Source organism: Neovison vison, chromosome 1 (assembly GCF_020171115.1).
Source record: "Neovison vison isolate M4711 chromosome 1, ASM_NN_V1, whole genome shotgun sequence".
NCBI classification, from domain to species: Eukaryota; Metazoa; Chordata; class Mammalia; order Carnivora; family Mustelidae; genus Neogale; species Neogale vison.
Window position 1 is genome coordinate 113841698 of NC_058091.1, and position 1123779 is coordinate 114965476.

At 39.4% G+C, this 1123779-nt stretch overlaps 10 protein-coding genes, 1 long non-coding RNA gene, 1 other non-coding gene and 4 pseudogenes across 16 annotated transcripts; 9 read left to right on the forward strand and 7 right to left on the reverse strand.

Annotated features, from left to right (window-relative positions):
- Window positions 1-27754: 27754 nt before the first annotated feature.
- On the reverse strand, window positions 27755-27886 carry LOC122896889 (annotated as a pseudogene).
- A 181583-nt stretch (window positions 27887-209469) lies between these two features.
- On the forward strand, window positions 209470-741492 carry KCNQ5 (potassium voltage-gated channel subfamily Q member 5). 2 transcript variants are annotated; one of them, XM_044254576.1, is made up of 14 exons: window positions 209470-209876; window positions 567427-567517; window positions 605240-605366; window positions 636498-636673; window positions 637346-637471; window positions 649423-649533; window positions 655284-655379; window positions 666898-666992; window positions 670752-670778; window positions 679382-679602; window positions 713172-713280; window positions 733731-733862; window positions 735648-735774; window positions 737068-741492. In XM_044254576.1, the coding sequence occupies exons 1-14, from the start codon at window positions 209470-209472 to the stop codon at window positions 738028-738030; spliced, it is 2808 nt and encodes a 935-aa protein (XP_044110511.1). In that variant the 3' UTR covers window positions 738031-741492. The 2 variants fall into 2 exon arrangements, with proteins under 2 accessions (XP_044110511.1, XP_044110520.1); XM_044254585.1 differs by lacking the exon at window positions 670752-670778.
- LOC122898275 lies at window positions 301172-301270 on the forward strand (annotated as a pseudogene).
- LOC122909898 lies at window positions 314093-314551 on the forward strand (annotated as a pseudogene).
- A 51423-nt stretch (window positions 741493-792915) lies between the features above and the next one.
- DPPA5 (developmental pluripotency associated 5) lies at window positions 792916-793825 on the reverse strand. The gene is made up of 3 exons (XM_044237845.1): window positions 793714-793825; window positions 793444-793623; window positions 792916-792974 (listed from the first exon to the last, which is right to left on the reverse strand). Exons 1-3 carry the CDS (start codon window positions 793823-793825, stop codon window positions 792916-792918), a joined length of 351 nt encoding a protein of 116 aa, XP_044093780.1.
- A 7432-nt stretch (window positions 793826-801257) lies between these two features.
- KHDC3L (KH domain containing 3 like, subcortical maternal complex member) lies at window positions 801258-802900 on the forward strand. The gene is made up of 3 exons (XM_044243937.1): window positions 801258-801426; window positions 801587-801766; window positions 802029-802900. The coding sequence occupies exons 1-3, from the start codon at window positions 801258-801260 to the stop codon at window positions 802898-802900; spliced, it is 1221 nt and encodes a 406-aa protein (XP_044099872.1).
- A 10100-nt stretch (window positions 802901-813000) lies between these two features.
- LOC122899782 lies at window positions 813001-813328 on the forward strand (annotated as a pseudogene).
- A 9488-nt stretch (window positions 813329-822816) lies between these two features.
- On the reverse strand, window positions 822817-823864 carry LOC122899789 (oocyte expressed protein). The gene is made up of 3 exons (XM_044237870.1): window positions 823675-823864; window positions 823278-823457; window positions 822817-822917 (listed from the first exon to the last, which is right to left on the reverse strand). The coding sequence occupies exons 1-3, from the start codon at window positions 823862-823864 to the stop codon at window positions 822817-822819; spliced, it is 471 nt and encodes a 156-aa protein (XP_044093805.1).
- Window positions 823865-855093: 31229 nt separating this feature from the next.
- Window positions 855094-872500, forward strand: DDX43 (DEAD-box helicase 43). The gene is made up of 16 exons (XM_044237886.1): window positions 855094-855340; window positions 857353-857408; window positions 859177-859306; window positions 860291-860422; window positions 861665-861746; window positions 863276-863432; window positions 864078-864196; window positions 864618-864728; window positions 865318-865459; window positions 866433-866533; window positions 867746-867833; window positions 869478-869605; window positions 869807-869916; window positions 870635-870773; window positions 871710-871797; window positions 872384-872500. The coding sequence occupies exons 1-16, from the start codon at window positions 855094-855096 to the stop codon at window positions 872498-872500; spliced, it is 1947 nt and encodes a 648-aa protein (XP_044093821.1).
- A 22133-nt stretch (window positions 872501-894633) lies between these two features.
- On the reverse strand, window positions 894634-918526 carry CGAS (cyclic GMP-AMP synthase). Its single transcript, XM_044237898.1, has 5 exons — window positions 917849-918526; window positions 909810-910029; window positions 903264-903506; window positions 897416-897518; window positions 894634-894985 (listed from the first exon to the last, which is right to left on the reverse strand). Exons 1-5 carry the CDS (start codon window positions 918503-918505, stop codon window positions 894634-894636), a joined length of 1575 nt encoding a protein of 524 aa, XP_044093833.1. The 5' UTR covers window positions 918506-918526.
- LOC122898329 lies at window positions 909390-909493 on the forward strand. The gene has a single exon (XR_006382995.1). It is a non-coding gene; the product is annotated as a small nucleolar RNA U13 (small nucleolar RNA).
- Window positions 918527-924908: 6382 nt separating the features above from the next.
- MTO1 (mitochondrial tRNA translation optimization 1) lies at window positions 924909-953126 on the forward strand. The gene is made up of 12 exons (XM_044254609.1): window positions 924909-925222; window positions 932701-932900; window positions 932986-933103; window positions 939041-939330; window positions 941192-941304; window positions 941391-941581; window positions 942243-942373; window positions 944144-944348; window positions 944428-944599; window positions 948322-948440; window positions 951184-951344; window positions 952867-953126. The coding sequence occupies exons 1-12, from the start codon at window positions 925006-925008 to the stop codon at window positions 953023-953025; spliced, it is 2076 nt and encodes a 691-aa protein (XP_044110544.1). The 5' UTR covers window positions 924909-925005; the 3' UTR covers window positions 953026-953126.
- Window positions 953127-970280: 17154 nt separating this feature from the next.
- EEF1A1 (eukaryotic translation elongation factor 1 alpha 1) lies at window positions 970281-974982 on the reverse strand. The gene is made up of 8 exons (XM_044254622.1): window positions 974890-974982; window positions 973699-973876; window positions 973252-973431; window positions 972848-973144; window positions 972600-972750; window positions 972251-972507; window positions 971934-972168; window positions 970281-971839 (listed from the first exon to the last, which is right to left on the reverse strand). The coding sequence occupies exons 2-8, from the start codon at window positions 973840-973842 to the stop codon at window positions 971715-971717; spliced, it is 1389 nt and encodes a 462-aa protein (XP_044110557.1). The 5' UTR covers window positions 973843-973876; window positions 974890-974982; the 3' UTR covers window positions 970281-971714.
- A 15857-nt stretch (window positions 974983-990839) lies between these two features.
- Window positions 990840-994795, forward strand: LOC122899802. Its single transcript, XR_006383145.1, has 3 exons — window positions 990840-990935; window positions 992333-992514; window positions 994538-994795. It is a non-coding gene; the product is annotated as an uncharacterized LOC122899802 (long non-coding RNA).
- Window positions 994796-1011262: 16467 nt separating this feature from the next.
- On the reverse strand, window positions 1011263-1012583 carry LOC122899805 (dnaJ homolog subfamily B member 12-like). The gene is made up of 2 exons (XM_044237918.1): window positions 1011453-1012583; window positions 1011263-1011398 (listed from the first exon to the last, which is right to left on the reverse strand). The coding sequence occupies exons 1-2, from the start codon at window positions 1012548-1012550 to the stop codon at window positions 1011369-1011371; spliced, it is 1128 nt and encodes a 375-aa protein (XP_044093853.1). The 5' UTR covers window positions 1012551-1012583; the 3' UTR covers window positions 1011263-1011368.
- Window positions 1012584-1040539: 27956 nt separating this feature from the next.
- SLC17A5 (solute carrier family 17 member 5) lies at window positions 1040540-1094877 on the reverse strand. 4 transcript variants are annotated; one of them, XM_044254632.1, is made up of 11 exons: window positions 1094713-1094874; window positions 1087012-1087208; window positions 1085035-1085268; window positions 1081945-1082032; window positions 1079944-1080030; window positions 1079030-1079148; window positions 1073983-1074141; window positions 1068717-1068849; window positions 1067159-1067306; window positions 1047898-1047988; window positions 1040540-1040656 (listed from the first exon to the last, which is right to left on the reverse strand). In XM_044254632.1, the coding sequence occupies exons 1-11, from the start codon at window positions 1094804-1094806 to the stop codon at window positions 1040555-1040557; spliced, it is 1452 nt and encodes a 483-aa protein (XP_044110567.1). In that variant the 5' UTR covers window positions 1094807-1094874; the 3' UTR covers window positions 1040540-1040554. The 4 variants fall into 4 exon arrangements, with proteins under 4 accessions (XP_044110567.1, XP_044110584.1, XP_044110577.1 ...); XM_044254649.1 differs by lacking the exon at window positions 1040540-1040656 and adding an exon at window positions 1042768-1044201 and having other exon boundaries at window positions 1094713-1094877; XM_044254642.1 differs by lacking the exons at window positions 1040540-1040656; window positions 1085035-1085268 and adding an exon at window positions 1042768-1044201.
- Between the last annotated feature and the right edge of the window lie 28902 nt (window positions 1094878-1123779).

Here is a 1123779-nt window from a genome sequence, read left to right on the forward strand (position 1 = left end):
CTTCCGGGCTGAAACAGGGCTGCCCAGTTGATCTCCAGATCTGTGGACTTCAAATAAACAATTACAAGGTCAATTAGGTTAATGAGAGGTTAAATATCAAAAAGTTACATTAAGAGCTGAATTAATAAAACCATACTATAGAACGTATCTGTTAAATGGAATAACATTACCCTCTTCGTAGCAAGATTTTTTTGTGAAGATTAAGGTAAGTAGTAAATATTGAATTCTTAGGATAAAATCTGAATTCATAGTAAATACCCCATAAATGTTAGCTATTATAACTGTTCTGCATCAAATACTAAAATATCCATCAAAGTTAACGGTATGAAGACTGTACATGAACATAGAATCCTTGCGCAAATCAAGTCTTTAGTGCTTGCTTATTTATTCAACCCACCAGCACTGCTGGAATGTTCCTTCCCTGTACCATCAGATAAGACTAGTAGATTTTTTTTTTTTCCCCACTTGGGCCACAGAAGTGCTAACTTCCATGGCCCACACCACACCTGCTTTCTTCAGCCCACTCCTGGCCCCTTCAGCGGGGCTATTGCTCACTCCTTTTCCAGGCCAACCCTTGCTTTGAGTCAGGACCACTTCCTGGAAAGCAAGCAAAGAAATCCCTGTGACCCAGCCCAGCAGAACTATTCTCACCAGCATTTTTAGTGCCATTTCCTAGGTAATGTAGTTAAAAATTCCTGCCATTTTTCTGTCCTGGGAATTCTCCATGTTCTCTCACTGCCTTCCACTATGTGAGATTACCAGCCTATACTACATCAGCAAGTCTGTTCCCACATCTCCGAATCCTCCCCAGTTTTTCCAGGTGGAGAGGAACTTCATCACCATCTTACTCTTTCTTTTATTGTGCATGCCCTGGCTAGCCCTCTTCTTTTAGATGCTAGAAACTTTCTTTCAACTTCCTCCACAGGCACCCATCCCAGCCCTCCTTTCCCTGCTGTACAATCCACAAGACAGGACCATGACTTTTCTGATTAGCACATATTTTGTTATCTCTTCATTCCTCTAGTTCTTCCAAATTTTATCAACATAGAATGTAAAACCACCAGAAACTACAAAAGCAGATCACACTAATTTATTCTTGTCATCGTTTTCACTCCACCATACATTCACCAAGTTTTTGTTTTGCTTTTGTTTTTTATTAAACGTTAATTAAAAATTCTTGCACTGGCTATGTATTTTTGCCAGTGATATTTCCCCCTTTTTTCAAAGTTTTTATTTTAATTTCCATGAGTTAAAATAGAGTGTAATATTAGTTTGGGGAGTAGAATTTAGTGATTCATCTCTTACATATAATATTCAGGGCTTATCACAGCAAGTGCCCTCCTTAATGCCCATCATCCATTAGCTCATCCCCCATCCACCTCCCTCCGTCAACCCTCAGTATGTTCTTTGTAGTTAAGAGTCTGTTTTATGGTTTGCCTCTCTCTTTTTTCCCCCTTATGTTCATCTGTTTCATTTCTTCAACTCCATATATGAGTGAAATCATACGATACTTGTCTTTCTCTTGCTTATTTCACTTACCATAATACACTTGAGCACTATCCATGTCCTTGCAAATGGCAAGGTTCCATTCTTTTTTATGGCTGAGTAATATTCCACTGCAGATACACCATATCTTTTTTATCCATTCTTTAGTCAGGAGACACTTGGGTCCTTTCCATAATTTGGTTACTGTTGATAATGCTGCTATAAACATCAGGGTTCAGGTACCCCTTCAAAACAATATTTTTGTATCCTTCAGGTAAATACCTACTAGTGCAATTGCTGGATCATAGGACAGTTCTATTTTTAACTTTTTGGGAAACCTCCATACTGTTTTCTAGAATGGCTGCACCAGTTTGCATTCCCACCAACAGTATAAGAGGGTTCCCCTTTCTTTGCATCTCTGCCAACATCTGCCGTTTCCCATGTTGTTAATTTTAGCTATTCTGACAGGTGTGAGGTGGTATCTCATCGTTGTTTTGATTTGTATTTACTGATGATGAGTGATGTTGAGCATCTTTTCATGTGTCTGTTAGCCATTTGTATGTCTTCCTACATACATACATATGTATGTCTTCTTTAGGCTGCCTTCTAGTTTTGTTAACTGTTTCCTTTGCTGTGTAGAAGCTTTTTAACTTGATGAAGTCCCAATAGTTCATTTTTGCTTCTGTTTTCCTTGCCTCTGGAGACGTGTCTAATAAGAAGTTGCTGTGGCCAAGGTCACAAAGGTTGCTGCCTGTGTTCTCCTCTAGGAATTTGATGGTTTCCTGTCTCACATTTAGCTCTTTCATTCACTTTGAATTTATTTTTCAAACTATCACTCGGTTTTGTTGTTGTTGCTTTTTGCAGCTAGATACATGATGATGTTTGTGTGTTCTACACTTTATTATTTAGTGTCCAGGAAAATAATTTTCTTCTATAGGCCTGTGCTTTCTTCTACCACAGGATTCAGTATGCTTTGGACACCTGTCAGACCTGGTGAAGCCTATGAACTCCTCTTAGAATAATACTAAACTCATTTTAAAAGTACATAGAATTCAAAGGCAACTATATTGGAAAAATTAAAAATGCTTTTAAAAACAATTTTTGATGTAGTAATACATGTGCCTTCTATCTAATAACTATTTTTGAAGTGATGAGCATAAATGATAGTTCAAAATATCTGCAACAACTGTAATGTGATTTTATTAACAAGGGCATAGGTACTGCTTGCTATGGCTCTGGCTTGTTGCCTACACTAACAATTAAAAGAAATACTCGATTTTCTCCCAGATCACTGTTTTCAGTCTATTAAAACTCAATCTCCTTCGGGTAAACATAAAAATTTCACTTCTTATATCCAATATGGCTACAGTTAAAATGTTCAAGGGGCCTATGAACTTCCTAGAGTCGAGAAACAAAGTAAATTCCATACTTTTTTGTTGCCTCTAGCTGAGATTTTTCTTGTGTGCTTGTCGCCAGCTTGTATTTCAAAAACAATACTTTTGGTTTGATTTGGTTTGCTTTTGCTTTATCTAACTGTATTATCATATCAAAGATGTTGTTTTGATTTCTCAAGTTATTCATACCAATATGGAGATTTCTACACTGGAGAGAGAGTAATTTAGCTTGTTAAAATTGCATGTTTAACCAATATAAAGTATTCTAGGATAACAAGATTCAAAATATTCCTATTTAATTTTTTTCTTAATTATCTCAACAGTGTAATTTTATTTTTTTAAAACAATCTATTTTTTAATGATATTTATTTATTTATTTAAGGGGAAAGGAGAGAGCACACACGTGCACGCAAACACACGAGCTGGTGGGGGCAGAAGGGAAGGAAGAGGAAGAAAGAATCTGAAGCAGAGTCTGTGATGAGCACAGAGCCCCCGGTGGGGCTCTGTCCCAGGATCAGCAAGATCATGACCTGAGTTGAAACCAAGAGTTGGATGCTTAAACCTACTGAGCCACCCAGGTGCTGCACAAGTGTAATTTAAAATTATACTCTATAAATCCACCACTAATCTTACTAGCAGTTGGCCTACTGAAGCCTTTTCCTCAAGGATTTCTTGTTTTTCTGAAAGCAACTAAAGCCTAAGGTCAAAATCTCTTCTGGTCTGTTCTTTTGTAAAATATGTAAATTTTCTGATGATATAAAGCAAGTGCAGAGAAAGGGGGTGGAGGAAGAGGAACTTTGACAGCTAAAAGAGAAATAGACGGGAAAATTCTCTATTCCTCTAGAAACAGTGAGGAGAGGAAGAGCAACTTGACTCTAATAATGGGTGTGTATTCCTGCCCCATTTCATGACACAGCATAGCTCAATCAGCAATCACAGATCCAACTATACCCCAAGTCAAAAACCAGTGGCCATTTATTATTCAACTTCCCTTTTGTACTGTCATGTTAGAATTGAATTTTTTAAAAAAATTTAACAGAACACTATGGTTTAAAAGAACTGGTTTTGAAGATGCTATTCCCTATATAATAAAATAATTTCCCATATCCTCTTTTTCTATCCTCCAGTTATCTCCCAAGTGTGCCACACCCACAGCTCCTTCAGTCTCAGTGTCTTTTGATTCTTCCTCTTTAGCGACAAGAATGCAGATCTTCCCCTGTGTTCTCCACCAAGGACCTACTTGCTACTCATCTGAGCCTTCATGTCCTATCTGGGCCCTACCTATCTCAGAGGTAGTGGAAATCAGTGCTTCTTAAACTTCAATGTTGCAATAATTCATTCAAGATCTTGTTATAATTCAGGTTCAATTTTAGAAGCTTGAGGTGGGGCCTCAGATGGCTCAGTGGGTTAAGCCGCTGCCTTCGGCTCGGGTCATGATCTCAGGGTCTTGGGATCGAGTCCCGCATCGGGCTCTCTGCTCGGCGGGGAGCCTGCTTCCTCCTCTCTCTCTCTGCTTGCCTCTCTGCCTACTTGTGGTCTCTCTCTGTCAAATAAATAAATAAATAAAAATTAAAAAAAAAAAAAAAAAACTTCCAGGCAGGACGTACTAATTTGAAAAGGCTGTGCAAAATAGAAACATAGGGGTCCCTTGTTAAAAATTATTAAGAATTTCAAGATAGTGGCAACACAGCATTAAGCCAAGTGCTGGACCCTTTCAAGTGCAAGGCCCCATGTGACTGCCCAAGTTCAGGCACACCTGTGAATATAGCCCCTATTCTCAGGTGATGCAGGAGTTGGTGGATCTTACTTTGAGTAGAAAAGTGTGAGGGCCCAGAACTAGAAAGCAAAACTTTGTGGTTAGCCATCCTGTTCAGCAGCTTTTCCTCTACTAAGAATAGTGCCTTGTTAAAACTGGTAATGATTTTTCACCCATTTAGATCCCAGATCCATTTGATTAAAATTGGTAAGTTGATATTTTTGAAGCAATGTTCTGGGAATTCTCCTCTCCCTCTTTTGGAACACTGTTTCTCTTAATGAAGGCTCTCCAAATGATATTCTAGAGAACTGAGGGACAGTTTTTTAAGCTTGTCTCTAGATATAGGTAGAAAAAGACAGAAGATCCCAGAACCTTCCCTCTTGCTCTAACCAGAGCTCTGAGCTTGAACCTGTTTGACAGTTTCACTAAAGGTTGGGGGAGGGGGATGTTGGTGTAGGTCAGTCAGGGAAGTTCCACTGTTGTGAAAAGTTAGGTGGAGACAATGTTCCTTCTAATCTAATAGAAGCCACACACCAAATATGACTCTGAGCTGGGTAATCCTATTTCCTGGGAAATCAGGCCATCCAAACCCCAGATGTTTAGAGAGTTAAATAAACAAGCAATCTAACAAATGTTCCAACAGTGTAGGGTTAGGTGGCCTCTCCCTTCCAAAGTAACAGGAAGCCCAGTAGCAGACGGGGTGTTAGCCAGCCTCCTGAAAACTTGACTCTTATCCTCCTCCTACCCCAGAGGCCTGCCTGTTAGCTTTAGCTACCACCACAGAACAGGGTGGGTGGGGATTAAGAACTGGAAATTCAAAATGGTATATCCATGTGGTATGTTTTCATACACACCCCCCCGACCCCGCTCCGGGGAGGTTGTACAATATTTGCGATTTTTCACTGCTTTAGTAACAGGAAAACACAAGTTGTATTATATAGTTCTTCTTATCGTGCAGTTTCAAATCTTACCCTGCCATAACAGCTAAATGCCAAAAGCTCAAAATTATAAAAAAGAGTTTCAGTCTCCAGTCCTGGGCTTCTGCCCTCTGTTGGTGAGAACAGAAACAGAAATTAACAAATGGATGTAGTGGCATATTTCAACCACAAGATGGCAGTAGTGCTTCATGCGGTTCGAGGAAGCCACCGAAGGTAAAAAGTACCTGCTGAGGGGGCCGCACCACAGCGCAGGTCGTCAGTGGGGAACAGTTAGACTCTGACTGACTAAAGCTTCAGGTAAAGGACAAAACTTACGGGGAAAGAGCTTTTTTCAAGGCATTAAAAAAAGAGAGAGAAAGAAAACCCAAGAGTGTAAATATTTCATGACTGTAAACATACCCAAAGTTCTCCTTATTTATTTCCATCAAAAAGTAGTCAAGGGGTCTCACTTTGTTGAATGAATTCCGAGTTGTGACTCACCTTCCTTAAGGTACAGTGAGTTCATTTCGTCCACAAATATGTCTGCTCAGTAAATAACATTTCCCTTTATCTAAGGGTAAACTGCCCTGTCTCCTGGGCTCAGGCTACCACACTCTCCTGGAGGTGCCACATAGAACTGCCACGCTGAGGCCAAGTGCCTGTGACCCGAGGACAGAGCTCGACAGCACGGAGAGCAGATTTCTAAGGCAGGACCGTTTTTAATCCTTGGAAGATTTGGAAGGGGTTGTTTGTTTCCTAGGGTGGAACAAACACGACAAATGACCATAGACTTGAAGGCTTTAAAAACTGTATTGTTTTACAGTTCTGGAGGCCAGAAATCTGAAGTTAGTGTCAGCAGGGCCAAGCTCCCTCCAAAGTCTCCAGTGAAAAATCTTTACTTGCTTCTCCCAGCTCTGATGCCTCCCAGTTTTTCCTGGATTGTGACAGCATTAATTACTCTGTTCTCTGCCTCCATTTTCATATGCCTTCCCCGCATCCCCTGTGTCTTCTTCTCTTTTATAAGTACAGTCCTCATGGGATCTAGGGTCCACCCTAAATCAGGACTGATCTCATCTGGAGATCCTTACCTTAATTACATCTACTCTCTTCTTCCAAACCAGGTCACGTTAAGGTTCCAAGGGGACTTTTATCTTGGAAAGGGAGCACACCATTTCAACCCCCTGGAGCTTGGAGGTAGGTTATTCCCTGACATCTAGTTAGTCTCGCCAGAATTATGGAATCTCAATCAATCTGAACAGCAGCCAGTAAATATCGAGCCAGAGCAAAGTTCACTTGACTATGATATGGGAGTTTCTGAAGAAGCACCATTGCTAAAGAAACCCCCTTCCGCAGAGTTGTCTTAAGAACCTTCCTGTGATCTAGGACATAATTTCCTTGTAACCTAAGCCCACTTTGGTTTAGAGAACCTTTCAATATTGTCTGTGAGTGTGTTTAATAATCATAATAATGCTTTTCTAATTCATATACTCTAATAATGACAAAAACATTCTACTTTGATTAGTCTTTTGTGATGAACAGGTATGAAAAATTGGATCCGGAATCTCATTAACTATGCATTGTGGGGGGAGGGGGGACAATATTACCTATCCTGCTTGCCTAAGAGGAATATTAAAGTGTTTTAAAATACTGAAATCCCTATAAGAATGCAAGGTATATTCTTTCTCTCCCACTTTGGGAGCAAGCACAGGTACACATGTCATCACAGGAATATGGACATAGAGCCTGAGCTCTGGCGACTGAAAATCCAGTCCTCTGACACGCAGCAGAATCACCACCTGGCAACTTGTCCGAAATGCAGACGCTCAGGGCCGACCTCAGACTGAATCAGAACCAGGTGTTTAATAAACTCCCCAGGTGATTTACATAGTCATCAGGGCTTGGGAAGCCCTGCTCTAAACGATCCCTATTTGGAAAGGTTCATATAATCAAATGGCGATCCTCCACAGTCTCTCCATTACTGGGAGGAGCTCCTGAGGAACACCTCTGGTATGAGGGGTGGTTGACAGAGAAAACACTCTTACGGGCTGTGTGAACCCTCTTCACGGACGGTCCCAGGCAGCCAGAAAATAAACCACAATCACAACGCCCGGCTTGGACATCAGGTGAGCTCAGTTTTGATTACCGTGGAAGGTCAATGGGGCTATACTAACTGGGGAACTGTACAATACCTTGTGATTTTCACCCCAACATTTTAGCACTATAGTGTGGCATTTTCCTATGAGCATTTGCAATGGTAACTGCGAGGGAGCGCCATGCACGGAGTTAAAAAAAAAAAAAAAAAAGATAAGGAGAACAAAAGAGCCCATTGGAGAATCCTTTGATTTTTCTCACAGGTGATTCCTTACAGGAATAACGTGAATAATGATGATCATCTCAACAGGGAAAGACCCATGACACAAACATGTATCTGCTTTGAGGTGCCCAGATGACAGGGTTCTACAAACACGAAGTGATGGCAGCTGGGTTGGCATTAGTGCAAGAGAAAGAGGCTCTGGTGTGGTCTCTTGCGTTTTGAAAGGAAGGTGCGGACATTCCTGCAGGGGTTCACTTGGTCCCACTGTGGTTTGGTAAGCTCTCTGGCTGGGCTCTGGTTGCCAAGGAAACAGCTGCAGGAGAGGCTGGGGTAGCCTAGGTTCTTGGTTGATTGGTGGAGCCGAGAGCAGATTTCACATGAAAAACGTGCATTTTGAGTGACGAGGGCAAAAGCCAATGATGACCAAAGAAAAGGATCATGCCCATCTTCTCCGGTTGAGCTCATCTGAATGGAAACTCTTAACAATGAGGGAAACGGTCTTCTTCGGAGCAAAAACACCAGGATGTATAGACCTCACACCTGGACTCGTGTGCTTCGTGAGGAATCACTGTCTTAGCCTGACACAGAAGTCTCACCATCCTTAGTTTTCATGTTCCCACCCACCCTCTAAGGTAGAGAGGGTTGCCCAAACTTATAGAAAAGGAAACTGGTCCTCAGAAAGATTAAGTCAGTAACTTAGACGTGTGTCCCAACTCGTCAATTGCTGAGACAATGTTTGTATCCAGGTCTTTCTGATGCAAAGTGATGTTCTTAGCTCTTGGGCCAGAATATTCTAGGGGTCTGGAGTAAAAAATACACACCTCTTGTGGTGGTGAAACCACCCTTGGTGACAGGGCATCAGGCTGGGTGGCATTCAATGGGAGCAAGTGATGCATGATTCACGTCAGCAAAAGCACAGAGAGGGCACATCGGGGGTCAAATCCGTAATCATCACTGGCTCCACAGCCTTTTGCAATAACTTCAACACTGTGCTTCACATCAGTCATCTTCAAACTGGGGCAAACAATATTACTTTCCTAAAAGGGTGATGGCGAGAATTACATTAGACCATGTATGCAAAGTGCTTACTACAAGCCCCAACACATAGTAAGTCCTCAACAAATTATAATTATCACCTATATTATCAGTATGTCATACTAATTATTGATATTGTTTTTATTATTAAAAGGGCTTTTTTTTTTTTAAGCTGAGTATCATTTGAATATTGCTTCAAAATCACCCCTCCTTTAAAAGCTTAGAGAAGCCAAAAAGGTGCCACCCAAGAGAAGAGGAAGGATTCTGTCTGGTCAGTTGGCTTTCTCATCACAACCTTCAACAAATCATCGTGGGAGCTGCCTAAGTCACTTGATATCTTTTCCATCCTGAGAAAGGAGATAGTAAGAGCAAAGACTACTTTGTGGAAGTGCTCTGGAAACTACAAAGTAGCATGCAGAGCCTTGTATCTTATTCCCTGTTTACCAACTAAAATTCATAAAAACATTTTCAGTTTTCTTCCCTATTTAATGAGAACAGGTTGGAAAACCTTTGGGTCTCCTCACCTTTTCACTGCCCTCACTAGCTTATTCGGGGCCAGGAGAGGAGAAAAACAGGTTTTCTTTCCAAAAAACTCAATAACAGCTCTTTTAAAGGACATGGTCTTCTCTTTATATTTTTTGGCAGCTGTTCTATTTCCGTAAATTCATTGTCACATTTTCCCCACCCCACACCCCCAATCCATACTTAGAAGACTTTGCCCTGTAGAAACCATCTACAAGAAATTTGATAGCCCAGATGCACACTTCTCTAGCGACTCTGCAACCATGAGCTGCCCATCAGCAGCCGTGCAGAGGAGCCCACACCACGTGGCTCCCCTCTGCTCGTATTTGCTGCCAAAGCTCCACTTCCTCTTCAGAAGAGCTGTGCTAGTCCTTAGTGCTTATCAAGAGAACATGCTTGACAGGCAGCTTTCCATTGCCAGTGTTCTTCCAGCTGTCGTAAGACCTGGGTTCTGTGGATGCCACCATGGATGTTCACTGTAATTGGACACATTGGTAACATCCACAGAACATGACTTACCTCCTCCAGACCAGCAGCAGCCTCCTGAGAGCTCCCTGTGCCAAGTTGCAGAGCTTGCTGACTTCTATCCCACAGTGTCTATGCAACTGGCTTTGCTCCGCTCCCAAGTGTTTTGTTTTGCTTTGCTTTGCTAACACTGCAAAAAGGTAATCTATTTATAAAAGAGTGATTTAAAGACATTATGGGTTTCTCTACAAACAAATGTAGGAACAGAAATTATCCACTTTTTAGAAACTGTATTTCAACCCTCTCCTAGTACTATAATCCACTACATTGCCTGTATCAAAGGCAGTCCTCCTCCCCATTTGACTTTCCAAAGAAATTTCTATCATTTCTTCATTATCTCGGGTTCAGGCACTTCTGAAAAGTCTCTGGGCACAAGTCACAGAGGGCAGGTTTTTAAATCGCAATGAAAAATAGAACCACCAAGAATGAGAGATCTCTTCTCATGCCCTGGCTCTGCCAAGATCCCTTCCCTGTGCGATTCAGTCATTGGACACTACGTACCAGCATCTCTGACTGCGCGGAGAGCAGCGGGCAGGCTCTGGCCCCCAGATCTTGCTGTTGGTGGGGAGTTGCTTGGTTCGTGGAAGAGGGTCACATGCAGTCCTTGTTGGTGACATACTACTGAGCATCTGCACAGTCAGAGGGGTAGAAGGAAACCAGAGCTTATTGAAGACAGTATGTTTGTAGGCCCCCCGACCCCCCGCATCTGCCTGTGGTAAACCCTTCTGACGTACAGAGGACACTAAAGAGGGCTCTTCAGTCCCTAAATAGCCTTCCAGGCATGGGAGACAGACTTCCTGCTATTCGGTTGATATTACTCTGTAAATAGAAATATTTCAGCCCAAATATTCATACATTTCACTCAGTTAATAAGAACCTTTGTTTCTGCAGTATATCTAGTTTGCATGAGCATAACCTTGCTTTAGATTCCTGCTGCTTTTCCACAGACAATTCCAGAAAGGCTGTGGTTACAGGCAGTACAGTCTGAACGTGCTGAACACACCCAGGCTATCCAGTCTTGAACCAAACAGGCTCATCTTGGCTTAGTAAAAGAAGCCATAAACAGAGACAGAAATGCAGTTAAAACATTATATTTAGCATTGCATATGCTTAGGTCAAAATCAGCTTCACAAAACAGCAGTGCCAGAAATCTGGTTTCGCTCCCTAAATGTGATTGAATCCTAAATTGCTAACGCTGGCAGGAACCACCCATTTGATAGAGGAAGTAACTAGGCCTGGAAAGGTGAAGTGACCTTCTCACACTCTTGGTGGTGGCAGAGCCAGGACTAGAACCAGATATCATGAAGCCCAGGACCACCCCCACTGATGTCTCCGGGTTTCTTGTTTTTGTTTGCACATCTGAATTAATAAACGATCCCAACTGCTCACAGACCTTATCACATTTGATTAGCACACATGTTGTATTGATTTCTAGATAACAATCTATTAAGTGAAGACAGAGGCTTCCTGGACTGATTTTTAATTCCCCCTCCTCTGCCTCTGGAGTTTACTCCTCAGCTGGAAAGATCTCAATTTGGATTCATTCCGGTAACATCAAAATGCCAGAAGTCACACACCCGTGGGCACAGAGGCAGGTTTGCTCTCTTGTTTGTCCTCAATACAGGCTCAGGGACTTGAGTGCTCTGAGCAGGCTCGGGAAGTATTACTCAGTGACAGACACACAAAGGAAACAAGACAAAGACGACATGAGAAAGATTCGTTTTGGAAGAGTCTGTTGCTCTTCTGGCTGTTGATGACATTCAGAGGGATTAAGATGGAATGAGGGGAAAATGACAAACCCAGGAGCCTGCCCACCTCGGAAGGTGCTGTTCCTGTGGTTCTCTGCGGAGTAGAGAGGTCGGGCGAGGAGGCAAGGCTGTTGGGGAATCCCCGCGGAGGCAGCCGCCACCAGCACAACTGCGCAGGCGAGCACCGAGGGCTGTCCGGAGGTTCGGAGTCCTGCCCCACCGTGCCACAAGCGTGGGCAAATCCCTGATTCCTTCTGAACCCCTCTTTAGGACACAGAAGAGCTGAGCCATATCGGTGGTTCTTAAATCTATTACTGTTGTTGTTATTATTACTGCTACTACTACTACTACTACTACTACTATTATTATTACCATTTGCAGCAGTAGCAGGTTTTCTTAAGAGGAAAGTAAAAGCCTAATCCGTAAAGAAGCTCTTTTTACTGGACTGGCTTTGGTGGTTGGGGGAGTGACGACACTTGTATGCTGGCCCTCCCTGGCCAGCAGAGCCTGAAAGCAAAGGGCTGGTCTCTCAGGCTCTCTCACTTACTACCTTAATACACACACACACACACACACACACACACACTGAAGGGTTTAAGACTCACGGCTGAAAGGTAGAACTTAAGAAGATTCTCGTTGCTAAACACTATTTGATTGAAGCTATTTCTCTTAGTGAATACAAGGGAGAGCTATATGTACATTGGCATGAAAGTCACTTTTTGAAAAAGAGCGATGCAAACAGGTACATTTCACAGTTTCACCTCTTGCCAGTTAGGAGTATCTGGACTGTTACTCAGTCCTGTCTTTAGTTTGTCTGGAAGAGAATATTGGTAAGCACCAGGCAGGGACATCTTCCCCTCCAGTCCTTCTGTATTTGCTTCTTTTTCTGTATCCCATCTGAAAAGAATGAGGTTCTAGATCAGGATTTAACGCAACAAGGATTTTTCTAAGTAGTATTCAGTGCACTCGTAATAGGTAGACCTCTCCTAACTCCCATTGATTTCTGCAGCTCCCAGTCTTCAAAATCACTTGAGTCCAGTAATTTGTAGATGCAAACTGTGAGCCTTTTTCTGAATGCCCATGTCTCTCTGTCAGTGTCCTATACCTGTACGTGTTTATCACCCCAAATACGATTCTCACAAATTCCTAAGAGGTTTTACAAAATCACCACCAACCACTCTTTATAATACATTTTCCCCCCTGAAATGTCATGAGCAACACAGCCTTAAAATGATGGCAAATGCAAGAGGGAGGATGCTAAGTGTGAATTCCCTGTTGTTTTAGAATTTTGGCTGAGGCTCCAAAGCTGATAAGGAAGAGTGTTAATTGTCTGCACATTCTAAAAGGAGATGCCAAAGCATTTAGGCAAAATTTTCTAAGTGGTAATCCAAAACACAGTTTGGCCACCTTTAACTCCACACTCCACTACTAGGATATTTATTTGAAAAAAAAAAGGGGGGGGGTGGGGTTACTGCGGGAAGGTTAGGAGTGAAGAGTTTCTCTGGGGACAGTTGCCAGAATGCAGTTGTAGCACCCTCCGGGGGTAAGGAAGGAGGGCTGGCTCTGCTCTCCAGCAAGCTGTGTGAGAAGAGCTTCCAGGCAGCCACTCATGGGCAACGACGGCACTTGCCAAGGCAGGGGAGGCTGACCACCCACTCCTGGGGGATGTTTGTTCAGTGGCAGAAATCTGCTGGTCCCAAAGTCTCCCAGTTCTTAGATACTCTCTTGGCTCACTGGAGTGTAGGGCCTTAAGGACTTGCGCATGACTCCTACCTGGGAAAGCCTGAGGGATGAAAGCAGCTGAAGATTCCCTCAAAGCAAGACAGCACTTACAAGGTAAACAGTGCTCCTACCATGAGTTTCTCTGGAATCAGGTGGGCGCATCAAAAGTAACTGGTCCTGAATCACGCTGGTAGAGACCCTGCTCTGAAGGGCTTCCTTCCAGTGTAGGGAGCCCTGGCAGAAAAAGACCAAAGACATACAGCTGGAGGGGATGGAGGTATGGGTATTGTAAATGGCCAAGCAGAGCTTGCGTTCTCACCCCAGAATTAGGGCCCAAGTGAAGAGATTCACAGAGTCTGTGTGAATCCGTAACCATGAATGACCCAGGACTCAGCATTTGGCTACCTCCCACCCTCTGCAGAGGCCAGTGCTAGATCACAACCTTGTCAGTCCCTCTTTGTCTTCCCAGCTCGCAACACAGCAGCCAGCAGGACCACAGGGGGAAGCTGAGAAATGTATGGAAATGGAAAAGAAACTGATTATGCACTACCCTGTTCTCTAGATTGCGAAGCCTGAATCAGGCCCACGTTGGCAGAAAGTGAGAAGCTTAAATTGGATGACAGGTTGAAGTTTTGATATTAAACTGGACTACACTTCTTAAAAACGTATGGAAAATCTCAATCATACCAAAATAGAACAGTATGGTAAACTTCTGCATACTTATCACCCAAGGCAAATGGCTATTATCTAGATAGAGTCTTCTGCTCGTGAAGTTCAAGCCAACACTACATTTGACTATTTTAATATCAAAATGCAAAGACTCCACTTTGGTGTTTGGCCATTGGCAGCTTTCAGGCCCCACACCTACCTTCCCCTCATTTTGCCCCATTCAGATGCCAGTAAGAAAGCCTGGTGTGTTTCCACCCTTGGCAAAAACTATATAAATGTGTGACTATACAAATTGCATAGATCTTCTGGTCTTTTAGGTATTAATAAATAGACTTAGTTTTAGTGTTTTGTGGTTGTCCTGGGAAGGGAGAAATCAATTCCACACTAGATACTGGTTTGGGTATCAAAACTGATGGGAGACACATATGAACCCAGAGGATATGAAAAGTTTTATTACTCATATAATGAGACTGGGGACAGCATGGCAAGCACCCAATCTGTTCTGGAATGGTTGAGCCAAGTGAGGAACAAGTGGTTTTGGCATTTATTGTAGTTAGGAGGTGGGGCCTGGGAAGTTTCCAGAACTTGCCTAACTATGTGTAACTCCATATACACCGCCAAGGCATCAAGTCAGGATGTCCAGGCTTCCTGCACTCCTGCCCCTCCCGGCTGTGAGTCCTGAGGCAGGATAGGAACAGAGACGGATGCTGCTGCAGAGAGCAGCGCCTTCCAGCAGAGCACCATGGCCCAGAATGCAGAGGCCCCCGCACTGTGGCGCTTTTCCCAGGACCAGCTCTCACTGGGAATGCTGAACGGACATTATAAATTATAGCTCTTTATAGGTGAGTTTCTAGGAATATTTTTATTTCCTATTTTCATCACTTGTTTGTCCCTACCAATTGATGCTAGAGGCCAAGAATAACCCACAGAATTAATTCAGCCAATCATCTGGCAACAATGTCAAAAATCTACCTCTGGCTTATACAGCTGGACACACTCACTGTTTGTAATTCCAGAACTCTGAGTTCAGCGCATCACCCGAAAAACTACTCAAGGTCTTCCTAAATTTTAAACGGAATACCATAAAATCTCCTGTGGAAAACAGTTTTCCTCTCTCTAGATTGTTTTTTAGGAACAAAGTCAAAGGTGCCAAAAATATCACAGAACCTCAATCTCCAATCCCCAAAGGAGTTTCCTTTTGGAATGTATCACTTCCCAACCACTAAGTGCCCAGTCTGACAGTGGTATATTGAAGCCAGGTTACACGAGCCAATGGTGCACTTGGTTCTCCCGAACTCTGTGTTCCGTTAGGTCACACTGGTAGCAGCCATGGGGGGGAGTATCTCTATCACAGAAGTCCCTAAATGCTATAAATCTGGGCTTTTCATGTCAGAAATCCAGTTGCTAAACATTTACCAGCAGACTGCCAGTTAAGATAGAACTAGGAGAAGGGGAAATTAATGAAACTTCAAAAATTTTACCAAAATGTAGCAAAAATGTGTAACTTTTAAAATGAAATGACTTGATTCTCATCTCTCTTTCCTTTTCTCTCACTCAACTTAACTCCTTGCTTGTTCCATATGTGAGAACAAAGCCATGCGGTGCAATATAGCTTCATAATTCCAGGTCTGATGTATTGTATGAGGCAGTCTGGCATTTGATCATAAGAGCTTGGGCTCCTGAAGTCAGAATTCTAGCTCTTCCAACTTTCTAACTCTCAGATCATAGGAAATTTTCATTAAGCTTGACAGTATCAGTTACCTCATCAGGAAATATAAATAAGAAGCACTCTCATTTTATGGAGATCTAATGAGAAATAAATAAGATAATGACTGGCATATAGTGGCCACCTATTAGATTTGTTAAGTAAACGTATGAATGCTTATAAAAGCATTTTGTCAATGCCTGTCATTAACCAAGCACTTAATAAATGGTAAGTAATATGAAATTAATTTTAATAGCCTAGAATTACCATCATAATTAATGCATTCATTTTCTTAATCCTCTCCACATATACACCAGTCTCTCAAAACGTTATAGGTCAGGATCCAGTTTGGGAAAATTTGAGTGGTTCCTCTCAGATGAAACCAGAGACATTTATTTCCCCTCAAACAAAAATCCATTCACTGCTCTGATGAGCTGGAGGAGAAGGGGAAGCTAGATTAAGGATGGCAGACAAGAGCTGATGCGCCCACACACGCATGACAGCTTGCAGATTCTGGGTGTGCTGCAGCATATTCTCCTATAATATTTATCAACCGTCCTTCTGTGCCTACTGCTTTATATATTTTGACAACATAACCTTTGAACATACTCACTATAACATTAACTTTTATATTCGGATTTTAAAATTTATCTGAACAAGTCATTAACAACTTCAACCCTTATGATTTTCAGTTATCTTAGAGGTTAAAAAAAGATTTAACTAAAGAATACAGCTCCTTGCATGTAACATGAGGAAAAGTTCCATCTTTTTTAAAATAGACTTTATTTTTTGAGCAGTTTTAGGTTTATAGAAAAATTGGGCAGGAAGTATAAAGAGTTCTCGTGTCTCCTTACCCCTCCTTCTCCCAGTCTCATCTATTTAACAACAACTTGCCTTACTGTGGTACGTTTGTTACAGCTGATGAGCCAATATTGATATATTATTATTAAGTAAAGTCTGTATCAGGGTTCACTTTTTGTGTTATACATTCTATGGGTTTTGTCAAATATATAATGCCATGCATCTACCATTAGAGTATCGTAAGTAATTGCTTCACTGCCCTAAAAATGTCTTATGCTCTACCTGTTCATCCCTCCTGTCCTCCTTCCCTGTGAACTCCTGGCAATCACTGAACTTTTCATTTTACCCTCTCCTAGTTTTGCCTTTTCAGATACATCATATAGCTGGGATCATACAGTATATAGCTTTTTCAGACAGGCTTCTTTGACTTAACAATATGCATTTAAGGTTCCTCTGTGTTTTCTTGTGGCTCAATGGCCCATTAAAAAAAAACAAAAAACAAAAAAAAAAAGTGGAATGATATTCCATTGTATATACCAGTTCATTTATCCATTTACCTACTGAAGGACATTGTGGTTGCTCTCAAATTTTGGTAGCCACCATCTTTAAAACTGAAATGCTAGATTAAATGGAAATGTCCTAAACTTCATTAACTTACCTTATAGAGTATATTATTTGTTATTTCTTAAATGAATATACAGGGGTGTGTGAATGGAGTCATGGTCAAATAAGTTGAAATACAATTTTTTTAAAAGAGTACAGTCCAGCTTATAATTGTGTCACTTTTAACTTAAGTATTTATATATTTTTTTGAGCATCTGTCTTATCTGGTATTGGGGGTAGATTTATGTCTCTCCGTAAAACTTACTGAAGAGATTAATGGTAGCAATAACTGTTACAGGAAATAAGACAATAACTACTATTTTCTTTTGGCTAAAAAGAAGGGAAAATAAAAATAAATTGCAAATTTAATGAACTGGTTGTCAGCTGTCAGAAGAAGCTGTGCTTTCATACAGCAGTCAGTATACAGCAGCTTATAAATCATATTTAGGACAGAAAGAACTTTCATAAGGAAACACAGTCAGAATTAAGGGCAAGTCTATTTAGAATTCTTCCCTGTTGTTTCCTCACCACCTCTACTTCCTGTTTCCTCTCCATTCCCTAAAAATTCGTACAAATTCAAGTATCAGCAAATGAATTTCAGGAGTAGTTAATAACCCATCCTGCAAAGAGATTTCATTTAGTTAGTCCAGAACATTTTCTTAGACTATTCTTCCCTCCTTTTTAGCAGGCCTGTGGGGAACTATATACCTCACGTAATAAGTATATGCTGGACATATGCTCAGGGTTTTCCTGGGGTGGACACTGCAATAGTATGAAACATGGTACCCACCCTCTAAAGTTTATGGTCTACATAAATGAATAAAGATATGGGCACTTGCCACAATACTGAACAATATTGTGCTGTGTATACTTAAATGTTAGTTTTACACAGTTCACCAATTAATGAAGTAATTCAGATGGGAGGAAAATCATTGAGACTCAAAGCCAGCTAATATAGGATTGAGCTGGGACTATCAGAAATAGGTAGTATTTGGATGGTCAGGGAAAATGGAGGACTTGGGAACTGGGGTAGACAAAATACCTGTCAGTGAGAAAGCTAGCAAGATTGGAGAAATGCTTTAAGAACAAGCTATTTGATCTAAATCTATCCTTCAGGCAGGCGTAGACTAAAAAATAGCTCTATGTCTTCATAGGGTTCATATCTTGTTTCCTCAGTAGCAGGCTTATCTCTCTTACTTTATAGTGGAACCCCAGAGAGCTGGTTTCTCTTATGACTTCTATGCACTTTATACAATCTGGTTATACTGGATTCAATTCATTTTTATTTCTCCTAGGTGCAGGTTTTCAGTAGACCAAGGACAAACTGGAAATCTGTTCTAGCCAATTTGCTATATCAAAATGCAGCCATATCACTCTGTTTACTACCCAGGTTGTGGAAAAACAAATAATTCGGAAATCTCCTTTCACCTTTTATATCACAGAGCAGTGGTAAACATTACAACTGCTTCATTTTCATGTAGTTAGCTTAAATAAATAAATAATGTCAAATCCTGTAATCAACAGCCACTACTGAAATATCTATAAAGGTGATAATGTAAATTCAAAGGTAAATTCACAGTTGGTAGATATTAAAATGCTAAATACACTAGTAGTACATCCATACTGGGCTCTTAAAAGCACTTTTCCTTTTCATTATCAAATCTAACACATGATTTTCACAAGATAAGGATGATGACTTGGGGTATCCAGTTACAACATCACAGGGAATATTAAAATGGTGGTTACAGTGATCACCATAAAACTGAGAATACTGGTTTAAGTGAAAACCCTAAGAGTAGTTGGCCTGAGAAAAACAGGAAATAGACGAAAAATTAAAAATAAAATAAAAATATAGTAAGCTATCATAGGTGAGTGAATTTTTAAAGCAGATTCAATACCAAAAGCTCTGGGAAAACTTCATTTTACTTCATCATCACTGTTCACTTAACAGATGGTAATTAAAGAGAGAAGTAGAAACCTAAAGGCCTATTAAAGTAGCAACATTTAAGAAGTTTTAAGGCTGTCCAAAATTTTAGTGCTTGCCAAATTCATATTTTAATTAACCTTTGTTCAGCATATTGTATTCCTTGGCTTTTTATTCACATACTCACACTCACTTGTGTTCAGACTGACTCACTCAACTCATCTGTTCAATATCCTTGACCAATCTCTCACAACTCTTAAAAAGAGGTCCTGCATACACAAAATTGTTCTCACTGCTTTTAGAAATCATTTGTGGGTTATCTGGATCTCTTCTTTAGTCACCTCAGCAATGGTTACAAAAAAAGGCAGGAGCGATGTGGGCCCAGTAATGGTAAAGATCTCCTGGTGTCCAGAAACTAAATTTTTATTCAGCCCTCACTAGAATGTTCCATATATGTCCTTTAAAAATATATAATATATTTTATTTATTTATTTGATGGAAAGGGAGATCACAAATAGGCAGAGAGGCAGGCAGAGAGAGAGGGGGAAGCAGGCTCCCCAATAGCAGAGAGCCCGACGTGGGGCTTGATCCCAGGACCCTGAGATCATGACCTGAGCCGAAGGCAGAGGCTTAACCAACTGAGCCACCCAGGTGCCCCCACATATGTCCTTTAACTGTCATTCCAACCCTTTTCATATCCCCCAAGCTCATGCCATTCCTGCTATTACCACACTCACATACAGGTGTTTTTTTTCCAACTGTGCCATTAATTGCGTAACTCCAAATTAGAAAAGCACTACTCCTGGTTACTAATACCACCAGTGTAGTAATTCCTTCCTTTTACTTCATTTTTTGTATCATGATACACTTTTCTGTCAGGATATATCTTGCTCTAGAAGCTGCCTGAGAGGCTTACAAAGCCACCATAATTCCCCAACCTTTCTAAGGATCTCTGATCTTCTATCATCCTCCTTCCCATAATGATACCTCCAGAAGCACATGGGCTCCTTAGCCAGATGTCTCTGCCATCAAGGAGTTTCCAGAGTCGAATAGGACAATAAGCACTTACCCTTTGACACTGTAAGCACTTACGGAAGTAAGAATGTGTTATTAGAGCAGAGAAAGAAGGCGCTGACTGCACCCAAGGGTGTCAGAAGAGGTTCATAAAGGGATTCATCAGAAGGGAGAGGCACATACTACTACACATGGCCAGGGTTCAGCAGTCTGTCCAACATAGAAGATCCCAGAATCATGGCATGCCTGGGTGGCTTAGTAGTTAAGTGGCTACCTTCAGCTCAGGTCATGATCCCAGGATTCTGGGATCAAGCCCCACATCGGACTCCTTGTTTAGTGGGAAGCCTGCTTCTTCCTCTCCCACTCCCTCTGCTTGTGTTCCCTCTCTGGCTGTGTCTCCCTCTGTCAAATAAATAAAAAAAATCTTTAAAAAAAAAAGAAGAAGAAGATTATCAGAATCACAAGGGGTGGGGCTAGAATTACTACTGTACATAGGGAGTAGTGGGTAATAACACAAGGAAAGAAGAAGAATCCAGATTTTGAAGGGTCTTTCATGCTTAGCTATGGAATATGCATTTTACACAGTAAGCCAGGGCAAATCTCTGAAATAATTTACAGGAAGTAAGACCTACCCCTCATTTCAGAAACAGAACTACAATAGCAGTGATAGAAACCTCAGGGCATACTTTGAAGATGTTTTGGTTTTAAGCAAGCACAAACAAATGGGCCAAAATTAATTTAAAAAGGAAGTTTATTATAAAGCATTATCTTATTTCTTTGAGGAAATTATTAACAACTAAGACTACAGACAGAACCAGGGGAGCTATAGGAGTTTTGGGCAGTCTACCTAAACTGGCACATTAAAGTATGTCAGTTCCACCAACTCTTGATCACCTTGTCCCTCTATTCAGAAGAAGATATTTCAGATTTCTAGAGGAAAGAATCTGATTGGCCCAAATTGGATCATCATTCACATTCAGGAGATGGGGCTAAGAGAAGCATGGCCATTGTGAGATCCATCCACGCAAGCTGGTAACTCACTATAAACTGAGTAGTCACCTACCAAACCAAAGAGGTAGAAACAATTGTTCCATTAAGATGGGACAGTTGAGATTAAAAGGAAAATTACACAGCATATCCTACAAAAACTTGTCTGTCAGAAACAACATAAATTTATTAAATAATTGAATATGGGAAGCAAAGTAAACTAGAATGGCTTTTCTGGATTGGAAGATGGGATAATGGCATTACTAGTCATCAGTATAGAAAACAAAGAAGGAAGAGAAGATTTTAATGGGGAGATGATTGGTTCCATTTAGACCTTTTCAGTTTGAGATGCCTCTGTGCCATGCCCACGAAGAGAAAATCAATGGAGAGTTGAGGTCTGATTGGGGAGCTCAAGGAAGACAAACCCTGGATATCCTTATTGTGACTGCATCCCTGAAAGCCATGGATATGGATGCTATCACCCAGGAAGACCATGTTAAGGAAGAGAAGTTGAACAACAACTTGTAACATAGAGAAGTCAAGTAAGAAAAAGACGTGTTATTGTATTTATTTAGAAAATAATTGGTAACTTTTGTGAACAAAGGGATGACACAGTATAGTGGAGACATGGTGACATGGGACCAAATAACAAATTAGAGGTGAGAAAGTATAAATATTGAGGATGGATAGATAGTATTCTTTCAAGAAATTTGTCCAAGGCAAGAGATAGAATGGATTATATTACATTGAATTGTTTTTGTATCTAGTGACATAACACATTAAAATGTTTGGAAAACACAGAAAAGCATAAAAAGCATATATTAGAGACTTTAGTAACAGTTTAGAAGAAATGGATATGAGAATTTTACTAATGTGGAAGAGATGTTTATAAAAAGCTGGCAGTCATCAGTAGTAGATCCCCAATAAAAAATTGATGACAAATCCTTGGAAAAACCAGTAGTCATTGTGAGGGATTTGTTTTAGAAAAAAAGAAAACACTTCACTCTGTGAAATGGGAAGTAAGCAAGAAGGAAGCTAAGAGACTTGTTAGCTTCTTCTCACTAGGAAGTAGAAGATAAGGCCATCTGCCAAGAAAGATGGGGCAGGGGACCTGAGTTTAAGTGAGGTACTGAGTTTAAGATAGTGGTGGGAAGTGGCAATGTGATCCTTCCAAGAACAAGGAATTCAAAGCTGCATAAAAGACTCAGCTGATGTTGGAAATCATACATTTAAACTCAACTCTGAAAAATTTTTGAGATTCTTTTTCTTTAGCAGGTTTCCAAAGTCTTCAGATAGGAGGAGAAAAGGTAAATGGATAAATAATGGAGAAATGTGGCTTGACATATGTGAGATTAATAGAAAACATACATATATAGGCCTCTGCCTCTGGTTCCTCACACAGGAATCCTGAAACCCTTAGAAATTCCTAAGTGATAAGATTATTAGGAGCACCTTTTGTTTTAATATTTGGTCTTTGACCCAGTTTCCTGACAGGGTTCTCAAATCCTTTGTAAGTTCCTGGGTGATGGGGGTGTCTTTTGGTTCTAATAAAGTGACTCAGCGTGATTCCTGGGATGGGGTCTGTTCCTTAAAAAGACCAGGCCATGATTTTCTAATCATGGCCTGGTCTTTGGAACTTTCGGCCCCACCTCCGATTCTTCAGAGAAGGAAGAAGAGCTAGACATTGAGTTAATAACTGATCATGGTTGCATAGGAAGGTGTCCATAAAATCCTAATAATATGATGTTTGGAGAACTCAAAGTTGGTAAACTGACCCATGCACCAGGAGAGTGGTGCACCCCAGTTCTACAGGGAAAGAAGCTCCTGAGCTACAAACCCTCCCTTATGTATCTCGTTGTCTGACTCTTCATCTGTATCCTTTAATAAACTGATGAACATAAATGCTTCTCTGCATTCTGTGAGCTTTCCTAGCAAATAATCTAGTCTGAGGAGGAGGAGATGATGGGAATCTCCAATTTGTTGCCAAGTTGAAGTTGTGGCTAACAGGGAGATCTACTACTGATGACTGGCATCTGAAGTGGAAGGCAGTCTTGAGGGACTGAGTCTTTAACCTGTGGAATGTGATGCTATCTCTGGGTAGACAGTGTCAGGATTGAGTTAAATTATAGGGCACAGAGCTAGTATCCCAGAATTTCTTGGTGTGCGAAAAACCAAAGTAAAGTTCTGACACTTTACACATAGTGTTGGAAGTGTTGTGAGTGTGGTAGCAGAGAGAGAAAAGAAGACACATGGGAGTAGTGGGTTTTTCCTACACAGCCTACCAGGAAGAACAGAAGCAAATTGGTAAGACTTTGAGTCATTAGGAAGGACTAGTTGAAATAATTTGACCATAGTTTTTAAGCCATAAAGGGAAGGAGAGCCAAAAGAGAACTTATCAAACAGAATTAAAGAGAACAAAGACCTACTGGCCTGAGTTAATTCAAGAGCAGATTTAGTGAAAGTAAATGAGAGTGGAAGAAAAATTGTGGAAGTGGAAGGAAAGTTCCCCTCCACAGTTGTGGAGGGGAATACCAATTATTGTTTTTTACTTAACAATTCAGAGAAAGAATATTGGTTAATAAGGCAAAAGTAATTTCATTTAAAATGACTATGAAACTAAGCTTCATCTATGGGATGGAATTATTCTTTCTAGGGGTTATGCTGAAATTCTTTTTCCTCCTCTGCACCACCAAAATAGGAATCCTGTATAGATACTTTGAACAATTTGACATAAGAATGAACTGATAGTCTTTTCCTTCAAGAAGAAGAGTGCCTTGCTATTGTATGCATGTGTGTATATTTTGTAAAGGAAAACTGGATTTGTTTAACTTTTGTCTTTAAAATCACTTTCAAAAGTAGCAAGCCCTCATTGCTTGGCAGGTGCTCAGTATTTGGTTTTGCTGCCCCATGTATTGCACAGAAATGAGAACTGAAAAACACTTTGAAAGTCTAGATTAGGGGGTGCCTGGGTGGCTCAGTTGTTAAGCATCTGCCTTCGGCTCCGGTCATGATCCCAGGGTCCTGGGATCTATCCCCACATCAGGCTCCCTGCTCAACAGGAAGCCTGCCTCTCCTTCTCCCACTCCCCCTGCTTGTGTTCCCTCTCTCATTATGTCTCTCTCTCTCTCAAATAAATAAATAAAATATTTTTTTAAAGTCTAGATTAATCTAGATTACAACTAAAGAACCCTTAATGGACAGCTTAAGAGAGCAAAAGATGGTAGATAGAAGGTACTCAGCCTAACATAAATTGAATTTGGAGACAAGATTGGGAGATAGAGAAGGGACATTTCCCAACAACTTGTATTCCTGTTGAGATAACGGAAGAGAGGGGGAAAGAGGCTTTGAAGTTACTTTCTATGTGATATGAATATAAAACCTTTTTTTGACACTGGGTTGAGCCATCACAGTAGAGACTTAAATTGCTTTTCAGTTATTCTGGACTTCAGATTTGTGTTTCTTTGGCTGAAACAGTATGTTTAAACTTACTCCAAAAGGCTGCCTAGCTTTGCCCAGGTGATACGAAACCATCAACTGGAAAAAGTTTTCCAGTAATCTGAAATACTGAACACTAGCGTATTTAAGTGTTTAAGTTAAGACACTAGTGACATTGGGGAAACCAAAAGAACCCTTAGGGCAGAAGAAAGGCGGAGAGTAAGAAATGCAGGGCGCGGAAGAAGGGGCACGGCCGGGTCCACGTGCCGCGGCCCCCTCCGAGGAGAAGCAGGTGCCGCGTCACTCCTGAGCAACCCTGCCGGCATCTGCGCAGTGATGTGCTTTCAACTCCTAGAGACGCGTTCGACTCTCTGGGGACAAGACAGGGCCACTTCTGAGTCAACTTAAAACGAACACGTCTTCAGACTGGGGGAGGAAAGATGTTATCCTACAAATAATGACTATGTCTACATTTCTGTTGATAAGCAATTTCCCAACCAGGGGTTTAACCACGTGTGGAATTTGGGGGGCAGATACGATGGTGGAAATGTCTTAAGCAAATAAAACAGAGGACACAGACAAGCTGCCAGAAGGAAAGAGAGCAGAGTGCTTCTGCCCAGCGTAATGGCAACTGAGCATTACACTGAAGCTGAACAACAATATGTGAAGAAGACTGATGGGGGAAAACAGAGGGAGGTGCAGGCTTTCTGGGAAGCAACCAGGTTCTGTTTTGGTACAGTGTGTTTCACTTCTTTTTTTTTTTTTTTTTTGTAAGTTCCACTTTTTAATTGTATTTAATTAATCTTGATTCTCCCTGCTGTCCTGTTGGCATCTTTTAATACTAACAGATATTTAATTTCCACCATTCATTTGGCTTTGTTCTTGTAGAAAGCAGTTAGCCATTTTCTCTCATCTTTAGTACTGCAATATACAAATGACAGTTGACATTGTTAAATGCCCTTCTCCCTTGAGTAGGCAGTTCAGTAACTCCCCAGGAAGTGACATCTATATTCTTACACCCCTAACCCTTAACTTACCTCTCTTCTTGACCATTTCCCTCACCACATGCAAAAGAAATCTGTGAATTTTTCATATAATTATGATGTACTGAATCCAAATGAAGAGTGGATTCATTCATTTCTTACACCTAAGTAAGTTATATAGAAGGGCTTTTCTAAACTTCACCAACAGGGTTATAGTTCTGCTTTTTTCATAATACATAATGTTCTGATAAGAGTCCTATTGGAATTGAAGGTCATTACTAGTAAGAAGATCATTAAGACAAAAGAGCCTTCTTGAAGGACCTCAGCATTTCCTGACAAAGTGAAAATAAAAGAAATACTTCTAAAGAAGGAAGAAAATCAAATGAAAGTCATTCCAAAAGAGCACCATATGGCCCACAAGATGTGTGGGTATGGAAGGCTCATGTGCTGAGGGAGACACACAGATTCTGGAAATCAAAAATGAAAAACCCCCACAAAGTAGGTCATCCCTCATAACCAGATTCCAAGACCAAATTTCTGTTGCATTAACATCTCATATTTCTAATTTAGTTTACCTCTGTTGACAGAAGTGTGTCTCTTAAAAAGTGAATTCAATTCTCATCTCAGCATGGTTCATATTTATGATATAGATAAATGGCTTCATCTCAAGGGTGATGTTGTAGAGCACATGCTACTCAATTATAACATCATCTTTTGATTGGAACAAAAGGAGAGATGTACATCTGAACTCACTCTGAAAGCATTTATATGCAAAACTACTACCCTTTACAAAAGCTAGCTAACATTGTCGTAAAATTTGAATGAAGATTCAGAAGTAGGAAAGAACTTTTCTGGCTTCCTTCAGGGCAAAGCTTCTCAAATTCGGTACTATTAGCATTTTAGGCTAGATAATTCTCTTTTCTTAAAATAGAATTTATTTTTTAGAGCAGTTTTAGGTTCACAGCAAAACTGAGCAGAAAGTACAGACAGTACCCATATCACTTCTTGCCTGCCGTAATTTTCTTTTTTATAGGAAGCTGGTGTGTGCATTGTAAATTGTTTAGCTAGCAACCCTGACTTCTAAACTCTAGATGCCAGTAGCATTCCCCAGTTGCGACAAACAAAAATGTCACTAGACATTGCCAAATGTCCCCTGGTGGGCAAATTCATCATTGGTTAAAAACTACTGTTTCAGGGCGCCTGGGTGGCTCAGTGCGTTAAGCCACTGCCTTCGGCTCAGGTCATGATCTCAGGGTCCTGGGATTGAGTCCCGCATCGGGCTCTCTGCTCAGCAGGGAGCCTGCTTCCCCCTCTCTCTCTGCCTGCCTCTCCATCTACTTGTGATTTCTCTCTGTCAAATAAATAGATAAAATCTTTAAAAAACAAACAAACAAAGTACTGTTTCAGGGGCACCTGAGTGGCTCAGTGGGTTAAAGCCTCTACCTTCAGTTCAGGTCATCATCTCAGGGTCCTGGGATCAAGCCCTGAGTCGGGCTCTCTCCTCAGCAAGGAGCCTGCTTCCCTCTCACTCTCTGCCTGCCTCTCTGCCTCCTCATAATCTCTGTCAAATAAATAAATAAACTCTTAAAAACAAACAAACAAACAAACAAACAAACAAAAAAACACTATTGTTTCAGAATTTGGCCTTACCCTTACAGGAAAAACAGAAACTAGACTCTGTCAAGTTTATTAAGCAGCATCAATTGTGAACCCTGTTTGACTAAAACAGAGAACTGGGGCAAATATTTTGTAAGTATTAATCTTTTCAGACAAAACCATCGCAAACTCATGACAAATATTTTAGAAAGATAAGACAGTCAGGGTAAAGGAAAAGGGATTGGGAGGAGGAGGCCAGTTATTCCTGAAGAAAACCTTTGAACAAAAGGCACCTGGGTGGCTCAGTTGGTTAAGTGTCTGCCTTTGGCTCAGGTTATGATCTCAGGGTTCCTGGAATCGAGCCTGGGCTCTCTGCCCAGCGGGGAGCCTGCTTCTCCCTCTCTCTTTGCCTGCCTCTTTGCCTACTTGTGTGCGCTCTCTCTCTCTCTGTCAAATAAATAAATAAAATATTTTTTAAAAAAAAGAAAGAAAGAAAGAAAGCCTTTGCACAAGGAGGTAATCTAGGGTCTTTCTCCAACCTTTACATATGCAGATGTTCACTATACTTAAAAGAATTATTAATGAATTGATCAGATCCAGGGCATTGATTCACGAGAAAAGAGTTTATAAGACATTATTAAATAGAACAACCACACCTATGTGTTAATTCGCAGTGAGAAGCATCACTGTGAAAAGAACTGAAATATATACTGTACTACACTTGATCTTAGCCAAAAGGCCGAGAAGTGATGAAATATACACTGTACTGCATAGTCTCTTCAAGTAGGTTAACTATGTGGCAACTGAACTGTGGGAGAGCACAGTGAGCGTGGTATCAAAACATGGCAAGTATACTTGTGATCTGAGAGTTTAAAGAGCATCTGATTTTGCTTAGCCTGAAATGTCCATCTGCACCTTGGGACCCTTCCCTTTGCTCCGGGGGCAGATCTGGGGGAAGAGTCATGTCAGAATTAGTGCTCTCACAGTTCAATGAGCCAAAGAAACTTAAGAAAAACTTTTTAAAATTCAGATTCATGGGCTCTTCTCCCAGAGACTCTTATTTAGTAGTACTGAGATGGGGTCTGGTCACCACCCTTTTCTTTGTTTAGAGAGAGCATACACATGTGTGTATGTCAGTGGCCGGTGGGGCGGGGGGAGGGGGTTGAGGGGTAGTTTGGCAGAGAGAAGGGAGTGGCACAAGGAGAGGGAGAGAGAATCTTAAGCAGGATCCACACCCAGAACAGAATTTGACAGGAGGCTTGATCTCAAGACCCTGAAATCATGGCCTGAAGCGAAATCAAGAGTTGGACACTTAATCAACTGAGCCACCCCAGTCATTCCTGGTCACCAGCATTTTTAGTAAGTGTCCCAAGTGCTTATGAAACATGGACTGCAGTTGCCTTTGTATCTGCCTTTTCACCTCTGCTTCCATAGGGTTCTGACACTTGCTGCCCTGGTTAATGCTCTTCCTCTTGGCCCGGTAACACCTTCAGAAGTTGATATAAAGCCTGTCAGCCTAGAAAATGTCATCGCTGTAGGTGATGCTGAACATATGGGTGTTGATTTCCATCCAGTCAAAGTGTCAGCATATCTATATCCCTTATTTCTTTATTGGGAACGGAGAGTAGAAAGTAGGGATACCAGTTTCAATCCCATATGACATCTACAAGTATGAAAAACTGTTTTCCATAAAATATTGCCAAAGGTAATTAACTGGAGAAAAGGACATTCCTCTCTTTTAAACAGATTGAGACATTTTGGTATTGGTTTTAGGTTATTGATATTAGTGATATTATTAACAAGAGAGTGGAATCTTACATACTTTTCGCCCAGTCGCCCAATTACTAAATGTGATGTTCTGTTCTTCACATTAAAGACCCATCTGTCTATTCATTCTAGAAACATTTATTGGTTATTATGGTTATTGGTTATTATGAGGCAGCCACAATTTTTAGTTTTTGAGACATAAAATCACTAGTCTAAGGTGCATAATTCTAAGGCTTAGGCTGAGGTGGGAGCAAAGAAACACGCAAAGAGTCTCTGGGTTCAAAGAGAGAGACACAAACTCTAATGTGGGGTGGGGGGAGGGGGCACCAGGCAAGGCTTCTCAGAGCAACTCACACCTGAACTGAATAGAGAGGGTAAAGAGGAGCTCACCAAGCTGAGCAAGGACAGGACGGCGAGCTAAGGAGTAAAGTGGGAAAAGGAAGTACAGAAACTGAGTGGCGTGAGAGAGTCTGGAGCATCCTTAGATCTCTGTCACTGGTTTGGCTGGAATATGGGGTACATAAGGGATGTGGGATGTAATGGGAAGTAAGCAGGAGCCACACCATGAAATATCTGAGGAATTTTGATTCTGTAGATCAATGTGAAGATGAGTTCTCAGATGCTTAAAAGCAAGGAGAATGACATGAGATAATACATGACTAAGAGATTTTCCTATAGCAAGAAAGAAGTTTTCTAGAGTGAGAGACTTGAGCAGAGGCTCAAAGTGTGGGATGAGGAAGGAGCAAAAGCAAGGAGAAGGCATAGGATTGTTAAGCAGTACTCAGCATCTTGCTGCAGTTTTTAAAAACTTGAATGCTTTGAACAATCCATTTGCCTTGGGGATTTTTTCTGGCAGTGCTAAGAAGTCCAGTTACATAGCACAGAAAGATGATAGTTGAAGTAATTGACAGTTGTCATGTTTTTCTAGATTTGGGGAGGGAGAATTTTTAAGTTTAAACAGGAGGTGTGGTAGGTGATGGACAGGGAGGAAGGGGGAGAGTCAAATACACAAAGGCTTAATGAATTTGAGGAGCATGTTTGTAGTGGTAATCAAGAAGTTAAAAAAATAGGGATCTAGGCTGTGATAAAGAGCAAGATACTGAAGAACAACATTTAAGAAACAGAACAATTCTAGGTGGGGAGTCAATACTGTGTATGACGCATGTAGGAAATCTGTGTCATAGATACCTTTTTCATTATCTTCCTCATCCGCTAGTCACCCACTTCTCTCTCTTTTTTAATTAAAATATTGTTGACACATAACGTTACACATGGTAATTAGTTCAGATACACAACACAGTGATTCCACAAGTCTGTAGTTACACTATACTCACCACGAGTGTAGCTACCGTCTGCCACCACACAATTCCATTGACCATATTCCCTGTGTTGTACCTTTCATGCCCGTGACTTACTCATTCCATAAATGGAAGCCTGGACCTCCTGCTTCCCTTCATCCACTTTGCTAATCCTCCTACCCTTTTCCCTCTGGTACCCACATTTGTTCTTTGTGCTGATAGGTATGCTTCTGCTTTTATTTGTTCATTTTGTTTTTCAGATTCTACATATAAGTGAAATCATATGGTATTTGGGGCACCTCAGTGGGTTAAAGCCTCTGCCTTCAGCTCGAGTCATGATCCCAGGGTCCTGGGATTGAGCCCCACATCGGGCTCTCTGCTCAGCGGGGAGCCTGCTTCCTCCTCTCTCTCTCTGCCTGCCTCTCTGCCTACTTGTGATCTCTGCCTGTCAAATGAATAAATAAAATCTTTAAAAAAAAAAAAGAAAGAAATCATATGGTATTTTGTCTTTCTCTGACTTATTTTACTTAGCATAACATCCTCTAAGTCTACCCATGTTGTTGCAAATGACAAAACCTTTTTTATAGAAAAATTATTTTTTGTAATAGTTAATATCCCATAGTATATATATATATATATATATATATATATATATATATATACATACACACCACTTCTCCTTTCTCTGTTCACCTACTGATGGACCCTTAGGTTGCTTCCATGTCATGGAAGCAACTGTAACTAATGCTGAACAAACACAGGGTTACATATACATCTTTACAAATTAGTGTCTTTGTTTCCTTTATGTACCCAACAATGGAATTAGTACAGTATTTTCATTTTTAATTTTTTGAGGAACGTCTATACTGTTTTCCACAATGGCTATACCAATTCACATTCCAACCAACAGTGCACAACAGTGGGCAGAGCAAGAGGGAGAAGCAGGTTCCCTGTTGAGCAGAGAGCCTGATGTGGGGCTTGATCCCAGGACCCTGTGATCATGATCTGAGCTGAAGGCAGATGCTTAACCACCTGGGTCGCCCAAGTGCCCCTCTTCTGATTTTGATACTAGTTATTCTGACTGGTAAAAGGTGTTGTCTCATTGTGGTTTTGATTTGCATTTCCCTGATGGATTAGTGATGTTGAACATAATTTCGTGTGTCTGTTTGCCACTTGTATGTCTTCTTTGGGAAAATGTCTATTTAAGTCCTCTGCCCATTTTTTAAATTGGATTATTATTTTTTTAAAGATTGTATTTATTTACTTGGTGGACAGAGATCACAAGTAGGCAGAGAGGAGGCAGAGAGAGAGAGAGAGAGAGAGAGAGGAGGAAACAGACTCCCTACTGAGCAGAGAGCCTGATGTGGAGCTCGATCCCAGGACCCTGAGATCATGACTTGAGCCTAAGGCAGAGGCTTAACCCACTGAGCCACCCAGGTGCCCCGGTTTATTTGTTTTCTTGATGTTGAGTTGTATAAGTTATTTATATATTGGGGCTATTAACCCCTTATTAGATATGTCAATTGCAAACATCTCCCATTCTGTAGATTGCTTTTTCATTTTGTTGATGGTTTCCTTTGCTAAGCAGAGACGTTTTATTTTGATGTAGTCCCTACATCTGCATTTGCTTGTTTCCCTTGCCTGAAGAGACATGTCTAGAAAAATCTTGCTAAGGTTGATGTCAAAGTGATTGCTGCCTATATTTTCTTCTAGGATTTTTATGGTTTCAGGTCTCAGATTCAGGACTTTAATTCATTTTGAGTCTATTTCCATGTATGGTATAAGAATGTGGTCCAGTTTCATTCTATTGCATGTAGGTGTTGGGTTTTCCCAGCACCATTTATTGAAGAGACTCTTGCTGCCATTGTATATTCTTATCTCCTTTGTCATAGATTAATTGGCCATATAAGCATGGGTTTATTTCTGAGTTAACTATCCTTTCCTATGGATCTATATTTTTATGTTTGGGCTGTTTTATTATAGCTTTGTAGTATATCTTGAAATCTGGAGATTGTGATATCTCCAACTTTGTTCATCTTTCTCAAGACTGCTTTGGCTATTCAGGATCTTTTGTGGTTCCATAAAAATTTTAGTATCACTTGCTCTAGTCCTGTGAAAAATGCTGTTGGTATTTTCATAGAGAATACACTAAATCTGTAGATTATTTTGGGTAGTCTGGACATTTTAAGAATATTAATTCTTCTAATCCATGAGCATGGATTATCTTTTCTATTTGTTTGCATCACCTTTAATTTATTTCAAAAATGTTTTATAATTTTTATATTTTATAATAATAACTTAATAATTTATAATATTTATAATTACATGTGATTCTTTTCAACTCAGAGATTCCTTCTTACATATTTTTAATAGTACACAAAATTTTCTGTATGTATAATTTTTTTTTAAGATTTTATTTAATTATTTGACAGACAGAGATCACAAGTAGGCAGAGAGGGGGGTCGGGAAGCAGGCTCCCTGGTGAGCAGAAACTCTGATGCGGGGCTCAATCCCAGTACCCTGGGATCATGACCTAAGCTGAAGGCAGAGGCTTTTTAACCCACTGAGCCACCCAGGTGCCGCTATACGTATAATTCTATCCATTGTGATATTGTTTGTATTAAGAAAAAACACAAAAGTTAGAAATGTGATACATGTCCACAAATGCATTACTAATTTAGTTATATTAAGATACACTTATACCATGTAGTATTCTTATTATACAGCCCTCAGATGGAATGGGATAGATCTATATTGGCTGATGTATAAGTATTCCTAAGAAATACTGAATAAAAGGCAAAGTACCAAAGACTCTGCACACTCTAATTCCATTTGTGTATATTTTTAAACTCTATACTTAATATGCACATATATTCATAATGTTCTCTGATTGGATACACAAGAAAGTGATTAATTTGGGGAGAAGGATTTCAGTGGGCTCAAAGAGCAAGGAAGTCTTTTTCCTTTTCATTTTATATCTCCTTTCTGCACTGTGAGTTTTTGTTTGTTTGTTTTGTTTCATCTGTTTGTTTTCAGTATGTCCATATGTTACTCTGGTTTAAAGAATAAAATAAACTTGCTTTCAGGAACAAATCTAATATGGATCATTTATACCATGGTTACTCAAATTATTAGTCTGTGACAAGCTCAGGTGCTTTCACGAGAATGTAAATCAACACACCGCTTCTTTACCAAAATAGTCTACCTAGAATAAAATAATGCCAGCTGAACTGAACAATGTGCTTAGTGATGCAGTTGATTTACACTCTAAGGCAAACTTCTGATCCCTCAGTGGCTGGCAATAGTTCTTATGTGGTTTTCAGACCACACATTGAGAAACAGTGATTTATATTCTAATATGACTTTAATTCTAATATATTCTAATTCTAATATTCTAATACGACTAATTATATTCTAATACAATTACAGGTGAGAAGACATTCTCACCTGTCCCAAACATACTTACATGTCCCAACCATATGGTTAAGTTATTTTCTTGGGCAAAATTCCTCCCTTAATGCCCCTGGTTCACACAGGCACTCAGGGACCCAGGATGCCAGAGGCCCTGTCATCTTTCACATGTGGCTTTAATCATAGCACTGTTGTCAATGTGGCAAGAACGAGGATACAGGAGGGCCTGGGTGGCTCAGTGGGTTAAGCCTCTGCCTTCAGCTCAGGTCATAATCTCAGGGTCCTGGAATGGAGACCCACATCAGGCTCTCTGCTCAGCAGGGAGCCTGCTTCCCTCTCTCTGCCTGCTGCTCTGCCTGCTTGCTATCTCTCTCTCTCTCTGTGTGTCAAATAAATAAATAAAATCTTAAAAAAAAAAAAAAGAATGATGATCCAGTTCCCCCTAGCTACAAAGATACCTGGGACATGCAGTCTCACAGTGGACAGCTCTTTTCTAACAACAAAAGAGTGACTCTTTTTTCTACCTCTGTCACAGCAATCTATATGACCTTTTCCAGCACTAAAACACAAATCAAATAGAAATCAAATATGCTTTATACCCAATATGCATTGATATAATGGGGGGGTATAATTCTGACCATTAACTTTGAATATATCTTTTCATATATATTAATGAAATGCGTACCTTCACAAACTACAAATGGCAATCAATATTAAAACACTTTCAAAAGTATATTCAACTCGAGAAGAGAGGGTAACCTTTAACCGTCCCTCAGAACAATGTACTGACCAAACATGCTTGAACATGTACCAGCAACAGGCCTCTGGGAGAGAAGACGATACATACCCTTGAAGCCAAGCAGCTGGGAATGCCTGGCCACGCAGGGTGCAATTCCGCCTGCTTCTTTTTTCTGTTATCTCGCCTTCTCCAGAGATCACATGTAGTTAATTAGATGATTCCTTTAAATACGTTTACTCAACCACAAATCCTATACTGCTTGATCAGACATATCTTACTTATCTGTAATCTCATTTGATTCCTTTGTTGATTGTCACCTCGTATCTAATAATGCAGGATTGAGGGGGACTGAGGAGTTGTTTGGGACCACAGTTTTCTCAACTGCCAACCCCCTCTCCTGTTCTATTGAAGCTGACTTGTTTGTGCCTCATTCTTCTCCCGTGCGCCATTGGATAGCAGCAAGTGGCCATTGGAAAGCGGCAGTAACTGGTAACTAGCTGGTGATTTAATACAATACAGTACCCTAACTTACTTGTGGTAGACATATTTTTTGGTTGCCTTCCCAGACTACTCTGCAAATCGCTTACCTACACAAGGGGATGAATCCTGGAAATGATGCAGAAATTCCATAATCCAAGCTTTTGCCAATTGCCTGGGGTGAACTTGAACAACCTGGGCCAATCCAGAATACAAAACTAGTTAGCGTCTGCCAGGCTCTTAACCAGGAAATGATGTAGGGTGGACTGGGGGAGCTATGCTGGGCCCAGAGAAGAAAGTTATCACAGAGAGAAGTGGAGACTAGAAACTGTGTGACCCCAGAGAGAGAGTCACTGAGAAAGTCACCGAGAGGCTGTATTCTAATGGCTTCTCTCCTCTTGGTTTCAATCCCTCTGAGGTATCCTTGTACTCTGTCTATCTTTATGATTAACTGCCCCTTTGTTTTTATTTCAAAGTTAACTTCGACTAGGCTTCTGTTATTTGAAAACAGCCTTAGGACAACTGTTTATCAGTCATTCCTTCCAAATGTCTTGCTTCTATATATTAGGGCGTAAAGGGAAATCTTCCTTAGGCCACAGACCTCAGATGTCTACAACTTTTTAAAGTAGATCTGACCTAGACCCACTGTTGTACATTGGCTTGATACAATTTCTTTCTTTTTTTTTTTAAATACACTTTTTTTTTTTTAAGATTTTATTTATTTATTTATTTGACAGAGAGAGATCACAGAGAGGCAGGCAGAGAGAGAGAGAGAGGAGGAAGCAGGCTCCCTGCTGAGCAGAGAGCCCGATGTGGGACTCAATCCCAGGACCCTGAGATCATGACCTGAGCCGAAGGCAGCAGCTTAATCCACTGAGCCACCCAGGCACTCTGGCTTGATACAATTTCAAATCCACTTGTTTACGGTGAAAATTAAAATTCTTTTAAGAGTGAAGTTGTTTTGATATGAGTGAAGTAAGCTGTGACAGGATGTCATCATCTCATCTGTTGTCACTGCTAAGAACTCCGTAGTCCAGCTGCTAAGGGGCCCCACTGGGGCTTATCAATAAAAATGCATGAAGAAGTATCTATGGCAAGGGCACATTCAGACTATAAATACTGAGAGTTTGTGAGGACTGAGAGTATTCAGTCTGGGCAAGGAGGCTCTTTGGTGATCTAAATAGCTTTCTGAAGACCTTGGGGCAATTAGCTCTTGCTATAGTGAGACAGTGGTGAAAAATCAGCAGGGGCCCCACAAAGGAAATCCTTATACTTGTCAACACCCACATCATTATTTCCTAGCATTGTGCCCTAGCAACAGGAGATTTTTACTTTTGCACTGGCAGCTGGACATCAAATCTCAATTGACTAAGCCATCTTTCCCAAGCCCTAATACCTATAAAGGTACACCTTGACTAAACTTGTACTTTAATCCTTTCATCTCCCTTTGCCTGGAACAAGAATGTGATTAATCTAGCACAGGTTTAGAATACATTATTTCTTTTTTTTTTTTCCCAATTTATTTATTTTCAGAAAAACAGTATTCATTATTTTTTCACCACACCCAGTGCTCCATGCAAGCTGTGCCCTCTATAATACCCACCACCTGGTACCCCAACCTCCCACCCCCCCGCCACTTCAAACCCCTCAGACTGTTTTTCAGAGTCCATAGTCTCTCATGGTTCACCTCCCCTTCCAATTTACCCAAATTCCCTACTCCTCTCTAACGCCCTACATTATTTCTTCATAGGCATATTAAGAGACATCATCCTGGGGTGCCTGGATGGCTCAGTTGGTTAAGTGTCTGCCTTCGGCTCAGGTCATGATGCCAAGGTCTTGGGATGGAGCCTTGCATTGGGATGGAGGCGATAGCTGGGTTCCCTGCTTGGCAGGGAGACTGCTTCTCCCTCTCCCTCTGCCTGCTTCTTCCCTTGCTTGTACTCTCTTTCTGTCAAATGAATAAAATATTAAAAAATTTTTTTAAAAAGAGACCTTATTGGGAGCCTGGGTGGCTCAGTGGGTTAAGCCACTGCCTTCGGCTCAGGTCATGATCTCAGGGTCCTGGAATCGAGTCCCGTATCGGGCTCTCTGCTCGGCAGGGAGCCTGCTTCTCTCTCTCTCTCTCTCTCTCTGCCTGCCTCTTCGTCTACTTTGATCTCTCTCTGTCAAATAAATAAAATAAAATCTTTAAAAAAAAAAAAAAGAGACCTTATCCTGTACAATAGTGGCTTGTGAAATTATTTCAATTCCCGAACCAGTGAACCAGTATTAAATAAATTGCTAGCAAGGATAAACTCAGTCTCAAACCCTCTTACACTGTTGGTAGGAATGCAGGGTGGTACAGCCACTTTGGAAAACAGTATGGAGGTTCCTCAAGAAGTTGAAAACAGAGCTACCCTAAGACCCAGCAATTGCACTACTGGATACTTCCTCCAAGATACAAAGGTAGTGATCCAAAGGGGCAACTTCACCCCAGTGTTTATGGCACCAATATCCGCAATAGCCAAACTATGGAAAGAGCCCAGATGTCCATAGACAGTTGAATGGATAAAGAAGATGCGGTATGTATATACAATATAGAATACTATTCAGCCATCAAAAAAGAAAAAAAAAGAAATCTTGCCATTTGCAATGCCATGGATGGAATGAGAGGGTATTATGCTAAGCAAAATAAGTCAATCAGAAAAAGACAATTAACATATGATCTCACTCAGATCTGGCATTTAAGAAACAAAACAGAGGATCGTAGGGGAAGAGAGGAAAAGATAAAACGACAAAATCAGAGAGAGAGAGAGACAAACCATTAGAGAATCTTGACTCTGGGAAATAAACTGAGGATTGCTGGTAGGGTAGTAGGTGGTGGAAGGTTGGGGTAACTGGATGATCGGCATTAAGGAGGGAAAGTGATGTAATGAGTAAAGGGTATCATGTTAGACTGATGAATCACTGACCCTCTACCAATAATACATTATATGTTTAATTAATTTATTGTTAATTAAAAAAGAAAAAAAAAAGGTGAACTTGGTCTCTGAGCATTAATTTGCCTCCCCAAACAAAACCACCACTAAATCTATTTTTTGAGCAATAAATATAGATGGGTATCCTCTCATGTTTTGTTCACGCAGACACCCCTTGCAAGAATGGGTTTGGCACCCAAAACAACTGCTAATTTATTTTTAAGAATAAATTTTTTACTTTCTTATATTTTTATCTCATATAGCGCTGGTAGCCTCACCGTGTACTTTGCACTTGACTTTATGCAAGATATACAGGACTTTAAAATGCATGAGCTTATCTAATGTGTGTTGGATTCATTTTATTTTATTTTTACCTTATGGCTCTTCACCAATTATGTATTCATCATAAAAAGTCCTCAAAGGGGCGCCTGGGTGGCTCAATGGGTTAAGCCTCTGCCTTCGGCTCAGGTCGTGATCCTAGGGGCCTGGGATGGAGTCCCACATCGGGCTCTCTGCTCAGCAGGGAGCCTGCTTCTCCTCATCTCTCTCTGTCTGTCTCTCTGCCTACTTGTGATCTCTATCACTGTCAAATAAATAAATAAAATCTTAAAAAAAAAAAGAATAACATCTTCTCCTAAAAAAAAAAAAAAAGTCCTCAAAGCTTTTGCTTGAATGATAGCCAAACCCAAACTGCTAACTTAAATCCTGAAACTATAACACCAGACATCTTTCCTTCTTGGGCCCACATTTATAAAAGAACATAATTGTATGAACAGCAATAATTCAATTCAGTCATTGTCAAGGATCAATTCTTTTATACAATTTTTAAAGTACTGAGAACATTTTTCTTTACCTACTTGCCCATCGAGATAAGTACTGTCTAAATGGTTTCATAGGAAATACATTTATACTTATTCCTAAGATGTATCCAAGATCAAGAGCAACATCAGTCTCATGACTTTGTAGTTTGTCTATACTACAGTAAAAAAGCATTCCTCCATACTTCACTCAGCTGAGCACCTTGTTCCTTTCCTACTCTGATTTCCAGCAGGCCTTCCTGTGGTCTGAGGGAACTTGGAAAGGAAGCTGTAAGCTGTGGGGACAGGCTGAAGTCAGACCCTCAGCTAAGTCTGAGGAAAGGACGGGTGAGAAGGTTTGATTGGACTCTCCACTGATTCCCAGCCTGGGATTAAGGTGTTAATGTGTGAATTTAGAAAAAAAGACTTATCAAAAAAAGGAGTTTTTAATCAGCATTATTTTAAAAATTGTGCTCAGTTCCCTCCCAGACTTTCTCATTTATCTACCATTATGAAAACCATAGTGTTTAATGTCTCTTCCCAAGAGAATTTGAATTTTTGTTTAAAAATAGAGGAAATCTGATAAGGCAAGACCCAGAAATATCGCTTTACTTTAGCCACTAGCTCATTGATTTTCATGGTGTAACAAGATCATGGTTTTTTCAGTGTTCTTTCCCTAGTGACCTCCCTTTTTCTTCAATAGCAGGAAATACTTATCAACCACAGAGGAAGAGATTTCTTCTCTTTATATATGAATCCATAAAATCTAGCCTGTTTCTATGGTTCCCATCTTATTCCCATCTCTTGCATCTCCCTCTGCCTGTTTCTTCTCTCTCTTTCCTTTACCTACACTTACTTAAACCAATTATTACGATTTTCTCTTCCTTTTCAGTGTTTTGTGATGGCCCCCTCTCTCTGTTATACCTGCAGACCCACAGCCACATAGCGATAGTATGTTCAAACCAAATTTGTTTATTCTAACAAAAACATGAATTGGAGATTGTTGTTTGCTCTCAGTCTCATCATAAGCAACACTGATTCTGGATTTCTAACTTTCTCATCCTACAAAAGGTGATCTTCCCAGATCTCTAGCCCTTTATATTTTATTGCTCTGTATAATGGCCTATTTTATTTAGACTTACAGCATATCTCTTAATGACCAATCAAAATGCAGTGGTTAGTTATATGCTTAATAATTGATTGTTTTCTTATATACATGGTTTAAAAAATCCTAACTTTTTTTTTTTTTTTTTTAATCTCTTTTCTTCCCTTGAGCCAAAGTCCTAGGAGGTCACCAGGGTTCCATCAAAAGCTGCAAAGATCCATACCGCTGTGGGGTCCTCAGGAGTAGCGGGTCTGAGTCACGTGGTTGGAGCCCAGTGGAGCAGCTTCCGGTAGGTCCGCCCTTTATCTGCACCCGCGGGCAGCTTCCGGTATCTGCCTGACCTCTCCCAGGTGCTGTGCAAGAGACCAGTCTCAATCCCCCCTTTCCCTGTGTGTACAGGGGATACATGCCCTGGTGGTGACTCACTGGACACCGTGGTGTGGTCCTCCCCTGGGCTGGACTCGCTGTTGCTTCCCACCCCCCGGAACAGGGTGCTGGAGTACCAGATAAACTTTCCCTGGTGTGCCTCCGGCTGCCTTGTGCCATCGGCCTGGGGGGTTTCCGGGCGTCCCGCTGTGATAAGCACAGCCAAGCAAGCACACGGGGGCAGCAGCAACGTCGGCTGCTCCATCCAGTGAGAAACACAGTCTAATGCGTGCCAGGGTCCGCGGCTCACGTGAAAGCTCCCCTGGACGCGCTGAAGATAAGCAGCTGCTGCTTCAAGAACCGCAAGTAAGTTTCTCCGTCCCCGAAGGATGGCCGTTCGTGTGAACCGTTTTTGATTGTGAAGTCTTAGAGGATGTGGGGGTGTATATCAAGAGAGATGTGGCTTCGAAGTTCCCACATGGTGGATTCTCCCAGCATCGTGCCAAACAGGAAGTTCCTTTTCACAATCCTGTTAACTCTTCCTACCACTTCTAATAACTCGGGCTATTTTGTTTATTTTGTCTTGTTTTAATTTCTCTGAGTCTTAGTTTCTTCATCTGGGAAATCGAGGATATTTGACTTACGTAATTCATAGTGCCTCTTCTAACTCCAAAAATCTTGTCGCTTTATTAATAAATCAGCAGTTTTTCCTCCTTACAAATATCTTTAGAATTGCCTCATGGAAAACTAATCAAGAATATATGCTAATATTGTGGTTATAAGTTAATTTCTCTAAGCACCCATTTTCACATAGGTCAATTAGATGTTTTTTAGACCCCTTTAAAATTCATGATGTTATACATGTGATAGATTCTAGCACACTTTTCTATCAGTTAGGACTTTTTTTTCCCCCCCACTTAGGACCTTTATTCACTACAGATAAATGTATGTGTTTTCTGTTGTCAGAAACCGAAAACTCCAGATCCTTAGTGCATTTCCTGGCTATAAGAAAACTTAAGAGCCAAAAACATTGTCCAAATGTTGTAATATGCCAAACACTGTGGCCGAAGGAGGAAGGCATCTATTTCCTGTCAAATGGATTTTGTTCTCTATTATCCTCAAATGCCTTACTTAGAGAATTTCAATTTGTAGGTGTGGGCAGAATGTAAGATTCACAGTACAGTCAATTCACAGTACAATCTCCAGTTTCAATTCACAGTACAATCTCCAGTTTCATGCTAAGTTTCATCCACTTACCTCCCAATCATTTGGCATAGGTCATGAGTAAGAATCCACTCTTTTCTGTAGGCATCTCTGTCCAATGATTAAGGAACTGTTTCCAGGGATTGGAGTGGGAAAAGATGGTCCCATAGAGGCACCCATGGGTGCCTAAGTGGACAAGCTGTCCAGAGACTATAGCAGTTTATGCAAGAATCACCTGCTCACCTGTGCTGTAATGGACCTGCTTTGCATAGGTAGATTCTGTAGGTTCCCTAAGCCTACAGTATTTCTAGTCTTTTGTACCCAGTAGACATTGCCAATGCCGCGTAAGTGCATCTGTTCTGACGCTAATAACTGAAGCCTTTTAGTTCCTTTCTGTCTCAAGGTCCAGGATTATGATATTTTCTTATCAAGTCAAAGCAGTCATGTACAAGGTTAATGGTGTGCTAAAGATGTGCAGTGCACAGCCTGTACAACGGTAAATAGCTGCCCTGTAGAATGTTTCTTACAATCTGGCTCAGGAAAAATGTTATTGGTATCACTTGTAGCTTTGATGAATCCAGCACTATCCAGACTCTAAAAAATGTTCAGAAATCTGTTTCTAAGTAAGGAAACATGTCTTTCAGAAATCACACAATGGGGGTACCTGGTTGGCTCAGGTGGTTAAGTGTCCCACCCTTGGTTTCTGCTCAGGTTGTGATCTCAGGGTGGTGATATCAGGGTCATGAGATGGAGCCCCATGTCAGACTCCATGCTGATCATGGAGTCTTCTTAAGATTCTCTCTCCCTCTGTTCCTCCCTGCACCCCCCCCCAGCCTTGTGTTGTGTGCTCTCTCGAAAGAAAGAAAGAAAGAAAGAGAAAAATGATAGAACTGATAATATTCACGGGAAATAGGTACCAGGTTTTTTTTTTCAACTATCACTTTTTTGTATCCAGTATGAACGCAGCAGCTTAGGCAGACCCCCCCCCCACCACCGCAAAAAGTTGTAGTGAATTCTGAGTCAACTGTTACATGCATTACCTCCAAGTCCCACACCAAGGGCTAAATTTATAAATAATGTTTGTTCAATCATTGTTTTCTAAAGAAAGCGCTTTTGTTCGTTTCTTTCTGTTTGCTGTGTTTCAGTTTTAGGAGAACAGACACATTATCAAATCATACTAACACTTCTCAGAGGAGGTTCTGGGATTGCTACACATTGAGTTTACTTCCCTTTCACATCAAAAGATAAAGATGATTGAATGTTGTTGAAAACAATGATGTTATAGTATATGAGGGTCTTGAACATCCACAAACCATTTAATTTGTCTCAATTTAACCATTCTTTTTCATTCAGGAATAAGAAAAATGCATGATTTAGAATCTCAGTAGTAAGAGGACAAAAACAGGGACGCCTGGGTGGCTCAGTGGGTTAAGCCGCTGCCTTCGGCTCAGGTCATGATCTCAGGGTCCTGGGATCGAGCCCCGCATCAGACTCTCTGCTCAGCAGGGAGCCTGCTCCCTCTCTCTCTCTCTGCCTGCCTGTCCATCTATTTGTGATTTCTCTCTGTCAAATAAATAAATAAAATCTTTTAAAAAAAAAAAAAAGAGGACAAAAACATTTTAGCTGACTCCTGAACTACATATTACTTCCAAGCTACTTTTCCTAGGAAATAAAAATCTCATATTATGTGACTATAGAAATGAGACCCACAAACTCTGATTTGAAATTAGCTTATGAAAAGCCCAAATTTGAAAGACAGATGAACTACCAGGTTATTTTGAGGTTTGTTTAAGAATCTTCTAGAAGTTTTCCCCATATGCAGATTTGTAGCTTTCTCACACCTGAAGAATACCCAGTCATCTGTACTCCTGGAGATATTCCCATTGTTGGGAAATACATCTGCTTTCTGAGGAATTTTCCCTATCCACTTCACAAACCAGCAAACTCAGTATACAAAGACCAATATTCAGCATTCCATCTTACCTGAGTTTGTATCCTTACCCTCTGTCCTTTCATCCTGCTTTATTTGTCTTCAGATCTCTTAACCACTGTCTGACATGACTTGAACTATTTGTTTATTACCTGTCTTCCAAATGAGAATACATATTCTAGGAGAGCATGGATTTTTGTCTATATTGTCCTTTGTTATAACCCAAGCACTTAGTATAGTTCAGGGTACATAATAGAAACTCAGTAGATACTTTTTGAATAAATGAATAAATACATATTCACAAATCCACTAGAGAATTGTTGCTTTCCACTTTATTATGGGTCTAGAATAGAATGGTAGTTTAAGTGATTTAGTTTTTATAGCACCCTGGGTTATTAAGTAAATTTTAATAAACACTTAAAAGTTATTTTTATTATGTAAAATATCTTCTTTTTTTTTTAAGATTTTATTTATTTATTTGACAGACAGAGATCACAAGCAGGCAGAGAGAGGGGCAGGAAGCAGACTCCCTGCTGAGCAGCGAGCCTGATGCAGGGCTCCATCCCAGGACCCTGGGATCATAACCTGAATAGAAGGCAGAGGCTTTAACCCACTGAGCCACCCAGGCACTCCTATGTAAAATATCTTCTTAAACAAAATGTTTTTTTTTTTTTTTTAAGATTTTATTTATTTATTTTGACAGAAAGAGAAATCACAAGTAGGTAGAGAAGCAGACAGAGGGTGGTCGGTGGAGGGGGATGCAGGCTCCCTGCTGAGCAGAGAGCTGGATAGGGGGCTCCATCCCAGGACCCTCAGATCATGACCTGAGCCAAAGGCAGAGCTTAACCCACTGAGCCACCCAGGTGCCCCAATCTTTTTTTTTTTTTTTTTTTTTTAGATTTCATTTATTTACTTGAGAGAGGGAGAGAGAGAGAGAGAGCCTGAGAGGAGAGAGGGTCAGAGGGAGAAGCAGACTCCCTGCTGAGCAGGGAGCCCAATGCGGGACTGGATCCTGGGACTCGAAGATCATGACCTGAGCTGAAGGCGGTTGCCCAACCAACTGAGCCACCCAGGTGCTCTTCTTAAACAAAATCTCAACTGTTTCATAGTTCTTTGACTTTGGTTCCTTTTTTCCCAGTTATTTCTCTGGACACTGATTAAGAGATCTAAATCCCTACCATCAAAATATAAGTTCATATAAATATAAGTTCATTTAAAGCAAATATTTTATTTCACTCAAGTGTTTAGTAAGTATAGAGATAATCCATCACCAAAAAGAAGACATTCAGCTTCAGACATTCAGGCTGTTAAGTGTTCAATGAATGTTTTTTCCATAGGACACAAATAACATGCAAAGTTCTATTAAAAATTAGGAAGATAGTGATGTGGGAGGCAAAGGCAAAAGAAAAAATTAAATTTTCTTACTGCCTACAGCCCACTGACAAGCCCTTGAAACAAGTAGAGTGATTTTTCTGTAGGAACTAAGCTGCCTCGATGTTGATACTTCGCTAAGAGCAAAAGGCAATCTTAGCTTAACATTATCCTGACCCCCTCCCCCCGCCCAGTATCCTGTAAGTCCACTTTAACATATAAAAATTCCTTTGGAAATTTCCTTTATACCCCCCAGATATATGTTAGCAATCATCCTCTAAACGTGTGGCCCTTGATATACATCTGAAGGGTCTCATAACTGAAGTTTTACTAAATAGTAATAGATGACTTTTTCCTAACAATAGCTACCCCCCTCAAGGTCCTAGAAACCTTGCTTCCAAAATTCCTTAGAGACTTAACTCTATTCCTAACCCTCTCCCATTTTGCAAGTATGTAATCAACCAATCCTCATGACCCCAGTGCAACTCCTGCCCGCAGGTCCTGTTTCTGTGCTTTAAAAAAAAACAAAAAACCACCTTTTACACCAAAGACATCTCAAGAATTCTTTCTTGGTTTTTAACTGTGAACCACAACATTTCCACATCTTTAGGACCTCTGATTCCCATTTTCTTAAACATAAAGAACATCTTTTCCTTTGTTAAAAAGAAACAGGTCTAAAATTGTGTCACTTAGTTAAGTATCTCCAAGACTTAACGCCTAACCTAATTAAGGTTTCTGCTACCCTCTGGAGTGGAATTTTAAACAAATCAGTCTGGAATTTCTTCCTCACCATTAGTGAGATAATCTGCCAGATAAAACCTCCTGCCTTCCCCTGAGAGAAGGTAACACTTACTCGATATAATCTTATCTTTTGTTGCTAACCTCTTTGTTTGGCCCCATTTCTGCCTATAGGATCTTTTCATTTTGTATAGTTCTTGAACCTCCTTTTTACTTGCTAGATGGGATGCTGCCCAATTCATGAATTGCTTAAAAAGAACAATTAGATCTTCAAATTTACTCAGCTGAAATTTATTAACACTTTAATTGATATTTATTTGGCTTGAAGTTTAATTTTATAAAACTTTATTCACCATGCATTATATTTAAAAAATAATTTTATGGTGAAACAATAAACATACCTAAGAGTACATAAACATAAATTAGCAGCTTATTGAGAGATAAACAAAAATCTCAGAAAATTCCACTCAGGTTAAAAAAAGTTATATAAAAGTTATATATATATATATATATATATATATATACACATATATATATAATTATGTATATAATATAAATATATATTTTATATATATTTGAAATATTACTAATGTGGAGAACAAAGGCAAAAGGAAATGTACATAAAATTAAATTTCCTTATAACTTGCAGCCCCTTGGCAAATATTTGAGGCAGGCAGAATATAACTTTCCTCCAGGAACTCCCAATTTAATGCCCTGCTAGAGGAAAAAACAACTTTAGCTTAACAGTAGGCCTTCAGGATCCTGTAAATCTTCTTTCACATATGAAAATCCTTTTGGAAACTTCCTTTGTCTTTACCTCCCCCAACTCCAAAGATGAATGACTGTTCCTCACAACTCCAGGGCAGCTCTTTCTGCCCCAAGTCCTGTCCCTGTGCTTTAAGAAAAAACACCTTTTTTGTAACGAAAGGTCTCAAGTTTTGCCTGGTTTTGAACTTTTTGTAAATGGAATTGATGTGGTTTGGAGTGTTGGGGTTCAGAGCCGAGAGCCATGAAAGAATTCTTGAGATGTCTTTGGGAACTGGACCTGTGCGCAGAAAGCTGCATTTTGCAGTTGTGAGGGGTGGTGATTACATACTTTCAAGTTGGGAGGGGATCAGAGACATAACAAACCTCCAAGGTATTTTGGAAACAGTTTCTTAGACCTTGAGGGGACTAACTTATGAAGTTCTAGAATATACACGAGGTTCAGTGGGGTGAGGTCTGGAGCCGATGACCAAGAAAGAATTCTTGAGACATCTTTGGTGCAAATGGTGGTTTATTAAAGCATGAGGACAGAACCTGTGGGCAGAAAGCTGCTGCCCTGGGGTTGTGAGGGATGGCAGGTTATGTAACGTGGGGAGGGGGGAAGTAAGGAAAAGAGAGGTTCAGTAGAACTTTCATAAGCTAAAGAGGACCTACAAAATACCAGATACCAGATGCCCTTTTTAACAAGCTAAGATAGTTGGGAGTGTAAAGCCCTATTTAGCCAGAGAAGCTCCATCCAGTTAAACAGTGATTTTGTTGTTTATGCAGTAAAACTTAAACTGACCCTGTTCCCCACCAGGGGAACTTACTTAAAAGCAAGTTTGGGAAACCAGTAGAATATGGTTGACCAGTCCCTAAGAACAGAGTCCAAACACAAGGGTGGGTCAGGTCAGCAGAGCCAGACAGCAGAGCCTGAATGCGGGGATGAGTTGGGCCAGGTGGAGACATCCAATCAGTGGAGAATGCATACTGTCTCCTTAGCTACCAAAAAGTGTAAGACCCGCCTTTTGGGCGCCAATTCTGGCCAAGGTGATAGGCTAGTTCAAATAGCTACTATGGGGTGAATTGTAATTCATTTGGCCACCCGTGTGTGACCTAGCATGACTGCAGCTTTCTCTGTGTGTTGCAGTTTCATTGGCCACCTGTGTGTGGCCAGGCTCAACCACATGGTCTTTGCTCTATGAAAGTTGGTCTGTGAGGCTGGGTGTGGTCGCCCTCTCTGTAAGAGGCGGCCCCAGTTTGATTCTTCATGCTTGGCACGAAATAAAGCTTTGCTTGACCTTCGCTTTGTATCAGTCTCGCTCCTTTGATTACTGACCCATCAGGGAGATTCCTGGGGGGGAGGTTGCAAGGTGTCAGCTTTTGCTTTGTCCTCAGCCAACCTTCTGTTCCCTCATCATAACTACTGTTGGGATCAGGTATTCCATCTAATAAAACCTTAGTCATGAGTCTGTTCTGCTGTTCTTCAGAATGTCTGTGTTACTCTTGGTCTCTCCCTTTCTATATAATTTAAATTCAGCTTGTCTTGTTCCACAGAGATCTGTGTGAGGACTTGGACAGAGATTGCATTGAATCTATAAAACAATGTTGGAAGAACTGATATCTTTACAATATTAAGTTCTTCGACTTATGTACAAAATATATCTCCATTTATTTTCATCATTTAAAATTTATCTTACTAAATGTGTATTAATTCCTACAAAGAGGTCTTATGTATCTCTTTTGAATTTTACTAATAGGCCTTAATATGTTTGATAGTATAAACTATGTATTTTATAAATTTAATTTCCTAATGTTTGTGGCTGGTATAGAGATATACTGTGATGTCTGTGTAATAACCTCTAAATTCTCTTAAAACTAAAATTTTATCTGTGGCCTCAATTGAATGTTTTCTTTCAAAATTTGTGAAACATGACATTTCCTTACCAATTTTTATGTTCCTTTTTCCTTGCTTTACTGCAGTTGCTAAAACCATCAATATACAGATGAATGGAAGCAGTAATAGTGGCATTCCTAGCTTCTATGTCAAAATATACCAGTAAGTACAATGTTTCCTGGAGATTTTTTTGTAAACTACAGTTGACTCTTGAACAACATGGGTTTGACCAGTCAGTCCACTACAGAAGGCTGGCTGAGGACAAAGCAAAAGCTGACACCCCCTAACCTTCCCCCACCCCCTCCTGGGTGGGACATAGGTAACATTCTTTAGGAATCTCCCACCTATCTTAATGTTAATACCTTGGGGGAGGTAAAAATGACCTTGACAATGGCAAGGCCTCCAGGCCTCTGGTAACTTGTAGGTCCTCTTTAGCATATGAAAGTTCTATTAAAACCTCCCTTTTCCTTCCCCCACCCCCCTTAATATATAAGCTGCCACCCCTCACAACCCTGGGGCAGCTGCTCTTCCTGCCCATGGGTCCTGTCCCCGTGCCTTAATAAACCACCATTTTGTACCAAAGATGTCTCAAGAATTCTTTCTTGGTCATTGGCTCTGGACCTCATCCCACTGAACCTCAGCTATATTCTAGAACTTCATCACTTACATGTGGGTTTTTTTCAATAAGTACAGTACAGTACTGTAAATGTATTTTCTCTTTCTCTTTCTCTCCCTCTTTTTTTTTTAAAGATTAATTTACTTACTTATTTGAGAGAACAGGAGCAGTGAGGAGGGGCAGAGGGAGAGGGAGATAAAGATAAAGACACCCCACTGAGCAGAGAGTCCATCAGGAGTCTCCTGGGATCATGACCTGAAAAGGCAGATGCTTAACAGACTGAGCCACTGAGGACCCCGTATTTTCCCTTTCTTTCTTTTTCTTTTCTTTTTTTTTAAAAGAATTTTATTTATCTATTTGACAGACAAGTAGGCAGAGAGGCAGGCAGAGAGAGAGAGAGAGAGAGGAGGAAGCAGGCTCCCCACAGAGCAGAGAGCCCTATGTGGGGCTCGATCCCAGGACCCTGGGATCATGACCTGAGCAGAAGGCAGAGGCTTTAACCCACTGAGCCACCCAGGCATCCCTCTTATGATATTCTTAATAACATTTTCTTTTCTGTAACTTTCTTCATTGTAAGAATATGGGATATGATACATAGAACATACAAAATATGTGTTAATGGACTGTTGATGTTATTATTAAGGCTTCTGTTCAGCAGTAGGCTATTAGTAGCTAAGTTTTGAGGGAGTCAAAAGTTATACACAGATTTTCTATTGCGCAGGGAGTCAGTGCCTCTAAACTCTGTATTATTCAAGGGTTAACTGTCCTTTTTTCAACTTGAGGAACTTTTCTTTTTCTTATTTTTTTAAAGGTTTTTTTTAAGTTTTTTAAAGTTTTTTTTTAAGTTTTTAATGAACAATGAATTTTGTCAAATGTGTGTAAAATGATACTATAATTTTCTTCCTCCAGTGGCTTAATAATGGAAAATCATGGTGATTGATTTTTGAATGTCAAACCAATCTTGAGTTTTTGGGATTAACTCAGTTTAGTCAAACATATTACTCCTTTATAAATTGATATATCTGTTTATTAATATTCAAGGAGTTTTTGCACGTATGTTCATTAGTGAGAATGGCTTATATAATTTTTCTTCTCTAGTTTTGGTATTAATATTATATTTTCCCCATGAAACAACTTGGGGAGTGTGCCTTCTACTTCTACTTTAAAAAGTTTTTGTAGGGGCGCCTGAGTGGCTCAGTGGCTTAAAGTCTCTGCCTTCGGCTCAGGTCATGATCCCAGGGTTCTGGGATTGAGCTCCACATCCGGCTCTCTGCTCTGCGGGGAGCCTACTTCCTTCTCTCTCTCTCTCTCTCTTGGCCTGCCTCTCCACCTACTTGTGATCTCTGTCTGTCAAATAAAAAAAAAAAGTTTTTGTAATATGAGAGCTGTTTGGGCTTGGTGTTTCTTTTTGGTAAGATTTTTTATTACTGTTACTGTTTCTTTTTTTTTTTTTAAAGGTTTTATTTATTCATTTGACAGACAAAGATCACAATCACAAGTAGGCAGAGAGGCAGGCGGGGGGGGGGGGGAGCAGGCTCTGTGCTGAGCAAGGAGCCTGTTGTGGGGCTTGATCCAAGGATCCTGAGATCATGACCTGAGCCAAAGGCAGAGGCTCAATCCGCTGAGCCACCCAGGCACCCTCAAGAATTCATAATTTTAGATGAATTCTTGATGGCCTTTCTTTTTTTTCTTTTGGCTTCTTGTGTCAATTTTGGCAAGTCATGTCAATTTCATTTTCGTTTCACAGGATCAACTTCAGGCTCTTTTGGTTTTATTTCTGCTCATATCTTTACTGTTTCCTTCTTTTCACTTTTAGTTTTCTCTTCTTTCTCTAACTTCTTGACATGGTTGCTTACTTCATCTATTTTCAACATTTCTTTTCTTTTTTTTTTTTCCTTAAGATTTTATTTATGGGGGAGAGGGGCAAAAGAAGAGGGAGAGAGAATCTTAAGTAGACTCCATGCTGAGCTCAGAGATGGGGCCTGATATAAGGACCCTGAGATCATGGCCTGAGCTGAAACGGAGTCAGTTGCTTAACTGACTGTGCCACCCAGGCACCTTAGCATTTCTTCTTTTCTAATAAATGTGTTTTAAATAAAAATATCATCCAGGTAATAGCAGCAGTTGTGATGTCTTATATTTTCATTATTCAATTGGAAATACTAATTTGTTATGATTTTTCTTTGAACTCATAAGCTATTTACATATTTTTAAAATTTCCAAATATTTGGATATTTCTTAGTTTTACAGTTTTTCATTTTTTTTCAAGATTTATTTGATAGAGACACAATGAGAAATGAAATACAAGCAGAGGGAGTGGGAGAGGGAGAAGCAGGCCCCCCACTGAGCGGGGACCCCCGATGAGGGCTCAATCCCAGGACCCTGGGATCATGACCCAAGCCTAACGCATATGCCCCTGTTTTTTGTGTTTACCATAATTGTTTTATGATAAAAAAGCATAGCCTATAATATTTAAATGTGTTGAGCCATGCTTTATGTCCAATATATGATTAGTTTTTAAAAATACCAATTTGTGCTTGAAAAGGCTGTGAATTCTGCAGCTAGTTGTATGAATAAAAAATGAAAGAATGAATATAACCTGGTGTTATGTAATACTATCAAAGCAAAAAAAAAAAAAAACCAAAAAAACGAGTTTTCCAAACAGGATTAGAAATCTCTCTTGCTCTTCCTATGCTGTGTGTATTCCTAGGATCTTTTAAAGCAGCTGTTGGTGAGATAGGAAAGGAAGGGCCAGTTGTATCTGCATATGGGTCTTTTAGTTTGCTTTATCTTAGGGATTCATAGCATAATATTGGTTATGTCCAATTTTTGTTTTATTTCTTTCTCCTAAGTCAAGAGACAACATATTTTTAGAAAATGTCTGTAAATAATGCATCAGGGAAAGAAAAATATGCTGTAAGTAACACATACCCACTAATCTATAATAAATAACTATAAATTCAATTCTGTTCCTGAGAAGGAATCTCAAAGTAATATTTGAAATCATTTTTTTTAAAGATTTTATTTATTTATTTATTTGACAGAGAGAGAGAGATCACAAGTAGGCAGAGAGGCTGAGGGCATGGGGGGGGACAGGGAAGCAGGCTCCCCTCCTCCGAGCAGAGAGGCTGATGTGGGACTCTTTGGGGCTCGATCTCACAAAACTGGGGTCATGACCTGAGCCCAAGGCAGAGGCTTTAACCCACTGAGGCACCCAGGCGCCCCTATTATTTTTTAACCTGGGCATTCATTTTTAGCTTAACACTGTTGCAAATAGAATCAAATTTACTTTTCGCCTGTCTAACCTGTCTAACATTCTAAAGATTCTTCTACAGGAAAAGTCATTTCATTTTGTATTAGTAGCACACCTAGAACAGTGTGATGTCAAAACGGGGTGGGGGGCGCTGTATCAAAGCTAAGATAACTGGCTAAGATAGCTAAGATAACAGGCTACCAAATACTGAATTTCCTGTGAAATTATGTAATTAGAAATGGAAATGACCAGTTTACGTGATAGTGATTGATGTCCATTATACCACAAAATATAATGATAGAACATGTCTTCTTTTGAATCTTGTTTTAAGTTGCCCAAGTTCAGGTAGGAGTACCGGAAGACTATGGCTCCATTTTTTATTAAGTTTTCTATTACTTTGAATGAAAGGGCTTGAGCAGTATCTACTGAGGATGGTGGTAATAACAGGTGGAAACAAAGAAACTGAGTGGAGATGACTTCCTATCCCATCCGTTGGTGGCTGTGGGACCTTGAACAAGGGACTTAACCCTAGTAGCCTTGGTTTTCTCATCTATGAAACTGAAGAATTGTGAACATTACAAGGTTGCTGTTTGGAATTACGTATGAGTAGTCCTATATGTGATTGTACAATATGCACACGTTGAGTATGTACAGTGCTTTAAAGAATTGATTATTTCCATGATTATTAAATTAGTATTAGCTTCTGGAAGAAGCAGAACCTGTAACACAAGAGAGAGTTACTGGTACTAGGAGGCAAATGGATTGAGTCTTTTAAACGCAGCCAAGTCACTCCTTATGGCTGTTTCCCAAAAGCAACAATTTCAATTTAAATCTTTGGAAATACAACAAGATGAAGTGCTTTTCAGATGACAAGGTCCACTTTGAGACACAAGTGGCTTTTACATAGAAAATAACTAGGTAATGAAAACAATATCCAAAGCCTCCTGTCAGACATCATCCTTTTCCACTGTGATTTATTTTACTTCAGGTACAGCCATCTCAATGTCATTGTGTGGTCTGGTTCCTTTTAGATGTCCTTTCAGATAGAAAGGAAAATGATTTTTTGGGTTTTCTCAGACAGGAAAAACAAAATGCAGCTAATTTATTTATGATTCTGTTTTGTTCAACTCAGTAAGTGTATTTTTTTTTTTGAGCTTTGTCCCAGAAAAATAAAAATATGGTTCTCTTTACCAGAAGGATTTTAGAAGGGGGTGCTTTCTGAATGCCATCAAATAATTCATTGTGTTACTCAGGGTAAGCCACCAAGTATCTCTCTGATATCCTACTATAGAAAAATGGGCAGTAATAATTTGTTTCTTCTTTAGGCAAAAAGAGACAAAAAGACAAAGTTAGGGGCACCTGGGTGGCTCAGTGGGTTAAACCTCTGCTTTCGGCTCAGGTCATGATCCCAGGGTTCTGGGATCGAGCCCCACATCGGGCTCTCTGCTCAGCAGGGAGCCTGCTTCCTCCTCTCTCTCTGCCTGCTTCTCTGCCTACTTGTGATTTCCATTTGTCAAATAAATAAATAAAATCTTTAAAAAAAAAAAAAGACAAAGTTATATAGTAATAATAGTAGCTGATATTTATTAATTACTACCTCTAAGGCAAGTACTCATCCATATTTTAATCCTCATTATAACCTTATATAGCTTTTAGAATTATCCCTATTTTCAGATGCAGAAGTGGAGGCACATAGAGGTTATAAATAACTTGCCTAAAGTCATAGGACTAGTAAGTGTTAGCATTCAAATCCAAGCAGCCTGTTTCTAGAGCCCATGAAAAACCTTGCTGCTTTTCCAGTGAAGTGACAGATATAAGTTCTCATCCCCAATACCAAACATTTAGTGGATCAGCATGGTGTTAAAATGACTGTATTAAAGTTTGCTTGTATGTTTTAAATAAGGTATGTCCCTTAGGATGTAGCTAAAGCTATGTGTATGATTACTTTTCTCTTGTGACAAGAAAATCTGATTCTTTGCGAACATTATGACATACAGACGGTATACTTAAAATCATTCTACGGGTGGACCTTTGAATTCTAAGGCTTTATTTTGCATACTTTCTTATAAGCTTTTTTTTTTTTTTCCTGGAAATCTTGGTTCAAACTGACTTGCCCACATCTCAGCATTCTGCATCCACACACTTAGAATCTCCACAAAGCTAGTTCCATCTGTGCTCCATAATATTCTTCCAGCAACCTTCCCTTGCCACAATACATGTATTTTGCTTGAGGTTGTTTGACTTCAGTCAAGCACAAAGTACAAAGAAGCCTGCCAAGTCAGGGTAGAATTGAAATTGATGCCACCTCACTTGAGTTTCTCTTTCTGTTCCATCTCACATTCTGCTGTCAGAATAATCTCTCTTGAGTATCAGGCAGGCAGCTTTATTGATTTCCATTTTCCTACCACAGAAAATGAATGTAACCCCTCCTTTCCCAGGCCTTCTTGACTGAGTCATGCCCTGATATCCAACCTTGCCTTTGCATCTCTAGTTGAGCTGGAACACTGCTTAACAGAGCTTTAGGCCACTTTTTCAGATGTTTGCATTGCTTGTTCATTTTTTTCCATAAATAATTGCTTGAACACCTGCTGTGCACCACATATAGAGCAAGGCACTTACCAAGGATGAATTCCTCGGATGATTTCTCACCTATATTTCAAACCCCACTTACTCCATTTTCTTATAAACACTGCTTGGGGGTGCCTGGATGGCTGAGTCAAGGTTAAGTGCCTGACTGTTGGTTTTGGCTCAGGTCACGATGTTGGGGTTCTGGAATTGAGCCCTCTGTTGGGCTCTGCACTCAGTGTGTAGTCTGCTTGGGATTCTCTCTCATCACTCTCTCTGCCCCTTCTCTCACACTCTCTCTATCCCTCACTAAAACAAATCTTAAACAACAACAACAACAACATTGCTTAGACTTTTCCAGGACTCATTATTCGTTATTAATTTAATTCTGTCCTTTCAATTAGATAAGAACTAGTTGTTCATAGGCTTTAGACCTCTGCATCTTTCTGAAGTGCTTAGCATCATGCTGAGTAATGCTATAAATGAGCAAAACCTACTTGTTAATAGAGGAACTCCAATGAAATCCTTTGCCTTATTAAAACTTCAATCCAAAGAAGGTCTCCAACCTTTACTTAGAAAGTGATGATGAGTTGTTAGGAAACTAATGATTATTGTTGCCATCTGTGCAGATGTAAGTGAAGAACATGGAGTTACTTTTGCTCTTTAAAAAGTATGGTGTTGACATGTATCTGAGGACAGCGGGGGTGGGATGCAGGGGGAGGGAAGGAACTACTTTCATCTTATACAACTCCCTCCAAATCCCTTGGTTTTCTACCTTGTATCTTTTTTTTACCAGTACAAAACTTTTTTGACATATAATGGTTTTCATTTCTCTGCATTTTCTGAGCAGAGATTTTGAGCATTCTTTTCTAAGATTTTGAGCATTCTTTTTGTTAGAGCTAGAAATTAACCCAGTTTCCCTACCCCTACCTTATACTATAAGATTACTTTCTGAAATTCTTATTTTATGCTGTCTCAATTCTAGCACTGTACACATAATGTTTTCCTCATTTATTTTGTAACATCTCTAGCTATTTCCAACATATTATCATGCTGTAAGTGATTTGGCTTGCTCATTTAATCAGAAGCCCACTTTGTTAATTTTACTTTGAATTCAGTTCTTAATTCATCTTTTGCAGCACAATTGTTACGAATTTTCGATTTATTTTTGTATCTAATTTTATAGCTGCCACTTCTACAATGTGGCAAGCCTTTTTTCTTAACTTTAAAAACATCATTTCCGAAAGAAAGCTGTTCTGAAATCTGGCTTTTTCAGCAAACTGAACACCCACACGATGAAAAGAGAATGACAGAAGTTAGAGGTGGAAAAGATGCATAAGGTCACCTTGCCTATTTTTTTTTTAAGCAAATACGAAGATCTGTGCACAATAATTTTGAATCTATATAACTTAGCATTTTGAGCTTAGAAAATATTGTTGACACTTCCACCCCCATTAAATGTTCTCTTATCTATGGATTTTGCTTAAAACTACATGGGCTTTGCTATTTACATTTTTCTTCAAAATCAGTTTGTTTCTTTGCGGTAGAATGTGAGTCTGATTGATTCTAAATTTATTTCATCTTCTAAAGAATAATAACTTTTTTTGCCTTTTCCCTCCCATTTTAAGGAGTAGCATTTTCCTTATTATAACAGGTCATCTCAAAACCTTAATAATTTAAAATAAAGCAGTTATTTGTTTTTATTTGTTTGGCAGGGAAACTGGGTTTAGATGGGCAGTTTTCATCTGTGGTCCCTTATGCAACTGCAGTCAGATGGTGTTGGCTACCAGAGTCATCTTGAAGGCTTTCTCACACATGTGACTGTTGGCTAGAACCTCAGCTGGAGCTTTTGGCCTGAACATGAGTAAGTGGCCTCTTTAGGTGGTTTGGGCTTCCTCACAGCATGGCTGCTTGATCCTGAGGCAAGTATTTCAATATAGATGTAGAAGCCATATTGCCCTATCTGGCCTAGCTTCTGAAGTTGTGTAGCATCGTTTCACCAAACAGTCACAAAGGAACACCCAGGTGTAAGCAGAGTGCGGGGGTGGGAGAAATGGCATTGAGGGGTGGGCAGGAGAGTTGAGGTTGGGGAGTAGATCAGGTTGGGAAATCAGCCCAGCTCTGGATGAGGAGAGTAGCAAGAACAACTGGAATGAGATATTGTTACTACCATCTTTGGAAATTACAATCTTCCATAAATAGTTACATAATCAAATACAGCTCTTTCCAAATAAATAGAGAATTAAAGATTTCAGTTTAGATACCAGCTTGAACCTTTTTACATGCCAAATCATTCATAGGTACCACCAATAGATCTAGAAGCATACACAGCTCTTCGTTTATTTTCTCAGTGTTTTTGTATCACTCCCATTAAGTGGGATGAGATCAGCAGAAAAGAAGAGAAAAAGAGCGGGTAATTCATAATATGCACATCCTACTTCTGCACTATTGGCTCTAATCATATCTCAGTGAGTCCAGGCATTTTTCTACTCAGTGCATGACCTTGAGTGCCAGTTGACTTCCCTTGAGTTTCTCTTTCTGGGCTTCACTGTGGTTAAAATATCCTGAGGTTTTTTTTTAACTCTAATGTTCTGGAATTCTAACTCTTATATCTGCAGATCTGAAACTATATTCTTCTGCTAAATAAACATCATTAGCAGTATCCCCAGATAATTATCCTAATGAGTGTGCATATGCTTATTTTTCTATTTTGAACCCCATGGAAAACCATGAAACCAATTTCTGTCACATGCTTCCTCTTCACAAATAAGATAAAAGGATTAGGTTTCTACTTGCAGTAGAGTTTATCTAAATTACACATACTATTTTTCCTCTCTCTTTCATCCTAGAATAGTCCATCAAGCTTCAGAAGCTTTCCCATGAAAGCAATAATACTCTCTCTTCAGGCAACGTGTCCTTGCTGGGCTTGTTGATAACATCTTTCTCTATCAAACATGAGTCTGTGGTAACTTGATGAAATGAAAAAATCTAGATTCTGTCAGAACCATGAAACTCATTTGTGAAAGTAGATATTAGTGTGTAGGACTTTGACAACACAGCAATAACCCTGTAGATTTACAAATAAACAGGAAACCTGAATCTCCAAAAAAGCCACCAAAATTGTCTAAAGCAACGTGCAGCAGAGGTGGCAAAGCAGTGGTTAACATTGGTCTCTAATGTCACTCATCAGCCATCTTTTAGTACTTAGTAGTGTCACTCTGGATAAAACATTCGGTGGGGTATAGAGAAGGTCTTCTCTGTGAATTACAACTTTCAGAGTTTAATTCACACTTTACTGCCCAAAAGTGTTTCTGTATCCTTCCAACCAAGTATTTACCCTATCTTGCTGTTAACAAGATGATTTTTCTCCCACAATTTTCTCTCCCATTTTGACCTTGAAACCAACATGTTCTTCTCCCATCTTTTATGCAAAAACTGTCCCTTCTTACAAATTTTTTTCTGTGTATTCTTCTGTCTAAAACCAAATTATAATCATAGATCAAATCCTCTGTGAATGTCTCTGCTTATATGCATGGCTTTACTTACAAGCACATGTACTAGTACATAACTAGACATTGGGGAAATCTTACTTATCTTGCCTATCTTCATTCATTGTATTTTATTAGTTCTAACATCCGTCTTGTTTGTGCCTTCAAATTGATTTGTGGGAGCCAAGCCAAGAATGGCAAAGAGCTCTTCAGCTCTGGATCTTTGGAAGCTGCTAGTCTAAACCAAGAGCACTGTAGGAGTGCACCAAGAAGGCAGTGAAGATACAGGCCGTGAAATCTCTCCTCCTTTGAACCACCATGACTCACTATCCTGAGGGAGAAAGTCAAAGGATTTTCTGGCATTTCTCTCCATCCCTCATATGTCAGCACTCCATGTAAGCACAACATTTCTAAAGTCAGCTTGAGACTTAAGGGACAAAAGTGACCCACACTGAAAATGCCACTGTGCTCATCACAGCCTGTTATCCAAATTAGCATTTGGAAAGTAGTCAGACCCAGCATCCAGTCACTGAATCCTGTGAACTTGGATCTCATCCAGAAATACCTGGTGAAGGAAAGGAGAAGGAACATGGCCAACTCTGACATTAGCAGTGTGTCCATGCTAGGTAAGGAGGCATCCCACCACTGCCAGAAAATGCTGCAAGGGCCTCTTATGGAAGGTAATTTAGATACCTTGATCTACCACTATAATACTAAAGCTGCTTTGTCCTTTGCTAGAAATAAGTACTTATTAAGCATCCCATTAGGAAAAATACAGAGTTTCCTTTCTTCTTACTTACTCCATAAAGCAAAAATGCTGTTTTTGGTGAATAGGAAAAAAAAGATTGAAAATTCATAAAAATCATCATTGTTCTTTTTTTTTTTCCAATTTATTTATTTTCAGAAAAACAGTATTCATTATTTTTTCACCACACCCAGTGCTCCATGCAAGCCGTGCCCTCTACAATACCCACCACCTGGTACCCCAACCTCCCACCCCCCGCCACTTCAAACCCCTCAGATTGTTTTTCAGAGTCCATAGTCTCTCATGGTTCACCTCCCCTTCCAATTTAAAATCATCATTGTTCTTAAGCTTTTTTTTCTGCCTTCCCCCAAAACTAGTCTTTTTTTTTTTTAATGGCCAGTGAGAATACATAAATGTAACTGGATTAAAAATTTGTTTTTAATATGTGAAGAGAATAAATGTAGTATGAAAATATTCCTGCAAAAAGAAAAGAAATTTCCTCTTGCAAAGAAGCATGATTAAAACAAAATCAAAGAGAGAAAATTAGAGGAAAGACATATAGATAGCCTATACTGACTCTGATTAAAGTTCAAATCAAAATCATATCAGAATAGACTGATATGTCTGGCTGATAGATTTCTTTTTCTTATTATTAGATACATAGTAGCAGGAAGTGAAACACATTTGGGAGCTTTGGGAATTAGCTATATTTCTTAAGTATCTCTGTTCATATAAAACACAGTTCTCTATTGCCACGTATTTGTCTTGGGGTGTGTGTGTGTGTGTGTGTGTGTGTGTGTGTATCCCTGTAAATATATATATATATATATAAAATTTGAAAATAATTGAAGTGGAATTGAAATTCTAATGTATTTAATGTGACCAAAATTAAAGAAAAAATACGGTGTTGAAGGTGGGGAACTAGGCTGTTAGCATCCTCTCATTAGCAACACTGGGTATTTCTGTGGTGGAGTTGGTAAATTGTCCTGCCACCCAGTGTAACTTACATTGTGAGCTACATGAATGCCTTGTTCCTCAGAACTATAGATCTAGACTTGAGGCAGCAGATGAGAGGTAGCTGTGGTCATTGTCAGGCATACTCACAGACTTAAGTATACACACAAACCAGTTGTGTTTGTGGGTAGTATGGGGGGAGAATATAAACTCAAATCCTAAGTAATCATGATAGCACTTCTCTTCCTAGTACTAAGAATGCTTTGTGCAAACTTGAAGGTTAAGTAAATAAGAAGGTATAATGTTCATCCTTTTAAAATACCAGAATCACCAAAGTTTGCATCCTTTACTGGGCCTGCATATTTCTATTTGGCTTAAAAATAGTACACTGTGGATGTCACAATAGTCTGTGTTAGGATAATGGTTGAAGAGCTTCTTAATGAAGAAGTTACACCCAAATGACAATTCTGGTCATCTAGAATTCAAATCAAAATTGACATAATCTTGTTAAATAAAACTTATTAAATAACTGTATATTCTGGTCTATGTCTACGAAATGATGTCACATCAGTTTTAAAGATCCAAATGTCCTCTCTCATGATGGCACAACGTCATTCTCCTCACCGGGTTCAATGGCTAATTGTTAGAGTCTCCAAAAGGAGGCTGGGCGTGAAACGACAATTAGTCTGTCAGCTGCAGCCTCTATGTTCAGTGTTTTCCATCTTGTTCTTTAGCTCCAGCTTCCACTTGTCCATTATCACCCTGGCTATGAATCTCCACAGAGATCCACAGACATTGTTGACCGTGCCCATTGTGAGAACACAAACATCAAAGTTACATCTCTCAAATTTTCTAAAGCTGCCAGTCCCTGGGTTGTCGGAGTAATCCAGGTTCTGTGAAGAGAATAATGTACTCTCCCACTGTCTCTTTCCCATCAGCTCAGACTCAGCTATATAGCTCAAAAACAGTTTCTCTCTGATGCCATTCTTTTCCCTCTAAAGAAAATGTTATTCTTCTCAGAGCCACAAAGTCACTTCAGTCTCCATGCTAGCTATGGGCTTTCCCTTACTTATGCCCAAATAAAACAACACAACCCCCTCCACACCAATTTTTTTTAAATTACAATCTTTTACTTAAAGCATTGGAAGCAAAAGAGATCTCCAGTCTCTAGTTCTTGTGCATAGAAAAAACCCTGAAAGTTTTGAAATTATAATTTGTGGGTTTGTTTTGTTTTTGTTTTTGTTTTTTGTTTGTTTGTTTGTTTTTTCATTTTCTACCCCCTCACGTCACACCCAGCAAGATTCTTGGTTTAATTAAAGCTACTTACAAGGCATTGTAAGTAGCTCACCTCTAGCAGGCTCTGATAAGAGATGGTCTTAAGTGAAGATCTAAATGTTGTAATGACAGCGGATCTCGAATGATGCATCCTTGCAAAGCCCTGCTCTAGAAATCATGGCCCTTTGCTCTTATGTAGGTGAAGCATCATACCAAATGCTTCAGAAAATGCAAAGATACTTGTCCTCCATAGCTTATAACTTGGAACAAAAGGAGTCAATCAATCTATCGATCTGTGTGTAAAATTTATTTCCAAGACAGTCTGTGAGTAGCCATGATTATCTAAATGAAGAAGAGCATATCTTTGGTTTAAGCGTTTACAAATTCTTAGAGAAGTCGAGCTTTGACTTAGGTGTTGAAAGAGGAATGGTACGTTGACAGGCAGCAGTGAAGGAGAAGGGCATTGCAGGCAGCTCTGAAGTAACCACCTGGACACAGCCATGGAAGCAGTGAAGTGTGGAAGGATGCTGAGGAAAGAATATTGTGAAAATTGAAGGTGAGTAACTAAAATAATCAAATTATTGAGACACTTGGGCAGCTGGCTAAATGTTTGAACTTAATTCTCATTTAAGTGAATGGATATTGAATCTTTGGAGCAGAGGAAAAGCATGATCAGATTTCGGTTTTAAAGTAAATATAAAATCTGTCAGCTTAAAAAGTAAGAAATAATCTTAAAGTAGAGAAAATGGGAGAGGAGAAATGTTTAGCAGTTTATTGCGATGTTAAAAGGAAGTGATACATGCCAAAGACACACAGCCTTTTAGGATTGCCAAAAAATACCCAGTAATAATAACACTGATAGGAAATGTGTACTTGTTCCTGCTTAGCTCAAGATCAAATGACACTTTTAAAATTATTATTATTATTATTATTATTATTTTGCTTCTCGGGAAGAAGCAAGATGAATATTGTATAGAATTACCTAAAGTTAAATGAACCCCATCCAGAAACAAACTGCCTTGCTTTAAGGATTCTGTTTTTTCTAGATGGTCTCATTGTTTAAATAATAGTAACAATCATGAATTGTGCTTGTAGGATTCAGTATGGATTTGTCTTTACATACTATTCTATTAAACCATATTGCAGCAGTCTCGAAATATTTTCAAAATTGTTGCCTTTGTAATCTAGGAGTATGCCTGTTGGCCAGGAACTGTGAGACTAGCTAAAAAAATTGCAAATGAAATGCACAATATTACTCATAGGAGCAGTTAGGCTAGTCATGCTATAATCAAGTCATCAATCTTATATTGAGTTGCTTGCTATCCCTGATGGCTTAATTATACAACTAAATTAGAAAGAGGATACTGCCAGTGAAATGAAGAATCCTTTCCACCAAAACCTAAAGCACTGGAAGTGGAGATGCAGGAAGGTAGAAGTAGCCGATTTATTCATAGAGAAAGTTTCACCTTCTTACTGATTTATCAGGGCTGTGCATAACTTTGGAAACTTTAATTCCAAAATCTCTTCACTGCAATAGATCTCTTCGCTGGTTATAATCCATAACTGTTGCCTAATGATTTATTCAAGCAATGCACACTAGGCATTCGTATAGCTCAAGAGGCTGAAAGAATTAAATGTAGTTTCTTGATATTTTGCTGTTAATCCACAGGGTTTTATTGCTATTCTTACAGCTTTTTCATAGGAAATAAGTACTTTCTCCATATAGCTACAATGCTGTGTTGCTATAGTACTGTGTGGAGCACAGCCTTTCTCTAATTAAAAAATGAAAAAACAAAACAACAACAACAAAAAAACCCCTCATTTATACCAGAGGTCAGCAAACTACAACCCATGGACCAAATTTGGCCTGCCGCCTGTTTATGAAAGGCCTACAAGCTAAGAATGGTATTTACATTTTTTTAAATGGCTAAAAAAAAATCAAAAGAAGAATAGTACTTCATGACATGCAAAAATAATATGAAATTCAAATTTCAGTGTCCATAAAGTATTGGAACATAATCATCCCCATTTATTTGGCAGAGTCAAGTAGTTAGAATGGAGAGCCTCTGACCCACAAAGGCAAAAAAATATTTACTATCTGTCCTCTTGGAGAAAAAGTTAGCCAACTCTGGTTTATAGTATTCCTAGAACAAGAAATCTTATAAGAAATAGTCACTTTGTTTTTGAAGTGAAGGAGATTTAAAAAAAAAAAAAAATATATATATATATATATATATAGCTATCTAGTAAAAGAGCAAAAGTTTCCTTTACAAGGTTTCAGTTTGTGTAACTGTAATGCCAGAATTCTCACTCAGGTACCTAACTAACAGTTGGTGATTTTGAACCACGTGGGAAAATATGGGTGAGCCAGTAAAATAATACATGAAAGGACTTAGTGTAGGCCTGAACTCTGTGCAAGGTTTGAGAAAACATAGTGAGTTACAGAACATGTGCCTGTTTGCATTTCTTTCTGGCAGACATGTAAAACTGAACTATTTATAGTGAGTCGGGCAATGGCTAAATGGATTTTAACTAAAGAACTACCTTAGGAAATAACAGGAACAGGAACTGTTCTTTGAGTGAGGGGGGAGAAAAAAAGGCCACCTTAACAATAACAAGTCAAAGAGAAGAATGTGATACATACTTGAAAACATGAGAGGGCATGGCTAACACTCAGGCTTAACAACTGGTTTCACCAGCTCTGAGGACTTCACTGTCCTCCAACGCAGCTGGCACAGCCATGGAATCTGTGTGGCGTCAGTCCGCTAACCCGGTAGCTTAAACCCATTCCAACACACACATAGCTCCTGGTGCCAGTGCCCCCCATGCAAAACAGAAGAGAAATAAACAATCTTTTGAGGTGTCTGTTTTTATTCTCAATTCCCTACAGATCAGCAAACAGAACCAGTCTAAATGGTTTCAGACTTCTGTGGCAGCCTGTGGTGTTTAATGGCATTGCAGTATCAATCAAAATGAGCAGATCAAACTGTTGCTGCTATGGAAAGAGACTCAGAGCTCAGAGGGAGCCCTCAATGAAGCAAGCCTTGCTTGGGCTGAGGATGTACTGATTTGAGCATGTTTGAGTCCACATAACTACATTTCATCTGTTCCTTTTAAAGCAAAGGACCAGCTCTGTGCATCAGGACTCAAGCCCCCATATGTCTGAACAATGCCTTGGCGCAATGCAGCTGGCATTACTGAATCAGAACATGCCACTTTCAGGGACAACTGTTGCTTCGGGGCCAGCATGATATTGCTTTATTGGCATAGCTGTTGGCTGTTTCACTACCTTAGCTTTATGGCTTTATCTGGTTTTGATTTGATTGCCCTAATTTATTCCTCAGTTCATTGAATTTGAGCAGCTGCTCCAAGATTCACCCAACCTTTTCTTGCTATCATCCTCCTTGCATACAGCTTCTTATTTCTAAGTATTGAGAAAAGAAGAAGTATTTTCCTTTTGCTAAAACGAGTAAATTGTTCCTGACTAACTGGGTGGGTTTAATCTGATAGATTTGATTCTCACATCTGCACTTTCTCTGAGATGATTCCACAATTATTCTGAGGTCTTGGTGCAGTTTTGCTGCAGTTTCCAGTAATTGAACAACCAACATACTGTAATTTACCAATTTGGCTTTAGCTGTTAGCTTTTCTTCAAACGTTATCCCTCAAAATCTTCATTTCTCACCCCTTTGTTTAATATGGCCTTCACTTAAAGTCTGAATTTCATTGTGTGAACCAGGAATATTTTTAGCCATGTTAGAAAATTGACAACCATCCCCTAAACTGTAGTGAAGATGAGAAAGAAAGCAATAATGAAATAGGAAATAAATGCTAGAGATTGGCAATCAATGAAAAGCAATGAGAACATCAGTATCTTAACTGTATCTAACAGTTTGTAACACTTGGGAAAAGCAAGTCAGAAGTCCAGTGAATAGAAAGATTCTATTAGGAGCATTATATGAAATGTAAAAATACAACACACTTAATCTAGACTCCTCCATTTTAGCAAAATGTACAATACTGTGTTGATGGCTAAGACTTCAAATCACTTCTTTTTGGGAAGAGGAAATACAAGATAATTCAAGTAGAGTCATTAAAAAATCACTTCAACTTATCATTTGAAAGTGTGAATGGAAAGTGTGAATGTAAAAGCAATTATAATGCATGTTAAGCAGGTCTTTAACTTGTTAGAAGCAAGGACACACAGGATTTGGAATAAAAAGTACCCTTTGATTTAGGACAAGTCACTTAAATTTCCCAAATCTTAGTTTTCTTGCTTTTAAAAGGGGGGGGGAGGTGGTGGAAATACTGGCCTCCACAGAGCTTGAAGAAATGAGATAAATGTATTCAGGGTATTTAAAATCACTTTATAAATTGGGGAGCAGCTACATGAAAATGAGTTTAGTTCCATAGACTGTCTGATACCAATACTAGTGATACTGATGATAATTGTTTCTGGAGCACCTGGTGTATGCTAGGTCCTCAGCAAAGGGCGTGTAATGTAGCTTTTCTAACCTTCACGACAACCCTGAGAAGTTAGGCATTGTTATCACTACTCTGACTACAGGACACACTTCCTGGGAACTGAGTTTCTGTTTGTTATATATGCACAGCTTCTTTACCAGCTGTTTTGTAGATAAAGACCTAAATACTGGACTGTCTCTTACTTTAAAAACTGGCTTCAGCTTCACCCATACCCCCCACACTGGGCAAGGACCCATCCTCTTGGCTTAAAGTCTTCCGTGGCAGTTTTTCTGTGAGAGTTTAGACAGTATCACAAATAAACGACGTAAGGTAAAGATACATAAGCGCTTTGGGGGAGAAGGGAGAAAGAGAAATTCTTCTGATTTTACATATATGACCAAAAAAGCAGTATTTTGGAAGAAAGATTGCAAAGATAAAATTAGAATTGTGGGTCATAGGCTGAAAGATGTTAAGGATGGTATTTGTTAAGGGGGAAAAAAAAACTTCCTTTAAAAATTTACTTCTTCTGTGCTCGCTTCGGCAGCACATATACTAAAAATTTACTTCTTCTATTGCATATTCTATTTGTTTTAGAATTGTGAGAGCAAGTGTTTCCTTCAAAGTGTTTCCTTCAATTCTATAATTTTCTAGGTGAAAGAGACATCTTGATGAATGACAGTGAAGGGATTTAGTGGAAAGAACAGGAGGCAGTAAAACAAGGTGGAGTTGAGGACACAGCTGGCAGGTGATGTTTTGCTCAGGGCTCTGATTTGGTACTGGCTTGAGGGTGTGCCCACCTGAGGCCCCACCTCCTGCAGGTTTTGTTATGGAATGATGCCAAAGAATATTGTGCTTTAGCTTATAAAACCCCTGTGTTTTGGGGTATTTTTTACAAAGAATAACAAATTGTCAGTTCTCAAAAAGACACAGTGAGACATGTGGGGAAAATAGTAAATTTGTGAATGAGAAAATGAATCCCAAACAGGTGCTCTTATTTCCACACTGATAAATTACAGAGAAATTTCTTTGGCACAGTTCTGCTAAGCCTAAATATTGCTCTGAACGGTTGTCAAGCCATCATTAAGCAAGCAGGGCTCATTATGACATTCATGGCTCTTAGCCACTTTTGGCTTTGTGGGCCCCTTCCTCAATTAAAAAAAAATAATAGAAATTTTAAAAATATTTATGAAAAATTACATTTATAAGTGTTCACGTAAAGATGAATATACTTATATTATATAGCAAAACATTTTATTTGACCAAAAAGTTCATTTTTCTTCTGATTTTAAAATAAATGAAGACTTTTTATGGACACTTAAATGTATAGGTGGGCCCTGGACACTGTGCCTGCTACACATACCTAAGTAAGCCAGTCTCCGTATACTTTACTTTTTAAGTGATGAGTTTCTATAACTATATTAATAAATGAGAGAGGTATTTCTCTGTATTTTTAAAATTAAGCCTTTATTGTATTTATTGTATTTTGACATCAGCATTATGTTTGGGAACTAATTAAATGTTGTGGAGTTGTCTTTTCTTCAAAATAAAACCTGTCTGGGGTGTAGGAGCGCCTGGGTGGCTCAGTTGTTAAGCTTCTGCCTTCGGCTCAGGTCATGATCCCAGGGTCCTGGAATGGAGCTTCATGTTGGGCTCTCTGCTCAGCGGGAAGCCTGCTTCTCCCTCCCCTACCCCCCCTGCTTGTGTTCCCTCTCTTGCTGTGTCTCTCTCTGTCAAATAAATAAAATCTTAAAAAAAAAAGAAAAAAAAACCTATCTGGGGTGCCTGGGGGGTGCAGTTGCTGTGTCTGACTCCTGGCTTTGGTTAAATTGTGATCTCAGTTGTGGGATCCAGCCCTGTGTAGGACTCTGTGCTCAGCATGGAGTCTGCTTGAGACTCTCTCCCCCTCTTCATCTGCCTCTCTCCCTTGCACAGGCACACGCGTGCGTGCGCACGCACACACACACACACACCCACACACTCTTGCTCGCTCGCTCTCTCTCAAATAATTTAAAAAAAAAAACCGTGTCTATAAAATAATTTGAACCCAAATATTTGAGGAAAAGAGCATTCTTGATCAAGTTTTTTCACTTGTTTTTGGTTTACTAGTCTATTTCATGTTTCTTCTTCTGTATAAGCCAATTTTCCTAGAAAAATTATCCATTTTACCAATTTCTTTTCATTTATCAGTGAAGACTTACATATTACATGTTCCTAAAACTTTTATCTGCTCCCAATATGTAATTGTTTAATACTTTTTATTCGTAATGTTCATATGGTCTTCTTTCTCTTTTTCTGGATTTGCTATGCTAGAGCTGATTATTTTAATCATCCTTTCCAGTGAGATCTTTGAGGTTTATTGATCAAATCTACCATTATGCTTTTATCTTTTATTTCTTTTTCCTTTATCACTTTCTCCCACTTTCATTTGCTTTTTAAAAAAATAATTTCTTGGATTGAATGCTTTGTTCATTTATTCTTATTCTTTATAACTTAATGAAATAAATTAAATGATGTATTTTCTCCTGATTTTTTTTTTTTTTTTTTTTTGCTACATGCTGTACGTTTTTGTATATGGTATTTTCCTTGGTGATGTCTAAAAAGTCTTTGTCATTTTAATTTCTTCACAATCCTGCAATTTTTCAGGAGAATTCTTACCAAAAAATTCCAAGTGATTATTTTTACCATAGTTACATCTTAAAAAAAAAAAAACATTTTCATTTCATCATGCTAAAAATTTATACTGTATATTTTCTGTTTTGGAACTTACTAAGATTTTTTCTAGACTAAGAATTTTTTTAAATTTTCAGAAGACACTGGAAAATAAAATGCATTCTCAATGGCAAAAGTTGAGTATATATATTTTAAGTCTACTAATTATACTACTCAGATTATATATCTCTTTAATGTTTATTTTTTTACCATATTCATTAATCAAAGATTAAGGGAAACGTGTCTAAAATCTCTCCAGTTGCAGATTTTTATAAATGTTTCCTTTTATTTTTTAGGTTTTTTTTTCTTCTTTTATATATCTCAATAGGACTTACTCAGTTTATTAATGTTCATTAAAGTTACATCTACATAATGACTGTTCCTTAACCTTTCAAATTCCACTGAAGCTAAGCAGTTATCCTTTTTATAAATTTATTTTTACTAAGATATAATTAACATCATAAAACTTATTTTTAAAAGTATAAATCAGATTTTTAGGATGTTCACGGAGTTGTGTAACTATCAGCAACTATATAATTCCCAGAACATTTTCAGCACCCCAGAAAGAAACCCTGTGGCCATTAGCAGTCACTTTTCTTGGGAATCATTGATTTTTTTTCTGTCTCTGTGGATTTGCTTATTCAGCAGCTCATCATGGATAAGTTCATCGTTACTTTTGTCTTCACCTGGAATATTCTCTTCCATCTTCTTTTTGGGACAAAAACATACTTATCTTTTAAGACCCAGATTAGATCTTAATAATATTTCCTCTATCCCTGGTAAAATTAGGGACTGTGTTTGTTCTTGCATGTGTGACACATTTTATGCGTAGCTACCATGACACCTCTAACATTGTATTGCCACTATCTATTTGTCCTTACTCAATCTTTGAATTCTTTGAATATCAACTCCAAATGTAGGGATAAGGACGCCTGGGTAGCTTAGTCAGTTAAGCGTCTGCCTTCAGCTCAGGTCATGATCCCAGGATCCTGGGATCGAGTCTCATATCAAGCTCCTTGCCTGCTTCTCCCTCTGTCTTCTGCTCCCCTTGCTTGTGCTCTCTTTCTCTCTCTCTCTCTCTGATAAATAAATAAAATCTTTAATAAGAGAAAAAGACTTTCTCCCTCTGCCCCTTTCCTATGCGCTCTCTCTCTCTCTCTCAAATAAATCTTTAAAAATTTAAAAAATATATAGGGATAATTTGTTCAACTTTGTGTTTTGACATTCCCATTATCCACTCTTAGATTAAAATATATTCTCCTGGGCACCTGGGTGGCTCAGTGGGTTAAGCCGCTGCCTTCGGCTCAGGTCATGATCTCAGGGTCCTGGGATCGAGTCCCGCATCGGGCTCTCTGCTCAGCAGGGAGCCTGCTTCCTCCTCTCTCTCTCTGCCTGCCTCTCTGCCTACTTGTGATCTCCTTCTGTCAAATAAATAAAATCTTTAAAAATATATATATATATTCTCCTTTGACTCCACTGGAAAACTACTTCTTACACGCAAATTATTTGCTTTAACAGGTCTGGTCTTTTCTGTATTTTCTATGGACTCATGTTGGATATGCATAAGTCATAATATGCTGTTTTCTTAGGTTCTATTATTGGTTCAGGCTTTGGCTATATGATGAATCAAAGCCAATCAGAACACTTTGCTGGGACTTTTATATACGAATTCAGTGAGAAAGAAGTGCTTTCTTTCCTCAAGTCAGATAGTATAGGGATCTTAGATGGTCCCTGTGTGTAGAAAAGCCTGAGATAATGAGGCAGACTTACCAAGGGAGGCTGGGATAGAAGAGGAAGGAAAAGGAGAATGTTCTGAAAGTATCACCTAAGTTCCTAAAGAAATAGATTAATGCCTAAAGCCAGCTCCTGGTCTTTCCGTACATCACATGAGCTGTTAAATTCCTTTCATTAAATACATTACACTAGTTAGGTACACTCTTTTCTTAATTCATCTTTCTATTATAAATACTTGGTGTGTTGCCTGGCTTGCACATAACAGATACTCAATAGGTGTTTGTTAAAGCAATATGTATCATTCATCTTACAGTTTCCTCATAGTTATATATGTCTTTCCTATCTCAAAACTTTAACACCCAACAGTAAATCCATTTTGTTCATTTTTCCCTATTTTCCCAAACCACAGATGCTTGGACTCTTCACTGAAAATGTGGTCCAAGATAGTAGTTCTCCCACCAAGGTCACCTCAATACTGGGATTTACTGGAATCCTATTAGGTAGAAAAAATTATGTATCTAGGGCAGTTCAAGGTTTGCCACTTATGTGATGTTTAATATCTATCTTACTTTTTCATCCAATCCTTGCTCCACTCATACCTTAAAAAGATAAGTAATGGGGACGCCTAGGTGGCTCAGTTGGTTAAGCGGCTGCCTTCGGCTCAGGTCATGATCTCAGGGTCCTGGGATCAAGTCCCACATCGGGCTCCTTGCTCGGTGGGGAGCCTGCTTCTCCCTCTCTGCCTGCCATTCTGTCTGCCTGTGCTCACTCTCTCTCCCTCTCTCTCTGACAAATAAATAAAATCTTTAAAAAAAAAAAAGATAAGTAATGTTCTGGTATTGGGAGCAACCTCTGGAAAGACTTTCCCTGGCATAACCCCTGCAATGGGTGTCAGAGGCTGTTGGAAGCCACAGGAGCAGAATGTCAGGTTCCAGATACAGTTTGGATTCTTTGACCAACTTTTTGTGTGACTTATACAAGTAATTTTCCTTTTTGGGGTTTTCAGCTTCCTCTTGAAAAATCAGGATTTTAGTCAAATGTTTTCTAAGATTTCTTTTATCACTGTCATGCTGTGATTTCGTGTATCTTTGCAATCAAAGGTGTTTAATCAGTAATAGCACAATCTTTGTATTTGTAGATATGTCCTGATATTGATGTTTGCTCTTAAAACATATGGTATATAGTCTGTCATCATATATCTCTGAAAGATTTTAATATATATATCTTAAATATTAGAAATAAAACAAATTTCCAGATATAAAGGTAAATATCTATATGTAGGTCAAGCACTCTGTTGTGTGATCTTTCTTTTATTTTTATTTTTTTTCCAATTTATTTATTTTCAGAAAAACAGTATTCATTATTTTTTCACCACACCCAGTGCTCCATGCAAGCCGTGCCCTCTATAATACCCACCACCTGGTACCCCAACCTCCCACCCCCCCCGCCACTTCAAACCCCTCAGATTGTTTTTCAGAGTCCATAGTCTCTCATGGTTCATCTCCCCTTCCAATTTACCCAAAAGCACATACCCTCCCCAATGTCCATAAACCTACCCCCCTTCTCCCAACCCCCCTCCCCCCAGCAACCCACAGTTTGTTTCGTGAGATTAAGAGTCACTTATGGTTTGTCTCCCTCCCTATCCCATCTTGTTTCATGGATTCTTCTCCTACCCACTTAGGCCCCCATGTTGCATCAACACTCCCTCATATCAGGGAGATCATATGATAGTTTTCTTTCTCCGCTTGACTTATTTCTTTCTTTTATTTTTTTGTGTGAAATTAAAAACACTGCTCGAATAGATAAGCATAGTTATTGTGTACATTGTACTAAAACAATATTGATTGGAAAAGAAATCTCCTTTTTCTATGGGACCTCCCGTTTTTTGTTGTTGTTGTTTTTTTTGTTGTTGTTGTTGTTTGTTTATTTTTTAAAGATTTTATTTATTTATTTGACAGAGAGAAATCACAAGTAGGTGGAGAGGCAGGCAGAGAGAGAGAGAGAGGGAAGCAGGCTCCCTGCTGAGCAGAGAGCCCGATGTGGGACTCGATCCCAGGACCCTGAGATCATGACCTGAGCCGAAGGCAGCGGCTTAACCCACTGAGCCACCCAGGCGCCCCATAGGCCTCCCATTTTATATAAAGAATTTGACCTAAAGAAAAACATCAGTCAAAAAATTGACAGGAATTCCTTTGGCAACTAAGAGGTTAGAATGGTGTGCCATACACACATCAGAAATCAAAATATTATCAGTATTTATATTTATACATTTCAAGTTCTTCTTTCTACTGCTAATATTACAACTGTGCCATGTCAGGCATCTCAGGAATCAAAACTTAATTTTTCTCCCTCCTTTTGACAATAATAGAAGAATAAAATATGAAGAAATATATAAAAAGAAGAAAATATTTGTGCATGTGTAATGCCCCAGGCATTCTCTTATCAATCACCTCGTGTAATTTTCACACAATCTTTCTATACATATTATTATGTAATGAAAGAAACAGAAACTCAGAAAAGATTACAGGTCAATAAATGGGAGAGCAAGAACTGAACTAACTCCAAGTGTCTCACCTATTGTATATAACATATAGTAAGATTCTAGAAGGAAATGTTAAACAAGCCTTTCCTGGTAATTGGGGAAATATGAAAAATTGTTATATGCTTTATAAAACATTTAAGAACTAATAACAGCTTCAAAATTGATCACAAATAAACATTGTTTTATTCATAGTAATAAATAGCTGCCAAGCACTTACTGAGAGCCGGACATTATACAAAGTACTATATGTGTATGACCTTATTTAATTCTGATACAAATCCTGTGCAATAAGAACTATAATTATCAGAAGTTCATAGGTTTACATGTTACAATTTTCTGAGAGTAAGTAAATGGAAGAGGTGGAATCTGAACCCCAGTCTCCCTGAGAGGTCCACGTCTAATGACTCACTGTACTATAACGCCAGGCACTAGATTAAAATAAGTGAGAGCTGGGTTCTGTGCTGGTCTTTTACTAGCTTTCTGAGTAACTTTGATAACTAATATAACCTCTTTTGGTTTGGTTTTCTCTTTAAAATTAGGAGGTAGAATGAAAACATTGTAAGGATTTCTTCCTCTTTTCAGCGTACTCTTTTAAGTTTCAGTGGCCTGAGGCAATTCTCAAATGTACACAGATCAAGCTCTCCAGACTTCTTCCACCTGACTTTATTCTTACCTTAAAAAAAAAACAAAACAAAACAAAAACTACTTGTCCTGCAATCTCTGAAGTTGAGCCCCATGTCAAGTTCTGATTTGGGGAGTACCATTGGTTTCACACTGCCTATGAAATACATACTGGTAGAATTCCAGCATGTAGAATTCCAGCTGGTAGAATAGTTTGTAGAAGTTGTCCTCCTTGCTGGGTTCATTTAAGAATCAAACCCAGGTTAAAAAAAAAAAAATCAAACCCATGGAAATTTTTCCCCACATACAATTTGGATAGGAAGGAAAAGTCTGCACCTATTTTAATCATCAGTCTTGTTGGTTAGTAGCAAAAATTACAAACTGTACTTTTGCATGTTTCCTCTTACACATCTTTTTTTTAAAAAATGTGAAATACATACATAGGAATATTGTCCTTAATATGCAATGTGTACATATCAGCCATCTTAGGAAATAAACTAGCACCTTAGAATTCCCCGTGGGCCTCTTTCAGATCACATCCTCCAATCATCCTCCTGAGTTAATTTGTACCTGAGTTTGTGTTAATCATTCCCTTGCTTTTCTTCATGATTTTACCATTTGTGTACATACCAACAATGCTATGTTTAGTTTTACCTGGTTTTGAACTTTATATAAATGAAATGATCAAACTAAGTGCATTCTTCTATGACTTGCTGTTTTCATTTCTCTATTTTTCCTTTAAGATCATCTATGTCATGTGGAGCTGCTGGTTTTCTTTGTTAGTGATTGATTGTGTTCTGCGGCATTAAATATAACACAGCTTATCCATTCTATTGTTAATGGATCTGTAGGTTATTTCAGGTTTTGGGGTGGTTTTTTGTTTGTTTTATTTTTGCTGTTACGAATTGTGAGCATCCTATATCTGTTTCCTGGTATGTATATGGAAATTCCTCTAGCATTTATATACGAGAGAGAGAGATTGTTGGATCTTAGGGTATGCATTTCTTAGCTCTACTAAGCCAGTTTGGTTTAATTGATAGCTTTAAAAAGTTAATCAATCTATTATAAACATTTAATATTCTGGAGCATGAATGAAGTCATCATCCTGTTGAGTTCTATAATCTGGCTAACCAAGATGTTAGAAAGGCTTACTAGACCATCAGAGCATTACCCCAAGTTGGGCTGCTAAAATAAGGAGATATTGTCAGTTCATAGGAAGCACAAGAAAACAACCTAAGTATGTGCAATGATGTCATTGGAGCTAGAGGATATAATGCTAAGCAAAATAAGTCAGTCAGAGAAAGACAGAGACCATATGATTTCACACCTATGTAGAATTTCGGAAACGAAACAGATGAACATAGGGAGAAAAAGAGAGGGGGGAAACCATAAAACAGGTTCTTTAACTATAGAGAACAAACTGAGGGTTGATGGAGGGGAGGTTGGTGAGGGGATGGGTGAAACAGGTGTTAAGGATTAAGGAGGGCACTTGTTAGGAGCACCCAGTGTTCTATGTGAGTAATGAATCACCAAATTCTACACCTGAAACTAATATTATACTCTATGTTAACTAACTGGAATTTAAATAAAAGCATTAATAAACTAAAATAAAAAAATTTAATTTAAAAATTAAAGAAAAATTAAAATAAAATGAAAATTTAGACAATTATAATTTCTGATCTCAAATTTTGATGTAAATAACCAACTGATTTCTCTTTTTATAAAATAAACACTATAATTATAAATTTTTAGAAACAACATGGAACAGATAAATGAAGAATACAGGAGACCATTCGGTTTCTAGAAAAATAATTTAGAAAGATGGACAAGTCTTGTTTCTTTTCTATTAATAATTAGATACTTGGGTTACTTCAGCCCCCTGACCAGCTTCTTGTGAATTCTAGATCAATGAATGTAAGCTTACAAACTAGGAGCCCCAAATAATCTATATTGAATTTGCCTCTCCTCTCGTTCTCACCCACTCCTCAACATCCCTTCTCTCCACTCTACCCTACCACTTTCATCTCTTCCAGTTTAGTACTTTTCAGTTCCAGGAATAACCCTCTGTTCAAGCTCTTGATGAAACTCCAGGGGAGTCACAGTGCAGAAGGAAAAGCAGCCCAGAATTTTCTAGGTAAGATTTCTTAGAAATATATATTCTAAGGAATATATTCTTAGAAATATAAAAGACAATACAGAATTCATATTTGTTTTATGAGTCTGTACTTTTTTTTTTTATCATGGAATCACTTGGAAGTCATTCCATATGGTCCTCAAAAAGAATTGCTTGAATGTCCCTCTTCAGTAGTTGCTCCCAGCCTTTATTCCATGGACTTCAGTGGGTACAAAGAGTTATTACAAGTGGACAGTAACTTCATGTGTACAAATAGCATTGTCAGTCCGCTTAATAAAGGGTGCATTCCATTTTGTGCACCTGTGGAGAGTGACTGTTGAAATATATGTACGTTATGTTGTGATGAGTAATGAAGAAATATATTTAATACCTTAGATTAATCCTATGTAGTTTTAAAATTTTATTAATATATTGATTTCAGCTCTTATCATGCAGGTGAGAAGAAATTTTTGGTAGTAAAAGTGTTTTTGAGATCTAAAAGTTTGGGAATAGCTGTGTGTAATATATACATCAATACCTCTAATATTGTGTGTTTGTGTGGATACGTGCAAACATGCACATATATTATCTCTAGATACATTTCATGAAAATCTATACCACCAGAGAGATAGTAGGATATTAAGAAAAAATTTTCTGTGGAGATGTACCTTCTAGCCCTCTGAGACAGCATTTTAAATTATTAAAGAGTACTTTAACATTTGTACTTGAACATCTTATTTGTAAACAGATAAATTAGAGAACACCATTATTCAACAAGATTTCTCACATTGCAGGAGGAACATAGGGTCCCTTTTAGTTCCATCTTTGTAAACATTATTTATAAGTTACCAAATACTTAATAGAGAGGGGACCAAGAAGCTGAGTTGATTAAATATAAGTCACAAAATAAGATGAAGCAAAAATTGAATGGTAGTGTCTTTTTAAATTTATTATCCAGGTTTGAAAAATTCAGGTTCTTTTTTTTTTTTTGGCCAGTTCAGTTTTGTTACTCAAAACACACAATTTCTTCTAAAAATTTTTAGTAGTCCCGAGTTTACCTGCGGGTGCATTTATTTTCTCTTTATTTGAGCAAAATATCCTTGAATGGAAAAGACTGATCTTTTAAAAATAGTATAAAAATAACACCTCCTTCTTACTGGTCAATTTATAATTGAACTCTTCAAAGAAAATAAAAATAACAAGAATGGTTCCTTACATAGCTAAGACTCAGATGAAGATTTTTCTTGCTAATGTCCCTCAGAGAACTGTTACGGAAAATCACTAAACTGGTTTCTGGCCATGTTTTCTGATATAGAACATAATGTAATTGACATTATTTTCATTACTGCTGATGGTGAAAATATTGATGTCTAAATGTTTATATTTAGAAAAAATACGAGATGAGAGCTGAACAGAATAAAACATATGTTGATCACTGAAATAGATTTTTTTTAAATTTATAAAACATCATCTAATTTCCCATATGGGGTTATATCTTCTCTCTTAGTGATGCTTAGGAAAGTTAAAGTGAAAAAGTGAAGCAAACATACCAAGGATACAGTAAACTTAAGAAAAATTCTTAATTAGATGATCCATGAAGTCCTTACCATTATTTATGTGTCCCGTCCCACCCCCACCCCACCCAGCCCCAAGGGTTATTCAGTAAGTAACATGCTTGAGGGAGTTTGTGCAAACGGTGTCTTGGCCCTGGGAAAGGTAAGATTAGAACTAACTCCTGGAATTGTTCCTGGTAGCCTGGCTGAACTGTTCTGTGGTGTGAGTTGATGCACAGAAATTATGTGCAGGATAGTTTGTCCTTTGTATCTTCTATGTTTACAGATGTGAAAATATTGATACTATAGCTAGCATTCATACAGATGAACAGCCATTTGAGAACATTAAAATCTGTAACTCTTTTAACACAATTATTCCTTGCTTTTGCTCTCCAGTAGAAACTTTTCTCTTGGGAAACAAAATGTCCTGTGCACACACCTAACAAATGAGTCTCAGTGTTTGCTGCTCCATTTGGAGAATGAGGGTGGCCTTTGTGGAAGTGTTTGGAGTCCTTGGCAAACCCTATCTACTAATAAGCAGGGGACATTTACAAAGTCAAACTCCTTGGAAAAGGCCGGACCTGCATCTTAGAGGTAACCATTGCAGAGTTCATTTATTCAGAAAGACAGTTTCCTTTAAAACAGTCAGTTCAAAACAATAATCATTTCTCATTTTAAGAGGACAATGGAAGCTCATCTTGCCCTCCCAACACTTCTACATTGATTCCACACTGCAACAAACTCTTGAAAGCACCAGTATTACCATTCTGAGTTACACATGACAAAAAAAATCAACTCAAAAAAAACCAACTCAAAAAAGATAAAAAAGATGTAAAGGAATTGAATGGTTTATATAACTGAAAAGGTCAGGACAACAAGGATGGTTTCAGGTGTGTCTTGATGCAAAGGCTGGTAGTCACTAAGACTTCTCTGGATCTAGGCCTCACATACATTCTTTCATGAAAGCAAGATGCTTCCAGCATCTTCACCCTCACATCTTCCAACCTCAAGTCTAAAGGACAGAGGACCTGCCTCTGTCTTAATATTCCCAATTGAAAATTTTATTACTTGGCTTTGATTGCATTACCTGCCCATCCCTCAATCAATTACTGTGATCAGGAGAATGCAAGGATACAATGTGCTATTAGACTTGGACCTTAGCCACATGTTCTACTCCTGGAGTTGAGGAGGGAGGCCAGAGTGGAAAGGAAAAAATGGGGAAGAATGAACCTTAAACTAAAACTGGATCCTTTGCCAAAAGGAGGATGGCTATTGGGGACACAAACCATGAAATTTGCTATTCCATCCTCCTGGAACCCTTTGCTGTCAGCTCATCAGACACAGCTGTTCTAGTATTGTTCCTTATGTGTCAGGGATATTTAAAAATTAATAAACAGAGGTATAATTTTATAGACTTAATAACTTATACTGTCTAATATAATATTTGAATTTTTACTGAATTATTAATTATATTCAACTCAGTACTAGTCATTCCTTAAGTTCTTTATATTAATATCCACAATTACTTGGCATTTTAATTCAGGATGTGCAATTCGAATTCAGTTTTAGTTTGAGGCAAAGGTTAACATCAGGATAATTTACAGTTGTGCAGAGATAAACAGAGTCATTAAACTCTTTCCCTGCCAGGAAGGCGTTATATGATACTACATCTAATTTATGTTATTAAAGACCCTCAAAAACAGGAAGAGCAAAGATTTATTAAAAGTAATATGACCCACAAATAGGAAAGAATAAAGAAGAAAAGTATATTACTAGATACAGACCTCCAAGTAAAGTATAAAAAGAACTGTCATATTTAGTATTTTAAGTACTAATTTTTCAGGCTGGAAAGGACTGTAGAGATAATTCAATCCTAAAATTTCATAATAAAGAAATATTCTTGGTAATCTATTTGTCACTATTTTCTCCATAAGATGGGATGGCCAGGAAAACACATTTACATTAATACATCACGTGAAATTGATTAATTTGGGCTGATTCTATAAAATAAACTTTCTACTCATCCAAGAGGACACAACTGCATCGTAACTCAGCTGATTGCTTCCCAGGGCTTTATTCATTGAAGGCATCATTGAGCCTCTCCATGTTCCTAGCACCATGCTGATACAATGATGTGTAAGATAAATGTGACCCCTGATCACTTGATGCTTCCAGTTCAGTGAAGGTGACAGATATTAATCATGTTATGGTTGACCCTTGAACAATGCAGGGGTTGGGGGTACCAAACTCCCAGCACAAAAATTTGTGTATAACTTATGACTCGCCAAAACTTAACGACTAATGGCCTACTGTTGACCAAAGCCTTACCAGTAACATAAACAGTCTATAAACACACATTTTGTATGTTATATGTACTAGACTAAAGAAAATGTTAAGAAATCATAAGGAGAAAGGTGCCTGGGTGGCTCAGTTGGTTAAGCAGGTGCTTTTGGCTCAGGTCATGATCATGGGGTCCTGGGGTCAAGCCCTGCATCAGGCTCCCTGTTCAATAGGCAGCCTGCTTCTCCCTCTCCCCTGCTTTTTATATGCCTCTCTCTCTCTCTCTCTCTCTCTCAAATTAATAAAATCTTTTTAAAAAAATCACAAGGAGAGAAAATATATTTGCAGTGTCATACTGTAAGAAATCCGCATATAAGAGGACCTGCACAGTTCAAACCCATGTTGTTCAAGGGTTGGGTGTATTTACCAAATACATTCTTCAGTACAAGGCATGATTTATTTTTTAAAGAAAAATTTCAGTTTCCTCTTATATGGTCTCCAGGCCCATCTGGACCAGTCTAGAGGCTTAGGGAAGTTGCCTTTGAGTGGAGAATAAGAAAAGGATGAATGTCTCAGCTGCATCACACGCTCAAGGCTCTGACAGCCACCTGCTTGACTGGAACATAGAAAACAAAGTGAGGGAGTTTCTTTGGGGCCAGATCATACAGGAGCTTGTAGACTGTAAGAATTTTAGTTTTTAAGTTTTAAGCAAAGGGTGACATAATGAGATTTGCATTTGAAAAATCACTCTGGCTAAGGTGTAGAGAATAAATGCAGAAGTTGGTATAAAAATATTAGGAAACTAGCAGAGTAGTCCGGATGAGAGAAAATGATTTGGTGTTATGTTCTAGAGTGGATCTGTTGGAAAGATTTGACAGACTTGAGAGAGATATTAAATATAAAAGACACATTGGTTCTCAAAGTTTTAAGAGGCATTGAATGCCAGCAAGTTTTTTTTTTTTTCAGTGTGCTTTCTGAGGGTTCTGATAACCAGTATCAGTTTTCCTAATAAGACTTAATAAAGAGTATCATCCTATGGTAGTCATATTTCTTTAGTTTATCATGATATTGCTGTAAGAATAATGATGCCCATGTCCTATAGCTTTCTTGTTAATGCAAATGCCTTCACTCACCATAGCCTGCATTTCTCACCTCGTTAATTCAAGTCTTTTGCTCCTGACCAAACTAACTCATGGACACCCTCACAAAATATAAAAGCATACAACAATCTAAGGCACCCATATGTCTGAAAATATTCTGAGTCATATCATAGTTTATAGATATCCATTCCTTAAATACTTACACTAACATGATTTGAAGAACTGTACAAGTCAGTAAAGATAGCAGACCTCATATAACACACTGTATGGATATTTTTCCTCAGACAAATGCTGTATCTTGAGATTAAAAATTCACATTTAGACCAGAATGATGTTGGTATCATTATAGGCTTTGCAAACCTTCCATTCTGCCTCTACTTTCCATTTTCCCTCCCTGCGTCCTATAATATTAGTGATCCCCAGAATCTCCTTGTATGCCGCTGGCTTTTTTCCAAACTAGAGATAACCAGGTGGTACTCCTGAGTCATCCACCTTCATGTCCAACTACTTATATATTCATTCAGTTAACAGATATTTTTGAGAGCCTGTTCCATCCCAGCTGCTATCAACTGCCTCCATGAGATAGTCCTCAAAAACTCTAATGACAGGGGCGCCTGGGTGGCTCAGTGGGTTAAGCCGCTGCCTTTGGCTCAGGTCATGATCTCAGGGTCCTGGGATCGAGTCCCGCATCGGGCTCTCTGCTCAGCAGGGAGCCTGCTTCCCTCTCTCTCTCTCTGCCTGCCTCTCCATCTACTTGTGATTTCTCTCTGTCAAATAAATAAATAAAATCTTAAAAAAAAAACCTCTAATGACATACTTGAAATTAATAATCTTCAGACTCCCCAAATCTACCCGTTACTCTCAAGTTCATCATTTCCGTCAAGGTCAACATAACACACTTGCTCTTTTCACTCGATGACTGCCCCTATTGTCCAATCACAGGTCCTTTGTCTCTTCCTTTTAGACCTCATTCAGATTCGCACACTGTTTCCCTTCTTCCAGTTGGGGTCCCCTTACCAATCATCCTTTCCAATCCAAGCCATTTATTATGATGACTGATCTAATTATGTCACTTTTTTTTTTAAAGATTTATTTATTTGACAGACAGAGATCACAAGTAGGCAGAGAGGCAGGCAGAGAGAGGAGGAAGCAGCCTCCCACCGAGCAGAGAGCCCGATGCGATGCAGGGCCCAATCCCAGAACCCTGAGATCATGACCTAAGCCAAAGGCAGAGGCTTAACCCTCTGAGCCACCCAGGCACCCCTGATCATGTCACTTCTGTGCATGGAAATCTCAATGGTGATATTTCCTCATTGCCTTTAGGAGGAAAATACTAGCTTCTCAGTATAGCAAGAGCCCTTAGGAATGTGCTCTTTAACCTTTAACTACATTCTAACACCGTCACCCCACTACCTTGGGACTCTAATCACAGATGATTTCTTGTTCTGAAGATTTATAACATGCTCATGACCATGCATTTGCTGCTCTCTTCTTTCTGTCTCCCTTTACTGTTACTCTTTAGCGTCAAGATTCATTTCCAGTATTACTTCTCTGCACAGGATTTTCAGCGTCAGTCCTATCTGTGCTCCTGCCATTCTACTCTGTCCACCTGTTGACTGAGACACTCAGACCATACAGCCTGCTCTAATCTTCTGTTCACTTCTCACTCAAACCAACTTTCTGGAGGACAGACTTTTTATTCCCTAGGATCTACCCATAGTACATGAAATGTAATTAAGTGACCAACAAACGTTTGCTGAACTAGTACTAATAATATAATATTTAAAAATTGTTAAGTGCTTTGTATGTACATAGTGTTTTAGCAAGTCTGGGAGAAATGCACATGAACCCATTATGGAAACTGGGTTAAAGTTTGAGGGAGAGAATGAATAAGTAAATGTAAAAAGTCACTCTGAGATTCCTGGAACAAGATGACTTTCAAGTAATTTTTTTTTCTTTACAACCAACACTAAAAATACATCTTATGTCACAAATCCTCCATTATCCTAACATCTATAATAAAGGAAATGAAAATTTTACAAGTATAATGCCCTTACTATATTATGATGCTTTTTGATATTTTTTCTGTAACTTCTATTTTTTAATTGTTGGCTAAAAACTACCAAATTTATTTTTAATTTATTTATTTTATGACTTGTTTGAGAAAATAATGCTTTAGTATTTTTACTATATTTGAATTATAAAGGTTTTCATTCATAAACTTCTGTAGATAATTAAGACTAGAGATAAAAATTAAATAAACAATAACTCTAACTGTAGCTCTAATTGTTAGAGTACTTAAAGTTCATTTTTTTAAATTAAATATGGGATCCTCACTTTTCATGCCACCACTACTATTTAATGACAACAAATAGCTTGTCATGAGAAGCTTTTGGACATAGTTCATATATTGCAATCATTGGAATCAAGCAGAGTTATTTTGGAGGGGAGGGGATGGGGGGTTAGGTGAACCTGGTGGTGGGTATTAAGGAGGGCACATATTGCTTGGGGCACTGCGTGTGGTGCATAAACAATGAATCTTGGAACACTGAAAAAATAAAAAATAAAAAGCTGAGTTATCCGAAACAGGACTTGCAATCAGTGGATTGGACGGTTCCCATTTTCAGTCTTCTCTGTTGAGTCTAAACATTGAATCCATTTTTTGTATTGTGAAAGAGTGAAAGCTCTTCAATGGTGCTTCATTCCTATTAAGTGTGCTTTTATTATTTGCTTCTCTAATAAAATGCATTAGTATAAAATACAATTATGGAGTAGTTTTCTTGAAATTAAGCTAGCCATGAGGAATCAGTTCAACATGTATATGAAGAATCATTCAGAATATTCTTTTTTTCTGATTTCTAGACAACTCTACTACTGTGTATAGATCACATATAGTTGTCCTATCATCACCACATTTGGCAAGGAAACTTGCAGTGTTTCTTCTTTAATCTTAAGAAACACATATCTGCCAACTTTTATGTTGCTCATGAAAAGTAATAAATATTACACTTCATATGTCAGCATTTCAGTGCCTGGTAAAGGAAAGGGTGTTTATTGTTTTTCTAAATGAAGGAGTAAAAAAATTGAGAAAGATAAAGAGATTATGCCAGTGTTTTGCTATAGAAAAATTTTTCTCTTTTAAAAAAGAATCTGCTATAAAAAGTATACCAAAAATGGGGATATTTATCATGGTATATATGCTTTCATGAGTAGAGTGGTAAATATTTTAAGTTAAGACTTTGAAAAGCACACTTACATAAATAAGCTTTTTGTTTTTTAAATAATCCATATTTCAAGACAAGATTTAAGATGTTGATAAATTTGTCAAAATTGCATTTCTATATCCATACTCCTGCTAAGTATAGTAGCATAGCTGCCATGAATCCTAAATTTGAATACACAGCTTTTATACATGGGATAAAATGCTATTTTTCAAATATAATATGGAGTCCTCTTGATATGTCTCAAGGCCATGAATTTCCTTACTACATTTGCTGGTGATACTAACACAGAAGGCTGGAAGGTGACATTATAGAGGAGGGATTCTGTGTGATATCCATATTCATTTAGGTATTTTTCTGAACATATTTTATGAATTGGAGACTTGTTTACACCAGAAAGTGTCAAAATTTTACTGAAAATATTCCATGTTTTTTGGTGGACTAACATAAAACAAAATAAGAAACCAGGTGAGGATTTTATTTTGTTTTGTTTTATTTTATTTTATTTTATTTTTCATAGAAGGACAGTACTACACAAGCTGTGGGAGAACCAGCAGGGTGAGCAGGGCCTCCACACGGGGAGGGGGGTCTGTAGAAGCCGCTGTCCAATAGAAGTGTCAGTCCCTGAGCAGGGTGTGGAGTATATCTGAAGTGAGGGTGACATAAAGTATTGCAGCTACAGTGGTATATGTAAGGGAGTGCTCAGGGGATAGTTTTGACAGTAGGCTGGCAAAAGATGCCATAGCCTGGGCAGATAGGAGGGTGTCAGTGAAGTGAGACAAGGATTGGCTATAGGGGCTGATGATTGGCTCAGATAGGGGATCTGATTGGACTCAAAAATGTATTAAGGATGATGAGAGTCAGGTTTCTCCCTGTGGAGAAGGGAGGTACAAGTATGGAAAGGTAGAAAACTAGGATAAATCCTGCACTGTTATATCAAATTGGAGATACTGGTCTGAACTCATGTTTTACCACTTATTTAGATGACAGAGAAATAAATACAGAGATAAATAAGTTTGAATTAGGATTCTCCACAGAAATAGAACCAGTAATATGCCTCTCTGTGTGTATGTATATGATTTATTATAAGGACTTGGCTTACTTGATTATGAAAGCTAAAAGTCTCAACATCTTAGCAAGCTAGAGATCAAGAAAAAAAATTGATGTCCCAGTTCAAAGGCAAGCAGATGGAGTTTTCCCTTATTTGTGGGAAGTCAGTCTTCTTGTTCTATTCAGGCCTTTAGTGGATTGGGTGAGGCAGGCCACACTGAGGAGGGCAAACTGCTTTACTAAATTTTACTGTTTCAAATGTTAATATCATCCAGAAACACCCAACACCCTCACAGACACACCCAGAATAATATTTGACCAAATGTCTGAGTACCCCGTGACCCTGTCAATTTGACACATAAAATTAACCATCACAGTGTATGTGTTTGTGTATCTATGTTTAAAATAGCTAGCTTCCAGATCTTAGTTACTAAATACTATTCTCCCTCAGAGAAATGGCTGAATCCAAGGTTGGGCAGGAAAGGGTTAGCCTAGAACATCTTATTGTACCATAAAAGAGTACTCAAAGAATGGTGAGGACATGTCAAAGGACATAGGAACCAGCTTAAAAAGGCTCCTGCTGGGGCACCTGGATGGCTCAGGGAGTTAAAACCTCTGCCTTCAGCTCAGGTCATGATCTCAGGGTCCTAGGATTGAGCCCCACATCGCTCTCTGCTCAGCAGGGAGCCTGCTCCCTTCTCTCTCTCTGCCTGCCTCTCTGCCTACTTGTGATCTCTCTGTCAAATAAATAACTAAAATCTTTAAAAAAAAAAAAAGGCTCCTGCTGGCCAAAATCAGGACAATTGAAGCATCAAAATAATAATAGCAACAGATTGTAACAAGTAAAATAAGAATCCATGAGCCCATAATGTTTGAGGAAACCATCTCTCATATTTGCATAATCTCAAAGTACAAACACATTAAACATGTATTACAAAGGAAAAAACAATAATTTTCAGTGGAGAACCCTGGCAGATGCTAATTTAAACAAATGGCTAAAGTTAACCTTAATAGTACATCTGGGTGTCTTTTTTGTAAAAATGTCTATTCGCATCTTCTGTCCATTTCTTAACTGGATTATTTGGTCTTGGAGTTTTATAAATTCTTTACATGTTTTGGATACTAACCCTTTATCAGATATGTCATTTGCAAATATCTTCTGCCTTTTAGTTGTGTTGATTGTTTCCTTCACTGTGCAGAAGCTTTTTATTTTGATGAAGTAAGTCCCAGTGGTTTATTTTGCTTTTGCTTCTCTTTCCCAAGAGATAAATCTAAGAAGTGAGAAATAAGATGTTCTTACGGCTTATGTCGAAGAGTTCAGTGCCTGTGTTCTCCTCTAGGATTTTAATGGTTTCCCATCTCACATTTAGGTCTTTAATACATTTTGAATTTCTTTTTTATGTATGGTGCATGAAAGCGGGCCGCTTTCATTCTTTTGCATATTGCTGTCCAGTTTTCCCAACACCATACAAATGGCGAAATGTTGAAGACACTGTCTTTTTCCCATTGCATATTCTTGCCTCTTTTGTTAAAGATTAATTGACCATATGATTGTGGGTTTGTTTCTGGGCATTTTATTCTGTTAGATTTTTTTTTGTTCCAGTACCATAATATTTTGATTACCAAAGCTTTTGTAGTATAAAGTGAAGTCCAAAATTGTAATGCCTCTAGCTTTGCCTTTTTTTTTTTTTTTTCTGATGTTGCTTTGGCTACTTGGGGTCTTTTGTGGTTCCATACAAATTTTAGAATTTCCTTCTTGCTCTGTGAAAAATGCTGCTGGTATTTCGATAGGGAATGAATTAAATGTGTAGATTGCTTTGGGTAATACAGATATTTAACCACATTTGTTCTTCTAATCCATGAGCATGAAATGTTTTTCCATTTCTTTGTGTCATCTTCAATTTCTTTTATCAGTGTTTTATAGTTTTTAGAGTACAGATTTTTTACTTCTTTGGTTAGGTTTATTCTTAGATAGGTTAATTCCTTCATTTCTCTTTCTGAGGCTTTGTTGTTGGTATGTAGAAATGCAATAGATTTCTATATGTTGATTTTGTATCCTGCAACTTTATTGAATTCATATATCAGTTCTAGCAATTTTTTGGTGGAGTGTTTGGGTTTTCTTTTTCTTTTTAAGATTTTATTTATTTGAGACAGACAGAGAGGGGTGGGGGGAGAGAGCACATTTGGGGGTGGGAGGCAGAAGAAGAGGGAGAAACAGACTCCTGGCCAAGCAGGGAGACTGATGTGAGACTCTATGCCAGGACCTTCAGATCATGACCTGAGCCGAAGGCAAACACTTAACTGACTACGACACCCAAGCACCCCAAGAGTGATATATTGATTTCCTGATGTTGATGGTTTGTAGTGATGTAAGATAATGTCTTCATTTATAAGAACTAGTCATTGAAGTGTTTGGGGTAAAGAGAATCATATCACTAACTTACTCTCAAATTCAAGGGGAGAAAAGTTCTTGGTTCTTGCAACTTTTCTTTATCTTTGAAATTGTTTCAAAATAAAAAACATATTATGGAGCATTTTATTTCATTAGCAGTCTGAGATATCACTTGTTTCCATAAGAATGTAATTGTTTTGCTATATTCCCTTAACTACTATGTCTCTTTGGTGTGCAAAGGCAGTAATTACTACACCCCTCATTTTATAAATTACTAATTATGACTTTTTACATCTTAAACAGTTACTCAGGTTTGGATTTTCATTATGCAAAAACCATGTCGAGTAGTGGTACATCTGGTCACAGGGAGTACATTCTCACATTTCCTCCTTGGATACACCTCTCTTTCCCGTGTGCACGCGCTCTCTCATTTAGGTAAGGCTCCCTGCCATTTCAATGAAACTGCTGTAACAATTGTTATCTTCAGTCTCTTCATTTTTAAACCCTGAGGACAGTTATCAGTCATTTCCTGATGTCTCTAAAACGCTTTATATTCTTGGCCTCTGTCACTTTGGAACTTTGTGGCTTTCTTATACTTCTTGCTCTCCAGGAATCCCTTAGTGACATTCATAGATTTGTTTCCCTCTCATAGTCCTTAAGATATTGACGCTTCTCCAAGTTCTGTTCTGTCTCCTCTTATCCCTAAATGCACACTTTTCTGAGTCATCTCTTCAAAGTCTTAATGGCTGTCTATTGGCTAATGGCCTCAAAGTTCTCTTATAGCCAGACATCACTCCTGAGCATGAACCTGAATACCCCACTGCCTACAAACACATCCTCCTTTCCACTTGAGTATCTCAAAGTCAGGAAGTACAAAACTGAATTCATCACCATCTCCTGTTTTCCTGTTCTCCCTTCAGTCTCTTCCAGTAGGCTTGGTACTCTGTTTTATCCCTTCTAGTGAAACATTGCCATCTACCTGATGCCCAATAAGATATTTATAAATTTCCTTTTTATTTATCAAATCCATACATTTCTTTTTTCCCCTCCACTGTCTTAATTCAAATCACCATTATCTCTTCTCTGGATTATAGTCTCATAGTAGCCTCCTCCCAGACAGAAACTTTGCCCATTTCTAATTTGTCTTCCTGGTAATATCAGGGCATACATGCTGAAACACAAATCTGGCTATGAGTATCCTCTGATCAAAATGTTATACTGTTCTCTCATTGCCTTTGGGCACAAAGCAAACTCATTAGCAAGATGTGAATAATCTTTCCCAATTTGGTCAATACTCGTCTCTCCAGCTTCATATTTTCTCAGTCTTATCAATACTGTGCTCCTTTCATTTTTATGACAAAGTCATGCTTTATCCATGATAAAAACCATGATAATCTTATTTTCTTCGGCTAGTACACTTTATGCCTCATTTCCTTTCTCTTTCTTCACCTTGTTAACTGCTAGTCATAAATAAGAGATACCTTGTCTTCCGGGGAGTCTTCCTTGGTAGCCCCTCAGCCCCTGGTTGTTCCTTCAGAATCCTGTGATTGTCTTTTATTTGTATCAGAGCACTATTCATACTGTATTATTTTTTTCTGTCTCCATCGTCATAACCACAGTCAAAACCCTTGAAAAGCTTTGCATAAGTCTCAGAATAAGATCTAATTCTTTATTCTGGTTCACATAACTTTATGTTATCTGACTCCTTTCTAAGTCTCCCACCTCATCTAGAACCATTTTTTATCTTCCCCCATGTTCTCAGGTGTCACTGCCCTTCTCTTTGGTCCTTAGACTTGCCCTGCTCATTTGAAGGCTTGTCTGCAGCTTCTGGTCTTTTTATAGCTGGCTGCTTCCTGTCATTCACACTTACCTTAAATATCACCTCAGCAGAAAGGCTTCCCTGACCACCCAGTCTACTGCAGCCCCTCTGTCAGTCTCTGTCACTACGCCATTTCAGTTATTTGCATAGTGCACATCCTGACTGTTTCTCTTAATTATTAATTTGTTTATTTCTATCTGTGTGTCACCAGCCAGAAGGTAAAACTCCTTGAGAGCACAGACCTTGTCTACTTTTTTCTTTACGTACCCCAAATGCCAATAGAAATGCTTCAGTAAGTAATTAGTTGGATGAATGACTCCCTTATAAGACTGTAGGCTTCTTGGGGCACCAGGTGGCTCAGTTGGCTAAGCATCTGCCTTTATCAAGTTGTGGTCCCAGAGTCCTGGGATCGAGCCCTGCGTTGGACTCTCTGCTTGGTGAGAACCTGCTTCTCCCTCTCCCTTCTGCTCCTCCTGCTTGTACTCCCTTTGTGTCAAATAAATAAATAAATTATTTAAAAAACATAAAAACAAAAATTACAGGCTTCTTGAGGACAGACTCTATTTTAATAATCTCTATTTATATGGCATCATTCTTGATGCATCAAAGATAGTAATCTCATTCATTCACTCAATCGTATATAAGTTATTTTTATATCCTAGGCACTGTGTGGTAGATGCCAGTGAGAAAAACAGTCTAGTGACAAAAACGCATAGTCCACCTCTTATGCAAATGCAGTTCAATTTTCCCAAGGCTGGAAGCTTGGAAGTTGTCCAGCTTTCTAGAATCAGCCTTTACTTTGACCACACAATATAAAAAATTCAAAAACCTATACCAAGTGAAATCTAGTACTGTTACTGGTATTACTAAGAATTCATCAGGGCCATGGGAGTGGTTAGTTTCAGAAGCTATTTGTCATCTCTTGCTCCACATCCCTGCCCTAAGCTTCATTCTTGATGTCTTAATCTTATTTTCTTCGGCTATGATCCACTAACCATCCCCCACCCCTGACTGCCACATCCCTGGCAAAGAATTTCCTTCCTCTATTCCACCAAACACAAACTTACTGTATGTAACTGACATGTAATGAAGGCTTGGGGACTTAGGGGTAAATTATAAATCAGAACAGAAAACAATCTACTATTATCAGTTCCATAGGCTCTTATGCCCAACAAGGGAGTTCTCACTAACAATTTTTTCCTTAGTCCTCTGCCTGCCACTGTATTTGCTAGAAGCTACCTCCAGCTACAAAGATCTTTCTTTCAGAAAATTCCCATTACTCTAATATCTAGAAAATTTAGCTTCCCTTGTATCACTCTTTCTCTCTCAAATAAGTCCACATATCTCATCACAAGGCGGTCACTTAGAGGTTTTCCTAAGCAAAAGAGCTATCCACTCCACTTGATGGGGGAGTGATTCTATTTGAACAGAGCAGAATTACCATCTCCCTCACTTTAGATAGCTATCTAAACTTCTGTCAGTAATGCCTAAAATTACATTTAGCTTTAGATTAAACATACTGCATAACTGACTCATTGAAACTGTTTAGACTGAAATCTTTAAGTCTTTCAGAAGAGTTGCCTTTCAACTGCATCTCTGTCATTTTGCCCTTGTTTATTTGGAATTCTAACCCAAGTACAGACGTTCATCCCTGATAAATTTCATCTTTTATATTTAGCCCATCATTTCAGCACGTCAAGATCTTTTAGAATTTTGGTTCTGGCGTACAATATATACACTGTCCCTGCCAACTTCATGTCAAATGCAGTTGCTTATGTATGTTCTTAATCCTCTTGTCAGCCACCAAAAATGGCTAATAGGCATGTGCTATGTTGTGACAGGAGTCTAATAGCCAAAAGCATATAACCAAATGAGACAGATAAAAACGGATTGCATGGAGCACTGGGTGTGGTGAAAAAATGATACTGTTATGCTGAAAATAAATAAATGAAAAAATTTTTCCAGATATGAAAAAAGATAAAAATCAAATGAAAAGATTAAACTTTGCCAAATGAGACATCCAAGAACAAATATTTTTAGATTGGGAGTAGAGGTCTCGCGTTCAGTCATGTATCTCCCATTTCTCTTGATAAACCCTTCACTGCTTATTTTGAGGTAGAGTGTTCTCTGGAGATGGAATGAGGTGTGGAATGGGTGGTTGCCATAAATCATATTTTTGAGTGGCAGGGCCAGAACTAGCCTAAGGCAAATCAGAGGCCAAAGACAGAAAATTTAAGGAGGCGCTCAGTCTCAGGCTCTTGGAAGAGCAGGGCAGCCTTGCACAGCTTTGGGAGGGAGTGCGGCCTCCCTTAAATTTTGCATGTTAGGCTTCCACTTGTCATCCTATTCAAAGTCTCATAATGAGGAGGGACATTTAACTTAGAGAAGGTGTCCTTGCCAAGCTTGAGCTGTCATATTTCTACCTTCCTCATTGCTAGCTGAAACACCACAATTAATCCTAGCAATCTTCAAGCCATGCTTGAATTTGTCCTTTGCTCATTTCTCTAGTGATCTAAGACCACAGTTACTAAGAGGGAGCTCTAGGCTTCACAAATAATAAGAGAGAGGCTTAACCTACCTTTTAAATTAATAATGTAGACCAAAAAGGCCAGGTTTTTTTCCTTATTCAATGCATTATACAACCTTCTATGTCAGCCACCGAATTATTTTCTTTGTTATGCGTTCCCCATTTCGTTGCAGTTTGGTTCACCAGTACCATCACTTCCAGGAAAGGCAGGATCACAACCAATTCTGGCTTAGTTGAGTATATTGGGATCCTCTTGGCAACCGTGCACTGGTGTATACAATTAACTTGCTCTCTCCAGACCTGCTTGGTCATGTTTTCTTGGGGTCTGAAGCTACCTTTTGTCCAAATCTCTCTTCCCCAGGACTGATGCCTATGTGATCATGTAGCTGCAAGCCATGGCATTTCTACCTTCTTCTTTCCTGATGCCCATCATTATGATACCATAGCTGTTGGGTACCTGTAGAGGTTGTATTCTCTGTTAAAAAATTATGTGTCCGTCACCAGTGTTGTTTTTATATAGGTGTTTACCTGGTTGAATACACATAAATCCTAACTCTTTTGCTTTTTAAAAAGTAGTTATTTCATGAATGGACGAGTGGACTAATGAGAATGAGCAGTGAGTACTAGGCATTTTAACACTCAGAAAGCCATGATTAAATTAACTGAGTGGCTAGTGTACCTTACAGTATATAAATACTTGGAAGCCAGGCAGATTGATGCTATGATACCTTTTTTCCCCCACGGTTGCTATCTATCTATCTATCTATCTATCTATTTCTTTTTATTAGGTTCAATTAACCAACATATAGTACATCATTAGTTTTTGATGTAGTGTTCAACCATTCATTAGTTGCTAGGATATCTTTTTTTTTTTTTAAGATTTTATTTACTTGACAGACAGAGATCACATGTAGGCAGAGAGGCAGGCAGAGAGGAAGGGAAGCAGGCTCCCTGCTGAGCAGAGAGCCCAATGCGGGGCTCGATCCCAGGACCCTGGGACCATGACCTGAGCTGAAGGCTGAGGCTTTAACCCACTAAGCCACCCAGGCGCCCCAGTTGCTAGGATATCTTAATGTCTTTGGTATAGTTATTCCTTATGAATGATAAGCATTGCTTTATTTAAGCACTTCAGTTGGAAAAATTATAATAGATAAATTTAATGCCTTGTGACTAAAGGAGATTCAGAGAAAAATAATAAAAATATATCGTGTGTGCATGTGTGATACATGTGTGTGTGCATGTGCATACATACATGTTCACACACATACATCTATGAGTAGATGTAAATTATAAAGGGCAGCCAGTGCCAGAAAAAGCCAGATTCTTTGCCACTCTTGTTTGCTTCAGTATTACCCTTTCGTTATTCAAAAACAAGTAGCTAGGGTAGATTCTCAATGAATCTATGATAAATTATTATGTTAACTTTATATAAGGTAGGTTGTAGCCCCCTTAATGTTTTAAAATTTGATCCAACTAGATTAAAATATAGTGGCTTTATTTTTTATTTACATATTCCCTTATATTTTCACAAGTCCTATTTGCTCTTTCAGCAAGAAAATCTTTCTTAAAAAATTTAAAATATGTTAGACATTATAATAGGCACTAGGAATACAGCAGTGAAAACATTCATAATTCCTACCTTCATAGAGTTTACAAACTAGAGGGACAGACAGAAGTAAAGCTGTACTTAAGGAAACATTTGGTTAAAGATGCCTTATATCTCATCTGCAACCAAACACCCTCATTAAGATTTATGAAGCCACTATTTAGAAAAAGAGGAGTTGGGTCAGACAGGTGACAGTTTTTAGTAAATTTATGGAATACATAAAAGAGGTAGAGACGTGGTAACTGGCAAAATAGATCAGGGGGAATCTCCAGCCTAGACTACACAGAGGGGTTTGTAGTCTAAACTCATCTGTAATGAAGAATCTAGGCGATGCTGGAACTGAAAAATTCTACACTCAGTTGAAGTTGGATATGAGGCTAAAAATGGGAGGGAAAATAGAATATCTGTTTGTGGAGTGGTTAACTGTCCCACACACATACATCTTTCCATCCTCCAAGTGAAGCTTGTTATCCAGCCAGGCAGGAGGGTACTTCTCTTAAGAAGTTGAGTAGTCCTAAAGAAAATGACTTAATTAAAGTTCCCCTAGCATAAGAAACTTAAATGTAGGCTTCCTGGGCCCCTGCCCCAGACCTGCCATTTCTCTAAAAAAGTACTTGCCTATGAATTAGCAATAGAGGTACCAGTATATAGAGAGAGAAGTACCAATCAACTTTTTTGCCATCATATTTGTAAAAAATAAAAAACTAAGATGCACCAGAAGTCTGAAGAAAGCCTTCAGTATGAAAGAATGGCCAAAATAAACCAACATAAAAACCAACTTTGGAAAAGAAGAAAGTAAATAACAAAATACTTCTAATCATCTTCCTTCAAGTCTCATGGGAAACTTGTATCCATAAAACAAGAATAGGAAGCTACAAAAATAACAACCAGAGAATTAAAATGAGCTCTTGCCTATCAAATATATTATGGTCAAAAATGTTATGGGTGAATTGAAAAACAAATTTAAGGAATTTTTTCAGAATATACAGGAAAACAACAACAACAAACAACACTCCTGTTTCCAGAAAACCAAAACAACAAAAACAACAAAAGACTGAAGATGTGAGAACAGAAATATGGAGGAACAATAAACAACACTCCAGCTAGAGTGATCTTTCTAAAATGCAAACCATTTGGAGTGCCTGGATGGCCCAGTCTGTTCGTTAAGTGTCTGCCTTCCATTTGGGTCATGATCCCATATCAGACTCCCTGCTCAGCAGGAAGTCTGCTTCTCCCTCTGCCTGTTGTCCCCCCTGCTTGTGTTCTCTTTCTCTAAAATAAATTAAAAAATTTTAAAAATAATGCAAACCATCCCTTTTTTTGTTCTGTTCATAGTAACTTGAGTCTTATCAATTGCCCTAAGTAAAAATCTTTTCACATAAGAGGCTTTTTGCTTTGATCCTTTCTCTCTGGTCTTGACTCAGAGTCTTGACTCATAATTTTTCCAATTGCCTCCTAGACTCTGGACTCTGTGAATACTTCTCTTCCAGGAAAGACCTTCTTTCCCATGTACCTTCTTCACCAGGCTTCTCTTTCTTCTTCTAGAATTAGGTTGAGCCCTTCCTCAAGAAGTTTTCCAGAATTCTCCCAACATGTAATTTTGTTTACTCATAAGTTTCTTGTATTAAATTGTGAAGTCTTAATGTAGGAACTGCATTTTTCATTTCTATTAGACTAAACAGTATGAAATTGTTAATTTTAGGTCTTGTATTCCCTAGGTCATATATAAATAGTTTCATGTAATTAAACTTGATACATCCCAGCCCTTAATGTAATACCTGAAGCTTAATGAAGTTAGATGATATTTTGTTGAAAGAGAGAATAAATTATTACCAACATTGGTAAGGAAGAATTATTCTTGTAATCTGGGTCTTTACAGTTTTTAGATAAAAAATAAAGGCTTTATTATTGTAGTATAAGATCAAATATTTAATATTTTAAGATCAGAAACTAAACTGTCATTATTTAAATCAGCAACATAGGGGGCTTAAGTGGGTAGGAGAAGAATCCATGAAACAAGATGGGATAGGGAGGGAGACAAACCATAAGTGACTCTTAATCTCACGAAACAAACTGTGGGTTGCTGGGGGGAGGGGGGTTGGGAGAAGGGGGGAAGGTTATGGACATTGGGGAGGGTATGTGCTTTTGGGTAAATTGGAAGGGGAGATGAACCATGAGAGACTATGGACTCTGAAAAACAGTCTGAGGGGTTTGAAGTGGTGGAGGGGTGGGAGGTTGGGGTACCAGGTGGTGGGTATTATAGAGGGCACAGCTTGCATGGAGCACTGGGTGTGGTGAAAAAATAATGAATACTGTTTTTCTGAAAATAAATAAATTGGAAAAAAAAATAAATAAAAATAAATCAGCAACATATGTTAAGTTAATGTTTTTAGCTATGCTACTGTTTCTGAAACTGAATCACAAAATCTTTCTAACCCAAGAAAGAAATCACTAATTGGAGTATAGGACACACTAAAAATCAAACAGAAATACATTTAAGTGCTCTCTCTCTCTCTCTCTCTCTCTATATATATATATATATATATATATTATATATATATATGTATTACAGAGCTGTTTCTTTTTATAAATTATCTACGCAAAGATACTTTTTCATATGGAAGAGAGAAGTAGATTTGCTGTTGAATATTCTGTCTTCTCTCTCCCTGTGGTTAATTTTCAGTTAGCATTATATGGTAAAATCAAATACTTTTTCAGTCTTTCTTGGTTTACATGGCTATTTAATAGAAGGCTACCCGCTGAATTGGAAATGAGAAAAATATTGATTGAACATAGTGAAATCAGTTGGACCTTTTAGTGTTTTACATCTGTTTGTTTCCTACTAACTTTCAAATTGGTTGACTGATTTTGAATCAGATTTGCTGCTCTTTAGTTTTAAGTGTCAAGATCAAGGCCACTCTTTGAAGGAATCTTCCAGTATGCAAAGTTTGTCTTTAGGAAATGCCCAACCTCAGGCTGTACTAGAACATTTTTTGAGCAGAATCAAAAGTGGATACAGTATGTCTCAAATACTTTATATCTGTGTCTTCTTGATTTCATATGGTGTCTCTTTCCTTATATTATGAGTCAGACACATTTTTTTAAGATTTTATTTTTATTTATTTATTTGACAGAGAGAAAGACAATGAAGGAACACAAGCAGAGGGAGTGGGAGTGGGAGAGGGAGAATCAGGCCTCCTGCTGAGCAGGGAGCCTGATATGGGGCTCAATCCCGGGATCCTGGGATCATGCCCTGAACCAAAGACAGACACTTAATGACTGAGCCACCCAGGCTGCCCTGAATCAGACACGTTTCTAATCAGAAATTGAAAAGTTTTATGCCTGACATAGGAAGTATAGGTTACAATGACAAGAGCAAGAGATATTAACACAGACAGGTTTTCCCACTACCCTAAAAGTGTTTCAGTTTCTACCTTGCTCTGTAGAATATGGTACTTATTAATAGTGAAAACATGAGAAACTGTGCTCTCTGAGCTTCTATTTCGTCATCTCAAAAATGGAGTAAAATACTACCTAGTTCATAAATTTGAGTATTATGTAAGAAGCTGTATGTATAGCTCATAACAGAGTGCCTGACATATAGTGTGTGCTTGATAATTATTAGCTATTGTTATTATCTATTCCCCCAAACAAATGATGGCTAGCTTCTCACTTTAAAATCAGAACTTGGACATTCCTGTTTACACTTCATCTAGATTTCCCCAGTGGTGAAATCTTGTATAGCTATAATATAATATACAATCCAGAATATTTATATTGGAATAATCCACAGTTTATTCAGTTTTCACCAGGTCTGTGTGCATGTATTTGTGTGTTTGTGTGTATGTATGTATAGTTCTATGGAATTTTATATGTATAGAGTTTTATATATGTATATCCATATCATATGTATAAAGTTGAAAAATCATAGCAATCAAGATATAGACTGATTCACCACCAGATTCCCTTGTGGTATCCCATTTCTAACCTCACCCACTTGTCTCACTTCTGTGCTGAACCAGCAAGCAATAATCTTCACCCCATTTCTATCTTTTTATTATTTCAACAGTGTCATATACATGGAATCACATAGTATATGACTTTTTAAGATTGGCTTTTTATACTTGGCATAATTCCTTTGAGATACATTCAAGTTGTTATGCATACCAATAGTTTGTTCCTTTTTAGTTATTTTATTTAGTTATTTTAGCTATTTCTAAAGACATTTGAATTATTTCAAGTTTTTGGCTATTATAAGTAAAGGTGCTATGAACATTCATTTACAAGTTTTTTTGTGAACATAAGTTTTCATTTCTCTAGGGTAAATGCTTGAGACTATTTGGTTTCACATATTTTGCAGTTATATTGCATGACTGATACACATTCAAGATTGCTGTCTTTTTGGTGGATTGGCTCGTTTATCATTATGTAATGATTTCTCTGTCTCTGGTAATTTTCTTTGCTCTGAAGTATACTTTATCTGATATAGCCATTTATGCAGTTTTCTGATTAATGTCTACTTGGTATATCTTCTACTGTTCCTTTATTTTCAAATAAACTTACACTGTTATACTTGAAATTTCTTATAGACAACATTTAGTTGAGTCATCTATTTTTAAGCTACTCCCCAATCTCTGTCTTTTAATTGGTGCACAAATGTCATCTACATTTAATGTAATTATTGCTATTTTAGCACTTAATTCTGGCTTTTTTTCTTTTTTTGTAGTTTTTATCTCTGATTTTAACTTCTCTGTTTTATTTTTGCTGCCTTCCCCAGGGTTGTTTTGAATATTCTTTAGAATTTCGTTTTGATTTATCTATACTATATTTCTGTATTTATTTGTATAGTATTTTTAGTGATTTCTATAGGTATTATATTATGCATAGATGACCTGCCAGTCTATTAGTGTGATCATTCTACTAGTTCTAATAAAGTATAGAAAACTTACCTTTTATGTCTTTTTAACTTCCCTCATTTATATTTGTCTTAAATATATTCCCTCCATACATTATATATGTACAATATTAAAATTTTTGCTTCCACAATAAAATATAATTTAGGAAACTCAGGGAAGCAAAGGAAGTCTACTCATTCTGGATTCATACTCCTTCTGTTTTTCTTTTTCCCTTTATTCCAAGATTCCTTCTTTTATCGTTTACTTTCTGTTTAGAAAAATACCAGTTGGGCATTCTATTAGGTTACGTCTGTTGACAACAAATTCTCTTAGATTTTATTCATCTGAGAATGTGTTTATTCACCTTCATTCACGAAGTTTATTTTCACTGGATACAAAATTCTCTGTTGACAGTTCTTTCTTTCAGTAGTTGAAAAATATTGTCTCGCTTCCTTCGGGCCTCATGGTTTCTGATGAGAAATTCACTGCCATTTGAATTGTCTTTTGTCTATCTGGAGGATAGTTTTTTCTCTCTTGATGTTTTCCAGAGTTTTAAAAATAATCCTTAGGAGCATTTTTATGCTTGTGAATTTATGTAATATTTTCCAGAACCATATTGTGGTTAATACATTTTTTCAATGAAATAATACTACACATTTGACTACACATATGACTAGCAAGCTCAGAAACCTCTTTTATACATGTACCTTTATGAGTGTTTTTAATACAGCACAGTGCAGTGAACACATGATTCACTAAAATACACTGTATCTATTTACATCTACAAGACAGTTCTTAAATTTTTTTTTTTTATTGAAGTATGGTTGACACACAGTGTTATATTCATTTCAGGTCCAAAACATGAATTTGACAACTTTGTACACTGTTAGGGTCACTACAAGTGCAGCTACTATCTGTCACCTTACAGCAGTATTAAAATCTACTGACTGTATTCCCTGTACTGTAGCTTTCATCCCTGTGGCTTATTCATTCCATGACTAGAAGCCTGTACTTCCCACATCCCTTCACTAATTTTGCCCCTCCACCCACCCAGTACCCTCTGGCAACCACCCTTTTATTCTCTGTATTTACAGGTCTATTTCTGTTTTTTTGGTTTGTTGATTGGTTGTTTTGTTTTGTTTTGTTTTGTTTTGTTTTTATAGACTCCACAAGTAAGTGAAACCATATGGTATTTGTCTTTCTCTGACTTATTTCACTTAGCATAATGCCCTCTAGCTCCATCCATGTTTTGCAAATGGCAAGATCTCATTCTATTTTATGGCTGAATAATATTCTATGGTGTAGATATACTACATCTTATTTATCCATTCATCTGTTGATGGACATTTAGGTTACTTCCATATCTTGGCTGTTCTACAGAATGCTGCAATAAACAGAGAGGTGCATATATCTTTTCGAATTAATGTTCTTGTTTGCTTTGAGTAAATACCCAGTAGTGGCATTACTGAATTGTATGCTATTTCTATTCATGCTGGGCTTTTTCATCCACAGGTTTATAAAATAGGGATTTCAGGTATGTATTTGCCAGTCTTAAATATGTCATTAAGAATGATAATGAGATTAAGATTATTATAAAGAGTTAAATTTGTTGAAATAATATGCATTTTAAATCTTTAGAAATATCTTGCTATTTAAAAATTAATCAGCTTATTTAAAAATAAGTTCCTGTTTTAGAGAACAATGGAGTAATAAAAAGCATTTAACATTATAATCCATTGGCAGAAAAAACATATCAGCAAATTTTGCTTATAAAGGCCTAACATACGTGTACACCCATTGGATAGAAAGTCTCAAAAAAAAAGTGAAAACTAAAATTTAGTGAGGTGATAAAAAAGAATTCATAAGAGGGGATATCAAAAAGTACAGGCAGTGCTTTTCTTATTTCTAAAATAGTTAGAAATAAACCAAAATTAGAAATAATTAAGAATTAAACCATACCAGAAATGTCATCCATTTTTAAATCAAGTTATCATTATGCTAGAGGCAAAGGAAAACTTTTACACTGTACTGAAAAAAGAGATTTCTTCTTAAGATGCTGATGATTAGTATAATCTAGAATTTTCTGAAACATACTACATTACATTTTTTAAAAACTAAAGTAATAAAACTTTCCTTAAAAATACTTCACAGTCTGAGGGGTCTGAAGTGGCGGGGGGGTGGGAGGTTGGGGTACCAGGTGGTGGGTATTATAGAGGGCACAGCTTGCATGGAGCACTGGGTGTGGTGAAAAAATAATGAATACTGTTTTTCTGAAAATAAATAAATTGGGGAAAAAAAAAATACTTCTAGTGGTGCCTGGGTGGCTCAGTCATTAAGTGCCTGCCTTCAGCTCAGGTCATGATCCTGGGGTCCTGGGATGGAGCACGCATCAGGCTCTCTGCTGGGAGGGAAGCCTGCTTCTCCCATTCCCACTCCCTCTGCTTGTGTACCCTCTCTCGCTTTCTCTCTCTGTCCAGTAAGTAAACAAAATCTTTTTAAAAATGCTTCTAAAAATAAAATACACAGCTAACTTCTAATAGAAGACATGGCTGGCTTTGGAGCCCAGAAGTGTGTGTGTGTTTGTTTGTTTGTTTGTTTATAAATTGCTTCTTTCCCAATGTCTTATAAAAGTACTAAGGCCAAGACTTGAACACTTTTAAAAAAAACATATTAGTGTATTATTAATTTCAGAGTAGAATTTAGTGATTCATTAGTGGCACGTAATACCTACTGTTCGTACATCAAGTGCCCTTCTTAATGCCCATCACCTTATTACCCCATTCCCCCTGCCCACCTCTCCTCCAGCAACCCTCAATTTGTTCTATGTAGTTAAGATTCTCTTATGGTTTGTGTCCCTCTCTGTTTTTATCCAATTTTATTTTTCCTTCCCTTCCCATATGTTCATCAGTTTTGTTTGTTAAATTCTGCATATGAGTGAAATCATATGGTATTTGTCTTTCTCTGACTGACTTATTTTGCTTAGCATAACACCTCTATATCCATCCATGTCATTGCACTGGCAAGAGTTCATTCTTTTTGATGCTGAATAATATCCCATTGTAATAACCACTTCTTCTTTATCCATTCATCCATTGATGGACTTCTAGTTGGAGCCAAGGAGTTATCACCATTGTTGTCTTTCTTCTTTGAGCCAATGCCTCTGTGCCAGAACCAATTCATAAAGGAGAAATTTTTGAAGACATAAAAGATTGTAAAATATGATGGCTAATTTTGTGTGTCACCTTGAGTTGGCCACAGGATACCCAGATATCTAGTTAGTTACTATTTCTGTCTGTGTTTATAAGTTTCCAGATAAGATTAGCATTCAAATTGATAGATTGAATAATGCACATTGCCCTCTGCAGTGAAGGTGGGCATAATCCTCTTTGCTAAGGATCTGAATAGAACAAAAAGGGAAAAAGAAAAGAGAATTACCTCTCTGCCTGACTGTTAGAGCTAAGGCATCACTCTTTATCATTGAACTGGAATTTATACCTTTGGATCTCGTAGTAATCAGACATTCAGATTTGGATTAGAGCTTATGCCTTTAGTTCTCCTGGTTCTCTTAGGCCTTCTGATTCAGAACAGAATGAAGAACCAGCTTTCCTGGGTCTCTAGATTGCAGACAGTAGTTGTGGGACTTCTCAGCCTCCATAATGGTATAAGCCAATTTGTTATAATGAACCAACAAATCTCTTTCTTCCTCAGTATAGATCTAGATATAGATTTCTATATCCTCTTGATTCTCTGGAGAATACTGAATAATATTAAAAAATATAGTTTATAATGAATAATGATTATTAATGATACTATTAATACAGGACTTTTATTTTTAAAGTTATTTCACAAAATCATTATATCTAAAGGATAATTTGATTCATAAAACAAAATTCCTGTCTTTTTTTTAAATTTTTTATTTTTTATAAACATGTAATATATTTTTATCCCCAGGGGTACAGGTCTGTGAATCGCCAGGTTTACACACTTCACAGCACTCACCAAAGCACATACCCTCCCCAATGTCCATAACCCCACCCCCCTTCTTCCAACCCCCCTCCCCCAGCAACCCTCAGTTTGTTTTGTGAGATTAAGAGTCACCCTCCCAGGGGCGCCTGGGTGGCTCAGTGGGTTAAGCCGCTGCCTTCGGCTCAGGTCATGATCTCAGGGTCCTGGGATCGAGTCCCACATCGGGCTCTCTGCTCAGCAGGGAGCCTGCTTCCCTCTCTCTCTCTTTGCCTGCCTCTCTGTCTACTTGTGATTTCTCTCTGTCAAATTAATAAATAAAATCTTTAAAAAAAAAAAAGAGTCACCCTCCCAATCCCATCTTGTTTCATTTATTCTCCTACCCCCTTAAGCCCCCATGTTGCATCACCACTTCCTCATATCAGGGAGATCATATGATAGTTGTCTTTCTCCACTTGACTTATTTCGCTAAGCATGATACGCTCTAGTTCCATCCACGTTGTCGCAAATGGCAAGATTTCATTTCTTTTGATGGCTGCACAGTATTCCATTGTGTATATATACCACATCTTCTTTATCCATTCATCTGTTGATGGACATCTAGGTTCTTTCCATAGTTTGGCTATTGTGGACATTGCTGCTATAAACACCTTTCTGTCTTTTTTTTTTCCAATTTATTTATTTTCAGAAAAACATTATTCATTATTTTTTCACCACACCCGTGCTCCATGCAAGCTGTGCCCTCTGTAATACCCACCACCTGGTACCCCAACCTCCCACCCCCCGCCACTTCAAACCCCTCAGATTGTTTTTCAGAGTCCATAGTCTCTTTCTGTCTTTTTTGAACCTGGGACAGTCAGGATAAACCAGAATATGGCTGCTTACCCTAAAAGAACAAGAAAAACTCAATCTTCAAGGAAAGTAAGAAACAACTCTAGCCCCTAATCCCATTGTTTGACAGGAGAAAGGGAGGGAAAAACAAGAATAGTTTAAGAAGGGTGCCTGGGTGGGTGCTTTGTGGCTCAGTAGGTTAAGTGTCTACCTTCAGCTCAGGTCATGATCTGAATGTCCTAGGATTGAACCTGCATCAGGCTCCCTGGAGCCTGCTTCTCCCTTTCCCACTCCCTCTGCTGTGTTTCCTTTCTTGCTGTCTCTCAAATAAATACCTAAAATCTTTAAAAAATAAAAAAACAAGAAGAAGGTGCCTGGGTGGTTCAGTTGGTTGTTAATTTCAGCTTGGGTCATGATCTTAGAGTCACGCTGGGCTCTGCACTCACCCCAGAGTTTGCTTGTTTCTCTCCCTCTACTCTTCCGCCCACCCCCAGGTTGCATGCATGTGCACATGCTCTCAAATAAATAAATAAATAAATGAATAAAATCTCTTAAAAAGAGAAAAAAAAATGTTTTAAAAATGAGGAGTCTGGTCAAACCCAGATTGCTGTGGGGGCCATCTGAGAAGCAGGCCAAGTTTCCTAGCAGAATTCCATAAAGTGTCAGAAATCAGGAACATCTGTGTCCTCACAAAGCAGGTGTGGTAAGATTGTTGAAAAGGGAGAAAGTGCTTGGGCGCCTGGGTGGCTCAGTGGGTTAAAGCCTCTGCCTTCAGCTCAGGTTATGATCCCAGGGTCCTGGGATCGAGTCCCACATCAGGCTCTCTGCTCAGCGGGGAGCCTGCTTCCCCCTCTCTCTCTGCCTACCTCTCTGCCTAGTTGTGATCTCTGTCTGTCAAATGAACAAATAAAATCTTAAAAAAAAAGGGGGGAGAAAGTGCTAAATAGCAGCGGTGTGGTGCCCGTTCTTCTCCACCATTATCAGACACCCCTTGCTACACCGCAGTTTCTCTGAGCCTCATCTGTCTTCTTGTTGCAGCCACTGGTAATAACCAACTCTTCGTGAGCTCTGACCAACATCAGGTGAGTGCAGCCTAACATCACTTCACCTTATGCCAAAGCACATTTCTCAGCTACTGCTCTAGGGCTTCTCTGTTGACACAGTGATGTATGATGCTATGAGACTTTGCTGATTGCCCACATATACACAACCCAAATAGCAGGAAGGTTAGGTCAGAGGAGCAATTCTTTAATTAATAGGAGACAAGAAAAAAGGGGATAAACTCTTCTGCCTCTCTCTACCCAGATGGATGGCCCTGAATCACAGTTTATACATACCCTGAATCAGAGGATGGTCCCAAAAGATTGAGCAATCAATCGCATGTCCCTGTCGTTGGATCAGCAGTGTGTTTTCACATTGGCCCTCTCTCTCAGCTTTGCTCCTCTTGTCCCTCCAGTTCTTTAAAATTACACTCTCTAGTAGAGTAAGTAACCCTTGGCTGTTGCCTATAGGCTCTGCTTTCTGGGCAACCCAAGGTTGTATCCACCCCTCCCCCCCAGGAGGAAAGAATTCTGAAAAAGGTGAGTTGAGGGGACTCTGGAACCTAGAGCCTTGAAGAGCTGGGACAGAGCCCTCTCTCCAAGTCACTAAATTGAATATAGATCACAAAGAATATGGAACTGGATCTTTTTTTTTTCTCAAATGGAAACACCTTTAATCTAAATATGTGAGTGTTTTTAGACAGCTGATGGAGTTGCAAGTGACAGCTATCCTGCTGCTATGGACCTCTCCCCATAGAAGATGGGGCCTATTGGGGGCTGTAGCTTTTTCTTACCCAAACATCAAGGTCATTTACTTCACTGTAATTTCTGGGAAGAGTTCTCTCAAATTTCCCTGAGTTTAAATTATCTCTGTAGAAATTTGAAAAGAAATTTGACAAAACCTTCATTTGAGGGAAATGGTTAAATTTTGTCCATCTCACTGATGGTCAGAGAAATTTGACCTCTTTTCTTGCATTGAGGGAATGTTATGTATTTCTAATAAGGTGACTTTCCAGAAAGTGAAATTCCTTACGTCTGGCTTTTAAAAGATGAAATGTAAATAAATTGCATAATATATTCAAAATATATACTATATATCATATATACATATGATATATATTATCATATATATATATGTATATATTCGTAGTGGCTCAGTGGGTTAAAGCCTCTGCCTTCAGCTCAGGTCATGATCTCAGGGTCCTCGGATTGAGCCCCGCATCGGGCTCTCTGCTCAGCGGGGAGCCTGCTTCCTCCTCTCTCTCTGCCTGCCTCTCCACCTATTTGTGATCTCTGTCAAATAAATAAATAAAATCTTTAATACAATACAAAACAAAACAAATAAACAGAAGCAGCAAGAAAATTGACTGCAAGGAGCCCTGCCAACAACAAGTAGAGAGAAAACAGGACCTTAAGGAGGGGAGAAGAGATGTCCCTAGCCTGGGCCGCCATGTTCCCTATAGGATTAGCTGTCCCACCAAGGGCCTGACCTATACCACATGAAGAACAGGACAGGGATCTATTCTGGGAGGAGACAGCCTGCCATCTGTACACAGTGCTAGCTGGTGTAGCATCTAGCCACATAATACCTACACGTCTTGGAGCCCATCCGTTGGGTGAGGGCCATGCTGCTCTGCAGCTACAGAGGGAGGGGAGAATCTCAAAATGGTGCTCACAGGTGTGTGGGCAGCCTTCTGCTTGCCCAAATGTTGCAACTCTTGCCAGGACCACCTGGCTGCTTCCCTAGTGCCCAGCCACTAGGGGGTCATGAGCAAATTCAGGGAGCCTAGAAATAAGGAGTCAGATCTGTATAAAGAAGAGGTGTCCCACCTGAACACCCTCAGGGAGCATTTCTGTAACCTTTGGATCCAGTGCCCAGTGCTGCCAGAGTAGCACGCAGGAGGTTATGATCTACACTAGCCAGGACTACCTATCTTTCTCACACACGCAGGAAGGTGTGGAAGGACGTAGAGGACCAGGAGAAGCTTCTGAGATGCTTCAACACCTAGTGAACTCAGTGGTTATCCCACAAGGGTATGGAGGGGGCGGAGGTGTAGAATTAGTGAAAATTAATAAACAAAATTAAGCCCTTTTGAAAAAAAAATAACAATAACCCTTTCCCTCCACATCCCATCTGGTGGAATTAGTAAAGCCATCTGTTATCATCAGTTAATATTTTTTCTTCAACTCCCCTTCATCCAGCAGAAAAAAATACATGCAGGATTAAGAAGCTACAGAGCATTTGGGGAGCCAGTACCATCACACCTTTTTGATACTCCCAGGCAGATGTACAGCTGCTCAATTGCCCCCTTCCTAAATTTGGCTGAAAGCCCTGTATCTCTCTAGTCTGAGCCAATGGCCTCTACCCCCTGAACTGTCCCCAAATCTAGGGACTTGTGCAGACAGAAGTCTGTCCAATATCCTTTTCTAACTCTTACTCAAGAGGATAAAAGCGCTTCAGGCTTCCAGTTAGCTGCTGCCCACCTGCTTCTGCTGCCACACAAGGCATCAACCTCCTAAAACCCCAAAGATGCATTTCTTTCTCTTTTTCTCCTTCTCCCTCTGCCCCCTCCCCCGATTTTTCTCACCACTGAGCTTGACTGTCTGTGGAAAGACAATTCTAAAGGATTCACTAGTCCCAAGGAACTTCCTCATTCAAGGATGAGCAGAGCAACTCACTCAACACAGTACTTCTACCTTTGGTCAGACTGCCTGCCATATACACTTTTCCCACTGAGTTTAATCAAAGACTTTATTTTGAAGCAATACTCTGCATGGGAACCATTTGTCCTGGCAATAAGCTTTTATATTCCTAGGAATTGGTCAACAAATGCAGTGCATGAGTGTTCATGTATGCTGAGAACTGAAGGAGGTGCTAGGTGAATAGAAGGATGTGACTGTGATTAATAGCAGTTAGAAAATACATATGAAGTAAGATCTAGAGATCCCACGCACTTTTCCTTGCACTTTCCGTAGCCTCTTGAAAAAGTTATAAAGGCAGTTATGAAGAGGAAACTATTAGTAACCAGGATATTTGAGAGAAGAACATTCTGAAATACCACTTCTCAGAGGAATTGGTTATTAGCCTTTATGTCCAATACATTTCAGAGAAGACTCCTAAAACCAAAGTTTCTGTTCCACTTTACATATAAGAGATCTTATGATCACTTTGCTCACCTAAGCAGTCATACTTCACAAGAACCAGATAAGATTTGGACTCAAAATATAGCCCTCTGTTGGAAGGGAGCCTTGAAAGGCTATGCCGAGAAAGCTCTGTCTCCGGGCTTAAGTGCTTTCCAGCTCCTGGAATGATTTCCTATTATTTCACTTTGCACCACTGAGTATTTCTCACCTATTCAGCTTTCTTAATTCCCACAAAGCACTTTATTTTTTCTTCCTCCTTTGGTTTTTCTTCCCTTGTCAGAAAGAAATGTCACTCCCACAGTTGTTTTCTTCTTTTCTGTGAGAGTAGATTGTTCTAAAATTATTTCATTGTGCCAGGTGGTGCGGTCTTTTCAACCTCTAATGAAATACTCTCCACTGAACTTAAGCCATTTTCACAAAAGGTAGAGTTTACAGACTCTTTCCTCATTTGTAAAATTAACTTTATTCTTATGATATACTTTTTAAGACTCTGTTCCAAGCTAAGCCTAGCTAGCAAGAGTCAAATGTTTGGGTAGTGCGGGAGGTCTCAGCACTCTGGCATAGAAAACTGCAGGAGTTCTTCAAATGCTAACATATCTATATGTATTTAGAGAAATATAATTGTGCATTGCAAATGTCAAAGACAGTTTATTTACACAGAAGAATTATAAGTAAATCAAAATTAGGAGAAGAACAATCATGAAAAAAATTACACGAAAAGGACATTTCTCTTTAAACAGAGTTTAGCGATTACCTTTTTTCAGATTCTTGCCCTAAAAAACCTCACAGAAACTCAGGATGGGAAAGTTTAAATGGCCCCCAGGTATAACCACATTCCTTCAAAATGATCTTTCAGTCTATTCCTAATCACCTCTAGTAATGGAAAATACTATTTCCAAAGATTGTCTTTTTTCATGGATTTCTGGCTTTCCTGGAATAACTTATTCCCTTTAGGTATAAACACTTCAAATAACCACTGCCCTCACCCAGGAAGCTGCCTCCTTGTCATTTATAATCATTCCTCATGAGCCAATATTTTTATTTCTTAAAACTTGGACCTGTTGGTTCTAGCTTTGCCCTCTTACACCACACAGAAGAAATCTAATCCATCTTATGTATAAAAACACGTACTCAAAGACCACCCATCATGTGCCCTCCCTCAAGTCTTCATTCCTATAAATTAAACACCCCATTCTCCTCCAACCATGTGATACGGTTTCTAGACCACTAGCTATTCCAAACACCTCCCTCTGGATACCCTTCAGGAACCTCTTTAACTATCCTTGAATAGATGATTCCTGGTGAGGTCTAATCAACACAAAACCCAGTAAGACCACTTAGACACTTTCTGTAAACCTAGCCTAAACCTCAGGAGCTTTCTGAGCCAACACATCTGCTCTTTATTCATTGAACTCACAGTTGGCTAAACCAAATAATCCTCTGTTCTAGAATTGTACAATTTGATTTCTGAACTCAAACATATAACTTTGCTTTTAGACATCTTACATTTCTTTATGTTATATTTACTCTAACATTCTAGCCTTCTAAAGTTATTTTTGATTCCTATTTCTTTATCCAACATATTAATTATTCTTTCTAAATTCTTAATCTCTGAATTTGAGTAATATGCATCAGTACATTTTTCTAAGTCCATTTGTTTACACTGTTGAATAGAACAGGATGAAATACAGAGTCTTCTGTCATGTTCCTGCAGAAAGACACCCAGACTGACATCAGTCCAATAACCCTTCCTATTGTCCTTTTGGCACAGTTACTGTGGCCCAGCACTCCAGTCTGACCTTCAGAAGTAGCCACCCCTTTCTGCTGTTTCTTTTACACATGGGAAGAAATAGCAAAGTCTGTCAACACTCCAAGTTTTTATAGATACTTCATCACTTTTTCCAGGTACTCAAAGCTATCCTGACCTATACAGTAGTGAATAAGTCAAGATTATAATTAATCATGAGTAGCAGGATGAATGCATATGGGGTTTCTTTTTTATTCCAGGGTTCTTTGCATAGCAGATCCTGTACGTGTATCATCCTGGCTGCCCTATACTCTGTATAAGAACACAAATGCTCCACATACTTGACCCAGAACCAAATTCTGTGTGTTCACCAAATTTTGTATGATCTAAGAGATCAAAGTTAGAATCAATGATTCCAAGTTTTAGGAAGAAAAATATTCGGTCCCTATGTGGAATGACTGTGGATAATATGGAAGCACATATGCATAATATGGTAGATGATATGGATGGAGGAAGTGATTATTTGATGTGTTCATATATAAAGGCACTGAATTAGTCCAGGAAAAGGAGACAAGGTTTAGTTTCACTGCATTTCCTGTCTGAATTGTATCACTCCCAACATCTGTCCCATGTCTCAGAAAATGAGCAGGTGTCTTCATCCCTCTGCCATAGTGTCCAACCTGAATCCTTCAACACTGGAAACTTCCTCATACTCCAGATTTTTCTCTATCTTATATGCATCCAAACTGAGAGCATACAGCCCATGTTGGACGTTTTCTTAAAAGATGTGTATATTCCTAAATTAGCCTTTTTATGCATTTGAGTTAAGGTGTTAGTATTGACAGTAATTAAATGTTGTTATTAATATTTGCATTTAACAAAAGCTGTCAGTGTTGTGAACCAAAGTATATATTGTATATACTGTGGATTCTTTTCTGCTTTCAGAAAAGCAGCTGTATTCCTCCACTGACATAACAAGCCTTAAACCATTACTATCCCTGTAGGACTGGAAAAAGCTGACCAGTGTGTAGATACTTCTCTGAATTAGAATTGATTACTGTCTTTCTTTTTAATATTAATGACCAATCCTATCAACCTTCCCTAGTTAGAGTTTAAGTAGATGATTTTATTTTAAAACATGCCTTATTAATAAGGAGATTTTTCTCCAAAGTTTAGTTGTTTTATATATTTTAAACATCCTAATTAAGAAAAAAGAGATTTCAACAGCAATACCTAAAAAACAATTACCCACAAAACAATAATAATAATAATAATATATATTTATATAATTATGTATAATAATAATATTATAATATTGATAATAATAATAATAACACCAGTATCACTAAAGCATTGTTGCAACCAGACCAGTATGTCAGCTTTCATTATAAAAGAGCTTAAACACCACCAATCAAGCTCTATCCCTTTTCACTTTAAAATGTAACCAAGTTTTTAGAACTGTCATAACAACATCTGTTCCAAAAAAAAAACAATTTATCAGAGCTCGAGTGTTTTATGATAAATTTTACACAATATAATTGGAATTAAGCTACTTCATGTGCATGTAAACGCGAATGTATACTTTCTAAATGCTTACAGAAATTTTAATCAAAACTTTATTAGTCTCTAAAAACTTTATGGCAGTCCCAGCAAGCTTAACAATAAAAAAGACTTGTTTTCAAAGTGTTTTGTTAAAGAAAAATGATCATTAAAATGTATAGCATCACAGTTTAGGATTTAGAAGGGATTTTGAAAAGTCATGTTAAATTTCTAATTTTATAGGTTTAAGCCAAAGCTAAATTCAGAGAGATGAGTAGCAATTCTTTTTTATGGACACTTACAGAAAAGATTTCATAACCAAGAGCTTCCACAGTATCCATTTAAAAAAATCCTAGTTACTGACCGAGATCATAACAGCCCTTACTTTCTGAAATTCCACTTTGTGGTTGTCCTAGTGTTGGTGGAGTGGGAAACAACAGCCCCCTCCCTCCTAAATGCATAATGTACTTGAAATCCCTTCTCAGGTTATCATGAACTGGCTCTTTCTCAAGCTCAAAATCAGTGGGGAGAGGTGAACCACGAAAGACTATGGACTCTGAAAATCAATCTGAGGGGTTGGAAGTGACAGGGGGGTGGGAGGTTGGGGTACCAGGTGGTGGGTGTTATAGAGGGCACGGATTGCATGGAGCACTGGGTGTGGTGAAAAAATAATGAATACTGTTTTTCTGAAAATAAATAAATTGAAAAAAAAAAAAAAAGAAACCTGATTCAATGACTTAAAGAAAAAAAAAAGTCAGTGGGGATACCAGAGAAAGATAGAGAAGAAATTTTCACGACTTTTATCTCCCCAAAATTTTGTTTGCAGAGGCTCAGTGAGTCTCAGATTAAGCATTGCCTGTACTTTACAGTAATATGGCCAGTTTTCACTTTGCACAGCCAGTCCAAGTAGGTTACTATCCGCATTGGATGGGAGGGCAGCAGAAAATAGCAAGGATTATAGAATCAGATTTTTTTTTAAAAGATTTTATTTGTTTATTTGAAAGAGAGAGAGAGAGAACATGAATGGGGTGGCAGAGGGAGAAGCAGACTCCCTGCTAAGCAGAGAGCCCAACTGGGAGCTCAGTCCAGACCCTGAGATCATGACCTGAGCCCAAGGCATGCCCTTAACTGACTGGTTTAAGGCAAACCTAGAATCAGATTTTGTGGGTTTGAATTACTAGCTGTTTCCAATACTGGTTAATTTGGTAAGTCATATAAACTTTTTAAGTTTTGGTTTCCACATTCATAAAATGAGGGTGATAGGTGAGAAATTAGTAATAAGATGTTGTATGAGACTTAGTCCTGAGGACATGTGAGCTCTTCTCTCCATCATCACCGTCGTCGTCGTCCTCGTCGTCGTCATCATTATCATCATCTTTAGAGTTTAATTACATAGCTTACACTAGGTTACAGAGTAAGGATTTAAACTAGACCCTCTGCCTTTAATCCCCAGACTTTTCTCTATATTATGTTGTCTCCATTATATATAACCTTGAACTACATCAGGAAAGGACAGAAGATAAAATAAATCAGGTCTCACTGAAGAACCTTTAAACTAGTAATGGGGAGAACCAGTTGTCAAAAACTAACGTGGTTTAGTTAAGTCATTCTAGTATAAAATAAACAAGTTATCATTCCATCAGCCACAGAGGAGGAGAACCTAAAATCTCCAATAATGTGACTTCTAATCTGACCTTCACAATAAGTTACTCATCAGACAGGGCTGATAACACCATCTCTGAACACAGATTCAGAATATTACTGGCTGAAAATCACTTCCCCATTCCAAATTAATGAAAGAGTTTTTTTTTTTTTTTAAGATTTTACTTATTTATTTATTTGACAGACAGAATCACAGTTGGGCAGAGAGGCAGGCAGAGAGAGAAGGGGAAGTGGGCTCCCTCCTGAGCGGAGAGCCCGATGCGGGGCTCAATCTCAGGTCCCAGGGATCATGACCTGAGCTGAAGGCAGAGGCTTAACCCACTGAGCCACCCAGGTGCACCTGAAAGGCTTTTGATTATTACGTTACTCATGAATTTTTAGCAGGTCCTAAATTAACTCTTTCAACATTGGCCTGTATTGATCACAGTGGATTTTTTTCGCAGATCTGCAGCCTCAGCATCATTTCCTCAGCACACCCATACTGCTGCAGTCCTGGCCCTGATTATAAATTTTCTAAGTAGTAACTATTTGGCTATCTGCCTTTCATTATGGTTTGTTGAGTCTAAAGCATGTTAATCAATCTTATTGCTTCTCTGCCTTTAGCAGTCTGTGTTTACAGTACTACGCCACCCTCGGAATTTTTTTTATTACAAAAGATTTGCCTATATAAAGATTTTATAAACCTAGTAAAGATGGATTTTTATACAAAATAAGATTATAATAGAGACATATGTAAGAACATTCACAAGTGAATTTATTAATATTTGATGCACTTAAAAAAACAGAGTGGGGGGGGAAGCATCTGTGGTGAGATGAACATATGTAGCAAGTTTGTTCATTGCTTGTTTGAGGCTGTTGATCTGTCAATATATATACTGGCTAATTACTCAACTTGTAAGTGTTAAATCTGAGGGATCTGCTAAGAGAAGTACAGTAAAACTGAATACGTTAGTTGTATCCAATAATAGAAACTATTAAAATGTATAGAGAAAAATGTTCCTAACTCAGTGTTTAGTTTCCCTTGTTCAGTCATGGAAAAAGCCACAGACATAAATCATTTTAGTCAACAGTTAAGAATTTGCAAGAAGGGCATAAGGGAGAGGTGATGTTCTTATTTCTTATGAGAAACACTTCCTGATGAATTTTGATGCTAATTTCCAAATATTCTGTGCCCTGTGAACAGTATTACAAAGAAATGGGAAAAGCAGGGCTCCTGGGTGGCTCAGTGGATTAGGCCTCTTCCTTCAGCTCAGGTCTTGATCCCAGGGTCCTGGGATCGAGCCCCGCATCGGGCTCTCTGCTCAGCGGGGAGCCTGCTTTCCCCTCTCTCTCTCTCTCTGCCTGCCTCTCTGTCTACTTGTCATCTCAGTCAAATAAATAAAATCTTAAAAAAAAAAGTAGAAAAAGCAAAGAGTGCATTAGAAGCAGAATGAATAAAATATAGAAAGAAATGTTAAGAGCCATTTGGGACTTTTGGAGGAGAGGAAAAGTTGACATATGTTTACTTAGTATCACCTTTATTTAACAGAGAGTTGGTATTATAACTGACATAAGGAATGTGCTTCCTTGAAAGTCTGCATTTGGACTGCAAGCTACCCAAGAGTTTGGTTTTCAGATGCAAACATAAGCATACACCAGCAAAAACCCCTTTTCCTCAAAGCATTATTCTATATAAAGTTTCATTATATGTCTAATTTTAGAAAAAGAAGTCGCTTGCCAACACTGTATGGAATGATTATTTAGTTGCTTTTAAGCTTTATAGATTCACCCAAAATGTTGCTCTTGTGAAATTGTATTGTAATTATTCTAATTGAATGTGTGGCCATTTTTCAAGATGCTCTATTAAACTAGTTACTCATTAAAGCCTTTATTGGCTCTTTGCTCTTTACAAGTGGGTGGCAGTTGGAAGTGTATCACTACCAGATGGAGTGGGAAATATATGCCCAGCCTGGGTAATGCTACTCTGACATCAAGGGATAGAAAAGTTTCCAGAAGACTCTCTGAAAGTAGAGAAAAGTGTTCACTCTGCTTGTTTTGTCTTTTTGGTATTGGTCTTACAGAGGACCATACCAAAATATGTAAGCAATATTTTCCAGATTACTGTCCCTAAGCAAGCCACACCAAGAGCACACATTAGTGTCAAGCCATCCCTTCCTCACTTATAGAGTCCCACAGTGGCTCACAAGGGGTGACACCCTACCTTATTGACCCTGCTAACCTCCCTTGCTACCGTCAAAATCTAGGATTTTGCTCTTTGCTCTGTTCTCTGCCTTGGGTCTTCTTTCAGCTCTGACAATACTGTTTCTGACTCATAGTGGCCAAGATGAATGGCATAGTGGAGACATCTTGGGCCCCTAGAGCCACTCCCCTGTGGCTCTTTCTGTCCATATCACACTGCTGATCTCTGGTTGCATTGGATGCCCAGCTTTTGCAAGTACATGTCAGCTTGTTTATGGCCCACTTTGTGAACCACTGCTTTGGGACAGAGAGTGGGCTTTGCCCTGCGGCTGCCTCACTGAAAGGCTGCTTGTCTTGATACCGGTCTAAAATGAATTTGCACCCTTCAGAGATTCATATACCGTTCCTCTCCTCACATTTTAGGAGGTATCTCTCCTCTCTGTTCACAGGAGCTAGGCAGAGCCCTCCTTCACCATCTCCCTCAAAATATGAAATGGCTGGTTCTCAAGCTTCTGCCTGGAAATTATTTTCCATTACTTTATGATTTCTTCCTGTAGCTTATCAGTATCATAATCCCAAAAGGTCTTTATGTTTTTATTATAGGTTTCTTTCTTTCCTTGGAAACTTAAGTTAGAGAGAAAAGTGAGGTTGATTCAGCTCTCCAGGAATATAATATTTGCAAATAAGTGGAAAGGCATGAGAAATAGGAAAGAGGTAGTACAGCGATACTTTCTTTAGAGTTGACAACTAAGACTCATAGCCAGGCATAGAAATGCTGGCTCATATCTGTTTGGGCCCCCAAACCCATGTGTCTTCCCTCTACCCCAGTGTTGTACTGTGTGATTCAAATGTCCTCCAGAAGTTATATTACAGATCATCCCCCTTTGTATTTTAAGTGTGAAGCAACTACTTTTCTGGATCTTGCAAAAGTCTCTAATTGGCATCCTGTGAGTGACTCACCATTGCTTTATAATCTGAATTTTAATGCCAATAGACAGAGAAGGTTCTGTCAGGTTTAATAAGTCTTTGCCATTCCCTATTATAGTATACTTTCCTGGCTTCACTTATTTTCATAATCTGAGTTTTGAGCCCCTGTAGGCTATGTCCCATGAAAATATCAATTGCCTTTTTCAGTACAGAATCACTAGTGTGTTTGTGTTAGCATACTGCCCAGAAGTATTTTCAATAAGAGGTACTCAGTAAGTAAGGAATGATAAATGAATGAGTGAAATTTTTATTTGAAAAAAATGGGTGTTCAGGTAAAGGAAGAGATGTAAAAATAAAATATAATAAACACAAAATAAATATAATAAAATATACTGCAATAATAAACTATGCTAAGACCTGACTGTGCAATAATATACACATCAGATATCATGCTTCCCTAACACTGATACATTCCTGAGTCACACTTTGTTCCCAAAATTTAGTCCATCCCTGAGCATCATCATGTTTCCCTTTCCTGACTCAGGTACCTCTTATGTTGCCTCAGTACCCTGTTCTTTTTCTTCTTCTTTTTTTTTTTGAATATTTTATTCATTTGTGAGATAGAGAGACACACATAGAAAGCACAAGCAAGGGGAGATGCAGAGGGAGAGGCAGAAGTAGACTCCCTGCTGAGCTGGGAGCCCGACATGGGGCTCGATCCCAGGACTCTGAGATCATGACCTGAGCTGAAGGCAGACACTTAACTATCTGAGCCACCTGGGCCCCCCTCAATACCCTATTCCTAAGGCTTTTGTCACATGGTACATAAATATACTCACCTATTTAGTTACCTCAAATCCTTACTGGTCTGTATCCTACTTGAGTGGAGGGTGTCCTACTTGTAGCCTTATCCGTAGCACCCAACAAATGCCTAATGGCCTAACATCTGATAGGTTCTCAATTAAGATTTGTTGAATGACCAAATGAATACTTGATTGACTGATAATCTTTCAGGGTTTTAGCTTCCGTTTTGTTTTCTTGACCTTTATACTTTAAATTGAGAGAGATCAGCCAAAATCACATTCAGACAAAAATATTCTGGGAAAATATCTGCTTTCTAGTAGTTTTAAATTATTTATATTGCCTCAAAAACATTGAGAGATGAAGTTGAGCATTTCTGTTTTTAAGTGGCAAGAGAAGAGGGATCAGGAGAGAGAACTACCTTGAGCAGAGAAATTCAATTTGTACTTCCCAGATTGTTGGTTGTATCTCAGCGGTAACTTCTCAGCTTCAGATCTGTGAGATGTAGGGTTCTGTCAAGAGAAATATAGAACAAAGAAACCTCTTCTTTAGTGACACCCTGCACCATCCCTCCTAAAGGTGTTCTCCAGGACAAGACCTGAATAGGATGGCTCCCTTACTCTCAGTAGTCCTTAGCTATATATGTCCTCGTAGAAGCAACTTTGTACTCTGTAGTGAAGTTATCAAAGCAAAACTTCAGTAGGAATAGGTTTGTTTTGGTTGGTTGGTTTTTGTTAACTCTAACAGATTTTCTTTCTAATACATTATCAACTTTTTTTTTTTTAAAGATTTTATTTATTTGACAGAGAGAAATCACAAGTAGGCAGAGGCAGGCAGAGAGAGAGAGGGGAGAAAGCAGGTTCCCTGCGGAGCAGAGAGCCCGACGCGGGGCTCGATCCCAGAACCCTGGGATCATGACCTGAGCCGAAGGCAGAGGCTTTAACCCACTGAGCTACCCAGGCGCCCCTACATTATCAACTTTTTATTTTGCCTATTTGGTTGGAATTCTGGATATCCCTTTGAGTTTAAAGGGCATCCTTGGGAAAAGACTAATATTCCCATGCCTGATTTCCTACAAACGCTGCTGCTTGCAACTCAGTGCCATATTATAGTCTGCAGTTTCTCCCAATAGACATACTAGGAAAGACACAGAGATGGCTCAGGAGACTTGTTGAAATAGTGTTGTCAACTTATCTTTAAATCTGTTGAGGTGGCTAAGTAAAAAAGCTGGACATTTCCTTGCAGACTCTAGTAAGATTATGTTATGAAACAAGAAACGGGATGGATTGATGAGAAGATAAAAGAAAGGAGGACTTTGCAATATTTGAAATGAGGCAAGATGTAAATGTAGACTGAGACTATGGAAATGAAGAGACATTGGAAAGACATCTGGGTGTGGGGCTAAATTGCTTTCACTAACCACTAATCAAATTCAGGTCTTTGTTACCTGTCTTCAGAACCAGTTTAAGAATCTGAAGATCCACATGGTTCGATCTCAGCAATGTCTAGATCAAAGAAAGATCAAAACAGCTAGCAAAAATTTCTTTGCTATTTGCCTAATCTTTACTCACCTTTTTCTAAAACATGAAGAATATGAAGTAGCATTTTTTTCAAATGCCACATGCCTCTTGCTCTCTTCCCTCACCCCTTCTTGCACTGCTCTAGTATCTTTCTCCCAATTCCCCCAAATCCCTTTCCTGCACCTCTCTTTTCCCAGTCCTGGTCTACTCCTTGATCTTTGTAACTCTTGGTTTCTTAAGTCTGTGGTTCTGTCTTCTTCTCCTTGTTACCTTTGCTTTTTATCACATGGTTCCAAAATGCAAGTTGGGCATCTTCAGATCATTTCTCAGAGATTGGAGGAAGTAGAATCACTGATAGGCAAAGCCAGAACTTCCTTTTGAAGGTAGATTAAAAAAGCAAGACTGGTTTCAGAATTTTTCTCTTAACAAGACAACTAGTCTTACTGCCTTTCAATTTCTTTAAGGGAAGGTAGTGCAGAATGGGAAAAGGTGATGAGAGAGAGGCACAAACAAAATTATTCAGATGGCTATTGTAACCAAGTGGATTATGTTAGTAAATGAACTAAGTACGGTTCATTGTTCTCTACCTTACACTGGGATTGTAAACAAGGAAGATCCTGAATTTTTTGGCTCTAAATCCTTGAACTAAGAACTACTGGAACCCATCACAGTCCCTTTGTCTTTGCAAATATGAGTTTGCATACTTTCTTTAGTGACCATTACATTTCTCTCACTGTGGCTAGATGGATAAACTTTCTTGGCATGGTTTTCAACACCACTATTTAAGCTATTTGTGGATACTCTAAATCCAGCATTGGATTTTCACTGCCTGGATTGTTGGTAAGAGTGTAGACTAGTGCACAATCTTGATATCTTTCTCCCTATTTTTACCTTAACTTGAATCTGAAAGTGGTACAGTTATCTATACCTTTGGTTGTATGCTGTGTACGTGCCTATGTGTATGTGTTTCAAGACCTTAGTCAGCGTAAAAGACTTGTAAATGTTTGCTTCAAGAGCTTTTCATGATCACAAAGCACTTTTGAATTGAACATCTCTCCTTCAAGACCAGCACATTTAAACTTCAGTAACTGTGACTAGGCTTGCATTGATTGCTCCTCAGCGTGGCAGATACCAAAAGCCTTTGGTATCTCTTTATAATTTCTAATGTCAAACAAAAGTCTTTGAAAATACCTAGAAATCACATTCCCTTTACTTCTGAAAAATTTCTTAGGTTTTCCCAAGGTTATGGGAAGTTTCTTCATGACCACCATGCTTTACCAGATTAGCCCTGACATGTTTGTTAACAGGACACCAATTGCTTTGTTGATTTTCATATTTTCAAAACTACCTTCTCTCATGATGAAAACATCTTCCCTCTGTGATTGATTGTGTCTGAGATTTATGCTGTCCCCAACTTGCCAATTTCAAGCCTACATGTAAGAGATGGGTTTAGGATAATGATCACTTCACACTTTGCATCCTACCATGTTCATACAGGTCTCTTATTAATTAATCTGAAATCTCAATCCTGGCTTATGTGTGTCTTATTTGTGATTAAACTAAACTTAAATCAAATTTTGAGCACTCATTGATTTCATGAAGGTAATCGCTATGAAAATGGCATGTTTTTATAATTTTGGGCTAACACATACTCAATTGTGGAAAATAGGCAAAGATCACATTAGAAAAAAAATCATCCCATTAACTATAGTACTAAAATAAAGTTTATTATGTACCAGGGATATTTTAGGCACCATACCTTTATTAACTTACTTAATTCTTTTTTTAAAATTTTTTATTTCTTTTCAGCGTAACAGTATTCATTGTTTTTGCACCACACCAAGTGCTCCATGCAATCTGTCCCCTCTCTAATACCCACCACCTGGTTCCCCAAACCTCCTACCCCCACCCCTTCAAAACTCTCAGATTGTTTTTCAGAGTCCATAGTCTCTCTTGATTCACCTCCCCTTCCAATTTCCCTCAACTCCCTTCTACTCTCCATCTCCCCTTGTCGTCCATGCTATTTGTTATGCTCCACAAATAAGTGAAACCATATGATAATTGACTCTCTCTGCTTGACTTATTTCACTCAGCATAATCTCTCCCAGTCCTGTCCATGTTGCTACAAAAGTTGGGTATTCATCCTTTCTGATGGAGGCATAATACTCCGTAGTTTATATGGACCACATCTTCCTTATCCATTCGTCTGTTGAAAGGCATCTTGGTTCTTTCCATAGTTTGGCGACCGTGGCCATTGCTGCTATAAACACTGGGGTACAAGTGGCCCTTCTTTTCACTACATCTGTATCTTTGGGGTAAATACCCAGGAGTGCAATTGCAGGGTCATAGGGAAGCTCTATTTTTAATTTCTTGAGGAATCTCCACACTGATCTCCAAAGTGGTGGCACCAACTTGCATTCCCACCAACAGTGTAAGAGGGTTCCCCTTTCTCCACACCCTCTCCAACACACGTTGTTTCCTGTCTTGCTAACTTTGGCCATTCTAACTGGTGTAAGGTTGTATCTCAATGTGGTTTTAATTTGAATCTCCCTAATGGCTAGTGATGATGAACATTTTTTCATGTGTCTCTTAGCCATTTGTATGTCTTCATTGGAGAAGTGTCTGTTCATATCTTCTGCCCATTTTTTTATGATTGTCTGTTTTGTGTGCGTTGAGTTTGAGGAGTTCTTTATAGATCCTGGATATCAACCTTTTTTCTGTACTGTCATTTGCAAATTTCTTCTCCCATTCTGTGGGTTGCCTCTTTGTTTTGTTAACTGTTTCCTTTGCTATGCAGAAGCTTTTGATCTTGATGAAGTCCCAAAAGTTCATTTTTGCTTTTGTTTCCTTTGCCTTTGGAGGCATATCTTGAAAGAGTTTGCTGTGGCCGATGTCGAAGAGGTTACTGCCTATGTTCTCCTCTAGGATTTTGATAGATTCCTGCCTCATGTTGAGGTCTTTTATCCATTTTGAGTTTATCTTTGTGTACAGTGTAAGAGAATGGTCAAGTTTCATTCTTCTACATATAGCTGTCCAGTTTTCCAGCACCATTTATTGAAGAGACTGTCTTTTTTCCACTGTCTATTTTTTCCTGTTTTGTCAAAGATTATTTGACCATAGAGTTGAGGGTCCATATCTGGGCTCTCTACTCTGTTCCACTGGTCCATGTGTCTGTTTTTATGCCAGTACCATGCTGTCTTGGTGATCACAGCTTTGTAGTAAAGCTTGAAATCAGGTAGCATGATGCCCCCAGTTTTATTTTTGTTTTTCAGCATTTCCTTAGTGATTCGGGGTGTCTTCTGATACCATACAAATTTTAGGATTATTTGCTCCAGCTCTTTGAAAAATATCAGTGGAATTTTGATCGGAATGGCATTAAAAGTATTGCTCTAGGCAGTATAGACATTTTAACAATGTTTATTCTTCCGATCCAAGAGCATGGAATGGTCTTCCATCTTTTTGTGTCTTCTTCGATTTCTTTCATGAGATTTCTGTAGTTCCTCGAATACAGTTCCTTTACCTCTTTGGTTAGGTTTATTCCCAGATATCTTATGGTTCTTGGTGCTATAGTAAATGGAATCGATTCTCTAATTTCCCTTTCTGTATTTTCATTGTTAGTGTATAGGAAGATATTTTAGGCACCATACATTTATTAACTTACTTAATTCTTAAAAAAAAAAAACGTAGGAAATAGACATAGGCATTCATGTGTTCCTAGAGAAACAAAATAAAACTCATACTTTTTCCAAATTTACATACTAAAAATCATAGCATTTATTGGAAAAACAGAGTTAGGACAGTTAAAACTTAGGTATTTTAGCAGTATATACCATAACACTGAGGAAACATTAGTTGGTACTTCCAGAGACTACTTGGACAGCCTGAAAGGTGGTTTTAGAAATGCAGGAGGCTCTCTCTGGGGTGGGGAATGCTTGCTTTCAGGCATTGGCAATGCAGATGAGCATGAAGATCTGAGAGAGTGTGGTGGCATAAGAGGAAGTGTAATCTAACAGGAGCCAAAAACCATGCAGGACTGGAGGTCTACTAATGAAATCAGCTGGGCTTGGAGTTTCCTTTGGGGGAAGTTTTTTTGATAATTAATTCAGTCTCTTTATTTTTTATAGATTTATTCGGTTTTTCTGTTTGTTTTGTTGGGGTTTTTTTGTTTTTGTTTTTGTTTTGTTTTGTGGTTTTTTTTTAGTCAGTGATAGTTTGTGTCTTTCTAGGGAGTCGTCCATTTCATCTAGGTTATCTAATTTTCTGCCATATAGTTTTTCATAATATTCCCGTATCATACTTTTTATTCTAATCTTTATTACTTCCTTCTTTCCATTTGCTTGGGTTTAATTTGCTCTTCTTTTCCTAGTTTCTTTGGGAGAAAGTTCTATTGATTTGACTTTTATCATCCTTTTAATATGAGAATTTATAGCTATAAATTACCTCTGCATACTGTTTTTTTCTGCATCTTAAGTTTTGATATGTTGTGGTTTCATTTTCAGTCATCTCAAACTAGTTTAAAACTTAGGTCCACACCAAAACCTGGGTGCAGATACCTATAACAGCTTTATTCATAATTGCCAAAAACCTGGAAGCAACCAAGATGTCCTTCAGTAGGTGAATGGATAAGCAAACTGATATATCTGTACAATGGAATACTATTGAGGGATTTTTTTTAAATGACTAAAAAGTCAAGTCACCAAAAAAGACATGTATGATTCTAACTATATAATGTTCTGAAAAAGGCAAAATTATGAGGATAAGAGATCAGTGGTTGCCAGGAGTTCAGAGGAAGGCAAGAGGGTTAAAAAGACGAAGCACAGGAAATTTTTTTAGGGCAGCGAAACTGTTCTGGAGGAAATCTATTAGTGGATACATGACACTATGCATTTGTCAAAACACAAAGAATGAATCTGAATATATGCAAATTTAAAACGATTTTGGATTTCGGAGAACCTAAAATGGAATTCAAAAGTGACAAAACAATCTCATTGTATTACAAATATATGAAACAGCTTCACAGAAAGAGAAGGCAGGAAGGGGAAAGGTGTTTTACTTGTGTTGCCAAAATAGTTTTCCATGAGGGTATGTGTTAACAATTTTGATACTCTATAGATGTACCCTGGAATTGAACAATTAAGTAAATGGATGGTGGGATGCTGGAACCAGGTTTCTCACAGTTAGAATGGGATGTGACATATAAACAGGAGAAGAAGTCTAGAATGATCCATTTGGTAATGAATCAGAGTTAGAAACATTAGTATGAATTTATTTTTAGTTTAATATACTTCTAAATTATTACATTTGGAAATATTTATAGGTGTACACACACTGGTTAATATACACACATATTTCCTTATGCTGCCAGCTGAGAAGGCCTAGAAATAACACCACCCCAGTAACAGCAATCACACCTAGCACCCATATCTTGATTTCTAGTATATTGTCCAATAAAAGAATAGAGGACTCCATGAAGAAATAATTGATTCTTGGACTGGGATAGGGAATATACAACATGATCTTGTAATATCAGAATGTTAGGAAACTTAAAAAAAAAACTCACAATGATGATGGGTTAGTGAGTGTCCTTCCAAAATTCATATTCATACAGAACTTAAGAATGTGACCTTATTTGGAAATAGTGTTTGCTGTTCTGAAAATACTTAAGATGAGGTCATTCTATAATAGGTTGGGCTCTAAGTCCAATGACTGGTGTCCTTATAAGAAGAAGACAAGGCATCCAGAGACACAAAGAGGAAAATGCTATTGAAAACAGACAAAAATGGTAGTGATGTGTCTATAAGCTAAGGAATGCCAAGGATTGTCAGCAAGCACCAGAAACTGGAAAACACAGGAGGATTCTTCCCTTCATTATTCAAAGGGATCATGGCCATGCTAATACCTAAATTTCAGATTTTTGGCTTCCAGACTGTGGGAGAATACAATTCTGTTATTTTAAACTACCAAGTTTTTGGTACTTTGTTATAACAGCTTTAGAAAACTAACACAGGAAGTATGTGAAAGAGGTACACACAACTGAAAGAGGTCAAATGCAGGAAAATGGCCAAAGCAGGAAAAAATTAAGCAACAAAACAAAATAGTATTGGATTTTAACCCAAAATATAAAATACATACCCATAAGTTCATTCTGATATAAATTACTAACTGAGTAAGTCAATATATGGAGAAAAGAGGTAAATCTTCCATGAAGAATTCCAAATAATTTACTTTACTTTTAAGGGCCTGGGCCAGAATTCACAATCCTTAAATGTGGGTTATGCATAGTGATTTATTTTGAAGAAGAGGCGGATTATAACTTCACAATGGGAAAAACAGATAAGCATTAATCTCAGCCAAGCAATTAAGTACAGTATCAACAATAATAATAAGTCATATAGGTGGTATGTGCCTTTGATATGATGTGGTGAAAATGGTATTTTCCCTCTGTAATCTTCCTCCTCAGAACACATAAATTTGATCTAATCATGATAAAACATGAGATAAATCCAACTGTGGGACATTCTACAAAATACCTGATCAATACTCTTCAAAAATCTTTCAAGGTTATTAAAAACAAGAGAATTCTGAGAAATAGTCACAATCAAGAGGAGCTTATGAAACCATAATGACTACATGTAATGTGGTATCAAAACTTATTAATAAAAGCTCTTTTATCTGGAAAATGTATTTATTTTTACTTCATTTTAAAAAGATATTTCTGCTGGATATAGAAATATATGTTGACCAGTTTTTCTTACAGACATTAATGAAGTCTCATTTTCTTCCAGATTATATTATTTTTGAGAGGTCTGTTGTTATTTGAACCTCTCACTGTGTTATTAATTCTGGATGCTTTTTAAAAAAAATACTTATAATTCTTTTGGTTTTTTTTAAATTGAGATATAATTAATACCTCATTATATTAGTCTCTAGTATACAACATGATTTGATATTTGTATATTTTGCAAAGTGATTACCGTAATAAGTCTAGGTAACATACACTACCATACATAGTTAATAATTTTTTTTGGTGATGAGAACTATTAAGGTCTGGGATACCTGGTGGCTTGGTAGGTTAAGTGTCTGCCTTCAGCTCAGGTCATGATCTCAGGGTCCTCGGATTAAGTCCAGCATTGGGTTCCTTGCTCAGTGGGTAGCCTCCTTCTCTTTCTGCCTGCTGCTTCCTCCTGCTTGTGCTTTCACACACTCTGTCTCTCTGGAAATAAATAAATAAAATCTTAAAAAAAGAGAACTATTGAGATTTATCCTCTTAGCAACTTGCAGATATGCAATGCAGTAATAGTTAACTATAGTCAACCTGTGGAACATTGCATCCTCATGACATTTGTTTCATACCAGAAGTTTGTAACTTTTTATCTCCTCCACACATTTCATCCCCTAACCCCACCTAGCAACCACCAATCTGTTAAGTCTGTTCTCTGTATCTATAAGCTCATTTTTGTTCATTTTTAAATTCTACATATGAGTAAGTTCATACAATATTTGGGTTTTTTTGTTTTCATCTGACTTGTTTCACTTAGTATAATATCTTCAAGCTCATCATGTTTTTGCATATGGCAAAAATGCTTTTTTATGGCTAAATAATATTCCATTGTATATACATACCACAACTTCTTTATCCACTTCAGTGGACATTTAAGTTACTTCCATGTCTTGATTATTAAAATAATGTTACAGTGAATGTAAAAGTGCATACATCTTTTTGAGTCCATGTTTTTGTTTTTTTTTCTTTTTTGTTAAGTTTTTATTTTAATTCCAGTATAGTTAACATACAGTCTTATATTAGTTTTAGGTATATGATATAGTGATTCATCAGTTCCATACATCACCCAGTGCTCATCACAACAAGTATACTCCTTAATACTCATCGCCTATTTCAGCCATCCTCCCACCCACCTCCTCTCTGGTAACCATCAGTTTGTTCTCTGTAGTTAAGAGTCTATTCCTTGGTTTGTCTCTCTTTATATTTGTTTGGTTTCTTATATTCCACATATGAGTGAAATCATATGGTATTTATCTTTTGGACTGACTTACTTCACTTAGCGTTATATTCTCTATTCATGGCATTGCTAGTGGCAAGATTTCATTCTTTCTCATGGCTGAATAATATTCCATTTTGTGTATATATACCACATCTTCTTTATCCATTCATCTAAACATGGACACTTGGGCTGCTTCCATAATTTGGCTATTGTAAATAATGCTATAAATATATGGGTGCATGTATCCTTTCAAATTCGTGTTTTGTATTTTGGGGGCAAATACCCAATAATATGATTCCTGGATCACTGGATAGTCCTATTTTTAACTTTTTGAGGAGCCTCCATCTTGTTTTCCAGATTAGCTGTACCATTTTGTATTCTCACCAGCAGTCCAAGAGGGTTCCTTTTTCTTCACATCCTTGCCAATACTCATTGTTTCTTGTGTTTTTGATTTTAGCCATTCTGACTGGTGTGAGGAAATACCTCATTGTACTTTTGACTTGCATTTCCCTGATCATTAGTGATGTTGAGCATCTCTTCATGTGTCAGTTGGCCATCTGTATGTCTTCTTTGGAGAAATGCCTGTTCATGTCTTCTGCACAATTTTAATTGGATTATTTGGTTTTAGGGTGTTTAATTGTATAAGCTGCTCATATATTTTGGATACTAACTCTTATGATCTTTTAATAGCAATAGCATTTGACAGTGTGCAACATCCATTAAAGATAAAAACTCTCAACAAAGTAGGTTTAGAGAGAACATACCTCAACATAATAAAGGCCATGTATGAAAACCCACAGCAAATAAGAAAAAGATGTCCACTTACACCACTTTTATTCATCTTGGTACTGGAAGTCCTAGCCACAGCAATAAGATAACAAAAAGAAATAAAGGGCATCCAAATAGCAAGGAAGAATTAAGACTTTCACTATTTGCAGATGACTTCATATGATACTATATATACAGAAACCCTAAAGACTCCACCAAAAAACTGTTAGAACTGATAAGTGAATTCACTTGTCTCAGAATACAAAATCAACATACAGAAATTTGTTGCATTTCTATATAATAAAAATGAAGCAGCATAAAGAGAAACTAAGAAAACACTCCCATTTACAACTGCACTGAAAATAATAAGGTACCTAGGAATAAACCTAACCAAAGAGGTAAAAGATCTATACTCTGGAAACTATAAGAGATTGATGAAAGAAAATGAAGAAGACGCAAAGAAATGGAAAGACGTTCCTTGCTCATGGGTTGAAAGAACACATATTGTTAAAATGTCAATACTACCCAAAGCAATCTACAGATTTAATGCAATACCTATCAAAACACCAAGAGCGTTTTTCACAGCACCAGAACAAACAATCCTAAAATTTTTTATGGAACCGCAAAAGACCCAAAATAGCCAAAGAAATCTTGAAAAAGAAAAACATAACTGGAGGTATCAGAATTTCAGGCTTTAAGGTATACTACAAAGTTGTAGTAATTGAAACAGTATGTTACTGGCACCAAAACAGACACATAGATCAATAGAGCAGAATAGAAAACCAGAAGTAAACGCACTTAATATTTGACAAAGAAGGAAAAAATATGCAATGGGAAAAAGACAGTCAACAATTCAAACTGTATTAAAGACCTAAATATGAGACCTCTTGAAACCGTAAAATCCTGGAAAAGAGCACAGGCAGTCATTTCTCTGACATCAGCCATAGCAACATTTTTCTAGATATGTCTCCTAAAGCAAGGGAAATAAAAGCAAAAACAAACTATCAAGACTACATCAAAATAAAAAGCTTTAGGGCACTTGGGTGGCTCAGTCAGCTAAGCGACTGCTTTCTGCTTAGGTCATGGTCTCAGGGTCCTGGGATCAAGCCCCACATGGAGCCCCATGTCAGGCTCCCTGCTCAGCAGGGAGTCTGCTTCTTTCTGTCCATCTGTCCCCTCCCTGCTTTTGCTCTCTCTCTCTCTCATAAAAACTTAAAAAAAAAAAGAATAAATAAAAGCTTCTGCACAGTGAAGTGTAAATAGTTAACAAAACCTAAAGGCAACCTACTGATTGGGAGAACATATTTGCAAATGATATATTTGATAAAGGGTTAATATCTGGTTGCTTTTAAGATTTTCTTTTTAACCTTTGATTTTTAGTAATGTTGCAATGATATGTTTAGGTATCATTTTCTTTGCTTAGGAGTCACTGGGCTTTTAGATCTGAAAATTTGTATTTTCCAGCAAATACAGGACATTTTTAGTCATTTTTTTCAAATAATATTTTTTGTTTTTTTTATCTCCCTGTTTTTGGGGACTCTAACTGTACCTACATTAACACTACATGACATTGTTCTATAGATCATTTTCCCCCTGTAATTTTATCTGTTTTTATGATTATCATTTATATTACTCTAACTTCAAGTTTACTAACCCTTACTTCTGCCATCTTCAGTTTTTTGTTAAGCTCGTCAGAGAAAATTTATTTTTCTTTAGATACTGAACTTTTCAGTTAATGAATTTCCATTTGGTTATTTTTCCTTTACTTGTTAGTTTCCACATCTCTGGAGTTTCTCTGTTCATTCATTATGACTATTTTTCTTTCAGTTCTTGAATGTGTTTATTATAAAAATCCACATCTACTTATTCAAACATCTGCATCATATTGGAGTCTGTTTCTGTTTTTTTTTAAAGATTTTATTTATTTATTTGACAGAGAGAGATCACAAGTAGGCAGAGAGGCAGGCAGAGAGAGGTGGGGGGAAGCAGGCTCCCTGCTGAGCAGAGAGCCCGATGCGGGACTCAATCCCAGGACCCTGAGATCATGACCTGATCCGAAGGCTGAAAACCCACTGAGCCACCCAGGCGCCCTGAGTCTGTTTCTATTGACCACTCTCTCCCTTAATTATGAGCGCACTTCTCTGTATCTCTACAGACCTAGTAGTTTTTAAATTTTATACTTTATGGATAATCTGTTTTAGAGATTGAATCTAATATTGGCTTCTGGCTAGTGTTCATTTTTGTTTTAGGAGGGAGTTCATTTGTCTAGACATAAACCATAACCTCTGTTTTCCTTGCAGTCAGCAGCACTTGAGTTTGCAGGTCAGTTCTCTCAGCCTTTTGGCTCTTACAGTCTCTCTCATGCTTGCATAATTCAGGGTTCAACCAAAGATTTGGATATAGCTTTTTTTAGATTATTATTAGATATTATTATTATCCACTCTGTAGATCCTCTTTTTCGGCATCCGCCTAACGTTTCAGTCATTGTGTCAGTACCTAACTTTATTCATTGACTCATCTAGCCAGAAAAAAGAAGTGGTTTTCTGCTTCAGTTATAATTTCCTATCACTGTAGACTGGAAAAAACCATAAAAATGGGATTGTCTTCAGTTCTCTTTTTTCAAAGATGATTCCCCTTAAGTTTCTGTCTGCTTTTATCCTATTCCAGTTCCTTTGAACAATTACCTTTTTAAGTAGTATTTTGTACAGGGCTTATAATTGTGATCTGTAGTAAGGTTGGCCCAAATCAAAATAATCCACTGTTACCAAAAGTAGTAACTCTGCCCATTCATTTTTGAGGATCTCTTTTCTCTTTCATTTCCTTAAATGCATTAAACTAATATTTTGCTTTTGATCCTTCTGATTATTGAATATCATATAGGTTTATTATTTATTACATGTTGGCTTTTTTTTTTCTTTATCTGTTTGTAAGTTTTTTTGTTATCATGGGTTCATATTTGTGGATACTTTTTTTTTTCCTTGGAGGTCTGCATTTAATATTCTTTCCTGGAAAATTACAGTTTACTTTTGTTTTACTTTTAGTTTTTGGTCTGTTTTGTTTTTGTTAGACATGGAAAAGGATCCTCCAATTCAGGATCACTTTGAACCTAATTCTTATTTTTTTTGAAGAACAATATAGTGAGAATCCTGGCTTCAAACCCACATGAGGAGTTTTCCCCCCTCTCTATCTAGAGCCAAATCTGTGGGAGGCAAGTTGCTTTCTTTATGTAGTTCACCCTGTAAACATGGGTATTGCCCTTCAAGGGTCTGGTTTTGTAATAGGATGTCTAATCCAGTTTTTTTTTAATTATTATGTGGGAACTGAGCCTTGTCTCCTGAATTCAATCCCCTTCTACCACTAGCACCATATCTGGGATTCATTTCTAGGTCATTGAAGATTAAAAGATGCTCAGAGCAGCCATGGCTTCAGTGATTGTGTATTTCACTAGACTTCTGCTTTACCATAGTTTATGACTTTTGACGTTCCCCTTACTTTTTCAGTAGCTCAGTTGGGTATTTAGAAAAACTTTTTTTTAAAATCCATCATTTTAAGTGTTTGATAGTTGAAGGTTTTTCAGAATATCTAATATATGATATTGTCAAAAAGAGAAAGTTTTTATTTTTGTTTTAACTAAATGTTACTTTTGAGTTTTTAACTTACATTTAATTTATTTAGTTTTATATTTAATCTGAGTGTTGACAGTGCTGTGGGTAAACAATTTATTATGTTCAGCAGGAAGGTCCTTTGGAGACTTTCTTGTACACTGCATATAGCAGAAATTTTGCACTATTGGTGATAATATTTCTATAGTTTCCCAGGCTGATGCTGGATTTTATGTTCCTGTCTGCAGTGATAAAATGTGTTTGTCATCTATAATCATGCTATTGACATTCTTGGGAACTATGTTAGTGATACTACCTGTCTATAAAAATGGATAAAATTAAGTAAGACTGTTAAATAATTAAATTTTGTCTCAAGTGCAATTGTTTTTGAGAAGTTATGAATTTATAGAGAGTTAGGATCAGAAAAATATGATTCTTCCACTTCACTTAAATGTAATTTGAGTGGTCATCTAATCATTTCAATCTTTTCAAGCAAAATAGTAGTGAAATAGTTTTTTTCAGATTAGAATGTAGTCTATTTAAAAGTTTCTACATTTTTTAAAATGTGGTTTTAGTATTTATTATCTGACTGTAAAGAAACTTATTTTTTCTGCAAACATGGCCTCAATCCCATATGTCTATTACCTCTCAGGTACGAAAGACTTGACCTATTTGAAGAGAAATGCCCAAGGTATTTGTAAATATTTAGGAAAAAGAGAGAACAATTCCCTTTTCTTTCTTTGCTCATTAAACCATCGAAGTCACTGTAGCTACAATGTAAGGATGGCACAGATCTTTTGGTATCTCTCAGGCTCAAGCTTACTATGCCCAAACCACCACACCTACCCAAACTGGCCTTCCAAATTTTTGAAGTAGCTAATTAAAATGTGTTTAGGAAAGAAATCAAGATAATCATATAAACCCATAATTTTTTTCTAGCCTTTAAATAATACAGCATTATTTCATTCCCCCACTTAGTTATATTTGATACAGGACTTGGATCTAGCTATTAAACCAATCTTCGGTTTATTCTCCACTAGTCAAGTTGATCACTAATTCTTTTCATCTCTCCTCTACAGTTCAGTTTTCTTGTCTTTTAATAATGTCAATGCCTTTCCCCTGAAATCTCTCATCAAGATCAGTCATCATCATTGTCCCTTTCCATCTCAAGAGATTACACACACACACACACACACACACACACAGCCCTGCATGGAAACAATTCAGATCATATAGATTGGTATTGCCAGACCTTTTGTTCTAGGCTCATTGTACATTCATAAAAGTTCATTAGTATTGAGTGATTAACCAAGGCTTTCTGACATTCAAAAACCTTGATGCTTAATACTAAAGTGTCTTTTTTTTTTAAACTCCTGTCATATACTTTTGGTGATTAATGCACACAGCATAAAATTTATCAGTTTAACCATTTTAGGTAAGAGTACAATTTAATGGCATATAGCATATAATTAGATTCAGAAGTTGAGTTCAGTGATTCCTCAGAATGTTTTGTGACCATTTCCACTATATTGTTCCAGACATTTTTATCACCCCAAAAGGAAATCTGTTACACATTTATTAGTCATTCACTGTGCTCCCTTCTCTCAGCCCCTGGCTACCATTAATCTGCTTTCTGTCTCTATGAATTTGCCCTTTCTGGATATCTTATCTAAGTAAAATCACTGAATACAATATGTAGTCTTTTGTATCTGGTTTCTTTCACTCAGCATCTTTTCAAGCTTCGTCTATGTTGTGGAACGTCTCAGTATTTCATTTTTCTTATGACTGAATAATATTCCACTCTATGGATATAACATATTTTTCATCATTCCATTAGTTGATGGAGATTTGTGTTTTTTCCATTTTTTGGTTATTGTGAATAGTGTTACTATGAACACCATTATACAAGTGCTAGTTTGACCACAGGTTCACAACTTGTCATTCTTTTGGGAATCACCTGATTATATGATAATTCTGTGTATAACTTATTGAGGAACGGCCAAACTGGTTTCCACAGCAGCTGTACCACTTTACATTCCTACAAGTAATGCGTAAGGGTTTTGTTCACATTTGCATTAATGCTTCTTATTTTCCATTTTGAAATTATAGCCATATTAGTAGATATAAAGTATTCTCCCATTATGGTTTGGATTTGCATTTTCCTAATGGCAAATGATGTGGTGCATCTTTTCTGTACTAGTTGGCCATTTGCATATTCCTGTTTGGAAGAATGTCTGTTGAAGTCCTTGGTCCATTTTTTACCTTTAAAAAAAATTGTATTTAAATTCAATTAATTAACATATAGCATATAATTAGATTCAGAAGTTGAGTTCAATGATTCCTCAGTTGCATATAAATTACATCATGTGCCCTCCTTAAGACCCATCACCCAATTTACCCCATCCCCTCACCTCCTTCCCTCCAGCAACCCTCATTTTGTTTGTCTTCCTCTCTGATTTCATCTTGTTTTATTTTTCCCTCCTTCCCTTATGATCCTTTGTTTTGTTTCTTAAGTTGCACATTTGAGTGAAATCATGATAATTATCTTTCTCTGATTGACTTATTTCACTTAGCATAATACCCTCTAGTTCCATCCACATTGTTGCAAATGGCAAAAATTTTTTTTCTTTTTTTTAAAGATTTTATTTATTTATTTGACAGAGATCACAAGTAGGCAGAGAGGCAGGCAGAGGAAGAGAGCGAAGCAGGCTCCCTACTGAGCAGAGAATGTGATATGGGGCTCGATCCCAGGACCTTGAGACCATGACCTGAGCTGAAGAGGCTTAACCTGCTGAGCCACCCAGGCGCCCAAATTTCATTTTTTCGATGGTTCAGTAAATTTCATCATGTATACGTGGAATGTTAAATATATGTGTGTATATACATATATGTATACACATATGTGTATGTACATACACACATATGTATATGTATACACACATATATGTATATACACATACATACATACATACCACATCTTCTTTATCCATGCATTTGTCAATGGACATCTGGTCTCTTTCCATAGTTTGGCTATTTTGGACATTACTGCTATGAACATTAGGCTGTAGGTGCTCCTTCAGATCACTACATTTGTATATTTAGGCAAATACTCAATAGTGCAATTGCTGGGTCATAGGGTAGCTCTATTTTTTAACTTTTTGAGGATCCTCTATACTGTATTCCAGAGTGGCTATACTAGCTCACATTCCCACCAACAGAGTAAGAGGGTTGCCCTTTCTCCACATCCTTGGCAACTTTGTTGTTTCCTTATATTTTAACCATTCTGACTGGTGGAGGTGGTATATCATTGTGGTTTTGATTTGTATTTCCCTGATGCCTTGGCCCATTTTTAAATTGTGTTGTTTTTCCTTTTGTTGTTGAGTTGTAAGAGTTCTTTACATGTGCCAGACACTAGATCTTTATTAGATGTATCCCTTACAAATATTTTCTCCTATACTGTGAGTTGTGTTTTCATTCTCTTGATAGTGTCCTTTGATGCACAAGAAGTTTTGATTTTGATGAAGTCCAGCTTATCCAGTTTGTTGTTGTTATTGCTCATGCTTTTTGTATCATATTTCAGCATCCATTGCCAAATCTATCATCATTATTTACTCCTATTTTTTTACTCTATGAATGTTATAGTTTTGGATCTTGTATTTTTGATCCATTTTGAGTTAATATTTTATATTATGTGAAGTAGTCACTTTTTTTTTAATTTTTAGAGAGGGAGTGGAGGAGGGAAAGAGGGAGAGAAATAGAGTCTTCTACATTTATTTTTCTATTTCGAGATGACTACTTGGGGTAATTTGCAATTTCATATGAATTTTAGTATTTTTTTCCATTTGTGCAAAAAAGACCATTGAGATTTTTATAGGGGTTGCCTTAAATTTGTAGATCACCTTGTAGAGTTTTGCCATCTTAACAACATTACATTTTCCAATCTATGAACAAAGACTATCTTTCCTTTTGTCTGTTTCTTCAGTTTTTTTTTAGTATTGTTTTCATAGTTTTCCATGTATAAACTTTGTACTTCTTTGGCTAAATTTATTTACAAATATTTTATTTTATTTTATTTGTTTTTTTTTTAAAGATTTTATTTATTTGACAGACAGAGATCACAAGTAGGCAGAGAGGCAGGCAGAGAGAGGAGGAAGCAGGCTCCCCGCCGAGCAGAGAGCCCAATGGCGGGGCTCGATTCCAGGACCCTGGGACCATGACCTGAGCCGAAGGCAGAGGTTTAACCCACTGAGCCACCCAGGCACCCCAAATATTTTATTTTTTTGATGCTTTTGTAAAAAGTATTTTTTCTTAATTTCCTTTTTGATTATTCATTATTAGTGTGTTAAAATGTAACTAATTTTTGTGTGTTGATGTTATATCCTGCAACGCTGGACAATTTATCTATTAGCCCTAATAGTTTTGTTGTTAATTCTTTAGGATTCCCTCTGTGTAAGACCATGTCACCTGTGAAAAGAGTTTTACTACTTCTTTTCCAATCTATATGAATTTTATGTCTTTTTATTGCCTAATTGTTTTGGCTAAAACTTCCAGTAAAATGTTGGCCAGAAGTAGTGAAAGCAATCAGTCTTGTCTTGTTCCTGATCTTATGGAAAATTTCTTTAATCTTTCATCATTATGATATTAGCTGGGTTTTTTGGTTGTTGTTGTTTTTGTTGTTTTTTAATGCACTTTATCATTCTGTGTAAATTTCTATTCTTAGTTTGTGGAGTGTTTTATGCATGGAAGATTATTGGATTTTGTCAAATGCTTTTCTGTAACAATTGACATGATCGTGTGAGGGTTTTTTTTTCCTTCATTCTATTCATGTGGTGTGTCATATTGACTGGTTTCCATATGTTACCTTCCAGGGATAACTCTCACATGCCCATGATGTATCATCTTCTCAGTAGGCTACTGAATTTAGGTTTCTAGAATTCAGTTGAGGATTTTTCCATCTATATTCATTAAAGATATTGGTGTATAGTTTTATTTTCTTGTAATGTCTTTGTCCAGCTTTTGTTTCAAAGTAATGTTGGCCTCACAGAGTGAGTTAGGAAGTTTGTCCCTCCTGTTCTATTTTTTTTTTTTTTAATTCTTTTTTTCTTTCTGCTCCTCAGACGGGGTAATTTCCATTGTCTTATCTTCAGGTTTGCTGATTCTTTCTTCTTCCTGCTCAAATCTGATGTTGATATCTTCCAGTGAATTTTTCATTCTTAAGTGTTAGATTTTCCAGTGCCTAAATTTATACTTGGTTTCTTTTTATAATATCTCAGTTGACATTCTCTGTTTGATGATACATTCTTCTCCTGCTTTCCTTTAATTTTTTTGGCTCATTGTTACATTTAGCCCTTTGAGCACATTTAAGAAAGTTGATTTAAAATCTCTACTCATAAGTCCAAAGGGCTTCCTCAAGGACAGTTTCTGTTCACTTCTCTGTGTGTTTATGTGTGTGTATAAATATACCATACTTTCTTCATATGCTTCATAATTTTTGTTGACAAGTTGACATGTTAAATATCATAAAATGATAACTCTAGAATTCAGATTCTCCCCCTTCCCCAAAGTTTTTTTGTTGCTGCTTGTTGTGGGTTTTACTCATTTGTTTCATGACTTTTATCAACTATTTTTGGGGAAACTAAAGACTTTGTTGTAAGTGGCCACTGAAGTCTCTAAATGCCTGGAGCCAAGAAAAAAAAAATCCCCCCTCCCCCAGTCTTTGTAGCAGGGCTCTTGTTTGGGCATGTCTTCAGTGTTCACGTTCTTTGCAGTTCTGGCTTGGCCTTGTTTTCCTGTTTGCATGGGCTTGGCTAGAATGCCTGTGACAAGTAAGAGCTTAGAATCTTCAGTATTTTCTGAGCATGTTTCTAACTCTGGTCATGAGCATGGCCTTGTAGATTCCCTAGTATACATGAGAAATTTTCAAAGCCCTTATTCCTCAAAAGCATATCCTTTCCAACCTTTCCTCCCATCTTTTTAATGGGTTTGTTATTTGCCACTACTGATACCATTTGCCTTATGTGGCAGCAAGTAGTTAATTTGCCTTTGAATATTTTCAGCCACTGCCTTCTGCAGCCATGTTACTGTTTCTCTTTTCTGAAAGAGTTCTGAGTTAGAGAAATAAAAGCAAGCTCTTTGCATTAGGCTTTAGGGAGCTCTAAGAGAGGTCAAAACAGATAGCCATAGTTTTTGAAAAATAAAGTTTGCTCTGTTCCCTCCAGTCCTACGTTTCCACCCTGGGGATGTGGACTGTTGTCTTCTAGACTGTCACTGAGCTGGGGAAGTAAAGTCATGGGAATTTAAATTGTTACAAAGTGCTCCTGCCACTATTCAGTTGCCTTTCTATTGATTCAATGTTCAGTTGATTGCTGTAAACCTTTGACTATTTTACAGAGTTCTGACAAAATTGATTCTGACAGTTTTTGCCAGGTTTTCTAGTGTTTCTTTAGTGAGACATGCTCTTGAGTCCCTGCTCCACCAATTTTGCTGATGTCACTCCTGCCATATACTTTTATCTATGATTCTTTTTTTTTTAAGATTTTATTTATTTATTTGACAGACAGAGATAACAAGTAGGCAGAGAGGCAGGCAGAGGGAGAGGAAGGGAAGAAGGCTCCCTGCTGAGCAGAAAGCCTGATGTGGGGCTGGATCCCAGGATCCTAGGATCATGAACTGAGCTGAAGGCAGAGGTAATAACCCACTGAGCCACCCAGGCGTCCCTATTATTCTTATACATATAAAATATATTTGATTGAATACAGAACAGAATTTTTTTTTTATTTAATAGACTTCTATTGGGTATGTACTACATGCTCAGACCAATCCTAAAAAGCAGATATAACAATGGAATACTATGCAGCCATCAAAAGAAATGAAATTTCTTTTGCAATGACATTTGCAATGACATGGATGGAACTAGAGGGTATCATGCTTAGCGAAATAAGTCTATCGGAGAAAGACAACTGTCATATGATCTCCCTGATATGAGAAAGTGGAGATGCAACATGGGGGGTTTGGAGGGTAGGAAAAGAGTAAATGAAACAAGATGGGATCGGGAGGGAAACAAACCATAAGAGACTCTTAATGTCACAAAACAAACTGAGGGTGGCCGAGGGGAGGGGGGTATGGAGAGGGTGGTTAGGTTATGGACATTGGGGAGGGTATGTGCTATGGTGAGTGCTGTGAAGTGTGTAAACCTGACGATTCACAGACCTGTACCCCTGGGGCTAATAATACATTATATGTTTATAAAAAATTTAAAAAATATTTAAAAAAGCATTTTGAGTTTATCTTTGTGTACGGTGTAAGAGAATGGTCGAGTTTCATTCTTCTACATATAGCTGTCCAGTTTTCCCAGCACCATTTATTGAAGAGACTGTCTTTTTTCCACTGTATATTTTTTCCTGTTTTGTCGAAGATTAATTGACCATAGAGTAGAGGGTCCATATCTGGGCTCTCTACTCTGTTCCTCTGGTCTATGTGTCTGTTTTTATGCCAGTACCATGCTGTCTTGGTGATCACAGCTTTGTAATAAAGCTTGAAATCAGGTAACGTGATGCCGCCAGCTTTATTTTTGTTTTTCAACATTACCTTAGCGATTCGGGGTCTCTTCTGATTCCATACAAATTTTAGGATTATTTGCTCCAGCTCTTTGAAGAATGCCGGTGGAATTTTGATCGGAATGGCATTAAAAGTATAGATTGCTCTAGGCAGTATAGACATTTTAACAATGTTTATTCTTCCGATCCAAGAGCATGGAATGGTCTTCCATCTATTTGTGTCTTCTTCAATTTCTTTCATGAGTGTTCTGTAGTTCCTCGAGTACAGATCCTTTACCTCTTTGGTTAGGTTTATTCCCAGGTATCTTATGGTTCTTGGTGCTATAGTAAATGGAATCGATTCTCTAATTTCCCTTTCGACCATTCTCTTACACCGTACACAAAGATAAACTCAAAATGGATAAAAGACCTCAATGTGAGACAGGAATCCATCAGAATCCTAGAGGAGAACATAGGCAGTAATCTCTTTGATATCAGCCACAGCAACTTCTTCCAAGATACGTCTCCAAAGGCAAAGGAAACAAAAGCGAAAATAAACTTTTGGGACTTCATCAAAATCAAAAGCTTCTGCACAGCAAAGGAAACAGTCAAAAAAACAAAGAGGCAACCCACGGAATGGGAGAAGATATTTGCAAATGACAGTACAGTCAAAAGGTTGATATCCAGGATCTATAATGAACTCCTCAAACTCAACCCACACGAAACAGGCAAACACATCAAAAAATGGGCAGAAGATATGAACAGACACTTCTCCAATCAAGACATACAAATGGCTATCAGACACATGAAAAAATGTTCATCATCATTAGCCCTCAGGGAGATTCAAATTAAAACCACATTGAGATATCACCTTACACCAGTTAGAATGGCCAAAATTAACAAAACAGGGAACAACATGTGTTGGAGAGGATGTGGAGAAAGGGGAACCCTCTTTCACTGTTGGTGGGAATGCAAGTTGGTGAAGCCTCTTTGGAGAACAGTGTGGAGATTCCTCAAGAAATTAAAAATAGAGCTTCCCTATGACCCTGCCATTGCACTCCTGGGTATTTACCCCAAAGACACAGATGTCGTGAAAAGAAGGGCCATCTGTACCCCAATGTTTATAGCAGCAATGGCCACGGTCGCCAAACTATGGAAAGAACCAAGATGCCCTTCAGCGGATGAATGGATAAGGAAGATGTGGTCCATATACACTATGGAGTATTATGCCTCCATCAATACACTATGGAGTATTATGCCTCCATCAGAAAAGATGAATACCCAACTTTTGTAGCAACATGGTCGGGACTGGAAGAGATTATGCTGAGTGAAATAAGTCAAGCAGAGAGAGTCAATTATCATATGGTTTCACTTATTTGTGGAGCATAACAAACAGCATGGAGGACAAGTGGCATTAGAGAGGAGAAGGGAATTTGGGTAAATTGGAAGGGGAGGTGAACCATGAGAGACTATGGACTCTGAAAAACAATCTGAGGGGTTTGAAGTGGCAGGGGGGTGGGAGGTTGGAGTACTAGGTGGTGGGTATTATAGAGGGCACGGCCTGCATGGAGCACTGGGTATGGTGAAAAAATAATGAATAATGATTTTCCGAAAATAAATAAATTGAAAAAAAATAAAATCTTTAAAAAAATGAAAAAAAAATATTTAAAAAAGCAGATATAACCATGAACAAGACAGCCTAAACTCTTATCTCAGAGGTTTATATGCATCTGAGAACATATAAGATACCAACTACTAGGACCCATGGGCTAGCACCTGCTTTTGTAAGTATTTATTGGAATTTAGCTGCACCCATTCCTTTTTTTTTTAACTTTTTTTCCTTTTTTTAAAAAAGAGTAGTTGGCCATTTTTTAAAAAATATTTTATCTATTTATTTGAGAGAGAGAGAGAATGAGTAGGGGGAGGATGAGGGAGAAGCAGACTCCCTGCGGAGCAGTGAGCTCAATGCAGGACTGGATCCCAGAACAGTGAGATCATGGCCTGAGCTGAAGGCAGATGCTTAACCAACTGAGCCACCCAGGTGCCCCCACCTATTCCTTTGTATATTGACTGTGACTGTTTTTGTGGTATAACAGCAGACTTGAATTGTTCCAAAAAAGCTCAAAATATTTACTATTTGGCCTTTTACAGAAAACATCTTCAGACTCCTGAACTAAGGCACTGATACTGAATACTGAGTTTCAAGAAGGAAAAAAAAGGATAGAGCCCTTATGTCATGCAAGGATGTGTACATGTTATGATTACGTTATATTTCAGATATGTGAGGAAGAGACAGTGAACAGTTAAAAGATACTTACTTGATCTCAGTGTGGCAAGGAAATTTCTTTTTTTAAAAGATTTATTTATCTGAGAGAGAGAGAGAGCCAGAGAGAGAGAGAGCACATTGGGCACGTCCTGGGCAGAGGGAGAGGGAGATAAGCAGACACCCTGCTGAGCAGGGAGCCCAGTGCAAGGCTCAGTCACAGGACTGAGAGATCATGACTTTAGCTGAAATCTAGAGTCAGACGCTTAACTAATTGAGCCAACAAGATGCCCCAGAAATTTCTCATATGAAAGAAAAATGACACAAAGAAAATATTGATAAATCTACTTTCCAATTAACTAATTCCAATTAACCAATAAACTGTGACAGTTAAGTTTTGTGAGTCTGAGGTGGTTTTTCTTTTTTTTTTAGATTTTGTTTATTTATAGAAAGAAAGAGAGCCTGTGCAAGTGTGGAGAGGAGCAGAGGGAATGGGAGGGAGAGAATGTCGGGCAGACTCTGTACTGAGTGTGGTGCTCCTACACTGGGGCATGACCTCACGCCACTGAGATCATGATCTGAACTGTAATCAAGAGTTGGTCGCTCAGCTGACTGAGCTACCTACGCACCCCAACTCTAAGGTTTTTAATATAATATTCACATTGCTCTATTATTAAACTTTCTATACAAATGAAAAATTATGGCCTAATTTTAGGCAATAACGTGACTGAAATTATGCAGTCAGAGAAGATGTATTCCAAATTTATGGGATAGGCTTAGCCTAAAATGAAGAGGATGTATATGTATTAAGCCAAAGAATGATATTATACATTTTAGTGACAATTATTTTAGAAGCATAGCCACATAGCACCAGACTGGACATTGACTGATGTGCTAAATCTTAAAAGCAAGTAAGTTCACCCAGAGACATGAGGAAACTGATGAGAATTATCTTGCTGACCTCAAGAAAGAAAAGAACTTCAGACTTATTTGTCACAAACACAGTGTACTGGAGGGAGGGCACAGTGTGTGTATCAGAAAGAAGGTAACAGTATTATAACAGTACTGGTGCAGAAGTAGGACCTAAGAACCTGAGAAAATGAGTGCCATAAAAATGTTCGAACTGCACCTCTCTTTAGTACACCCCTACAAAGGGTTTTTCATTTGTTTTTTGCCTTTGGTGCAAAGATGAGAGATAAACATCATTTCTTTGCACCCTTGAGAACTAAGACTAGCACTGAACAGTTCTCTAGAAAATGTTTGAACTTTCTTCTTTAAAATCTGAAAGCAATTACCATAAAAATATCAGAACTATATATTACCACCAACTTCTAGAAGCATTGCTGGCTCATAAAAAGGCATAAACTCCTATGCTTTTTATTGTCTTTCTTAATCTTAATCTTTCTTAATCTTGAAGGAATTGTTGATTTAATTAAAACAAACATTTTTTTTAGTATAAGACTCAAATAATCTATAAAAACCAGTGTATTTCATGACCCCTGAAAATACCACATTAATTTTGTCTTTTAACACAGCATAAGAATGTCCATTAATGTCAAATTAAATCTGAGATGGACACATTGAATTCCCACTGGCTTGAAATATTTTATTAGATGTTTGTGAATGTGTTCCCTCTGGAGACTTTTCTAGTAATTACTAAAGAGTACCTCCACCTCAGAAGTTGACTTTCTTCCTCACATGTCTGTACTGTTTTCTAGTCATCTAAGTGTGATAAAATTTTAACTGGAAATCACAGGTGATGATATTGGCAAAGAATCTGACTGAAGCAGGCCAGATCTGACACCTGTAAAATTAGAAACAAGATACCTTAACCAGGTGGAAGTTGTCAGTGGTTACATTTGAATGCTATTTTTATGGTGGAATATTATTCAGCCCTGTTTTGAAAACCTCATACTAACTAGCAATTCAACTGCTCAGGGTTGTTAGTAATGAAGACACAACTATAAAGAGTTTACACATCTGCAAAAAGTAATTTCCACTGGGTTCTGAAATTATAAATGTATACGTTTCCATGAAGTTTATTATTCTACATTTTTCTTGCAATAAAGAACCTTAACGCATTGTTCCCTGTGTTCAGCTTTCTGCAATCCCTTGCTTCATTTGATATGAAGTGTTAAAGCAAACCTGGCTGAAGAAGGAGATCTAAAGTATGTTAGAAAAACAACAAATCATAATGCATAGATGCTGGGCCAGAATGCAGAGCTTATAAATGAATACCAGTAAGTAGATAATAAGACCATCTATTTAATAGAGTATGAAAATTAACTGATTAAAATTTACTTGCCTATAAGTGTAGAAATAACAAATTTAAAAGATGCTGGGGGGAGGGGGTTTGGGAGAAGGGGGGTAGGGTTATGGACATTGGGGAGGGTATGTGCTTTTGGGTAAATTGGAAGGGGTGGTGAACCATGAGAGACTATGGACTCTGAAAAACAATCTGAGGGGTTTGAAGTGGCGGGGGGGTGGGAGGTTGGGGTACCAGGTGGTGGGTATTATAGAGGGCACGGCCTGCATGGAGCACTGGGTGTGGTGAAAAAATAATGAATACTGTTTTTCTGAAAATAAATAAATTGGAAAAAAAAAGCACCTACTTTTTTTGATCCTTTAGTATAGGTAGCAGTGATTTGGAGAAAGAAAACATGAAACATCAGAGAATCAGAGAAAGGGGTATAGAAGCTAAGTTTAATATGTAGATCTGAAGTGAGAGACTTTACAGAATATCATATATGAGGTATATCAGCATTACTCACCAAGTTTGGTGTGACTGAGTATATTCTGATGGTACCCAGAACAATTATGAGAGGGTAAATTTAGTGGGATTAACTCCAAGGGAGTTGGACAAACTTGATAAGGAATAACCATGAAATGGTATGAAAGGATAACTAATATTACTGGATCTTCTTTCCTGGGAACCAGGTTTGACTTGAATCTGTTTTGAACAAAGGAATATGCATCCAGCTTTTGCAAACAAAATTAGGTTGCATAAACAGAAATTAAAACCAAATACCATGGGGGAAAGCAGAAGTCCTGTCACAGTCATTTTTTCAGCTATATTAGCACTAGAAATAATAGACCAATAGAAAGTGAGAGTTGAACAAAACCTCAGTGATGCTTCAGAGCCTCTCATTCTGGGTTGCAGCTATGGAAACTGAGATAGAGTAGCTTATGAATCAAATTTGTGTGTGTGTATTCACAAATTTGTGTTATGTGTATATACACATGTACACACTGTCCCCGATATGACTTACTCTCTACCAGTGTAATTTTCTACACTTTGATAATCAAGCCTAGTCCTAAAGATCTTTCATAAATAGCACTATTTTCCCATTCAACATTAACAAACAAAGGTTTCTAGGCTTGCTAGCACAACTGTAATACAGCAAAGAATCAAATATCTGTGAGAAAATACTTTGAAAATTATCTGAAAGGGTATACATAAAACCAACAATAATACTTACCTCCAAAAAGAGAATGCATGGAGAAAAATTAGGGTGGTGGTCAAAGGCAATTTTAGCCTCATCTATAATGTTCTAATTTTGGACAAAGAGAATGGCTTTGCTTATCATTTGTATAAATAAAAATCAATTTAAAAAATACCGTGTTAGTAGATATACAAGTTAATCTTAGCATTTTCATACATATTTACATATTTGCTTTCTCAGATTTATATATTTAGATTGCTTAAGACAGAAAACATGTACTGTCATCTTCTCAGTTCTAGTTGTATTATCTCAAATAACCATTTCTGAATAAGCATATCAAGGGTCAATTCTTTGCTTTGCAGTTTTTAACATAGCCTCATGTGCATTTGTTCTAACTGATAGGTTACTCTATCACAAAGCCCACAATGAAAGATTTTCTTCCTGTGGCATCTACTACCAAACCTGGTATCATATGATAGAACTTACTGTCAATTAAAATTTTCTCTTAAAATTTTACAAACTGCTAGGAAACCAAAATATTTATAAAGAAAGAGAGGAATAGAATTTCAGATATTCAGATATTTCATGAAAATATGCTAGAAATACACAAACCTAAGATAGTAATCCAGAGCTTCATCTACTGTTAACAGGCTTGTTGTACCTTGATGAGAATCAGTCTCATTTATAGAACCTAGTTTGTGATGCTGTCATGTTTACCAAACTCAGGGTCAGTATTCACATATATATTTTGATGATTTTGATATTCTGGGCATAGTATGGACATCACATTCTAATATAATGTGCATAGGTATGAATAGAAGTAGAATTTTTGATCTGGTAAGAACCTTCAGAATCTTCTCATTCAGTTTCTTCAAATGAGAAATAGAGAACCAAAATGTGAAGTTATTGACTTAAAATCATTCAGCAAGTTAGTAACGACTTAAGTTGGGACACAGGTGCTGATTAACATTATAAATGTGTTTTTTTATATGCAACCAAGTTAGAAAAGTAAAATGGGTATGAGAAAGAAAGTCACAGTAGCTCATTAAGTACTCTAAGGTATGCCTAAGTGAAAGCTTGCCTATAATATAGAATTTTTTAAATATATCATTCTCCTGTTTAACAAACCTTGTTTTCTCTGAGTTAGTATCTTGCATTGTCCAGTGCTTCCTAACTGCAATTAAATTCCTAACACTGTTCCTTTCAGATAGAGCACTATGAGAACAAATGGACTCTTGCCAATTCCCCAGTCACTCATTTTGTAAACTTTCTATTTTTTGCTCTCCTCCTGGGACTAAATCAAACCTATGAAGTGCTACTGTGTAATTCCCCTTCATCTTGTACTGAAAAGTGCTCTTCTGCCTGCAATCTGATGTACAATCAAAAATTTCAAGCTGTTAATAAACAGCATGGATTCCTGGGTCAGAAAGCTGACCATCTGTGTGCCAAACACCTGGGTGTAAAGAATGAAGCTGCTCATTATTGATTCAGAACATGAATATAAATTGGATTACTCTGGAATGTTACCAGACAACACATCAGAAGGTGCTAATAAACCCACAACTTCACACAGTGCCCTGAGATGTTGCTTCAAGTTCTCTTCAGTTTTTCTTCTTTTCATGTCTTTATATAGAGGCCTGCCAGATTTAGCAAATGAAAGCACAAGATGCCAGCTAAATTTTGATTTCAGAAAAACAACAAATAAATTTTTTAGCATAAGTATGTCCCATGCAATATTCGGAACATACACCACAAAATTCTTTGTAGTTCATCTGAAATTATAATTTAACTGTGTGTCCTGTATATTTTATCAGACAACCCTATTTTTGTGCAAATACCTTTGAGCTACCTCTGAAGATAATCTGGCTTTTCCTCTGAGTTAATATGCGATTTTCAAAAATTTATGAGAAAGGGATTTCTTTTTTCTTTTTTGAGAGAAAGGGATTTCAACAGGCAAATATCTTATGAACTTTGCCTCGAGACTTACCTAGAAAAATTTGGCAGGCTTGGTTTTTTTGGGTAGCCCATGAGTAGGCAAACATTTTCTTAAAGGCTCAGATAGCAAATATTTTAGGCTTTGCAGGTCACACAGTCTCTGTCACAACTCTTCATTCATAGTGTGAAAGCAGTTATAGACAATACATAAAAAATTATTGCAGCTGTATTCTTATTTATTTTTTTTTATTTTTTTTCCAATTTATTTATTTTCAGAAAAACAGTATTCATTATTTTTTCACCACACCCAGTGCTCCATGCAAGCTGTGCCCTCTATAATACCCACCACCTGGTAACCCAACCTCCCACCCCCCCACCACTTCAAACCCCTCAGATTGTTTTTCAGAGTCCATAGTCTCTCATGGTTCATCTCCCCTTCCAATTTACCCCAAAGCACATACCCTCCCCAATGTCCATAACCCTACCCCCCTTCTCCCCACCCCCCTCCCCCCAGCAACCCACAGTTTGTTTCGTGAGATTAAGAGTCACTTATGGTTTGTCTCCCTCCCTATCCCATCTTGTTTCATGGATTCTTCTCCTACCCACTTAAGCCCCCATGTTGCATCACCACTCCCTCATATTAGGGAGATCATATGATAGTTGTCTTTCTCCGCTTGACTTATTTCGCTGAGCATGATACGCTCTAGTTCCATCCATGTTGTCGCAAATGGCAAGATTTCGTTTCTTTTGATGGCTTCATAGTATTCCATTGTGTATATATACCACATCTTCTTGATCCATTCATCTGTTGATGGACATCTAGGCTCTGTCCACAATAGCCAAACTATGTATTCTTATTTATTTAAGAAAACAGTTGTCTGGCAAGATTTGGTCTGTAGGCTGTAGTTCTCGAATTCATACCATATAGCCAATATTCCAGTGACATTGAATTTTTTTAAAGGTTTTACTTTTTTTTTAATATTTTATTTACTTATTCAACGGAGATCATATGTAGGCAGAGAAGCAGGCAGAGAGAGAAGGGGAAGCTGAGCAGAGAGCCTGATGTGGGGCTGGATCCCCGGACACTGAGATCATGACCTGAGCTGAAGGCAGAGGCTTAACCCACTGAGCCACCCAGGTGCCCCATCCAGTGACATTAAACTTAACTTATGGGAAAATCAGTCCAGTCAGTTGGATAAAGCTGGATTTCCAAAAATCATAAAAAATAGCATGATTGTTCTGGGAGATGGAAGTCAAAACTTTTGCACATAAAATCTGAAACTGTACCATTCCCTCTGCTATTGAAGGGAGAAGATAATGATCATACAATCAACTGGGTTTGCAACACTAACCAGAATTAATTAAATGTAGCACATTACCTAGTTCATAATTCAAAGAAACACTGTCATTTAGCCAAATTACTACTTTTTTAAAAAGAAATTAATGGATATATTTAAAATTAAAAATGAAGGTCGGGACTAGCATCTCTAAGACAGAAAATTTAAACGAGAAGTAACACTGCACAAAGCAAATGAAAAGGGATCTTTATACACAAGGGCAGCTGAAAGGCAGAAAAATAACAGGATATGGCTGGTAGGATAAATTGAGAGAGACAAGTCTTGAGCAGTTTCCATGACTCATTGCTGAGCCACAGTAACCAGAGCGGTGAAGACTGATTCAAAATGGATACAAACAAAGTGAATATGGCACGCAAGAAGAGGGATGAAAAGAGTCAAGGACCAAGAGAGGATGAAATGGAGTGATGTCTTAGATACCTTTTCTGGCGAGACATGTGGAAAATAGAGATGGAGAGATTGGTTTTGTTTATAATCTCTTCTTGCCAGCGTTACTTGTTTACAATATGAGGGTGAGGTCAAAGATGATGGGTGTACCTGATGATGACAGGAGAGCCTTTTTTTACAGTGTGTTTTTCTGTCCTACGAGTTTAGTCTGGTAGAAAGGATTCAGGCATACGTTTAAAATCAATCATGCATGTGACAGCCAACAATGTATTTCAGATAATCCAATGGAACAAGTGTTGCACTTGCTAAATTTGAGGCACAGAGAAAGAGAAGCGAAAGCAAATTGAGTGGAAAAAAATCACTTTATTAAATGTTTCTTTTTCCCTTTTCATAAGTGTCAAAGCCAGAATCAACCTGACACAACAGTAATTGTATAAATGACTGAAATGAAGTGAAGAGGTTATTGTCATTGAATAGCTATCTCCATGGCAATAGGAATAGACTGTTTACAATACCAAGTGAAAAGAGTAAATGAATAAATACAGTGCACATTCTTAGAGAACTCAGAATCAAGCTGATGGTTGAGAGGGTGCCAGAAAAGTTACCCAGGAGTCATGGTACCAGAAATGACCAACATTCTAACTTTGCTAATTTGTGAGGTAAAATGGTTCCCAAGTTAGAATGCACATTTATAGGAAATGGCCCAGGATATCTTTAGCCAGGCATAGTTATTATCACAAAAACAGTAACAATTAATCTTAACAGGCTATTTTATATACTCTGATCAAATTAACTTCAAAAAACAATTTCCAACACCTGTGTAAATATTTTGCATTAGGTGTCACCAAAGGCAAAATTTATCTTGCTGGAAGCATAGTAACTAATCTTTCTGAGTGCTTTTTAAATGTGAGACATGATGGTAAGTGCTTCTATATGTCCCACAACAACCCTGGGAATGTGGTATTCTTAATATCTCTATTTACATATGAAAAAACGAGGCCCAGAAAGGTTAAGTAACTGTCTAAGGGACACACCTGAGAAGTGGCAGTGCAGATCTTCTATTATAGGCTATCCCCCTTGAGAGCCTGGGTCTTGATTACTACTCTGTATTTAAGGGTTTTATGTATGTGCCCAGATAGATGGTCAGTCACCATTTCAGGCAAGAGCTAATGTAGCCTTCATTAATAGATGTTGGTTGCACTTGGCTTCTGTAGACAAGCTTTCCTGTCCTGTGTAACAGCCATGACTCATCTCATTACTCATCACTGGTTCCTGGCTGGGAAGGTGAACTGGTGGTGTCCTCTACTACCACACTGACTTCCAGAGTTGATTCTGTGATCTTACTGGCTGGAAAGGTGTGCCCTTCCTCTCCCTTCAGTTTGTGGACAGCCCTCCAGAGTCCCATTCTTGGGTTGTGGATATTTAGAGAAGCCATTCTCTTTCCTAATGGAATTAGTGAAGGGAATGCTGAGGGCAGGTCACTTCAAAGTATAGTCCTCAGAATAGCAGAGCAGCACACCTGGGAGCTTGCTTGAAAGGCAACTTCTTGGGTTCTACCACCCAGATTTACTATAACAGTACCTTTGGGATTTGTATTTTACCAAGATGTCCAGGTGGTTTGCATGCACATTAGAGTTGAAGAAATATCAGTTTAGGGCACATACTATTGCCATCATTTTTCCTCAAGTTTAGGAGGTCCATTACTGTATATGAGGAGTCTTCTAGGACCCCAGGACCTAGAGCAGCCATTCTCATTCTCAGCTGACCAGAGATTTCCTTAACTGGAGTTAATAGGTAACAGTAGTAGCCACACTTGAAAATGGCTCTTCTTCATAGAATTATAAATTGTAAAATGTTTTTCCTGGAGACTTTGTTCTTCTCAGATTCCCAACAAAACCAGTGACACAAAAGCTTCACCTTGGGATCAGACCTGTCACAGCTCTCAGTTACTCCTTGGCTTTGGTGTGCTTCACTGCATAAAAGAAATCAAAACTAAAACTGGAAGACTACATAGAATTCAGATCAATATAAGATGGTGCGAATCATGGCAGCTGATAGTGAAAGCTTAGTGACAGATTTTTGATACAGAAACACTACTACTGCCTCCCATTCCTTCCCTTCATTCCTGGCTGCCTCAGCAGTCACCTTTTCCTAAATGTTAATTTAATATTCAAGAGATTAATTTTGACTAAGTGCCTAGTGCCAGAGTCTTATCCTGCCAAACAAGGGTATATAGTCTACTTGAAGGGATGCCATGAGTGCATAAATTATAGAAGGATAATATAGACAAAAACAGGAAGTTGCAAACAAAATCACCAATTACTTATATTACAAGGTGGGTAGAAGCTCTGTTGAAACAGAATCTGGTCTCCCTATTTATGATCAAGCCCCAGCAAACAATCCATGGTAAAAATAAGAAAACTTAACTTGAGTTTCAATTACCTTGTTGAACCAAAGGTCTTCAATACAGATTACAAACAAATCAAGCAGTTAAACATCCTGGTTTTTCACAAGTGTTTAGTATAGATTTCCTTTAACTTTAGAATTAATTTCCTTCCTATTTTTCATCTTGTACTAAAAATTTACCCCCACCTGTCTCCACATCTCACTTCCCCCTTGTCTGTCTCTGTATCTGCCACCCTATCTTTGAAGTTTTTGCATCCCTTTCCTTGTGATCACACAACTTATTTTAGAACTGGCCAGGGTTTCTTTAGAAGGTTTCAATCTGGACTCCTAACACCCAGAATTTAAATTCATCTGCATCCCGGACAAAGCAGGAATAAGAGACTTGTAGAGACAGACATGACATAAAGACAGATGCCAAACACAACAGAGGATTAAGGAAAGACAGATGTCAAGGAGGGCACAATTTGAATAGGAGAGAAATAAATCAGTAAATACATAGGCAGCTAGATAGCCCATAAAGGAGAATAAAGATCCTTTAAAAAGGGCCACAGAATTTTACAAGATCCAGACAAAAGACTCAACTAATCATGGTCAAGTTATGTGAAATTTAGCACTTATACTTATAGCCAACTTAACTACTTTATACATTAAACAGCATAATTATTCTTTAGTTGTGAATGTACTTGACTGTACCTGTAGGTAGAATGGCCAAAATCATTGTTATATCAAAATTTTAGTTAAATATGTGTTCATTTTCTAATATTCTATTAACATCAGCAAAATTATTCTTAAATGGGGAAACAAATGTTCATTTTATTACTAACCATCATACCTTATATGTTACATATAAAATATGTATTTAAATGCATAAAATATTATATAGTAATCATTTAAGTAAATCATCCAAACATTTTCTTATTCTCCCAATCCATAGATGCTAATTCAGAAACAAAACTGGAGTTACGAAATTCACAAGTTTGAACACTAAATATGTGGGGAATTAAGGGAGGCTTATGCCTTGAAATATTTTTCTAATTGAGTTGAGAACAGAGAACACATCATTCTGCCAGACAAGTCAAAGGAAGGACACCTGGTCCTTCTGTTTCTTGGTTGTTCTTGAATGTAAGAATGATAATTTTGCTTTTTTCCAAGAATAACTCCAACCAGTTTTTCTCAGATCAACTAACTACAGGTTTTGCAAATAGACTATGATCAGTTTTAACATGGAATGTTTCCCTTAAATACTAAAGTGGTATGTATTTTAGTTTGGATAAATGTCTATAAATGCCACAAGAGTGTTGAAGGATCTACTATAATTTTTTTTAAATCTTTCAATTTTTAAAAGCTAGGTGCATGAGAACAAGCAGAAAATAATAAAGACTTGCTGAAGATATATGGTTTACCAATAAATCTAAGTATGTAGGATATGGATACAACCAAGACAGGTAAATGGAGACTGGGCAACAATGAGGTAAATTTAGAGCTTGTTAAATGACCATGCCCTAAGAGTACTGACTCAGTAAGTACAACTGGGCTCTTAACTTCAGTAATGAAGTAGAAGTAAATAATCTTTGTCAGTTATAGCAGATTGCTCAAAAGTGGGAAAAGTAGCTAATAAAATGTGGGCTATAAACAAAAGCCCAGTGTTTTTCACAAGCTACAGTTATGAACCAAATCCAACAAAATACATTTAATCTGAGTATATTTAAATTCCAATACTTAGTTTTAAAAATATATAGTAAGATAATTTTTGTGAAAATAAAGGTTACCAAAGTGAATTTGACTTCTGTTTACATGAAAATGGGTAGAGTGTCCAGAAAACTGAAACAATCATTCTCTACTCCAAACTGTTTGATCTCTACTCAGGAAACTTTGCCATTCATTTTTAAGTGCCATGTCTTACAGGATATGTTGAAGAAAACAACCAAGATAATGAGGTGCCTTGAATCAACATCACATATGGAATAGTGGACATCTAAATTAAAGAAGAGAAGACATGCCAAAGAAAGGAAGATCAGAGTTCAACTGTGTATACAGTTACATCAGGTACTCCCATGTGAGTAATTGATTTGAGGGTTTCTGTCTTTGAGGGAAGAACATGGCCAAGGAAAGGAAAATTATCTAACACTTACTTTTCCTGGAGATTATTTTAATTTTGAGAATATTTAAAAAGGAGACTGAAATATTTGACTCAGGATTATATTAAATTAATTTTAAGATTAATCTAATTTTAGATTAATTTTAAGATCACTTCCAAATCTAGAGTCCGTGTGTGTGAAGTTTCAATTTTATGTACTTTTCTTAATTACTATGAATTTTTATGATTTTAAAAAATATATTAGCTCAATATAATTTTGACTTCAACCATAATATAAAGGCAGAGCAAAAGCCAGAATCAGTAGAATCTAAAAGAGCTGATATTAAGAAGAGATTAAAACAAAGATTCCAATATGGTGACTAAGACAGCTTTAACTTTCCCTTCAGCTTGACTAAATTTTAGACAGTTTTCTTTATTCCTGAATTCCCTCTTCTTAGAGCATTTACTTTAGGAAGCATAACTGTTTCCTGAAATGATTTCTTTGCCCCTTTGAGATGTAGATCTTCTCCTCCCCTCTTGCCTGATTTATGAGTAAGGGATATCTTTCTCAAGGACCTGGGAACCACTCCTTTAAAATGAAATCATTGAGGAAGATAGCACCCCCTCTTTCCCAGTCTCTGTTGGAAAGGTTGGAGCTCACCTTGATGGGCATCTGTTAGCAAACACAGGTAGCCTAGTCACAGATGAAAACATTTGCAAACTCAGGAGTAACTGGATGTTACAACACCTCACGGTTCAGCCTCTCCCCTCAAGTGTTTCAGTACTTGCCGCTAGCTGACCCCAGCACTTATAAAAGTCCTCCCTCTTTCTGTTTCAAGAGAATTTAGTTCAGACTAAGGTCTCTCTGCCATATTTCAATAGCCTTGAATAAAATTACCCTTAGTTGTTTAACTTTCTCCAGTGCAGTTTAGTATTGACAATGGCAGCCATGGTTAAGACCCAAGGGTAGAAAGTCAGACAAGTAATCTGAGGCAATGTAGGTACCACCATGAAACAAACATTTTCAAATGCCTATCAGCCCTCTGTAACAGCAGGAAATACAGTATTTGTAGACTCCTGGCATAATAAGTCAATGGCCACAAATGATGAGCCAAGTGGCTTGAGAGATCCTATAAAGTTCATTGAGAGAACCATAAAATTTCTGTGGTTGATGTTAGTTATGAAAGGCACAAGATTCATGTGTAAAACTCCAGAAACAACAAAAATAAAGCAAGAAAATTTTGACAAAGCTGGTACTAGGTCAGGAGTCAGTTACCAGGCAGAAGTAGGAGCAGAGTTGTTGAGTAGGTGATACGAAACTTAAAGTGATGGAACGAGTGCCAGAGTCTTCCTCCTCTCATGTCTTGAATAGTGTGTGGTCACCAAGTGGGGACTTGTGTTCTCTCTCTCTCTCCCTTCTTCCCTTCCTCCCTCCCTCACTACTCTCCCCCATCTCTCTCTCTCTCTCTGTACACACACACACACATAGGACATAAGGTATGTAAAACATTGATGTCGCACTATCTATTATTGGTTGTTTTTGTTACTGTTTGTATCATTAAATCTGTATCATATGTTTTAATGACAGAAACAGTAACAACAGCCAAAAATATGTAGGGCCATGCCAAGTGTTTTACATACCTTATGTCATTTAATCCTCTCCAATCCAGTAAGGAAGACACTATTATTATTCCCACATCTTTGATAAGGAAACTGAGAGAGAAGTCATGCAGCCAGCCAATAATAAGGTTGACACTTAAACTAAAGTTGAGTCTAGAACCCATATTCTTAGCCCATTAATCCATTCCTCTTCAATTCCAGCTAAACATTAGAATCACCTAGAGTGCTATTTGAAAATATCAGTATCTGGACCCCATCATCAGAGATTCAGGTTTAACTGGTTTGGGGTGAGGTCCTGACATTAATATCTTAAAAAACTAAAATAAAGTAAACCCTTCTCACTGTGACCATAATGTGGTCAACTATAGCACTAAGCTATTCTGTTTCTCCTACTACCACTTCTGTGGTAGAAATAATAACATAAATCCATACCAGCAGAGACAAAACTGGGTTTTTGTCATGTCCTCACTTCTAATTCACCTAAGAATGTAGCATCCTGGTTTCCACCTTCACCATACTCTCAGACTAAGTCTACCAGCTAACTTCTGACAAATCCACAGTCCTATTCATGTTCAGTCTTCCTGCATCATCAGATGAGGAATAAAGCGTTATTCTTTTTTTTAATTTAACATATAATGTATTATTTGCTTCAGGGTACAGGTCTGTGAATCATCAGTCTTGCACATTTCACAGCACTCACCATAGCACATACCCTCCCCGATGTCCATAACCCAGCCACCCCATCCCTCCTCCCCAACCCCCGGCAACCCTCATTTTGTTTCCTGAGATTAAGAGTCTCTTATGGTTTGTCTCCCATCCCGGTCCCATTTGGTTTCATTTTTTCCCTCCCTACCCCCAACAACCACCCTGCCCTGCCTCTCGAATCCCTCATATCAAAGAGATCATATGATAATTGTCTTTCTCTGACTTATTTTGCTCAGCATAATACCCTCTAGTTCCAGCCATGTCATTCCATATGGCAAGGTTTCATTTCTTTTGATGGCTGCATAGTATTCCGGGGTGTGTGTGTGTGTGTGTGTGTGACCTCTTCTTTATCCATTCGTCTGTTTATGGACATCTAGGTTTTTTCCATAGTTTGGCTATTGTGGACATTGCTGTGGACATTCGGGTGCATGTGCCCCTTCAGATCAGTACATTTGTATCTTTAAGGTAAATACCCAGTAGTGCGATTGCTGGATTTTCAACTTTTTGAGGAACCTCCATACTGTTTTCCAGAATGGCTACATCAATAAAACATCATTCTTAAAACTATACTTCTCCCCATTTTGTAAAACGTGCTAACTATTCTGCTATTCCCAGTGGATTTTCTTCCATGTCTTGTCTTTATAATTTTCCAGGCTTCCATCTTCACTCTTTACCTTTCTCATTCAGCACATTTGCATTCCTGCAAGGTATCTCCCTGACTCCCACATTATCAAATACCCCCCCTAAGAAAAACAAACTATCCATTACCATCTCCAACCTGGTCTCCCTCCTGGGACCCTGTTTCATACATTGAGCTGCATATTCTGAATGTCTCCACCTGCTGCATTGCACACAAGGGGTGCTGGACCTTGGGGGAGTTACAGCCAGAGGCTGGGGTCTCCCATTTTATGAAGTATCTGTTGTTCTACACATTGTGTAGTGGCAAGGTGGTCCCTTACTCCTCTGCTCCTAAGGGAAAAGTAAGCCCATCATGCCTTCCTCACCCACCTCTTTAGCTTTAAAGAGCTTTTGTACTACTGATGGCAATGAGGAGCTTACCAAGAATATTGTTTTAATGGAATTTAAATGAAACAAAAATCAGGAGAAATATATTCTCTTAGGTCCTTTGCCTATTTCCAGGTTCTCCAATCCACAGTTTTTCTATTAGGACATGAGCCAAAGGAGAAATTAATTGCATATAGTCATGGGTGATTTGCTATTTCTCAAATTTCTTTATTCTGACTCTTTGTGCTGTTAACTAGAACTAGTTTATTTGGGTTTTTATCTTTTTTTTTTCACTTCAAATATTTAAGTAAAGAAACATTTATTTTCAAGTTACTCTATATACAGTTGATATGTTTTTCTTCTTTTTTCTCATTTCTAAATTACATTTGTTAAAACATGCTGCCTTTTAAAAAAAAAAACAAACTGTTGGGGCGCCTGGGTGGCTCAGTGGGTTAAGCCTCAACCTTCAGCTCAGGTCATGATCTCAGGGTCCTGGGATCGAGCCCCGCGTGGGGCTCTCTGCTCAGCGGGGAGCCTGCATCCCTCCCTCTCTCTGCCTGCCTCTCTGCCTACTTGTGATCTCTATCTGTGTGTCAAATAAATAAATAAAATCTTTAAAAAAAACCTGTTAATTATATATCTGCTTTTGATAAATTAATGCTCATTAATTTTACTCTGTAAGGTGATGAAAGAAATAACTCATTGCTACTTTAAAACTGTGTAGTATTATTCTTAACAGTCTGGTATTGGTGATGATAGTGATAATAACAAGTATGCTCTTTTATTTGGTGAAACTTGTTCATGGTTTATGAATGCCTATTACCAGAGTATTCATCTTAAATTTTTATCTCTAATACATCAGAACAGAAGAATATTCTCTATTTTACTAGAGTTAAATAGTAAAGAGTAAAATATTCTTTATTTTACTAGAGTTATGAATGAGTAATAACTTAAAGGTATATAAATTAAGCACCTGGCTCAGTAATTCAAGTTCAAATTTATATGAGTTACAAGCACAGAGGTGCTTGCTCATTATTAAGTGATAATTATCTGGGTGAATGCACCATTTCATTTATCAAAAGTGCATGTGCTTTGCAATTTATATAAAGACAAAAATCCAATTAGAAGGTTTGCAAATGTAATCATTCTATTACTGAATATATTAACTTTGTCATATTAAAATAATCTCCCCAGTCTTAAATCTTTAAAGTATCTGTCATAATTTCCTTTTGCTTACAAGTTAATATATATGCAGTTCATACTGGTTACAAAAGCATTCAATGGATTCTCCTTTTAGCCTCATGAGTTTTAAATTTAAAAAAAAATCATTTTCACTGTGCTCCAAGACTCGCTGAAAGTTGCCTCTGAACAGAGATTCTCCAAGATATTTTAATTTTTTATTTCCTACTTCCAGCATATTTCTAAACTGAAGGATTGAGATAAGATGGTTTATAGTCTAATTTGTGATAGAAAATTTTGAATTGAGTTGGAATCTATTGTGTTTTGCAGTACAAATCCCTTTATGGATAATTAATAGGGAGAAAAACTCAAGCAGTTTTCATGGATAATTCATCATTAGGAATGTTCTTTATGATATCCAGTTAAGTGTGAAAAGGTGAATTAATGATGAATTTTCCTTGTCCTCCCAACATGGAAGCACTCTCTACTCTGTAAAACAAAAGCTTCATGAGAACCATGACTGACATGTATTTCTGAGTAATAGTTTTAGAAAGGAACAAAAATTGCCTATTATAGACTAATTTTGGTCAATACCAAAAAGTCAGGCATTTGCCCACTGCCCACTTGGCCTCGTATGACCCACAGACATTTGCATTGACTACCAAGGAATCTGCCAGACACTTTCTTCCTGCAGCCTGTGGGCCACAGAAATGCCCTTGGCTGCCAACACATCTTCTCTCTTTGGTTATCTGGCAGGAATACTCAGCCAAAATTAACAATCTCCCATCTTCAATTTCCTTCTCACATTCCCCCCAGCAGTGCAATCCACAGTTAGTAACAGTAGAGAATTCCTAATTTGGGATCTTAAAAGTAGAGACCAGGAATACGGGTTTTCATGCATAAAGGATAGGATTTTATAGTCATGTGCCAAGGAACTGAAATGTCCAGAAGACTATCCTATAGCTCTGACAAAAGATGTGAGGAGTAATATGCTCCTGGATTATGAAACTGAACACTGCGATTGTAGAAGCTATAGTTTTCTTTGACAGAGAAGAGGTATTTGGTGGTCTCTGTCAATTTTAGAATACTGATGAGATGAGCAGTCTGAACCTAGTCTCTGCAGACTCTGTCCAGGGGAAGTCCCCATCCTGAGTGCATCCTTTGGAAGTTAAGGATCAAGTACATTAGGTTTCTTGATGTTCTTTTTAGCACATTTCTTGTACAATGGAGATAGTGTGATGTAGTGGTTAACAGCATTAATGAACTTTGGAATTAGATAACATGGATTTGAATCCATCTTATACTGCCTACTAGCCAAGTGACCTTAGGAAGTTTATTTAACCTTTCCTAATCTTGGGGGGGGGTTTGACCTTGAAGATGGATATAATAACAACTAACTCTAGGAATTGTTGACAGAATCAACTGAGATACCATGTATACAAAGACATTAGCACTATGCCTTCCGTGTAATAAATACACAAGTAATACCTAGAGTCTAAGCATTTTTATATTCTTTCATGATTTTCATACACATTAGAAAGCAGTAGCGTTGGGAGAGAAGAAATGAGTGTTTCTATCTTAATGTCCTAGGGAGGCTTCCTTTCTTCCAGGGGTAAATATCTTTCTTCATTTTCATATAAGCAATTATATGATCTTGTAAATTCAAAGATTTGTGTAAGTTTGTTTCTTTAACTTCTCCCCATTTCCCTCTGACATGTATTCTGTGGAATAAATTCAGTAGTCAAAGAAAAACTAATCTCACCTCATCTATAAGTTTTTTTCATCTTTCAGAATTGCTAGCTTCCTCCTGTGTTCCCGCAAAGAGCATAATATTTACTTGACTATCTTTGGTTAGTTGTCTGTTTATCTCTATCCCTTGATAACATGTAAGCTCCTTGAGGGCAGAGATCATGGCTTACTTGTCCTTATTGGATTTAATAGTGTGAAAAACAGCTTCAAACTACATGCTTTGGGAAGACAAATACTGAGAATCGTTCTGGCCAGCAATGTCATTTGGCATTTGGAAAGGCACCAGGGATGGGAAAGTACAATCAGACATTTTGTTTGATTTTCTGTAGTAAATGCCATAGTGAAAAGTGACTGAGCATTTGAGAAGCCCCCTGGAGTATCACATTTTGAAACAGCAACTTTTGAATGCTGTTTTAGGACCCGTATCTGCTCTTGATATTTTGTTGTTCAAAGACTGTGCTCAGCAGAATATAAAATATCAGTAAATGGTCTTTTAGTCTTTATACTCTCTCTTTTTTTCTCCTAAAAAATAAGAAAAAGATTGTCTTTAGTCCTTAAAGATCATTAAGTGTTCAAGACTTAAATAATGATAATGTGGTTTTCTTACATGTTTTAAATTCTCAAGATTCAAGTTAAATCAAAATTCAGCTTATAGTTCTAATATGTAAGAAGGATGAAAACTGAATTATTCATGATAATTACAGTCATGTAAGGTCAATACCATTAGTGATAGCAATTTGAGTATTCACAGTTGCTGGGGATAAAAAATATAACAAAACTTTAATTACCATTTCTTGTTTTTGTTTTGTTTTGTTTTTTAAGATTTTATTTATTTGCCAGAGAGAGAAAGAGAGCAAGCGCAAGTGCACAAGCAGGCAGAGTGGCAGGCAAAGATTGAGAGAGAAGCAGGCTCCCTTCCGAGCAAGGAGCCCGATGTGGGACTCAATCCCGGGACCCCAGGATCATGACCTGAGTCAAAGGCAGCAGCTTAACCAACTGAGCCACCCAGGCCTTCTTCTTTTTTTTCTTTCTTTTTTTTTTTTTTATAGACTATTGGTGATCTTGCCACTTGATCTAATAAATACTTTCCTTACATAAATAAGATTTTTTAGAGAAATGTTGAGAAAATAAGGACCAGTAAAGCAAATCAAATATCTAAGAAAGGCATATCTCATCTGTTCAGATTTAGAACAAAAAGTTAACTCTATTTGTTATGCTCCACAAATAAGTGAAACCATATGATAATTGACTCTCTCTGCTTGACTTATTTCACTCAGCATAATCTCTTCCAGTCCCGTCCATGTTGCTACAAAAGTTGGGTATTCATCCTTTCTGATGGAGGCATAATACTCCATAGTGTATATGGACCACATCTTCCTTATCCATTCATCCGTTGAAGGGCATCTTGGTTCTTTCCATAGTTTGGCAACCGTGGCCATTGCTGCTATAAACATTGGGGTACAGATGGCCCTTCTTTTCACGACATCTGTGTCTTTGGGGTAAATACCCAGGAGTGCAATTGCAGGGTCATAGGGAAGCTCTATTTTTAATTTCTTGAGGAATCTCCACACTGTTCTCCAAAGAGGCTGCACCAACCTGCATTCCCACCAACAGTGTAAGAGGGTTCCCCTTTCTCCACATCCTCTCCAACACATGTTGTTTCCTGTTTTGTTAATTTTGATTTGAATCTCCCTGAGGGCTAATGATGATGAACATTTTTTCATGTGTCTGATAGCCATTTGTATGTCTTGATTGGAGAAGTGTCTGTTCATATCTTCTGCCCATTTTTTGACGTGTTTGCCTGTTTCATGTGTGTTGAGTTTGAGGAGTTCATTATAGATCCTGGATATCAACCTTTTGACTGTACTGTCATTTGCAAATATCTTCTCCCATTCCGTGGGTTGCCTCTTTGTTTTTTTGACTGTTTCCTTTGCTGTGCAGAAGCTTTTGATTTTGATGAAGTCCCAAAAGTTTATTTTCGCTTTTGTTTCCTTTGCCTTTGGAGACATATCTTGAAAGAAGTTGCTGTGGCTGATATCGAAGAGATTACTGCCTATGTTCTCCTCTAGGATTCTGATGGATTCCTGTCTCACGTTGAGGTCTTTTATCCATTTTGAGTTTATCTTTGTGTACGGTGTAAGAGAATGGTCGAGTTTCATTCTTCTACATATAGCTGTCCAGTTTTCCCAGCACCATTTATTGAAGAGACTGTCTTTTTTCCACTGTATATTTTTTCCTGTTTTGTCGAAGATTAATTGACCATAGAGTAGAGGGTCCATATCTGGGCTCTCTACTCTGTTCCTCTGGTCTATGTGTCTGTTTTTATGCCAGTACCATGCTGTCTTGGTGATCACAGCTTTGTAATAAAGCTTGAAATCAGGTAACGTGATGCCGCCAGCTTTATTTTTGTTTTTCAACATTACCTTAGCGATTCGGGGTCTCTTCTGATTCCATACAAATTTTAGGATTATTTGCTCCAGCTCTTTGAAGAATGCCGGTGGAATTTTGATCAGAATGGCATTAAAAGTATAGATTGCTCTAGGCAGTATAGACATTTTAACAATGTTTATTCTTCCGATCCAAGAGCATGGAATGGTCTTCCATCTATTTGTGTCTAGGACAAGGCGCGTTAGAGAGGAGAAGGGAATTTGGGTAAATTGGAAGGGGAGGTGAACCATGAGAGACTATGGACTCTGAAAAACAATCTGAGGGGTTTGAAGTGGCGGGGGGTGGGAGGTTGGGGTACCAGGTGGTGGGTATTATAGAGGGCACGGCTTGCATGGAGCACTGGGTGTAGTGAAAAAATAATGAATAATGTTTTTCTGAAAATAAATAAATTGGGGATAAAAAAGTTAACTCTACTATTAAATACAGCTCTTTACCAATACAAAACAATATAAACAGACTAATAAAACAAGTAAATGGTTGAAAAAAATAGAAAACTTGAAGAGAGCCACTAATTTCTCCATCTTCTCCAATTACCACTTTTATACTAAAATTTAAATGGACCTACAAAGCACATTCCGAATTAAAATAAAAGCTAGTTTTGAATTTTAACCACTATATACTCTAACTAGTATTTCATAATAGAGGTGGAGCAAAATGTATTATCCATTATCTTGAAGTCTAATGACCTTGAAGAAGATAATGATTTTTGATTAATTTTAATGGAAATAAAAATTCTGAGAGTTTAATTATCAAACATTTTACTGTATTTAAAAATATCTAACCAAGCCCCATGTTAAGAACAGACAAAAAAAGGCGCCTAGGTAGTTCAGTCAGTTGGGAATCTGCCTTCAGCTCAGGTTGTAATCCCAGGGTCCTGGGATTGAGTTCCGCATTAGGCTTCCTGCTCAGTGGGGAGTCTGTTTCTTCCTCTACTCTTCCCCATGCTCCTGTGCGTGCTCTTTCTCTCTCAAATAAATAAATAAAATCTTTAAAAAAATTAAAATTTCCATTTTAACTTTGTTTCTTAGACGGACTGCTAAAAGATGAAGCTTAAAAGATAACCTCATTTTGTTTTAAAAATATTCTATCTGTTGAAATATCTAGAAAGGAAATTAATACCCATTTCAGAGAAAGTGTTCTTACCTGTAATTACTGGACCTGAGATATTTTTCAAATTTATTATGGGAAATTACATATTTATCAGTCTGACTTTTCTTCTGGATTTTGGAAAAATTAAATAGCACAATTAAGTATCTCCATGGCATTAAAAACTTAACCATGAAGAAATACTCAAAGAAGTTTAGTGATCTAAATATTCTGAAGTCAGTGATCTAAATATACCAATTAAAAGGCAGAGATTGTTAGAATGAATAAAAAAAAAAAATAAGACCCAGCTAGGGGTGTCTAGGTGGCTCAGTCAGTTGAGCATCCAGCTTTTGGTTTCAGCTCAGGTCATGATCTCAGCTTTGTGGGATTAGACCCCACATAGGACTCTTTGCTTAGAGTAGAGTCTGCTTGTTCCTCTCCCTCTTCTATCCTCACTTGCTCTGTCTCCTTCTCAAAGTAAATAAATTAAAAAATAATAATAATAATACCCAACTATATATGTCTACAAGAAATCCACTTTAAGTAAAATAATACTTGTAAGAGTAAAAGAAAAGAGATGGAGAAAGATATATCATGCTCATACTAATCAAAAGAAAGCAAAAATAAGCTGTATTTTCAAACACAGCTGACTTCAGAGCAAGGAATGCTATTAGGGGGAAAAAAGGGTGTTACATAATGGTAAGGGTCAGTGGTTAAAGAAAACATAGCATCAAAATACCAAAGGTAAAAACTGATAAGACTGTAAGGAGAAATAGATGAATCCACTATTATAGTTGGAGAATTTTACACCCCTCTCTTAGAAAGCAAGAGATCGACCATGAAGAAAATCAGTAGCAATATAGGTGAATTCAATAGCACTGTAAAAAAACTGGTTATTATTTTTTTTAATTTATTTTTTATTTTCAGCATAACAGTATTCATTATTTTTGCACCACACCCAGTGCTCCATGCAATCCGTGCCCTCTATAATACCCACCACTTGGTACCCCAACCTCCCACCCCCCGCCCCTTCAAAACCCTCAGATTGTTTTTCAGAGTCCATAGTCTCTCATGGTTCACCTCCCCTTCCAATTTCCCCCAACTCCCTTCTCCTCTCTATCTCCCCATGTCCTCAAAACTGGTTATTATTAACATCTATAGACTACTTCATCCAAAAATAAGTCTCTTTTTTTTTAAGATTTTATTTATTTATTTGACAGGACAGGCAGAGATCACAGGTAGACAGAGAGAGAGAGGAAGGGAAGCAAGCTCCCTGCTGAGCAGAGAGCCCAATGTGGAGCTCAATCCCAGGACCCTGGGATCATGACCCAAGCCCAAGGCAGAGGCTTTAACCCACTGATTCACCCAGGTGCCCCCCAAAATAACAGTCTTCTCAAGCTCATGTGGAACATCCATTAAGATAGACTACATTCTGGGACATAAAACATACCTTGACAAATTTAAAATTCTATGAATGTCTACTCCCAGACCACAATAGAATTAAACTAGAAATCTGTTGGTGGGAATGCAAGCTGGTGCAACCACTCTGGAAAACAGCATGGAGGTTCCTCAAAATGTTGAAAATAGAACTGCCCTATGACCCAGCAATTGCACTACTGGGAATTTACCCTAAAGATACAAACGTAGTGATCCAAAGGGGCACGTGCACCCGAATGTTTATAGCAGCAATGTCCACAATAGCCAAACTATGGAAAGAACCTAGATGTCCATCAACAGATGAATGGATCAAGAAGATGTGGTATATATACACAATGGAATACTATGCAGCCATCAAAAGAAACGAAATCTTGCCATTTGCGACAACATGGATGGAACTAGAGCGTATCATGCTTAGCAAAATAAGTCAAGCGGAGAAAGACAACTATCATATGATCTCCCTGATATGAGGAAGTGGTGATGCAACATGGGGGCTTAAGTGGGTAGGAGAAGAATCCATGAAACAAGATGGGATAGGGAGGGAGACAAACCATAAGTGACTCTTAATCTCACGAAACAAACTGTGGGTTGCTGGGGGGAGGGGGGTTGGAAGAAGGGGGGTAGGGTTATGGACATTGGGGAGGGTATGTGCTTTTGGGTAAATTGGAAGGGGAGATGAACCATGAGAGACTATGGACTCTGAAAAACAATCTGAGGGGTTTGAAGTGGCGGGGGGGGGGTGGGAGGTTGGGGTACCAGGTGATGGGTATTATAGTGGGCACAGCTTGCATGGAGCACTGGGTGTGGTGAAAAAATAATGAATACTGTTTTTCTGAAAATAAATAAATTGGAAAAAAAAATAGAAATCAATAAAATCAAGATAGCTAGAAAACCTCAAAACACTTGGGGATTAAACAACACACTTCTAAATAACACTTGGTTCCTAGAAGAAATATCAAGAGAAACTTTACAATATTTTGGACAAAATGATAACTTATTAAAATTTGTGAAATGCAGAGGAAGCAGTGCATAGTGCAAACTTTATAAGTTTGAATGCATGTATTAGAAAAGAAGAAAGACCTAAAATCCATAATCTAAGCTTCTACCTTAGAGAACTGGTAAAAGAACAAATTAAATTCAAAGTAGAGGAGAGAGAGGAATATGATGGTGGACTAGAAGGATGCTAGGCTCATGTCCTCTCACTAACATGACTAGATAATTATCAAATCATCCTAAACACCGCAGAAATCCACCCAAAGATTGAGAGAACAAACTCCACAACTAAGGGGAGAGAAGAGTCCACATAGAAGAAGGTAGAAAATGTGAAGATATGGTTTCGAGGAGAAAAGAATCATGGGTGCTGTAGAGGGGAGGGAGCCATGGTTGAGGAGAAGGGCAAGAGGGAGAGGAGCACATAAGGGAATGCACAAGATGAATGTTTTCCCAAAACCATTGGCTGGAAAATGAGAGGGACTGAATGCGATGAGTTCTTGCAACCATCCAGGCTTAAAACCTGGACTTCTAAAGGTCAGCAGGCTTGATTGGGATAGAGACCAGAGGACACTGCTCTGCTTCTGGAGAGAAGATAGGCAAACAACCTGAGGGGCAGACAGTGTGGAAATACAGATCTGAAGAATGCCTAGAGCACATATTGAGGAGATTATTTGCTCTTATTAGAGGCACATCACATAGAAGCAGCATTCACAAGATGCCTTTCCAGGAACAAAGGAGCTTCCTGGCTCCATTTCCCTCCCCTGCTTCTCAGCATAAATGTAGAACCACCTGTGGGAAGCAGAACAGCACTGACACTGGTTGCCTAACTTGCTTACACCAAGCCCCACCCCTGGGAATTTGATGGAACTGCCCTTCTCAGTCAAGCTTGCCTCTATCCCAGGGCAATAGGCCCCTTCCTGAGAAGAGCAGCCCAAACCCCTGTCCATAATACAAATCCAGAGAATGCTTCAGATCCTTTGTTCCGGTGGAAGCTCTGTCAGATCTCTTTTCACAAGCCGACACCCAGGTAAAACACCACATTCAGGCCAGGGACCAAACACAGTCCATTGCTGGCAAAGAGAGCCTCTGCAGATGACTGGCCTGAAGGATAGAGCAGCCAAAACACAACAGTAAAGTGCACGGAGCAAATATTGGAGACACTCCCTGAAGCAACAGGCCCTGGGCACTACATGAGCTCTTCTTCATAAGGCCATCACTTTCAGGAGCAGGAGACCTAATTGGTTTTTCTAATGCACACAAAAAAGCTGACTTAGACAAAATGCCAAGACAGAGGAATTTATTCCAAGTCAAAGAACAAGATAAGGCCTTGGCCAGAGGTCTAACTGAAACAGATATCAGTAACATGTGTGATGGAGAATTTAAAGAAACAATCATGAGGATACTCACTGGGCTTGAGAAAAGAAGACATCAGTAAGACCCTTACCACAGAAATAAAAGAGTTAAAAAGGAATCACAAATGAGGAATACAATAAACAGGACTGGAAACAGGTTTGATGCAATGAACAGCAAACTGCAAGAAACAGAGGAATGAACTAGTGACTTAGAAGACAAAAATACAGAAAATAATGAAGCTGAACAAAAAGACAGAGTTTTGCATCACAAGAATAGACTTAGGGAATTTGATGACTCCGTCAAATGTAATAATACTTGTACTTATTATAGGAGTCCCAGAAGAATAAGAGAGAAAAGGGGGCATAAAATTTATGTGAAAAAATAGTGACTGACTATGTCCCAAATCTGGGGAAGGAAACAGACAACCAGATCCAGGAGGCCCAGAGAACTCCCATCAAAATCAACAAAAATAGGCCAACGTCAAGACATAACTAAAATTAAGTTTTCAAAATACAGTGATAAAGAAAAAAATCTTAAAAACAGCAAGACAAAGAAGTCTTTAACTTACAGGGGAAGAGCCATAAGGCTGGCTGGAGATTTTGCAACAGAAACTTAACAAGCCAGAAGGGAATGGCATGATATATTAAAAATGCTGAATGGGAAAAATCTGCAGCAAGGAATATTTAATTCAGCAAGGATATCATTCAGAAAAGAAACAGAGATAAAGAATTTCCCCGATAGTGGGTTGCTGGGGGGAGGGGGGTTGGGAAAAGAGGGGTAGGGTTATGGACTTTGGGGAGGGTATGTGCTTTTGGGTAAATTGGAAGGGGTGGTGAACCATGAGAGACTATGGACTCTGAAAAACAATCTGAGGGGTTTGAAGTGGCGGAGGGGTGGGAGGTTGGGGTACCAGGTGGTGGGTATTATAGAGGGCACGGCTTGCATGGAGCACTGGGTGTGGTGAAAAAATAATGAATACTGTTTTTCTGAAAATAAATAAATTGGAAAAAAAAAAAAGAATTTCCCTGATAAATAAACACTAAAGGGACTTTGAGTGCAAAAGAGAGATCAAAAGTGACAAAGATGAGAGAGGAACACAGAAAATCTCCAGAAACAATGAGAAAACAACTAATAAAATGGCACTAAATACATGTCTATCAATAATTACCTTGAATATAAATGGACTAAATGCTCCAATCAAAAGACACAGGGTACTGGTACACTGAAAAGGGAAAAAAAAAAAAAAAAAGACACAGGGTGTCAGAATAGATTAAAAAAAAAATGACCCATCTATATGCTGCCTACAACAGACTCATTTTAGACCTAAAGACACCTGTAGACTGAAAGTGAGGGGATAGAGAAAAATTTATTATGCAATTAAATATCAAAGGAAAGTCAGAGAAGCAATACTTATATCAGACAATGGACTTTAAAACAAAGACCATAACAAGAGACAAAGAAGTGCACTATATCATAATAAAGGGGCAATCTAACAAGAAGATATAACAATTGTAATATGCCCCAATGTATAAGACAATAATAAACATAAAGGAACTAATTGATAATAATAATAATAGGAGACTTTTTTTTGTTTAAGATTTTATTATTTTGTCAGAGAGATAGTGAGCACAAGCAAGGGGAGTGGCAGGTAGAGCAGAGGGAGAAGGCGGCTCCCCACTGAGCAAGGAGCCCATTGTGGGACTTGATCCCAGGACTCTGGGATCATGACCTGAGCCGAAGGTAGATACTTAACCAACTGAGCCACCCAGGTGTACAAGTAGGAGACTTAATACCCCACTTATATCAATAGAGAAGTCATCTAAACAGAAAATAAACAAGGAAACAATGACTTTGAATTACACACTGAGCCAGATGGACTTAACAGATATATTCAAAACATTCCATCCTAAAACAGCAGAATACACATTCTTTTTAAGTGCGCAGGGGACATTCTCTAGAACGGATCACATATTAGGTCACAAATCAGGCCTCAACAAATACAAAAAGACTGAAATCATACCATGCACCTTTTCTTACCACAACACCATGAAACTGGAAGTCAACCACAAGAAAAAATTTGGAAAGACCACAAATACATGGAGGTTAAACAACATGCTACTGAATAATCAATGGGTAAACCAAGAAATCAAAGAAGAAATTTTTAAAAATACATGGAAACAAATGAAAATGAAAACACAATGGTCCACAATCTTTGGGATGCAGCAAAAATGGTCCTAAGAAAGAAGTATGTAGCAATATAGGCCCACCTTTAGAAACAAGAAAAGTCTCAAATAAACGACCTGATGTTATACCTAATGGAGCTACAAAAAGAACAAATGAAACAGAGTCAGCAGAAGGAAGGAAATAAAGATTACAGCAGAAATAAATGATATAGAAACTAAATAATACAACAGATCAATGAAAACAAGAAGCTGGTTCTTTGAAAAAATTAATAAAACTGATAAAATCCTAGCCAGACTTAGAAAAAAGAATAGAAAAAGTACCCAAATAAATAAAATAAAAAGACAGGAGAAATAACCAACACTACAGAAATACAAATAATTATAAGAGAATATTACGAAAAACTGTATGCCAACAGATTGGACAATGTGGAAAAAATGGATAAATTCCTAGAAACATAAAACTACCAAAATTAAAATAGAAAGAAACAGAAAACTTGAACAGACCAATAACCAGCAAAGAAATTGAATCAGTATTTAAAAATTTCCCAACAAACAAAAGTCCAGGGCCAGAAGGCTTCACAGGTGAATTCTACCAAACATTTAAAGAAGAGTTCATACTTATTCTTCTAAAACTATTCCTAAAAATAGAAAAGGAAGGAAAACTTCCAAATTCATTCTGTGAGGCCACCCTGATACAAAACCAGATAAAGACCTCACTAAACAAGAGAATTATGGCCAATATCCTTGCTGAACATGGATACAAAAACTCTCAATAAAAAATTAGCAAACCAAACCCTACAACACATTAGAAGAATTCACCACAATCGTGGGATTTATTCCTGGTTTGCAAGGGTGGCTCAATATTTGCAAATCAATCACCATGATATACCATGTTAATAAAGGATAAGAACCATATGACCATTTCAATAGATGCAGAAAAAGCACTTGACTTTATCCATTACTGATAAAAACCCTCAACAAGGTAGGGTTAGAGGAAGCATACCTCTAATACACATACCTCAACACAATAAAGGCCATCAATGACAAACCCACATCCTCAATGGGGAAAAAACAGAGCTTTTCTTCTACAGTAGGAGTAAGCTACTCTCACCACTTATTTAATACTGAAAGTCCTAGCCACAACAGACAACAAAAAGAAATAAAAGGCATCTAAATAAGCAAGGAAGAAGTAAAACTTTTACTCAGACAACACAATATTTCATGTAGGAAACCCTAGAGATCCCACCAAAAATTGCTAGAACTGATAAACAAATTCAGGAAAGTTGCAGGATACAAAATCAATGTACAGAAATCTGTTGCATTTCTATACACCAATAATGAAGCAGCAGACAGAGAAATTGAGGAATTAATTCCATTATAATTATACCAAAACCAATAAGGTACCTAGGAAAAAACTTAGCCAAAGAGGTGAAAGACCTATACCCTGAAAAACAGTGATGAAAGAAATTAAAGATAACACAAAGAAATGGAAAGATCTTCCATGCTCACAGGATGGAAGAAATTGTTAAAATGTCTATACTACCAAAATAATCTACACATTAAATGCGATCGCTATCAAAATACCAACAGCATTTTTCAAAGAACCGAACAAACAATCCTAAAATTTGTATGGAACCACAAAAGACCACAGAACCAAACTAATTTTGCAAAAGAAAAAGTTGGAGGCATCACAGTTCTGGACTTCAAGTTGTATTACAAATCTGTAGTGATCAAAACAGTATGATAATGACACAAAAATAGACAAATAGATCAATGAAACAGAATAGCAAATCCAGAAATGAACCCACAACTATATGGTCAGTTAATCTTCAACAGAGCAGTAAAGAACATCCAATTGGAAAAAGACTGTCTCTTCATCAAATGATGCTGGGAAAACTGGACCACTTTCTTATCCCATACACAAAGATATATTCAAAATGAATTAAAGATATAAACGTGAAACCTGAAACCATTAGTATCCTAGAGGAGAACAGGCAACAAACTCTTGACTTCAGCCATAGCTATTTCTTTCTAGATATGTCTCCTGAGGCAAGGGAAACAAAAGCAAAAATGAAGTTTTGGGACTTGATCAAAACAAAGACCAGGGAAATAATCAACAGATTAAAAAGCAACTTAGTGAATGGGAGAAGATATTTGCAAATGACATACCTGATAGAGGGTTAGTATCCAAAATCTATAAAGAATTTATAAAACTGGGGCACCTATGTGGTATTTGGCCATATACAGACACATGAAAAGATGCTCAACATCACTGATCATCAGGGAAATGCAAATCAAAACTATAATGACATACTATCTCATACCAGTCAGAATGGCTAAAATCAAAAACAAAAGTACTGAGTAGGATGTAGAACAAAACCCTCTTGCACTGTTGGTGGGAATGCAAACTGGTGCAGTCACTTTGGAAAACAGTATAGAATTCCTCAAGAATTTATATATTGAACTACCCTAATAACCATTAATCAAAATATTGGGTATTTACCCCCAAATACATATCTGACACTAATTCAAATAGATAAATGCTCCTGTATTTTATAACAGCATTATTTACAATAGCTAAATTATGGAAACAGCCCAAATGTCTATGGATAGATGAATGGATAAAGAAGATATGGAATATATACACAATAGAGTATTATTTAACCATAAAAAATAGTTGAAATCTTGTGATTTGTAATGGCATAGATAGAGCTAGAGAGTATAATGCTAAGCAAAATAAGTCAGTCAGAGAAAGCCAGATACCATGATTTCACTTGTATGTGGAACTTAAGAAACAAAACAAATGAGTGAAAGAAAAAAAAATAAAAAGACAAACCAAGACACAGATTCTTAACTACAGAGAACAAACTGATGGCTACCTGAGCATGAGGGAAATGGGTAAAATAGGTGATGGAGATTAAGGAAAGCACTTGGAATGAGCACTGGGTGTTCTGTGGAATTACTGAATCACTATATTATACATCTGAAACTAATATTACACTGTATGTTAACTAACTGGAATTTAAATAAAAACCTAAAAAAATTAAATCGAAAATAAACAGAAGAAATTAAATAATAAAAATTAGAGCAAAAATCAATAAAATTGCAAATAAGAAATAAGTACCAAAAATCACCAAAACAAAAGCTAGTTCTTTGGAGAGATGAATAAAATTGATATGCCTGTAACCACACTATCTAAGAAATAAAGAAAGAAAGCATAAATTGCTGAAATCACAAGTGAAAGGGGACATCAGTACAGATCCCATGAACTTTAAAAAGCTAATAAAAGAACATAATGAACAGCTCTATGTTCACAAATTGGATAACCTAGATGAAATGAGTCAGTTCCTTAAAGGACACAAAACACACAAGAAAATTGGAAAATCTGACTGTGCCTATACCTATTAAAGTACTAGAATTAATAATTAATGCTCTTTCAGAACAGAAAGCACCAGTCCCAAATGGGTTCACTGGTGAATACTACCAAATGTTTCAGGAAAAATTGTACCAGTTTTCTACAGCCTCTTCTAGAAGATGGAAACGGAATACTTCCTAATTCAATGCATTAGGCCTGCATTACCCTAATACCGAAACCAGACAAACACATTATAAGTAAAGAAAACTATAGATGAATCTCTCTCATTAACATATATGTAAAAACCTTCAACAAAATATTAGAAAATCAAACTTAACAATATTTAAAAAGGATTACGCACCATAATCAAGTGGGATTTATCTCAGGTATGCAAGATTGATTCAATCAAAAACAAACTGAGGGTTGCTGGGGGGGGCGGCTGGAGAAGGGGGTGAAGTTGTGGACATTGGGGAGGATATGTGCTATGTATGGTGAGTGCTGTGAATTGTGTAAACCTGGTGATTCACAGACCTGCACCCCTAGGGGTAAAAATACATTATATGTTTATAAAAAATAATAATAAAAAAAATTTTTAAAAGCACAAATACTAGATAGATAGAAAATAGTTTATACAATATATTTACACAGGTAATAGTATATATAATAGTATTGATTATATATGTAACAGTACTGATTATATATATAATAGTATTGATTAATGTTGAAGTAAAAATATTTTGGATATATAGGGTTAAATAAAATATATTGGAGAAAATTTAAAAAAATCAATGTGATTCATTACATAAACAGGCTAAATAAGAAAAATTACATGATAATATTAATGGATGAAGAAAAACATCTGACAAAATTCAGCATCCACTCCTGAGAAAAACTTTCAGTAAATTAGGAATAGAGAAGAACTTCTACAACTTGATAAAGTATACCTCTAAAACCCCACAGCTAACATTGTACTTTAACAGTGAGAAGCTCAAAGCTTTCCCACTAAGATCAGGAATAAGACAAGGATGTTTTCTCTCACCACTGCTTTTCAACATTGTACTGGAAATATTAATTAATTTAGGCATACAAGAAAATGAAATAAAAGCTATATAGATTGGGAAGGAAGAAATAAAACTATTCTCAGATGCCAGGGTCATCTATGTAGAGAATCTGAAAGAATCAACAAGAAAAAAGTCCTGTAACTAATGTAATTATAGCAAGGTTGTAAGATACAAAGTTAATATATAATAATCACTTTCCTATATACCACCAATGAAAAGAAGAATTTGAAGTTAAAAAGGCATTACCATTTATATTGGCACTCAAGGAAAAAAATAAAAACAACTAATTATATTTCTAAGAAAATATGTACAAAATCTACATGAGGAAAATTGCAAAGCTAATATGAAAAGATATCAAGGAAGAACTAAATAAATGGATAGTCATGTTCGTGCAGAGAAAGAGTAAATATTTTCAAGATGTCAGTTATTCTCATCTTGATCTGTAGATTCATCAAAATTCCAATCAAAATCCCAACAAGTTATTTTGTGGATATTGACAAACTGATTCTAAAGTTCATATGGAGAGGCAAAAGACACACAATAGTCAACTCAATATTGAAGGAGAAGAACAAAGCCAAAGGACTAACACTACCCAACTTGCACACTTACTATAAAGCTATAATAATGAAGACAAAGTGGTATTGGCAAAAGAGGAGACGAACAGATTCATGGAACAGAATAGAGAGCCCAGAAATATATGCCCATAAATATAGCCAACTGATCTTTGACAAAATAGCAAGGACAGTACAATGGGGAGCAAAGATAGTCTTTTCAACAAATGGTGACATTCACATGCAAAAAAAAAAAATGTGGACACAGACCTAAAGCCTTTCACAAAAATTAACTAAAAAATGGGTCATAGACCTAATTGTAAAATGAAAAACAATAAAAGAACTGATAAGTTCTACTTCATTAAAATTCAAACCAAATAAAAACCAAGACATTCTTCAATAGGTGACTAGATAAATAAGCTCTGGTACATCCAGACAATGCAATATTATTTAGCTCTAAAAAGAAATGAGTAATCAAGTCATGAAAAGACATAGAGGAAACTTAAGTGCACATTACTAAGTTAAAGAAGCCAATCTGAAAAGATTACTACTGTATGATTCCAACTATATGACATTTTGGAAAAGGCAAAACTATGGAGACAGTATCTTAGTAATTGTCAGGGGTTAGGAAGGAGAGAGAAATGGATAGGTAGAACACAGGATTTTCAGGACAGTTAAACAATTCTATATGATACTACAATGGCTGATACATGTCATTATATATTTGTCAGAACCCATAGAATGCACAACACCAAGAGTGAACCTCATGTATTAACTATGGACTTTGGGTGATAATAAGCTGTCAGTGTTTTAATCAGTTGCAACGAGTGTATTCCTGTGGTTGGGTGTCAGTTGTGGAGGAAGCTGTGCATGTATGGGGTCACAGGATACATGGGTGCTCTCAGTACTTTATGCTTATTTTGTTCGGACTCTAAAACTTATCTAAAAATGGTTTCTATTAATTTTAAAAAATTGTTAAGTAACAGTGCTATAGACTAGTACTCAAGAATTGGAAATGTTATCAAATCAACTGCAGGAAAATTGAAAGTAATGACTTTATCTATATAAAACTACTACTTATCATATAAGCTATGAAAAATTTTTATTCACTTTTTGGTTCCTCTAATTAAGGTAAAGACTTTGTTATTCATGAGCCATTAACAACTTTTTAAAATTGCTCTCCAGAGTTGCATGTCTTAAACTTACTTGATCCCCAAAGTTTTTAAATTATGATGTATTGACACTCAACAGGAACTGATTAATCTATAAGTGTTTTGTATGCCTTAAACATTGAAAATATCACCATTGTGTGCTAAAAGTACAAAACTAAATAGTGCTAATGAGCAGATGGTCAACCTCAGTCTTCCAGCACCCAGATATTGGTAAATGCTGGTATGTATCATGTGCTCCTAATTTTACTTCCTAATACTCTGGGAATTTTTCTTAAAGTTTGATTCTAGCATAAGAATAAAAACAAATATATGGGACGCCTGGGTGGCTCAGTTGGTTGGACGACTGCCGTCGGCTCAGGTCATGATCCCGGAGTCCTGGGATCAAGTCCCGCATCAGGCTCCCAGCTCCACGGGAAGTCTGCTTCTCCCTCTGACCTTCTCCTCGCTCATGCTCTCTCTCACTGTCTCTCTCTCAAATAAATAAATAAAATCTTAAAAAAAAAAAGAATAAAAACAAATATAAATGTATCTTAAACTTTTTCTTACATTAAGAAGATACATCTATAGTGAAATAAGTCAAGCAGAGAAAGACAACTATCATATGGTCTCCCTGATATGAGGAAGTGGTGATGCAACATGGGGGCTTAAGTGGGTAGGAGAAAAATAAATGAAACAAGATGGGATTGGGAGGGAGACAAACCATAAGTGACTCTTAATCTCACAAAACAAACTGAGGGTTGCTGAGGGGGAGGGGGGTTGGGAGAAGAGGGGTGTGGTTATGGACATTGGGGAGGGTATGTGCTTTGGTGAGTGCTGTGAAGTGTGTAAACCTGGCGATTCACAGACCTGTACCCCTGGGGATAAAAATATATGTTTATAAAAAATAAAAAATTATTAGAATTGCTGGTTTCAAGAAAAAAAAAGAAGATACATCTAGAAGGAAAGGAATTGTATTTTTGTAGAGAACACTTACTAATATCTGGAGAAACATTCATGTTCTATAGAGCAGGATTTGGAAAATTCTGCATTAGGTGATGAACTACCTTCAGAATAAAGGAAGAATGTTCTGTTGGAAGTCCCCAGGTGAAAAAACAGTATTTTCTTCTATCCTGGCAAATACTGGCGAGAATCTTAACAGTGAATTTGCTGAGGTATAGTGTCATTTCTTCTCTTAAGAGATGCTGCTGGAAACGGGACATACATTCCTTCAAAAGCTTGTGCTCTCTTGATGTACATATGTATGCTGAGTATGTTAGGGCTGGCAGAAATGATTAAAAACACTCTTTAAAACACAACAGCCTCTTCAAGAAATGATAAATATTAAATTCACAAGCCAGTATTCCATCTGTGGTTTAGTTTGATATATAGGACTCTCAGGATCTCTAGCCTGATCTATCAGTGATTTCCTTACTCCCTTTACACACCATCCTGGAGGGAATATTTTCTACATAAAGAAATGAGACAAAAACTACTTCATACCTCTACAGCAGGTATCATATTTATTTTCATCTGTATTATATGTAGAATTAATTTGATTTAAAATTTCAATTAATAACGGCAAAAGCGCATAAAACATTTTCATAATTATCAGTATTATGATACTGATAATACTGATACCAGAGACCAAGTGCAATAACAAAGAGTATTGTGACTACAGATCATTCATGGAGACAGAATGTCATTGAGTGATGCACATTCACCACTATCCAGGCTTTGTATATCCGTGTCCTCTAATGCATTGATTTTCTTTTTTAATAGAGTTTCAGTTACTGAGAGAAGGATTAAAAAGCTATTTTCCCATTGTGTATTTCAATGTTACGGCTTTGGTGTATAAACATGATGCTACTGATACAGTAAAAATTTGTATAAAAAATACCTGTGGACAGGAGCACCTGGGTGGCTCAGTTGGTTAAATACTCTGACTTCTGCTCAGATCATGATCCCAGAATCCTGGGATGGAGCCCCATGTCCAGGTCTACTGGAAGTCTGCTTATCCCTCTCCCACTGCCCCTCCCCCAGCTTGTGAACACACACACACACACACACACACACACACACACACACACAGAGTCTCTCTCTCTCTCAAATAAATGAACAAAATCTTTTAAAAAATTTACTTGTGAACAAAAAAAGAAAATATGTAAATTTACACTGTGGATACAAAAGAAAATAATCTAACAGAGGTTCTTTTTTAAAGTAGAACATTGACTCAGAAATTTCCTTGATTTTTATTTTCCATGGCAGATATAAGTTCAGTCTCTTTCTATGGCTTAATCATGTATTATTGGATATCTAAAAATACCATAACTTAACATTACAATCCTGCAGTAAATACCAGTGTACTAAAGAAAAGCACAAGATAGAGAAGAAGAGCAAAACTGTGACAGACAATTCTACAGCACCACATCAATGGAAAAATAGAGAAAGAAGTAACAAAGTGAAAGCATGAATACATACTGTGGAAATAATCAGATATTTGCTGCGGCATCTATTGTATGAATCATCTTTTTTTTTATATAAAAACTACACATATTGTATCTTATGTTTCCAACACCAAAACAAATGAATGTGTTTAATCTGAGCTGTGATAGCTCATGTAACAGAACGCATCAGATAATTCTAATTCTTGGAGAGGCTCAACATGGTATTATCACTGTTTATTTTTAAACATTGTAAATTCTTCCTCCAAATGGAGAGTACAGTGTATAGAACTTGAAATTTCTACTGTGTAACTTATCTTGACAATGCTGGATTCAGTTAGTTGCTGTATCTCATTTTTCAAGCAATTTTCTGACCCTGAGGAGCAATTAAGAAAGACCTCTTCTGGCTGCTTTGCTAAATGTTCTTAGTGCCATCTGCTGCATGCTTCCGGCTACTGTAGGGCAAACTACTCTGGTTAGTAGGAGTTTATGAATCTTAAAAGGAGCCGATATCATATTTATCAATTTGCAATCCATGTGTGGAAAGAAAACACACTAGAGAAGCAATCTCATATAGAAAACTCTTTTGAAACTATCTTAGAAATAGTTAATAATAATTTGCTTTGTGATTCTTAACACTAGATATTTATTTAGTGTACTCTATTTCTTCTCTTTAAAAAGTCTGTGTGTAATAATTTCATCTGATACCTATCAGTAGCATCAACTTTAGCTCTTCTGAAGTGAAGCTATTAATATCTTTCAGCTTGCTCCTTAGAAAAGGAAAGAATTTATTGTATTTGGAAGCAGCAAAAACAAGTAGATGGCACTAAAAATGTTTATTGGGTGTATTTTTTTTATTAAGGGGCTTATTTTTGAGCTAAAAAATAAATAGGGAGATATGGACAGACATTTAAAAAGTGGATGATTCTATTTTGAAAAGCATTTACAAAGATACATGCTGATGGCCAACTACTACCTAAATGTAGAGAAAAATCTGCTTGTGATTCTGTTATTTTGTGGACTAGGTAAGTACCCAGGTATGCAACCCTATGACTCCTTAACCAACAATGCCATTTGGAAAGATAGTACCGTAACTATCCTGAAAGACTGGTGCATATCATATAACCATATCCCTTTCATATTTCATTTCCTGACTTAGATTGTCTTTTTCTGAAATTAGATTAATTAAAACACAAGATCTGGTGTGTGTTAGAGTGGCTACCAATGAAGACCAAGCTCTTGAGTCTATTCTGGTTCTGATTTGTCCTCTTCTAATTCTGAGGGTCCTGAATGTCCTCAGTGTTCAAGGAATTGTGCTGCCTGGAGCAACTCCAGTATTTATTATTATTTCACACTTGCTATAACAAGCATGATGCAACATGCTCTGTTTAGGTAATTAAATAGTTTAATCCTTAACAGTTGAATTTATTACCTAAAATACATGGATATAAAATGCCCAAAGAGGATGGCCAGTTCTTTATGTTTTAAACTCTCTGCCTGCAACAGTTACTCTTAGCAATCCTGTGGGCTAGATTTTTCCTTTTGTTCCAAAGAATCAAACCTTTCTTGCACCTTGTCTACAGACCATCCTCATCTGGCAGATAAAATTAAGTCAACAATCGTCTTCTCTCTAGTGTTTTAAGATGTTAGCCTCCTAAAAGTACACAAGCCATTTTCTCAATATTGGAAATGTAACAGACTCTGTAGTAATGCAAAATATTTTTAATTATGTATAAAACAAATCATAATTGTAAAATGATGAAGAAATTACAAGTAGTAGAGTAAAAGACTGCACAGACAAATGTGATTAGAGGTCCTGCAAGCTAATAACAAATATATTCAAAAACAACTTAGATTGTCAGGACTCTTGAAAGAAAATGTCAGTTATTTCTGAAAGCCAATTAACTGGAGTTGATCAAAATCTTTCCTGATGACAGTGAAAATAACATTTAGATTTTCTTTTTTAGTCACTAAAGTAAATGTTTTGTGTACAAAGAGGCAGAAATTCATAGTGTTTAATGCAAGCTTCAGTGTACCTCTTAGGGATTTTTGTCACATACACACTAAGATGATTAGGAAATGAGTACTTGTTTGCCAAAATTGCCTAGAATTATCTGCTTTATTTCTTTCTAAGACACCCTGTTTGGGGTTAGTAAATAAAACCATGAGATAGGTACTGTATTCTACCTGTCCTCAGTTTGTCTTTTCATATTCTATCCAGTACCCAAGTTTTTATGTTCTCCTGATGCCCCTTCTCCTAGATCTGATAAAGAATCTGATAAAGCCCATTCTCTCCACACTCTAGTGAAATGGGAGATTATACATCCATAAGAAACAACTGTATAAGCAGGGTAATACCTTCAAATCACCTGCACGTCAGAATAACCCTTACCATAGCTATATGACAGGCCATTTTACTTACCTGTTATGGTTGGAAAGTGTGTACTGTACCCTATGTATTCAAGTCTATTCATTTGACATTATTTAAACCATAACTTCTCAAGAGAAAGCAGTAGTGAAACTGGCGTTTGAGACTAAGTCCACTGGGCTCCAAAATATATTTCTTTCTCAGAGAACTACACCAACAAATATCAAAAGAGCTATATAAAAAACAGAGTTAGACCCAGGACATCTCGTGCTTTTTTGTCAGTGATCTAGTCTATGCTGTTCAGAGACTTGGTCAAGAATAAAAATCCAACATTTAGTTTTATTTTTCCACCTGTAGTTTGAGTTAGTTCTTTAAAGATATCCCTTAACTCAGTCACCTGCCTCTATCCTGACATGTCTAACTCCTAGAATATGTTTTCTAAAAAATTTTCTGTTATCCCTCTCTAGGCCCAGTTTCCATACATCCACACTTAGTTCAGTCTCTCTTGCCTGCTCTTTCCCCATTTGCCTTCCCTTTTGGGTTAACCTACATTTTCCACTGCACCAGCTTCTTTCTTTTCTACCTTTCAGGAGAGGGATTTCTCGAAACATTCCAGAGAAGACAGAAAAGGTCTGGAAATGAAATTAACAAAATAATTGGGGAAAATATAAGAAATATAAGAAAATTTGCAGAAATAGGTTGGAATAATAAAACACACATATTGGGGATTTACTGTGGTGGAAGAATGGAACAGACCATTTCTTTTTTTTTTTTAATTTTTTTCAATTTATTTATTTTCAGAAAAACATTATTCATTATTTTTTCACCACACCCAGTGCTCCATGCAAGCCGTGCCCTCTGTAATACCCACCACCTGGTACCCCAACCTCCCACGCCCCCGCCACTTCAAACCCCTCAGATTGCAGAAATAGGTTGGAATAATAAAACACACATATTGGGGATTTACTGTGATGGAAGAATAGAACAGACCATTTCTAATTAATAGTGGCTCAAAACAAAAAGCCTCTTAAAAACCAATCACCGGTATACAGAATCAGTTTGCTTCTGAGACAGTCTTTCTTAGGGTTTTATCAAACATAAAATGTTCAGTATCTTTCAGTGGAAATATGAAAAGGCACTCCTAAGGCCTTCTCAGATTCATGCTTTGTTCAAAGCTTAAACATAAAACGTTGGTTCCTTTTTTTTTTTTTTCCATTTTCTTTTATTTCTTTTCAGTGTTCCAAAATTCATCTTTTATGCACCACATCCAGTGCTCCATGCAATCTGTGCCCTCCATAATACCCACCACAGGGCTCACCCATCTCCCCAACTCCCTCCCCTCCAGATCCCTCAGTTTGTTTCTCAGAGTCCACAGTCTCTCATGGTTCGTATCCCCCTCCGATTTCCCCAACTCACTTCTCTTCTCCTCCCAATGTCCTCCATGTTATTCCTTATGCTCCACAAGTAAGTGAAACCATATGATACTTGACTCTCTCTGCTTGACTTATTTCACTCAGCGTAATCTTTTCCAGTACCATCCACGTTGATATAAAAGTTAGATTTTCATCCTTTCTGATGGAGGCATAATACTCCATAGTATATATGGATCATATCTTCTTTATCCATTCATCTGTTAAAGGGCATCTTGGTTCTTTCCACAGTTTGGCAACTATGGCCATTGCTGCTATGAACATTGGGGTACAGGTAGCCTTTCTTTTAACTACATCTGTTATCTTTGGGGTATAAACCGAGTAGTGCAATTGTAGGGTCATAGGGTAGCTCTATTTTTAATTTCTTAAGGAGTCTCCACACTGTTTTCCAAAGTGGCTGCACCAACTTGCATTCCCACCAACAGTGTAAGAGGGTTCCCCTTTCTCCACATCCCCTCCAACACTTGTCATTTACTGTCTTGTTAATTTTGGTCATTCTAACTGGTGTAAGATGGTATCTCTATGTGGTTTTGATTTGAATCTTCCTGATGGCTAGTGATGATGAACATTTTTTCATGTGTCTCTTAGCCATTTGTATGTCTTCTTCGGAGAAGTGTCTGTTCGTGTCTTTTGCCCATTTTTTTGGCGTGATTATCTGTTTTGCATGTGTTGAGTTTGAGTAGTTCTTTATAGATCCTGGATATCAGCCTTTTGTCTGTAGTGCCATTTGTGAATATCTTCTCCCATTCCGTGGGTTGCCTCTTTGTTTTGTTGACCGTTTCCTTTGTTGTGCAGAAGCTTCTGATCTTGATGAAGTCCCAAAAGTTCATTTTTGCTTTTGTTTCCTTTGCCTTTGGAGGCATATCTTGAAAGAGTTTTCTGTGGCTGATGTCGAAGAGGTTACTGCCTATGTTCTCCTCTAGGATTTTGATAGATTCCTGCCTCACATGGAGGTCTTTTATCCATTTTGAGTTTATCTTTGTGTATGGTGTAAGAGAATGGTCAAGTTTCATTCTTCTACATATAGCTGTCCAATTTTCCCAGCACCATTTATGGAAGAGACTGTCTTTTTTCCCATGTATATTTTCTCCTGCTTTATTGAATATTATTTGATCATAGAGTTGAGGGTCCATATCTGGGCTCCACTGGTTTATGTGTCTGTTTTTGAGCCAGTAGCATGCTGTCTTGGTGATCACTGCTTTGTAGTAAAGCTTGAAATCAGGCAACGTGATGCCTTCAGTTTTGTTTTTCTTTTTCAACTATCCTTAGCAATTCAGGGTCTCTTCTGGTTCCATACAAGTTTTAGGATTGTTTGTTTCAGCTCTTTGAAAAATTCCGTGGAATTTTGATCAGGGTGGTATTGAAAGTATAGATTGCTCTAAGCAGTGTAGACATTTTAACGTTGTTTATTCTTCTGATCCATGAGCATGGAATGGCCTTCCATCTTTCTGTGTCTTCTTCAATTTCTTTCATGAGTGTTCTGCAGTTCCTCTAGTACAGATCCTTTACCTCTTGGTTAGGTTTATTCCCAGGTATCTTATGGTTCTTGGTGCTAAAGTAAATGGAATCGATTCTCTCATTTCCCTTTCTGTATTTTCATTGTTAGTGTATAAGAAAGCAACTGATTTCTGTACATTGATTTTGTATCCTGCCACATTACTGAATTTCTGTATGAGTTCTAGTAGTTTAGGGGTAGAGTCTTTTGGGTTTTCCATATAAAGTATCTACTCTAACAAGAGCATACACTGAGCTCTCCTTTACGGATTTACAGGAATGAGGCTAGCCCTCAGGAGACAAGTGTGTAATCTCAAATTCCTCTGTGAGTCTGCAGTGGGCTAAACATTCTCTGCCCACTGAAAGACGTTTAAAAGGTCATGTGCCTTTGGTGGAACTACCTGCATATTTTTTTAATCTGTCTATTGTACTGAATATTACTTTAGGATGCTATAATTACTTTGATTCCCTTTACCATTCATTTTGCTGGTTGTAATATTCACTCTCTATTTTGGTGAATAAATTGTACCAGATTAATTTCCATGGTATAAGAAGTGGTATAGTGTAGGGAAATATTATTTTTGATTTGCTACCTGATAACACTATACAGTTGACCCTTAAACAGTGCGGGGATTAGAAGCACCAATCCCCTGTGCAGTTGAAGATCCAAGTATAACATGACTCTCCAAACATTTAACTATTAATAGCCTGTTGTTGACCAGGAGCCTTATCATTAACATAAGCAGTATATTGGCACATATTTTGTAAGTTCTGTGAATTACATACTGTATTCTTACAGTAAAGTATGCTACAGAGAAGAAAATATTATTAAGAAAATAGAGAAAACACATTTATAGTACTCCAGTATAAAAAGTATAAAAAAATTTTTAAATCCACATATAAGTGGACCTGCACAGTTCAAACCTATATTGCTCAAGTGTCAACTATACAAGCCAATATAACCACTGAAAATTTAGTATTAAAAAAGTAACTGTAATCAGCTTTTTAAAATTTCTAGTTGCTGATGCTTAAAAATATAATGAATGCTTCCAGATGAACATGGGCTATGAAAGTCAGCATTTCCCCCTTTGTCCTATTGTGAAACACAGAAAAGCAACAAAAACCTAAAATCTACATTTTAGTGAAACTGGAAGACAGGTATATTCCTGACTCAAAATATATGTAAAGCTGCAAAAGAAAAAATGTCTTGTTTTTTTACATTATTACCAGCAGCATATGAGGGTTCTATCTATTCCACATTTTCACCAATGTGTGCTATGGTCAATCTTTTTAATTTTAGGCATTTGAATAGGTGTGTGGTTTGAATAGGTGTGTGTTTTGTTGTGACCTTAATTTGGATTTACCTAATGACCAGTGAGGGTAAACACTTTTGCATGTGCTGATTTGCTGTTAGATTATCTTTGGTGAAGTGTCTTCTAAAGGATCCTGCTAATCTTAAAAATGAATTGGTTTTCTTATTATTGTGTTTTGAGAATTCAAATTTTGCCAGTCTGATGGTGGGCAATGGGGGTAGTATTTTTATTTCATAATGATTTTAACTGGCATGTCCTTGGTTATAAATGAAGTCAAGAACTTTTACAAGGGTTTATTGGCCTTTCACACTCCCTTTTGGGAGGAAGTTTCTACTTACCTATTTTGCCCACTGTTTTCTATTGGATTTTATTGCTTTTTATTGATTCATATGAGCTCATTGTATGCTTATGGATATGAGTCCTTTATCAGTTAGCAAACATCTTTTCCCACTCTGGCTTGTCTTTTAATCATTATTTATAGTAACTTTTGATGAACAAAATGAATAATTCTAACATAATCATACCAATCTTTTCCTTTATGGTTTGGGCTTTTTTGTCTTATTTGAGAAATAGTTCCCTTCCCAGATGTCATGAATATATTATGCAAACTTATTTCCAATAGCTTTAGCATTGTGCCTGTCCTATTTGGGTGCCTCATCGACCTGTGAACAGTGTTAAGATAGAGAGCCACATTAATTTTTTTTCACATAGATATTAATTATTGCTGTACTGTTTTTAAAAAGATTTTTATTTGTTTATTTGACAGAGAGAGATCACAAGTAGGCAGAGAGGCAGGCAGAGAGAGGGGGAAGCAGGCTCCCTGCTGAGCAGAGAGCCCGATGCGGGCTCGGGCTCGATCCCAGGACCCTGAGATCATGACCTGAGCTGAAGGCAGAGACTCAACCCACTGAACCACCCAGGCGCCCCAATAACAATTTTATAGGTGTCGAACACTCAATTTTTTTTTTCTTAACTGAAGGTGTCTTTATTTTACAGGATAACCTCCCTGGTTATCTATCTTAAAACACTGGGGATATTATTTTACTAACTCTTAGCATCTTTGGTTGCTGTTAAGGGGCAAGTGGTTAGGCTGCCATTCCTTTGTATATAATTATCCATTTATTTCTTCTGTTGTGTTTCAGATTCTCTCTTTGCCTTAGGTATTCTACGTTTTCATTATTATGTATCAAGATGCCTGTTTCTTTTTTCAATTCAAATTTTGTTGAAATAATTGTAGATTCACATGCAGTTGTAAGAAATAATACAGAGGTCTCATGTATGCTTTCCCTAGTTCTCCCCAATGTTAAAATTTTGTGAAACTGTAATATATATCAAAATCAGGAGCTTAACACCTAGTTCTCTGACCTTATTCATATCTCTCCAGTTTTACTTATACTTATTTGTGTATGTGTGTTTAGTTTTATACAATTTTATATCATATGCCAGTTTGTGTGTCCCTTTCACCAGTCTAGATAAAATATAGTTCCAGTACCACAAGGTTCCTTCATGTTGATTTTTTTATAACCACACCCATCTCCCTCTGCAGCCACTTGGGTCTGGAGGGACAAACTAGAAAAATCAATTCCTATCTGTGTTATTTTAGATCTTTTCAATATATTTTCTGTGTCTCTTAGTGCATCACTTGCATTTTCCATCGTTTTGCCCCTTCAGGCTGGATTTGTTCTAACCTATCCTCTAGCTCATTCATTTTTTTTTTTCAGCTATTTCTAGTTAGTCATGAAATCTTTCCACCAAGTTCTTAATTTTAGAGTTTCAGGATGAGAAGACTAATTAGATTTTTTTAAAAAATCAGTATAATTTTTAAAATAATTTTCTGTGTCTTAAGTCGATTATTTTTTTTTTAATTTTTAGCTTTTAAATATAAGTTGTTTTTAATATATCTTTAAATATTTGAAAGCATTATGATCTCTTTCTGCTTTTTCCTGCTGGTTCTAATCTATGGTATTTTCTTTTTGATCATTATATTTGAAAACAATGAATTGCAGGAATAATTTGAGGCCACAAAAGACAATTTTTATTTGTTTTTGCTGGGGTGGAAGGGCACTTCAAAAGTGTCATCAGTTGAGGCTACAGGTTCAAGTAAGGGTTTCTTTGCTTCTGGCTCACCCTTTCTCTGAGGGTATATCTTTTTGCAAACTCTGCAGTGGTTAGGAAATGATTTTTGAAATCTGTCTTTTAGCCCCAGGAAGTTGCCAGAATCACAGCTCAGTTCCATAGCTATTTCTTGAATTAGACAAATACCCTCTAGGCAAAAGTAGCTTTCAGGTCTGAATTTTCAGTTTATCCTAGATTTTGGCCAGGTAACACTTCACTATTTTATTAAATCCTATATGCTTTTAGAAATTTTTGAAAACTTTTATCTGGCTTTTATTTTAGTTATTATTTCAGGGTGATAAGGACCCACTAAATATCATTCTACACTTTCTGAAAGTTTGAATCATGTAAATGTAGTATCAAGTTAGAAATTGCACACATGCACGCACGCACACACACACAAACGCCGCATATTATGAAGGATTCCAAAGATGTACTTGTGGGAGTAGGAAAATTTGGGAGAATTTTATCACAGCTATCCATGCCATAATACTCTGTAAAATCAGCTGCACAACCATGGAGTCTGTGTTTTGTTATTTACTTTTGAGGTTTAAAAAAAAAAAAGATGTACAGATTGCCAAAACTCCTTGGCACATGTACAACTAAAACATAGAATGAAGCGTGGGGGTAAAGGAGAGTAGACTTATTTTCCATATTAATCACATAAGTTCGTTTACTACTGAAAAGATTTTAAGGCAGTTGAATTTAAAATAATGTATCCGTTGGAATTTTGTTTTGTTTCCATTTTTTAGTTTTAAAAGCTACATTAGCTAGAAATGAAGATGATATTGGTACTGTTACATTCAGTTTGTCTTCAATAACTTTGTAAATTCTGGAAAATTCACTAAATAAGTCTATGAAGATTAGAGAGTAAGAGGGGAATCCTGCACAAGAAAGTTCATGCCTTAATCTACAATTAATTGAGGGCATATCTCTATAGGGCAGCAGCAACTACTAAAAGCAGTTAACTAAGTGCTTCTACACATGGCTCCTTGGTCAACAGTTATGTGTTCAGCAAAGAGTTACAGATTATAAACTCCTTGAAGTGGAGAACTATGCAGATAACACTAATGAGGAAAGATAGAAAGATCTACATAAAGTTGAGGGAAAAAGCCTCCAAGAGCATACACCTGGCATAGATGTTACTATTTAAAATCCTATAAAATAAAGCAGCAATAGTTGGTACTTCATAATGTTGACTGAAAACAGTAAGAGTTTTTCACATAAAAGAACTATAAATTAAGATAAAAGATCTAATTTTAAAAAAGAGACAAAAGATCATGTGGACGATCTATAAATAAATCCCATTTTTAACATTGTTTTTAAGTGCATCCTACTTAACCTTAGTTAAAGTATCCTCAGACAACAAATTCCCTCAAAGATCAGGCTGTTCTTTCTCTCGAGATATTTTGTCTCTCCACCTAGAGCAATCTTATGAAGGTTAAGAATAGTAAAGATTTGTGAGCTATCATTATTCTGCTCTTCATCTGCTTTTCCTACCAAAGATGCATTAGTAATGTCAGAGGGTCTCAGCATTGAAAAAAAGAAGTTGTATCAGGATTGACTTATTTAGAGTCAGATCTACTCTGGGATGTTCTCAGGTAACACTAATGTCTCATACAAAATGCACTATTAGAAGTTTTCCAGGTTGGGATGCCTGGGTGGTGCAGTAATTTAAGCATCTGACTCTTGGTTTCAGCTCAGATCGTGATCTCCAGGTTCTAGGAGTGAGCCCTGCATCGAGCTCCATGCTCGAAGACAGAGTCTGCCTCAGATTCTCTCTCTCCCTTCCTTGCCCATCCCGCTCATGCGCACACACTCTCTCAGTCTCAAATAAATAAATCAAGCTTAAAAAAAAAGTTTCTCAGGTGATCACATTATGAACATGAGTCTTCCCCATAGCACTTACTGAAAATAATTTTTTAAAAATTATTTTCATTAAAAATTATGTAGATACCAAAAAAAGCACAAATAATATATATATATATATAAAGTACAAAAAATAGCAGTGCAACACTTCAACAAACACTTACCTACACCCAGGTTCCAGAAACCCATCTTTACTATCACTTCACACATTTTCTTAATGCTGCTTTCCAATCTCATCCCATTTTCCAGCTCTCCCCCTCTCTATTTGTATCATTCCTTTGCTTTTTAAAATTGTAACCAAGTGTATTGATATATGTAAACAGGAAATTGTTATTTTAGCATGGTTTATTTTTTTCCAATTTATTTATTTTCAGAAAAACAGTATTCATTATTTTTTCACCACACCCAGTGCTCCATGCAAGCCGTGCCCTCTATAATACCCACCACCTGGTACCCCAACCTCCCACCCCCCCGCCACTTCAAACCCCTCAGATTGTTTTTCAGAGTCCATAGTCTCTCATGGTTCACCTCCCCTTCCAATTTACCCCAGAGCACATACCCTCCCCAATGTCCATAACCCTACCCCTCTTGTCCCAACCCCCCTCCCCCCGGCAACCCACAGTTTGTTTCGTGAGATTAAGAGTCACTTATGGTTTGTCTCCCTCCCTATCCCATCTTGTTTCATGGATTCTTCTCCTACCCACTTAGTTTAGTACTTTATATAAATGGAATTATCAAGTGTCTTCTTGAATTTGCCTTTTTTGCTCCTGAGGTTCATCTGTGTTGTATGTGGTTGTAGTTCACTCATTTTCTAGTTGTTTATTCCCTTGTACAAATACTCCACAGTTTATTTTTTCCAGCCTGCTAGTGGGTTCAGTTTTTTGTTAACAAACACTGGTTCTAATAACATTCTTACACATATTTCCTGGTATCCATGTGCATGTAGTTTTCAGGAATATAGACAAGGGTGGCATTTGTAGGTCATAGGATTGGTGTACCTTCAATTCAATTGGAAAATGTCAATTATTTTTGAAGTGTGTTCCAGTTTACATTTCCACCAAAAGTACATAGTGGTCTGTGGCTCCCTGCACTAGGCAAAAATATTATGTTCCCGTATTTAGAATTTTTTGCCAATGTAGTGGGTATGAATTAACTTCTTGTAATGGGCTTAACCATTCCTCTGAGTTTTAATGAGATTGAACATCTTGTATATTTTCTGACTTTCTGTTTTTCTGAAGTGAAATGACTCTACATTATTTCTTTTTCCTTTGGGCTCATTTTATTGGATTGTCTTTTTCCTGTTGGTTTGTGTGATTTATTTATATATCCTGAACTTTTAATTCTTTGTCAGTTATAGACATTGCAAATATCTTCCAAATTTGGTTTGTCTTTTTATTTAACTTGTAGATATTCTGAGCAGAATTTCTTTATTTCAATTTTCCATTAGTACATCCTTTGGGTCTTGTTTTAGAAAGCTATCTCTGATGTGGAGCACTTTTTCATGTGTCTGTTGGCCATCTGGATGTCTTCTTTGCAGAAATGACTATTCATGTCTTCTGCCCATTTTTTGATAGGATTGTTTGTTCTTTGGGTGTTGAGTTTGCTAAGTTCTTTATAAATTTTGGACACTAGCCCTTTATCTGATATGTTGTTTGCAAATATCTTCTCCCATTCTGTCAGTTGTCTTTTGGTTTGTTAACTGTTTCCTTTGCTGTGCAAAAGCTTTTGATCTTGATAAAATCCCAACAGTTCATTTTTGCCCTTGCTTCCCTTGCCTTTGGCGATGTTCCTAGGAAGATGTTGCTGTGGCTGAGGTCGAAGAGGTTGCTGCCTGTGTTCTTCTCAAGGATTTTGATGCTTTCTCACATTGAGGTCCTTCATCCATTTTGAGTCTATTTTTGTGTGTGGTGTAAGGAAATGGTCCAATTTCATTTTTCTGCATGTGGCTGTCCAATTTTCCCAACACCATTTATTGAAGAGGCTGTCCTTTTTCCATTGGACATTCTTTCCTGCTTTGTCAAAGATTAGTTGACCATAGAGTTGAGGGTCTATTTCTGGGATCTCTATTCTGTTCCATTGATCTATGTGTCTGTTTTTGTGCCAGTACCATGCTGTCTTGATGATGACAACTTTGTAATAGAGGTTGAAGTCCGGAATTGCGATGCCACCAACTTTGGCTTTCTTTTTCAATATTCTTTTGCATCAGGGAAATACAAATCAAAACCACAATGAGATATCACCTCACATCAGTCAGAATGGCTAAAAGTAACAAGTCAGGAAATGACAGAGGCTGGCGAGGATGCGGAGAAAGGGGAACCCTCCTACACTGTTGGTGGGAATGCAAGATGGTGCAACCACTCTGGAAAACAGCATGGAGGTTCCTCATAATGTTGAAAATAGAACTACCCTATGACCCAGCAATTGCACTACTGGGTATTTATCCTAAAGATACAAACATAGTGAAAAAAAAAGACATTAAAAAAAAAAAAAAAGATACAAACATAGTGATCAAAAGGGGCACGTGCACCCGAATGTTTATAGCAGCAATGTCCACAATAGCCAAACTATGGAAAGAACCTAGATGTCCATCAACAGATGAATGGATAAGAAGATGTGGTATATATACACAATGGAATACTATGCAGCCATGAAAAGAAATGAAATCTTACCATTTGCAATGACGTGGATGGAACTAGAGGGTATCATGCTTAGAGAAATAAGTCAAGCGGAGAAAGACAACTGTCATACGATCTCCCTGATATGAGGAAGTGGAGATGCAACATGGGGAGTTAAGGTATGGGGGTAGGAGAAGAATAAATGAAACAAGATGGGATTGGGAGGGAGACAAACCATAAGTGACTGTTAATATCACAAAACAAACTGAGGGTTGCTGGGGGGAGGGGGGTTGAGAGAAGAGGGGTGGGGTTATGGACATTGGGGAGGGTATGTGCTATGGCATGCTGTGAAGTGTGTAAACCTGGCGATTCACAGACCTGTACCCCTGGGGATAAAAATATATTATATGTTTATAAAAAATAAAAAATTAAAAAAAAAAAACAAAGCTATCTCTGTGCTGTGGGCATAAAGATATTCTCCATCATTACATTACATTATATCACATTACATTACATTATAATTAATATTACATTATAATTAATGTAATTACATTACATTACATTATAAGTTGAAAATTATTTTTGTGTTTGTGTTTGGGCCCAATTTCATTTTTCCCCATAATTATTCCAGTGCCTTTTATTTAAAAGACCCTGTATTACCTTAAATATGAAATGCCAATGCATCATCAGTCGAGTTTATATGTTTCATTCTATATCTGGGCTCTCTTTTGTTTTGTTGACTGTCTTGATTATTACAGTTTTATAACTACTCTTTATAATTTATTTTAATAAGGCAAGTTTATTTTTTTTTAGGAATGCCCTATTTTTGGACCCTTTGCTCTTCAATATAAATTTTAGAATAAGTTGGTTTGCTAAGTCCCATAGCAGAATAAAAAGCACACAAACAAAAAACAAGTTTCATCAGAATTTTTATTAGAATTGCATTGAATATACAGATTAACTAAAGGGAAGTTGATGTTTTTTAAATTATATCTTCCAACCCATAAATATGGTGTTTCTCTCCATTTATTAAGTCTTAATGCCATTCAATTAAGTTTTATAATTTTCCCCATGAGTGTTTTGCATATTTTTGTTAATTTTTTAAGTTTTTATTTGAAGTCCAGTTACTTAGCATACAGTGCACTATCAGTTTCAAGTGTACAGTATAGCAACTGAACACCTCCGTACAGTACCCTGTCTTACAAATTCTTTGATAATTTATTCTTAGGTCTTAATTTTTAAAATTTCACATAAGGGTTATTTGTTTGATTCCATTTTCTAACTCTTTTTGCCAATGTATAGAAGTATGATTGAAGGTTTTCATTGATTGTGTCCAGCAGACTTATTAAAAATACTAATTGGTTCTCTAACGTTTTTTCATTAAAAAAATCATACCATCTGTAAGAAATAAGATACTCATTTTCCTTTTTAAACTTCATACCTTTTGGAGCATCTGGGTGGCTCAGTCGTTAAGCGTCTGCCTTCCAAACAGTTCATGATCCCCGAGTACTGGGATCAAGCCCCCCATCAAGCCCTGCATCGGGTTCCTGCTCAACGGAGTCTGCTTTTCCCTCTCTCTCTTTCTACCTGCTGCACTGCCTACTTGTGCTCTCTCTCTCTTTCTATCAAACAAATAAATAAAATCTTTTAAATAAACAAATAAATAAATAAAAATAAACGTCATACCTTTTCTTCCCTTGCTGCCTAGGTAAAATGCAACCATGGTGATAGCAGGAACCCTTTGTCTTTATCTTGAAAACTTTCAAAGTTTTATCATTAGGTATCATTGTTCTCAGATTTTTGACAGTACCTTCAATTAGGAAGATTTTTTTGCTTTCAAGTCTTAGTTTGATAAGCATTTAACACAAAGAGAAATTTAATTTTATCTAATCCTTTATCTGCATCCATTCAGATGATTCCATATTTCTCCTGAATTTGTAAATATGATATATTATAGAAATTCATTTTCTGCTAAGCCACATTATATTCCTGAATAAACATATATTTGTCAGATGTTGATTTTAACATCTATGTTCACAGGTTAGTTTGGCCCATAGTTTTCTTATACTGTCCTTTCAGATTTTGAAATCAAGGTAGGGAGAGCTGCATAAAATCAACTAGGATTATTTCCTTTATTTCTATACTTAAGAAATATTTGTGTAGGACTGAAATAAATTCATCAATTATGTTTGCTGGAAAATAGGAGTAAGGTACTGAGCCTTTTGTAGAACATACACTGGAGAGATTTTAAACTACTGGTTCTATTTCTTAGTAGTGAAAATTTTATTATTTTCCCCTGTTTTTCCTTAAGTTAGTTAAATTTATATTTTTCTAAGAGTTTGATCATTTTATCTAACATTTTAAATTCTTTGCATAGTATTTGATTATTCCCTTTTTATCATTTAAACTACATGTAATGCTGGGGCGCCTGGGTGACACTCAGTCTGGGTAAGCATCCTAACTTTGGTTTCAGCTCGGGTCTTGATCTCATGGGTCATGTTATTGAGCCCCATGTTGGGTTCTGCACTCAGCACAGAGTCTGCTTGAGATTCTCTGTCTCCCTCTTTCTCTGTCAAATAAGTATTTTTTAAGGTTTTATTTATTTGACAGGGGGAGAGAGCACAGCAAGGGGAACAGCAGAATGAGAGGTAGAAGCAGGAGCCCAACGTGGGACTTGATCCCAGGACTCTGAGATCATGACCTGAGCCAAAGGCAGACACCTAACCGACTAAGCCACCCAGATATACTTAAATAAGTAAAATCTTAAAAAAACAAAAACAAAAACAAAAAAAACCCTACAGATAATGTCTAGTTTTGCCTTCCTTTCATTACTCGTATTATTTTTCACCTTTTTTCCTTGCTCCTTGCTCTTACCAGTGTTTGTCTATTTTGCTATGCATTTCAAACAATCCATTTCTAACTTTGTTGATTATCTCTCTTGTATCTCTCTTTCTTTCCATTTGTTTTCTGTTATTTCCTGCCTTCTATTTTTGGAGAGTGGATTCAGATTTTTGTTTGTCTTATTTCTTAAACTCATTCACTTTGAGACTTTTTATTTTCTAATATATTGACTTAAAGCTCTCTTTTTTTCTAAGAACCCCATTAGCTTTACCACCAAACTTTGATATGGAGCATTTTCACTGTCATTCATTTCTCACCCCTTTCTAATTTTCATTATGACCTCTTCTTTGACCTGCATGTCTTTTTTAGAACTGTTAAATTTCCAAAGGTATGAGTTTTGTCTTATCTTTTTGTTAATTATTTCTAACTTAATTTCATTTTGGTCAGAGCACATGTTACACATGACGCTAGTTATTTAAAGTTTGGTGAGCCTTGCTTTATGGCAACATTCTGTGGTTAATTTTGTAAAGGTTCCAAGTACCCTTCAACGAAAGGAGCATGTGACAACTGATCCATTGAGTTAGGCTTGTTACTTCTGTCATTCAGATCTATACTCTCACAGGTTTGATGACCCTGAACTCTGTATAATGAGAAAATTTGTTAAAGTATTTTAACTTGATGATGTGTCTTTTCATTTTATACATCTATATTCAAAGACTATATTATTAAGTAGATCTATACAAATTAATTTTTTAAAAATATTTAAAAAAATTTTTTTAAGATTTTATTTGTTTATTAGCAAGAGAGAGATAACATGAGCAGGGAAGAGGGGCAGAGAGAGAGGAAGAAGCAGGCTCTCTGCTGAGCAGGAAACCAGGCACGAGACTTGAATCCCAGGTCTCATGACCTGAATCATGACCTGAGCCAAAGGCAGACACTTAACTGACTGAGCTGCCCAGGTGCCCCAAATTAAAATTCTTAAATTTGCTTGTAAATTGAAACTTTTCTCCACTTTGTAATTATCCTTTTTATCTCTATTAATGTTGTCCTGAAATAGATTTTGTGCAAATTTTCCACAGTTATAGCATTCTTTTTTTAACTATCATTTGTCCAATGTATCTTTATTTCAGACTTCCATTTTCAACCTGTATCCTGAGGTTTATTTATGTGGGTCTTTTATTTTTTAATAAAGACTATAAATCCTTGTCTTTTAAATGGATCTTTATTTGTATTTTTGTTCTTTTATAAACCTGCAAATAAAATTTGCAAGCAATAATAATACAGAAGCTGAAGTCAGTTTCCCCAAGCAACACTAAAAGATTCTAAAACTCCTGTGACCAAACAAGAAAGATTTCTGCATTATATAGAATATTTCAAACCCAACTTATCAAATTATTTAGTGCTTAATGGATGTTTTTGAGTATATTGTATGCACTGTGTATTCTGTGGAGTATTAAATGCAAATTGTCTAGTATGTTTGATATCAAATATGTACTGTTACATAACTAAACAGAGAAATAATTTTTTTAAAATATGGCATAGATACTACCTAAATTGGATCTAGGTGTTAGTGCCTCTAAGTACCTGGCAGAGTCAAACACAGAAGCTAAACCCTCAGGAAAATAGCGTTAGCAAGAGATAAGATAGTATCAGGAAAACAGGTGAGATGCTTCTGCAAGAACTGTAAAACCTGTTTCCTGAACATACCCTGAACTTAACATTTTTGCTGGAACATAATGTGGATATGTCATAATTGATTTTCATTTCAGATAATTTTTTTTACAAATCATATGCATGTCAAAAATATTGTGAGCTCAGAAGTGAAGGATATCTCTACTGGGAATAATTTCTACTATTCTGTTTGTGTGCCTTCTATTTGTCCCACCTTATCTGTTTCTTGTTTATCTTTTTAAAATATTGATTGGATGTTTTTTCTTCACTCATTTTACTCTACAGATTTGAAAGTTAAATATTCTATATCTTTTCTTTTATTGGTTACCTTCACATTTCCAGGTGCCCACTTATCAAAATCTTAAATTACAAATCACTCCTTTTAAACAATGATCTTATTAAACCTATAAATCTGATCATGACCTTCCTGATATATATGTAATTTTTATTGGAAATCAGTGTTCTACCCTGTTTTAACCCCCCCTAAAAGTATTGTGTTATGCATTCAATGTTGTTTATATTTACCCATATATTTACCACTTCCTTTTTTCTTTAATCCCTTTTGCATCTTCCACATAGACTTAGTTTCCTTTTGCCTGCAATACATCTGTTGAATTTTTTTAGAAGAGTATCTTTTGACACAAACTCTCTCGCTTTTCCTCATCTGAAAATACTTTTCTTTATTTTCATTCTTCAGAGTTATTTTTGCTAAGTGTATAATTCTAGATTGGTAGACATATTCTCTCACCACACTGAAATATCCCATGGTTTTCTGGCTTCCGTTGTTGTTCTTTAGAAGTCAATTGTCAACCCAATTATATTTCCTTTCCTTCTGATAGTTTTTAAGGTTTTTTTTGGTAGTCCGTGGCATTCTGTACTTTAAGCTAGATAATCTAGGTGTTCCTTTATATTTATTCTGCCTTGGATTCATGAGTCTATAATTGATATTTTCCATCAGGTCAGAAAATATCTCATTCTTTTTCTCTTCAAATATTGCCTCTACCTCATTCTTTCTCCTTTATCCCTAGAACTCCAATTATTTGAATTGTATGAGATTTTTGGTCTCTGTTCTTTCTGTCTTTTTTCTGTTTTCTCTTTCTCTCGCAGTATTGCATTCTGGATAAATTCTTCAGATCCATCATCTAGTTGACTATCTTCTTGGAAGTATCTAACTATCCATTAAACGTAACCACTTTTTATTTTAATATTTTTTTCATTTCTGAAAATTTTATTTTATTTTTTCAAGTCTTCTTGTTTAATTTTATAGCACTTTATATTTTATCCTTTTCTCTCTTTTTTTTAAAGACCCATTTATTTATTTTAAAGAGAGAGCATGAGCAGGAGGAGGAGAGGGAGAGAGAATCTCAAGCAGACTCCACTCTGAGCCTCGAGCCCTACTCGAGGCTTGATCTCATGGCACTGAAATCACAACCCAAACTGAAACTAAGACTTGGACTGCGCCCTCTGGGTGCCTCTTAATCTTTCCTTTTTTAAAAGTATATATTTTTAAAATGCTAAATAGCCATTTTATTATCTGTCCGATAAATCCAGTACCTAAAAGTTTTGCTGGTGGTTTCACCTTTTTTTTTTTTTTTTTTAAACTCTGGTGTTCATTCATATTGTAGTGTTCCCTCCTGTGTTTGTGATTTTGACAGTGGATTCCCGTTCTTTGGAATGTCATCTGCAGTATTCACTGAAACCTCACTTGAGAGTGGATAGCATTTTTGCATTTGTTTTTTCCAAGTTACTGAGGAAACTAACAACCTGGGACATCTTTAAATGGAAGTACCACTAATAGCCTTTTTGAACTACCTAGATGATATAATTTTAGTTTGCAAATGCTTCTGAACTGATTTGTTAAAATTATTGGGAAAACCTCCTTTCCCATAAATACCCACTGCCAAGTTGTAAGACAAGTAATTTTTCTTGTTGTCTTCTTCCAGTTATTCCTTTAGTTGGAGATTTAGCCCACTGAAAGTCTATGCTGGGATAATCATCTATTAAACCTCCCACCTTGAGGGGCACCTAGGTGGCTCAGTTAGTTAAGGGTCTGCCTGCCTTCAGCTCAGGTCATGATCTCAGGGTCCTGGGATAGAGACCCATGTTGGGCTCCTTGCTCAGCAGGGAGCCTTCTTCTCCCTCTGCCTGCTGCTGCTCCTGCTTATATTCTCTCTTTGACAAATAAAAAGTAAACCTCCGACCTTGAGTGGTTTTGCCTCCTGCCAATATGTCTTCAACACCAACATTCTGTGAAAATTGAATTTCAAGTTCACTTGAATTTGGAAAATATTTTTAATAAATAACTATATGAATAACATATAATGCCTATGTCTGAGGATAACATTAAAATTCTTGTGTTTCTTTAACATTTTGATCACCTACATTGTCAATTTGTGTTGTTTCAGTTTAACTTGCATTTGAATTCATGGGAATGCCTCAAGAATTTGTTCTACATAGAGTCTGTGATCTCTAACAGCACCATGAGTGAGTTTTTCTTCTCCTGGAAAGGAGATGAAATAAAATTCAGAGAGGATGTGGAGAAAGGAGAATCATCTTACACTGTTGGTGGGAATGCAGGTTGGTGCAGCCACTTTGGAGAATAGTGTGGAGATTCCTTGAGAAATTAAAAATAGAGCTTCCCTATGACCCTGCAACTGCACTCCTGGGTATTTACCCCAAAGATACAGATGTAGTGAAAAGAAGGGCCATCTGTACCCCAATGTTTATAGCAGCAATGGCCACGGTTGCCAAACTGTGTAAAGAACCAAGATGCCCTTCAAGAGATGAATGGATAAGGAAGATGTGGTCCATATACACTATGGAGTATTACGCCTCCATCAGAAAGGATGAACACCCAACTTTTGTAGCAACATGGATGTGACTGGAAGAGATTATGCTGAGTGAAATAAGTCAAGCAGAGAGAGTCAATTATTATATGGTTTCACTTATTTGTGGAGCACAACAAATAACATGGAGGACATAGGGAGATGGAGAGGAGAAGGGAGTTGAGGGAAATTGGAAGGGGAGGTGAACCATGAGAGACTATGGACTCTGAAAAACAACCTGAGGGTTTTGAAGGGGCGGTGGGTAGGAGGTTGGGCAAGCCAGGTGGTGGGTATTAAGGAGGGCATGTATTGCATGGAGCACTGGGTGTGGTGCCAAAACAATGAATTCTGTTATGCTGAAAAGAAATTTTAAAAAAAATTCAGTTTCTTGTAACCTCTCAGAAGACAAAGAACAAATGATGTCATTAAATTCCCTGTTAAATCTTTCTGTTTGGGGGCGCCTGGGTGGCTCAGTGGGTTAAGCCACTGCCTTCCGCTCAGGTCATGATCTCAGGGTCCTGGGATCGAGTCCCACGTCGGGCTCTCTGCTCAGCGGGGAGCCTGCTTCTCTCTCTCTGCCTGCCTCTCCATCTACTTGTGATTTCTCTCTGTCAAATAAATAAATAAAATCCTAAAAAAAAAATCTTTCTGTTTGTTGTATGTTTATCTTTAAAATTACATTTGTTTGCAATTTATGTTTCTATAAAATGATAGATACAAATAAGCATTTCAGTGTCCCAACTGAGTTAAGAAATTTGTGTTTGGAGCTTTTGTGTAAACTTATATGGAATTAGATAAAGCTATATAACCTGCATTTTTATTTAAAGGGTTTATATTCCAATGCAGTCAAGAGAGAATGTCACAAAGCGCCCTCAAATCTGAATCAACTGACGATTCATTTATTCCTCAACTCTTTTACTACCTCTCTCATGTCGGTCCTGTGGTAGAAGCAGGAAGATATATTAATTTTTAGGTATAAATAATTCTGATACTGCTTTAACCTTTTAGAATATTGCTGAGATAGCCATACTTATTTGTTGACATTCCCTGTTACTGCATACATTGAAAGATTTTATTTTAAATGGGAAAATACTTTTCTTAGGAATAACTAGCATCATTTCTCCAGGCATATACTAAAACCTAAAATTCTAAATATAGAAGCAAATGGTATATAGTCCAATGTGTATTACTGAATGACAGCAAAACTCCCCACCTCAATATTTTCTAAGACTGGCTTTAAAAGTATGTCTAAAGCAGGTTTTCTCAGAACCTTGGGAATTGGGTAGGATAATCCAGTTGGAACCGTCTATGCATTGTAGGATATTTGGCAGCATCTCTGGTTGTGCAAATCTTAGTTTTGCCAATTCATGGGCTTTATGGTGACCATAGACCTTCCTGTCTTAATAAATGTTATCAAGGTGTTCATAACTTTAGCTTGAGAAATAGCATGGGCTGTTCCAGGGAGATCAAGAAATTCCTGCTACTCCAAATATTCCCCATATGTCCAATACATTCCAGAGAATCCTTGTAAAACTCATTCCTTTAAGGGTGCCTGGGTGGCTCAGCAGGTTAAAGCCTCTGCCTTCAGCTCAGGTTGTGATCCCAGGGTACTAGGATCGAGCCCCACATTGGGCTCTCTGCTCAGCAGGGAGCCTGCTTCCTCCTCTCTCTCTCTCTGCCCGCTTCTCTGCCTACCTGTGATCTCTGTCTGTCAAATGAATAAATAAAATATTTTAAAAAATTAATTTTTGGCGCCTGGGTGGCTCAGTGGGTTAAAGCCTCTGCCTTTGGATCAGGTCATGATCCCAGTGTTCTGGGATGGAGCCCCACGTGGGGCTCTCTGCTCAGCAGGGAGCCTGCTTCCCTCTCTTTCTGTCTCTGCCTGCCTCTCTGCCTACTTGTGGCCTCTGTCTGTCAAATAAATAAATAAATAATCTTAAAAAAAAATTAATTCCTTTAAGAATTCAGTCCAAGGACTCATAATCAGATCCGTAAACTTTAGGTCTTTTTTTTTTTTTTTTTAAAGATTTTATTTATTTATTTGACAGACAGAGATCACAAGTAGGCAGAGAAGCAGGCAGCTAGAGAGGAGGAAGCAGGCTCCCTGCCGAGCAGAGAGCCCAAGATGTGGGACTCGATCCCAGGAGCCCTATTCGGGGCTCGATCCCAGGAGCCCGGTATTGTGACCTGAGCTGAAGGCAGAGGCTTTAACCCGCTGAGCCACTCAGGTGCCCCAAACTTCAGGTCTTATAAATTGTTTCAGAGTGTCTGTGAATCCTAGAAGTTGTATGCAAAATTATAGGTATGCTTTTCAGACTTTTTTCTAAGGCTTTAACCAAATTCTTAAATCTCTGTCACCCACACTTCAGAATGATAAATTCACAGGTATTCTAGGGTGATGAATTCAACCCCTATCATCAAACATCTAGGTGGTTTATGGTTTTAGGTTTTATGTTCAAATTTTTAATTCATTTTGAGTTCACTTTTGTGGCTTGTGTAAGGTAGAGGTTGTTTCTTTTTTTTTTTTTTTTAATGAAGTGGGTTTCATTCTTTGCATGCTGGCTGCCCAGTTTTCCTAACACCATTTATTAAAAATACTGTCTGACATATTTTAATTATATTCTCTATGACATATTCAATTAATATTTCAATTAGCATAATGCTTATAAAGTACATCCATTCATGTTGTCATAAATGACACAGTTTTATTTTTATGGCTGAATAGAATCTCATTTTATATAATAAATATATAACATTAACATATTATATATATTAAAGATATATATGTATATATATATATACATATATATACACATACATACTCTGGCTGTGCTGAAGCTTTTTAGTATGTCATCTCATTTATTTTTGCTTTTGCTTTTGGGGTCAGATTCAGAAAATCATCATCAAAACCTATGTCGAGAAGATTATTACCTATGTTTTCTTCTAGATGGTTTATGGTTTTAAGTTTTATGTGCAAATTTTTAATTCATTTTGAGTTAACTTTTGTGGATGGTGTAAGGTAGTAGTTGTTTCATTTTTTTTTCTTAATGAAGTGGGTTTCATTCTTTGCATGTTGGCTGCCCAGTTTTCCTAACATCATTTATTGAAAATACTGTCCTTTCCTCATTGTATATTCTTGGCTCCTTTATTGTTAATTGATTGGCCATATATGTGTGGGTTTATTTCTTGACTCCCTATCCTGTTTCATTGATCTGTGTTGTCTGATTTTATGCCAAAATGATAGTATTTTAATTATAACAGCTTTGTAATATAGTTTGAAATGAAGGAGTGTGATACTCTAGCTTTCTCAAGATTGTTTTGGCTATTCAGAGTTTTCTACAGTTCCATACAAATTTTAGGATTATTTATTCTATTTGTTTGAAAAATGCCACTAGAATTTTGATGGGATTTGCATTAAACCTGTAGATTGTTTAGGGTGGTATGGGCATTTTAACAATGTTGATTCTTCAATCTATGAGCATAGAATATTTTTCCACTTACTTGTGTCTTCTTCTGTCTCTTTCATTAATGTCTTGTCATTTTCAATATATAGGTCTTTTACCTCCTTGGTTAAATTTATTTTTAGCTATTTTATTTATTTTTTTAGAGCTAGTGTATTTTAATGTCATCAACCGGGTGTCTGGGTGGCTCAGTCCATTAAGCATCTGATTCTTGATAGCTCAGGTCTTGATCTCAGGTATTTTATTCTTTTCAATTGTAAATGGGATCATTTTCTTTATTGTTCTTTCTGATAGTTTATTGGTGTATATAAACACAACATATTTTTGTGTATTGATTTTGTATCCTACAACTTAAATGAATTTGTTTCTTAGTTCTAACAGTTTTTGTTGGAGTCTTTAGGATTTTGTAATATCATGTCATCTGCAAATAGAGTTTTACTTACTCCTTTTCAATCTGGATGCTTTTTATTTATTTTTCTTGCCAAATAAATACTATGGTGAATAAAAGTGGGTAGAATGGACATCCTTGTCTTGTTCCTGATCTTATAAGAAAGGCTTTCAGCTTTTCACATTGAGTATGGTGTAAGCTGTGGGCTTGTCATATATGGCCTTTATTGTGTTGAGGAACATGTCCTCTTAACCCACTTTGTTGAGAGTTTTTACCATAAATGGATATTGAATTTTGTCAAATAGTTTTTCTGGATCTATTGAGTCCTTTCGTCCTTCATTTTGTTAATGTGGTATATCACATTGATAGATGCGCAGATGTTGAACCATCCTTGCATCCCTGGAATAAATACCACTTGGTCGCAGTATGTGATCCTTTAAATGTATTGTTGAGTTTAGCCTGATAATATGTTGTTGAGAATTATTTTTATGTATGTTCATCAAGAATATTGGCCTATAATTTTCTTTTCTTGTGGCATCCTTGTTTAGTTTTGCTACCAGGGTAATGCTGGCCTTATAAAATGAGTTTGGAAGAATTCCATTCTTTTATATTTTTTGGAAAAGCTTGAGAAGGGTTGATATTAATTCTTCTTTGAATTTTTATATAATTCACCAGTGAAGGAATCTGGTCCTAGACTTTTGTTTATTGGGGAAGTTTTTGATTACTGATTCACTCTCCTTATTAATAATCAGTCTGTTCAGATTTTCTACTTCATCATGTTTCAGTCTTGATAGATCGTATGCTTCTAGGAATTTATTCATTTTTTTCTAGGTTGTCCAATTTGATGGCATATAATTATTCATAGTAGTCTATTATGATCCTTTGTATTTCTGTGGCATTAGTTGTAGCATCTCCCTTTTCCTTTCTGATTTTATTTGAGTCCTATTTCTTTTTTTCTTGGTGAGCCTAGCTAAAAGCTTGGCAACTTTATCTTTTCAAAGAACCAGCTCTTAGTTTCACTGATCTTCTCTATTGTCTTTTTGTCTCTGTTTCATTTATTTCTGTCTTGCTTTTTGTTATTTCCTTCCTTCTAGTAACTTTGGGCTTTGTTTGTTTTTCTTTTTCTAGATCTTTGAGGTGTGAAGTTAGGTTGTTTCCTTTTGCATGGAATATCTTTCTTCATCCCTTCACTTTCAGTCTTCAGTCTGTATATGCCCTTACATCTAAAGTGAGTCTGTTTTAGGCAGCATATAAGTTGTAGGATACAAAATCAATAAAATAAACTTATTTGACACACACACACACACACACACACACACAGAGAGAGAGAGAGAGAGAGTACAAGCAGGGGGATCGGCAGAGGGAGAAACAGACTCCCTGCTAAGCAGGGAGCCTGATGTGGGACTCTATCCCAGTACTCTGGGATCATGACCTGAGCCAAAGGCAGCCACTTAACTTACTGAGTCACCCAGGTACCCCTAATCATAGTTACTTTTCATACTTTTCTCTTTTAACCTTCATAGTAGCTTTATAATTGAATAATCCACTACCTTTACTATATATTTATCTTTACAGTGAGATTTATTATTTCATATGTTTTCTTGTTATTAATTAGCACCCTTTCTTTTCAACTTAAAGGAGTCCCTGTAACATTTCTTGTAAGGATAATTTAATGGTGATGAACTCCTTTAGTTTTTGCTTGTCAGGTAAACTCCTTATCTCTTCTTCAACTTTGAATAATTTTATCTGGTAGAATACTCCTTGTTGGAATTTTTTCTTTAAGCACTTTGAATATATCATGCCACTACCTTCTGGCCTGCATAGCTTCTGCTAAAAAATCAGCCTGTAGTCTTATGAAGGTTGCCTTGAACATTGCAAGTTCATATATCTATGTGGTAAATTTCTTTTAAATGTTAAAAATTATAAAAGATAATATTTCAGAAAATTATTCAGCTATTATTTTCAAATTGTAGCCTAAGTAAAAAATTGAACCTAAGGTGAATCTTGATGTGCATGAATGTTAGTAGTAACAGTAATTAGTATTTATTGACTATTAACTATGCTAAGGCCTTTACATTTCATCTATTAATAGATGAAATTAATAATTTCATCTATTTCATCTAATCATCACAAAAGCCTTCTGATACAGATGTTATTATCTCTCCTTTAAACATGAAAAAAATGAAGAAAGAGAAATTTAGTAAGTCAGCCGAAGCCAGGATCCCACAACTTAGAAATTTTTCCTGGGGTGCCTGGGTGGCTCAGTCATTTAAGCATCTTACTCCTGATTTCAGCTCAGGTCATGATCTCAGGGTCCTGAGATCAAGCCCAGCATTGCTGAGCATGAAGCCTGTAAAGGATTCTTTCTCTCCATCTCCCTCTGCCCTTCCTTGCCCTGCTCATTTTGCCCAGCAAAAAAAAAAAAAAAAAAAGTTTTTTTTTTTTCTAAGTCCTGAGCAGTTTTGAAGCAGTTATTTAGTAATTATTGTTCCATGTTTGATTCTTGTCACCCAAAACAATGTTGGGTCTTATTGGCCCCTCTTTCTTCCTTATTTTTAATCTTCCTATTCACATCATGAACTATTAAACAATTTTCAACTCTGCCCCTCTTTTTCTTAATATGCTTCAGTCTTATTTACAAAATAACATGCAAAAACTTTGAAAACAAGCAACTCTATTTATTGACCTTATTGCATCTCATCAAAATTTTATACCATAGCAGCAAAAAATTAAAAAGCAAAATAATTTGGTTGTAATCTCACTTTCCCTGTTTTTCAGGACATTTGCTTCTCACACACATTTACTCTTTACTTTGAAGATTTCTACACAAGGTCCAGCCTTTCTTTGAACCATTTTGATCCTAACCCTTTCCATACTCCAGGGTAGCTCTAGCCACAGAGGTACAGATCGCAGGATAACTATAACTTCAGGCCTATGAGCTCTGTCTTTCTCTGGCTTTGTCCTTTTGCCCAAGTGGACCATGAGTCTTACCATTTTGTATTCACAACTCAAAAAGCGGATATATTATTCTCAGTAGCCCAGCAAACAGGACTAGTCTTTAAGTCATTGGTGGTGTTCAAAGAGACTTTTAACAGCCTTTTTAATACAATTATATTCAAAAGCCTCATAATAATAGAGAGTAACAAATCCTTAATGAAAACACCAGGAACTTGGATGCCCTGCTCCAGCCAACTCCTAACCTATCTGAAAGATTGCAGTTTTCCCCTATAGCTCTGAGCAGCATGGTTTGAAAACTGTGTTGAATATTTAAGAAATACCAGCCTTTTAAATATATATAACTATGTAACAATAAATAGATAGATTTTCTTAGGTGATATGGTCAATTCCTCAGCCTTTCCTTATAAATAAAATCAAACAAAAATATATTCTTTATCCAATATGCATTTTCCTTCTAGGTGAAACTAAACATGAAAAAATGCACATTTATTAAATGGACCTTTTGGTATATGTTAGAAATAAAAAATGGTAGTTTTTATTTAAAATGTTAGAAAAGTAATAAGTAGAATCAATAAAAATTGTCCAAGTTGCCTCAGACCTCAAAATTGGCAGTGAAATATTGTCAGTCAAAATTGCAGCTCAGTTGTCCTATCCAAATATCTGTTCAGAATCAGCCACAGGAATATGGGAGTGGCATGATGGCCATTCAAGTCTCACATGAGTTGACATTGTGTTTTGTTTAGAAGCATCCTCAAACCCAAATCCCCTGTTCACTGCTGCCTCTTTCTTTTCCTATTCATTATCTCCACTCCTTTATCTCTGAATTCTTTCTCTGCCCACTCTGACCAAATTCTTATTTCTGCAGTTCCACAAGGAAACAAAGACAGAAACAGTCTTCTTCAAGTGATTTTCTTGTTGCCAAATCCAAAATCTTTGTCTTATTTGATCTCTTTCCAACTTTTTTCTCTTGAAGCTTCCTTTTTGGCTTTGGTGGCATTGATTCTCTGTAGTCACTCCACTTTCTCTGTTTCTATTTTCTTCTCTCTTGCTTTTCTATACCCTGACTGGCCCTAAATGATCATGCTCACAGCATTGGGTCTTCAGGCCTCTTCCTTTTTAAGCCAATCTGTTTTCTAAGGTAATTGATTCCAACATATAACTTTTATATATATATATATATGTGTGTGTGTGTGTGTGTGTGTATACACACACACATACACATAGTACCTCACTGCCTTACTTCTCTGTCCTCCTTCTTCCAGTCACACCTTTGAAAGCACCTTCGGCTCCAGTAGAATCCATCTGCTTGTTATTCTCAAAGCACAAACAGCTCTCTAGACTTCACATTTTCTCGAGTATTTTCTCTTTGAATAGCATGCTTTCATGTCTTCACAGAAGTGCAGGTACTCCTCAAGACTTAGCTCAGCTACTGCATTCTTCAGGAAACCTTCTGTAGCTTCCATAACATCCTTTGCAAACCTCTGTGAACTCAACACCATGTTAGAGTTACTTGCCCGTTTATCCGTTTCCCTGACTAGACCATGAACGTCATAAGATTAGGGACTGTTCATCATCTCTGTACGAATTCCAGCTAGCATAGCACCTGAAATTAATGATTGCTTGTTGAAAAAAGTTAAGTTTGGGGAGATTCATAAAGGATGCCTTCTCTTTTTTTAGATTTTATTTGTTTATTTGACAGATCACAAGCAGGCAGAGAGGCAGGCAGAGAGAGAGAGAGAGAGAGGGAAGCAGGCTCCCCACTGAGCACAGCGTCCAATGCGGGGCTCGATCCCAGGACCCCGAGATCATGATCTGAGCCGAAAGCAGAGCCACCCAGGCACCCCAAGGATGTCTTCTTTATTCCTCTTTGAAAAAGTCTTGGTAAAATGCGAGTGCCACTAGGGGGCACAGAATTATAACAGAATTTTCCAGTATACTAGCCTAAAGATGTTATCCTTTTATATCAATCTCTTAACAGTTTCTAAATATATGGATCTTTAAAAGATCAAATAGCTGTATTCAAATTACTTTCAGAAAGAAGAGCTTGAGTAGTTGGCTGAAAGTATTGCTGCCATTACTAATGTGTCGGAAAAAAATGAAATCAGGCACTTTTATCACTCAAACACAACAGTTTTATGAATAAAAGTGAGAGTAGAATTAGGAAAAAGATCACAATGTAAATACAATTTCAAGAAATTGATACTACAAGATTTGTGACTGTTTTAAAATTTTCAGTAGAAAAAAGTATCTATGAAAGGAAGCCCTTCTTACTGAAGGAATATTGAGGCTATTTCCATGTTTAGAATAAAACACCAAATCCTGTTTTAAAACAACTAATAGAAACTTGCCAGTAGTTTTTTTTGGAAGGAGAAACTGTCAAAATTATTAACACACATTAGCCTAAGTTTTTTATTTCAAAAGTTGATATAGTTTAGCAGTTTAAAATCTAGCTTTTTGTTTTTGTATTAAATACCCATAAGTTTGGGTCCTGGCTCAATTACTGTTAGTTTTGAAAAAGTATTAACTTGTCTACACCTCAGTTTCTTCCCCTATAAATTGGATATGAGTGCAGTGCTTACTTGTGAGGCTATTGTCAGGATCAAATAAAATAATTCTTGCGAATCACAGTGCATAGTAACATCTGTTAAATATTATTTTTCTTTGACAGTGGTTTTTAGAAAATTCTGTTAATAATTCCTAGGAAAACAAATTTTGATTAGTTGCACCTTTTTGAGGCGCTCTCCTACCAGCCTCTCTTCATACCCACATAGACTCCACCTACAGCCTTTCTTCATCCTTGCCCCAGAAGCTTTCTGAAAGGGCTGTACTCCGATCCATTGTGTAGGGCAGAGTTGGGTTCTCTACTGTGTTAGAATCTTCATGTACTCTGGCTAGGCCCAGATGATCTCTGATGTTGCCTTGAGTTCTCTGATTAATTTCTGATTGATGGAGAAACATTTTGAGAAGCTTAATGTCAAATCTATTACAGGTAAGTATACTTGATTGACTAGAAATGGTGCGGTGGTACACAATACATTTAATACATTTAAAATAATGAAAGGAAGTAACCAATGGTTATAATAAGATACCTAGCAGTGCAATTATACTTGCTATGCTTATTGCTTTGGTTATGATCTGATAGGAGGGAAATAAATCTAAGGAAAATGATGGTATAGCTGAAAGAGCAATCCAGTCAAGAGTTAGGGGACTTCACTTGTACCTCTAGGCTTCTAAGACAAATAGCTAAGCCTTGAGCAAGTCACTGAACAGCAGGCAAAAATGGATTTCTATTTCTTCCTCTTTAAATTTCCTTTTTGCCCTAAGGTTTGAGGATTCTACTTATAACTACTTTGGTTGACCCAGGAATCTCACACTGGATCAAAGTGTATCCACATCCCTAAAAAGTGGCATTTGTATCATTCACTAGCTGATATGAACCATGAACATGACTTGATGGGAAGGTATGTTGAGGGGGTAGGGCTGAGGCAAATGGAAAGTCATAAAGTCATAAAGAAAATGGAAATTCATAAAGAAAAAGGAAAGACAGGATAGTAATGGGATCACAGGCATTTTGTGAGACCATTTCAGATCTAGTTGTTCTGTCTGAAAAGTCTTTCCTAGGCATCTATCTCCTAACTCTTTTTTTTTTTTTAAGATTTTATTTATTTATTCGACAGGGAGAGATCACAAGGAGGCAGAGAGGCAGGCATAGAGAGAGGAAGGGAAGCAGGCTCTCTGTTGAGCAGAAAACCCAACGTGGGGCTCAATCCCAGGACCCTGGGATCATGACCTGAGCCGAAGGCAGAGGCTTTAACCCACTGAGCCATCCAGGTGCCCTTATCTCCTAGCTCTTGTATGGAATTTTCAATAGTGTTATTTCAGAGTACCCTTCAGAATTAAAATACAGTGGGCTAGAAAACACACTGAAATAAAATATTTCTGGTAACTACTTTCAGTCGAAACCATCTCCATATAGACTTCAGAGAACCCAAGTTTCTAAGGTCACAAATTTCAGGCAGGCATTTTACAATTTATAGAGATTGAATGGTTAAAAGCAAACCCACCTCCAAAGATTAGGGAAGGCTAATCAATTCACACTTTACACTAGGAATAAACATTTACCTTAGGAAAAAGTATTGTCTTTTGCTTTCTATCTCTCTTAATAATGCTCTAATGTAATTGTTATGCACAGAATATTCCCTATATTGTTCGACTTTACACAATATGCCATCTTCTCTTCTGATATCTGGATTTTAATATTTCAGCAAAATAAAAAGCAGTTTCCTAGCAACATTTGTATTCAAATACAAAATGTTGTTTTCCCCACAGTTAATTCCTGTGTTTTGGGGAAATTAATAGGTAGTAAAGGAAGCAATGTACACACAGAAAATCTGGTAGAAGAGGCCTTGCAGCCTCACTTGGCTTTTCCTTCCAGAATATGCAAGGGCAGGAAGGTTAGGGCTTGTAACTAAATGCCTCTTTTCGGAATGGTAGCTGACAGACACATTGAAATAATACCATGTACTCTTATGTACATAACTCAGTTGGAGATAAAGACTGCCTTCTTGATGGGATACTGAACTGGGAGGTGAAATTTCTGAATTCCCAGCAATCCTCTCATACTAACCTGCTGTGAACACTTGGGCAGGTCTCCTTCCCTGGGCTAGCTCTCTAACTGGAGGTTACCCTAGAAGATCCCACGGTGCAAACCACCAAGAAACCAGCTCTAAACAGCTGCGTATCATTGGATCTGATTTTTTTTTTTTTAAGTTTCATGTCATTTGCTTAATCAACATCACGTTTTCACTGATATTATTGCTGCACCACCAGAAAAATGTCACTGGGAAATGAAGCAGCAGGTTCACTTTAGAAGAGCCGTGTCCATGTTCCACCTTCCCCAAACTTCCTGCCTGGACGCAGGGCCCAGTTGCACCATTTGAAGTGGAAGTGATCCTGACCTACCCAGTGGTGGTGGTCAAAGTTTGCAAGAAGGAAAATCACTTGGTTAAGAGGAAATGGTTTTCATTTTCTTGCCTGCAGAATAGCCAAGATATTCAAGTTTAAAGCGTGCACACGCGTCATTTTAAGTCTCTAGATCTTTCACCCTGAAAGTCCCTGCACAGAAACTCCGCGGGGAGTCTAAATATAGCAACAGCAAACTCCCCCCACCCTCAGCTAGGGTCTCGTGCTGTTTCAGGATTGGAGAGCTTGCTCCGAGGCGCTCTCTGCATCTGCCTCGAATAGCGGGGCACGGAGCAATCTCTCGCACCTCCACAGTGCGTGGGTGTGAAGTGTATTAGGAGAAAAAGAGAGTGACTCTGGGTATTGGTGCTTGGCGCACAGTCACGTGGCACCGCGGCCAGCTGCATCGAGCGACTCAGAGCTAGTGCCCGCCGCGGAGAGGCCGGGAGAGAAGGAGGGAGGGAAGCAGGGTCCTGCGGGTGACCGGGAGCCGACGTGAGGGCTTCACGCAAATAGCGATAACGATACAGGCTTCACGCAAATAGCGATAACGATACAAAGTAAAAGTAACGCCTTTTAATGGAGCTACTGCCCCAGGCAGAAAGGAGCTGCCGCGGGCGTGGGTGTGTGTGCTGGAGGGAGTTGAGAGAGTATCTCTGAGGGGCGGAGACAGCTGAAATAAGACTTTGCTTTAGGATTGCCTCGGTTTCAGGCTTCTAAAAGGAAATCACTACTTGCTCTGGCTTTGTGGTGGAACCTTAAGTTTTTCCTTCGGTTTAACTTGGTGGTTATTTTCTTTCGTATTTTGGTGAGGTGTGGTGGGGGTGGGGGGGATCCACGTTGCTGGAAGAAGTTCCCAAGCCTGGTTTCCTTTCAGTTTCCCCTCACTGGCTGTGAGGTTTAACTGCTTGCGCTTTATAACGCAGTGTTGCTGAAGGCCAGAGGCCGAAGCCAGTGGCACCGTGGCCTCCCTCCTCGCCAAGGGCGCGCACGCTTTGGGGCGCCAGAGTGTCAGAGGCGGTGGGAGACTCAGCCAGTCCTGTCGCCACACGTCTCTCACGGTGTAAAGGTACAGCCTACAGAGGTGGCGTGAGGACCCCGAGAAGCTGGTGTCCTGGGCTCCCTGCCCCCCACCCCCCCGGGATTTTTCTCCCAGACGCTGGGCCCGCCGTTGCCACCGCCGAGACTTAACAGTTTTATGACTTTTTCGGACTTAAATGGAAATTTCTTGACCAAGGGAACCCAGTTCGCTCTCCCACGCTTCGCGCCGCTGTCAGGCGGAGACCCGGGGCGACTTGTTAACCGCCCGCCGAAGAGCCACTTTGTAGTTTTTATGCTCTCTCCACCCTCCATCCCCCGGGCGAGGAAGGATGTCCAGTTACTCGAGGGCTGGCTACCTGATGCTGGGATGGAAAGTCACAGCCCGAAAGCTGGCGTGAGCCGCGGGGAGATGCCCGCTTCCCGCCTCTCCGGCTTGGGAGTCGTGTCCTGCGGGTCGGCACACTGAACTGGCAGGGACCCTCCAGCTGTGCGGGGATCCGAGCGCCACTGCCGGCAGCGTCGCCCCACGCGCCCGGGGAGCGGCTGGTACCTGCAGGGCAGGGCAGGGCAGGGCCGTTCCCGCTCGCACCCCTTGCGCAAGGATGGCAGGACCTGGCGCGGCGTCGTAGCGGCCGGAGTGAGCAGAGAACTGCGTCTCCAGTTTCTCCTCAGGGCACGAGGCCGACTTACCTTACGGACAGCTCCCAAGCCCCCGAGAGAACGAAACCAAAGTCGCTCCTAGGAGAGGGGCTTCCGAGCCTCTCAGGGGGAGGGGGCGGACGCAGTCTGGGCGTGGGGAATCGAGTGAGAGAAGAAAGGGGGAGCCTGGAGCTGGGTGTGCGCGCGTGGGAGCGCGCCTCGGAGCGCCCCGCACTCCGCTGGTCCAGCCCTGGGGGCACTTGAGGAGGAGGGAGTGATAGCTGCGGGAATAAGAGGGAACGAGAGAAACCCTCTCAAAGTGACGCCCCGAACAGGTTCTGATTTCGAATTTGGAGCTAAAGACTGCTAGAAATTGGGCCTCCTTCGCACACCCCTCTCCGCCCCCACCCCGAAGCCCCGGCAGTGTGCTGGCTGCTTGCTTCCCCGCCCCTATCTCGGAGGTCGCGGGCCGGCGGGCTCTCCGTCGGCCGCGGCTTCCTCCTCGAAACCCGCCCGCGCGCATGAGGCCGCTGCCCCCGCCACAGGCACTGGCGCCCCCCTCGCGGTGCCCGTGGTGATGCCATGCCCCGCCACCACGCGGGAGGAGAGGAGGGCGGCGCCGCCGGGCTCTGGGTGAAGAGCGGCGCGGCGGCGGCGGCGGCGGGCGGGGGGCGCCTGGGCAGCGGCATGAAGGATGTGGAGTCGGGCCGGGGCAGGGTGCTGCTGAACTCAGCCGCCGCCAGGGGCGACGGCCTGCTGCTGCTGGGCACCCGCGCGGCCGCGCTTGGCGGCGGCGGCGGCAGCGGCGGCGGCCTGAAGGAGAGCCGCCGGGGCAAGCAGGGGGCCCGGATGAGCCTACTGGGGAAGCCGCTCTCCTACACCAGTAGCCAGAGCTGCCGGCGCAACGTCAAGTACCGGCGGGTGCAGAACTATCTCTACAACGTGCTGGAGAGACCCCGCGGCTGGGCGTTCATCTACCACGCGTTCGTGTGAGTACCCGCGGCCCCCGCGCGCCCCCCGCCGCGCCCGCTACGGGGGGTCTGTATGCCTGGCCCCCTGGGACGCGCTCCGCGCCCACGCCCTGGCCCGGCGCGCGCGCGTGCACACACACTCTCTCTCACACACTCGCGCGCGCACACGTGGTGGCTTTTATTTCTTTGCACGTGTTTATGGTCTTCCTCCTAGAGCCTTCCACCTCCCTCAGCCCCACCTCCTCCACCTCTACAGATTCAGCCGTCTCCCCGAACACACCCAATCAGCTGCCCCGCAGTTTTAGGCACGGAAGGCGAGAGCCAGGCAGACCTGGGACTCGGGCTGCGCGGATAATTGGGAGCGATTAGGTCCCGAGATACGTAAATTTCAACCGCGAGGGGCGCCCGGGAGCTGGGAAAGGCAAAGGGAGGACGTGCGCCGGTGTGAGGCTTGTGAGAGTGTATTGGAGAGGTTAGGAGGTGATGGCAGGGTTGGACGGGGTGGTGAGAGGAGAAACGGAGGGCTGAGTCCTCAGCCGGGGGCGGAGCTGGGGAAGCTGCTACTTGGTAGCGAGAGCAGCTAGGTTTTAAATGCGCCCGGAAACACGCCTCGCCACCACCTCCACCGCTAACGGAAAATCTGTCAGTGCGTGTAGCCCTTCCTGCCACAGAGGTGGCCAAAGTCTAGAAAAGGCGAGCTGGGCGGGGCGAGGTGATGCTCCCGCGCGGTGGCAGAGGCCAATGGTGAGCCTGGGGCTCAGGAACCCCGGGCAAAGTGCAATAGCAAATGCGCAAACGGGCCACCTGGGACAGGGATCAGCCAGTGGGTTAAGTAGGTAGGCATTTGTGCCTCTGAGTCAAAGTGTGTGTGTGTGTGTAAGTAGTGTAAGTAAGCCTTCACTTCTTCATCTAGCAGAGAATGCTTAATGAGAAAATGATTGGAAGCAAATGTTTATTTTTCCCTTAGGCATTTAAAACCTTTCAGTGGCTTTAAAAGTTTACTACTGTGTTTCCCATAAAGTCCATTCATTCAGTCTCCTGTTAGAGTTAGGTTTATCTGGATGTTTTAAGGTAGTTTTTGATTCCGTTATATCCTGTCTAATTATTTCTTTTTTTTTTCAAATTTTTTAATCTTTTTTTAGGTCCCCCCTCGCCCCAACTTCTTTATGTTAAAATGAAATATAAAGACACCAGTCTTAGGAGACCTGTAGAGAAAAGTTGTAAGCATTCACTATTCCGTTCCTCGTTTCCTAGTAAAATAGGTTTTCAACACATGAACTAGGTTTCTTTTAGAAATGAGGCATGTCATCCAAGCATAGCTCTCACCTGGAATGGAGGATTGGCCTCAACACCAGAAGCTCTTTTGAAATAACATGGAAGAAGGGGCTGGTTTTGTAAATAGGTGAACCTGGAATTTGACCACGTAGGAGTCAGGAAATTGGTGGAGTCTACAATCCGTGGGGCTCTGGTGTCTGGAAAATTTTACAGTCTTAGATTGATGTGAATATGTAGCATTAGGTAGAATATTCCAGCCAACTTTCCATCTTACAGTGTACACAAGGAGAACGTTGTGTAGCATCATTATTACATCAAACGGCATAACTTTTACTATTCACATAATGTAAGATTCACGTTGATTTAGATGTTGTTACTGTAATAAATATAGGCATAGAGAAACGCTACAGATTCTTTTCATGTTTGTCCTGAGTTGATACATATAGAGTTGATACAAGTAATTAATCCTGTTACCTATTGAGCCTGATAGATTATTTTAATGTCTCAAGATCTGGTAAAGCATTTAGCAATAATCTATGCTCAGTTTGGCAGCAAAATATATACTGTACAGAGAATGACTTTTTTTTTTTTACAAGAGTATGCTCAGAATATTTGTAGGTTTGAGTTTATAATATGATGTCATTTGTGAGTTTTAATTTTTGGTATATTAGGCACTGTATATTTGGGGATAGAGGGAGCTTTAGCTGATGCTCATGCTTTGCATCTCCTAAGTTTTGCCCTTGAACATGAATGAGGATTTATTGTAATATAACATTTTCTTTTCAATATGAGGATGGTTTTTATGCCCTTACAGAATTTAAAATTTTTAACAAGTGATTTTTCAAAAGACTCAAGTTTAGATAATTCTCTGCTCACCAGCCTTTATCAGCCTATCAATAGGTTTAGTGGTAGATATGAAATAAATTAGCTTGTCAATATCATGTGCTGGTAGGAAGTTTTGCTTTATACATTTCTAGAGTCTGAAACTGTAATGCTTGATTAATTAGATAGGGGTGCTAGATTCACATTAGGAGGAAGAGGGAGTGGACAACATCGTCTTCTGGGAGGATTCTACACATCTGTAGCCCACCCTGAGGGACGAGCCATCTTTGCAATTGCTGCTTATAGTTTATTTAGAACTGGACTTTACGCATTACATAAATAAAGGATAGTTACTTTGAGCTGTAAGTCTAACAAGACCATTAATAATAAAATTATATGAAAACAATTTCTAAAGCAGTGTAACTAACTAATTCCCTGCCAGCATGGGAATCCCCAAATCTTACTTTAATAGCAGTTTTTGTAGCACATTAAGGTTCTTGCCAAGAGCAAGTGCACAAGTGATTAATGAGGTACTTTAGGGATGGATTTACATGGTCGATCAGTGTTTTCACTGCCAACAAGCAAGAAAAATATGTTTAAAGTTATGTTTCAGGTAAAGAAAAGTTTCTGTTAAATATGGGAAAATCATTATTATAATAGTATTTTAATGGTATAAAACGTATTTTCAAGTGTAAATATCCTAATCTACTGATGAGATGTCTGGCAAGAGCAAGAGATGACCTACTTAAAATACTTTCTTCCAGTCTTTGTAAATTAGAGGGGATTAGAAGAGTCTGTTCCCTTACTGTTCTTTAGGATTTACCAGACAGCTGTGATTCCTCATTTCCTGTCTTCAGCTGTTCTTCAGTTTAATAGATGAGCTATTCAAATATGAGGTGATATATTTCTTTGTAGGTTGTTTGTCCATCTAAAATTCATCTTCTTTTTGGGAAAAGTTTAGAAGAATAATGGTGATAGTAGAATACCTGATGGGCTTTGTATATAAATTTGCACTGATGCAACAAATGTGGCTCTAGCATAGGAAACAGGGCAGCAGATATACATAGCTTCTCATTTTGTCCATTATATCTTTGCCTAGTATAATGCTGTGGATCAGAAGTTATAGATATTTTAAACTAGAAGAAATAGTCCAGTCACCCAAAGTAAAAACTTGCAAGTCATCCTTGACGCCTTTATTTTTGTCATACTTGCTCCTGCTGGCCATCCAGATGATCATTAAATTCTGTGTCACTTTATACATATTTTTCATATCTATTGCCTTCTCTCCTTTGCTGCTGCTACTATCCCCCTCTGTTTCTCAGTATCCCTCCATTGGATTGTTTGTAATATTCCCCTGCTTAATTATCCAGCTTCTGTTCTCAGCCTTCCAGCTTTCCACCCTGGCACCGTAGTGTTTTCTCTAAAATGTAAATCTTATTATATCATCCTCTTGCCTATAATCTTTGTAGTGAGGGTCATAAATGTGAATTAAGTGAATTGGGGAAGGTTAAGAGTTGGAAAAGTGGAGACAATAGTGTAAGTTAACCAAATTCCTTGGACAGTACACAAGATACTTTATGACATGGCCTCTGTCCATCTTTCTTTCTTCACCTCTAATGTACTTTCTGGGCTCCAACCTTACTCAGTTGCTCCATCCTGTGTCTCACTGCTGTGCCTTTGCTCATGCTGTTTCCTTTAATTCTTGCCATTCTGTGCACTCTGCCTAACTCCCACTGTTTCTTCAAAACACAGGTTAAGGATCGCTTCTTCTTAGGCACATCTCCCCACTGCCAGAATAAACGAGGTGCCCTCTGTCTTAAAGTTCTATGGCACCTCAGGATGTCATTGTAATGGTGCTTGTCCCAATGTTTTCACTGAGAGCTACTTGGTCTGGCTCTCCCACAGGAGGGCAAACTTCCCACACAGAAAATCTCTTACTTATCTCTGAATCCCAAGCACCTAGCATGATGCACTGTACTTAGTACACCCTCAGTAAATGCTTGGTTAATGAGTAAGTAAATAAATTTTCTTAGAAGCCTTTCACAGAGGCATTTCAGAGTCAACTAAAGCTAATGGAACTACTAAATCTTTTTGAGTTTCTTAGAAGATACTGATGATTCATTTTGAGGAGAAAGATATGGGGGCTAGAAGTAGGAGTCTATTACTTTGCTTCCAACTTTCCCACTAATTAGCTTTGTGACTTGAAATAAGCCATTTCACCTTCTTGAGTCTCCAAATCTTTATCTGTGAAATGGGCACATCCATGTCCAGTGTCTGTGATCCAGCCAAGATGGTGGAAGACATGACAGATTATCTGATATTCTATCATAAAGGGAGAATGTATTTGTAATGAGAAGGTATCTGATTTTTTTTTTTTTTTTAAATCATTTCCCTTCCTGATTTTTGAGCTGCAGGACTACCTCCTAAATGGTCACTTGAACTTTACTCCCAACCCCTGGCAAGGCCTGTGTGCCACATGTAACCAAAGTGATCTTTCTAAAGAGTTAACAGAAGACATCCCTCCTCGACTTGGTGGAGGAATAGTTTGTTGCCTGTCCCTACCCAACTCCTTTGAGGCAGGGACTCTTTCCATCTTGTCCTCTGCCATATCACCAGTGCCTAGAACAGTTGTGTTACATAGAAGATGCTCATACATACAGATTGATTCACTTACTGTTACCCCCAGTCTCCAAAATATACCACTAGTTTCCTGGTGGAAAATGAGATTTTACAGTATAGATAACTCCCTGTGTCAGGACTCAATAGACCCTATGAACGACTTTATTATTTACATATATATATTCTATTCAGAATTTTAAAAAATCACTTACTTCCCTTATATATAGAGAGAGGGCTTATGCAAGCTTTACTGCTTTATACCTTGCTAATATGGTAACATAGAGTGCTACATATATTCTTCAAATCAGTTTATTTTCTGAAATTTAAACAATATTGCAACATTTGGGATCATATTAAAATTAGAAGTGTTGAAAGTGTTAAAAAATTGAGTATTGGGAATATTATGACCTAAAAGAAACAAAATCTAAGAAAAGAACATTTCAAAATGGAATGAAGTCTTGATATAGGAAACACTATAAACAAGGAAGATTGCCAGCAGCCTTTTGATAATTGCTTGCGAAGAAATGGTGCCAGTTTTAATTTTTAATTGCAAATGGCTATTTTGGCAGATGAAAATGCTGGCAGAGCATGTTTTATCCTAGCCCAGTGGTGTGAAACTACTTAAAGTCCAATTGTTGAATAGCCGCAGTTCAGAGTTATGTTTAATGACTTGTAGATGTTTCCATTTTAATTTCCTTTTCTTCAACTATTTACAAGTATGCCATTTGAAGTTTTATTTTGTTGCAACCTGGAAGACAGATTGGCCATACAACTGCGTTTTTTCATAAGTACTGAAATTCTTTGATGGGTCTCAGAGTTTGGGCTTATTCTTTCGATCCTTTGTTATCAGTTTGTCCAAAGAATGAGTTTCCTAGATGTTCCTGAAGTCATCTAACTCTAAACTTAAAAATAGTTTGAACTTTTATATATGTATATATATGCACACATATATTCCACATGTACAACTGCACACACAATATGTATATACACACAGTATCATTTAACAGAGAATTTGCTAATGCAAATATTTACATTTATTTTTGCTCCTCTAAAAGTAAATAAGACATTTGAATAAAATGTAATTTAAAAATAAAAAGAATCTTAGTTACTCTTGGCAATATGGAGATTATATCGTAATTTGAAAGCTATTTCAGTGAGTATGAACACTTTTTACAAACTCAGTCATAGTGTTCATTGCTTCCATTTGCCAGTGAGGTAATTCTAGAATCTCTACTCCTTCAGTCAGTGGCAGGATGATCTTTTACAGTCCTGTTATTATTTCTCTTTTCTTTTTTTTATAGTCAATTCAGTATGATATTTAATTAATAGTCCTTATGGGAATCAGTTAATGTGCTGTATGCTGATGGTTTCAAAAAAGGGAATGATGTGGCTGGCCATTGACCTCAAGGAAATTCCATTAGGGAATATTACATTTGGGTACAGTTATCAGTGTTACAGATTTGATGACTATGAATAAGTTACTGCCAATATTCTCTGCTAAATCTGTGAAATAAACATAATAATATTCCATCAAAGTATTTCAGCATCATATATATTATATATGTGTATAATCACACTTGGCATGGTGGCATTGAAACTAGAGAGAAAAATAGAAATAATGTAGTGGGGAAGCTATATTGCCATGTTAGAGGCCGAGGATTTTATTCTGTAGGTAATAGGCAGTCTTTGAGGTAGGTGGGGTTTGGGCAGGTAATAATGATACTGGATTTCCATTTTAAACTGATAACTCTGTCAGCTCTATTAATGCTGGCTTGAAAGGAACAAACCTGGAGGTAGAAGATCTTTTGAAACTGTTGTTTCAACTTGGGCAAGAGATAATTTGGACTCGAATTGGGGTAATGGTGGTAAAGATGGAGAAAAAAAACATGATGATGGGGTTGAAATATATTAATGATGTAGTAAATTGTGGAAAACAAGGAAAAGAGACAGATTTATTATTTCTGAATTCCTTGTTTGGGTGGTTGGCTAGATAGTGGGGGCCATTAAACGAGATCACAAAAACAGATGGAACAACAGGGTGAGTGGAATGTTAGGGGGTGATAAAATGAATTTAGCTTTGGCAATGTTGAGCCTTTTGAAAATGGAACTTCCAGCTATGTATTTCCAGCAGCTGTGAATAAAGATTTAAAAGATGTAAAAGTGTAGATTAAAGTTAAATATATAAGGACTGCATGTAAAGAGACAGGGCAGTAGCTGAAGGATGGAAACCTGAGGAATACCAACATGTAAAAGGTAAGCAGAGGAAATAAGGGGCATTAAATGGGATAGACAGCAAGGTGTAAGGCAACACTAGACAAAAAGATGGTCAGGTGGTCATGGAAACCAAGGATATATTCCAAAAAAGAGTCAACTATGAAATTAGACAGTGATTTAGTAAGATAAGGACCATGGAGTTACCATTAGGTCTGGCAATGTAGAAGTGCTCCGTGATTTTGTAAATTACCAATTGTTCACTTTCAGTGAAGTGGTTAGGACAGAAGTCAGAATGCTCTTAATTGAGAAATGAGTCAGAACTGAAGAGAGGAAACAGCAAATGTAAGCCATGCATTCAGTTAGTTTAGCAAGAATATAAGAAGAGAGATGGGAACACTAGGTGGAAGGAAATACAAGACTATGGGGGGAAAGCCAGAGAGGAAAAGTTATAGGAAAGAAGATTGTTTACCATTCCCAGTAGTCATTTTAATTATTGATTATGTGCTGGATGCTGTTCTAAATGCTTTATGCACATCTTCTCTTTTAACCCTCAGAATAGCCCTAAAAACTATTAGTATTAATCGTCTCCCTTCAACAGATCAGGATACTGAGGTGGGGAGAAGCTCAGTAATCTGTCTGAGGTCAGCCACTGAACTAATGACAGAATAGCGCTTTGTACCACGAAAGCTCACGTTCTTAGCCACTATATCTTGATTGGGATGATACTGTGGACCCAGGGCTTCTCGTGTCAGATAGCGTAATTATAAAAACTGCTTTTGGGTCTCATATAGATCACTCTTAACGATATAGTATATGCACAACATATCAACAAATATGTGTTGAAGAAAATGAACAGTAGTTAAAATCCCTTATGGCCTACTATCAGAGAATTACATATAATTTAGTAATACTCAGAATGTTTGTTTCTCTGTCTTCAAGTTCTAACCAGCTCAAGTTGTAATTTTTCCATAAAGTTTTTCTTGATAGTTCTGGCTTATTTCCTTACTTTTATTAAGCTCCCATAGCTTTTATTATTTGGACCATTTACTTTAGCCCTTAATTACATTTTTTCACTGTCTTCAAATTAGGTCATTTATCAAATTCTTAACAAATAACTTCTGTCTAAAGAAACCAAAGTATCTTCTTTTGTATTTCCCAGATTTTCATTGCTTATTTTTAATTGAAATTCACCCTGCCTGTTGCTATCAATAGGAATATTTGAATCTTATAATCTGTTTTTTCCAAACATGAATTTTAACATCTTCTAGTTTAAATTGTACAGCAACTTGTATTGAAGACCCAAATTGCTGTTATAACTTCTTAGCACCATTTCCTATGAATATTAAATTTCTAATTTATACCTTCACCGCAGAATACCTAAGATTCATTTTGAAATAACAGAACTTGCTTCTTTTAAGTTTCATAATAGCTGAACATAGAACCATTTTATCCAAACCTACCTTATAGGATTTTCTTTCTTTAATAAATACAATACACTTGTTTTCTTCACGCCGATATAAATAGATTTCATTTCTCCTCCATGCTTCCCTCTGCCTTTCCTCTTATATATACTTTTTTCCCCCTGGACATTTCTTCTTTTCTCTCTCCCATTTGTCCCATTGTTCTCCCTCTCCCCCCAATTAAACTACTCCTAGTTTTTTTGTTTTTTGCTTTTTCCTTCCTCTCTATGCATCTATCTTTCTGGAATGGTATTTTTGCACATGTCTTTATGCCATGTTGTATAATTTAATTCTCTTCCTCTTATGTCTGCTCTTAATCAGGAGCTGCATTGACCCTGTAATTGCTTACAAGCTCCAAGAGTGCACTGCATAAGTAGACTGGGCTACCTAATTTACACATCGTGCTGCAGTAATTAACAGAGGCCTCCAGAAAGATGTTGAGGGTTAGAGAATTTCGCTTTTCTTGGAGTTTTAGTTAAGCTTAGATTTCTTAGAAAATAAGAGAGTGAGGTCTTAAAATTGCCCTGAGGTTTTCTAATATCTACTTATTATTTTCGAAATCTGGATATATTCAGATAGATATATAATAAATAGTTTTTTTTTAATCTTATTTTCCATTTTGGAAACTGACCACTATATACAGTTGAGAAATAAATTGAAAATTAGTTTTATTCCAGATGGAATTATTACAGAAAAAGTTATGTTAAAGAAGTCTAAATCTCTTTGTAACATATAGTTGAATAGTAGTTAACTTAAAATCATTTAACACATAGATTGCTACAGTCATTAGGGGTTTCCTTACTCATTGAGCCAAGAAATAGATCTATAATTTGGCAAAAGAGAGCAGTGTTTTTTTCTTTAATTGGGAGATTAAAGCATGGACTCAAAATCCAAGTGTCCTAGGAGTATATATATATGAGATAGAAGACCACCTGTATTTTTTCCTACTTGGAAATTTTTCCAAAGCATAGACTATGTGAATGCTATTTCCACAGCCTTTCATAGAATGGGAACATTTTACGGGTCCCATTCTCTCTAAAACTGTTTTCTCTCACACCCGAGTGAATCTAGGACTGGATGGAATTGAGAATTTGGACTTTTTCCCTCGTGTTTTAAGTTGCTGGATACATTTCTCAGCTTTCTGATTTGTAAAGTTAGGACATAATTCTTCAGTGTTTGTTCAATAACCTGACCTCATGCTATGTGTATGGGCCTGAGTAGGAATTACAAGGCCAAACGGAAATAAAACACAACCTGTTCTCTCAAGGAATTTTTGCTCCAGAAGGATATTAGCTTACTATTTACTGAGCTACAAAAACCATTTCTCTGAATTGACTTGGGATAAAAGCAAAGGTTGGCCCTTTTCCAGAGGCTTTTAGCTATTGCTGCTATTGAAGCAATTTACAAGGTAAACGCCAGGATCACCAAATAAAGAACTGCTGATTGCCAGTTCTCTTGACCTCTTGGGAAATTTTGGAGTTGGGTGTTCAATCGCCTGTGCAGGTGGGCGTTCTGCTCAGGGCATTCCCACACAAAGACCAAACATAGGAGTTCCCACTGATCATAGTAATTTTCAAAGAGTAGTAATTAAACTAGTTAAACTAAATGTTCTAGTTAATAAAACATTCTGAGTATGTTTAATTTGCGCCAGATTATTTTTAAAAATAGAAAAGAAATCAATGCTGCTTCATAACACTTTGTTTAGGAATGTTATTTTTTTTCTCTCCAAAATGGCTGAAGAACAATAATGTAAATCAAAAGCTTGTTTAAAAAAATTTTTTAAAAATCAAATGAAATGCCTATCTTCAGTATATAGTATATATTCTTCAGTATATTAGAAGTTTCTAATACTGTTAATTTATTTATTCTGGTGCATGGAAGGAAAATATTATACCCAGTTTTCCATGGAGTCTAGAATTCATTCATTCATTCATTCTTGCATTCACTCATTCAGTCTTTGAGTGCCCACGGCATATCATGTTCTTGGAGCACTTTGGAAATACTGCTTCCCATTTTATCAACTTTCTCTGGGCGAAATGGCCCTTTTTTAGTGAAATAGCACTTCAGGTAAGATCAGTAAGTGGAAGAATGTGTGTTCATTGCGATCTCTAAGGTCTCTTCACTCATCTCCTTAAGACTACAACTGAACCTTCAAATTTATTTCTGAACTAGATAAGCAGTCAGGTTAAGGAATTACAAGGCAAGACGAAATTAGTTTTGAATTTGCCATGCCATATGACGAAATCCTCTAGTTCTGTTTTGCTTCATCAAATGGAAAAGGTAGAGAAACTGAGCGGCAATACATAAGACTTTGAGGGAACCCATTTATAACCTTTAAGATAGGATCTTGAGCCCAAGGAGCATCTACTCTTACTTTTATGGTCCTTGACAACTAGAAGAAATGACAGTCACTTTGTTTAGGGGAAACATTTTACCAAGTTCTCACAGTCAAATTAGCATCATGTTTTTGTTTATTCCTTTAGAAGAAAGCCAGATAAATTCCTTTAGGTTCAGATCCACCAAGGGATAAATACAATGTGATATTTCAGAATCAGCCCTAAGAAATGAGCTACCTTAATTATTCTGTCTTATTGTAATCTTAAACTGACATGGTCCTGCAGACCTTCCAAAGGTAGGACAGGAGACACAAATGGAAAGAAGCGAATATTCATTCATCATGTTTGTGCCAATCATGTTGCCTTCTAGACAGTCATTCAGGCTACTGGTTTGATTTGATGGTCATGCTTAAGTGGCCCATGATTCTCTTCTCTTAGAAGAAGGGAATAGTAGTCATCACAGAAAGTGGAAAAGATTCCCTTACATGGCTCCAGAGCTTTTGGTTCCAGTACTGGGCTTGAGGAGAGTTACTTCACAAATTGCTCTTCCTGAACTAGTTGGATCATGCTGCCGAGAGCTATTTTCCAGAGCTTGTGGATATGAAGTTTTATTCCAGGCTTTGGGGCAAAAAGTAGATAATAAAATTAGTTTATAGATGGCTCTAAGTGAGGTAACCTAGACAACCTTCAACAAGAATAGTCAAGAAACTATCACACTGTGCTGGAGAAAACATAATATTCCTCTTATTCAGAGGTAGACATCATAATTCACAAGTGTTATTGGTGAGAGATCATATGTTTTTCCTCAAAAAAAGGTTAAAGGCAATTACCTGAGATGTGTGTGTGTGTGTGTGTGTGTGTGTGTGTATATATATATATATATATATTTTTTTTTTTTTTTGGTTAGTTGTTGGTTCAAAGTCCCTTTTCACATTGAGGTCTTAATATAGATTTGCAAAGCACATGATAGTAGTTTAAAAGACGTATTCACAGTAAATCTGTTATGTGTTTTGTTTTGCCTCAAGAGCTGCTCATAAAGCTAGTGGTTACTTCAGAATAAGTGTCTAAGAGTGTTATGACAACATATGTAGCAGGACAGGGCCTGGCCCAGAGTGTTCACTTTGAGAGTGTGAAGGAGGGGAGAGTAGAATTTAAGAGGAGAACTGGAGTTCTTAGTCCTTTATTAGTTTTTGGTAGGCAAAAGAATTGAAATAATTGCAGGTTTCAGGGTTTCAAGCAAATGTGACTATGATTAAGCAGTTGCTTAATTCTGTTTTAGGGAGAGACAGGATGCATGAGTGGCCACGTTACTTGTTTGAGCTTTTGGAAAGACTGAGGGTCATTAGCAACCAATGTGGAGGTGATGGATGAAGAAATACTAAAGGTGTTGGGAGAAGAATGTGGCAAGAGAGGTTTAGGGAATACTGGCATGTGGGTGTGGGGAGAAAAGTGGAGCAAGAAGGGTTTGTGAAAGGGACAGAGAAGAGGGAGACTAGTGCAATATAGCATCCATAGGGGAACCAAGGCTCAAAGAAGGATTGCAGTGGAGTGAGTGGCTTATAAAGAAGAGAAATGAAAATGTCCATGTAAAAAGAGAGGTAATTCAGAAAGCCAGGATAAAGGGGGAGGGCTCAGAACCTAGAAGAAAAGTCTATGATCTAGGTAGGTATGAACAGCATTTGCAGCACTATGTGCTAAGAGAACATCCAGTATCATAGCGGGAAAGCAATCGTATCCTGGAAAAAGGGCCAGAATAGCTCAACAACCAGTTATGATGCAGGCACAGCAATCACTGTCTCAAAAGGCATCTACAGGGTAGGGGGGTCCCTGAAGGTATGAAATGGGGACTCCAGGAGAAAGGGTGGTATTCAGAGAGCTTCCCATGAAAGCAGGGAAATCTGGTTTGAAAGCAATCTTGCAGTCCCTGAGAGAGATACTGATAAGTGCAAAGCAGTTCTAAAGAGTTTGAGATAAGGCACCAAACAGTGCTTGGAGAGGGAAAGGAGACAGATTAGGCTGCATAATTGACAATTAAATGGATAAAGAGAGAGGGAGAATAGTAGATTAGGGAACAAGCTAGTAAAACTAAACCTTTCTTTATTTCCCCAAGCCGCTGGAGGTCTGTCTACACAAAAGTTAAAAACCTAGCAAAAGCCCCACCCACCCACCTAAGAGGAAAGATTAGCATAATTGAGAGGAATAGATTCTGGAAGAAGAGAGATAGGGGTTTATGGTAAATAAAAGTTTGGGATGGCAGGTTTAGGTTGTGACAAGGCAGCAATCAGAGGTGAATAAGGTGATTTCTTGACAACAGGGAGGCTCTAATGGAGTCTGGCATGACCAGGTGGAAGACTCAGTGTGTGTGATTCTGAGAGTCTCTCTAACCGCGTCGTGCAGAGGAAGTTTATAAAACAGATGGAGCCACAACCCAGAGCTGGCAACTGTGTCCAGGGAATGAGAAATGCTCTCAGAGCCGTACACATAGCACGTATGTGACCTTGGGCAAACCACTAACCTCTCTAAGCATCAGCCATCTGAAAAATGTGGAAATGGTAAGTGGGGAGATGTGCAAGTTATAGAAAGTTCCTTATATAAGAAAGTTCCTTATATAATTGCTGGCATCGGGCTCATGCAGGCACGTGCACACACAAACACACACATACAATGATCATTTTTATACTTCTAACCAAAGATAGTCTTTTAGCCTCTTCAGAGGAAGAGCTACTGCAATAATAAGTACATGTGAGACATGTGTTTAATGAATAAATGAGTGAATAAATGAATTACCATAATATATTCCTTATTTTACAACAGCATTGTATTTAGTGCCAAGATTAGACAACCAGAAATTTCCCATTGTCTGTACAAGCTCTCTTAGCTTGAACAAAAGGATTTTTCTCAGAGACCAAGAAACATGTTATGACCTCTTTATTTTTGAATACGTGGATAAAAAGCATGTTCTTGAAGCATAAACTTGAAAACACTGTCAGGGACTACTGAATTGACATACTTGAGTAATCTAAGATTCTGGAGCAGGAAGGACCTTGGGGTGACTACTCATTGTCCTTTTTTTAGATGGGAAAACTGAGCCTGCAAAAATGTTAAGTAGCTTGCACAAGATCAAACACTTACTGTTAGAGGCAGGACTGGGGGCCAAGCCTTCCTGTTGCCCTTACAGAAATGACTTTAATTTTAGGTCTTGTGATCTGCCCTAACCTTGCTCTGGTGAAGGTTCGCTATGGCTTTTTAAGAACTGAATAGACTTTTGTTACAGATACTATTGTTCGTCCAACTATTATATGAAGAATACTCTTTTTAAAAAAGCACTTTCGGCAACACCTGGCTGGCTTAGTTGGTGGAGCATGCCATGCCTAATCTCAGGATTGTGAGTTCAAGACCCATATTGGGGTAGAGATAACATAAAAAAAATAAAAAAATAAAATCTTTAAAAAGCATTTTTACCCTTTCACTATGTATATTAACAAAAAAAAATTTCTCTTTTATACATTTCTAAATGCCAGAGAAAGGTATTAATTTTTATGACCTTTCTTCTAAAGAAGATGAATTCTTAAAAAAGGGACTCTTTGGGGGCTAAAATGTATATTGGCTTGTGGGACACTTGGATGGCTCTGTAGGTTAAGCATCTGCCTTCGGCTCAGGTCATGATCCCAGGGTGCTGGATCAAGTCCTGTATCAGACTCTGGGCTCAGCAGGAAGCCTGCCTCTCCCTCTCCCACTCCCCCTGCTTGCTCTCTCTCTCTCTCTCTTTTTCTCTGATAAATAAATAAGTAAAACCTTTAAAGAAAATAGATGCCAAAATTTTAGGTGAAATTATTATGTATATAGGCTTGTTCTTTAAAGGCTCCAATAAATGAATAGCTCAAATCAGAAACCAACTAATACATAGTACTTTCAGTTGCAGCCCTGTGGTTTCTTCCAAATATCAAAATTTGGGGAGAAGTATCTCCAGAAATTGAGCAAGTGGAAGTGGGAGAGAGCACATATAAACATTATATGAGGATTCCAAAAGCCTCACTCGCTCTCTCTTGCTCTTTCTTTCTCTCCTTCTCTTACCCCTACCCCCAATCCCAAGCAATCTCACTAGATGAATTCATTGGTGGAAAGCAAATGTGTTCGTCCATAAATTCAGAGTCCAGAGTGCTAACCATTATACTCATCCATAAATTCAAATGAACCCAAACACCTGTATTTAAATTTTCCACGTTAAACAGGCCTAGTATTCTGCTTATTTGCCCAAGAAAGCCAGGGCCAAGACAGTCGGACATAGGCAAGAGTAGCAGGAAGAAATGACCCTAACTTCTGAAAACTCCTTGCCCTACTTCAAGAGAAATGAGGTACCTCTCCAGCTTTGCAAGTAGAGTATATTTTTTATGTTATATTATATTTTTTATGTAAATGCTTAAAATCACTTAAACTTAATTTCCACCGTCCTGGTATTTCTTTGTCTATATCTAATACACTTTTTGTGGTTAATATTATCCTTAGAAAATTAATGGTTTCATTAATGAATTATGAGAATAAAGAAATTTTGGCAGTTGTTTAAAGTTGTTGGCCTATAAGTGGCCATTTTTTGCATGAATCTTGTATATGTACATTGAGAGGTTGATGTGTACTGTATGTGCTCTTCTTTGTAGGCCAGGAAATTTTTGAGGCAGAGAAGTCACTTGGAGAAAATGAACGGCTCTCATTTATTTTTATCAACCATTCTTTGTGTCCTGAGTTATTCCTGAGGTTTTTAATACCTACAGTATTTTTCTCAGTCATCATAATCCCCTCACTGTGGTCCTGATTCGGAGCTATTTTGTTCACTACTCAGAGCTTCATTCATTACTCAAACACGGGGAGGGAATGGGGGGCAGATAAAGAAGGAGAGGCTTGATTTTCTTTGACACGTGGCTCTTGCATTTTTCCGTGAGAAGAGGGTTGGTTTGGTGCCACAAGATAAAGAGCACTTTACAAAGGCCTCCCTTTGGTGGTGGAGCAGATTTGCACACAAATGCAGAGCAACTTACCCTGGCACTCAAATAAAGGGATCCTCTAGTTCTTAAACTCTGCCTTACCTATGGAAAAGGGTCTGATTAGGTGACAGTTGTTAAACATCCTCAGTGTTGTAGCCGCTGCCCAGACACATCAAACTCACAGGCCAAATCCACACGCCATGTGATAATACCAACCTATTAAAAATGTTTGGTGGCTCCTAAGACAGTTGCAGCTGTTATTATTTGTTACAGGAGCCAGAATTTTCTTTCACTCAGAGATCTGTGTAGTTTGCAAACATGTAAGTATAGGAATGTGTCCTGAAGCATTGTTTTATCATTAAAAAAATGCAGAAACAACAGAGAATTCTGACATTATCAACTAGTTAAAGCACCAGTGGCAAAACTGTCCAAGGGAAAATTGCATTCTTTGAAAAGAAGGAAGTAAAGATGCATGACATGGTATGTCATGGTTTCTAAAATGAATTAGTAGTGAAAAAAATCAGGGTATAAAAGTGCATATATTATACACAAGTATTCACTTTTGTAAATTAGAAAAAAATGCATCCATATAGAAGATTCTCATTATTCATGGTAGTTATAGACTTATAAAGTCTCTGTAAATACTGAGTTAGTGAATACTGAATCATTGCTCCTAGCAGAAATAGAGGGTTAGGTTCCTTAGTGCCTTTGGTCACATTTTCATCAGCTGATCAATAACCTTTTTTTTTTTTTTTAAAGATTTTATTTATTTATTTGACAGACAGAGATCACAAGTAGGCAGAGTGGCAGGCAGGGAGAGGGGGAAGCAGGCTCCCTGCTGAGCAGAGAGCCCGATGTGGGGCTCGATCCCAGGACCCTGAGATCATGACCTGAGCCGAAGGCAGAAGCCTTAACCCACAGAGCCAGCCAGGTGCCCCCAGTAACCTTTCTTTACGTGTTTCTGTTTTAAGATACATTATTTAATATATAATCAGTTCATTAATATCCAGTTCGTAGCATATCTAAATGAAGCTTACCTTACATGTGTTTTCTCTGGAAGGCACATCATAGCTTTCTTGTACTTAAGAACACTAGGAAGTGCTTCAGCAGTATACTAGGAGCCTTTTAAGCAGTGAAATCATCCCCCTCCCCCTAAAGAAAGCCCCATGAAAATGTGAAAAAAAACGTGGCATTAAATAGACTTTGAAAAGGACACTTGTTTACAATGAGAGTTGAAATAAGGCAAAGAATTGTCTTCTTCAGTATCAGTTAGGAATGCAGCATCAGGAGACAGATTTGGGGCCACTTTTTTCGTGTCCACAAATGACCATGAGAGCCCATCGAACACGAATTTTGGGGTCACAAATAAATTTTAGGAGTAGGAAAATTTGCAGAGATGGAATCTGCAAGGAATGAGGATCAGGATGCTCATGCACATACACACATACCCATTTATGCATGTGTGCAAATGGAAAGTTTCTGAGAGAACTAGAAGAAACTGCTTGATGAAAGTGATGGAGAATAGTACCATAGGTGCACCTTTTATTGTAACTCTCTCTATCCCATGTGGCTTTTTTTTTTTTCTGCGTATATAACATGTACCTTCTCTGTCCTCTCTCTTCCTCCCTTACCACCACCACCACCATCTTTATTCTTCAACAAGCTATGTGCATTTTCTGAGGAGTTCCAGGGATGAGATTTTCTTTGAGCTAAATTTATCATAGTGAATATCCACTGAATCAGGCTCTTGGCAAAGTTGGCCAATATAATTTTGCAAATGAAGAGTGTTTTCCAATGTGAAGTATGACACTCAGAACATGAGTTCTCTGGGTAATTTGTGTTACAGACTATTACCCTGTCTCCCAGCACCCTGAGAAGTCCTGGGCTTCAGGACATTTTAAGTCTGCCAAATACTCTTGCTCAAAATCTTAAGCACAGGATGTCATAATGGAGGCTTAATAAGTAGAAAACAGCTTAAATAATATTAATGATATAATGACATATCAAGTTGGTATCTGATATATGTGTGGAAATTTTCTTCAGGTCGAATTTCAGTTTCTGGTCTCCCCTTACCTGCCTTGTGGAACAGAGGAGGGGGTGAGTCCCCAGATTTGGTCCCCTGGCTTCATATTGGACTTAGAGTTCTCAAGTGCCCCTTTCCAGAACTCAAAAGCATCCATTTCTGATTGGTCCTCAGCTCATATACTTGGTTTCTGGGGTTACTTGGATGTCTTGCCATTCATAACTTGTAACTTCAGAAAAGAGGGAAATTAAAATTTTGTTTATTTAATTTTGCCTGTTTCCTTATCTGTGTATGTCATGGCAGTCTTTTCTTTCACCACCTATGAAAAGCCTAAATAGTAAGTAGCCTCCCTGAAAGACTTTCTTCCTAATTAATCTAGAGATTTCCATTTCTGCCAAGTACTTCCTGTGAGGTACTGTAGTATTGGTTAAAAGCAAGCTGAAGCTAAGCTGACAATGGGTTAAAAAAAAGAAGAAAGGATGTATAAGGCATGCTCATATCTAATTATAGCTGGAATTCATTGATATTAATGGTTTCCCATGGACTGTCACCCTGTGCCCATTGTTAGTTTATAACCTAAAATAATTCAGATTTCTGTATAATTGGATTTCTGCCAGCTATATTCCATCCATCACTGTATCTCTTCTCAAACATTGAGAATATTGTCTTTTAAATATGTTTGTGTGCATTTACACATATATAATCAAAATGTGTGAAAACACTCCTTCATTTGAAAAAAAAATAACAGGCTTGTAAAGAATAACTTTAGCAACAAATGGTGAGTTTATTTTAAGAATAAACTTCATAAATGTATGGACCTCTAAAAATAAAAATAGTAAGATCTCTCAAACGTTTATTTTCCTTACCAAATATGACAGTTACCCACAAGTGGAACAGATTGTCGTTATTGCCAATCCTGCAGAACCACAAGGATTTCAGGAAGAAGCATATGGATACTTACTGGTCTTCATGGTTTACAATTGCATCTGTATACAGCTGCCTTCAGGAAACTAAAAGGGACCTTTTTGGGTGAGAAGTGGTGGTTAGGGAGTGTGCTTTCTTGAGTTACTGAGGATGCCTTCTAGCTGGTAACTAGTTGGCATCACGTTCTCTGTGATTGCCCTAGGTTATTTGTTCCATGACTGTACATTGTAAAGTGCTACTGCTGCCCATGGGCAAGTGCATGGTCTAGGTGAATTGTCCCAGTTACAAACCAGCCATGCTGTGAACCCTGAGATGGGATCACTGTTACTTTGAACATGTCACATTTGAAGGAGTTCTCTTTGCATATTAACCCTTGTAAAACTCTGTAATGAGTTAGAATCCCCAAACACTCGTAACTGTCCAGTTATCTTCCTGTAGACAAAGTCATGTGCAAAACCAAACCATTATCAGAAGGCACCTTGATAAGGATAAGCACAGAAAAATCAGATTCTGGTCAATTTCTTGTGGATCTGGAGTCCATTGCCCATTCCCATTTTGATTCTATATAAGGGATGTCAGATTGCCTCCCATTAACTCTCCCTTCTGAGGTCACCATTGCAAAGGCGATCCACAGGCCACATTCAGCCTGCCACCTGTTTTTATAAACAAGGTTTTATTGAGCCATCATCATGCGTATTCGTATATGTATTGTTCATCACTGGTTTCATACTACATCAGTAGATTTGACCTTATGACCCACAAAGCTGAAAATGTTTACTCTCTGGCATAGTCTAGAAAACTCTGTTTTCTGCACTGTGTCCTTGCCCTGCTGGCAGGTGACTTAAGGAGACATGGGATAGAAACATAAACATGGTGAGTCAATCGTCAGTAAAGTTAAAATTAAAAGGATGCCATTAGTTGGAGTTCAGGTCATGGCCAGTGAGGGAGAGTGCAAAGTGAAGTTAAGAGGAAGCAGAAATCGTGAGTCAGGCAGAGGATCCTGGTCAGAACCAAGGGAACCAGAACAGAGCAGGAGAAGAGTATAGATACCTTAAAATGAGAGAGAGAAAAATTATATAGTCCTCAGACAGAGATTATCTCGTTCTTCAAACCCCCCAGGGTTTCTGACAGCCGTCCAATCCACAGGCATATGTATATGAACGTCCTGTTGTTCATATGAGGCAAGGAGCTCTTCTCCTTGCAATTAAAAGAATGGGACTAAAAAAAAAACCATTATGTGTTTGGTGATGATGGGGCAAGTTTAGTTTTTTAATGGGAATTTCTAAGTTCCTATGAATAATTCCCTTTTTAGATCTCAGTATTGACAATAAGCACTAATAAACTAACTTGGGTAGAAAAGTCATTTGATGTAGTGGACAAGAGCCATGTTGATAGAAAATTTTAATTTTGACTACAGTGTGAAGATATCTTACACTTAATAAAATTAACATTTCCTCTTTTATTTCATTTATTCAATCATTCGGTAAATATTGAAGACCTACTAAATACAAAGAACTTCTATAGGACAGCAGGATAGGTGAGAATATGTACATGTTCCCTGCTTCCAGGGAACATAAGCAATCTTGTAAGAAAGTTGAGCCAGATATACCAATAATTACCATACAGAGAAACCAGCAGTAATTAAGTTTAGTAAATATTTATAGCAGACTCATTATCTATATTTAATACCAGGCACCACAGAAACCAATATGGATGAGGCTGAGCCTTTGACCTTGGAAGAACAGTAGTGCTATTCACAAGGAGAAGGGTAAATTGCTTACTGTCACAGAGACCAGGGCAAATGTGCACATGAGGTATAACTAGAATGCCCACTGTCGCATAATTGTTAGTAAGAATATATATTAATATATCCATATGGAGAGTAATGGGTAAATAACTGGCAGTGCTATCCTATAATAAAATACCATCCAATAGTTGAAAGAAATGAACGAGAGCTATAAGAATCAATACTGATAAATCTCAAACCTAAAGCTGAGCCAGAAATAAGGTGTGAAAACATTCTTAAACTATGAAACTAAGTGTATAATATTTTAAAATGTGGAAAGCCAATACTTCTGTATTTCTTAGACTAATATACATATGTGGTATAAGTATTTTTTTAATTGCTTAGAAGTGGTAGATAAAATGATTGCTTTTAAATCTGAGGCAAGAAGAGAACTGACATTGAGGACATGCTGGGTTTCAAATGTACCTGAATATCTTAAATCTTTTTTTTTTTTTTTTAAGGCCTAACATTGAAAGAAATGTAGAAAAATGGGTGATGGGTACATGGACATTCATTATATTATTCTCAGAGCTTTTCTGTTTGAAATAGAACAGAAAGAAAGGATGGAAGGAAGGAAGGAAGGAAGGAAGGAAAAGAAAGAAAAGCCCGAGTATGTTTATATGGAGACACATACCAAAGAAAGGAAATGTGGTTGGTTACACTCAATTTCCCAGGCCAGATGATATGGATTAGGGCCCAGTTGAGCTCTGAGCTTCTCAGTTTTATTGTGTGCTTAATCCGATTAGTCAACCAAGTGAAATTCGCTTTGTGGTAGAGTCAAGGTACCACTTCATGTGGTCAGACTAATAAATGGAGCCTGGAGAAGGTTGTGTTTCTCCTTCCAGCCAACAGGTGTGCAGCTGTGCCTACATGGGCAGCAGCAGAGGCGTTCTGAAAACTGACTGGCAAATGAAGTCAGGAATCCTTGGCCAATACTTCTGCTACAAAGGCTAAGGTTCCAAACATTTTTGGGCCACAGCTCCTTTCAGAATAGGAAAAAATTATAAACCATCTCTTCAAACAAACATACATGTATTTATACATACGTGTCCGTACACATTTGCGTGCATTTCTAGAAATTCATAGACCATGGGATCTGAGAACCTTAAGGACCTCATGTACAGACATACCACCTTAGATAAATTTGGCCAAATCCTCCAGTGAAGGCAACTAACGGTGCAGTTTCTGTACTATTTACAAGACCCTGGAGACAGAACTACAGACTCAGTAGAGAGTTTGTGCCACTCAATGAGACTTCATAGGTGCGTTGACTTAGATACCCTGTTAACTCCCATCAATCTTTGGAGCACAAATGGCCAAAATATACAAAATCTGTCCTTGATTTAATTGTTGTATAATAATTCTTGAGTGGTTCTTTAAAAGAAGCTCCTGGGCATAGAAAATACCTTAGTTTTTCCTGTCACTTAAAGTGCAATCACCAGGATGGTGTAATCCAGTTTAAGGAGTACATGTGAAAAGATATTCAGATGACAGGCAAATTCTTGGCATCATACTGTGACCACCAATGCAGAATATGACTAAGGAATGAAATTTTTAGTAAAAGGTCAGAGACAACATGAACTTAACACATTTTTATTCACCAGGTGGCAAGTAGAGATGAAATCCCAGAAGGTTGGTTCATTGAATAAATATTGCAATGACTGACATATCCAAATATACTTATACAGTCACTTTCTCATTGCAAGTGTTAACGTATTTTTTCCTGACTGTTATGAATTTTTATTCATCATTTAAATATTTAGTGGCCCTTTTATAATATGAAACTCCATTTTCTGTTTTTCTGTAATGACATTTACATCATTATTGGTTTGATCAGACATTTAAAATGCACTTATGTGAGATATAAACTATTTCTTTTTCATGTCTTTTCATAATTTAATCTGTATTAGATCATTCATCTAGTAATTGTTAGTAATTGTTGTTCTAAGAATTTACCCTAACCATTTTTTCCCCTCCGAACTGGCTGACTAGCTAAAGTATATAAAAACAGTGACTCATGGACATCTATTTTGAAATAACCAATATAAATAGGTGCAGTCTGGTTATACCACATTTTAAACAACTGTCCAGCCAAGTGAAATGCAAAAGGAAAAAAAAAAAAAGTACTGCAACTACCTTGAAATGTGTGTTTCAAGCTGACTTTCAGAACAAGTCTACATTTATATAGCTGTATAAAAAGCAAGGAAAAGAAACCAGAAATTCCAGAATATTTTCAAACTGGCTTAGACATTTTGACACTTTACTATTTTTCTCTGCCAGGGGAGTAAATGAATGGTTTGCCCTCTGGCGAAAAATCATTTAAAAGAAAAAATGTTTTAAATTCTTACCTTGTTGGAAGAAAAAAAGAGTTCTTAGTTTTTTTGGGGGGGGGATATATGTGTATGGGAGGGCGCAGTGAGATGTCTTTATATAGTCTTGTAATTATTCATTTTTTCATTCATCACGCATTTACAAGATAAGCACTGTTGATATGAAGATGAAAGAAAAGGTCCCTGCCTTCATGTAGTTCGTTTTAAGGGAGAAACATGAAGAAATGACACAGTGTGCCATGAGAATGAAATAAGTGGTAACCCTGTGGGTAACAGTGGAGAGGATAGTCAAGGGAGGTGACGCTTATTTGGTGGATGAAAGAGGCAAAAGGTCAGCCTGTCAGAGGAGACATGTAGGAAGTAGCAAGAACAGAGGCCAAATGTAGAAGAGACTATTTTGTGAACTGCTTTTGAGAATAGTGGATTGTACCTGTGGGGAGGTGAGGTAGGAGGTGAGATTTCTGCCTTCTTAGAGCTTTGTTCTCCTACCATTTGTCCAAATAGTTAATGTAATTATCCCTTCATTATATTTGTAATTACCTGGCTACCCTTAAAGATTTTATTTATTTATGAGAGAGAGAATGAAAGAGCAGAGGAGGAGCAGAAGAAGAGAAACAAGCAGATCCTGGGCTGAGCACAGAACCTGCCGTGGGGCTGATTTCATGACCTGAGCTGAAACCAAGAGTTGGAGGCTTAACAGACTGAACCACACAGGCCCCCTACCCAATTACCCTTTAATCTGCTCTGTAAGGTCTTCAAGAATGAGAACAGTATTTTATTCATTTCTGTTCTCTAGTGCCTACCATAACCTGGTGGGTATGAAATGAATGCTCTTTTATTTGAACTGAATGAATGAAGAGATGGATGGATGGATGGACGGATGGACAGATGGATGGTTGGTTGGATGGATGCATGCTCTGTATTTAGAAAGAAATGTACTTGGTCTATGATTGCTTCAGTGGAAAAAAAAAACATAGAAAAAAATGCAATACATTGGGTGTGGTAGTATGTAAAAATATTTTTACTAGAAATACTCTTGGACTTTATTACAGATTAGAAATTATTTCCTCCGGTGCCTGGCTCTTCCAAAATTTCACCCTCATGCATATATTAGTATACTTGTTAAATTGTTGGATTGAACTGTTCTTTGGTTTAGAAGTATACTTTTTTCACTGCAATGACAGTTTTTACTAGAAAAGAAAGCTTTCCAATTAAAACATTCTAATTTTGTAGTATGTACCTGAATTGTGTGAAAATAAACTTAGTATACAGGAAAAAAATCTTAATTCTGTTAAAGTCTTTAAAATGGTATTACATATCAAAGAGTACACCTTTAAACTACCAATGGAGGAAAAATAAAATAGCTCTGGAGACACAAGGAGAGCAAGCAGACAGCTGGAATTTTTGGGAAATGTCTGTGGTATTTGGGTTTATTTTTAAGGGAAAGAAAAATTTTCCATTAAATTTTATAACATAATAACACTTAAAAAACTTACACTCAATAAGAATCTTCATAATGCTGATGTAAAACTCAGATCATATTTTTTTCATGAATTATGGTTTTGGGGCTTTTTTTTTTTTTTTTGGTGTTGGGGGTGGAAAGGGTAAGAAACAGGTTTTTATAAGCTTCTTCCATCTCTTTAGTTACCTCCTCCTCCTGTCTCAGTGCACACACTCACACACATCTTTTTATTTTTATTTTTCATGGGACCTATGTGTAAACCCCAGCACACCATATATAAATTAAGAAACACTCCAAATATTCTGTAGGACATTAAAAGGGAAATCAAACATAAAACATTCCGTGATGTGTAGGCAACTTTAAAAGTGCTTGAGACAAAAGCAAAAAAAAAAAACAAAAACCAAAAAAAAAGGAAAAGGCTTTATAGTCTTGTGTCTTTTTTAGTTAGATGTTTCAGAAGATGAAGAAGTTTTAATTATGTGCTTCCCTAGCAGAGTGGGATATTAACTCTTCTGAATCATTCTCCCCAACTTAGAGTTCCACTCTCATTTTTCTCTCTCTCTCCGTTTTTCCCCCTCAGATTTGCCTTTTTCCTTCTCTTATCTCCCCCCTCCCACAAAAAGCCCAAAACACTTGAGGGTGATTCTCTGGAATTGAGCAGAATGGAACTGGGAATAATTCTCACTTCCTCCTGTCCCTTACATTGTCCTAAGTGTGCTGAGGGACAGGAAGACCTATATAGCCTTGGATCCTTTAGGCGTTTTCTCATCCATATCACAGTCCACCTCTCTGCTCACCCCCATCACAGGAATTGCTCAGAGACCTTTGAAAAGGAGGAAGAAACATTTATTAATTTCAAAATTGCTGTATTCTGTTTTAACCCTGAAGAAAGGCTCTGTACTGGCCAAAAAGAACCCTCAATCATAGAAGACAAAACACAGTTCAGCTTCACAAATTACTCTGAGTGTGATCTTAAATAAGGAAACCTCCAGGTTCCTGTTTCCTCATCTATAAAATGAGAGTGGTTAGAACTGCCTCAATAAAATGTCATGTAATTCTCATGAAATAAGTGAAAAGCCATGCGCCCAGCTGGGGCCTAGTTCGTCTCTCCTTCCTCGGTACTGGTATTCACAGCATCCTGGACTTGCTCCCCGTTTCAGTCAGCACCATTTGCTCACGGATAATCACAGGTATTTGCAGATTATAAGAATCATAATAACAGTTGCTCAGTTTTTGTTTATTTGCTCAGAGTTTGTTTTTTCCACAAGAGTAGTTTTAATTTATTTTAAAAGAGAGCCATCTCCCTTGGGTTTTATTAGAGTAGTTTTCAGCTGCCACATTTTCTGATTCTTCCTCATCCTGATGAAGCCTTTGTCATAGTGTTTAGTAACCAGCCTGCAGGTTTTGGGAATCAGTGGAGCACGCCATTTACTGCATATCTTAGATACACTCAGTGAGTCTCCCCTTGTGCTTCAGTTTTTTGCTTTAAGGATCCCTTTTGGTTTGAATACTTTTTTTTTTTTTTTTTTGGTCAGTGTCTATTAATGTAATTTTATCTCCAACTCTAATTGTGAAATTTTTTTCATAGATGCTATTTTCTTTCAATACTAGAGGAGAATCTAATGGGTGGTATCCAAAAGAAAAGCTAAAAGCATGTCTCTTTTTTTGCATTTTTACTACATTTTGGTGATTTTTATCAGCTACATTATTTTATAATTGTGGTCATTATACATAGTTATTAGAATTAGTGCATTAATGTCAATCACTGAATAATGTATTTGCAAATGTGGTATTTTATTTTGCCAATGCAAATAGGTTCTAAATAACAATTCCTGTTGAGGCGCCTGATGGCTCAGTCGGTTAAATGTCTGACTGTTGATTTTAGCTCGGGTCGTGATCTCAGGGTCTTGGGATTGAGCCATGTGTCAGGCTCTGAGCTCAGTGCAAACTTGGCTTGTTCCTCTCCCTCTGCTCCTCCCACCCGCCCCCCCACCCCAGCTCTCTTTCTCAAATAAATAAATTAATTAAATCTTAAAAAAAAAACCCAACCATTTTCTGTTGTTAAATATAAATATAAAGAGTTAATTCTCTTGCTAATTATAATTATTTATACAACTAAAGTGATACTATCTTAGTATTTTTTCAAGAACACTATTCCTGAGTCTTTACTAGAGAAAATGTTCTAGAAACAAATTTAAATTATAGATATTACATGTTTGACTATGTGTTGGAAACTTACACAAATCTGGATATCAGACAGTTTCACAGATAATTACATATCTTTGATTCAATAAATATTTTGAAGATTGTTTCTCATCTGTAAAATAGGAATAATAGCATCTTCTCATTGAGTTACTTTTAAAATTAATAAAAAATACATAGGGACGCCTGGGTGGCTCAGTTCGTTGGACGACTGCCTTCGGCTCAGGTTGTGATCCTGGAGTCCCGGGATTGAGTCCCACATCAGGCTCCCAGCTCCATGGGGAGTCTGCTTCGCTCTCTGACCTTCTCCTCGCTCATGCTCTCTCTCACTGTCTCTCTCTCTCAAATAAATAAATAAAATCTTTAAAAAAAAATAAATAAAATAAAATTAATAAAAAATACATCTTTATAACAATAAAATGCATTTGTGAGGGATTTAGCAAATGTTAGATATCATGATTAAGGTCATGCTGTAAACATAGCCCAGAATAAGACAATAGGGACATAACTATAAGAGTCATTAACATTTAAATAGGGGATGAGAGCGGGCTCCTGGGTGGCTCAGTGGGTTAAGCCGCTGTCTTCGGCTCAGGTCATGATCTCCGGGTCCTGAGATCGAGTCCCGCGTCGGGCTCTCTGCTCAGCAGGGAGCCTGCTTCCTCCTCTCTCTCTCTCTGCCTGCCTCTCTGCCTACTTGTAATCTCTCTCTGTCAAATAAATAAATAAAATCTTTAATAAATAAATAAATAAATAAATAGGGGATGAGAGAAAGGAAATAAACAGAAGTGACTTCCATGTGATGTAAGAATAGGAATAGAAGGAAACTGGGGCTCAGAGGGAGGGAATTGGGAGTGTTTGGGGGTTCAAGGGAGAAGGGGAAATACTAAGTTGTATATGGAATACATTGAATTTAGAGTGATAGAAGGTCATGTGGTGAAGATTAAGATGTATTGTGCCATCTCATGGATTGCTCTAGAAATTTTGTGTTATTGTTTACTTAGTTTTTTCAAGAGGTATTTATTGTGGGACAACTGTGTACTAGATGCTGTGCTTAGCTGAGAAATCTAGAATGGAAATACTATTTGTGGGTCGGTTTTCTAAGGGAAAGCTAGGAGTGAAAAACAATGTGTTAGGCATGAAGAGTTGGTCAAAATTACAAATAGGAGAGGAAAGAAGAGGGAATCTCTAAGAAACTAACACAAAAGGCTGGTGGCATATCAAGAGAGTGCTGTACTATGGGAGAAAAGAGCTTCAAAAAATTATGGATGTTGAATCCCTTTTAAAGGCATTGAATGTGTCTTACGAGTTTAGGATTATTCTCAAAAGTTACAGTGTTAGAAAATGAAGATAAATATAGATTATTCTTGGCTTATATGTACCATATTTACATACAAGAATGATTACACATCTCTACTTATCCTAATATGAAATTGTTGTTTTCATAAGAGTAAAGGTATTGAAATAGTTACCCAATGAAAAATGTGCTTTTGCCTAAATCCTGAATGTGTATTGCTCAAATGTTTGGAAATGCTTAATACTGCAATTTTCTGCATAATTTGTAGTAGACCAGACATATTTATCATAAATAATGTTAACGTTCTTTTGCTGTGTTTAATAGTAAGGATTTTGTTCTCTTAAGAAGAAAATCATGGATGTTTCATCCCAGTGGCTGTGTGCAAACAAAAGGAAGAAGTGGGGAAAAGGCCTTCAGAATCAGCAGTGATGGACGTATAATGTTTATAACCCAACCCCCTGCCACCAGAAACATCAAACAATGCTAGATTCAGTTCAAATCAGCAAATAGATACTTACGGCCCATTTGTGAGCAGTGTGTTAGGTCCTGCAAATCTCATGCTCACAATCTTCAAGTGTAAGGAGACAATTATTTAAGTCCCCGTGACTCAAAAGAGAGTGTGTTGATCACTGTGAGATATTTCTAAAGGACTACTAAGATTCTAAAGTCAAGGATGTTGTCTGGTTAAGAGAAAGCAAGTAGAGGTTTGTGGGAAAGGTGGAATTAGAGAAAAATGAGGAGTAATAATGGAGAGTGATGCTATGTTCCCAAGAGCAAGAGCATGAACAGAGACATTCAGACAGGCTTGGTGCATGGTGTTCCTAGGGGATGAGAGTCCTGTTGGCCAGAGGAAATGGAACAGGAAAGAGAGGGAGTAATAGGAGATTTGGGTAGAGAGAAGTTGTGAGGACATACTGTGAGTGTTCATGTGAGGAAATACTGGTCCGTGTGTGGGCAAGAAGAGCCATTAATGCATTGTGAGTAGGGGAATGATATTACTAGAGCAGCAGTTTAAAAGACCGGTATGACAGCAGCGCATAGTATGGTCTACAGTGGAGACAGATGGGAGTTGGGGAAACCAGCTGGGAAGCTATTGTCATAGCCCAGCTGTTAATGAAAGTGAGAACCAGGATGAAACAAAAAGGAAAAACTTATGGGTCTTCCAAAATGCAAATATTTGGAAACATTTCATGTGGAATTCCATAGAGCACATGTCTGGATAGTTGTTTTAGTTTTCCACCGTGCCCTCAGCTATTTGGCACAGACTGAACTGTGCTCTGATTTTGCGCAGATGAATCTCAGCTATAGAGGACCATTTTTGTTGTGGGATAATGGGATCTTCTCACCTTTTCAGGACCACAGAAGCAGATGTATAAGTAAAATCAGTTGCTGCTTCTGTCTGGTCTGCTCCTTCTGGACAATCACACAACCAGCTTGCACTGGAGATTCAGGACCATATAAAACAGTATGGTGTTATGAACTGGTAGCCCCAGAAGTTTTCAAGACACTTCTTACTTACTTTACAAAGAACAAGTAGCCACTCTTCTCAGCCACCCTAACTTGGACATGGCGTGTTTGCCCTATGGGTTTAGTTCTCAGATACATCTCTCCCTAGTATTCCATCAGATGCAGTTGGTATGCTTGAAAAGTTATTGCTTTATTTATTTTTCATGAATCTTAGTTAAGAGAATAATCTCAAAGCAAAGATCATTTAAGATAGTGATATCATATTAAATGAATATTATTCATCTGTTACATATTTGTAATAATAAAATGCATTTAGTTATAATAAAACTACCACAAATAACAAAGAAGGGAAAAATCAAAGATCAATTAATCATTCTTGGCCTTGCATTTCTATCCCTTTCACCTAATGAAGGATGAATTTAGTTTTCTTCATTTATGAATCAAACAAACATCATAGACTCAAATTCCTGATACTTATGCTCCATGAAGGTTCTGTTACCACATACATGTATGTCCACTGTATGCCCTTTATCTCTGGTTCAGACTCTTTTGGCCTGGACCTAATCACTCACAGTGACCAGTGCTTCTAGGATGCATTTGACTCTGTCATTGGGTGTTTTAGGACATCATTATACCATATCATAAAACAGATTTTTTTTTAACGAAAGTCTTATGAATCAAGGTACAGTTTAAAGCCAACAAAATGATGGATTTAAAAAAAAAAGACCCTGCTTTTAAAAATTGACTCCACAAATTTTTTTTAGCCTCCGCTTAGGTATAGCAAGTAATCAGGTCATATTTTTGAATTGAGAGAAGTCTTAGAAATATGGTATGATTTTCCGTGTTTAAAAGTCACATTTTTTTTTCTCATCCCCTTTCAAAGTCTATCTCTTCATTAACTCACCCAATTGATAACTGGGGCTTTTCCAAAGAAATAGATTTAAGTATTATAATATACTTTCTTAGAGCAAAAGAGATTATTTTACTTTTAAAGCTTTTGGGAGTTTACCTCATGGACTCTTAGAATCTAAGGGAGGAAACAAGGTCTTGTTTATCTACAGTAGCTCCTAGAAGGTGCTTAGTAAGTTTATTGAGAGTTGCAGAATGTGCCAAGACCATGAACCTCTTCCCTCAAATAAAGGCCCGTAGGGATAGAAATTCATTACTTACTTGCAAACAATGTTGCAAACAATGTTGTGACATAGTCACAGCATTTATATTTGTCAACGTTTTAAAATTGCTGTGATTTAATGAAAGAATTTAACGCTACCTATACATATTAGTTTATTTTCAATATTCCAAGGTTCACCCATTCTCAGTTGTTAGTCTTACCTGGCAACTTCGCCAACATCACTTTTTTTTTTCGGGAAGGTCTTCAGAATCTGATATTTGAGTGACATTAAGATGTAAATATGATCACACTTGTCATAATGTTTGCATTTTTACTCCACTACTTAGATTCAAATTAGTCATAGCCATTTATGGTATTTGGAGCCTCTATAGGCCAGGAGTATGATGGGCAGTCCAAGAAGTTTTCTTGGAACACTTGAAATCCTTACCGTCTGTGCCTTACCATCGATGAACATTCAGTTTACATTCCATATGTCTGTATAGAAAAAATAGAGATGTTTAAGTACCTTTGAAAATAAAGAGGGTTTGTTCTGTGAATCAGTTACATTTGTTTCTGTCAACTTATAAAGCCAATTACCTAATTTTTGGTCCTGTGAAGACAGTTCTGTTTAAAAATTAAGAATAGAACAGCTACAGAGGACAAAGTAAGGCCCTTAGAGAAGTGTATTTTGTTTTGCACTCTCTCTTCTGGCATGCTTCTTTCATTCCATAATCTCAGTCTTTGCAAGTTTCTAGCTTCCTTTAGATCCTTTTAAAAAGTCAGTTCCTCTTAAAAGTGTGTCCTGAGACTTCGTGGATCCAGTGACTGATTCCAAACCTGTGTGTTCTCAGCACCTTCAGATCCTTTAGTAGAAAACGTGGGCATTTCTCTCTCAACAATTGTGTATTCCTTACTGGGCTTCTCTAGTCTCTGGATTTGACTTTTTATCTTTATCCTACCAACTGGATGAATAAATGCTAGGTTATTAGCGACTATAGCCCATTGCCAAGTTGAATTGTAGAGAGTTAATTTAATGTTTGATTCTTGCAGTTAAGCAATGACTAGTGTTCCTTGGATCGACAGTTGAGATCTGTTGACCAAACTTCTCTCCTTCCTGAGTATTGGCCACTTCCTGCATTCTTGCTCAGATATGCACATTTCATGATAGACATTTCTTAGAATTGTGAATTTTTTTAGTGATCTGTGACTTTAAAGAGTGTGAGATTCCAAACATGTTTAACAATATTCAGGCAGTGCCACAATGTGCCAGGCATACAGCTCAGCAATTATTCAGATAACTTAAGGGTTTTAAATAATCCCTGTTGAGAGAAAAATTAGTTTACCTTACAGTTAACTGTCCCTTTAGGATTACCTTCTTTCAACTTGCTATGTCACATTTAAGTATCATTCCTTACAATATAATTTAACCACTGGGTAAATCCACTTTTAAATCTTCAGCCCAGACCTCTCCTCTTGTTTATCCAAATGCCTCCTTGACATTTCCACATGGATGTCTGATGGGCATCTCTTCCTGAACATACAAAATCAACTTCCCGATTGTCCTCATCTCCTTATCCCAAACTTACACCTATCTTATCATCCCAATCTAGGGATTTTGCCACTTCAAACTTCATTTTCTAGTCACTTAGTCCCCACCACCCCCAATAAACAAGCAAATAAACAACCCCTTCTACACACATACACAAATTAATTATCTTGATTCTTCTTTCTCTCAAGCCCCATGCCCAGTGGGTAAAGTAGTAATCCTTCATGATATCCCAGTAGCCTTCCCACCCTGCACTACTTCCTCCCCTCTCAAGTTGGTAGTTATCGCTGTGGGTGTTTACATGCTTCCCCTGCTTTTGGTTCTTGTCCCCTCTAGCCTATTCTCCACACTGAAGCTTGAGTTAACCTTTAAAAACCCAAGTTAGATCATGTATTTTCCCCATTGACAACCCTCTCATGATATCATTGAAATGTTATGAACATTACGAATGATAACTTAAGCTAATTTGTGTTGATTACTTACTGTGTAGCAGTGCCTATTTTGAAGCCTATGTTCTCATTTCATCCTCACCACAATCTCTTTTTATCATTGCTGTCTGACATATGGGAAAATGGAGCTAAAGCAAGATTAAACAACACTCTGAAGATCAATCTGATAGTGAGGTGGTAGAACTGTGCTTCGAACTTAAGCAGTCAGAATCCAGAGCAGGGACAGCAAAAGGCTACGTTCAGTTTTCTGTCCTTTCTTGGGAACTGTTGAACCTCTTCAGGTAGCATATTGTTATAGATAAGATCTATCTGATAAGCCATTTTTAATCAATGGAAAAAAGGCAACAATAACAGGTAATACATTTTGAAGGGTAACTTCATGATGAAGTTTCTTAGCATCCTGTTTGTGTAAGAAGTAGTTAGCACCTTCTTCCATACGGAGTAACCACCACATATTTCTCTTGACACTCATGGCCCCAGTAGTGTTTTTAGTCCTGCTGGAACTACCACTGCTAAGTTTTACTGTTTATCTTGCACTTTAGTCCTCATTGAAATTCTGCTATTGATGTCTTATTTTTCATCATCACTATATTTTTAAAATCATTGTTCATTAAGATGGTGAGTGTAAGTGATAAGTATTGTTCCCAGAAAAATGTATTAAGTTCTGTTCTTCATGTGAGCTAACATGAACTAAAAGGAATGTAATTAAAGGTAAAGAAGAATTTTACTTCAGTTGGGAAGTGTTAATTAATGTAACTGTATTCTATCAGACTAATAATGGTGATGGAACCAAAATCATTATAACCTAAATATTGCCATACAATAAAAAGCAGTGCTAAAAATGTATGGAAGAGTGCTTTTTGTGGGCGGCAAAATTTTTTAAATCATGTTAATTTTTCAGAGAAGTTTAAATGAGTATAAATTCATATATTTTATATAATAAAACCCAGTTCTAATACGTTTCTTTCCAATGTTTAAGATATTCACATCTAAATAACTGTCCAAAGGAAACCCAATATACAAAGTAAGATGTAATCCTCTTACCAAGAATTAAGTCACTAATATATTCTATAGTCTTTATTGTTTTGGAAATGTAAAATTATACATAATTGATTATTCTGCTTAAATTATAGTAGTCACACATTGTGAATGTTCTGAATGAAGAACAACATAAAATTGACATGATTTTATGTTTTTTTTACATTTTCTTTTTCTCTAATTTAATTATTTTTATTAACATATAGTATATTATTTATCCCAGGAGTACAGGCCTATGAATCATCAGGCTTATACATTTCACAGCATTCATCATAGCACATACCCTCCCCAGTGTCCGTACCTAACCACCCTCTCCCAACCTCCTTGCCCCCTAGCAACCCTCAGTTTTTTTTGTTCGATTAAGAGTCTCTTATGGTTTGTCTCCCTCCCGATCCCATCTTGTTTCATTTTTTCCTTTCCTACCCCCCACAACCCCCTGCCCGGCCTCTCAAATTCCTCATATCAGAGAGATCATATGATATGTCTTTCTCTGATTGACTTATTTCACTCAGCATAATACCCTCTAGTTCCACCCATGTCATTGCAAATGGCAAGATTTCTTTTCTTTTGATGGTTGCATAGTATTCCATTGTATATATATACCACACCTCCTTTGTCCATCTTCTTTATCTGTTGATGAACGTCTGGGCTCTTTCCATAGTTTGGCTGTTGTGGACATTGCTGCTAGTATAGCAGCATTCAGGTGCATGTCTGGATCACTACATTTGTAGACATGATTTTATATCTTAAAGTACTTTTAAAACTTGGTTAATTTTTCTTTAGTCCTACCTTGCAAGTTTATCAACTTATTTAGCATGATCACTATTGTAGAATTATATAATCGAAATAATAAAAAGTAAAATCCTGCTTCAGGGTGCTTTTTAAATTGAGAGTTCCTCTTGGAAAAATATGAGTTAACCCATCATCCATATTATTACCAAGTTACTCTAACATTGTTAAAGCACATAAGTATATAGATGACTTTTTTTCCATAGGAGTCCATTTCTTTGTATATGTTCTCCATTTGTTTGGCTTTACTTTTTCTTTTTTAAATTTATTTATTTCACACACACACATACACAGCATAGACAGGGAGAGTGGGAGAGGGAAAAGCAGGTTCCAGGCTGAGCAGGGAGCCTGATGCAGGGCTCAATCTCAGGACCCTGGGATCATGACCTCAGCCAAAGGTAGACCCTTAACCGACTGGCTTTACTTTTTTTTATTGATTTAGACTTGGAAAAAATTTTTTTTAAGGATTTTATTTATTTATTTGACAGACAGAGATCACAGGTACACAGGCAGGCAGAGAGAGAGAGAGGAGGAAGCAGGCTCCCTGCCAAGCAGAGAGCCCAATAGAGGCTCGATCCTGGGACCCTGGGATCATGACCTGAGCCGAAGGTAGAGGTTTTAACCCACTGAGCCACCCAGGTGCCCCTAGACTTGGAAATGTTTTTAATACTGTCTTGTATTTCCAGTGACACAGGCACCATTGTGGATCACTGGAGTGTAGTGATTAGATGAGATTTAGAGATGTAAACTAGACTTGTGCTTAAAGACTGACCTCTTATTTAACTAGTTTTATTGGCTTTGTTATTTGGTCAGCTTATTTAACCTTCCTAACCATGTTCTTGATGGATTCATTGTGTGTAAAGCATTAAGCATACTGCTTGGCATACAATAAGCTATTTTCCTGGATTTATAGAATCTCATCATGGGCTAGAATAAGCTTCATGAGATGAAGAACTGTACTTAATTCATTTATTTATTTTTTCTAAGATAGCACTAATCTCTAAGAGAGGACCACATCACAATGAGCACATGTGACACAGCCAATACCATATTTTGTGGTTGCCCACACATTCGATCTTTTTCCATTCAATGTTTATTTAATACTTTTTTCCCTCTCTTAAACTTCTATTTGACATGGGCTTTCTTCCTCATCTTTCTTCCCTCATCTGATACATACTGTTCACCTATTTTAAAAGAGATACTTACTATTACTTCTTTTCCTTCCAGTACATTTACATCCAGTACATAGCTAGTATACAGCTAAGAATAAAATATATAAACATATATGCACATTTGCCTTAGTCACAATTACTGTTTAACATGTTTTAATGATTAAAAGTATTATACATGAAAAGTAGATATCTGTATTCGAGGAATAAGGTAAAATAAATAAAATTTTGTCCTTTCCTTATGTAGTCATATATCTGTATTTAGTTTCTATTTTATTCTTTTTAACCACCCAGGAAATGTGATGGTGACATAAATAACTTTTGTCTGGAATATTTTTATTTTTTGAAAAGCAGGTGTGGAGCAGCTACTAGATAGATAACATTACACTATGCCTATGAGAGACAAAAAAAAAGAAATTAAAAATTAAATGTTCACAAATAATTAAACTGAGATAGGTAGGTGAACAAAAACTCGGGTTGCTTCCTAGGAAAGGAAGGAACCCCAGGAAAACTTTTTTACATACCTAAAGAGATTTTTTTTTTAAAGATTTTATTTATTTATTAGACATCACAAGTAGGCAGAGAGGCAGGCAGAGAGAGAGGGGAAGCAGGTTCCCTACTGAGCAGAGAGTCTGATGTGGGGCTTGATCCCAGGATTCTGGGATCATGACCTGAGTCAAAGGCTTTAACCCACTGAGCCACCCAGGCGCCCCAAGATTTTTTTTTTTTTAACCCTAGAAAATGTTCATGGTATCATTTAGCAAAAATACAGTGTTCTGGGAAACTCTTCATCATTTTGCTTTTTTGTTTTCATTGCTTTATTTAAACCACCCTAATTATTGGTAAAAAAATTTTTTTAAAGGCTATTTTTGACAGCTAAAACCTATAGATTCGAAATAATTGCCAAACTTTCTCTGAACTTATAAAGGCACAGAGAGTAATATTGGTGAATTTCGCATTGCTCTTTTAAAAACCTGCCAAGATGAAGCGTTTTAAAGGTCTTCCGAAAAACTTACGCTTGGTACAATACTAGTTGCCTGATCATTAAAATGGCTATGTTTCCAAGGAGGCCAAGGTTTCATTTCATTAAGATTTGTCAAGGATATGAAGCATAACATACTGTAATTATAATCACACTTGGTACTTAGCATAATTCATTTCTTGAGGGATATCCTTCTGGTCAGTGGTTTCAAAATATTTTATCTTCTGCATATAAATGAGGACACTGAGCTGTGCTGAGGGCTGTCTCCCTGAAGCATTTTTTCCCACTCCTCTATTCTTGTTCCCCATTCCATGGTTTCTGATCTACCTCTTCTGGGGGTCCCCTCATCAGCAGTGGCTGCTCCAAGCATGGAGGTGACTTTGATTGCCACACAGGAAGTAGAGGACAGAGGAATGAGGACAGTCTTAGTATGGCAAGTCCATTGCAGCTTTAGTCCAGACAGCATTATAGTTGCATTGGTGGTTCAGTGGTAGAATTCTCGCCTGCCAGACAGCATTACTAGCTTTAGTTCAAGCTCCACTTACCCCACCCACTTCCCTTCAGGATTGCTCCGGCCTCCTCAGGGAGGTCATTAGAAGGCCCCTCAATACTGAGAAAAAATGGTGTTGTTTCACTAGGGAATCTCCCAACAGATCTAAAGTTCAGTCTTTGGATACTTCTCCTCAGTTTCATAAAACTCAGAGCAACTCCATCGGAGGTCTGCCTTACATTATTTTCATCACACCCCAAAACTGGAATAAGAAGAAGCCTCAAGAGTTATCACCATCCCTGACATAGCGTAAGAAGGGCAAGTGGACTGATCTAATAAGGAAAGGTCCTGTGGAAATTATCGCTATTGTTGCAGGAGTAGTGAGACCTGCCATACAAGTAGCCCTACTCCTTAGAGGTGTAATGTGGAAGAGGAAGAGGAAGTCTGAGGAGCACATGGCAGTTATTTTTAAACTTGTCCTTATATTATACTATATGTAGTTGGCATAAGAGAATCCAACATATTTTAGTCTGGTACCTGACACTCCAGGATTCATGGAAGACCGTTTCTGAGGTGGGGAAAAAAGTGACAAAACGTCTGCATTTTCCAGGGGTATGTAGAGAAAAATTTTCCATAAAACCAGTGAACCTTGTTTCATTATCCCTTCAATGGCACAACTCCTTCCAAGGCTCTGGTTTTAATTTCCCAATTTCAATTTTGTAATTTTGCATTTTTGTTCCCCTTAGAGACGTCAACCTTATGGTTCTGTGAAAAATTCTACCAATTTTAATGTAACCCTAGTCTAATGTGAAAGAACCTAAGAAATAATCCCTATGATTTGCTGAATAATATAATTTTTCTAAAACATTCATAATTATTGTAGGGAAATTTGATGAGGCCTGGGGTTACCTAAAGTGTTGCTTCAGAGATACTTCCTAGGAAATTGAACACTCTGACTCCCCGCTCCAGTATCTTTGGCCACCTACAATGTTGATTAAGACTAACTAGGGTGCCTAGGAATGAGTACTCTGAAAATACACCCCTCTTTCCTTAGATGCTGCCCAATGTTAAGTGCTTAGGATGTCACACTTCTCTAAAATTAAATGAAATTTTCTTACAGTAATGTTCCGATTTTAGTTATAAGGATGTAAGCCAGGAATAAATCTGAAATTGGCATAGCATGTCAAAAAGATAAATATAAATTCCCAAATGAAGAAATTAAGGTTTTGAGAAATAACCTACGTCTAGGACTTTCTCACAAAAAAGCTGCTTTTAAAATGCATACTTCAGTTCTAACATAAGATATTCTTTCAAAGTCACATCTTTTACGAATTTGGGGGGGTAAAGTAAAGAGGTATCCTCTAAAAATATAGTTCATATGAATGAAATACAATTTTAGTAAATATCTGGGACACTATAGGAGAGGCAAGAAGAATATACTGAACTCATGAAGTGACAGTTGAGAAAACCATCTGATCAAATGCTTGATTTAAGGCCATGACTTAGAATAGCTTTACTGCAGTAATGTGAATTAAATAAATAAATAAGAGATAAAGCTTGTTATTTAACAGCTTGATTAAGGCTTGTTATTGTCACTTCTACTATGAAATCTCGGTCATTACTCTGCCCTGGATTCCTAAAAACAGGAAGCGATTAGTGACACATTTTATCAGGTAGGTAGACAGACGGTGGCTTACAATGTACACATATATTTTAGGATTAAAGCATTGTTTTTGATAGTAGAACATAGCCCTTTTTTTTTTTTAAGATTTTATTTATTTGTTTGACAAACAGAGATCACAAGTAGGCAGAGAGTCAGGCAGAGAGAGAGGAGGAAGCAGGCTCCCTGCTGAGCAGAGAGCCCGATGCGGGACTCAATCCCAGGATCCTGAGATCATGACCTGAGCTGAAGGCATAGGCTTTAACCCACTGAGCCACCCAGGCGCCCCAGAACATAGCCTTTTTAAATATACAACTAAGTCTTGCTTATAAATAAAAATGTTCCATTTTTCAGAAGTTAGTATTTGTGTATTACCTATTACAACAATTAAAAATTTCAATTCTTGGGATGCCTGGTGGCTCAGTCTGTTAAGCGTCTGCCTTCAGCTCATGGTCATGATCCCAGGGTCCTGGGATTGAGTCCTGCATAGGGCTCCTTGCTTGGTGGGGAGCCTGCTTCTCCTGAATGCCCTCCTGCTTGTGCTCCCTCTCTCACACAGAAATAAATAAATCTTTAAGAGAATTTTTTTTATTCTTAAAAAAAAAATCCAATTCTAAGACTGTAATTTGGGGACAGAATTCATTTGTGTAGTTTAATGTTTAAAAATTTCCAGAGTCTAAATCTTATTGTCATCATTTAGAGCTACCCAAGAATTGCCATGAATTTCTGGCAAGAGAATCAGTAGCATCCTTGTAAAGCTCCAATTAGCTCAGCATGGATTATTCACATTGTAGATTGGCCATTATATAAGCAACCACTTTCAGAGTCAGGATTTGTATGAGGACATTAGAAACATGGTAACTCTGCCCAAAGCAATCAGTCTACTTCCTTTCCATGTAACTGTATTTTTTATGGGTAGTCCACCTTTTCAAATTTCCACTTGTTTACCCTCACTGATATAAATCACCAAGAGCTCCCGTGTGAAGGTGGTTCCAGTATGCCAGAGGTTATGTAGCCCAACACTCTGTTATCCCTGAGGTAATATTCCCAAAAGGTCCTGCCGCTGGTATATAGTACAAAGGGACCTGTTTCTCAATCTTGTTGGAATTGTCACTTCAGTCACTTAATGAATCACCTTAGAGGTTCAGTTACTGTTTATCTTCTGGTCATGAATAAAACCCCAAACCTGTCACTCACCTTCCTCACTGCTCTTGGCTTCTTAATCTTTCTAATCTTGGCTTTCTCCATCTTTGTTTCCATAATCAAAATAAAGGGAAATAATTTCAAATTAGTAGTTCCATAAATGGATTTAGCTATGGAGTACAACAGGAATAAGTTTATAGCTTCTCTGTATGATTGCACCTTACCCATGAGAGTAGAAGACTTGTATATGCAAGGATTTGATGATGTTATTTTCACACTTTAAAAAATAAAAAGAAATATTTTCTAGATAATAACAGTAGACAAAAAAGAAATAGTCATGTAACATGATATTATAAAGGTCTTTAATGTCATTATAAAAAAATTCCAACTATAAACTTGTATTCATTTTAACCACCTATAAATATATAACAAATGAAATAATAAAAAAAGAAAGAAATTTACATATTGATTTGTGAGGAAGCCAAGCCTTATCTCAAATTCTTGATATCAGATCACCAGTGTCAGTGTCATAAAGCAAAATCTTCTTTCTTTAAGATTTCATTTATTTATTTCAGGGAGAGACAGAGATAGCAACAGAGAGTATAAACCGAGTAGAGAGGGAGAAGCAGGTTCCCCACTAAGCAGGGAGCCTGACCTGGGGCTTGATCCCAGGACTTTGAGATCATGACCTGAGCTGGAGGCAGACACTTAACTGACTGAGCCAGTCAGGTACCCCTATAAAACAGAATCATTTAAAAATGAAGGAAGATTAATTTTTTTTATAAAATTTAATACACTGATAACTGATTTATTCCTATTTTGAATCAATTTAGATCTGTAAGTTTGAATCTTAATTATGCCTTTTAAAAAAATTCTTTCTTTTTAAAATTCTGTTCAGTTAGCTAACCTAGAGTACATCATTAGTTTTTGATGTGTTCAACGATTCATTAGTTGCATATAACACCCAGTGCTCATCATCACAACTGCCCTCCTTAATACCCAATCCCTCATCCCCCCTCCCCTCTGCAACCCTCAGTTTGGTTCCCAAAGTCCAGAGCCTCTAATGGTTTTTCTCTGTCCCTGATTTCTTCCCATTTACTTTACCCTCCCTTCCCCTGTGATCCTCTGTGAATGACTTGAAGTATTGAAATTATACATGTGCATATGAAAAGATTGAAAACAAAATATACTAGAAGGTGGTCTGAAATAAAGTTTTACTAAATGTTAACTATTACAACTTTTTCATAATTATTTTTTATGAATGTATATACTTAAAAGTACATTGTTATAAAAATCACAAAGAACCAAGATGCCCTTCAACGGATGAATGGATAAGGAAGATGTGGTCCATATACACTATGGAGTATTATGCCTCCATCAGAAAGGACGAATATCCAACTTTTGTAGCAACATGGACGGGACTGGAAGAGATTATGCTGAGTGAAATCAGTCAAGCAGAGAGAGTCAATTATCATATGGTTTCACTCATTTGTGGAGCATAACCAATAGCATGGAGGACAAGGGGCGTTAGAGAGTAGTAGGGAATTTGGGTAAATTGGAAGGGGAGGTGAACCATGAGAGACTATGGACTCTGAAAAACAGTCTGAGGGGTTTGAAGTGGCGGGGGGGTGGGAGGTTGGGGTACCAGGTGGTGGGTATTATAGAGGGCACAGCTTGCATGGAGCACTGGGTGTGGTGAAAAAATAATGAATACTGTTTTTCTGAAAATAAATAAATTGGGGAAAAAAATCACAATGAAATAAAATACAATAAGAAAATGTTAGATTTAGTTATAATGGGCAACTGTTATGATTCCAACTAAATGCACAATTTGTAAGTTATTATTTCCATCTTCCACAATTATACATTCCATTGTTCATAGATATATTATAATAAACATTCTGCAAATGTTGGCCAAGATCAATCATCAAATAAATGAATTAATAAAAAATTTTTAAAAGATACTACTATGCTACTGTAACATTAACAAATATTCATTATGAAATTTTTTCAAAGATGTAACAAATAAATAGCTTCTGATAAGAAATATGTCTAATGCCTATTGCTCTCCCTCCCATCCTCCTCCACCACATCCATTTTCAATTGTTTTTACAACAGGCCTTCAGGCTAACTCACCTCAAAAAAAAAAAAAAAAAAATGGGTCCGTCCATAAAAGGAAGAGAAAAGGAATGTGATGGGCTTCCTACATCAATGAAAGTGGGCCCTGGAGCTCCTTGCCTGAAATGTGGGCGCCCATGAGCTTCCTATTGTATTGGCCCTTTAGGCTCTCATTTGGACATCACTCAACTCAACATGCAGAGAAGTCCAGACTTTTGTTCTTCCGCAGAAAACTTCAGTGGATCAGTTTGTTTTCAAAATTGGCAGTTCAAAAGAATAAGGAAAGTTTGGAATCACCATTAGGTAAATAAACACCACAAATATGATTGTTTCTAACAATATCTGCTGAGGGATGCTTGAATGAATAGATGAAAGTTGGAGGAAAAATAAGATACTGTGTAGTCTCAAAACACCCCCACCCCATGGGGCTCCTGGGTGGCTTAGCTGGTTAAGTGGCTGCCTTGAGCTCAGGTCATGATCCAAGTGTCCTGGGATCAAGTCCCTGATCAGGCTCCCAGGGATCACGTCCCTGATCAGGCTCCCTGCTAAGCAGGGAGCCTGCTCCTCCCTCTCCCTCTGCCTGCCTCTCTGCCTACTTGTGTTCTCTCTCTATCTCTCTGTCAAATAAATAAATAAAATCTTGAAAAAAAAAAACCCACCCCTAGATATTTATTAATTATAAGGAAAGAACTAGTCACTTTACAGTGAAGAATCTGGAAGACACCACTTTAACCAAACAATCAAGGTTAACATTGCCAGTAATAAGACATACCTATGTGATGTGATGCATCTCAATATGATGATAATAGGAGATATTAAAATACAGATATCTATATGCTGGTGTACATGTTAATAATGCATAATTTCAATCTAATAATAAGAAACTATCATAAGGGTGCCTGGGTGGTTCAGTCATTTAAGTGTCTGGCTCTTGACTTTGGCTGGTGCATAATCTCAGAGTCATGAGATCAAGCCCCACACTGCGCTTTCTGCTCAGCAGAGTGTCTGCTTGAAATTCTCTCTCTCCCTCTCCCTCTGCCCTCCCCTACTGTGCACACATGCTCTCTTTCCCTCTCTCTCTCTCTCTAAAATATATAAATAAGTCTTTAAAAAAAAAACTATCATAAAAAACCAACTTGAGGAATATTCTACAAAATAATTGAGTAAGCTCCAAAATTTTCAAGGTCATAAAAAGGAAGCAAAAATTGTCACAGATTGAAGGACACTAAGGAGATATGACAGGCAATTGCAATGTGGGATCTTGTTCTGGATCCTGAAAAAGAATAAAGACATTAGTGGAAAAACTGGTAAAACTGAAGAAGAAAACCCCTACAGTTTAGTTTATAGTAATGTAATATTAATTTCTGGGTTTTGATAAATATGTAAGATATTGCTGTTAGAGAGACTGGGTGAAGAATATGTAGGAGCTCTACTATTTTTGCCTCTTTATCTGTAAGTCTAAAATGAAATTCAAAATTTAAAGAGCAAATAAAAAACAAATAAAAAAAATTTAAAAAGCTATTTTTTTAAAAAAGGAAACTTGACAGTTCAGATAACTATGTCAACTATATTGACTAAACATAATTACTGAGTATACTATGTGCTAAACATGGCAGAGGATACTATGATGAGTAAACACCATTTCTTTCCTTAGAATTTATAGTTTAGTGAGAATAAAATAAATTAAGTTAGTGACATGAGGGCTGACACAAAAGAGTCAGGGATGACCTTCTGTTGAGGCTATGTGTTTTTATGTGTCTGTGTAGTGTCTGTTGGGCATCGTAGGTTTAGAAAAGCTTTTTGTGAGTATGGCATGATAGAACTTGAAGATTGAATTTTGACAGAAGACAAAGAAGAAGGATTCCAGGCAGAGATCAGCATAAGGAAAGGGGAAAAGGAAGGTATTTGGAACTCATAGGTGATAACAGTTTGCCGAAGCATAGACTGTTACTGGTCTTTCCTCCAGGTGATTAGTTATGTCTTAACTGAGGTTTACCAAAACTGTAATACCATAAACAAAATACCATAGGCTGGGTGGCCTAAACAAAAGAAATTACAGTTCTGGGGGCTAGAAATCCCAGAGCAAGGTGCTGACTGATTTGATTCCTGGTGAGAGCTCCCTTCCTGGGTTAGAGATGGCTGCTTTTTCACTGTGATCTCATATTTGTAGGGAGAAAGCAGGAGCTTTTTATTAATCTTTTCAGATCTGGGCCCTACCCTTATGACCTCACTTAACTTTACCTCCATAAAGGCTCTACCTACAAATATAATCATATTTGGGATTGGGACTTCAACATATGAGTTTGGGGGTTGGGGACACAAACATTCTGTCCATAACATTCCACCCTTGGTCACCCAAAATTCATGCCCTTCTCTTATACAGAATACATTTGTTCCATCCCAGCTGTTTCGAAAGTCTTAACACAGTCCAGTACCAACTCTGAAGAAACCCAAAGTCTGATCAGTGTATCATTGAAGTCATACATGAGTAAGATTCAAAGTATGGTTTATCCTGAGGCAAAATTCCTCTCCTGCTACAAACCTGTGAATTCAGAAAAGTCATGTTTCATATTTCATATTCTGAAATATGATGGTGGAAGAGGCAAAGGATAGATATTCTCTTTCCAAAAGGAGAAATTGGGAAGAAGGAAGAGATGACAGATGCTAAGCAAGTCCAAAACCTAGCAAGGCAAATTCCATAAAATTTTAAGTCTTGAGAATAATCCTGTTTGGCTGGATGTTGTACCTGCCAGGCCCAACAGCATTAGCCCTATGGCTAGGTAGAGTGGGCCCACCCTTTCAGCTGGGGATAGTGACCTTGTTCACTTGGCTCTATGCAGGTGCCCAGCCCACTGAAACCTATAAAGAAACGGCCTTGCTCCTGAGCTAGTGGCAGTGTAGTGATCTCTGAATTGCCTGACAGGTCATTCTTCCCTTTCCTTGAAGAATAGCCCATGTTCACTGCCCAGTAGCTCCTTTGTCTGGTTCTATAGAGTCCATGAAGTCTGATAACTTTCCTTCACTCTGTTTTGCTTTCTCTGTCCTTTTTAGTTCAAACTGGCAGTGTCTCTGCTGATATAATCCCATCTATTCCTGGTGCCTGCTGTGATGGCTGATTAAATCCATTAGTCCAACCCATGATTTTTTATCAAATGATTGTTGTTCAGCCACACTTTCAGAGCAAGCATTCTCTATCTCTCTCTTTCTTTTCTTTTTTCTTTTTGCAATAGGAATAGGCTGAGAATTTTCCAAATCTCTAATTTGTGGTTTCTTTTTGCTTATCAATTCCTTTTTCAATTCATCTCTCTCCTCTCTTCTAAGCAGTAAGTCATACCTTCAATACTTTGCTTAGAAATCCCTGTTTTGCTAAATATCTGGTTTCATTCTACCTTCCACAAACTCTGGACCACAACTCAGCCATGTTATATGCTACTTTATAACAAAGATCGCCTTTTCTCCATTTTCCAATAACATGTTCCTCATTTTTGTCTGAGAGTTCACCAGAATGGCCTTTTACCATTTTTTTTTTTAATTTTATTTATTTATTTATTTATTTATTTATTTATTGGCCTTTAACATCCATGTTTCTTTTTTTTTTTAAAGATTTTATTTATTTATTTGACAGACAGAGATCACAAGTGGGCAGAGAAGCAGGCAGAGAGAGAGGAAGGGAAACAGGCTCCCTTCTGAGCAGAGAGCCGATGTGGGGCTCAATCCCAGGATCCTGAGATCATGACCTTAGCCGAAGGCAGAGGCCCCAACCCACTGAGTCACCCAGGTGCCCCAACATCCATGTTTCTAAGGAAATTCTGTTCATGATTATTTATGTATTCTCTCAGATGAGGGAAACTTTCTTTCCAGGCCTTCTTTCTGAGCTTTCACCAGAATTGCCTTTAATAGGCAGAGTTGTACCAACAGTCCATTCATGGTAAACTTGACTTGACTCAGTCTTGACTCTAGAATGTACCTCAGAACTCTTCCAGCCTCTACCCATTATTCACTTCCCAAGCCACTTCCACATGTTCAGGCATTTCTTACAGTAGCACCCCACTGCTGGGTGCCAAAATCTACCTTAGACCTTAATTCCCTTCTCATAGACACTGTCTCTAAATAAAGTCACATTGGGGGCTGAGCTTCAACATATGAATTTGGGGGGACACAACATTCAGTCCATAACAGTGGACAATCTTGACTTTGAGAAAGGTGAGGGAATCACTTTCTGAGAGAGAAAGAAGTAGGACTATTGTTGAGTTTCAAAGGGAATCTGTAGTGAGAGCTTGCAGGACTGTGTTGAAGGTTTAGATTTGTTTATTATCAGAGTAAAGCAAGAAGGGTTTCTCATAGTTTTATCATCAGCATTTAGATAAGGTCTCAGTGAAGTTACTCAGATTGTCTTGAACCCTATCACCAAACCCCGTACCTTTGCGTTCTTGGGTTTTGTTTTCTAAAGGAACGAGATAATGACAGTAAACCCATTTTATTCATCACTTTAAGATTATTTTGTCTCTAGAGATTAAAGTTTCTGATATTCTTTATTGAAGAAAGAGCATCCATTTTATACAGCATATAGTAATTTCACATTTATACATAACAAAGTATAATTAGGATTATCGAACTAACCATGACAACACGCTTCTTTACAAACCAGTCCATAATGGCTGAATGTATGAGCATGAAGATTCTTAGCAGGAAATATTTGTTTGTGGTGATATACAGATATAGGTAGATAGGTATGTATATTATAAAAATTGTTAATATATATGTTCAGGGTTTTTTTCTAACAGAAGAAAGAACGATTCACGAAGAGTGTATCATATGCTTTGGTATGAGTAGGCAGCCTAGTATTTTTAGAAATACAAAGTATAAAAGTTTTGGTGTCAAAAATCCCAAGTTCTAGTTTAGTCCTTGGCACTCACTACATGGCTGTACCTTCTTTGGGAAGTGACAGCCTTTTGGGGCTTCAGTTTCCTCATCTGAGGAAAATGGATGCTATATTCCCTGCCATACCTAACTTACAGATTTGTCAGAATCAGAAGACATCATACCCAAGAAAGGCCTTTGTAAAGTGTTTTATGTTTATTTTACTCATTTCATTATAATAAGTGATTATTTTCTAATATTCATCACTTTCACATTTCATAATTAAAGGTGATAGTGAAACTCTGAAGAAATCAGTATCACAGTAAAAAAAATGATGGAAGTAAGAAAAAACACTTGTGAAAAGGAATATGAGGAAGACATATTCCTCCTTATATATGAGGAAGACGTATACCTCCTTATATATGAGGAAGACAAGGTCAGTAGATAACCCAATCATTGTCTTCAAGCACAAGGAAAATATTCCAGAGAGTTAATAATGATGAGCAGAATGGGAAAGCTTAGCCTGAGTTATTTAGGTTAATTAAATAAAATAAACTTTGCAATAGTGAGAATCACAACGAAGCAGCATTGGCTTCTGGGGAGCTTTTGGAAACCCATTGGGTGGGGACGGTTGACCTCCATCCTTGCCTTGGGGTCAGGGACTTGAACTCCAGACACCCAGGGCTCCTCCTCTGAGTTTTGTGCTCTGTGTTTCCATATGAATCTAGGATGCTGTGATAGTAAGGAAACTTCTTTCCTGGTAATGATTGTTTATCCACAGAAAAATAAACAATGGAAAGTCACACACAGAGTACACAATGCATCAAGTGTCTTTCCATCCTTGAAAAAGAAAATGTTTAATTTTTATTTTAAATATTGGAAAGAAATGTATTTAATGAGTATAGTAAGTGCTCAAACATTCTTCTTTCCAAAGTTATATTTATTAAAAGTGACTGAGTTGGGGGAGAAGGCAAGAAAAGTGAGTGGTGCAGGAGGTGGGGGAAGAAGGAAAGGCCTCGGAAAGGAAGGGATTAGGACAGACTGTAAGGGTTCTAAATTGAAGAGGAGTGGTGAAGGGTGGAAGCAGGAGGTGTGGAATGAAGATGCTTAGATTTAGCAAAAGGCACACCCCACTGTTCATTTGGACTGTGGAAGTCAGCATTATTACCATTTATCTTCTGCCTTTGAAAGTCGGTTAGCTGGCTAACTACTTTGTCCAGATTTTCAATCCTCTGATTTCTTTCCTTTGGTGCAGTAACTCGAAGGGGCCACCAGAGTGGACAGTGGAAATTATTTTCTACACTGCAGTAGCAGTGACAAAGCGGTTTCATTTGGATGAAAGCAAACCAAATGTTCATAAATAAAAAGTTCTCCACTTCAGCTATATGACGAGGTTAACATGACTCAGCTTTTTATTTCTAGAATTTCAGTCTCAGTGCAATATGTTACATTCCAAACATTAACAAATTATTTTATTCCAATTGAATATTACCTCATAAATTAAATTTTAAGACTTGAAGACTGAAATTATGTAAGGAATAATCCACATCTTTCCTCTAGATCTTTTTGAAAACAGGAAAGAAAATATTTCTATATCTGTCTATCATCTACAGTGTTTGTTTTTTTTTGTAGGAGAAATTATTTTTCATCTCCTAAAACCTTGTTAATAACTAAATTTCTTAACTTGATGGATTGGAGGACAGAATCAATAGATGCTAAATGGAGATCCTTAAAAAAGGTTCGGAGTAGGTGTGGCAAATTGTCTTTCAAAAACCTAAGTAACGCTTTGCTGTCAAGTAGTTTTGATACTCTGCTTCATAGAATAACTCTGTGTTTTATTGTTCAGTTAGTAAATATGTGTGTGAGGATAACTGCATGGATGCTACTAGATCTCTTATTTTAAATGATATAATTATTATATAAAGCCTGTTTTGTAGAAAGTTTGTTGCTAAGTTGCACTTAACACTTTTTTTCTGTAAGGCATTATAGTTCAGTCCTTTAAGGATCCAGTAGTATTTTTTGCTTTTGCTCAGGTCTTTCTGAGACAAAAAACACAAAAAAAAACCACAAAGAAGCCTTCTCTGTTTATATTTCCCTAAAAACATTGTATGTTGGTATTAGGGGACCACTTGATTTTTTTCAAAAATTGATTTTTTTCAAAAAATTCAAAAATTGAATTTTTTCAAAAATTTCTAAAACTGTCTAAAGGACACATAAGACTTAATCATGAACTTATTTTGTTAAGTTAGCAAGTCAATTTCACTTTCTAACCAAGGGCTTTCCAAGAAATTATAAAATTGTCATCTGTTGCAAATAACAGTTTAAGAGTTCAATTCCCAGGGAGAATTAGAAAAAGAGATCTAAATAGTATTAATTTGTCCTGGAATTGAAGTATAATTTAAGTTACAACATAGTGTTTTTGAATTCCATTGTGGAAAGCCAGTCTGTGTCTCTGGGCCACTGATTTCAGTTTTCAGTTCTCGCCCTGGTGTCTGCTGCCGCTTTGCCTTACAGTCTTGCTTCTTACACAGAAAAACAACAACCGTCTGAGAGATTAACCTCAGTGGTTGAGATTGAATGATTGGACCATAGTGAGAACTGCCAGTAAGATAATCACTGTGAATTTTCCTGGCATGCTTCCTGAAGATATGTGTCACTGTTTTCCAGAATAACCCCTAGTGAAACTCTGCCTTTAGGGAATTTATCTCCCTTATTCACTATAGATTCTTTTAAACTAAGTCTTAGGGTTTTACATACCTGTAGCCTTACACTATGAATTTGTAGAGTGGTGATTTTATGACACGGGAACAATGGCTTAGAAGAATCCATCCATTTTAGAATTGAGGGAATGCATTGCTGGACATTTTAACCTAGTTTACTAGGACAGTCTTTCCTTTGTTTTAAAAATATATCCAATCTGAGCCTCTTATTGATTTTAATACTGTGTATTACTCCTTATGTAACTGTCTAAATAAATGCAGAGCATTGTGTCTTTGGAGAGGCTATTATGGGATCTAATTTCATTAACTCTTAGAAAGACCTTCTAGCTTTTGAAATTACTAACAGGGAGCTGACTAATCTGCCTTGAACTACTGTACTTCCCATTTAGCACTCCATGAAAAGGACTAGTTATTCTCTACTCTGCTCTTGAACACACACCTCCTAGCATGTGAGCTACAAATAGTAGAAGTGTGTGGGAATGCAATACATCTAAAAGAATGGAAAATTCTGTCATTTTTTCCTGGACTGTTTAAATATTGTTTTCCTCTCTCATGAGATAATAGAATAAAAGCCGCCTTATAAAGTATTTCAATTTATTTATTATTTTTTAAAGATTTTATTTATTTATTTGACAGAGATCACAAGTAGGCAGAGAGAGGGGGAGAACCAGGCTCCCTACTGAGTGGAGAGCCCTATGCGGGGCTTGATCCCAGGACCCTGAGACCAGGATCTGAGCTGAAGGCAGAGGCTTTAACCCACTGAGCCACCCAGGCACCCAAGTATTTCACTTTATTATAAACTCATTTATACTGAGTGAGAGCATACTCAGGGATGATAGAGGAGGGACAGCATATTTGTATGTAGGGCAAACCTAAGAAGAAGCAGGTTAGTGTCTATGTCTTCGGTTTTCAAAGTGGACTTCTGGAGTAAACATCTCAAACTTTCTTAGATTAAAAAAGAATGTAAAGATTTCTGTGTGGAAATGGCAGAAAATAAGACTTTGGTAATTAGGAAAAAGATTGACTATTAATTTCTTTATATTGCAGTTGTGGCATTAATTGGCCAACATACTGCAATTTTTTAAATGCTGTCACTTACTTTTTTGTTAGTATCTTATTTTTGCCTCTTCCTATAAATTTGACCTTTTAAAAAAACTGGGTGAAATCTTTGTTAGAATAATTTTATTCTGATCCCTTATAAAATGCTGGTTTTTAAAACCTCTTTACGTGGAGATGAAATTGATATGTCTAGATCTTTCACTTTGTTATTCTTCAAAAGCCTGAGGTAAAATAACATAGGACCAGATTTTAGGAGGTCTTTGCTGGCCTAAATCTAAAGCCATGTTTTTTGGATAACAGTGAGCATTTAGGTTTGGTCAGTATTTGTCTCTTCAGCTTTTGTTTTTTTTTGGTTTTTCATGTGTTGTGTTTTTGTTTTGACTTGGAATTTGTATGTGTATGTGTCTATGTGTCTGTAATTCTTTTTTATTTGTTTGTTTCAAATTTTTATTTATATTCTAGTTAGTGATAATATAGTATAATACTGATTTCAGGAGTAGGACTTAGTGATTTATCAACTACCTATAACACCCAGTGCTCTATAACAAGCTTTGAAATGTGTAAGTCTTACCTCCTTGAGCCAACAAATCACATTATTTTGGTACTGTGACCTGAGTTCATTTTGCCTTCTGAACAACAGGTCAGCTAACACCTGGTTGATAAGATCAAATGCACACCAGGCCACACTAGTCTCTGAAACCCTGCTTCATAGCTGTGACAAGCCTTCTGGGGCTTACTCACACCAGGCCCACAGTAACTGGTGAGCACTTGGGCCTTCGTAGTTCTGCTCTCTGAAAACACCAGTTCCAGGCTTCATGTTTAAGATACCCTGATGAGCTTGTCTTCAAGAACGGAGAGACAGATGGGGTAGTTCCCAGACAATTTGGGAACCTCAGGAATGGGAATGTTTATATTGGGACGATATAAAATAATTTTGGGGGGAAGGAGGAATTTTGTGAAGATTATTGTTACTGTTTGCCATACCATGAACTTTTCTAAACTACTTAAATCTGTCTTGAAATGTGATCTGTGTCTAATGTCACGGAGAATAAATGTATCCAGCATGGACGTTTTACCGATGCTTGTCTTGCCTTCACTAAAACTTACCTTGTAGTTGCCAAACTTGGTTATTTTTTTGTTTCTATACAGCAATGTTTCAGAATAAGATCTTAAAGTTTAGATAAGAGAGCATGTTTTAACTTTAGAGTGTATCTGTGTCCCCTAGTATTATACTAGGGACAATTGAATGAGAAATTTATTCTGGTACCTATCAAGTTCAAAACATCGTTGAGGACCTAGGAATTGCTTACAAACTACATAACACTACTGAACTGTAAATCAAATATCAGCATATAAGGTTGAACGAGCAACATTGTTTCCCTCTTTTTATTTTTCATTACATTGACAGATACCACATGTCTTTTCTTAGGTAATTTTTTCCCCAGGTGGTTAGAAATTAGAGCCATTATTGTCTATGATATGGCAGGGCTCAGATAGCAGCTATTCTCTTTATAATCAGATGGACAAGATATTATGTTTGGCTTTCTTCGTGGAAAAAAGGTATTTTATGAAATTGTGGTTAGAAGCCTGTTAGCAAAAAAGGATGTGTGGTTTCTTGGAATTACAATTTGAACTTTTTAGAGAAACAGGAAAGTGTCTCTCTGTAGGACTGAACCGGTTTGCGTCATTGCTTCTCTAGCTGAAATCTGTGGATTCTACCAGAAGTGGCACTGGAATAAAACATGATCCCATACAAGGGCATTAAGTAATGCTAAAAAGAAGATGATGATAGCAATAATATCAGCAGACCACATGCGCAGAATCACCGGACCCTTTAAATGTGTCTTCCTTGCATTCTCACAACCTTGTGTTATTTTCATTTCATAGATGTTGCGATTGAGACCTAGAGATATTAAGAAACTTTCTCAAGAGCATTAATAGGGAAGGGCTTATGCTCCTAATGCTACATTATTACACATTATTAAATAAAACCTTGCATTAATGTCACTTCTAAATGCATTACATTAAAAAAACATAAAGAGGGGCTCCTGGGTGGCTCAGTCGGTTGAGCATCCAACTCTTGATTTCAGTTCAGGTCATGAACTTGGGGTGGTGAGATTGAGCCCTGTATGGGGCTCCATGCTGAGTGTGGAGCCTGCTTAGGATTCTTTCTCTCCCTCTGCCCCCCGCCTTGTGTGCATGCTCTCTCTGTGTCTCTCTCTCTCAAAAAAAAAAAAGAAGAAGAAGAAGAAGAAGAAAATATAATAAAGAAAAATGTGACACTGGTCATGTGTACATTTTTAATGAAAATTATGTTGATCTTGTCATTTTTCTGGAAATTTTTATTGCATTAAGTTGCTAGAAGACCAAAATGTAAAACTTGGCATTTTTTCAGTATACGTGTGTGATGCTCTAGCAAGTTTAGTTTAAGATGCCTTGAAACGCAAATTTCATTTGCGAGATTGTTTTTATTAATGTGCTCGATTAAGTAAATTACTTTTCCCACTTTGTATATGTTCCATATTCGATCTTCTGTGGCTTCCAAGAAGCCATACAATATAGTTTTTACTTAATTCCATTTTGACTCCATTTCATTCCAAAAACAAAAACAAACAAAAAAAGAAATGTGAGAAAAGCCAATAAAAGGAAAGAATCACCCAAGGCTTTTTTTTTTTTAATTTAAAATTGGCAGGAAATTTTGTTTATAAAACTATGGAAACCAACTTGAGATTTACATACAGAGATTTCAAGACTTGTTTTGCTAATGCAGCATCACTCAAGAATTCACTGAACTTCACAAGGTAAGCTTGCCATGCATGTTTCTTTTGGAATATGTTGATGACAGGCAAGAATTTCCTACATTGATGTTAAAATGTCTATACTGCCTAGAGCAATCTATACTTTTAATGCCATTCCAATCAAAATTCCACCAATATTTTTCAAAGAGCTGGAGCAAATAATCCTAAAATTTGTATGGAATCAGAAGAGACCCTGAATCGCTAAGGAAATGTTGAAAAACAAAAATAAAACTAGTGGCATCACGTTACCTGATTTCAAGCTTTACTACAAAGCTGTGATCACCAAGACAGCATGGTACTGGCATAAAAACAGACACATAGACCAGTGGAACGGATTAGAGAGTCCAGATATAGACCCTCAACTCTATGGTCAAATAATCTTCGACAAAGCAGGAAAAAAATATTCAGTGAAAAAAAGACAGTCTCTTCAATAAATGGTGCTGGGAAAATTGGACAGCTATATGTAGAAGAATGAAACTCGACCATTCTCTTACACTGTACACAAAGATAAACTCGAAATGGATAAAATACCTCAACGTGAGACAGGAATCCATCAGAATCCTAGAGGAGAACATAGGCAGTAACCTCTTCAATATCAGCCACAGCAGCTTCTTTCAAGATATGTCTCCAAAGGCAAAGGAAACAAAAGCGAAAATGAACTTTTGGGACTTCATCAAGATCAGAAGCTTCTGCACAACAAAGGAAACAGTCAACAAAACAAAGAGGCAACCCACGGAATGGGAGAAAATATTTGCAAATGACAGTACAGACAAAAGGTTGATATCCAGGATCTATACAGAACTTCTCAAACTCAACACACACAAAACTGATAATCATATCAAAAAATGGGCAGAAGATATGAACAGACACTTCTCCAATCAAGACATACAAATGGCTATCAGACACATGAAAAAATGTTCATCATCATTAGCCCTCAGGGAGATTCAAATTAAAACCACGTTGAGATACCACCTTACACAAATTAGAATGGCCAAAGTTAGCAAGACAGGAAACAATGTGTGTTCGAGAGGATGTGGAGAAAGGGGAACCCTCTTACACTGTCGGTGGGAATGCAAGTTGGTGCCGCCACTTTGGAGAACAGTGTGGAGATTCCTCAAGAAATTAAAAATAGAGCTTCCCTATGACCCTGCAATTGCACTACTGGGTATTTACCCCAAAGATACAGATGTAGTGAAAAGAAGGGCCACTTGTACCCCAATGTTTATAGCAGCAATGGCCACGGTCGCCAAACTGTGGAAAGAGCCAAGATGCCCTTCAACAGACGAATGGATAAGGAAGATGTGGTCCATATACACTATGGAGTATTATGCCTCCATCTGAAAGGATGAATACCCAACTTTTGTAACAACATGGACGCGACTGGAAGAGATTATGCTGAGTGAAATAAGTCAAGCAGAGAGCGTCAATTATCATATGGTTTCACTTATTTGTGGAGCATAACAAATAACATGGAGGACATAGGGAGATGGAGAGGAGAAGGGAGTTGAGGGAAATTGGAAGGGAAGGTGAACCATGAGAGACTATGGACTCTGAAAAACAACCTGAGGGTTTTGAAGGGGTGGGGGGTGGGAGGTTGGGGGAACCAGGTGGTGGGTATTGGGGAGGGCACATATTGCATGGAGCACTGTGTGTGGTGCCAAAACAATGAATACTGTTATGCTGAAAAGAAATTAAAAAAAAAAAAAGTCAAACAATACAAAAAAAAATTTTCCTACATTGAGTATTGAGATAAAATTCACCTACCATACAATTCACCCTTTTAAATATAAAATCCAGTGGTTTTAGTATATTCACAGAGTTGTACTACCATTATCACTATGTAATTCCAAAACATTTTTATCATTCCAAAAAAGAACCTCATCCATATTAGCAGTCACTCCCCACTCCTACCACCACCATGTCAGCTCCTGGCAGCCTCCAATTCACTTTCTGTTCCTAGGGATTTGCCCACTTTGGACATTTAGTATAAGTGGAGTTATACATCATGCAGTTTTTTTGTGCCTGGCTTCTTTTACTTAACATAATATTTTCAGTCATCCATGGTGTAGCAAACTTCAGTACTTATTGCTTTATGTTGCTAAATAATATTCCACTGTGTAGATAGGCCACATTTTATTTATTAATCAGTTGATGGATGTTTGGGTCATGTATTTCATACCAAAATCTGAAGAGTAGGAGCAGGAATACAGCCCATGCTGGTGTCTCTCTCTCTCTCTCTCTTTAAGGTTTTTAATTTATTCATGTGTGAAAGAGAGAGAGAGACAGAGAGAACACAAGCAGGGGTAGAGGTGGTGCGGGGGAGAAACAGACTCCCCACTGGAGCCTGATGTGGGGCTTGATCCCAGGCCCCCAAGATCATGACCTGAACCAAAGCAGACAGTTAACCATCTGAGCCACCCAGGTGCGCCTATCCCATGCTAGTTTCTAATTGGAGAATAATAATTAGTACTTTTGCCTTTCTCTTGTATTAACGACATCAGTCTCTGAAAAGAATACACCATTAGAAAACCCTGACTTCCATTATTCAGGTAATTGGAGAACCATGAGAATGTTTTTCCTCACTTAAACGCCTCAGCAAGTTAATTTTGTTTCCTTACTTTGCCTGACATTTGGTAGTATAAATTCATTGGCTGGAACTCCTCCCCACCTCCCCCAAAAAATCCACATTAACAGAGTTATAAGAAGAAATAACTCTTTTCGTTATTGTACACAGAATTAAGTCTGAAAATAATGTAGTGTTATGAAATAAAGAGTAGAAATTAGGGTTGTGTTTTTGTCTTTGTTGGATTATTCCCAGATAACCCAAAAAGAAACATTTATTTCAATTTATAGTGAATTTTGTGATCTGATACTTTATGTGGGTGTTTAGCAGGTAGCAATAGAAGAGCACTAGTCTGCAATTACTTACTGCAAATCACAAGCTGCTAGAAATACTGCTTACTAATTGTGTACCAAAGAACTTGAGTAAAAAGGAATGGACTGGTATGAAGTTTTGTTCATCCTATTACTTGCTTCTGTAGGCCACGACGCACATTGAGTGACCTGTGCAGTCGTCATGGGTCTCCTAGCAAGCACACAGACCCTGCGTGTTTCAGAAATCGCATAAGGGGCTGAGACGCCGGCATGAGGGCTTGCCGTGTGATGCCCTTGTCTGGTCCTACTACGGTAATAACAAAAACAAAGGTTACAAGAGAGGATAGCTGTTATTCATTAAATACTTACTAAATCTGCAGGGCACATTGCATCTGGATTTGACCTCTTAACTTCACGACCCCTCAAGATAGGTTGTGTTGTCATTGTTTTACAGATGACTAAGTATAACACGGAAGAGTGAAGTGATTCTCCCTGCGTGGCACAGCTCATGTGTAGCAGAGCTGGAATTCAAACACAGGCTCAATCATATCCGAAGTCCCTCTCTCTGAACTAGCTAAAGAAGGAAGGGCAGTCATGTTTGATGTCCAGACTATACATGTCCCACACCCATAATATTGATGATAATATGGTTTATGTGGCCCCAAAGGTGAGATAAGGCATGCTTGCCTCAAGTTAATCTGTTTTGCCTGCTTTTGTTCTGGATCTTGCGACTTCATTAGCTGCCTCTTTTGCAGCTTATTCCTGTGGCTTGCCCTCTTCCCTCATGCTGTGATCTTAAGTTACTCAAAAGATAGGGTAGAGTTTTAATGGAATCAACAAGTGAACCATCCCCTTTTAATACTTAAAGAATTTAGAAGTATCCTAGAATAGTTAAACTTTTCTTTGAGAAGTCTCTTGATATACCACGGGCTCGACTCCTGGGTTTCCTCGGAGAACGAAAGGAGTCTTTCTTACCTGAGGAACTGGGAACCTCCTGGAGTTCTCTAGGGTTTGAGGATTTCTTGGAATGTCAGGAGCTAATCCATTTCTTGTGAGATCTTCAAATCTGATCCAGCTTTCAAGTCCTTGGAGGAAAGAGCCTGCCTGAGCTATTTCTGTATAAGGTCACATCATAAAATATTCTGTTATGTATTTTAATGCTTAGGAATCCCATTTATAACATTGAAAGGACTGAACAAATTCCTCCCACAGTCAAGTTCTCTCGGCCAGCACAGCACAGACATTGTCTTTGGGAAGGACCCACTTGCTTGCTTTCTCCACAGCCCCCTCTGCTCTCTGTTAGACCCCCATCCATCCTGCTTCCCTAGTTAATATTTTCTGCCTGTCCCCTAAAGCCATTTGTTTCTGAAGCCCCCGGAAGAGAGAATCTTCTAAACTTCTACCTCTACTGTTCTTTGATTCTCTGATTATTTCCAGCTTATAAAATAGAACTTGGGTTCCTTTTCCTTTGTGTCACACTCAGACCCTCCTGGCTTTCCTTTACCCCATTTTCCTTTGCTTCAGTGCCCAGATATCCAGTTCTTCTAGCCACTCTTGGCTGTCCACGTTCTTGGCTACAGCGCCTTGCCTGTACATTGCCCCCTTCAGTGCCCCAGTGCTCGAAGCACTGCTTATATTTTATTCTTTATTCTTTTTGCTACATTGTCTGTCTCTATGAGGAACCATGAGAATAAGCTGTTTAAACTGATTCTCGCTGAGAATGAATAATGCCAAGTATTTCTTACATTACTGTTAGGAAGGGGGTGGGGTGGAATGAGGAAGTAGTTATGAACTCCAGTGATTCTTTGGTTGGTGGCTTGCCAGGGTGGTGAGGGTGAAGGGAGTGTGGAAGGAGAATTCTTACTTTTAACACCATCCCAGGAATGGAGGGGAAGGGAGAGGCTATGGCCCCCAGCTTCCGGGACGTTCTTCTTTTAGAGTTAACAGGAGGACTGGTTGCTACCCCACATCTAAATGCCCCACTTCCTTCTTCGCTGCGGTGTGCTCCCTCTCTAAGGACTGCTTTGGCCTCAACCATATCTGACTTGGGACTTTGGTGTCTATCTTAGCCTCCATGCAGTGGCTGGAAAATGCCACCCTTGATTCTCCACATGCTTGATTTGATTTGCTTTCAATTCTACAATAGTTTTGCAAGGTGTCTTTATCACAGCTTCCTAGGTGAAGAAATTGAGGATAGTTCATCCAAGGTCACACAGACAGGAGGTGCTGAAACTCCCCCTCAAACTAAAGTGTGCCTGAACCCCGAAGCCAAGGCTTTGCCTCCTGACTTTCTTAAGTTCTCAGAATTCCCCATCTCCAGATACCTGTGTCAGAGGAGGGAGAAAGCCGCACACACATTCCCACCCCCTGCTGGACTCTGGTCTTCAGAAGGATCTCAAAGCAGGTTCTTGTGAGGCACGCATACCTTTTCTCTTGCACAGATCATCTTAGCCGGACTTGGTGTAGCTGTCTCTTAACTGTCTCCAACTCAGTTGTCTGTGGAACTGCTTACCAATTAACTTACCTAATTATGATGAGCAGAGCGATTATGTCAAAACATTCAGGTTTACATCGCCTGGAGCTTAGTTTTGTAATTGTTAACAACTAGCTTTCCTTTCACACATTCACATAAACCATCATTGCCTGTCCTCACAGAAGAACCTTACCTTCTAGTGCCTCCATTTTACCAGTAATGAAACTTAGGCTTTGAGAGTTTATACTGACCTGCACAGTCAGTGGCAACTCATGAGTCTTCTGATTTCAACTCCTGTAAGTAAACCCTTCTCATATATTGATGGCCTCATCACCTGTTACGTGCATGGTATGATTACCTGGCTTCTACAAAGCGAAAACTAAGTAAAGTAATTGAATAGGCCCACCACGGTTCTCCCACCGCTCCCCGCCCCCCCAATTTTGGAGAGGGTAATCCCACTCCTGTCATTCAAGATCATTCCTCAGTCAGATCCTGGTGCTCTTGTTTTGCGCTTAGTAGAGACCACATCCCACATTCCCCTGACACCTGAGGTCACCCACTAACAATACACTACCCACCTGCCCATTTTAGGGCACATCCATGTAGTAGGTGAGAGGTGTGTGGACAAAGTATTTGCGTTTCTTCCCAAGGTGTCACTTAGCTATTTTGTCTGGAAAACTTTATCCACTCTGACAGATGGTAAAAGTTTCTCCGGTAGGTTCTTTTGTTTGTTTGTTTGGGTTTCTGTTTGTTTGTTTTTATTGCAGTAAAAGCTTAGAAAACAAACTTACACTGTCTTTTTGGGCAGACCTGCCCAAACATTACTGTCAGGCCCCGTGCATTGCTCTGTTTCTCCTCCACGTGATGCTTTAAAAACATTTCCTTATGGGCTGAATCCCTCGCATACAACATTGTCTTTCCCCTCTTCTGTTTGTTTATACATCAAGTAAAAAACAAGCACAAATAAACACACTGAATGAAAAAAAAAAAGGCAATTAAAAAGGGTGTTCAGAAATACCATCAAGTACATCTTTTGTACAGCACACGCCTTTCAGGGGCTATTCAGGACCTCCTGGTGACAAGATTCTTAAAGTTCACTCTGAAGAGTTTTTCTCTCTACCTGTCTAAAACTAGACTGGGACCCAAGTGTTTACTTTGAGCACTTCTTTACCTCTTTCCATTTGCTGCTGCTTATCATGTGTGGTTTGGGAAGCAATTGAAAAGGCTAGTCAGAATTATACCTAAAAAATGTTCCAGGATTCCTGCAATAGTGTGAGGTTCCTACTATAAATAAATGTATGCACTGTCTAGTGCTAGAAATCGTGCAGTCATTCTGACTACCATCACATCTTTTAAAATTACTAGTTTTTCAGCAACGTTCAAAATGGTTGAAGGGTTATCTGGGGATAGGTGAGATTTGGTCATACCTAAAAAAAAAAAGCTGTTTTCCAGAAAATATTTAATGTCATTCTTGATACCCATTATTAAAATTGTACCCTATTGATCTGTAGGAAATGCTGACTTTTTATTATATTTTTCCATTTAACTCTTTTGAATGGTATATAATAATGTAAAATCTCTACAGTTGTAAAACTGTGTTTTTGAAAATTTTGGGGTTTTAGTGTGTTGTTTTCTCATTGTACCCATTAGTAAAAAAATATAAGCTCAGTAAATACCTATCACCTTCAGAAATATTTCATGTCAAAATAGAGCACATGTAAAAACAATTCTTTAGCGTGAGAGAAAATATTATAGCTATAAAAATAACTAAAGAGTTTTTCTTGTGTTGTTAATTTTAGCCATTCTAACAGGTACAAGGTGATATCTCATCATGGTTTTGAATTGTATTTCCCTGATGATGAGTGATGTTGAGCAGCTTTTCATGTGTCTGTTGGCCATCGGATGTCTTCTTTGGAGAAGTTCCTATTCATGTCTTCTGCTGATTTCTTAACTGGTTATTTGGTTTTTGGGTGTTGAGTTTGGTAAGTTCTTTGTAGATTTTAGATACTAACACTTTATCAGGTATGTTGTTTGCAAATCTTTGCCCATTCCATATGCTGCCTTTTAGTTTCATTGATTGTTTCCATTGCTGTGCAGAAGCTTTTGATTTTGATGAAGTCCCAATGGTTCTTTTTTGTTTTTGTTTCCCTTGCCTGTGGTGACATGTCTAGTAAGAATTTGCTGCAGCCAGAGTCCAAGAGGTTGCTGCCTGTGTTTTCCTCTACAATTTTGATGATTTCCTGTCTCACATTAAGTAAGGTCTTTCATCCATTTTGAATTTGTTTTTTGTGTATATTAGAAAGTGGTCCAGTTTTCCCAAACTTATTTGTTGAAGAGACTTTTTTTTTTTTCCATTAGATATTCTTTCCTGCTTTGTCAAAGAGATTAGTTGACCATATAGTTGTGGGTCCATTTCTGGGTTCTCTATTCTGTTCCATTAATCTATTTGTTTGTTTTTGTGCCAGGACCGTACTGTCTTATTGATTACAGCTTTGTAATAGAGCTTGAAATCTGGAGTCATGATGCCTCCAGTTCTGGTTTTCTTTTTCAGGATTGCTTTGGCTATTTGCGGTCTTTTGTAGTTCCATACAAATTTTGGGATTGCTTGTTTTAGCTCTGTGAAAAATGCTGGTGGTATTTTGATAGGGATTGTATTGTATGAGTAAATTGCTTTGGGTAGTATAGACATTTTAACAATGTGTGATCATGGAATGCTTTTCCATTTTTTATGTCTACTTCAGTTTCTTTTTCTTTTTTTTTTTTTAAGACTTTATTCATTTATTTGAGAGAGAGACAGAGATAACAATAGAGAGCAAGAGTGGGAAGAGAGGGAGAAGCAGGCTCCCTGATGAGCAGGGAGCCTGACATGGGGCTCGATCCCAGGACCCTGGCATCATGACCTGAGACAAAGGCAGATGCTCTATCGACTGAGCCGCCCAGGCTCCCCTCCACTTCAGTTCCTTTCATCAGTGCCCTATAGTTTACAGGGTATAGACCTTTTCCTTCTTCGGTTAGATTTATTCTTAGGTATCTTATTGTTTGGGGGATCAATTCCTCGATTTCTTTTTCTGTTGCTTCATTATTGGTGTGTAGAAATGCAGTGGATTTCTGCACATTGATTTTATATCCTGTGACTTTGCTGAATTCATGTATGAGTTTTAGCAATTTTTTAGTGGAGTCTTTCAGGTTTTCAACATAGAATATCATCTTGTCTGCATATAGTGAAAGTTTGACTTCTTCCTTGCCAATTTGGATGCCATTATTTCTTTTTGTTGTCTGATTGCTGAGGCTAAGACTTCCAATGCTATGTTAAATAGTGATGGTGAGGTGGACATACTTGTCTTGTTCCTAACTGTGGGAGAAAGGCTCTCAGTTTGAGGATGGAATTAGCTGTGTGTCTTTCATATATGGCCTTTATGATATTGAGGTATGTTCCCTCTATCCCTACTTTGTTGAGGGTTTTTACCAGGAAAGAGTACTGTATTTGTCAAATGCTTTTTCTGCATCTCTTGACAGGATCATATGGTTCCCGTTCTTTCTTTTATTAACCCAGTGTATCATGTTGATTGATTGCTGAATATTGAGCCACCCCTGCAGAGTTTGACTATTAAAAGTGTCATATGAAGTCATTAAACATTTTTTTCTCATTCAAAGTTCTCACATTTGGGAACTTAATTTACGGATGGTCCATCTATAGTTAATTTTGAAGTTTAAAATAAACTTTACAGAGACAGCCCTCTGGCCTCCTCTGGTTAGAATACAAATAGAGTGCTGCTGTTCTCCAAAGTGTGGAGATCTCTCCTGTCACAAGTCAGAACAGAATGAGTGAGAGTTGTGACAAGAGACGTAGTGACTAGTAGCCAGAAAGTCATAAATCTATTTTCTCTGTGGATGGCATTAGTCTCCACACACACAGGAAAAGCAAAACAAGATCACCAGCAAAAGAGATGTTCTGCAGTCTCAGGTAGCATCCCAAGCTCATCCAGGCCCCTCCCAAACATAAACATTTGTTACAAGGGACACTATGTAAGAGAGCCCCGAGCATTGCCTCCAAAACATGAGGAGGATCTGGGATGGGGAGGATCTGGAGTGGCATCCTTATACACAGAGTAAAACACATTTATGGTCGATGGACACCAGAAGATTTCAGTCCCTTTTGGAAAGTTAAATTTCGGAGGTGCCAGATTTTGTCCTTTCCTGAGAAGTTGTGATCAAATAAAAATTTAAAAATTATATATATTCACACTTAAAAATTATTACGTGAACTGTGGTTTATCTGTGTTCATTATATTGTTATTTGTTACTATTATTGTTGAGATAAAATTTACATGTATGAAACAAAGTACAATTTGATGACATTACTTGAAGTTTTAAAGTAATTTAATTATAGTGATTTTTTTAGTTGGAAACAAAAATTTTTGATACAATCCCAATGCTGAAGGAAAAATGAAAAATAAAACAAAGTCCCATAGGAAGTTGACAGTGTCTGATTCATTCACTGATTTATCTTCAGTTTCAAGATTACATTTGTAACATGTGAATTTCAAACTTAGCTGAAATATCTTGCAAAAGCATGAAAACATGCTGTTTCTGTGGGATCCTTTTGCCACACATTCATACATGGTCATAGTTCCATGCTTATTAATAATTTCATGGTTGTCATCATCATCATCATATTTTCAAGTTATTCTTCCTAAATTTTTGACCTGCTTCAATTCTCTGTGTTTTGGTTCCCATTCCTCTTTGCCTCATCTCCCCCATTTTATTGTGTTTCATGAAAGTAAGACTTGTGTCCTATTTAGGATTGTGGAGAGAGAGCACTAGTAAAATTTCTTGTCATATGTTGTTGAATTGAACTGACTCAAACAATGTAAAACATTGATGTTAGCAATGACTAGGTATCTTCCTATAACACTTACAGTGGAAGAAGAAGATACCTATGTGATATCAAGTGGTGCTGCCACCAGTGCTAATGTCAATATCTCCATTCCCCCAGGCACACTTAGAGCGCGAGTATAGGATAACATGTACAAAACTTCTAGAATTCTGTGTCCAGAAGAGCCTAACAGCCCAAGTTTAGATCTCTTAAGCCACAGTAGTGGAAGTGTATTTTTTCCAGTTTTTTCCCTTCTTTGACTAATAAGAAGGATGCTAATGTATAGTATATACTAAATATCAAAGAGAACTGTGCATGAGCTATATGTAAGTAGGCTTCAGAGAGTATAAAAAAGAATGAAAATTATACCGATCCCTTATTTTTTTCCCTTAATAATAGATTAGCAGTTGTTATGTATCAGATACTGATTCAGAAATACCCAGAATCATTAACTGTTTAGTCATTGAATTTATTAGCTTAAATTGGCTTTTTTTCTTAGTATAGGTTCTTGGAAGCTTGAAGCCAAGTTAAAGATCAGTAAATTCAAAAGGTTTCAGAGTACTTGACATAACATATTTGAAATGAATATTTATTTCTTTTACCTCTCTGTTTGCATTAGACTTGTGTCAATTATATGGTTCCTCTCTACAGCCCCAATAATGAAGAGATTTCAAGCTGGAATGTATAGTTCTATTTTTACAAGTATTGTTTAGAAACCAATTTATAAACCCTGTGATTTATGAAATATTTGTGAACTCCCAATGTCTTTGAAATGCTGCAGATGAAAGAGGGTCTTGTATTGAGCAATTTGCCAGTTTGAAACCTGCCTTTTACAATTGCTCTGCATTTGACCCTTTAGTCCTATTTTGAGTCACCAGATGAAAATAAGGTTTCCCTTCAAGTGGTGGTTGCTAAGGGCAACTGCTACTGACGCCAAAAGATGAATACTCTACCTCCTTAGTATAATGCCTACTTTGTGAGCTAAATAAAGAGCTAAATTGCAGAGAAAGAAGTCATATAAATGTGAAATATCAAGAAAGGAATAGAAACAGGAATATTAGAGATGTGAAAATCAAAAAGAATTACTATCAGCAGTTTTTTGGTAACTGTCTGATATTTTGGATAGCTATGCTAATCTCTTGGGTACTCTGCATTTCCACCCATCATAGCTAGAAAATTAGCAACATTTGCTGGAATAAGACTTTGTTTTGTAGCACAAGTATTTCATTAGCTCTTAGTGGATTTTATAAAAAATGCAAGTGAGATCTTATGGAATTGCATACCAAGGTATTTATCAACTTTTTATCTTGTACCTTCAAATTACAGACAGCTTTTGCCATCACAGTTGCTTTATGCTGTTTGGAAATTTGTAGCAGATAGGGTCAGCTAACTCTAACTGCAGTTGAGATACTAGATTGTTTTTTGAATATGTTGGTTTTCCTAGTCAATAGCAAGTGTTTAGAGCCACATTCATAATTGCTTTGACCAAATTGTGCTATTTTAATATAGCCTTTGCTATGATTACAGAAATCTTAAATTGTATCCTAGGCATTGCTGTTCTTGAAGGGTGAGTTCATTACTCTTTTACTGGCATCTGCTCCATGCCAGGAATCATAGACTGATTGGGAAAATGGACATAAAATCAAGTAATTCAGATTAATATACTATGAGCCATAATTAAGGCATAAACTAGATGATATAGGAACACAGGGGAAGAACTGTGCTCACTGACTGTCAGATTTAGCTGTGGATGGATGTGTGTGAGAAACATCTGCCTGCAGCAGAGTCACTTCCTTGATTATCAAGGTTCATCCAACTAGTCTGTTTGTTTCTTTGCATATCTCTTTCCTTCCTCTCAACTTCTTGTTGATTAAAGAAGATAACTTAGCTAGGGAAGATTCTTCTTCCCAGAGTAGAGAGACTGGGATATGGGTTCCTCTACCCAAGATTCTGCAAATGCATCCTATGTGAGCTTGAATGTTTTTGACATTTTCTCTTTATTTATTTATTTGTTATTTTTTAAATTTTTTATTTAAGTTCAATTTAATGAACATATACTGTATTATTAGTTTCCGAAGTAGAATTTAGTGATTCGTCAGTTGCATGCAACACCCAGTGCATGTTACTTCCAAGTGCCCTCCTTAATGCCCATCACCCAGCATCTCCATCCCCCCATCCCTCTCCCCTCCAGCAACCCTTAGTTAGTTTCCTGTAGTTAAGAGTTTCTTATGGTTTGCTTCCCTCTCTGTTTTCACCTTATTTTATTTTTTCCTTGACATTTTCTAAGATGTCAGACAAAGAGGGAAAAGAACTCCAGAGACACAGCTTGGAACAACCTCTGTTTCCTCTTGTTTCCCAAGACAGTCCTAACTTCAGATGAGTCCTCCTGCCTTGGTAAGATCCTGTTTATCAGACTTTATGTCCTGATGCACTTGATTTGGGAAATATGGTAAATGTAGCAAAATGGGTAGGAACAAAGGAGGGCCTGTGAGGCCCTGCTGTGTTATGGTGCAAGGTTTGTGATAAGGAGCAATAAGAATTGACATTAGAAACTAAGCTTATAAGGACATACTATAGAAGGTTTTGTATGTAATATAAGAAGTTCGGACTTTTTGCTCCAGGCAGAGAAGCCATCGAATTTTTCAACAAGAGAACACTTGTGATCATTTTTTGTTTCAAAAGTTAATAATTCTAGTACCAAGATAGAGACTATATTGTCTTTAGGTTTCAAGAAAGAGATTGAACTTGGAAGTATAAATTTATCTGTTGTTAACTTATACCTAATAAAGCCATGGATGATGGGAACCAAGGAAAGCAAGGAAAATAAGAAGATAAGCAGGGAAAAAGGAAAGAATCTTCAGCAGTATATGTTGACTGGAGATAAATGAAGGAAATACAGGCAAACAGGACTGTGAAGGAGTGATTAGAAAGAGGAGGAACCAGGAAAGTGTGTTTAAGAGCCAGTCGAGGAGCACATTTTAAGATAGAGAAGTTGGTAGAGGAGCCACATGCTCCCCAGGAGTCAAGTAGGATGAAAATTGAAAAAGTACTAGTGGACTTGGCAATCAGAAGGTCATTTGTACCTCAGTGCTCTTTGGGTTCACTTCATAAGGTCTTATTTGTTAAAGAAAGAGTCTTGTTAGTACTGGGGTAAGAAATTTTCGGAGGGTGGGGCTGAGAGAGGAAATCTAATCTAATTTTTTCTTTGGAGGGGAAAAAAGTTGAGATTACAGGAAAGTGAAACTAATCTTACAGCCCTAAAGGAAGTCCAAACCATAGAATTATAAAACCATTACTGGTCATTTATATTGTGCCACCATACGCCAGGACTCCACCTAAACTGTTTCAGAGAGGTGAATATTTTAATTGCTTATACTGAAACCAAATTTTGAGCTAATAAGCAGACATATTAAAACTAGCACCCCACTGATTTAATTTGGAGAGAGACATTTATATTAGCTGTTTCTAAGACTTTTCTTTCAACCTTTCTCAAATCCGTAGTTATTTCACAATTGGTTCCCAATTTTGAAAGTAGAACTGCTATAATAATAATAAATAAATAAATACGGCTTCAGATGTTTTAGTTCCTGAAAGTGTCAGAACTCCATGTTTCTCTTTTCTTTATTCTTTTCACCAGTTTTTGGAGAGCATTGATTAGCTTACATTTTCAGATTTAATTTCTTCCTTTGGACCCTTGTATGTGAATGCCAGCTGCCTTCTGCCCAGCAAAAACTAGGACAGCCCCATTCTAGCCCACCCGGTTGTCAGCAACAAGCTCATGGAAAACTGTACATTTTTGGCTGTGTAAAATATGGACAGTTTTTTTTTTTCCTGGTAGTTGCCTTCTTCGATATTTCTCAAGGTATCATTTTCATGAGAAATAGTACACAGGAAATATGCAATATCTGTGGCCCTCTGAGAAGCATTGCATGAGATGCGGCCTGTGGCCAGGAGGAGGACTGGGTTTGCAGATAAACTAGCTGGTTGACTGAGGGTTTCTGTCGTTTTGGTCTGAATGCTTGACATGGTAACAGACACATCCTTGGGGTGCCTGGGTGGCTCAGTGGGTTAAAGCCTCTGCCTTTGACTCGGGTCATGATCCCAGAGCTCTGGGATCAAGCCCCACATCACGCTCTCCGCTCAGCAGGGAACCTGCTTCCTCCTCTCTCTCTGCCTGCCTCTCTGCTTACTTGTGATCTCTGTCTGTCAAATAAATAAATAAAATATTAAAAAAAAAAAAAAACAGACACATCCTTTCTTTGTGTCTGTCCTTTATTCACATGGATTAAGAAATGCAGAAGGGTCATGGGGCAGAGTTAGGATAAAATGCACTGGCCCAGAAAGATGTAGTGTTGGGCTTTAGTTTTGACCTAGGCATGTATTAACTCTGTAACTCTCTACCGACAAGTCAGCAAAGCATGCTTGTTGAGTCTGAATTTCCTCATCTCTAAAATGAAGGCAATAATGCACCCTGATGACCTCACAGAATGGCTATGAGGATCCAGGGAGAGAACACCTAGAGAAATGACCTGAAGTGTGCTGTTGTCAATACATTGGAACCACATTGTTCTCTGTTAGAGGATAAGTACCGTCCGGATATTTGTACACATAAATGATCACTGTAAAACAAAGCACCACATGTCTGTATTTCATGACTCAGTTCCAGTTCAAAAGGACCTTACTTTCAACCTAAGCTCGGTCACGTTTTCATTTCTCATTTTTAATTATGAATTTTTAAGCTTACAGTAAATTACAGAAAATCATAGCTATTCTTGTACCTTCCTCATAGAGCTAAAATGGTCATACCATTTTGCATCATTTCCTTCATATTTTCTTGCAAACAAATGAAGTTTCTAGATAGTGATGAAGCCCCACCTTCCCATCTGTTTCTTCCCTTCCCTGAATGTTACTATTATCTTTAAGTTGGCATCTATTGGTCCCATGCATGCATGTCTTTGTCCTTTTACTACACGTCAATTTTTCTATAATACATATATAATCATAGTACATACTTCATGTATGTGTGTATGTATATATATGATATATGCACATGTTAAAATACTGTTTTTTGAAGGATTTAAACACATACATAAATTATTTCATTCAAAAATAATGTTTTGGGAGATTCATCCATGTTACATATATAGTTTAGTTCTAGTTCATTTTAACTTGAAAGGGAATGTGAGTTCTTATATTACTGGTAAGAAGGTAAATCCGGACAAATATTTAGTAGAGAAATTTGGAAATTTGGTCAAAGAATGTATATCCTATGACCCAGAAATTTCACATTTATACAAAATCTTTAGAAACTGCCACTCTTATGAAAAAAATATGAAAAAGGTTTTTGATAGCAGTGATTTTAATCATGAAAATGTGGAAGTAATCTAACTAGTGAAATGGACAAATGGTGCAATACTATAAAACAGCTAAAATAGCATTTTAATAAAGCGGTATATGGCAATCTTACAAAAATGATCAAACTATTAAAAACATAAGTATACAAATAATACTTGAAAAAAATCCATGTGCAAAAAATTACTTAATTTGAAACCTTATAAATCAAATTTTTTATACCTCACTCACTATAATTTTTATATAATCTAGTTTTGCTCTGAACCAGTGTATTGGGACTGGAATTCTGTTTGTTTGTTATGTTCAGTTAGCCAACATATAGTACATCATTAGTGTATTGGGAATGAATGAGCTAGCTACAGGAGAAAAAAAAGATGTCTCCAAAAGAGATGCAGGTTAGTAAATAGGCAAGATCTGCTTTGCAATTTTCTTTCAATGTTTTTTATAACACTGGATAACCACTCCGTATACCATCTCAGTAAATCACAATCAAAGAAGTCCTTGAAGTTAGTGTTACTTAGGGGTTCTCTGCTTTAAGAAAATCTGGCATATTAAAACACAGGCTTTAAAAAAAAAAAACCAAACACAGCTAAAACATATATAATAAATTGGGGATTTCCTAGAAGAGAGGGATACAGACACTTTTGGGTAAGAACACCCAAAATATCCTAAATATGGCTCAATATACCAAATTTATTTTTTTAATGCTTCAGGAATACTTCTATTGCGTAAGGAGGAAAGGCACATACGTAATTTGAAAGGTAGTAATTTTAGCATTAAACAATGATTGACGTGTAAGTATCACATATTAGTAGCTGTAGTGATAAAATTTATTGAAGATGAGGATAACCAGGTTATTGCTACTCACTGTTCTGAAGTCTCATAGTTAGAGTTAATCACAGTATCTTCTTTTATTTGCATATCTCACCATGTTCATCACTGTGATGCTGACAGGATATTCTTTTAACTAATTCTGTAAGACTAATGTGTTATAAATCAGGTGATCATTAAAGTCAAACAGGATTTAGTTTTGTGATTTCATTCTACTCAAGAATCATTGAGTGACCTTTTCAGTGTGAAACAGTTTTTCAGAGAGTATTGATTCTGCCACTCTTGTTAGAATGGTTTTTACCAGTCATTCAGATTATTCATGTATATCCTAGATCCTGCCAATTATGCATTTCTGGGCACCATCTGAAATGAGGGAGCAAGTGGGATGCAGGAGGAGGAAGGAATAGGAAGGCCATGTAGAATAGTTATTGAATCAAGTAACTCATGATGGGTCACAGCTGTGTTTATTTCAGCGGCTTCTTCTGCTGAAATTTGGAATACAAATTCTAGGTTTATTCCTGGAAGAGCCTTTTCTCTCAACTATATGCAAAGAAAGCAGGTGAGGGCAGCAAAGCAAACTGCAATCCAAGATGAATTTCAGAATTGGAAAATTTAAAAGAAATGAGGAAGTGAGAAAGTTTTACTCTAGTCTTCTTTCTGGTGTGAAATATTATTTATCAGACGACTGTGTGTCAGGTTCAAACTAACAGTGAGTGGAGATCGGTGGCTAATTGTTGTCAGACTGCCATTTAGAGATTCACAAATTGTTTCACTGGCCAAAAAGGGATTTAAACAATTCCTTTATTCATGCCAGCTGATTAAGACCTTGCTTGGTTCTTCTCTTGACCTTTAAAATTAATGACTTAGGTAATTTTTTTTTTTTTTTACTGTAGGAGGTAAATTATCCTACTTGACTGTATCATCAGCTACATTAGAAGAATGCCAAACCTCCAACTTCATTGTGAGCTACATAAATACCACAGTTGAAGAACAAACAATGGCTCCATTGCTCTCAAGAATTTATATTTTGAGGAGATGGAGTTTTATTTATTATAAGAATCCTTTAACCACATAATTTTTATTCTTAGCCACTTAGTTTGGTTTATGTTGAGATGAAGTGACTAATTTGAACTTTGCTTGGGTTGAAAGTTAAACATAATACAGATTAGGTTTAAATACTCTCATTTTGGAGTGCCTTATCTTACACTGTTAGGGGTGCCTGGGCCTGGGTGGCTCAGTTGGTTAAGCATCCAACTCTTGATTTTGGCTGAGGTCATGATCTCAGGGTGGTGAGATCAAGCCTCCGATCCAGAAACATGCTCAGTAGGGAGTCTGCTCAAGTTCTTTCTCCCACTCCCTCTGCCCACCCCCCAGCGCATTCTTGCACTCTCTGTCTAAAATAAATAAATACATCTTTAAAAAATTAATTCTACTTCTGTGAGCAAAATAGTTAACACTTTTTGAATATTAACTGTGTTTGAGGCATCATACTTTGCATGCATCACACACCACTTTTCATACATAATTATTCCTTATTTCTACTTCTGTATCTGTAATGAAGATAATAACTTTCTTGAGAATTAAATGAGATCATTTATAAAGCACTTTGAACAGTAAGCAATAAATGTAAGATGTTAAAATCAGCTGTTTTGATAATCAAAACAGTTGTAAGAGATAGGCATTATTATTCCCATTTTTAAGGTACAGGTAGCTCACACAGATAGGAAGAGACAGCACTGATATGCAAACAATCCTAGTTATGTGTGGTTTTAGAGTCCAGTCCCTTACCTCATTCAAAGAGCTAAATAGCAATTATTATTATTTTTTTTTACTTTAACATATTACAAATTCTTCAGACAAATTCTGACTTAAACAACTCCAACCCTATCATCACTCTCCTAACTCTAGCCAGGCTCCTTTACTCTTACTCAGGTTGTTCTTGTTTTGTTTAGTTTTGAGATTTTGTTGGCTTTAAAGAAGGTTTATCAGGGTTAGTTTGAGTTTCTCTTTTTAGAATGCAGTATCCCATTCTAAGATTCTCAACCACAGTGCCAGTTGGTGGTGGGTGTGTCACAGGTAATTTAGTTCAAAACAGTAAAATGAGGAACTAACATTTACAAATGACTCTAAATATAAATACAAGCAGATACAAGATTATCCCTAAAACAACATCCCATTCACTCCATTACAAACTTATGTGCTTTCTTGAGAGGGAAAACAGTCTCCTGGGTATCTCATATAAACTGCAGATCTATGATCTGCTTAGGTCTTCGGAGGGTCTTTCTTGCCATCATCCATACAATTGCTGGGTTGAAAGATGGAGAATGGCTGAGCAGACCGCCCTTCAGCTGAACTCCATAGAGGTTCTCTCCCTAACTTAACTGACCAGATGAGGAAAAAGTATTACTATACCTAAATCATCAGATACCCTGTATGTCTGGGATCATATGACATTTTAGCTCTTCTATAATCTGACTTTATTGCTACTTATTATCAGGTTCATGCATGGTGTCAATTCATTTTAGAAGTACAATATGGGGCTTAAGTGGGTAGGAGAAGAATCCATGAAACAAGATGGGATAGGGAGGGAGACAAACCATAAGTGACTCTTAATCTCACGAAACAAACTGTGGGTTGCTGGGGGGAGGGGGGTTGGGAGAAGGGGGGTAGGGTTATGGACATTGGGGAGGGTATGTGCTTTGGGGTAAATTGGAAGGGGAGATGAACCATGAGAGACTATGGACTCTGAAAAACAATCTGAGGGGTTTGAAGTGGCGGGGGGGTGGGAGGTTGGGGTACCAGGTGGTGGGTATTATAGAGGGCACAGCTTGCATGGAGCACTGGGTGTGGTGAAAAAATAATGAATACTGTTTTTCTGAAAATAAATAAATTGGAAAAAAAAAAAAAAAAGAAGTACAATATGAACAACACCAAAAGGTTCCAGGTGAGATTTTATTTATTTATTTATTTATTCATTCCATTTTTAATATCTTTAATTGTATCACTTGGTTTTCCATGTATATAATCATATCATCTGCAGAAAATGATGGTTTTTAATTTCTGCTTTCCGATTTTAATACATCTTATTTCTTTTTTTATTAATTTTTTTTATTTTTTATAAACATATATTTTTATCCCCAGGGGTACAGGTCTGTGAATCGCCAGGTTTACACACTTCACAGCACTCACCAAAGCACATACCCTCCCCAATGTCCATAACCCCACCCCCCTTCTCCCAACCCCCCTCCCCCCAGCAACCCTCAGTTTGTTTTGTGAGATTAAGAGTCACTTATGGTTTGTCTCCCTCCCAATCCCATCTTGTTTCATTGATTCTTCTCCTACCCTATTTATTTTTTGTTTTTAAAGATTTTGTTTATTTGACAGAGAGAGAGAGAAAAAGAGATCACAAGTAGGCAGAGAGGCAGGCGGAGAGAGGGAGAAGCAGACTCCCTACTGAGCAGAGAGCCCAGTGTGGGGCTTGATCCCAGGACCCTAACATCATGACCTGAGCCAAAGCCAGAAGCTTAACCCACTGATCCACCCAGGTGCGCCAATTTTTTTATTTCTTTATTTTATTAACATATAATGTATTATTTGCTTCAGGGGTACAGGTTTGTGAATCAACAGTCTTACACAATTCACAGCACTCACCATAGCACGTACCCTCCCCAGTGTCCATAATCCAGCCACCCTGTCCATCTCATCCCCCTTCCCTCTAGGAACGCTCAGTTTATTTCCTGAGATTAAGAGTCTCTTATGGTTTTTCTCCCTCCCTGGTCCCATCTTGTTTTTTTTTCCCTCCCTTCTCCCCACGAACCCCCACCCTGCCTCTCAAATTCCTCATATCAGAGAGATCATATGATAATTGTCTTTCTCTGAGTGACTTATTTTGCTTAGCTTCATACCCTCTGGTTCTATCAAAGTCATTGCAAATGGCAAGATTTTGGTTTTTTGATGGCTGGATAGTATTCCATTATATATATATTTACCTCATCTTCTTTATTCATTCATCTGTTGATGGACGTTTAGGTTCTTCCCATGGTTTGGCTTTTGTGGACATCGCTGCTATAAACATTCAGGTGCATGTGCCCCTTCAGATCACTACATTCGTATCTTTAGGGTAAATACCCAGTAGTCCAATTGCTCGGTCGTAGGATAGCTCTATTTTCAACTTTTTGAGGAACCACCCCATGCTATTTTCCAGAGTGGTTGCACCAGCTTGCATTCGCACCAGTGGTACAGGAGGGTTCCCCTTTCTCCGCATCCTCGCCAACATCTTTTGTTTTCTGACTTGTTAATTTTAGCCCTTCTGACTGGTGTGAGGTGGTATCTCACTGTGGTTTTGATTGCTATTTCCCTAATGCGGAGTGATGCTGAGCACTTTTTCATTTGTCTGTTGGTCATTTGAATGTCTTTGCAGAAATGTCTGTTCATGTCTTCTGCCCATTTCTTGATTGGATTATTTATTCTTTGGGTGTTGAGTTTGATAAGTTCTTTCTAGATTTTGGATACTAGCCCTTTATCTGATACATCATTTGCAGATATCTTCTCCCATTCTTTCAGTGGTCTTTTGGTTTTATTGACTATTTCCTTTGCTGTGCAAAAGCTTTTGATCTTCATGAAGATCCCAATAGTTCATTTTTGCCCTTGCTTCCCTTGCCTTTAGCAATGTTTCTAGGAAGAAGTTGCTGCGGCTGAGGTCGAAGAGGTTGTTGTCTGTGTTCTCCTCAGGGATTTTGATGGATTCTTATCTCATATCGAAGTCTTTCATTTATTTGGAGTCTATTTTTGTGTATAGTGTAAGGAAGTGGTTCAGTTTCGTTTTTCTGTATGTGGCTCTCCAATTTTCCCAACACCATTTGTTGAAGAGACTGTCTTTTTTCCATTGGAATTTTTTCCTGCTTTGTCGCAGATTAGTTGACCATAGAGCTGAGGTTCCATTTCTGGGCTCTCTACTGTGTTCCATTGATCTATGTGTCTTTTTATTTATTTTTAAAATTTTATTTTATTTATTTGAGCGATAGAGAGAGTAGGGGCAGTGGGAAAGGGAGAAGCAGGCTCTCCTACTGAGCAGGGAGACCTGTGTGGGGCTCAATCCCAGGACATAGGATCACAACCTGAACCGAAGGCAGCCGACTGAGCCACTCAGGTACCCCACCCATTACACCATGAAACCCCACTTCCAGGTGGGATTTTAATACCAAAACTATAGGGGAAAATGTTAGTAGCTGAGTTAACTAAAATGACTGTCTGAGAAAATTGATAAATTGTATATGTACACTTTGTAGAAGTTTCAAGGTAAAAGTATGTTCAGCGAAAGCTTTGTATTCATGAAAATTTAAGAAGCAATTCAGAAAACCAGCTGAATATTTTATATTTTTTTACAAAGGTTAACCATAACTCACATAACATTTAAGGCTTTTTATCTCAACTTCAGACCCTCTGAAACAAATTTCACTTGGTTTAAACTAAAAGGAAAAAAAAATGCTGTTTTAGGCCCTTTTTTTTGTTTTTTTAAACTTTTGAAAAGCAGGTACCAGACATTGTGATACCACTTTTTCAAATAAAATATGGTCCAAGAATCAGTCACAAATTTCAAAGTTCTATAAGTAGGCAGTATTATAGATTCTATAGCTAAGAATTATTTTGTGTTTCATGCATATGGAAGGGAAAAATATATTGTGGACTGTTTTTTGTTTGTTTGTTTTTTTAAAGATTTTTATTTATTCGAGAGAGCACAAGAGCGAGAAAGAACACTAGCAGTGTGAAGGGCAGAGGGAAGAGCAGACTCCCTGCTGAGCAGGGATTCCCCATGTGGGACTCCATTCCAAAACTCCCAGACCTCAGCCTGAGCCAAAGGCAGACTCTTAACCTACTGAGCCACCCAGATGCCCTGATGTAGCCAATAAACTCTGTATTACATCACTCTACACCACTATTAGGAGAATATTCAACTAAGTTGTTAAATTATTTCCAGATTAGAGAAATTCTAGAGTAATTTAAAACATTAAAACTATAAAATAATTCACAATAAATGCAATATTATTTTCTTGGTTGCTCTTCTTAATTTTTGTGTATCATCCTAGGTTCAGTATTCACAAACTAATGCCTTTTCAATGAGGTGCATTTTGAGGGTAAAAGTAAGGCTGATCAAGGATAAAGTACTAAAATCTAGTAATGTGTAGTAATGTGACATTCTTCTTAAATAAAAGGTAGAAGCCAAATGCAGTCACCAGTTCTATCAGCTCAAGGGAAATAAAGGTGGGCATTCCTGAATTATTGGTCTAGCTCAAGGAAATACAGATTTCTTTTTTTTTTTTTAATGAGTATATAAAAAGGTTTAGGAAACAGTGTTTTGCAAGTGATAAAAAGGTATTAAGTTCTTGGAATGTTGCAATAAATAGCTAAGGCTCATGGAGAGGAAGATGTGTTTTTGAATTTCAAGGAACAAAACCTCCCTTTGTTTTATTTCACTCTCTGTGGAAATACTTTAAGACTCAGCCCCAGGTCTGTGTACAGCCATCAGATAAGTTTGGCTGTTGTTCCCCCATGTCCTCAGCACGTGACTCATTCATGCAGAACACTGACAAATAAGTAGATTCTCATTGTCAAGGAGTATACATTACCCTACACTTCGTTGCAGTAGAGGAAGAAAAATGGTGACTTGACTAGGAGATTCTATTTCATAAAGCTATATTTGTGGCAGATCCAAGTGAAAAAATATTACTTATATTCACTATTTTTCCAAGGGTTCAGCCTTTTTATCTCTTTATTTTGATTTTTATTTTTTTTAAGATTCTTATTTACTTATTTGGCAGACAGAGAACACAAGTAGGCAGAGAGGCAGGCAGAGAGAGAGAGGAGGAAGCAGGCTCCCTGCGGAGCAGAGAGCCTGACTTGGGGCTCGATCCCAGGACCCTGGGATCATGACCTGAACTGAAGGCAGAGGCTTTAACCCACTGAGCCACCCAGTCTCCCCATTATTATCTCTTTAGAATCAGTCTTGATTCCTTTTAAAAATATTTTACTAATCTTTTTCCTGCTATCCACCCTTGTCATCCCTGACCTGCCCCAAGCCTATTAACTCTCCCATTTAAACAGTCTCCTAACTGGAGTATTCTCCACACCACCCTCTGCTCAGCCACAGGAGGAGACTGTTAGGGTGCAGACCTGTTGCCATCACCCCTTTGCTAGAGCCCTGCAATGGCTCCCCAGCCCGGTAGACAGAGAACAAGTTCCAATCAGGGCAGAGCACACTCCCTCTGTGAAGAAGCAGTCATCTCTTCATCTATTCTTCCTCAAAACTTTGGACTCTACTCCAGCAATCTTGAACCACCTCCATTGTCTTACCCTTTACATCCTCTGCCTTTTCCCATGTTGCCCCTTAATGCCTGTCCTCTCTCCTTTACTCTAATTTCTCCTTCAGACTCCACTCCTAAGTCACTTCCTCCAGATGTGGGCTGGGTGGCCCTTGTTTGTGAGCACGTGGCCTGGCCTGTCCCCTTTACTGCACTTCCATGTTGCTTTGTAATTATTTGTTAAGTGTCTGCCTCTCCCAGTAAATTAACTTGTCGGGGTAAGAACAATGTCATAACAATCCAACAAAACCAGAAGGGCTGAAAATGTCTAGTTAAACCATTTCTTAAAAAATATTTTATTTGGCCAGAACCAAGGTACACAGACTTAAATTCTTGCAAAGAGCATTTGCAAAGAAGCCAGTTAAGTCTATAAACTACCAAGTTCAGGCAGTTTAGATAAGTGTCAGCATTTTAAAATATTCCTTCATTTGGTCTGATTTTTTTAAAAAGCATTTTGCTATTTATCCACTTCTGTTGGTAATATGTGTTTTAATTTTCAGCTACATTGCAAGAATGTACAAGGCCCTGCAAAGGAAGTAATTACCCAGGATGAGGATATTTGATATATTTGCTCTTCTTGTGAAACTTGTAAAACTACTCATTTGAAGAGATTTTCTCTTAAAATAAGGTTTTAAACTAGGGCAAATTCAATAAATGGTTCACTTGTGGATGCTTTTAAATACCAATATTTTGTACTCCATTTTTTGTGTGCCTTTAAAAATATGGCCAAGCCATACTTTTCTATAAAAATAAAACTAAATCTTACCTTACTTCCCTCTGAATTCTGATAACTGCACATAAGGTGTTGTGGTTTTAAATTTTATTAATAGCTTCTATTCTAGCCTTGAGTTTCACATTTTTAGATATGTTTTCATTATCATAATTAGATTTGGGGGAAGATCATCTCTTATTTTCTTCCTTTTTAAATGTATGCAACACAAATCTTTAGAAAAAATATTTCTCTTTTTTATTTATGGAATGATAGTGAAATCATGTTAAATTCATCAAAAATATTTTTTTAATATCCTTCAGGACCAAACTAAAATACTTGCAAGTCACCATTTAAGACTTTAAATACATTTGCAACATGCATGTTCTTTTTATGTCTTTGTAAATTGCCCTGCTTCTCATTTTTCAGAGATTACCCAGTGAGAACCCTGTAGTGATGTCTGCAAGAGGTGCTTAATAAACTCTTTTAGGCAACTGCAATAATGACTTTCTTTGCTTCTTATGATATACTTAGTATTTTTCCAAAACATAAAATCACATAGAATGATGTATGCCAATATCAACTTTATGATTTAAGAGATTCTTTCCTAATAAGAAGGGAACATAAATATGAGTTTGAATTTTCTTTGTCTTGTTCCTGCCTTTTTTTTAAAAAAGGTAGCCTTCGTTCTTCCAGAAAATAATTGTTGTATATGGTAGAAAGTTATTTCCATTAATATAAAATGTAAAGTTTCCTCTTTGCTTAGAATGACAATTTGTGTAATTAGGAGTCTTTTTAAACATGGAATGATATTATTTGATCTTTCTGTATCTCTGACTTCTGGCTCTGTTCTATTACCTATCTCTTGATTTGGTGACACTATATAAAACATGCTATTTGTTTCCTTTTTTCTTCCTCTACTCCATTAAGTTTATTGCATTTAAAAGATGATTACCATGCTGTCACATTAAATATAAACATTATTTACAGAGAAGATGTTACAGTTGAGGATTTTATTATGTCCCCTTAGTTCAGAAACAAAGAAAGGCACTTCAGTGCCCACACAGTAGCCTCGCCCAGCCTTGAAGTTATTTCTGACTTGACTCTTTCTTGGTGTCTTTGCTTCAAATAAACTGAATTAGTCAGTGCTTCTCCAATAACTTCTGTTCTTTTCTGTCTTTCTGCCTTTACTCAATCTATTTCTTCACCTGATGTGATTTCCTCTGTTTTTGAGCCCAAATTCCCTTCACACCAGTTCCCTTCACCACATACATGGTGACTTTCTTGAAACTTGTATCCTGCATGTCCTAAATAACTACTTATTCCCTTTGATTTAGATGACTGAGTTGTGAAGATAGACGTCTTAGGTCAGTAGAATTCACTGTATGCCTATCAATCATTGGCAAGGTTAAACAGCAGAAGCTAAAGCTGGAGTGTGTCTTCATATTGAATCCATTTACTCCTTTTGTCAGTGTTTGGTTTAGTATGAAAAGGAAAGACATACTTTGCCAAGATATAGATGGTACAATTGCCTCTACAGATTTAAAAAAATACCAACTGCTTCTCTGTGAAGACTTTGTATTTTATGAGTAAGAAAATTTAAGTAGAAATAGGTTGCCAGTGTTGAAGTGCATTTAATGCTGCAACTATTCTTAAAAATATACCTAATGGTTTTACTATCAAAGTATTTTAAAAATAAAGCATAGCCAGTAAAATAAATGAAAATTTGTAAAGCTTAATTTCCCTTCCTGTAGGAGTTTAAAGGGAGTTCCTTCCCTTTAAAAAGTAAGGTGGAAGGTGGGGGGAGATTTTCAAAGTAATTATTAGTCCTAATTTTTGACATAGAAAGAGTTGTCAGATTTCTTACTTTGGTTACTTCCATGTGAGAGCTAATTTGTTATATTGTTACAATGTTGACAGCCTAAGATTCCCTGAAAGAAATGATCAAAGGAAGAAGTCTAGTATAAGATAAAATATGTTATTCCTTTTTATACTGTTGTCTTACTAAAAAAAAAAAAAAAGAGGATTTTTGTGTATGAAAAGAAAAGTTAAAGAAGAGAAAAATAACAAACTATTAAAATGAGGTTTTACATTTGCATAAATTATTTTGTAAAAAGTATTTGATAAATGTTTACTGCATAAAGAGCTTGGTTAATTTAGTTTGAAAATTTGGTTAAATAAAGCAGCAGAAATCAGAAATATTAAACATTATTAAATTAGAATTGGTTAAAGTGCCACCAATAGTGTAGTTGTATCTACTCTTTTTAGAATGAATTGAAGGGTTCCCAAAATGAGGACCTTATTGGCCCCTGTAAATCTGCCTATTATTGCCTTTCCTTTTATAAAGCAAGGGCATTAAGATATTCTGAGTATAAAATGTGAAATGAAGAAGATATTTTCTGTTTAAGTTTGAGAGATTTGCATAAAGTTAATATTTTATAAAATATCTTGTTGTAACTGAAATTTAAAAGATGTCTGTTTAAAGAATCAAAAAAAAAGATTTATTCACACATCCATTAGATATGTACTGGTTCTTTCTCTTTGCCAGACACTGTGGTAGACACCCAGGATGGAGTGATAAATTATAACTATCATTCCTTAGAGATTTGCAATATAAGGAGTGTAAATAAGTCTGTAACCAGCAAATCCAGCAGAAATAATAAATGTTATGTAGATGTGTCGATGGGGTATAGTGGAAGCACAAAGATAATGATCGTACTTGTCCATGGCCTTGTAATGGCTTCTGAAGTACATATTACATGTGCTATCATATATTCATGTTTATGCATATCTTTATCAATGCAAATATATAAAAACAGATGTTAATGTATGTATGTATGTATGTATATGTACATATTCATATTTTCAATCAGTTTATGAATATGAGGCCATAATGGTTTGTTTCATATTTTTCCCATGGCCAAATCACTTCTTGATATTATGCTAAGCAAGAGAAAATGCATCAACTCCCATTAAGCAATAAATTCTTTATTTTAGTAAATACCTAATATGGCACACTAAACTGGTTCATGATGGCCTTGACAAAGTACCTTCCAAAAATATCTAAATTAAAACCAAGGCATAATTTAGCCAAAAAGGAGAAGGTAACTATTGCAAATGTTCATAAAAAAGAAAGTACAGAATAGTTTTTCTATAATAATCCACATCATCAGTGATTATGAAGTATCATCTTTATCTGTTCCTTTCTTGTCAAAAGAATAATACTTAGAACCACATATAATAATCTTCTATGTACATTCATGTTCATAAACATGAAGACACCCACACCAGCATAATCATCCTGCCTATATTATACTTAAGATATTTTAGTGAATATATATTAACTTAATTGTTTCTTACTGTATATATCAAGGATAGATATGTCTATGTAACATAGTCATATAAACTGTGTGTCTATGTGCATGTGTGTGTCTCCATTTAGACATGTGTACCATCTAGGGTTTCTAAATGGGAATGACAATTCAACTTTGTAAGTGCTTTTTATTTTTTATTTTTTTTAAGATTTTATTTATTTATTTGACAGACAGAGATCACAAGTAGGCAGAGAGGCAGGCAGAGAGAGAGGAGGAAGCAGGCTCCCCGCTGAGCAGAGAGCCTGATGCGGGGCTCGATCCCAAGGCCCTGGGATCATGACCTGAGCCAAAGGCAGAGGCTTTAACCCACTGAACCATCCAAGTGCCCCTGTAAGTGGTTTTTAGATTTGTATATATATTCACAAAGCCACCTGTTTCTTTTTAAAGGATTACCATTTCCATTCCTAAATGTGAAATCTTCAGTCTGACAAGTGCCTGTTCCACTGGAGGACCAGTTTTGATACCTTTTTAAAAAAATAACAAGATACAAAGACTAATTAAATTAATATACATCAATATCAATTTGTATCAGTAACAAAACTGTTCTGTATGTGATCGTTCTTCCTCCACCTGCGGGTATTATCCAGCTTTTGGTTGTGTGTGTGTGTTCATTTCAGAATTTTTTTTTTAAAGACTTATTTATTTATTTGACAGAGAGAGATCACAGGTAGGCAGAGAGGCAGTCAGAAAGAGAGAAGGAAACAGGCTCCCTGTTGAGCAGAGAGCCTGATGTGGGGCTCAATCCCAGAACCCTGAGATCATGACCTGAGCCGAAGGCAGAGGCTTAACCCACTGAGCCACTCAGGTGCCCCAATTTTTTTTTTTTAAGATTTATTTATTTATTTATTTATTTATTTATTTATTTGACAGAGAGAGAGAAAGAGATCACAAGTAGGCAGAGAGGCAGGCAGAAAGAGAGGGGGAAACAGTCTCCCTGCTGAGCAGAGAGCCTTATTTCAGAATTTTTAAAAATGACATCATTTAACTATACATCTGGATACAGTACAAAATGAAAAAAGTTTATATTTATCAATTAAAATGAATAATACTGAAAAACATCCAGAAACCTCCCTGGAGATAAATTATAGCTAATATAAAATGCTTTAAAATGTCCAGTTTATTCTCTGACTCTTGAATCTCCTGCAATTTAAATTATACATGAACCTGAAAATAGTTTAAGGACAGAATAGAAACTAGATACCAATTAAAATCTTTACATGTATATGTATAACTTTCCAGTAGCTGTAAAACTTCTTAATAAAATCCAAATCAAAAAAATTCTTTTCCTTCTAGCACTCCAGTGCAGGTGATAAGTGTTCAGGGTCCATGGCTGACAGGGCATTTACTCAACCAGCTAGTACAGTCAGAAGTCTGACTGACTTTTTAACCTAAATCAGCTCCAAAACTGTAGTTTTTCTTGGTTTCAGATTCTGACCTTCCCTTCCATTTCTTTTTTATCAGTCCTAAAGCTGCTCTGCCTACCCTTGGGGAGTCTCATCATCTACTGTTCAACTGCTCATCCAGAACTTTTGACTGCTTTTAAGGAAGTAACATCTCCTCAAATTCCAGCCGTGGTTTTTAAGAAGTCCACTTCCTGCTTAGCCACACATTCCATTTTCCTTCCATTGACATGCTGCCATATTTCCAAAGTAACTGCCATCTATAAGCTCCTAAAGGATTTTCTTCACCTTTTATTTATTTCTTTGGTTTCTGTCCTACTCTTTTCACCCAGATTTTACATTGGATCTTTGTGAGTATGTTCTCCATAACATGTGAAATGTACTTTCCTCTTAATTTTGTTTTTCCAAATCTTACCCAGTCCTCAGAGTCCATGCCATGTCATGCCTTCCAGAAATTTCCCCCGTGGATCCCTTTCTGGATAATCTCTAAATCTCTGAAATATGTATTAGTATACAGGGCATGTAGAACTAGTGATAAATGTTTTCTGTTGTACTCTAGTGATGTTAACTCTGTAACATGGACTCATCCTTTTTAAGAGAAAGGTACCATGGGGCACCTGGGTGGCTCAGTTGGCTAACACCTGCCGTTGGCTCAGGTCATGATCCTGGGGTCTTGAGATCAAACCCTCCCTCAGGCTCCTTGCTCAGTAGGGAGTCGACTTCTCCCTCTGCCTCCTGCTCCCTCTGCTTGAACTCTCTCTCTTTGTAAAATAAATAAATCTTTAATAAAGAGAAGGAGAAGGAACCATGTCTTACTCTTCCTTTAATCTCCATTAGAAACAAAAAGATAAATCAAGTACTCAAGAAATTCTCACTTATTGAGTAGATTGTGAAGGTCATTATGAAACTACGGCAGTAGTTTTTAGTCAGGGGCACTTTGGGACATTTGGCGATGTCTGAAGACATTTTTTAGTTGTTAGAATTGGGAGGGAGGTCCTACTGGCATCTAATGTACGGAAGCCAGGGATTCTGCTAAACATGCTAACAGTGTAGGGGACCACAAATATCACCTCCCAGATCTCAGTAGTGCTAAATTTTAGGAATCTTGCCTAAATAGATGTAACATTTCATAGCAAATAATCTAGGATCTTATATATTTCCTCAAAAGGAAGAACTTCTAGGGATTCGACCGTGCAATGCCATTATATGCACTTCTTCTCTTTCTTCCTATTACTAATGGAAGATCAAATAAATGCTCCACAGATAGCCAGAGGTGATTTAAAAACTTACTTCTTTAAATCCTCACATGGCTACCACACAATAAAATCAAACATAAAGTGAGTCTACCCTGTATTTATCAGAACATGCATAGGGACTACACTGATTCCTTGGTAACAACTTTCTTCTTCCTAAATTGACTTTGATCTGTGCTCCCCTGCAGTTCTTACCCTTTATTCATATTGCCTTCTGTAATAAGGTTGTTTTCGTCAACATATATTTTGATGTTAAAATTTTAATTACAAATAACTGGAGAAGTTTATTTATAAATTTATAATTTTGATTTTTATAAATTTATAAATTTGATTTTTTGTACATATTAACATATTTCGTATGTATTAGGATATGAAATTAAAGGGAGTGAGGGTAGAAAAAATTGAGAAAGAGTTTTGAAATGTAAGAAGGAAAATTCTTTAAGATTTCATATCTTAAAGACATGGAATTATTTGGAATTTTACCCTATTGCAGAGAGAGAAAAACAGTTAGATTTGAATTATTAAACAAATACTTTTTTCCTAAACTTTCTTCTGGATGATGGGACAAATCATAATACCAAAAGGATAGTTCCTCTTTTGGCTCATGTACTTTTCTATAAGTAGTCAGGTTCCTACCAGGAACCCGACTTTGGAAGAGAAAGGATGCAGTTCTCTAACGAATTGCAATTATTGCATATGTAGTTTTTAATGTTGTACCTATTTTTGACACATTCCAAAATAATATATTCTTTAAATGTAATATTGATCAGTTTTCCTCCCTTTTAAAATTCTCTAAAAATAAAACAAGTGTAGAGAAGATTAGTTGGTTTGAAGTAGAAGTCATTCTAAATGCGTGCTTTTATTGCCTTGTTTTTAAGACCTTTATTTTAGTCCATACAAAACATCCAAATAATTTAGTCCTGGAATCCCATTCATTGGCAAACTAAAAGACCATCCAAATAAATAATAATCTGGGATTACGCTTAGTCCTTGGAAAGGAAATATTTCTAGAAATAAAAATACTGTTCTCTTTTTCCTGTAATTTTCATAGCACTCTGATGGCAGTTTTATGGCCACTAACAGAGATTTGGCCCAGAAAAGCATGTTTAAACTGAGGGTGCACCCCTGCTAAATCAAAATGAATTGTGAAATAGCTAGAAATGCCACAGCTTCTCTTCATGTTCTGCAAATTGTTTCAAGATGTTTTCTATAAACTTGCACTACTTTTGCTTTTATATTTTTACTCATTCATTCAGCAAATATTTACTAAGCACATACCATGTACCAGCCACTAGTCTTAAGTCCTCAATCACTGATGAGCATAGCACATTCTTCCTATTTGACAGGGATTACAGTCTTACAGAGCAAGTAAACAAAAATCAAATAGTCATACAAATAAAGTTTTTCATTCTTTCAAAAAAGCACATATCGAGTGCCTCCAGTGTTTTGGACCTGTTCTAGACTTGGAGGATACAATGCCAAAACCTAGGAAGCTTACATTCTGGCTGGCAAAAAGATAGCAAGCAAATAAAAGTAGATAGATAGATATTGTGGTACTAAAATTAACTGATATAATTAAGTTTTTTAAGGGCATGGGAGATTTTGGGAGTTGGGATAACAGGTTTATAGGCATAGTGGTCAGGAAATATTTTTTAAATATTTTATTTATTTATTTATTTGAGGGTGACAGAGATAGTGAGAGAGAGCACACGAGCAGGAAGGAGGGGAAGAAGAAGATTCCTCACTGAGCAGGGAGCCCTATGCCAGGCTCCATCCTGACTGAGCCACCAAGGTCAGGAAATATTTTAACAGAGACCTGAATGAAGAGAGGGAATGAGTCATGAGAAGAGAATTCCAGGCAGAAAGTGCCTGACATATTAGGGAATCAGCAAGGGAAATTCAGTGAATGAGACAGAGTGGTAGAAGTTGAGGGCAGAGAGATAGGAAGGAGCCAGATCTTTTACATGGCAAATAGCTTTGGTTACTACATACTATGCAAAGCGCTTTGTAACAAATATAAGCATTAAAAGAACAGACATCGGGCACCTGGGTGGCTCAGTGGGTTAAGCCTCTGCCTTCGGCTCAGGTCATGATCTCAGGGCCCTGGGATCGAGTCCCACATCAGGCTTTCTGCTCAGCAGGGAGCCTGCTTCCTCCTCTCTCTCTGCCTGTCTCTCTGCCTACTTGTGATCTCTCTCTGTCAAATAAATTAATAAAATCTTAAAAAAAAAAAAAGAACAGACATCTGGGAGCCTAACCTAGCCTGGGGAATTAGAGGAGGCTTCCATTGGGGACTGAATGTGCCCCCCCAAATTCATATATTGAAGCCTTAACCCCCACTATGACTGTGATTGAAGATAAGACCTTAAAAGAGGTAAATAGGTGTTAAATGAAGTGGAAAGTGAGATCCTAATCCAATAGGAATAAGAAGAGATATGAGAATAGGAAGAGATACCAGGAAAAGAAAAAAAAAAAAGAGAGAGAAAGAGAGAGAGATACCAGGGATCCATGCACATAGAAAAAAGGCCATGTGTTAGGATTTAGTGAAAAAGTAGCTGACCATTTGCAGGCCAAGGAGAGATGCCTCAGGAAAAAACAAAACCTTCCAAAACCTTGACTTGGACATAAGCCTCCAGAAGTGTGGGAAAATAAATTTATATTATTTAAACCACTCAGTCTGTAATGTTTTGTTATGGAAGCAGTAGAAGACTGATACAGTTTCCCTGAGTAGGTGACCTTTGGGCTGAAAACTGAAGGATGTATAGGAGTTAACAACTTGAATAGCATAAGCCAACGGTATGTGCAAGGGCCCTACATTTGACAAGCACATTGTGTGTTTGAGATTCTGAAGGCCTATTGGCTGAAGCTTCAAGATCAAAGATAAGAACAGTACATAGAGAGATGAAAGAGGTGGAGGAAAGCCAAATCATACAGTCTGGTAGGCTCTGTGAAGGACTTGGGTCTTTATCTTGAAGGGGTTGATATGATTGATTTTAAAAAGTGGCATTTTTTAAACCTCATTTGGCTTTGGAAAACTGATTGGAACAGGGATTTATGAGTGAGGAGGGACCACTCCAAAGGTCCTGAGAGATGAAGCAGACTGGGCTGGAAAGTAGACAAAAAAGATGGAAAGAAGTTAATTGATACTTGCAGATGAAGTTGACAGGGCAAGGATTACTCCTACATCTCCAGGTCTTGCAGGTGGAAGGCAGTTGATACTACTCGAGATGGGGAATACTGAATTCATAGTTTTATCTCCAAACCTAATCAGTTCCATTTCGGACATGTTGAATTTGAGATGCTTCTAAAATATCCAAGTGGAGAATGAGTAAGTGGATAAATCTGGAGTTCAGAGAACAGATGGAATCTGGAGATACAAGCTTGGGGTTCACTAGCATATATATAGTAATTGAAACCCGCTATAGTTTCAGTTCTCTAGAGACAGGGACTTTGTTTTGTTCGCTGATGTATCTCAGGTTCATGGAAAAATGCTGACCTATAGGAGACACTCAGGACATACATGTTGAATGAATGAATGAATGAATGGGTGGATTATCTAGGGAGAGCATGTGATATGAAAAGAGAAACAGGTCTAGAATGAAACCTTGAAGAATGACAACGTTCACAGACTGGGTAGAACTTACAGAAAAACAGCAAAGGAACACTCAGAGACAGGAAGAAAATCAGTCAAATCTGAGGTACATGAAGCCAGGGGAAAAGAGTGCTTCAAGAAGAAAGAGGAGTTTATCCCCTGGAGTGAGTGGCATGCAGCAGCAAGTCTAGCCTATGAATGAGTACTTCTGAATCCTAATGGCTAGAAGGGCTTTAAAATACTTGAATTTATTTATCACTCTTGTCAATCTTTGAATCAAAGAAGATTTGATTGCTTATGTGCAAGATTTACTTCAGATAGTAACAGTCTCTTAGAACCACATCTCCAACACATTCCCAGCATGGGTGTGTATATAATTACATCATCGTGCTTTGCATAAAATTATGATCTTAACGACACTTGCAAATAATGAATTCAAATAATAGAACACCAATAGCTTTTCTTGACAAGTTCACTTGAAGTCTTCTGTCTGGATAAAAGCTCAACCACTTTTTGCCTTACTATATCTCCTTCCCTCCCTCTTTTTATTTCACTCCCTACACTCTGCATAACAAAGACTTTCCTAGCTTCCTGCATAACCACATGATGAGTCATAATTAAGATTTGAAGAAATGATAAAAATAATTTTATTTCACCACCTGTGTACCATCCACAAAAAAGGATAGACTGATTAATTAATTAATTAATTTCCAAGGTCATGAGTATAATTTGTCTAATCCTAGCTATTCTCACACAGATTCCCTGCCTTGCAGAAGAGCTATATCGAATCCTCTGGGGACATTTCTCATACTAATGAGCATAGTTTTCTTATAGCCAAATTGGGGTTACAGACTTCAATTTAGAGATCAAGAATATTCAGTAGAAAATCCTTCCTCTCCATTTCATCTGAATGGCCTCTTCCTTGAGGTAGATAACCCACTCGACTTTTACATGTTACTATCTACAATGGAAAGAATAAGAAGAGAAGTCATTAATTGTCCTTGGTTTAGATGTCAACTGTAGACTTTAAATATTTAGTTTAAGGACTACTTTTCCTTCTTTCTCCCTGTTTTATTTTTCTTCAGTACACTTATCCTACTTGAAATTTTATTATATATTTATTACTTTATTTGGTCTTGGATTATCTTCTCTTGGAAGATAATCTACATGAGAACAAGAACATTGTCTCTCATGTTTGCTGCATCCTCAAACTCAAAATTATGCCTGACATATTGTAGGAACTCAGTAGTATTTATGGAAGGAATAAATAAGTAGATGCTACAGCCTTTTGGTGGAGGTAGATATAAAAGGCTGGTTGAGTTGGCAGTTTGGTATGAAATCCAATTCCTGTTATCAAGTCACACACTTGAGATCCAGGCAAACATTTTTGCTTAGCATCTTTAACTGTCTTATCCTAAGTGTCAACCCTACATTAAATGTTTCCACATGAAGATCCAAGGGTGCTGTGAACTCATGGTATCCCAGACACCCTTCTTTTTTATTTTCTACCCCTACCACAACCTCATACCTCCTTTTCCTTGAGGCCTTTCCTGTCACTTCTGCCTGCTTCTTTGAGTTATAAAACACCTCACTCCTTCAGATATGCAACCAGTCACCAAGTTCTATAAATTTTGCCTTTATAATGTTTTTATATCCACCTTCCAAACCACTTGACCCCTGTCCTGGTTCATTGGATAACTCCCTTTTCCTGACAATTGCAATGCCTTCTAATATCTTCTGGTGCCTCTAGTCTCCTGTTTGTCCAGTCATATTACATACTCCACACCTAAGTAAATGTGAATATTATTTAATAAATAAACATTGATTAAGTTTTTTTAAGTGTTCATTCTAAGCTCAAGGAATAGTCTAAGGCCAAATGGGGATCTTTGTCTTACAAAAGGGTTTAAAGACTAGATATGCTCATGTCACTGTCCTTCTCAAAGATGTTCAAAGGCTTCCCATTTACAGTGAGTAAAACTTAATCCCTTAAATGATATTCTCAAACATCCTTCCTGTGACCCTAAATACAAACATTCTATGTACCTCCTGTGTTGTTTCCAGAAGGGGCATGCACTTCCATCCTGAGTTGTGTCTTTCTTCATCGCATCCCTCTAACTGGAATGAGTTCCTCTTTCCCTTTGCATATGTGATACAATCCTACTCATTCTTAGACTCCTAACTCAAATATCTGCTCACCCATGAGCCCTTGTCCACTACCACAGGAAGAATTAAATCTTTTCTGTTTGCTCACAGACTTTATTCATTCCTCTATAAGTGCACTTACATCTGCTGTGGAGTAGGTTCTGAGCACCTTAAAGACGTATATATGCTCCTCTTGAGTCCCTTTTTTTTTTATTTGTTTGTTGAAGGCCTCTTATTACGAAGCCTTAATTTCTCTACCTATCTGAGAGTTCAAGTTCATATCAAATAATGTATTTCTAAAGAGTTCCTAGATTACCTCCAGTATGTTCTAGAAAGTGCTAGCGATGATTGTGTAAGCACTACAATGACTGCTGTGTTCAGTTTCTCTAAAGTTCTCAATCCTTGAGCTGTAGCATGAGAAGCTTTTAGTATCTTACACAATCTTTAGAGTTTAAAATCAAAATGGATCCTCCACTAAACTGAACAGGACCCTTGTAGAATGTCCTGTGCAATCTAGTTGAATACTTCGCTTCCCCTTTTCTCTCTGACATAGCTCAAAAGCAGTTGCTTATGTACTTTATGCCCGATACTGTGTGGTTACATAAAATCTCCTTTTGTCATAAATATGATAGTGTTAACCTTGGGCATTATTTGGTAGCCACTGTGATTTCACTAATGACCATTGGATTCAGAAATTAATTGTCCACTGATATATGTCAGAACGCCATACACTGGCTAACTTCTGTCAGTTTCTTTTTTTTTTTTTTTTTAAAGATTTTATTTATTTGACAGAGAGAAATCACAAGTGGGCAGAGAGGCAGGCAGAGAGAGAGGAGAAAGCAGGCTCCCTGCGGAACAGAGAGCCTGACGCGGGGCTCGATCCCAGGACCCTGGGATCATGACCTGAGCCGAAGGCAGAGGCTTTAACCCACTGAGCCACCCAGGCGCCCCACTTCTGTCAGTTTCTAAATGATACTGCTAATGTCAAGGCAGTTCAGAAATAGCAAAAACTTGATTTCCCCTTAATATCCTGAGAATCATATTCATGGGCACCAGGGAGTCTGGGCAATAAATCTGATAGATTTTTGCCATCATATTTAGAATAAACAAATTAGTGCTAGAAAGTTTTCTAACAGGAGATAATAAAGGAAATGGGCAAACACAAATAAATGCTACAAAGAGGAAAAATACAGTCTCTGTGAGCAGATTAATTGCTTTTGTAAATTAGATGGAACTTTTTAAGTATAGGCAAAAGTTTTAAATTTATACAATTTAGCTAAATAACATCGTATTTGTTCCAATCATTAAATAGTTGTCTTTCTATTGGGGCCAAAATTGATGTTAAATTATGTTTTACGACAAAGAAGTATTTGCCAAATTATTTACCAGTGAATATTTCTTTAATTGGACTGAGCTAAGTGAGAGTGTGATTCCTCCCTAACGTGGCCTATTTCAGGTGTGTCACTGCAGGGTGGGTGTGAAGATTAACTCCCATCTCTGGACCTACCAGTGAGATCATTAAAGAACACATGTGGTGCTGGTAGCACACAAAGTGGCCATTATCTTGGCCACAATACAACCAGGTACTCCCAACCTGTCCCAACTCCCCAAGCTAAATCCCTTGAGGCTCTGGTGTTCACCTTGCAGATTTTGGCTATTAATCACAATTACAATCTTGTAAACTGTGGGCTTTCAATAAATGTTTGCCCTTTGATTATAACAAAGACTTCTTTGTAGAAAGGTTCAGATAAGAACCTGAAGCACAGAATGAAATGGGTGATGAGCAGAAGCCTATTCTGCATTTTGCTGAGATCAACTCCTGCCCTCACGTGGTAGTGAGCCTCTTTGGTACCTCTCTAAAATGTAAAGAGGATAGACCCTCTTCCTGTACTGGCTCCATAGTATTTGTAGTTGACTTTTCTGACTTTTTTTAAAATAAAAATTATGTACTTTTGTACTCACTTCAGCAGCATATGTACTAAAATTAGAATGATACAGAAAAGTTAGCATGCACAAGTTTGGTATGCAAATTTGTGAAGCATTCTATAGTTTTATAGGAAATACAGTTAATAATATGTAACAACTTTGTGTGGTGACAGATGGTAGCTAGATTTATCTTGGTGATCATTTTGTAATGCATAGAAATGTTGAGTCACTATGTTGTACACCTGAAACAAATACTATATCATATGTCAACTAGACTTCAATTTAAAAAAGGGATCTCATGAACAATAGATGTTCAAGATTTCTTTTCCTCCAGATTTTGTTAATCAGATTTTGTGAACTTGAACCAAATAGTTTCAGAGTACAGTACCTAATTTATTCCTCTCAAATAATCCACATAAAATATAGTATTGCTAAATAAATTGTTTTTAGATCAAAAAGTATATATTTAAGATGTATAACATGTTGTTTTGATATACATATATACATAGTGAAATGAATACTGTAATTAACATATCCATCTCCTCACATAGTTACCTTTTCTGTGTGTGGGGGGGGGGTGGGGGGTGAGAGCACCTAAGATTGACTCTCAGCAAATTTTTAGAACACAATGGTGTGTTGTTAATTATAGGCACCAAACTGTACATTAGATCTCCAGTATTTATTTATCCTACAGAACTGCTTACTTTGAAATACAGACACATCGAAATTAAAAAAGGAGGAATCAATTATAAGAAGACATTTAAAAAATATTTTTAAAGTAACGTCGAAAGTTTTTGAGTCTTGAGAAATTTTTTATCTAAAAATAATTTTCCTCTATAGCACATATCAAAATTTAAGTTCATGATTGATGCTTTTGGAATAATTACTTTCATATTGTTACATGTAAAATCATGAAAATATATTTGAGATCTTAATTGAGCACCTATTTTACATCATTAAGCACTCTTGTACAATTTGTTAAGGATGAAATACAGCAAGAACATTTGTCCTATAACATTAGAGTCTGCATCCAGAAACAATATGTGTATCATAGAAAAAATAATGCAGTGGATTTTATGGTTTTTTTTTAAGTCTTGGAAAATAGATAATTTTCATATAGGAAGCATGTCATATGATTTATAACACATTAAAAGATAGCTTATAAATTCATTTTAATCTTCTCACATAATAGTGCTCAAATTTAAAACTTTTGCTGTCTTAAACTTTCCATGTATTTTCTGATCTTTTATTTAATGCAATCATTTTTATAACATATGTGCACATATTTAAAGAAAGTACTTTGGGGCACCTGGGTGGCTCAGTCATTTAAGCATCTGCTTTTGGCTCAAGTCATGATCTCAGAGTTTTAGGGTTGAGCCCCACCTCAGGTTCCCTGCTCAGTGGAGAGCCTGCTTCTCCCTTTCCCTCTGCCTGTCGCTCTGCCTACGTGTGCTCTCTCTCTCTCTCTGTGTCAAATAAATAAATAAATAAATAATCTTTTAAAAAATAAGATAAAGTATGTTATCTTATTTATAATAATTTAGAATAATAATTTTATGAATGTCACCTAATAAATGAAACCTCTGTTCTAAAGAACTCTTAAATGATATTTAAGTATCAAGAAGCTTATTGGGGGTTTGCATAAACAAATAGATAACAAACTACATATGTCTATTTTGTAAGAAATACCTAGGGGCACCTGGGTGGCTCAGTGGGTTAAAGCCTCTGCCTTCGGCTCAGGTCATGATCCCAGGGTCCTGGGATTGGGCCCCACATCAGGCTCTCTGCTCAGCTGGGAGCCTGCTTCCCTCTCTCTCTCTGCCTGCCTCTCTGTCTGCTTGTGATCTCCGTCTGTCAAATAAAAATAATAATAATAATAATAATTTATTTTAAAAAATTTTTAAAGAAAGGAAATACCTAAAAATTAAAGGAAGTGATATAAAGAGTTGATTGCTGGAGGGGGGGAGTCTAAGTTGAATTTAAAGAACTAGATCAGATTGAATATGGGTTAGTTAGAGTTAATTCTTCCTTTCCTATAGACTGTCTGGGGGACATAGTTCCTATCATATTTTAAATTCTCATATATTTTATTGGCTTGTGGATTGTTTGAGCTGTTATTAAAATAATGTTTCACTTCTAAACGTGATTTTGAAAGGTTTGCAGCAATGTGCTATGTCTGATTTCTTTAGAGAAATAATAATAATAGTAAGGTGAAGAAATAAAGTTATTCTTTTAGGACTGCATCTTTAAGGATAAGATATTGAGATTCAAAAATACATACATTTCAGTAACACAGTTGGATTTGATCTTAACAATTGCTACCATAATATTTTCTAGTTACTCGAAAGATACTGCTATTGTTCAAAATTATTTTAGAGCTCTTCTTTTGGAGTTGCCTTTATGACCAAGTTATGAACCACATAAAATTTTTTTCTTTTTTTTTTTAAAGATTTTTATTAATTTATTTGATAGAGAGAGTACAAGCAGGCAGAGCAGCAGACAGAGGGACAGCCAGAGGGAGAGGAGAAGCAGACTCTTTGCTGAGCAGGGAGCCCGATGCGGGGCTCAATTCCAGGACCCTGGGATCATGACCCAAGCCGAAGGCAGATGATCAACCAACTGAGCCACCCAGGCACCCCTCACATTAAAAAAAAAAAATCTAATATGTTACAGTTGCATCTTGTTCTTAACCTAAATGTCATCGCCCACCTTGATTATTTATATTGTTTATCATAAGGGACTCCAAATATCCTTTTACGGCCTCCCAAAATAAAATTCATTCTTCAGATATATTTAAAAGAATGGGACACAGTTCCAAAGGTAATTAAAAAGTAGTTTTGAAATACTTAAAATACTGTTCATGAGAATAAATGTGTAACTTCACAGAGTAACTTTTATAAAGGAAATAGATTATTTGGGTTTATAAGGCATGGTATGTTTGTGCAGGCATGTTTTTATTCATTTGTTTACTTGAGAATGTACTAATGTAATAGTATAAAAAACTATTCTTAGTATCAAGGAGACATTTAAAATGTTTCCCTTTATGTTAAGTTTTTGTGTGTGTGTGTGTTTTTGTTTGTTTTTGTTTTTTGTTTTTGTTTTGCTTAGTTGAATATTCATTTGGCTTTTCAGCAGCAGGTAAAACCCTACTTTAGAGCCTCTCTCTGGTCTTTAATTGTTAATCCCAGTAGAAGCTTTACTCTTTACGAATCAGTTCTGGACACCACATTCTGTAAACTCTGTATCTATAGCCAAAGATTAAATTGATTTTCACATTTTTATGACACAAATAAGACCACATCTGTTTGGTTTGCTGGTTTATGACTGTCACAATATCCAGTATATAATAGGAGTTCAGTTACTGTCTGCTGAGGGGATGTCAGATATCAGACACACACCTTGTCATTTTTATGCCTTCTAAAAATGTTATTTGAAAGACGTGTTCAACTTTGGTGAGACAAGAGAAAACCGTATCTTAACAAAAAAATCTTTGGAGAAGGGATTGGAGGGGTGCTTCTTCATAGACATGTAAGCCTCTTGTTCTACTTTAGCCACTGTTTCCCCTGGGCCGTCTCAAAGCAGCAATTTAAATTTATTTCTGCAATTTTATCAACACTGTTTATTAAACAGCTACTATAAGCCAAAGAGTGATCTAGGGACTGGGAAAATAGAGGTCCCATGGAGTTAGCACTTTAATGGGGGCGAATGATGATTCTTGAAGATACTATAATGTATTTTTAAGCATTGTTTCTGATTATTGATAAAATGTGGGTAATGATCCCAGTGTCCTGAGGTCTTGCTGGTATAATTTGGTGAGCTTCATGAACTGTATCACAAAAAAGAGTGCTGCTTACTCAGTTTGGGCAAATATAGACAATCTGGATGACTAAACACCTATGTTGTTTCAACAGTGTTGTAATGGTTTGCTTAAGATGAATGGTTGACCACCTTGAACTTCCCAGGAGTTACCAAATAATATCTTCATTGGGAAATCATTCTTGGATGACATATGCTTTTAGAAAATAACACATGTGAAATGTTAGTATAGGAACACTTATTTTTGGTATAATCTTTGATAAAGACTATAGGTTTTGGGCTTTTTATCTTAGCATTGGCCACATACTGAAAGAGTGATGGACACAGCATCACCTGAGTCTTTAACTTAGAATCCATCTCCATGAGGCTGCCTCTAGATGTTTTAATGTGCATTTAAAACACATAAATACAAACTGGATGAATACTTGTATTCATGCACTCATGAATGAGTTTCTCTAAAAACATAAAAAATACGCCTCGTACTAAGAAGGTATTTGAAAAAAATTAGAAGACCTTTTGTTTGGTACATATTCAGTTAGCTTTTACAGTATAGTAGTACCAACAGTAGGTAGAATCCTGCCTTGGAGTTGCTCCTAGCATGTCCTCGCATGACTCTCTTTCTTAAAAATATCACACTTCTGACCACTACCCATAAATCTCAAGAGGGCAAATACTGTGTTTTACATGTATACCTCTTCCAGTCCCTACAGCCACCCCAAAACATACATGAAGCATCATGCTTAGAGTACCGGTATGTTTTTACTAATTGGCTTTGGTTAGGATGCGTGAAGAGTCTGCTTCCTTGCTTTATATTGCTAAAGATTTCCCTTGAGGAGCATCCCCAAGAAACTGAGGTTGCCCTGGCAGCCAGCATTTGCTTTTTTTCTAAATTCCTTTTGATAGCCATGATCTTATAAAAGAGCTCCTATGAACTGATCTCTAAGAGACTTTGAATACTTATGTTGAGAACGTGGGCCTCTCCTTTGCTGGTCTGCCTACTCTGCTTGCCACTTTTCTATCAGCAGTTGGAGGCATTCAGCAGCAGCTGCCTTATCTTTATCTTGCTTTTCACTTGAAGATTTGGGAGCTAAGCCAGGTCTTGAGATTGTTCCCTTCTGCTCCTTCTTGTGGTCTTATTTGAAATCCTTTCACATATTTGAGGGGTACCCAGACAAGGAAGGACCAAAAAAAACGACAGTTTCTCCCACTCCCCAGTATAAGTCCCATTTTAGGCCTGCATTTATAATTGCTAGTATTTCATCAGTTGTTCTTTTTGTATTGAAATGTAAAAATATTCTAGCTTTGTTTTCTAAAAATAGCTTCTAAGAAGTAGTTGAAACATGGATGTAAAATACAGTCAGTTGGAAAAAAAAGAGATACTACTGGGATCGGGGGGAAGGGTATTCATCCATTCATTCATTCAAAAACTGTTGAATATCTACTGTTTGTTTGGATCTGTGAGGCATGCAAAGATGAACAAAACATAATTGCCCTCCCTTAAAACATGCAATCTAGGTGGAAAAATTGGAATTTTGCCCTGTACCAGCAGGTATCTGAACTCTACTTGGATTTTTAGATTCCTACTATGCTAGGTTTCTGATGGAAAAGTGTTATTCTTTCTTCCCTTGGAGAAGTATTTTGAAAGACTAATGTGGTCTCGCTTCCCCAAAGATGAAGGACATTGAGATGGAGGACAGAGGCAGAGATTTCTCTAGACATCAGGCATCCCTGGCAGTTCCTGTCTACCTGCTGCTTCCAAATATAACCCTGCTTGGAAACCCCTCCTCTTGTAGGTTCCTCTACGTATGACCCAAACTTCTTAGGTCATGAAAAACAAAAGAATAAAATATTTTATGTGACCAAAGACCAGTTTTACACCAGCACCATTTCACTCAATTCTCACCCCAATGAGACGAGGCAGATATTTTGCTGGTGAAAAATCTGGGTACCGAACACCCAAGCCAAGTCAGGATGCAAAACCAAGTCTGTGCAACTTCAAAGCCAGACACACTTTAAATGTTACAACTTTGTGGCATCCTGCTTAGAGGTCCTTCTCTGAAGATGGTGTCTTTTCTTGCCAGTGATGGCCCTGTGGGCCTTTTCTGGGTAGTTCTCAGGGGTTCCTCTCTTGTCTGGGTTATTCCCTTGCTTCCTTGAACAATTCCTTAGAGATTGGACAGCACAGTGTTACTGTGCCAACATCATCTCCAGAACCCTCTGGTGCTGCCAGATGTTCCCTAGGCCTCTCCCAAGAGACTTCCTCAGGGACAGACCCCCTAAACTTGGACCCTCCTGGCTTCAGGGCATACAGCCAGAATGTATCACCATTGTCCCAGACCACTGAAGGATGTGGCAAGAATCTCATAGTCCTCATAATTCTCATCCTTTCTATGCCTGGTATAGAACTAAATCCAGTGGTGACTCAGTCAGTGTTGAGTCAATGGTAGAGACATGATCCAAAGACATCTATCGTCTAGCACCCAAGGCAGTGCTCACAATCATTCTGCCATTTAGCCTCTGGAGTATCCTTTGTCCCATATGAAGAAGCTTTAGAACTTGTGCTTTTGAGTCATTGTGTCTACTTTTTATAGTTTTACTATCTTCTCTGTTACCTTTTACTGCTATCCAAGTGAGTGCACAGCTCACTTAACCTTCTGCTAAATTTGCTGCTTTTAATCTGTCATGGAATGGACACTTTTTCGCATTTTATCTAAAATGAGAAATGACAAGACGCCTAGGGGAGGATTCCTGTGCATTCACCTAAGTTTCTGAATCTATCAAATTAATTGTTGCCTCTTCTGAGAAATTTTTTTGCTTCCTCCTTGACATAGCTATGTCATGTTATTCGTGTTGTTGTATCCTTGGAGTAAGTATTAAAGGATATTTTATTTTCCCTTTGTTCCTACAGAGTACAGGCAAGGTATGAACATGTAATTTTCTTCAATTTCTTTCTTATTTAGCCATTTTTCAGCCAAAGAGTTTTCTGCTAATACACAGAAATCCTTTTTCAAGGAAAGCATGATCAAATCAGTATGGAGTGATATATGATGTTTGATGTGATTCATTAATTGCTATAATCATAAAACTCCTGGAAGTGTAAAACAGTGAGAATATTAGAGATTATTTTGTCTGGTCATTTTGTTTTCAGATCAGAAAACTGTAGTAGACTGTGAAAATTAAGGGCTATGTTCAAGGTCCCAGAGATAGTGGGCCTAGATCCAGGATAAAACCCCAACCTCTGGTTGCTTCTCCCTCTCTCTACTCCTATTTCTTCTTCCTAGAATCGGGTGTATCTACTAAATGACTGTAGATTTTATATTTACCTTAGGAGTATGGTAGTTACTATCCTATGGGTTAGTGTCTTGCAGAGAATAAAGCAGCAAAGTAAGAAGTGTATAAATTTAGAAACCAGGTAGACAATGACCAAATACATTTTGTGTCATTTTGTGGCTGTATATTGGACAAGCTACTTAATTCCTCTCAGTGTTAGTTTTCTCATCTGCAAAATGGAGATTATACTAATAACCATGGAGTGAGAGTTAAGTGAATTGATTACTATATGGTGCTGAGAACAGTGCTGGGCCCCTAGTAGGTGTCCAGTAAGAGAAATGTACAACAATTACCAGATGTCTTCTTCTCCTTTATCTAAAAAAAGTACCTTTTTTCCTTTTAGCTTAAAATAATGACTTTCTGTTATATGGCTATTATTGTAGGGTTTTTTTTTCCAATTTATTTATTTTCAGAAAAACAGTATTCATTATTTTTTCACCACACCCAGTGCCCCATGCAATCCGTGCCCTCTATAATACCCACCACCTGGTACCCTAACCTCCCAGCCCCCCACCACTTCCAACCCCTCAGATTGTTTTTCAGAGTCCATAGTCTCTCGTGGTTCACCCCCCTCCCCCCGCTTCTTAATGCAGGTCTGAGTCTCTGCTGGGAGTTGCAAAGAAGTGAGTATATTTACAAAGGCATTTAAGTGTCACAGACCAGCATTTCTCAAAGCCTGATCTTAGATCACTTGCATAAGAACCACTCGAGGGGGTGGGCTTTAAAAAGGGAAGATTCCCAAACTCTACAATAGACTGATGAATGCGAATCTCTAATGATGAAACGGCCCAGGAATCTCTATTTTAGGACAAATTCAAGGTATGATTTTCATACATTCTAATTGTTGAGAACCACTACTGTGGATGGATTGGGTTTTTTTAGATTATTTATTTGAGAGAGTGTGTGTGTGTGCGTGTGTGTGTGTGCACACACGCGAGTAGGGAGAGGAAGAGATTCCCAAGCAAACTCCACCCTAGGCACAGAATCCATTTGGGGCTTGATCCCACTACCCCAAGACCATAACCTAAGCTGAAACCGAGAGTGCAAACCCAACCAGATGAGCCACTCAGGTGTCCCTAGATGAATTATTCTAAATGCCAGATTACTCAGCTTAAAATATTGTTTTCATTTTTCTATGTCCTTGTTTAAATAATCTTTAGTACTTGCTAATCTCCAGTTTGGCAAGGAGGGTCATTCTCTGTCAGGTTGTGTGAACTTGCCTATTTAGTCTTGTGACAAGCTGGAAAATGTCTTCCAAAAGATGTACATGTGCTAATCTCCAGAATCTGGATATAGGGTTCCCTAGTCTGTGGCAAAGGAATTTTGTAGATATGCTTAAATTAAGGATTGTGTGATGGACATTATCCAGGCTATTGAGGTGAGCCCATGTAAGCCTGATGGCCTGTATAAGAAGAGCAGGAGGATCAGATAGTATGTGAAGATAGAAGCAGGAGACTGGAGTGATGGCAGGAAGGGGTCCTGAGCCAAGGAAAGCATGTAACTTCTAGTAGCTGAGAGGGGAAAAAGAAATCCCACCTCCCAGTTTCCAGAAGGAACCAGTCCTGCTGACACCTTGACTTTAGCCCAGTGAGAGTGATTCTGGAATTCCGATCTCTAGAACCATAAGATACTAGATTTGTGCTGTTTTAATCCAACATACTTAATGGTAATTTGTTGCAGCAGCAATAGAAAACTAGTACCTTGGTTTTTCTCCAGCCACCTATCTTTTCTGGTCCTGAGCTCCTCTCTCACTGGTTCTTGCATGCTCCCTGAACCTGGTCTTATGCTCTCTTATCTCTGACCTAGGCTCAGTTTCTACCTATCAGACAATGCTCTTTTGGTGGTTGTTCTCCTCCTGTCTGTCAGGAGGGAGTCATTTCCCCTTCTCTGATGTTCTAAGGCAACCAGGACCTGTGCAATGTATTGTATATCCAGTGATGAAAATCCCCATCCAGGAATGGGTAAGAACAAAATCTCTCAAATCAGAACTCCTAAATTTAGATCCTGATTCTACCACAACAGCCTTAGAGAAGTTTCTTAACTCCCCCTAGTCTCAGTGTCTTCGTTTCTGTCAACCTCCTCAGCTCATGAAGTCTAGAGATGTTTCACATGAAAGTGAATTGGCATGGTGGCTCATTCAAAGTAAGGACTGGATATATGTTGGTGATTATATGAATTGTCGTTCAGCATATCTCTGATTATTATCTTTTTTTAAAAAAGAGATGTTATTTATTTATTAGAGAGAGAGAGAGAGAGAGAATGAGCAGAGGGGAGGAGCAGAAGGAGAGAAAGAGAGGCAGACTTCCTGCTTAGGAGGGAACCTGATGTGGGGCTCAAACCCAGGACCCTGAGATCATGACCTGAACTGAAGGCAGATGCTAAGCAGTCAACTGAGCCACTCAGGGGCCCCTGATTATTCTCTTGCAGAACTCTTCAACTGCATTGCTTACATTTGTGTTTTTGTTTCCCTGTCTGTTAACTCCATGAACGGAAGCATGATAATAATTTTAACAACAAATAACAATAATAATACTAGTGAAGTGATATAATGAAAGGAGCACGATTTTGGAAGACATTGTTTCAGTTTTAGCTTCACAATTTACTGGCTGTCTTAATAGGAAAGAAATTGAGTTTTCGTCATCTGTAGCATGTGAATAATAATAGTCTTTCCCTCTTAGAACTGATTTCAGGATTAAGTAGAATGACCATTTTAAATCTTAGCACCCAGAAGATGATGAGGGTTGAGCACATGTTAACCATTGTTAATGGCAATCAGGGTTTAATATTCTTTTTACTTGTTTTATTCTGTAATTAATCTTGATATTCCTGTTACTTTATATATGACAAAAATATGAGAAATGAGGGGAAGAAAATTTGGTATGTGTCTAAAATATTATGCTTTGCTATCAGATGTGTTACAGACTATGAGTCCCCCAGGCCTATAGGGCTTACTGTTGGATTAATGCTCAAACTACAAAAATATGCAGGACACACATAAAACTTGGCTGCTTCCCTCTCTGCCTCCTTCTTTCCCTCTCTCCCTTTCTTCTCTTTCATCTCAGGTGATTGGATGAATAGTTTGGTATTTTAAATACTTTGAATACATTAGATTTTGGAACCATTTTTGCAAAAAAAAAAAAAAAATCTGTGATTCAATACATTGCCATTCATCATTACCTTCCCTTTACAACCCTTCATGCTATTTTAGTGCAAACGAGAGCTCGCCTATCCCAGCTAATTTGAATTCATTTTTCAAATGAGAGTTCATAAGTGACTATGCTAAAATTAAGGTCTATTACATTTTCTGCACTTCCTTTGTCTGCTAATGTTATAATATGATTTTTAAGTAATTGGGTTTATTTTGACATGATTTCTTATTTAGAAACTCTGGCTTATTTGCAAGTCTTTTATCTATACATGTTTATATATTTTATATAGATATTGTCTTCCTGTGCCATCTAATTATTTTAGAGAGACTTGGAATTACTTGTTTTTATTTAAGCCATATAAAATACCTGTGTATTCCTAAAAAAATATGAATCCAAGAATGCTAGGAAAATTGGTAGTAAATGTTTTTGTCATTAAAAACAAGATGGGAGGGGCACCTGGGTGGCTCAGTGGGTTAAGCGTCTGCCTTCAGCTCAGGTCAGGATCCCACAGTCCTGGGATTGATCCCTACATCGGGCTCCCTGCTCAGTGGGGAGCCTGCTTCTCCCTCTCCCTCTGCTGCTCTGCCTGCTTGTGCTCTCTCACTCTATCAGTAAAATAAATAAATAAAATCTTTAAAAACAAGAAAAGCAAGAGGGGAAAATGAAACTAATTCATATACAGAAAAAATAAGTATATTTAAATGTACTAAATAGATGGCTTAGACCTCATACTTTGTCATTTATTATTTTTAAAGCAAGGAAAGATTACCTCCTCTTCTTACTCCTTTGGCCACTTTTATTCAAAAGCTTAATTTTGTAATTTAGGAGATCAGATTTACAAGGCAACTGGGAATTTCCCTCATGACCTGTGGGATAGTCTAGTCCTTGTGTATTCTTCTTTCACTTCCTAGACTACACAACATCAGAGTGGTTACCGTCTCTCCCTGGAAACCTTTCTTAGTGACCCAGTGCCTTGGAAAATTGTTCATTTTGTCCTAAGGAGACATTCTGACTCTAGTCTTACACACACACACACACCCCCAAGTTAATTTAAAATGAGAAATGGAGACTTCATCTGACAAAACAAAATGTTCACCCTGTTGAGAGATTTATGGCCCCATGTTCCCCTTGGCCACACTGCTTGAGTGCCATCACTGAGAAGTGAGAGGCAGTGCTGAACGAAAACCATACTACTTTACAGACTTGGTGAGAGTAATTTTACTCATGAATAAGCAACAGCTCATGCTTGTGCAAAATGTCCATCTGTGCCCTCTCACTGTGGCTCTCCCTCATTAAAAAGAGGCATTGGAAGCCAAATAGAAAATATAGTGTTTAATTTACCATAGATTTCAGAGCAGAAATATGAGTTTTGTTTTACCTTATAACACGATTATATTTAACAAATTTAAACAAATCAATATAATCCTAATGTGTTAATTCATCCATTATGAAATTAGCAACTTAAAGAATATGTTAAAATTGGTTTCTTAAATACTAAAATAAGGATGAATTTTTACTTAAAAAAATTTCCCTGCTTTTCCCCTAGACATAATTTGTTTTAAAAAAAAGTCATCTAACAGAGGGGTACCTGAGTGGCACAGTTTTGGTTACTGCTTAGATCTTGATCTTGGGGTCATGGATGGAGCCCCACATCCAGCTCCATGCTCAACTCAGTCTGCTTGGGATTCTCTTCCTCCTTCTCCCTCTGTTCCTACCCCTCCCCCTGCATGTTCTCGCTCTCAAATAAATAAATAAATATTTTAAAAAATCATCCAACAGAGGAACCATGATATCTTCTCAAAGGGTCTTCTTAATACAATATCAAATTATATTGTAATCTAGTTGGTGACAAAATAACACTGAGTTATAGTCAACTCAATATACAAGTATATATTCCAAAAATATATAAATTCAATATATTTAATGAAGTTCAGGTAGCAATCATTTTTTTCTGTGTTTCCCAAAACTGAATTGATCATACTGATTGCTGGTTTGTTGGGGAGGGCAGATTTCACTGATTAATTTAAAAGTAGTATATATGGTGGGCTTGACTTTTCTTTAATAAGTGTGGGAGGAAAAATAAATTTCTATAAGAATCATTCTTAATTACCAAAGATAGTACAACCTATTTATCTTTATTCTTAGCAGGAAGCCCATTTATATTAGTATATTTTAATTTCACAGTGAAAATAATTCATAAAATCAGATATAATTAATCAGATATTTTATTATGTAACAAAAATGAATACATCATTGTCATCTCTTAGTACAGTTTCCAAAAATGCCCTATTTCCAAAGTAATTTGTATGCAGAATGCATAGATCTATTGTATATAAAAGGTTTCATCTCATATAATCTAAAAAAAATAAGAAATTTGATAAATAATTTTTTAACTTAGTAACATGATCCCTTAAATTTATCAGAGAAAAGGTAATTTACAAACTCCAGATAAATCTGGTTTTCCGTATTGTCACTTTCTCACAACAAATTACTTGTTTTCATAAATTTCATTGTTAAAAATAAACAGGGCATCTTTTAAAATTCTTGTCAAAAGGTGACTGGCCAATGCAGGGGTTGCAAATAAGGGGAGGAGACAAGGTGATTAGAAAGCAGTGTGGAGGGCAGCGGCTGAGCAGCAGTGATCCTGAGCCAGCATGATTGTCCTCTCTAAGGAACATGGTTTTGTGTTTCTGACCTGTACTGCCAGCTTCATAATGGCAGCTCATCTAGCCATCGGTGTTTCCAACGCCCGAAAGAAGTACCAAGTGAAGTATCCTACCATGCACAGCATGGACTCAAAAACAGACACCTTTTCAACCACGTTCAGCACGCCCACCAGAACACATTGAAAGTGTAACCACCCTTCTTATTTTTCCTAGATGTTGGCGGTGTTTACCACCCAGGTATAGCTTCTGGCCTAGCCTTGGCCTGGATTGTTGGACAAGTTCTGTATGCTTTTATGCTGTTACACAAGAGAGCCCAGCAAGCAGAGTCGAGGAGCCCTGGGCTCCATAGTCCTCACAGGCCTGATGGGCACAATGGTGTGCTCTGCCTTCCAGCATCTTGGTTGGGTTAAAACTGGCTTGGGCAGTGGGTCCAAATGCTGCCATTAAAGAATTATAATGTGTTTAAAAACTCATTCATTTTGAATGATTTACTCTTATTTTCAGTTACGTTTTTCTTTTCTAAATATAGTAAAAGCTTGTGGTATTAGCCTCATGCCTAAAAAAAAAGAAACAATAGAGAATAGATTATGAAATGTTATTTTATACACACACACACACTCTCTCTTTCTCTCTGAATTTAATTCTGTTTTGTGATTAAAGGGGAAAAAAACCCAGAGAGGAATAAAATTAAGAGAATGCTACAGACTATGTTCTCCCGAAATATGTATGTTTAAATCCTAACCCCCAATGTGGTGATATTAGGAAGTGGGGCCTTTGGGAGCTAATCAGCTTATATGGGTAGAGCATTCTTGAATGGAATCAAGTGCGCTTATGAGAAGAGACATGAGAGTTCCCTCTGGCTCTCTGCTCTCCACCATATCAGGATAAAAATGAGAAGATGGCCATCTGTGAACCAAGCCCTCTGGATGTCCCAATACCTTGATCTTGGACTTCCAGCCTCCAAAACTATGAGAAATAAATGTCTCTTATATAAGCTACCCAGTCTATGATAATCTGTTATTAGATAGAGATAGGTTATAAAAAGAGAGGTCATGATCCTCAGGGTCCTGGGACTGAGCTCCCTGCTTCATGGGGAGTCTGCTTCTTTCTCTCCCTCTGACCCTCCCTACTGCTCATTCTTGCTCTCTCTGTCTCTCTTAAATAAATAAATAAAATCTTTTTTAAAAATAGTTAAGACAGAATGAAGGCCTTACGTTCTGTGGCATGTTGATTAAGGGTAAGTTATTCAGATCACACTTACTCATGGCCTGCAGGAAAAGTAGTTTCTTTTCAAAATACTCATCAGCTGGTTAGCTACTCTAACAATTCAGTCCTTACACATGGAAAAGCTTTCTTGAAATGGGGCTGATGTAAACATCAGTGTTTAACTGTGATGGATCATGCTCTGTATGTAGTACAGTGGGGTCTCATCATGACTTGCCATGGGGGCAGAGGAGGGATGAGCCATCAGTTGTTCTGAGCAGTAACATCTCATGTAGAATCACTTTTAGCTCATGAATTGGAGATTTCTACTTTTCATCTTGACCAAGATTTATAGGGAAATAATAAGTGCAGGAAATGTCAAGCCCATCTCTGAGGTAATAATTTCCAGTTTTTGTTCAAGATTTTCATTCCATAGTTTTAATACATTGTTCTTAATATTAAATAAAATATTTTCACATGTAAAGTTAATGATAGCATTTATGTACTTTACTTAGGGTCCCCTCCCTCTCAGAGAATATTCCTGTCATTTTCTGTGAAGCAGTCAGTTGGTTTCACAGTTTTTCTGGCTCTTTTTGGACATTCGTAGACATGTACTGAGTAGCAGTAACTTCCCAACAATTGCCCCTGAAATAAGCTGGAATCAATTTCTAGCAACTATACTCCCTCAATAATTCTTCAGATTCCTGAATTGGTACTAATTAGCTCTTAGCTGTTACCACAATAATACTGGATAATAGATTACCTAATCCCCAGGAGCATTCAGGAAGCATTTATTTCTTTCTCACACATGGGTTAGGGCCAGTTGAAATTTTGATGATCTAGACTGCCCCCAGCAAGGTATGACTTGATCTAAGTTGACACTACCCACTACCCACTACCTTTCTTTCATCTTTATCAGACCAGAAGCTATCTAAGGCATTGTTTTCTCATGGTAAAAGGCAGAGTAAATGTGCCAAAGCCCAACCAGATAAGAATCTTTTAACCCTCTGCTTATGTACTTCTGCAAACATTGTACTGGTCAAAGCAAATCACTTGAGTAAGTCTAACATCAATGAGAGAAAAAAATATTCTTTCATTCTACTGGGAGGTTCTGCATAGTGACTTGGAATATGGGATAGCTGTGGAAAAAAGTGGGGAATTGGGAACAATAATGCAGTCTGCCACATTTCACCTTCTAGGTCACAATTACTCACATGACTTCCACACACAAAATACCTTAATTCTAATAATCTCTATTCCCCAGATATCCTAGAATTCTTGTTAATTTGTGGAATCAAAGTCCAGGATTTTCTAATCTATGTCAATTCTAGATTCAGCTTCTCCTGACCTGAAACCTTGTGAATTTCGGAGACAAGTTGTTTAATCCTCCCCCATGACAAACAATCTCCCAACATATAATTGTGAAATAGGGACAGGATAGCCACAGTGAACACTCCATTCAAAAAAAAGGTGACAATGAGAGCCTCATTGCAGTCACTGGTCCATAGTTATTTTGAAATCTCACTGAATGAATGTTGTCAGATCTCCCTGTCCTAGAGAAAGGGAATATCTTTCATTAGGTACTGATACTACTCCCTGAGAATTACCTAAGTAGGGAATGAGGTTGTATCAACTCATCTGTTGGTGAATATATTCAGAAGCATCAAGATTTTTAAGACAAGGAAAGAAAAAACTTTCCTTTTTAAATCGTTTTTTACTTTTTTTTCTTCTTTAATCTTCTAGGACAGAATTACACAGGTTTCTAGATTTGTAGAGATCTCAATGACATGTATCCATATTCTTTCCTTTACTTTATGAAATACTATTTAATTTTTGACTAGGTAATATATTTTAATGACCCAAACATCAAAAAGTATACAAAGGTATAGAGTGAACCATTTACCTCTGAGTATATTCCCATTTTTTCTTTTTTTTTTTTACACAGAATTGTAATATACTGTAAGTATTATGCAACGTTTCTTTTTTCACTTAATGTATCTTACAGATGTTCCCACATCAGTACAGAAAGAACTCTCTCGTGATATTTTAGAGCTGTGTATCATTTTATTTAATGGATATACTATAGTTTTTAATTAGTCTTCTCATCAAAAGACAGAGGAGTCCAGATATTTGGCTATTACAGATAGTGCTGCAATAAATAATCTTGTATGCCTGTCTTTATGCTCATTGGTTAGTATATTTGTAGGGAAAAAACCAAAAGTGGAAATGTTGAGTCAAAGGGTTTATGAGTATATAATTTTAAAAGAAACTACCAAATTGCCTTTGATGGAATTCTAACAGTTTTACTCCCACCAACAATATGGAGAGGGCCTCTTTTTCTATAGCATTGTCAATAGTATGTTAGCAAACTCTTGGAATTTAGCCAATATCCTAAGTGAAAAATGAGGTTGCATTTCTTTTATTATGAATGAGGACTTGCTTCATGTATTTAGGAGCTATTTGTATTTTTTAGAATTTATATTAACTGTTCTTAGACTGCGGCCAAGTTTCATTGGGTTGCTAGATTTTGTCTTACTACCCTAAACAGAATTGGGTAAATGAGTATTTTGTAGGAGCTACCTGTATACCAAGGAAACTAGTCCTCTTTAGGTTACTTGAACTGTAAATATTTTTCATATGTATTGACTTTCTTTATAGTTTTTTAAAAACTATTTAGAATTTTATTTTTCTTTAACATATGGCCTAATTTATCAATTTTTCTTTTATGGCTTCTAGATTTTGTATAGCAGATAAGCCCTTCTCTACTTTAAGATTATAAAAAGAGTTCTCATATCCTTTCTTCTAGTACTTTTACTGTTTTTTATTACATTTAATCTGATCCTTTGAAAAAATTTTTGGTGTATGTGTAAGATAGAGATTCAACTTTTTATCCTTGTGGCTACCTGGTTTTCTCAATACCACTCACTGTACTGTATCCTCCATCTTTTCTCCATGAATATGAAATGCCACTTTTTTTAATTTTTTGGTTGCTCTTTTTTTTGTTTTTTTGTTTTTTCCAATTTATTTATTTTCAGAAAAACAGTATTCATTATTTTTTCACCATACCCAGTGCTCCATGCAAGCCATGCCCTCTATAATACCCACCACCTCGTACCCCAACCTCCCACCCCCCCGCCACTTCAAACCCCTCAGATTGTTTTTCAGAGTCCATAGTCTCTCATGGTTCACCTCCCCTTCCAATTTACCCAAAAACACATACCCTCCCCAATGTCCATAATCCTACCCCCCTTCTCCCACCCCCCTCCCCCCAGCAACCCACAGTTTGTTTTGAGATTAAGAGTCACTTATGGTTTGTCTCCCTCCCTATCCCATCTTGTTTCATGGATTCTTCTCCTACCCACTTAAGCCCCCATGTTGCATCACCACTTCCTCATATCAGGGAGATCATATGATAGTTGTCTTTCTCCACTTGACTTATTTTGCTAAGCATGTTACGCTCTAGTTCCATCCATGTTGTTGCAAATGGCAAGATTTCGTTTCTTTTGATGGCTGCATAGTATTCCATTGTGTATATATACCACATCTTCTTTATCCATTCATCTGTTGATGGACATCTAGGTTCTTTCCATAGTTTGGCTATTGTGGACATTGTTGCTATAAACATTCGGGTGCACGTGCCCCTTTGGATCACTGCGCTTGTATCTTTAGGGTAAATACCCAGTAGTGCAATTGCTGGGTCATAGGGCAGTTCTATTTTCAACATTTTGAGGAACCTCCATGCTGTTTTCCAGAGTGGTTGCACCAGCTTGCATTCCCACCAACAGTGTAGGAGGGTTCCCCTTTCTCCACATCCTTGCCAGCATCTGTCATTTCCTGACTTGTTGATTTTAGCCATTCTGACTGGTATGAGGTGGTATCTCATTGTGGTTTTGATTTGTATTTCCCTGATGCCGAGTGATATGGAGCACTTTTTCATGTGTCTTTTGGCTATCTGGATGTCTTCTTTGCAGAAACGTCTGTTCATGTCCTCTGCCCATTTCTTGATTGGATTATTTGTTCTTTGGGTGTTGAGTTTGTTAAGTTCTTTATAGATTTTGGACACTAGTCCTTTATCTGATATGTCGTTTGCAAATATCTTCTCCCATTCTGTCAGTTGTCTTTTGATTTTGTTAACTGTTTCCTTTGCTGTGCAAAAGCTTTTGATCTTGATGAAATCCCAATAGTTCATTTTTGCCTTTGCTTCTCTTGCCTTTGGCGATGTTCCTAGGAAGATGTTGCTGCGGCTGAGGTCGAAGAGGTTGCTGCCTGTGTTCTCCTCAAGGATTTTGATGGATTCCTTTCTCACATTGAGGTCCTTAATCCATTTTGAGTCTATTTTTGTGTGTGATATAAGGAAATGGTCCAATTTCATTTTTCTGCACGTGGCTGTCCAATTTTCCCAACACCATTTATTAAAGAGGCTGTCTTTTTTTCCATTGGACATTCTTTCCTGCTTTGTCAAAGATTAGTTGACCATAGAGTTGAGGGTCTATTTCTGGGCTCTCTATTCTGTTCCATGAAATGCCACTTTTATCATATACCAAATTCTGGATTTTTTAAGAGTCCATTTCTGAAGCTCAGAACTTTTTTTTTTCCTTTAAACTCACATCTCTGTTCATGTAATAGTTCCATATTGGTTTCATTACTGAGGCTTTATGGTGTTTTATGTGGTGGAGTTACTCATTCCTCATTCTTGTTTCCTGAATTTTCCTGGATGTTCTTGTTTATTTATTTTTCTATATAAACCTTAGAATAATTGTATTTCATTCTGGAAAATAAATATTGATTTCTTTTGGGGTGTCATTACAGTTACAAATTAGCTTTGAGAAAATGAATGTCTATACAGTGAGGTTCCTATCCAAGAACGTGGAAAGTGGTTCTATTTGTTCCAATTGTCTTTTATGTCCGTTAGAAGCATTTTTAAAATCTTCTCCGTCTTCATAGATTTCTGATTAAGTGCTTTTTTTTCTGATGCTATGTATGACTCAGCATATGTGATGCTGAGAAGGAAGGACTTGCTAGCTCTTTTAATCCTAGCTCTACATCCAGATTCCTGCAGGACTAGAAGAAATAGGTAATGTAGTAAAAAGGCATATGAAAATTTTAAATGCAAATGAGGGGATAGGTGGGAAAGTGTAGCACATGTGGTGCTAACTAGTTTCTGTCATCCTGTCCAATGAGAGCCACCAGATTTGTCTGGCACACACAGCATGGCAAAAGCACGATGTACCTAGAAGGGCCACAGAAGGTAGAACAGCTGTCATTTAGAAGTGAATCTAAGAATTTTTATCAATTAGACTCGGCTGTATATAATAGCTATTCCAAATAATAGTAACTTTAAACTTAGATAGATGTTTGTTTTTCTCTCCTATACATGAGTTCTGGGTGTTGGCACTCTAGCCCCAGTGTGGTCATTTCATAATCAGTGATCCAGTCTCCTTATTTCTTTTTCACCTACTATCTTTAGTGTGTGGTTTCTATTTTCAAGTTTGCCTCACAGTTCAAGATGGCTGAAGAAGCTCTCACCAAAATGCACATTTCAGGCGTGAAGAAGAGAAGGGAGGTGCAGGGCAAAAAGTACACCACCAAGCTAAGCCAACCCTCTTTTAAAGCCTCATTTTTTTCACTTCCCCCTCCTCATCTATCTATACGAGGGGCTCCTCTCAAGAATATGAGAGCCTGCTACTAAGGAAGAAGGGGAAAATGAATTTCAGGAAAGGGACTTCCAATCCCTACCCCAACAAGAACATTTTTTTTCACATTCTCCTCAAACTGCAGTGAGAAGGAGAAGGAAAGAAATCCCAAGGGGAAAATAGGAAAGTGAAAAAAGTGAGAGCAGTTTGATTATTTTGTATACTTTAGGATCATTTAAAACAACCCAGTGGTCAGCAAACTCTGAACTGGAATCAGTGCTTTGGTCTTTTAGTTTTTCAGCTCTAAAATGTTTTCAAAAAGGAATTGGGTCACATGTTCTCTTTTTCTTCTTTAAACTTGAGGAACCTCAGTAAGGAGTTAGCATATTATCTCCAAAGGGCACGGTCTTTATGGGGCTCACAAAGATGATTAAGACACAGTGTCTGCCTTTGGATTCAGAGGGCTTCCTGAAAATATATATGAATTTTTTTTTCTTTTTGGAAACCACTAGACTAATCAGAGTTAGAAGCAGCTTTCTGAGGGAGTTTGAGGGAAAGTGTAGGTAGGTGTAGGAGGGTGTCTCTTATCCTGTGGGTCTTATAGTAGGGCTATGAGAGAGATGGGGTCCTGGGAGGGGGGAAGGAGATGGAGAACATAACATGTATTATTTAAAATCTGGGTGAAAAAGTTTGAAACATAGCTTAGAGAGCAAAAATAATCTGTCAATGCAAGAGGACTGAAGACACTGACACTTCACGTCCTTCAGATCCAAACAGCCTCTGGCACCTGAAGCCTCATTCACCTGGAGGAGGAGTTAAGGGGCTGCTTTCAATTCTCAGAGTCTTCATTCTGTTATAGAATTCAGATATTTTTGTGTGTAATACAATTTTATTCTTTAAATGACTATTAATATACCAAGATGTTACATTTAATTTTAGGTTCTCAACTGTAGCCATTTAAGATTTTTTTCAATATATCCAAAACACGATGCAAATAAATTGGTAAGCATTTCAGTTCACATATTTCTTGGAATATCTTATTTTTCTTCATTTTTTTTTCTTTTTCCTCTTGGATTTATTATGTTACCTTCTATGGTTAAATTATAAGAACTTGCATGGTCGCACAAAAAAAAATATTTTTAAAAGGAATTAGGGCAACTGGGATGTCTATCAGTAGGTAGCTGAGGTATCCTTCAGATAAACTGTAGTACATGCTGGCACCAGAATATTACTCACTGTTAAAAAGAAATGAGCTATCAAGGCATAAAAAGACATGGAGGAAAGTTAAGTGCATATTACTAGATGAGAGAAACCAATATGAAAAGGCTACATACTGTATGATTCCCATTTTATGACATTTTGGAAAAGGCAAAACTACGAGACACTAAAAAGATCAGTGGTTGCTAGGGGTTGCAGGGAATGAAGGACAAATAGGGCAGAGGATTTTTAGGGCAGGGAAACTTCTGTATGTTACTGTCACGATGGATATATGACATTAAACGTTTATCAAAACCTATTGCATGTACAACACTGAGTGAACTTTAATATAACTGTGGGCTTCTGGGGATAATGATGTGTCAGTGTGGGTTCATCGATTGAACAAATGTACCACTCTGGGGGGTGATGTTAATAGTGGGGGAGGTTATCGTATGAGCAAAACCTTTATGGGAAATCTCTGCTTTCTGCTCAATATTGCTGTCGACCTACAGCTGTTCTAAAAAATAAAATATTTAAAACATTTTAAAAAGAAATTACGGATTAATATAAGACTGCAAGAGTGTGTAATTGTGGATAATTCTACAGAGTAAGTCTGCTGAAAAAGCCTGACACTAGGTGCTACCATCTGAAGGACTGAAGCCACCATTTGTGGTGTGCTATATGGGACCAATAAATAAGACACAAGAGAAGAAATGTAAGCGTTACCACATCCTGTTCTATCAGTGGCTTTGCCGCTGCTCACTTTGGTTTTACTCTGCTGAGTCTCTGCTGCTTCTGAACTTCTTTGATTTCATAACGGAAACTCTGAGTCTTTGTTGCTTTACAAAATTTCATGTTTAAACTTACTCTTTCTTAGGGATGATAATATAGACACCACCCTTACAAACATAACATAGACAATCATAGCCCCCTAAACAATTTGTTTCTCTATCAGAGAAAGCAACAGAGCTACAGATGGTATGCTCAGTGAGCCGAGAACTTTGGGCTGAGAAGCTATTAATTCTCACAGCAGCTCTTCTACTAACAATTTTTTGGTCCCCGGAATTGATGTCATTCAGAGTCTGCTTCATATACAATAAATCTTTAAGATGAGAAGAATAAAATTAACTCTCGTATTTTAAGAATATTTACAGCACTAGAAGCCAAAGCTGTTGTATTAGTAATCAGTTGTATTAGTAATATCTTGCAGTGTAACAAATTACCACAAATGTACTGACTCCAAACAATATAAACTTATCATCTCACAGTTTGTGTGGGTCAGGTGGTAGGCACAGCTTATCTGGGTTCTGTGCCCTGGGTCTCACCTGATTGAAATCAAGGTGTGAGCTGCCAAAATACTGAAGTACTTACTGGAGAAATAGTTTTTCTAAATTTTTATGACAGTAGTCCCATTACCTTCTCAGTACATTTCAGTGTCTTTCCTGGCTAAAATAGCATCTATAGAAAGCAACCCTAGTTTTTTCATCCCAGTTACCTTCAGTTAAGAAGTATTTATTGAGGGGCTCCTGTGTGGCTCTCAGAGTCCTGGGATCAAGCCCCACATCAGCTCCCTGCTCAGCAGGGGAGTCTGCTTCTCTCTCCCTTTCCCCCTCTCATACTCTTTCTCCATTGCTCCATCTCTCACGCTCTCTCTCTCTCTCTCTCTCAAATAAATAAGTAAATAAATATTTATTGAGTACCTCTTATTTGCCACTTCAAGGTACTAGAAATACTAGATGAATAAGAGGACATTCTCTTAGGAAATGAATGATCTATTAGTGAAGCAGATTGGGGAAGGATGTTAAGGGAGACCAAGCCTGAATCATTTTGAGAAGAGGAAAGAAACTCAGAGTAACTTCCAAGATCAATTGTCTTGATTCTACAACTAGTGAGTAACTGGAAATTCTCCACAAGTGATAAATTTGTCACGGGCAGCTGTTGTAGTCTATGAAGTAGAGTCTATGAATCAGTTTGCAGAGGTCATCTGAGTTGATGAAGACTGTTACAGACTTAACAGTCAAAATGAGATTCTAGATGAAAGACCCAAGTATAAGTAATAGTTTTATGACAGTGTTTGTAATTGGAAGATACAGCCATGTTTACCCAATCCATAAGGGAGATGAAATTCTAAGAGAGGATCAAAGGGCAGGTGAAGACTTTTCCCAACACAGTTATACAAATAGAAGTAAAAGAGTCTAGGAAGTAGGAGAGTATGCTGAAAGCTTCAACAAGCTACTGGTGCTATCTTATACCCAGAACTCTAGGTAGAACCCCAGAGGTTTAGCTGCTAACTGCTGTCAGCTCTTGTGTCCTTGTTCAATCCTTTTCCCTTTCCTCTAATTGTGACTGATGCTGGAATTGAGTATCTCTGAGAATGGAAACCAAGGAAATGTTCCAGGATTTTTGATGATGAAGGTGGTCATGTTCCAAGGCTCAGAGTATAATGAAACCTGTAGCTGAGATAGCACTAAAGAACTTTCTCTTTGGAAGAACTTAAAAATATGAGGATGATATTGGTTACCAATGAATTAGGGAAAAGAGTATCTGATGCAAGTTTGAGTGGAGTCAGTGATGTACTTGTCTTTTCTCTGAGAATGGGAGATAGAGCCCAGATGTTCAGGAAAGTTGGGTTGGCAGTGAGTTGAACCTTGTCTGGCTTGAACTTGGATGTAAGATTGTCCAGTAATGTGTTCTCAAAGGGAGCTCCATTGGTAAGGTCTCAAAAGTCACGAGATCACATAATATTTCCTTTCCTGTGGCCTTTCTAATAGTAATGGATAACCAGGAATACTGGTTTAATTGAAAGAATGGTGCTTCTGGACTTTTTACCTCCTTCAGAAGGCAGCCTGCAAGAAAGAGAGTCCCAACGGTGCATGATACTAAGTCTCTCAGGTGCAGAAGCAAGAGTTCAAATGTCTCTTAGGGCATTGTTTCTCAAACATATATGATCATGTGAATCTCATGGGACTCTTGCTAAAATGCAGGTTCTGTTGTAGTAGGTCAGTAGGATGGAATTGATGAGAATTTGCATTTCTAACAAGTTCCCAAGTGATACTGATGCTTCTGAGCCACAGACCTCACTTTAAGTAGCAAAACTTTGGAGCATTAGAATAGGGAAAGCATACCTTAGAAGATGTCATTATGGTCTTCGTAAGTTATAAAACCACAAAATGAAAGTAAACTTAGTTTATCCCATGCAGCTGAGGTAGAAATGAAAGAACTTTTTAAGAAGACTTACAGATGTGGGAAAAAACCAAAACCCAAACAGGGTTCATCAGGAAAAAATGGGAAGTGTGGCAGTTGCTAGAGAAGTGGACAAACCTAACTTCATTAACCTCTAACTCTGAAGGATATATCTTCTCTTTTAGTTTTAGGGGCAACTTAATACCATCTGGTTAAAGAACTATGCCATATCCTCACACCCCATCCTTTTGCCACCCCACCCTCTCATGCTCTGCCATTCAGCCCATAGCTGCCACTGGCTCTCAACTACTTTTATGCAATAAGGAAAAACTGTGAGTGAATTTTAGACTTGGTTGTCAAATAATCTAGAGTGATCTGGGTAGGGGTGCAGGGTGAGTAATGAAATCTCCCTAGGGGTATAGTAATGGTGCAAGGCTGATCATTGTAGTAGATTATTTGAATATTTAATGCAGCACAGTTCAAGGATCACCAGAGAATTTGTATTTCTTTTAAAACAGTGCAGTAAAACATCCCTTGTATAATGGATGCTGTTGTAATGCAATCTTGGAAGTAGTTTTCAAGTTCATAGGGTTGCAAAAGTTCTACTTGATCTGTTCACATATACAAATGTGACTTTCCCTGCTCCTCTTTCTGCTGCTATTTATATCAGCTGTCCTACAGATCAGCTTTCTTTGCAGTATCTGATATAAATAACCACAGTTCTCTAAGTACGATTTGCTCAAGGTTTCCAGGTAGTTCATGGACTGATATCTGGTTATTTCTATTTATGATTTGGTGGTGATATGCTTTTGTTACTAATATAAGTTAATACTTTTCATTTAAATGCAATAACTGTTATACATGAACTCAATGATTTTATTAGAAAACTACTCTTCCCAATGAGCAGGTAAGCTGAGTTTGGACATTGCAGGGACATTTAGGAACAAGTAGCAGTGGTGGTCTTTTGAGGCCATGCCCTTGAGATGGCATTTTCAAGAGAGACTTCAAATGAAATCCAAATGCAGAAATGAACATAATGTACTCAGTAGAGTGCAGCTGTGTGATTTGCCCCAAGTCTGCGGATATCTTTCAGACCTAAGGAGTGTGGGCATCTGCTTATTTCCATGCCCCTTACACTGTAGCTAAAAGAAACCTGAAATATTTCTGCTTCTTTGAAAAAAAAAAATCAGTCAACAAAGCTGGAATATAAAACTCTTTTTAGGGTGAAACCAACCAATAACGTTTTTATCTTGAAATTGTCCATGTTAAAGGCTACTCTGTCTGACTTCCCATAAAATTCTTCAAAAACATTTGTTCATTTTAACCATTTTAGTTGTATTTTTATCTGAAATGCACTCCTGACTTTTAGGTAATGTTGCAGCAGTCACTAGAAGATTTAAAGACCAGGGGTGCCTGGGTGGCTCAGTTAGTTAAGCATCTGCCTTCAGCTCAGTCATGATCCTGGGGTCCTGGGATCAAACCCCGTGTCTGGTTCCTCAGTGGGAAGCCTGATTCTCCTTCTCCCTCTGCTCCTCCCACACCACTGGTGCTCTCTCTCTCTGTGTCAAATAAATAAATAAAATCTTAAAAAAAAAACAACAACAAGATTTAAAGACCAAAAAGTATGGAAAGAAGTGTAACTATTGGCATAAAAACATTATTAAGTAGGCAGTAGTTTTTTTCTACTAGTAATAAGTCCAAATACTATTCAATCCAATTAATGAAATCTTTAATAATATAAATAGTGCATTTTATTAAGCATTTTTCATTATTTTAGTCATTAAAATGTAACTCAATTATGTTAATAGAATTTTAATGGAATTTAATTTGACATTACCATGCAGCTTCAGAATTCAAATTTTTAAATAAATTTGTAGTAAATACAAATCCCTTTTATTTTCATTTTTCGTTATACAATGTAATGGATGAAAACAGAACATAATGGCAATTTCACAAATTCAATTTACTAACATCTTTAGTATTAACCATACCATTATTCTGCAATAACCATATGCCTTCTTAAAATCCAGATCCTGTCCTTGCTATTAGAACCATGCTTATAGTCACATTAAATCTATTACGAACAACTTATAAATGAAAGAATGCTGGACTGGATTCAACTTTCTAGTTTGTATTCTTACCAGATATACCACTAAGCCTTAGCTTTCCATTTGGTGAACCAGTAATTCTAGTCTAAACCTTGCCTAGTTTACGAAAAAGTATTTTTTTTATTATGTTCTGTTAGCCACTGTATAGTACATAATTAGTCCTTGATGCAATGTAAATGATTTGTTGAGTATAACACCCAGTACTTTTATGGAGAAGTATTAATGGAGATGGAAATAAGCTGAGATTGGAAATAAAGCAGTGTGAATGTTTATTATTGTATCTCGCATGATAGGCTAGGTTTTGCTGCAATAGCGAAAGAAAAACAAAGGCCTAAATCTCAGTGGCTTAAATCATGGAAGCTTATTTCCCTCATGCTTCACATCTACAGGAGTCAGGCTCATTGTAATCCCTGTGAGACTTAGACTAAGGCATGCTCCATGCTAATATGTGCTTCCACAATAACTAGGGGAGGAGCGAGATGCAGGTAGGTCATGCAGTGGTGCTTAAAATTTTCTCCCAGAAATGACACACCAGTTCTGCTCACATTTCATTGGCCAGAGCATGTCATATGGCCACACCAAACTTCAGAGTCAGATGAGAGAGGAAATGCAAATATCTATGTCTATATTTATATCTGTATCTGTATCTTGATTATAAAAAATAAGAAGAAAGGCATAGGGGCACCATCCCTGCTGAGGAATTCTACAGCTACACTGGGGAAGATTTGGGGGGGGGGGAACATGAGTTAAGAACAGGCTGTTGAAAAAAGGGAGATAGGAGGGTAATGGATTTATGGAGAGGAGGTGATGAGGTAAAATACAGAGAAGAAAAATTCATCCCAGAAATTCTGATTTGGGGGCTGTTCTCAATGAGTGTATTTATATTGTTTTTGTGAAAATCTTGGGACCTTTTAATCCAATGACTCAGCTTTTCTGTGTCTGTTTCTCTTGCATTTGTGTTATTGCTTTGCCATTTAAAAGTCCAGCAATGAGAGAAATTTTGGAAACTATGTGCATTTCGATGTGCTCAAACACTCCTTAAAACTGAAAAGATCTGTTGGGAAATCACTGGGTACTCCATACTTCTTTTGTCACCTGTAATCACTTAATTGTTTGAATTGTGCTCTCCAGACTTAGCAGTTCATTGTAGTACCAGATCAATACAAAATTACATGATTAAATCAAGTAAATGTATGTAACTTTCATACTCATTACAATTTCTAGGAGCCACTGCCAATATTTAGTATTGTCATTCAATCATGGTAGTGGTCAAGGCTAATGTACTTGTAACTTCATTTTCATAAATTTTAGCCTTATGTTTGTGAGAATGTTGCAGCCGTGCTGTCTTTAAACTGAGTTTATATTACTTTGGAATTAAAACAACTTTTTGAGATAGAAATTAGGTGCCATCCTGATGCAATCGTTGCGAATTTCTAACTCTTTTTAAAGGAGGTGGTTATATTCATTTTCTAGGGCTGCCATAACAAATGACTGCAAACTGCGTGGTTTAAAACAACAGAAATTTATTCTTTCACAGTTCTGGAGGCCAGAAGTCTGACATCAAAATGTCAGAAGGTCATATTTCCTTTGATATCTCCAAGGAATGGTCCTTCATTGCCTCTACCTAGCTTGGTTCCCACCAACCTCAGGCATTCCTTGGTTTACAGGTGCATCACTGCAATCTGCCTCTGCCACCACATGACTCTTTCCCCCGTCTCCCTTGGTAGCTCTCTGTTCCTGGCTCCAGTTGTTTCTCTCCTTATAAGGATACCAGTCATTGGATTCAGAGCCCAACTCTAATCCCATGTAAACTCATCTTAACTATATTACATCTGTAAAGACTAGGTGACATTCACAGATACAAGTAGGTTAGGGTATCAACATATCTTTGGGGTGGAGGGACACAGTTCAATCCACAAATATGGCATTAAAGAAACTTTTCGGCAAATCTATGGCAAAATTCTGTGGAATACCTCAGCCCCGAAGTACATGACATAAACTAATTTCACCAAGATCATTCCCTTTGCTTCTGATTGCCACTTTATTCAAAATTCTGCATTATTGTTTACTTGCCCTAAGACCTGGTTCCTTGATATTGGCTCTTCTCTTTCTCTTGATTTTCTCAGTGGGACTTGTCAAACATCTACCTTGTTTCTAAAAGCATTGGGAGGCAGTTCAGATGAACCAGAGTAGACATGCCAGTGATCAAGGGTGAGTCACTGTTTCCCCCCTCTGTCAGGGATCTGCTGACAGATACTAATGGTAGCTGTCATTGAACTAAATATGAAGCAATGGTAAAAGAAAACAAGGTTTGCACTGCTTTTAATAAAGACACTTAGAATTGTTTATCTTTGCTCTTCAACAACTACATTGGACACATTTAGCTAAATGCTTTTTAAAAAGCAGAATCTTGGAGCACCATATTTTCTTTCAAAGTAATATTAATATAATTTTGAGTATAAGAGTAAGGAAAAATGTTAGAAATTTCCATTTTTTGTTAATAAGTTAAGATCCAATGCAGCATCCTTTTATGTTACACTATACCAAACTAATACATACCATATGTTACATAGACCTGTGGTTATTGCGCAAAGTGATAAAATGACTTATTAGTTCTACCTAGCAGAACTGCAAATCCTCTTAATTATAGTAACAAAAGATGGTATGTTGTATTGTAGCCCTTGTATCAAAGGAGACAAGGGTATGGATTTTGAGGTCTCTTAAAGATCATGTGATTCTGTAATTCTTCTATTTACCTGTCCCTAGTTCAAGGGTGTATAACCTAAGGTCCAGAACTTAGATAGAAAAAGATATATCTTTATTTTCACTAACTCTGATATTTGATACTTTCTTAATTATGAATGTAAGCAACAATTCATTGTATTATTGGTCACTAATAGAAATCATGGATTTTTAAAAATTTCATTTTTTTTGAGTAGTCTCTACCCCAAATGGGACTTGAAGTCATGACCCTGAGATCAAGACCTGAGCAGAGATCAAAAGTCAGATGTTTAATTGATTGAGCCAACCAGGCACCCCTGTAGAATATTTTTAAATATCTCATATCATTTGTACTTATCACTACTTCAAAATTATGTTAGCTACTTGACATGATGCTAGACCTCGTTATTTAGTGTATTAATAAAGAATTATTTTAATGTTTTTTTAACTGTTTTTACATAATTCTTTTTCATTGTAATATTTTTATTTTTATGCATTTTGAAAAAAATGATTCTTTAGGCTTCATGGACCGCCAGAATGGCCCATGACACAAAAACAGAACCTCTGTGCTAGTTTTAGTACCTTCTATTTTATGATAGCAACTTAAACAACAGGATCAAATGTCAGCATTAAATATTGCAACTTAATTTCTTTTTCAATCAATTTATTCATCATCTGAATTTTTTTAGAATATTATGATACCTAACATTGGACTACATGACTTAAGGTACAAGGTTATAAAAATGGAAGTATAATATAATTCCTGTTCTCAGTGATAGCATAATCTAGTTAGCTATATAGCACATGAATTGTCATTGTTTGTATGTCTTAAAATAATAATATATAAGGCTTTAAAAAGTGTTTCCAAATGCTGTCCTACATAATTCGAACTCATTGGACACTATCAACAGGGCTGTTAATAAGAGTAAGATCATACCAGTTTATAGGGAAAGAAATGACTTTCCCTTAAGCAGAGAGAGATGGAGTAAGAAAAGGGTCAACTCTTCCAAATTGTAGTTCAGAGGGACTAACATTTCACATCACTCTTTCCTTAGAAAATCCTACATTAGAAAATCCTCAGTCTTTTGTACTGTCTAGTCTACACATTTCTTAAAAGTATAAAATAGCTTGTTAAGAATAAAATGGCCTTGAGGACAACAGAAAGAGCAAAGAGGAAGAGGGGGAATGATTTGGGAGTTGGGAAAGTAGTTGCTGTCCATGTACTTTGATACAGTTGATGTGCAGTCTTTTTCATTTCAACTTCTTTCTAAGTGCAAATATTCACAAAAACTGGGAAGAAAGGTAGAGGCAAGCTGAGATCACCTCAGCGTGGCTTCCATATCACCTGGTTGACTGTAACCTTCCTGTAAAGAAACTACCCCTAGAGTTCTCTTTACTCAAGAGTTGTTTTTATAGATCAACAGCTTGTTAGAGCATTACTTGGCAGCCTGTTATAAATCTTGAGCCCTTACCCCAGACCTACTGAATCAGAATCTTCATTTTAATGAGATCTGTGAGTGGTTTGAATGTCCATTACATTTTGAGAAGCACTGATGGCTTTAAGTTCAGCTATAATAACAGAGAATATTAAATTTCTATACCTCACTCTTTCATGGCTTGAGTTTTTAAGCTGTTGTTTGTGTCTTCACCAGGAGAGACAAGACCCATATTAATAAAAATGCATTTAATAATTAGTTTTGGTGAAAATCTCATTAAGTCAGGCAAATGTTCCTGAAGAGCTTGTAAACAGATTTTCATAATGGAGAGCACATTGTATTAGAAAAACCAGCCCCTGTTGAGACCACAAACTTGCCAGGAGAACTCAGTAAATATAAGTGGTAAATATGTTTAGAGGGAGCAAGAAGGCCCAAGTATTGCATTTAGGCAAATAAATCATAAGTACATGGTGTGCCAGGGAAAATTAATGTTTTTCCTGCACCAGGTCTGACATGTTCACACATGAATGTATTTCATTCAGAAAAAGTAAAGGCTCTAGAATGGCACAGTCTGGTTTTATGAGAAACAGATGTGTCATGGTTCACCCACTCCCTGACCACCTGTGGTTTCCCCATGACTCAACTTTCTTAAATAAAGGGAGTTAACTCTTGGATCTTGAACAAATTCTAAATTACATATTTATTTTCTTCCTCCTCATATTTCTCTTCACTGCTCATGGCCATGACAGAACCTTAACAATTCAGAGAAGTTTGAATGTTCAACACTCTAAAGCATTTTCATTTAAAGGCAAGTCCTTGTTCTAATATTTAGACTGAGGTTCTATTAAAAGTTCAGACAGAATACCAGCTTATCCAGCCAATGAGAAAGAGTGGTTTTTGTTTATATCCAAAGCCACCTGCTTATGAGTTGTTTTTACTTACTGCTAGTTTTTTAGTTGAGGGTAGGAATTATTCTCATCCAGAAATACACTTTAGATGCCATTGGTCAGTCACTTAATCCTCAGCTACCCTTATTTGTGGAATAATGTGGGCAAATTAAAATCATTAATATTCTGTAAACCTTAGTACCTGCTATTAATACTTACTCTAAACCACTTCCTCCAATTGCTTACAAGTAGCCAAAAGGAGGGATTTGAACTTTACCGACTTTACTGCAATTTATTTCTCCTACCATACTCTGCTTTCCATTCAACAGAAAAATGGGCAGGGAAATGGTCAGACATATGTAGGTGAATGGAAAAATACAAGATAGCAAAAAAGACCCCAGAGGGAACAGTCATGGATACTTGAACAATCACTGACAATAGTTTTTTAATATTTTTATTTCCATCGACATAATCAATTTAGGGTTGTTTTAGATGTACCATCAAGGCATTTGGTTTTCCTTTTCCAGAATATTTTTTATTTATTTCAGAAAGCATTATCCATGAAACAAGATGGGATAGGGAGGGAGACAAACCATAAGTGACTCTTAATCTCATGAAACAAACTGTGGGTTGCTGGGGGGAGGGGAGTTGGGAGAAGGGGGGTAGGGTTATGGACATTGGGGAGGGTATGTGCTTTGGGGTAAATTGGAAGGGGAGGTGAACCATGAGAGACTATGGACTCTGAAAAACAATCTGAGGGGTTTGAAGTGGCGGGGGGGGGGTGGGAGGTTGGGGTACCAGGTGGTGGGTATTATAGAGGGCACGGCTTGCATGGAGCACTGTGGTGAAAAAATAATGAATACTGTTTTTCTGAAAATAAATAAATTGGAATAAATAAATAAATAAAATCTTAAAAAAAATAAAAAAATAAAACCAAAAAAAAAAAAAAAGAAAGCATTATCTAATTAAAAGCAAACATAGAAACTAATGTGGACTCTCAAGGAAGTACTCACTATTCATAGTCAAATTATAATTACAAATTAACAACACTTCCCCAAAAAAACTTTCTTTTTGAAACTTATAATTACCTCATTGTTTATAATTTAAAAACTGAAATGCAAAGAATATGGTTTTAAATTCCATAAAATCTTGGTTTGTATATCTTGCTATCAAAATGCTATCCAAAATAGCAAAGGGTAAATTTTACAAACTTTTTATAAATGGAGGATCATAAGTGACAAAAAAGCAAATAACCTGAGTCCAATGTGAGTCATTCATAAACTTTGAAAAGGACTTTCAAATACATTTCATTAGAGTGGCTTTTGAGTTCAAATGCACAACTTCTATCTAGAGTAAAAGAATGCCCTGGAAATAATCTACAAAGTCTGATATGATTAGATATTAATCAGTAATAAAGATTTACTAGAAATCAGGTTCAATGCCATTTTGAATTTTCAGAAAATATCCTATTTCAATACAGAGGGCTGGAAATATAGCACTACTTAGAGTTTACTCAGGTCTGATAACGTTCAAGGAATTACCAGTGTACTTTTGGATTTATTAATTTTATAAGCAATAAAATCAGATGATGGTAGATTTTGGTCATAGACTGAGCTATAGAAAAGGGATGGCTTTTTTTTGAAGTTGAAGTGATTTTTCATGTTGCCACAGTATGATATATTTTAAGTCCATTTGATTAAAAAAAAACAAACGTTTCAGAATGCAAAGTTATGCTATATGATCAAATATCCTAATACATTAAAATCACTGCATTTGAAATTAAAATTCTTTGAATTAAATAGATATGTAATAAAAATGCCTGATCCATTAGTCACACTTATACTGATTTTGTATCTTTTTTTAAAAGATTTTATTTATTTATTTGATAGAGAGCATGAGTGGAGGAGAGGGGCACAGGGAGAGAGGGAAAGCATCTCCCTGCTCAGCAGGAAGCTGGACACAGGGCTCCATCCTAGGACCCTGGGCTCATGCCCTGATTCCAAAGGCAGACACTTAACCAATTGAACTACCCAGGCGCCCCTGATTTTGTATCTTATTAGCAAAGCTACAATGATGCCAAAAAGTTGTAACTTGCCCAGGATGAATATTTTTACCTGATTATAGCATCCTGCAAGAACTTTTTACTGTTCAGTTCTTCTACTTCTAACCCTTCAACCTGTATTTAGTAGGTTTCATCAGCCTTGTATTACTCAAAAGTATGTGTCTTCAGGGTATTCCAACTGACAAAGATATTTTAAAATTTTTGCTTGAATAGAGCTAGTAGTGAGATGTGAAAAAAATGGCTAATATGTAGTTTTTACCATTAAGAAGCATGCAGCTAGCTCAAGAGAAAAGCCTGTCAAAAATTAGTTTTAATACAAGAAGGGTTATCCAAAGTTGTAGTGGGGAGGGAAAGGCATAGAGGTAGACTAAGAAAAAACATTCGAACTAAGTCTTAAGGGATAGACAATGCTTTTAATAGAAATGTTGGAAGGTAGTTCCAAAGGACAGGGTAGAGTGTGAGCCAAGGCATGGACTCACGAAAGTACAGGCTGCATTTAGGTAATGAATCATCTGATATGATTTGGGCTCAGAGTGGGGAAAGGGATTAGGAAATATAAATGAAAATGTTGGTTGAAACCAGATGAGAAGGCTTGAATGACAGCTATAGAGTTAAAACTGTTCTTATAGGTAATGAATGTTTGTTGAGTTTGGTGAGTTTTTCTGTCATCCAGACCCATTCACATTGATTATAAAAAAGAAAAATGTAAAGAAAGTATACATATTTAGGATACAAAATCATCAAAGAGTTTGAAACATTAAAAAAGTTGCCCTTTTTGAAAGCCAATGACTGTCTAATGTCATTTGATTCACCTTGGTAAATCCATCCTTGACTTGTTTTATGAAAAGAGATTCTTAAAATGTAACATGATTGAGAGAAACATTACTATGACTTAGTGCAAAAGTCAATGGATTAATTTTACAACTTTTTGACCACCTAAGCACATTGTGAGGCACATTATTTATCTCTAGTCATTAATTGTTACCAGGCTCATTTTAAGGATAAATTATGGCCAGAAAATTCATATAAATTTCCCCAAATCATTAACTAATCATTGAGCAAATGATAGTGTTGGAATTCAAAGGTACATCTTTTTGCTTTTAGTTTGTTTGGATTTGGATTTGAAGTTATATTTGAGCTGGGAAATAGATTTTTTAAAAACACTAATTACAAACTAATTGCTCCACAAAAATCAAATTTTGTGTTACAAGACAATACTGGGTAAGTAGAAAGTGCATAAGAGAAAAAACTTGATCCCAGGGCAGGACTAAAGGCTTCAAGGCACTTAAAAACTAAAACCTAAAGATGAAAAAAGAGCTAACGGGTAAAAGAGCTAAGAAGATTTGGGGCAAAGAAAACAGCTCTATTTTTTTTTTCCTTTTCTTTATTAGCTGTATCTTGGCAAATTTGCTTGGAAGTAAAAACCAAGGTGATAAGGAACATACTAGTTTCACTCGGGTTCTACCCCACCCAGTGATAGGGACACTCACCCTCGAAATCAACCCCACTTATTTCTGAGTCTCCAGGCCACCATCCATTACAGGTATAAGGTTTCCACACCCTCCTGAACTGATACATCCTAAGGTGCACATGCTTTAAACTGACAAATTGGGACAGTGAAGACACGTAAAATACAAAACTAGCCTGGGCTATTCCAAAGCTATTTCTGTCCCAATAATCAGGAATATTATTAGTTTTTATACTGCTCTCATTTGAAAATGTTGTTTTATTAGAAACATGGCATAACAAACACAGGTAGTGACAAAGGGCAGGAAACAAAGAATCAATTGATCTAGATTCTTCTAGATTCTAGAATACTTTCTGAAGAGATAGGAAAACTTTGTATCCATTATGAATGTTTGAGTGTTTTATACATTTATAATTAGAATTTAATGCATTTTCTTACTTGCTAAGAAGACAGAAAAATTGCTTTCTTTTTCTTTTTTTTTTTTAAAGATTTTATTCATCTATTGACAGAGAGAGAAACAGCCTGAGGGGGGACACAAGCAGGGGGAGTGGGAGAGGGAGAAGCAGACTTCCAGCTGAGCAGGGAGCCAGATTCAGGGCTCACTCCCAGGACCCTGGGATCATGACCTGAGCTGAAGGCAGACACCTAATGACTGACCCACCCAGGCACCCCAGAAAAATTGCTTTTATTTAAGATAAGTTCTAATTTTTGTTATTATAATAGACAAAGGATGTCAAACATTAATTTAAAATATGAAGACTAATGGGAGAAAACTTTGAGGTTTGGGGGAAGAAATAATGATTGAAACCTAATTTTTGGTTGCTTTTTGATCTTTCTTTTTTTCTGAATGCATGAATAGAGCAGAGTTCATATTTTAGCGTGTCTGTATGCAATTGGCTTCATTTAGGGGTCTTTTCCCTCTGAATGTCCTACAAAACACTGTGTCAGCTACTAACGTATTTCTAGGTTTTGATGATATGAGTAAAATTGTATTGAGCATTCTCATTTAGGTCTTTGTGGGGTAGTTTCCTTGGATAAATATGTAGGAAAGAGATCCTGGGTTCTATGCTAAGTGTATGTTTAACTTTATAAGAAGCTGCCAATTACTTTTCTAAAGTGGCTATATGACTTTGTATTCCAGTTAGCAATGTGTGAAAGTTTCAGTTGCTCAAAATCTAAACCAAGACCTGGTAAGCAACAGTTTAAAAAATTTTAGCTTTTCTGATTGCTATATAATGGTATCTTATTGTAGTTTTAATTAGCATTTCTCTAATGATGCATTAACCTAATGATGGTGAACATTTTTGTGTGTTAGTTGCCACCAATACTTGTCCATTAAAAAAAATTAGGTTCTTTGCTTTTATTACTGATCATAGTAGTTCTTTAGAATGAAAGACTTTTTTATTAGATGTGTGTTCTGCAAATATTTTCTCCAAATCTGACTTGTCTTTTCATTTTCTTAGCAGTCTCTTTTCTGATTGTGTTGATTCTTTGAGCTTCTCTACATAGGCAATCATATGGAAAATTAAAAAAAAATTAAATTTATTCATTTATAACCTGTATACCTCTCTAATCCTGTATTCCTTTCTAATCTGTATACCTTTTATTTCCTTGTTATGCTTTTATACTTTGCTGCCGTGGGTAGGACGACTACCATGATGCTCCCACTATTCCTATTGGCACTGTAATAGTGAGAGCAGATAGTCTTGCCACTTTCTTGACCTTCGGTGAAAACATTTATTCTTTGTGTTGCTAATTGTAGGTTTGTTGTGAATGATATTTATCAGGTTGAAGAAGTTTCTTTCTACTCCTACTTCACTAAGGATTTTTATTATGAATGGATCCTGAATTTTGTCAGATGGTTCCATATCTATTGAGATGATTATATTTTTGTTAGTATTATTATTAGTCTGCTGAATATTGAATCAGTCTTGCATCTCTGGGGTAAAATCACTTTGGCATAAGGTATTATCTTTTTTCTATACCAGTAAATGTTGTCTGCTAAAATTTTATGTATTTTTTTAAAATATTTTATTGATTTATTTGTCAGCGATCACAAGTAGGCAGAGAGGCATGCAGAGAGAGAAGGGTTCGGGAAGCAGGCTCCCGTAGAGGACTGAATGTGGGCCTCAATCCCAGGACCCTGGGATCATGACCTGAGCTGAAGGCAGAGGCTTTAACCCACTGAGCCACCCAGGTGCCCCAAATTTGATGTATTTGAGAACATATATTATATCAGTGATTCTTAAGTGGGGACAGTTTTGTTCTCCTGGAGACATTTGGCAATGTCTAAAGACATGTTTGTTGTTACAGCTAGGAGGACAGAGAGGATTTGATACTGGCATCTAGTGGGTAGAGGCTAGGAATGCTGCTAACTAGCACAGGAAATCTTCCCCACAACAGAAGAAAGTATTTGACTCCAAAAGTCAATAGTGCCAAGTTTGCGAAATTCTACTTTGTAGGATTTCAAATCTCTTAAATTTGCTCACGTTTGTTTTATGATCTAGAATGTGGCTATCTTGATAAATGTTCAATGTACATGTTTTTAAAAACATTTCATTTAAGAAATGAAATCTTGCCATTTGCGACGACGTGGATGGAACTAGAGGGTATTACGCTTAGCAAAAAAAAGTCAATCGGAGAAAGACAACTATCATATGATCTCCCTGATATGAGGAAGGGGAGATGCAACGTGAGGGGTTTGGGGGTAGGAAAAGAATAGATGAAACAAGATGGGATCAGGAGTGAGACATACTATAAGAGACTCTTAATCTCACAAAAGGAACAGGGTTGTGGGGGGTGGGTGGCGGGGTTATGGATGTTGGGGAGGGTATGTGATATGGTGAGTGCTGTGAAGTGTGTAAACCTGGCGATTCGCAGCCCTGTACCCCTGGGGCTAATAATACATTATATGTTAATTAAAAAAGTATTTAAAAAATTTTTTAAGTGCATTCTTTTAATTAGGGAGGACTTGTATATGTGTCAGTTAGGTAACTTTGATGTTTTTTGCAATCTTCTGTATTCCTACTGAATTTTAATCTACTTGTTCTGTAGATTGCTGAGAAGGGTGTGGCCATATCCAGCTGTAACTGTGAAGTTTTTACTTCTTTCAGTTCTGTTCTTGTTTTGTGTATTATGAAACTGTGTAGCTAAGTACATTCAGGGTTTTATAAATTCTTGAAAATATCCTCTTTATCATATATGATATTATTCTTATTCCTTTTAATATTTCTTGTTCTAAAGTCTACTGTTTTTTATATTAATATAGTTACTCCAGCATCTGTTGATTGGTGTTCATGTAGTGTATTTTTTCATCCTTTAATTTTTAACCTATCTGTATCTCTGTATTTATTTATTTATTTATTTTTAAAGATTTTATTTATTTATTTGACAGATAGAGATTGCAAGTAGGCAGAGAGGTAGGCAGAGAGAGACGGAGAAGCAGGCTCCCCGCCGAGCAGAGAGCCCGATGTGGGACTCGATCCCAGGACCCGGGGATCATGACCTGAGCCGAAGGCAGAGGCTTTAACCCACTGAGCCACCCAGGTGCCCCTGCGTCTCTGTATTTAAAGTGTACTTTTGTACTTATCATATAATTGGGACTTACTTTAATTCATATTGACAATTTCTGTCTCTTAATGTGTTTAGAGCATTTGCATTTAATGTGATTCTTGTTATGGTAGATTTAAATCTACCAAATCAGTAGTTATTTTCTACTGACCCCATGTGTTCTTTACTTCTTTTTTGTCTTTTCCTATCTTTGAACTAATTAAAAATTTTTTATGATTCTATTTTATCTCTATTATTGGTCTATTACTGTTCCTCTTTTAAATTTTTTTTTAAAGATTTTATTTATTTGACAGAGAGAGAGAGATCACAAGTAGGCAGAGAGGCAGGCAGAGAGGGGCAGGGAAGGCAGGCTCCCCACTGAGCAGAGAGCCTGATGTGGGCCTTGATCCCAGCACCCTGAGATCATGACCTGAGCTGAAGGCAGAGGCTTAACCCACTGAGCCACCCAGGTGCCCTCTCTTTTAAATTTTTTTTTTTTAAGATTTTATTTATTTATTTGACAGAGAGAAATCACAAGTAGATGGAGAGGCAGGCAGAGAGAGAGAAGGGAAGCAGGCTCCCTGCTGAGCAGAGAGCCCGATGCGGGACTCGATCCCAGGACCTTGAGATCATGACCTGAGCCGAAGGCAGCGGCTTAACCCACTGAGCCACCCAGGCGCCCCACTTTTAAATTTTTTTAATTGTTGTTCTGAGGTTTACAATTTCCATCTTTAACTTTTCAGTCTACTTCAAGTATTTTTATACCATTTCGCCTATAGTGTAAGAACCTTACAACACATACTGAATTTGCTCCTTTCCATTTATTATGCTACTGTTATCATCCATTTTACTGCTGTAGATAACCTCATAATTAATTGTTACAAGTTTTGCTTTAGGAATCTAATAATCTGTAAAAGTGATTAAAAGTGAGAAAAAAATCTTTTATATGTATCTTTATTTTTCCATTTCCAGTGCTATTTATTTGGATAACTCCAAATTCCATTTGGTATCCATAGCATTCTGTCTAAAGAATTTCTTTTCACTTTTCTTGCACCGTAAGTTTTTTGGCTTCCACAGTTAACCTAACTATAAACAGCTTAGGCCACAACAGAATTCAAGACACAGTAAAGAGCTGAAGTCTGAGCTAAGAACCAGAATATAGCCAGAAGCCTTTGACATTACTAGCTGCTGATTAGGGAAAGTGTGAGAAGTACGAAAACAAGTAAAGGAATAAAAATCTGATTCAGGGCAATTTAACATATTTATCTAGTGCTTATAGTCATCATTGAATGTACTCACTTATTTAGATTGTGTTGCATATTTATTTCTATTTTATTATCTCCATTAGTTTACCATTATTTAAAAAAAATATAGTAAATTATGCATCTCTGAGAAGGAGGCATGTCAGAGCTAGGCCCTGTCCAGAGTTCTTACTAACTTGGTTGACCTAAAGATATGACCAAAGGAATGAAAGTATGTTAGGAAAAAGAGCTTACTAAGTACATTACCCAATTGTAATAGTATTATATGGTGACACATGGTAGCTACACTTGTGGTGAACAGACCATAATGTATACAGAAGTTGAATTGCTATGTTACACACCTGAAACCAGTGTAACATTGTGTGTCATCTATATGCAAATAAAAAATTTTTTTAAATATACATCATCCAGAATGACCAGAAATTTCAACATGAATGATTATGAGAAAGAACCCATTGAAAGTAGAGGTTCAGTAAATGGGGAAAGGGAGTTGGGGTGTCTTTGGCTTTCAAGAGCTTTCTAAAAAGTCAAAGGCTTTACATGATGCTTCTCATCTCAGATAAACCTGGCTGTCCAGCATACAACCACTATTAACAGCAATCTAAACTGCATAAAATCCTTTGGAGATAAATGATCTCTTCATTAAGATTACTCTGGGAATATGAGAAGATGGGGTCTAGACCCAAAAACCAATCCCTAAATTTTGAAACTGTAAGTCTGAATTCAAAAGACATAAATCTTAGCAAACAAATTTCCTTTGCTCCAAGGCTGTCAGTGCCTCCTATTCAGTTATAAGCAAAACATAATTATGGCAGAAGACGGAATGATTAGTTCAAGCTGACCATGGTGAAGGTTAAAGGAGGAGCATAACTAAGTTCAGCTTTATATAATAATAGTCTGCCTCTTTACATTTTTTTTAGTTCCTCAATAAAAGGATGATTATGTTGCTGAGTATTTTGAATAAATTATTTCTAGTAGAGGCATTGCCCAAGTTTTACCTATACATAAACGGAAAGCTGCCTCCTTATGCCTTCCCAGTTTACCTGGTAGAGTCCCAGTTTATACCCCTTTCATTCTCAAAATGTAGTTTGGATGAAAATATAAAGCCACAAGTCACTCTGCTAATGAGCCACTCCTCAAGAGATAGCTCCTCCCTACAGAGGAAACTACTAGCTAAATATACCCACAGAGAATATTAAATACTGCTAAAAAGTAAATGTCATACATTTTTAAATCGCATTAAATGAACTAATACAAAAAAAAAAGCATGGTGTAAGTAAAGAGATAAAGCTTCACACATATATGCTCCAATCTTTTTTGAAACTGAAGTGCCTATGGGACTTAAAAATACAGTTGAGACGAAAAGGGAAGGAAGTAGAAAAGATGTGCAAATGAGACAACCATTACAAAAAAGGGTGAAGGAGCAAGGAGAAGATAGCGGTTACTGAACAGAGCCAACTGAAACACTCAGCATTCCTGTCCCAGAATGACACAGAACCCTCAGCAAATAATTTCATGAGAAAGGCAAAGGAGCCTTTTTCCAGATGGCAGACTTTCTCTTCACAATGAGGGTATGCTCCTGTTGGACTTTGTCTATACTTGGTAATTTTTTATTAATAAACCATGTCCAGTAATTTATTTTGTACCAAGAAATGCTCTTGTTGGAAGAGCATCGTTATCCTCCAGATTTGGGTCTAATACACAATGTAGCAAAGTCTCTTGGGTAAAGTTTTAAGAGCAATTAGAGCTAATTAAAAAGACAGGCTTGTCAGCACCTGAACAATGTGGAAAAAAGAGCCAGTGACTTGGCTTTTGATTTTGAGCTGCACCCAAGTTAAAGCTGAATACAATTGTTTTTTTTTTTTTAGGAGTGAGTGTTTTCGGGGTGGGGGTGTTATGTGAATGGGGTGAGAGGGTTCATAATCATAGATACCAGATCAGCTTTGGAATAAAAGTGAAAGGCATTCTTGGTTGCTTTCAAAACCTCTAAAAATAGCCTGATGTCTCTGCCAAAGCTAATATAGACAGGATTCCCATGGAAACCCTCTGGGCTAGAAGGGGTGGTGTATTATTTTTTCACCAGTTAATACATCTGGTTGAATACAGCTGTCCATTAACACATCACTCTTCCTCACAACGTAGGATTGTATCTGTTGTCAAAACTGATGAACCAAACCCTAAAGATACCTACTTTTTCTGGTCTACTTATCTAATGAGGGAAAAAAAGTACAGCAGTGACTATACTAGATAGAAATTTTTTACTAGGAAAGCTAAGCAGAAAAAAAGAACAAAAAAACCCCAAAACTGGTTACGTGTCATCTTGTTCACATGCTGCGCTTATGCTTTTAGTCTGAGTCCATGGTCGTGGCCAGATTTTATTATATTATTTGTCCCATATATTTATCTGTGATAACGACCACCCTCCTTTACGTTTTTCTCATTTTCGGGAGTCCCACTTCTGGATATATTTGTTAATTCTGAGAAACTAAGAAGAATGAAAGGATAGAAGGTAAGCCTAAATTTGATTGTGAAGTTAGTCCTTGAGCAGTCTTACTTTCTTTACTTTCAGACACAAAGTAAGAATTTAAGAAAATACTAAGAGCCAGGAATGGTCAGTTTATTTGTCTCTTTTCTCTTAGAATTATAGCACCTTTGGGAAAAGAAATTCAGCAAAAAAGCCAGGTATAATGACTATCATTTACACATACTAAGATCAAAAGAATTTAAATATTTTAAAGATTACAAAAAACAAGAGTATAGCAAAATTATGAAGGTATTTTCCACATAGGTATAGTAGATAAAAATTACAACTAATTTAATGACCAGTTGACAGTAATTTCAAAAAATTCTACAACTTCATTCTTTCATCTTTTACTCTTTAACCTAATAGGTGTTTTTTTCTAAGCTGCATTATAAAAAAAAAATTAATGGATGTACATTAGTTCTTAATATCCAAATACATCCATATAAATCAGATTTAATCATCACAGATATAAACTTGAAAGGTTATAAGGTCATAATTTTCATAGTTCTTCCAGAATTATTAAATAATACACATATTCATCATGTTATTTCGCTTTTTTATGTGGTTAACTTTTTTAAGATTTTATTTACTTATCAGAGACAGAGAGCACAAGCAGGAGAGCAGCAGAGAGAGGGAGAAGCAGACTCCCCACTGAGCAAGGACCCCAATTCAGGACTTGACTGCAGGACCCAAGTGTCTGCTGAAGGCACTTGACTTATTGAGCCACTGAGGGGTCCCTTTATGTGGTTAATTTGACCTGTAGTTCTAAAAGACATCTTTTCAGTAACTGCAATATGCATGTTTTCTTGCTTAATGTTTATATCTTTAAATAAGGATTGGGAAAGGGATGCAATAATCTAGAATATTATAGTTCATTATCCCTAAATATTCAGTGAAATTTCATTTTAGGATATTCTCCTTTTTTTGTCATTTTACTATTTTTTTTAATAACATGTAGTGTATTATTTGCCCCAGGGGTACAAGTCTGTGAATCATTAGGCTTACACATTTCATAGTACTCACCATAGCACATACCCTCCCTAGTGTCCATAACCCAGTCACCCTATTCCTCCCCCCAACCCTCCAATAATCCTCAGTTTGTTTTGTGAGATTTAGAGTCTCTTATGGTTTGTCTCCCTCCCGATCCCATCTTATTTCATTTTTTTCCTTCCCTACCCACCACAACCCCCTGCCCGGCCTCTCAAATTCCTCATATCAGAGAGATCGTTTGATAATTGTCTTTCTCTGATTGGCTTATTTCACTCAGCATGATACCTTCTAGTCCCATCCATGTAGTAGCAAATGGCAAGATTTCTTCTTTTGATGGCTACATAGTATTCCACTGTATGTATATACACCACATCTTCTTTATCCATTCCTCTGTTGATGGACATCTAGGTTCTTTCTGTAGTTTGGCTATTGTGGACATTGCTGTTATGAACATTCGGGTGCACGTGCCCCTTCGGATCACTACATTTGTATCTTTAGGGTAAATAACCAGTAGTGCGATTGCTGGGTCATAGGGTAGCGGCTATAGGATATTCTTAACCCCAATAACAGTAGTGGCAGTTGGAAACAAACCTTTGATAAGCAGAAGTCACTGAGATTTCTAGATAGTATCTGGAAGTGCCCAAGGCCGGGTGCTGAAAAGGCCTGGTTTTCCTTCCCCTGATAACAGTGGCAGGGAGGTCTATGTAGAGGAATCTGCACGTCCACACATACCCCTCTTCATCACTAGAATGGGTTTGGGGCATGTCCAGAAAATATTTTCATTATTCCCAGCCCCACCTGCAGGAGATATTCACTATTATCCAGAGAACCCCACTACAGGGGTCCTGTTCAATCAAAAATATCTGTTGGCATTCTATATATGGAGAATTAAAATCACATTAAGTGTTTGGGGGGAAAATAAAGAATAGGATATCACAGTCAGGAAAGAACGATGGTGTGTGTATGAGTGTGTAACTTTAATGATTTAAAAATATTAATGCATGGTTTTAGTTTTGTAAGAATGCATTAAGAGGTGAGGAAAGCACAATGTAAAAAATGGTAAGTCCACAGCGCCACAGCATTGCCATTAAATAGCTAGGTGGGCAATCTTAGAATGTTATTTTTTTCAATATGTTTTTAATTTGGACCCTCCACATCTTCTGACTGAAAAGATGACACATTTAATGACGTGATATCAGATCCTTTATCATTTTAATCAGACATTAGCTTTCACTTAGTCAATAGCCCTTGACACTGAAGGATTTTGTAAACATCAGGAAAACGGCAGTGGAGTATGGCCAAAAATGTGATACTATTGGAATCTATAAGAAAGCATAAACACAGCCTATTGTCTAAATAATAAAAGGACGGCACTGTGTGTTGTAATTAAATGAGTAAGACTACACATTGTTTGCTACTGTTTGAACAAGTTACATTTACTGCCGTAGTCTCAAGAATTAAATAAATGTATTACATTCATCTGTTTCAGTTAAATTTTCTTTTTAAGCTTTCTGCTAAATTGGCCTATCATTGTCATTTGAATCTGATTTAAGCATTTAATTTCATCTTCACAAGATATAAACCACTTTAGTAGTGCTTCTAGTAAGTACACAAAAAACCCTACATAATTATATTAAGCTATTATCTAGAATCAGATTCATTTTTATATAACAATAATAGATGGTGTATTTTAGTTTTCTGTGAACTGTAAATAACATAGTACGTATATCACTTATTTATTACAAACATAAAAGTTCCCTTTTATATAAAGGTACCTCTTCTTATATATTTTTCTGAAAAAGTGCTAGTGCCCAGGGCCCTCAGTGTGTCACTTCACAACACATTAAACAATATTAACAACTATACATTAATTATTTTTTAAACAGATGTAATAGCCCCACAGGCAGAATGTGCTGGCCTTAAAGGGATGAGTTATCATAAACACTATCTGTGTAGACATTTGAAAGAAACAGCGTGGGAGTTAAAATTACAGGTTCAAGAACCTATTTTTCATCTTTCTCCCACACATATACTCATCTCCTGTCATATTCTTTCCTAAAAGTTTGCAAATTTCCAGTGTTTCTTAATAAACCCCTCCTTTAAATAAATGCATAAAATGTCAATTTTAAGTCATGCTCGGTGCCCTTTATTGTCTTGTGTAAAGATTCTTCATATCTGAATGCTTATCATATAAATTCTCACAATTCTAAACAAATTTATGTTGTCAGATAAAAGGTGTTCATTTGGGACCCCTGGGTGGCTCAGTGGGTTAAAGCCTCTGCCTTCGGCTCAGGTCATGATCCCAGGGTTCTGGGATCAAGCCCCACATTGGGCTCTCTGCTTGGCAGGGAGCCTGCTTCCCCCCCTCTCTCTGCCTACTTCTGATCTCTCTCTCTCTATCAAATAAATAAAATCTTAAAAAAAAAAAGGTGTTCATTTCAGGTTAGAGACCTCTATTTTAATTTCTGTCACAAAAAGAAAGTTCCAGCTAGTGCTTTCTCTGAAATCCATGATATTCTAGTTAAGGTTTGGCAAGTAAAGAGGGAGAAAGCCTAAACAGGGGAAGGAAATGCATGAAAGAGTATTTTTTTTAAAGATTTTATTTATTTATTTGACAGACAAAGATCACAAGTAGGCAGAGAGGCAGGCAGAGAGAGAGGAGGAAGCAGGCTCCCCGTGGAGCAGAGAGCCCAATGTGGGACTCGATCCCAGGACCCTGGGATCATGACCTGAGCCGAAGGCAGAGGCTTTAACCCACTGAGCCACCCAGACGCCCTGAAAGAGTATTTTTAATACTCCATGATTCTAAGTAGACCCTTGAGGGGTAATCGTGAGCTGTTGTGGCAAGAGTAAGACATTTGGAGGAGAAGAAGGACACCTGAACTCAGTTCTGGCTCCACCATTTTCTTGTCCCATGTCCTTGGGAAAGTTGTTTCTCCCTTTGCACTTTAATCTCCATCTCAGTGTACAACACTAATGAATATAGGGTTTGGGGCAGATCAAAAGCTTGGTTTTATAAAATGACTCCGTAAACTGTAAGTTACTATAGAAATATAAGGTCCAATTATCATTATTTTGATGATAGCTAAGTAGAACAAAAGAAAATCTAAGTAAGCCAAGTCACTAGAAAGGCTTTATTTGCCAAGGTCATACTCGGAGCACTAAGCAAATGTTGTGAATATGTGACATCTAATCATGAGAAAACACCGTGCTAGTGTAATTGGAAAATTTGTATGAATTTAAAATTGCATTCATTTGGAATGACAAAAACAAAAATAAAAATGAACAAAAAACTGTATGAGACTGTATTGGGATATATTCCTCTACCTAGAAATCGGTGTTGGTATCAGGTAAGATGACAAAAATATAAACCTTTTGATGTGATGAATACATCTTAAGCATCTAGTATGTGCCAGCTACTATACTAGCTGCTAAAGATCCTGTGGTGCCAGACAAGCACAATTTCTCATCTCTTGGAGTTTATATTCTACTTGGGGTTGGTGTGGAGAGGCATGTAATCATCAATAAATAAGAAGAATATCAAGTCAAGATAAGGGCTGTGGAGAGAACTAAAAACAGAACAATAAGTGAGAATGACTGGTGTCTGCTTTCCACTAGGTGATTAAGAAAGTCCCTTCTGAAAAAAAAAAGAAATTCCCTTCTGATGAGGTGATACTTAAGCTGAAGTCTCAATGATCAAAAATAAGCTAGCCCTGTGAAGACTTGGGTATGAGCATTTCATGAAGAAGAACCAGTTCGTATTAAAAAAGATCCTGAGATTGGAATGAGTTATATGTGCTTTGGAGGGTCATTGTAGCTGGAATGGTCAAGGTAAAAGTGTGGACTAAGATACTGAGAAGTAGCAGACAGCTCGTATCTATTTTCCTGTTATCACTTGTAAGAAGTTTGGGTTGTATTAAATGATTATATTGTATGCATTGTGTTGCATTCAGATTGTATTGTATGATGAGTTGCCACTGGAGAGTTTTAAGCAAGAGAATGACTTGATATGATTAGCATATAAAAAACATATACTCAATGGATAGTAGACTCTCGTAGTAGCAGATAATAATAGTAGATAGTCGCCAGAAGACCCATTAGGAGATTACTGAATTATCAGTAAGAGACCATAGTAGCTTTGGGCACCTGGGTGGCTCGGTCGGTTAAGCGTCTGACTCTTGATTTCAGCTCAGGTCATGATCTTGGAGTAGTGAGATGAAACCCCACAGCAGGATCCATGGTCAGCATGGGTCTGCTTGGGATTCTCTCTCTCCCTCTCTCTCTCTGTCCCTTCTCCTGCTTGCAATAAATAAATAAATAAATTTATAAATTTAAAAACCTTTTAAAAAAGAGATAGAGACCATAATGGTTTAAACTGTTAACTAGGAATAAAATCATTTTTTTATTCATTTGTTCATTCAACAATATTTATTTGGCCTATGCATGCCAAATCCTGCTCTACGCATCAGGCTTGCAGCAAAAATCAAAAGCAAAGAATCTGCTCTCCCTTACATAGTTTATATTCAATGATGAATGTAGACAGTCAAGAAAAATGATGGGTGGTGAGACTATTTTAGATAGTTTGGTCAACAAAGACTTCTGATCAGACATCATAAAGTGAGGGAGCAAGCACTGCAGTTATCTGGAGAAAGGAGGGCTCAGGCAGAGGATAGCCCAGAAGTACCTAGAATGGCAATGTGCTTATAGTAGTACGGCTGCAGCACAATTGGGTATGAGGCATGTGGCAAGTGTTGGGGTCTGGAGGCTAATTAGGGCAAGATCATGCAGGGTTGGCTAGACATAGTAAGGACTACAGATTTTGTTCTAAATTTTAATGAAAAGCCAATTACACTACTAGGTATTTACCCAAATGATACAAAAATACTGATTCAAGGGGGGTACATGCACCCTGATGCTTATAGCAGCATTATCAACAATAACCACATTATGGAAGGAGCCCAAACATCTACCAACAGATGAATGGATAAAGAAGATACAGGGCATGCATATATATATATGCATATGTGTGTGTGTGTGTGTGTGTGTGTGCATACACACACACACACAATGGGATATTACTCAGCCATCAAAAAGAATGATATCTTACCATTTGCAATGACATGGATGGAGGTAGAATATATTAGGCTAAGCAAAATGTCAGTCAGAGAAAGACATTTGGGTTGAATGCTACAAAAAGTTGAATACAAAGAGATCAGAGAATTGCCTTTTGAATTTGGCCACATGGCAGCAGTTGGGGAAAAACCTTCTTGGTGAAGTTGAGTAGGAAAGGTCAACTGGAATGGATGGAAAAGGGAAAGGGGATGAGGAAGGGAAAATAACTACTGATAATGCCTTTGAGAAATTTTGTTTCGAAGGTGAGCTGGGACAGGAGCTGGATTCATGTAGTGACTTTTGTTATTTTTTATTTGATTTTGTTTTGTTTTGTGGTAGACCAGCTTTGTTTTCTGATGTGATGGTTCTAGTACAGAAGGAGAAACTGATGTATAGAAGGAAGACAGAGGATAATTACTAGAGCAAAGTCTCTTAGAGAAGACAGGATCTGTGGCCTAAGTGGAAAAGGGGTGAATCTTGGAAGGGAGCTGGAACTCTTCATCAAAAGTAATTAGAAGGCAGGCAAGATAGAGTAGGTACAAATGAGTGGCCCCTGTCATCACATCACAATCTAGCTTATGAAATTTGTGGGCTTCTTTGTAGCTGCCTTATTTTTTAAATAGTTGTGTGTGTGTATGCACGTGTGTGTACTTTCAGTTGTAAAAACCAACTTATGGTTCCTTTTCATCATGTCCCAATAAGGGACATCCCTCATGTTTTACATTTATAAATATTTCACTGTCTGCCTCACTGCTGGAGCAAAGTGTTGGGCTTCAGCCAAAAATCCTTGTGCTGGAGAAAAGGAAAGCATTTCACCATGGAATGGATTATGAAAAGAATCACTTCCTAAATAGCCAATCTCTTCCCTGTCTTTGGCCCTGACCAAGAACTCCCCAAATACTCCTCTTTGCTCAGATGCTTCTCTTTTCCTGTTTCTACTTATGCAGTGTTTAGAAAAGGATGAACTACCAGAAGAAGACCAGAAGAGAGTAAAATCCTTTAAAGTAGAACAGAGATACTATGCCAACTCGTGGGTAGAGACCAAATGAATATATTCTCAATTTTGTTCATTTTTTCAAAAATGATTTGGGGGTTTTGAAACTAAGATGGGGAAAAAAAAATATATATATATATATATATCAATGACAAATGTTTAATATAATGTACATAATAAAAATATAGTCTTAAAGGTAACACTTTGGGTTGTTTGATAGAATTATAAAGTATCAAAATAAATCTAGGCATGATCAAATGCAAAAATCATACATACGATCACAAAATATACAAACCTCTCTGTATTTTCAGGTCTTAGAATCATGTGAGGAGCTTGTAAATAAAATTTGTATGCTTCACCACAAATCATTAAATCCTGGAAAGGATCTAAGCATCATTTTTAAAACTTCTAGATGATCCCCTGTGTGGTCAAGTTGAGAACCATTACTCTGATCTCTAAGAATGTCTTGAAAAATGCACAGAACTGTATCATAAACACCTGTTCTGGTCATTGCGAACTGCCTATTACCTACATATAGAAGGAAAAAAATCCACTAAGATGTAATTCTACACCTTCAGAAACTTTTTACTTCATAGCTTGGTCTGAAAACAGTTTGCATAAAGGACTAGAAGTGAAAATGACAGCTTTTTCTTGATTTGTCTCAAGATGGGGATATAGAATAAAAAGTTCAAAGACTTAGGAGATGCAAAGGACTCAACGGCTGTTAATTCGATTGAAGTGGGAATTCAGCCGGACTGCTGAAGAACTATTTTTAGGCACTGTGCTGATAGGTGATACCTTCTATCACACCCTCCTGCAGAGAGCTTGCCTAGGGTAGACACAAGTTTTAAAACCATGTTCAATAAAAGAAACAGAATCCTGTAAATCTATAAACAGAGCCGGTGGCATGGAAGCTCTCTCAATACCATCTCAGGGAAGAACTTGAGAAAGGTTACATGGGAGGTATGGTTTAAAAATGGATTTTAATGGCCCATTTGAAATTTCTTTTCAAGAGAAACTAATTCTAGGAAATGTTGGTAGTTACACTGGGTGAAATCATTCTGTTATCAGTAGTCTAAAAATAGAAGCAATGTGAACAGAGAAAGGGGCAGAAGGATGAGTAGTTCTATTCTCCAGATGACTGGAAAGTTTTACCACAGAAGACATCCAGAGACTTCTCACCTACTCTTCTGCTTTTGTATTAAAGACATTAAGGCATCAGTGGATGATTGTGAGCAGTTCTGTGATGTCTGAGAAGAAGAATGACAAGTAGATTTACTTCTGGGAATTGAAAGCAATGAAATATAATGAAATTCTTTGAAAGGAATAAAATGTGACACTAAATATAATCTGCAGAATTGGTTTTGTTTTTAAAAATGAAGACGACTCGAATTATTTATAAATCAAGAGCGTTTAGTGTGAAGTCAATAATTATTTCAAGTAGGGAGGAACCATTATTCATACATGTGGGTCAGTTACATTTTCTTATGCTTCTAAGGTGCCCTTACCACATGTGAACTTAGATACTACAACTCCTTTTCCGTCACAAAGATTCATTTGTACTTCCATGTGAATATCACAGAATAAACTCAAAAACTAAAAATAGGTAGCTTAGAATTACTTTGTGCATGCAATCATAAATTAGTAATATTAGCTCCTAAAAGAGCTTTGCTCTTGTAATTAACAATATTGTATTGTGGTGTAAAAATTTACTGAGAGAGTAGATCTCATGTTAAGTGTTCTTACTACACTAAAATAGTTTTTAAATAAATGTGCAACTACAGAAAAGATTACTGTATTCATCTATTCATCCACAGACTTTTATTATTTACTAATGTGCCAAACATTGTATCAGGCATTCAGATATATAAATAAATGTGAAATCCCCTTAGTTTTCAAAGCAACCTAAGTCTAGAAGTGCTATGTGGGAGGGCGGTTATAGCAAAGATAGATAAGAAATCAGATGCAGTAAAAGAAGTTCTTGTACTTTTAGAATAGGAGCAGATAAAGGAGTGGCCAGCCTTTCTGGAAAGGTGAATGGGGAATGAGAGATTGAAAAAAGGTTGGAAAAAAAAAAAGGTTTTACTGGGTAAATACAGGTTTGTGTGTGGCCAGGATAAAGGGATTACTGGGGGCACTGTGACAAGAGCAAATCTCAAAAGGTGAGAGACAAGATAGACATGCATTCATTTATTCTATCTCAAAAAATAATTAATTTACTTTCATTTGAATTAAACTTACTCTTTTTGAATAAAGAACTTGAAAAATGAGATGTTTAACTAATTTGGAAATCTAAGTAGTTTTTAATTTTAAAAATGGCTGCTGATGGCAATACAATTTATGCATAAGGACTTTTTTTCTCAGACTTCATTAAAACAGGGGTCAATGATTTTGATAACAGAATTATTTAATAGTTCCTGTGATCTAAGAAGCTAGGGAGGCAGGTACAAGGGAGTGGAGGATGGGATCTGTGGACAGGGAATTTATGGATATGGAACAAGGACTTTGAGAGTCACTGAACTACTTGTATGCAAAATGTGTGTGTGTATGAGAGAGAGTGTGTATTTTTTCTGGGGTAGTCTCTAGCTTTTAACAAATTCTAAAATGATTCACTGTTCCAAAAACGTTAAGATTTTTTTTGCTTTAAAGTAAGAAATTATTTTATATATCTTCTGATATAGACTTTTGATCAATTCAGCATTCTTTTTCTGAGTTTATAAAAATATTGCTCTGTGACATTTGGCCCTAAATTAGTGAATTATATATCTTCAGATAGCTTATCTTCGATAAATACTTAAATTTTTAAAAATAGTGTGTATGTGTGTGTATATGCATATATACATATATATATGTTAGAATACTTACTGCAAAAAATACAATAAAATATTAAATTAAAATATAGGTCTTAATTTATAATTGGCCATTATAGTAAGCTACCTTATTACAAAGTGCAGTGAGGAAAGTCTTAAGGCTAATTGTTGAAAAAGATGATAATTTACAAATTTCAGAAAGTGGACACCAGTCTATAACATTTGTGCATTGTTTGTTGTAAATTGGTAAGTGATTCTGCGTACCAAGTAGTGAAAGTCCTTGTTTATATTAGTAAAACAGATGGGCTTTGTAGAAGTGAAAATTCCTAATATATTAATTGTTGCTTATGGGGTGAGAAGATAGTGTTATTTTTTTTTTAATTTTAGAAAGAGAAAGTGCACATGAGCAAGGGAGGGGCAGAGAGAGAAGTAGAGAGAGAGCCCCAAGCAGACTACCCGCTGAGCTCAGAGTCCAACATGGGGCTCACTTCCACTGCTCTGAGATGATGAACGGAGCCGAAATCAAGAGTTAGACCCTTAACCAACTGAACCACCCAAGTGTCCCAAAGACAATATTACTTTTAAAACAGACTTCACTGAACTACAGAATTCAGAAAAAATAACAACAATGTGCTCCCTGCCCCACTCCCCTCCAAGAAACCCCATTGAGAAATGTTCTGGTAGAGCTTTATCCTAAGAATTCTGAAGCTACTCAGAAAGTTGTCTTTACTGAAAATATAACGTCTGCACACATCTGAATTATGATGGGTTCCTTTACAAGGAACAAACAAAATTTTAAAATAGAACAGAACTACCAAGGGTATCTTTTATTTAGTGTCACAGATAATTTAGATTTTAGGGTAACAGTGTTGTACTTTATAAAACACAATATTGACTATATCAGTAAAGTAATAATGTATAGAAACTTAACTAGTCTCCGTAATTTTACATTTCAAATTAAGATTCTGTTTGAAGCTTTCTTTTATAGGAGAGAATTATATATTTTTTTTCTTAAAGATTTTATGCATTTATTTAAGAGAGAGAGAGCAAGTGAGAGAGCATGAGCAGGGACAAAGGGAAAGGGAGAAGTGGACTCCCTGACTGAGCAGGGAGCCTGATGTGGGGCTCAATCCTAGGACCCCAGGGTCATGACCTGATCTGAAGGCAGACACTTAACGGACTCAGCCACCTAGGTGCCCCTATAGGTGAGAATTATACATATATTTTTTTAAGATTTTATTTATTTATTTGACAGAGATCACAAGTAGGCAGAGAGGAAGGGAAGCAGGCTCCCCAGTGAGCAGGGAGCCTGATGTGGGGCTCAGTCCCAGGACCCTGAGATCATGACCTGAGCTGAAGGCAGAGGCTTTAACTCACTGAGCCACTCAGGCACCCTGAGAGAATTATACATATGTTAAAGGGAAAGATTTTTTGTCTGCTTCCCTAACAATTAAAATATTTGGCAAAATCAACATCAAACTTTTTTTAAAAAACATATGGAAATGCAAAGGACCAAGAATAAGTAACATCTTCTGGTGGGCTTGCATTACAAAAACATAAGACCTATTATAAAATCACAACATTTAAAATAGTACAGTATTGGATGGACAGCAAGAAATCAATGGAAAATAATAGTGTCGAGAAACAGACTGACACAAACAGGTCCCCTGATTTATGACAAAGATAACACTGTGGTGCAGCAGGAAAAGGATTTTTTTTTTTTTCCATTGAGATCTGTAAGGTCAGTTGGATAGTCTTATGGAAAAAACAAGCCTTGACCACCTCCCCCTTATCACAATATACACAAAAATCAGTTCTAGATAAATTGCAACCTTAATCGTAAAGGTTTAAAAAAAAAAAAAAAACTTCTAGAATCAATTTTGGCAAACTTTTCTTAAAGGACCAGATAGTAAATATTTTAGGCCTTGCAAACCATGTGGTCTTTTTTGCAACTATTCAGCTCTTCCATTGATATATGAAATCAGTCATAGCCGACATGTAAGTGAATGAGCCTCTCTGTGTTCCAATAAAACTTTATTTGCAAAAACAGATGGCAGTCTGGATTTAGCTTGTAGGCCATAGTTTTCCAAACCCTATTCTAGAACATCTCTCTGACCTTGCAGTAAGCAAAGGTTTCTAAAACTGAATACAAAAGGTGGTAGTAAAAAGTAAAAACTTGATAAATTAGACTACATTAAAATTTTTAAATCTGTTCACCAAATGACACTGTTAAGATCTTGAAAACAGGTGACAACTGGGTGGCTTAGTCTTTAAGCGTCTGCCTTCAGCTCAGGTCATGATCCCAGTGTCCTGGGATCAAGCCCCGCATCAGGCTCCCTGCTCTGCAGTAAGCCTGCTTCTTCCCCTCCCACTAATCCTTCCTGATCTCTCTTAATGTATCTTTCTTTCTGTCAAATAAATAAATAAAAATCTTTTAAAACAAAGATTTTGAAAATAGCACCACAGAGTAGAAGAAAATATTCAAAATATCTTCAACAAAGGATTTATATCCAAATATATAAACACACACACACACAGCCTACAAACAGATTTTTTATAAAAAGAGCCAAACCAAAGGAACAAAGGGCATGAAATTCTTGAATAAAAGTTTTACAGAAGAAACTCCACAAAAATCCAAATGGCCAATACACATATGAACAGTTCTCAGCCTCATTAGTTATCAGGAAAATTAAAAAAAAAAAAGACTTCAATAACATCCTAATATGTACACACAAATTAAAAAAGATGGGCAATTCTGAGGTACCTGGGTGGATCAGTGGGTTAAAGCCTCTGCCTTCAGCTCAGGTCATGATCCCAGGGTCCTGGGATTGAGCCCCATATCAGGCTCTCTGCTCAGCAGGCAGCCTGCTTCCTCTCTCTCTCTGCCTGCCTCTCTGCCTACTTGTGATCTCTTTCTGTCAAATAAATTAAATAAATAAATAAAATCTTAAAAAAAAAAAAAAGATGGGCAATTCTGTCGAGGATCTAGAACAAATGGAACATTCATATCCTGGGAGTAAGAGTGTAAATGTGTACAACACCTTTGGAAAATTGTCTACTTGAGGTAATCATAAGTATATGCTGTTATCCAAAATTACATGCTTTGGTATAAAATCAACATGAATGTGTCTGTATGTTCACTAAAAGACATGTAACTGAATGTCCCTAGTGGCATTATCCATAATCGTCACAAACTGGAAACTACCCAGTCCACATCAGCAGAAAAACGAATACACACATGATGTAGTCGCACTTAATGCATAATGAATAGCATTAATAAAGATCTACCATTACATGCGAGGAAATGCACTGTATATTCACACAACGTATTTTCACACTGTGTAACAACTAGAATAATGTACAACTACATGCAACCACATGGATGAATCTCTCCCCAGCTCCAACCTCCAAAAATATTAAGTGAAAGAAGCCAGACACAAATAGCACACACGATTCCATTTGTATGAAGTTCAGAAACAGGCAAACTTTCCCTATTAGAATTGAAAATCATGGTTACCAGGCTTGGGAGGACATAGTAGATGGAAAGAAAGACTCCTGAAGGCCAGTATTGATTCTTGACCTAAGTACAGGTTTCATAGATTTGTGCAGCTTGTGAACATAATAACCTTACCTTTAAGTACACTGTTCTATGTACATTTTACTCCACTGTAGTTCACTGCGCAGGCATTTAAATCATTTGAAGAGAATTAGATTAGCCTCAGGATAAATAAACATGATGCTTTTTGGCTGTGTGTTCCCTTCTCTGCTTCACGTTTATTTTGTTCTTTAACTTCTACTTGATATAAATTTGATGTTGCAGAACTAACCCATATTCCATAAGTACATACTGGTAAAAATAAGTGATTGAATAAATTAATAAATGGGAGAGCGAAGACAAAGCTCCCATGCCGAAGAATTCAAGTAATTTATGTAGTACTTTACTCTCAAGGAGGTGGACTACGCCCCTGACCATTAAGGGTAAGGCTAGGCATACAGTGGCTTCTTCCAAAGAGTACAGAAAGGAAAGGAAGGAAAAGAGTAACTTCACAGTATAGAAATCTGGCAAACACTCCCATAGCCAGGTATTCAATAACATCACTGATAGGTTACACTGACAGAATGTACCCTCAATATGGTGTCATAAGAATGATACTTTACATCTGTGATTTTCCTCCAAAAACCTATAACCTTGCTCTAATCTTAAATATATACATATATATATATATATATATATATATATATATAGTATATATAGATAGATAGATCAGACAAGCTCAAATTGAGGGACATTACACAAAATACCTCATAGTACTACTCAAAACCGTCAAGGCCATCAAAAACAAGGCAAGTCTGAGAACAGTCATAGCCCAGAAGAGCCTAAGGATGTACAGCATCTAGATGTAATGTTGTGTCCTGCATAGGATCATGAAAAAGAAAAAAGGATATTAGGTAAAAATTAAGGAAATCTGCACATAACATGGACTTTAATAATAATATGGCTCCATATTGGTTCATTAATGATGACACATTTACTCAAGTAAGGTAAGATAGTAACAGCAGGGGACACTTAATGCAGGTGTACTGGAACTCTGTGTATTATCTTTGCAACTTTTCTGTAAATCAGATTAATAAATTATATTTAAGAAATTCACACAACAAACCCTAGGTCAAACTTAAACTATGGAATCAAATTATTGACAATAAGAAAATACGAGTAGGAAACAATGACTGGTTTCATAATCCAACAGCCAGTTATAATGCAGTAATTAGTCTATGCTTCTTGACACATTCGAATATATTTCTAGTGGTTAAACTTTATGAACATGAATTACTTTTGTTTACTTCAACACATTAAGGTGGGAGCTTTATGCACTATAACTTACTCGGATATTTTAAGTAAAACTATATTAAACTTCAAGCAGAGTAGCTGAGTGATGAAATAGGGAATGTTTTTGTTAGTAATTACAGACTATTAAAAATAAATTTTCACTCCATTACACTCTTTCAACAAATATAATAGAAGCATCATAGAATGTTGGAACTAAAAGGGACATTTAAGAGATTAGTTCAGCTCCTTAGCTTTATATGAAATAACTGTGTGCCAGAGAGTCTGGGACTTGCCCAGGGTCATAATAAATTGGTGGGAGAGCTGGAATTCACTTATTCAGTTGAACAAGCATTTACTGATTATTTATTATATTTCAAGCACTGTGATAGGTGCTAGGAATATAAAAATGAGTAAGACTTTTTCTTCCTGGAGGAGGACGTGGGGGTGGAGAGAGGCGAGGAAATGAGTGGATGAGTACAGGACAATGTGGAAGCGAGCCACTAGCCATAGGACAGGGTGCCATGAAAATGAAGGAGATCACCTGACACAGCGAGGTGTCCCTTGAGCCTTTCAAAGATAGGCCAGGTTTATGCAGATGAGGAGGCCGAGACTGGATATTCCAAGCAAAGCTGATCACCTAAGCCAAAGGCAGAAAAATGAAAAAATGTGTTGTGTAGGAAACTATGCTTTCTGCTGTTACTGTTAGTGCAGGCAGCGACAATTAAAATACTTGTTCATGGAGAAGGTTTTGTGCCATTTGATGAGCTAAGCCTTTATTGTGTAAGAAAGGGAAAGTTACTGGAAGATTCTGAATATTAGGTCACTCAGATGGTTTTGTGGAGGACAGATCTGAGGACAAGACTAATTACTGGGAACTCTGTCAGAGAGGTTTCTGCACTACTTAAAAAGATGGCAGAGATTGGCTGGTTTGGGAACATGGGGTGGTTAATATGAAAAGGAAGTATATTCAGGAAAGACTTAAGAATAATGGATAATTAATTGGATGGGTTGAGATGAGTGGAGCAGGGTAGATGAAGGTGCTGACCAGCCTTCGTCTACGCCACAGGTCTTCAGAATTTCAGACCTCAAGGAGTACACATAAGCCCTGTGCTGTGTTGATCCATTTGTCCTCTACCCCAGGAAACAGCTCTGAATACCCACAAGTGAAGCAGTTTTTTGATAAATATTGAAAAGAAAGCAGACAACAATAAAACTCATCCTAGAACAAAAGGCACCTTCTGCCCCTATATTCACATAATCAAGAGAGACCCATGAGGTGATTCTTTGCAGAACACAGAGGATTTGTTTCCTAGGTTTTTGTCTTCCCTCCTGGGCCACAGAGAGCTCACCATAAATTTTAAGTACACCCCCAAAAGGGCACACCTTGAATTCCTCCCCTCATGCATCCCCTGTTAGGCTTTGGTGACTAGATGATTGAGCTGACTATAAAGAGAGAGATTATGGGGAGCATGTGGGTGGCTCAGTTGGTTAAGCGACTGCCTTCGGCTCAGGTCATGATCCTGGAGTCCTGGGATGGAATCCCGCCTCAGGCTCCCAGCTCCATGGGAAGTCTGCTTCTCCCTCCGACCTTATCCTCTCTCATGCTCTTTCTCACTCTCTCTCTCTCAAATAAATAAATAAATAAAATCTTTTTAAAAAGAGAGAGAGATTATGGGAAGAGAATCATGACAAAAGATAATGAGTTCAGCTTTAAACAGGATAAATTTAAAATGCCTGTGGAATATTCAGTTAGAGAAATTAAAAAACACAGTAGGATAATCTACTCTGAAACCTGGGGAAAGCATAACAATCTGAGAGTCAAAGGTTATAGTACGAAAAAAAATCATGAAAGTGGATGTCCTTTCTCAAGGATAAGAACAGTGGGAAGGATAGCATGCCAAAGATGCAAGTTTACCAACATTTGGAATAGAAGTGAGGCCTTCAATAAAAAGTTCAACAAAATAGTAACAATTCTATTAGAAAACCTAAAGACTGTCGTATCCCAAAAGCACAGAAGTTGGATAGTTTTAGAAGTGATCAGTGGTATTGAATATAGAAGAGCCACTAAGAACCATACCTAAAAAATCCGTTAAATTTGGTGACTTCGGTAAGCGTTCTTTGAGTGGAGTGATTGCTCTTAATTGCAGTTAGGTGGGTTAATGAGTATGTGGGTGATGAAAAAGTGGAGACTGCTTTTCTAGACTATTCTTTGGAGGCTTGGATGAAAGTGAAAGAAGAAAGACAAGAAAACATCTAGAGGCAGAGCCAGTGGAGACTCTTCTGTTGCTTTAGCTAGGATGAGATGTTTATTGTATTTGTCGGCTTCAGGTGTGCCCACTAACAAGGCAGGTGTTGTTGAGAGAGGGTGTTGTGAGTCAGGGTCTTGGAGAGGGCAGAGGAGACTGGGGTAAAAGACGTAGAGTGGGAGGAGCTGCCATCCAACAGTTGAAGGAGGATTTCCTTCTCTGGAATGAAGGAAGCCTGCATAAATTAACATATAGTCAAGTCTGTAGGAGTGTGTGTGTGTGTGTGTCCGTCTGTCCATCCGTCCATCCGTCCGTCTGTCCCAGAGAGGGTCATGGGGCAGTAGGCAGATGAAGATCATGCTTGAAGACTTTGGCTGTTACTTATTTATTCATATTTATATTTTCTAGTAGGAGGTAGAGTCATCTGCTGAGAATGAAGAAGTTTAGTCTTAGGAGAGCAGCAAGGGTTTGGATGAATTTTAAGGCATGTAGGCAAGGGAATTACTAAGGATAAAAATATAAAGATTAAACTGAGGCTAAGAGTGGGAGACTCTTAATGTTTGACAGCAACAATCTGCAAGCTTGTATGATTTTTTCAGTTATGTTCAACTAACAATTTTTAAAAGGCATTTATTAAATATCTCTTAATATATTCTAGGCATTATGCATTGCTAGCATTACCTCAACCCCAGCAGGTGAGTATGTTTACTACCCCAGTTTAGAAGTTAAGTAACATCCCCAAGATTGCATAGCTCGCAAAAAGGCAGAGAACAAATCTGTCCAACTCCAAACCACATGCTGTTGGCCAACATGCTGTATTTTCTCCCAAGGAGTTAGAGCTTTAAGAATTGATACAGCATTTTGCCTAGCTTCAGAGAACTCCTATTCCACAAAAGAAGATATGACAATAAATAATCATATGCAAATATGAAAGTTTGATATGCTCAGACAGCAGAGAAGAGGAGCCCTTTGCTGTGAGCCTTAAGGAGGCCTTCTCAGGAAGCTGCCAGCTGAGCACTGAGCTGATCTGTGTCAGTATTCACCAGGTGAACAAGGAATCAGGGGGATTCCAGACACAGGGACCATGTGTGCAAAAGCAAGGAGTCATGAGAAGCCCTCTTGGGTGAGGGGTGGGAGAGATGGGCGAGATACAATCAAATATTAAGGGCATCGTACCTAGTGAGAGTTTACTTTGGTAATCAGCTGGCTGACAGAGAAGATTTTAAAGAAGAGAATGACATCAGATTTTGTTTATTATTGAAATATAACCAGCATACAATGTTACATTAGTTTCAGGTATATAATTGATTGGATAATTCTGTGTGTTACTCAGTGCTCATATAGTAAGTGTAGTCACCATCTGTCATCCTACAGTGTTGTTACAATAGTATTGGCTATATTCCCTATGCTGTATTTCTCTCTGTGACTTATTTTTATAACTGAAAGTTTGTATCTCTTAATCCCCTTCACCTATTTTGCCCATCGCCCCACCCCCTACTCTCTAGCAACCACCAGTTTGTTCTCTGTTTTTAAGTCTGTTTGATTTTTTACTTGTTTATTTTGTCTTATTTTTTATATTCCACAGGTGTATGAGTGAAATCATATGGTATTTATCTTTCTCTGTCTGACTTAGTTCACGTACTAGCGGTATACCCTCTAGGTCCATCCATGTTGTTGCTGATGGCAAGATTTCATTCCTTGTTATGACTTAGTAATACCCGAGACGTGCACGCACGCACACGCGTGTGTGTATCTGTGTATACCACATCTTCTTTATCCATTCATCTAGCAGTTGGCACTTGGATTGCTTCCCTATCTTGGTGATTGTAAATAATGCAATGATAAACGTAGGGAGACATATGTCTTTTCAAGTTAGTGTTTTTATTTTTGGAGGATAAATACCCAGTGGAATTACTGGATCATATGGGATTTCTATTTTCATTTTTTTGAGGAGCCTCTAGACTCTTCCATAGCGGCTGTACCAACTTACATTCCCACCAGCAGTGCACAGTGGTTCCCTTTTCTCTATATTCTCACCAGCACTTATTATTTCTTGTCTTTTTTATACATGAGGTGGTATCTCATTGTGGTCTTGATTTAATAGTGAGTGATTTTGAACATCTTTTCATATGTCTGTTGACCATCTGTATGTGTTCTTTGGAAAAATGTCTATTTAGGTCCTCTGCTGATTTTTCAATAGAATTGTGTGCTTTTTGGTGTTGAGTTGTTCAAGTTCCTTATATATTTTGGGTATTAACCCCTTGTAGGGTGTATCATTTGCAAATATCTAGAAGAGAATGATATCAGATTTTAGTTTTATTAATATGACCCTGCCCATAACAGGCAGGATGAATACAAAAGGGAGACTAATAATAATGAAAACTATACACTGTTATGTATGTATGTATGTATGTATGTATACGCTATGTAAGTGATTTACACAGATTCAGTGATTTAATTATCATAGAAAGCCTGTGAGGAAAGTGTAGTCATTCCCATTTCACAGGTGAGGAAACCAAGGCACTGATGGGCTAAATTCCTTACCCAGGATCTCAAAGCTAAGAAGTAGCAGAGGCAGAATTTGAACAGAGGGAGACTGGCTAAGGCAAGGATCTTCGTTGAGAGTGAATTGTGATGGCCCTGGGTAAAAGATGCTGAGGATCAGGCCTAAGGTAACAGCAGTAGAGGTAGAGTAAAAAGAATCAGCCACAGTTTCCTAGATCTGAGGCCAATGTTCCTGCCATTGTTTTCTTATTTTTCTAGTTTTTCTGTTTGTATCTAAACCTAGATCTGATGACACCTGTGGTGGGTTTGATGTCCCCCCGCCAAAAAAATTCACATCTGTCCAGAACCTTAGAATGTGATCTTATTGGGAAATAGGGCCTCTGCAAATAGAACCAGTTTTTAACATGGGATCATACTAGATTCTATTGGGCTCGAGATCCAATGACTGGTGTCCTTATAAGAAAAGGAGAGGACACACAGAAAAGAATGTGAAGACAGAGACAGATAGGAATGCTGCAGCAATAAACCAGGGAAAACCATGGATTGCCAGGACCTTCCAGAAGCTAGGAAGAATCCTTTCTTAGAACCTTCAGTGTGAGCATAGCCCTGCTGGTGCATTGATTTCAGATTTCTGAACTTCAGACTGTGAAACACTGCATTGCTATTGTTTAAGCCCAAAAGTTAGTGCAAATTTATTACAGAAGCCCCATGAAACTAATAAAATACCATTCTTTACTCAAGTTAAATTTGCACGTAGGGTTATATTCCCTTATATTTATAATTGCATATGAGTAAGTGTATGGTTTTTGAAGGAAAAATCATTCACAGTTGATGATCTCATGAGCCTGCCATCTTTATTTCGTTTCACTGTCATTTGCCCAATAGACTAACCTCATTTGGATTCCCTGAGGTTAGTCTTGCTTTCATCTTTGTATTATTATCCACACTTTAAATATATTGAGTTGCAAAACCAGAATTCTCTCTGTACCCTAGCCTGGAAGTACCTTGAAGGTAAGACTGACTTTATAGCCAAAACACCCACCTCCCTGTTTGAAAAAGGTTACAAAAGTATGCAAGTCTGCTTTAGGCTTGGCTTTTGCACTGACCCAGGAGTTGACAGAATCTGCTCTCATTTAAGACTGGAAATATTGGGAGCTGTTTGCAAAGTGTGTGATAAGCAACATACGCAGTTAAACACAAAGGGAGTCTTTTCACATCTTATTGGAGACTCTGAGTTTCCACAAGACTGAAGTATAGAATTTTAGAGCTATTCAGATAGAATTGACATGTAACTCCTTTCTAACAAAGCAATTAAAAACATTTTAATTTCTGCCAACACAGTGACATTGACTTAACTTTAACCCTATATCATTTATTCTTTTCTCTGCAAACCATTTTCTTATTGACATGTCATTTATATTTGTTATCTATTTTAAAAATGATCTGTTTACCATTTATTTTTTCAGGGAAAAAAAAAACTGGATACAAATGTATTTGAGGGGTACCTGGGTGGCTCAGTGGGTTAAAGCCTCTGCCTTCCGCTCAGGTCATGATCCCAGGGTCCTGGGATTGAGCCCCATATCAGGCTCTCTACTCAGCGGGGAGCCTGCTTCCTCCTTTCTCTCTCTCTGCCTGCCTCTCTGCCTACTTGTGATCTCTGTCAAAAAATAAATAAAATATTTTTTAAAAATATATTTGAGGTTTTCTGGGGCTGCCTGCTCAGATTCATCAGACACAGACACAGACACACACACACACACACACACACCTTTACACACACACACACTCTCTCTCTCTCTCCCTCCCACAAGAGCTTGAGATGCAACCTGATGGAAAAAGGGAGACTTGGTGCCTAGAGCAGTTCTGCTCAGAGCATTTTTTCCACACCTGCTACCCTGATCTCAGACAATGCAAATCATTTCATACTTTCTGGTGAGCAAGAGTATTTTAGTAGTTAGGGCACAAGTAAATGTCTACCCTATTTTCCAGAGACATAAACACACTTTACAAAGCAGCTACCACTTTCCATTTAAAATTCACTCCTGCAGGGTTTTGTGATTGTTGTTTTGATGAATTAATAATATTAGGAGACAGGATGCAGGTTTTAGGGTTAGTGATGAAGAGATTCTTGACATTTATCTGTTCTACAGAGATCTCCAATTTCTGGGGGTTTTTTTCCTCTTTCTTTTCTTTTCTTTTTTCTTTTTTCTTTTTTTTTTTTTTTTTTTTGAGAGAGAAAGAAAACAAACAAGTGGGGAGGAGGGTCAGAAAGAGAGGGAGAAGCAGACTCTACACCAAGCAGGGAGCCCAATGTGGGGTTGGATCCCAAGACCCTAGAATCATTACCTGAGCCAAAGGCAGACATTTAACTGACTGAGCCACCCAGGGGCCTCAGAGATCTTCAGTTTCTTTAATCATAACTAACTTGAGTTTTCTTATTTATTAATTTACCGGTTGGTCTATTTTCTGTCTGTCCAGACTAGCAGACACCTGCCTTACTGACTGCATCCCCTGCAGAGGCTTGAACTGCACCTGTTGCTAATCAAATGTTTATACAATGAATGAAGTAATACAAACAGAGTAAGCAGCCCAGGATCCATAATGGAGTGAGGATTGAGGGAAAGACGCCATCACAGAAGGGACAGGTCATTGAAAACACAGGTTCTTTAGCAGAACAGAAGCATGGACTCTAGTGGGAAACTGAGGTAAAATCTTGGGTAATGTTGGAAAAGGGTTGGCTTCACAATCTGCAGAGATAAAGGAGGGAAGCATCCCAAGGATGAGCACAAAGCCGCTATGGGGCAGGGACAAAATGCAACTAATTCCTAAAGTTATGTCCTTTGGAGGTGTAGCGATAGGTTATGGAGGATCTGTAAGCTGTGTTTTTAAAGCTTGCCTGTAAAATGTGACAAGTAACTCAGACCCTCTAAAAATGAAATGGATGTATTCCCAAGTATCATTTGCAGGGCTTTACAACAAAAAAAATGCATTTTGAAATCCTGTGTTTATGTGTATACTCCATGAGTAATGGTATTATAACAGCGGTATGCTGTGAAATAACATGCTGGAAGAACAATTTAGACTTTGAAATGAAATAACTAAGTTAAAATACGTGAAATACACTCAAGCAAATATTCAGGTAAAGTTACCTAGCTCTAGGATGTGCCTTTGTCTCCTCTCTCTACATCTGATCTCACATGGCTTTATATAGGAAACAAGAGAGGCTGATGTCACCCAAAATATCCTAGGTATGTATTGCCAGATGGAAAAATATAGGAAGAAAGAAGGAGCTATCACTGTGTTGAAAGAAAAGGAAGAACTGTAGCTGTATCAACATTACCCAGTGTCACCTAGTTACATTAAAAAGTTCTGAATAAACAGCTCAAGGGGAAAAAGACATTTTCTTTTTCTGAGTTAATACGTCTCTGTGCTGTTGTCTGGGCGTCTTTTCAATTTTCCTTTGTTGACTTGGCTGTTTTTGGATCAGAGGCTTCTTTTTCTTATCTGTGGGGAGGAATGCTTTTCTAACGAGGGCCTGGTGACTTCGTTGGGATGGCAAGGCTTATGTGGGTTTACCACTGAACATGAAAACCTGTGCCCCCCATAAAGAACTGAAATACGTCCTTTTGTGGCAGAGAGCACACCAAATGGGGAAGTGAGATGAACACGCCAACATGGGGAGCTGCCACCGCCATCTCTATTGCCTCTGTACCTTTGGTGGCAATTTCACCCTCCCTCTGATCCCAGGCCTGTGTGGCCAAGGCTCTGGGTACACATTTGGCAGTGTGCTCTGGTGGATTCCTCTTTGCTTGGGGAGAACATGACCAAGATGTCAGGCGGAGGGCCAAGGCCAAGGACACTGGGGCTGCGTTGATTACTGACTAGTTCTAAGCCACCATTGCTGTTCAGGGACTGTGCTTCTCCTTTATGTAACCTTCCCTGGGAATTCCAAATCTCAGGAGGCAAGACCTGATAGGGAGGAGAGAAGGGAGAGAGCAAGGGGTGAGACAACTAGAAGGTGAGTGTAGGAGAGGCACAGTCACTGAGAGATTTCCAGGAAGGGAGGAAAAAAAAAGACTTTCTTTATGATACGGTTTTGCATAATAGTTACCGCATTGGTTAAGATCATACTCACTACAGGTTATAGAAAACAGATTAATGGTGACTTAACAAGTTTAGGATTTATTTTCCTCACACAACAAGGAATCTGAAGGGAGTCAAGCCTCGGCAATGTCATTAAGAACTGGGGCTCTGTCTGCCCTTTCCTCCTCGGTTTGTCCTTGCTCTGTTTGTCCCTGTCATGGTCTCAGGACAGCTGCTCCACCTCCAACCTCACACCTGCATTCCAGTCAAGAGGCAAAGGGGCCCAGAAGCTCCTGGCAAGGTTTCACCTTTTTATCAGAAAAGGTCCTTTTTCCCAGAGATTTCTGCCCATGTCTCTTTTCCCAGAAATGAGCCCCATGGGAACACTTGCCTGTAAGAGAGTCTGAGAGCTTGGGGATTTACTGTTCAGCTGCTGTGGCGAAGCACCACAGTGAGAGAGAAAGGGATGGCTATGGATTTTGAATGAACCGCACTAGATCAAGGCCAAATTATCAAATAATCAAAGGAAAAGAGGGAGAGAGAGAGTATGTGTGTGTGTGTGTGTGTGTGTGTGTATCGATCTCAATATTGATATATATCTTGAAGTGCCAAAATATGCAAAAGCGAGCAAGAGTTAGTTACGATGCCCAAAGGTCAAGCAGGTAGAGCCACGCAACAGATGACAAAGGTCATTGACCAACACTAAAGTGCCTTAGACTTGTGCTGCTTTACCTTCCTATCTTATAAAATTTTTCTGTTCTCCTCTTTGTTCTCTGTTGAAGAAGAAAAATAGGACAGCAGTATTTTACAACTTATGTAGGCAGTTTTCTCTCCCAGGGATTTGGAGGGATACGTGCCCCCTTGGAGTCTCCCTGCACTGGGTGCTCTTTTGCTCTGGGTCAACGATCACAGCAGCAAAGGCTCCAGACGCCAGAGAGCTGAGATAGTGACTCGGAAACCTGACAGACTAGGGAGTTAGTAAAGAAGCAGTGGTCTGGTAGAGTCTCTTCTCCTGTGTGCGCACAAGACGGCTGCTCTGTGCCTTTATCAGAGTAACGGTTTTTCCCTCAGCGAAAAACTACTTAGAGCTCCCCACATTACACGCTCTGCCCTAAACTCTGGGTTTAGAGCAGGTCAGCCCCTGCCATGCAGAGTAGCACCACCCACTGGAAGTATAATGCAAGCCGTACAGGTAATTTTAAGTTTTCTACTATCCACAAAAAACAGAGATAAAAAAAACAGGTGATATTAGTTTTAATAATACATTTTATTTAAACTAATATACCCAAAATATGGTTTAAATAATATTTGTTAAATACTCGAGTATCGATATTATATCAAAATGGCACCCAAATCACATTATTTTATATGATCATTATTATATATAAAAATTATGAGTGAGATTTTACTTTTTATATTAAAGCTTCAAAATCCAGTGTGTATTTGATACTTATAGCTCATCTCAAATCATATGAGCCACAAGTGGCAAGTGTGGCTTAGAGAGCTTAGAGACCTTAAATAATGGTTTGTTATGAAACATGTTAATTAGGCCTAGTAAATGTCTAATATACACAGGGTTCATTGCATGTGGTAATAAGGGAAGCAGTCTCATATGAAGAAAGCCAGCTGTTCTTTTTGTCGATGCCCCAAAAGTAGGCATTTATATTAACGACTTCACCGTTGCCCAGAGTCTAGATCTCAACCTCATAGATTTAGAAAGACTTGATTTATTTGAAGTCCTAAAGTTGACTTTACTCCAGAATCCTGGCTCCTCTAAGTGACAGGATTCTGGGATTAGGGTATAAAAATGAGAACCAAGTCCATTTGCAATGAAACACATCAGGAGTTATGTGCATTTGTGGCATCTCCATGTGCCAGGATCTGGCACCTCTGGCGGGTGCCAAATCCAGCCCCCCATTGGTTTTTGTATAGCCAGTAGCGAAGAATTGTTTTTATACTTTTAAACTTGGTACATCCAAAGAAGAATAAAATTTTGTGATACATGAAAACTGCATGAAATTCAGCTATCCATGTCCATAAATGTCTTATTGGAACACAACCACATGTCCACTTAAGTATTATCTGTGACTGCTTTCATGCTATAATAGCAGAGCTTTGTAGTTGCGACAGAGACCATATGGCCCGCAAAGCTTAAAATTTTTACTGTCTGACTTATTACAGAAAACGTTTGCCACCTTCTGCCAAAGACCAGCAGCTCTCACCCTGTGTTGTGTATGTGAACTACTTGAGTTGCTTTAACAAAGTACAAATATCCAGCACCCACCCCCAAGTAACTGATTTAATTAGCCTCCAGTGAGGACCAACCAATGATATTAAAACAAAACTATTCTATGACTATAGCCAGCCTGTATAGGAAGCCGCAATAACCAGGAGGTTGTGTGGAGAACATGGACTCAAGTCAGGAAAGAGCTTGAGGATCCATCTTCAGTCAATCCAGGCCTCTCCGCATACAGACCACTTGAGTCAGCATGCCGAGGCACATTCTTTCACTTGGTGCTCATCCCGACCCGCCCATGTTCACTTCTGAGACCATGACATTCCTCCATTTCCAATCTTAACCAGCTCCTGCTGATTGACACATTCTTCCTGCCCATTCACCAGTTAATCCGGCCTTATCAGCCTGGGGCCATTCTGTCGCTCTAACATGATTTTGTCTGTCTGTTCCCATTCACTATGTGTGTGCTGCTTTTCTAGCTTTCCGAGGACCATCTCTTTTTTTTTTTTTTTTTCCTCCGTCCCCCAGATTATTTCTTGGTTGCCTCAATGCCTGTGCCTTTGGCAACTTACATTCCAGTTGTTGCTTTTCTCAGGTATCTTTGAATCTCCAGCCTGATGTGTCACTTAAATGTTTAGTGGCTGGGTTCACTGGTAGTCAAGTGAATGAAGGAATGAGTGAATGAAAAGTCAGAATGGAAGGACAGTTAGAAAAAATACACAGGAATTTTGCAAGCTGTGATTTCTGGGCATAAATGTGAGTTTAAAATCAAAAGTGTCCACATTCAAATCCTGGTTCTGCCACTTTCCCTGGAGAGCCCCATGGGAAGATTACTTCACATGTCTGAGACCAAGACTTTGGATACTGTAAGAAGGAGGGAGTAACACCTATTTCACAGAGTTGTGTGAGGATGACTTACCAAATATAGTAGTTCTTAGTGTAATCCCAGATGCATAATAGCTTCTTCTTTTTTTTTTTTTTAAGATTTTATTTATTTATTTGACAGACAGAAATCACAAGTAGGCAGAGAGGCAGGCAGAGAGAGAGTGGGGGTTGGGGGGGGAGCAGGCTCCCCACTGAGCAGAGAACCCGATGCGAGGCGCAGTCCCAGGACCCGGAGATCATGACCTGAGCCGAACACAGAGGCTTTAACCTACTGAGCCACCCAGGTGCCCCGCATAATAACTTCTTTTTTTTTTTTTTTTTCTTTTTTTTTTTTTTTCCCAATTTATTTATTTTCAGAAAAACAGTATTCATTATTTTTTCACCACACCCAGTGCTCCATGCAAGCTGTGCCCTCTATAATACCCACCACCTGGTACCCCAACCTCCCACCCCCCCGCCACTTCAAACCCCTCAGACTGTTTTTCAGAGTCCATAGTCTCTCATGGTGTGGAGCATAACCAATAGCATGGAGGACAAGGGGCGTTAGAGAGTAGCATAATAACTTCTTAATAAAAAGTTTCCTCATCCTTCCTCCACATGGCTAAGGCATCCTTTTGCATGAAAAGGTCCTGAGTAGTTTTTAGTCTTATTTATTAAATCATGGAACTTCTAACACCGATAAAAAATTCTTTTATTATTTGAACATATATTTTATGATATAAATTTTCAAATAATTCTAGATAACAAACTTTATAATTGACCTTATAGTTTCATACTGTGGTTCTAATATTAGATTTTTCCCATGGTATAAGCATCACATAAACCTATTCACTTTGTAGGCCCTGTGCCTTTTTATATAACATTAAATTTTACTTTTTTGTCAGAAGCTTCTTAAGTTTTGAGATGGGAAATTACTTCATGTGAACTCATAGTTTATATACTTAGGGAAAACATGATCTGTCCTTTAAAATGTTGTCCTTTCCTATTTGTTGGTTCCAAAATAGTTATAAAATAATGAAGACTCAAAAGTTCTTGATCCTGGGTTCATGCAATAACCACTTAAGGAAATTTTTTTTAAATTCCAATGCTCAGCTCCACTCCAGAACAGAAGCTCTAAGGTGGAGCCCGTGCATCATCTGTTTTCAGTTTTCAAGATGATAATGATGTATAGTAAAGACTGGAAGCCACCAATCTATCCCACGCTCTGTTTAACGTATGAGGGGAAATGAAGCCCAGAGACTAAAGATGGACCCCTGCACCCTCAGCTGAACTAGAACTGAAACCCAGTTTTTCCACCTCCAGACCAATGTTCCAATCTAATCCTATGTGTAGAATTTTAGGATGCACAATTTTCTTGATGCATACAAAAACCTTACTGTAGAGACTACTGCTTAATTTAAATGGGATATAAAGACAATATCAGAAGAAATAAAGAAATAATTCATTCTTTAAACTTCAGTTAAGCACATCTTATATGTTAGATATGGTGGCTTTCATCTATTTTGTGGGGTAAATATTACTGTTCCCACTTTTTTTATTTTTTTATTTGACAGACAGAGATCACAAGTAGGCAGAGAGGCAGGCAGAGAGAGAGGGGGAAACAGGCTCCCTGCTGAGCAGAGAGCTGGATGTGGCGCTCGATCCCAAGACCCTGAGATCATGACCTGAACTGAAGGCAGAGGCTTTAACCCACTGAGCCACCCAGGTGCCCCTACTGTTCCCACTTTTAAAATGAGGATATGGAGGGGTATCTGGGTGGCTCAGTTGGTTAAGTGTCTGACTCTTGGTTTCCACTAAGGTCATGATTTCAGGGTCATGGGATTGAACCCCGTGTCAGACTTGGCACTCAGTGGGGAGTCTGCTTGAGATTCTCCCTCTCCCCCTTTGCCCCTTCCCCCACTTTCTAAAAATAAATAAATACATCTTTAGAAATAAAAAAAAAATGAGGAAATTGATATACAACAAAATTAATAGACTTGCATTTGGTCACATGACTAGTGAGTGGCAAAGTCATGAAATAAATCCAGATCAGAGGACACAATCCTGACTTTGTTTTCCCTCTCTAAAAATAGAACCTTACAATTTATAGAATTTGTACAATTCTTCAACTTTTGTTTTCTTTTTTTCTGCGGACATTGTTATCTCAATTGATTTGGCCAATAATTTAATTAACTCTGGCAGAATTCTCTATTTAGAAAACCAGAGAAAGATACATGAAAAAGTGAACTTGTAAGTTTTACAGGTTGTACCCAATAAGTAAAAATCACCAAAGACAACTCAGTAAGAATTTGCAAGGGTATTTCTCATACATTTAGTGTGGCAGATACCATTTGGTTTGATTTTATTTTGTGGGGGGGCTAGGTGGAAAAGACCCACTGGATAAGAGTGGTGAGCAGCATGTACTTAAGTTTCACAAAGAGCCGTTTTATAATGAACTTGGATGGGTCCCAGTTCAAAAGAATAGAAGAATAGTATTGAGATGAGGGGATCCTGCGGTGGCCAAATAGACTCAAAACTAGACTCAACTTGTCAAGATAAATGGTTGACATACCTTGTCTCTACAGAACTCGTTAAAATGTTGATTTAAATATTAACAATTTCTTAAAGCAGTATCTTTAGTGCTTAAAAATTTATACTACCAAGTTTTTATTTTTCCTTAAAATCTCGATCCTTTACTTTCCATAGATTGAGAGTAATCACAGAAAAGCCTCCCAAAATAGTAAGAGTTCCTCTGTATAAATGAAAGGGTCAATCAGGTATCTTTTTCAAGTAAAAACAAATACACTGTGTACATGTTAAAAAAGAAAAAAAAAGTGTTAGTGAAGCCCAGGGAAGCCACAGCCAGTATCTCATAAACTGGAAAGCAGTAAAGGTAGATTTAGTGGCTAATGTAATTTAGCATAATTTGAAATACAGAAAAAGAACTTGTATAATTGTTTCTTTCTGTGGGGGTTAAAAGCTATTTGGGAATACTAAAATAGTTTTGAAAGTTAAGGAAATTAAAAGAATAAAGCACAAAATATTAAATATGTAGATAAAGAACAGAATTTTTAAGTCCAAAGAATTATATTCCATATTTGCTTATTCAATATAGATTTTTTTTTCCTACGTGCATATCTTCTATGCGCCAGAAATTGTTCTGGGTCTGGAAGTATGAACGGTAAGCAAGGCAGACAAGGACCTTGCCCTCCAACAGCTTGCCTTCTAGTGGAGCGAGATCATCAGTAAACAGTCAGCAAATAAGATCATTTAAGCTTTTTAAATGCTCTAAAGGAAATGAAAAGAGTCTGGTCTTGGAACCTGCTGGTGGAGAACAGCATCTTCCAAAGAGAATCAGGAAAGGCTTGTCTGAAAAGGTGATCTGAAGGCAAAGAAAGAGCCACCCACAGAACAGGTTAAGGGAAGCACTTGTTGGGCAAAGGGAGTGGTTTATGCAAATGTTCAAGATAGCTGCTTTGCATATGACAGAGATTAAAAAGGAGGCCAGAGTACATATTAATGTACGTGTTTATGTCTGTGTCTATGTGTGTGTGTGCATGTGTGCCTGCATGCACTTATACACAGATATGCAGGTACACACACACACACACACACACATACACGCACACACAGAATGATGACAGAGCTCAACACCAGCTAAACTAGTGTCCAGAAATCAGAAAGGAAAAATTCCCTTGATTTATATTTTAAGATGTCCTGACTCCCTTCTATCTGCCCCTCCCCCTGCCTTTCCCTCTTCTCAAACACACACGTGTATGGGAAAAGATTTAAAATACTGACTTCCAGAAATGTGCACCTTATCTCTAGTTCAGAATGTCATAGCCAGTGTCTCCTGCCTGTGCTTGATTGCTGGGTGGTTTTTCTAAATTCAACTATTAGGAAACCATTAGTTTCCAAATGCTGGTGCACAGCAAAAGGAGGCTCCTATATTTTCATGGAAAGGAAACTAATACAATATACTGTCTAAATTGAGACTCCCAGAGAATAAACTTCTTTGGATACCATGAATATGAAACCTTGTTTTGACCTTCATTTCTTATTCATGGTGGTAAGTCAAGTGGTTGAATACATTTGTGACTCTAGAGAAAGCTAGTGTATTATATTCTAAAAATCTGTAACTATTTGTTTCTTTTGTTCTTTTTTAAATGTCTCATCTTACAGTCTTTTTGCTTTACCACATCCATTTATTTCTCAAAGTTACTGCTCACAAAACTTGGGCAAAACCTCATTTTAAAACTCAAGCTTCTTTTTGCTCTTGTTTCTGCTTTGGTTGGAGTAAAGGAAGATCTTGCCATGTTGTTCTTTCGAAGTACTATAAAACAAACATTAGAGATATTCTCTTGTACCTGTATTTTGGAATCAGTGGTTTTCTAGGTGTTTTACAAGTAAATCAGCTCTTGGATGAAATAAAGGTTTAAGTGAATTATGGCTCTTAAAATGTCTGTAATCTGGTAATCACAAGCTCATGAATCAGAGCATTTCAATGACAGGTCATGGCTTTTATTTGGTCTTAATTTAGAATTTTTTCAATTGACTTTGTGACGCTGTTACAATTCAACCTGCCTTTAGTGTTTTAGGTGCCTTAAAACATGTTGCTACTGTATAATAACTGGGAGAGTATAACTGCAGGGTTCCAATTACTCTGGCAAAGGAATCTTATTACATTGTCTCCAACTAAGCATGTAATTAATGTCTCTATTTCAAGGCCATTTCAGCAAATTCAAAACCCAGGGACTATCCGTACATATTTAGAGAAGGATAGAAACACTGATGATGTCTTCATTGCAGAGGGCAGCAATGCCAGAGGAATTTGGGGAAGAATATGGAATACTTCATCATATATTGCAAATATTTTATTGATGTGAAAGATGTGGTTTGAAGTAAAACGTGTCACTCTAAAAGTCTCATTGCAGATAGAATCACCCCCTTCAGGAGGTGATAAATGGTTGAGCTGTTTTCAAGTTGTCACAGTATTTGTGCAGAGGTCAGAAATGCTAAATGTCTTGCAACGCAGGGGGCAGTTGCACTTTGAAATTTTGCTGGACGTTTATGATTGCAAAAAACCTATTTATAGTCATCTGAAGTCAGCCTACCTCCAATTTGCGAATAAACATAAGGTAACTTTGTGTGATTTTAATACTTACTGAATTTTGCAGGAATGCAACTACTATGTAAGTCATTTGGAACTTTGGTTATCATTAAAAAAAAAAAAAATTATGCCGTGGACGGCAGCACAGCTTGCGGTATTTGAGTTGCCAGTAAACCACGCCTGAATTATACATTTGCAGCAGTTACCGTCACGGGGATTCTGTGTTTAGATGACACCATCCAACAAATTAATTATATCTTCTCATCAAGCGTATCATGCCCAAACATTTACCTATTGAAATACGTTTTTATTATGAATTACTTCCTTTTATGTTTCCTTTATATTACAGATTTTGGGGGGAATTATGTGTTTAGACAAATTATTTTATTTGTGAACTTCATTACCAAATAATTATGTTTTTAAAGGAGAGTTAGGTGAGATACAATTAAGAATGATTCTTCTAAAATGTGTCTCTCCTCTAGGGAGAAAGGGGGAGGCTGAACATGTGCATACGTATGCGCTTCAGTGCAAAGGAGGAAAAGGCAAGAGAGGGGGATGAGAGAATTGGCCTTGATTTCAGCTCCTACTGTGTCAGGCCCTGTGCCCAGCCCTTCAAATGCATGATCTCATTTTTTGTGCATGGTACTGAGAATGCCATGTGTGCTTCGAATCTCCTGGCCCCAGAGTGCCACATTCGGAGCTGTCTGCTTGACATTTGGAGAGCCAAGAGTGAGAGGAAATGAGTAGATGAATATTCTTGACATTGCTGGAATGTTAAAATTATTTAAAAGTTCTATTAAGTAAGTGACAGTCTCAGAGCCTGATTTATGGTAGCTAATGAAATTTTCACGAAGAAGTATTATTATGAAGTTTGAAAAAAAATCATAGTAGATACACACACAAATTCGTATGCATGTGAATGTCCCTGCACGTGGCTGTGCTCGTGCTTCCTATTTATAGCTTTCGGGACACATCCGCAAGTGATAAATGAACACTGAAATGCTACACATATGTTTATACCCACTTTTAGCTATGGAGTTGTTTCAGAAGTGGTTATCTCCACTGAGCCAAATCCCAGGCATTTAGAAAGTACAAAAAATTTTAAATTTCTAAAATGAACCAAAAAGTAAAAATAAGGAAAATCAGAGACTGAGAGATAAGGCAGTCATAAATCCGACACAAAATTATTTCTACAAAGTACTGTAGGGAAATTAAGTCTTATCAGAATTCAGTACTGAACCTTCTTTGTTGGTTGATGATAGTTTTTAAAGAGCGACATGTATGTATTCTGATACATAGATATTGTGTAAGCTTTTCAAAGCATTGACAATCATTTTGCTGTGTAACATTTTAAGAGTTGTCAATTTAAACATGTTATAATTTTGAGTAAGTGACAGATTGCTTTCTTTTTAAATTGCCCAGGTAAAGCTGGAGGTTTGTGTTTAATGAGGAGTGTGTATTTGTGTATCTCGTTTTTTACTGACCAGAATATTGCCTTAAGAAAGAATAAAGCAATGTTGAAGGGACCACGTTCAGGAGAGAGGGTACCTATCCTGAAAAGGTGGCGTGTTGCAGCCACTGCAATAATATTGAAGATGATGAGAATCAATCTTCATAAGTCCCTTTTCCTAGGTGTCCTTTGGTTGCAAGTTGTAAATAAATAAAATTGGTAATATAGCTGGCTTAAATAAAAAAGAGAATGTGCTAGCTCACTTAGCTGGAAAGTCCAAGAGATACTTGCTTCAGGCATAGGTAGACAGAAGGACTCAAATGATGTTATTAGATTAGGGTCTGCCTTTCTTTTTTCCCATCTCTTGGCTCTACTGTGCTTCCTCTGGGTTGACTTCACTTGAAGTAGATTCTTTCTCAACATATTGGTTGACAGAATCACCATGCCTAAATTATCCTTATTTAAACAGAGTGAAACTTAGTTTTTCCAAAAACTAAAAAAAAAAAAAAAAAAGGACACACACACACACACAGGTCCTTTGTTGTGCCTTTTTTTTTTTTTTAAATTCTAGTGTAATTAACAGACAGTGTGATATTAGTTTCAGGTGTACAATATAATGATTCAACAGTTCTACACATTACTCAGTACTTATCACAATTAGGTGTACTCTTAATCCCCCTTCACCTGTTTCATCCATCCCTGACACTCACGGCCCTTCTGGTTATTCTCTGTATTTGACTCTGTTTTCTCATTTGTCTCCTTTTTTTTTTGTTCATTTGTTTTGTTTCTTAAATTCCACATATGAATGAAATCATATGGTATTTGTCTCTCTCTGACTGACTTATGTCACTTAGCATTATACTCTCTAGATTCATCCATGTTGTTGCAAATGGCAAGATTTCATCCTTTTTTATGGCTGAGTGATATTCATGTATGTATGTGTGTGTGTACATATATATCACACCTTCTTTATCTATTCATCTATCAGTAGATGATTGGGTTACTTCTGTAGTTTGGCTACTGTAAATAATGCTGCAATAAACATAGAGATGCATGTATCTTTTTGGATTAGTGTTTTCATTTTCTTTAGGTAAATACCAAGTAGTGGAATCATGGAATCATATGCTATTTCTATTTTTAATTTTTTGAGGAGCCTCCATACTGTCTCCCACAGTGACTATACCAGTTTACATTCCCACCAACAGTTTATGAGGGTTCCTTTTTTTCCACATTCTCACCAACACTTGTTTCTTGTGGTTTTGATTTTAGCCACTCTGACAGGTGTGAGGTGAAATTTCATTGCAGTTTTGATTTGCATTTCCCTGATGATGCATGATTTTGAACACCTTTTCATGTGTCTGTTAGCCATTTGTATGTCTTCTTTTGGGATGTGTTTTATTAAACCAGTCTGGGTCAAATGCCCGTGAAGCAAATACTGTGGGCTAGAGAACAGATGGATGGGTGATGCCGATTGGCCAGGCCAAGGTCATGTGCCTTATAGGGGAAGGCATGGCAGCTCAGAACTTGAACCAAATGCACTGAGATTGGAGGAAATAAGATTGTATACCCTCTAACTGTTGGTAGTCCAACCCAGAGGGAATAGCCAGGTATTGAGAAAATCTACTTTAATTACATTACCATTATATAAATCCTAATTTTGTTCATCTTCTTCTTGAGATGTAAGAATGCCTAGGGAATGTCAGAATTTTAGAACTGGAAGAGACTTTGTAAATTTTGTGATTTAAAGTGATCAATTTAATTTTCAAGAATTCACTGATCTTTAAACTGAACCTCACTAATTGCAAGAGCTAGTTATCTTACAGCAGTACAAAACACTTAAGAAGAGTATTATAAAATATGAATTAGAATTTTATTAAAGGCATTCATTGTATATCCCCAAGATATTTTAGGAATGACTCTTAAAGTGGACTTAACAGAGGTTATTACCAAAAGCTTACATGAAAAATTTTCTAAATCCCATCTTTTTTCCCTTCCCAGCTATGCTATCATTTTAAAGTTTTTATTATAACAGTAACTTGTTACTTAGTCTGTGATGTTTTTTGAAAAGAAATCCTGATCTTTTAATTCCTTCTATTTTTGGTTCCTCTGATCACTATTTTTCCTAATTATTACAGGTAAGCACAATTGGTATGCTGTCCTTGGCTAGCAGAAAATAATCCTTCCATAAATGTATATATGTTCATTTCAGAAAACATTCACTTTTAAAAGAAATGCAAAACAAACCCCAAATGGACAAATTCTGCAGCCCTGACAGTGATGTGAAGCAGGTGTCACATTTCAAAGCAAGTCAGGACCACAGGGAGCCAAAGGAACTCATTCATGTCTGCATCTGGTTACCTCAGTTCATTAGAGCTGGTGATAAGGAGGCCAAGGTCATGGATCTGATCTCTGGGAGTGCCTGAAGCACCTGGATATGAGGCCACAGACCATAGCACTGCCATTGTCTTGAGAGGGAATAAGACTTGAAGGGTATGGACAGAGTAATGGGGAACATTCCCTTGCCCTGTGAGCACATCTGTATATTGTCCTGTGCTAGTAGCCAGACATTCAGAGCCATTTACGTCATCAATGGGAATTATAAGATGATAGAGAGGTATTAAACTGATTTTTTGCTGACCTGTGAAAGTTTAAAGTTTCAACATAATTAGATGTCTTTGTCATATGAAAGATAGGGTTATGGACATTGGGGAGGGTATGTGCTTTTGGGTAAATTGGAAGGGGAGATGAACCATGAGAGACTATGGACTCTGAAAAACAATCTGAGGGGTTTGAAGTGGCGGGGGGGTGGGAGGTTGGGGTACCAGGTGGTGGGTATTATAGAGGGCACAGCTTGCATGGAGCACTGGGTGTGGTGACAAAATAATGAATACTGTTTTTCTGAAAATAAATAAATTGGAAAAAAAAAAAAAAAAGAAAGATAGTGATATTAAATTTTGTAGGAAATACTGATTTTAAAATTTCCAAAGGTCAAAACTGAAATACAAATAGATACTGTAATAGAATTCAAAGGCAAGAAGAGATATTGGTGAATCTGTTCCTTGAATGTAATGAGATTATTCTGAGGCAGATGAGTCCTTAGCTTAAACAAGAAAATGAGCTGTTACAGAGCAGACATGTAATATTGCAACTTCTATAAATTCAACTGCATTTTTGTGCCTTGTTAATATACCTTAGTCCTGATTTCTTTTTGGAAAACAGAAACATTATCATAGTCTCTCAGCAAGCCTTCCTGGAAGTAACAAAGTTTGTATTTAATCCTATATTTACCTGTATTAACTATGTATTAACTATTGATGTGAGAACAGCATATCAAATAAAAACTCATAATGACTCTGAACTATGTCAATTTCTTTATTTATTGAAATTTTAAGTCCTGTTTGTTATAGTCAAACTGGCAATTTATATCCCCAGTATTGCTACAAGAGCACAGCCAAGTAAGTTAATGATATATTATTGTAGTGATATTATTTAGTAGTTATTGTAGTTATATTATTTAGTTCAACTGAGATTTTAATTGTGTGAATAGGATACTTCACATATTAAGAAATTAGATTGAGCTTTTATTGTATAGTGACTTATTTCATTAGCTCCAACATAGATTTACAGTGTGAATAAATAATAAGGTAAGAATTAAATTTTGGCTAATATTTTTGGTGGGGAAAAATCAGTATCAAGTGGTAAGGATTCTATTTACAACTTTAAAACTCTCATTAATTCTTTATTGGAATGATACCTTCTTTCTTCATTATTAGCTACTGCTAATCAATTCTTGAGTGCCTAAAATAAGAATGTCATCATAGGTAAGACATTAAGCCTGTCCCTACAGGGAAATAAATAAATATAAAAATTGTTGATCTCTAGGAATTTATAGCCTACATGGGACACAAGACACAAAATACTTAAAATAACAATTAATCATATGTAAAGCATTCTGTGATACTCAGTGAGTGATTTAGAGAGTGAATGCTTTAATAATTCAGAAACAGAGCAAAACTATTATAGGAATTGAGCCAGGTCTTGAGAGATGCCTAGAGTTGATATTAGTAGAATATAATTGAAAGTTCACAAGTATGTCCAAATAACTTTTATCCTAGTATTCCCTCAGATGTAGTTAATCTTCATTTTTGAAAATATCTTTTAAGCTGATATTTCAGTTCAAGCATGAGGTTTCATTAAGACACGTTATCATACCTAATATAATTTTAAAATGTGAATATTCTTGGGTGGGGGCACAAAATGGAATTGAGCAAGTCCTCAGTTTGTGGCACACTGACATTGTTAATGCAAAGATTGTCTTCCTTTTTATATAATATTTAATGTTTAAAATTGTTGTCCACTGAATTTCTTATTTCCAGTGCTATTTTCCCACATATACCTATTTGTGTATATTTAATATAAGACCTTCCTCTGTCTCCCTCCATATATATATGTGTGTATATATATGTGTGTATATACACATATATATGTATGTACACACACACCCACATACAACATGTAATAATGTGTGGGATATGTTTTTAAATTTGCAAAGAGTTATTTACATAAATGGAAAAGCACGGTATATTAATAGTCAGGATTCTCCAAAGAATCAGAGCCAATAGGATATTGAGAGAGAGAGAGAATTCGTTTGAATAAATTGACTTATGCAGTTGTGGGGACTGACAAGTCTAAAATCTGAAGGGCAGGCTGGCAGACCAGAGACTCTTGGGCAAGAGCTGGTGCTGCAGTCTTACGCTGAGGCAGAATTTCATCTCTCTCAGAGAACCCTATTTTGCTCCTGGGCCTTCACCCGATTGGATGAGGCCCACCCACATGATCAAGGTAATCTCTGTCACTTGAAACCAACTGATTGTAGATGTTAAGACACATCAACAAAATACCCTCATAGCAACACCTAGGTTTGTGTTTGATTGATAACTGATCAGTATTGCTTAACCAAGTTGGCATCTAAAACTAGCCGTCACACATGGCTTCTGGTGTCCTAACTGCTTCAGAACGTTTCCCTCACCCCCATCAAGTAACTTTATTAGCCTAAAAATTATACACGTAGCTTCAACAAAGGGAATACACTTGTAAATTTAACTTGAGTTGTACACGCTATTTCAACTCAGAAGGAAAACAATCTGTATTCTCCATACAGCCCAGTCCAGTAACATATTCCTTGAGATCAAACATGCAGGCTCCAGAATATGAATGTGAAATGGGTATGAGGGAGGCACTGAGGCTGATTATTGGCGTAATAGCTCTTAACTCTGGAACCGGCCCAGTGTCCTCTTCTTGAGTGAGAATGATAAGTAGGCTAACCTTCCTTGAGCACATCTCAGGTACCAGATACTGGACCCAGAATTTTCCATGCCCTTCATCCACTCCTCACAGTGACCTCTTAAAAAACTCTTTCAAATAACATAACACAGACTTGATTTGTGTCCCTCTAGGTGATGCTGAATAAGTATCAAGTCTACTTTGAAAAAAAAAATACATTTCTAATTTTATTTAATTATCTATCCTTGTTGTATCAAAATTTCCTAATTACTGTATTTTAGGGCAATTCAGAATAATTCAGATTAAAGCAGTGAGGGGAAAAAAAGTTTATTTTGATTATTAGCCATTACAATTAAGTGCTCTAGGTCACATAATCTTAATAGCCAGACTAATAAATAATTACAGGTTTCTCCTGTTATCTGGAAGTAGAGAGAACCTTTTATAAGTCTGAATGGCATCAAGGGAAGAAGCAATCACCATTAATTTATATGAAAAATTTTTGAGCATTCCCAGATCCAAAAACAACCTCTCATAGGCTTTTTTGCTTCCTTAGGACCCATCCGGCTAATGGATGGACAAAATAAATCAAGATAAAGCACAGATGCTAACAGACACTGTTCAGAGCTGGGGTGGGTTGATGCTGAGATACTGAGTGTAGCTCCTGGGGACAGAGCTTAGTGGGGCCACAGTCACTGCAGGCTGCCTCTAGAAAGGTACTCTGCAAAACAAAAGCTGAACACTGTTTTCACTTTTTTTTCCTTGTAAAAATGAAAATTCTCTTCATATTTCTTTTGGTTAGCAAAAACAGGTGTATATTGTAGGTCTTTCATAAAAGCAAAGTGGTATAACCTGAACATTCTGAAAGCAAGGGAAACCTGTATGAAAGAGAGCTGACCTTCATTCCCACCACCATGCTACACTCCCCAAGTTAGTTTGAGTGTCAAGAAGTAAAGCCACACACTTTTTAAATCTTACTTAACATCTCAGACCTTATGCACCAAAATAGTGGCAGCAACTTTAGATTACTCAAAACTTCTCTCCAACAAAATAAAAAATCTTCATTTTACACATTCTTTTAATAAAATTAACCACTGACTCAGTTCTAGTCCCTCATGTAGAAAAGCAAAACTCAACCCCAAATCATTGTTCTAACTTACAAAAAAAATTCTATTTGTGTTATTTTGTAGTCTCATTTCATAATGAAGATCAATTTAAGACATCTTAAAAGATGGGCTTTTTGAATTTTTATGAATCAAAGTTTGGTTTAGAAAGAGCTTCATGGTCCATATAGAATAATCCTCTTAAGGTCCAAGAGCTCATGTCTTATGGCTAGTTAAAAATAGAGCAGAGGCCAGACCCTTCACCCCCTACCCTAACTGCGGCCCAGTCAGTTACACTGCAATCTGGTCTTATTTGGAGCTCGGTTTCATAAAACTGCTTTCTCCTTATAAACTCTTTCCTCATATAAACATGCCTCTCTGCGTTGAACTTAAGGATTATAACATGATAGCTGTATTATGGCGAATGATCCGATTTTCTTGTGATTCTTCCACAGACCTATCCATCCCCAGGCTGCACCAGTGTTGTTTCCAGAGCTAATTAGGGAACTGTTTTAAGAGATTGCACTGGCACAATTATTCTGGTCTTTAAGAGCCGTACCTGATTTTATTCTCCAGGCAACCATGAGTTCCATCTCAGGCCAACCACACTCAGTATTTGTCTTGGACATAATCTTTATTCCTATCATTGTACTCCCATTGATCTTCCTCCTTTCAAAAGAAAATTTCAGGAGTGGAGGGGGTGTGGGATATCATCATGCATAGGTTCATTCCATTTTGACTTTTGCACATACATATCTACATGCTGACTCAAGTTAAAATCTGGACCAGGAACAGACACTTAGTGGAGAAAAAGTTATCACGCTGCCTCCTTGCTTGACTCTCACAGGCTTTTCCAAGAGTTTATACTTAATGGTTTCAGTTTCCAAAAGAAGAGCTTACTGTCTATGCCTGCTAGGTCTGCTCATTGTGTCCAGACCAGAATATCCCTACAAACACTAGATCTGCCCTATAAATTAGTCACATATTAGACTACCCCCCTCCCCAAAATCTGGAGCTTTGGCTGCATTGTGCTAATGTTTTAAATGCTTTATACACTTGCTAAATAGAGAAAAGATATTCCTAGTATGTTTACACACACTGTAGGCATTGGGAAGTACGGGTCCTACTTGTTATCAGATACTTTTTACTTAATTGATTCTTTTTTTTTTTTTTTTAAGATTTTATTTATTTATTTGACAGAGAGAGATTACAAGTAGGCAGAGAGGCAGGCAGAGAGAGAGAGGAGGAAGCAGGCTCCCTGCTGAGCAGAGAGCCCGATGCGGGACTCGATCCCAGGACCCTGAGATCATGACCTGAGCCGAAGGCAGCGGCTTAACCCACTGAGCCACCCAGGCGCCCTACTTAATTGATTCTTTGACTACATGCTTAATTCCAGAGTCTTTCTCATCCTTTTTATTTCCCTGGAGCCTTTTTTTCAGAGATCCCTTAAGAAAGAGTCTTCTTTATTCTTAGAAGGAATAGTTTTGTTTGTAAGAATTACAAGTCCAATCATCTTCCCTTTAGTAGCTACAAATAGATGCATTTTAAGGGAGGAGTAAGACATAACTTTCTGTAAAACTTAGAGTCTTGAATATAAGCAAAAGCATTTATAACTCACACTTATAGGACCTTACATGTTACTGTTCTAGGTTTTTGAGAGGTTTCATTGTCTACATTACTTCATCCTGGTGGTTAAACTCCACTGAGAGGCAGATTGTGATAGAGGCCTTAAGAAAGAGGCAAGGTGGAAGTGGAGCCCAGAAATACGTTGACTGAACATATCTTTTTTTGATGGTCTGCCACAGTTGCCTTCTATTGACTCTCATGATGCTAAACAAATTCCATGCACCTAGACAGAAACTACAGCTTGTGAGAATGTGTTCTCTTTTACTTGACAAGGATTGAGATCCTTGCCAAGTACTGCTAATTTCCTAAGTATGTTTATAATCATAAGAGGGGATGGAGGCATCATTCCCAACAACTCTGGTAGAGTCCACTGGCCCGAGAAATAAGACAGGCAAAAATAATGCAAAAGATAACAAAACCTGTACACCATAAGGAAAGTGTTAGTCACCATCTAGAAATGTCCTTAAAAATGTGTTTGCCCCCTTATCTTATCTTACTGGTTGTAAAAGTGATATACATTTACTGGGTAAAATTAGAAAACTAAGAAAAATGAAAAGAACTTAACTAATAATCCCACTATTTGAGTACCAGTACTTTTAATATGTTGCTGTATTTCCTTCTGATCCTTTTAGAATATATGTGTTTTGACCATTTTTGTCGTAAAATATATTCTACTTACGTTAACGTTGCAACATCATGATTGAGCTGTGTTCTTGAGGATTCCTCACGAAACTTACTATAAGGCTTGGCAATAGTCCATCATGTGGAATTTCCCAATTGATTAACACTTTGTTTATTTTCAGTTTTTCACTGTTACAAGTAAGGAATATCTTTATACTAAAACCATGTGTTCTGTGTGTGTGTGTGTGTGTGATTATTTCTGTGGGCTAGATTTTGAGAAGTGGAATTACTGGTTCAGAAGGCTATCTGCATACATATCAAACTGATTTGTCAAAGTGTTGTAGCAACTTATAGCTTACACTTTCACCACCCTTTTATGGAAGTCTTTACTACAAAAGCTATCTATGCAGCAGGGTATGGGTAGGTTTTCAAGTACTAACATTAATGTGAATTTTGAAAATGAGAGAATTTTCATGAGAGCTCTTCAGCAATGTGAAACCTACCTGATGTGCATTTCAGAGTGACATGGCTTTAAATATGGAAATGTTAATATTAAAAGAATGCCTGGTACCACTGATTACCATTAATGAATTACATCCTTATATTCATGGATATAAGCACTTGGGATCTAAAAGAATTTAGTACCGTCCACTGAAAAATTAGTCCTCTTTTATCCTATTGATGGTCGTTGGTTTGTTCCTCTTTATGGTTATATGGCTTTCCTAAGAGTCTTAAAGAAAAGAACCAGAATATGCGTCCTTTTTTCTCTTTTTATGTTTAGTCATGCTTTTAATTGTGTCTCACATGCTGCTCTTGCCCCTTAAATGCTTCAGATGGACTAGGAGGAAGACTTTGTGAACTCCGATGCAGAAGTTTATAGGGCAAGAGTGGAAGTGGAACTGGCTTAAGGAAGTAGGAGTAAGAGCCCATTAATAAACTTACAGACCAAAATGACAGAATGGGGAATGTAGGATGGACATTTAATTCCCTAGTTATAGCTACACTGGCCAAACATCTTGGAGTCTTAGAATTTTCAGACACAGTTCTGTTCCTCATACAGGCCATCTTAAAATGACCCCTTGTGGTTGCCTAAGCACTATTAGTCTATTCTGTATCTGCTGCTATTTTTTATTTTTCCTTTCCAGTTTTGGTTCTTAGGGCTGCTGCTGAACTGACTCTAAAGCTTTACCTTATCTTTTTAAGGATTAATCATTTTCTTCCTTTTCATTTTATGTGTCAATTTTCAGTCTTATTTTATGGGAATAAGACATATAGATGGCTTTACAACTTGAAAATCTCTTCTATATACAGTGAACATTCAGCACTGAAACAGCCTTTGTCCTCATTTTTTATATCTATATATCATTACTCTTGGAAACTTATCAAGGAGAATTGCTTCAGTCTGTGTGGTCAAGTGCTTTATTCCAGTTACTTGTCTGTTGGTTTATTTGTGATGTCAGAAAGTCCTGAAGTTGTGTTATTTAAATCAGACAACAGAATACTTAAACAGTGCAGGTTTTGATATCAGAATATCTGGGTTTAAGTACCAGCCACCTCTTGCTAATACATGCAATTTTTATACCATAAGACTAGTTTCATAGTAAGTACTCAATAAAATTTGTATTCTTTTAGTATTTATTATGTGTATAGCAATAGCATGGATGTTTCAAAGGTATAACTGATTTATACAATAGTCATCTTCTCTCTCAGTGGCAGATTAAATCTACCAAGTTATAAATTATCATCAAAGATAAACATCTTTTATACCTGGAAATTATTTCTCTATTTCTCTTCTATCCTAATTAATTTTGAGCTGAATCACTGGTTCTCAAAGCTTTAGGGGAGCTTAACAAATAGATGTCCAGGATGCACCCAAGCCTGTTGAATAGTGTGGCTCGGGCAAGTGCGAGGCTCACTGGAGCTTACTAACCATGGAGGAAAATCATTATTGTTGAACACTCCTACAGTGAGGTCTGTGTCCAACATACTTCTTCTTTGGCCCCCACCAAAACCAGCCTCCAGAAGAAGTGACATCTGAGGTAGGATTTGAAGAATAGGAAGAACTTGTTCCATGAAGGAAGCTGGGACAGAATGCGGGAAGGTTTTCCAGGCAGGGGGAACTAAAAGTTCAGAGGCCTGCAGAACAAGAGAACATGCTCTTTGAGAGTAACTGGAAGAAGTTCAGTGAGGCTGTTGTGTAGAAGGGGAAGTAGGAAGGAAGTAGTGTTAATAACTTGGACTTTATCCTAAGGGCAGTACACACCACAGAAGAGTTAGCAGGAGGCAGGTGGGATCAAATGCTTGCTTTACAAAAAAAATCATCTGGCAGCAGTGTGGGGAGTTGACTGGGGACAGAAATCAGGGAAGAGAATCAATGGTGGTCTTATCCATGGTGATAGCAAAGGAAATGGAGGGAAATGGGCTGATTTGAGTGATGATTCAGCATATCTAAGGGAAAAGCTGTCAAATTTGAATTTTCAACTTCAAATGACTGAATATTCTATTTAGACCGGAAACAGAAAGAGCATCCACCACGGAGGTGGGAAGGCGGTGGGATGCAAATAAAGAAATATCGGCTGAGTTACATCTTTTTGTTTGGTCTGGAATATTTAGTTATTGCCATAATTTCTCTGAGTGAGGTGTAACCTGACCAAAGTCGTGTTACCTTGAGATCAGCCATAACTTTACTTCTACTCCTTGTGTTAGCAATTCAGATGATCCACTGTATCTAGTTAAAATAAATTTATTTAAAGCTAAAAAGAATGAAAGGACCATTCTATTTGTTATTTTTATGTCTTGTGCCTTGGAACTGACAAAGGAGCCTTTCCCAAGCCAGGTCATGAATGAAAATGACTAAATGACTGAGAAAATGACACCACATTTTTTTAGTCATATCCATGTTGACAAGGCAAAACCTTGCACACAGAAGAACACATGTAAAAGTAATAATCCATGTGGGCTAGATGCTGACCACATTTGGTGGAAATTTGCATATAGAGCACTTCCCTACAATTTGATCCTCATAATGTCAAGACAAAGGAGTATTTAGTGACGGCCAGTCTGCTCTGATAACAGAGATAGGCTGCTTTCTACTTTCACTTTTTTCTGAAGTTCACAGATGTGCTCTTGATGTGGTCTGAGTATTTTTGTGAACTGCTGGAAAATTTCACTCACACACTAATGGTTCCAATGAACACAAAATACCTCTTCCAGAGAGCAGTTGCCAATAAGCAGTATTTTTAGAGGCACATGTCACAGTTTCTGTTTGCCTCTGTTGTGACGGTTAATGGGCCCTGAATGATTAAGAAACAGCCTCTGATAAAAGGCATTACCCCACTGCTTCATTATATACTATGGGCAGTAAATGTTTACTACCCTTTGAGCTCAAACTAACATGCCATTAAACCGTGTTCCTATTAAATAAGCTCCCAGTGCATAGCTGTTACTCCCTCGAACATGTTTGTCATTTCCCTGTGTCTGAAATAGCAAATAATTCCTTTTGGGTTCTTAGGGCTTAATGTTTCTTAACTGTGATGTCATATCATTTATGCATGCTTCCTCAGGGAAATACTTTCTGAATTCTTGGGCTAACTTTGCCACTCACTATCCCTGTTTCCAATAATATTCTCTGACCTGTGGAGTAAAGGAATCGTTTTCAAAGAAGAACTGGGAGTGAAAGGCACAGCACAGAGATCTAAACCCTAGAGTTGACATGACATTTTACGACACAAAATGCATGTCCTGTGATAGTCTCCTATGCTGGGGAGAGTTTTCCTCTGGGAATTGGAGAACCAGGATTTCTGGCCTGACCAGTGTAGAAATCTGTTTTCCTTTCCCATCCTCGAAGTAGAGAGAGTATCTAACTTTCTCACCCTCCTGCTCTGCAGGAAACCTATTTCTTTTGCTGTGTGTGAAAATGAAAAGGGAAGTGCTTGCTACTGAAAACAGTCCCAGATACTATATAATGTGAGGGCTAGAAATTATGACCATAAGCAATTAGAGGGGAAAAGTCATCCAGGTGCCATTTTGGCTTTCTGTAAGTACGTCTATAAAAATAAAGTGCCTCTTTGGGCATGCTTTGTCTTTACTTGCGGGGTTAAGAATGAAGACAGGGGAAAAAAATCTGAAACAAACATGTGTTTTTCATTCTGACATATAGAGTTAACATTATTTTCCATAGTTACGACAATGAAGGGTCAGTATCTTTTCATCTCTTTCCTCAAACAACGTGGTAATATTTTTATGCTTGCTAACCTGGAGGTGCTAGGAAAATCGCCAGTCTGGTTGTCCTTGGTACAGAGTATTCACTTTTTTCAAAACAGTGAAGTTCATTTCCATGTGTTTACACAAGGGCAAGAAAATGTCGTCTTGCCTGAAGCGTAGGCATGGCATCGCTGCACGTGGCTTTGCTCAGGCACAGACCTCGCCAGGTGGCTTCGAAATCCAGGACGAGCAGGGAGTTGCCAGGGTCAGAGCTTGTGTGCAAGGGAAGCTGCCACAGTTGGCATCGAACTGCCACAGTAATTCCCCATGCTGAGTCTGAAGCAGAGGAAAATGCTGTTGACGGTCTGTTCCGAAAAGCATAGAAAGGAAGACTTGTGGGAGGAGACTTTTTTTTTTTCTTTTACTCCTCTTCCCAGAAGAATCCTTTACTTGTAATTCCCGAATCCAAGGAAGTCTAATAAATTCCGAATTCTAGAGAAGGTCACGAAGGCTCATTTGAATATCATCAGTTAGTTGGGTTCTGTGCAATCTCTCTTAGTAAAAGATCAGAATTTATTTTTCCCATATTTGTGGATGGAGGATAAATGTTACAATAAGCATCTCTTTCCTACTAAAAAAAGAACACTCTACTCCACCAGCACTTTTCTTAAGACGGGTTCCTCTCAGAATTAATCTCGTACCCCCACCCCCACCCCACCCAGCTCTGCAGCAGTAACATCACGTCTCACCATCCGCACATATTAGAGTTATTTCTGCCTCCCTGGATTGTGAGACTGTAGGTGAGAAGTTCCAAGTCCCACTCCTCATACAATGCATAGGCCAGTGCTTTGTCCGTCATTAGGTGCTGCAATCTTGTTTACTGAGTGAAATCATATTGAGCAGGAACCCATGGGGGATACCCTTTATACAATGCTGAAAACATTTGGTGTCAGTTCATTTAAGGGCAAAACCTCTCTGTACTTCTGTCATGGACTTAGTGCTAAAATTGTGTACACAGGGTCCGTTGGAACCATCATGATAAAAATCAGGGGGAAAGGGCCAACAAGCCAATTTGTATGAGGAATATTCCCAGGCAGAATGAAGGCAGAAGGCTTATTAACTCTTCCTAAAATGGAACTAAGATGATTGGACTGACTTCAAAAGCAAGATCTGCTGAGAAGCCACAGTCAGGGAGTAGCACCTTAAGTGCACCCAAGCTAGCTTGCCTGCCTGCCTTTCTTTCTTTCTTTCTTTCTTTCTTTCTTCCTTCCTTCCTTCCTTCCTTCCTTCCTTCCTTCCTTCCTCTCTCTCTCTTTCTTTCTCCTTCATTCCTTCTTTCTTTCTCTCTCTCCTTCTCTCTTCCTTCCTTACTTTCCTTTCTTTTATTGCCTTCTTCCTTTCTTTCTTTCATTAGAGAGTGCACATGCACACGTGCATGCATGAGCAGTGGCAATGGCAGAGGGAGAGAGAAAGAAGCTGACTCCCCAGCTGAGCATGGAGCCCTGACCTGGGGCTAGAACTCACCACCCATGAGATCATGACCCGAACTGAAACCAAGAGTCCAGTGTTCAACCTACTGAGCACCCAAGATCCCTCCCCACCAACCAAGCCTCATTTCTGACTGTAAGGGAATATTGCAAAGGTTTAGGAGCAATTGAGAACAATTTTAAAAATAAGCAGCAAGCTAGGGTTTACCTTGGTGTCTACTGTCATGGGAATTACTGAATCAAGGGAGTGGCATTTTTAATTGGAAACATTTTTTTAATAGGCTAAAATGCAAATCTCCCTAGGTGATTTATAATCTATCGAGAATTTATTTAAAAGATAGTATTATAGGATAGTGTACACTGTTTGGGAAATATTCTAAATGTGATTGTCTTCCTGGTGAAATCAAGCATTCTTTTTTTGTCTCTTCCTTTTCTTTTGTATTCCTTATCTAAAGATGCTATTTATTCACCTGTTAGGAACTGCAGTGTTTCATCTACTTGATATTTGCAATTCACTGTGTTTGTTTTTATCAGCTGCCAGTTATTAACGTGAACAGTTTGAGAAATATATATTTAAACCTAACAAACTTTCAAAATAGCATTCTTTTCAAAAGCTCATTTCCAAGATTCTCCCAGCATGAAGGTCTCACCCTGAGACTATGTTAGGCCAGCTGGGGAAACAGTTATTTTTTAAGCCTACTTAGGCATAGTTTATTGCTGGGTAACGGTAATATGAGTTTATAAGGTTTTTTGGTGGTTTATTAGCATGTGACACATACCTAGGAATAGAGAAATACCTTTTCATCCAAATGAGCCTCTTCCTCCACTTCCCATAATTAATATTGTTTTACCTCACGCCCACATCACTGTACCACCTTTTCAAGTGAAGCCTTTCATTTAAATGCCTTTATTGTATTCCTTAGGCCAGATATTCAGTAGCAGCTGCTGGGCTATCTGCCTTTATTGTATTCCTTAGGCCAGATATTCAGTAGCAGCTAATCCTGGGCTTGCTGACTGTTGAGCCCTGGCCACCATCCCCTAGAGCTTTTGGCAGAAGGCAGGACAAGAGCTAGAAAGAGGGCAGGTGGGTTGCTGCTAGAACAAGAGCATGGCCCAGCACAGAGCCAGCCCCATGGTCATTAACACACAACAACTAGGGGTGAGGGACCAAGTGGAAGGAAATTTCAGAGAGCAGAGACAAAGAATGCTACAGCAAAGGGTGCGGAAAAGGGCCAGATTCCCAAGGGAGAGTGGCAGAACCTTTGTGTCCCCTAGAAAGAACGCACCTGTGGGTGGGTGGACCTCCGAGTATAGGATGAATTAGCTGCCTTCCGTTGTATCCCTCGCTGCAGTGCGGCATAGCAGTTCACCCCTCAGCCTGCGTTCAGGCTGCCTGGCTTCAGATCCTCACTCGGTGACTTACTAATTGTGCCACCTTAGGGAGATGACTCAAGCTCTCCTTGCCCCTGTTTCTTCAACTGTAAAATAGGGGTTATAAAATCATTACCAACCTTAGAGATTCCTGGGAAGATTACTTAGATAATATAAAATCCTCTGGCTTGTTCCCATAAAGAGCAAGACAAGGAATTAAGTTTTTTTTTTTTTTTTGCAATGTATTATGGTGTGTTAGAATTCCAAGGGCATGCTTTCCAACTCTTTATTTTCTGTATGGCTTTCTGCCACCCGTAGTACTTGCAAGAGTCTTTGTTTCCTTATCAAATCCTTTGCAGTACATTGAGTTTTACATTAAATCCACATGGAGGTTTACTCGTGCAGAACACCTACACATGGAGGTATATTTCCAGTTTTTCCTTTTAAATCTTGTTAATTGACAAAGGTACTGGGGATGCTATCAGTCCAGGCCACAGTGACAATAAAAACAGTAACTTTGGCTTCACTGCTTTTGTAAGCATTTCTTTACAGCAGAATAGAGCCCTCGTTGAGAGTTTTAAGTAGAAAACAATTTAACAGAAAAGAACCCTTGTTTAGAGTGTTAAGTAGGAAACAATTTGGTGTAATATTCATAATATTCATAATTTTGCATGGATTTCCACATAGAATCTTGTCAACTGAATTCAGAAAACAGCAAATATCAAGCAGAAGAGAGCATGGGAAGGGAGTGGACCTCCTGCGGAGGAGTGGACCACTGTCAGGAAGTGTGGGATGCAGATCTTCCATCTGAAATTATGTATGTATGGGTGGAGTTCCGTGCTTGCTGTTTTAGAAGATGCAAAAAGAACCAGACATATTTGTTATTCTCAAGGAGCTTACAAAGTCGGGTAGGTGACATACAACGTGTGCATGAGAACTTTACATCCCCACAACCTAACGCAGATCTGGCACATGGAACTATGAATTGCTCCCTTTTTATCCTCAGGATATAGCAAAATGAGAAAACACAGTAAAAGGTTACAAGCAGGCTTTTTAAAGTGCTCTAAGAAAGATGTAAAATTCCATGGAGAGATGAGGGGAAGACGTGAAGGGTAAGCACTTGAGCCAAATCTACTGATGTGTAGGATATGTTGCTTTGTGAGCAGAGAGGACATGAGCAAAGGTAGTGAGAGTAGGAGATTCAGGAGACGTGGGAGTGTTTGTGAGTAGTTTAGTTTGACTAAAGAGAAGTGGTGAGAAGTGAGCTTGCAAAGTAGATTGGCTCCAGATCAATTCCAGTAGGCTTGGAATTTGGACTTGATTCTATAGGCAAGAGGACCCATGGAAGATTTTAGAGCAGGATAGTAGCATGATCAGAGTTGAGCTTTAGGAAGACGAATCATTTCAATGGATCAGTAGATTTCCAGTGATGAATACAATGGGAAGGAGTACTTGAACCATCTGGCAACAAGCATAGAAAGGGTGAGACCAGTACAAAAGGCACTTAGAAGTTGAAATGGATCTCCCCCCCCCACTAAAAAAAAAGAAGTTGAAGTTGATATGACTCATTTTGAGTCTCCTAGTGACAGATGATGGTGTCATTAGCAAAGCTAAGCAGCCCAAAAGGAATAGCTGGCTTGACAGGGAGATGATGAGTTTAACTAGGGACGCATTAAGTTGAAGCTCCTGGCAGGACATTCAATACCGGAACTCATGAGAGAGATTTTCAGTGGAAAGATCATTCATATACAGAAGATAATTGAAGTCTTGGAATTAATTACAAAGTGAGAAAGATCTGAGGACAGAAGACTAAGGAAAGATCCTTAAAGAATAATCCCATTGACAGAAAAGCACACACCAAGAGGGAATGGCGAAAAAACGAAGTGAATACCTTGGCACATCCAGAAAGTCACAGAGGGAGAAAGTGTCAGAAAGGAAAGGAGAGACAAGAATCTTAGTGTTGCAAATAAATATGGAACCTGAGAAGAGATGCTGAATTTGGTGGCTAGCAGGAAACTCGTGACCTCTCATGAGAGCAAAAGAGTAGTGAGGGCCATGGTGTAAAAAAGATTAAGGAGGGAACATGTAGTGAAAAAGTGGAAGCAATGAGCAGAGAAGATTTTTTTCAGGATGTCTGGTAGTAAAAGAAAAGAGATCTTGAAATTATCTTAATTCTACTCCTCTCTTCAAAGTCACCAACTTCACTTGGCAATTTAAGGCAACCAGTTATAAACTGAAAGGAAGCCCACCCTCCCACTCTCAATTCCCCCCACCCCCATACACCATAAGGGTGTAAATTTGAAAACTAATAGTGGGTGTACAAGATCTCAAAGAAAGTGGTAACATATGGGATCAAGAACATAGTTAATATGCTCCAATTTTATGAAATCCATTATGCGTATGAGTTAGTGTAACATGAAGCATATAGGTTATTGTAACAATTAATGTGGCATCTCAGATGGCCCCACCCAAGACAAGAATCTCAGTGGTGGACAAGCCATTTTATGTTCCAGCCATGTAATTGCCTATGGATGCAGCCTGCCTTCCCGTAGAAGAGAAACAAACCATTGCCCTTCCATTATCATTGCCATATACTATTGTAATATCTGAGTAACAGACTAAGTAATCTCTTCACAAGGGAGTTCCTCAAGATGGAAAGGAAACCAGACTCTCAGTAGTGCACTCGAGAGGAGTAGGGAGAAACAGTGCTTCTGAAACCTGCCTTGCATATGAAAAATGGGATCAGTACAAGGATTTTACTGGCCTAAGAAATATGGAAAGATATTTGGGGTATTGTCCAGGAACTGCTGGGATGCACTTAACTATAAATGTGGAATAGAAATTGCTTCAGAGTAAAATAAGTTTAAATACTACAATTAATGTGATTGCTATTACTAATATTATTATCTGCACTAATAGAAATAGTGAAAATAAATCTTCCCACATGCTACTATTTATCTAGTTGAGAAATAGAATAAGGTGCAATTTATCCTGGTTTAACAATGATTAAATTTACATGAGAAAAATGATCATAGCATGTTCATTGTAAATACCCCAAACCCCCAAATTCCAATACTGATTTCAGTATATATTACTCAAAATTAGATTAAAAAATATGAAACAAACATGTTGCTACAGCACAAGTACAAAGGCTACTAGTAATATAGGATAAAAGTAGGGATAATATTCCGGGAAAAAATGCATTAAGATCGAGCACAGAGTTAAGAAACTACACTCCACTTATTGGTAGAACCAGAATTAAAGCTGTGAGGGACCAGGGAGATTCCTCTGGCAGCCTCCTAGTTCTAGAACTGAAGAAATTGAGGCCCATGGTATCCAAGAGGGTCATTAAATGGATACTCAGATAAATCAACAAAACCCCTTCAATAAATCAGTAGGGCACATTAAACTGTGACAGGTTTTATGTTTGTATATTCGGCAGTTTATTTTTTAAATACCTAAGCTCAGTCTGTTTGTTTTAATAACTTTTTTAAAGATTTTATTTATTTATTTGAGAGAGGGAGAGAACATAAGCAGGGGGAGGGAGAAAGAGAGGGGTAGAGGGAAGAGGAGGGACAGAGGGGTAGGGGGAAGGGAAAGACTCCCCACTGAGCAGAGACCCTGACATGGGCCTCCATCCCAGGACCCCAAGATCATGACTTGAGCCGAAGCCAGACACTTAACTGACTGAGCCACCTAGGCACCCCTCTAAGCTCAGTTTGAATGAAGCTAAACGTACAAGAATTAGCCCTTTTATATCAGGAGTTAGAAAAATGTGTAAATAAGCATTCACACACATACTTATTTAAACTTGTATTGAGTATGAAGAAATACTGATTACTAAAGAACTCCATTGAGAATTCATGTTACTTTCAGGATGGTTTTAAAAAATTAACCTGCTTTCTCTGTTTATTAAAACCATAAATCTCCAAGTTCAGTAATTTTATGGACACTAATTAATACAGACTGCATTGTTGTGGATACTGTTAAGAGATTTTTATAATTTTAAGAATCGGCATTTGTTTATTATACAAAGTAAGCATATTGCAGGACAAAACAGCCAGAAAGGGTATTTTGCTTAGTGCTATACATTTTAGTTATGCTCATAGTGCGCATGTGACTATTTTAATTATTGCTCTTATGAAAGCTAAGATCAGCTCATTTGAAATTTGCATAAACATTGCCATTAATATTTAACTAAAATCTATGCATTACTTAAAAAGAACATGTCATACTTGACTTGTATTTAACAAAAGTATAAATATTACATCATGTGCATGATTCTCTTGACCCTAATGTGTCAAGAATTATTTTAGAGTACTTTAGAATTTCTAATAACAGAATTAGTTGACTTGAATAGTTTCCAGGTCTGCAGTCATATTTCAGATACATGCATATGGTTTGTGAAACATGATACACACTCTGAAAGGAGGAGTTAATGTCTGTTCATTCATTCGTTATAGAATAGGAAGCTCTTAACTGCTATTGATGTCCTTTACTGCATAATTTGAAAAAACTTGAGAAGTTACTGTCAGGAATAATAGATACAGGGAATCCATATTCACCCAGCAGTAAAGCTACTAACAAAGAAAAAGTAAGTCTGTGAATAAGAATACCAAGAATTTAAAGTGAAATGATGACATCACATAACTTGAATCACATTTCCTCATAATTTGAAGTTCCTTTTTACAAAATCACTACTGAAATCAACCATTTGGGGTTTCTTCCAAAAGTATTAAAAAATAAGAATTATCTAATATTCCACAAGCAACCCAAGTTGAGTAGTCAGGATGAATACTCAGTCGAACTTTCAGGGCCTTGTAGGTGGGTCACTTGGTTCCAGGAAAGACAGCTCTCCTCATCGCCCACCTTCTCGTCCAGTTCCTCAGGGGACTCTGTGGTCACTCAGCTGGGATGAGCCATCATGCAGGTTGGCACCTCTCATTCTGTGGAATAACTTCTCGCCTATCATGTTTTGCCAGCTCAGCTCTGGCCTGCTGCCTCTTGAGCATCTCTGAAGGTGATCTAAGTTTCTTGTTTTTCTGCTTGTGGGAATAGCACCTGATTTCTACTTCCTGGGCAGCTTGACTTGAGAAGATAGCCCCAGACGTGGTCTCTCTTGGTCCCTTTCTCTGTTTTCTTTCAGATTTCTGCTCCCTTCCTTCCTTCCTCTGCCCCATGCTCTACAGATCCCCTTAGCAGAGTCCCCTCCCGCCGGGCGTTGTACTGCCTCTCCACTTGCCTTACTCTCCCCATCTAGAGCCGTGGAGCCCATCTCCCTTACACCAATGGGAGCCCATTCGGCTCAGAAACTTCCACTCTCTGCCACAGTAATTACGTTTTGGTCTCTATTTTTCTTTGAGGACATCTATCAACTCCTCTTATCATAGTGTGTGGAAGTTCAAGTCGACCGAATGGAGGATGACCCTGGCAAACTGGATAGATGGGAGAACTGATGCATACAGAGGTTAAGTCATTTGGACAGACCACCAGGTGGTGAGAATTCTAGCTGGGATTCCAACCCAGAGAGCTGGAATGCCTGAGTATGTGTTCTTAAACATTTACCTAGGCAGTATGAGGGTCAGCGGACGGGGTCTAATACTGGGGAGACTACTCTACCAACAAACCTACTAACCCACTACAAGTCACCAGCAAGCCCTTATTTTCCTTTTTTTGTAAGTAGGTTTAAGAGGTTGTGAATTTATGTATAAATCCCAAATTGTAAGTATTTAAACATCTCATTTTCCTGTAGTAGGGAGAATAAAATGCATTAAAAACAGAGCAACCGAGTAGGCCTGGGGGAAGACTTCAGAAAAATGGCATTTTTTTTTTTTTTCTTTCTCTGGCATCAAGTCAGAGAGACTTAGAAAAAACACATAGGCAGCCCTGGAGATAGCAGTGAAATGTGTCATTGCCTTCTGTGTGAGGATCTGCCTCTGAGCAGCAGAGGAGCATTTGAGCCACGCACACGTGGAGGTGGGGTTACATGTATTCATCTCATGATTGACGGATGACTTCGTGACTACATTTAAACATGTGGAGAAGCTGCATTAAATGATCCCACTGGTCTTTCAGCTGGACTTTAGGGAAGAGAAACTGCTCTATGGATTAAACATGCATGTTGTAACAACAATGATAAGAGAAGGAAAGAAGAGTGACAGGTACCACACGGTGACAGTGGGGCTTCAAAGACTGTAGGAACAGTGAAGATGATAATGGAGATGTTGAGATAAAGAGACTGATAAGGCCTGCAGTCACTCTGTGGGACCCATGTTTTGTATATGGCAGGAGCTACAACTGTGTTCTGTAAAGAGTGGTGGAATATTCCACAGTTACTTAACACTACTACCTTAGTGTTCTAAGTCATTCCAAATCCGTTCACAAAAGGTGCTCACTACTAAAATTCTTGTTCCACACACCCTCCTCCCAGCCACTCCACCGCTAGTAAAGAGTCACTCTCAAAACAAAACAAAACAAAACAACACTCCAAGGAAGGAATATCAAAGGCTAGTCCTGGATTCTAATTCTCTTCTCTCTAACATTTGGACATGTATAGACATATCCTTTTCCTTGAGCTCAACTGTAGCATGCATATAAATGAGAGATAAATTTACTTGTTTTCCTCCCAAATTGCCTCTCATTGAGTTCCATATACTATGTCCTGTCAGTGTGGAAGACATTTGGAGCTAAATATTCTATTGCAACTAAAATGCCACAGTCATTTATCTCCCCTTCCAAATAATGTTTGTTGCTGAGTGGCCACTTGTGTAGTTTCAAGGGATTTTTTAAGAAATATATTACAGTTTTTTCCATACCTCTAGTCAGCTGGTAATTTCTGACATTCCTCTTCTCTTAAACCATCTCTCCATCTCCTTTGCTTCTGCTTTTATTCAAAAACCAGTTATTTCCTGTCTAACCTATTATAATTCTCTTTTATTGTGTTTCTTGGGGTCTAAGAACCTAGTGCCCTCTCACTGCAGTGCCTTAGTGTTGCCGCCCAAACTGCCCTCACAGAACTCTGTTTAATGATCTGAGTTTTTCTCTGCAAACCCCTTGCAATGCTTCTTATTTCCTAATTAACCAGGATCAAGGGATTTGGTCTCTGCACTCAGGCTGTCATCACACCCCCCTAAAATGCCTCTCATCTGCTACCCTTAGAAAAGTTTTTAGTTTCCTCATCAATCTTAACCCCAAGAACCTGGGCTCATAGCATGCACCCCACCACTCTCCTTTTCTCCTCAAGGAATCTTGGAAAATCTGTCTTCTGCATGCACCTTCCCTGACCAACTTCAAGAGACTATCAAATTCCCGAAATGAGTATAGATGTAGCCTCCCTGCTCTCCAAGGTCAACTTGAACTGTCCTCATAGGAGACATTGTTATCACCCAGTGTCTTAGTCAGCTCAGGCTGCTGTAACAAAATGCCATAGACTAAGGGACTTAAGCAACAGCTATTTATTTTTCACAGTTCTGCAGGTTGGGAAGTCGGAGCTCAAGGTCCCAGCAGGTTCAGCTCCTGATGAGAGCCCTCTTCCTGGCTTGCAGATGCTGCCTTTTTGCTGTATCTTCACTTGGCAGAGACAGAGCTCTGGCTTCTTCTTCTTCTTCTTGAGACACTAATCCCATTATGGGGGTGGGGAGGAGGGTCTCATCCCCATCCTGTCATTGAAACCCATTTACTACCCACAGGCTCCACCTCCAAATAACATCCCATTCGAAGTTAGGGCTTCAGCAGATGAATTTGAGGGGCCACAAACATTCAGTCTGTAATCCCCAGTCAGCTTCTGCTTGTGTGTATGTATGGTGATTTCGGTGATGACATTTGTGCAAACTCTCCACGAGCCACAAAGGATGTTTGTAAGAAACACATAGGGATTTACTTCTTGATAAGGTTAGAGAGTGACACGCCGTGTTTTCCTCAGAACTTTCTCCGTTCACCTTTACATACGTTGTGTCTGCTGAGCTTTGCTCGGAACCACCGTCTGCACCGTGGTGAGCAGGAATTAAATCACAAAGTGTGGCAATTGGAGGGGTGTCCACAGATGCCTCCGTAAAGTGTGCTTCTTAAGCTATGCGTCTCGGTAATTACTTCTATCTCTTTGGAGTTATATTTGTTAAATAAGTTTTATTTTCTATTTTTACTGAGCTTCTAGCATCTATTGGAGAATGGGAGGACCAATCAATTTATAAACTTGATGCATTAATTTTCTATTGCTGCTGCAATAAATTACCACAGCTCAGTGGCTTGAAACACCACAGATGTGTTACTTGACAATCCTGGAGGTCAGAAGTCCAAAATGGGTCAGGACTTAAAATCAAGATGTTGGCAGAACTGCATTCCTTCTAGAGGCTCTAGGAAAGAATCCATTTCCTTCCCCTTTCCCAGATTCCAGAGCTGCTTGCAATCCTTGGCTCATGACCCCTTATTACTCAGACCTCCACTTTCATTGCCACTCTGTAACTCTGACCCACCTGCCTATCTCTTATAAGGACCCTCATGAACACATGGGGCCTGCTCTGATAATTCAGGATAATCTCCTCATCCTTAACTTAATCACATCCCCAAAGTCCCTCTGCCACGAAAGATAACATATCCACAAGTTCAAGAGATTAGCATATGAAGATCTTTGCAAGGGCATTATTCTGCCTCCCTTACTCTATTTAGTTGTCAGTTTGAACTTGTGTATAATACTTTTCATGTGCTAAATTAAAAACAAATATATTACTATTCAAATGAAGAGAGCAAAGTTGTTTTTTAAGATTATAGTGAGCAGGTGCATTATATTGTGCTATTTTTAATGGAAGAATATTTGTCACATATCCTTGGTACACCGTGGTGGTTATAGATCAAAGTATCATTGATACTTTTATATAGTACATGTATGTTCATAGAATGTAGCATTGAAAATGATCGGGACCATGGGGCACTTGAATGGCTCAGTCGATTAAGTGTCCAGCTCTTGATTTCGGCTCAGGTCATGATCTCTGGGTTGTGAGATCAAGTCCAGCACTAGGCTCCGCGCTGGGGCTGGAGCCTGCTTAAGATTTTCTCTCTCCCTCTCTGCCCCAACCCCTGCTCATGCTCTCGCTCTATCTCTCTCCCTCCCCAAAAAAAAGAAAAAAAAAAAAGAAAATGAGCAGGACCTAAAATATACCAGACCTCTATTCAATACAGGCACATGTATTATAGGAATCTTCTGGAATTTTCAAATGTAAGACTATGTCACATTTCTGAAAAATTCTCCTACTGACACTTTTTTTTACCCTGCTTGAGGTGTTTGTGTGGGGGGGGTTGTTTTTTTTTTTTTTTTCAACATTTGTTTTGGAACCAAACACTTTCCCCTGTAACAACCTTTGAGCCAATGACAGCTGCAGAAGGAAACCCTGCATGTTGTTGGCAGGCGCTGGGGCTCCCGTCAGTCCCTGACCCCAGCATGTTCTGAGCCTGCCAGATGCTTCCCAGTTCCCTCACGTCCTGCTCCTGCCACAACACTAAGGTTGCTCTTTGTGGGCCAAACCATATGCTAGCTCATGGATTCAAAGTGGAACATTGAAGTGGAAAAAAAAAAACAAAAAACCCTTCAAATTAACTTTGTAAAACATACATAGGTAGATTGTGTATTGTGATGACAACACACTCAAGTTCGTTTCCTAAGGGGAAGTCTGGCCAACCTCACATCATTCGTTTGATCTACTTCACCCACCACTTTTATCTTTGATTACTTTTCCTTCATAGTACACAATATGTAGAATACTTTCATGTGTTTTTATTAGACTCATTTTCATTTTTCCCAATCGTTTCTATCAATAGGTACCATTTTGAATATTTCTTCTAATTTGTGTTTAAAATAGGATCACTGAATTCCAGTGAGGAAAAAATTAAACATGGAAGGTTAGGCTCCCATGTTTCATAAAATTCATTTCCTTTTTGAATAATTACTAATATTTGAAGATTATGAATCATAAACTCACTACAAGTTCCCTACCTACTATTTTAGAACAATAGAAATAGTGTGCAAATGGTCTTCCGTTCTAGATCACCTGTGGATTTAGGGGCGTAGGGTCTGTGACATAATGAAGAAGAAAAAATTTGTGTTTTTTAAAAGAGAACAAACATGATAACTAAATTAAGACATTGTTAATTTCATTTCTTATATCAAGATATGCATTTATTTTGGCATTTGTCATGTGTTCATAAAAGACATATTTCTCTCATCGTTGGCCTTCCTTTTCCACTTGGCAATTATTATTTTCTTTTGCCTGAATAATGTAAGACCTGCAAAATTAGCCCTCATTTCAATGTACACACTTACTTATTAGGGTAAAGCCAATATTTTTATCCCAGAACTGGTCTTGTGCTTCGCAGTCTAATGGTAAAGAGAGCACCTTCTGCGGTGTGGCAGAAGCAGGCACAAAGTGTGCCAGCCCACAGCAGTGACTTGCAGGTAAGAAAGGAAGGGTGTCACCTCACCTGGATAAAATCATCCGCTCACAGCTTGATATTTATGTTTACAAGCCAAGCTCATATTAAATCTTTTCTTCTCTCTCCCTCTCTCTTAATATCCCCCCATTCTCTCTCTTATCTTTATGCTACAATTAATAATATTTGGATATAAGAACAGTCACCCCACTGTTTCAAAGACTAACCTGCAACAGTAATGCCTTGCCAGTCTGGAGAGCTTGCACTGTTTTCAAAGCACCTTTATAGCCATCGTCTCCTTGGATCCTCACAACAACCCTGAGAGGTGGGCAAGAGAGGCAGTGATATTCCCATTTTGACACAGGAAGAGACCTCTTCAAGCCTCAGCATCTTTGAGGAGCTGTGGGCAAGGTTGTCATGTAGAACTGCCTGGCGAACTTCGCTGTAAGAGCAGCCCGGGGAGAAACAGAAAGCAAAGACACATGTTGGCCTGGTGCGCCTGTCGTGTTCCCTGACACCTTTTTTTGCCTATTTCCCTAGTATAATGTTCACCTCCACCCTCGAGTGCTCCATGCTGTTAGGCTGTCTTTTTCCTTATCGCCCCTCCAAATCTCCTCTGCAAACAATACGACACCTGCCACAGTCCCACCGCTCTCTGTTCCGAGCAGTGGGACTCTGGCAGGTGTCATGTTTTTCTCATCACACTCAGCACCTCTAGACATACTACATATTTCACTTCTTTACTCAGTGTACTTGTTGTTTGGCTCCTCCCTGGAATGTAAGATTCTTGAAGGTAGGGACTTCGGTCTGTTCTGTACCTGTCCCCCCAGCAGATGGGAGAGTGCTGGCAGAGGGCGTGGGCAAACAGCAACATGAGTCCCTGGTGCAGACTGGAACCCAAAGGCCAGGATGCTCAGGTGTTGCTCCACTGGGGGACTTCTCTCCTTTTCAGGGACCAATGGCTCCCTGCCTATTAAGCAATAGAAATGGTGTTCAAATGGGCGTCGGTCCTGTAAGCAAGGTTGAGAACAGTCCTATAAGCAAGACAAATACAGCTTAAATTAGAGCAACAAACAATCTGACCTTAGGACTCAGTCCTTTACCGAAGTTTATGGGCCCCCCCTTGTCTCACATGTGAGACCTTGAGGGCCCATGATAAGCAGAGTTTGGGAACAGGTCCTCCTGCTTAGGGGAGGTGAGTCCCTCAGTCCAGGTGCCTCATTCCAAAGCAATCCAGAAGTAATTGTTAGAATCACTGCTGTTTGTCTACCCACATTGGCATATAGGAAGCACCGCATTTATGAAGTGAGTGAATGAATGAATGATAAATAAACCTGTCATTATATATTGAAGTCAATCAATGTTATGGAATGCTTTATTCTTAATTGTAGAAAGGAAGCCTCAGTTGGACAAAAGTCAACGAATAAAGAAGGGATATTTGGGGTCCAATTACATCTGCCTTCATGGAGTCAACCTTGGGTATGGTGCCTGCAGGCAACTGTTCTTCCCTGGTTGATAGCCACTTTGATTCTGGCGACTTTTCCCCACCACTTCCCTTCCATAGATACATGGCAAAAAGTTTCACCTCTGGAGACTGTAACGTACATGTACCAGTTCAGGGTATAAATGCAAAACTACAAGCTTGCAAGGTAAAGACACCAGTTTAATCTGATCTAATCATCAAAAGATACATATACTCATATATGACATTAGGAATAATTCAGTCAACCAGTCATTCCTCTTCTGCGATTAGTCAGTAGACCTTGTTTATGTAGTAGTATCAGTAGACCTGATTAGCCTTGTTAATAATGCCTTGGAAAAAACCAGATAATTATAATGAGCTAAATTTAGAAATAATAGTCATTTTTTGTGTGTGTGGATTAGAAATAGCAAAAGTGTCTCTCAATCTTTTCATTTCAAAAGCTAGAATAACGTTACAGGAAATAATGACTAAAAAGAGGTATGTTGTGCTTCTAATTGGAAAAAAAAGGCTGCACTTCAGGAGTCTTGGATGTCTGTCTGCTTAAATATACATAGTTATGTTTGATATTATCTCCTAAGTGTTCCTGCTGTGATCTTAAAATTTTTTTAAAAGTTCTGTTTTGAATACAACCCACAAAATAAACATATACCCCCATACACATATATGTATGCATGTCTCTGTATATATTTGTATGATATATTCATGGTAAATCAGTTCAATTGCTTGGTGTTGCCTGAGTTTGCCTGTTGTCTGTTCATTTCTTGCCCAGTGTACCCTGGCTCTCCAGGGATGTTCTCACATACTCCCCTCCCCGGGACCCAACAGGTGTCACATTCTGCCACAGGACCTCTAATGCGGGCTCTTATCAACTAGGTACTGCTCATTTTAGTACATTCTTAAAAATCTGAAAACCCAGGACAACAAAGGAATATATTTTTTAAAGTAGGATTTCCTGCAGCAGTTAGATAGATGAGATAGTAAGGCCCAAAGCATTTTCATAGCACACATCACGTAAAAGGACCCTCTTGGATCTGCTTGCCAGTGACTTTACAAGAGTATTAAAGTCCTCTCTCTCTCTCCCTCACCTCCTCCATTCATTCATTTGACACATACTTACTGAATACATTCTGTGGGTTAGGAACAGTGCTAGAAACTGTGGGGAGGCTTTAATGAGATACATACTCAAAATTCTACAGTGTGAATTTCCCAAGTGAATAGTTTAGACACTTCTTCAGACAGTATAAGGGTTCCAGGAGGAAGAATGCTTGAGCCCAAAGGATCTGAGCTAACAAGGAAGTTGTTAAATATAAATAAAAGCCCAGTAAGTGGAGGAGAAGACAGAAGAGTTCTAGAGTAAGGGAAGACATGATAAATAAAGGAGAGAACAAGTAGATGTTTGAGACAAGGCAGGTTTTCAAGTTTACATGAACCAGGATTCTTACAGTGTGGGGAAAGTAATACTAGAATGATCTGTGATGGACGGATTATGGATAATCCAAGGGTTGGCTGTGGGACTTCAGATTTGCAGATTGATTGACAAGGAGAGCCATTAGGAATGTCTCTGAGGGGGTGCCTGGGTGGCTCAGTTGGTTAAGCGACTGCCTTCAGCTCAGGTCATGATCCTAGAGTCCTGGGATCGAGTCCCACATTGGGCTCCCTGCTTGGCTGGAAGTCTGCTTCTCCCACTGACCTCTTTCCTCTCATGCTCACTCTCTCTCTCTCAAATAAATAAAATCTTTTTAAAAAAATTATGTCTCTGAGAATGTGACATGATCAGAGAGCTCCTTTAGTAGGGTTAAACTGGTGTGCAGAGAAGATTGGAGTGGGACTATTGTGTGATGATGTGGGCCTGATTTAAGAGAGACTTTCAGGGCAGGCAAAGCCTATGTGATTGTGAGGGAGGAATGTGGGGTAACAGAAAGGGAGAAGTCTAAGGTAACCCAGTGTGGATCCCAGTGAGGCCTTTAATGGAATTGGAGAATCAAGAGGAGGGCATTCTCGGTTTCCTACAGGGATAACAGGTCGAGCAGACAGCAGAAAAGGTAGGGTCAGGATTCGAGAGAGAGTGCACTGAAGGTGTATATTTGGGAGTCACTCCCATAAAAATTAGAACTGAGGAGATTGGCAATGGATGGGATATTTAAAAGAGTGAGAGCAAAGGAAATTTTAATGACCAGACCTAGCTTTTATTGTTCTCTCTATTTTAGGTGACGCTATACTAGCAGTTCTCAGCTGGGGGTGGATTTTGTTAAAAGTGCAAGCTGGGGAACGTGTGATGCCTTGTCATCCCAAGGGTAGGGGTAGGGGAAGCCGGACAGCATTCCATAATGCACAGGACAGCCCCACGGCCAAGAGTTACCTGGTCCAAAATGTCAGTAGCACAGAGGTTAAGAAACCCTGCTCTGTATTTGCCTTCAACATCTTGTTCAGTCAGACAAACATTGTCTCCCAAATGCTTTCATCTCCTACAAGAATTTAAAAAATAGAAATCCTTTCAGAAGCAAATAAGCTTGTCTACAAGGCTCTCCAACTCTTCACCATGATTCCCCATTAAAAAAAAAAAAAAATTAACTACTCAATCTGAGAATACCAGCCTTGGACCAAATTGTTTACACAAAAGCAAGCCCACACTCATCTTTTTCACATAATTCCAACTTAAACGCATACATGGTAAAACTACTGGGAGGGACACCAGGAACAAGTTCATACTTGGTCATGCTTGTCCAGGGTGTTCACAGATGCACATGGTAAGTAAAGAATGTGTTCCTGTCCTTGAGCAGCCCTAGCCTGCCCTTGAGCCCTCGTGCCTGCCAGCCAATGTGTCATGCCCAGGTTCCTAGCATTTCTGCACTCAGAACTAAGACTTCCTCAGTAGATGCCTGCTTAATTCATTGTGATAAAACTAGAATAAAAAGGAAATGTGAAAGAGTCAAAGTATTCATGAACTCCTTGTCAAGTAGCCTGTTTACTGGGATGTCATTTTTGTAAATGTGTGTGTATATTTGGAGAGCCCTGTATGGAAAATATTAATAGAGTATTAGTATTCATTTAACCTCTAGATTATGGACTGGCAGAAATTTTGTTTGGTTTTCCCTTGGTTGCTTTCTGTATGGTCTGCATCGGAATGAAGTTTTAAATTAGAAATCGGAAAACAAAATTTTTAAAGGTAACAAATTACATGTTTTTTTTAAGGATTGCTTTTAGAAAAACCTTAATGTCCATCCATCCAGAGGAAAACATAAAATAAATTGAGGGTTATATGATGGACAACTATATAGCAGTGACAAAGAATGATCTACATCCATGTTTGTCAACATCCACAGATCTCAGAAACATAAAAATTGAATGAATGAAAGAAGCAAATTACAGAGTAGTATGTAAAGTTGTATTACTTGTGTAAATTCAATAAGAAACGTTAAGTAATGTTATTTATTTTGAAGGTAACCTTTGCTTTTTCAGAGTTCACATTAGGCTGCTTCACGTTTATGAATCTACCTTAGTACCTATTTTTGCTAACCAAAAGAAATCTGAAGATGATTTTCAGTTTTGCAAAAAAAGATGAAAAGCACACAAAACATTCAGTGTTTGTTCTGCCCAAGCCTTTATAGAGGCAGCACCTCCCAGAGCATGGAGTGGTACCGCCAAGCTCCTTCCCTGGGAAGGAAGCTATACTTGGCAGCTCAGCATTGAGATGCCATAGCTTTTTGAACTGTCTGTGAGTATCTGTGCTTTATCTCCATTTATTTTGTGCATCCATCAGCAAGCTGTGTCCTAAGGTAACAGAAAAGCCTAAGAGAGTGTATTTTAGGGGACTGGGAATGCTCCAAAATTTTTCATATAATTTTTCCATATAATTATTTCTTCACTTTATACCACTTTGGCCTGTGAAAAATTTTGTAGGACAGCCCTACTTTTGGATAGCTGGGGAAACCTGTAAATGGATTATGGGTTATTGGATATAGGAAAGGTATAAAAATGTAGATTGGAAAGACACACCTAGGGGCGCCTGGGCAGCTCAGTCAGTTAAGTGGCTGCCTTCAGCTCAGGTCATGATTCCGGGGTCCTGGGATTGAGTCCCCACTGGGCTCCCTGCTCAGTGGGGAGCCAGCTTCTCCCTATCCCTCTGCCTGCCTCTCTGCCTAGTTGTGCTTTCTCTCCATCAAGTAAATAAAATCTTTAAAAAAAAAAAAAAAGATACATAGCCAATGTGCTAATTGCTAATTGCTATAGTCTTTATATCTGGTGAGGGAAGAAAAGGAATAAGCTGGGAAGAAAAGAGGCACCTCGACTTGGCAAAAAGTTTTGTAGTTCTTACATAAAACCAAGTGAGTATAGAAACAAAATGACAAAATATGAACATTTGTAGATTATGGGTTAGATACGTGGATGTTTGTTGCATTATTCTCTATGCTTTGCTGTATATTCTCTATACTTTCAAGCCTTAAAAAAGAAAGAAAAAAAAGTATTTCATTAAATGGAGCTTGAATATAGAAAAAAAGTATTGAGCTGACTGCAAACTACCCTTAAATTAGGATAATTTACTAAGAATTACACTGCTCAAAAGAAGTAACACCTATTTCAATTCTTATAAGAGATTTGGTATTGAATATTATGGTATTCATCTGACACCTAAGCATGTACCTACACAGGATAAAGATTTTGTTTTTTTGAGTAAAGACTCTGAGGAGAATACCCTAGAAGAGGCTTGAAGAATATAGGAATTGATTTTTGTAATTTAAGAAACCTGATTCCAGATAGGATAATACCTGTCAAGGATCTTACACAAAATCATCCCATAGAACATAGTTGCCTCTTGATAAAAAGGCCAAGACAATTAAGTTCAACCCTATTCACTTAAGGAAACTTTAGAATTGGCCTTCTGCTGCAAGACCCTGCTGACCTTGCTTCTTTTATGTGGAAGTGGGATTGTTATACAGAGTGGAAAGCTGAAGCAAGGCCTGTAATCTTTTCTTAAAATGCCTGTGTAACTCCATTAGCACATATCCCAAGTAATGTTCTAGCCCCGCTGTTTTTGTTGTGGTTCTCAAATGGGATATGGAAAAATAGCCAGGGATGTTGATTTTTCTTTTGATTCCAAGTCCCATTTGCTTTGTATCATTTTCCAGCTGTCTCTTCTCTCCTCCCCCCCCCAAAAAAACCTACTGAACTGAGCCACTTTTATTTTCTTGTTTTAACTCTGACCATAAATTATGTAAATTTTTATACGGTCATCACAGCATTTTAGTCCACCTCCATTTCAAATGTGCAATGCACCCCAAACTCAGGAACATATTGAGTTGTATTTTTTTTTCCTTTCTGTGTAAGCAAGCTACAACATAAATTACCTACAAACATTGTAGGCATAGACCTAGATCAAGGATGTTAGATGCATATCATGGTGTCTCCTCCCCATTATTAACCAGAGTGACTGTTGCTTCCATATTAAAGTGCTCTTTCCTGCCAAGCCTAGAAGCAGCCTCAGAATCCTTCTGAGCATTCAGCTTCAGTCTGATGCTCAGTTAATCACACTTAATACCTGAGATGAGACCTCTTACTGCAGATGTATTCCGGAATGTATGGAATAGCTTTCTGCTACAGTCCAGCTAATAAAACATTCCTTCAATCATATTGGTTGAGACCATTCCCCCCCCCCTTTTAGTTCCTGGTAGTAGAGTACCATCTGCTGTGTAGTAGCAAAATTGACTTTCTCTTTGTAGATCCCAAAACAAATGTATTTTTTCATCAATAAAATTTCACTCATTTTTTTTTCCCTAGCAGGAACAGAGAGTAATTTTATCAACAATGTATTGTGGTGATAACAATTTATACTAATACATTGAGTAAATTATTATTATGTTTCAGACACTGTGTTAAGCCTCATACAGATTTTTTTTTTTCATTTTTATCTTTGCAACAACTCTGTGAGTTAGGAACTCTAATTATACAGAGGGCAACACTGAGGTATCGAGAAAGTAGATCATTTGACCAGTAATAACGTAGTGGCTGCATTCAGTTTCAAGCCCACGTGCCATCCCCTTTACACTTGATCTTAGCCAAAAAGCAGAGAAGCGATGTGCCATCCCATTTAACCTTTAGACTACATTAGACTACACTTAGTGTGCTGGAGCCTGCTCATGCTGGCTCACAATAGCCAACTGTTGAAATTTTTAGGAATTTTACAAGCTGGTTGTTAAACCTGGCCATTATGAAAATTTAAATTATAAAAACTTTAAAGTAGATCAAAAACAAAGGTGGTAAATATTCAAAGTTCATCACTTCCTAATTCTTTACTATACCTTTCTATTTTAATGCTTGAGGTTATTTGCATCATGGACCTAGATCAAGGTCTTTGAGGTGGGAGGACTATTAAACCGTGTGGGACTGCACTTGTCTTCCAGAGTCTTTCAGCGGATTCACATTGGTAGCTTGAGATCAGCCGTGGATGGAGAATTTATGCGACAGTAATTGGCAAATGCTACAAATCAGGGTTTTGTTTTGTTTGAGAGAGAGTTGTTAGATATATGCCAGCACACCACGAACTGTATTGGTGGTGGTGTTCTTGTTTTTGTTTATTTGTTATTTTCATAGTTGTTTTTGCCTACATTGGTTTCCCCACTATTAACATAATTTGGGGTGAGTTGAGATTTTGCTGAGTATGTCTCATCACAGAGTGAGAAGAATGATGAGCCTCATTAGACTGTCCAGTCAGGCTGTAGCTTACTAACAACACAGTCCTGAATTTTAAGAACAGGAATATTTATTAGATGACAAATAAAAAAGTCAAAAATTGTGCTTCTAGGCATAAACTAATGACTATGTGACCCTCAGATCAGTATCTGAAATTTAGATTGTATTTGTTAGAGGAAAGCTAGAGGAGATCTGCCAATATTGTAGTTTATACATACCCTTTTTTATATGAGCATGATGATTTATTTTATAATCTCCAGCTACCTGCAGTGTCCATACCAGACAATCTGTTGTTTCCATTTCTGAACAAAAGTTGTGGGTTTTTGAAAACAGGGCCATATCTTTCTAATCTTTGTATTTCCATTCTTCATTCTACCCTTTGTCTTTGGACAACGTGTGATTAATAATTGTAGAATTCATCTGGACATGGGATTCATGGCCAGTATTCTCTTGATAAATGTTGTTATATATTGTATTTTCTGAAAGTCTGTTAGAATTTGGAACTGAGTGGAAAATTTGTATATTTCTGTTCTTACCTGAGATTGCCAAACAGTGTTTTAGTTCACTTTTATATGGACCTTTAATAAGCCATTTATCACCTCTTTGAGTTATATGAGATAAAAATTTATATGAGAGTTATATGAGGTAAAAATTTCAAATTAATAAAGTTATGTCATTACACATTCATTTGTTCATTCATTCAATCATTTTTTACCAAGTGCGATAATAATATAAGCACAGTAAGTACTTTTTTAGTGTTCAAGTTACCAATACATATATGTACTTCATTTGTTCCATCTTATACAAAACATGCAAAAACTTTATGGGGTAGCTGTTATTATTCCCATTTGAAAAAAGAGAAAATGATTGTTTGAAGAGTTCAAGTTACTTGTCCAGATCTTATCCTAAATAAGTATCTCCTAATTCTGAGCTTCTAAATTTAACACCTGTGCTAAATGCTATGCAGAATGTCAGAGGAATGTAACATAGTTATGAATATTGCAGAACTCTCAACCTCATTGGAGAAAGGACACATGGGAATGATTGCATAAAAAAGATCAATTTATATCCTTTGAAAAACACACACACACACACACACACACACACACACACACACACACGCAAAACACCTAATATAAAAGGCAGAAATAAAGAGCTTGCCTTTCGGTTTGTGATACTGTGTTTCCATTACTCCACAGTCCTACAGTCTCTTTTTGCCAGTCTAAAACCTTCATAATTATCGATCCTGACAAAGTAAATTTGAGAAGTCATCATACACGTGTGTTGCTACTCATAATATTTGGAGACTACATTACAGATTGAATTGATGTAGGTAAAGACAAACCTGATAATATATCTCATGGACACTGACTTTTTTGATAGCTCTTACATAGTTTCTTCAAACAACAACTGTCCTAATAAGGTGTCATTACCCAATACTTCAGTAACTCTCTTCCTCAGCACAACACTAATTAATTCCTTTGCTTTTTATGCTTCTTATGTTGTATCCTAGAAAATGTTCATCAAAGTAGTCTACAAAATAGACCTCTGTATTTCTTGAAGAAATAAATAAAATACTACTTTGTAAAAGGAAATCAGTAAATGAAATTCAATAATCATTCACAAATATTCTCTATCATCTTTGTTCTGATTAATATATACAAACCATAACTTAACTTATAACATAGCTCACAAATTATATCACTTTCATTTTTCATGAATTATATTTTCTATGCATTTTGTATCATACCTAAAAGAAACACCAGCATTTTAAAAAGAATAATTATAGGAAAGAAAGAAAAAAAGAAAGGAAGGAAGAAAGAAAGAAAAGAAAGAAAAAAGGAAAAATTATAGACCAAAAATTTGTGTGAACTTAACTTTGTACCACTTTATATATATATGGTTGGTATTCCCTTTATAAATACTGTTATATATTGTATTTCCTGGGAAGTCTGTTAGAATATGGAACTTAGTGGAAATTTGCATATTTTATTTCCCATATAGCATTGCTAAATTGTGTTTTAGCTCACTTTTTATATGGACTGATTCCAAGTATGTAAAAGTAATTTTAATGGGTTAATTTTAACTATTTTATGACCTTTCAAGTCCAAGGCTTTAGGTATTTTCCAGGATAATGTATTTGGCTGATGGTCCATATAGTGCCTTTGTGCAAATCAGGAAAAAAGATACCCTTTCTCCAGATACTTTTTTCCATTGGTTTAGAAATTGTTGTAATGTACTGTTTTATTTTTAAATTTTCTTTATTGAGGTACTGTATTATTTTCTTATTTACAAGCATATTTTGTTTTGTCAACTTGAGCTTATTATACAACAGCTGCTTTAAAATCCTTGTCTTATAATTCCAACATTTGGGTCATCTTGGGGTTGCCATCTGGTGGTTATTTTTCCCTTGAAAATGGGTCGTGTTTTCCTTACTTTCTGTCAAACAGTTTGGAATTCTATCCTGGACATTGTAGGGACTGTGGATTCTATTGTATTACTCTAAAGGACACCGGATGTGTTTGTTTCAGCAAGCTGGTTGTCTTGGTTAGACTCCAGCTGTGAACCCGCTCACCTGCAGTAGCGGGCAGCTTAGATCACCGTTCAGATTGCTTTGAATGTGTCCTGCACATGAGCATGCGCCAAGGGTTGGTGAGGTACTTGGGTAGAATTTATACACAAGCCTTGGATTTCCCTTTCTAGACCCTCTCCTTTCTGGAATTTCCCCCTCAATTCCTGGTGGCTCCTTCTGTTGGTTCCCCCAGCTGAACTCAGGATAAAACTGCAAAAATCCGAAACTCAGCTTCTGCTAGTTGCTGCCTGCACACTTTTACTCCCGTTCAAAGTTTTCCTATTTTTGCTCATTCACCAGAGTTTTCTTGTATTTTAACTGAAATTTGTAGTAATTTGCAAGAGGTTTGGTTAGGAGCTTGTTTTCCATCCCAGAAATGGAAACTCCTCTATTGATTTTATAGATAAAACATTTTACTATCATTTGCCAAAACCACATTGCAATACATATGAATTTATGAAGTCTGTGATCTAAATGGCTCCCTTGAGGGTTGGGCAGTTTACAACCCTCTGTGTGTATGCAGCAGCCCGGATAGCTGCATGCATATTATGCATATTGTGTTGCAAGCCCACAGCTACTTTGATACATTCATCAGTAAACCTATGGGTGGCTGTTTTACATAAAATCTAAGGCCATGTTTCACTTTTGTCCCTTGTCCTCACCTTGACTGAAGAGTTCACGTAAAGCCACCAGCCTGCTGAGATTCAATCTCGCTCTCAAATAACTAGAGAGAATTTTTCCATCACTTTCTGAGTAATCTATTGCAATACTTAATATAAGATTGCTGAGAAAATCTCACTTAAATCTAGCCGCCACCTCTTTCACTGCTACAGCTTGCAAGTTAGATTCCACATCTCTTTATATTCCCCTCTTCTGGTCACACTGGGTGTTGTTCACTGGTTGCTTTAAAAAACAAAACAAAAAAAACAAAACCCCCAAAACTCATAATTCCCATTCGTTTTGTAAAAACACTGTCTTGATTGTAAACTTCTGATGATGAAGACCAGCCCAATACTAATTACTTAAGTTGAGTAAAAACTCCTTTCTAGCTTGAAAAGAACTTCTTGAATTGAATTTCTCAATTCTTTCAGCTTTCATTTCTACAAGGTTATGAACATGCACCCACCCATATTCTGTCATGGATATGCCAAGGCATTCCTTATCCAGACCTTTGTTACAGAATGGTTAGGATGCTGAAAGAAATACTTCTAGATTTCTACATTCTTTCTTATTTTTATTCCTCACAGAACTGTCATTGTTAAAGATTATAATGCCATATTTCTGACATGCTGTTTTTATTCACTATAAATCCCTAACTCTTTCTCTGCCAATATTACACCCAATTATTCCTTAGGAACCATATGCTCCTTCTTTCATTTAGATACATAATGTTTATTAAACATTAAATCCCAGTATTTTTTTTTGAAATATGTAGAACTCATACATCTACAATAACAAATTAACTCTATGAATTAATACAATTATTATGAAATATTTAAGTAATATTGATATTCAAGTTGAATATAGTATCAAATGAATGTACCAAAAAATGACCAAGTGAAGTAATTTTTGAAGGTTGGTTTTGGATCTCAAAAACTCCCTAATTGCTATGTTCTATTGACTTTTGATTTTCACACATAAAATACAAAAAATAATTTCAATCAAAACTAGCTGAAGAACAGAATAAATAAGAACGTATAAGATCCCATTAACTAGAGATTCCCACACATCATAAAGCATTAGAGATCAGGCCAAAAATTTTCTGATGGTGGAGGGTCAACTCTAAGAAATAACTTTTGGAAGATAATGGGATGTGGAAATAAGCATGCCAATATATTGACATCATTTGTTAAAATGATTTCCAGAAAGAGATGAAACACCTTTCTCTTCTATTAAGTCCATTGTCAAACCTCCAATGTCCATTCCATTTTGGCTCTGTCTTTAAGCAATAACTGAAAAGTGTTTACTCTGCCTGAAGGGCTAGAGAGCAGTAGCATTGATCACAAGAATTAATGACTATGATTCGCTGAGTGAGTACCATGTGCATACAACCATGTGTGGATAGTCTCTAAAGCAGTTACTATAATCCCCATTTTTCAGAGGAGGAATCTGACACTCAAAGACATTACGTAGTTTATCCAGGGTCACACTGATGGAAATAGCAGAAAGGGGATCATAACCCACAATCCGTCTAACTCTGAAGCCTGAACTTGTAACCAGTACATGATACAGAGCTAAAAAGAACACACCTTGTAAGCTCTCTCTGGAAAGATTGCAGTCATAGATGTGAAAATGCTTTGAAAGCCAAAGAGTGATGTAGAGATGCAAGGCATTGTTCCTTCTTGTTTGCTCATTTTTCTCTGTTTTTACCCTTTTCTCTTATCACACTCGGTAAATAGATGAGTCATCCTGAAAATGTGGGCTTCTCTTCACTTTATTCATCTCTAAATCTATTCAGTAATGAAACATACTCTTCAAAAATTGAAGACAGTGTAAAAATAATAGAATTCAGCTAAGGTAAACCCCTATAATTCAAACTATACATGTAGGTCTATATTTTCTATTAATCTAATTTCTTGTAACAACTAGCTGTTGTACAGAAATACAGGAATCAACCTAATAAACCTTACTCAAGCCTTCACCTTATTGTATAAAAGCAAAATTATAAAGATAGACGTTAAGTCCTACATAAAAATGCTGCAAAGTACACAATTTTAAAAAAAAATAATAAAACACATTGTAAAGCAATCAGTTCCATAGCAGTAACATCCCTAACCTTTCCCTGAATTACATGAAGGTTGTGACATTTCATGGCCACTGGCACAGCTAAATATAAACAGATTATTCTGTGCCTGTTCCCTGTGCTTTTGCTGACTGACACAACAATTAAGGAAACAAGTTTCCTTTGTAAATTACAGCTCCACACAGCTTTGAGTAAGCAGAGAGTGTACATTAGAAATATTTTTAGCTTGACATGAAACTTTCCAAAGGATCCTAATTAAGCATTTAAGCCCAAGAAACTATAATTGCAACTGCCAAAATAACTGGGAAATCATACCTTTGGTGGGGTCAATCTTAAACTAAAACTATTGTTTGGAGAACCTTATAGAAAGGCTTTCTTATTCTTCAACATTGTCTTACTTCTAACACTGCCCACCTCATGAGAAATTCAGGTGCATTGTTTATATGCAGAGAATACATACAGTAAATGTGTAAGCACATGCAAGTGAACAAAATGACTGTAAACACCAGCCTTTTGTGATGAGAAAAAAAAAGCTTCTGAAGTCTTGTCTCACTGAGGTCTGAAAGAGAGCATCACATGCCCACGGGCCAGCTCTGTATTCTGGCTGTGCAAGTTCACCCATCAGAATCACCAGAAGAGGTCTTATTAGAACCTCATCTCACTTTTAATTTGATCCAAAAATGATTTAATCTTTGTAAATGTGCAGCATTTACAAAAGAATAGGTATGGAGTTTATGCAGAATATTTCTATCTAGCTCATATTTCAAATATTGTCATATGAAGATAATATGCTTTTTATAGTTTAAATGCTAAGAGCTTTCAGATTAAAATATCAGCTGCTTTTAATGAGGATTTTTCAGGGCCATTAGCATATATGAATTTAAAATAACTGTCATCTATCTACTATTGTCATAACAGGTCATGTTTTGGTCACGTGCAATTACCTGGATAAGTCTTCTGTGAATATTTTTAGAAGATATTAATCCTTGCAGTTTTAAATAAATAATCATATGAAAGTGACATTATTTAATTATTTTTATTTGAATTTATTTACATTATTAGTTATTATGATCATTCATTTTAATCTCAAATCAAGAATTTTGGCAGCACAGTGAGTGGCACAAAATGGGCTATCAAAAAAACTTTGGTAACAGCTGGCATTCGTGAAGAACTTACTGTGAGCATCAAATGGTTCATGTATTTATTCCCAGAATCTCCTAACGACACTAATGTTCTACCCATTTACTCAGATGAGGAGACTGAGCGAGAAGTTAGGTAACCACGTTCAAGGTGACACAGTACAAAGTGTCATAGTTGGATTTGAACCCAGTGGTATGGCTCAGGGTCCTTCTCTTAATATGACATTATGTTGATGGGCAAATCCTTCTTAAATTGAGCACATGAATAAATGAATGATACTCCAGCCTAAAGGGAGACTTCAACTATAACAGAATATGATGGTAAAATAATGAGGCTGGTTTTCAAACAAATACATCGTATCAGTTTCATGGGTAGATAGTTTCAGTGTCCCCTTGGGACACTGTTACCTTATTATGCTAATGGCCCCACCATTTCTCAAAACATTTCTGGAGCTATCCTTGAGAATTGACTTTAAACCCAATTTATAATAAACAAATGTATACAACTCAACCTAATGGCTTTGTAGTCTCCACATTTTTTTTAATCAAATAGGATTATCCTGCATGATTATGCACATTCCCCACCAGAGTTGGCTCCGAATGACACTTGGCTGTTAAGAGACTCAAATCCACCCTCAAAGGGTGAAAATATGCCAAGTGTCAAAGTATTCAAAGGAATCTGTCACAGTTTATTTTAATCAGTTCCAAAATTGTTTTGAGTAATAAAGCCATTGTTAGAAAGGTAGAGTCCACTAAGTTGGAAGCTCTAGTGGGGATCCTATTCACTTGGATTAAATGAATTATTCAAAAGACCCAAAATCAGGCCAATTCTTTAAAAATCCAAGTGTGAAAACCTCAGCCTTGCTGTATGTTCCCTACTAGAAAATAAGGGTTGGAGTAGAGAATAGGGAGAATTATATACTGATTTTCCCCCAGAATATTGTAAGATTGAGGTCCTTGGGAAAAATTCCTTGCCATCCACCTGAGTCTTTTTTTTTTTTTAGAACAGAATGAATTGTTTATTTTTTTTCTTTTATTTATTTTCAGCATAACAGTATTCATTATTTTTGCACCACACCCAGTGCTCCATGCAATCCGTGCCCTCTCTAATACCCATCACCTGGTTCCCCCAACCTCCCACCCCCCTGAGTCTTTTAATTGGGACAGTGATGACAGATGGTGATGGTAGTCAACAATGATTTCTAAAAGTAGAAGATGAAAGTATTTTTAGTAGCAGTTGGGAATTGGTCTTAGGCAAAGCTTAGAAGTAGAGACTTTGTTTTCTGAACCCCTATTATGTCCTTCCCCCAACCTCTCTTTCCTCTCCCAGTGAGACTGCGTCCTTTAGTCCTCTCTTCCTCTCTACCCCCCAGCATCTTAATCCCTATCCTATGCTGGATGTCAGCATGGTACTAGCTTATGACAGTTTGCTATGTGACCAACCACAAATATTTGCATTATGCAAAGAAATTTTTAAAGAAGGAAAAAGCAGTCTAACTCTACCACAGAGGCATGGCTCTATCTTCTGCACTTATTTCTCTTTACCGGAGAGTAAATCAGTGGAGACTTGCAAACCCCTCAGAAAAAATGTCAGCCCCTCTGTAAGGAGAGAAAACCAAATAGCTTAGAAATTTGGATTAACTTGTTTTATAACCAATAATATAACACAAGTGGTGAGTACCTGAGGAAATATATATATTTCTGAATTTCTGGCATTGTATTTCTATCTGGAAAAACTAGGACAGACAGCCCCCAGTGAAAACCATTTAGGTCCAGAGGAAGTATCTGAAACTCGTCTAACCCATGTCCTAGAGGAGGCAGGGATACTAGAGCTGTAATATTTGCTGCACACTTGAAGGGCCAGTAGTGGCCTCCTCATGTGATATCTTTATGAAAACTCTCTCCAGATAGCCTTTTAGTATAGATAAGGTTTACTAGTCACAAGATTATACTATTAATATCATAAGACATTAATAGTGGTCAACACCAATTCACTAATAACAACTGTACTTAGTTAAAAAGATTAAAACTGAAGTTTTCTTATAGGATTTGGAATGAAGAAATGAAGAAAGGAGTATTCTGGGGGTGCCTGTGGCTCAGTTGGTTAAGCGTCTGCCTTCAGCTCAGGTCATGATCCCAGGGTCCTGGAATGGAGTCCCACATCATGCTCCCCACACAGCGAGCAGTCTGCTTCTCCTTCTCCCTCTGCCATTCCCCTGCTTGTGCGCCCGCGCTTGCTCTCTCTCTCTGTCAAATACAATTTTAAAAAAAAGAGGGGGGGAAGGGGTATTCTGACCTGGCTTTGTAAATTGAAGAACTTTTTACTCATCCCCAAAAGTCTGTCTAACCCAAAAGGAAAGTGGCTAGCAGGCAACTTAAAAAACATCATTCTAGCCTTCAGATAGCTATAGATGATGTTAAACGTATTTATCTAAATTTGCTTCACTGTAAGACAGCCAACGGTGTATCGGTTGAAAGGGAAAAGAAGAGTAGGGACAATTTAACTAGCCAGACATCCAACAGAATTTGACTTTTGAATTATTAAATCTAAGTGTTCCCAAGCAATCATTAAATATTCAAGTAGATGGAGGAGGACCAAAAGCCATGTACCAGGAGCAGTGCTGTCAAAACGCATAAGAAGATGAAGCAGATACTTCTGAATTCCTCCAGAGGCACTGGTTTCAAGCAGGTCTATGAGAATTACAGGGGAGGCGTAAGCCGCTACTCTAAGGCTCCATCTTGACAGAGTGAGAAATCAGTGGTGAGGCAGGAGCTAACCCCGAATGCCCACCAAACAGATTCCACTGAAAGGGGACAAGGAGAGAGGACGGAAGGACTCCATCAGTTTAAAACAAAAACAGTGCGGCTATGCTTCTTTTCCCTTGGCCCTTCCTGACCATAGAGAGAGGGGTCCTCTTTGAGAGCATAGCATTAACAATGGGAGAGTCCATGAACCATTAATCCCATCCTACCTTCACTCCCTCGTCTCGAATGCTCTCCATCCCCACTCCACGGCAGATTCATTTCCAGTAATCCACAAATAGCCCTGGAATTCAGAAGAAGCACTTAGAAGTAAATCTTAAATACTCGAATGTTTAAAAACATTTTTCTGCATCAAACATACTCCCTATCTAAATATATTGGTCTACTATGTTTCTTGAAGATACACATTTTTGCTTGCTTTCCTTGTAAACATAGTCAATTCAAGATGTTTTTAAAGACAAGAAATTTTACAACATCAGGTTTTTGTTTTCTCCAGGAAGAAAATATTTATTCAAAAACAGTTCTGATGTCTAGTGAGGTTTATTATCAGGTAAGAGAGAAAGCTGGCTCAGTCTTGTATCAGCCATGCATAGAGAGAACAGAATTACTGGCCAGTGCAGCGGCCTTTACTTTGGGTCTAAAATTTAACCTATCTGAGATGATTAGCACAGTAGGCATGATCTACAATGATATTTACTTCAGAATTGCTCAAGGTCTCCTTTTCCATTGTAAAGGACTTATCAACCAGAAAGCTAAAGGATAATAAGGTTGTTTAACTCAAGAATAGTGCAGTTGCCCTGTGGGACATCCAGAAGGACCTAAAAGCTCTGTGACTTCTAAGTTCTAGGATGCGGACCATTTAGAAAGTACAATGTGATTAACTGTGAGCCTTCAGTTTTCATCCATGTACATGTATCACAGTACTTTTATCTTTCTAAATATGTGAATCTGAGCTCACAGAATCAAAGCCCAGTTGTGGTTTAATTCTTTCAATATGAGCCCTTGAACAAATAAAATTCACTATGGTGATATGAAAATAAGAAGGAAAGAACAGAGGGAGGAAGGGTCAGAGAGAGGAAGGGCAGAGAAGCAGAGCTGTGGCTTCCTGGGCTCTGATTCAGCTCCATTCTATGGTATTTTTTGAAAGCCTAATATAGGCCCAGCAGAAGCACTCTTGTTGTGACTCCTGGAAAACACACCACCTATAGGGCTCTTACCTCAGCTCCCCTGTGAGAATAATAATCTTTCACACTATCTGGTTCCTGGAGATGCTGTGAAAATTGACAAGTGAATGTTTGTGAAGTATGTGAAATCCTCAGATGAATGTGTTATATAAACATGGAAGAATGCTGCCATTCCAGGCCACACAGCCTGTGTCTAGAGCCTCCTTAACAAACCAGGTTTTCCTGGTTGAATGCTATTTGCCTGGGGCTATGGTATTCTGAAATAACTGAGGTGCCTTTCCTAATATGCGTCCATGGTTCATGGCCCAGTAGCAGATAGAGATACAAAGATCAAATTCTATATTATGTGGACTGAATGTCTCCTAATCTCTTTTGTTTCTTTTGAGTAGATTGCTTCAAATCTTCATGGTTCATTGTACATAAAAAAGGAGGAAAAAAAAGGGGAAAAAATAAGGGAAAAAAAGATCTTGCTTCTTAACTAACAAATATTCCTTGGGTTCAGAAGGATTCTTCAAAAACGTTCAAAACCCCAAACTAACCAATTGCTTAGAAGTTGGTTCATGTATAATCGAAGTGAGTTTCTTATTGTTCTTTGAGATAGTAGTTGGATTCTTTTTTTATTGAGGTATAATTATCATATAATGTAATATTAGTTTCAAGTGTACAAAATAATGATTTGGTAATTCTATACATTACTCAGAGCTCATCACAATAAGTGATTACCATCTGCCCCCAGACATTGTTACCATCATATTGACTGTCTTCCCAATGTGTGCTTTTCATCACTGTGGCTTATTTATTTTGTAACTGGAAGTGTTCACCTCTTAGTCTCCTGTATCTACTCTTCACCTGTCTCCCCACACATCTCCCCTCTGACAACCACCAGTTTGTTCTCTGTATTTGAGTCCATTTTTTTGTCTCTTTTCTTTGTTCATTTGTTTGTTTCTTACATTCCACATATGAGTGAAATCATATGGTATTTGTCTTTCTGTGACTGACTTTATTTCACTTAACAGTTTACCCTCTAAGTTCATCCATGTTGTTGTGGTAAATGGCAAGATCTCATTCTTTTTGTGTGTGTGGCTGAAACCTATAGATATGGATATAGATATAGATAATACATACACACAAATCTTTATCCATTCATTCATTGATGGTCCCTTGAGTTGCTTACAGTATGCAGCTGTTGTAAGTAGTGTTGCAATAAACCTAGAGGTACATATATCTTTTTGAATTGGTGTTTTGTTTTCTTTGGGTAAATATCCAATAGAATTACTGGATCATATGGCATTTCTATTTGTAATTTTTTGAGGAATCTCCATACTGTGTTGTACAGTGGCTGTACCCCTTCACATTCTCATCAAACGGCATAAGGATTCTCATTCTTCTACATCCTTGCGAACACGTTATTTCTTGTCTTTTTCATTTTAGTCATTCTGACTTGGATACGGTGATATCTCAATGTGTTTGATTTGCATTTTCCTGATGATGAGTGATCCTAAATAGCTTTTGATGTTTCTGTTGGCCTTCTGGATGTCTTCTTTGGAAAAATATCTATTCGGGTCTTCTTCCCATTTTTAACTTGATTACTCAGGGTTTTTTGGCATTGAGTTTTGTAAGTTCTTTGTGTATTTTGAATATTAACCCCTTATTGGGTATATCACTTGCAAATATTTTCTCCCCTTCAGTAGGTTGCCTTTGTTTATTTGTCATGGGTTCCTTTGCTATGCAAAAACTTTTTACTTTGATGTAGTTCGAATAGTTTAATTTTACCTTTGTTGCCCTTCCCTGAGGATATGTATCTAGAATAACATTTTTATGGCAATGTCAAAGAAATTGCTACCTGTGTTTCTTTCTAGGAGTTTTATGGTTTCAGGTCTCATATTTAGGCCTTTAATCCATTTTGAGTTTATTTTCATGGATGGTGTAAGAAAGTAGTCCAATTTCACTCTTTGCCTGTTGCTGTCCAGTTTTCCCAGCACCATTTGTTGACGAGACTGTCTTTTCCCCATTGTATATTCTTGCCTCCTCAAAGGGAGTATTTTTAAGTCCTCTTGAATTCCAAAACAATTTAAGTTATCGCATTAAAATGATGTGTTATCACATTAAAGATCATATTGTTATCACCTTTTCAAGTATTTCAAACGTTAGAAAGCAATTCATATTTAGGTTTTTTAGTAGACTTGCTGAACATTTTGCAAATGTATTTTGTAAGTTGCCAAAAACCTCCACTACGTAAAGTTGTCAACATACATCTGAAATTATTAGTTCAACGACACTTCTTGAAAAATACAATTTTGTGCCTTTTGTAATGAGTGGCAACAGCAGCATCAATTAGCACTGAGCAGTCAGGAACTGAGCTCATTTCCAGCTGTTAATCTGGGACTAACTCAACAAAGACTTCTATGATCTAAACAAGTCTGGCTACTGGTCCTTCAGTTCATAATATGTCGTGCTTTGTGGGGAAAGCTTTATTCCCATTTGGTTTTTTTATTACCTACACTATTATTGTCACTGCTTGCATCTACTGAAAATGTCACTTTTTGAAGAAATGAGCATGTACATGGCAAAATACAAAATCTTACATAAGGTGGATTACAGGTTGTTTAGATTTTTGATACATACTCAATCAATCTGAGGCCCACTATAGTTGTTAGCGTAAAATCTATATTATTCTATAAACAGTGTAAGGGAAGATTAACTTTTAAAAATGATCTATACAAGTTAACAAAGTTACAAATGGTTTTGCAAAATTATACTTTGTAGAGTTACTTTTCTTGGAAATAATTGAGATGCTTTTTCCAGAACATACTTTATATCATATGTAGATCAATATAGATAGATTGTACCGTATTAATCTATGTATCTAGATAGATGGCAGATTATATAGATACAGAGAGATGGAGATAGTTCACTACTTATATAAATATGTATGTACGTAATATTAATGTATAATGAACTTTTTCATTTCTCATTTTTCTTGCAGAAAAAATTATTAAATAGCAAGTTCCTTTGTGGCATTTCTAATAATATATTTTTTAAAGATTTTATTTATTTATTTGACAGAAATCACAAGTAGGCAGAGAGGCAGGCAGAAAGAGAGGAGGAAACAGGCTCCCTGCTGAGCAAAGAACCCGATGTGGGCCTACATCCCAAAACCCCAGGATCATGACCCAAGCCAAAGGCAGAGGCTTAACCCACTGAGCCACCTAGGCACCCCTCTAGTAATATTTAAAATGAACTCAATAACAATATTAAAGAAAACATAAACACTAATTTAAGCATAAGTGGAACATATTTCCCTGTATTAGTAGAAGCATTAGTCCACCCAACTCAGTAGTGTCCTGGAAGTGGCTCATACCAGCTTCTGAGAGCTGAATTTTAAATTTTCAGGAATTTTTTGAGCCAGTTGTTAAATACCTACTATTGAATTTTGTTAAGACTGTTTATTTGAGGCAAACCTAGGTGGCTCAGTCGTTAGGCATTTGTCTTTGGCTCAGGTCATGGTCCCAGAGTCCTGAGATTCAGTCCCACATCAGGCTCTGTGCTCGGCGGGAAGCCTGTTTCTTCCTCTCCCACTTCCCCTGCTTGCGTCCCTTTCTCGCTGTGTCTCTCTTTTGTCAAATAAATAAATAAAATCTTAAAAAAAAAAAAGACTATTTATTTGAGAGAGAGAGAAAGAGAAAGCCATTGTACAAGCAGGGGAAGGGGCAGAGGGAAAGAATCTCAAACAGACTCCCCACTGAGCACGGAGCCTGATGCCGGGCTCAGTCTCACGACCCTGTGTTCATAACCTGAGCCAAAATCAAGAGTCCGGTACTTTGCTCAGTGAGCGACCCAAGCTCCCCACATTATTAAATTTTTGATTGTATAAACTTGTAAAGTGCACTTAAAGCAAAATTAATAAATACTCAAAACTCATTAATCCCTAGGTTTTTAATCCATGCTCTTGCAGTATTTACTATATCTGTATGAAGAAATCGTGTGTGATAATGAGCTACTGAGCATCTCTTCCCAACCTCACATTCAGTGACATCACATCGGTAGCTTGATATTGGCTGTGTTGGGAGTATTCACACCTCAAAAATGAGCAAATCCTATAGATGAGAAGGTTTTCTTCACTAGAGAGTTGGTTGTTAAAACATTTACTGGCATACTACTGACCTGTCCTAATGAAATTATTGCATAATTGTCTAAGTCTGTTGATTCTTTATATCAATTTATCCTTTAGGTAGATTTTAGTGAAAATGAGAAAAGAATAATATCATATATTCTGATCTGTAAAAAGTGCTTTTTTTAAAGATTTTATTTATTTATTTGACAGACAGAGATCACAAGTAGGCAGAGAGGCAGGCAGAGAGAAAGGAAGGGAAGCAGGCTCCCTGCTGAGCGGAGAGCCCAACGCCAGGCTCGATCCCAGGACCCCAAGATTACGACCTGATGGGGCGCCTGGGTGGCTCAGTGGGTTAAGCCGCTGCCTTCGGCTCAGGTCATGATCCCAGGGTCCTGGGATCGAGCCCCGCATCGGGCTCTCTGCTTCTCTGCTCACCCTGGAGCCTGCTTCCTTCTCTCTCTCTCTCTGCCTGCTTGTGATCTCTATCAAATAAATAAAAAATCTAAAAAAAAAAAAAAAACAGATTACGACCTGAGCCGAGGGCAGAGGCTTTAACCCACTGAGCCACCCGGGTTCTAAGCCCTCTTTCTAAACTTGAAGATCAGATCTGATCTTAAACATTGAAAAATTTATGTCAAGTATAGATTGGCAAATCATTTTGCCCCTGTCCGTAGGGCACCCCTAGCTGGTGTGCTGCCAGGTTTCCCACTTACCCTTGTGTCCACTCGCAGGAATGAAGCTCAGTTAACATTCACTGAAATGAGCCACCTTAGGCCAAGGGAAGGGTTCTCAGTCTAAATGTATCTCATGCAAGTAATTCATCAGTAGTACCCTTTTCAACAGTGATCCAAGCCTTGACAATTCAGTTTCCATTCATTTTCATTTTATAACATATTCTCATATTTCTCATAAATATTTAGAGAAATGGGTAATTGTGATATTACTATATACACTGAAACCTTAAAGTAAAGTTTTGTGCCATCGTGTACTGTTTCTGGATGGAGACAGTTTGTCTTTTTTTTTTTTTAAGACTTTAGTTACCTATTTGATGGGGGTGGGGTAAAAGCAGGGGGAGTGGCAGGCGGAGGGAGGGGGAAAAGCAGGCCCCCGCTGAACAAAGAGCTCAACGGGGGACTCCACTCCAGGACCCCGGGATCAGGACCAGAGCCCGAGGCAGACGCTCAACCGACTGCGCCACCCAGGCACTGCAGTTTGTCTTTTGTGTAAACATTTTCTAAGGGGGATTGCAACAGGTCAGATCATGCCAGGGCCTACTTTGTAGTGAAGTGTCTGTGCAGTGAGGTTACAATGACCTAATAAATGGAAATACAATGAGAACACTTTTTAAAAATCTGCATGCAGCCTTACATTCAGAATTTAAATTTGATTCTTAAATGAATCCTCCTCCTAAGTTGTAATACAGATCTTCACAACTTAGTGGAAAAAACCTTTTCCCAATTAGTAAAGTTAAAAGAAGAGGGAGGAAAATGTATATAAATGTCAACAAACCATCTCTTTACAATCTGGCTGCATTTAAATTCCAAATTAACTAACTGATGTTACATATACAACACTTATAATCACGCTTTACTGAGACAATACTAAATATGGGAGGATCAGAATATTATCCATGGTGGCAAAATTGTTAGGAGATCATGAAGTTTTCATTGATGGAAATTTTATTTTACTACATATATGAATTTATTTATTTATGTTTAAAAATATCCAATATTATTCTAAAATGTTATCAGTTTTTTTAAATAATCCAAAAAAAGGTTTATAATGTCTATCATTAATTGAAAGAGCAAATAATCGTGGAATCTAGAGTTAAAGGATTATTTTGTCCTACTTCACTTCTTTGAGTGGTTGTATTTTCTATTCAACTTTTTTATGATGTCAGAGAATGAATAAATCATATCTAAATGACTTGCTAAAAAGTTAATAACAGAAAAAATATGTGTGTGGTGTATCTATAGGTATCTGTAGTAACTATAGATATTAATATACTTGCTCTGATCACCCATGTAACATGGTTTTGTATGTGCGTGTGTGTGTATCTATACGTGTGTGTATCTGTACGCATACACGCATATACACATGCAAAACCATGTTGCATGGGTGATCAGAGTAAGTGTATTAATGTTATCATGCCAGATGAGAAGTGTCTCTTATGGATTCACAATTTTCCTATTGAATTACATGGCCTTGTGGGAAAGAAGACATAATTATCATTTTCAGTGTCCCTGGCCTCACTGAGCAAACGGCTCTTGATATTGACATTTTGTACCATGGATAATGATACTCTTCCTTCATTCAGAGGAACAAGAAGTGCTATATAAGCACTTCCTCATCAATGGCCATTGTTTTATCATCAATTATCACACATTAGAAAAGAAACAGCACCAAGCCTCACCCAGTGCAAATTATTATGTTCTCACTAAGCCTCACCAATATTAAACATTCAAATTAAGTTCATGCTTTTGATAGGAAGATAAGAAACTATACCATGGTAGACCAAAATATTTTTTTATCAGGTCTAGCATTTTAAATAAGATAAATTAAAACTATTTAAAACTTGAAAGTTTATTTTTAAGAAACATGAACTTGCTGATAAAAATTAACTAGGGACTAGAAAAATGCTCATCAAGTCTTAGTTACATTAAATGCTTTGTTTTGCTAAAAGGCTGGGTTTAAAAAGCAATGATTAAAACAAATAGCAATTCAAATAAAGAAAAGCAAACGTTATTTCTGGTTATATGAGTACGCACACATACACACACAAAAGGTAATTTCAGCCAAAGGTCTTAATTTTGTATAATACTGTCCATTATATTGGTAGACAGTCTAGAATACAAATATCTCACTCAGTTTAGGTAAGTATTTTCAGTGATTCTGACAAGACACCAAAGAATGATACTCATATGACTTAAAGTAGTTTGGAAAGACACTCTGGTAAAATTCTGGCTGTTACACTGGGAGAAAAAAAGCACTGTTGTGGAAACCGAAGTCTTGGAAGTAAGTGGTTTGTGAGTCAGGAATATATTAGGCGATAGAATTAATGAGTGCTATCAGCTGGGATATAAAATTCAACATGCAAATTTCCCCCGCTGGCACAGACAAATTAAATATAGCTAAAGGCCTATCTTTTGATAATCTAAACTAAAAATGTTGTTTTGAATTTGTCAGTATATCTGAGTTTACCTGGAGATTTAATTAACCAAGAAATTGAATATGGGATCCTGTATAGAATCATTGTAATTCATATTCAGACCTCTCTAAAAATTACATTAAAATGAAGGGCTTTTTTTCCTTATGAACTGAGGAAAGTATGCACTCTTACTATTTAAATTTGGAATGAACATTTAAAAACATGTTTATTTAGACACAGCTACCTACAAATGGTGTTTCTATTTTGGGTATGTTCTGTTAGAAACTATGTCATTTCTGTCATTGACTGTTTTCCTCAACTTCATCAAGCATTCTAAAAAGGTCTTCTAAGAAGTCAAGATACATGAAACTTTGGTTTAGATCAGAGCCTGCCTGATATGAATTTACTTGCTGAATTTTTTTTATTACAGTAATGCTTATGGTTGATACGGACATCATTTTGGGAAAGCCTCTTCTCTTAAATGGTTCAAAAATCCCCTATGTCAACTTTAGTTTCTTATGTAAGAGTTTTACGTAGTTAGAAAATGCATGATTTAAGAAGAATATAGTAACAGAAGCAGGTCAATTGTAATTTTACCAAATCCTTGATAACAATATAGATAATGGGTGTGTTTGTATGTGTAATATATACACACACAAAAATGAACAATGAAAATAAAATGCTAACAAAAATGAAAATGCAGCAAAAAACCAAAAAGTGATAATGTCGGAAGTGAAATTCAAATCAAACATAAGTAGAGTTATGGAAATAATGGCTGACTGGGAATGTTGGTACTGCCACCATTCAGCAGACTCTAGCTCTGTGCTGCCAAAGCGACATCCTCACGGCGAACCTATCGATAGACATGAGGAGAGTGGTGGCAATGACAAGGTTGAATATGTCCCAGAAAAGGTGATGCCAGAAACACACACACACACACACACACACACACACACATTAAGGGAATTCTCAGATATTTCATGCCATGAAAGTGCAAAGGACAAAATATGGGACGCTAATCCAAACCTAGAAAGGAGTATGACACTTTTCCAAGCCATAGAAAAGATTCTTTTCCCAAATTGTAAGTGTTGCACTCTTCACTGGGTAGCCAGGCTCTGCGGTCATGGTTAAAAGGCAGATAAGTGCCACCCAGCAAAAAGACCAGGACATGATTGAAGATTGCTAAGAACAAACAGTACGCACACCAGGAAAAAAGTGGTATAGCATTTCTTGCAGCAAAAGAAGAGACAGAGTGCCAAAGATCCGGCCCCTTACAACATGTTGGTCCTCTGAGACTGCAGATCCACTCCACGGCCAGCGTGGATGATGGAGCGGCTGACTTGATGTGCGAGTAGGAGGACCCTGATCCTCCCTGTTGTCTGAAGTAAAGAAAGCTGGGGGTGTGCTTGAGGGTCATTGATGCACATGCTTTAAAAAGAACAAAAAATTCTACATCGGGCCCTGAACAGAGAAGGATACTCTCTCTGCAAAGAATAAGCCCAGTACAAGCTTGAGGACTCTTTATCTCCCCATTAAAAAAAAAATATATATATATGGGGCCCAAGGCCACCCTTATTTTAAATGACTTTTTTAACTTTATTGAGGAGATCTTACGCATTCTTACCACATATATATCCAAAAACCTACCCGTGTTAACTATGTGAGCTGATGGTTGTGTTCATTACCAAGGCCATTCATGAGACCGTGCATGGGGAAGAAGCTACGTGTGACCGCCTTTCCCAATGGTAAATTGCGTGACAAGAAGAAAGTGTTCTTCGAACTATCAATGTTTATTTACAAAGAAGTAAAACACTTTAATCCACAGTGCTTCTAAGGTTTTAAGTTACAATATGCTTACAAAAAAGTGTTTGACCCCCTTTCCATTTTCCTGTGCCTTTATAACCGACAATGAGAGACGTCAATGTTTTGGCAAAGAATTTTAAGATCGATTTTAAGTTTTCCATTGATTATTAAGGTCACTTTGCGTGGTTTCAGTTTGCATTCATTTTCACAGTCCTGTGCTACTCTGCATATTCTACAGGAAGAACCATTTTAAGTACCAAGCACGTTTGCTAGATGAACCCTTTGCAGTTGTCTCCATGTTGACCTTCATTTTCTGCCTTTGGGATAAGCATAAAACTTAATGACTTTATGGGCCTATCATACCCCCGCTGTGTGACTCTGCTCTAATTGACTTTAGAGTATAAATGAGCATTTGCCCAGTGAAATAATTTGTGTTTATTGTATCTTTACAAGTCAAGGGAGAGAAAACTAGTGAGCTTATTGACCCAAGACACTGACTTGTGATTGGAAATAATAGGAATTCTCTCAGTACGCATTATATTATCCAAACTGATAATAACAATTATTTGCTAATAGCCCACTATGTATTATACAGGAGAGGATATGGAATCACATGGCATAGACCCCACTCTCAAAGAGTTTGCAATTTAATTAGAGAATAAAAACATATACGTTCATTTTTTCAATAAACATTTGAATGACTACTTCGTTCCAGGCATCAGGCAATCTCTTGAAATTGCATAAGAAGACAAAATGCACAAAGAACTCTGCCTCAGAGAATTTGCATTCTTATTCCACAGCAATAAGTAAGGGAAGTATAATTTAGTGAAAAATTATATGGATCAAAAAGGGGAACAAGTAGTAAAGGATGAGACATTGGAAAAGTGGAATTTTCGCTGAGTGGTAACCACTAAAACTGTATATGGAGTATGCATTAGAATAAAATGATTCAAAAAATTCTCGTGGAATTTAGCTTTAAAATTATTTTTTGCTTTAAAAAATTTATAAATATAGGGCTCCTGGGTGGCTCAGTTGGTTAAGCAACTGCCTCCAGCTCAGGTCATGATCCCAGAGTCCTGGGATCGAGTCCTGCATCAGGCTCCCTGCTCCATGGGGAGTCTGCTTCTCCCTCTGACCTTCTCCCCTCTCATGCTCTCTCACTCTCTCTCTCAAATAAATAAATAAAATCTTTTTTAAAAAGTTTATAAATATAGAGAATTAGTTTTTGGATACTGATCTATGCTTTAAGATTATTTCTATGTGTCCACTAAAATAGAACCAAGGCAGCACTTGCGAGGGAAGCAGCCATCAGACAGTTTTCTACTTATTAAATTCATGACAGCCATTGAATGAAGTAATTTCTATTCATTAGGTTCTCCCCCTTCAAAGGCCATAATCTAAAGTTAATGGCTTTAAACCATCCTGTCTCAATGTGAATGCTTCTTTCTCCAAACGAGTGCAAACTTTTGGTAAAACTGAGAGAATAGTATTCCTGGAGAAAATAAACATTGTTCATTCAAACTTGGTGATTGTCTTGTATTTACAGAATTTCACATCTTCTTTTTCTCCTTGCAGGGGAGAGAAAACATTGCGGACCCATATAATATGTATGTATGTATATAGATATTTATGTGGCATGTAGACTGTAGCATTCATAATCATAAAGCCAGAAAATGATCTTTTTCTTGGCTAAAAAAGAGCTAATCTCTAAGATTTTCAGGTTCTGAAGATACAAAATGTATTTATCTATTGACTATAGTTATAAAGGAGTAGTCCTAAAATGCACATTTATGTTTTTCCTCTTTATTACTCCAGTCCCCTTCTCATACCTGCCTTCAACAAAAACACTCCCCAAATCATAAATTCTTTGGTGTAAAAGAAAAAAAAAAGTTCTTTATGGATTCTTTTCCATCTCCGAGATAAAACTGTCATTCTTTGGCTTATTCTTGGCTTTTGGTCATTTCTATTGCATATATTCACAGGTAATTCATTGGAAGAGACAGGAAAGGGGCTTCGTGTCATGCTTGGCACCCGGTACGTACTCCACAAGGGACTGCCACATCAGTGCATGATTTTTAGCTGACTCAGTCACTTGCTTTGGCCTCAAGCAACAGTCTGGACATACTTGACTAAAACAATAGGATTTTATTTGATCACACAACAAGAAGTCTTGTCATCGGATATATCCAAATTGGTTCAGTGGCTTCTGTGGTTCAGCTTCTTTGCAACTCCTATCTTCAACGTCCTGGTTGCAAGATGGCTTCGGCAAATCCAAGCACCTTTTCCTCACAGAACACCAATAGCAGGAAAGGAGACAGGGGATTCCTATCTCTTTTTCTTCTTCCTCAGTCTCTCTCTCCCTCTCCTTTTTTAATCCTGAGAAATTCTTTCCTTGAATGCTTTGTAGCATGCTTTCCTCCAACTTCTATCAGCCAGAGTTGGGTAGTATATCCGTATCCCTACAGCAAAGGAAGTTGAGAAAGCAAGTTCAATTTCTGTGGCAGGAGGCAAGCTCTGTTGGAAAGAAAGAAGCGTGGAAAAATGGATACTCTTTGTAGCATTGGCATAAACATTTTCCCCAACTCTAAAAATGTGTCATTCCACAAGGTTTCTGTATCACCCATTTGTTGTGATATGAGCAGTCTTGTTGGTTATATCATTTTTCTAAGTATCTATAGCTCTATGTCCATAGAAATTTATTTCAGAAATGTTTTTTGCATTTTTACAATGAGAGCAGATGTTTCTATTGTTCATACCCATTTTTCAGGAAGAAGGGCCATTTCCCTGACACATGTAAATTTGGGAGGTGTAGTTGACAACATGTCACATACACGTTTATACTTCCCAAGTCTTCTTAAGGTAGTAACCTTCAAGGGGCACCTGAGTGGCTCAGTGGCTTAAAGCCTCTGCCTTCAACTCAGGTCATGATCCCAGAGTCCTGGGATAGAGCCCCGCATCGGGCTCTCTGCTCAGTGGGGAGCCTGCTCCCCCCTGCTTTCTGCCTGCCTCTCTGCCTACTTGTGCTCTCTCTCTCTCTGTCAAATAAATAAATAAAATCTTAAAAAAAAAAACTGTTTAAAGGTAGTAACCTTCAAAATGTGATTTTTACATCATTGCTCCTCAAACTTGTATTTATATTTTCAATTTATTATATTTCTTTCCTTTATATTTAATTTTTTTAAATTTTCCGGCCCCATAACACATTTATCTTTCTTAAGATAGCTTTCTTATATATGCCATCTCCCTGTTATCTGAATCCCTTGTTTTAGAGGGTTCTGTATCTTGATTGTGTTGGTGGTAGCACAAATCTATACATAAATAAAATTTCATAAAAGTATACATACACATTCAAATGAGCATAAAAACATGAATAAGGTCTGTAGTTTAGTTAATCATATCGTGCCAACACCAATTGCTTGATTTTCATAAAATAATATAGTTATTAGAATGACAGCATTTGGAGAAGCTTGGTGACATGTACATAGGCCCTCTCAATACTATTTTTGTAATTTCTGTAAAGTCTATACTTATTTCAAAAAAAACTTTTAAGGTGTTCTCTCACTCCCATCTTTCTTCAAATTGTGCATGTTTATGCAACATAAATTTAAAAGGTTTATATACTCAAAGAGTGTATAAACTCTCTCATTAAAAAATTCCAAAGCTCTCTCTTGTGATAATAAAGTTTTATTATAATAGAGTCTATAATAATAGTAAAATTTTCCTTATAACTACATATGCCCTCCTATTACATAGTGCTGTGAGAAAAAATTTTTATCAGCATTTTAAAAATTCAGTGATAAAAATAATATGTTTGTGTTTTTTTTGAACGTGGTGACATTTGTTTGATTAACTCTATACCAGTGTGTAAAAATGGCAGACAAATAATTTGTAATTGTTCTTCCCACATTTTTTTACTTTTTCTTTCAAACTGCATTGTTTATCACAGCTTCCAACATAATTTTATTTTAGTTTTTCCCAAAATATTTAAGCTCTATACTCATTTGGGGTTTGTTTTGTTTTTTGTTGTTTTCGGGTTTGTTTTTGTTTTTGTTTTTTGGTATCTTTGCAAAGATACTTATTCCTGATTTTTAAACACTTGTCCTTCTCTTCTGTTACTTCTTTATAATTTTTTGATCTTATTGATCAAAAATCTCATTTTCCTTTTGCTATCTCTGCACTCAACTATTGATCTTCTCTGTGTAGGATACTAGACAGCACTCCAATGGGAAGACAGTGCCCTTCTGAAAAGCCAAGGCCCAGTGAGGAGATAAGAAAGTCAGGTACTCAAGTACAAATGACAGGAGGTTCATAATGGTAAGTGTCACATGTGTGGTGACACTTACCCAGTTCTGCCTTCACATTTACTCTAACTAAGCTTTGTCTTCCTCTGGAGTTTCACCTGCAAGGTAGCAGAACATAACAAACACCTGCACCCCAATCCTGTTTAAGCTGTAGTCCAATCTGATCATTTCATCAGGAACTTTACGAAGTGCTAGGTCTTCCTTGAGAGGGAAATGTTTTTAAAAAGTTGTGACATGAGCCCTGGCTTCATCTTCACCCAGAATGTGAGCCTGGCTTACTTAACCTTTTTTAAGTTTCAGTGTCATCATCTGTCTAATAATGGGGACAATAGTACAGAGCTGTTCTGAGGGTTATGTGGAACAACTCATGCAAAGCACTTACTATGGTACCAAAAAATCAGCACATCCCTTTGTATATTATCTTTCGCTTTTAAAAAAAATTTTCAGGATCAATGAAATTTAGGGAATCATTGTATTCATTTTCTACTGTCAGAATGTTAATCAAGCAATATCTACTTTCCCTGGGGAAAAAAATCTATTCATTCCAGGTATAATTCTTCCTTCAAAAACATCATTGTATTTCATACATTGGGGTATGAATTTGATTCCTGTGATTTTCTTTACTTTTTTTTTTTTTTTTGCGTTAATGTATTTCTGGCTCACTGCTGCTCTTTATCGCTCTGTGTGTGTGTGTGTGTGTTGGGGGAAAGAGGTAGGGAAAAGGGGTCACCGCCCATTCTGAATAGTTTCCCTGTGATTGTATTTTTTATCCATTTCATGGGGATGTTAATATTGACATATAGAGTGTCAGAATGTAGATTGGGGTTGAGAGCTCACATTTTCAGATAGCAGCATGAGTATTTCTACCCAGTCTCTTAAAGTATTCTCAGGCTTGTAGGATCATAAGAGTGGCCGTAAATCCATCTGAAATCCTTCTAGGATGTGACTGGAATGAAGTCCGGCCAAACAGGGAAACAGCATGTGCCTCATGAATTTTCTTTTTATTAATAATGACTCAAGAAGACAGCAGATGGTTTTAACTATGCAGACCAACCAGCAAAATTCCAAATACAGAAAATAGGCATCACAGATCCCTTTAAAGGATAATTTAAAACACAAGTAAATTCCCAGAGGGCCAACAGCAAGACTGAAATAGTAGGACCAGTGAGATGTATGGGGAGTTAGAGAATGGGTGTTGCCCTCAGAATCCTAGGGGCATATACATTTCCTAAGATGGAATGGCCAGAAGAAAGGATTTGCCAGAATTCAGGGTTCCTAGTTAGGGTTCTCTAGAAAGAGACCCTTAAAAATCAGTCTTGATTCCTTCCGACCTTTCGCAGTAAATCCCCCTTAATGTGGTTTTGGGTATCTTTCTCAGAAATCACCTGATTGTGAGCAGAGATGAAGGTAAAGTAATTGAGCTTAAGCTTTTGGGCCCCTGAAACCGGATTCTCAACTGTAATTATGAAATCTTCCGAAAGACTCCCCAAATAGGCCCCAATGGCCTATGTTTCAGGCGCCACAAAATGTGGATCCACCCCTCGTTGTCAGGTTTAAAAACTTGCTGAAACCAACTCAAGGAACTCCTCCTTCATTGAGGCTTTCTGTCTTGTTTCCGCTCCTCTCTGTCTACTTCCCCTTCTTCCCCCCCTGCAAAGGAGTTTTGCTGCCCTGCTCGTGACTTCCCGGCTCTATGAAATCTCTGGGCTTGGGTGTAGTTCTGGCTGGCAGTGGTGCTGTTTGGCTCCGACGCTACTTGAACTTTCAAACCAAACCGCTGAAGGGAAGGAACTGACTCCTGTCCTTAAGCTCTGATTCTGAATTCCACAGAGAGGGTCCCCACTTCTTCAGCTCAGGTTAGCGATCAGAGGTGTCTGAGCTAGGAGAACAGTTTTTTGGGGAGTAGGAAGTCAAGTTCTCTAAGGAGGAGTGAGTGGGCTGGTATGAATGTCATGTCTACTGTATTTAAAAAGGAAGTTGACTCAGTGTTTTTAATCTGCTTAAGATATACTAATAACTGAACAAGGAAGGGCGATAGCAAATGGCTTGGTTTCTCACTGTGATTCACATAGTGCTTGGAAACCTCTCTCTTCCTGCAGTCTTTCTTTTTATATATATATTTTTTTAGGATTTTCAAATCTCTATGCAAATAGTTTTCAAAAAAGATCTTCACTAATTTCCAGAAGACTGCATAAGCCCAGCGCAGTAGTGTTCTAGCACCCGACCCGCGACTCGGTTAGGCGAGGGACAAAACCTAACCAATGTCTTTTTTATATCTAAGGATAGTAATACTTTCTTGTTTTTCTCTAAGTTAAATACTTTGGCACTGTTATTCATAGGAATAGAGCCAAAGAAGAAAAATGGTGTTATCTTCTGGACAACCTAGGCTAAGAACCTGGCAGTGGCTTATGGCAGAATTTGTGTGTGTAAACATGCTCTGTGCTGTGCGGAGGACATATTTCTTACCAAGCCAGTTGTTCTTAAACGGGTTAGATGGGAATACAGAAAAGGCTGATTGATTCCTGATTCCTAGGAAAATCAGCCTTTTTCTGATCTTGTTTGTCTGCCCATACTATATAGCCACAAAGAGACTACCATTTTTCCAGACCCTCTCTTATATGTTAATTCTTATGAACAAGTTACCAGATACCTCAACACAAACAGGGCCAGACCAATCTATTCTCAGGAGGCAAGGGATATCATTCAACAGATAGATCAACCGTACCCACTCTAGAAATAAACATTGCTTTGATCCAACTGTCTTTTCTCTTAATGCATGCCTAAAATTTGCATTTTTAGATAGCATATGAGTGCCTCATATTTTTCCCATGTAAACCCCAATGTGTTTTATTGAAAAGAGTCTAGAGGGCTTACGGAAAGCAAATTTAGCTGCTAAAAGAACCAGCTAGACAAACATTCTGAGAAATATTTAAAACTTTTTTAATAGCTCAATGGTAAATAAGATGGAACAGGTAGACACAAAGAAGACTGGCCAATTTCTACCTGGACAACAAAGTAGTTCTTTCGTTTCCCCAGATATAGGTATTTCTGTAACAAATACTTCTTTAGTATTGGTTTAAAGATTTTTAGGGTGCTTTGTTTATTCAAGAAAAAAATGAATTTCTTTAAAACTACAATTAGATACGGTAGTGTAAAAAATTACAGCTGAAAATACAAAGTATTTCAGTTTACATTGCACAAATAACTATAAATGTTGTGTGTTACAAGTAAATGACAGAAATACGATCTTTCTATTGAACACCACTTTCTCCTACCAGGGGAGTGATATTGCCCAGCAACTGAAGTCCATGTTTCGGGCCATATTCATCTCCTTCGGATGGCATTGCCGGTGCCCAGTGTCTTTACTATAAACTTCTTTGCCACAGGCGTCTTTGCAGGAAGCAGTTTCAGCATACAATTGGCTGTAAGGCAATTTTGTTGTAAAAGATTAAAAAATAAATGGTTGGCAGTTTGGTTAGGAAGTTTGTTCATTTCATCAACTGGTTGACAGTGTTGTGACATTTCTCCACTGATGCAATACTCCCATTTTGATAGTATATTAATCTTCGCCCTCATGATGGTCTATACAGTGGCTTGGAGTTTGGAACCCACATATCCCATAAAACTTTGGGATGTCTATCCACATTCCAATGTGACAACACGCCAGGAACAAACAACAGGATGGAAGGCTTTTACAACACCATACAAAGCTCTATTACAAATATGCATCCTGGTATATGAAAAACTCATATAACTCTCTTAATAAGGAAGAAATGTTAGTAAAAAAAGAGCATGTGTGATGCCAAACAACTTGATGAATTAACAAGAAAAAAAAATGTATTTAAAAATGTGTAATAATGGGGGCATCTAGGTGTCTGAGTCAGATAAGCGTCTTCCTTTGTCTCAGGTCATGGTCCCAGGGTCCTGGGATTGAGCCCCGCATTGGGCTCCTGCTCAGCAGGAAGCCTGCTTCTCCCTGCCTGTGTTCCCTCTCTCGCTGTGTCTCTGTCAAATAAATAAATGAAATCTTTTAAAAAAATGTGTAATACTAAGAACAAAAGACTGAAGACAAGCGCTTAGGTAAAATCCACAAAATAGAATCATTTATTTGTGAAGCATTGTCATAAATCCATACACATTTTAGAAGTATTCAAATATTTTGTGTTTTGCAGTAAGTCTTTTTAAAGTTGTTATTCATTTTTCATGTTCCATTATGTCTCTTTAAATGAATGCCCCTCTTTTTTTTTGTGACCTTATCTTTTATGGCAAAATTGCCTTACTGCCAATTAGTTATGAGGCAAAAATGTTGGTGGCAAAAATGCTGACAGCAGATATGCTTATGGTGAAGCTACCTAGAACCAGAATTGCAGAGGGATCACAGCTCCCCCATAAGTAGTTCAGTACCCCAAAATATCAAAATTATGTCTAGAACCTGCTTTCCATGTCAAACATTTTTGTATCTCAACGTATCATTCTCCTATATGCTTTTACCTTTACTTACACTTTTCTTATTCCTATCCCCTTTCCCTTACACTTCCAGAAAAGCAGCACACATATTGGTCTTGTCTGTGTCCCATGAATGCTACTTCCAATGCTTCCTAATTCTCTGTTCTGCTGCTTTTCTTCTTATAATCAATAAAGTATTAATGGGGGGTGCCTGGGTGGTTCAGTGGGTTAAAGCCTCTGCTTTTGGCTCAGGTCATGATCCCAGGGTCCTGGGATCAAGTCCCGCATCAGGCTCTCTCCTCAGCAGGAAGCCTGCTTCCTCCTCTCTCTCTGCCTGCCTCTCTGTCTACTTGTGATCTCTGTCTGTCAAATAAATAAAATCTTTATTAAAAGAAAAATTAAATAAAGTATTAATGGACCATCAGTACTACTCAGGACACAAAGCTACTTAGTACGCATATGTAATAAACTACTAAATATTATCTTAGTAGCCTTACTCACTTATTCCCAATTCCAGGATACCAAACTCTTTCCCCATAACCAATGTTTCCTCACTGAGAAAATCTGGGTCAGTACCTGACCTTAGTTAAGCCGCTTGTCTTTTATCTCAGTTTTTTTCCTGCAGTATTAGCCTGGTTATTTGCAAAATAACCTGTTATTCTCGTAAGGTAATATTTATTAACAAAAGAATGTTAGCGGTAGCCAAAGCCTGAATGAACCTGACATTATGGAGCCATGTGAAATTACTTGAAAATGCTAGTTTCTATCAATACTAGTATGAATACATAATGTAGTTTCTCGCGCGCACACACACGCGTGCGTGCACGTGCACACACACACACACACACACACACAAACACACAGTGCCCCAAAAGTCTTAAGTGAAGTTCTAGGCTTAACTAACTTAGAAGTAGAAATGCTACAATCCTTCAAACGTATAGAAAACATCATTTGAAAGTTTAATTAGATTTCTTTTTCATTTACTTAGTTTTTAAACTTTGAATAATAAAATTTTAGTTTTGATTTCTTTTTTTTTTGTTTTAGTTGTTTGACACCTTCATTCAGAGGGACTAATATGTACTTCATGAAAATAGAAAAGCTAGAGTCCTAAGAACTTTTCATATCTGAGTCGATATTTTAACATGGTTCTAATTAGCAGCTAATAATGTTTCTGCTATTTGGAGAACCACCCATGAGCTATATTTCATGTCTTTGATCCAGGAAACACTTGCTGAGAACCTTCTACCTTTAGAGTCTACATTATATTACTTATATTCCTTCACTTAATCCTTATAGCATTTTTGGAGGTAGACATCATAATCCTTACTTTGTAGATGAGGACCTGAAATCTAAGGTAGTGGAGTGACTTTACCATGATATTTGAATGTTGTAATGCAAAACCTAGACCTGAATCCCAAATCTTCTAGAACTGAATCTCACGTTCTTTTCATGCCATTGTGCTGCCATTCTCCTTTTTGGTGTTCTTCATACAGATTCTGTTGTCATTCAAGTGTGAATGTGTCTAAACGTCATTATGAAAATATATACTGAAAAACAGTCTTGGTCAAATACAAAAATTAATAGACAAACTATCTCATAGATATAATCTTCTTCATCCACCATAATTAAAGGAACTAAGTGGAATTAGTGACTTCATTACAAGATACTAAACCTGACTCAGGGTCATGTCACAATCTTACCCTCTGTAAGATTCAGTGCATTATCTTTTTGACAGGATAATCCCATGCTGAGTTCTTTTGATCATAAGAGATCCTGAACAGGATGTTTTGCCATCCAGAAACCAGCACTACTGGGATGCCAGCTGGAGAAATGTCAGGAAAACTTGGCCCCAATTCCAAAGCCAATAGTGTGTTGAAATTAGGACATATCATTTACTTAGTTCCTGGCTACATACTTTACAACTGACAACTGGAGATTATTAATAATGTCTTCAATGCGTATGTGCTCTCATCCAGGAGAATTCTAAGTTACTATATCAATGTGTTGTAGTCATTTAACCATCTGTCTATGGGGAGCTTTTAAGTCCCCAGAATCTCCAATATGGGACAATGGGAAGAGAAATATTGTTTTTCTGCAGATGAGGGCTGGTGTACCCAGCTACTCTGTCTCAGTGGAGACTGCAAAAAACATTCATTGAAAGTGAAAGAATGCAAACCAGCGTTGGAACCAAATAAAAATTACAAATTAAAGATCTAAACCCAGCTATCCACTGCTTTAGTCACCCTTGGTATCATACTGCCTATGTCAACTTTACTGATAGATAATAACAAAGACTTTATTGAACACATACTGTGTATATTTAGAGAGCTTTACATAATAGAATCTTAATTCTTCCAACAGCACTTCAAAATGGCTATTATCAACCCCATTTCACATGGAGGAATACTAAAAGTCAGACAAATTGGATAATTTGGCCAGATGTCACATAGTATAAAATGACAGAGTCAAGACTGAAACCATGTCTGTCTGGAGTCTCTGTGCTTACCACTTTATTATGCCACCTCCAATCATCATGCTGATTCTTGTTCCCTCCCTTGTAATTTCAGCCATCTCCTTCTTGGTTCTCCTCTATGAGGATCTTAGTCTGACCTACCAAAAAAAAAAAAATTTTTTTTAAAGCCAAATCTATGATACTCATATGTGTTAATAGTTAGATGCATAGGCCTGTCTCAAAGCACATTTTAGTCAGACTCTTGTTCAATTCAGTACTTGCCATGCATCTAAATCATCAAACAGTTGATTAATTTAAAAGCACAGAAACAGTTTTTAGAATTCAGTCTGTGCCATGATCTAACCACCCTGCCTAAGGACCTTGAAGTTCATGACCTCTATCATCAACATTTTCAATTCCACTCAAAGCATAATTAGAAGATTCTTCCTTAATATGGAAAACTGCACGAGCCTCTTCATTTTTACCATCTCCCCTTTGTCTGCATGAGCTCAAATTATCTGAGCCCAAAATATATTTGAATGTTTTTCTGTCTAGCCTTTATGAAATTATTCTAACCCATTAAGCTCTGACACTGCTACAACTGATACAAGGCACAGATTGCATATTATTTTAATAATTGAATGATAAATATATGTGTGTACATAGACTTGAAGGAAAATAGTTTGAAAATATGCCTGTAAATCGGCATCTGTTTTGTGGAAGAAAATAAGTTATGAACCTTAATCTAATTAGATTTATTACACAAAATCAGCTTAGCTTTTGCCTTCTCAGAGTAACTCACAACTTTCTCCATTGTCCTTTAAAAAAAAATGATGTTAAGAAAATACAGCTTTGGTGTTGTTCTGTTTGATAGTCATTTAACTTAGAATATTTGCTATTTAAAGCTCAGAGTCTCTCCTGCCAGCCTATTCCAACTCTCTGCAGTCTTAGATTAATTTAAAAGAAGCACAGAATATTGTAGAACAAAGAGAATTAGAACCCCATTCCACTCCACCTGAGTAAAACCATCCTGAGTATTGCTGGCTTTGGTTTAGAAAAATATAGATAAATGGAAGCATGTTCCAGACAACCACCAAGGAGGGGAAGGGATTTGAAAACATTTGTGAAGAGAAATAATTGAAGGAATCTGGATGTTTAACCCAAAGAAAAGAAGCTGCAGAGGGAATAGAGTAGCTGGTACCAAGTATTGGAGAATTCTTTTGTGAAATAGCCATTTTGACCTGTTTTGCTTTGCTTTGTTTTGGTTTTGGTTTTTTTGAGACTCAGTAGAGCAGAACCAGGCATAAAAGCAACCATGTATTATGTAGGCCCCGATGTCAAATTCATATAATAAAAGTATTTCTATTAGCCCCTAGTTTTCATTGATAAAATGGACTTCCTCAAAAACTAGTGGGTCCTTGGACCTCAAAGGCTCAGGCAATTGAATGATCACTTAATAGAAATTACATCCTAATCATGATAGAGAGAGACATGTTAACCAGAGGTAGTCCGGGAAGGAGTGCCCAAGCCTCTATCTACTCCAAGACAGGAAGAGGTTTTTGGAGAGAGCGGGAATGGGAGAAAATGGATTCAGGCAGGTGCCTCGTTGCATTCAGTGAGTATTAAAACAGAGAGGAGTTGCAGCAAGTATCAAGAAGGATCAGCACAAAGTACCAAGACAGCTGGAGCATGATCCTGAGAAAGCCTGGAACCAGGAAAGCCTAGAGATACAGCCAAATGGATGGTAGTCTACATCAGAAAGATAACGTCTGGAGGTAACAGAGCTCCCATTAAAAGGGGATATTCTGATGCTGGCAAAGATGTGGAGGAAAGGGAACCCTTGTGTACTGTTGGCGGTAATGTAATAGAGTTTCCTCAAGAAATTAAAAATAGAGCAACCATATGATCCAGCAGTCCCACTTCTGGGCATATGTCCAAAGGAAATGAAATCAGAATCTTGAAGCAATATCTAAACTCCCATGTTCATTGCAGCATTATTCATAAAAACCAAGATATAGAAATAAACTAAGTGTCCATTGACAGATGAATGGATAAAGAAAACTAAGTCAGACAGAGAAAGACAAATACTGTATAATATCACTTGTATGTGGAATCTGAAAAAAGCTGAGTTCATAAAGCCCAAGTAGAACAGTGGTTGCCGGGGGCTAGGGTTTGGGGAAATTGGGACAATGTTGGTCTGACGGCACAAGCTTCCAGTTATGAGAGGAATAAGTTCTGGGATCTAATGGGTAGCACTGTGACTATGGTTAATGATACCATATTGTATACTTGGAAATTGCTGAGAGAGGAAATCACTAGAACGACAACAAAATGTCAATTATGGCAGGCAAAGACTGTGTTAACTAAATAAAAATAAATTTAAAATAAAAACACTTTTTTGAAAAAGGTGGTGTTCTGAGGGACATGAGGAGAGTGAGGTAGCCCCCATTTCCTAAGGCGGTTCATGAAAACAGAGATGCATACACAAGAAACAGTTTTAAGAGCCAAGATCTGGTCAAGACTAGTCTCAGATATAAGAAAAATACCCAGTTCAAAGTCGTGCTCACCTCTAGGGCAGAATTTGCCACAAGGCCAAGTCTTCTTGTGTGTTGAGCCAGGATTCTTTTTATCCTCACAGTCTGGGAAGCTCGGCTCCGGGCAGACTGACATGGCAGGGGAGGGTCAAGTGAGTTGGCTGGAGAGCGGCCTAGCAAGAGCACAGCACCAGACAACGGGCGGGTAATTCGAGTGTCTGGTCAATGTTTAGACTAGGGGCTCTTGTAGGTATTTTCCAGGCCTTAAACATTCTAGTACTTTAATAATACATGGACTTCTTTGCACTTAGTTTTTCCATTTTTACATGTACTTGAGGTAAATGCCTTTTCCTCTGTAGATTTCCTTGCTCATCTTTTACAAGCAGAGTACTTGTAAAGAACAGAACATTTTGATACAGCCTTGTTGAAATTCAGTCACTTCAAGATGGAATTTTTTTTTTTAAGTGTATCGATGGGGGTAGTGTTTTCAAGTAATGAGCTTCAGAGACGTTCCCCATTCCATGCCATCCTTCATGATATTCTCCACAAAGTGAGGCCCAGAGTCAGGTCAAGGCCAGACAAGGGTTCCAGCGTGACTCCAGCGTGACTCCACCCTGACACGCACAGGGTGTGGTGAATGTCCGGGAGATGTGGATGGCTTTTGTGCAAAGACCTTAGCATTTTAAGACGTTAAGAATTTAATGGTTTGTGGCGCCTGGGTGCTCAGTGGGTTAAGCCTCTGCCTTCGGCTCAGGTCATGATCTCAGGGTCCTGGGATTGAGCCCCGCATGGGGCCCTCTGCTCGGCAGGGAGCCTGCTTCCCTCCCTCTCTCTGCCTGTTGTGATCTTTCTCTCTCTGTCAAATAAATAAAAATCTTTTTTAAAAAAATTAAAAAGAAAAAAAGAATTTAATGGTTTGCTCTTTAGGTCATATCAAAATGTTCCTTTGCCAAAATTTCTGCATTGGAAAAGTCCACAGCAACAAAATGGCCATATCAAAATTCTACATGCTTGTACTCATACCGTAAAGCACAGCTGTTTCTGAATTGCTGGCATTTTAATTATAATATTATTGGACTACTTTTTAAAAAATATTAAACTTTGGAATTATGGTATAACTACTACATTATATAATCAGATAACTGGATTTTTTGCTGTGATTACGGTGACATCAGGATACTCATGCTACTCCACTGACATGTTTTATGACTGTTAATATTCCATGCTGATACACCCTATAAGCTTGGCAAAAATACAATAAATTCCTCATCTTTATTATAATGCATCCAGATATTTAAAGACATCACTCATTTAACTCATGTTAAAGTTATCTAACATGTCACCAGGTAGAAATTTTATACAAAGGAAAATAAATTATACAGTCCAGTGACGCAGGGGCAACTGGATGGGTCAGTCATTTGAGCATCGGACTCTTGATTTCAGCTCAGGTCATGATCTTGGGGTCGTGGTATCAAGCCTCACATCGAGCTCCACACTCAGAGGGGAGTCTTCTTGGGATTCCCTCCTTCTTCCTCTCTCTCTGCCTCTCCCCTTGCTGGCTCACTCTCCCTCTCAAATAAATAAATAAATAAATAAGTCTTTAAAAAAAATAATCCAGGGGCACCTGGGTGGCTCAGTGGGTTAAAACCTCTGCCTTCTGCTCAGATCACGGTCCCAGGATCCTGGGATCGAGCCCCACATTGAGCTCTCTGTTCAGCGGGGAGCCTGCTTCCCTCTCTCTCTCTCTGCCTGCCTCTCTGCCTACTTGTGATCTCTCTCTGTCAAATAAATAAATTAACTAAGTCTTTTAAAAAATAATAATAATCCAGTGATGCAGATTTCTTGTGCTTATCATCATAATGACTGTAATTTATTCTATGTATAATATGTAGATTTTTAAGTCAAATACTCAGAAGAAGATGATTGCTATCTCTCTGCTGCTTCAGCTTTCTCTTGTTAATTTTTCCTTTGATGTTTTAGCTATTTGAGAGCAATACTTTTGAAAAGAACAGGTTTAGTAGCTTCCAAGTAGATATCCAGAGGATTCACATGCATTGGCCCAGGGTTGGTCTGACTAATGCTTTACATACAGTAGTAGGCACTGTTGGTGAGTGTTCCCTGTACTAAGTGCAAAATCCTAATTACTCTACTCATTGTATCCCTAATTATCACCATACATTTTTGAGAAAAGAACTAGCATCCTCATTTAGAAGAAAACTACAACACCAAAAAGAGGACTTCTTAATTAAATTATTTTCTTAATTTGGAACAAGAAGTAATTTAAATATTTATTACTTCTATATTTTGATTTCTAATTTTTTATTTGACCATCTAACATACTGTTACTGATTATGTAAAATCTAGCAGGAAATTCTAGGAAACAAATAGAAATAGATTGCTAGCTTTTCCATTTTCTGTTATATCTCACTGTATGTAATAGATTTACATATTTATATAGTAAATACTCTGATGACTGCCAACTCCATCATTTAATCTGCTAAATAAACAAACATGTGCTAGAATCATTAAAGAAGTAGCTATTCACTAAAATTAAAGGTTTATTTTACTTTGAGTATAGCAACTCCCCTATAATAGGAACATGTAAAATTAAACTAAAATATTCTAAATTATATTTGCCATATTAACAAAAAGGAACATTATTTAACCAATATTTAATCTAAAAGCCTCCTTGCTGGTTCACTGAATATAGAATAATAAAAGCCAGAGAAAAATCAAAGAAACTTGCCCAGGTTCCATGAAACATACTCTGATTCTGTGCTTAAAGGTATATCTCCTTCTCTCTCCCATTTCTCTGGATATTGGTCCAAGGATACTTCCCATCTAAGCAGAATCTGGAATTGGGCAGGCATTGATCTGCAACCTCAGATTTTTTTCTCAAACAGAGCATTGAAGAGATGAATGTTCATTCTGAGAGTATTATGATAAATTTTACTTTCTCCTCCCTTCTGCTAGGATGAGAAGTTCCCCTAAAGAGCAAAAACCAAAGCCAAAAATAGACAAAGAAACAACAGCAAAACAAACAAACCTAGCACTCCAGGGAAGTATTTCAATATTGCCAACCATAAATAGACTTTGTATAAATATTTGATGGATAGAAGGGTGGTTGGGTAGATAGGTGGATGGGCTGATCAACAGACAGATGGGTGGATGATGAATGGAAAAGGAACAGATTTTAATTTAATAGCCTTAACCAAAACTCTCACCTCTGTTTCACCATGTACCTCTCTCCCCTTTACGTCCTGAAAGAACTTACCCAGCACGACTTTGTCATAATACACTGTGACATGTGTTGTTATTAGCCTGCTACAAAAGTAAGTACTGAGGTTTTTAATTATTTCTTATTTTAATTTAGAAGAGATCCAGGGGTGCCTGGGTGGCTCAATCATTAGGCGCCTTCGGCTCAGGATCTTGGGATCGAGCCCCACATTGGGCTCCCTCCTTGGGGAGAAGCCTGCTTCTCCCTCTCTCACTCCCCCTGCTTGTGTTCCCTCTCTCACTGTGTCTCTCTCTGTCAAATAAATGAGTAAAATATTTTTAAAAAATAAAAAATAAATAGACCTTTTTAAAAAAGGAGCAGATTCAGAGTTATCTTTATAATAATGTCACTCGTGCTTATTTGCGTTCCAATATATTTGTCATGAAAGAGTTTGGAAGGCTGCTCTGTAGAAGACGGCCCAACAGGATATATTGCCCCGTGGACATTTTCTCTCTCATGAGACTTGGCAAAAACAAAATGTTGGGGACTAACTCTGAAATAGCAATAATCGCTGTTGTTTATTGCTAATTTCTATGTGCCAGCCATTTTTCCAAGAGCTTCACATATATTCTTTCACTTAATACTTCTCACTTTCACTTAATACTCTTTTAGGTAGTTATCGTTACCCCGTTTTCCAGCCTACTGTGGTTAAGTTACTAGACTAGGGTCACATTATTAGTAAGTGATAGATTCAGGATTTGAACCCAGGCTGTTTAGCACCAAAGCCTTTGCTTTGATGCTTTACAAAGGGACATTTTTTAAATTCTAATTTGTACAAGCATTGGGGGAAGGGTGTCTCCATTCAAAGCTACCCTAATGAAATACTCTTCATTATATGGGCAGTATTCAGACTGTGTATATTATGACTAAAATTGGCAAAAAGAATCTTGATAGAAATTTAAATAGTGCTGAGCCTTTAGAGGTGTCATGTGTGAAAATATATAATAGCCATAACTTAAAAGATAGTTCTTCAGCTCAAATTTATTGGATGTTTGACTATATAGTCTGTTATAGTATTTTTTAAGGTAATTGAATGGCTGGAGGAATAGAAATTTATATGAATTTTCACCCTATTTTATTGTTTTCTCAAAAAATCTTGAAATTGGTGTTTATATTTTACAATTATTTTTATATAGAATCATTCATTTATGCAGCTATTGGAAAACCTATATAATCCTTGTAGGCGTAACACCTAGCTTTTCTGCTAGAACCATTCCAAAAGATATGCATAATTTTTCTACTCTAAAATTCTCCAGAAATGAGAGTTCTCATGTTTTTCTTAAAGACCCTTACATGCTTCGAGAATCTTCTTTCCTTTTAATCTAAACTCTTCTAGAATTACTATAGCTTTTAATTTATTTTCACTCAATAAGACCAGATTTTCATTCTCTATATATTGTTTATATTTAGATAATTTTCCTATCTATCTTTTCTCTCTGGCATTAATATTACTAAAGCTAAAATAAAATGTACCAATTGAAGGAAATATTCATATTTATGGGGGGTGGTTGTAAGGAATGAAATTTGTAAGATATGCTCAACTTGGATAATTTAAGAACAATTACTGGATTTTTTTTTTTTTAAGATTTTGTTTATTTATTTGAGAGAGAGAGAGCAAGAAAGAGAGACAGAGACAGAGTGAGAGAGCAAAAGGGGAAGTCAGAGGAAGAAGCAGACTCCCCGTGGAGCTGTGAGCCTGATGTGGGATTATGATCCCAGGACTCTGGGATCATGACCTGAGCTGAAGGCAGTCGCTTAATTAACTGAGCCACCCAGGCACCCCAATTACTGAGGTTTGTGGTTCGGTATTATAGCCACTGCAAACATGCTAATGCTGTTTTTGAAGTACACCACTGATTTTACAAAACAACATCAAACCCCGCTAAAAAAACAGGTGAGCAGGTACTTGCAATCTGAGTGAGACTTTATTTGACCCTATCAGAAATCCTATTCTAATACAATCCTCCAAACTTTCATGGATGGGAAAAGGGAGGGGGGGGAGAAAGAAAGAAAAACATGCTTGCATGGTATTTCTGCTTCCAGATATCAGTTATGATTTATTACTAAGTGAGGCAGCTGGCACAATGGCTTCAGCTGGCTTAGAAAATCCTAGCTATACTTTCTCCTTAATGATATTAGTAGCCATCTTAGTATTTAATTATATTTCCAAAGCATCTCAATAGCAGTAGCGTGTACTGAATTAAAAATAATCCAGAAAAACGCGTTTTACTTGCTAGGATGAAACATTCTAAGGTAGTCGTTTAATAAGCACACATGTATATTTTGAAGTGCTTTCCCAATATACCTATGTATATACCCTTTACAAAACTTTAATGACAGTCAGCAAGTATATTGATAGTATGATTTCAGAAAAGACTGTGTAAACCGTGACACTCAGTAATATATAGACTCTGAAAATGTATCTTTGGATTAAAACTTTTCATTTTACATGTGAGTTAACCCAAATCTATTTATTGTCTTCATTATGGTATCATGTAAGCATTAAAAATCAGTTTTTAACTCAAATAAGAATACTTCCGCCAACCTAAAAGGATAAATATTATAATAATATAAAACATAATTCATCCTTGCTATATTCAAAGTGGAAAAATTAAGGAATATCATAGTTTTAGTTTTCTGGAAAACACCCTATTAATAATTTTATCAAATTAGATAATTTAAATACAGGCTTGGTGGTGGTTGTTTTTAGGAAAAAATTTTTAAAGTGGACACGTTCATTCACCTGGAAGAGATCAATATAATCACCATACTCAATATGTTAGGGTAAATAAGGCAGAAAAGTTATAGAAGTGGTAGGAAATATTGCTCTGAGAACTAACTGGTCTGTCAGCGTAATTATTTATTGCAAATTCAACAGTGTACTATGAGATTTTTCACAGAAATTTCTTTTCACCTCAATCACTGAAATAACTAAAACCGAAATAACTAAAACCAAAAGAGAAACGCTATTTCTCAAGTCCAAGGGAGTAATGTAATGAGAAGAAAAAAAGTTCACATGCCTTTTGCCAAATGAATAATAATATCATAAAAAATAACAGCCATGGGGCACATGGATGGCTCAGTGGGTAAGCCTCTGCCTTCGGTTAAGGTCATGATCTCAGGGTCCTGGGATCCAAGCCAGCAGGGAGCCTGCTTTCCCCTCTCTCTGCCTGCCTCTCTGCCTCCTTATGATCTCTCTGTCAAATAAATAAATAAAATCTTTAAAAAAATAATAACTGCCATAATCACAATAGCTACCTGTTCTTGAATATCTGGCATGAACACTATGCCAGATACTTCACATCATGTCACTCCTCCCAGCCCACTGAAGCCCTCTCATCCCCATTTGACAAATAAAGAGAGTCTAATCTTATATACGACTTACAGATAAGATATGGTTCAATCCCTAGCTGAATCCATAGCCCATGTACTTCATTAAATCATAGGATCCCCTGAAATACTTGTCTTTAAAAGTTCACACAAAAAAATAAAATAAAATCAATTTGTACAAAATAGACAAATTCCTCACAAAAGCATAGCAGTTTTGGAATTGCCTGCAAGTCTTGCAGCACATCCCGTTTGTCTTCGCCAGTGGAAAATTTTTGCCCATTAGAGATGATTTTGTTTTTAGAAGCAGACTGAAAGTATTTAGAACCTTGTTTTGTGCATTATTGGGTGTTTAAGGCAATTAATACAATACCTGCTCAAAAATTGTTTTACAAGATCATTGTGACATCATCATTTTAGTGACGTCAGCCATGGCTTCAAGTCCCTTGGCTTTGTTTTATGTGGAATCTCCCAAATGCATCAAGACTTCTTCATCACAATAAATTTGAGTATTTTACCCAAAAATATGAGTTTTCTGTGAATAGTGCCATCGTGATATCACAGAACTAAATCAACCTTTATTTCACTTAGATTTTAGCAAATAAACTTTGCTCCATGTTGGCGTTTCCATTGCAGACTTTTATGATTTACTTCCGGGTTTTACAGGAAAGAGCATATTTCATCACCAGTTACTATTTTCCTCAAATACACATTATTTTGTCCACTTGAAAGAACATAGCAAATCTCAGATTGTCACTGGGTTGGTTCATCAGTCATAATGTGTAGGACATCTTAACATCTTCTTTCATTCTTTTTTTTTCCTTCAAATTTTGCTTCCTTCATTGTTAAGTTGTTTTAAATGAGAATGTTTTGTTACATAATTTTAATTACTCAGCCATTATCCTCACAGTTAATTCATTTAAATAACCCAAGTCTATGTCCAGCTCACCATTTTTAGTGGTCTCTTAGGTTCTTCCTGTATTGTTATTTGAGTCTTCATATTACAGATATCTTAATTGAGAAAAATTAAAAATACAGTGGATAATATAATAATCAACAATGTACCTGCCACCAATAAACAAATATTTTGTTATGATTATTTCAGATTTATTGGCAAATTAAATATTCCATAGAAATCTGGTGTCTGCTCTATTGCCCTCTCAGTTCACATTTTTATATTTTTATTGCTATCTATATAATAGTCTATCTACAATATAAGGAGTTTTTTGTGTTGTTTTTGATAGAGATTTAATTTTAAAGCTTTGCTTTCATAGATTTTGAAGTAAACTTGTAAATCTTGCTGTTTGTTTTTTTTTTTTTTTTTAAGAAAGAGGCGAGCATGAGAAGGGAAGTGGGGGACAAGCAGAGGAAGAGAGAGAATCCTAAGAAGGTTCCATAACCAGTGCAGAGCCCAACTCTGGACTCTACCTAATGACCCTGAAATCATACCCTGAGCCGATACCAGGAGTTGGCCGCTTAACCGACTAAGCCACCCCAAATCTCATTTTCTAAAACATCAGTTTTATGGGGCGCCTTTGTGGCTCAGTGGGTTAAAGCCTCTGCCTTCAGCTCAGGTCATGATCTCAGGGTCCTGGGATCAAGCCCTGCATCGGGCTCTCTACTTGGCGGGGAGCCTTCTTCCCCCTCTCTCTCTGTTTGCCTCTCTGCCTTGTGATCTCTCTCTCTGTGTGTCAAATAAATAAATAAAATCTTTTAAAAAAATCAATTTTGTGACTACATTAAAATATAATTATTCAATTCATTTATGCATTTGGTAGATTAAAATCCTCCAAATGCTTAAAAATATTTAAAGAAAAATTAAGCAGACTATCTTAAACATTTTTAAATAAAACAGCTAATTTGATATGTCTGGTTCTTTCAAGCACTTCAAACATCCAGGAAGGCAGACTTTCAAATGTAAGAAAAAAAAATCTTACTAAGCATTCAGACACTGCTTATACTTTCACAAATCTAAATGTATGGTTCTAAGAAATCAGATTGCCTTGAGCATCTAAACATTGACCATAAAATTAAGTTAAATCTTTCTAAGTATTTTGATTAGAATTTCAAATCCTTTATGCCAGGTTTCTTTAAACCTTTAATTTCTTTAAAAAGCAGATAGCACAAATACAAATCAGTAAAGTAATTACAAATCACTATTATACTTGCACTTAACACAAAAGTATTACTACTAAGAATGTGGTATGTTTCTCCACCAGTCCCATCATTTGTCATATCATCCCATGTCAAAATAATTTGTCATGGAAATATAAAATAACCATCTCAAGATGGCTGTGTAATTAGAGATCACATTTATATATTATAGCATTAGGACTTTGATATGTGTATAGACTTAGATTATTAGCCAGAGATTTGAGGCCAAAACATAGGACCTGAGGTGTGCTTGCTTATGTGGTCCCAGGCAGCCAGTGATTATTGAGATGGGATTCTTGTTATAATATACCTGCTACTAGATGTCAATTGGTCTATTGCTACGGAACGGTTTCTCACATCCTGTCCTATGGGCATCCCATAATTGTCACCCTTACCCATTTTCCTTTTAGCATCTCATACATAACGTTTTAGCAAAGCTTCTTCCTTAAATTTTTAAAATTAATATGTAATATATTATTATCCCCAGGGGTACATGTCTATGAATCATTAGGCTTACACACTTCACAGCACTCAACATAGCACATACCCTCCCAAATAACCATAACCCAACCACCCTCTCCCTAACCGCCTACCCCCGGCAACCCTCAGTTTATTTTGTGAGATTAAGAATCTCTTATGGTTTGTCTCCCTCCCAATCCCATCTTGTTTCATTTTTTCCTTCTCTAACCTCCCAAACCCACCACTTTGCCTTTCACATTCCTCATATCAGGGAGATCATATGATAATTGACTTTCTCTGATTGACTTATTTCACTCAGTGTAATACCCTCTAGTTCCATCCACATCATTGCAAATGGCAAGATTTCATTTCTTTTGATGGCTGCATAGTATTCCATTTTGTGTATATATATCACATATTTTTTTAATTATTTTTTTATTTTTTTTTAACATATAATGTATTATTAGCCCCAGGGGTACAGGTCTGTGAATCACCAGGTTTACACACTTCACAGGACTCACCATAGCACATAACTTCCCCAATGTCCATAACCAACCACCCTCTCCCTACCTCCCTGCCCCCGGCAACCCTCAGTTTGTTTGGTGAGATTAAGAGTCTCTTATGGTTTGTCTCCCTCCCAATCCCATCTTGTTTCATTTATTGTTTTCCTACCCTCCAAACCCACCACGTTGCCTCTCAACTTCCTCATATCAGGGAGATCATATGATAATTGTCTTTCTCTGATTGACTTATTTTGCTAAGCATAATACCCTTTAGTTCCATCCACATCATCACAAATGGCAAGATTTCATTTCTTTTGATGGCTGCATAGTATTCCGTTGTATATATATACATACCACCTCTTCTTTATCCGTGCATCTGTTGATGGACATCTAGTTTCCTTCCATAGTTTGGCTATTGTGGACATCGCTGCTATAAACATTTGGGTGCACATGGCTCTTCAGATCACTACATTTGTATCTTTAGAGTAAATACCCAGTAGTGAGATTGCTGGGTCGCAGGGTCACTCTATTTTCAACTTTTTGAGGAACCTCCATGCTGTTTTCCAGAGTGGTTGCACCAGCTTGCATTTCCACCAACAGTGTAGGAGGGTTCCCCTTTCTCTGCATCCTTGCCAGCATCTGTCATTTCCTGACTTGTTAATTTTAGCCATTCTGACTGGTGTGAGGTGGTATCTCATTGTGGTTTTCATATGCATTTCCCTGATGCTGAGTGATGCTGAGCACTTTTTCATGTGTCTGCTGGCCATCTGAATGTCTTCTTTGCAGAAATGTCTATTCATGTCCTCTGCCCATTTCTTGATTGGATTATTTGTTCTTTGGGTTGAGTTTGACAAGCTCTTCATAGATTTTGGACACTAGCCCTTTATCTGATAGGTCGCTTGCAAATATCTTCTCCCATTCTGTCAGTTGTCTTTTGGTTTTGTTAACTATTTCCTTTCCTGGCAAAAGCTTTTGACCTTGATGAAGTCCCAATAGTTCGTTTCTGCCCTTGCTTCCCTTGCCTTTGGCAATGTTCCTAGGAAGAAGTTGTTGCAGCTGAAGTCGAAGAGGTTGCTGCCTGTGTTCTCCTCAAGGATTTTGATGGATTCCTTTCTCACATTGAGGTCCTTTATCCATTTTGAGTCTATTTTTGTGTGTGGTATGAGGAAATGGTCCAGTTTCATTTTTCTACATGTGGCTGTCCAATTTTGCCAACACCATTTGTTGAAGAGACTGTCTTTTTTCCATTGGACATTCTTTCCTGCTTTGTCAAAGATTAGGTGACCATTGAGTTGAGGGTCTATTTTTGGGCTCTCTATTCTGTTCCATTGATCTATGTGTCTGTTTTTGTGCCAGTACCATACTGTCTTGATGATGACAACTTTTAATAGAGCTTGAAGTCTGGAATTGTGATTCCACCAACTTTGGCTTTCTTTTTCAATATTCCTCTGGCTATTCAAGGTCTTTTCTGATTCCATATAAATTTTAGGATTATTTGTTCCATTTCTTTGGAACAATGGATGGGAAAAATGGATGGGATTTTGATAGGGCTTGCATTAAACATGTAGATTGCTTTAGGTAGCATAGACATTTTCACAATATTTATTCTTCCAATCCAGGAGCATAGAACGTTTTTCCATTTCTTTGTGTCTTCTTCAATTTCTTTCATGAGTACTTTATAGTTATCTGAGTACAGATTCCTTGCCTTTTGGGTTAGGTTTATTCCTAGGTATCTTATAGTTTTGGGTGCAATGGTAAAGGGACCAACTCCTTAATTTCTCTTTCTTCTGTCTTGTTGTTGGTATATAGAAATGCAACTGATTTCTGTGCATTGATTTTATATCCTAACATTTTACTGAATTCCTATATGAGTTCTAGCAATTTTGGAGTGGAGCCTTCTAGGATTTCTACAAAAAGTATCATATCATCTGCAAAGAGTGAGAGTTTGACTTTTTCTTTGCTGGTTTGGAGACATTTTATTTCTTTTTGTTTTCTGATTGCTGAGGCTAGAACTTCTGGTACTATGTTGAATAACAGTGGTGATAGTGGACAGCCTTGTTGTGTTACTGACCTTAGCAGAAAAGCTCTCAGTTTTTCCCCATTGAGAATATTTGCTGTGGGTTTTTCATTGATGACTTTGATGATATTGAGGTATGTACCTTGTATCCCTACACTTTGAAGAGTTTTGATCAAGAAAGGACACTGTACTTTGACAAATGCTTTTTCAACATCTGTTGAGAGCATCATATGGTTCTTGTTCTTTCTTTTATTAATGTAGTATATCACATTAATTGATTTTCAGATGTTGAACCAAACTTGCAGCCCTGAAATAAATCCCATATGGTCGTGGTGAATAATCCTTTCAATGTATTGTTGGATCCTATTGGCTAATGTTTTGGTGAGAATTTTCACATTTGTGTTCATCAAGGATATTGGTCTGTAATTCTCTTTTTTGATAGGATCTTTGTCTGGTTTGGGGATCAAGGTAATGTTGGCCTCATAAAATGAGTTTGGAAGTTTTTCTTCCATTTCTATTTTTTGGAAAAGTTTCAGGAGAATAGGTATTAATTCTTCATTTAATGTTTGGTAGAATTCCCCTGGGAAGCCGTCTGGCCCTGGGCTCTTGTTTGTTAGGAGATTTTTGATGACTGCTTCAATCTCCTTATTGGTTATGGGTCTGTAGTTTTTCTATTTCTTCCTTGTTCAGTTTTGGTAGTTTATACATCTCTAGGAATGCATCCATTTCTTCCAGATTGTCAAATTTGCTGGTGTATACTTGCTCATAATATGTTCTTATAATTGTTTGTATTTCTTTGGTGTTGGTTGTGATCTCTCCTCTTTCATTCATGATTTTATTTATTTGGGCCGTTTCTCTTTTCTTTTTGATAAGTCTGGCCGGGGGGTTATCAATCTTATTAATTCTTTCAAAGAATAAGCTCCTAGTTTCGTTGATTTGTTCTATTGCTTTTTGGTTTCTTTTTCATGATTTCTGCTCTGATCTTTATTATTTTTCTTTTCCTCCTGGGTTTAGGTGTTCTTTGCTGTTCTTTCTCCACCTCCTTTAGGTGCAGGGTTGGGTTGTGTATTTGAGACCTTCTTGTTTCTTGAGAAAGGCTTGTATCACTATATACTTTCCTCTCAGGGCTGCCTTTGCTGTGTCCCATACATTTTGTACAGTTGTATTTTCATTCTCATTTGTTTCCATGATTTTTTAAAAATTCTTCTTTAATTTCCTGGTTGACCCATTCATTCTTTAGTAGGATGTTCTTTAGCCTCCATGAATTTGAGTTCTTTCCAACTTGCCTCTTGTGATTGAGTTCTAGCTTCAGAGCATTGTGGTCTGAAAATATGCATGGAATGATCGCAATCTTTTGGTACCAATTGAGACCTGCTTTGTGACCCAGGATGTGGTCTATTCTGGAGAATGTTCCATGTGCACTAGAGAAGAATGTGTATTCTGTTGCTTTGGGATGGAATGTTCTGAATATATCTGTGATGTCCATCTGGTCCAGCGTGTCATAATTTAAGGCTTTTATTTTCTTGTTGATCTTTTGCTTGGATTATCTGTCCATTTCAGTGAGGAGGGTGTTAAAGTCCCCTAGTATTATTGTGTTATTGTCAATGTGTTTCTTTGATTTTGTTATTAATTGGTTTATATAGTTGGCTGCTCCCATGTTAGGGGTATAGATATTTAAAATTGTTAGATCTTCTTGTTGGACAGACCCTTTATATATGATATAGTGTCCTTCCTCATCTCCTATTATAGGCTTTGCCTTAAAATCTAGTTTATCTGATATAAGGATTGCCACCCCAAATTTCTTTTTATGCCATTAGCATGTTAAATTGTTTTTCACCCTATCACTTTAAATCTGGAGTCTAAATCTTTGGGTCTAAAATGAGTTTCTTGTAGACAGCATATTGATGGGTTTTATTTTTTTATCCATTCCTGTACCTGGGTCTTTTCACTGGGGGCATTTAGCCCATTTACATTCAGGGTAACTATTGAAAGATAGGAATTTAGTGCCACTGTATTGCCTGAAAGGTGGCTGTTACTGTATGTTGTCTCTGTTCATTTCTGGTCTACTACTTTTAGTCTCTGTCTTTGCTTAGAGGACCACTTTCAGTATTTCCTGTAGGGCTGGTTTGGGGTTTACAAATTCTTTTAGTTTTTGTTTGTCCTGGAAACTTTTTATCTCTCCTTCTATTTTCAATGATAGCCTAGTTGGATATAGTATTCTTGGCTGCATGTTTTTCTTATTTAGTGCTCTGAATATATCATGTCAGTTCTTTCTGGCCTGCCAGGTCTCTGTGGATAAGTCTGCTGCCAGTCTAATATTTTTACCATTGTATGTTACAGACTTCTTGTCCCAGGTTGCTTTCAGGATTTTCTCTTTGTCTCTAAGACTTGTAAGTTTTACTATTAGATGGTGGGGTGTGGACCTATTTTTATTGATTTTGAGGGGGATTCTCTGTGTCTTTTGGATTTAGATGCTTATTCCCTTTGCCATATTAGGGAAATTCTTTACAATAATTTGCTCCAATATACTGTCTGCCCCCGCTCTTGCTTTCTTCTTCTTCTGGAATCCCAATTATTCTAATATTGTTTCATCATATGGTATCACTTACCTCTCAAATTCTCCCCTTTTTGCTCAGTTTTTTAATTCTCTGTCATTTGGTCTTCTATATCACTAATTCTTTCTTCTGCCTCATTATTTTAGCAGTAAGAGCCTCCATTTTTGTTTGCACCTCATTAACAGCTTTTTTGATTTCAGCTTGGTTAGATTTTAGTTCTTTTATTTCTCCAGACAGGGCATTTATTTCTCCAGACAGCGTTTCTCTAATATCTTCCATGCTTTTTTCAAGCCCGGCTAGCACCTTGAGAATCATCATTCTGAATTCTACATCTGACATATTACCAATGTCCTTATTGATTAGTTCCCTGGCCTTTGGTACTGTCTCTTGTGCTTTTTCTTTTTGTGGTGAGTTTTTCCACCTTGTCATTTTATCCAGATAAGAATATATGGGCGAGAGAATAAAATACTAAAAGGGTGGCAAAGATCCCAGGAAAAAATGTACGCTAACCAAATCAGAAGAGACCCCAAATCATGGGGAGAAGAAAGGGGGTAAAAAGTTTAAAAATATTTTTTTAAAAATTAAAAAAAAATATATATATAAGATTATTATTATATAATATATAATATATTTATATAATATACAATTATATAATTATATTATATATATAATATATATATTAGACTGGTGAATAGAACAGAGCCACCCACTTGATTTTGGGTATATTTTGGTCTCTTAGAAGAAACTACCTCCCAAAATTTTGAAGAAAGAAAAATTTATATATATACAAAAATAAGAGTAAACATGATGAAGGGATGGAATATGACTGTAAAGATGAAAACTTTTAAAAATTCTAGTAAAGGAATTGATAAGGTAATTTGGTTGGAAAAAGAAAGTGGAGAGTATTTGCTCAGGCTGGAGACTAGAACAAAGCTCTGTGCTAGATTTAGGACATATTTTCATCTATTAGAAGAAATTGTATCCCAAAAATTTTTAGAAGAAAAAACCCTTTATCTATATAAAAAACAAAGCTAGATACAATGATGGATAAAATATGACTATAATAATGAAGGTTTAAAAAGATTTTTTTAAGAAAGGTATTGTTATGATAAACTAGTTAAAAATGTTAAAAAAGAGGAAAAGTTAAAAAAATAGAATAAGAAAAAAATAAAATTTAAAAAATTTAATTAACTTTACAAGACTAAAGAATCATGGGGAGAAAGCCATGAATTCCATGCTTTCCTTTCCCCTCCTCTGGAATTCCACTGTTCTCCTTGATCAGTGAGCTTGGTCTTGGCTGGATGTTCTTGATGATCTTCTGGGGGAGGGTCCTGTTGTAGTGATTCTCAAGTGTCTTTGTCCAAGGTGGAATTGTGCCACCTTTGCCAGGGACCAGGCTAAGTAATCTGCTCAGGTTCGCTCTCAGGAGCTTTTTTCCCTGAGTGCTTTCCCTAGAGTTCTGGAGGATGGGAATGAAAATGGTGGCCTTATAATCTCCAGCCTGGAGGACCCGAGAGCTCAGGGCCCCACCCCTCAGTGCACCCTCAGAGAAAAGCACTCCATCACTCGTGTCCCCCTGGTCTCCGGCCAAGCTCCGAGCTCACCCAACCTGTTACCGAGTGTTTTTGTCTTTGGTACATAGCCCCGTTTGGAGACTCCAAATCCAGCAGATCCTGCAGCTCTGTTCTTCTGGTGGAGGAGGGAAGTCCTCCCTGGATCTGTCACTTGTGGGGTCCCTGCAAAAAAGCAGTGGCATGATTGTGCCGAGGATTACAGTATAAAGTAACCCCAAGCTGAGAGCTCACTTCTCGGCTCTGTCTCTGTAGCGGGCTTCGTTTCTGTAGCCGGCCCCCCTGCTCTGATACCTGCAAGCTCTGCTATACTCAGACATCCCTAATCTTTCAGTGACCCCATGGGACCTGAGACCACACTGTCCCCACGAGGGTTCCACCCCCTCTCAGCCTCTGGAGTGATGCCCCTCAGTGGAGCAGAATTTTAAAAGTTCAAATTTTGTGCTCTGTTGCTCCACTGCTTGCCAGGAGCCGGCCCCTTCCCCTGTGGTCTATCTTCCCATGGCTTAGGATTCACTTCTCCTTATGTCCTGCCTTTCAGAAAGTGGTTGATTTTCTGTTTCTAGAATTGCTGCTCTTCTTCTCTTCGATCTCCTATTGGGTTTGTAGGTGCTCGGAATGGTTTGATAACTGTCTAGCTAAAGTCCTGTAACCTAATGTCATCTCAGTCTGCTACTCTTCTGCCATCTTGACCCCTCTCCCTCTCCTTAAATTTTTGCCTTCCAAATTTTTCCTAATGGGACTGATGAAAATAAAATACAATGTACTTACATATTTCAGTTGATATATGTACTTTATATAGACAATGCTAGAAATCAATAGATGCTATTGCTTCTTTATATTCATAAGATTTACCTATTTTAAGTAACATTGTAAATTCATGGCTTTTGACAGCATTGTTATTTTCTTTTATGGTACTCTGATTGTCACACCCCCTGGAGGTATATTTTTCCCTATAGAAACTGCCCTCAGACATATTTGACAGCATTCTAACTTTCAGTGCTTTGAAAGCATTTCTCACTACTAATTTGAAGTACAACTTTATTTTCCCTACTCTGTAAGAGGGAATCAACTACTTTTCAGGGAGTTCTGACTTCTTTTCTGGAATGAAGAAACCAAAATCTAGGTACCATGGGTGCATGTCACACTGTGACTTGAATTGAAGATAGACATGATGGCATTTTCCAAGACTACTTAATAACAGAGCTAGGAGAGGCATTTTTTGAAATTTATATGAACTTCATGAAGTATTATTATATCTTTAAATTCAATTTTATTAAGTTATGCTAAAAAATATTCTATTATAAATGTTTTTATGTCACTTTTTTCAGACTATCATTTTTCACCAGTCTAAATATGCCATGTAATAAGTTATCATATCAAATTATATGTTAAATTATGAGAATGTCTAACCTTTATGTAATTAGCTGTGATTTACTAGATCCTATATTCACTTCAGATGCAACTGAGTCTTCATGTAAATAATCATTTCACATTTATTTTTTAGATAAATGTTATGTTTTCAAGATCTTTCCATGTTTACATGTATATAGTAGCCCCTCATATGACTATACCATTATTGATCCATGCGATTTAGAGGGTTCCTAACTTCTTGACTATTAAAAACATGCTATAAGCAAATATTATTAAATATATCTGTCCCCAGGTATGAGAGTGTCCTTGGGGTGTATATCTAGAAGTGTAATTGTTGGATTATACATTCTGTTCACTTCTAACTTCACTAAATATTAACAAATTGTGCTTCAAACTGGGTTGACAGTTTTCACTTCCACCAGGAGCATATAAGACTTCCAATTTCTCCTAATTCTTACCAATATTTGACATTGTCAGACATTTTAAGTTTTGCTACTTCTGATAACATGGAATGGCTTCTCTTCATTTTTTTGCTTTTCACTGCCTTAATTACAAATCAGATTGAATGTCTTTTCATACATTTATTTACCATTTGTGATTTCCATTTAGTGAATTTCCTATCCTCTTCCTTGCCCATTTCTTTTTTATGTCTTTTTTTCTAAATGATATTATATATTCTAAATACTTACCAGTTGTTTTATATGTTAACATATATATCTTTCAGGTACTTTATGCTTAGTATTATGGTGTCTTTCACTGTAGAGAAGTTTTGTATTTTGATGTATTGAATTTATCAATTTTTTATCATCTTGTGTGCTGTCTGTCAAATAAATAAATAAAATCTTAAAAAAAAAAATAAGAAGCTTTATCATCTTGTGTGTAATATCATAATTTTTTTCTTGCCCTGATGTAATAAGGATAGTCTACATCTTCAAGATTTTTTAAAGTTCTTTTTTCACATTTGGGTCTTTAAATCATTTGAAGTTTCTTTTCATATATGGTATAAAAAAGTAAAACTAATTTCATTTTGTTTTCATTTCCAAAGGCAGCTGTCCCAATATCATCACTAGCCCATTTTCCTATTTTCTCTGATGATTTGTAATGCCTCCTCATGAAACATCAAGATCCATGAATACTTAAAAGGCTACAGGCTCTTGATTTTTTTTGCACAGATCTACTTTTTGTCTGTCCCTGTGCCCATCAATATTCTTAACTGTGATATATTTAAGACATCTGGTAGGGCATCTTTCCCTCCTTATTTCCTTTTGTCTGGTTGTCTTGTCCAGTTTTGAATCTTTAGTCTTCCATATGATAATAAAATCACTTTGTTAGTTGATCCTCTCCCAAAAACACCCTCCTAGGGTTTGCTTGAAAGTTGACAGAATTTATTGAAAATTTTGAAAGAAGTGATATCTGAATAATACTATGTCTTCCTATGCATTCATTCATCCTAGCTTACAATTCATTCCGGTCTTCTGTGAATAACAATAAACATCACAGAAACATGCATGCCTTTGTTTTATTTATGGCTGGGAACCTTAAAGGTGTTGTCATCATTATGAATAGTATCTTTTTTCTATTTCATTTTCCTTTTTGCTCTTGCTGTTGTATAGAAACACTACTGTTTGGTCTTATGTCTTCCTACCTTGCTGAATTGTCTAACTAGTTTTAATAGATAGTTTTTTATTATCTCAGATTTTGTATGTAGATTATCAAGTCCATCAGTTATGCCAACTGTTCTTTCTATCTTCCCAACTCAATTTTTTCTCTTACTGCTTTAGTTAGCTCCTCTAGTGCCGTATTAAATAGTAGGACTGAGAGAGTCTAGGTAGCTCAGCTAATTAAGCATCTGACTCTTGGTTTTGGCTCAGGTCATGATCTTGCACCCATGAGATCGAGCCCTGCACAGGGTTCTGCACTCAGCGTGGAATATGCTTCAGATTTCCTCTCTCTTTCCTTCCCACTCACTCTCTCTCTCTAATTAAGTAAATAAACAAATATTTTATTTGTTTATTTTTAAACAAATATTTTTAAAAAATAATAGGACTGATAGCATTCAAAGAGCAAATGATCAGAGCAAAAAGAAAATGGACAGTTGGATTTTTTCAAAGTTTATGAAATAGAAAGGAATCAAGGAATTAGAGATTACATTTTAAACTATTGATTGTGGTAATCCAGCTTGATGATGTTGATAATGGTAATGATGATAGCCATCATTTGATGAGTGAGTGTTGCTACATATCAGAAATTACACTCAATATTTTGTTTGTACCATATTTAATCCTTAGGAGAACCAGCTGAGAAAGGTTAACTGTTAAACTGTTATTATCACTATCTTAGGAATCAGAAAATGAGTCCTAAAGAAGTTCAGTGACTTGCTCATGGTCATATAGCTGAGGATTGATGAATACAGGACACAAATCCGGCTATCCCCCTGAGAACCCTCAACATTAGACCATTAGCTAATTTCTTTAGTTCTGTGAAGGACAGAATAGAAGTAATGAACTTTAACTCCAGCATAAATCATTTTAAGTTCCTGATCACTTTTTTCTGAAATATATCTCTAATTATTTTCTCTGGAGGTTTTTAAAAACAGGATTAAAAACTCGTGTTTCTTATCAAACCCTTATTATGTGATAAGCATGATGATGCACTGAAAAGTAGCTAAAATGTCTTTAAAGAGATTTCAATGTACTAAAGCAGACAAATGAGGATATAGCCAACTATAATTTTAGGAGGAATAAAAGATATTATAAGTAAAGTATAAGCAAAATGCTACTTGGGATAAAAGCCAAAGAACAGATTAAATTACCTATTGAGACTCTTTCCAACTGGTCCTTCCGCAATTCAGTCTTCATTTTTCAGCTTTTTGATTGTTCACTCACCAGTAAAAGAAAAAGAAGGATAGAGATAGGTAGATTTCTATGGAGCCTTGTTCATGCACATGAGTATTTTAATGAACAGAACAGAGGAAAAAAAACCAACAACAACAATATGGCACCCCACTAAGTAATAATTTTGTAAAATATATGATTGCCACTTCAAAAGCCAAAACATCCCAATTTAAATTTTTTAAAGTTCAACACTATTACAGATATATTTAGTCTCTGAATTTTAGTCCTACTGTACAGAGGGAGCTTCATGTTACAAGTGGACGTGGGTGGTTCTAAGATCCATTTGCATAATTGTTAGTAATGCAGAACAGGGTACAGGCATCAACTGGGAAATACTCTTTTTCAAAAAGCCTGAATTTGCACAAGCAAATCTTGATAAACTTCTAAATACATCAGATGTCATAAAAACAAAGAAAAATGCAACCAAATGAGTGGAGTGAAATGAGAGAATTCATCAGTAATGTCTTTAGGAAAAGCAGAAGGCACTGACATTGTATAAAGTTGTTAAGGGAACCAGAAAACATCAAAAATGTTGAGACTTTTACTTGCTTTGTCTCTAACTTTCAGAAATTCATTTTTCTAAAAATCATTACTTTTTAAATTTACTATTGAGAATTTTGGAGTAATTATGAATATCGGATATATTACTATTATTCTTCTCTCCATATCAGTACATTTCACAAACATTCTAGGGATGGTTTAACTAATTTATCTGCATTCTGTTGGGTTTGTGTTTGACTGTGAGATGTTTTTCTGAAGAACTGAGGGAAGTTTGACAACAATGTATGCATTATTGTGGGAGGTTTATGGCCTTTAGGGTTGGGAACACCTTTTCTTTTTTTATTTAGGAAAAATAGATCTATATTTTATTTTCAACTTGATTTAGGTAGAGAGTTTTAATGTGACTAACAAGTTATGACTCATGTAGCTGTTGGCCTGTAATTAATTACAGGCCTAAGATCTATCAAAAACCCACTCTTCTGTGAGATTTCTAACACTTGAGTCTTAGATTCACCAATCTTCCGCATCTACCCTTAAGGTGTAAGGTAATCATTGTCTGATTAGAGCTGCTGAAAAAAAGAACAGTACCTATGCTCTCAACACTTTTTGAAATGTTAAACAGATGATTTTCCCTCTGGCAATGTTTTCATCGATTTACTTATACCACCATTTCTTCTAGAACAGTTGATACTTCCCATACTCAAATGAGCAATGTGGTTTTTTTCTGGGTTTACTGTCTTCATAAAACAAAGTGTGAAAATAATGTGAAAAATTCTGATAAGACTTCTTTTCCTGCTGAGCTCATGCTCTATTAAAAATATCTGAAGCACCCATTGTTGAATTTTATAGACTCCTTTTGAAAATTCAAAGCCAAAACCTTTTAATGGATTTAGGAAAAAAAAAGAATAAGAAGAAGGAAAAATCCAGTATGAAACAAACAGACATGGGATGGAGCTGATGCAGGGGAAAAAAAAAAAAAAAAGAAAGAAAGAAAGCTATCAGAATAGAACATTTGCAAACAAGGGGGAGAGAGAACATCAAAAAGAGAGCATTGTGTATGCATAGAGGCCAGGGGTACAGGAGAACTGGGTGGAAAATTTCCCATTGCTACCTGCAGGAAAATCTCTTGCTACAACTCATCACACAGCAGGCGATGAGTGAGAAGCAGAGGAGATCAGGCAGCCGCCTGGGCTGCCACAGAAGATAGGGAAGTGGAGAGAACAAAGAATGCAAGAGACTAGAAGCTACAATAAGTCAGATTAAAATGACCAAAAGGGGTGGGTAGCAAGGGGGCGAGGAATGTCAACTTAATTGCTATTAAAAGGCCAAATGTCAACTACAAGTGAGGCTGAATAAAGTACAAGATGCCATGGAAAGGATCTCATTAATAAAATCCAACTATATATTACATAGCAAATGACTATTGTCATTGCTTGATACATTTTAAGAATGCATTACTTTAAGGGCATATACAATATGTCTTCTTCATTTGCTCAGAATTTACATGATGAGTTAAATCTCTGCCACATCAAGTAGGTGTTCAATGATATGACTCAGTTAAAAATTCTGATACATATAAAATCACCAAGGTTTGAATTCTTTTAGCAAAAGATGTCATGCTGTGATTCAAATGGTGTTCTTGCCTGAAGATACTCTTTGATCCTGGATATAACCTAGAGCCTATGATTGGGTCCATTCTTAGGGATATTACCCTGCTTTCCTTTACATATGTCCAAGTGAATCTCTGAAACTGTGTATAATGTTGAGTGTATAGCAATAGGCAACATTAAGAGAATTCAATAGAAAGAGATTTTTTATATTTTTTAAAATGGGGTCATGGCTAGCTTACCATAATAATGATCACACTCTTCTCTTGTCATATGTAAGTCACTTCTCCCAGCCTCTGTCTCATCATCTTTAAAATGAATTAATAACAATGGCAAACTCACAGGCGAATTGTGAAAATTAATATAAGATGAGAAATATGAAGCATTTATCTGAACAGCTGGCCATTTAGTAACTAGAAATGATTCAATAAATGTAAGCTTTCATTATTTTTTAATTGTCAGTATGTTAAATTCAAACACCATTTCAATTTAGACTACCTTTATATATACAACTAACTCAGTGTATCAGTTCATAGTAATAGAAAAGGAATATTTCTTGAATAAATATTTTTTAGTACACATTAAGAAATAGTTCCTGCCCCTAGGATGAACACAAATCAGCTGGGACAAATAGAAAACCTAATTGACAATACAAAGGGAAGCATTAAATGCTATCAAATGGTTAATTAAGAATACTGAAAGAAAGACCTACCTTTCTAACTATATGATAGGACAGATAGCCTGAAAATTCCTCTTAAAACTTCACCTAAAAATGCATAGCTGAATTGGCAGAAAAGTATGGGAGCTCTTAAAAGGCCAAAATTAAGAGGAAATCATGAATCCAAATAGAAGGCAGTTGGCATCTATAATGTGCTTCTGTCATGTTTAGTGGCCTAGTGCTTGATCACACATATAGGAGGAAAGGAGGAAAAGCCTAGGGGGCGCTGCAGAAGTGTCTCAAGTAAAACAAAAACTGTTGAAGGGTAACTGCCACAGAGAAATAGTAAAATAGTGTAGAAAAACTACTCTTCAAGGCAAGAGACTAATGAAATTAATTTGTCTCAACAATAGCTCTTGCTAGAGGGAGGAAAAAGGTCTCCACTGAGAACTAGAAACCAACTCTTATGTGAAGTGTGGACTTGAGTTTATATGACTTTTATGTTCTCCCAAAATCTAAGTTTATGCCAGACATAAATAAAAGAAAATCTTCTCTGGAGGAATACACCTTAACCCAGGACTTCAAGAATTCTTACATTGTATACCCATGAGCTACATGAGTGAGGGTCAGCAAAAGAAACAAATGCCAGAATCAGACCCTCAAAGATTGCACATACTGTATTTTTGCCATTTCAGAATATAAAATAGACATGTTAAATCTGTTCAAAGAAAAAATAGGATCCCACAAGTGTGACGAAAGAACAAAGGAACATTAGAGCTAACTAGGCATCATGGTAGAAAAAAGAATGAACAAAACTTCTATATGTATATATGTGATGTGTGAATATGTGTATAATAAATGTGAGAAGCATTGTAGATAGAGCTGAAAAAAAGAATTAGTGAAGTAGAATATAAATGTGAAGAAATTACCTAGAATGCAGCATAAAAAAGGAAAATATGAAAATTTTTGAAGGAGAAATATTTAATCAGAATCCAGAAAGAATAGGGGGAAGAGGTGCTATTCCAGAACATAATTAAGAAATTTCTAGAATTGAAGAAAAATGCTAATTATGAGTTGAGTAGCCAAACTTATCTTAAGTGAATTAATACAAAGAAATCCATACACATCATATACAAACCGTAGAACACAGAAGATTCCTACAAGAAGCCAGAGGGAAAAGTAAATAACATAAGGAGTAGCAATTAGATGACAACTGATTTCTCAAGAGCAACAATGGAATAAAGAAGATAATGGAATGATTTTAAAGTTCCAAGAGATAAATAAATTAATGGCAAGTATAATTGTATGCCTTTCAAAAACAAAGAAAAATGTTTCTTTTTAGACATTTAAAAAAGTAAATATAGAAAACTAAAACCAAAGAATTTATTACCAAGAAACCCTCACACATATTTTTCTAAAAGATGTATTTAAATAAAAAATCAAATTATCCCAAAAAGGATATCTTGTCTGAAAGATAAGAAAGAATGGTGAGCATAATTATGTAAATATAAGCAAGTAAATTTTAAGAACTAATTGTCATAGGGTTAAAAAAGAAAACTACTGAAAAACAATAGCAAATAAATTTGGAAGATATTAATTAGAATGAAAGTGTTGTATGAAAGGAGAAAAATTTTCCTGAAAGGAAAATCTGGGATGCAAGAAAGAATAGTGGACAAAGAAAAGAGTAAACACATAGATAAATCTAAATAAACACTAACAATAAGTGATTAAGAAATAGCATTTAATTTTCAAAATAAACAAAACAACTAAAAACCTAGATAACAGCATATACTTGGTGGTGGTGGTAGTAATCAGGGTTAAAATGTTCAAAGGCCCTTGTATTATTGCAAAAAAAGGGCGAATGTAATGTAAACTTAAAGTTAACTACTCATATGAGAAATTAGAGTAAGCACTAAAATAATAGAATTCAAGAGTGTAATTCTAAAACTAGTAAAGTTAATTTTTCTAAACAAAGAAAAATAAGCCAATCAATTCAAAAAGGGTTAAAGGAAAAAATTAGAAAAAGTTTAAATATACTGCTAACTGAGTAAGTGAAAATAAACTAAGTAATTAAAGGACAAAGATTGAGAGTTTTTTTTTTTAAAACTAACTATATTATGATTATTAGAAGCCCACTTAAAAATAAACAACACAAAAATACTGAAAGTAAAATCATGAGAAAATATGTACCAAGAAAACTAACCAGAAGGAAGTTGGTATAGCTTTATTAAAAGCAGAAAAATAAATTTTAAAACAAAAACAATATGAGAGACAAAGAGGGCTAAAACATTAAATAAAACATTAAAAATTGGCAGAACTACAAGGAAAATGGACAGATCCAGTATGCTGAGAAGTAGCAGGTAACAGTGTATTCTCAGCAATCCAGGGTAGGCTTTGGGGAAGGAAGAGGATATTTGTGCTGAGACTAAGAGGATCCCAGATGTTGACCAGATGAAAAGGATAGAACTGCTAAAGGAAAACAAGTATATGGACATAGAGAACATAGCACTTTTGGAAAACTGCAAGTACTTTGATAAGACTCAGTGCCCAGAGGGCAGGCAATAATAAGGAAAAAATGAACTACAAATAGGAGTTTTATACATTTTGTTAGACTTTATCTTGAAGAAGTAGAGAGTCGGTCGGGACACCTGGGTGGGTCAGTTGGTTAAGCAGCTGCCTTCGGCTCAGGTCATGATCCCAGCGTCCTGGGATCGAGTCCCACATCGGGCTCTTTGCTCAGCAGGGAGCCTGCTTCTCCCTCTGCCTCTGCCTGCCTCTCTGTCTGCCTGTGCTCGCTCGCTCTCCCTCTCTCTCTGACAAATAAATAAAATCTTTAAAAAAAAAAAAAAAAAAGAAGTAGAGAGTCAGTGAAGGCTGTTAAGCAAATGAAAGTCATGATCAAAATTTGACTTGAGACCAAGAATTCTGGTGGTGTTGGGCGGAGTGGTTTAGATGGGGTCCAGACTGGGTCTGTGAAGGAACCATGTTTCTGGTCTCAGGGTCAGAGGATGATGCAGTAGTGACAGCAACTCCAAAACCAAGTATGGCAGTTCACATTTTGTGGGTCTTCACTTCTCTCTGGAGTGCCCAAGCTGAGGAGTTTCCTGCTTCACCTAGCCTTGGCAAATAACCCTCATTTGGCCATATGTAAGGACGTCCTCTTCCCCCTCACCCCCGCCACATTGCATTACTGGATAGTCCTCATTCACCCACTTACTTACTTATTCATTCAATATTTTTTTACCAAATTATCATTGCATAGTACCCTTTTGTAGGCATTAAGGATATAGCAGCAAGCAAAAGGGAAAAAAATCCCTGCCTTCATGGAGGCCACATTCTGAGTATCTGTGTGTATGTGTAGGAAGATAGAGACAATAAACATAATATATAAGTAAATTATAAGGGACATTAGAAAGTGACAAGTATTATGGAAAAATAAAAGAGGGTAGGGATACAGTGCTGGAGCAAACAAGGGATTCTAATTTTAAGTAAGTGCTCACAGGAACACCTCTAAGAAGGAAACCTGAACTAAGACTCAAAGGTGGTGAGGAAGTAAGCTGTGGAAACAGGTGAAGGAAGAGTGTTCCAGGCAGAAGCAGGGTCCCTCTAACATTTGTCACATCTATTGACTTAAATGAGTTAGAGCAGTTACTCTGACACTTGAAATTTACCTTTGATGCTTCCTAGGATACATACCTTATATACATCCCTACTTCTCCCATAGGATCAGAATATTACATTTAAAGAGGAAGTGATTTTAAAAACTGCCATGAATACACAGAATTACCCAGTGGCCTTGAAGTTTTTCTTTTTCTTTTCTGGCATTCAACTCAACAGTTCTCACTGTTAACCTCTGTAGTAATTTGGCTTTTGTATAACAACTTGAGTGGCATTGAGTTTTGATAGATGGTCAAAACATCTTTGTTAGGAATGATATACAAATTGTTCTGGAAGATTATGTTGCAAATTTTTATTCTGAAAGCAAGAGAGGCTAAAAAAACCAAATTTCTTTGTAAATCAAATATTAGGAGATGGTGAAAATGAATTTCCCTCCAGCTTTGTCTTAGTTGACAATTCTTGAGGATAAGGTTGATTATTTTTACGATTCCTCATGGAGACTGTCAGAGCTGTCTGATCAAGTGAAAACTAGCAGAAGGAGATTGTATAAAGAATAATATTCACATAAAATCATTTCTTTTTGAGGCTAAAGAAGAAAATTTGTCTTACATAGAGGGAAATTCAGGTCCCTTACTTCGGTTGTCTTGTTCTTACTATCAAAAATAGCATTTTTAATTTGGTACAATAACTTCAGAGGAGCAATTAATCTCAAAGAGAGTAAATAACATGGTCACAAAACTATCATGTAGTCAGACAAGGATTTTATTAGATCCTCCCCTGGAAACTAAAGCCCTGGAAAGAGACTCTTAGCCACCAGTGGTTTCCTTCCTAATGAAGAAGGACTAGCAGTGGTTGTTACTTGAGAATGTCCGTGAGAACACACCCACATAGGCCTCAGGTCCATACATTCTTATTCAAGTTCAAGGTGGGGTCTGGGAGCTTGTATTTTTAAAAAAGCTCCAAATGATGTAGATTCTCATCCTGGGTTGATATCCACCACAACACTAAGTTATTTGAATTTCAGCTGAAGTGACAAATGACAAGATCTGGCCCTCCATAGGATGAACAATTCAGAAGCATTCCATTGACAGCGTGATTTTGTTGTTGTTGTTTTTGAAAAAAAGACCTTTTGAAGGGGGTGGGGGGGAATGCATGCAGTTTTAAAGGATTCCTTAAGAGAATATAGCACCAAAGAGAATCAGGGTTAGGACAAACATTAACTGATACTTTGAATTATTCATTACCATGTACAGTATAATGTAGTCCATGTACATGTTATTCAGCCACTGAAGATATATCTATAACCTACCTGTAATAGGCCTGAATACTGACTTAATGTTTAACTAGATATATATTGAAACTTTTTAAAGAATGGGAAAAGGACCTTAGAGGCTTTTTTCTTATATTCAAAATATCTAATACTAATTCCCAAAGATTTATGAAGGGGTACAGTTCAGAAGGTTTTTGTATCCACTTCAGAGAATATAATTATTTACTAGAAAATTCAGTAAGATCCTTACTAGGTGAACTAGACAAATTTTAAATTCCAGAAGTTGGACATTGTAGAAAAGTTTCTTTCATTTTAAAACAATGTGCTTGAGTCACAAAACTTCATAGTATCAATATAAACATGATTTGAGTTCCAAAAGTTCATTTCTTAGCAAGTCTATTAAATTATAATGAGATTATTTATGTTACAATAAAATGCCCAATTAGAGTTTGTAAAGGAGGTCATATTGTAATTGTAATGTTATATAATTGCCCTGAAAAATAGTAGAAAACAATTCTTCTGTAATTATAGTATTTAAATCAAATCTTTAAACTGACTTCTATAGTGGGTATAAATGCATCATTGGAATGTCTTACAGAAAGCAAATTTTAACTTTGTATGTGTACTATGCCTTGAAGGCACCCTCTGTAATTGTTTATTCAATAAAATGTATTGATGATGATCTCCATTTTATGTTAGGGGAAGATTATAAAAGAAAGTCACATATACCTAGATGTTTAAAAAACATTTTAGAGTAGTAGCTTTCAAACATCAATTAATAAACAACTAAGGAGCCTGTATGTTTAAAATGCAGATTTAGGTTCAAATTACAGAAGTTTATATTCAGAAAGTCAGATATCTAGGAACCTATAATTTTAACAAATACAAAGTAAAAGGCTATAAAATTTGTCTGTAACTGTTTTGCTTTACACTTGTTGTCCTGGTATAATTTTTAATAACACACTTCTATCTCAGTGTGCTCATTTGAATGATAAATTATGGTCAGCTGAAGTATAGAGTGCCTGATATTTCCCAAAGTCTCCCAGTGGTAAAAGTTATGCTCCCAGAATTCCTAGACACCACCCCCATCACCACCACCATAGTCACTGGTGCCTTCAGCTGTGTGATGCTCACGGAGTCATCTCTTAAAAACCCACAGACAACTCAAGTACTGTAGAAACTACTCCAGAGGAAGTCTCCTTAGGTATTCTCTTGCTGGGGAATCCTCAGAAACCTTTTCTTTTCTTTTTTTTTTTTTTTCTAGTAAGTTCTTACGTTCCACATTCTAGTATTACAGTTATTCTATGTAAAATAGATAACAAGAATAAAAGGCCAAACATAAATACGGAGAAAGCAGAGCATATTTGGATAATGGTGAGAACAGAATACCCTAGGAATAGAAGAGAGTGAAACTGTACACTGGCCGAATTTGGGGCTCAAAGTAATGGAGAATTTCACTCTATTGGTGATTGGAATTATCAAAGATTTTGTATAAGAAAATGAGGGCTTAACTGGCACAGTCAGTTAAGCGGCCAACTCTTGGTTTCCGCTCAGGTCATGAGATCCAGCCCTGTGATGGGCTCCATGCTCAGGGCTGAGTCTGTGTGGGATTCTCTCTCACTCTCTGCCTCACCTGCTTGTGCTCTCTCTCTCTCTCTCTCTCTCAAATAAATAAATAAATCTTTAAAAAAAAAAAAGAAGAAGAAGAAGAAGGCTTATGAACTGAAACCATCTGTTTCTTTTTTCTTGGTACATATGAAAATACTTGGTAAACAATAAAGGATATGAGCCATTATCAGGGTCATTGGGGGTTCAACAAAAATAGAACCAAGGGAATAGATAGAGAAAAAAAAGGGGGGAAAAAGGAAGAGAGGAAATATGAAATGGTTGAGAGAAAGCCAGGGCTACATCATGACATCTTGGAATTATGAGGAAGTAGAGGACCACAGACTAAAAATTCATGGCTTTGTTGGTGGGGTGGAGGAGAATGGAGTGAAAACTTCTCTAAAACTAATTTTTAAGTTTAAAGAACTTTCTAAGAAGTAGTTTCACCTGACAATTGACAGTGCCTTTATTTAAAATAACAACAACAACAACAACAAGGCTGTGTGTTTCCTGTCTACCAAAAACCTGTCTCTCCTGTCCATACTACCAGTGTAGACCAAGGAATACTTTCCTTGAATATTTTGTTTATCTTCAGTGACAAATTTAAAAGTACTAGCAATTTGTAACTTAGCTTCATATGTGTGCAAAGCATTTCTTGTTTATTAATGAGTAGTGAATGACACATAAGGGAAAATGTCTGTCTACTGATGTTTATATTATCAAGCAAATAATTTCATGTCCCAATTTTTCAGGAAACATGTTAACAAAAGCATTTTCTCCTGATAGTACCTCTTCTCAGAAGTCGTTTTTAATAACCATATGCTATCTAACTTTTACATGTACCAAAATTTCTCAACAACCATCAACCTACTTTGGTGCACTTTAAGACTTTTTTGGGGGGGGGCTTCTGGGTGGCTCAGTGGGTTAAAGGTCTGCCTTCAGCTGGGCTTATGATCTCAGGGTCCTGGGATAGAGCTGCACATGAGGCTCCCTGCTCAGCAGGTGGTCTCCCCACCCCATCCCCCTTCCCTGCTACCCGCTTGTGCATTCTCTCTCTCTCTCTCTCTCTCAAATAAATAAATAAAATCTTTTTTTTTTAAAGATTCTTTTTCTTGTACATACAATATTGAGATGAATCTCTCTAGGCATCATGTTTTTCCTTGAGGATATGTTCGTAACAGTAAAATTATTGGGTCAAGCAGTATGAGTATTTTTGAGACATGATACATACTTCCAAGTTACTTTGAAAATAGAGTTGTACTCTATACATGTTCTGCAGTATGTTAAATTTATCAAGCTTTATTTTGATAATAAATTATATTTATTTTTCTTAATTTACATCACTTTGGTTACTAGTTGAGTCAAACCTATTTACCCATAAATTTTCCTTTGTTTTAAGTTTTCTATTTGTACTACTGCTTATTTATTAATTGCAATTATAATGTTTTTTCTTAAAGATTTTGAAGAATTTTACAGTCTACGGCTGTCATCATATTCTTGATCATACTATATTTTTCCCCAACCAGATTGTGATCTACATTTTAAAGATTTTAGTTTATTCTTTTTGATCACATAGACATTTAATTTTTTATTACTTTTACTGTGTTATTTTGATCCTACTTTTAAGAGTACACCCACATATTGATTTTCTCTAATGAAGTATTTATATTTTTATTTTGAATTTGAATTTGAATAAGTTTATTTGGGGATTTATTACCTACAGCTATCCCCAGTATATATGGAATTTCTTCTTGTTGGTGAATGGTATAAAAAAAGACTCCAAATTTTTTTCGTAAGCCAGATACTTGTCTTACAACAATTTATTAATCCTTTCCTTCTTTACTAACGGTGACACTTCTTTCATTATAAGTAAAAAGAACTTCATTCTAGGCAATCTCTCTTACTTCTCCGATATGTCTATTCTTATGATATTGCATACCATCCTAACTATTATACTTTATATTTTTGATAAAAAGAAACTACCAAAGCAGTTTACAGCAAATCAAGATAATTTTACTTCATCTGGACCAGAAATTCTGAGCTTCAACCTACATGTGTGAAATAGGTTAGTTCAGGATTCTAAGTAATCAAATAAAGACTTTTCATAAAAGTGAGTTTTAGGTATTTTTTTTTTCAAGACCAGAAGGTCACTTAAAAGATGGAATGTTCCAAACCCACATCATTAAGAGAATAAAGGATTAGTAGTGTCTTTTTCTGTTAATTATTTCTAACCACCTTCCATGCTGTGACACCAAAGGAGATGTAGGCTTTTTCTTTTCCTAAGTGATTAGTACACATAATGAACCATGACAGGTAATTATCATGACCCTTGAAATTTTAATATATAGGAACATAGCCACACTGTTATTTTTAAAACAGATCTCCTAAATTGTTTTCTATTTAATCTTTTTAATAGCATAGCCTGAAAATCCTTAGCCTTCAAATTAATTCTAACCCTGTCCAAGTGCCAGCATTTTATCTTAACAGCTGTAGGATGAGGTCCTCTTCTCCGACCACCTCCATCTTCACAGAGAGAAATCTTAGTGAAAAATGGGCTCAGATGTACAAAGCCAGTATTGTTAGAGCTTGAGTCCACACCTCCTGAACACCATTTTATTAATCTTTCAACCTTGCCCTCACCACTTTCATATCTTCCCATGCTATTTTTTCATTGCCTCATTGAGACAGAGTCATAGTATGGTTCATTTCATCCAGGAGAGATATGTATATTTTCTTGTGTTAGAAAACAAACATACAACATTGCCCAGTCTGAACCAGTAATATTAATAGGAATGTGTTGACAAGCAAAGACATTTTCTTCCTCAAGTGCCTTTACCTACTATGTACATTTGTTCAACATTTCCATCATCAAGAATTCAGATGTTAGATCTTTATTTTCCTCTAGGCATTCAAAAATATGTGAAAGAATATACTTTATCCACAGGCAGATTTTCCATATCCACTTAACTATGGCTCTGGAGAGCATTTATCAACAGAAGCTAAACATATGGACTTTCTAAAATTAAGAAAACCTTTTTGGAACTTTAAGAGACTTTTGAATAGTGTTGGATGCAACAAGCTGTAGTGAATTATTCAAAAACAGGAGATCAAAGGAATAAAGAAAACTATTTTGTGCTATAGAACCAAAACTTTATAAATTAATATATAAGGATGTTCAAGATTATTTAATTTGGTAGCATGGAAGAGAATCAAATGAATTGAAGAAATTTTTATAAATCTTTCTTTTTTTTAATTAAAGATATCTGCTGATTTGAATATGCCACCTCTGCTTTGCTCCAATGTTCAATAGTTTCTTAATATAAATTGAGAAAAATGCATTTAATTTCACAAATGCTCCTCATTCTCTGCAATTAGAAATATATAAACACAGTTTAATATTCTTATGAAATTAAATATATAAGAAAGAAAAATCCTCAACAAACCTTTCTATATTAGCATCCTTGTGATATTTTAAATCTTCAGCTATTTCAAAAGTGGAACAACAACATTTCAAAAAGATAAAGCTATAGAGGCATAGTCAGATCTTAAGTCTCTTGAAAGAAAAATGTAAGTGTAAAGGAAAAAGTTACATGTAATAAGATTTAATAGTTGTGAGAAATGTCAGACAAAAACCCATAGAGTTCTCTAGAGAAAATAGCTTTGGGGAAGACAGAAGAGAAACGAGGTGTTATACAGAGTGAGGTTTTAGAAGTAAAGAAAATAGAAACAGTAATAGCAGAAAAAGAACAAGAATTAAAGAGAAGATTAAATCAAAGGGTAGTATGTAAGGGATCCCAACACTTTCTCCTTGGTCCATCTGATAGAACATTAAAGCACTAAGAAATTTTCCCAAAGTGAGAATGATGACCTATGTCAGCATCAGATTGTTTCTATGAATGGGAGCTAAGGAAAAGTGATGAATGTGGAAAAACAACCAGCATACAACATGCCTTGAGTGCAGGGCTAGCACCTTAGCAATGAAGATAGGGCCATGATGAGGGCCAGTGCTCTTATTTGGAGATCACCAAGCCTCTTTTGGGAGTTAACTTAACTTCCTCAATATAGAACAGAGGCAATTTCAAGCGAGATACCTAAAAAAATTCTTGGAGTCTCTAAATAGACTGAATGTGGCTGATGCAGAAAAGAAAACGTTCCAAAGTGATAATCAATCATGGACAATTTTACATTAAGTAAGATCAAAGACCCAGGACATCCCATCAGAACTTCAGACATCAAAGTCATGTTCAGTGGATAAAGTAAAAGGTGATTAACAGTGAACACAATCCCAGAATTTTCCTTACTGTTAAGTGTTACTGAATTTCTTTAATGCAGAGTTATATCTTCCATAATATCATGTAAGAAAATAGATGAAATCCTTTATCAAATACAAACCGTTTTTTTTTTTTAATTTTATCTATTTATTTATTGGAGAGAGAGACAGAGAGCACAAGCTGGGCTAGCAGCAAGCCAAGGGAGAGGGAGAAGCAGGCGCCCTGCTAAGCAAGGATCCAGACGTGGGTGGGACTCGATCCCTAGAACCTGGGATCATATGACTTGAGCCAAAGGCAGCCATTTAACCAACTGAGCCACCCAGGTGCCGCTACACCTGTTTTTCACTTGAATCATGATACGTGCACATTACTACCACCTAATGGTGATACACCTAAATTACAGAAGTAGTATTTAATGTTAATCTGATCATTATGTATGACATTAAGCTATAGGATTCATTATGTTTTTATTGCTAACACATTTCTAAGAAAATGCCAATAAAGTTATTGAATCTAGAGCTGGACATGACCTTAAAGTTCATTTCTTTTAAAACCATAAAAGTTAAATCTGTTTGTTGTTACACAGTTAGTGACAGATATAGAAAGGAACCACCCACCAATACATATAAATGCCTGTACTGAGTAGTATGAGAATTACATGTTTATTATCATCACCTATGAAGCATCTTCTTAGCAATCATCGTTCACCTGATTAGCTGATTAACGTGTAGCCAGTCATAAATTTAAACCTTTTCATTTATAATCATTCTTACAGAGTGGAAAGGACATTTTGTGTGTTGTGGCTGATGAATTGTAGTCCCCTACATACCATTCTCCACACATACTTCTTTGTCACTTGCCAGGATCCCCTACTATTCTTACTCAAATACCCTGGAACTCTAAATTTGGTTGCTCTCAGTCGCTGAACCACTTTGTACATGAGAAGTTGAAAGAGAATAAAAAGGAACACGAATTCATTATAACATCGTATGGTGACAGAAGGTAGCTACATTTGTGGTGAGCACAGCATAATGTAATCAAATCACTATGTCATACACCTGAAACTAATACAACATCGTGTGCCTACTACACCTCCATTTTAAAAATGTAAAAGTGAAAAAGGACATGGGGCGCCTGGGTGGCTCAGTCAGTTGTGTGTCTGACTCTTGATTTCAGCTCAGGTTATGATCTCAGGGTTGTAAGATCAAGCCCCACGTGGGGCTCTACACTGGACGTGGCGCCTGCTTAAGATTCTTTCTCTCCCTCTACCTCTCTCTACCTCTCTCCCTCTCTAAGTAAATAAACAAATAAATAGACATTTCAGCCCCAAATTTATGTGTTCTAGGATTATTTATTTTATTTTTTTTAAAGATTTGTTTACTTAGTTGAGAGTGTGTGTATGCAAGTCTGGGGAGAGCAGAAGGAGAAAATCTTCAAACAGACTCCTTGCTGAGTGTAGAGCCCTACAGGGGGCTTAGTCACATGACCCAGGAGTTTGTGACCAGAGTGGAAACCGAGAGTCAGATGCTTAACCACCTGAGCCATCCAGGCACCCCCAAGATTACTTAAATAAATTTCAATTTCTTATGTAAAAGAATGAACACAATTAACAATGTGTATATAAAGTAGCAAACATGAATGTGACTTAGCACCTGTTGTATGAACTGCACAGAAGCAAGTGTAGAGATTCATCAATTTTACATCAGCTGATCACCTCAGGCAGCCCTAGATGAAAACACACATTTTCTTAGATATTTTCGAGAGAGAATGGGTGAGAAGGACCTAAGGTAGGTACACATAAGGCCTGTGCCCGTGACCAGCTGGGCCAAAATCAGGCTGTGAACAGCTTTGTTAGCTGTACGAAAGAGCTTCAGGCTTTCCCAAGAGCCATGGAAAGCCCATAAAGAGGTTATACCAGGAAGAGAGCATGATCATATTTGTTTGAGGAATCTGCCTAGAATGGTGCCTGGCAAATAAGAGAAAATGATGAACAATAAGTGAGTGCGTGTGATAGCACAGAGACCAATTATGATGCTGTTGTCGAAATCCAGGCAGGAGAAAGATTTCCTGGGCCAGCACGGTATCTTGTCCTCAAATGTGCATTAGGGTTAAATGTCTAATGAGTCTACAAAGCTAAGAACATCGTCGATGTATTTATGTCATGTGCCGGAATCAAAGAAAAATTTCTCAATTTTGTTAGACAAGACAGCATTTCCTTTTTAGCAGTTTCCTTTCCTTAAAGATGTTGTCTTTTACCACTAAGTTGCTTTACTTCTGAGCTGACAGTTTTGCTAATGACTTCCATCACTAAGCTTTGGAAGGCTTGCCCATACATTTTCTTCTTTCTCATTTGGCAGTGCACATTTCTTCTCTCATTCTTCACAGCAAGGTTCAAACACATAAACTTTCTAATTACTAACATCAAGGGGAGGAAGTCATTGGAGAACAAACATTTGAGAGTAAGCAGACGCACACCTAGTGAGTTATTGTAGAGAATCTCAATCAATTGATGGCATTATCATATTATCATTCCTAATGTTGACAGATCGATCTTGGGTAGGATTCAAAACACTCATCATCACCAAAAATAGTTAATTATTTGTGGGGGCTCACATGTTGCTGGCAACACAGGGCTGTGTACACAGAAGGCAAATGAAAAGACGTACTGGGTTTATTAATCTGTAACTTTTTTATAATGAACATTAATGAATTCATTAGATCTGTTTCCTAAACGGATGGATACTTTCACTAGACAGTAAAGCTTTCCACCTCCTTGTTAATCCAGGGTCCTTCTTGCTTTGTTTTAGAGCTGTTTATGATTTCCCAGAACGGGCAACAACCGTTTTCCTTTCTGCTAAAGTAGAGTTCATAGCCTCATAAAATGCAAAATGCTCAGGCTTGGTCATCATATTGATTTAGGTCTTGGGACACTTCAGCTTGGCAACCATGTATAAATTATCACACCTTTCTGAGTCTTTGCCCTATCCTATAAGTAATGATCACAGTCTCAAATAAGTGCTGGAGAGGTTTAACTAGATTATGTTCAAAAGTCTACCACAATGCCAGGTACATAAAAGGAAGTTAATAAAAGTTATATAATATATGCCTTTATGACCATTCTGCCTAATTAAAAAAAAAGTTCTGCAAAGATATCTTTGCCATACTTAAAACATTAGATGAGCTAAAAAATATTTTTAAACAGAAGTTCAAAGGTAAGCAGACTGGTGTTATTTGAATTCTAGACTTCTACTCAGAAGATTTCATTAAATTCTTTAAAAGTGGGATGTACTCTGCTTTCTTCTTTCATAATACAGATGTTAAGCTTAATTTAATTTAGATAAAAATACTAACTTGAAGTGTTTAGAGTATTAGCTGCAATCAGATGTGTTTTCCACTTTCTCATTTCTTACCACCAGTAGGTGTCTGTTAGATTTTAATCACAGGTATTGTTGATGCTGAATACCCTTGGGAAACTCTCAAGTTAGCCCCTGTGGTATGATGATAGAAATGCAGAACAAATTTGATCTTGGAGGCTATCAGACCATCATGAGAGTTGAGAGTAGTAAGTGGCACTAGGTCAGCCTATATCCTCTTGAGCAGCGGGTCCCATTGTGTATCCTGAGGACCACTGGGAGGTTGAGTTGTGACAAGAGGTATGTGAGTCCATGGGTTTGCTAAGCATTGTCTACAGAAAATCAGTATCGCATACCCACGTATGTGTACAGCTGTTTTTCAAAGGTATAAAAATCCTGTTGGGGTTAGAATAATTCATTCGAAGTCATCACTGAGTTTGTGAGTAGTGTTTCACTATGTGCTTTCTCAACTCATAGCTGCATAAGATACAAGTGGTCTCACATGGACCCTTTGGAGATTTTTTTAAATTATTTTATTTTTTCAGTGTTCCAAGATTCATTGTTTATGTACCATATCCAGTGCTCCATGCAATACGTGCCATCCCTAAATCCACCACCACCATCACTCACTCCACTAAATCCTAAATCCACCAGCAGGCTCACTCATCCCATCACCCCCCCCCCAAAACCCTCAGTTTGTTTCTCAGAGTCCACCATCAGAGTCTCTCATGGTTTATCTCCCCCTCCGATTCCCCCAATTCACTTTTCCTTTCCTTCTCCTAATACCCTCCATGTCATTCCTCATGCTCCACAAGTAAGTGAAGCCATATAATAATTGACCCTCTCTGCTTGACTTATTTCACTCAGAATAATCTCCTCCAGTCCCGTGCGTGTTTATGCAAAAGTTGGGTATTCATCCTTTCTGATGGCTGAGTAACAGTCCATTGTACATATGGACCACATCTTCTTTATCCATTCATCCACTGAAGGGCATCTTGACTCTTTCCACAATTTGGCGATTGTGGACATTGCTGCTATGAACATTGGGGTACATATGGTCCTTCTTCTCACTACATCTCTGTCTTTCGGGTAAATACCCAGTAGTGCAATTGGACACTTCAAACAGAGTCCTTGTGCTTGAAGATCAAGGATTTGGAGGATAGCAACTTGGAACAGAGAAATCATGGCACGTCCAGATGGCATTTGGAGAGGTTACTAACAGTCCAAACTGGGGAGTAATGTCATGAGGAACTTAATAAAATAGAATAATAAAGGTGCTACAGAAAAACTAGGAAGGATACATGGGCTTCTTTATTGATGAAAGAAAGGAAAGCAAGATAACTTTTCGCCTACAAATGTATTAATTTTTTTATTACATAGGTCCTTCAGGGTGGGGTTATCAAGTCAGCAGAGAGACTGTCTTTCAGGACCAGGTTTCCCTTGTGAGCTCAACCTCTTCAGTGCTGATAAGAGGGGCAGGGAAGGAGAAGAGAGCTGGTCCCACATTTTGAGGCCCAGTTTCCCACTGACATATCTGCCATTCCACAGGGCTCTCTCTTCCCCCATTTTAGGTGTGAAAATATAAATATAAAGCCCAGTAAAAGCAGGTTTTAAAAAAGTAAAATAAAACAGGAAAACTTACGTTGCTATGATAAAAGAACCACCGAGATCCTAAAGAACTGAGGGGATAAATCTTGACTTCTTTACTAGATAGAGCATTCTATGAAGATAAGTTGTGATGGGGGGATGCAGCAGGTTTGCAGCCAGGGGTGGCCTTAGGAGAGCCATTGGCTAAATCCCCACACTGGAGCATCAGCCAGGACTTGGGCAGCTGTGTATTTATATACCTGGGTTGGAGTGGTGGCAGAGAGCCTTTGGAAGAATGCGAGCTCAGCATGTCTCCTGATCAAAGGAAACACGCGAAACCTAGACGAAGTAAATGTACTCCGCTGTCTGTGGCTTATCTTCCCACTCACCAGAGAATGTTGCTTTCTCTATGGCTCCGCATGTTCAAAAAAGACATGGGGAAAAAAGTTAAATCAGTGGTATCGTTGATACTAAGAAAGGTTGAGAAACTCTGAAGCTAGCCCCTGTGGTAAGATATAGAAATTAGAGAAGATAATACAAGCACCAGAAAATAGAACCTATTAATTAAAAAAAGGTCAAGGAGTTGGGGCTATTTAGTTAAGAGAAGAGATGCCAAAGGAAAGACTTTTAGCAAAATAAATATGTTGTAGTGAAAATGTAAATCTTGGGGGTTTTTTGTTTTTTGTTTTTTTAAACCATTGAGGCAGAATAGGGAGCCAGAGATGGCAGTAAGGCATATTTAGGCTAGACATGAGGAAGGACTTCTAGGTTGTAAGGGATGTCTATTCTAATTAAAAGGAAATATCGTTTCACTGCTTATGATGTACTCTGGCTTCAAGGATGTTTTACCTCTTATTTTTAAAAGGTTAAATAACGATTGGTTCTTTGCTCTGAAATAAAAAGGTTCACATATTTTGCTTTTGCTTGTCTAAAAAAAAGGACCTCAAGGAATCAAAAAAATTAATCAAATGACTTCCATACTAAGTAATTTTTTTAATTCACCCCAAACAAATATTCATTCTTTAAATCTCCCTGAAAATAGAAGATTCTATCTTAAGTATTTAAATTTTTGGAAAACATTATCTCTTTAAAATAAGACATGTATGTGTCTATACTAAGGGCTTGAAAAGTCTGTACGATAACAGTGTGATGAGCTTCACTTGTGTATACACACACAGATGTACTCACCATCACACACTAGCATAGCAACTAAATTTTAAGTGCTGTCAAAAATCTTCAACCATTAGAAAAATGACAAATGTATTCATTGTACTTCTGTTTACACATGTAACCTTGTGTAATTATTTACGTAGGCTCCTTCTTGAATATTAACACACAGAAACAAATCAGGCTTGAAATGGAAGATATTCGAAATGCACAGACACTACTGGAAATCATGATAAATATGAAGGTGCTCACCCAAATCAGAACTTGCACAGAAATTCGGGTGCAAACAAAGCCTCACACATGAATTTGCTTATTGAATCCTTCCCTAGACTGGATACTAAGTGGCTTTGGTTTTATCCCTGAAAGATCATCCTGCGGAATTGAGACATAGCTATAAAATCCATTCTTGGAAGAAAAGTAATTTGTTTTTAATATTAAATTATTAAAATTGAGCTCTTTTACACAATTCCAAAACTACAGTGACGGAGCAGAATCGTCGGCAGTTTCTATGGCAGCAATTTCTCATTTTATGTCTTCTTCGCAGCCGCCTGATTACGACACAGGATTAGTAATGGTTATTAATTCCTAACACAAAGTAAAAACAATTCATGTTTCATTAGACCTGGCCATTACCCAATCATTTCCAGATATTGTGCCTGCCAGGAAATATTTAATAGGAAACTGATAGTAGCATGCTCTCTTAGACCTCTCAGGGGAAATAGATGAGGAGAAAATCTAAGTGAGCCACAGGGGAATAAAATATAGGGACGGTGGTGATGACGCAAGGAAGAGGACCCCTGTTCATGGCAGCCAGTGCGCAGTCAGGGCGCTCCTGCTTGGGAATGGCTGTGCTGAGACCTCTGCTTCCGAGCCATGGGGGACAGCAGTGTTCTTTTTTCAGCTTGATTCTTCCAGCTTTAGGTATTGGCAGTCAGCCTTCTCAGACCCGAAAGGGAAAACATTTCCCCTGTTGCCAGTTCCACTGAGCTGGAAGTGAGTTCTTCCCCTCCAGACCTCACGCCTAAGTGAACCTATAGGTGTCCTTCACAACTACAGTCTTCTGCAATATCTGAGAGAGTGATTTGGCTTTTATTTACAAACAAAAGAGTGATTAATATTAATTTGTGAACAGTGACATATTAAGGAGCAGATTGAAAGACTCTTCTAGCTTTAGTTCATTTAAGCTTGAAAAATATAGGAAAAAAATCTAACCTTTCAATATTTTATATGTCTGACTTCTCAATAGCTCTCATTAGTTGTCTGATCAGTGGGGACATAGCTTTTCTATATACAGATGGCCAGCTCTGGTTGTCAGCCAGTGTCTGTACAAGGCTGGGAGAGACAGGCAGCAGTGTCTCATTGGGTGGGGGCTATCCACGGCAGCCCCAGGAGGGTGCCTTTCCCAGGGGTGTTACCATTCCTGGGGTGCGGACTGGGGAACCTCCCTGGAGCCTGGGAAGACTAGTGATCTCAAGGATGGGGCAAGAAGGAGTGTCTGAAGATGCCTCACTGGGAACAAGGAAAGAATCCACATCCCTGTGCCTTCTGGGCCATTTCTACCTTTAGCAATGACGTTTCCTACTGATGAGTAATACCTCTGAGATGCGTCCTCAGTAAGAAGCTTCCACTTCCACAGTCACCTCCGGGACAGAGTTGAGAGGTTCCAGGCAGACCCCCCCACACTGAAGAACAGATGCTTGATACTTTCTCGCGAATTTGCATTTCCTTATTCCCTTCCTATACCACGAACTTCTGAACTTCCACCCTGGTCCTAGAAAAATATGACGTTACTGTTCTTGTACACTCACAAGAGTGAATTCTACATTTGAGAAGAGAATCCGGGCACTGAAGGAAGAGCTGAGATGGAAAGAAGGTAGGGAGGCAACAGTCCTCAAAATTGCCTTGCTGTCTAACCACGGACACCTCTGCTGCTGCTTATCTCCCACGGCATGTGGTAGAAATAAATTAGTCTGAGTAAATCTGGTGAAAGCATGAAGCTAGGGAAAAAAAATATCAATACTTATTTCACCCTTACTTCCCCTTTTATATTGTAAATTTGAAATATTCTTAAAAGAATGAATATAATAGGACTGAGAAATATGAAAAAAAAAATAAGCTTTTTGTGGAACTAGGAACATCAGGGACCTGCTGAGAAGTTACTCTCGGTAAGATTCTGGAAGATTTAAGAGATTTTCATGAAGTGTTTGGCCCTGAGAAGGAAGGCTGTGCCCAGGAAGCCTGCTGTCCTCCTTCTCACCCTACGCCTCAAGTTACCGTTAATACTACTGGATCAAGTTCCTATGATCCAGATCGGGATTTCTCACCCTTGGCCCTGTGGACATTCAGAGCCAGATAATCGTCTGTGTAGACAGCTATCCCATCCATTGTAGGATGTTGAACAACACCCTTGGCCTCTGCCCACTAGCTGTAGTAGCAACCCCACTCTCCTGAGCTATGACAACCAGAAGTGTCTCCCAACATTGCCAAGGGTTCCCAGGGAAGTTTGGAGAGCAGGTAGAGACAAACCCATCTCTGATTGAGAACCACTGATCCATAGTAAGCATTCCAAACCGGGCTCTGTATTTCACCATGCTCCATGAGAAAGTGGTACCTTGAGAACCGGTACAGGCTGTCTCCTCTTCTTAAAAATTCCTCCTGCATGTCAGCATTTTAAAATCTCTCAGAAGGGCACCTGGGTGGCTCAGTGGGTTAAACCTCTGCCTTTGGCTCAGGTCATGATCCCTGGGGCCTGGGATCGAGTCCCGCATCAAGCTCTCTGCTCAGCAGGGAGCCTGCTTCTCCTCATCTCTCTCTGTCTGTCTCTCTGCCTACTTGTGATCTCTCTCTCTCTCTGCCAAATAAATAAATAAAATCTTTAAAAAAAAAAAAAAACTCTCAGAAGTCCAGCCTAACTTTGTTTGAACGAAACCCCAATGTGTTTAAGTATGTTATCCATGTTTTCCACTAACATCTACAAGTATTTATGACTTTTTGCCCTCGAAATACAAAGGCAAAGGATGGGCTTTTGAATGGGCTTTAACCAACAGAGGCTCCTATAGTGACTAATTTATCTTATTATTTTGATGCTTCATGTGATCAAAAATCTCTGAACATGAACATAACCATTTTTTGTGAATGTGTTTCAAGGTCATGAGAGAGAGGTCTTTTTGTGAGGAGAGACACATTTTGTTTTTTCCAGAAACCTGAAAATTTGGGGGAGAGTCAGAGCAACAGAGGAGAGACAAAGAGGGAGCTGACAGCAAAGGTCCTAATCAGAACTTCAAAGGAAATTGCATGCTGGCTGCCTTGCATCCCTTTCCCCTCCAGAATATCAGACAAAACCAAATTAGCACAATGAGAGGAAGATAAGCAGCAGCACCTGCTCTCTGCTAGTACCTTTAAATGACTATGCAGTGAAGGTTACATACATCTATGATATTGTCATATATTATAACGAAAGAAAAAAAATTCCCATACATAAGCTCAAGTGAGCAAATGACAAGTGAATGAATGACTCAGGTAAACAACAAATTGAAAAGTTGTACAAATTCCAGAAAGGATTCATAGAGACTATAGCTAGAAACCGGGAAGACTTTAGGGGCCAAAGAACTCACTCTTGTCCTGTCCTGGTCCCTTTGCCTTGCCTTCCTTTCTCTCTCGCTCTCACTCTCGCTGCCTTCATAGCTTCTCTCCTCTTCTGTTCCAGCCTCCTCTCCATGGACAGCCTCTGCTTTCTCACTGCCCCACTCCTCATAACTTCACTTGGCTCATGACTTTATGTTGTCCTGAGGCTGACTTCAGCTCTGGTTCTATATGATCTATTCACAAATGACTTGAGTGTCCACGGCCATCCAGTGGACTGGTTAGCCCTGGATTGGGTGTTTGCCTTTGGTCTGGTAATCCGCAGCCAGAGGAAGAGGGGACAGGCACAAATTACTTATAGGGTCGCCCAGACCTGCCCATTCAGCAGACCATAAGGGCCAAGGCAGCTCTTAAAGAAAGAGGTCATGGATGAGACAAAACCCCCAAACGCAGCTGTTACAACACACCGTCGTGTTTAGTTTACAACAACGTGCTGACAGAAACCATAATAATAGTAGTAATAACAACCACTAGCATTTGTTGAACAGTTAAGTGCTAACAGTGTGTATGTCAGGTGCTTTTCTAAATGTTTTTTAGTGTTTCACTCATGTTTTCTTGTAACAGACCTATGAAGTAGATAACAGTTATTTTACCCCCTTACAGGTGAGGAAACACAGAATGCGAGAAGTTAAGTTCCCCACATGAGGCAGCTGATAAATAATGGGTCTGAGATCCAAACCTAGGCATCTGGTTCAGTATATGCTCTTTGTAACCCTGCTGAACTCCCTCTCTGGACAAAAAAATTTAGAAAGTGGGGCGCCTAGATGATTAAGTGTCCAACTCTTGGTTTCAGCTCAGGTTCTGATCTCAGCATCATGAGATCAAGACCCAGGTCCAGATCTCTGCTCAAGTCAGAGTCTGCTTGAGATTCTCTCTCTCCCACTGCCCCCCGCTGATTACTCTCTCTCTCTCTCTCAAATAAATAAATAAATCCCTTTTAAAAATCAGAAAAGAAAATAGAACTTTAGGCAATGGGATGCCCAGATTTCAGCAAACTATCTGGGGTGGACAGGTATTTCAAAAAAAGCATCAACCAATATTAAAGGAAATCTGCCTGTGGTTATAGATCAATCATGTAGTTTGTGTCAGAATTTCCATGCCCAAGATAGATGTGTTCTATAGGAGCTCACTAGTAATTTCCAGCACTTGGAGTGTGCCTATTGCTTGGAGTGCAAAAGTCCACAGCCCAGGGACTGCTCTCCACAATCCCGGCTGAGTCGCAGCTGCTCACTGAACAGCCTTGCAGCAACACTACCTCCACCCCATCTCCCTCTCTGAGAAAGGGAATCCAGGCTAACTAACCCCCTCACCTTCCTGCCTGCCTGTCTGCCTGTGCCGTGAGCTGTGTCTTCCTTCTTCATTGGTTCATCAGAATAATAGTGTGATCCCTTTAAATGTAATGAAGTATTCTGAACCAGGATGTGGGAATCCACACCTAAGAAAATCTGTGACCTAATGCAGATCACTTCTACTCCCCCGAACTTCTATTATTAATAGGGTAGCCATTAGAGCTACTTCCTGAAGACTTCTGCCACTCCGATGTTATTTCAGAATCAGGAAACTCTAACCTTTAACACTTTCCTGACATTAATTTCAGTGAAGAAAAGCTCATTGCTCTTTTCTTTTTCTATGCTCTACATTTTTGCTCAGAATAATGTTAATAGTTCTGGTTCTCTGCCCAATTCCAGTCTGTGTTTTAGAAATATTTGCCCAACTAAATCTTAGCCAGCCCTTTTTGTGTTTATATTTAGTCTGATTTTTTAAAAATATAATGGCTTTGCTACATGCTAAGATTTGGATTGCTCAGCCATCTTCTTTAAGCAGTAGTCAAATATGTGAGCAAAGATGTGGAAATGGGAATGCGCGTGGCAAGTTCCAAGAACGGTTGAAGGTTCAGTGACCTCAATGGCTTGTTAAGTGCGGGAAAAGAGTGGGAGATAAGCCAAAAACAATTGACCAGGGGTGCTTTTTGAAAACCTGAGTGTGTAGTGCCTAGAAAGAGAAAGATAGTAGAGCCAGAAATATCCAAGCTCTGCCATTTACGGACTATGACCTCACTTGCACATAAGAATCTATTTGAGCTTCAATTTCTTCATCTGTAAAATGGGGAACGTAAGAGGATCTACTTCACTAGGTTATAGTAAGAATTACATGATCTAAATCATTTTTGATTTACTAGTAAACCTAAATATTTACTTACTGATTACTAGTAAATATTTACTTACTGATTACTAGTAAATATTTACTAGTAAATTTTTAGGTTTACTAGTAAGTAAATATTTACTAGTAAGAACTCATAATAAGACTAAAATTTGTTAGCTAATCTCTGATCCTAGAGAGACTTGAACATTTTGACAGTAAATTTTCCAGTGGACTAAATCAAAACTGGGTATCAATAAATCATAATTCCTTGACTCCCTGAACCCTAACCTAAGTTGGCTTTGTGACCTGAATATAGTAACTTCGTCAATTAAGGATGTAAAGAAAAATTTAGGATATATGGCTCTCTCAGCTTGAAATTCTTGGTACTGTCAAAAGGTATCACCCCAAAAGTGGGGGAAGGGAGGTTTGCTACGAAACAATGATGGGGAAAATCCCACCTACTTACAGTGCCAATGGTGCATAACTAGCAGTTCACTCAAAAGATATTAGAAGTGCCAGCCCCAGACCCATATTAAGACTGACTTTATGTTTGTGGTCAAATTTTATGTATAAACTTCATAACAACTCTAAACATATAGCAAATATTCAGTCAATACTAGTGGATTCTTTAATAGAAGAGCATACAGATTTTCTGCCTGTGCTTTAATTACTTTAAATAAAAGAGAATTATAAACACGGTTTTTGTCTTCAGGGATGATTTTAAACACAGTGGTTCCCTTTGCTCAAGATGAGTTTGGAAAAAGGTATTAAAATAATTCGGTCACAGTTTATTAAAGTAGAACATTTCTTGATATTTCATAGATAACGTTCAACTTGGGAGCTATTTGTACTATTTTCCATTTTAATTCCTTTTCCCTAAGAATTTTTAATGTACAAAGTTTTCTTATAGTTCAACTTCTAATCATTACATGCCATAACATGCTAATTTGCAATTTACCATTTTCAAAATAACTTCCAGTATAGCAGAGAGGTGTACTCCTGACATTTTTCTAAAACTGTACAGCAGAAATAGCAATTCTTTTCTGATCACAAATTAATTAATTAATTAATTAATATTGGAACTTCCGAGTTATAGAATAACTGTTCTCTATAAAAGCCGAGGGTTGCCTGGCTGGCTCAGTCGGTTAAGCATCTGACTCTTGGTTTCAGCTCAGGTGACAATCTTAGTGTCCTGAGAGGGAGGCCTGGGTTGGGCTCCACGTTCAGCACAGAGTCTGCCTGAGACTTTCTCTCCCTCCCCCACCCCTTTCCTCTCTCTCTTTCAAATAAATAACTAAATTTTTTTTTTTTTAATGACAAAAGGAGGGCCACTAAAACCCCACTTAGAGGTCTTCCATGTGACGTAGAATTGCCTTCTTGACTAGGTCCTGTGGGAAGGAAAAAGTTTTCACTGACATTCTCAGGGTCCCTGACTGTGTCTGAAACAAAGTGACAAAGACAGATAAACACAGGAAAAACATATTGATTTATTTAATGTTAAGTTTCAGTGACACGGGATCCTTCATTAGGAAATGAAGACCCAAAGATATAGTTAGACCTGTATATTTTATGGGCAACTGTAGTAAGTGGAGGGAAACTTAGCAAGGCCTGTTTAATAGAATTCTTCCAGGTCCCGTTGTCTTTGGAGATAAGGATACTCCTTTCTTCCAGGTATAAGGAGGGCACTTCTTACATGAGGGTTTTTTAACTATTCCAGGGAAGAATGGGTGGGAAAGTCAGAGCAACCTACCTGCTTCTGCCTTTTTCTCAAACCCCTTCAACTTAAAATATTCAGTATGCCAATGTGCCATATTTTAAGAGTAATGTGTCCTGTATCCCATCAATCCCATTCTCACTTTGGTTATGGATACCATCTTGTCCTTCCAGACCCCCCAGTCTGATTGTCACCCATAGCACATTACCAGCTCTGTGTTGAGCTCAATGCATTATTTTGAAATCAAGCTAAAATCTTTCCCTCAAGTAACAGATTCCTCCCTTTGCATCCCAGAGCTGTGCAGGATTCTTCTCTTCTCTCACCCTCCCTTCTCCACCCATGACACACACCCTCACCCTCTGACCTCTTTCATAAGGTGAGCAATTGCTGTCCCAGTTTGCCCACAATTAAAGAGTCTCTTGGGATGTGGTATTTTCAGTTCTAAAATCAGGACAGCTGGTACCACAAGTGAAGAATGAGAAGAGAAGAGGTAGTAAAAAGTCCCTGGCAGTCCCTCATCTTTCTTCTTTTTTTTTTTTTTTCTTGATTTCAAATCTCACAAACCTGTGCTCTTGATCTGAGCCAAGTTTTAATTATTTCTGTTCCCTAGAGTGTTTGGAAAAGGAGGAGAGGGTGTTTTGTTCAATTGTTTCTTCTCGTAATTTATCATTTTAAGGCATAATCCTCTGAACCCATTTTATATACCATGAAAATGTTTGTTTTTATTTGATAGTATGTGGCAGAACCCACCATTGAAAATTGTCTTTCAGTGAAATGTTAACAACCCTTAAGAGAAAGAAGAATACTTCTAATGATTTTCCTTCAGAAAGGTGTATAAATAAGTATGTCCAACATTTTGAGTAAGGATGTTCTCATGTAGCTAACTTGAATTAATGGGAAAGTGGCAAAATATCAATGTCTACAGAGCTTTGGAAAACTAGATGGGTTCCCAAATGGAAATCTTAAATCCAAATCTGTCAGCTCAGTAAAGATGTTTATAAAAATTAGTCAAAACAGTTATCTAGCATCTAAATCAGTTAATTAAACACTCTATTACACAGCTAATTCTTCTGTATCTTGTAATTATATCCCCAAGAGACCCAGATCATCAAAAGAGAGCTGCAAATAATCATTCATTTTATATATATAAAGCTAACCATTTTCAAATTGAGCACCTACTATGTGCTCTTCTGGGCATGATCCAGGCAAGTCTCAGTACTTGGCCTCATGGAGCATATAATACACTGAAAGGAAAGAACAACAACAACAAAAAAAAGTAGGTATATAATTAAAAATCATGCTGTGGGCTTTAGAGGAAAAATAAATGGGTTACAACAGAAGGGAGAAAAAACAAGGTGACCTTTTTGAAATCTGAAAGTTGCCATCATCCAAACAGGGGTGAAGAAGACTTCTGGGGAGAGAGAACAGTTTGTGTGAGGGAGGAGCTCACTTGGTAGTTCAAGGATCCTGAGGGAGACACCCCATCTGGAGCCTTGCAGGCCCAGGGAGCTACTGCTGAAGGACAGTCCCTGATTGCCCACAACCTCGTACGCTAGCACAAAAGCTTTGCATTTTATATGAAATGTAAGAGTTTTCCACTTAGATGTGTGGTCCGGTGGATGTTGTAACAGGATTATTCCATTACCATGGAGAAAACAGACATGGAAAAGCAAGAGAAGTAGCAGGGAGCCCAAAGAGGCTGCATCTCCACCACATGTTGGACCCAGGAATGGTCCTCCGCAGGCGGGAGGTGGAGACGGAAAGCAGAGATGGAGTGTTGTCTTGCTGGCTCTTTCTCCTTCAGGGAGCCACCTTCATTCATTCCATTCACTGCCAGGGAAGATGATAAACAGCTCTTCCTCATGGAATTTTATTGGTTTGGGACACAGAACTGGATAGAGAAAGATTAATTAATATTACCGCTGCAAGAAATTATCAGCTCATGAAAAGTCGCCCTGTGTTAAAAACTACATGCTTCCTTTGTTTATGGGAAACGTCTGTTCATAGTGTTTGCTGAGGCATCATTTCTTTTCACTTGCCTCTTTTCTCTCTGGCATTATATGCTGATTTCTGAAAGTCCGTATATTTTTAATTATAATTATTACTTCTGATCACGTAGTTCATTATGTAAGCAATGGTAACTAATGACTCCCTGAGCCCCAAATTATATTAAAAGGCTATCAGCAACATCTAAGGGGTGCCAACAACCCTAATGTTCCTTAGAATTTTCAATCTAATTATTTGGGAAGTAGGGGAGGAATGCCTCTAATTGTGAAAATTCACTTCGTGCAACATATTTAAAGGAAAAATAAGGCTTGTGTTTTTATTAAAAACATGTAGGGACCAATGATATGCTCCAACAAGTTTCTCATTACCATAGCAACTTCTTATCTTTCAAGTTCAACAAATCATTTTTACTACTTGGTAAATGTTTAGATAGAGTCCAGACTCAGAGGCATCATTTAAAAAATAAAAATTAAAGCCTCACAAAACATTGACACAAGGAATTAAATTCTACAAAACTGGCTAACTTTGGTCTCACAGCAGGAAATTTTATAGTAGTTCAGTAGTACTTAGTGGTTCTTTATTAGCCATGTGGAAATGCTAAAACTTTTACAACCTAAAATTCTGTAGTTTTAATATGTGGCAAATATCCCTGGCCTAAGTCCCACTAAGCTTCCCAAATATTTCAGCTATGACAGGCTTAAATCTTTTTTCAAAAATATGACTTGTTCCTATCTCATTTTGGAAAACTGTTTAATTTGTTCATAGTCCAAATCAGAAGCAAGTCATCCCATATTTTAGAACTTATTTTTTCATGTATTTCCTATGACTCTGGAGATCCTAGACATTTCTACAATGGCTTTAAGCCCAACATAGTTGACAATGAAAGTAACACAGTAAGAATTTCAAATAAATTCAGCGTCTCAAAACGTGCAGTCATTTCAATATTCAGAAGTGACAAAAGGGGGAGAGAGGGACAATAATCTGGGTAATTTCTTCCTAATTTCTTCCTATTGGGAAAGAAAATATTTAAAGATCATGGTGTAGATAGCATGAATATTCTGTACTTTTCAGTAATGTGGCAGACTTCACTGCTATCATAAATTGAATTTTCTACCTAGGGGTGCATTGCATTTATCAGTTTGTATTGTTTTAATTAAGTATATCAACATTTATTTAGTTATTTATAAGTGACCAATGCAAGTTTTTCCCCCTTGCTTATTTTTGCAAAAGGGTAATTCTGGACTTACAAATCTCTAGAGACTGGCTAGATTCCTGGCTACAACAGGTATTCAACAAACATTTTTTCTCATTCCTGTACCTGAGACATTCACGCACTAGAAAAAGAAAAATATGACATTTGAAAAACATCATCTAGGTAATAAGTATATAAATAGAAGGAAGGATAGAAAAATTACATGTTACCAAAAATGTGTACCATTTAGGACTCTTTAAGCAACCAAATTTTTGTTTCTATCAAATATAGACGGGTAAGGTTACTTGAGAAGAAACCAAATCCTTCCTGTTAGAATCTCTTAAACGTGTGTCAGATCCTTAGGTATAAAGGTTGCAGAGTTCTTAGTTTGTGATATTCTAATTTAACTGGCTAAGTAAGAGATACAGTTTTGCTTTTTTAGACTGTTGCACTGGGCAAATATTTTATTGGATGTTTCATAGAATTTAGGAAAGAGGATGTTCAAAAATATCCCTGAACACCTAATGGTGTGAGAACCACATGCAACTGGAAAGAACCCATTCCAAAAAACTCAGAAATCTTGGAGATTCCACATGGGAAGCTTCATAATTGCCCTGTGGGCTATATTTACACCCATTTCCTGTCTAGGAGGAATCTTAGCATTAATTAATTTTCTGTTAGCTTTTAACCACCTCGTTCTGTAAATTTATCAAAAAATCTCCCTTAATTTTAATAAGAGAAAGAATACAAAAAGCCCCATATTTTTTCAGATCTGTGGTGACATGAAAAATCTTCATTTTATTTTCAAATAAACCTTAATTTAGAAAAAAAAAATCCATAGGTAGATAATATAGGTACAGATACAGAGTATTCTTTAGTGTGTGTCTACATGTGTAGATATGAAGAAAAATAATTCTAACTGTCTGGAAATTCAACACTAAAATAAACCGTTAATTCCCCCAACATATTTCTCTACTCTGCAGATGTTAGTATGTTTTTGACTTTGCATTCATTAATTTTTTCATTCAATCAACCCATATTTATTAAACGTTCTGTGCCTAACACTTCACTATGTGTTGGGATAAATAAAGATAAATAAGACTTGGTCATTGCATTCTAACACTCACAAAACATCCTAAGGCTCGCTTCTAATCCTGAATCATGTATACGGTAGTGTAGGAGGATCACGTGTATATGAGTTTAGGAGGATTGTTATGATTATATAATTAATCAGTTATGCAAGTGGTATTTTAAAACCCTAGCCTCATAAATGCTGACTCATAATGGAGGCTAATTAACTAGTTGTAAAGCCATAAAGAAGTCCTTTAACCTCCCAATGACTTGATGTATATGAATTATAAAATACAGAGCTAAAACTGAGATTTCTTCCGTATTCATAAAATTGAAATGAGAGTGGTTGTTAATCAAATGCCTCATTGATGTGAATGAGGAGCAGAGGGCTGAGAGCTTGTGTCTGTTAACCAAAGGAAAGAGAAAGTGAAGTTTACTGGAGTAAGACTAAATGGGCCATGTGAACCACCTACTTCTCCTAAGCCTCCCGCAGGCATGTAAAGTGCGGAAAATGCATTCTCACTTATCTGGGTGCAAAGAAGTCTATAACATAGTCTCTTATTTATTGCTATCTGAAATATATTAATTCAGAATCTCACCTTTGGAATTACAAAACCAACTCCATATGTTTCATGAGATTTTAAACTGCAGATCTGCCCATTTACAAACCTTTGGTTTTACTGAACGGAATGTATAGAATACGATAGATTTAAAAAATATATACAATAGATTGGAACAGATATTTAGCAGGGCTGAGGAAAATGGCCCAGGATAAAAATATGCACAATCCAGATCATTAAAACTGTTCATTCATCCAGGATAACTTGAAGTCTGTACAATTTGTTAAATATAAATGTTAATAAAATCAATATGGAATATCAAGAAAATAATTTGGTAAATGTAAATATTAGACACAGCCTTGTGACAGGAAAAATACTGGGAGTAGGGATGACTTTTTACTCATTTTTTTTAGGTGAAGCCTGTATCATTTAACTTGTTTTGGGTTTTTTTCCCCCACATATATTAGAAAATGTGGGGGCACCTGGGTGGCTCGGTGGGTTAATAAGCCTCTGCCTTCGGCTCAGATCACGATCTCAGGGTCCTGGGTTCGAGCCCTGCATTGGGCTCTCTGCTCGGCAGGGAGCCTGCTTCCCCCTCTCTCTCTGTCAAATAAATAAAATCTTTTAAAAAAGAGAAAGAAAGAAAGAAAAAGAAAATGTGGTGTAGATTTGATGCACATTTCTAGTAATTGGTAACTACTTGGGCTCTCCTTCTAGTCTTACATTTGATTTTATTCTCTGTTGATCTCCTTAGATGAATGACCATTTTGATAGGCTATCTCCAGTCACCTTTACAAAGAGGTAATATATAATAAGAAAAAAATTTCTTTTGGTATCAGAGAGTTGAATAGAGTTTCTTACGTAAAGTAGTAGCTGAACACACATTTGCTGCATTGGGCATAAATTCACTGAGTCTTGCATAAATAAAGTAAATAAAGAGAAAAAGACATCAGTTTGTTCAAGGCAACTCAAGTTCATCAGAGAAAAGCAACTATGGTATGTTTTATAATGTTAAAATTTACAAAGAAAAGGTTTTTTTTAAATTTGGAATATATCAGTTATTTCCAGAAAGACTGATACATGATTTGGCTTTAGTGTATTTTAGCCAGTCTTGGCTTTCTAAATCATTTTCAAAAGAGTGTTTGAGCCATGTTTGCTGTTAACTAAGTAATAAATCACAAGGCTTCAGCTGATTTTTTGAGGTCATTAATATAATGCAGTTAATCACTTTAGTTAAGGCATATGGGCATTTTGCAAAAAACCTGCGCCAATGATCCTTGAAATAAGGTTAAAGAGATCTAATTTATGTTAAACTTTAATTAACCATATGCACCACTATGTAATAATGTTCTTACATATGTTGCTTACATTAATTGCTTTTATAAGTTAATTACTGCAACACACTTTGGCTTCTGTTCATTTGAAACTTAACAAATGTTCACACCAGCTGTGGAAGTGATTGAAGGCAATAAATGAATAAACCATTGGTTTACTTGTTTAAATTAAATTTGCTGTCTCAAGCTGTCCTGTGTCTTTATACATTAGCAAAGACACTTGGGGAGTGATGATCATGTAATTCCAATTTTAGTCACTCTTTAGTCATCCTTAGTTAAGTAATAGAGTTGTGAACCTGTATGTTTGTTTCCATCTTCTGTTCCGTGTCATTAATTGGGTCATTATTGACTGAGCTTTACTTTTATTGTAACGGAATGTGTCCTCTCATACGATCAGACATATACAGGTCCTTCTACGGAAATACACAGACTATGTGATGCTTGATGTCCTTTATGGCCACTTTTAGTTGGTTACTAATGTTTGTGTTTAGAGAAATGATTCTTATAGGCAAATAACACTTTTTAAATAATATAAATGCATCTTTTACTAAAACAAAAGTTTACCTTTTTTAATTTTAGCAGTTTTTCCCTGAATCTGTACCACATTGGTAAATACAACGTGAAAGTGAACTACTACTACACTGCCTCCTTTAAAAAAAAAAGAATATTTTTCTTAAATACTATTTAAATCACTTTTGTTAAGAGTCAAATTTCAAAATTTCTGGATAAAGATGGGGAATTGAAACGTGCTTTAGCCACAGATTCCTTTCTGAAATCCCAATAAAATGACCATAAACAGTTCTTTTAAAGATCCTCCCTCATTAAGACATAGGAAATCAAATCGAGAACACAGACAACAACCCTGGAAAGCACATGGACGAGCAGTAATTGACTTAGCAGAACCTGGAAAGATAAATTCTAAGTTAGCAGCTTGGGAAGCCTGACTTAAACTACAATCAAAAGGCTCAGGACTGGGAAGTCTGGGTGGTTTAGTCATTAAGTGTCTGGCTTCGGGTCAGGTCATAATTCCAGGGTCCTGGGATCGAGCCCCACATCGAGCCCCACATCAGGTTCCCTGCTTCTCCCTCTCCCACTCCCCCTCCTTGTTTTCCCTCTCTAGCTGTCTCTCTCTGCCAAATAAATAAATAAAATCTAAAAAAGAAAAAGAAGAAGAGAAAGAAGGCTCAGGATTCCCAACACTAGGCACCTCTGGCAGTGGAAATGAAATGAGGGCTAAAACAAAGCCACCTTTCCTTGTAAGTTCATCAAAGAGGCAGTCAGTCCCCCAGAGCTCTACATAACGAGGTATTCCTTCCAAATTCTGGCAAAAATGGGAGGTGCATTCTTTAGAGAGACTGCGACAGAGAGCTTCCCCCCTGTGGTCCCCAGGCACAGTTGAGGGGGGATGCTGTACTGAGAACAGGCAGGTAAAATGAAAGGTAGCTCTCTGCCAGCTGACACGCAAAACATTAACAAAGAGGATTACAACCCCCCACCCCCCAGCACTAGAAGAGCTATACTCTGAGGAATTTCTATAACCAGGAACAAAAACCCGACTCCATAGAAATGAGGGGGACGGGGGTGGGGGATACTTCCTGATGAAAAGACCCAGCTGGATCACCCAATGTTAAAGCCCATCCCGCTCAACAGAATCCTCAATCAGTTTTTACTCTCCTCACCGAGATCAGCTGAGGATAGGGATTGTATGGTCTTAATAATAGAAACACTGAACATGGATCCTACCAAAAATATATACCAACTCTCTTGGGAGGGTGAGAGCTTGGGCACAGAAATAAGTGTGAGTGAGTGAGTGAGAGTGTGTGTGTGTGTGTGTGTGTATGCACGCACGCGTGCACATGCATGTGGTGAGGGTGGCAGGGAAAAGCGGAGACAGAAAGCCATATCTTTATCTTCCTAAGAGGAAGTCAGTAGATAACGCTTGAATAACCGAGAGGCAGCAAATAGACAACTTATTTAGATTTTTTTTTAAATTAGATCTGAAAGCAGTTGGCTTGGGAGGAAGTAACTATGTGACTCTCTGAATTATATGCACATATCACTTTGATAAAAATAAAAACTAAATTTAAAACTATAATAGATGCTTACATAGTTCTCATTTAAAAACAAATTTTAAAGAGAGTAAGAGAAAGCTGCTATTCTTTCTTTACCAATTTCCCTGTTTGACTTTTATGTTTTATTTTCATGTATGCCTCATGAGTGTCCTCTTAAGACCTACATAGACCTGGGCACCTGGGTAGCTCAGTTGGTTAAGCAACTGCCTTCGGCTCGGGTCATGGTCCCAGAGTCCTGGGATCAAGTCCCATATTGGGCTTCCAGCTCCATGGGGAGTCTGCTGCTCCCTCTGACCTCCCCTCTCGTGCTCTCTCTCACTTTGTCTCTCTCTCTCTCAAAATAAATAAATAAAAATCTTTAAAAAAAAAAAAAAAAAGACCTACATAGACCTAAGAAGTATCATGTTTGGATGCCCCATCCTGCATTGTATCAAATAGTTTAAAACACATCTATATCCTGCATTAAATATAAATTACATGTGGTATAAAATTTAATAGAACTTTAAAATTTTGCTTTTTATATTATTATTGTTTTAAGGAATCCATTTCTTTTATGATTTATTTGTTAGCATCACCAGCCTTTCTATACTTTATTTTACATGAAAACTATTCTAAAAATATCTGGAAGATGTTTCTTGAAAATTCCCGTGAACTAACATATAACGTTTTTGGTAACTAAGAATATAAGTCTGCCTTCACTAAGATTTACATGAAAGAGATTAATTATATTGCTGTAAATCAGGTTTAAGCTTGAAAAAAACAAAATCAGTCATCATTTCTGAGTGTCATTTATTCTCAATAAAGCAGCAAGAAGGGGGAAAAATCCTAAATTTTTGAAGGCCAATATGTCTTGGAGTATGTTAAATGAAAATCATCATTAGATGCTCACATTGGACAGAATTCTGAACAGAAGGTATTACGTTAAGAATTTTTAAAATTTAAGGTAAAAGTCTTCATTAGATTAAGATTTACCTTAAGAGGCATTATAAATGAGAGTCAGATGGAGCTATGAAATTATTCTTTCCTGGCCGGATGTTTCACCTTTCCATATCAGGCTGGTGTCTATCACCTGTACAAGGATGATGCCTTTGCCTCTAGTCAGATCCCATCCGTACTTCGTCCAGGATGAGCATCCCACCCAGTTCGTGTGTGTGGGAGTGTGGGTGTGAGGGCGGCAGGCAGCATACTCATTTATCCCCATGTCATTCCAGAGTTTCGCACCTTGCCTCTGACCACATTATGTTAGCTCAGTCTCTGCTGTGGGTACCAACTAATGATCCTCTGTCATCCGTTACAGGTAATTAATTCTACCTGATTATTTCAGATCAGCTTAGTGAGTTGACCCGTCCTTGTCTTCTACTCCATAAGCCTGTCTCTAGAGAGTTTTTATAAAAATAAATAATGATCATGCTTCAAAAATACAACATATAAATTAAGTATATTCTCTTCAAATTACAAACTGCTACATTCTCTATTTAAGCTGATTGTGTTGAGGTCACAAATTTCCTCCTCATAATAACAGTAACCATAGAGGATTTTACAGTTTACCTTTTTCATTCATCATTACTAATCCTTGTTCTAGTCTTTAAACAAGGTCCAAATCTCATAGAAACTTTTCTTGAAAGAGACAATTCAAACAAAGTGTGCAAATAAATATAAGTAAACATGTAAAGAAATGTATAACATCTCCCATTTAAAAGATAATTCCAGATAGTCAGAAGTACAATAAGGAATAAAACTGGGTGTTTTAGGAATAGGGAATGTCTTCTTTTAATAGGGAATGTCTCACTTTTAAAAGAGTGATTCTCTTTATTTTTCTTTTTTTATTGAGGTATAATTGACATCTCACATATTATTCATATGTTATATTACATTGTATTATATATTGTCATATATGTCATTTATTAGTAGTCATCATAGAATGTTATTACTATAGTAGTAACTATACTCTCTATGCGGTATTTTTCATCCTGTGACTTATTTATTTTATTTTTAATTTTTTTAATTTTTTTGAGAGGCAGAGAGAGAGAGAGAGAGCGAGTGAGAGAGCACGTGTGTATGTGCGTGGGCAGAGGGAGAGAGAGAATCCTAAACAGGCTCCACACCAAGCATGGAACCCAACCTAGGGCTTGATCTCACAACCCTGAGATCATGACCTGAGCCAAAATCAAGAGTCAGACACTTACCTGACTAAGCCACACAGGCACCCCATGACTTGTTTATTTTACAAATGGAATTTTGTACCTCTTCATCCTCTTCACCTCTTTTGCCCATCCCCCCATCCCTCTCCTCTCTGGCAACCACCAGTTTGCGCTCCATATTTATGATTCTGTTTCTTTGCCTTTTCTTGTCTATTTGTACACTTCCCCAATTGTTGTTTCGTTTTTTAGATTCTACAAATAAGTGAAATCATACGGTATTTGTCCTTCTTTGTCTGATTTATTTCACTTAACATTATATCCTCTAGGTCTTTACATGTTGCTGCAAATGACAAGATTGCATTCTTTTTTATGACTACTATTCCATTGTATATATATACCACATCTTTATCCATTCATCTATCATTGGAGACTTAAGTTGCTTCCTATCTTGGCTATTGTAAATAATGCTGCTGTAAGCATAAGGGTGCATATCTCTTTTCAAATTAGTGTTTTCATTTTCTTTGGGTAAATACCCAGTGGTGGAATTACTGGATTGTATGCTAATTCTATTTTTAATTTTTTAAGGAAACCCCACACTGTTTTTCACAGTGGCTGCACCAATTTACATTCTCACCAACAGTGCACAGGTTTCCTTTTTCTCCACATCCTTGCCAACACTCATTATTTCTTGTCTTTTTGACTCTAGCCATTCTGACAGGTATAGGATAATATCTCCTTGTGCCTTTGATTTGCATTTCCCTGATGATTAATTATGTTGAGTGTATTTTTATTATGTCTGTCTGCCATCTGTTTGTCTTCTTTGGAAAAATATCTATTCAAGTAGGAGATGGCATGTGAAATGAAGACAGAACACCTTCTTGAGTGAAGATCTGGAGACAGAGTGTTCCACGGAGAGCCAGTAGAAAGGCCCTAAATAAATTATAGCTACCCATTTATGGCAGTGGTGGTGGTAGTGGTGGTGTGTTGATGATGATGATGATGATGATGACAAGATACTGATGATGGTCATGATAGTGATGAGGATGAGGCTAAGGATGATGGTGATGACAATGGTGGTGATAATAATTCATTTCTTTTACAAATGAAGCTCAAAAACTAAATAGAATGCCCATGGTCACATAATAGCAAATGATACAGCCCCCAAACCAAAGTATTTAATAACTGGGATTTAAAGAGATGACCTGACCTTTGGTCTTCTGGCTGTTTTTGTTGTTTTTAATATTTTATTTATTTATTTATTTGACAGAGAGAGATCACAAGTAGGCAGAGAAGCAGGCAGAGAGAGAAGGAAGCAGGCTCCCCACTTTGCAGAGATCCTGATGTGGGGCTCGATACCTGAGATCATGACCTGAGCCAAAAGCAGAGGCTTAACCCACTGAGCCATCCAGGCACCCCTGGTCTTTTGGCTGTTATGAGGTGCTGTTAGAGAACTGACTTGTCTTTACAGGAATCCCCTAACTTCAAGACTCCTTAAGCACTTCCCGCACTACAGGAATTTATCCTGTGTGGAAGGACACTGGACTCCAACTTGATAACAAGCTGATCTTCTCCTTTTGTCTGGGTTCTTATGATCTGCCTAGCTCGGTTTTTTTCTTTTTCTCCACCTATCAACAATGTCAACAGCTCTGAAAACTTAATTTCAGGCATCTCACTTCCTACCCTTGCAACACTTGCTTTACTGTCACCAGGGCCACTAAATCTTTAGCCTATAAAAACGTCCAATCCAGTGATTCTAACACTTTGCACTACCCATCACCACCCGTATGTGCCTGCTTCCCTCTTTTCACTAGTATAGATCTCCTATATCTTCACTATGACACTTCCTTGCAATTCCCTCTCTCAACAAAACTCCAGCCTTGACTAAACCCAAGTATTGGCCTCCTCCTATTCTCGTCTGAGAAAATTACACACCATGCTGACTGGTCTCCCTCAAATTCTCAAATAGGTCCTCACACCCCTGCTGAGTATACTTCTCAACACTCGGGATAGCGGCATCAAACCTTCTCTCCTTTGCATGACTAGTTTTTTTCCTTTCTATTCCATCATTCTTAGCAGCTGTTAAACAAACGTGATTTAATATCTCTCATTTAAAATAACAAAAAGAAGAAGAAGAAGAAGAAGAAAAGCAAACATCTCAGATCTCAGATTCCCATCCAGCTTTTGCCTACTCTGTTCCTCTTCACGGCATTTCTTTAGCTTCCTGATCACTCTAATTCATTCCCATCTGGCTTCCATCTTTGCTTTTGCCAAAGTCAAAATCATCAAGATGCCAAATTCAATGGCATCATCTCTGTCTTCTCACTCTACCTTACAGCAGCATTTCATGAATATGACCAAGGTCCTTCTAGAAACTTTTCTCTCTTGTATTCTGGAACTCTTTGCCCCTGTGGTTTTCTCCTCTCTCCCAGAAGAAGACTTCTCTACCTCTTAATGGCTTTTCTTCTCTAACCTACCTCTACACTTGGCGATTGTCACAGGATTCAGCATTGGGCCTTCTTTACTTTGAAAATTTCCTCTGATACTGTGTCTTCAGATCTCATCTCTATGCTGATAATGCCCCCCCTTTTCTTGGCTGTCTTAATCTCTCTTCTGAACTCCAGGCTCACACAACTAGAAGTCTCCTTGACATTTCCATTTATTTGTCTGAGAGTCATCTTAAACTTAGCACAGCTAAAAAAAGAACCCTTAATGTCACACACACAAAAAATATTATTCCTCTTCTAGTGATCCACCTCTCAGTAACTAGCACCTTCCACTTGGTTGTTTATACTGACTACAAATACTCTTTTTTTTTCTTTCTTTCTTTCTTTTTTGACTACAAATATTCTTGATTCTTCCCTTTTTGCTGCAGCAAGTCCATCAGCAAATCTTATCAATTCTGTGTCTAAAATATTTTTAATCTGCCCATGTTTCTAACTCTTTATTTGTCCCCTCTCCTGCTGCCATTATGAGCTCCCTTCTTTTTTGTTTGGGTTATTGTAATAGCATACTAACTACTCCCCTTCTGTTGCCCACTATAATCCAAACAGCAGCCAAGATGACCTGTAAAAGTGTAAATCAGATTATGGCTCTGTTTTACACAAAATCCTTTTGACTTTCTTTTACCCTTAAAATGAAATACCAACTCCATATCATAGCCTGCAAGAAAATGCATGATCTGGTCCCTGACTATTTCTTCATATGCTTCTACAATTTCCCCCCTCCCTCACTCATTTCCAGATTCTTTCACTCCTCAAACAAATTAATCTTTTTTCTGACTCAGGGTCTTTGTAGTTGAGGATCATTCCACATGGAAGACCTTTCACACCTTGTACTTTTTTTTCTCACTGATACAACATTCTTTTTTTAATATTAAGATGTAATTGACATATAACATTGCATTAACTTTAGGTATATGACATAATGATTTGATATTTGTATATGTTTCAAAATGATCACAATAAGTCTAGTTAACATTAATAACCATACATAATTACAATTTTTTCTTGAGATGAGTACTTTTAAGATCAACTCTCCTAGCAAGTTTCAAACATACAGTATTGTATTACCAACTATAGCTACCATGTTGTTGATTACATCTCTCAAATGTATTAATTTAAACTGGAAATTTGTACCTTTTGACCCCTTCACTCATTTCACCCACCTCCCATTCCTTGCTTTTCTTAGAACAGTCTTCTACATTCAGGTCTCAGGTCCGATGTCCCCTCCATACAAGATTTCCCTGACTACCCTTGCCCAAAATAGCCTTTCCAGTCAGTCACTATCCTACTGCCCTTCTTAAATTTTTTTCATTGTACATGTCACTCTCAGAAGTGCTTATGCCTAGTTATAAGATGAATAAAGTCAGGAGATCTAATGTATAACATGGTAACTGTAGTTGATAACACTGTAATGTATAATTGAAAATTACTAAAAGAATAGACGTTCAATGTCCTCACCAAAAAGAAAGAAAGAAAGAAAGAAAAGTAGATATGTGAGGTGATATATGTGTTAATAACTTGATGGGGGAAATTTTTTCACAGTGTAGTCAATCACCATGTTATACTTAAATATTTACAACCTTATTTGTCAATCACATTTCAATGACACTGAAAAAAATTAAATGCGAGAAGGAAAGAAAGAGAAGGAGGAAAAGGAAGGAAAGAAGGATGGAAGGAAGGAAGGATAAAAGGAAAGGGGGAGGAAGGGAGGAAGGAAATTCTTACTCATTTATTGGTTTTCTTGTGTGTATATATGCCTTCCTACTAGAATATGAGCTCCATGACAGCAGGAAACTCATAATGACTTATTCTGGCTTTAGTCCAAGAGCACAGAACAACACCTGGCTCAAAGCAGACATTCAGTAGCTAGTGTAAAATGAATGAATGAATGAAAGAAAGAATGAAAACTTAGACACTTCAACTTTAACCTTAAATTTAACTCAGTCTATATGAAGAGTTTCCCTTCAGTGAGGGAAAGTAGCATAGAATTAAATGTATTAAAGTGAGTCACATACAAAGCTCTGAACTGATAAAGTTATCATTTTTCCAACCTCCTACAATTGAAATTTCAGCCATGGTAAATATTTTATATTATATTTTTATAAAATATACTTTTATAGCTCAGTCCAAAATTTATATGTATATTAAATTAATGTTTTATAAATTACGTTAACTTGTTAAAATCTAAATTCTGTAACAAATTCTTGACATTTGCCAAAATCTATGTCTTGCCTCTCTCTTCCTTAGCTTAAATTCCCACACATTCTTTAATCTCTCCAGACTTTAGTTTTCTCATCCCTGGACTTGGTGACTTCCAGCTTTCAAGTTCTCTGACCCTATCTTAATATTACATCCTGCAAATGTGTTCATATGTTTGCATGCCTCTGTAATTACCCCACAATTTCAATTGTGCCTTTTTCATAATTAGGATAAAACCATAGCTGTAACAGTAACTGGTGCTGTAAGCATCCCCAGGGGGTTGGGAGTATAAACAAAACAAACTAACTCATAAAAATTACCCACATTGATAAACTATGCATGTGAGCTGGGATTGTAAAGAAGTAAAGGAAAATTTTATTGCAGTAATTTTCAATAATGTTCTATAAAAAGGAATTGCAGCTTTAGTTGCCCAGAGAAGCTTACATACCCTCAGTTTTTGGATATTCAACGGCAACAGGACTTGAAGATCCTGTGTGATATTCTGTAAGCCCAAGACAAATTCAGCTGAAGCCAAATCACTTCAGGCAAGGACCTGTATCATCCTTTGCTTGAACCAGCAAGAATCTGCCCAAAGGGATGGGCAAACAGATTTCCTAGGGCATGCACAAGCCACTACCACTTTTAAAGGAAATTTATGCTTCCACCACAGAATCATGTATCTGTAAACTATTACACAAGGAAAATTAAGATAACTATGATAAAAAAAATCATTGTGATCAACTTGAAGTGTATGTTAATTTTAAAAAGTATTTTAATTTACAATTAAAAAATTGTACACATTTTAATAATTCTTTCCTTTATCTCTCTGGTTATATTAAAGTGGGTAAATCATACCTCCTCACCCAAAACCAAGGCCAGGGTTGAGCAACCAGCCACAAAAAGAAGTCCTCAGAGGGCTGCGTGCACTTGAATTAGCCCAAAGTAGGATTAATGTATGTTTTTAGAAACTATAATTTTTTTAGTTCTCACTTACTTTGCGTCTGTAAAATATTCATAAAACGATGGTTTTTGTCACACTACTCAAATGAATTCAGAATTAAAGACAGTGGGGGAGATACTAGGTTCTATGTGAAGTTCCAGATATACTTATGTAGACCCCAAGTTTTCTCAATTTTCTATCCCCTCTATTTGACCACGGCAGAGGGAATACTGACTATGTAGTCAAAAAGGCATAGCTCTCTCACTTGCTGTTGGATGACTTGAGCACATTGTTTGTCCTCTCTAGGTCTGTTTTATCATCTTCAGAAAGCATCATCTTGCCCTGACCACCTCGTAATTTGCTCTAACAGTGATTCCACATTAAAGTATGTGCTATACAAAGGAAAGGTTGGATTTTGTTAGCAGAAAGTGCTGTGTTTCTGGTACCCAATTAATTAGTTAGTTAATTAAGACATCAAGAACAAGGTTTTTTTGTGTGCCTACTAGGTGCCCAGAATGTCCGGAAGCTTGAGGACTTCAAAAGTGAATAGAGCAGAAAGACTAGCCGTTGCCTAGAACAGTGCGGGGAAAGGGATGAAGGCAAATGGACATGAGATTTCCATTTGAGGGGATAAAGATTATCTAAAATAAGACGTGGTGATGGTTGTGAACTTCTGTAAATTTGGATATTCAAGGACAACTGAACCTGAAGGTCCAGTGTGATATTCTTTAAACCCAGGACAAATTCAGCTACAAGTGAAGACCAAGTCACTTCAGGCTAGGACCTATGTCATCTTTGACTTGAACCAGCAAGAATCTGCCCAAAGGTATGGGATAACAAATCAATACAGAATTAGACATTTAAAACAGGTGAATTTTATGGTATGCATATTAAATCTCAGTAAAATTTAAAAAATATATATAGTCCCTACCCTCAAGAAGGTTATAGTCTAATGAGAAAAACCTTACATATAAACAAAAAATTACTATACTATGCTGAAGAGACATGGATGCTGTTGGCCTACAGTTGTATAAAATTGAAACTGCAAATGATTTAGTATTAAAAACTGAGTTTTATCATACTCCTAGCACTGGAAATACCAGTTCAAACCCAGAACAGATTTTATGATTTATTGAGAGAAAAACAATATCTAAAATTTGGGAAAACTCATTAACCCTTGTACAAACTTGGCATGCCTAAGATTTTAGTTTAAGAAACAAGGCCTTGACATGTCTGGAAAAATGTTGCCAATGTTGTCAATTTGACATTCATTGAGCATAACAGAACCCTTAGTGTGGTTTGGAGAGCTGATGGAGGCCAGGCTGAGGAGGAACAGCCGAGCCCTGGCACACTCATTTGCTTGAACCCAGCCCCCAGGGATGCTGCCTGGCAAGTCTCCCAGATCATCACTGAACAAGCAGAACGGAAGGGGTGGGTAGAGCGGCGACCTCAGACCCTCCACAGCTGGAAGCTCTGTTTCCATTTGGACAGAATGAGTCCGTGATTCCAGTCCATGCTTTCTATTTCCAGAGACAATTTTCTGCTTTAGGAAAATATAAAGGACTCCCTTCCTCTGGGTTTGAAATTGGATCCCAACTCTTCTAAGTTCTCTTATATTACCAGCAATTGTCCTAGTTTGATCCTACACTCCAGACTCCTTTTTAACTTATGGACACATCCTCCTTGGAGAGGTATCTCTCCACAAGGTGTTTGCCTCCCTGAATGGTTTCTGGATATTATTTTCTTCCAGCTTGATCTATATATCTCAGATGAGAGGACTGCCACATATGCTTACTGATTAGTTCATGTATTCTTTCATTTGCTTGACAAATTTTTGTCAGGCCTTATTACATATTTAAAAATTATCCAAGCTTGGGGTGCCTGCTTGGGTAGCTCAGTTGACTTAGTGGCTGCCTTCGGCTCGGGTCATGATCCCAGGGTCCTGGGATCAACCCTACGTCAGGCTTCCCGTTGAGTGGGGAGCCTGCTTCTTCCTCTCCCTCTGACTGCTGCTCTGCCTACTTGTGCTCTCTATCTCTCTGTCAAATAAACAAATAAAATCTTTAAAAAAAAAAAAAAAGTTATGAAAAGTTATCCAAGTCTGTAAAATCAGGTAATGTCTCTGGTACCAAACCACATAACCTACATAGACATTGTCTGAGATCCTGTATTTGGCCCCTGACAACCTCTCATGGGCACATACTCTCTTAGCAGAGAGAGGTCAGCATTGCTTTATATTCTCTTCTGTGGAAGATGAATAAAATATGAAAATGAGTAAAAAGATTAATAGCAACAATGATTATTTACCGGTTTTCTCAATTTTGTAAGTGGGACAGCATATGAAAAAATGTTTATTCTCTATAGTGTTTTTCTCTCTGAGCCATTTTAATGTTGGAAAGAAATATTCATTCCTCTTCAACTGTCTCTCTGAATCCTAATTTTTTCTATTATAAAATAAGGGGGTTGGCTTCATGACCCCCAAGGACTCTTTAAGCATAAACAGTCTTCAATACATGAAATTCAGCCGGAAGGTTCAGAGCAAGAAAGCAGGTTTACAAAGAACCAAGTGGGACTGACTATTCCCCAAAACAAGGCTTAATAACTTGAGCATGTCTTTCAGGGGAAACATTTTATCAAGCTGAATTATTTATACATTATTATTGAGAGGGTTATCATTTCAGTCAAATTATTAAAGTTTCAGCAGGAAGAACCAATTTTTGCTCAGCTGTTTCTTCCCATGTATAGGATGGGTATCGCCCAATCTGGCCTGAATCTTGTCTGACTCAGACAGAGTGTATCCCCCTCCCTCCTCACACTGCTAGAACTACAGTGTTCATGTCGAACCACTGGTGGTGTCCTCGAGCCAACGGGAAGAAGACAAACCAGGTGTGATCAGACTCTGTGATGCTACCAGCTGTCAATCAACACTCCCCAGATCAGGGCAGAGATGGCACTAGTTTGTATGTCCATGTAAACTACTCTGGCCAGAAAAATAAACCCTACTCAGACAGACCACCTGTGTGTTCACAATCTATTCATTCTACACAGAGGGTAGAATAGCAGAAGGTAGAATAGAGGGTAGGTAGCAAGTGGGTTCTTAATCCGGAATATCTGGTTTTCAGTCATGGCTTTGCACATGTCAGCTCTGTGACTTGTAGCCTTGGTGTTCTTTATTGGTAAAATGGGAATGATAATAGGGCTACTTTAAGGATTATATAAGGTAGTATACGTAAAGTATTTAGGAAAGTCCTTGGCACCTGAAAAACACTCTGTGTTAATTATCTGTATGTTATACCTCCAGACGGAAAAACTAAAATTAAGCCACAAAAAAAAGAACATTTAGATGGGCAGGATAAACATGGTATCACATGAAGGGCACTGGTGTTGGGTGGGGTCTTCTGGAACATCAATTCAAATATCTCTGTCGTATAAGATTGTCATGAGGCCAAAATAAGATGATTATAAGGACCCGAGGGTGAGGTGTAGGTCTCAGTAATTATTCCCTTCCCCTGCCCAATGGTTTTAATTTTATTTCTTTTACTTTCTTTTCTGTATTTATTTGCCTTTCTTTATGTCTCTTCCTCTATTTCTTCTTTCTTCTTTCTCCTCCCCTTTCCTCCTCCTCCTTCAGCCCTTCCTCCTTCTCCTCCTCCTTCTTCTTCCCCATCTTTCCTTCCTTCTTCTTCTTTCTTCCTTCCTTCCCTCCTTCCTTCCTTCCTTCCTTCTTTCTTTCTTTCTTTCTTTCTCTTTCAGCTAATGATCACTGGTTTTCTCCTCCACACTGGGCATTCTGGGGACTCTGGGGTTGAAACTGGGGAATGAGCCAACATGGTTCTGACTCTCCTATAGTCTAATGGAGGAGAAAGGTTTTCATCAGATTACCTCACTAACGAAGGCCTGACTAAACACTTTAGTTAAGTGTCCTGAGGCAACAGAGCACTGTTTCATTAGGGCATGTGTCAGAAGGACTTGACCTATAAGAGAATGCTGGGAGGCTTACCTAGATCTGAAGGCAGTGAGGGACTTCGCCAGGCCCATGGGAGGGGATGGCATTCTCTGTGGAAGCAGTAGCTCATACAGAGACCTGTGGCTGGGTGGCAATTTCTAGAATGGGACTGGAGTTCCAGGAGCAAGGTGGCAGTGGTGCCCAGGCAGAAGAGAGATGTACTGGAGAGATTGGAGGGAAGTGTGACAAAATCTAACAAAAAGACACTCTGTCCTACTGATAACCAAACAGTAGCTTGTGATTGATTCCTAAAGAAGTTTCTTTTTCATTTACAGAATCAGGCATTTTAAAAACATGCAGTTATTCCTTGACTGACCTGAAGTATTAAGATTAAACCTGTTTCTCTGATTCTGCATAAATTTGTGTTAACATAATTATCAACAATTACTCCCATATGTAACCAAATATTCAGCAAGGATTTTATGATTACTGTATAAAAATCAAGAAGTAGAGTCATTCTTGACACCTCAGCTCTGTACCTGTCAGGTAGACATCCCAAATAGGCTCAAAAATATATTTTACAGATAAAAAATTAAAGAGATTGACAGATAAAAGAGTAAAAGAAATCATAACTTCAGTTGAGGAGAGGCTCTGCCTTCAATACACTAATTGCCTTCTAATTTTTCAGATTATTTGGGAGAGATTTTGAGTATTATTGGGGGTAAGTTGAAGCTTTCAAAGAGTAACTGAGTTTTCCAAAGTAGCAATATAGGTTTCTTTGAATTATTTTTTCAAATGTTCACCATGGTAATATAGGGACTCTCAGGTGACATGGAATGGCTCAGTAGAGACAGTGTCTAGAGCTAAAGTGACAAATTAAATTAGTCAAGAAGTTAATCACCCCAGCCTTGGCCAGGATCTATGTGTATAAACCTATCTGACTGATTTCAGGAAAGAAAATGGTTGTAATTTTTAATGGAAAATAACCTTCCTGAAGTTTCAGTCTTTCACTTTATAAATAGTGTATTTGACATACTTGGCCAAGTTTCATAGGCTGTTTAAATGTTTAAAGTTAAAATAATTTGAGGGAAGATTTGGAAATTAAGATTTCTTTTTTTATCCTTCTAGGATCCTACACTGAGGCCCCTCAAGAGTCTATTTGACATTTAAACAAACATCATTTCTTCTCATTTACCATTTAAATATAGTCTGCACGGTGAGGAATACATATCATTGTACCACATTATTTTTTTTTTAATTAAACGTGTGGCTCAACTGTTCTTCAAATGACCAACCTCTTAGACAGTCACTGAAAGATAATCTTGCCCTTCCTTGGGTGACGTGACATCTGCATGGAGGCTTCCTGAGGGGCCGCCATCGCTAGGGCTCCGTCCCCTCACATGGGAGCCGAACAGTAAGCATCTGTGAGTGTCAGAAGAATGCAAAGCTGGTCTCCCTGAGATGAGGTTTATTTTTAGTTACTAATAGTTTCTGAAGACTAAATTACAGAAAATAGCAATCATTTTCTACTGCGTTGGCTCTTAAAAATTAAACAGGCAACTGGGTTAATAATAGCATATTTTTATTAATAACAGAAGTACAGAAACACCTGTACTTATTCATCCGATGTCTTCAAAATGATATGCTAGTCAAAGAGTGTCAAATTATCATTTGAAAATTATTCAGTAAATTCTAGAAGCAGTTTATTACTGAGTGAATTAACTGCATTTTTGGTACATTCATTTGGGGAGGTAGGGAGCATAAAGGTCAAGAGCACAAGCTCTAGAGTTAAACTACCTTTATTCCAACCTTAGTTTCAGTACTTAGTAGTTGTGTGATCCCAAGCAAGTTACTTCTCTGTGCCTCGGTTTCCTCATCTGTAAAATGGGAATGATAATTATAATAATAATACATAGTGGTTGCCAACATTTACATAGCTCCTATTTTTCATCAGGTGCTTTTTTAAGCGAGAGACAAACAGAGAATAGATATTATATGCCCGGTACAAATCTAGGATCAATTATATCTTTAATCTTCACAACAACCATAGGGGGTTGGCACTTTAATTTTCCCTTCTCACAGATAAGGAAACCAAGAAACCAAGAAGTAAAACAATTTTTCCAGAGGCAGTTAAGTGCCAGAGCCTGAATTGAGAACCAGGCTGTCTGGCCCCAAAGTCTATCCTCAACCTACTACAATGCCTGGCGTGCCCATTAATAAGATTATATACCAAAACCCATTGGACTATTGCATGTTTCTAGTAAATATTTAGTGAACATTAATTACTATTATTGGTTTATGAAAGTTACAAATCATATTTTACTATATGTTGTCTCTTTCATTGCATTAAATATTTAACATTCCACTGAAATTATCTTTTTTACACCATGTTTAGTTGTGTTTTGTAGGATTTGATAAGGTTATTTTGGGGTCAACATTTTCACGCATTTTTTATTTCTATAACTTCATACAGCAGAGTGTAGAAACAATCAAGGTCAATTCTTTTTAAATCATTAATTCTTTTTTTTCCTACAAATACTTATTTGCAGAATAAGGCACCTACTACATGCCTGGCATTATCCCAGAACCTATTCTAGGGCATTTAGCAAGGAACAAGACAGACAAAGTCCTGACTGTCACAGAGCTTACCTCCTAGTAAATCATTTTGTCGTTGACTCAATTCCAACTAGAGCCTTTAATCCTGGGAAGCAGTGCCACAACTAAAATTGAAATCTTCCATTATTAAACACTTGGGACATTAGGAGGGTGATGCATTATACAGACTACAGTACTCTATGTCACTGGCTTTTCTCCCACACACTGAAGAGAAGGCATTCCAGGATCTCTGAGAACTGCAATCATAAATGAAGCCCATTGGGAAAGAAGTCACTTGCCATGTTTTTCTCCACTGGCACATGAATGGACAGTTCGAAAGTTAACCAGAGTTAAAAAGTTAATCAGAGTTCCAAAATAGAAGCTGAGGATTTCAGAAAGTAGAAAGTAGAATTTGTTTATCTTATTTTCTTTATGTTGTTTTATTTTGCATTTACTCCTTTTTAATGATTTTTCTCATATTCTGCCACTATTGATATCATGTGAAATAATTACATTAGTGAAGATTTTTCATATCAGATTATGTCCTTTGATTACACAAAGAAAAACAACTCATTATTATAACTATTACTCAAGACACTTTTTCAGTCATTTTATTATTTGAAAGGAAATTATTGGGTATTTAGAAAATTTAATCTCCTAAAATTTTAAGAGGAGAGAACATTTGTTTCTTTATTCTACAATTCTGGTGATCTTTTTTTTTTTTTTAATTTACTTATTTGACAGAAGAGAGACACAGTGAGAAAGGGAACACAAGCAGAGGGAGCTGCAGAGAGAGAGGGGGAGAAGCAGGCCTCCCGCCGAGCAGGGAGCCCGATGCTGGGCTCAATCCCAGGACCCCAGGATCGTGACCTGAGCCGAAGGCAGATGCCCAACGACTAAGAAACCCAGGCATCCCCTGGTGATCTATTCTTAAGAGATGAATGAAGAGAAAGGAAACTTTCATATATTGGCCACTCACAAATTTAATATACATCATCTCACGTAATTCTCACAATTCTGGAGACAAGTACATTTAACCCTCATTTAACCTTGTGAAAATAGATTCTGGAAAGCCATGTATCTGGCCAAAGTTCCTGAAAGGTAGCAGAGCCATGGCTAGACCAGTTGTGTCCAAAGTTCATGGACATGTCTTTTTCATTGAATAGTGTTCGATTGGAACAGAGATCACTCAGGTGATTATAAGATCACTGCTATTCATGGACTCCCAGGTGGCTCAGTCGGTTAAGTGTCTACCTTTGGCTCAGGTCATGATCCCTGCCTCCTGGGATTGAGCCTCGCATTGGGCTCCCTGATCAGTGGGGATCCTGCTTCTCCCTCTGCCTGCCATTCTCCCTGCTTGTGCTCTCTCCATCTCTCTCAGACAAATAAACAAAATCTTAAAAAAAGAAAAAGATCACTGCTGTTCAAAAGAGAAAAGAGTCCTTTATAGACTCAACTGCTACATATATCACATTAACATTAGCCTGAAGAACCCTCTCAAAATGCTTTTGTGTAATTTATCAAAAAACCATTGAATTAATAGCCATCAGCAATAATTGTAAGTCAATTATACTTCCCAGATGAAGTGCTACATTTTTAACAAATTACTTGATGATCCATTAAAAGGAATGAAAATAAGGTAATTGGCATAGATGAGATTAGCACCTTTCCCATTCATTTTGTGATATACCTTTTAAACTCATCATTGTCATCAAATAATACTATACACTGTAATTCCTAGAAGAGCAAGGTTTGGACTGCCTGATTAAGATACAGACAAAGCAAGATTTATTGCTTATTTAACAGTTCATGAGCCTTTTTAACTACAATAGAAATGTTATGTACTGATTTGGAGTATTTTTGTATCCGTTTGTAGAAAGAGTGGAAACATATCAAAAGCCTACATAGAAGTGTGTAAACCTGGCGATTCACAGACCTGTACCCCTGGGGATAAAAATATATGTTTATAAAAAATTAAAAATTTAAAAAAAAAAAGCCTACATATATTTTGTGTGCTTTTGAATTAAACGTTTCCTTCCAGGAAAACAAACCCATTTGTTTCTTCCTTCCCTAAACCTCTATTAAATCTAATTGGGAAAGCAAAGAGAAAAAGAAATAAATACGGACTTTGATTGGTAAAGTGCTTGATCTTGCTGTTAATTACGCTTTGACTAGAGAAAAACATGCATACGGAAATTTAAAAATATTTAAAATATTTATCTCACTTGAAACATGTGGGGAGGAAGATTTCTTTCTCTTATTTTCTCCACATGAAAATGAAGCAGGACAAGGTGACACGCAGGGTCACTATGCGGTGTGTCACAGGGCGCAGTCCCTAGACTTTGAGTCCGACGGCCTTCTAGTTGGGCAGTTTCACAACTCTTCCTGTTCCTGGGTTATGCAGCTCGTCTTCCACCACTGATTATTTTAACCGTATCCCAAGATGACTAACACCCACAATGCCTTTAAATCTCACTGTTAACTTCAGCTGCATTAGTGAGCTGCCAGGGCCTGGTACGTAGGCTGTCATGGATCATAATTAATAATAATGAGGTTCAAAGAAAAGAAGGTAAAATTTTGTTCTAACAGTGAAACTAATAAATACTCTGCATATGACAGGATGTTTCTCCTGAGCTCTGAACATGAAATAGGCATTGTTTCATGCTGCAAATCTTTTGGACAGTTTTTATTTACTCTTTGACTGCAAGTCAGCAGGGAAAGTTTGGAGAATCTAAAATCATCATCATCATCATCAAATAATATTTATTACACAGAAGAAAAGCAAGGCTTGGACTACTGAATGTAGCTGAGACATAAGACTTCTGTGTACTTAATAGGTCATGAGCTTCTTGTGTACTGACTTGGGTGATCTAATGGTCAGTGGAGTATCTCTAACAAAACACCACTAGACATATTAAAGGTTTCTTAGGTTAGTATAAAAGCCTAATAGATAGGGACGCCTGGGTGGCTCAGTTGGTTGGACGACTGCCTTCGGCTCAGGGCGTGATCCTGGAGTCCCGGGATCGAGTCCCACATCAGGCTCCCAGCTCCATGGGGAGTCTGCTTCGCTCTCTGACCTTCTCCTCGCTCATGCTCTCTCTCACTGTCTCTCTCTCTCAAATAAATAAATAAAATCTTTAAAAAAAAAAAAAAAGCCTAATAGATATAATTGTACCATATCCAGAAACATTATCTGCTTACCCTTGCATTTTGTGTGGCAAAATCAATCTTTTTATACTAATCTTTAGGTTAGTATAAAAGCCTAATAGATATAATTGTACCATATCCAGAAACATTATCTGCTTACCCTTCTGTATTTCAAAAAGCAAAAAATGTGATTTATCTTACAAAGCAGCCCCATGACATATGTCACTATTCATCTCTCTGTAATGACCACATTTATGCTGTTAAATATTAAATAATGAGACTTATAGACACAGAGGACAGCTCTACCTGGAAAGTTACACAGATAACTTACATGGAGATTGTTTATAGTTAATTTTATTTTACAAAATAATACTTTAACTAGGACTTGGCTTCTGTACAATTTAGATACAGTAAAATTATAAACAACAACTTTAAAAAGCTTCATATAAGTCCTCAGGGTCCAATTATACGATGTTATAAAGAGATACTAAATGCTAGGGTTTTCCCAGAACACCGAAAAAAGAAAAAAATCAATTAATGTAGCACTACATCAGTTTAAAAATAAATCAGCTTTCACCATTATCTCCAGGTCAGATTTCATGGTGGCCAGATACTTGATTTAAAAGAATTGCTGGATTGAACTTTGATTAAGAGTACCACACGCTTGAAGGGAATATGTTAAGGTTCCTTGAGGTCATTCTTAAGAGTTTAAAAAAAAAAAATGGATTGACTTCACAAACAACCGAGCCCTTTCTAAAACCAGCTGGCTTACAAATTCAACTGACCTGTTGTTACCATACTTCACAGTTAAGAATCATGAGAACAACTTGTTCTGAATCTTCTGGCCAAGTGCCCATGCACAGTGAGCATGGAACATCTTCTATGATTAACATACAAACAGTGTTTTATTAGGTTTGGCTTCCCTTCTCACATGGAATGGATAATTCTTTTTCATGGATTTCTAGTCAGTACCAATTTTTCCCCTCAAAGTATGTATCAGGAGAAAAAAGAAAGTGGGTATTGATTTTATGCTATCCTTATACCCTTGCCAGTTACTAAAGTTGCCAGTTATCTTAAGGTTGAACCTACCCCTAAGTAATGTATGTGTTTATGTTTACAAAAAATATTCACCTAAGTTATTGTCTGTATTTCAGTTGTGAGGTTACTTGTCATACTAACAGATTTACCCATGCCAACAGTTGATTTTAGTTTTCCTTAAACAGATTCAGATACGAAAGCCTAAAGAGCTTGACTTTTATCAAGAGAAGATGAAAATGTTATGTGATTACTTTAATAATCAATGTAAACAACGTTATCTTTTTGCAATTCCATAGGAGAGGATGATAGCAGATCTGTGGACTAATGGAAGTTTTAAAGAGCAAACAAGTGCGAGTCTACGATCTTGCTAGACTCTCTACTCCCAGCACCACCTGTTTTGTTTTTTTTTTAACCACTTTTTTCCAACTCTCTTCTGGTTAGTATTGTGATTAGATCAGAATTGTTCTTTGATTGGCAGTGTCCATATTTACTTATATTGATTCAGGAAAAAAGCAGAAAGGATTTAATTTTCAGTTTCTTAAAATTAAAGTAAAACAGTGACACAAAATCTTGGCCCTCTCAGATGGACACTCCAGGTTAGAAAGTTGAGCCCTGGCTTGCAATGAATATTAATTCTCTACAACATTGTACAAATCATCTGCCTGCACTATCCCACAGGAAATATGAAGAGAGGAAGTATTGTTTCCTCTCTTGGAGCTATGGTGGCACTTGTTCTTCATGGTCTGGAGTCCAAGGGCACAGAATAGAATTACATGTGGCAAATAGCATTTCCAACCATGTAAAGTGGAACAGGATACTTGGATCCACCATGTTGGAACAGAGCCTCCTGGAGCCCTGATGGGCAAGGACAGCTGTAAATACCCTCGTCCTTTTTTTCTGTCTCCCCTATTTCTTTAAAATGTATTACAAAACATCAACATAAGTCAGTGTGAGACTCTTCTGAGTTTATATGTTATATGCTTATTATAGTATTAACATTATAAACTGTACTAAAAATTTTTAAATATTGGCATGGCTTTAAAGGTATTCTTACTGCACTGATTTTCACATATACTTCAAATAAATATTTTATCACGTTCAGTCTCATCGGTTTTGCCAATGGACTATGACTGGTCTTTTCTGCAATGATGAAGAAGTTATTCTTGCCATCATACTTCTTAAATCATAAGAAGAAGAAGTCTAACTGCTAGTCTCCCCAAAGTTAAAATGGGAAGCAAGAATAATGTTTGCCTTACCCTTTCCCCTACCCCAATAAACTAAATTTATTTAGAAAAATGGTTATCAACCTAATGTTACATTTAATCATGAAGGAAGAACAAGACTTTTTTTCAAAATGCTCTTCCCTCTCAAATTAATTTTTACTCAAAACTCTCTTGCATTAAAAAAAAAAGCTGTCTTGCATAATCTTTTTATTCAAAACTTTCTACCTTTTTAATATTCCCAGAGGAGATGCAAGAAATTTGCTTTTGTTCTTTTAAGAACAGAAGTAGTATAAGAATATCACAGGAATGTCTCTTGAATATTTTTTTCAACAACTGTCCTTGTAAGACAGATCAGTAAAACTCAAGAATAGCTAAGAAAACACAATTGTGCTCGCAGAGACCACTAAAAATTTGATCCCTTATTGCTCTTTTTAAAGGTCTGCCTTGACAGTCACTTGTATTTAAAAAAAACTAGTAGAGTATCCAATATCACTTTTTCATGACAGCCCTTAGCAGCCAGTTTTGGTAAACAAACTGATTAGAAGATTATCTGTCACCCGGAATTTCATCATCCTCCACACTGATTCACTTGCATGGAGTCAGGGTACAGTCTAGTGTCACTGAATGGGGCTGAGGAGGCTATTGCTTCACAAGAAGGAAAACGAAAATTGTTGTCCAAAAATCAAGCAGATTTGATCACTGATCATTGCCAACTTGTGTGATGCATGAAGGAAAAGCCCAGCTGGTCAGTAAAACTAACTGTATGCACGGTCTGCATTCGTGGTCACAGGACCCACTGGCTGCACCAGGGAGCCTCTCTCAGCTGCCTCACTGCCTCGTGCCTTGTGTTCACCTCGTGATAGGGATGAGTAAGACACTCACGGCTGCTGCCACAGTGGCCACACCAGTGAGGGCAGTTGGTTCACAGCTGTGCATGTGGGAGAAGGAACTAGGGAGAGGGGTAAATTCCGAAGGCTGGGGCAATAGAATCTCCAGTCTGGCATGGTCTGTCTTGAATTCTAAGGATATGTTTTCAGGAGGAAGGCCATAGCATGAAAGGGAGAAACCCAAATATTGACACTTGTTTGCATATGATGATGTCACAAGGATTAATCAGCCAAGTTTAAGTTTCTGTGCTCTACAAAAGACCATGTGAAATCAAGTTTTAACTATTAAAGATTAGATTAGCTGTCTGATCCCAAGACCTTAAAACAATCTTCTCTAGCCTTTTCTGCCTGCTGCTTTTTAGATCTGAGAATGTAAATTGTTTTTCTAAAAACTTTAAGCCTGATTTCCAGTTCCTTCTGCTGCTCCCCTAATCCTGAAAAACCAACGTTGAGAATTTGAATATTTTCACATGCAGAAGAAGCATTTGAACATGGAACAAGAGTGGAGATATTCTTCCCATGATCTGAATTTTCCTCTTTTTTCTTTCCAGATCCTGTTTTCCCAAAAATTATTCTTCCTTAGTATTACTCCTTGGTTATACTTCTAATATAGAAACCTATATCCTCCTCTAAGATATGTAACTTGCCAGTAACCATGAAAATAGATATCTGTGCTCACTGTGTATTTGGTGGTAGTGTTTTTATTTTATCCTAATTCACAGCCATTTCCCATCGAACATCCCAGAGAACAAATGCCTTTTTAGGGATGAGGATTATGCACCTAGCACAAAAGCAAACTTTAGTTCTTAATACATGACAAAGCTGATCTCATTCCTGCAGAGTGTAGAGAAATGTACTTTTAGAACTTCATATTCTATCCAAATCCATTAAATCAAAAAAGAGATTGAAGGCACTGGGTGGAAAAGTAGTTAACCTTTCACCAAATAAAATGAGGGTGATGTCTCTGAAATTAAATAGTTTGGCTTATAACTGTGGTTAGATATGAAAGGATAGTATTTGTGCCTGACAACTGATGTCATTACTTAAGAACAATTTGTCCATGTGAGGAAGAAAAGAAAAAAATGGCCATTGTAAGTTTGCCAAGTTGAAGTAAGTTAGGGGGATGGGTAGTGAAATGGAAAGATTTCAGTGACATTATTAAGGTATTAGAGGAAAGATTCAGTGATATTATTAAAGTATTTTTGAATGAGACACTGATGTAACACATAAAGAAATTGACTTCAAATTTCAATGTCAAAGAAAACTTTGCAGGAAAACACACAGGTGTACATATGCATACACACAAAGCAAACACAAATGCCCAGTACGCTCTTCGCCCTGTGCCAGCAACTTACTAGTCATTTGGCCTAGGGTTTTCTTTTTTTATTGAGCTGCCTCACCATTTGCAATGTTGGGAAGAGATTTTATCAGTGCTAGTTTCAGTTTAGGACCTTGTATTGAACACTACATTAACATACACAGTTCAGAACTTCTCCTTGTAGACCACAGTACTCTAAAATTTGTGTCTTGAAACTACTTCAAGAAGTAGCACAAAATTTTGGAAAGAAAACAGTTTTATGTGGTGTGAATAACCTTAATAAAATTGGAAACTTGACAAAAATATTTTAGCCTTGTAAAGGAGGAAAAATAATTTTTCCTCTACCCATCTTAACATTGGCTAAGACAGCCCCTGTAATACAAGACAGTTTAACAGGAGAAAAATCCATAGAAGTTCAATAACATGCATACCTCCCATATACATAGCAGATACCCAGGGAAACTGAGTAACTCTCTGAAGTGGCTCAAGTCACTTTAAATACCATTTCCAGGGGCACCTGGGTGGCTCAGTGGGTTAAAGCCTCTGCCTTCAGCTCAAGCTCAGGTCATGGACTCAGGGCCCTGGGATCGAGCCCCACATCGAGCCCCGCATCGGGCCCTCTGCTCAGCAGTGAGCCTGCATCCTCCTCTCTCTCTGCCTGCCTCTCGGACTACTTGTGATCTCTGTCTGTCAAATAAATAAATAAAACTTTTTTTTTAAAAAATACCATTTCCAGTTAAAGACTGGGGGTAAAAAAAAAGTGTTGTGTGAGAGGAATAGGCCAGTCTTGGGAGGTCACCAGCAAAAAAGCACAGTAAACAAGAGTACAGTTGTTATGCAGATTTAATGACTTTGCCATTGACAATAGTTTCTAGAGATTTAGAAGCATCCTTTTCTTCCTGGTACAGACAAGGAGACACCCCTACAAATACAGATTTCCCTCATAAATGTACATTTCCTTTACAAAAGGGTAACTTCCCCTGGGTTTTGGAACTTTTCCTATGTCTGCTGTTTCTTAACAATAATCAGCCTAAAATAATTCTCATGCCAAAGAGGCATATTTTGGGGGTGACAGTTCTGCTCTCTTCAGCCTCCTACACCAATACTGAATTCTAAACCCAAGTCTATTTTATAAATCATTTTCTAGCTTGAACTGAGTTTAGACATTGTGAAACTCAAAGTCAAAATATCAGATGTCACCTTCTTTGAAATTACCTTTTCTACTTTGATAGTAACCACTTTCTTCCTTAGTAATTATCTAATTAGGAAAGCTCTGAAGACCTTAATCAGGAATCTTCTCTACTTCATCCCCGCTTTTGTCATCTTGCCAGAATCATCCTTTAGCTGCAGCTTTTTGTCTTTAAATAGCCCAATTTTGTTCTTTTAAGTCAAAGGTCATGAATTTGTATGCTACATCTAGATTATAAGAAACAGTCATCTGTTTGCTTTCCTGCTTTTTTCTTTTTCTTTTGAGGACCCAGTAATGTGCTCCTGAATGTAATAAATGCTTGCTAACAACTTTCAAAGAGGCTGGTTCCATGTAATTCTATGATTCATTCATTCAGTGATTATTTGTTGAGTATCTAGTATGGGCCAGGCATTATACTAGGCTCTAGATACACCAGATGAGTGAATCAGATCTGGTCCCCACTCTCACAGCTTACAGTCCAGTGATGAAGCATACAAAATGAGAACTTCTCCTGACACACATCTTATTCAAACACATATATTTGTATAAAAAGTTTGATTAATTACCATTTTCCCAAGTAGACTTCAGCCTGATCTGCAGCCAGCTCGCTGTAAACCAAGATTTCTTCTCTAACAGTTTCCACTGGCAAAGAGTGAATCACAAGACCCTTCCAGCCCTCAGAACAAGAGGTGGTCATTCATTCTTTGATTCTAATAGGGGAGATTATTAACTCAACGTTACCAAGGCCATTGGTATCGCACTCTTACGTGTTTTAGTTATAGAGTATCTTTCTCATATTGTAGGAAATGACAGCAACAAATTGTAAAATATCTAATACCACTGATACAACCATTACACTTAAATCACATTCAAATGCAGTGAATTATACTAACCTGTCCTCCCTATCTCTTGTTCCTCCCCACCAAGCAAGAGTCCTCTTAGGACAGCTCTTCCCTTCTCTGGCTCTATCCCTGTTGCCCCTGATAGGGGAGGAAAAAATCCTTTTCCCTATGCCCTTCTAAATTCCCATGTGGGACCCCTGTAACAAAGGACTGATTAACAAAAGAAAAACAAACAGTTTATTAATATGTATATTCATATGTACATGGGAGAAACTGAGAGATGAGTAAACTCAAATGTGTGGTTTAGAATCTGGGCTTAAATTCCATCTTTAGCTAAAACAAAGAAGAGTCTGAGGGAGGCAAGTTACAGAAAATGACCAGGAAAAAGACTATTAACAAGAGCAAAGTTTATCTTATGGTCTTAAGTGGGTGCCATCTCCATTGATAACAGTCTTTTACGATTCAGAGTCCTCCTTCTTTTCCTGGTACTGAGAGGGAGATGCGCTTGCAAATGGAGATTTCCTCACAAAAAGGCAACTCCTACAGTTTTCCGAGCTTCTCCCGTGTCTGCTTCTTCTCAAAATAATCAGCTCAAAATAATCCTTATGCCAAAGTGCATATTTTGAGGTGCCATATTTTGTCTCCTTTTACCCCCTTAAGATCCTTCTGTGTCTATCCCTTCTTTGTCACTAAGAAATCTTGGTCTGTTTTTACCTGCTTCAAAAGAGGACTCTCATTTTTGCAGTTATGTGTGGAGGTGGGAGCAGGGTAGAAAGAGTCAGGAGTGGCCTGAGACGTCCTCAATTTACAGAGGACGTCTTACATAGTTTTTACTTTTAAAACATGAGAATATGTTATCTATTCAAAACAAAAGCAGACAAAAAAATTTTTTTTAAAGATTTTATTTATTTAACTGACAGATAGAGCTCACAAGTAGGCAGAGAGGCAGGCAGAGAGAGAGAGAGGAGGAAGGAGGAAGCAGGTTCCCTGCTGAGCAGAGAGCCCGATGCGGGGCCCGATCCCAGGACCCGGGATCATGACCTGAGCCAAAGGCAGAGGCTTTAACCCATTGAGCCACCCAGGCGCCCCAAAAGCAGACAAAAATTTAAAAGAAAAAGAATATTAGGAAAATAGAGGCAGTATGGTGAGAAAAAGCAAATGGCTGGAGGAGGCAACACAGCCATAATCATTCTCCATAATCATTACATAATCGTTACTCTTTATATCATCTTTCTGACGCCAGATGTTTCCCTGGGGTGATTTATGAGTCTTCCATCATAACGACCATCCACCAACAAAGAACGGTAGCAAAACTGAGTCAACAAAAGGCCTTAGCCACTGAAGTTCAAGTTCCTTGGCAATCTTTCCAAGTTTTTCTTTGGCAGACCTCAGCACAACTAAGTAAGAATGTCTCTGGGTTCATCTCCAGGTTCTTTATCCAGCTTTCTTATCTGTGACACAGTACAAGATTCACAAAGAGCATGCCAAGCTGCTGGCTCCAACTATGGGCCGGTATTAGAGAGGCTTACCTGAAAAATCAGGTGTGTCATGTCCAGATCTGCCTGACTTCCATGCTGTGTTAAAGAGGGAAGTGGAAGGAGGGGCAGGAAGAAAAAAGGGGGTAATAGGAGGTTTGGTGGGGATGGAGATGGTAAAGAATGAGTCAAAAATACGTACAAAACAATGCTGTAGAAAAACGATTTGAGATAACGAAGACAGCCTTTCAGTGTATCTACTTAAGGAAGTGTTATTAATACAATTATACTTTCGTGGAGAAGGAATTAACTTAGAGTATAAATGTATTCTCAAAAGATGAATTTTTCAAGCTTCTTCTGTGGGGGAGGGGTGCTGTTGATAAAACTCTCACTTCTAGTAACCTTAGAATAAGCTATTTTTTGTTAATCTATCTCATAAGTTATAGAAAATGTCACCATATAGTAAAGGGTGACAGGAATTTAAGTTGAAAGGATGATATGGTGACAAAATATGCTTTTCTGGATATCCAGCCCGTGACAGACTTAGCACAGTAAGTTGGTTTAAATGGTTGGTCTCATATGTGTGATAAAATTATGTTTGACATCTGTTTAATGAACACATGATGCTTGAAAAGAAGGGCAGACCTTGGTATTGAATGTGAGGGAGTCTGGGAGCCAGAGCAGTGCGTGGGTGTGTGCGTGTGTGTGTGTGTGTGTGCGCGAGCGCACGCACACGTGTGCGTACACACATGTGAGAGAAAGCATGAGCTCACACAGTCTCCCAGCTCACACACACCCCCAGTCTCCTCAGCTGTTACTACCTTTTTATCTGGATCCTGTTAACGTGAGACTTGTTCTTAGCTCATGGAAAAGGTCCCCTTTGTTTTCTTCCTACAGATAGGAGAAGTCTCTTGGCAGAGTTCTTCAAAGGCAGTTAAGTCAGTAGCATCATGGAAATTTGGCATTGAGTTTAAGACTAGGGCAGATCTAAACATTAGTTTAGCTTATTTCCACGGACAGTTGTTCCATGATTTTTCATCTCTTTATTGTAGCAGTTAGCATAATCACTCACAACCATCATTCCCAAAATGTCCATTCTTATCATTGTGTAGTCTGAGTAATCATAAAATTTAAATTTAAATTGGACACATAAACATTGTGACAGAACATAAATAAATCATTCGGAGACCTTCTGAATTGTCCGGTTTACACTTCTTTAAAGCTAATGCAGAAAGTCAAATTAAGGCCTTTGATTAAATAGGAAATTGAACAACTGGATTACTTTAATGTATTTCATCTCTGGTAATTTTGTCCTTTTGCCTTTTAAATCATTTTTAATTGCTTTGAGTGTTGCCAGAATGCATGCTAACTCTAATCTATTATAACTACCAGTAGGAACTTTGTGCCTCTAATAAAAGGAAGAAAATACATATCATAAGTGATTTAACCCACCACATATTGGTTGGGTTACTTGGGAAGTGGTGTGGGTTGATATAGAAGGAATTAAGACCTGGTTCTTGAAAAGTATTTCAGATATTAACGATCTTGAAACTGAGTTATTTTGCCTTTTGTACTTTGGAAGCACACTGATGCTCCAAAGTCCCATAAAAATTGGTCTTCCAAAGTTATAGCTTCTAAAGGTACTATGCAAAAACAATAATTCTCAAAATAAGGCCAGCCATAAAATTTTAACTGCTAAATTCTTTAGCCTATAAATCCTGTCAGCATTTAATAGGAACTTTTCCTTTGCTGTCAACTAAAAGAGAAGAGAGGGAATGAAACTAATAAACTTGGAACACATACTTTCATGTTGGATGCTACACTCAGAGCTTTACATTTCCTTTTTGTATGCTAAATCCTTTACTGCATTAATCATTTCATGTAATACTTGGCCATCACCTCAGGGATGATATCTGTATTTTACAGATGAAAAACACTGAGACTCAAAGAGGTTGTGGAAGGACACACCCAGCAAGTCGGTTATCAGAGAAAAGATCCAAAACAGGACCAAATTATTTAGCAATTTCATTATCTTCCCTTTAATGTCTAACACTCCTTCATGCATAGGTGCTCTTTCAAGGATTGGAGATAAAATTTAAACAATATCTGAATAAGAACTCAGGTGGCTCAGTCATTAAGCGTCTGCCTCTGGCTCAGGTCATGATCCCAGGGTCTTGTGATCCAGCCCAGCACTGGGCTTCCTGCTCAGTGGAGACTGTGCTTCTTCTTCTCTCTCTCCCTCTGTGATCTCTCTCACTTTCACTCTCTCTAAATAAAATCTTTAACAAACAAATAAATAAATAAGAACTTAAGTCATTGTTTTCCTTGAGGGTGGGGAGAAGACCTTAACTCATACATGTTCAAGCTTCTTTTTAGCTTTTTTCTTGACATGAACTCTTAAGGGAAAACCTGCATTTTAAACAGATAAAACCTGAGATACTCTGAGTATCTAAGGAGGGGCAGGGGCAGGCAGGCTAAACTCCTAAAATTCTGGCTCCCCCACTTCTTCTCTCACCAAAATGAACTTTTGACATCTCAAAGCTTTAAGTGATGTCATCCATTCTGAACCTTTAATAGTCTTACTGTTGGTAGATGACCCAAAGCTTTCTCAAAAGCCAACATAGGTAAACACCGGTGTTTGGAGTGGTTGCTGTTCACACTCATCTCATGACAGCATCCAGAATCCAGTGCGCAGGCTCAGCTCTGCTCCCATTTCACAGTATGACCTTGAGTGCATAACTTAGAGCCTGGTGGATCTGGGTTTTTTAAGCTTTGAAACAGTGAGGGTTGACTGTTGGAATAGTAGATCTCAACCCCGGCTCTACATACCAGAAGCCTTTTTAAAATTTCTAGTACCTCACTGCCACCTCCAAGGAATCCAGTTTGTTTACGTCTTTAGATGCAGCCTGAACAGAAACACTTGTCAAGTGCTCCTCAGCCGGAATGGAGAACCACTGGTCTAGATGATCTCCTTGTGTCCTTCCATTTCTAAACTGACTGTTGTCATTGAGATGCTAATGAGGACATTCTTAAATACCTCCTCTACCTCACTGTACAGCATTAGGAGCTCAAGGTTCATTTTTATGCATTTCTCTTTCCTACTGTCCATATTTCTCATGGGCTGGAGTAAATCGCATGATTGGCAGTTCTACAGAAAGCCTGAGAAAAAGGCTGATAGCTTAAGGGATTCCCCAGGAAGAGATTTGATTCTTGTTTTCATCTTCCTTTTCCAAGTCATTTCCATGTTTTCATGGATCAATCACTCTTGAATGCTTAGTCTCACAAATTATGTAAAACAAAAATTATGAGACCTCTTTGGGGATGACTCCATTATTTTACTAGATTTCTTAGGGCTTCGTGTGCCTTATGAACAGATGTATACCCAGTGCCCGATACAGTAAGTACCATAATAGGTGCCCCATTTTTTTTTCCTACAGATGAAGGACATCCGACTTGACACTCAGTATTATAGCCTCCTCACCCTATCCCAAGTTTTCCAGTAGTTGGTTTGATGGAATTATAGTATTAAGGCTAGAGATTGTCTCAAATACTCTATTCATAACATAGTCAGTAGAAGCACAAAACTATTGTGTTCAGTTTATAAACACTGCTTCATACTTATGAAGCACAGTGTATGTTCTGCTTCATAACAGTGTTATGAAATAGTGTTCATAAACTGAACACAACAACAGTTCCAAGTTGCTGAGTTCAGGTGTAATATTCTGCCCACCTGGCCCTAGAAATCCATTCTACATTCCCTCCTAACATAACCGTTGGCACAAACAAAGCATTCTCCTCTAGCAAAAACATGCTCACTTTCCAGATTCTCAGTCCAAATTAATTATCTGTCTGTAGGCTTCTAAAGTCAAACATTGCCTCTCTATTGATCAGTATGGTAGAAGAATTTAGATATTTTATGTTGATATAGTAAGATATCACAAAATACGAAGACCATATGAGGCCTCACACATGAGATTCACAATAAATAAATGTTCACCTGGCGCTGAACAGACGTTAACGCTAAGGTTAAGAATCAGATAACAATTCTACTGACATTAATGGTAGAATCGCTCTAATTGACACTGTAGGAACATGGTTTCATACATTTTCGAAGTACAATACATTCTCTGAAAACAGGAAGACATGGGGTGGCCATTGATTAGTACCACCATAGGTAGCTATTAAAGCGCCTATATCACAGCTATGACCCATTTTACTAATAACAGCAACGAATACAAAACTCCCCAGAAGCCTGTTTATATGCTCCCTGTTTACTGCGGTAAAAGTGAACAGGGGAGTTTCAAAAGTGTTTATCCTTTCCTTCTCTCCTATATTTCTGAGTTATATTTTAATACTTAGGATGTTACCAGTCAGCCAGTATTCTTTGCTTTCCCTTTTGAAAATGTTAACTTAAAATCAAGGTTGGTTTTTTTTTTTTTTCTTCCTTGCAGGAGAAAATGAGTTTAGTAATCTGTGGTCTTGTTATGAGGCAGAGCCTACATCGATAAGCAGAATAAAACATATTTAGCTTTCAGGGTAGGTCTGGCCAATAATGATCCTGCACATCAGAGCTGGGATGCTAGATGCTCTCTGCCTGGGAATCTTGCCCAGAGCCTTTTTGGCTGTCATTTTTGCTGTTTCATATTTGCTATTTCATTTATATGCATCAAATTAACACTAACTCATATTTGGGCAAGAAAAGAAAGATGCTTACCAGTTGCTGGAGTTCAGGAACTCCCAAGAAACTCTCCAAGGAACATAGCTTCTAAATGAGGTTCAGGTTTCCATATTTTTAGAAAACGTGCTTATATAGGGATTATCTATAGAGACATTCAACACACATCCTTAATTCTAGAATTGTGCTATTGATTAAGGATGTCATGAAAATTTTAAGAGACATGGTTTAGTACAGCATACCTGAGTCTAAACAGCAGTAACCAATATTATTTTGGTTATACAATGTGTTGGGCAACATTGAGATACAGAAATCTTAAGGGAAACAAGAACTTTTCCCCCAAAAAATGGGGGGGAAATCAATAAATCACACTTTCTCATTTCAGAGTTTATAATTCAAAATGATAGTTTCATCTTTTAAAAAAAAATTGCTTTGGGAAAAACTCAAACCAAAATTGCTGATGAGTAAAAGTTTATTTAAAAATTTGAGGATCTCAGAGAATCACAATGCAATTCAAATCTAATTACAGGAATGGAACACAAAAGTGTGGCAAGTGTCTTGAGTGTGTTTAATTTTTTAACTAAACTTTCAGCAATAGTTCTTTTCACTTAACACTCTAAAACAAATAAACATAATATAGAGTGATTTTTGCACTGCTAAGAATTCTTGAAAACCTGCCAGCCATGGACCAGAGTGAAAAGGAATGCTTTGATACATGTTATTTTGTGCATGCTGAGTATTCGTCTGCAGTAGATTGGGATCACAATGAGAGAAGCTTGACAGCATGGTCCTTCACAAGCATTGTGAATCTGAGCTGTCACATAATTTGAAATACCAACATAGGACTCAGAACTGGGGGGAAGGGTAGAATGGAGTACCCAAATGGACCTACAGACACTCAGCTGAAGTATCCCTGGCAAAAGTGACCAAGATCGAACAGCGACCCATTGACTCAACATTCAAACCACCTAACATCAACTGATTAAAATATTTATTAAAAAGATTTCTCTATTCCTTTATTTTTTAACCTGTTTAATAAATATTTAAATGTTCCCCTATATTCTGTTTTTAGTGCCCCCCGATGTGTTATTTTGATACAGAAATACCATTTTGAACATTAAAGTGACTCCTTATTAATTTCTTAAATTAATGGTTTAATCCATTCACTTCTAAAACTGATACAGTTCTGTAAAATGAAAAAGAGTAAACTATGATGCTGACCCTCATCATCTACTGTGGACAAGAATGATATAAATGAGGAATTAGATAACAACACACAACAGCATCTAATTGTATGTCAAACTGGGCAAGACAGTAGGCATTATAGGAGATGGTATCAGCAGAAAGTGAAGGGCAGAACACTGGACAAGGTGGGGCTGGTGAAAATTTTGGATGACTTGAAATGACAAGATAAAATACTTGAGGTATGAACTGGAGGCAAGATGCCAAATGAGCATGAAAAAGAAGAGACCCACCCTGAGACTTGCACATGTGCAGAGCACATGTGGTTGACAGAGAATGGAAAGACCAGATCTGGTCATGATGCCCTTGGAAGGCAGGCAGAACCTTGTTCGGTGAGGAGACCATAGGGAGCCACTGAAGGTTGTTGGAAGGAGAAGGCAAAGTGATAAAAGGAGAATTTAGGAGCAGTTTGTAGACTGTATAGCACAGAGAAAAAGTGGAGGCAGAGAGTAATAAGAACATAATGGCAGCATCATGTGTGAGGCTTTTGGAGCCTGGACTAGACAGGGCAAATTTTATAGCTTTCGGGGGCTACCCAAGTCCTTCTGCAAGGAGGGTCTTTAAACTTGTCATTCTGAGATGCCCATCTACAATCAACAACTATCTTGCATTAATAAATATTTTTACCCAAGGATATATATTCACTGTATTATCATTAATTCTTTTTTTCCTCTACAGTGATGAGATTTATAGTTTACACTTTGCTGGGGAAAACATGGAGTTTCATCCCAATTTTAATATTTACAAGCTAAAACATTATACCTATTACTCAAAAAAAAAAAAAAGGTTGACTTACTTAGAAAAAACATTTTGTAGTTGGTTGAATTTACGTGGCAAGTTATTTTGGAGTCCATTTCTTTTGGAAAGAGTGATAGTGGTGTAAAGTACAGATCTAAAGTAAAATATTTTAGAAGAGCTCCTTATGTTTGTTTATGAAAAAGCAGAAAGTTATCTGAGGGAGACAGGAGAGGAAAAAACTGTTTAACTACATGGACCGCATACGTGGAATTCGTATTTGTGAATAATCTCCTTAAAGTTTGAGTGAAGGTTGCCTGGGTGGCTTGGTTGGTTGGGCATCTGCCTTCAGCTCACGTCATAATACCAGGACTCTAGAATTAAGTCCTGTCTTGGACTCCCTGCACATTGGGGAGTCTGCTTCTCCCTCTACATTTCCCCTCTGCTTCTGATCTCTCTCTCTGTCCCTCTCTCTCTCTTGCTCTTGCTCTACCTCAAAATGAATGGATAAAATCTTAAAAAAAAAAAAAAAAGAAGAGGAAGAAGCTTGAGTGAAAATATGATTTAAATATGTACTTTAACTTCTGTTTTTCACAGAACAAACATTACCCTTACTGGAATTTATTACTTATTTTAGTAGATGATTCTTCTTTTCCAAAATGCCAGAGAAAAAGAGCTGACCTCTGCATTTTTAATAGCATAAAATGCCTAAAATTTAAAAGTATTGTTTAGCAAATATACATTACTTAAGTGAGAGTAGAAAACACTGATGTTAAAGACTGTGTTTGAAACCCTGCATTAGATTGCTAAGGCTGTTAATCACCACTCTTAACTGTTAAGATGGCAAGCTTGTATTTCTTGTCAAGTTGGTCATAATGAGTCTCAGTGCCTTGTTTCAGTTCCCACAATTACCCATTGTTTGAGAAAATTGGAAAGAATGGATATCTACTTAAACAGATTACAGTGGTGCTGTCTTGGCCACCTTTCCATCATTCTCAAGTCAAAGAGTGAGTGCCTTGGCAGCTTTGTACCTACTCAAGCAATGGACTCCATAATTGTAATTGTGCCCTCATAGACTTTTTAAGTGTAAGCTGTGAAACATTAAGAAGGATCGCATTGTCTAGGTTGTGAGCACTTTACCCTTCTCTATGACCCTGACAATTATATGTGGATTATTGTAAGGAGATGGCCAAATGATTTGTGTTCATCAATAGAAAGCGTCAGACTCATTACTCTCCAGCTCCTGGGAGTATTTGCAGCAGTGTCTTATGGTTTTTTGTATGGTAACTTCTGTTTATTTGTTGATTGTAAAAAAAACAGTGAAAATACGTGTTATGGTACAGAAAGATCTTATTTTTATACGAACTATAAATATTTTATTGATTTCATATACTCCCTATTTATAAGAAAGTATTCTTTTAAGCTCATATTTTACATGAATTGATATTAGTAATAGTATTCTTGTTAAATACAATTATATGTATGTAGTTACATATTTTGAAATTCTATGCAATTTAGACAGACACAGCCAATGCTCATTATTCCATATTTACAAATTTGCTTATTCACTAAAAAATACTTTTGTGAGCTGAAAATCAATACTCCGGCCACTTTTATTATGGTCATTGGTGGAGCAGTGAGAAGTTTCAGTCTTGCGACATGCCCAATTTCCAGCTGGTGTTGGACAAGGTCATCTCTCCGCCTTCTTTTATTTCCCATACTGTAAACAGGTGTCCTTTTGACTGTCTGCTTACTGTCACATTTTTTTTCAGTTTTGTGTTTTCTGTTGATGATTTCACTATTTTAAAATGGTCCCCCTTGGGCGCCTGGGTGGCTCGGCCGTTAAGTGTCCGCCTTCAGCTCAGGTCATGATCCCAGGGTCATGGGTCCCTGCATCAGGCTCCCTGTTCAGCGGGAAGCCTGCTTCTCCCCCTCTCACTCCCCCTACTTGTGTTCCCTCTCTCACTGTGTCTCTCTCTGTCAACTAGATAAATAAAATCTTTAAAAATAAAAATGGTCCCCAAGCATAGGTGCTAAAGTTGCTGTCTGGTGTTCCTTTAAAACAAACAAACAAACCAATAAACAGACCTGTGTTGTGCCATCTAGAGAAAATACATGTGTTAGATAAGCTTCTGTCAGGCATCAGGTATAGTGCTACCGACCAGGAATTTAATACTAATGAATCAACAAGATATATTAAATGAGATGTCTTTAAACAGAAGTACACATAAAAACGTATTGAACAATTGAAAAAACTATTGTGACCAGATGCTTACAGGAACCTACTTCCGTATTTTTCCCAGGAACAGTGGTTTGGTAGTAGAGAATTCAGTGTTCAAAGCAACTTAACAGAACATATAACTACCACAAATAACGAGAATCAACTATACCATCTATTTTTTTTTCTTGTCCAGAAGCCATTTTTGCAATACTTCATTGTGAGCCATTATGACCTGGTTGTGAATGTGAAATGTATCATCTGAGCAGTCGATCTCATGCCCACCTTTGTTGTACTGTCCACTGACCCGCAGCATCAAATCATTTGCAGGAGAAAAGTGGCTCAGTAGTCTCCAGAATTGTTAACCCCTGGATGCTCGTAGGTTTTTAAACCCAAACTTTCACATTCAGGCTGCTACAAAAGTTGGACTTACTAGGTTTAGACATCATCATTTAAATTTTCAGGAAGGGCTCATGACTTGGATAAGTACAATGGAATCCTGTAGCCTTATAGCTAGCAACACCTAATGAAGTGCCTTGTGTAAATAGTGTCAGAGAGGGTCTAGAGCATGGTTTTACATGGTATAACAGCGTCATTGATTTGGATTTAGCTGGAAATAATGATTGAGCTTATGCAGATCAAGCTCCTGGTTTTGCAGAAGAGAAATGCCAGGCCCAGAGAGGTTAAGGTGCCTGCCAAGGCCATATGCCGGGGCAGAGCTGGGAAGGCACTGCCTTCCGGCCTCCAAGTGCCTCCCTCCATCACATCACCCTTCCCGTGAAGTCTTGTTGTCAACTCCAGAAGACAGAATAGTTTCTGCTACTCTGAGAGGTAATCCCAAGCCCAACAGGAATTTCTTGCTAGTATCTCATAAAGGTATTAACTTTTCTTCCTCATTAGTTTATTTGTGAACAGAAGTGAGATATTCCCAATTAACTTAAATCTGAATTTTTATCTTTTCCTTTGAAGAAGGAAAGCAATATTTTGAAAGGTACCCTTCTATTAATTTGTGATGACACTCAAATATTTTATTAAAGCTAAAGTTTTACTGGGAAAAGAGAAGCTTCACGATGTTCAGTTTGAAACTCACGATGGATCTTGAGCAGGTCAAGGTGGGAGACACCATGGACAGGGGAACGTTGAGGAAGAAATGCTTTGAGAAGAATTTACTCCATACAGACTATTTTGGGGGAGCCCAGCACTTCCTCCATGACTCAGTATATGGCACAGGTGATGGGCAGATTCTGCCAATAGAGGAGCTCAATAAAACCCACTCAGTTATGCCTTGAAGACTTGTTTTTGGAAGGAGTTGGAGAAATTAAGGAATGAGAACAGATCTGTTTTATATCTTGTAGTGGTTGGAGGAAGGTAAGTAAGGACAGAGATAGATTTAAGGTACTACGTTTTTCTTCTACTATACATTTTATTACATGGAGCAACATTTCAGCACTGGCTCCCTTCACCAGCGACAAAGGAGAAAGTCCACAGTTAGGAAGTTTTCCATTAGACTCTATTCATACATAGGAAATGAAATACCACAAGCCTAATGGTATTAATTGTAGGGTTTTATTTCCTTCTTTTTATAACCCTCTTTGGGATAGAAACACAGTCCTTGCCCTATGAAAATTTTAGCCAATAAATTTTTCAAGTTCTCTCAGTGATTTAATAACCAGAGCCTGCAGGCCTCCTCTGCGATGACTTTCAGTCAGCACGGAAAAAGATAATGACATGACATCATTTTAACATATATCTAAAACAAAAGACATTTCTTTATTTATTTAATGTAATAATTATTTTAATCTTTACTAAAGTATAGTTAATATATAGTATTATATTCATTTCAAGTGTACAATATAATGATCCAACAATTCTATGCATTGCTCAGTGCTCATCACTGTTAAGTGTGCTCTTAATACCCTATATTTCTTTCCCCCATCTCACCCACCTCTCCTCTGGCAACCACTAGTTTGTTCTCTATACTTAAGTGTCAGGCTTTTTGTTTGTCTCTTTTTTTCTGTTTGTTTATTTGTTTTGTTTCTTAAATTTCACATATGAGTGAAATTATACAGTATTTGTCTTTGATCTCTTTCACTTAACATTATACCTTCTGGGTCCACCCATATTGTTGCAAATGGCAAGATCTCTCTCTCTGTTTTTTTTTTTTAATGGCTGGATAATACTCCATTATATATATGTATACCACATGTGCTTTGTTTTTTACTGGATAATTTTTTTGAAGGTTTTATTTATTTATTTGAGAGAGAGAGATCACAAGTAGGCAGAGAGGCAGGCAGAGAGAGAGAGGGGGAAGCAGACTCCCTGCTGAGCAGAGAGCCCGATGTGGGGCTTAATCCCAGGACCTTGAGATCCCGAGCCAAGCCAAAGGCAGACGCTTAACCCACTGAGCCACCCAGGGACCTCACCACATGTGCTTTATCTCTCCATTTATGGGTGGACACTTGGGCTGCTTCCATATCTTGGCTGCTGTAGATAATGCTACAATAAGCATAAGGGTGCATATATCTTTTCAAATTAAGTGCTTTTATTTAGTTTGGGTAATTGCCCATTAGTGGAATTACTGGGTCAGATGGTAATTCTATTTTTAATTTTTTGAGGAACCTCCAAACTGTTTTCCACAGTGGTTGCTCCAGTTTGCATTCCCACCAACAAACAGTGCATGAGAGTCCATTTCCCGGCATTTTCACCAACACTTGTTATTTCATGTCTTTTTGATTATAGACTTTCTAACAAATGTAAGGTGCTCTCTCATTGTGGTTTTGATTTGGGTTTTCCTGATAATGAGTGATGTTGAGTGTCTTTTCTCATATGTGAGTTTATTTAGTTAAAGGTAATGAAAAAAGTGTATGGTAAAAGCCTTTGGCACATCTTCCACTGTATTTTTCATCCCTTCCTTCTTATTTTCCTCAAACATATGAAGCAATCAACAAATAAAATTGAATACTTTGATGTTTTCAGAAAGATGCTCTGTACTGCAGGGATCTCAAAAGAATAAAGAACATGTTCCCTGCTTTCCAGAATGCAATGTTGACTACACCAGGTTCTAAGAAATATAAGTGTCACTTAAGATATCCATAAGACAATGGTTAAGAATGGTGTTCCTTGATCTAAGTTTCAGAAATGTGGTCTACTACAAACTTTTCCTACAACTTGACAACAAACTGAAGTTTTTTCCTTTTCCCTAATAAGGAAACCCAGTTACTGTCACTGAACCCAGCATTCCCTAGAATGTATTTGACAGAGAATTTTTTTTTTTAAGTCAGATCTTTCAAAATCCCTTGGGATACTGGTGTTCTATGGAGAAAGTTTAGGAAATTATGGAATAAAGAGCCTCACAAAACATTTTATTACTAATGTTTGAGTGCAGACTCAAAGCCCTGAAACTGTAGAGAACACATAGATCATTATGATATAGTTTGGTGAAGAAAAGAATCTTAGAGGACATTGGACTCTAAAAGAAATAAAAGTGTGATTGGAAAAAAGCAGAACACTGAGGTGAACAAAAGGGAACTTACATCTTAACTCCCAAAATGGTAGGATTGATTATTTTGGAGAGTATGGGGAGTGGGCAAATGTGCAGGCAACGATTACTAGGAACTTTCCTTTTCTGAGTTATAAATTTCTGTATTATTTATGTGGTTTTTTTACAGTGCTTATTCTAGAACATACTAGCTTGTTCTTATAATCAAATGATATTTCCCTAAAACTCACTAAGGTTTACCTATCAGATTAAGAAGGAATATGTATAGATCTTCCCTCATAATTCTATGTGTATGTGTGTGTTTGTGTATGTGAGTGTTTGTGTGCACACACACACACAATATTTACAAACAGGTGGGCAAATATAATATCTTGGTCAAAAAGGAATTGAAACACCAAGGTCAACCTGTGCTGCAAATGTGGGCAGCACCTGTTGTTTATTTACTTCTCAAAGTGTGGCTGACTTCAGGGATGAGAATGAACAATGTGGTCTCTTACTACATTTCCCTTTTGGTTAGTCATCCAACCACTATGTGGTGAATTTATACCTGAAATGAAAGAGCTGGGGGCTAAGCTGAAAATAGTCATCTTATGCTTCCTAACTATAGTTTGGCTTCTGTAGGAACTTTTTGGTGGTCATCTATTTCAGTGTATCCATGTTTTAAGTATATTTTATTTTAAAAATGGCAAATTCAGTTGTTTAATACTTAATAAGCCACTTATGCCTAAGACACAAGATACGTTTTTGATCCGGAAGCATAACCAAGTTTGAAGGTAACTAAACTCAAAACCCTCAACAGAGGAAATATTTTCTAAATATTGTCGGCTTGTAAAGCACCTTCCTCTCCCTGACATATTATTGTTAAGGGCATTTTCTGAATCTAGGCAAAGATACATATGACCTTTCCTGTTGAGCATATAAATAAATGAATGTACAGGTATGTGAGCAAAGTATAAGCATAACACAGGGACCACAGACAAGGTTGAACCATGTAGAGTTGCTGAAATTCAATTGTTTCTGACATCTGTTGATGGCAATAGCTCGCTCCTGAGTGGTCTCTCCTCACTTCAGTAGACAGTTGGGCAGCAGTGTTGGGTTGGTATTTTGACTCCAGTCACCTTCCCAGTTTGGGTCAGCATTCCTCTCTTCTGGCCTCCAGCTGTGTCATCTTATTCTCTCTCTTGGTGTCTCTGAAACATTACTGCTCAGGGTGATTACTTAGAGCAGTCCTGATATGCTAATCCATTTCTTGGTTTGCAAATTCTCTGATCTCAGATCTCAAAGGTCAGAGGAAGTCCCCCCGTCAAGCTCAGTGTCACAGACACAAAATCTGTCAACTACTGTTGCTCTTTCTTTATATCTGACCCTATTTCTGCTACTACTTATGTTATCTAAGAGCATCCAGAAGGCCCCAGAAATTCAGGTGCCCAAGAGGTCAACCTCTTATTGTCTGATGTCACTTCTCAGTTGCTTGGCAGGAGTTCTAAAGGCCTGCAGAGAAGACTGGCTCTGGCACCAACACTGTTGAGAAAATGTCCGCCCCAAATTCAAACATGCTTCATTTTTATCCATGTATTTCATTCTCCATTGCCTCCCTCTATGATTACAGATCAAAATAACTCTCAGCTTCCATGGATTAAGTATCTAAATTTTGATGTGACTGTTCAATAGTTTGATTACCACCATGCATGTATTACATATACAATGTCAACATGATGATCTGAAAATAGAAAATTACAGTGGGTTTTCTCTGCATGCCATTTCAGTAATACCAAATCGAATGACCCAGTTGAAGGGAATTAGATTTTATAGGAGGAGCTAAAAATGATCTAATGAGTTCTGTAACAAACATTTTTTAGTAGACACGAAAACACTTGTTCATTATGGCTTTTCCATGGTGTCAAAGGCTGCACTGCCTTCTTAGCTTTTGCAAAGAAATTCTGTAACCATTAGAGCATTTGTCATAGCCTCTACCTCCAAAAACTACTATCAATCTGAATGCAAGCTGCTGTGCCAAAAAACCTGGTTTTCAGATTCTTCCTTTCAAAAATCTAGTATAGAAACAGACCTAAAAAGACCTGTATGTTCTATTCACTAGTGAATAAATGGATATCTATTTGCCATTAAATATAGCATTTGACTAATACAAGTCAATGAGTAATTTTTGAGCTCTGTGTAAGGCCCTATTGGGTCATACTGGGGCCTAGTAGGTGTTCAATGAATTTTTCTTAAATAGTAGTCAAAGAGGGAAGACAAAGGCCTATTCTCAAGGATCTTATAATCTTCTCACAGGAGTACCATGTGTCTGTAAAATCTTTCATTTCCTGACATAAATAATCAAATCCTACCTACACAGGTAAAAGACATCTCATTTGACAAAGGAGAAAGCCAAAACTCAGAAGAGATAAGAGATTCAGCCAAAAGCTCTGTATTAGTCAGGCCATCCAGAGAACCAGAATCAACAGGAAAGATAAACACAGGTTATTTATTGTGAGGAATTGGCTCATGCAATTATGGAGGATGGAAAGTCCCATGATCTGCCATCTGCTTGCTCGAGGCCAGTGACCTATTTCAGTCCCAAGGCCTGAGAACCAGGGGAGCTGATGGTGTAGACCCCAGTCCAGGGGCAGGAGAAGATGAGATGAGATGTCCCAGCTAAAGCAGAAGGGCAAGAAGAGAGGGGTGAATTCCTCCTTCTTCTGCTTTTTATTCTATTCAGGCCCTCAATAGATTGGATAACATATACACACACACACGTACACGCACATGTGCATGCACAGAGAGGGCAATTTACTTTACTGAGTCTACCAGTTCAAATGCTAATCTCATCCAAAGACAATCTCACAGACACACTGATATAATGCCTACTCTAGGCACCTCATGGCCAGTCAAGCTGACATAAAATGAACCATCACAGGTTCCAAGGTAGTTTCAGGAAACCAAACTAAAGTCAAGGCCTTCTAATGCCTCATGTAACACTAGTTCAACCAAACCTCCCTGCCTCACTAAGTCAAACAGACAGGAAGCCTCTTGGAAACATAAGAAAACAATATCCTTTTATTCATTCATGGATGCCCAAATGAGTAGAAAAAGGTGTCACACTTTCAAAAACACGTGGCCCTCAGTTCATAGTTTACTGTCATAGATGATTGGTTACCATAGTCATATCATGTTGACAGGATTGTAAATATTTTAGTGAAAATAGTAAAAAGAAAATCTGTCTCTAAAAAAAAAAAATTTGCTTTACTCAGCGGGAAGAAAATGTTAAAACCTTAGGACCCACGGTACTTTTTAGAGATGCCATAGATTTTTTTCAAACATTTAATGTTGGAACATTATTCTCATATACGTTTTTAATGTATGTATGTATGCACATTACAGCACTTGCTTTTTTTTCTGGAAGGTAAGGTTTTTGTAGAAATCCTTTAAAAGACTGATTATTATGGAAAATCATTCTGAAATTTGAGAACATTAAATTACCTTCTGTTTCCCAAAGCTTCATGACAAAGAGAGATGCCCTAGAAAACTTTTCAAGCTCTTAAAATTTTACAGGGATGGAAAGGTTGTCTGACATCCATTTCAGATAATAGTACCTGATTACTCAGCTATTGCTTTTCTCTCAGTGATGGTTTTCCACCAAGCAACATTAAACACAGAAGAGAAAGATCAAATAATCTTCTGATAGGTGGACACCCATTTTATCTAATACAAATGACAAAACAAGAATAATGAAGAAAGGAATCTGCTCTTCTCCTGGTTCTGTTAGTCGCAAAGTAGTATTGAATTTAGCTCTGCCCCGCAGAATTTCAAAGTATATGACATTCCTTTGTCTTCATCTATTAGTCCTTTGGTTACTTCTGTATTTTAAGAGACAGAAAGCATTCAGTCCTATACATAAAATTGTTCTTATCTTCTAAATTTATTTTGAATGATAACCTTTAAATCTGGAACAAATTCTGCAGTAAATGTATACTCATGATGGGCCCTTTATCACAGGGACTTGAGTAGGTAATGACATGCTGAAAACCTTTGGGAAGATGACCTACAGAACAGTGGAAGTCATATTGTTGCCCCTCGACTCTAAATCAAAGGCAAATCTGGCCCACTGCCTGTTTTTCTAAATAAAGTTTTATTAGAACACAGCCAGGCTCATTTGTTTATGTATAGTCTGTGGTTGCTTTTGCACTGCAACTGCAGAGCTGAGTAGCTGCAAGAGAGACCATATGACTCATAAAGTCTGAAATATTTACTACCTGGTCCTTTACAGAAGAAGTTTGCCAAACCCTATTATAAATCTTTCTCCTTTTCTTTCCTCTCCTGCAGATGGTAATAACTAGTAGGAAAAGACATAACATAAACTCTCTTATGGCAAGAAGCAGAACATAATGCATTTTTTCCTGAATCGTACAGGTGATATTTCTGGATCCCTGACAGCCTCATGCTTTTTGAAGGACTGGGAATCAGAAGTCCCTGGTTCTTCAGTCATAATGGCCTTCCTGCCACTGTCCTCTGAACATAAGCAGAACCTCAGAGGATTTAGGACAAAACATTCATACCGTTAACCACTTTTGACTTTTTACATCACCACTTACTTTGTTTTAGTTTCAACTATGCATCTGAAACAATGACAACAAAATTCACATTAACATCTCCAGAATTTTCAGTGTAAGGTATAATATTACATGAGATACAGCCACATTTTGTCTCCCCTCCCCCCCTCCATTGTGTTTACATCCACATGGAACCATCAACTTCAAGTTTTGTTCACAAAACAAGCAAGCAAACACACAAAGAAATGTTGATGACTATCTAGATAGCAGCAGGGAGAGAACACAGACCCTTCTACTTACTTACTTACCAGGCCCAGGAGGAGTGTCTACAGTCTTTAAAGGTGACTGCAAATATATTTTTGGAGGCAGGAAGCATGTGCTATCTGTGTCTGTTTGCAGCTTGCTGAGTTTGCTGGTCCATAGAATACTTCAGTGACTCCACATAGTGTGGCACGGGCTTCCAGCTTCCTTTCAGCTCAAGTCACCAAGAACAACAAGTGCCATTGTAGGCCCATCACAAGAGAAAGATGTATCTTTCGTATCCCTGAGTATGGGTATTTACATGTAGGTTCAGAGTTTATAGTTATTACCCTTTGGAGACTTCTGTCTGCTGAGTTTATTTTTTCCCGATGTTGGACCACATCATAAAGTCCTACTGCCAAGAGTCCTTTAACTAGTCGGGAAGATGTTGTTTTCTGTTGTTTTAGTCACTTTACTACTTGATTTCTGTAGGTCAAATGGAGTAGAGAAAATTGGTAGCAATTCCCCACTCCAGAGCCCCATAGCTAAACCTGGCTCCATTTGGTCACAAGCTTTTATTTTGCCAGAGCTTGAAGATTTCATTGCATAAGGAGCGATGGGTCCCCTTGTGTGTATGTGCAATAAAGAGTTACACTGAGATTTCCCATGAAGTGTGAATGCTCTCAGAAAACCTTTCAAGGAAAATTTGCTCTGAAAGCAAGTGGATCACATGGGTCTAATCAGTTGAAAGGAACAAAATTAGTAATTGATTTTTTTATTATCAAATACATTACTGTAAAATAGCTTTTATAAAAAAAATAGCTTTTGTTGGCAGGGGAAAATAACTTACAGTTCAGCTTTATCCCTTCTTACTTTTGTTCTCAATAATAGTATTTAAATAAATGTACTTACAGAATTTCTGTAAATTTCTGTAAATCATCTTCAGATAATGTAGTGGTTTTTATCATCTTATTTATGAAAATTACAGCGATTAAGTCATTATTTGCCTAATAAATTTACAGCCTTTTTCATGGAAAAAAATGATTCAGGTCAGACAGCTATTGTCAAACATCTTTTAACATATGTCTTCAACCTTTGCCATAGCTTCTTGCATAAACAGACCTTTTGAAACAAAGCATGGAAAATTTAATCCACATGGGCTCATATTATCAAAACTATTAGACTGGATTATTTTCCATGGTGTCAGCACCGAAATTATCTCTTGAAAATATGACTTTAAAAGGAACATTCACATAGATTTTGCGAATGTTTTTTCTCCCTCACCCTTTACGGGTAACTTTTATTTCATTCATGGATATAATTAGCACATTCTGATGTAGCCCCTTTCTCAGTCAGCACACACAGATTGCCTGTTCCTTAGCATGGTGGCTTTGGGCAGCAGTCCTTAGTGATCTTTATTTTTTTTATTATTTTTTTATTTTTTAGAGATTTTAGAGCGCAAGCAGGGCCGGGTCAGCTGAGGGAGAGGAAGAAGTCCATTACCCCTTGAGCAGGGAGCCTGACCCGGGCCTTGATCTCAAGAACCCAGGATTATGACCTGAGCTGAAGACAGATGCTTAATCGACTGAGCCACCCTGGCGCCCCATTTGGGATCATTTTTTATAATTACTCTCTAAGTGGTCAATTCAGCCAAGGCTCATTCCATGTATAACTGCAGCCAGCAGCTTCACAATGTTCTGACCCATTTATTTAGGGCAGCCTCGTGCTTTCCCAGAAACTAAAGTAATGAGGAACAGGACACAGAGGTCCAACTCACCTAAGCTCCTTTATGTCAAGAAAATACCATGACATCGGAACACCTGAGTGGCTCAGTCAGTTAAGCATCTGCCTTCGGCTCAGGTCATGATCTCAGGGTCCTGGGGTCGAATCCCACCTTGGGCTCTCTGCTCAGCGAGGACCCTACTTGTCCCTCTGCCTGCTGCTCCCCCTGCTTGTGCACTCTCTCTCTCTCTCTCTGAAAAATAAATAAATAAAATCTTAGAAAGGAAGAAAAAGAAAAAATACCATGACAAGTCAACCTTGAGAATATTGTCACACAGGTTCAAACCCAACGATTACATCATCATTCACGTGGATTTGCTCAGACACACAAATTACCTGAGCATCTCAGACCTTCTCGTGCAGTTTCATGTGTTCCATTTTCAAATGTCTTGCTTTGTAAGCAGAGATTTTCAATGCTAAATCACTTTAATTCTTTGTCGCAGTTCTTACCATGTTAATAAAAACTTGTACAAATTATACAGCCGTTACATGTCAGTTTGCATTTTAACTCGATTTGGTTATTTATATACTTGTTTTTTCTGTTGAAATACAAATTTTTATTTCGACACTATCTCATTTAATCAGCTCTAGGGGAGAGGCAAGGAGGTATGTGGAAAGGAGGCTGAAGGGGAAGAGGCATGAGCTGGGGCCCAGCTCACATGCGGCTGCAGGCCCACAAGACACACACAGAAGATGACATGCCCTGTCCCATCACAGTATCATATCACAGCATGAGATTGTGCAGAAAATAGGAAGGAGGTGGGGCCTCTGTGGAAGAATGGGGGAATTTGTGGTCTGGTGGGGATCTTAAAATCCAGACAAAGGAGTTTCGCTATGACAGCAAGAGAGAGGAGCCATTAAGTTTTAAAATAAGGAGTCGGCATGATAAAAGCCGTCCTTTAGGGAGCAGGCACTGGAAGGCCTCGACAGGCAGAATTCCAAATGCACTGTTGCTTCGGCTTGGCAGGTCAGGGGATTTACTGCTGGAATTCAACAAATGTCAGCTTTTTTGTAAGGCCTGCCCTGGCACTCTGTCCAGACTTTCAAATCCCCTAACGTGTGCTGCGTGTGACGTTTTCTCCTCCTTAGAAGTGATCACTCTCTGACACTGTATGTATTTTATTTATTTACATTGTTCATGACCCAGCTGTTCCACTAAAGTGTAAGTTCTGTAAGAACAGGGAATTTTGTCTGTGTTCTTCACTATGATGCCTTCACCACCTAGAACACTGCGGTATGCGTAGCAGGCCCCAAGGAATACATGCAGTGTGAAAAAATGAATTGATTCATACACATATCCCCCCTTTCCAAAAGGTGGCATGACACCACTTCACCTTTTCGAAAGGCCTACATCAGTGCCATTTTTTGCTAACTGAGAGAAATCTGAAGAGGTTTTTCACTTTTGCAAAAAAAAAAAAAAAAAAAGCTGTTCCCATATTGACATAGGTTTTTCCTAAAAGCAAAGCGGTGCACTGTGCCCTTTTGAAAACAGGCAATACTCCACTTTATGCCATTTGGGCTTATGAAACTTTTCTCAGTAGCACTGAACTCCTCCTGTCGCAGAAACCCATCCCTGTACCGGGCCTGACTCCTGGTTACTGGTAATTAAGTGGCGAATAAGAGAGACAAGGTTACTGCCCTTGCAGAGCTTACATTCTAGAAGAGGAGACAAAATAAATAAATAAGAGTTCCAGATGGTGCTGTGCTCAGAGGAAAATATAACAGCTCCTGCCCCCACACTCATGCTCATGTGCTCGTGCTCTCTCTAGGTAAATCAACAAAGTTTTTTAAAAAATACAAACTATTAAGTAGAATGCTCCCCTATTACATGCACTGATTATGTGACAGTAGGAGAGACTGTTTTTGTGTTTTATTTTTTATTTTAAATTCACTGTTTCTGAACAATATCCAGTGATGTCTGGTGTCAGCTGTGTTTCCTGGAACGGCCACAGAAACAGAGCCTGCAGCAGCAAGAACCTGACTAATGCATTTCTAAATTGCTTACCTCGGGCTCTTTAAGAAATAGTGTTTCTGTTGCCTTGTTCTTTCTCTTCAACACCACCATTCCAGTCATTCTGTCCATCCATCAGTGGCCTACATGGTGCATCAGAGTGAAAAATGTGCTTTCTTACTACTAGGAATATAGGGATTTTTAATTTAATTTTGAAAGGCCACAATCCATTCAATTCATTCCACATCGAGTGAGTGTCGTCACAGGACTCAAACTTGTGATGGGTACCCAGAGATGAGGCAGCAACCGGGGAGACTCTGAACCTTCCAATGTCAAGGCCACTTCTGAAGAAAGTTGTGATCCTTTTAAGAAACAGACTAAAGCGTAGACTACAGATAAGAGAACATGGTTAGAAGTTAGGAAAACACTACTTAGTAACAGTAAAAACAAGAGATTGGAAGCCCTGGACACAGACCAATTAGAGGAGCTAAAAGAAGGAGCCTCGAAAGATACCAATCTTGTCTACCCAGAAATTCTTTAAAGAACTCAGGTACTCACTTTTGTGTTTTTAAAGATAGAGAAAATGGAAGGCATATAACTAGGAACACATTTTTTTAAAGAATCATGATATGTAAGAATAATTTCAGATAGGCTAAAAGCCAGATAAACCAGAACGTATCTCTCTCTCTCTCTCTGTGTGTGTGTGTGTGTGTTTCTCTCTCTCTCTCTCACACACACACACACACACAGTCTTCTTTTTCTTGAAAACAACAACAACAACAAAAGGAATAGGAGAAGATATGGTCCTACTGTTGAGGACCAGTACACAGAGAAAGAAGAGCTGTTCAAATCTTAACTTACTCCTTCACTGCCATAAAAAAAGATATATATATTTTTAAACTGAAAAGGATTTTTTACTTATTTTTTTAAAGATTTTATTTATTTATTTGACAGAGAGAGAGAGAGTGAGATCACAAGTAGGCAAAGAAGCAGGCAGAGAGAGAGGGGGAAGCAGGCTCCCTGCCGAGCAGAGAGCCCGATGTGGGGCTCGATCCCAGGACCCTGAGATCATGACCTGAGCCGAAAGCAGAGACTTAACCCACTGAGCCACCGAGGTGTGATTCAGAGAAAATGAAAATATATCATGGGCAAATTATTGGCCATTTTCAAAGAGTTGCTGTTGCTGGGTCCGGATTTATTATGTTAGAAGCCATCAAAGGATTTGTGGATAAAATTGAAGAACTTTTACTAATAAACTTGAATAAATCTTGAAAAATGCAATAGAAGCCAAATGACCAGAGAGAAGAAAATACTCTTAGTCTCAGGGGAAAAAAAAAAAAAAAAGTAAAGTAGGGGCCTTGGATTTTGTATATTGATAAGCTCAATTACAACTCTAAGAAACACTCCAGATAGAATATTAAGCAAATGATTTCTAATAAACTCAAATGAATGACTATGATCACTAAAAAGAAACACAAGTTCACCAAGAGCAAGGAACACAAAACTATGCTTATTTCCCATTTTGATAGGTTTGCCAGCTTGCTTTATCAGCGGAATAGAGTAGAAGAAATGTCTCGATTTCAGCAAAGCACTGAGAAGTGTTTTATAACATCCTTGAGGAAAAGGAAGAGAAATTCAGGCAGGATGATATGACTCTTGGGAGGATTTTTATCTGGTGTGAGAAGTCTCCAGAGATGAAGGCAAGTAAAATTCTATAATCCATCAAGTCAATTGCGTCATCTGTTGCTTCTGGAACAAATGATGGGATTTTACTTTATGGAGACAGTGATCTTTGAACATGTTTGTCTCCTTGTCTTGGCTGCTAGGAAGCTCAGAGGTAGATTTGTGACCCATGTTAAAAGTGACACAGATCCGGGTCGCCTGGTTGGCTCAGTGAGTTACAGCCTCTGCTTTCAGCTCAGGTCATGATCTCAGTGTCCTGGGATCGAGCCCCGAATTGCGCTCTCTGCTCAGCAGGGAGCCTGCTTCCCCTTCTCTCTGCCTGCCTCTGCCTATTTGTGATCTCTGTCTGTCATATAAATAAATAAAAATCTTTAAGAAAAAAAAAAAGTGACACAGATCCTTCTGGTATACCTATCTATGGATTAACTTCATTCCTGACCTCTCTGTATTATCCCATCAGGACCTTACTTTCACTGTGTTATTTCAGTCACAAATATTTACAGGCACTGGGAACTCAGGGATGGTCTGTGCCTAACAGAGTTTTCAGTTTAGTGGAAAACAGACCTTGGCTTTATTTTTAATCCACTTACACCCTAAGTATTTTGTTAACAGTCTCAAGTCCTTTCTTTTTTTTTTTTTCCCCAATTTATTTATTTTCAGAAAAACAGTATTCATTATTTTTTCACCACACCCAGTGCTCCATGCAAGCTGTGCCCTCTATAATACCCACCACCTGGTACCCCAACCTCCCACCCCCCCCGCCACTCCAAACCCCTCAGACTGTTGTTCAGAGTCCATAGTCTCTCATGGTTCACCTCCCCTTCCAATTTACCCAAATTCCCTACTACTCTCTAACGCCCCTTGTCCTCCATGCTATTGGTTATGCTCCACAAATGAGTGAAACCATATGATAACTGACTCTCTCTGCTTGACTGATTTCACTCAGCATAATCTCTTCTCTCAAGTCCTTTCTAAGTGATACAGGGTATTAGGGATATAGTTGACTGACTACAAAAGTGATAAGATGCAGTTTTGTCTATCACTACCTTTTTCCTTGAACTGGAAGTATTATTAATGCAGCCTAAAGTTATAGTATGTTTAATGAAGCAAATTGGCTCAAATTTAACTTAATGTAAACCAAATTTAAGAGATTTAATCTCTCACTTGGATTACTGAAAAGATTTTACATTTGTATTTTTACATTTTATTATGTTAATCTTGATTCATTTATTCCTAGCATGAACTACCAACTCCCTACTCCAGGAAATCTCCAAGTGTCCTACACTTGTCTTCAGAGTTTTCTTACAAAAAAAAAAATTGGTTCATCTCTGGAGACTTCTCACACCAGGTACAAATCCTCCCAAGAGTCATGTCATCCTGCCTGAATTTCTCTTCCTTTTCCTCAAGGATGTTATAAAACACTTCTCAGTGCTTTGCTGAAATCGAGACATTTCTTCTACTCTATTCCCCTGATAAAGCAAGCTGGCAAACCTATCAAAATAGGAAATAAGCATAGTTTTGTGTTCCTTGCTCTTGGTGAACTTGTGTTTCTTTTTAGTGATCATAGTCATTCATTTGAGTTTATTAGAAATCATTTGCTTAATATTCTATCTGGAGTATTTCTTAGAGTTGTAATTGAGCTTATCAATATACAAAATCCAAGGCCCCTACTTTACTCCTTTTTTTTTTTTTTTTTTTTTTCCTGAGACTCAGAGTATTTTCTTCTCTCTGGTCATTTGGCTCCTATTTCATTTTTCAAGATTTATTCAAATTTATTAGTAAAAGTTCTTCAATTTCATCCACAAATCCCTTGATGGCTTCTAACATAATAAATCCAGACCAAACAACAGAAACCCTATAAAAATAGCCAAGATTACTCACCTTATTGCAAGAAAAATCTCCTGGAGAAAAATTTTCACATGATACCTCATTGAGGAACTACAATGTGAAGTAAAAAGAAACTTTTACAATATAGTACATTGGCTGACTGCTTTTTGCTCTTCAAGAAAATGATAAAAAGTCAAACACAGTTTAGTGAAAGGAATTCCATGACTGAGAAAGGTGATTAAACCCAATACACAGATTGTCAATGGTCACATTTTTCTTCCCTGGGCTGCGATAAGAAAGATATAGGAAAATAAGCAAATGCATATCTTCAAGACAGTCCTTTTTGAAACCAAACTTTTGTGAACAACTGAGCATGAAGAGTTTGAATTTAGATTCCCTGGCAAGAAGCGACAATGCCAATACTTTATGTTGACAACTAAATGTTAAATCTTTTGCTCAGACTGGGGGATAACAATGGGCCTGCATTAAGTTTGGAGAGATGTGGGACCAGACTGGGTCTGTTTAAAGAACAGTGACAGGGAGAGTGACAGATGTGAACATTGCTTCATATACTGAGTAGACAAAGAACTGGGCTGAGTGTAATGTGAAGACTGACAGAAAAGTCATGATGATAAAATCAACCTCAAATATCTGCAAAAAGAACACGGGGAGGAGGGAGCATCGGTCCTTGTGCTCAGAGCTTCAGCGAGGACCCGGAAGTCAAGGGCGTGAATAAGGAGACTTGACTCAAAGGGGGAAGCAGTCTTCCTGCAGGAGAGTGGCCTCTAACAGCACTGTGCTGCTTTAGGGCTGGGAGAGTTCTGGAGGCTGGAGAGGTTCAAGGAGGAGCTGCACCATCCTCTCTCAGCAATGTAAAAACAATCCCTGTCTTGAGAGGGCCCCAAATCAGAAATCCTTCAAGCCACCTGGATTCCTGATCCTGGAGTGAGGATCAAGCTGAGCAGTCTCTTTGTCTGTGTTTGGCCGGTTCCAGGGGCTGCTCTGGAGGGAGGCTCTTGAACTGCCTGCCAATGGTTCTCTTGCCTTGTTTCAGTTCATTTACATGAGCCACAGTCCTCTACAGAAACGCACTATGCCAGTTCAAACAGCTATTTCTCATCCCCGCTGGTTTCCTATCACCACACATGTAAAATGCCAACAGTTCATTTTTGAGAACTGCTAGCTGATGACCCTATTTTTGCAACTTCACAGAGATTACAGTGATAGGATTTATTCATTAGGGTCTTTATTAATATTTAGAGCTCATTGCACTTAAAAAGCAGAATCATGCCTTGTGGGTTTTTGTTTTTTTGTTTTTTAGTTTCCAGTTTTCACATGCAGTTTTTAATCAAATACTCCAAATCACCCTTAAAGACACCAAAAATGTCATATTTAATTTTTATTGTTTTGCAGTGGAAGCTGGGTGCACTGTGGATGGATTTCATGTGCAAAATGCCCTTCTTTCATGGAAAAATTATGCAGAAAGGACATTTTGCAAAATGCCAAGTTTAGAAAGAAGGGGTAAATTTAGGAGGCTAGAAGAAGAAAGTGGGCTTCAACCATTCCTCTTATAACAAGATTCTGATTTCATTAGGCAGCATGTCCTCCAGGCAGTGCCATGTCAGTGGGTCATCTTTGGTCACCTGGCCAGCAGGTGAACGGCAGTCATCCCCATTCAAGATGCATTCATGAGGCCTTCCATCAAACGCACTGAAACATACACTTTATCAAAGCAATACTTAAATATTTATGAAAAGTCAGAGGCAGGGCTGAATTTCCTTCAGAAGTTATTTCCGAAGAATTGTTTTCTTGAAACTCCTATATCTACTTCCTATTAACATCTCTATTTTAATCCCATGATTCCATTCCATTTCAAACATTTCAGATCTCCCCTCCCCCAATGCTTTCTTCACAGTTCGCTCACATGGACAGTCCTACTATGGAAAGCTTATAGTCCACCAAAATATTTGCAGAGAGCACCTTCTAGGTAGAAATTTGTGGTTGTTTCAATCTGCAAATCCCGTGCTGTTAATTTTTTTCCCCCTGAGCTAAGTTTATTGAGATGTCTACTTTAAGCCGCAGCTCCATTTCTCCTGTGTTCGTTGCATTATTCATATTGCTTGTGAGTGGCTGGGGTTGTGTGTTTGTGTGAATGACTTTGTGTAACTTGCCATGTTCCTTTGGCAAAGCATCACCAGAGCTTTTCTGAATGCCTTATTTTCACATCATTTTAAGTCCTTCAAAACAAACCCATGCTTGAAGCACAAGCTCTGGAAGCTGGACATCATCTGTTCCACAAGCACTCGTGGTATTTCCCAGTAAAGTTGGTTTTTTTGTTGTTTTGTTTTGTTTTGTTTTGTTAACAAATTAAATCTGACAAATTGATTCTTCATTAACCCACAAGAAAACCTGATGGTGATTTCCTTGAATGAACACAGAGGCCTTTGAACTTTGACCTGGTAATATTTTTGTGTCATAAATGTCCTCCTCATGCAATAATCTTTGCCTTCCGGAGAAGTTTTAGGCAGAGGTCTGCATCAAAGATAATTTCCTCAGAAACAAAATATAAATGATTTCTTTAGACAAAATAAAGGCCAATTGTGATTGCAGAATAATTTTGAAGTAATATGGATCTTATGATATTCCGAGATTAATGTGTAAAAGAAAAAATGTCCATATTTTTTTGAATCATTTTAAAACTTCCCTAAGTTGGTGATTCCTGTCAAACTGGGCCATTTTCCAGCTCCCAGCCCTTACCTTCCTAATCCACCCATCCCCCCACCACCACAGGAACCTAATTTTTCATGGGTGCCATGGACCCTTCAACAGTCTGGTGAAGCCTGTGAGCCATTACCCAGAATAACATTTTTAAATACAAAAGAAAAAATTTTTGTGGTGGTGCTGTTATTAAAATTTTGAACAAGTTTCTGATATAGTAATATTATGCTTCTTTATTAACACATTTTTTTAAAAACCCAAAGTGGTTCTAATAACTGTCATAAATAATCATGAAATAATGATGAGCCAAATAAGTATGCAAGATGAAACAATTATGGTTTCATCTACAACTATAAAATGGGATATGACAATATCGGTGACTTCTTTGAGTAACAAAGTCACAAGTACTGCTAACACCGTCATGGTTTATTGCCATGGTTAGTGACAAAGAGGTCATTTTTTTCCCATCCATGCTTATAGCCCCCCTAAATTCTGTCCACAGACCCCGAGGAAGTCCATGGACCCTCAATTAAGATACTCTATCTAATGACTCTTTTTGATTTATTTGAGAGAGAGAGCAAGAGAGAGAGAGAGAGAGAAGGAGCAGCAGCAAGGGGAAGGGAGAAGCACTCTCCACTGAGCAGGGAGCTTAATGTAGGGCTTGATCCTGGGACTCTGGGATCATGACCTGAGCTAAAAGCAGACACTTAACTAACTGAGCCACCCAGGCACCCCATATCTAATAACGCTTGCCACTGCTTCCACTTTTATTCTGTCAATAGGGAGGTGGAATAGGGTAGTGGTCAACTGCCAGCAAATACCTGTGTGAGACCCTCAAAAGCAATGATGTCAGCAGAACCCAGTGATGTACCATGTTACTGCCAGTGAGCCCAACATCTGAACATTGTCACCTCAGAGGCATCATTCTGTCAGTTCAGGGCTTTCTTCAGCCAAGGAGTCTTTCTCTGGCAGTGCTACTGAAAGCCAGTTCATAGTAAAATGTTTCATTGTTCCCTATGATGTCATTCTCCAAGATCAGGAAATTTCCTCAAACATCCTTTATGCTTATTTTTTTTGTAATTTTATTTTTTTTTTCAGTGTTCCAAGATTCATTGTTTATGCAGCACACCCAGTGCTCCATGCAATACATGGCCTCCTTAATACCCACCACCAGGATCACCCAAGTCCCCACCTCCTCCCCTCCAAAATCCTCAGTTTGTTTCTCAGAGTCCACAGTCTCTCATGGTTTGTCTCCCCCTCTAATTTCCCTCAACTCACTTCTCCTCTCCATCTCCAGTGTCCTCTGTGCTATTCCTTATGCTCCACAAGTAAGTGAAACCATATGATAATTGATTCTCTCTGGTTGACTTATTTCACTCAGCATAATCTATTCCAGTTCTGTCCATGTTGATATAAAAGTTGGGTATTCATCCTTTCTGATGGAGGCATAATACTTCATTGTATATATGGATCATATCTTCTTTATCCATTCATCTGTTGAAGAGCATCTTGGCTCTTTCCACAGTTTGGTGACTGTGGCCAATGCTACTATGATCATTGGGATATGGATGGCCCTTCTGTTCACTACATCTGTATCTTTGGGGTAAGCACTCAGTAGTGCAATTGCAGGGTTATAGAGAAGCTCTATTTTTAATTTCTTAAGGAATCTCCACACTGTTTTCCAAAGTGGCTGCACCAACTTGCATTCCCACCAACACTGTAAGAGGGTTCTGCTTTCTCCACATCCTCTCCAGCACTTGTTGTTTAGTGTCTTGTTAATTTTGGCCATTCTAACTGGTGTAAGGTGGTATCTCAACGTGGTTTTGATTTGAATCTCTCTGATGGCTAATGATGATGAACATTTTTTCATGTGTCTGTTAGCCACTTGTATGTCTTCTTTGGAAAAGTGTCTGTTCATATCTTTTGCCCATTTTTTGATGTGATAATCTGTTTTTTGGGTGTTGAGTTTGAGGAGTTCTTTTTTTTTTTTTTTTTAAAGATTTTATTTATTTATTTGACAGAGAGAAATCACAAGTAGGCAGAGAGGCAGGCAGAGAGAGAGAGAGGGAAGCAGGCTCCCTACTGAGCAGAGAGCCCGATGCGGGACTCGATCCCAGGACTCTGAGATCATGACCTGAGCCGAAGGCAGCGGCTTAACCCACTGAGCCACCCAGGCGCCCCAAGTTTGAGGAGTTCTTTATAGATCTTGGATATCAGCCCTTTGTCTGTAGTGTTATTTGTGAATATCTTCTCCCATTCTGTGGGTTGCCTCTTTGTTTTATTGACTGTTTCCTTTGCTGTGCAGAAGCTTTTGATCTTGAAGAAGTCCCAAAAGTTCACTTTCACATTTGTTTCCTTTGCCTTTGGAAACATGCCTTGAAAGAAGTTGCTGTGGCCGATGTCGAAGAACCTTTATGCTTGTTTAACTAAACCTTATATGCTTGGTCTGCACTCCCCTCAGGATGACACATTCTGTACATTCACTTCCTCTAGGAAAAAAGTACTTCCATCTCTTTAAACAGATTTTGTGCCTAAGATGTAGACCCACAATTCCATGTGACTGTCTGAAACTGGATTTATCCTCTTCTCAAAATCAATTTTTTCTCCTGACGTTCCTGACTTTTCTCCTCTTGACTTCTGAGGAGCATTGAAGTAACTATGTATGGAAACAGACCCTTCAGCCTCAAAGCCCCTTCCTAAACTACTACCCAGTTTCATAACTATCCAAGTCAGGGAATTCTTGTGGTTACAGCTTCCCTCCAGTCTCCCTCTCTATTCCATTCCCATTTCCACCAGTTCATTTACAACCTAACTTGGATCACCATTACTCTTGCCTCTGCTTCTCAACTAACACACACTGCTGCCAACTTGATTTTCCTGGAGGGCAACTCTGATGATAGCTCCCCTTTCAAAAATCTTCAGTGTCTCCCCATTATCTATGGAATTAAAGACAGACCCTGCCATACAAGCCTTTCCACAACTGGCCCAGACTCCCAGTTCAGCACCTGTCTCCCCTGTGCTACAAACTTGATAACTTTTTGTTCATGCAACAAGGAACAGATACTTTACCTAGTTATTTTTTGCCTTATTACTTTTCTCATATTGTACTCTCCTTCTAGCATGTGTTTCTCCAGAAAGTTCTCTTATTGCAACCCTACCTTTCCTTCAAAGACAATCTCAAGCATCACCCATTTATGAAGACTTTCCTGATGTGCTCCCACCATTCCCAACTGAATAGAATCCCCTCCCCACTTTCAGCCTCTATAACATTTTTCTTAGTATTTAATCAGCCTCTACCCTTCGTTATGATCTCATACAGTACCCCCCTATCTGCAGGGGACACATTCCAAACCCACAGTGGATGAAACCATGGATAATATCAAGCCACATATACACTGTTTTTTCCTATACGTACATACCCATGATAAAGATTAAGGTACAAATTAGGTGTAGTCAGAGATTAACAATAATAAGAAATAATAAAATAATACAGTCATAACAATATTCTGTAATACAAGCTATGTGAGTGTGGTCTTTCCCTCTCTCAAAATACCTTATTGTACTGTACTCACCCTTCTTGGGGTGATGTAAGATGATAAAATGACAACGTGAGGGGGTAAAGTGAGGTGAATAACATAGGCATTGTGATGTAGCCCTAGGATCCTACTGACCTCCCAGAAGTAGAATCATCTGCTTCTATACTATGGCTGACCACTGGTAACTGAAACCATGAAAAGCAAAACCACAGGTATGGCAGATCACTGTATGTTCATCTTACCCACTACATTAGATTTCTTAAGTTATTGGGGTTTTTTTGAAGATTTTTATTTATTTATTTGACAGAGAGATCACAAGTAGGCAGAGAGGCAGGTTGGGGTGGAGAGGTGGGGAGAGCAGGCTCCCTGTCGAGCAGAGAGTCCGAAGCGAGGCTTGATCCCAGGACCCCGAGATCATGACCTGAGCTGAAGGCAGAGGCTTAACCCACTGAGCCACCCAGGTGCCCCACATTTCTTGAGTTTTTATTTAAACTCCAGCCACATTAGATTTTTCATTTCTTAAAAAAAGACTGCTTTAATGTATCCCTTGTACTTCAGTAGTGTTTGGTACATGGTTTTTTTTACAGTGGGTACTCAGTACGTGTTTTCAACTGAACTGAAATGATTCCTATGCAAAAAAATGAATTTCCAAGGATGACCACCTTACATTTTTCATGGACGACTAAAGAATATGCAGGTATTCACTAATGCTAATTTATTGATTAATTGGTAAATTTTAGTGATGCTGCGCTTACACCTGACCATCCCCCACATGGTCTCATGGACTAGAAGGCTCCTTCACCCTAGCCATTCCAACCATTTTGCTAACTCCTACTGGGCCCTCAGGGCTCAGTCTAACCATCACTTTCTCCAGGAAGTCTTCCGTTATAACCCCAAGCCTGGCTTTGTAGGCATGCAATCTGTGTGTTCCCACAGAACCCGGCACTTACAAGGGTGCCACAATTGGTGCCATACTGTGCTGTCACCATCTTGAAATTTTTAGTGGTTTTTTTTTTTAAACATCTTTTTATCGTACAAAGAGAGAGAGCATGCATGAGCAGGGTTGGGGGGCTGCAGTGGGGAGGCAAAGGGAGAGAAAGCCAAGCAGACTCCATGCTGAGTGCAGAGCCCAGTGCAGGGCTTGATCTCACAATCCTGAGATGGTGACCTGAATTGAAATCACTGTTCAGTGCGTAACCAGCTGACCCATCCAGGTGCCCCTTCACAGTTTATTAACATGGGCCTACATTTTTATTTGGCACTTGACTCCTCAACAGACTTAGCAGTCCTGCCTAACCCCTTCTCTCCTATATACTCCTGTCATCTCCTGTATTTTCCCAATCTTTGCAATCATCACTCAGAATCTTAATTTTCTATTTACATTTGTTCAATGTTTATTTACTTAATATTTAATTTAAACTGAATATAAATTAAAATAATTTAATTAATTTCATATTTATTTAGTTTTCTGTTTACTACTCTGTATACCTCAATAGACCCTAAACTCTGTCAAGGAAAAAAAAAAAAGACTCAGCCTAGTATTATATGCTTAATCAGTATTTGCTGATTGGCTAAATGGATGAATGGTTAAGGGAAGGAGGACTTAGTGAATTAATGAATGCATTTTTCTATTCATAGCCCTTTGGGCAGCCTGAACAGTGGAGGTCTTTGGCTTGCTGTCTTCAGAAAGTCCCCAGTAGAGACAACAGAATTCTAGTACAGAAAGTACTCTTGTTAGAAAACAGTGTAAGATCGTTTCAAGAAAGAAAAGGAACAGAGTAGTGACACGAAGGAAAAACATTTAAGCAACACCCAAATATTAATGAAGAAAGAACTATCAAAAGGACTCATGATTATATAGTTCTGTTTTGAACACAAACATAGAGACCATGAAGATACCACTGGGATGCTCCTGGAGGAAGAAGATGTCTTAGTGATTAAGTAATGCCCTGCTTGCTTTTCCTAATGGTTTCTGGTAAGCCTGGACAAAGAGAGCATACCTTCATAACAGCTGCTCACGAGAGAGGAAACATCTGTTGCTGTCTCTACCAAATGCGACATGATCCTCGTAACGATCTTAGGGAATCCCTGAATTTCATTTTCTCATTAGTTATTTGGAAGTTTGTAGGTGCACGAGAATTCCATTTCCACCTTACAATTTCCATTCCATTAAAGCCAATGTAAAGTATAATCCAAAGTATCTTAAATTGTTAGATGCATGAGTTGTAAGTATAGTAAGTGGTTATTAAGGATGTATACTAGATTTTTTTCACTTGTAGACTCCTTTTCCTTGGAGACTTCTTCTATTTGAAATGATAATTATTTCCCTCTCAGATTGAAGAGATAGAGAAGGTTCCCCAAAGGTCTTTCAGAACCAATAGTGTTACTGCCATTCTCATCTTTCCACTCTTATTCAGCAACACTGTGCAGCAGCTCAAGGACATACAGTGCTGAACCCTCTTTCTGCTTTCGCAATCTTGGATGAGTTATAAAATGTTGATTCTCAGCTTTCATATTTGTAAAATGGGAATAATGATATTCTACTCCATAAATTTGTGAAGACAACGGGTAATGCATATGAAAATGCTTAGCACCATTTCTAGCTTATGGAAAACCCTCTGTGAATGTTAGTTATTTTTTTTTATTAACATTTAATGTATTATTTGCTTCACAAGTGCAGGTCAGTGAATCATCAGTCTTACACAATTCAAAGCACTCACCATAGCATGTATCCTCAGCAATGTCCATAAGCCAGCCACCCTATCCCTACCCCTCCAGACCCCCAGCAACCCTCAGTTTGTTTTCTCAGATTAAGAGTCTCTTATGGTTTGTCTCCCTCTCCAGTCCCACTTTGTTTCATTTTTCCCCTCCCTGCCCCCCATGAACCCCTACCATGCCTCTCAAACTCTTCATATCAGAGATGATATGATAATTGTCTTTCTTTGATTGACTTACTTCACTTAGCATAATACCCTCTAGTTCCATCCACATCATTGCAAATGGCAAGATTTTGCTTTTTTTTTTTTTGATGGCTACATTATATATCTATATCTATAGATATAGATATATATCACATCACATCACATATATAGAGATCACATCACATCGCATATATATAGATATATCTAGGTATAGATAGAGATAGATATAGATATAGATATCACATCTTCTTTATCCATTCATCTATCGATGGACATCTAGGTTCTTTCCATAGTTTGGGTATTGTAAACACTGCTGCAACAAACATTTGGGTGCATGTGCCCCTTCGAATCACTACCTTTGTATCTTTAGGGTAAATACCCGCTAGTAACGATTTCTGGGTCATAGGGTAGCTCTATTTTCAACCTTTTGAGGAACCTCCATACTCTTTTTCAGAGTGGCTGCACCAGCTTGCATTCCCACCAACAGTGTAGGAGGTTCCCCTTTCTCTACATCTACCCATTCTCTGCCAACATCTGTTGTTCCCTGACTTGTTAGTCTTAGCCATTCTGACTGGTGTGAGATGGTATCTCACTGTGGTCTTGATTTGTATTTCCCTGATGCCGAGTGATGTTGAGCACTTTTTCATGTGTCTGTTGGCCATTTGGATGTCTTTGTGAAAATGTCTGTTCATGTCTTCTGCCCATTTCTTGATTGGATTATTTGTTCTTTGGATGTTGAGTTTGATAAGTTCTTTATAGATTTTGGATACTAACCCTTTATCTGATATGTCATTTGCAAATATCTTCTTCCATTCTGTCAGTGGTCTTTTGGTTTTGTTGACTGTTTCCTTCGCTGTGCAAAAACTTTTAATCTTGATGAAGTCCCAGTAGTTCGTTTTTGCCTCTGTTTCCCTGGCCTTTGGCAATGTTCCTAGGAAGAAGTTGCTGTGGCTGACGTCAAAGAGGCTGCTGCCTGTGTTTTCCTCAAGGATTTTGATGGATTCCTGTCTCACATTGAGACATTTTGAGTCTATTTTTGACTGTGATAAAAGGAAATGGCCCAGTTTCATTTTTCTACATGTGGCTGTCCAATTTTCCCAACACCATTTGTTGAAGAGACTATCTTTTTTCCTCTGGACATTCTTTCCTGCTTTGTCAAAGATTAGTTGACCATAGAGTTGAGAGTCCATTTCTGAGATGTCTATTCTGTTCCATAGATTTTTATGTCTGTTTTTGTGCCAGTACCGTACTGTATTGATGATTACAGCTTTGTAATAGAGCTTGAAGTCTGGAATTGTGATGCCGCCAAGTTTGGTTTTCTTTTTCAACAGTTCTCTGGCTATTCAGGGTCTTTTCCATTCCATATAAATTTTAGGATTATTTGTTCCATTTCTTTGAAAAAAAAATGATGGTATTTTGGTATTTTTGATAGGGATTGAATTAAATGTGTAGATTACTTTAGGTAGCATACACATTTTCACAATATTTGTTCTTCTAATTCATGAGCATGGAATGATTTTCCATTTTTTTGTGTCTTCCTCAGTTTCTTTCATGAGTACTTTATCATTTTCTGAGTACAGATTCTTTGCCTTTTGGGTTAGGTTTATTCCTAGTGGTTTATTCTTACGGGTTGGGTGCAATGGTAAATGGGATCTACTCCTTAATTTCTCTTTCTTCTGTCTTGCTGTTGGTGTATAGAAATGCAACTGATTTCTGTGCATTGATTTTATATACCCTAACTGAATTCTTATATGAGTTCTACCAGTTCTGGAGTGGAATCTTCTACGATTTCTACATAAAGTATCATATCATCTGCAAAGAGTGAGAGTTTGACTTCTTCTGTGCTGGTTTGGAGACATTTTATTTCTTTTTGTTTTCTGATTGCTGAGGCTAGGACTTCTAGTACTATGTTGAATAACAGTGTGATAGTGGACAGCCCTGCCATGTTCCTGACCTTAGCCAAAAAGCTCTCAGTTTTTCCCCATTGAGAATTTTCTGTGGGTTTTTCATAGATAGCTTTAATGATATTGAGGTATGTACCCTCTATCCCTACACTGTGAAGAATTTTGATCAAGAAAGGATGCTGTACATTGCCAAATGCTTTTTCAGCATCTATTGAGAGTATCATATGGTTCTTGTTCTTTCTTTTATTAATATATTATATCACATTGATTGATTTTCAGATGCTGAACCAACCTTGCAGCTCTAGAATAAATCCCACTTGGATGTGATAAATAATCCCTTTAATGTACTCTTGGATCTTACTGGCTAGTATTTTGGTGGGAATTTTTGCATCCATGTTCTTCAAGGATATCAGTCTATAATTCTTTTTGATGGATCTTTGTCTGGTTTTGGGATCAAGGTAATGTTGGCCTCATAAAATGAGTTTGGAAGTTTTCCTTCAGTTTCTATTTTTGGGACAGTTTCAGGAGAATAGGAATTAATTCTTCTTTAAATGTTTGGTTGAATTCCCCTGGGAAGCTGTCTGGCCCTGGGCTCTTGTTTGTTGGGAGATTTTTGATGACTGTTTGAATCTCCTTACTGGTTACGGGTCTGTTCAGGTTTTCTATTTCTTCCTGGTTCAGTTTTGGTAATATATATGTCTCTAAGAATGCATCCATTTCTTCCAGATTGTCAAATTTGCTGGCGTATAGTTGTTCATAATATGTTCTTATAATTGTTTGTATTTCTTTGGGGTGGGTTGTGATCTCTCCTCTTTCATTCATGATTTTATAAATTTGGGATTTAGGTCCTCTCTCTCTCTCTCTCTCTTTTTTTTTTTTTTTGTAAGTCTGGACAAGGGTTTATCGATCTTGTTAATTCTTTCAAAGAACCAGTTTCTAGTTTCATTGATATGTTCTACTGTCCTTTTGGTTTCTATTTCATTGATTTATGCTCTGATCTTTATTATTTTTCATCTCCTGCTGGGTTTAGGCTTTCTTTGCTGTTCTTTCTCCACCTCCTTTAGGCATAGGGTTATGTTGTGTACTTGAGACCTTTCTTGTTTCTTGAGAAAGGCTTGTATTGCTATATACTTTCCTCTCAGGACTGCCTTTGCTGTGTCCCAAAGACTTTGAACAGCTGTGTTTTCATTCTCATTTGTTTCCATGAATCTTTTAAGTTCTTCTTTAATTTCCTGGTTCACCCATTCATTGCTTAGTAGGATACTCTTTGGCCTCCCTGTATTTGAGTTCTTTCCAACTTTCCTCTTGGGGTTGAGTTCTAGTTTCAAAGCATTGTGGTCTGAAAATATGCAGGGAATGATCCCAGTCTTTTGGCACCAGTTGAGACCTGATTTGTGGCGCAGGATGTGATCTATTCTGGAGAATGTTCCATGTGCACTAGAGAAGAATGTGTATTCTGTTGCTTTGGAATGCAATGTTGTGAATATATCTGTGATGTCCATCTGGTCCATTGTGTCATTTAAAGCCTTTATTTCCTTCTTGATCTTTTGATTAGATGATCTATCCATTTCAGTGAGGGGGTTGTTAAAGTCCCCTAATATTATTATATTATTGTCAATGTGTTTCTTTGATTTTGTTATTAAGTGGTTTATATAGTTGGCTGCTCCCATGTTAGGGGCATAGATATTTAAAATTGTTAGATCTTCTTGTTGGACAGACCCTTTATATATGATATAGTGTCCTTCCTCATATCTTATTATAATCTTTGGCTTACAATCTAATTTATCTGATATAAGGATTGCTACCCCAGCTTTCTTTTGATGTCCATTAGCATGGTAAATTCTTTTCCACCCCCTCACTTTAAATCTGGAGATGTCTCTTGGTCTAAAATGAGTTTCTTGCCGACAGCATATTGATGGCTCTTGGGTTTTTGTTGTTGTTGTTGTTGTTTTTTAATGCATTCTGATACCCTGTGTCTTTTGATTGAGGCATTTAGCCCATTTACATTTAGGGTAACTCTTGAAAGATATGAATTTAGTGCCATTGTATTGCCTGTAAGTTGACTGTTACTGTATATTGTCTCTGTTCCTTTCTAGTTTGTGACTTTTAGGCTCTGTCTTTGCTTAGAGGACCTCTTTAAATATTTCCTGTAGGGCTGATTTGGTGTTTGCAAATTCTTTTAGTTTTTGTTTGTCCTGGAAACTTTTTACCTCTCCTTCTATTTTCAATGATAGCCTAGCTGGATATAGTATTCTTGGCTGCATATTTTTCTCATTTAGTGTTCTGAATGTATCATACCAGCACTTTCTGGCCTGCCAGGTCTCTGTAGATAAGTCTGCTGCCAATCTAATATTTCTATCATTGTATGTTACAGGCTTCTTGTCCTGAGTCGCTTTCAGAATTTTCTCTTTGTCACTGAAACTTGTAAATTTTACTGTTAGATGAGGGGGTATGGACCTATTTTTATTGATTTGGGGGTGGGGTTCTCTGTGTCTCCTGGATTTTGATACTTGTTCCCTTCACCAAATTAGGGAAATTCTCTGCTATAATTTGCTCTAATATACCTTCTGCATCTCTCTCTCTTTCTTCTTCTTGTGGGATACCAACTATTCTAATATTGTTTCATCTTTTGGTATCAATTATCTCTTAAATTCTCCCCTTGTGGCCCAGTAGTTATGTTTCTTTTTCTTAGCTTCTTTATTCTCCATCATTTGGTCTTTTATATCACTAATTCTCTCTTCTGCCTCATTTTTCCTAGCAGTAGAAGCCTCCATTTTTTATTGACCTCATTAATAGCTTTTTTTATTTCAACTTGGTTAGATTTTAGTTTGTTTATTTATCCAGAAAGGGATTTTATTTCTCCAGAAAGGAATTCTCTTGTATCTTCTATGCTTTTTTCAAGACCAACTAGTACTTTGATAATTGTCACTCTGAACTCTAGTTCTGACATCTCACTAATGTCCATAATGATTAGGTACCTAGCTGTTGGTACTGTCTCTTGTTCTTTTTTTTGAGGTGAATTTTTCTGCCTTATCATTTTATCCAGATAAGAATAGATGAATGAGGGAACAAAACACTAAAAGGCTAAAAAGTACCCCAGAAAAATACACACTTACCAAATCGGAAGAGACCCAAAACCATAGGGAGAAGAAAGGAGAAAAGATAGTATATTTTATATATGATATATATTTATATGTATAATATTATATATATATATATATATATATATATATATATATGTTAGAGTGGTGAATAGAGCAGAGCCACACACTTGATTTTGGGTGTATTTTGGTCATATATATATATATAATAAGAGTAAACATGATGAAGGGGTGGAATATGACTGTATAGATGAAAATTTAAAAAGATTCTAAAAAAGGAATTGATAAGATAAGAAGTTGGTTAAAATGAAAAGGAAAGAATGTGATTCATACAAAGTCATACACTAGACTTAGGGTGTATTTTCATTTAGGGTATATTTTTATCTGTTAGAAGAAACTGTATCCCAAAATTACAAAGAAAGAAAAACCTATATGTGTACCAAAAATACAATGAAGGGATAGAATATGACTGTAACAATGAAAAATTTTTTTAAAGATTTTATTTATTTATTATTTGACAGACAGAAATCACAAGCAGGCAGAGAGGCAGGCAGAGAGAGGGGGAAGCAGGCTTCCCGCTGAGCAGAGAGCCCCATGGGGAGCTTGATCCCAGAACCCCGAGATCATGACCTAAGCCGAAGGCAGAGGCTTAACCCAGTGAGCCACCCAGGCGCCCCTAACAATGAAAATTTTAAAAGATTTTTAAAAAGGTATTGATGAGGTAAAATAGTTAAAAAACATTAAAACAGAAGAGGAGGGGCGCCTGGGTGGCTCAGTGGGTTAAGCCGCTGCCTTCGGCTCAGGTCATGATCTCAGGGTCCTGGGATCGAGTCCCGCATCGGGCTCTCTGCTCAGCAGGGAGCCTGCTTCCTTCTCTCTCTCTGCCTGCCTCTCCATCTACTTGTGATTTCTCTCTGTCAAATAAATAAATAAAATCTTTTAAAAAAAAAAAAACAGAAGAGGAAAATTTTAAAATAGAATAGGAAAAAATAAAATATAAAAAATTTAACTTTGAAAGACTAAAGAATCATGGGTAAAAAGCCATGAATTCCATATGATATATTCTTATAGCTCTGAAGTTTTACAGTTCTCATTGATTGGTGAACTTGGTCTTGGATGGCTGTTCTCGTTGATCTTCTGGGGGAAAGGCCTATTGCAGTGGTTTTCAAATGTGTTTTCCCAAGGCAGAATTACACCACCCTTGCCAGGGGCCAGGCTAAGTAATCTGCTCAGCTTTGCTCTCAGTAGCTTTTGTTCCCTGAATGCTTTCTGTAAAGCTTTGGAGGAGAATGAAGATGGTGGCCTCCCAATCTCTGGTTCTGCAGGAGCCAAGGGCTGGGGGCCCTACGCCTCAGTGCACCCTCAGATAAAAGCACTCAATCACTCCCAGCTCCCTGGTCTCTGGCTGAACTCTGTGTTCACCCAGCCTGTGACCCAGCATTTCTATGTCTGGTGCACAGCCCCGTTTGGAGTCTCCAAACCCAGCAGATTTTTGCAGCGTGCTTCTGTGCCACTCCTCCCAGTCAAGGAAGGAAGGGTCTCCCCGGATCTGCCACTAGTGGGATCCTTGCTCGAAGAGCAGTGGCCCGATTCTGCCTTGGATCACAGTTTAAGGTAATCCCGAGCTGGACGCCCACTCTTTGGCTCTGTCTCAGCAGTGACTTCCCCACTCCCATACCTGGGAGCTCTGCCACAATCAGACACCCCTGGTCTTTTTGTGACCCTGCAGGTCCTGAGACCATACTGTCCCCACTTAGCCTGTGGAGTAACATTCCTCAGTGGAGCAGACTTCTAAAAGTTCTGATTTTGTGCTCTGCTGCTCTACTGCTTGCTGGGAGCCCGCCCCTCGCCCTGCAGTCTATCTTCCCATATATCACCCCCTATTCACGTCTCCATATGGCCTACCTTCCAGAAAGTGGTTGCTTTTTTGTTGATAGAATTTCTTCTCTTCTTCTCTTCAATCTCCTGTTGAGTTTGTAGGTGTTCAGAATGGCCTGATAACTATCTAGCTGAACTCCTGGGACCCGATGATATTTAGGTCTCCTATTCCTCCACCATCTTGCCCCTCCCCTGAATGTTAGTTATTATTACCAGCATATAGGACTTAAGCAATCAGGAACTTCCACTTGCTTCCGTGTTCAATAGATATAAAGAAATAAGAAATATATGTTATTGTTCAAGGGTCACAAACTTCTCCTCTAAAAGGGTCAGTGAATAAATATTTTCGTCTATGTGCCATATTGTCTCTGCCACGACAGTTTAGCTCTGCAGCTGTAGCATGAAAGTAGCCATAGACAATACATAAGCAAATGGGTGTAGCTACATGACAATAAAACTTTATATACAAAATCAGCCTTTAGGGGCCAGGTTTTTTCCCTAGGCCATAATTTACCAATCCCTGGCTATAGGTCCTTAGGAGTTCCCAGTCAAATGCAGTAGAAAGACCTGGAGACATGTCAGGGCAAGCCAAAAGAGGCAGAATGTGGAAACTGATATTTTAGAGAAGATTATTGTACGAGCTTCCCAGAGATACATAAAAGTAAAAAGTGTGTCCTAGAGCTCAGGTTTTGGTGTTTTGGGGTTTTTTTTTAAGGTTTTATTTATGTATTTGAAAGAGAGAGAATATACGAGCGGGGGTTAGGGGAGGAGCAGAGGGAGAGGGAGAAGCAGACTGCACTGAGAACGGAGCCTGATGTGGGACTCAATCCCACAATCCTAAAGTCTTGAGATCATGACCCAAGCTGATAACAAGAATCTGTTGCTTAATCTACTGAGCCACCCAGGTACCCATTTGTTTGTTTGTTAATCTTGCATTTCAGGATCAGTAACTTCAGCTTAAAAAACAGCCTTTCCTTTTTATTCGGTATTTTCCTTGGGAACTCAGCTCACCAGCCCCAGATCCTGAGAGTACCATAATTTGGGAAATAAATATGTCTGTAGATTGATTGGTAGAAAATGCCATTCCTCCCTTCTGCTCCTTAGCACTGGAGTATGAATAGACAGAGCTGAGGGGTCATCTCTGTTGTAGTTTGCAGACAACTGGAAAGTACATGAGGAGCCGAAGAAATCATTCCCTTCTCCCCTTCCTCTTCTGTCCTTATTAATATTATAAAGGAATGACAAACAAGTATCCATGAGCAAAATTAGACTGTGAAAAGGAGCCAGTAGCTTGGTAACAGCCACTTAGAACATTTGATGGGTCACCAACACTGCCAGATGTGAGGTGAATTCTGCTTTTTGGAAAAAGGACAGCTGTGGCATGTGCTCCCAGAGTAGGGAAACAAGAACACACTTGGGGGCCTTTCTCCCCTCTTGTGAAAAGATGTATGGGAAGTTCACACATTCTCAGATGTAGACATTTAAATATGGTATGCAACACACACACAACATTCTTCCCATTGATGAAGTTGTAAAGGAACTCCATGTGCACCATGTATCGTATTCACTCACACAGAGAGTGGAAGAGAGGGAGGGGGAGGAAGGGAGAGGGAGAGAATATTAAGCAGGCTCCATACCCAGCATGGGGAAGGAAGTGAGGGGAGTTAAAGCAGAGGAAGAGGGAGAGAGAGAATCTTAAGCAGGCTCCATGCCCAGCACAGAGCCCAAGGTAGTGCTTGATCTCGTGATCCTGAGATCAAGACCTGAGCTAAAATCAAGAATCGGATGATTAACTGACTGAGCTACTCAGATGCCCCCATATAATATTCAAAATGGCTAGTCGCTTCCAAGGCTTTTATGATTTAATCCATGCCAACTCAAATGGTTCTGGTTCTCTAAACTATAGAAACAAGAATTGAAATCTGCCATGATAAGGCAAAGTTCTTATCAGATTTCTCTTTTTTGTTGTTGTTTTACAGTTTTCTCCTTGTCTTTGGTTGCTTGATTTTGTCAGTGTTTTCCACCATCCCTGAGCACACAAAACTGGCCTCGAGTTGCCTCTTGATTCTGGTAAGTGACACATATGAGCAAAAATGTACATAAAGTTTGTTAAAGAACTGTCTATAATATTTCTGCTATGCATTTTATCCCACAAAAAGTTCTATCTAGAAGAGAGTTACTGTGAAGTATGATGCTTTCAAAGATCATTGAAATATGGGTCCACCATTTTAACATTTAGTCTGTCCTCAGGAATATATACACCCCATTCAGTTTTACCATTACATAGCAATATCTTATGTTATAGTTACATCAAAAATAGAAGACAGGACTTGGAAGCAGTTTTACTTATATTTATCTATGGTAATAAATTATAAGAAGAATCAATGTGCATGAGGTCTCTCATAATATTGCTGGAAGTTACAGAAGAGAGAATATTTTCCAATAACTGCAATTTGGCAGCAGGTAGGTGTAATTAGTCAAGAAGTATGAGAATATAGCACCTCATAAGAAAACAGAAGGCTCCTTCATGCTCTTTTCAACCAACAGACTACATTATGAGTTTTGCTGCTAATGCAGTTACCTACCTGGTAAGAAATTCTGCAGTTAACTCTGTTTCCATTATGCTGTCAATCCTCAGCCACACAGAATTGCTCAATTCATTTTAAAATGGAAAAATACCCCAAGATATTTTAGTCTGAATTATTCCAGGCCTTTTGAGCTCTTTTACTTTCTATTACAACTAAACTATATCACTGTATACTCAAATCACATCTGATTGAAAATTTGGTTCATTTACATCCATTTTGATCCACTCTCTTAGTGCAAAAATATCAGACCTGACAGTCTCAGAACTGTCTGAATGAACTACAAACTGGAGCAACTTAACTTCTGTAAAGCCTGGTGGACTATAGACGGAGATAGAGAAAGGGTCTGGGGGAAGCTGGCTTCTGTGCTCTAATAAAGAGATTTTGGTTATGTACAGCAATAAGCATTTAATATAAAAAAAATTGTTCTTACCTTGTAGGTGAAACTGAAAGATCTCAACTCATATAATGAGCTGAGGGCAACTCTTCTTCCTTCCTATGCTTTCAGATGGCTAGTTTGTGCTTTAAGTTACTAAGACTTCATCAAGTCTCTGTCCTACATCAGGGAGAAACCATTTCTGAGCCTGGAAAAATCTATCCCAATTTGTTTCCATATAAATTGTGCTCAGCAGTATATTGCTAATGTTAAGGTTACTACTTGGAAAACCAGCGTAGAAATAGACCAAAAAGTACACCGGGGATTTGTTTCATTTATGAGGTTTCCATTTGGGTAGCAAGTGGGCTCTTAGCCTCATGTACCCCTTTGGTAACGACAAATGATCTTGAGCTCAAGGTCTAAGGCACAACTGGCTTTTAGGTTCATACACAGAATTACAACTAGGAATTTTAGACTGAAAAAGTAAATCGGACTTTAGTAAGACTTGGAAACATGAGAAAACTGGATCTGCTGCAAGACCAATGATATCTATTATGAATGAATCAAGCATTAAGAATCCCATAAAAAGGAATTTTTCATGACCATGTCAAGAATTCAAAATGTTAGGTTTATATCCTTCAAATCTCCAAAATATAAATTCCTCCATTGCTAATGAGTTTCTAAATAGTCTAAATAGACATTACTAATGAGTTTCTAAATATGTTATTAAAAAGCCCAAGGCTGATTCACGTCTTGATTTTTAAAAACTTTCTGAGTGTAAACAGTTCATTACAGTTTAGTAATAGGATGCTTTTGAGTAGATAATGTAGATGTTGTCACATATCCCTCAGTTGGGTTTTTGTTTCTTTGTTTGCCAACTCTATTGAGATATAATAGACATATTACATTGTACAAGTTTAAGGTACATCATTTGATGATTTTGTATATGTATATATGCAGAATGATTGATTGCCTCACATAGTTACCATTTTGTGTGTGTGTTGAGGGTTTTTAAGACATATTCTCTTAGTAATTTTCAAGTGTACACTTCACTATGGCTAACTATAGTCACGGTGCTATACGTTAGATCCTCAGACCTGATTTGTCTTGTAACTGCAAGCTAGTACCCTTTGACCACCTTCATCCTTACCCTCCCCCCACTCTATGAGTTCTATGAATTCAGGATTGTTCATTTTTTTAGATTTTACATGAGAGACCATGCTATATTTGTCTTTCTCTGACTTATTTCACTTAGCATAAGGCCTTCAAGGCCCGTCCATGTTGTCACAAAAGACAAGATTTCCTTCTTTTCGTGGCTGAAAAATATTCCATTGTGTGTATATATACAATGATTCTATTTCCTTCAGGTGGATACCCGTAAGTGAGATTGCTGGATCATATGGTAGTTCTATTTTTCATTTTTGGAGGAGCGTCCATACTGTTTTCCATAGTGGCTGCACCAGTTTGCTTCCCCATCCACAGTGCCCAAGGGTTCCCTTTCTCCACACACTCCCCAGCATTTGTTCCCTCTTGCCTTTTTTATAACAACCATTTAACAGGTCTGAGGGGATATCTCATTGTGGGTTTGGTTTGCATTTCGCTGATGATTAGTGATGTTCAGCACCTTTCATGTACCTGTTGGCCATTTGTGTCTTCTTTCCTCCCTCAGTCTTGAATGCCTTTGGATTTAGCAAAGTGGAAACCAGTGCCATTATGCAAACAAGGCCTTTGTTTTGAGCAATGCAGTGATGACTGCAGATACACATTCTCAGAAAGGTGGCTATGCTTCCATAGGAAGAGTGCTTGCTTATCCTGCTATTGTTGTGCTATGGGGATAAACGGTCAGGATGTATGTTTTAAACCAATGTATATTCTTAAAACCTACCTAGAAATATGCAGGCTGTGTTACGGTCTAAGATTTTCCTGATGTTCCTCTTCATCAGTGTTTCTTCAAAAAGTATATTTTATTTAAAAGTCTCATGCTCTCCTGACAGAGCTAGCCAGGCAAATGCTTTAAAAAATTGTGCTTTATATGGGGCACCTGGGTGGCTCAGTTGGTTAAGCGACTGCCTTCGGCTCAGGTCATGATCCTGGAGTCATGGGATCAAGTCCCACATTGGGCTCCCAGCTCCATGGGGAGTCTGCTTCTTCCTCTGACCTCCCCTCTCATGCTCTCTCACTCTGTCTCTCTCTCTCTCAAATAAATAAAATCTTAAAAAAAAAAAAAAAAGAATTATGCTTTATGTAGACAAAGAAAAATTTAAGTCTAGGCTTTGTTTTTATTTTCTTACTTAGTAATTAATAAATTGGAAAAGCATGCATATTTTAACTCTTTTTCACAATTAGTAAATATAGTGTATCATACAAGTTCAGTCAGCTGTAGAATATTGGAAAAAGCCAAGAATTATCTTAATGGTTTAGGAAATCTTATTTATTCTTTTAATGTGTGTGTTTGAGACAGTTAATCTGATTTTTATCTTCTGAATATCTAATCAAACAAAATTCATAGAACACAATTCTGAGTAGCAATGTTTTTAGTGAACATTTTATGAAGCATATCTAAAGAATTGCCATCCAAGTGGTAATATGAATGGCTTTTAAAATGTTTGCAAAAATTTATAATTATATCACTTTTGTACACTTTGGCCACAAATAAAACCACCAGAGAATTAAATTTGGAGGAACTGTATATAAATGATACATCACGACTGTATAGTTTTCCATAGCTCTGTCCCATGTGGGTTTTTTCTTCACATTTTAAAAGCTATTCCTATGGGGCACCTGGGTGGCTCAGTGGGTTAAGCCTCTGCCTTCAGCTCAGGCCCTGATCCCAGGGTGCTGGGATCGAGCCCCACATCAGTCTCTCTGCTCAGTCTCTCTCTGCCTGCTTCCTCCTCTCCCTCTGCCTGCCTCTCCGCCTACTTGTGATCTCTCTGTCCAATAAATAAATAAAGTCTTTAAAAAATAAAAAAATTTAAAAAAAATTTTTTTAAAAAGCTGTTCCTATATTCTAATTGTAATTCCATTTCTATGCAAATAACAGGCACCCACACTTCTGACAGGAGCACACAACAGGCAGACTTGCTCCTGGACAAACTTTGCAGGTCCCTCTGTGACACTCATACTTTTCACCTGGCTCCTTGAGGGGACCAGCAGATCAGCTGGTCTTGCTTACCTCCTGGAGTTCCCGTGGAGTCTTCAGCTCTCCTTCCTCACCTCCAAGAAAGAGTCCTTGTCATTCTCCGCTAGCATCGCGCTCTTAGGGCTACTTACATACTTGTAACTTACTGGCCTTGGTTATAAGCTAAATTGATGGGGTTTTGGAATATAGGTGAGGTTCGGTGGGGTGAAGTTCAGAGCTGATGACCAAGAAAGAATTCTTGAGACATCTTTGATGCAAAATGGTGATTTTATTAAAGCATGGGTACAGGACCCATGGGCAAAAAGAGCTGCTGCCCAACCCCATCCCCCACCCCCCCACCCACCCCCCTCCCCGGAGTTGGAGTTGAGGGGTGGCTGATTATATACTTGGGCGTTGGGGGAGGTAAGGAAAATGGAGATTTCAAAAGGATTTTCATATGCTAAAGAAGACTCCCAGGATACCAGAGGCCTTGCCATTGGCAAGTTAAAGTTGTTTTTCTTTCTAGCTAGGCATTAACATGAAGATAGTTGAGAGCTTCCTAGAGGAACATAACTCTGCCTGCTTCAAGTATCTGTCAATGGGCCCGCAGGTTATGAGGACATTTAACTGTTTATATATTCCCTTCTGAGGAATGTCACATATATCCCATCTGGGAGTAGGGGAGGGGGTGGTTGGGAGGCGTCAGCTTCTGCTTTGTGCTCAGGCTGCCTTCACCTTGCTTTCTGCTCCTTCATCAGACACACACAAATTCTGTGGGAATTTGCTCTTTTATTCTTCTCAGTTATGTGAACTGGGGCTTCATACTATACAGCAGCCTGCCTTGTTCCTTCACAGAAACAGTGGAGCACAGGCTTGAGAATGAGATCTAGATTCTAGAACTCCGTCCGATGAGTTCAAATTCTGCTTCTACCACTTTTTATATGTGTGCCTTTGGGAAATCACTCCTCTGTCTTCGTTTTCTCATCTGTTCAAAGTGGAGAATAGTACAACCTACTTAATAAAGTTGATGTGAGGATTAGCTAAGTTCAAGTGCTCAGAACAGGGAAAGTTGGCAAATATTATAATCACTGGTTCTTCCATATTTAATGGAGCCTAATAAGAACAGTGAACAGTGGAATATTTGCAAATGCTACATTTGAGAAAATATCACACTTTTCTAATAGAAAACAAGTATCTTTGCTAGAATTTTCTCACCACAAACACTGCTAATTATGGCAGCTTTTTTTTTTTTTATGGCAGCTCTCTATACAAACATGTTCAACTAACTAAAAGTGACTCAATGGCACACATTCAGCGAGAGGCATGTGTTCATAATAACCACTTATTTTTGGTGACTAATGAACAGATTCTTATTGTTGTAGTTCTTTGGTAAATGCATCTGATGAAAACGCTCATGGCTTTCTAAGTACTTCTCCCAGTGTCTGCATCTGCTGGGCGGAGCGCTGGGCAGGGATAACCAGGCCTGAAAGAACTGCTTGCTCTGTCCTCACTCTGGGGATAAAATGTATGAACTCCAGAATAGAATACGAAGCCATGTACCCAAATACCGAGGACAATTAAAAGCTGGTGTTAATTTCCTATGTTTTGTAAATTCTTCAAAACTGAAAGGGCGCTAGCATTATTTAAGTACCCTTCATTTATCAGATTCATTAATTTCTTATTAAGACAAAAACAAACCATGAGAAATGTTCAGTTAAAGCATTAGTCCTCTCATTTACCAAATGACTAATTAAGTTGTGCAAGATCGTGCACTGGGTATGAGACCACAATAAGATTCCAGCCTTGGCTTGGTTGATGGAAAGCCTGGGCTGTCTTCACAGCATCCATCAACCCACATTCTCCTGTCCGTTAGTCAAAGTAATGAGTCCTACCAAAGTGCGTATGCCATTGCTCAGAAAAGCAGTCACAAAGGTCCGAGGCTTCTTTTGGGCTCCATATATGCCTAGTGATGCCTACAGTCCTTTTACTTAGAATAAGTGAGTTTCTTTCTTTTATAGAAAGTGTACTCTTATGTAAGTTACCACAAGTGGGTTTATCAGTTGGGACCATCTGTTAGAACCACTAAGTTCTTTGTATCAAGAATTCTTTTCTGGGGGCGCCTGGATGGCTCAATGGGTTAAAGCCTCTGCCTTCGGCTCAGGTCATGATCCCAGGGTCCTGGAATCAAGCCCCGCATTGGCCTCTCTGCTCAGCAGGAAGCCTGCTTCCCTCTCTATCTCTCTCTCTGCCTGCCTCTCTGCCTACTTGTGATCTCTGTCAAATAAATAAAAAATCTTAAAAAAATAAAAATTAAAAAAAAGTTTTTAAAAGAATTCTTTTTTTTCTTAAGATTTTATTTATTTGAGAGAGAGAGAGAGAGACAGAGTATAAGCAGGAGGAGCTGCAGGCAGAGGCAGAAGCAGGATCCCCGCTGAGCAGGGAGCCAGATGTGAGACTCGATCCCAGGAGCCTGAGAACATGACCTGAGCCAAAGGCTGACTCCTAACCAACTGAGCCACCCAGACATCCCAAATATCAAAAATTCTAAACACATGTGAAATGGTGAGTGCTATAAGGTGTGTAAGCCTGACAATTCACAGACCTATACCCCTGGGGCAAATAATACATTATATGTTAATAAAAATAATTAATTTTTAAAAATTCTAAATACTGGGCGCCTGGGTGGCTCAGTGGGTTAAGCCGCTGGCTTCGGCTCAGGTCATGATCTCAGGGTCCTGGGATCGAGTCCCGCATCGGGCTCTCTGCTCAGCAGGGAGCCTGCTTCCCTCTCTCTCTCTCTGCCTCTCTGTCTACTTGTGATCTCTGTCTGTCAAATAAACAAATAAAATCTTTTAAAAAAAAATTCTAAATACTATTTTATAAACAATCAAAAGCCTGATCTTTGGGGTAAATAGTCAAGCATAAAGTTGTGTCTTCTAGTCTAGGCTTCCATTGCTCAGGGGACCAACATTAAAGGAAACTCTTTTATTTCCAGGTTAAATTATGGAATGTTTTGTTTTGGTTTGTTTTGACTTCGTTAACCTGAGGTTGTATGTTTTAGCATTTCATGTCCCACCTTCTTAAGAACAGTGCTGTTTAGAATGCATTCCCTCTCCATTGAATAAGCTGGCCTTCTCCATTAATTTTAAAGTATTCATTTTTAGGGCTTTAAATGTAGATTGTTCAACCCATTGAAAATAGGTGATCTCTTTCCACTTAATGGAAATGACATATGTTATATGCCCCGTTTTCCTTAGAGGTGGTAATATCTAAAATTGCCCACCAACAAGCAATAAAAGGAATGCCATTATCACTTTAGCAAGATAGAGAATGTCCCCCTGTATTTGCTTCTCTACCTGCCTGCTGTGTTAGAACAGACTCCAAACCACAAATGGATTGTGCTAAGCATCTGGTTGAATACTCAAACAAATGGTCAAATATTCAGGTTTTCCCAAACATCTGGGTGTTTGGCACCTTCTAAACAGAGCATATGCATATTTGCTAGTTTTGCTGGTTTTGCTGCATGTAGCGAAGCAAACATGGGTTTGCTGTTTCTTTGCACAATGAATCAGTTCCTGAAATGTGTACGAATCCAATTTAGACGGATCTAATTATATCTTAAATAACTAGTGGAGCTAACTATTTAAAGAAAATCTGTAGTGAATCCTTTTGCAAAGTGAACAGTCCCCTTGAAAAGCTAATAACTACATAATTCATCTGTGTTACATGTTTGTTTTCTTTTTCTAATATGGGCACATGGAGGGTTTTTTTTTTTTTTTTCATCGCTATATGAGCATCCCTTATTTCAAATGGTATTGAGGAATTAGAGATGTGGCCATTTTCCACCTGCCAGTATTAGTAAAGGGGTCAGTGGAGGGGGCGGGGGGGACCAGCCACAAACACATAGGCCAGTCCCCGAAAAGTAGGAAGGTTTATGCATAAAATTAGATGGGTTCAATGTAGAAGATTACATTAAGTCTTTACATTTAAGGTTCTGGCATTAAACATTATAAGAGAGAATAGCAGAGTATAAGGATAAGAATCCATTTGAGGATATTAAATCTTGTGTTTGTAATGGAAGTGACAGAGTATGAGGTATTAAGCAATCAGATAGGAGGATGAGTGATGCTTCTCTATGTTTATCGCGTCCCTGTAATTTACTGCAGAAAGCTCTCAGAATACCCCAATGAACATTGAAAACTGCAATTATTTTCCTTTGCTTGTCTTTCATCAAGGAAAATGCAAATAAACTTTAAAATGATTCATGGAGACTAACAATCCTCATCAATCTGCTGATGACTGAAAAGAAAAAGCAGGAGTAGTTGAACACCTACACTGAATCTTAACTGAGGGATAATAATATAGTAAGTTATCCTGTGAAAAGTGTTTCACATATCAGGGGAAAAACTTGCTTGAGTTAAAGATAATAAAATTGTGCCTGAAAAAAGACCATGTCTGTATCTATAATCAGGAAGGGAAGAATTTTACACATTTCTGATGAGATGCACTCTGGTGTCTGACCAGTGGACAGGTCTATCAGAGAGCTGCCCCTGCGCATTTTGGAGAAGTGCAGCAGACATCTTTAGCACTCTGAATGAATCACTCTCCGTCAGGTTCATGCTGATGCTGATCCCCTATGTCCTTCTGAGCTCCATGAAAGTCTATTCAATTGAGAAGGGAAAGAGAGAAATAAGGTGATAAAATAAACATCAGAGGGTTGCTGGAAAATAACAGAGTCCAGGATGATTGGCAGTAGAAAGAAGAATGCGCTACCCTTACTGCCCTTCCAGGCTTAAATAATGTCTACCATTTAAAACATGGGTCAAAGCTAGGTCGAATAAGCTGTTTCTTCCCTTGAATTTCCCTTGGTATAAGCTACGTGACATTGTATCTCCTCCCTCATTCATTTATTTAACAATAATTATGCAGCAGTCAATACGAGCAAGACATTCTATTGGGCCCTGAGGAGACAGACATGAACACAACAGGCAAAATCTCTCTCCTCATGGAACTCACATTTTCATGGGGAAGATAGACAGTAAACAATTTGGCAAATCAATATTAAGTGTTAAAAATAAAAGTAAAGCAGAAAAGAGGAATAGATAAGAGTGTTTAGAGAAGTCCACTGGAGAGGGTAACATTGTAGCAGAGACTTCAATGAAGTGAAGCAACAAGCCATGCAGAGATTTGGGGAAAGAACATTCCAGGCAGGTGGAGCTTCAAGGATAAGAGCCCTGGGCAGGAACGCACCTACCAGCTGAAGGACACTAAACTGGGGGTGAGTGAGGGAAAATAAGGCACTGGTGAGGGAAATGAGCCACTGGTGGGACTCTTTCTTCGAAAGAGGAAGTATATATATATATAAATTATATATAATTTATAATAATTATATATATAATTTTATATATATATAATAATTTCTTCAAAAGAGAAAGTACCCAAGGACACATGAGTGGCTCCATCAAGTGTCTGCCTTCGGCTCAGGTCATGATCTCAGAGCCTGGGATCACTGAGCCTCTGGCGCCCCACTCATCGGGGAACCTGCTCCTCCCCCTGCTTGTACCTCTTGCTGACTCTATCTCAGGTAAATAAATAAAATCTTAAAAAAAAAAAAAAAAAGAAAGAAAGAAATAAAGAAAAAGAAAAGGGATCCAAAGCCAGTTCAGTATCACTTAATATCATGGTACCTGGTGCAAATTATCAATAAGCATTTTAGGAGAGAACGGGGCCAATTGTTTAATTGGACATTAATATTTAAATTTCACAGGATCGTGGATATGGCACCAACATTAAAACAAGATGCAGTACGTGACCTTAGAAAGGGCTGGAATAGGGGAGTCATGCGTTTGGAGCCACTTAGGAAGCAACTGGAGTTATTCATAGGAAACACGATGGAACCCTAAACCAAACAGAGGCAGTGTGAACTGAGGAGAGGAAGTGAACAGGAGCAATATGGTTTAAAGGTTCTGTCAAAACTGTAAATTCCAAATAATTGGTCAGTGCCTCACAGAAAGTCTGGGGAGGGCTTTTCTCAGAACTGAGAGATTCTGCCCCTCGCGTGCTACATAGATCTGAACTGCCTCCTGCCTCATTCCAGATGCGATCTGCTCTCCGTAGATTTCCAGATATTGCCCTGGATCCCAACTATCCCCTCTCCTAATTTCTCCAGACACAGTCCCTGAATTCACCGCAGTTTTAACTCAAATATACATTAAATGTTTCCTTCGTTCCAGCCTCAGTGCCAGGGACAGGAGCCTCAAATATGAATAAGACATCGTCATGCCCTAGAAACATTTCCTAAAGAATATTCTCAGCTACAACCTGTGACTGAGTCCAGAAGAAATTAAAAGCCTTGAAACCATGGGTTTACAGAGAATAAATGGTGAAATTAGGAGATGAAATAAAAATAGGTTCATATGTCATGTTTTTAAATTCCCACTTTAAGATAGATGCATATGAGAGAACAGGCCTCTCTCATCTATTTCTCATGAAAGTCCCAAATATTATGGTTACTATGAACCGCACTCCTGTATTGAACATTGGGTTGGGGCTGCACAAAGGCAAAAGCTGGAAGGGATGGGATGGGTCCCCTTTCCCACGCAGGCAAACATCAGGGGCCACAGTTAAGATGAGAAACAATCATGCTTCTGCAAAGTAGATTAGAGGGAAATTTTCCGAGCTGTAAATGGCAGTTTGACAAACACCATTACCGGCTGGATTCAATGAAAATCCTGCAGACCTGGCTTCCTCTGGGATTATAGATCACAGTGAACCCGCAGGACGTTACTGGATAATGAAGAACAGGAAAGAGGCTGTAAGAGTGACAGGCCTTCCAACTTCGACTCACTTGCACACTCATCAAGGGAGATCAATGCCATGAGATGGCAGCACCGTAGACATACCTGGGAAGCTCTGCTTCTGGAAGAATGCAGCAGAATAGCCTTCCCAAAGAATGCAAACCCCAGACCCAAAGTGAGGGAGCATCACCCCTGGGAAAGCAGATGCCAGAAAGGACTCACTCTCTTGCTCACTCCACACCACTGACTCTCCTGAATGTTATCTTTTATATCAGGTGAAATCAAGAACAACTCAGCATCAAATGCCATCGTGCAAGAAAAAGAAATCCCTAACATTATTTGAGGACATTATGCAGAGGTGAAGGGGTGGCGAGCATCCCTGCCTCTCTGAATTCATGCTAATAATGCATGGAGAGCTTGAGAGTTGCTTACACTCCTTGAATCTGGATGGATTTCTGTCCCAGTCGGCAGACCCATCTTCTCCCCAGCAAGCTCCTTCCTGAGTTGCTTTCTGGTTCTGTCCTGTGATCCACAGCAGTAGAGAATTGTACGCTCAGGGTCACTGTAGCCAGACGGACCGGCAGAGGCAAGTGGACTGTGTGAAGCTTGTCTGTTTGTAGATTTGGAGATCTCTAGGCTGGGGATCAGAAATGAGAAACATGCAGGGAGGTCAGACGCCGGAGGCAGTGAGGACAAGCCTTGCCTTGAGTCACCTCTGCAGACAGAAGAATATATATTTTTTCTTTTTTTCATCTCAAGCTGCTCGTTGATTCATTCATTCATTTATTCACTCATCAAATATTCACTAAGCACCTCCTAGGTGATGCTGAGAGCCAGAAACACTGCACCCATCACACACCAGCTGTACACCGAGATACTCACACGGTCCCCATCCTTGTCTGTGATGCTTCTTTAAGGTTGTTTTTCTAGTTAAATCAGGTAGCGAATTTTGAGTATCATGCATATGCAGTCTATTCTCTTTCCTCATGTTTCCATAATGCAAATCACCTCATATGCAATTGTAAATAGGGTAACGATGTCAATGTAACATGGAAGTTAAGGATGATTTTTCCCAAATAAGAGCAGCTGAACATAAAGCATACCAGCCTAGCTAACCGCAGCAATGCTGCATAAGTACGAGACTGCCCATATCCCCTTCTTGTTTTGGGCAATTATTTTGGACACTTTCTCTCTCTTGGAAGCACTTACAAGTCAATTTTCCCTTATCTGTACAAAAGACACAAATGTAAGGTGATAAAGGAAATGATCCATCTTTTTGGATGAAAGACACTAATGTCTTATTAGGACTGATGTTTCTGCTAGATCTCTTTTTTAAAGTTCCATAGGCTTATGGAACTTTGCCCTGACTCTTTATCATAAGCCCTGTTGTTTTCAGTGAGCATTCTCACCTAAAACCTGGCTTTTTGTTATTTATCCTACTGTGACAGGAAAGCCCAGATGTGAGTTTGAGTTTATCCATGCCTCCTGCTCGGAAACACATGTCTAGATTCTATGTGATAATCTAGAATTTCCAAGTCAAAGTCATGAGCAGCACGAGGGTGAGAAGTGGCATCCTTAGGTCAAATAAATCAAAGGGACACAAATCTGCATCAGATGATGGCTTGAAGTACTCTTCATCCAAACTTGTCCCCTTTATCAAGCTCTGTTAAAGAAATCTTTAAGCTAAAAAAAATTTTTTTTAAATTGAAGAAAAGAAATCTTTAAGCTTTACAAACCTATTCATCAATAGTATGAATTTTTTAAATTAGCCTAAATTTTAATAAAGGAAACATTTACGGAGTTTAGATAGAGGAAATAATAGTGCTGCAGACAGAAACAAATCTTAGCACTGTTACAGTAGAGCAAATTGAGAATATTTTACTTAAAATGTAAGGTAATTTAACAATTGTATACTTCATTTTTCACTTTATTGAACTCTAAGTATTTTAATGCCTTCTCAGTATGTGAAACCTTTAATATTCAGATTATTCTATCATTTCTTGTTTTAAAACTAACACAAAGGGGCCCCAGGCTGGCTCAGTCAGTGGAGTACCCAACCCTTGATTTCGGGGCTGTGACTTCAAGCCCCACCACGGGTGTAGAGCCTACTTTAAAAAACTAAAAAGTAGGGGTACCTGGGTGGCTCAGTCATTGAACTTCTGCCTTTGACTCAGATCATGATACTCAGGATCCTGGGACTAAGCCCGGCATCTGGGTCCCTGCTCTGCAGGAAGCCTGTTTCTCCCTCTCTCATTCCCCCTGCTTGTGTTCCCTCTCTCACTCTGTGTGTGTGTGTGTGTGTGTGTCTGTCAAATAAAATCTTTTTAAAAAATTAAAAAATACATAAAAATTTTAAAAATGACAAAACCAAAGTTCCAAATAATTTTTGGAATTAAAAGACCCAGTTCTTTACCCTGCCACACACACACACACACCTCTCTGATCTGTCCTGCGTGTCTAGACTTCTTCCTGCCGAGGTTTCCCGTGAGGGCGCCCACGGGACAGCAGCGCCTGTGTTCGTCCCGGTGTGCGCTGTACTCTGCCGGACTCAGCCCTTTATAGCGCCCGCTCATACTGCCTCTTTATAAATACTGCACCTTTATAAATAATATATCTTCCAGATGAAGACCCCAGTTCTCCCATTTCTTTTTACCACCTTGGTGATTCCTATTTATTTCCGAGGCTCCACTCACATCCCCTCGTTCTGGAAGTTTCCCAAACTACCCCGGAGCTGTTTTGTTCCCTTCTCTGCGCCCCGAGTCAGCACAGCTCAGACAGAAGGGTCTATAGCAGCCAATGGTCCTTAACAGCCTTCATCATGCTCTGCTAGGATCATTGATTTCCAAAAATAGATCTTCTTTCTGCCAGACTGAAAACTCCATTAGAATAGGGACACGAAGTTAGTAGTTTTTGTATTTCCTAGTGTGTACCCCAGGGCCTAGCATGTAGGAGATGTTCAATAACTGTGTGAAAACTAAATGTTCTGATAGTCCATACTAAAGAAGCCCCAGTAATTCTCCATGTATATCCCTGTTTTGTTTTTTGTTTGGTTGGTTTTTTGGTTTGTTTTTTGACTCTCTAGCATCTACCATAATTTGATATTTTCTTTAGTTTTTTAAAGATTTTTATTTATTTATTTATTTTAGAGAGAGAGAGAGAGCGATACCACAAGTACCAGGAGGAGGAGAGCGGAGGACGAGGGAGGGGAGGAAAATCTCAAGCAGACGCTAGGCTGAGCGGGAGCGCCAGGCGAGCCTGGATCTCATGACCCTGAGATCACCATCAGGGCCAAAACCCAGACGCTCAATCTTCTGAGCCTCCCCTGGCACCCCCCGCCGGGTTGTTTGATATTTTCTTGCTTATTTGTCACTGTTACTCATTACTGGTTTCTGTCACCAGAATACAAGCTCCATTAAGAGTGGCCCTTGTTGTATGTTCATCACTTTCTCCCCAGTGTCTGGGACAAAAGAGGTCCTCAGTAGCTGGAAGAAAAGAGGTACAAAATAAAAATACTAACTGTGCTAAATGAATGACTAGATCTAGATTATACTCTCTTCTACTGGTACCAAGCTTTTTAATAATTAGCAGATAAGTTCAGTGTCTCCATGGAGACATTAAAATACTTTGATTTCAGCTAATCTTTTAGTTTTAGCAGTATGAACGTCCAAGAACAATTTTTCACTCCTTTGGAAGATCTCTAAAGGCAAGCATAATTAAGTACTGTAGAATCCAAGGTCCAAAATCTTAAATGCAATGATTGTGTACGAACTTCTGTCTCTCTCTCTCTCTCTCTCTCTCTCCCTTTTTTTTTTTTTTCCTGCTCATTCTCAGTTTCTCCTGAGTTTCAATTACCCTTTTGAATCTGGATAATTAAGGATTTATGTTATTAAAGCAAGTTCTTTTACCTAATATCAAAGCAGGCTGATCATTAACATTAAAAAATAATAGTATAACATGAGTCTGTAGCCAACACTAAAAATGAATAGGATCATATAACAAGAGAGAGTTACTGCAATGACCTAGTTAGTTATTCAACACTAACATTTTAATTAAAAAGTCAGTTTGTAATGACAAAGTCATTCACTAATGATGTCTAGAGGCAAAAGGAATAGGGACTCATGTCCCCAAACAGCTTCCTATGATGGCATTTTAGATCAGCTGGTCCTATTCAAAGAGACAGTTATCACTCCCTCCTCAGACCTCCCGTAATAATAACATTACTCATGTTTCACTTCCAACATGTGTTTTGTGCTAAACCATGCATTAACCAAGCATTTCCTTAGTACCTGTTATGTTCTAGGCTTTATGCCCTAGCCTCATTTAGATTATCCTGTATTCTCCTGTTTTTAATGGAAAGTGAAATTCCAAGCCATTTTCTAAATTAAAAGATCCAGTTGCTTATCTTGAGGGAAAGAAGCAAAAGTGAATGAGAGAACCAAATGTAAGTAGAATTAGAGATTAGGTGACCCGTAAATATGATGGCATAATGGAAATGTGTAAAATAAACAACTGGTTATGAGAAGAGAAAGTAACAGAGTCTCCATGGCCAGTTGGGGAAGCCTTCTAGAGGTGGGGACATTCGAACTGGGTCTGGAATCACAAAGGTCTGGGTCGGTCTGATTTCAGGGGGTCCGGTGCATGAACAGAGGCTCAGAGAAAGGTTAGAACCAGGCTGAAAAGAACCTAGTTTTATAGTCAGGTCGTTTGGATTTTATGCTGTAAGTGATGGGAATCAAAAGAAAATCTTCCTTTGAAAAGTAGCACAATGACCCAATCAAATTGTGTTTGTGAAGGATAATTATGACTACTTGTGATCTTTGCCTGTCAAATAAATAAATAAAATCTTTTTTAAAAAAATTTAGGCTTGAGGCATTTTATCAGATGCCTTCCCAGGACATGGCTTACCCCCTGCATCATCTTCAACAGTAACATTTGACTAGAGTATTAGCTTACAGCAGTCTTCATCCAAAGTGTTGGTGGTCCTGAGTGACAGGAACAAAACTGTGGATAGAGCCTTCTTTCTCTGCAGTACATATAATCAACATTCCACAGAAGACCCAGGGAAATTAACTAATTTTTAAATTAATGAAATTTAAAAGAGCTCAGTAAGAACTATTCTTTTTTTTTTTTTTTTAAGATTTTATTTATTTAGTTGACACAGAGAGGGAGAGATCAGGAGCAGGCAGAGAGGCAGACAGAGAGAAAGGAGGAAGCAGGCTTCCCGCTGAGCAGAAAGCCTGATGTAGGGCTCGATCCCAGGACGCTGAGACCATGACCTGAGCTGAAGGCAGAGGCTTAACCCACTGAGCCACCCAGGTGCCCCAGTAAGAACTATTCTTAAACCTACATGTAAAATGAAAAGCCATGAAGCTTTAGGGTGATTGCAATCACCTGACGCTATTCATTTTCCAAGGGGACAGAGGGCTGGAGTTCTCCAGGACATGAAACACCTTGGAAAGCCTACTTCCTTTCCTCTCCAGAAATGTCCAAGTTTGCATGGAATCAGTGCTTTGCAGGAATCCAGCGTCTTTCCCAATATCAGTTCTCTTTCCAACACTCATTGGATGAATCAAAATTTCCTCCTCACATATCATAGATGATGTCCTGCTGTCTTGAGAACCTATCACCTAAGCTATTGTGAACAGTAGAGAGTGGGCCCCCAGCCTTAAACCTCTACCATAAATAATCATAGTCAGATCACCTGAGCAACAGACTATCAATAGGAAAGTTCGATCACTGGAACAAGCATCTGCATCACTGGGACAGAATGATTGCAAGGGAAAACAATTATTTAAAAAAAAAAAAAAAAGCTTTGAATTACCTGCATATGTACACTTCCCTTGACGTGTCATCAAATGATAGCTGGTGATTTAAAAAATCAAAGTTGGGAGCCTGGGTGGCTCAGTGGGTTAAGCCGCTGCCTTCGGCTCAGGTCATGATCCCAGAGTCCTGGGATCAAGTCCCACATCGGGCTCTTTGCTGAGCGGAGAGCCTGCTTTCCTCTCTCTCTCTCTCTCTCTCTGCCTGTCTCTCTGCCTACTTGTGATCTCTGTCTGTCAAATAAATAAATAAAAATCTTTAAAAAATCAAAGTTTGAGATTTCTAGGAGATGAAACCAGGAGAGCCAACGAGGAGGGGAATTAATTGTTTGGGAAAATCTCCAAGAAAAATCCATCTGAAATGAGGGATTACTCTTTCTCTTGACTCAGTAACATTCAGAAATATAGAGGGATGAAATAAAGTCTCAACATAATTTGACCCTAGCCAGAGCCAGAATTCATTTTTATGTTTCTGTGGACAGCCAACAACTTTTTCTTTTTAATTATAAGATGGAAATTTCTAACCACTATGGTGACTAGTCACTTTTTATAAGACTCACATTTCCAGTGAATAAAAACATTATTCAAATAGGTTCTCTTTCCAAAAAAATGAACAAAAAAAATCACCAAAGCAAATTACTACACTCAACTTCTGTGAATCACGTCCCAGCCTGAGGGTACTTAGATGCTAAGAGCACTCCGTGTGCCCAGTAGGCACCCACAACTCAGCACTGCTGAAAACAGTCCCCTCAGCACTCAGAGATCTCAACGTTTGGAAAGCCTGGGTGCCTCAGTCAGTTAAGCATCTGCCTTTTGCTCAGGCCATGGTCCTGGGGTCCTGGGATCAAGTCCTGCATCAGGCTCCCTGCTCAGCAGGGACCCTGCTTCTCCCCCTCCCACTGCTTCTACCCCTGCTTATACTCTCTCTGTCAAATAAATAAATAAAATCTTTTTAAAAAAGATTTCAACACATATGTAATAGTATCAATTGCAAGTCATATGTTTTCCTTAATGTATTAAATACTGAATATTTGGGTGAGAGACAGGGGAAGATGGTACTTTTGTTCCCAGCCTCTTTAATAATGTTTTCACTTTATGGTCACTCCTTTACAGGTAGCTCTAAAGTCAACAAATAAGGGAAATTTGAAGTCTCTTCTCCCCAACTTTGGCATAGCTGTCATAAATGTAAAGAGTGATTTGATTCTCACTATCTGCATCTTATCTCAGAGTCTTCTGAGCTACATTTATCAAATTTGAAGAAAAAAGTGGCAATTTTTCCAGAATTGTTGCAGCATTATTGATGCTCTAGATTCCCAGCAAAAATTTAAGCAGAACAAGATAAGCAAGCCTTGTAGGGCTTTATTTCCTACAAACTTATAAATAAAAACATTTCAAGTCCTAATTTCCATTTCAATTTATCTTAGAAAATACATACAAATTAAATATAAAGTGATTCCTTCTGTACCTGCTATTCTTCTTTCCTTTACTGCCAATAAATCATATCAAATCTTACATTGTTTCTCACATCCTCAGAGTGGAAGCTCTTTGGAAGCTTGTCAGTTCAGGGCCACAGTGAAGACGAGGAATGAAGAACTGAGGGTTGACACTTGGCAGTGAGCAGAAGAGCATCAACTCGAAGGTTCTGATAATTACGGAAATCATCTAATTGAGGATATGATATAATATTTTTATAGCCTTGGGTTTCTGCTTTAGCACAAGCCAGGGAATAGCTTGTTCTCAGCTTACAGCCTCCCTCCTGTCCTCTTGCCTGGAACAGACAGACAGAGGGGACCCATCCCAATTTCTACTCCCTGCTTCTTGCATTGTTGGTGGGTGCCCTCAGAAAGATCTCCCATCTTTAACAAAACCTGGTGAGTGACCAGAGCAGCTATGATGAGGAGACAGAAAACAAGCTGGTTCTTTCTGAGGACTTTGTCCTGGAGAACCCTCCCCATTTCTCTCAGAGGAAAAGCCAAAGTTCTAATAATGACTCTTAAAGACAGTCTGACCCTCCATTCCCCTCTGGTTTTGCCTCCTCCTCCTCTCCCCTTACTCCATCTACTGGGCCACCCTGTCTCCTTTTTCCTCATCCACACTTCAGGCTTTTGCACCAGGCTTGTTACTCCTTTAACTTCCTCTAGTCTGCTCAGGAAGACCTAGTCCAACTCTCCTGTTTAAGGCTGGACATCCACCAGCCCTCCTCAGCACCTCTACCCTCCTTTATCACTCTCTAAAGTACTTATCTTCTAATGTCTGTAAGATGCACTTATTTATTGGGGTGCCTGGGTGGTTCAGTCAGTGAAGCATCCAACTCTTGGTTTTGGCTCAGGTCATGATCTCTGGATCCTGAGATCAAGCCCCAGGTCGGCTCTCTGCTCCGCGTGGAGTCTCCTTGCCCCTCTCCCTCTCCTCCTCCTATCTCTCTCTTGCTCTTGCTCTCACAAATAAATAAATAAGTAATCTTTAAAAAAAAAAATAATGTACTTATTTATTATGCTATTATCTGCCTCCCTCACTGGAAACATCAAGAGTACAGGAATTTTTGAGTCCTTGTTCACTTCTGTGTCTTCAGCATCTGGAAATGGACCTGGTATGTAGTAAGCACTTAATAAATATTGGACCAATGAATTCATGTTACTTAGCACATACAAAGTGATTTCTACTTATCAGGCACCGTTATAAGCACTACACAAAAATTAGGTCATTTAAACCTTGGTAACATCCCTATGAAGAAGGAGTTGTTTTGTTTTGGGTTTTTTTTTTTTTTTAAATTATTTATTTATTTGACACAGAGAGATCACAAGTAGGCAGAGAGGTAGGCAGAGAGGTGTGGGGGGTAGTAGGCTCTCCACTGAGCAGAGAGCCCGATGCAGGACTTGATCCCAGGACCGTGAGATCATGACTTGAGCCTAAGGCAGAGGCTTAACCCACTGAGTCACCCAGGCGCCCCAACTCCAGTGTTTGAGAGTGACCAAACCAAGTCATCATGCTGGCCCTCTACTTCCTCCGAAAGGGAACTTGCAGTGTATTAGGTATCTAGGGGCTCGTTTCAGGGAGGAAGAGGCAAATAGGCCTTTCTATCTGGTCAAGTCACAAGAAAGATACAAAAAGAATCAGAACAGAACACACAAGCCCATGGGATGAGCGACAGCCCCTTCCATCTGGCCCATCTTGTCATGCTTCAGCGAGGATGGAGGCTGCTGTCAGCCATCACAGGATCCTCGAGGTGCCTATGGGCCCAGACTGACACATGTCTGTACGCTAATTTACGTAGCTAGCTATAGCTTACTGGAAAGTTTACTTCTATGTTTAGGAAACATTTAAAATGATTGAACGGGGGTAATTAGAATTTGGGAGGAGGCTTATTTCTTACCAATGTTTCATTGAGTCGATACTTAGGGAATCTCTGCTAACAAACTGTTGCCAAATAAAGATCCTGCTGGGTTTTTTTTAATTAATGAGATGACTTGGTTGTAATTATTCCATTAATTGTTTCAATGCAAATAAGTACTATGAAGCATCTTGAAAACTGTTTCCTCTTAAATATGTTAAACCTTCCCCCTCTTGTCCTCTCATTTCTGCTCTTAATTTGCCTGGTAAATCCTCTTTTAATAAATGGCACAAAAATGAGGTTTACCCAAACTCCAGTGGAATGATCACAAATTCCGAATTAAGAGAATCTAAATGGAAGTAATGAATTGCATTTGTGCTCCTTGAAAAGATAAGATTCCACTGCGCCTGCATTTACTATGCAGACAGGCAGGGTAAAATAATGGATGAAGTTGTAAAAATGGGAACTCTCAGGAGTATAAACAATTTTAATCTCCGATAAGATACCTAATGTTAGATATATAAAGCTAGCCTTTGAAAACTACGTTCAGTGACTTTTAGATACTCTTAATTGGTGGCAGGGCGGGAGGGTTGAAATCCTTGTCTTAATACAGTTCTGTTCCCTGCCTGTCAAGATATGGGGCTGAGAGGTGGGGGAACAGCAAGCAAGTCTCCCCCACAAGCACATCTGCAGAGCGACTGTTCAGGCTTTGGCCCCAACAAGAGGCTATTATGCTCACAGCTTTGCAGTCAGGCTACCTTGAGTTGGGCCTGACAGCCTTTCCTCCATGGAGGCTTCATGGACCAGTCTGGAAGCCAAGCAAGAATGATAAAGGGAGACACATTTTCAGCTGAGAAAATATCCCAGAGCCCTCCTTGCTTCCCTAGGAGCATCTGTCTCTGGTCCCTGTTCCTCTTCCCTTCAGCCCAACGCCTCCCCTTCCCCCTCACTCTGAGTAAATTTACTTTCAGCACACCTTGCTCCATGACTTCTTTTGTCTGGATTCTACAAAAGGTCAACCTGACACGGCTGTATCACTTTCCATCTATTCAAACATTCTACGCCGCTTCAGAAATGGTGAGGAGCGCACTTTGTCCGACGCGTTGTTTTCTGGGGCAGACCCTCCTTCTGAAGAGACAGTTATCTTTGCTCAGAGCCCACGTGTTGATGCCCTGGGAAGTCAGTGTGTGGGTCTGTACGTCCACCATTTTGGTCACAAATTGCGTGCGGGATGCTTTATTAGCTAAAATTGTGCATCGGTCCTCTCATATGTCATTATACTACTACCGTCTTCTCCAACTCCAGTGTCGTGTTGCCGGGAAGGAATAAGTCTACAACCAAATAAAAGAGCAGGAGAGCAGAGGAGGGTTTCAAATGACCGTGACAGATCAGTTCCCTCCTACACTAAGTAATTTTCCAAATCAGTCCAAGTGATGGCAATTCATCCTGCAGAAGGAGGCCATCGCCGATCAGAGGTTGTTTGGCAGGTGTGCATAATGGGTGACAAGAAGTCAGGGATGTGTTAATTAAGATATGTTGATGAGGTGAGCAGACACGGTTGGCAGAAAATTGCATTCCAAATACTGTTATGGGCAAATAAGAGTAATGGTTTATGGACAACAGGAACCATCTTGGGGATAAAGACTAGATGTAGCAAAACTCATTTTCTCTCTAGAAGAGAAACTTCAGAAAAACAAACGAGGGGGTGTCTGGGAGGCTCTGTTGGTAAAGCATCTGCCTTTGGCCCAGGTCATGATCCCAGGGTCAGTCCTGGGATTGCATCCCACGTTAGGCTCCTTGCTCAGCGGGGAGCCTGCTTCTCCCTCTGCCTGCTGCTCCTCCTGCTTATTCTCTCTCTCTCTGACAAATAAATAAAATCTTTAAAAAAGAAAAATTAAGATCAGGGCATGGCTTGGTGAATAACACAACACAGAAATAGGGTATGTTAAAAACAAGGGATACCTCCAGTACTCCTTGGATTTAGCTGTCAGGATAACTCACCATTAAATCAAATTGAAAAATATCTGCCATGAGCTATGTCTTATGCTTAAGGATCCTAAAAATTGGTGTTCTAAAATACCTGGAAATTTCCCAAATCGCTTTCTCATTTTATCTTCATCTCAGTTTTTCTTAAGCCAGTAGGTATAGAAGACATACTGATTCTTAATCTATTGTTTAATCGTTCAAATGAACAACAGGCAGGAGAGCTCATTAAATTTGTTCAAGTTTATCAGTGAATAAGCCCTACATCTTACTCAATTTAAGAATACTCTTGATTTATAGCATGACTAGTCTTGAATGAATTTGATGGATAACTAGAAACAATTAGAGACACGAATAAACATCCCAGAATCGTGACGGATTTCATAAAGGATGAAAGATTCACATGAAGATTCCCGTGGTTAATAAAATTGAAGCTATTAAACTAAGTGATCTTGCATATATTTGATTTTTCTTTATGATCTAAATGTTCAAAAGGTCAGAAAACTTCAAAATTTCCTCCAATTTAGAAAGTATTATTAATGGGCTATTGTTACAGGGCCATTGATTTACATACTTTGGGGATAGTTAACACTTTACATTTATCAGAGTTTCCAATGAGATGTGATACGCATTTTCTATTTGTGGTGGGATGTATTGTTAATAGGGTTTCCTGTAGATTTTTATTCTTAGAATTTTGTCTTTCTTTTTCTTGTACATGAGCCTGGTTACTGAATCCCACTATCAGTATCAGTAACACGGACTGTGGTAACGGGCAGAATGTGCATGTTAGATAACAAAATACATTGCGATGCTTATAAGGGAGCATAATTATTATGTGTAAGAGAGGAAGAGACCAAGACTATTTTAAATCAAAGTACCCCGTGTTCAGGGGCACCTGGGTGGCTCAGTCCATTAAGCGTCTGACTCTTGATTTAGGCTCAGGTCATGATCTTGGGGTTGTGAGATCAAGCCCTGCATTTGGCTCCGTGCTGTGTGTGGAGCCTGCTTAAGATTCCCTCTCTCTCGGGCACCTGGGTGGCTCAGTGCATTGAGCCTCTGCCTTTGGCTTGGGTCATGATCTTGGGGTCCTGGGATCAAGCCCCGTGTTGGGCTCTCTGCTCGGCAGGGAGCCTGCTTCCCCCTCTCTCTCTCTGCCTGCCTGTCTGCCTACTTGTGATCTCTCTCTGTGTCAAATAAATAAATAAAATCTTTTTTTAAAAAATTCTCTCTTTCTCCCTTTGCCCCTCACCCACCACTGCTCACACACACTCTCTCTCTCTCTCTCAAAAAATAAAAATAAAAATAATTCATGTTCTATCAGGAGGCCTAGAAGAAAGATGGATTAGATGATCCCAGAAAGCATGAGGATTTCTCCCAATAGCATATAGAGGTCTGCAGTGCAGCCTAATAGCTTGTGGACGTGGGAAGAAAACAAGATAGTAACTGATTTCTGCTGGACTCTGCCATCACCCCGCCCGTTGCCATTTGGCCTCTGAAAGCCATGGTCCCAAAGCTTTCTGTTTCCTCCAGATTATGCCTAGTGTTTTCCCAATCTACCCACAAGTAGTATTTTTCCCACTGGACACATCAACAGTTGAAGACTTCAGAGCTCCACCCTCCGCCCCACAGCCTCTGCCTTCCTTCTTACTGAATAAATAAAACACTGGCTATTTCCAGAGCCCCTTCAGCTCCTTCCTGAAGTTCCACTTCCTCCAAAACCCAAAATGTTTGAGGATTCTACCTGAAATACACTCAGGTAAAGGGAACAAACTGTCACTCACTCTGTCTTTTCCCAGTCTGTCTTAAGAACTTTTCTTATCTTTCTTGACAGAGACAGTCTGGTCAGCTTCAATGTACCAGGCGTAGAGTAGTTAGAATTGGTTTCAAAAAATAATAGAACAGCTTGCATGGAGCACTGGGTGTGGTGAAAAAATAATGAATACTGTTTTTCTGAAAATAAATAAATTGGGAAAAAAAAAAAAAAAAAAAAAAAAAAAAAAAAAAAAAAAAAAAAAAAAAAAATAATAGAAGGATTTTGAGGAAGTTTGAGTACAAATGCCTTACTTGAAGTCGTCATACAGATGCATTGTTCTGTCCTTCCTAATGTATCTGTTAGTGTTCTTACCAGGAATCTGGTTACAATGGCAGCTATTTTCTCATGCATGTTTAAGTTTGAGATCACTGCCAGTTCGTGATGTAATCCTGTCTTAATAAGATCAGTGATACCGTTTGTCAGGAATTTAATAAAGTCCTACAGTGCTTGGCTGGACCAAGTGGCTAAGATGGCATTTGAGTTCATAATGGCCCCTGTAGTCCTGATTTTAGTCAGAGTATCTGCCTTGTAGAGTGATACTGATATTCTATAAGCAAAACCTGCTTTAAAAACATCGGGCTCTCTGCTCAGCGGGGAGCCTGCTTCCTCCTCTCTCTCTGCCTGCCTCTCTGCCTGCTTATGATCTCACTCTGTCAAATAAATAAATAAATAATCTTTAAAAAAAAAAACATTGGCATATAGGGGCGCCTGGGTGGCTCAGTGGTTTAAAGCCTCTGCCTTCGGCTCAGGTCATGATCCCAGGGTCCTGGGATTGAGCCCCGCATCTGGCTCTCTGCTCAGCTGGGAGCCTGCTTCCTCCTCTCTCTCTGCCTGCCTCTCTGCCTACTTGTGATCTCTGTCTCTGTCAAAATAAATAAATAAATAAATAAAATCTTAAAAACATTGGCATACATATGGTTACTTCTGGTCTGTTTTGTTTCTTATGATAATAAAAATATTTAAAAAAAAAATAAAGAAGACCCTTTCTTAACCAATCACAAAACATCCTATCATTGTAGTAAGGTAGTAAAAAGAAAGAGATATCATCAGGTGACCCCAAATGAAAACAAACTTGTTCAGTGCTATAAATCATAGGAGTGAAATTAGATAATTACTGTTACTCTTCTGTAGCTTCGATTAATCAAAATAAGCACATGCTGACACCAAGACGCCTTGTGGTGAGAAACCATTCACTCTCCAATTGCAATTAGTGTAATAGTGCTGAATAGACAGGTTATAAAAAAAAATCATAGGCCAATTAACTTATTCTAATTTTTCTACTTCTAGCTAGCCCTTTTGCAGATTTTGGTCTTAAGGAATTGATAAAGCAGCATGCTAATTAGTTTTTGCTGAACCTGAAGTTTCGAAGAGAAGGAAGCCTCAGCAAACATTCAGCGAGGGCCTGCCTATGTAGAGAACTTGCCACAATGAGCAAAGACTTTCTCAAGGGACCGTCACTCAGCACTCACTGCTTATCAGTTTGTGAGTTCTCTGCGTGTGTTTCATCGTCCCAAACAGATTACAAACTCAAGGGCAAGAGACACATGAGCCGTCTCTATATCCTGCATGGTTATGGTATTCATTTGTAAAGGGAATTCATGAAAAGCAGAAAACCTAAAAATGAAAGAAATGTTACAGAACATTTAGACATACTAAACTATGCAAATATCCTAAAAGAAGAGTCAAGGTGCAGATTTTCTGAAAATCAAGGGACCCCTTAGTATCAGAACACCTATCTTTGGTCCAAGCAAGGGTGGCTATAAGGGCAGAAATATAACTCCCAGGTAAAAAAAGTAAAAAGTTCTCCAAGAACACACCCAGTCCTGACCTGACTCTCAACCTCTTGGTAGCACAAAAGCCATTTGTCTCAGTGTGCTTAGACTGTTATAACAAAATATGTAGGCTGGGTGGCTTGAGCAACAAATGAGTCCAAGATCAAGGTGAAGACTGATTTTATTCCCCAATGAGGGCCCTGTTCCTGGCTTGCAGACCACTGCTTTCTGGGTGTGTCCCCACAATGGGGTTGTGGGGGGGGGGGGTCCTGTGAGCAGCTCTCTCTTCCTTTTCTTATAAGGACACTAATCCCCATCACAGAGCCCTACCTCCATGACTTAATCTAAACCTAATTACCTTCCAAGGACCTACCTCCAAATACCATCACACTGGGACTTGGGGCTTTGACATCTGATTTTGGAGGGAAGCAGACATTCAGTCCTAACTCTTGTCACAGGTGTTAACCACAACCTGCAAGACCAATTTCACCAACAAGAAAAGATAATATTTGCTCTATGATCAACTTAGCTGATATGTACCAATTTCTTAAGGTCAGGATGTCTTTTCATTGAAATTGTTTTAAGGAATTTTGTTTAAATTTTTATAAGTATTCTAATATTCTTTAAAGATTTTATTTATTCATTTGAGAGAGAGACAGAGCACAAGCAGGGAGACAGGCAGAGGGAGAGGGAGAAGCAGACTCCCCACTGAGCAGAGAGCCTGATGTGGGGCTTGATCCCAGGACCTTGGGACCATGACCTGAGCTGAAGGCAGATGCTTAACCCACTTAAGGCGCCCCTTAAATTTTTATAAGTAAAAAAAGCCCATTGCCTTTGCATATTTTCCTATTATAAAACCAATAGCAAGGGATAATTTTATTTCTGGTAGCAATGTTAATTTTGAGCTGTTACTTAGGCTGGGGGAGGGTGCAGGGAAAAAATTGTTACTTATATTGTTTGGGGGCAAGCTCATACAGTTCCCAAGAGAAAGAAAAGCCTGTAAGATAATGAGAAATTGACAAATCAGCAATTCAAATCAAATGAAAACTTGGCTTGATTTCATTCATTTTGGAGACTCTCTTGGTGTTTCCGTTTTGATCTGATTCAGAGCTTTTAGCTTCAATTTCCAATGCTAGCAGGTTCATTTGTGATTTTTTTTGGTGAAACAACAGCAGAATGATTATCTAGGTTCAGTTCAAGGTACAGCAAACTGTTTTCAATTTTTTCTAGCTTGCATGATTCAGAGGTTTAGTTCTGATCCCTGCTACATACACATGTGGCTACATGTAGACACACCCATATATAAATCTCAAACCCAGGGAGGTTTAATTTGGTTTGGGGTGGGGAACCAAAAAAGAACTCAGTGAGGCTGTTTTCTGTTCCCAAGAGACGGAAGAGGAGAATGTGCGAGAAGCCCTAGCGCCAACTTGGGCACCTCAGCAGAGAGCGCCCCTGTGGCTCTATACCAAGGACAGAATTCCCCAACCCACAATGTGACAGGTGGAGCGGAATGCCTGACGCACCCTTTGTCCTGATGGATATGTGATTTTACGAATACAAAACATGAATACAGAATGGGTCACTTGGACAGCTCCCTCCTACCAGGTAGGCATCTTAGCACTTGACAGCAACCAGCCTACCCTTAAGTGTCTGAAGTCATGACAAGCGAGCAGACATCCTCATCATGACATCTCACCTAGCAACTAGGGTGCAAGGGACCGTCGCTAGGCTGAACTGGGGGGAATTTAGAGATGTCCTCTGTTCCTCACTCTTGTCCTATATTTCTCTGCTCTCCTCCCCAACAAGGGAGCACCGGCTTCCTATCCCAGGCCTATATGTTCTCAACCTGTGGCCCCAACACCTGATAGAAAACCTGCCCCTGGTCCTTCTTCGGAAATAAAGTGTAAATCAGTCTTTTGGAATGAGACAATTTCAAACTACCCCCTTCCCTAAGCCCTACTGAAAAATCCCCTGGGATAAATGAACATTGCAGGGGCACCTGGCTGGCTCAGTCCGTGGAGCATATGCCTCTTGATCTTGGGGTTGTGAGTTTGAGCCCCATGTGGGGTGCAGAGATTACTTGAAAAAAAAATCTTTTAAAAAAATGAACATTGCATATAAATATGGTTGATGAATTACTTTTCAGAGGGAGATTTGCATTTTAACAGGTATGAAAAACTTGAAAGGATAAATTATTGCTGGGCAAGTTTTAGGAATCAACCAACCAAAAAGGGAAGACCTTAGGAGGCATTGAATTTTCTTGGTGCTCCTGAGGTAGATTCGTCTATCAGTATATTCCTAAGCGTCCCAGACAAAAAGACCAGCCTCAGATGCTGGCTTTCAAAACCATCTCAATCACTGTTTCCAAAGGTAGGAAACATCCATGTCCCTTAACACCTTGTTCTGATCTCCCCATGCCTACCCTACTCCTAGTACGATGTCCCCTTTCTCTGCACACCCCCACTCAGTATCCCCTAAGCAACTTGGTAAAATTCTGTCATGTTCTCATCACTCTCCCTAGATGCAAGCATAATCCTGAAGGTACTGACGTGTCTTCAACTCCAAATCAAATCGGTCCCATTGGAAGAAACATTCATGCTCTCTAATTCTCTTCCAATACTTAGTGTATTAAGAGAATAGTTAATGTGCCACCCTGAAAAGTGAGAAGAAATTTGAAATGAAGTTAGATCGAAGAAGGACGCATATAATGGCCATGAAGTAATGGTCAGTAAGCTTGTGTTTGAGGTCTTTCCTGTTCTAGGAAGAGGCAAATATCCAAAAAGATGCCTTGCTTTTGTGTATTTATTTCCACATTCTGATTTAAATGTGGAACGATCTCTAGATCTTAATTTCATTTCCTTAATATGTATTATGCTAGTAGAATTTTCCAAATTACAAAGAATTATAACTGCAACCCTTCTGACTGATGACTTTCCTTAAAATTTATAACTCAGTTTACGTCACAGATCCTTTCCCTCCAGGGATCATGCAAGGAGGCATGCTGCCCTGCTAGCCCTGTGTTACTTTTAAGTACACACACACACACACACACACACATTGAAATTGATTATGTTGATATTCTGAATAAAGGCAGTAGTTCCAATTTTGTATGTCTAATTAGCCACAGCTCTTCAAGAATTGGTGCAAATGTCATGGGGTTTATAATGTTGACATTTCATCTTCACAAAAATGCCATTTGATGGCATAAAACCAGAAAAAACTAATGGTCACAGCAGACAGCTTGTAGATTAGACAAAGGTCACAGTGTTTTAATGAACAGTGCTATTAATTAATGAGAAAACAATTAGAACATGTGCTGTTAGGCATTGAGAATTTGTACCAAAAAAAAAAAAAATCAGTCTGTACCCAAAACCACTTTGAATAACTCAAAAATAAAGTAACTGCAAGAACAGAATTTAAATCTTGAATTGTACAGTAAAGTCATCTATATTAATGAAATAGCATCACAGTTCTCTGATGGAAAATATAACGATTCTTCCTCAATATCTAGAAAAGAGAGTTAGTGCCAGGTTAGTGTTCTCAATAACTATTCTAGATAGAACCCAGGACTTGTTTTACCACTGCCTGTTGGGGTTCTTAATTTCTATATGCAATTTCTTAGTCTTTAAGAAGGATAAGAAAGGTGTTCTGTGTTTTACCAAAATCCTGTGAATGCAAATGTGGAAACACTATAACTTCTTCAAAACAGTTGATAAAAAAAAATCATAAACATTGCCTTTTGTTCTATAGGGAGCTGTCAAATCCAAGCTTTTAGAAGCTTCAATAAAGAAGGAAAGAACCATTGTTAATAACACCAGCCTTACATTACAGCTTTCCTCCAACTAGGTCAAGTACTCCAATAATTATTCACTAATCTCTTCAGCAACCATTTGAGTAAATAATAGACATTTTATTTCAATTAAAAACAAGCAGAGAACTTGAACTGATTTATCCTGAGGTACAGCAGCAAAGGCACCAGAACCTGTTACTCGGCTGATCCAACTGAAATCAGAAGATCCAGCCCTAATCTAAATAATTTCAGCTGAGTATAGCAGATGGTTGTATTTTTAAGTCATTTGAAAATAAAATAAGGAGACTCCATCCAAAGTGCCATTTAGTGAGTACCATTAAGCCAAAACACAGTATGATCTTATCTAGTATCTCAGTTTGAAGAGGAACACATTTCCTCTTCTGAGTCTACCCATTGGCTAGATGATGGGTGATGGCTTTTATTTTTCATTGAAAATTTTTCTGAAATAATTGTTGATTCACATTCAGTTGTAAGAAATAATACAGAGATATCCTACATATACTTTATGTAGTTTCCCTAAATGATAAAATTTTGGAAAACTCTAATATCACAAAAAGGATAATAATATTGATAGAATCTGTAGATCTTATTCAGATTTTCCCGGTTTTCCTTGGAGTATTTGTATGTCGTTAGGTATGTATTTGTATGTGGGTATTCAGTTCTATAATTTTATCCCATGTAGAGGGTCATGTCAAGACAGCAGTCAAGGCTCCAAATAGCTCCATCACCACAAGGACCTGTCAAGTTGCCTTTGAATAACTATACTCACATCCTCCTTTCCACCTCTCTCCCCACTCCTGACTTCTTGCAACCAGCAATCTGCTCTGCATTCCTAAAATTTTTTCATTTCAAAAATGTGATGTACTCAGTATAATTCCCTAGAGAATCATCCAAGTTGCTCTGTGTATCAGTAGTTCATTTATCTTTACTATTGAGTAGTAGTCCCTGGTGTGGATGTACCACAGCTTGTTTGACCATTCACACAGTGAAGACATCTGGACTGTTTCCAGGTTTGGGTCATTATGAATAAATCTACTGTGAATATTCAGGTACTGGTTTTTGTATAAATCTAAGTTTTTATTTCTTTGGCATGAATGCCCAAGGGTATAATTGTTAAGTCTTATAATAACTACATCTTTAGTTATTTAAGAAATTTAATATATATAATATATAAAATTTAATATATAATTTAAGAAATTATCAAACTGTTTTCTTCTATAAATAATTTGTGCTGTACCAGTAATGCATGAGTAATCCAGTTTCTCTGCATTCCCCCCGACATTTTGTGTGGACATGATTTTTTATTTTTGCCATGCTGATAGGTGTGTAGTGTTCTCTCGTGTGGTTTTAATTTGCATTTCCCATATGGCCAGTAATGTTGAATATATTTTCACATGCCTTATTTGCCATCCCGACATCATCTCTAGTGAAATACCTGTTCATTTCTTGTGCCCATTTTCTAATTGAATTATCTAGTTTTTATACTCTTAAGTTTTGAGAGTTTTTATATATTTTAGGTACTAGGTCTTTGTCAGATATGTGTTTTGCAAATATTTTCTCCCAGTCTATAGTTTGTCTTTTTCAACCTCTTTTTTGATGAAGCCCAGTTTATCAATTTTTTTCCTTTATTTCTTATGTTTTTGACATCAACTCTAAAAACTCTTTTCTTAACACAGATTCCAAAATTTTTTCCTGTGTTTTCTACTAAAAGTTTTATAGCTTCAACATTTAGGGCTAAGGCCTATTTTGAATGGACTCTTATTAAAGTGTGAGATATGCATTAAGGTTCATATTTTTTGCATATCGATGTCCAATTACCCCAGCATTGTTTCTTGAAAAAGCTATTTCTTCCTCTATTCAATTGCTTTTTATCTTTGTTTTAAAAAACCCATATTTTTGTATCTTTATCCAAATCCATATTTTTCTGTGTATATTTCTAAGTTCTCTGTTCTGTTTCATTTTTCTGTATGTGTCTCCACCAATATCACAAAGTCTTGTTACTAAATCTATATTGTAGGCCTTAATATCAGATAAATTAATGCCTACTACTTCATTCTCCTTTTTTAGGATATTTTAAGCTATCCTAAGGCCTGTGACTTTCCATATAAATTTTAGAGTAAGTTTATTTTTGACTACAAAAAAAAATTTGCAGAGGGGCACCTGGGTGGCTAAGTTGGTTAAGTGTCCAACTCTTGGTTTCAGCTCAGGTCATGATCTCAGGGTCCTGAGATAGAGCCCACATGAGTCTCTGCACTTAGCAGAGAGTTTGCTTCAGATACTCTCTCCTTGTCCCTCCGCCTCTGTGTCTCCTTGCACTTGCATGCACAAATGCTCTCTTTCTCTAAAATCAAGCAAGCAAGCAAGCAAGCTTGCCTGGATTTTGATAAAAATTTTTGTAAACCTGTAGATCAGCTTATGCAGAGTTGACATCCTTATTATGTTGAGCCTTCCAATTCGTGAACATGGTATGTCTATTTATTTAGGTCTTTTCTGGTTTCTGTCATCAAAATTTTCTAATTTGAAGCATGCATATCCTCTACATGTTTTGTTAAGTGCATACCTAAACATTTTATATTCTTTGGAATGGTTATAAATAATTTGTGCTTTTAATTTTGGTTTTGACCTCCTCATTGTTAGTATACAGAAGTGTGATTGATTTTTGTATGTTGATCTTTAATCTTGCAACCTTACTGAACTCACTTACTAGGTCTAAGCTTTTTTTTTTTTTTTGAAGTTGCCTTGCAATTTTCTCTGGAGACAAACATGTCATCTGCAAATAGAGACTGTTTTATGTCTACCTTTTCAGTGTGTATGCCTTTTATTTCTTCTATTTCTTTTACCTACCTTACCACAGTGACTGTATTATTTTAACTATGTTGAATAAGAGAGATGAAACTAACATCTTGCCTTGTTCTTGACTTTAGAGGAAAGCATTCAATCTTCTACCATTAACTATGACATTAGCTGTAGATTTTCTCTAGATGCTCTTTATCAAATTTGGATAATAAATTTCTAATCCTAACTTGCAGAGAGTTTTACCACAAATGGAAAAACTGGATATTCACATGCAGAAGAATGAAATTGGACTCTTTTCTCACACCATACATAAAAATCAACTCAAAATTAATGAAAGATTAAATGTGAGCCCCAAGGCTATAAAACTGCTAGAAGAAAATGTAGAAAAAAAGCTTCTTTTTTTTTTTTAAAGATTTTATTTATTTATTTGACAGACAGAGATCACAAGTAGGCAGAGAGGCAGGCAGAGAGAGGGGAGGAAGCAGGCTCCCTGCTGAGCAGAGAGCCCGATGCGGGGCTGGATCCCAGGACCCTGGGATCATGACCTGAGCCGAAAACAGAGGCTTTAACCCACTGAGCCACCCAGGTGCCCTGAAAAAAAGCTTCTTGACATTGGTCTGTGCAATGACTTTTTGTATACCACCCTCAAATCATAGACAACAAAAGCAAAAATAGACAGGTAGAATTGCATCAAACTAAAAAGCTTTTGTATAGGAAAGGAAACTATCAACAGAGTAAAGAAAGAGCCTCCAGAATGGGAGGAAACATTTGCCCACCAAATATCTGATAAGGAGTTAATATCCAAATATATAAGGAACTTCCATAACTGAATGCAAACAAAAATTTTTAATTTAAAAAAATTTAAAAATTGGGTCACCTGGGTGGCTCAGTAGATTAAGCCTCTGCCTTCAGCTCAGGTCATGATCTCAGGGTCCTGGGATCAAGCTCCATTTTGGGCTCTCTGCTTAGCAGGGAGCCTGCTTCCCCTACCCCCCGCCTGCCTCTCCACCTACTTGTGATCTCTCTCTCTGTCAAATAAATAAATAAAATCCTTAAGGAAAAAAAATTTTTAAATAACCTGATCTTAAAAATGGGCAAAGGACCTGAATAGATATTTCTCAAAAGAAAACATGAAAATGGCCAACAGGTATCTAAAAAGGCATTAAACATCACTAATCGTCTGGGAAATGCTGATGATTAAAACCACAATGATGGTGAGTGGTATGAAGTGTGTAAGCCTGATATTTCAGTCCTGTACCCATGGAGCAAATAATATATCATATGTTAGTAATAAATAAATAAATTCACAATGAGCTATTACTTAACACATATAAGAATTACCAAATAGACAAATGATAACAAGTATTGGCAAAGATGTGGAGAAAATGGAACCCTATACCTTGTTGGTTGGTGGGAATGTAAATTGGTGCAGCCACTATGGAAAATAGTATGGAGGCTCCTCCAAAAATTAAAAATATAACTACCATATGATCCAGCAATCCCACTTCTGGGCGTATATTTGGAGGAAATGAAGTCAGGATCTTGACTCCCATATTTGTTGCAGCATTAGTCACAATAGCCTCAATATGGAAACAACCTAAGTGTCCCTCAGTGCACAGATGGATAAAGAAAATATGGAGTATACATTACCATGGAATAATATTCAGCCTTTAAAGAAAAGAAACCCTACCACCTGCAATAACGTGGATGAACTTGGAGGCTATCATGCTGAGTGAAGTAAATCAGACATGGAAAGACCATACTGCACCATCTCACTTAGATGTTGAATCTAAGAAAGTCAAACTCATAAAAGCAGAGAGTAGAATGGTGATTGCCAGGGACTGAAGGGATGGGGGAAAGGGGAAATTTTGGTCAAAAGATATGAAGTTTTAGTCCTGCAAGATGAGAAAGTTCTGGAGATTTAATACACGGCATTAGATCTCTTCCCCACCTTTCAGATTCAGGATGCTCTCCCTTCTCTGAGTCAATAATATTTTGTTCCTTATAACTGAAATAAAGTGGATATTTTAGGAACCAATAGACAGAATTTGGTCAAAGTGGTTTTCCTACTTTTGTTCCCTATCCCATCCCCCACAGCCTGAGCTCCAGGCCTGAAAGAAATGTCCCATAGTCATCTGCTGAGTTCTCATCTCCATTGCTGCTTACCCAAGGATTAGAAATTTTATCCCTTAGGCGAACCTGGGTGGCTCAGTCAGTTAAGTGTCCAACTCTTGGTTTCGGCTGAGGTCATGGTCTCAGGGTCGTGATCTCAGGGTGGTGAGATCAATTCGGAGGCAGGCTCTGCACTCAGCAAGGAGTCTGTTTGACATTCTCTCCTCTCTCCCTGCTTGCTCATGCCTGCTCTCTCTCTCACCACAAATAAACAAATCTTTAAAAAATAATTTTACTCATAGTGTATATGGACCACATCTTCCTTATCCACTCATCCGTTGAAGGGCATCTTGGTTCTTTCCATAGTTTGGCGACTGTGGCCATTGCTGCTATAAACATTGGGGTACAGATGGCCCTTCTTTTCACGACATCTGTATCTTTGGGGTAAATACCCAGGAGTGCAATTGCAGGGTCATAGGGAAGCTCTATTTTTAATTTCTTTTTTTTTTTTTTCCAATTTATTGTATCATGCTTAGCGAAATAAGTCAAGCGGAGAAAGACAAATATCATATGATCTCCCTGATATGAGGAAGTGGTGATGCAACATGGGGGCTTAAGTGGGTAGGAGAAGAATCCATGAAACAAGATGGGATAGGGAGGGAGACAAACCATAAGTGACTCTTAATCTCACGAAACAAACTGTGGGTTGCTGGGGGGAGGGGGGTTGGGAGAAGGGGGGTAGGGTTATGGACATTGGGGAGGGTATGTGCTTTTGGGTAAATTGGAAGAGGAGATGAACCATGAGAGACTATGGACTCTGAAAAACAATCTGAGGGGTTTGAAGTGGCGGGGGGGGTGGGAGGTTGGGGTACCAGGTGGTGGGTATTATAGAGGGCACAGCTTGCATGGAGCGAATATCCAACTTTTGTAGCAACATGGACGGGACTGGAAGAGATTATGCTGAGTGAAATAAATCAAGCAGAGAGAGTCAATTATCATATGGTTTCACTTATTTGTGGAGCATAACAAATAGCATGGAGGACAAGGGGCGTTAGAGAGGAGTAGGGAATTTGGGTAAATTGGAAGGGGAGGTGAACCATGAGAGACTATGGACTCTGAAAAACAATCTGAGGGGTTTGTAGTGGCGGGGGGGTGGGAGGTTGGGGTACCAGGTGGTGGGTATTATAGAGGGCATAGCTTGCATGGAGCACTGGGTGTGGTGAGAAAATAATGAATACTGTTTTTCTGAAAATAAATAAATTGGAAAAAAAAATAATAATAATAATTTTAGCCCTTGTAGAGAACACCAAGTAATGGTCTAATAAGAAGAGACTTCTGACCCTAGTATACTTTCCCCAAGGCAGAAACTATGACCCTGTGGTGAGATTCAATTACAGCCTCCTCTTCTTTTATTTGGAAATGAAGGATATTTCCCCCTAATGCAAAACAAAACAAACAAACAAACAAACAAACCCACCAGCCGCAAGCAATATTCCTGAACAACGGGCCCTGAGTCAAGAATTTGTAGGTGTAGTCTCTCCTGCCTCAGTGTAACATAGAAGCGGTACAGTGGTGGCCTGCCTTACTCTAGAATAATGACCATGCATCTCTTGGTGTCATCCATTCCTATGAAAACAAAAAACCATTGTCTGGGGACGCCTGGGTGGCTCAGTTGGTTGGACGACTGCCTTCGGCTCAGGGCGTGATCCTGGAGTCCCGGGATCGAGTCCCACATCAGGCTCCCAGCTCCATGGGGAGTCTGCTTCGCTCTCTGACCTTCTCCTCGCTCATGCTCTCTCTCACTGTCTCTCTCTCTCAAATAAATAAATAAAAAATCTTAAAAAAAAAAAAAAAAAACATTGTCTGATGTGCATTGTGGCTCAAGCTCTTGGGTATCCCTTAGAATAAGGCCTTTCACCAGTGGTGTGCTGAGTTTCCTGGCACAAGTAGGGGTTAGAGGCAGAGATGAAAAAGTGGACCTGCCATGGAAACTAGACTGGACACAGGCAAACTACATGGGCATCTTGGGTCATGTTTTCTCTGTGTGGAAAGGTCTGCTGGACTGAGTACAGGTTGTCTGGCACTTTGGCCTCAGTTTCCTCATTCATAAAGTAGGGATTAAAAAAAATACTTACCTCATAATATCATGGTGGGGATTAAACGAGTCTACACTTTTAAAACACAAGTTTAAAGTTTTAAGTCCCTATAAGTAAGCAGCGATGACCGTGGAGATTTATTTTTCATCATGAGAAATATTTGTGGGTTACTTCGTACAAAATAACAGGATAGAATAATCTCTCTCTCCTGGGCTCTGCAAAAGTGTGACATATTATCACATGTGCAAACTGAAGAGAGAGACATTTGCCTGAAACTTGCAACAAAAATGCCATTTTTCTAAATTTGATAACAGTTTTTATCTTGGGATGCAGGGTGGGAGATTCAGATCTTTACTTTCTATGCTTTATATTATTTCTGTGAAGTTTAAATGTTTTAATAAAGACCATGTATCCCTTTTGTAATTAATTATAATAGAAATCAATTAATGCGCATCATTCTGCATTATAAATGCTAAGTCAACCCTTGTTTAAAGAAAAGAAAGGGAATTATTTTTTAAAGGAGAATAAATTTTGGTAGACTCAGTGCCTCTCCGTCTAAAGGGACAACAAGGCGACTATGACATGCTTGCTCCAGAGATGTTTTATTCTTACAAAGTCCATTTGGTTTCTCATTCTATGACCCGTTACTTAATGCACCACGTTAGTTGGTCTTTGCCCAGGGTTCTCTCTCAGCTATTCCTAAATAATCTCAGTCATTTCCCCAGAGCGGGTGTTATATTCTGGGTATCTCTCACCAAAAGACAACAGAAGCATGAACAAGCTTCAAATCTGGAGATCAGGGTCTCATTTCAGGCAAAGAATATATGTGTCACACACACAATAATGCCTTTGAAACTTGCTGTCTTATAAGAAGATTTTGACACCATAACAGAAGAACTCAGTATCCTTCCATGTGTTTACTTCTTTTTCTCTGAGAAGGACTCTTCAGGACTTAAGGATGATATCACTTCTTGCAGCAGAATGAAAGTCTGTTTTTTGTACAAGTGTAAAGCTGTGTTTTCAAGGTCCCCTCCTGATTTTCAGGTACTTCACATGTTACTGGGTGGCTGATGTCAGTTCCACTGTATATGCCGCACAAGGCAGAGCTATAATTCAACCTGCACATTTAGTATTAAAGCTGATTCCTAAACTCGTACAGTGTTGGACTTGAATAGAATGGCCTGCCGTGAGGGGAGGTGCAGACAATGTGAGGGTCACGTGCGCTCCAGGGCTAGTTCGCCTTGAAGAAGAGGGGCTAACTCGGGGCACTAACAGCTATACTTTAGATGAAGTGCCTGAATGTCCAGAAATGCCCAGGAGCTTCTCGCTGTGGTTTGCTCTGTAACACCTCTCTCTAACATGTCTTATTTCATATTTTAGGAGTTCGTGATGATTGTCGTCTTTGGTTTGGAGTTCATCATTCGAATCTGGTCTGCGGGTTGCTGTTGTCGTTATAGAGGATGGCAAGGAAGACTGAGATTTGCCCGAAAACCTTTCTGTGTTATAGGTGAATATCAAAGTCCTAGATAATGAATTTATGTCACTACCTCTTTTTTTCTTCTGTCTTCTTTTTTGCAATAGTTAACCAATATTAAAAGATAACATTCCTGGAATATTTACTATGGGCCAGGCACTTCTGTGTTTTAAAAGTGTCAACTCATTTAATCCCTACCATAATCCTATGAGGTCAGTATTTTTTTTTTAATCCCCATTTTACAAATGTGGAAACTGAGGCAAGGAGTGGTGAAGTAAGTTTCTGAAAGTCATACCTGTAGAAAGTGATGGAGCTGGCAGTTTGAGCCAGACGGTCTGGTTCTAGAATATCCACTTGTATCAAATTAAGTTACACAGAAATGTATGGTTCAGCAGTGTCCTGAATTAGGAAAGCATTGATTTCAATAAGTATAAAAGCCCCTTTTGGCTCGACAATATGAGCAATACTCCTTTTAAGCTGTCAGTCACCTGGAGCAGACAGCAGTGTATTAGCCCTTATAAAGTGTGTCAGTCATCATGCCTTAAGAATGATTACAAGTGTGGCTCACTTTATGCCTGGGTACCTGGAGGCAGCCCTCGAATGAACACCATTTCTCTGTGGCTTTCTGGCTGTTGCAGCTTCGGGGGGATTCCATCACCTGGGGACCAGCCTGAAGGTATCCTTTTTCATGATGATGCCATACAGCGTTCTGGGCTGGAGACCTGGCATCTCCCAGTAATATATTTAAAAGTCTACCATAAAACTGAAAACAGATCTCAGTTTTCAAAATTAATTCATTATTTTTTAAAGTTAATTGCCTACCTCATAGCCCTTGATCCCTAAGTTTCAGTGTGGATTTCCTAAGAATAAGGCTGTTCTTTTACATGACCTTCCACACATGGAACATTCATGCGATACTTCTCCTAATCTGCCGATTGTATTCCTGTTTTATCAGTTGACCTAATAATGTCCTTCACAGCATGCTTGCCTCTCCAGTGCCGGTCAGGTCGAGGATGACTTGCTGCACTGAGCTCTCCTCTCCCTCTATGTCTTCCCATCTAGTACAGCTCCTCAGCCTTTGTCGCGTAGAACATTAACATTTTTGAAGAAGATAGCCTATTTTTCAAAAATAGAATGTTCTTCCTTGGGGGGCGGGGGTGAGAAAACCCTAGATATGAAAGCTGTTGTTGTTGTTGTTGCTGTTGTTGTTGTTGTATAAAAGTTACATTTGGTTTTCTTCTCTTTTTTTCTTCCCATTTCTTTGGCAGTCATTCAAACCCAAATGCTAAAAGTTCTTGGTGAGGCTGACTTCTTTCAACTACTTCCCATCTGAGTTTTTATTTATGAGCTTGTCTGACTATCTTCATCAACAGCCTGTTTTCCATTTCGTTTGTGGTGTCAGGAATTGCCGATTAATCTTCTTTGTTTCCTCCTTTCCCCCTGTTCCCTGTGATAACCACAGGGTGGACTTCAGAGGGAACTGGAGAAAGTGTCTGCTCCTCTCTGGGCACTATTGAGAAGAATCCTTCCTTCCATCCCTGCTGTGTAGGTTAGAGCACTGTCCTGGGGATGGGAGAAAGGGTGGCCCCCCCCACACCGCCACTGAGTTCATTTCAGTATAAGCGCATTTTGAAAGGTTCACCATCCAGTCAACCAAACCTTATGGAGGGAGATGTGGCTGTGTGTGAAGCACTGGAGTTACAATGGTGAATCTAGTAAAATTCTAAGTTAAGCCTATCTTGAAATACTTATGCAGTCTATTTGTTTTGCTGCCTGTCTTCAGTCCTTTTCGGAAGCCATTATGCGAGGAGGAGAGAAGGTAGTAACTCCCAGACTTGCAGATTCACCCAATCCAAAGGCATATCCATGAAGGCATTTGATTTTTCTCTCTGGAGACCATTTTCTCTTTTTGAATTCTGTGCTCCAGAGACATCCAGAAGGACTTTTACTTCATGTGAAACTATTGCACAAGTACTTTCTCTCCTATAAGGAGCCCAAATAAAACAATTCACAGGGCAGATGGTTGGCCAAGATTCACTCAGCTTCTGCAGGATGATATCAGTTCATGGGTGACTGCAGGAATGTTCCATTCGAGATTTTATTTATTATTTATTTGTTTTCTTAAAATTTTATTTATTTGACAGAAAGAGAGACAGCGAAAGAGGGAACACAAGCAGGGGGAGTGGGAGAGGGAGAAGCAGGTTTTCCGCTGAGCAGGGAGCCCAAAGCGGGGCTGAATCCCAGGACCCCGGGATCATGACCCGAAGAAGGCAGAGGCTAATGACTGAGCCTCCTAGGCGGCCCTCCATTCTAGATTTTAAAACCAATTAAAAATTGGCTTTGTTCCAATTCCAGTGGTAATGTCAACATATTTCTGGTCTCCAAACTAAAAAGAAAGTTCTCTCCCAGATGCCTGCTGCCTTTTGATAGCCCTTTTCAGCTCTAGATACCTCCAGCACATCTTTGTCCCTTAATTGTTCTCTTCCTGTCCCAGATCCTTGTGGTCTTGGTAGAATACATGGTTCTAAAAATAATGTTGGGATATCTGTAATCTTCATCACCTTTGGACCTGTCTCGGCCCAGCCGAATTGATGTCCTAGTGAAGCATGTTCAAATGGGGCTCTTCAGTGGGAAGTCAGTAAAATTTAAGCCACGCAGAGGAACCAAATGTCATCTGCCTAAAGGCAGCGGGCTGTAGCAGGTGACAGTGGAAACCCATTCTAGGCCTGTTTAATAGGCCCATAAAAGTGATTGATACCAGTGGTAAAATGATAGAGTGCAATGTAAAGTGAAACCTGTAATTCCCTTGTTCAACCTAATGTATTGTGGTAAAATGGGGGGAAAAAAAAAAAGGAAATAGCGTGTCTCGCTATCTCTCTGTGAAAACTGCTCCGAGTTTGCAAACGGAGCTGATCTCTCCAGGCTCCATGCATTTGTAAGATCTGATTACTCTCAACATGCCAAATACACACCCAAGTGTTTTCAGCAATTTTGAGCATTCGGAAAAAAGAATATAGAAAAGACGGTGGTGGCCTGGCTGTTCTTCAACGGTGGAAATGCTTTCTGTGGGCGCATCAATGTTGTTCTTTCTAGCTGGAAACAGACCGAAGCTTCTGCCGTGGTTAGTTAGCGAGCCTCATGCAGAATTGAGCCTGACCAAGCTGATAGTTTGTGGACACAAGCCGCTAGATGCCCCACGGGCTGAGTCCCCAAGACTAGAACTACCCACTCTGACCTGCTTACCCTCTCTAGCCCTGCATCCTAACCAGAACGAGGAGCATTTTAAATCACAAAATCATTATATACTTGTGTTTGGATGGCACATTTTGAACAACTTTAACTTAAGGGGGAAAAAATTTATTCAGGTTTTTTTTTTAATTAGATGCTTTCTTTTATTACCATATTGATTTATCTCTGCTTAGTTTGGGGAATTTGCTTTGAAAACTGGTAAAATTTGATCTTGAGTTATAGAATTCTTCCTTATACCTCTGTGTTCAATTTACATCTCTTCTTGAAGGCTCTTTTGAGGTAATATGTCTACAGCCGTAGGCAATAACCACTGTGTTAGCAATTTGGAGAGTCAAGTATATTTTGGGGCTGACTACCCAAGCTGCCCTTCACTTATCTGGACTGGCTACTTTATGATTTCTCTACCTTCAAACACCAAACGCTCACTCAATGACCTCAGGATCAAGAATGTGTGAAATAACCTCCAAGACTGATTTCTTAGTCATTCTTTTTCTCAGCTTTCATTAATGACCTCCCTGAAAATTGCAAATAGTACCAAAGCCGGGTACTTAGATCACGATAATGAGCCTGATGTGTCAGGAAGCCAACAAATTACTTCTCACAGCGGCTTTTTTGGATTCTCTGGTGACTCTTTCTAAAGACAGATATAACAGAGCCATATTTCTCGGTCTTGCAGTGTGCGTCCCAGGGAAGCAGAAAAAAATCAGCCTATTATTAATCTTGGATCTGTATTTGATGCTAAATATAAGTTGATTTCTTTTTCCTATTTTAACAGTTTTCCTTCAGGGTAATCTTTCCACAAGAAGACAAAAGAGGCAAAGCACAGCATAGATGTTTCCCCCATGAGTTGAGCATATATGCTTTTGACATGAGATAATAGTCACTCAGGAAAATGTATTTTTTTAATGAGGAAAAATATAACCAACTTCTGCTTTGGCTAAAACCAAATCGAAGCCCTTATTAAAATCAACCACACACCAAGGCCACCCTAGTATATCTGTGAGTTCATCTTATTAAAAGGCAATTGCAGCCACTAATGTGTTAAGAAATTACATCAGAGACTTCCTGAACCGCCACAGGCTTCTAAACTGAAGATTTGAAACGTCATGTTTCCATTTCTCTGCCTTCCCCATCTTTTGTTCTAAGAGACTTGCTCTTGAACCATGTCATTTTCCAGATCTTCCAATCTCTCCTCTCATTTAGTAGAAATTCTTGTCTCTGAGATGATTTTCTGAAGGTCATTTACTCTTCTGCTTCCACTCTTTACTTCTCAGCATTCAGACTCCTTCAGTGCAAATAGATTCCGTCCATGTGATTGGTTGGACCATCTGAAAACGCTTAAATCCCGTCGGATTCATGAATCACAGAACACTAAAGTCATTTCAGTCCTTCTAGTTAATCGCTGATATTCATCGAGACTTGCTATATGCTAGGTGCTGCTCTAAGCGTTCTATAAATATTGCCTTGTTTAATCCTACATGGGTATTATAATACCCTATTTCACAAATGATGAAATAAGACTGAGCTTAAGAAGCTTGTTCAATGTTAGAAATATGGTAGGTAAGAGGCGCCTGGCTGTTTTCAGTCAATTAAGCATCTGCCTTCAGCTGAGGTCATAATCCCAGGCACCTGGGATGGAGCTTCCTAGGATTGAGTCCTGCACCAGGCTCCCTGCTCAACGGGGAGCTTGCAGCTCCCCCTGCTTGTGGTCTCTTGCTCTTTCTCACTCTCTCAAATAAATAAATAAAATCTTAAGGGGAAAAAAAAAAAAAGACATAGAGTAGATGAAAGAACCAAGATTCATCTAACTTTGTGTTCAACCATTCCACAGAATTTTGATGCTAACCACCTGGAACTAGCACACACCCCACAGGTGAAGGGCAGTCAGTCCCACAAGACACTCTCCCAACACCTGACTTTGGATGCCAGGCCACACACACTTCAGCCAGGCTGACTTCCCATCTGGGGGTTCCCATAACCATCCCTCACCTCAGGTTCAATAATTCACCCAGATGACTCCCAGAATTCAGGAAAGTGCTTTGCTTACCATTATCAGTTTATTATAAAAGATACCATTCAAGAACAACCAAGTGGAAGAGATGCATAGGGTTAGGTACTTGAGGTAAAGGAATGGCTAACATGGGGCTTTCATAACCTCTCCACGCAGGCCGCCCTCCCAGCACCTTGGCATGTTCACCAATCTGGAAGATCTCTGAACCCCATGGTTTAGAGATTTTCATAGAGATTCCATTATATAGACACAATTAACTCAATCATTGACTATTGGTCATTGAATTCAGTCTCTGGGCCCTGTTCCCTTCCCTGATGTCTGGGGGTAGAACTGAAATTTCCAACTCTCTAATCATGCCTTGTTCTTTCTGATAACCAGCCATCATCCTGAAGTTGTCTAGGGACCCCCAGGTACAAGTCATCTCATTATCATAAAAAGATACTTACCACTCCAGGGATTCCAGGGGTTTTAGGAGCTGTATGCCAGAAGTCCAGGACAATGACCAAGTAATTTATTTCCCATTGTACTACACTACCTGACTGTAAGAAGATTGCCCTTATTGTTTATTTGCATTTTAAAACCAAGTTTAATTGAAACTTGCCCACTGCCATTAACTTACAAAGAATCTGATATTTTCATGTTCATCATTAGGAATCCAAGATCTTTGAATGAGAAGCCAAACTTTACAAAATATTAATTGCAGTATTGGCTTTAAGTATTGGCCTTATTATATCAACTAAATCAGGTTATCTATTGCAGTTTTCTAACCTAAAAAGGAAATGGGGCTCTAAAATAAACTTAGTTACCTTGTATCAGATTGCTTACTTTCTTGAGCAATGTTATCGTCAAGTTCTCTGGGTATTTCCTAATTGGGGATATTGCCAAAGAAGTGATATTACTCCCAGAAATGTCTTCTACTATTTGTTAATGTTATGAACTATACAGAGACTTGTCTAAACAGATAATTATTGACTCAGTACAAATTTGAACTTATAAAGTAACTTGATTAGCTGATATGTCTTGACCATATAGACAGTGAGTGCCATTAGATGGAAATGAATAGCTAAAGATTATTTCCCACACCTTCTATAAATTTCAGTAGAGCACTATGATATATTGAACTAGTATTACATACTATCAAATGGATATGTAAGAAAATCATCCACAGAACACTTATTATGTGCCAAAGATGATCTTTGGTGCAAGAGACACAAAGATGAATAAAACAAGGTACGTGCCTGTGAGAGTATGGTCTCCTGTGTCCTTAGAGCAAGGCAAAACTGGTAGGAGGGAGGCTAATTATGCTGATACAGAACAAAGGTAGTGGAGGTAGAAGTAGTCTTGGTAAGAAAGATATAGCATATCATGACTGATTATATAAGACAGAGAAGCAAAAGATACCAGAGGTTTTGAGCTTAGTTATTCAACAAATATTTATACAACATCCACCATGTCCAAGCATGGTTTCGTATGCTGGGGAGTCTGTGTTGTACCAAATGGGCAAGGGCCTCCTTGTAGAGCTATCTTCCAGTGGATGGAGAAAAATAATACACAGATAAATTTTTTAATTTTTTTAAAGATTTTATTTTTTTGACAGAGAGAGAGTAGGCAGAGAGGCAGTCAGAGAGAGAGAAGGAAGCAGGCTCCCTGCTGAGCAGAGAGCCCAATGCGGGGCTGGATCCCAGGACCCTGGGATCATGACCTGAGCCAAAGGCAGAGGCTTTAACCCACTGAGCCACCCAGGCGCCCCCTACACAGAAAAAAGAATTTTTTTTTTAAAGATTTTATTTATTTATTTTCAGAGATCACAAGTAGGCTGAGAGGCAGGTAGAGAGAGAGAGAGAGGCAGAAGCAGGCTCTCCACTAAGCAGAGAGCCCGATGCGGGGCTCGATCCCAGGACCCTGGGATCATGACCCGAGCTGAAGGCAGAGGCTTTAACCCACTGAGCCACCCAGGCGCCCCAACACAGAAAAATTTTTTTAAAACAAGGTTGTATCAATTAGAGATAACCGCAATGGAAAAAATAAAACAGAGAGATGAGGGTCTTCTTCAGACTAGGCGGCCCAAGAGAGTCTTTCTAAGGAGTGGGCACTCAAGTTGACCTGAATATTAAAAAGAAGCCATTCATGAGATTTAGGCCAGATTTTTCCAGGCTAGGGGATAGTAGTTACAAATATTCTTGTGACCCAACAGCTTATTTAAGGAAGAAACATAAGGTTGTTGTGGCTGGAGTTCCACAAGCAGGACAGAGTAGTAGGAAATGATGGAGGGACCATCACACCCTGAGGACTATGTCCAGACAGAGTCTTGCGTCAGGCATACAGTAGTTGCCTGAGGTAAGACAGCTTCTTGAGATGGGCCCCCACCAAGCATCCAATAGCTTCCTAAAAGATCTAATGGTGAATATTTGGGTTTTTAAAAAAAAAGAAAAAATTTGGTCAGGCAATGAAAAGTGTGGCTATATAAGTCTCTGGGTTTTTTAGTACCTGTTTGGACTACCTATCATTCCTTCCTAAACTATTACTTATTCAGAAGAATATAAATCTCTCCCCTCTGACTTCTCCATGCATCGATACATATCACCCTTAGAAACATGACGTTTCAAAATTAAAAGAAAATGTGTTATCTTCTGTGAGCAACTCAATTAGGAGCATGTCATGGAAAATCTTTTTACTGCCCCACTGGTAACCATCACCAATGAGCAGTTCCCAAAGGGCTTCTTACCACAGGACTCGGCTGCATCCTCTTATGATGGTTGCAATGCAGATTTATGTCATTAAAGATTTTTTATTTCCTTTGGGACATTGTTCCTTTTTGCCTTGAGATATTATCCGAAGATGTATGATCAATAAGAAGCATTAAACTGTCACTATGGGGTAAATTTTCAAAGTGGTGCTTGGAATTTGCCAGTATGAGTCCCCTTAACTTCAGAGGAAGTCCTGCAGTTCAAGCCACTGCACATGGCTTTGAAAATGTTCTACAGTATGTCTTCACTGTGCTGCCTTTTTTTTTTTTTTTAATAAATACCGCAGAGCAGCTCAGTGCACAGCCGATTGCAGTATTTAAGAACGTGGATAATGTACTGTGCAGTAGGAGGCTTTTAAAATTAGATTTTAAAGCTTTATTCCTATTAAGAATCACAACAACAATATAAATGCATCTTTAATTCTTCAAAGGGTACCTTTCTATAAAGGAATTTGGAGCTCGGTTAGTTATAGAACTCATAAAGCAGCACCATGTTCCTCTGAGATGTTGTTTATCTCCCTCCATAGACAGAAAAAAACTGAGGCTTCAGGAAGTGGGGGTGCTTTGTGCTCAGCCCTTAAGTTAGCAGTGAAGCTAGGAATAGAACACCAGCCTCCCCACAGCTCACAACTCTAAAGCACTGCCTCTTGCAAGAGTCAAATTTAATTACACTATAATCCGTTTAATCTGCACGCGGAAGAATAATGAAGGCGCAGGGAAAATGAATTCATTAACAGGTTGGTGAGAGACCGTGTTATGTAGATGAGCAACTTTCTTTTCAGGATCCCCATTTTCAGCATGTTCTGATTGTTGTCTGATGCCAGGAAAGATGAACTTCATTCTCCTGGCCACAGTTAACAAAGGACTTGTTGATTTTTCTTACTTTGAAACATAAGCAAAGATTCCACTTGAAAATGTTGTGGAACCACCTTTTTTGTCAGAAATAAAACATAAGGTTTTGGGTTTGTTTTTTGTTTTTTTTTTTAAATAGTAAGAGAGAAAATCGTGCATAATTCCCCTCTACGCTCCTTCTGGGGTAAAAGCAAGAACCCCATTGAGTTAAATGCACAACTTACAGCCTTCCTTGAAACAAAAGGAAGTGATGAGTGAGGCTTTGCTTCATTTTTTGCTTTTGATAATTTTCCACTAATTCGCTGTGGCTGTGTCCACGCCAGTCCATCTGCTGTCTATTCTTGCATGCACATTAGAAAAGAGATGATAGTTTAAGAGCTGTATTTAGATAAGAAATCATCCTTTGAAGCTAAAAATACCAAGAAATTAGGAGTTGGGGTACCTGGTGTTACATAAATAGGAATAAAATTTCATGGTTTAAGTTGTAAATCATGATTATGGACTATCTCACATAACTCTTAATAATCATACTAAGTTGGAAGAGATTATGATCCCTATTTTATATGCCAAAAAACTGAAACTTGGAATAAGGGTCTTATCAAGGAGCACACAGCATATAAGCAAGAGAATCAATAAAGAAAGAGGAAGGAAGGAGGGAGAGAGGGAGGGAGGAAGGGGAGATAGATGCACATCAAGTTCTGACTTCTGTGACACCACATTATCACCCTGCACAACCGCCATGTGGCATAGGAACAAATAAATAAACCATATGGTGAGGTCTCATTCCTACCCCCAAATCTCCCCACACCCCACAACAGACATTAATTAATATGAAGTCTAAAAGAAAAGAGATGTTAGTATCATTAAAAAGTGCAGTTCCTTCTCTCAATGGTCATCTTCCTAAGATCTGGCCTTTATTTCAACTTTTTATTTTGAAATAACTTTATACTTACTTAGAAATTGCAAAAATAGCACAGAGTTCCCATGTACCCATATACCCTTCACCCAGCTTCCCCCAATGATAACATCTTATGTAAGTATAGCGCAATTATCAAAACCAGGAAGTTTATATTGATATATATTATTAACTAAGCTACAGACCTTATTCTTATTCACAATTTTTTTATTCACTCAATTTTTAAATACACTGAAATGAAATTTTATCACATGGATAAATTAATTTAACTACCTCCACAATCAAGATACAGACTTTCCCATCCTCCTTAGAAATTTGGGGTGTTATCCCTTCAAAGTCATTCCCTCCCCCAATCCTAAACTCTGGGAACCTCTAATCTGTTCTCCATCACTATAACTGTCATTTTTAGAATGTTATGTAAATGGAATCATATGATAAACTATTTAGTCTTTTGAAATTGGCTTTTTGTTTTTTTGCACTCAGCATAGTGCTCTTGAGATCTATCCAGATCACTGTGTGTATCAATAGTTCATTTCTCTTTCTTGTTGAAATGGTATTCCATCATGTGGAAGTACCACAGTTTATCCATTTACCTGCTAAAGGTCATTTGGATTGCGTATAGATTTGGGCTATTATAAATAAAACTGCTATGAATGTTCATGTAGAAGTTTTTGTATGAACATAAGTTTTTATTTCTCTAGGGTAAACACCCAGGAGTAGGATTACAGGGTTATGTGATAAGTGTATGTTTATCAGAATCTTCCAAACTGTTTTCCAGAACATGACCATTCCTTTTAAAATATAGAAATGCCTAGATCATTTCATGACAGTAAATTACATCTAGGCTGACTTAAATGGCATTTCTTATTTTCATAGAAAATATATGTTTCTGCTCTCTCTGTTTTTCTATGAAAATTATTTTAATAAGCAGAAGTTTCTGAAATTCATATTTAACCACTTGGTCAAGAAACAAATGAAAATTTAACCCATGAAAGAGGACTTCTTCATGCTCTGGCAAATGAATGTAAATATGATGTTTATGTAGATGAAGTATTGAGGCAGCAACTAATATAAAAAGTCAATACTGAAAAAATTCCTGAAGCACCATTATTTAAAGCTAACTTTACTTTGTAGAGAGTCCTTATCCAAATAAATTTTACTGAGACATATACTAGTTATGCTTGACTGCTAGAGGATATAATACAATATATATTATATATAAGATAATCACATTGCAACCTCAGAGGATGATTCCTGTAGAATAAAATGGGGATGCCTGGGTGGCTGAGTTGGTTAAGTGTCTGCCTTCAGCTCAGGTCATATCCAAGGATCCTGGGACCAAGTCCCACAAGAGCCTGCTTGCTGAGCAGGGAGCCTGCTTCTCCCTTTGCCTGCCGCTCCCCTGTTTGTGCTCTGATATACTCACTCTTTCTCTCTGACAAATAAATAAAATCTTAAAAATAAATAAATAAATAAATAAAAATAACATTTTCTCACCTATCGAGTGAGCAAAAATTCGAAATCTGGCCACAGTCTTTTTCAGTCAGACTATAAGTAAAGAGGCACTGATATTCCATAGGAATGCAAAATGGTATCACTGTTATGAAAAAGTGTCAATATCTACTAAAGGTACACAGCATTTACTCTTGACCCAGAAATTCTACTGCCTAATAGTTCCATCAGTTATAGTAAGTATTCAGTATAGCTGAATAAACTAAAAATGAAATAAAGATACTTCTATAGAGCTACAGAAGGACCCAAAATATATTAGGTAAAAGAAAAAAATATTGTCATATAGCATATAGAGTGTGTTACTCTTTGTGTAAAAATCTAAAAGTATATATTCATATTGCTTTTATTTCTGTAAAGCAACATTGGAAAAATGAGTAGGGACAAAGTGAATGGGAACTGGTAGGGAAAATAGATTTCTCATCATTTACTTCTTTTTTGTTTTATAAGTTCTTATTTATTTCCAGTTAGTTAACATACAGTGTAATATTATTTTCGGGTGTATAATACAGTCATTTCACACATACACAAAACACCCAGTGCTCATCACAACAAGAGCATCCTTAATCCCCATCAGCTACGCCCTCCCTTCTCCTACCAATCTCCCCTCTGGTAACCATCCGTTTGTTCTCTGAGGATAAGATGCTGTTTCTTGGCTTTCTTTTTTACTTCTTTATATCATTTTGATACTTAGACAATATAAATATATTAACTATTCAAAACTAAAAAAGAACTGTTGCCTACAGTGTAAATGTTTATTATTATCTGTGCATAGCAGTATTTGGGTTGATTGGTTCATATAAGATACAGTTGTGCAAAAATCTCACTCAGGGCATTTTTTTTTTTAAAGATTTTATTTATTTATTTGACAGAGAGAGATTACAAGTAGGCAGAGAGGCAGGCAGAGAGAGAGAGAGGAGGAAGCAGGCTCCCTGCAGAGCAGAGAGCCCGATGCGGGACCCGATCCCAGGACCCTGAGATCATGACCCGAGCCGAAGGCAGCGGCTTAACCCACTGAGCCACCCAGGCATTTTTATCATTGCAAAGAAAGACAATGTCAGAGATAACCTACCATAGGTTGTTCACATGAATGTCCACAATCCTAAGATGAAATAACATTTAGCATTCTCTCTATTTCAATAGCATTTCTAACTCTCTTAACAAAGCCCTATTCTAAAAGGTGACCTACCATTTGCCTTAATTTGCTCTCCATATATGTCTTTATTTTCAAACTTGGAATTTCAGTCATATCTTCTCAAAAATTGCCCAAGAAGTTTAAGTGAGATAATACATGTGAAGTGCTTCCTATAGGGCCTGGCATGTACTACATACTCAACTGTTAGTGATAGTAAACTGAATTACAACAGTAGTGGTGTCCGTGTATTCTCATCAATCCCAGAATTGATAAATACAATCCGAAAAAAATTGGTAGGACCTCTTTGGATGTTTTGCTGATTGTTCTTTTCTCAAATTATCTTCTTCAATAATAAATTTTTAGAATTTGAGAGTCTCCATATCTTAAACAAGAATAAATTTTATTTTAAAAAAGGAAGGGAAGAAACCACACCAGGAACTCTTTGAGTCTGAAGCTCTTTAGGTGTGATCATCGCAAAAATGGTTGTGTTACGGTACCTAAAGGATGTTGGGGTAACAAGAGGGGGTTACAATTTGTAGCTTTGTTTTTGATTGGTTGTCAATTGTAGCTTAACCTGTTTCCCCCAGGAGGACTTTCCTCACCCCTTAACTAGGTAAACTGACTGCACTACACTTCTTGTTTTCCTCCTGTCATAGCATCCGTCACCCGAGATTGGGGCCACTCCATTCAGTGTCTTCTATGTCAACTGTCTTTTCTCCCTGTGTGGGCCAAAGGTATTTTCCTCAACCACCTCCACCCATGCCCTATCCATACCCTTTACTGTTATATACCCAGGTCCTCGAATTTTCTTGCCACAATAAATGAGTATTGAGGGAATAAAAAATTCAAAACATTGCCAGCTAGTAGACATTCGTATGCAAAACCTCAAACCCCATTGCACCCTCTACACACACAATGTGAGAACAATATGAAGAAATTAAAAAAAAAATGGGTGGCTGTTATCTAAGCAATGAATGCTAGAAAATAGTACCTTTGCCTTGGTTATCAGGAGGTTTCAGAAGAATAATTTTTGCCTGCATTTTTTTTTTTTTGTCTAATTGCTTCAGTTCCCTACTTTAATTTGGTCATGTGAATGTGCTGACATTTTTTTTTTAAGTGCGTATTTTGCCTGCTTGTATTCGTAGACAAGGCTCTTCTATTCCCATGCTGCCTTTTTCTCAATATTTTTACTCCTGCCTTTTGCAAAACGTTTTAAATATTTGATTTTAGCCCCTACCACAGACTCCAAATCTTTGTCTGGAATTTGGAGATCAAAGTGCTGTAGCTAATCCCCAGGACATTTGCCATCGTGTGACTTAAGAATTCATCTCTTATCAAGTTTCTGTGGTTTTTTGGAGTATTTACCGGTCATAATGTTAAAATGTGCACATCTGAAACTATTTTTGACTTACATTTTCTTGATACTTCTCCACAGTTGGTTTGTGGGAAAATATCCTGCTCCTGAATGGTATCGAACTCGGTCAAATCCTCTCCAGCCTCTTTATAAAGGATTCCTAGGTTATAGCATCACATGTTTTCAATAAACCCTGTTTTATTTTTAAACAGAGCATGTCTTATTCAAAAAGCTCATCACAGTAAGGAAGGAATTGATAATGAAAAGAAAGTGAGTCCAAAGTGGGATTTTCCCTCAGTGTTAGGATTTGTTAGGAGGCAATATGTTTTGCAATCTGAGCTGCAGCTTCCAGAGGTGGTCGCTGGGAATTCCAATTCTGTCTCTGGAAGTAACATTGTATTATCTTTTATGAGCCTCTCTGGAACGCTATTTCTTTCCTTTTAAGCTTGGATAAGAACTGCATATACTTTGTAAGGTTCATAACCAGTAACACATAAAAGCAAATGTGGAATTTTGAAGTTCTTAAAACTTCTTGTGTGGCGCCAATGAAGGCAAATTTGGCAAGGATTTTAAAATTAAAGATGGAACTTGGACATGTAATTATACAAGATCTATTCGGTTAATAACTCCTTTATAGATACAGATAGATGGACATCATAGATCTGTACATGGCACCAATTAGGATTTTCAAAATTATATTGAGATTCAGGTGTCTATTTGTGGCAGGTAGTTACTCAAATACACTCCTTTAAAGCACTATGTTTTCATTCTTCACAGAAGGAAAAGTCCATTTTCACACCCCAGTGTTTATCCCTAAGGATTATCCAGAAGCCTAAACTTTATCCATTTCTTATTTCTAAAAATAACAGATTGTGCATTGAAAAAGATTAAGAGAGCCAGGTGTACCAGGTAATTCTCAATTTCCCCAGATAATTTTTAGAATGAATTGCCATCCATAGGTGTCTTTTGCTTAGTGACATTTTAGCTGAAATGGCATCTCCATCTGCAAAATCCAAATAGCACGGTCTATTCAAAGAACTTCCTGAAGATATTCTTTCAAAAACTTTTAGTAGTAGGTGATGATTAATCACACCTGCTTGTCATCTGGAACTAGGGTATCGAGTTTCTCGAGAAAAGATTACAAATCCCAATACTAGCCATAACTGGCTGCCAAGATTCAGAGTCCGTATCATTCAACTGCTTAGAGTAAGTGCAAAAAGGGAGCATTGAAAGCTAGGATTTTGTTTTTACTCAATCAATTTAAACTGCAGTGGCATTGTTTGACTGATGTGTAAACATTCAGGTTAGGAAACTGAAAGAGCTACCTTAGCATTGGATTTCATCATAGGATGTTAGGGGGTTTCCAGCAGCAGTTTCAACTTTGATCATTCACTGGTGGGGATCCAAATCTTTTTTTAGACTTGTAGCCAAATCCTGGTGTGGGGCTCTGTTGAATTGAAACTGACTGCTGGTTGGGCATTTGGTATGCATGAGAGTAGGTACTAGGAGAACATTTTAAACATCTGAGGATATCAGCGTGGGGAAACTGCTGCTTCTAAAAGCCTTTCTCGTACTTTCTGTATCAAGGAACATAAGATAAAGCCATGGTGTCATTGCCTTAAAACATGTTCTGAACATCCAGAAGTACACGTGACTCTTCGTCTTTTGATTTATTAGGAGCTGATGGGATCGCACCTAAGTAATTTACTCAGGTTACTATGACGTGCCTTAACTAGGCTGTTTGCCTCCTACTCACTACAGTGGTTCTCAGAGGACAAATGCTTCTTTCCTGTTTTATAAATAACAGAAACACAGCTTCCTCACCTCCTCCAATCTGTACCTCATATATGAAATTAAATATTTGTAGTCACACTCTGAAGCAAAGTCTCAGTATATTACTAATATTGGATATTAGTCCTATAGCATGAAACACATGCGTGTGTGTACATGTGCTCATGCACGCGTGCACGCACGAGCACACACACACACACCTACTGCCTGACTCTGCAGCCTTGACCTTTCTCTCTGAACTCTAGCCTCATCTGTTGTCTACCAGATGTCTAGAAGGCATCTCAAAATTAACAAGGCCGAAACTGAACTGCCCATTTTACCCCTCAAATGGGCATCATTTCTGTTTTCCTACCCCAACCACAAGATTTCCCCATCTCAATAAATAGCACTTCATTAACTCAGTCACTCCGGCCAAAAACCCAAAAGTCACCCTCAGCCTCCCTTCTTTGTGTCATATCCCACCACCAACCCTTTAGCAAGTCTTGACATCCCTGTCTTCACCGCGTGTCCCAAGTCCAACTCCTTCTCAGCTCCTCCTCACTGAACCTTGCTCTTCTAAAACTGCCCTCCCTTTTGTCCAGACCATCATGTGGCTTATTAACTGGACTCTTACTTCCACTCTTGCCGTCCAGCCCCGTCTTGTTCCGTTTCCCAATGGCAGCCGGAACAATCTTGTAGAATACAAATGGGATCCTGCATTCTTCTGCCCCGAACCCATTCCCAACTCTAAGGATGTGTAAAGCTCTTGCCAAAGCCACCATGATCTGGCCAGGGCCCTCTCCCTTCCTCACTCCACTCAGACTAAGTTGACCTTTCTCTCTCCCCCTGAATCCAGGAACCATGCTTCTGCCTCATGGTCTTTACATTTTTCCCCCTGGAGTGCTTCCTCCTGGATAAGATCACGATCAGCCCTTCACTTCTTTAGATCAGGGCTCGAACGTCATCTCCTCAGAGAAGTCTTCCCTAGCCATCCCATCTGAAATAGCACTCCCTCTCCTCTATGTCTCCATCCCCTGCTCTGCTTCTTTTGTTTCTCGAGACACTTTGTTACTATCTGGCTTTGTATTCTGTACTTATTTACTTGCCTTATGGCCATCTACCCCAATAGAACATAAGCTCCTTGAAGGCAGAAAAACCTTCTGTTTCATTCACTGCTCTATCTCTAGAGCACGGCTTATAGCCGTCATGCAATAAAAATTATTTGTTGAATTAACTAGTACATGGATGAAATAACTGCTTTAACTATGAGAAAAATTACTATGAGAAAAATAATTTACCAAACAGTCCCACTACTGCATCACCATCCACGGTTTAATGTCCCAACAAAGAATGTGCCACTTAGAATTATAGGAACTTGGAGTTCCAAAGTTCCCTGGCCACTTTTCACTTCAATGCATCTCCCTTTGAAGATATGGAAACCAGCCCCAAGAGAGAAGAGGGGACAAAACTAGTTAATGGCAGAACTGATGGTTGAACTAGGTATAGATCACTTTTCTTTATGCTTTCACACTTTGTTCCGCACATCTCTGTTCCATTTGAGAGGTTAGAATGTTGTGTACATAGGCAAATATAATAGAACCACATATTTTAATTCTTCCTTGTCTTGCTGCTCTATTGGCAATAAAGCATCTGGCATATGATATATATAAGGCACTAAGAAATTACAAATTCATGCAGAAATGGTCCCACATGGATAGGACAGGTTGACCGTTCTGTTATATTCTGCTATCTGGTTGGGACAAGCTAAAACATACAAAATCGTTCATTATACGATTTGTGTTAAATTTATCTGAATGCCAACTGTTTGCAAGTCATTATATTCCCCATTCTTCTTTTTTTTTTTTTTTAAGATTTTATTTATTTATTTATGTGGAAGAGAGAGAGAGAGCAAGAGAGGGAACACAAGCAGGGGGAGTGGGAGAGGGAGAAGCAGGCTTCACATAGAGCAGGGAGCCAGATGTGGGTCTCTATCCCAGAACCCTGGGATCACAACCTGAGCGGAAGGCAGATGCTTAACAATTGAGCCACGCAGGTGCCCCAATATTCCCTGTTCTTAATAACACTACTTCTTTGAATTTCAGCTGTAGACTTTGGTTGGGTGCCTACATCTCTCTTTACCGGTGTCTTACTAGAGAAAAGTTATCAAAACAAAAGCATGGAACAAAATGGAAGCAGTTTGTAATAAGACATACATGCATTTGATTCTTGGCTCCATTTACAAGCTAAATGATCTTGGATAAGATTCTTGAACTTTCTTAGGAACAATTTATGATCTGTGGAAGTATGAATGTGTATATAAAATGCTTTTCTTTCATTTTTTTTAGAGATTTTATTTATTTATTTGACAGACAGAGACCACAAGTAGGCAGAGAGATAGGCAGAGAGAGAGGAAGGGAAGCAGGCTCCCCACTGAGCAGAGAGCCCAAGTCGGGGATCCATCCCCAGACCCTGGGATCATGAACTGAGTTGAAGGCAGAGGCTTTACTGAGCCACATAGGCGCCCCTAAAATACTTTTCTTTTAAAGTGAGGATCTAACATTGTGTCAGACACATAAAGGCAGACTCAGAGACTTATGTATATTATCTCATTTAATCCTCACAACAGCCATGTGAAGAAAATGGTTCTAGTCCTTGTTTACAGGTGAAGACTCCAAGCTTCAGCAAGACTAATAGACTTGAGGTTACACAGCTAGGAAAGGACAGAAACAGGAATACCTGAGCTCTCTCACACAAAGTTCACACTTACAACCTCTGTGCCTCCTTGGAGAGCCATTATAGAGAAGGGCTGGAATAGATTCTGTGTACCACGCACCACACATAGCCCCATGTCAGTAAATGTTGCCCTTTTTTCTTTTCTTTCCTGCCACTGATAAGTTACCTGGTCAATGTGCTGACCTTCCTGTGCCATAGCTTCTTCTTTTAAACAAATAGTTCTCCTTTTCTCATTACAAAAACAATGCATGCTTATTCTAGAGTATTTGGGAAAAAGAGATATGTATGAAGAAACTAAATTTTACACATAATCCTACCACCCAAAGATAATCCTTGCTAGCATGCAGGCATGGGTACTTACAGTATTTATTTTGATATATACTGTAAGAGCACAAAATCCTTTGAAGGCAAAATTGGGATCATCTATGTATCCTGCTATGTAATCACTTATTTACAAAATGATATATTGGAGAAGACATTTTCTCATCTAATAAATATTCTTCTAACACATGATGTTTTGTGATTACATAGTTATCCATGATACTACTACTACTAATAATAATAAATTAGATAAAATGTATTATGTGTTGGGGCGCCTGGGTGGCTCAGTGGGTTGAGGCCTCTGCCTTCAGCTCAGGTCATGATCTCAGGGTCCTGGGATCAAGCCCTGCAGGCCTGCTTCCTCCTCTCTCTGTCTCTGCCTGCCTCTCTGCCTACTTGTGATCTCTGTCTGTCAAATAAACAAATAAAAAATCTTTTTTAAAAATTTATTATGTATTAGCACTGTACTGAGATCTTTCGAATGCACCGACTTATTTTGCTCTCACAACAACTCTGTGAAATAGGTAATTTTATGATTCTCATTTTGCAGATAAAAAATGGAGGCAGAGGGTTGAGTAACTTCACCTGGGTAACCCAGATGATCAGAAGCAGAGCCAGGACAGGGGCTCAGCCACATGAGTGCATAGAGATTGCTCTGAATAGACAGACCATATCATTTTTGATAAATCCACTTTTATTAGAAATTTGGATTATATCTAATTTTTACATAGTTAATAGTAGTATAATAAGCATTCTTGTGCAAACCTGTATTGGTAACCACAATTTTTTCATTAGATTACATTCCTAGAAGCAAAACTACTGAAAAATAACAGGTTATGAGGAGTTAATACTTAGGGCAAATAATGCCAAAATTCTTTCCCCAAAGAGCTATACCATTTTATTCTAAGACAAAATGTCTATGAAAATGTTTTTCCTCTTTCTCATTGCCGGTATTGACTATTCATTTTATAAATTTTGTCAGTTTAATAGATTAAACTGGGGCCTGCTACCATTTTAAATTTCAAAGCAAGAACTTAGAGAGAACTTCTTCCCATATGTGTATCGGCCATTTTTACTTCTTCTTAAGGTAAATTTGTATTTGTACCTTCTGTCCAATTTTCTACCAAGATATTTTCTTATTCAGTTATTTTTATATTTTAAAGAATATCTTTTTCAGGTTTGGTTTTTTTTTTTTTGGATTTCAATCTATGTGGGGCTTTTTTTTAACATATGGAATTTTTAACTTTCATATATTCATACCTCAGCTTCTCCACTGCAAAATATGGGCTATTTAGCTGTATTATTCCTAAGGCTCTTGAAATAATAAAATATTCATCTGTTTCCTTGCTTACTATAAGCACATAACCCATCAAATAATCATCCTTCAAATAAGTGCTGAACACTTATGCTATGGTAGGTCCTGAGCTAGGTGCTGAGGTTACAAGGACAAATAAGTGTTTTCGCATGCTTTCAGTTTCTTAGAGTTCCTGGAAAAGACTAGCATGTAAACAGGCCACTGCTATGAAGGGTAGGAAGGGCTCAGGGTAGTACGTATCAGAGCTCTGAGCACTAATAGTGTGAAAGCAGCCTTCGGGGTGTGAGGGGGTGCTCCCCAGGCAGAGCGGGAGCATTTTCTATTTTTTCTTTTTTTTTTTTTTTTTTAAGATTTTACTTATTTATTTGACAGACAGAGATCACAAGCAGGCAGAGAGGCAAGCAGAGAGAGAGGAGGAAGCAGGCTCCCTGCTGAGCAGAGATCCTGATGCGGGGCTTGATCCCAGGACCTTGAGATCATGACCTGAGCCAAAGGCAGAGGCTTTAACTCACTGAGCCACCCAGGTGCCCAAGTCACTTTAACACTTTAATCTTGCATTAGAATATGAAATAGTTTAGGGGCGCCTGGGTGGCCCAGTCAGTTGGGTCTCTGTCTCTTGATTTTGGCTTGGGTCTTCATCTCAAGGTCATGGGATCGAGCCCCACGTGAGGCTGCACACTTAGTGGGGAGTCTGCTTGAGTTTCTCTCTCTTCCTCTCCCTCTGCCTCTCTGACTTGTGCTCTCTTTCTAAAATAAATAAATAAATCTTTAAAAAAAAGGAAAAAAAAAAGACTTCAAAATCGTTTTGAGGAAGGAAAGACAGAGTTTACTCCTGGCCTAGTTCAGTCCTAAAGACTAGGCCTCTGACCTGATCCAGGTCAGAGATGGAAAGGATGGCCAGGAGAGAGGCAGCATAGGCCTGAACTAGGGAGGAGACAAGATAAATGGGAAAAGGAAGGTCGAGGTGAGACATATTCTGGAGGCAGAATCTACAGAGCTGAACAGCTCAGTGGAAATGACATGAGTGAGGCAATAAAGAAGATGTGAATCTGTAAGCTTACTACGCAATATGTATCAGAACTCAGAGTTCTTTTCAACTGATAAATTTATTCTAAAACTTACCTGGAAAAATAAATAGGTTTAGAATAATTGATAAGTTTTCTTAAAAAAGGAATAACATTGAAGGGATTTTACACTAATGTCTAGTGTCACACTGATATAGGAATAGACAATAAAAGAGGGTAGAACCCAGAAACAGACTTCTCCATGAGCATATGGGGATATTCAGAAAAGGATAGATTTTTATTTAGGTAATATTGGAAAAATTGACTATTGTATTCAATAAAAAGTAAAATGAGTTCTTTACCTGACCACAGAAGACAGACAAATTCCATAGACATTAAAGATTATATAAGTTGCAGTAATGCTGGTTGTTATAGAGACCCTCATATTTCATTAACTTCTCAACATAAAAAAGTTTACTTCTTACTTGTTCGGTGAAGTTCAACTTACTTGTTCATTGAACTAGTTCCTTACTAGTTCAATGAAGGTACGTCTTGTTGGGGGTGGGATGTGTGGTAAAGGCTTTACTCAGGGCAGACATTCAGGAACCCAGGGTGACAAAGGCCCTGCCGTCTTTAGCATGTGGCTGCTAAGGACATGCGTCATAGCAACACCCAGGGGGCAGAAAGGAAAAGAGCGAGAGGGCATAAGGCTCTGTGCGTCCCCTCAGCCTGAAAGTAGCACATGTTATTTCCACTCACCTTCCGTTAGCTAGACTTAGTCCCATCACCCCACCCAGGGGCAAGCAGACCTGGAGAATGGTGTCCCTGGATGGGATGCCTCTTCCCAGGGATAGTTCTACACCTCCGAAAAGAAGCACGCAGCTGTGGCGGACAACTAGGTAACTTTGTCATGAAGACTATCCTGAATAGCAAAAGTGAATATGTTCACTAAAGGAGCATCTAAATACACCAAAATAAAATGTAAGAAAATACTTTTACACTCTTGGGCAATGTCTTTCTAGATGACTTGACTTCTTCGACTTCTAAATAACATGAAATACAGAATGAGTAAAGAAAAATAAGTGATGTTTTTGCCTATCATGTTGGCAAAGATTACAAATTTAGAATAGTCCGTGTAATACCTGAGAATGCTTAGAACAGTATCTGTCACACAGTAAACCATTACTGTGTTAGTTGTTACTATTGCTATTGTTATTCTTATCAGCATTACTTTGTATTAACAAGAGACAGAGAAACAATTTCTTTCTTTTTTTTAAGTTTTTTTTCTTTTCTTTTATTTATTTACTTGACAGAGAGACATAGCGAGAGAGGGAACACAAGCAGGGGGAGTGGGAGAGAGAGAAGCAGGTCCCGCTGTGCAAGGAGTCCAATGCGGGGCTCGATCCCAGGATTCTAGGACCATGACTTTTTTTGCTTATTTGACAGCTGAAGGCAGACGCTTAATGCCTGAGCCACCCAGGCTCCCCTGAAAAATAATTACTTTCCTACATTGTTAATAACAATTGATACCATCCTTTGGAGGGCACTTGGATATCAAAATGCAAAACGTGCCAACATTCAACCCAGCAATCCAATTCTCTAGGAATTTATCCTTAACCTACAAAAATATGTGTACTTACCTGTTCATTTCAGCATCGTTTTACAAGCAAAAATTCAAGCAACCTGAAATTCATTAATAATTGGCTAATTAAATAAATTTCCTTCCTGCCTTATACTACATATGTCTAGTGTTTTGATATTTTATAGCAGCTACTGTTTTATAATTTTAAAACATATATCTTACTTAAATCATCCAAAGTTTAACTTATAGTGAGGCCACTAAAATTTAGAACAAAAAAGGTAGTGGAAGAATATTTTATTTGTTGCATTTCTGTTTTTCCCAGAGATAACAAGATGAAATGAGTTTAAAGTGCAAGAGGGAAAATTATGTTAGCTGCCAGAGGAAACTTTCTGAGACTCTAACATAATTTACAAAAATTTAAATGCCGGAAGTCTCCAGACAGTTTCCAGGAATCAAGATGTACCCCCTTTGTGGTTTATCTTCATAGAATCCATCTATCCTTACAATCACTAGTTTGAAAGTGTTCAACCATGATTTGCTTAATCCATATGATTTAGTTCTTCCCATTATGATTTTAAATTAAGCCAGGTATGGTAAAATACAATTTCTAATAGATGTATTATGCCATGGAATTGTAGCAACAAAATATATCCCATCAAGTTCAGGTGTACAGTTCATCTTGCTTTTTTCTTTTAAGTCTTCTTTCAATTCCAGTTAATTTGTACAGTGTTATATTAGTTTCAAGTGTATAATATAGTAATTCAACAATTCCATACATCACACAGTGCTCGTCACAAGTACACTTCTTTTTTTAAGATATCTTGATTTTCTTTGTATTTTTTTTAAAGATTTTTATTTATTTATTTGACAGACCACAAGTAGACAGAAAGGCAGGCAGAGAGAGAGGAGGAAGCAGGCTCCCTGCTGAGCAGAGAGCCCGATGCGGGGCTCGATCCCAGGACCCTGGGATCATGACCTGAGCCGAAGGCAGAGGCTTTAACCCACTGAGCCACCCAGGCGCCCCACAAGTGCACTTCTTAATCTCATCTATTTCCCCTTTGCCCCCACCCACCTCACTCTGGTAACCATCAATTTGTTCTCTATAGTTAAGAATCTGTGTCCTGGTTTATCTGTCTGTCTCTCTCTCTGTGTCTCTGTCTCTCTCTTTTGTCCTTTGCTCATTTGTTTTGCTTCTTAAATTTCACATGGGAGTGAAATCGAATGGTATTTGTCTTTCTCTGACTGATTTCACTTAGCATTATACTCTCTGGCTTCATCTAGCTGATGGAGCTAGATCACGTGGTTGATCTTGCTTTAACCCAATCTTTGGGTCCATGTTAGGGTAGCCTCAGATATGAATCCGCCTTATAATGAGGGATTTTCAGTATTTCAGTGACTAATCCCTTTTACACAAAGTGCAAGGTGATCAATTTATATCGATTTTGCTGACTAAATAATACTGTGGAGTCTAACAATATACCCTTCTACGGTCCCTACGTGTCTTAAATTATCATTATACAATATTTACTTCATTAAAATCTTTGCAGTCTCCTCAAATCTCAAGAATTCATCCATAAATCATTCTAAGTGATTCACTAAGTATGTGAACCTTCTTCCTAGAACCATATTCCTTTATTTCACATTTCTAAGGGGCTGCTAGTAACCAATAACTATCTTCACTACTTCCCAACTTGTTCACATTTGTTTCCTTTGGGAGAAGTAGATTTTAAGAGCTCAGGATTATGTGCCTTTTTTCCATGCAATTTAGAGCTCCCCCTTGTTTATTAACAGTTCTATTTCTTTCTCTAGCCCATTTTCTCTCGATGTATCCATAAAAGTACCATCTGTTTTTAGTATCATTTTCTTTCTGCATTCTGCTGTCTCCTGAATGCTTCATGCGATAACAATTTATTCCTGCTTTATTATCCATTTGCTCTCACAGCCCACCCTCTTCTTCCTATCCCACTCCACCCACCGTCACCCTGGATTTTCCTCGTCCAAGGAATGGTATACCATTACTTTTGAGGGCACAACTTTGGAGCCAAGAAATGACCAGCTCAGCCACTTGGGATATTGGGCCTTGACTAGTTGATCACTGCACATCTTAGCTCTTTGTTTGCAAGAAGCAGATGGTCCTAATATTTTCTAGCTCATAGGAGTAAAGTTATGTACATTGGGGTTTCCCAGGGTGGCACTATAGACATTTGGAGTAGGTAATTCTTTTCTCTGGAAACTATTGTGGGCATTGTAGGATGTTTTGCAGCAACCTTTACCACTAGATGCCAATAGTAATCCCCTTTCCAATTAAGACAACCAAATGTGTCTCCAGACATGGCTGGATGTCCCCTGGGAGGCAAAATCATCCCCACTGATATATGTAAGGTATTTAGCACTATGCCTGGTACATGGTAGAGATTTAATATGTATTTGTGACAGGTTGATGATCTAGTGGATTAATGCATATTCATTTCTAATGCAAACATCTAATATAATATTTGACATTCAATTAACTGCTTAATGCATGAATGGATAAATAAGCGAATATGAAGCCAATAATTTTTGAGGGTTGTCTATAGTTTCTATAGAAACTATAGTTAGTATTTATACTAAATACTAAATACTTTATACTAAATACTTTAGTATTTATACTAAAATGTGGTACATGCACTTAAGACAAGGCTCCCCTCTTTAAAAAAACATTTTAGATGATTAATTGCACAGCTTAAGTTACTCTGCCCAGTTTTTCTCCAGCCTTATTGAGGTACAGTTGACATATAACAATTTAAGGTGTACAACATATTGATTTGATACATTTGTGTATTGCAACTGATCATTAGCTAACGCCTCCATCACATCACACAATTACCATTTCTACATTTAAGATATAGTCTCTTGGCAACTTCCCAGTATATAATACAGTATCATTAATTATAACCACCATCCTGTACATTAGATCCCCAGAACTTATTCATCCTATTACTGGAAGCTTATAATCTTTGACCAGCATCCCCAATTTCTCCCACCCCACAGCTCCTGCTAATCATAGTTTAGTCTCTGTTTCTAGGAGTCAACTTTTTTATATTTCACACAGAAGTGATGTAGTCTCTGTTTTTATGAGTTCAACTTTTTTAAAGATTTTTTTTTTTTAATTTGACAGACAGAGTTCACAAGTAGGCAGAAAGAGAGGAGGAAGCAGGCTCCCTGCTGAGCAGATAGCCCTATGTTGGGGCTTGATCCCAGGACCCTGGGATTATGACCTGAGCCAAAGGCAGAGGCTTTAATCCACTGAGCCACCCAGACACCCCTGAGTTCAACTTTTTTAGATTACACACATAAGTGATATACAGTATTTTTCTTTCTCTGTCTGGCTCATTTTAATTAACATGATACCCTCAAGGTTCATCCATGTTGTTGAAAACATTACAATTCTCTTCTTTCTCATGGCTGAAAAATATTCCACTATTTTTAATATTTTGAGGACCCTCTATACTGTTTTCCATAATGAACATACCAATGTACATTCCCACAGCAGGGCCCAAGGATTCCCTTTCCTTTACCTCCTCACCAGCATTTGTTATGTCTTTTCTTTTTTATAGTAGTTATTCTCACAGGGGTGAAGTAGTATCTCACTATGGTTTTGATTTGCATTATCTCATGATTAGTGATGTTGCGCTCCTTTTCATATCTGTTGACCATTTGTGGGTCTTGTTCGGAATAAGATCTATTCATTTCCTCTGCCCATTTTTTAAATTGAGTTATTTGTTATTTTACTATTTAGTTGTATGAATTACTTATATATTTTGAATATTAGCTCCTTATCAGATTAGCAATTTGCAAATATTTTCTCCTATGGTACATTGCCTTTCCATTTTGCTGCTGCTGCTTTCCTTTTCTATACAGAAGCTTTTTGGTTTGAGGTGGTCCCACTTGTTCATTTTTGCTTTTGTTGACTTTGTTTTTGGTTTCAAATCCAAAAAAACCACTGTCAAGATCAATGTCAAGGAACTTACTCTCTCTGTTTCCTTCTAGGACTTTCATGGAGTCAGGTATTACACTTACATCTTTAGTTGATTTTTGTGTATGGTATAAGACAGTGGTCCAGTTTCATTCTTTTGTATGTAGCTATCCAGTTTTCCCAACACATTTATTGATGAGATTATCTTTTCCCCATTGTATATTTCTGGCTCATTTGTCATTAATTGATCATGTATGCATGGGTTTATTTCTAGGCTTTCTATTCTGTTCCATTGATCTATGTGTCTATTTTATGATAATACCATGCAGGTTTGATTATTATAGCTTTGTAATATAGTTTGAAATCAAGGAGCCTGATGCCTCCAGCTTGTTCTTTTTTTCTCAAGATTGCTTTGGCTATTTGGTGTCTTTTGTGGTTCTATATGAATTTTGGAACAGTTTGTTCTATTTCTGTGGAGAATGCCGTTGGAATTTTGATAGAGTTTGCACTGAACCTGTACATTGCTTTGAGTAGTGTAGACATTTTAACAATATTCTTCCAGTCCATAAGCTTATTTTTCACTTATTTTTGTCTCTTTCATCAGTGTCTTATAGTTGTCCACCAAACAGATTTTTCACCCCCTTGGTTAAATTTATTCCTAAGAATTTTATTCTTTTTGATGCTATAGTAAAGAGGATTTTTTTTATTTGTCTTTTTCAGAGATCATTGTTAGTGTATAGAAACACAACTTATTTTTGTATATTGATTTTGTGTGCCACAACTTTACTTAGTTCATTTATTAGTTCCAATAATGTTTTGATGGAATCTTTAGAGTTTTCTGTATATAATATGTCATCTGCAAATAGTGATGGTTTTACTTCTTCCTTTCCAATTTGGATGCCTTTTATTTCTTTTTCTTGCTTAATTGCTCTGGCTAGGACTTTAGATACTATGCTGAATAAAAGTAGCAAGAGTGGGCATCCATATCTTACTCCTTATTTTAGAAAGAAAACTTTTATTTTTTATCATTGACTGATGTTAGCTATGGGGTTGTCATATGTGGTAAAATGGGTGATGGGGATGAAGGAGGGCACTTGTGATGATCACAGGGTGATACATGGCAGTGTTGAATCAGTATATTGTACACCTGAAACTAATATTACACTGTATTTTAACTGGAATTTAAATAAAAACTTCTAAGTATGCAAATATAATCCTTTGAGAGAAAGACTAAGATGGGCATTTCTTCCCTTTCCTTCTGCACTGAGCCCTCGAGTGGTAGCCACAGCGGTGCTCACACCCATTAAGAACTGCTTCTTTGTTTGCTATATAGTCTGGTGGATCTTGTAGATGCAATCCCCATTGGCTTTCAGAACAAGCTGTTTGGAAAGCTTGTCCCTCAAGTGGGAGTCTTAAAGTTAGGAGGCTAGATATGGGGTCCAAACCCTTAGCCTCTCAGGGAGAAGCTGGGATGTGGGAGTTACCTCCCATTTGTAGGACACTATGCTACAGGTGAGGTTTAAGGCAAAATTATGTCTCAGCCTTTCCTACCCATTTCAATGTGGGTATTTTCTTATCTGCCAGATGCTTAGGAGTCCCTCAGATGGTTTCTGGATTTCCTTCACAGGGAATTACTCCACGTGCAAGAGTTTATTCGGCGCATCGTTGGGAGGAAGGAAGCGCAGGAGTCTTTGAAGACTGCCCCTAGCTAATTTTATAAAAAGGAAATCTTAGTGATATTTATGCACTTTAATGGATGATAGCTATGAATTATTATGTTTCAGTAGAATTCAAGATGGAATATTGAAGTGATCCTTTGATTAAGAGTATTTCAGATTCTTTTTTTTTTTAAGATTTTATTTATTTATTTGATAGGAAGATAGAGAGCACAAGTAGGCAGAACAGCAGGCAGAGGGAGAAGGAGAAGCAGGCTCTCCGCTGAGCAGGGAGCCTGATACAGGCAGGGCTTGCTTGATCCCAGGACCCTAGGATCATGATGTGAGCCAAAGGCAGCTGCTCAACCGACTGAGCCACCCAGGCATCCCAAGAGTATTTCAGATTCTTATTCTAGTTATTAAGACACTGGTATGGTCAGAGAACAAAGCTCACACTACCTTGAGTGTTTAATCCAAATCCATTCTATAAATATTTATTGAGTGCTTACCATGTTTCAGGCACTCTTCGAGGTACTTGGGATACAACTATCCAACCTTAAGAGCCTCTGTTCTATAACGGACTACAAAAATAATAAATACATATATAAAAACAAAAGAGTAGTCATAACCTCTAAAATATTAGCCTGGGAAATATTCTAGCTGGTACTGACAGCGAAATTCAGTGGAGGACTGAAATCTAACCAGAAACATTTTTGTGACTGCATTCATCATTTGCCATTTGGTCGCTCATCTGTGATTTCATTTTCTCAAACTCCCAACTTTCTCGTCTGATCTGAATTACAATGAGGGTGTTAAAGCACATCTGTAGTTACCTTTGCCTATTTTGTGACTTCAGACGCTTAGATTATGATTCACAGTGTGCGTAATTTTTTAAATTGTCTCAAACAGGCAGTGTTGCTTTTACTTTGTCTCAGTTTTCTCTAATGAACGAACTTCATAGCTTCGTACATTTTGTACTGCAGTCTAACAGCATGGTGGCTGATTCTTTCACATTAATACAGTATGTGCTTTTTGCGCCTCCCTTTTCTCATCTGTAAAATGGGATCTGTAGAAGACCTAAGTAACACAGTTGTTATAAGGATGAAATAATTAACATTCATAAAAAAGACAGAACTAAAGAAAGTGCCAGGCACGCCAGTAAGTTTTAAGTGCTGTATTTTCTGCATCCCTATCAGTCATTTGCTTACTTCTCCTATCTCAAATATTTTAACATAGTTAATGGAGGATTGTTCCTTTTTCTTTCCTTTGTACACTTGTAATAAAGCAGGATTACAGTGAGAAATAAAAGCAAATACATATCTAGCAGGACCATATAAGAAATGTCTCTTTGTCTGTAAACTACTTGAGTCGGGAATAAATCCCTCCAAATGATGCAAACCAAGAGACATTTCATACTTAACTCTTCTCTAAAGTTTTTTTTTTTTTAATTTCAAAAGACATTTTCATTGTTATAAAATGTCATAGTACAGAAATTAGTAACTTAGTAAAAGTCCCTTTACCCACATACTCACCCCACTCTCTCTACCTCTAGAGAGAATTAGTGGTAATAATCTGTATATATTCTCACATGATTTTCCTGGTCATTATTTTTTATTAAAATAAGATCAAAAAATAAAATAAAATAAAATAAGATCATATTGCACATAGAGCTTTGCAACTGTCTTTTTATTCACTTAAAATATGTCTTTGGTGTCTGGGTCAACACATTTAATTCCTTCTCATTTCCAACAGCTGCAGAGAGCTGTTACTCAAGGATGTGCTTGTGGCTCTCTGTGTACCTACCCACAAAGTGGTTAAAGCCCTTCAGCTGACCCTTGTACCGCCAAACATTCCAAGTCCTGACCCAAAAGGGGCACCAGAAGAGCCATTCAATTATCTGCCCCGTCCACCCCCGGAGACCAGCCTTCTCTCAGTCCAGGGAGAAGGGCCGAGCTGGATGACAAATACCCATTCGTACGGCAGTTAATCCTGAGGATCACAGAAAAATTATAAACCCAGTGCCCTTGAAGTAGAACTCCTCTCTGGAGTGTGGATGCCCAGTCATGCGCAGCCCGCTTGCAGCAGGAGAGAAATTTTATTTGAGGATGTTAAGGCCAAGTTAACTTCTTTTAAAATTGCCATAGGAGGCCATTCATCCCTACTTCACTTCTCCCACTTCAAAGTCTTCTTCCCTTCACTCAGATATTTGCCCTTGGAGCAATTAAGGCCCCTTTTATCTTTTCTATACCTTCATTGGCCGCTCTGGTTCTTTTTCTTAGCTTACAAAAGAACAGATAGTTTTCAATATGTCTAAGTAAGTCAATTTATCTGTCAATTTGTCATATTTCGATATGGCAAATAAGTCAGATGTCAGTATGTCAGACATCAAATATCCATTACAGTGCAATGCAAAGTGAGTATAATTAATACTCTATTGTAACAAATGTGCTATTATTTGTGTACCAAACTTACACATTATTGACCGGCCAGGTATAAAGAGAGCTTAGAGTATCCAACTCAGCTGAGGCCTTTGTTAGACAGTATGTGAAGTCGCAGACTCCACAACACAAGGGAATTTTTGGCAGAAAGGAGTTCCAAGCTTCTTTGGCAAGAAAGCAAGAAATGTGATTATACCAAACAACACTTCTGTAGCCACACCGGCTAGGATGCCTCTGTGGCGTTCAGCAGGGGGATGCTGAGGACGGCAATGCTCATGAAACCGAGCCCAAATGGCCCTGGTGCTCCCTGGAACACCGAATTTTCCAAAGGCCACTGTCCATCTAGTTCTTCCAAGCTTCTGTAGCAAATGGTTCACAGTTGCATAGATAAAGCATCGACTAGCCAGAGGGTCAGAACCAAAGCAATACGTGAATCCCGTTTTCTGCTTCATCACTCTTCAGGTGGCCCGGAGCCTCAGTACCTCTGTTCCAGGCTGGGGCTCAAGATCTGTTTGTTTGTACCACAAAGTGGTCCAAGGGAACCTTTCTGAAACACTATTTTGAGCAAAAAAACTTCCATGTCCGGCTACTTATGGCTATTTCAACCTGTTTCTTTCAGATACCATTGTTCTTATCGCTTCAATAGCAGTTGTTTCTGCAAAAACTCAGGGTAATATTTTTGCCACGTCCGCACTCAGAAGTCTCCGTTTCCTACAGATCCTCCGCATGGTGCGCATGGACCGAAGGGGAGGCACTTGGAAATTACTAGGTTCAGTGGTTTATGCTCACAGCAAGGTAAGATTTGCTTTCTAAATTATAGAACAAGCCTTTGGAAACTTTTTCGTTGATTGCTGTGGAATATGTAATGAACCCATCAAGCAAACTTAGTCATTTCAGAAGCTGGTTAAAGCACAATGTATAATGGATTATTTAAAAGTCATCATACGGGTCCCAGAGGGAGGGGAATTAGGAGAAGGGGCAAAATAGGTGAAAGGGAGAGGGAGAGACAAGGTTGCAGTTATGGAAGGACTAAGTCACAGGAATCAAAGGCTGGGTAGAGGGATACTCAGTGATACTATAGCAGTGTTGTGTGGTGACAGAAGGTATTTACACTTGTGAGCACAGCATCACCTACAGAGATGTGGAATCACCTGAAACTGATGTAACATTGTGTGTCTATGTTACTCAAATAAAAAATAATGTTTTTCAAGTCCTCAAGCCTCCAATAAATTATAGTAAACCCATGTCTTTAGAACACTGTGCAACCAAAAAAAAGAATACTGTGCAACCATAAAAAAAAGCTGAGGAAGTTGTTCTGTTCCCTGAGACATCCTCTGAATAAAAAAGTAATATATATATAATAAATATCCAAAAAGTAATAAAATGAATACATAGTTTTTTTCCTTTTTCACAGTTTTTTTTTTTTTTTTTTAACCTCTAACAGTCTTTCATTCCTTTTATATCTAGGAATTAATCACAGCTTGGTACATAGGATTTTTGGTTCTTATTTTTTCATCTTTCCTTGTCTATCTTGTGGAAAAGGATGCCAATAAAGAGTTTTCTACATATGCAGATGCTCTCTGGTGGGGCACAGTAAGTATAAAAATCTGTTTTTATTTTTTGGATGTTGTGAAATGTCTCCTTTGAATACAGTGTAATGATTTCTATGAATCATTTATGAAAGGTCTCATAAAAAACATTAACTTCCAAAAGAGAGTTATGTGAAAATATACAGCACTGACTAAAATTGTCTAAAGAGTTTTCCCGTCTCTATGGCTCAACAAAATTAAGTTCTCTTATAAATCATCAGAAGTATTTCTTGAGTGCTAGATTGTTGCCAAAATAAGGGTACATTGTTTTTTTAAACTGTGATTAAAATCTTGATAGGGTTGTTTGTTTGTCTTTGTGGAGCACAGATTCTAAATGACCAATTTTGCATCCGTTTACCACTCATCAAAAAAGTTTTTTCTGAGGTTTAAAAAAAAAAGGAATAGTCGCTGAATGGAAGTTAAAGTAAAATTATGGAACAAGAAGTGAAAAAGAGAAAACTGATAACCATCTTTGAGGTCAGAGATCATAGACACTTAGTTTCAAATTTTTCCACTCAAAAGCGTGCTTTTCATTTAAATTGTTATTAAAGGATCATTTGCCAAACAGATATAAAAATCATGACTTCATACAGACCCGCTAAAGATTTTAACTCCTTTTTTAAAATTTGTTATTATTAATGAGGAAGCTAGTACAACATTACATCCAGTTCAAAGGACTGTCCAAAAAACAGAAACGTATAAAGATCAAAAATATTGAAATGAATTCAAATACAGGTAAAGCTGGCTTCTTCGTGGTGTGAGAGGGAAGTCAATTAAACCTCCCTAGACAGAATTTATTTACATGTCTATAGACAAGAATTATTTTGCAATGCTCCCAGTTATCTACAACTTACAGAGCTGCAAAATAGCTCAAAAGCCATGAAAAATGCAGAGCCCCATAAAGTCAGAAGTTGATAACCTGGAAAGGTGTGCTCCAAGCAAGGCATAGTTTTCCACTAAAGCAAAAATCTTGTCTGCATTGTAAAGAATTTATAAAACAGTCATTGAAACATGGGCCCTAATAAGATAAGAGAATGCTTTCTGTAATATATGAACTCTGTTTCTTTCTATTTTATTCCTTAAAGCATTCCAAAAGGGTGTTTTGTGAAAACATACAGCATTTATAATTGTCTAAATAGCTTCCCATCTCTTTGGCCCAACAAAATTAAGTTCTCTAATAAATCATCAGTAATATTTCTTGAGTGATAGGTTGTCACCAAAATTAAAATACATCCTTTACCTAAACTGTGGGCAAAATATTTATAAGTTGGGGGGGCACCTAGGTGGCTCAGTAGGTTAAGTGTCTGACTCTTTATTTCAGCTCCGATCTGATCTCAAGGTTATGAGTTCAAGCCCCACATTGGGCTTTACACTGGGCATGGAGCCTACTTAAAAAGTAAATATATATATTTATAAGTTGGTTGTTCACTTCGTGGAACATAGAGTTAAGTTTCCAATTCTTGCATTGTTCTGTTACTCATCAAAAGTGCATCAGTGGGAACTAGAACCTTTGTCAAGGACAAAGAAAACTTGTCAGGGCTTGTATTGAACAGAACTTGGTATATTTATTGGCCACACAGCAGCAGTAAAATGAATAAGAATCAGAAATAGCTTCACCTGAAGGTTAGGATTTTTTTCTTAAATTATCAGAGTCAGTGTCTTCAAGATTGTGTCATTAGGAACAAAGCAATCTAGTGGTGTATTAATTTGGTTCCCAGCTCCTTCCTCCTACCCCACAAGCATTAATGGACATTTTGAAAGGAGGAAGGAGGAAAACCTGAAAGAGAGCAGTCGTGTGACATTCTTGAAATACCTTTTATATGTAGAATGCAAGTGAAAATCTGTGACTCATTGTGTGATAAATTGTGTAAACAGAAAACAGGAGGCTTTTCTAGCCAGCAAGGGGAAGACAGTTCATTATCCCAGGCTTCAAAGGAACAATTTGAATTTAAGTTTAGTTTCTGTTTTTCCTTGATAATTCTGACATACTTAAATGCTTGCAACATTCAGGTGCACCTGTACCATTGAGATGCAGTCCTTGGTGAGTTCATCCTGGCAGCTCTTTATCCTTCTTTCCAATAGTCTTCCTTTTGTCCTTATTACTAATCAGAATTGCTATATTGTATGTAAAACAGTGTGTGGGAAACTCTTAATGTACTGCTCACTTAGTCACAGGCTTATTTCTTTTGCCAGAATAACCCACGTAACAGGTTTCAAAGGTCATATCTTTGACTTTCAGAGGGGAAGTAACATATTTTCATTGATTGCCATTTTCAGTAGTGATATTCTGACTGAAGCTTAACCTGTACTTAACGGGTTCTTTGAATGGCCTAATTATTTCAACATTTAAATTTTTTTAAAAATCTGGTCTTGAATAATCTTCTAAGATGTCAAGCTTCTAGGAAAAGGCCTGTTGGTCCACAGTGGGTTTGTTGATATTAACTGAGTCATTAATGAAATTGTCTGAAGCCTAAAAATATACAAAAAAACAAACAAAAGTGCTTATTATCTCTATCTTTTTTAAGATTTTATTTATTTATTTCACAGAGAGAGAACACAAACAGGGGGAGCTGGCAGGCAGAGGGAGAGAGAGATGCAGGCAGAGGGAGAGGGAGAAGCAGGCTCCCCGCTGGGCAGGGAGCTGGAAGCAGGGCTCCATCCCAGGACCCTGGGATCATGACCTGAGCTGAAGGCAGAGGTTTGACTGACTGAGCCACCCAGGCACCCCTATTTCTATTCCTTATAAGAAGAACATATACTGGGTCTCCAATATGAAATAAAATAAATTTAGAACATCATACCTTTTATTATATATTGTTCAAGACCTTAGTAAAATATGTGGCTGGATACTTTCTAGTTAAAATTGCCCATGTTGCACATAATGGACACCTTGCTAACTATGGAAGTACCCAGAATTAACAGAGAAATGAAAGCACCGTGAACTAGTGTTTCTAAGTGTTGGACTTCAGTTCAAAAAAAAAAAAAAAATAGGAGATTCTCTTCATTAAGAAAGCCCAAATTATTGGGGCACCTGAGTGGCTGCCTCTCTGCCTCTCTGCCTACTTGTGATCTCTCTTCTCTCTGTCAAATAAATAAAAAATCTTTAAAAAAAAAAAAAAAGAAAGCCCAAATTATTGACATTAAGTATCAAAATGCAGTTTGTGGCTTGTGGGTACAATATTTCAGTGAATTCTGAATCGTTAATTATTAATATCCTTTTGTTAAGAAAATATCGAGGACTATCCCCAAAACCCACTTTGGGAGGGATTCATGTGTGATCCGCACTATCAAAAGCCAGTAACAATTCAAACAGCTCTGATCCCTGAAGACAATTCTGTACCACCTAGTTTGTTAAATAAGTGGAATAATCAGTATTAAGGGCCTGGTACTAAGACCACAGCCAGTGCCCAATCAAAGATGGTAGCCACTGTTGGCAAAAACATTTCGTTATGGATGTTAGATGGAAGCACCTTTGTAACAGAAGGAACAAAGGGCTCTTTACTTCATGGAAGACTCACAGCTTACACACAAAAGGGACTTGGGAATTGGGGATTAGAATGAAAAGATGTTCTGGGTTCTGAAGGGACGTTCGTGACAGAAGTAGAAGAAGGTCAAGGGGAAACAACTCGTGGCTGAAGCCCTGGCAGCTACAGGAAAAGAGGATCTTCATTTGTTGGGCAGAGCTCCATTTGATGTTACTTCCTATTATATTTTCCTCCTTTTTGGTTGCTTCAGATTTATTCTGAAATAATTTAAGAACAAGTCTCCCTGGAGTTATTTCCTATTATTCTCTCCTTCTTCCCTATTACTATTTTTCTCCTTTTGATTTGCCTTAGATTTATTCTGAAATAACTTAAGATCCGGTCTTCCTGAAGTAATATTGCCTGATAATGATCTGTTCTTGAAGGCCAGTTTGTTCTCTACTTACTGCTATTTCTGTGATGAAGACAGTGAGATGGGGTGGCTTGTTTCTTAAGAAGCACACAACAGCAAATCGTATAAGCATTCTTGAGTCAGCATCTGACGACAGCCTCCACCTGGGACCCTGTGTTTGACTTGATTACTTCAGGCATGTAGAAGAATTAGATATAAGCCAGTTAGTCCTAGAATTCATGCTGAAAATCTTCCAGCCTTTCTCAAAGCAAATAATACAGAAGGCTCTATGGATAGTGTAGTGTATGGTGCACTCAGCGGGTTGTAGAGCCCAAATAGATGTCATGAGTTTCATCCTCCTGCAAAAATCTAAGAACAAGAAGTGGTGTCAGTTTGTGAAATGAACAAATATACCCTTGTGTCAGGGCGCCTGGGTGGTTCAGTGGGTTAAGCCTCTGCCTTCGGCTCAGGTCATGATCTCAGGGTCCTGGGATCGAGCCCCACATCGGGCTCTCTGCTCAGCAGGGAGTCTGCTTCCCCTTCTCTCTCTGCCTGCCTCTCTGCCTGCTTGTGATCTCTCTCTCTCTCTCTCTGTCAAATAAATAAATAAAATCTTAAAAAGAAAAAAAAAATACCCTTGTGTCTCATAGCACTGAGAATCAACCCTCCTTCCACTGAGCTCACCAGTACAAAATATTTTCTGCAACTTTGATAAGCTGTTGTTTTCTGACTCCGCGTTGGCACGTTAAATAAAAGTTAACAATTATTTCTCACTACCAAAACATTGTCTGATGGTATCAAAGCTTTATTTGGCCAAGACATCATCACCACACCAACCCTAACTATTCACGAACATTGTTAAGTACCGAGCAAAAACTGAGACACACATGCACAAGCTCCTACCCACCAAAACATCTTAGTTGCTGTGAGCCTCTGTATGGTGTGTCCGCCTGGATGGCACGGGTATGTGAAATATATCGGTGGGAAGACTTTCCTAAGATGTCTGTTCCATTAGTAAATGCCACATGGTGGCATTAGTAAACACATGGTGCTGAATACTTTTACTTGATTTGAGTCCATAAACATTGAGCACACACTGGATGGAAAAGAACAGAAAGAATTAAAGTCAGGAAACTTGGCTTCCAGCCCCATCATCGGGATTTAGCAGAGGTGCGGTATTCAGCGAATCATTTACTATCTCTATAAAACTGAGAAAACAGCATTACCCAAACACAAAGTTGCTATGGGTAGTAAACGAGATAAGGATATGGAGGGCCTAGATCGGGCACTGAACAAATGTTAGTCACTGCTGTTGTTACGTATCTGACAACGAGCCTGGAAGAACAACAGAGAATCCTGTTACCCTGCCTGCCACAGCAGCACCCACAGGATCTGAGGCCACCCCTACGAGTCTGCTATTTGCCCACTCAAAACCTTTCTCGTCTACGAATTTACGATGAACAAATTCCTGCACAGGTTCTAGGCTACCCGCTCTCTGAAACTAGGTGTTTAGGAAGTAACCCAGAGAAAGAAGAGAAGAGAAGAGGAGAGGAGAAGGGGGGAGGGGTGGGGGAAAAGGGAAAGGGAGGGAAAGAGACAGTTGACAGACTCCTCATGTGAATCATCCTCTGAAGCACGGCCTTATAGGGAAACTATACTGTGCTTTGGAAGTCTACAAATAGTATGTTCTTAACTTGTTCTCATGAATGAATTAGTTGTAAAGTAGTAGTCATAATTGTATTCTCAAAATTAGACTAATAAATGTATATCGATTTGTTACTTGAAGAGAAGAAGGATGGGTTTATATCTACCGGTCTGGAATTAATTCTTTTATTGAAGGAAAAAAAAAAGTTACAGTCTACCCAGTGTCCAAATTATAATCTGACCATAGCATCTGCCATCCCACACAAAAAGAAAACAAAGGAAGAGGGAAGAAAAATCAAGAAATCTTGGGCCCAGATTTGCATGTGTTTTGCAGTATTATTCCTCAAGACAAGACTTCTCGATTACTAAACACACTAAGGGCTCCGAGTCCACCTTTGCTACACAAACACACATTTATACCAACATCTGCAACCCACAGTCAGAAAATATATTTTCTCACCTGCGTGGCAGCCACTGAGTACATGCAATATTTTGATAAAAACTTATCTGAACCTTTCCCATCTGCCAGATCACCTTCAAGTAAATGGCCTGACGGAATGATAGCTCAAACTACCAGCGTTCCTGAGGTCGACTGAGGCTGAAGGGAGCCGTTCCCTCTCAGATCCTGACCCATCTGGTCCAGCTATCACCTGACAATGCCTCTGCTGGTCTCCACCTCCAGTCACAAAGTGTGGCACTAAATGGCATCCTCTCACTCAAAGAAAGTAGTCGTCTCCCTATAACTGCACTGGAAGAGATAGTTGACATTTTTTTAATCTGTCTTTTCATGTTCCTAAGTAAAATCAAAACCTCACAGACTTTCCAAGAATATTGTAAAACCATAGTCTAATGTCAATGAGTAAGAATCAATAATCCATATGTAAAAACATGAGTAAATGCATATATACATTTTTAAAATTTAATCTATTCAGCACAGGTTAACCTGTGCAAAAGGCATATCTCTTTTAAGCTCTGGAAGTAGGTCCAAAATGGAATTGCGTCCAGTATGGTAGATTTCCTCCAGCCCCTGAAGATCACACTGGCAGCCTCTCAAGTTTCTTTGAAAGAAGCTGCTGTTCCAGGAGCTCCCCTGATGAGCTGGTGTCTTTGGACTTCTGTGTGAGCCTACCTTTCTCTGACTTTGGATCCCAGTGAAACTCATCATTACTAGGTTCGGCCCCTGAACGCTTCACAGGATTTCTGAAAGACGAACTGGGTTTATTGTTTGGCACAAGTGTGGCAGAATAAGCCCCCTGCCTGCCCAAAGCTGCTACTCAGTTTAGGTACAAAGAACCAGCTGATAATCGTTAGCAGGGCGTTCCAGAGGCTAGGAAAAGAAAAGAAACATAATGTAGTTGTGCTGTTCCAGGAGACACACTGGTATTTCAAGGACAACTTGACCTAAAAGTCCAGAAAAACCAATGAACATCTATGCCGGCCTCATCGGAGGAGGTCTCATCGCATGCAGCCGGTCATTGCTTAGGAAGTCACTGGCTTGATTCAAGCCGAAAGGTCCGTGTGAATTCGTAAAGAAGGCTCATATCGTTTTATTCTAAGTGCATCCTAGAAATGTCAGTTTCATCCCTGGTACTAGCCGTCTGTCCCCTTCAGGGAGTCCAATTACCCCCTTTGCAGCCACAGAACGGGACCTGCTTCCAGCAGGCGTGAGACAAAGGAAAGTCCTGCTCCCCAGCATGGACTGAGATGAAACTGCTACCCTGTTGCCGGATCCTTCTCAAGCCCTCTATGCTTTCAACCGAGCAACATCCTGAGAGACTCTGAAATCGGAGTGGAGGAAGTTGTTGGGCTTGGCCGCCAGCCCTCCCAGACTCTGTGTGCCAGCCTGAACCCCGTGCAGAGAGAAGGAGGGAGAGAGGCAGCTCTCAGCGTTCCCGGGCTTCCTTTCTCTCCGACAAAGCACGCCTGTAAGAGGGAGGGCAACTCTAAATTCAGAATGAGAGAGAGCAGGCATTCTTCTCTACTCAGAAAGAAACACTGGGCACATCGTCATTTTGCTGTGTCTCATTCTTCCGACTTAAAAGCGGTGGTTTAAAAAAACTAAACAAACAAACAAACAAATAACGCTCTCTGAGCGATGAGCCAAGGAGAATAACTCAGATGCATGGTAGCTCCCCCTTATCCATGGTCTTTCCTTCCACTGTTTCTGTTACCTACCTTCTGTTACCTTGGGAAGCACATGGTACATGGTACGTGATAGTAGCCTAACGCTATGTCATCACGCGTGCCTCATTCATGTCACGTCATCACGTAGGCATTTTATCATAACATCACAAGAAACGTGAGGGCAGTATTGTATTTCAAGAGAGACCACAGTCACATAGCTTTTATTACAGTAGATTGCTATCGTTGTTCTTATTATAAGTTATTGTTGATCTCTTACTGTGTCTATGTATTAAACTTATTATATGTGTGTTTAGGAAAAAAACAGTGTATGTAGGGTTCAACATCCGTTGGGATTTTGGAATGTATCCTTCATGGGTAAGGGGAGACTATTGCATTATTAGAATGTAAAGTTTACCATGAAATATACCATCATTGCTATGACCAAACCATGAAATACCTCCTTCAGTTTATTATGATTAAACTGCTGGAAAAGGATTAAGCTGTTTTTGCAGAAAAGGTGTAGATCAAAATGTTTCCCACATATTTAGGATTAAGAACCTATAACAAAACTGAGCCAGGAATATTTTTTCTGCCATCTCAAGGAATTCCTTGGAGACCCCCACCCCTAATACTGCTAGTGATGTGTGATTAAGTTGGCCACTAGGTTCACAAATTCTCTTTCCCCAACCTTGGATGAGCCTTCCCTGTTCTCTTGCTGATTTGTCCTAGACACTCTCTCACACGGTCACCACCCGAAGCTCTAAGTCTTTCATTCCCCACAGCTAACCCCCCACCCTCACCTTTACTGAGACAGAAGAGAACCAACTCAGGCCTTCCAAAGCTGCCCTTCACGCATACTGTGTCCACAGCTTTCTTCCATGGTGGAAGACATGTCCTTCCACATTGCCAAAGCTAACCCTTCTGGTTGTACACTTGATCCTATTTTCTTTCCTCCATGGTTGCCTCACCCTGTAATGAAGCTACCATTCTTCCTCCCCAGCTCAGACTCACTCTCTCTGTAGATATGCACAAAGACATCCTAGAAAGTCTTTCTTCAAGTCCAAGGTTTCTGGAAGTTCTGGCCTGATCTTTCTCACTCCATTTGTTACTAGCATTCTTGAAAGGATTCTTCATTTATTTACTAAACATTTATTGAGTTCATCCTACTTTGTGGCAAGCATCATGCTAGATGTTAGAGAGTTAATAAGGACATGGTTACCCTTCTGGTAAAGGAAATAGGGACCCCTCTCCAAAAAAATATACAGAAACCTACCACTTATAGTAAGTGCTATTAAGAAACAAGGGGCTGAAATAGAAAGTAGCTGAAGACCCTGTTATAGACAGGGTGTGTAGGGAAGACCACTCTGATGATGGAGTATTTTGGATAAGACTTGAAGAATGAGAAGGAGCTCTGGGAAGGGTGGGGAGAAGAGAGTTCTGGATGAAGAAACAGGATATGCAAAGGTCCTGTGGTAGAAATAACCTGGCCTATTTGAGGAGTTGAAAGTACATTGTGGTCAAAGTACAGTGAGCAAGGGTGAAATCAGAGTGATCTTGGAGAGGTAGGTGGAGACCAGATCAGGTAGGCCATAGTTAGGGTCTTAGAGTTTATTCGATGAGTAGCTGTTGAAGGCTTTTTAAAGAGGAGTAACAAAATAATTCCTCTCACAGATATAGGGAGAAGGAACTGGAGGGAATGAATCAAGAACAAAAGCAGAGAGAGCAATTGAGAAATTGCTGCAGCAGCCTGGCCTGTCACCATGGCAGGGAAGACAGTGAGCAGGGGATGATTTGGCAGTATCTTTGGGAGTTAGAACCCATGGGACTTGATAGACTCAGGGAGGGAGTGAGGGAAACAAGCACTGAGGCTTCTGACATGAGCATCTGGGTGGATGGTGGTGCCCTCGATTAGGCTGTGAGGGGATGCATTTGGGGGAATGACAGGTTTGGAAAGAATAAGTTTTCTGCTTTAAACATTTTTTTAAGAGTTTATTTATTTATTTGACAGAGATCACAAGTAGGCAGAGAGACAGGCAGAGAGTGAGAGGGAAGCAGGCTCCCTGCTGAGCAGAGAACCAGATGCGGGGCTCGATTCCAGGATGCTGAGGTCATGACCTGAGCCAAAGGCACAGGCTCTAACCCACTGAGCCACCCAGGCACCCCTGTTTTAAACGTGTTAAGTTTAAATGACTATGTGCCATCCAGATAGAAATATCAACTGCACATAGGTGAATCTGGAGCGCAGAAGAATCTGGCCTGGGGGTATAAATTTGGTGTGCACCATAAAAATGGTATTTACATTCATGAGAACACTAAAATCAGCGGGGAGGAGAGAAAGAAAGAGAGAATAGAAGAGGAAAGAAAGTTTAAAAAAAAAAAAAAAAGGAGGAAAGAAAGTGAGAGAAGAACAGAATTTTTTGAAAGAAAAAACTCAGAACCAAACCTTAAGAATCCAATAGTCAGAGGTTGACTTGTGTGGGAGATGCCACGTAAGAGGAGCCACCAAAGATATCAAGAGAAAACCCATGGAAGTGAGGAGAAGAAAAACCTCGGGAGGGCTCAGAAGCTGAGTTGGAAGTTTCTAAAAGGTCTAGCATCATGGAGCATTGCTTCCTATCATTTCTACCTCTCAAACGTAACCCTGCTGTCAAAGGTCCAGTAGGAGAACAAAACCAAAGCAACCACTTTCTTAGACATCAGTAGCCTTCTGTCTCCATACCCAGTATCGTTTCTCAGTCCTCATTGTCTTGGTTTTCTATGAGACTGTGATACCAGGGATCCGCTTTATGAAACTCTGTCTTCTCCATTGAGTTTCCATTTATATAACCCATTTCTAGTTCCCTTACTTTTCAAAATATTTATTCTTCTCTGACTTTCCTTTCCCTTCCATCCCTTCGATGTCTGTTTCCTGAGATGTCCATGGACCTCTCCTTTGCAGCCTTCGCAGTCTCATTTAATCACAAATCTTCAACAATCATCCTGTGCCTGATTCCAAAATTCAAATCTCCTGCCGAACACAATCTCTCTCTTTTAAGACTTGCGCTCTCGATCTCAATTTCCTCCTCGACATTTCTAGATCAGAGTCCTGCTAACATTTCAAAAACACTTATTTGCAAAACCAAACTCTCTGTCTTTGCTTCAAAGTCTTCCATTTCCCATTGTCATATTTCTATTTATGGCTCAACCATCTTCCCCTTGAAATGTCTAAGTCCTTGTTGACTTAGTCTTCCCTTTCATCCCAGAGAATTAAAAAATGCATTTCTATTGAACTTGCTAACACATCTCTTTACTTTGCACTCCCATACCGTCCCCATTCACTTGTCGCACCGTTGTACCAGGTGATGCAGAACCTTGTGGGCCCTGGAGAGGAGACAGGACTTTGTTTTAAGATGCATGGGAAGAGTCCCGGAACAGTCTGATTATGGCAGAGACGTGATCCAAATATTAGTTTTCAGAGACACTCCCTGATCTAAGCTATAACATATCTAGTTAATCTCCCCTTCCACTCATCCTCTTCAGACCCCCCATGCTCCGGCCCAAATGAGCAACTTACACCTTCTGGAACCTACCCTATTTGTCCTCACTGCTGGGCTGCTGGTCACCTCTTTTCCCTCCCTAGATGGCCTTCTTTATCATTTCTGCCTCTCAAAATATTGCTTCTCCTTCAAAACCTATGTTTGCTAACATCTCCCCAGTAAAACCTCCTTGGCACCCCCCAAGCTGGTGATGATCAATCTGTTCTTTGAGTCCCCAAAGCAAATTATTTATGCATCTATCATCATACCTGTCTTGCCCTATTTTGTGTTTTAATGATTTGTGTTTGACGTGTCTCCCCTCTTGTGCCGTAAATATCTTGGGACGAGAACTGTGTACCTCTCATTTTTGTTCCACTACAAATCATAACATGTACCTTGCACACGCCAGGCCTCCAGGAAATGCCTGCCAAGGTAATAAATAGACAGCCTCAATTAACATAAGTTATTGTTTTGTGTACTGATCCAGTCCTAAATCCATGGTGCTATCATTTCTGTATCACTGATGGTTATCCACTTATTTAAATAACCTTTCTTTGAATGCACTGAGAAAAGATGGAAAATTGTGTTATAAGGAAGGAACAAGTATGTAGGTTATTCCCTTCCTTAAACAAAGAGAAGCTCTGTTATGCGTCACGGAAAATTAAAGCACAGTAATAAAATGCGCCAACAAGGCTTGTTGAATAATGATTTAGCGGAAATGTTGCTTTGCCTCCTGTTCATGGGCCCTAACTTTCCTCTCAAGTACTTAAGCTGCACGTTCTATTTATTTTGTTTTTAGATTACATTGACAACGATTGGTTATGGAGACAAAACTCCCCTGACTTGGCTGGGAAGATTGCTTTCTGCAGGCTTTGCGCTCCTTGGCATTTCTTTCTTTGCACTTCCGGCCGTGAGTATCTTGGCAAAAATAAAGCAACTTAAATTAAATCTTAGAGGTTTATTAGTGTGAGCTTTCACAAATTGGAATGCCCGGGAACATATCTATATTGCTTACAAATATAATTGTATTGATAACATGTTGACTCTTCCACATACGTCTAGTTGGAAAATTTATGAAATATGATCTTCCCTTGGAGATGCTCAACCTGGGAGGTCTATACCTGCTGGGTCTTTATGACCAAGTAATAATTCAGATGGCATCACCTCTCGGTCAGCGTGCTACTAATGCATTTAAAATATGTGTAAAGATTTAAAGATATCTTCTTTTTATTTTTTTTTAAAGATTTTATTTATTTATTTGAAATGGAGAGAGAGAGAGATCACAAGTAGGCAGAGAGGCAGGCAGAGAGAGGAAGGGAAGCAGACTCCCTGCTGAGCAGAGAGCCCGATGTGGGCCTCGATCCCAGGACCCTGGGATCATGACCTGAGCCGAAGGCAGAGGCTTAACCCACTGAGCCACCCAGGCGCCCAGATATCTTCTTTTTAAACTGATCTCTCCATTTTGGCTTCTAATGTGCGCTGCTAAAGAGATGGGTGTGGCAAGTGGAGCCTTTACCTCTCCAGATCCATCTGAGTGAGAAGCCGACAACCTGAATGGGTTTCCATGTGTCAGATGATTTGTTCTTTCTGTCATCGTCATTGATTTTTCCTAATGAACAGCTTCTGCATCTTATCAGAATGAAGAGCACACTTATCGTCTCCCAAGCTTCGGATTATTTTCTCCTTAACAGATGAAGTTTGCTTTCTGATCATTATACCTTCCTGTTTCTTTACAGGCTGTGGGTAAAATATTACGATTTGCCTCTATCCCCAGACTTTCACTGTTGTTCACTCCACCTCTCCCAGGGGAAGAGAGCCAATAAAAGGAGCGTGACAGTAGTGGCCTCAGTCGTGCTTAAGGAACAATAGCCTCGGTCTTGCTCCAGACAGACGCTGAGTTGTGTCCCAGCCTCTCCCAAGTGACCCCAGAGTACCCCTTCAAAAGAAGCCAAGGGACTAGGGATTTTCACACCCCAGCCTTTACCTCACAGGGCTCCTCCTCTGTCCATGAATGAGCACAGAGGAAGCCCATGTTGTTTCCATGGCGGGAGCTCAGCTCTGGACTGACCAGCTGCTTCTGTCCCAGACCATATAAGACCACGGAGAAGACACTGAGAAGACTGTGCATACAGTCTTTCACGTGAGCATTAGATCTTAGCTTGAATGTAAAGCCACATACTACTACAGCACAAACACTGCGAATGCGACGGTGTTCATTTGCTAGGGCTGCTGTAAAGGTATCACAGACTGGGTGGCTTAAACAACAAAAATCTGTTATCTCACAGTTCTGGAGTCAAGAAGTCCAAAATCGAGGAGGTGATAGGGCTGGTTCCTTCTGAGGGCCATGAGAGAAGGAACTATTCCAGACTTATTCCCTTGGCTCATGGATGGCAGTCTTCACCCTCTGTCTTCACATTGTCTTCCCTCTGTACCTGCCCAGGTCCAAATTTCCTCTCATAAGGACACCGGGGATACTATATTAGGGCCCATCCTAATGACCTCCTTGTAACTTGATTACTTCTGTAAAGACCTTATCTCCAAGTAAGGTCACATTCTAAAATGCTGGGAATTAGGAGTCCAACATATGAATTTTGGAGGGATACCGTTTAAGCTTGGGTGTGTTTCAGCGTCTATGATAGAGATAGAATTATGGCACCCAGAGAAATTATGTGAAGACCAATGTGGTAATATTAAGTCAAATGCTTGTCACGAAGAAAGCTTTCATGAGGTGTTTCTTCCATTTTCTGTAGGAATCTAGATATATTGTTTCCTGTTGTGAAGTGAAAAATCAGGGAGAGTAAAAAAAAAAAAATACCTCACTTATCCAGAATCAACTTCTCTGGCAAGCTCAACAATCCAGTTCAGAGCAGAGAGTCATTCAATAATCAAATTCCCTACATGAAAATACTTTTAGGAGCAATAAAATACATTCTTGAGCTTCTTCTTTTTTTTTTTTAACCAAAATACCTGCTGATTTTGTTTTTATGCTTATCCTGAGAACACATATAAAACAACCTCTGTGGTCCAGTGAAAAGCTACAGAGGGAGGCAACCTCTGGGCTATTAAAATCAACAGCAGTGTGCGTGCTGTCCTCATGGGAGAGCCTCTTAAGACCTAAATCATAACCTGTTCTTAATTTAGAGAAAATTCTGATAAGCTGAGCTACATAGTTTCACAATTCTCTGAAGATTATAAATAACAAAGGCAGAGAGGTAGACTGATCAAATACTGTAACAGGAAGAGATGGTAGAAGACTAACAACAAAGGAGGGGGGAATATCTGTAAGAGGCAAGCAGACACAAGTGTTCAAAGTGTGGAAGGACCTGGAGCCAGTTAGCGTTAGGGTCGACCCCCTCCCAGAAGCTGGCTACAACCAGCACAGCCAAATATCAGTCCCCATAATGAAACCCTGAGGTATCACAAGAAGGTTAAACTGTGTCATTCTATTAGGTTAAAGATCTATTAGGTGCTCTTGGGAATGTTTCCCGATAAAGTGATTACAATGTTCATATATACAAATTAAATTAATATATGTGGGAAGTGTGGAAAACTTGCTCGCCCAGAACGGAACATTACCTCACAATGCCAAGAGAAACTGACTTTACCACGGTGTTTTACTGCAACCTCACCATCAAGGGCTGAGTTCTTACTTATTGAATGAAAGACCAAATGGTCCATATATACCCTTAAAAAAAGGAAAAACTAGGTGGCTGGAAATGCTATTTTTTCTTATGTACCTGCCCACACAACAGTGCTATGTGATCAAGATTTAGATGAGCACGTTTTGCTAGGAAAGTTAGAGGTGAGTCGTGAGCCATCCCTGCTTGGGGTTCCTCCCACCCAAGAAACGCAAGGACCAAGAAAAAGAGCCTTTCCCCATCTTTCGTCAAAGCAGAAGGACTCTCCTGAACATCACTGAGGCACACAGGCCACCCTTCCCTAACTCTCTGGGGAGGTGGCTTTCCTTGAGCCCCAGAGCCTCCCAGAGGAATGGACAGGCAGAGGCACTATACTCCTCACCATCGTCCTCACAGACAGACCTCGCCTCCCCTTTCAGATGCTCCTTCCTTCCCGCTGCAGGTATCGCTCCATCCAGTCCGTCTGCCTGCGCCAGATGCACAGTGGGCTCCTTAAATCTAGGAGGCGAAAAGGGAAAAATATTTAAAATATTTACCAAGACACATTTTCTCTCTACTTACTGTTTATGTAGCACTTCTCAACAGAGCACTAAAACATAAAACCTAAAAATGTGAGTCACAAGATCTTAGACAATGAATTAAAACCAAACTCGGTTTCTAAGAATTTTCATCATATTGATGTGGGTATTTGAAGGGATCGTACATGGATTATATACGTATATATCATAGATATCTCTCATGAGCTAAATATATAAAGCATAATGGACTTTATTTTAGCAGGCTTCTAGTTAGGTTCACGGAGCTGTGCACTTAAAGAGGTGGAGGAAAATTGGAATGGAGCCATAATGAGACAATGAACAGGGCTGGTTTAATAACTTTTGTAATGTACAGTCTGGCGCAAGAGATATGTAGTAAACATTTGCCAACTACTAATATATGTTTCTAAGCAATGCCAGCATGATTTTTAGCACATTTTAGTTTGTTTGGCAAATGCTGATTTTGTGCTATGTAGGGCCTATCTTTATTTTCCAGAAGGGATCTAACTCTAAGCCTCATTTTCATATAAAAAGTGCCCCCAAAATGGTAGCTATTGCTGTTAATTTAATGTCTACAAAATCTGAATTATGCTCTGTGAGTGGATTATAGACGCTGTGTACGTAATGTACCCACACTCAATACGTACAACAAGCATGTTATATAAACGCTAATGTTTTATATTCTTTAACATGTTTATACTTCATGAAAAACAACATTGAAAGGAAAATAAATCTTTCCTAAGTGATTTCAAATAGCAGGACAAAATTTTGGAGTTATAAATGACTGGAGTTGGGAGGTCATTTTTATAACCTCTAGATGGATGGAAATGTTGTTTAAATCGACAAACAAGATCACACAGACCAGGTTTTTATGTTTGCACAAAGTTTGGTTGATGCCGCCTCAACCTATTGAAGATCTCGGATGGCCTGAGACGGTCACGGAAAAAGACGGATGGAAAACAGAACCTGTGACGTAATTTCTCATTTCACAGTACAGTCATTCATCCTAATTAATAATGGAGTTGATTCTTGCTTACTAATAGCAAACAGTATTATCAAAGAACTGTATTTTAAACATAATTGCATTACTAATTATCTGGCTTTTGTCACAGATATACTCAGAATTGTGACATCTAAGATAAGAAGGAAGGTTAAAGGTGACCTAGAGTCCATTAATATCTCCCCCTAGTGGTCGTCCAGCCGAGATCTCACACCTCCTATCGATGAAAACCCCACCATCCGCCCCAGTAGCCTAGACCATCTTCGACCTACTTTAAAAATATAAAGAGAAGAAAAACAACCATTCCCTATCTACAACAAATACTGACTCAGTGCTTCTAAGACATCCATCTCTAGCCTAAGGGTTAGACTCCTTGAAGTTTAATAAAAAGGTAATAATTTATAGCAAGCAACTAAAACCACAGACTTGAAAGCAGGGGAGCTCCATGTCCCACGCCAATAAAGTGGAGACTTACAGACAAAGCCCAGAGATGGAATTTCACAAGCCCCAAAAGCCAACCCAAGGCTGAAACAAAGCATCTCGATTCCATGGATGTTAGACCAAAGCAAACTGAAAAGACGGAGGCATTTCAAAGAGCCAGGATTTTGGCAGCTCCAAGTGATAAGCAGAAAGAAGCTAACCAGGCAAAAGTACTAATATAAACATAGGAGAGACAACCTGCCTCACTAACCCCAAAATCTCAATAGGTGAGCTAAAACCAAAAAGGTAAGGAGGGCTACACGTGTGAGATCAAAACTCAGGGAAGTAGGACTGTGCTTTGCAATAACCCACGCTCTTGTCTTTACTATATAAACAGGCGAAGTGGAAACCTTTCTGTCTTCAAAACTGAGTGGCTAGCTGTCTCCCCAACCCCTTTCACTTTACTTTGGTAGGTGTAGAATTATAGCATTGTGGAGAATTAAGCGGGGGCAGATTTTAAATACGCCCCCACCATTTCAAGAGTGGGAAAATATAAAATTTCATAGTATCATCAAAGTGCTAGAAAAACTCTCATGTCCACAGTAGCATGACGTTAGTTGTCCCAGATTTTAAACCCACCTCTGTCCAGAACCAGAATTCCTACCCTCTAAATTCCATCATGCCCCCTAATTCCAAATGGACACAAGCCTTTACTCTAACTTAAGCATAAAGAAGTGTCATGGAGAAGGCCACACAAAAAAAACATTTTCAAAATTACAGTTTTTATTTATGATTGTGCTACCCCTTACCACACCATAAGAAATCATAAATGGCTAAAGAGCAAAAGTTGCCAGTCTTGCCTCAAAACTTGCCATTGCCAATGGTGTTATAACAGAGGTAAATAGTATTTGTTTTAATAAGTAATATCTTTACGAACAGGTTGCACAGTGTTTGTCTTTTCTCAGACTCATTTTAGGGTTGGTTTGTTTGTTTTTTTTAATATTTGTCTTACTTAATAGTCCTTTTGAAAAAAAATGTTAAGTACTATTTTTGTATTTTGTTCCAGGGCATTCTTGGCTCAGGTTTTGCATTAAAAGTACAAGAACAGCACCGCCAGAAACACTTCGAGAAAAGAAGGAACCCAGCTGCCAACCTCATTCAGGTAAATGTCAGTGTAATAGGTTGAGGGCAACATCTGTCTCTGTGAGTGCTTGCTGGGTTGTTTTCGGTCTTTGTGCTTCACTGCTTAGTAGAGCTACTGATTTGTTTTGTTCGTAAAAATGAGATTGGAACTTAATGTACAGTCTTAGATTTGGGTAGACATTCCCCCCCTCCCCCAGCAAGAAAAATATATGTTTTCAGTGAATGGTCCATGCATTGCTCAAATTTATTAACCATGCCAGCGGGGACCTGCGGGGGTTAGCAGTTGTGTCAGGCCTGGAATGACCTCATGTATCTTATGGGTGACTTGATGAAACATTATTGATCATTAAGGATGGAGCAGAACCCGCCATTGTTCCCTGCATTGCAATTACTTTCACCAGGCAGAAGTGGGCCGCTGTTCTGAAGAACAGTGTTTTTGTTTAGAATGTCAAGGTTTACTGCCCGTGGGATCGCTTTTAATGCCACCTAGAGCAATAACTTGAAATAGTTCATTCCACTTGAAGAACTGGTGGGGGGATTATAGAATATGTCAATGTTTGAGAATATGAACTAATAAGTGTATGATTTGAAGCTACCTCATAATATAAGGCTGTTTCATGTTTCATTTTCTTTTCAATAACTCTGGGTTGGCTTCAGCATTAAAAACAAATGCTTCTCCTATTGCCATCCATATCTTTTGAGCATAGAACCACCCTCATACCAGGTTGCTTAACAATCACAAGGTATATTCTTCTCTAAATCCATGCCGTGAAGCTGGTATTTAATTATGGAGACAATGATTCTACAAAATGAGATTTCTTCCCTTCCTGACAAGCTGTGGGAGACACAGAACTTCTAAACTGTTGAGGTTTGGTGTGGCGATCTGAGACGTTAGGAGATTTGTCTTCATGCGGTAATGACAAGCACACTGTTTGAATTTAGACTGTAGGTTTCAGTGGGTGTGTTGGCGAGGGATGACCACCGCACAGGCCTACCTTTAGCTTTTGTCTCTGGCTGTAATAAGCAGGTCCTCCAACAGAAATGGAGTAGGGGAAAAAGCAGGGGAGGGTGGTTCAGTTACATGAAAGACATCATTTTGTATCTAATGATGAAATAAGTGTTAATTTTTTTTTAAAGACTTTATTTATTTATTTGACAGAGAGAGATTACAAGTAGGCAGAGAGGCAGGCAGAGAGAGAAGGAGGAGGAAGCAGGCTCCCTGCTGAGCAGAGAGCCCGATGCGGGACTCGATCCCAGGACCCCGAGATCATGACCTGAGCCGAAGGCAGCGGCTCAACCCACTGAGCCACCCAGGCGCCCAAGTGTTAATTTTTAATTTTTTTTTAAGATATTTATTTATTTGATAGACAGAGAGAGATCACAAGTAGGCAGAGAGGCAGGCAGAGAGAGAGGGGGAAGCAGGCTCCCTGCCAAGCAGAGAGCCCGATGTGGGGCTCGATCCCAGGACCCTGAGATCATGACCTGAGCTGAAGGCAGAGGCTTAAACCACTGAGCCACCCAGGCGCCCAAGTGTTAATTTTTTAAGTCAAACCACTCTACAACTATCGACAGACCATTGGGCATGCTTTCTAATGCAAACCATCTCTGTTTTTTTTTTTTAAAGAGCATTAAAGAGAAATGTTGTTCTCTTAGAGAAAGAGATTCGTAAGTAGTAGAAGTTTCAGATCTGAAGCCAAGTGATAATCACCATAATGGAAAGAGGTGTCACACACTTGAGTACGCACACAAGACACGTGAGGCCCAGAGCTCCGAGCCATTTCATCCTCTGGCGCTTCTTAACCACTTATGAAGTGTTGCCACACTTCCAGTGAATTTTTCATCTTACTATTTTTTATCTTTCAATTATCTTTCCTTCTCGTCTTTTAATTCCAGAAGTGTTTTCCAACTTGGGAACGCTCACGTTATTCTATGGGCTCCTTACATCCGTCCGGGCACCATGCCCTATCTATATGAAACCATCATATATCTTACCCTTATCAGGACTCCTTGCTCTCAGGAGAATGGAGATATTGTTAGCACAAGTAAAGTTCACATGTATTTAAAATCCTTACTGAAGTATTTATTAGTTTTTCTATTGTATAATTTCTCAAACAACATACACTCAAAATATAACCACTTCTCGGCACAGATCCATGATACTTCTGGATACTCCAAAAAACATTTTGGAGTATCAGCTGTTCTGTTAGAAAGTGAGCCCTTTGAGGAATTTCTCATGCACGTATCCCTTGTGATGATACAGAACTCTGCCAACAGCTACATATGGTTATTTGAACTTATAAATTCAATTCCTCAGTGGCAATAGCCACATTTCAAGAGGTCAGTAGTAATATGATAGATACTAGCTACCACATTGTACAAGAAAGATATACAGAATATTGGAGGAACTTCCCTGATCTAACTTATCAACTACTAAATTGTGCAAAAACAATTTCCAGCTGAACTTGAAAACATATTGCTACTCTTGTAGCACATCATTGGACCTGAGGTATTTATATGTCCACAGCTAAAGCCAGACAAGGCCTTCCTCTCAGGTAACCCGTAAAAGGTGAGAGGCTGACTGAACAGTTTTGCTTAGAGATCTAGAATTTCATTTTATGGAACTGAGTTATGTAACATATACTGTGACCAATAATTAAACTCATATAAATAAGCTTTGCATAGCAAAAGAAACCATCAACAAAATGAAAAAGCAACCTACTTAGAATGGGAGAAGATATTTACAAATGATATATTCAATAAGGAGGTAATATCCAAAATATATAAGAACTTACACAACTCAACACCAAAAAAAAAAAAAAAAAAAAAGGCAATCCTATTAAAAATTCAGCAGAGGACCTGAATAGTTTTCCAAAGAAGACATACAAATGACCAACAAACACATGAAAAGACAACATCACTCATCATTGGAATGCAAACCAAAACCACAATGAGAAATCCTTCCTTACACCTGTCAGAATGACTAAAATCAAAAAGACAAGAAATAACACATGTTGGCGAGGATGTGGAGAAAAAGGAACCCTTGTGCGTTGTTGGGAATGCAAACTGGTGAAACCACTGTGGAGAACAGTATGGAGGTTCCTCAAAAAGTTAAAAATAGAGGGGCACCTGGGTGGCTCAGTTAAGTTAAGCCTCTGCCTTCAGCACAGGTCATGATCTCAGGGTCCTGGGATCGAGCCCCACATCGGGCCCTCTGCTCAGCAGGGATCCTGCTTCCTCCTTTCTCTCTGCCTGCCTCTCTGCCTACTTGTGATCTCTTCTCTCTCTGCAAGTAAATAAATAAAACCTTTTTTTAAAAAAAATAGCATATGATCCAGTAATTCCACTACTGGGTATTTACCCAAAGAAAACAAAAACACTAATCTGAAAAGATATGTGCACTCCTATGCTTATTGCAGTATTATTTACAGTAGCCAATATATGAAAGCAACCCAAATTGTCCATCAACAGATGAATGGATAAAGAAGATGGGGTATACTTATATGATGGAGTATTACTCACCCATAAAAAAGAGTGGCATCATGCCATTTGTGACAACAAGAATGGACCTAGAGTGTATTATGCTAGTGAAATAAGTCAGACAAAGACAATACCATATGATTTCACTTATATGTAGAAACTAAAAAATAAAACAAATGAACACACAGACAAAACAGAAATGGACCCATAAATACAGAGAACAAACTGATTGTTGCCAGAGGGGAGGGAGCTAAGAGATTGGGCAAAATGGGTGAAGGTCAGTGGGAGGTACATTCTTCCATTTATAGAATGAATAAGTCATGGGGATGAAAGATACAGTGTATGACATATAGTCAGTGGTACTGTGATAGCATTATATGGTGACAGGTGGGAGCTGCAGTTGTGGGGAACACAGTGTAATGTATAGAATTGTCAAATCACTCTGTTGCACACTTGAAACTACTGTAACAGTGTGTGTCAACTATGCTTCAATAAAAAATAATAATTAAGTTCATGCAAATATAAGTAATATTTGGGAAATCATTAATTTTTCTTTTACTTAAAACTCCAGCTTGTGTATTATGCTGAGCAAAAATAGTATAAAATGAAAGGCTTAAAATGCTCAAGAATACCTTTACAATCTAATCATAGCTTCATTAATCAAAGAGTCTACCCATTTGAAAGGAAATTGTTCTCTCCCATCCAAATGCAATTGATTTTTTACTAGACATAGCAATATTAATATAATTATTAGATGTTTTCATTGTTCTTCCTTGTTGTAATCCTTCGCCAGAATTCAGAATTTTCAGCTTTGATTTTACAGTGCAGCAAATCATTTTTAAGGATGCAGTAGATTGAAAAGCAATCCTCACTTGCTGATCCATTTATTTTCTCACCCAATAAACTTTCCTTGATTTGCTGAGCACACAAAGCTCAAGACCAAGAGTAATGTCATTTGTTTTAGGCCAAAGCCACTGTCTTTCTCAAAGGGCACTGAAGGAGACTAGACTTACCGCGGTGATCACTTCACATATATACAAATATCAAATCATTATGCTGTATGCCTGAAACCAATGTTATATGCCAATTATATTTCGATTAAAAATTAACATAAATTTTTTTAAAAGGCAGTGAGAGGCCCAAATTGCTTTGTCATTTGGTTGGTGAGACAATTAAATTAGCCAGCCTTTCTGGGTTTTAGAGAAAAGTTAAAAACCCCAGCAGCTTTCAGCACATCTAGCTATGTCAATATCTTTGCATGATTTATTTAAATTAACTTTTCATTTGGAGTGCAGTGCTCTGGGAAAAGAAAGCAGCTTGAATACCTGCCCAAATGTCACAACTTTTATTAATAATGCCCCAGACTTGCAAAGTATTTTTCAGTTTGCTGGGTGTTTCTAATACGGGATGTCACTTGATCTCCTGGCCAAGCCTAGGAAGAGCTAGGACTCAGTCCCTGGGGTCTGAATCATAATGCATTACTCCTCTCAGATAGCAACAGTTGTGTCCTCATTTATGCGTCACGGAAGTCTTGGGGCTAGCATTGAAAGGTACTTCAAAAATGCCATGTTAGGGGGTTCGCTTTGAGAAAGATTGGACCAGCTCAGGGTGGAGCCAAGATGCTTGCTGGAAACAGAAACAGGGAAATTAAGTGAAAATTTGTGAAGTGGATGCTGACAGACAGGCTTATTTTCCTGAAGGGAAGAGATTAGAAGAGACTGCTGTGGGGATGTTATGTGGCCCAAAAGAAAAAAATATATATATATTGAGACTTTGGCTTTCACCAGAGTTTACCCTGAAGTAAGGCCAGAAGTCAATATACTCAAACCTTATTCAGAGCTTATATAATCTTTTTTAGTGCTTTATTCATATATGAGAACAGCCTGAAAGAAAGTTTCCTAGATATGCAAAACATGACAGCTGGGGGGAAAAAAAGGAAGGAAGAAAGAAAAGAAGAGAAAAGAAAAAAGAAAAGAAAATGGAACAGAGCTAAAGCTGTGAAAACCTCCTGGAAATTAGAAGGAAAAGATAGAGATAGAAAATAAGATTAAAAAAATATATATATATATATAGAAAACTTGGAGGACACTACCAGGAGATCAGATATCCAACTAATACCTCAAAAAGAGCACAGGGAAATTAAGGGAGGATTTTAGCAAAGAAATTTTACATGATGATTCTCCAGAACAGAGTGGTCACAATAAAAGGGTTCACCAAGTGCCTAGCGCTGCAAACAAAAGAGCACTTGCAAAAAAGGAACCCTTACATGTCTTCTGGGTAGGATGTATCCAAAGCCTCAAGAATTAAGATGGCATTAGCTTTCTCATTAGTAACCCTAAAATAAGACAATACAGCAATACTTTCAAAATTTGGGATGCCTGGATGGCTCAGTTGGTTGAGCATCTGCCTTCAGCTCAGGTCTGATTCAGGGTCCGGGGATGGAATCTTGCGTCAGGTTCCTTGCTCAGTGGGGAGCCTGCTTCTCCCTCTGTCTGCTGCTTCCCCCGCTTGTGCGCACTCTCTCTCGCTCTCTTTCGTTGAAAAATAAATAAAATATTTTTTAAAAATATTTTCAAAATTTTTGTATGGGAAATTATTTCCAACCTAAAATTCTACACTCAGCCAAACTATTCACTGAGTGTAAAAATAGCATAAAGACATTTTTAGACATGTAAGATCTCAAAACTTTACCTACCATTTACCTTTATTCAAGAAGTTCCTTGGGGTTTGGGTGTGTGTGTGTGTGTGTGTGTGTGTGTCTCACATCTTCTTTGTCCATTCATCCATTAATAGGACACTTAGATTGTTTCCACATTTAGGGTGCTGTGGATAGTGTGGCAGTGAACACAGGAGTGCAGATAGCTCTTTGATATTCTGTTTTCATTTCCTTTGGATATAAACCCGGAAGTGGAATTGCTGGATCATAATGGTAGTTCTACTTTTTATTCTTTGAAGAACTGCCGTCTTGTTTTCCGCAGTGGTATATGTATACAATGGAATGTTACTTCGACCATGTGAAGCATGGAAATTCTACAACTGGTGACAACATAGACGGACTCTGAAGGCATTATGCGAAGTGAAATAGCCAGACAGGAAAAGACAGATACTGTGTGGTCTCACTTACATATGGAATCTCAATTTTTTTTAAGTTCAACTCCTAGAAACAGTAAAAAGTTGTTGCCAGGAGCTGGAGGGTTGGGGAAATAGAGTCAAAGGGTAAAAACTTTCAACTATAAGATGAATAAGGTCTGAGGATCTAATGTACAACATAGTGATGATAGTTGATAACACTGTATTATATCATTGAAATCTGCTAACAGAGTAGAAATTAACTGTTTTCAAAAAAAAAATGAGGATAAAGGCGTGAGGGGTAATATATACATATATCAAATCACCATGATTTACACTTCGCTTGTCTTACCGTTTTATGTCAGTTATACCTAAATAAAGCTGAATTTTTTTTAAAAAGGTAGCTACTTGGATAGAATTATTCTTCTAAAACAAGAAGCTAAACCAAGAAAGAGACATAGGATCCAAAAAAGAAGAGATCCTACCCCAGGAAGAGTCAAGGGAGTCTCCAGGATGATAGGAAGGGAAATCCCAGAACAAAAGCTCCAGCAGGCCTCAGGAGGCTGGAGAACTCCAGGAAAAAGATCTCCAAGGAAAGAAAAAAAACGAAAATGACAGATTTCATGATGTACTTGACAAGTGGAGTTTTAGAGTTCTGTTAGTTGGGAAATGTATTCACAAGAGGTACACAAGAGGTATAAAAGCAAACCAAGAAATTGAACTAGGGCAATAATTGCTCTAAGACAAAACGAAACTCTATATATAGGAAAGTAAAAGAAGTCCTGGTACACCCCATTGCTGAACGAGGAACAGCAGTTACACAGTGCAAATGCTAAAGAGCAGCTTAACTAAAAACTGTTGTTTGGCTAAGAGGAGAAGAAGAGGATGTGTGAGTGAGCTGCCATCATTTTTCATGGCGAGAAGCTAATTGGTAATGCCTAAAATTGAAATATCAAGAAATACAAGTTTGAGGACAATCCTTAAAAATAAGAATCCTTAAAAATAGAAGCAATAGCTCTAAGAGCTAAAGTGGGTTTAACTCTAAGGAACAAATATTTATGAGAAGCAAGGTGGGGAAAAGGATTGCTGGTTTTCACCCTAAATCTTTTTGTTCTCTGACTTCTTAAAGTCTATACTTTGAAAATAATCAGTTCCATGTTAATTATACTTTTGGAAGGTGACCTGAAACTAAAATTTCCAGAAGGGGTCAAATGTGCCACAGCTGTAATACTCCAGACAATACAAAGTAAATACTCCCTTTAAAAACTTAATTATTCTGATATTTTACTTACAATTATAGACCAAAGTTTGAATTTGCTGGGCAGCCTAAAGTACCAGGGTCACCTGATAAGTGATAAATTTGGCTCTTATTTAGTTTCTTGTTGGCCTATCCTTTGGAGTACATATGCTATGTCAATTAAATCCTTCTGGGGCATTATTCTTCTCTTGCCAGCCACCGTGTGATTTTGGCCTTAAATATAGGAATATCAGCTACTTGATCATATGGTTGTGGCCTTGAGGTTCAGGTACTGGAAGCAATTAGTTGAGAGCGCAAGCTAAGGACGGGACAAAGTTATTAAGATTGTAAGACTAGGGCGCCTGGGTGGCTCAGTGGGTTAAGCCGCTGCCTTCGGCTCAGGTCATAATCTCAGGGTCCTGGGATCGAGTCCCACATCAGGCTCTCTGCTCAGCAGGAAGCCTGCTTCCTCCTCTCTCTCTCTCTGCCTGCCTCTCTGCCTACTTGTGATCTCTCTCTGTCAAATAAATAAATAAAATCTTTAAAAAAAAAAAAAAAGATTGTAAGACTAATGAAGTTGTGCTTTCCACTTCCATCTTTACTGTTATATATATATATTACCTATAAGACATTTTTAGGAGAAGAGTAATGAAGGGAATAAGAGCTTAACTCCTGAGATCAACTTGATAGAAAAAGAGCAAGACATCAGGTCTCATTTTTAAGAAAATCTTCGACTTTCTAAAAGAGGCCTCTTTCATCCCTAGTTCTTTGTAACATGGACAGGTAATGTCTTGATCCCATTTTTTGTTGTATTGTTTGGGATTTTTTTTTTTCCACTGGTATCTAATAATGCACAGACTTGCTGGGTTCTTCTAAGTTCTGCACAGGCCTTGCTTTCAACGCATCTGGGTTCACATCTGTATGATGCCTACTGTGAAAATTGTTTCATTGAAACAGCCATGTAGGCCATCAGAGCACTGGAGGTTCCCTGGGCCTCACGACATAAGTAACTGCAATAATAAACCAATGTGTTTTCATCGATGACTCTAGGTTACTCTGGAAATTGTGTTTAAACATTATTTGCAAAAACGAACATTTCAAGATGATATAATAATTGCTTTACTCTCTTTAAGATGCCAAGATGCTTAGCATAAGTTTTCACAGATTTGCAGGCTAAATCAACAATGAGCCATGTAAGCAAATCTCCAGGCAAGGAACCCTGCTTCAGTTATTTAAGCCTTTCTTAATAATATTTTTTTTAAATACCCTCAGGTCTTTTCCTACTTTTTTTATATCACTTCCTGAACATTTTACTGAAGTGTAATGTGCATACAGAATAGAACACATATCTAAAGAGAACTGAGCACTCCTGTGTAACCAGCACCCAGATAAAGAAATAGAACATGACCAGTACTTCCTATATATCCTTTCTCAATCACTGTCCCCCAAGGGACACCACTGTGCTGCCTTCCAACAGCATAGATGAGATGGAATCACACAGCCTGTCCTCTTCTGTGTCTTGTCTCCTTCCACTCAACATGATTCATATAAAGTTCATCCATCATTGAGCATGGTTCTAGTGATGGCTGAGCGTGCTTCTAGTGACGGTTGGGCATGATTCTAGTGAAGGTTGGGCATGGTTCTAGTGTACTCTTACCGTAGACAGTTCCACTATTGTGTATGTACCACATTAACTATTTATTCTTCTATGGGTAGGTGTTTGAGCATTTCCAGCTTTGGTTTATTAAAAGCAGTGCAGTTTTGCACATTATAGATGTATCTTTTGAAAAACATATATAAGCACATCTATTGAGTATGTATGTAGGAATGTGGACCTGGATCATAAGGTATGTCTGCACATTCAGGTTTTTTTTTTTAAGATTTTATTTATTTATTTATTTGACAGAGAGAGATCACAAGTAGATGGAGAGAGAGGCAGGCAGAGAGAGAGAGAGAGAGAGAGAGAGGGAAGCAGGCTCCCTGCTGAGCAGAGAGCCCGATGCGGGACTCGATCCCAGGACCCTGAGATCATGACCTGAGCCGAAGGCAGTGGCTTAACCCACTGAGCCACCCAGGCGCCCTACATATTCAGTTTTAATCGATAGTGCCAAACAGTTTCCCAGAGTTGTTGGGTCAACTTTTAACTCCTTTTGTTCAGGGCTTATTTATTTAATGATATTCTCAAGAAGAGGCATATTATTAGATCACTGTTTTTTTCATTGGAAGTTTCAAAATCATGATGATTATTCAGTAGGGATATGACCCATTTAAATGAATCTGTCACAGAAAGTAGAATGCTTTGATTTATGAATTATAACAAAAAAATTTTCTCTCGGGATATTGGAGTAAACACTTGGTCATTAGAATTGTTTGCAGACTTATTACAAAGGAAAAAAATTCGCTATATAGAAAGTAAGTTCAGGCAATCTCCCAAATGGATAGTTCAGAGGGAAACTTCCAGCAACAGTCATTATGTAGTAAGCAAAGGACAACAGAGGGATTCTAAGGCCAAGTACCAGACAATCTGAGATAATGTCTCAAATCTACCAACCTTGTGTAAACCTCTTAATTTATCTGAGCCTTTCTTTTTCTCTTCTACAAAACAAGAGTCTGAATCCACATTCTGAATGTAAGGATTACATGAAGATACATTGTATTATATATGTCAGTGGTAATTCTATAAAACAGAGAGAGCTTTTTTTTAAATTTTATTTTATTTATTTATTTGACAGGGAGAGAGAGAGCACAAGCTTGCAGAGGGAGAGGGAGAAGCAGGCCCCCTGCAGAGTAAGGAGACTGACATGGGGCTTGATCCCAGGACCCTGGGATCATGACCTAAGCTGAAGGCAGTAGCTTAACCAACTGAGCCACCCAGGAGCCCCAGGAGAGAGAGCTTATGTTTTACATCAAAAACTTGGAACATACGGGACACCTGGGTGGCTCATTCAGTTAAGTGTCTGCTCAGGTCATGATTCCAGGGTTCTGGGATCTACTTCCACATCAGGCTCCTTGCTTGGTGGGGAGCCCGCTTCTCCCTCTGCCTGATGCTCCCCCTGCTTGTTCTCTCTCTCTGACAAATAAATAAATAAAATCTTTTTTTTTTAAGTTACAAAATTACATAACATATTCTTAGACCATGACATTAAATTTTTAACTGTCCAATTATATTCCTAGAGAATATATTTTCCCTGTCTTGGTTTAGCCCTGCTTTTTGTGATCAACTGTCCCCATTTTTAGCATTAGAAGTATTACGCAGTCCAACGTCAGGGAATTACACTAATTCATGTACGTTAATGACCCCAGTGATCATTAGTTTACTAGCTGGTTTACTGTTAGTTTACTGGTTGCATTGCGGGTTGTCAGTAGAGCTTTGCCACTATCTTAGCAAATCGTGACTAAAGATGTGCTGTGCGTTCCCGGAATGCAAGCTCTTGCTCAGATAGTTTACCTCAGATAATGCCGTCTCTTTTCCTAGCCAATTCACAGATTGCTTTATGTCATGCTTTTTGGTACTTTTATAGTCTGGTGTGAGTTGTTCTGAAAACCAATTCCACTGATGTGGCAGAATCTGTTTAACAGCCGACTGAAAATGCCAAAGTCGTCTTCTTCACCGTCTGGGCATTGATCGGGGCCAAGTATGACAAAGATCAGATTTTGAATATATATTACCTTAATAATCTCCTTTTTCATTTTATTCTATTTTCTCCTCTCTTTTGTTTCTCTTTTTTTATGTCCCCACATATGCCACATGCAGTGCGTTTGGCGTAGTTATGCAGCCGATGAGAAGTCTGTTTCCATTGCCACCTGGAAGCCACACTTGAAGGCCTTGCACACCTGCAGCCCTACCAAGTAGGTATCAGTGTGACAGCTGGTGCTGTCATCGAGCCTCTTCATGTTCGGAAAACAAACCACACACACACACTCACACACTCACACACACACGCACATATTGATTTTTGTCTTATTCTCTGTTGCCCTTTGAGAGATTCAAACCTGTTCAGTAGCAACTCGGGCACAAAACTAAATGGACTCAGCATCGTTCCTCACCATTCACAGACTGAGCTTAAAGATTAAAGAAATTGATACTTTTATAGAGCTTGGTTCTACTATTTTATGCTTATTTTCTAATAAATCATTTCCTAAAGCCCACCGAAATTCTAAAAGTAAGCCACCATGGTTCTTGGAAAACAGTAATTGTTTAAACTCCATCCATCACCTGACCCCAAGCGGGGAGCCCTTTGAGAGCAATGCATCTTTGCACAAAGCCCCTCAATGTCATTTCTCATCTGGATCCTCTCAGAGGATAGGTCCTGGAGCTTTTCACTTGCTGAGCAAGCTAGTATCCATAGCAAAAGAGTCCTAAGAAGATTACAGCATACAGTGAAGCAGTGGGGCCAGCCAGATTAAAATTTGAAATTAGCATTCAAAATTGGAAAGTAATATGGCTTCCATACACATTTCATTGGCCCAAACAAATCGCCTGGCCAGGCCTCAATTCAAAGGGGACAGGAAAGTCCTCCCATGTGCCTGGAAAGAGAAGAGAACCAGAAAAATTATGAACAGCGCTCATGGTTACCACAATGATCTTTAACTTTAAAAAAAAAAAAAATCCTTAGTCCTGGAATCCTGGACTCCAGTTCAACTAACAGAACATACTTAATCAAAATCACTGTCTCATTAAAGAAATCTTCATCAAAACAACCAAAGCATGTAAGCCAAGGGAGAGGCTTTCTGTGTGTCACCCGGCTTGATTGCAATGGTCATTTCCTCAGGTTCTTCAAAAGTTACCAAACTGCTTATTTACTTAGTACTTTAGAACACCTGCTGTTCCCCTTCATAGTCCAACAAAACCTTAATCCTACTAGTGGCTTCATGGGATTCAAGGCATCCCACTACTGGGATTCAATCAGAGAAATGTCTTTCTTACTTGATGCGGGAAAGAAACCAGCTGGGGAACCCTTCATGACTTCTTGCCTGGAACTGAAGTCTCAGAGGAGATTTGTGCTGCTTCAGAGCACACGCTGTTAGGAAGCCATACATCTGTCATTAACTGTCAGGATCTGTTACATCGCTTCCCTGATCCTCCCCGGGCCCCATCCACCAAGTGAAGGACGAGAGGTGAGCAAGAGAACTTCTAAGCTCTGACAGGACATGTCTCCTAAAAGTTGGGGTCAAAAATTCCTCAGCACCTGTGATAGAGATATTCATAGAACCCCAGGTCTTCAGAAGGGATGGAAATTTAAGAAGGAATGAAGCATGGATACTGTCGAATGAAGGCATGCATGAGAAGTCTCTTTTCGTGCAGATCTTAAAATTGAGTTTACTTTCCTTTATGGAGTATGAGACACCTTCATAAAAAACCTATTCCTTGGGGGTAATGAATCAGAAATGGGAATTGTACAGAAATTGCATTGCATTTCTTGTACTCATGAAGGTTTCTAGGTATATATGTAAGAGGAAGACTAGTAGAAGAAACAAAAAGAAGGTTCTCGAGTGACAAAAGAGAGTGGGTTATTATCATGTGATAATTCGGCTTTCCGCTTCCTGAGGTTTTTAGATTAAAGTCATTCTGGGGCCTGGAAAAAATTATTGAATAATAAGTCAAATTCTTCCAGTGCATAAACTATTATTTTACTTCATGATTTCTCTTATTTCCGCTGAAATTGGAGAGGGGAAGGAAGGAATTTATATATTCATGTTGTTCCACCCTGGCTGTCAGCCATCCTCCTCATTGTCTTTTCCCAGCATCCCTCCCCCCTTTAACTGCTGAGTCTCGACCCTATTTACTGAATACCAGGTACTTGTCCTGAATGACACGGCCATCCCTGGCAAAGTTCATGGGAACCTGAATATCCTAACATCTCTCCCTGTTACTGTTCCAAATTGTATGGTTCTTAATCTTTATTATTGTTGTTGGTTTTGTTAAACCACAAAAAAAAAAAAGAAAAAATTCAGTGCAAAGAAAAAAAAATCAGAATTTTGCCTTCAAACTGAATGTATTCACAGACTCCTTAAAGCCAAGTTCAGAGCCTTTGCTTTAGAAAGCGAACCTGCTTTAATCAAGTTTGTAGATCTGTGAGGGATATTTTTACATTTATAATTAACTGGCTTTCCTGAGTGCAGAGTGATGTAATAAGAAATGGGCCGAAACTTCTTTTTATTTATATAGTGTATTTCGTATAACATTCAGAGTTTAAGAACTTCTGAAGAGATGATTCATTAATTCATTTGTGCATTCATTAAATAACTATTCAGTAAGCACCTGTGATTTTGCAAGGCATTGTTCCAGGCACTAGAAGTGTAGCAGTGAAAGGAAAAAAACAACAACAACAACAACAAAAAAAACCCAAATGGCTTTAGGGAATGTATATTCAAGGGACACTGGGAAGAGAAAATAAATAAATAAATAAATGTCTGTCATAAAGTTGGCTAAGGAGAACAGTAAAGTAGGGAAGGAATTTGGGGGACATTAGGGATTATAATTTCAAATAGGTGGTCAGGAAAGAGATCATATTATCTACAGCATCACTCTCAATGATATCGCTGTCATTAATCATGAACTCATGCTCTTATTCCCAGGAGTTTTAGAGATACAATGAGATACTTTGACTCCTCAACCTCATTCCGGGGAATAGGATGGAAGAGAGGTGTGACAGGTGTGCAGGGGACACAGGGTGGGGTGAGGGGACCGGCCATACCCCTCAGTCCTGCTGGGGAGATGTCCTGCAGTTTCTGACTCTTTCCCTCTGGTCTGGCCGGTCTCCCATGGGTTTTGGGGGTCTTAGCAGTTGCTATTTCCAAGTTTTAATAAGAGAAGGATTTACAGAAGGAACACATTTTTCTTGATTTTCTTCTCAGAGAAAATGAAGGCTGTGCAGAGTATATAACATAGGTAAATGTGCTCTTTTACGGAGTGAGTGATATTTTATGAAGCTGTGGGGAATTATCAAGTTCCAAGGATGCCATGTGATAGTGTCAGAAGTCAGAATGTAGATATGCTCTAATCCAGACCCTTCAATTTATTCATAAGAAAATCAAGACCTACCAGAAAGTGAGGTGCTTGTCTGAGGACACACAGCTCATTTGTAAAGAGTAGGGACCCTATGCCGTGTTGCACAGACCTGAATTTGCTAAAATGGGCTGTTAAAAATACCATCCAACACTAGTCCCGGACAGTTGTGATCCATTTCCCAGGCACCTAATTTACTCCAAGAGAATTCCTACTGTATACAATATGAAAACAAAATCTTCCTCAACAAGTGATTGAAGCCACAGTGTACCCAGCACCCTTCTAAGAGTCTTCGTTCACGCCAGTCAGATCAGAACCGCTTTTTTAACCATGGATAACTTGAGCTAACGTGCGGTCTACAGTTTGGGGTTACGTGTGGACACTGTTGGTCTTGCTAAGTAAAAATGCCAGCTCAGGTCTGTGCCACAAAGAATATATGTTTGAAAGTTGGGTACACTTTGTATAAGGAATACTGCTTCTGCGGAGCTTGCTCGAAAAGAATTACTTAAGATACTTTATTCCCCATCCTCCATTATCGAGTGCTGTAAATGTATTCACTGGTTTATCATCATTTCTCTTCTGCCTACACGCACCTGAAGGAAAGAACAAGGGGAAGCATCAAGCAGGTTTGTGATTTCTCTTCTGCTCCATGTTTGTTTATAAATCTGATGCCTAACCGATGTTTTAAATGTATCTCATGTGAGTAAAATTGATCAACAAATACAAGATGATTAAAAGTGACCTTTCACAAGATTGTCTGCAAAGGTTGCTGTTTCATTGACCCCCCCGCCTTGGAAACATCAGTGTCTCCCTAACTCACTGCTTCTTATAATAGGCAGGGTATGGAAAATTCTTGGGGGAAAATAATAATTATGGCCTTTGGTTATTTCTTGCTACCCTTTTTCTCAGACAGAAGTCTTACCAAAGTATTCAAATTCTGGGAAGCACTATAAGATATATTCCCCTTCATCAGGGTCCTTTTAGAATAAGAAAATGGATTTTTTGGGCAAAAGGAACACTGTGTACAAGAGGTAAGAACAATCTCTCTGTGACATCTCCAGCTCATTAAGCACTGGTGTACTTGAGTAACATGATTCAGAGGAAGAGCCTCCCCCCGCCACCACTGCCCTATCCTTTAGGAAGAAGACAATCCTCCCAGAAATTTCACCAAATAATTTATGGCCATTCTTTCATGCCCTTCAAGGAAATGCCTTATCAGATTAAAGAGAAGAAAGTTAGATCGAGGAAGAATTGGAGGTGAAAGAGAACATTTTATTCTGTGTTAGTGAGTGCCAGAAAGAGTCTGGATTTGGGAGCAAAGCCCCAAAGACAGAACCAGGTAGATCTTGGCACTGATGGTGTGAGGAGTAGCAGAGGCAGAACCAGCAGGAGAATCCCAGGTGCCTGGAAGGGAAGAAGAAAAAAAAATTTCCTATCATTGCTACTTGTTTCTGTAATGAGGACACAGAGGCATTCCACCAGGGCAGAGTTGGCCCCTGGGTGGGGACAAGTGGGAATCCAGGGAAGGTCCCTTAGTTTTGTACTGTCATACTAGACATTAATTATAATCTATTCATACCATACTGAAACCAGTTTCAAAAGGTCACTTGGAATCATGAGGTTCTGGGTCCTCCATTTCTGCATTATATGAACACTTTAAAAGATTCACAAGCCAGAATCTAATTGCATCCATGATGAGAGACAGATGTGGCAGGGTGCACAACACTCCTTCAAAGTAGGTAAGCCTACACAGGGATGACATTAAAAACCCTTCTCTTACTTGGTAGACAAAGAGTTAGAGCCAAGGTCACTAGATATTCCTGGGTGCTATTTCCTGAAAGTTTTAGTAGTCTAAAGATTTGATCTTCTCTACTTTAGAGATATTTCTGCCCAAAGAGAGGCTCTGGTCATTAGACTGAGAACATTCTTTGAATAGACTCCAGAAGAGGCAATCTCTACAATTCTGGCCATTTAGTCCTCTTGTCTAGATGCCCTGCAAACCCCACCATCCTTCTGTTTTACTTGAAAAGAGTTACACAAATAAATCATAGCCATTATAAGCCATTTAGTCTATTTGGTGATATTTGAAAAGCTTGCCTTTTTTTAGGAGCTATCCCTTTACAGATCGTGTCAAAGGGTAATTTGTCTCCAAATCCTAAAGGCAGAGACTATCTTTGGCACAAACCCCATAGCTACCTGAGAGTAAGGTCACCTGTCTTGGTTTCATCCTCCAAAACAGAGCTGTTGGCACCTAAAGGGGAAGTCTGTGAATCACGTGGAGGTTCTTTGCAGAAGTGTGACCTGGTATGACAGTCCTGAGAGAGGGGTCCCCTTGAGCTGACACGATATTGCACTTTTTCCAAATGTTACCAAGGCAGGAAGCAAAGACAAAATTAAAGTGTAACTATGGAGCTTCTGTTCCTCACTCCAAAAATGAACATCCCAATCCGCTGTCACGATTCAAAAAGACCACCGACCAAGTTTTTTAGATTTCATGATGTTCATTTATAGCTAAAACATCAAAATTTTATTCTACATGCTTGTGACTAAGGGTGTCAAAAATGACTCACATGTAGTTTTGAACATAGAAACACCAAGATATGTTACACAGACATTTCTTGTTTCTCTAGGGTCATTGGACACTTAGCAGAAACCCCCATGAAATGTCCTATATTACCATTTATCTGGCATGCATGCCTTACTTGATGTGTCCTACTTCATACACATAGGTCTTCTGTCCCCCAGTGATGTATCACATCTCCCTTTGCAAAGCTAGGACTGGGAATGTGCTCAATAAACAGTTCTTGGATAGAGTAATAAAATGTCCCTGACCTCAAGTAGCTCCACGTAGAAAGAGAAAACACCAACAAAAATGGGAAAGAGGAAATAACAAAAAAGACAATGAGGTAATAAGAACACTTCAATAATTTGAAGGAAACAAGCCAAAGCTCCCATTTTAACATGACTTAAGCTTCCACCTTGCTGGGTTCCATAGGCAGTGGAATTTATGATACTGCATAAGGAATGCAGAAGGACTATAGTATTAACAGTAGCAACAGTACCATCTTAAGGAAAACAAATTTGCCCTTACTCGAGCAAAACATGCACAAAGGAAAATGCATTTATAATGAGGATTGTTTCTTGGAAGAGAGCAGATTTGGGTCCAGGCTATTGTTGATTAATCCTGGACCCGATTTCAAATGGATTGATTACTGCCACCCAATCGCAAAGCCCTTTACTATGTTTGGGGCCACTGGGTTACTGATGGCGATTCAGATAAGCAGAAGAGATAAACTTCCGCCAACTTTATCTTCCGGGTATCTCAGAACCTGAAATCTCCTAAAATCTTTCATCATGGCTTTTCATTGTGTTAAGAACTGGGAGTAATTCAAGCGTAGTTGGGTTTAGTACAGTAGCCAGTAACTCTTTCCTGGTCCCTGGCATTTTTTCCTCTGAATAACCAGGCCATACTCAGAGAGGCTTTTCTCGCTGCAAAATGTAGTGAGGCATCACACACATTCATAGACCCCCATAGCTAACTAAGTTCCCGTCTTTGGGATATTCTGGTTAGAGAGAGTTTTGTCTTTCTACCCTGAGGTTAGGGTATGTTTAAACAAATTTGGGCTAGGGAAAGACATCCAGTTCAGTGATGCTTTTGCATTATTTGCAACAGGTCCAACATTTTTCTTTAAAAATACAAACCATCAGTCTCAAGAGGAGCTCAACTGAACAACAGTTGAAATATTGTCTCTTTGAGACATTAAAATGATGTCTTTGGTACAGGGTCAGGTACAAATTATTATTAGTCTCAAGTGAGCCTGCTCTGTTCTTCCTCTGCTTAGACCATAAACGCAACTTCTTTAGCATCATTTAATGATTCGTTTGTTTTCCTCTATCTTCCCATTGAAACAGTTCTAATCCCATATGTGGTGAGTAGGTTTATTGATTTTAGTATAATAATTATCCCATTGAGTAACTTCTCCAACTCATTTTTTTAAACTGGATAGTTTTTCTCTGTTTTGGTACAAATTGTGACTTTCAGAAAATAGAATATTCACCCATAAACCCATCTAACCAAATTAAGCCAGTATTCTCACCTTGAGATTTTTAGGTCCTCCTCCCTTCCTCCCTGACTTAGCCATCTTGCACGCACCGCCACAAGAAAGCTCTTACTTCTTCCTACCTATGTTAGGTTTTTATTGCTACAAGAATAGATCATGCCAACAGAAGTTTAGGGATTATCTATAAATCTCACTACCTCTGCCCACCCTGGCTCCTTAATCAACAATTGTTGGCTATGTGCGTGCTTCATAGTTAAGCTACCCTGATCACCGTCGACAGGCTTTAAATAGAACCCTGTCAGACTTCTTATTAGACTATCTAAAGTTGCTTGAACAGGTTCTTGTGAGAGTGTTACAAAGATGCATGTCTTAAAAGTTAAAGCATAAATGATATATTTTTTTAATTACATTATCATCTTCTGCTGTCATCCACTGAGTGCTTTGTCCAAATTGCTCCTACATGGTTGGCTTTATTAGGTTCTGAGATGTGCGGTTCTTAAGAGAGAACTCTAGAATGCGGAAAGAAAATACTGCGTTCTTGTATTTCTTGGGCGTTTGTTTTCCACTATTTACATTTTCTTTCTTCTGTGTGCAAAGAATGATCTGCATGTGTTGTTAAACCAAGTAAGACTAGACTTTTTTTTTTTTTTTCAGCATAATCAACTTGTGTCCTTATGGGCAAAATGTTAGATTGTTTCAAAAACAATCTTTTGAAAATGGTTTCTCCTTCTGTTCGCATTTATTGATAGAGGGAAAGGATTTAGTCTTCTAAAAACACATCAAAAGACGTACAATAAAAACTCTTTTTTTAACAAGCTAGTGACTTAGAATCTTCTGACTTTTTAAAGCATGTATTCTGACCATTAGTTATTGATATTAACTATATCTACAGGTGTTTTATGCAAATCAGGAACTTTTTTAATATTTCAAAGCAATTAGTGATATCAACTTCATTGGTTCCTATAAATATTTATTTTTCAAAGTTCCAAAATTGTTTGTCCCTTGTTTATACTGCATCGGATTGCAAAGGTTGCTATATTTTAAAATATTTACGTTCTTATTTTCACATGGCTCTGATGCTAACACACAGGCTACCGTCGTTTGTAATGCCTGCTTCACGTCCAGTCCTTTCAACCTCACCATTAAGAGCACTGATTATACTCCAAGCAGCACAATTAAGCTCCGTAGTTAGTACTTACTGCTTAAATAGTCTGTGTACTTAGATCTGAAAAACAATAAAGCCAAATGGCTTTGTTGTTCTAAAAAGAAATCCCTGAGCACTTTCGTGGTGGTGAAATGCTTAGTAATGTGCTGCTCTATCTCCCTCACTCCTAGTAAGTTCTGTAGTAATAAGCAGAAGCTCTTCAGAATGTACACCTCACGGAAGCAGAGGTACCCAGCATCCCGGCTATTGACATGAAATTTGAGAATGCCAACTAACCTCAGGTGCATGACCAGGTTCTACCGCCATCCTACCTGAGCCCCGCTCAGAGACTCACTCTTCCTAAGGACTTCCTGAATGAGGTTTTCAAGCCGCTTGTTATTTTCCTTGTTGCCTGTTGCCTGCTTTGATACTCTAGCCCAGGGCCAAATAGGCAGGGTGGCTCACAGCCCTGGCTGTCGGCCCCTTGGCGCCTCCTTGTGGTGGGACAGCTGCTGAACTGCTGCACGCACTGGATTGTTATGGCTCAGTCGCCATATTGTGCCTGAGGCGAGAATTTGTAGAATGCTTATCCTGAGAAGGGCTAACACCCTAATTAAGTATTAACAAGGACTACAGCGTTCTAAGTCAGAGAGGATTACTGTGGGGTTACGGTAATGCCACCCAGTTCCCTGGCAGGGAACATCCAGTAGTAGCCTGCATGCTGGGCCATTTGAGGAACTTGTCCATCTGGTTCCTAGAGGGGAAGAATCCCCCTGCACAGTCCCCCGTCGTTGTGCATACTCAAAGATGCCACGATCAATGACTACAATGTCCTTTGGGTTACTTGGGGTTACCTTCTCCAGAAAGAGACCTTCTTATTTGTCTCCTAGGAATAATCTTTGACAATTTTCCTAAAAACACTGTTCCATGAATCTTTCTCAAAAACCATGTTTATAGGGGGTGCCTGGCTGGCAGAGCATGTGATTCTCAATCTTAGGGTCATGGGTTCAAGCCCCAAGTTGGGCATGGAGCCTACTTTAAAAAAAAAAGAAGTGTTTATAGATATGACAAAAAGTAAGAAAGTAATGAAAACTTGAATGAACCAGTAAAGAGTCTATCTTTTTAATCAGTGTGCATTTTCAATAACAGCCATCTAATCAGTTTAATAGTCATCTAATCAAGATGTTCTGTTGATTTCCAAACGGGGAAAAGAAGCAGAAAAACTAATAGAAGTGAGCTTTTTTTGTAAGAACGGGTCTTTGTTTTGGAGAACAAAATTTTGCCTGGTTAAAAAATTCTGGGTTAAGATTTTATTCTTAACTTTGATACAATTATGTCAAAAGAGAGGGTGAAAACATTAATTTTTTTTCCAATTTCATATGTAATATGTTGGATTCACTTTAAAATGATTTTTGATAATTCTTTTCATATTAGACATTGGCAAATATTCATGCAGTTAAGAAGGACAAAAAGGAAGGGTATGTGCTTTGGTGAGTGCTGTGAAGTGTGTAAACCTGGCGATTCACAGACCTGTACCCCTGGGGATAAAAATATGTTTATAAAAAATAAAAAAATTTAAAAAAAAAAAGAAGGACAAAAAGGGACATGGTACCTAGAACTCGTTTATATCAACTTTAAGTACTTTAAATAGTACTAAGATTTAGAGAAAAATATTATTTCCACTTTCCATGAGTTATTAAAGATGCAACAAAACATTTCAGAGGCAACTTTTAAAAAATATTTGCATAGGAGCAATATTGTTTTTAAATATTTCATTATTGCCAATCAGCCATGGAGGGTTTGACGCTGATACTTATTTCCAACTTTTTTACTTTTTCAGTAATTGAAATTTTAAAAAAAAATTCATATTAAATGGTTTTATGATGTTTTCATCAGTTTCCTCTTCACTTAGTTTGTATGAGAAACAGATATATCGTTAAAGATTAAGAAAGTAATTTGATATTAACGAAACCCAACCTTCTGTAGTAATTAGCATCTGTGAGTTCCAGAAAAGGTAACCAACTAGATAAAGTACAGTGAGAACATTTGTAGTGATAGCTATGTAAACTTCAGCCACTCGTTAATCTAAATAAAGGTGCAGAGTTGAGCATATGTTCCTGATTCCGATCATCATAAATTTAAATGATGGAACAGATGTGCTGAAACTGAAGAGAGATGTGAAATTTTTACTATTTAAAAAAAATAAAATAAAAAGTTTGAGAAGAGTAGACATTTTAGGCTCTATCCCTTTTATCTCTTTGAGGATTTGTTTAAATGATTTGAAGGTTTGGGATGACATGGAGAACCCAGCCTCGGCATAAAAAGATGCAGTTTTATATGTTATTGTTGCTGTTGTTTGATGTGATCCACCATTTAATCATGCATTCGTCTGGTGCAGAGAAAGCCTTTGACTGACGGGATTGTTTTAAAGAACCCTTGAACCCACCCGGCCCCATCACAAAACTGCCCAGCCTGTCCTCTGCATGTGCCTTCAGCTAGTGGTGCTGGGCTTAGCTACATCTGCATTTCCGAGGGGAGCTGTCCGTGGCATGGTCGACTTGTTTATTGTTACCAGGACTTTCTGATCACCACAGTTCATTATTTGATTTGTTTTCATGTAAACACATAAAATGTGGTGTCTTTTTAGAATATCATTTGTTAAGCAACTAGGCATGGAAAAATAAATGTTACTGTTTCTTGTTAGCTACAAAACACATAACCACTAAACACATTTGCTGTTGGCATGCTGCAGCTGGGGACAGTGGACGTTGCGGTAAGTGGAAAAAACCAGGGCTCCACTTCGTCTCAGATAACCCGAGTCCATGCGAACACTGCCTCCTTCATGCCCCTCGAAGGCTGCAGCATGAATGCGGGTCTCAGCCTCTCAGAGCAGCTGCTCCAAGTATTGCCTTCAGACCCTAGACCCTTCATCCTTCATTTCCTCAGACCCCCAAGTGACCTGGGCCTCTCAATAGGGACCAGTGTCGTTCTCTGATGAACAACACAGTGCTTTATAAATGAAACACAAAAAGAACACAAACAAAATGGGGACACAGCACCTCTTACAGTCCTCTTGGTTTCCACAAATATCCCTTATTGATTTATTGAGATGAGGATTGCAAACTCCAAGCCTCTTTGATTCCAACCTGCCCTTCCCACCACCTCACACAGCATCTTTTGAGGAGGAAATCGTGGAGATGCACTTTCGGTTTTGTTGTTGTTAATGCTTCCTTTATCAACCCACGGCATTTCAGTTCTCGCTGGCATCTGAGAACTGAATGTCGGAACAAATATAATTTACCAGTAGCTGCCACAGCAAATCAATAACCTGTTTAATAGCAGGAAATTGTGTTAGCGAACATAACATCTCATTCCGTTAATCAGTCATCACATTCATTATATGTTGGGGCTGTTCTACATTGTGTGGTTTTTGTCTCACAAGAATGAATGCAAGCATAAAAGAAATGGGTGTTAAATGTTGTATGTTTGCTCTTATGTATGCAGTACTACCAACCGCTAGGAGATTGCATGAATTTATGGATATCATAATCTTGCCTGGAATATGAAATGCATGCAGAATATAGATATATGCGTATACGTAACTGTCATCCCTATAGAAATGTTCAGAAATTACAAAGAGATATGCTCCCAAATAAAAAATTACTTTCTTTAAATATCCAAAGTCAAGGTCAAAGCTAAAAATCTGTTTCTAAAGCAAACACCGAACCAGTTCTTGGTTATGTCCAGTGTAATTGTGTCCAAACTACCGTACCCGATGTTGATTCTTTCTGTGATGAATCCAGGAAAGGGTGTGCCACCTAGACAGTAAGATTAAGTTCAAACGAATGCAAACAGATTAAATAAAGCTCCGGTTTTCAATAAGGGAAGACTATATTGCTATGCTCCTACTCGCTGAAAACATGTTGTCTATTGAAATATAGTATACAGTCTCATCAAAGTATTTACCCAAGTGGAGTGGAAGAAATTGCTTGAAATGGAATAATCATGCCTCTGTTGTCCACAGTCAGAAGCTAAGTTTTAAGGAGCGAGTACGCATGGCTAGCCCAAGGGGCCAGAGTATTAAGAGCAGACAAGCGTCCGTAGGTGACAGGAGGTCCCCGAGCACCGACATCACCGCCGAGGGCAGCCCCACCAAAGTGCAGAAGAGCTGGAGCTTCAACGACCGAACCCGCTTCCGGCCCTCGCTGCGCCTCAAAAGTTCTCAGCCCAAACCGGTGATAGACGGTAAGCCCTGTTTTTCCATAACTGTGTTTAATTGCATAGGCTATCGTGAGCGAGATTATGAAGTAATTAATTCTCCATGGTACCAGTTGAAGATAGAAGAAAACAACCCCAAGGAAGGAATTGTTTGTTGGTTTTATTGGAAATTTATTCAGTGCCTTGGGCAAATGTACAGAACATAAGTTTACTTTTGGGAGCAACTTTGGCAGCTAAATCTACATTTCAAAGGAGTCAAACAAAACGTGGTTACTTCTTCACTCTTATCTACAACACGCTGTTATTTCTCAGACAAAGTCCCTATCAAGTTCAACGTGACTGTCCTTCTCACGTATAGGTTATGTCTGACCAGCCAAAGTCTGTGGCCAGAGATGACCAGGTGGTCTGTGAATGACTTGAAACACAGTCAGAAGGGTAACAATAACTTTCTGGACAACAGTGAAGATGCTCTTCCCTTCTCTATGCTCTCTCCACCCCTAAATCAGAGACCACTGCTTATCTTCCTTAGCAAGATTCCTGTTGAAAGTTCTTACCTAATGCTAAGTAGAATTCAAGTTCTTCTCCCAAAAGCAGCCAACCTACTTTATTCACCATACAATGTTTCAGAAGTGTACTTGCTAACACATTTTATTGAGTGCCACATCATTTTCATGTTTATAAAGCAGTTTCTTTTTCACATAAGATTAGCTTGGTTTTCCTTTTAAGTATGCCCCCCTGGGATCTCTCTTTTTTTTTTTTTTTTAAGATTTTAGTTATGTATTTGAGAAAGAGAGAGAGATCACAAGTAGGCAGAGAGGCAGGCAGAGAGAGGGGGAAGCAGGCTTCCTGCTAAGCAGAGAGCCCGATGCGGGGCTCGATTCCAGGACCCTGAGACCATTCCCTGAGCCTAAGGCAGAGGCTTAACCCACTAAGCCACCCAGGGGCCCCCCTCTGGGATCTCTTAAACTGGGCGAAGAACCAAGGTCAAATAGCATCTTCCATGAATGCATAAAAACTTCAAAGGCTATTGGCCCTCCTGTTCTCGTTCCCTGGTGTAACCTGTATTTTCCCAGGCTCTGAAAGCCTGAGGGATAAAATTAACAACCAGGGGTCATAACCTCTGTGATCTTAGGCTCCCTGGAACCTCAGCCTACGGGTTCCTCCCAGCTCATTCAGAGATCCCCAGGGCTACCCCTCCCACTCTCCAGTGAGCAGCATGAGTCCCCTCTGCACACCTCTTCATTCTCCACAACTCCGTGGATGCCATGCTCTCCAAGTGGACGTCTCGCTGCCAAGCACCACATTCCTGGTGGAGCTGGCAGCTCCTGTCTCGGCGGCAGGACAGGCTGATGCTGCCAGGCTTCCCTCCACCTGTCACTCTGGTAAGGTAGGAAATGCTTCCTCCACCAACCCTGGACACTCCCCTTCAAGACTTTGAGTGTCTGGAGTCACTGGAGGCACCGATTTTCAGTGTCCTCTGGTTTCTACACTCGCCTGCTCGGGAATTTGGCTGAAAGCCCATGAACAGCTGAGTCAAGAGTTACCCGTTACAGGGCTTTATGTTGCACTCAAAATAGACTTTCTGAATATAAATGGATGCATCATTTCTGGAAGGCGATTTGGCAACATATATCAAAAGCCTAAGCCTGGACACATCCCACCGACCAATTCCATTTCTAGGATATAATCAATATAATGAAACAATATCAGACATCAGAAATGGTGCTACAAATCAAAAATTATTGACATGAAAAGGTGAGCATAAAAAATAAATTGTTCCCCTTTGCTGTGTGTGTGTGTGTGTGTGTGTGTGTGTGTAAATTCATGTACTTACAGGAAAAAGTCTGGAAGTATTTATAGCAATATATGAACAATTACCTCCAAGTGATGAGGTCATAGTTATATTTTCTTTCTTCATTTTGTCTGTATTTCCTATTATTTCTACAATGAACTTGTAAAGCTTTTGCAAAAGAAAATTAAAAATTAAAAAATTGGACCTTCTTTTCACCCAATACCCTCCCCTTCCCCGATTCTAGGGACCCTTGGTCTAACACCCTCTCCTTAGGGTGACTCCCCTCACACACTCCCCTCTCCCAAGAGGTAGAAGGACTGCCCTGTCTTAGTGCTTAGCCTCTGTTGAGTGTAGACATGGATTGTCTAATGAAGTTGAACATACCGCAAATAGAGCTGTATTAGGCTCTAGGGTTGCCATAACAAAGTAGCACAGCTAGGGTAGCATAAACAACAGAAATTTATTTTCTCATGGTTCTGGAGGCTAGAAGTCCGAGAATCTCCTTGGCATTTAATGGCTACCTTCTCCCCATGTCTTCACTTCATCTTCCCTCCATGCACAGCTGTGTCCAGATTTCGTCTTCTTTTTTTTAAAGGTTTAATTTATCTATCTGAGAGAAAGAGAGAGAGTGAGAATGTGCACAAGCCTGGGAAGAGGCAAAGGGAGAGAAAAACGGACTCCCTGCTGAGCAGGGAGCCAGATGTAGGACTCGATCCCAGGACCCTGGGATCATGCCCTGAGCCAAAGGCAGATGCTTAATTTACTAAGCCACCCAGGTGCCCCAGATTTCTTTTTCTTATAAGGACAACAGTGATACTGGATTATAGCACACCCTAATCAGCTCATTTTAACTTAATTGTGTACTTAAAGACCCTATCTCCAAACAAAGTTACATTCCAAGGTACTAGGGTTTAGGACTTCGACATAGGAATTTTGGTGGGACATAATTCAACCCGTAACAGAGCTCCTGCTCACACACATCATTGCATCCCTGGGCAAGCCGGGGTGTTGTGCCCTTATCTTCAAACCTAACCCTGGATTCTCACTGTGCTAGAAATGCATACATGACCCACGGTGGGTCCATACTCTTCCAATAGGGGCTTCAAAAAATACTCGACTTTGTACTGTGAGGCCCTTAAGGTTGGCTGAGCACATCTAAATAAAAAATAAATAGGATCTGAATTCTGAATATGGAAAGTGAATTCTACTTGTATATTCGGCCAGAGGGAAAGCATTTTTCAAAGACTTCTAATGTCAGCGCTATCCATCACGGTATTTCAGTTACTGCAAAGATGTCTCAGAGATCAGACAGATAGAAACAGAAGTCCTATTCTTTAACAAGTAACAAATCGGAAAGGTCTCCTGCCATCCATTTTCTACATCATTTCATACAAGTGCAGCTCTGTTTGGTTAGAAAGGAATTGCTTTTCCCTGGTTGATGCCCATCTCAATTGGTTCTGAGTTCCCCCAAGTGACAGGAGGCCTGATTGCTGTTCTGCCCAGGTAGCTTTGTCGGCTGCCCACCTGCAGGAGATCATGACTCCTGACTCCTCATTTCATCAATAGCCCAGAATCTTTATCCCTGAGTTAACTCAATGCTAGGACTTGGGAAAATGGAAGTTTCTTTTTAGAGGGGAAAAAAAACCAAGTAAAGTAGCTATCAAATAAATGTAGACTTCAATTATACATTTTTCTTTATACTGCCCCTCCTGGTTTTAAGTATGTCTACAAACCACTTTACTACCCATAGAAAATAATACATAACACCACAGCCAGCTCGCAATTATTCCAGATCTATTTGCTCATTCACTTCTGGGGCTCTTTTCTTCTACTTCTCTCATTCCTGTAGATATTTTAGGCATTTCTTTTTTTAAGATTTTGTTTATTTATTTGACGACAGAGATCACAAGTAGGCAGAGAGGCAGGCAGAGAGAGAGAGAGGGAAGCTGGCTTCCCACTGAGCAGAGAGCCCAATGCGGGCTCTATCCCAGGACCCCAGGATCATGACCTGAGCCGAAGACAGAGGCTTAAACCCACTGAGCCATCCAGGTCCCACTTTTTAGGCATTTCATTGCCCATGAACAGCTCAAAGAGAGTGGATGAATAGCAAAAAGAATAACGAAAAGACTAATTGGCCTTTGAGTTAAAAACGAAGTTACATCCAGAAAATATATTGAGTTAATAACTAAGTTACATTCAGAAAATAAAAGACACGATCATAGAAAAACAAAGGAAATTTAGGGTTAATCTATAAGCTTTAATAATTCCTGCCAAATCTGATACCCTTTACTACAGATGGCATTATTTTTATAATTTAATAACTGTTACAAAAGCTATTAAATATTGCATGTTGGACTTTTCTTACTATAATTATTTGTGTAATTTACATATGACACTTAAAAGGGGCATAACTATCTTCTAATATTCTACATTCATGTACACAGAGAAGTAGAAAGTAATAGGCAGATGTTGAAGCCAGAAATTAACAGATGGCAAAAGGAAGAAAGTGAACTATACGGGACTGGTGTGGTATTGCCATAACAAATTTCTTTTGACCGGTATGGTATGAATAGTATTTTTAGTTTATAAATCCAGTAATAAAAGAGAAATTTTCCATTGATCAACCAATAGTAAATAAGCCTCTTCATATAATTTTTAAAAGTAGATAGGATATGACTTTTTTTAGATTCCACATATAAATGCAATCAGGCAGGTTTTTTTCTTTCTGTGTCTGGCTTATTTCACTTAGCATAATGTCCTTCAGGTTTATCCATTTTGTTGCAAATGGGATGTTGTTCTTTTTTAAGGATGAATAATATTCTTTTATGTAATTATACCACAATTTCATTTCACTGTGTATGTCTATCAGGTCATCATGTTGTACACTTCAAACATACCCAGTTGTTTTTTTTTTTAAGATTTCATTTATTTATTTGAAAGAGAGAGAGTGAGATCAAGTTGGGAGAGGGGCAGAGAGAAAAGCAGGCCCCCCCACCCCAGCAGGGATCTCTATGTGGGGCTTGACCCCAGGATCCCAGGATCATGACCTGAGCCGAATACAGACACTTAACCAACTGAGCCACCCAGGTGCCCTGCAATTTTTATTTTTAAAATAAATTTTTGAAAAATTAGATAGGATAGAAATGATATTTTTCTCTCAACGTATACAATAATAATGATAAAAGTAACATTTACTGGATCCTTCTCTGTGGCAGGCAATGTTCCAGTGCTTTAGTTCTCTCATTTCATTCAATTTTTCCAGTACCCCTATGAAATAGTTTCATTATTATCCCCATTTTATGGATGAGAAAACTGAGACCTAAAGCTGAGTAACTTACCTAAGACTAACAGATACAAGAAAGCCACAATATACACCCACTCAACCTAATTTCACAGCACTGCCTTCAGACACATTCATTGATGTGCTCCCTAATGTCATATCTTTCCTTCATTTTCTCTTTTTCCCTGCCACCCACCCCCTACCCACTTTCACTCTTCCATTTTCAGTTGGTCAATCTCCTTCCTATAGAAACCATTCGACATTGCCACTATCCCAACCCGTCTTTCTCCCAATCCCACTGCCAAACCTCTGAACTATATCATCTTCAAAGACTACCAGAGGTGGAAGATGAGGCAAATTGAGGAAATGGCCTTTAGATGATCCTCTCTGTTTTGGTCGGTATCTGGGCAGAGCCTCGGTATAATAGACATGCTGATCTGTGTCTGTTTACCCTGGGGGGGAGGCAAATGGTGAGGTCATGTGAGGTCGGTTTCAAGACGCAAAAGGGTGTGTCAGGAGATGGACAACAGACAACCGAATGGAAACTGACAGACTTCAAGTTAAAGGAATATCAAGCAGCCAAAATCCACAGGAGTGAAACTACAGTAGAGACGGGAAAGTCCATATTTCTGGTGACCAGTTTGCAGTCGAGGAGGGCTACACTTGCTGGGCCCTGCTGTCCTTGGGATGCGTTTCAGAACCGCAAAGAGTACAATAATCTTGACAGAGACGTGTCCCACATACCTGCGGGTTTTCAACCTGTTCAACATGGCTTCTGCTTCAGGGGAACATATCGATTCTGCTGAACAATCCTGAGGGTTCATGCTGGTTGCTGTGGGAGGCACATCCTCCCCAGGTATTTACGAGAAAGACTGGCATGACCCTGGGTGCGGGAGGTATATGGGGTTCACCTGAGCAGAGACTGGATGGGCTGAAGATATGGAATAATTTGCAGTGGTCAGAGCGGGGCGGGGGGGGGTCCCTGGTGACCAAGTCCCTTGTTCCAGACACTGCTGATACCTCTTCTCTCTTCACTTCTCTTCCACATCCCTTTCTTCCCTCAGCCTGTGCACCCAGTTAGGATGCATTTGGCTGCAGGACACAAAAGAAGCAGATTCAGGGCGTTTGGGTGGCTCAGTTGGTTTAGCCATTGCCTTTGGCTTGGGTCATGATCCTGGAATCCTGGGATCAAGTCCTGCATCGAGGTCCTTGCTCAGGGAGGAGCCTGCTTCTCTCTCTGCCTCTGCCTGCCGCCGCTTTGCCTTCTTGTGCTCTCTCTCTCTCTGACAAATAAATAAATAAAATCTTTAAAAAAAAAAAGAAGGAGATTCAAATACCTTCAACAATAAGTGTATCTTACTACCTAAAAAGAGATTCAGAGGTAGGACAGCTCCTGGCCGTGAAACATTGGGATCCTGACTTGACTTCTCCGTGCTTCTCTTGGATCACCTTCTGACTCTGCCCATCTGCGTGCCACCTCCTCCTCGGGCTGGGAGTGAGATGGCTGCAGCAGCTCCAACCGTCTTATGAGGCACAACACTTTGAGAGGGAAAAAGGGAACCATCTTGTGTTGCCATCTCTTGCTAAAGTGAGGAAAACTGTCCATTTGCATCTTCGTTTGTAGAAGGGGGTCTTATGCCTGAAGTGAACCTTGGCAAGGAGAATGAGCATTGGCAGTCAGGGGCCAGACTCCCCTGAAGTCCCTCAACCAAGGGAGACGGAGATCATAACTGGATAAAATTTTGGGATTTATGTTCAGGAATCGGCTGTCAGGAAAGCAACCTCGAGCAGTGTTCCATACAGCCAAGCGAACTTTTCCGCTTTGTGATGGTGAAGAGAAAGAATGCCCTTAAGCATGTTTTCTCCCAAACATTCTGTCTACATGTCATTTCTGTTCTTCTAAGTGTCTATGCTTTTTAAACATATGAGCCAGATTTAGAAATCTTTTTTTTTTTTGTCCTTTCTTTTATCACATAATTTCCATGAGACAGTGAGCACAGACTGGACTAACTCCTTAAATTTCAAAAGAAGGACAAAATGGGTAAAGGAAAATCTAGGGAAAAATAAATGATTTCCCATTTAGATCATTTAATCCCTCCCCACACACAATCAGCTGGTGCATTTCCAGTCACCACCCTTACCGAGGGAAACAGGGAACAGTTGCCTTCCTCACCAGCTCCTCAGGTGTCTTCCTTGGAGACTCCTTCTTCCCTTTCAGGCTCATAATAAATATTAGGGTCTCACCTAAAGATAGCAAAAGAGCAGAAACACAAAGCATGAGGTAACTTAAAGTTAGAAAGTCCATCCACCCCCTTCCTCTCTCCTTTAACCTCTGTCTTCAGGTCCCAGACCCACCAGTCTCCTAAAACTTGCTGGAGATTATCAGCATAAGATCATCAAGAATACTGACAAAAAAGCATTTTAGTACAGTGGTTTGGACAACACCCTGAACTAACAGACTTCTGTACCGACTCTGGGATATTTTTTTCCAAGCAGTATAAATTATGCACTATCAAGATTTCATCTTCAACTAATTCATGCACACAGACCTTTCATCTTCTACTAATCCTCTTTTACACTTATTTTCCAATGGCATCTTCTTCCCTCGTGTTTTTCTCAGTCTCCCCAGTTGACATTTTCGGTGTCTCCACAAAATGCCAAGCATTGCATGGCACTTAACATTTTTTTCTGATTTTCCATATTGATGGCCCAGCTTCAGCCAAGCTTTGATTATAATTTTCCACAAAATATGATGCTTCCTGGCACTTTCTGAAGTTACCTGATCATGACTCTGCCTTGTGTGGACAGAAACAATTCTTGTCAGTGGGGGGGTTCTGGTAGGGTTTCAGCTTAACCTGTTTGTCCACATCCCTGACAGGGTATCCCTGACTGAGAAGCGTGCCCACTCCCCTGAGCTCTGCCTGTAACAAAACCTGAGGAGTTTCTTTCATGACAGAACATAGCTCCCTGTATGCCCAACTTCACTGTTAGCATCCTTCTAAGCAAAAGTCTACCAAGAGGAGTCAGTAGGATTCTGAAACACACATTCAGTCCTTCTCCACTAAGGAGTTGGTGAAAACCATTACCTGGAGAAAGTTCCTCAATTCTGGTCCATAGGTTTCTTTTTCCTTTAGTTGTTCAGGTTCATTATCCATTTGGTCCATTATTCTTCGTTCAGAGACACATTTTGGTCCTCTCTGGGGTGTCCTATACTGTTCCTGCCCCCCTAAGATCTGCTTCTTTATTCCAATGTTCCTATCACTATGGGGGGGGGTGTTGGAGGGCAGGGGGAGACCTCTCAATCTCTGATCATAGATTCTAAGTGACTCAGTCCAGGCACACCTCAGAGATATGGCAGTTTGGGTTCCAGATCACCCCCATAAAGCAAATAACACCATAAAGAGAGCCAAAGGAATTTTTTGGTTTCCCAGTGCATATGAAAGTTATATTTACACTGTACTTCAGTCTATTAAGTGTTCAAAAGTATTATGTCTAAAAAAAAAAAGTATGCATACCTTCATTTTAAAATATTTCTTTTTTTTAAGTTTTTATTTATTTATTTATTTGAGACAGAGATCACAAGTAGACAGAGAGGCAGGCAGAGAGAGAGGACGAAGCAGGCTCCCCGCTGAGCAGAGAGCCCAATTTGGGGCTCGATCCCAGGACCCTGGGATCATGACCTGAGCTGAAGGCAGAGGCTTTAACCCACTAAGACACCCAGGTGCCCCTAAAAAATATTTCATTGCTTAAAAAACGTGAATCATCATCTGATCTTTCAGCGAATTATAATCTTGCTGGTGGGAGATCTTGCTCCATGTTGATGACCGCTGACTGATCAGGGTGGTGGCTACTGATCAGTAGGGGGGGGCGGGAGGCCGCATCAGTTGACTCTAACTTTCACAGATGATTTGTCTGTAGCATGAGAAGCTGATTGGTAGCATTTTTTCCACAGCAGAACTTTCTTTCAAAATTGCAGCCAGTCCTCTGAAACGCGGATGCTGCTTTTATCCACTATGTTTATGCCATGCTCTAAATCCTTTGTCATCATTTCAACAGTCTTCACAGCATCTCCACCTAGAGATTCCTTCTCAAGAAACTATTCTCTTTGCTCATCCATAAGAAACAACTCCTCTTCTGATCAAGTCTGATCAACAGATTGCAGCCATTCCATCCCATCTTCGGGCTCCACTTCTCGTTCTAGTTCTCTTGCTGTTTCCACCACATCTGAAGTTACTTCCTCTATGGAAGTCTTGAACCCTCAATTAGTTACAAAAATACATAAATAAAAGCAATATCTGCAAAGTCCAATAAAGCGAGTATGCCTATAGTTATCATATTTCTGGTAAGAGTTGCTTTTTCCAATACTTTTTGTGAAACACCTGTTTCTCGTTTGTTTGTTTGTTTGTTTGTTTGTTTGTTTTTTAAAGACTTTAATTATTTATTTGACAGAGTGAGAGGGGTCACAAGTAGGCAGACAGGCAGGCAGGAGGGTGGGGGGGAAGCAGGCTACCTGCTGAGCCGAGAGCCCGATGTGGGGCTCGATCCCAGATCCTGAGATCATGACCTGAGCCGAAGGCAGAGGCTTAACCCACTGAGCCACCCAGGCACCCCATGTTTCTGGTTTTTAATTCCTGAAGAAATGTGTTTCTATTTTGAATGGACAGAAGTTCCTCTTGGCTTTCTATTCTAATCCAAGTACTCTTTGTGTTATAGGACAGAATTTCTGTCCAGATTTCTCTAGAAAACATTCTGTCCAGAATGTTTGTTGTCATCCTATAGTGATAGGGAAAATCATATTTGTTTCCTATTGGTGAGGAAAATAGCTTCCTGCTTAAGATACAGGCTTTGAATGAATCCCAACTCCTTGCTTCCAGCAGAAGCTAAGCTGCCAAATGACCTGTGAGTACAACCTTAAACCGTATTTCTTTGGACTTCCACGGATCCGGGTCTCATTGAGAAACGTGGGGTTGTAAACCAGAGTTCTAAATTCTGTTTCATCAGCACATCAAAGTGTGTGTGTGTGTGTGTGTGTGTGTGTGTGTACTTCGGTGCCTTAAAGTGAATTGGAATGCTGTATTACTCATCTACTGATATATAACAATTTGCCGCAAATGTGGCAAGAGACTCATAATCTCACTTTCTACAATCAGGAATCCAGCAGCAGCTTGGATGGGTGACTCTGGCTCATTCTCTCATAGGGTTGCAGTCAAGGTTTTGTTGGCCATAAAAGTCATCTTAAGGCTCAACTGGGAAAGAATTTATTTCCAGGCTCAATCGAGCATTTGCTGGTGGGCCTCATTTCCTCACATCAGCCACTGCATAGGTAGCCTGAATGTCCTCTGGCTCCCCCAAAGCTAATAATTCAACAGAGAATAGATGCTCAAGAGAAGGAGAGAGTACCCAAGACAGAAGCTGCAGTCTTTTCCAACCTCAGAAGTGATGTACCATTGCTTCCTTATGCTAGTGGTCATACAGACTAACCCTGGTGCAGTACAGAAGGGGACGACACAAAAGGAGGGAGGGTCATTGTCAACTCTCTTAGTGGCCAGCTACCATCAATGTTTTTAAGTTGGATATGTCTTTCAAGTTGCAGAACCCACCCCTCCCTCTTGTCTTTCTAGGAATTCCAACCACCAGCTCCCCTTCTCTTTTACATGTTTCCATTACCTTCCTGCCTCTGAAGTCACTTGGGTTTGTGACCCCTAGACTAAACCTTTCACGTCCAGTGTCCTTTGTATTATTTCTCAAACACACACACACGCAACCAGTCATATCCTGACCCTTAAACTCGATCACATATAACTAGACTATTAGATTCCATTCTTAGTGCAACCTTGCAAAAAGTGATATTAACAAAATACTGAGCATTTGATTAGTGCGACCAAAAAAAAAAAAAAGAAAGAAAGAAAGAAAATAAGGGAGCAGGAAACTAGCCGGTCAGTAGCCAAACCGCAGTGTTCTAACGTCTATTCCAGCATTCGTTCTTTTAGAATGTGCAGCAGCAGCAGCTTCGAGAGGCTAAAGAGATGTTCTTGGTCACTTCAAAGGGCAGAATCCGAACCAGGTGTGCAATACCAGTTTTTCTGTCAATAACACGACAGGTTAGCAGTTAGAGACCTCACACCGATGGAGTGGAGTCCATCACTGGAAACCTTCAAACCGAACTTGGCAGACTTCACACTTTTCAGAAATAACCCGTGGGTGACCTCTGAAATTCACACAAAATAAGCACCAAGTTAGTCATTACACAAATCACAGAATTTAGCCCATATTTAAGAGAAGCATTCAGGGGTTTCTAGGCTCTTCAGAAGATTGAGCCGGAAAACCCCAAAGAAACTTTCTTCCAAACCCGGATTTCCATAGTTGCTGTTCTGGCTTTTCCCTTAACCTTTCATCCTGGCGATTCCAAACTAAAAAGGTGGAAGATTGGGGGGTTGGATGGGGAGAGTAGATTGGCTAAGGGATGCCAGGGTCTCATTTTCTGTCCTGACCCTGGTCTCATCTTTCTGTGATGCAAAGTGTTTCCCATGGCTTCTTCCCCCTCACCAGTCCCTCTCCTTGACTTCCCTTCTCACTGTGAGCTACCGGCCTTCAGTTCCCAAGAAGCAGGTCAAGTGTGCCCCACCTGTCCTAGGTGGTGTCTGTGTGTGCTCCTCAGTGGAACATTCACAGAATTTGGATATGCCTTTAACTGGCAGATTTGAAGTCAAGTCAACAAGTGTTTGGGGGGCCACTGCTCAGGGTTAGCATTTTCCTGGGCACCAAAGGAGCCAAATGAGTAGACATGATGAGTCCCATGTCAGAGAACTTCTCAGCTGCCTGTAAAGCTTACTGCCCAGCCCCACCCCTTACAGTACTAACTGGCACCTGGGGGGCACAAAAGGCATCCTCCTTACTTGGCAGACTTCACACTTTTCAGAAATAACCCATGGGTGACCTCTGAAATTCGCACAAAATAAGCACCAAGTTAGCCATTACACAAATCACAGAATTTAGCCCATATTTAAGAGAAGCATTTTTAAGCTGCATGGTGATTTTTTCATTCGTATATCTCAAATTATTTCCTTCAAAGGCAACACTTAGTTGTCTGTTCCACAAAGAGAAACCAATATGACACAATTTTAAAATTGTATTTAATCGCTTTCATGGAGTGTTCCAGTTGGTAAAGAAGAAAATAAAAGGTTAGAGGAAGGCCAGGGTGCTTTCTCTGCAATAGACAGCTAACACAGGAACGAGACAAGCTAGCCAGGCTTCCTTTGTGCTGTCGGCAGTGTGAAACTCACTACATTGTTCCAAATTCCTTTTATTTTATTTTCGATGTCTAATTTTCCCCAGCTTTTCTTCTCTTGCCATCTTTTTCCTCTGTTGCCATGTACAATGCATAACAACAGTTCCTGGACTCCGAAAATATAGAAAGCTCACAGGAGTATTGCCTGGGGAAAATTAATCTCTGTACCTCCAGTTACAAAGATTCATTTGCACATGAAACCCTTAATTCCCCGCTGGTGAGAAATTTGCATTTTTCATTAATCTAAGGCAACAGCAACTGGTGTACCACATCATTCTGCTGGAGTCGGTGACTAAATCTTTCCCAAATTGTTTTGAACCTGCGTTCCCATGATTTTGTGTTTTGGTAGAAAAATGTCATAACCTCATGTCTTTTTACATTTGTATCAGTTATCTGTTACAGCAAAACTATTCCCTCCCCCCAGACTCAGTGGCTCAAAACAGCAACCATTTATTTAGGAGGCATTTCTGTCACGCAGTACTTCCGTTCTTGGCTGGACTCTCTGGTGCATCTGTGATCAGCTACTGGGTTGCCTGGGGGGAGCTGACTGGCCTGAGGAGGCCTCAGCTGGGCTGACTCATCTCTGCTCCATGAGGTCTCTCAGCCTCCAGCAGGTTGGGCTGGTTCAGAGTGGTGGTGAGCTCTGGAGAACAGTGCAAGACCAACTCGCAAGGCCTACAGTGGGTCAGGCTAAACTCTCACAGAGTAACCTCCACTGCAAAATCACAAGGTCAGCCCAGATACCAGGGGTGGAGAAAGAGGCCCCACCTCTTAAGGGGAGGAGCTCTAAGTATTATGGGCAGCATGGCGACCTAGTGTCCTAGTCACTGGTAGCTTATTCACTTTAAGTCTTTGCAGTATGCTGTTCTCTGAACCAATATGTTTGTGTATGGTTCCATTGGTATTCTTTCCTACAGTTCCCTGCGCCTAGAGCCAAAGAAGGGAAGGGAAGGAAACCAACATTGTTAGCACGTAATATGTGTCAGGCATTGATGAGGCATTTTCTCTTGGTTCATTGCATGCCCACACAACCATCTTGCAGATAAGGAAATCAAGACCTAGAAAAGGTAAATAACTTGCCTGTGTAGGTCAGTCTAAATGCCAAAGCTCAGATTGGAAATCGCATCTAGATGTCATTCCGTCATTCTTCGTATGTTCTACCATGCTGCTCAGCATGTTTTCTTTCACGTAGGTCACATCATCAATAAATGAATGAATGAAACACAATATAAATCAGATATAAGCTTAGTGTTAGTCAAATGATTTATTGTCCTTTGTTTCAGTTAATATGGAAAATCTTCCCAAGCCATGCGCCTTTGTCACTGCATCCAAGGCGTACTCTCCCCATCCCTTCAAGTGTCAGTTAAGGTAATGCACCAGGAATTCCCTTTTTTTTTTTTTTTAAAGCAACACTCAAACATTGCTATCTCTGGCCAACCTCATCCAAGAGGTATTCAAAGGTTTACACCTTGGCATTTCCTGGCAATATCACTGCTAACCTGGTAAGAATTGAAAGTTGAGGGAAAAAATTACCAGATCTATTTTGAATCCCCCAACAGATTGGATTAATGAATAATGCAAATGTGTCGTTCTGAGGTTTGTCGGCCCATTATCAACCGTGACTGCCTTTATTGAGGTCAGGTGTTTCTGAATATGATTCAAAGAAGACAGAGCTCCTCCTTTTGGAGATAGGATTAAATACATTTTTTGAAGTCACTCTGTCATTGATTCAGAATATTCCTCCCTCTGGTAAAGTGCCGTCTGTCTAAGTCTCAATCTCTTGTAATTTGACCTACTTCAGTTATTTTCCTGAATGAGAAGGCTGTCCGAGATGATGTTGTCAGGCGTGTCCCACTGCCTGTCCTAGTTATCTGTGTGTCGTTGACCTTCCTTTTGCTCTTATCACTTGGATTTGCTAGGATTTGCCGAATATTTGTTCTATTAAAGGCAGTCCTGCTAGACTATGATTTTTCTTGCTCTAATTACAAACACTTAGATGATTTACTTGTAGAGATACAACAGTCTACAGAAGTAGATTTGTGTGTGTGTGTATGAATTTAAAAATTTTTAAAAAATGGTTTTCACAAAGCCAGGAGTTTTAGATCCTTGTTTTGATTGGAAAAACTCACAGTGCTTTGAGTATGGTGAGTCCTCCAGGGATTTTTTTTAATGAAAATTGAATTAATCCAAGAAAATCCAGAAAAGTGGTTAGAAAAACCACTTTCGGAATAAGAATCAGTTTTGGAATAAGACAACTTGTTTCAAACCCTGATTTCCCCATTAGGCTGGATGAGCTGAGGCAAGTGACCTAACCTCACCACACTTTAGTTTATCGTCTCTCTCCCTCTCTCTCTCTGTCAAGTAGCAGAAATGATACCTACCTAATAGAGTGTGTGTATAATAATGGGATATAATGTGTGTAAAAATCCTTGTACAATGCCCACCGCAGAATAGGCACTCAATAAATTGAAAGGAATATTATTATTGATTATTTCATTAATACCAATTTCTGCATTAATTTTTGTTAATTGAAGTCCTAGGCTCGATTAATTTGCATGTTTTCATCTTCCCTTTATCCAGTGCTTGGTGGCAATGCCTACTGATTGTAAATGGAAGTTTTAAAGTTATACATTCATATAAACTTTATTCCTTTAGTCCTCAGACTGAATTTTAGAAGTCCTCCTGCTGAATAATTTATATAATCACAGAGAGATGGCATTATCTTTATTATACCTCATGCGATTTATTACTATTTATCCAGGGGTCATTGTCTTTATTAAAGATGATAGAAATAGTTCATTTGTTTGGAAAGAGAGGCATTGGTTTACTATGTGACAATACAGTGTGTGGCACATAATAGTTGCTTAGAAAATATTTATTAGTGAGTGAAATAACAGTGAACAGATAATGAACAAATAAATGATTTCATATTTAGTTATTCAGGAGTCAAGTCATTAAACCTCATTGATAAAAAATTGCTTTGGGATTATAAAAAGCCAGCACACAAATGAAATGCATTATTGAAACCTAAAGTGTGATATTATTAAAAGTGTTTATTGCTGAATCCCTAAGTGCTGAGTTATTCAATAAAGGGGGTATTGAGTGATTTTTAAGACGATAATGAAATTCCTGGGTTGCTTTATAGTAGCAATAATTTTAAAAGAACACATACTCCAGTGTTCCCATTTTGAATAAAGACAGTCGATGTAGTAACATATTCAATTAAAAAGAAGAAAAGCATTTTTATATTTTTCCTTTTTACCTTATGGGCAGTTACTAAGCCACTATTATGGTGCGATCAGCAATTTTAGTAGCAGAGACCATATTAATTGTTTTTGGAAACTCTGGTGCCTCGTATCATCCTTCACAACAGAAAGATTCCTTTTAATTAAGTGTCAGGAACTATTCCATGAGGTTTTGCCGGCATTTCTGTTAGCCAGTAAGTAAGGTTAATTGACAGTCCTTAATAGAGAATCTTAGAGAATTTCATATCATAATTAACATAATTTAAGATGCTGATAATGCATGAATTATCTACTCAATCAGCGTAAGTGGGATCTTTGATCTTAAAGAGAAAATGCTCAAGTCCAGTAGCGTCTTACATAATAGATTCCTCATTAGTGTGAATTAGTAATTCTGGATGTTGCTATATAACAAACCCCAAAACAAACAAAATAAAAACCAAATTTGCCACATCACAAGAGTGCTGGTGAATGTATTTGGTACACATGGCTACATTAGGATTTCGATTGAATCCCCCAGCAATCGAGTTGCCTACCTTGGGCAGGCACTGGGCATAGGGTTTTACCTGCCTTGGAATAATCAACTGTGTCCTAAAAGTTGATACTGAAAGTTGAGATAAATAATATTTTAGGAAGTTACTGAGAATGTAGTTTTGTGAAGAATAAGGAGACGGTGTTCTGTTTCTGAGGTGACTGTAGAAAGGCACAGAACTTTAGAGAAAGAAACAAGAGTACCTCTCACTTCTCCAGCCTTTAGGTATTTGAGCTGGCCCTGAACTTGCCAGTGCTCTCTCCTTAGACTCTAGGACTCATGGGAGGTGGGTTGCAGACCGTGTGTATTACCGTGTGCTGCTTCATGAGGAAGCAAGTGAAAAGGAAGCAGGTAAGAAACCTCGGGGTTTATCTCCATGTTAAAGAGCAATGGGTGATTTTTTTTTAAACATGTGAAATAGAATTGATGGAAATGTTAAAAAAAGAAATCCTGAACAAGAGTCAAAAATTAGGATGTGCACCAACCAGGCAGGAAATTCTGTGTCTATGGTGCCTTTCCGTCCATTAGAGTGCCGGGAAATCAAATTAATGAGTACGGTTATCATTTTTCTTTTTTTTTTCTTTTTTCTAAATTTTTTTTAAAGATTTTATTTATTTATTTGACAGATAGAGATCACAAGTAGGCAGAGAGGCAGGTTGGGGGGGGCAGCAGGCTCCCTGCTGATCAGAGAGCCCGATGCAGGGCTTGATCTCAGGACCCTGAGATCATGACCTGAGCCGAAGGTAGAGGCTTTAACCCACTGAGCCACCCAGGAACCCCCGGTTATCATTTTTCTAATGAAATAAAACAAGGTGAGATGGGAAGGAATGGAGTTAGATGGGATGGAGAAGGTAGGACCGAATAGGAATTAGAATGTGTCACAAGGATTGTTGTTTCAAAAGTCTTTTCATATTTTTTTCAAAGAATTTCTGTGTTGCCATAGTAATACATACGCCTACTTTTAACAGTGAAATAATAAAGACTAACACAAAAGGAATCACGAACTTAATGTAAAGCATAAAACTATATAACTTTTTTTTAAAAAAAACATGAGAGAAGATCTTTGGGATTTGGAACTAAGCAAAAAGTTCTTAGATTTGACACCAAAAGCATTATTTATAAGAGGAAAATTGACCAAATGAACGTCATCAAAATTGAAAACTTTTGTTCTGAGAACTACCTTGTTAAGAGGATGAAAGGCTGCAGAATGAGAGGAAATGTTTGAAAACCACATGTCTACAATAGACTAGTGTCTAGAACATATAAAGAACTCTCAAAACTCAGTAGTTAACAAAAATACATTAGAAAGTTAATTATAAAGTTTGTGACAGGGGTGCCTGTGTGGCTCAGTCAGTTAAGGATCTGCCTTGGGCTCAGATTGTGATCCCAGGATCCTGAGATCGAGTCCCCACATCAGATCCCTGCTCAGCAGGAAGCCTGCTTCTCCCTCTTCCTCTTCTCTCTCTCTCTCAAATAAATAAATAAATAATCAAATAAATAAATAAAATCTTTAAAGAAAAAAAGAAAGAAGTTGGTGACAGACGTGAACCAAAGAGGTTCAGTTGGCAGATGAACTCATGAGAAGAATTTAATATCATTAGCCATTAGGGAAACACCTACTAAAACTGTAGGAGATACCAGCACACACCTGTCAGAATGACTACAATAAAGACCAGTAACAGTACCAGCCTCTGGGAAGGACTGGGATGATGGCTCATTCATACATAGCGGATGGGAACGAAGAACGTGCATTCGCTCTGGATAACAGTTTAGTTGTTTCTTATGAAACTAAACATGCAGCTACTATATGACCAAGCAACTGTATGTCTGGGCATTTTTCCCAAAAATCTGAAAACTTATGTTCATATAAAACCTCTAATGAATGTCCATTGCAGCTTTATTCATAATAACCCAAAACTGAAAACAACCTGGATGTCCTTCAACAAACTGTAGAACACCATTCACAAAGGAAGGTGAACTGTTGGTATGTACAACAATGTGGATAAATCTTGAACGAACCGTACTGAGTGTAACAAAACAAAAATCCCCAAAGATCACAGACTATGTGATTTCTATAACATTCTTGAAATGATAAAATTAATGGAGATTGGATCAGTGGTTGCCGGGGTCATGACTACAGAGTGAGAGGGAGGGGGTTGTGGGGGAAAGGACGATGTGAGGACTCTCTGCTGTGGAGGAAAGTTTCCCTATCTTGACTATGTCAATGTCAATATCACAGTTGCGATATTGTACTATAGCCTTGCAAGATATTACCACCGGGGGAATCTGAAGAAAGGGTACACGGGAGCTCTGTACTATTTCCTACAACTGCATGGAAATATAGAATTATAAATTTAAATTTATGATTACAACTTATAAAATTGGAAGTTTAAAATAATAACTACAATCAAATAATCTCAGCCCTTTATGAAAGAAGATGATGGCTCCCTGTTCCACGTTTCCACTGTACCCCCACGCCTCTGTTCCAAGCAACTCTATTTTTTGGCTGTTTCTTCTGAGGCTTATAAATTTCCATATGTTTGATAGTAGGTGTATATAACTAACTTCTGATTAAGCAGTTTTGAACATTCTCTGTTTGCTTCCAATTCTAGTAAATGACGATTTAGGTGTTTTCTTTCTTTCTCTTTCTTTCTTTCTTTCTTTCTTTCTTTCTTTCTTTGCTATTTCTCTTCACATATCCTCCCATCCTTTCAGTCTAGGTTTTGTAAGATTTTTGGTTTTTCTGTTTTCATTTTTGTTTTTTTGTTTTTTGGTTTTGTAACTTTTCAATAAATCAAAATTCAGTGTCTACATGATGTGTATGTGTTATATTGCCCTACAGTTGTTTCTTACTTTTTGCTTTCCCTGTAGTAAGTAAATCTTCCCACATCATCCAGTAATCTCTCAATAAAATTTTCCACAGGATTAATTTCATCAGGTAACTGATCCATTGCACTGTGACAGTTCTTGGAAAATTCATCCTGGAATCCTCCATTTTCCTTTTCACTAAGCCAACTGTTCTCAAGCCTGCTGCACAGCCATTATCTTTTGAATTTCTTTTGATTTTTTTTTTTAGATGGAATTCCCAGTTGATGGGGTCTCACGTTCATGTTTTTCTTGGTTTACTCTCATTTCAGATAGTAAAACTCTAATACTTTTTCAGGTAAAAAGAGGGTATGATGATGGAAGGCATCTGTCAACATTCTTGTCCCTTGCCCTACGGGGACGGATGACCCTCTTCACCATACGCACTGTGATCACACGGGAGTTTTCCTTCACCATCATTCTTGACTCCTGCTGTGACTCCCATGCCTGGGTCTTCCTCTCTCTCACTTTCCTATTTTGATGAGGTACATTGCACAGTACATTCTTGAGAAACAAAAGCGAAAAAAAAAATTTTGACTTTGCATTTCTGAAAAGGTTTTTTTTTTCCCTCATCCCCATGCTGTTTGACAGTTTGCTTGGTATAGAATTTTAGGCAGAAAATAATGTCCCTTCAGAATTTTGGAAAGTTTGCTCCCCTGTGTGCTTGTTTTCAGCACATTGTTAAGCCTATAGCCATTCTGATTTTTGCATGTAACCAGTGGTGTGTTGTTTTTTATCTTTGCTAGCTGGTAGAATCCACGTTTTGTCCCCAGTGTTCTCGATTTTCATAATGATATTTTTTGGTATGGGTCTATTTTTAGCCACCAAAGTAGATTCTTGAGGGGTCGTTTCGAACTGATGATTCATGATCTTCTGTTCTAGAATATTTTATCATTTGTTTCTTTGTTTTTAAGGATCTCTCCCTTCATTTTCTCTGCTGTGCCTTATGGAAATCCATAAGCTGTGCCTGTGGACTGGCCTTTTGATTTTCTTCCCTCATGTCTCGTTTTCCATCTCTTTATCTTTTTGCTCTACTTGCTAGGGGTTTTGGGCAACTGCAGGAGTTCATGGTCCAAATTCTTACTGAGATTTTTATTTCTGCTTGTCACTGCTCAGGTTCTTTGTTCCTGTTGTTGTTTACTGTGTCCCTGTATTCTAGCTTCCTACTTTTGTTTCATAGATAGTCTCTTACCTTATGTCAGTGAAGATATTAATGGCAGTGTTCTGAATTTTTTTCTCTTAGTTTGTTTCCTTCTAGTTGATTTTTGGTCTTTATCTTTGGGAAACTTTCTTCAGATATTTAGTAAACCATACATTTCTTTTTATAATGAAGTGTGGAAGATGACAAGGGTGACTGTAATTTCTAAGCATCTGGTTGGGGATGATCACGTTTGACCTTCACCATGGGTTGACCTGCCTTTGTCATAATCATGGGGAGTGTCTAGTGTCAGTACCTTTAGGTCTTTTCCTGGGCCAGTCACATTCTGCGGAGAATACCTATCTGCCATCTTGAGGATAAAGTTCTTGGTGCCATTGTTATGATGGCAACAGGGTGCCCATAGGTTTCAAAGTTCAGGCTGTATATGGTCACTTGATAGCCGGGTTTGGTGTATAACATGCCTTCTTCAGCTGTGCCTGGTGACCCTTTGTTCAGAGGCTTCCAGTTAGTCTCCTGCTGGAAAAGGAGAAGACCACATACCCAAGGTTATGGGGTACATTGCACACTACCTTCCTTGTCTTAGTTATTCCCAGAGATTCCTAGTGCTGCCAATTGCTGAGCCTTTTGAGTTTTCTGAAGTGTAAATTTTGTTATTTCTCAGCTTTTCCCAATGTTGGCATAGGGTTTTCTCTCTGGTATCAGCTAGTCAGTTACCTAACTTGTCCATCTGCTTTCCCACTTCCAAAATTATGTTGTTGCTGCCTCCTCTTCTGTTCCTTTTATGGGCTTATGTCTTTTTAAAAATAATCTCATCACTATAGCTTTAGTGGGTTTTTGAGGGATCAAGATTAAACTTGTATGTTCAATCTACCATCTTAACCCTGAAGGCAATGTCTGTCTTAATTGTATGTGTGTGCATGTGTGTGTGTTTTTTTGTGTGCGTGTACATGTGTGTGCTCGATCATAACATTAAGTGTATTTCTTTTTTTTTTTTTTAAGATTTTGTTTATTTATTTGTCAGAGAGAGAGAAGGCACAGCAGGGGAGCGGCAGGCAGAGAGAGAAGAATGTTCCCCGCTGAGCAAGGAGTCTGATGTCGGCGGGACATGATGCCAGGGCTCTGGGAGCTTGACCTGAGCAAAAGGCAGATGCTTACCTGTCTGAGCCACCCAGGCGGTCCCTAAGTGTATTGCTTATTGTGGGGACTCAGTTGGGTGGCTCAGTTGGTTGGACGACTGCCTTCGGCTCAGGGCGTGATCCTGGAGTCCCGGGATCGAGTCCCACATCGGGCTCCCAGCTCCATGGGGAGTCTGCTTCGCTCTCTGACCTTCTCCTCGCTCATGCTCTCTCTCACTGTCTCTCTCTCTCAAATAAATAAATAAAATCTTTTAAAAAAATAAAAAGAAATCAAAACAATTTGGTAACCACACTAGGCAATGCCAACAACAAAGTAGTCAAGTCCAGTCAAAGGTTAACTGGAAGGCAGCTATGCTCACCACTATACCACCAACACGGACCAAGTCAAAGGTTAACTGTATTTTCTCTTTACTATGAAAATTTTCCATGGAGTTTCCCTGTCTGCCTGCTTGTGATCTCTCTCTGTCAAATAAATAAATAAAATCTAAAAACAAACAAATAAATAGATAAATAAAGGCATCTAGGGCAATGTTTTCAGAATGTAATATTCACAGGATACTCTAGATACAACTCTCTTTAGGCAGGTGGAGGCAGTGGAGGTGAAGGTAAGCTGCACTTTCTCTGGTAGTGTGTTTGTACCTCTTCATTTCTGTTATGGGTACTAAAACTAATCTGGGTCCCAAATTTTCTGTTTCATGTCAAGAATGTCATAACACCAAAATAAAATAAAATACACAGAAAGCACAGCTAAATTATGTTATCTTCAATTGTGCTAGCAAAATTTGCTATATAAATTGCATCTACTCTGGTTAAAAATTACACGGGAAAATGCAATTGCTTGTTTTCAAAATATTAACAATAGAACTTTAACTAGAATATTGCCTTAAAGATTCAAGAGGATATTTTATCTTGAAATCAGTGTATGCTGCAGAGGTGTATACTTGGACTTTTTTTTTTTTTTCAATTAAAAAAAATTGGGATTTCAGAATTTTTTCAAACACTAGCATTTTAATTCAATAGCCTAGAAAAAAAATAACAGGAATATGTTCACAGATGCATGAAAATGTTCCTTGTAACATGATTTTTTATTTCTATGGGAATTCAGTGAGACGGTTTCTGAATCCTTAATAATAACTCATTTCTAAGTTATTTATTCCAAATCTCCTAAGATTCAGAATTGAGTAAACACTGGTCACATGACTGAAATTTCACACTTTGTCCCTACAGTATTAGCAATATAAGATACTGAGATAAGGGTCATATTTGGAGAAGCACAAAGGACTGAATATTCCAAAAGTGACATATGAAGGTACACTATGTCTCACTGTAATATAATTACATTTCTGCTAATGTTACATTGTTCCTGAAGAGAAAAAGAAGTCTAGATTGCCTTCTTTATTATGTTAGCATGGGTGATTGAGAGAGCTAGAGAGAGTTCCCTCTTGCTTATTGTACTGATGTTAAATGTTCTTCTATTATTTACTGATTACAGACTTACAGACCCAAGAATTTAAAGTGGACTTATAGGCTGCATTACACCTAAAAATAAAAGTACCACATATGATATTCACGCAACGAATAGTCCCTGATTTCTACTATGGAAGTTATTCCTTCTTTTACCTGGAACTTATTTTGCCTCTTAAATATTTTCATGGATCACTGGGAGAAAATCCTATTTTATTTTATGTTTCATAGTAAAGTATACTTATGGTGTCCGGGTGGCACAGTCAGTTAAGCATCCGATTCTGTCAGCTCAGGTCATGATCTCAGGGTCTTAAGATCAAGTCCCGCGGGGGGCGCCTGGGTGGCTCAGTGGGTTAAGCCGCTGCCTTCGGCTCAGGTCATGATCTCAGGGTCCTGGGATCGAGCCCCGTATCGGGCTGTCTGCTCAGCAGGGAGCCTGCTTCCTCCTCTCTCTCTCTGCCTGCCTCTCTGACTACTTCTGATCTGTCAAATAAAGAAAAATCTTAAAAAAAAAAAAAAATTAAAAAAAAAAAAAAAAGATCAAGTCCCGCATTGGGTTCTGTGCTCATCATGAAATCTGGTTGAAATTCCCTCTCTTCCTGTCCCTCTGCCCCTCCTGCTTATGTGCTCTCTCTTTCTCTCAAATAAATAAATAAATCTTTAAAAAAATAAAAAATATAGTTGACACACAATTTACGTTAGTTTCAGGGGTACAACATAGTGCTTCCTATCCTATTGGTATTTTGATAGGGATTGCATTAAACATATAGATTTTAACAATATTTGTTCTTCCAATACATGAACATTGAATGTATTTTCATTTGTGTCATCTTCACTTTCTTTCTTCAATTTTATAGTCCCCAGAGTACAGGTCTTTCACTTCCTTGGTTAAGTTTATTCCTAAGTATTTTATTATTTTTGGTGCAACTTTCTTTTTTGTGTGTCTGACTGCTATGCCTGGGACTTGTAGTACTATGTTGAATAAAAGTGGGAAGAGTGGACAACCTCATCTTGTTTCTGATCTTTAAAAAAAAAAAAAAAGAAAGAAAGAAAAAAGAAAAACCTCTCAGGTTTTCACCATCGAGTATGATGTTAGCTATGAGTTTTTTTATATGGCCTTTAAAACCCCTATTTTAAAATCCTGTAAAAATTAAACATTATGAGGAAATATTGGATTGTTTTTGATGCAGCTCATTTTATTTTTTATTTTTTTTATTTTTTTACATTATACATAATTTTATTTTATTTATTTTTTTTAGTATAATTTTTTTTTTTAGGATCCCAAAGTGTACCAAGTCATGAAAAATCACACACACACACACACAAAAAACACTATAATATAAGAGAAAACAGGGAGGCCAAAATCCAGTATTAAGTTATGCTTAGTATTAAGTTATGCTTTGTAATCAGTAAGACCCACAGCTAGAGTGGAAGGGGGACCTCTCTTACCCTGATGGTTCTCTTATTAAATATTAGCACCTTGCTCCTCTAGGTGTGTGAGATACATTAGAGAACAAGATACTGGTCTTTGTGGATGTTACATTCTAGCAAGGAAAACAAACAATAAACACCAACAAGTTAACTGTATGTCTGTTAGAGGTTAAGTGCCATGGAAAAAAGGAAGAAGGAGAGAAAAATAAGGAGACATAGATTGGTGACATAGGGAGGTAAGTGACCTCAGATAGGGTGGTCTGGGTAGTTCTAAAGAACCGATATGGAGCAGAGACCAAAGCAGCTAAAGAGCCTGCAGGCTTTCCAGAGTGGATTCCTCAAGGATAGCCCTAAAGAGGGGTGCCTGGCTTCTTTAAGGAGCAACTGGGAGGGCTGAGACAGAGAAGGGAAGCCTGGAAGGAAAAGAGCCAAGGGGAAAAATGATGGGAAATGAGGACAGACAGGAAGTGGGGGAGGGACAGACCTACAGGGCCTGATAGCCCTAGAAAAGACTCGGGCTTTGACCCTGGGAAAAATGGGGAGCCATTGGAGACTTGCACCCAGAGAGACATGATCTCAATTTTCAAAGGATTTCTCTGCCCTAATGATCCTGTGTCTTAGAGGTGATTTAACCTTGCTGAGCTACACTTTCTTCATCTGTGAAACGAGCGTCACATTTCCAAGCTGGCAGTGTTCTATTTTAAGTCACAGTTTGTATTTGTAAACCACCTCACTTCCAAGAACCAAACGAACTACAGCTATTATTAATAAAATAAAGGGCCATGCCTCCAGGCCACAAAGCGCTCAAGGCAAAGGGCCTGAATCATCCGTCTCTGGACACAAAGTTGAGAGACTGGGGCCATCGTGACCTCTCCGCTGACAGCCTCTTCAGTGAAGACTCTCGTCTCTCAACTTTCGGAGATGATTCACCAAGTAAACAAGAACATAGTGAAGTGCTCCAACCATCAAGTTTTAAAATCCTAAATCCAGACATTACTGAACAGGGACTACTGTCATGGGGCCTGAGGGAAATGCTTCATTAAGCAAACATTCATTGAGTGTCTTCTCTGCACCATGGAGTGTTTTAGGGGTAGGAGGTGCATAGATGAGAAGATACATGGTAGACAGATACATAAATGAAAAGACATGGTCCCTGCCCTCAGAGAGTTTACTGTCTAGCAAGGAAAGGGGCTTGTAAACAATCAAGTATAATACTATGTAATAACAGTCATAGAGGGGCACCTGGATGGCTCAGTCGGTTAAGCATCTGCCTTGGGCTCGGGTCATGATCTTCAGGCTCCTAGGATGAAGCCCCAAGGCGGCTTTCTGCTCAGCAGGAAACCTGCTTCTCTCCCTTCCTCTCCTCTGCCCTCTCCCCCACTTGGCTTATACTCTCTCTCTCTCAAATAAAAAAAAAATTTTTTTTTTAAATAACAGTCCTAGAGATATGTGTTCACAGCCGAGGAAGACAGGGCTGAGTCAGTGTCGGGATCAGGCTGCATTTCATGGAGGTGGTAAACTCTTGAAGGGCTTGTAATTGCAGAGCTGAATTGAGACTCTAAGCTTTGTCATGCTTCCCTCTATAGCTCATCCTCTTTGCTTTGGGTAACTCAAAATATCAGTAATTGCTCAACTTCAAAATAAAATTCTAGTTTTCAACATGGCACAAAACGTATATGTGTGCTGGAATGTAAATGGTTTGTTCTGAATATTCTGATGTTCTCCCCATAGGGAATAGGGCACCTTGGTTTTGTGGTGCCCTACACATAATACAATGTATCAACTGCAAATTCAGCAGAGAGCCAACAAAAAAAAAAAAAGAAGAAGAAGATGGGGGAGAGTGGATGGGGTATATAGACAGTTCCCTTGGAGAAAGTGTCCAAAGGATAATGATGCCTAAGTAGCACCTGGAGAAACAGTTGGTAGTCTGGTGTGGCTGGAGCATGGGATGGAAAAGCTCTAACGAGGTGAGTTTGGATGAGGACCTCTGAGCTATCTGAATCAAGTCCCCCACCCCCACCCCGGGGCAACCGGAGATGTCCTCTTTGCCATCTGGGCTGAGAAATTGACTTTGACATTAAACATCAGATAATGCAGAAGAAAAGAGAGTGGAAGGCAATAGGCCACCATTTAATAGGCTTTCCCTCAGAGTGTTCAAACGCTAAACAAATAATTCTCATTCTTTATTATCTCATTTAAAATTCAAAGTTTCTATGGTGAGTATTATTACTATTATAATAAGAGAAAAAACAAATTCTAAAAAAAGCATTTGAAAAGAAAAACACCTAGAACGAAATATCAACTATCTGGAGCATTTTTCTAGGTTCAGAACCCAGTACAGCTTCTTGATGACTTACAGCATCTAACACAAAACAGAAAAAAGGGTCTTAGCCAAGGACATAGCGAAATGAAATCATGCTACTCCAGCAAGGCTCAAGGAGTTATTCTAAACTCTAGCTGGATTAAAGGAATCGCCTTTGGACTAGCACATGGCTGAAATGGACTCTCTAATTTTAGGATGATATTTAAGGTGTTGGGAAATGATCATGGGGAAAGGTAATTGAAATACAACCAGCCATAGAAGGAAGGAACCCTTGGAAAACAAATTATAATTCATGACAGAATGTAATAAATTAGTTACCATCCCCATTAATAGTGGCCATTTTAATGTGTTTATGCTATGGCTTATTCTACAGCATAATGGAACAGAATCATAATATGCTTCATTTAAATTCCCAAAATAAAAGTTTATTGTAAACTTCAAGCCCTCACACTTTCACTTTAAGAATTACATTATAATTGGGGCGCCTGGGTGGCTCAGTGGGTTAAAGCCTCTGCCTTCGGCTCAGGTCATGATCCCAGGGTCCTGGGATCGAGCCCCGCATTGGGCTCTTTGCTCAGCAGGGAGCCTGCTTCCTCCTCTCTCTTCCTGCCTCTCTGCCTACTTGCGATCTCTGTCAAATACATAAATTAAAAAAATCTTTAAAAAAAAAAAAAGAATTACATTATAATAATGCTTTCCTTTAGGTTCTGGAACTTGGGAAGATTTTTTTTTTCTTCACTCATTGTTTTTCTATTTTTCAAATACTCTATCTCAAAAAACATATAATATTTTGTGACAGAAAAATATCTTTAAATTCCTTGTAGAATTTTAAAAGTAATACAAAGTCATTTACAATTTCATACCCAATTCAGCTAATTTTATTTTTATGTATTCCATTCTAGCTGGTTTTCTTTTTATATATCATTGTACATGGTTATAATCAACATGAATGTTTCATTTCATATTTTAATTTTACTGAGTATTTAAAAACACATACTTTCATATTATTAAATTATGTATTATTATAATATATAATATATATAATAAAATATATTATTAAATGCTACTCGTAATTATCTTTTTCATAGCTGTGTAGTACACCATCATAGTCAAATACTGTAATTTACTATAATTTATAATTTCTTCCTTTGGGACATTAACATTTCTACAACTATTTCTCTATAATGGGCAATAACATGGCTAACATTATTGCATTGAGCTACTACCATTATTTCCCTTTTGAAATTGTTTTCCAAAGAAAACTTCTCTGGTGTAAAGTTATAAGATCGCTGATTATAAATTTTTGTCCAATTTACATATTTACTAACAATATCTGATTATACCAGATTCACCTCAATTTTCTTAGTAGTAACTATTATTCTTTGTTAAATTGGTAGAAGTCCATACTTTCGCATAACTCTAATTTGTATTTTTTTATTTCTAGTTAGGTTGAATAGTTTCCTGATATTTTTTGATACCATGAAGTGATCTCTTCTGATAGACTTACTTATACATTTATATTTTGGATTGTAAGCTCCTTACTCGTTATAAATAGTACACCTCTTTATATCTTTCCATTTTCTTCCCAATCAAGCATTTTTCTTTGCATTGTAATTTAGTTTAATTTTAGGTAGTAACAATCTCTGTATTCATGATCAAACTGTCAGCTGTCTCCTTTGTAATTTCTTCTGCTGACCTAAACATCAGGACATTATCATTCCTCTACAGACAGAACAAATGTTTTCTGCTATGTTTTGACAATTTGATTTTATTTTGATCTATGAACATGTAAGCTTCTTTTTTTTTTTTTAAAGATTTTATTTATTTATTTGACAGAGAGAGATTACAAGTAGGCAGAGAAGCAGGCAGAGAGAGAGAGAGGAGGAAGCAGGCTCCCTGCTGAGCAGAGAGCCCGATGCGGGACTCGATCCCAGGACCCTGAGATCATGACCTGAGCCGAAGGCAGCGGCTTAACCCACTGAGCCACCCAGGCACCCTGAACATGTAAGCTTCTTGTGCATAAAAACAGTGGTGACTCCTTTCAAAGAGAACAGTGCCAAGGCCTGTAAAGAGTGGGGTTTTAGGGACGCGTGGGTGGTTCAGTCAGTTAAGCAACTGGCTCTTGGATTTGGCTCAAGTCATGATCTCAGGGCTGTGAGATCAAGCCCCACTTGGGGCTTGGTGTTCAGCAAGTAGTCTGCTTGAGATTCTCTCCCTCTGCCCCTCCCCCTTGCTCTCTCCTTTTCTCTCTTTCACATAAATAAATAAAATCCTTTAAAAGAGAGAGGGGATGGGTTTCAGATGGAAGAGGAATAAAAGCAAGAATCTGAAACCTGAGTAAAAAGATGAAATCTTGCTCCCATATCACAAATTTGTCAAGGGATATTTTTAAATTCTTTTTCTCTCTCTTTTTTTTAATGATGCAATCATTTATCTTGTCTTGTGAAGCACCTATATTGTCTCAAATTGTTCCTGTGCACTCATGGTGTTGGGGGAAACGTGGAGAATTAGTCCAAATCCAATGACAGACTAGTCGGACATACTCCTCAGCTCTGGCTGAGAGAAACCATGGAATGTCATTTTTTGGCCTGGGTTCCAGCCCTCAGCTTCCTCATGTTATTGGTCCTGAAGGTGTTCTTTGTACTGAGGGTTGTTTGTTTATTTTTTTTAACACCTCCCAGCTGATTCTAACATGCAGGCAAGGTAGAAAACCATTGTAATCATTTCATCAAGAAAGGTAAAAAGAAATCTAACCCATAAGAGGAGATGATCAAGAGAAAGAACTAGAAATAACTATCTGCATCCTGATGGCAGAATTTCATAGTGGGAACAGAAAAACGGTCTTTGGACATAGCAGAAGTTTCCAGAATGTTCTTTACTTCCTTTCTCTTCATCACCTAAGGTTCACATAGTCTTTTCCAGACACTGAAATAGATTTTCCAAAATGTAGGAGAATGAGGTATTTGAAAGCAAATTTTGAATATTGCTAATTAATAAGAAACAGGAGAGGGTCGGGATAAATAAAAGGTAGTATTTTGAAACTTCTTTTTTCTCCAAGCATTGATCTTCCACTGGGGCAGACTCACCACACCTGGCAGGATTGTCCACAGGGAGCAGGACTTTGGGGAGCATCTCACTCTATGGCACCTTGCTTTTTGTGATTAGCTTTTCTGCAGACCGATGCTCACATGAGCTTGTATACCCATAACCTACATCTCCCAAAATGCAAGGGCAGAGAGCCAGATGTGTGGTTGGAGAGCAGAGAGCCCCACCTTGGCTGAAAAGGTAGCCCCACCCAGGTGTCTTAAAATTCACTAAGGGTTTTAAGCCTCTAGGAATCATGTGAAAGACATGTGATGTGTTATTAACCTCCCTGGAAAGAAAATGGACATCTCAAGATAGTTATGAAGGAGAAAGGCAGCATTTTCCCCATTTTTGTGGCTTTGAAATAAGGAGAAAAATTTCCCAACTCAGTCCTTGCTTCAATATATGCCTGCGAAGATATATTTCCTATTCACGTGTTCTGACCAAACCTACAAAAAATATTTTTTAAGGCCTGAGAATTTAATTTATGCCTTGAACCATCAAGTTCTTATGTGTAATAATATTCCACAATAAGGTTCATTTGGATATGAGGCAGTTGGTGACTGACTTCCATCTTCTGTCCAACCTGTTCCTAAACAGAATGGCTAAGCTGAAGCTCTTACTGGGGTACAGGAAGGACAGGGGTGAGGTAGAGCAGGACACTGTCTTGTAATCATTTGGAATGTCCCCAGTGTCATTGACAGTGTGAACATTATGATTTCACTATCTTGACATTTGTGCTTATTGTGACAGTGCACACCTGCTGATAAAGTTTTCCGTTAACTTCGTAGTTAAAGGGCCCTGTACGTTATGCTATTTAATTGTTTTGGACATACATCATTGTGTGAGGGTTGCTTATATGATATTTTCAAGTAGATAAGTCATTGGTAACAGGCATTGAAGGATCCGCCTTCCCTGTAGCCTCTCCAGTGTTCTCCAGTTTTCAGAGATAAAAACATGGGTCTGTATGAGAAGTGCCTCTCGCTAGAGTTCAGATGAGGGAAAGCGGTCACATGCCTCTTTTCTGAACGGCAGCACAAAATACTTCTGTAAATGCGGCGTCTGGGTGGCATGGTCAGTTAAGCGTCTGACTCTTGATTCTGGCTAAAGTCATGATTTCAGGATCGTGAGATCGAGCCCCATGCTGGGCATGAACTCAGTGCGGAGTGTGCTTCAGAATTTCTCTCCATCTGTCTTTCCCCTTTGTGTTCTCTCTCTCTCTCTCTCTCTCTAAAATAAACAAATATTTCTTTTTTAAAAAGTACTTTTTTGAGTTCTGTACTAGGAATCCTGATAAGTGCGTTATTTGATATTTCCTTTAGGGAGCTAACATCTGGGTATCTCAGAAGGTTCCATAATGGCACATGGTGATCATCCAGCCTGTGTGTGAACCCCTGCATCTCTCGCCCCACAACCCCCTCCTCGCAACTCCAGGGTATATGTATTTCCAGGTCCCCTTTAGGGTATACACTGACTTAGCACATGGCCATGGTAACCACACTCCCCCGAATAGGGTTCTCTCTTGGTGTTTGGGGTCACTTCACCTGAGACCGTGAGAGCATGCCGCACACAGCCACATGGGTGCAAATATAATGCAAGGGAAGGGAATGCAAATGACAACAAGAGAGGAGACAGACAATTCTGGAAGGAGGCAGAAGGGAGACTTAAGAGTCAGTCCGTATTTACTAGTGCAGTTCCAAAACCCAACTGCCAAATTTAAATTCTCGTTCTGTCCCTTACTCTTCATTTGTCCTCGAGCGCATTTCTCAGCTTTCCGTGCCTCATTTTCATGATCCATAAAATAAGGGATAATAATACATACCTGTTGTGGGGCTTGAAGCCATTAAAGTTCTTGGCACATAATTAGACTTCCCCAAAAAGCACTTATTAGTATTATTGTCATCATCCTTGTTGTCCTTGAGTGAAGATTTGGCAATGATGGAGAAAAGTTTTCCCAACTGTGTTCATTTCCTAGAGATGCCATAACAAATGACCACACACTGGGTGGCTTGAAACAACAGAAATTTATTTTCTCACAGTTCAAGAAATCAGGATGTCTGAAATCAGGGCATCACCAGGTTTGGTTCCTTCTAGAGTCTCTGAGGGAGAAGGCATCCCATACTTCTCTCAGCTTCTGGTGGTTGCCCCAGATTCTTGGTGTCCTTCCTTACAGATGCATCAGGCCAGGCTCTGCTTCCATCTTCTTTTTGTTCCTGTACCTTCTTCTCTTCTGTCTTATAAGGACCCTTCCATTGGGTTGAAGGCCCACCCTAATCCAGTATGGTCTCATCCTGAACCCTACCTTAATTACATCTGCAAAGACCCTTATTCCAAATAGTCATATACTGATATTCCAAGTGGACATGAATTTAAGTCCAATGCTACTCAGCTACTTTAGCAATTGAAAGCAGGTTAGGCTCAAATCAGAGGTAGAAATTGCCAACTGCTCCTGGAAGAATGTCATCTAACCTTGGGCATGTTGTGCATTAAAAGGGCTCTGTTGCGTAGATGGTCACTCAAGCGAAATGGGCCAGCTCCCCTCAAGCGCATCACTGAGTCAGAACCAAGGGTCAGGCAGAATCAACACGTGTCCTGTCATTGAAACTGTGGCAGCCTTCTCAGGAGAAAAGTCAAACATGCCCAGCAGGGATAGGCTGCACCGACAAGGCCGCACACGTGGCCAGCTCTTTCCCGTGCTCTCTCCTGACACGTCGCACGCCACCGCTAAACCCACCACTGGAACCCTGCAGGCATTCTGACACTGGGTGATGCAGTGTCAGAGCCTCGGAGAACTGGATTTTAGTAACACGCTCTGCAGCTCACTCGCTCCACTGACCCCCCTGTGTGGCCTCAGGTAAGATACTTACCTTCTCTGAGCCTCAGTTTTGGCTTCTAAAACCAGGCATAATATCACCAGTAACGTGGAGAGTGCGTCTAAACAAGAGCACTAATATCGGCGGAGGCTTCCTTTCAACGCCGGGCATGACTTTCAACGAGTGGTTGCTGTGATTTTCATTATTGTGAGGCAGCGGCTCCGTCTCTCCCTCTTCCTAAGCTTTTTTTTTTTTTTTTTTTTTTTTTAAAGGTTTTATTTATTTATTTATTTGAGAGAGATCACAAGCAGGCAGAGAGGCAGGCAGAGAGAGAGGAGGAAGCAGGCTCCCTGCCGAGCAGAGAGCCCGATGCGGGGCTCGATCCCAGGACTCTGAGTTCACGACCCGAGCCGAAGGCAGCAGACCAACCCGCTGAGCCACCCAGGCGCCCCCCTCTCCCTAAGCTTGAGGGGAAGAAAGCCCGAAGGCCCACGAAGCAGAAATGTGAAGACCCACGTACAGCTCTTCCCATCCCCACTCCTTCCACTCTTGGCACACGGGAGACTCGGCAACCACACAGTAAAGATCTTGACTAGGCGATGCCCCAGCTGCCGTCCAAATATAAACACCGCTTCAGTGAATGGACTTCCGCGAGCCCCTCAGGATTGCGAACCCAACGGAGACAAAGTCTCTTCCTTTTCGTGACTCAGCAAAGGAACACTGGGCTGAGCAAAGACAACAGAAAGCAGCGTAGTGCTTTAGTGTAGCTCAACATTTAAAGAGGCTTAAATAGTATTTAGAAGCTACATAACACATCTCTCATGAGGGTGTTTTTATCACTTGATTTACTTATTACCAGGGTAATATAGATTTCATCGTAGATATTTTTAGAAAATACAGCCAAGCAAAAAGAATAAAATCATTGTTAATCCCAGATAGATATATAGATTTTTTAAAAGTAATAAATTGTGACATTTCTCAGTCCTTGGCCTTCAACGTCATTTTAACGGCTTCCTAGGATTCCGTTATATAAATATATTAATATTTATTTAACCCATCCCCCGTTCCAGAAATTTACACATCTCTTGACTTCCAAGCTTAGCCTCTGAGATCCCCTCTGTTCCTGTTCAGCAAACATGTTTGCAGTTGCTGTAGTGGTGTCTTTAACCGACAATTTTCTCTTGCAGCTGACACGGCGCTTGGCACTGACGACGTGTACGATGAGAAGGGATGCCAGTGTGACGTATCCGTCGAGGACCTCACCCCACCGCTTAAAACTGTCATTCGAGCTATCAGGTTGGTGGAAAACCTTTGACAAAATGATCCAAATATCATTTGAATTATTTGAATTAGTATATTGCTGAGTTATTTTTCCTGCACGTAAACCTCCTGAAATAGCTTCTCTGTTCCTGTTCATTCACATGCCTATTAAATTCTGAAATACATTTTCTTTATACAAAACTCTACTGTGTGCGGCACAAAGTGTGTTATAAAAGGAAGCGAGATTCGGAATGCCAGGCCATGCCGGAGAGATTCCCTGAGAATTGACTTGTCGTGAGAATTTGTAGGCTTTCGGGGCATTTTGTGTATAGACGTAATTGGATTTATAAAATTATTTTTATGACTTGATACTCTGATCCATGGTTCTGTATCTTACATCAAAGAAAAATCCCACTAGGTTATTTCAAAACGGGTTGAATTCTGAGTAGGAGAAACCTGAAGTCCTCTGCAGTGACTTGCTCCTCTCTGGCTGAATGCTGATTTTTTGGCTTTTAAGATTTTATTTAAATTCCAGTTAGTTACAACGTAGTGTTAGTTTCAGGTGTGCAGTGCAGTGATCTGACACTTCCATACAACAAGTGCCTCCTTGACCCCCATCACCCACTTAACCCATCTTCCCCACCCACTTCACCTCTGGTAATCATCGCTTTGTTCTCTATAGTTAACAGTCTATTTCTTGGTTTGTCTCTCTCTCTCTTTTTCCCCTATGATCGTTTGTTTTGTTTCTTAAATTCTACATATGAATGAAATCATATGGTATTTGTCTTTCCCTGACTGACATATTTTGCTTAGCATAATACTCTCTAGCTCCATGCACATCGTTGCAAATAGCAAGTTTTCATTCTTCTCATGGCTGAGTAATATTCCAGTGTGTATATATACCACATCTTGTGTTTTTTTTTTTTTTTCTCAGATTTTGGGTTAGGGTTATGATTAGGCTTAGGGGTATGTACCTGACATCCTGCATTTCAGAGACCTCTCCTGAGGGTTATTTAGAGTTAGAGATTAGGGGTTAGAGTTTAGGAGTAGGGTTAGAGTTAGGATTAGGATTAGGATTTGGGTTAAGGTTAGGGTTAGGATATGTGCCCAGCATCCTGCAGTTCAGAGATCTCCCCAGAGAATAAAACCCCAGACTTCTGCTGGGATGAGAATACAATGGGCAGCCATCCACCGAGATGAGGCAAGGAGGGGACTTGGGGCTCTAAATATGCTTTAAATAGATATGGAATTTAAAAGCTGATCTTAAGGAGTGTCTGGGTGGCTCAGTCTTTAAGCGTCTGCCTTCAGCTCAGGTCATGATCCCATGGTCCTGGGATGGAGCCCCGCATCAGACTCCCTACTCAGCAGGAGGCCTGCTTCTCCCTCTCCCACTCCGCCTGCTGTGTTCCCTCTTTCGCTGTGTCTCTCTCTGTCAAATAAATAAAATATTTTTTTAAAAAGGGAGGGTGCACCTGGGTGGCTCAGCAGGTTAAGCCTCTGCCTTCAGTCACAGGATTGAGCTCTGCATCAGGCTCTCTGCTCAGCGGGAAACCTGCTTCTACCACCCCCCTCTCTGTGTCAAATAAATAAATAAAATCTTTTAAAAATAATAATAATAATAATTTAAAATATAAAAAAATAAATTAAATTAAATTAAAAAGCTGATGTTAATATACTCCTCTTCCAATGACAGAATCTAATAGAGTACCCAAGGCAATTTACCTTTATATTTCCAGGATCCACTCACTCCAAAATTTAGGATCTGGACTAAAGAAAGTGCTGCAAACTCAGCCTGCCTAGTTTAATCCCTTTGGGAGAATTTTAATCTGTCCCTGAACCCTGAGTGACTTTGTTGCAAAGAAATACCTCTGATCTTTTTGGCTCTCTCTGCCTCTTACCAAAAAGCCAGAAGAAAACTTAAAATATCCAACCCAACTTAGCTATCCAGATACTTAGTCTAATTTCAGAGATCAGCATGACTGATTCTTTACTTCTATTTTTAGTTGGTCATTTTGTATCGTTAGAAATTGCTTTACTTGATGTTTGGGAATCACTGGGAAAGCAGAAAAGAGTTTAAAGATTTTGATAAATGTTTGTTAAGGCAAAGAAAATCACGGTTGATAAAAATGTGTACCCAAGAAGATACTTATACCTTGTCTGTTACAGCACCCTAAAAAGAAATAAAATCCAGTAACTTCTCAATGGAACCCTAGAGCAACAAACTATGGGTGGAGGACCGCACCTCCTCACGGGCCATGGACCATCCTAGATGATGCCTCTTGTCTCATCATAATCGTTCATTGTTAATACTCCCTGTGTTTCTCAAAGTATCTCAAGTTATATGATCTCCCTACCCCTGGGGAACCTGGATGCCTTAGGTAATATTTCAGCCCAGAAAACCCGAGGATATGTGGCAAAATGACGGTTGAAGCTTTCAGTTAAAAGGGACAGAAAGGATCTAGAACTGCATTGTCTGATACGGTGACCTGTGGCCACATGAGGCTAGTAAAATTTGAATTAATTTAAATCAGACTTAAAATTCAGTTCATCAGGGCACTTGGGTGGCTCAATCAGTTAAGCAACTGCCTTCAGCTCAGGTGGTGATCCCGGACTTCCGGGATCTAGTCCCGAATCAGGCACCCAGCTCCACAGGGAGTCTGCTTCCCCCTCTGACCTTCCACCCGCTCGTGCTCTCTTTCACTCACTTTCTCTCTCAAATAAATAAATAAAATCTTTTTTAAAAATTCAGTTCATCAGTGGCACTACCCACACTTCAAGTTCTCAAGAGCCACAAGTGGCTGCTATACTGGGCTCAGAAGACACTGTGTATTTGCATCACTGCAGAAAGTTCTCTTGGGCATTGCTGGTCAAGAAGTCACCTTGAAATTCTTCATATTCATTCATTCCATCCCTCAAAGACCCTATAGTGAAGATGGGGCAATTCATCCACAGTTAGTCTGACTTGCAACAGTACAGTAAAATCTTATCTAATGGGAACAGATTAGGTTTCCTAAAAGTCATACTTAACCCAATTTGTTCATTTCCCAAGACCTTCTGAAGCTTTCTGCTTTTGCCTCACAACCTATAAAAAGAATTGTGAGCCGCAAGAAAGAAAACGAAATAGGTTTATTCTGCTAGCTAAGCACTTCAGCGGCTGCTTGAGATTTACTTTTCTGCCATCCTCTTGAAACTTGCCTGATTTTTGTGAAGTCCTTTGCAGAATTCCCTTGCTTTTCAGAATTCTTTCTGGTTCTTACTTTTAAGGGGACTTTATTATTTACGTGTATCTCCTTTTTGTGAACTGGAGCTTTCTGCTTGCCCCTGTGTGACGCTCAAGGGGGATGTTTTTCTCCCCCGTATCCTGATTCTGAGTTCCCCTTAAAATTCGTGGATTCTCTAAAAAACGCAATAGCTACGCTCAGTAGTTAATAACTTCATTGGAAATCTTCAACTCGTGATACTACTTAATTTCTAAAAATACATGATTAAAAGACCCACCAGTACAATTGGCAGTTCTGAAAAGGAGTTTGCTGTTGTAAATCCCTAAATCTTATGCAGAAGTGTCCTTTTCTTCAGCCCAATTAAATGAAAAAAGCTGCATAGCCATTGACAGGAATGTCTTTGGCCAGAACGCTCCCATTTCTTGCAGCTCATCTAAAATGCTATTGTGTTTGTCTGTGTTATTGCTTGCAAGCATGAACCATCCATTATTCACCTCTAAAAGAGCAACTTTGTTTTGGCATTTTTCTTGTTATTTTTTGGTGGTTTGATTATTTAAGATGAATAGTTGAATATGCCTTTTGTCCTCCAGTAGCTCGTATAATAATAATGGTTTTTCCTAAGAGCCAAATTAACATGAAGATGTATAACAGAAAATATGTATTGCACTGCAAGGATGACAACACGGAAAACAAAACCACTACATCCCCCAGGAGCAAAACAGGAGCTCTTGCTTTGGTTATTAATATTTACTAAGCATCTGCCATTTTCTAATTTCTAGTTATTTTGGGCAGTAAAGATTTTTTGAGATGACTAAGGCCACTGTCTGAACTTGTCTGGATTATGTTATCCAAATGCACTCAGAGACTTTTTTTTCAGTGACTGACATCAGTTTTTATAGTAACGAACAATGGCTATTCTTAGACATTTCCAAAATATGTCTTAAAAATCAGAAGAATACTTAGTTTTGTATAATTCCTCCAGGATTATCACAGATTATTCTCAAAATATTATTTAGTGGGAGGGCACAGAGTTGCTGGAGGTGGTGATCCCAGACTCATTACTGGGAATGACGATTGTACTTATTTTTCACAAACATTCTATATTTTGTTAATGATTTAATACCAACAATGTTAATTTTCATTTCGTTCACTCATAGAAATCAATCTCTAAATAGAAAGACGAGGGGAGCTTGGGTGGCTCCGTGAGTTTAAATGTCTGCTTTCTGCTCAGGGCATGGTCTCAGGGTCCTGGGATGGAGCCCAGAGTTGGCTTCTCCCTCTGCCCCTCCTCTCCCCCTCTTGCTGGAATGCTTTCTCAAATATATAAATAAAATCTTTTATAAATAACAAAGAGAAAGATGACATTAGCAGGGAAGTCAACAGATTGACAAGAAAATTGATAAACTCTTGAAAACAGATTGACAAGCAAATTGATAAACTCTTGAACATTCTACGCACTCACTTTTCATTATATCATGGTGTATTCATTTGCTAGGGCTGCCACAACAAAATACCACAGTTTGGGTGGTTTCAACGACAGAAATTTCCTTTCTCACAGTTCCGGAGGCTGGAAGCCCAAGATCAAGGTATCAGCAGGGTTGTTTCTTCTGAGGCCTCTTTCTTTGGCTTGCAGATAGCCACCTTCTCTCTGTGTCCTCACATCATCTTTTGTCTGTGAGCCCACAGATCTGCGTCCACATCTCCTATTCTTATAATGACACCACTCAGGTTGGAGCAGGCCCTTCCCTAAGGATCTTATTTCAACTTAATCACTTCTTTTAAAGCCCTGTCTCAAAATACAGTCACATTCTGAGGTATTGGGAGCTAGGGCTTTAACATATGAAATAACAATTCAGATAACACGTGGTAAGATACAGTTTTCCTATCAATGTTCAACAAATACTTTCTAGGGGCACCTGGGTGGCTCTGTTGATTAAGCATCTGCCTCTGGCCCGGGTTATGATCCCAGGATCCTGGGATGGAGCCCCACATCAGGTTCGCTGCTCAGGGGAATGCATGCTTCTCCCTCTGCCCTTCCACACCTCTAGTGCTCTCTCTCAGTCTCTCTCAAATAAGTAAAATCTTAAAAAAAAAAAATACTTTCTCAGACACAATATCAAAATTTTCAGATTAAAAATAAACCCATCAGGGGCTCCTGGGTGGCTCAGTGGGTTAAGCCGCTGCCTTCGGTTCAAGTCATGATCTCAGGGTCCTGGGATCGAGTCCCACATAGGGCTCTCTGCTCAGCAGGGGGCCTGCTTCCCTTCCTCTCTCTCTGCCTGCCTCTCTGCCTACTTGTGATCTCTTTCTGTCAAATAAATAAATAAAATCTTTAAAAAAAAATAAAATAAAATAAACCCATCAATTACCTTATATATGTTCCCTCACAATATAAAACATCTGGATATCTGGGAATATCTAAAGAGGTTGACCGTTACCTTTCAAGCTTATATTTAGCATTGTATAAACACTACATAAGTGAGAATCTGGCATAATATTTCCCACAAGAATTAATATAAGCTCATTAATTCAAAATAATTAATATAAATAAATAATACAAAATAAATAACAACAATTGCTTAAAGTTCTATCCAATAACTTTATATTTGTAAAAAAGTAAAAAAAAAAACCTCTATATTTGTAAAAAAGTTTCAGAGTACTAATTTTCATAATATTTTTATTTGAGTATAGTTGATACACAATGCTACACTATTTTTAGGTGTACAGTATAGTGATTCAACTTCTCTGTAGATTATGCTAGGTCCACCCCAACTGTAGCTACGGTCTGTCACCATACAATGCTATTACATCTCGTTGACTATACTCCCCATGCTGTGCATTTTATTCCTGAGACTTATTCATTCCATAACCGGAAGCCTGTACTTCCCATTCCCTCTTCACTCTTTCAGCCCAGCATCCCACTCCACTTCCCTCTGGCAGCCATCAATGTGTGCTCTGTATTTATAGATCTGATTCTGCTTTCTGTTTGTTTGCTTGTTTATTCATTTGTTTTGTTTTTTAGACTCCACGTATGAGTGAAATCATCTGGTGTTTTCCTTTCTCAGTCTGACTTATTTCACTTAACATTATACCCTCTAGATTCATTAATATGGTCACAAATAGCAAGATAGCATCCTTTTATGGCTGCATAGTATTCTATTTTATATATATACCATCTCTTCTTTATCCATTTGTCTACGATGGACACGCAGGTTGCTTCCGTATTTTGGCTGTTGTCAATAGTGCTGCAATAAGCATAGGGGCGCATGTACCTCTTCAAATTAGTGTTTTGTTTTCTTTGGGTAAATACCCGGTAAAATTACTGGATCGTATAGTATTTCTATTTTTAATTTTTTGAGAAACATCCATACTGTCTTTCACAGTGACTGCACCAATTCACTTTCCCACCAACAGTGCACGAGAATTCCTTTTTGTCCACATCTTCACAACTCTTGTTCTTTCTTATTGTTATTTTAGCTCTCAGAATAATAATTTTTAAAAAATAAAAAGAAATGTTCGTATTTGTTTTCCTGTACTGAACTGGCTAGATAAATTCTGAGATAGGCATACCAAGGCTTCAGGGAAGTGCTATGTGAAGGGTTTATTACGTAGTTGCAGAATGAGCTCTGGCCACTAAAATGATGCAAAGCTAACCTGCCTCTTCCCTGCATTTTTAACAGAATTACTAACGAGATCCTCAACAACAGCTGTTCTCTTATCAGCTTGCTTTATGCGACTATTTCTGTCAATTGTCAAGAAATGAATCAGAACAGGGGCGCCTGGGTGGCTCACTCGGTTATGCATCTGCCTTCAGCTCAGGCCATGATGTCAGGGTCCTGGGATCGAGCCCCGCATTGGACTCCCTGCTCAGTGGAGACCCTGCTTCCCCCTCTCTGTCTGCCTGCTGCTCTGCCTACTTGTGCTCGCTTGCTCTCTCTCTCTCTCTCTGTCAAGTAAATAAATATTTAAATCTTTAAGAAAAAAAAAAGAATAAAAGAAAGAAAGAAAGAAAGAATCAGAACACCATACAGCCTATTCTTGTAAAGATAACCAAAACAGGGACGCCTGGGTGGCGCAGTTGGTTGGGCGACTGCCTTCGGCTCAGGGCATGATCCTGGAGTCCCGGGATCGAGTCCCACATCAGGCTCCCAGCTCCATGGGGAGTCTGCTTCACTCTCTGACCTTCTCCTCGCTCATGCTCTTTCTCATTGTCTCTCTCTCAAATAAATAAATAAAATCTTTAAAAAAAAAAAAAAAGATAACCAAAACAGCCCAATGGAGACTACTCATTATTCTGAACAGAAATGACCGAGAAGTTGATTGCATCATGTTCTTAACTTCTCTTAATATACCAAAGCAGTAATCACCATGCCTGCTGAGTTTCACTTGTACACAACATTTTATTTCCCAGGCCAAACCAGCCTTCTAGAAAATCAAAGGAATAAATAAAGAATTTTTAAGTTGAAGCTGCAGCCGACTTTCCCCCGGCATCATGAGCTCATTCTACCCCCAGCCCCCACCCTCCTGAGAGTTGCTCTGAGGAGTGATCCAAGAAATGATAGCCTCTGTGCAACCTTGAGCAACCCATGTCACCTCTCAGTGCCTCATTTCCTTGTTGGTGAAGTGAGGAGGGTAATGGGATTGACCTTGTAGGGCTGAGGGGGGGTTTGATTGAATTAACATTTGCAGAGCACTTTGAACAGTGCTGGGCACAGGGTAAGCACTACGTAAGCTGGCTATTATAACCTTCACATTTCTGGGCTCCATACTGCCTTCCCAGTGTACTGCCTACTTTGCCCTTCCACTGCTCAGGCCAGACCCTCTCCTTTCTGAACTCCACCGATATGTCACAGGAGAGGAGCACTTCTTTCTCTCTTCTCAGGGGTACTCCCAACTTCCAAAGGTTTGTGGCCTTGCCTGCCTGCACCCTCTTCCCCAGAAAGCACTTGCTGTCACCTCTTGAAGTTATGTCCTCACCATCTGTGCTGAGGAATCACTCAGAGCAGCATCACTCAGGGCGGGAAAAGCAATTTTTCCACCCAACCACAAAGCAATGTTCCAGGTAGCTTGCTGCCTTCCCAGGAACCCTCCCAAGAAAAGGACTGTGAAAGGGAGAAGCTACCTCTCCTCTCCCCTCCCAACCCCACCCACACAGAGGCCTGGCTATAAACTCCCCCAAAGAATCCGTACATGGACTCTAAAACATATATATATGTTTTATATATATATATATATATGCACACTCATATATATATGTGAATATATATATATATATAGAGAGAGAGAGAGAGGGAGGGAGAGAGCACTTCTACTCTGCACCAGACACCAGAATATACATTAACAAGAAAGATGGATCCCTGCTTAGAACCTTGAAGGGCTGCCAGAAGAAAAGTCAATTGTGATGCCAAGCGACAGATCGCTATAATAATAGAAGTCTGGGCTATTTGGACAGATAGAAATTCAGCACTTACGTGGGAGATGGCATATAGGAAGACTTTCTAGAAGAGGGGACATCCTAGAAGAGATCTGGTGGCTTTGTAGGTACCAGCCAGATTACTAAAAGGGGTGTGAGTTCAGGCAGAGGGAGCCGCAGTTGCTGAGAACCAGATCTGAAGACGGTATCAGTGCTGGTGGGGTAGAGAACATGGGGAGGAGAAGTTAGACTCAAGGGAGGAGCAGGCGCCATTAGAGCAAGCCGGAGGGCGTGGAGACTAAGTATGGAAGTAAGTTTGTCGGACTGGTGATTTATTCTGATACTTAGGACTATGACTCCCTGCAAGGAATGGATTGGAAAGAGGGGACCATTGTTGTTACCGTACCTGGCTCTGCATGGGGGGCCAGCCCATGGCGATGAAGAGTCCTGAAGGACAGAGTTCAAAGCCCTTCAGACATGAGAAAATGACAGGATTTGGGTATTTGTAGGTTAAAAAGACAGAGTGAAAGAGCAGGAGGAATCAGGAGGGGACATCTGGAGGGAGCAGGTCAGGCAGAGGCTGGCTTGTGGGAAGAGGATGCGTTGTTGTGACTGGTAAGCTTGCAGGGTCACCGTGGGACCCAGCACACAGGTGAGGCTGGGCTTCAGAAGCCCAGGAGAAAAATCTGGAATGGGGACTAACTTGGTAGTCATGGGCACAGACATAAATGCTTTGCAGAAGTGTCACCTAAAGGGGGTGTGGGAGTGAAGACAGAAGGTCACCACAGGATTTAAGGCTCACAAACCTGGAGGGAGCTGCCAAAGGAAGAAGGCTTTGGTGGAGACTAACCCAGCAGCCAGACTGTCGGGGAAAACAGGAGGGGCGTGCGGAGGAGGGGCCAGCGGACAGCCCTCTGAGCCAGGGGCCGGCTCCACTGTGTTCAGTTCGGCTAAGAAGTCAAGAAGAGAAAGTGTGAGAAGGTCCTTTAGCATTGACAACCGGGAGGTCGTCAGTGACTCTGGAGGAGAATTCAGTAGAGGCAAAAGGGTTTCAAGCCAGATGGTAAACAGAACATTTTTCTAAATTATCTATCAGAATCTTTCACTCTAATAAGAACATAGATAAAACGTCAAGCATTTCTTTGCAACTAGCAAAGGCTCATCAACTCTGCTGAAATGGCTCAGATTTGATCAGCAAAGAGAAGAACCATGATGGCTTGTCAGAGTTGCTCAGGCGGGTATGCAAATCAGGCCTTGCGGTAACCCTGGGTTGGGCAACAAGGTTTTCCAGTTTCCTCGCCCTTGTGTTCTTCCTATTCTGAAGGGCACGTGCAGGACCATTGCCTGGACTGTCCCCTAAAATGCATTCTCATCTCTGAATCCTTCTCAAATCTCGCTCCATACTTCAGACAAGAATACTCCACAAATAGAGAAGCAGAGGCACATATTTGCCGTTGTGGGTTTTTGTTAAACCTACAAGCTGTTTAATCATCACCCGTTCTTAATTTTGCTGATAGCGTCTCTGCTATTTTAGCAGAGGTGATGAGTCTTTGTTTGCAAGTCACTGTTAAGACATTCTTGACAGCCAAGTCTATGGCATGTTTCAGTAAGGGACGCTGCTACAAGAACATTTTATGGATCATTTAACACATATTTTTAAAATCAGCTAATATAGTCCCTGGAATATTCTCTTTTGCTTGTTTCTGTTTTGGAGATAATTGCTCGTGGCCACATTTTGCTCAGAGGCTGCATTAAACTAGTGTTTTCGTGGAAGACACACTTACTCTGCAGCATCTAATTTCTAATCTTTTATTTGGTTATAATTTAAACTGAAACGCCTATTCATTGTTATGACTAAAAATATTCAAGAGCAATCAATGGGTATGGGCACTTTATTTATTTACTTATTCATACTTTAAAATGTATGCAGAATTTTATACTCCTAGGGAAACAAAATTCCCAAATTTAGTTACTGGATCAATGCTCACAAAATCCTAAGAGGAGAGTTAACTGTTTGTAGACTTGCTTGAATCTGGAAGTTCTTGCTTGGGTTCTACTATTCTTATCCCCCTTTAAAAAAAAAAAAAAAAAAGAAGGTATAGGAGAGCCTACCAAATCCTGAATATAAAACTCAGTAATAACAAGTATTAGAAGAACGATATCCATGTGCCAGCAGTTGCGGCCAGAGAATGGGTCCTGTTCCCTAAGTCAGCCAGGTGGGAACTTATACAATAAGGCATCTAAAGGACTGCGTATGAGGGGTGCTAATTTACACATCCCCAGCAAGGATTGGAAGCTGGAAAATGAGATTGGTCAGTGCATCCAGGAGCTCCTGTGTCTTCTTAGTCACTGGCTAGTAGCCCAATGTAACATGAAAGAAAGGTAAAGGAGTCTTGGAGGTATAGTTCTATAACTAGCTTTGAAGGATTTTCAGAGTCCAAATATAGATATACACAAATCTGCATTACTGAGTCCTGTTTATGTGTTAACAGAGAAGTAACATTAACAAATCATCCAAACAAGTAACACGCATGCCTTTAATGGTGAACCCCAAATATCAAGTTCCACAGTTCTCGTCGTCCGACAAGTTTGCTCAGTGATCAGCACCACCCATCCCCAGACCAATCTCTGAAAGGCAAGAGAGGGCTGCCTTGGGGAAGTTTTGGTGATCCAAAGGTCCTGGATCTCTTCAAGAATGAGCCCTAGCACCCTTTTATCTGCTTTTAAGGCAGATAGATGCTGTGTTTCTTTCTCTCTTTTTCTTTTTTTTTTTTTTTAGAGAAAGAATGGGCAGGAGGGGCAGAGGGAGAGGAAGAGAGAGAATTTTTTTTTTTAAGATTTTATTTATTTATTTGTCAGAGAAATAGAGAGCAGAAGCAGGCTTCCTGCTGAGCAAGGAGCACGATTCGGGACTTGATCCCAGACCCTGGGATCATGACCTGAGCCAAAGGCAGCCACTGAATGGACTGAGCCAGCCAGGTGTCCCAGATGCTGTGTTTCTTGCAGTCAGAAGTCAGGGAGTAGGATTATCCCTCCTGGGAAGGAGGGGTTATGGAAAGCATGTCAGTAGAGTAGATCAACCCAACTGATCAGCATAAGGTAAGAAGAGGGGTCAGAGGGAGAAATATGCATCCACACCAATAACAGGATGTGGGAAGGTAAGGGACCATTTCTACAGCCTGAAAAAATTTGGTCATATAATTCCCAGACGTGAGGGCGCAGAGAGTAAAGGACTGTCCTGTCCAGATATTGTCTCCTGTCACTTACACCAGTCTGGGTTAAACACTTCTCTTCACCCCTCCCCCTGGCCTGAGCTTCCCACCCCTTCCACTACACACCGTCTGCCCTCCCAGACAGGAAGGGCTCAAGCAACAGGGTTTATTTCTGCATGGCCGTATTCCTGACATCCGGCACCGAGCCTGGCATGGAGGAGGCACTCAAGAAATGTCTGCTAAGGTGAGCGAAAGAATCCAGGAGTGAATTCTTGAGTCCCACGCGTCAGACACGCCTGGGGCATCGCTTAGGGATGCGACCGCATGGAGCTCATCCAAGGAGCTCCTGGCTCGGGACAAACGAGGCTCTTGGATTCTGTAGGAGCTCCTGGCCCCAGGGACTGCTGCCTTCCACAAGGACTGGAGAGAGGAAGAATCTGGAGACAAATAATCCCTGGAGGCTCCTTCACCTCTGCCAGCCCCTTTCAGCGGAGTCAGTGCCCCTCTCCCACCCACCCCCCGGCCCCCAGCGCCTCGCCCAGAGCCCAGTCCGACCGCACGGTAGGCGCTCCCACCTCCGTTTCGGAAGCTCTTGACCTGGGCTACACCGTGGAATGGCCCGAAGAGTTCTACAGAATCTCGGGGCCCACACCCCGGATCAGAGAAAACGGAGGGGGGACCGAGGCATCGGCGTTTTGCGCAGTGCCCGGGAGCCGCCGAGCTCGGGAAGCGCTGCGGTCCGTCTTCCAGCCCGCGAGGCTGCCTCTGCAGTTCACAGTCTGAGCCCTCGCCGCCCGGCCCGCGCTTTGGCTGCGGGCCGGGCTCGTCCATCTGTTCCGTGGCGGCCGCAGTCGCTGCCGCTCCTCTTCTGCTGGTTCCTATCTCTGCATATTCATAAGCAGTGTCGTTCCCCTGATTTAGTCGGCTGGAAGAAGACTTCTGCAAGATTTTATAACTCATGGCAGCACAACAAATGCACCTACATTTCCTTATAAGTGCACATGTGTTTGTGTGTATATATAGATATATTCTACCCAGAGTTTAACTTCGCGGTAGTTATTTCTTCGTGCTCAGAAGTGTGTGAGCAGACTGCCTTCGGTTTCAGCCGGAGGGGGACGGTCGATCAGGTTTGTGACGAATCTTTTCCCCCCTCTAGTGGTACTGCGCCGCATGTCAGCTTCGGGCCAGGCGTTTCCTTCTCGCAGACCTAGCCAGCCTCCTGCTTCCCCGCCCTGCAACGGAAACAAGCTTTAGGAGTGTTTGCTCCCGCTGTACTAGTTCTGGGGGTGCAGTTGATGCTCATGAAAAAAAGACGCCACTGAGAGCAGAACTTAGCCCCCAGCCTTCGTTTGGTCCTCCCAAGGACCCTCCAGCCACACCAAAAAGAACAGGCCACTCGCTTGGCAGCCTTATTGAGAACGTGTGTGCCAGACACCTGTGAGTGAGAAGAACTTGTATTATTATAGCAAAGTATCTTTTTTGTTCTTGTTATTTTGTGTTAAAATACAAGATCTGGACGCCTGGGTGGCTCAGTGTCAGTTGAGCATCTGCCTTCCGCTCAGGTCATGATCTCAGGGTCCTGGAATGGAGCTGGGCCTCCGAGCTCCCTGCCCAGGATGGAGTCTGCTTCCCCACTTCCTCTGCCCCTTCCCCAACTCATGTTCATGCTCTCTCTCTCTCGAATAAATAAAGTCTTAAAAATATATATATATAAGATCTTAATATTAAGGCAATAGTACAATATTGTGATAACGAGCTCAACACTAGAGCCAAACTGGTTCAAATCCCAATTGCACATCTACTAACTATGCAACCGCAGGCAAGGTATTTAACCTCTCTATGCCTCAGTTTCCTTACCTACAACATGAAGATGACAGTACTACCCCTCTCATAGGATGATACTATAAAGTACTACTTGGCATTATCATCTTAATTGTTGAATGTTTCCTTTTTTGTTAAGTCTTTTTAAAATATATTTATTTATTTTAGAAAAAGAGTGGGGGAGGGGCAAAGGGAGAGGAAGAGAATTTCAAGCAGAATCCCTGCGGAGCGCAGATCCCATGACATGGGACTTGATCTCAGGACCCTGAGACCATGACCTGAACCAAAACCGAAGAGTTGAGTGCTTAACAAACAGAGCCATTCTGTTGGCTCATTCTAGGTGCCCTAACTGTTAAATGTTTCTTAAAGGTCTGAATTTTACTCTAGAATGGCTTGCTTAAACACTTCTTGCTACCAGGCAAGATATAGATCATATTAAACATATTTATAAGTATGTAGAAGGCCACCAAAGTCTTCTGTTTTTTTTTTCCCCAAGCCAGCTCATGTCATGAGCTTTTGTTTATTCCTGGCCTGAAGGCATTTCCTCATCACTCTTATCTAGACAGTGGAACAGCAAACTATAACCAAAATCCAACCCAATGCTTGTTTTTATAAATAAAGTTTTATTAGAACACATCTACACTTACTCGTTTATGTATTGTCTGTGGTTGCTCTCATGCCACAATGCAAAGTTGAATGGTTTCAACAGAAACCAGACAACCCAGGACGCCTGGGTGGCTCAATGGGTTAAAGCTGTTGCCTTCAGCTCGGGTCATGATCTCAGGGTCCTGGGATCGGACCCCACATTGGGCTCTCTGCTCAGCTGGGAGCCTGCTTCCCGCCCCACTCCCCTGCCTGCCTCTCTGCCTACTTGTGATCTCTCTCTGTCAAAATAAATAAATAAACTAAAAAAAAAGAAAGAAAGAAACTAAACAACCCATAAAGCATAAAATATTTACTATCTGGCCCTTTACAGAAAAAACTTTCTGCCCCTTGTCTGTACTCGAATAGCTCTGGATTTATGCTCCCTGAAATATGCCTGAAGAACTCCAACCGATTCTAAGGCACTCTTTTAAGAAGACCTTGACAAGCATCTGCTTTGCCACAAAACAACATAAACAACTTTGAACAACTGGAGAGTGACTAATTCCCATTCAATTCTCCAGCAAGCGCTTACGGACCCTCTAATACTCATCCAGATTATGCTTGATGCTAGGGTAAAAACCATAGCCCCTGACGTTGATAAGTCAGTGGGTGAGGTACAGTGCCTCAGATTTACCTCCACAGCCGTGCACTTGAGGGCACAAAGCAAGACCATCTACCCCTGTGAAGGTGAAGGAAAGATGTTCTGGCTGAATACAGAACTGTTAGCATTTCAGGTAGAGTGCAAAGACAGAATCCTGAGAAATTAGCACTTTGGTGACCAAAAAAATCCAGGAGGTCTGGAGTGCAGGCTGCATGCAGAGGAATGAATAGAGATGAGCCTCCGGAGAGAGAAGGTGGGGGGTCCCCATCCATTACCCTCTTCCCTCGGGTTGCGCACCAAGTCTCCTTCATAGTGCTGCTAGACAAACCTCTCATGTTTGTTAAACCCTGCACCAAGTGTTGGCTTATTGAGGGGAGAGCACATAGGCCTGCATTCAAGGACCTCATACAGTCTGGTGAAGGAGGTGGGTAGATAAGCAAATAATTACAGGGTGGTGTGCTAAGTACTAAAATAGAGGTTGATGTGCAAGTGACTAACTACTTTGGAAGAATCACAGAAATTTCCATAAAAGAAGTGACTTTAGAGCTGAGTCTTAAAGATATCGTAGGATTTCGGGAAGAGGAAAGAGCGTGTGCAAATAATTGAAGCCTATGATTTATTGAATGGTGTTTTGTGGGCCTGCAAATATTTTTGTTACTGTTGCTGGAACCTCAAGTTCCAAACACAGAGTAGGGGGGAGAGGCGAGAGAGGTAGAGGGCGGCCAGTCCGTAAACAGCCTTACACGATATGCTAAGGAATTTGATGTTTACTTGAGGGGCTGTGGAGAACCAATGAAGGATCTTAGGAAGGGGGGCAATGTGGTCTCACTTTGAAAGATTTTTTCTTCCTAAGGCTATATAGTATTGCAGATAGAAAGAAGGGAACAGCTTTGAGAGCTATTAGTACATGGTTGGTCTGTCCTTGGCAAAGGCAAAGTGACTGTTATCCTCCTTTATATAAATTACTGGTTTCCAAAAGACTTTTGTTATTAAACATTCCCTCCACATTTATAAAACATATTGCCCAACTTAGAATTTTCATATCTCACCTCAGGCCTCTTCAGCGTTTTCATTTTCAACCTACAACAAAGACAGTTAAGAAAATCTGTTTGTTGTCCGTTGGCGCCTGGCTGGCTCAGTCAGTGGAGCCTGCGACTCTTGATCTTGAGCCTGTGGGTGCGAACCCCAATGCTGAGTGTAGCGAGTGCTCCAAAAAACTAAAATGAAATAAAATAATTTTTTTAAAGAAAATATATTTGTTGTCCATCTTGGAAAACTTAATCCCTAACAGGTAAAATGGTTTGTTTACCCTGATTTATCATGTCCTGATAAATGCTAAGCAACCAGCAGTCCTAGATGGGAAGCTGATGGTCTTCTGTGGTGTTTGGGTATGCCCACGTGATGACAGCTGAGTCAATATTAGAGTTCTTAATAGGCTTACCATAGATTCCTACACATCGTATCACTCCTTGGAGGTACTGCTTTCCTTCTGGTGCTTTCCTTATAGACTTTCCTGCTTTCATGTAAGGAATTAAAAATTGGATTGGGACGCCTGGGTGGCTCAGTTGGTTGGACGACTGCCTTCGGCTCAGGGCGTGATCCTGGAGTCCCGGGATCGAGTCCCACATCAGGCTCCCAGCTCCATGGGGAGTTTGCTTCGCTCTCTGACCTTCTCCTCGCTCATGCTCTCTCTCACTGTCTCTCTCTCTCAAATAAATAAATAAAATCTTTAAAAAAAAATAAAATAAAAATTGGATTAATAGGGGCACCTGGGTGGCTCAATCCATTAAGCATCTGCCTTCAGCTCAGGTCATAATCCCAGGGTCCTGGGATGGAGCTCCGCCTCAGGCTCCCTCTGAGAGAAGCCTGCTTCTCCTTCTCCCATTCTCACTGTTTGTGTTCCCTCTCTCGCTATCTTTCTTTCTGTGTCAAATACATAAATAAAATATTTTTTTAAAGAAATGAATTTTAAAAAAACAAAAATTGGATTAATAATACCATTTCAGTTATTTGAAAAAGAGGAGTATATGCAGGATTGGGCTGGAGCCAGCTTGTACTCTCGGGAGCTGAATGTTACATTTTTGGGAATTTTGCTGCTTGTTAAATACAGCCATTATTAAACTTTATTTTTTTTTAAACTTTAAATTGTATAAATTCACAATGAAATAAGTTATATTCAAAACAAAGGCAATACACATTCAACACTCATTTTACTACATATTACTCTCTGTATTCTTGAGTTATATACATCTATTGTATCTGGATGGCATAAATACTATGTAATGATATAATATTGCACATCTCTTCCCAACTTCTTGTTCAGTGATGTCACATTGATAGCTTGAAATATGAAGTATGGTAGGAGTATTTGTACCATGGAAATTGGCAAGCAATACAAATCAAAATTATAAATATTGATCAAATTTATTTAAAAATGGATTTTCCTTTAATTTAGCTAGTTCATAAATCATAAATTATGCAAATAAAATGAAATTATCGTGGTCTGCTTAAAATATGACTGAGTATGGGGCAGAGTATAATTCTGTCTACTGAATGCCTTCAAATTGTTCTTTTGTTAAAGTATTTGTGAAAGGAAAAGAGAAAAACATGCAACTCTTGAGACAAATTACCATAGAGCAGTCACACAGCTACCTACAACAAACAGAGGCAGGGCCCCCTGCAGACAAAACAGATCATTCACTTTGGAGGTGTGTGGGCCCCCCACTGGGCAGCCACACCCCAGACCACTAATGCCTAAGCTACAGCCTATGGGAATACACCAACTCATGCCAAAGCTCGTCCCTCTGCATGTAGGCTGTCGTTTACCATAGCCCGGGAAAAAAAAAAATTGCCAAGATCCCAGCCAATCTTTTTAGCATTTAGAATTAATGCCACAGGAAAGTAGGAGGTGATGTGAGAGTGAGAACCAGACGTATCTGGGTGAGATGCTGACTTTGCCTCGTACTGGTTGCTAGTGAGGGGGCAAGTCACATAGGTTCTCTGAAACTCAGTTTCCCCAAATATGAAAGGGAAATAAGACTGTCTTAAGGGCTGTTGAATATAAGACATCTAAAGTACTTCACCTAATGGGCACCTAGGCAGCTCAGTCGGTTAAGTGTCTGCCTTCGGCTAGGGTCATGGTCCCAGAGTCCTGGGATCTGGCAGCACTGGGCTCCATGCTCATGGGGCGCCTGCTTCTCCCTCTGCCCCTCCCCCTACTCATGCTGTCTCTCTTGCTCACTCTCTCTCTAATAAGTAGATAAAATCTTTAAAAAAAAAAAAAAGTACTTACACAACAAGTGGTAATCTTATTGAAAACACAAACAACAACAATTAAAAACCACCTAAGGGATGTATAAAGATGATTCTTTTTCCTCCCCCTCCACCCCCCTGCCCACCCAGACGACATTAGCTACTCTGAAGATAAGTAAAGAGGGTCTGGGCTGTTAGATTAGCCTTTCTTCTGATGTTATTCTTATTATTACGTAGATGAGCAGATCTTTTCTTTTTCTCTTTCCTTACTTCTCTTATTCAACAAATGTTCCTTTCCACAGTGCAGAGGGAACTGTGCTCACCTCTGAGTACACAGAGTTGAAGAATGGTGATCATAATACTCAGGGTAGAAGCAGCAGTAGTAATAAGAGCTAACATTTCTTAAGCACCTCCCTCCTGCCCCTGCCTGTTGAATAAAAGAGGCCCAGTCCTGCTTTCATGTACCTGACAATTTAGTGTGGGGAAACAGATAGTTAACAAATAATTACTCAGGGCCAGAAATTTCACAGGGTAGGTATTTCATTAGTTTTCACAAATTTTTTAATATAGGAGACTGAGCCCCAAACAAATTTGATAAACAAATTAGGAACTAAAGCTAAATACTAAGAGGTTAAAATAAAACAGAGTTCCTCTACTTTCCTCTGAATAATGCTTAAATGTTTCTGTAAACAAAAACAAACAATGAAAGAGACCAAAAAAGTTTATCCTGGACAAAGAAGAGATTGATGGGGAAAATATTGTGGAGAGAGAGTGTAAGAATGTTATGGATAAATGATTCCAAAATAATTAAGATACAAGTAATTTGAAGTTAATAATATAATTACAAGATAGAGTTTGGAGCGTCTCAACCAATAAGACAAGTTGGGGTCCTTGCAATCAGCTAGCAGTTAGGATACATACTGAATATTTTCTGTTTAAATTTTACATTTAGACCTAATCTTCCCACTTTCCACCAAGGTACACTAAATTGGGGTTTGCAGAGCCTAATTGACTGATTCCCAGCCTGGGATCCATGAGTGTGATAACAGGAGTCTATGAGCCATTTAAAAGTTGAAAAAACACTGGCAGGCTTAACATTTACCTGCACTAAGGCTGCATAGACTCATTAAAATGTTATGCTTCTTTGCTTTCTTCAGAAATAATATCAAGTTATTGCAGTAACTGTTTATCCTTGGCAACTTAGCTATTTATGGCATCATGGGATTTATTGATGAAATATTGTTTTAGGGGCACCTGGGTGGCTGTCATTAGGTGTCTGACTTTGTCTGGGGCCGTGATCCCAGGTTCCTGGATGGAGACCTGAGTCAGGCTCCCTCCTCAGTGGGAAGCCTGCTCTCCCTCTCCTACTCCCCCTGTTTGTGTTCCTGCTCTCGCTGTCTCTCTCTGTCAAATAAATAAATACAAATCTTTTTTTTTTAATTTTTTAAAAAAATATTGTTTTACCATAGCCCGGGAGGTCCAGGGCACCTGGGTGGCTCAGTGGGTTAAGCATCTGCCTTTGGCTCAGGTCATGATCTCAGGGTCCAAGAACAGAGCTCATGCTCAGCAAGGAGTCTGCTTCTACCTCTCTTGGTCACCCCCCACCCCCCCACCCCTCCACCCCCCCCCGCTTATTCTAACACTCACATGTTCTCTCTCTCTCAAATAAAATCTTTTAAAAACAGAAAAGAGCAAGAGGTCTTTGTCGGGGAAGTATTATAATAAAAGAGATCTCTGGTTCTGAAACCTTAGATATCCAACTGTAGTGGATGAATGTGTTACATTTGAAACAAAAGGAACTTGGCTACCTAATTGAGCAGTATTCTGCAAAAGTAATATATGGAACAGAATTTTCATAAATTTCTATATGAATGCATTTCTCTAGAAAGAATAAGTTTTGCAGACATATCTACATCTGAAATTGCATAGTTACATAAAAGACCATTTTAACAATTTTTATATTTCTTAAGGGACACAGTCTAGGTGTTATTTCTTAAACTTCTGAGGGTCACATAGAGAAGGCAGAATTGCATTTTGACTTTGATTTTAACTCAGGATTTCAGTGAACAGCAAAAACGTATAACACTTACCATTAAGTCTCTTTTGTGTGTTTTTCGACTTTCAGTGTGTGCCTCCCGTGAGATATTCTTAAATTGCCCACTATAATCTTAGGCTTTTATGTTGCATTTCTGAAGGAACCTAAAATAATGTGATGCTTGACTTTTTTTTCCCCCAGAGTTCGCATATTTACTAGCAAGCCATTTGGATAACTTCTTTTAGCAGAGTTATGGAGATTAACATGGAACATGTTGCTTTTACAGGATTATGAAATTTCATGTTGCAAAACGGAAGTTTAAGGAAACATTACGCCCCTATGATGTAAAAGATGTCATTGAACAATATTCTGCTGGTCATCTAGACATGTTATGTAGAATTAAAAGTCTCCAAACACGGTAAGCAATAGAAATGTGATTTGTTGGGAAGGAACGGGCATAAAAACTGTCTGAGGTTAACTTCTCTGTTGTAGAGAAAACTCTCTGAAGCTTAGAGTTCTAATTCATTTTTCATGGATAACTGGACTTTTGCTCTTAATGTAGATTTTTTATTTAAGGATATTAATCAGACATGAAAAGCCTCTGTCTGCAGGCTGCAATATCTCAGTATTCTCATCTGTAAAAATAGGGATAATGTGATTGCCTCATAAGGTTGTCATGAAGACTGAATGAGTTCCTACACGCTAAACGAGTGCCCAGTAACTGTTAATGGTTGTCGCTGATGCTGTTTGAATGATTGCTGCTATTGTTGTTTTGTTATTCTCGGAATCCCAACCATCCTTCCAGAAGAAGCCGTCCTTCTTCCTCGTCAAATTTTACCCACCTATCTGGCCTCGAGAAACAGACCTTTACCTTCTCTGACCTCCTACAGCCATTGAGAGCTGTCACGGAGCATAGAGACACTCATGATTTTGGTATTCAACCTTGCCCAAGAATTGGACTCCAAAACGAGTGGTTGGCTCTTGTGTTGTTTCCTGGGTGCAAGTCTATTCCTCTGCTTGTGACTAAGACTGGGCATTTGCCTTTCTTAGGGTCCTGTGCTGTCTCTCTGGTGAGCATCTTACTCCGTGATGAAAAGAGTTTGGTGTCTTTCTCCAACCACGTTTGATTATGTTCTCTTGAAGCCAGAATGTCCAGTCATCTCAGTTTTTTAAGAGTCTTGCTTCATTCTCAGGCACAAATTACCAGTGTTGGTGTTGGAAGATTTCTGAAAACACAAGGAAAGGGTCTTAAACATTTGTTTATATGCCCATAGCACACTTAGCTCAGCGGGAGGCATATACCAGGCCCTTAGTAAACCACCTGGTGATCAATTCTAGAAATCACAATTTGTTCGTCCGTTCATTCATTTATCCAGCAGACAATTATTGAGCCCTTAATGTGTGCCAGGCACTATGGACGTTCAGAGAGTAATAAAATAATGACTTAGTCCTTGTGGAGTTTGCAGTATAACAGATGAGATTCACGGCAGGAGGTGGGCACTGCCTGTCAACTGGAATGCTGAGTCCGTCCTGATAATTGAGCTCCAGCACACACACAAGAAAGTAATCCCCATTTCAGTGGATCAAGTCTCCTTGGAAATGGTTTTAACTCATCCTGTGGTGGTGTTACAGTCTCGGCCCACGTGGTCATGGTCCTCCAAGTTCTTTAATAGAACTATTATAAAACAAGGGTTTTTATAAAATTGAACTGCTACAGAAGTTGTAGAACTAATCTTAAGTTTCCAGCGCATTCTCCAACTAGAATTCCAAAAGGTGGAGACGATCACTTTCTATGGGCTTAGCTCCCGCATATCAGATGTGCAGTAAATGTTCACTGAAGCATCTGTTCTATTAACATGAAATAATCATAATTACGACTTTGTCATATTTTCAGCAGTTAAATTCAGGAAATGCCTGGTCGGAGATGCAAACAGGCAAATTACTTTGTAGTTCAGGACAATTTCGCCTCCAGAAGATTGCCCATAAGTGACTTCATCACGGACCAGATAATGAGAAAATTAATCTCATGTGTAATTCTCATGTTAAGAAAATAAGCACATCAACTGGAACAAGCTCATTTTTATGTCATCTTACATAAATTAAAGACAATTGTCTTTAATTTTTCTTTTCAAAATACTTCATTCTGCCCCAGGGCAATCTCCGTCTTCAACATTTATAATCTGATCTCCTCTTTCTCTGATAGTGTTGACCAAATTCTCGGAAAAGGGCAAATCACATCAGATAAGAAGAGCCGGGAGAAAATAACAGCAGAACACGAGACCCCCGATGACCTCAGTATGCTCGGCCGGGTGGTCAAGGTGGAGAAGCAGGTATGATCCAACTGGAGTGGCTAACTTTTCCATTCTAATTTTTTTTTAATCAAAAATTAGGTCATTTGATGTATTTTAGTGATTAAAATTTTTTTAGGATTTTATTTATTTATTTGATACAGAGAGGGACCGAGGGAGAAGCAGACTCCCTGCTGAGCAGGGAGCCCAATGTAGGGCTCAATCCTGGGACCCTGGGATCTTGACCTGAGCTGAAGGTAGACGCTTAACCAACTGAGTCACCCAGGTACCCCAGTGATTATTAATATATTTTAAAAGAAGAAAATCAAGAAAGAGTGAATGCAGCTACATTTTTTATGCATAGACAGTGTTCTCTAAAACACTTGGATTTCCATGTAAGGAATGAACAATTTCATCTCATCGATGAATATGTGAACTGGAAGCAACTATAGACTTTCCACAGTGAAATAACAGATCTATTTTTTGTATGTGTTTTGGTGACTGTCACTGTCTCTCTTTTTCACTCTTTTGTAAAAAACAAAACCAAACCTCAGTTATTAGCCCTGAAGCTGTATCTTCTCATACAAAGATAATTGTCCAAACCAAGAAACAGAGTCTTAACTAACTACAGAGAACACCCGGATGGTTACCAGAGGGGAGGTAGGAGGTGGGGATTTAAATAGGTGAAGGGGATTAAAGAATATATTTGTTATATGAGGATCGAGTACCTTATGGAATTGCAGAGTCACTATATTGTACACCTGAAACTAATATAACACTTCTGTTAACTACACTGGAATTAAAATTAAAAACTTAATAAAAAAAAAAAAGACAGTTGTCCAGAAATCAAATTGCTCCCCCAGTCCAATCAAAAATATCTCAAGTATTAATTCGGAAGCATTTTATATCTTTGTTAATTAATTATTAATTATTAAGCATTTTGTACCTTTATTTTTAAATTCAGAATCACCTACATTGATATTTAAGGTCTTGATTTCATCAGAGGAGTTCCTCGCTAAACTGCCATAGCGTCCAAGAATCATTTCTTGGAGGAGGCTTGGCAAAGGCAACTTGATTGGGCTGGGGGTCTTGCAGCTGCTTTTGTAAAGGCTTATATGTTTTTTTGAGAACATCAATCATCCATTTTAAGTTAAGGGGGAGGGGTATTGGGGGGAGATTATGCAGAGACTGAGGCTCCCGTCTCCCTCTCAATTATCCCTTGCCCACCCACCCGCCAAACACACCGCCAGACATACATGCTGCAGTGGCTCTAGAAACGAAGCCCATTCTTCCAACGAGTTATAACGCAAATGTGACCATTTCCCCCACCCTTAGGTACAGTCCATCGAGTCCAAGCTGGACTGCCTGCTCGATATATATCAACAGGTCCTCCGGAAAGGCTCTGCCTCCGCCCTCACTTTGGCCTCATTCCAGATCCCACCTTTTGAATGTGAACAGACATCTGACTATCAGAGCCCCGTGGATAGCAAAGACCTGTCCAGTTCGGCGCAGAACAGCGGCTGCTTATCCAGATCGGCGAGCGCCAACATCTCTCGAGGCCTGCAGTTCATCCTGACGCCAAATGAGTTCAGCGCTCAGACTTTCTACGCGCTTAGCCCTACTATGCACAGCCAAGCAACACAGGTGCCAATGAGTCAAAGTGACGGCTGCGCAGCGGCGGCCGCCAGCAACCTTGCAAACCAAATAAGCGTGGCCCCTAAGCCAGCAGCCCCAACAACTTTACAGATCCCGCCTCCTCTCCCAGCCATCAAGCATCTGCCCAGGCCGGAGACCCTGCACCCGAACCCCGCAGGCTTACAGGAAAGCATTTCTGACGTCACCACCTGCCTTGTTGCCTCCAAGGAAAATGTTCAGGTTGCACAGTCAAATCTGACCAAGGACCGTTCTCTAAGGAAAAGCTTTGACATGGGGGGAGAGACTCTGTTATCTGTCCGCCCCGCGGTGCCCAAGGACTTGGGCAAATCTCTGTCGGTGCAAAACCTGATCAGGTCGACAGAGGAACTGAATATACAGCTTTCTGGGAGTGAGTCAAGTGGCTCCAGAGGCAGCCAAGATTTTTACCCCAAATGGAGGGAATCCAAATTGTTTATAACTGATGAAGAGGTGGGTCCCGAAGAGACTGAGACAGACACGTTCGATGCCATGCCGCAGCCTGCCAGGGAAACCGCTTTCCCGTCGGACTCTCTAAGGACTGGAAGATCGCGATCATCTCAGAGCATTTGTAAGGCAGGAGAAAGCACGGAAGCCCTCAGCTTGCCTCATGTCAAACTGAAATAAGGTCTCCGTATTCCTTCTAGCAAAGCAGTTCCTTTAGCCATACATATCGTTGCATGAACTATTTTGAAAGCCCTTCTAAAAAGTTGAAATTGCAAGAATCAGGAAGAACATGAAAGGCAGTTTATAAGCCCGTTATCTTTTAATTGCATGAAAATGCATGTTTAGGGATGGCTGAAATTCCAAGGTACATCAACATTAACCCACTCATTTAGTAACGTACCTTGCGTTTAAAATCCTGAGAAACCAAACACTGCTAACGCTATGGGGTGTGTGAAAATGTCAAGATTAGGTCACTTAGAAGATTTGACTCTTGTGTTTTGAAATTATGGGAGTAAACAACTTCAAATTTCAGGCATTTCTGCTTTGTGATTAAATACAAAATACGTTTTCAAAATTAGGCCATAATGTATATGTAAACACAATGGCTACCATCAACCGCTGCTAACAAGGTATCGAGTAAAGCAGAACTTGGGAATCATAGAAATGGCTGCTTCTTTCAAGATATCTGCCAACCCATTCCTATTCAGTCATTTTATTATTGATGTAATTTGAATGTCAATCTGTGTGCTTTTGGTGATTCAACGCTGTGGCAAGCAATTTTGCACATCATTTCCATGTTGTCCTTTATGATGAGAATGTTCTTCAATTAGAACGCGTGCAAATAATGAAATTCAGGGCCAGTGGGGCAAACAGACTATCTGACACATGTGACTTCACGGGAACATAGTCCACAATGGCTGAATCAACTTTATACGTGGTTGACTTCTACACACGCGAGTACAGTACTGATGAGTAGAAGGACCAGGGCTCTGGGGCTGATCTCTCTGCAGTGGCGTCCCCCCAACCCCCAACCCCGGCTTGCCAGGACTGCCACAGGGAAGGGGGAAGTGTGAGAAACCATTCCCACTAAACTGGTAATACAGGCAGGATCCCCGGGAATTAGACATTTGGGTAAGACTGAGATGAGCACCGCTTGAAAAGAATCCAGACCCAACACCAGGAAATAGGTGAAGTTAACGAAAATAGCTTTGCCCTCAGAGGGCAATGTGAGGAAGGAAAATCAAACCAAAATAGAATAACTTGATCTTTTTAGAAAATGAATATTGCGAGGGAATTCGACTACCTAAACATCCCTTATTCTTATATATAAATGGAGAATTTTGCAACGTGTTTATTTTTTACTATGCCCTGAATGTTTTTTGCTATTAACCTAGTACGTTTTGCATATGGAAGGCTGTAACTAAACTTCCTTTACTTTTTTATACTGTAGCGAATGTTTTCTATGCTCTCCCAAGAATGTTGCCCCAAACCTCAAATTAGGGGTTCTGTTTCCTGGTGTGCACATTCACAGTTAGAAGCCAGGTACCCCCGGTAGGGTCTGCAGATCAGAAACACTTACATCATATAGCACAGCAGCAAGGACCCAAGGGAAGCAAAACCAGAGAGGCACTCACCAGAAAGCAAGCCCCGCCCACTGCTTGTTGGAAACCTGTCCAGTGTTCTCAGAACTTCAGCCAAGGTCATGGCATTCAAAAGGCAAGGGGGAGCCAGAGAGCCCTTCAGTTCAGTTCCAGTCCAGTCACAGAAGGACTTAGGGAAGGAGGAGTTTTTTTCCTTGGGACATAGTGCTTCTCCAAAAAAAACCTTCAGCGGCCAGGAAGACAAAGCAGGGATAGCAACTGGCTGTTCCAAAGGCAGAAGGAGGCCCTGAAATCCACCCATCCTCCCCAACTATCTCCCCAACTGGTCATCTCCAATCCCCAACCCTCCTCCTACCTTTCTTCTCCATTAACTTCTCAGTTCCCTGCCACTGTTTTGCTCCTGAACTTCGCCAGGCTTTACCCAGCTTCCATCCCCAAGTAAACCACTTCTCCGCTCTTCCTCAGATAGGCTTCTCAACCTTCAAAAATCCTTGTCCCTTTTGATAAACACTGAAATTTTAAACATCTCCTCTTCTCAACCTACCTGGATTCTAGCACACTTCCCTGGAGTGTATCATTCAGCGTCTTCTTGGCTGCTGGAGACATGCAGAAGTTAGGGTCTAAATTTTACACTCCAGTCAAAAAAAAATTTTATCAAGCTTTTAAAACAATGACTTTCGTTTTTGAAGCACAGAATTTTAGTAAATTATGAAATGCAATTTTTCACCTACTATGTTTCCACTCAACCTGAACTTGTGATACACCCTCCCAAGGAGGTTGTACACCACACACACACGCACACGTGCACACACACACAAACACACACATCATTCCACTGGCTTAGAGCCAGAAACCTGCCATGCACTTGGCAGGCTCTCTCCAATTTTCAGTTGAGGAAGAGGAGGGAGGCAGCAACTTTCAGGTAGCACTGATTCCTGGATATCCCCTGTCCTGGATCGAACCCCACTGGCAGCAGGAATTCTGAATGTATTGGGGACCCCTCCTTAGGCCTCCGACACAGTATAGTTCATCCAGCATTACTGAAGACTGAAGATTCAGAAACAAACCCCAAATGCATCACTGAGGTCTTAATCATAGCAAAATGTGATAAACCATGATGTGAAAAACTTTTATACATTGAAGCCATGACTATTTTGTGTCTATCTCTTACTCTAGCACAAAAACTCTTGGATGTTCGGAGATAGTTGTACTGTATGAAAACTGCAGGGTTTTGTCTGTTGTGTTACTCTCTACAGAGTTGAGAGGGGTCTCCCATTTACACTTAGCGAAGTCCCATTGGTCAAGGCCAAATGGTGTCTTGAAGCACAATTTAGCTGAGCACTGAGCAGCCACGTGCTTTCTCAGTTCAAGTTTGTCTGCCTTCAATATGTAGGGCTGATCAAGCTAATGCTTACTAGCAAACATCCCCTTATATGAGGTTGACTAAAAATATTGCTGTGTCTGGTCTAAACGTTTGCATTTTGTTCAATTAAATTAATTATCTGTGGGTTGCCAGTTTTGTTTTAAGTAAGAGACACTTTATTGAGTTTTTAAGTCTTTATCTCCTGTTCAAAGGTGCCTTTCTCACCTCCCATTGACTCAGTGATTCTGAAAGTTCACAATTTGCAGGTGGAACAAGTCTAATAGAGAGGAGGAAATCAGGCACAGCGACTAATTCTCATGCCCATTGGCAAAGCAAAACCACAAGAAAGGATGAAACCTGAGCAACTAAAATTAATGGATCACTTTATCCAACCCGACTGAGAAAATGTCAGAAACGTTAACTTATCTCCCCAGAAGCTGATATTTTTTGCCTTAAATGACATGGTTGTGTTTTTGCAAGAGAAACTTAATATAATTACGTGCATTTTAAGTGAGCAGTTCTAAAAGTCAAGTATGACAATACAGTTGTCTGTTCCTGAGAACAAATCAATCAGGAATTTCATACCCATCTCAAGCTATCATTGAAATGTAATCTCCTTTGCTCTCTTTTACTGGGCTCATTTGTTTTAAAGTAAAACATTAAAAAGATGTCTACAAACAGTGTGACTGTTTTTATCTGGAAATAACTGGTTGGTTCTGAACAGACTGCTCCCAGTCAATCAAACTGGCTGTGTACAGATTTGGGGCTGAAATACAAAGTCATCTTCCTGCAGGTCAGTGAAGAAATACTTGGTAATTTGGGGAGGTGGAGATTTACAAATGTTTTTGAGGGTGTATCATAAGAAAAATCAGTTCCATGCTAATCAAAACTCAGAAAACAGCATATGTGAGCTTTGTATTAACCATAATAAAGGGGTGTACTAAACAAGTAATAGGAAACCACTGGGTGCCCAGGTATGTGTGCCAACCTGCAGCCCCTGGCTACTCAGAATTACCATGTTGAGCACCTAGCCAGCCCTACCTTACCAGGGGAGGACTTCTTCAAAAGGAATCTTTCCCTTCTTCACTAAGCCCGTTCCTTCTGTTTTCCTAGTACTTTTACGCTAAGTATCCATGATTAATTCCAGTGGAATGTTAGGACTCTGGAACACAAAGTAACAAAGCACTAACAGAGGCACTTGAGACAAAAGGAAGAAGGGGGGGGGTTATCCTGGAGGACAAGGTAAAGGACTTCCCACCATGGCTCTAATGAGACCAAACATATATGTGCCTAGAGATGAGTGAAAATAAGATTGTGTATGAAACATGCCTGCTTGACCAACTTGAAACTGTAAATCACTTCCAAACACTTTTGAACTAGTTTATAGCACAATCTCTCACCTCCACCATTTAAAAAGCAAAATATACTTATGACAACTATTCTACCTTAACCACTGATAGAAATAGGTTCCCACACTTTGAAGCGGCAACTTTTATTAGCCTGGTTTTAACTGCTTCAAAAATGTGGTGCAAGTAAAAATTGTGTTTTTATTAAATTTTCATTACAATAAGATATCACTTTCTAGCCTACCTAATTGCAAATTATTGAAGCTTTTACTACATTTCAAAGCAGAAATTTATCAGATATATTGTGTATAATCTATAGATTTATGCACGGCCCTGGAAATTACAGCACCACAAAACTGGTAAATGGCAAATGTTTTTGTTCAAATAAATAAATAGAAAATCCAAAGGTACATCCATATGACTTCTCTTTACCTGTTCACATGATTCATTATGTGTTCCCATGACTCATTCACATGATGCCTTGGTGTGACTTCCTTCCTGGGTTGCCAGTCCTTGCCCATCCCTGTTATCCCAAGGAATGAGGTCCTCGGGTGTCCCCTTGCTGCAGTTCCGAATGCCATGAGGACATTACACCAAACACACCCCAATCATAAACGCTTTTGAGTATCTCTGAAACTCCTTATCTAAGCCCTCTGGACAATGATCCAGTACCACCATCTGTTACCAGAGATCATACCACTGACTTTGGTGGTGAAGAGTCCTCTGCCATTCCATGATGGGAAGACTAGTTCTTCTCTCAGTCCCCAAGCCACTGATTGCCCCCATTATTGGGTGGGGTCACTCCCATTCTCCTCATTCCCCATATCTGCTGCATCTCACTCTCACTCTTTCTCCTCATAAACATGAGTAGTCTTCCACATTACCAGGAACCCTAAAGAACTTACCTTCCTCTCTATTTTACCCAACATCTCACTTTCCCATTAGAACCAAACTACTTACAAAATAAGGTGTTTCCATTCCCACAGCATCCATCCTCTAGCCAACTTGATAATCAGACCTATGCCCATTCAACAGTGCAAAAAAACCACTCATCAGTTCACCCATGACCTTTTAGAAAGTTGATTCAATGGGTACATTCATCAGCATCCCCCTTGGCTTTTCTGAGGTAGTTGACACCAAAGCCACTATCAAAACTGCTTCCTAGTCTGATTCCTACCCCTCTGAATTGACCATTATTTACTTTTCCAAGCTCCCTACTGCTCTTAATCCCTTAACTGTTGATGTTTCCACAAATTCCATCACCAGCTTCTTCCCTTTTCTCCTCTCCCTTCACACTCTGCCCAAGGTTGTCTCATTTCTAACATCAACCATGGGATGATCCCACCCAGTCACGGATCTCCACCCAGATTTCCCCCCCAAGCACCACCCAGAGTCACTCCAGATGCCTCACACCCAACTGAAATTACTTGAGAACAGGGACATCTCATCCCCACAACACCTCAGCCTCTCACACAATGCTGTGCAGCAGGCACCCGATAATGCTGAGTGAATCAAATTGTGTTGGTCTCTCTGATCCTTTATTCAGCTTTCAGCAACTTACAACCCATAACTTCACAGGTCTTTCAAGTCAAGAAAAGAGGGATCATCAAGCCTCATCCACACAGTGAATTAAGCAGATTCAATCTGTTACTTCTTCCAAAGTACTCTTCCAAAGAATCCTGGTAAGAAATTAATTAATGCCAAATAATGAGCAATCTATATTTCTACAGAACTGGGAGAAGCAATACCTCCCTCACCACCCCCCCACCCCAGGCCTCAGCATCATTGGCTTATTCCTTCTCCATCCCTCAAATGTAATTGGCTCAGACCCGATAGTTGACACCCATTCCCAGACTTTCTCCATTCACCGGGAATACTGACTTCTCTCAAACATTACTACAGGCTCCAAAGAAAATAGGGGGTCTAGTCTCCTTTCCCTTGTCCCTGAGGACATTCTTATTCCCCACATCTCTTTACATCCTACCAAGGCCAGGACTATAGCCAGAGCTAACCTACAGATTTTTTGGATCCCAGCCTTTAGAATAACAACCCATGTTTAATGACTGCCCAGCATTGTGTCCATGCTTCCCAGGTATTTTGCCATTTAATCCTCACATTACCACAGGAACTATAACAGGCTGTATTTAGCTGCAAGCATAAGAAAACCCTGGCTGAAACAACCTTAAATATAAGAATATTTTGTTGCAGGATTTCTTTTCCTTCAGTGCCAGCAGTTTCCGGTCATGCTGCTCTGAAGAATGAAGAGGTACACCAAAGTGGTGAGCAGCAAAGCAGAGTTTATTGAACTATTGTACAAAGCTCCCAAAGAAAGAGGAGACACAAGAAGGATACCACCAGAGTTTCTAAGTCTAGGGGTTTTTATGGGCTTGTTGGCAGGCTGTTATAATCTGATTAACCCTGATAAGCCTATCATACAATCAGGTTTTTGTCATCTATCTACCACGTTGGAAAGGGTGGAGGGCTCCTTCCAGCGTGGTGTACAATCCTTTTAACGATGGTTTCCTCTAAGCAGGATAGGGGCAGGAAGGATCCTGTCCCTGCCTGCTTTTCTTTCAACAATCCTTTATTAATTTTATTATCTAACAATTGAAATCCAAAGGTAGGCTGGCTGAGTACATTTTGCTCAATTACATCAAGGTTCCAGCTGTCCTCCCTCTCAGCAGGATACTATTGGTGGTTCCTCTCATCGTCCACAAGATGGCTGCCAGAAGCAGTTGCTGCCCTAAAACCTCCTTGATCATATCTAACAGGAAAGCAGATGAGGCAGGGAGCTCTCCGCTCAGGTATGAATTATAAATCTTTTCCTGATACTTAATTATAATAACACAGAACACATGATCATTCCTGAGCCTGGAGTAGTCACTGTAAGGTTTTACAGGCGAGGTACACATGACACCCGGGGAGATAGGTGCAAGGCAAGGTTTATTAAAGGCGCCCTCGGGTGAGGTTCCAAGACTCGGGAGAGGAGAGTCGGGAAGTCGCACCCCGGAAGGGGCTGAATGAGCTTTTATAGGGCCAAGGCAGGGCGGGGACTCATAACCATATTTAGTAAGGTTAGAGGTTAGGGGTTGGAAAGTCTCAAAGTGGCTGATTTCTGTTTCTCGCATAAGTTTCGGTTTACTCAAGGTGACGTGTCCTTGACAGATGTCCTTCTGGCGGGAAAGTCGGGGGTAGGGGGAAGATGGCGGTCTGGCAGCCATTTTATTGTTCCTCCTGCATTCCCAGGGCCACCAACCTAACAGTCACTAAGTATCTGCCCTCTGGTCAATGAGAGGAGAGATCCACAAAACCATAGTTCTATTGGAAGAAAAACAGTGAAATGTAAGCATATATATATATATATATATAATTTTTTTTTATTTTTTACTATACCTATATAGTTACAGGTAGTTAGTATTAGATGAGAAAACTAATGCACTGAGAGATTAGTAACTTGCTGAAATCATAAAGCTGTTTAGTGGTAGAGTTAGGATTTAAAGTGGTAGAGTTAGACATATAGTCTCACTCCAGTATTTGAGATACTAACTTCTGCATTATTAATATGGGAGATGTGCCCATACAGAAATCTCTAGTAATCTCTAGTGAAATGGATTTAGAGAACAGAATTACAGTCCCAAGAGGGCAGAATGTTAATTTGATAATTCTTAATATGAAACTTAATTGAGGAAGAAAAGTTTTTTGCGATTGTCTTTTCTTTTTAAGATTTTATTTATTTATTTGACAGAGATCACAAGTAGGCAGAGAGGCAGGCAGAGAGAGAGAGAGGAGGAAGCAGGCTCCCTGCTAAGCAGAGACCCTGATGGCGGGGTTCAATCCCAGGACACTGGGATCATGACCCGAGCTGAAGGCAGAGGCTTTAACCCACTAGCCAACCAGACATCCCCACAATTGTCTTTAAAAATAAAAAATAAATAAATAATTTTAAAAAGAGGTTTCCCTCTACTTTTTGAGTCATTAATCTTTCGATTATCAATTAAGAAGTAAGCATAGGGGCACCTAGGTGGCTCCTCTCTCTGCCTGCTTCTCTGCCTACTTCTGATCTCTGTCAAATAAATAAATAAATATTAAAAAAAAAGAAGAAGAAGAAGTAAGCATAATACTCCCTTTGAGAATAGTATGGTTTTCTTCCAGCTAGACTCATGAGTGTTTTTCTACCATGAGAGTGATCTTACCGTTTGTGTATAACTGGCCAAAAACCATGAAATTAACAAATCTTGCTGGTTTTAAAACATATTCCAAATTCCCAGCACTTTCACCACTTACCCTGTCATCAGGGCACGGTCTTCTCTCACCTGCAAGGAAAGACCTCATTTTGAGACACAGGTTGCTAGAGGAGAAGCTTGAACAGGAAGAGTTCAAGTGAGGACATGTTTAGCTTGCCATCATCATGGCTCGGCAGATCCAAGTGTGAATTTGACATTCGGGAAATTTCTAGAAAGATATTTAGGAAGTCTTACTACTGATTTATTCATACCTTAAGAGACTTCAGGATCTTTTGCTCCCAGAACATGCTGTCCCCACCCCAAACTTCTAGCAATCAGGGACAATGCCTGGGGACCTAAGGCTCACCAGGCTGCCTGGGTGCCTACTTCACCCAGCAACTGGAGTAGAACCAGTGTCTGTCTCTATCTAGACTCTCCTCCCAACCACCCCCCCGCCCCGCACAGCCCAACCCCCCCCCCACACACACACACACACATCGCTTCCCTCATTTGCCTGCCTTTTAAGATCCAGGGGAATGCTGGCAAGGGTCCTTTCTTTTCTAGAAACCTCTGTCTTCATTCACCCCAGAGCAGCCTGACTAAGCTCCAGATGTGAGAAAAGCAGCTCGTGGAAGAGCTGTCTTTTCTGTTTCATGCTCCAGTGCTGGGCAGCATCTCCGGGAGGCAGTACAGGTGGCCGGCTCCTCAGGGTTCCGCAGGTCTCAGTGCCAGACCTGTTAGAAGCCCCTGCTGGACCAGATAAGCTTATCCAAAGGAAAAAAGACAGCACAGAGACATTTGCACATTGGATATCTTCACCTGTCAAACACTTTCTTATATTTAGAAGACATGTTTCAGACATATGCCTAGAAGGTCTGAGAGGAACAAGATTGGGTCACAAATTCAAACTTTTATCCATGCCATTTCTCACCAAAGCAAAACCTCCCCTCACCTCCTAATTGCCCAGGGGTATCAGTCCTTTATTACGAATAGAGGGAAATCTAAGGGAATCTAGGATAAGCTGCCATCTTGTATAGGAAGCCTGGGAAAGCCTCAGAGAGGGTCCCGCCTGCCCTGGCAGGCAGATTTGGACCCGTTGAATAGCTGTGTGCAGTGGGGAGACTGCCAGGCTCTCTTTGGTCAGGGGCTGGCTCCAGACCAGCTGCAGCATCTTGAGGCCTGTGAAGAAAGTGCCCTGGTGAGGGAGACTCACAGCTGGGACCCCAGGGCAGGCCAGGACCCCTAAAGAGACATCAAGGGGGGTTACCCCAACCCCGGCCTTCCGGGCTGCCCCATCCACACGCCTCCCGGCCACCTTCCTGAAACTGACAGCAGGCCACAAAGATGGCTGTGGCTCCAGGCACTCTCTTCAAGGACTCATGGGAGCACTTGGATTTCCAGCCACTCCTGTGATTCCTGAAGAAACCAAGATGCCCCATAGCTCCACAATTCAGCCAAGGGCAGATACCTTGAGCCTGCTGGTCAGAGTTCCAGCTCCCCAGGCTCCAGATCATATCCAACAGTAACCCCCTTGTCTCAGGTGGTCCAACTACAGTGACTCAGACTTGGCCTGCGTCTGTGAACCAGCTCTCCCGCTGAGTCAGGGTGTGGCTGTGCTCCCCGATGCAATGAAGGTCTGCATCAAGGTGGCCTGCAACCAGAGGAGGGATTCATGAACCTCCACCCCTGGGGGCCGGGGGCGGTGCTGGGGGGGTGCTCTGACACAGATGGGGGGGTGGGAAAGTAGGGGAAGGTTGGAAACTGAAGTGGAGGTGTGGGCAATGGCCACCTACCAAAGATGCGCTCCTCCTGGTCTTCTTCCATGTAAAACACCAGTGGAAGGTTAAAGTTCTCTGACAGAGTCCACCATGGTTTCTCGCTGCAAGCCCTTTTTTCCAGAATTGGTCCTACCTGATTCAGAATATGCAAGCTCAAACACCCTGTCAAAAAAGAACTCGGGGTGGGGGGGCACCTGGGTGGCTCAGTGGGTTAAGCCTCTGCCTTCGGCTCAAGTCATGATCTCGGGGTTCTGGGGTCAAGCCCCACATCGGGCTCTCTGCTCAGCAGGGAGCCTGCTTTCCCCCTCATTCTCTGTCTACCTGTGATCTCTCTCTCTCTCTCTCTGTCAAATAAATAAATAAATAAAATATTTAAAAAAAAAGAACTCAGGGGGCGCCTGGTTGGCTCAGTGGGTTAAAGCCTCTGCCTTCAGCTCAGGTCATGGTCCCAGGGTCCTGGGATCTAGCCCCGCATAGGGCTCTCTGCTCAGCAGGGAGCCTGCTTCCCCCTCTCTCTGTCTCTGCCTGCCTCTCTGCCTACTTGTGATCTCTTTCTCTCTGTCAAATATATAAATAAAATCTTAAAAGAATTAAAAAAAAAAAGAACTCAGGGGGTACCTGGGTGGCTCAGTGGGTTAAAGCCTCTGCCTTCTGCTCCAGTCATGATCCTGGGATCCTGGGATCAAGCTCCACATAGGGCTCTCTGCTCAGCAGGGAGCCTGCTTCCCGCCCGCCCCCCGAACTGCTCTCTCTCTGCCTGCCTCTCTACCTACTTATAATCTCTATCTGTCAAATAAATAAATAAAATCTTAAAAAAAAAAAAAAAAAAGGAACTCGGAAGAAGTCAGGGTAGGCCCAGAATCTGTGCTAAATATTGGCATCTGAACAACCCCACATCTTAGACAGCCTCAGGGAGGAGTGGCCTATGCCTACAGATCCTTTCAGTAAAATCCATTCCAAGTAATTGTCTAGTCTTAACTTAATCCCTTCAGACTAAATTGAATTATCTCATCAGTGCTTGCCCAAGAATCCAAAGTTAGGGCACCTGGGTGGCTCAGTGGGTTAAAGCCTCTGCCTTTGGCTCAGGTCATGATCCCAGGGTCCAGGCATCAAGCCCTGCATCGGGCTCTCTGCTTCGCAGGGAGCCTGCGTCCTCTTCTCTCTCTGCCTTCCTCTCTGTCTACTTGTGATCTCTGGCTGTCAAATAATTAAATAAAGTCTTTAAAAAAATCCAAAGTTATCTTCATTCTAATTTCAAAAGATTTTGGAGCAAATCTGCTGGGTGTGAGGCCAGGGCAGGGTTTGAGGAATGGAAAGTACTGGAACAGGTAGGTTCCAAAATGGCCTCCCTAGATTTGGGCAGGCACTGTTTTAGTTTGTTCACACTATTCTAGACCAGGGTGGTTTAAAAACAAGAAGCACTTATTCCCACAGTTTTGGAAGCTGGGAAGTCCAAGATCATGGCACTGGCAGATTTGGTATCTGGGGAGATCTTCCTCGTTCGTAGACAGCCTTCTCGCTGTGTCCTTACATGGCTGCATGTCTGAAGCGCTTAAGCTTTCTGGGCCTCTTTTACAAAGACATTAATCACATGAATGAGGAGGAACCCTCCTAAAGGCCTCACCGTCTGATACCATCATCTTGGGGGTTGGGAATTCAATGTGTGATTTTGGGGGGCATGCAAATGTTCAGACCATAGCAGTGATGGCACATGTGTAGTCACAGTTGAACTTACTTGATGTGCTGCTTCAGGAGACAGGCAATAAGCCTCTTTATAGGGATGAGTTGTGGGGAGCCTATTACAGTGATTCTAAGGACTGTTTAGAGGAGCAGAGGCCAGTTTTGTAAAAAGGGGGCAATTTAGTGATTAATTTGGCAATTTTTAGGTAGGAGGCAGGAAGATTAATGTGGTCTTGATTGAAGTGTCCTTGTCTCTGTCTGGCTTTAAACATAGTTATAGAGTAAATGGCCTTAATGGCCTTTCTATATCTTGTTGCATCACAATTGCTGAGTGGTCTTTCCTGGTTAAAGTATTCTGCAAGTGTTGTTTCTGTGTGGTAGACAACATTAGAGTTTATCTGCCAACTTCCGGGGCAGGTTCCTAGGGCTGTTTTTTTACTTTTCAGTCTCGCCTTTTGGCCAAAGGACATTGGCCAGCCCTGAGGACATCCATCTGCCTGGTTCAGATCCACACCATTGTCAGGATCCATTGATCACAGGCTATTTGGAGAACACTGTCCACATTTGCCCTGCAGTTAGTCTCACATGAGCCTTTTGTTGCCAGATGAGAAACTGAACCACTTAAAAACAGAATGACTGCACAGTTGCATATAAGACTGGACAGGATACATGGATCAACTAGAATACATAATTACTGGAAACAAATTGGTCATTAGTCCTGTTAATAGGTTGCCAAGGAAAGAGCCAAAACCGGGCTATGACATCAGGTCCCCAAATCTATCTGAATCTGTTCTAAAGAGCCACATAGTCATTCTTTTAACTTAACTACCAACTCTTCTACCTAACCAATAGTGTTTTAGGTCAGTGCTGCAGGCAGTGTTTGCTATAAAACAAAGTTCTTACCCAGTCAAGAAAAAAAAGCAAAGATTATTTAATCATTTATAACCACCATTTAATTTAAACTTTAACCAGTTTGTTGGGTCTCCAGAGGAGGGGTAGTGTCACTTGTGACTTCTGCTAGGGTCAAAGACAAATTTTATACCAGCTTTTCTTGCTGTATTATTTCTACTATTGGAAATGGAGCACCCTGAGTATACATGAAGAGGGAGTCAGTTCTCTGTCCTGGGAACTCTCCTGAATAATCCATGCTTCCCTTGTTTAGGTCTCTAAGTATCTTTCTCAGAGAAACGGTTTCCTATAGAAGTAGATGTTATAAACATTGCAAATTCTCTAAATGTTACTCCATGTACAAAAGATAGGTTTGACTCTGGAAAACAGTGTGGAGGTTCCTCAAAAAACTGAAAATAGATCTACCCTATGACCCAGCAATTGCTCTACTGGGTATATATTCTAAAGATACAAACATGGTGCTCCGAAGGGGCACATGCACCCGAATGTTTATAGCAGCAATGTCCATAATAGCCAAACTATGGAAAGAACCTAGATGTCCATCAACAGATGAATGGATAAAGAAGATGTGGTATATATACACAATGGGATACTATGCAGCCATCAAAAGAAATGAAATCTTGCCATTTACGACAACGTGGATGGAACTGGAAGGTATTATGCTTAGCAAAATAAGTCAATTGGAGAAAGAAAACTATCATATGATCTCCCTGATATGAGGAAGTGGAGATGCAACATGGGGGATTTGGGGGTAGGAAAAGAAAAAATGAAAGAAGATGGGATCGGGAGGGAGACAAACCATAAAAGACTCAATCATAAAAGAAATCAGACTGAGGATTGCTGGGGGAGTAGGGACGGGAGAGGGTGGTGGAGATGTGGACATTGGGGAGGGTATGTGCTATAATGAGTGCTGTGAAATGTGTAAACCTGGCGATTCACAGACCTGTACCCCTGAGGATAAAAATACATTATATGTTTATTAAAAAATTTAAAAATTAAAAAAAAGATAGGTTTGTGTAATAAGGTACACATAAAACGAAATAGCTTACTGTCACACAAATTGAATGGGGAGTACAAGTATCATTGATCCCAATGAAAGCAGACACTCATTAATCCCCTAATATGTAAAGATTCCTGGAGTGGAGGCTGGGGAAATCACTGAATATAACAGACTAATACAGCAAGGATAGCCTCAATATTTGTGTCTATTCCCGTAAGCTTGCTTGTGTCAGCATAAATATTTTGTTATTGGGTTTTTTTTTTTGAAAGATTTTATTTATTTGACAAAGAGAGATACTGTGAGAGAGGAAACACAAGCAGGGGGAGTCAGAAAGGGAGAAGCAGGCCTCCTGCTGAGAAGGGAGCCTGGTGGGGCTTGATCCCAAGACTCCAGGAACATGAATTGAACTGAAGGCAGATGCTTAATGACTGAGCCACCCAGGCGCCCCTCAGCATAAGTATTTTGTAATAAGCATAAGTATTTTGGTTCAGTGTCCAATTTTGATAGAACTGAAGGTTAGGATTTAATACTGAGTAAGATTCAAATTCCAGAAGAGACCTGCAGAAGAAAATTTATCTTTTGAAGTGTGAAAGGAACAGCTATTAAATTTTTGTTAGTCAAATCAGATGGAGAATGAAAAATGCATTAGTCAGTTAGATTTAGAATAATAGCTATAGTCTTAAAACACACACACACACATACACACACACACACACGTTTTGCCTTTCTTCAAGGGGCACAGAAATATTAGAGGATTAGGACTAAAAATGTAGGGGCGCCTGGGTGGCTCAGTGAGCTAAAGCCTCTGCCTTTGGCTCAGGTCATGATCCCGGAGTCCTGGAATCGAGTCCCACATCCGGCTCTCTGCTTGGTAGGGAGCCTGCTTCCTCCTGTCTTTCTCTCTGCTTGCCTCTCTGCCTACTTGTGATCGCTGTCTGTCAAATAAACAAATAAAATCTTTAAAATAAAAAAAGATTAAAAATGTAGATATGTGGGGGCACCTGGGTGACTCAGTCAGTTAAGCATCGACTCTAGATCTCAGCTCAGGTCTTGATCTCAGGGCCCTGACTTCAAGCCCTGTGTTGGTCTCCATGCTAGCTGTGGCTCCTACTTTAGAAAAAAAAAAAAAAAAAATTACAAATTTTTTTGTTCACCTCTAGGGGGCACCAAAGCATAATGATCAGTAGAGCAAATGAAAGAAAGAGGGCAGATATCAAAAAATGTATCTTGTTTTACTGTCTGGAGTCGAAATTCTCCACATCATCATTGGTTCAATCTGAAGTTCTTGGTTTGGTAGTCTTCTTCCAAAGATCAGTTATTCCTAGAAGATACGTAAGAATCCTTTATGATTTCGCAGTGAAACCCTTTCAATTGAGGCCACAGGTAGTGTTTCCCTGATTTTTGCAAGATAATCTCTTTCAAAACACTTAATCTCCAAGTTTCCAATCATACAGAGGCTGTTTGGGTGGATATTTGGGGAAGACTTTTATACTTACTGATGATAAAGCTGGGCACAGCAAATGGATCCTTTGTAATACATAGAATTGTAAGTTTGCAGTTATAAATTAATTACTAGATTATTACTTTCCTGAGGTTCCTGATATGGCCTTTTCATAAAGGACATTTTGGAGCTGCTCTTTAGCAACAACCCCAGTGAAATGTGTACCCCACATCACCAAAGAAATCAGTTCAATTTCCTTAGATCCAGAATACCAATCAAGAAATTTACCATAAAAAAAAAAGAAAGAAAGAAATTTACCATCATAACTTTGGCTATCCATCAGGAATATCCTCAATCCACCTTGAAAATAAACAATAGCCGCCTTACACTATCACTGGGGCCAAACTTTGATCAATGCTCGTTTAGTATAGTGGTAAGCTAAGGTATTTCCTTGGAATTCTGGGCCATCACGCTTTGAACTAGCCTTCTTCAGATGGCCAAATATATATTTTTCAGATATATTTGGTCTTCATCCACAGTTCCTAAAAGTGCTCAGAACCATAAAAGTGAAATGGGTGCCTTGTTAATAATGAAGGTGACTTCTGGACCCCATCCAAGGGCAGGTTCCAGTTGCCAGGAAGACCAACCATGTGACTGAAATTGTTGGAACTTTCAATCCCAACCCTTCCACCTGGAACCTTTGGGGAGGGAAAGGGGGCTAGAGGTTGAATTGGTCAATGACTTAGCAGTTATCACTATGTGATGAAGCTTCCATAAAAACCCAAATGGACAGCTTTTGTTCCTTTTTTTTTTCCCTGACAGCTTCTACACTTGCAAAACTAGAAATTTCCTACATGCTACTGACCCAGGCCTCAAGTTCCATGAGAACAGAATCTCTTTGGTTAAGGATCTCAACCAAAGTATCTCTTCACCTGGCTGTTGGTTTGTATTCTTTATCACTTCCTTTAATAAACTGGTAAATGTGTTTTCCCTGAGTTATGTGAGCCACTCTAGCAAGTTAATCAAACCTAAAGAGGATGTCTTTGGAACTTCCAGTCTGTAGGGGCCCTGTCAGAAGCATAGGTAACAGCCTGGGGCTTGCTACTGGCATCTGAAATGGGGTGGTGGGGGGGAACAGTCTTGTGAGACTGAATCCTTAACCTGTAGGATTTGAGCCTATCTCCTGGTTTGAGCCTATCTCCTGGTGGATGCATCGGAGCTGAGTTGGATACCCTGCTGGCGTCCAAGAATTGTGTCGTGTTGGGGGAAACTCACCCCCACACAGAGACTGGAATTTGGTCCAAGAACTCTAAGAGTCACCAGTCTGCAGAATTTCCTTTTTTAAAATCAATGTGTTGACAGTTATTGTGTCAATCTATATAATAATCAAGGGGTTTTTTTTCACTCTAGAAGTATGCAATCATTTTATTATAATTAAGCTAGAGAAACTCAACTTTTATTTTGATTTGTCAGTTTTTAATTTGGTAACCAAAAAGATTTCCTGTTTGAGTTACTCGAAATTTTAAGAATGTCAGGCGCCTGGGTGGCTCAGTGGGTTAAGCCGCTACCTTAGGCTCAGGTCATGATCTCAGGGTCCTGGGATCGAGGCCGCATCGGGCTCTCTGCTCAGCAGGGAGCCTGCTTCCTCCTCTCTCTGCCTGCCTCTCTGCCTGCTTGTGCTCTGTCAAATAAATAAATAAAATCTTTAAAAAAAAATTTAAGAATGTCAAGCAAATTTTAATATTTCTGTTCTTTCTGGGCACCTGGGGGGCTCAGTCTCTTAAGCATCTGCCTTCAGCTCAGGTCATCATCTTGGGGTGTTGGGATCAAGCCCCCTCATCCAGCTCCCTGCTCAGCAGGGAGTCTGCTTCTCCCTCTGTCCTTCCTTGTGCTCTCTCTCTGTCTCAAGTAAATAAATAAAATCTTTAAAATATGTGTGTGTGTGTGTGTGTGTGTGTGTATTTCTGTTTTTTCCTTTATAAATGAAAAGAGCAAAAAGAAAAGTCATGGCATCTTAGAGGTATGATTATTTGGATTCGGGGCCTGAATTTCGGGGTCGGGGGGGAAGAAGGTACTTAAACAAGAGCGCTAGTGGTTGAAATAGTAGGCAATGTATGGATTTAAGGTGAATTATGAAGATAGAGCCAGCAGGATTTTCTAACTTAATGGTTTTAGGCAAGTGGCTCAAAAAAAAAAATGTTTTGTTTTGTTTTGTTTTAATTTGAGGCTGATCACTGCCCTCCTGTTTTCCCACTCGTGCGCCAGCTGCAAAGGGAGCCTGCCTCCTCCCCGCCCGCCGCCCCCGGTGCTTAGCCCCCCACCCCCGCACCTCCCCTCAGCCTGGGGGGGTAGGGCTCAGAACCCTGAAGGGATGTGTGTGGGGTGGAGACCGCCAGCTGCGACCAGCTGGGGGCCCTGGAAAACCTCCCATGCACCCCCACCCCCTTCTTGCGCGGCAGGCTTCAAGTCCGAGAGAGCCGAGGAAAGCGCTGGAGGCTGCCACCCCCACCACCTCCTGGGCCTCCCTCCACGTGAGATGGCCAGACCATGGCGAGGCTATCTTTGCTGTGTCTACTTACTCAAATCCGCCCCCGATATTTTCTTCTTGACACGCTTGGGTTGTAGTGTGCCGACCCTAAGAATAAAATAGCCAGTTATTACCTTCCCACTTGCTGCCGGTTCTATAGGCTGCAAGGGGTGGTACCTGGGTGTGAGCTCCCGCGCTGTCTTCCCTGCTCCATTTTAAAGCGAGGCTTCCTCTATTTATTTCCTCAGGTGGGAGGAGACTGAAGCTGGGGGAGAGAGCCCCGGGAGCCTGGTGTGAATCTCCTGCAAAAGCGCTTGGCACAGCGCCGGAGACAAAGTCCGGAGTGTCCCCACATTCTGGCTCCTTCTTTCCTCCTCTCCTCGGTCCCCCATGCCCGATCACAACCTCTCCCCTCCCACGGCGCTGTCTCCTGCACCCTCCTCTCGTCTTAAGCACGCACAGGGCTCCGTTCTCCTCCCGGAGAGAATTGCCTTTCCTCCGAGCGCAGGGGTGGGGTGAAGAAAGAAGGCGAGGACACACCTGGCACGGAAATGAGGGTAAGTACAGCAACTGCACTGAATAAGCGCCAGCCTGCTCGCCATCGCCGTCGGAGGGGACGCACCGAGCTGGACGTGATCGCCTTGCAAGAGACTTTAACTCTCGCTCCTAAGTCCTTCAAACGGGACAAAATTATCCAACAACCCAAACCACCTTCAAGTGCTTAATTGGTGTTGCTTTTAAAGGCAACCATCTGACTTTCCGTGTTTCCTTCTGTCCTGTGAGCCTATTTGGTGTTGCACGTCGGTGTTAATGAATGTGTTCGTGCCTGAGCTTTGAAGGGTTTCTTTAAAAATAAATTATTACTTTCCTGAGGTTCTCAGGTACGGCCTTTATTTGGAAGGTGGTGGGGGGGGCAAAGAATTTTTCAAAACATTTGTAAGTGATGCCAGTATTACCAGGAGGCTTCCATTTGTCTATTTGAGAAAGTTAACATTCTCTTTAGCTTTGTACACAGGGTGATTTTCACTTTCTCAATTATCGACCCTTTGGTGAAATAAAGCAACTGTTTTACTTTTGTGGTGAGGATTTAAAAAAAAAAAGATCAGATACATTATAGAAAAATTATTTTGGGAAAAAATCAATTTTTTCATGCAAAATTACACAAATAATATTATCCAAGGTACCAGGATAGGACAAGAGTCAGATACTGTGCAATTGATTATCCAATGCCAATAATGTACAATCTTCATTACTTTATTCTACAGCAATAAAAAAAGGTAAGCGTTGCAAGTATAACCTGAAGTGATCACTTTTATTTAATATAGTCATGTGAGTGTGCCTAACTAGAAGGATAGGGTCTCTAATGCTCTTGGGTTTGCCTGTCTCCTAATAGATGTGAACTCACAGCAAGATAGCCATGGCTAAAGCCAGCAGTGTCAGTTTTCTGATTGCAGAGTTTTTAAAAGACAGGAAAATATGTTTAACAAACATGCATTCAAAAGAAATATGGTTCCTACCACATCCCATTCTGGAGATCCCTTATACTTGGGCAAATAGACAATCTATGAGAAACAGCTTCAACGGTGTGCCTGGGTGGCTAGTCATGAAGCGTCTGCCTTCAGGTCTGGTCATGATCCCAGGGTCCTGGGATCAAGTCCCACATCTGTCTCCCGGTTGAGTCTGCTTCTCCCTCTGCCTGCCACTCCCCCTGCTTGTGCTCACTCTCTCTGTCAAATAAATAAAATCTAAAAAAAAAAAAAAAGAAAGAAAGATCATCAAGTTTATGGGTTTCATTCAATATGACTTCTTAGGTCATTCAGAGAAGTCCATTCCTTATTCAGTATCTCTAGTGCTCTGCCAATCTCTGGCTGACAATAAAAACATTTTCAACTCCCAGATGACTTCAAAATATAGAAAAAGAATCTTATAGTGATGATGTGAGCAGCTCCTAATATCAATTGAACTCCAGATGATTAGACTAATAACAATCTCATTCCCCTTGCCAGTGATCCAATTAGAATATGGCCCATGTCCTAATTTTGAAATGAGGTAAAGCCTAAGAGGTTTCCAGGATAGGTTTCCCACTTCTGAAAAGAGCCATGAAAAAGACTTTGTCCCTCCTCTTCTCCTGTTGTTTGGGACTAGACATGATTTGGGAAAGGGCTATAAGCATCTTGCTACCAGCCGGATGAAGCCAACACAGTATCAAGTGGGAGGGGAAGAATACACAGAAATTGAATCTGAGCCCTGACATGCTATCCTTGGACTTACTGTTAATGACAATTTCCCATTTGAATTTACATAACATGGGGTTCCCCCCAGCTTTATTGAAGTATAATTAATAAAAGTTGTGTATATTTAACTGTATGGTTTGATTTTTTGTTATTCAATAGATATATACTGATTCAATATATTGCATGTTTAACTGTTTGATTTTGTATGTTGTTCAAAGATTTTTATTGATTCCAAAGGAAGGGTAGTTTGCAACACATTGGAACCCATGGATAGTTCCTGCAACTGAACTGAGCTGAAGGCAGACACTTAACTGAGAGCCACCCAGGTGCCCCTGGAAATGTCCTTTTTTTTTTTTTTTTTTTAATGGAACTATAATTGACATACAACATATTAGTTTTAGGTGTATGACATAATAATTCCATAGTTTTATTGTTTAAAACAAAAAATGCAACCAAGCAAATAACTTCTGAATAAGACATATAATTCTCTTGAAGTACCTGGGAAGGAGATGGGCCCTGTTCAGTCAGAACCATGATTTTTAAGTCACCCTTTCCTCAAGGATAAGCAATCTGATGAAGGATAAAGGAGCCTAAATTCTGCGTTTGGGAATCTATGGTCACTATTTAAAATACACGTTTTTGTCCCAGTCCCGCCACTTTCACATCTATAAAAACGGAAATAACTGCATCTTCCTCACAGAGTTGTCATAAAGTACTTAGACAATTTAAGTTGTATTAGCTGGTTGGCCCTACAGAAGTGATCCTCATACAGGGGGATCCAGTGCTGGGGAACATGATTCTCTCTGACCTAATGCTAGTGAGCAAAGTGCCTTTCATAACCCCACAGTTCTGTTCCATTTATTATCAAGAAAATGATGGAACTCAAAGAAGGCCTGTGTTGTAATCCAGGTTCCTCTCCACTTCAGACCCGACAATACCGAACAGCCCGGCGGGAGGTTGGCGCCAGGCACTGCTAGGACGCCATTGGCCTGCCCGGATTTGAGGGAGCCAATCGCCAAGTACTCCTCGAGAGGGCGGGGCCTGCGCAGGGACCAACCGGGCCTGCGCGCAGACTGCGAGCGGTCTTGTCCCGCCTCCCGGCCACGTGGGGCTCTTTCTTTCTGCGGATCCGGCCTTGGGTACTAGCAATGGCGCCTTTCAGGATGAAGCCCCAGCACGAATCCTACAGCCCAGGAACCGGCAAGAAGTGTTCCCTTTCCAGGAATTGGCTCCTTATGCACACTCAGCAGTACTGGTGTAAGTTTAAGCACTTTCTGAAGCCATCAGTGCTTAACGTGGAGGCACGTCTGCTGGAAAAGATTTTCGGTAAGTATAGTGAAATCTTTACCCCTCGGCCCCACCTCGGCCTCCGGTGACCACCCTGAGCCACCCACTGCACAACTAAGGCAGTGGCTAGTGTCCTGTAAGCCAGTGTCCCACTGACTTCCTTCGCCTGGCCCCCAAGCTCCATGTTTTGTCCCGGCACCCCGCCCCAGCCCCCCTTAATCCCTCGGGAATCTTCCATTCTCCACAGGTCCAAGCAGAGTCCTTCTCCCGGGGTTCGAACGGGAGTTCAAAGTTGTGCTCCAGATGAGAAAGCCCAACTCTGAGGGCAAGGTTGAAATCTTCATCCTGGGGAGACGCCGGTACCGCAAGCGTGCCAAAAGGCTGATTCGCATTCTGACCACGAAGCCCCGAAGGAAGTCCTGTGAAGGTAAGGAGCGTCATACGCTTTCGCACTAAGCGCTGCAGGCCTAGGCTAACAAAGTTCCTAAGGGAACTTTCACTTCCACCACTCCCCTCCCGCAAGCCTGGGACTCCTTCACATCAGGGGCTGCTAGGATTCCCGAGTTTCCAGGGGAGGCACAGAAAACCCGGAATACAGCGCTGTGGGAGACAGTTGGCAAACCCAAGGAAGGAAGAGCCTTTAGGAACCTCCTACCGCATTCCCGCCCCACCTGTCTGCCTGCCTGATCTCCCTTTTCAGAAGCTGGGAAGGAAGCCATCTGGACTCCACTTAGTGAGAGAAAACTCGAGCCTGGGAGGTCTTGTACTCAATGATGAATTAGAATGAACCTAAGGGCATTGTAAAAATGCAGATTGCTCACCATGACTTCCCTCCAAGCTCACCCAGGAGTTAGGCATATTGGCAAACTAAAATTTCTCTGTTCCTCAGTCTCCTCACCTATAAAATAGGTCTTGTCATAGTGGCCTACATACAGGCTTTTTCCCAAGGATTAAATGAATGAATACAATAAAGCACTTAGAATACATAGAAAATACTTGATAAATATGAGCTATTTTATCGGGCGTTCTGGGTGCTTCTGATGTCGGTGGTCTGCTATAAGGTGACCAGTTAAGTCAGTCTACCAGTAAGGTAGACTTAGCAGTTTTTTCTGTGGAGTCGCTTTCCCTGTGTGTCCTTTGTGTTCTCCAGGGCAGTATACTTGCTCAATTCCATGCTTTCCTTCCAGGCACAATGATGCTCAGCCTGGAAACCATGAAGTCTCTTGAAAAAGAGAATGTTCACTCCAGTGCTTTCCTCTCCACCACAGTGATGAACAGCCTGGATGAAGCCATGCAGTCGCTGGAAATAGGTCAGGAGACTGTCCAGGAACCTGTTACCAAAACAGTGTGAATTTTGTGATGAGGTTCTCAGTGCAGGGGTATCAGTCTGGGTCAGGAGCCTTATGCTTAGAGACCCAGTCTGAACTCTTTTGTTCCTGTGGCTCAGGGGAAATAAGTATTGTTAGTGGTCTACATAACTTTCTGCTGCATAGACAGCTGTTTAAAGATTCAAACATGAGTTATAATAAAAAAATAAACTTTAAAAAAATAGATATAGATTAGTATTTGTCAAGAAGGCAGTCTTGCTTTTGCACACTCCACGGTGGGAAAGAGCTAGGAATTAACAAATGGTTGGTTCTGCTTTTTCATAGTGTTCTGTATTAGGTGGGTGTGACTAGGATCTTTAATGTTCCAGGGAGCTTTTGTAGCTAAGGAAGAACTTTACTGTTTATTCTTTCATTAATGCTGATTTTGAAAAAAAAAATGTTATACTGATATTAAACAAGCTTTGTAAACCCAATTGTTAAACGTTGAAACACTGATGACAAGCCGATTCCATGCTCTTTGGCATTACTTAGAAATCTGTTAGGTTTCTTTTGTTGTCTTTTTTAATAGCTTAAGTGGCTAAACACATTAGTGAATACCAAATTTATTACGACTAGAACAAAATATCACTAGAACAAAAGTATGTTTCTTCATTATTCCTATAATTCCAAATAGAATAGCTTTCCTGATTTAAACAATTTTATTAGTTAACTTTATTTTCTCAGTATTACCATAAATAAAAGAAAAAAGATTCCATCTCAGCCCAAGTTTGCATATCCTGGGTTCACTGACCAGTTACTTCTGGGTCCGATCCCAAGAATACCATTTATTGAGCATTTGATGTAGACCAGGTTCTGTTAAGCACTTTACATACATTGTTTGACTTGATCCTCATAATAATCTTATGAAATCACAATCTATGAAAATAGATGTGATTACGCCCATTATACAGTTGAGGAAAGGACAGGGTGGGAACATCAAATAATGGGGATTCCGCTTCTTTGTCACTTTTCATGTTGATACATGTTCGCACTACACTGTAAACTCCTTATGGCATTAGGGATGGCATTTCAATTTTCTTTTACCCCTGAGGCCCTAGGCACATAGTTAAACACTGGGTTATTGACTGTTACAGTGATTGTCTTATTTAACAACCAGCCAGCCTTAGCTAATGCAAATAATGGTGTTAATGAATAAAAACCAGAACTACCACGTGGCCATTTGACCATAATGAACCTGTGTGTATGCTGTACAATGTCAGGAAAAAGTCCTTGCTTAAGTTTCATATTAATCAGGAAAATTTATTGAATTGTTTTTTCCCCCATTTTCCTTAGCAATAACATAGTACTCCAGATCCAGCCTAAAGAACTAAGGAGGCAACTGGCTGAGTTTAAAAATGCCTTATGGCAGTAGGTGCTTGGGGCCCAAATAGGCAGCTCTGTTGGGAGTGGCCAGGGTTAGTCACTCACTCATAGGCTTAGGGTGAATAAACAGGAGGTTCCAGAGAAGTTCCTCTGGCTCTAGGTCATGTCACATAACCCTAGGAAAGAAAGGCCTACCACTTAGACAGGTGAGGCCTTAAAGACCTACCAAGGCATAAGTATGGAAAGTTTCTTTACAGTCTTTTGTACCATTCAGCTTGGCCACAGTCACACAGACTTAGGATTTGAGGTCGTCTCAGTCTAGGGCAGCATTCAGGTACTTTGGGACCTCAGTCATCTGGAACCTGGGGTCTAAGACTGGCCCTCTGCCATAGAAGTGTTCTTTCTTTTTTTTTTTTTTTTTTTTTTGATTTTATTTATTTATTTGAGAGAGAGAGAGAGACAGTGAGAGAGAGCACGAGCGAGGAGAAGGTCAGAGAGCAAAGCAGACTCCCCATGAGAAGTGTTCTTTCTGCTCTGCTACATCATCTTTGTCAATAACCTCTGGGTAAATAAATATGTAAATAACCTCAGGGTTCTACCCTCACCCTCTGCCTCACTTCTGGGAGTACCTGAGGTGTGGCAGGAAAGCTTCCAGCAGGAGCTGCCTGGGCCCCTTTTTATAGTCAAGGGTCACTTGCTATGGCCTTCGGACTTCAGGGGTTTTGTTTCTCTCCTTAAATAACTCAGGCTTTTCTTGATAAGGATTTTATTATGAGGTACCATTGGACCATCTTTCCATTTTGTTCTTTCGTGCCTGATCATTGTGGCTCATCCTTCCTGTTTTTGGTATAGTTTCAGCATGTTCCATATTCCTTTGGCCTATTCACAGTTTACTAAATCCATCCTTTTCTACTGACATAGAGAAAATGTGCATATTTATATTTGACAACTATATCTATACTTAATAAAAAAAATAATACCCAGATATTTACCTTCCTACCAACAAATGAAGGTTAAACATACCCATTTATGTTTCTTATTTGTGAGTCACAATTATCTTTAAATTTGTACAGTAACTTATCACTTAGGTCATGACTAAGAGTGGAAGACTATAAAGGCAGAAAACATTTCCCTTCTTACCTTCTAGTTTCTTTGGTCTAATAATTAAAGTGGCATAAGACAGTTTAACAGGAGAAAAACAAATTTCATATGTACAAAAGCCCTGAAGACATGAGACCCAAAGACATTCAAGCAATGGAAACTTATATGCCATCCTAAGCTAAGGAGAAAGGGTAGGGATCTCAGGCTTCAAATGGGAGGAGACAGTTCACAGGAAAACAAGAACAAGAAGAGCAAATGTTTGGTAAACAAATGTTTGCTGAGTCCCAGAGCCTCCTAGAAGTCTTTCTGCCCTAAAAAGTTATCTCTAATAACAGCTCTCTTCCTGCTATGGGCACCTATTTAAATTCTTGCAATTGAGGGGAGGTGAAAAGCTCTTTCCAAGTCTGCTGGGCCTCAGTTATCTTTCGCCTAAAAGATTCTCTGCTGAAGTGGCATATTCTGGGGCAGCATATTCTGCTCCCCCTCAAAACTAAAACCTGAGTGGTAGCTTTTAACCCATGGGTACAGCTTGGCAACTTAGAGCTCCACTGTAAATTGTCCCTTGGTTGAGGAATCCTGATGTCAGTGCTGTGCACCGGTCAGATTTCCTGGAGGAAAATCCTGAAGTATCCTACCCTACCTGGATAGTAAAGGTTTGGCCCCAGAGTTCTGGGAGCCAATTAAGGAAAGAAGCCCAAGTACCTCAGGTTCCAGTAATCAGTAAGCAGTTGGGTCACTCAGTCCTTTTGTGTGAGATACATTCTCTGCACCCTAACTCTGCCTTTGTTTTACTCTCCCCGGAGAATAAAAGTAGTTTCCTGCCAGAGTGAAAGACAGGCAGCTGCCCAGCGTAACAGAGGGAGCAGGGATCCAGAGATACGGACTCTCGAACATCTTTGCACTCAATTCTAGATGCCACTGTCCCCAGCCCCCAGCAACCTTCAGGTCCTGAGCATTTTAGAACTCTGCAACCAAGTTGGATTGGCTGCTTCTTTTTAGAACTCTGCAACGAAGTTGGATTGGCTATTTGAGAAAGCCAAATCTGAAATCAGTTAGTCTGTCCGTCTTCCACCTTCCAAGATGTTGCTATTTTCTTTTATCGTGTGCTCCCTATTTCCTGGGTTTAATGTCTTTTTTTTTTTAATCTCTTTACTGGAATCTAATGGGGTTTTAAATATAAAATTAGATACATCTGTTCCATCTGCCACTTTCCCTGCAACCTCCAGCTTGGGAACATTTCTGGTTTTCCTAAAGTATACTCTTTAAAAGTTCCATTCATGGGGTGCCTGGGCCGTTCCATTGTTAAGCATCTGTCTTTGGCTAGGGTCAGGATCCCAGGGCCCTGGGCTCCACATCAGGCTCCCTGCTCCCGGGGAAACCTGCCTTAGTTTTTTTGTTTTTTTGGGTTTTTTTTGTTTTTTGTTTTTTTAAATTTCTGTTATTTATTTATTTATTTTTAATTATTTACTTATTTGAAAGAGAGAGATCACAAGTATCAGAGAGGTAGGCAGAGGGGGAAGGGGAAGCAGGCCCCCCACTGAGCAGAGAGCCTGATGCAGGACTTGATCCCAGACCCCGAGATCATAACCTGAGCTGAAGGCAGAGACAACACACTGAGCCACCCAAGCGCCCCAGAAGCCTGCTTTTTTCCTGTGGATTCACATCTATTAATCTTTCTTAAAAAGCAGCTTTTGATTTTGTTATTCCTATTTTGTTTGTATTTCATAATCCATTGGTTTCTGCCTTAACCATTTTTTTTGTTTTGTTTCCTTAAGATTATTCTGTTTTCTCTAATTTTTGGAACTGAATGTTTACCTCCTTGGTTTTTATTCTTTCTGATAACTGCAGTATGGGGAGGGATCTACAACTTCCCCAACAGCTCCTCCATCCACTCAAGGATCTCTCTGGAGCTCTGGAACCACTGCCAGATGGCAGCAGCCTCTTCCACAGGGCTTTAATGCCAGACTCAGGTCTGCTTTTGGCCGCCCTTTCTCTTGGGTATCAGGCTCCTCCACCCCTGGAGACCTTCCTGTTTGCACAGACTGCCTATGAAGAACATGCACTGGCATTATAAATATCCCACTCTAAATTTCCATGGGCTTATTTTACTATAGAAAGACAACTAGTTACTTGTTACTGATCTTCTTTTAAAGTCTTGGCCGGAACCCCAGATTTTAGGCTGTTTCCAAAGCTGTCCCAATTTTTTAAAAATTTCCTGTAGATAACCATATTTAAAAAGAGAAAGGGCAAAGGGGAAAACTATTAAGCTTATCTGTTTACATGATTGAGCAAAACCTCCTACTCAAGAAGGAAGACTTAGAACACATTTGAGTAGCCATTGAGAATTTTGTACCTACTCCCAGATTTATCCTGCAGCCAGATGATACTAGAATATCGCAGGGAATGAGACCCTGTTCCTTGCTTAGTTTAGTTTTGCCTTTTGCTGTTGTTTTTTAAGCAGTAAAGGAAAAATTTAGAACTCTGCCAGAAGTATATCAAAGGGGAAATCCAAAATAGTCCCTTATATAGTTTATAGAAGGTGATAATGGTGATAATTAGATACTATCCACAATGACTTCTCACTCTTTCTGCTCTTGAGGATTTCTTACCTTGAACTACATACAAGTCCAGAACTATAAAGAACTTCCCTCATTTATCCCTGAAATGACAGTCCCTCACAAGATCAACTTTTTATTCATCTACTAAGGTACAGAGAGTCCTGTCTCTTCTGTTCTCTAAAGAAATAAAGATGAGCAGGCAGACCTTCTCATGACAAAAAACAGTATATAAATATTTTGAGGAACCATATGGTGCTTTCACCTTTCCACATTCCACCTCCTGCTTGATAAAATTCGTCTAATCTCTTATGAATTATCCAGCATAAATCTTGCTTTTCTAGGCTCAGTTAGTGGCCTTTTATCAAGCCTTTGTTCATAATGAAGGAAGAAACTTCAGTGTGGTGAGCTCTGGATTGTGTCAACCGAGTCATCTTTCAAGAATGAACCCAAGCCAAAGAGCTTGAGGCAGAAAGCCCTTAGCTGTCAGCAGTGTTGGCCCAGCATCCAGTGATGAGAGCTGCCTCAGGGAGGAGTGTCTTCCCAAGGCATCCCAAATCCACTGCCCGCTACAGGGGGAGCACACCCTCTTCCCAGTCCGCCTGCCTTTCCCTCCACTCCCAGATAGTGAGTACATCAGTACACCACTCCCAGATAGTGATATGCATCACAAAGCCTGATACTCAGGAACCCAAACAGCAGCTCCTGGAGGAGGCGGGATGGCCCAGCTTCTTGACACTCATAAACAGCCACTCACAGCTTCAGATCTGTCAGTGGTAACTAGTTATCAGGTTGCTGTCACACAATTCCAGTCAAAAATAGGGGGTAAAAAAGTCAAAACTTGACATTGTCTGCCAGGCTTTTTCACTCCTTACCTTATGGCAGGATGTCATAGAGTCTAAGGTTTGGAAGCAGCCACTCTCCTTGTGTCCTGGCCCCTTCCAGAAGAGTATTAGAGACCAAAACCTGGAGTGGGAGTGGGAGGGTAGATGTTCATAAGAATGCTCACGGGGAACAGACCACAGCTGCTGCTCTTGAGCCACTTTTGTGATAGAGCTAGAAAAAATAATTGTAGGTATGAATTCACAGTATTTCTTACAGAATGAGATACTGTTAATCTTAAGACATTACTTCACTGATAAATGTGTTGACAGGAGAAGGATAAGAGAAATGCAGATTGGTGACTTCTGTTCTGAGGAGGATGAGGCAAGGACATTGGCTGAGCATTAAAAGGAAAAGAGGTGTAAATTAGTTTGAGGAGAATAGAAGGTACCAGAAAAATCCAGGTCAACTGGGAGTGCCATTTGAGATAGATGATCTTGCAATACCATTCAAAAACCCAGTAGGTCCTTTGGTGGAAAATAACAAGCTGATTCTAAAAATACTTGGAAATAAAAAGGGCTAAGAATAGCAAGAAACTCCTATAGAACCAAAATAAGAAGGTAGAGCTTTTCTACTACATCTAAACCCTTTTAGACCTAGTTTTAAAAACTGCAATAATTAAGACAGTGGATTTTGGTGTGAGAATAGACAAATACACCAATGAAACCAAAGAACCCTAAAAACTAGACCTCTGCACCTACAGAGACTTGATTTACAGCAAAAAAGGCAAAGTGGGGAAAGGATAGGCTTTCACACAAATGTAAAAGCAACTGAACATATCATTTAAAAAGAAATGAAAAGGAGGGTGCTTGGGTGGCTCAGTGGGTTAAGCCTCTGCTTTGGCTCGGGTCATGACCTCAGGATCCTGGGATCAAGTCCTGCATCGGGCTCTGCTTGGCAGGGAGCCTGTTTCCTCCTCTCTCTCTCTCTCTGCCTGCCTCTCTATCTACTTGTGATCTCTCTCTGTCAAATAAATAAATAAAATCTTAAAAAAAAAAAAAAGAAATAAAAATGAAAAGGAGTGCCCAGCTGGCTTCATTGGAAGAGCATGTGACTCTTACTCTTGGAGTTGTGAGTTTGAGCTCCATGTGGGTGTAGAGGTTACTTAAATAAATACAACATTTAAAGAAATAAACAAAAAGGAAATAAGAAACGTGATTGTACCTCAAACTATACACACAACAATTTGGAGGAGAGGGAAGGGAGATGGTTGTGGTTATAAAAAGGGCAACACAAGAAATTCTTGGGATTCCAGGACTGTAGTGGTGGATACACAAGCCCACAGGTGAAAAAACTGTATAGACCTGAAGTCACACACACATACATGTACATATAAACAAGCACAAATAAAATGGAGAGAGGTCTGTTTCACTGCCAATATCCTGGTTGTGATATTTTACTAGTTTTTCAAAATCCTACCATCATGGGAAATTGATAGAGTGTACAAAGAATCTGCATTACTCCTTAAAAACTGCATGTGGAGCTATATTCTCAATAAAATTTTCAATTAAAATAGAAATTCTAGGTAAGTTACAGGTTAAATGCAAAAGGAGAAACAATAAATTTCTAGATGATAAATGGGGACCTGTGACCCATGGACAGGAGAAGTCTGCTAAACAGGACACAAAAACCACCAGCCATAAAGGAAAAAAATTGATAAAGGACATTAAAATTTAAGAATTTTCAAATGATACCATTAAGAACAGAATGGATGACTCAGGGACAGGAAATGGGAGATTTATCTTTCTCTGTATACCCTTTTGTACCTTCTGAATTTCATACCATCTATATACATTATATGTTTTTGAAGCTAAATTTTTTTTAAATTAACTGTGTACCCAGTGTATACTCAAACTCACCATCCTGAGATCAGGAGTCATATCCTCTACCAACTGAGAAGGCCAGGCACTCCTTGAAACTGAAATTTTAAGTAAAATCTTTGTGAGGTCAAAGACATAATGAATGGTTGCTGGATTTGATTATAAAAAGGCCCTGAGCCTAATGATGGGTTCAGGTTTCACAGAACTACACCATCAAACAAGGTCCAATTTCCTTCCAGAATACATCAGTTACCAATATGTCTGATCTGGGATGGTTTTATTTTCCTTTTTGGGATCTTAAAAATTTACTGAAACCTAGAGAAAGCATAAACATATTTCCTGGTGATATTATTACAACTCTGGAAAATTGTATATATATTATATAAATACACATACACACATATATAAATTGTGCCCCACTCAGGTATTAAAATAAGTATAGAGATAATGAAGAAACTAAAATCCTAAAACTAGCATTTCTCTGGGGTTTTTTTGTTTGTTTGTTTAACATTTTATTATTTATTTGACAGAGATCACAAGTAGGCAGAGAGGCAGGCAGAGAGGGGGGAAGCAGGCTCCCCGCTGAGCAGAGAGCCTGAGTGGGGCTTGATCTCAGGACCCTGAGATCATGACCTAAGCCAAAGGCAGAGGCTTAACCCACCGAGCCACCCAGGTGCCCCTCTCTAACTGGTTTTAATGAAACTATTATAATCTATTTTGCATTTACTGTGAATAAAGGGCAAGACAATCTAAGAACCTAGATCCAATTCCAGCTCTGCCACTCCCATGACCATGGACAAGTTGCTTAGTTTCTCTGCGTCCTAGTTTTAAGGAATGATCGATCAGAGGACCCATCTTTTTGGGTTGTTTTGAATATTGAATAAGATCACACATCTAAAACAGAACATACCTAGCACTTAAACTCTCAAGTGCTAGCCAATGTATTTTGAAAACCTTTTGGCTCCTTTTTAAAATTTTTAGCATTTAAGAGAACCTAAAATAAGATTTGTGACTTAAATTCTAGAAGTTTCATTCAACATATCTAATCGTTTTAAAATTTGAGTAGATTACATTTGTAAATACATTTTGGCTTATTAGTTATGAAGAAGTATATAAGTTGTTTTATTAGAGAAATGTTAATATCCATGGAATAAGTAATCAGATATCAAACATAAGTACTCTTTTTAGGCACAGTGAATCTTTCCACAAAGCCCCCCTGAATCCTTATCCTTCCAGCCTCCGTTACACATGCTCCTCCACTTCCCAAGAGCTGGTCCCTTCGCCAGGGCCACTAAGTTACATCCCTGTTGCTTTCACTAGGGCCTGAAGGCCTCAATTGTTGTTCCCATCTGCCTCTAGATTGTCATCCCTGCCCCCACCCAAGATTCTGCCCTTTTCCACAGCAAACTCGCTTATTCTCCATTGCCAACTACTTCTTTGTTCCCCCATCTTAATACAAAAGTACCTAGGCTTGGGGGCACCTGGGTGGCTCAATTGTTTAAGCATCTGCCTTCCGCTCAGATCAAAATCCCAGCGTCTTGGGATAGAGAGGTGTGGGGTCTTCCCTTCTGCCCCTCCCCTCATGCTCTCTCAAATAAATAAAAAAATTTTTTTAAGCATCCAGATTTTACTACCCAGGAGCTTCATCAGTTCTGCTTACCAAAAAAGTCCACTAGACATAATTCATGTGCATTCCTACCTAGTTTCTAAGAACCTCACAGCAGCAACTGAACAGTTCTACACAATCTAGCAGAGAGCCCTATGTACTTAAACCAAGGAGCAATTCTTTGCCCTCATCTGACTGGACTGTTGGGTATTATCCCCAACCGACAGCTCCCTCCTTTAAACTCTCCACACTTAATTGGTAGGGACTTAGGCAAGAAAGGAGAGATCGATTTTAGAACAGGGGGGATTGGAAAACTACTCCCCCAAAAATTTCTCATAGGCCCCCGAATTGTGAGAGGCTAAAACCACTTTTATTAAAAAAAAACAAAAAACAAAAAAACCAAGATTTTATTTATTTGATAGATCACAGCCATCAGAGAAGCAGGCAGAGGGAGAGGGGGAAGAAGGCTCCCTGCTGAGCAGAGAGACCGATGCTGATCCGGGCTGATCCCAGGACCCTAAAATCATGACCTGAGCCAAAGGCAGAGGCTTAACCCACTGAGCCACCCAGGCGCCCCCTAAAACCACTTTTTGGAAACATTTTTGTCTTTTCTCCATCACACTCTGGAAGGAATACAGATCAGCACAAAGCCAGTGAAAATTATTTATTATAAAATCACTGAAATGTCTCATAAAAATTCGAGTTTACAGAAAACTTGAAGGTAACACAATTAAAAACGGTTGCCCCTGCACCCATCCCTGTCACCAGTTTTCACGGCTCAAGACCAAAACTGAATGGAGCGGTGGCATCCTATCTCCAGGCCAGCACTCCTGCAAGCAATGTCCTTTCTGTCCTGAGGTCAGCCACAAGCACATCGTCCACTTAAGGGATCCTGGACAGGCCCCAGCCTTAAAATGAGCCTCCCAGGTCCGCGCAGAACTTAACAGCCGTCTGGTCCAAGTTCTGGCTTAAAAAAAGAAGAGAAAAGAAAAGAAAAGCACCTGGTGTTGAGATGGTGTGAAGATGACCCTAATGCGGCGGGTTTCAAGCTGGCATGCATCAGAAGCACCTGGAGGCTTGTGCAAACAAGTTACTGAGCCCCACCTCCAGAGCTCCTGATTCTGTGCGTGTGGGGTGGGCGCCAGAGTTTGCATTTTTAACAGGTTCCAGGTGATGCTGACTCTGCTGGCTGGTGGACGACGTTTTTTAAAATCCGATGTCCTAGTATATCTTTGGTGGACAGGCTCACGAAGGAGATTAGGCAAAAGATGGTCCCCCAAAGGAGCGGCCCTGAGAACTAATGGGGGAGTCTCTCTCTAATCCTGGAGTGCACCGAAATTCTAGATTTTCCACATTCCAATCTAGCCACAGTCTCCTTCCCAACCGCATCTCATTCTTCCTACCCAGACCTCAGGACCCGCACCCAGGGATTTTTAGATTTAGTAATTGTTTTCAGAACTGTCCCATACCCTCACCCTAAAGAACTAATTGAGCCAGAAGGATGCGGGAAGCGAAACCCATACCTGCCCAGATCCCTGGGCAAATGAAGCGCTCCGTCCCAGGGCCCCTGAAGCCACTCACATTGTGGCGGATCCGAAGCTGAAAAGCCATTGTAATCAGGAGCATCGCGAGGTACTGGTAAAAGGGCCATCCAATAATGAAGATCAGCACTTTGCCTCCCGGGAGGACATTCACCACGACGAAGACCCGGAACCACTACGGAACGCCATCAGCAGCTCGCCATCCGGGTCTGTGAAGGGAAGGGGGCGCCAAAGACACCCGCCCGGGCAGCCCGGCGTGCCCCAAGGCCAGCCGGCAGGAAGGGACCTGTTCTGAGGGTTAGGTGACGACGGACAGGAGCACTCAGGGCCAGAATCCACCCAGACTGCATCAATGTGTATTTTAGAGTTCCAGGAAATTTCGAGGGCCCCGGGATGAAGGCCCCCACCCCGTGAAGGGAGTAACGTAGGCAGGCACCCGGAAAGTTGTGGTTGGCGGGACTTGGAAGGGCAGGAGCTCCTCGCGCACTCACCAAACAATGTCGGTAACATGCGTGACTCCACGTAAATGATCTCTGTCATCTAACGATGGCCTCAGACTTCGGGCGCGTTGCAACGTCGCAGGCCGGCGGGGAGCCGCAAGCCACCTGCCGCCCCCCGCACCGGGGATGCGGAGCCCCGCGCAGTCCATTTACTGGCGCCGGGCCCCGCCCCTTCCGCGGCCGCACCGGCGCCCCGCACCTGAAAGCAAGATCCCCGCAGCAGACTCGCCCGCCCGTTGTTTTCTTCTACCCTCCGAACGGGCATTTCCCGTTCTCGCACCGCCTTTGCCACTCGGTTCCCCGCCCTGCCGTCTAGGAGTCCTGGAACAGTCCCCAGGCCCGCCAAGCTCAGAGTTTGCGAGGGTCTCCGACCTGCGGTTCACCCACGTGCGGCTGGCCCCTCAGGAACCGGGAAACTGGGGGCGGGAAGCGCCTCGGACACCGAGGGGCCATCCAGCTAGGGTGTCCAGCAGAGAGAACCTGGAAAAGGGGTTAGGGAGGGAAGGCTTAAGAATGGAATCCATGACGCCCCTTAGAACGCCTCTTAGATTCTCTAAGGCAGCACTGTCCAAGAGACCATTCCTTTGTGCAATGATGGAAATATATATTTGTGGTGTCCAATATGGTAGCCACTAGCCACATATGGCTATTGAGCACTTGAAATATGGCTATTGCTATAAGGAATTGAGTTTTTCCTTTTTTTAAAAGATTTAATGGGGGTGGGAGGCGGGGAGAGTCAGAGGGAGAGAGGGAATCCCAAGCAGACTCCTAACTCCCAGCTCAATCCCATAACCCTGAGATCATAACCTGAGCCAAAATCAAGAGACGGGTGTTTAACCAACTGAGCCACCCAGGTGCCCCAGCAATTGAGTTTAATTTAATTTAAATTGTCACATATGACTAGTAGCTACTGTATTAGTGCAACTCTAAGCAATTCATTACCTACCCCTCCCCCAAAAATTAATAAGCATAGATTTGGAATTTAGAAAATTTTTCATAAACATGTAATAATCCAAAATTAAGTAACAAGATATTAGATTGAACCAGAAATCCTTTCACTGTTTCCCCCTACTGAATGAATTACAGACACAGCTTTGGAAAAGAATAACAAAATCTAAGATGAGGGGAGAGGACATTGGAATAGAAGCGCAAAGTTGTAGATGTGTTCATTAGCTCTTCCTTTTGTTATTCATGTAACAAAGAACCACATCTCAGTGACTTAAAATCACAAAGGTTTCTTTCTCTTATCTATCTGTAAGTTGTCTTCACTCTTGGATCCAGCTAACAGGACAGCCTCCATATAAGACATGCTGGACATATGGCAGATAAGAAGACAGGTACCATGATAGGTCTTGAAACATCTTCACATTTCATTGGCCAAAAGAGGTCAGACTTTATCATGTGACATGAATAGAGTAGGAAGTATATATACTCTTCCCTCAGGAAGGGGCACCACGGAAGAAATAAAGAAAAGAGCCTACATGTTCATTATAGAAAATGAGTGAATAGAGTTATACAGTGTATTAGAAAGCAACAAAATCTGTGGTACCTCCATACAATGGACTACTAGTCATCAATGAAAAGAAATGAGCTATCAAGCCACAGAAAGCTGTGGAGGAACCTTAAATGCATTTTGCTAAGTGAAAGAAACCACTCCAAAAATGTGACACACTGTATGATTCTAACTATAGAGCATTCTGGAAAAGGCAAATCTATGGTAGAGTAAAAAAAAAAAAAATCAGTGGCCGCAAGGGGTCTGGGAAAGAGATGAACAGATGCAGATGCAGTACAGGTTATTATAATTTGGGGGGAAGATATTTATTTATTTATTTATTTGACAGACAGAAATCACAAGCAGGCAGAGGCAGGCGGGGGCGGCTGGGAGCAGGCTCCCTGCCTGCCGCAGGGCTCAATCCCAGGATCCTGGGATCATGACCTAAGCTGAAGGCAGAGGCTTTAACCCACTGAATCACCCAGGTGCCCTAGTACAAGGTATTATTAGGATACTGAAACTATTCTGTATGATAGGGTAAAGGTGGATACATGACATTATTCATTGTCAAGGCATAGAACTTTACAATGCAAAGAATGGAATTTTATGCAAATTAAAAAGAACTCACTGGGCACTTGGGTGGCTCAGTCAGTTAAACATCTAACTCTTGGTTTCAGCTCAGGTCATGATCTCAGGATCGTGAGATAGAGCCTCACTTCGGCCTCAGAGCTGGGTATGGAGACTGCTTAAGATTCTCTTGATCTTCTCTCTCCCTCTACCCCCTCGCCCCCACTTGTGCAAACACTCTCTTTCTCTCTCTGTAAAAAACAAAGGAAGAAGAAATCATTTTAGGAGGTTGGGGGAATCCCAGAAAAGATATCAGACTGTGACAAGAAAAACTAACTGTATTGCAAATGAAACAAGTCGTTGAAAGGGGAAGGGAGGGAAAGGTGCTGACCGAAGTAACTTTAAAAATGAATGAAGTCTGTGCAACTAAAAGCAAAAGAAGCTGCACATAAGCAGTGTACTCTAGTTGATAAAGTGTTTCCCATGGAGGTCCACATTAACAGTTCTGATACTGCTATACATACATACTTGACTGGAATAATTAAGTTGGTGGATGGTGGGAACCAGGCTTCTTCTTGTTGGAGTAGGAACTTACATGTAAGTAATGATCTGTACCACACAGGATGATCTATATAGATATGGGTTAGAGTTGGAGACATCAGTAAGAACTCATGTTTAATTTAATACACACAGATGGTTAACATAGAAATATTTGTAGATATATAGTCATTAGTAAACACTTGTATGTTTCTTTGCTCAGTCAACTGAGATGATCTAAAAGAAACAACATGTCTGAGGTGCCTGGGTGGCTCAGTGGATTAAGCGGCTGCCTTCAGCTCGGGACATGATCTCAAGGTCCTGGGATTGAGCCCCGGCATCAGGCTCTCTGCTCAGCAGGGAGCCTGCTTCCCCCTCTTTCTCTGCCTGCCTCTCTGCCTACTTGTGATCTCTCTGTCAAGTAAATAAATAAAATCTTAAAAAAGAAAAGAAAAGAAACACCATGCCCATAGCAACAAGCACATGTAGCGCCCAGATTTTGGTCTAATACTATTCTCCATTAAAAGGGCTCATTGGAAAATTGGCTGATTCTAGGACTGGGCAGGAAATACACAAGGTAAGCCTGGAGTATCTTGAAGTGCCAGAAAATAAAGTTTTAGATAGATAGATAGGCAGGCAGAGAGATAGATAGATGGGTATACCTTGAAGGAACACAGGAGCCAACTGAAAGAGTTCCCAGTGGGCCAAAGCTAGACGAATTTGAACAAAGAAATAAATAAATATTGGATTATAACTCAAAGTATAAAATAAACAGCCATGAGTCTGTACAGAAAAATAAATGATTGTGTAAAATAATAAATGCAGGATAAGCCTATGCAGAAGAATATCAAATAAATTATGTAGATAATCCGCTCTAAACATAGCTCCTCACTCCTTAAGTGTGGGCTCTGATTGCTCACTTCCTTCCTAAGAGTCGGGGGTGGGGGAGGTTGGCTCATAGCAGAGAAGAATACCTCTACAGTAGAGAGTCCTGAAAAACACTACTGGAGCCAGGTGATCAAGGTCAACATCAACAATCATAAATCATATTGATAATATATACCTTTCACGTGATGTGATGAGAAGGGCGTCTGATGTCTGTGATTTCCCTCCAAAAACCTATAACTCCAGTCTAATTGTGAGAAAAAAAATCACACAAATTCCAGTATAGGGCCAGCCTAAAATACACAGGACTAGTATTCCTCAAAACTGTCAAGGTCATCAAAACCAATAAAAGTCTGCAAAAATGTCAGTCAAGAAAAACCTAAGGAGACAACAATCATTAAATAAAACATATCCTGGATGGGCTCCTGGAACAGAAAAAGTATAGTAGTAGGTAAAAAAAAAATTTAATCTGAATAAAGTACATACTTTATTTAATAATATTAAGTATGTCACTGTTGGTTCATTAATTTAACAAATATAATTTGTTAACAATATATATGATACACTTAATAGTAGAAAATATTAACAGTAGAAACTGGGGGGTATATAGTAGGGAACTCAATTATCTGCTCAAGTTTTCTATACAGCTAAGACTTGCAAAAAATAAAATCTATTAATAAAAATTAAATGGGAAATATTTATAAAAATGTCTAGAACTTGCCTCAAAACTAGGGAATATGGTAATACAAGATTATTGATAATTGCTGAAGCTAGATAATATACTGGGTTCATTATACTGTTCCCTCTTCCTCTGTTTATGTTTAAATTTTTCATAATAGAAAGTTTAAGAAGAAAGAATGACTTAAATCTATATGCCCAGATATGGGAAAGAAAAAAAAAGTCTGAGTAGGTTATGAAGAAGAATGGGTTAGGAAAAAGAACTTACGAATCATCTTATATCCTTCCATACTATTTATGTTTGTATGTGTCTATTAAAAAAATGCAACAGGGCACCTGGGTGGCTCAGTGGGTTAAGCCTCTGCCTTCGGCTCAGGTCATGGTCTCAGGATCATGGGATTGAGCCCCACATCAGGCCCTCTGCTCGGCAGGGAGTCTTCTTCCTCCTCCTTCTCTGCCTGCCTTTCTGCCTGCTTGTAATCTCTGTCTGTCAAATAAATAAATAAAATATTTTTAAAAACACAACATTAATCGGATAATTTGGCATACTTCCTACAGAAGAAAAGTCCATTCAAATGACAACAATTGCATTTTTAGTTGATTCTCCAATCTCAAGATGTCTTTTAAATCTTTTAAAGGCTTCCTTGTAATGAGCAGACTATAAATCCCATGAATTTCTTGCCTGTGTTTTAGCAGTCCAGCTGGTTTACCTAGTACATGCCTGGAACAGTGTGTAATGCAGACTCACTGAAGAAAAAAAACCCAATTACATCTTGTTTCAGAAAAATGTTTGTTTTAAATAAAATACATCATTTTTTGAGGTAAAGGGAAAATAAATCTTCCTACCTGCCAGCCTACCATACGGCTTCATAAATTGGGATACAGGAAAGTGGTAATGAAATCTTGGAAGACATTCTAATAACTAAAAAAGCCCCACAAAGGTACGATTGCTAGAATAAAGCTGCTCAAGATAATCAAAGTGCAGGAGTTTAGGGTGTTTTTTGTTGTTGGTAATTGATGTTGGTCTTCCTGATTTTACTTTTGTCTGGAATTATAGCAGATGCTGTGGTAACTGTTCCCCGTCAGCAGAGCCAAGGTTCTAAGCAGCTGTTTGTACCAGGAAGCTCTCGAACTAGCCAAACTCGGCAGGTTCAGACATCTAGTTATTACTAAATAATATCCTAAGCAGCAAAAAAAAGGATCTTTACCCAAAAAAAATTTTTTTGATAAATCCGTCTATAAATTCCCAATCTTACACTCACCGCTATTTTATTTAGAATATTTTATCTATTTAAGAGAGAGAGCTCACAGAGGCAGAGGGAGAAGCTGACTCATTCTCCCTCTGCCTCTGTGAGCTCTCTCGCTCTCTCTCTCGAATAAATAAATAAAACCTTAAATAAAAATAAATTTTTTTTAAAGATTTTATTTATTTATTCGAGAGAGAGAGACAGTGAGAGAGAGAATGAGCAAGGAGAAGGTCAGAGAGCAAAGCAGACTCCCCATGGAGCTGGGAGCCTGATGTGGGACTCGATCCCGGGACTCCAGGATCAGGCCCTGAGCCGAAGGCAGTCGTCCAACCAACTGAGCCACCCAGGCGTCCCAATAAAAATAAATTTTAAAAATTTTTAAAAGAAACTCACCTGGATGGCTTAGTCAGTTGACCATCCAACTCTTGGTTTCGGCTCAGGTTATAACCTCAGGGTCCTGGAACTGAGTCCCAGATGTGGATCCGCATTAAGCCACTCAGCGGGGAATCTGCTTGGGGTTTCGCTCCTCTCCTTCTCCCTCTGCACAGCCCCTGTCCCCTGCACGTGCTCTCTCTCTCAAATAAATAAATAAATCTTTAAAAGGAACAATCAGTGTAGGACTTGATAAAGAAAAGGAAGTGTTTTTTTTTTCTTTTTAAAGATTTTATTTATTTACTTGACAGAGAGAAGAGAGCAGACTCACAAGCAGGGAGAGGGAGAAGCAGGCTTTCCACCAAGCACGGGACTCAGTCCCAGGACCCTGGGATCATGACCCGAGCCAAAGGCAGCTGCCCAACCTACTGAGCCACCCAGGCAACCCGAAAAGAAAGTGTTCTTGATGTTTTGCTACAAAGTCACCTAAACCATCTTTGACCAATTGCAGGAAGAAGGCTGACTGAACACAGAACTCCCCAGACTCTGAGCACAGTTGTGAGACTTGTCCACAAGCAGTGATAGTTCCTTTGCAGAAACATGACTGGAAGATGAACTTGAAAGCTCTTCCCTTTCCTCTTTATCCTTCAAGTACTTGATAATCTGTGGGGAATTTTAGGAAGAAGATTGCATTGAAAAAGTGTCTTAAAAAATTGTAAGACAGGGCAGCTGGTCAGCTAAGTCAGTAGAGTGTAAGATTCTTGATCTCAGGGTTGTGATTTTGAGACCCACGTTGAGGGTAGAATGTACTTTAAAAAATAATAATAATTTAGTAAAAGTTTAAGAATAAAATAATTTTTAATAGATTTTTTAATTTATTCATTTGAGAGACAGAGACAGCACAAGCAGGGGGAGAGGCGGGGGGAGAGGGAGATGCCGACTCCCTGCTAAGCAGGGAGCCCGATGTGGGGCTTGATCCCCAGAACCCTGTAATCATGACCTGAGCTGAAGGCAGATGTTTAACCACCTGAGCCACCCAGGTGCCTCAAAATAATTTTAAAAATTGTAAGGCGGGGCGCCTGGGTGGCTCAGTGGGTTAAAGCCTCTGCCTTCAGCTCAGGTCATGATCCCAGGGTCCTGGGATCGAGGCCCACAGTGAGCTCTCTGCTCGGCAGGGAGCCTCCTTCCTCCTCTCTCTCTCTGCCTGCCTCTCTGCCTACTTGTGATCTCTATCTGTCAAATAAATAAATAAAATCTAAAAAAAAAATTGTAAGGCAAAGGCCACTTGACCTCTTAAACAGGACATTCAGAAGTAGGGTAAATAAGAATCTGCATAAGTAATATTCTAGCTCTATCTAGTGGCCAACAATGGGATTAACTCCTGAGACTAGAAATTTTGGCAAATTCACAAAGATGAGAACATTCTTTTTTTTTTTTAGATTTTATTTATTCGTTTGAGAGAGAAAGCACAAGCAGGTGGAAGAGGCAGAGGGAGAGGGAGGAGCGGGCTTTCCACTGAGCAAGGAGCCCGATGTGGGTTGATCCGAGGACCCTGGGATCATTACCCAACCTGAAGGCAGATGCTTAATTAACTGAGCCTGAGCCACTCAAGTGCCCCAGATGTGAACCTTCTTCAGAAAGGGTGGAATGTCCACATGTTAGATGAAATGGGCAGTAGATAAAACAGGAGTAGCCAAATGTTCAATATAGCAGTGCTCATGCTTCAGCAATGCTCTTAAAAGATTGCCAAGAAGAGTTGACTGATTGTCCCCGTATTGTAGAACTGGTCCCCAACCAAATACAAAGAGAGAATTGGCTATTTGCAAGGTAGAAGTATATTGACAGAAATGGTCCTTCCCAGGAAACCCTTGCAAAGAAAAGGGTCTGGAATAGCAGAAAATCCTCCTAGCTAGGATTGCCAGATACAATACAAGATGCCCACTTTTCTTTAGATCATGATTTTTTATAGAAATATGTTTCAAATACCTAAAACTTAAAGGAGTTCTTTTCAAATGATAGGTTGCTAGAGGGACATGGATAGGAGGTGGGAGAAATGGATGAGGGTGTCAAAAGGTACAAACCTCCAGTTACAAAATAAAAAAGGTGGCACCTGGGTGCCTCAACTGACTTACTGTAAAGCTACAGTAATCAAGACAGGAATGGCATTGTCCAAAAATATGGACAAACAGATCAATAGATCAGAGAGTCCAGAAATAGACCCACAAAAAGTATAGTCAACTTATTTTTTTAAAGATTTTATTTATTTATTTGACAGACAGAGATCACAAGTAGGCAGAGAGGCAGGCAAGGTGGGGGAGCAGGCTCCCTGCTGAGCAGAGAGCCCAATGCAGGGCTCCATCCCAGGACCCTGAGATCATGACCTGAGCCTAAGGCAGAGGCTTTATTTAACCCACTGAGCCACCCAGGAACCCCTAGTCAACTTATTTTTGACAAAAAGGCAAAAGAAGGGGCACCTGGGTAGCTCAGTGGGTTAAAGCCTCTGCCTTAGGCTCAGTTCATGATCTCAGGGTCCTGGGATGGAGGCCCACATCAGGCTCTCTGTTCAGCAGGGAAGCTGCTTCTCCCTTTCTCTCTGCCTGCCTCTCTGCCTACTTATGATCTCTGTCAAATGAATAAATAAAATCCTTAAAAAAAAAAAAGCAAAAGAAACACAATGAAGACCATTTTTTTCAACAAATAGTAATGAAAGAACCAAATAACCACATCCAAAAAAAAAAAAAGCATCACAGAGCTAAAAAAAATGCAAAACCATAAAACTCCCAGAAGGTAACACAGAAAATTTAGATGACCATCAGTCTGTAATGAGTTTTTATTTATTGAAGTATAACTGACATATAACATTATATTAGTTGCAGGTATACAGCATGATTCAGTATCTGTATACATTGAAAAATAGTTGTCACAATAAGTCTAGTTAACATCTCTTATCACATATAGCACAACAAAATTTTTCTTTTTTTTTTGTAATGAGAACTGTTAAGATCTACTTTCTTAGCCTTCTTAACTTTCAAACATGTAATAGTATTATTATTGATTGTAGTCACCATACCATACATTACATCCCCATAGCTTATTTATTTTATAAAACTCCCAGAAGGTAACACAGAAAATTTAGATGACCATCAGTCTGTAATGAGTTTTTATTTATTGAAGTATAACTGACATATAACATTAGGGTAAAAGATGAGTGGTGAGTTATCTTACCTGACAAGCAAACACCTGACAAGCAGAAGTCAAAAGCAATTAACTAAAGATATGCCCAGACGATCTTAAGGACATGGTATTAGATTTTAAAAGTAAACAAGATTAAATCTATAGCATAGTACCACTGATGTAAATTTTTATATCACTTATATATTTTTATATATGTTACATATATAAAATATATTATATACATACACAAAGTCATGCAATATTTTTATAAGATCTTATATGAGGCACATTTGAGTAGGAACCTGGAATCAATGTGAAGATAGAGGATCGGGGAAAAAATATTCATATATATGAAACAAGAGAAGGGTCCTTTATATGGACCTATGGTGCCCACATGTCCTCACTGAGAAGAATTATGGCCACAGCATTTTCTGTTGAGGTTCGGGGGAAAAAATTAAACAACTGACAAAGCTACCTACACATTTGCAAGGAAGAGGACAACAACTATATAAACACACAAGGAAGAAGGAAAGAAGGGAGGAAGGAAGGAGAAAAGGTACAAAGGAAGGAAATGCATGCAAAAGATTAACTTCCCTAAGTACAAGCAAACATAATTCTAGGGGAAAAGCAACGGAAATGCTTGATAATGGCTTCAAGTTACAGAAAAAAAAATACTAATATGCTTTTTTTTCTAGTACCAGAAAAACTGAAACTGAAGTTCATACACAAGAACAGCTAGGAAAATAGAAAAAAACTAGGAAAACAGTGCCGTGAAGAACTCAGTGGGGACAAGCCCCACCAGAGACTAAATGTACTATATAACTTCATAACTTAAAAAGGGTGGTATCACAACCTGAATAGAGGGTAAAACAGAAGAGACAGTCCAGAAGTAGATGCGACAACATACAGATATCTAGACTGTGATAAAATCAGATCACTGGGACAAAGATGGGTTTTTCCTATCCATATTTTGGGACAAGTGGAGGGGCGCCTGGGTGGCTTAGATGGTTAAGCGTCTGCCGGGGTCCTGGAATCAAGTCCCGCACTGGGCTCCCTGCTCAGCGGGGAGCCTGCTTCTCCCTCTGCCTCTCTCTCTCATTCTCTCTCTCTGTCTGTCATAAATAAATAAATAAAGTCTTAAAAAAAAAAAAAGAAGAAGAAGAAGAAGTGGATAACCATTTGCAAAGAGAAAAAACTAGATCCATTCAAATCACAAAACAAGAATAGACTGCAAATGGATAAAAGATGTAAAAATTTTAAAAGGTAACTACAGGGCACCTGGGTGGCTCAGTTGATTAAGTGACAGACTCTTATTTTTGGCTCAGGGTTGTGAGACTGAGCCCCACATGGGCCTCCGTGCTCAGCAGGGAGTCTGCTTGAGATTCTCTACCTTCTCCGTCTGCCCCTCCCCACCTTGTGTGTGCTCTCTCTCTCTCTCTCTCTCTCTGGCAATTCATAAAATCTTTTTTTAAAAAAGTAACTATGTAAGTCCTAGAGGAAAACGTGAGGGAATTCCTCTTTAAGCTGTATAGAGAGAAAAACTTCCTAAAACTAAAAATTTAGATACAAAAGAAAATATTGGTAACTTCCACTTCATAAAAATAGGTAAAATTGAATATCAAAAAATACCACAACATCAAAAGAAAACAGCAAATTGGGAGAAAACATCTGCAATATATATCACAAAAGGTTAACATCCCTAATATATAAAGAACTTTTAAAATTCAAGGAAAAGTACCAAAAATCTGATAGAAAATGAGCAAAGGCACAATTTATAGGAAACAAATTAAAATAGCCTTTAAACTTACGAAAAGATGTTCAACTTTACTAAAAATAAATGCAAACTAAAAATACTGAGAGGCCATTTCTTTTTTTCTTTTTCAGAAGCCAGTATTTATTATCAAAGTCATATTCAATGTTAACAAGATGCCACAACTACAAAAAAATTATACATACTGCAATCTCAATGCAAACAGTCAAAAGGGACCCCAGCCATTAAAAAAGTAATTCAAAGTATTCCAAAAAGCAAGTGAACTTTTTAAACATCTTTATACATCCAGCCAACATATTAAAAAGGTTAACAAACAAAAATACAAATTCAATGGTCTGCTATCAATGTTTTTTGTTGTTGTTGTTTTGTTTTTAAAGATTTTATTTATTTATTTGAGACCGAGATAGGGAGAGTACCGAGGGAGAGTGCGGAGAAGCAGGCTCCCCACTGAGCAGGGAGCCCAATGTGGGACTTGATCCCAGAACCCTGGGAGCATGACCTGAGCCAAAGGCAGACTGACCCATCCAGGCACCCTGGTACCGGTTTTGTAAAAAGGCAACCAACTGCTTAAGCATTTCTATTGATCTGAACATCAATCTCTGCTGGTCAGCTTCATCCCATTCACCATCCAGCAGGCTCTCTTAGCCACCTCTGGCCACTCAAACTTAACCATACCACATCCCTTGGATTTCCATTCTCCATCTTGACGTAGGCATACAGCACATGGCCACCACATTCCTTGAATTTATTTTTTAGTGTCTTCCATGTAAAACCACAATGGGAGATTTCTCACAAAGATCTGGCAGGCCTTCCTGGCCACCTGGCCACCCCAGGAGCATGTGAGAGTCAATTTCTTATCCCAAAATTTAAAAGTATGATAATACACTCAGAATGTAAGGCTTTAGGGAAACACTCTTATATACTGCTGTGGGGAGAGGGAAACAAAGTGGCACCACATTTACAGAGGAGACTTTGACAAATATCTAATAAGACTACATATGCATTGACTCTCTAACTCAACAATCCCACTTCCAGAAATTTACTCTGAAGATATCACATCCAGGAATACAAATACACACATGCACGTGGGTATTTACTGCAGCATTATTTATTGCTGCACTATTTTGAAAGCAACATAAATGCCCAAATAGAGGAGTGGTTTAGTAAACTAAGCTATTGGCACACAATGCAATATTATGCAACTATAATCAAAAAAGTGAGGAAGCTCTTATTATTTATTAAAGTGATTTCAAGCACACACACACACACACCCATACACATGGACAGTGATGGGATTCAGAGCAGGCGGACCCAAAATATGCCACTTGGGCATACTGATTATTTTGCATCAGAATTACTTAAACAGCCAGTGCAAGAAGTACACTTTCACCCTCTATTGTCTTCCTGAAAGCAGAAAATGCATCTCCTAATCTTACCCTCCCTGTACCAGGAAGGAAAGACATACCCTTAGCACCAGAGACAGGGAATTCAGGAACAAAAACACTGTACAAACCAACCCTGTGACTTTTTCACTAATTTACCCCCCATCCCATGCACAAACTTCTTTGTCTTATCAATTATCAATTCTTCACAAATTTATTGTTTCTTTGTCTAAGTAAGATATGTAAAACCTATGTGTTTGAGTCTCATATTTCATGTGTATGTAATTAAATGTTTTTCTCCTATTAATCTGTCTTATGTCAATTTAATTAGTAGAGAAGCCAAAGAACCCAGAAGGGAAGAAGGGAAAAGTTTTCCTGCCCTACAATAATAGCAAGTGCACACCCAGAACACAGAGCCTGGTTTCTAAAGAGTACTCCCAACCAAAAGGAAGCAGGAGTCCTTACAGAAATGACTGCTTCCAGGACTAGAACACAGAAGGTACAAAATATGCCTGAAACATCTTGTTGTGCCAGAAAGTAAGCAAATACTTGGGGGAAAAGTGAAGGGCATATAGCTAAAAGAAACATAATCATTACCAGAAGGCTCATCTGGCTAAATCTGGGATAACTAGAATTTCAAAATAAATAAAAGTAGTAATGGATTATAAACTAAGGCATGTTACCAGATACCCCTATACAAGACACACAGCTGGTTCCCTGTACCCTCACTTGCTCTGTGACATTGATCCTCGACGTCAGTGCTGCTGCCTAGTTCACAGATGGTTGTTCTACTGTAGCTTCCAAAAGGTGATGTTAGTGTCAGTCACTAACCCTAAAGCACATTAAATTAGGGTAAAGGAGCCTTGGCCCCATGGGGCAAAATTGAGGACATTACTCACAGCATGTATTAAGAAAAGAAAGGGGATAATAGAGAACTTTGTAGATTACTTGTGTAGTCTTATACTAATAAAGCATTCTGTTAGCCCACTCTTCATTTACCTTAGACTATTCTTCTACCCTCTTACAAACCAAAGGGATATATGTTGGGTGCACTTCATTCTTCACCCTCTCCTATCAGGTTCTGGCTCTGCACTGGATATCATCATTCCATACCTAAGTATCCACTCTCCTCCCTTCTCTGCCCCACTCTGTGTCCTGGAGGGCTGATCTGCATGGACGGATATAATATAATATAATATAATATAATATAATATATACATTTCAAATGACTGAATATATATATATTTGAATAAGTCATCCCCTTATGAATCAATTTAAAAAAAGACAATGCAACAGAAAAGAGTAAAAGACAAGTCATTTCAAAGAAAATAAAAATAGCTCATAAACATGAAAAGATGGGGCACCTGGGTGGCTCAGTGGGTTAAAGCCTCTGCCTTCAGCTCAGGTCATGATCTCAGGGTCCTGGGATCGAGTCCGCATTGGGCTCTCTGCTCAGCGGGGAGCCTGCTTCCCTCTCTCTTTCTGCCTGCCTCTCTGCCTAGTTGTGATCTCTGTCCGTCAAATAAATAAATAAAATCTTTGAAAAAAATAAAATAAAATAAACATGAAAAGATGATCAACTTTATTAGTAATCAAGGAAATGCAACTAAAACACAATGAAATTTCATTTCTTATTACCATAGTGGAAAAAATGTAAACTCTAACAAGATAAAATCGTGGCACAAACTCTGAGACAGGACCTGAGGAAGTGCAAATTGGTGTAACTCTTCTGAACATTTCCCAACTCAATTTAACAAGCCTCTATTACCCTGTCACTAAAACCAAATGATAGTATCTAAATATAGGTGCTAAAATTCTCAAAAAAGCTATAACTATATCAAACCAACGTGTTATAAAAGGAATAAAGTATCACAGTTAAGAATAATCATCCTAGCCAGGCAAGGCAGGTTCAACATTCAAAAAGCAATCAATGTTGATTGAGTTCCAGTCCAAGATGGTTACAAAGAAAGACGGTGACCTCACCTCCTCCAAAGATACACAGCCAATCTATACCAGTTTATAAAGTAATTCCTCCTGAAGAAGAAGTAAGGGCTGATTAAATAGCTTTTGCACAACAAAAGACAGAACCATAAAGAATGCAAGAGAGATGGTAACAAAGGGAACCCCCACCCTCCCCAACACTGAGAACTACAGTGGGGAGGGTTAGTACTGAGGGACTGTGAGTGGATATCTTCCTCCTGAGGCACGGGCGGGGGGGGGGGGGGGGAGTCTGCAAGTTAAAAGAGCATCTATAACACAAGGAAACCAGCCCTAGAACCTTGCCAAATGTCTGGGGAGCTACTGGAAGTCTCTCCAGGTCACCTTGACAGTATAGACAGAAGCAGGGTCCTGGCACCATGGCCACCTGTCACCTCAGCAAGCCTTGGGCCTCCAACCCATACCAGTGCCAACCATCCCACTGAGGCAGCTCCAGCATGGATTGCACCAGAACAAACCTAGTCAGTGCTCAGTGCAGCTCCAGCCATTCTGACGAGCTAACACAGGTGCAAAGCACCCTGGAACACTCCAGGCCCATACCATTTCCCTCCAGATAACTTGCCAGGGCACTCCAGGAGGAAAATACCCCAGGCACCCAGCCCACACCTGCCTCAACTCCAGCTGCCCACCAGGGTGCTCCCTGCATGGAGCACCCTGAGATACCCCCCCCCACCCCCGGGCCTGCATTCACTTCAGCTCCAGCCATCCGACCAGGGCAGGCGCAGGACAGAGTGCTAACCCCTGCCAGCCAGCCAAAGGTACCACATACACACAGTCTACACAAGGGATGACATGCACAAGATCATTCCTTCAAGTTTAGAAGAACTTTAGAAGTTCTGCCTAATACACAGAAACAAACACAGAAAGTCAAACAAAATGAAGAGACAGAGGAATATGTTCCAAACAAGAGCAAGATAAAATGGGGGGGTGGTATCTAAATGAAACAGATAATCTACCTGATAAAGACTTCAAAGTAATGGAGAGAGGGAGTGAATGAACTCAGTAAGAACTTCAACAAAGAGGCAGAAAGTATAAAAAAGAACCAATCAGCATTAACGAATATAGTTACTAAAATAAAAAATGTACTAGAAGGAATCAACAGTAAATTAGAGGATTAGTAATCTAGAAGAGAGTAATGGAGAGCACCCAAGCTGAAAGGCAAAAAGAAAAAAGAGTTTTAAAAAAAATAAAGGGTGCCTGGGTGGCTCAGTCTTTAGGCTCCCTGCTCAGTGAAAAGCCTGCTTCTCTCTCATCCCCCTGCTTGTGTTCCTTATCTCGTGGTCTCTCTCTCTCTCTCTGTGTCAAATAAATAAAATCTTTAAAAAAAAAGATAGAAAAGAAAGAAAGAGAAAGAAATGAGGAGAGGCACCAAACTGAACAGCAAAACGAAAACAGAATTTTTTTTTAAATGAGGAGAGGTACCTGGGTAGTTCAGTCAGTTAAGCTTCCAACTCTTGATCTCAAGGTCATTAGTTCCAGGTCCCTCAGCATGGAGCCTAATTTATTTTTTTAATTTTTTATAAAGATTTTATTTATTTATTTGACAGAGCAAGTGAGAGTAGGACACAAGCAGGGCTAGTGAGAGAGGGAGATGCAGGCCTCCCTCGGAGAAGAAAGCCAGATGTGGGGCTCAAACCCAGGACCCTGGGATCATGACCTGAGCCAAAGGCAGATGCTTAACAACTGAGCCACCCAGGTACCCCATGAAGCCTAATTTTTAAAGTTTTTTAAATGAGGATAGGTTAAGGGATGCCTTGGACAACATCAAGTGAACAATCATTCGCATTATAGGGGTCCCAGAAGGAGAACAGAGAGACAAAGGAGCAGAAAACTTACTTAAAGAAACAATCAAAAACTTCCCTAACCTGGGGAAGGAAACCGACATCCAGGTTCAGGAAACAGAGCTCCAAATAAGATGAACCCAGGGATGCCCGGGTGGCTCGGTCAGTGAAGCATCTGCCTTCAGCTCAGGACATGATCTCAGGGTCCTGGGGTGGAGACCCGCATCAGGCTCCCTGCTCATTGGCAGCCTGCTTCTCCCTCTGCCTGCCCCACCAGCCCCCCAACCTTGTGCTCACTCTCTCTCACCGACAAATAAAACCTTAAAAATTTTTGAAAAAAAAGAATGATCCCAAAGAGGTCTACACCACAATATTTAATAACCAAAATATCAAAGGTGAAAGGTAGAAATTCTTACCTAGAACTATGAAATTAAAAGATCTGAGAGTAGGTATGAAAATCTGCATTAAATAAGCACAAGTAACTTTATGCTTACCGAAGTTTTTGAAGAGGTAATGACAGATTTTGAATTTCTTAAGGTTGCTTAAGACAGGTACCAATTTAGAATGACGTGTGTGTATGGTGGGGGCAGGAACGATGGATGGAGTAGGAAGAGCGCTTAAGGCTGACAGACCTAATAGTCTGGAAACTGGCCTCTTTTGAATTGCTGGGGAGGGGGGTTGTCACACACATTCATTTGTTGAATTGGGTCCAGGAGCCCAAAATAAGAACTGAGAACCCTAAGCAAAAAAAAAAAAGAATTGAGAACCCTCATTCCCTCTCAACTGATCTAGAAACTGAGGTAGAGTCAGAGTAACCAAATTAATTACCAAATTAATTTATTTAAACCAATGACTCTCAAGTTTCGTGGCTTGTTAAACCACACGTTGCTAGGCCCCACACCAGATTCTGACTGAGTAGGCCTGAGGTGGATCTAAAAACACATGTTTTTAACAAGTTCTCAGGTAAAGCTGCTACTGCTGTGACCTCCTTCCTCTTGGATTTTCTCACTGATAAAGTGGGCAACAGTGATGTTCTGTGGATTAATGAAAATAAAGATATGGAAGTGCTTGTTCATTACATGTGTTACAACATATTATAATATTGTTGGAGTAAAATCATTTATGGAGTCAATCTAGACAAGTTTTCTCCAGTGTTACAAAATCTATCACCCAGTGTGAAAAAGCCAAAAAGTCAATCCAAAGTAATCCTTTTGAAAAGTCAGGTTATGGGAGTGAGCAGGAACCAAGCTGGGCAATTCCTATCTTCTCACCCACATGTCCCCTGCTCCATGGGCCCATCCCACCCACAAAGCCACCATCCTGAACATAGGGAATGGCTCCGGGCACCAGCACTGGATTATTCTCACAGATGACCCTGGAACCCTCTGGCCCAAACTTTCCTAAAGCCTCAAGAAGAGAGGAATTATTCATCTGTTCTCCCTTTTAATTCCTTTCTTCAGACCCAAAGCCCTGTTTCACCCCACTCTAGTTCTTTGTTCTCGACCCTCACTAAAGTCCTGTGCCTGTGGCAGTTCAGGCTAGGAGTCCTTGAAGGCTAGACATTTCATTTTCCTTTTTCAGCAACACAACAGAACACTATTTAACTTGTCATTTTAATGAAGTTAAATCCTAGATATCCCTAATGCAATGACAGTAACTATGCTTTCTATTAAAGTTAGGGGGAAAATCCCATGAAATTAGGTCCAGTTTTTGATGGCTGGAGTCAAATTAGGATAATCTGGTGCTTCCAAAACTGCTGCGTGATTCCAAAACACGGCTATAGGGCCTGCTAGAGCCGCCCCTCTTTGGACAAACTCTAATTCCCAAATTCCATGAGCCAGAGACAACTTCTTCTTCCTGATTAGTTAACCATACAATTTAATGTTTCAGATTTCATTCAGGTAAGTAACATTCCAGACACTTAGTTTTCTGGAAAGACTTCCTGAAATCCCGAAAATGCCCCCTGGTCACATCTCATTTTTGTTTTCTCTCTAGAGCAAGGTTCCTGGAAGGGGCAAAGCAGAGACCTTCAGTAAAGTTTCTAGATTAATGGGAGCTGTGGGGAGGCAAGGCAGAGGGAGTAGAGAGGAATCAGGATGTTAACTGAGACCCTAGCTCCAGGGGAGTCAGGAACTACATTTCTGAGTGGTTCTGAGGGACTAGAGCTTCTTCGACAACTCACTACTGGCTTCAAAGGCCTGGGTGACTACTCCCGCTCTTAGCGTGGTCTATGAGGCCTTGGGAGGACCAGCCTTCCTCCCTTTCCAGCCCTGCCTTCAGTCTGCTCCCGTTCCAGCACTGGTTCCCAACTTCTCTCTATGGGGCTTGCACAACTCTTCCAGTCCCCTCCATCTGGAAAAGCTGACTGCTGACACCTAACTTGGTTCTCACCCAGAACTGACTTCCTTGGGGTAATTTCCCTGACCTCCCCCCACCCCACTCAAGTCCAGTCTCAAGCACCTTTAGGCTCCTCCAAACACTTGGTGGTTGGGGGTCCCATTCCCCAAGACACAGGGGTTACCAGGTGTCCTGCCGTGCCTCCCCAGAAGCCCATGGTGGGAGGCCTGCTTGGGCTATCTGCTCCAGGACAACCCAGGAGCGTCTGTACCCCTTCCCCACTCTATGCCGTTTCTTATGACCATCAAAATTTATAAGCATATTTAAATGTGAAAATATGAATCGTGAGTAAGGGGGTGTGACTGATGAGCCTTGGTTTTCCTAATCCGTAAAAAGGGGGCAATATATAAAGAATTAGGTGAGTCACTAAATGCAGAGCCTGGTGGAGTTCTTGGCAGGCCTGAGGCTCTCAGTCAGCATCTATGGTGAACCCCTTTGGGGCCAGAGGATTTTCTAGACTGGGTTTTGCTTTTGTTTCTTGTTTTGTAAGCAATCCCGGCTTTCCTCAACTACGCCCTAGATTTACCTCCCCTCTAAATCTAGTCAGTGCTACTGTCCGCCCTTCTGTAGAGCAGAGGCTATTTCCATTACAATGAAAGCTGCTTTGCTGCTCTTAATCCTATACTAACCATTGGTAGAAAACAAGCCAAAAGCTTAAAACTCAAGGGGGGAAAAATGGCAGCCACCCCAAAACAGTTTTTTTTAATCTTCAGATTCCAAAACCTTTCCTGTGAATTTTCTCAAAGTTCTGTGGTTTGTTTTTTTAAGGCTGAAAAATCTTCAGTCCAGGGCATATGCAGAATTTATGGCCTATGCTTAAATTTCCAAATTTTGCTACTTTGACACAGATTAACCTGGAGCTGTTTCCTACACTTGGAAGCATTGCCCTTAGGGCCGAAATTCCAGGCCTTCGGGGCAAGGAAGTTTTGTATTTCATTCTCACATCGCTGAATTTGAATTCCCAACTCTCCAGTTTACACTTTTACACACGCTCGTTGCCAACAGACTTAAGGGTGCACTTAGCTCAGGGCAGTTTGAGGGAGCCACAACTGCTGGTCCGTAAAGCAGGCTCAAGCAAGGAGTGCTAACTCGGGAAGACTGAACCTAATAGTTTGGCAGAAAAAAAGAAAAAAAAAAAGTTTGCCACTCATCTCTGGGTGAGCTTGTGCAGAAACAGGCAATCTCATATATTGCTGCTGGGTGTAAAATTATTTCAACCCCTGTGGAAGAGGCAATTTGGTAGTATCTAGCAACATTATATATATATAATTTTCTCTCTGGAACAGCAATTTTTCCTCTATTTATGGACCTACAGTTACGTGCACACTTGCAAAACAGTGACCTTCATGGTATTCACCACAGCTATGGAAAGCCAAAGACTGGGAACAACCCAAAAATCTTTTGGTAGGTGACCGATTAAATGGAATCATCGCCAACTGTAAGGGATGGAAAGAATCTACATTTATGATTGTAATTGTATTTTTATAAAAACCTCTCAAAGAGTACCCAAGAAAATAAAGCTTTTTATTTCTGGAGAGTAGAAATAGGAGCATAAATGGATAATTATGCAGATAATTTTTATAATCTTGTAAATGGACAGAAGAGAGACTTTTTTTATCATTTTGGGATTCTGATCCATGAATGTATCTATTAAAAATTTATCTATTAAAAATGTATCTATTAAAAATTTGTAAGTAAACGTAAATATTAGTATTTAAGACAATGCTGTTTATTCCAATATAGCAACAAGTATTCTACCCTTAGTCCACAGTTCTGCATATCTGCTAGTGGTCTTCTATTAAGCTTACAAGTATATAAAACTACTACACTGAGAAGGTACTGGCATTTCTATGTTTTGGAGAATTATTTGCTTTCCACCTTACACATGTACCTATTAGTTATTTTTTTAAAAGTAATCCAAGTCAGGGATGCCTGGGTGGATCAGTCGGTTTAGTGTCTGCCTTCCGCTTACTCAGCAGGGAGCCTGATTCTCCCACTGCCTGCCCCTCTTCCTGCTAGTGCGCTGACAAATATATAAATTCTTCTTCTTCCTCAAAAAAGAAGAATCGAGGTCAGTTCCAGACAATATCACACTTCCTCTAAAACTGACTGGGTTTTGATCAAAGCTGCATCTCAGAAGCCAATTCCTATACCTTTTTTTTTTTTTTTAAGATTTTATTTATTTATTTGACAGAGAGAGATCACAAGTAGGCAGAGAGGCAGGCAGAGAAAGAGGAAGGGAAGCAGCCCCCCCGCTGAGCAGAGAGCCCAGCGGGACTTGATCGGGACTTGATCCCAGGACCCTGAGATCATGACCTGAGCTGAAGGCAGCGGCTTAACCCACTGAGCCACCCAGGCGCCCCTCCTATACCTTTTAAACCCTAACCATGTGTACTCTTGGACCTTTTTCTAGCTTTGATGGTTTTATTTAAGGGTGAAGCTCAAGGGCCACCTTGGCTGTGATGTTATCTCCAGTACTTCAATCATCAAAGAGCTACTTACTTAAAATTTTATTCTTTAATTAGCAAACCTGGGGGGAAAGCCACATTAGGACTGAGACAAAGGCGGAGACCCCAAAATCAGCTGGTTTTTCCTTGTCAGACTGGAGCAGAATTTCAACCAGACCACATGCATTCCACCTCTGGAGACAGAATTTACTCTTTAAATCCTGATTCCAGGTACGCGGGTTGCAAACTGGCTTCACTTCATCCAAGGACCTAGCTCTAGGGCTTTCATGGCATCCTCAAGTTTGAGCATCCCTGCACCAGAAAGAACAAGTGTGCGTGAGAGGGGAAGGTAAGGGCCTGGACAGTTCTCAGCCTCTTTCAAGGTTCCTTTCTGGGACTTCTCAGCCTGGCATTCGGCACCTGGGATTCTTGGGAACGTCAGAAGGTGGGGCCGCTGAGCCCACTCCAGTATCCCCCAATAAGCTAGGGGGAGTGTTGGGAGGGAGGGTAAGAACTGGGATCAGGTCTCAGGTAACACTTCCCTATGAGGCCAGGCCGCCTCTCATCCTGGTCTTCCTCCAGGGTCTCTAGAACCAACAGACGGAATTTCATCATCTCAGGGGAAGCCCAGACAGGGAGGGACGCCCCTGCTGAAGCCTGAGGTCCGGGTGGTGGTTGCGGGGCACTGGGGGGAGGGAGGGAGGAGAGAAGGGCTACAGGAGAGGAAGTAAAACTACCCACACGTCCCCAGGCCAAAGCACCTAGTCGAGAGGCCTCTCACCTCGTTCCTGTCGCTGGCGGTGCCATTCGGCCATGGACTGGAGCATCCACCTGGCCCTGAGCTTGTGCAAGTAAGAGCCATAAACCACGACCTCCGTGAGGTCCGAGGATTCCAGAACCTTTAGCTCGAGCATGACTTTGCTCACTTGCTCGAAGTACGGGATTCGAGATCCCGCCGGGCCTGTATGGAGAAGAAAACGAGCGCTCAGACCCACGGAGACCAAGACGCCCGGGTCAGGGCACCCAGGTCAGGACTGCTGGGCTCACTCACCAAACAGAGCCTCCAAGAGCTGCGTCTGGACCTGCAACACCTCGGGATCTTTCAGGTCTTCGGGAGCTTTCACCCACGGTGGAATATCTTTTCGTTCTGGTAGCGTCCCCATCTGCAGCGCCTCAAAACTAACTACGTACGCTCCAACTTGGGCTAGGCCTGAGCCGGCTGGGGGCCTCCGCGCCAGAGAGTCGCGCACTGGGACCGGCCCCGCCCACGAGAAGCTCCGCCCACGAGAAGCTCCGCCCACGAGAAGCCCCGCCCCTGCCTGGCGGCCCAGTCTCCCACTCAACACGCTAGGCTGGCCCGCCTGCGCATTGGTGTTGCACGTGACCATCTCAGTCACTTTATTCTCTTCGCGGCACGGTTGGGCCCAGCTGTCTCCGAGGTTATAAGGGTTTATACCCGTGTTGACTCGTTTCTTCCACACCGGAATCTCTTGGCGCTGGGAGTGCGTGGGGGCAAGGGCAACGTCAGCTCTTTACCTGGAAACAAGTGATTGGGCCTGAACCCCGGAAAGACGAAAATCCAAGTCTTGACGGTGTGAGGACCACCGGGGAGCTGCCAAATCAAGTTCCTGCCTCCCACGTTCCAAAGGAAGGTCCCACTTCCCCTGTGCCAAACCCCGAAGCTTCACGTCACTGAGACCCCTACAACTTCGGGCGACTCAGGAGTAATTCCTGCCATTTAACAAAGAAGAAAAGGAAATTAAGAAATTACTTATCGGCAAGGCACGGGATGGGGTCGCTAAAGTGCCCTTACTGGTCACCCTCCTTGAAGCCGCAAAGTTTGGAACTTTTCAATCTCTAATTTCAGAACTCATGAATGCCCCACCTGGCACAGTTTGACAGACACTTTGCTAGATGCTGAGTACACTCCTGAAAGACAATCTCTGTCCCCAAAAGGAGAAGAAAAACAAAAGAAGCAGTTGTAATATTGTGTCACAAGTACTAGGATGGGGTAAGCATGAGGTATAGTTAGAGAACAAAAGAAAGTCATCAAGTCCTGTCAAGGAGTCTGTCAGTCGATGTTCACCAAAGAAACAGAACCAAACACACACACACATACACACACACATAAAGAGACTTATTTCAAAAAATTGGCTTATGGGATTGTGTAGCTGGCAAGTCCGAAATTTGTAGGGCAGGCTGGTAGGGATGATAGTTTTGAGTGGTGATAGTTACAGAATATTGTGAATACATTTAATGCCACTGAACTGTACGTGTTACAAATGGTTGAAAGGCCAGGGCAGGAGCTGATGTGACCGAATTCCTTCTTCCCTAGAGAAACCTGCAGAAGTTTGTGATTCTCTATCCCCTTTAGGCTGGCCCTCTGGTAAGAGCTGGGAAAAGAACTTAAGGAGGAAGTGTGTTCTTCCAACCTCAAACAGTAAGAGACACTAATCTATTAGAATAAAAATATTCAAGCCCAAGGGCTGGGGAAAAAAAATGGAGAGGCAGATGGCACACTCTTGTGGCAGAAGCATTAAGATGAGGCAAGCTAGGTCCAAATGAGTCCCTCCATGCCCGCATCTCAGGGACCACCTGGGATTCTGCTACTGTCTGCGGTCTGCTCAACTCCAACTAGAGGGGCAATATAGATTTGGGCATGTTGTTGGGGTTAGAGTGAGCGCTGGCAGTACCTCTTCCTCAGGGCCCACTATAGCACCTAGAAGGAAAGGAGAAAGGCACCCCAATTCTCTGCTATGTGTACAGTAATCACCTAATGGGGCATAGAGTGTAGGATCCAAGGCAGCTGCCCAGAATCTGGAATCTATCACAGAAACCTAGCCAGGCCAATTTGGCCCTTTCTGGTGCAAGCTCAGGGGCTGGGGTGGGAGGTATTCAGGATGGCGTGGGTCAATTGCTGCCTCACTCTCTCCCTTCACCTCACTACCTGTGGGAGCCATTCCTTCCCTTGTTCCCCCTCTGTGCCATGAGCTGGCTGTTGAGGGCCTGCCATGTTAATGATCATGCATATGTTGGCCTGTGGGGTGGTGGTAGGGGGCAGGGAAGCGGATGAGACTCCACTGGGGTTCTCAAGAAAAAGTTCTACTCCTATCTCCCTCCGTGAGTGCTGGGTATAGACACACATACATGCTCAGAGCTTCCAGTTAGTTTTTTACTAGACAAACAAAAACAGCATAGGGCAGATAAAAAAGAAAAGAAAAAGAAGAATAGCAGTCCAAAAGGCCAACTTTTAGAAAGAAGTAAGAGGAAACACAAGGAAAAAAATGTTTAATAAAATAATTGAAGAAGATTAAGATCAGAATGGCCTAAACTTCTCAAAAGCATCACTGGAAGTTAACACACAATGAAAGAAAGCATGAAATTTTGAGGGAAGAATTATTTCATTCAAGAATTCTAAGACCTGGAGCACCTGGATGGCTCAGTGGGCTAAGTCTCTGCCTTCGGCTCAGGTATGATCTCAGGGTCCTGGGATCAAATCCCACATCGGGCTCTCTGCTCAGCGGGGAGCCTGCTTCCTGCACCCGCCCCACCAGTTGCCTGCCTACTTGTGATCTCTCTCTGTCAAATAAATAAAAATTTTTAAAAATTTTTAAAAGTATTCTAAAACCCAATGTCCAATTTACTGTGTAGATAGAATAAAAATACTTTCCAACATTCAAGGCCTCAAAATATTCATTCTTCCTCAGAAAACAAGAGATTTGCTCTATCAAAATGAAAGGAAGTCTCTCTCTCTCTCTGAAGAGAAGTAAAATAGTGAAACCACAGCCTCAAATACCATGAACTTGGTGAGAGAAACTCTGGGTTCTCGGGCTGAATGTAGCCCAGGATAAGGCCAGTGTAAACTACCACCAAGAGTTCAATTCTTTACCCCTTACCTGAAGTCCCTCATTACCTTCCCCAAACCTATTCACTCCCCAGACACAGAAACACTCCTAAGCATTTGTCTAAGGCAGGTAGTAAAGAGCAACAAAAAGGGTTATTAATCTTTTTACTACTGAAAATTCCTTTTTAAAGCTAATTTTTTAACCCAAACGAGACTCCAAAACTGAGGGGGCAATGAACAATAATGAAATAATGTGTATGTCATATATGTAATTTTAAAGTCCTGTAGAATGAGGTGATCTGTCAAAACAATCATAGAAACATTATAGCTAGAAAATAGACATCTATCAAGTTTCTAAGTGAATTTCTAAACTCTAAACCACCTTTCCCTGGTTCCATGGAAGAAAACTTTTTATTTCAAAATTTCACTTAAAGCTTATTCTGTTGTTGTTGTTGACTGCTTTTAAGTTCCACCTGAAAAAATATGTTTCTCATTTTAATAAACCCAGCACATTAGGCATCACCATCTATGGCCACAACTGCCTTCAGTGCTCCCTCTCGTGTTTCAGTCTCCTCACCAGCTTGAAAATCTCTGTTTCTTCGTCCATCCTGGGCTAATTGTGCCCACAACTCTGCCTCCCCAATTATCTGCTTCCTTTCTGGAACTCAGCTACCTCATCCTCAGCTTCCTGGAAGCTAATAGGAAACCAGGCAGGAGAGATAAGTATAGTAAAAACCAGGAGGATCCTCTTGGAGATGATTATCTATCACCTTAGTAATTTTTGCCTGGATGCTCTTGCTACTGCTGTAAAATCTACTAAACGAACACAGCAACAAAACCAAACATGCACACACACAAAAGGAAGTCTTGGGATTCAGAGAGCCGAGGATCCAACACCTGGAAAGGCTGTAGTAATCCACAGGAGGGTGGGCCTGAACGCAGCTAACTTACATTGGAGCAGTTAAGACTGATTTAGCGGGGCACCTGGGTGGCTCAGTCAGCTGAGAATCTGCCTTCGGCTCAGGCCGTGATCCCGGGGTTCTGGGATTAAGCCCCTCATCGAGCCCCAATCAGCAAGAAGCCTGTTTTCTCCAACTCCTCCCGCTTGTGTTCCCTCTCTCACTGTGTCTGTCTCTCTGTCAAATAAATAAATAAAATCTTTAAAAAAAAAAAAAAAGACTGTAGGAGCAATATTGTCATGGTGAAATGGTAAAGTGCCTGCTGTGCTTGAAAATACAGAGAAGAAAGTTACACAGTTGGGAGTACGAAGAAAAATAAAAATAAAATAAAGGAGTAGGAAGAAAAATCAGCCTTTTAAAAGAAAAAGAGGGATGCCTGGGTGGCTCAGTCGGTTAAACTGCTGCCTTTGGCTCAGGTCATGATCCCACGGTCCTGGGATCAAGTCCCTGATGGCCCCCCGGGCTCCTTGCTCAGTGGGGAGCCTGTCTCCCCCCCTCTCTCTACCCCTCCCCACTGCTTCTGCTCATGCAGCGCTATCAAATAAATAAAAGCTTAAAAAAAAAAAAGAAAAAGAAGCATTTGAACAAAAAAGTGGTTAATGACATCAGGAAAAACAAAACTTTATGCAAGAAATTGTAGTAAACTATTGTAGCTACAGATATTATTTACAAGGTCATAATAGTATAAACGTGAACACCCATCTAACAAAATCATATTACTGAACTGGGAGGCTCCCAGGTCTGATATATATAGGTAATCTAGGAGAAAAGGGTGAAAGGTACTGGTACTATTTATTTATTTATTTATTTGGAATGCTGGGGGGTGATTTTTATGTAGCAAAGACTGTTTACAGATTTCTTTTGAAATTAATAGTTTATTTCCTAAAATTGTAAAAACCAAACCTTTAGCCCTTTCTAAAGCTTTCAAGCTTTACTTCTAAAACTTACTATCCTGGGGTGCTTGGGTGGCTCAGTGGGTATCAGTTTCCACTTTCGGCTCAGGTCATGATCCCAGAGTCCTGGGATCAAGACCCACATCGGGCTCTCTGCTCAGTGGGGAGCCAGCTTCCTTCTCTCTCTCTGTCTGCCTGCCTCTCTGCCTATTTGTGATCTCTGTCAAATAAATAAATAAAATCTTAAAAAAAACCCTTACTATTTTATTCATAAGCCTAGGAAGTTTCTTTCCTTCTTTCTTTCTTTCTTTCTTTTTTTTTTTTTTTTTGAAGATTTTACCTATTTGAGAGAGAGAGAGAAAGCAAGCATGAGTTGGAAGGGGGGAGAAGGAGAAGCAGATTCCCTGCTGAGCAAGGAGCTCCAGGAGGGGCCTCCATACCAAGACCCTGAGATCATGACCTGAGCTGAAGGCGGATGCTTAACAACTGAGCCAACTGGGCCTCCGAAGTCTAGAAATTTTATTTTTTAAGATTCATATATTTATTGGAGGAGAGAGGCAGAGGAAGAAGCAGACTCCACACTGAACAGGAGCCCTATACAGGCTCAATCTCATGACCCTGAGATCACTACTTAAATGGAAACCAAGAATTCCGAGGCTTAAATGATAGCACCACCCAGGGATCCCTCCTTTATTTTTTTAACTACTTTGAAGAATAAAGCACAATAAATGATTTACATTAAAGTTTATACAATTGGCCAGTTTTGACATCTAAACCACATCTGGTGAAACCATCACTGTAAAGATAATGCACATTTCCATCATTCCCAAATGCCTCTTTCCAATCCCTTCCTCCCTCCATTATCACCCCCCAGGCAATTACTTCCTACTTTCTAGAATAGATTAGTCTGCACATTCTAGGATTTTATATGAATGACAGATCTCTTTTAAACAAAATTACTGATACTATGGATTTTTAAAAGATTTTATTCATTTATTTTATTCATTTATTCATTTGAATAAAAAGATTTTAGTCATTTATTTTATTCATTTTATTTATTTATTTATTTATTTTATTCATTTATTTATTTATTCATTTATTTATTCATTCATTTTATTCATTTATTCATTATTAGAGAGATCACAAGTAGTCAGAGAGGCAGGCAGAGAGAGGGGTAAGCAGGCTCCCCACTGAGCAGAGAGCCGGCAGAGGCTCTATCCCAGGACCCCAAGATCATGAGCTGAGCCGAAGGCAGAGGCTCAACCCACGGAGCCACCCAGGTGCCCCAATACTACGGTTTTAATTCTCTTATTTTTATACCCAATTCTAAAACTTCAGTGAAGTAAAAGATCTCCACACACATACACATAAATGACAATCACATGCATAGAACTGTAAGTATCCTCTTAGGGCAGCTAAGAAACCATGTATTATCCTATATCATCAAAGAGATTTCAGACTAGAGATTTTCATGGAAATACCTCTTGGATTGGGTTCTTGTTGGCAACACTGAGGGGACCTTAAAATTCAATTTGTAGTTGCTATATTAGTGAGTCCATAATCTCCAGAGGGGGCATTTATGAAGCCCAGATCCTTGGGTGTCAGTTATACACACACTTAATCATTCTGCCTACTCAAGAAGTTTATAACTCCATCCTGTGATCCTTTGAATGGATTTTGCACTTCTTTTGCTCTCAATTCATATTCTGCTTGGTTCTCAAGACTTTGGATATTGTCAGACACCGACAAATTTCTCACTCTCTTCTTTGGCCTGCAGAACTCCCATAGAGGGTACAAGGATGAACTTGAGTTCTGGGGTTCTCTCACTGCTGGGTCTGGGCATAACACCCCAAACTACTGATTCAAGAGCAATATAGCTTTATCTTCCTGAGTAGCAGTTAATGGGTAATGCTTTAAGCTGGGCTAAAAAAACCAAGACACAGAAATATTGTGTTACTTAGAATTAGAAAGACAGGAGAATTAGAAAAAACTTTCAGTGTGGGCGCCTGGGTGGATCAGTCAGTTAAGCATCTGCCTTCAGCTCAGGTCATGATTCAGGGGAGCTCCCTTCTCAGTGGAGAACCTGCTTTTCCCTCTCCCTCTGTTGCTCCCCCTGCTTGTGCTCTCTCTCTCTCTGCGTAAGATAAATATACAAAACTTTTTTTAAAAAGGTCTCAATGGATTCAAAAAAGTTTCAATGGATGCCCCTATAGTGTCCAAACCGCATAGGCCATTTGCTACTGGGTGTGCTTAGTTGTCTGTGATAGGTTAAGAAAGAAGCTGGAAATGTGATGGCTTCTAGGGAGGGAACTCAGTGGTCAGGGTTCAGGAGGAAGTAGGACTTGCTTTTGCCTTTGAATACCTTTCTTACTCCTTAAGCTTTTACTTTTTCCATGTTTTTCATTAGGTTTTCCATGAAAAAGTCATGCCAACCCGTCAGGAATGCTGGTCCCATTAGAACTGTTTGGAAACACGTGTGTCTCCCCACATACCAGTTTGCTTGTCTTAAAGATACTGTCCTGATCCTGGATCTTCCCTACCTCTACGAGGCTGTACACACACACACACACACACACACACACACACACACCACCCCCACCCCCCACCCCCCGCAGGAGACCAGCTTTAGGGACAGAGCTCCCACCTGGCGCTCCACCTCCGGCTCCCAGCGCCTGGGATAAAATGCGGGTCCCGAAAATAGCCCCTCCTAGACCACCCAGGTGCTTGACTCAGCGGCGGAGGTTTGGGAGGCGAGGGCTGGAATCCAATGAAAAGGGGAGGGGCTTGCCAAAAGACCTTGAAATAAGGCCCTGGCCGCGCCGCAACTGCGGCCGCTGGTCCCAACCTCTGCCTTCGGGTTGGCAGCCGCTCAGCTGCTACCAGCCAGGCCGGCTGCAGCATGACCACTCCCAGACGGTTTCCGACACTCTTGCAGCTGGAGCAGCGAGAAGGGGCGCTGTTCACCGTGCTCGGTAACCTCACCAAGCGACCCTACTGGTTCCACTTGGAGTATCTGAAGAGTCCGAAAGCAGTTCGCCTCGAGGCGTGGCTGATGGAAGCGATCTTCGGTGAGTGGGTCCCCGAGGGGTGGCCAATGCGGTCCTTCCCTCTCCTTTCCCCAGGGCAAGCCTCTCCACTGGCTTTAGCCACAATCCAGAGCTGCCTCCCCCCACCGCCGTCTTCTCTTCCCAAATCCCACCGCTCACAGCCTCTTTGCTTCCTGCGCAGGCCGGGGAGGAGAGCACATCCCGCACGTCGAGTGTGTGTCGCAGACTCTGCTTCACGTTAATCAGTGGGACCCCGAGGGCGAGGCTGAGATCTTGATATTTGGTCGGCCTTATTACCAGAAAGATGTATCCAAGATGATCATGAATTTGGCTGACTATCACCGCCAACTCCGGGCACAATGTACGGAACCGGATAAATAGGGGCACCCTGAGCAGGCCATGGGTTCCTTGGGGAGGATCCTGATGCTTCCTGGATGAAACCGGGCAACGGTCTCATCCTCTCAATCCGTCCAGGAGAGCGATTCCTTCTTGCAAAGGGATCTAGAAGGTCAAATTGACCTAGTACTCTCAAGTTCCGGACCCCAACCCCCAGCCCATACGGATGAATCCTTTTGTGGAAAGAGTATGGGGACATAGGTAAGGTCTCCACACTGTTCTTCCAGGCTTAGAGAAGGTCCCTGTCCAGGACGCAGCGACCCAGCGGTCCCCTGACGCTGCCCGAGAAGCAGCGACCCAGAGCTCCCCGAAGGCTGCCCAGGAGGAGGCAACGCAGCGGTCCCCCGACACTGCCCGCGAGGTGGCAACGCAGCGGTCCCCCGACACTGCCCGCGAGGTGGCGACGCAGCGGTCCCCCAAGGCCGCCCGCGAGGCGGCGACGCAGCGGTCCCCCAAGGCCGCCCGCGAGGCGGCCACCCAGAGGTCCCCGAAGGCCGCCCGCGAGGCGGCGACGCAGCGGTCCCCGAAGGCCGCCCGCGAGGCGGCGACGCAGCGGTCCCCGAAGGCCGCCCGCGAGGCGGCGACGCAGCGGTCCCCGAAGGCCGCCCGCGAGGCGGCCACCCAGAGGTCCCCCGGCGCAGCCCGCGAGGCGGCCACCCAGCGGTCCCCCGGCGCCGCCCGCGAGGCGGCCACCCAGCGGTCCCCCGGCGCCGCCCGCGAGGCGGCCACCCAGCGGTCCCCCGGCGCAGCCCGCGAGGCGGCCACCCAGCGGTCGCCCGGCGCAGCCCGCGAGGCGGCCACCCAGCGGTCGCCCGGCGCAGCCCGCGAGGCGGCCACCCAGCGGTCGCCCGGCGCAGCCCGCGAGGCGGCCACCCAGCGGTCGCCCGGCGCAGCCCGCGAGGCGGCCACCCAGCGGTCGCCCGGCGCAGCCCGCGAGGCGGCCACCCAGCGGTCGCCCGGCGCAGCCCGCGAGGCGGCCACCCAGCGGTCGCCCGGCGCAGCCCGCGAGGCGGCCACCCAGCGGTCGCCCGGCGCAGCCCGCGAGGCGGCCACCCAGAGGTCCCCGGACACTACCCAGGGCCCAGTTACCAGCTCATGAAAGCACTTCGGGCCCGGGAGCGGGAGCCAGGCAGGGATAGAGTGGAAGACCTCACTGTTGCTAAGTCCTGGTTCTTCTTGCAGAAGCTGGGGGAAGAATGGTGTGGGTAGTTCTTGGTCCCCGCCCCCTTGTTAAATGTTTGCAAACACTGATCTAAAGAGTTCTAATAAAGAATCGAATTTCCCTAATAAAGAATTGAATTTCTCTAGCGCCTATTAATTGTCAGGTAAAAGGGGAGGGAGAGGCCTTTCCTCCAGCAGCCAGTATCTGCCCTAGGCTGCTCTTCACCTGGACGCAGGTGAGACCTTTTGGTTTTCCATCCGCCGGAGGCAGCGCTCTTCCTGGCCACCGGCTGGTCCTTCCCTCGTGCTCTTTAACCTCAAGAATCTGGTTTTGCCGGTTAAGAGGCTTTTCCACACCATGGAGTCCGTCCTCACTGGAAAATTTAGAAGCCTGTGGTGTTTCTGTTCCGATATGGGATGAGAAAACTTGGTTCCAATCCGATCCACGTGGCTGGATGTTTCGTGGCACGGGAAGCAGCCAGCGACTTCCCAGTTTGTACACGTGGGGGCCAGGAAGGGGGAAATTGGGTGAAAGAGCCAGGACTGCCCTGCTGTTGTACTCAAGTCTTGCGAGGGCCATCCGACCTTCAGCGAGGTTTGCTGCAAGTTAGACACTAGCAGTGCTGTTGTTTCTTCCCTTAGTAACCACAGTAGCGGGGAGTCCTGAAACAGGATGATAGTCACTCTCTTTGCCATGGTTTTTTTAATTGAAATATATTTGACATATAACATTGTGTAAATTTAAGGTGTACATGTTAATTTGATAGATTTACATATTATAATATGATTGCCTTTGTGGTGATAATGATCATCTCTATGATCTTGGCTTCCAGCTCTATCCTGGCAGCTGGGACTCCAGTGGGAGGCTAGCAGAAGGAAGCAAACTGTTAACAGCTGGGTGCTAGGATAAAAACCCAACACTAGAAATCTTTGTGTTTTGAAATTTTCATTTAAAAAGTTCAAGGAAACTGGGGCACCTGGATGACTCAGTTGGTTAATGGTGTGCCTTGGGCTGAGGTCATGATCTTCAAGTCCTTGGATCAAGCCCCCCACATTGGGCTCCCTGCCTTTTGGGGGGGGTTAGGGAGTGATCTGCTTCTCCCTCCCCCTCTGCCCCCTCATCTTGCATGCTCTCTCTTGCCTTTTCTCAAATAAATAAAATCTTTTTCAAAAATTCAAGGAAATCTAACTTTAAAGACCAAGGGAGTGGAGGGGTGTATCTATCATATACCCTTTAGTCACCACTTATAGATGACCACCCCAAATTTTTTTTTTTAGATTTTATTTATTTATTTATTTGACAGAGAGAAATCACAAGTAGATGGAGAGGCAGACAGAGAGAGAGAGAGGGAACCAGGCTCCCTGCTGAGCAGAGAGCCCGATGCGGGACTCGATCCCAAGACCCTGAGATCATGACCTGAGCCGAAGGCAGCGGCTTAACCCACTGAGCCACCCAGGTGCCCCCGACCACCTCAAATTTTAAAAAGCACTTATAAGGGAAATAAAATGCAAAGCTGAATTTATAATAGTTTTTAAACTATTTTTAGAAGAAGCAAAAAAAAAAAAAAAGCCTAGGTGGAGTGAACTTCAAACATTTAAAACTCAAAAACAATGCAGACTCAGTTTTCATTGAAGCCACATCAGAATAGTATAAAGACTTGACGTTGACGCTTTTCCCCCTCTAAGTAGTACCCATATGACCACAACGTCAGATTTTCTCCTTTACAAGAAAGATTACCAGCAGAAGATACAAGCCACAGGAGTCTATGACTATTCTGAAACATACAGAAATGACCTATACATACACACAGACTAGTCTGAGATGGTTTTGTGAAAGAAGAAAATGGTAAGATGCAGTAACATCCTTGGTGGGAGATCAGAGCCAAGAAAAGAAGGGAGGTTGAACTTGAAATAAAAGCATTTAGGTGTGGGCGCCTGGGTGGCTCAGTGGGTTAAGCCACTGCCTTCGGCTCAGGTCATAATCCCGGGGTCCTGGGATCGAGTCCCGCATCGGGCTCTCTTCTCAGCAGGGAGCCTGCTTCCCTCTCTCTCTCTCTGCCTGCCTCTCTGTCTACTTGTAATCTCTGTCTGTCAAATAAACAAATAAAATCTTTAAAAAAAAAAAAGGCATTTAGGTGTGATGACACATACATATTTTTTATGCATATCAAATGTTGGATTTTTTAAAAATCTATTATTTAATCCAGAAGGGGAATATCAGAGTAAATAAAAAACAAATGTTCAAAAAAAAAAAAGACAACTAGGGTCCCTGGGTGGCTCAGTGGGTTAAAGCCTCTGCCTTCAGGTCCCCAAGGTCCTGGGATCAAGCCCCACATCGGGCTCTCTGCTCAGCAGGGAGCCTGCCTTCTCCTCTCTCTCTCTCTGCCTGCCTCTCTGCCTACTTGTGATCTCTGTCTGCCAAATAAATAAAATCTTCAAAAAAAAAAAAAAAGACAACCAATTAGACTCCTCTCAAAGCAGGGCATGAAGCAGTGCCACCTGAGTTTTCACCAAGCTCAGGGTCCCCAGAGCAACCCATCTGCTCTTTTCAACCTATTCTCTTACAGGAAATCACTTTTAACAGTTTCACATGTACTTTTACATAATTGCACATACTTTTTTTTTTTTCTCTTACAGCAGCCTGATTTTCCTCAGTAAGTATATACTTTAACCTTCCCTTACTACTGGTTGATGAGTTTGTTTCCCAAATTTCTCAATTACAAACTGTTGCACTGAATTCCTACTTGTGTCTTCGGATCTAAGTTGAATTTTTTTTTTAAATTTATTTATTGGGGTGCCTGGGTGGCTCAGTGGGTTAAAGCCTCCGCCTTTGGCTCAGGTCATGATCCCAGAGTCCTGGGATCAAGCTCCGCTTGGGGCTCTCTGCTCAGCAGGGAGCCTGCTTCCTCCTCTCTCTCTGACTGCTTCTCTGCCTACTTGTGATCTCTGTCTGTCAAATAAATAAATAAAATCTTTAAAAAGTATATTTATTTATTTGAGAGGAGAATGGGAATGAGTGAGCATGAGAGGCGGCAGGGTCAGAGGGAGAATCACACTCCCCACTGAGCAAGGAGCTCCATGCAGGACTTGATCTGGTACTCCAGGATCATGACCTGAGCTGAAGGCAGTTGCTTAACCAATTGAGCTACCCAGGTGCCCCTCTGTGTTGAAATATTTTTTTAAGATTTTATGTGAGGGGCGCCTGAGTGGCTCAGTGGGTTAGGCTGCTGCCTTCGGCTCAGGTCATGATCTCAGGGTCCTGGGATTGAGTCCCACATCAGGCTCTCTGCTCAGCAGGGAGCCTGGTTCCCTCTCTCTCTCTCTGCCTGCCTCTCTGCCTACTTGTGATCTCTCTCTGTCAAATAAATAAATAAAATCTTTAAAAAACAATTTTATTTGATAGGGAGAGAGAGAGAGAGTGAGATCACAAGTTGGAGGGGTGGAGGCAGAGGAAGAGAGAAGGAGAGGAGAAGCAGACTTCCAGCCCCATGTGAGACTTGACACCACTACCCTGAGATCATGACCTGAGCCAAAGGCTCAGGTCACTTTACCGACTGAGTCACCCAGGTGCCCCTATGTTGGACTATTTCTATAGAAATCTTCCTAGAAATGGAATTGCTGGGTTAAAGAATGATCACCTTTAAAACTGTGGCTCATTCGGTTAAGTGTCTGATCTCAGACCTGGTCTTGATCTTGATCTTATTTATTTATAAATAAAATTAAATTGTTATATTGCCAAACTGCCCTACAAAATGGCCATACGGATTTATTTTCCCATTATAAGATATGAAAGTCATTTTCACTATACTTACTCAAATCCAATGTTACCAATCTATTTTATGTCCACATCGGTCACTTTTCTATTTTTTTCAATACCTATCTCACTCTTTAAACTATATAGCTTTATAGAATGTTTTAATATTTGAAAGGCCAAGCTTACTCTCACTGTTCAATTGGCAGTCTTGGTCATTTGTTTTCCAGATGAAGCTAGTTATTTATTTTTTAATTTCAGTTAAGATATAGCACAATGTTGGTTTTAGACAAATTCAGTGATTTATTACTTATATACAACATCCGGTGCTCATCACAAGTGTCCTCCTTAATACCCATCATCCATCCAGCCAATTCCCCATCCCCACCACCTCTCTGCATCAACCTTCAACCCTTAGTTTGTTCTCTATCTTTAAGAGTCTCTTATGGTTTGCTTCCCTCTCTCTCTTTTTCCACCCCCCACATATGTTCATTCAGTTTTCCTTCTTAAATTCCACATGTCAGTGAGATAATATGTCAGTCAGCCTCTGTACTGATGTTGTCTGCTTAGCATAACACACTCTAATTCCTTTCATGTTTCTGCAAACCGCAAGATTCCAATCTGTTTGATGGTTGCGTAATACTCCATTCTGTATATATATCCCATCTTCTTTATCCATTCATCTGTCAATGAACATTTGGGCCCTTTGCATATTTTGGCTATTGTTGGTAATGTTGCTATAAACATTGGGATGCATACATTCCTTCAAATCTGTATTTTTGTATCCTTTGGGTAAATACCTAGTAGTGCAATTGCAGGATCATGGGGTAATTCTATTTTTAACTTTTTGGGGAACCTCCATACTGTTTTTCAGAGTGGCTACATTAGTTTGTATTCCCACCAACAGTGGAAGAGGGTTTGCCTTTCTCTGCATCCTCACCAATACCTGTTGTTTGTGTGTTGATAATTTAGCCATTCTCACAGGTATGAGGTGGTATCTCATTGTGGTTTTGATTTGCATTTCCTTGATGATGAATGATGTTGAGCATCTTTTCATGTGTCTGTTGGCCATCTGGATATTTTCTTTGGAAAGCTGCCTATTCATGTCTTCTGTCCATTTCTTGACTAGATCATGTGTTTTTCAGGTATTGATTTTGAGAATGTCTTTATAAATTTTAGATACTAGCCCTTCATCAGAAATGTCATTTGCAAATATCTTCTCCAATTTCATAGGCTGCCTTTTAGTTTTGTTGACTGTTTCCTTCTCTGTGAAGCTTTTTATCCTGAAGTCCCAACAGTTCATATTTGCTTTTTATCTCCCTAGCCTCTGGCAACATGTTTAGTAAGAAGTTGCTATGGCCAAGGTCAAAGAGTTTGTTGCCTGTATTCTCCTCTGGGATTTTGATGGTTTTCCACATTTAGGCCTTTCATTCATTTCAAATTTATTTTTGTGTATGGTGTAAGACAGTGGGGTCCAGTTTCATCTGCATTTTGCTGTCCTGTTTTCCCAACACCATTTGTTGAAGAGACTGTCTTTTTTCTATCGGATGTTCTTTCCTACACATGAAATAACTTAATAAAAGACGTAGAAAATTGGTTGAGGGAAAAGGTGTATACTTCCAAAACACTGGGTTTGTTTTATTAAGTAAGGTACACTAGAGTGTTCATTTCATTCTTTAAACTATATGTACATTATATTTGCATGAAAGAGTGTTTTTTAGGTGGTGAATTAGATGGGAAAACACTTTTTGAAAACTGAGACCCAAGGCAGTCAGTGAAAAGGCTGTCAAGGAACAAAAGCAAAACTGCGGAAGTCTGGAAACAATGGCATTTGTTTGTACATTTTGCAGGTAAACCTATTGGAAGCTAGTAAAGAGATCAGTCTACAATTTTTGAATAGGTTGACTAGAGGTATCGAAGAAAAGAGTTCATTTTTGATAGAATCTGTAGAAAACTTTTGAGGCTAGCTGTGGGTCACACATGGTAGCCTATCTCAGGATCTTCCTGCAGCTCTGCTTTAGTTAAGCTGGCTTGGCACTACTTATCAGAATCTCTCAATTTCCCACTTTTTTAAGAAAAGATTTTTTTTTAAAGATTTTATTTATTCATTTGACAGAGATCACAAGTAGGCAGAGAAGCAGGCAGAGAAAGGGGGAACAAGCTCCCCGGGGAGCAGAGAGCCCGACGTGGGGCTCGATCCCAGGACCCTGGGATCATGACCTGAGCTGAAGGCAGAGGCTTTAACCCACTGAGCCAGCCAGGCGCCCTTAAGAAAAGATTTTATTTCTTTATTTATTTGACAGAGAGAGAGAGAGAGATCGATCACAAGCAGGCAGTCAGAGAAGAGAGCAGGAAGCAGGCTCCCTGAGGGAGCGTGATATGGGCTTGACCCACAACCCTGGGATCATGACCTGAGCCAAAGGCGGAGGCTTAACCCTCTGAGCCACCCAAGCGCCCCTCAATTTCCCACTTTTGATCAAAACGAGGCTTTTTTAAACATCACTAAGAGTGAGAAAAACAAAACATGTGCCTCCTGACTTTCTAGTATTTTTGCTAAAAATACATAATCTAGAGCTCACATGAAGAAACATCAAAACAAAAGCAGGATTTATAAGTGAAAGAGAAAACTGAAGATTGTCTGAGAGCAGTGAACTCTGCTCACACATTTTGGAGGCAGGATAAACTGGCTGACAGCAAGTAGTTTAGCCTGGACAGTGTCTTTGAATGAACTCACTAAAGGTATAAAAGAATACAATTTCAGTTGTTTACAGATTCTCTGGAAAACCTTGAGAATTTACCTGTGGAGTATATGTAACAGGCTGTCTCTGTTATGTCTGCCTATATATTTCCATTAGTAACTTAAACTTAGTTAATACATAGCTGCACTATTTACCTCATCAGAATTTTTCACTAGACAGCCAGGGAAAACCTTATTTACAGCCTTCCCAGGTCCTTCTGAAGCACCTATATAATCACGCTTTAAGAAGAACTCTAATGTTACAGTATCCCACCCTAAAATAGTGGTTGTGACTCTACATTGGAACTGTATTCATTTTAAAAAAAATTTTTTTTAAAGATTTTTATTTATTTGAGAGAGAACATGAGATTGAGAGTGAGGGGGCGGGGGAGAGAGAGAGAGAGAGAGAAGGAGAAGCAGACTCCCCACTGAGTAGGGAGTCTGATGTGAGACTCAATTCCAGGACTCTGAGATCATGACCTGAGCCAAAGGCAGATGCTTGACTAATTGAGACACCGGGTGCTCCTACATTAGGTTTTTAGATTAATCTGAGAACTGACCACATCTATCAACACTTGGACTTTGCTATCTGAGAAGGTTGTGTCTCTACGTATTCAGTTGTTGTTTTTTTTTTTTTTTAAGATTTTATTCATTCATCAGAGAGAGCGAGAGAGGGAGAGCGAGAGAGCACAGGCAGACAGAATGGTAGGCAGAGGCAGAGGGAGAAGCAGGCTCCCCGCCGAGCAAGGAGCCCGATGTGGGACTCGATCCCAGGACGCTGGGATCATGACCCGAGCCGAAGGCAGCTGCTTAACCAACTGAGCCACCCAGGCGTCTACGTATTCAGTTGTTATTCCTTCCTCCTTCCTTCCGACTCTTCCTTCAAGTGCCACTGATTTTAGGCTTTGTCTCTTTTGTTTTGCTTTGTTTAGTCATAGATATGACAGTTAAAGGAATAAAGTTTCTAATTTTCTCAGAAATAAACTTTCATTAATCTGAAGTAGAATAAATTAGGATTTTTTATAACCCCTAAGGTAACACTAAAAAATATATTTTTAAAAAGTTATTTAAATGGCATAAAAAGTGTACTTATACAACACAAGATGGAGGGGAAAAAACCAAAGACATAGGAAACAAATGCCAAAATGGCAGACATAAGCCAAATCACATTGATAATTACTTTAAATTGAAGTGGACTAAATCCTCCAATCAAAATTCAGAGATATTCCAACTAGAGAAGCCAGGCTCAAAAGGCTACATTTTATATTATTCTATTTATACCAAACATTTAAAGAAGGCAATTTTGCAGAAACAGAAAGCAGACTGTTTTGTCTGAGGTTAGAGACAGTGATAACTGACTACAAATGGGCACAAGGGAATTTTCTGGAGTGAAGGAAATGTTCAAAAACTGCTCTGTAGTGATAATGGTACAACTTATAATTTACTAAAGAAAACTGAGTTGTTCACTCACAATTTTATAGTATGTAAATTGTAACCAATTAAGTAACTAAATTTTTAAAAATTGAGTGCAATAGCACTAATACCCAAATTCTCCAAAATGAAAATTTTGACAGTTGACAAAGATGTAATTAGAAGTCTTATACATTGCTAGAAGGAATGTAAATTGGTTCGATCACCTTGGCAATTTGAACTTGTGCACATCCTATAATCCAGCAACTCCAAACCTAGATCTATACTCAATAGAAATGCATAGATGCATGCACTAAGTCATGTACAAGAATTTTCAGAGTAGCACTTTCATTCTAAGTCCAAAAAGGAAACAACCAAAATGTACACTGACAGAATAGAAAACTAAATTATGGTTTACTCAAACAACACTCATAGCATAGATAATCTTGCAGTAATTCCATTTATATTTAATCAAAAAATTATAGTTATCCTTGGGGAGGGTGCAAATGGAGGTTTCTGGAGTACTGGTAGTTTCTTCTCTGGGTGCTAGCTAAATGAATGTGTTCCCTTTATTTCATTTGATGAATCTTTTTACACTTTGAATGTGTGTGTTTTTGTATGAATGCTATGCATCAATAAAATGTTTACTGAAATAATAGAAAAAATAAAATATTAGAAAAACATTTGGAGTAATGGAAAGCTACTTGAAGGTAACATATGGGCAGTGAAATTTTTGAGTAACTAATACTTTATATATTACCTTATTTGTTTTTAAATATTGAGCATGTAAGTACATTTTTCATCAGAAAAGTCAATAATGGGACGCCTTGGTGGCTCAAGTGGTTAAATGTCTGCCTTCAGCTCAGGTCATGATCCCAGAGCCCTGGGAATCCCGCCTGCATGAATCTGGCTCCTTGCTCAGTGGGGAGCCTGCTTCTCTCTCCGCCTGCTCTCTCTGTCTGAAAAAATAAAATCCAAGAAAGAAAAAAAAGGAAAGAAAGAAAGAAAAGAAAAGGGAAGGGAAAGGAAAAGAAAAATTAGTAAATCTGAGAAGATGTTCTGAACAAAGGATTTACAACAGATGTGTTTCCGTTTTGAAAAAGAAAGGAAACTTTATTACAGAAACCTAATAGAAACAGGAGAGGAAAGGAATCTACACAGAGATGAAGCTCATAGTACGCAATAAGTGAAAATAAGGCAAAGTTACATCAAATCAAGTACTTTGAACATCCAGCCTCATCAGCCAGGGAACCCAGTGGAAACAGCCAGGTTGGAGTCCCGATAGAGAGGCCAGAGTCAAGGATCCTCCCCTCGGGTGAGACTTCCAACTGACCATCCCCATAAGGGCCATTATTATAGGGCAAATCACAGGGTTTGAAATGAAACATTTGTTCACCTACATGCAGTTTGGAGCAAGGTGCATTTCCACGTTATCATGTTTCTATGTTTTCAAGGAATCTGGGCTGTGTATCTGCCTCCCTTCCTGGATTCCATGCTGGGGGTCAGCCGAGCCTGGAGCAGGAGGGGATGTGAGATAAGATTTGTAGCTCTGGGCGCCTGGGTGGCTCAGTTGGTTAAGCAACTGCTTTCAGCTCAGGTCATGATCCTGGAATCCAGGGATCGAGTCCCACATCGGGCTCCCTGCTCAGTGGGGAGTTTGCTTCTGACCCTCTGACCTCTGACCCTCTCCCTTCTCATGCCTTCCCCCTCTCTCTCTCAAGTAAATAAATAAAATCTTTTTTTTGTTTTTTTTTTAAAGATTTTATTTATTTATTTGACAGAGAGAAATCACAAGTAGGCAGAGAGGCAGGCAGAGAGAGAGAGAGAGGGAAGCAGGCTCCCTGCTGAGCAGAGAGCCCGATGCGGGACTCGATCCCAGGACTCCGAGATCATGACCCGAGCCGTAAAAAAATTTTTTAAAAATAAAAGATTTGTAGCTCCTGGCATCCAGAACAGAAGGGCTAGTTCTGACATGGAGGCCAGATAATATAGTTTAAACAATCAGACTCCCAAGGTTATTCACACAGCACAAGTCTCCCAAACAACATTCCTTAGCCTGCCTGTGTATATGCATGTCCAGGTGGTCAGTTATGCGGGACAAATCACAACAACATTTATCCATGCAGAACAGATGGGCTTCATGGAGGCATACAAGCAGGTCCAAAAGGAGCCCCTAAAGCTGAAAAGCGTGGCAGAGCTTGGCATGACCAAGCGGAGGAAGAAATAGATGGACAAAGGTAAAATTCCTGGAAACAATGGGAATGAGCAAAAGGGATGAATGAAAAAGAGGAGAAGCAGCATGGCCTGGACAAGCAGACCTACCTTCAGGCAGCCTTTGAGAAGATGCAGGATAAGCAGCAAGTGAAAAGTATCCTGAAGCATCCAAAACCCACAATCAGAGAGTGGAAGACTTCAGCTGACCCCTGGACACTCTCATGGAGCACCCCGACATTCCCAAAGTAAGCTGAAAGAAGCTGCCTCCCCATCCAGGGTATCACGGGGAAGTGGAAGGCAAAGTTGGGGTTATGTTTGTGCCTTTGGTTTTTTCTGCTGAGACAGTGCTTTCCAAAGCAGTGTGCCCTCTTTCTGGAACGGATTAAAATAAGATGGTCCTTCTGCTCTGTTTTGGTTTCTGGATAGCACATCGAAGACAAAACTTTTTAGTTTGGATTGGAAATTCTTTAAAGTTTATCCAAAGATTAAGGTTATTTCGGTATGTCAAAGAAAAGTGTTTTTATTCCCAAGTTGCATCTACCTCCGACAGCCAGCCAGCTATCTTTCCCTGGATGAAATGGACTCCAAAGGATCAGAAGCTAATGCCAGCATGGCCTGCAACTTGTGGATCCCCATAGGGCCCTGAGTGAGCTATCCTTCCAAGTTCCCTCTAGCTTGGGGCTTATGCTGCTCTTTCCAGGGTGGAGGGAAGCTACCTGTACCTTCATGGCCTTCAGAATGCCTTCTCAGCTACCTAATTTGTGAGACAATACAGCCTGGGAGGCAGAACAACTGCAAAGGTAAGGATGGAATGTAAGCTTTGTCCCCTGTCAGAGGCTGTGGCCCGCATGAGGCTTTTCCCCCAGGGTCCTTCATTCCAGATATGTCCAGAGGGTGTTCCCACGGATCAAGCACAGCAGTCTTTGTAATGGAACCCAGAAAGAGCCTGCCTCACTTCCCTCAATCCTAGAGTCCAAGCAGCACTTATATTTGTTCAGAGTTGGCATATAACATGTAGCCTGCTTGGCATTTCTGGCCTAAGACACCTCAGGGGTGATGGGACCAGGGCAGAACCCCAGCACAGACAGACACGGGTACAGTCAAAGGGGAGGACCCAGGTGCTGGAAAGCCATGCTCTTTGAGAACCTACAGGATGAGGAGCAAATTGCATACACTAGTGGGGAAAAGTTTCTGTGATATAATGAAAGAATAACGAAGTCAAGAAACAAAAGCCAAGTGTTGGGTTTGAGGCTGTCACATGTAAACAGAATAAAGCAAAATACAGTTATTTAAAAAAAGAAAAGTCAATAATGCTATTTTTATCTTGGATGTAGGACTAATAAATAGCTTTATTCTAGTGACTTGTTACAAAAAAAAGTCTTGTGCCTCAATAGAATAAATACTGTTCATTCTTTACAGTTAAGAGGTTTATTCCAATTCCTCTTAAAAAAAAAAAAAGAAAGAAAAACTATGAGAAATGAGTCTGAATTCAGGTATGGAGAAAAATAAGCCAGTGGGAAAGTATAAAGGGTTTGGATCCTGAAATCAATGTTTTGGTTCAAATCTCACCCATCCATCCCCACATCCCAGCTCTGTGACCTTAGCACGCTCATCATGTCCTATTTTGATGCTTGGCACAGGACCTGGTATGTGATACAAACTGATAACTAGCTAACATTACCCTCAAATTCTGAAAAGTAGAATGACAATTCTACTCTTTTTTTTAAGAAGTTATGAAAGGGAACACCTGAGTGGCTCAGTTGGTTAAGCACCTGCCTTTGGCTCAGGTCCTGGGAACAAGTCCTGCATTGGGCTCCCTGCTCAGTGGGCAGCCTGCTTCTCCTTTTGCCTGCTGCTCCCCCTGCTTGTGTGTTCACTCTCTCTCTCTCTCTGACAAATACATAAATAAATAACCATTTTTTAAAAAGTTATGAAGGTAGTAAAAATGCTGTATCTCTTATGCCCCAATAATGGGTCCATGATTAAAGGAGCAAGACTGATACAAAGTGAAGGTCAAGCAAAGCTTTATTTCGCGCCAAGCATCAAGAATCTAACCGAACGTTTGGGGACGCACCTCTTACAAGAGAAGACGACCCTTCCGTTTCACAGACTAGCTTTTAAGGGCAAAGGCCATGCGGTTGGGCCTGGCCATGCACCACAGGTGACCAAAGAGATTGTAACACACACAGGAAACTCCACAGTGATGCTAGGTGACCAACTGAATTACAATTTACCCTAGTAGACAGTAGAACCAGTACTAGCCTAGTAGGCTGGTAGAGCCAGCCTATTACACCTTGATTGGGATTGGTGCCCAAAAGGCTCCCAAAAGGCGGGACCCGTATACTCCTTGGTAACCAGGGAGAGAGTATGCATCCTGCCACTGATGGGATGTCTCCACCTGGTGTGACCCACCTTTGTAACTGGGCTTTGTTACCTGAAGCTGGTTTCCGGGACTTGTTTTTAAATGAATCCCCTGTGGAAAGGGGAGCAGGGACAGTTTCTAAATAGGTCCTTACATTCCCCCCTTTTCTTTGGAGACTAGTCAAATCTTTGACTTTTTAGCCAGTTCTATACCCTCCTTTTACAGCTGCTAGACTGTTTTAATGACTCCCAGAAACAGTATTTCTCTCCTAAGGTTATGCAGAGCCCCCCTCCTCCTTTATTTTGCAATTGCTTATACCTCCCACCTATATCTTAACAACAAGGGCAACGAAGAACTTAATGAACTCATTGTTTTTGAGTATTAGTTTTAGTCCATGATCGGCGGGGTCCATGGGCAGCAGCATCCACCTCTGGGGGGCGTTCTCATCCTCGGCTCGTTTGACGTGACCTGCATGAATCCAGGTCCTGACGCCATCTACTTTTATTGCCATGGGGATGGTCAGGATAACAGTAAACGGTCCCTTCCAGGGAGGCTCCAAGCCTCCCACTTGGCGGGAGCGCATCCAAACTAAGTCCCTGGGTTGGTGAGAATGTGGCTCCACCTCCGATTCTGTCCCAGTGTGGGCAATCTGGATCCCTGTATGGGCTCTTTTAAGACAGACTGTAATGCCTGCAGTGACTGGAGCACAGACTGAGCAGTCATTTCTGCTATAGCAACCTCTTTCTCTTTTCCCTCTTCCCATTCTAGTTCTTTCCGCATTTACCACCTGACATTGAACACATCTATCAACCACATCTTGAGCCATACGCCCTAATTTAGAAACCTAGAACTGCTTGCCCATAAGCTCTTTATTTTTATTTTTATTTATTTATTTATTTATTTATTTTTTGCCCATAAGCTCTTTAAACTTGCGTGTCCCCAAATGAGTGCCCTGATGTATCTGGCTTACGAATTTTCTTCTAGTCTTAGCCCAATCTCCTTTATAGTCTAATTTAGTCCACTTCTGTAAATATACCTGCATCCTTGACCAGGAGGGCCATGGCAGCAATTATGTGGAGGCAAGGGGGAACCCAGCTGCTACTAGATCTAGTTTCTTGCTAAGATAAGCTATTGGCCTCTGCCAAGGCCCCAGAGTCTGAGTCAATACTCCTTCAGTCACCCCTGTCTTTCCATCCACATACAAGTGGAAGGGTTTGGTAACATCTGGGATGGCCAAAGCTGGGGCACTCAGTAAGGCTCTTTGGAATTCCCAAAATGTTCCTTCTGCCTCAGCTGTCCACTCTACCATAGTGAGTCCTCCCTTAGTCAGTTCGTAGAGAGGTTGCGCCATCTCCTCGAACCGAGGTATCCACAGCCTGCAGTAGCCCACCGTCCCAAGAAACTCCCTCATGGAGACCAAAGCCTAAGTAAGTGGCGTGGCTCTTACAAAGCTGTGTTTTCATTGCTGACGCCTGATACCCTTTTCCCTGCAGAGTCTGTAAGAGAGCTCTCATCCCCCGCAAGCAAGACCCATAGTCCTCAGCGGCTATTTCTACTATTCCCACTAACTCAGTCAGATTCTTCCTTTCAAATCCTTCAATTTTCTGAAGTTTCCTCCTTATATCTGGGGCTGACTGACTGGCAAAAGCAAGATCGTTTACACGAGTTATCGTGCAACTTCTCTGAAGTTTACCTTAAGCTGTCTAGCTTAGGTAAGCAAACACTTAATAACAATCTAATCTAGAATTTGACACCCATAAAGGCATGTTATTAAAACAATTTTTCTCTCTAAAATAACCATTTCCAGAGATATCCAAATCAGGACTAATTCATTTGAAATACAAGTCCAGTTTTAACGAACTTGGCCTAATTGTTTACGTAAGCTCAGCAAGAACAGTGAGTAATCATATAGATCTTTTAGAATCTGCTTTGCTGGAACTTTTTATAAGGAATCTCTAGGTTGAACTTTTAGTAGCCTCTCCGGGCCAGAAGCCAAGACACGTACTTGCCATCAGACATGCCTGCAATACCTGTTGACTTGGGCAAATTCCTCTCCCTGAGGTACCCAAAGTATCTTGAGGCTCCTGCTCCTACCAGGGAGTGACATTCTTTACTCACCTGGTGAGGGTGCTGGGAACTCTGTAAGCAAGGTATCAGGCCAACAGTTCCAAAGGGCTTTACAGCTCCAGGTTTTACAAAGTCAACCATAGTTCCTTTAAGCTAGTCATATCTGAGTCTTTTCAAATATGACGTTCCAGTCAAAGCCTTGGTAAAATAACCAGTGCTTCTAATGCTGTCCTGTTACAGGGAGAACAGATTCTTATTGAACTTATGCAAATGACTGGTTGCCAAGGAAGAATACTTATTGAGCCCTTTTGGTTTCAGATAGAGAGAAAAGTTGAATGCCTTGATTCGTTTACAAATGAACACCTTTAGGGGCACCTGGGTGGCTCAGTGGGTTAAGCCGCTGCCTTCGGCTCAGGTCATGATCTCAGGGTTCTGGGATCAAGTCCCGCATCGGGCTCTCTGCTCAGCAGGGAGCCTGCTTCCTCCTCTCTCTCTCTCTCTACCTGCCTCTATGCCTACTTGTGATCTCTCTCTGTCAAATAAATAAATAAAATCTTTTTTTAAAAAAAATGAACACCTTTAAATATCTATAAGTTACAGGTAAGTTAAGAAAAAGTTTCCCTAGTCTAGAGGAGCAAACATTACAGAACCAGTCATGTTTAAAACATTAAGAGACACAACATTACAACCCTCCAGTTCATCTAGTCCCATGTTACTAATTCTGGTTTAGTCTGAATGTAGCCTTTACTTCTGTAAATTTTTACCCATTTCAGTTCCCAGGATTTTAACATATCAAAGATGTGTATTTGTCCTGAAAGTCTTCCCACATGAATTTCCTTTAAGGCGGAATTCATCTTACAAGAGAACTAAAACAATTCCAAATGAAAAAAACTCAGAACAGATATAGTTAAATACCAAGTGATGACCCTTATCAAAACATTAAACTCTAGGAACTGTATAGAACCTCTAGAGTAGCTACAAAATGTAACCCAAGGTTTATCATTGGTTTAGCAGTACTCCGTGGGTAACTTAGCATATCAAGGAAGCCTTATGAGCCAAACAGATCTCATTTACAACTCTGGGCAGGCAAAGAGAAAATCATTCACATTTCAATTAACTGAAGAAAACTTTGCCCTTTTAAACAGAGAGAAAACCAGCTTTTCTGTACCAGAAAAGCTTTTTTTACATATTTCCTACTTTTCTACAGAGTTGCATTTCTCATTTCCATCAGTCTTAATTATACTTAACAGAATTTTGCACTCTTAGAAACCTCTACTGAAGGGACGCCTGGGTGGCTCAGTTGGTTAAGCAGCTGCCTTCGGCTCGGGTCATGATCCCAGCGTCCTGGGATCGAGTCCCGCGTCGGGCTCCTTGCTCAGCAGGGAGCCTGCTTCTCCCTCTGCCTCTGCCTGCCATTCTGTCTGCCTGTGCTCGCTCGCTCTCCCTCTCTCTCTGATAAATAAATAAAAATCTTTAAAAAAGAAAGAAAGAAAGAAAGAAAGAAACCTCTACTGAAGATTAACCTCTACTGAAGATTAAATATAAACCAATTGTGAACTGTCACAACAGAATTCTTAAGATGGCAAATTTATCAATCAGTTAAGCACAAAACATGTTTCCCAACAGATTTTAAAAGCACAAACCTAGTTCCAGCAACCAGCACTCTAGCATTTTATCCCATTTGGTTTAAAGTTTTAGGTTAGCAAAGACTTTGAAAGCTACTTTAACAATTACCCATTAAAACTTTGAGACAATTAACCATCAGTTTAGTCATCTCTTTGGTAATAGATTTAACACACATTTTAACAAATAACACGAGCTTACTTGAGTTTAAGTAAAAACTCTGACGTTTCACACTTACTACTGTTAACTCAAAAGACACGTTTATCCTAATTAACCCAACAAATTTAACTTAGTTCAAATACTGATTTCATTTCACCTGGGCCCACTCCACTTCGAATGTTTACCTGAGACCCGGGTGGGAAGATCCGGAGAGGGGGGTGTTAGGTCCAGGGGGCACTCTTCTTGTTTCCTGACAGTGAAGAACAGAACAAAGTGCCACCAGAAGGCAGAGAAAGTGTTCCCAGTTCTAGGGCTCATCAGCTCCGAGAGAGGAGCAGACACCATGCTTTCCCGCCAGCAAGGGGGAGGGGCTAGGCAGTCTCCATCGTGGCAGAGAGGGCAAGGAATGTCCCCGAAACAAAGTTGTTTTGGCAGCTGCTTGGGAATATTCCTTAAAGTCTCTGTCTCGAGTTAGACTAACCCCAGTTGGCTCCAGTTATAGCCATTAAGAGTCAAGAGTCCCCTTACTCTCTGTTTGCCCCATTCCTCCAAACACAACAAATAGCACAGCAGACAACAAAAAGACAAGACAAAGACAACCACAGGCCCAGCAGTTCTTACCCAGAACCTGCCACCGGTGGGGACTTTTTGATCTTCTGGCCGTCCAGGGGGACTCGAACCCCCTGACCACCTAGATGACCGCCTAGGGGGATTCGAACCCCCTGACTGCCTAGGGGGACTCGAACCCCCTGGTGATCTACCAGTGGAGGGAAGGGGCGTCCCCGCATCCTCTCCAGCCCTGGGGAGCATGGCCGTGTCCGGCTTCACCCCGGTGGGCTATTCCTGGAGCTCCACCCAGACAGACCGACTGATCTCACAGAGCACCTTGAGATCGGAGGATCCACAGAGTAAAATCTGTGAGATCTTACCTCGAGGCTTTTCCCAGAAATTCTGATGCTGGCTCAGTTCTCGTCGTTTAATCCCAGACAGAGCCCCCATATGTTATGCCCCAATAATGGGTCCGTGATTAAAGGAGCGAGACTGATACAAAGCGAAGGTCAAGCAAAGCTTTATTTTGTGCCAAGCATCAAGAATCTAACCGAACGTTTGGGGATGCACCTCTTACAAGAGAGGGCCACCCTTCCCTGTTTCACAGACTAACTTTTAAGGGCAAAGGCCATGCGGTTAGGCCTGGCCATGCACAGGTAACCAGTGAGATTGTAACACACAGAGGAAACTCCACACTGATGCTAGGTGACCAACTGAATTACAATTTACCCTAGTAGACAGTAGAACCAGTACTAGCCTAGTAGGCTAGTAGAACCAGCCTATTACACCTTGATTGGGATTGGTGCCCAAAAGGCTCCCAAAAGGTGGGACCCATATACTCCTTGGTAACCAGGGAGACAGTTTGCATCCCGCCACTGATGGGATGTCTCCACCTGGCATGACCCACCTTTGTAACTGGGCTTTGTTACCTGAAGCTGGTTTCTGGGACTTGTTTTTAAGTGAATCCCCTGTGGGAAGGAGTGCAGGGACAGTTTCTAAATAGGTCCTTACAGTATCAGCACATAGTGAAACAGAACACAGAAAAACTATACTAAATGTGAGTTTGCTAGGGCTGCCATAACAAAGTAACAGACTGGGAGGCTGAAACAACAGATATTTATTTTCTCAAAGATCTGGAGGCTGAAAGTTCAAAATCAAGGTGTCAGCAGGACTGATTTCTTCTGAGGCCTCTCTCCTTAGCTGGAAGATGGCTGCCATCCTGTTGTCTCCTCACACGGTCTTCTCTATGTACTCCCCTATCTGTGTACATATTTCTTCTACCCATAAAGACCCCCATCATATTCAAGAAGGGCCCACCCTTAGAACTTGATTTCATTTTAATTATCTCTTTAAAGGCCTCTCCAAATACAGTCACATTCTGAGGTACTAGGGGCTAGGGTTTCAACATGTTACTTCATATAAAGGATGAAAATATGTAGGATCACTTAGTAATTTAATTCTGGATAATTTTTAGAATTAGAATGTTTTAAGCATAACAGTAAAATAATGTTCAATGCCTTTGTAGATTCCCCACTAGAAATAACATGTAGGAATATTTTTATCAAATTTCTGCAGGAGGAGAAAAAGCAAGAGTACCTAAACCTAAAAGTAACGGGTTGGGAGAAGGGGAAATCATACAGAAAACAATAATTAGTTTAACTGCACAAGGTGAAAAATTTCCATATGCAAAATTTTGAGAAGGAAAGGGATGGAAAATACCAGTTATAATGGACTATTATTTGTTACAAAAGCTTATACGGATGATAAAATCCATATCCTCAGAGTTTAAAGAATATAGGAGTGAATAAAGAAAAATGTAGAAGCATTTTATAAAATGTGAAGCAAAGTAGGAAAACGTTCAATATCACTTATAATCAAAGCAGCACATTTTAAAAGACTTGTGCAAGGTACCTAGGTGGCTCAGTCAGTTAAGCCTCCTACTCTTGATTTCGGGTCGTTATATCAGGGTAGTGAGATCCAGCCATACATCTGAGTAGTTCTAGTCTGCTTGGGATTCATTCTCTCTCTCTCTGCCCCCCCCCACTTTTGCACAGCTCTAAATAAATAAATAAGTAGAATCTTTAAAATTAAAAGACTTGTTTTTGTGTGTTTAAACCTTGTAAACAGCTAGAATCCATCATGTATAAGGATGAAGAAACTTCATGAGTTAAATCAATTCCAACTCTGTGCTGAAGCCACAGAGCTCTTGACAATCTCTCTCCCAAGAATCCTGTTTCCTGAAAGTGGAGGCAGCAAGAGGTTGAGTTGTCTTGCACAAATTGGTCATAGCATGGTAATGGGTAAGGGAGAAACAGCCCAGTTCATGCAGGGCACCTGTGCAGGCCTCAGAAGAAAATGAGACAGCTGGCTTGGTGGCAGGATGCCTTCCAACAGCCAAGATGCCAAGGACCTTGGCTGTTCTCTGGTGAATCACAAAGCTGAAAGAAGAAATAACCGATTGCCTCAGTTTTCATGTTGGAGCACCCACCCATGCACAGGGAGGAAGCCTCCACTCCAAGAAGAAAATGCACACTAGGTGCTATCCAGAGGCGAAGCCACCAACTTGAAAGTGAGAGCCTCGGAGGAGAAGCATTGGTATTACCTATGAGCTTATTAGAAATGCAAATTCACGGGCCTGTTCTTGAGGGCCTGACTCTGGCCATAAAATCATAAAAGGGTTAATAGACTCAAAATGATAGAGACAAAGGTAAGAACAAAAATAAAACCACTACCTATCAGCCTATTACCCACCCCACACATCAAGACATGAATGAACAGAATCAATCTTTCATATATTTGCTTAAATTTAAGTGAGCAAAGATCGTTATGTCAATGGACAAAAAGGAAATTCATTTCTTTACTAGAATGGCACTACAAACTCACTTTTGCATCAAAATAAAGCAAGACACAGGAAAAAAAGAATGTTGAGATGTATGGATACGTGCTTCTCTTGAACTTCAGTAGCAGAAGCAGGACCGTTTCTCACAATGCTCCTGAAAATACTTGTGCAACAGGATGCTCCGGTGTCTGGGGCTCTGATGCACGTGCCTTCAAGAATTCCTCAAGTTGTTTCATCTTCTCAGCTGAATAAGGAAAAATGCTTTCTGTTCCAGACTACTTCATCACTGAGGGGAGTATAGGGGAGGAGGGGAGGTCCTAGCAGCATCACTTCTCAGGTGGAGGCTCTGAATCTGAGGTCTGGAAATAGTGGTGAAACCAGGCTGCGTGGGCAGTGACAGGCCTGAATGTGTTAGATCTCAGTTTACTTTCCCAGGGTCCCACTTGGGACCCTTCTCACAAAGGGAGGCCCAGGGGCTGCACACAGAACACTAGCATTAGGAAACTGCAAAAAGTTTTGGTAAGGTAATAAAGGAAGAAAGCCTGGTACAGCCAGGTGGTTCACCAGTGGTTCCCTCCACATGTAGGATTTTAGAGACCCTCACCTCGGGCACGAAGTTTCTGGTGCCAGGATGCCAGGCTCAGGAGCACGCTCTTCACCCGATTTTGTACACGGGGCCGCCCGAAGATGGTGATTTCAACTAAGTCCCCAGAGTTAACTATGTCCACCGTCAGCAGGACTTGGCTCATCCACTCCATTTCTGGAATTACGGCTCGATCTGGGCCTACACAGAAAAAGAGAGACTCTGAAGGGACGCCTGGTCCAAGGTGAGTAGGAGCTAAATTTGAATGTTGGCCAGAGGAGGGAACAGCTGGAAGGTGGGCATCGTGGCGTCCGAGCTGCTCTGCCAATCCGGCAGAGACTGCTCAGAGTGGCTCTGCGGGGTCCCTCTCCTCTTGGACTGGAGGGGTCATACCACCAGCACCAGGGGGGTGGCTCACCGAAGATTGAGTCAGCCAGCCACGCCTCCAAGTAAAACACCAGTGGGTCTCTCAGTTCCTGCACAGGAAACCACCACGGCCGGGTGCGAATCCGCGGTGCTGGAAGTGGTGACCTGAGCAGTCTGTTCAGGGACTGGGCAGGCGTCCATTCGTCCCCCTGGGCCTTAGCAGCACCTGCGTCGTCGACCATGCTAGGTCCAGCAGCCCAAGCAGAGCAAGGGCCAGGAAGCGCCGGCGGAAGTCCAGGGAGGCGCGAAGGCTGTGCCCCCTTTTACGGTTTCCGGCCAGCCCCGCCTCTTCCTGCGGTTCCTCGTCAGGCGTTCCGGGTGAGCCGACCCAATGGACACCGGGAGACTTTCCTTGGTGGTGCGGGGAGCCAGCCCCCCGGGCTTCCACCCAGACCCTGAACCAGAGTTCATCTGAGTTTCGGCCCGCTCTCAGAAGCTCTCCGTGATCGTTTCCGCCGCGTCAGGTATCTCTTAGCCTCAAAGGTCCCTGCCGGGGCGCACAGCTGATTGACAGCGCGGTCTGAGTGGCGGCCTCGTTGACCCGGACTCACTTCCCCTGCCTGCGTTAAGGTTTCTGCGATTCTGTCCAGAGGTAGGTAGGTGGATCCGGCCGAGGGCAGGCTCCTCGAATCTACAGCTTTCGCCCTTCTATCCCCTGACGTCTCCCCACTCTCCTCCGCTCGGTTACTACTTCAAAATCCTTCAAGCAAGTGTGTCGTGTTTTAAAATATAGACATCGGAGGTAGTCACTATGGAACACGTAGGGACTATAGACAAATCCCCTTTATTTCCAACATCCTAAAACGACTGGGGTTGATGCATATTTCTTCCCAATGTTCTTAATTTTAGCTAAAAACATAAGTTATGAAAAAATATAAATTATGAAAGATTTCATAAAGATTTTCATTCAAAAAGTTATGTAACCAGTATCTATGTAACAACCCCCACCACCGCCCCATTTAACAAGATGTTAACATTTTCCCACGTTTGCCGCACCTCTCTCTTCTTTAAAATAGATAGCGCTTAAAGCATCTTTCCTTTCCCTCCCCACAGGAAATCATTGCCCTGAAGCTGGTGTGTATTATCCCATACTTTTTCTAGCGCATTTCTAGAAATCTTGTTTGGTAGTTGTTCTAGAATAGATAGAATATGCTGTGAAAAATTTTGTTCTTACTATTAGCTATGATATGTCTGTTTTAAAAATCCTTTCAATGGAAAATTTTGATCATTTACAAAAGGCTGATAGTATTAGTGTCCTGAATTCTCTCATTCACATCAGCTGGGCTTCAAAGATTATCAGATAATCTCTATGAGTGGAGATATTGACTCTAACTTCAGTGGATATTTTTATTTCTTCAATTTAATTTTAAAAATTAATATATGCGCATTGTAAAAGAAAAGTTCTCCAGGATATAAAGTAATATATGAAAGTTCTCCCTTTCAGGTATTCTCCCTCACTCTCTTACTAACCTTTTTTTTTTTTTTAAGATTTTATTTATTTATCAGAGAGAGAGCGAGCGCGAGCACAGGCAGACAGAGAGGCAGGCAGAGGCAGAGGGAGAAGCAGGCTCCCCGCCCAGCAAGGAGCCGGATGTGGGACTCGATCCCAGAACGCTGGGAGCATGACCTGAGCCGAAGGCAACTGCTTAACCAACTGAGCCACCCAGGCGTCCCTCTCTTACTAATCTTTTTCCAGTTGTATGTATTGTGAATGTCTTCAAGTTTAATTTTTTTTTCACATTAAGGTGTCTTTTGATAAGTGAGATTTTTCATTTCAATATAGTCAGACTTGTAAGTCTTTCTAGTAAGTGCATTCTTCCTTAAGAAATCCTTCTCTGCCCTGAGGTCTAAAGATACTCACTATACTTTTTACTAAGAATGCTGAGTTTTCTAAATATGTAAATCCTTGAACCATCTGGGGTTAATTTTTTTTAACTTGGGCATAAGATATATAATTTCATCATTTCATAAATTAATAATTTTTTCCTTCAGTCATTCTCTAAAGGATGCATTCGACCTGAAGCCACTTCAAATGATCTTGAAATTTTTCAGGCTCCTACATATAGCATGAGTTGGCCACAAGGCTGGTTTGTAGTAATTAATTAGCAATACTAATTAATTAGTATTACTTAGGTAGTAATTAGATTAAGACATACTTGAGAAAGGCAAGACCTAGGCATGTTCCTTTGCCATTCCCATCTAATAGCAAAATTTATTTCTGATGTAGTTTTACTTTGGAAGTATAGCCATTAGGAGTCCTAGCTTAATGCAGAAACTCCATATTAAGTTTCCTACATCTAGCAACCCTTGAGTTTTATTTCCTGACCTCATGGCAGCTTCAAACGGAATTTTTTGGCATTTAGCAGAATCTGCCAAGAAGAATCACTCTATCTTCTTAATTTAATTTTGACAGGGAGGGGGCATGATTTGAATAGTGCTCCAACATTTTCTAGCTCTGTGGCTGAGTGCAAGTTATTTAAGCTCTCTGCACTCCATAAAGAAAAAAATACCACCCAGAAGATGTCAGCAGGCCACATGATTTCATTTTCTTTGCTTAGCCCTGGAAGAACTAGTCTGAGGAACTTTGGGTTCAGACAATAAAGTATGTGAGTGAACTGATTCTCAATGAAAAGCTTTGTTCTTCATAACTTCACTTCCTGTCATTTTCAACTCTTAAGAAATCTCTGTACAATGAAAAATGTTACAGATAACAACATCAAAATATATAGATAGGAAAAATGGTTAAAATGGAGAAAATAAACTAGTAAAGAGATATTTAACAGATCACAAGCAAGGAACAATCATGCAGAAAAAGAATATAATAAAACCCTAATAGTTCTGAATATAGGACATTTTCCTAATGTTTTCCTAATGTTTAGGAGCATTTATAAACAGTAATTATATACTGGTTCCCTCAGATGGATGGATGGATAGATGGATGGATGGATAGATAAGAAGACTTTATATCACACTCCTAAATAATAGTCAAATAAAGTAAGAAACGAAAATCAAGACTGATAGTCTGTTTAGAATATAAGAATAATTTACAAAGTCCATTTCAAAAACATTATGGAAAATGTATATTCAGAAAAATCTAGTTTTCAATCCCTTCTTGTTTCTCCTGTCTTCTTCCCAATATAGTTAACTATTATCCATTTTTGGATTATCCTTCCATTTCACCAAATATAGATACAAGTATCTGGGAATTTTTACTTTTACTTCTTTGTAATATTACATGTATTTTATTGTATTCCTTTCCCACCAACTTTTTATTTTGAAAAAAGTATGGGAAATGTATGAGAAAATTATAAATTTAAAATTATAAGAATTATAATTTTAAAATTATAAGAAAATTATAATTATGTAATTATATATAATTATATAATTATAAGAAAATTATAAGAATATTAAATTTGCATTCTGTACTTTTCAGTTTTACCAGTTAACATTTCTTTCATTTATTTTATCTCTACCTTCATATAGTTTTTCATGAACTGTTTATAAGTTGCAAACATCATGACACTCTATTCCAAGTATTTCAACATTATCTCCTAAGAACAAACATATTCTCCTACATAAACATTTAAAATTCATCCAAAAAATATAACATTGATTCAACACTCTTGTCTAATATATAGTCCAATTTCAATTCCCCAATTTTTCCAATAATGTACTTTATAGCTAATTTTAAAAATCTACAGTCCAGTCAAGGAGCATGCACTGCATTTACTTATGTCTCTATTTTCCTTTAATCTAGATTCACTCTCTGTTGTTTAATTTAATCTTTAATGACACTGACATTTTAAAAATATTTTAAATTTTGTATTGTGGAAAATTCTAAACATACAGAAAATGTATCTGGCCATTGTTTACTTATATATTCAGTCTCTCAGTTCCCACTTTTGGCCATTCTCACATTTTTGAGGTGTTGACAAGTTCAGGGAAAATGAGAGATCCAGATCTTCACTTTTTGGAGACCTTCTTTTGTCTTCATAATCAATTATATTGCAAGATCTTGCTGCCTTCTTTGTTCATGGATCATCTTGGAGATCATCTAGTGAGAGTGTGACTGTGTAGAAGCACAGGACTCTGGATAGAAGATGTCAAAAGAAAATTCAGAAAACTTTACATGAGACAAATATTTTGAGTGGGAGACAAACTGTTGGGAAATAGGAAGACTTCCAAACCAAAAGTGACTTGAAGCTCAGTTTATAAAGCATAAATGAAAGCACCTTGTTTTGTGTTGTGATTGTCTCCTAGAAATACATTCCTTTTAGGATAGTAGTACCACGTAAGCTTACCTGTTTGTACCTGATTAGCTAGGAAGCTACAAGGTTATGTTGACATGAAAAAAGCTTAGGTTTTGTTTCAGGTCAGAGTCAGAATTTTAGGGAAATCAGAGTAGCTTTAAGTTTTGGTGACATGATGTTGAGTGTTTGATGCAGAGGTGTGTAGAAACTGTGGCCTACTTTAACACATACAATAGAACAACATGAGGCTATTATGACAAAAACAAGAACAATAGGGTGCCTGGGTGGCTCAGTGGGTTAAGCCTCTGCCATTGGCTCAGGTCATGATCTCAGGGTCTCGGGATCAAGCCCCGCATAGGGCTCTCTGTTCAGCAGGGAGCCTGCTTTGCCCTCTCTCCCTGCTTGTGATCTCTGTCAAATAAATATATAAAATATTTTTTTTAAAAAAGAACAATTAATAATCCCTGTAAAATACTTTGGAATCAGGAATCTTAACTGTCCCACCCATGCCAAGAGAATGAATCCTGGAGACCATGAACTTGTCTGGCTCACTCGTGCAAAATTTCATGAAATGACTTTTTGCAGTTAGTGGTAACCTGGGGAATGAGGCTGTCAGGAGCTCAGCTCAGCAGAGAGCAAGAACTGAGCGCCCAGGTGTCGGAGTAGCCAGTTAAATCTACAAGCCAAAAAGGAAAGAGTTAAACATTTAATCACTTATTGCAGTTGTATAAGCAAGAGACAAAAAGCAGAGGAAGCGCTGCCTCTGTTCCATTTCCCTCATGGAATGTGGTCAGGTCCATAAACCTGGACATAGGTGTCTCACAGTTGAGGGAAAACAAAAAGCTCTGGCGGTTTTATGGATCCTAGGTGGGTGGGGGCAGAGGAGGAAAGAAAGAAGGAGGGGCTCAGAGTGGGAAAGTAGTAGCTACTGAGTTATAGTGATGAAAAATTTCTTCATGGTTTCCTCCTCCTTCCTCTCACTTCCCCTTCAACTCCTACAGAAAAAGATCTCTGACTGGCCTTGGATAGAGACCTGGGAATGTAAATATTCAAAAGAGCTTGATGGGTCTGGATGGGCCCAGAGTCCCTGACTGCAACTCCCTGCAGAGACTGCGATGCACTGGCTGCACATTCTCAGGAAGGAATCTTATCAGTTGACTTCTTTTGGTGGAATATATTCTCCTCTTCCTGGAAGGTAAATGTGTTGACAGTTCAGATGCCCAAAAATGTTTTAAAATTCTCCATCTGTCCATAGTTTGGTTGGGTTATATTCTGAATTTTCAATAATTTTCCTTTAAATATTTAAGGGAATTCTTTATTGTCTTCTGGCCTCTAACGTTGCTAGAGAACTGAGATGCCATTCTGATTTTCATTCCTTTTTTTTTAGGACTATCTTTTAGAACAGGTTTAGGTCCACAGCAAAATTGAGCTGTGAGTTCCCATATACCACCTTTCACCTTCACACAACACAGCCTCTCCACGAGCAACATTTTACCCCAGAGTGGTACATTTGTTAACAATCAGTGAACCCACAACGGCATATCACCCAAAGTCCATGGTTTACATTAGTGTTCGCTCGTGTACATCCTATGGGTTTTAACAAACGTATAATATCCACCATTACAATATTACACAGAATAGGTTCCCATTCTTTTTGCACGTTATTTTCTTGTTCTGTCTCTGTCTATAGTGTTTTGGACCTTTTTTTTTTTTTTTTTTTTTTTGTCCTTTAGCGTTCTAATGAAGTATACTTTTTTCGGTGTAATTTTCTTTTATTCATTGTGTTTACCAGTCAGTGTGCCTTCAATGTGTCTTCTGGGAAAGTCTTTGAACTATTTTTTTTTAAAAGATTTTATTTATTTGAGAGAGAAAGAGAGCATGAACAGGGGAGGGGCAGAAGAGGGACAAAAATAGACTCCTCACTCAGCATGGAGCGTAGTGAATGTGGATGCCAGGACCCTGACATCTTCACCTGAGCCAGAGTCAGACACCTAATGGACTGAGCCACCCAGGTGCCCCTTTTTGAACTATTTCTTTGACAGTTTCTTCCTCAACATTTTCTCTTATTTTCTGAAATATTTATTAATTGATTGCAGCATTCTATAGTGGATCTATTAGACTCTTCTCATATTTTTCTTATACTTACTTTCCTACTTGATAACCCTCTTTTAGTCTTTGAATATTCCTTTTATAATGTTCTTATTTCATGAATTTAATGACTTTCAAATGATATTAATGCCTTTGCAAGTTTTCTTCTGTTTACTACATTGTTTCTGTTTTCAGATTTCTTTTTATCTTTTGTCTCTTAAGTTAGAGATTTTCTTGAAATATTGCTCATTATACATGGCTGTTCCTGTGTAAGAGTCAATCTCTTTAAAAAACCTGATTGGCAGCTTTGTAACTAGGGGTTTACTCAAGGGCTTTATTGTGAATTAAACTGTCTCAATAGTTTGTAAACTTTAGCTACAACAAAATCACCTGGAGGGCAAGTTATAAAACACATTACTGCCCCACCACTAACTCCCAATCTCCAGAGTGGGGAGCTGTTCCTAAGGATTGCTCATCACTTAGGAAACTCAGTAGGCAAGCCTTTCCTCCTCAGTTTCAGGGTTTTGTGTTTGTGTTGTCTTAAACTAATCAGTTTCACCAGGGGAATTATCCACTTTTCTGCCTGAAAAGTGTAACCCTGTGTCACAGGATCAGTTGAGCCAAATAGGGATGGAAGAGTTGTATTAATCTCCTCATTTGCTCTTGCACCTCTTTACCCTTATAGCATCTGTTGGCCCAGAGTATAGAACGGTTCTGGATCTAGACCAATCTCAAACAGACCCTCGTCAGTGCCGGGAACAGAATGGTAGGAGGAGGGGCAGTCCTTCTGCCTCTTGTATAAACTTTGAATAGTTCTTCTACCCTCATCCTCACTTTGAGAGGTACTTTGTGCCTCTCATTTCTGAGGCAGACTGAGATTCTACAGAAAGATACACAGCCTTTTTCAAGGCTTAGTTTATGGCTTTCTCTGGTCTTAACCAAATACCACACTTTGATCTGCTTTCTAACTTGCAGTAAAAATTTTTTTTCTTCCTTCATCCTGCCCATTCTTTATATTCTTATGCCTTTATGTCTTTAAATAAACTATTTCCTCTCATTTTAGAGGGATTTTGGCAGAGGGTATGATGAATGCTGTGTGTTTCAATCTGTCATTATATTAGGTCTTTCACACTTAGTATTTTTAATCTTCCTTCATCTTTCTTTTTTTTTTTTTTAAGAGAGAGAATCTTAAACAGCCTCCATGCCCACCACGAGGACTGACTCAGGACTCAGTCTCACATCCCTGAGATCATGACCTGAACCAAAATCAAGACTCAGACTCTTAACTGACTGAGCCACCCAGGTGCTGCATAAACTTCCCTCATACTTGTTGAATAGTCTGGGTATAGATATAGGATTTAAGTTTCAAATAATATCTAAAGTATATTTTACATATGAAGCTAATGATACATGTCCAGATTTGCACTCTAGAGTCCTATGTTAAATGCTTTCAGTCTTTAAAAATGAGAGGAAATAAATGAACCTTGAAGTGAACACATGCCTTTAGAAAAAGAATAACCCTCCAACTCCAGAACAAAGTAAAATAGGGCATTAGTAACATGTGTAAATGAAATGTTAAATGGTTGAAATTTTTATTACATCAAGAGGAGAAGTAATATGAAATGAATATTGGGCATGAGAATTAAACATGAGATAGGAAAAGCCCCCAAAAGTGATATGCATATCACAACGTCCTTAAGACTCCCCTAGGACAGGGCTACCAGAGGGCCTCTGCCTCATGCTTATTAGTTCTACTTAATCCCAGCTCTCCCTACTTTACATCTCTTCCCTTTCCTTCCAACTGTCTGCCCTGAAGTTTTCCAGTTCCAGCATCCATGCAAAGATAACTGCCTTACAAAGACTATTTAACCAGCTTCCATAATGATGTCAGGTCAGATCCTGACAACAAAGGGGAAAATCTGTCATTACTAGCAGATGATATGATTGTTGAGAGAAATAAATAAATAAAACTACTGGAACTAATGAAAGAGTGTAGCAAGTTTATCAAATACAAGAACTACATACCAAAATCAAACGTGTACTGGTATACCGGCAGACAGTGATAAACAGAAAATATAACAACTTATATTCAAGAAAATTTCAAATAATCAAAAATAAAGCACCTAGTAATAAATCTAGACCTATATGAATAAAATGATAAAAGTTTACTTCAAGATATAAGAAAAGGACCTAAACAGAAAAAGAACTATATCATTCAAACATAATGACTGTCCAAAACCAGTCAAATTCTCCCAAATTCCAACAGATTTAGGCACTCTGAAAGCTGACATAGCATTACCTTATTATGCTGAAAACTGACATAGAAAGGGGAAGAACCAAGTATGTACACCACCTTTCTTGTAGAAGCTCTATTTCAGGATAATCAAGATAAGGAAAGTACTTTGTTTAGAACTCAAGCTAATAATAATGAATAAAAGGATAAAAGGTGGAATTAAATTATTAACATTCTGCAGTCCCTGATGAGATAACAGACCGAAGCAATGACCATCAATGAACACAAAAACCATTAGATGAAAGACTGATGGAAAAATTCATAACAGGTGAATCAGTATGGTAACACTTGAACTCACTGATTAATTTTTAGATTAGAAGTCTACAGACAGGGCGCCTGGGTGGCTCAGTTGGTTGGACGACTGCCTTCAGCTCAGGTCATGATCCTGGAGTCCCGGGATCGAGTCCCACATCGGGCTCCCAGCTCCATGGGGAGTCTGTTTCTCTCTCTGACCTTCTCCTCGCTCATGCTCTCTCTCACTGTCTCTCTCTCAAATAAATAAATAAAATCTTTAAAAAAAAAAAAAAAAAAAAAGAAGTCTACAGACAACACATGCATCCTGATTTGCAACAGGAAATAAAGAGCACTACATATAAAGTCTTCCTTTCAAAAATAAAATTGAAGCTAAAGCTATTCAAGCTTCTTGTTCTAACTACCAGTTTTTAGGAAACCTGGAGATGGAAGAAACAAGAATACAATCAGCCAATGAACATGGGAGAATAGCCTGGTTTTCTAGGTCATACACATGTTCTAAATTTTATTTTATTTTATTTTTAAAAAATATTTTATTTATTTATTTGACAGGCAGCAAGAGAGAAAACACAAGCAGGGGGAGTGGGAGACAGAGAACTAGGCATCCTGCTGAGCAGAGTACCCCATGCAGGGCCTGATCCCAGGACCCTGGGATCATTACCTGAGCCAAAGGCAGACACTTAACTTGACTGAGCAACCCAGGTGCCCAGTATGTTCTAAATTTTAAAAAGACTGAAAGAGATCAATCAAATGTGATAGGTGGATCTTTAACATCTAGATCCAAATAAATTAACTGTATACATTGGGTATGATATATTAATGAACTGCTGTTAATTTTATTAAACATGATAATGGCATTAAAGTTACGGATTATCCTCTACTCTATTACCAGTCTTGACTTTTCCATGACCCTCCCTTTAAAGCATAGTGTCCTGAAGATCCCATCCTCTGGTTTTCTTCTTTCTCTTCCCACTTGGCTCCTAAGAATTCTTTGTTTTTGTTTTTTTTAATAAACATATAATGTATTTTTATCCCCAGGGGTACAGGTCTGTGAATCGCCAGGTTTACACATTTCACAGCACTCACCATAGAACATACCCTCCCCAATGTCCATAGCCCCACCCCCCTCTCCCAAACCCCTCTCCCCAGCAACCCTCAGTTTGTTTTGTGAGATTAAGAGTCACTTATGCTTTGTCTCCCTCCCAATCCCATCTTGTTTCATTTATTCTTCTCCTACACCCCAAACCCCCATGTTGCATCTCCACTTCCTCATATCAGGGGGATCATGTGATAGTTGTCTTTCTCCGATTGACTTATTTCACTAAGCATGATACCCTCTAGTTCCATCCACGTTGTTGCAAATAGCAAGATTTAATTTCTTTTGATGGCTGCATAGTATTCCATTGTGTATATATACCACATCTTCTTTATCCATTCATCTGTTGATGGACATCTAGGTTCTTTCCATATTTTGGCTATTATAGACATTGCTGCTATAAACATTTGGGTGCGTGTGCCCCTTCGGATCACTACGTTTGAATCTTTAGGCTAAATACCCAGTAGTGCAATTGCTGAGTCATAGGGTAATTCTGTTTACAACCTTTTGAGGAACCTCCATGCTGTTTTCCAGAGTGGCTGCAACAGCTTGCATTCCCACCAACAGTATAGGAAGGTTCCCCTTTCTCCGCATCCTCGTCAGCATCTGTCATTTCCTGACTTGTTAATTTTAGCCATTCTGACTGGTGTGAGGTGATAGCTCATTGTGGTTTTGATTTGTATTTCCCTGATGCCAAGTGATGTGAAGCACTTTTTCATGTGTCTGTTGGCCATCTGGATGTCTTCTTTGCAGAAATGTCTGTTCATCTCTTCAGCCCATTTCTTGATTGGATTATTTGTTCTTTGGGTATTGAGTTTGTAAGTTCTTTATAGATTTTGGACACTAGCCCTTTTTCTGATAGGTCGTTTGCAAATATCTTTCTTTTCCCATTCTGTCAGTTGTCTTTTGGTTTTGTTAACTGTTTCCTTTGCTGTGCAAAAGCTTTTGATCTTGATGAAATCCCAATAGTTCCTTTTTGCCCTTGCTTCCCTTGCCTTTGGCAATGTTCCTAGGAAGATGTTGCTGTGGCTGAGATCAAAGAGGTTGCTGCCTGTGTTCTCCTCAAGGATTTTGATGGATTCCTTTCTCACATTGAGGTCCTTCATCCATTTTGAGTCTATTTTCGTGTGTGGTATAAGGAAATGGTCCAATTTTATTTTTCTGCATGTGGCCGTCCAATTTTCCCAACATCTTTTATTGAAGAGGCTATCTTTTTTTCATTAAACATTCTTTCCTGCTTTGTCGAAGATTAGTTGACCATAGAGTTGAGGGTGTATTTCTGGGCTCTCTGTTTTGTTCCATTGATCTATATGTCTGTTTTTGTGCCAGTACCATGCTGTCTTGATGATGCCAGCTTTGTAATACAGGTTGAAGTCTGAAATTGTGATGCCACCAACTTTGGCTTTCTTTTTCAATATTCCTTTGGCTGTTCGAGGTCTTTTCTGGTTCCATATAAATTTTAGGATTATTTGTTCCATTTCTTTGGAAAAAATGGGTGGGATTTTGATAGGGATTGCATTAAATGTGTAGATTGCTTTAGGTAGCATAGACATTTTCACAATATTTGTTCTTCTAATCCAGGAGCATGGAACATTTTTCCATTTCTTTGTGTCTTCCTCAATTTCTTTCATGAGTACTTTATAGTTTTCTGAGTATAGATTCTTAGCCTCTTTGGTTAGGTTTATTCCTAGGTATCTTATAGTTTTGGGTGCAATTGTAAATGGGATTGACTCCTTAATTTCTCTTTCTTCTGTCTTGTTCTTGGTGTAGAGAAATGCTACTGATTTCTGTGCATTGATTTTATGTCCTGACACTTTACTAAATTCCTGTACAAGTTCTAGCAGTTTTGGAGTGGAGTCTTTTGGGTTTTCCACATATAGTATCATATCACCTGTGAAGAGTGATAGTTTGACTTCTTCTTTGCTGATTTGGATGCCTTTAATTTCTTTTTGTTGTCTGATTGCTGAGGCTAGGACTTCTAGTACTATGTTGAATAGCAGTGGTGATAATGGACATCCCTGCTGTGTTCCTGACCTTAGCAGAAAAGCTTTCAGTTTTTCTCCATTGAGAATGATATTTGTGGTGGGTTTTTCATAGATGGCTTTGATAATATTGAGGTATGTGCCCTCTATCTCTACACTTTGAAGAGTTTTGATCAGAAAGGGATGCTGTACTTTGTCAAATGCTTTTTCAGCTTCTATTGAGAGTATGATATGGTTCTTGTTCTTTCTTTTATTAATGTATTGTATCACATTTATTAATTTGTGGATGTTGAACCAACCTTGCAGCCCTTGAATAAATCCCATTTGGTCATGGTGAATACTCCTTTTAATGTTCTTTTGGATCATATTGACTAGTTTTTTTTTTAAGATTGATTTATTTATTTGACAGGCAGAGATCACAAGTAGGCAGAGAGGCAGCCAGAGAGAGAGAGAGGAGGAGGAAGCAGGCTCCCCACTGAGCAGAGAGCCCGATGTGGGGCTCGATCCCAGGACCCTGGGATCATGACCTGAGCTTTAACCCAATGAGCCACCCAGGTGCCCCTATTGACTAGTATTTTGGTGAGAATTTTTGCATCTGTGTTCATCAAGGATATTGGTCTGTGATTTTCTTTTTTGATGGGGTCTTTGTTTTGGGGATCAAGGTAATGCTGGCCTCATAAAATGAGTTTGGAAGTTTTTCTTCCATTTCTATTTTTTGTAACAGTTTCAGGAGAATAGGAATTAGTTCTTCTTTAAATGTTTGGTGGAATTCCCCTGGGAAGCCGTCTGGCCCAGGGCTTTTGTTTGGAGATTTTTAATGACTGTTTCGATCTCCTTACTGGTTATGGGTCTGTTCAGGTTTTCTATTTCTTCCTGGTTCAGTTGTGGTAGTTTATATGTCTCTAGGAATGCATCCATTTCTTCGAGATTGTCAAATTTGTTGGCATAGAGTTGCTCATAGTATGTTCTTATAATTGTTTGTATTTCTTTGGTGTTAGTTGTGATCTCTCCTCTTTCATTCTTGATTTTATTTATTTGGGTCCTTTTCTCTTTTCTTTTTGATAAGTCTGGCCAGGGGTTTATCAATCTTATTAATTCTTTCAAAGAAACAGCTCCTAGTTTCATTGATATGTTCTATTGTTTTTTTGGTTTCTATTTCATTGATTTCTGCTCTGATCTTTATGATTTCTCTTCTCCTGCTGGGTTTAGGCTTTCTTTATTGTTCTTTCTCCAGCTCCTTTAGGTGTAGGGGTAGGTTGTGTATTTGAGACTTTTCTTGTTTCTTGAGAAAGGCTTGTACTGCTATATATTTTCCTCTCAGGACTGCCTTTGCTGTGTCCCACAGATTTTGAACAATTGTGTTTTCATTATCATTTGTTCCCATGAGTTTTTTCAATTGCTCTTTAATTGCCTGGTTGACCCATTCATTCTTTAGAAGGATGCTGTTTAGTCTCCATGTTTTTGTGTTCTTTCCAAATTTCCTCTTGTGATTGATTTCTAGCTTTGGAGCATTGTGGTCTGGAAATATGCAGGGAATGATACCAATTTTTTGATACCAGTTGAGACCTGTTTTATGACCCAGGATGTGGTCTATTCTGGAGAATGTTCCATGTGCACTAGAGAAGAATGTGTATTCTGTTGCTTTGGGATGGAATGTTCTGAATATATCTGTGATGTCCATCTGGTCCAGTGTGTCATTTAAGGCCTTTATTACCTTGTTGATCTTTTGCTTGGATGATCTGTCCATTTCAGTGAGGAGAGTGTTAAAGTCCCCTCCTATTATTGTATTATTGTTGATGTATTTCTTTGATTTTGTTATTAATTGATTTATATAGTTGGGTACTCCCACGTTAGGGGCATAGATATTTAAAATTGTTAGATCTTCTTGTTGGATAGACCCTTTGAGTATGTCCTTCCTCATCTCTTTGGCTTAAAATCTAATTGCTCTGATATAAGGATTGCCACCCCAGCTTTCTTCTGATGTCCATTAGCGTGGTAAATTATTTTCCACTCCCTCACTTTAAATCTAGAGGTGTCTTCGGGTCTAAAATGAGTTTCTTATAGGCAACATATTGATGGGTTTTGGGTTTTTTTTTATCCATTCTGATTCCCCGTGTCTTTTGAGTGGGGCATTTAGCCCATTAACATTCAGGGTAACTATTGAGAGATATGAATTTAGTGCCATCGTATTGCCTGTAAGGTGACTGTTACTGTATATTGTCTCTGTTCCTTTCTGATCTACTACTTTTAGGCTCTCTCTTTGCTTAGAGGACCCCTTTCAATATTTCCTGTAGAGCTGGTTTGGTGTTTGCAAATTCTTTCAGCTTTTGTTTGTCCTGGAAGCTTTTTATCTCACCTTCTATTTTCAATGATAGCCTAGCTGGATATAGTATTCTTGGCTGCATGTTTTTCTTATTTAGTGCTCTGAATATATCATGCCAGTTCTTTCTGGCCTGCCAGGTCTCTGTGGATAAGTCTGCTGCCAATCTAATATTTTTACCATTGTCTGTTACAGACTTCTTTTCCCGGGCTGCTTTCAGGATTTTCTCTTTGTCACTAAGACATAAATTTTACTATTAGGAGACGGGGTGTGGACCTATTCTTATTGATTTTGAGGGGGTTTCTCTGCACCTGCTGGATTTTGATGCTTGTTCCCTTTGCCATATTAGGGAAATTCTCTCCAATAATTCTCTCCAATATACCTTCTGCTCCCCTCTCTCTTTCTTCTTCTTCTGGAATCCCAATTATTCTAATGTTGTTTTGTCTTATGGTGTCACTTATCTCTCAAATTCTCCCCTTGTGATCCAGTAGCTGTTTGTCCTTCTTTTGCTCAGCTTCTTTATTCTCTGTCATTTGGTCTTCTATATCACTAATTTTTTCTTCTGCCTCATTTATCCTAGCAGTAAGAGCCTCCATTTTTTTATTGCACCTCATTAGTAGCTTTTCTTTTATTTTAACTTGGTTAGATTTTAGTTCTTTTATTTCTCCAAAAAGGGCTTTTATCTCTCCAAAGAGGATTTCTTTAATATCTTCCATGCCTTTTTCGAGCCCAGCTAGAACCTTGAGAATCGTCATTCTGAACTCTAGATCTGACATATTACCAATGTCTGTATTTATTAGGTCCCTAGCCTTTGGTACTGCCCCTTGTTCTTTTTTTTTTTTGTGGTGAGTTTTTCTGCCTTGTCATTTTGTCCAGATAAGAGTATATGAAGGAGGGGCGCCTGGGTGGCTCAGTGGGTTAAGCTGCTGCCTTCGGCTCAGGTCATGATCGCAGGGTCCTGGGATCGAGCCCCGCATCGGGCTCTCTGCTCAGCCGGGAGCCTGCTTCCTTCTCTCTCTCTCTGCCTGCCTCTCTGCCTGCTTGTGATCTCTCTCTGTCAAATAAATAAATAAAATCTTGAAAAAAAAAAAAAGAGTATATGAAGGAGCAAATAAAATACTAAAAGGGTGGCAAAGACCCCAGGAAAATGCGCTTTAACCAAATCAGAAGAGACCCCAAATTGGGGGGGGGGGAAGAAAGTGGATAAAAAGAAGTTCAGAAAAAAAAAATTTTTTTAAAGAAAACAAATAAAAAATATTAAAAAAGAAAAATATATATATATATTAGATAAACTAGTTAAAAAAAGTAAAAAAGGGTAAAAGTTAAAAAAAATTAGCAGAAGAAAAAAATTTTTTTAAATTAAATTAACCGCAAGACTAAAGAATCATGGGGAGAAAGCCATGAGTTCCATGATTTGCTTTCTCCTCCTCTGGAATTCTGCTGCTCTCCTTGGTAGGTGAACTTGGTCTTAGCTGGATTTCTTGTTGATCTTCTGGGGGAGGGGCCTGTTGTAGTGATTCTCAAGTGTCTTTGCCTGAGGCGGAATTGCACTGCCCTTCCCAGGGGCCAGACTAAGTAATCCTCTCGGGTTCGCTTTCGGGAGCTTTTGTCCCCTGAACGCTTTCCGTAGAGTTCCGGAGGACTGGAATGAAAATGGTGGCCTCCCAGTCTCCAGCCTGGAGGAGCCAAGAGCTAGGGGCCCCACTTCTCAGTGCACCCTCAGAGAAACGAGACCAATCACTCCCATCTCCCTGGCCTCTGGCCGCACTCTGAGCTCACCTAGCCTGCGACCAGTTCAAGGTAACCCCGAGCTGAGAGCTCACTCCTCGTCTCTGTCTCTGCAGCTGGCTTCCCCACTCTAATACCTGTGAGCTCTGCAACACTCAGACACCCCCGATCCTTCCGTGACCCCGTGGGACCTGGGGCCACGCTGACCCCACGTGGGCTTCACCCTGGTTTAGCCTCTGGAGCAATGTCCCTCAGTGGAGCCGACTTTTAAAAGTCCTGATTTTGTGCTCCGTTGCTCCGCCACTTGCCAGGAGCCGGCCCCTCCCCCCACAGTCTGTCTTCCCATCACTTTGGATTCACTTCTCTGCCAGTCCTACCTTTCAGAAAGTGGTCAATTTTCTGTTTCTAGAATTGCTGTTCTTCTTGTCTTCAATCTCCTGTTGGATTTGTAGGTGTTTGCGATGGTTTGATAAGCTATCTAGCTGATCTCCTGCTACCTGATGTAGTCTCAGCCTGCTACTTCTCCGCCATCTTGACTCCTCCCTCGGCTCCCAAGAATTCTTATTGATTTCCAAATTTGACCAGGTTTCTAAACCTTGATCTCCACCCAGAACCTTTCTCCTGATGCTACCAGATCCACCACCTATGAAGTCCACAAGATATTGGAAATTCTAGTTGCCTATGTCAACTCGGCATCTCATTCCTTCCCCTTAACTTGCTTTCCAGAACAGATGACCAAAATAATAACGCTGAGACATCTTCATCAACTTGCTTTTACCAATCCCACCTAGCTGGTTAAATCTTGAAGCACCTGATGTACTTCTGTGGGAGGGTGCTCTTCACCAACTTCGAATAAAAGGGATATACTTTTTAAAAGGATAATTGGACAGTCACCTACCAAAATGTGATTTGTAGCCTTTATGATTTAGTAGTTCAATGTCTAGGATTCCCTCTTACAAAAACTCACAAATAAATAAAACAACATGAATAGTTTTTCATTCCAGCATTATTTGCCATAGTGTCAAAGTTTTGAACAATTATCCAAAAAGCGAATGATTAAAATTTGAGAACCAATTATCTGAACCGCATACACATAATGCAATACACTGCATACCTTAAAAATAAGACAGTAGATCAATGAACAGAATGTATTTGATGTGCTACTCAGTAAAAAGATCAAGTTATAGATTCCAACAGCATGACCTCAATTTTGTATCAAGCGCTCAATATTCATGACACCGGATGGCGAGAGCAGCGGAGACTGGAGACACCGGAGTTCCACGGGTACAATGGGGCCAAAGCCTAGAGTGTGAGTGTGAGCCAAGTTGGTCCCAGCAAGAAACAGTCAGCAGGAGCTGCGCAGGATTGGCGTTGTGGGTGCAGAGAAGTCCAAGGGATGAGGTGCCTTGTGACCCGGCCACGTCACCTACCGCTGCCCCAGGGCCCCACGAGCAATGGCACCTGCGCAAAGAACCGGGATCATGGTAGCCATTTCTGCGCCTTCAGAGACCGACCCACCGGGTCTACTCAGGACTGAAATAAAGAACACAATCAGAAGAGGAAAAAAGAAAGGGAAAATCGCTCCCGTCTGGGCGGACCAGTCTCTTGGACACCTGCTGACTGCGGAGTGCGTAGGGGAGCAGTCCGCTGCGTGGTCTCTGGCTGCCCAGAACTCCTGGCCCCGCCCGGCCAGCACTTAAGGCTAATGAGACCTGGGGGACTCTGCTCGCGGTGACCTCGGAAATTGGGCCGCCGGCTGTTTTCTGCGGGTGGCTGTGCTCACCCTAGGTGAGCCGGGCTTTGGTTCCTCCTTGCAGTCTGGTAACATCTGACTTTAATTCATGCCTGTACTAGACCCAACTGTGGAAACTTAGGGAATAGGGTGGTGATCTCTTCCATTTGGAAGCAGGGGAGGCTAAAACGGGTTTTGGTCAGTGAATACAGCGGTGATGCCTCGCTGCTCCCTGGCCCAGCTGGCACCGGGGGCCCCAGTCCGAGATGTGCTCCCTCCGGGATCTCCCTCAACTACCCTGCAGGTTGTTCGTACTCCCCCCCCTTGCACCTCTGTTCTTCCCTCACACAGGCTTCAACCTTGAGCCAAACCTAATACAGAAAGTGGCCAGAGCTCGGTGGGGCTTGTAAACTCCAGTTCAAAGCTGAAGGAGAGGGATCGCTGTAGTGCTGTGACGAGGCTCGACTGGTGATCCAGATCCTGGATGGGTGGAGTTGCTTCCTTTCCACCTCAGGCTGAATCATGGCCGGGGAGGGTAGAATGATTAGCCCAGGGCCCACTTCTCCAGTAGGCTCAGTAGGCACAGTGCCTGCGACCCATGAAAATATTTTAATTAAAAAATATTTTAGGGGTGCCTGGGTGGCTCAGTCGGTTAAGCTTCTACCTTCCGCTAGGGTCATGATCCCAGGGTCCTGCTGGGCGGGAGCCTATTTCTTTCTCTCCTTGCCACTTCTGTTCTCTCTCGCTATCTCTGTCACTGTCTCTCTCTCAAGTAAATAAATAAAATCTTTAAAATATATATATTTTAATCATAAAAAAGTGAGCATTATAATAATGAACCCTGTCTGATACTCGTTTTTATCGCAACACTGTGGTAAAATACAGTGTTTATTTACTTGGTTGTTTTTAATGGAGTTAATACCCATGGCCCATGAAAATAATAACGCCTTTATCTGGTGATGTGGAACCACAGAGAACAAAGGACAGTGACTAGAGCCCTTTTGGGGACTCAACTCAGGTGTGCATCTAGAACTCTACTTTATGTGGCACAAAGATGGTCAGGAGCAAAACTCAAAGCTAACCAGAATCCTTCAAACTACAAAGGTTAGTGGTTGCTGAGGTGTCAAGGGAGGCTCAGATTAGAGGCCTGGTCTGGGTCCTGAAACTGTGGACAAACATTTGCATTTTTCCACCTTACCTTACCCCCCCTATATTTCCCTATGTGATTATAGTCTGGAGTTTTGTTGTGTGTGTATTTTTTTTTAATTTGTTAGAGTGAGCGAGCACACAGGCAGGCAGAGTGGCAGGCAGAGGCGGAGAAGTAGGCTCCCCACTGAGCAAGGAGCCCCATGCGGGACTCGATCCCAGGACCCTGGGATCGTGATCTGAGCCAAAGGCAGCTGCCTAACCGACTGAGCTACCTAGGCATCCCTAGTCTGGAGATTTTATTGAAACTATCAAAAATGCATTTCTTAAACTCTGGATTGATTGATGGGGGAGGAGAAACTTATCTTGTACTTAAATCTTTTTAAAATTAGATTTTCCTTGCAGTCATACTGACTTGAAGTGGCCCTGGCGCAATAAAGATAAAGCTAAGCTCTCTCACCATTCCTAGAGTCCCTTTCAAGTCATCTCTTTGCTGACAGAATTAACCTTTTCCTAGGTAACAGAGAAGAGGAAGAAGGAATGGGAGGAGGAAGAGAAGGAGGAGGAGGGGGACAGGGAGGAAAAGGAAGAGGGAGGAGGGGGGAGGAAAAAAAAGAAGAAAAGTCCACTGCCCTGCCAATTAGCAGGGCAAGAGGACAGACACTGATACAGCTAGCTGCCAAGTTAACAACAGTGTTTCTCCCAAAGACATGCTGCATGCATAAATTCATAAACTGTCATCATCTCCCCTCCCTCCTTTGAATGACTACTGCATTCTTATTAAATCAGAAACTTCATTTTCTGAGATCATAGACCATCAGAAACTTGGCCACTGGAAATGCTATCAGTAACAATGAGACATCCCACTCGTGCCTGGAGAAACGACATCACTTTGACAGAGAAGTGGCCTTGATTTATAACTCAGTTGCAGAGTTTCAATTAAGGGGTTACTGGATGTAACATTCTAGGTGTATCTTGATTTTGTAGTTTCCAAGGAAATAGAACTCCACAGTGAAGATCTGATGTGGACCTTACACTCACAATAGAAAGCAGTAGTTTTATTTAAAGTTCAGCTACACTTCATTCTTCCCCAAAATCCTACAAAAAGAAAAAAAAGTGTTTTTTGTTGGTGAGATGCACCATGGTTTTCCGTCATGCACTGTTCCTCACTGGAATGAGCCAATAAAACTGTCTTTGTCAGACTCAAGTTTGTCTCCAGTGGCCTTATACTGACTAGTATTTGGAGTAGGACAACTGAGAGGAGGTTCTATTGAGGCCTCACTGCCACAGACTGGAACCTTCCCCTCCACCCCATAATAAGACCAAGGCCCTCATGTTTCATTTGCTGAGGACTTTGTCCCCAGTTGTATGTTTGTTGTTTCTTCCTGATTCCGGACTCTTTCTTGTCTGTTTAGCACTTTGATATCAAATTTATTTCGTGAGATTTGGAGCATCCTCTGATGAAGTATGGCTTTCAGCTTTGTCTCCCTTCAATGTACTTTGAGACCATCTTGTATATTGTCTCTCTACATTTCTCCAGTCTTGTTTGTGCATGAGAAATTAGTTTGGGAAGGAGCTTCTGTCTGTATTCTGCCTCCCAGAAGGATGCTGATTTCTCGGGCCAGCAGTGGGGGTGGCCATACCAGAACTAAAGTGAGGTGAGTGAGGTGCCTAAGATGCCAAATTTAAGGAGGTTGTCATCCTAGGGTCATGTAAGTGCAGTGATGATGGAGTTTTCTCCTAACGGATCAAATTTAAATTTTTCCAAATGAGAGGAAAAGAGAGGGACAGAAAGGAAGAGAGTAGTTTCAGATACATATGGAGTTATCATTGAAAAAGCCCAATAATCTTTGTACTTTGTTCATCAGGAACAATCATAGCGTGTATCATGATACAAATCTAAATCAAAAGGTCCTGGAGGTTTGTCAGTATCCTTTCTGCTCATAATACACTGACCACAATCTTATAGGATTGTTACCATTACAATGCCGTTTCTTCCATTCTGCTATTGCTGATTAACATAATGCATTTACATAATGCAGACATATTTAGCTTTATTCTCATGACAGAGACAAACCAACTACAGTCATTTTTTTTTAAGATTTTATTTATTTATTTGAGAGAGAGAGTGAGCGAGAGAGGAAAGAGCACAATCCAGGGGAGGGGCAAAGGGAGAGGGAGGAGCGGACTTCCAGCTCCTTGAGCTGGAGCACAATGGGGACTGGATGGACTCTAGTCCAGGACACTGGGACCATGACTTGAGCCAAAGGCAGATGCTTAACCGACTGAACCACCCAGGTGCCCCAATCAACTACAGTCTTAAACCAGCCCTGGTGGGATATTTTAAAGATATACCCAAAGAAGTTTCTAGTGATGTCCTCCTTGCTGACAATATAATCCAGTAAAAACGAAACAAAAATTCAAGACCCCTATAAACTCTTCCAAGTAGTTTTTATCATGCTTCCACCAGCACTAGGATTTCATGTTTAGTCATTACATGTGTGTCTATTTTTAGGACATATCAAAGCTTTTCCAAAATAAAGTAGTTGGGGTGGGTATATAAAGATGCTTGACTTTGTGTTTCCTGCCTAGGAAATCCTGAGCTCTCTCTCCAGCAATAGAGACACCAGAACTATTAAAAAAGGGCTTTGTAAGATATTACATTTTCCTCATGATCTCCCTATCCATCCCACCTTCACTCTTCAGGTACAACAGAAAGAATAAAAAGAACCTTCTAACCTAAGCTAGCCAAACTTAGCGAAAATTCTAAATTTCTTTGGTATAAATTGTTAATGATAAGGACAACTCCCTCAGGAGCTCACTGATTTTTTTCCCTATAAACTGATAACCAGGCTTTCCTATATGTCTGGAAAGACTGCCCCTAATCTCAGTGTCTATCATATTTAGGCTAACATAGTTAAATATTACAAGTACACACTGAGATACTCAATAAGTGTCAAATAGCATTTCAACAACATCCTCTAAAACAGCCACTTCTCAATTTAAATCTTCTAAAAGAGACATCAGAGATCCAAAGACCTTACCACATATGATTAACAACTACCACAACAGTAAAACTCCAGTGTTGAGCTTTGAATCCACTGTCTTTCAGTTTAAAGATCGTTACCACCCTCAGATCACTGGAGGATTGGATCAGCTGGAGACCTCAAACCAGGAATTCTTAGCAATCCTTCAGAAGCAAATGATGGCAGTAGGTGACCCCTTTCATCTAAAAAGGCCAAATGTGGGGACGCTGATCACAATTCTTTGACACATTAGCAGTTTCTTCATGGAACCCACATGCCTGCTTATTTTATGAACACACTCGCATCCTGTGAATCAACAACTTGACTCCTAAGTCTACTACAGCATGAGTAAGTTAAACAACACTGTATGAGCACATGTGATGAGCACTAGGTGTTGAATGTAAGTGATGAATCACTGAATTCTCCCCCTGAAACCTATTCCTCTGTATGTTAATTGGAATTAAAAATAAATTCAAATAAAAATTTGAAAGGAAAAAATTTTTTTTAAAAACCAACAAAAAATAAATTATTAAAATCAGAAATTGAAGATGTTATCCCTGACCTTACAAGCTGGTGCAACCACTCTGGAACAGCATGGAGGTTCCTCAGAAAGTTGAAAATAGAGCTACCCTATGACCCAGCAATCTCACTACTGGGTATTTACCCTAAAGATTCAAATGTAGTGATCCAAAGGGGCACATGCACCCGAATGTTTATAGCATCAATGTCCACAATAGCCAAACTATGGAAAGAAACTAGATGTCCATCAACAGATGAAAGGATAAAGAAGATGTGAGATACCATCAAAAGAAATGAAATCTTGCCATTTGCGACGATGTGGATGGAACTAGAGGGTATTATGCTTAGTGAAATAAGTCAATCGGAGAAAGGCAACTATCATATGATCTCCCCAATATGAAGAAGTTGAGAGGCAACTTGGAGGGTTTGGGGGTAGGAAAGGAATAAATGAAACAGATGGGATCAGGAGGGAGACAAACCATAAGTGACTTTTAATCGCACAAAACAAACTGAGGGTTGGGGGGGTAGGGAGAGGGTGGTACCCAACCACCCTCTCCCTACATTGGGGAAGACATTGGGGAAGGTATGTGCTATGGTGAGTGCTGTGAATTGTGTAAGCCTGACGATTCATAGACCTGTACCCCTGGAGCTAATAATACATTATACGTTAATAAAAAATTAAAAAATCATTTTAAAAAACCTCACAAGACAAACCATGAGATTCTCACCAGCCCTAATCTTAGAGTTCTCACCAGCCCACAAGACCCACCCACCCTCACTTTGTGTTGAGGTGAGCATTCAGATTTTTTTTTTTTAAAGATTTTATTTATTTATTTGAGAGAGACAGTGAGAGAGAGCATGAGCGAGGAGAAGGTCAGAGAGCGAAGCAGACTCCCCATGGAGCTGGGAGCCTGATGTGGGACTCGATCCCGGGACTCCAGGATCACGCCCTGAGCCGAAGGCAGTCGTCCAACCAACTGCGCCACCCAGGCGTCCCGAGCATTCAGATTAAGGAAAAGACTGGCATCTTAGAGTTCTCACCAGAGCAATAACTAGTTGCTCTGAATTCAGGAAACTGCTTTACTCACACACCCCCCTTTTAAAAAGATTCTCATGGATTCCATCAGCTTCTTTGCCTCTGAGGAAAAAAAATACAACTGGATTTTCAGTAGTTCACAGGGCCACCCACAATCTGGCTTGTCGCAAATCCCTCTTGCATCATAAGTGGAACCAGAGTGAGCCTGCTTCTCTGCTTTTTCTTGGGGCTAAATTGGGCATGTGGTGGGAACCCTATGAGGTTAGGCGGGTACATGGGATGCAGAGGGTGGCACCGATTTCTCCCCTTCCATCTAACCTCGCTAAATCTTCAGGACCCGGAGGATTGCGATTTCTCCATACAGAGTGGTAGGAATTCGGTCTCGAGAAAGCTCCCGAGCCCATGCGGAAAGGCAAACTGCGCTCCCCACCCAGGCGGGTGCCTTGACTTATCCCCACCCTGCCCTTGTACTCGGATTCTCCCCGCCGCCCCGGGCCTGCAGCTTTCCCTCCCATCCTCAGGCGGCTCACGGAGGAGGAGTTGCCTAATTCTGCAGAGGATAATGGATTAAGCTTTTTCCTTCTAAAGCGGTCGGAAGATGGAGATCCTGCCCCTGTCCTTGGGGTCCAGAATTCGTACTTGCAGGAGGAGCTCGGTCCATTACTAGAAGTGTGGGATTTGGTGCCTGGGCGGGGCGCCCTGCGAGCTGGGGGCACGGAGTACTTTGGCGGGAGCTGGCTGAGCGATAGTACCAGAGGCGGCCGGAGGAGAGGGAACGCGCATAAGGAAGCCTGGTAGGGGGGACCCCATCCAAGCACTCACCAAAGATCTCTTGACGCCTGCTCTGGGGGTAGGTCAAACACCGCCGGCGTTGCAGGTGCTACTCTGGAAACCCGTCGGGGGAAATGCGCAGATCGACGCGTCCTGAGCCTTACGGGTAAATCCTTGCTCTCCTCCCAAAGAGGAGCGAGGCCGCGGTCAGGTCCGGGAGGAAGCTGTAAGCCACAACCTGCGGGAAACCGAGAAGCCCAGGGTGCGGCCCGGCGCGTTCGGGCGCTGTAGGCTAGGGTGGTGCTCTCGAGCAGCCCAGTCAGCAGCCCAGGGCTGCAGCCGCGATCCCGGCGTGCCTAGGTGGCCAGGATTCGCCGAGGGCGCGCTGCTGCCTCGGGTCAGGCGGTGCCGGGAGGCGTCCGGGAGGGCAGCTCAGCACCCGCGCCAGCCGAGAGGGACGGCCCTGGGGGCCCCGACGCTGGAGGCGAGGACTCGCCCGAGCGGCCAGAGACCGTGCTCCAGAAGGCTGGGGATGCTTTCGAACTGCTGGTTTCCCCTCTGCCCACAGGCGCCAGAGGAGCCTTCAGCAGAAGGCGCCACAGCACCTTCCGCGTAAAGCAGCGTGACACAGACAAGGCTCACAGCTTGTTTGGGACCTCCGAAGGCACAGGGTTGGTAAGAACGGTTCGATCTGCCTTTGATTGCTCAGATAGGCGTGAATTCATGGAGAACGGGGACCGTCTTCTTTCCCCCGCTGTTCTATCTAGCACGTAGTACTGCACCTGGCACAAATGTTTACGGAAGGGATAGAGAGCTGGGGATTTCAGCTCCGGGGTTGCCACTCACTGGATTTCTGCTTTGAGCTGCTTATCTAACTTCTTTGTTCTTCAATTTCCTCATTTGGAAATGGGAACCAATAAAAATAGTAGGACTTGTAGGATTGCTCGAGAGATTAAATTAACTTAATGCATGCGAGGAGCTCAGGACAATTTCTGGCTCATAGTGTTTTCCTAATTCAATTAGCATTATACACATCATGATTACCAGCACGTTTCGACTGTCTACAACGTTCTGCCGTCAACAATAACTAGTTGCTCTGAATTCAGGAAACTGCTTTACTTACACACACCCCTTTTAAAAATCTCTTTCTACACTCGCTCCTCCACCACTACTAACTAGCTGCGTGTGACCCTGGGCAAGATGTCTAACCTCTCAGGTCCTCATTTTTCATATGTACAACCGGGTTGATAATAATAGTACCCTGATCCTAGAATAGTTCCTAGATCCTAGAATAGTACCTTGATGTTTAAATGAATTAATGTATATAAAGCCCTTAATTGTGCTAAGGAAGTGGAAAACACTGAATAATAAATATCAGCTGTTACTATCTGCACATATAAAACACATATAAAATTGGTTTTTTTTCTTTTTTAAAAGATTTTATTTATTTGACAGAGGGAGACAGCCAGGGAGGGAACACAAACGGGAGAGTGGGAGTGAAGTAGACCTCCTGCTGAGTAGCGGGGGGGGGGGTAGGCAGGTCTCCATCCCAGGACCCTGGGATCCCGACAGGAGCCAAAGGCAGATGCTTAATGACTGGGCCACCCAGGCACCCCAATAAACTTGTTTTCATGTTATAAATATTTCCATTAAGAAAGAACTTCAGGGGGCGTCCCCCAAGTTTTGCATCTTTTAAAAGGCAGTGCTGTTAGAATATATAGATCAATGTTCATACAGTTTGAGGGTAAAGAGAACCAGATCATGGGATCGAATTCAATCACCATAAACAAACAATGATAGCTTTTTGCTGAATTAGAATTAAAACTTCTTTTGATGAAAAAAAATATTCCCCTATGCCTTGCCCTCCCAAATGTGAAATAAAGAGACAAATTATAAACAGAGAACATGCAGTATATAATTAAGAAATGCATGTTTAGGGTGGCTGGGTGGCTCAGCCTGGGTGGCTCAGTTGGTTGGACAACTGCCTTTGGCTCAGGTCATGATCTCGGAGTCCCGGGATCAAGTCCTGCATCGGGCTCCCAGCTCCACGGGGAGTCTGCTTCTCTCTCTGCCCTTCTCCTCACTCATGCTCTCTCTCCCTGTCTCTCTCTCAAATAAATAAATAAAATCTTTTTTTTTTTTTTTAAAAAGAAATGCATGTTTAACAACATGGGGAAGTGCCTGTTTTATAAAATTTAAGGGTAAAAGACTACAAAACAACACATGGATCCTTAGGGGCAACTAGTGCAGCAGAATATGACTGGCTTTGGCATCACATCCACTCGGGTTCCCAAGCACAGTGGCTCCTTGACCTCAGTTTCTTCCTCTGTGAAATGGGCCACCCACACCACTTCACCGGAGTTTTCTAAGAATTCAATGAGAAGACGACCCTGGCTGGTTTAAGTGTCCTACATAAGATAATGCTACTCTCCCTCACTCAGCTGAAAGTTAAACCCTACAGGGTCTATTTTCCAAAATTAGGGTTCCCACTGAATTCACACTTTGGTCTGTGCCTAAACTCAAGTTGAATTTGCTCATCCAGCTCCTTCCAGAGCCAAGGGAGCTGCTGTTCGCTGCCTTCTTGAGAGATAGTGGTTCCCTGCCGGGTGGAGAGGGGACCCTGAGACTTCCTCAGAAGAACGGATCAGGCCTCTAATCCCATCCCCGCAGCCTATGCAGGCGGGGCTCACCGTAACCCCGCGATTGGGCAATCAAGAAGCCACCGCAGGTTGGGGACCTGGGCGGTGGCCTCCAAGCGTCGCACTGCCCGGAAGGGGCGCCAAAGAGAGAGCGGGCCACCGAGCGCCTTCCCCGCTTCCGACGCGGGAGCTCCGGCGACCGCCCGCCACCGCGGGCCGCGGAGAAAGGTGCGAGCTCGCTTTCTGAGGCTGAGGGGGTGGAGAGGAAAATAGAGCTGCGGACTGGGGCAGGTTTAGCTTCGTAGTCTCCCGAGCGGGAGAAGTCCCCCTCTCTGCTCCAGACCCCTCCCGGAGGTCAAGGTGTGAGCTAGTGGAACCTTCAGTCTAAAGAAAGAACGCGCCAGCTCCTGGGGTCCTCCCGTCAAACTCGCACTTGAATTCCGCCTTTTATCTTTATCCGTGCCTGGAGGGGAAAAGTAGACAGCTGACCCCAACCTGAAATCCTCACAATCATCCTCATTTTCTGCTTGCTGAGAGAATGTTCTTCCAGGTCCTAGTTGGGATATAGAGTAAAAGGTTTCACTCCCCACCTCCATCGCAAAGTGCTTAGTAGCACAGATTTTGTGGGGACAGGGGATTCATTTTGCTCTAATTTAGGAATAATTTAAAATACAGAAAAGTACCTGTAATTAACCATTTTAGATACGTCTTTCCTCAGCACCTCTCACCAAGTGAGAAAAGAGAATATTGGAATGTTATTATTTATTGGTCAAGTGCCCAAGGGGCAAAAATTAGCTTATCAAATTAAAAACAAAACTAAAATGAAAAACTTGACACAGAATTCCTCTTTTCAAAAATGGACTGTTTTCATAAAGCAGTTTTAGGTTCATAGCAAAGCTGATCTGTAAGTCCACAGATTTTCCCCTCTCCCCTAACACCCAATACACATACTTCCTCATCATCAACATCCGCCAGCAGCATACTGGTACATTTGTTACTATGATGAACGCACATGGACATACCACTACCACTCAAGTCCACAGTTTACCTTAGGGTTCACTCCTGGTGTTAGGGTAATTTTGACCTCATACAATGAGTTAGGAGATATTCCTTCTGCTTCTATCTTCCTCATATTTGGTAGAATTCACCTTTATGTGGCAGGATAAAGGGAAGGAAGTCCTTCAGAAAGTAGAACAATTCTGGGGGTGCCTGGCTGGTTCAATCCATAGAGCATGCGACTCTTCATCTAGGAATCAGGAGTTCAAGCCCCACATCACATGTAGAGATTATTAAAAAAACAAAAAAACGGGGTGCCTGGGTGGCTCAGTGGGTTAAGCCGCTGCCTTCGGCTCAGGTCATGATCCCAGAGTCCTGGGATCGAGAGGGATCGAGCCCCGCATCGGGCTTTCTGCTCAGCGGGGAGCCTGCTTCCTCCTCTCTCTGCCTGCCTCTGCCTACTTGTGATCTCTCTCTGTCAAATAAGTAAATAAAATCTTTTAAAAATAAACCAATGGGGGCGCCTGGGTGGCTCAGTGGGTTAAGCCGCTGCCTTCGGCTCAGGTCATGATCTCAGAGTCCTGGGATCAAGTCCCACATCGGGCTCTCTGCTCAGCAGGGAGCCTGCTTCCTCATCTCTCTATCTCTCTCTCTCTGCCTGCCTCTCTGCCTGCTTGTGATCTCTCTCTGTCAAATAAATGAATAAAATCTTAAAAAAAAATAAAAAATAAAAATAAACCAATGAACAAAGAAAATAAACAATACTGAAAATTTAAAACTTCTGCTCTGTGAAAGACATTGTTAAGAAAGTGAAAAGACAAGGGGTGCCTGCTTGGCTCAGTTGCCTTCTGCCTTTGGCTCAGGTCATGATCCCAGGGTCTTGGGATCAAGCCCCCTGTTGGGCTCCTTGTTCAGTGGGGAGCCTGCTTCTCTCTCTGCCACTTCCCTTGCTGTGTGTCCTCTCCCCCTCTCTTTCTCAAATAAATAAATAAAATCTTTAAAAAAAAAATAGGAAGGAAGGGGAAAAAAAGAGTGAAAAGACAAGCCACAGACCCAAAGTGCTTAGAGGGAAATTTATAACCTTGAATGCATATATTAAAAAAGAAGAAAAATCTAAAATCGGTCATCTGAGTTTCCATCTTACTTAGGAAACTGGAAGAAGAGAGGAGCACATTAAATACACAATAAGCAGAAGAAAAGAAATATAAAAATTAGAGTAGATATCAGGGCCACCTGGGTGGCTCAGTTGGTTAAGCATCTTCCTTCCGCTCAGGTCATGATCCCAGGATTCTGGGATCTAGCCCTGAGTCAGGCTCTGCTTGGGGGGAGCGGGGGAGTCTGCTTCTCCTTCTCCCTCTGCCCACTGCACCTCCCACCCCGCTCCTGCTTCCTCTCTCTCATAAATAAATAATAAAATCCTAAAATAAAAAAATTAGGGTAGATATCGATTGAATAAAATTGAAAACAGGAAATCAGTAGAGAAAATGGATCAAATCAAAAGCAGTTTCTTTGAAAAGAGCAATAAAACCATAAACTTCTAGCCAGGCCAACAAAGAAAAAAAAGAGACAAGACATAAATTACTAATATCAAAAATGAAAAAGGGGACATCACTACATATCCCATGGACTTTAAAAAAATAATGAAGGAGCATTATGAACAACTCTATGTCCACAAATTTGACAATTTAGATGAAAGGGATCAATTCCTTGAAAGGCACCATCTGCCCAAACTCATAAGAAGAAATCAGTTGAATAGGAAAGACAAAAAGAAATTAAATCAACACTTAACTTTACAAAACAGAAAGCATATATTCACTGGTGTTTTCTACAAAACATTTTAAAAAGAAAATATACCATATTTTAGCATAGTTTAAAATAGAAAAATTTAGATACATAAAATTCCATCCAAGAAAGGACTGGTTAAAGAAGTGGTAGCAGGGGTGTTTGCAAAGTTCTATATATATATTTTTTGACCTGGGTCATGGTTACACAGGATTCACTTCATGATAATGATTTCTTTAAATTTTATTTATTTTAGTAACCCCAACCCAATGTGGGGCTCAAACTTATGACCCCAAGATTGAGTCGCACTCTCCCCCAACTGAGCCAACCAGTTTCCCTTTGCTGCATAGTTTTTTATTAAGTTATATCTTTGTTCTATGTACTTTCTGTATGTATAATATATTTCACAATAAAAGTAGCTAAAATTAATACATCTATGTTTAGGAATACTGTGAAATACTATACAATCAATAAAAGAATAGGGTAAACCAAAGAGAAGAAGGAGAAGGAAGAGGCGGAGGAGGAGGAAGGGGGTGAATATATACAAATTTTTTACAATCTCCTCCAGAAAATAGATGATAAAGGAAAACTTCCTAACTAATTAACCCTGTACGAAAACCAAAGACTTTGTAAAACTACAGACCTCTTTCTCACGGACCTAGATGCAAAAATCCTCAACAGAATATTAGGATTAGATTAGATTGGATTAAACTAGACTAGATTAGATTAGAAATCTAATTCAACAAAATCCCTCTCTAAAGGTCATTAATACTATCCATTTCATATTAAGGATTAGATAATGATATTAAATATGAGACACATTTATACTTTTATCTATTTTCTGGGTGCTTTAGTAGCACCATAATCCCATTAAGAGTTACAGTTAATCCCATGTGAGTTAACCTATTCAACCTGTATGGACCAGGTTTAGTTAACGGTTTTTCTTTTTTTCATTCCCCAGCACAACATACTAGATAACTACTTTGATAGGTGAGTGAACTGAGATTTGTTTAGATAATTCAGAGATCCTAATCAAAGAAGGGGCACTCCTAGCTGACTTACAGCACTGAAATACTGTGTTCAGCCACAGAGCCACCGTGCAATGATGGGAGTGCTTCAAGCATTTATTAAATTTATTTCGTTAGCTCTAATACTACAGCAACCATTCAGGTCAAGTGTTGTGTGCAGTGTCGAAGCACCATTTTTAGTCCAGGGGTTTTTAAGCTGTGAGCCATTTTATTTTGTGGATTACAACCAATATTTTAAAAATGAATATAGGGTTAAGTATATCAAGTGCTGCTCTGATAGCAATAGCAAATGCTGTTTTGTCACCCTTCTGTTTCAAATTTTTTTATGTATATACTGGGTCATGTTGCAAAAGGGACTGATGTTTACGAGTCACTGAGATGGGTACTTGGAATGGGAGTTCAGCAGGGCAAAGCAAAAAGGGAGACCCGGGAGTCCCACGCCTGAAAAAGAACACGAAGCCGGCGCAATGACACGTTCAAGGAGCGCTCACACGTTAAAGAGAGTGGATTGGTCAAACCTTCAGAGTCCCGCCCACGACGTCTCCTGCACCAATGGATGTGCGGCCAGGGCGGGGCGGGGCGGGGCAGGGGCGGGTCGAGCCGCGAGCGGGCTTCTTAAGTAGCGGCTGCGTGGATGCACTAGTAGAAAAATCTACGACGGCACGGTGGAGTGGTGTAGAGCCAGACGGGAGCGACGTCGGACGCGCCGGATCTTCCTCACGGAACCATGTCAAGGCAAGAAGGAGGCGCTAACGCCTCCTCGTGGGTCGTTGCCTCCCGGCGAAGCTCGGCAGTGTTCCGTGCTCCGGAAAGGAGGCCGGTGGAGGACCCGAGTCCGAGAGGTTTGGAGGCCCGTAGGGGCGGCAGAGGTGGCGGCTTGAAGAACTCCGGCCTCCAGCAACCTGTGACCGCGGGCCTCCGAGAACCGCCGCTTTGCTTTGGATTGAAGAACGTGTGGGTGGGCGCTGTGATCGGTGAGTGAAGAGGATGGGTGTGCCGGGCAGGGCCGGGGGCGGAGCCTGGGCTAGGCGTCCAAGCCCCACTCTCCTCGCCTCCGATCAGCCGCCACTTAATGAATTCAGGACTTGACCTGGGTTATTCATAATACCTTAGGATGCTGTACTTAGTCATTTAATGCACATTTGATATTTCGTGGAGACGATATTTTGGTAGAACAAACAGATGTATGAAAATCTTTGGGATGAAAGGTCAAGTCTTTTCGCAGTTTACCCCCAAATGAACAACAAAGCAGTCCTGAGTACAGTCTGTTCCTTTGGGCACCATTTAGAGCCATTGAACAAGGTTTAGGATATTATGGGGTTGTTCAGACCATTGGCCATATCTTGCACTTAGTTTCTTTTATTGAATATGATTTATCTGCTGAAAAACAGGATCTTTTTTCTTGGTACATCTTGAGTCTTCCAAATTCACCTTTGAGAAACATTTAGAAACAATAGGAATAGAGATTTGCCCCCATTTGTGACCATTAAGACGGAGGATAAATTCCAACATTTTCCCTATTAGGTATGGGAGCTAATACTTTGTTTACCCTCTTTTAAACCTGGTTTAAAAACAATAACCACATTTTTTTAGGCTGCTATTAAATAGAGCATTAGGAGACTGATTGCTAGACCAGCTAGAGATCAGTGTTCCTTCAAGAAGGCTCAGGCTCAAAGATCTGACAATTGATGCCCTTTAAGTGAAAGCCACTAGGTTTGCGCTAAAAATCACTCAACACTTACTGAGCTCCTGTGACAGTGCTAGATGGCAACTGCTTAATGTTGGTCTGGAACTACTTTTTTTTCCTTAGTGTAGTTTAAAAAAAATTAAGCTTGATTTTAGGGTTACAGTGTGCGGTACAGTACTGTTAACTGTAAGAACAATGTTGGGGTGACAGAGCTGTAGAATGTTTTCATGTTGCATGACTGAAACTACCCATTAAACAACTAACTTCCTATCTCCCCCTTTTCCCATCCCTGGAAAATACCATTCTATTTTGTTTCTTTGTTGGACTACATTAGATACCTCCAAGAAGATCATGCACTATGTGTTTTTTGTGATTGGCTTATTTCATTTAGCATAACTGTCCTCAAGTTTTATTCATGTTACAAATGATAGAATTTCCTTTTTTAAGGCCTAAATCTTCTCTAGCATGTTTATACTATGTTTCTTCATCCAGTCATCTGTTGGTAGACATTTAGCTTGGTTCCACCTCATGACTATTGTGAATAATGCTGTAATGAACATGGGAGTCTAGATAGCTCTTTGAGATAGGTTTCCTTTGGATATAGATCCATAAATGGAATTGCTAAATCCTATGGTAGTTATATCTTTAGTTTGGGGGGGCACCCTGCGTGCTTGCACCAATTTATATTCCCACCAAGAATGCACAAGTCTTCCCTTTTCTGCACATTCTCACCAACACTTATCTCTTATATTTTTTAAGATTATTCATTTATTTAAGAGTGAGAGAGCAGAGCAAGCGTGCATGAGTGGGGGGAAGGGGCAGAGGGAGAAGCAGATTCTCCACTGAGTAGGGAGCCAGACAAAGGGGGCTCCATCCCAGGACCCAGAGATCATGATCTGTGCTGAAGGCAGCCACTTAACCCACTGAGCCACCCAGATAACCCTCTTGTATTTTTCTTTCTTCCCTTCTTCCTTCCCTCTCCCATTCCTTCCTTCCTTCCTTTCTTTCTTTATTTCTTTCTTTCCCTTTTTAAATATTTTATTTATTTATTGGAGCGAGAGAGAGACAGAGATAGCGAGAGTGAGAAGCAGGTTCACTGCTGAGCAGGGAGCACAATGCGGGGCTTCATCCCAGGACCCTGGGCTCAAGACCTAAGCTGAAGGCAGTCACTTAATCAACTAAGCCACCCAGGTGCCCCACTCCTTTCTTTTATTTTCAATAGCCATTCTAATAGGTATGAAGTGATACCCAATTGTGATTTTTATTACAACTTTTAAAAAATTTTATTTTTAAAAATAGGTCGTGGGGGGTCAAAAATAAAAGACATCCAAAGTACAACAAACACGAAAATACAGGTAAGTGGTCTGAGATCTTAATTCCTCAAAGAGTGTAGTTCTTTTCTAACTCTAATTTTTGTTTAGTTATTAACATAACTGTAGTAATTTAGTAGCAATGTAGTAATTTCACATACTGTGGTCCATTCCAGGTCCAGGTTTTGTGACTCCTGGAGGAAAAATCTTTACAGATAATCTCCACTGACAAATGAGATCTCTGAGGGAATATTCATTGTGCACTTCCTGGCTCTCATGTCTCAAACATTGACCCACCCCTGTGTTCCCAGTCTCAGCAGCAACATCATTCACCCAGTCCCCAAGCCGGGAATCTCCGATTACTTCCTGTTCCTTATCCTGTAACCAGTGCTTTCTCTTTCCTGTGTTTCTCAAGCAGAATCCCATCATTTGGGCGGTTCTCCCCTAACGGTTCACCCTGCTTCCAGTCTTATGCCCTTTAACCATCCTCTACCATGACCAGGACAATAATTGTCTTCATAATTTTTCTTTTCATGCATAAAAACTTTTTCTGATATCTCAGGGTCTTAAGAAGTCCAGACTTATTAGCATGGTCCACTTGATCTAGCTCCTTTTCCTTCACTCCCTCCTCGAACTCTCTTTTGAGTGTCACCAGCTGGACTCCTGCCACACTTTCTCCTATCTTAGCTGTTAGAACTCCTGCTCATAAGGGAGGTCTAAGACCTTCTGCATCCCCATTCTAGGTAGGTCTCTTTCCCATCTTCTCAGCATCAGTTTCAGCCTCATTGAAGAACTTCCACAGAGTTGTCTGTAAACAGTGCAAATGGCAAGCTCTGAATCACCAGTCAGACAGCATTTGGTGCAGCAGTTTCTAGTTACTATTGAATCAGTGTGGGTATCTGAGATTATGGACACTGAAAGATGTGACTTGTAGATCTTATCCTCCAAATGTCATCTCAGCCTTGTAGTAAGCTGGTTCCATTACCATATACGTGGTAAAAGTAGGGCATTCCCTCAAGTTCAAGAGTTCCTGTAAGTAACCTGACAGTTCAGTCAGCTGGTATTTATATACCACAAAGACAAATCCCTACAGTTGAGCAAGATTTGCCAAATTACTATTTGATAGTTAAGAGGACAGATTAACACCTTAATCTTCTAAAACTGGTTGCTGAATTTATTCTCTAGTGGTCACAGTAGCTTTTATTTACTTTTCTAAAAGATTTATTTACTTAAAGTGAGCGGGAGGGAGAGAGAATCTGAAGCAGACTCTACACTGAGCCTAGAGACCAACGTGGGACTCACTCCCACTGTGCTGGGATCATGACCTGAACTGAAACCGAGAGTCAGATGTTTAACTGACTGAGCCACCCACACACCCCTGTCACAGTAGTTTTTAAATTTAGATTGTCCTGCTCCTTTTCATCCAAACAGGGGGTGAGTCTCAGGATAAATTTGTTGACTGTACAGTGCCCTCAAAAATTAGAAATTAAGGGTGGCTCAGTCATTGGGTGTCTGCCTTCGATTTGGGTCATGATCCCAGGGTCCTGGGATGGAGCCCCACATGGCGGGGGCTCCTTACTCAGTGGGGAGCCTGCTTCTCCCTCTCCCACTCCTCCTGCTTGTTGTGTCCCCTCTCTTGTTGTATCTCTATCAAATAAATAAATAAAATCTTTTTTAAAAAATAGAAATTAAGATACTGATAGCAATACTATATTTCCTTTAAATTTTTATACTGTTTGTAGCTGAGTGATTTTTGGATGTGGGGGGCATGGTAAGGGGACTTCAGTCTCACCTATTTTTCTGCTGCATCTAGATAATAAAAGGTCATTCAGAAGAAGCAGAGGTCAGAATCTTTGGTGACAAAGTGATGCAGGCAAAGGCCAAAACAGTGATAGATAATCTTGTTAAAAAACAAGAAAATTACAGTTCAAAGCTCAGAACTGGTAAGTAATTTTTGCTTACTACATACAGCCTTGTAAAATTTAAAAAATTGCATTCAGTGTTATAAGGCATTATAGTTGAGGCTTCTATTGACAACAAAGCTTCAGATTGCCATCATTAAATCTTATCTGCTAGGGACTTTTTTTTTCTTTGAAATCCCAGAATACTGTTTTCCTCAAATTAAGACACTTAATCTCTGCGGTGAAGCCTAGCAGTTTTACTTTTAGCCACAGATAGGTGAAAACAAAAATAACCTTTTAATACATTCACTCTTAATGGTAGAAGGATTATTCTGACCTTCTGATTCTATGGTCTCTTCCTCTCTGGAACGTAACTGATTTTGGAAAAGTGTCTAGTTATTTGGTATTTAAAGACTCTCTAGGGTACCTGGCTGGCTCAGTCAGTATAACATGCGATTCTTGATCCTCTAGTCACGAGTTCAAGTCCTAGGCTGGGTATAGGGTTTACTTAAGAAAAATCTCAGATTTTGTTAAAATCAAAACAAAAACAAAAATTCAGACCTGCTTGGACTTGAGCCATTTCCAGAAGCAACATGAAAGTAAAAAGAACTGCATCTTAGGTTCAGAGGGCAGCGTTGCCTCATATAGTGTTTCTTGGGAAGGGAAATTTAGGAAAGCCTTTAAAACTCTTCATCTGTTAACCTGGGGGGACATCTGGCTCACAGGATTCTTATAAGCTTAACATGATTTATCAGCAAACACTAGGCTCTCCTAATTTTCCTTCTCTTCAATAAATGTATTTTCCTCATTTATCCTCATAATCTGGTATTATCCTCATAAATATCCTCATAAATATGGTAACTGACAAACCATGACTACTACTGTCATAGCATTGGAGTACTAAAACCCACATTTTATATTTTAAGCATTATTGTCTGGTTTTTAAACAAAATAGTAAAGTGGTTTGGGGGAATATGTACAATTAGGATTTGTTTTGAAACTAATTCGATAAAAATATTTTAACAGATGTTGTTGCATTCCAACCTTCTGTTGGAAGAGATGTAAAGACAGATAGTAATGTTACAGAGAATCAGCCATTGATTGATTGGGATCAGATTCGAGAAGATGCTTTGAAATGGGGGAGAAAAAAATGGGAAGGTTAGTGCTATATCCAAACATTTACATGTAGTGTTGATGTATCACTTGAGGTGTTGTTGTTTTTTTTTAGCCTCATGAGGTTTTTATCCTCTAAAATGTCTTATTTCTAGTAATGAAATTAATATGAAAAATGATAATAAAGTATTAAGTGCTACAAATAGTCTCTAGGGAAAGATTTTTTTCTATGTTGTCTGTGCTGTAATCTATGCTCTAAGTGGGAAATTAAAATATTATACTTAACATTTTGTCTTATATGAGGTAACTCACAGCAGGAGTTTAATAATAAATGGAAAGAAAATGGGGCATAAGGGGAAAATGAAGGCGATAAACATGCCAACCATAAGTGGTTTAACATTGTTGCCTACGGTTGAATAAAAATTGATCCTGGAGTGTCCTGGTTGACAGCGGCAAAATAAAAAGGAAAAACTGTTTAATAAAGAAAGAAATATAGTTCTTGAGATTTGGGTTTGTTCATTTGCTTTAGTTTTAGATGAAAGTCTCACCTGGAATTATATACAGAGTTTTATGTTTCATGTTATAGTCACTAAATTTCAGGGTAAATTCAGGTAACAATTCTGGCTATCAGAGTGAGGCGGCAACACAACCTTTATTAAAAATTTAAAAGCTAATGCACTGATAGTGACCAATATTAACAATGATTAATTCAGGGGTTGGTCTATCTGCATGTTGTTACCAGTGCCACCTGGACAGGATATGTGGTGGGGAGATATGGAGTAGGGAGGCCAGATTTAGATTCGGAGGAAGTTTGCGAGGCATATAAGAAAACAAAAAGTAGCCTCAGAAAGTGGAAAAAGAAATACTCTATTCCTAGACAGAAATGGGACAGACCATCAAAAGAAAAGAAAAAAAAAATCAGTCTACCGTGTGTTAGAGAAGATTAATCAATTGGGATGATTGTCTTGTAAGCCATACTTCCTTTCTTTTTTTTTAACTATGAAAAATGTTATATTTGTTATAAAACAAGTAATTTCATCCCAACTTAAGAATAATAAAAATTGTACCAATACATACAGCTTTCTTTTTAACGATGGGTTTTTTAAAAATTCTTTATCTATTTTTTTCTTTTATATTAAACTTAATTATTAAAATTCTTTCTTGGGTAAAAAATGTGATCAAAAGGTAAACTAAAACAAGTATTTTAGTTTGATTTCTGTTACTTTGAATACGTTTCAGTGAAATGTAAATTCTGATAATTTATCGAAGTTTTAATCTTTGTCCCAGATCTACCGCCAATTAAGAAAAACTTTTATGTGGAGTCAGAAACAACAAGTTCAATGTCCCAGGTGCAAATAGACACTTGGAGGTGGGTGCTTTTATTGCCTTAAGTATTTGTATAGTTGCTACTCATTAGGGAAACCTTTAAAGTGATTACATTTGAAGGCTACACCTCTGGTGTTAACATGAACTGGATTGCATCCTACATGATATTTTAGAGCATTGCTCTCCAATAAACCTTTCTGCAAAGATGGAAAAAGGGCTATATTTGTGTCTGATAGAGCAGTCATTATCTATCTAGCTATTGAATACTTAAAATATGACTAGTATAATGGAGGAACTGAGTTTTCCATTTGAGAGCTTGTTTGAAGGTTCTAAGCAGGGGAGCGCAGCTACTCATATACCCTTGACCGAAGAACGGTCCTCTCCTCTATCGGGGAAGGTTGTCCTCTTCAACCGAGCGTGCAGCTTCGGGAGGGATGCACATGGAGCGGGGAGGGAGGAAGGGGACACCCGCCTAGCCAGCCAGATCAGCCGAATCAACCCTGGCGATCAATGGGGTGACAGATGTTGCAGCCAGATCGCCCTCACATCCGAGTTTTCCATTTGAAATTTTAAAAGACTCATTTGGTTAGTGCCTGTTGTATTGGACAACACTTTTAGAGAATTATTTCTACAACTGTTGAAAAAGAGTTGATTCAATGCATTTCTTTTTTTTTTTTTTAAGATTTTATTTATTTATTTGACAGAGACAGATCACAAGCAGGCAGAGAGGCAGGCAGAGAGAGAGAGAGGGGGAAGTAGGCTCCCCACTGGGCAGAGAGCCCGATGTGGGACTCGATCCCAGGACCCTGAGATCATGACCTGAGCCGAAGGCAGCGGCTTAACCCACTGAGCCACCCAGGCGCCCCGATTCAATGCATTTCTTATTCTTCAGTACTTACTATCTGGAATTAAAGGTCCTGACAGCAACATTTTTTTTTCTCTCAAAGTCTGTTGTAAAACTAAGTATGGTATAGCAGAAAGAAGAGTTATTCTAGCCCAGACTTTGGATAAGTAACTAATGATCACCTGTCAAAGGAGAATGATTGCCATTTAGCAGAATTGTTGAGGACAAGGTTCCGTACATATTTTTGTGTCTGCAAAGTCTGATTTGAATCATGAAGTATGTGATTTTCAGGCTCTATTCCTATTTCCATGAAATTTCACTGGCCCCTTCATAAAATGGAATTTTTCCCCTCTTTTTTTTTTAAAGATTTTATTTATTTGACAGAGCATGAGTAGGCAGACTGGCAGGCAGAGGGAGAGGGAGAAGTAGGCTCTCCACTGAGCAGGGAGCACAACGTGGGGCTCGATCTCAGGACACTGGGATCATGACCTGAGCTAAAGGCAGACGCTTAACAACTGAGCCACTCAGGCACTCCTTTTTTCCCTTTCTGATAACTATTCTGATTAGAAAAAGATGTGTTCACTTCTATTTCTTTGTGGCTACATCTTACTGTAACTTTATAGTTGCAGTTGAATTTCTAGATACAATGAACTAATGCTGGCAAAAATTTCTGGCTTAGGGAATGAAGTGACTAAAGCCGCTAAGATTTGTTCTATTTTTCCTTAAAGGAAAGAAAATTATAATATAATGTGTGATGACCTGAAAGAAGGTGAGAAGCGTCATATACCCAATCCTACCTGTAAGTTTGAGGATGCTTTTCAGTGTTTTCCTGAGGTTATGGAAAACATTAAAAAGGCGGGCTTTCAAAAGCCAACACCGATCCAGGTATGCTTTTTTCCCTTTCTTTCTTTAATTCCAGTATTTTGCTGACAGTTCCCCCCACCAAACAATATCTGATTAATTTTTTTAAAGATTTTTTATTTATTTATTTGACAGAGAGATCACAAGTAGGCAGAGAGGCAGGCAGAGAGAGGGGAGGAAGCAGGCTCCCTGCTGAGCAGAGAGCCCGATGCGGGGCTCGATCCCAGGACCCTGGGATCATGACCCGAGCCAAAGGCAGAGGCTTTAACCCACTGAGCCACCCAGGCGCCCCATCTGATTAATTTTTTAAAGATTTTTTTTTTTTTGAGAGAGAGAGAGTACAAGTATGGGGGTGGGGAGGGAGGAGGGAGAAGCAGACTCCCCATTGAGCAGGAAACCCACTGTGGGGCTCCATTCCAGGACCCTAGGATTATGACCAGAGCCCAATGCAGACCCTTCACGGAGCCATGCGGGCACCACAATATCTGATTATTAGATGTTAAATCAGCAGGGAGTAACTATCCCTTCTGAGCATTCCCCTGAAACCCCCCTGTACCACCAGTGCCTAGCACTTAAAAATGTTTATTGAAAGAAGTTTGGGCCTAGGAGAGGAGGGGCATGTGACTAGAAGATATACTTTTAATTTTAATGTTGATCTTTCTTTTTTAGTCGCAGTCATGGCCAATAGTTCTACAGGGCATAGATCTTATAGGAGTAGCCCAAACTGGAACAGGGAAGACATTGTCCTACTTAATGCCCGGATTTATACACTTGGACTCACAGCCTGTGTAAGAATTTCTGCAGCGGGGTTCTCTTTATGGGGGGTTAGCATATATGGATACCAAAAATGCAAGTTTCTTTTTTGTCTGTTGCATTGGTCAAAAAGTAATGCCAAGCCTCAGGGAAATGCACTTGTACTGTGGTGGTGAAGGTATAAATTGTCAAAACATTTTCAGAAAGCCATAGGTAGTCTTAATAGTGAAATACTAATGTTTAAATTATCATTTCCAATTGGTTGAGACAATGTTGACCATGCTAAATGAAAAGACTGGTGTCTGAGCCCTTGGGAGTTTTTTGGTGCGCTGTTCTTCAATATTTTTACATGTTTTGTAAATGTATGTGACATCCATTGCTACAGATTCTGAAAGCACTGAACAAATATACTATGTACCTGAATCAGGTACTTTAACAGTTATTTTCTCTCCAAAGAATTAGAGGAGAAAGGAATGGACCAGGCATGTTAGTCCTTACACCTACCCGCGAGTTAGCACTTCAAGTAGAATCTGAATGTTCTAAGTATTCATACAAAGGCCTTAAAAGGTAAGTCATCTTTGTCCCTTCTTGCATCTGCATTTTTTTTATTTATTTATCAGAGAGAGAGAGGGAGAGAGCACAGGCAGACAGAATGGCAGGCAGAGGCAGAGGGAGAAGCAGGCTCCCTGCTGAGCAAGGAGACCGATGTGGGACTCGATCCCAGGACGCTGGGATCATGACCTGAGCCGAAGGCAGCTGCTTAACCAACTGAGCCACCCAGGCGTCCCTTGCATCCGCATTTTAATAAATCCTAGTTTTATACATTCTCCCTATTATTTTTCACACATGTAGAGAATCTGAATGGCTTAGCATGGGTCAGGCATTGATTTGATCAGTCCAAATCAATGGTAGCAGGGGCAGTGAGGTCAAGTAACAGTGATGCAAATGTCGCTCTTGAGGACACATCATTGTGGGCTGATGGGTATGGATGGTTTTAGAATGGGGCTAATACTACCCAGAAGGTATCTGATACTCTTTCTGACTTACATACTTTTTACTGTGTTATTTTATACCCAAAATGCTTTGGTTAGTTGGGATTTTGCTTTGTGATGGGACATTCCTTACCTGAACATGAACCTTTTTTTTTTTTTTTAAGTGTTTGTATATATGGCGGTGGAGATAGAAATGGACAAATACAAGATCTGAAAAAAGGAGTAGACATTATTATTGCAACTCCTGGAAGACTGAATGATCTACAAATGAATAACTTTGTTAACCTCAGAAGTATAACCTACTTGGTAATGATGGAGGGTTTGGGATACTGGGAGGAGGAAATGAACTCTTATTAAATTCTTTTTTTTTTTTAAGATTTTATTTATTTATTTGTCAGAGAGAGAGAAAGCGAGCGAGCATGCACACAAACAGGCAGAGGCAGAGAGAGAAGTGGGCTCCCTGCCAAGCAAGGAGCCTGATGTGGGACTTGATCCTAGGACACTGGAATCATGTCCTGAGCCAAAGGCAGTGACTTGACCGACGGAGCCACCCAGGCATACCCCCCACCTTTTTTTTTTTTTTTTAAAGATTTTTAAGTAATCTCTACACCAAACGTGGTGTTCAAACTTACAATCCTGAGATCAAGGTACTCTAGGTCTACTGACTGGGCCAGCTGGGTGCACAGAACTGAACTCTTATTTAAACAGTTCTTTAGAATGGGTGTCCGTTATATAATGGTTTCAAATCCTAGGGATAGTTTCCATTCCCTCTAGTATATTAAAATAAGGATTTTGAGAATTCTGTCTTAGTTTTTTTTTAATAAATGTTGGAGAATGTAGAGATGTATAAAAGAAAATTAAAATCCACGTGGACTTTTTTTTTTTACTCTATTTTTTTAAAGATTTATTTTAGAGAACACATGCACGTGGGGCGGGAGGGGATGGTGGGTGTGGCGCAGAGGGAGAGGGTCTCAAGCAGACTCCTGCACTGAGCCTAGAGCCCATTGTGGGGCTCAGTCCCCAAATTCCAAGGTCAGGCATCCCTCCGTGTGGATATTTAAGACATTTACAGTTTTTCTTAGATCTAGAAACTGTTAGCCAACTTAAAGAATCAAGTCAGTCTATTACAACTGTAGATCACTTACTTTGTCTTGAAGAAACTAAAATAATGGCTTAAGTAATAGGGGAAATGAGAGAACAGTTCCCTTACCATAGTATTCTGTTCATAAAGAGAGCATATTTCCCATATCTAAGGTAGCCGCTGTTGATTTTGATGCAGGTATTAGATGAGGCCGACAAGATGCTAGATATGGGATTTGAACCTCAGATAATGAAGATTTTATTAGATGTACGCCCAGACAGGCAGACTATTATGACAAGGTAGGTGTATGCCTAACTGCTAGTCTGTAAAATAGAAATTGGTGATCTGAACCCTATTCTTTTGGATTTCCACAGAGGATTTTAGAGCATTGTTTGAAGGTGTCTTGAGATCCTCAGGTAAAAGACTTGTCATCATTTAGCAATAGCAACTCAGTGTAACTGCAGAACAATGACTGGGTTTCCTAAGTTACAGATAGACTTTTTTTTTTTTTTTTTTGTAACGGACATTTTAAAAAAAGATTTATTTGACAAAGAGAAAAAGTGAGAGAGCATAAGCAGGGGGAGCCTCAGAGAGAGAGAGGGAGAAGCAGGCTCCCAGGGAGCCCAATGTGAGGTTCAAACCCAAGACTGGGATCATGACCTGAGCGGAAGGCAGATGCTTAACTGACTGAGCCACCAGGCACCCCACAGAGATTTCTATAAAAACCTAAGGGGGGGCCTCTCCTTGGAGAGGAGATTTTATATCATAGTGGTGGTCTCAAATTTGAATGACCACCTGTCCTTGGAGATAAACCTTTGATTGCCCAGTAACTTTTTTGTGCAATATAAAACTGAGAAACAATGATTATCATTTAAACACAGACTGATCTATAGACTATCTCCTGGGCTTATATGAACTATGTGCCATTAACATAAAAAATAATAGTATATAATTGGAGAATACATTAAATTTTCTCACTTGTTTTCTTTTTAATACCACCCTCATTTGTTTTTTGCTAATATTCCCATTATTATAATTACTGTGAAAGTACAAAAGGTGATTGCTTTCATAATATATGGATGAAGAAACATTTGAAGTTATATGTCCTTTCATCAGTACACTTCATATGCCTTTATTTTGCATATGCATTTGGTTTTTTGCCTGTTGACAATGAATGCTAACAAAATATTAGGGGTTATTTTTTCTGTTTTTCTTTAATGAAGGCCAAGAAAAAACTAATCTATGAATTCATTTTAGATTATTAGAATTTAGGTTAGAATTTAAGGTGTAGGTCTCCTTTACCTTATAAACCTTATTTAAAGGTTTCATGTAGTAGCTTTGTTATAGTTGAACTATTCTTTGTGAAACATACATTGTCTGTAAAGTCTCCCTTATTTAAAAGTACTCAGGGTGTCTTTCATGGGTAATCTGGCTCATAGCATCCTTGGAAAAACTTAGTAATATTTGACTTGTAATACAATTTTAACATTTATATCTTGTTTTATTTCCAGTGCAACATGGCCATATGCTGTCCGTCGCCTTGCACAGTCTTATTTGAAAGAGCCAATGATTGTATATGTTGGTACTTTGGATCTAGTGGTAAGCTTGTTTATTACTATTATAAAAATATTTGTTATGAAAATTTTAGTTACTTTGTGTTTTGGCATATCTCCTCTGCCCGCTCCCTAATTATAAAGACCCTAGATACATATGATTTTATTCATAAATAATTCAGTATACATCTAAGACTAACTTTTAACATCTCAAGTTTAAAATTTTAATAATCCGTTAGTACCATCAAATATCTGTTTCTTATTATTTTCCTGATATCTCATTTTTGTTTAATCTGGTTAAAATCAGGTTTTAAACAAGGTCAATGTAGGTGTATGTATGTAAGTCTGGTGTTGTCTTTTGGTAAAGTCATGATGGATCATTGAGTTCAGATGTCAGTAATTATACGATTCATGAAGGTCTCTTGTATGTATCCCCTCCATTATAAAGTTATCTGGCCTTTCGGGGAGCCTGGGTGGCTCAGTGGGTTAAGCCGCTGCCTTCAGCTCAGGTCATGATCTCAGGGTTCTGGGATCGAGTCCCTCATCGGGCTCTCTGCTCAGAAGGGAGCCTGCTTCTCTCTCTCTCTCTCTCTCTCTCTCTGCCTGCCTCTCTGTCTACTTGTGATTTCTCTCTGTCAAATAAATAAATTAAATCTTTAAAAAAAAATAAATTAAAAAAAAAGTTATCTGGCCTTTCACTTAATTGAGATCCGCACTTTCAATTAATCATTTTTTTTTTAAGTGTATTTATTTGACAGAGACACAGCGAGAGAGGGAACACAAGCAGGGGGAATGGAAGAGGGAGAAGCAGGCTCCATGCCGAGCAGGGAGTGGGATGCTGGGCTTGATTCTGAGACCCTGGGATCATGACCCTAGCCAAAGGCAGACACCCAACAACTGAGCCACCCAGGCTCCCCTCAGTTAATCGTTATTGGAAAAAATGACCTTTTACTTAATCACCAGTAATAGTGAAAGATCATTGCCAAGATTCACTTCATCAGATTTCGTGAAAAGTGAGGCTAGAGATGTCATTCTTTACTTTCACTAAATACTATTAAAACCCATTTTAGGGGTGCCTGGGTGGCTCAGTTGTTGGGTGTCTGCCTTTGGCTGGGGTCCTTATCCCAGGGTCCTGCGATCAAGCCTCACATTAGGCTCCCTGCTTGGCAGAAGGCCTGCTTCTCCCTCTTCCACTCCCCCTGCTTGTGTTCCCTCTCTCACTGTGTCTCTTTATCAAATAAATCTTTAAAAAGAAATAATAAAAATAAAACCTGTCTTACCTCTGGGTTAAAAAATTGTATCAATGATATTTTGAAATTTTGCATTAAGTTGTCAAAATCCTGAGTGGGAATTCTTGTGTCCTAAGCTAATCATCTTCCTTTATGGTAAGGACTGTGCCCAAATTCATGATGAAAGTTTGGCCTTACTCCATGGTTCTTTTCCAACAATAGTAAGCAATTACTTTAAACGCACTGCCAAGCATTCAAGTTTCCAGCTCAGCTTGGGTGAATGAGCAAGAAGCAAAAGGCTGAGCTACAAGTCTGAGTAGGTACAGGTCATTTTGCAAGGACCTGCCTCTTCTTGTTAGCAGTTTATTAAAACTTAACCAGAGATAGAAATAGACGTATTCTGAGCCAATGTATAGGATTTGCCCATCAGTTTTGACGTACTGTGATCTTTATTCCTTTAGGCAGTAAGTACCGTGAAACAAAACATAATTGTCACCACGGAAGAAGAGAAACGCTCTCATATCCAAACTTTTCTAGAAAGCATGTCTCCCAAAGACAAAGTCATAGTGTTTGTCAGCAGAAAAGCTGTGTAGGTATTTTTCTTTTACATCCTTAAATCATCCATTTGATTTGTTTAGCATTAGCTCTCTTTGCATATAAATTTCAAAAGGGGGATTGCATGCATTCTAGTATGTTAATTCAGTCTTTTACTAATACAAGTAAAACTAGTGAATTTTCTGGTGGCATCAGAAGAAGCACTTCAGATTGCTGACTTCGTCTTTTGCTTCAGGGCTGACCACCTGTCAAGCGACCTGATTCTGCGACAGGTATCAGTGGAATCCCTTCACGGTAACAGGGAGCAGAGTGACCGAGAGAGGGCATTAGAAAACTTCAAAACAGGTACATTTATGCAAGTTGTTACTTGTGGCCGCTGAAGGGTGCAAGGCCTGGGCATGGCTGAATGACAGCACCTTTCCATGGAGCCCATTTGTAAGATCTGTCCTCAGCTTGCAGAGCCCAAAATATACTGGTAAGAGCTCTGAATAGTAATCAGATCTTCAGAAATTCAAAGAGCAAATATTTCAACCTGGATATCAAGGTAATAATTTGCAATGGGGTTATTTTCGTTAATTTCCCTGCAAGGCATAGGTCTTTGTCATGTGGTTCAGGTGATTCAGGGGTTGGTTGCTGAACCATGGTGTGTTCTGTGTTGTAATTCGCCAGCAGTTCATTTTTTTTTTAAGATTTTATTTATTTATTGGACAGAGAAATAGATCACACAGGTAGGCAGAGCAGCAGGCAGAGGGAGAGGGAGAAGCAGGCTCCCTGCTTAGCAGAGAACCCCATGCAGGGCTCCATCCCAGGACCCTGAGATCATGACCTGAACCGAAGGCAGAGGCTTAACCCACTGAGCCACCCAGGTTCCCCATAATTCGCCAGCAGTTTAAAAGAAAGTCTATAAATGCCCCTTTCTCATTTTCACTCTCTGAAGTGTTTTAATACTGAAAATAACCGCTCACCTAATTAGATATTAGGGGAAGATTATAATTTTCTGCTATGTCTTGGGTTGGTTTACACCAGCATGTATATTCATGTATATTTTGGTTTTATCCTTTAGGTAAAGTAAGAATATTGATTGCCACAGACTTGGCATCTCGGGGGCTTGACGTCCTTGACATCACACACGTCTATAACTATGATTTCCCCCGGAACATCGAAGAATATGTGCACAGAGTAGGACGCACCGGAAGGGCAGGGTAAGCCCGCAGTGTCTTCCTGTGAAAGGAGCCAACTTTGGGGTGCCTGAGTGGCTCAGTGGTTTAAGCCTCTGCCTTCAGCTTAGGTCATGATCTCAGGGTCCTGGGATCGAGACCTGCATCGGGCTCTCTGCTTGGTGGGGAACATGCTTCCCCCTCTCTCTCTGCCTGCTTCTCTGCCTATTTATGATCTCTCTCTCTGACAAATAAACAAATAAAATATTTTTTTTAAAAAAAAGGAAAAGAAAAGAAAGAAAGAAGCCAACTGTCACTATGCCCTTCACAGGCTATTCTTAGCCACAAAATGGCTTTTCTATTGCCTGTGAATTGTCTGGGCCACCTGCTGTGCTACTTTATCCCTGTCTTAACTGGCCTTTCCCCGAGTCAGCCAGACCCTTTGATTAGCTGCAGCTGTTTCTTATTCCAGTCTCTGCTTTCTATCTGTAGTGTCACACTGAGCTATACCCAGTTGTTCCTCTACTGTCCCCTATAAGAAGATCTTTCTTGCCACTGAGAGCACTACTATCATATCCCCTGCAAGCACGCTGTATAAACAGCTCCAGATTATTGAGTTCTAAATCGGTGTTTGAGTGATGCTAACTTTCAATATATAATACATATTTGGGCTTATGAAAAAGTTGCAGTTTTGCTATTTTTAGTGTTTTGCTAACTGAACCATGAGTATACATCAAAAATCAAATTACGGGGCACCCGGGTGGCTCAGTGGGTTAAGCCTCTGCCTTCGGCTCAGGTCATGATCTCAGGGTCCTAGGATCGAGCCCCACATCGGGCTCTCTGCTCAGTAGGGAGCCTGCCTCCCCCTTTCTCTCTCTGCCTACTTGTGATCTCTCTTTCTCTCTGTCAAATGGATAAATAAAATCTTTAAAAAAAAATCAAATTACATGAGTTCCTTCCCCCCACCCCACCCTTTTATAGGAGGACGGGGATATCTATTACTCTCCTCACTAGAAACGACTGGAGGGTTGCTGGCGAGTTAATTAATATTCTGGAAAGAGCACAACAGGTGAGATTATACAACTTAGAACTCTACCTTGTATCACTTTTCTAATGTTCAGATAATCTCATTGATTCCAAGTATGGGCTTACTGCGTGCCAGGGTAAACAGATGTTCCATGTGTTTGCCATAACATGGCAAAGACAAGGAGCTGTAATCCAGAATTAGGGAGCCTAATCTAATGGGAGTAAGCAGCAGTGGGAATCATAGTGCGGAAGAAGCCAGTGGAGTGGAGGTTGGGAGAATTGTTGTACAAGAATGGGATACAGATTCCAGCAGGGGAACATATTCAGGCCCAACGGACAGAATGCCCCAGAACGTGGCACCAGTTAACGCCTGTTCAAGGCCCTGAGAAGCAACTGAGGGGCCATATGAGCAGGAAGTGGTAGCACCAGGGAAGTTGAAGATCAGTCTGGTTTTCTAGCTGCAAGATAGATTTCAGAGCCTAGCGTGCAAAGAGACACGTTTCATTGTTGGAAAGATGTCATGGAACTGGGGAGATTTGTAACTGAGATGATTTGAAAGTATTTTAGCATATTGTAGAAAAGCTGTTAACAGAAAGAAAAATCTCCTAATAACACATTTAATGTTTCAGAGTATCCCAGAGGATCTTGTGGCAATGGCTAAGAGGTATGAGGCGAATAAACTGAAAAAAGAAATGGAGAAAAAATTGGGGAAACCCCAAGGAAAACCCCAAAAGTTTTATTATTAATGTCCTTGTTGAAAAGTGGTACCAGCCTACTGCGAAGAGGTAAATAACACTTTCAAATTTTAGACTTTCAAATGCCTGCTTTCCTTAACTATGTTGTTGGTGTGTTTATTGAAATCAGCATTATGTCTAAGAGTCATTTACATAAATTATTCAGGGTAATTCTTTACCTATTACCTAAATTCCGGTTAATATTTTTTTTTTCTTTTAAAGATTTTACTTATTAGAGAGAGTGAGAGTGCACAAGCAGGAGGCAGGGGAAGAGGGAGAAGCAGACTCCCCACCAAGCAGGGAGCCCAATGCAGGGTTTGATCCCAGGACCCTGAGATCATGACCTGAGCTGAAGGCAGAGGCTTAACTGACTGAGCCATGCAGGTGTCCCCAGTATTAATTCAGGAGTGGGCAAACATGCCATGTTCATGGCAGCTTTACTCATAATAGCCAAAAGGTGAAGGCAACTCAGGCATGAATGGATGGGTAAACAGGTTGGCCTGTCAAGGGGAATTCTGACCTGAGTCACAACATAGGTGAACCTTAATGACACTACACTTGAATGAAATAAGTCAAGGACAAATACTATGTAATTCCACTTACATGAGATACCTAGAGTTATCAATTCACAGAAGCTGAATGGTTTTCAGGAGCCAGTGTAAGGGGGAATATAGAGAGATGTTTAATGGGTATAGATTTTCAGTCTTTCAAGATGAAAAAAATTCTGGAGGTTATGGAACAGTGAATATACAGCACACCAAACTATATATTTAAATGGTCAGGGTGGTAAATTTTTATGTGAATTTTATCAGTTTAAAATTCAAAGACTTGGGAACAGCAATTTACATTTTTCTTTTTCAGATCTCAAGATATGTGGAAGTATGAGAAATATGCTGGCACTATGAAGAAATAAGTGATTTTTAATAGTGTTTAAAAATGTAGAATTTGATATTTTATACTTTCTTTAATAAAATCAGAAGTACTTAAACGAGTTAAATTTTTTTCATGGATATTAAGCAATGTAGCATTGAACTTTTTCACTTTTTACTGTCCTTATTTAAAAATGTAAATTTTATCTCCTGTAATGTTGCTGTATTAAGGTCGGTCTTTAAAGAGTTAAAAGCCTGTTCAGATGTCATGGCAGTGAAAGATACTGTTAAAAATAAATGTTTTTCTATGATAAAAAGATAAAAATGATCTGTCTTTTTGAATAGCCTTTTAATTTTGTTTGGTAATAGTATTTTATTTGGGAGTACTTTTCTTAAGGGATTATGTTTCACTACTTCTAAATGAAAAAAAGGATTTCATGAGACCAAAATACGCAATAGTTTTTTTCTTAAGTTTCAGCCCATAGGCTAAAATAAATCCTAGGAAAATATTTCATTTTCATGAAACTTCTTTGACTAATCACATTCTTCAACTTCAGTTTTTTACTCTTTTTTTTTTTTAAGATTTTATTTATTTATTTGAGAGAGAGAGACAGTGAGAGAGAGCATGAGCGAGGAGAAGGTCAGAGAGCGAAGCAGACTCCCCATGGAGCTGGGAGCCCGATGTGGGACTCGATCCCGGGACTCCAGGATCACGCCCTGAACCGAAGGCAGTCGTCCAACCAACTGCGCCACCCAGGCGTCCCTACAACTTCAGTTTTGTTTTGTTTTTTTTTTAAGGTTTTATTTATTTATTTGTCAGAGAGAGCAAGCAAGGGGAGCAGCAGGCAGAGAAAGAAGCAGGCTCCCCACTGAGCAAGGAGACTGATAGAAGACTCGATCCCAGGACCCCAGGTTCATGACCTGAGCCAAAGGCAGACACTTTACCAATTGAGCCACCCAGGTATCCCCAGTTTTTTTTTAATTAACATAAAATATTTGTTTCAGGAGTACACGTCTGTGGTTCATCAGGCTTACACATTTCACAGCACTCACCATAGCACATACCCACCCCAATGTCCATAACCCAGCCACCCCATCCTACCCAACCCTCTCCCCTCCAGAAAACCTTAGTTTGTTTCCTGAGATTAAGTTTCTTATGGTTTGTCTCCCTCTCTGGTTTCATCCTGTTTCATTTTTCCCTCCCTTCCCTTATGATCCTCTGTCTTGTTTCTCAGATTCCTTCTATCAGTGAGATCATATGATGATTATCTTTCTCTGTTTAACTTGTTTCGTTTAACATAATAGCTTCTAGTTCCATCTACGTTATTGCAAAAGGCAAGATTTCAGTTTTTGATGGCTGCGTAGTACTCCACTGTGTGTGTGTGTGTGTGTGTGTGTGTGTGTAATATAGGTACACCACATCTTCTTTATCCATGTATCTGTTGATGGACATCTAGGTTCTTTCCATAGTTTGACTTCTCCAGCTTCAGTTTTGAGTTGTTTTCTGTTCTATATATGATAGTTACTTGTGTTAAAAGTTAGTGTTTATTATAGGTATTTATATTTGTATATGATTAGCTAGGGCTTCACCTCATCTTACACAATAATAGTTTCCTAGCATAGGGATAGGAAGATTAATAAGAACAGAAGGGAAATAAAAGTAAAAATAGAAATGAGTCAAAATGGAGTTCAGTGAAAACCAACAGCTGATTCTTAAAGCTGACCTGTGAAGGAAGTTTCTAGTACCTCTGAGTGGGGAGGAAGGTACAGCTCTCCCTGTTCTGGCTATCTTTATAGAGATCAAGAGGCATAAAATTTTAAGGGCACTGTATAATACTATTTCAATAAATATAAATTTACCAGCTTGACTATATTTTCCTAAGTTAACCCAAAATAACCCAAGTAGTTAAGCTGAATAGACAGAAGAAACATGAATGGTAATCAAGGGCCTTCAACAAGAGGGTTAAATCTTGTGCAGAATGTTAAAAAGGATGAGTCTTCAACTAATTCTATAAAACTAACATAATTGAGGGGCGCCTGGGTGGCTCAGTGGGTTAAGCCGCTGCCTTCAGCTCAGATCATGATCTCAGAGTCCTGGGATCGAGTCCCGCATTGGGCTCTCTGCTCAGCAGGGAGCCTGCTTCCCTCTTTCTCTCTCTGCCTGCCTCTCTGCCTACTTGTGATTTCTCTCTGTCAAATAAATAAATAAAATCTTTTAAAAAAAAAAAAAACTAACATAATTGGTACCAAAACTGAAAAATTGCATTATCTCAAGCCATTCTCATGGTACGTAGTCTCTTGAAAGTAATAACAACCTGAGTGCTGCAATGGAATAAAATGCAGACTAGAAAGGATGAGGCAGGTTTTTTTAAAAATATTTTATTTATGCGATAGACACAATAAGAAAGGGAACACAATGGGAGTGGGATAGGGAGAAGCAGGCTTCCCACTGAGCAGGGAGCCCCATGCGGGACTCGATCCTAGGACCTTGGGATCGTGACCTGAGCTGAAGACAAACACCTAACAACTGACCACCCAGGCCTCCTCAAATTGAGGCAGTTCTATCCATAACAAAGAATCATCTCAAAGTGAAAATGTTTTATTAGACTGTGTATATACACAAAAGCATATTCTTAGTATATGTAAGAAGTATTAGTAATTGTCTCTGGGAAGGCAAATGTCTGAGTAATTGGACAGTTGACACTTTCATTGCATTTAGGTACTTTTTGAGTTTTATTTTGGCATTTGCATGTATCAACTGTGAGCAAAAACTGAAGAGTAATGAGATATATTCACGACATAAAAATTACAAACACCTATCAAAGTGTGTAAGAACCCATTTTTGTAATAAAAATTATGCAAACAGAAGCATTAAAATAAGTGAAAAATAGCTAACATTACTATGGGTTACAGACAGATTTTCAGGAAAGATGGTCTAGGCTAACAGCTGAACTGTCCTTACCAAAATTCAGGATTAAATATAAAGGTCTTAAGTACAGGGTTTCTTTTCAAGGTGAGGAATTACATAGGAAATACATATCCTGGAATTACATAGAGGTGACTTGGTTTTTTCATGTATTTTGTTTTTGTTTTTTGAAGATTTTGTCAGCACAAGCAGATCAGCAGGCAGAGGGAGAAGCAGTCCTGGGGAATCCAATGCGGGAATCGATCCCAGGACCCTGGGATCATGACCTGAGTTGAAAGCAGATAATTAACTGACTGAACCACCCAGGTGTCCCTATAGAGGGGATTGCTAGCACCACTTTTTGAATATACTAATAACTGAATTATATTTTAAATGGGTGGATTTTATGTTAGTAAATTATGTTTCAGTAGAACTCTTATTTTTTTCAGAATGGGAATGGAGGTGAGGGGCAGAGAATTTTTTTTAAGGAGTGGGGAGGGACGGGCAGCAGGAAAAGGAGAGAAAGAATCTTCTTCTTTTTTTTTTTAAGATTTTATTTATTTATTTGACAGATCACAAGTAGGCAGAGTGGCAGGCTGCCTACTGAGCAGAGAGCCCCATGCGGGGTTGGATCCCAGGACCCCGGGATCATGACCTGAGCCAAAGGCAGAGGCTTTAACTCACTGAGTCACCCAGGTGCCCCAAGAATCTTTTTCTCTTAAGGATTCATTAGAATTTAATGAGCACTGGGTATTATATAAGACTGACTAATCACTAAACTCTACTCTAAAACCAATAATATACTAAATGTTAGTTAATTGAATACAAATTTTAAAAAGATGTAAGAGCTTAAAAGTAAAGCACGAAATAAAAAAAAAATTATTTATTAGAGTGCGTGTGGCAGTGGTTGGGGGATAGGAGGGAAGGATGGCACAGAGAAACTCAAGCACACTCCCCCCTAAGTGGAAATCCTGACAAGGGCTCAATCTCATGGCCCATGAGATCATGATCTGAGCCAAAGACTAGAGTCAGATACTTAACCCACTGACCCACACAGGAGCCCTAGAGATCTTATTTTATACGTCTCTTTAAAGTCAGAAGCACTAGTAGGATAGTAAGGAACTTATGTTATAGGTCTCTTTTCAAGCCAAAGAGCTGATAGGATAGTAAGGAACCCAAGAAGGTAAAGCCCACCCAAACCCCTTTTGGATGTAATGACATTTGATGACCCTATTCTGCTAGACCATGGAGGAGGGAGGCTCAGTGGCACCTTCCTAGGCTAAATTACACATATTCAGTACCACCAACCACCATACTTAGCATCAAACTCACTCAGGAGCATGTGCAAGGAATCCCACCTTGCCAGGGAAGCACTGCTGGGTGTTCATGGGAAGAGTCCTTGCAGAAGTCCCTATGACCAGCCTGGAGCCAGGATCACTGGCTCTCCCAGGTGACACTGAAGGGGCAGGAGACTACATCCACCTTGTGGGCTTGAGGTCCACTTTGACTTGGTAGCTCCAGGACCCACAAGAGCCAGCATCTCTCATAAAAACTTCTCAGGCATAGATTCCCATACTGAAAAACTGAATTCTTTCTTTGGTGACCAAAAAAATCAAGGACCAAGTTCAACTAGAGATGAAGAATTTTTTTAAAGATATTTATTTATTTATTTATTTATTTATTTATTTATTTATTTGACAGGCAGAGATCACAAGTAGGCACAGAGGCAGACAGAGAGAGGAAGGGAAGCAGGCTCCCTGCTGATCAGAGAGCCCGATGTGGGACTCCATCCCAGGACCCTGGAATCATGACCTGAGCCAAAGGCAGAGGCTTTAACCCACTGAGCCACCCAGGCGCCCCTAGAGGTGAAGAATTTAAGTAAGACCCTCTTCACATTAAATGAGGACACCAAAAGACTATTTAAGGCAAGGTAAACCAAAAGTAAACCCACTTTCAACTTTCTGTAAACAAGAAGACCTTGGCACTAGGAGAATAGGAGTTAAAATGAAAAGTGAAAAATGGTGTTGAGAATTATAGGCCTGTTATAGGCCTAGTCTTCATATCTAAGGTCTATAATGGGCCTATAATAGGCCTTAGATATGAAGACAAAGTTCATATTGCCAGGGTGATCTAAGAAGGCTCTAGAGGTAATCTTTTCTTTAAAAAGATTCTGTATATATATATATATAGAGAGAGAGAGAGCGTGCACATGCATACATGAGTAGAGGAAGAGACAGAGGGAGAGACAATCTCAAGCAGACTGCACAGCTCAACTGACTGAGCCATCCAGGTGCCCCTAGATAAAATCTTAATTTTAGGTGCTTTGTTGACTGCAAATGTCCCCCAGAATGCTGACAAATGCAAACAACTCTTCTCTAGAGGGAGGCACCCTCACACTAGGCTAAAAAGAACCTCCACAAATAGTTCCTTAAGAATAAGGACCAGTACTCAGAAAAAGAAAAAAAAAATTAAATCATGCACCACAAATGAGACTCAGAAGAAATGACAGAAATAGCAGAAAAAAACTACAAGCACTCAACTAGCAGATTATAAAACAGCTATGCTTATTATGGTTAAATAAATAAAACAAGTTTCAAAATACCTCCAGAAGCAGTAACTATAACAGTGACACAGCATATGAGAAAAGGAACCAGATGAAGCATCTAGAAATGAAAAAATATATAACAATAAATTCAAAATCTGACCACAGATGAAACCAGAAAAGTGAAATGATACTGTTGAAGCCAGGTGGTAGATATAGGGTAGATAATCTATTATCCTCTCTACTTCTGCGTATATTTGAGTATTTTCATAATAAAAGTAATAAAAAATGAGTTTTCCAGAGTAGACATCATTAAACACTGAATATGTGATCCTGTAAGTCAGAATCCAGATTGCAGCACAGAAAGATAAAAAAGATTGAATATATACAAAAGAGTTAAACATTGAACACTACATCAAGAACTATTGATGTACTATATGTTAGCTAAATGACTTTTTAAAAAACGAGGGTTAAATAATAGGAAATTTAGTTAGTTCTAGCATACATTTAACTGGAAACCCAGAGAAGAGAAAGTGACTGGGGTCCTGCCAATATTTGAAGAGATAATGACTGAGAATTTCCCAGAACCCATGTAAAATATCCACAGAATCAAGCTCAGTGAGTCTCAAGCAGGATAAATAAAAAGACATAAACAGTTATACATATCATAATGAAATTCCAGAATACCAAAGACAAAAGTCCTAAAATTACACAGAGAAAGACATTAGGTTAACAGTGCTATGCATCTGGATAGTATATAAATAATTTTCACATCTTTACACTTAAATGTGAACATCTGATTTTGTTACAGTGGACACGTATCACTTTAATTTCTTTTTCATTTTTTTTCTTTTTCATTTTTATCAAAGTCATATATGCATGTAGTATAAAAGGCAAAATTTCCACATGGCTTTTTTTTTAGCTTTTTAATCAGATTTTTAAAAAAAATTTTATTTAGGGGCGTCTGGGTGGCTCAGTGAATTAAAGCCTCTGCCTTTGGCTCAGGTCATGGTCCTAGGGTCCTGGGATCGAGCCCCGCATTGGGTTCTCTCCTCAGCGGGCAGCCTGCTTCCTCCTCTCTCTCTGCCTGCCTCTCTGCCTACTTGTGATCTCTGTCTAATAAATAAATAAATCTTTAAAAAAAAAGATTTTATTTATTCATTTAAGACAGAGCACGCAAGCGAGCAAACACAAGGAGGAGGGACAGAGGGCGAAGGAGAAGCAGACTCCCTGCTAAGCAGGAATCCTGGCTCAGGGTTCTATTCCAGGACCCCAAGATCAGGACCTTAGCCAAAGACAGATGCTCAGTGGACCACTCAGAGTGCCCCTCTGAGTGAGCCACTCAGGTGCCCCTTTAATCAGATTTTATACTAAAAAAAAATACAATTTTCGGGGAGCCTGGGTGGATCAGTGGGTTAAAGTCTCTGCCTTTGGCTCAGGTCGTGATCCCAGGGTCCTAGGATCGAGCCCCACATCATGTTCTCTGCTCGGCGGACCCTGCTTCCTGCTCTCTCTCTCTGCCTGCCTCTCTGCCTAGTTGTGATCTCTGTCAAATAAATAAATAAAATCTTTTAAAAAATATATACAATTTTTCCTTAAATTCCACAGACTTAGTTTTTCAGGGACAGAGAAAATTTGCAATGATGACATCAACCCCATGTTATTTTGTGGCTCCTGACTCTGCAAGACTAAGAGGAGTTGTGCCTCAAGAGCCAGTAAGGATATGAACTCTGAGCTGTTCTCCAGAAGCATCTGAGCCCCGGCAAGGGGGCTTGCTTGCAGGTCTGACAAAGCATTGCACAGGTAGCCCAGGATTCCCAGGCCTTGCCAAGGCTTTTATTAGTGCCCACCAGGCCTGTGCCAGTTCATCAAGTATCCTAACCAAGCACGCACCCTTCTTTCCTGACACTCTGCCACCCACTAGCCCTGCCATAATCCTCTTAGCCTACTTCCCTGACCCCGTAAATGGCAAAAGGTGCACCAGCCTGGAGTATAGCAGAAGTTGTGGTGGGGCAGCCTCTGAGACCGTGTTAGTGAGTATTGATAAAAGAGTGGGGCGGAGTGAAGGGAGGTGGAGTTAAGATGGCGGAGGAGTCAGGGGACTCTAAGTTTGTCTTGTCCCTGGAATACAACTAGATATCAAGATATCTAGTCAAGTCATTCTGAACACCTGAGAAATCAACTGGAGGTCTGAGAAAACAAATATTGCAAGTCTACAGGTAGAAAAGCACCATCTTTTGGAAGGTAGGGGATGCAGAGACTTGAATCCGGTGTGATGTGGTTGAGGGGATATAGTGGCAAGGAGGGAGCCTGCTTAAGGAGGTGGTCGCAAGGTATTATAAGCAGGGCAGCACAAAATCAGAACTTCCAGAAGTCTGCTCCAGTGCGGGACGTGCCTCACCTAACGGTGCTCAGGTGGCAAAGCAGGGCAGAATCCCAGCTGTGATACCTTGATCTGAGGATCCACTGGGTCGCAAACAGAAGGGGTGGTGCCTAAGTGATGCCCTGTTACAAGGCTCAGCAGTGGTGAAGCTGGCTGAGAACAGTCTAGGCGCCAGCTCTCTGTTCTGTGTTGCCATGAACTGCTAACTGCTGTGTGGTCAAGTGACCGCTTTCCTAGGATAGGTTCAGCCAAAGGGAGAAGCGTGGTGAGATCCCCTTCCCTCCAGGTGGAACAGTACATGTCCCAGTTTTTAACAGTTTTGAAACTCAAGTCCCGGGCCTGGGATAAAAAAGCTGAGGTACACAGGATGAACACAGAGGTCTGACAGAAACTGGGGAGACAAGAGTGATTGATTGCTCTTCTGTGAGGGCTCACTGAAGAGTGGCTTCCCGACTGCCTGGGTGGCTCCATTGGTTAGGTGGCAACCTTCAGCTCAGGTCATGATCTCAGGGTCCTGTAATGGAGTCCAGCATCTGGCTCCCTGCTCAGTGGGGAGTCTGCTTCTCCCTCTCCCTCTGCCCCTCCCTGCTGCTCGTTCTTGTTCTCTCTCTCAAATAAATAAACAAGTAAAATCTTGAAGAAGAAGAAGAGGAAGAGGAGGAAGAAGGAGAGGAGTAGGGTCCCGAATTTTCAGCTCTGTGGCTAGAGAATGGGGCACCACCATATTCATCCTGCCCATCAGTACTGAAAGCCTTCAGGGAGAGCAAAACAGCACCACCTAGTGGAGTCTGGAGCCGCTTACACCAAGTCCTGCCTCCCTTGTGCACTGAAGGTGCGTTTCCACAAGGGCAAGTCCACCTGAGAATCAGTGCAACAGGCCCCTCCCCCAGAAGACCAGCACAAACAACTCACTTACATCAAGTTTACTGGTCATAGAGGGCTCCAAAGCTTCAGCTCTGGGGAAAATAGTATCTAGTATCTTTATACTTTCATTCTTTGTTTTCTTATTATTCTTTTCAGTTATTTTTTTTAAAGATTTTATTTCTTTATTTGACAGACAGATCACAAGTAGGCAGAGAGGCAGGCAGAGAGAGTGGGAGGGTAAGCAGGCTCCCCGCCAAGCAGAGAGCCCGATGTGGGACTCGATCCCAGGAACCTGAGATCATGACCTGACCTGAAGTCAGTGCTCAACCCACTGAGCCACCCAGGTGCCCCATTTTCAGTTATTTTTTATTTTCTCAATTTTTATGTATATGTTACATATTTTTTATTTTTTTTCCTTTCATTGTATTTTTATATATACATCTTTTCTTTCTTTCATATTTTGAGCTCTTGTCCCTTTAATTATTATTATTTTTAAAAGATTTTATTTATTTATTTGATAGACAGAGATTACAAGTAGGCAGAGAGGCAGGCAGAGAGAGAGAAGGAAGCAGCATCCCTGCTGAGCAGAGAGCCCGATGTGGGGCTCGATCCCAGGACCCTGGGATCATGACCTGAGCTGAAGGGAGAGGCTTTAACCTACCCACTGAGCACCCAGGCGCCCCTCTTGTCCCTTTTAATAAGCAAACCAAAACACACTCAGGATTTAGTTTTGTTGTAGTTGTTGCTATTGTTTTTTCTTTTTCTTCTTTTCTGGAAAAAATAACAAGATGGATAAATTCAACCCCAAAGAAAGAACGGGAGGTAGTACTTATAGCCAGGGATTTAATCAATATAGGTGTAACTAGGATGTCTTAACTGCAATTTAAAACAACAAATATAAAGATACTAGCTGAGCTTGAAAACATAGAAACACTAGAGAATCCCTTACTGTAGAGATAAAAGAACTAAAATCTAGTCTTTTCAAGATAGAAATTAAAATGCTATAACTTAGATGTAGTCCCAAGAGGAGGCCCTAAAAGCAAGGAAGAATGAAGTAGAAAGGTGAATTAGTGATATAGAAGATAAAATTATGGAAAATAATGAAGCTAAAAAGAAGAGGAAAAGAAAATTATCTGGTCACAAAGGTAGACTTAGGGAACTCAGTGATTCCATAAAGCAAAATAATATCCACATAATAGGGGTCACAGAAGAGCGGGGGAAATAGGGGCAGAAGGTTTATTTGAATAAATTATAGCTGAGAACTTTCCTAAGGTGGGGAAGGAAACAGGCATTCAAGTCCAAAAGGCACAGAGAACTCCCCTCAAAACCAACAAAAAGAGGTCAACACCATAAACTTGCCCATTACAAAAAGAAAGAGAAAATTCTGAAAGCAGCATGGGACAAGTGTTCCTTAACCTATGAGGGTAGGCACATAACACTGGCAGCAGATCTGTCCACAGAGACCTGGCAGGCCAGAAAGGACTGGCATGATATAATCAAGGTGCTAAATGGGCAAAATATGCAGCCAAGAATACATTATCCAGCACAGCTGTCATTCAGAATAGAAGGAGAGATAAAGAGGTCCCAAGAAAAAACAAAAAACTAAATGAACATGTGAACACTAAACCAGCTCTGCAAGAAATATTAAAGGGGACTCTTTGAGTGAAAAGAGAGACCAAAAGTAAAAAAGACTAGAAAGGAAGAGAAACAATCTAGGAACAGCAATTCTACGGGTAATACAATGGCACTAACTGTATATTTTTCAGTAATTACTGTGAATGTAAATGGACTAAATGATCCAAATACATAAGGTATCAGAATGGATTTAAAAAAAATACAAGACCCATCGATACGCAGTCTACAAGAAACTCATTTTAGACCTAAAGTCACCTCCAGATCACCCATTTCCAGTGGGTGGAGAACTGTTTATCGTGCTAATGAGCATTAAAAGAAAGCTGGGATAGCGATCCTTACATCAGACAAACTAGATTTTAATTTTTTTTAAAGATTTTATTTATTTATTTGTCAGAGAGAGAGCGAGCGAAGAGCGAGCACAGGCAGACAGAGTGGAAGGCAGAGTCAGAGGGAGAAGCAGGCTCCCTGCAGAGCAAGGAGCCCGATGTGGGACTTGATCCCAGGACACTGGGATCATGACCTGAGCCGAAGGCAGCTGCTTAACCAACTGAGCCACCCAGGCGTCCCCAAACTAGATTTTAAACAAAGACTGTAATAAGAAATGAAGGACACTATATCATAATAAACGGTTCTATCCAACAAGAAAATCTAACAATTGTAAATATTTATGCTCCTAACTTGGGAACAGCCAAATATATAAATCAATTAGTTAAAAAAAAAAAAATTAAAGAAACTCATTGATAATAACACAATAATGGTAGGGGACTTTAACAACCCACTCAACAGGAATGGACAGATCATGTAAGTAGAAGATCAACACGGAAAAAATGGCTTTGAATGACACACTGGCCATGATGGACTTAATAGATATATTCAAAGCATTTCATCCTAAAGCAGTAGAATATACATTCTTTTTGAGTGTTCATGGAATATTTCCCAGAACAGATCACATACTGGGTCCCAAATCAGGCCTCAACCAGTACAAAAAGATTGAGATCCTATCATACATATTTCCAGACCACAGTGCTATGAAACTTCTGTGTCTTGAGACACATAAGAAAAAATTTGAAAGGACCACAAACACACAGAGATTAAAGAACAGCCTACTGGGGGTGCCTAGGTGGCTCAGTTGGTTGAGCCTCTGCCTTCAGCTCAGGTCATGATCCCAGGGTCCTGGCACTGAGCCCCACGTCGGGCTCTCTGCTCAGCGGGGAGGCTGCTTCTCCCTTTCCCTCTACAGTTCCCCTGCTTGTGCTCTCTTTCTCACTCTCTTTCGCAAATAAAAAATCTTTGTAAAAACTAAAAAAGCAAAACAAAACAGCCTACTAAAGAATGATTGGGTCAACCAGGAAACTAAGAAGAATTTTTTAAAATATATGGAAGCAAACAGAAATGAAAACGAAAACATGATAGTCCAAAATCTTTGGGATACAGTAGAGATGGTGCTAAGAGGAAAGTATATAGCAGTACAGGCCTGTCTCAAGAAGCAAGAAAAGTCTCAAATACACAACTTAAACTTACACCAAAGAAGCTGGAAAAAATAAATAAAGCCTAAATCAAGCACAAGAAGAGAAATAATAAAGATTAGAGCAGAAATCAATGATACAGAAATTTAAAAAAAAACAAAAACAGGGCGTGCCTGGGTGGCTCAGTGGGTTAAGCCTCTGCCTTCAGCTCAGGTCATGATCCCAGGGTCCTGGGATTGAGCCCCACATCGGGTTCCCTGCTCAGCAGGGAGCCTGCTTCCCCACCCCCACCCCCACACCTGCCTCTCTGCCTACTTGCGATCTCTCTCTCTGTCAAAGAAAGAAAGAAAGAAAATAAAGAAATAAAGATTATAGATCATCTTAAGAAATAAATAAATAATTTTAGAAAAACAACAGTAGAACAGACCAATGAAGCTAGGAGCTGGTTCTTTGAAAGAATTAACAAGGTACATAAAACCCTAGCCAGACTTAACAAAAAGAAAAGAGAAAGGACCCAAATTAATAAAATCATGAATGAAAGAGAGAGATCACAACCAACACCAAAAAATACAAAGAGTTTTAAGAGAATATTATGAGCAATTATAGGCTAATAAATTGGGCAATCTGGAAAAAAAGGATAAATTCCTAGAAACATATAAACTACCAAAACTGAAATAAGAAGAAATAGAAAATCTAACCAGATCCATAATCATCAAAGAAATTGAATCAATAATCATAAGTCTCCCAACAAATAAGAGTCCAGGGCCAGATGACTTCCCGGGGGAATTCTATCAAACATTTAAAGAAAAGCTAACACCTATTCTGAAACTGTTCCAAAAAATAGAAATGGAAGGAAAACTTCCTAACTCATTCTATTAGTAACTCATTCGAGCATTACCTTGATCCCTAAACCAAAGACCCCGCTAAAAAGGAGAATTACAGAGAAATATCCCTGATAAACATGGATACAAAATCTCTCAACAAGATACTAGCTAACTGGATTCAACAGTACATTAAAAGGATTTTAATCCTTTTAGGATTTTAGGATTTATTATTTAAGGACTGACAGCTAATATCACCCTCAACAAGGAAAAACTGAAAGCTTTTTCTCTAAAGTCAGGAACACAACAGGGTTATCTATTCTCATCACTGTTGTTCAACATAGTACTGGGAGTCCTACTCTCAGCAATGAGACAACCAAAAGAAATAAAACGAATCCAAATCAGTAAGAAAGAAGTCAAACTTCCACTATTTGCAGATAACATGATACTCTATGTGGAAAACCTGAAAGTCTCCACCAAAAAATTGCTAGAACTGACACAGGAATTCAGCAAAGTTGTAGGATTTAAAATCATTGCACAAAAAAATAAAATAAAATCAATGCACAGAAGTCCGTTGCATTTCTACACACTAACAATGAAGCAGCAGAAGAGAAATCAAGGAATCAATCCTGTTTACAATTGCACCAAAACCCATACGATGCCTAGGAATAAACCTAATCAAAGAGGTAAAGGATCTGTACTCTGAAAACTATAGAACACTTATGAAAGAAATTGAGGGAGATACAAAGAAATGCAAAAACATTCTATGCTCACAGATTGAAAGAACAAATATTTTTAAAATGTCCATGTGACCCAAAGCAATCTACACATTCAATGCAATCCCTACCAAAATGCCACCCGCATTTTTCACAGAATTGGAGCAAACAATTCTAAAATTTGTGTGGAGCCAGAAAAAAACCAAATAGACAAAGTAATATTGAAAAAGAAAACCAAACCTGGAGGCATCACAATTACAGACTTCAAGCTGTATTAAAGAGCTGTACTCATCAAGACAGTATAATATTGGCACAAAAACAGACACATAGATCAGTGTCTGATCTGAATAGAACAGAATAGAGAACCCAGTAATTGACCTTCAACTCTATAGGTCTACTAATCTAAAAGCGGGAAAGAACATCCAATGGAAAAAAGACAGTCTCTTCAAGAAATGGTTCTGGGAAAACTGGACAGCCACATGCAGAAGAATGAAACTGAACCACTTTCCTACACCATACACAAAAATAAATTTAAAATGAATGAAAGACCTAAATGTGAGACAGGAATCCATCAAAATCCTAGAGAAAAACACAGGAAGCAACCTATTTCAATCTTGGAGGCAGCACCTTCTTACTAGATACATCTCCAGAGGAAAGGGACAAAAGCAAAAATGAACCATTGAGACTTCATCAGGATAAAAAGCTTTTGTGCAGCAAACAAAACAACCAACGAAACTAAAAGGCAACCTTTGTAATGGGAGAAGATATTTGCAAATTACGTATCAGATAAAGAGCTGGCATTCAAAATCTATAAAAAAAAACTTATAAAACTCAACACCCCAAAAACAAATGATCCAGTGAAAAAATGGGCAGAAGACATGAACAGACATTTCTCCAAAGCAGACATACATACAAATGGCCCACAGACACATGAAAAGATGCTCAACATCACTCACCATCAATGAAATACAAATCAAAACCTCGGGGCACCTGGGTGGCTCAGTGGATTAAGTCTCTGTCTTCCGCTCAGGTCATGACCTCAGGGTCCTGAGATCAAGCCCTGTGTCTGGCTCTCTGCTTAGTGGGAGCCTGCTTCTCCCTCTCTCTGCCTGCCTCTGCCTACTGTGATCTCTCTTTCAAAAAAAATAAATAAAATCTTAAAAAAAAGAAAGAGATACCACATTAAACCAGTCAGAATGGCTAAAATTAACAAGTCAGGAAATAACAGATGTTGATGAGGATGTGGAGGAAGGGGAATGGTGGGAATGCAAACTTCCACTGTTCTGGAAAACAGCATAGGGTTAAAAATAGAACTACCCTACGACCCAGTAATTGCCCTACTGGGTATTTATCCAAAGGAGACAAACATAGTGATCTGAAGGGGCTCCTGCACCCCAGTGTTTATAGCAGCAACGTCTACAATGGCCAAACTATGGAAGAGCCCAGATGTCCATTGACAGATGAATGGATAAAGAAGATGTGGTCATTTATACACACACACGCACGCACACACACACATACACATATATATGTATATACATACACAGACACAATGGAATATTATATTACTTGGCCATCAAAAAAGAATAAAATCTTGCCATTTGCAGGAACATAGATAGAACTAGAGGGTATTATGTTAAGTGAAATAAGTCAATCCGAGGAAGACAAACACCATATGATTTCACTCATATGTGAACTTTAAGAAACAAAACAGATGAATATAAGGGAAGGGAAGGAAAAATAAAATAAGATAAAAACAGAGAGGGAGACAAACCATAATAGACTCTTAACTATAGAGAACAGACTGCGGGTTACGGGAGGGGAGCTGGGTGAGACGAAGGGGTCACTGGGTGATGGGCATGGAGGAGAACACGTGATGTTAAGAGCACTGGGTGTTATACGCAACTGATGAATCACTAAATTCTACCCCTGGAACTAATAATACAATATGTGTTAACTAAATTGAATTTAAATTTTAAAAGAGGGGGAGCCGGGGCAACAGGGTTCCCCAGGGACAATGAGGGACAATATCCCCGTCCCCTCCCACCCCACCCTGTCCAATCTGCCCCTAGCATCTCCTCAGGCAGAGTTCGTGTATTAGAGGATCCTAGGGAAGCTGAAAGTTAAAACTCTCGACCCTTGACCCTTCGTGGTAGGTAAAAAGTGCCTCCTAGCACTTCACAAGTGTAGCAGCAGAACACGAGCAGGACTAGGACTAGGTCTGTTCGACCTTGTCTCCCCCGCCCCGCCCCCTGCGAGTGGCATAGACTCTGTGCATTTTATTTTGTGAGAAACAGGTGTGAGTGACAAATGGGGCACTTCCTGCCACAGCCTCCTTCCCTCCCTGTGTAGGTGTCCAGGCCTCAGGTTCTGGAGCCCCTGGTAAGCACACCCTGAAATGGACAATCTTCACCCCCAAGCAGCCCATGGTCCACCAGTCTACGGTTGAATGGAACATCTCAACAGCACAACAAAGTCACAAAATGGAGCTTCTCCTACTAACACTTACGGTCTGAGACCCAACTCAGGCTTCCCTCCCTCCTTCAAAACATAAGACTCTGCAGAAAGAGTAGCCAGCTTCTTCCTCACAGACAGGACTCCCCCCTGTCCATGAATTCTCTCCTGGACCATGTACAGCATCTAAGAGGGAACCCAAGGCTCTTTACATACAGATGGGCTCGTGGCTGGGACCAGGAGAAGACAGGGGGCACTGCCTAGGGCCAGCGGGGGCCCCGGCAGAGCAGCTGCATTTCTCAGAAAGGGCCCAAGTCCTCTCTAACCTGCAATCCCAGCCCTTTCGCTTCCCCTGCCAGTGCCGGTGCCTCCTACCCTAGTCTACAGCCCAGCTGGGAAGTGGCTCGGCTCCTCCAGGAGACGCCACTGGGTTAGACTGGATCCTGGACAGCAGTGCGTGGCCAGGCCGGGCGAGCCCCGTTTCCTGAGCTGGCTGTTGCTGCTGCACAAGCCTCCGGAGGAGGACAGGCCTCCTGTGGCCACAGCAGGTGTACAGGTAACAAGACCAGGGGAGGGGACCCGGAGGGTCTTCTCCACAGGGAGGACGGGCCATGTACAGGGTGGGGAGAGTGTAGCCAGGTACACCCCCAGGCCATCTCATTTAGTGAACAGAGCAAAGTCAGCAGCTCCAAACTCAGCATTCATGGAAACAGCCCATTCATCCAGATCTGATTTCAGGATCTCTGGAAACTTCTTCATTCATTTCTTTTTCATGGCTGATAGGGGGATTCCCATTATGTGGGGCCCAGGGATTCCCAGGGACTCTGGGGACCTCGATTAACTTTGAACACACCACAGTGAGGCTCTGGCCCAGCCGTCTGACCCCAGCAGTCCCTGGAAACCAAAGCAAGACAGACTGGCATCCTGGGACGGAGGTGGAGGCAGAGCCAAGGGTCTCCAGCCGGCTGGAGGACCGCCTGCACAGAGACAGATATTTCCAAGTCTCTGCAGTCCAGGTCTTCTTCCCTGGAGTTGTACTCAATGTTCAGGGAATACAGCACAGGAATGGGGGGGTGACACAGATATGACATGTCGTGAAGAGGTCCTCCCTTGGGGCGCCTGGGTGGCTCAGTTGTTGGACGTCTACCTTCCGCTTGGGTCATGATCTCAGGGTCCTGGGATAGAGCTCCCTGCTCAGCGGGAAGCCTGCTTCTCCTCTCCACTCCCCCTGCTTGTGTTCCCTCTCTGGCTGCCTCTATGTGTGAAATAAATAAATAAAACCTTTTAAAAAAAAATTTTTTTTTTTTTTTTTAAAGAAGAGGTCCTGGGACTCCTGGGTGGCTCAGTTGGTTAAGCAGCTGCCTTCGGCTCAGGTCATGATCCCAGCGTCCTGGGATCGAGTCCCACATCGGGCTCCTTGCTCGGCAGGGAGCCTGCTTCTCCCTCTGCCTCTGCCTGCCTCTCTGTCTGCCTGTGCTCGCTCTCTCTCCCTCTCTCTCTGACAAATAAATAAAATCTTTTTTTAAAATAAATAAATAAAAATAAAAAGAAGAGGTCCTCCTAGTAGGCTCTTTGCTAGGAGGGTTGTTTTCCTTCTCCAAGAAAAAAGCAATCCTTGGGCTCCTTTGAGGCCTGTGAACAGACAGGATCTCTGCAGTATGGGCCACAGTCTTCAAAGTGATGGGCTTTCTTTTCTTTTTTTTTTTTAAGTTTTATTTATTTATGTAACCTTTATATCCAACATGGGATTAGAATCCACGATCCCAAGATCAAGAGTCACATGCTCTTCTGACTGAGCAAGCCAGGCACCCCTTAAAATGACAGCCTTTCTGACTAGAGCCATATCAGGGGCCTTGGCCAGATTTCAGGAAGGGTGCTCGATCAAGGCCTGATTTCTGCTGGGACCTCCACAGAGACTGAGTAGGAATGGGGCCCTGGGCCTGGAGCACTGGGCAGCCCCTCTGGACCACATTCCCCTCTCAGACACATGAACCTTGGTCTCTGTCTCGGCCATCGCTGGGGCTCACACCAACCCAGAGCCCCACTGGAGACCCTACATGACTTATTTTTTTTAAAGTAGCTCCCAGTCCTTTTCTCTTTATTTTTCATTACCAAGTTGCCACCACTTTATCTATTAGCCATTTCTTTTTCTTTTTTAAAAAATTTATTTATTTGAGGGTCACCTGGGTGGCTCAGTCATTAAACAGCTGCCTTTAGCTCAGGTCATGATCCCAGGATCCTGGGATTGAGCCCCACATCAGGCTCCCTGCTAGCTGGGAAGCCTGCTTCTCCCTCTCCCACTCCCCCTGCTTATTTTTCCCTCTCTTGCTGTGTCTCTTTCTGTCAAATAAATAAAATCTTTTTTAAAAAATTATTTATTTGAGAGAGAGAGAGAGAGAAAGAGAGCACATGAGCAGGGGGAGGGACAGAGGAGAGAATCCCAAGCAGATGCCTTGCTAAGTGTGGAGCCTGCCCCAGCGCCTGATCTCATGACCTTGGGAACACGACCTGAGTTAAAACCAAGAGTCTGAGGGGACGCCTGGGTGCTCAGTGGGTTAAAGCCTCTGCCTTCGGCTCAGGTCATGATCCCAGGGTCCTGGGATAGAGCCCCACATCGGGCTCTCTGCTCAGCAGGGAGCCTGCTTCCTCCTCTCTCTCTGCCTGCCTCTCTGCCTCCTTGTGATCTCTGTCTGTCAAACAAATAAATAAAATCATTTAAAAAAACAAACAAACAAACAAACAAACAACAGCAACAACAAAAACAAGAGTCTGACACTTCATAACTGACTGAACCACTCAGGCGCCCTTTATCTGTTTCTAAATAACATGCCTAAATTGCATTTTAATTCAGCCCATTCATACCTGTGATGGTTATACTCTTAGGGTGGTTTTGTGACTCTCACCTCCTGGGATTTGTGTCTAGGTAATAAAGATACAAATACATAACTCAAGTTAGTAACCTAACTCAAAGAGAAGTCTTGCCTTGGCCATTGGCTTCTGGCAGGTAATCAATCACTAAGCCCTTGGAACGTGCCAGAAACTCTTAACAAAGTGATTTACTGTGGGGCTTTGGGTCTTGACCTCCAGAGTGGTTGGACTTTGAGGTTAGACATGTAGACAGTCAAACACTTGAGCTCCAATAAAAATCTGGACACTGGGGCTCAGATGATCTTCCCTAACTGGCAGTATTTCATGTGTATTGTTATATGCTGAATCCAAGAGAATAATGCATCTGTGACTCTATAGGGAAGAGAGAACAGAGCTCTGTCTTCTTTTTTTTTTTTTTTTAAGATTTTATTTATCTATTTGACAGAGAGATAACGAGTAGGCAGAGAGGCAGACAGGTGGGCGGGGAAGCAGGCTCCCCACCTAGCAGAGAGCCTAATGTGGGGCCTGGTCCCAGGACTCTGGGATCACGACCTGAGCGGAAGGCAGAGACTTTAACCCACTGAGCCACCCAGGTGCCCCCAGAAGCTCTGTTTTCTATCCTCCAGGGCTCTGCTGTATGTGCTCTTCCCTTGGCTAATTTTAGCCTGTATCTTCACCCTGTAATAAATTGTAACCAGTAAACAGTACTATAACTGTTTCAGTGAGTTCTGAGTCCTTCCAGCCAATTATCAAACCTGAGTGCTTGTTGGGGGGGGAGGAAACTGTAGAATCCAACCCCTCAATCTCACTGTCACCATACAAGTCCTCAGCCTGTTCCCTTATCCTCCCCAAATAACTCATCATAATTTTGATAAGACGGAGTCAATGGTTATATTACTTCAACTTCATATATAAATACAGCTGAGCAATATTCTCAAATCAGAACTTTTCTTGCACGAATTTGTTTTTCCCCTGGAATTAAAAGAAGTTTGGAATTTTTTTGGTCCTTTTTTTGGTCTACTTTTCTATTATTTAGCATCCACTGTCCCCCAAACTCTCCTCCAAATATCTAACTTTTCTCTTAGTATGTTCAAGTAGGTTGTTAGACATGTATAAAGTGCACAAACTGTAGAGGAGAAGACTGATAAATTCAACTACATTAAAATTCAACTACATTAAAATTTTTAAAACTTGTTTACTAAAAGACACCAAAAATGGTAAAAACACACCACACAAGTTATTCATTATGTAGACAAGCAACAAAGCATAAATATCCAAAGTATATGAAGAACTTCTACAGAACCATGAGAAAACAATACAACAGTCCATAAGAAAATGTACAAAATACTCAAGTAGGAAAAGGTTAATGAACAGTCTCTACATTGAATGCTGCCTGAGCAGAGGAGAAAGGGTGATTCCATCCGTTCCTTTCAGTGTTGTACCATATGCATTTATTACCTTTTCAGAAATACATATAAAAGTGTTGCAAAAGGGGTGCCTGGGTGGCTCAGTTGGTTAAGCGTCTGCCCCCAGGGTCCTGAGATCCAGACCCACAACAGGTTCCCCACTCAGAGAGGAGCCTTCTTCTCCCTCTCCATCTACCTGATGTTACCCCTACTTGTATTCCCTCTGTGTGTGTGTGAAATAAATAAATAAAATCTCTTTTAAAAGTGTTACTAAAGGGCGCCTGGGTGGCTCAGTGGGTTGGGCCACTGCCTTCGGCTCAGGTCATGATCTCAGAGTCCTGGGATCGAGTCCCGCATCGGGCTCTCTGCTCAGCAGGGAGCCTGCTTCCCTCTCTCTCTCTGCCTGCCTCTCTGCCTACTTGTGATTTCTCTCTGTCAAATAAATAAATAAAATCTTTTTTTTAAAAAAGTGTTACTAAAAATAAAAATAATAAAGGAAAATAAATTATATGTTTCATATTTGGCCATGTGCGTTGGTCTATATTTTGCTATGACTTTATGGATTTCCTGAGACATGTAGAGACAATATAGAACTTATCTTTTCAAAAAATAATGAATACTGTTTTTCTGAAAATAAATAAATTGGGGGAAAAAAAAGAACTTATCTTTTCATTTCCTTCTTGCCTATTCTGGCATAGGACAGGACACTGCTTCCAAATATATTTGAACATTGAACGAAGCCTACCAGTTTTGTGGAGGCAATGATCATTTCTCATATTGTCTCTTGCAAACTTCCTCACGCATTTGTGCTAGGTGAGAAGTAGTGTTCAGTGAGTGTTTGATGAATTTAACTCAGGTGATATGTATTTCTAATTTTATTTGTAAGTAATCTCTATACCCAACATGGGGCTCAAACTTAGAGCCCTGAGATCAAGAGTCACATACACCGATTGAGCCAGCCAGGCACCCCATGTTCTTCTTTTCATTCCAAACCGGTGAAGCTTTTAGACCTTAAAGACTCCTTCTGCTTCTTATTCTTTGACTGATCTCTTTCGTAAGGCGATCAATTCTTTTATACTGATTCAGGTTTCTTTAGACAGTTGAGAGCTAAATCATTATTTACATTCCTTTTAGTAGATCACTGATGCGACAAATTTCAAACATTCCAATTATTATAAAGTCACTCTAATTCTTGATTCTTTTCGAAAATATAATTTCAAAATTCATAAAAAACTGGAAATCCATTTTTTCTTTCATATTCAATTTGCTGTGATAGAAATTCTTTATTTATTTTGTCAATTTGGTCCCGAGAGAAAAGATTGAATCCGGGAATAAAATAATGCTTCAGTTGTTCCGTCTTGAGGCACTCAAGAAAGTATGTCACACACTTATCAAAGCAGAGCTCTAGGTCTCTGGTGTCCCACTGACTGTCTTGTGGGTCCCGGGTACAGACATGAAAGAAGGCAGTTTTCACATGGTAGGAGCAGAATTTTTCCAGTTCCTTTCGGTGTCTAAACTTCACTTTCAATTGTTCTAAGAGATACTTCATTAGTTTTAAGCAATCTTTCCTATTGAATAAAAAAGAAAACCACTTATTTTTATTTATTTACAACCTGCTTCATTCCACAAAAAGCTTTAGGCATCTTACAGGAAAAACATATGAAGATATAATAAACAATACAGATATTATGTATAAAAATACAAAAAACAATAAAGACATAAATATAATTATAGGGTCATTCTAAACCTTGGTTATGTTTTGAAATATATGCTTTGAAGTTTCAAAAACATTTTATTCTTCCCTCTTCCTTATTTTTAGCTTAAATATTCTATCAGGATGAATTTATGTATGAAACTGGCAGATATTTATATTATTCATTCAGTTATTTAGTACCTAGAAAAATCTTGTTTTAACTTTTACAAAATGATTTTTGTCTTACTAGGCTGCAAATATTTAATTATTCATCCAGTTATTTCGTAGTTGATAAGATGCAATATTACAAAACTAGTCTTATCAGAAATACAGTTTTCTTTTTTTTTAGATTTTTTAAATTTATTTATTTGACAGAGAGAGATCACAAGTAGGCAGAGAGAGAGAGAGGAGGAAGCAGGCTCCCTGCTGAGCAGAGAGCCTGATGCGGGACTCGATCCCAGGACCCTGAGACCAGGGCCCGAGCCGAAGGCAGCTGCTTAACCCACTGAGCCACCCAGGCACCCCAGAAATACAGTTTTCTTAATGCCTGTTTCAAAACCCACAGACAGAGCCTTAAAGAATCTGGGTGGCTCAGTCAGTTAAGCGTCTGCTTTGGGCTTAGGTCATGATCCCAGGGTTCTGGCATCAAGCCCCACATCGGGCTCCCTGCCCAGCGGAAAGCCTGCTTCTCCTTCTCCCTTTGCCTTCCACTCCTCCTGCTTGTGCTCTCTGTCAAATAAATAAATACAATCTTTAAAAAAAAAAAAAAAAAGAACATCAGGGCACCTGGGTGGCTTAGTTGCTTGAGCGACTGCCTTCAGCTCAGATCATGATCCCAGAATCTCAGGACTGAGTCACACATCGGGCTCCCTGCTCAGCAACGAGTGTGCTTCTCCCTCTGACCTTCCCCCTCTAATGCTCACTCTCTCTCATTCTCCCCCTCTCAAATAGATAAAAGAGCCTCCCATGCCTGCCCGTTGGGCATTCTTTTTTTTTTTTTTTTAAAGATTTTATTTATTTATTTGACAGACAGAGATCACAAGTAGGCAGAGAGAGAGAGAGGAGGAAGCAGGCTCCCCACGGAGCAGAGAGCCGGATGTGGGGCTCGATCCCAGGACCCTGGGATCATGACCTGAGCTGAAGGCAGAGGCTTTAACCCAGTGAGCTACCCAGGCGCCCCCCGTTGGGCATTCTTGTTCTGACCTTTTAACTTCTGTGAACCTTCTACTGGACAACTTTAGAAACTCAAATGATTTCTTTTCAATCTCAGTTCTTTATGGTGTGTGTACTAACAAGGAAAACAATTACCCACTCTTAGTGTTGTTTCACGTTTAGCTAGTCAGTCCCTGGCCTTCAACACAAACCATCCAGAAGAAGGCAACAATATCAATATCCAATAAGAATGATCTTTTGGCCTCTTCCAACTCTGACATTAATACTCATTACCCTGAAGCCACCAGAATACTAAGACACATCCAATTGTTGTGGCTAGCTGTGGTGAGTGATCATATCCTCTCACTTGGTCAGACTTTATACAACTATCTGATCTAGCTTCAGGAATATGCTCTCTGGCCTTGCCTTCTAACAACACTATTTCCTTGGGCCCTTGGATTTGGCTTCCCTGGTTTCATGCTCATCTCCTAGATAATAGTCCAGTATCAATCCAGCCACACACTGCCCCTAGGACTCAACTCAGTAATGATCATCTTTAGGTTAGAGCTATGAAATCAGTAAAGAATTAGATGTTCAGCGGGGGGGTGGGAGGTTGGGGTACCAGGTAGTGGGTATTATAGAGGGCACAGCTTGCATGGAGCACTGGGTGTGGTGAAAAAATAATGAATACTGTTTTTCTGAAAATAAATAAATTGGAAAAAAAAAAAAGAATTAGATGTTCAGGGGTGCCTGGGTGGCTTAGTCGGTTAAGTGCCTGCCTTCAGCTCAGGTCCTGAGATCAAGCCCTGTGTCAGGTACCCAGCTCAGTGAGGAGTCTGCTTCTCCCTCTCCTTCTGCTCCTCCCCCTTCTCGTGCTCTCCCTCTCAAATAAACACATAAAATCTTTACTGTTTTATTTTTTAAAGATTTTATGTATGTATTTGACAGAAAGAGGCACAGCGAGAGAGGGAACACAAGCAGGTGGAGTGGAAGAGGGAGAAGGAGGCTTCCCACTGAGCAGGGAGCCTGATGTGGGGCTCCATCAGCTGAAGGCAGATGCTTAACGACTGAGCCACCCAGGTGCCCTTAAATAAAATCTTTAAAAAAAAATGAAATTTTCCATAGATAATCTATAACAAAACAAGGAAGTTACCTGCAACATTTTATTCCATCAGTTTCACAGCATGTTTTAGAATGTCCATGACTTTTCAAGAGGTCCTTCTCAATGTGAGAGAAGGAGAGCCGCCATGTTTCTTCTTAATTTCCAAAAGAAAAATAGAAAAGCACTTTACCAAAACATTCATATATAAATATAACACAATGCTGAAGAGATTTCCTTCATTAAAATATCACTCTGGAAGATTTCTAGGAGGAGACAGACCAAAAGAAGCAAATAGAAAAATAATGTAATTACATATTAAAACAAGTTATTTGAGGGCGCCTGGGTAGCTGTTCTGTATGGTTAGATATTTTGGTGATTAGTCCCGCATAACTGACCACCTGCACATACATATACACAGGCAGGCTAAGGAATGTTGTTTGTGAGACTCGTGCTGTGTGAATAACCTTGGGAGTGATTGTTTAAACTGTATTATCTGGCTTCCAGGTCAGAACTGACCCTTCTGTTCTGGATGCCAGGAGCTACAAATCGTATCTCACATCCCCTCCTGCTCCAGGCTCGGCTGGCCCCCCAGAATGGAATCCAGGAAGGGAGGCAGATACACAGCCCAGGTTCCTTGAAAACATAGAAACATGATAACGTGGAAATGCACCTTGCTCCAAACTGCATGTAGGCAAACACGTTTCATTTCAAACCCTGTGATTTGCCCTATAATAATGGCCCTTATGGGGATGGTCAGTTGGAAGTCTCACCCAAGGGGAGGACCCTCCACCCAGGCCTCTCTATGGGGACCCCAGTCTGGCTGTTTCTACTGGGTTCCCCAGCTGATAAGGCTGGATGTTCCAAGTACTCGATTTGATGTAACTTTGCCTTATTTTCACTTATTGCCTACTATAAGCTTCATCTCTGTGTAGATTCCTTTCCTCTCCTGTTTCTGTTGTTTTCTGTAATAGATAGGTTTCTATTAGCTTTTTATAAAAATAATAATAAAGTTTTCTTTCCTTTTTGGAACCAAAACACAGCAGTTGTGAATCTTTTGTGCAGAACAGTGGCTCAGTCCTTAATGTGTCTGGCTCATGATTTCGGCTCAGGTCATGATCTCCTGGGTTGTGGGATTGAGGCTCACATGGGCTCTGCACTCAGTGGGGAGTCTGCTTGAGACTCTCCTTCTGCTACTCCCCCCACTCTCTCTCTCTAAAATAAATAAATTAATATTTTTAAAAATAAAATAAAACAAGTGATTTGAAGAAGACAATGAGCTGAGATAGGAAAAAATGGTGGGGAGCAGCACGGAGCTTAATTAGCTGCTAATTAGCATAATCAACTGCTAACTAGCATAATTAGCCATAACAAGATATAGTACTTTTATACATCGTTAAGTTCAGTTTTTTAAATATTCTGTTTCAATAATAATTTAAATCAATTGATTCACATTTTTTGTTCATTTTTTATACCATACTTGCAAGTTTTTGTATTCATGTAAAATGAACAAGGGAATGTTGCCTTTTTACTATTCCTTGGGAGACTTCATATAAGAATAGAATGATTTCCAACCCTTCTCCCCAGGTTTTACCATGGCTAACTCTTTTACATTCTGACTATTCTATTATTTGTTGGTTTTATACCAGAAATATATGATTGGTTTATAACTTCAAAATCAATCAATTTACTCTGACTCATTAACAGAACAGAGTAAAAACATATGATCAGGGGTGCCTGGGTGGTTCAGTTGTTAAGCATCTTCCTTCAGCTCAGGTCATGATCCCAGGGTCCTAGGATCGAGGCCCACATCGGGCTCCCTGCTCAGGGGAATCTGCTTCTCCCTCTCCCATTCCCCCTGCTGTGTTCTCTCTCTCTCTGTCAAATACATAAATAAAATCTTAAAAAAAAATGATCACTTCACCTGAAGTAGGAAACGCGGCTAATAAAACAACATGCATTCATAATTTAAATAAAAAACATCTCTTAGTATTTTATTTATTTTTTTTAAAGATTTTTTTATTTATTTATTTGAGAGAGACAGTGAGAGAGAGCATGAGCGAGGAGAAGGTCAGAGAGCGAAGCAGACTCCCCATGGAGCTGGGAGCCTGATGTGGGACTCCATCCTGGGACCGGGATCACGCCCTGAGCCGAAGGCAGTCGCCCAACCAACTGCGCCACCCAGGCGTCCCTCTTAGTATTTTAAATCTGGATGGAAACTTGACCTGACAAAAGGTAGATTCAACTGAAAGAGTTCCCAAAGGCAAAAGCTAAAACAATTTAGGAGTGCCTGGGTGGCTCAGGCAGTTAAGCATCTGCCTTTGGCTCTGGTCATGATCCCAGGGTCCTGCGATCAAGCCCCACATCCGGCTCCCTGCTGGGCAGGAAGCCTGCTTCTCCCTCTCTCACTCCCCTGCTTATGTTCCCTCTCTCACCGTCTTTCTCTCTCTCTGTCAAATAAATAAATAAAATCTTTTTTTTTAAGTTTATTTTTAAAAACTACATTATCATTTCTCACGTTTTGGATTATTGGCAAAAATTCCAAAGTTTAATGAGTGTTGTCGCTAAGGCTGAGGGTGAAATTGGTACTCTTGATACATTGCTGTGGGATTGCAAATTGTGTGATCCCTGTGGAGGCGATTCTGGCAATGTCTAGCAAAATTATGTATAGATCTACTTGACTGGTTGTGAAGACAGACTGAGAAAAGGAATGGGTACTACCTCCATACAGAGCCAGGGCTCGGTATTCAAGATATCTTACTAAGTGATATAAGTGATAAAAAGAAGGTGTACTTTTTATCTTAAAGGGTGAGTAGCATATGAATATATGCAAATATGTGTTTACTTATATGAAAGGTAAACCAAAAACAAGAGAATTTCCAATTAGGGAAGGAGGGAAGAATGAAGAGCGAACAGCTTGGATGTTGGAACCATGTGAATGCCTTATAAATTTATGATATAAAAATAAATCAAAATTGAAAATCCAACATCTAGGGACACCTGGGTGGCTCAGTCGGTTAAAACAACGGCTTTCAGCTCAGGAGAAATTTTTTCAAGCAGATTTAAGCTTGATAGTATGACTGTCTTTTTATCTTCAGAACAAAAGAACTACAAATAAATCTTCAACTTTTTAAATTATACTCTTGATAATGGATGCTGGTATTACTTCTAAATAAGATAGGTAGAAAGATTTTTTTTAAATTTTTCACTAAAAACCAAATGAATTCTATTTTTAAAAATATAGCTTGTGAGGCCAGAAAATTTATAGTAAAATGTTTGGAAAGAGAAAAACTAAAATAGGTGTTAATGCATGCCTGCAATGTAGTGTCAGTATTTTCATTGCGAATATGCTCCCTCTGTTCAGTCATTTGGACACAGAGATTTGAGGGGAGGGGGAAAACCTGAATACAGATAACCTAGAATGATAGGAGGAGAACAGCCAAGGGTAACGAGAGTAACAAGAGAGCAAAGGTCACCTGAGCACACATCACCAGCCTCCACTTCGATCTTAACCCAAGGACAGGAAGAACTACCCAGTCACATGGGCCTTTGAACGACCACAGTGCCTCTGAGGGCTCTCTCATCCCTAATCTGATTTGTCTCCCAGTCTTGCCCAGGGCAGTCGGTAGTAGGCCAGCAAGAGAGTGGTATGGGTCCTGTCAAGATTTCTGCATCACATACAGAGAGAGTTTCTTGGGATAGCCATTCTAGAAATTATTCAGGGGTGGCAACCCCTCTTTGCAGAAAGCTGTGTTCCTTTTCCAAAATTATGAATAATGATATCTGTAATTCCCTCTTAACAACTTTTCTTGCAGAAAATGACTCCTATATATGTACAATGTAAAAAGTTATGATGTGTCTACAAAACATAAGCCATCAAACTAAGCATGATTAATTAATTCCAGGATTTGTTCAGCAATACTAATTTGTAACTTGATTCCTACATTTTGTGGTTTCGTCCAGTATCCCTGGAATCCAGCTGCAGTGGTATCAAAAGTCCTTAATTTATGAGAAAAATAAAATAATCACCTAAAATGATTTTAGCTGTTTTATCTGCAGACTAACTCAGAACTTGAATGTTACCCAAGAGCACCACCTGAAAAACCTGTCCATACCCGCCAGACGGAGTACACAGTACACAGCAGTACACAGGTCCAACTGCACCCGAGGCTGCAAAGGTCAGGTAGCTGCATGGAGCACAGCAGAAGGGCAAGAAGGAATGGGAATGGCAAGAAGGCTGAGAATGAGAATCTAGGCTCTGATGAGAACATTAATTTTAACTGCCTTGGATTAAACTAGGGATTTTACATACGCTGTCTCATTTTTACCTTCCCAGAAGCTATTTTTTTCTTTTTTTTAATTTATTCACTTGAGGGGCGCCTGGGTGGCTCAGTGGGTTAAGCCTCTGCCTTCAGCTCAGGTCATGATCTCAAGGTCCTGGGATCGGGCCCCACATCAGGCTCTCTGCTCAGTAGGGAGCCTGCTTCCCCCCTCTCTCTCTGCCTGCCTCTCTGCCTACTTGTGATCTCTGTCTCTTTCTCTCTCTCTCGGCCAAAAAAATAAATAAAATAAAATATTTTTTTAAAATTTATTCATTTGAGAGAGAGAAAAAACTTGAGCGCAGTGATGGGGCGGGAGACAGAGGGAGAGAGAGAATCTCAAGTGGACTCCCCACCGAACTTGACACAGTAGCCTAATCCCAAGATCCCGAGATCATGATGTGAGCTGAAGCCAAGAGTCAGCCACTTAACCGACTGAGCCACCCAGGTGTGCCCTCACCCCCAGAAACTTTTAAGTAGCTTTGATTAAACCAGTATAGAGATGAGCAAACAGATTTAGAGAGACTTGGTTAACTAGCCCCAGATCACACATCTAGTAGGAGAAGAAGCCTCAGGATTCAGACCCAGGGCAGGCTGACTCCAAGGCTAGTACTGCCCTTCTCTACTGAAAATAAACAAGCAAAAATAACACTCCAATGTGAGTTAGAAGACATTTTAAATCTGAGTATTTGATATTACTGCTTCAACTCTGCCTTTTTCTTTTTCTTTTTTTTTTTTTTTTACACTTTTCCAAAGAGTATTTATTATTAGTTAGGCCATGATTCAGAATCCCAGGGTGGGGATCACCATGCATCCAGGTCCCCCCTTCACCACCCTGGGAGGACAGAGGACAGAGGAGAGGTGGGCGGAGCCAGTTCAGATCTTCCCAGGAAATGTGCCTTCTGCCCGCGGTCATCCCAGGTCGACACCCAGGTAGTTCTGCCAGCAGTTCCTGGTCTGGTTCTGGTTAGGGAAGCGGCTGTCAAAAGGGGCAGTCTGGTAGTTCTTAATTTTGGTCTTGATGTCTTCTGCCATGGGGCTGACTCTAAACACACCACAGCAGCGTCTCGCAGCTCAATGTGACCCTCAGCCAACTCTGCCTTTTTCAATTACATTCCTCACCAAACTCCCGTTTTACAGTCTGTTTAGCCTGATGGCTCTTGTTATGTTGACGGCACTAATTACTGTCCTAGGATATAACATTAATAACCCTTGGGTGCCTGGCTAGCTCCACAGTTAGAGCATGTGACGCTGGATCTTGGGATAGTGAGTTCGAGCCCCAGATTGGGCATAGAGCTTACCTTATTTTTTTAAAGATTTTGCTTATGTATTTGAGAAAGAGAATATGATCGGGGGGGGGGGAAAGGGAGAAGCAAAGGGACAATCAGACTTCCCACTGAGTGAGGAGATCTATGTGGGGCTTGATCCCAGGACCCTGGGATCATGACCAGAGCTGAAGGCAGACACTCAACTGACTGAGCCTCCCAGGTACCCCATAGAGCTTACTTAAAAAAAAAAAAAGAAAAAGAAAAAAGGACGGACCCCTCTTTTTGTCTGTAAGTTAACCTTCGCATTCAAGTTACCTTGAAAACCATTTCCTTCCTTCGCATGCTTGGGTACCAGGTAAAATGGCTGTCGCCTTAAATTGGTTTTAACTTTTGTTCCAAGCCACTGACTGATGGGCATTCCTTCCTGGGTGCTAGCAGGCCAGCTGCTTTTTGACTCCAAAGCCAGGATTATATCCACAGATATTTCTTTGGGTTTTCTAATAAGAAGTGTTACAGCAGGGCTCCCCCTCTTCTTCTTCTCCATAATGACATCGATACCTGTTTAAAAGTATAAAAGGGGAAGACAGCAATTATCAATACGATTTTCTGCAAAAATAATATATCCCTCATTGGAGATCTATAAAGTGCTGAGTGTAAGGTGAAAATGAGTTCTAAAGTAGAAACTGACCCCACAAAGCAAAGTGTTTTTCCCTGGGGCACCTGGGTGGCTCAGTGGGTTAAAGCCTCTGCCTTCGGCTCAGGTCATGGTCCCAGGGTCCTGGGATCAAGCCCCGCATCGGGCTCTCTGCTCAGCAGGGAGCCTGCTTCCCTTCCTCTCTCTCTGCCTGTCTCTCTGCCTACTTGTGATCTTGCTCTGTCAAATAAATAAATAAAATCCTTTTTTTTTAAAGATTTTATTTATTTGTCAGAGACAGAGGGAGAGAGAGCGAGCGAGCACAGGCAGACAGAGAGGCAGGCAGAGGCAGAGGGAGAAGCAGGCTCCCCGCTGAGCAAGGAGCCCGATGTGGGACTCGATCCCAGGACCCCGGGACCACGACCTGAGCCGAAGGCAGCTGCCCAACCAACTGAGCCACCCAGACGCCCCTAAACAAAATCTTTTTTTTAAAAAAAGTGTTTTTCCCCATTTAAGCAATATTTATCAATACCTACCATAGAGAAGCATTGTCAAAATTCTGTCTGGTGTAAATGATGAGAAGCCCCTGAAGATGTTGGGCTTTTGGAGTACTATGATAAAATTTTCACTTACATGTATAGGGGGGCAGTATGGAGGGAAGCCTGGAGGAAAAAGCAGATGAGTGGCAGGGAGGAGACGGGCCATCGCAAAGACCACAGCAACTATCCAACACACAGCGTGTGTGTCTGTGACACCACAGAGGCAGGGGGCACGAAGACAAGGGAGCAATGAGTGTTCACTGCAGCATCATTCACAACAGCTAAGACATGGAACAACCGAAGTGTCAATGGATGGAAGAACGGATACAGGAATTGTGGTACGTACACACAATGGACCAGCATTTGGCCTTAACGAAGAAGATCCTGCCATTGGTGACGACAGGGTGATCTGGAGGCCATTACACTAAGTGAAACTAGCTAGATGCAGAAAGGCAGATACTGCATGACCTCACTTTTATGTGGAATCTAAAAAAGCAGAATACATAGAAGCAGAAGGTAGGATGGTAGTTACTGGGGATGGGGAGGTGGGGAAAATGGGGAGATATTAGTTACAGTTATGTAGGATGAGTAAGCATGATGACTGTCATTGATACTACTACACTAAATACTGGAAATGAGCTCAGAGAGTAGATTTTTAGGTCCTCTCACTTTAAATACAGCTGACCCCTGAACAGCATGGGTTTGAAATACATAGGTTGGCTTAAATGCGTGTTTTTCTGGTAAATACAGTACAATCCTGTAAATGTATTTTCTCTTCCCTATGATTTTCTCTTTTTGAGTTTTTAAATTCCAGTTAGTTAACATACAATGTGATATTAGTTTCGGGTATATAACATAGTGACTCAACACTTCCATACATCACCCAGTGCTCATCATGACAAGTGCACTCCTTAATCCCATCACCTATTTATTTACTTATTTATTTATTTGACAGAGATCACAAGTAGGCAGAGAGGCAGGCAGAGAGAGAGGAGGGGAAGCAGGCTCCCTGTTGAGCAGAGAGCTGGATGCGGGGTTTGATCTCAGGACCCTGGGATCATGACCTGAGCCAAAGGCTTTATTTAACCCACTGAGCCACCCAGGCGCCCCATCCCATCACCTATTTAATCCATCCCCTCCCCCCTCTCTTCTGGTAACCATCAGTTTGTTCTCTGTAGCTAAGAGTCTGTTTCTTTTTGTTCCTTTGCTTTTGTTCCTTTGTTCCTTTGTTTTGTTCCTTAAATCCCACGTATGAGTGTGATCAGATGATATCTGTCTTTCTCTGACCGACATATTTCACTTAGCATTATACTCTCCAGCTCAATCCATATGATTGCAAATGGCAAGATGTCATTCTTTTTTCATGGCTAAATAATATTTCATTGTAGATATACATATACCACATCTTTATCCATTCATCAATCAATAAACACTTGGGCAGCTTCCATATCTTGGCTATCGTAAATAATACTTCTATAAATATACGGGTGCATGTATCCCTTTGAATTAATGTTCTTGTATTCTTTGGGTAAATACCCAGTACTGTGATTGCTGGATTATAGGGTAGTTATATTTTTAACTTTTTGATGAACCTCCATACTGTTTTCCAGAGTGGCTGCCCCAGTTTGCATTCCCATCAATAAAGCACTAAAGTTCCTTTATCTACACATCCTTGCCAACACTTGTTGTTTCTTGTGTTTTTGATTTTGGCCATTCTTTTTTTTTTTTTTTTTAATTTGACAGAGAGAGGTCACAAGTAGACAGAGAGGCAGGCAGAGAGAGAGGTAGAGGGAAGCAGGCTCCCTGCTGAGCAAAGAGCCCGATGCGGGACTCGATCCCAGAACACTGAGATCATGACCCGAGCCGAAGGCAGCGGCTTAACCCACTGAGCCACCCAGGCGCCCCGATTTTGGCCATTCTGACAGGTGTGAGGTAATATCCTATTGCAGTTTTGATTTGCATTTCTCTGATGTTGTCATGATAAACACCTTTTCATATATCTCTTGGACATCTGCATGTCTTCTTTGGAGAAAAGTCTGTTCATGTCTTAATTGGATTATTTGTCTTTTTTGGTGTTGAGTTTAATAAGTACTTTGTATATTTTGGATACTAACCTTTATTGGATATATCATTTGCAAATCTCTTCTCCCATTCTGTAGGTTGCCTTTTATTTTATTTTAATTAATTAATTTAAAGATTTTGTTATTTATTTGACACAGAGAGAGAAAAAGAGCACAAGCAGGAAGAATGGAAGAGGGAAAAGAAGTTCTCCACGGTGAGCAGGGAGCCCAATGCAGGACTCTATCTCAGGACCCCAAGATCATGACCTGAGAAGAAGACAGTCATTTAATCAACTGAGCCACCCAGACGCCCCCGTAGGTTGACTTTTAGTTCTGTTGATTGTATCTTTTGCTGTGCAGAGACTTTTTATTTTGACGTAGACATTCCTTATGATTTTCTTAACATTTTTTTCTCTAGTTTACTTTAAGAATATAATATATACTACATATAACATACAAAATACATGTTAATCAGCTGTTTATGTTATTAAGATTACCCTCCTATTCCTACTAAGAAGTGTCCATCTACCTTTCAAAGGCCACCCTTGCACAAAGGCTACCCCTTCCATCTAAGCTCCTTGTTTCTTCAATTGTTCCCTCTCTCCTCCTCAGGGGCGGCTCCCTCCCTACCGGATCATTTCTATCTATATACAAAGGGTTCCAGTATTTCTCATTCTCAAATATCCCTCTCTCTTGACCCCACCCTGCCTCTTCCCCACACTTACCCACCTTTCTGTGCCCTTTACAGCAGAGACTTTGTAAGGATATGCCTACACATGCTGTCTGTACAGGACCCCACTGGAACTATTAAGTCAAAGGCACCAACAAACCCCACATAACTATAGACCAAATCCTATGGTTTCTGGAAGTCAGTAGCATTCTACACCCTGACCCCTCATTCTGCAAAGTCACATAGTCTCCTTATGCTCCTTCTCTTCTTCCCAACCTCTAATGGGATCCTCCTCCTCTTACCACTCTACTTAACACTGCAACTCCCCCTCCCCCATCCTACCCCCAACACTCCTGGTCCCTCTCACTTTGCTATACTTTTTCATCATAAAACTTACTATTTTCTAGTATATAAGATAATTATGGTTTCCATTCATTATTAATTGTATGTCTGCCCTTACCTAACCATGAGGTAAAGAAGGGTGAGGGTGGGGCGCCTGCGTGGCTCAGCGGGTTAAAGCTTCTGCCTTCGGTTCAGGTCATGATCCTAGGGTCCTGGGATCGAGCCCCACATTGGGTTCTCTGCTCAGCGGTGAGCCTGCTTCCTCCTCTTTCTCTGCCTGCCTCTCTGCCTAATTGTGATCTCTTCTGTCAAATAAATAAATAAAATCTTAAAAAAAAAAAAAAAGAAGGGTGAGGGTCTTCATCTCTTTGTTCATTACTTTATCCCCAACACCTAGACCATCTGGCACATTAGAGGATCGGTGGATACTGATTCATGAATAAACGAATCAATGCTCTCTGCCTACACGGTCTCGTCTATGGCCAATGCCATTTATATGTTCACATACAGCCCGAACATATCCTCTGCACTTCAAACCCATATCCAATTACATACATAACGTTCTCACTTCAGTGTATCACAGGAATCTCCAACTTAATATATCCAAAGCCAAACTCCTTTAGTTCATACCTCAAGATACGTTCCTCTTCAGTCCTTCCCATCTTAGAAAATGGTACAATCAATCCACACAGGTGCTCAGTCAGAAACCTGGAGGCTTTCTTTAATTCAATCATTTCTCTCAACCCCTACATTTACTCCAGAAGTAAACACTACTACAAGCTTGGATGTGTCTGCTTCTCTCCATCCCATCCTCCATGTAAGCCACCACTGTCTTTCACCTGAATTACTTCAATATTTTCCTTTTTCTTTCCTTTTCCTTATTTGTCTTTTTAGAATATCTTCCCCAGAGAAGCAAGAGTAAACTTTTAAAAATACAAAGCCAGGGGCGCCTGGGTGGCTCAGTGGGTTAAAGCTCTGCCTTTGGCTCAAGTCATGATCTCAGGGTCTTGGGATCGAGCCCCACATTGGGCTCTCTGCTCAGTAAGGAGCCTGCTTCCCACCACCACCCCCCGCCTGCCTCTCTGCCTACTTGTTATTTCTGACTATCAAATAAATAAATAAAATCTTAAAAAAAATACAAAGCCAATCATTATTCCTTCATTAAAACCTGAATGAACATGAAATCATCTGAATTCATTTCCAGGATCTACAAGTCCTTGCACAATCTAGACCCTGGCCACCTCTTCAACTTCATTCATGTCACTCTTCCCCTTGTCCACACAGGCCTCTTTTTGTTCCTTGAGCTTGCTGTTTTCTGCCTTGGGGTCTTACTCCACCCCAATTGCCACTATTTCCCCTAGTTCATTCCCTTCAGAGCACTCGGTGTAATTTGTGTTTACAAGCTTCAGTGATCTCCCTGATATGATCTCCCTGATATGAGGAAGTGGTGATGCAACATGGGGGCTTAAGTGGGTAGGAGAAGAATAAATGAAACAAGATGGGATTGGGAGGGAGACAAATCATAAGTGACTCTTAATCTCACAAAACAAACTGAGGGTTGCTGGGGGGTGGGGGGTTGGGAGAAGGAGGGTGGGGTTATGGACATTGGGGAGGGTGTGTGCTTTGGTGAGTGCTGTGAAGTGTGTAAACTGGGCGATTCACAGACCTGTACCCCTGGGGATAAAAATATATTATATGTTTATAAAAAATTAAAAAATAAAAAATAAGTTTAAAAAAAAAAAAAAAGAGGTGAACCCGGGGGATTTTATGCAACCACATGTATCCAGAGGCATAAGGCAGCTAGCTGTCCAGTGAATATTCAGTGGAGACCAAAACAGAACTAATCAACATTTAGAAAGAATGTCAAGAAAATGTAGTAAACTAAAATCAAGAGCAAAGAGTTGGTTCTAGGAGGTACTGATCAACAGTCTGCTGCAGAGAGGTCAAGAAAGATCAGGAGAGGGGACGCCTGGGTGGCTCAGTTGGTTAAGCAGCTGCCTTCGGCTCAGGTCATGATCCCAGCGTCCTGGGATCGAGTCCCACATCAGGCTCCTTGCTTGGTGGGGAGCCTGCTTCTCCCTCTGCCTCTGCCTGCCATTCTGTCTACCTGTGCTTGCTCTCTCTCCCTCTCTCTCTCTGACAAATAAATAAAATCTTTAAAAAAAAAAAAAAAAAAGAAAGAAAGATCAGGAGAGGATGCTTTTGTAGTTCATAAGTATGATGATTGGGTGCTCACGCTGTTGTGTGATATAGGCCTCCCTCAAACCCTGTTATGACCGGGGCACTTTAACTGCTTGATGTGGGGGGAAAAAAAGTCAGTAGAGGAGTGTACATTGGCAATTAGTAGGTATGATTAAAACTTCAAGAATCAGGGCACCTGGGTGGCTCAGTTGGTTGGGTGGCTGCCTTCGGCTCAGGTCATAATCCTGGAGACTCAGGATCGAGTCCCACATCGGGTTCCCTGCTCAGTGGAGAGTCTGCTTCTCCCTCTGATCCTCCCCCCTTCTCATGCTCTTTCTCCCATTCTGTCTCTTTCAAATAAATAAAATCTTTAAAAAAAAAAAAAAAAGAAGAAGAAGAAGAAGAACTTCAAGAATCAAAAGTCAAAAATCTTACCTTGAATGTTTTTAATTTCTTCCTTAATGATCTTCCTAAACTTGAATAACATCTTAGAAGCTGATAATATTTCGTCTTCTACAAACTGAATCAGAGGATTTCCTTTAGGATTTCTTTTGAACTTCACAAAGTAATAAGCACCACTGTTACAATATTCTTCTAGCTGAATTCTGGGGACCTCCAGTTTGAACATTATATCAAATTCATTAGGAGAAGAAATCTAAGAAATAGTAAAAACAGCACTGAAATGTTGTTTTGTGAATATTTTCCAAGCAACTGCAATTTTTTTCTTGAAATGTTCACTTAACACACTACTTTGAAAAGCAAGATTCCTAAGATCCATACCCTCTGGTAGGGGGATGAGTGAAACTAGGAGAGTAATATTGTTTTGGTTTGTAGGATCCATACTTTTTTTTAACCAAGAGTATGCATTATTTTTATAATTTAGAACAATTTTAAATTATATCATGCAAGCTTTTAAAATCCGTACCAGCTTTTTCTGAATTAAAAACTTAAAATGAGGGATGCCTGGGTGGCTCAGTTGGTTGAACGACTGCCTTCAGCTCAGGTCATGATCCCGGAGTCCCAGGATCGAATCCTACATCGGGCTCCCAGCTCCATGGGGAGTCTGCTTCTCCCTCTGACCTTCTCCTCGCTCATGCTCTCTCTCACTGTCTCTCTCTCTCTCTCTCTCAAATAAATAAATAAAATCTTTAAAAAAAAAAAAACTTAAAATGAGGGGTGCCTAGGTGGCTCAGTGGGTTAAAGCCTCTGCCTTTGGCTCAGGTCATGATCCCAGGGTCCTGGGATCGAGTCCCACATTGGGCTCTCTGCTCAGCAGGGAGCCTGCTTCCTCCTCTCTCTCTCTCTGCCTGCCTCTCTGCCTACTTGTGATCTCTCTCTGTCAAATAAATAAATAAAATCTTTTAAAAAAATAAAATAAAATAAAAAATAAAAAAATTAAAAACATGTGTAGCTCTGTGCTGGCTAGTTGAGCAAAGGCCATCTTGTTAGAGCTGCTGGTCACCCAAGTAACTGCGAGTGCCAAGTCATGCACTACATTAATGTCTTTGAACCACAGCATTTTAGGAGCTTCAAAGAACCATTTTCATCCTCACAAAAATAATCTATGAATCAGCAATTATGTCAAATGATTATTTTTCCTGTAGTAAAAATACCACAAATCTCTCATGAGTCAGGAGCATGTTTCAAGCACAGCTATTGAACTGTACTGCTCAACAGGGTACCTAGTAGCCATATATGTCTACTGACCATATGAAATGGGGCTAGTCCAGATTGAGATGTGCTGTGTTGTATATTCAATCGTGTCCTCCCCAAACTCATATATTGAAGTCCTAACCCCAAAAGTGACTGTACTTCGAGACAGGGTTTTTAGACGGTTAAATGAGATCATGAGGGTACGGTGCTAATCTGATAACACTGGTGGGAGGAGAAGGAGGTGGTGGAAGAGGAAGAGGAGAGGAAGAGAGATCCCTTTCTCTCTGCCCACATGCACCGAGGAGTAAAGTGAGGATACAGGGAGCAGGTGGTTGTCTACAAGCAACGAAGAGAGTCCTCACCCAAACCTAACCATGCTTGCACTATGATCTTTGACCTCCAGCCTCCACAACTCTCAGAAAATAATCTTATTTTGTTTAAGCCACCTGGTTTATAGTGTTTTTGTAATGGCAGCCTGAGCTGACTATGAAAGTCAAACTCTCGGGAGTGACGTCAGTGAGAATGAAGTAAGAGCCTGCGAAAATCCACTCTTCCATAAAAGCAACAAGAACACGGGCCAGATTCGTCAGTTCAACTTTTTCAGATCTGTATATTAACCAGGAGTTTGCAACAATCCAGGGAGGATTTGTTCCAGAAAAATGGCTGAATCTCAATAGGAACTGGGAGCTCTGTTGGCGCTGCCCTATTCTCACCCCCAGAGCCCAGAAGGTTCTCATTCCCATTCCCTCTCAGAAACCTCCACCCAGAGTCCCTACTGTTCTAACACCAAAAATTCAGCCTCCCGTTTGGAAGCACCATATAAAGAATATCATATAAAATGTACTCTATTACAACTGACTCTTTTTAACATTACATTTGTGAGATTCACCCATACCATTACATGTGTTGGTAGTTTGTTCTTTTTCATCTTACGCAGTATACTACTGGATTAGTGGAATATATCAGAATACATTTACTTATTCTGTCTTTGAGTATTTGGATTATTTCCAGTTTTGAACTATTACAAAGCTGTTCTGAGCACTCTTACATATGCCTTTTGGTGGACAGGAGCACTCATTTCCACTGTGTATATATCTAGGAGTAGAACTGCTGGACCATAGGATAAGCGTATCTTTAACCTTAGAACAAAGTGTCAATTTTCCAAAAGGTTATACCAACCTATCTTCTCTTCATCAAGGCAAAGCAGTTTCAGTTGCTCCACATCTTCTAAGATGGAACTGTCAAGCCTTTAAAAATTTTAGCCATTTTAGTGGATAGATGTGTAACAGAATCTCATCACGATTTTAATTTACATTTTCTGGCTGATTAATGATGTTGAACATGTTTGTTGTTATTTGGATTATATACTAAAGCATCTAGTCAAGTGTTTTTGCCCAATTTTAAATCGGTTTGTCTTTTTCTTATTGATTTGTACTAGTCCTTTGTCAAATATACATGAGAGTAACTTCTTTGAGTTTGTGGCTTGCATTTTCATTCTCTCAATGGTGAGAAGTTCAATTCTAATGAAGTCCATTTTTTTAAAGATTTTATTTATTTATTTGACAGAGAGAGATCACAAGTTGGCAGAGAGGCAGGCAGAGAGAGAGAGAGAGAGAGGAGGAAGCAGGCTCCCTGCTGAGCAGAGAGCCGGATGTGGGACTCGAACCCAGGACCCTGAGATCATGACCTGAGCCGAAGGCAGCGGCTTAACCCACTGAGCCACCCAGGCGCCCCCTAATGAAGTCCATTTTATCTATTTTTATGGTTAGCAATTTTAGTGTCCTATTTAAGAAATATTTGTACATCCCATTGTTATGATGATATTCTTCTATGCTTTCTTCTAGAAGCTTTGTTGTTTCCTCCTTTATCTTTAGGTTTATTTTATATCTAGAATTAACTTTTGTATATGATGTGTGGGGTTGGTGGCTGTCATGGATATCCTATTGCTATTCAATACTATTCAATACTATTCAGTAGTATCAACTATTGCTATCCAATTGCTATTCAACTATTGCAACTATCCAACTGCTATTCAATACTATTCAATAGTATCAACTATTGAAAAAACCATCCTTTCTCCCATTGAACTACACTATTGCATATATTTTGTACTGAACTGAATTATATATGCAGGTCTGTCTCTGGACTTCCTACTCAATTAGCCTATTTGTCTATCATTGCACCAATAATATCTGTTTAATTAGGGTATTTTTATAGAAAGTCTTGCTCTTTGATAGGGTAAATCCTCTAACATTTTCTCCTTTAGATGTGCCTGGATTGGGGTACCTGGGTGGCTTGGTTGGTTGGACGTCTGCCTTCGGCTCGGGTCATGATCTCGGGGTCCTGGGATCGAGTCCCATATGGGGCTCCCTGCTCTGGGACAGCCTGCTTCTCCCTCCGCCCCTCCTCACCCCCATGTTCTCTCACTCTCTCTGTTTTGACTCTCTCAAAAAAATAAATAAAATCTTTTTAAAAAAGAAAGAAAAAAGAATTGCCTGGGTTATTCTAGGTCCCTTGCATTTCTTTTCTTTTCTTTTCATTTCATTTCATTCTTTTTAAGTAGTCTCCATGCCCAGCGTGGAGCCCAACATGGGACTTAAACTCAGGACCCTGAGATCAAGACCTGAGCTGAGTCAGAAATCAGATGCTTAACTGTCTGAGCCACCCAGGCACACCTCCACCTTTGCATTTTCATATAAGTCTTATAATAAGCTTGTCAATTTAATCAAAAAAATTGATAGGGCTTTGACTAAATTGCACTGAATCTATATAGATCAACTTGAGGAAAACAGAACATGATATAGATTTCCATTTATTTAGTCTGTTTTCAAAGTTACTCAGCAATATTTTAAAATTTTTATCATCTTTAGCAAGATTTATTCCTAAATATTTGATGATCTTGATGCTATCATAAATGGCATTTTTACATTTCATTTACACTCTTTTTGTTGTTAATATATTGAGGTACTTTGATTTTTGTTTACTGACTTTGTATCTAGCAATCCTGCTAAATTCACTAATAACAGTTGAACAACACAGATTTGAATTGGGCAGGTCCACTTATATATGGTTGTTGTTGTTTTTTTAAAACAGTACAGTATTATAAATATATTGTGTCTTCCTTATGATTTTCTTAGTAACATTTTCTCTTCTCTTCTTACTTTATTGTAAAATACAATATAAAATACATATAATGAACAAAGTATGTGTTACTCTTACTGTTCATCAAAAAGTCAAAACTAGGCTCTTAGTAGTAGTTAAGGTTTTGGGGAGTCAAAAGTTATATGCAGCTACACCTGGGTGGCTCAGTCAGTTAAGTGTCTGCTTTCAGCTGGGGTCATGATCTCAGGGTTCTGGGATTGAGCCCCATGTGGGGCTCCCTGCTCAGCAGGGAATCTGCTTCTCCCCATCCCTCTACCTACTGATTTCCCTGCTTGTGTGTGCTCTCTCTCTCTGACAAATAAATTTTTTAAAAATTTAAAAAATAAAAAAAATATTTAAGTTATATGCAGATTTTTGACTGCATGGATGGGGAAGGATTGAAGGCCCTAGTCCCTGTGTTGTTCAAAGGCCAACTGTATTTCTAATAGTTTGTACAAAAATTCATTCAAGTCATCTGCATAAATAAGTTTTATTATTCTTTTTCTGATCTTACGTATTTTGCTTCTTTTTCCTGCCTTGTTTACATGGGCTCTACGTATTCCTTTATCTTCTCCTTTTTTGTTCAACATTATGACAAGATTCATTCACATTGTTGCATGTGGCTGTAGTTCTTCTCTTTACTGGTTAATGTACTACTGGCTAGAACCACTACAATTACTTGATTTCTATATAGCCTTACACTCAGCCCAAACTTATGATTGCTAAATTGCAAAGAGACAAAGAGAACATTATGGAGTGTCAATTACTCAAAGAATTTCTGGATAATTCCAAAATTTCCAAATTTTCACCTAAAACTTGACAATATTACAATAAAATATATGAATAAAAATGTGTCAATATGGAAACAAGTAAATAAATTATTGAGAGGTGTGTCTATTTTTTATCAGTTACAAAGAGTTTGGAATCTAGCTTTGAAATCCAAGTGGATGCATAACAGAAGAAAATACACCAAAAAGATAACAGTGAATAAAATAAACAGGAATAGTATTGCTCTTCTATATGCTTTTCCTAACTTTCCAGGGACATCAACATGGAAAAGGGGTGACTATGGGAAAGGCTGAGAAAAGTGGTAGTGGGCTGTGGGAGCCTGCCAGAGGATTAACTGCTGGAACCAGGCAATGAATCAACTCTAAGATGAAAATGTATCAGTTTTGGGGCACCTGGGTGGCTCAGTGGGTTAAAGCCTCTGCCTTCAGCTCAGGTCATGAGGGATCAAACCCTGCATGGGGCTTTCTGCTCAACAGAGAGCCTGCATCGCCCTCTCTCTCTGCCTGCCTCTCTGCCCACTTGTGATCTCTGTTTGTTAAATAAATAAGAAAAATCTTAAAAAAAAAAAAAGAAAGAAAGAAAATGTATCAGTTTTAAAAATCAATACATGTTTTAGGAAAACAAATTTCATTCAATTTCTTCCACCAGTGTATGATTTTAAAAAGGAGAGGCACCTGGCTGGCTCTGTCAGAAGAGCACATGACTCTTCATCTCAGATTGTAATTCTCAGGTTGTAATTCAAGCCACACTTTGGGTGTGGAGATTACTTATAGAAATTGAATTTTAAAAAAATAAAAATAAAAAGGAGACAGGTTCTTGGGAAGCTGGCCTGGCTCAGTCTGTAGAGTATGCCCCACTCTTTATCTCAGGGTTCTGAGTTCAAGACCCACTTTGGAGGTGGAGCTTACGTTAAAGAAAAAAAAAAAGGAGACTGGTTCCGACAGGAAACTTCTTTAAACATCCTATCGTTCCTTCCATATGTCTGAACTGAATGATATTTATGTAATAAGAATCACACTTAAGCCAAACAATCTAATGAAAATTTTGCTCATTTGGCTACCAAAACACTTTAGATGGAATTATATAGTCTTCAGCGCTAAAAGAGTTTTAAGAGTCAAAGACTGATACATATACACTGTCTTTCTGGCCATAAACAAATATCACTGGGCAGCTATTTAGGCTACAATTTATGTAAAACATTCTGTGACGATGGAGTTTACAATCCAGGTGGCAAGCCAATAGAAAAATACATGAAAGGTTTAATTTCCACTGAAATCTACCAGGTTAGATGCTTATTGTGGGAATGAAGTCTGAATCTGCTACCCTGAGAAGACAGAGGTCTTGAGAGAAACCACCCATCCTTTCTTCTTGAGCACGTTCATTCATTCGTTTGAAAACTTGCTATGTGTTAAGGCTTAGAAACACAAAGATGCATAATATTTGGCCTGCTATCAGGAGTTTATAATTCTAAAAACCTAAATCTAGAGTTTAACAATAATTTACTTCTGAAGAAGAGAAGTTAATTGAATAAAGCCAATAGGTTACTATAAAATAAATTACAGTCACCTAAATGCTATCAGCCTCTACTTCCTTCATGCTATACCCAAGATTTTAACAGATCTCCTGCAGGTGCACAGCCTGGCCCTGAAAAAACGGACTAGGTGAGAACATAACTAAACAAATTGCCACTAGGGGCGCCCGGGGGGCTCAGATGGTTAAATGTCTGTCTTCACCTCAAATCGTGATCTCAGTGCCCCGGGATCCAGCGAGCTCCCTGTTCCGCGGGAATTCTGCTTCTCCCTCCTCCCACTCCCTCACCCCTGGTTGTGCTCGTTTTCTCTCTCTCTCTCGCTCGCTCGCTCGCTCGCTCGCTCACACACACAAATAAAATCTTAACAAAACAAACAAACAAACAAAAAACAAACAAAAAAACCAACCATCACTGGTCAGGAAAGATTCTCTAGTCAGAAACCTGCTCCTAGGGGCGCCTGGGTGGCTCAGTGGGTTAAGCCGCTGCCTTCGACTCAGGTCATGATCTTGGGGTCCTGGAATCGAGTCCCGCATTGGGCTCTCTGCTCGGCAGGGAGCCTGCTTCCTCCTCTCTCTCTCTGCCTGCCTCTCTGCCTACTTGTGATCTCTCTCTGACAAGTGAATAAATAAAATCTTAAAAAAAAAAAAAAAAGAAAAGAAAAGAAAAAAGAAACCTGCTCCTAAATCTTCAACGCCTACTGTCATGAAGACTTTAATAACTCAGCCACACACAAACAAAGGGAGCCGTGGAATACATACCCTGAAACAATCACGCTGTATGTGTATTTAGGAGGTACACTTTTAGGGTCTGTAGGAGATCTTTTTCTTAAAAAAAATTTTTTTTAAATCACTCACTGTGAGGTTACCATGACATTGGCATAAAAAAAACTGGGGAGAGGGGAAGTCCGCAGTGGCTGGGGGACTGACTGAAGATATTCTTCCTATAATTTTTCCCATAGGAAAAATGCTCCTAGTTATACCAATTTTGTGTAATTTTTCGCACTCCTAATTATCCAAGTCGGAATTTGACTAGGGCACACCAAGTAGAGCCCTGTTACAGAAACTCCATACAATCTGCTTGCATGAATGAATCCATACATTGGAATTTCCCAACAGTAATGTCTTGACAGTAGTTGGCACCAATGTTGGTTAGCTGTACGTTCGCTGGATGTACAGATGGGTAAACGAACAGCTGTTCTTCTCTTTGGTTGGAACTGAGTCACAGGCCACAAAGGAACAAGAGTCTGAGTTACTTTCGAAGGGAAGTGAGGGACCGCGCAACCCGCGGGTGTTGGGACTATCGGGCAGGCTGGGGACGGGGGCGAGGGAGTCGGCGGGAGGAGAGGCGCTGGGCAGCTCACCTTCACGCGCTCGTAGTAGCTTCCGGTGCACAGCCGCGAGACACCCTGGAACTCGGACTCGCAGCTCTGCAATCTCCGCTGCAGGTGGTCCACAACCCGGTTCACAATCTCCGCCGCCACTGAGATTTCCTGGCGCCTCAGCTTCAACTTTTCCAGCACAGTTCGGGGCTTCCAGGCGCCCGGCGCCGCCCCCTTCTTCCTGAGTCTCGAGGCGGGAACCAGCGGGCCGAGGCCGAGGCCGAGGCCGGAGACTTCCGTGGGCTCTGGCAGGGTTCTCTGCTCCAGAGGGGCGCGCGCGCCCCTCTCGCGGCGAGATCCAGTCCTGGGAAGGGGCGGCCCCGGGGCCGCAGGAGGTGCCAGCTTCCCCGCCGGAACCGCCAGCCCCTCCACCGCGTCCTCAGCACCCAGAGGCGCCTTTTTGGCACAGGCATTCCGCGCGCGCACCGGTGGTCTCTCGGGAGAGCCCGGGGCACGCTTCTTACGCCCAGATCCAGGTGCCCCGACCCGGCCGCACTTCTGTGCTTTGGGCCGGGCTGTCCCAAGGGCGGCGGGAGGTTCGCTGGGCTCCGTCGGGGGACCCTTCACTCCTTGTGCCTTGGGCGCGGCGGCTCCGGCCTTCGAGGCTGTCCGCGTGGCCTTTCCGCGCCGGGGGTCCATGCCTGGCGCTCTCTGTTCCCCGAAAGAAGGGAGACTTGGCCTCGGGAAAGGCCACGGGAGGAGGAGCCGGCAGTCGCAGCGAGAAATGAAACTTAAATAACTGGCGGGAACGCGGGGACCGCGGCCTGAGAGCAAGCGCCCAAACTGAACCCTGGGAGGTCACGGGGAGCCGGGCCGGGCCACCAAGGGGCGGGCCGCCCACGGTGCCGGGAGAGATGCTAAGTTTCTCACCCTCGGTTGCTCGCGAGTCGCGGGGTCAGGAAGCACACTGAACGCAACTAGAGGGCCTCAGAAAACACCCTCAAGGTGCTTTGAAAGCTTAACAGATTTGCTGACATTAGGCCTAAAAGAATTTGGGGAAACTAGAGAGCTTCTCCCACATTGAAGTCGACAGAGAAACTTTTTCTTTTTTTAAGATTTTATGTATTTATTTGAGAGAGAGAGAGAGAGAAAAGGAGCGGGGGGGGGGCAGAGGGAGAGGGAGAAGCGGACTCCCTGCTGAGCAGGGACACCCCAACTTGCCTCACCCCCACCCCCACCCCCAAGCCTCCGCCATGCAGGGCTCAACCCCAGGACCCTGAGACCATTACCTGAACCTAAGGCAAATGTTTAACTGGCTGAGCCACACAGGCACCCTGATAGAGAAACCTTTTCAGTGTGAGTTTAAACCTTTTTAAATTAATGAAATAGAAAATGTCCAACTTTTACAAAATGGAAATGAAATGAGGACTGACTGCAATTGGAATAAATATTTCATTTTATTTGACTTTGTAAAAGCAATACAGTCTTAAATTGTGTCCAAGTTCTATTTTTTTTAAAGTTTTTTTAAAATTATACTTATTTGTCAGAGAAAGATAGAGCTCACAAGCAAGGGAGCAGCAGGCAGAGAGAGAGGCAGGCTCCCTGCTCAGCAGGGAGTCCAGTGGGGGACTCAGTCCCAGGAACCTGGAATCATGACCTGAGCCAAAGGCAGAAGCCACCCAGGCTTCCCTGTGTAGAAGTTCTTATTTGTTAGTTTTAGCCATTGGTTTTCAAAAGCCCACCCAAAAATGGCACTTATGATTTAAATAATTCATGCTGTTTGGGTCCTTGCGACCCAGAGTTCTCCACATACGCTTTCAAATATCTATTTCTAAACCAATCCCTTTATAGAAATACCTATTAGAAAACCCCTAGCGGGCGCCTGGGTACCTCAGTGGGTTAAGCCGCTGCCTTCGGCTCAGGTCATGATCTCAGGGTCCTGGGATCCAGTCCCGCATCGGGCTCTCTGCTCAGCAGGGAGCCTGCTTCCTCCTCTCTCTCTGCCTGCCTCTTTGCCTACTTGTGATCTCTCTCTGTCAAATAAATAAATAAAATCTTAAAAAAAGAAAAAAAAGAAAACCCCTGGCTTTAGAAGAGTTTGATTACTTTTTTAAAAAAATTATCCTAACCATTTTTACGTATACAATTCAGTGACATTAAATACATTAATATTGTGATGCAACCATCGCTACCATCCATCTCCCCAACTCTTCACTTTGTAAAACTGAAACTCTACCCATTAAGCAATAATTCCCCATTCCTGCCCTCTCCCTTGGCAACCACCTGCTATTTTCTGTCTCTATGAATCTGACTCCTCTATGTACCTCATGTAAGTGGAATCATACAGTATTTGTCCTTTTGTGACTGGCTTATTTCTCTTAACATAATGTCCTCAAGGTTTATCCATATTGTAGCATATGTCAGCCTTCCTTTTTTTTTTTTTTTTAAGATTTATTTATTTGTTTGAGAGAGAGAGAGACCATGGGGATGGAGTTGGGCAGGGGATGGGAGAGAGAGAGAGAGAGAGCATCCTGAAGCCAACTCCTCTGCAAGTGCTGAGTCCATCTTAGGGATTAATCCCAAGATCCTGAGATCATGATTTGAGCTAAAATCAAGAGTCAGCTGTCCAAATGACTGAGCCACCCAAAGGAAGGCGTCATCAGCCTTCCTTTTTAAGACTAGATATTTCTACTGAAAGTATATAGGACATTTTGATAACCATTATTCTGTCAATGGACAACGTGCCTTGATTACTCTTTTAAAAAGGTTTTCTTAAAACCAGTATTTTGATATATCCTCTTTGATACAAAGGTGTTTTTTGTTTGTTTGGTTGTTGGTTGGTTTTGTTTTTGGTGTTTTTTGTTTGTTTGTTTGTTTTAAACACCCCAGGACAATGAGCCCTAGTTCAAAATGTGATGTGAGAAATCTGTATTTTTCTTTTGTAAAATGGAAGGACTATTGTGTAGTCAGGCTTGTTCTCAAGCAAACCAATCTAAGGGAAAAGTAGATACAAAGGAAAAGGGTAGGACCCAAGGGTAGACTGTGCCTAGTTGTTCAAACAACAGCACATGTGGCTAGAGCTTGTGAAGTTTGAAATGTATCTGTTATCAACTTATTGCTTCTCGGACAAGGACTTAGTACACCCCTTGGTAAATGCTGTCTGATAAAAAACAAAATTCCTTTAAGCAATTCTCTTTTGAAGTGCCCACTATTTAAACCTTTCTCAGTAGAGGTTATAGGAGGACACTGTATGAAGAAGAGGTTTCCTGCCAATTTCCAACATACTGGAGAGAGTGGAAGGGAACTGCAGGGCGAAGGTCAGACTCGTAGGTGTGAGAATATCTGGTAGGGCTTACCCCAGCTATAGGCCCGGAAAGTGTTCCCTCTGAGACCTCGCCACCTTGGCCCAGCCATAACCCATCCACAACTTACTAGACAGGAAAACCAAGATTCCTGCCTGGCCTGTGGTCCAGAAGGTCACACACCAAGAAGCTGATCCTTCTACAAGCCTTGCATGCAGCCTGCCTATGGCCAAGGAGGTCCACAGAGAGCAGCTGCTCTCTCTGCAAGCCCCCTATGTTATGTAGCCCATACTCTCTGAAGGCCTTCTGCACTTGAGATCTGAACCCCTTTTGAATTCATTCTTACATGGGTACTCTCTCTCAGTCCTTGCATACCATATATAGTTTCTTTATATGTTATTTCTTTTATTATAGGTATTCTTTTTATTTTAGAGTGAAATATTTAAGTAACCTCTACCCCCAGTGTGGGGCTTGAACTCACAACCCCAAATCAGGAGTTGCAGGCTCTACCAACTAAGCCAGCCAGATATCTCAATATGGTTAATTATTCTTACGTTAACTACTATAATGTAATACTCTTTTAAAAATATTTCATTTATTTATTTGAGAGATAGAAAGCATGAGATGGGCAAAGGTCAGAAGGAGAAGCAGACTCCCTGCTGAGCGGGGAGCCCATGTGGGACTTGATTCTGTGACTCTGAGATCATGACCTGAGGTTAACGCAGACCCTTAACTGACTGAGCCACCCAGGTGCCCTACTATGTGATTCCAACTTCTGACTGGACCCAGACTGCTACAGAGTTAGTATTGGGGGTGGTCCCAGGAGATAGAGGCCAAAGGATGGGATTTGGGAATTGGTTTTGTTATGCCCTTGGGCTTGAGCTCAGTGCTTAAGGAGGAGGCACCAGAAAAATGACTGAGAAGGAACAGCCAGAAAAAATAGGAGGAAAACCAATTCTGGTTTTCCAGAATCCATTAGCTTGATGTCTTGGAAGACAGGTAAAGAAAGTGTATCAAGAAATGGCTGTGAGGGGTGCCTGTGTGGCTCAGTGGGTTAAGCCTCTGCCTTCGGCTCAGGTCATGATCTCAGGGTCCTGGGATCAATCCCCCTATTGGGCTCTCTGCTCAACGGGGAGCCTGCTTCCCCATCTCTTTCTCTGCCTGTCCCTCTGCCTCCTGTGATCTCTCTCTCTCTCTGTCAGATAAATAAATAGAATCTTTATTTTTTTAAAGAGTTTATTTATTTGATGGACAGAGATCACAAATAGAGAGGCAAGCAGAGAGTGAGAGGGAAGCAGGCTCCCAGCTGAGCAGAGAGCCCCATGCAGGTGTTTGATCCCAGGACCCTGGGATCATGACCTGAGCGGAAGGCAGAGGCTTTAACCCACTGAACCACCCAGGTGCCCCCAATGAATAGAATCTTAAAAAAAAAAAAAAAAAGGAGAAGAAGAAGAAGAAATGGCTGTGAAATGAAAAAAAAAAAAGCATTCACATATAAAATGTCCATCTTCTTCACATTTATACTTAAAACTTAATTAAAACTCCAGTCCTGGCTACAGTATAATGAAATAGCCTTACACTGTTAATGCAATCTGACATGAAGCTTTCATAAGGCTAATTTAGCCATTACCAAAAGTATAAATATTGAGGAATCCTTTTGCCTAGTATCTTCATTTATAGAAAGAGTCCCATCAATTTAGAAAGAGATATATGTACAAGGATGATGACAATATCAAAAAATTAGAAACAATCCAGATGTCCAATAATTGGGATTTGATTAAATAAATTATGTTTAAAATGTGACAGATTGATATATATGTAAGGGCCTATTTAGCCAGAGGGATTCCATCTTGGGTTAAACAGTGATTTTGTTGTTTATGCAGTAAAACTTAAACTGACCCTGCCCCCCTTCAAGGACTTACTTAAAAGCAAGCCCAAGAAACCAGTCCCAGGTAACAAAGCCCAAAGACAAGGGTGGGTCAGGCCAGGTGGAGGTATCCAATCAGTGGGGGCGAATACTGACTCCCTAGCTACCAAGGAGTATGGGCCCTGCCCTTTGGGAGCCCTTTGGGCACCAATTCTGACCAAGGTGATAGGCCGGTTCAAATATCTACTAGGGCAAATTGTAATTCAATTGGCCACCCATGTGTGACCTAGCATGACTATGCAGCTTTCTCCGTGTTACAATCTCATTGGCCACCTGTGTGTGGCCAGGCCCAACCACATGGCCTTTGCCCTTAAAAGGTAGTCTGTTAAGGCAGAGAGAGGTCCTCCTCTCTGTAAGAGGCACGGTCTTGAACGGTCGGTTTGATTCTCCATGCTTGGCGCAAAATAAACCTTTGCTTGACCTTCGCATTGTATCAGTCTCACTCCTTTAATCACAGACCCATTATTGGGGGACCTTTCAATATACATGGCATAGAGTCAAAAATACACTGTTTAAAAAAAAAAAATAAGCAAAGTGGGGGTCCTGAGTGGCTCAGTTGGTTGCACATGAAACTCTTGGTTTCGCTCAGGTCATGATCTCAGAGTTGTGAGATCCATCTCCTAGGTCCAACTCCATACTCAGCAGGAAGTTTGCCTGAGAATTTTCTCCCTCTTCCCCCAGCCCCTCTCCCCTTGCATACACATTCTCTTTTTCTATCTCAAATATAAGTAAATCTTTTAAAAAAAAAAAAAAAGAAAACTGAAAAATAACATAATCACAGTGTTATAATTGCAAAATAATAGCAGCATGAGTATTTCTATAAAAACAAAATTAGGAGGTAGGATACCTGGGTGGCTCAGTAGGTTAAGCATCTGCCTTCAGCTCATGTCATAATTCCAAGGTCCCAGGGTTAAGTCCCTCATTGGGCTTCTTACTCAACAGGGAGCCTGCTTTTCCCTCTGTCACTCTCCCTCTGCCTGCTGCTCCCCTTCTTGTGTTCTCCCTCTCTCTGACAAATAAATAAAAATCCTTAAAAAGAAAAACAAAAATTAGGAAGTACTAGCAACAAAATGCTGACAAGGATTACAGAGGTGGGGATGAGAACAGCTGAGGAAGTTATAGCTTCTTTAAGTCTCACAGTTTTCTATTTCTATTTGATATATTTTAATAATCAGAAAAATAAAACTGTCACGTGGGTTGTTTCATTAACCCATTAAAGGTCTCCTAAGAAAGGCTTTAAGAATGTCAGTTTCCGGGGCGCCTGGGTGGCTCAGGTCATGATCCCAGGGTCCTGGGATCCAGCTCCGTATGGGGCTCTCTGCTCAGCAGGGAGCCTGACTCTCTGCCTACTTGTAATCTCTGTCTGTCAAATAAATAGATAAAATCTTTAAAAAAATAAATATAAATAAAAATGTCAATTTCCATGGACATTTAATCTTCAACCATTCCGTTCCCCTAATCATCAATCTTTCATTTTAACAATTTATTTTGCTTTAACTGCTTTCCAAATTGATTTTAAATGCTTTCCAATCTCCTCCTATTCATAGGCTAGTCTTTATAAACAAACAGTAATCCCCGTGATAGTTTACCAGAAAATTCAAAGAACCTTTTAAGGCAAAGTGATCAGAATCATTGTCTGTAGGTGACCAACTGGCGGATAGGGATGCCAATCGCCGAAAAGGACAGAAAATGACCAAGTAGGAGCCGCCAATACACAGCCATATGTAATCAAAAGCCTCCACCAACCACGAAACGAGGTTTACACCAGCGGTGCCACCTGCACAGTTACCGGGTCACCCTTCTCCAGTAAAATCGCGCCAAAGCCCCAATCAGCGATGACGCTGGACGTAGACTGCTATGCTGTGACATCAGCGCAAAGATGGCTGCGCCCTGAAGCTTTTCCCTCCTACCCTGAATTTCTGCGGCTAGCCTGCGTCAGATTCAGGGTCAGACTCTAACTTTCTCCAGCTATGTTTTCTCTGCGCGGTTGTGGTCCCTGTGTCGCGGCTTCTTTCACCAAAAAGCACCTTCCGTTGCTCCGTTTCATCGGTGACAGCGCGGCGCCTCTGAGTACGAACTTTGACGTGGTAGTCATTGGCGGAGGACATGCCGGGACCGAGGCAGCCGCGGCTGCTGCTCGGTGCGGCTCCCGAACTCTGCTACTCACCCATCGCGTGGACACGATCGGTAAGGAGCTCGGGTAGCGTGGAGCTTGGCGTAGGTCGCAAGCTGCCAGTAAGCCGCTTCACCGCTTCCTCGGTTGCTGATGCGGGGAGCCTCTTCTCTTCCCCAAGGCTAGTGAAAATCCTAATGTCTGTGGTTTTTTCCTTTTGAGTTTCACAGATCAGGTAGGCCTGACCCAGAACCCTGGATTAGGCCGTTCCGTGGACCATGTATTGTGCTGCTGCTGACAGAAGTAGTTAGGGAAAGTGGGAAACTAAGAATACGAGCTGATAGTTTCTTACTTCATTTTTGTCGTTTACCCTTTACTAGCTTGTTGCTTTGGAAATAGAGTGAATTAACATTTATTAGGAATGATTTGTTAAACGATTGTTGTGGGTTCTGTGGTTGGTGTTGTTTAGATTTTATTTTTATTTATTTATTTGACAGAGAGAGACACAGCAAGAGAGGGAACACAGCAGGGGGAGTGGAAAGCAGGCTTCCCGCCGAGCAGGGAGCCCAATGCAGGGCTCCATCCCAGGATCCTGGGATCATGACCCCAGACAAGGCAGATGCCCAAGGACTGAGTCACCCAGGCGCCCACAGTTGTTGTGTTTTTATTGAGATTTTATGAAGCCCCTTTGAAGAACGATGCTACCTTTTATTGTATTCTGTATCTCTACTTGGTGTTTGTTTCCTAATTTTGTGATCAGGAACTGGCAGTGCTTTTTTCACACTTAATAGGCAGTGGGTGGACGGCTATAATTTAAAGCAACACCTCCATCTAGCACCATAATAGGTGTTAGCTAAAACTTCATCTTACAATGTTGTGCCCGAGTTTTCGTGTCTGAGAGACCACCCAGGAGCCAACACCGATGTAATCACACGAAGGTTTATTTGACAAGCTTCAGCTTGGGCCCAAGTATACCTGACACAGCGGAGTAGGGACTTGGACCTTGAGGTGACATGCTTAAGCTTGGGCCCAAGTAAATCGTGCAAGCCAGTGTTTTTTTCCCCTCCTGCATTTTGCTTAAGAATGAATAGTAGAAATATTAAGTGTTTTGCAAAAATTGTGAATAAAATGGGGCGCCTGGGTTGCTCAGTGGATTAGGCCTCTGCCGTCAGCTCAGGTCATGATCTTGGGCTCCTGGAACCCAGTCCCCCACCCCATCCCGCATGGGGCTCTCTGCTCAGCGAGGAGCCTGCTTCCCCCTCTCTCTGCCTGCCTCTGCCTACTTGTGATCTCTCTCTGTTAAATAAAGTCTTTAAAAAATTGTGAATAAATCACATATTTGATACTGAAGTACTTTTAAAAAATTCCCATTCAGCTCATAACTGTGGAGAAATAAACACTGTTAACAGTGATTCTTTGGGGGGGGGTGATGTGATTACCCAAAAGATTACAATTTGCTTATTAGATATTTCAGGGTTTATATTTTAAGAAATAAAGACTGGATACTACCTTTCAATAATAATTTAAAATTTTAATGAAAAAAGTGTTGTATTATTGAACTAAGATGGTCATTAAATATAAGTAATGTAGTTCTGTGAGGGATAAAGGGATTCTTACCAAAATCCATATTCATATAATTCAGTCAATAAAATGCAGTCTGTTTTCTTTTTAAATAAATGCATTTCAGAAATAATAACTCTTATAGATGAGCTTAGTGGATGACAGTTTTGTTCTAGAATCAAAATCTGTTTTGTAAGATAATTCAATATATTGGAGAATCTTAAATATTTTTACATGGCCTCAGAAAGATAGCTTTCTCTTAGAACTGACCTAAGAGTGCAAAAGGCAGAATTGTCCTGTTGTGATTTTGTCATTATCATGTGCTAATAATAAAGTTAGAGGCAGAAAGTCTTTTATTTTCTACTAACCTGGAAAATAATGTTTGTTTTTTTTGCCAACTATTTTTACATTTCACAATGAAAAAGAAAAGCCTTGTGCACCTGTTTATTCTGTGTCATATTACCTACGCGTTTCATGGAAAATGTTGACCATTAAAGAGATTGTTAGACATACTGTATTTTAATCCAGGCTTCACAGAGTTCTAGCTGTGTAACCTTGGATGAGGGACAATTTATTTAACCCTCAGTTTCTTTATGAAATAGAAAAAACAGTACCAACTTCAGTTTGCTATAAAATTTAAATCAGAAAATACAAGCAAATCATCTGCAACAGTGCCTGACCCATTAAGTGGTTCAGAAACTAAACTATTTTATAAGCTTTTCTACATAGCCAACTTAAATTCTTTAGCTTAGTGAAAAATGGACTGATTTATACTTTTGTGGGGGCAGGGAAGCAGGCTCCCCACTGAGCAGGGAGCCCAATGTGGGGCTCTATCCCAGGACCCTGGGATCATGAGCTGAGCTGAAGGCAGAGGCTTTAACCCACTGAGCCACCCAGGCGCCCCAATTTATACATTTTTATTACCATTACCAAGTACTGGTACCACACTTGGGATGTTAGTAGTCTTTACCTAAGGATACAGATAGACTTTCTTTCTTCCAAATAGACTTTCTTTCTTTCTTTTTTTTTTTTTAAGATTTTATTTATTTTTTTTTGACGGACACAGATCACAAGTAGTCAAGGAGGCAGGCAGAGAGAGAGGAGGAAGCAGACTCCCTGCTGAGCAGGGAGCCCCACATGGGGCTTGATCCCAGGATCCTGGAATCATGACCCGAGCTGAAGGCAGAGGCTTTAACCCACTGAGCCACCCAGGCACCCCGACAAATAGACCTTCTTATCCCAACTTCAAATGATTGGGAATGAAGGCTAGTTTCCTGGAGTTTTATGTGGAGAAAAATCAATCTTGAGGCTAAGCAAAAGAAAAGTGGCCTGTTCAACTTTTATGCCCGTAAGGAGAGGGGCTCAACATTGATAAATATATTTGAGAAAAAGTTTTCAGCAATTTAAAAAGACAAGGATTTCTTTGCATTTGACTTTTACAAATATAAGTTTTATAAATAGGTATACAGTGTATGGTAATTCAGTAAACGACCTAGAAGTTGTTTAGTTTAGATACAGGAAGTGGTAGAATTTCAGAAATTTGTCCTCCCCAACTCCGCCTATGTGAAGGAGACTCATCTCTAGGGATGAAAGTTTGAGATAAATGTTGGTTATTAGTGGGATTAGAGATTTTTAAAAATTAACTGATTTATAATGAGAATTAAAAACCAAGTCATTTTGGGGTACCTGGATGGCTCAGTCAGTTGGGCTTCTGACTTTTGGTTTTGGCTCAGGTCATGGTCTTCTGGTTGTGGGACTGAGACCCTCCCCCCCCATACTTGGACTCCAAGATCATTGTGGAGTCTGTATGTCCCTCTCCCTCCCCCTCTGCCTCCTCCTCCTCCTCTCTCTCTCTCTCAAATAAACTAATAAATAAAATCTTTTAAAAAAAAAACAACTAAAGTCATTTTGATGAGTAGCAATATCTAAGACAAAGGATCACAGCTTTAGATGCTCTAGGAGCTAGATACATAATTTAAATGTGTAAAGCTGGAGCACCTGGGTGGCTCAGTGGGATAAGCGTCTGCCTTTGGCTCAGCTAGGGTTTTGGGATCCAGTCCCTCATCAGGCTCACTGCTTGGCAGGAACCTGCTTCTCTCTCTGCCTGCTGCTCCCCTGCTTGTGCTTGCTTGCATGCACACATTTCTCTCTCTCTCTGGCAAATAAATAAATAAAATCTTAAATAAATGTGTAAAACAACATGGAATAATGGGAACAGTGGTGAGCTGGAAAGTATATCCTCATTCATTGTTTTGTTTGTTTTTAACAAAAGCTTCATGTGGGGCACCTGGGTGGCTCAGACTGTGAAGTGTCTGCCTTTGGATCACATCATGATCTCCAGGTCCTGGGATCGAGCCCCATGTTGGGTTCCCAACTCAGCAGGGAGTTTGCTTCTCCGTCTTCCTCTGCCTCTCCCTGTGCTATCTCTGTCTCTATGTATCTCTTTCAAATAAATAAATAAAAATATTTTTTTAAAAAAAGCTTTGTGTTTACCAAGCAGAACATCACCAACAAATGACTGAGTTATGAGCTCTGATCTAAAATGTATCCTCTCGGGGTGCCTGGGTGGCTCAGTGGGTTAACCCTCTGTCTTCGGCTCAGGTCATGATCTCAGGGTCCTGGGATCGAGCCCCGCACCGGCCTCTCTGCTCAGCAAGGAGCCTGCTTTCCTTCCCCTCTCTCTGCCTGCTTGTGATCTCTGTCTGTCAAATAAATTTAAAAAAAGAAAGAAAGAAAGAAAGAAACTCAGGAATGCAAATTGGTTGCTTTCATATAAACTCAATGATAGGATAAATATTCACTGTGTTTATTGATTTTATGTGTGTATGGAGCACTTTTCTAAGCTACTCGTAGGACTACTTATGTCAATAATAATATTTTATATGTTTGAGAAAGTCATAAAATTTTTAAACATTGCCGATGGAAAATTACTTATGATTAAAAATTTTTAAGCCAATTCAAAGAAATTATGTGATTTTTGAAAAAGTGAAAATCAGAAGCAGAGAGTATTATACACTGAGAAATATTTTACACTGGGAAATAAAACAATTATTAGTAAATGTTACTCATTGCTTATTCTGTGCCAGATACTGTGCCAATTGCTTTGTGTACACTCTCATTTGCAAGTAACAAATCCTTATTATTTAATTAATTTAAACAAAAAGGAGAATTTATTTTTTATAAATTTATTTACTTATTTGAGAGAGAAAGAGAGAAAGTGAATGGGAGGAGGGACAGAGGGAGAGAGAGAAAATCTAAAGCAGACTCCCTACTGAGCACAGAGCCTGATAGTGGGGTTTATTCTCACGATCCTGAGATCATGACCTGAGCGGAAATCAAGCTTAACCAGCTGAGCCACCCAGGTGCCCCCAGAATTTATTTATTTATTTACTTTTTGAAAGAATTTATTTATTTATTTGACAGACAGAGATCACAAGTAGGCACAGAGGCAGGCAGAGGCGGGGGGGGGGGCATGCAGGCTCCGTGCTGAGCAGAGAGCCGGATGTGGGGCTTGATCCCAGGACCCTGGGATCATGACCTGAGCCGAAGGCGGAGGCTTTAACCCACTGAGTCACCCAGGCGCCCCAAGAATTTATTTATTTTTTTTAAAGATTTTATTTATTTATTTGACAGAGATTACAGTAGACAGAGAGAGAGGAAGGGAAGCAGGTCCCCTGCTGAGCAGAGAGCCCGATGTGGGACTCGATCCCAGGACCCTGAGATCATGACCTGAGCCGAAGGCAGTGGCTTAACCCATTGAGCCACCCAGGCACCCCAAGAATTTATTTTTTTAATAAGAAACTTGCAGGTAGGGGCACCTGGGTGGCTCAGTGGGTTAAAGCCTCTGCCTTCGGCTCAGGTCATGATCCCAGGGTCCTGGGATCAAGCCCCACATCTGGCTCTCTGCTCAGCGGGGAGCCTGCTTCCTCCTCTCTCTGTCTGCCTGCCTCTCTGCCTACTTGTGAGCACTGTCATATAAATAAATAAAATATTTTTTAAAAAAAGAAACTTGCAAGTAGATTACTTTTAAGGTTGGTTAATTCAGCAGCTCACAATGTCCAAGAATTCATTCCTTCCATATCTCCATTGTGCCATTTAGGCTAGCTATCCTCGTGATTAGAAAATGGCTATAATAGTTCCAGGTGTCACATCCAGACATGACAACTTTCAGCCTAAGAAAGGTGTTTTATTTTTCTTCCTTGTATCTCTTTAAAGAGGAAAAACAATTCATTACTACAGACCCTCTCCCCGATAGGTCACCCCTCATGACTGATTTCCCATCCCTCATCCAGAGAGTGGCAAGTGGAAACAGGATTACCATTATTACTTAGATCAATGAAGATTTATTCCTACTGAACTTAGATAACACTCCCTGAACATAAACCTTATTGGGGAGTGTTTACCTAAATAAAATTGTGATTCTGTATCAAAGGAAGAGGGGAAATAAGCTGCTGCAGTTATCATTCCTGTTTTTATAGTAGGGTAAGTGAGGTAGAGAAAATTAACTAACTTGCCAAAATGACAGACCTTGTAAGTGGTAGATCTAAGAATTGAACCAGATCCCTTTCACTTGCTCCTAATCACAGCATGATTCAGCCTCCTTATGGAGACTGTAAAAACTTGCAGAGGGTTTGATGATGACTATAGTGGACCTACAGATGTTGACATATCCCTTTCCTATCCTTCCACCGCCCATAAAAACCTTTGAGGTAACCACATGAGTTAGACCTTCAAATAAGACTAGGGGAATTTGGGGCGCCTGGGTGGCTCAGTGGGTTAAGCCGCTGCCTTCGGCTCAGGTCATGGTCTCAGGGTCCTGGGATCCAGCCCCGCATTGGGTTCTCTGCTCAGCGGGGAGCCTGCTTCCCCCTCTCTCTCTGCCTGCCTCTCTGCCTACTTGTGATCTCTCTCTTTCAAATAAATAAATAAAACCTTTAAGAAAAAAAAAGACTAGGGGAATTTAAGAAGAAAGTACAAAATATGGTTTCTACTTTCAGGAAGCTTATAATTTAATTATTTTTACAAAATAAGCAGAAAGAAAACAGCAGATGGCATTTATGGAAGATATAATTGATTGTAACAGTGAATCAGTGCCAAGGAACTTATGCTTGATTTGGGGAAGGTTTCATGAAGTAAAGACTTCAAAGCCACATTTTAAAGGAAAAGGCAACCTAATAAACCAGTAAAAATATGTGTCAAGGAAAAGATTCAAAAGAAACTACAGTCAGTGGTTTATCTTCCAAGATGCCTGAATGACTCTTGCATCCCACTGGGATTTTCTAATTTTGTATTGTATGAGATGATTCTGTTCACTTGTACAGACAGTTCCCTTTTTTTTTTTTTTTAAGATTTTATTTATTTATTTGACAGAGAGAAATCACAAGTAGATGGAGAGGCAGGCAGAGAGAGAGAGGAAAGCAGGCTCCCCGCTGAGCAGAGAGCCTGATGCGGGCCTCGATCCCAGGACCCTGAGATCATGACCTGAGCCAAAGGCAGCGGCTTAACCCACTGAGCCACCCAGGCGCCCACAGACATTTCCCTTTTAAACACTCACTACGGGGATCCCTGGGTGGCTCAGTCAGATGGGTGTCCACCTTCAGTTCAGGTCATGGTCCAGGGTCCTGGGATCAAGTTCCGCATCAGGGCCGGGGCAGGGTGGGGGGGCTCCTGCTCAGCGGGGAGTCTGTTTCTCCCTCTGCCTGAAGCTCCCCCTGCTTGTGCTCTCTCTCTGACAAATAAATTTTTTAAAATCTTTTTTAAGGGGCACCTGGGTGGCTCAGTGGGTTAAAGCCTCTGCCTTCAGCTCAGGTCATGATCCCAGGGTCCTGGGATCAAGCCCAGCATCAGGATCTCTGCTCAGCGGGGAGCCTGCTTCCTCCTCTCTCTCTCTGCCTGTCAAATTAAAAAAAAAAAATCTTTTTTAAAAAATAAAATATAAATACTCACTACATGCAGGATGCTCATATATTAATTTTATGTCTGTTCTCTTTAGGTCAGATGTCCTGTAATCCTTCCTTTGGTGGCATTGGCAAGGGGCATTTAATGAGGGAAGTTGATGCCTTGGATGGCCTGTGTTCTCGAATCTGTGACCAATCTGGTGTACATTACAAAGTATTAAACCGGCGTAAGGGACCAGCTGTTTGGGGTCTGAGAGCTCAAATTGATAGGAAACTCTATAAGCAGAACATGCAGGTAAGGATGGGACAGGAAAAAAAAGAAGGGAAGACTATAGTGATTATTTAACTGTTAGGTTTCAATCTGTGTTCTCTTTTGACAGAAAGAAATCCTAAATACACCACTGCTTACTGTTCAGGAGGGAGCTGTAGAAGACCTTATTCTTACAGAACCAGAGCCTGAGCACACTGGGAAATGCCGTGTCAGTGGCGTGGTTTTAGGTGTGTGCAGGTTATAGATGATAATAACACTATCAGACTCTGTGTGAAAAATTAATTTGAGAGCAGAACATGGAGATGTTTTGCTTATTCTAGGAAATTGTTGTTTTTCCTCATGGAAAAGGAAGACTGCATAAAAAATTATTTTCTTTTTTTTGTTAACATATAACGTATTATTTGTTTCAGGGGTACACGCCTGTGATTCATTAGTCTTACACAATTCACAGCACTCACCGTAGCACATACCCTCCCCAATGTCCACCCCCCCACCCCAACCCCCCCACTCTCCTCTCCTCCAGCAACCCTCAGTTTGTTTCCTGAGATTGAGAGTCTCTTGTGGTTTGTCTCCCTCTCTGGTTTCATCTTGTTTCACTTTTTCCTCTCTTCCCCCATGATCCTCTGCCTTATTTCTCAAATTCTACATATCAGCGAGATCATATAATAATCATCTTTCTCTGATTGACTTAATTCGCTTAGCATAATACCCCCTAATTCCATCCATGTTGTTGCAGATGGCAAGATTTCTTTTTTTTTTTTGATGGCTGCCTAATATTCCATTGTGTATATATACACCACATCTTCTTTATCCATTTCTCTGATGGACATCTAGGCTCTTTCCAGGGTTAGGCTATTGTGGATATTGCAGCTATAAACACTGGGGTGCATGTGCCCCTTCGGATCACTACATTTGTATCTTCAGGGTGAATACCCAGTAGTGCGATTGTTGGGTCAGAGGGTAGCTCTATTTTCAAGTTTTTGAGGACCTTCCGTACTGTTTTCCGGAGTGGCTGCACCACCTTGCATTCCCATCAACAGTGGAGGAAGGTTCCCCTTTCTCCGCATCCTTGCCAGCATCTGTCATTTCCTGACTTATTAATTTTAGCCATTCTGACTGGTACAATGTGGTAACTCACTGTGGTTTGGATTTGTATTTCCATGATGCTGAGTGATGCTGAACACTTTTTCATGTGTCTGTTGGCCATTTGGATGTCTTCTTTGCAGAAATGTCTGTTCATATCTAAAAATTATTTTCCTCCTTTCATCTTGATATTCATGAAGCTCAGTCAAATTCTGGGCTCATTTATACCATCTTAGTGTAGTACTCTATAACCTGCTTTATAACCTACATCTTAGTATAGTACTTAATAACCTACATAACCTACATAAAATGTGCATTTCCAGGGCGCCTGGGTGGCTCAGTCATTAAGCGTCTGCCTTCGGCTCAGGTCATGGTCCCAGGGTCCTGGGATCGAGCCCCACATCGGGCTCCCTGCTCATGGGGAGGCCTGCTTCTCCCTCTCCCACTACCCCCGCTTGTGTTCCCTCTCTCACTGTGTCTCTCTCTATCAAATAAATAAAATCTTTTTTTAAAAAAATGTGCTTTTCCTCCTGGTCCTTCTTTTGTAATTTTTACTTTATCTGGTCCTGACTTTAAGTTTTTTAAATTTATATATATTATATTTTATTAGGCAATATTTTATACAATGTTGTATATGTTTTTTTATTTAAAGGAGTTATGGATGGACTTTTTTATGGAGGGGGGAGGGGGACAGGGAGATAGATACAGAGAAAGAATCTTAAACTGGCTCCATGCCCGGTGCAGAGCCTGACGTGGGACTTGAGCTCACAACCCTGGGATCATGACCTGAGCCAGAATCAAGATACAGACACTTAACCAACTGAGCCACCCAAGTGCTCCATGAATTAATGTTTTAATCAAAATAATACAAGCACATAATTTTTACAAAAGTCAAATAGAAGTTAAAAGTTATTATGAAAAACAGTTATCTCTTTTATCTCACTTTACAGACTTAACCATTTCAGTTTCACTTCTGATGTGTACTTACATATTTCTAAATAGTGTGCTTATACTTGTACTGCCTAAATTATCAGTATTAGACATTATCAATTTTTTATAAAATTTTATAAAATTTATATAATTTTAATCCCTTACTTTCCTTCTCTCTTTTCTAATGTATTTATGCTATAAATTTTGACTGATAGTATTTATATTGTTATAATTATATTGTTATATATTATGATTAAATATTGTTCACTGCATGGGGCACCCAGGTGACTCAGTCATTAAGCATTTGCCCTCAGCTCGGGTCATGATCCCAGGGTCCTGGGATGGAGCCCAGCTTCAGGCTCCTTGCTCGTCGGGCAGCCTGCTTCTTTCTCTCCCTCTGCCCCTGCTTGTGTTCCCTCTTTCACTGTGTCTCTCTCTGTCAAATAAATAAATAAATCTTTTAAAAAAATCTTGTTCACTGCAGATCCACATAGTGTGCTATGTTTTTCCTTTCATATACTTCTTTGCTTTGCCTTGGGTTAATATTTGCCTTTTTTTTTTTTTTTAAAGATTATTTATTTATTTATTTATTTGACAGACAGAGATCACAAGTAGACAGAGAGGCAGGCAGAGGGAGAGAGAGAAGCAGGCTCCCTGCTGAGAAGAGAGCCTGATGCGGTGGGGCTTGATCCCAGGATCATGACCTGAGCTGAAGGCAGAGGCTTTAACCCACTAAGCCACCCAAGTGCCCCTGCTTTATTTTTTATTTGCTTTTTTTTACTTATGGACTTGTTCAGCTTTTTCATTAGGAAAAAAACCTGTCATTTTGTCAGTGGTCAAGTAATCTCCTAATTCTGTTTTTTTCTTTGACACTTCCCGCGCAGAGACATCAACTTCCTCAGTCCCCCACCCCATGCTATACCAGGACAATTGCTCTCTAAACCTTCTGCACAGATGCTATTTTGAGCCTTCCTTTTACTACCTTGTGTTACATCATCTCATGTTTCTTGAGACTTCAGTCTGTTTCTTTCTTATTTCCTCCTTTTGCTGGAGCACATCTTCTAGTAGTTTCCTCAAAAAAGAGGCAAGGAAGGTAGGTTTTTTTGTGTTTAAGCATATCTGAAAATGTCGCCTTTTGGACTTGACTCTAAATTTGTCTGAAAATAGAGTTTTAGTTAAATTTTTTTTCTAAGAATTTTAACAGTCTTGTTCCATTGTCTTTTAGCTTCCAGTTTTGCTATTAAAAAGCAGTGCATATTGGTGCACTTGGTTGGCTCAGTTGGAACATGCAGTTCTTGATCTTGGGGTTTTGAGTTTGAGCCCTATATTGGGTATAAAGATTGCTTAAAAATAAAATCTTCAGGGGGCGCCTGGGTGGCTCAGATGGTTAAGTTTAAGTCTGCCTTCATCTTGGGTCACCATTCTGGGGTCCTGGGATCGAGCCGTGCATCAGGTTCCCTGCTCAGTGGGAAGCCTGCTTCTCCCTCACCCTCTGCTGCTCTCTCTGCTTATGGTCTTTCACTCTCTCTGTCAAATAAATAAATAAAATCTAAAATAAATAAAATCTATGAACAAAAAATTTTTTTAATAAATAAGATAAAATAAAATCTTTAAACAAAACATGAATGTATATGGTGGGAGGAAGGAGAGAAGGAAACAACCACAAGAGACTCTTAACCATAGAGTACAGACTGAGGGTTAGATAGAGGGAGGTGGGTGGGGGACGGGCTAGATGGGTGATGGGTATTAAAGAGGACACTTGTGATGAGCCCTGAGTATTGTATGCAAGTGAAGAATCACTGAATTCTACTCCTGAAACTAATATTGCACCTGTATGTTAACTAACTAAAATTTACATTGAAAAAATTTTTTAAATCAGTTTGAACTAGAAGAAAAAAATAATAAAATCTTTTAAAAAGAAAAAAAAACTGGGTATCTGGGTGGCTCAGTTGGCTAGGTGTCTGACTCTTGATCTCAGCTCCGGCCTTGATCTCAAGGTTGTGAGTTCAAGCCCCACAATGGACTCCATGCTGGGTGTGGAGCCTACAAAAAAACAAACAAAAACCGACAATTAAAAAAAAGCTCAATGTATATTTACATTTTTTTTGTATATGAAAGGTTTTTTGCTTTCTAAAAGCTGGGATCTTGAATTTGTCTTTGGTGTTCTGGAATTTTTTTTTTTTTTTAAAAGATTTTATTTATTTATTTGACAGAGAGAGATCACAAGTAGGCAGAGAGGCAGGCAGAGAGAGAGAGAGAGGAGGAAGCAGGCTCCCTGCTGAGCAGAGAGCCCGATGCGGGGCTCGATCCCAGGACCCTGAGATCATGACCTGAGCCGAAGGCAGCGGCTTAACCCACTGAGCCACCCAGGCACCCTGGAATTTTTTTTTTTTAAGATTTTATTTATTCATTTGACAGACAGAAATCACAAGTAGTCAGAGAGGCAGGCAAAGAGAGGAGGAAGCAGGCTCCCTGCTGAGCAGAGAGCCCAATGCGGGGCTCGATCCCAGGACCCTGGGATCATGACCTGAGCTGAAGGCAGAGGCTTTAACCCGCTGAGCCACCAGGTGCCCCAGTGTTCTGGAATTTTAAAGTAGTGTCCCTTAGTCTGCTCTTTGTTCATTCATTATGGTGAGATACTAAGTGTTCCCTTTTAATCTGGAAATCTGTCTTGGATCTGTATATTTTCTTCTATTATTTCTCCATGCTTTCTTTCTGTAACTCCTATCCCTTTCTGGGTTGGTCTTCTGGGCTTCTTCTAATTTTACTTTTTGTCATCCTCCCCGCCAAGATTTTACTTATTTATTTATTTGTCAGAGAGAGGGAGAGAGAGTACATAAGCAGGCAGAGTGGTAGGCAGAGAGAGAAGGTTCCCTGCTGAGCAAGGAGCCCGATTCGGGACTCTTTCTTGAGGAGGAGCATCTTGGTAGTGAAGCCTGGGCCTAGAGAGGTCTGCAGACTTGATTCAAGGCTTGGCTCTGATGTTGGGGTGTTCTGGGTGCTGCAGAAATCTGACTCGGGGGAGCCTGCGTGGCTCAGTTGGTTAATCGACTGCCTTTGGCTCAGGTCACAGGTCCTGAGTTCCAGCCCTGCAGGGGTCTCCCTGCTCAGTGGGGAACCTGCTTCTCCTTCTTTATATCCCGCTTCTTGTGCTGTCTCTCTCCCTGTGAAATAAAATCTTTAAAAAACTTTTTAATGCTATTTTTTGATCTTGGCACAAAAATACAATGTTTTATTGTGGCTAAATGTACATAACATAAAATTTGTCATTTTTGCAGTGTACAATTTTTTTAAGTGTCAAGTTTTTTTAAGTGTACAATTCAGTACCATTAAGTCATTAAGTATATTCACAGTGTTGTGCAACTGTTAGTACCACCCATTTCCAGAACTACTTGATCATCCTAAACTGAAACTCTGTACCCACTAAACAGTAACTCCCCATTACCCAAAGAATAAGCCTAACATTTTCCTATAAGACAGGAATACAAAACCTTTTTATATAGATTTAACTATTTCTCTCATTTTCAGCCTCCTTTGTTCCTACATTCCTCAGTTCTCATTCTCAGTTCTCCAGTTTGCAAGCTTTGCAGAGCAAATTATTTAATTTTCATTGGTACGTTCTCCTCAGATTCTTGAGTTGTAGCCTTCTCGCCTCTGCTGGGTTAGTTATTGCTCTTTCATCTGCTCTCTGTCTTATGAAAATATTTTGAAAGTTCTCATCTTTTGACAAGTTCTTTCCCATTAGTTGTCCTTTTGGGTTTATACCTTTTTTCTGTCCCTTTATTTCATTTTCTTGGCGTTTTAGGAGGTAGAAAAAAATCATGTGAGGTAGTCTGTCATATTTAACCAGGAGTCTAAAATTAATTTTAAAAATTAACTGAGACTAATTTTTCAGAACTGATTTGATTTTAGGAGGATGTGAACTAGTTTTTATATGTTATTATGTTCTCTCTCCCAGCTGTCTTGGATTCTTAGTATTAACATATATTCATATATAAACATATGAATAACATATAGCCTTCTTACTCATTTAAAATTCTTTTTTAAGTTTCCAAAGACACATTTTCCCTGTAGTTCTTATGTAAAATAGGCACATTTCAATTAGATCCATGATAACAGGTCACAGTTTTTACTCTTTCTTAATCCTTTAGCGGATGGAAGCACAGTACATGCAGAGAGTGTGGTTCTGACTACCGGCACGTTCCTGAGAGGCGTGATTGTAATTGGATTGGAGACGCATCCCGCAGGGCGTTTAGGAGATCAGCCTTCCATAGGGCTGGCTCAGACTCTGGAGAAGTTGGGGTTTGTGGTGGGAAGATTGAAGACTGGGACTCCACCCCGAATTGCCAAAGAGTCCATTAATTTCAGCATTCTAAACAAGCAGACACCAGATAATCCATCCATACCATTCAGTTTTATCAATGAGACAGTGTGGATTAAGGTAAGATAATTTACGAAAACTTGACTTTACAGGCGACTGCGCGTATTCACAGCAGAATGTAGCCTAACTCTCCCTCCATCCCTCTTTTCCTCCTCTTTTCTTCCCTTCCTCCCTTCATTCCTTCACAAGTCACCTTACATTCCTGTTGCTTAGGGTGCAAAAACAGGATCTTTAAAAGGATTAGCTAATTTGGCTAATTGGGTGTTTCTGTAAGTTTTTAAATTTCATTACTTCATAATTTTGCCAATTTAAACTTTTGAAACAGTTTCAGACCTACATAAACATTGTAAGATCATTAAAACAAACTCTTGTAAACCAATGAAGTTCACCGACTTGTTAATATTTTACCACATTTATCTCTAATAGAGATATACATATATATTTAATCTATAAAAATGTAATATAGACATTTATCTTTATTCTTTTCTTTTTCCAGAACATTTGACTATAAGTTGTAGAGATCATGACTCTTTACTTCTACATACTTGAGTATGGATTTCAACTAAGCACAGAGACATGCTCTTACATTACCTCATTGTAGTAATGAAATTTGGGGAGTTTAACACTGATACAATGCTGTTATCTAATATAAATATAGTTCATAGACAGATTTGCTGATTGTCCCAATATTGTTCTTTACTAGCAACCTTTTTTTTTTTTCCAATCCAGGAAAAAGTATAGTATTTAATTGTCATTTCTCTTTGATCTGGAACCATTACTTAGTCTTTCGTGTCACTGGTACTTTTGTTTTTTTTTTTTTTTTTCCCACTGGTACTTTTGAACAGGCTACTTTTTTGCTTACCTTTGGAGTTATTTAAAAAAAAAAAAAAAGGCATATTGTGTGTTTAGAAGAGAGGACTAATAATTGGTGGTCCTAGTTTCTGGTGAGTGTTATCTTGATAAGTGGCTCCAAATAGTCTGCTGTTGTGAGCAAGTTTCTTTTATATTCTTGCATTGGTAAAATGTAAATTGTGATGCTACTTCCTTAGTGTGTGTATTTTATAAAATTTCAAGTTTATGGAAAGTAGAAAAAAATAGCATCACCCAGTTTCAAAAAGTAACATTTTCTGGCATTCCTGTTCATCTTTTCTTAACACTTTCTTCTTGTGAAGTTTTTGTTTTTTGTTTTTCAAGATTTTATTTCCTTGTCAGAGAGAGAGAAAGCGTGCATAAGCAGGGGAAGCGGCAGGCAGAGGGAGAAGCAGGCTTCTCACTGAGCAGGGAGCCCAGTGTGGGACCCAATCCCAGGCTCCTGGGATCTGACCTGAGCTGAAGGCAGTTGTTCAACCTACTGAGCCACCAAGCCATCCTGACTTCTTGTGAAGTTTTAAAGCTACAGCCCCAAATCTCACATCATTTCACTTATAAATACTTTGGTATAGGTCTTTAACAGATGAGAACTTTGTAAAAAATCAATCAAACAAACAAACAAACAAAAAAACCAGCTACAATACCATTATCACACCCAGAAAATAAGGACAAAATAAGGACCATACATTGAGTTGGATGATATATATGCCTTATAACAACAGTTCCTTTTTTTTTTTTTTTTTTTTTTAATTTATATGTGGAAGAAACAGAGTCATCTGTTCTCTAGAATTTCCCACATTCTAGATTTCTCCCTTCTGGTGCCTTAAATATTTTCTTCCATTTTCTATATTTTCTGTAAACTGGTAGATCTAGAAGCTTTTTTAAATTTAGGTTCATCTTTTGGGTTGTTTTTGGCAAGAATACTTAATTAGTAGTATCCAGCATTATGCATAGGTTTAAAAGTAAGTGCAAATCATATATGTAATTTATTTGAGTAAAAGGCAAACTAGTCAAGAAGCCAACATTGTTATAAATAGTTCCTATATTTTAGCCAGAAGATCAGCTGCCATGTTACTTGACTCACACCAACCCTAGAGTGGATGAGATTGTCCTTGAGAACCTTCACCTTAATAGTCACATTAAGGAGACTACAAGAGGACCCCGGTAAGAACAAAACATTACTTTAAGGAACGCTGTCAACCTCTTTTGTTTGCTTCATTAAATTTTTAAATTTCATTGTCCTGCTCTAGATACTGTCCATCCATTGAATCAAAGGTTTTGCGTTTTCCAAACCGTCTACATCAGGTTTGGCTGGAACCTGAAGGAATGGATTCTGACCTCATCTACCCCCAAGGGTTATCTGTGACACTACCAGCTGAATTACAGGAGAAAATGATCACGTGCATCAAAGGCTTGGAGAAAGCTAAAATGATTCAGCCAGGTAAAGAGAACCACAGCTGCCCTTCCATATGAGCTCAGCATTGCTTTAGCAGACCGTGAGGAGGTCTTCGCTACACTCATAGATGCCTAGAGCCTCAGAAGACAAAGCCCAACATCTATGCATTTAAAATATTCTTTGTTGGGGCACCTGGGTGGCTCAGTGGGTTAAAGCCTCTGCCTTCGGCTCAGGTCGTGATCCTAGGGTCCTGGGATCGAGCCCCATGTCGGGCTCTCTGCTTGGCAGGGAGCCTGCTTCCTCCTTCTCTCTCTCTGCCTGCCTTTCAGCCTACTTGTAATCTCTGTCTGTCAAATAAATAAATAAAATCTTTAAAAATATATATATATTCTCTGTTTTGGGGCGCCTGGGTGGCTCAGTGGTTAAGCTGCTGCCTTCGGCTCAGGTCATGATCTCAGGGTCCTGGGATCGAGCCCTGCATCGGGCTCTCTGCTCAGCGGGGAGCCTGCTTCCTCCTCTCTCTCTGCCTGCCTCTATGCCTGCTTGTGATCTCTCTCTGTCAAATAAATAAATAAAATCTTTAAATAAAAAAAAAATAAAATATTCTCTGTTTTTCAAGAACATTTAATGACAATCTTTGCATCTCTACTTTGAGATAAATCCAGCTTGAGTTTTACTTATTTTGTATCATTTATCTTTTGGTCAGGCTATGGTGTTCAGTATGATTATTTAGACCCCCGTCAGATCACTCCTTCTCTTGAGACTCATTTGGTGCAACGGCTCTTCTTCGCTGGCCAGATAAATGGCACTACTGGTTATGAGGAAGCTGCAGCTCAAGTAAGCAGTTGTTCAAATGTTACTATAAACAGAAAAGGACTATTTAACTATTTAACTGGTGTTCCTCCTTTTAATTTCTGTTGTGATAACTATATAGATCTTAGATACAGGTCATAAATTGTAATGGAACTTCTGTTTCAGGGTGTACAGGGATGGCTACTATATACAGTAGAATTTAAAAAACACTTGTGGGTTATGTTTTTTTTTTTCTTTTTTTATTTGCATGTGGTTGACACACAGTTTCAAGTGTAAAACTGAGTCATTTGACAAGTTTATGCATTATGCTGTGTTCCCCACAAATGTAGCTGTTACATCCCTCTTACAGTATCTTTGACTATATTCCTTATGCTTTGCTAAACACTTGTGGTTTTAATTCTCTTTTATGAGTTCCAAGGTCTGATATCATAGTTGATAAGATTTACTGTATTTTGAAAAAAAAAATTTTTTTTTTTTAAGATTTTTTATTTATTTGACAGAGAGAGATCACAAGTAGGCAGAGAGGCAGGCAGAGAGAGAGAGAGGAGGAAGCAGGCTCCCTGCTGAGCAGAGAGCCCGATGCGGGACTCGATCCCAGAATCCTGAGATCATGACCTGAGCCGAAGGCAGCGGCTTAACCCACTGAGCCACCCAGGGGCCCCTGTATTTTGAAAATTTTTTTAAGGTTTTGTTTATTTATTTGCCAGAGAGAGAGCACACAAGCAGGGGTGAGAGGCAGGCAGCGGGAGAAGCAGATTCCTTGCCAAGCAAGGAGCCAGGTGTGGGACTTGATCCCAGGACTCTGGTATTATAACTTGAGCCAAAGGCAGACTCTCAACCAAATGAGACTCCCAGACATCCCTATTTTGAAATTTTTTTGTAGAGATTTTATTTATTTATTTGAGAGAGTGAGAATGAGAGAGAGCATGAGAAGGGGAAGGTCAGAGGGAGAAGCAGACTCCCTGGTGAGCAGGGAGCCCATGCAGGCCTCGATCCTGAGACTCCAGGATCCTGACCTGAGGGAAAGGCAGTTGCTTAACCAACTGAGCCACCTAGGCACCCTGAAAATTTTTTAAAAATAATTTATTTTTAAGCTATCTCTACACCCAGTGTGGGGGCTCACACTTAATAACCCCAAGATTAAGAGTTGCATGCTCGGGCGCCACGCTCAGTGGGTTAAGCCGCTGCCTTCGGCTCAGGTCATGATCTCAGGGTCCTGCTATTGAGTCCCGCATCAGGCTCTCTGCTCAGCAGGGAGCCTGCTTCCTCCTCTCTCTCTCTCTCTGCCTGCCTCTCTGCCTACTTGTGATCTCTCTCTCTGTCAAATAAATAAATAAATAAATCTTTTAAAAAAAAAAAAAAAGAGTTGCATGCTCTCCTGACTGAGCCAGCCAGGCTCCCCTGAAATTTTTTGAAAAAGAAAATTAGTTCCTTCAACATAATTTTATTGCAAATTATCATATTCCTCTTACGTGAGAAGTTATGTTATTTTTACTTGTAAGTGGGAAAAGGCTAGAAGAGTTCTATGGGTGGATTTTAAAAAATAGATTAGCCCACCTAAAGCTTATCAGGAATGTTAAGTATTTTTGAAAACCGTGAAACATAGCATTCTAAAGTGGCACATTACCTGCATTCTGCTTTTGAATACATATCACATTTTCTCTGTCTATTCTCTCTTTTGGGCAGTGCCTGCTTTCTTACTACCCGATGCTATTTTTTCCAGGTAGTGTTCTGACTAGGGTAGCTCTTTGTTCAGTTCATAATGGCCTTTTAAACATTTCAGTCCTCTTGTAGGGTGTGATAGCTGGAATCAATGCAAGTCTTCGGGTCAAACGCAAGCCTCCTTTTGTCATCAGCCGAACAGAAGGCTACATAGGGGTCTTGATTGATGACCTCACCACGCTGGGTACCAATGAACCCTACCGCATGTTTACAAGCCGAGCAGAATTCCGTCTGTCACTGCGCCCTGATAATGCCGACAGCAGGCTCACGTTCCGAGGTAACTCCTCACTGGGTCCTACAACCAGGTTTACTTTTCCTGAAAACCTCTTATTATATTCTTTCCCCTCCCCTTCTAGGGTATAAGGAGGTTGGCTGTGTGTCCCAACAACGATATGAAAGAGCTTCTAGGATGAAGTCTTCTTTGGAAGAAGGCATTTCTGTGCTAAAATCCATTGAGTTTTCAAGTTCTAAATGGAAAAAATTAATTCCAGAGGCTTCTATAAGTATTGGGAAAAGTCTGCCTCTCAGGTATGCACTTTTAATGTAGACTTTTTTTGCTTTTTACAGAAAACTGAGATTGTTTCAGAGATATTACTTGCAGGTTCCCTTTTTTTTTTTTTTATCCCCCCCCCCTTTTTTTTAAAGATTTATTTATTTATTTATTTGACAGAGAGAGAAAGATCACAAGTAGGCATAGAGGCAGGCAGAGAGAGGGGGAGGCTGGCTCCCCGCTGAGCAGAGAGCCTGATGCGGGGCTCAATCCCAGGACCTCGAGATCATGACCTGAGCCAAAGGCAGAGGCTTAACCCACCAAGCCACCCAGGCGCCCTGGATTCCCCATTTTAAATGAATTTAGCTTACTCTTGGCTTCTTTTCAAAATCCTTTAGATGTAAGTCATCTCTTCATTCGGTATTAAAAATATATATGATTCTAAATTATTTTTTATACAATATTTCTGAGGCTCCCATTGAGTTCTTCTGGCTTTCCTGCAATTTAGAGGGTACAAACCAAGAAACACTGTTAATCAGCCTTCTTTTATAAGTATGGAATAATTGCAAACCTCTTTTTCTTTAACTTATTTATTTTAGAAGGAGAGAGAGTACGCACATGTGAGGGTGGGGAGAGGCAAGGGGAGAGAATCTCAAGCAGATTCTGCACTGAGCATGGAGCCCAACTCAGGGCTCAATTTCACGACTCTTGAGATCATATCCTGAGCCTAAACGAAGAGTGAGACACCCTACTGACTGAGCCACAAAAGCCTCTTTTAAACAGAGTATTTTTAATTCTGTGGACTTACTAGCAGATTTCCTTTCTGCATGTTAGGGGTTTTTTGTCCTTGCTTTTATCATTCTGGTTATATGGACTCTGAATCTAAAGGACATTAATTTAGAGCTTTTGCTTCATAGATACATTCCTATAGACATTGTATAGTTCAAAATCTGCATATTTTATCACTCATTCTTCCCATTTAAAAAACTGTAACCTAATTTGGTTGGGGAGGTGCCCAGAAAACATAAATCTGAAAACACTGTAGGGGCGCCTGGTGGCTCAGTGGGTTAAAGCCTCTGCCTTCAGCTCTGGTCATGATCCCAGGGCCCTGGGATTGAGCCCTGCATCAGGCTCTCTGCTCCATGGAGAACCTGCTTCCTCCTCTCTCTCTGCCTGTTTCCCTGCCTACTTGTGATCTCTGTCTATCAAATAAATAAATTAAATATTTTTAAAATAATAATAAAAACACTGTAGCTTAGGAGCTAATATGGTGGCATTAATCTTGGAGCTATGTCTCCAATATATTTTTCTTTTCTATTTTTCCTTTTTTTTTCAAACACCGTTTTCCTTGTGAGGGATTTTATGGACTTAAAGGTGTACCCGTTTTAATGCTGCTTTTTATTATCTCTAATCTTGCTCTACCTTGACTAACAGCCTGGCATAATGAGTTCTTGTTTGACTTTATCACATCACGGTGTCTTATCATTTGTGACTTCTATTCCCAAGTTTTCATTTTCACAGGAATTTCCCAAAGCACTGACACTACTGTTAGAGAACTTTAAGCACTTTTTAATTATAGTAACAGTAAATGTTTAAGAACCTGCATTGTAGTCACCCAAGCCAGGAAATCTTATTCATAGAAGTGACAGCCAGGGACGCCTGGGTGGCTCAGTTGGTTAAGCGGCTGCCTTCGGCTCAGGTCATGATCCCGGCGTCCTGGGATCAAGTCCCACATCGGGCTCCTTGCTTGGTGGGGAGCCTGCTTCTTCCTCTGCCTCTGCCTGCCACTCTGTCTGCCTGTGCTTGCTCTCGCTTCTCTATGACAAATAAATAAATAAAATTTAAAAAAAAAAAAAAAAAAAAAGAAGTGACAGCCAGATTGACAAGTGAGGACAGTGGATAGATTTACCAGCTAAGTAGCACTTGGAAGATGATAGTAGTATATAGTTTGTTATCCACTCAATATTTCTGGTGTTTGTTTAAATTTAGGAAGGCTCACATTATTTTGGACTCTGTGCAAAGAACTTATAACATCATGTTTGTTTTGACAAATATTATACTACTTCAAATTTATATAAGTAGAATTTGCATTAAATGTGACTAATGTGTAACATTGCCAGCAGGGCACCTGATTGTTTTTAACACAGTCTAAAATGCTAATCAGTGAATAAAAATATGAATGTAAAGTCTAGCAGCTTTTACCAAACTAATTTATTGCATTTACTGTGTACATACTAGGCTCTGAGCCAAATACTCACATGTTGAACCAGACTTTGAACAGACATTTTAACAGAAGAAATACATAAGTAACTGCATACACATTTCCTATCAGGATTATAGGGAAATAGACTGATGTGTTAGATTTTCTCTTGTGTTCTGTTGAGGTGTGCTAACTTGTCCTTTCTGTGCCAGAACTCTGAACTCTGAGACTTAGGCTTGATTCAAAGCAGGTCTTGAAGTTTGGACCTGAGAACAGATCCAAGGTTTGAAAATACATTATTTTAAAAAAAATTTTTAAGTTGGGGGCGCCAGGGTGGCGCAGTCGTTAAACCTCTGCTTTCAGCTCAGGTCAGGATCCCAGGATCCTGGGACTGAGTCCCACATTGGGCTCCTTATTCAGCGGGGAGTCTGTTTCTCCCTCTCCCCACTCCCACTCTGCTGTCTCTCTCTCCCCCAAATAAATTAGATCTTGAAAAAATATTTCTTTTTTAAGTTATATGGTCAAGGGCTTTTCTTTGAGGTCGTCACCATCTTGCTAGATTCCCAGAGAATGCCTTTTTGGTTAGTCAGTTGTGTTCCAGTATGTTCTGTAGTTTTTTTTTTTTTTTAAGATTTTATTACCTGAATTCAGTATGAAAGGGATTAAATTGGCCAAAGGAACACCAAGAATGAGTCAAGTTATTGACTCCAAGTGTCAGTGAGTCAAGTTATTGCAAATATCACCTGATCTACCTGTTAACATTTATACTGAGGCATGTTCTCTTGGTGAGCCATGTAAGTTGCCTGGGAATTTTAACAGTTGTCTCTATTCGCTGCACATATTGATTGTTCTCCTCTCCTCTTGCTTTGACTCAGGAGGCCTTAGTCTAACCAAAGTAGTGGAAATTGAACTGAGAATTAGCTGCCTGAAGTTTCCAATCCGTAAAAATTAAAATGGAGATTATACTAAATTAAAAAAATATCTGACTGGAAGAATACTTAGGAACCCTGGACCATCATTTTCATCAATTTGTTTTGCAGATATTTAAAACATTTAGGGAGGGGCCTCTCATTCTTACTTGGGGAGTTCTGCAAAAGCAAGGAAGAGATCTTCAGCTGGTTTCGAGCATGAAAGAGGGTGACTCCTTCATTGGACATGGGGTTCAACATGACTTAGATGTAAATTCTTAGGGAATTCAAACCGTTGTTATCAGAGGATATTTTGTCCTTACAAGAAAGGGAGAGCAAAAGGATTATACTAATGCACCCTTTACCAACAACTTATTTCTCATGATAAAGGAAAGGAGTTGGGGAGAATTACAAACTAGTCTTATTGAGGTTCTCCTGTGTTGCAGATCTACTGCATTTACTCACTGTGCTTGCAAAGAATTAGGAGTGTATCTTTTGATATTTGTGTTAATTCTGAGATTTGGCATTATTTCCAAGGAATTTTGTTCTTAATCTGGCTTACATGATACAGACCCCTATGTTTTGTTCTGGGTTTTTTTTTTTTTTTTTTTTTTTGGACCCCTATGCTAATGAAACTTTTGTGTATTTGCAGAGCTCTAGATGTTCTGAAGTATGAAGAAGTTGACATGAAGTTGTTAGCCAAGGCTGTTCCAGAGCCCTTGAAGAAGTACATTAAATGTAGAGAGCTAGCTGAAAGGCTGAAAATAGAAGGTAGAAAATAATTTTTTACTTTACATGCCTATATGTTCTATTTCCATTATGAATGGACAGCAGATTCAAGAAAGAGTTCTACGTTAAGAGGAGCCATTATTAGCATAGAAACAGCATAGTCTTGGGCTCTGTGCTATTCAGAGTGGGGATCCCAGGCTAGAAGCATTGCAATACATGGGAGCTTGTTAGGAATACAGATTCTCATAGTCTACTTCAAACCCACTAAGCAAGCATCTGCATTTTAATAAGATCCCTAGGTAATTTGTGAGCACGTTCCAAGTTTGAGAAATGCTATAAGGTTTACCAAAAATAACCCCCCAAACCAAAAAAATACAAAACACATAACTTTTTTCCCCTTAAACTTCCTTTTATATTTTCCCCATCCAGTGTTCTATCAGTGAGAAAAATTATAGTCTTTAGCTTTAACAATATACTGGAATTATAATGGCATTTAACAATAACAAAATTAGAATGTTATAGGGCACCTGGGTGGCTCAGTGGGTTAAGCCGCTGCCTTCGGCTCAGGTCATGATCTCAGGGTCCTGGGATCGAGTCCCGCATCGGGCTCTCTGCTCAGCAGGGAGCCTGCTTCCCTCTCTCTCTCTCTGCCTGCCTCTCTGCCTACTTGTGATTTCTCTCTGTCAAATAAATAAATAAAATCTTAAAAAAAAAAAAAATTAAAAAAAAAATTAGAATGTTATATTTAACAATATACTGGAATTTTAATGGTAGAGTTACCATTAAAATACTTATTTTGTATCAGGCAAATTAGAGCCTGCCCCTGTACATTATAACATATATCATGCTCTCATTCTCTCGGTCAGTGTACTGACCATCAAAACTACAGACGACTTTGTAGTTGTACTCTATTTTTTTAAGATTTTCATTGTGAAAAATTTCAGACATAAAAATACTGAGAATCGGGCGCCTGGGTGGCTCAGTGGGTTAGGCCGCTGCCTTCGGCTCAGGTCATGATCTCGGAGGCCTGGGATCGAGTCCCGCATCCGGCTCTCTGCTCAGCAGGGAGCCTGCTTCCTCCTCTCTCTCTCTCTCTGCCTGCCTCTCTGCCTACTTGTGATTTCTCTCTGTCAAATAAATAAATAAATAATCTTTAAAAAAAAAAATACTGAGAATCATATCAGCTTTTGCATTGTAGTAGATGTTTTTTCCTGGGGTGGCAAATTATTTGAGAAAAAGGCAGGGAACAGAAAGAGCTGGGGAGAAGGGTAGGAAAAGTTAGATAATGATGTACTGTTCAAATAGGAAAGGGCTTTAAATTCTGTGGAGACCAGCCAAGGTGGTAAGAATTCTGCATTCCTTCTAGCAATGGCATTTTCTTTCAGTTCCAGAGATCTGTCACTTTGCTAAGCTTTGGCTGTACATATAGGATGACCCAATTGCTACCTATCATCCCACCATGCAACTTAACAGAAGTCTAGAAACAAAGAGAAACTCACCAAAACTTTAGAATCATATTCCAAATGACCAGACACTATACTTATTCTAATGTATAAGAAATAATGTTGACAGGGATATCTGGGTGGCTCAGTTGATTAGGTGTCTACCTTTGGCTCAGGTCATAATCCCAGGGTTCTGGGATCGAATCCCTAATCAGGCTCCTTGCTCAGTGGGGAGCCTGCCTCTCCCTCTGTCTGCTGTTCCCCCTGGTTGTGCGCGCTCTCTCTCTCTCTCTCTCTCTGACAAATAAATAAAATCTTTTAAAAAAAAATAATGTTGACCTTTTATTTCAACATCATGATTGCTCTATTGAGTAAAAATTACTTACTGAACATTCGGGCTGTTATCATCTGGGAACAGGTGATAAATTCTATATTTCATTTATTTAAAGATTTTTTTAAATTTTTCAAAGATTTTTAAAGATTTTAAAAAATTATTTACTTGAATAAATAAATTATCCAGAAACGGTAAGAAACCAGGCAGTGGTGATTATACAGACAGAGATCACATGTAGGCAGAGAGACAGGGGGAAGCAGGCTTCCTGCCCAGCAGAGAGCCCAATGCGGGGCTCCATCCCGGGACCCTGAGATCATGACCTGAGCTGAAGGCAGAGGCTTTAACGCACTGAGTCACCCAGGTGCCCCTATATTTCTTTTTTTTTTTTTTTTTAAGTTTATTTAAGTAATCTTTATACCCAGTGTGGGGCTCAAACTCACTACCCTGAGATCAAGATTCACAGGCTGACTGAGCTAGCCAGGTGCCCCTAAATTCTATATATATTTTTTAAATTATTTAATTATTTAAATTATTATTTTATATATATATATTTAAATTTTATATCTATATTTTATTTTTTATAAATAGAGGGAGAGGAATAGAGCACAAGCAGGGGGAGTGGAAAAGGAAGAAGTAGGCTCCCCACTGAGCAGGGAGTCCAACCTGGAGCTCAATTCCAGGACCCAGGGATCATGACCTGAGCCAAAGGCAAATGCTTAGCTAACTGAGCCATCCAGGTACCCCAATTTTCCAGATTTTTGAAGTAAAAAGCACATGCAGTAAACTGCCAAGCATAATGCTGTAGTTGGTATGCAAGATACTTCCTCTCATTTAGCCTCAATTTCCTCATCTACAAAAGGGAGCATTTATGCCATTTATCTCCTGGTATTAGGAAAAGTGTTGTATGACATAACATAGACAAAAGCTTTTTATAAATTGTAAAAAGCTATAAAAACACAAGTTGTTAATATAGTCTGAATATGCTAATGTAATTAATTCTGTTCACCAGCCACTTATGAATCAGTGTTGTTCCATCAGCAACAACAAATAAAGGAAGTTCAGCAAGATGAAGCTCTCCAGCTGCCAAAAGACCTAGATTATTTAACCCTCAGAGATGTGTCTTTGTCTTACGAAGTTCGAGAGAAGCTACAGTTCAGTCGCCCAGAAACGGTAAGAAACCAGGCAGTGGGGATTATACAGAGCCAGTGCTTTAATTTTTTAAACGTGGATTTATAGTGGTCACATAATTAAGGTTTTATTTCATTATAAAAAATCTACCCTTTTATTTCATAATTATATCTCTTTGTATGATAGATATTGGGTTTGTTCTTGAGAGATAAAAAACTTATTCTAAATAGATAACTAGAAAAATTGAGTTAAAATTATTCTCTAATCCCCACTATGTGCTAAACCACAGTGCAAACTAGTATAAGGCATGATGTAAAGGAACCCACATTAGGTTAATACATGTGAGTGGTTTTCAAATCACTGCTTGGATCCCTCCCTAGGAGTCCCATAGCATTGGCTTAGAAGCTACTAGGAAGAAGAGAGGGGCCTAAAAAAAGGTCCCTCACCCCAAGCTCTGTATAAGTGTGTATGTACATGTGTCTGTAAATGTCTGTAAACAAACTGAAAATTTAAAGTTTGTTTACAGATATATATAATTATATATATATATGTTATATATATGTGTTTTTATATATATGTATATATGCATATATGTGTTATATATTATATACTATATTATATAATACATAGTACTGGACTTTTAATAACAAATATTTAAACACTGATAGGCTATATTTATTGATTCTGAGATGCACATTTAACATTTCTGCAACTGAACTGTATCTTAAAAATGGATGGTGTATCATAGTATATTGGGCAGTATTATATAGGTGATTCATATAATAAAAGGCATTTAACAAAAATATAACCTCTAAAATTTTTTGGAAAAAAATTATTTTTGAAGGGAAGAGTGATTCTGTCAATATAAATGATATTCTTAGTGATCGTCATCATGGAAACTACATGGAAGCATGTAGGCCATTTTATAACTCTGTATATCCTATTCATTTTTAGTTATGTTTTTATGGATAGTCATAGGCTGTACTGCCCAATAACTAAATGTGCCCATTTACATTAGTTAAAATTAAGTAAAACTCTGAATTCAGCTCTTTAGTCATACTATCCATGTTTCAGGTACTCAGTAGCCACAATTCTGGGATACAAAATGCTCTGACAGATTATTTGTTACAGACTCATTTGGTAGCTAAACCTGACCTGACCTGAACGGACATTAAGTTATTTATACCACATAGAGTGAATATTCATACATTTCACTTTAAAAATACACCACAGAAGTATTCATGAGATTATAGGGCACTGCCCAACAACTAATGAGGTTACATTAGTTTAATGAAAACAAAAACTAGGTAGTCTAACATCTATTAGTTATATGATCTTTGAGAAATAGCTTTAATTTCTCTGAGCCTCATTTTCCCTAATTTGTAAAATGAAGGCATTAATAATTATCACATTCCCTTTATCTACTTTATAGTTATTTTGAAGATACATTAAGATAACTTTTGAAAATATTTTATAAACTATAATATACAGATTGTTATTAGGAGCAAAATAGATTTGATTTGACATAGCTCACTTATGTTTCTCTTGTGGTTTTAATTCTTAGATTGGGGCTGCTAGTCGTATACCTGGAGTGACCCCTGCTGCCATCATCAATCTGCTTCGATTTGTGAAGACTTCTCAGCAAAGACAGATGGCTGTGCATGAATTGCCCAGAACTGATCAATCATTATGTGATACAGACAGACTTGAAGAGAGACAGTAGCTTTATATTCATAGATGACTTTTAAGTAGTACAAGAGTATAGATAGGATATAAGAAGTATTTATATTTCACACCTATTAAAATAAACTTACTAGGTTATTATGGATTTGTCACTAATTTATAAAGAGGGCAGAGATTATAACTGTGCTTTTTTATGTATCTGAGAAAAGTTATAGTCTTTATTAGGAGCACCTGGGTGACTCAGTTGGTTAAGCTACTGCCTTCAGCTCAGGTTATGATCCTGGAGTCCCAGGATCAAGTACACATCATGCTCCCTACTCGGCAGGGATTCTGCTTCTCCCTCTGACCTCTCCCCTCTCTCTCTCTCTCTCTCATTCTCTCTCTCTCAAATAAATAAATAAAATCTTTAAAAAAATATAGTCTTCATTAATCTACAGTGAGCCTATTAATGTAACTTCAGTATTCATCAGAGAGATAATAGTGGACCCACAACTAAACCTGAAGAAAAATCTCAACTTCTCAAAATCTCATGACCTGAGCTGAAGGCAGACGCTTAACCGACTGAGCCACCCGGGCATCCCATGGCCATGATTTCTTAACACTAAAGACAAATCCATAGTAACTGACTAGTGTTTCCCTGTTTTTAAGTCAGAAGTGACAGAAAAACTGAAATGGTGCTGGCATTTCTCTTCCTCTTCAGCACTTCGATTCTGTGTTGTCACAACATTTAGGGTGGGATGACTGCCTGGGTCCTTTGGCTGGCTGGTTCAGACATCTCAGGCTTTCTGTGTAGAATAGAGGATGAACACAGACAAGCAGACCAGAGAGCCTTGCTTATCCCTGGAAATGTCAACTGGTATCTCTGGAATCAGTCAAGGGAGAAGCTCCCATGTCAGCTTCAAGCCAAAGCAGATATTTAAGACCACCAAGGGCCCTGAAGTCACTCTGGCCATAGGTCTATGTGTTAAGCCTGATTATGGGTGTGAGGCAGCCAAACACCTTGTTGCTATAATCAGATATGGCTACTTGGATGTAGCTCAGTTTTCATGTTTTGTCTAATTTTAGTCTTTCCATTAAAGTAGTCAATATCAGGGCGCCTGGGTGGCTCAGTGGGTTAAGCCGCTGCCTTCGGCTCAGGTCATGATCTCGGGGTCCTGGGATCGAGTCCCACATCGGGCTCTCTGCTCAGCAGGGAGCCTGCTTCCCTCTATCTCCCTCTCTGCCTGCCTCTCCGTCTGCTTGTAATCTCTCTCTGTCAAATAAATAAATAAAATCTTTAAAAAAAAAAAAAAAGTAGTCAATATCAGTAGCAAGTAAAAAGTATTTGTAATATTGCATCATTTAGCAATGATGAATTCTTTTTGATACTTGATTTAGTAATTTCAAAAAGTGGTAACTTTTACTTTAGTTACGGCTATTCTGGGCAGAATTCTTACCACAGAGGCAATATTGATTAAAATACTACAAAAAAAAAAGATATTTATTTATTTTTAAGATTTTATTTATGTATTTGACAGACAGAGATCACAAGTAGGCAGAGAGGCAGGCAGAGAGAGGAGGAAGCAGGCTCCCCCCACTGAGCAGAGAGCCAGATGCAGGGCTCCATCCCAGGACCCTAGATCATGATCTGAGCTGAAGACAGAGGCTTCACCCACTGAGCCACCCAGGGCCACACTATATTATATTTTAAAAAGGCCATTTTGCACTACCTGTTTAGCACCAGAAGGGAAATCACTGTTTTAAAACTTTTTCTGGTTAAGGACACCAGGGTGACTCAGTTGGTTAAGTGCCCCATGTCCTAGGATCACGTACCACATCAGGCAGGAATCCTGCTGCTCCTCTGCCTGCAGCTCCCCCTGCTTGTCTCTCTTTCTGACAAATAAGTAGAATCTTAAAAAAAAAAAAAAACTTTTTCTGGTTAAATACAGGAGTAAAAGCAGTGGTGTTTTGGGGGTGCTTAATGAATGGAATATAACAAAATTTATCCTGAGGGAATAGAAAATTCTTAAATGCTTTGCAGTGTTCTTGATAGCTATAATTTTGGCCTAGTGACAGTACACACATATTAAGAAACTTAAGTTTTATGATGTGATTCCATTATAATAGTAACTGTCTCACTGAAAAATGTTTGATGGAAAACATTTGTTTTAGGTTCTGCCATTTGGTTTAGGATCTTTATAATTTAAAATATGTTAACTTTTACAAAATTACCTCGCTTAAAAAGACTGTTCCAAAACAGCTTATTTACCTTCTGGTGCTGCTTTGGATCATCATGCTCTAGAGGAAAAATCAGCTAAAAATGTACGTCATAGAAATCTCCCCCAACAGGGCGCCTGGGTGGCTCAGTTGATGAAGCATCTGCCTTCAGCTCAGGTCATGATCTTGGGGTCCTGGGATCAAGCCCTGAGTCAGCCTCCCTGCTGAACAGAGAGTTTGCTCCTCCCTCTCTCTCTGTCCCTCCCCCGCCAACCCCACTTGTGCTCTCTCTCAGATAAAGAAATAAAATCTTTTTTTAAAAAAAAAGAAAGAAAGAAAAGAATCTTCTTCCAACAATGACCAGTCAGCCTCCAACAGAAGTTGGCCACACTTGTGATTTCCCCTACCCACCACAGACCACACTGCCTAGTAGTTAGAAAAGCTATGTACTAAAGTTCATTTCAACAGGAACACCAAAATTTGAAAAAAGGAAATAGCAAGGAACACAAAGCATTTATAAAATCATTGGTTCCGGGAGAGAGGGAGGATGAAGACAGGAACCTATGCTAAATTAAGCCATTATAACCTTGAATTGTGACATTACCTCCTGTAGCCAGAGTTTGAATTTTATCATTTTAAGAAATATTTGGTCCTTTTTTAGTTTCAACCTAGATTAGAATAGCCATGGCTTTTTCACTTCAGAAATTTCAACTCCTAGAAGAATGCCCTGTCCAGAAGTGGTGAAATACTAGGAAGTCACCAACAGACACAAGATGATTCTGAGCTGGCAGAGCTGCTTATCTTGGAGGGCACACAGTAAAAATAACCTGTTCCTCTTAGGCTCCTTCTTTATAATACTTTTATTATTGCACTTCCTTCATTCTACCTTAGTTTTTAATATCTCTCTTACCTTAATCTCTTAAAAAATATAAACCTCATGAATGCTTGTAGTGCCATAGTTGTAGGTACTCAGGGCATGGTTTTTGTTTGTTTGTTTGTTTGTTTGTTTTGGGAGAGAGAGCATGAGAAGGGGAGGGTCAGAGGGAGAAGCAGACTTCCCACTGAGCACAGAGCCTGCTGTGAGACTCCATCCTGGGACTCTAGGATCATGACCTGAGCCAAAGACAGTGGCTTAACCAACCAAGCTACCCAGGTGCCCAGGGCATGATTTTGAATGAATGAATATTACTAAAGGCAATAGGTGACAAAACTAAAACTTAAGTGAGTAATTAAATGGGATAAAAGTGTTTGACACAAATATTAAGAACTGTATACTTTTGTGCTTGCCTTTGTCTCCATAACTCTTCTGTCTTCATATTCTCTTCAGCTTCCTTTCCTCCCTGTCTTCCTGTTCTAGCTCTGTTTTTCCTGTTCCTAATATGAAACTGAAGTTTAGTTTTATGATACTCATTTATGAGACAGATTTTTAGTATTTCCTAATGTAAGAGCCAGGTGAAAGAAACCAGAGAATGAAAAGGCAACTCACATAATGGAAGAAAAAAACCATGTATCTAAAAACAGGTTAATATGCATAAGATGTAAAAGATTCTTACAACTCAACAACAGCAACAAAAAAACCCACAAACAACCCAATTAAAAAATGGGCAAAGGGCTTGAATAGATATTTTTCTCACAAGATATACAAATGGCCAATAACTAAATGAAAAGATGCTCAACTTTACTAGTCCTCAAAAAAAAATGCAAATCAAAACCACAGTGAGGGGCACCTGGGTGGCTCAGTGGGTTAAGCCGCTGCTTTCGGCTCAGGTCATGATCTCAGGGTCCTGGGATCAAGTCCCGCATCTGGCTCTCTATTCAGCAGGGAGCCTGCTTCCTCCTCTCTCTCTCTGCCTGCCTCTGTGTCTACTTGTGATCTCTCTCTGTCAAATAAATAAATAAAGTCTTTTAAAAAAAAAAACACAATGAGATGCCATCTCACACCTATTAGGATGCCTATTATCAGATAAACGGAAAACAAGTGTTGGCAAAACTGGAGAAATCGGAAACCTTATGCACTGTTGATAGAAAAGTAAATTGGGGGCGCCTGGGTGGTTCAGTGGGTTAAAGCCTCTGCCTTCGGCTCAGGTCATGATCCCAGGGTCGTGGGATCGAGCACCGCATCGGGCTCTCTGCTCAGCAGGGAGCCTGCTTCCCTCTCTCTCTCTCTCTGCCTGCCTGTCTACTTGTGATCTCTGTCTGTCAAATAAATAAATAAAAATCTTAAAAAAAAAAAAAAAAGAAAAGTAAATTGGTACAGCAGCTATGGAAAACAGTATGTCAGCTACCTCCACCAAAATTAAAAGAACTACTGTATGATCCTGCGATTCCACTCCTAAATATATACCCAGAAAAACTGAAAGCAGGGTCTCAAAGACCCTGTTCAAGGGTTATGTTCATAGTAGGATTATTCACAATAGCTAAAAGGTGAAAGCAACCTGTGTCCCATCAACAGATGCATGGGATAAGTAAAATGTATATAAATACAGTGAAATGCTTTTCAATCTTAAAACAGAAGGAAATTCTGACATGTTACAACAAGGATGAATCTAGAGGACATTAACACTAAGTGAAGTAATTCAGTTAAAACACAATATTCTAGGATTCCACTTACTTTTTTTTTTAAGATTTTATTTATTTATTTGAGGGAGAGAGAGTGAATAAGAGAAAGCACGAGCAGGTGGAGTGGCAGAGGGAGAAACAGGTTCCCCCTCCTGCTGAGCAGGGAGCCTGACTTGGGACTTAATGCCAGGACCCTGGGATCATGACCTAAGCAGACACTTAACCGACTGAGCCACCCAGGCACTCCTAGGAGTCCACTTAAATGTGGTACCCAGAGTAGTCAAATTATACTAGAGAAAAAGGAGAGTGGTGACTGGGGGAGGGAGGAATGTGGAGTTATTGTTTACTGGGTACAGAGTTTCCGTTTTTGCAAGATGGGGTTCTGGAGAAGGATGGTAATGGTTGCACAACATTGTGGATGTACTAAATCCCACTATACACTTAAAAATTGTTAAGATGGTGAATTTTGGGGGGGCGCCTGGGTGGCTCAGTGGGTTAAAGCCTCTGCCTTCAGCTCAGGTCATGATCCCAGGCTCCTGGGATCGAACCCCACATCAGGCTCTGCTCGGCGGGGGGCCTGCTTCCCTTCCTCTCTCTCTGCCTGCTTCTCTGCCTACTTGTGATCTCTGTCTGTCAAATAACTAAAAAAACTTTAAAAAAAAAAAGATGGTGAATTTTTGTTGTTCATATTTTACAAATTTTTTAAAAAGCTAAATGAATTTGTATATGTATCTCAGCTCTAAAACCTATTTACTGATAATTTATCCCCTGCTTTTCTTTTTTTTTTTCAAAGATCTTATTTATTTATTTAAGAGAGAGAAAATACAAGCAGGGGGCAGTCGGCAGAGAGAGAGAGGGAGAAGCAGGCTTCCGGTGAGAAAGGAGCCTGATGAGGGGCTCGATTCCAGGACCCTGGGATCAGGACCCAAGCTGAAGGAAGACACCTAACAACTAAGCCACCCAGGCGCCCCTTCCCTGCTTATTTCTTAAAAATATACCTGAGACATTATAAAGAGAAGAAAATTAAGGATCAGCTGAGGAAAAGGCAGATTACACTTAAATGTTAAACTCCAGCTCTGAGCTTCCTGTCAGTGGCTTAGTTCTATCTCATCAAGGAGACCAAGAAAAAAATGTTTTCCTATTACTAAAATCTAAAAGAGGGGCACCTGGGTGGCTCAGTGGGTCTGCCTTCAGCTCAGGTCATGATCTTGAGGTCCTGAAATTGAGCCCCACACTAGTCTCCCTGCTTAGTGGGAAGTCTGCTCCTCCCTCTCTATCTGCCCCCTGCCCCCCAACTCATGCTCTCTCTCAAAATCTTAACAACAACAAAAAAAAAATCTGGGGCACCTGGGTGGCTCAGTGGGTTAAAGCCTCTGCCTTCGGCTCAAGTAATGATCCCAGGGTCCGGGGATCGAGCCCTGCATCGGGCTCTCTGCTCAGCAGGAAGCTTGCTTCCTCCTCTCTCTCTCTGCCTGCTTCTCTGCCTACTTGTGATCTCTGTCAAATAAATAAAATCTTAAAAAAAAAAATCTAGGGTCGCCTGGGTGGCTCAGTGGGTTAAGCCGCTGCCTTCGACTCGGGTCATGATCTCAGGGTCCTGGGATCGAGTTTCGCATCGGGCTCTCTGCTCAGCAGGGAGCCTGCTTCCCTCTCTCTCTCTCTCTGCCTGCCTCTCTGTCTACTTGTGATCTCTGTCTGTCAAATAAACAAATAAAATCTTAAAAAAAAAAAATCTAAGCTTTGGGCATACTTCAATGCCTCTCTGGACAAGTATACGTTGACACTCTATGCTCTTAAGCCCTAGGGAAAGGATGCATTTATTTTTATCTAGAACCTCATTATGACTGTCACTGACTTCTAAATCAACATTCTCAAACTGCTGGCTGCAATTCATTAGCAAGCTATGAAAATTTTTGTCATAGGTAATAAAAGTATTATTCTCTGACACTTTGGTTTCAGTACTTCACATGCAAATTATATTTCACCAATTTTAGGACTTACTTTTTTCTTTTATCATCTCTAAATGGTTGTATGTTCTATAATCAATAGTATCTTAAAAATTGGCAGCATTTGTGACTTACAACTGAAAACATCTTAGATGTAATGAAATAGTGTTATACTATGTTGCAATAGAAAATATATCTTACTATGGATCCTCGTCAAAAAAGTTTGAAAAAGATCCATTTGAAAAGCATTATTCCCTAATGGGAAATCCCCAATATATTAGGATTTTTTTTAAAGATTTTATTCATTTGCGGAGGGAGGCAGGGAGAGAGAGTGTGTGTATATGTGCAGAAGCAGGGAGAGAGGCAGAGGGAGAGGGAGAAGGAAACTCTCTGCTAAGCTGGGAGCTCAAATGGGCTCATTCCCAGGATCTGGAAATCATGACCTGAGATGAAGGTAGATCCGTAACCATCTGAGCCACACAGGCATCCCTGTATTAGGATTCTTTAACGTGTGTATTTCTCAAAGTAGGAAAAACTTACCAATCTCTCCCTATGCTATAGCCTGGTTAGGTGATGTGATTAAAGTATAATTGCAAGTTGCTGTTGGGCATGGATCTCAGGTATTCCCACTTCACAAAACCTTTCTGCCACTTTCATTTGTTCCTCCTAAGGACCAGATGTCCTTCCCTATATGAAGTTTCTCAAGCTCTCCTAACCAATCTCTTTCTTGGACTTAACCTTCAATTCCCTTCCACTTCCACCCTGTAGCCTATTTCATGCTAAGCATTTATGGAGTTGCCATTCTTAATGAATCATTACAGCACTCAATCTAAGTGTTATTTCAGAGCTTAGAGGCTATAGGGGAATTTAGAATATGAATTTCACTCTGAACAGCACTCCTTTAAGATTTAAAATATTCTTCATATACTTGAAGACAGTAATACTTTTCTAGTGTTTGCTAGGCTAAACAACTAGTTCTCAAATTCAGTGCCTCGTAATTCACATTTAGTCTTTATGTTGGTTGCTCTTTGAATTCTCTTTCAGAGTTGGTCTACACTATTTAAAACGCTACAATCAAAATTTAAAATAATACGTTAAGACACATAAAAAAATGGACTATCTAAACTTAAAAGGAAACATTCTAGACTGTATGTAAGAAAACACCAGCACACATGCCATGTTTCAAGCAATGAAAAGGACACTTACTGAATTTTCTGTATCTCTAACCTCACAAAGAACAACCTAAAAGTGGGAGGGAGGGCAGTTTAACAAACTTCAGAGACATATGTCAGAGCTTTGAAGAAAAGCATACACGAACAGTTACATAAAATATAAGTAAAAAAAAAAAAAATACAAGAAAGTGCGTTCCAAGAGACACATTCCCTAATCTCAGTATGATGATTTAGCTACAGGGACACCTGGTCGTTCAGTTGGTTAAGCATCTGCCTTCAGCACAGGTCATGATCCCAGGGTTTTAAAGATTTTATTTATTTGATACAGAGAGAGAGAGAGATCACAAGTAGGCAAAAAAGCAGGCAGAGAGAGAGGGGAAGCAGGCTCCCTGCTGAGCCGAGAGCCCAATCCCAGGACCCCAGGATCATGACCCGAGCGGAAGGGAGGAGCTTTAACCCACTGAGCCACCCAGGTGCCCTGATCCCAGGGTTTTGGAATCGAGTCCCGCATCAGGCTCCCTGCTCAGCAGGGACCCTGTAAGGTTTTACAGGCGAGACAAACATGACACCAGGTGAGGTAGGCACAAGGAAAGATTTATTAAAGGTGCCCTTGGGCGAGGTTCCACGACTCCGGAGAAGAGAAGTCGTGCCGGGAGGGGCTCGAGTGGGTCTTGAGTGGGTCTTTTATCTGGGTTAAGACAAGGAATAGGTTCACAGCCATATAAGGTACGGTATTCAGGGATTGGAGGGTTGGGGGAGTCCTGATGTTCTGGTTTCTGGCATAGGTATTGGGTTACTTGTGGAGATGTGACCTGGGCATACATCCTTATGGTGGGAGAGTCAAGAGTTAGGAAAGGGGGGGGGCTGGAAGATGGTGGCCCGGTGGTCATTTCTATTGTTTCTCCTGTATTCCCGGAGCTGCCCACCCAACAGACCCCACTTCTCTTCTGCCTCTGTGTCTCTTTCTTACCCTCTGTATCTCATTAATTAAAAAATCTTAAAAAAAAAAAAAAGAGAGAGAGAGAGAGTCTAACTCTTGGTTTTGGCTGAGGTTGGGATCTCTGTGTCATGCACTCTGGGCTCAGTGGAAAGCCTGCTGGAGATGATCTCCCTCTCCCTCTGCTCCTCTCCCCCTGCTCACACAGTCTTTCTCCCTCAAATAAAATCTTCAAAAAAACAAAAAATTTGGGGCGCCTGGGTGGCTCAGTGGGTTAAAGCCTCTGCCTTCGGCTCAGGTCATGATCCCAGGGTCCTGGGATCGAGCCCCGCATCGGGCTCTCTGCTCAGCAGGGAGCCTGCTTCCCCCTCTCTCTCTGCCTACCTCTCAGCCTACTTGTAATCTCTGCCTGTCAAATAAATAAAATCTTTTAAAAAAAAATATTTAGCTATAAGGAAATGTTCCCTCTACCCAACTAAATAAAAATCGCCTCATTTCTTGTTAGACATTTACTGAGTTGCCAGCTCTACACAGAAACATGTAGGAGGCTCAAGAGAGATGTCCAAAGGGTCAATCAAGGTTTGACAATAGCTAAAGAGAAGGGCTGCAGGTCCAAACTGGTTCAAGCCCTTCCCTTGTTGCTGTGATACAGCTGCACCCCTTATACTTAAGTGGTTCTAGCCCAAGCCTCAGAAAATGTTGCAGATGTTCTCATAAGAAGGCTGAGAGAAGCACTTCCTCAGTTTGGGCAGCTCCAGAGAGCCCAGGAATTCAAAACTCAAATTGCTTATGTGGCAACTCTGCAGTTTATCATACCACCAACTACAATATTCCCCTAATCACATGATTTTACTGAAAATTTAACCAAGTCATTTAACCTCTAGAAACCACATTTGCAGGATCATACCATAATAGACTCGGTACAGAGTCTATATTGTCATCTTTGCTGCCAATTACTCTTTAGAAAAATGAAACTACTTACTTTTGACTTATGTCTATTTTCAAATCTAATCTCCTTTATGCAAGCTTTAACCTACATCTTAAACAATGTCTCAAAAGAGATTATGTTTCCGGGAATAACCAGATTGCATATGTTTCAGGGAACAACCAGTCTGCCTTTGGTGGTATTTCGATGACTTCTGGATATAAATTTTGACAAAAAGCTAGAACAACTCAAACTCTTAGGTAAGTCATGATTGGTTAAAACTGAAATTTAAATTCCTAGTACAGATTTTACTTCCATCTTGACTGACCTTATGTGGCACAGCAAATTATTTTTGTCTGCTGAAAAAAGGAAAGTAAATTTAAAGCTATTACTTATTTTACTTTGCTTTTACCAAGCATTTGGCAAAATTTTCATCATGATTATCTTGTGATCAAAATGGTGAAATATGACCTAGATTATTAAATATTAGGTGAATTTGCAATTGGCTGGACCATCATAATCAAAGAACAGTTCTCTAGTATAATACCTCAGGTCTTATTTCTGGACCTAGTTTTTTTTAGTACTTATCAATAATTTAAGTAAAACTACAGAAATACAAATATTAGGGCGCCTGGGTGGCTCAGTGGGTTAAAGCCTCTGCCTTTGGCTAAGGCCATGATCCCAGGCTCTTGGGATTGAGCCCTGCATCAGGCGCTCTGCTCAGCAGAGAGCCTGCTTCCTCCTCTCTATCTGCCTACTCGTGATCTCTGTCAAGTAAATAAATAAAATCTAAAAAAAAAAAAAAAAAGAATGTAGAACCTTTAAAAAAATATATAAATATTATAAATATTAGATGTATAAATAACAAAATCCACATTATTATTTAACATGCTAGATAGCAGGCTCCAAATTCAAAATTACCTTGAGATACAGCAGAGATAAATGTAAACTCCCAACATGTAAGTTTTTAAAACTAACCAAAACAGTGGTGCCTTGGATTGGATCCTGGAACAAAAAAAGGCCATTAATAAAAAAAATTGATGGAATCTGAATAAAACCTGGAGATTAATAGTAACATATCAATGTTTGTTTCTTAGTTTTGACAAATGTACTATGATAGTACACAAGGATAACATTAAGGGAAACAAACTAGGTAAGGGTGATTACAGGAACTCTTTATCCTATCTTTGCAACTTTTCTATAAATCTAGTTACTCCAAAAATAAAAGGTTTTTTATTTCTAAAAAAAATCACAAATCAAATAATCTAAAGGAGATTTAAAATAAAATTCACATTTGAAAAATCAGGTGATAGGTGCCTGGATGGCTCAGTAGGTTAAGCATCTGCCTTTAGACTCAGGTTATGGTTCCCTGCTCAGTGGGGAGTCTGCTTCTCTCCGCCCCTCCTCCTGCTCCTTCTCCCTCAAATAAACAAAATATATTTTTTTAAAAATCCCAAGAGGGTTTTTAAATAAACAAATAAATAATCCGGTAATATTTGTTGACCATAATCCAGAATAACCACCAAGTTGCTTTACAGCAACTGATCTTCCAAACAACTATAATAAGAACTAACTTTTATTATTGGCTCCTTACAATAGGCCAGGTACCGGGTACAGAGTCTATATTCACGAACTCATTTCATCTTCATAACAATCCTAAGAGATGGACAGTATTAGGCCCATTAGACAGATGAATGAAAGGGACAGTTTTCCCCGCTTAAACTACTCTGATCATCCAGTCCAAATGCACCATTTTAGGAAGCTAGATCCAAATAAGGTGACTTATCTCTATAAAATAAAAGCACACTCTATAAGAGACCACATCTACATCCACTTATGCAGCCACAGCTATAATATACTTAATTTTGGTGCAAACACTTTAAAAGCTATAAACTGGGGGGTGGGGGGGGCAGCTATAAACCCAAAAGGAGAATGGCATGGAATAGAATCTAGAAACCATGCAACCCAAGGTTAAGAAACAGCTATTAACTAGTATTTAGCTCAGACTGACTAAAGCCTATTAATTGGAGATACCTAGCTGGCTCAGCTGGAGGAACATGTGACTTCTGATCTTAGAGTCCTAAGTTCAAGCCCCGTGTTGGATGTAGAGATTTACTTTAAAAAAATTGTTTTTAAAGGGCATCTTAGGGGCACCTGGGTAGTTCAGTGGATTAGGCCTCTGCCTTCGGCTCAGGTCAGGATCTCAGGGTCTTGAGATCAAGCCCTGAATTGGGCTCTCTGCTCAGTAGGGGGCCTGCTTCTCCCTCTACTTGCCTCTCTGCCTACTTGTGATCTGTTAAATAAATTTTTTTTTAAAGATTTATTTATTTATTTGATAGACAGAAATCACAAGGAGGCAGAGAGGAGGCAGAGAGAGAGGAGGAAGCAGGCTCCCTGCTGAGCAGAGAGCCCGATGTGGGCTCGATCCCAGGACCTGAGATGATGACCTGAGCCGAAGGCAGAGGCTTTAACCCACTGAGCCACCCAGGCGTCCCTGTTAAATAAATTTTTAAAAAAAAATTTTTAAGGGCATCTTAAATTAGTGGTTCCTATAAATAGAATGAAATAGTTCAATTATCCTAAAGAAGGCTTAAGTTTATTAAAATTTACCAGCAAGGAAATATAATGAATTGAGAAAAAAAATGATCAGCAGTAGGATGACTTAGGAGCAACCCTCTATCTGCATCAGTCTGCCATGTCTAATGAGGGTATACCTGCCCTCCTAAAAAGGCTGTTGTGAGGTCTCTGCCCTCCAATATGTGATATACACATTGATGAGGTAATCAAGTAAAGATTTCAAGGAATATACTTCAAAATTGATATGAGTAGATTAAAAAAGGATTTTGATTCTTTAGATTTTTCTGATGTCTATGCAATTGTTATAAGGCTAAGACATAGACATGTAAATGTCTAAGAAGAAGGGGCACCTGGTGGCTCAGATGGTTAAGTGTCTGCCTTTGGCTCAGATCAGGATTCCGGGATCCTAGGACTGAGCCCGGCATCAGGCTCCCTGCTCTGTGGGAAGCCTGCTTTTCCCTCTCCCTCTGCGGCTCCCCCTGCTTGTGCTTGCACTCTCTCGCAGTCAAATAAATAAAATCTTTAAAAAAAAATGTCTTAGATGGGGTGCCTGGGTGGCTCAGGGGGTTAAGCCTCTGCCTTTGGCTCAGGTCATGATCTCAGGGTCCTGGGATGGAGCCCTACATCAGGCTCTCTGCTCAGCAGGGAGCCTGCTACCCGCCCCACCCCCAGCCTACTTGTGATCTCTGTGTTGAATAAATAAAATCTTCTTTTAAAAATGTCTAAGAAGTGCGCCTGGGTGGCTCAGTGGATTAAGGCCTTTGCCTTCCGCTCAGGTCGCGATCCCAGAGTCCTGGGATCAAGCCTTGCATCGGGCTCTCTTCCCGGAAGGGAGCCTGCTTTCTCCTCTCTCTCTGCCTGCCTGTGATGTCAAATAAATAAAATTAAAAAAAAAAAAAAAGTCGAAGAAGTAATGTTTTCATATTCTCCAGTAACTCCTATTTGTTTTTCAAATCTCCATTATTCCTGACAAGTACGTTCTCTAGACAATCCAAATTGTGTTCCTTTTACTCTTCTCCCTCATAGTATCCTTTCCTTCATAGCATCATCACAACTCAGAATTACCTACTTATTTATGCTAATCTCTACCTCCTCCACTGGATTATAAACTCAAAAGGCAAGACCTGTTCATTTTGTTCACAGCTCTATCTCCAGTGCCTAAAATAGTGTTAACTTTGTAGGCACAATTTATTTTTTATTTTTTTAAAAAGATTTTATTTATTTGACTAAGAGAGAGATCACAAGTAGGCAAAGAGGCAGGCAAAGAGAGGGGGAAGCAGGCTCCCCGCTGAGCAGAGTCTGACACGGGACTGAGCCCCAGATCCTGAGATCATGACCTGAGCCTAAGGCCAAGGCTTTAACCCACTGAGCCACCCAGGAGCCCTCTAGGCACAATTTTTTTAAAAAGTCCTTCACTGAGCTATAGAATCTAACACTTTCCTTCCTTAAAAAAATTAAGCACAGCAAAATAAAGCTAAACTTGAGAAATTGATTACTAATGATTTAGTCACTTTGGAAAATGTTTAGCAGTTTCCTATAAAAGGCATACACTTGCCATACAATCCAGTGATCCCACTGCTAGGTATTCACACAAAATGAAAACCTATAGTCATACACAAACCTACCCGTGAATGTTTGAAGTGGCTCAACTGATAACCTTCTGAAACTGGAAATCAAATGTCCCTCAGCTAGCAATAAACTGTCCCATTAATAAGCAACAAATTGCAGGGGCACCTCTGTGGCTGTCAGTTACGTGCCCAACTCGTTTCAGCTCGTCTTGGTGTTCGGCAGGGAGTCTGCGTAAGATTCTCTCTTCCTCTGTCCCTCCCCCAGCTTGTGCCCCTACACGCTCAAATAAATTTTTTTTAGTTTATTTATTTCTTTGACAGAGACAGAGTTCACAAGAAGGCAGAGAGCGAGACAGAGAGAGATGGAAGCAGGCTCCCTGCTGAGCAGAGAGCCCGATGCGGGGCTCTGAGCCATCCAGGTGCCCCTCAAATAAATCTTATTTTAGGAGTTTACAGATACATGTTAAACAGATGAATCAAATTCATCATGCTAAGTGGAAAAAAAAAAAGACTCAAAAAACCTATATACTATACAAACCCAGGTATGACATTGCTGCCAAAACAAAATTACAGGGACAGAAAATAGATCAGTGGTTACCAAGACTTACAGGTAGAAGAGTGTGTTTACTACGAAGAGGCATGGGGGAATTTTGGTGGGGAGGAATTTTGGTGAGGAAGATGATGGTGGAACTATTCTATTCCTTGATTGTGGTAAACCATCTGTCAAAACTTAAATTTAGAATGCTTGGGTGGCTCAGTTGGTTAAAGCATCTGCCTTTGGCTCAGGTCATGATCTCAGCCGGTCCAGGGATCAAGCTCCAAGTTGGGTTGGGGCTCCCACTCAATGGAGTTTGCTTGCCCCTTCCCCCTGCTCATGATCTCTCAATTTTTTTTAGGATTTTAGTTACTGGGCGGCTAATGCCTGGGTGGCTCAGTGGGTTAAGCCTCTGCCTTTGGTTCATTCAGGTCAAGATCTTGGAGTCCTGGGATCAAGCCCCACATTGGGCTCTCTGCTCAGCAGAGAGCCTGCCTCCCCCACTCTCTACCTACTTGCGATCTCTGTCAAATAAATAAAATCTTGGAAAAAAAAAAAAAAAGATTTTTGAGGGGGGTGGTGGGAGGAAGAGGACACAGGTAATGGGAAGGGCAGAGGGTAACAAATGGCAGACTTCGCACTGAACAGGGAACCTGATGCAAGGCTCAACCCAGGATCCGGGGGATCATGACTTGAGCCGAAGACAATCAACTGAGCCACCCAGGTACCCCTCAAATAACATCTTAAAAAAAACCTCCCAAAATTGTGTGAAAGGGTGAATTTTAACAGTATGTAAATACTTTTACAAAGTAAGGAAAAACCTTTAGATTGCTTAGTAGTTTCCTATTGTTTTTTGCTTACTTGGGAATAACATTAACTTAGCATTACCTTTGTTATCATGAGGTCTCTCTCACAGAAACCAGAGCTCTAAACTCTTGAGACCCATGTGCCCCTTTAAAGGCAGTCCAGTGTCAATGCCACTTTCCTTAAATCACTCATTTTTGCTGGACGTCACATTTGGGTCCTAGTTGTTTAAAAAACAAAAGGAACTTGTGGAGCGAGTGTAAGGAAGACATTAGAAAGAAAGAAGTGAATTGGGGGAAATTGGAGGGGAGGGGGTTGGAGGTTAGGTGAGCCTGGTGATAGTTATTAAGGAGGGCACATACTGCATGGAGCACTGGTTGTGGTGCATAAGCAATGATTCTTGGAACACAAAAATTTTAAAGAAAAGGAACAGGGGTGCCTGGGTGGCTCAGTGGATTAAGCCTCTGCCTTCAGCTCAGATCATGATCCCAGGGTCCTGGGATTGAGCCGCGGGCTCTCTGCTCAGCAGGTAGCCTGCTTCTCCCTCTTTCCCTGCCTGCCTCTCTGCCTACTTGTGATCTGTCAAATAAAATCTTTAAAAAAGAAAAGTACAAAATCATATGGTCCCTCCCAAAGATTTCCATTGGATTAGGGGTCAATTACGTTTCAGGAAAATATGTGGCAGTTTCATCAATTTTTTCCCTCTTCAAAAAAATCACTAAGACAATGTATTTGTTAGGCTTCAGTTCTAGTTTTAAGCCAAGGAAATTCCCAGACTTGCAAATAATGGAAAGGACTCTGATACCACCTACATGGAAAAGAATCTATGCGTTGGTAGTTGAACAGTTATTATAAAACAGGTTATTTTAAAAAAACAAAACACCACACTTCAGGAAGGTAAACAAAAAAGGGTGAATCGGTCTTACTCCTCCTCTCAACTAAAACATGCACCCCCCCTTCCTTCCTTGCAGGACACAGAGCTCATTGTTGACCCCCTGCAAGCTACAGTGGATAACTCCAGAATTTTAATCCTAACTTTCAGTTGACTCAATCTATCTCTGCAGCATTTTGTGTTAACAAGTGAGGTAAACATTTGGCTACCAATCTAAAGTCCATCAAAAAAGTCACATTAACACACAAAAAATTGTCACCCTTTTTCTAGTTGCCCATTTCAGGGGACGGAGTACACAAAATCTGTTTTGCATTGAGCTGTCATTAACCTGCAAAAGTTAATGAGGTTCAACTTAATACACATGAAATAGTTTTTGTAATATTCATGGGTTTATACCCCATACTGAAAGCTACTAAAATCAAGGACTCTATCTGTATAGACAGAACTCAACTAACCAGATGAATTCTCATGCTCTTTTGAGGTAAATGACAGCAAGGGTATAAAAAATGAGCTCTGATCTGTCTGAAAACTTATTTTAGATTGCCTATTCTGGGCATTGGATGACTAACCAAAATAGTTTTCTAAAAAAATCAGATATGCTTTACTAACAATGTTTTAACTCCTAAACCAGAAAGTTTTTTGGTTTCAGGTTTGGAAATCACACCAGAATTCCTGGGACAAATGTCAACAAGCTCCCATCTGAGCTTCCTTACAAACCTGGGTAATTCAACAGCTGGCCAATTTAGAACATGAACGTCAAGCATCAGTTTGGGGCATTCTGGCTTAATTTTCATCAATTCAAACACAAAATGCAGTTAGCATAAAAAATTCAAGAGCTCAAGTAAAATGCTGTATCCTTTTAATTTCAGGTTTCAGGTGGTCAGTTGTAGTGACCACCAGTAGATGGTGCTCAAACCAAGGTCATTATCTGTATTAAGTTCTATAGAGTTAAGCACACTAGGCAAGCTGCACTTCCCTGGACACTACCCCACTCTCCTTCCTATCCTTCCACTTAGTGGGATGAATTCTCTGGTTTGGTTTTACGGCATGGAACAAATCCCTTTAAGCAAAGCATCATTCAAAACTTATGCCAGCTACCATTTTTTTTAAGAAACTTACTTAGGTCATCTCTAACACTAAAGCCAACAGCACATTTGCACAGACAAGTGAAAAATACTTTGAAGTTGCAGACAAAACCTTTTATTAGTTTATTTACAGGCCTTATCAGTGCTCCTGGTAGTATCATTAAAAGACCATTTTACCTTAGAAAATGCCTATCTTTTCAACTGTAGCCTATGGCTGCTATAGTATGCATTTCACTCAGCAATGTTTGCCTACCAGGTTATCCTCTGCTTTTTGCCTGAATTCCAGGTTGCCTGATGCATTCCCCTTTCATTATGAAAAAAGCCTACTCAGAGAACTAAGTTCAAATGGTCAAGATTGTTTTTTCATCAAATGTACCAGTGCTGAGATTTGCCAGCTATCTAACGCCAAAAATTAGATGGTTATCACCCAAATACTAATTTATTTACTACTATATGCAATTACAAAATCACCACAGTAGTCTTTGAAGATCTTTTTTCATCCTGTTCATTACTTCCAACTTTCATTCAATATTCCGTTTTTGGAATGACACTTGGAAAAACCTCCAAAATAACTTCAAACTAAAAAAAGCTTACCCTACAACTCCAGTCCAAATTTGAGTACCTGACCATCACACCTCTTCAAACTGGGCTTGATCTCCAGTTCCCTCTTCACCCCAAACTTGCTCTTTTAAAGATGAAAATTCCTCTTTTTAAGTGTATTTCTAGTTCATATGTGACCATAGAAAACTTCTAGACTTTCTTCTAAAATCTGGAGGAAAAATTAACTCTACCATTAAGAATGTCACCAAATGCCTGTTTTAGGTACTTTAAACTACTTTACAGTATTTATAAATGGGACATTAAACATTCTGGTAAGTGGGAAATTAACATGGGACAATGTATCAAGTTTACTCCCTAGTGATGAAAGTTTATATGCAACGCATTAACTTTGGTATTATAGAATTGAACCTGCTTATAGTACAACTGTCTTGTGGTCATTCTTTGCTTATATAAATTGTGTTGCACTAAATGACCTTTTTCCCCGTAGCTTTTTACTATGTACTTAACCATTTCCTTCCCTTAGACAAGTGAAACTCCAAGATTCCACCCAGGAAAAAAACGTTACCCGAAATTTCAATTTCAGCATATTATAACATTAGAAACAGGATCTGTGCAACTTACCCTTTCACTATTTTAATAGTACAAGGTTACAGTGTTGACCAAAAGAAAACACAGATTTCTCATTAAACTTTTGTTTTAATGGGTCTCAAAATTCTGTGACAGATTTTTGGTCAAGTTGTTTCCATTAAAAAGTACTGATTTTAAAAACTAATAACTTAAAACTGCCACACACACACACAAAAACAAATGGTCCACAAAACATTCTCCTTTCCTTCTGAAGGTTTTACGATGCATTGTTATCATTAACCAGTCTTTTACTATTAAACTTAAATGGCCAATTGACACAAACAGTTCTGAGACCGTTCTTCCACCACTGATTAAGACTGGGGTGGCAGGTATTGGGGATAATATTCATTTAGCCTTCTGAGCTTTCTGGGCAGACTTGGTGACCTTGCCAGCTCCAGCTGCCTTCTTGTCCACTGCTTTGATGACACCCACAGCAACCGTCTGTCTCATGTCACGAACAGCGAAACGGCCTATGAAAACAAATTTTAGATTACCATCAAATTCTGCACAAGAAATTATTTCCCAGCTTCAGTAATTTCCTAATTACACTCAAGTCCTCCTTACCCAGAGGAGGGTAGTCAGAGAAGCTCTCAACACACATAGGCTTGCCAGGAACCATATCAACAATGGCAGCGTCACCAGATTTTAAGAACTTGGGACCATCTTCCAGCTTTTTTCCAGAACGACGATCTATCTTCTCCTTCAGCTCAGCAAACTTGCAAGCAATGTGAGCTGTGTGACAATCCAGCACAGGTGCATATCCAGCACTAATTTGGCCTGGATGGTTCAGGATAATCACCTTTAAGTAAAGATTTACAATTAGTAAGTCTCAAAAGACAAGAGTCTGGCAATAAGAACACTGCCACTTTAAAAGTTGTTACCTGAGCTGTGAAGCCAGCTGCTTCCATTGGTGGGTCATTTTTGCTGTCACCAGCCACATTGCCTCGACGAACATCTTTGACAGATACGTTCTTGACATTGAAGCCCACATTGTCCCCAGGAAGAGCCTCACTCAAAGCTTCATGGTGCATTTCAACAGACTTGACTTCAGTTGTTACATTGACTGGAGCAAAAGTGACCACCATGCCAGGCTTAAGAACACCAGTCTCCACTCGGCCCACAGGGACAGTACCAATACCTAAAATATTTGACAAGTGTGGTGTCAACTACCTTATGTGAAAACATGGCAACCTACACAATTACATTGTGATTAAGAAATATTCAACTTACCACCAATTTTGTAGACGTCCTGGAGAGGCAGACGCAAGGGCTTGTCAGTTGGACGAGTTGGTGGCAGAATACAATCCAGAGCTTCAAGCAGTGTGGTTCCACTGGCATTCCCATCTTTACGGGTGACTTTCCATCCCTTGAACCAAGGCATCTAAAAACAAGATTGCCCATTAGCGTTCCCCAAAGAGTTGTCATTTAGTGTCAAAATTTGACACATCACTTTCTCTAGAAGTCTTGACGTCACTTACGTTAGCACTTGGCTCCAGCATGTTGTCACCATTCCAACCAGAAATTGGCACAAAGGCTACTGTGTCGGGGTTGTAGCCAATTTTCTTAATGTAGGTGCTGACTTCCTTAACGATTTCCTCATATCTCTTCTGGCTGTAGGGTGGCTCAGTGGAATCCATTTTGTTAACACCAACAATTAGTTGTTTAACACCCAGTGTGTAAGCCAGAAGGGCATGCTCACGGGTCTGCCCGTTCTTGGAGATACCTGCTTCAAATTCACCAACACCAGCAGCAACAATGAGGACAGCACAGTCAGCCTTTAAAAAGAAGAAAAGATCTACCCCGTTAAGTGTTTTTCCAAAAAATGAACTCCCCCCACCCTTTTCCGATGAAGCATTTAAATCTAGTTATTAATCCTACAAACCTGGGATGTGCCTGTAATCATGTTTTTGATAAAGTCTCTGTGTCCTGGAGCATCAATGATGGTCACATAATACTTGCTGGTCTCGAATTTCCACAGGGAGATATCAATGGTGATACCACGTTCACGTTCAGCTTTCAGTTTATCCAAGACCCAGGCATACTTGAAGGAGCCTTTTCCCATCTGTAAGGATTAAGAACAGTTACTAGGTAACTAAACATAACCATACTTCAACCTGAAATCCATTACTCCCACTTAAGCAAATTCTAAACTCCATTTTACAGCTGTAAACAGCTTTCATTTACTTCCCCGAGTTATCTAAGGGAACATTAATTTATTCCATCCTAATTAACACGTTCAGGTATTAACTAGTGACTAGTTTGGGGCAGTTAACACTTGTTGGCTTATTTGAACTATCTTTCTCCTTATGGTTAAGGTTAATGCACCTACCTCAGCAGCCTCCTTCTCGAATTTTTCGATAGTTCTTTTGTCGATCCCACCACATTTGTAGATCAGATGACCAGTAGTGGTAGACTTGCCCGAATCTACGTGTCCGATGACAACAATGTTGATATGAGTCTTTTCCTTCCCCATTTTGATTTAGGATGAGCAGTGGTTTTCACGACACCTAAATTGAAGGGGGGTTAAAAAAAAAAAAAAAGCTTTGAAACTACTGTTTCAGACTGGAGAATAAGCCACGACCCAAACTCGCAAAGGGCAAATTCCAAGGAGAATTACAATCAGTGCCAAGCTGGCCCAACTCTCGTCTCCACCCACTAAGCGTGGGGCTAACTCCACACCGCATAAAATCCCCTCCCCCCCCCCGAAGGCAGCCTGCTTCCAAGGCGTTGAGGAGAAACCGAGGTGCCAAGACAGTGCACGGTACACCGTGGGGTCACAGGAAGCAGCGGCAGAAGAGGGAAAGGCCCTTTTCCTTTGTGTGGGTGACTCACCCGCCCGCTCTCCCGGGCCGCCGCGTCCTCCATTTTGAGCTCCCTACAGCAGGGCCGGAGAGCGGCCATCTTTCCGCGCACGCAACTGGTGCTGAGCGGGCCGGCCTTGCCGCCCGGGGTGGGGACGGCACATCGCGGCCCGAGGCTGGGCACCAGAGCCGCCCGGCCCACTCCACGAGCCTCCCCCGCGTCCAACTAGGAGGCCACGGCTCGTGGGCCCCCCTCCCCCCGCCTCGTCGTACATGTGCGCCGGGACGAGAGGGCCTCGCCGCCGCCCTCCGCGCCTCGCGGCGGCCCCACACCCCAAGCACCCGAGGACCGCGGAAAGGCCCACCCGGTTGAGGTCCTGACCAACCTCCGCCAAACTGTGTCGACGGGAAAAAACCATAGCGACTTTTTTTTCTTAAAAGCTAAACGTCTGGACTTAAAACGACTGTTACCACAGAATAAGGTGCGGCCGAACTCGCACGCGGCCGCCACACCAGCCAAGCCAGGCCTCAGACCAACCACGAGGCAAGAAGGTCCTAAAAAACCGCAAGGCCTCGAACCTTCCCACCCACTCACAACCCTAAATTCGGGGTCAAGAACATCAGAAAGTAGGTCGGTGGCGCGGCAGTTGCTAAAAGCACGCGAGGGCCGGAGCCGGCTCTGAGAGGCCAAGCCCGCGGAAGCCACACCCGGCACTCACCTGTGTTCTGGCGGCAAACCCGTTGCGAAAAAGAACGTTCACGGCGGCTACGGCACTTATATACGGTCCTCCCCCACCCTCGGGGAAGAGGGCGGAGCCAGCACACGACACCACTTTCCCAGTTTACCCCGCGCCAACTCCATCGGGCACCCGTTCAATCGCCGTCCCCTCCCCCTACGTCTCGGGGACCGTGGGCGATGTACGCTCGGCCCACTGAAGAGCACACATCGCCTCGCGCATGCTCCTCTCGACCCCGATGACGACGAGAGCGAGTGGGTGGGGAGGCGAGGACGAGCCATCCTTCGATTCTAGGTTAGCGAGAGTTTAACGACGGTCCCTGGGATTCCCCAGGGCAGAGGCGAGTCCTTCTTTGTATGAATTACTCTTAGCTCCAGCTGGGGAGGGTGGGGGCGGCGAGGAGGCGGCCCGCCGGGGAAGTATAGAATCTTCCCTTTACGGTTCCTGGTTTAACTGCAAAGATGCTGTGGAGATTTGGAGTATTCTTCTCCTCGGCCATAGCCCTCCATTTCTTAGCCTAGTCCTCCCGAAGGTCCGGGACAGCCCCTTTGAGCCGCTTCCTCCGCTCGTCGCAGGTCTGTCCCGGGCTGGCTCCTCCCCGGTGCCTGCCTTCAGATCCCCTCCGGGCTAGAGAGAAGTACAAGGCCCGGGCACTCAGGGCCGCGAGGGTCGGCGGACGCAAAGGGCCGCCTTCACAGCTCGAGAATCCGTTAAGGGCTTCACCTCGGTGGCGGTGACCAGTACGAATATGATCTTGGGCTGGCCTCTTGGCTTTTTCCATTTAAAGCCCGCTGCTTTTATCGAAGCCCGTATCACACGTTCACCCCATATGGTACTCCAGACGTCTGGTTTTTCAGTTTAGAATAGATTTCAATCCCACACTTTGTCTTTTAACTCTAGTTTTATTACGCTATAAAAAGACCCTGTGTGTGTCTACTCTCGTGGTACAGTTTCTTTCCAGTGTACACTCATTTGATTGCTAGAATGAGAAACCTAAAAAGAATGTTTCAGATTCAGTCTTTCCACATGATCTCATGTAGAAACTAAGATCTACAGCATCAGAAAGCTTATCCACCCAATTAACTATCCCCAACACTTGCTGTGAAATCACTCCTAAAAAGTAGCCTATCCCACTTAAATAAATGAATTCATTTTCTGTCGTCCTATTGATTTTAAGTAAATTTAGCATAAATCAAGGATGAAACCAGCTGAGGCCTTTTTGGTTGACAATCAGGGCAGACGAAGAAATACTCCTTTCAAGAAAGAACTTTTTTATTTTTAATGAGCTAGTTACTATATCAGTATGTCTCTTCCATGTGTGGAACATCACTGCAACTCCTCCAGCCAATCTATTAACAATTGCTTGAAACCTACTATGTGTCCAAGGCTAAGGGAAGTTCTGTGGCATGTGCAAAAGAAAGACTTCCTTTTGGGGAGGAACCCACAATCAATTTGAAAGAGGAAAACTAATATAATAAACAACTGGGAAGCAGTTAAAGGCAAACTTGTATGGTGCTTACTTTCTATTTCATTGTACTCTCACCACCCAAATCCTTTTTTTTTTCTTTGTAAATAAAATAAGTCTTTCAGAATAGCCTTGCTATATATTTTTGTTTTACCACTCTTTGTAGATATAAATTTCTTTTTTTTTTTAAAGATTTTATTTATTTATTGGACAGAGAGACCACTAGTAGGCAGAGAAGCAGGCAGAGAGAGGAGGAAGCAGGCTCCCCACTGAGCAGAGAGCCAGATGAGGGGCTCCAGGACCCTGGGATCATGACCTGAGCCAAAGGCAGAGGCTTAACCCACTGAGCCACCCAGGCGCCCCTGTAGATATAAATTTCTAAAAAGAAGTTTTCTTTATTCATTAGCAGGTATCTAGCTTTCTCTTTTTAACTTTTGAGTTTTCATGAAAGAAACTAGGTCATATTTAAGGTAACTTAGAAATTCACATAACTAATCTTTTTCCAGCAAAAAGCATTTTCTATGTCTTTATTTCTAGCTTCTTTCCTTTCATAAATTCTTTTTTCACATTTCATTTCCTAGTGCCCTTACCCAGTCATATACATGTGAAATAAAATCATCTTGGTATGCTAGTCAATGTTTGTAATATAATAAAAATGTAAGAAATACCAATTAAAATCAGTCACTACCAATAGAACAATGCAAATACCTCTGCTCTTACTTCCTTGGAAATATTAATGACTATTCTCTTTGAAACTGAATTCCCACAATTGGTCATATTTGTACATCATAGTAATATGAAATGTACCCTGTGTTATTCAGATTAAGATTAGGATGCCACACTAGATTTATTATTTTCTTTTTTGTTTTTTAATTTTTTTAATGATTTTATTTATTTGACAGAGCACAAGCAGGGTTAGCGGGAGAGGGGGAAGCAGGCTCCCCACTGAGCAGGGAACCCGATGCAGGACTGGATTCCAGGACCCTGAGATCATGACCTGAGCTGAAAGCAGTCACTTTAACTGACTGAGTCACCCAGGCATCCCTAGATTTATTATTTTCCATGCCTTCTTAAGCAAACCTCGAATGGTTTAGGTTTGAACATTATTGGAGATAATACTAGGTCATATAAATATTTTAACAGGAATAGCAAATTTTGGAAAAGTAAACAAAGGGTTAGTGACATGAGGGAAGGGAACAAACACTAAAGAAGACTAAAAGTTGAGTACTTGAAAGCTTTACATGAAATCCAAAATTGTAGTTAACCTCTAATCTAAGAAAAGTCAAATTGAAAGTGGATGCTGGTAAGAGGGGAAGTATCAAAGATGATTTCCATTTAATAAAATAAAAGTGAGAAAAGTGACCTCTGAAATCTGCACAATTCATTAAAATGTGACATTGCAAACAAGTATTTTTATACAATCCTAAAATTGTAATAATTGAAGATATGTGTACTTTCAGTTGAATTATTGTTTGAAAATAGGGACTTACTATAATTCTAACAGTATTTTTTTTTTAAGATTTTATTTATATATTGGTGAGAGAGTGAGCAAGAGAGAGAGAAGGAGCAGGTGGAGGGGCAGAGGGAGGAGAAGCAGACTTCCTACTGTGAGCTGGGAGCCTGATGTGGGGACTTGATCCCAGGACACTGGGATCACAACGGGAGCCAAAGGCAGTTGCTTAACTGACTGAGCCACACAGGTGCCCCTAACAGTAATTTTTATAGATATGTTTGTATATTCAGCACTATGCTGGACGCTGGAATTCTTTAACGGATGCACACAAACATTTCCACAGGAGCTTGTAAAAACCACCAACTCCTGACTCACCTTTTAATTTTGCTAGTACTTCCTCCTTACAGTTTTTTAGGATGGTGGGGAAAAAAAAATAATCCAGTATTGCAAATAAATTAACAAAATGGTCTAAGAATGTTCCAGGAGCAAATAAAGACAGCCGAACTTGGCATTATTATGCCTAGGAGAGAGAGGAAAATTAAGGACGTATGACTCCAAAGCCATCCCAGATTGTAGGCAAGTTTTCTCCAAGGTCCTGTGATTGCAGGTAAGTATATAAAGTATATAAGGTACAAATACCTTAGAGAGGATCCTTTTTAAAAATAGAATCTAAAGAAAAGCAAGATGATACATAATGCCTTAATTTCTATCTAAGTAACCTACTGGGCACCACTGACTAGTTGCTCTTATTCATGTGGCGATAATGGTCCAGACTTTTGAGGTGTGGGGGCATCTTGAGCTATATTGCGAATTAGATTTAGATAGTAGCCGCAGGCCTTTTCTCGGAGGGCAGAGGTCCCGGACCTTCTCGCTTTGGTCCGGGCCAGAGCGCAACGAGAACGCGAGTCTCCGGGAGTCACGCGCAGCTCCGGGCGCACCCAGATTCAGAGGAAGGGGGACTGGGGTGGCGCCGGTAGAACGCCGCGCTTCCCGGCGGCGAGGAGGACACCGGAACGCCTTTCCCTGGCGCCCGCTCGCCCGCTCGCAGGGCCGAGCGACCCGCGCTGGCTGTGTGCTGGGACACCTGTAGGCAACCGGGGACCCGCGGGTTCGGGTCCCGGCAGCACGGAGACTATCCCGGCCCGCCCCCGGACACGCCCCCATCTTGAGGTCACTTTCTTGGATCCTCTGACTGCGGAAGAAAGCGCGCAGGAGACAGAAAACCCCACGTGGCTCAGGGTGGGGGTCGGTTCTCCTTACCTTGGCGTGGCCACTGAGGCAAATATCCTGTATTTTAAAAAAGCCGTTTTCCCTAGCCCCCGTGTTTTGAGCATAATCCCAATGCAGTTTCTCTCCCCACGACTTTATAGCAGATACGGTATGCCCTTTACTAACTTGAAGTTAAAAAGGTAACAGTAACATTGTTGAGATTGGTAAATAATAGTTTGGGGTTGTACTCTAAGGTCGCATTTTGTTTAAGATTTTCCTTAAAGTTGTTCATACCATTTACAGTAGCAAATTGTTAAAATACATTGTAGTCAACATCTGCATGACCCCTCTTAGGGGGAAAAAAAGGATTTTAATTATTAACTTAGTAAAGGGGTGAACTGCAATAGTTCTTTGATATCTATAATTGTGGTTCACTAAACAGCTTTCAGTATTGGCTAATCACTCTGCTATGGGCCTAATTTAAAACAGCTTTAAGTAATTACATTTTGCTGTGGCTTGACTCTTTTTCATCTTGCCTGTGCCAGGTGAAAATGATCTTTAAAGGGGTATTTTAGAATATGATTAAGCTAAGGAATTATTTGGATTGAGAATCCAAGTAAAATGATACTTCCGTGTGCCAGGCACTGTTCTAATATTTGCAATATTTAATGAAATCCCATCACCAACATTTTACAGATGGGGAACTTATAGGCAATTGATAGTGTATAGATAATAAGCAAATGCAGACATATATTCTTTTTATTATTTTTAATTTTTATTTTTTGAAAGATTTATTTATTTATTTATTTATTTATTTATTTATTTCACACAGAGAGATACAGCAAGAGAGGGAACACAAGCAGGGGTAGTGGGAGAGCAAGAAGAAGCAAGTTCCTGGCTGAGCAGGGAACCCAAGGGAATCCAATGCCAGCTGGATCCCAGGACCCGGGGATGATTACCTGAGCCAAAGGCAGATGCTTAACAGCTGGCCACCCAGGCACACCAACATATATTCTTTTTAAAAATTTCACTTTTTTGCACAAAATGATAAATGCAATATATCATGTTGCTTCCTTTGCTTAATACATCTTGCAGATCTTACGAGTGCTTTAGGACCCGGCAAAGAACATTGGAAACCCAGTAATCTGCCCAGAGTGCTATCTGTAACTTTTACAAGCAGGTCTAGGCAGCCTAGAAAATGAAAATAGGAGTGGCGTTGAGTCAGAAAATCAGGGATTCAGTGGTTGACCTGCTGCTTACAGATGTGTGGTAGCCGGTAGTTCCTGGTTTCTCAGTGCATCTGTAACATGAGTCTGTTTGTCATTTATATTTAGTGCTTACCTCACAATTCTAATATGCAATGACATGAAAAGATAAGGGGGCATTCAAATATCTAGGAAAGATGGTGTTTCTAGAAGCTTTTTGGAGAACACCTGCCCTCAGTTGTTGAAAGTGTTATAACACTAACCTGACTCAGTAAAGAATAAGAAGTTATTAGAATCTTTTTGTTTGTAAAATTTTGAAATAGCTAATACATGCACATGGTGAAACATTGTGCAGATGTTATACAGTGAAATGTTACTCTCTTTTTAAAAAAAATCAGTTTAAAAAGTCTGAAGACTATGCCAAGAAAATTAACTAAAGCTATTTCTACAACTGTTCTCATGATTCTAAGAGCAGTGCCCCCTAGAATAAATGCTCTCTCATTCAGTATGAAAAAATAATATTCCCTCACTCAGTATTTTGTGAATCTGCATTTTTAAAGCAATATCCACTTTCAATATATCTATGTCTTCATAGGTAACATAGTGGAAAGAACACTGGACTAAAGAGCTAGAGTCTATTCCTAGCAATTTTATTTACTAGTTGTATGATCTTGAATACATCATCCTTGAGCTCATTATGCTATCATATAATATCTAATAATACCTATTCACAGAACTGATCATAAGAGGGGCACCTGGATGGCTCAACAGTTATCTGGCTTCCTTTGGCTCAGGTCCTAATCCCAGATCAGTCCCTGCATCAGGCTCCCTTCTCAGCAGGGAGTCTGCTTTTCCCACTCCCTCTGCCCTTTTCCCACCCATGCTTGTGCACTCTCTCTCCCTCTTAAATAAATAAATAAAATATTTTTAAAAGAACTGATTATAAGGATTAAATGAGATAAAGTATCTGAAGATGCAGACTATTTTTACAAATGTTAATTCTCATTTTAATTAGAAAATAATCATTAACTCTTTCAAAAAAGCAAGAAAAATCTGTTCAAAATATAGAGGAAATATACCCATGTCATTATTCATCCTAATGACTACTCTTTGGCCCATTTCATTTAAATATTAGAACCATATAGATTCACCAATACATAGGACATACACTGTGTGTGTTCTCTAAGTGGCAGGGACTTTTGAATTATGGCATTCATTATATGTTGGTAATTGTAGAGGACTTCAGAGGTTAGTTTTTATTCATCCAACTATCAAACATTCACTGAGCCTAAAGTGTGTGCCAGGCACTTAGCTAGACACTGAAGAGAGAAAACACTCACTGTTCGTGTGTGCAGCAGAGCCCTGGACAGGGAAAGAAGGGACACTAACAGAGTTGACTCCAGGGGAGTGTGAATAACCCACAGTGCTTTTGAGCACTCATGAGGGACTCACACCGGGTGAGGGGAAGAGGACAGCAGCAGGGAAATCTCAGAGTCCAGTCTCACCTTGGCTGGTTAGGAACTGCGGGAATCAGCCAGTGAAGGACCCCAGGGAGGGGGTGATATTTTGGGTGACTGCCTTAGAAAAGAAGGTGGGATGAAGAGTTTGCTCCTCTGCAGATAGGAGCAGAGAGCGAGATAAAACTGTCTGGTATTCACTGAGGCCCCCAAGGAACGTGTGCAGAATAGTGGGGCTTCAAAGACAGACAGATGTGGGTGCCAGCCTGGCGTCCATCACTTACTGGCTCTGGGCAAGGTATTCGGTTTCTTTAAGCTTTGGCTCTCTCATCTGTAGAAAAGAAGCCAATAATACCTACCCCATAAGACTGCTATGAATATTAGATAAGAAAATGGTTTTTTCACTGAGTTAGAGCAGTAATTGTCAGGGAGTTGTTTGTTTTTACCCATTGTCTATAATGTATAGCACTTTCAGAGTGAGGCAGCTCTGAAGTCAGAAAGCCTCCACTCAAATCCCTGTGGGCTCTCCCACTGCTAGCAAGGGGATGTTTGGCAAGTGATCTTTAAGCTCTTTAAGCTCAGATTTCATATCTATAAAGTGCAGACAATAATAAATAACATCTGCTCCAGAGGATTGTGGTGAAGATTAAATAACTCAATCAATGTAAACTACTTAACCCAGTGCCTTGGCACCTGGTAAACATTCAATAAATCTTAATTGTTGCTTGTTATTTTATTTTTTCTTATTTGGGAGTCCTCATTAACTGGAATCTTGTCATAGATTGAAGTTTCCTTTCCAAGAAAATGCCACAATTGCCTCGCTCTCAGCTCTGTGTTTAGCATCCTTACATTTTAAGTTTGCTTATTAATTTTTCTCATAGTCCCTTTTCTGGAATCTTAAAGATGTCATGGTTTGAATAATCGTAAAGTTAGAAATGTTAAAGAAAACAGTTTTTCTTTAACTTTGATCTCTTAGAATTAAAGGTAGCATAAACCATCACTCCTAATTCTAAAACCCTGTCACATCCTTGTAATTTCTAAGATTAAATGTCCTGCATCTTTTAAAAAAGAATTAGTATAGTATCTTTGAAATTATTCTTATGTTATCTCTGTTTTTCTAATACTATCCGCTTTTTGTATTTGGTGTTGTTGCTTTAAAAATATATTTTTAGGGTGCTTGGGTGGCTCAGTTTGTTAAGAGTCTGACTCTTGGTTTTGGCTCAGGTCATGATCTCAGGGCTGTGAGATTGAGCCCCACAATGAGCTCTACACTCAGTGGGGAGACTGCTAGAGATTCTGTTTCTTCTTCTTCCTTTGCCCCTTCCCCCACCCCTCCAATAAATAAATTAATAAATAAATCTTGTGGAGAAAAAAGCAAAAAAAACAAATGAACTAATTGAAAGTGCTCAGAGAACGATAGGGGAACACATATATGGAAGCAACAGCTGAAATGACTCTGAACATCCATCAAAAGGATGGAGGCAAGGAGGTAGAGGAACATTATCTTAAAGTTCTGAAAGAAAAAAATGATCACACCTGTCAACTGCAAATTCTCTAGCGAAAATATCCTTTATGAATGAAGGTGATAAAATCATAATGAGATTCTACTACACACCCACCAAAATGGCTAAAATTTAAAAGACTGAAAATACCAACTTTTGGCAGACATTTGGGACTCTCACATAGCTGGTGAGCATGTGAAATGGTACATTCTCTTAGAAAAACAGTTTGGCGGGGCGTCTGGGTAGCTCAATGGTTTGAAGCCTCTGCCTTCAGCCCGGGGTCCTGGGATCAAGCCCCGCATCCGGGTCTCTGCTCAGCGGGGAGCCTGCTTCCTCCTCTCTCTCTGCCTACTTGTGATCTCTGTCTCTCAAATAAATAAATAAAATCTTCAAAAAAAAAAAGAAAGAGGGGCGCCTGGGTGGCTCAGTGGGTTAAGCCGCTGCCTTCAGCTCGGGTCATGATCTCGGGGTCCTGGGATCGAGTTCCGCATCGGGCTCTGTGCTCAGCGGGGAGCCTGCTTCCTCCTCTCTCTCTGCCTGCCTCTCTGCCTACTTGTGATCTCTCTCTGTCGAATAAGTAAATAAAAAAAAAAATCTTAAAATAAAATGAAATGAAATAAAAAAAGAAAGAAAGAAAGAAAGAAAAACAGTTTGGCAACTGTTTTTAACTCCTAACAAATTAAGCATGCATTTATCATATGACCATCCTTTGCACTACTAGTGTTTATTCAGGAGAAATGAAAGCACATGTCCGTACACAGATGTGGGGCCAAACACTCATAGCAGCTTTATTTATAATCACCAAAAACTGAAAAAAAGCCAATTGCCCACCAACAATTTCAATAGAAAACTACTCAGCAGTAAAGAAGAATGAACTATAGATACATGTAATACCATGAATAATATTCAAAATAATTGTGCTGATTGAAGCAGCAATCCCCAAAAAATAATATATTCTGAATCATTCTTCATTGATATAAAATTCTAGAACATACAAATTAATCTGTGGTAACAGAAAGCACATTAATGGTTACTAGGGGATGGGAAAGTGGAAAAGGAGGATAGAGAAGAAGGATTACAAAGAGATACAAGGAAAGTTTGGGGGACGATGAATATATTTGTATTCTTTTTTTTTTTTTTTAAGATTTTATTTATTTATTTGACAGAGAGAGATCACAAGCAGACAGAATGGCAGGCAGAGGCAGAGGGAGAAGCAGGCTCCCTGCCGAGCAGAGAGCCCGATGCGGGCCTCGATCCCAGGACCCTGAGATCATGACCTGAGCCGAAGGCCGTGGCTCAACCCACTGAGCCACCCAGGCGTCCCTATATATATATATATATATCCTAATATGTACAAAAACTAAGAGAATTTGTTGCCAGCAGATTTGCATTATGAGAAATGCTATAGGATATTCTTTGGGCTGAAGAGAAATAATACCAAATGGAAAGTCAAATCTTCAGAAAGAAATAAAATGGAAATGATAAATATCATTTAATATAAAATGGTTAATATAGGTTAATATACAAGACTGTCTTTCCTCCTAATTTCTTTAAAATACATAAAGCTACTTAAAGCACAAATTTTGAGATGCCTGGGAAGCTCAGTTAGTTAAGCAGCTGCCTTCAGCTCAGGTCATGATCCCAGGGTCCCAGGATGGAATCCCAAGTCAGATTCCTTCCTCAGTGGGGAGCCTGCTTCTCCCTCTGCCTGTTTCTGCCTGCTGTTCCCCCTGCTTGTGCTCTCTCTCTCTCGCTCTCTCTTTGACAAATAAATAAAATCTTAAAAAAAAAAAAAAGCAAAAATTTTAACGTTATCTTATAGGGTCCATAATATATGTAGATTGAATGCACGTAGCAATTACAGCGTAAAGGACACATCTGGAGGTGAATGGGCCTATGGTGTCACAAACCTTTTAAACTGTACAAAAAGCAGATATTAACTCTGTGTGGATTGTGAAAAGTTAAGTATGTCTATTGTAACCCCTAGGGCAAATACTAAAAACATAACACAAAGAGATAATGCTAAAAAGCTATTAGATAAAGTGAAATTAATTCTTAAAGAATTTTTAAACAATTTAAAAGAAGAGGAGCAAAAAGCAGGTGGAACAAAGAATACAAATAGTAAAATGATGGGCATAAATCCAAATTTTTTTGGAATCACAATAAATGTTAATGGACTAAACACTCCAGTCATAAGCACAGTGTGTTGGAATGGATAAAAAAAAAATAGCAAGACCCAAGTATATGCTATTTACAAGAGACACATTTTATTTATTTATTTTTAAAGATTTTATTTATTTATTTGACAGAGAGAGATCACAAGTAGGCAGAGAGGCAGGCAGAGGGAGAGGGAGAAGCAGGCTCCCTGCTGAGCAAGGAGCCCAATCAATGTGGGGCTCAATCCCAGGACCCTGGGATCATGACCTGAGCCGAAGGCAGAGGCTTAACCCGCTGAGCCACCCAGGCATCCTAAGACACATTTTAAGTATTAAAAAACTGTTAATTTATTATGTGAATAGAATTCATGTATTTTAGCAAACTAGAAATGACTTTTTAAATTTTTTTTTTTAAGATTTTATTTATTTATCTGACAGACAGAGATCACAAGTAGGGAGAGAGGCAGGGAGAGAGAGAGGAGGAAGCAGGCTCCCGCCAAGCAGAGAGCCTGATACGGACTCGATCCCAGGACCCTAAGATCATGACCTGAGCCGAAGGCAGCGGCTTAACCCGCTGAGCCACCCAGGCTCCCCTGACAACCATTTCTTAAGCATGATTGCTCAGTGGTCTTTGAGAAAGAGCTGACAATCTTTTTAGAGTCACATAGATAATGTTACAAAAATGATACAATTTTCTAAATCGTTTTTGACATATGTCATCATGATGAAACAGTATTTAAGCAAAATTACATACGCTGTCCTAGAATTAGGGGAATTGTTGCATAGAATACATGTTAGGACAAAGTCAGTGCTAAGCAGGAGAAATGAGCCAAGTGCTGCGCTGCGGGGAGGAAGCCAGAGGAGTGGGAAGAGCATGGTATTGGGGCTGGAGAGATCTGGGATTGAATCAGGTCTCTTAGGCACGGTACATAAGCATCAGTTTTTATACCTGTGAAGTGGAAGTAACAAAGCCTCTAGCAGTCTTCTCTGAATTCCCCACACTGGGCTAAGTGCCCCCTGCTGTGCCTTTCCATCGCATTTTGCAATGCTTGCATATCATTTGCCACATTGAAAGTACTTTGGATAGGACCATCTCTTCCTTAGATTATAAATTCCTCAGGGCAACAGTGTCTGAGGGTGTTCTCTGTTCCCCAAAAGCAGAGTGAACCCCCTCCCCCCCCCCCCCGCTTCTAGTTAAATCTGACTGGCACCTCTCGCTCTCTCTAAAAAAGCAAAAACATTACCTCCCCCCACAAACTCCCACAAGTCTTTGCACATTTAGCTGTTCTTAAATTATCTTTTGCAGTTATCTAAGTAAGCATGGAATTGAACCCCTGAGGTTAAGAGCAGGGGGCTCCTTTTAGAAGTGAAAAGATAGATTACTGAATCGAAAAATAACCAGAATATACATAATAGTAGTGTAGAAAAAGTATAGAAAGTCAAGCTGAAAATTGCAAACAAGTTACAAAAGTAGGGTCTCATACTGTGATCACATCACTTTGAGGTTCTAATGGACAGGATTAGAGATTGTAAAACACGACAATTATAGTCACTAATTTCTACGCCAAGGCAATTTTTGCTTTAATATGTTGAAAAAAATTTTTGAAGTCCAAGGTTAAACTCTTAAAGCCACAGAGAGTTTCTTCTATAATGTCCCACTAAAAATAAGGGGAAACATTTCCATCAGATAGAATGCTCAGTTTATTGGTAGAGAATCAGAACATGGTTTTATCACAGTACGATGTAAAGCACAGATTACTGAAATGCAAATGTCTGCATGAAATAACTGATCTCAACATAAATGGGTTGCTTTGTTCTGGCTTATGGTTATTCCCATGTTGTCTTTTTGGGATTTATCAGTGACCCCTGAGTACTGCTTAAAGATTTCAGTGAGAGCAAATGAAAGCACTTGGCACATATTGAAACAATAACCTCCCCTCCCCCACCAAACAATACTTTTCTTAGGGAAGGCTGCTTTAAGCAAATCAACGCAGGATGATAATCTACAGACGTGGAGAAGGTAGAGCCTCCAGGGACTAGATGAAGCCTCACACCATCCTCAGGGACACGAGTTTCTTTTACTCTACACATACCATAATTAGTTATATAGGTGGCTATTTTTAGAAGCAGGCTCTCTTTTTACAAAAGGATTTTCTTTATTATGAATGCCTTTCCCTCCTTGGATCTCTTACCCAGCATTAACAAACAGGCCCAGGAAGGACAGTCGTGTCCTACAACACAGTGTTTGCAAATTTGGACTCCCTACTGGATCACATTAAGATTCGCACATAGTGGGCGCCTGGGTGGCTCAGTGGGTTAAGCCGCTGCCTTCGGCTCAGGTCATGATCTCAGGATCCTGGGATCGAGTCCCGCATCGGGCTCTCTGCTCAGCAGGGAGCCTGCTTCCTCCTCTCTCTCTCTGCCTGCCTCTCTGCCTACTTGTGATCTCTCTCTGTCAAATAAATAAATAAAATCTTAAAAAAAAAAAAAAAAGATTCGTACATAGTTCATCATGATATATGCATCATCTTCGATTGTGTGATGTGACCATGATTACTTTTAAGGACTTTTTTTTTTTTTAGCAGTTGTTATTGTTGTCTTAGGTTCACAGTAAAATTGAGCGGAAGGTACAGAGATTTCTGGTATATGGTCCCCTCCCACACACAGCTTCCCCCAGTATCTGTATCCCCCCACCAGAGTGGTACATTTGTGGGTTTTTAAAATATTTTTATTAAAAAATATGTTTTTATATACTTTTAATATTTTATTTTTTATTTGACAGAGAGAAAGAGGGCATGCTGGAGAGAGCACAAGAGGGAGAAACAGGGGATGCCTGGGTGGCTCAATTGGTTAAACCGCTGCCTTCGGCTCAGGTCATGATCCCAGGATCCTAGGATCAAGTCCCACAACAGTCTCCTTGCTCAGCAGGGAGCCTGCTTCTCTCTCTGCCTTTGCCTGCTTGTGCTCTCCCCTGACACCGACAAATATATGAATAAATTCAATCCTTTAAAAATTAAAAAAAAAAAGAGGGAGAAACAGGCTCCCCACTGAGCAGGGAACTCAATGAAGGACTTAATCCCAGGACCCTGAGATCATGACCTGAGCCGAAGGCAGATGCTTAACTGACTGAGCCAACCAGGGGTCCCTGGAGTGGTACATTTGTTACAATTGATGAACCTACATTGACGTGTCATTATCACCCAAAGTCCATACTTTAATCAGGGTTCCTTCTTGGTGTTACACATTCCATGGGTTTGGACAAATGTTTAATGACATATATCTACCATGATGGTATCCTACAGAGTAGTTTCCCTGCCCTAAAACTCCTCTCTGCTTTGCCTATTCATACCCTTACCCCTAATCCCTGTTAAGCTCTGTTTTTTTTAACAGCCTCCATAGTTTTGCCTTTTCCAGAATGTCATAGTTAAAATCATACAGTATGTAGCATTTTCAGATTGGCTTCTTTCACTTAATAAAGTGAATTTAAGTTTCTTCCATGTTCTTTCATAGCTTGATAACTCATTTCTTTTTAGGGATATTATATTTCATTGTCTGGATGTACCACAGTTTATTTATCAATTCACTGTCTGAAGGACATCTTAGTTGCTTCCAAGTTTTGGTGGACCATGTTTTTTGTACTAAAAAATAAGTAATTCAAGTAAGCAACATTAGAGATTTTAAAAATATATATATTTTTTGGGTCCCTGAGACAAAAAATAAAAGTTAATACCAGTGGATTTGAAAAGATATTCTGCCAAACTCAGGAAAAATTTGAGACTCTTTCAAAATAGATATTTATATCTAGAAACAACACTTGGTTAAGCACAAGTAAGCCAATTTTCAGTAATTTTGTCCTAGTCTGAGAGCATTTAAGCACAAAGATCAGTATTAAGTAATGTTCCTAGACTGTTTTGATAATGCTTAATAAACAAAGGGAAATTACACTGGTAGATTGTTACTTTACTCTAAATTTGTTGAATATAAAAGAAATACCAGGGGCGCCTGGGTGGCTCAGTGGGTTAAGCCGCTGCCTTCGGCTCAGGTCATGATCTCAGGGTCCTGGGATCGAGCCCCGCATCAGGCTCTCTGCTCAGCGGGGAGCCTGCTTCCTCCTCTCTCTCTCTCTGCCTGCCTCTCTGCCTACTTGTGATCTCTCTCTGTCAAATAAATAAATAAAATCTTTAAAAAAAAAAAAAGAAATACCAAAAAAAAAAAAAGAAAGAAAGAAAGAAAGAAGGGGAAAAAAGGAAGTACTAATGGGCAAGGAAAGTTATTAAATGAGTGAGAATATATGGTAATGTTGTACCCGAGTTTTTCCGTCCGAGAGACCACCAAGGAGCCAACATCGATGCAATCACAGGAGGGTTTATTTAACAAGTTTAAGCCTGGGCCCAAGTATACCTGACACAGCGGAGTAGGGACTTGGACCCCAAGCTTAGTTAAGGCAGGGGTATTTATGGGTTCCTGTTACTAAAGCAGGGTGGGGATTCCTGTTACTAAAGCAGGGTGGGGGTCTCTGGAACCAAAGCAGGGTGGGGGTTCTTTTTATGAAAACAGGGTGGGGGTCCTTAGACCTAAAGTAAAGTAGGGGAAAGTTTAGCCCTTGGGGACAGGGGTCTGAGATGGCTGCCGGAGCTAAGATGGCTGTACTTATGCTAAGGCTAAACTTGAGGTGGGATGGCCTTAATTTTTCTCAGCCTCCACAATAAGGGAGAGAATATGGGAAAGTAGGGACTCATATACTTTTGGTGGGGCTGAGAATCAACGCAGTCTTTTTTTTTTTTTTTTAAGGCAATTTGGAAAACTTTTCTAAAATTTTAAGTAGCATAACCTTTGATGAAGTTTCTACAGATTTGTCCTATATAAGATACACAAGCGCTTCATGTAAAGATGCTGACAACATAGCAAATGAAGAAAACAATTTGCAGTAATAGCAGTGATCCCTTTAAATATAGACTTGTATAAAACCAAAATATCTCGAAGGGTTTCTCCAAAATGTGTTAAGTGATTACCTCCTTAAAGTGGGGATTGGGGTTTTACTAGTTTTCTATTACTGTATGACTATTTACCAAACTCAGGGACAGAAACTAATACCTAGTGCATTATTTTATAGTTTCCAGAGGTTAGAAGTCAGGCTGGAGTGCCTTGGTTCTCTGTGCAGAGAATCACGGGCTGAAATCCAATTGTCATCCAGGTGGAGATGTGGAATCCACTTCCAAACTCATTCAAGCTGCCTGCGATGCTGTGATTTAGAGTAAGAAATAGTATTTGGTCTCCATCGAATCTCTATCACAGAGCTCCTAAAACCCTTGGAATGAGGGTTTTAGTAATGAGAGCTGTAAGGATGCCTTTTGTTATGTTAATAAGGTCATTCTGGGACCCCGCCTCTGGGTGGGGGCTGGTTACCAAGAGACAAATCACGTGTTTAGAGGGTTGGACCTTTTAGTCCCACCCGCTGTCCTTCAGAGAAGGGCTAGGGCTGAAGGTTGAATCAATCACCAAGGGCGAAGGATTTAATCTGTTGTGTTATGAGTCCTCCATAAAAACGTAGAAGGACGGGTTTCGGAGTTTCCCAGTGCAGGTAAATTTGGGGAGAGTGTTGCACTTGGGAGGGGTATGGAAGCTTCCCATCCTTTTCTTGTACTTTGCCTTGGGCATGTCTTCCATCTAGCTCTTCCTGAGTTATATCCTTTTATAATAAACTGGTAATCTTTTAATACATTTCTCTGAGTTTTATGAGCCACTCCAGCAAATTAATTGAACCCAAAGTTAGGGGGTGGGGGTTGTTGGAACCTCCGATCTATAACCATGGGTCCGAAGCAGAGGTGGTAATCTGGGCTTGAGACTAGCATCTCAAGTTGGGGGGGTACAGTCTCGTAGGAATGAGCCCCTAAACTGTGGGATCTGATGCTGCTCCAGGGTATAGTATATACACAATATATATATCTCTTCTTCCGGAATATATATATATATATATATATATATATATATTCTTCCGGATATTATATTCTTCTGGAATATATATATATATATTCTTCCGGAATTGAGTGCCTGGCTTGCTCAGTCTGCAGAGTGTAAGTCGCTTGGTCTCTGGGTTGTAAGCTCAAGCTCTGCATTGGGCAAAGAGCTAACTTTTTCAAAAAGTGGGTGGGGCGCCTGCCCGGCTGAGTCAGTGAAACACATGACTCTTTTTTTTTTTTTTTTTTTTTGAGGGCGAGAGGGGGAGTAAGTCAGACAGAGGGAGAGATGATCTGAAGCGGAGTCCACACTGAGCACAGGGCCAGGTGCACGGCTCCATCTTAAAACCTTTGGGATCATGACCTGAACTAAGACCAGAAGTCAGGTGCTTAACCAACTGAGCCATCCAGGCACGCACCACAGCATGTAACTCTTGATGTCAGGGTTGTGTATTTATGCCCCATGTTGGGTGTAGAGATTACTTAAAACAACAACTTAAAGAAAAAAAAAAGAATTGTATTGATTGTAGGATAGATCTCCAGCTGGTGTCTGAGAATTGCTTGGTGGTGTGGGGAAGGTACACCCTGCTGGCCCCCCACCCCCTCCCCCCGTCATGGGAGTTGGCAACCAGACTGGTTACAGGTAGAATTACGTTTACTTGTAAAATGGAGGTTCCATTTTTTTTTTTTTAAGATTTTATTTATTTTTTGACAGAAATCACAAGTAGATGGAGAGGCAGACAGAGAGAGAGAGAGAGAGAGGGAAGCAGGCTCCCTGCTGAGCAGAGAGCCCGATGCGGGACTCGATCCCAGGACCCTGAGATCATGACCTGAGCCGAAGGCAGCGGCTTAACCCACTGAGCCACCCAGGTGCCCCATGAGGTTCCATTTTTTTGCTGCCAGTCAGTGAGGGCTGCTTGCTCTTAGCTCCCAGAAGCTGTCCACAGTGTCAGGTGGTCCCTTCCATCAGGTGTGTCTAATCCTTCTCATCTTGTGAACTTCTCATTTCCTCTTCCATCAGCCGGAGAAAACTTTGATTTTAAAGGGCTCATGTGATTAGGTCCAGCTCATACAGTCTATGCTGTTAACTACCATGAGTAAAATCCCTCTTCTTCAACGCTCCTGGATGTCAAGGACATGCACGCCAAGGAGACAGGAAATCTTGGGAGCCATCTAAGAATTTTGCCCTCTACAAAGATGGAGGTAAAATGAGGAGAATTTCCATTTTGTGCTTTATACATATTTGTAAGGTTTGCATTGGGGGGAAAGAATATGCATCACTTTTTGTACTTCACAATGTCTGGAAGGATATACCCTAATATTTTAACAATGGCTGAAGGAATTAGATTTTTGTTTTTAAAGATTTTTATTTTAGGGCACCTGGGTGGCTCAGTCATTAAACGTCTGCCTTCTGCTCAGGTCATGATCCCAAGGTCCTGGTATTGAGCTCCATATCAGGCTCCCTGCACATTGGGAAGCCTGCTTCTCCCTCTCCCACTCCCCCAGTGTGTGTTCCCTCTCATTGTGTCTGTCTCTGTCAAATAAACAAAATTAAAAAAAAAAATTTTTTTTTATTTTATTTTAAAGTAATATCTGTAAACAATGTGGGGCTCAAACTTACAACCCTGAGATCAGGAGTTGCATGTTCCGCTAACTGAGCCAGCCAGGCACCCTCTAAGGTTTTTATTATTTTTTAACTTAATTTTTTAAAAAGTAGGCTCTATGCCCAGTGTGGGGCTTGAATGCACGACCCTGAAATTAAGAGTCAGATGTTCTACCAGCGGAGTCAGCCAGGCATCCCAGGAACAAGATTTTTTTTTTTTTAATATAACCATGTGGTAACCAACTTTTTAATCATATAACCATAAGAATATAAAGTTATTTCCATTTTAAAATCTAAAAAAAATCATGCTGGTCATAGACCAAAACAGCTAACAGAGTTTGTACTGGTGCCATTTTGGCTAATGATAGCTCTTTGCTGTGGTTGTAAATATACATCTTGATAATGCGTCATGGCCAAGATACGAAACTATGAATGCATTTGAGAAGAGTGTGGATACATTCCTGAATGATACACACACAGGTTGTCAGAAGCACTGCAAGTAGGTAGCATCAAGGGAGGAAACTCATCTGAAGATTTAGGTTACAGCATCCTCGGACTGGCTGGAAGCAGGTCTCACACTTTTCCTATAGCTCTTGCCTCTCGTCTGTTAAATGAGGGCATTAGACCAGATGAACCCTAAGATCCATGTGTTTTGCTCAGTCCTTTTGAGATTGGTGCCATCGTTTCTAACAAAATGCTCCTAGTGTTAACTGTCCTAAATAAACATGAGCTGGGAGGATTATTAGCCTGGTGCTGAGAGGTGGGTTTTATGTGTTTTTGAATTATCAGCATGTTCCAGAAAGGAAGGGTTGACACTGGATTAACCTAGGAAAATCAAGTACAAATATAAAATTTGGGGGCACCTGGGTGACTCAGTTAAGTGTCTGCATTTTGCTCAGGTCATTATGCCAGAGTCTTGGGATCAAGCCCTGTGTATGGCTACATGCTCAGTGGAGACTCTGCTTCGCCCTCTGCCCCTCCCCGTGCTTACGCTCTCTCTGTCTCGCTCTCTCTCAAATAAATAAATAAATAAATAAAACCTCAAAATTAAAAAAACAGGTAAAAACAAAAAAAAATACCAAAATTTGACTGAAAACCAGAACAAGCAGGTCAGACACCAAGAACTACAGGACTTTGGAAGGTGATAAGGGAAGGAGTCTCATAGGAGTCCTCACAATTTAAAGGTCTGAAGAATACAAATTTTTTAAAAAATTTTATTTATTTATTTGTCTCAGAGAGAGAGAGAGAGAATACAAGGGGTGTGACAGGCAGGAGAGAAGCAGGCTCCCTGCTGAGCAGGGAGTGGGATGCAGGACTCAATCCCAGGACCCTGAGATCATGACCTGTGCTGAAGGCACATAACAGACTGAGCCATCCAGGCATCCCTGAAGAACACGGATATTTTTCATCCCATTCAAAGAAAACAGGCTTCTTCTCAGTCAATACCAAGTAACCCACTCTTGCTCAGGAAGAGAGAAGGGGAGGGAGGAAAAGAGCATGTGTTTGGGTCATTTCATATTTTTTATATGTAGATCAGGAAGCAAAATCCCTAAGTTCAGGGTAACACACAGCAAAAACAAACTGCTAAACTAGATTGATTTTGTATTTTCTGTTCTTTTCCAGCAGGTCTTTGCTTCCTGAAAGGAAGGGCTGATGCTGATTAATTGACAAAAACACATTTGGAACGATAAAGTACTTCCCACACATTCCTGGCCATCCAGGCACTTAGCAGATGACATTCTTCTCTCTCCGACACCCACCTCCCTCCTCAACAAGGTTCGAAGCCCTCATTAGGACACAACAAAATCCTTATCCTTGCTGGGGTCAGGAGTCACGTTTTATTTATTTTTTTTTTTTAAAGATTTTATTTATTTATTTGACAGAGACATCACAAGTAGGCAGAGAGGCAGGCAGAGAGAGAGAGGAGGAAGCAGGCTCCCCACTGAGCAGAGCGCCCGATGTGGGTGTCGATCCCAGGACCCTGGGATCATGACCGGAGCCGAAGGCAGAGGCTTTAACCCACTGAGCCACCCAGGTGCCCCTCAGGTGCCCCTCAGTCTGTATTTTAACAAGAGTCTTACTCCTAGGTGATTCTGATATAAGTCATCTCTGAGAACCCCTTACTTCGCCCCCATTGCCACACTCCCCAATCCCCTCCATAGCTCTCATCTCCATCTGCCAAACTCTACCTTGACTTCTTTATTGTCAATCTCCCCTCCACTAGAAAAAAATCTTCAGGACAGGGACTTGGCTTGATTCCCTTCTGCATGCCTGGTACCTAGAACAGCCTACCGAGGCACACAGTAAGTGCTCAATAATACATTTAGCAAATGAAGGAGTGAAGTAGTTAATGGGAGAGTCTGAAATCATTGACTCCCAGGCCCCAGCTCTTTTCATTAGATTAAGATTTTTTTAATTTATTTTAAAGATTTTATTTATTTATTTGACAGAGATCACAAGTAGGCAGAGAGGCGGGCGGGGGGCAGGGAGGAGCAGGCTCGCCACTGAGCAGAGAGCCCAATGCAGCGTCAATCCCAGGACCCTGAGATCATGACCTGAGCCGAAGGGAGCGGCTTAACCCACTGAGCCACCCAGGTGCCCCCTGAATTTCATATTTTGAATACTATTTATAGAACCCATTTAATTGAATGTTGATAAACAGTTACTTTTTCCTTCAAAATAGTTTACTTTCCTGTACCCCATTAGATTATAAAATCTCCAAAAGTAGGGGCTATATGTGCAGATAGTGTGTATTTTGCACACAAAGTCTTATTTACGGTTGTTTCTGCATCCTCTGTGCCTCATACTCTTTTTTTTTTTTTTTAAAGATTTTATTTATTTACTTGTCAGAGAGAGAGAGGTAGGCAGGCAAAGGGAGATGAAGACTCCCCACTGAGCAGGGAACCTGATGTGGGCCTCAATCCCGGACCCTGGGATCATGACCTGAGCTGAAGGTAGATACTTAACCAACTGGGTTACCCTGGCACCTCTGTACGTCATATTCTGTGAGGCATTGTAAGTCCTCAATTGTTTTTTAGAAAGATGAATGAATGAGGGGCACCTGGGTGGCTCAGTTGGTTAAGCATCTGCCTTTGGCTCAGGTCATGATCTCAGGCTCCTGGGATCAAACCCCACATTGGGCTCCCTGCTCAGTGGGGCGTCTGCTTCTCTCTCTTTGCCCTGTTCATTCATTCTTCCTATCTCTCTCTCTCAATTAAACAAATAAAATCTTAAAAAAAAATGAATGAATGAAATATTTGTTTCTACATAGAACTGTACAACATCAACAATGAAACCACATTTTTATGAAGAGTTTCTTTTGCCCTTTTTTCTTATTTGATTCTCTGAATATTCCTGTTTGTTAAGATCAATTATTCTCTCTTTTTTTTTGTTGTTGTTGTTGGAATATAGTTGACACGCAGTGCTACATTGATTTCAGGTATACGACTTAGTGATTTGACAAGTTTATGCATTACGCTGTGTCTACCACAAGCAGAGCTACTATCTATCCCGGAACATTGCTATTACAATATCATTGACTATATTCCTTACTCTGTGCCTTTTATCCCCAAGACTTTTCATTCTCTTTTTCAAAGGGGGGCAAAAAGGCCCTAAGAGGTAAAGTAGTGTGACAATGCTGTATGGCTGGTAAGGGTCTTCAGCCAGTCTCAACATCAGAGCCCAGAGTCTTTCCACTATATCATGCTCCTCCATCACTGAGCTTATGTGAAGGATAATCTTTACAAGTTATTAAAATGAAATTTTCTCTGACAGAAATGTTCTGAAGTTGAATTATGATGATGGCTGTGCAATTCAGTAAATGAACTAAAATCATTGAAACCTGTACTTAAAATGAATGAACTTTGTGATTATATAAATTATTTCTCAATAAAACTGTTTTATTTAATTTATTTTTTTAAAGATTTTATTTATTCATTTGAGAGGGAGCGAGCAGGAGCAGAGGGAGGGGCAAAGGGAGAGGGAGAAGCAGAAGCAGAGCAGGGAGCCAGAAGCAGGGCTCCATCCCCAGACCCTGGGATCACAACCTGAGCTGAAGGCAGACACTCAACCAACTCAGCCACCCAGGTGCCCCAATAAAATTGTTTTAAAAAATAAAATTATCTCAACTACTCATCCCTCTTCCCAAATCATTGTAAATCTTTTGGCAAGATGCCATTAAAATCTCAAATTCCTTTCTAAAGCCCTCAAGTCACTAAGTTACCATGTTTTTATATGGATTAAGATGATCTCCTTGGGCGCCTGGGTGGCTCAGTGGGTTAAGCCGCTGCCTTCAGCTCAGGTCATGATCTCAGGGTCCTGGGATCGGGTCCCGCATCGGGCTCTCTGCTCTGCAGGGAGCCTGCTTCCTCCTCTCTCTCTCTCTGCCTGCCTCTCTGCCTACTTGTAATCTCTCTCTGTCAAATAAATAAATAAAATCTTTAAAAAAAAAAAAAAAGATGATCTCCTTGACCAAATTCTAGCCACACTCACCTGGGCCCTCTATTCAACTAGACCTCAACCTTGGTCTATAAAGGCTTGAACAAAATACTAACATCTTTCTTCCTTTCTTTCTCTTTCCCTTTTTTTTTTTTTTTAAGATTTTATTTATTTATTTGAGAGAGAGCATGTGTGAGGGGAGGAGCAGAGAGGGAGGGAGAGGACAAGCGGACTCTGTGTTAAGCATAGAGGCATGCTTGGGCTCCATCCCAGGACCCCAGGATCATGACTAAAGCTGAAATCAAGAATCAGACACTCAACCCACTGAGCCATCCAGGCTCCCTAATACTAATATGTTTCTAACAGCTCAGGGTCACATCCTTAGGATGACCTTGCCTCCCCCTTAAAGTGCCTGACTGAGAAAACTCAAGTCTGCTAAGAGAGTTTACTATTTGTTGCAGCCAACACCTGAAGATAATTCCCCTGTCTCCTGGCCTCTGTGGATGGGTAGGAGCCTGGCTTCCATAAGAGTCAGCTAATAGGGTGCCTGGGTGGCTCAGTGGGTTAAGCCGCTGCCTTCGGCTCGGGTCATGATCTCAGGGTCCTGGGATCGAGTCCCAAATCGGGCTCTCTGCTCAGCAGGGGGCCTGCTGCCCTCTCTCTCTCTCTGCCTGCCTCTCTACTTGTGATCTCTCTCTGTCAAATAAATAAATAAATAATCTAAAAAAAAAAGTCAGCTAATAAAGCCAGAGGGGTTTCACATGGACCAGCCCCCCTTTCCTACATTTTGTAATTTTTTTTTTTTTTAAAGATTTTTTATTTATTTGTCAGAGAGGGAGAGAGAGCACAGGCAGACAGAATGGCCCGCAGAGGCAGAGGGAGAAGCAGGCTCCCTGCTGAGCAAGGAGCCCGATGTGGGACTCGATCCCAGGATGCTGGGATCATGACCTGAGCTGAAGGCAGCTGCTTAACCAACTGAGCCACCCAGGCGTCCCCATTTTGTAATTTTTTACTTCTCTGACTCTACTGAATCTTCATTCACATCCTTCCCTATTCCTTTATTCTCCGTTTAAAATGTCCAGTCACCTCTGTACAAGTTCAAGTTTAATTCAGTTCACACTGAGCTCTTTCTGATTACAATGGTATATCACTGATTAAAATGTCCTCACTGGGGCGCCTGGGTGGCTCAGTGGGTTAAGCCGCTGCCTACGGCTCGGGTCCTGGGATTGAGTCCTGAGTTGGGCTCTCTGCTCAGCAGGGAGCCTGCTTCCTCCTCTCTCTCTCTGCCTGCCTCTCTGCCTGCTTGTGATCTCTCTCTGTCAAATAAATAAATAAAATCTCCTCGCTCATGCTCTCTCTCACTGTCTCTCTCTCTCAAATAAATAAATAAAATCTTTAAAAAAAAATAAATAAAAATAAAAATAAAAATGTCCTCACCACTTTAATTAGTGCCCAGCTTGTTCATCTTTGACAATATGTGCAAAGAATATACATTGTCTCACATATACAATTAATTTGATTTACGCATTGGGCATCCCGTCATGTTTAGTGACATTTTAAGTCATGATTGTGTTGCTAGAAATCACATGATTAGTTTTGAGTTCCCAAAGCTGAAATAACCTCTTTCTGAGAAAAAAATAGTGAAAAAGAAGTTCTTAGGGCACCTGGGTGGCTCAATTGGTTGAGCAGCTGCCTTCTGCTCAGGTCATGATCTCCAGGTCCTAGGATCTAAGTCCCACATCAGGCCCCCTGCTCAGCAGGGAGTGTGCTTCTTTCTTTCATGCTCACTCTCGCTCATTCTTTCGCTCTCAAATAAATAAATAAAGTTAAAAAAAAAGAAGTCCTTAGACTCCAGCAGGGAGAAGAGGATATCATTCATATTGCTCTGACCACTATTTTGCTTCTCCACGTTCCTGATTTATTTATCGTGTACTTTTTTGGGGGTTTGTTTTTTGGTCTTGGTATTAATTTGTTTTGTAGTTTGTGGTTCTAAAGTTTGAGTTTGAGAATTGAAGAGTAATTGATTACTACCTCAAACAGGATAAAAATAGCCATGAAGAATGATCTTGAAGAGGTTAAGTATCTCGTCTCCCTTCTGTGCTGTACAGAAAGCATAGGGTCTTCTACTTTCCTCATTGAAAATAATTAAATTTTTGAAATAACCCAGAGAGAACTTTTTAAGGGGTGGGAAAGTAAGGTTTATTGTGGTTAACTATATGTAACATGATATTTTCATTTTAACATTTCATAAGTATACAATTCAGTGGCATTGAATACATCCACAATGTTGGGTAACCATCCACTATCTATACCTAGAAGTTTTTCGTCATCTCCCAACAAAAACTCTGTACCCATTAAACAACAATTCTCCCGTGGGGCTAATAAAAAATCAAAAAACAAAAAACAATAACAATTCTTCCACCTGCTTCTCTCCCTAGGTCCTGGTAACCTCTATTCTTTCTGCCAGAGAGAGCATTTTAAATACAAGATTCTTATTTTATTTTTAGTTTGTTTGTTTGTGTTAGCAATCTCTACACCCAGTGTGAGGCTCGAACTTACAACCCCGAAATCAAGAATCGTGTGCTCTTCTGACTGAGCCAGCCAGGCACTCTTTAAAGACTAGGTTCTTATAATTTAAGTTTTGAAACTGTTCAGGAAAGCATTTTTATGTACCTTATCCTTAGGGGTGAGTCTGACATTTACCAAGCCTTTTATACACTGTATTCTGATGTCAGAGCTGGCAAAACGGCTGTGCCTGAGATGCGTATCACGGTTGGCCTCTGGTCTTCAACCCTGGTTCCTGACACAGCTCCTAAGCTCTTTGGGATTTCCTGGGTGGAAGGATGTTTTCTGTCTGTTTTCTGCTCTTATGGGGCAATACCTGGTGGGCTCCTGGAGAGCTTCAGCACAAGGGCTGGTTTCCAGAAAGACCAAACCACAATTAGAAGCTGGCACTTTCGGCCCCACCCCCATCTGGGAAGGGGAGAGGGGCTGGAGATTGAGTTAATGATTGATCATTGATTGTTGTGATGAAACCTTCATAAAAATCCAAGAAGTTTGGAGAGCTTCTGGGCTGCTGGGAGGATGGCACGTCTGGAGAGGATATGGAAGCTCCTCTCCCTTTCTCCAGACCTTGCTCTATGAATCTCTTTAACTGACTATTCATCTGTATTTTTTACCATAGCCTTTATAATAAGCCAGTAAACTAGGGTGCCTGGATGGCTCGGTCATTTGGGCATCTGCTTTTGGCTCAGGTCATGATCTCAGGGTCCTGGGATTGAGCCCCGTGTCTGGCTCCCTGCTCGTTTGGGAGTCTGCTTCTCCCTCTGCCTCACTCCCCAACTTGTTGTTCTCTCTCTAGCTTGCTCTGCTCTCTCTCTCTCTCTCTGAATTAAATTTTTAAAAATTTTTTTTAAAAAATAAATAAATAAAAATAAATGAGTCAACTTAAGTAAGTGTTCCCCTGAATCCTTTAAGCCATTTTAACAAATTATCAAACCCCTCAAAGGTTTATGGGAACCCATCTGGCTGGTTGGCGTCTGAAGCTGGAGGCAGTCTTGTGAGACTGAGCACTTAATCATGGGATCTGATGCTGATTCCAGGTAGATAGTGTCTGGGTTGAACTGAATGGGATGGGAGGGTGTTCCGCTGGCCTCAGGAAAACCCACATATGTGGTGTTAGGGTGAAAAAAATGCAGTGTAAGAGTGAAGGAAAATGGGGCACCTGGATGGCCCAGTTGTTGGGCATCTGCCTTTGGTTCAGGTCATGGTCCCAGGGTCCTTGGATGGGCCCCACATTGCGGGAACCTGCTTCTCCCTCTCCCACTCCCCCTGCGTGTGTCCCTTTTCTCACTGTGTCTCTGTCAAATAAATATATAAAATCTTTTTTAAAAAAAGGTGAAGGAAGGGGCGCCTGGGTGGCTCAGTGGGTTGAGCCGCTGCCTTCGGCTCAGGTCATGATCTCAGGGTCCTGGGATCGAGTCCCGCATCGGGCTCTCTGCTCAGCAGGGAGCCTGCTTCCCTCTCTCTCTTTGCCTGCCTCTCCATCTACTTGTGATTTCTCTCTGTCAAATAAATAAATAATAAAATCTTTTAAAAAAAAAAGGTGAAGGAAAATGGGAATTTGTTCTCAGACAGCAAATAACATGAAAACGACAACAACGTATTATTTGGAAACCTTTTTTCCCCTGTATCATTTACTGTGGGCTGTTCAAGGCCAAAGAACATATTAATTTCCATCATTGGCTTCTTTTCACATCCTCTTGGCCAGTTCTTCATTTCCCCTCTAACATGTTGAGTGCCACACAGAAGGCTATGAGAATGTTTGACTATCGCAGCGGAGGACTGAACCTTCATCAGCGGCCACCCCCATGCTTGTGCTATGTGGTCGTGCTCCTAGTGGGTTTTTTTCTCAGCCATTCCCAAGGAGAAGTTTTCAGAAAACATTTATCATGACAACTTTCATACATCTTTAAAACTCAGTAGCTCAGTGGGTTAAAGCCTCTGCCTTCGGCTCGGGTTGGGTCGTGATCCCAGACTCCTGGGATGGAGCCCCGCATCGGGCTCTCTGCTTAGTGGGGAGCCTGCTTCCTCCTCTCTCTCCCTCTCTGCCTGCCTCTCTGATCTCTGTCTGTCAAACAAATAAATAAAATCTTTAAAAAAACAAAACAAGGCAGGCCTGGGTGGCTCAGTTGCTTAAGCGGCTGCCTTCGGCTCAGGTCATGATCCCAGCGTTCTCGGATCGAGTCCCGCATCGGGCTCCTTGCTCAGCAGGGAGCCTGCTTCTCCCTCAGCCTCTGCCTGCCATTCTGTCTGCCTGTGCTTGCTCGCTCTCCCTCTCTGATAAATAAATAAAATCTTTAAAAAACAAAACTCACAGGCCCTATTGCACCTCCAAGAGCCCCGCGGTGGACCACAGGCCCCTCCCTTCCTTGGCGCCATGTGGAAAAAAAGCAGAATCTTACCTGATTCCATGAAATTCAATAGTGAATATTAACAATGTATTAAGAATAATATATTTTACGTTAAGTCGTTTATTGAGCTCAGCGTTTACCTCTTTTGTAACCTCTACCAAAGGTTGGCAAAGGACCTGAGAAGAAGTGTTTTTGGCTTTGCCGGCCCTGTGGTCTCTGTTATACCCAAGCAACTAAGTCACTGTAGTTCCTTAGCAGCCATAGATGATAAGGAATAATGAGTGTGGCTGCGTCCCAAAGGACACTGAAAGTAAAATTTCATATAATTTTCATGTCACAAAAAGTTATTCTTCTTTTGATTCATTTTCAACTTTTTAAAAATGCTAAAACCTCTCTTAGCTCTCAGGCTCAACCACACTGAGCAGTTGGATTTGGCCTGTGGGCTCCAGTAGTTTCCCCACCTCTGTCCTCTACTAATATATTGTTTGCACTGAGGTCTTTTTTTTTTTTTAAAGATTTTATTTATTTACTTGACAGACAGAGATCACAAGTAGGCAGAGAAGCAGGCAGAGAGAGAGGAGGAAGCAGGCTTCCTGCTGAGCAGAGGGCTCGATGCGGGGCTTGATCCCAAGACTCTGGGATCATGACCCGAGCTGAAGGCAGAGGCCTTAACCCACTGAGCCACCCAGGCGCCCCTGCACTGAGGTCTTGATAGCTTATTCAGACCCAGTGAGTTTCACAGTTGATGAAATCCTAACATTTCATTACGATGTCATGTTCCACTCCTATTTGAACAGTGAAAGTTCTGATCAAAAAACAAGATCTTACTCAAGTTCTTGTCCTTTAAGATAGGACTATAAACTGCAGTTGAAGGAACAGCCTTGCTCATTATTCTTTTCCAATAACTCATTTTTTGAAATTACTCACACCATGGGTCCCCCATTAGGCATGATCTCATCCTCTGTACCCTCCAAATCCCATTCACACTTTAACCCACTTAATCGCTTTTCAACTTTATCTTCATCAGTGTTGAACTACCCCAGTACAGGAAAAGTAGTTTTGTAATAACCTCATTAAATAGCTAGGGGTTTTGTTGGTGGTGTTTTCTTTTTAAGCTGAAACATGACTCAATTTGTGTGGCTTATGTTGCAACAGGGAGAGTTGGGTGAGTCCATATGACCTCATGAGTAGCTTTCATTAAAATTCAAACTAGTTGGTAATTTGGAGAATGAGAATACAATAATATAGGCAATTGGAGTTTACTGCCTATTGAGTGCTTTGCTAGGTTCCGTGGAGACCGAAAAGAACCGTACCTATAAGGAGCTTACAGTTCAGTGGGAAGGATAAGATGAATGTACAAGAAACCACAATGAATTCATTATTAATTCATTGAGAACTCCCATTTGCCACAACTAACTGCATTATATATCATATCATTTGGTGCTAACGTAGAGCAGGGATTATTTCTTCTTCCTACTACCCTCCTAGGTTCTCAGGCTTGAGCCCTGTAAATTAGACCGACAAAAGGCAGACTGACAGGAGGAAAGCCTGCAGGTTTTATATAGCTCCATTTGTGTGTGACATGGGAGCCTCGTAAAGAAATGAAGGCCTGAAGAAATAAAGCTAGGCATTTTTATACTAGGTTTGATAAAGAGTGGAAAGTTGGAGGAAAATGTCATAGGACAAAAGAGTATGAGCTTAGCTGAGTAGGGGAACGTGGCAAGGCCTGTTCAGATTCCTCTCTACATTCCTCTGCCTTTGAAGATAAAGATAGTCCTTTCCTTCCATTTCAGGGAGGGTGCTTCTTGCTAGAGGGTCTTCTGACCTGCTTCAGGGAAGAAGGTGTTGGTCAGAAAGTCTTTATACCTGCTGCTTCCGGAACTCCTTCAGTTTGAAATATTCAGTAATGCTAAGGGGCCACATTTGGGGGTAGTATGTTCTGAACCCTGTCATTTGCAACTATTAAATGAGTTATTGTAACCATTTCACAGGTGAGGACACTGAGGCAATGAGAAAATTTTTTCAAAAGATTTTATTTATTTATTTGAGAGAGAGAGAGAGAAAGAGAGAAAACATGAGCAGGGGTGGGGGCAGAGGGCGAAGCAAGCTCCCTGTTGAGCAGGGAGCCCCATGTGGGGCTCTATCCCAGGACCCTGAGATCATGACCCTGGTTGGGGGGAACCCAGCTGTTTAACTGACTGCGCCACCCAGGTGTTGTGGCAATGAGAAATTTTTTTTCAAACAGATTTTATGTATGTATTTGAGAGAGAGTGCTAAAGTGAGCGAGATCAGAGGGAGAAAGAGAAGCAGATTCACTGCTGAACAGAGAGTCCGATACGGGGCTTGATCTTAGGTCCGTAGGATTGTGACCTGACCCAAAGTCAGAGGGTCAATTGACTGAGCCACCCACCTGCCCCAACAATGAGAAATTTTTAAAAAATCACTCAAAGTGACAACTCACAAGTGACTGCTTGACTCCAAAGCAAATTCTTTTGCCCCTTTACCACTCAGATTATCTAGTTTAATCTCCTGATTAACATGGAGTTAACACGGAAAAAAACTCTATTAACATAGAGTTAACATGGAGAAAATAACTTATTTCCGAATTCAATGACCTATGAATAGCTTTGCTAGATTCACTTTGCTGAGAATAATGTGTTTAGGCAAAAAGGTCATGCTGATATAAGTTCATACCAGACAACCAGTCCTACAGGAATATGTTTCCTATGGAGCTAAACACTGTAAAGAAAACACATTTACGTTAAAATTAGAAACATTTTATCTGGTGGCGCCTGGCTGGTTGGCTCAGTAGGAAGAGTAGGCAACTCTTGATGTTGGGGTTGTGAGTTCAAGCCCCACATTAGGTGTAGAAATTACTTCAATAAATAAAAATAAACTTAAGAATTTTTAAATCTAAATTTAATTACAATTTTAAAATAAAACTACAGTGCTAGAATCCATGAAGGAAGGTAGACATGTGATTTAATGCCTGCATGTTTGCAGAGATCATTTAAGTCAGACCCCGGAAGACATGACAAGAGGCCTCTAAGTTTTGTTTATTGGTGAATGAAAAGAAACCAGAATGTCTCCTACTTAGATTTTTTAAAGTCTTGGCTCCTTTTATTGAAGTCTATATGGTCAGTACTGATAGCATTATCTATAGGTCAAGGCCAAGCTGCCGCCAAGATACTCAACCAGCCTGCTTAGTACTATGCTACATACTCAGACTCCTAGGAATTAGAATAAAGAGCTCAGAGGATGACTGTCCTCTGAAGAGCTTTGTCCAGAGAAATAGTGAGGTTAGGAAATAATACTTTAGGCACAGAGGACGTGAACCCAGCCTAGGGGAGGCCAGCAAAACTCATCAAGATTATGTTACCACATGGGGTGATTCACAGGTAACAAAGTACTTAAGTTATTTTTCCTTTAAGTTTATTTATTTGTTGGGCGCCTGGGTGGCTCAGTGGATTAAGCTGCTGCCTTCGGCTCGGGTCGTGATCTAAGGGTCCTGGGATCGAGTCCCGCATTGGGCTCTCTGCTCAGGGGGGAGGCTGCTTCCCTTTCTCTCTCTCTCTGCCTGCCTCTCTGCTTACTTGTGATCTCTATCTGTCAAATAAATAAATAAAATATTTGAAAAAAAGTTTATTTATTTGTTTATTTTGATAATCTCTATACCCAATGTGGGACTTGAACTCATGACCCTGAGATCAAGCGTTGCATGCTCTTCTGACTGAGCCAGCCAGGTGCCCCTGTACTTAGGTTATTTATTTTAAAGATTTTATTTATTTGTCAGAGAGAGAAAGAGAAAACAAGCAGGGGGAGCAATAGGCAGAGGGAGAGGGAGAGGCAGGCTCCCCGCTGAGCAAGGAGCCTGATGGGGGGGACTTGATCTCCAGGACCTCAGGATCATGACCTGAGCCGAAGGCAGACACTTAACTGACTGAGCCACCAGGTGTCCCATTAGGTTATTTTTTAAAACAGATCTTCTGGGGCACCTGGGTGGCTCAGTGAGTTAAGCTTCTACTTCTGCTCAGAATATGAGCCCTGGGGTCCTGGGATGGAGTCCTACTTTGACCTCCAACCTTGGCTCCTTGCTCAGCGGGGACTCTGCTCCTCCTTCTGCCTCTGGCTCTCTCCCTCTCCTATGGAACACCCCCCCCACCAAACACACACATACTGTCTCTCTCTCTCTCTCTCAAATAAATAAATAAAAGCTTTAAAAAAGAAAATAAAATAAATCTTCTACTGAGTGAGAGGATATGGGAATTCTCGGTACTATCTTGGCAAATTTTCTGTGAATCTAAAATTATTCCAAAATACAACTTAAAAAAATCTTTTAATAACATCTTCACTATTTCTCACTTCCTTTGGTGGCGAGGTGCGAAGCAACTCCCTTCCCTAACAATGGTTTCTATAAGCTCCAGGAAACCCTACCAGGCATTTACCATTAGAAGTAAAACCATGTGAAAGTACCCCAACAAGTAAACCATCCTGTGTGTAAACATTAATCAGTATCTGTTCCCACTTGGGAATGAATTTTAGTTTTCTGGGTGTGTGTGTGTTTTTTTTTTTTTTTAAGATTTTATTTATTTATTTGACAGAGGGAGAGATCACAAGTAGGCAGAGAAGCAGGCAGGGGTGGGGGTGGGTGGGTGAGGGGTGGGAGGAAGCAGGCTCCCTGCCAAGCAGAGAGCCCCATGCGGGCCTCGATCCCAGAACTCTGAGATCATGACCTGAGCCGGAAGCAGAGGTTTAACCCAGGCACCCAAATTTTAGTTTTAATTTTATTTGTATTGTTAGTGTAATGAACTTTTTCTAACTCATCTATAAAACATAGATTATTAAAGATTCCATTATTTACATTTTTAAACAATTTAGGCCTTATGATAACAAGGAAAGGGATAGGGTTATAACAGACACATTCTAATGACTTACATACGTAAAACCCTAGTATTTCCTTGAGATCCAAACCCAACAGAAGAGCTTAATTACCAAAGTGAAGTCTTTAGAGAATTTCCAACTCTTTCCAGTAAATGATTTACAAAGAGATGAACCTTTGTTAAGGGTAAATGAACATTTATTTACTGAGGCCCAAGTGTTTTACAAATGCTGTCTCATTTCATTTTCAGAAAAGGGCCTGATGGTGTGATAGCTATTTTCCAGTTTGCTGAGAGAGAACAAGGATGCAGGGACATTAACCTTTTATAGATCTGCAGCTAATAACAGGCTTGGATCCTCAGTCTGACAGATTCCAAAGCCTTTTGCCACCCCCCACAGGAGGTTTAACAAGAACTGTAACACTACCCTCCTTATCTAAAATGACATTCTTCCTCTGGTGTCTACACTGGAGTTCCATATATTGGTATCACTTTTTGGATTAGAGAATGGTGTATTTATGGAAACAAACTAAAGCGAAAATTCTTGATTCATCCTCCATTTTATGACTTTAGTATCCAAGAACAAAAACAAAACAAAACAAAAACCCAGCAGTTACACAAGACAGAAAACAAAGTAATTCTCAAATAAACTGGTAATGCTAAGTATGTCCCACAGAAAATTAATGCAAAATGTTCCTCAGGGGAGAAAAAAGCCCTTTTTGGTGAAGTAAGTTTGAGAAATTTGGCATACTATCTCTACTAGGATATTAGCATTGGATGTTAGCTTAGTAAAGGCTCTGAAAAGTCCTATAATCAAAAATCTTTTGGGGGCGCCTGGGTGGCTTAGTTGTTAGGCATCTTCCCATGGCTTAGTTCATGATCCCAGAGCCCTGGGAACTCCCACATCTGGCTCCCTGCTCTGCAGGAAGCCTGCTTCTCTCTCTCCCATTCCCCCTGCTTGTGTTCCCTCTCTTGCTGTCTTTCTGTCAAGTAAATAAGTAAAATCTTAAAAAAAAAAATTTTCCCATCCCACTGTTGTGCCCAAGTTTTTGCGTCTGAGAGACCACCAAGGAGCCAAGCACCGATACAATCACATGAGGGTTTATTCGACAAGCTTAAACTTAGGCCACAATATAGGCGACACAACGGAGTAAGGACTTGGACCCTGAGCTTGGTTAAGGCAAGGGTATTTATGGGTTCCTGTTACTAAAGCAGGGTGGGGGTCTCCGGAACCAAAGCAGGGTGGGGCTTCCTGGAACTAAAGTAGGGTGGGGGTCTTTAGAACTAAAGTAGGGTGGGGCCTCTGGAACTAAAGTAAAGTAAGGAAAGTTCAGTCCTTGGGCACAGGGGTCTGAGATGGCTGTACTTACACTAAGGCTAAACCTGAGGTGGGATGGCCTTAATTTTTCTCGGCCTCCATACCACTTAAGTGATTGCTAAACTTTAGTGCCATGCAGTGTTTCTTCTTCTTCTTTTTTTTTTTTTTTTCCATGCAGAGTTAAACTGAGGTCAATGACTGATATACATTACTATTACCCAGGATATAGGCTTACACTGCAAATTTTGGGGCCTTGCCCAACCTCAGATCCATTGGGTAACAGTCTCTGGGGAGTGGCCTGGAAATCTGCCCGTTGAACCAGCTTCCCCAAGTAATTCTATATACTTTCAAGCATGAAAAAAACAGTTGGTATTTTTCTTTTTTTTTTTTTTTAAAGATTTTATTTATTTATTTGACAGAGAAATCACAAGTAGACAGAGAGGCAGGCAGAGAGAGAGAGAGGGAAGCAGGCTCCCCGCTGAGCAGAGAGCCCGATGCTGGACTCGATCCCAGGACTCTGAGATCATGACCTGAGCCGAAGGCAGAGGCTTAACCCACTGAGCCACCCAGGCGCCCCAGTTGGTATTTTTCAATTCTCTATCCACACTTCTAAACTCATGCTCTCCTGCCTCTGTTGCCAAGAACTCTCACCATTGATTACTTTGGTGGAACTTTGTGGGCAGCCTTGAACTCCAGGTTGCTAGGGAAGGGAGAGTTTCCAGTTTAGAAATGCAAATAAAATCAGTCACCGGAGTTAGGAATTCCAGATCATTCTTAAATGCAAACCGGCACAATTCCTTAGCTTTTACCTTTCATTGTTTCAGTTGGCTCCTGGGATAGACGAATGTACTTGGCCTTGTTAGATAGTCGAGAAGCTTTCAACACTTACTAATGCTATCTATGATAGAAATGTTTTCCACCTCTCCTTCCCCTTTCATCCGCTTTCATTTTTCTTCCTCTTTAGGGTCCCTTTTTCCTCTCCAGAAGTCCTAGAAAGTGATACACTGAAATGTTAACATTGGTTGTCTCTAGTTAATCGGGCTTTTAATTCTTAGAAGAAAAGGGGATTTTCTTTTTCTTTCCCCCTACTTTCTACTTTCAGGTTTGTCAATGTTAAGTCAGTCAGTAAATTTAAAAACATGTGTATGACGGGGCACCTGAATGGCTCAGTTGGTTAAGTGTCTGACTCTTGGTTTTGGCTCAGGTCACCTTCTCAGGGTTGTGAGACTGAGCCCCATATTGGGCTCAGAGCTCAATATGGAGTCTGTTTGTCCCTCTCCCTCTGCTCTTCCCACCCTCCTCCCAGCCCGTATGCGAGCATGTTCTCTCGCTCTCTCTCAGACCAATAAAATCTTAACAAAACACACGTGTATGAGAATGGAACTATCTATGGAAGGAAACCCCAAACCACCGGCAACTTAAAAGGAAGGGGAGCAATTGCTTTGTATCTTTGTGTTTCTTCACCTGTTAAGTGTATTTTTTGAAAACAGCAAAGGAAAATTATAACTCTTTAGTTGTTTTTTCTCTTCTCTCTCTCTCTCTCTCTCTTCTTCTTCTTTTGCCCTATTTCCCTCTTTCTCTTGCTGGTCCCATCTTCTCCCCCCAGCTGTGAATTCTGTTAGGGAAGCAGCTGGATGGCACTTGCTGGAATGAAAGACTCACTGTCTGGTCTCGCTCTGTAAGTATAGACCACACTGCATTTATGTATAGCCTCTTTCTCCTGGAGGATTGAAATTCCTCTTTATTATTCCACTGCTATTTTTAACATCCCTACAGGGTATGGAGAAAGCCAGTCCTTACATCTTTGAGCCTGTCCTAAATCTCCGGTTTCCCTTGGATCCTATAACACAGATCATCTGCAGGTGGTTTAAAGAAAGTGGTCTTAGAAAATAATTTCATTTCTTTCTTTCTTTCTTTTTTTTTTTTTTAAGATTTTCTTTATTTGTTTGAGACAGACAGAACACATGTTGGGGGAAAGGGACAGAGGGAGAAGCACACTCCCCACTGAACAAGGGGGCTCAATCTCAGGATTCTGGGATCATGACCCCAGGGGAATGCAGTTGCTTAAAGACTGAGCCACCCAGGTGTCCCAATATCCATCTCCTACTAAAGGAGCCAGACCTCTGTTATGAAAGGCCTTGGGGAAAGCAGGAAAATAGGTGTATATTGATTTGTTTGGGGGGAAAGGTCTTATCCTTGTCTTCTTCCTCTAGGCATGAATGAAGAAAGCCCCAGAGCGTGACCAGCGCAGGACATCCCGGCAGAGGCGAAACCCCTGCAGGCTCGGATGCTCCAGGCTCTCAAGCCCCGGGCCAAGCGGCTTTGATAATTTCCCTCATTGCTCTAGAGACTGTTAATTTTTCAGTCAGTACTTGAAACCAGGCTCTAATTGTACACCGAGCACAGAGGGAGAGGCTCAATCAGCCCCAGGAGAAAGCGCGCGGCCTGGTTGGCCTCGACTGTCGCCAAGAGGGCTGCCAGCTGCCCTTGAGCTGCTCTTGAGAGCGGAAAATGAACACCCCAGAAGCGAAACCGCCGCAGCAGCCTTGCTGTGCCTTTCTCTGTAATAGGGAAATTAACGTGGACTCTAATAAGGCAGTGCTCATTTTTAGGTATATGGGTATTACTGTAGCTCTCTCAAGCCGAGGCTTTTCCTATAAGTGTGAAAACCTCATTGAAGTATTTTAAACTAGTACTAACAGCAGAAGTCCCTGGAGTCTTCAGAAAAATGGGAAAATCGTTTTAGGCCTTTTCACTCTGATATGTAGCTATGGGGGTACATTTACATTATAGTTGTTCCTCGTTTCTTTCTTTTTTTTTTTTTTTCCGGCCTCCAATTCCATTTTAATTTTTTTTTCTTATTATGTCTTTCCTTAAATATACAGTCCATCACCTTGGCTCAGTGCATGTCACCAAAAATTCTCCAGGGATTTCATGGTTTGGACCTCGGTGGCGCGGCTGGCCCAGGACTATCCATGCAGGGAGGCCTGCACCTCTGACAGTCGGTTACAGCTCGGCGTGCTCATCCTCTGTGCTTTGTGGTACATATCTGTGTCACCAAAGTAGCGGGCCCGGTATAGCAAGCCTTCCTTCTGCTGCTTCTCCTTCCAGCAGTTGTTTCGGAGGTTGGCGATATAATCATCTTCCACATTCCGTTCAACTGTTTTGAGGCTGGAGCCTGTGTACTCCTTAGAGAAGGTGTCTGCCACGTAGTAGACGACATTCAGGTGGTCAGTGACTCGTCTGTGGACGTGGCCCACCGACGGCCTTGGGCTCAGGCTGTATGGGGGGCTGGAGACCATGAGCTGGCTGAGAGCTGACACGAGGATCAGGATGAGGATAGGCATCAGTTGAACAAACACCCCCAGCCCGCCGTCACCCTGGTTCTCCCTGCGGTCCTGCCTTTGCTGGTAGGTATAGCACATGCGGCCGTTGCTGTAGACGTGGACATTACTAGATGGGAAGCCACCACCAAAGAACATGTTGAAGAGGTCCTCGGGGGAGATGTCAGCCTCAAAGCCACGGTGGAAGTCCCCATGCCCATGGCCGTGTCGGGCTGCCTGGCTCTTGTCGTCACCGAACTGGTCATACTGCTTCCTTTTCTCTGGGTTACTAAGTACCGCATATGCTGTGCCAATGGCTTTGAAAGCTTCAGTGGCACCCGGTGCGTGGTTCTTGTCTGGGTGGAACTTGAGGGCCAGCTTGTGGTAGGCCTTCTTTAGGTCCTCATCGGAGGCCCCTCTGCTCACCCCCAGGATCTCATAGTAATCTTTATACTGCTTGACCCTTTTCACTGCTGCTACTTGCTCTGCTGTGTAGCCTTTGGTGCTCTCTCCTCCTCCAGCTTCTCCGTTGGCCGAGGGGGCATCGGCCCCACCTGGTTTCCTGTGGGTCGTGTCTGTGGGCTGGGGATGGTCACCGGCAGACTGCGGTTTCTGGTTGAGGGACTCGATCAGGGCGCGAACTCGCGGCGTCGGGTACAGCCGCTGAACCTTCTCCAGGAAGCGGAGTGCCCGGTCGGGCTGGTTGCTCTGGATGGCCTTGAGGGCGATGCTAATACGGCGCTCGGCTTCATCCTTGTTGGATTCCATGGCGGAACCAGAGCGCGGAACCAGGGAGGGGGAGGCCGGCGAGCGGAGGGCTGCTGTTCCTCGTTTCTAAAGGGCTCCCCCTCTATCAAGCTACTAAGGGTAGAGACTTCAACCACACTTGCCCTCAACTTTCTCTTGATTTGGGATTACTCTTTTACATTAGAGGCTGGTGGGAGAGAGTTCAGTGAAACACTCTTATTTTTAAGATTTTTTAAGATTTTTTTTCCAATTTATTTATTTTCAGAAAAAACAGTATTCGTATTTTTAAGATTTTATTTATTTGAGAGAGAGAGAGTGAAAGCACGAGATGGGAGACAGTCAGAGGGAGAAGCAGACTCCTGGTGGAACTAGGAGCCTAATACGGGACTCAATCCTGCGACTCTGGCATCATGCAGTGAGCCAAAGACAGTTGCTTAATAAACCGAGCCACCCAGGCACCCAGAAAGTTAGTTTTAATCTGGGTTTTAGGTTGATAGGAATAATTGCAACTTGAATTGCCCAGTATGCTTATAAACCGAAAGTAGAGAGATTGGAAACCTCACCGTTTGCTACATTTATATGTAAGAAAAAACCTAAGTGAGACCAGATCTCTGATCAATAGTAACTTGTGTGCAGACTTGTTCCTGTTAAAAGAACTCAAGAGTAGCTGAGTGAACTCTCTGGTGTTCCAATTCTTAAAAAGAAATCCATAGGCCCCAAATGGTGTCACTTCCCAAGTCACCAAACTGGGGCTTAATACCTAATCTAATTGCAGTTTCAATCTTCCTCAGAAATGTAGTCTTAACTAGTCAGTCAAGAAATTTCTGATCAGTGCCAAAGAGGTAATCTGTTACTGGGGCCTTCTGCATCCCTCAGTGGAGGATAAGTAATTCCCCTAATAAGAGTCGTTTTCCACCCCCATCCCTGCCCTTTCCCCTAAGGGAAAGTGACCTTGCCTGGAAGAATTCTTTCTTTTCTTTCACTAATAATGGTCTTATCCCACCCTCCTTCCTATAAAAACCTTCCATCTTGTACTACTCCTCCAAGCCCCCTCTACTTGCTAGCTGAGATGCCGACCAGTTCTTGAGTTAAGAAAGCCAGTTAGATATTCAAATTTACTCAGTTGAGTTTTTTCTTCTTTAACACAAAGAACGTCTACGGGTGTCCTCCGCCCACCTTAATCCACCCAGTATGTCCGCAGGCCGTGTCCTTCGCATTCCTGATTCGGAAACACAAAGACGAGGGCCTTCATGGGCGTGGGATGACGGCACCGAAGGGGACAAGGGTAAACGTGAAGTGGTAAGTATTTTAATATGGTATTAATGGGCTCGCTACATCTCCCTTTCTCAAAATACCTCAAGGACACCTCTGGGCACCTCAAGGACAAGATGACACGCAGTGTATAGGACTGAGCTGAGCAAGCTGTCTTGTTCTGCCCAGCAGAGCTGCCATGAGTGGGGAGAAAAGCCACAGTCCCCTGGGCAGGGGTGGGAGGGCGCGGGGCGGTGGGTGGGTGGGGGGATGGGGATGGGGAGGCAGAGCAGCCCTGGGGGCCACGGGAAGCATTTCACCTCCACATAAGACAAAGGCTGATTTATTCTATGTATTTTTTCTTCACTGATTTTTTTTTTTAAGATTTTATTTATTTACTTGACAGAAATCACAAGTAGACGGAGAGGCAGGCAGAGAGAGAGAGGGAAGCAGGCTCCCCGCTGAGCAGAGAGCCCGATGGGGGACCCGATCCCAGGACCCTGAGATCATGACCTGAGCCGAAGGCAGCGGCTTAACCCTCTGAGCCACCCAGGCGCCCCTTCTTCACTGATTTTGACCTCTGCTGTCATGGTTCTCTTCTTTTTCCATCCTCATTTCCCACTCAGTTCCTTCCTATCTCCTCACTAAACAAAAACGGTAAATGTGCCATGCTTTAAGTCCTAGACTGGGCCGCGCAGCAGGGGATGGGCTTGGTTTGTAAGGTGCTAGAATCTAGTGTTCCACTTGGTCTTATTTTCCTCTGGTCAGAAAAATAGAAGGCAAGCCTCCCACTTTCTATCCTTATTTCTCACTTTCCTTTTCTAAGTCGTTGTTCGAATGGTAACCGACTTGACCTAGAACCTGATTTTTCTCCATGTTGACTCCTGGCATTAATGAAATGAACAGAAACGCAATGCTCCATTGATCTAGGATCCATGGCATTGTCACAGAAACCAGGAAAAGCAAAGCCCCCAAGTAGTATTGGAACTTTGAAGGTTTTTTAAAAAAAAACATTACGTGGTTGTAGGCCTAAAACATTCTGTGAGGGACATACTCTTGTTGGTCATTTTAAATACCAGAGACATGAAGATGTGAGGATTGAGGTGATTGTCTAAGTTTTCTGCAACACAAAGTACTAGAACGAAGAGTCGATGCTGGTCCTTGACTCTTAGTCCTGGACCCTGCCCACACCACCATCACTGCTAGGTTTTTCAAAAGACAGTACACATGAGAAATTCTGTGTTTCCTTTTCTTTTTAAACCACTTAACCTTTGGATTAACCAATCTCCTACCCTCTTTTGCTTTGTGTTTTTATACCATCCTGTCCTCCAGAGGGAGAATGCATATATTCTTAGAGTAACCTCTGTACCTAAGCACCCAAATGCTATGTTTCGGGACAGATACTTTTACTCTTAACAAGAAAACTCAGTGGCTATTTCAGGTGAAAAAGTGTGCTTTGTCAGCAGATAGAAATGGAAAGAATCAGGCACCCAAAGGTGAAATAAGAGCGTGAGCCGTTGGGGTGCCTGGGTGGCTCAGTCGGTTGAGTGTCTGCCTTCCACTTGGTTCATGATTCCAGAGTCCTGGGATCGAGTCCTGCATTGGGATCCCTGCATGGCCAGGAGTTTGCTTCTCCCTTTGTGCACAATCCCACTTGTGCTCTCTCTTTTTCTCTCAAATAAATAAAACCTTAAAAAAAAAAAAAAACGAGCAGTTTCTAGAATTTTCTACTTCTCTCCTTCAAGAACTGCTAATAATCTTTGCTTATAACCATAATAGAAATGAGAGATGTTCCTTTAAAAAAAAAAAAGAAAAAAGCAACACCTAAACACTTGCCTTTACTCTTCAAAGTCTCCTCTTAAATTTCTAAACCCACTTTCACCCAATTTCTAACCCTATTTCTGTTACTGGGATGGGCAGAGGCAAATTTTATATATGATAATTATATAATTTTCTGTGCAAAATTAAAAATGGCTTATGGTAAAGTCAAATTCAAATAGCTAAGGATCAAAATCTCAGGAAATGCCCTAATCCAGGCACTCCTTTACCTTTGTCTTCCTGATACTTGTCTGTTGCATTTCAGAGGGAACAACTAAGTGTTGGTGCTAACAGCTCAAGTTTCATCTCTAAAGTCTAGATTTTCTAAATTATGGAAGCCTTTAACATTTTAACCATTGAAAAAAACAAAAAAACAAAACAACAAAAAAAAACATTTTAACCATTGACCCCAGACATTTGACAAATAATCTCTTTGTAACTGGAAATTTATCATGGCTACTTAGAAAATAATCATGTCCACAATATTGTTCACCTGCCACTGAAAATTTTCAGAGGGACTAAGTTTATCTAATTGTGCATGAGTACCTAGTATACCCAGGAAACAATCTGGGTCTCCATAAGAACACTCTAAGGGCAATAACCTCAGTGATCTTATCAGAAGATGGATGGGCTCCTGGGTGGCTCAGTCAGTTGGGCATCTGCCTTTGGCTCTCCATTCGTGATCCTGGCATTGGATGGCGCCCAGCGTCAGGCTTCCTGCTCAGCTGCTTCTCCCTCTGCCTCTGCCTCTGCCTCTGTCCCTGCTTGTGTTCTCTCTCTCTTAAATAATTAAATTAAAAAAAAAAACAAAAACGGCATTTCCCTTCTGTGACTTATTTGTCAATCAGGAAAATTCAAAGACAGTATGTATCTGAAATTTCGTGATGTATTTGAGAGGGTGGAAAGGAATGATAATTATCATGGTGAAGAATAGTTATATCTGTTGTAAAAATCTTCAAAATACTGCGTCAATGTTCTTGAAAAAATGGGATGGATTCCTCCAAGAGGGAATGAATTTCCTGTTAATGGAGGCATTCTAAAACAAGAAAGACAATCAGTTGGCCAGGATGTTGGAGGTCAGTGAATAGTACTAAAAAAGAAACAACAGATCCAAAATGGAGTCGGCTTGTGGTAAGACCCACACCAACAAATGAAGACTTAATACCTAACTTAATTACAGTTTCAGCCTCTCCCCCAGAATGTGACCTTTAACTAGTCAATCTGGAATTAACTGATTAGCACTAGTGAAGTAATCGACCCCCCCCTCCCATGAGGGGCTCAATCATATGACCCTGAGATTATAACCTGAGCCAAAGGCAGACGCTTAACCGACTGAGCACCCAGGTGCCCCCTGCAGTATGAGTCATTGAGTTCATTAGGGACAAGTAATCACTACTTTAAAAAAAAATGTGCATGTAATCTATCCCTTTTAATAGTCCATTATAAATCTTCTCAAGATTTACAGTCAAACTCACTGATGTCCATGATTATTTGAATTTGGTTAAGAGCAGAAAGTTAGAAAATGGGAATGGGTCTTATCAAAATTAGGCTTACAGAGGGGTGCTTGGCTGGCTCAGTGGGTAGAACATGGAACTCTTGAGTGTTGATCTCTAGTTCATGAATTCAAGCCCAATTTTGGGCTTATGTGTAAAAAATGAAAAAAAAAAATTAGGCCTACAGAAAAGTGCCACCAGACATTTGGAATTTGTGATTCAGATCCTGGGTTTTAATCAATGATTAAAAGATGGTAAAACCATCTTTTTCTCCTCCTACAAAAGGGGAAAAATATCTCTTAGTGTTTCTTACTCTGTGACCTATCCAAATATCCAAATGGTTTAGGTTAACATATGCTCCAAGAACTAATAAATCAAGATCTCTGGGATGGGACCCAAATCTACATTTCAATCAAATACCCCAGGAAGTTTTGATACCAAGATTTGAGAAAACTACATCTAATCAGTAAATAAAATGTATTCAACATTAGTTCTGCTTTGTCAAAAACTATCAGTTTTTAAATTATTTAAGTGATTTTCGGCAAAGAAATTGCTTTGAAATTTGTCACATAATAACCTTTGTATCCTGGGACATCTGGGTGGCTCAGTCAGTTAAACATCTGCCTTCAGCTTAGGTCATGATCCCTGACAAATAAATAAATCTTAACAAATAGGGGCGCCTGGGTGGCTCAGTGGGTTAAAGCCTCTGCCTTCAGCTCAGGTCATGATCCCAGGGTCCTAGGATCGAGCCCCACATCGGGCTCTCTGCTCAGCAGGGAGCGTGCTTCCTCCTCTCTCTGCCTGCCTCTCTGCCTACTTGTGATCTCTGTCAAATAAATAAAATAAAATAAACAAAACAAACCTTTGTATCCTGAGAGCCTAGTGTAGTGTTGGATTTTTGTTTGTGTGTGCAAAAAGGTGATTTTAATTAAAGAACAGGGACAGGACCCGTGGGCAGAAAGAACTGCCTAAAACAGTGTTGGATTCTTTTTTTTTTTTTTTTTAAAGATTTTATTTATTTTATTTGACAGAGAGAGAGATCACAAGTAGGCAGAGAGGCAGGCAGAGACAGAGGGGAAAGCAGGCTCCCCGCTGAGCAGAGAGCCCAATGCGGGCCTCGATCCCAGGACACTGAGATCATGACCTGAGCCGAAGGCAGCGGCCCAATCCACTGAGCCACCCAGGCGCCCCACAGTGTTGGATTCTTAACAGATGCTCTTAAATAGCAAATAGATATTTGTTGAATAAATGCATGAATGGTCTTATGGATGATCTTCCAGGAAATAAAGTTGATTCCCAAATTACAATGGACAAATACGATGAAGAGTTATCTTTAGGTCTTCTAAAAAGTACCAACATTGACATACTTTGCTGCCTTGACTGGGAAAATGCTATTTAAATAATTATTAGCCAAATTCACAAGATATGGTACGGGAGGCTGTGTGCAGGAAATGGACTATGGAAAACAATCATAATCCTAAGGTAGTTTTTTGGAAGAGACCGAACTGAACTGAGTTCTAGATGCTTAGTTTATAATAAGCAAAGTGGAGAAGCAAAACTATTTCAGGGAGGATAAGTGTCACCTTAGGCCAGAAACAGTGGGAGAGCTGCTTGATTAAGCTGAGAATGGGAAGTCTCAGGGTATACAATGGGGGAAGGGAGTGAGCTCAGATCATGGAGAGCCATGAAGGTCACACAGAAGTGTAAACTTGACCCAGTAGCAAATAAGGAGCTGCTGAGAGTTTTATAAGGTGAATAACCTGAGGAAAATAATGTATAAGTAAGTTAGCCGGGAAATGCCAGTAGTAAAATTGGTTTCCTGCTTATTGGGGGCCTGATGTGTCCAGGCACCAGGCTTGGCCAACAGTCCTAAGAGAAAAAGAGTTATTGTTCTCACTTAACAGTATTATAAAATGAGACTGAGAGAGCAGGTGCCTGGTTGAGCGAAAGAGTTAGTAAAAGGCTAAACAGGTATCCACACATGGGTCTGTGTCCCCCAAATTTTCTCTTCAGAGCAGGTATTGATGAAGTATGGTGTACCAACCAAATCCAGCCCACTGCCTTTTTTTATACAGCCCTCATGGTAAGAACAGTGTTTACATTTTTAGAGGGGAGGGAAGGAGTGCCTGGGTGGCTCAGTTGATTAAGCGTCTGCCTTTGTCTCAGGCCATGGTCTTGAGATCCTGGGATTGAGCCCCACAGTGGGCTCCCTGCTCAGCAGGGAGACTGCTTCTCTCTCTCCCTCTGCTGCTCCCCTGCTGTGTGATCTCTGCCTCTGTCAAAGGAATAAATCTTTAAAAAGTGGGGCGTGTGGGTGGCTCAGTTGGTTAAGCAACTGCCTTCAGCTCAGGTCATGATCCTGGAGTCCTGGGATCAAGTCCCACATTAGGTTCCCTGTTGAGGGGGGCAGTCTGCTTCTCCCTCTGACCTCTCCCCTCTCAGGTTCCCTCTCTCTCTCAAATAAATACATAAAATCTAAAACAAAAAACAAACAAAAAAAACCTCTAAGGAGTGATTAAATAAAAAGATAGGGGGAAAAATCAAAAGAAGAATAAAATTCCTTAACAAAATATTCTATGACGTTCACATTTCAGTGCCTAAATAAAGTTTTATTGGAACATAACCAACCAACGAAGTTACCTGTTAGTCTCATTTCACGCTATGATGGCAGAATCTAATAGTTGGACAGAAACTGTTGCCTCCAGAGCCTAAAATTTTACTATCAGGTCCCTTACAGGAAGTCTATAGACTCTTGCCGTAGAGCTTTGCTGCTCTAAGTACGGTCTCTAGAGCAGGAGCCAGGAGTGTCATCTGGCAGTTTAAGGGCCGTCTCAGGCTCCATCCCAAACCTGCTGAATCCAACTTTGCATTTTGGCAAGCAGGAATGATTTGCATGCACAGTCAAGTATAAGAAGCACTGTGATACGAATGTGCTGTCCTGCCTAGGGTTGGAAGAGGGTGAGTCTAGCAACAAGGACAGTGGGTGGTTTAAGATTAGAAGACAGAGGGGAAAGGGGCAGGGTTGACAGACGTTTGAAGAATGTTTGCCATTTAACTGTGCACAGGCAGCCACACATTCCTGCTCGAGGCCTTTGGGATTCCTGCATATAAATATGCGGAGAATAGAAAGCCATATGCAAGTTAACATACAAATCTGCACCACTTCTTGTAATTAAAGTGTGTATTGCTGTGGCATTTTGAAGAAAGCTGAACAGGAGAAGAATTGAATTAGCTTGTATGCAACTTCCCATCTCCAGTCTCCATTTGTGATTTGCAGACAGAGAAAGGGCTTTCTGACACCAGCAGGAGTGCCCGTTGCACTAGAAATTGGTCTGATGCATTGCTGTGGGGTTGTTTAAGAGATGGTCGAATATTTTTGCTAAAGCATTTTTGCAAATGGTAGAATAGTGAAGAAGTTGGTGTTACCTGCAGTCTTCCCTCAAACATACTCTCTAAGGAAAAGTAGAACTCTTCCACTTTCTAATGATGAAATTCAAAGAAGAGTTTAATGCTCTCTAATTTGAAACTACACTGAAGTTTAGAGCAATACCCTGTTACTACATGCCATTCAACATCACAATACTGCCATTCTCTGAGACGATAGTCCCAGTTTTTTTCTAGAAATTAACAAACTATCTAAGGACAATTTTGCATTTGTTCAATTAATGAGGAATGTGTGGCGCCCCAAGATGTACAGATAAATAAGACAGAACAAAAGTATTTGAATTCAGGAAGTTGACAGTCTCAAGGGAAGATAGGCATGTCGCATAACAACAGAACATCATTTTGGACCAGCAAGAGAATGGAACAAATGACTGAATGGACATGGCTGAGAAAGATACAGAAAATTTATTTGAGCAACTTTTTTATTTTAAAGCATCTATCTATACTTTTAACTTTTTTCTTTTTAAAGATTTTATATATTTATCAGAGAGAGAGCATTAGCGAGCGCACAAGCAGGGGAAGTAGCAGGCAGAGGAAGAAGTAGGCTCCCCGCTGAGCAAGGAGCCATCCCAGAATCCTGGGATCATGACCTCAGCTGAAGGCAGATGCTTACCCAAAGGAGCCACCCAGGGGTCCCTCTCTTAACTTTTAATTATGGAAAAGTTCAAACATGCAAAAGTAGAAGAATGGGAGACTAATTCTTCCCCCATCCCCTGTTTTCCTAGCAGGCATCCATCAGATGAAACTATTTTCTTTTTACTTAAAAGATAGTTTATATATATGTAAACTCATGCTCTCTCACTCTCAAATAAATAATATATATATTGTGTGTGTGTGTGTGTGTGTGTGTGTGTGTGTGTATATACACAAACAGGTACAAGCAGAGGGAGCGACAGAGGGAGAGGGAGAAGCAGGCTCCCCGGTGAGCAGGGCCCTTGATGCGGGCTTGATCCCAGAACTCTGGAATCATGACCCGAGCTGAAGTCAGATGCTTAACTGATGGAGCCATCCAGGCACCCCTATATCTAAAATTTTAATTCCAGTGTTTCATTATCATCAGATTCAACAATTAAGAATGCATGCAAGTCTTCTTTCATCTTACTCCGTATCATCCCTCTCTACTGAAGTATTTTGAAGCACATGTCAGACATAACATTTTGAGGGAAAATGATGTGTCTTTGAGATCAATTTCGAAGGATGCCTAGGAGCCCAGCACCCTGAGACAGAGGCTAGGGGGCCTCCAAGTGGAACACCGCCAGGAGGCCAGGAGACAGGAAATCGCAGTCCAGATCCCTCTGGCTCGAGGGAGGAATTTTATAGATACTCGTGGGAAATAAGGTTGAAAGGAGAGGTAAGCTAGAATGTGTAAGCTCTGTGAGGGCAAGAACTGTGGTTATCATCTTGGTCCTTGTACACCTTGAGTCACCACAGTGCCGGACCCGGAGTGGTGCTCAAAGGCTGTGAAAAGAAGACGTGCTCGAAAACGAAGGCAGATTAGGGTGGTTTTAGAAAGCTAGGGTGTTGCCCGTTATTCTGGAGCCATTTAATTTGTTTAATTAATTGGGGAGTTTAATTAATTGGGTTGTCACGGGATTAAATGTGTTTCTGGAAGATGAATTCAAACAGAAGCAAATATATTTGTAAGTAGGCCGCCTTCCCCCCGAGGGCGGGTGCTGTGGGGCCTTAGCAACCACCGGACTCCCAAGCAGCTCTCAGCTGAGTCTGCAGAAATCACTAACTTCACAGAAGTTTTTCTTTCTTTTTTTTTTTTTTCCTTTTTTTAACTTTTAAAACAATGATACTTAAAAACCAGTTTCAGGGGCTCTTGGGTGGCTCAGTCGTTAAGTGTCTGCCTTCTGCTCAGGTCATGATTCCAGGGTCCTGGGATGGAGTCCCACATCCAGCACCCTGCTCAGTGGGGGCCTGCTGCTCCCTCTCCCACTCCCCCTGCTTGTGTTCCCTCTCGCTGTGTTGTGTCTCTGTCAAATAAATAAATAAAATCTTAAACCAAAACCCAGTTTCATAGCATTAACCTCAGGATAAGGTAGTAAAAGAAAGCATGAAAAAAAAAAAAAGCATGAAAAATACTTTTGAAGTCCTCTATAGTGGTAGCAAACAGCAATATTTCCACAAAATATTTCAAAATAAAAGGTATGGTGGTTTGTTTTTTTTTTTTAAAGATTTTATTTATTTATTTGTCAGAGAGAGAGAGGGAGAGAGAGCGAGCACAGGCAGACAAAGAGGCAGGCAGAGGCAGAGGGAGAAGCAGGCTCCCTGCCGAGCAAGGAGCCCGATGTGGGACTCGATCCCAGGACCCTGGGATCATGACCTGAGCCGAAGGCAGCGGCTTAACCCACTGAGCCACCCAGGCGTCCCGGTATGGTGGTTTTTTATAATGTGATTTCCTCCTACCTTGAAGGAAGCAGGATAACTGCAGTGATTCCTGGGAGAGCCACCTCCTGAGGTGTCCCTGGCCTGGGCTTGGTTCTTAGGGGAAAATCGGGTTTCCTGGGCTCGGCCAGCTTTGTGGCAACTTGAGTTTGTGCAAGAGAGCAGGATACAAAGAGCACATGTACTGCTTCAGTTTGCATTCATATGGTCTGTTACACATACCTGGAAAAATTGCTTAGAGGTTGGTGACGTGTGGGTAAGTTGAAAGTTGAGTGAGAGGAAGCCAAGCAGAGGGGACCAGCGGTGGGACGCACAGCATTTGGACTGTCAGGGATCGTGCATTGAGGTAGAAAGTGGATTCTTGCAACAGGCTATTTGGGGATGCCTGGTTCCAAAGGTGTAGAGTCTTTATCCTGGAGCTCCTGCTGGGGCTTCCAGCACCTTAATTAAGCAAGCCTTACTCCCACTGCGGGTCTCGAACTCACAACACTGAGATCAAGAACTGTTTCCTCTACCAACTGAGCCAGTCAGGGCGCACTTTCCCAGCATTTCAGTGTGGAGGTTTTCATACCTTAGGAGGCATCCACATCACCTAGAGTCTAGGTCAAAACACAGATTGCTGGGCCCCAGAGGTTCTGATGCTGTAGGTCTCAGTGGGGCCTGATAATTTGCATTTTTATGAGTTTCCAAGTGGTTTGTATTCTATTGGCCCCTTTGAATATGATGACTTTCTCTTTTTTTTGAAGTTTTACTTATTTAAGTAATCTCTACACCCAACGTAGGGCTCGAACTCAAAATCCTGAGATCAAGAGTCAAAGAGTCAAATGCTCTTCCAACTTGAGCCAGCCAGGTGCCCCCCCTTCTTATTTTTTTAGATTATTATTACTATTTTTTTTTTGAGTAATCTCTACACCCAACATCAAGCTTGAACTCAACCCCAAGATCAAGAGTCACATGCTCCACCAACTGAGCCAGTCAGATATCCTGAATATAATGACTTTCTTAACAAACCATCTGTCTTAGAGATCAGACCTAGAAACCTCGTAACTTGCCAATAGTCACAAATCATGTTGAGGGCCAGTTCTGCATTCTCCCAAGCCGCTCCCTGTTCCTGAATCCTGCCAGGTTTAAAACATTGAGAAGAGGTTATTTCCTAGTCATTTTGCACTATTATGTCTCTCAGTTTATGTTCATGTTTAATGCAATAGTTGAATGAGTGTGTTTTTAGATAGGAGAATGTCCTTATAAGCCAAGAATACCACTACATAGGTTATAGGATAATTTCAAGGAATGCATAGTTATAAAGTGGAAAATTAGACGGTTCTCATAGTTGGACTACAGTCTGAAAGCAGGTGGTTGAATCCTGTGGGCTCCAGGAGAATTCCAGGTATAGCTAATCTTGCCGTACCTCCTCATTATCTAACTTGCCATTTTCTCTGGCTCCCCCGGTGTTGCTTTTTTCCCCTCTGCTCAGCTTAATACACACACTGGCTTTCAATATCTGGAAGGCTTATGGGAACAGGGCAATTTGGGAACAGAATGTCAGGATTCAAACATGGCATGATAAGCAAGCAGGCTTTCAATCAAGAAAGTGTTCCATCATTGTAAAATTACTAACTCTGTATTGAGCTTGCTCTAAGCTCCGGAAACCAAGGACTCAGAGGGCCAAGGGCCCCAGCATGTTGGCCCACCTCTGTTGGACAGACATAACCAGCAGTCTCCCTGTTGAACTTAATGGGTGCTTGGTTAGATGATTCTTCTTTGGGTGTCTGCATTTTACTTACCATTTGGCTATAAGTTCCTAGTGTCACATAAGCAGTGATTTAAAGTACAGCTTTGTTGTGTCATGTACATTCATTGCGTCATTCATTTGTTCAGTCTCAGCTACTCCTTCGCTAAACATGGATTCAGTGTCAAGGTGCCACACTCTGTGTTAGAACCACAAAGATGAGTACATTATAGTTTTGAACTGCTAGGGGCTTTCAGGGTCCTAGAGACAAGACAGGGAAGCAGCTAATTCCAGAGATATGAAGGTTTTGTTTGTTTGTTTTCTAGAGAGGGAGAGAGGTGGGAAGGAGCAGAGGGAAAGGGAGAGAGAATCTGAAGCAGACTCCACACCCAGTGTGGAGCTTGATCTCACAACCCTGTGATCAGGGATCAACTCAACCCTGAGTTGAAATCAAGAGTCAGGCGCTTAATGGACTGAGCCACCCAGGTGCTCCCAAAGATGTGAATATTGAAATGGAAGTATGTACAATAACCAATGGAGTAAGGAGTGCTCAGAGAAATTCCCCAGAGGAGGTGACAATGGACCTGAGTCTTGGCAGATGAGTGGAGACATTATAATCTAGGCCAAAGGAACAATACATGTAAAGGCAAGATCAGAAAGAGAATGAGTTACTCAGCATGGCTACTTTGCAGGGTGTGGCTTGGGAGTGGAAGCAAATGGGACCAGAAAGACAAGCAAGGACATCAAATAAAACCATTGCACCCATAACAGGATATACCAGCTTTTGTCCTGGTTATTATAAGTTGGAATAGCTTGGTTAAATAAAAGTAGGGAAAGTTGGGGCACCTGGGTGGCTCAGTGGGTTAAGCCTCTGCCTTCGGCTCAGGTCATGATCTCGGGGTCCTGGGATCGAGCCCCACATCGGGCTCTCTGCTCAGCGGGGACCCTGCTTCCCTGCACCCCCTCTCTGCCTACTTGTGATCCCTGTCTGTCAAATAAATAAATAAAATCTTTTAAAAAAAGTAGGGAAATTTCAGGAAGTGTGAGAGAAGTAGCTGTGTAATTCTAAATTTTAACCTTAAGGACAATTGCCATTGTTCATAAGAAAACTGAGAACAAGTATTCAGCTAAATGTGTACTAGGAAGGGCAGTCTTAGTGATCAAAAAAGCTCAGTACTCTGTAGACAGACTCAACTAGCTTACTTCAGTCATACTTTTTTTTTTTTTTTAAAGATTTTATTTTATTTATTTGACAGAGAGAAATCACAGGTAGTCAGAGAGGCAGGCAGAGAGAGAGAGGGAAGCAGGCTCCCTGTTGAGCAGAGAGCCCGATGCGGGACTCGATCCCAGGACCCTGAGACCATGACCTGAGCCGAAGGCAGCGGCTTAACCCACTGAGCCACCCAGGCGCCCCCAGTCATACTTTTTGGATATTATAACCATAACAAGGTTCTTAGCAAAAGGAGTTTGTTCTCATGGACCAAATAGTATAAATCTTCGAGTCTATAGACCTTTGTTCTCTCAGCACAGGAACCATGCCATGGGACTGATTTGTTGGATTATTGGTATTAGAAAGTTCCCATATTTTTCAAATTTGTATTTACAGTCTTGAATATCTAAAGAATGTTTGCCTTTTCTTTTTGCATTTTTAGTATATGTGTCTTAGACTACCATAGACTGAATGGCTTATGAACATTTCTTTTGTGCAGTTCTGGAGGTTGAGAAGTCCAAGATCAAGATGCTGACAGCTTTCGTGTCTGGTGAGAGCCCTCTTCTGGGTCATGATGCTAGGTCTTCACATGGCCAAAGGGGCAAAGGAGTTCTCTGGGATCTCTTTTATATGGGCATTAATAGCATTCATGGGCTTTTCCTTCATGAAGCCTAATAGCCTCCCAAAGGCCCACCTCTAAATGTCATCACGTTGAGATGAAGCTCCAAGATAGGTATTTTGGGGGAACCACAGCCATTCAGTCTACAGCAATATGTAGCAAAGCACAGCTCTTCTCTGATCTGTGGCTGTCAGATTTTTCTTACACATGTAGAATTACAACATTCAGAGAAAGTTCTGTCTAGCCCCAAAGAGAAAGAGTGATAAGAACCAGTCTTGGAGTGGAGAGGGGGTTCTGGTTATTGGTGAAGGCTTAGATAGAGAAACCAGAATCCTCCATTCATATGAATTTACTCAGTAGTTAACATTTACAAAACATTATTAAGTCCCACAATAAGCCAGGCGTGAGGCTTGAGGAGGAGGCAGAGATAAGGGCCTGGCTCCTGCCTCAGAGAGCTCAAAACCTAGGGTAAGAAGTTACAATGAAATGCAATAAGTAATTTAGCAGAAGTCACCCCAGAGTGTCCCAGAGATACGGGGAAATAGGTCTAACCCAATGTTGGGGATGGAGTGTATGGAGAGTTTGGAGGCAAAAAAATGTATCCACGAGATACTGATAATTGACTTAGGTCTTTTCTTTTCTTTCTTTTCTTTTTTTTTAAAGATTTTATTTATTTATTTGACAGAGATCACAAGCAGGCAGAGAGGCAGGCAGAGAGAGAGGAAGGGAAGCAGGCTCCCCGATGAGCAGAGAGCCCGACGCGGGACTCGATCCCAGGACCCCGAGACCACGACCCGAGCCGAAGGCAGCGGCCCAACCCACCGAGCCACCCAGGCACCCGACTTAGGTCTTTTCAAAAATTATCATTTAAAAAGATGTTGTTTTAGGGACGCCTGGGTGGCTCAGTTGGTTAAGCAGCTGCCTTCGGCTCAGGTCATGATCTCAGCGTCCTGGGATCGAGTCCCACATCGGGCTCCTTGCTCCGCGGGGAACCTGCTCCTCCCTCTGACTCTGCCTGCCATTCTGTCTGCCTGTGCTTGCTCTCTCCCCCTCTTTCTCTCTGATAAATAAATAAAATCTTTAAAAAAAAAAAAGATGTTGTTTTAAACAACATTGAAAAGTATAGAAAATAATGACATGCATATGACCATCACCCAGATTTAACAGATGGTAATATGGGTATCAGCTAATTTTCTGCACTTCTCAGTATTTGAAATGTTTCACAGAACAGGAGTTAGATCCTGCACTCTGGCAAGCTCTTTGCAATTAGATGCTATAAATGTTTTTGGGGGGGGGTGACACCCTGACTATAAACTTTACATCTTAGTAAGCCTTTTGGATCTGCAACTTCATTTGGCCTTCACTTCAGTCCCCAGCAGCATGCAGGAAAAGTATTTGATGTGTCAATTTGTAAATCAGGAACCAGAGGCACAGAGAGAAAGTCAATGATAAGAGTAAGTGCTATAAGGAGGCCTGGGTGGCTCCATCGGTTAATCATCTGCCTTTGACTCAGGTCATAATCCCAAGGTCTTGGGATGGAGTGCTGCCTCAGGTTCCCTGCTCAGCGGGGAGTCTGCTCCTCCCTCTCCATCTGCCTGTTGCTCCCCTGCTTGTGCTTTCTCATATAAATAAATAAATTAAATCTTTTAAAAAATTGCTGTGAGAACATATAACTTCTTTAAAATGCTTGTATTTGTCATTTATTCTTCAGACACAGCGTTCCTCAGTAGGTAGTAGCTTCTGGGTATGAGAAGTTAATGGGGGGGTGGCTGGGTGGCTCAGTGGGTTACATGTCTGTCTTCAGCTCAGGTCATCATCTCAGGGTTGTCTGACATCGGACTCCTTGCTCCATGGGGTGTCTGCTTCTCCCCGTGTTGGTGTTCTCTCTCCCTGACAAAGAAAAGAAAAGCTTTAAAAAAATTACCGGAGCTTTTCTTTGGTTTAAAAAAAAAAAAAAACTCCTAACAGTGAACATTTATATATAGCACTTAATAGCTTACAATTGGTTTCACACGCACTGTCGAAGGGAAGCCTTACAAAGCTGTGAGAGGGATGGCAAAGGCCATTTCCTTCAGAGGAGAGGAAACTGAGGCTCGGAGAGGCCTCGCACTCTGCCTCCTGGTGCGCAGCACTGAGTGGCCCATCTGCAGTCCCGGAGCTCCACTCTCCCCTCCACACTGCAGTGTTAGTTTTCCACCCACGGTGAACTCCGTATACCCTCCGAGGCAGAGGGGAGGGAAGCTGGCTTCCCCGGAGCTCTGTCTTCCCTTAAGGTTTTGGGGCTGTAGGACCCGTGCATCGTGAGTGACCTGTGAAGTCGGCCGGGAGCGGGTTCATTCACACACGGTGGCTGCGTACAAGCCGCACGCGGAGATCGGAGTTCATGAACGTTTTCATCTCCCGCGTGGCATTTTTCCGTCCATTTTCCCCGTTCGATTTATGGCCCTGTGGTTGGTCGTGCTCCTGTCAGTCTTTCTGACCCTTCCTCCACATTCCTCGCACCAGCCCTTGCCCGGGGACACCCGATCGTATCTTCAGCAGCCGGCCAGGAAACCGAGAGCCTGGCTCCCGGAGCTGCCTTCTGGCAAAGGGCTCTCGCCTGTCCAGCTTTGGACCAGACCCAGGGTCTGTGGGGTCCAGGAGAGGTGATGAAGGGCTGTGACAAATGCCTGGCCTGGCAAACCGGGCAAATGCTGGCCGGCTGGGGAGTGCCAGACAGCAGTAGCTGCCTGGAGAAGGGACATCTGTGCCGCAGATGAGGCCTGTCGCTGAGCCGATCTACCTGTGGTGCGTGAGGCCTGCCGAAACACCACCATCTTTGGGGATCTTTACCTCGAATCCACTGGCAGTGCCCACCCCCCTACCGTGCCTGGAAGAGATACTCAGAAGAATTTGCTAAAAATCTTTCTTGAGGGGCATGTTGGTGGGGAGGCCTGGGCCAAGAGAGGCCTGCAGACATAGAATCAAGGCTTGGCTCTGATGTTGGGGTTCTTGGTTGTTGCAGAAAACTGACCCGGGGGTACCTGGGTGGCTCAGTTGATTAGGCGACTGCCTTCGGCTGAGATCATGATCCTGGAGTCCCGGGATCCAGTCCCGCATCGGGATCCCTGCTCAGCAGGGAGTCTGCTCCCCCTGACCCTCTCCCTTCTCATGCTCTCTCTCTCACTTTCTCTCAAGTAAATAAAATCTTAAAAAAAAAAAAAAAAAAGAAAAGAAAACTGACTCGGTCTGGCTTACACCAAAGGGAAATTTATTTTTCGTAAGAAGAAATAGGCTAAGATTGGGGCTCTGATCTGTGACTCACTGATGTCATTAAGGACACGTGGGTTTTTTTCTGTCTGCCCACTCCTACCATCCTCGATGTTGGTGTCATCCTAACACGAGTCCGGCCACTTCTCCTTCATGGTGCCCACATGACTGCCCTGAAGGCTGCCAGGCAGTCCGAGCTACTGTCATCTCCGATCACTACCAGCAGGCAGACGACTCTCCCAGAGACTATAAATCTTTCGCGTCAGTGTCATGGGCACAGTTGAGGTCTCCGGCCTATTCTCCTGGACCCATATGATTGCCATGGGAATGACATGTCGATGGGCTCAAACCTGTCTTGTCTGGTAAGGAAGCTACTGACAACGTGTGGATACTGGGCACTTGAAATGTGTCTGGTTTGCATTAAGATATGCTCTAACTGTAAAATATTCATGATGTTCCAAACACTTCTGTCTCTGTCTCGCTCTCAGAAGTAAAATGCCTCTTTAGTGGTTTTTATATTGATTACACAGTGAAATGACATTGGGGTATATTTGGTTTAAACATTTATTAAAATTAACTCCACCTGTTATTTATCTATTTATTTAAATTTTTAAAGAAGATTTTATTTATTTATTGAACAGAGAGAGATCACAAGTAGGCAGAAAGGCAGGCAGAGAGAGAGGAGGAAGCAGGCTCCCTGCTGAGCGGAGAGTCCGGTGCGGGGCTCGATCCCAGGACCCTGGGATCATGACCTGAGCTGAAGGCAGAGGCTTAACCCACTGAGCCACCCAGGCGCCCCTATTTATTTAATTTTTTAAATGTGGGACCACATTGGCTAAATTAAAAAAATTTTTTTTAATTCCAGTCTAGTTAACATAAAGTGTTAAATTAGTTTCAGGTGTACAGTATAGTACACAAACAAGTCTATATCCACCTGTTTAGTTTTACTTTTTAAATGTGGCTACTAGAAAATTTAAAATGACACATGCCACTTGTCTTCAATTTTTCTTGGGTAGCACTGGCTCATATTAGGGTCTACTTCTAGAACTAGAGAGGGACAGATATCTGAGTAAAATCATGGTTCTTTTAGAAGGAAGAAGTCTTTCCTCCTTGAAGTAACACGTGATTTTTCTTCTTTGTAGATATTTAACAGAGAGGATGGGTGAAGGGCAAACAATGCGGGGCTATACATTCACTGAGAACTATTTATGTGAAAATGTGCTGTGCTAAGTGTTGTGGGGGAAAGAAATTGCTGACTGAGTAGGGCAGATAAGATATGTAGGCATGTGAGTGGTGCAGATAATAAAGGCTGTAGGATTTCAGGCTTTGGAGAGAGAGTTTCTGTCTTGTGGGACAATGGAATGTCAGTTTGATCTGAGCCTTGAAGGAGGTGGGGGTTAATAAGAGAAGTCAGTGGTGAGAGTTGGCTCGGGAGGCATTCTAGGTAAAGGGAAAAGCACAGAGAAAGTGCTGAGGTAGGGAAGTATAAACTAAGGTTTTTTAGTTTAGCTGAAGCCGAAGGTTAGGGAAAAAGAAGACAGTCACACTGCTAAAAGTCTACACCACTGGGGTGAATTCTAGTAGCAGCTTTATTCTGGGATGCCTGATATGAACATTTATTAACAAGGTATGGGCAGTGGTAAAACACATCCTTTTTTAAATTTGTTTTACAGATTTTGTTTATTTATTTATTGGTCAGAGAGAGAAAGAGAGTATGCACAAGCAGGCAGAGTGGCAGGCAGAGGCAGAGAGAGAAGCAGGCTCCCTGCTGAGCAAGGAGCCTGATGCAGGACTCGATCCCAGGACCCTGGGATCATGACCTAAGCCAACGGCAGTGGCTTAACCGACTGAGCCACCCAGGTGTCCCAGTAAAACACATCCTTAAGTCACTTAGCAAATGAGCCTAAATTAATCCAGGCCACATCTCTCCCAGTGCCCCTATAAAGACTTCACGAGTCAGATCAGTATAGTTTAGTGCTTGGGCGCATTGACGCTGGCCTGGGATTTAATCCTGGGTTTCTATCTCATCTGTGCAATTTATTAGAGGTGATATTTTGGGCAATCTACTTAACCTTTCTGCATCAGGTTCTCCATCTGTAAGATGGGAATGATAACAATATACTTGCTTCATAGTAAGTATATATTACATATATATATAGTAAGTATATGTTATAGATAAATATGTATATCTATATATAATAAATTAAGTGTATAATATATATAAAGTTCTTAGAACACATGGTGCTTGCACAAAGTATGTGCTCTAAAAGTCTGTTAAGAAAAGGTACTCCTGGATGGCTCAGTGGTTAAGCGTCTGCCTTCAGCTCAGTTCATGATTTAAGGGTCCTCGGATTGAGTCCCACAACTGGCTCCTTGCTCCCGAGATTGCCTGCTTCTCCTGCCTGGTGCTCCCCTTCTTGTGCTCTCTCTAAAAAATAAAATCCTTAAAAACTATTTATGAAAGTTTGTTTTAAAAAATTGGTTTGGCTATTGCCAAGTACACCAAGCAAGACAGCTAGAAGAATACCACTGCTAGAAAAAAAAGTTTCAAAAATCTGCATATATGTAAGTAATAACTCTAACTATATAGGTGTCTATCAAGATATAAACTATACACGTATGTACATAAAGGTAATGCACAGAGAGAATCCCATGGGAAGAAATTGCATAGCTAGGTCAGTCTGGTAGAGTGAGGCTGTTTCCACATTCTCTGCAACATTTGCCTACTCTGCTTTGCTGATGTCCACAGAAATTGTTGCAGCGTTTACAAATAAATTTTCAAGTATTGAACAAAAGCGGTGCAAAATACACCAATGAGGCCCAAGTGTTCTTAACAAAATAGGATATTTTTCTTTTCTTTCTTCTTCTTTTTTTTAATAGGGTATTTTTCAAAATGCAGTGCTGACTTGGGCTTTATTTGCTTTTAAAATTGCACCTCCACATGCTTCACTCTCTCTCCCCTTCCCTTTCACTAGGAGAATATAAGAGGTGCAGAATGTTTTCTGAATTTGGAGAATTTAGACAAATTGTTCAGATTCCTCCAAGGTGACCCTGTATGCCTACTGGTATCCTGGTTTGCCTCAGACGTTTTTGTTGTTGTTGTTGCTGTTTGTTTTTTGTTTTTTCCTGTTGCCTGGGTGCAATCACTCTTTTTCTCTCAGAAGTCTTGTTTTGGATTGTAAACGGCAGGGTCCTCTATCTATAGGAAAGGGAAAACCTTGCATGTATTAGTGTATCTGGGTTTGAGAGTTATTAGTGTATGGGGGTTAGGGTGTACTCAGAGGTCCAGAGGGAGGTTTAGGGGCCAGCTTTGGAGTTTGGATAGCATCCTGGCCTTCTAAGCTGACAGGAATCTCTCCTGGGCAGGCTGCAGGGTCACCTGGACATCCCGAGTCAGGGCACTGGCCAATGGGTTGGATGCCTCGGCCATGACTCCTTCCTCCAGCGCGTCCTCATGGGCCTTCCCAACACTCCAGTCCACACTCAGAGCTGGCACAACCCGCAGGGGTTGCGTGGGCTGCCCCAGGGTGCGCTGGAGACACCAGGACAGGTTGGCTCTGGCTCGCCCTGGGGGTGCCCGCAGAGCTTTGCAGAGATGTTCACATCCCGTCACATCCCACGCACGATAAACACGTCCACAGTAAAAACCCGGCCATTTAAGCATTCAATTGATTTTCTAATCTTGGCTGGAGCTGCTGTATTCCTCGAGAGTAACTGAGTCCCCGACAAGAAATCCCAAACTAACACATCCCGTAGTAGCAGAAATGATCTCCTAACCAACAGGCACCGGGCCAGCTTCATCCAGGAGACCCTGTTGCCTGCTGCAAGGACAAATTCGTGTCTCGTGAGATCCACGCTGGCCTCCCCCAAATTGAGCATTCGCTCAATATTCTGTCCTGGTCTGGAAGCAAAGGTTTGCTATGAGGGGCCCTAGTATCCTTTTTCAGGATAGTTTTCGGAAACTTGTGCAGGGTTCTGCCCATTGGCCTGGCTGGAAGTCTGGGGGGACGGTGGTTGCTTGCGGGGGAGGGTCTCCCAGTGTCTGTGGTTTGCGACTGCGGTGACCTCGCCCTGGAAAATTAGGCCTGAAAGCACTTGCTTTCAGGTCCCATAGCTTGTGTGGATTTTACAAAATCATCATCGTTATACTGTAATCTTAGCATTTTAAGCTAAAAAGCAAGAAAAGAGGGTTAAGAAGGAAATCACTTTTCTTTTTTCAATTTTTACTTTTTTTTTTTTTTAAAGCGTCCCCGCTGCAGCGAGCTCCAGGCAGCCCCGCGGGGGTAGACACCGCCTGGGGACCGGTGGAGGGGCACCGCTGTGACTTTCCATTGTTCGGGAGGCCCGCGCCGGCGCGCGGCCGGGGCTGAGTCATGGTAAATTCTTCTCTTTGTGTTTGCTCTCGGTGAGCGCGCAGAGATGGTTGCTCGAGTTGTCATCGTCTTTCCTCGGACGGAAGAAATCTCGTCTCTGAGAATTCTGATTCACGAGTCAGCGAAAACCTGAGTCAAAGCCAAGTTTCCGGAGCGCTCGGAATATGGGCTCCACCCTGATGGGAAGGGCCCACGGCTCGGGTCTGGCCGCCAAGTGGCTGCGAGGGGGAGGGTGTCTCCGGGGTCCGCGGCGAGAGGATCCGCGCGCCGGGCGTGGGCGGCGAGACCGCGGGGCCTGCCAGGCTTTTGAAGAAGGAGTGTGAGTGTGTGTATGTGCACTCCGAGCCTCCGTTCTTTGAAACAGGATTTCTTAGAAATATAAAATCCTTACGATGAAAATGGTAGACCTTATCCTGGAGGGAGGGAGTGGAGAGCCCAGCGGAACTCAGTGGCGTCGTCCACAGCGTCTGGTTTGCTGGCAAGTAAATATGGGTCATTTGGCATGGCCTGTGGCCTGACGTGAATATCAACAAGGGCCACTTTGTAGGCCACGGAAATCACTTTATGCCCAGGCTGAGGTGTGAAGTTTGAAGGGTGATGGAGCCGGGGGCAGGGCACTCCAGCCAGTGCCGGAGACCGCGGGGTTTCGTGTTGAAAAGCCAGGGGAACAGGACTTTCCAGCTGACCCCTGAGCGGTTTTTTGTTTAGTTCTTTTTTTTTTTTTTTTAATAATTGTTTTTCTCATTGAAAAAAATAGACTTTTCAAAAACTTAAATAAAAAAGCTCAAAAGTGGGGCGCCTGGGTGGCTCAGTGGGTTAAGCCGCTGCCTTCGGCTCGGGTCATGATCTCAGGGTCCTGGAATCGAGTCCCGCATCGGGCTCTCTGCTCAGCAGGGAGCCTGCTTCCCTCTCTCTCTCTCTCTCTCTCTGCCTGCCTCTCCGTCTACTTGTGATTTCTCTCTGTCAAATAAATAAATAAAATATTTAAAAAAAAAAAAAAAGCTCAAAAGAGAAAAGAAATTTAAATTGCCCATTATCCCACTCTCCAGAAATAATTATTGTTATCATTGTGGTGTATTTGTGGTGTATGTGTTCAAGTCTTTTTTTCCTTCCTTTGCATATTTTATTTAAACAAAAATGGAATCACTAGACTCAGGAAAAGTTGAAAACATATGCCCACGCAAAAACACCTATACGTCAATGCTCATAGAAGCATTATTTCTAACTGCCAAAAACCAGAAACAATCCAAAATATGTTCATCAACTGTTGAATGAATAGACAAGAAGTGGTATATCCATTTAAGGGAATATTATTTGGGAATAAAAAGAATAAAGTGCTGATACACACTGAAACAGAAATGAACTTTGAAAACATGCTAAAAAAGAAGCCAGACACACAGACCACATGTTATGTGATTCCATTTATACGAAATGTCCAGAATAGTCCTATTTATAGAGACTGAGAGTAGATCAGTGGTTGGCAGGGGCTGGAAGGTGGGGGGAAATGGGGAATGACAGCTAATGTACACTGAGCTAATGCATACTGAGGCGGTGCAATGTTCTGGAGTTGGATATGGGACAGTGGCATGACTCTGCGAATACACTAAAAACTACTGAATTGTACACTTAAAAAAAGATTTTATTTATTAATTTGAGAGAGAGAGAGTGAGAGAGAGCATAAGTGGGGGAGGAGCAGAGAGGGAGGGAGAGGCAGACTCTCTGCTGAGCGGGGAGCCCCATCATGACCTGAGCTGAAGGCAGATGCTTAACCATCTGAGCCACCCATGTGTTTTGAATTGTACACTTTTATATATTTATTTTTAAAATTTCTTTTGACACAATACCATTTTTTTAAAAAGACTTTTATTTATTTTTCAGAGAGAGAGAAGAAGCAGGGGGAGCAACAGGCAGAGCAGGCAGAGGGAGAAGCAGACCCAGGAAGAGACAACCGACTGAGTCACACAGGTGCCCCTGTACACTTTTTTTTTTTTTTTTAAGATTTCATCTATTTATTTGAGAGAGAGAGAGAGATCACGAGAGGGAAGAGATCAGAAGGAGAAGCAGACTCCCTGCCCAGCAGGCAGCCCGATATGGGACTTGATGTGGGACTGGATCCTGGGACTCTAGGATCATGACCCAAGCTGAAGGCAGTTCTTAACCAACTGAGCCACCCAGCTGCCCCTACCCCTGTACACTTTTAAAATGATGAATTTCTATTAAAAAAAAAAAACTGTCATGAAAAATTAACCTAGGGACGCCTGGATGGCTCGGTTGATTAAGCATCCGCCTTCAGCTCAGTTCATGATCCCAGGGTCCTGGGATCAAGTCCCACATCTGCCTCCTTCCTCCTCGGGGAGCCTGCTTCTCCCTCTGCCTGTTTTGCCTGCAGCTCTCTGTGCTTCTGCTCTCTCTCTCTCTGACAAATAAATAAAATAAAATATTAAAAAAAATTAACCTAAAATGTAATTGTGCTGTACCTGGTAATATATTATCAATATTTCTCTAATATTCCCAATAACTGCCCTTCTGTGATTTTTGTTTGTTTGTTTGTTTTTATTTTTAGTAATCTCTACACCCAATGTGGGACTCACACTCAAAATCCCAAGATCAGGGGCGCCTGGATGGCTCAGTGGGTTAAGCTTCTGCCTTCGGCTCAGGTCATGATCTCAGGGTCCTGGTATCGAGCCCTGCATCGGGTTCTCTGCTCACATTTTAATGTCTGCATAGTATTCTCTTCTATGAACATACCATTACTTATTTAAGGATGTTCTTATCGATGGAAAATTAACAGTATTAGAAAACGTGCTTAGTGCTTACTCAAGTAATTTTTAGGCTAGATAACCCTAAGTAGAATTGCCAGTTCAATGAATTTAATTTTGACTTACAAATTATATTACAAAAATGTTGTAAGGTTTTTTTACGCCCAGCAACAGTGTTCAAACATGATTTCTCATAACGAGAGCATAGCATGGGATAAAAAGAGAGTCAGCTGTAACATCAGAGAAACCTGGTTTGAATCTTATCTCTGCCACTCAGCTGTGTGACTTTTTCGGTCTCCTCATCTGTAAATGGTGGCTCTGATGCATTCCCGGTAGGGCTGAGGGGAGAGTTCAGTCAACGTCAAATGTAGAGCCCTCATACAGTACCAGACACTAATTCTCTACTCTGGGAAACTTATAAATATTGTTATAATATTATGACATGAAATGCTTCTATACCCAGTTTTGAACATTTTTCCTCAGGTAATTTAGTTTTTATTCAGTTGGCAGGCTCAGTCCTGCTTCAGTCCATTCCACCCTCTTCTTCTTTCCAAATCTCCTCAGACTTCAGTGGACGAAAGGGAACTCAGAAGATTTAGTAAAATGCACCTCCTGTCTGTCCTCTCTGCTGGCCAGTCTAAACCGGGTGAGAGAAAATAGCCATTGTTCCTCATTAGCTTCTTTAAGTTCCGTTTTATCGTGTGGGTCAAAACTCAAGGGTAGAAAGAAGAGCTGGTGTCTGAGAGACTCTCCTAAAAAGAACAGAGGCCTGGGGCAGGGGCAATGGCTCTGCAGCTACCATTCTTGCCAACAGCAAAGACTAAAATTGGGTGATGGTTAGAGCCGTCCCTGGGAGGGGAGCCTGTCACAGAAGCAGGAAGTGAGGACGGTGTGGGAGGGACGTATAGGAAATAGAAGATAGATTTTGGGACTTATTTCTCTCTCCCACATTCTGAACTTTCACTTCCCAATGGGAAAAGAGATCCCCCCCTCCCCAGTTCTAGCTTCCCATCCTGTAATTGGAAACAGCAAGGTTTATGGAACCAAGCCTGGAGTATCAACAGCTCTTCTGGAGGGAACCTCCTCCTCAGCAACAGCCCAGGATGGGAGTGCTGGTCTGTTGCACTACACCAGTGTCCTAGTCATTGCAAACTTCAAACTAGCATGTCAGTAGAAATCATGAATTCAGTGTTTCCACAGAAGCAACTGGATTGTGTCCTGGCACAATTATAGGAAACATTGAGAAAATTCACAGAACAAACTTAGAATAATGAAATATTACCAAATACCATCCATGGAGTGAAGATAATGATACAACAGGTTCCCAGCTGGAGTCTTGCTGAGCCAGAGCTAATTTTACAACTAGGAGAAGGTAAAAATCTTTTTTTTTTTTAATTTTTAATTTTTTATAAACATATAATATATTTTTATCTCCCCAGAGGTACAGGTCTGTGAATCGCCAGGTTTACACACTTCACAGCACTCACCAAAGCACATACCCTCCCCAGTTTCCATAACCCCACCCCCCTTCTCCCAACCCCCCTCCCCCCAGCAACCCTCAGTTCGTTTTTTTTAATTTATGTTTTTATTTTATTTTATTTTTTTAATCTCAGTTTGTTTTGTGAGATTAAGAGTCACTTATGGTTTGTCTCCTGAGAAGGTAAAAATCTTAAGTGTGCCTTTATGCACAAGGCTGCTTAGGGGATCTTTTCAATTAATAAGAGACAACTTTGGGGGTGCCTGGGTGGCTCAGTCGGTTAGGCATCCAACTCTTGATTTCCGTTCAGGTCATGATCTCAGGGTTGTGAGATGGAACCCCATGTTGGGCTCTGTGCTGGGCTTGGAGCCTGCTTGAGATTCTCTCTCTCCCTCTGCTCCTCTCCACTTGTGCTCTCTCTCTCTCTCTCTAAGAAAAGAGAAAAGAAAAGAAAAAAGAACAGTTTTGTCTTTCAAATAATAATTTGATTCCATGCTAGAAATAGATATTAAGGAATTTTTTTTGGCCTACTGTAATGATTAAAGCCAGTGAGCTGGGGCAGCTGAGTGGCTCAGTCGTTGAGCTCCTGCCTTCGGCTCAGGTCATGATCTGGGGGTCCTGGAATCCAGCCCCATAGCCGATCCCTGCTCAGCGGGAAGCCTGCTTCTCCCTCTCCCACACCCACTGCTTGTATTCCCTCTCTTGCTGTCTCTCTTCCTCTCTCTCTCTCAGATACATACATACATAAAATCGTAAATAAATAAATAAATAAAGCCAGTGGGCTTATTTGGTTTTAGTTGGCATTGGGAGGCTGAGTCCCCCAGGGCCAAAGATCTCTTCTTTAACAGTCAGAGAACATGCCTCTGATTCCAGGTTTAAACAGGTCTTGTCCCTGCCTTTGCCAGGTGGTTGTATGAAGTGAGCGGAGCTGTGTGCCAGTGCTGTACAAACGCTCTTGCCCATCTGCGGAGCTCTGTATTGGGTAAAGATCACAAAGACAACCCTGTGAATGCCCCAGGATCAACTTCCTGCCTCGGATGGTGGAACGATTCAAAGCACTGCAGACATCTGAAAGAGCTTCTTGGTGTAGAAAAGAAAAGAAAAAAGAAAAGAAAAGGGCATTATAGCAGATACTGTGTAGGTAATTTATCCAATGTACACACTGGACTTTCCGGTCACCACATCCCCGATCCTTCACCCAGAACGATTCTTGAGCGTGAAAAAGACCAGACTGTTCCATCCAGATCACTTTCAATCCCAAGTTCCAGACTGTGGCGTGAGTGTGAGGTCGTTACAGTGCTCACAACCGGGGCTGTTGGTGAGAAATGCAGGGCCCCACAGGAAGACGGGGGTCAGTATGCACCCTTGATGCTGGGAGGCCATAACTTCTTTGAAATGCTTGCTTCCGCCCCAAAGAGCTCTTCAAGAAAAGCTTTAATGCGACGTGTGGGAGGGTAGGGCTCCCCCTGCCTGCCGCAGTGCAGCTACTCCTGGCTTGAAGGCCTTTGAGGGGAAGCAGGGTTGTGCAAGAATGGCTTCACGCTCTACCAGCACCGACCGCCAGTGACGTGGAGCTTCTGAGTTTCCTCCTCCTCCAACATCAAGATAAAGTGAAAGTAAACAGGCGCTTGGAAAATTACTAGTGTTTTTCCTCATCAGAGCACACGAAAAAGAATGGCAGAGAGTTTGTTACATGCCATTTGTTTTCTGCATGGGTGTCCTCACAGCTTTCCAGAGCAGGAGCTTCTAGAAAGTGCTTTCTGTATTACTCAATCTTGAGAGCACAAACTTACATTTGGCTTTTCTGCTTCTGGTTGCTCTAAAAGGCAGAGGCGTCTGAAAGGGCTTTGTGATCCGCCTTCATTTACATTTCTATGAGAGAGATAATGTATTCTTTCACTGAAATTAGACATTTATCCCAGTCTATTCATCTGAGGCAATAACTGGTGCTTTTCCAGAGGGGAACCGGGCCACTTCCTCTGGTGCTCTTCCTGCCTTCTCGATACCCTTATCGATATTTTCCTGTTCAGGGAATTTTATTTAGGACAGTGATAAACTGCTCTTGGAGAGGAGATTCCTTACTTTGCACCAGGGTCTAAATTCAAACATCTCCATTTCTGATATTTGAAAATGAAACACAGGCTGCAGCAGGAGGGACCTGACGGTGCTTAATACAGACCTGCGGACTTCCGTCTTTGTCTCCATTTCTCTCCTAACTCTGATTCTCAAGGTTGGCTGGCTCACTCATTCCTGCTGGATTTGATTGTTGGGTGGATAATGACGTTTTTACATGGAAGGTGTCAAAGGCTGGAACCTATGAAGAAAAATGTTTGATAAATTAGAATGTGAGCTTGATGAGGGAAGGGATTTGCTTTTTTTTTACTGTTGTACCTCAGGTGCAAAGAACAGAGCCTGGCTCATAATGAATGCTCAATAAATATTTGTTGCATTAACTGGGTAAGTATTTTGCTTATCTAGAACTAAGCTATTCTCAAATACTTACAAAACCTTTTACCGATGACTGCCAGTTATACATACTTTGAGGCTAGCATATCATTTCTTCATTAAAAGGTATTGCTGTTGGCACATTCATTTAATTTTTTTTTTTTTTTTGAGAAAAGAACAACACAGGAGATGAAAAATCCAATGTGTAGTCCGTTTAACCAAAGGATGATTTACTAAATATTTATTAAGCAAGTAAAATATTGAGACAAAGTATATATTGTTATGAGGGAGATCATGCTGAGATGAATCAAATGTACCTCGCCCTCAAGATACTTCCGATGAATGTCATAGGGAGATTAGCCACAAACACATTCATACATATTATAAAGAAAAGGCCATGGAGAAGAAAGCAGTCCAGGGAGTCTGCCAGAGCTCCAGGAAGGCCGGCAGGGAAGGAAAGGACTGTGTCAGATGCATATCTGTATCCTTATTGCCTAGCAAAAAGGAGATATTCTTGTTGAATGAATGAATGAATGATCTTTTCCTGAGATTAAAATAAAAAAAAAAAAAACCCTGAAGATAAATAATATGATGTTTCAGTGGATCAGAGGAATAGCCCACATCTAGATCAGGGAGATTGGAGGAAGTCAAGGGTCATGAAGGAGGTGGGGATGAAGAGTGACTTTCCAGGTCCAAGGAATGGATTTGGTAAAGGTGTGGAGGGGAGGGACAATGTAGAGCACATTGGGGAAGAGTTTAGTAGCCAGATGTACCTTGGACAAAGTGCGGGGCGTGAGGGTGGAGTAGGTGGAGGGAGGAGAGCAGGCTGCTGGGTAGGCAATGGGAAGCCAGGGGATTCAGCTAGGGGGAGCATCCTGATCAGGGCGAGGAGGTGTGTTGAGACCAATAACCCAGCACAAGTGGGAAATTGGACAGAAGATCAGACTCCAGGCAGTGAGACCATTTAACTTTTCTGTTCCAGGTGGAATAGATCTTACTTAGAAAATGATCTTAATATAGATCTTACTTATTCCAGATGATCTTACTTAGAAGATGGGAGAGTGATTTAAAAAAAAAAAATTCTAGAGACTTGAAAAACTGGAATGGAAAAGACAGGTGGTTAATTCTACACGGTGTTGGGGGTGGGGTGGAGGTGGACAGAGGAGGAATGAAAAATGAGTCCAGCCCCAAGCCGAAGTGACTGGGGAAACGGAGCTCCTAGCAAGAGTAAGAAAAGTGGCAGGAACAGCAGGTTTTATTGGGGGTGGAGGTGGAGGTGAAGGAGAGAGGTTGGATTTAAAGTCCCAAGTGTGGAGAAGATAACCAGATGGGGTTGTCTAGTGGGCAGCTGAAAACCTGGTGGTGATTATGCAGTAGCTTGAGCAACAGGTGTTTGTTTATTTAAATGATGCTTTAATTTAAACAGTCACATTGCCACATGTGGTAAGGTGAAAATTAATTCTCCTTCCTACCCTGGTTGCCTATTTTTCTCTCTCCAGGCCACCACTCTTTCTGGTTTCTTGAATATCATGGTAGAGATACTCTGTATGTATTTGTGGTTTTATGTCCCCAGAAGAATTTCATACTTTTGTTTTTAAAGGTTAGAGAAGACTTGAGTGTCTTCGAGACAGGTGGAAAAGAACAAGAAGAAAGGTGGAGACTGAAGAAGCAAATTGCAGAGGAATTACTAAGTAAAGAGCTTAGAGCGGTAGGAGAGGGTATAGGTCTGTGGTGTAGGCATATGTAGTGTAGTATGTGGTGTAGGCATATGCTTTGGGGAGAAGAGCGGGCCCTCTGCAAAGCTAGGAAGGACAGGCTGATGGCAATAGAGATTCCTCGTGCTATCTCCCTTAGATGGCCCGAGTCTCCTTGGCCTGGTGGTGGTACAGAGAGGGACCCGGGGAGATAGCCTGGTGGCTTGAGGAAGATGGCAGAGATGTCACAGGGCCAACCAAGATACTAGAGATAACCACAGGACTGTCAGATCCAAAAACCAATCCAAAAATGTTTATTGTGATGATTTATAAAAGAAATATCACCATAGCAATGTAAAGCTATTTACAGATTTAAAAAATAAATTTACAGAAATATATCCACATCATATTACATGAATCAGTTTTACTTAAAATGTTACAGGTAGTGTTAAACAAACATAGCAAAACATAAATCAAGTTCTAAATCACATAAATGCCCTCCAAGCATGCTCAAGAGCCGCTGGAAGGTGGTTCGGAGGAAACACTGGAATATAGGATTTTAGCAACTGGAAGTAAGGACGATTCCACTACTGGTTGTAGGTGATGGGCCCAAATAAAAGTCACTTCAATTTTCAACTGAAACCAGAAGGTAACATGTAGACAAATGGAAAAAAAAAATGTGAGTTTTAAGAAAATTTTTTTACTTATTCTGGCGAAGCCCAGAGAACACAGAGAGTTGGAAATTTATGTTCTAATCCATGTGAAAGTAGTTTTAATAAAGGATGATTTTATTTGTGGCTAATTGGGCATCACACCACTCTCTTGAAGGTTACATGCCAATCAGTGTTCCAGTTTGGGGGCGGTGGTGAGGGAAAGTGTGAGGATTTGTATGGAGACCGCAGAGGTGCCTCTTGCTGCCCTGGGGCCTGCTCGAATCTTTCTCATTAACAACGCCTAGGGGGAGAACACCATCTGAAGACTTGGCACTGACCCTGGCCTTGGATGCCGCCTCTGATAAATGCTGGGCATCGTCCCTGGAGTCAGGGAGGGAATGCTTGGCAGCTGCCTGGGCATGCTTCCCTTCGTGTGGTTGCCAAGCCAAATTATACCGTGGCTGGCAGCTCTGTGGAGATGCTATCGTTTGAGACCTAAGTGTCAGGGGCTGTGGTCAAAAAATAATTTATATGAGGAAAGTAGTAAAAAACAAGTGTTTACCAAGACCTGAGAATTATTATGTAGTTTAATTAAGCAAAGGTATAGAGGGGTCCATTCAACTCATTCCTTCAAGGATGCCCCTTAAAAATCAATAGAACTTCCCTACTTTATGTTGCCTGATTTACAGCCAGATATATGACCCTCAAGTGTAAGTTACAGGATACATGTTATTAATGATTATTAATGATTAAAAATAGTGAATTTTACTAATCTGGCAACTCGTGACATTTCATGATTACAAGCCTTAAAAATTTCATCCAGTTTTTTCTTATATAGACTGCATACACATTTAAAATATCAAAGGCACTTTTAGGTTACATGATAAACAAAAATACTTCAATAGAGACAGGATTATTTATTGGTTCCTTCAGTTTCTGTGCCCATGTTGATCGTCGAGAGCCCAGTTTTGCACTTCACCTTTGGCAAATAGTGAGAAGAAAATGGCACCAAACACATTGATAGCAGCAGCGATGTAGAAAACTGTTTGCCATTCTCTAATAGTGTTCTACAGGGAGAAAGAGAAACATGCACATGAAAAAAATTTTGTTTATAGTCAGCTTTATAGAAAAGGTGGGATCACAAGACTGTTAGAACAAGTCTCATGATGAAAACAACCCAAGCTCCCTCCACAGTGAAACTGTGATATATTTGCTCAGTGGAATACTATACAGCAACTAAAATGGATGAGCTACAACAATGTAGATGCAGCTCCCTAACGAAATGTTACACAGAAGCCAGACACAAAAGAGTACGTATTAAATGACTGCATTTTTATCAAACTCGATTATATAAAAGCTCAAAATTACACAAAACTAATCCATAGTGTTAAAAGCAGGAATAGGGTCTCCTCTTGGTAGGGTGAAAGGGGAATGTCAGCCAGGAGCACCCAGAGGCTTTGCAAGAGAGGTAACGTCCTGTTTCTTGACGGGTGTTGGTTACATTGAGTGTGTGAACATTCATCCAGCTGTATACTTAGGATCTGTGTATTTCTACTCCAACATTTACTCAAAGTTCACTCAGATTTACTCAAAATAAAACATGGCATGGCTTTCAGTCATGTGGTACTAGGAAAGCAGTATGCTTGCCCATCATCTCCCTAGATGGGAGATATAAGCCAGATCAAGAAAGGATGAGTTAAGATGGGCTTTGAATTTCAAGTTGGAGGCCCAGCACAGAGAACTCCTGATTGACCCACAAAACAGGACATGGATGGGATCTGCCAGTTAAGCGATCAGCAAAACACAATTGTTTAGCGTATAATACAGTGGTATAAAAACATCAGGCAGTTAGCTAATTTCTGGGTCATGTGACTAACTTAAACAACCATTTTTTGGATTTTGCAATGTCAGTCTAACCAGAATGCTACATCTGCAGCATGGAGAAAAGAAAAAGCAAGCAGGGGAATTGGCAATGAGGAAGAAAAAGGAAAGGCACTAGGAAGCTAGTATGAGATCATTCTTTTAGGAAAAAAGGAAAATCATGGAGAAAGACAGCACTCTGTTATGCTGATCAGAGATTCATGTATTTTGGTAAAAAAAAAACCTTAGAAATCCATCTTAAATTTTAGTAACTGTTTAGATATGCTAACAATATGTTACTTATTTGTACTTGGCTCATTCTGCAAAGTTTCTGAGGCAGTGCAATAATTTTCAATTGTGAGCAATTACAATTGTAAAGTATGTGTTTCTCCTTTTTTTTTTTTTTTTTTAAGATTTTATTTATTTTCGGGCGCCTGGGTGGCTCAGTGGGTTAAGCTGCTGCCTTCGGCTCAGGTCATGATCTCAGGGTCCTGGGATCAAGTCCCGCATCGGGCTCTCTGCTCAGCAGGGAGCCTGCTTCCCTCTCTCTCTCTCTCTGCCTGCTTCTCTGTCTACTTGTGATTTCTCTCTGTCAAATAAATAAATAAAAAATCGTAAAAAAAAGATTTTATTTATTTTGAGAGAGAAAGAGAGTGTGTGTGTGCATACATGCAGAGGGAGGGACAGAGGGAGTGAGAGAATCCCAAGCAGACCCCACACTGAGGACAGAGCCGGATGCAGGCTTCTATCCCACCACCCCGAGGATCATGACTTGAGCTGAAATCAAGAATCTGATGCTTGGGGCGCTTGGGTGGCTCAGTCGTTCGGCATTTGCCTTCGGCTCAGGTAATGATCCCTGAGTCCTGAGATCAAACCCTGCATCAGCTCTGCATTGAGCCCTGCATTGAGCCCGGCATCGGGCTCCCGGCTCAGTGAGAAGCCTGCTTCTCCCTCTCCCACTCCCCCTGCTTGAGTTCCTTCTCTTGCTGTGTCTCTCTCTGTCAAAAAATAAATAAATAAAATATTTTTAAAAAAGTCTGATGCTCAACCGACTTAGCCACTCAGGGACCCCTGTGTTCTCCTTTAAAAAAAAAAAAACAATATCCTTTTAATAACATTAAACAAATGCTATGATAGCCTATCCAAATCCAGTTCAGTTCCCACTTTATAAACATTCAAGACTTTAACTGAGGAATCCACGTATTCTTAGCAGAAATACTATGATTATCCATAATAAATGAAATTAATACATGGTAGTACGTTGACTTAGGTTCCTGTGTTGCCACAGTGCTCCGCAGAGATAAGGTTAAACATTTCTGACATGTCCATATGGAGACACAGAATTTTAGGGGGGAAAAAATCACAACTTTCCCAACATCCGTTTCTATTAAGTGAGAGAACATAGTAACAAGGAGGCTTGGATTCATTCAAGTAAGGAATCAGAAATGGTGGGAGCAGGGGTGGCTGGGTGGCTCAGTCTGCCAAGTGACCGACTTTTGATTTTGGCTCAGGTCATGATCTCAGGGTCCTGGGATAAACCCTCACGTTAGGCTCCCCGCTCAATGGAGAGTCTGCTTGTCTCCTTCTGCCCCTCACCCTCCCCCTGCACAAAGGAACAAACTCTCTTAAATGAATAAATCTTGAAATGAATGAATGAATGAATGAATGGTGGGAGCAGAGAAGAAATAGGAACACTCATTGTGGTGAACACATACACATCTGAAATCAGTATATTTAGTAATAAGAAAGGTTGTAAGCATATTCTGAAATTCTTAAGGATTAGGTGGTGTTAATCTGATCACAGAGACAAAGAGAAAATTAAGTCTCTTAGAGCTTTAAGTGAGTCACTTGAAAAATATATTTCAACAGGCTTTAGATTTTTTTAAACAGAAATTTTGAGTCAGAGGTCTTTTATTTTTCTTTCTTATACACTGTGAGCCACTGGTACAGTGCTGAGTCTCTGCTGACTGATGTGGCACCACGCTGCCTCCCCGCTGGAGGTGGGACCACCCTAGGGCCCACTGCATTTCGGAGACTCAGTGCCCTTCCCACACCTTGCTCACTCCTCCAGGGCTCCTTCCCCACAAATTGCATGCGCTCTCCCCTGTCCTCACAGCACCCTGCACACTTTTTTTCCCCCTGCAGTATTCGTCACTGTACTTTAGCTATTCGATTATGTGCCATCCCTAAATGAGGAGTTTCACAAGTGCAGAAGCTTGTCATTTTGCCTTTGGATCCTCAGTACCTGCCATATTAATAGTCACTCATGAAATGCCTATAGAATCCGTGTTTGACTATTTCAGGGTTCGCTAATTCATAAGGCAGCCCTTTCCACAGAGTAGACAGCTTTTAACAGAATTTTCCTATTGTGTCCTTATTACTTCTCTTCACCTGTCTTTGTGGAACTGCCAAGAGTAAGTCACCATCTCTCGTGTGGTCATCCTTCAAGATGTGAAGACACATGCCATGTCTTCTCAAGTCTTCTGCTCCGCTCAGTGGTGATCACTTCCCCAGTTCCTTACTCATTCCCATGCGACTTCCTGATACCTCACCTTTGTGGATCCACTTCTTGAATAGCTCCATTGCCAGTTTTAATTTGTTCGAACCAAAGACACAAGTTACTTACCTTGTAAAATATCACCACTTTTAAGTACTTGTGTGGTGTGAGCTACAACAGCTTTGTTGAACTTAGTTCTGTTGTTTTGTCTAAAAACCAAGGGGTGTTCTTGGAAAATAGATTTTCCTGTCCAGTATGGCACTTACCTTTTGCTGATGTAAAGAACTGCATAAGAATAAACATTCAGAATTTTACTCTCAATTAAAATGTACTCAAATTTTGACAGATGTGCAGGCTCAAGTGAATTGTATAGACGTTTGCATATATAAGCAAATTATCTACTTACATCAGGGGTCAGACTTTTAGCAATGACAGGCCCAACCATTCCTGGAATAGTGGCAAATGTATTTGTGATGCCCAGCAGGATGCCAGCATACCTGCAGAAGACATTTTCATAGAGATTACTGTGTTACACACTGAAGCAGCTTCCTTCAACAGATAGCTGTACTACTTTCAGAACAGTCTATATTTTTGTGAATTTTCTTTTTTTTTTTTAAAGATTTTATTTATTTATTTGACAGAGAAAGATTACAAGTAGGCAGAGAGGCAGGCAGAGAGAGAGGGGAGGAAGCAGGCTCCCTGCCGAGCAGAGAGCCCAATGTGGGACTCGATCCCAGGACCCTGAGATCATGACCCGAGCCGAAGGCAGCGGCTTAACCCACTGAGCCACCCAGGTACCCCTATTTTTGTGAATTTTCATGTCTAAAAGAAATGTCTTACTAAGCTGGATTGAATATATTTAGCTGGTGAAAAACTTGCATTTCAATAATTAATAAGCATTCCAATATTACATAGGGGAACGCCATCACTGAAATGAAAATCCTCTTTATAGTGATTTAGAAAAGTGTTGAGATTGATTTTCGTACAGGGTACAGGATTGTGTTAGACAGGAAGTTTGATGTGTCTTAAGATTCTTTAGTTTTTTTTAAAAAAAGAAGAATTTATTTCCTGATTACGAAATCTATTTCATTGTTGAAAATAAAAAAAAAATTTGGGCGCCTGGGTGGCTCAGTGGGTTAAGCCGCTGCCTTCGGCTCAGGTCATGATCTCAGGGTCCTGGGATCAAGTCCCGCATTGGGCTCTCTGCTCAGCAGGGAGCCTGCTTCCCTCTCTCTCTCTCTGCCTGCCTCTCCGTCTACTTGTGATTTCTCTCTGTCAAATAAATAAATAAAATCTTTAAAAAAAAAAAAAGAAAATTAAAAAAATTTAAGAAAATAAAATTACCTTTGAGAGAATTGATATTAATACTTTGGTAAATATTCTAATTATTTTTGTTTACATGTATATATTTCTAATATACTATTATGAAATGAAATAATATTGAACTTAGCAATTTCCGATTTACTTATTCCACTTATCATGTATATGTGTATAGCTAAGTCGTTGCATACTTCCCAGAAGTAGACGAGTTTGGTATACATTGTATGGGTGTATATATAACAAAAAATGCATTTTTAATAACTCAGGGAAAGTTGATTTATTTTAAGAATAAAGCTTAGAGGAGTTGGATATTCTTAGTTATGTTTAGATGCAAATCTTTAAAGGAAGAATTCCTGCTTGTATTTGGAAAGTGCTAATGGTCTGATTTCTCCAATATATAAGGAATGTATATAAACTAAGGAAGGCTGAACGAAACGCTTACTTTCCATAAAGAAGTCATATTAAACTGCTAGTCAGGAGACCTAAAGATCCTGTGACTTCTAGTTCTACCATTGACCATCTATGTGACCTTGGCCAGTCAGTGATAGATAATTTCCCTTATCACTCATGGCTTCACATGTAACGTACCTGCTGCTCCCATGTGAGTCCCCCCAGCACCCACCAAGTACACTAAAACATTATTTTTGAGTATAACATACATATGGAAATGAACACAAACCGTAAGTGCACAGTGTGATTAATTTCTATAAAGTGAACAGAATCATGTCACTAGCACCCGGTCAAAAAACAGAATCTACTGGAATAAACATTTTTTTAAAAAATATTTTATCTATTTATTTGGCAGACAGATCATAAGTACGCAGAGAGGCAGGCAGAGAGAGAGGAGGAAGCAGGCTCCCCGCTGAGCAGAGAGCCCGATGCGGGACTCAATCCCAGGACTCTGGGATCATGAGCCAAAGACAGAGGCTTTAACCCACTGAGCCACCCAGGCACCCCTGGAATAAATTTTTTTTTTTTTAAAGATTTTATTTATTTGTCAGAGAGAGAGAGGGAGAGAGAGCAAGCACAGGCAGACAGAATGGCAGGCAGAGACAGAGGGAGAAGCAGGCTCCCCGCCGAGCAAGGAGCCCGATGTGGGACTCGATCCCAGGACGCTGGGATCATGACCTGAGCCGAAAGCAGCCGCCCAACCAACTGAGCCACCCAGGCGTCCATCCCTGGAATAAATATTTTTAAGGATATTTTACACATGGCTGAACTGCCTCTAAGACTGTATAAGCTTTAATTTGAATAATCATAATTTTTTGAGGTCATTCCTACTCTAAAACTTACGAGGATGGCTTAATGCTTGCCCTTAAGGAGATTATTATCATTTGCCTGATGTGCAATGGCCTCGCCCTCCCTGGTCCATCTACCTGGTCTCACTACCCAGTGCTGCAGACTGTGTCACTTCGGATTCCGACAGCTCCCACCCAGCTGCTCCCATCTGCTATGCTCATTCCTGTTATCCTCCCTCATACTCTACTCGCTGTCTGAAATCCATATTCCTTCTGTCCAGACCACTTGCTCAGCACCTCTTGCGCGAAGCTTCCTTTGTCTAGTTCAGCTCACACTGAGCCCTGTCTTCCCAGAACTTTATTACGTCCTTAAAGCCAGTGCTATGGGTTCTAGGAGGTAATTGTTCTCTAAGTCAAGTTTGCTAATTCAGATTCCATAGTCTCACTGCAAAGTCGTGCTTTATTTCCCTTTATTATTTGCAGGGCGAGCACATATATGCTCGTTCAGTACATGCTGACCAGAGAAGTGGCACGTGACCCGCAGTTGTTCCAGGCCCTGACCATGGAACCCCGGGGCACTGGCTGTGCTGGCTGCCGGTGATGCTTTGTCTCAAGACGCGAATACTTCTCTTGGGTACCGGCTCCAAAGCGTGCTGATTCCTGATCCAAATGGAACCACACAGTATGCAACCTTTTGGATTACATATGGGGTTTGCTAAACATCCCAGGGATGCCTGGGTGGCTCAGTGGGTTCGGCATCTGCCTTCGGGCTCAGGTCATGATCCCAGGATCCTGGGATCGAGTCCCGCATTGGGCTCCTTGCTCAGAGGGGAGCCTGCTTCTCCCTCTGCTTGCAGCTCTCCCTGTTTGTGCTTTCTCTCTGACAAATAAATAAATAAAATCTCTAAAAAAATAAACAAATAAACATCATCCCAAGTTGTTGTGTGTATCAATAGTTTATTAGTTTTTTATTGCTCTCTCTCTTTAACTGAAGAAGCTGGGATTTTGTCCTATAGACAGTCCTGCATTCTGTTTTGTGTAGATTGCATCCCTGAGATACCATATAACATAATCTTACATTCCCTGTATTTCCTGTATCCTGGTCCTGATAGTATCTAGACCACAGATCTCAGAGCATGGGTTAGAGTTAGTTTTGATATTTTTAGCAAAAAAAAATTTAAAGATGATGGTGGAGTTAAAAATTGGTGAACTAAGTAAATGGCATTTATAATTTTTTCATAAAAGTCATCTAGGTATATACAAAGTCCAATTAGAACTTTTGTTTTGAGGGGCACCTGGGTGGCTCAGTGGGTTAAAGCCTCTGCCTTCGGCTCAGGTCATGATCCCAGTGTCCTGCGATAGAGCCCTGTGTCAGGCTCTCTGCTCAGCGGGGAGCCTGCTTCCTACTCTCTCTGCCTGCCTCTCTGCCTGCTTATGATCTCTGTCAAACAAATAAAATCTTAAAAAAAAAAAAAAGAACTTTTTTTTTTGAGAGTGAGAGCAAGCACAAGCAGGGGTTGGAGGAGTAGCAGAGGGAGAGGGACAAGCGGACTCCATGCTGAACACACAGAGTCTGTCATGGGACTCAGTCTCAGGACCCTGAGATTATGACCTCAGCCAGAATCAAGAGTTGAGGGCAGAACCGACTGAGCCACCCAGCTGCCCCAAGAACTTTTCATTTTCATGAAATAATCAGTATTATCATAAAATAAAATACAATTCTGGTCCAAATTAAAGAAGCTCAGTATTTATTAGTCCATCCGGTCTTATTGTGGGGTACTATTATTTCTAGTAGTATTTAGGATCCAGTGTCTTGGCTGCAGATGACTAATCTGCAATTTCTCTCCCCATTTTCCTTGTGGACAAGTGCCTGATATGGACTGAACTGTGTCCTCTCAAAATTCACATGTTGAAGTCCTAACTCCCACTGTGACTTCTTTGGAGCTACAACTTTCAGGAGGTAATGAAGGTTAAATAAGTGTAGGGTCTTAACCCAATAGGATTGGTGGCCTTGCAAGAGGAGGAAGAGAGAGAACTCACTCTATCTCTGTGAGGACTGACCAAGGAAAGGCTATGTGAGGACACAGGGAGAAGGGGGTCATCTGTAAGCAAGGAAAAGAGCTCTCACCAGAATTTGACTATGCTGAGACCCTGATCTCCAACTTTGAGCTTCCAGAACTGTGAGAAAATAAACTTCTACTTTTTTAAGCTCTCTGGTCTGTGGCTTTCTGAATGGCAGTTGACTAATACGGTGCCTAAATAAAACATCCTGCTGAAACCAAGTCAATGATCTACAACCATCACACATTTTTATGTTCAAAACTCGTTCATACTGGATACAGTAACAAAAGCGTACAGCACAGGTCTTTTTGGCTTATGCCCTTTAGGGAGTGTATCTTAAATTAACCAAGCTTGGCAGAACATGTCTTTTTCTTTTTTAGTTAAACCATTAACACCTTGGCAGTAGGAGGCACCAACTGCAATGTTGCCAGGCCTTTTCAGTGACAGATATTAAGTGCAGACGAACGCTGTGAAATCCTAAATGTCAGCACCAAGAAACTCATTCAAGTATTTATATTACACTTGGCCAGGCAGGGCCATGAAAGATGGATGACTGCTGGGGAAAAAAACATGTTGTACAGACCCAGTCTGTACTCTGTGCTGGTGCAGTACTAGCGTGCTCTGGGATTAATCTTTAAAAGTCTCTCCAATTCCTGTGTATCTGGGCAACAAAATTATCCACAGAAAATCTATTTTAATCTAGAGAGGAAAAGGCTTGGAAAATACCACAAACACATCTTTATGTTAATAGGATTACTGATTGTGTATTGAAAAACCTATGTCAGGCGTGGCTCTAAGTATTTTACACATATCCCATTTTATTTTTTTTTTATTTTTTATTTTATTTTATTTTTTTTTAAGATTTTATTTATTTATTTGAGAGAGAGAGACAGTGAGAGAGAGCATGAGCGAGGAGAAGGTCAGAGAGCGAAGCAGACTCCCCATGGAGCTGGGAGCCTGATGTGGGACTCGATCCCGGGACTCCAGGATCACGCCCTGAGCCGAAGGCAGTCGTCCAACCAACTGAGCCACCCAGGCGTCCCAACACATATCCCATTTTAATAGCAAAATCCGCTCCATAAGGTAGGGATTCCTATCTCCATACTACAGATGAAGAAAGACTGTAAAATGTTACCCAATTTGTCTGACTCCAAATCAGTACTTAGTAATACAAGGTTATAATCTGTAATGCTGCCTGAATAATGCTGCCATAGTCATCACCGAATTCAATCTATAGGAATTATCAGTTTTCTTGAGCTTGATTTTTCACCATAAGCTCCAGTGCTGAATACTTAACAGTCTGTGGCCCTCAAATATTCTTATTCTAATTACCAGAGCGTTATCTAGTGTATGGGCATTCAGTTGTTACCAAAGAAAAAGCAACTAAGCAACAACATGGTCAAAAGATAGGTGATCCTGGGGAGCCTGGGTGGCTCAGTGGGTTAAGCCGCTGCCTTCGGCTCAGGTCATGATCTCAGGGTCCTGGGATCGAGTCCCGCATCGGGCTCTCTGCTCAGCAGGGAGCCTGCTTCCCTCTCTCTGCCTGCCTCTCCATCTACTTGTGATTTCTCTCTGTCAAATAAATACATACAAAATCTTTAAAAAAAAAAAAAAAGATAGGTGATCCCCCAGTTAACCAAGACACGGAGAACTAGAAACAACCTAGCATCCTTTGAAGGAAGAAATTCTAGTTGGAAAATAAAAACTGCAAGCTCTTCTGAAGGGCTGAATCAAAATGTAAGGGAGGGAAATCATTTTGACTTTGATGAGATGACCTTATATTTGTATAGCGATATATTTTTAGAAGTTACATATGCTGTTCACATATATACATATATTGACTACTACTATATATCTGGAGGTAAGTATATGGTGCACATCTGTACTTACCAACTTCTACAACTACTTATTGAAATCATTTATGTTACTAAACTGTTTGGTTTCATACTATATCTAGATAAATGTCTTTTTTGACTTACAATTCACAGAATGCCAGGGCTAGAACAGGGTCTTCAAGATATGAAGTTCAACCACTCAGCTGATGCCTGAAGCCCAGTTCCAGGATCCTGTTTGGCCATTATCCAGTATATGCTTCAGGATGTGACCTTACCATCCTCCCAAACTACCAGAAGCTTCTACAGATGCAAACAGGGACCATATTACCTTTGTGTTTGTGTCTTCAACATTTGGTAGAATGCCTGGGTACAGTGTTTGTTAAATGACTAGATCCTTTAATCCACATGCCATGACACTGAAATTTAGTAATTACACACCCACCTAATTGTACATCCAACTCATCTTTTTCCAACTTCTCTAAAAGGTTATCATGGGAGATCTACTTGAAATCCTGATGTACCATATTTATTGTGTTCCCTCTCTGTATGAGGCTAAAAATGTTGAGAAATTAGACCATTTTGCTCTTTTGGCTATTAATGATCCAATGGTTAGTCCTCAGTAATCAGACTTTTCTTTTCCAAGAGCTCACCAATCAGCCCTTTATTATTTTACTTGGATTGATTTGTAACCCTGGTCATGGGACCTGACTCAAAGTTTCCCAGAAAATAATAGTTTATTGTGTTACGTGCAAATGCACTTATTATAATGAGCTAAGTGTATAAGCAAGTGTATATGTGTTCTATAATCTTATAAGGCAGGTACTATGTGTGCATGTATATATATAAATATAAATATATATACACATATATATTCCCCCTCCCACCTTCCCAGAAGTTCCTGCCAGATTCCAGAGCTCCTGAAGGACTGAAGGTACCTGATGAATCCTGAATTACATTTCAGCTCCATGAAATGGAGTGGGTGGCTCACTACCTTTTTTCTGGCTAGCTGGCTAGTGAGCCAATTTTATGTTCCTTACAATTTTTACTTCTCATATTTATTTACTTAGTTTTAAAATAAACTCACATAAACTGAGGCAACCAGAGTATGTATCTGTTCTTGGCAATGAGTTCTTTTCCCTGAGTTTTCAAAATAACTACTAAATGAAGACCAGTTTTTAAGATCTTCAAGAGACAACCTGATGTAGCAGAAAGATCCTTGAATCACGTTGCTGAGACCTGGAATCAAATCTCAGGTCTGCCATTTCCTAGGGGTGACTTTGGAAGCCACCCAACTCCTCTGTACCTGAATTTCTTCATCTTCAAAATGAGTTCTTCCTGCTCACATCTCCATGCGTTGTAGAGGACATTACCAGTGGCCTCCTCAGCATCCATTCCCATGAGGTTTGGGGGATACTGACTCCTTCACCTCTAACTTTAGGGTGGGTGCTAATTGTCCTAAAGTCAGATGGTATTCTCTTGGCTGTAGGGATTGGTTCAGGGGTGGTTATGTAACTTGCTTTGGTTCAATCAAAATGAAGCCTAGGACTTACTATCATGGTACAGAGAGAAAAAGATTCTTTTCTTCCTTGACCAATGTGAGTAAAGAAGCACGCAATTCTGGTAGTTACTGGCAATCATTTCATTGTGTGATTTAAGAAGCACACCCAGTCCCAGGGTAAAACTAATATCATGAAAGCTAGAGAGTGGAAAAGAAATGAATCTTTGGTAATATTAGTGGACAGCTGATGTCAACTCTTGTCTGAAGCCAACTGTCACTGGATTTTATGCTAAAGTGAATCAATAGACTATGCTATTTAACCAGCTTGAATTAAGATTTCTATTACTTCAACTAAAAGCATCTGAGAGATAACACAGTCTAGATATCTCGTGCCCAGACCCTCAATTCCCATATCCCATATTAATCAACCCTCAGCTTGTTAAAATCTCAAGCCTAAAATCTCAATCCTACAGCACATTTTCAGTCCTACACTTGGGCTGCTGAATACCACTGAAAGAACAACTCTGTAAAATAGAGAAGTACAAAATTCATCTCCAATTGCCTCTGATCCTTGTCAATGCCAAAAATCCCTTCAATGAGTTTTTATTGACAATTTTCCCCGGTAGCTAGTTTGAGCTTTTATGATTCTCAAATCTTTCTTCTTCACCTATCTTCTTTCTTAGTCTCAGCAATGAACTTGAGTCCCATGTCACAAAGAAATCAAAGACTGACAGTTAAGATTTTTCAATTAGTTATCTACTGCTACACTATAAATTACTTCAAACCTTGCAGCTGAGGACAACAAATATTTATCCTCTCACAGTTTCTGTGGGTCAGGAATGTCGAAGTGGTTTAGCTGGGTGGTTCTGGGTCAGATTTTCTCATGAAGTTTCAGTCATGTTGGCTGGAGCTGCATTACCTCCTTCTAAGCTCACTCATGTGGCTGCTCGCGATGGCCTTGGTTCTCCCCAAGTTGGCCTTGCCGCAGAGCTCCTAAGTGTCCTCCCTACATGATAGATGAGTCATCTGAGAGAGACAGAGAGCAAGGAAGCTGTTGTGATGCCTTTTAATGACCTAGTCAGATATCACTACTTTTGCCACATTCACTAGAAACAAGTCACTAAATCCAGCCTACACCCAAGAGAAGGGGAAATAGGCTCCATCTTCCAAAGGGAGAAGTGTTGAAGATTGTGTGGACATATTTTGAGTCACTACAATTCCCATGTTCTCATCTCACTCAACTCAGAACTTTTCTTTAACTGAACCCACCTTACTACCTTCCATTTCTTCTTATTTGGAAGGTAATCCCTCTACTTGGACTCTGAGTTTCATCCCTTCCTGACATCTACCAACCACTAGTTGTCACTTCTTCCTTTCAGCTTTAACCTTTCCTTGTTTATTGGACTTCTTTTCTCACTGCATTTACAACCTGGGTCTGTTTCATCTTAAAAAACAAAAACAAAAAAACAAAAAACCCCAGTCAATCTTCCATCAATATGTGTCTCTCTTTAGTTTTTTTCTCCTTCCCTTCATAGTTTATAGTTTTGAAACAGTTGTTTATTGGCAGTGGTTCTCAAATTTTTAAAGTCCATGAAAACCACCAGGAGGAGCAACAAAATGCAGATAGATTCTTTCCCTAGCCCTGTGATCTGTGATTCTGCTTTATTTTTAAGAAGCACTCCTGATGATTTTGATGTGGACGGGCTAAGGATCACACTTTTGAGATCACTGCTTTATCCTGACGGTCTTCACTTCCTTATCTTTCCATTCATTCCTTACATCACTGCAGCCTAGCGTCCTTCTCCTTGTTCTACAGAAGCCTTTTCACCAATATGTTCAATGAACTTCTCCATCTGGAGAGGAACACTTTCATTCTTGCTTTACTTGGCTTCTCTGTGGCATCTGACACTGTTAATCAAGCCCTCCCTTTGGGAATTCCAGTCTCTACTTATTTTCCTTCTCTTTCTCCTGTTCCTTCTTTTCAGTTACTCTTGCGTCAGGTTCTTTCTCTTGATGAATTCCCAAGATTTTCATCATTTCCTGAGTATTTTTTATCCAATTCCATGGCTTTACCTACAACTCATATGTTGTAGATCTAAATCTTTTATTAGATTTACATCTGAATCTTTAGATGTTGTAGATCTAAATCTTTATCTCTTATCCAGAGCCCATTCTTGAAGATTGGATGATCTCGGCTTTCTTTCTTTTTTCTTTTTTTAAAAATTTATTTATTTATTTGACAGACAGAGATTCCAAGTAGGCAGAGAGGCAGGCAGAGAGAGAGGAGGAAGCAGGCTCCCCGCTGAGCAGAGAGCCCGATGTGGGGCTCAATCCCAGGACCCTGAGATCATGACCTGAGCCAAAGGCAGAGGCTTCAACCCACTGAGCCACCCAGGCGCCCCGATCTTGGCTTTCTTGACAACACATTCTTGATTTTCCTTCTATCGTCCCTGTTGCTCTTTTTTAGTTTCCTTTTCTAGTTATTTCCCTCTTTCTTTGTTTTCCAAGATTCAGTCCTGGGATCACTTGTCACTCTCTCCCAAGGCAATTTTTGTCTTTCAATGCTTTAAAATGTGTATTATTATTCCTTAATTTTCAGTTCCAATCCAAATGCTGAGATCCAGATCCATAAATCCTACTGCCTTTAACTACTATTTTCTAGATGTTTTCATAAATATCTAAAATTTAACATGTCTGAAATGTTTATTTTCCTCCAAGACTCTTCCTCCTTCAGGTATCCCAGTTCCAATAAGTGGCACATCCATCTATCCTGCAGATACAGAATGCCTGGAAATCATCACGTTTGATCTCTCCTTACTCTTCAGGTCTAATCTATTGTCAAGTCCCATCTATTGTATGGGTGCCCTTATAGGAAGAATGAGAGACACTGGAGCTCTTTCTCTCTCTGCACACATGTGAGCATGCCTTCAGACACATGAGGGAAGTGCCATGGGCGCATATAGCAAAAAGCAGCCCATCTGCAAACCAGATAGTTCTGACAAGAAACTAAACATGCTGGCACCTTGATCTTGGACGTTGAACTGTGAGAAAATAAATCTCTGTTGTTTAAGCCACCTAGTCTATGGTATTTTGTTCTGGCAGCCTGAGTAGACTAAGACACACACTGATTTCTTTTCCTACTCATATAAATTCTTCTCTCAGGAACACTATTCCATTTTTGCCTGGCTAACTTATTACTTTTAAAATAATTTTTAAAAAGATTTTATTTATTTATTTGAGAGAAAGAGAATGAGAGAGAGAGAGCACAAGATGAGGGAGGGTCAGAAAGGAGAAGCAGACTACTGTTGGGAGGGCAGCCAGATGCGTTACTTGATCCTGGGAATCCAGGATCATGACCTGAGCCAAAGGCAGTTGCTTAACCAACTGGGTCACCCAGGTGCCCGTGCCTGGCTAACTTTTTTTTTAAATTAATTATTTTTATTAACATATATTATTTGCCCAAGGGGTGGCTAACTTAACACATTCCTTAGACTTTAGCTTAAATGTCATTTCCTCGGGGCGCCTGGGTGGCTCAGTGGGTTAAAGCCTCTGCCTTCGGCTCAGGTCATGATCCCAGGGTCCTGGGATCTAGTCCCGCATTGGGCTCTCTGCTCAGTGGGGAGCCTGCTTCCCCCACTCTGTCTCTGCCTGCCTCTCTGTCTACTTGTGATCTCTGTCAAATAAATAAATAAAATCTTTAAAAAAAATGTCATTTCCTCAGACAGACCTTCCTTTACTCCTTCATCCACATTATATCTCTCTCTTGTATTCTCTCATTTTTTCTTCAGAAATTTTTTTTTAATCTGTGTGAGCCTTTCGTTTCTACCATCCTAGACAAAAAACTTCACAGGCCAGGGCTGTGTCTGTTAACATGGCTGGTAATTGGCAGGTATTTGATAAATATTTGTTGGAAGACTGACTTCTGACTTATCATAATATATTACAGTTATTTATTTTTGTACTGCTTTTTTCCTGAACTAGACTCATCTCGTTGCACACAGGAGCTGTGTGTTATTTTTTGTAGTGTCATGGAGAGCGAGCTCAACAGACATGTCTGTTGTAGGAGGGACAGGACTTGACTAGACCAGGGCCTTGCAGCTGAAGATGCACAAGAATCACTTAAGGACCTTAACATGCAGATCCCAGTTCAGCAAGGCTGGGGTCAGGCTTGAGATTTCTGCACTTTGCACAAGCTCCCCCGCAACGCCGATGCTCCTGGGCCGTGGGCCACACTTGGAGTAGCAAGGAATGAATTACTGTAAATCCATCCTAGTTCTCACTTTCTATGATTCTATAAACGACATAATGGAACAATGTCATTTTGTTTAACTCACTTCAAGAGAAATCCCTTCCAGATTCCTTCTCTAATCAGTAGCATTAAAGAACATATTTCAGTTCTTTAATTATTTGCTATTTCTTTGAATCCTTTCTTGGGTAATCAGTCTTTGTTCCTACTTTATAAATCTCAAATACATGCCTCACGTCACTGTGCAGCAGTTTGGTTAGGCTTCTTCTATTCTCTGTCCCTCAGAAATGACATCTCATTTCTTTATTCCTTCAGTTTCAAGGGGCTCTTATTTCTGTTCTGTATCGGATTTTTTTTTTTTTTTTTTTAATTCGTGAGAGATAGAGAGAGAGAGGGAGGGAGAGGGAGGGAGAATCAGACTTCTTGTGGAACCGACATGGGACTCAATCCCAGGACCCTGGGATCATGACCTAAGCTGAAGGCAGATGCTTAACCAACTGAGCCACCCAGGCGCCCCTGTTGTGTTTGTATCAGATTCAGATATTTTTTTCCTTTCCTTTCTTTTCCTTTTTTTTTTTTTTTTAAAGATTTTAAGCACTTGAGAGAGAGTGTGCGCAAGCATGAGTGGGTAGGGGCAGAGGGAGAAGCAGGCTCCCCGCTGAGCACAGAGCCCTATATAGGGATCCCATGACCCTGGGATCATGACCCAAGCCAAAGGCAGATGCTTGACACTGAGCCACCCAGCTGCCCCTGTATCAGATCTTTCTAATTATCACTAAATTGAACAAAGTTTTCTTGAAGTTAATTCGCTTTTCAAATTCTTCCTTTCTTTCATCATTATGTTAAACTACTTTTTTTTTTTTTTTTTTTACTATTTCATTTATTTACTTGAAAGAGAGTGAGAGAGAGTGAGAAGAACAGGAGCTCGGGGAGGTACAGAGGGAGAAACAGATCTCCTGCCGAGCAGAAAGCCCTATGGGGCTCCATCCCAGGACCCTGCAATTATGACCTGAGCTGAAGGCATACGGTTAACTGACTGAGCCACTCAGATGCCCCTAAACTTTTTTACTTCTTAACTCACCAATAAGTATACTCAATAAGCATTTCCTATCTTGTAAGTTACAGAAAAATTCTTCCCCCTGTTTTGATTTTTTTTTTGACTAAAGACTTTGGTATATTGTAAACAATTCAACATTAGACATTTGGTCTCATGATAAAACCAGAGATTATTCCTTCAACAAATGTTTACTGAGCACCCTCTATGTGACAGGCATTGTAATAAAACTTTCATGCATGGGGGTGCATGGGTGGTTCAGTGGGTTAAAGCCTCTGCCTTTGGCTCAGGTCATGATCCCAGGGTCCTGGGATGGAGCCCCGCATCGGGCTCTCTGCTCAGCAGGGAGCCTGCTTCCCCTACTCCTCTCTGACAGCCTCTCTGCCTACTTGTGATATCTCTGTCAAATAAAAAAAATTAAAGAAAAAAAACAACAACTTTCATGCATGATCAATTTTGGGATGTGAAATATTACATTCCTAGATAGGATAAGACATATTTAGAGTTTTCTTTTTTTTATCACAATAGACTTTTTACATACAGTGTAATATTTTTACTATTCTGATTATCAGATCCTTATACTTTAAAAATGTAATTCACCATTACATTAAAAAAATGAAACATTTTATATTTAAGTGGGATTAATGTAATCTTCTAGTTTATGAATAAAAATCACATGAAACTATACAAGAGATGTTTGAACTTCAGATTTAAACACTGCCAAGACTGTAACTATTGGGTTTAATAATTAATAACATCTATTTCTGGTTCTGAAAGTTTAAATTGATTTTAATTATATGAAATACTTTGACAATAATTAACTCAAGAAGGTACCACTTTCTCTGTAAAATGGGTGGCTATTTAGTCAGTATATAACCAATTATTGTTCTTACAAATTTCTAATTACCAACAAAAATATTACTGTCTAAGGCAAGTAGTTACCATTGTTAGTTAAATAAACAACTGCCAGATCCAAACCGTATAAAAGAATGACAGGCTCCATAGGCTTATGCAGTTTAACTTTTGTTAGAATTCTAAATTTTGAGGGTCCTTCTATCCCAAGTATGTGATTAGATTAGCAAGGTATAAATCAGTAAGATAAAGTAATATGCAGTCACATATTGTTAATGTAGTTAATTCCATGAAAGAATTATGTGAAAGTAAATTGATATATAAAAAAGTAAATAAATAACATAATATCCATAAAGTATAGCTAAATATTAAAATATGTCTATTTAAATTATTTTCGGTAGGAAGTAGAGAAGTTGAGAGGATAAAATATCTTTATAAGTAAAATCTTATTTAGATATACTATTTCCTTTTATTCCTAATCTCAGAAAATATTGTATTTCTAACCTCAATCTCAATATTATTGTCAATATAAATTTACATAGTACCCTGTGGAATTCACTATTATGCAGATACTTTTTTTTTTTAAAGATTTTATTTATTTATTTGACAGAGAGAGATCACAAGTAGGCAGAGAGGCAGGCAGAGAGAGAGAGGAGGAAGCAGGCTCCCTGCTGAGCAGAGAGCCCGATACGGGACTCGATCCCAGGACCCTGAGATCATGACCTGAGCCGAAGGCAGCGGCTCAACCCACTGAGCCACCCAGGCGCCCTATGCAGATACTTTTAATATTTATGTATGTATGTATGTATGTATGTAAGCTCTATGCCCTATGTGGTGCTTGAACTCATGATCCCAAGAACAAGAATTGCATGCTCTACCGACTAAGCCAGCCAGGTACCCCTATTTCTAAAATTTTTTTAAGTAAGCTCTACACCCAAGAAGGAGCTTGAACTCACCACCCTGAGATCAAGAGTCACATACTCTACTGAGCCAGCCAGGGGCCCTTAGCTACCTTTTAGAGCTATTTAAATACATATAATGTAGTTGATATGTGAACTCAGCTTTAACCCATACATTGCTCTAATTAACAGTTATGATTACGGAAATAAGGTGATAACTAAACAAGTAAACTAGAATTAAGAAATAATAACATCATAATAAAAGTAGTGTACATTTAAAGCTGTCATCTTTTGCTACTTTGTGGAGGAAGGCATCCTTACAATTCACTCTAGAGAGATTTTCAAGTCTCTGCTGGTACCTTGATAATTCTATGAAGGATTGAAGGATCACTTCAACATCCCAAAGATAAGAAAATAAAAAACAAGGCTTACTATGTGCTATTCAGCATACAAAAGATGTAAAAGAAATAATTTGATAAAATCGCAGACTTTTGTGTTCTATTTTTTTTCAAAGATTATCTAAAGGTTTTTTTTTTAAAGATTATTTATTTATTTGACAGAGATCACAAGTGGCAGAGAGGCAGGCAGAGAGAGAAAGGAGGAAGCAGTCTCCCCACTGAGCAGAGAGCCAATTCAGGGCTCAATCCTAGGACCCTGGGATCATGACCTGGGATCATGACGAAGCAGAGGCTTTAACCCACTGAGCCACCCAGGTGCCCCTTTTGTGTTCTATTTGTAAATAAACCTTTGTTTATTTACAAATAAAGTCAATGCTTCGAGTGATTTCTAAGTAGTAACTAACACCTGCTTAGGAGAGGCAATCTAACTTAGTAATGAAGGCATATGATCTCTTGCCAGGGCCTTGGTTTCTAAACACCACTCTTCACTGAAAGGAACCAGCATTCCTAGGAGAAATCGCTGATCCCAAGGTATTTCAAGGCAGGGAAGATACAAAATGAATCTGGAACATCTAGTTGTTTCATCAATAAAGTGGTCAAAGAAGAAGCAGGGTGCGGGATGGTGAAGGAGTGTGGGGAATGTTGATAGGCTATAAGACCCAGCTTGGAGGGACACCTATAGCTAAATCTGAGATAACGTGAGCATAAAAACAGATACGGACAATAACGGATTATAACTCATCAAATAAATTAGGAATCTCTGAGTCCACACTGATGATAGATAAAAAAGTGGAGGAGGAGGGAAAATCTTCCTTACAAAAGAACGCCAACTGATTATATGTGGAGGGAAAGATAGGGTAGAAATACCACGTTTTTGAAGTCACATGGTAAAACTGGTTTGGTGTGGATCAACAATGGGTACTAAATCTAAGCTGGCGAGGAGGGTGATGAGAAGGATGTTTATATGATCTCCAAGCATCTTTCCAGAGATGCCTTGTTGAAGGGGGAAAAAGTAAGTAGTTATGGGGCGCCTGGGTGGCTCAGTGGGTTAAGCCGCTGCCTTTGGCTCAGGTCATGATCTCAGGGTCCTGGGATCGAGTCCCGCATCGGGCTCTCTGCTCAGCAGGGAGCCTGCTTCCCTCTCTCTCTCTCTGCCTGCCTCTCTGCCTACTTGTGATCTGTCTCTGTCAAATAATAAATAAAATCTTTAAAAAAAAAAAAAGTAAGTAGTTATTAGAGAAACTACAACATCTTGACTGGGTGATCAAAATCAGTATTACCAGGGGCTTCTGGATGTGATTCCCTGAGGTCACAGGCCAGTGAATCTGGTCAGGGATACATTATCTGAATCTAATCACTACAAGATATGAGAAAAATCCAGAGTGCAAGCATTCCAGGTATATAGACAGGCATGAGCATAGGGCCAAAGGTGGAAAAGAATGTGTGTGTGTGTCTCTTGGGGGATGCTTTTTGAGAATAAAGAGTAGTTTAGTTCACCTGGGGCGAAGTACAAGTTAGACGAGGCGGGGGAGAGAGAAATAAAATTATAAAGGTAAATTGGGACCATAATGTGGAGGATTTTCCATGTTGGTTGTGGATGCTGTATTTAAATTTAATAGAGAATATAAAAATTGATTTTATTATATAATACTAAAGAAAGAGCATTAAAGAAAAGTGTTGACATACAATGAAATCAATACCTAAATATTTTTTAAGAAAGAGTTTTAACATGGTGCTAAATGTGAAAGGCTGTTTTCATTCTTCCATTCATGCTCTTGATTGAGCACTGACCAAGACCCAGCACAGGGCCAGGTTCTGGTATGGCTGGGATCAAAAAGGTGGACTTGGCCCCTGTGCTCTCTGTGCTTATAGTTCCAGAGCTTTTGCTTAGGTTACTTTTTATATCAAACGGTTTCTTGGTCCAGTGCCTAAGTGTTGCTGATTTTCTTCCTTGGTTCCCCACTGTTAAGGGTATATGTAGCACTGAAGTTCCTAATTCCTTGGTATGGTTATATAAATCAACCACTCAACAAGTATGGACTGGGTGTGCCTCTCCTTGTGCAGAAGCTGTGATATGAATGTATAGCCTGTCTTAGTCTGATAAGTTTACATCCAAATTGGGGAGATAAGAAAGAAAGTTGCATTTAAAATAATTACAAATCAAGGTAAGGCAGTGAATATAAATGCATCTAGCATAAAATTATAACTGGAATGCACTGAGAAGAGGAAGAGAAGAAAGTAGGAATTAATGGTCTGGAAAGGCCTAATGAAGAGCTAGGGTGTGAACTAAGAGGGGTGCAGAGGGGTGGAGAGGAAACAGCACTGCCACAGGGGCTGAGAATGAACCTTTAGTAGAAGGCGCGGCAAAGTGGCAGACAGGATTCAGCAGGGAGCTGGGCACACTTATAATCTGATCTATGGTAACTTCTCTGACTTCTTCTTCTTCTTCTTTTTTAAAGATTTTATTTACTTATTTGACAGAGATCACAAGTAGGCAGAGAGCCAGGCAGAGAGAGGAAGGGAAGCAGGCTTCCTGCTAAGCAGAGAGCCCAATGCAGGGCTCTATCCCAGGACCCTGAGAGCATGACCTGAGCTGAAGGCAGAGGCTTAACCCACTGAGCCACCCAGGTGCCCCAACTTCTCTGACTTCTTACTTAAGGTACTTATTGAAGGGGCGGGAGACTGAGGATTAATAAGAATCATAAAATTCTGTGGTAGTCAATTTGGGAAAAGAATTTGGGAAAGGGTTAAACATGGTACAGGACGACCGATATTTTCTCCAAAATATCATTCATATCCATTACAAATTAAGCACATCAAATCTTCTGGGGTAAAATATTTACATGGCCCCTCCTCTACCTAGTCGACTGGCACAAATGAATCCTAGAAGTACGTGGCCCAAAGAATATTTCCAGAGAAGGAGTTGTAAAAAAAAATTCTGGACTTAAAGGTAAGAAGTTTAGGTTCAAGTTTGGGCTCTATCATTTATTAGCTATGTGATGTAAGAAAATCACTTAACTGCTCTGAATCTTTAGTTATAAAATGAGTTAAGAATATCTATCTCATTAGGAATGCTTTAAGGATAAAATGAGGTAATGTTTGTGAAAGTGATTTATAAGCTATCAAGTGCTAGACAAATATATTTGCACATAGGTAAGATAATACTTGGACAAATAACTTGGTTTGGTCTTGGGCAATTCATCCATCCAACTAAATGCCCACCATGTGCCAAGCCCATAAGCCTTGGGGATGGTAAGACAGCATCTGCCTTACGAGTTCCCACTCTAGCTGGGTGGACAGACACAAGTTATCATGTGTTATGTGTAATGTTTTTGTTGGAAACTGTGTATAGAGGTGATGACAGTTAAAATTTTAAATTTAAAAAGAATTTCATGTGTTAATTACTATATAAACTGAAATCTTGTTTAAAAATTTGTTTTTATTCTTTTTTTTAAGCCATTTTATTTGAGAGAGAATGAGAATGGAGTGGGGAGCAGGGGAGGGGGAAGGAGAGACTCTTAAGCCAACTCTGTGCTGAGTGCGGAACTGATGTGGGGCTCCATCCCCCGACCCTGAGATCACCACCTGAGCCGAAACTGAGTGGATGCTCAACTGATTGTGCCATCCAGATGCCTCTTGTTTAAGAATTTAAAGTCAGGGGCACCTGGGTGGCTCAGTGGGTTAAAGCCTCTGCCTTCGGCCCAGGTCATGATCCCAGAGTCCTGGGATCGAGCCCCGCATGGGGTTCTCTGCTCAGCAAGGAGCCTGCTTCCTCCTCCCTCTCTCTCTGCCTGCCTCTCTGTCTACTTGTGATCTCTGTCTGTCAAATAAAATAAATAAAATCTTTAAAAAAAAAAAAAAAGAATTTAAAGTCATTCCTAGAGTAGTTAAATTTGTAGAGGAAGAAAGTAGAATGGAGGTTGCCAGGGGTGGTGGGTGGGGAGGTTAGGAGTGGGGAGTTCGTGTTTAATGGGAACAGTTTCAGCTTGGGAAGATGACAAAGTTCTAGAGATGGATGCTGGTGATAGCTGCATTCCATCTTCACACCTGAATGTAGTTAGTGCCATAGAACTGTACACTTAAAAATGGCTAAAATGGTGTTAAATGTTAAATGTAAATGTACTTAACATTAAAATGTACTTAACATTAAATGTAAATGTAAAATGTAAATGTACTTAAACATGTACTTAACATGTTAAATGTACTTAACCACAATTAAAAAAGAATTCAAGGTCAATCATAGCCAATTTTTATATTAGTACTCACGAAGGAGCAATATCCAGATGGTTGATGCTAAATCCAGAAGAGCAAAAGCCTCCCAGTGTTGTTGATATGGTTAGGAATGCAACAGCCAATGAATAATCACAACCTATAAATCCAGCGGCTACCAGGAATATCGCAGGTCCAATCATTCCTGGAGTTAAAAAGTTATAAACAGAAAAAGAAGCCTCAATATTAATATTTGCTTTGGTTACCTTAATATAGTATAAATCTGAGATTTGACACTACTGCCACCTACTGTAGAAATGCTGTACTGCATGAAAGACTGAACAGTTTTCATGACAAAATGAAAACTGCTGGAAAACACATAGACATAATGCAACTAATGTGAAAGTAATGTAAAAGAAAATATCACAATGCAACATTATTAAATCTTCCTTGCCAAGACTCAGCTAAAGTTCTACAAAGAGCAAGAAGAGAATGAAAAATATAGTTCTAGACAGAAGCTATACTTGGTACAGAATGAGATTCAAAGTTCATATAACCAAAGAAGATAAACTAGATAAATTCTGTTGAATAAAGTTAGAAGAACACTCCATCTAGGTTTTAGCATTAATAGCAATATACATATTTTATTATAGGCAGTTAAACACAAAATATGAGTAACAGGAAGGGACTTAATGAATGGGTTGCCACTTTTTCTCTGTTCTACAGCAGCACCTATCCAATAACTCTCTGTGATGATGGAAATGTTGTATTTGTATGCACTGCAGTCAAGGAACTTATTTTAAAGTTTCAATTAAATATAAATAGCCATATCTGGATAGTGGCTACCATATTGGATGGAGCAGGTGAACAGAAGCCAAAAAAGAGAAAATTGGATTGAATCTAATGGGATCTATTTCATTTGCAGGTGAGAAAAAATTCTTGGGAGTTGAAATAAGTAAGCAATAGAACAGGACAGCACCTTCCAGCAGTAGCTGCTCAGAAGGGGTTTGCAGAATTATCCTGAATAGCGTCCTTTTATAAGGTAATTTCTGAAGTATAGCCATCAGAGACTTCCAGGGTCTCCACTTACCGAAGATCTTAAAAAAAAAAAAAAAAAAAGCAATTGTCATAGAAAGTTTTAAAATCTACCTTTATGAAAGCAGTCTAAAACATATGATTATTGAATGTTCCTTTGAGTTCTTTGATTCATAGCTCCTCATTTAATGTAATGATGTCAATAAATGTTTTTGGATTGAAGTTGAAAATGTGTTCATTTAGAAAAGGAATGAAGGCTTAAATAATTATTTTCACTGCAAACTTAGAGCTTGAAAACACTGTGGTTTATAAAATTCTGGAGATGATATTCAGCAAAGCAAGCCATTTTTTATAGTTATAAGACTATGGTGGAGGTAATAGGATATTATCAATATTGACCCTCAAAATGCATGGTTCAGAAAGAACTAACCATCTTGTACAGAAATGCACTACATGCATTAAAACATAGTGTTTTAATATGTGGACAAAATAAATGACTAATACCATTTTTATTTTGCCTTGCACTATAAACAGAGTAAATAATGGTAAACAGAAACAAACCTTGATTCAATTCACTTACCTATCAGGCTAAAAACTCTTCTGACACATATTGTTGAAAAATTCCATTTTGCCCTTAAATTGTCAGCAGCTTGACCAGACAGGATCATACATAACCAACAGCCAAAATAAGGCAGTGCAGAGAGTAGCCCATTCTGGAAGGAATAAGAAGATTTAGAATTAATTACGTGGTGGTGGTGGGGTGACGGAGGGGAGGAAGAACCAAAGCAACATACACATAAACACACCCACCAGAACTCAAAAAGGAGATTCATAGCAATATCCTGTTGATATTTAAACAGTCCAGTCTGCTCAAGGTAATCTTGCATGTTATTTTGGGACCTGGGGTACAGCTTCAGTAAGAGAGGACAAATCTATTATTAGCTATAGATTCTCCCTATTGACTAGTTTTTGGTCAATTTTTACTTATTTGTTTATATTTACATAATACTTACATATTATATGTTATATATGTATTATATCTTTATATTTAAAATTATTATATGTAATTACTCATTTATATTTTAAAATTTATATTTCTATTTTAAGTGATATAATTTTATATAAAGATAGAAAATGTTAAAAATACATTTATAAATTACATAAAATTGCTATATGGTATATATAATTATACATATTTATATTTGTGTTTTTTTTTTTAAAGATTTTATTTATTTACTCGACAGAGAGAAATCACAAGTAGACAGAGAGGCAGGCAGAGAGAGGGAAGCAGGCTCGCTGCTGAGCAGAGAGCCCGATGCAGGACTCGATCCCAGGACCCTGAGATCATGACCTGAGCCGAAGGCAGCGGCTTAACCCACTGAGCCACCCAGGCGCCCCTTTATATTTTATACAAATTTTTTTAAAGATTTTTAAAAAAGATTTTATTTATTTATTTGACAGACAGAGATCACAAGTAGGCAGAGAGGCAGGCAGAGAAAGGAAGGGAAGCAGGCTCCCTGCTGAGCAGAGAGCCCGATGCGATGCGGGTCTTGATCCCAGCACCCTGGGATCATGACCTAAGCCGAAGGCAGAGGTTTTAATTCACTAAGCCACCCAGGTGCCCCTAAGATTTTTTTAATTTATTTCTTTGACAGACAGAGATCACAAGTAGGCAGAGAGGTAGGCAGAGAGAGAGGAAGAGAAGCAGGCTCCCCGCTGAGCAGAGAGTTCAATGTGGGGCTTGATCCCATGACCCTGGGATCATAACCTGAGCCGAAGGCAGAGGCTTTAACCCACTGAGCCACCCAGGCACCCCTATACAAATATTTTCATTACAAAGTAACATGTAGATACAGAAAACTACACAATTTCAATGTATTGCTTAATGAATTATTCTAGAATGCACACCATCTAAGTCAAGTGTCCAATGTCCACATGCTTTGAGCAGAGGACACAGGTAGTAAGGTGACAGACCTCTATTTTTCCCTCTTCTTTTCCTTTAAGTTCCCACCTAAAAAAAAAATAAAAGTACCAGGAGATATGAAACAATTTAACATGGAAATGTGCTATTTGCTTTGTAGGAAATGATCTGACAGTTTTTTAGGAAATCACAAATTCTATAAAATGAAAAACACATACTTGGAAAACAAAAGATATTTCCTTCTTCTATTCATTTTTTTCCCAGCATAAACCTGGGGTGCCAATAATAAATGGTCTAATTTTGCTAAGAACAAATGTTTTTATAGTCTGAGAAAGATGGATACACCTTTTAGTATTTTACAACTAAGGTCATGTTTTACAAAAAAGGTAGAAAGATATTTTATCAGTGGTATTTAAATATGGTAATAATTCCATTTAAGCATCATGAATGGTACAAACCAAAAAAAACCTGTTGATATTTTAAATTTAAGAATTTAAGTGTGCTTAAGATTCCGTTTTTTTCATCAGTTTGTGGTCCTCTATATTCAGATGCTGTATGCTTCCAGTTCTACTTCTATAGCTAAGATTTTTGTTTCTTTCTTGTATTGAGCTGAGTAATTTCCTCTTAAAAATTTTTTTAAAAAGATTTTATTTATTTGACACAGGGAGAGAGAGAGAGAGAGAGAAACAGCAATGGGGGGAACACAACACAGAGGGAGAGGGAGAAGCAGACGCCCCACTGAGCAGGGAGCCCAATGTGGGGCTCAATCCCAGGACCCTGGGATCATAACCTGAGCCAAAGGCAGACACTTAATGACTGAGCCACCCACGCGCCCCTCCTCTTTAAATTTTATTCTATTTAGATTTCTGCAGAATAGGATCACATCTATCATTATTTGTGGCAGAATCCTACACATGAATAAACTGAAGCAAATAGAGAAGTGAATTTTCTGATCTTGATCTTGTTCTCTTGTGGGATAAGACTGATAATTCATCAGAGTTACTGAAATTTTCCACTTAAGGTTCAAATGTTAAAAACTCTGCTAACAGGGGCGCCTGGGTGACTCAGTGGGTTAAAGCCTCTGCCTTTGGCTCAGGTCATGATCCCAGGGTCCTGGGATCGAGCCCCGCATCGGGCTGTCTGCTCCGCAGAGAGCCTGCTTCCTCCTCTCTCTCTCTCTGCCTGCCTCTCTGCCTACTTGTGATCTCTGTCTGTCAAATAAATAAATAAAATCTTTAAAAAAAAAAAACTCTGCTAACAACCTACAACTACCTTCTGCAAACTACTATAAATCTTCAAAATTGGGTGCCTGGATGGCTCAGTCGGTTAAGAGTCTGTCTTCAGCTCATGTCATGATCCCAGGGCCCTGGGATTGACTCCACATCAGGCTCCCTGTTCAATGAGGAGTCGGCTTCTCCTTCCACCCCTCCCTGCCGCCACACTTGCTTGCTCTCTCTCACAAAAATAAATAAAATCTTAAAAAAAAAAAAATCTTAGGGACACCTGGGTGGCTCAGTTGGTTAAGCAGCTGCCTTCAGCTCAGGTCATGATCCCAGCATCCTGGCATCGAGTCCCACATCGGGCTCCTTGCTTGGCAGGGAGCCTGCTTCTCCCTCTGCCTCTGCCTGCCACTCTGTCTGCCTGTGCTCACTCTCGCTCCTCTCTCTCTCTGACAAATAAATAAATAAAATCTTAAAAAAAAAAAACTCTTAAAAAAAATAGGGACATTAGAATTAGGAAAAATTAGGAAAAAAGAAAAGTGAGGATAACTAATGAAGCTAAACTTCTATGAAAAAGAAAATTTATAACAAAGGATCAAGAGCTTTAAACATTTTAAATTAATGAGATTATAATTTTAAATATAACACTTTTCTTTTTTTAAAGATTTTATTTATTTATTTGACAGATATCACAAGTAGGCAGAGAGGCAAGCAGAGAGAGATAGGAGGAAGCAGTCTCCCCGCGGAACAGAGAGCCCAATGCGGGGCTCTATCCCAAGACCCCGGGATCATGACCTGAGCCGAAGGCAGAGGCTTTAACCCACTGAGCCACCCAGGCGCCCCTAAATATAACACTTTTCCAAGCAGGCTTTATTTTGAACAAAGGTTAAAAAGGAATTCATTTTATTTTATTTTAATTTTTTAAAAAGATTTTATTTATTTATTTGACAGCAAGAGAGAGAAATCACAAATAGGCAGAGAGACAGGCAGGGTTGGGGGTGGGAAGCAGGCTCCCCACTGAGCAGAGAGCCCGATTCGGGGCTCGATCCCAGGACCCTGAGTTCATGACCTGAGCCAAAGGCAGAGGCTTTAACCCACTGGGCCACCCAGTCGACCTGAGAATTATTTTAAACTTCATTCACATTTCTCTGAATTTTGAAAGAAAATATCTTTTTGTATAAAAATGGAAGATAAATGATTTCGGTTTACAAATATTTTCTCCTATTTAGTGGATTTTTATTCTTGTGTATGTATATGTGTGTGTGTGTGTGTGTGTGTATTTTCATTCTTGATAGTGTCCTCTGAGGCACAAAAGTTTTTAATTTTGATGAAATCTAATTTATATATTTTTCCTCTGGTCCCGTATGCTTTGGTATTATATATAAGAAACTGTTGTGAAGGTCACAAAGAAGTATACCTTCTAAGAGTTTTATCGTTTCAGCTGTCACATTTAGGTCTTTGATCTTTTATTTTGAAGGCAAAACACCACCAACTTTCCTTGCAAACTGCTTCTTTCTCTTTAGGTTTTTCCTCAATCTCTTAAAAGACAAAACCCAGCCCAGAGATTATGATAGAAACTGCAATTCTTTTTTTTTTTTTTTGAAACTGCCTCAATTCTATGGGTTCAAAAGAACTGGCAGTTTCAGGAAGTTTTTCATTAAGATTTTTTAAAAAAATGATTTTATTTATTTATTTGACAGACAGAGATCACAAGTAGGCAGAGAGGCAGGCAGAGAGGCGGTGGAGGCAGGCTCCCGGCTGAGCAGAAGCCCGATGCAGGGCTTGATCCCAGCACCCTGGGATCATGACCTGAGCTGAAGGCAGAAGCTTTAAGCCACTGAACCACCCAGGTGCCTCCTTTTTAAAAGATTTTATTTATTTATTTGAGACAGAGAGTGGGGGGGGGCACATAAGCGGGGAGGAGGGTCAGGGGCAGAGGGGGAAGCAGACTCCCCACTGAGCAGGGAGCCCAATGTAGGACTTGATCCCAGGACCCTGGGGTCATGACCTGAGCTGAAGGCAGACCCCTAACAGAGTGAGCCACTCAGGCATCCTAGGAAGGCCCTTCTTACACAGCTTTGCAGTTACAGCCTGCCAGTGCATGAATAATGCCTCAGAGCAACCTCTGCCCAGGAAACTCATGGCTCCCAAGTTCTCTCAGCTGCCAGCAGAGCGCCCCCACCAGCCCTTGGAGAAGTGGTGATGGATATGCTTGAATTTGTCATCTGATATCCTAAGACCTTTATGGTTAAGGGGGATACCTACTAGGGACTACTAAGACCTTTATGGTTAAGGGGGATACCTGCCAAAAGATGCCTTGAATCAAGAACACACACTGAACAAAGAAGGTACAACTGTGAAGCAAAAAAAGCAGTCTCTAGATTCAGTAGGTGAGTGTAAAATGGAAGATACAAAATAACTGACTTTTATATGGGTAAAAACAAATTCTGTGTGCAGTTTAAAACTGTATTTTTGGGGCGCCTGGCTGGCTCAATTGTTAAATGTCTGCCTTAGGCTCAGGTCATGATCCTGGAGTCCTGGGATTGAGCCCCACATCAGGCTCTGGGCTCGGCAAGGAGTCTGCTTTTCCCTCTCCCACTCCCCCTGCTTCTATTCCCTCTCTTGCTTTCTCTGTCAAATAAATAAATAAAATCTTTTAAAAAAAGTATTCTTTATATCAGAAAGAGATCATTACTTTTTCTTACCTCTTGAACATTGAACCTTAGGATCTCCTTCATGTAAGTAGGCAATAACGTCAATAAAGTATAAAAGGTCCAATTGTAAGAAAAATGTGCAACTACAATAGCCCAAAGAGGCGATGATCTTAGCATGGATGTCCATGGCACTGACTTCTGTGAAGAAAGCTGAAAAAAATAACAGGCACTATTAGTATATGTTATGTTTATATCCATACTTTATCAGCCAAAATTCCATCTGGAACACATTACCAGACTTGATTAGTAAGTTCCAGAAGCTTTTTTTCGAGGGGGTAAAGATTTATTTATTTTAGAGAGAGAGAGAGAGCACAAGAAGGAGAAGGGGGAGAGATTGAGACAGAGAAGCAGACATCCAACCTGATGCGGGGAAGATCTTACAACCCTGAGATCATGACCTGAGCTGAAATTAAGACTTGGACACTTAACTGACTGAGTCACCCAGATGCCCCAGTAAATTCCAGAGTTTTAAACCAGCTCTTTCAAAATATTAAACAGCAATAGAGCTGTCCATGATTCAGGTTGAAAGAAAAAACAGGAATGTAATCTTTATGAATGTTAGAATGCACTTGCAGTATTAATTTCTCCATCTATAAAATAGAGAATAGTTTCATAATAAAATTCAGAGGTTGACATAAGGACAAAGGAATGAGACTGCAAGTCCTACTAGAATTCCTATTTCACCATCCAATCTTTACTCAATTCCAATGACTTATAGGAAGGTCGCAATAGAACGTTTGTTTAAGCGGCATCTGGAGAAATGGTCTTTGAAGTAGGGTGTAAGCACCGGAGGGGGATGTAAGATGACCCCTTGCTGTATGGAAGAACATTTAAGAACTTTTTTTTTTAAGATTTTCTTTATTTGCCTGAGAGAGAGACAGCACAACGGCAGGCAGAGAGAAGAGGTTCCCTGCTGAGCAAGGAGCCTGATGGGGCACTAGATCCCAGGATCCTAGGATCATGACCTGAGCTGAAGGCGTCCCCATTTTAGAACATCTATCTATACTCACTTTTATTCTAAAGAAGAGAAACTAAACACCATTAGTATTTAGTAACTAGGTTGGCTCTGGAGTATGTCACACGTCATATACTGTATCATCTCCCCGGTTTGAAGGGGTTGATGGTGTCCTCACTTGTCAGCTTGCCCTCACAACTACAACACAGTACAGTTTACCCCCTCCTTTTTAAGTGGGTTTATGGATTTTTTTTTAACCAGTTTTAATGAAAACAAATCTACAAAACTGACACTGTCTTCAAAAGATTCTAGCAGAAAGTCATGGAAAAGAATTCTAGTAACACAGGCTCACAGGAACACTAAGACAACAGCAGAACTGACACTTGTCCTCTTCAGTCCTTTGTCAGCTGCTGCACCCAGCAAAGTCACAGTAGGCTCATCAGATACAACACAGTCAACACTGCTCCCATTAAACATTATTATTACCAATTTTTAAGTAATAAAAAGTTTTTCCTATTGAAATTCCAAATTCATGTACAGTTTTTTTTTTTTTTTTAGATTTTATTTATTTATTTGACAGAGAGAGATCACAAGTAGGCAGAGAGGCAGGCAGAGAGAGAGAGAGAAGGAAGCAGGCTCCCTGCTGAGCAGAGAGCCCGATGCGGGACTCGATCCTAGGACCCCGAGATCATGCCCCAAGCCGAAGGCAGCGGCTTAACCCACTGAGCCACCCAGGCGCCCTTCATGTACACAGTTTATTTCATTTTATTCACTCTTCAAAAAGTCTATTTTTAGACATGTTTATAATACATTTAAGTACAGTAGTACTTGTAGATAACCATGAATAAATATACATATATTGAGTGTTAACCCCCACCTTTTTAGTGATGCATGATTAAGAAACATGAATCCACTGGCCTGGAGCATCATATTATTACATTTCCTATACACTAAAGCTCTGTGGTTTCCTTCTCAAAAGCTAATACAGCCATCTATGTTTCTGTCTCCAGGGTTCACGATTATTTTAAAGAGAGGAAGAACTATTATTAATCTTCTTGTTCCTTTTTTTCCCTAGGGACTTTTTATCTGACTTGGTAGATACATTCTTGTGTTTTTCACTCTGTATCAAAGATGTAGGTGATTTGGGGAAAGAGGAGGAGAGGGAACTTTTATTTTGATACAGCAGCATATATCATATTGAAATTATGTGCACACATGTCTATCTCTCTCTGGAGATCACAGGTACCCCAGGAACCATGCCTTGTTCATTTTCTTTCTTTCTTTTTTTTTTTTTTTTAAGATTTTATTTATTTCTTTGACACAGAGAGAGACACACACAGCCAGAGAGGGAACACAAGCAGGGGGAGTGGGAGATGGGGAAGCAGGCTTCCCACAGAGTAGGGAACCGGATATAGGGCTCAATCCCAGGACTATGGGATCATGACCAGAGCAGAAGGCAGACACTTAACGACTAAGCCACTCAGGCACCCCTCATTTTCTTTCTTGTATTAATTTTTAACTCCTCAGTACTTGACAAAGAACCTAGGACATGGTAATTCTCCAAAAAAAAAAAATGTTTAAAGAATGAATGAAGTTCAGCGGATGCTGCACATTTCTTAGATTTTAGATTCTTAGATTCTTAAGATTTCAAGATTTAAAGGTGGAGCTTCATGTAACACATCATTATTTTATGACATTTCTTTTTCTTTCTTTTTTTTTTTTTAAGTAAATTCTCTGCCCTATGTGGGCTCAAACTCACAGCCCTGAGATCAAGAGTCTCATACTCTACCAACTGAGCCAGCCAGGCACCTTTATCTTATGACATTTTAAATCACAACATCATCTGGCTTAAGAATGCAGTTTGGAATTCTATGAAACATAATCCTCCTAACTCCTCTAGCTTCCAAGTATTCCAGTTTCTGAAGTATATGGAAAAACAAATTAACCTTAAGTTTGGATAAGGGACAGCTTTAGATACATATCGAGGTAGAGAAAGCAAGCTTTTTAAAAAATCTAAATAAACTGGGTCTTCTGGGTGGCTCAGTGGGTTAAAGCCTCTGCCTTCGACTCAGGTCAGGATCCCAGGGTCCTGGGATTGAGCCCCGCAGTGCGGAGCCTGCTTCCCCCCTCCTCTCTCTCTTCCAGCCTCTCTGCCTACTTGTGATCTCCGTCTGTCAAATAAGTAAATAAAAAAATTAAAAAAAATCTAAATAAACTAAAAGGTTTCATAAGTCCATACAAATAGTGATAGAAATGAAGTAATGAAATAAATAAGCTGTTACCATCAATGCTGAGAAAATGTGACAAGACATATCAAGTTTTATATGGCAAGATCTCACAATGCATTACATTATTTTTATCTGTCCCTTAGGGGTAAAGTGGGTCACTCATTTGATCAACATCACAGAGGATACCAAGTGAATAAAGCAACTTTATACTATATTGTGATTTTTTTTCTGAGTTTTTGCCAACCTGAAGACCAAGAGGCGCCATATTCCTTAAAGTTCAGCAGCTTGTACAGACATTTGTAGAAAAATTTAAAAACTTAGAAAGAAAGGTGAATGAGTCAATATTTAATTGCTGCCTGGTTACACTATATATAAAAACTGAAAATATCAATAATAACAACTTAATGGGTAAGAAAAGTTTTTGTTTTTTTTTTTAAGATTTTATTTATTTATTTGACAGAGAGAGAGAGAGAGATCACAAGTAGGCAGAGAGGCAGGCAGAGAGGGGGGAAGCAGGCTCCCTGCTGAGCAGAGAGCCCGATGCGGGGCTCGATCCCTCGACCCCGAGATCATGACCTGAACCGAAGGCAGAGACTTAACCCACTGAGCCACCCAGGTGCCCCAAGAAAAGTTTTAATATAAAATATTTTGTTCTTAAACGAATAAAGTCACAATAAAGGTATTAAAATGCTAAAGAAGACTTAATACATTTTAATTTTTCCTGCTTTTTATTTCTTTTATTCCCTCCAAAGACAAATATTTTATTTCCATGACTTGAAGATTTACTGTATTAAATTATGACAGATTTTTATTTCTGATATACTATTGTGCTTGATTAAGGGATAAAAATCTAGGGACGCCTGGGTGGCTCAGTTGGTTAAGCAGCTGCCTTCGGCTCAGGTCATGATACCAGGGTCCTGGGATCGAGTCCCACATCAGGCTTCTTGCTCGGCAGGGAGCCTGCTTCTCCCTCTGACTCTGCCTGCTTCTCTGTCTGCCTGTGCTCACTCGCTCTCTCTCCCTCTGTCTCTGACAAATAAATAAATAAAATCTTAAAAAAAAAATCTAGCTTTAATAACATATAATTCTTTTCCAAGGATCTACTCTAGAGGAGCAAACAGGTAAGTATATATCATACTGTATGTCATAACAAATGTGCTGTTTTCCTTATTATATCACACTCATTTAAAATATAGATAAGGGGTTGGAAGAGGGGAGAAAATAAAAGAGAAAAATAAATAAAATGCAGATAAAAACACTGGTTTTCTAATAATTAACATTCCATTTTCTATTAATTAAGAAGACAAACTCAAGACGCACAGATAGTCATTATTCTAGAAGATTTACAGCAACTTATGGGACACCTGGCAGGCTCAGTTGGTAGAGCATGCAACCCTTGACCTCAGGGTGTGGGTTTGAGTCCCACACTGGATGTAGAGATTATTAAAAAAAAAAAGAAATTGAAGTGACTTATAAAAGTAATCTTTCATGAACTTAATCTTAAAAGATTGAAATTTCTCAAATAAAACAAACAAACACTTCATCTATTTCATTTGCCTGGTCTCTACTTTGCCCAGAACATGCACAATAGAAATATCTGTTTAAAAATTGGTACCTCACTTCTGAAGAAAAAAAAGTTCTGAAATTGTTTTAAAACATGCCAAAATAGGGCACCTGGGTGGCTCAGCTGGTTAAGTGTCTGCCTTCGGCTCAGGTCATGATCCCAGAGTCCTCCATTGGGTTCCCTCCTCTGCAGGGAGTCTGCTTCTCTCTCTGCCGCTCATCCAGCTTGTGCTCTCTCTCTGTCTCCCAAATAAATAAATAAAACAAAAAAAAAATGTGCCAGAGTCCATACCTGATTTTTTAATGATGAAAGAATATATTCTTTTTCATGGCGGGAGATGGTCTTGTGAGTTTCTGGCGTTTCGCTAACGAAAAAGATCCATAAAATAAACCAAACGATGCCAACTATACCTGAAAACGGAAAATAAGTTAAATAAAATTAGAATGCACCAGCATCAATTTTTACATGTCTTGAAAAAATTATGTAATCATTAATTATCAAAGTAAAACTGGTTTCAGCTTGGTGTTGATTTCAAGTTCCACTCATAATTTCCTAATGGGATACTTGCTATTTGTATTATTTCCTATAAGTTCTGAATAGAAGAACTTTAAGCACATGACTCTGCTTATCAGAGTCTACCAGACAAACATTTTGAAAAATAAATTTTCACAATCTATTATATCCACAGATACCTGTTTTCACTCATTGATTTGTTTTTTGTTTACAATGCAGATGTATTTTCTGCATGAAATGTCTACATGGCAATCTAATTTATTAAAAACATGTATCATCCTGCTAATGAGATTGCGAAATGAAAGGCCCTGAGACTGAATAAAAAGAGAAAAAAATTAAAGCTATTAAGTGAGGGCATCCCACTTTGCTTGAGAAAAAATCTTTTCAAAATATAAATTTTTATAATAACCAACACTGTAGTTTTTGGTAGTGAGTATAGCATTAAAGTCTTGGATTCAACAGCAGCTTCTATTGAGAAATATTCCAAAATTAGTATCACATCATAAGTCAACTAGATCATTTTAAGCAAATAAAGTTAAAAAACAGATTTTCATTAAGTATTTTAGAACTTTGTGGTTTAGGAGTGGGTAACTTAGTGAGTTGGAATATATATTTTTAGCCAGTTATTAGACTATTAATACATTTTGGATTTGTTACATTATGATTTAAGTTAAATTTTTGAGTAAACTTACCAAAAAGGTAGAAGACATAAGTCCAATTCATATAGAAACAAATTATTCCAGAAAGAGGAAGAGAAATTACTGTCCCAAGCTGTGCTCCTAGAACAATAATAAAGACTTGGTAAACTCTGTAGAGAGATGAACAAGGGGACTGGTCTACTGCTTAAGGAAGATGGGTAACAGATTTTCTCAAGGAATCATTTACTAGAAAACCCACAATACGTAATACATACACATTAATTTGTAATTACATTAGTTACAACTATGTAGCTATTGATGAATTAGAATGCATCAATCAGTATAGGACCTATTATAACATGAGCTAGTCAATGCCACATTACTAGTAACTGAAATGAAATGCAAGTTTTTGGGGAAAGGTTCAAAGATGGTCTCTAAGGCTGATAAACATAATGTACTACAGTACAACTGAGGAAATAAGAATGAAGCTTTTAGTAATCTAAGTTGCCCAAAATATATTACAAAGAATTGTTTCAGATAAATAAATAATGAAATTCATTGTAATCACCAAATAGAAGACAGCTTAGTAGAGAAAGTGGCAGTTACAATAATGAGATGTTTTTTCTGATGTCAAGTTTTAGAGGAGAGAAAAATAAACAAGTAATTATTATGGGTTAGAAAGGGTTAAGTGTCACAGAACAGTGTGGAAATTCAAATGTGGGACAGATGACCTTTGACTCCCAGAGGTCAGGAAAAGATATAAGAGGCAGCAATAGACTTTGAAAGATGGGTAAGGTTTTTGTCCCATAGAAACAAGGTTAGGAAGAAGATAGAAAAGCAGATATAAAAGGACGAGTAAAGGAGTAAAGGAGGGAAACAGAGTGGGTTTGGGAACTTTGCTTGGGTGAAGGAAAGGAAGAGAGGATAAAGGCTGGAAAACTATGTTGGATAGTAACTGAATATCTACTCCACTTCAGGCACTGTGCGCTAGGGATTAGGCTAGCTGCAACGAAGTAGTGAAGACTAAAGAATCTTGACCCCCAGTTGGATCGTAGACCTCACTCAATACGTAAGGAGGAAGCATAGGTAGTACCAGCTCATGAACTTATATCGGATTTCTCATGTTGATCTTTACATAGCTGTAAGAACCACCTTCTTAAAATGTGAATTGGATATCTCTCTTTTGATTAGACACCTCTGATGTTTCCCCATTGTATTTTGGAGAAAAAAAACACAACTAAATTTCTTCCCGTGGCCTATAAAGCCTGATATAATCTGGCTCTTGTTGATTTCTCCAACCTCGTCTTATTCCATTCTCCCCTTTATTCATTAAGTTCTAGCTACCCACTGTGGTTTTTCATTTCTTTGAACTCTTATGTTATTTCCTGCCTGAGAGCCCTTGTACATGCTGTTCTGGTTGGCTGGAATGCTCCTGCTCTTTGCATGGCTGGTTCTTAGCCTGCAGATTTTAGCTTAAAGGTGACACCAGAGAGGTCTTTCTCAACCACTGTATTTAAAAGCAGACAGGTCCAAAATTTTTCATTCAGTGTGTGATCTAGTAAAATTATTATTTTTTTTTCTAGTAAAATTATAATTCACATACAAAGCTCATGCTATCTCACCCACTGATTAAAATGATAGCAAATAAATGCACAGAAAAAAGATGTATGAAGAGGGGCTAAGAGTTATGACATGCTCATTAGACAATCAGATTAGAAATCACAACTTAAGGACAAAAGGGTTTAACTTTCCAGCTATTGGAACTTAAAAAAAAATCAAAACCATAGCATTCTTTATATAAACATCTGAACAAGCAACATGTTTTGAAATAAATGATAGCAGATGGAGATAATGACATTAGTCAACGAAGCCACATTGCTATATGTTGTTGGGCCAAAGAGAAAAATTAATAATAAAATTATACTTCCAAAATTTTATTTTTCACCCAAAGGAGTATTCTGACATCGTTTGGGTGTGAACACATCTCTTTTTTATCCAAGGCTGATATATACATAACAGATTATAGCAAAGTTTTTACAAGAATAGTTATCTTACCTGCATATGAAATGCTAAGAAGCTTGCTTCTTTCAAGAGGGGGAGCCCAAGAAGACCACATGGCATGCATAGCTGGAAATGTAACACCCTGAGGAGGGGAAAAAGATATTTCCACTGAAATACAAGATAGTTTTGTTAATGTTTTAAATCCAGTTGAGTCTTTTGTTGTAAGAGAGATTTCTGCATAAGAACCACACTAGAATTGGGTTCCGCGAGGTGAGATGTTTCCACAGTGTTGACTGAAAGTACCTTATAGTGAAGTACTTCCAAAATCTGAACAAAGATTTGTGGATTCTGTCAAGTGGCTTGAGGACTACCAGATAAGGATTTATAATAAATCTAAAAGAATACACTGCATGATGATGTAAAGGAATCCCTCTCAAGGCCAATTTTACTCATTCACTTTATTACTGGCCTGAATGAAATGGGAATATTACTACCAAAATATTACTTTAAAAAAATGCTGAGCTAATACTTTGGGATACTGGAAGAAAATTCAAATTGACCTTAATCAGTAAGAAAAATTGTCCTATAAAAAATCCCGATGGGGGCGCCTGGGTGGCTCAGTGGGTTAAAGCCTCTGCCTTCAGCTCAGGTCGTGATCCCAGCGTCCTGGGATCGAGCCCCGCATCAGGCTCTCTGCTCCGTGGGGAGCCTGATTCCTCCTCTCTCTCTGCCTGCCTTTCTGCCTACTTGTGATCTCTGTCTGTCAAATAAATAAATAAATAAAACCTTTAAAAAAAAAATCCCAATGAATTCAATTAGAGTGCATAGAGTCTTTTTTTTTCTTTTCTTCTTGGTGATAACTAGCTTAGTAAATGCCAGTTGCTGATATGAAATGGCAGTGGAACGGTGGAGGCAGGAGGGGCACAGAGACTTGGGACAGGAGGAGCTGCTGGAGGAGAGGTGGGAAGGAAGAGATTTTGGTGGATTCAAAGCTGTGGATTCACGGCTGTCTTTGGTCACTCACTAACTGTGCAGTCTAGCAAAGATTAGTTAACCTCCTTGAACTTCAGTTTCTTTATCTGTAAAGCAAAGATAATACTCCCTGTCTCATATGATTGTTGTAAAGCTAAAGGGTAGCTAGTGCTATTATTAACAGAGACAAGAATAAAAGCTTTAACACTTTGTACTTTCTGCTGATTCCTTTAAAAACAAAACAAAACAAAAAAGAAGAATGAAAGACAGAAATACCAGTGGAAGGCAAAAATGATTTAGGCAGGGGCGCCTGGGTGGCTCAGTCAGTTAAGCGTCTGACTCTTCATATTGGCACAATCTCAGGGTCATGAGACGGAGCCCTGCACTAGACTCTACACTCAGTGGGGAGTTGACTAGAGATTCTCTCTCTGTCTCTGTCCCTCCTGCTTGTGCTCTCTCTCTCTTAAATAAATAAATAAAATCTTAAAAAAATGATTTAGGCAGCATTGCAAGTTGATAAGAATCTGTATCACAGATTCTTATCACAGGAGAATAGAGATCACTACAGAATAGAGATGAAGGTGTTGGGAAACATCCACAGAAGTTATGTTGTGAAAAACTTTATTATAAAACCTTAGGGGCCTTATGGGTATATTTATGGGGAGTCAGATCCTAGAGATGAAAGATGCTAACCTAAGTTTATGGATGAGGTAATGTACATGTGATAATACTGGCGGAACAGATAAAGACAAAAGAAGAATAAACACAACTTAAATTCTATTCAGAAGTAACTTGAGATATCTCAGTTACTTGAGATAACAGTAGTAATACAATCAATATACTATAATGCTAAATTAGTGACATAAACAGACAAGAAGCTAACATATGGGAATACATTCAACAAGGAGATTCAATATTGGGATCAGAGAAAATACACTACAGTTAAGTATGTTTTATTTATGTAAGAAGAGGAACCTGGTAATAAGGGAGTCATTTTTATTTTGTAGTCAAAGGAGTTTGTTTAATACAATTCTATTTGATAAGGACAAAATAAGAATGCTCAGATGAGTGATCAGAGCTTAAAAATAACAGTACTTGGCAATTTCCAAAGTATTCTAGCAATCATTATCACATCTGAGCTGTGACTGAGGAGGGGGCAGGTATTTTAGTTCCACTTTTAAAAATGATGGAACTGAGGTTTAGAGATGAAAGCTTGCATAAGGTTTCACTATTAGATGCAGTGGAGTTAACTATTCAAACTCTGATCTTATGACTCCAGTCAGTGTTTTTCCAGCACAGCATGATACACTGTTACCTAACATAAGCTTCATGCTACACACCAAACTCAGAGGTCACTATTTCGGTTAAGTCAAAGGTATGTTAAGAGCAAAATAAACCTATGTCTCAGTTTCACAGGTAGAAGCTCAAAGTCAGAAACAAAAAGAGACCATTATTTAAAGACTGAGGTACCAGGGCACCTGAGAGGCACAGTCAGTTGAATGTCCAACTCCTGAATCTGACTCAGGTCATGATCTCAGGATTGTGGGCTCGAGCCCCGTGTGGGGCTCAGTGCTGGACATGGAGCCTGCGTAAGATTCTCTCTCTCCCTCTCCCTCTCCCTCTGTCCCTCCTTCTTGCCTCTCTTTCTTTCCCTCTCTAAAGCAAACAAACAAACAAACAAGTAGATACATACTATGAAATGCAAAAGAGAAGTGGAAAGTAAAAGAAAGATAAGAATTAAAATTTCCAAGTGATAAAAATCTTAGGAGGAAAAGAAAAAAAAGATAAAAATTGGTAATTCTCAAAGCAGCAGAAAGTTCATAAGAATCACAAAACTAAAGAAAGATAGTTATATAAAATGATAAATTATTTGTCTCTAAGCTAGAGAATCAGAAAAAAAGAACAAAGAGGAAGCTCTATGAAAAACAAGCAGGGAGCCCAATGTGGGGCTCAATCCCAGGACCCCGAGATCATGACCTGAGTGAAGGCAGATGCTTAACCAATTAAGCCACCCAGTTATCCCTAGTTAGTCACCTTTCTAATTAAAAAATAAATCTCTATTATCTTCTAATGTTAATTTTTGGTTTATATTAATACCAAAAAATGATATCTTTAAGAAGACCGGACAGTGATACAGGGTAAGAGGGAAAAAAAAAGAGAGAAAAAAATTACCTCTCCCAATCCTTCTAGTGCCCTGAGTACAATGAGGGCTCCAACTCCCAAATCTGCAGCAATGGGGGTGAACAGGGTAAAGACAGCAGTGCCAAGGATCCCAAATCCTAGCAGCAGTTTCCCCCCCACTTTACTGGCAATATATCCTCCAGGAATCTGGGTGATGATGTAGCCATAAAAAAAAGAACCGAGAATCCATCCTTGAGTTTCCGCATCCCACTGGTACTTTTTACCCTATAAAGAGTAGGAGGAAAAGAAACAACATTTTAAGACCTTGACTAAAGAGCTCTTTGTCTAACTGGCATGTTAGTATATATAAATATAATTTTGAACCACTGTTTTAGACTGAAGAACTTGCAAACTTTTTACCAGGCTGCTGAGTCACCACAGCACAAGCATGCAATTTCTAGAAGTGAACGGAAAGTAAGTGAAAGCCATAAACTTCAAGAAGGCCCGTTATTTTACTAAACTAAACTATAGATGAGTTGTAGAGGCTTTCTCATGACCATAACCAAGAAAGCTCAAAAAAGAGGCACAGATTCAATCCAGAAATTCTACCAAACAGAATATTGTAGTGGCTGAGCTGGGCTTTGGAGCCATGGCTGGGTTCAAGACTAGCTCTATTACTTACTGGATTTGCGATGTGGGAAGATTATTAAATGAAAAAGGCCTGACACGCACTTAACTGTTCACTTAATGTTGGTTATTAGTATGCACAAATATAGTTCATTAATATCTCCCTGATTCAGAACAAGTACTTGAACAAGCATACAGAACAAGACAAAAGAGCAAGTATTTAAACCAAGCCATAGACTTCATGTGAGTAGATGTCTTTTAATTAGGAGCAGCACATTGTAAGGTCATAATGAAGATTTAGTGACTCATCTGACATCTTTAATTCACATAGTTGCTATCACTGAGCCAATGTGTCAAGAACCATGTCAGGATCTCAGAATTTCTTTTTACTGGTCATATAAGGCAGATGAAGATAACTAGCTAGATCAACAAAAGCATTTGCTAAAGGAAAGATACAAAGCACCCCTCTAATTATCCTTACTTGAAGTACCAATTTGTGGCTTAACTATAGGATTCTTGGACTTCATGAAACGTCTGTCCAGCAATTATAAGTCACAGGCTGAAGCAGGGAAAGTGTGTGATGTGTACTCAAACATGTATTCAGCAACATTATTAAAGTCAAATAAAATTTTTTTCTTGGTAAGTCACTATTCTGTATGCTTGTTTATTTGGGCAGAAACCCTCTCCTGAGCTTGGATGCGCTTGTGTATAAACGGCAGAGGACACTAACCCAAGTGCTATCTGGTTCCTCTGTGAGCACTGAAAATGGATGATGATATACTCATAAAAAAGGACACTAGCCTTTTCTCCTTTTCTATCTTCCTGTGTCATAGCAAAATAAAATACTTAAAGTATGCAAAATTCAATTCTGAACAAATGATGGACACACAATTATCAATTCCACTGTAACATGAAGCAAGCAAAGTGCCTTAAGCAGCTTAGGTTAGGCATGTGTAAACTTTGGAAAAGAATGTTCTAAGAAATTGACCTGTTCTTATTCTTCCGCTGCAGATGACCTAAGCTTTCTTGCAACCATAATCTTTTAAGTAAAACAACTATTGCAGAAGAGTCCCATAAAAACTATTCAGCAACATCAAAAACAATGAAGTTTTCTAGTAGGCTAAACAGGTTTTTCCAAGTTATCTTCAAGGATGGTTGGTATGTTTATAGAGGAAACCGAGCAACTACTTTTCGAACAGATCAAAGTATATTACACCAAGCAGCAGTAGCTGTTGTTATCTTTCTGTTCAACCAGTTGCTGAAAAAAGCACAAGAGAAAAAGATTCAGAGCTTCTGTGAATAAAGTGTTTGTGGTTTCTATAGGATTAAGAGAGACCTTTCAATACTTTTACTCAGACGTATTTAAGGGTTAAGATTGCTTGTTTAAAAAGTAGCACTTACCGTTTGATTATGATGAACTTTTATGGGAGCAGAATGCTCTGCACACTCCTTAGAGGTTCTGTTATCTGCTAAAGTTGTATTTGAATCTACCATATCCACTAAGGCAACACTCAGATTCACACGTAATGCATAGAGAACGAAGAAACCGAAAAAAGCCAAAAGTGCTAAGTTGTAGCGAGCAGAGCAGCACACTGGAGCTGAAATAAATATTGGGAGACAACTTTCACTAGAAGAATAACTTAGATGATATTATCTAAATTACTAAAAAGGGTACTTTTTAGAAGTACACAAATTAATAAACCATGAATATTCTTCTGGGACTATTTTCAGATTAAGCATAACTAAAAACATTTATCAAGGAGAGTTTGTTTTCAGTAGCTGTAGTTTTGATAAGCATTTACACATGAGAGCCTGAACTATAAGACAGTTTCTTAAAACATGAAGGCAACAGCTTTATCAACTTTGCTCAGAAAAATCTCCATTACATGGGTGCCTGAGTGGCTCAGTGGGTTAAGCATCTGCCTCTTGATTTTGGCTCAGGTCATGATCTCAGGATTGTGAGACTGGGCCCCCCAGTGCTAAGCCTGCTTGAGATTCTCTCTCCCTCTGCCCCTCCCCCCCCTTGCTCCCCTCCCCCCACTTGTATGCACATGTGTTCTTGCACTCTCTCTAAACGAAAAGAAAAGAAAACTCCATTACAGAGTCAAAACTGAATCCCTAATCCCTGCCAGTTGACAAAGATTCAAGAAAAATAGTTAAGGGGTTTAATAGCATCATTATTTCTGAAAAACTATCTAAAACATGGCCAATCAGTATAGAGTACTCATTACAGCAAAGCACTGATACTGGGGACTATGAGTTAGTAGCCATCTCACTGTAATTGAAGCCCAGCACAAAAAGTTTCCTGCCAAGACTCACATGAAACCCCTCTTGATAAATTTCTTACCTTGAAAAGTATCCTCGGAGGCTGGGTTTGAATCAGAAGCCATGATTAGTACTTAAGGCCCTCCTAATCTAAATGTATTTAAGAATCCAGAAGTAAACTTGCAGAATCTATGACAGTTGCAGCATCTGTGACAGTTGCTCAGTTGAACATGCTTAAAGGGCCCACATTAAAAAAGGAAGTAAGTGAATGTAACACAAAGATTAAAAAAAAAAAAAAAAGAGGAAGGCGGAATTGGTTGAAGGAACCAATGAAAGAAAGATCATGCAAGAGGAGGAGTTTTGATCTATTTTTTTTTTTACCTTAATTAGGGGCGTATGCATATTAGTTTGTCTTTTTCTTCCTTTGCTGAGTTGTAGCATTGGAGAGGGGACAGGAATTTAGGAAGTTAAGGTTGAGTGATCCCTTAGTGACAGAGAGAGCGCGGCTAATCCAGAGTTTTACAGAAGTGCAGGGCAAATACTGAGTGTCTACTAAACAGCTGTCAAAAGATACAAACGTCTATTTTACTTGGTAATGACAACCTGGAGTTAAATACATATACATGAATATCTGTATGCTCTTGTTTAGTAATGACCTACTAACACTCCATATGTTTGTGTTTTTTCTCCTACTCAGGAATCCTGGTGGTGCACTGACCCAACCTCAAGCAACAGGACATTTGTCCGAGTACAGAGATCTTAGTACTGATTCAGACTGAAGTTTAATGAATATGGGCACAACTCTTCTAAGGGACATATTAATGTATTATGATCCACCTCACTTTTCTAGAAGCCCTCACACACTTTTTAAAAAAAATAATTTTATAAAAAAAATAATTTTATTTACCACAAATATGGTACCATAATTTATGACAAAGAGAGCAAAAGCAGGGGGAGCAGTAGAAAGAGAGGGAGATGCAGGCTCCTGGCCTAGCAGGGAGCCTGACGAGGGGCTCGATCCCAGGACCTTGGGATCATAATCTGAGCCAAAGGCAGATGCTTAACCATCTGAGCCACCCAGGCGCCCCTAGAAGCCCTCACACATTTAACAACTGCAGTCAGTTTTTCGTCTGTGCAGGAATTACATCATTTATCAGAGAATTTTTCATTTGGCATTCTCGACTCCTTTTGGAGGAGTACAGCTATTAGAATTATGGCAGCACTGCCAAAGTGAGATCTTGACCTATGAGAACTGTATTTCTTTTATTTTTAATTTTTTAAAACCTTTTAAAAAAAGATTTATTTATTTATTTATTTATTTGACAAAGAAAGCACAAGCAGGGGGAGCAGGGGAGGAAGAAGCAGACTCCTCACCAAGCAGGGAGCCCAGTGTGCGACTCCATCCCAGGACCAAGGGATCATGACCTGAGCCAAAGGCAGACACTTAACCGATGGAGCCACCCAGGTGTCCAGAGAACTGTATTTCTAAGGCTCCATTTATGCTGTCTCTGTTACCTGAATCTAGATACATTTGCTCTCTGCTCTAACCAAATGGGCTGCTGTCTAGGTAAAAGACTTTTGGATAGTGTAAGGCATGTTTTCTTTATCATCTGCTCTGTGTGGGACAGTAATACTTAGAAGTCTGGCGGACTCATAATCTTGCCAAATTAGGCCACCATAGTGTTATTTGGAGTAACTTGGAACAAGATCATTCCAGATATATATACTGTCTGCTTTGCCAAGGTACTATTGACAAAGTTCATTATGTCTTTCAGCAGAGAATGACAGTTGGTAATTTACGGTTTCAAGGGCTTCTCGGGTTGCCAGTGTGAAGATTACAAAGAGAGGTGGTGGAAGATATAGACTCAAAAGATCATTTATGGGACTGTTGTTTTCCTGGGAAGAGATGAAGGTGGCTTCAAGTAGGATAAAGCAGAGGCAATAAGCAGAATGGGCAGATTCTTTTTTTAAGATTTATTTTTTTCCTTGAGAGAGAGAAAGAGAGAGCGTGCGAGCAGGTGTGTTGCGGGGAGGAGCAGAGGGAGAAAGAGAAATCCTCAAGCAGACTCTCTGCTGAGCGAGGAGGAGACCTGGGGCTCAGTCCAGACCCCAGGAGATCATGATATGAGCTGAAATCAAGTGTCAGGTGCTTAACTGACTGAGCCATCCAGACACCCCAGAAATGAGCAGATATGAGATAAATTTAAAAACAGAACTGACAGGCCTTGCCTACATATTAGATGTGGGGGTAAGTGAAAGGGAGGGATGAAGTTACTAGTAACTCAATTCACTAATTAGTCTAGACAACATTATTTTATGCCATTCTGACATAATGTTATTACTCCTCTCTATCCTATTTGCAGTTACCTTATTTTACTGTTTTCAGCTTCTCCCCATGTGATGCTTGATTTGGACTATGAGGGCATACCCTATGAAGATGTGGGGCAAACAGCCTGATATTACTTGAAAAACTGACCTACAAGTTATAGATCAGGCAACTATGACTTTTTGGGGCAGAATCAATAATCAGAAAATAAAAAGCCAACACAGATGTCACAAAGTATACAGCTATGAGGTTGTAAGAAATATTACAAATATTTGGTCACTACTTTATATAAATGGCTGTTCTTATGTATCAATCAGAAAAAAATTTTTTCAAGAAAGCATGGTGATGAGACAAAATGTGCCCGTGAATCTGGATAACGTTTGAAATTGGTCCAACAAAAGAATGCTTACATTATGAAGAGAGAAAACATCCATCAAGCATCTGTCACACTGAAGTCTGGTTGAAAGCAAAATCATGCTTGCGTAAGGAACAGAGCACCCATCAAAACAAACATCAGTTTCTAAACTATGGTTTAAATTTAGGAATGTGGAGTGGGTGTAGTTGAAAGAACACAGGCTAATTTAGAGAGAAGCAGACCTGGGAATGAATCTCAGTCCTGAATCTCACCAGCCGTGTGTCTTTGGGGGAACTTACTTAATAGTTTTCATTCTCAGGGCGCCTGGGTGGCTCAGTGGTTGATCTTCTGTCCAGCTCTTGGTTTCGGCTCAGGTCATGATCTCGGGGTCCTGGGATGGAGCCCTTCGTTGGGCTCCCTGCTCAGCACAAAATCTGCTTTTCCCTCTCCCTCTGCTCTTCCCCCTACTCACATCTTCTCTTTCTCCCTCAAATAAATATATAAATAAAATCTTTAAAAGTTTTCATTCCCAGGTTTCTTGGTTCTAGAATGAGGCAAACAATAACCACCTCACTCGGTTGTGTGTAGATTAAATGAAATACTTTCAGGCAGTTATGATAAGCACTCAGCACAAGTGAATTCCTTTCCTGTTCACCCTGGAGAAAGTTATACCAGTAAGATAAAGTGCTATAATATATGTGTGTAACAAGGGGCAAAAGAGTCACATTAAACTGTCCGTGTGTATGTGTGGGGGTGGGGTTGGAGCTCGGGCTCAGGGAAGGCCTCTTGGAGAAAGAACATTTATACTGAGTCTTCATCCATGAGTAGGAAGTCATCAGGCTTTGAGAGTGGAGGGGTAATTGTCTGGAAGCATCATCCATGTGGAATAAGGAAGAGTCAATCTCATCAATTAGCACATGAAAAGAGAAAATAATAACCCCTTGAGGCAACAGTGAGGAGTGAGAATGATATGCCCAGAAGGCCAGATTCCTGTTGAAGCAAGGATGTGGGTGGAGGGAAGGCTGGTAAAAACCCTAGAATTCCGGGCATTTACTCATTGTGGAAGGGTTTGGCAGTGAGGAGAAGAAAAGAGTACTGAATAATGAGAGGTTAAGACTGAAAATCCATGGTTAGGAGCTCTGACCCACACAGATGGGTGATTTTTCCGAGAGGAGGGTGGGCACTGGACATAGTGAGCCCCCACCCAGCCCAGGGATTGCATTAAAAAAGATTTCCTATTGGGGCGCCTGGCTGGCTGAGTTGGTATAGCATGTGACTCTTGAACTCAGGGTTGTGAGTTCGAGCGCCATGTTGGCGTAAAGCTTACTTAAAAAAAAAAAACAAACAAAAACTTAAAAAAAAGAAAAAAGATTTCCTATCTAACATGAATACAATATGCTTTGTGTTTAAAATGGTAATATTCGACTGTCTTACTCTTCCTTATGGGTCATTATGTATTCTTAGTTCCCAAATTAATATCTGTTTATGTGAAAACACCAAATTCCATTAAAATGGATCCAGTTACTACTGGTTATCATAACATGACCCAATGATCCAATGATCCAAGGCCATTAGCGTTTGTTCTGTAATATAGTTGCTCTCTACCAGCACTCCATATCTTATATTTAAGACTATATTCACACAAGAAGTATATTTGTGAAACTCAGTGCTGGTATAACTAAATCCTGAATGTAACCCCCAACAGAATAGTAGAGGCAAAACCCAAAACAAACAAAACACCTCTCCCCCATCAATGAAAAGAAAGCACAGAATGACCTATATTACAAGATAGAAATCACAAGTTCCAATACAGGGAGACCATGAAGAATGGGGACAACATTTTGCTGTGTCCAGCTTCTCCGAGGAATGCAAAATCCAAATGGTCTTCGTTGATATTAGTGATAATAATAATAGTAATAGTAACTAACATTTACTATGCACCAAACTCTTCTAAGCACTTCCTATGACCTCATTCAACCCTCACAATAACCCTGTAAGTTAGGTATATTATTTTCCCTGATTTATTGATAAGGAACCCATAGAGAGCTTAGGTAATTGCTAAAGCTCACACACCTAGTTAGTAGAGGTGGGTTTGGCAGTAAAGGACTCTGGCTCCAAATCTATGATTTGTCTTTAAACACAAAGAAATATTTTAGAAGCCTTAAAACTGAATTTTTCCTAACACAAATGAGCACATGCTTGGTACAACAGTATTTTGAAAATCCGCGCGATCAAATACAAGACACATGTCATTCATACAAAAGTAAATGTTCACAGGGTGCAAACTATAAGGAATGAAGAATTTTTATGCGTGGGTGGGGACACTTTGCTCTTCCTTGCTTAGTTCCCTCCCTTCTTCCTACCTAAATTAGGCAGAAATATACACTTCCTATTGTTCATTAGTGTTGAGCCTCCCTTCCCCCATCATTTTGGTGCGCATGTCTGAAACCCACCAGGCTTAGTAAAAGCACATTCTCGAGGGGCAAACCATAGTTGGGTTACCGAAAATTCCATCATATTATGTCAGCCTGAGGGGCATTAATTCTTAACACTAAGGAAACATCTTAATTTTAGCTCTCTTAGTAAAGAAACACTATGTATAATTTAAAACCATATCCTCATATGCATGGTGCAATGGGGAACTCTCAAATTTGTAACAGATCAAGTAAAAACGATTAAGCACTTTTCAAATAGGAATTTCTCAACTATAACACAAATGTGGCCACATACAAACTTGGGAATGTAACCTCTGCGGCCCCTGGTTGTCTATGTATAAAATGATGCACCACCAGATGGTGGTTAGTTTCTAAGGTCTTTTTACTACTGGAAAATATTACGACCAACATTTTATCAGCCTTTCCTTCCTGAAAATCAAAACTATACACTTAGGCGTAGATAAGGTACAGCTATATTTATTTTCTCAACTGCAACAGAATATAGTAGTCCCCAGGGAATATTTTGATTATGGCATTTGTTTTTCTATTTCCATACTACATTATTTTACAGAAGAAGATTTTGGAAATCTAACTGTATGCCACAGAAAAAAGCTCAGTTTTTGGAACTAAGTCCAACTTCCAGGTGGAACGTATTTACAGTATTTACACTGCGCGTCCTCTAAAATAAGCTCCCAGGCTGCTGGATGGAGAACTTATGTTGTCCCATCTACTGCCACCATCTGGTAATGTGAAAAACAAATAAAGAAAGATACCACAGGACGATCCTGTTCTTGGGATCAGGAAAAGTCAAATTTCTAATTCAACTCTGTTTCTCATGCACACATCTTTGAAACTATAGAATGCGTGCAGATGGATTTGTTCTTTAGTTTTAATCACTTTTAAAGAAGTTCCATTTGTTAAAGTACTAAATGGAAATATATCTTAATTTCTCCAAATTCGGGGAAGATACGTTGTGAAGTACTTCCTTTTCTATTTGTGGCAAGACCTCTGGCAAATCATCTTAGAGCTTTATAGCTATTCTATCTTGAAGATAACTGTTTTCTGACTTGAATCGTAGACTGCTACGATGTCACCGTAGACTACCATACGGAAAATCATTCAGGATACTCGCTGGCTTATGCAATAGTTTTCCTTCACAGACGCACAAATGTTGACCTCAGTCCTCTTCGGTTTCAGCTCTCGCCCAAGGGGCTACCAGATTTCCAGCCTGCGGACGACAGCTGCGGAAACCTGGCGGCGGCGACAGGGAGAAAGAGCTACCAGCTCCGTTCAGCCCTTCGCCCACCGATCTGCAGGTTTCTCTCCCAGTCTGCTTTTTCTCCGGGTCTTCCGCCCGTCCCTTTGGCCATTGATTTACAGGTTCTACTACAATACATTCTTGCACGGGGTCCTCCGGTCGATATTATCGAGAATTGCCAGGAGCCCAGCGCCCGCGGCGCCCAGCATCTCCCGCCCAGACCCCGCGGAGCTGCACCTGCCGAGGCCCCACCCGAGCCTCCAGTCCGGCCCGGCCTCCCGGTCCCCGCCCGACCCCAGAGCGGCGTTTGGGTACCGGGGCAGGCGGGGGCTAAGCGGGGCGCTGAACGGACTCCCCCTCCTCGAGTTCCCTTCCTCAAGACCCCTCACGCCTAAGCAGCCCTGGTCCCCTGGCAAAGCGGGTATCCTGGCCACCCCCGCCCTGGGACAGCTCCGAGGCTCACCGGCTTCCACCCGCGGAGTGCTCTGCAAGAGGGGCGTCCTATCTGAACCCTCCTCGCCATCGCTCGAGGCCAGGCCCCGAATCGGGGACCTCATGACGCCTCCGGGAAGCAGGAGCGCGATACCGGCAGAAAGGAGAGCCGGGGCCCGACAGCCAAAGGCGGGGGCCGCGCTGGCGGGGCGGGCTGGCGGCGCTAGCACCGCCCCTCCGCTGCGTTCTGTCCCCGCGGTCCCGCCCAGAGGCGGCCCCAGCGACTCCGCCCCTGCCGCCATCTTAGGTTCGGGCAACTGTGGAGGGGGTGGGCGGGGGAAGGCAGAATTCCGGGCGTTGCGGCCTGGTGGGGCGTGGTGGGAGTCGACTTACCTCCACCCTTAGGTTCTGGAAATGCTAGATCGTTCTGAGGCGCAACGCTCTCCGCTCTTGTGCTCCCTTGTAAAGCGTAGGGGCTGCCCCTCGGGATGAGTGGGACTCTGGAGGCGGCTGCGAGGACTTGAATTCTGTAGAATTAAGGGGAGGGCTCGAGTCGAAATTGGGAAGTAGATGGTGTGTATTTGACGTCAATTCATCAATAGTAAACTGTCATGAATATTAGCAATCCTGGTATTATCTAACCGAAACAGCATATTGTTCACATAGTTTTTGCGAAGGAAAAGCACTAAATGGAAACATGCTGTTCCGTCCTAGGAAATGGCTTATTTTGTGGGTCAAAAAAGAAAGCCAGTACCCTCACTTTCATATGCTTCAACCTACAGAGTCCTCTAATCTGTGTGTGTAATGTCCCCCCAGGTCTGGTTCGAATAGTAACTTCTGGCATATGCTGACTGAGAAAGGAAAATGGGCCAGTCTGTCTTGGCGGGGTGGGGGTGGGGGTTGGGGAATGGGGGGGTGGGAGTGGGACAGATGCGGGCCTGCAGTCCTGACCGCAGGCTTCGTTTGGCTTTATCTTGAGTAATAGCGACCTGGAGATAGGAAAAATAAGATGTGGTAGGTGCCCTTGGGGAGCTCACTGCAGTCGGGAAGACTCACAGGACAGTAATTAAAAAAAAAAAAAAAAAAAGGTCAGAAGCTTGGTGAGGTTCACATGGGAACAAATGGGTGGGTTACTGTCACCCAGCACAGAGGGTGGGGATTTCTGAAGGCATCCCTCACTTCCCCGAATCAATAAATGCTAGGAGAGTTATCAAGTTAAAATAACAACAAATCAAGCCATGTTTCCGAGTTAGTGAATTTACCATGTATATTTAAAGTGCTTTAAGGGGGTGGGGGAAATTCTGGCTCTTTAGAAGTATTCTACAGCAATGCCACTTAAACTTGAAAATGGGTGAAATCACCCAGCAGATCTTTTTAAAATGCAGATTCGGATTTATCAGGTCTTTGGGGGGGGGGACAGTTAATTTTACATGTCAACCTGGAGGTTGTGTTTGGATGAGGTTAACATTTAAACTGGTGAACTCTTCCATAGCCTGGGTTGAGTTTACTCAATGTAAGGCTTGAGTAGAACAAAAGACCTCCTCCCCAACTAAGGGGAAGTTGTCCAGAGGACTGCCTTTAGGCTTCCTTTGCAACCACGTGCTCTCCTGAGTCTCTGGGCTGCTCCATCACACTGCAGATTTGACTTTCCAGCCATCATAATTGTATGAGCCAATTTTTTATATAACTTTACACACACACACACACACACACTCTCTCTCTCTCATTCTTTTGGTTCTGTTTCTCTGGAGAACTCTGACTAATACATCTGGGATGGGCCTGAGATTCTGTATTGCTAAGAAACTCACAGGTGACCACATTATGAATAGCAAATTTATAGAAGACTTGGACCAGGGAATAAAGATTCCAACAGATTTGAAAAGATTTCAAACTGGAAGAGATCCTTTTTTTCTTTCTTTCTTTCTTTAAAAAGATTTTATATTTATCAGAGATCACAAGTAGGCAGAGAGGCAGGCAGAGAGAGGTGTGGGGGGGAGCAGGCTCCCTGCTGAGCAGAGAGCTGGATGTGGGGCTCCATTCCAGATCCCAGGACACTAGGATCATGACCTGAGCTGAAAGCAGAGGCTTTAACCCACTGAGCCACCCAGGCGCCCCTTGATAGGTTATTATTAACTGAAGTTCATACTTTATTTAGATTACTTTAGTTTTTACCTAGTGTTTTTTTTTCTTGTGTCCTAAGATCCCATTCAGGATGACATAGTACATATAGTCTTTGTGTCTTCTTAGGCTCCAGTAGACTGACAGTTTCTTAGACCTTCCTTGTTTTTGCTGACCTTGGCAATTTTGTAGAGTAGGTTTTGTAGAAGGTCTCTCAATTTGGGTTTGTTTGATGTTTTTCTTATAATTGAATTGGGGTCATGGTTTTTTGGGGAGAAAGATTACAGAGGCAAAGTGCCATGCTCATATAATTTCAAGGGAATGTGCTGTTGATACAACTTATCACTAATGATTATCACTGGTGATGTTAAGCTTCACCACATACCTGAGATAATATTTTCGGTTTTTTCACCCTATAAAATCACTCCTTTTCTCCCCTCTTTTTCTATACTTTTCTCTTTGGAAGGAAGTCAGTAGTGCAGCTTACACTTAAGGGGTAGGGTAGTTACTCTCCCAGGTCTTTGAGGGACAGAATCCTTTTTATGGGAGGTTTTTCTGTTCTCCATCATTTACTGATTCATTCAAGTATTTGTTTATATTATTATGGGCCCATGGTTATTTTGTACTTGGGTTATAATCCAACACTATATTATTTATTTTGTTGCTCAAATTGTTCCAGCTTGGTGATTGGAAAATCTTTCAGTTGGTTCCTGTGTCCCTTTTACATGCCTCCCTTTCTGTGTTTTTTTGAGCTCTACCTTACTTTCTGGTAAAATAAGGTGTTCTAGGTTCAGCCTGTATAGCCTCTGCTCCTACCATTTCTCCAGAATGCTTGATATTAGAAACCAGGATGGTGCTGGATATATTTCTTGCTACTGCATTGTCATCGATTCTACACCCAGAGAAAGTACTTACGTTTTGTTTTGTAATATTACAAAAAATTTTATTTATTTATTTTGTAAATATTACAAAAAGATTTATTTATTTATTTATTTGAGAGAGAATGAGCAAGAGCACGTTAGCGCAGCAGGGAGGGGCAGAGGGAGAGAGAATCCCAAGCAGGCTCCACACCCAGTGCAAGGCCCTATCGCAGGACTCTGAGATCACCACTGGAGCTGAAATCAAGAGTCAGATATAGAGTCAGATTCTCTACTGACTCCACCACCAAGGATTAAAAAATGGACAAAGGACTTGAGTAGACATTTTACCAGAGAAGACATGTAAGTTGCCAACAGGTACATGAAAAGATGCCCAACATCACTGACAATCGAAGAAATGTAAATCAAAACCACAATAAGATACCACCTCACATTGATCAGAATGGCTATCACCAAGAAGACAAGAGATAGTATTGGTGAGGATTGGTGATAAAAGGAACCCTCAGGCACCGTTGGTGGTGGGAATGAAAACTGGTACAGCCAGTTTGTGGAAAACAGTATGGAGATTCCTTAAAAAATTAAAAACAAAGCTACCATATGATCCAGAAATCTCACTTCTAGGTATGTATCTCAAGAAAGTGAAAACACTATCTCAAAGAGATATCTACATCCCCATGTTCATTGTAGCTTTTTGTTTTGTTTTGTTTTGCAGCATTATTCACAATAACCAAGATATAGAAATAATCTAAGGGTTTATCAATGGATGACTGGATAAAGAAAATGTGAGAGATATCCATCTATCACATATATATATTTATATATGGGATATGGAAATGAATATGGAATATGAAAATGGAAGAATATGGAATATTATTTAGCCATAAAAGAAGGGAATTTTGCCTTTTCTTACAACATGGACAGACCTTGAGGGCATTATACTAAATGAAATAAGTTAAACAGAGAAAGAAAAATACTATATCATGTATGTTCAGGATCTAAAAAAATTGAACTCCTAGGAATACAATGATGGTTGCTAGGGGCTGGGGCAGTAAGGAAAATAGAGGAGATGTCAAAGGGTACAAACTCCCAGTTATAGGATGAATAAGTTCTGGGGCTCTAGTTATAGTATGGTGATTCTAAGTAACAACAGTGTGTTATATAATTAAAAACTGTTAAGAATAGATTTAAAAAAAAATTTTATTTATTTGACACAGAGAGGTCACAGTAGACAGAGAGGCAGGCAGAGAGAGAGAGAGAGAGAGGGAAGCAGGCTCCCTTCTGAGCAGAGAGCCCGATGCGGCACTTGATCCCAGGACCCTGAGATCACGACCCGAGCCGAAGGCAGCGGCTTTAACCCACTGAGCCACCCAGGCGCCCCAAGAGTAGATCTTAAATGTTATCACTACACACACACACACAAACACACAAAGGTAGTTGTAAGGGGATAGAACTGTGAACTACCTGTACTAAATACATGTATCAGATCATCAAAAATTGAACACCTTAACCTTAATATAAGTCAGTATCTCAATAAAGCTGAAAAAGTTTCTCCTTTTCCCTGTATCATCTATATGTACCTCAGTGTTGTCTCCCTAAAATGCAGATCTGATACTGTTACCTTAAAAAAACCAAAAACAAAACCCTTCAATGGCAGCTTATTGCCTAGGTCTTCACATTTTTTGGTTGTGTACTCCATCAATAAAAATTGTAAATATGCACCCAACATGTATTTTTTTTTAAATTCTATTTATTTATTTGAGGGAGGATGAGCTGGGGGGAGGGCAGAGGAAGAGGGAGAAGCAGACCCACTGCTGAGCAGCGAGCCCATTGCAGGGTTCAATCCCAGGACCCTGAGATTATGACCTGAGCCAAAATCGGATGCTTAACCAACTGAGCCACCTAGGAGCCCCTGTATTTTTTTTAAAAATCACACATGGACACACAGACACATGCACACACACACACTGCACCCATCAAACACTCAAAATGTAAAAGGATGAGAAAAGGTAAATATAATAGATGTTCTGATTTTTCATTGAAAAATTTTGCTAATTCTCTTGGGTGAGTGGGGTCACTTTGGAGACCATTTGTCTCTAGGATAAAATCTAAGTTCTTTGGTATAGAACATGAGATCCTTACAAACTGGCCTGTTGCCAGTCTCATTTTCAACCACTTCCTGCCATCTGCTCTGTGCTTTACACATTGGACTACTCACTGAGCCTTATACATACAATGTTTTCCTTGTGTTGTTCCCTCTACCTGTTTGCTTCTTTTGTGTATAGTGAGTTATTATTTGTCCGTAGACTAAAATTTCATCTTTTCTTTAAAGATCTCTTGACAATCTCTCCCTTTTCCATTTTTTATTATAGCAAACTGTACTAGAGTTATCTAAGGCAGTCTAATAGTGTGTGTCATTCCATGAAAACAAGAACCTTGACTTACCTATTTTTCGTTCCCAGTCGTTAGCAGAGAAAATAGTCTAAAAAATATTTATGAAAAAAAAAACATTTATGGAGCTTCACATTATGTGAGAGGCCCTGTTCTGGTTGTTAAGGGGGTATGCAAGATGTATAAACATGGTTTCTGCCTTCAAGGAGTTTATAAGTAAAATGTACCTTGAAGGAAATATTTCTTAATTATCATCCAAGAGAAGTATAAATATTTCTCTAAGAATTATGAAAATTAGAGGACATGGCTTTTATTTATATTTTCTAGAGAGCAAGTGGTATATGATAAATATATTCCAGAGGAAGAGGAATAGTATTTTTAGGAAGGAATTTAAAAAATGGATAGTCTGGACATACTTTCCCATATCCTGTTAACTTTAGGCAGCTGTACTGTCAGATATCCTTGGATAGTGATCAAGATATAAACAAAATAAGATAGGTAAATGTGCAGCTTTCTGTCACGTTTATATGCTAGCATGCACTCAATTGTTTTCACAGCAGAGTTAAAATTTCCTCAGTGCTTTATAACCTAACAATTGGGTAATTCTTGGAACATATCCACAGGGACGTGGGTGTTATTATAACCACTTGTAAAGGGGGAATTGAATGAAGTGATTTGTTCAAGATCAGCGAAAGCCACTATTACCATTCCGATTTATTCCCTTTTCAGGTATTCAAATCCTAGGATATTGTATCTCCATAATTTCCTGCACCTTGTATGTTAACTTTCTATCTTAAAACTTTCGAGTACAGATTCACTTAGCTGTAGAAGTCATTTCAATGATAAGTATATAATGTGTGAAGTTGTCAACTGCTGATTACAAGTTATATGACATTTTCTTTCTCAATCTTTCATTTACTTGCTATAGGGGAGCTGAAAAAGCAGCCTTCTTTAAAAAAAGAAGATATAAATAATGTGGCCTCTGTGAAAAGCCTGAAAAGACCAACCGATATAACTTATATACATGCAAAGAAGATATGTCATAGTTTTGTCTCTTTAACTTCAGGGAAATTAGACCAAATTTTGCAAATGTCATGGAATACCAGTGAAGCAGATAGTAAATCAGCTGGCTAAACACACAAGAAGCACAAGAAACAGAATGACCTTCAGAAATGAGCTAAAAGTGCATGCAAAGCAACTTAAAACTGAATGACTCAGGCGGATTAGAAGATTAACGTTCAAATCTGTTCTTCTAACCAAGATGTCTAGCCACAGCTCTGTTGAGTCAGCCCTTCCTGGTCACCCTCTTGGTCAGAATTCTGTCCACACATACATTCATATTTTCTAAGGAAAGATATGCTGGCTTAGAAAATAACTTGTTTCATAACAGAAAAGAATATCTGAGCTCAATGGACTCATCACAGTAGAAAGTGCTAGGGCATCATGATAACCTACTAATTAATACAGCAATACCTTATTTTTCCAATGGATGTGTTTCTAAAGTTTTATACAAAGTCAGCCATATTTAAGATGACACATGAGAGTTTGCTATTTTTAGAGAAACCATGATTAATCCTTTTGTTGAGGGATAGCTGAATTTTCATTTTTTTATGTACTCTATTAATAGGGAACACTTACACTAGTTTTTCTCTTCCAGAAACTTAAGGAGGGAAAAAAGCAGTTATGTTTAGATTATCTTTTTAATTGAGTTCCTCAGGAGTAAAAATTGCCATCACAAAATCAGTTGTAATGCTAATAAATCACAATATTAAAATTCAATCCTTCCTATTTAAAAAAGTTCCGAAAGAACTGGTTACTTCATGTTGGTGAGATGATTCTAATTCCACCAGTAGTTCCCTTTTCATGCAAACAAACAACAAACAAACAGCAAAGAATAGAAATCCAAGGACCAAAAAAAAAAACCCCAAAAAACCAAAACCAAACAAACAAAAAAAACCACTCCTCTGTGGAATGTGATTGATTTACTTCCTCAACCCCAAATAAAAGCCCACAGTAAGATACATAATTAATGAGCTGTGTAGAGCCATCCTTACACATAAAACAAAGCACCTAAACCAGGTCTCAGTTTAACTTACAAGATGTGGCTATAAAATAATGAGATTTTATAAAAGAGAAAGATTTAAGACTAGGCTCTTAAAATAAGAATACTTAAGAATAAGAATAAGAATTCAGAAAAGTTCCGAAAGTATTTTGAGGGATTGAGAAACTGGAAAAAAGGTTTTTAATCTGTGAAATTTTATCTTTCCTTTTCCATTAATGTGTGCTTATTTGAAACAAAAAAAACTCTTGCATTATTGTCACATATTGCCTTTCATGTAGCCAAGATGTCAGCTTAGCTACAGTGAGGTCAAGAGAGGCAGACCCCTTATAACACTTTTGATGGAGAAGGACACCAGTGAACTGATAAGGAAAAAAATATCTTTCGTGGAGACTACAAGTTGGGGCTGTGGGGAGCACTTTGACCTGAAAGAGAAGAGATGATCAGAGTAAAGCCAGAAACTAGGGTTATTAATTTCTTTTTAGATGAAATTAAATAAAATTAGATTTTATTTTATTTTTAAGTAAGCTCGCTGTCCAACGTGGGGCTCGAACTCACGACCCTGAAATCAAGAGTCACATGCCCTACTGAGCCAGCCAGGTACTCCAGGGTTATTCATTTTTTAAAATAACTCTGCCTACAGTGCCTGCAAGCTTGAACTTGTGGTAAAAACACACCTACCCTCACTTCCGTCCAGAGTGATAAGAAATAGAAGAAATTAATATTCAGTACCTGTTGTGTGTCAGACACCATGGTAACACATGTTATTTAATTATCAAGGTATTTGTAGGTCTTAGTATTAATTTTCTCGTTTTATAGCTAAGGAAACTTGAGCTCAGTAGAGGGTAACTTTTTTAAGCACAAGGATTAGAACATGTGTTCGTCTTACCCCAGATCCCCCATGCTGTCTTCCTGTGGATCATCTGTGTAACCTCTTATGTGCAGGGTGCTAAAATTTGCCTGGCTTAGCTGTTAGTCAAGGCTCAGCGTCTGAACCCATCAACAGTGGGAAGGGGCTGTGGATGGGGTTAACTATCATGCTATAGAGGCCTCAGCCTTAGAACTAAGGAGGCCAAACTCTATCAAGCCCAAGGGTTGGAAATGGGAACCCCAGAGGGTTAGATGGTTGATAGACACAAATATGAAAAAAACAAGGATAAAAGAACTTTTGAAGACAACTTTCTCCTAAAAAGCTCCAAGTGGCCTGTAAAGGATATTTTTTTTTCTTTTTTAAAAGATTTTATTTATTTATTTGACAGAGACAGTGAGAGAGGGAATACAAGCAAGGGGAGTGGGAGAGGGAGAAGCAGGCTTTCTGCTGAGCAGGGAGCCCAATGTGGGGCTCCATCCCAGGACCCTGGGATCATGACCGGAGCTGAAGGCCGATACTTAAAGACTGAGCCACCCAGGCACTCCCTGTAAAGGATATTTTTGAAAACAATACTCAGTCTCAGTCCGTACAGAGGCATATCCAAAAGCGGTTCAGATTTGGACTGGGGTAGGGTGACTGTCTGCTGACCTCATTACTTCTGATGGCTTTAGTTTTATCTCAGAGGCATTGTTCTTACTGTAGACATTTTCTGATTACTTAAGGCACAGGAATGAATAAATTGAATGCTATGATGCAGGTTTAAGGAAATTAACACTATCATAACTTTGTAAATCTTGGAAGGAACTATCAGTGATAGCTTCAGCTGTGTCTCAGAGTTACTGTTTACATTGGGGTTCATAGTTTATGTAGGGGTTCACTTTTTGTGTTGTACAGTTTTTGTGTTGTACATTTTGCCAAATGCATAATGTCAACATGTATCCACCGTTATAGTATCATAGAGAATATAATTCAGTATCATGCAGTGTCACTGTCCTAAAAACCCCCCATGCTCCAGATATCTATTCCCACTCCCCCTCTTCCTCAACCCCTGGCAACCAACGATCTTTTTACCATAGTTTTGCATTTTCCTGGATGTCATATAGTTGGAGTCACATAGTAGCCTTTTCATGCAGGCTTCCTTTACTCAGCAGTAAGCACTTAAGATTCCTTCGCAACTTTTCTTGGCTTGATAACTCACTCCTTTTTATTGTTGAATACTAATCCGTTGTTTTGGTTGTAACACAATTTGTTTATTCAACTATCGAAGGACATCTTGGTTGCTTCCAAGTTTTGGCAGTCATGAATAAAGCTGATTATATACATACAGTATTGATGAGGGATAGATGCAGAACAATTTTCACCTTTAGCCCAGAAGGCTGACTCTGCATGGTCTGGATAAGGATCAATAGGAGTGTGCTGCTACATTCTTAAAGGGTCTCATGACTGTCTGTACATCTTGCTGGGAGTTAATATTGAGCTGAATGATAAGCACTGAAGAAATCTTGCAAAAGTGGTTTTATGAGTAGAAATTCAAAGAACAATTTAAGATCTAATACTCCCTGCACATCCCCTCCTCCCTGAGCACTAAGCATATAACCACCAACTTCATACAGCCAAAGGGCAGCTCTTTCTGCCCATGGGTCTTGTCCTGTGCTACTTAAATCAACTTACAAAGTTGTACTACAAAACGTCTCAAGAAGTCTTTCTTGACTATTCATTCCCAATCCCACACTACCAGCGGGTTTTTCTGTGGGCATTAGTTTTCAGCTCATTTGGGTGAATCTCTGGGAGCGTGTTGTTGGATCCCATGGTAAGAGTATGTTTAGCTTTGTGCCAGCATTTGGCGGTGTCATTGTTTTGGAGTGTGGCCATTCTAATCGGTCTATAGAGTGTCTCATTTTTTTTTAAAGATTTCATTTATTTATTTGACAGAGAGAGAGAGAGAGAGATCACAAATGGGCAGAGAAGCAGGCAGAGAGAGAGGGAGAAACAGGCTCCCTGCTAAGCAGAGAGCCCGATGTGGGGCTCGATCCCAGGACCCTGAGACCAGGACCTGAGCCAAAGGCAGAGGCTTAACCCACTGCCATTCAGGCATCCCTGGTGTCTCATTAAAAAAAAAAATTTTTTTTTTGCAATCCCCTAAGGGGATTATAATGTTGAGACTTCTAGGTCTTCCTCCCCACCCCATAATAACTTTGTACCTTTCTTCTCTTGTCATGCCATTTATTTGCTAAAGAAACAAGACATTTATTTTGTAGAATTTTCCAGTTTGACAGAATCATGACTGTAAGGTACATATATATATTTTAAAGATTTTATTTATTTGACAGACAGAGATCACAAGTAGGCAGAGAGACAGGCAGTGGGGGTGGGGTGGGGAAGCAGGCTCCCTGCTAAGTAGAGAGCCCCACGTGGGGCTCAATCCCAGGACCCTGAGACCATGGCCTGAGCCGAAGGCAGAGGCTTTAACCCATTGAGCTACCCAGGCCCCCCAAGGTATATGATAGAGGTTTTTTTTTGATAGAGGTTCAGTATTATCATCTTCATGTTTGCAAGAGAACACACACGGAAAAGCATACTGGATGGAAAGACCTTAAGATTCTACAATATTTTATATCTTAACATTTAAAATTTAATATTTTAAAATATTTTGCCTACATAGAATAGACAGGCATAATATCCTTTGGAATCTCTCACACGTTTCAGATGGTAGGTTTCTCATTATATAATTTGTCTGATTTTATGTTCACTAGTAGGATAAAAAACAATCCCTGGCCAATGCAGAGTTAATGCTTTTCAATTCTACTCAATGCTATTTCCAGGATATTGAAAATATAATTTTCTAAACTTGTTTCAGGCTGAGTTTCTGTTGTGGAGAAGCTGTGTCCTAGCTCTTTTCAAGGATAATCAGAACTCAAGGGAAATATCTGATTAAGAATAGACTCAAGGCTGTTCTTTTATTGGTTTATAGTTCGTGTCCTGGCCATGATGCTTCTGTCCCTTGAGGCAATAATTTCTCTTGATCAATGCAATTTTTATTTTTATTTATTTATTTATTTATTTTTAAAGATTTTATTTATTTATTTGACAGAGATCACAAGTAGGCAGAGAGGCAGGCAGAGGTGGTGGGGGAAGCAGGCTGCCTGCTGAGCAGAGATCCCGATGTGGGATTCCATCCCAGGATCCTGGGATCATGACCTGAGCTGAAGGCAGAGACTTTAACCCACTGAGCCACCCAGGCACCCCAATCAATGCATTTTAAAAAAAAAAAAGTATCTACTACTTCTCTATGGCTTATTAACCTTTTAATTCCCATATAGTTGGTGATCTATGGACTGATGCAGGTGATAGACTGAAAATTGAATTACCAAGAAGCAAACTTTCTGTTTTAAATAGGACACAGTTTATTTGATTGGAAGCAACAAATTACTTTATTTTAAAAAATATTTCATTTAATGATAACCATAAAATCGAATGCATATTTTTATCACCAAACTTCCCATGTCATATGTATTTTTGGGGATTGACAAAGTTTTATCAAGATGCCTCCTATTTCTATGGAATCCGTCCCTCAGTCTAGGCAAACTTTCTGGAGCTACTCAGATCAATTACTATACATAAGGAGTCTTTTAAGTTCTTTACCCCATTGCAAGTGATAGCTTGTTCATTCTGCTATCTCTTGACCAGGGTTGGTGTATATCAATTAATTTATTAACAGTGTAATAATTGGGCCCTGTATAAGTTCAAAAGAGATACAAATGCAGTATCAAAGCATCTCACAGAAACATGCTTGGGACTTCATGGGACTTCAGTGTTGCTTAAGGAAACCCTGCTTTCCTGTAATTGAATCCTTGGGAATGAATGGAATTGGTGGAGTTATTTAGAGAGAATTTAGCTATCTTCAGGAAACAAAATTGCACTAGCAATTATTTCCTCAAAGTTTAGGAATCTTTAAAACTTTCTGATTGGAGCTGGGGAAAAGCAGAGAAAAGATAAATCTTTTCCTTTCTGATAGTTCGTTCTAAGCCCAGTATGTGTAAAACAAATAAACCCGCGTCTCCTGAAAGTAGGTTTTAGAAATGTTGGCTCAGTTGGAAGAGCATGTGACTCTTGATCTTGGGGTCACAAGTTCAAGCCCCACCTTGGGTGTAGAGATTACTTAAAAAAATAAATCTATATAGAAAGAAAGAAATGTACTAGCACTTCTTTTTATTTTCTGTAGTAATCAATGGAGTGTTAGCTGTTATGGTTTCTAGAAAATGGCTCTATTTGTAGATTTTTGATATATTTTTTTTAAGTTGCAGTGAGTTTAAAACAATTTAGAAATGATTATTTTTTTATCATTTATAGAATGGAATTAATATCTAGCTTCAGTTGAATGATTACTACAGTTTGTTATGTGGTTGTGGTAGGTTCTCATTTAATTTTTATGGCTCTTCCAAGGTATTCTCTCTCTCTCTCTCTCTCTCTTTTTTTTTTTTTTACATTTTAAAAAATATTTTATTTATTTATTTGACAGAGATCACAAGTAGGTAGAGAGGAAGGCGGAGAGAGAGGAGGAAGCAGACTCCCCGCAGAGCAGAGAGCCTGATGCAGGACTTGATCCCAGGATCCTGGGATCATGACCTGAGCCAAAGGCAGAGGCTTTAACCCACTGAGCCACCCAGGCGCCCCCACATTCAATAAATTTTTTTTATTATTATTTTTTATTACTATTTTTTTCCTATTTATTTATTTTCAGAAAAACAGTATTCATTATTTTTTCACCACACCCAGTGCTCCATGCAAGCCGTGCCCTCTATAATATCCACACCACCTGGTACCCCAACCTCCCACCCCCCCGGCCACTTCAAACCCCTCAGATTGTTTTTCAGAGTCCATAGTCTCTCATGGTTCACTTCCACTTCCAATTTACCCAAAAGCACATACCCTCCCCAATGTCCATAACCCTACCCCTCTTCTCCCAACCCCCCTCCCCCCAGCAACCAACAGTTTGTTTCGTGAGATTAAGAGTCACTTATGGTTTGTCTCCCTCCCTATCCCATCTTGTTTCATGGATTCTTCTCCTACCCACTTTCTCTCTCTCTTTTTTTAAAGATTTTATTTATTTGAGAGGGAGAAAGAGAGAGAGAGAGAGAGAGAGAGAGATCACAAGTAGGCAAAGCAGCAGGCAGAGAGAGGGGGAAGCAGGCTCCCTGCTGAGCAGAGAGCCTGATGTGGGGCTCGATCCCAGAACCCTGAGATCATGATCTGAGCCGAAGGCAGAGGCTTAACCCACTGAGCCACCCAGGTGCCCTATTCTCTCTGTTTGATAGACAAGGACTTTGAGGCGTGGAGATGGTAAGCAATATGCTCATGGACACAGATAACAAGCAGTAGAGGAAGGATACAAATGTAGGTAACATTTTCTCAAGTTCCTAAGTTTGTCTGAAGGTTCAAGTAATGCACAAGATGGTGAAATGTCTGAAGCAGGGTAGTGTTCCTTGAATGCTGATTTATTTCCTTTCCTATCCTCCTAAATTATGGGGAGGAAGTATGTCCTCTTTATGTGCATTTTCCTTTCCTCCCCTTTTTGCACTTAAATGTGTTAAGATCAGTTTGTTACTCAGCATTATCCTAAAATAGGCTTATTTTAATAAATTATTTAGAGTCAATAAGAAGTAAAAAATTTTAATAATCTAAAACCAAAACAAAAAAGTAAAAATAGACAAAACCCTAATATATGAGAGGGTAGTACTGATTAATTCCAAATTAGAGATTAGCATCATCATGGAGTTTTGGGTTATGATGCCTTTTTTTTTTTTTTTTTAGATTTTTATTTATTTATTTGACAGAGAGAGATCACAAATAGGCAGAAAGGCAGGCAGAGAGAGAGAGAGAGGAGGAAGCAGGCTCCCCGCTGAGCAGAGAGCCCGATGCGGGACTTGATCCCAGGACCCTGAGACCATGACCCGAGCTGAAGGCAGAGGTTTAACCCACTGAGCCACCCAGGCTCCCGTTATGATGCCTTTTGAATGCATATCAACTAGAGGTAGAGCTACGAATGTGCTGTGAATGGTCCCTATCACAGCTGACTTTGTATAAACTGGACTCCAATTTAGGCTTGGGCCTGAAATTGCTACTCAGCTCTACTCTGGAGTCTGCCTGGTGGCTTGCTGCCCTCCACAGCTGCTATTATTTCTGGAGATACCTAAAACTGGGAAATCATTCAAGTCCACCCTGAGAGCTCTTGTGTTGGTTCAGAGTAACCTCTCTTCACAGCAAAGGTCTAAATACAATGGAAACTATTTTAGAATAAGCAACCTAGTCCTACTTTCAGGTCCTGGAGAAACTCTTCTCCAAGAAGTACAAGTGAAAGGTATTTTTAGGATGGGTGGCATTTGTCCCAAGATCGAGCTTGGCATTAAGTTGAGGTTATCTTCAATTTTTATTGTGGGAAATCGAAATTCTTTTGTCCATGTGGTGTCTACAGTGATGAAGAACACAAGACTATTCAACATCAGGGTGGCAATCTGGAAACTCCAAATTCTGTAACAAGTGTAAGAATTACATTTCTTTATTATTGGAAATTCTTTTTATAATAATTTTATCACCAACTGCATTATCTTGTCACGTTGTAACAGGAGTGTCTATTTCCCTCTCTCCCTTGGTTTGACCTAGTAAGCGCGGGCTCAGCGGCCCAGAAAAGGATGAGGCGGTGTATATGGATCATGGGAGGACTCCAGGAACATGTTGCATCAACTGCTCTGACCACTAGGTGGCAGGCTGAGGCAGAATGGCTGCACCCTGGATAACTGGACATTATTAAAAGTCTGGCGACTTCCCTGGCCATAGGCATGATGCTGATGACCCTTCGTAGTAGGCTTTTCCTAGATGCAGAATGCAAGTTCAGTGAATTCAGGCATCTGTCACTTTATGGACCTATGATTCCTTCCGATTTCTGCTTTTAGACCTTTAAGGGTTTTATTCCAGATAACAGAGCTATTTCTTTCTTTCTTTCTCTCTCTCTCTTTTTCTTTCTTTCTTTTTAAAGATTTTATTTATTTATTTATTTGACAGAGAGGGAGACAGCGAGAGAGAGAACACAAGCAGGGGGAGTGGGAGAGGGAGAAGCAGGCTCCCCGCTGAGTGGGGAGGCCCAAGTGGGGTTCCATCCCAGGACCCTGGGATTATGACCTGATTCAAAGGCAGATGCTTAAGGACTGAGCCATCCAGGCACCCCGAGCTATTTCCTATTTTAATGTGACTTCAGGGTCCCTTAGATAGACATCTAGAAATGACACAGGTTGCAGTTCTAACATTCTGAACCTTTTATTAAAACTCATATAACGCTGTAATGAAAATGTAAAACCATCACAGAATTCAGAAGTGGTGATGAGAATTGTAAGGAAGGGTTTACTAACTGCAATCACTGGAAAGACACTGCAGCCCTGGCAAAACTGCCTTTCATTTCAGTGTTTATGAGAAGTCAAAAGGTTTCAGTCTAAGGTGGCTTCCAGTGGTCCATCCCTGGTTGGGATCCAGTTCTTCTCTCTTTCATCATACTCCTTCCTGTATCACGATATTTACTCCAGTAGTGGCATTCAGTGTCTCAATGAAGACAAAGCAACTTTTTTTTTTTTTTAAAAGATTGTATTTATTTGTTTGACAGACAGAGATCAGAAGCAGGCAGAACAGCAGGCAGGGGGTGGGGGTGGGGGAAGCAGGCTCCCCACTGAGCAGAGAGCTCAATGCAGGGCTTGATCCCGGGATCCTGGGACCATGACCTGAGCCAAAGGCAGAGGCTTTAACCCACTGAGCCACCCAGGCGTCCCTAAGACAAAGCAACTTTTGCTCCCATGTTTCTTCAGATTGGACAAAGTCTGTTTTTGGCCCAACTTGATCTGCCTTAAATGATCTCCATAGCAGTAATATTATTTGGTTCAGTGACTGACTGCCTCTGGTGCTTGAATCTTCCCAGACTCTACTCTCCTCTCCCTCAGCTCCAGTGTTTCACGGCCCTACCTCTGGTTCTAGCGCTAGCAGATCCCCTGAAGTGTGCTAGCTTGTATCCTTGCTCAGAATGCCAACTCTGCCTTTTTGGTCCTGTCACCATGTTACGGGTAGTCGGTACCGCTAGCACCCAAACTTCTTGCCTCTGCTACTCTTTTGTTTCAAGACTCTTCATGCTGTTACCATTGTGTCAATTCCACTCAAATTTTTCCATGTCTCTGTGGTTGCCTGATGGAAGCTAATTAGTAGGAAATGCAAGAGACTCTGTAGACAAACTTTTAGAATGAGTAAGAGTCCAGCAGGGTTACTGAATACAATCAACATACAAAAATTAATGGTATCTTTTATTAGTAACCCATTAAGCAATGCAATAAAAAAAACCCTTTACAATAACATCAAGGACTATAAGTCTGACAAAGGAGAGGCAAAACTTTATGCAGAAAAAGTGAAAAATGTTATTGTAAGATATAAAAACATAAATATAGAACTATATGATGGCCATGTGTGGGAACATTCAATTTCATAAAGGTGTTGATGCTCCTTAAATAATCTTTAAGTTAAAGGAAATTCAAATAAAAATGCCATCACACTTTCCCTTATGGAACTAGACAGATCCTAGAGTTAATGTGGAGGAGGGATAGTCAAAGAACTGCCAAAAGCAATTCTGAAGAGGAACTAGGAGAGGTGATTTACGTACTAGACATCAAAACTTATTATAAAATTATATTAATTAAGGCATGTGATATGTGGTCCAATGATGGATATATAGATCAATACAAGAGAAACAAGAACTTAGATTGAAGCATTTATGGCAAATCGATATAAGTATATTAAGATTTCTTTCTATGAGTGATAGAACACTCAGTATGACAAGGGCTCAAACAGAATAGATGCGTATTTCTTTCTCACCTAATAATGCAGAGCACGTCAGGGACCTACACTTTTTGTTTTTTTAGAGAGAGTGAGCGAGAGAGAGCACACATGAGTGGGGGAAGGGCAAGAGAGAATCCCAAGCAGGCTCCACGCTTGGTTTGGAGCTCCACGCAGAGCTTGATCTCAAGACCCTGAGATCATGACCTGAGCCAAAATCAAGAGTAGGATGCTTAACCAACTGAGCCACCCAGGTTCCCCCTTCTAACTTTTTATTCCATTGCTCATGGCCAACTTCTCTAAAGTCAACTAATGACTAAGGATGGCTTCTTTAGCTCCAACCAAGTTGTCTGTATTGTGCCAGAAGGAAAGAGGTTTAGGAAGGAAAAAGGTACCACTTCTCCCTTTGGGGACATTTCCTGAAAGCTGCAGACACTACTTCCTCTAACAACCCATCAGCTAGAACATAGTGATATTCTGTTGCAAGTAAGGCTGGGAAATGTAGATAATTCTGAGTGTCCTGGCTTCCAGTTAAAATTTTTGTTACTAGAGAAGGAAATGGAGAAACAATATTGAAGAACTAGAAGATTCTGCTCAGGCGGCAATACGAATTAGTTGAAGGAGTCACTAACACATTTATTGGGACAGTGGATTCATATGGAAAAGTCAAATCAGATACTTTGCTTACACTGTACACAGAGAAAAATTTACATGGATTAAAAATCTAAATGTGAAAAAACTTTAAGACAACTTGAAGAAAATACAGGAGAATATCTTTTTGACTTTGTAGTAGGAAGAGATGATTTTTTTTTTTAACAGAGAGCACAACCCATTAAATAAAAGTCTGACGAATTTATCCATATTATGATTACCACAAAAGAGAGAATAAACAAAAACTAGAGACTGAGGAAGATATTTGTAACTTATATATTAGAATAACATTTTAGAATCTGGAATATATAAATTTCCCACAAATCGGTGAGAAAAGACAACTTAATACAAACTGGGCAAAAGATCTCATGAGGCAAGTTACAGAACGTGAAACCAGGATGGCAATTAATATGTGAAAATGTACTCAACCTTGCTAGTACAAGTATTGAGTAGAAGGATATATTCTTTTTTTTTTTAATAAAGATTTATTTATTTGACAGAGGAAGATCACAAGTAGGCAGAGAGGGAGGCGGAGAGAGAGGGGAAGGAGGCTCCCTGTTGAGCAGAGAGCCCAATGTGGATGTGGGGCTCCATCCCAGGACCCTGAGATCATGACCTGAGCCGAAGGCAGAGGCTTAACCTGGTGAGCCACCCAGGCATCCCAGAAGGATGTATTCTAAATGACAATGATGGTTGCTTCTGGACAGGCAATGTCAAATATCCAGAGAGGGAGAGGAAGAGAATGGAGAAAAGAAGAAAGAGGTCTTGGACTCGTTGGAGTTGTCACATAATTCCTAGTCTTTAAGTTAAAAAAAGAAGAAAGGAACAAAGATGAATCACAAAGCCCCCCCCCCTTTTAAAAGATTTTATTTGTTTATTTGACAGAAAGAGATCACAAGTAGGCAGAGAGACAGGCAGAGAGAAGGAAGCAGGCTCCCTGCTGATCAGAGAGCCTGATGCAGGACTCGATCCGAGGACCCTGAGATCATGACCTGAGCCGAAGGCAGAGGCTTAACCCACTGAACCACACAGGTGCCCCACAAAGCCCTCTCAGTTGGGTTTTTCTTAACTTCATTTGCCTGCTCTTGGCTGGGAAGCATTGAGGTCTGCTTATCCATTAGTCCCTGTGTACATGACAGAGTGTGGAGGGGACAGTTCTCCCTGAATTTGTCTTGGTTCTGGTTCCTTACAAGGCCATGGCTGAGGAGGGTGGCCCATTATTTGTGCAAAATTCTGTGGCTCTAGCTCTCTTTGTTGCCATATCTCTATGAAGGGAAATGCAGGAATCCTATCTTGACTTTTGAAGAAGATCCCTGCTCATTCCTTAATATTGCAAAAGGAACATGTGCCATTTTCCTTGTCATCTTCAATAAGCTTCTACTAAGTACTGACTCTTGGGGGCATTTAGGATACCTAAGTCAATTTTTTTTCTCTCTTGGCACGCTGTTCTCCCAGCTAAAGCCCAAGTATCCAGGGTATCCGAAATATCTGATGGTCCTGATCTGTGGGTCGTGCCTAGCTAATTTAAAAAGAAAGGGAAAAAGTAAAAGAAAAAAAGGCAGTATGCTATAATAAATTATTTCAGTAATGGAAAGATGCATCTGAAATGAAGTCCTCTTTAATATCTGATTTTTAACATATTGAAAATGAAAACATCATCTTTCTCTGAGAGGCCACATGCAAGACTAGTTTGGTGGTTGGGGGGTGACAGGCCCTATAGGAACCGAAGTGTATATTTGGTGCCTGTGACAGCAAGGAACTGAGAAAACCAGCTGTGCATGGCTCTGGCATGAGCTGACCGTGGGAAGGGGAGAGAAGCCCAAATGGGCTACATACGCATGAATGCACACAGGCTCAGGGTGAGTCTGGAGGCCAGCAAATCAGGCCATGATGGATGAATTGTGTCTAAGGTCTGGAGGCAAGTCAGCAAAGAGAGTAAAACTGGGCACCACAAACCCAAAGATACGGGTGGATTCATGATTCATTTCTGTTTTATTTGTTTCCATTTGAAGTCATTTTTATTTTTGAACATTGAATACTTGGTTTATATTCTAAACATATTAGAAACAGATTTATGTAGTACTCTTTCTATTTATACAATTTCTCTTCTCTTTCTTTTATCCAATTCCCTTTTTTTTTTTTTAAGATTTTATTTATTTACTTGACAGAGATCTCAAGTAGGCAGAAAAGCAGGCGGCGACGGGGTGGGGGGTGGTAAGTGGACTCCCTACTGAGCAGAGAGCCCGATGCAGGGCTCAATCCCATGACCCTGGGATCATGACCTGAGTTGAAGGCAGAGGCTTTAACCCACTGAGCCATCCAGGCACCCTGTTATCCAGTTCCTTTTTGCAAAAATCTGTGATGGAAGGTCACCAAGGAAATACATTCTAGCACACGGAGCAGATATACTCTTATAGCAGCCCCTGAAGCTTGACTGGATAAGACTTATGATAAAAATGTGATGGTATTTACCCCAAAGATACAGATGTCGTGAAAAGGAAGATGTGGTCCATATACACTATGGAGTATTATGCCTCCATCAGAAAGGATGAATACCCAACTTTTGTAGCAACATGGACGGGACTGGAAGAGATTATGCTAAGTGAAATAAGTCAAGCAGAGAGAGTCAATTATCATATGGTTTCACTTATTTGTGGAGCATAACAAATAGCATGGAGGACAAGGGGTGTTAGAGAGGAGTAGGGAATTTGGGTAAATTGGAAGGGGAGGTGAACCATGAGAGACTATGGACTCTGAAAAACAGTCTGAGGGGTTTGAAGTGGCCGGGGGGGTGGGAGGTTGGGGTACCAGGTGGTGGGTATTATAGAGGGAACGGCTTGCATGGAGCACTGGGTGTGGTGAAAAAATAATGAATACTGTTTTTCTGAAAATAAATAAATTGGGAAAAAAATGAATATATAAAATAAAATTAAAAAAAATGTGATGGTGAACGGTGTGCCATAGTCAAATGAAAAAATATTAGAGAATGGGTGGAGAACTTGTCTTCTGTTCCAAGAAGGCTTAAACTTGTTGAGAATCATTGACTCCAAGGGTATGTTGGTGTTGTGGGGGCAGGACAGGATGGGAAAGATCACCTTTCATGTTCCTGAAAGGCAATGAGAGGGAAGGGGCAGTAAAGAGCTTTGAGGTAATAGTAGGGTCGCCATACAGCTTGCCAAGTGCACCCAAGGGGAGAGTCCCCTTGACAGCCTGGCAATAACTCAGGAGTTCCCTCCACAGGGAGATGAACCTGGAGCCCTCCAGGTGCTTACTGTGCTCTCCGAGATCCAGGGACCGTCCACCTTTCTTTTCTTCTGGTCTTCTCAGGTGGCTTTCATCCCCTCAGTTGCAAGGTCTGTTACCTGTGTTCTGGGCAGGATGGAAGCAGACAAGGCAAGGGCTTGTTCTCTTGAGGCATTGCTTTTTTATTCAGGGAGAGAATGCATTCTCTGTAGTCTTCTTTTTATGTGTCATCACACAGAATTATGTCACATGGCCACATCCAGCTGGAGTGAACCTAGAGAGGAATATGTTAGCTTTGCAACTGCTCAAAGGAATACATGGCAGAGGGAAGCAATTGGATCCCTTTTGTTTTTGTTTATTTATTTATATATTTTTAAAAGATTCTTTTTATTTGAGAAAGAGAGAGAGAGAGAACAAGTGGGGGAGGGGGGAGAGAGGGACAGAGGAAGAGGGGGAAGCAGACTCCTCACTGAGCAGGGAGCCCAACGTGGGGCTCAATTCCAGGACCCCAAGATCATGACCTGAGCCAAAGGCAGACGCTTATCCGGCTGAACCACCCAGGCACCCCTGGATTGCTTTTTGGTAGACAGTCTACTGTGTTCATTCTAAGGTTACATAGAAGGTGTCCAAAAATCAAAAGTGAACAATGACAATGAAAAGCAAGGAGAAGGGCGCCTGGGTGGCTCAGTGGGTTAAGCCTCTGCCTTTGGCTCAGGTCATGATCTCAGGGTCCTGGAATCAAGTCCCACATCGGGCTCTCTGCTTGGCGGGGAGCCTGCTTTCTCCCCCCCCCCTCTGCCTGCCTCTCTGCCTGCTTGTTGTGATCTCTCTCTGTCAAATAAGTAAATAAAATCTTCAAAAAAAAAAAAAAAAAGAAAAGCAAGGAGAAGCCAAGAAGTTAATGGAACAAAGCAGATGTATTAAGTTGATGTGACAATTAACCTTTGGTGTGTATATAGTGTTGGTGAGGTCTAAGAATCTGACACTGTGTTAAAACAATTTCATATGTACATACTTTATTTTTTTTTAAAGATTTTACTTATTTATTTGACAGAGATCACAAGTAGGCAGAGAGGCAGGCAGAAAGAGAGGGGGAAGCAAGCTCCCTGCTGAGCAGAGAGCCCGATGTGGGGCTTGATCCAAGGACTCCAGGATCATGACCCAAGGTAAAAGCAGAGGCTTAACCCATTGAGCCACCCAGGCACCCCTCTTATGCACATAGTTTAAAGGCTCTAATAACTCTACAAGACTTAGTAGAAAAACAAAAGCCAGCAGTCCCCTTCCCCTACAACTGTCTATTTCCAGAGGAAGTAACTTTTTTTTTTTTTAAAGATTTTATTTATTTATTTGACAGACAGAGATCATAAGTAGGCAGAGAAGCAGGCAGAGAGAGGGGGGAGGAAGCAGGATCCCTGCCAAGCAGAGATCTTGATGCGGGGCTCGATCCCAAGACTCTGGGATCATGACCTGAGCCAAAGGCAGAGGCTTTAACCCACTGAGCCACCTAGGCGCCCAGGAAGTAACTTTTAAACCGAGAATTTTCTTTCTTTGTATTTCTTGCTCGAGTCTCATCTTTCCATTGGCTCTCCGTCTCTTCAGTGAAGACTTTTGTAAGTATCTTCCTTAGGCTGTAGTAATTGGGGGACACAAATTTTGGTCATAATCTTCATTTTCTCTATGATAATATTTTTCTGATGAATTTTATTAGCTAGTTTTCTGTTTTAGTTTTTTTCTTTTAAACTGATTTTTTTTTTGTTTCCTTGTATAAATATTGTTTTGGTACAAATTTTTTTTTTTTTTAAGATTTTATTTATCTATTTGTCAGAGAGAGAGAGAGAGAGAAATAGCAAGCACAAAGCAGGGGAAGCGGCAGGTAGGCGGAGAAACAGGTTCTCTGCTGAGTAGGAGCCCAGTGCGGAACCCTGGGATCATGACCTGAGCAGAAAGCAGATGCTTAACAGACTGAGCCTCCCAGGCATTCCCCCAAAATATTTTCATTATGATAAATTTCAAACATACACAGGAGTAGAGAGAAGAGTATAATGAATCCCTATGTACCCATCATCCAGCTGTAACAGTCATCAACTCAAACCATATAATTCCATCTTTACCCCACCTGCTTGGCCCTTCCTGTATTATCATTTTTCATAGAAAAACACACATAACATAAAATTAACCATTTTAATAATTTCTAAGTGCAAAGTTCTTTGTCATTAAGTACATTCACATTGTTGTGCAACCAAGCACCAGCATCCAACTGCAAAACCTTTCATCTTCCCACACTGAATCTCCCTACTCATTAAACAATAACTCTCCATTCCCCCCTCTCCTCAGCCCTTGGCAATCACCAGTGGAGTGTATTTTCTATCTCTATAAGCCTGACTGCTCTAGGTACTTCATATAAATGGAATCATGCGCCATTTATCCTTTCATGACTTATTTCCCTGAGTTAGCATGATGTTTTCAAGGTCCCAACATGTAGTGTGAATTTCCTTCCTTTTTAAGGCTGCATTCTATATCATTGTAAGGATACACCACATTTTATTTTCCATCCATTTGTCAGTGGACACTTGGCTTGCTTTCACCTTTTGGCTATTGTGAAAAATTCTTCTGTGAACAGGGGTGTAGAAATTTTCTGTTTGAATCCCTGCTTTCAACTCTTTTGGGCATATACTCAGAAAGAAATTGTTAGATCATATGGTAATTCTGCGTTTATTTTATTTTTTTTAGGAACTGCCATACTGTGTTCCACAGTGGCTGCACCATTTAACGTTCCTACCATCAATGCACAAAGGTTTCAACATAGGTTTCTACACCCTTCTCTAATACTTGTTATTTTCTGCTTTGTTTTGTTTTTGTTTTTATAATTGCCATCCTAATGGGTCTGAATTGGTTCCTGTATGATTTTTGAAGCAAATTAGACCCAGATGTAGTATTTCACCCACAAATATTTCAGTCCGTCTTTCCATAAGATGAAGACCCTTTCAGAAAATAGAATTCCAATGTAAACGATTAATAAAAATTATTTTATTTTTTATTTTTTATTTTTTTTTAAGATTTTTTTTTTAAAAGATTTTATTTATTTATTTGACAGAGAGAGATGACAAGCAGACAGAGAGGCAGGCACAGAGAGAGAGGGAGGCAGGCTCCCTGCTGAGCAGAGAGCCCGATGCAGGGCTCGATCCCAGGACCCTGTGATCATGACCTGAGCTGAAGGCAGCGGCCTAACCCACTGAGCCACCCGGGCACCCAAAAATTCTTTATTTTTTAAAAAGACTTATTTATTAACTCGATAAAGAGAGGCAAGGGAGGGGAGGGAGAGGAAGAGAGAGAGAATTTAAAGGAGGCTCCATGCCCAGCGCAGAGCCCAACTCAGGAATCCATCTCCTGACCCTGGGATCATGACCCGAGCTGAAGGCAGATGCTTAACCAACTGAGCCACCTAGGCTCCCTGCTTTAATTGTCTTTTCTGTTCCTTTAAATGCATAGTTTCTTTCCATTCTTTTATTTTCCTTGCAATTTATTTGTTGAAGGAATTACATTGTTTGGTAATTTCCTGTGGTCTGGATTTTGTTAATACATCTGTGTGGTGCTTAATATGTTCCCTATATTTCTTTTGCAAATTGGTAGTTGAATCTAGAAGTTGGATCTGATTCATGATCAGTTTTTTTGGCAAGACCACTTCTTAGGTGCTAGGGATTCTTCTACTGGGAGACACAGTATCTGGATGTCTCCTTTTGTGATGCTAGCAGTCATTTATGATGGAGTGTTTAGGTCTGCACGATCCATTGTGGTGGCTATTAGTCACAGGTCACTATTGACATTTAAACTGATTCAAATTAAATCAAATTAAAAATTCAATTTCTCAGTTGCACTAGCCACATGTCAACAATGCTCATAGTCTCTTGTTGCTTGTGGCTTTAGGGCAGATATAAAGCGTTTCTATCATCACAGAAAGTTCTCCTGGGCAGCACTGGTCTAGATCTGTTGATTCCTTAAGGGCTGTGGTATGGTGTTATTCTAATTTAACATTCATTTTTACATTTATTAGCTGGAAAACTTCAATGAGGATGAATTTCTTCATGTCTACTCGTTGGTCACCCAGTGGTACAGTTCATACAGGAAAAGCAGAATGAAGCTTAGTTCTTTCCCTTTAATGAGTTTGATTTTCTAAGTTATAAATCAATAAGCCATTCCTACATTGACATAATTAGGTAATTAATGTTTACTGCAGAGCCAACTGATGAGTTATGGCTATACTTCCTTTTTTATTCAACATTCTTTCCCCCTGAGCATCTAATTCCCCTTCCCTTTTATTGCACTACTTTACATTATTATAGTCTTCATCCTCACCCCCCACCACCCAGTTTTCCATCATGTTTATCCACTCTATTAAATCCCTTTTTTCCCCTTGAGGGCTTATTCTTGGAACTCTTCTTCCTGTTGAAACTTCTTTCTTCATTGCTTTCTGAGGTTATATATATTTTTTCCTGATTCTTACATCTTTTGTCATAGCTCTTTTTCACTGGCTTGCCACATATGTCCTCCTAAAGTGACTTCCTGAAAAGAATTTGTGGAAGGCAAAGTTCCTGAGCCATTCCATTTCTGAAAATATTTTTATTCTATGTTCACTCTTGTTTGATAGTTTGCTGGGATGTAGAGCTCTAATTTTAAATTCTGGACTATCATACAGAAAGTTAAGGATAAGTCTCATTATTATTATTCTAAGGAATATTATTATTCCTTGTTAATTTCCATATCATTCCTTGTTATCCAGTGGACAGGGAATTTCTCCTTCTATTCTTGGGTTAAAAAGGATTTTCAGGGGATATTCTGGTGTTCTGTGCAGGAGTCTATCAAAATGTTTCTCAAATAGATGATGAATGTAAGTTGACACTAATTTCATATATAATATCTCTGAAAAGTTACAGATTTGTGTAAAAATCAAATAATAAACTCGAGGATGTGGTATATGCTCTAAATAAAAAAACTGATGTTTCTCCCAAAGGAAGCTTCACTGGTCTGAGAATAAAAGAGTGGAATAAGAGTGGTTCCTTTATTTTCTCTAGTGCCCCACTACTGAAATTTTTGCTTACCATTCAAGAGCAGCACTGAACTCTGTTGATGCGGAGGTCTTGGTTTCCAAGACAGCAATGCTTCCAGGAGGACACATGGCAATGTTTCCATTCAACTGGCAGTTGAGTTTGCCACCCGACCACTTGGAGCTCCTCATGCCAGTGGATCAATAGCCAAAGAAGAGGTTACTCTATTGGCAGGAGTGAGTGAATGATCCTGATTGTCAAGGAGTTGCCACTTCACAGCAAAAATAAGAAGTATTTCTGGAATGCAGAAGATATACTAGGACATCTCTTAGTTCTTTCCCCAGGTTCTATGATTAAAGTCAATGGAAAACAACAATACAATACAGGGAGAACTGCTAATGGCCCACATCCTTCAAAATGAAGGTCTGGGTCACCTCACCATGCAAAGAACCATGCAAAGAACTGAGGGCAGAGAAATAGGTAGTGGAAGAAGGTAGTTATAAATACTGTCTACCTCCATGTGACTGGTAGCAGAAACGAGGACTGTACTGGTTATTTGCATTTCCTTCTTGTTTTGATATAAATACATTTGTGTACATTATTAACCAATATATTTTTCTCCCTGTCATTCTTCTACCATATGTGTTAATAGTAGTTAACCTTATACCTTGGTATTGAAATTATAGGATCTCAAAAGGAGAATGTGATTCAGCTAGAAGAGGCATGAACAAAGTCCAAAGACAGAGGAATTTTGTAGCCCCTTTTGGAGAGAGGGTTAGGTTGTGTTTGGTTGTATGAGGGAGAGTTGCATCATGCTAGGTGAAAGCATGATTTGTCTATTTTTTTCATTTTTTAAGTTAAATATGGTTTAAAAGGGTATATACAATGTCAATTTGATGAGGCACAAGTTTTGGTTGTTTTGTGCTATGGCAACATATCTAAGATGGAGCTAAATGTCTCAGAATTTCCCTCTCTGTATGGTTCTGAGTTGGTGTTGGCCGCAAGAGACATTTTGTGTGAACTTGGAGGAGAGCAGTGAAGCAGAAGCTGTATTGCTGAAGGTCAGTACAAGATGCCAGACAGGTGAGCCACTGGCCCTCATTGTTATTGATCTGCTAGCTCACTTTGTGGGTGTGGGGTGGCAATGAGGCCTGTGCTCCTCCAGTTCTTAGAAGATTTCCTCCTTGAGCTTTTCTGAATTCTGGGTGAGGTCCATATGCAGCTCCTGGTGAAAGATACCAGCTTCTCTTACAGATTACCCAAGACATCAAAGTTGGAGGTGGTAAGAGAGAGGGGTTCCAGTTCTCCCTTATGTTTCCTTTTTCTTGTCCACATTTAGCTGACCTTGGGAGACTTCAGGTTCTACACTAGATGCAGAGGCCATGGCTGGGTAGGATCAGTCTCATACTGGTTCTGCTTTCTCATTGAACCACACCCTAAAGACAGGTCAGGAGGGACATGGGAACTGTGGAGTTCTTATGCCAAAGGCCATTCAGTTTTCATGGGAGGAACACACATAATTTTTTTAGTTTTAAAATTCATAAATTTTATGTAAAAGAGTTTCCAAGATGCTACCTTAAAGACCTCTTAATAAAATACTACCGTTTCATTGTTTTCTTCATAAATGAAAAAGATATTTATATTCATTATAGAAACCTTGGCAGATATAGGTAATCACCAGGATAGAGACAACATTTTGGTGAGCATTCTTCAACTATTTCTTCAATGCATATATCTATAATGTATATGTATACATAAATACACTTTATTTTTATAAAAAGGGAATCATTTAGGGGTTCTTGGGTGACTCAGATGATTAAGCCTCTGCCTTCGGCTCATGTCATGACCCAGGGTCCAGGGATCGAGCCCCAAGTAGGGCTCCCTGCTCAGCGTGGAGTCTGCTTCTCCTTCTCCCTCTGCTCATGCTCTCTCTCTATATCTCTCTGTCTCAAATGAATGAAAAAAAATTTTAAAAAAAAGGAAACATTTAAATTCTGTTTTAGAAAACAGATTCTCTACACTCCCAACAGCATATCATGAATATTTATTTCTAAATAATTAATCTCTAATTCAAGAACATAATTTTTATTTACTTCACAGTATTCTATTGCATGGATATACCATAATTTATTTAACCCAATCTCTTATTGTCAATCTCAGACTATTTTCAATTTTTCTTTTTTTTAATGGTTCTTTTCTTTTCTTCTTCTTCTTCTTTTTGAAGATTTTATTTATTTGTCAGAGAGAAAGAAAGCACAAGCAGGAGGAGCAGCACGCAGAGGGTGAAGTAGCCTCCCAGCCAAGCAAGGGGTCTGATGTGGGACTTGATCCCAGAATCCTGGGATCATGACCCCAGCCGAAGGCAGACACTTAACCGACTGAGCCACCCAGGTGTCCCATATTTTCATTTTTCTTAATTAAGAAAAGACTGAGGGGCACTTGGCTGGCTCAGCTGGTAGAGCAGCCAACTCTTAATCTCAGGGCTGTGAATTTGAGCCTCATGTTGGGTATGGAGATCACTTAAGGAAATAAAAAAAATTTAAAAAACCCTCCGAGATGAACATTTTTACTAATCCTTTTAACACATTTTTATTGAGTACTGTATAGCAGGCATGTGGTAGCTTCATCTCTATGCAAATCTACTCGGCTAAATTTCTATATGGTTAAGTTTTTCAGCAAGTGTGTATTGTGAGAAGGAAGAAATAAGCAGAGAGATACATCCAATTTAAGATCTGCACAGATTTAGTTTTATAAAATAACTAGGTCTTTCTAAACTGTTCTATAGGTCTTCTTGGAATGCAACATTCAGAGTCCCTCTTACGTTTGCTTGCCTCTAGAATAAACCTAAAAAGTTATTGCTGTGTCTCTGTGAAGCTTGAAAAGAATTTTCTGCATGATCCCAACTTCCCTTTTAAATCAAAGTACCCCCAAATTGCCTGTACTTGAAGACCTTCTGTGATCCCCTGTATACTGAAATAAAGTACAA

Coding starts and splice junctions, on each gene's coding strand:
- KCNQ5 (XM_044254576.1), top strand. CDS start 209,470: ATGCCCCGCCACCACGCGGGAGGAGAGGAGGGCGGCGCCGCCGGGCTC. Junction 567,518..605,239: donor CGAGTTGCCTCTTGATTCTG/GTAAGTGACACA, acceptor TTCATATTTTAG/GAGTTCGTGATGATTGTCGT. Junction 605,367..636,497: donor AAAACCTTTCTGTGTTATAG/GTGAATATCAAA, acceptor TGTTTCTTTCAG/ATACCATTGTTCTTATCGCT.
- DPPA5 (XM_044237845.1), bottom strand. CDS start 793,825: ATGGGGACGCTACCAGAACGAAAAGATATTCCACCGTGGGTGAAAGCT. Junction 793,624..793,713: donor GCTCTTGGAGGCTCTGTTTG/GTGAGTGAGCCC, acceptor TTCTCCATACAG/GCCCGGCGGGATCTCGAATC. Junction 792,975..793,443: donor CCGCCAGCGACAGGAACGAG/GTGAGAGGCCTC, acceptor TTTCTGGTGCAG/GGATGCTCAAACTTGAGGAT.
- KHDC3L (XM_044243937.1), top strand. CDS start 801,258: ATGACCACTCCCAGACGGTTTCCGACACTCTTGCAGCTGGAGCAGCGA. Junction 801,427..801,586: donor GCTGATGGAAGCGATCTTCG/GTGAGTGGGTCC, acceptor CTTCCTGCGCAG/GCCGGGGAGGAGAGCACATC. Junction 801,767..802,028: donor CCGCCAACTCCGGGCACAAT/GTACGGAACCGG, acceptor CTGTTCTTCCAG/GCTTAGAGAAGGTCCCTGTC.
- LOC122899789 (XM_044237870.1), bottom strand. CDS start 823,864: ATGGTCGACGACGCAGGTGCTGCTAAGGCCCAGGGGGACGAATGGACG. Junction 823,458..823,674: donor GCTGGCTGACTCAATCTTCG/GTGAGCCACCCC, acceptor TTTTCTGTGTAG/GCCCAGATCGAGCCGTAATT. Junction 822,918..823,277: donor CCAGAAACTTCGTGCCCGAG/GTGAGGGTCTCT, acceptor TTCCTTATTCAG/CTGAGAAGATGAAACAACTT.
- DDX43 (XM_044237886.1), top strand. CDS start 855,094: ATGTCAAGGCAAGAAGGAGGCGCTAACGCCTCCTCGTGGGTCGTTGCC. Junction 865,460..866,432: donor TCAGAAGTATAACCTACTTG/GTAATGATGGAG, acceptor ATTTTGATGCAG/GTATTAGATGAGGCCGACAA. Junction 869,606..869,806: donor TTTGTCAGCAGAAAAGCTGT/GTAGGTATTTTT, acceptor CTTTTGCTTCAG/GGCTGACCACCTGTCAAGCG.
- CGAS (XM_044237898.1), bottom strand. CDS start 918,505: ATGGACCCCCGGCGCGGAAAGGCCACGCGGACAGCCTCGAAGGCCGGA. Junction 910,030..917,848: donor GCTACTACGAGCGCGTGAAG/GTGAGCTGCCCA, acceptor ACTATTTCTTAG/ATTTCTTCTCCTAATGAATT. Junction 903,507..909,809: donor AGAAATTAAAAACATTCAAG/GTAAGATTTTTG, acceptor ACTTTTAAACAG/GTATCGATGTCATTATGGAG.
- MTO1 (XM_044254609.1), top strand. CDS start 925,006: ATGTTTTCTCTGCGCGGTTGTGGTCCCTGTGTCGCGGCTTCTTTCACC. Junction 925,223..932,700: donor CCATCGCGTGGACACGATCG/GTAAGGAGCTCG, acceptor TGTTCTCTTTAG/GTCAGATGTCCTGTAATCCT. Junction 939,331..941,191: donor ATGAGACAGTGTGGATTAAG/GTAAGATAATTT, acceptor CCTATATTTTAG/CCAGAAGATCAGCTGCCATG.
- EEF1A1 (XM_044254622.1), bottom strand. CDS start 973,842: ATGGGGAAGGAAAAGACTCATATCAACATTGTTGTCATCGGACACGTA. Junction 973,145..973,251: donor TGATTACAGGCACATCCCAG/GTTTGTAGGATT, acceptor TTCTTTTTAAAG/GCTGACTGTGCTGTCCTCAT. Junction 972,751..972,847: donor TGCTGGAGCCAAGTGCTAAC/GTAAGTGACGTC, acceptor TCTTGTTTTTAG/ATGCCTTGGTTCAAGGGATG.
- LOC122899805 (XM_044237918.1), bottom strand. CDS start 1,012,550: ATGGAATCCAACAAGGATGAAGCCGAGCGCCGTATTAGCATCGCCCTC. Junction 1,011,399..1,011,452: donor GCTGTAACCGACTGTCAGAG/GTGCAGGCCTCC, acceptor ACCGAGGTCCAA/ACCATGAAATCCCTGGAGAA.
- SLC17A5 (XM_044254649.1), bottom strand. CDS start 1,094,806: ATGAGGTCCCCGATTCGGGGCCTGGCCTCGAGCGATGGCGAGGAGGGT. Junction 1,079,149..1,079,943: donor TTATGTCTTCTACCTTTTTG/GTAAGTTTACTC, acceptor TTCCGTTTTCAG/GTATAGTTGGCATCGTTTGG. Junction 1,068,850..1,073,982: donor TAAGGTTCAATGTTCAAGAG/GTAAGAAAAAGT, acceptor TATTCCTTCCAG/AATGGGCTACTCTCTGCACT.